The sequence below is a fragment of the Odocoileus virginianus genome, chromosome 3, assembly GCF_023699985.2.
Source record: "Odocoileus virginianus isolate 20LAN1187 ecotype Illinois chromosome 3, Ovbor_1.2, whole genome shotgun sequence".
In the NCBI taxonomy this organism is placed as follows: domain Eukaryota; kingdom Metazoa; phylum Chordata; class Mammalia; order Artiodactyla; family Cervidae; genus Odocoileus; species Odocoileus virginianus.
In genome coordinates this window covers 94,883,592-95,858,766 of record NC_069676.1, presented here as the reverse complement: position 1 = coordinate 95,858,766, position 975,175 = coordinate 94,883,592, and the positions used below count along the sequence as shown (strand labels likewise).

General features: G+C 39.0%; 5 protein-coding genes, 2 long non-coding RNA genes, 2 other non-coding genes and 5 pseudogenes across 21 annotated transcripts; 10 read left to right on the top strand and 4 right to left on the bottom strand.

Moving 5' to 3' along the window:
- Positions 1–469: 469 nt before the first annotated feature.
- Positions 470–24,758, bottom strand: LOC139032562 (uncharacterized). Its single transcript, XR_011485085.1, has 6 exons — positions 24,566–24,758; positions 24,158–24,226; positions 9,526–9,743; positions 5,848–6,025; positions 4,596–4,680; positions 470–876 (listed from the first exon to the last, which is right to left on the bottom strand). It is a non-coding gene; the product is annotated as an uncharacterized lncRNA (long non-coding RNA).
- A 12,202-nt stretch (positions 24,759–36,960) lies between these two features.
- PPIP5K2 (diphosphoinositol pentakisphosphate kinase 2) lies at positions 36,961–114,522 on the bottom strand. The gene is made up of 32 exons (XM_020890593.2): positions 114,303–114,522; positions 106,557–106,942; positions 103,834–104,029; positions 101,109–101,199; positions 99,970–100,055; positions 98,714–98,868; positions 97,437–97,538; positions 93,911–94,072; positions 92,396–92,517; positions 90,655–90,756; positions 88,818–88,904; positions 88,210–88,285; positions 88,017–88,126; positions 87,403–87,488; positions 85,267–85,392; positions 85,011–85,132; positions 84,560–84,742; positions 76,512–76,653; positions 74,536–74,759; positions 64,879–65,006; positions 64,179–64,293; positions 58,492–58,599; positions 56,707–56,823; positions 54,054–54,221; positions 51,607–51,780; positions 50,240–50,312; positions 48,536–48,655; positions 47,602–47,664; positions 45,748–45,807; positions 44,006–44,146; positions 40,874–40,999; positions 36,961–38,668 (listed from the first exon to the last, which is right to left on the bottom strand). The coding sequence occupies exons 2-32, from the start codon at positions 106,686–106,688 to the stop codon at positions 38,556–38,558; spliced, it is 3,810 nt and encodes a 1,269-aa protein (XP_020746252.1). The 5' UTR covers positions 106,689–106,942; positions 114,303–114,522; the 3' UTR covers positions 36,961–38,555.
- An 87-nt stretch (positions 114,523–114,609) lies between these two features.
- GIN1 (gypsy retrotransposon integrase 1) lies at positions 114,610–145,398 on the top strand. Of its 5 annotated transcripts, none has more exons than XM_070465869.1 (9): positions 114,610–114,785; positions 124,006–124,251; positions 125,091–125,236; positions 127,001–127,194; positions 128,803–129,108; positions 135,540–135,731; positions 135,824–135,997; positions 136,458–136,740; positions 142,654–144,689. In XM_070465869.1, the coding sequence occupies exons 3-9, from the start codon at positions 125,095–125,097 to the stop codon at positions 143,133–143,135; spliced, it is 1,773 nt and encodes a 590-aa protein (XP_070321970.1). In that variant the 5' UTR covers positions 114,610–114,785; positions 124,006–124,251; positions 125,091–125,094; the 3' UTR covers positions 143,136–144,689. The 5 variants fall into 5 exon arrangements, with proteins under 5 accessions (XP_070321970.1, XP_070321969.1, XP_020746269.2 ...); XM_070465868.1 differs by having other exon boundaries at positions 116,063–124,251; XM_020890610.2 differs by lacking the exons at positions 124,006–124,251; positions 142,654–144,689 and adding an exon at positions 144,697–145,398.
- Positions 145,399–152,368: 6,970 nt separating this feature from the next.
- Positions 152,369–153,422, top strand: LOC110135526 (large ribosomal subunit protein uL18 pseudogene; annotated as a pseudogene).
- Positions 153,423–171,816: 18,394 nt separating this feature from the next.
- PAM (peptidylglycine alpha-amidating monooxygenase) lies at positions 171,817–486,169 on the bottom strand. 8 transcript variants are annotated; one of them, XM_070465860.1, is made up of 27 exons: positions 486,080–486,169; positions 436,992–437,099; positions 345,357–345,776; positions 344,224–344,344; positions 305,613–305,670; positions 293,070–293,157; positions 278,652–278,737; positions 276,840–276,923; positions 248,963–249,011; positions 247,334–247,401; positions 246,197–246,277; positions 245,835–245,911; positions 245,379–245,482; positions 238,890–239,074; positions 237,762–237,827; positions 224,026–224,346; positions 215,995–216,124; positions 202,192–202,308; positions 200,307–200,379; positions 198,934–199,144; positions 198,355–198,555; positions 195,683–195,798; positions 190,031–190,130; positions 185,175–185,228; positions 176,271–176,474; positions 173,306–173,362; positions 171,817–172,645 (listed from the first exon to the last, which is right to left on the bottom strand). In XM_070465860.1, the coding sequence occupies exons 3-27, from the start codon at positions 345,443–345,445 to the stop codon at positions 172,470–172,472; spliced, it is 2,916 nt and encodes a 971-aa protein (XP_070321961.1). In that variant the 5' UTR covers positions 345,446–345,776; positions 436,992–437,099; positions 486,080–486,169; the 3' UTR covers positions 171,817–172,469. The 8 variants fall into 8 exon arrangements, with proteins under 8 accessions (XP_070321961.1, XP_070321960.1, XP_070321963.1 ...); XM_070465859.1 differs by lacking the exon at positions 486,080–486,169 and adding an exon at positions 485,822–485,910; XM_070465862.1 differs by lacking the exon at positions 486,080–486,169 and adding an exon at positions 485,822–485,910 and having other exon boundaries at positions 173,306–173,359.
- Positions 324,822–325,170, top strand: LOC110134395 (small ribosomal subunit protein eS26 pseudogene; annotated as a pseudogene).
- Positions 336,946–337,052, top strand: LOC139034499 (U6 spliceosomal RNA). The gene has a single exon (XR_011487045.1). It is a non-coding gene; the product is annotated as a U6 spliceosomal RNA (small nuclear RNA).
- Positions 486,170–522,480: 36,311 nt separating the features above from the next.
- On the top strand, positions 522,481–523,484 carry LOC110135415 (succinate--CoA ligase [ADP/GDP-forming] subunit alpha, mitochondrial pseudogene; annotated as a pseudogene).
- A 29,455-nt stretch (positions 523,485–552,939) lies between these two features.
- LOC110135414 (uncharacterized) lies at positions 552,940–562,571 on the bottom strand. The gene is made up of 3 exons (XR_002313364.2): positions 562,428–562,571; positions 560,033–560,223; positions 552,940–553,150 (listed from the first exon to the last, which is right to left on the bottom strand). It is a non-coding gene; the product is annotated as an uncharacterized lncRNA (long non-coding RNA).
- Positions 562,572–672,676: 110,105 nt separating this feature from the next.
- On the top strand, positions 672,677–674,285 carry LOC139034477 (chromobox protein homolog 3 pseudogene; annotated as a pseudogene).
- A 39,300-nt stretch (positions 674,286–713,585) lies between these two features.
- On the top strand, positions 713,586–821,923 carry SLCO6A1 (solute carrier organic anion transporter family member 6A1). Its single transcript, XM_020890443.2, has 14 exons — positions 713,586–713,952; positions 726,696–726,956; positions 733,042–733,227; positions 734,826–734,931; positions 746,210–746,331; positions 747,400–747,512; positions 761,674–761,818; positions 768,588–768,783; positions 786,093–786,246; positions 794,172–794,359; positions 812,242–812,306; positions 814,609–814,746; positions 820,020–820,166; positions 821,759–821,923. Exons 1-14 carry the CDS (start codon positions 713,586–713,588, stop codon positions 821,776–821,778), a joined length of 2,208 nt encoding a protein of 735 aa, XP_020746102.2. The 3' UTR covers positions 821,779–821,923.
- On the top strand, positions 814,767–820,012 carry LOC139034476 (elongation factor 1-alpha 1 pseudogene; annotated as a pseudogene).
- A 34,060-nt stretch (positions 821,924–855,983) lies between the features above and the next one.
- On the top strand, positions 855,984–856,055 carry TRNAS-ACU (transfer RNA serine (anticodon ACU)). Its single transcript has one exon. It is a non-coding gene; the product is annotated as a tRNA-Ser (tRNA).
- Positions 856,056–856,693: 638 nt separating this feature from the next.
- Positions 856,694–934,169, top strand: SLCO4C1 (solute carrier organic anion transporter family member 4C1). 2 transcript variants are annotated; one of them, XM_020890442.2, is made up of 13 exons: positions 856,694–857,198; positions 860,771–861,034; positions 902,727–902,909; positions 908,356–908,452; positions 910,023–910,144; positions 911,100–911,212; positions 914,041–914,185; positions 914,932–915,127; positions 921,032–921,185; positions 924,758–924,948; positions 926,570–926,634; positions 927,933–928,070; positions 931,007–934,169. In XM_020890442.2, the coding sequence occupies exons 1-13, from the start codon at positions 856,868–856,870 to the stop codon at positions 931,165–931,167; spliced, it is 2,160 nt and encodes a 719-aa protein (XP_020746101.2). In that variant the 5' UTR covers positions 856,694–856,867; the 3' UTR covers positions 931,168–934,169. The 2 variants fall into 2 exon arrangements, with proteins under 2 accessions (XP_020746101.2, XP_070321959.1); XM_070465858.1 differs by lacking the exon at positions 860,771–861,034 and having other exon boundaries at positions 856,695–857,198.
- The last annotated feature ends 41,006 nt before the right edge of the window (positions 934,170–975,175 follow it).

The window sequence follows — 975,175 nt, the reverse complement described above, 5'->3', positions numbered from 1 at the left end:
TGAGCACAAGAGTTAAAGCCACTGTTCTCTGACACCTCCAGCAAGTCCATCTCCCCCTTTTTTGTTTGGTTTGCCTTGAAAGTATTTGTGGCATTCAACCCATTCATTTAATTTTCATCTTTAGCTTCTGTTTCCACCTCTAAAACGTAAGCTCCATGAAGGTGAAAGTGAAAGTGTTATTGGCTCAGTTGTGTCCGACTCATTGTGACCCCATGGACTGTAGCCCACCAGGCTCCTCTGTCCATGGAATTCTCCAGGCAAGAATACTGGAGTGAGTAGCCATTCCCTTCTTAAGGGGATCTTCCCAAGCCAGGGACTGAACCCAGGCCTCCCATATTTCAGGCAGATTCTTTACCACAGATGTTTTTATTTCTTTTATTTACTGCTCTATTTCCCAGCACTTCAAATGTTCCTGGCACATATTAAGCACCTGATAAATATTTGAGTGGAAAAACGAATCCCTCCATTTCTCACTCATTGTAAAACAGAGACTTCCTTGTTATTGTTTTACATATATCTCAGTCTTTCAGATATCTTACAATATATTACATTAACTCTAGATTTAATTCTCAAATTTCCTTTCAGAGATGTTCCTCTGAAGTCTTCAGCCTTTCATTTAGTCGTTAACTCAGGCTGTCCATTGAAAAAAAAAATCACTTCTACATCTTTGGATTACAAATTACTCCTTTTTCCAGTTTAATGACTGTACAGTGGTTAGGCCTTGGAGTCTCAATTTCAAATCCAGCTGCAGACATTTCTGCTTTGCCAGTGAGCTCAGCCAGGACGTTCTGCCGAAGTCCCCTTGATACTGTTCCAGATCAAATGTGTCATTGAGAATATATGAGTGCAGATGACTTCATTCTCTGGATTACTCTCCTAGAGGAGGGAGATGGAAACCAAGGTCAAACAAATCCCTGTGGGGGTGGGTGATAGAGTTTTACTAAAAAGGAGAGGGGTGTGCGCTGAAGGTAAAGAAAAAGAAGGCGGGAGAGCAAGACAGGGCTGGTGTGTGCCCTTAAGTGACCCCTTGTGAGGGGCTGAATTTGTCTTTTTCCTTCCCTTGACTAGGAAAACAGACATATGTGGGATATGATATTAAAAGGGTTTTTTTTTCCTCTGTTGTAATTAATTTTCTCTAATTACCCCCAATTCTTCAGGGAAAACTGTTTCACCCATACAGCCTTGACGGCTGGTGCTCTGGGAGAATTAGACTATTCAGTACTAAGACAGGTGTGGAATACAAAAATCGGAGGAGATGCCCACATAGGTCACACTGGGTAGACACAAATACCCCTACTCACAACAGGAAAATCACCCCTGGGAGGCCCATGGTGGCCCAGTGACTACGACTCTGTTTCCACTGCAGGGGACACAGGTTTGATCCCTGGCCAGGGAACTAAAATCACGCAAATCCCAAGGCACAGCCTAAAAACAAAAACCTTAATAAAACCAACCTGGGTTCCCACACTTGCCTCTCCACTTTTTATCTTGGGGGCTTTCTTTCATTACAAGTAAACTTTCAATGTCAGAGAATTGTCACATGTGTAGTCAGGTAACCAAATAAGACAGCAAATCAATCTGAGCCCATTTTAACAGGTTAATTCCTATTAAATCGGCAGAGTAGCACTGGTCATGAGTTGCATCTATGCAAGCGTCCACCTTAATTGATAATGGCACCCACAGTCGCAATTCCGCAAGACATTAAGTTGGTGTGCATCAAATCACATTTGTGAATATATAAGTGACAATTTCTTCATGTTTCTGTATTTCCATGTTGTTTTCATAGGCACATGTGTTAGATGAGTTTTTGAAATGTTGGAAATGTAAAGAATACATTTTTAAGACACACCTTTTACAATAAGTTTGCAGTTGCCATTTTGAAGTTCCTACAATAACATATAACACTTATACATTCACTTAAGATCCGTGGTGGCTCCGACAGTAAAGAATCTGCCTGCAATGAGGGAGACCAAGGTTCAATCCCTGGGTTGGGAAGATCCCTTGGAGAAGGGAAAGGCTACCCACTCTAGTATTTCTTGCCTGGGAAATCCCATGGACAGAGGAACCTGGCGGACTACAGTCCATGGGGTTGCAAAGAGTCTGACACAACCGAGCAATTTTCACTTTCACTAACATTCACTACCCAAAGTATTTTGCCGCAACTGATGTACAATTTGCATGTACTGAGTTCTTAGGTCAAACTATAGTCGAAAGGACGGTCAAATCAGGGAACTTTCATATTAGTACAAATGTGTTAAGATGGTGCAGATGGTGACTGCAGCCATGAAATTAAACCACGCTTGCTCCTTGGAAGGAAAGTTATGACCAACCTAGAAGGCATGTTAAAAAGCAGAGACATTACTTTACCATCAAAGGTCCACCTAGTCAAAGCTATGGTTTTTCCAGTAGTCATCTATGGATATGAGAGTTGGACTATAAAGAAAGCTGAGCACTGAAGAATTGATGCTTTTGAACTGTGGTGTTGGAGAAGACTTGAGAGTCCCTTGGACTGCAAGGAGATCCAACTAGTCCATCCTAAAGGAGATCAGTCCTGAGTGTTCATTGGAAGGACTGATGCTGAAGCTGAAACTCCAATACTTTGGTCACCTGATGTGAAGAGCTGACTCTTTGGAAAAGACCCTGATGCTGGGAAAGATTGAGGGTAGGAGGAGAAGGGGATGACAGAGGATGAGATGGCTGGATGGCACCACCGACTCAATGGACACGAGTTTGAGTGAACTCCGGGAGTTGGCGATGGACAGAGAGGCCTGGTGTGCTGCAGTCCATGGGGTCACAAAGAGTCGGACACGACCGAGCGACTGAACTGAACTGAACAGAAATGTTACTGTATGCCAAACAAGTCATTATCATTTCTTAGATTTCTTTTAACCCTGAGGAGATTTTTGTATTGAAGTTATCATTCTGCCTAAGTATTCAGCAGAATTCATGAATAGAAGACTCCCAGAGACAGAATAGTATAGACCTAAATGTTCACAATCTCAGTGACACTATTTTTTTCATTTATAAAAAGAGGTTGGCTTATTCCAAGACTGGCCTCCCCTTCCGTTGTGTGTGACACAGGCTTTGAAACATTATTGCGAGGCATGTAGCTATGGAGGATAAACTGGGACTCAAAAAGTATTGTGCGGTTTCTTTTTCTCTCAGACTATACTGCTGTTGGTGATTTTCCAACTGTGAAGATCAGCTTATCCACTTTCTGGAAAAAAAATCACTACCCAAAGTCACTCAAGATGAATTTGGAGCAGAAAGTCTACTTAATCACTTCTGAAGGGAAATATTTTTTCCTCGCAGAGAAAACCAATTTGAGATTAGAAACCTGCTTATGTAGGACTTGAGTAAGAAGTGCACACACCATCATAGGTTTAGACAGGTTATCATGGTCCTCTTGTTGGCCTATTTAGACCTCTGTCCAGGGAAACCCTGAAGACAAGAGCCTTCGAGTCCGTTTCTTCTAGCTATGCTTTCTGTTCTTTGAACATCTAACTACTTACTGGAAAAAGACCCATGGCTGTCTTACAGAGATCTTCCCTGTATTCACCCCTACAACATCTGACAGCTTCTAGTCTTTCAAGGAAGTGATACATACACCGCGATCAATTCAGTGAACTTAATCAACATGTCATCACATTAAGTACCATTAGCAAATGGTAGCATGACTGTGACTTCCTTATAAGGCACTGCGATTTCTGCACTATCACTTTATTGATTATTTTTGAAAGGTAAACCCATCCTCGTGACTCATCAGCCAGAAATCATAAATCTGCACTTTGGTTCTTGTGCTATTTAGCAACGTGGCCATCTCAGAGACACTACACTTTTAACTGTATCATAGTCATCAGGCAAACGAAGGCCTTTGTTTCCCAGTGCTAAATCATCAGAGTCAGAAAGAGCTGGTTTTTAAAATCACAGTGTGTGTGCTGAAGGTTGGTCCTTAGCTCAAACCAGGGGTGTGTTTGTGTATGTGTGTGAAGTCTGTGAGAGAATGAGGCAGAAACATTCCTATGTTCCTGGAGGAGTTGCTGATCATTCTTTATTCCCTAAAACCCAGCTTACCTTCATCATATCTCTGTAGTCACATTTTCCCCCCTTGGTTTTCCATGGCTGCGTATCCTGGACTAGCAACATTATTTGTCCCCGCACCCTGAGAACGTATCTATGACACATAGTCAATATCTTCATGGTCCAGAATTTCTGCTTCCCCAAATCCCCCAGCTCCCAGGACACTTAGCACAAGACAACCCAGTGTGTAACAACGGCTCACCAACGCTTGAGGTCTTGCGAAAGTCAGGGGCCATAGCTTTTTTTTTTTCTCTTTTATCACCAACATCATTCAGTACTGGTACATAATGAGTGCTCAACAAATGCCAAGAAAAAGAAAGAAGGAAGAAAAGAAGGATGGAACATTTTGCCAATGATTTAGCAAAATCAAACATGCAAAAAAACTGGACACTTATGTTTTAAGGCATGGAATAAGGAGATGGGTGGCAAGGAAATGCCAACGCTTATACAATCTGAAACAAGCCTTTGCTGGTTTGTGTCTGTTTGAGGAGAAGGAGAGGGCTGGGAATACTCACATCCATGAGGGTGATGATGATAAAGACGATGGTGGTAATGGTGACGACAGTGATGGTAATTCTTCCCTAAAACACTGATGTTTAGCTGGAGGACCAAAAAATGAGAAGAGAACAAAAATTCTGATTGGTTATAAAACATTACTTACACTCATTTGCAGGAACTGCTACCTATCTAAGCAAGGTTACTTTGCAATACAATGATGACAAACACTATTAAATGGATATGATTATGTTTATTCTAATTTTCTCCCATTAGGATATTAATCTGTATATAATTCTTCATAGTTATCAGATAGCATAATATGTTCATTCAGAAGATTATATGCTTAGGACTTTAAAATAATAAGAAATATGGCATCTATCCAAGGAAAAATACATTTTCCCTGGTCTTGCTGAATAAGTGGTTTTGCTCTTATTATTAGTTATTCATGTCCTCAAACCAGATTGGATTATCTTTATGATCAGCCTTGTTAAATAAGGCCAATTTGGTTCAATTAACAGGCAAATTGATAGCTTAGAAAAGTAACAATTTCTTATGAACAATGTATCACCTGCATATTGCTTAACTTTTCTATCTTGTATGTCAGTATCTTTTCCTGATTCCTTCTAGGAGAGTGCCTTAATCAAAATTTCCAATCTGTTAATCAATTCCTCAGCTGTATTAATTCTACATTTTACCTCATCTATTGTGCTCTGTGGTCTGTATAGTAAAGCTATGGTTTTTCCAGTAGTCATGTATGGATGTGAGAGTTGAACCACAAAGAAGGCTGAGCACTGAAGAACTGAGGCTTTTGAGCTGTGGTGTTGGAGAAGACTCTTCAGAGTCCCTTGGACTGCAAGGAGATCCAACCAGTCCATCACCCCTGAATACTCATTGATGATGCTGAAGCTGAAGCTCCAAAACTTTGACTACCTGATGCGAAGAGCAAACTCATTGGAAAAGACCTTGATGCTGGGAAAGACTGAAGGCAAAAGGAGTAGAGGGTGGCAGAGGATAAGATGGCTAGATAGCATCACTAACTCAATGGACAAGAATCTGAGCAAAGCCCGGAGACAGTGAAGGACAGGGAAGTCTGACGTGCTGCAGTCCATGGGGTTGCAAAGAGTTGGGCACGAGTTAGCAGCTGAACAACAGTAGCAGCCACACTGTGTCCTGTATTTCAGCTACTGCTTTTTTTACACATTATATTTCTACTCGGTTCTTTTCTTTTACACTTCCTTATTGTTTCATGCTGTTAATGTCTTTCCTTACCTATTTCGCTATGTTGTAAATGCTGATTTTTTATCTTTGCCCCATCAGTTTTAAAGCTTGCTTCTTTTTTGATGGACTCAGCCATCCACTCTGCTGCTTTCCTTGGAAAGAGCTGTGCTTCCAGCTATCTTCCCCTTTTGGCCTGTTGGTTAGCATTCCTCTTGAGGTATTCATTGCTCTGTCCAGTAACACAGATGGGGGAAAGTCAAGGGTCAGACTTCCATCTGTCTCAGACCTGATGCTTGTAGGGGCAGAATGGAGGGGGGAGCCTAAAGGTGCAGTAGCTTGAGTACCAGAAAACCATCCTAGTATGCATCACCCATCCTGGAGGTTTCAATGAGACAGCGGGGAAGAGACGTGACTATCCAAGGTTTATCAGTCATCGCAAACTTTTGATGCTCCTAATCAGAATCTGTGCTGCCAAGATTTTACGCCTGTGGACAGTTGCGTTTATGTGGATTCTGGCACAACTGATGGCCTCAAGGCAAGGTAGAGAATACTGAAGTCCTGAGCAAAATGCCTTAGACTAGGACTGTTAATCACTAACCTCTCACACAACAGTTTAAAACAGCCCTGCATCTCCCCAGGAATTTCTGACAGCTTCATGTCTCTCTTGATGCTTCTATTTCTGCTGGAGTTAATCTTGGAGGACTGACTCTGTGATACTTAAGAGTACATCTTAGTAGGAAGAGGTGATTAAAACCTACCTTACTAGAACTCTGTAGAAAATAATCTTTTAGTGTTCCAAATACTTCATGGAAATTGTTAAAATTTTATATAGCCCACAGTGGTAAGATGTCTACTTCAATACACCAATAATTGCCATGTGGAACCTTTATGCATGTAAACTGTGTTCTATGATTAAATGTACTAAGGATATGAAAGTGGACTGGGTAGATTAATACATACCACCAAAGAATGCTGCTATGTATTTGCTTTATCTATGCTCTCTGAGCCACAAGATTATGTTGGTTTTCCAGTTTACACAGAGAAAGCCCCTTAAGATAGCATCATACCTATTTTCACGCCACCTCAGGTTCTCGCATATTTGGTTGGCAAAAATCTGCTTTGACGTCTCTGACACATAGCAATGTTAACCCCTAGGTTCCTTTTCAGTTAAGACAGCTAAACTTCTCCTTTTAAAAACAAACAGCCTCCGCAAATCAATCAATGTAATACACCACATTAACAAATTGAAGATAAAAACCATATGATTATCTCAATAGATGCAGAAAAAGCCTTTGACAAAATTCAACATCCATTTATGATAAAAATGCTCCAGAAAACAGGCATAGAAGGAACATACCTCAACATAATAAAAGCTATATATGACAAACCCACAGCAAACATTATCCTCAATGGTGAAAAATTGAAAGCATTTCCCTTAAAGTCAGGAACAAGACAAGGGTGTCCACTCTCACCACTACTATTCAACATAGTTTTGGAAGTGTTGGCCACAGCAATCAGAGCAGAAAAAGAAATAAAAGGAATCCAGATAGGAAAAGAAGAAGTAAAACTCTCACTGTTTGCAGACAACATGATCCTCTACATAGAAAACCCTAAAGACTCTACCAGAAAATTACTACAGCTAATCAATGAATACAGTAATGTTGCAGGATATAAAATTCATACACAGAAATCCCTTGAATTCCTATACACTAACAATGAGAAAACAGAAAGAGAAATTAAGGAAACAATACCATTCACCATTGCAACAAAAAGAATAAAATACTTAGGAGTATATCTACCTAAAGAAACAAAAGACCTATACATAGAAAACTATAAAACACTGATGAAAGAAATCAAAGAGTACACAAACAGATGGAGAAACATACCGTGTTCATGGATTAGAAAAATCAATATTGTCAAAATGGCTATACTACCCAAAGCAATCTATAGATTCAATGCAATCCCTATCAAGCTACCAATGGTATTTTTCACAGAACTAGAACAAATAATTTCACAATTTGTATGGAAATACAAAAAACCTTGAATAGTCAAAGCAATCTTGAGAAAGAAGAATGGAACTGGAGGAATCAGCCTGCCTGATTTCAGACTATACTACAAAGCCACAGTCATCAAGACAGTATGGTACTGGCACAAAGACAGAAATATAGATCAGTGGAACAGACTTGAAAGTCCAGAGATAAATCCACGTACCTGTGGACACCTTATCTTCAACAAAGGAGGCAAGGATATGCATTGGAAAAAAGACAACCTCTTTAACAAGTGGTGCTGGGAAAACTGGTCAACCACTTATAAAAGAATGAAACTAGAACACCTTCTAACACCATACACTAAAATAAACTCAAAATAGATTAAAGATCTAAGTGTAAGACCAGAAACTATAAAACTCCTAGAGGAGAACATAGGCAAAACACTCTCCGACATAAACCACAGCAGGATTCTCTATGACCCACCTCCCAGAATATTGGAAATAAAAGCAAAAATAAACAAATGGGACCTAATGAAACTTAAAAGCTTTTGCACAACAAAGGAAACTATAAGCAAGGTGAAAAGACAGCCCTCAGAATGGGAGAAAATAATAGCAAATGAAGCAAAAGACAAAGGATTAATCTCAAAAATATACAAGCAGCTCCTGCAGCTCAATTCCAGAAAAATAAATGACCCAATCAAAAAATGGGCCAAAGAACTAAACAGACATTTCTCCAAAGAAGACATACAGATGGCTAACAAACACATGAAAAGATCCTTAACATCACTCATTATCAGAGAAATGCAAATCAAAACCACAATGAGGAACCATTACACGCCAGTCAGGATGGCTGCTATCCAAAAGTCTACAAGCAATAAATGCTGGAGAGGGTGTGGAGAAAAGGGAACCCTCTTACACTGTTGGTGGGAATGCAAACTAGTACAGCTACTATGGAGAACAGTGTGGAGATTCCTTAAAAAACTGGAAATAGAACTGCCATATGACCCAGCAATCCCACTCCTGGGCATACACACCGAGGAAACTAGATCTGAAAGAGACACGTGCACCCCAATGTTCATCGCAGCACTGTTTATAATAGCCAGGACATGGAAACAACCTAGATGCCCATCAGCAGACGAATTGATAAGGAAGCTGTGGTACATATACACCATGGAATATTACTCAGCCATTAAAACGAATTCATTTGAATCAGTTCTAATGAGATGGATGAAACTGGAGCCCATTATACAGAGCGAAGTAAGCCAGAAAGATAAAGACCATTACAGTATACTAACACATATATATGGAATTTAGAAAGATGGTAATGATAACCCTATATGCAAAACAGAAAAACAGACACAGACGTACAGAACAGACTTTGGTACTCTGTGGGAGAAGGCGAGGGTGGGATGTTCTGAGAGAATAGCATTGAAACAAGTATACTATCAAGAGTGAAACAGACCACCAGCCCAGGTTGGATGCATGAGACAAGTGCTCAGGGCTGGTGCACTGGGAAGACCCAGAGGGATGGGATGGGGAGGGAGGCAGGAGGGGGGATCAGGATGGGGAACACATGTAAATCCATGGCTGATTTATGTCAATGTATGGCAAAAACCACTACAATATTGTAAAGTAATTAGCCTCCAACTAATAAAAATAAAAGAAAAAAAAATATATATATATATAATAAACAGCCTCAAATCTCAGTCCTTTCACACCACACAAGTTAATTTCCCCCTTACTTTACATGTGGAAGGAAACTGCTCTGCTTCAGGGAGTCACTCGAGGACACACGCTGATGGACGTTTCCCCACCTGGACACCAGGCAGAGAAAGAGGGGGAAGGACATCTGTCCACTCTCCCTGTGCCCTGCGCAGATGCCTGCCACTGCGGCTCAAAGCTCACCGGCTGCAGCGAGTCAGATTTCCACGTCTGCCCACGAGGGGGCTGGAAAATGTGCCTGAAAGGAGAGGAGAACAGGATGCAAGTGGCCACCAGTAATACCTCACATGTCCTAAATGCCCTGTCAGTTATATAACTCTCAGGAATAATATAAGCTCAACTTCCTAGAAGACATGCTGCTCAGATTCTCCTTTTATCTTTCCTATTCTCTCTTTTTTTTCACTGGATTTACCTCTTCCACATCCCTTATAAATGTGTTTCCCCAGGTTCAGTTTCCAGCCTGGGGCTACCTTTCTGATATGTGCTATCTTTCTTATAGATTTAGGGATCATGCATCATGGTGTCTCTCATAGTTGCTTAACTATAGAAGTTTAATAAATTTTGAATGATTGATGAATCAATGAAACACCGTCTCAAGGCTCAACAGTGATTTTGGAAATCACATATTTGGTATGCACGTTTAGTCGTCTTGCACGCTGAATAGCAGAAATCTTCAGCTTCCCACCTTCTTTTTCTCATATTTCTTCCCTCTTCACCTTTTTTCACCTTCACAACTTAGCTTTACGGTTTTTTTTTTTAAAGTAGTAACTCTACAATGAGCTCTCTCCTTTAATAAACCAGAGATTGTAAGTAAAGACAACATGCAGATATTCAAATTGTGAAAAACTAGATACAAAGATATTATAGTATTACTTTTTATGTCCTGATATTAAACCATTGCATGACTTTCTTCATTTTTAGTTGTTTCCAATTAGTGTTACACAAATAATGCTAACTTCAATGCCAAAACAATTTTGGAAACAGCATTCATTTTATTTAGCATCTTGGACTAGGAGCTATTTAAAACGGTGGTTTTCATAAATAGCAGCAAATTTTAGGGCTATAGGACCAAAACTAACTTACTTTTTAAATACTGGAAGTCATTTTCACTGAAAGGCTTTTGCATGAATATGAAAGTAATTTGAGAAACAAGACTATACATTGATTCATTTTTAAAAAGTATTCACTGAACACCAACTATGTTTTAGGCAATTTATTAATAAATTGACTTTGTAATCTCTGACATCCAGATACCAATGAATAGATTCCAAAGAATCTATTTAATCCCTGGATGAATTTAAATTTTTACATCTCTGTGTATTACATGTCTGTATTCATATGTATATTTACATGCATGTATACATGTATGTTATATCTATTTTTAGAGTCTAAGGCTGATGACTGTGAATCTGTTCATGCTGTTTTCTCATTGGTGTCACAGGCTAGAAAAGTTTTATTCTTATATTTATGTTGTTTTTTTGTTTAGTCTAAAAAATGTATCTAAAATACTATGATTCTACATGAAATTAGAGATAACATTTTTACTCGATGCCAAACATTTTCACAGAAAAGATTTACATAAATCAGATTTATTTCCAAGTAACATATTGAGTGCCTACTTTAAGTGCCTGCTATAGTGCTAAATGCTTTTATATATTTTTATATGTTTTATAAGGAGCCAAACAACAGTACTTGATATACAACAAATTCTTTGTACCTGCTATTATACATTTTTACAGATTTATTCCAGTATAATGAAAATACAGGAAACTGCACTGCTTTAAAAAGTACCATTTGAGAAGTATTCATCCATACACACACTTGTGAAGCCATCCCAGCAGTCAGGATGATGGAGACGCCCACCAGCTGCAAAAGTTGCCTGTACTTCTGCCGTCTTCTCTCCCACCCCAGGCAACCGCTGATGTGTCATTACATTGGTTTTTATATTCTAAAATGTTATTTACATGAACTGAAACTATGTTGTTTTGGGGGGGCTTGGTTTCTTACCAGGGCTTCCCAGGTAGCTCAACTGGTAAAGAATCTGCCTGCAATGCAGGAGACCTGGGTTTGATCCCTGGGTTGGGAAGATCCCCAGGAGAAGGGAACGGCAACCCACTCCAGTATTCTGGCCTGGAGAATTCCATGGACAGAGGAGCCTGGCAGGCTACAGCCCATGGGGTTGCAAAGATTCAGAGATGACTAAGAGACTTTCAATTTTCTTACTCTTATAATTATCATATTTATGTGGAGACTCATTCATACAGCTGCATGTATCTATAGCTGGTTCTATTTTAATGCTGTATCATATTCTGTACCATGGATATATCACAATATATCTATTCACCTATATACAGATATTACAAATAAAGCTGCTGTGAACATTCATGTTCAAGTATTTGTTGCATATGCTTTCACTTACCTAGGGTGGATATCTAGAAGTGCAATGACCAGGTCATACAATAGACATATGTTTAATTTTTAAGGAAGTTGTCAAACACTTTTCCCAAAGTGGTCATACCATTTTACATTCCCACCAGCAGTGTATGAGGGTTCCAGTGTTCTGCTTCCTAGACAATACTTAGTGTAATCAGTGTTTTTAATTTCACTCATTCTAATAAAGGTATAGTGATTTAACTGACAATCTCCTAATGACTATTGATGTTACACTTCTCACATGCTTATTTAATATCAACATACCTCTTTGGTGAAGTATGTATTAACTATATTGAAATATTTTGTAAATCTGGGTGGAGTCTATAGGATTGTTTTTTATACTACTTCTGGTTTTGCAATATTTTGAAAGTCTGAAATTGTCTGAATAAAAAGGTAAAAAGAAAAAGACTTGTAAATATGGTTATAACAATTATTACAAATGCTAACAAATCATCTTTATTTATATAGGTGGTGGTGATTTAGTCGTTCAATGGTATCCGACTCTTATGATCCCGTGGACTGTAGCCCACCAGGCTCCTCTGTCCATGGAATTCTCCAGGCAAGAATACGGAATTGGGTAGCCATTTTCTTCCCTAGGGGATCTTCCCAACCCAGGAATTGAAACTGGGTCTCCTGCATTGCAGGCAGATTCTTTACCAACTGAGCTATGAAGGAAGCCTCTTATATATATATATAGATAAATAAAATATTAAATAATAGTTTAAATCCCAAAATGACATATGTAGAAATAGAAACTCAAGAAAACTTCTCATCCATATACACGGGCTGAGTCAAAAAAGTCAATTTTAATCTTGACTTGCATATAGAGTCCTACCTATTCAATGCCAGTACAAACAAGAAATGAAAATCATACAAATCATTGTAGAAGACAAAAGCCAACATATATTTCTCATATTAAAAGACAGAGATGGCATAAAAACAAAAATAAGCAACTTAAGATAACAGACAGAACAAACACTACAATTATACAAAGATTGTTTTCAGACATGGGAAAACATACATACAACATACAGCATCCATAACACAATGTTAAGTAAAATATGTAAGATGTAAAATATATTCAGACTTCAATTGCATTAAACACATACAGATATATTCAATATAGGAAAAAAAAGAATGGAAGTAAATACATCAAAGTAATTGTTTTGGGGTGGTAGAATTATGTATAATTTTTATTTACTTAACTATAATTTGTGTTTTTCCAAAACTGTCTGTAGTGAGCATGAATTACTTTTATACCAAAAATGTGAGCTATATTTTTTAAAAGGGAAAGTATAACTTTCCAAATCCTCTGTCTCTTGAGCGAAATCTGATTAAATGGTGCATGAAATGACATCAAGACCTTCTGCCTAACATTTTTCATGAAAAATGTAAGTCTGCCCCTTGGGCAACATTGCTGAAGTAACAAGTTTTATCACTGAAGTTGTTTTACCTGGAATGCTATCCCTGACATCAATTTTAGTTTCATCTTGGGTATATAAAAGGTCATATCAAGAAGTTACAGGAATAATCATTAATATCAGTCAGTTTTAATTAAAGTGGAGAACTTTCTCCATTTCAGAGGACCAGGAAGAGGGGGAGGTTTTCCTTAACACATGCAGCTGTTGTTTGTAGTAGTAAATGATTTGAGATCACCTCCAGCCACATCTCCTTCTACTTGATGGATTCACAAAGGCCGCCCGAGCCCAGATTCAGAGCTTGGAGTCTGGAGACAGATGATCTGGACCCTGAGCGAGTCAGTAAACATCTTTGTGTCCTAGTCCCCTCGTCTTTGAAATGGAGGTGAAAGTGATAGTACCTACCTTACAGTGTGGAGAAGTCAATGAACTCATGTTTGTAATCCGCTCTGAACAGTGCCTGGGACAGTGAGTGCTGTAGAAACAGCACTCGCTGCTATTACAAAGATAACATTACTGCAGCTAAATTATAGGCTACGGCTCTTTGATCATCCTCTAGCCTTTTGTTCCCTATAGCAACATGAAATAACCCTTCTGGATCTTGTCACTCACGGAATTGTGAAACACACTGCATTTCACCGCCGGGCCGCTGCAGCCTTTGAGCTCCCCATCTGCCAGGTACAGTGCTCCGCAATCTCTTCTTGCTCCTCCGTCACCTCATCAGACACTACCATTTGCTTCACAATGGCTCCTTTCTCCTTGCAGGGCTCTCTACCTTCCAGAATCGAGCCTGGGGAGAATCTCCACGCTAACTGACTTACATGTGGCTCCTTTGCACAGGGCCTTTCTGGAGACGATGCCTTCATCCTCTGTAACCAGATGGGGTGACACAGAACAGTGGTCAGAGGAATGTTAGCAAGTGTGCTGAGACCGAAGGTGTTCTGAGCTCCTATAGAGTCAGTGAACACGCTGAGTTTAGCAAAATTAATGCATGCCATTCCAGAGATTCCATAATACGCATCTGTGCTATGCGTATGTCCTAGTAGTGGCGACATGTGCGGAATTCCCCAAATGCTTGCATGACAGAGGGTTTTATTCTCTTTCTGTATCCCTCTTAATTCCTGGTAGAGCTGGCAGAACATCATTTGGGAAAACGCCGCTGAAAAGACAGATGCTCTGCTGTGAAAGAAATGGTGGGGAAAGACATGATTCAGAAGGCACCATTCACAGGACATCACGTTAATCTGGGGGCCAGAACTGGTTCATCACCAAAATCCCAGGAGTGATTCAGTCCCCCTCATCCTGCCGGGACCTCCACACGAGTCCTCAATCTACAAACGCTTCTGGAGGGCAACCTCATCATGCCAGGACCTCCACGCAAGTGTGCAAAGGCTTCCAGAGTGCCTGCTCCAGGCCGGGGCTTCCACGCGAGTCCTGTCTACAAACGATTACTGAGGGCCCGCTCCAGGCTATGACCTCCACATGAGTCCTCAATCTACAATCGCTTGTGGAGTGCCGGCTCCAGGTCAGGACCTCCACGAGAGTCCTCAACCTACCAATGCTTCTGGAGGGCCCGCTCCATGCAAGACTTTCCAGATGAGCATTCCTGCCTGTTTCCTTGGCTGTGACCACAGATCTCACCCACAACTCACAAGGACTACATACCAAAGAACAGAAAATGTGAATCAGATGTTCAGTCTTGCCCCTCCTTTGGGACCCTACAGAGCAGAGCCTGCCCTTGGGTGTGGATGGATGTTGAAGGAAGGAAAAGAATGGTTGCATTCTACTTGGTTCTTCCTTGACTGGGTGCTATTTTAGCATCTTTGGCAAAACCTTCTTTTAACCTTCAGTATAAAAACTGTAAGCTGGGAGTCAAATAATGTATAAGGTCTTATTGTAAGGACAGTGGTGAAAACAGAAAATATTTCCTATATGAAGCATTTTATATATGTTGCATCCATTTTCACTTTACTTGGAGGGCTAAGTATTTTCCTGTCCCTGGTTGAAATCCTGGGCAGATGCCATTGTAACTTTTGAAAGTGAAGGTGAAAGGCACTCAGTTGTGTCTGACTCTTTGTGACCCCATGGAATTCTCTAGGCCAGAATACTGGAGTGGGTGGCCTGTCCCTTCTCCAATGGATCTTCCTGACCCAGGGATCGAACCCAGGTCTCCTGCATTGCAGGCAGATTCTTTACCAACTGAGCTATCAGGGAAGCCAATAATAACCTTCAGAATCTTAATAATAACATGAATCCTGTAATCCCTTCTAGGCACAAGAATGCTGTCATTGTAATAATTAAAGTGTTCAGTGCAGTGTGATTATTAATGTTCCAACTTTCTTCTGCGGTCGTGCGTGGGCAGCTCCTCATGCCCTTACTTGAGCTGGAATGAGGATGGCAGAAGTGAGGGATGGAAGAGCTCTACTTGGCTGACACAGACATCACCTCTGGGGCTCTTCTGTGCTGGAGGATTCCGCCGCGCTGGTTCTTTCCCTGGGGCAGCTCCTCAAAGACCCTGCAGCTGGAACCTTCACACCGTGATGCCGACAACGCCTGGCTCCCGCTGGTCATCAGGATTCCTCCCTCGAGCCCTGAGCAACTATCTGGCAGTCCGTCTCTTTTGCGGTGTTAAAGTAATTAAATAAGGATGCCATTACACCAGGTGACTCTAATGCCTTGGAAGCCCAAGCCAGAGTCAGTTCTGTAAATGCACTTGTATGGAAAAAACCAAATTTAAGAATAACCAATCACAACCAACCAACTAGGTTCTCCCAAATAAGGCAACCACTGAAGCTGTAGCCAATCAAATAATTTCCTTGCTTTGCTTTTATAAAAGCCTTATCCCCTCACTCCTTTCAGAGGAGAACTCCTAATGTCTTTGTGGGCCTGAAACAAATAGACCACCAAATGTTTCTCCAGCAAGGATGAGCTCATTGGGGATCAACAGAGAACTGCAGTTGGCAAGCCACATGCCAAGTCCCCACTCAGCAAGAGAAGGAGAACCCTCTCAAAGAGAAGAGAAGGAAGCCGGGAGGGCTATAATAAACGAAGAGCCCATGACACTGGCCGTGTCCTTGTTAGGAAACAAGAGGAGTCTTTCTTCTTCCAGTTGGGCTCCGTTACCATCACAGGGTGTGAAGGCTCTTCTTCTGGAATCCCAACTGTATTAAACTGAGGTTTCAGTTTATTCAGTTCAGATCGGTTCAGTTGCTCAGTCGCATCTGACTCTTTACGACCCCATGGACCGTAGCACGCCAGGCCTCCCTGTTCATCACCACCTCCCAGAGTTTACTCAAACTCATGTCCATTGAGTTGGTGATGCCATCCAACCATCTCATCCTCTGTCGTCCCCTTCTCCTCCCGCCTTCAATCTTTCCCAGCGTCAGGGTCTTTTCAAATGAGTCAGCTCTTCACATCAGGTGGCCAAAGTATTGGAGATTATTAGCTTTTTACAGCTTCCAGTTTTGCAATGCCTGATTCCCACTGATGTTTGCTTAACTATTGAAAATTTTAATGTGCCTCACTTTATCTTTCAACAGAGGATATCACATTGTCCAGGCTTCTTGGGTGACTCAGTGATGAAACAAAAACCAAAACCCTGCCTACCATTGTAAGAGATGTGATTTCAATCCTGGGTTGGGAAGATCCCCTGGAGGAGGACATGGCTATCCACTCCCGTATCCTTACCTGGGAAGTCCCATGGATGGAGGCGCCTGGTGGACCACAGTCCATGGGGTCACAAAGAGTCAGATACGATTGAGCAACTGACCACGCACATCACGCTGCCCTCCCAGACAGGGATCCCTCCGAGTGCACGTGTGGCCCATGAGACACACGCCTGGGCTTTTCTGCCTGTTGGCCACAGCAGTGCATTTTGCTTCCAGAGCAGCTCTCCTCTCTCAGTTCCATCACTTCAGGCTGGAGCAGCCGCAGACCCTCTCACCCAGGTTTTATGTGCCTTAACTCCAGGGGACTCATGTCAGCCCTTCCCCACGACTCTCTTGAAGATCCTTCCTCATTTAGGTGAGAAAGAATGTAACCCTGTCCTCACTACAGTGAGGTGATGGAGATGCGCAGTCCTCAAAACTCTCTCCAAGTAAATTACCTTTTAGAAACAATCCTCTCTTTCAGCCTATCCAGGCTTTCTTATATGCTTGAGGTAGGCCCTCAGCTGAGGCTTGTAGCTGGCTGACTTTTCAGCCTTTCCAGGTTCCTCATCAGTGGCTATAAAATGTAGAGCCACTTTCAACCCATTGTTTTGGTCTGTGCCCTTGGGAATTCGGCACACACTGAGATGGAGTCTCACTGTAACATCCAGGTACGTGATCAGTATCTGATATTAAACGATAATGGTTCTGTCTATTCGTTACGGTCTAGTTACTAAGAGTGTAGGCATCATGCAGGCAAGGATTTCTGTTCTTTTTTCAGTGTTACATCCCTGGTGCCTGGAACAATGCCTGACATGTGTAGGAGCCCAACAACATTTTGTTAAATGAAATATTATTTTACAGATAAGAAACCTGACTTAAATGCTTACTCCTTGGAAGGAAAGTTATGACCAACCTAGACAGCATATTAAAAAGCAGAGACATTACTTTGCCAACAAAAGTCCATCTAGTCAAGGCTACGGTCTTTCCAGTGGTCATGTATGGATGTGAGAGTTGGATTATAACGAAAGCTGAGTGCGGAAGAATTGATGCTTTTGAACTGTGGTGTTGGAGAAGACTCATGAGAGTCCCTTGGACTGCAAGGAGATCCAACCAGTCCATCCTAAAGGAGATCAGTCCTGAATATTCATTGGAAGGACCTATATTGAAGCTGAAACTCAAATACTTTGGCCACCTGATGCGAAGAGTTGACTCATTTAAAAAGACCCTGATGCTGGGAGGGATTGGGGGCAGGAGGAGAAGGGGACAACAGAGGATGAGATGGCTGGATGGCATCACCAACTCGATGGACATGCGTTTGAGTAAACTCCAGGAGCTGGTGACGGGCAGGGAGGCCTGGCGTGCTGCAGTTCATGGGGTCGCAAAGAGTCAGACACGACTGAGCAAGTGAACTGAACTCAAGTAAAGATAAGTACCTTGTCCATGATTATTCAGCTAGAAAACAATAGAGGGCTTCCCTGGTGGCTCAGTGGTAAAGAGTCCGCCTGCCCAGTGCAGGAGGCATGGGTTTGATCCCCGGTCTGGGATGATCCCACGAGCCAAGAAGCAACTAATTCCATGAGCCACAACTCCTGAAGTTCACGTGCCTTAGACCTGGTCCCCCGCAACAAGAGAAGGCACCATGATGAGGAGCCCCCGCCTGCCTCAGTGAGAGAAAGCCCGCACAGCAATGAAAACCCCAGCACAGGCAAAAATAAGTAAAATATAAATCATTTAAAAAAGGGAAACAATGGAGCTACGACTTGAATAAACTAGTGAAGGAAAGCAACTAATGGTAATCAGAGACATTTTACTTAAGCCTCTCCTTTCTAAAAAAGCTTTTATTTTGTGCACATTCTGTGACCTTATGTATAATTATGTGCACAGAGCTTTTAAATGTGTCTCAGTTTCATAGAGATCTTACAGAATTTGGTCACCTTGTGTTTCAGATGTGTTGGTGCCCGGCCTGACTGCGTGGCTACCTAACCTTGGATGGCCACACTGCCATCTGGTGTTGGATATATGAATTGCAAGTTCAAAGTCTACAGTAAACCTTATCAAACCGGTTAAATTTTCTGCTGTGGTTGAATTTTCATAGGGTTGCTGTACCCTATGAAACAGGTACTACTTGCATACACATTTTATGGATGATTTGTACAGTGGCAGGACTAGGTCTTGATCTCAGACTGTCTGGCTCCAAACCTTATTCCTTATTGTAGTCTACTGTTTCCCTAATATACAACATTCAAGGCTTTCAGATTTAGGAACCCATCCATGACTAAGCCACATAAACTTTCATTAGATAACAATTGTATGTAATAGCACAGATTTGATTAAAATGGGAGCCATGGATAAGCCTACATTGGAGTTATCCATATCTACTTTCATGTATCCTTCCAAGATGAAGGGATTGGCAGGTCTGGCTTCCTCTAAAGCCTCTCTGTCCTTGGAGTGCAGAGGGCCATCCTCTCACTGTGTCCATATGGGGTTTCCAGGTCCATGTCTTAGTCTCCTTTCTTGTAAGAACCTCTGTCATACTGGATTAGGACCCACCCACAGGACCTCATTTTATCTTTTTACCTCTTGAAGACCCTGTCTCCAAATACAGTCCCATTCTGAGGCAGGTTAGGACTTCAGCATATGAACTTGAGGGGGACACAATTCAGCCCACAACACTTATATTCCGTCTTAAGGGAGCTCCATGAGCCAGCTAGCTCACTCTGTCTCAGGACTGCAAAACGTCTTAGTAACGCTGCTTCCTCGCTTTTCTACAACCTGCTTATTGTCAGCTTGCAAGGTTATTAACATCTCCACCAGCCATCCAGTTGGTACTAGGGGGATGAAACTCAAAATCATTTTAGTTTTTTACATAATTTTTCCTCCTCATTTCTAAGTATTTTCATAGTAATCCAAGTGAGAAAAATTTAGTCTGGTATTTCACCAACTGGATGAAGCCTACTCTTTAACATTTATCATCTCTAGTTCAATAAGCACTATGCAAGAATTCACATGTGATAGTGTTATAAAATAATGAGCCACATAGAAACCTTTGCCTCATTACTTTATGGTTATTTCCCCTAAAGTTAATACTTCACTATCTGAATGACCTGGAAGAAAGCAACTCTCCTGTGCTGAATAAGGGAATTTGATTATTATACATTCATTAATCTAATGTCAAAGCACATGTTAAAAAAAATGAGTAGGTCAAACATTCTTAGTGAGATCAATTTTTAATGCTGTAACCATATTTTTCATTAATTCTTATGCCTTGACATTTATAAGCATTGCTGCATGGTTTTTTTAATCCTCATAATTACAACTTGAAGTATTCTCATTTTCATTTACAGATGGGAAAACAGGTTCAGAAAGGCTTTTGTGACTTGTTTAGGGACTTAATTAATAAACAGCAAAGATCAGACTATGAATCTGATTCTAGTCAGAGTTAGACTATTTTAAAGGCTTTCCTAATATTTACACCAATGTCAGTTTCTAAGTGGTCTCTCTTTCCCAAAAGTTGCCTTCATGAGAAAAGGATTTCATGATCAAATACATTTGGGGAATATTGTCTATTAAATTCCCCACTGGAAGAATCACAGATTTATTTTTAAGGGTGTGAGGACTCCTGTATTAACGAAGTCCATTTAACTTGGTTTAATGTAAGCTTATTCCCAGATTTAATCCATCATTTAACTTTTTCCCCCAAGCAGTTGCTGCTAACAGCCAGAGTATCTACATTAATAACTGTTCTAAATGAACACCTTTTTATAAACCATTCATAAAGGCCTGGGTGCTACCAATACTATTATATGTGAACAGGCTGGATTCCAGATGAAGGTTTAGTAAAATCAGAGGAATGAAGTGGCCTGGAAAGAACAAAAGAAGCATTTACTTTTGTTTTTTGGCTCTCAGTCAAAAGGATTTGCTACGCTATCAACGAAGAACAACCTCTGAACTTTTTCTGTGTGACATGTAGTGTGGTCCACAATCAAAAATATGTGTTTAAAGGAACAGAAAGTTTAAGACTAAAACTTGTCAGTGTGTTCTATCAGATGAGTACTCCATGCTGGGCATTAGATTGTATTCTAAGCTTCATTAATTTTCCATGAGTGATAAAAGGTCAAAAACAATTTTGAACAATTCAGTTTTTCTCTCAAGATTTAGTTCTTGCCTGCATGAGTGCCTACATGTACACACACACAGAGAGAATTTATTAAATTATTTTTCTTTAAAAGAAAATGATGTTCTCATTGGGTAAGAGAATTTGAAAACCCAGCAGCCAGAGAGAAAATCTGAAAACAACTAGTAGACTCCCAAATTATGATGTACTTGAGTTTAATCCACCCAGTCCATCCTAAAGGAGATCAGTCCTGCATGTTCATTGGACGGACTGATGCTGAAGCTAAAGCTCCAGTACTTTGGCCACCTCATGCGAAGAACCGACTCATTGGAAAAGACCCTGATGCTGGGAAATATTGAGGGCAGGAGGAGAAGGGGATGACAGAGGATGAGATGGTTGGATGGCATCACAATGGACATGAGTCTGAGTAGACTCCGGGAGTTGGTGATGGACAGGGAGGCCTGGTGTGCTGTGGTTCATGGGGTTGCAACGATTCAGACATGACTGAGCGACTGAACAGACTGATTGAGTTTAATCCTAGAGCTTACTCCCAGCACTCTCATCTGTGAAGATTAGGAATTTCACCTTGCTCTGCCTGGTGTTAAGCAGCCTTAGATTGTTTTCATAGTGGAGATTTTTGCTAAAGGTCAACTTCTATCATTCAAGCAAACGAATCCCAACAACAGCTCAGGCTGAAACACCTTAAATGGCCTCTCACTTTCGTCCTTACACTAGCCTAAGAGGTATCTCTTCACCTGTTCTGCGATACTGAGCAAACAATACTATCTTACCTTGGTGGTGCGATTTACTATTTATGAAGAACGTTCCCATATGCCATCTTATTGGTGCTCATCACAAAAAGCCCAGTAACCCAGGAAAAGTAGATGTTATTTTCAGTTTTGCCTATGACGAAACCAAGGCTAGGGGAACGTGACCAACTTGCCTGCCCAGAGTCATGTACCATCAGAAGACAGGGCTAAAACAGACGTGCCTCCTAGATTTTCGTCCAGTTCTCTCCCTAGAACTACATCACAGAGTGGAGATGGAGCCTGAATAAATAAGACAGCACTGAGCTGTGGTTCTTGAATGAAGACATTTTAGAACCCAGTCAAGCTACCTGAATTTCTAGCTAAAATACTTTTTCTAATTTAGGAAATTCATTTTTTATTTTTATTTTTTAATTTTAATTGGAGGCTAGTTACTTTACAATATTGTGGTGGTTTTTGCTGTACATTCACATGAAGCAGCCATGGGTGTACATGAAAATTCATTTTTAACCATTGCATCATGAATTACAGAAAGGAAAAGATATTCCCTGAGAACTACAGCCGCTCAGCAAGGTTAGAAAGTTAAAGTGTTGTGTCATAAGCAGTGAGAGAACTAAAGTCACCGAGAGATGATTCTGTAAGACAAAAATGTACGGTTGTGGCACCTGAATGCATTTTCTAGCTTTGTCACTGCCTCACTATGTTTCCTCTGGCTAACTCTCTGGATGTGTTTCCTCATCTGTCAAGTTAAGAACACACGCTGTGCTTACCGCCCAGGGATCTTTGAAGAACTTGGCATAACAGTCTATGATGAAGTTAAAAAGAATGTCTCTAAACAAATGAAAGTCCTGTGGTTGAATCGCTTCAGCTCTTTAAGCCATGTGAATAATAAGCAGGCTTAGCATTGTTAATTGCGTATTTTATTTATGGTAAAATGCATGAACAGTCGGAAGAATGTCATTAAACAATTTTATGTTCCTTTCTGATGTGCTAATAACTACTCCCATCGACTGTTTGCTTGAACTTTTCTTTTAAAAAACGTACCACTGAAGGTGAGATGTATGTTCGAGGAAATACTTAATGGTTCATCTGTAGCTTGAGGAGAGTGAATGAAAAATTGGGCAGGTTTCAATTCAAACACATTTTGTAGTAAACTAGTCTCTGTAAAGTGAAAACCAAAACAGAAAAGCTAGGAATCTGTTCTGTGCAGTTTTGGCAATCAGCTTTTCGGTAATATAAGTAGGACAATGAGGCAAGGAAACCATCCTCCCATTCACACTGCTGCTGCTGCTGAGTCGCTTCAGTCGTGTCCAACCCTGTGCGACCCCATAGACGGCAGCCCACCAGGCTCCCCCATCCCTGGGACTCTCCAGGCAAGAACACTGGAGTGGGTTGTCATTTCCTTCTCCAGTGCATGAAAGTGAAAAGTGAAAGTGAAGTCGCTCAGTCGTGTCCGACTCTTCGAGACCCCATGGACCGCAGCCCTACCAGGCTCCTCCGTCCATGGGATTTTCCAGGCAAGAGCACTGGAGTGGGGTGCCATTGCCTTCTCCGCCCATTCACACTAGTTTAATGTAATTACCTGAAAGCTGGCAAGATTCAAGAAAGCTGTAATAACTTGGCATGTGGGTTACAAAAGACAGTGAAAGAACTTGTTTTTGTTATAATTCCACTTGCTAAACCCTAATTAGGTGCAAAAAGCATTGTTTAACATTCAGATGCCTACCCTAGGAAGCCTTAAGGGTATGGACACTTAGATAAAACTTAGCATTCATTTGATGCATAGAAAGTTTCAAAATGAGAGACATTTTAAGGGTAGAATTTGGTAAATAATGGAATTAAATTTATTAAGGTGGTTATGGTAAAGGATATTAACACCAAAGGGTTTACTTCATACTTTTTAAAGCCAGACTTTTATTTTAAATTTTACCTATTTATTTTGCAGAGTATTTTGATTTTTGGAATAAATATCATTCTGTAACGGAGAGGCCGGGTAGGCTACAGTCCATGAGGTCACAAAAAAAGCTGGACACGACTGAGTGATTTCACTTTCACTTCAATCTAAATTTGAGTACTGAAACTTGGGTAGATTAAAAGATAAATTGCTTATCACACTGATGGCAATATACAAAATTAAGGGTTGAACAGTACCAAAGGCCAAACCAGAAGAAAACAAGCCGACAGGAAAGAAAAAGAAGAAATTTAAGTGCTCTTCAATTGGGACTTTCAACAAATTCTGGTAGTTCAACTAGTAGAACGTTAATACATACCGTAAAAATGATGGGCGATGCCAATAATGAAAGCTGAACTCATGCAATTTAACGCCTTCTCAAACCATTCTAAAATGACAAGAAAGGAGCAACAATAAATCACAAAGAGTATGAAAGAAAGGAGTACCAGGGTATCGACAGATCTTTGGAAAGTAGAGGGCAGACATCCTGACACTGCATTTAGAGAGCAGAGGCAACTGGATCCGAAGGCACCGCTGACGGAAACAGCAAAGAAAAGCAAACCAGCTGCTCCGCGAAACCAAGAAGTGCCGAGGGTGGGCGCAGAGCACGATGGGAGGCAAGGACGGGATGGGGCTTGGAGCTGAGGCTGCGGGGCAGACGGCCTTTGAAACAGCCTCCAAGATTGCCAGAAAACCAACGGTTTTCTATTCGACGTCTATTTCTTACCCAGCCCGTGGCATGTTTGCCCCTCTCCCTTCCTGAAAGATGCTGAATCCTTTTTCGTGTGATGCTGTGGCTTGAGACTCGGAGCAACACGCCTGTACAGAGTCTGGGTAACATGAAGCTAACACAGGCGAGGAGGGGCAGCGGGCTTAGAGAGCAATCAGTCCAGACTGGAGCAGAAGGGCAGCAGACTCTGTCACAGCGAGAGTTCTAGAATACCTCCAAGGGCAGCCTGGGATACGAGAGAGATCACCCAGAGAACACTCTGGTTGTTAAAATGTTCCACTTAGTAAAGTTAGAAATTCAAAATTCCTAAGCACTTAAGTTAACTTTAAGACATTATTTTATTTGTAACTCTAGCAAATTTTAATCAATTTTTAAAGGATCTTTTTATTAATACTCCGTCTTATTAACTAGCTTGGTCTATGACACTTGTTTAAGCATTTTTTAAAGTATTTTAAATATTTAAAGGTCTAACAAATAATCCAAGGTGCTCATATAATTCTTATACATCTAAAAATTAAGTCTGATTTCAGTTTAAAATAAAATTAAATCAATTACACATCTTACAAGTGGAATCACAAGCTGACTCAATTGACCAAGTTTTCTTAAATATTTAATTCAGAGATTTTCTAACAAAATCAGTTTAGTTCAGTCACTCAGTCGTGTCTGACACTTTGTGACCCCATGGACTGCAGCATGCCAGGCTTCCCTGTTCATCACCAACTGGAGCTTACTCAAACTCATGTCCATTGAGGTGGTGATGCCAACCAACTATCTCATCCTCTGTCGTCCCCTTCTCCTCCTGCTCTCAATCTTTCCCAGCATCAGAGTCTTTTCCAATGAGTCAGTTCTTTGCGTCAGGAGGCTAAGTATTGGAGTTTCAGCTTCAGCATCAGTCCTTCCAATGAACATGCAGGACTGATCTCCTTTAGGATGGACTGGTTGGATCTCCTTGCAGTCCAAGGGACTCTCAAGAGTCGTCTCCAACACCACAGTTCAAAAGCATCCATTCTTCAGTGCTCAGTTTTCTTTACAGTTCCAACTCTCACATCCATACATGACCACTGGAAAAACCATAGCCTTGACTAGATGAACCTATGTTGGAAAAGTAATGTCTCTGCTTTTTAATGTGCTGTCTAGGTTGGTCACAGCTTTTCTTCCAAGGAGTAAGCGTCGTTTAATTTCATGGCTGCAATCACCATCTGCAGTGATTTTGGAGCCCAAGGAAATAAAGTCTCTCATTATTTCCATTACTTCCCCATTTATTTGCCATGAGGGCTTCCCTGGTGGCTCAGAGGGTAAAGTGTCTGACTGCAATGTGGGAGACCTGGGTTCGATCCCTGGGTTGGGAAGATCCCCTGGAGAAGGAAATGGCAACCCACTCCAGTATTCTTGCCTGGAAAATCCCATGGACGGAGAAGTCCGGTAGGCTACAGCCCATGGGGTTGCAAAGAGTTGGACACGACTGAGCGACTTCACTTTCTTTCTTTCATTTGCCATGAAGTGATGGGACTGGATGCCATGATCTTGGTTTTCTGAATGTTGAGCTTTAAGCCAACTTTTTCACTCTCCTCTTTCACTTTCATCAAGAGGCTTTTTAGTCTCTCTTCACTTTCTGCCATAAGTGTGGTGTCATCTGCATATCTGAGGTTACTGATATTTCTCCCGGCAATCTTGATTCCAGCTTGTGCTTCATCCAGTCCAGCATTTCGCATGATGTGCTCTGCATGTAAGTTAAATAAGCAGGGTGACAATATACGGCCTTGACGTACTCCTTTCCTGATTTGGAAATATATAACAAAATATTGTTACTTTGAGTCTCTTAAATATTCCTCCATTGTTCAGTTGCTCAGTTGTGTCTAACTCTTTGCAAACCCCATGGACAGCAGCACACCAGGTGTCCCTGTCCCTCACCAGCTCCCGAAGTTTGCCCAAGTTCATGTCCATTGCATCAGTGATACCATCCAACCATATCATTCTCTGATGCCTTCTTCTCCTTCTGCCCTCAATCTCTCCCAGCATCAGGGACTTCTCCAATGAGTCAACCGTTCACATCAGACGACCAAAATACTGGAGCTTCAGCTTCAGCATCAGTCCTTCCTAGTATTCAGGGTTGATTTCCCTTAAGATTGACTGGTTTGTTCTCCTAAATATTCCTCTACTTATTTCTAAATCTTCCCAAAGGTAAAAGATGATTCTTTGCCATTTAGAAAAAAATTGTTACCCACCACCAGAATATTGAAGTTACCATTTCATGTCATTTTTGTAACCACCCTTTCAGCTTACTCAAAGTTTCTTTATGTAAAACAAAACAATCCTAAAGTGTCTTCATGTTCAGAGAAGACTTTGGCCTGGGCAAGGACTGGATTCTTGCCTTTGACACTGATGGGATTTACTGAGCATTGTTTTATAGTTGCTGCATTAAGCACTTGATGCCTAAAGAAGTAGGTTTTTAAGTAGTCTGCCATCTGTTAGACTGGAAATGTACATACCTAATTTTTCTGTCTACTCATAGACAAAGTCTGCCTCCTCCATCTAATTGACCATATGACTTGACTGGATTTTGTCTTTCTCTGGCTCTTCTTAAAATATAAATATCTTCCTGCCTAACTTTAAAACCTAAACTTTATAAATCATTCATTCATTCATTTCAAGTTTTTCCTGACTGGTGGGACCACACTATTCTTAGGAATAGTATGATAACATTGGATTGATTTCTGCATATCTGCCATTGCTTTTTACTAGCTTTGTGGGCCCAACTTCTAAAGTTATTCTACTGACAAGATACAGGAAGGATATATTCAGGGGAGGAAAATGGAACTAATTTGTTATCTAGTATACTAAAAATAATACTGAAATGTGCTTTATATATCCACTGGAGAAACTGAAGAACATGCAATATATGAACTGAATGAAAACCAATGAAACAATTAATTCTAAGAAGAAGCCAAAATTGTACAAGAAAGGAAACAATTATAATACACTACTTGGCTCAGCAATAAGCAATGTTTACATAGCCATGAATACTGTAAATACTGACTAATGATTTTAAAATATTATAATTTTAGAGGGTAGGAAGGAAAAATAGAGTTTAGAAAGTTAATTCTTGCCATAACAAGAAGTCAATTGTTGTTCTTGTTGCTGTTTAATTGCTAAGTCATGTCCAACTCTTTTGTGACCCCATGAACTGTAGCCCGCCAGACTCCTCTTTCCATGGAATTTTCCAGTTAAGAATACTGGATTGGGTTGCCCTTTCCTTTTCCAGGGTATCTTCCCTACCAGGGATCAAACCCACGTCTCCTACATGGCTGGCAGATTCTTTACCACTGAGCCACATAGGAAGTCCAAGAAGTCAACACAGTATCTAAAACTGGTAAATCAAAGCACTGATGTATAAGATTATTACATAGAAATATGGAAGCAAATATATGAGAAAAAGCTAGAAAATTTGGCAGGAGAAAATAAAGCTTAAGAAAATGAGAGTAGGGGTAGGGATGGCTAAAGGTCAAGGAGAAGAAGAGGCAGGGAATTCAAGTCTTTTGCTACATTTTAAATGACTTAATGTATCTTTTAATAATTACTTTTTAAAATTTTAAGTAAAATGCCAAAATTTTAAAATGATAATTAATATTAAAAATACAGTCATCCCCATCATCTGCAGTTTCACTTTCTGTGGTTTCAGTTATCTGCAGTCAACCAAGGTCTGAAAATATTAGATGGAAAATTCCAGAAACAATTCATAAATTTTAAACCGCAAGCCACGCCGAGCGGCGTGATGAAATGTCTCGGTGTCCCACTCCATCCTGCTCAGGATGTGACTCATCCCTTTGTCCAGCATATCCTCCCTGTATGTACCACCCCTCAAACCTATGAGTCAGTTAGCAGGTGTCTTGGTTATCAGATCAACTGTCATGGTATTGCACTGTTTGAGTTCAAGTGACCTTTATTCTACTTAATAATGGTCGCAAAGTACAACAGTAGTGATGTTGGAAAAAAATAACATGCACGGATTTTAACAGTATCGTGGTTTCGGGCATCCACTGGAGGTCTTAGAATGTATCCCTCTTGGATAAGGTTGGGGGGGTGAGTACTGTAATATGAATGTGGGAAAATGTCATCTAATATGAAATAAAGAACCTAGGGAAAACAAAATTGTATGTTTATGGCATAGTGATTAAAACTACATAAAATGCAAAAACTGGAAGAGATGATGGAAAAATGAAAAGCTTTCTTAGGGAAATGGGATAATAAATGACTTCAGATATTCTTAACTTCATGTTTTATTAGCTTGATATCATTTTATTTTGAAAAGCTTGCAGAATAACATTTAGAGTATACTTTTTATTTGGGATTCTATTAGGACGAAAACCAGCCCTGCCTCCAGTAGTTTATACTCCAGCATTCTGGAATTCTTGAAGCCTCCTAAACTGAAGCCTCCCACTCAAGACCAGCCCAGGCATGTCTATGAAGTTGTCGTTCACCTTTCCAAGCTTCCCCTCTGAATGCCTCTTCCTGCTCCAGCTTTATTCTATGCCTTATGCCACAATCACACCACCAAGTAGTTCCTCATATGAGAAGTCTCTTCTCCAAGGATGCCAACTGTCTCTTGTGGTTTTCTCATGGGATTTTCAAGTTGTTTTTTAACTGTGAGATTCCCTGGGGTTTGATTTTCTATTGTTAGTGCCCTGTGTGTGCTCTGGATTGTCAAAGTGTCCTCATGGTATGTTTTGGCATTTGCTTCTCTTTATGGTCCAGTAGGACTTAATCAAGATAATAAGTGAGTTTCTAACAGTGATGATCGACAGTGAAGAGTGTTTCCTGCTTTCTCCTTTATGAATGGAGCCCAGTTCCAGTAACTTGCCATGCATATGGTTTGCAACCACAACCCCTATTATATCTTCTCAAGTGTACCTTTAGCTATAGCTCATATTGACTGAATAAATTAGCCCTGAAAAATCAGAGATCTAGGTACCCTTTAAATCCCTTGTATAAAAAGCCTTCAAGTTTATCTACTGTTTTTATATTTCGGACAGCTTCTGGCTTTAATTTCTTTTTGAACTGTTATATGTATTTTCGAAATAAATAATTTGTCCAGAATTTTTAAGTGCTTAGAATGAATTCTGATTACTTTAGAGAATTTGGTCCTCAGTAAATTCCTTGAAGAAAGAAAACAGAACTTGTCACCTTTGTTATTATCTGGGCTCAGCACAGTAACTGGTTTATAATCATCAAACATTTGGTGAAGAAATGACTATTCTCAGATGACTGAGAAAAGTATTTGATTAATTATGAGGTTAATGGCCATATTAATGGGGTTAACCTTCCAAGGATATTTGCATTTTAAAAGGGGCTATCTATGTGTTCACAGGGGAGTTCATTGAGCTTTCTTAATGTTTTTTCCCCCCCTCAAAGGATCTCCAATATCGACATTTCAGACACTAAATCTAGCAAGTAGGTGATATTTTGAACAGATAAATTCCTTCCAAATTCCCACACCTTACTCTTCGCTTATGTAGTAGCCTCTTGGCCCAACCTAGTAAGATGAGTTCACCCAATTCCTAAGGAGTCACTCTAGTTTTTTTGGGATAATTTTGTGTGTCAAAATGAATTATAGATATTTATAAACAAGTGTTATAAAAACTTGTTTATAAACAAGTTTTTGGGATAATTTGGTGTGTCAAAATGAATTATAGCTATTTATAAACAAGTGTTATGATGAAAGGATACCAGGTACTTATATGTGATTGCCACATTGGTCAGAATATAGAAGACAGAAGATAATAAGGAAAGAACTTCCCTATTACAATCATGGCATCATAAACTGTGAGAGGTCAGGATCTACATGATTATTTTACAGATTAATCTTATGGATATTGGTTTAAAGAACCAGTAGTTAATAATTCTCAAAGTTATTATTATAAATATGGTAGCATTAACTGTATTAACAGTAAATTCCTCAAAAGAGCATCTGGGGAACAAGACTGAGTAGTAATGGGAATTAGTACCACTAACTGTTTTTTGAGTTATGCTATCTAACTAAATAAGGGTTCACAAAAACACTTGTTGACCATGATATAAGAAGAGGGAGCCAGTGATATTAGAGGGAATAGTTAAGGTACTAAAGTTGAAGAGAAGATAAAGCAAGTTCATGCAAAGTTTTAGAAGAAAGGGCCTCAGGCAAACCCTCTGGATGCAGTGATGAGGAATCTGAGGTTCAGCAAAGTCTGGTGCATCACAGTCTCCCAGTCAGTAGCAGACGTGGGAGGCCAAACCTGGTCTCCTTTCTCCCAGTCTCTTATTTACCTTTCAGAGCAGTGACTTTGCTGTGTTCCTGAAGAGGCTTTCACAGTGCTGGAAAAAACCTTGTAACTAGGTGGTTCCACATGCACGTTTTACATGCACAAATTTCATTGCTAAAAATGGAATTAAAGCATTGAGCTATTCTGTACTCTGTCCTCTTGCCCAGCCTGTGGAAAGACCACATGAGGGGATTTCAGTCACTGGAATCCCATCTGGACATTGAACATTTCATACAGGATTTCTGAATGGACTCCGTGATTTCCTTGAGCTGTGATTCTTTCAATCTTCACATTTTTGCAGTGACTGCATTTCCCATGGGTGGAGCAGACACTGTTTTCTTCCAACATGGGTACTACTGTGTGGCTTATTCTCTTTGTGGCTTTTCCATCTATTCCACTGGGATATGGGTATGGCATAAGGGACTTTCAAAATGATTTCTTGACCAATGAAGAACCGGTAATAGAAAGTTGCGGTGTTATAACATTTGAGACTCTTGGGTCTCATATTATTGTCATGAGTCTTGTGCTAGACATTACAAGACAAATTAGCATTTCTGTGTTTTAATTGAAACAGAGGTTTTAATTATTTGGTTTCCAGTTCACATCAGCAATAATGCTTTTTAATCAAAGTAGGACCTGTGTTCTTTTATTTTCTGCCTCACCTCTCTCTCACTTTCTCTCATTTGTTCGTCCATCCATCTACCTTTATAAAATCACTGAGCTTTCTATTCAGCATTGACAAGCCTATGGGTTAAAGCAGCAAAACACTCAGAAGGCACCGTTTTTGTTTTTTGTTTTCCTTTTAAAATCATCTTTCTGTGTGTCAAGCACTCCTGAAGCACCTTACATAGAATGATAAATAAGTAGTTCCCTTTCCTCAAGATACATGCTTGTAAGTGCTTGAAAACAGGTATCTAAACTGTACAACCATTATCTCACCAGGGTCACACAACTGTGTCCTGCATACCACACACAAGATGAGATGGATGGGTGGGAGGGCAGGCCTGATTAATTACTTTGTGTGTGTGTGTGTGTGTTTAAACCTGCTTTTAAGAAGGATTGTATGGCCTTACTTTAAATATTTTATTCTTAAAAAGGGAAAGATGCCAGAACAACCTTGACTGGGAGTGGCGGTGTGGGGAAGGGGGGTGTTTATCTGATTGTTACTAGGCAGGCCGCTCCCATAGCAACAAGAGAGTAACGATAAAAGTGTACGAGGGGCTGTCCAGAATATCCTTGACTAAGAAATGGTGAAATACCCTGAAAACGGGCCTGGTCAACATTTGGACTACATACAACTCTCTTACCACAAAAGAATGCAACAAGAATTCAGTTTTGTTCTTCCCTTGATGATTTATGAAATTAGCATTTCATCTGACCCTGCCGACACTGTGCTGAAGGCAGGACTGGCATTACCAGCTTCATGGATAAAATACAACTGTGATGAGAAGACAAGGGCTTCTCCTCCTCTCCCTCCTCCTCTTCCTTCTTATTATAGGACAGTAGCAAGAAAAAACGATTCCCCGTTTGAAAATCAAGAAGGAATCATTTCTCAACTAAAAATTTATCCCCAAACATAAAACAGAAATATAAACTGTCTTCAACACAACTAGAAGTCACGTATAACCTCAACCACAATATATGAGAAATGGATGACGTGCGCAGTCAAGGGCAAACAGGATGACGCGTGGAGAGGAGGCTTACCGCTCCAGGTCTCAAGATCACTAGACCAAAAGACTCCAAGATAGGTGGCATAACTGGAGAGGTAAAAAGCCAGTTCCTTGTCTGAAAAGATGGAAATGGGCTGAGTGCCAGCAGGAGGGGATTTTCTGAATACTGCCTGGTACCACAGAGGAACAGGAATAGCAAAGCCAAAGGAGGAAGTGCAGACACGCCACGTACGTACCATCAGCAGTGAGCAGATGAGTCAGAGGGAGGAGATTCTGAGGTGAGGAGCTCTCAGTGGCCAATCCCTGTTGGCTGGAGAGGAGAAGAGGCTCCAATGGCTCCTCAGCCCCACAGTCCTGTTCTGAGGAGCTTCACTGTAAGCCTGGTAGAGCTATTAATCCCAAATGGTGCCCCATCCACCGTGTGACTTGATACCGAGTAGGGCAGTTGGAAAGAAACTGACCTCATTTAAAGAGTAATCGATGAGAATGACCTTGCACGGTGCTCATGTAAACACTCCAAGAAAAGGAACAGGACATAAAAGCAGATAAAATCATTCCACAGAGAAAACGAATTCACTGTGCATACAAAATATGGGACCAAACATACCATCAAACATCGAAACATTTAGGGGAAAGTCCATCCAGATATACAGGTGATCAGAAGCTAGCCGGCAAAACCACCAGAGGAGATGCAATATGAGTGACAGAGTTCAGAAAAGAAAGAGAAACAAAGACATTCCAGAAATAAGGTCCCACCTGAAGGCATACAGACCGAGCTAAACTAAGACAAGGCAGAGAGAACGTAAGGTGAAATATTCTCTTTATCGTCATCACCCAGGGGCTCAAAATACAACACGTAAGTTGATAAGCATGTAATAAGGCACTTCTCATCAAGTTAAACACAGGAGAACCCAGTAAATCAGCCGACACTGCAGTAGAGAAAGGCAGAAGGAAGTATGCTAACAGGACATTGCTCATAGCAGGGGATCAATAGCGCCTAGACAATGGATAATCAAAGTTATAGCTAAAAAGAAAGCCACTAGTGGAACCAAAGGAACGACAGCAAACGTAGATAATGTAATTGATAGTGTTCAGTATCGATTACTTATTCATTACGCATCCCCTCACCTCTCCTTCCTATCAGAGCCCTGTGTTCACATATCCACCCCTCCTTCTCACTGTCACGGGCCCTGGGGCATTCTTTCTTGACTGAAGATGCTTCGGCCCTGCGGGGGACATCTGATATTGTCTGGAGAGGCTTTTGATTCTCACAAAGAAGTACAGTACTCCTGGCATTAGGGTAGAGGCCAGGATGAGGTGGCTGGCTCTAGGACAAATCCTATGTGTGATCTTTCAGATCTTATCATAGGCCACTACAAAGGCTTTGCCGGGCAGGATTCATGGGGAAAGGCTGCCCTTCCCACGTAGCTCCCCAAAGGAATTACAGTCATTCCCCCTGGGCCTGCGTGGTCAGAGGCGTTATCTGTATTCCTAGCAGACACCTTCATTCACAGGCCGCCTGAGGAGACCTTGGCTGAGGCACATTTTAGGTCCCTCCACTGAGACCCCCTCATGGGGCGGCCTTGACCAAGACCCTGTTCTCCACTATGATGCGGTTTTCTCACTCCTGGCCTTTCCCCTTGGTTTATAAAGCAGCAGGAACCGTTGCTCCAGGCTCTCAGCAGTCTCCTCCACCTGTGTATCCGTCATTTGACAGGCCCTTTCCCAGGGCCACCCCACAGCGAGTGGGAGGCTGGACAGTGAGGCGCAAGCTCTCCTGCCCTGCTTTCCTTTTCGGCCTCTCACTTACCACACTAAACAAATAGACTAGTTACTTTCATTTTTGCTCACTGTGTCACTTTTGTAGCTTGGCACAGGGATACTGCAAAACATTCTACAATGTACCTAACCGCCTCCACAAGTGAATCACCCTCTCCAGAGTATCAGCGGTGCTGAGGCTTTGCAGGGAACGTGACCCCATCGCCAACTCTAGGGTCAGAGAATTCTCCTGGTGAATGTTTTTCATCCAGAGTGGACAGATGACCAAAGAAGTCAGCTCAGTCACACTGAAGTAGAAGGCTTACAATCCCATGGCTGAAGGAGTTTTCCTCCGTCTCTATGGTGCTGGACACGAACACAGCAACATGCAGTCATCCTGTGAACACGGGGCGAAACAACTCTGGGGTCAGGTGCTCCTGGAGGAGACCAGGAGGGAGCTGGGCCCTGGTGACACGCCTGACAGGACTGCGGCTGGGCTCACCGACTCTATACCTTGAGGAATGTGTACATCACATTTCCTTAGGACTTGAAGTCAATTTCAGTTGAAGTTTTTCTTACTCGCAATGAAAAGTATCCCTCTACAAAAAGATAAACTAAACAATAATACCAGAAAGCATAACTTAAGAGCAGATATATTACATATAAATGAATACAATTACACTATACTAATATATGAAATAAGATACTAAAATAGAATCACAAAGCAAAATCTACCACATAGTATTGTATATTAAAATAAAATCCCTAAGTCAATCGACCCAATATAAAAAATAAAATGACAAATAAAGATGTATCACGCAAATGCAAGCCAAACTAAAATAGGTCATAATCATAGTATCTGGAATTTCAAAAGCATCCAATGAGGAAAAAAATAATATTATAAAAATATAAAGGTAAACATAAAACTCAACAGTGGAAATCTGACAATTGTGAGTTCATAAGCAACATATTGTACAGAAAACATAGCCATATATGGTAGAGAAAAAAAGTAAAAAACCAAATAAAATAAAAGGAGAACTTGACAATAATGTATAAATGGAATGTTTAACTTACCTCTCTCTCAAATCATGACTAAGCACACAGACCAAAAAGGCTATAGAAAATTTAAGTATCTTTAATCCCAATATCATTCATATAGTATAAAACAATACATACATTTTATATAGCCTCCATTCTCTGAAGTGACTAGACCTTCCACAAAAATTGACCCATATAAAGAAAACTTGACATGGCAATAGTTTTGATACCCAGGATTCCACACACAGGGATAGCTGTTTCTTCTTAGACTCCTGATCACAAAGGACTCCTGAAGCGTGAAAACTGTTGCCACGGGTAAGAATGCTGCTGTGTGTGGTAAGATCGGGTAAAAAGAAAGAGAATTAGAGAGGGGCCAGAGAGGGCATTCTGGGCCCTCACAGAAGTCACCCCAAACTGACCAAGGATAACACAGCGGCCTTCACTGTCCAGATAATAAGGCAAGGGTAAACTGACAAAAAACTAGTGAATGCTCTATGCAAGGCAAACTGTGATAAGCACACAAGGAAAGACTGAGAACTTTGTACGAAAGTGCATTACACAAGACAAAAAAGCAAATTCTTTGTTCAAACTGGCGTGGAACTAAATAGTGGAACTGTAAGGTAGATCAGTCAGCAGAACCTGAGAAAAATGTGGGTGACCTGATTTAAAAAAAAAAAAAAAAAGACTTCCTTTGTCTAGTTTTAACAAGACAGTTCTTGAAAACTATCACTTAACTTTTCTCTCATAATGCCATCTACTAACCTCATACTCTAGGTATATGTATAAAAAGTATACTGTCACATGTATACTGGTCTCCTGCTGCCTCCATTTCCTGCTCAAAGGAAACATGATATAAAGTGTTTTGCACACTTCTTCCCCATAACCCGAGACTATACAATATGCCTAGAACATTTGCTGGTGGTTAAGAATGGACTTCGAGAACACTCCCAGAACGTTTGCTGGTTGTTAAGAGTGGACTGCAAGACCTCATTAGAACCACAGCAGCAGAACTTGCTGGCTCTGGACTTCAAGGGCAAAAATTGGGTCTGAGTTCACACACAGGGTTTTTAAGGGTGAAAAGACTGAATAACGCACTATGAAGACTAACAGGCCAGGATAAAGAGAACACCTCAGGCTGCACCTTCCCATCTCTTTGCTGGTTGGAGGATTAGGCTGTGAGAAGAAATATCTTCTAGTATTTAAAACAAACAAAAAGCACACTTTATGGGGACAGAATCAAGTGAGAAACAGATGCTTCAGTCAAACTTCGCTGAATGGTGAGTAACTAAATTTCTCGCTCTTATATAGAAGACTTTTTGTTTTGGAAAATGAATCTAAGATCCTTGTAAATAAAACTGTCCTGCTTACACAGCAGTGTTACCAAGTTCGGTGACTTCAGTGAAATTCTAGTTCTCGTGTAACCACGGGGAAACATGACTTGTACTGAACTTCCTAGTTAATTTCTAGGGAAGATATTGCAACAGCTATGGCTAAGACTACAAAATTCTATCTAATATCTAAGATGAGCACTGTTGAATATTAAAATAGTTTCCTTCTTTCTACTCTGAAAGCTTAAAGTAAAGGGACAGAGAAAAGAATAAAAAAATAACTTGCCATTTAAGTCATCCTCTGATTCCAGAAATAAAATATTTTAATTCAATTCCACTGAAAAAATAAAAGCAGTTTCTTTACTCCGACAATGAGCACATTAACCACATTTTCACATACAGAAAGCTTAGGTACATTCAACTGTTTACAAAACATGTCTCCATAATACATTTACATTCATGTGAAGTACTGACATACTAACATATAATTGTACATATTTGTGACTTTTGCATCTGGTACCTTTTAAAACGAACCTGTAATATGCTTAATTTCTCAAAGTCAGTTCATATATGATGATTTAAGGTTAGGAGAGTCTCTACTGAAGAATTTTAATAGATGCATTCATACAAGAATTCAGTAATTTTTCTAAACCTCAGTCTCAAACTAAAGCTTTAGCAACTTAAGTTACCTGACTAGAAATGGAAGAATTCTTATCAAGATGTACTGTTTGATTTATAGTTTAAGTCATTTCTATTGGTTTATAATTATTTGTGCATCAGGGGAAAATAAGCACCAAGGATAATAAATATTTTTCACATCATAGACGAAATCACAATACAATAATCTCAATGTTCCTCCAAAATCTAATAATTTGAAGTAAGCATTTATTTCAAATGCTCAATCTTTAAGTTTTCTTAGTGAGATCAACTGACATTCTAAAGATAAGAATGGAAATGGTAAAAACAGGTGCTTCAAATCATATCTACTGACAGTGGAATTCAGATATTCCCCTTACACTGATGAGGTTCATTTTTGGAATTCAGTTTTTCAGATCTAAAAAGAATTCTGAAAATAACTAACACTTATAAACTTGTCAACTATATCTCTTAAAAAGAAACTCTAAAGATGTCTTTCTTGCCAATATATGAAGCAAAAAACTTCCTGATGAACAAAAGCACCTTATGGTAAGGAAATATATAAAGAAAATATTTTCTACAAATTAATGTACAAATTTATGTGCATAAAGGTATAGTTATCCCAGCTGCACATATTTTAAATTAAACACAATAAAAAAATTCAAAGCACAGATTGAAAAAATAACCCATATGCCAATATTCCAGTTATTAAATATTGCAGCATATATGTAATTATAACAACTGGGGGAAGAAAGTTTCTATTCTAAACTGTGGTCAACGAAATCTCTTTGGAAATATGCTTTTTAAGAAGTCTCCAGTACAGCCATCAGATTTCAAGCTACAGGATTTTATAGCCAAGATGCAACCCCATGAAAATGAACATGTACAGAGACCGCCTCACAGACTCTTCAGTAACCGTCGCCACTATGTGACAGGGGCAGGCTGTCACGGTCCTTTTCTTTACCATGGGCACATGGCACATATCACATTAACAATGGACCTTTATCACCCTAAGTTCTGCTGCTCATAAAATGCTAATAAACATTGTTCTCAAACACTTCCAGATCATGACAAAAATTCCTTACCTGAATATATACAAAGAATTCTTTAGATTTAATCTATCTTTAAATGAATACAGAGATGTACAAGGAGACACAAATTACTTGCTTTGATATTTTTCAGTCAAGGTTTACTACACGCCTTTTTTTCCCTACTGAACATGTGATTTTTATAAGGAGTTCCAGCTTCTGCTTAGAAGAGTTCATTTTTTTTTCAAAGTATTTTTTTTGTGTTCATGCATTTCTGTTTTGCTAGTCACGCCCTTTTTTCGCGATGAGGTATTAGGAGCAGCTGTAGTAGAAGGTCCGCTGGGAGCTATACAAAAAAAAAAAAAAAAAGAAAAATTACGGCTTAGATTTTCATGAGCAATCCAAGTTCAAATAATACAAAACAATCAACAAAAGATCAAATAACACAAAACTTCTCTTTTTCCCTACATTCTTCCTGGGAAACTAATTTATTCCATCATTTTTAACTATCACTACTGTGCTGCACTGTGCTAAGTTACTTCAGTCGGGTCTGACTCTTTGTGACCCCATGGACTGCAGCCCACCAGGCTCCTCTGTCAGTGGGGTTCTCCAGCCAAGAATACTGGAGTGGGTTGCCACGCCCTCCTCCAGGGGATCTTCCCGACCCGGGGACTGAACTCGCATCTCTGAGGTCTCCCGCATTGGCAGGCGGGTTCTTTACCACCAGCGCCACCTAGGAAGCCATAATGACTATGCTAACAGCCTTCAAATTTATACTTCTGGCCCAGGCTTTCTCCCTTACCTCAAGATCTGTATATCCTACTAGAAACCCCTATATAAATACTGGATGGGAAATATAAACTTAACATGTTTAAAATTGAACTCATCAATTTCCCTACCAACATCTATTTTCTTTGGTATTACCTATCTTACCACTGTCTAAAAAGCTGAAAGATTAGAAAACTAGAAACATTCTTGACTCAGGAATCATCCTTTTATATCCAAACTAACCTCAAGCCCCAGTTAGTTATCAAAAAATTATTCTAAGTTACACTTCTGTATGGATGGGTAAGGTCCTGCAGATGGATCTTCCTGCAGATAACAAGTATAAGCTCCGAATAAAATAAGAAAAGAACAATTATCTGAAATACTGAAGAGGGAACAAAAGCAGCGATATACTAGAAAAGAATCAATACTTGAAAGAAGGGAACAGCATGGAATTAGTTTCCCTGTCCTTTGAAAGAAAAAAAAAAAAATAAAGCTTTGGCTTAAGGATAGGGTCCAGTGTGCACCATGTGCAATGCCTAAAACTACAATGTAAAACTCAGTCTTTCCAGTACGAAGCACCAGAAAAGTACTGACGCAACAGTGGCTGGAAAGCCAGGTGGGAAATTCCAATTCTTTGTGTAAACACTGATCCAATGTATGAGTTCAGCAGAATAAGCTCCAAAGAAGTCCAGTTCAGACTAAAGCCAGTGAAGTGAAATGTGAGCTGTCAATTACGTCAGGGGACATAGTATCGCAATCTAAGTTCCGCCAAGGTCACTGCTTTGCTTTAAAAAAAAAAAACCCAAACAACCCAATACTCTTTGTAGGAACATTAAGAGAAAAACAGAGTCAAGAGTTGATCTAGAATACAATCCAAAATTACTGAATATATGAAAAACACGGAAAAAAACTTCCTTCTTGGGAATGGGTATGTTCATAAGAGATCAATCCTGAGAACAGCCTAACAGACAGGAATTTTAAAGCAACTATTTTAACTACGCTCAAGAACAAAGGAAAATATTCATATAATGAATAAAAATATAGGAAATCTCTGAATGAAAAAAACTATAAAGAATCAAAACAAATGCCTAAAACTAAAGAATAAATACCTGAAATAAAAATTCACTGGATGGTTTAACAGCAGAATGCAGATGACAAGTAAAAGTGACTATCAACCAGGATTTTATTACCAAAAAAAAAAAAAAAGTCCAAGGCATGCCACAGTCAAACTTCTGAGAACCAAAGATAGAGCAAAAACACTGAAAGTTGGCAGAGAAAAGAAATTCATCAACCCACTGCATACATAAGAACAAGTCTTCAAATTAACAAGGACTTCTCATCAGCAACAAGGGGAATGAGAAGAAAGTGGAACAACATCCTTAAAATGCTGAAAGAAAAAACTTTAGAGGTTCTCTGTCGAGCAAAACTACCTTTCAAGAATGAAGGTAAAATAAAGATTATTTTCAGATAGAGTAACAAACATGAAGTATAAGAAATAGTAAAAAGATTCAGGTAGAATCCGGGCTGAACAGAAAAGCAAGAGAAGACAGTCCATAAATCAGTTCAGAAAACTGTGAGTATCAAATATATTTTTACATACGTGAGGGGAAGGGGGATAATTAACAAAAGAAAAAACACCTCAAACATATCAATACACTACAGTAACAGAGTTCCTAGACTGTAATCACCCTACTGAAAAACAGATTTTTACACCTACAAAGCAAGCTATTACTACTCCTCTAAACTGCTATATGGAATCCACAAATTCCCACACACGCCTAACCTGGTTTGCTGCTTGCTTTAGTACTCTTGATGCTAGCTGTTGGTGTTGGGAGGATCTTTGCAGGTGTATATGTATTTAAAGATATTTTTCTTCTCATTATTGGACTGGAACGTGAAGTTAAACAGGCTGAAAAAGAAAAATCAAACAAAGTAATTCAGTAATTTTCTGAGGCAAGTCTATCAAATTTAAACTAATCAGATTGTAAATAATTGAGTCAGACTGTCTTCCTATTAATATAGTACCCAGATGAAATTTATTTTCATGCAAGAAAATGTTAAAGATTCTTTCTTCTTTCTAATTAAGGTGGGGAGATTGAGAAGTGTGAAAAGAACAATTCTTAAGTATGAAGACCTCTGGAAGAGGACAGGTTGCAGTAGGGAGTGCTACTGGCATGAGCTTTTGGGATTCCAAACAAACGATGGCGGAGATAACACAAGGCAGATCTGTTAATTTTTGCAATCTTGGAAGAGGACCTGATAGCAGTAAAGAGTGTGTCTCTGAAAAAGCAGTATGTGGAACAGCTGTGGCAAATGTGCCTGTAGGGGTTGATAACTACGCGGGATGAATATAAAGTTCACACTGGCAGAATATCCAAGTAGTCACTAATGAAATAATATACAAGTGACAATGGACATGAGTTTGGGTGGACTCCGGGAGTTGGCGATGGACAGGGAGGCCTGGCGTGCTGCAGTCTGTGGGGTCGCAAAGAGTCGGATACGACTGAGTGACTGAACCAAACTGATTAAAAAAGTGCTTAAAACATCTCATAAAAGAGTACATCATTACTTAGCTTTTTTCTGCTTACATCTTCTATTATAACTTCCAACCTCTAATTTAACCAATTAGTATTCTGAAATTGAGGGTCAGTGCCTTGTTGTAAGGCAGGAGGAATACTGGAGTGGGTTGCTATTTCCCACTCCAGGAGATTTTCCTGACCTAGATATTGAAACCACATCTCTTGCATCTCCTGCATTGGCAGGCAGATTCTTTACCACTGCACCACCTGCAAAGCCCTAACTGGCACCCTATTTTCTTTAATATTCAAAGAGAATGAAAAAAGCCACACACTTTAGGAGACCTGGGTTTTAGTCTCGCTTGACCACTAACTGGTTGATTTCCTCAATGGTGTCTCTAAAATTTTCCATCAATACAGTAAACTTCCCTCAAATGAAATCTTATATAAAATCGATCAAAGAATGGCCTAATAATTCTTTTTCTTCCTCATGGAACTTCCCAAAGCTCTTGGGAATACAGTCTGAAGACCAATGAACTAAATAAAATCTAAGTTTTATCCAGTTTTATGAACTGCATTAACTGTATTTATTTTCTCATTTAGTTCCCTTAGTAAGTAATGGAATGAAATTTTAAGAGAGCTAGAGGGATTGTGGTACAACTTGTATCTATGATATAGAGACGAGATCGGGCACGTTCAGGGTGGTATAGAGAAGGGTTAACGAGAACTGGAAAAGGAATTTAACATCTTTCAATTCATTAATATATCTCAGTAATACACTCTGAGGAACTGAACTCATTAACCACAGAAATGAAGCCATCATAAAACTGCAATGCCACAGTATAAACAAAGATTATCTTTTTGTAAATATCCCACCAAAAGTCTCTTTCCAAAACAGGTGTCATTACTGCTACTTTAGCTTTAAGTCACTGATTGAAGATCTTCTCAATTCAAAACAGTTTTAATGCTTACCTTAAACTCTTATTTACTAACTATAGTCTTTAATTTCTATTTAAGATCATAATTCCCTGCCCCAAGGAAGCATAGAGTATAAAGCCAGGTAGAAGAGAAAAATGAGTATTTATTCAGATTCTCTCTTGTGTTCTGAGGAACAGCACTGGCCTTTCTATTAGCTAACAGAGAAAGGAAAAGGAGAAATGTCCTTTAGTTTCCTCACTTCAACTGTACTGCTTGCAGATTATTTCATTTGGATTATTATCAATTCTCAGCATCAGACAAATTCATATGCACATTTTAAAATGGAAACCTACTTCTCCAAAACACTTCTAAAGTGAAATATTTTAAAACCTTCACACCAAGATACCTCTCAGGTTGAAAGCTGATCTCTGCCACCAGACGTGAAAGAGAAAAGCAAAAATGCAGGGGGTACTATCTGGACAGAATATGCTGAACAGACGCTCTACAGAATCACACAGTGTGGTGGCCCAGGAAAGGGGAGAGAGTCACGGCCACACGAGACAGTCGCTTTCATCCCAAGATCTCCAATTTTATTCTTCAGAAAAACACATTTACAGTATTCTTCTTACAAAATACTACTTGGGTTCTGCTTAGTCTCTCCGTCGTTTCCGACTCTTTGAGACCCCATGGACAGTAGCCTGCCTTTTCAAACATACGACTAAGACTAGCAAGACTCTTAACTCTCAGCAGGGCATTCTCTCCCAAAATGCATGCTTCCTACACTGGAATTCCAGTGTGCAAAGTATCCTAGAGTGATGAAAATGACAACAGCCAGCTGACTTCTTATACTTAAAAAGGAAGTCCTGAACATTTCCCAAACTGAAGTCCCTCAGAATAATTCTATATAATATTTAAATGTGTTACCAAAATGTTTTCTCAACAAATAAGTTTTGGAAAATGTGGGTATGGAGTTTTCCTTATAATAAAGTTTCCAAAACTGGCTTAGCCACAAACCGCTTTACTTTACACAAAGGAATTAACCTCTTCAGAATATTTCCTACAGAACACAATTTGAAAAACTGTTGCCCTAATTTGCTCTCTTCAGTTAAGAGTTCTGAGTCAAAAGTATTGAGTGGATGAACACATGGGCATTAATACAGACTAATATCACGTCTTTTAAAAAAAGCTAATTATACAAAAACAGTAGAAAATAAGACTATGATTTTTGTATTATATATTGCTGATTTCTACTGCTGGGTCTTAGATTTTGTCCTCCTTTTGGTAAGAGAAAAAATTTGGGGGAAGAGTCAAGACAAGTGATACACTGCACATTACACCAATGATTCCAAACAATGTTCTTGTATACCCCTTTCTCTCCTAAAATTCTACTTACTATCACTACTTGAATTTATATTTTCATAACTATTTTATATTCAGATAAAATTTACTGTCTAAAAATCAAATAATAATAATTTTCCTACAAGTTTCAGGGGTCTTCCGTGGAACTTCACTTGATGGAGAAGCAATGGAAGCAAGAAATTCATCCACCTGCTTTAAGGACAGGGCATTGTGAAGAGTTTCTAGAGGACAAATAGATGGCACCATCGAATACAATTCAAAACCTGAGGGGAAAAAACAAAAACAAAACCAAAACCAAAAGTTGGATATCTTAAAATTCATTAATTAAAAAAGATCATTGCTTAGAACTGGACAGTTTAGGTCTTTTCAATCTACCACATGCAAACACACAAGATCTCTGAAGTCATGACACCAGATGCTATGCAGTATGGGGCTGGAACAAGATGTGACAAAGACTTCATTTTAAATATAATCACAAGGTACAGCATGCACACGATTCATTCTGTATTTGGAAAATCTAAGAGTAATACCTTAAAAACCCGGGGGAATAATAAAAAAACAACAAAAAAAACCAGTGTTTTCACGGTTTTTACTTTTTAAAAGCAGGTCTATTTGATAGATGAATAAGCTGATGCCATGTGTCCCTGATAATGGAATGCTAAAGGTAACTTCTTGTTGAAAAACAATTAAGTAATTGCTTATGAAGAGTGATTTTAAATACTTTTCTAGTCATACCAAGGCCAACAACACTTCTAGTGTGACCCCAAAGCAACATCCATTCATTTATGCTGAAATTAAAATTTCAAAACATATTTCACCTACCTTGACTGAATTAACACAATTAATCCTATTGTTGGAAACTGCTAGCTGAGTGAAGTCAGGCCAAGTAAAAAGCCATACAAAATACAAATATTTCTGCATTCAACAATGGCACAAATACAAAAATTTCATGAAACAAACCATGCAGGTATGTATTAATACCATCCATGAAACGAAAGCACTTAAATATACAGCTTCTTTAAACAAATAGGACCTAGGTTATTTACTTTTTTATAAATATTGCTTATTTACATTTTATTCAACTGAATGGCTTTTAAAATTGTTTTTAGATACAACTAAAATACCAAGTCTTTATGCATCTATTTTTTCAAGAATTTAAACTAATTCTCCTCCAAAAAGAAATACTTTTAATGTTTAGTTTCTATATAAAGTCAGATATTTTTAACTTAAAATGAAAATTAATTAAACTTCAGTTGATTGGAAAACTTTCTGCTTCAATAGACATGTGCTCATTTTAACACTGACTTATATTTGATTTTGGGAGAAAATACTGACCTAAGAATTGTCTACTTCTTAGTTGGAATAGGGAAACTCTAGTTAAAAGAGAATCTAATTTTTCAATGAAAACAACCAAAGGATTTGTAAAACTGGTATGTTTGATTTCCAGGGGCAAACCAAAGCATGACGGAACATTACATATACGTAAAACAAAACTATAATACCATAATAGCAGCTAAAGCACCTACGTTAAGCACTGAAGAAATTAGGCTTGCACAAGTATTACATTTTTTTTTAATTACAAGATTCATGCAGAAAAGCGCAAACCCTTTCCTTGCATTAAACACTGTGGCTTTTTTAAAAAATCCTTTCTTCAGAATGGTTATTAGTTTTTTGTAAAACTATTTTTCTGCATTTGCTTGTTAAATTTTGTTAACAGGCAAATGACAATATAATCGAGTCCCTTTGGACTGCATCTTTTTCCATCTGTCTATAGTGAACTTTTTCTTTAATGCACAATGAAAGGGTTAGCGCAGCAATTTAAAAAGCCGCCTTGCTGTCATGTTTAGAAACTAGAGAAACATACCACTGGAGCCTAGAAACTCCACAGAGGAAACGGACCAGCACCTATAGAGGTGTAGGTGTTCTGCACAGAGGCCCAGAAAATAAGGTAAAGCACTGTCAGAAGATACTTGTTTCACCATGTTCCTTGAACTAAAGATGAAGGGGAGGGGTTAAGTCCATGATATGTGTTAAGATGGAAAAAACATGAAAGTTAAGGAAAATAAAAAGTAAAAGAGAGTCAAATGACAATTCATAGGACAGGTAAGACAACACAGCAAAAAAAAAAAAAAAAAAAAGAAAGAAAGAAAATTTGAAAACCCAAGAGAAATATTTCTAGAGTTGAAAGGGATGCATTTTATAAGCATCAAGTCACACAATGTGTGGAAAAATCCACATTTTTTAAAAAAAGCCTAAATCAAAAGAATATAAAATTATTTTCTGTTGAACTTAACAAAGGCTTTTTTTTTTAAGCTTCAATAGGCAAAGATTTCTCCTATACAAAACTTGCAATACTGGCACAATAACACATAAGCACTCTGACAAAAACTACAGTCAGTCTTAAACCTTCAACGTCTCTTCTTCAGAATTTTGCGATTTTTGTTTTTTCTTGTGACTTCAGTTTTCTTCTAAGAAGTTCTTACACATGTTGGTTCTTTAGAAACTGTAGCTGTATCAAATAAGGGTCTTTTTCTTCAAAAAGATGCATATAAAGAGACAATGGAGGAAAAGAATATTTAGCTTTAAGGCCAAATTTTCACTTGTTGAGAACTGGATTTTCACCCTCCACCTTCAAGTATTAGTGCACTGTTACTTAGGTGTCCTCTTAAAAGGATTCAGAAGGAGGGAAATGACAACAAACTTGTGTTCAATCCTTGAGCTTCATAAAAGTTTCTGAAAAACCTGACTTGAATTTTTGAAAGACTTACTTACAATTAAAAAGAAAAAAAGTTGCAGGGATTAAAAACAACTTCACTCTGAATAAAAGTGAAAACATGTAGGCTTCCTTTGAAATTCTTTGATTTTGAGTTTTTTTTTTTAATGATTAGTAAATATTCCTTTGTCCCACAAGAAAAAACTCTATGTAAGAAAGCTGTACTAGTGCAAAATTCGGTGTGTAAGTAATGGCCACACAATTTTCCGCTTCAGGCTCAAATACTGAATTTAATTGAACTGGCTGTCTAGATTTTTAGCCTAATCATCTTCCTGTGAGTAGCCCTCCAAATTCTAACAAAAAGCAAGGGACCCTTCCCAAAACTGTTTGCCTGACAGTGGCAAACCACACTGCCATAGGAGCACTAAGTGAATGCTGAATGGTGTTTTCAGAGTGCTCCAGACAAAACTGGGTTTTGCTTTAGACAGTCAGGGATCAATAATGTTACACAGTGAAACCTGCATCCCCTGGTTCCCAAGAACTTTTCAAGGACACATCTCATTTGGCTATTTGACAGGTATGATCCCGTATTTTAGATAAATAGCTCAATGAAACAATCATGTGATCAGAAGAGAAATTCAGAAGAAGATCATTAAATTACTAAGAATTAAAAAGAAAATAAGTAATATTTATTGTTGCATTTTAAAAATTATGTAGATTGATGAGAAATCAGAAGGAACTTTTAGGTGCTAATTAAGTATTAAAACTCATCACTGTGGTCATTTAAAAGTTTGATGAGTAGTGCTAAATCACTGCGTAAATTATAGCTGAAAAAGGGAGTTAGACAGTATCAATATTTGGGGTGAACAATAAGTTAGAATTGTATGCCAATTGAAATTAAGGATTGAGAAATGTATGATACTGTATATCCCACATTTTAAAATCAAAGAAAAATAAAAAAGGATGAAGCAGGGGATTATCTTTTAAAATAAAAGCAAAACGTACCATTGGTTGGGTGTCGAGCAAATGAGATAGAAAACCTTTTAACAGCAGAACCGCGTGTGGCGTCTAAGAAAGAGAAAAACAGGTACCTGAAATTCATAACAGCTACCAAAAGAAGGACACTTAAAAAAAGAGGAGGAAAAACAAATATATAAGGAGGTTAGAATTAGGTGACATGCAGAAGGGACAATGAGAGAGGGAAATAAGTCAAATACTGGTTAAAAGAAGTAAAATGGCTTGATGATAGAGGCAAAGTGTTCAATAAAATATACAAAAGAAAGAAAAGCAGGATGAGCTGGCAATTCTGATAAATCCATGTTTTACTAACTAAAATAAACTTGTGGATACATGAGAAAAAGTTTTAGATAAAGCTAATTTCTAAAGGGCTAGTAAATACTCCTATTAACAAAAGGGGCACGCTTTGATGAGCCGCAAGAGACTTTCTGAATATTAAAACTCAAGGTGCGTTAACAACAGTGAGAAGATTTCCTTCACCTAGCGATCCTAAAATATTCTCACCTTATGTTTATTCTTAGAAAAATAATGCCAATATGTTTTCTTGTAAACATTCCATTCACTTTATTTAGAAGTAAAATAAGCATTAAGAATAAAAAAAAATGTTTAAAAGAATAAAGATTTATTCTTTATTAAATGGCTTATTAACTATTTAAAAGAATATATGTGATACAGTTCTAAATTTCATATTTCAATGAAATACTCATTGAACAAGTACTGTAAGTCTAACTATGATTAACTGCTTGATGAAAGGTGGACCTAAGCAGTGGATAACAGAACACACTGGCAGTCACTTAGGCAAAGGGTGATGGGATTCTGTCTGCATCCGTGCGGCCTGAGGCCCGCCCGTGACAAGTATCATGTGCTCATGGACGTGTGCGTGGGTGCAGGCATGGCTCTGTGTGTGCGTGCGTGCACATACCATCTATGCAGCCAGAAGAGGTCAGCTTTTTACGATGAGTACGAGCATAATCCTGTAGGTTAGGTGCGCTTGAAGAAGCCCCGAGCACCGAGGTGCTAAACAGGCCCGCACAGTGAGACCCTGATGGGAGTTAGAGAAAATACACACAACAACGGGTGTTCTTCTGTTCACATTGGGAACTCATGCAGCATGCAACAACACGGCTCTTACCACGCGCATTTGGCAGTGCCCTCAACAGGCTCACAAGTCACTTACAATGTCAACTTAATACAGTCCCCACCACCATTTACCGTATGTACAAATGGAGGCATTTTACACTGGAGAAAATGTTTTTGAGGAAAATAATATACCCATACAATAATCAGACATATACATATTAAGAGTATTAAAAAACACTATCATAAAAATTAATTTAGGATGATAAGGAATTTTGTCAATCAGTTTGCATGAGCAGGCAATATTAGAAAACCTCTCCTAGCACAAATTAAATAATATTAAATCAATATTTTTGAAAGTATATCTGTGAATGAAGAAGCTTTCCTGATGCCCCTGAATGTGAGTTATCAATATCTGTTATGAAATAAAGTAAATCAAAGTTTACTTATTTGCAAGAAGGCCAGGTGAAACAATTCCTTTCACAGTGTGGTCATTCAGGCCTAAATCACTCTAAATTTCTAATACTTAAAAAACTTAAGATCTTAATTAATAAGAAGCCCAATTTGATGCTTAACTTGTAGTAAAAGTCTTTACAACCAAGGAAACCTTTTACCATTAGGTAAGGATTAAGTAAATTTTTATCAGATACATTACAACATGTAAAGAAAGGAGTAATGTGTGTGTGTGTGTGTATGTGTGTGTGTGTGTGTGTGTGTATCTGGCAAAATACCGCAGGGATATCAAAAGGTATCATTGTAACATGCATAATTAAAGAAAGATTTTTCAAGTATGTAGGCATAAGGGACCATTCATATACTTAGAATAGAGATAATAGTACATACATAATTAAAACATTATGAAATTTGTTATTAAACTGATTTAGATAATTATTTACAGAAAATGTCATTATCTCATGCAGTTTATCAATGCTTTTAAAACCAAAATAAATTTAGAAAGGTTTTCTTCAACATTGCTTTGCTTGAGTGTTCGCAAAGAACCAATTATGTTCTATAGGTCAATAAAAAAATCAACACTGCCACTAAACACTAGTTTTGCTTTGGCTTTCTTTAAGGGATGACCAAAAAGATCACTAGTATACCTAGACAGGTAATAACTAGGTAAACTAATTTTAAGTGAAATACTCTCCACTTGAAAAATTTTTTAACCAGAAAAGTAGGTTCTTTTTGTATGCACTAGCCTATTTTCAACTTTATCAACTGGGAAAATGAAGTTTCCTTCCTAAATTAAAACATGCTGGGATTTTAACTTACAGAGCTAGATTAAAAATGAGCACTGGCAATTAGGCTGAGCAGTTTATGTTATGGGCATTCAAAAGCATTATAAAACAAAATTAATGTCATTTCTTGTTCATTTCATCAAAACTTTACTGTATGTTTCCAGCTTTACAACTCAACATTTCTGAATTAGTGCATGTTAAATAAAAACTAAAGCATAGCATTTGGTCATGCTTTCACCTCTGAAGAGTTTTACATGTGTGCAAAATCCTGAGTCTAAGGTTTGGAATACAACTTCCTTCAGACCACATACCTACAGTAGGGTTCTGCTTCTGTTCTACAAGAGTTCTTGGTGTTCGTAAGTAATTAGCATTTTCAGATACAACCTGCAGAAGGAAAGCAAAATAAATGAAGTAAAACAGTAAAATAAACCAAAAAGTCCATACTTCATTTGCAGCCTGTTTCAGACAGACAAAGGTTAATAAGCTGTATGATAAATATTAGTAGAAATACACAAGGTATGAAAGATCATGCAAGATCCCCTTGTGAAGGGAGTCCATTTCATATGAGGTCCTTGCAATGAAGTGGTGCGAAGCAGGCATTCAGAATAAATATCACGTATGAAACAAGACAGATGAAAAGAAACAATTAATATAGACTGATATAATTTCACTCTCCCTTAAGAGAAGCCAAATGCCCACTCTTAAACAGCTCCTGTATTTGAAGGGGGAGAAAACAATCACAAACAGAAGAACAGACAGACAGAGACTGTTGAGATCACCAAACAATTACGGATCCATGCACAGGCGTTATCAGAGTAACCTTGGAATAGTCACAGCCTTAATGGATGCCATAATCCCTTTTCCTATAATCAATGCATTGTATTTCCAAAAGGAAATTGCTGAAGTTCTTGGAAAAGTCATCTGTAACAGCAGACCTTCCATTGTGAAAAATCCCCCAAACCCACAGTATTTTAAGTTTCCAAATGTCACCACAAAAAGTCCTTCTGAAGTCATTTACTTTGACTCCTTTTGTTGGGGCATATTGTTGATGGTCACATATACATTGTCCCCTTTTATCTTAAAGAAAGTATTAGTATTAAGATAATATACAGCTAAAAAAAACCACCATATTGTATGTAATTAAGATACTTTCAGATAATACAAAGTGAGGGAGAGAATCACCAGTATTAGATGTATCCTGCTAATTAACACAGGGCCACATAAATCTGGATATTTTTAAAAAAATTTTCAGGTTCTCAGCAAATTCCAAATGGAATCTATTTTTCAATTACGGAGGAAAAGGTTATTAAATTTCCTTACTATCTAATTACATAACTTTATTTCTGAATATTTTAAAGGACAATTTAAAAAAAAGTCTTTGCTTTTAAAAAAATGTTATTAACAAGCTAAAGTTCCAGGAATGTAAATTTTATTGACTAATTTTAAAATCCTGGATATTTAACCCCCTCCAGTAAAAATGCTAGACACAAGCAATGTAAGTGGTTTCTTTCCCTCAAAATATTGTCAGACATCACAAGCGTTTCAGATGAATTCAAAATTAAAAAACGGAAGGATTTACTCTGATGTAAAATACAAGGGATTAGATGTCCTCCAAGACAGCTGTTTGTTGCTCTGAATGCGGGGAGGAAAAATGTTTAATGAAGTAAAGTTTAAAAACCTGTTGCCATGAGCCAAAAATACTGGATGTGAAAGCCAGTGATTTGGGGGAGACAGGGGAAGAGGTGATTTGCTCCCCTGATCTGCGTCTTCGACGCCCAGTGCCCACACCACTGGTGTAGTGCAGCCAGCCACCAGTGCCCTCTGGGCTAGACACACTCAGGGGGCTCTCTTCCTGGAAGTGAGAAAGGGGCAAAAAAAAAAGCAGAGCATGCAAAGTTAGATACAACAGAGCCAAATGACCAGAAAGAAAAAAAAATACAGTTTGTTTGTGCTTATCAATTTTTTAAAAAAAACTATTAAACAGTAATTTGGGAGCCAAATATTTTAATATTTGATAAATTGATAGGACTCATTTATAAATCTAATTTTGAGTAATAACAATTATGAGAATTACTTTCTTATCTTAAAATACAAAATATTTATACTGCTTAATAGTTGTCTTCTCTCTTAGAACTGGAAAGATTTTAACAATTTTTTATCTTGGCAATGTTAAAAATTTGAACATATTCTGCTTAATTTTAGATATTCAAGAGGTTTTATGCTATACTGGGTAAACTTTTCAACCCAAAGCACTAAAGAATCCTTCAAAGGGTTAAAGAGACTTCCAGTGTATATAATGTATAAAGGAAAATTTGTTTGCCAGACAAAAAAATTAGATATCATAAGATGAAGGATTCAAATTGCACTTGTCTACACTTCTATGCTATCTATTATTTACTCCTTCCAAAGATTATTTGTAGAATTCAGTAGACAAAACATGCAGCAAACATTCTCATTTTACATGTTTGCATGTTCAGGTTTCAGACAGTGAGGACATAGTAAAATCTACTTGCACAAAATGAAGAGAATAGTCTTTTTCTCTGTGTGTCTTTGGGAAGTACAAACTTCTGATATCCATGGAGATGATGGACGCTGGAAAAAGTCTTCAAGGTTTTACTTGAATAATTTACCTTATGGAAGTAAAAGTTTAGCATGGCATAGAAATAATCGCTGGAAAGCAACTATTTAAATATTTATGAGAAAAAGGTTTAGCACTGTGTCTTGTGTTTTAAGAGTAAACAAAGGGCAGTGATTTTGTTGAAGATTTGACAAATACAGTTCTGTTGGAAAATGCAGTCAAGGAATACATTTACTATATCAGTGTTACAGACATCTTTTGGAGTGCAGAAAAAGGTTTAATGGTGAAATTCTAAACAACCTGATAAATTACAGATTGCTTTGTTCAAAATCATCAAAATCACTGCCCTCACACAAATGATATTTTAGGTTATATTAATAAATGTCATTTCCCAATTTTCTGAAATTAAAGATAAATGAAAATAACCCCAGGTTTCTCATTCTTAAATTAAGCTATTAGAACAAATAACCCCAAATTCTATAATTGTTAATCATCCTCTTTTATAATTAACTTAAAATATCTCATTCATGGGAAACCCTAACTAGTATGCACTTTCCATTATAAAACTACAACAATCTGTTTTATTTAGATGATGCTTTTCCTATGCATAATTGTTGAATTGGGAGAATCAAAAGCACATATGCCTGTATAATTTGGGGCGAGAGAAATGAGCATATTCTTTTTTTGATGTGTATGTTCTTACTTACCAACTGCTAGATAGTATACCTAACAAGATTTGGCATATTTAATCATCAAAAAATATTTTAGCTTAAAAGTTGATGGTGCTTCCTATCTTTATACTTTTACTTGAGAATTTAGAAAATATAAGCACTGATTTCAGATCAGAGATGAATCATCCTATAGAAAATATAAATAACCCAAAATGAAGGTATTTAAAGAATAAAAATGTATACAGATGTTAAAGATGTTACTTAACAAACTTCATTCCAACTGCTCAACTTTCCTTTTAAATGTTATTTTAGTAACTACTTAAATGTTATTTTGTTAGCATAAGAATTAGCCTAAGTTATTTAATTATAGATCTAAATACAAAGGTAAATTTTTCATTTACAGTATCAAATTTTCAAATTCCTATTCTGACTTTTACAATCAGTTTAACAATTTAGAATGTCACATCTTAACCTACAGTGTCACTGGAATCGTCTGCTGCTGAAGTGTCTGTCAATTCCTCACTACTTTTAACCAAAAATTATTCCTGATGCATTAAATCAGATTTTTTAAAAAGTTCTTTATTAGACTAACCTAAAGTGACAAGGCAAAAAATGGATCAGTTTTTAGAAAGGCCTTATTTTACTACTTATATTCAACTTTGTTATGAAATCTATAAAGCTCCAAATTCTAAAAGTAATCTTTGTATTTTCTGCCTCTACATTTTAAAAAATTTATTTGAAAAATTGATAAAATTGACAGTTAAAAATCTGGTAGGTTCCCAAGCTTAATAATTAAAGCTGTATTTTCTTTTCTGTTTTATTAAAATATAGTTAGTTTACTTCATTAAAAAAACATGCTCTGACAAATATACTTACTTCATTTGTAGCCATCTTCCTAGATCTTGGAAGTGGAGACTTCCTATGTATATGAATTGGCTCTGATACCATAGGCTTAAACAATATCACAGCTCGATCAACCTCATCTTTTTTAGAAGTATGTGGTTCATCATCACTATCAATTTTAAAAGCTCTCCTTCCTTCATTCTATGCAAAAAGAATATAACATAATAAAATTCAGATAAAACAAATCACTCTTTTTAGATGAACAAATTAAAACCACCAATTGCTATTGTCACTTGAAGTACATATACACAAGTTTACTTATTCAAATAGATTGATAACTGAATTCTTATGAAAATCTAGTATCATTCTGGGTATTGTAAGACAGATGACAGAGTTCCTAACTTCAAGAAATACATATACTCTCCGGATAAATGAAATAATAAAATGACAATTAAAAAGCCATATAAAACAAAATGCTTAATAAAATTTCATCCAGTGCCCAAATAAGCAATATTCATAAATGACAGTAAAAAAAAAATAGGTCAGTTTTATTACCAGTAATGTCATCAACTCAAGCATAAACTGAAACAATATCTGGTTATAGAAAATTCAAATTCTATTCCAAATATTTCTAACAAATGTGATGACTGCACACTTAAATAACAATCATTTGATGGCTCACTGACTATTTACTGAGTACTACCATGTGTCAAGACTCAGATGAATAAGATATTGTCTCCAAAATATAAGAGTCTCAAAGTATAGTACAGAAAACAGGTAAATTTAAAAAGGTTATATTAAATATTCATCTAAACAGAATGGATAAATTGGGGCATGGTCATACAGTGAAACACATATTTTAAAGCAGTAAGAATGGGCAAACTAAAACTAATTACATCAGTGAACCTCACAAATATACGTTAGCTAAAAGAAGCCAAAGTATGTAAAAACCTTCATTAAACTAAGGGGTATAAAAAATAAACTTCTTCAACTCAGGTAAGGTATACCTAAAAACTAGAAAAAATCATCACAGTTAATAATAAATCACTGAAAGAGAAGAATGCTCATCATCACGAAATCTACTCAACATTTTACTGGACATCTGTCATCATTCAGAGATACAATCATATACATAGAAAATTAAAATGACTGGATAAATTATCAGAATGAATAAACAACATACAGTAAGGTTGCTAGTTATAAAATCTTTATACAAAAATTGAGTTAAATTTCAATTGAAAATAGCAAACAAAATAAAATTTAAATGAGTCATTTATGACAACATTAAAAAAGAATTTAGGAATTAACCTGACAAATAAAAGATATTAAAACAATTTTATCAAAAAGATATAAAGAATAGCCAACTAAATTCAGAGATATATATACCAAGTCCTAGGACTAGAAGATTCAATTCTGAAGTGTTATGTCCAGAGAAAACTAGAAGTGTTATGTCTCTCAACATGATCTGCAGAGGTTATCTAATTTCAATAAAAATCCCTAAACATTACTTTCTGCTTTAGTCTGGGAATGAACAAGGATGATTGCTATCAATACTTCTACTCAGCACTATACTGGTCCTAGCCAGTAGCACTTCACAATAAACATAATCAAATGGCCAATGAATGTAAGAAAAAGTACTAATCCTTACTGGTTGTGAGGAAAATGTAAATTTAATACACAAGTGAGTTGCCAAACAACTCATTAAAAACACTAATCATACCAAGTGCTGATAAAGACATGGTAGTATCTTTGGAAAGTTATTTGACTGTATTTTTAAAAACTGAACATATGCATACCCTATAACCCAGCAATTTTATACATTTTATCCAAAAGAAATGTATATGCTCAGAAAAAGACCTGAACAAGAATGTCCATAAAAGCATCCATCTTCAAACCCTGAACTGCAAACAAACCAAATGATCATCACAGTGAAATGGATTAACAAACTGCACCATATTTATTTAATGTAATACTACATGGCAACAGAAATGAAGAACAGATGAATTTCAAACACATAATGAAAGAAGCCAAATCCACTTCCCATCCCTAAAAAAGCACATGTTTTGTGAGTTCATTTATATATAAAGTCCAAAAGTAGACAAAGTTAATCTATGTGCCAGAAGTCAAGATAGTAGTTATCTTTGGGGAGAAAGCAGGAAGGTTATGATATTGAGGGACAAAACCATTTCTTCTCAAATGATATTATTCTATGACCCAGCTAGCTGTTTTACAACTGTTTCTTTTGTGATATATCATTAAACTACACATTGATGATTTAGGAATGTTTACCAATATGTATCATAGTTAAGTAGTAAAAAAAAGTTTAAGGCTGAATACATATTTAACTCTGTAAGGTTGTAAGAATTAAAATGCGGTAATTAATTCCAAGTGTTTAGTCAAGCATGGGCTGTCCTCAAGTAAAACAACAGCCAAAAACAGAAACTACAGTTATCCATTCTAAATAATGATCTTAAAAATCCCCCCAAAAAATCTAGAGAAAGGAGAAAATATAAAATTCTAATATGCTTAAAAAAGTGTATCAATCCAAACCATACCTCAAGAAGTTTAAACCACCTTGCTATTTAGTAGTTGAGATAAGAATTACAGTATGTAACAGAAAATTCTTAAAGTCACATTTAAATTTAGGACTGCAGTAACTATGCAATGAAAATTTCATCTTCATTACCTCCCTTGAAGCTGGTCTATATCCATAGCCAGAGGGTAAATTTTTGTCTTCTTCACATCCTTTGGCTCCTGGACTGAAATGTAACTCAACATGAAAGCGTTCCTCAGAGGAAAGATCCTAAAAAAATATTATAGAACATCTTCAAAATGAGAAACTTCAAATTATTGATTTACCTCTGGTAACACATGCAAGAATAAACAGAAGAATTGTACAAAAAAGCTCTTAATGTCCAAGATAACCACTATGGTGTGGTCTCTCACCTAGAGTCAGATATCCCAGAGTGTGAAGTCAAGAGGGCCTTAGGAAGCATCACTATGAACAAAGCTAGTGGAGGTGATGGAATTACATCTGAGTTATCTGAAATCCTAAAAGATGACGTTGTTAAAGTATTGCACTCATTATGCCAGCAAATTTGGAAAACTCAGCAGTGGCCACACACAACTGGAAAAGGTCAGTTTTCATTCCAATCCCAAAGAAAGACAATGTCAAAGAACGCTCAAACTACCACACAACTGCACTCATTCCACATGCAAGCAAGATAATCCTTAATAATAGTTCAAAATCCTTCAAGCTAGGCGTCAGCAGTATGTGAACTGAGAACTTACAGATGTACAAGCAGGATTTAGAAAAGGCCAAAGAGATCAAATTGCCAACATACACTGGATAATATAAAAGGCAAGGGAATTTAAAAAACATCTAATGCTGCTTCACTGACTATGTGAAGCCTTTGATGGTGTGGATCACAACAAACTGGAATATTCTTAAAGAGATGGGAATACCAGACCACATTACCTGCCTCCTGAGAAACCTGTATGCAGGTCAAGAAGCAAGTCAGAATTGGACATGGAACAACAGACTGGTTCCAAACTGGGAAACAGGTACATCAAGGCTGTATATTGTCACTCTGCTTATTTAACTTACATGAAGAGTACATCACATGAAATGCTGGGCTGGAAGAATCACAAGCTGGAATCAAGATTGCCAGAAAAAATTTCAACAATCTCAGATATGCAGATGGGAGAAACTGAAGAGGAACTAAAAAAACCTCTTGATGAAGGTAAAAGAGGAGAGTAAAAAAGCTGTCTTAAAACTCAACATTCAAAAAACGAAGATCATGACATTTGGTCCTATCACATCATGGCAAATGGATAGGGAAAAAGTGGTAACAGTGTCATTTCATTTACTTGTGCTCCAAAATCAATGCATACAGTGACTGCAGCCATGAAATTAAAAAGACACTTGCTCCTTGGAAGAATAGCTATGACAAACCTAGATGGTGTATTAAAAAGCAGAGATACCACATTGCCGACAAAGTCTATATATTCAAAGCTACAGTTTTTCCAGTAGTCATGTAAGGATGTCAGAGCTGGACCATAAATAAGGCTGAGCATTGAAGAATTGACACTTCCTAATTGTGGTGCTGGAGAGGGCTCTTGAGAGCCCCTTGGACAGAAATGAGATCAAACCAGTTAATCGTAAAGGAAATCAACTCTGAACAATCACAGGAAGGACTGCTGCTGAAGCTCCAATACTTTGGCCACCTGACACGAAGTGCTGACTCATTGGAAAAGACCCTGATGCTGGGAAAGATTGAAGGCAGGAGGAGAAAGGGACAAGAGAGGATGAGACGGTTGGATGGCATCACCGACTCAACAGACATGAGTTTGAGCAAACTCAGGGAGATAGTGAAGGACAGGGAAGCCTGGTGTTCTGCAGTTCATGGCGTTTCAGAGTTGGGCACAACTTAGCGACTGAACAACACATGCAAATCAAGAACTCTGTTACCTTGTTAGGATCTTCATACAGCATGATAACAATCTGAGTCATGTAGTTGAGTTCATTGACAACATTTAAATAATCCATAGCTCGTTTCCACTGTTCATCCTTTGATTCCTGAACAAAAGTATATAGTAAGCATTTTCTCATATTCCTTGAAAATCACTTTATTTTCATTATGACAGTTCATTTAATCCTAATTGACATCACACAAATGAAATACTTCCACACACAATCTTTCAAAATAACTCCACTAATTTAAATTTAATAAATCACCTAAGCTTAAATAATTTTAATTCTCTTATCAGTAGTATTAGAAACTCTAGTGGTTTTTTCTTTTTTTTTTAGTAACTCATAGAAAGTAAAAATAAAGATTATCTTGAGATATGATACCTATTAATTGAATTTTGAGGGTAAGGGGCAGTTGTTAACCTTAAGTTTCAATGTAACTAATATAGTGTCATGCTTCATAAACCAAACACTATCCCATGAAAGTAATGACTATAATTAAATATCTCTCATTCCACTGTAGTTTTTTAAACTGTAGATATTTTAAAACAATCAGCAGGAGAAAGCACAGGCAGATTCTTAAAACCATCTCCTTCATTCTTAAAATCACTCCACCATCATTTAGAGAATCAATGGTCTTTAAACATGTAATTAAAGAGCTTCAGAACTGAAAGGGACCTTACAGAACACGTATTACAAGCATCAAAGTAGAAAATTCTATCTCAAAAGGCAAAACTACTCAAAGTTCAAACTCTACAATAATCAACAAGGTCTACTGAAATCTTATGTACATCAGAGATAATGTCCTTCATCTCATGTCATAAACATTACAAATATATAAACGCACCCAACAATTTTTTTGTATATAAGGGTTTTGTACATACACTGAGAGTATATAAGAGTTTCGGCTTTAGTATAGAATGTGTTTTAAGAAGAAATAAAATTTGATATGTAAAAGCCAAAAGTCAAGCCCACACGCTGATTTTTTTTTAATTCAACACATATTTCTTTTTTAAATTTGGACATCGTCTATCTCTGAGGAAGCATTCCAAGTTTTTGGAAAGTAAAGTTAAAGCAATATCATGTAATCTGTGTAATTACATGTATACTTAAGCCTCATCTCAACAAATGGCTATTAACACGTTTAAATGCTCCACAGCAGTTGCTCCCAACTTAAGCAACACTCCACAGTAAAAACTGCATCTGTGTGTTTGTGTGTGTGTCTATGTTTGAGGAGGGGGTATGTGCAAAGATGTATATACATTTTCTTTCAAAATTGATAGGAAAAACAAATTAGCATAGCATTACTGAATACCACTAGATGTGAATGATTATAAGTGATGGGCTTAAGTTAAATATTAAAAATTTTCAAGATTGAAAGGATCTATTAGATTCTGTGATATGGCATTATTAAGAACGCCATGTAATATCTAATTCAGTGGTACAGATACAGACTTTGCTAGATCTGCTGTAATGAAAAGATAAAACAAAATATTTTGCAGCATCTTCTTAAACACAATTAATATGCAAGAATTCATAAAAATCTTTTTTAAACAATTAAGGATCATTAAATATATTCCTTGAAATTTTATTTATAATCTTATTTCCTCAATAAATCTTTAAAAAAAAATCTATTAAGGAGAGACAGATTTTACCAAGTCTACATTAAAAAATGAAAAATCTCAACTGGGAAGAGACCATACAAGGTTTTAATTATATTAGCTACAGGCTCTTATTAGGATAATATGAGTTGGGATAATTAATTATGGTTCAAATAAATTTTTTAAAGTTTTAAAATGAGCAAACAGGACATCACTTTGGTATACAGCTTAATTTTCACTTTAATTGTTTTAAGTCCCAGAAGCCCAGGTTTTCACGGCAGTGGAGTTGTCCAGCTTTTGCTTTAGAAATGTAGCTGAATGCAGTACATACTACTGCCACCCACTCTTTAGATCACTGTGAGACAGCCTCCTAGCTGGCTTCCTCACACCCTTCTACCTATCTAATGCCTACACAGCAACCAAAGCCATTCAATTCCTTGCTTAAAACATTTCAAGGGCTTCCCAGTCCTGGAATGGCTCTCCAATCTTATTTGCGACAATTTGATCCATCATTCACTTTTATTCTCCAAGCATAGGCTTCCTATCCATTCCCATATCCTCTGTTCTTTCTACCTTATAATTAAGTGCAAGGTTAAAGGGTGATCACATAAGAAATGTATCTCTCCCCCCTCAAAACAATTCCATCATTATTAACGGATATATAAGCTCTTGCCTTTGCTAATTAAGAGTCATTTTTTTCTCTGTTTCTTTAATTAAAGCTTCACTAATCCACATGGACTTCCCAGGTGGCTCAGTGGTAAACAATCTGTCTGCCAATGCAGGAGATACAAGAGACGTGGGTTTGATCCCTGGGTCGGGAAAGTGCCCTGGAGTAGAAAATGACAACCTGCTCCAGTACTCTGGCCTAGAAAATCCCATGGGCAGAGAAGCCTGGCAGGCTACAGTCCATGGGTCACAAAGAGTTGGACATGACTGAGCGACTGAGCACACATACATAATCTGCATATGTAGTCAAGGGATGCCACTTTGCTACTCCATTAAGGAATAAAAAAAGAAAAACAAGGGGGAAAGAACAGATGAATTAGAAAAGTTGATGGGAATGGAACACTTCCACAGCCTTAGGGTAACTCTGTTAATAACTATTCATCAAGGCCCAATGATAACAGAGATTAAGAATCAAGAGACATATGCCAAACCTTCATGTATATTTCACTGCCCTTTATTTTAATAAGTACAAAAGAATATGAAGTTGAATTCATTTTCTTTTAAGGATTACTTTTTTATAGATGTGCATAAATGTATATACCTATATATATATATGTGTGTGTATATATATAAGTAAATTTTTTAATTCTTATTTTTTGGTAGCTTAGAGATGGCTGAAAAGATATTTTTGATATATAATAGAAGTGACAGTGTATTCTAGATAATCTGTGGTTTGAGTGTACTGAGAAAGGGGTATTATAATTTCTAAATCTGCCTGGTTAGCACTTTTACTGCTAATATCTAAAATGTCATTTTCCTCACTTTCTCAAATACAAACTTCCTGGGAATCTTATCAACAGCTGCTGCCTCAGCCATCATTAATGTGTTGGCTTCCCAACTCTTGTGCCTTCAACCCACACCTCTAGCCTTACATATGAACATGCTACTGGTCATCTTCACTTGATTTATCTTCACCTGTTTATCTCACTATTGTATGTTGAACGTATGACAGACAGATAATTCGTGTCTTCATTTCATAGGTCTTTGAAATGAGATTGAGTTCTCTTGAGAACTAGTGCCTCAAACTCAAGCTGTCTAAAACTAAACTCATTGCTTTCCTTCTAACGCCTGATATTTCCGCAAATGTTACTCATCTCAGTGAATCATGGATAATTTTGTAGATGATCCTATGTTGGTAATATGGGAACTTTCCTTGACTCTCCTTTCTTACTTTCCATACCTGTACGTACAGGAAGGGCCTCAAGGAGAGTGTTAAGGCAAGTTAAGATGCCTCAAAAAGAGTGTTAATAAAAGCCTAAAGGACACTGAGGAGACTGTTGGTGAGGGATCATAGGAGGGTTAAAAAAACCTTATTGGAAACTATAGGATAAAAAAATGCTTGCTACGTAGTGGCATAAAATACAGAAATACTATAGCCTGTAGATAGTGGATTTCAACGAACTAGCTACTAAGATTTCCTGAAAAAATTCTGAAAACACCACCAAGATTCTTCTCGTTGCCTCTGATAAACATTGAGGAGAGGGTGATAAGCTATAGGAAATGGTTAATTAAAAAGGAACCAAGACTTGCAGGAATCAGAAATAAAACTGTTTCTTATTTCCAGCCTTTCCAGAGAGTAAACAATGCTATAGTTAAAAAGTGGCTTTTAGGAAGAATGGAAACACAAGAATCTGTCATGAAAACATGGGTATTATGGTAAAAACACTTGCTAAGACTTCAGAAAGACTTGGGGCTCACAGATTTTTCAAAGACACGATGACTTCTTAGGATCATATGAGCATGTCTCTCAGATACTCCCTATTAAACAATAAAGACTGCTGAGTACTCTCTCAGCAGCCGAAGAAGGAGTCCAATGTACAAACAGACTTATTCTTAAGAGATCCGTGGGAATGAATTAATACAGTAGATTATAAATTATTCCTTTTTTAAAAAAAATTATACCATCTTGAACTAAAAGTAAACAGACCTTTGGATCTCCAAACTTCTTTGGGCAGGAAGCAGGTTAAAAAACTACTTAGCTGCAAGCATGAGCTACTTTTTATGGAGAAGGAAGGATGACTTAGATGAAGCCATTAAGAATCAAAAGTATAAAGCCATGAACCATTAAAAACAACTCCTAGTATGACAGAGCCCTGATTAAGGAATGGGCATTAAGTATCTAGGCACACAAAACTGCTATGGACCAGTGACCGTGGTGTAACTTCTGTTTTCCCCTCTTTCTGAAAAGGTTGCCTACAGCAGTTATTCTGTGCTTCTCAATACTGTATGTCAAATATATGACAGGCAGATAATTGGTGTCTTCATTTCACAGGTCTCTGAAACAAGACTGAGTTCTCCTGAGCACTCAAGAGGTTCTGCCCAAAGAGTCCCACCCATATCTGGACTATTTAGATAATGAGATCCTGGCGGTCAAGTTTATGCTGTAATAGGTAAGCCTAGAGGAATACTGTAGAGATTAAGTGAATTCTGCGCGTGGGAGAAATATGGATTGTATGGTAACATACTGTGACAGACCCTGTTTTTCAAATATGGCCGCCAAAACATAACCGACCCCAAGGACTCATCTGACAGTGAGTGACAAGTGATATCCACTCATCTAGTACTATGGGTCCATTTCCCCTTCCTTGAACCTGGATGGATCTCTGTGACTACTTCAACCAAAAATGCTTGGTAAAAGTGAAAGCATGTAACTTCACAGCTTAGATCATAACAATACTTTGTGTTTGCTCTTTTTTCTCTTAGTGCACTTCTGGAACTCAGCAGCTATCTTCTGAGGAATACGCTGTATTCTGAGGTCACATGAAGAGGCCATGGTAGGTATTCTGGTCCATAACCCCAGCTGAGCCCCCACCTGACAATCAGCACATTAAGAACTAGATATGAGGAAAAAGCTGTGAGGTGGTTTGAGCTCCAGCCACTGTCTGACTGCAATCTCATGAGAGACACAATGCAAAACTGCCTAAATGACCCAAGTCAAGCATTTAACCATGACAGAGAAAAAAAAAAATGCCTGTACTTGTTTTAAGCCAGTAAGCTTTGGTACTGATTCATTATGTTACAGTAAGTAAGAGTCGCACGTCCAAACACCAAATCCTATGATTCTAACCCCTAAATAATGCAAATTCATCAGCTTTTCTTCGTCTTTCTATCACCGGCTTGTAGAGATCACTTAGAATATTTTGTATTATTGTTAGCCTAAAGGGATTTTCTCCAGAAGGAAGAAAACAAGTCATTATCTCCAACATCTAGCACAGTGCTTGGTAAACAGTAGACTCTTGACAAATGATGGCAAATAATGAATTATTAAAAACTGTACAATAAAAAATGATGTCAGTGATCTGATTACAAATTCAGTAACACATATTTGTTAAGTAGATTGATGTAACTTATTCTACTTACATCGCATAAGGCACCATAGCGAAGAATAGACAGCAAAGAATGTACGTGACTTTCACTGGTAAAATATAATCTGGTACGGACATGACGTTCAGGTGACAGAACCCCTCTGGAATACCTAAAAGTCAGAAGCAGACAGTGTTAAAACATTACCATACAGTTAAGACTTATTAAGTACTGAAATTATTTTGTAAAATGGAATTTAATCTTTCTAGAAGTAAAAGAACATAGTAAGTCAATCTATCACTCTTTCAATCACAAATTGAGGTGTTCTTAGTAGACATTTCTCTAACATGAAGATAACTGAAACTAACTGAGACCACCGAAATTAGTCAAAGAAGAGTTAATATTAGTCAAGTTCACTGTAAGAAGGTCATTTAAGCACCTTTATTACTAATGAAAGATCACATCACTAAAGGAGCTCACAGACGCTAATGCTGCTGAACGAGGGTGATCACTGATGATCGCATGTGAATGGTTAACACACATCCCCTTTCCCTGTGTCCCTCAGTGTTTTCCTCCAGTTTGGAGCCAAAAAGAATACAGGTCAAAAAGTTCCCTATTAGGAGCATCTAGGTGATCTGTATTTCCACAGTGTACCAAGTGATACACTCCTGCCTTAGTCACAGGAACAACAAAAATTTAGATTTCAAGTATGCAAAAACAGATGCCTATAGACTTAAATACCAGTACAGTCTCTTACACAGGATGGAGTTTATTTACAGTGTCATCATCTTGTGTCCTTTGAAGATCTGAGCGAATTTTTCTAACTAGAGGAGTACAGTAGCCTTTGGCAATCTCCAGTTTTTCAGCTTTAGTTATACCATATTCCTGAGCAGAAAATACACACTATTAGAAAAAGGGTATAATAATAAAGAACTCCAATAAAGGTATTACTAAATTTAAGAATTTTAGTGAGTGACAAATATTTTTATTAAGCCTTTTTTGAACATTACACAATTCCTAGTTTACATTTCCACAACTTCAAGTATATTAGTCCCCAAACTATTCAGTGTAATTAGAAGAATATTTTTTGGTGGAACTGAAAAAAAAAAGTAATTTCTAAAGAGGAGAGGATGAATGATGAATGCAACCGTTATGATAAGTATTCAACTCAATAAGGTTTTAAATGTAGAAACAACCCTAAAAGAAAGATGGATTAAGTGCACAACTAGTAAAGCATAGAACAAATACTCAATAAACATAAAGAAATACAAATTGAAACCATGAAATTTGTCTATTTGAATGTCAAAGATTAAAAAGGTTAACAAATTATTTTAGTCTTTGGCCAATACAAAGTTTTAACGAGTGGTGAGCCAAAAATGCCATGAAATTATAAAATTTAATGAGCTATATTGCCATTATAAATTAATCAAATTTATGAGAAATTATAATCAAAAGTGTTAAGATAACAGTAATTATAATAGTAATAAAAATTACAGTTCACAGGGATAGATGAGAAAATGATCTGACATGAAAAAATAATTTTTTGCATTAATTAATTAACTGCTTTAATTAGGAAATTGCTATAATAAAACAAGTAACACCATACATTATTTTTCCAATGAGCTTTGGTTTGAGAAACTGAACAGCAGAACTAGATCTTTAAGCTTTGACTCATGGCAAAGCTGGCAGTTCTCTGAAATCTGGGAGATGTGTCAGCAAAATTAGACACAGCCCACCCTTCACCAAAATCCTGGAGGAAAGTGTTTCATGCCTTTGGGGGAGTAAGACTGAACGCTGGCTAGGATACGACTTGTTGAAGCCCAGGGAATGACAAGAAATACTGGTACTGGTGGCAGGCAAGAAATAAACTGTGGGGCTGACCAACTGCATATTTTATTAGAGGCTTTAAATTTAAAAAGTGAAATGCTTCATTGCGTTTTCTCAGAAACTAATCAAAAGAGTGCAGTCCTACACAATTTGGAGACACAAAGTGGATGCTGGGCGACTATAGAGGTCACTCCAGGTGTGGAATTTTGGAAAGTCAGTCCTTGGAGTGAATGGCACTGTGGCTCTGGCAGCAGATACGAAGGAATGATGCTCTGGAGAGGATGTAGGGGGACATTCTGCGGTCGGCCGCGGGACAGATGAGGGTTCCACCTGGAGGTGGGATCTTTAATTCTATGGTCTATCTTCCACTGCTCATGTCTCTGTCTTTGTAAATGGTAACTGGGCCATAAAGAGAGCTCAGCGCCGAAGAATTGATGCTTTTGAGCTGTGGTGTTGGAGAATACTCTTGGGAGTCCTTTGGACAGCAAGGAGATCCAACCGGTCCATCCTAAAGGAAATCAATCCTGAATATTCATTGGAAGGACTAATGCTGAAGCTCCAATACTTTGGCCACCTGATGCGAAGAACTGACTCATTAGATAGAACCTGATGTTGGAAAAGACTGAAGGCAGGAGGAGAAGTGGATGACGGAGGATGAGATGTTTGGATGGCATCACCAACTCGATGGACATGAGTTTGAGTAAGGTCCGGGAGTTGGAGATGGACAGGGAAGCCTGGCGACCTGCAGTCCATGGGGTCGCAAAGAGTTGGACATGACTGAGCCACTGAACTGAAGAAAAAAATCTGTGATGAGTGTATAAATAGGAAAAGAAGGTTTAAGAGGAAGAAGGCAGAAAGGGGGTAAAGGCAGAGGGAAGCAGGGACAGAGAAAGAAGGAAGAGTAGACATAATGAGGGAAGAAACAGGCACACATTCTCTCCCCAAGATTTTTCTGGGACACCTGTATTTAAAGGTTACATAAGGTACTTCCCAGATGGCAAAAAATTAATATGGACAACGAATCTCAAAGCTGCCTAATAAAAAAAAAGGTTGACTGATTACACATGGAAGATGTATGAAAATGGAACTTCTTGGGTCATTTACCTTTAAACACAAAAGTTTGGTTGGTGTGGTAATCTCACTAACATAAAGAAATTGGGCATGAAAAATATGAAATGTGTATGTAACTGCATATGTATGTGCAAACAAAAGGAAAATGCTGAAATTTAAAATCATCAAAGGAAATTTTTCTGTCATTACCGGGCAAGGTACAAGTAAACAGTCACTCTCATACACTGAGTGCCTGGAAGAAAGCTGGTAAGAGATCCGGAGCTACAGGGATAGTCTTAACTGCACGTAAAGACATACATAAGAAAAGTGCAAGAAATTAAAGGAATCCTCATTTCCAAATGCGAAAAGTTGGTTAAATAGTATTTCATTGGCTATTAGGAATAATGAAGTATATTTAGCTTTACCGATTTGGAAAAAACTTCTTGAGGCCAAGAAAAAAAAAATCAGGTTGTAAAACAGTATGCTTTCCTGGTTCCATTTTTGCAAAGAACATATTTGTTATATATATATGAATTTACCAAAAAAAAAAAGTCAATGATTTTAAGGGAAAAGGCCTTTCAGAATTTTCTGTAACTGAAATGTTTTTGTCTAATTGGTAATGCCATATTGATTTTTTTTTTGGCCATATATGTTCCAATTTTACAACAAAGATATATTATTTTCATAGTAAAGACTTCTTTCCCTTTAAAACAGTGACATATATTGTGGATCTGAAAAAGCAAGTTGCCACAACCAGTTAGGACCAAATAAATAACTGTTAGATGCCCAAGTTCTCTTATAATTATAGTATTTCTGCCATAAAAAGAACTGACTAAAATAACAGCTGAAGATATTTGAAAGTTTATTATGTGACACATTTAATAAGTATCATTGGAATTTATATTGCAAATACTATTATAAAGAACTCTCTGCATTTCATTATCTACAAATAACCAAAGAAATGATCTTCCAACTTCAACAAATGTGTGCCATCTCAATTCAGTTCAGTTTAGTTCAGTCGCCATCTCAATTAAGAGAATCTTAATATTAAATATAATCTTTTATTTTAATTTAATTTCATTTATTAAAATGTACATATAAAAATACATACAAAATATTATGAATTCTAAAAACTTTGCAAATGCTAAAGTATTTTAAACATTTCCAAAGGATAATTCAACTATATCAAATATTATTATAATCTTTAAATATCCTTATCTTCCATCATACCATTGAGGCTATTTTTACTATTCAATCTACTGAGATAATGTTGGTTTATAACATGTTTTATGCATACAGCTTCTGTATAAACTACAGTATGCGCAACATCAAAAACTTAGCTTCCACCCATTACCATACAAATGACCCCCTTTACTCAATTCACCTCCTTTCCCTTTTAGTAATTACTACTCTGTTCTCTATAAATATGTTTCTTTTGGTAGGTTTGCTCACTTATTTAAAAAATTTTTAATATTTCACATTTATGTGAAATTATATAGTATCAGTTTTCATCTGAAAGACTTATTTAATGCAATATCCTCAAGGTCCATCCATGTTGCCACAAATGACAAGATGACACATATCTTTTTTAAGGCTGGGTAATATTCCACTGTATTATATACCCTCCTTCATCCGTTCATTCATCAATGGGCAATTTCCATATCTTGGCTATTGTAAATAATGCCACAGTGAACACAGGGCTGTATTCAAATTACTCTCTTCATATTTTTTAGATAAATGCCCAGAAGTGGAATAGCTAGATCATACACTAGTATTATTCTTAAGTTTCTGAGGGACGTCCAAACTGTTTTCCATAGTGGCTGCACCAATTTACATGCCTGCCAACAGTGTACCAGGGTTCCCTTTTCTCCACATCCTTTTCAGTACTGATTACTTCTTGCCTTTTTGATAACAGCCTGAGATGATTCTAACAGGCCTGAGATGATCTCTCATTCTGTTTTTTATTTGCACTGTCCTAATAATTAGTGATGATGAACATCTTTTCATGAGTTTCTTGGCAGTCTGTATGTCTTTTTTGGAAAAATTCTTAGCTCTTTGGCTCACTATTTAATTGGGTTATTTGGGGTTTTTGTGGAGTTACAGGAGTTCTTCACATATTTTTATTATCATCTCCAAATTGAATATATGATTTGCAAATATCTTTTCTCATTTGGTAATTTGTCTTTTCAATATTTAATGTACAGAGGCTTTTTAGTTTGATGTAATCCCATTTGTTAGTTTTTGTTCTCTTCTTCAGTTGTTGCTCAATCACAAACTCTTTGCAACCCTATGGACTGCAGCACGCCAGGTTTCCCTGTCCTTTACCATCTCCCAGGGTTTACGCAAACTCATGTTTGAGTCGGTGATGTCATCCAACCATTGCCTCTGTTGTCCCCTTCTCCTCCTGCCTTCAGTCTTTCCCAGCATCAGGGTCTTTTCTAATGAGTTGACTCTCCACATCAGGTTGCCAAAGTATTGGAGCTTCAGCATCAATCCTTCCAATGAATATCCAGGATTGATTTCCTGTAGGATTGACTGGTTTGATCTCCTTGCAGTCCAAGGGACTCTCAAGAGTCTTCAACACAACAGTTCAAAAGCATCAATTCTTTGGCACTCAGCCTTATTTATGGTCTAATTCTCACATCCATACACGACTACTGAGAAACCACAGCTTTGACTAGATAGACCTTTGTCAGTAAAATAATGTCTTTGCTTTTTAATACACTGTCTAGGTTTGTCATAACCTTTCTTCCAAGGAGCAAGCGTCTTTTAATTTCATGATGCAGTCGCTATCTGCAGTGATTTTTGAAGCCCAAGAAAAAGTCTGTCACTGTTTCCCCTTCTGTTTGCATGAAGTGATGGGACTGGATGCCATGATCCTCCTTTTCTGAATGCTGAGTTTTAAGCCAGCTTTTTCACTCTCCCCTTGCAAATTCATCAAGAGGCTCTCTGGTTCTTCTTTACTTTCTGCCAAAAGGGTGGTGTTATCTTCATATCTGAGGTTATTGATAGTTCTCCCGGCAATCTTGATCTCTCTTCCAGTAGGTGGCACCATAGCACAAGCTTTCGGTTTTTCTTAAGCCACCGGTTGGTTGTATCTGAGAAACTTTTGACACTCCACTGCACCTGCTAGGTGTGGTCACCTGGTGTCCCTGTCCCTACTGTTGCCTCCAGGGTTGCTGGTGCCTTGTTTCTATGGGTGCTGCCAGGGTCTCTGCCCAGGCCGCTGGGAAAAGGAGCCCCTCCACTGCGTCCAGGATCTCCCAGGTCTCAGGCTTTGCCACTACAAGGGGACAAAGAGGTGGGGGAAGGGAGCCAGGATCACAGGAACCCCTTTCATGTCTAGGGTTGTTAGTGTTCATGGGCACTGCCACGGCCAGCGTGGTGAGAGTTGCAGCTCTTACCTCCACAGTGGGAGGGCCTCCATGGCTGGAAGGATGGGGTGGCAGGCCCCAGGACCGCTAGCGCCCAGTCCCTCGCAGCCACGGGTGCCACTGCAGCCGAGACGCTGGAGTTGTGTGTGCCACCGCCCCTAAAGCTCCTGCGTTCTCTGAGGCTCAAGGCTCAGCCAACTAGGACCAGAGGTCTGGGAACACAGGCACGTGCTCTGTTTCCTAGCCCAGCTACTTTCAGGTATAAGATGGACAGAATTTTGTGATGTCCTGGTGTGTTAAGCAGAGGCACCTTTGTTGAGTTGTATATATTTAACTGGTTGTTGATTGAAGGGGATAGACAAAGGGAGCATGTTACATGGCCATGATGCTTGATGTCACATCCCACTGTGACTATTTTTAAAGTACCTTCTTTTTTTTGGCTGAGCCACACAGCTTGCAGGATCTTAGTTCCCCAACCAGGGATTGAACCCAGGCTCTCAGCAGTGCAAGTGCTGAGTCCTAACCACTGGATTGCCCGGGTATTTCCAATTTCTAAGTATCATTTTTAGAGGACTGAGGCTGAAAAGTTGAGTCTATCACAGCAAAAATACATACCATAATCACACCTATTAACTGTTACAGTAACTAAAAGTAATAAATCATGTTTATCATATGTAAGAAAAGATCCTGATGCTGGGAAAGACTGAAGGCAAAAGGAGAAGAGGGTGGCAGAGGATGAGATGGTTAGATAGCATCAGTGATTTAATGGACATGAATTTCAGCAAACTCTGGGAGGTAGTGAAGAACAGGGAAGCCTGGCGTGCTGCAGTCCATAGGGTTGCAAAGAGTCGGACATGACTTAGCAACCGAGCAACAACAATATGATTAGAATTACATAATTCACAAAGCATAGTTATAACAATTAACGCAATGTAAGAGTGAAAACAGATTTTTTTGAGGCATAGCAGAATATATATACCTTTTTCTTAGAAAGATACTGATACTCTCTCAATCAAATATATTATTTGACTGAGTCATCAAGTCTCTAAGCTTGAAATATCTTTGTCAAGTAAACATGCAAATTTCTCATTTTTTATTATAAACTACAGCTTCATTATAATTAAATATGTTTACAACTTTAGTTATTTGTTCAGTGACTGAAAAAGTCTATCTCTTGCCTATGATTTTACATTTATGCAGAGTTTAGTAACAAAATTTAACTGAGTGAATTCAACTGTGCATTAAAAAAGAGGAAATCCCAAGTTTCTGCATAACAATGTCAAACCAAAAAGGGAGGTAAATATCTCAAACTTTTCCTAACCATTTCTAATCTTTAGTGTTTCTTTTAATTATAAAGTTTTAAAAAATTATAAATATTTAAATTACAAGGACTTGGTGAAAATTTTCTTCATCTATGTAAGTAACATACCTAAAACACATACACCATGGAAGTAGGAAAATTTATCATCTAAAACTCATTAATATGTAAGTTTTCTTTTGAGCCCAAGTCTTAGAAACAGACTTTCCATTCCCAACTCTAGAATTCTTAGTATACATAATTGAGAAAGAAGAGGGCTGAGATTAAAGAAGCTACGTACAAGACATGATTATGCTAATAAATCTTCAGTGTATCTATTTAGCCACCAAGTAGGTGAGACGTTAAGATATACTGAAAGCCTACCTTGACAAATGCATACAGCTACAAAAATATTTCAGAGGGTCAGATATTTACAGCTTATCTGTTAAAAGTATACTTTAAAATAATCTTCATTTTAAGAGTAAGTACAACTAAGATGCATTGAGCCTGGAATAATGTAAAAGCAATTCAATACAATGGAAAAAAAATCAGTCTTATGTATGCTTCCAGGGCAAACTAATTACATACTTATCAGAAATAAGAGTAACCATTCTCCTCAAATTTTTTAGTAAGTAAAATCTGAATAAATTCTCTCTTGAATTTCATAACAAAGATAGATGCTGATTTAGTAAATTTACTGAAAGAGATACAATCAAATCAGTGTTAGTTCTATAATCTTCTATGTACACCATGTAGCTAAAACAGAGTTCTGCAGAATTTAGTGTGTTCATTTTTATATTAATCTTAAAGTGTTATAAAAATACAACTTTTTATTGTGTAAAATAAAATTTGTTTTGCAAAATGAAACTTTTATTTAACAAATGAAAGATGCTATCAGAGAGTCAATTCTTATTTTCTAAGTCTGTATTTCTTAAAATGAGTCCCAAAGGCACATTCTTAAAGTATGAGATATTTTTACCCTCTTTTGAAATCAATTTATTTTCAAATCACTGATTTATACAATATATTTATAATCATCTACATTATATATACTGACCAAAAAGAAAAAAAGTTGCTTTTTCATGTTGAAAGGATAAGCTAAACTTTAACAGGTACACACATACTTAGTTATGAAGTCTGAATTCCCAATTTTTCAAAGTCTCTATAGTTTTTCACGGACATTCTGTGATATTAGGAAAGGGAAACTGCAGTTTTAATTATAGTGGATTTACAGTACTATGTTAGTTTCAATTGTACAGCAAAGTGATTCAGTTTTTTATATATATATATTTTCAGATTATTTTCCACTATAGGTTACTACAAGATACTGAATATAGTATCCTATGCTATACAGTAAATTTGTGTTACTTATCTATTTTGTGTATAGTAGTTTATATTCCATATTTTTTATTTATTCCTTCCCCTCTCTCCTTCCATTTTGGTAACTGTAAGTTTGTTTTCTATGTATAGGAGTCTGCTTCCACTTTTTAATATTGATTCATTTGTATTATTTTTTAGATTCCACATGCAAGTGATAACATCTCACTTAGTACAATGTTCTCTAGGTCCATCCATGTTGCTGCAAACAGCAATATTTTATTTTTATGGCTGAGTAATATTCCACATGCATGTATACACCATATCTTAAACCAATCATACGTTGATGGGCACTTCAGTTGTTTCTATGTCTTGGTTATTATAAATAGCACTCCTATCAACACTGGGGTGCATGCATCTTTTTGAAATAAGAGTTTTTATCTTTTCTGGATCTATGGCAGGGAAAGGGATTGCTGGATCATACAGTAGCTCAAGTTTTAGTTATTAAAGAACTTCCCTATTGTTTTCTACATATGAGTATCTTTAAGTGAGGCTTTTTAAAAAATATACAGTCCTTACACTATTCATGTACAGTGACTCCTGAACAACATGGAAGTTAGGAGTGCCAACCCTCCATGCCACTGAAAATTTAAGTGTAACTTACTTGTGGCTCTGCATCCATAGCAGATGCAACCAATCATGGATCTGTGGATCGTGCAGTACTGTAGTATTTACTATTGAAAAGAATCCACATGTAGGTGGATGCACTATAGTTCAAACCCACGTTGTTCAAGAATCAACTGCACTTCCTTCTCCTGTTTGTAACCTCGGTTCACAGCTGGAAATGTGTGACTTACTCCAATCTCCCTTTCACAATGTCCAAATAACCTTTGAGTGATGAATGTGAGAAAAGATCTCCAAACGGCATCTGTCACTGTTTTCTTCTAACACATCTCTTATCTCAACTTGTTTTGTCACTTGACTTGTTATTATCAGTCTGATTCTATGTTTAATTTTAGTTATCTGAGTTTTAGTAGACCTTTATTTTTATTCTCCTATAACGAAAAGACCCCTCTACCGTACCATACAAATAACTATTTACATCTTGACCTCTAAATATTCTTTTCAAAATACTTTCACATAAAGTAAAAAAATAAACAACTTCCAAAATTAACATAGAGACACAACTACCTCTGCCTCCCACTCTACACGCATCCCCACAGCACAGCACTGGCATGCACACAATGAACGCTCAGTAAATACTAAGGTGATTTATCCCATTGTACCTTCAGTTGTTTGTTCTTTAATTATTTTTTAATTACTCTTTAAGAGTATCAATTCTTAAAATTTAAAAGGTCATTACAAACTATTAAAAAATCAAACAGTGATTTCATACAAGAAGTTTTTGTAAATTCATTACAACTCAATTTCCTTTTTAAAGTTATAGGTTTACTGAGACACAGAAACCAACTTTCTCTTAACAGTGGATAGATATTTTAAAAGTATCTATAGAAAAGTACCAGAAAATTGAAATGTAGAAATTACTTACCTGAGGGATAACTATATCTGCTAGCGCCTTTGAAAGCCTATATAATTCCATCGTGTCTTCTAATTTCAAGGAACCATTATGTTGGACATCGTATTTTATACAGTCATATATGTCAGGGATCTTGCTAATATCATATCTTCCATTTTTTGTCTTAAAGTCTTTCTCCAACTTGGACCATCTACGGAGCATGAGCTCTAAGGTCTCACTATGATAAAGCTGAATATCTAAAACAACATAACAATTTTACTATATTAAACTTGTAAACAAGCTAGGAAATATCATCATAGGCATATACTATTAGCAACCATATATTCTGTAGATTTGAATAAAGGTACAAATGCATGGGTTAGGAACTGTTTTTATAAAAGACCTTCCCATATGTTACATACATCAGTTTCCCAGCCACTCTCAGCACCAGAGCACAGATCACCTTCCTACTGCTTTCTCCTTCTTATCATGCTGCCTGTTTGTTGCTCAGCTGTATGGTTTTTTGTTTGTTCTTTAGTCACTCAGTCGTGTCCAACTCTTTATGACCCCATGGACTATAGCTCGCTAGGCTCCTCTATCCATGGGATTTCCCAGGCAAGAATACTGAAGTGGGTTGCTATTTTCTTCTCCAGGGGATCTTCCCCACCCAGTGATCGAACCTGTTTCTTGCATTAGCAGGCAGATTCTTTACCACTGAGCCACCAGGCAAGCCCCAACTGTACGGTAATGCTACATAATTAATCAATGAACAATGTTTTATTATCTTTCTCACGACACCATAGTTAAAAGCAACTATAACTTTGCTATTATTCTTTTGCTGGATATATATTAACTCAAATAATACTTAGATATAGCAATAAACTAAGGAAAATTCTGAAAGAGATGGGAATACCAGACCACCTGACCTGCCTCCTGAGAAATCTGTATGCAGGTCAGGAAGCAATAGTTAGAACTGGACATGGAACAACAGACTGGTTCCAAATTGGGAAAGGAGTAGGTCAAGGCTGTATATTGTCACCCTGCTTCTTTAACTTCTGTGCAGAGTACATCACAAGAAACTCGGGGCTGGATGAAGCACAAGCTGGAATCAAGACTACCGGGAGAAATATCAATAACCTCAGATATGCAGATGACACCCTTATGGCAGAAAGCAAAGAACTAAAGAGACTCTTGATGAAAGTGAAAAGAGGAGAGTGAAAAAGATGGCTTAAAGCTCAACATTCAGAAAACTAATATCATGGCATCTGGTCCCATCACTTCATGGCAAACAGATGGGGAAACAGTGGCAGACTTCATGTTTTGGGCTCCAAAATCACTGCAGATGGTGACTACAGCCATGAAATTAAAAGACGCTTACTCCTTGGAAGGAAAAGTTATGACCAACCTAGACAGCATATTAAAAGCAGAGACATTACTTTGCCATCAAAGGTTCGTCTAGTCAAAGCTATGGTTTTTCCAGTAGTCATATATGGATGTGAGAGTTGGACTATAAAGAAAGCTGAGCACTGAAGAATTGATGCTTTTGAACTGTGGTGCTGAAGACTCTCAAGAGTTCCTTGGACTTTAAAGAGATCCAACCAGTCCATTCTAAAGCAAATCAGTCCTGAATATTCATTGGAAGGACTGATGCTGAAGCTGCAGCTCCAATACTTTGGCCACCTGATGATGCAAAGAACTGACTCATTTGAAAAGACCCTGATGCTGGGAAAGATCGAAGGTGGGAGGAGAAGGGGCAACAGGGGATGGGATGGTTGGATGGCATCACCAACTCAATGGACATGAGTTTGGCTAAACTCTGGGAGTTGGTGGTGGACAGGGAGGCTTGGCGTGCTGCGGTCCATGGGGTTGCAAAGAGTCGGACACGACTGAGCAACTGAACTGAACTGATAGCATTAAAGCTCTTTTATGATTGGTGAATCTTATTTTAAAATGTTTACAGAAATGGGATAGTGATTTTTATTTTCTGACCCCAGGAAAACAATATTTACCTGATGATTTGGGATCTTCCATTCGATGTCTGATTTGAGAAGTCAAACTTTGTATCAAGGAATACACCGTGTCACAGGTCTTTACAGGATTTTTAATTAAATGCATTGATTTGATAAGAGAAATGCTTCCAGATGGAGTAAGCTACAAATGAATAGAGTATACATTTTTATATCTGGTTATGCTCAACTGACCAAAAGGACAATATACAAAATTTCCTAGTAGCTGGAGATTAAATTCAAACTACAAATCCCCAGATCTGTAGTTAAATTAAATCTGCAGATATAGAAGAGGAAATAAAAAACTAAAAATTTCATGTTAAAAAAATCCTAAACCTTAGATAACATTAGATTATCCACAGGGAAAATCTAACAAAAGTGCTCTAACTTACAAAGAGATTTATGCTAACATAGTGATATTTTACTGACTCACTTGGTATTTGAAAATACGGTTTAATCATTTGACACATATTGACAAGTAATAACCCTAAGGCTATGATTATCATCACTTTTCCCAGATGAGGTACTTAAGAAAGATTAAAGCACCTTTCTCAAGATCAAACCACTAGTATGTAAACAGTGGCATAAAAAAGCAGGTAACCTGGCTAGAGACCTGAGCTCTTAACCATCATGTAAACGCCTTTGTGATGAGATTTCTTCCAAGTCAACAAAAGCCATTAATGACAAAACAGTTTCAATTTTCACTGTTGAAACTTTGCTTGGCAATTCAACCCTAAATAAGTTTCCATAAATACAAAAAATGTAAAGTGGAATTCCACTTCTTGTTATGGTGAACTAATTAATTTGGGTCAAACTAAAGACTGAAGCTTGGACAAAAGTGAAGTCCAGGATTTCCAGAGGTGGAACTCTAGTAAACTCTGCATTTGGGGTTCAAAAAAGTTATAAACTGTAGTCTGCATTTTTAACAAGAACTTAGATGACTCTTATTCAAGTATGAGTTTGAAAAACACTCTCATTCCAGAGTCCTTGCCTTGTCCAGGAAGAGGGTAAGAGCATGATGTAAACATTCAATTGGTAGATATCATTAAAGCCTACTGTTACTCTGGGGTAATGACAAAACAAATAATAAAATCAAACACAATTTTAAAACTACCAGGGAAATAAATAAATAAAAAGTACCAATTCCAATGAAGCAAGAAAGGAGAAAAATAAAAATAGGCAGTATAAATATAAAGCACTTAACAGGATAATAGAGTCATACATAAATTTGAGTATTTTATAATACAAATGAAATAACTGCCCTAAACAACGATTTTCACAACTAAAAAAAACTACATGCAGATTTTAAGAGATGCATCTAAAAATAGTTTCAGAAAGACTAAAAGAGATACGAAGGGTATTATACAAAAACCAAGTAAAAGAAAAAATTTTTGCAGCTATATTAATCTCAAAGTATTCTGAGGCAAAAAAATACTCACTGAGACATACCAATTCTAATTTGTATGCACTTAATAGCATGGCATCAAAACACATAAAACAAAGATTAAGAGACTACAAAGACAAGAAAAATCCATAATTACAGGTGGGAAATTTAACATACAACAGTAAAGAAAGAAAAAACAGACCAAAAAACATCAGGAGGACTATCTATTTTTACCAAAATGATATAAAGTTAGAAATAACAAAAATATAACTTAAAAATGTATCAGTTTGGAAATTATAAAAGTACACTTCTAAATAACCTATGATCAAGGAAATCACAATTAGAATATGCCCCAAATGGCACAAACCTCAGTTTATGAATACAGCCAAAACAGTGTATAAAGGGAAATTTATGGCATAGAATGTGTGTTTTAGAACAGATGGAACATTCATGATTTAATTAACATCCTTCTAGGGACATTAGTTTTTAAGAGTTAGAGCAAAATAAAACTGTAGAAGTGGAAGGAATAAATTAAACAATAAAAATTAATAAAACTGAAAACAAGTACATAATTTAGGGCACCAATAAATCTGAAAGACAGCTCTTTTACAGGACTAATAAAGCTCATCAACTATGGCAAAAGTGATTAAGAAAAAAAAGGGGGGAGAAAGACTGTACAACGTTATGAAACAAAAAGAAGTGTCTCTACTGATCTTGCAGACATTACAAAGAACTTAAGAGGACTGTATAAACAAATTTCTAGACAAATGTAACAATACAGACACAAGATACAATAAATAAAAATTACTAAATTACTCTAGGAACCATAATTATAAGTTTTCCCATAAAGAAAATGCCCATGGGATTTATCAGTAAATTTTACCAAACATCTAATGAAACATATATACATGAATTATTCCCTCCAAGGAGGACTCCCTAATTTTATGAAAACAGCATAATCTTGATATTGAAAGCAGACAAAGACAACAGGGATAAAAAAATAAAGGTCAATTCGATTCATGAACATAAATGTAAAACTCCTAACCAAAAATATTAGTAAACCCAAACCAATGAGATATGTAGTTTTGAAATGACTTTATTCTAGGAACCAAGGTAGACTCTATCAAAAATCATATATTTAACAAACAGAAAGAGAATATAAAATGTAAAAACTTGTCATGACAAAAACTTTTAACAAAAATCTGCAGAGATCATACTTAATGCACAGTGTTAAAAAAGCTTTCCCTTTGAGAATATGAACAAACACAGAAAAGCCACTCAATTTAATATGACTTTGATGGTGCTAGCAATTAAAGCATAGCAAGAAAAAGAATTAAAAGCATAAAGATAGGAAAGGAAGACAAAAACCTGTGGATATCTTTTGGAAAGGTTTTTTAAAAACTGAGATACATTACCAAGTTAATGAATAACCAAGTTAATAAATAAGTTTAATATAGTTGACATATATGAAGTCAATATTAAACAAACTTTGTACATAGCAGCAACAGATAGTAACCATTTTAGAGGTACCATTTATAACACAAATATTTTTTAAAAAATATGTTTTTTTTACAAACTAAAGATCTAATCAATCTAAATCAATATTCCAACAAGACCTTTGGCCAGCTTATTTTAAACTTCATATGGAAATACAAGAAAAGTCAAGAAAACTTGAAGAAGGACCCATGTAGGATTTGGGAGATCTCATTCAATGGCAGAAAAGCCAACAAAGGAGTATGTTCCAGAAACTACACACATATGATAAAGCTGATCCTACAAGGTAGTGGGAAAGGATAGTCTTTTCAGTACGTGGTGTTGAGACACCTGGATGTACATATGGTTGGGGGGAAATACCAACTTTGATATCCTTATCTAATGGCACACACAAAAGTTAATTTTTAGCTGTATGGCAGATAAATGAGCACGAAAAAACAAAATTTATAGAAGACCATACATGGGCATATCCTATGACGCCCTTGTTAGAAAAAGGTATTATAAATAATAAATTAAAATGCCCTGAACGCACAGAGACCGACCAGACCTGCCTGTGAGTGTCCTGTCTCCTGCAGAGGCACAGGTCGGCAGTGGCTTGCCACGGGGGCAGGGGCTCTGACTGCAGCGGGCCAGGCTCACCCAGTGTGTGGCATAAGCCCTCTTGGAGGAGGTCGTCTCAATCCCCACCACAGGGCTGCCCAGCAGATGCCCCACAAACTGCAGAACAATTATACCAAAGAAATATTCGCACTGTTTAGAAAGTTATAGGACCCACAACAGATTTCCCAACCTGGGGATCTGGCAAAGGGACTGAGAAGCCCCAGAGAATTTGACTTTGGAGGACAGTGGGAGACTGAGCCAGACTTGCCTGTGAGTGGCCAAACAATGCACCCATCAACAGAAAACTGGATGAAAGATTTACTGAGCACAGCTCTGCAAATCAGAACAAGATGTAGTTTCTCCCACAGTCAACCTCTCCCATCAGGAAGCTTCCATAAGTCTCTTATCCTTCTCCATCAGAGGGCAGACAGACTGAAAACCACAATCATAGAAAGCTAAACTAAACTGATCACATGGACCACGGCCTTGTCTAACTCAATAAAAGAGTTATGCCATGTGGGGCCACCCAAGCCCTACATGGTGTCGTGGGTAGGTCATGTGGAGAGTTCTAAAAAACATGGTCAACTGGAGAAGGGAATAGCAAACCACTTCAGTATTCTTGCCTTGAGAATCCCATGAACAGTACAGAAAGGCAAAAAGACAGGGCACTGAAAGATGAACTCCTCAGGTAGGTAGGTGCCCAATATGCTACTGGAGATCATTGGAGAAATAACTCCAGAAAGAATGAAGAGACAAGCCAAAGCGAAAAGAACACCTAGTTGTGGATGTGACTGGTGATGGAAGTAAAGTCCAATAATGTGAAGAACAATACTGCCTAGGAAGCTGGAATGTTAGGTCCATGAATCAAGGCAAATTGGAAGTGGTCAAACAGGAGATGGCAAGAGTGAACTTCGGCATTTTAGGAATCAGTGAACTAAAATGGACTGGAAGGGGCAAATTTAATTCAGATGAACATTGTATCTACTACTGAGGGCAAGAATTCCTTAGAAGAAATGAAGTAGCCATCATAGTCAACAAGAGTCCAAAATGTAGTACTTGGATGCACTCTCAAAAACGACAGAATGATCTCTGTTCGTTTCCAAGGCAAACCACAGAATGATCTCTGTTCGTTTCCAAGGCAAACCATTCAATATCACGGTAATCCAAGTCTATGCTCCAACCAGTAATGCTGAAGAAGCTGAAGCTGAACGGTTCTATGAGGACCTACAAGACCTTCCGGAACTAACACCCCAAAAATATGCCCTTTTCATTACAGGGGACTGGAATGCAAAAGTAGGAAGTCAAGAAATACCTGGAGTAACAAGCAAGTTTGGCCTTGGAGTACAAACTGAAGCAGGGCAAAGGCTAATGTTTTACCAAGAGAACTCACTGGTCAAAGCAAACACTCTCTTCCAACAACACAAGAGAAGACTCTACACATGGACAACACCAGATGGTCAACACTGAAATCAGACTGATTATATTCTTTGCAGCCAAAGATGGAGAAGCTATATACAGTCAGCAAAAACAAGACTGGGAGTTGACTGTGGCTCAGATCATGAACTCCTTGTTGCCAAATTCAGTCTTAAACTTAAGAAAGTGAGGAAAACCACTAGACCATTCAGGGATGACCTAAATCAAATCCCTTATGATTATATATTAGGAGTGACAAACAGATTCAAGGGATTAGATCTGAAAGAGAGCCTGATGAACTATAGACAGAGTTTCATGACACTATACAGGAGGCAGTGATCCAGACCATCCCCAAGAAAAAGGAATGCAAACAGGCAAAATGGTTGTCTGAGGAGGCCTTACAGCCAGCTAAGTAGAGAAAAAAAGAGAAGCTAAAGGTAAAGTAGAAAAGGAAAGATATACCCATCTGAATGCAGAGTTCCAAAGAATAACAAGGAGAGAGAATAAAGCCTTCCTCAGCAACCAATGCAAGGAAACAGGAAAACAACAGAATGGGAAAGACTAGAGATCTCTTCATGAAAATTAGAGACACCAAAGGAACATTTCATGCAAAGATGGGCACAATAAAGGAAGGAAATGGTATGGACCTAACAGAAGCAGAAGGTATTAAGAAGACGTGGCAAGAATACACAGAACTATACAAAAAAGATCTTCATGACCCAGATAACCACGATGGTGTGATCATTCACCTAGAGCCAGACATCCTGGAATGTGAAGTCAAGTGCGTCTTAGGAAGCATCACTACAAACAAAGCTAGTGGAGGTGAAGGAATTCCAGCTGAGCTATTTCAAATCCTAAAAGATGATGTTGTTAAAGTGCTGCAATCAATATGCCAGCAAATTTGGAAAACTCAGCATGGCCACAGGACTGGAAAAGGTCAATTTTCATTCCAATCTCAAAGAAAGGCAATGCCAAACAATTTTCAAACTACTGCACAGTTACACTCATCTCACACACTAGCAAAGTAATGCTCAAAATTCTCCAAGCCAGGCTTCAACTGTACAGGAACCAAGAACTTCCAGGTATTCAAGCTGGTTTTAGAAAACACAGAGGAACCAGAGATCAAATTGCCAATATCTACTGGATCACAGGAAAAGCAAGAGTGTTCCAGAAAAACATCTACTTCTGCTTTATTGACTATTCCAAAGCCTTTGACTGTGTGGATCACAATAAACTGTGGAAAATTCTGAAAGAGATGGGAATACCAGACCATCTTACATGCCTCCTGAGAAACCTGTATGCAGGTCAAGAAGCAACAGTTAGAAATGGACATGGAACAATGGACTGGTTCCAAATTGGGAAAGGAGTACGTCAAGGCTGTATATTGTCACCCTGCTTATTTAACTTATATGTAGAGTATACCATGTAAAATGCTGGACTGGATGAAGCGCAAGCTGGAATCAAGATTGCTGGGAGATATATCAATAACCTCAGATATGCAGATGACACCACCCTTATGGCAGAAAGCAAAGAAGAACTAAAAAGCCTCTTGATGAAAGTGAAAGAGGAGAGTGAAAAAGCTGGCTTAAAACTCAACATCAAAAAAACGAAGATAACAGCATCCAGTCCCATCACTCCATGGCAAATAGATGGGGAAACAATGGGAAACAGTGACAAATATTTTCTTGGGCTCCAAAATCACTGCAGATGGTGACTGCAGCCATGAAATTAAAAGATGCTTGCCCCTTGAAAGAAAAGCTATGACCAACCTAGACAGTGTATTAAGAAGGAAAGACATTACTTTGCCTACAAAGGTCCATCTAGTCAAAGCTATGGTTTTTCCAGTAGTCATGTGAGAGTTGGCCATAAATAAGGCTGAGCACCGAAGAATTGATGCATGAGAGTTGGCCATAAATAAGGCTGAGCACCGGAGAATTGATGCTTTTGAACTGTGGTGCTGGAGAGAACTCTTTAGAGTCCCTTGGACTTCAAGGAGATCCAATCAGTCAATCCTAAAGGAAATCTGTCCTGAATATTCATTGGAGGGACTGATGCTGAAGCTGAAGCTCCAATACTTTGGCCACCTGATGCAAAGAACTGACTCATTGGAAAAGACCCTGATGCTGGGAAAGATTGAAGGCAGGAGAAGGGGATGACAGAGGATGAGATGGTTGGATGGCATTACCAACCTGACGGACATGAGTATGAACAAGCTTCAAGAGCTGGTGATGGACAGGGAGGCCTGGTGTTCTGCAGTCTATGGGGTCACAAAGAGTAGGACACGACTGAACTGAACTGAACATAAAGGAAAAACTCACCTGGAAATACATGGAAAATAAGAACTTCTACTTTATCAAAGGAAATCATTAAGGCTCAGAGTAGATGGTAGTACTTAGAATATGTATAATAAAGAGCTCATATCCAAAATATTCAAAGAAATTCTACCATTCATTAAGTAAAACACAGGCAACCAGTAGTAAAAAAGGACGACTTGAAGAGTAGACTTCATGAAAGAAGGTACTTAAATGGTCAATTGAGTATTAAAACCACAGTAACGTACTACCATACATCCACCTTCAGAACAGTCAAAATTGAATAGTCCAAAAATACTGAGAATAGAGACTATGTAGGGCAATGACAATTTTCACGGACTTCTGGTGGGAGTATAAATTGCTTCAGTGACTTTGGAAAACTGTTTGACATCATATACTGATACTGAAATATAAGCACACTGCAAGGCACAATACTTGTGCTCCTAGAATATGATATACCAAGAGAAATGTGCTCATCTACATGAGGAGGTATATATGAATATTCATGGCAGCATTAACTGTAACAGCCCCAAACTGTAATATTGGAAAGCCTATATAAATTGGAGCATATTCATAAAATAGAATACAGATCATCAAATTATGACCTGTAGGCCAAACACCACCTATAATAGTCTATGAGCTAAGAAATGGTTTTTATGCAACAAGTAACTATATGTGATCTGCAAGGTATAAAATATTTACTATCTGGCCTTTCACAGAAAAAGTTTGCCAACCTCTGAAAACAATACTACATAGAAATGAAAATTAATCAACTATGGAAATTCTCAAAAATATGGATGAATTTCACAAACATAATATTGAGAAAAAGACATCAGACACTGACCCACCTTTTCATAATCTTCTGCAGTAAAATCTCTGTCTCTCTGAAGTATTTCATGAAGTCTTGCCTTTACACGTTGCTGACAACTGCTCAAAGAATCACTATCACTATCCAAAAGGCCATTCATGTTTGCACTTTTCACCATCTGAACAAGAATGGGTGTAAGTTCTCCTTCTAGAGCTAACAGACCCTAAACACATTAAATAAAAGCCAAAACAGATTTAAGAATTAGTATGCAAAACAGAAGGCATCTTAATTACTATTTTGTTACATGCAGAATTTCACAGGGTATACACTTACTGTTATAACAAACTTTATTAACACAAATTGTCATGGGCATTTCAGGGTTTTAGTCTGAAGTTTCGAATTTAGAATATTAAAATATTACCTCAGTAAAAATCTTTTAAAATGCTATATCAGATGAAAATTTTAATAATTCTAAAAACATTTATTTATACCTTTGCAAAAGCAGCTGCAGTCATCTGAACTCGTCCTTCATCAGAGGCGTATATTTTAAGGTCATGTCGGTAGGTACTATGTAATCTAAGTAAACCACAACCAGGAAATCCTGCATAATCTCCTGAAAATAAATCCTCAAATCACTTAAGCTATATTTTTATCTCACTGTATTTCTATACTTAATAACATCTGAAAATGAGGATCTGGAAAGACGATGTATGAATCTGCCTCAAGTAAAGAAACGCCAAGATTTACCTTGACCTCCAGGATACATACACCTGAAAGCTCTTCCGAGTTCTTCGGCCTGGACCCTGCCTGCAGGGGTTAGTTCTCCTCCCCACTTTAGAACCAGAAGCAAGGACGGCTCTTCTCGTCGGCTGTCTAAGATACATATGAATGGATAGAGCAAATGTCAAGTTTTCTTCTTTTAAACAGATACATTTCATGATTATTTTTTTTTCTTTTTGTCTCTTCTGCAGTGGAATGCAGGCCTTATGTAGATTAATTTGTTCCTTAAACATATCTATCCTTTGTAGGCTGTTGCTTCTACTAGGAATACCATTTGCTTCACTTATTAAATCTTACTAAAATTTCAAAATCTCTCCCATACTCTAGAAAGAAGGCTCTTTCTCAGTTTTCTGAAAGGAAACTTCTCCCTTCCCTGCTCTCAAAATGGTATGAGGGCCAACGGCATTTGCAGCATGTTTTTAGTTGTACTAGATATGCTAGGTTAAGAGCTCCCTGATGACAGGTTCAGAGCTTGTCTTTGCAGTGCTGCCACACAAAAGGTAATTTTATCTGAAGGGAAGAAGATATATACATTTTTATGATTAGTAACCAGTGATCTGTATAACTTTTAAGAAGATATGAGACAACAGAGCTTAATATTTATTATAATTTACATTTAAGAGTGAGATATACAATAAAATATAGCCAAAAACTTTTAAAATTTGGAGTGGTAGAATCTGTATGTTCCAGAACAAAGTATTTTCTCAGACACAGAAGATGTCTGAGTTTCTATCCTGAATTTTGACCTACTCTTTATTATGGCCTAAGATCTGTGTTGGGTTCCAGAAACAAAGGTCATTTTATTTTATTTTATTTTTATAAAGGTCATTTTAAAAGTAGCACAAAAAACACTAAAGAATTTAATGATTCACTAAAAGTGATAGAAAATCATCCTTTACCCTGGGGCTAGTCAGTAATTGTACATGCAAGCCAACATTCACTTATAATAAAGGCAATTAATTTACTTTTAATTATAGTTATTTATGGAATGCTTTTGATATAAACATTAAAATATAGAAAATTAATCTGCATTGTTACTAATCATGCAGTGTGACAAGAGAGCAATATATGAACTTTCAGAATAAAGATCAACATAGTCAAATTTTGGCTTGCATTTAATCTTTACTTCAAGTTTTGCTCCTATAAATAGTGGGCCACTGTGAATATCCCTATAGAAGATCTTTCTCTCAAGATCTGACTATCCCATTGGGATAGATTCTTTTAAGTATAATTAAGGTCAAAGTATATGAAAAGTTTTTGAACTTTCCCCTGCAACCCACCCTCCAGCCGCACCACGCAACGTGCAGGATCTCAGGTCACCGACCAGGGATGGAACCCACGCCACCTACAGTAGAAGCGCGGAGGCTTAACCACTGGACCACCAGGGAAGTTTCATGAAATTTTCGTTATGTACTGCCAAATTACTTTTCAAAGAGTTATTGTCAATTTACAGTCCTACCAGTGGATAAAATTCTGTCACACTGCATTTTCGTCAGCATTCCTTATTACCATTTGAAAAAAGAATAAAATAAGAAAACACTCTGCCAGTGTGACAGGCAAGACTGATGATTATTATTATTGTATTGGGCATCTCCATTTCTCCATAAAATGGCTCCCCAACCCTTGACCATTTTTCTTTTGAAAAGTAAATGAACTTATGGATTTTTGTGCTCATTGCTCTTAGGAGACTCATTTTAAATGCTCATCTGATTTATTGAGTGGAGAAAAATATCTGCTTTAGAAACATGGTGATGGTGTATTTTTTCAAATATTCTTTTCCTACTTCTTGAGTTTTCTTCCTTTTTATCCTGTGTGGGTTAGGGGCCCATTAAATAATAATTAGTTATAAAGAAATAAGCTCTATAAATAATAAAAGAGCACTCCCAAGCAGTTTTTAAAGTAATAAAAGGTAACCTTTACCTAAAGGAGAAAAGGTAAAAGACCTTTTTTAAGGATAGAAAACAGTTACCAAAGCTGTACATTATTCTTCCTCTATTCAGCATGCCAACCCCTAAACTATTTGACAGAAGATTAAAAAGGTAATCAACGAGTAGCACGTTCCTACATATAATTAAAAACTAATAGGCATTAATAGTGACATACCCTCTTCTTCACTAGATGTCTTAGGACAACCATGAGGGAGATAGGTTAACTGGACCTTACGATTTATTCCAGAAAAATGGCCATACCTGAAAAATAAAATGGCAAATACAACAGAGAATATTTAATAAGCAGTACAACCTCCTAAAGAAAAACTAAAATCTATCTTGTCTTTAAAAATTAAAATAATGACTTTTTTTAAAATTTTGAGTGGTCAAAGAAATAAATCTTGTAAGAGGAATATTGGTGGCACCAATTTCACCTGATTAAAACATGTGAAGTTATTTTTCATTTAAACAGCACTGAGTCTCTGATTAACGTAACAATGTGGTCTTCATCCTATGTAGTACTTCACCGACAATCCAAATGTGATGTTCTCTTTTGATGGTCTCATCAAAATTAATGCCATTATAAAACAGAACCTTCAATGTAATGATCTCTTTTCTCACTGGTAAAAATAAAAACTTTAGACTTTCACTAATTTCACCTGATTTACAGTGAGAAAAAGCAAAATAGATCAAACTGTGAAGGAAATTAACATGAAAAGTCACACATATTTAAAAAAAAAGAGCACTATAAGTAGTTATCAAAATTAAAGGTTTCAAAAAGATACTTACATCTCTAACACAGTCTTAAGTTGTTCAAGTTTTGGTTTGTTTTCTTCAATTTCAGAATCATTATTTTGTCCAAGTTCCATAAGAAGTTGTCGTGCAATATCCAGCACTTCCTGTAAAAGGAATAAAGAACTGAATTTTTATGTAATGTTGCCATTAGTAGTTTAAAACCCAACAAGAAAGCAAATGCACTTGCCTGTAATTGTTTTGGTTTTTTGAGTTTTAATTTCCCAGATTTATATCCATCACACTTTTCAAAGAGATCAAAGAATCTTACAAAAGAGACAGAATACTGTTAGGCATTGCAATAATATTATCTCTATGGAACAAGCAGCTATAATAAAAGATAGACGAGGGACTAAGGCAACAGTCGGCAACGAACAGCAGACTTGGGGTCTGTGGGCGTCACACAAGGCGTGCCCTCCTTCACTCTACAGTTTCTCTCCTTCATTTGACTGATAAAACTTAGTATTTTCCTAAACCATATTAAACTAGTAATCACTAGATTAACTGAATAAAGTAATAAACTTCCATTCTACTAATTTTCATCTTTACAACACTAAATAAGAGCTAAGTCAGGATGATGACCATTTATGGATATTGCTACAGTAATTTTCTGATACTGATACACACAATTTAAGATGGATTTTATTTTGATTTTATTTTTTCCAGTGGTTTAAATATTACTGGTCAAGAAATAGTGGCAGTCTTCCCTCATGATGTATTAATCAAAATAGATAAGCACCCATCAGAAACACTGAATTATCACATCCTGTGAATTAAATTATTCCCCTTTAAACATACTTTTGATGCCTCACTTCCATTTTCATTTTTTGCTTTGGTGTTCGATCCCCATGACGAATGACGGCTATGACACATCTAAGTTCCATCCTTAAGTTAAAAAAAAACAACATTCTCAATTTTCTAACAAAGATCTGTGTTATATAACTAAGATTAATACATCTAATTTTTTATTTGGAACTATCTTTTACCACTTCAAGATAATGTTCCCATTAAGAACAGCGCTTGTAACAGCTAGCTTTAATCTTATGAAGTCAATCTTAAAAAGAATTTAAAAGGCTGGAGTGGAGTAATATCAAGCTATATAATACTTGCTTCTTCTCCAGAGATGACTATACTAACTTTGGATACAAGCAAATGGACTATAATTCCCTAACTTCATTAATTACCTGTCCAGTGTGGTAGATCATTATACAGAGAGATTTCATTAAATCAAACAAAATAAAGCTGCTATATTTATTTTGCCCATGTAAGAAGAAAAGTATTTCAAACTTAAATTACTGGAAGATAAAAGTATCTTAGTATGAATGAAAGAAGGTGAAAGTGAAAGTCGCTCAGTGGTGTCTGACTTTTTGCGACCCCATGGAATTCTCCAGGCCAGAATACTGGAATGGGTATCCTTTCCCTTCTCCAGGGGATCTTCCCAACCCAGGTCTCCCACGTTGCATGAGGATTCTTTACCAGCTGAGCCACAAGGGAGGGTTTAAATTACCATTTGTCAAATTATGAGACACAGAACACAACTCTCTAGAGTAAGTCACCCGAAAATATATTTTGTACTAAATAAGTTTGGAAATACTGGTTTAAAAACAAAATTAAGTGTTTCGGTCCTCTCTTCTGCCCCAATCAGGAATCCTCAGAATTTTTAACATGCTAACATAAAGCTCAAGCTCACATGAATAACAAGTGAATTTCAGGTAGTAAATTTCCCTAGAAATTTTATAAAGCACTTTGGCAATACTGGTCTAATTAATTTACTTCAAGATATAACTGTATTTTTCCTTTACATGCTGAGAGCATGAAAACTGTAAACCACTGACCATGAGCCTTTAAACCACTGCCACCTCCTTTATTCTTATGGCTTAGTTCAACAGTTCTATAATTATCCAAAATTTTTTCGGAATTTTAACAACAGAAAAGATCTTCAGTCTAAATGCATGTGTGAGTGCTCAGCTGCTTGGCCGTGCGCAACTCTTCATGACTCTATGGGCTGGTGCCTACTAGGTTCCTCTGTCTCTGGGATTCTCCAGGCAAGAATACTGGCTGCTGCTGCTGCAGCCAAGTCGCTTCAGTTGTGTCTGACTCTGTGCGACCCCGCAGACGGCAGCCCACCAGGCTCCCCGTCCCTGGGGTTCTCCAGGCAAGAACACTGGAGTGGGTTGCCATTTCCTCCTCCAGGGAATCTTCTTGATGAAGGGATCTGACTCTAGGGATCCTGCATCTCCTTGCATTGGCAGGATTCTTTACCACTGAATCACCTGGGAAACTCCTTCATTCTAAATAGCCCATGGAATCCTCGGGCCTGGTGCACTGGTATGACCCAGAGGGCTGGGGTGGGGAGGGAGTTGGGAGGGGGTTCAGGATGGGGAACACATGTACACCTGTGGCAGACTCAAGTCAATGTACGGCAAAACCAATGTAATGCTGTAAAGTAAAATAAATAATTTAAATAAATAGCCTATGTAAAAGCATTTAATTTATTTTTCCATTTGGAAAGTGAATCATATGAAAATATACAAAGTAAAGTATTTAATATTATTCAGATATGTAATCTTTACTGTGATAGCACAGGCCAATAGGGAAACACAAGGAATTTCTAAATGAAAATATTCAAACTTACATAGTTCCAGATGTAGTTGGTACAATCGGGATATCTTCAGCTTCTAAGGGTATTGACCAGGGGATATGAAATTGTGGAGCAAGCTCTCGCATTACAATATTCCTTAAAGACAAAAAAAGAAAACTTAAACTAGTTCATTTTAAGACAAACCTGGGTGTTAATGACAAAAGAAAATCATAGAAGTTAAAATCAAACTATCTAGTAACTATGTGAATGCAGTACATAAAAAGTAAACTAAGGAAAAAATCAGTCCTGATCAAGCAAAATTAGATCAGCAGCACTAAACTGATACATAGAACACAGTAATGGGATATCATGAATTTAGAATTTACTTATTTATTTTTTAAAAATATAAATCACATTGGATTCAAGTAAATTCCCTGGTGGCTCAGATGGTAAAGAATTCACTTTCAATGCAGGAGACCTGGGTTTGATCCCTGGGTTGGGAAGACCCCCTGGAGAAGGTAACAGCTACCCACTCCAGTATTCTGGCCTGGAGAATTCCATGGACAGAGGAGCCTGGCAGGCCAGTCTACGGGTCCCAACTGAGTGACTCTCAACTTTCATGTCACTATAGCTTCCATAGATTCTAAAATCCAAGATTATCTCTGTGGACACTGAGTATTTCTTACCAGCTTTTATTGATCACCTATAAAGCTATTTTAAATACCATTGTTCATTTGTAACAAATTTCCATCACAGTTTGCTAAAAAGGTTAACAATCAAAATTTTACGTAATTACAGGACATCTTTTGTTTTGTTTAAATTTAGCATTTATTCATGCTAAAATTTAACTGAGCCCCCCTAAATTTTACTTTAAGGGTAAGTTCACCAACCTTTGAAATATACTATAATTGTTGACTCCAATGATTAAGATATATTTTATAGTGTAAGTTTTTATGGCTTTGACATAAGTATTTTGTCGTATACACTTTGAAGTGGTTAAAAACAGTCCTTGTCAGGACGTCCCTGAAGTGGGTTTGACCCCTGGTCTGGTGGACTGCCCCTGCCAGCGCAGCTAAGCCTGTGTGCCCTGACTACTGAGCCTGTGTGCCTAGAGCCTCACCAGTGAGAGCCCTGTGCAGAGCCACGAAGAGGGGCCCCACTTGCCTTAACTAAAGAAAGCGTGCACACAGCAATGAAGAGCCATGCAGCCAGAAATAACACAAACAAATAATGTTACAAGTTGTCTTTCAAGTCTTCTAAATCAAGATGTATGAAAATAAGTCAAAGAATACAAAAATGGCATTTCTGTATGCAATAATTTCTTTTATGTTCATTTGATAATCTCATGAGATTATTTTGAGTAACATATGCTTGTAGAAAGTCAAATCAAGATTTCTAAATTCCAATTATTTCTATTTTATTCTTGTTACTTATTTCACAAATGTTAATTCTGTACCATTAAATACTATAATTACCTCACAAAAACTTGAGAAACAAGGTAATCTAATAAATCAGCCATTTTGATGAATGATCAGCCATCACTGTGTAAATCATTGCTATATAGCACTTCTAAATCTATAGGTTAAATACCTTTAAAAGTTTACACTGTTCATAAATTGTCTTACATAACCCAAAGTGTAATTCAGGAATTGGGGATGTCATTTTACGAACACTGAGTTTTTACTCTAGAGTGCTTATAAAGCCCTGATCACTTGATGTTTACAATTATTTGGTTTCTGTATGCACTAACTATAACAAAAGTAAAGAGGAAGAAATATAAAGAAAAAAATCTTACCCAAGTATTTTTGCACAATCATCATAATACTTCATGGAATTTTTCACAAAACTGAAGCCATTGACATCACAGACATAGGACTGTCCATTGGCCCGTAGCAAATCAAAGCCACAAACTGTTTGCTATTTAAAATAAATTATACACTTTAAAATTCCATTTAATTAAGACTGAGTTTTCCAGTCTTATTAGAATACAAATTTTATAAGTGCCCTTTACTTCAGAGTAAGTAAAAAACAAGGAAGCTACTTATTTGTAACTTGAATACTCTAAAATATATAGCACATGTCACATGATTATTTAAATTCTTCCTATGAAGTAAATGTAGAACAATAATGCTTAAGAGACTAGAGAGGCCAAGAACGCAAGAAGGTTTTCAATTAGTGTTTAATTAAAAAACAAAAGTAAAAAATTTTAAAGGCTTTGATAAATTTTATGCTAGCAGAAATTCTATTAAAAAAAAAAAATCCAAAAAGAAAAAAAAAGAGGAGAAAGCTTTGAAGACACAGCCCAGAAGAAATGTCCAATTATTCTCATGAATCTTTTAAACTCTGACAACTACACACTTGTGAGCTCCTGAAACAAATTTACTTTATTTGGGAGATAACAGTTAGAAAAGTATAAATTTCCTGCTTAGGCTCTAGGAATTTTCCGATCTTCTAGGTTTTATGTTCAAACCATCATGTATTAGTATAATATGATTTTACGTTATGGCTTTTGGAATCCTGGCATTACAAATTTAGAACAGTTCATATAAAAACCAATTAATATAAAGCTATTAAAACATACTTCAGGTTAAGATTCCTTCCATGAGAGACTTCAAATCATTAAGACACAAAAAATTTATTATTACTAACTAGCAATATATACTAGTTTTAAGTTATATACCCAAGACAACGCTTCTACAAGGTAAAGTTTATCCTCTATGAGATGTAAGTTGTACTACTTCTGTTTTAATCTTTACTGCACAGGATATCAAACTCTAATAATACAGATTGAGAGAACAAGTCAAATATCTAAGTAAAAAGTTTTCAAGTGTATTAGAAAAAAATAATAAAATAAAAAGTGTATTAGTAGTTTTCATGAACATATTTTACTATATTTAACAGGCCAAATGATCAACTGTGAAGGCTAGAAGAATTCTTTTTTTTTTAAAATCATATATCAATTCTATGAGTAAATACTTATAACCAGTTTTGTTACAGGAGTATATTAAAAAAATACTCCTATAACTCTACCATTTCAGTTGTTTTCTTCTATAATTGTAGTTTCGGAATAAACTGTCAGTATTCTTCTATATAATGAAGAAAGAATAAGAAGGAAAGGACTTCATTTATTATATATTCTTATTAATGGCACTACAAGAATCCTTCGTAAAGTTCAAAAAAGACTATTCAGATATACTATTTTATTTTCTGTACTTATCTTTCCTATTATAAGCCCAAACAACATCTCTTTCACTCAAAAAAGAAAATTCAAATTTTTGCAAGAGTCTACATGACCTGCATAACATCTTACCTTAAAAGCAAGGCAGACTTTCCAAGCAATTAGTTTCTCTCGAGCATTGAGAATAACAGGGTATCTTACTTCTTTTCCTTCACTATCTCGTTCCACCTTGCCATCAAGTGCAGGAGATTTTCGAGCTTCAGCATGGGCATAGTCTGGACCCACTGTATAAACCTTTCAGAAATGTCAAAATATATATATTATTTTAAAAAGATATATATGTGAATATATAACAGCAGGCAACAAATTCAAATAAAAAATACCTCTGTTTCCAGGTGGTATTTTTTGACACATCTTTCTATTTTACGTGTGAAAATTTTCAACATTGGAAGAGGTTATAAGTAATTATACAGCAAAACTGGTCAAATGAGGATCTGTTCTCTCTAAAAAATAATTATGCTGAACATTATAAGGGACTACTAGAATGCATAATGCTGTCATCCTTCTCGAACTGTTTAACAAAAGAGAGGTATAAATAACTAAAAAATTATAGAAGAAAGTAACTGCCAAAATAAAGATCTAAGCATGGAAGGAAGATTTATAAGGGCAGCAAGAATTCAAAAGCAGACAAGAGAGGGAAAGGCACTCTAAGCAACGCTAATAAATGCAAAGGGCAGAGGAATGAAACAGCATGACATATTCAGGTGAGAGTTTGTTATTTGCTATGGTTTCTACTGTATGAAATAAGGTTTGTAGTACAGAGGGCAGGCCATGAAGTATCTCGTATGCCAGCCTTAAAAATCTGATTAATTACCTTGTGGTCAATGAGGATCCACAAGAGAATTTTTAAGAGGAGGCTCATGATTCAGTTTACATCTAGGAAAGAACTCTCTATTAGACTCAGAGAAGCAAAAGGCAAGGAAAAAGGGAAAGATACACTCAACTAAATGCAGAGTTCCATAGAATACCAAGGAAAGATAAGAAGGCCTTCTTAAATGAACAATGCAAAGAAACAGAGGGAAACAACAGAATGGGAAAGACTGGAGGTCTCTCAAATACTACTGGAGATATCAAGGGAACATTTCATGCAAGGATGTAAACATGAAAGGACAGAAAGCCTAAGAACCTAACAGAAGAAGAGATTAAGAAGAGGCAAGAATACATAGAACAACAGTACAAAAAAGGTCTTAATGACCTGGATAACCATGATGGTGGGGTCACTCACCTAAAGCCAGACATCCTGCAGTATGAAGTCAAGTGGGCCTTAGGAAACATTATTATGAACAAAGCTAGTGGAGGTTATGGAATTCCAGCAGAGCTATTTTAAATCCTAAAATATGATGCTGTTAAAGTACTATACTCAATATGTCAGCAAATGTGGAAAACTCAGCAGTGGCCACAGGACTGAAAACAGGTCAGTTTTCATTCTAATCCCAAAGAAGTGCAATGCCAAAGAATGTCTGAACTACCCACACAACCGCACTCATTTCACATGCAAGCAAAGTGAAAGTGAAAGTTGCTCGGTCGTGTCTGACTCTTTGAGACCCCAGGGACTATTCAGTCCATGGAATTCTTCAGGCCAGAATACTGGAGTGGGTAGCTTTTCCCTTCTCCAGGGGATCTTCCTAACCCAGGGAACGAACCCAGGTTTCCCACATTATAGGTGGACTCTTTACCAGCTGAGACACAAGGGAAGCCAAAGAAAACTGGAGTGGGTAGCCTATCCCTTCTCCAGCGGATCTTCCTGACCCAGGAATTGAACTGGGGTCTCATTCATTGCAGGCGTATTCTTTACCAACTAAGCTATCAGGGAAGGCCATGTGCTAGCAAGGTAACACTCAAAAATATTGTCACCCTGCTTATTTAACTTATATGCAGGGTACATCATTCAGAATTCTGGGCTGGATGAATCACAAGCTGGAATCAAGATTGCTGAGAGAAATTTCAACAACCTTAGATATGCAGATAACACCACTCTAACAGAAGAGTTGACTCACTGGAAAAGACCCTGATGCTGGGAGGGATTGGGGGCAGGAGGAGAAGGGGACGACAGAGGACGAGATGGCTGGCTGGCATCACCAACTCAATGGACATGAGTTTGAGTAAACTCCGGGAGTTGGTGATGGAAAGGGAGGCCTGGCGTGCTGTGATTCATGGGGTCGCAGAGAGTCAGACACGACTGAGCAACTGAACTGAACTGAACAGGAGAAAGTGAAGCAGAACTAAAGAGACTCTTCATAAAAGTGAAAGAGGAAAAGTGAAACAGCTGGTTGAAAACTTAACATTCAAAAAACTAAGATCATGGCATCCAATTCCATCACTTCATGGCAAATAGAAGGGGAAAAATGTGGAAACAGTGAGAGACTTTATTTTCTTGGGCTCCAGAATCACTGTGGACTGTGACAGCAGCCATGAAATTAAAGATGCTTGCTCCTTGCAAAGAAAGCTACGACAAACCTAGACAGCGTATTAAAGAGCAGAGACATCAATTTGCCGACAAGGGTCCATGTAGTCAAAACTATGGTTTTTCCAGGAGCCATGTATGGATGTGAGAGTTGGATATAAAGAAGGCTGCATGCTGAAGAATTGAGAGTCCCTTGGACAGCAAGGAGATCAAACCAGTCCTTCCTAAATGAAATCAGTCCTGCATATTCATTTGAGGACTGATGCTGAAGCTGAAACAGCAATACTTCGGCCACCTACTGCAAAGAACTGACTCATTAGAAAACACCCTGATGCTGGGAAAGACTGAAGGCAAATGTAGAAGGGAGCAGCAGAATATGAGATGGTTACGTAGTATCACCAACTCAATGGACATGAATTTGAGCAAATTCCAGGAAATAGTAAAGGACAGAGGAGCCTGGTGTGCTGCAGTCCATAGTGTCGCTAAGAGTTGGACACAACTTAGAGACTGAACAAGTTAGACAGAGTGGCTAAAGGTAAAGCAATTAAGACCTTAATTGTCACCAACAGAAATCACACCTATTTTTTTGTAGTCACATTATAGTTGTCAAAGCTCTCTAAACATTTTTTACACCGACTGATGCTTAGAAACTGTGGTGGTGATTAGACTCTAACCCACTATATTTTGGATTGATTTTTAAATATTTTGGTTAACTTTATTTCAGTAGAACTTGTCTCCACTGTAATCCTGTGTGGTTTATTTTAAGCACTGAAGAATATTATTCTATAAAAAGGATCCATAGGCTTAGATTGCCAAAGACATTCATAATGTAAAGAGTAAGAATACCTAGTTATAAAGAAAGAGAGCCAAAATAGAGGGCAGAGATAGCTAATTAAAGGGACTTCCCAGATGGCTCATCAGTAAAGTGTCTGCCTGCCATGCAGGAGACCTGTGTTCAATCCCTGGGTCAAGAATATCCCCTGGAGAAGGAAATGGCAACCCACTCCAGTACTCTTGCCTGGAAAATCCCACTGACAGAAGTGCCTGGCAGGCTACAGTCCATGGAGTTGCAAAATAGCCTGACATGACTTAGCAACTATATAACAACAACAGCAGCAGCTATTGTAAACTCTTTTTCTGGTATCACTGGTAAACTCAAAATACAAACTTAAAATATACTTTAATCAATCCTACCTTAACATCAGTACCATCTGTAGGCATAAACTCTTCATATATATAGGAGCCTGTTTTTCGTACATTGCTTTCTGGGGAGTAAACACTACTTCTACTGCCAATCTGAAAATAAAAGAAGTCTATCAATGTAAAAACCAAATTATTTTCCACTTTTTATAAAAATCTTCTCTTTTACCATTTATTTCTATCATTGATATTCCAAAAATTTTTTTTAGTCTACAAATATTTAACAACATGTTATGTAGTTGACACTATATTATTTCCTGCTATAACTTAAACAGCATAAAAATACAATGAACACTCAGAACAGTGTTTCTAAGATTCAACCATATTGCTGCAGGTAACTCTGCTTTGTCACTACTACAGAATTTTCCTCAGTATAATATTCAGTAATTCATTCACTTGCCTATAATAAATATCTAGGCAGGCTGTTGTCTAAGATTTAGCTAGTAAGGAAATGTTGCTTCGAACTTTCTTTTAAATATTCCTGGGACAAGTATGTGCAGGAGTATTCTGTGGCATATACTCAAAGTGAAACCACTAGTGACAGAATATGCTCACATTCAACTTACAAAATAATGCCAAAATCTTTTAAAAACCATTTTTAATTAGAGTCTCTGCAGCAATGTGTAGGTATTCCCACTGATCTACAATTATCTCAGTATTGTCAGACCTAATATTTGCCATCCTAATGGACATAGAACAAGTACTCAGTGTGTTCTTGCTTTGCATTTCCACGATTGCTTACACGTGCACTTTTAATACTGACATACTGCTAAGTTATATTTTAGAAGAAATACTGCGATAACAACATCTGGGCTTATGCTCGTTTTCCAACTACCTCAATTTTTTTGATCTTGCTGATTCAAAAAGTAACTTAATGTCATTATCTTTTAGACTTGATTTACTTTTTTTTTTATTATGGGTGCAATTTTGAGCATACTTTTAAAAGATCATTGGTATTATTTTTTCTAGGAACTATTCATTTGTAGGCCATTTTTCTAAAAAAATGCTGATCTTTACCTGAAATTCTCACATGACAGATTCATAAATGGAAGGTAGAAAGAAAATCAAATAACTTTCTTGGTATTTTGTACGTAAATTTAATAACAAAAATGATGCCTTTTTTCCTTTAACAAATGATGACATCAAGTTTATGAATTTATCTCTCAATGATAGATTCTTAAACATAGTTTTACTAAATACTTGATTACTTTTAGTAAAGTTTATGCAACAATGTATAAAGAACAGTAGTCACTAGGCTAACAAAGGTTTACCTTTCGAAAAAGTCTTTGACTTCCACCACCAGCAGAGGTTGGATAATAAATGTAAACATTGTGATCTTCTGCACTGACTGGCTTTTCTACAAAAGGCTTTTGGAAAACTTCCCCATTTACTTCTACATGATCTTCGCCTTCAATCAGATTGCATTCTACAAATCAAACATAATATCAAGAAAAGTTACATACTGCTTAGTACCTAGATATAACCACAGTACTATTATTATTGAGGACTTTTTCACTAGAACAGAGGTTACAAAGAAACCTAACTGTGGATGACGTAGCGTTTTTTTTTGTGGTTGCGCTGGTCTTCCGTGCCGCACACGGGCTTTCTCTAACTGCAGCCAGCAGGGCCTCCTCTCAGTTGCGATGCACAGGCTTCTCCCTGCAGTGGCTTCTCCTGTGGCAGAGCACCGGCTCTGGGTGTGCGTGCTTTAGCAGCTGCAGTTCTGGGCTCAGGAGTTGCGGCACACAGGCTTAGTTGCTCTGTGGCACATGGAGCCTTCTTGAACCGGGGATCAAGCCCTTGTCTCCTGCATTGGCAGGGGGATTATTTACCAATGGACTACCAGGAAAGTCCTTGATTTGATTTTAATTAAAAATACTTATGCAAACATATGCCAGCATTTATTATCTATGATGACATAAGGAACTATATTCTTCAAAAATCTAATGGACCTGCTATAATGCTGGTATCTAGGTTTTAATCAAAGTTGCTCTAATGTACAATATGGTCATTAAAACTTCCCAAAATACTGTTATCAAAATATTCAATATTAAAACAAATAAGCATTTATCTTGCCCTTTTACACTATGTGTAACTTACATGCTATGCTGTAAATAAGCAGGAAAACGAAGCAAAAGGAGCTTTAAAATATTAATATTTCAAAATTCTTACTCATCAGTTTAGTTGTGCCATACTAGCATGAAGTTTCTAACACTTAATTCAACTGTTATAGACTCGCTTACCCCAATCAATACAAATTTATTAAGTATGTAAAAATTCTCCCTTATGATTCTCAGATATGCCAAACACGGACCCAATAAATATATGATATACACCTCCTGGTTATAGTTAGCCTTCTGGCTCATAATGTCCCATTTTAATTGAAATTTGCCTATCTGGATCATTTTTAAAAAATTGAATAGAATGCATAAGCTGTTTAAATTCTATTTAATTATGGAGGAGAGTGGCTCAGAAGTCTTTGTTAAGAGACCTTTAAAACAGCTTGTTTAAAATCTCTTACTCTTACCTTTGGGATTATTTGGGTCACGGTTCAAAATTGCATAACGAGGAAGCAAAATACCTTCAGCTTGAAGAATACTATACACTTCTCTCCTGAAGAAAAAAAGAGAATACCCTTATTATTTTGCTAATGTTTCATGATAAGTATGTACTATTCATAAAGTATATTACTACTTTTCTACCACTAAAAAAGTCATGTATATAGTCTTTATTTGTAAGTAAACAAATGTCATTTAAAATACTGAAGAAATATATTCTAAGGAAATATTCAGTAATATTAGAAGTGTATGCACAAAACTTTCTGTGGCATATTAAAATACTAATTTTTTAAAACTGGGAATATAAATGTATAAAAAAGAAATGGCTAATTAAAGTTGCTATATCACAGTGACAAAATATCACCTAAAGTATTAAAAATCTTATATTCAAAGAATATTTAATGACATGGAAAAAGGTGTATGGTCTTTAAAGAGACTACTGATCCTAATTCTGTTAAATGTGAGTGCATATATGTATTGCTTTCTATATGAAAAAATATGATAGATATAGTGGCAGGGTTAAATTAAATGTCTTTCTTCATTTATTTTCTAAATTTCTCAAAATGAATGCAGACACAGACACACATATATATGCACTCCCACATATATTCACATTTGTAATATACAAACATCTATCAATAGATAGATATTAATAACAGTAATAAGAAAGAAAAAAAGCAAATAGAAAAATAAAAAACTATAAGACCTTACATTTTATATAGCATTTTCTTAGATATAATCTCTTACTGTAATGCTAACACAGAATAAAATATTATGCTAGTGAAATTATAAGGGTAGCCATTAATAGCATCAAATAAATGCAATATATGCATTTGTATTTTACAATTTCTCTTAAATATCTATGTTTTTGATCTGTTAAATGAATTGCTAAGATATATAGTAACATATTTCTCAAAATGGTTCCCCTTTATCATAATTTCTTCATCTATAAAACTGGATACAAGCATTCATTACTAAGTATTATTTCCAGGATACCACAAATTTATACATATATATATTTATAAAAGCATTGGAACTATGCCAGCTTAGGTAGATACTAAATAAATGTTGATTTTCCTCCCTTACTGCAGCCAACTTAACCACTCACCTGTCTTGTATGAGATACTGCATATTCAAGTCATTGATTACAAATGGATTCCTGAGTTTGGCATAGGCAACTGCTTTGTCCAGTGGAAATCCTAAGAATACATATTATTAACATATTCTGTACAATCTCAAGACAAGTCGACATCTCTAACTTAATCAACTTTAATTTATGCCACATCCCATAAAAGACTAAGTTCATTATGCATATAGCTGTTTTTTATAAGAGAAAATAATAAATACAAAAAACTTGATTATCTTGTACTATTAAATAAATCTTATTTTTTCTTAATTTGTTGGTAAGGCACAGCAAGCCAGTGGTTATATAACTCCATTTAGAGTACTGATATGTTTAGTTGATGCTTCCAAGTCAGCTGATAGAAGGTAAGACTACCTCATATACAAACAGAAATCTACACATAAATAACACAATTGTATTACAATCATCTGGTGTTCTTTTTAAAAAGGTTTATGTGACTCCTCACTAAAGATATTTTGATGCTACACACACAAATTAGCTGATAATTCACAGAACTGAGGCATCTTTAAAAACAGCAAAAGAAAAAATTAATTTATATTCAACAGACATGCTCTAAATATAAAATATATGAGTAGAACATGCTTGCTGCTATTGATATTAGGCCAATGTTAACACACCAGAAATTAAGTTCTTAAAATTTCTAGACTCTGGTAAAACTACTAATTACAATGAAAAACAAATCAAAAGGCAGATATAATAAGAGATTTTTTAAAAAATCTAAATTATTTTAATGGTTATATTTCACTTTCTGTATTGACACTAAAAGACTCCAATTTTATCCATCAACATGTATGATTAAGAATGGCAGGATACAAGAGAAGTTAACAGCATAAACTAGGGTTCAAATCCTAACTCTATCTTTCATCAGCTGTGTGACCTTGGGCAAGTTTATTTCATACCTCTAAGTCTCTGATTCCCAGCTGTAAAGGAATATTTTAACAGTCTTACCTAGAAAGGTTTTTGAGAAATCAAATAAAATAGTCCAAATGAAACATTTATTACAGTATCTGGCATAATAAATATTCAATAAATGTTAACTTATTATTCCCTAAGTAACTATTTTAATACATTTCTTATCTAAGGAAAAGGGTAACAGTCAGCAGGCATACATAGTATTTAACTACAGTATGCAACAGTGTATCTGTGAAGACACTATTTTGTAGCATTATCAGAATAGTTAAGAGAGGAAGTGTTAAACTTGAAGCTAAAAAAAAAAAAGCTATTGGTTAAAAAAGATTTATTTCTAAATTAACATTTAAATACTCTATACCAAGAATCACCTGGCCATAAATCACAGACCCTTCCAGTTTTATGACTAAGGATTCATCACTTACTGTAAAGATATCACAATGTCTATGGTTTAAGCCTTCCAACAGAATTCAGGAAATAAGAAACCCCTATATAGTCATTATCCTGCTTTGGCTGCTGTTAAAGAGACAGCATATGGGATATGACCTTAGGTAGTAGCTAGATTTTATAAGTAAATAACTAACTTTTACTTAATAAATATGAAGAACCATGTGATGGTAAGGGAAGAACACCTTACCCTCCTGGTTAAGCACTTTTAAGATTCTCTGAAATGAGTATCTTCAAACTGTAAAAAAGACCAGGGCTTTGTCTTCTCCATGAAATGATGAAAATCAATATACATATCTCGTCTATGGGAATACAGTTTTGACCTGCTGCATCCCCTTATTGTTAAAGGTGATGCTTTTTAAATACCTAACTACAGTGAAACTTTAACACAGCTGGAGGCCACACAGTTTGCTAACAAAAATGATTTACTGTGAACACATTTATTATATAACTGAGTACATGTATTTTGGAGTTCTAAGTGAAAATTCAGATTCTTCGGTTATAAATTTTCAGATATACACTTAATAACTTTTGATTAGTACACTCTGTCTGACTCTGCAACCCCATGGACTGTAGCCCACCAGGCTCCTCTGTCCATGGGATTCTCCAGGCCAGAGTACTAAAGTGGGTCGCCATTCCCTTCTCCAGGGTTTCTTCCCAACCCAGAGATCAAACCCGGGTCTCTGGCATTGCAGGTGGATTCTTTACCATCAGAACCACCAGGGAAGCCCAAAGTATGAAGTAATACTTAAGCTTAATTGATATTTCAGTGTGATTTATAAAAAACAGCAAACAAAATAAAAATTCAAATATTATGTTGTTAAGAAATAAAGTATGAATAAGTATAGGAGGAATGATAGATCGTTTTCTGTATGGCAAAACATATTGGTTTATAATACTCAAAAATCAATAATTTATCCCAAGAAACTTGAGTTGCAAACAAAGATATACATTCAAAAGTTCATCACAGCCCTATTTTTAATAGTAAAAACTGGAAACCATCTTATTTTTAGGATATTAGTTAAGCATGATATATTATATCTGCAGGATGATACATGATCATACCATTGAAAACTAGGTTTTTTGACAAATGAGTTAAAAGGAGAAAACTGCTTGATATAATTAGGTTAAAAATTAAATATAAAATCATATATACACTATAACATTAAATGTGTTTTTAAAAAATAAACACAGAAAAAAGACTGAAAATATATCAAAATGTTAACATCACTTATCTGTGAGACTAGGCGAGTTTAATTTTATTTTTCTATTTTATCTACTAGCTTTATAGTCAGAGAAAATGAAGAGGTTTCCCTCCCTGTTTTTTAAATACCTTTAGAATGAAAAGAAATAAGACAATCACACAAAGGCCAGTTTTCCACTGGTTCATTCAAAATAACATCCTCTTCAAATACTACTACTGTGATATATTTAAATAAGGAGATCCGTTCGAGAATTTCCTTCATTGGTTTGGATTTGGATTTCTTTGCCATGGAACATATTCCAACCACAATCTGCCTTTCCGGAGGCTGAAACAAAAAGAAAACAAAAATAAGGTTGACTTGATAACATCTCCAAAGTACAGCTATCTTAAATCTCTCTCAGCAGTAGATAAAGCATGCAATGAATCAACAGACGTGACAAATTAACCACACGGACATTTTTCAAGATTATACTGTTGTTACAAAAAATAGGTTTATACAAAGGTCTAGAAAGAATTTTTTTGAGTTTCAGAACACCACTACAATTTTCATTCAGCTTTCAAACTTAAATATTTCTTTAACTGGCTCAGGCATTTATTTGCCTTCTTCACACCAAAAAAGAGCAAATAAGGCCTAAAATAAAAAGGACAATGGGAGATAGATAAAGAACTCTCTTCCCTAAAATAAGACGTTCTCACTACAAAGCTATGCAGAGTTAAACTACTTCTGTAGATCAAGTTTGAATGTATTTTGATCACCAATGAAAGCTTACAAGGAAATTTTAGAGAAAGCCACAGTGCTAAACAGAGGTGTCTATGCTCTTGACACCCCAATCTTCACACTCAACACTTCTAGTTTACAGTGTTGCCCAACTCTGGCACCCTTGCTACAGCTCAAACACCATGATTCAGCCTGAAATTTAAAATGCAGAGTATAGAAACAATTTATGAAGTTCTATAATTATTCAAGATTCATCCTAAGGTCTTTGCATTCAGATACTTCGAGCTTTATCAAATATAAAGCAGCATCCAGTTTTCCATTTCAGTTCTCTTTTCTGTTTTTCATATGACATTATAATCCAGGCTCAAAAGTGTTTCACTAGACTCTCTGATTATAAATCTAAAAGTAACACTGGATAATACCTGAATTGTTCTTCTTCATGCTTAGCATTGTTTCTTTATTGCCTCTTCTCACTCATATGAAATTGAGAGTTCAAAATTGGTACTGGATTTGATGTTACCAAAGATTGTAAATTCTAACCTCCCTAGGATCTGCTTTCACTCTCCAATCATTCAGTTTTATGTTCTTCAATTCTTTCCTGATCAAAAGCCTTGACACAACTCATTATGATGTTCCTAGTGTAGACCTCCCCAGACAACAAGAGTACTCAGCCTAACATCTTTGATACCTTAAAAACAATCTACAACATATCATTTCCTCAACCTATTGGTCAAATGAACCAAATCAAGTTCCTCAGAAGTAACAACTATGCACCACCAATGTGAACTCTATTTAATTAATACCAGTATTCCAAGAACTATGCTAAACACTGAAGAGTTACATATATAGAAACTACCTGTCTTCAAGCACTCTGACAGGGAACACAGTAATACAGTTCATAATGATAACAGAAGTACAGACGTCAAAGTATGGAAGTACTACTGATGCAAAAACATTCAAGTTCCTCACGGGAAAAGAGCCAAGGAGAGGGGAAACAACACCAAATCTGAGGTTTTGAAGAATAACAAATCATTCACAAGGTATCCAAGGAGGGACATTTCATAGAGGTCAAGGGGCACTTACACTAGCAAAGAGGCACAGGACAGATGGAGCATGTGGGACACAACCTGGTACTGCTGCAACATGGAAGGTGGAAGAGCAGAAAGACAAGTGCAGTTCTAGACACAGGAGAAACAAAAGTCCTTCTATGGAAGAAGACTGGACGGGATGTATCAGTGCTATTCTCAATGTGCCCAGAAGAACCCTAACAAAGAGCTAAGAGTAGCAGAGGCAAAACCAATGGTACTTTCCTGTCTAAGTCAGTCAGAGAAGCTCTGCTTTTACTTTTTAGAGACTAGACTTTTTTACATGACACTTGAGATGAAGAAGTTTTAGCTGATATGAAGTTTGAAAATCACTGTGTTTTCCCGAGGGGTGAGATGTGGGGTGGGATAGATTTTAAAAGGGTGACAGCCTGATTTTGCATTTCAAATATGTTACTGCACCATGAAAGCTGTTATTAAATAACTATGACAAAATTTGAAGTCATCTAATAACTATTTTTAGTACATTTTTACTACTTAAATCAAGGATAACACGTTTTTGTTTTAAAATGAAATTATCTTTTCAATTGGGAATATAAGAAAAACATATTTTAAGTTTGTATTTTAAATCAGTTCTGTATGTGTAAAGGGACAAAAATGATGAGCAATAAAAATGTTGAGCTAACCATAGCAAAATAAACATAATAAATGTGTATTAAAGATTTGGTATGGTTTATACATATACACAAACTTTTTATTGCTCATCATACAAGGAACTCTTTTGATTTATGGCCCTAATTAGTCCCTCTCCTTGTCACCTTTTCTCCCCAGCCCTGTGTTATGCTAGGCATATCACTGAATGACACTAAAATAGTCATTTGAAACAACTTAGAAATGTGACCTTAATCGTCTTCTTGAAGCACTACAGAGTCAACAGTGTTATTAATGAAACACAGTACGTCTTTTCAGTTTAAAAATTTCCAACAAAATTCAATGTGGGAAAAAAAAAAGTCTTCCCTTGTTTAAGATGGTATCAATTCCCCTTCACAGTGATCAGTAAAAATCTTACTGGTCTTCAAGCAAACACTTACAGACTCATCTTCCTCCTCCTCATCTTCATCTGCATGGTGGAAGAAGTGTCGATAATTTCCAGCATTTATTTCTGTATCTTCAGGTCCAACAAAGAATCTGGGGGCTTCACTCATTTTTATTTCATTTGACATAAATATAATTGAAACGTGCTATGCTAAAACTGTTTCTACATAAATAGTACCTGAAAAAAGCATTCTCTCTATACTAACTGACACATGGTCTGTTGCAGCTTGTTTCTGCTTATACAATCACTTGAACGTGTGGTGACAGTTAGTTGGCAAGTGTTCATGTGTTCTCAGATATCATTACTTCATTGTTGATGCAGTTTAAAAGACAAAGATAGTGAGGTTACTTCTTCGGTGAGTTGATGTGGCAATCCTTTTACCTAAAAGGCAATGAAAAAAGTAATTTTGGAGACTGTACTTCAAAAACATTCAAGTAAAAATAACTCCGACATTTGTAAAATCATTACCAATAACTTGATTTACAAATGAAAAGACATCTTCTCTCATAAACTTAAGAAATTTATACTCTCATTTTCAATATGCATCTTGAACATCTGACAAAGATGATACAAAATAACAAGATTAAAAAAAAAGACTACACTAAATTCCTTAAGTCTAAAAATGTCTAATGAATTAAGAGAAAATTACTCAAATTATAACAAAATCATAAAAAGACAAGTCTCTCTGGACACAGTTTAGTAATATCTGAAGAGCATGGAAAAGAATAGATGAAATATAATGCAGGCTTAAAAGCGACTGACAACTATACAACAATCTAAAATTACATTAAATCAATGTCTAAAAGGCTTCGATTTGTAAAAGTTCAATTTGCAAACAGGTTTTTTTGGGGACCATAATCATTCTGCATTTTGGTCTCACATATAAATCAACGAAACAATATTAGAACGAAAACAAGATTTCATTATAAAAGCAGCTCGTAAACTTTTAGCGTCAAAAACTCTTTTGCAAAACTGTGTAATAACTATAAATGAAGTATAACCTTTAAAAATTGTGAATCACTGTATTGTATATTGGGTGGACTCCGGGAGTTGGTGATGGACAGGGAGGCCTGGCGTGCTGCAGCTCATGGAGTCACAAAGAGTCGGACATAACTGAGCGACTGAACTGAACTGCACTGAACTTACATAATTGTTGGTTAATCACTAAGTCATGTCCAACTCTTCTGCAATCCCATTGACTGTAGTCCACCAGATTCCTCTATCCATGGGATTTCCCAGGGAAGGATACTGGAGTGGGTTATCATTTCCTTCTCTAATAATCTTCTCACACAGGGATCAAACCTCCATATCCTGCACTGGCAGGTGGATCCTTTACCACTGAGTCACAGGGCAAGACCTAACTTACATAATATGTCAACTATACCTCAATTTATAAAAACTTAAAGTAAAAAATAAAGCCTAAAAAAAACCTCTTTGGCAAATCTACTAAAATCTATGAATCTTCTCAGAAAAAAATTACATGTACACTAAATTCTGCAAGGAACTGTATGTGATTGACAGAGCATCCAACTTTCCACAAAAACTGATGCCCATGAACATCAGTTTAAGAACTATCGTAACAGTGATATAACCACAAAATACTCCTTAGCAAAGCTGTTTACATGTACTCGGTTCCTTGGTTATGTTAAAACTAAAAACTACCATGATGAAACTACTGGATTAAAAGCAACCTAGATAGATGCCCATCAGCAGATGAATGGATAAGGAAGCTGTGGTACATATACACCACGGAATATTACTCAGCCATTAAAAAGAATTCATTTGAATCAGTTCTAATGAGATGGATGAAACTGGAGCCCATTATACAGAGTGAAGTAAGCCAGAAAGATAAAGACCAATACAGTATACTAACACATATATATGGAATTTTAAAAGATGGTAACGATAACACTATATGCAAAACAGAAAAAAAGACACATGTACATAACAGATTTTTAGACTCTGTGGGAGAAGGCAAGGGTGAGATGTTCTGAGAGAACAGCACTGAAACAAGTATCCTATCAAGGGTGAAACAGATCACCAGCCCAGGCTGGATGCATGAGACGGGTGCTCAGGGTTGGTGCACTGGGAAGACCCAGAGGGATGGGATGGGGAGGGAGGCGGGAGGGGGAACCGGGATGAGGAACACATGTAAATCCATGGCTGATTCATGTCAATGTATGGCAAAACCACTAAAATACTGTGAAGTAATTAGCCTCCAACTAATAAAGATAAATGGAAAAAAAAAAAAAACTACTGGATTAAACATCCTTAAGAGTTGAATGATAAGCTAGCTAGAATTGCAAAGCATAATGCCAAAATCCTATTCCCAAAGGTCTAACTCCAGTTTAATTGGTGATACCCTAAGAAACATTAAAATTAGTTCACCTAGCCAGGTTTGCCTTTATCCACTTTTAAAACTGTAATTACATTGTTATGAAATTTTAAAGTTTGTGATTAAAGAATAAAAGCTGAAATAATTCACTTTATATATCAGTGCTTTTTATTCCTATTTCCCTTGCACTGTTTCATGTATAAAAGATATGTGCTGAAAAAGAACAAAAGAAAGTTTCCAATTGTAAAACTTGGAGGTAAGTTGATCTGTTTTCTTTTGTATCAAAAGGGAAACATCTTTGGTTTCTTTTTACTTTTTTACTCCTCCTATCCATCTAAAACTAGTCTAATATTTACTATTAGAAAGGGCATGTGTTTTAGAGTCAGATATACCTATTTAAATCTTTCATTAAATGACAAACAGATTGTGCTAGTTTCTCTAAGTCAGTTTCTTCATCTATAAAAAAAGAGTATCATAAAACCCTGTACCTTTGTGAAGAGTAAGTGTTTGGTATAGACTAAGCACTCAAACTTTCATTTCCACAGGCACTCTATAAACTACGCTCCCTACTAACATAACATGAAAACCTAACAGAATGAATATTGCCCATTATTTGTGGATGTAAATCTATTAACAAATAGCTTTTAACCTATTATAGAGAAGGTACAGTATGAGATGTGGCAATACAAAGTAAACATGAACCTTTTTTCTTAAGGAACTTAAGGTCTAGAAGGAAGACAGCCAAGTAAATTAACATTTTCTGTTTTAGTGTGGTAAGTGCACTAACAAAGCTGGACAATAGAAATATGCAATAAGGCTTCTAGTCATCTAAGCAGGCAACAGAGAGAGCTGTTTATCAGTACATATAAAAGCATGTTCACTTATATATACATGCATGTATGCAAGTATGTATATATGTACACACTTTATGGCATTACTTTAAAATTGTACCTTTTTCTAATTTAGCTACTCTAATGAAAGCAATAAAAATACTGTTCTACAGCCAGAATTTAAAATTAATCTTCAAAATTAGTGTCCATCATGAAAAGTCTAGAGGGCATAAAAATGAAATTTCAGAGATAAATAATACCATGACCCAGTGGCAGAACTACTGACTGTAGTTCTTCATTATGGAATTACTGGGTTGTATTTACTACTAGTCCCTTTACAATATATTTTCCTAAATTTTTGAGCTACTTTATACATGTATTATGTGTGAGTAGAAATATGCTTGTGGAGAAAAAGTGTATCCTGTACATTTCTTCCAAGAGTATTAATTAATGATTTATCTGTCCCCTTCTCTTCGCTTAAATTCTGTTTCAGTCTTCAACACTGCTTCAAGTATATAAATGTATGTCCCCCATCTGATTGTGAGTTTAGGTCTGAAAGTCTCATTCACTCATTTGAAGAGAGACAACAGACAAATCAACAAATAAATGTATGTTAGGAAGACCTCAATAATATAGTGATATCTAAGTAGAAATCTGAATTAAATGAGGAAACCAGTCATGGAGTTATATGATAAGAGCATTCCAAATAAGAAGCAAACCATAAAGGTCCTAAAACGGATAAATATGTGGCATATTTCCCATGACCAAGGAAAAGTAAGGAGACCATTGCAGCTGGAGCAGAGCAAGAAAACAAAGAAAAAATGGCAGGAAATAAAGTTGGAAAAGTAACTAGGATGCATACAGAGGACTGAGAAACCACAGTGAGAGTTTTCAATTTTATTAAATGTGACTGGATTTAAAAGAATGGGAGTAGAGGCAAGGTATGCTGACAATTCTTTAGGAGGGCTTTGCTATAAAGGTAGGCAAAGGCCTTCTTTTTTTTCTCTTTTGATGTATGAATCATACTTACAAATAGCAGAAATGGATTGAACAGGCTAGTGGTTAAAAGTGTGGATTCTGGAGCCAAAAAGGCTTGATGGTGAATCTTAATTCCAGTAGCTGTATGACCTTGAGCAAGTTAATTAACCTCTCAGAGCCTCAGTAAATTGTATCTATCTTCAAGTCTTTTTACAGATTAAGTTATATTTTAAAAGGTCTTATATCCCATTGCTCAGGCAATATTCCATACCAATTTTATCAAAACATTTGGGATGAGGGCCCATGTACTTTTATGGCTCCTCAGATTCTAACATGCAGCTGAGTTTGAGAACCAGTGTACAACTCAAAAAAAGAAGGGGGAGTATAGAACAATGGAAGCACATAGTAAGCAAAACATGTGTTTGCTCCTTATGAGAGCATGCTATTATTATAGGAAATCTGATGATCTGATAAAAAACACAAGTGATGAAGCAGAGTCTTGTCTTCTTGATGCTTGGCACGTCAAACATCAAGTACCTAACAAATATTCCTCCACAAACCTTTCCTTAACAATCTCCAAGATTTTTTCTCTGAATCATTCACTTTGACCTTTGGTCACCTGCAACCTTGGCATTATTTAATTGTTTTGGTTACGTATATCCCTTCAAAATATGATAAGCTTCAAGAGAATGAACACTTCTTCAACACTGTTACCTGGCAAGTAATTTGTTAACCCAGAGCCTCCCAACACATAGCCTCACCATGAATCAATACTTTAAGCATATGTCAAAAAAATTGTCTCAGCATTTTTGGGACCCACAACCCCCTGGCCAGTTATTTCCAACACTGCTCTCTACAGTTTCTCCTGGAAACACTGCACTATCATTTTCTATGCATGCTCTAACAAGAAAGAAAGTTGGGAAGCAGTTATGACTTTGTGATTTTGCAATTATTCTCAGCAATCCTAGGATTAGAGATATTTTCCTCATTTGATAAATGCCTGCAGTACATAAATGTCCATCATTATAAATGAGGACATGAAGCATAGAAAGTTCAAGAAATTCAACTGTAATCACACAATCAATAATAGTTGTAAAAACAAATCAAATCCAGGTCCAAAGAACATCATAAACACTTAAAGGCAAAATCAGGACTCCACAGTCCTTATCACAGCATTACCCATACTTAATAGTTATAAAACTAAAAGTATGAAATAAATCTATTTTTTGTTCCCCCTACCCAAATGGAATGTACACTGAAGCACAAAATGAAATCTCATGGGCATGACAGGAGATCCAAGACATTCTAAATGAATTGCTATTTCACCTGAATCCCTGATAAACCAAATATAGCATATGCCTTTCCACATTATAGAGCATTTCAATCAACCTACATCCTGTCATAAATTCCAAAACATGTAACTGTTTGACTTTAAAGACATTAAAGACATTATACAAATATCAGAGTTGAGCCTTTCCCATTTTAAGATTCTATAGCAATAGTCCCATAAAGGACTGGCTATATCAGAATTACCTGGGAATATCTGTAAAAACCAAAGTTACTAGACCTACCACAAATCTTCTGCAGCAGATTTCTTAACCAGATAATCTATATTTTAGCAAATCAATGTACAGCCAGATTTGGTAATCTGTTTATTTGTGCAAAACACAAATACCTCTTAAGGCTGATTTCTAAATTTGAAATTAGTACATGCTACTGAAGTATCCACACTCAAAGCATTGGTTCTCAAACTCTATATTGCGTTGCAATCACTTGGAAGGCTTGTTAAACCACTAAACTAAGAGCCTGAAAGTCACACCTCTGCCAACCCTCAGATACACATCAGTACCCTCTCCCATCCTTTATGCTCCACAGCATTCTGGATCCATCTTAATGTTTCCACTAGAGTTACGGTTTTCCTCCCCAACTTTCTATTGTGAAAATTTTCAAATATTCAGAGAAATTGAAAGAACAGCTTACTATAAACTCCTATATACCCACCACTGGACTCAACAACGGCTCTACCATCTACGCTGTAAACATGAATACATGTCACTTCTAAATACTTTTGTATGCATCTCCTAAAAACAAGGGCATGCTCTTACATAACCACAATATCATTTCCACGTAAGAAAATTAATGGTTCTATACTACTACTCAAATGTAGTTGAATGGATGCTTTTAGAGAACAAAGATGTCATCTATAAATTCCCAGTACTTTTACATAGCATTTATTTGGGTGAGGAGTAAGTGTTCCACCAATTGCTAAATTTAATACCCTCACAACAACTACCCTGCAAGTCAGGAGTTTAAAACTTGTAACAGCAAGCTTTGATTATACAACCTGCACCTTCTGCCCAACCACTTAATCACTTGCTTTAAACAAGGCCATGTAAATTATCTTGGCTTCTGAATTATTTATTCTGCCTCAGAATAGTAAAGCTCCATGAAGACAGCTTGTGTTGGTCGTTAGACACAAGCAGAAATCTCAAATATTTTTCTTAGCAATACCTTCAGCTACTGAAAACCTTAGTAAAGAAACTGGAAGCCATGACGCACACTGGTAGGACAAAGGTAATGTAATAGTTTAAAAAATTCAAATTGGTGAAATCTGAAAAGCCGGCTTTTCAATACAGGTTCGAACGTTTACTAACAGCAAAAATTTACTAGAGCAAGTGAAGTGAGGCTTAGAGATGAGCCTCAGTTCCTACCTCTGTCAAATGATAACAAGTCTAATTCACCTCATGTAATCGTTCAGAGAATACAGAAGACAAGACGTAAAGTACTTGGGACATACAAGAACTCAGTGAACTGCAGCTATCTTTTTTCAATTTGCTTGAAACCAAACCTTTATTTTTCACGCGGAATTTTCAGCAGCGAAGCAAAACCCTGTCCCACTGCAGAGTTAAGGTCAGCAAGGAGAGCTTCCTATTTCCAGAGCTAAGCTTCCCCGCACGCGGACGCCGAGGCTGGCGTTCTGCACAGGGCTGCAAAGGTGGCAGGCGCCAGGAAGCCGCGGAGAACCTGGTCCGGGGACCCCGGCGGTCCCCAGCCTCACCCCTTCTCCCTCGGCAGATCGCGCGGGGACGCCACCCTCTCCCAACCGGTTCGGCGCGACAGGGCCCCGCAGCCTCCTCCGCGGAGGACGCGGGCTGTGGGTCTCCTCAAGCGGGGTGGAGGGAGGAGGCGAGGGGCAGACCGGCGAAGACTGAGGAAGGAAAAGGAAAGCAGCCGTTCTCTACCTCCCCTCCCCAAACTCGAGACTGCCGACTCTGGAGGAACGAAACCGCCAGCGCCTCGCTACTGCCTTTCGAGCTGAGGTGAGACCTCCGTTACCTCAAAGCCCAAAAAGGGAAGAGGGAAGGAATGGAGGAGGAGAAAGTCGCGGAGGAGAAATGTAGACGCCGAAGGATCCCTTCCAGGCTGGGACGGCCACTCCGCCACACCCGGGCCGTCTTTCTCTCTGGCCACACGCGCCGCGGAGGAGCGGCAGCAAGAGCTTTGAAACAGCTGCCCTGCGGCGGCCGCCAACCGCTGGGGACTAGTCTCCGTATCTCGATTCTCCTCAGTTCTCGGGGCCTCCCCCAGCCCCCCGCACCTGCCACGGTTGCGGTCGTCACGCGAACTGCAGATGTCCGAGTCCATTCAGGGACTCCATTTCCCCCCCCTTAATCCCGGGGGAGCGGGGGTTGGGGGACGGGCAGGATGGAGGCGCCCGTCAAAGAAAACTCCAGCTGCTAGCGGGAACGTGGGTCTTCTCTCCTCAGCAGCTGCTGAAGGGCCCACAAAAAGGTACCAAAGGTACTACCGCACCTCCCGAAGCCCGGTCACGCCTCTTCCCCTCCCGCTCCCGGTCTCACACAGAAACCTCCCCGGGCGGAACGACTTCCGGCAAGAGCCAGACGATCCCCGCCTAACCTTTTCTGACCGCGGCTCCGAGACACCCTCCCCGCCCCCGCTCCACCGCCTGGCAGAAACACGCCTCTTGTGAACCACCACGCGGATAGTTCCGCTTCCGGCCGCACCACATAAGTCGCGAGAGGAAGCTTAAATCTTGACGGTAGCCTTTTGGACCACTTCGGTGAGTGGTCGTTTTAGTGTGCTCTCACAGCTGCTGATCGTTTTAAAATGAGGCGTGACCTGACTAATTTCAAAGCCAGGAGAGGCAACCACTTTAAAGAAGGGTTTAATTGGCTTTGTGGAGGTTGCGCAGGCGCCCTTGGGGCGGGAGGGCCCTGTTTGGGGCGTTACACTGCCGGCGCCCGTCGAGCTGCAAGGGGCGAGTTCCGCTGTCGGGCTGAGGGAGGTGCCTACCCAAGATAAAATTATTAAAGGAATTAAGTAATAAGTATTTTCACTTAACAGGAGTATTCACTGGTTTCCTTTAATGTTTTACCAAGGACAAAGAGTAAAAAAATAACCAGATTGGACCCTGAGTTTTACTTAACGGGTCATTTTCTTGCTTAGGCTAAATTTAGCTGGACCTTGCCCGTAAGAGTTAGTTAACGGGTAACCAGAACGCCCTGGAAATGATCAAAGCGGCATCTGAAACTGGGAGCAAACTCGGAAGTTGAGTGTCGCTTTTGTCTGACGAAAGGATTTTCTTCCCCTCCCGCCCCCCTTCCTTTATCCTGGTTGTCGTTTTATCGGGTATTTCCCATTTTTGCCCCAGATCAAAAATCTGTGCGGGGAGAGCAATGCGAGCTTACGGGAGAATCTTGTCCTTTTGTTTTGAAAGAAAATTACACCTCTGTGGATTTTTTTTAAAATTAGTATGTCTGAACCAAAATGGAAAAGTAGTTTCTTAAAAAATTCATTTCTCACACTTGGCTTCATTTGCATATGGAGATGAAGGCGTTTTTAAGTGAAATTTGCACGTTGAAGCGAAGCAGATTATAGAGAAGAGTCTTGTGTAATTGGATTTCCCAGTCGTTTTCGTTACATAAAATTGTGCTCTTCCAATTTTTCAGAGATTAAAATAGAGTAATGGAGGAGTAAAGTTAATCATCCCAAGTAAAATGCTTATTGAAATACTACAGCTTTTAAGTTTTAAAGTTGAAACTCGTGCATATTATAACCTTTCAGAAGCTTCAGTTAGGTGGTCCTGTTGGGTTTTGCCCTAGGTGAAACACAGTGAAATCCTAATTTTATTTAAAGTGGTACTTAACTACCTTTATTAAACACAAGATAAAGTTATGAAAGGAATCAGTAATAAGGATTTACATTTAAAAGAAGTATTCACTGGTTTCATTCAGTGTTTTACCAGGGACAAAGTGTAAAAAATAATCAGATTTGACCCTGAGAGTCATCAATTAGGAGTTGTAATCAGACAACTTTATTGCCTTTTCTTACTCCTAGGTATTTCAGCACACAAGCAATTATTTGTCAAAGAATTCTTGAAAATAAGAGCATATCCAAAAAAAAGGTGTAGTGTAATCTTCATCTTTATAACTCAAGCCACTTAATTCTCCCTTGTAAACTATTTCTTTCCTTAATAATATTTGCAAACAGGCATTTTATTTATGTTTGTTCTGAGTATTACAGCTTAAAGCCATTTTCTCAAAGTAACTTCTGGGGTGGTTTCTAGGGTCCAAGTAGTGAATGTACTTTCGGGAAGGGAAAAATTATTAGTTCTTTTAAGTTTCACCAATAAGTAAATAGCAAACATTTGCAGGAAGCTTTTGACCTTCCCCTTGGGCTCCCTTGGTGACTCGGACGTTAAAGAATCTACCTGCAATGCAGGAGACCCAGGTGAAGAAGGGAGTAGCTACCCACTCCAGTATTTTGCCTGGAGAATCCCGTGAACAGAGGGCCCTGGCGGACTACAGTCCATGGCGTTGCAAAGAGTTGGACAGGACTGAGTGACTAACACCTTCACTTAGAAGGCCATACTTTTTATGAACTGATTTTTCTTTGTTATGCATTTCTGTTTCTTCTTGTCATATGTCTTTACTGACAGAACAGTATTATGGATGATAATACTTAAACATTTTAACAATAATTATACATTGCTTTATCATGTGCAAAGAGCATTTCAAATCCATTATCTCATTGGTCTTTATAATTGTGAGAAAGAAAGGATAAGTAATATTTCCGTTTTGTCAAACATGGATACTGAGACTTGGGTAACTGTTGCAGGCTAGAAATTTTGACTTCTAAAAGCCTTACCTTCTTCAGTTCAGTTCAGTCATTCAGTCGTGTCCGACTCTTTGCGACCCCATGAACCGCAACACGCCAGGCCTCCCTGTCCATCACCAACTCCCGGAGTCCACCCAAACCCTTGTCCATCGAGTCGGTGATGCCATCCAACCATCTCATCCTCTGTCATCCCCTTCTCCTCCTGACCTCAATCTTTCCCAGCATCGGGGTCTTTTCAAATGAATCAGCTCTTCTCATCAGGTGGCCAAAGTACTGGAGTTTCAGCTTCAACATCAGTCCTTCCAAAGAATATTCAGGGTTGATCTCCTTTAGGATGGACTGGTTGGATCTCCTTGCAGTCCAAGGGACTCTGAACAGTCTTCTTCAACACCACAGTTCAAAAGCATCAATTCTTTGGCACTCAGCTTTCTTCACAGTCCAACTCTCACATCCATACTTGACCACTGGAAAAACCATAGCCTTGACTAGATGGACCTTTGTTGACAAAGTAATATCTCTCCTTTTTAATATGCTATCTAGGTTGGTCATAACTTTCCTTCCAAGGAGCAAGCGTCTTTTAATTTCATGACTGCAATCACCATCTGCAGTGATTTTGGAGCCCAGAAAAATAAAGTCAGCCACTGTTTCCACTGTTTCCCCATCTATTTGCCATGAAGTGATAGGACCAGATGCCATGATCTTAGTTTTCTGAATGTTAAGCTTTAAGCCAACTTTTTCACTCTCCTCCACTTTCATCAAGAGGCTTTTTAGTTCCTCTTCACTTTCTGCCATAAGGGTGGTGTCATCTGCATATCTGAGGTTATTGATATTTCTCCCAGCAATCTTGATTCCAGCTTGTGCTTCCTCCAGCCCAGTGTTTCCCCTGATGTACTCCATAGGCCCTTTCTGAAGTGAAATAATTGTCACCTTTGAAAGGTGTGCTCTTTTTAAATTCAGTGCTACCTCACCTGTCAGGAAATGCAAGTAATTCTTGTTCATTCACAAATAGTTGAATAGCCACTGTGTCCCTATAAAAGTCCCCTTGTAGCTTTTCTAACAGAAGACTGAACCAAGTATCAATGTTATGAAAGCTGAGGATGAGAAATAATTAAATTAGTGGGGGAGAGGGGTTGAGGTTGGAAAAACATGAAATTTGAAACAACAGAGACCAAGGTTTAAATGTCAATGGATGGACTCACTATTCCCTTGAGGAGAGCAGATAATCTCTCTGAAGCTCCTCTCTCTGAAGCTCTGTTTTTTAATCTCTGAAATAAATGCAAAATTACTACGTACCCCTTGGGATGTTGTGAGGATCATCACAGTATAGTTCCGTATAAATGTTTGCAGTTATTTTTAAAATTTGCTTTTGTAGTTATTTTTAAAAATTAATTTAAAAAAATTCTTTCCCATCTATAATTTTGGCTTTTCTAGATGTCATAAAAAGAGTAGCATGTAGTATGTTTGTAGCCTTTTGTGTCTGGGTTTCACTTAGTACAATAATTTTGAGATTCATCCCTATTAAATATATTTGTAGTTGCTTTTTGCTAAAGGGTATTCCACCATGTGGATCTACCACAATTTGTTCATCCATTCACTTGTTGATGAACATTTAGACTATTTTTAGGTTTTGGCTGTCATGAATAAACATTCTAGAAACATTCACATACAGATTTTTGTTTGGACATGTACTTTGATTTCTCTTAAGTTAAAGCTGTTTTCCAACATGTTTACACCATTTTTTATTCTTACCAGCAGTGCTTTGCATATTTGGTAGTACTTAGTATTGGCAGATTTTTTTTTCCATTTTGATGGATTTGTAGTGGTATCTTATTGCGATTGGGAGCTTCTCAGGTGGCTCAGTGGTAAAGAATACATCTGCCAGTGCAGGAGATGCGGGTTCAATCTCTGGTCTGGGAAGACCCTCTGTAGAAGAAAATGGCAACCCACTCCAGTATTCTTGCCTGGAAAAATCCCATGGACTGAGGTGTTTGGCAGACTGCAGTCCACGGGGTCACAAAAAGTCAGACACGAATTAACACCTGAACAGCAGCAAAAACTTGTGGTTTTAATTTGCATTTCTCATTGCATGATGGTGTTGAACGTCTTTACATGTTATTTGCTAACCATATCTTCTTTAATGAGGTGTCTGTTCACATCTTTTGCCCACTTTAAAAATCTAATTGTTTGCTTTCTAATTATTGGGCTTTGAGAGTTCTTTATAGATTCTGGACCCAAGTTTTTTTTATTATTTATGTGTACCGCAAGTATTTTCTCCCAGCTGTGATTACTCTGTTTCCTTAACAGTATTGTAAAGAGAACGTAAGTTTAATTTTTTCTTTTATGGGTAGTTCTTTATGTTTGCTATCTGGAAGTCATTGTCTAACTTAAGCTTACAAAAAATTTCTTTTTTACTGTCTTATAGAAATTCTCTAACTTTAGGTTTTACATTTAGATCTGTAAACCATCGTGAATAATTTTAATTTCTTTGTATGGTGCCAGGTGTTTGTTGAGATTTATCTTTTTTAATGTGGATGTTTAGTTAGTTGCTTCAGCATTATTTGTTGTAAACATTACTCTTTCTCTGTTGAATTACCTTGGCACCTGTGTAAAAAAATCAACAAATACCATTTCTGTGTAGCTGTATTTCTGGATACTATTCTGTTCCATAGATTGATGGCTATCATTTTGCCAGTACCACATGGTCTTGATTACAATAGCATTAAAGTAAGTCTTGAAACAAAGTCATATACAAATTTTCAACTATATTCTTGTTTTCCAAACTTGTTTTAGCTATTGTGAGTCATCTGGTTTTCCATATAGATTTTTCTTTTTATTATTATTTTTGTCTGTGCCACAAGGCATACAGGATCTTAGTTCCCTGACCAGGAATTTAACATACCCCCAGCACCACTGGACTACTATGTCAATTTTAGAATCAGCTTGTCAGTTTCTACTAAAGAGCTTATTGGGTTTCTGTTTGCATTGCATTGATTCTGTAAATCAATTTGGGGAGAACTGACATCTTAGTGAGTTTATACAGCTTTTTTCATTGTTAGGGTGGTGAGTGATTTTTTTTCCACCAGGCAGAAGCCTGTAGAGGAATTTTTTAATGTATTTCAGAAAGGAATAATTTACTTCCATTGTTGATATTATAATTTACCAGCCAATTTCAATCTAAATTAACCCCTTGAGGTCTTTTTTTCTTATCTGGGAAATGGGATATTGTATGGGCTTCCTTTCAGTGCTGTATTAAAGTGTTTTTAGTCAAGATCTAATTTTTAATTGTGTGATGTGGTATATTTTTCAAAATTCTTTTCATCTTTCCCTACTTGAAGATTAAATATATTTTACTATCCTTTGCTATATTATAATTGTGTGAAAGAATAGAAATAATGAATAGAATAATGACACTGAATAGAAATAATGAAATAAACTAACTCTCCTGTTAATAATAATTGGTCTTTCAAAATTAGAGAGTCTTATTTCCTGAACTTTTTGGAAATTAGAAGTACACATCATCAAGAATGATGTGTTAAAGAAGTGTAAAAATTAATTTTTCAAGGAGAAAATGAAATGCAAAGCCTTTTTCTTCTGTGAAATGACCTCCTCCCCTATTTTCTTTATTTAGGAAGTGCTTAGGAAAGAGATACAAGGAAATGACCTGATAGGTGCTTTTTGCTATACACTTAGAGAACTTAGTATTAACTTGTTTTCTGCCAGGTTTCTTTAATTCCAGTTAAAGAAATGCTGAAAATTTTTAGTCTGTACCTCTGAGCGACTTATAGTATCAGTGTTATCAGTCTACAACCTTTTCTTAATCTCTGAAAATTTAGTAAATCTAATTTGTGTTTACTTATTAAATGCCTGACTCACAGTTGTCAAACTCTGTGCCAAGGCTTTCCAGGACATCATAGTGAATTTACAGGGTACCATGAAGTGTTTTAAACCTTCAAAGAAAACACAGCGACATTCAACATCTATCAGATGCCTTGTGGACTACTAGTTCACAGTTTCAGCATTAGGTCACACTACTTTCCTTTCTTTTACATCTTTGCAAAACTGGGTTTTGGATGTTGGCTGTGGTAATAGTGCAAATACTGCATGAAAATCAGTATGGAGGAAGAAAGGAAGGTGGCAGTGTTTAATCTGATTCTCAGGTTTGAGAAGTGAAACAGACCAGAGATGCATGCATACCATTAGTAAGAAACTAGAGTTACCTCAACGCTATATACTATTTGTGTCCCTCCAAAATTCATGCGTTAAAGTCCTAAGCCCTAATGAGATAGTATTAGTAGGTGGTGCCTTTGGTGGGTGATTAGATCCTGAGGGTAGACCTCTCGGAATGGAATAAGTGTCAATGGAGCAAGTGTCTTGATAGAAGAGAACTCCAAGAGCTCCTGAACCCCTTCTACCAAGTGAGCACGTAGCAGAGATGCCATTTAGGAAGCAGGAAGCAAGCTCCCACCAGACAGGGAATCTACCACTTGTTCTTGAACTTCCCAGCCTCTAGAACTAGGAGAAACAAATATTTGTTATTATTAAGTCATCTAGTCTATGATACATTGTTACAGCAACCCAAATGGACTAAGACACCATGGAGAAGGGAAAGAGAAAGGGTATTATGGGAACTCAGAGAGGTTTTTAACTATAAGGGCAAAATATAGACATCTCTCTGCTTTTTGCGGACATTCATGTTTCCTCACAGCCAGTTTTTTCCTACCAGTTACAATTACCCACATCCTCCTGTGTTTTAGTTTGGTGAATCGCATGGATTGATTTGCTTATGCTGAAGAATCCTTGCTTCCCTAGTATAACCTGTGTTTTAAGACCTATACTTCCTTTGAGGTGTGAGACTTTGGTCTTTTACTTCTGCAGGCTTTTTAGAGCCCTGATGAGACTTCTTCCCCTTTCCTTTAATGTCCTTCAGGAAATTTTGCAACCTTTACTGGTCTTTGAAATGGAAGCAACAGAGAATTTTACTTTTTTTTTTTAATAAACATCTTTCTGCAGGTACTGTGCTCCCAGTGGCTAAACTGGGATGTTTTATTAAAGTTTTCTTTTAGATGATTTAGAATATTGGTGGTCCCAAAAGCCAATAAAGGAAAACAAGAATTTGGGGTCATTTGTAGTAAAAGTTTACAGAATATAGATCATAATGATTTAAACTAAGAAAAAGCAGGTTCTTCTCTCTCTTAGACTTGGAAGAGCTTGTGTCAGTGTATTTTAGAGATAAAAGTAAGACAGGAAAATGATTTTTGCTTGTTTGTTGGTTGTTTTAAGAGTGAAGGAGAATTAATACAAAACTGGAATGACAGGCAAATAGATAGTAGACTGACAGTTTATGCTCCCTACTTGAAACCACACACAGCTTCCTAAATTGAAAATTGATGAAGGATGGAAGTTTGCTACAGAATCCTTTGGCAGAGGAAAGGCTGTAGACAGGATGGGTGACATGAAAGTAAAAGCATCAAGGGGTCTACTGTCACAGATTGAGTTTGCGGAGAGGTAGTGCTTCACCACAGTCAGTTTGAAAAGCACTGAGACTTAGAGCAACATGGAACTGGAAAACAACAGAGGTGTCTACAGGGCTAGGACCGAGTGTACACAGGGTAAAGCCTCTTGATGCGTTTACTGTTTCCGGTTTCATCTATGAAAGCTTTTTATACACATCTTTTGATGGTCATACACTCATTTCACTAGGATGTAAAGTTAAAAATAGAATTGCAAGTCCTTAGGGCAGACATATGCTTAGCTTTAGAAGAAGCTGTCAGTTTTCCAAAGTGACTGTAGCCTTTTACACTTACACAAACAATGCCTGAGAGTGTCCACCCAATACCTGCTGTCTGTGTTTGTAAATTTAGCCTTTTTGGTAGTGTATAGTTGTAAATCATTTTGGCTTTAGTTTGCATTGCCCTGGAAATAATGATGTTTGAGGACATTTTCACTTGCTTATTATCCCTTTGGGCATTCACTGTTTTTGAAATCTCATGTAAGGTATTTCCCAGTTTTTAATATTTTTATCCTTTTTGATTTTGTCATAATTCATTGTATTTGCTGGGTGTGAGTCCTTTGTTAGATATATATATTAAAGATATCTTCTCCCAGTCAGTGGATTATCTTTTCCCTTTCTTAATGGCCTTTTGATGAACAGATTTTGATTTTAATAAAATCTAACTTGTTATAATTTTTTTCTTTTATGAATAGGACTTTTTGTTCCTGTTTCAGAAACTTTTGTTTTTTCCCAAGGTTTTGAAGATCTTTTCCTATGTTTTCATCCAGAAACTATATACTTTACTTTTTATATTTAGGTTTATGATTTATCTGGAATTTTGTAGAAGATGTTGGTAGATGGTTGATATTAATTTTTTTCTGATACAAATATCCAATTGCTTCAGCATCATTTATTGAAAAGACCATCTCTTCTCCCATTGTATTAATGCACTTGTTGTAAAGTGTTGACTGTATACATGTGGATTTAATTCTGAACTCCATATTCTATTTCCATGGCCTGTTTGTCTAACCTTATGCCAAGACTTCACTGTTGTATTTACTCTAGTTTTATAGATGGTTTTAAAGTCTGATCCATTTATTTTTGAGATGTTTTAGAAATTGTAATAAGGTACATTTGTTTGATTTTCATTTGCAACCATTTATTCCAAAATGAAAAAAAATATATATTTAATTAAGAATTTAATTTAGAATAAACTATTTTATAGACATAATTAACCTGTCTTTTAGTTATGATAGGAGAGAATTAGCCTTGCAGAACGTTTGCTTTTAAAATAGCCTACACTTTATGCTAATCTAAGGTTATGGGATGTTAGAAACATACTGATATTCCAGAGTTGTGAAAAGATCAGAAAGATGGTTATTAAATGTGCAAAGTGCTGTTTCATTGGCAAAGAGACTTAATAGGCTATTTAAGACCTAGTTCATAGGCCTGGTCTATTCTGCTTTGTTCTGACCTTCTCTCTGCAAGAATATTTTCTTTTAGCCTTATCCTTAGATCTTCTAGTGGTCAGTAAACGTTCATATTGATTTTGAAAATTCAAAATGTGAAGTCTTTGCATCAGTTAACATTTCTAGTGGGAAACAGAAGATATACTGTGCTGGGATTTTAGAGAAAATTTAATAAAGCTCCTGTTTACACACCTGATGGGAAGGCTCCTGGAGACTAGCGACTGCAGAAAATAGCTACCGCCTCTAGGGCTGAAGTGTCAGGAGGAGGAAATGGTGCGGACTTCCAGTGAGAGCTAGAGACACACAAGGTGGGCTTCCTGGTGAGGGGCTGTGGTTGTAGACGGTTGCGGCTTACACCAAGGAAGGACCTGGGAAGTGAAGAGCCTGGTGTCTTCTGCTGTCCGATTTGACTGCTCATCCGTCCTGCTGGACAAGGCCAACCAAAACCTGTAAGTGCAGTCTGTAAGGGCCCGTCTGTTAGGGTGCAGCAGCCGGGAGAGCTAGGTCAAAAATACATCTGGGTCAGTTGGCGGTGACAGAACAACCAGCACAGAATAGTTTGTTTCAACGGGAAATATGAAAGAAAAGATGTTTTTCTTTTAATGTAATGGTTTTTCATAATGCTTTGGGTCTAAAATAGAGAAGTTTTGTTTGGCCAGTACAGCCAGACTTTTCTTTATAACACAGGGAAAGTACACACAGAACAAAAATCTTTTCTGTTCAAGAAAAATTAGCTTACATGTTGTTCAGAATAGTGTATGAAATCTAGCATAGCTAAAATCTTCTTTGTCACTTATCATTTGAACATTTTAAAAATGGATCTTTTTCATAAATGATTTAGGTTTTTTGTGACCATGAGTATATTTAGAAGTAACATAAAACTACATTTTTCCTCTTATCACCTATCATTTATTTAAATGTCACATAACAGAACCATCCTATATAAGTAACATTTCAAGTGATGTGTAATAAGAGACTTTAAGCAAACTTTTTGAAGTGTACTTGTTTATTTCCTTTTTTCCTAGTATGTGGAAATTTTTCAGTATTTCTTTTCACTTGGAAAGAGATAAGATAATGTGTCATGTTGTATCTCAAAAATAGCATTTGAATATTCTAGTTAATATATATCATACTGTTCCTTTTCTATACTGCAATTATTTCTTGTCACTGATAATATTCCAGGAAAGTTCAATTCACGGATAAGCACAAATATGACACAAGCCTGAACTGAAATAGCAGCTGAATTAGCTTATCACTTAAATTGTATCTTTAAATACCTTTTACCTAGGTTCATGATGGTTCGTAGTGGAAAAAATGGTGACCTTCATCTTAAACAGATTGCATATTATAAACGAACTGGTGAATATCATCCAACTACACTGCCTAGTGAGAGAAGTGGCATAAGAAGAGCAGCAAAAAAATTTGTCTTCAAAGGTAAAATACCCCCCATTTTTAGTATAGAGTTTTATGTAGGTGCTTCTCCATGTGGAGTCCTTTGTGGAGTCCTGAGAATTTCTGTAGCAATTGGTTGTTGCTTAAAGTGATAATGCCATTCAGTCGAAAGCAAAATAAAAATCACATTGAAGCCAACTGAAGGCTAGTAAGCATGAAAGGGGCATTTTAAATCATAGACAGAAAATGATAGCATGAAAAAAACCAGAACACTTGTCTAAATTAACACTGCTCTTGTCCCTTGGTGAGTCCTACTTTAGTGGTGCACTTGCAAGCATTCACGTCACGCTCAATGAAGAACTGACTTGATGCCTGATATGAAAATGTTGACCAAGTTATCTTATTTATTATTTCTGTGGTTCCTCCCTCTCACTGCTGTTAAATGGTTTCAGGAGCATATTTATCTTTGAATGCCTAATCTCCGTGAGTGAATTAAATGTTTGAAAGGCAGTGGAATATTTATCTTGAAAGATTATGATCATTCTCCCCTCTTTGTCCTCCTCCTCCAAAAGGGAAGAGAAGTTTGAGATGGATAAGTAAAAAGTACAGTCATCAGATGGCTAAATGAATGTTGGTGTTATTAATGGAAATTTTGCCTATAGGTACAGAATCAGGCTTTTCTCAAAGCAGGTCAAGAAACTTCTAAGATCATAAATAAATACCTATTTACTTCTCCCTGTGTACACCCCTTCCAGTAACACCCTTAAACTTAAGAATGCTAGGTTGCTTCAGCCACGGCCCCCTCTTTGCGACCCCGCGGACGTAGCCCGCCAGGCTTCTGCGTCCATGGGTCTCTCCAGGCAAGGAGACTGCAGTGGGCTGCCATTTCCTTCTCCAGGCGGTCTTCCCCACCCGCGACTGAGCCTGCGTCTCTTATGTCTCTTACATACCTGTTACATCTTACACTAAAGGGGATTTGTTCATTCGTTCATCTAACGATTCGTGCACCAATTGTTTACTGAGTTCCTACTGTGTGCCAGTCACATTTTAGGCCTTGGGAACACGCTGATGAATGAAGTAGATTAGCCTCCTGGCCTCAAGTTGCTTACTTTCTAATTCAGGTAAGGAATGTTCCACTCAGCGTATTCTTAGCTAAGCACACTAATAATGGTGTCTTTTGGAGTTTGAATATTCGTCCATGCTGGAGAAGTGGCAGTTCTCTTCATGCCCTGAATACACTGCCCAGTCATAGGCTCTTTTAGGTGTATCCAAAGGAAAGCAGAACTGTCCTGAAGATATAAGTTCTGCTACTTTCTTGGCTTTACCAACCCTATTTCCTACTCAAATCCAGAAAAACTTGAGAGGTGGCGGCTTACAAAAATACAGCTCTGATGAAACACTCTTTTGGAAAACTCTATTCCAGAAGTTGCTTATCTGTACATAATTTATTTGCTAATTCATGCTATTTTTAGGAGGTGCCTGCTGCAAGTGTTTTTCTAGTTTGATTACTCCCATAGGAAGATGATTTTATACTCCCATATTACATTGTGCTTTGGTGAACAAGCTAGCTCTACTTGATTTGATAGCTACAAAACTATAGCAGCTCATTTTACATATCCAGTAAGTATAATAGCTGAAGATGTTTCAGATTGTATGGTAGCATCATCACAAATATTCTATCTTAGAGGAAGAAAGATTTAACCAAAATAAAAACCTTCATGGTTTGAAGATAAGGCTGTGATTAACTTAAAAATATACAGATGTCTAAAAATTGCAATGATATCATTTTGGTGTTTTTTATTCCAGAAAAGAAGCTGTTTTATGTCGGAAAAGACAGAAAACAGGATCGCTTGGTAGTTGTCTCAGAAGAAGAAAAAAAGAAAGTCCTAAGAGAGTGCCATGAAAGCAACACTGGCGCCCACCATGGCATCTCCAGAACCCTCACTCTGGTGGAGTCCCGCTACTACTGGACTTCTGTGACCAGTGATGTCAAACAGTGGGTATGGCTTGTGTCTTCAGAATATTTGGAAATGTCTTTATAGTATACATTCAAAATTCATTGTTGCTGCAGATTAACTCTAGATATCACTTCTTGTTAAGTACTTTTTGTATGGTTACTTCTCATTAAGTACTTTTTGTATGGGTAGTTTTTTGTGCAGAACATTTAAAGAGAGTTTTATTTCCCTTCAACAGTCTTCTTTAAAATCACTGAAATATAATTTGAAGTAGAACAAGGCATTATTTAGATATTTGAATTTACTATATTTAGATTATCTTAGGCACAGATTTTCATCATTGAACTATTTTGTGTGGCAGAATTTAAATGGGGCTGAAGTTTCTTTGACGAAAAATAAGTCACTACATTTTTAATAACATTCATGTAGTCTTTTCTTGACAAGAGAATATTTCGTGATAAATCAAGCCCAGTATGCTTCTCATCTTTTGTGCCTGTTAACTGTCTTGACATGGAAAATGTCAAGTATGACAGAAACCCCCAACCAACAAATCAAGTTGTGAAGATAATGAAGTTATTCTGAGTTTTGTAACTTTATAACCCATTAGGACCTTCAGCTTCTTCTGATAGAAAATTCAGGGATTCTTGCTGCTAGGTCAGCTGATCCCTACTAGTGTGGTCGTGGGCTCTCTGTAGCAAATGGTAGAAATTCCTTGGTTTATGTGTGAGGATCCTTTAATAATTGTGATAGTGCATTAAAAGACTGTCATTTCAGGCATAAAAAATTAACATATTTAATTTAACCAAGTATCGTTTGTGAGTCTGTGAAGGTATTCCAAAGACCTCAGTGTTTGTATTCACCTTTAGAACCTGCCACACACTCCTTTTCCGACATTCAGTGAAATCTTTAAATCCTTATCATTGAGAAATGATTTTTGGATGTAAGGTTATTTTGATGAGAACTAGTTTAAGTTAGAAAATAAAAATTTTAATCAAAAGTAACTATATTTCAGTAAAATCATTTTAAAAATTTTGTTCGGGCCTTTATTTGAAAGTAGTTTCCAAAATAGAATTCCAGAAATATGTTGAACAATGGCACCTTCCATAAGTTGGTCAATTTATATCTTCTCATCTCACTAAAATGAAAACTCCATGACAGCATTGACTGTATTTTTGTTCATACTCTTTTCCTAGGACCTAGAGGAATTTCTGGTACCTAAAAATATTGTTTGAATAAAGTTATATTTTAATAAGTATTATTGCAGTAGATGAATGAAAGAACTTACTAGAGTGGTATCTTTAAAAGAAAAATCTTTTTTTGCTTATAGAAATTATATATTCATGTACTGATGTAAAATTATAGCAAATGTGTTTTGAGATCTATTCATTTAATAAATATTTATTGATTATAAACCAGAATTATGTTCCATGTGAATGAGACCCATTAAGGTGGTCATTGAATAGTAGTAGCAAGTAATATTTGATTATTCTGAATAAGTTTCATTTTATTCTGAGTACAGTCCAAAAGTTTCTCCCTCAAAACATAAAATTCCTGTATCAACTGTTACAAAGTTCAGATTTATAATATTGCTTTTTTTATATTGGATATATTAACACTTGCATATCTTTTCTTTATTGTATGCCCGTTTTATAGGTATATGCTTGTCAGCATTGCCAAGTGGCAAAAAATACAGTTATTCTAGCACCTAAACAGCACCTTCTCAAAGTGGAGAATCCATGGAGTATAGTTACTGTTGATCTGATGGGCCCATTTCATACAAGCAACAGAAGTCATGTATATGCTATAATCATGACAGATTTGTTCACAAAATGGGTTGTGATTTTGCCTCTTTGTGATGTTTCAGCATCAGAAATTTCTAAAGCTATTATCAACATATTTTTCTTATATGGGCCTCCTCAGAAAATAATAATGGACCAAAGAGATGAATTCATTCATCAGGTAAGACAAATAAGCTACTTAGATCTAGGAGCATATTTTACTCACTTTTCAGTACCCAACACAGTTTATTATGTGATACTTAATAAGTTTAGATAAATTCCTACAGATGTAAAGGTCTAATATTGTATAATACAAAATTAGTTGGACTGGAAATTTTTTTTTTTTGATTAGGAGACCAGTATTTTAGTATCAATACTTACTATGCCACTAAATAATTGTGAAGTTATCTTTAGCTTTCTTCAAACTAAAATGAGGAGATTGGACCAAATAGTCTTTTTTTGCTACTAGCTTAAAAATTCTGTGATTGACATGTAGAAGGAAAATTGACTAAATGGAGAAGTATTATACATCATGTTCATGAATGAGAATATTCAATATTAAAATATCAATTTTTCCCAAATCAAAATTAATTTATATAATTAATGGATTTCTAATCAGCATTAAAAAGGAGGAAGCATTTTCCCTTGCCCTGGCCTTTATCCAAATTAAAGTTAACCTTAAAAATTAAGCAGACAGTAATATATACAAAAATTCTAACAAAGGAATATAGCTACTATACTTCAGGCATATTATTAAATTTTTACAATTGACACAATACTGGTATAAGTAACCAGACTAAGTTCACAGCACCTTTGATATCTCAATCCAGGAGAAATACCTAAAATTATACTTATTAAATAGTTAGGGTTTGGGCCAGGGGGTTCCTAAAGTGATTTCCAGGTTTTATATTAATAATTCACTAGGAGGACTCTGCAAATGGTCATACTCATGCCTGAGATTTATATGATTAAAGGATACAAAGCAAGATCAGCAGAGAAAAGGCTCATGGGGGTAAGTCCAGGGGAAAACCAGGAACAAACTTGGAAGACATCCTCTCCCAGTGGAGTCACACAGGACATGTTTAATCCTCCCAGTGAAGAGTTGTAGCAACACATGTAAATTGTTGTCTACTAGGGAAGCTCATTAGAGACTTGGTGCCTGGGATTTTAACTGGGAGCTGATTACATTGGCACCAAAAATTCTAGGCTCTCCAAAGAAGTTTTCAGCGTAAACCACCTTCTTTGCAAAACAGTTTAGGCACCATGAAAGTGAAAGTGAAGTCGCTCAGTTGTGTCCGACTCTTTGCGACCCCATGGACTGTAGCCTACCAGGCTCCTCAGACCATGGGATTCTCCAGGCAAGAGTACTGGAGTGGGTTGCCATTTCTTTCTCCAGGGGATCTTCCCAACCCAGCGATCAAACCCGGGTCTCCCGCATTGGAGGCAGACGCTTTAACCTCTGAGCCACAGGGAAGCCCTTAGGCACCATGAACCACCCTTAATCGGTTAGGGAATGGTGGAAACCCTCACAGAATCCAAGTTCCTAGTCATCAGCCAAGGGCCAACCTTGTAAGCAGGACTTTCACAGGACAGCAGCCTTAGTTCTGTTGTGTTAACTCTTTCTATACAGGTCCAAACAACTTAGAGTCTGCGTCCTAATCACTTAGCCATTTAAGAGAATAGTAGTCATAAATTGATAGAAAACTATTTTAATTTCATTCTTAAATAGCTGCAGTTAGCTACTAATGGGACACATATACCTGTTGACCTCTGCTTAGTTTTTCAAACCTTGGAATCAGATTGGACACTATAATCATTTCCTGTTTCACACTGACTTTTATACAATTGTTGCTCTTTATCATAGAGCATAGAGCAAAAGTCACTCAGTTGTGTCCAACTCTTTGTGACCCTATGGACTGTAGCTTACAGGCTCCTCTGTTCATGGGATTCTCCAGGCAAGAATACTGGAATGGGTTGCCATTCCCTTCTCCATGGGATCTTCCCACCCCAGGGATTGAACCTAGGTCTCCTGGATTGCAGGCAGATTCTTTACTGTCTGAGCTACTAGGGAATCATAGCACCTATCAAAGAACAGCTCTGTAAAGATACATCATTATCGAGAGGAATGTAGTCTTATCTAATTTAATGTTGAAAACGTAAACTACCTTAAGCTAGTAGTTTCCAAGGTGTCCAACAGATGCCAAGGGGGCCTTTTGGCACAGAATTTGTTAATTATGTTTAAAATGAGAGCTAGTATCACAAGAGAGTGGATTGGGGAAGGATTATTTAATACATTTAATTTAATTAACAGCATAAATAAAAATGTTCTAATTATTTCTATTTTATAATATGATTTTAGAATTACTGCATACCAAAATTATTTTCAGATAAATTAAAATTTTTGTGTTTTTTAATTGAAACAAGCAAAAATTCAATTTACTTAAAAAAAAAAAAGTCTCCTAAGACTGAGTTAACATTCCAGGCTTAGGGAATAGAGGCATAGATTTGAATGGAAAAATCACCAAATATTTAAAAATTAGAAATTTATATGTGGTAAAATAACCAACACATAAAGGCCAAGAAACAGGCCAACAAAAATCAGATTCATGCAGGAAAGTGCTAATGCCTTTATTATAAAAGATTCAAACAAAAAATTGAGTCAGTGGCAGAAATGTAATTCACAAGAGGGAATAAAAATAATATGAAAAAAGGTTCAAACCCAATAGTAATGAGTAAGGTAAATGAACACCATTATTTGTTTATCCATATCAAGAAAAATAGTAATAATAACAAAAATGCCAAGTAGACTACAGGCAAAATAATACAGCTTTACATTACTGGTAGAATTGCAACTTGAAACTAACTCTTGTAAAACAATTTGCCAGAGATCCAGTAAGAGCCGTACACACACACACGCATATATGTCTTCTGGTTAAATTAAAAATCTGGATAAAAGATTTTATTACATATACATACATATTTTATGTAGATAACTATGTAAAAAAATATATGGACTCTAGAAAGTGGTCTTGATGAACCTATTTGTAGGGCAGCAGTAGAGACACAGACAGGGAGGACAGACGTGTGGACACAGCAGCGGGAGAGGCTGGGGACAAATTAAGAGAGTAGCAGTGAAACATACATATCACCACGTGTAACGCAGACAGCGGGCGTCTGCTCTATGACGCAGGGGGCTCAGAAACATACACATCACCACGTGTAACGCAGACAGCGGGCGTCTGCTGTATGACGCAGGGGGCTCAGAAACATACACATCACCACGTGTAACGCAGACAGCGGGCGTCTGCTCTATGACGCGGGGGGCTCAGAAACATACACATCACCACGTGTAACGCAGACAGCGGGCGTCTGCTCTATGACGCGGGGGGCTCAGAAACATACACATCACCACGTGTAACGCAGACAGCGGGCGTCTGCTCTATGACGCGGGGGGGCTCAGAAACATACACATCACCACGTGTAACGCAGACAGCGGGCGTCTGCTCTATGACGCGGGGGGGCTCAGAAACATACACATCACCACGTGTAACGCAGACAGCGGGCGTCTGCTCTATGACGCGGGGGGCTCAGAAACATACACATCACCACGTGTAACGCAGACAGCGGGCGTCTGCTCTATGACGCGGGGGGCTCAGAAACATACACATCACCACGTGTAACGCAGACAGCGGGCGTCTGCTCTATGACGCAGGGGGCTCAGAAACATACACATCACCACGTGTAACGCAGACAGCGGGCGTCTGCTGTATGACGCAGGGGGCTCAGAAACATACACATCACGTGTAACGCAGACAGCGGGCGTCTGCTCTATGACGCAGGGGGCTCAGAAACATACACATCACCACGTGTAACGCAGACAGCGGGCGTCTGCTCTATGACGCAGGGGGCTCAAACATACACATTACCACGTGTAACGCAGACAGCGGGCGTCTACTCTATGACGCGGGGGGCTCAGAAACATACACATCACGTGTAACGCAGACAGCGGGCGTCTGCTGTATGACGCAGGGGGCTCAGCCCGGGGCTCCGTGACAAGCGTGAGAGGTGGCATCGGGTGGGAGGTGGGAAGGAGGTTCAAGAGGGAGGGGCATACGTGTACCCGTGGCTGATTCATGCCGGTGTATGGCAGAAACCAACACAACATTGTAAAGCAGTTAGTCTCCAATTAAAAATAAATACATTTAAAAAATTTTTTAGAAATTAAAAAAATAGATGTAAAGAAGCTAAAACAAAAATTTGTATAGTTAACTATACAAATTGTATGGGGTTTTTAAGAGTAATGAGGTTATAGATTTGTTTTCTTAATTTTTCAGTTTGTGTTATCTTTATGTTGCTTCTGTAGTTATTAGTGATTAAAATATACATAACCATCTGTTGTTTTCTGATTGGTGCTCAGCAATAACTAGTTCTAGCCTTCCAGATAGGCTGTCCTAGCCTCTTGCAGGTGAGTAACACATCTGGCCAGAGAAATTAAATGAATGAATGTGTTCCATTTTTATCCCAAAGTATTAAAAACTTCATGCTCAATTCTTCATTCTTCCAGTCTTATTCTCTCTCTGGAGAATCAACTGAATATTTCAGGTATTACACTAAGGGATAGTGGATTTTCTCTCATCCAAGATTGTTGAGGTACCAAGGGGAGGACAGTTGCTTTGGAGAGACACCCTGACCTGTGGCTGACCTTGTCCTCAGTTCAGTTCAGCCACTTAGTCGTGTCCGACTCTTTGCAACCCCAAGAATCGCAGCACGCCAGGCCACCCTGTCCATCACCAACTGCCAGAATTTACCCAAACTCATGCCCATCAAGTCAGTGATGCCATCCAGCCATCTCATCCTCTGTCGTCCCCTTCTCCTCCTGCCCCCAATCCGTCCCAGCATCAGGGTCTTTTCCAATGAGTCAACTCTTCACATGAGGTGGCCAGAGTAGTGGAGTTTCAGCTTCAGCATCAGTCCTTCCAATGAACACCCAGGACTGATCTCCTTTAGGATGGACTGGTTGGATCTCCTTGCAGTCCAAGGGACTCTCAAGAGTCTTCTCCAACACTACAGTTCAAAAGCATCAATTCTTTGGCGCTCAGCTTTCTTCACAGTCTAACTCTCACATCCATACATAACCACTGGAAAAACGATATAGCCTTGACCAGACGGACCTTAGTTGGCAAAGTAATGTCTCTGCTTTTTAATATGCTATCTAGGTTGGTCATAACTTTCCTTCCAAGGAGTAAGCGTCTTTTAATTTCATGGCTGCAATCACCATCTGCAGTGATTTTGGAGCCCAGAAAAATAAAGTCTGACACTGTTTCCACTGTCTCTCCATCTATTTCCCATGAGGTGATGGGACCAGATGCCATGATCTTAGTTTTCTGAATGTTAAGCTTTAAGCCAACTTTTTCACTCTCCTCTTTCACTTTCATCAAGAGGCTTTTTAGTTCCTCTTCACTCTCTGCCATAAGGGTGGTATCATCTGCATATCTGAGGTTATTGATATTTCTCCTGGCAATCTTGATTCCAGCTTGTGCTTCTTCCAGCCCAGCTTTTCTCATGATGTGCTCTGCATATAAGTTAAATAAGCAGAGTGACAATATACAGCCTTGACGTACTCCTTTTCCTATTTGGAACCAGTCTTTTGTTCCATGTCCAGTTTTAACTGTTGCTTCCTGACCTGCATACAGGTTTCTCAAGAGGCAGGGCAGGTGGTCTGGTATTCCCATCTCTTTCAGAATTTTCCACAGTTTATTGTGATCCACACAGTCGAAGGCTTTGGCGTAGTCAATAAAGCAGAAGTAGATGTTTCTCTGGAACTCTCTTGCTTTTTCGATGATCCAGCAGATGTTGGCAATTTGATCTCTGGTTCCTCAGCCTTTTCTAAAACCAGCTTGAACATCTGGAGGTGCACGGCTCATGTACTGCTGAGGCCCAGCTTGGACCTTGTCCTCGCAAGTAGTAAACGTTTTGAGTTGAACCCCTGAGCCTGCTTGTGTTTTGTAACTTGCCTACCTTGACTAAAGTAGCAGTCATCTGCAAAATAAGGAATGACTAAGAGCTTTTATTTTTTCCATCCAATAAGAAAGAAATGAAGCTTTTACTAATATGTATAAATTGATAATAGTCTCCTGAATCAACAAAGCAGAAGATCGTGTGTCGCACATGGTATTTAAATGCATCTTGGGAGAAAAGTGAGAATCTGCAACATGTGGGAGTCCATAGTGGTCCCCTCACTTATTTTTTTTGCTTACTGACAGTAATCAAGTTTCTAGATACTGTCTAGTTTTCACCAAACTACCCTTCATAGAATGGGCTTCCCAGGCTCGGCGGTAAATGCAGGTTTGATCCTTGAGTTGGGAAGATACCCTGGAGAAGGAAAATGGCAACCCACTCCAGTATTCTTGCCTGAGAAATCCATGGACAGAGGAGCCTGGCGGGGCTATGGTCCATGGGATCGCAGAAGAGTCGGACATGACTTAGCAAGTGACACAGCAAACAAATGGTCAAGGAAAAGGCAAGATTTAAATTCTTTTGAAACCCTTCAATCAAGGGAAAAATAAAATACAAACTTTTAAAGTCACTGTTTTTTTTTAATATATTTTTCAGATCAATGTAGAACTATGTGAATTGTTTGGCACAAAGCAAATTGTTATTCCTCAAGCCTCCCAAACAATGAATCCAACTGAAAGTACATCTAGCACAATCAAAACATTTCTTTCCAAACATTGTGCTGACTACCCAAACGACTGGGATGATCACCTATCAGCTGTTTCATTCGCCTTCAATGTTACTCACTTGGTATGTATCTTTTTATAATTCAGTACTTTTGAGTTATGATTATCTCTTGGCTGCATGTTTTATGACAAATGGTTGTTTATTTTTCTTGATAGGAACCTACTAAAAACACACCATATTTTCAAATGTTTAATCGAAATCCTTACATGCCTGAATCTTCAGATATTCGTGAAGTGGATGGTGATAATACAAGTATGTTTGCCAAAATTCTAGATGAAATTAAAGAAGCTGATAAAATAATGGAGAATAAGACAACTTCAGTGGACCAGGTGATTCTAATAGGAAAAAAACTATAAAAAGTCTATTAAGTGATATAAAAATGTTATTTCAGCATATACACACACACACACATACATATGATATTCACTTAAACCCAGTTTTTTCAATTGAATTCTGCATGTCTTGATTAAACAGTCTGTTTATTAGCTGTGAAATTCTGAGAGGCGTTAATAGGACCATGTGTTTTGGAATGAAGGTACAGCTGAATTTTCAAATCCCTGGTCTTGCTTCCCAGTTGTTTAACTTGGGCCTGTTACTTCATCTCATATTACTTTATTTTCTTTATAAAGTTAGGGTAATAATACTGATTTTGAAATACTGTTTAAAAAAATTAAATGGGATTCTTCCCTAGCTTTCAATAGCATTTCAATAATGTTTTTATTATAATATTATCTGTATTTACTTTCAAGAAACTATAGCTCTTTCATCTTTTTTTTTTAATACTTGCAGGTGGAAAACAATTTTGATGAACTAAATAAAAGCAAAATCATTGTTAAAAAGAAACCAAAGCAATTAAATCCATTTCATCTAAAAGTGGGTCATGAAGTTTTACGGCAGAGGAAAAACTGGTGGAAGGATGGTCGTTTCCAGTCTGAATGGGTCGGTCCTTGTGTCATAGACTATATTACAGAAAATGGATGTGCTGTTCTGCGGGACAGCACTGGAGCTAGACTTAAAAGACCTATCAAAATGTCCCACCTGAAGCCCTATGTAAGAGAATCGCATGAACAAGGTAAATATCTGTCCCTTCTCTACATTTTTACTTTCTTTGAATGAAAAGAGAAGTTAAATTATAAGAAATCTCTCCTCCTCCTCCCTGCCTTTCTTTTGGTTGGGTTTTATTTTCCCTTTTCGTTTTTATAAAATTTCGTACAGTGTTGGAGCCCAAAGAGTGTTTTTTATTAGCATATGGCTTCTGAAACTGTCAAGTTTGTAAGAGACTTTATTTTGATTTCTGGTGTACTTTCACACACTTTTTCTCACAGTTCATGTGCAAGATACTGGACGTCTTTCATAGAGGGAAGAATTACATCTTCATTATTTTCACTTTCAGCATATTTTGTCACTTTTAGCATGACATGATAGTAGCTAAGATAAATAATGCCAAATTTTTTTTGCCAAATTTTTTGTTGTGAGATAAATATATAAAGGGATGTTTAAAAATATGATTCATTTTTAATGTTGCATCTTAGTCATGGCCATCATAGATGAAGAGAAGGTGAGAGTGAGCGCTACTGAGAATGATATGAAACGCTATTATAGGAGGTGAACAGCACCCTAGATGATGTTACTTGCTCTAAAACGTGAATCTGAATAGTTAAGATATCCTGATCTTCTCTAATACTTTCTTTTGTAGACTAGAGCTAATTGACATGGCTTTCAGTTTAAATCCTACTTTATTGAAGCTCTTATTTTGTCCTATTGTATCTGCTCTCTAGAGTTTCTTTGAGGTAGATAACTGAGAGGGAATAAATTGGTATCTTAGCAAGTTACTTTTGTTTTTTCTGTAAAGAAAGATAAAGCATCAAAATTATTTGAATCTGAGTAACAAGAAAGATGCAATTTAGTGCCTTTTAAAACAGTATAAACAACTGTGTTATTTAACAGCCTTAAGTAAATAATAATTACAAAAATAATGATAATAGATAACCCTCTTTCTTAGGATATGAAGCCCTTGAGGCTGTTCAGCTGTTTCTGATCTGGATCACAACTCTCATGTTGAAAGCTCCTAGTACCTTTCTTTCTGCTTATGACAGAAGCAGTTGCTCTAGTAAACTTATCTTGGATCATTCCAACTCAGAAAGCTCCCAGTACCTTCATTCTCTATTAAAAGAAGCATTTTTATTCCTTGTGCCTTCTCAGTTCTAAGCTACCCTTTGTGATTTCTTCCTTCTGCAAGTTAAATAGGAACAAAAGATTATAAGGTGCAGGTCGTCTTTTCTTCTGATTTTCCCCTCAATCTTTGGTGTTCAGGACTTGATTCCTTCTAATGTGTTAACCTTCCTAAATTAATGCAAAATCTTTTTTTAAAATGTTACTGCATCAGGATCTGTTTCACCGTTTTGTAACTTGCTCTTGCCAAAGAATTTCTTAAAGAGACCTAACATTCTGCTACTACTGAATATTTCAGAATCCAGCTGAATAGAACAATTTCTAAACAGAAGCAGGACAATTTTTGCTTCATGCTTAAACTCTCTGCAGATTATTCTTCCAGTAATACAAAGGAAATTGCAGAATTAGTACTAGTGTACATATAAGGAACCTGAGATTGGTGGATAAGATTATTTTTCTTTGTGATCAAGAGAAGCACTAATCTAGCTCTCCTGGAGCCTGGTTCTTGTTTGTTCTGGTCTGTTTTTGTGTTCCTCTTATTGTTAGAAATTCAAAACAAATGTGATTTCTGTCATGTTTTCCTCTAGTATCACATATTTCCTCAAAATCTTCACCTCAGAAGCTGATTTTAAAGTCTTTGAACTAAATTTAAAGCAAATATAATAAAAATAAATGGAAAAAAAGAAAAAATAAAGCAAATATAATGTCTCTGAGTAGTCATCCCATTCTTTTGACATAAATTTGAACATAGTGTAGCCAGAAGGACTAAGGGTTTGTCTGCATTGTTGCCCTTACCAGCTTCAAGATATCATAACTGCATTAAAGCTCACCATCCAGAACAGATAGGCTTCTGTTGCCAACTTCTCACCCATTCTTATCCAGAGGGAGCACATTCAGTACTAGGTTGACAGTGTTTCTCATTGCTGTTTTAAGCAGGCCTGTGTGTCTGTCTGTCTAGTTCAGTTCCAGGAACCTTTTCAAAACTATTTTAACAAAAAATTTTATGCCATACCATCCTGTCTCTTCATAATCATAATATTTTCCTTTGAGTGGAAGAATGTTATTGACTCCTTATTGTATGTGACATAGATTTTGAGTAATTTTGTTTTGATTGGGAATTATCATGATCATTATGTGTCTGCCTCCCCTAAAGGCCTTGGTCTGATTGCATCTCACAGTTTGTGAAATGGTTTTTATTCTTTTATAAGTTTCCCATTGCTGCCGTAACAGTTTATGACAAATTTAGTGGCTTAAAACAACACAAGCTTACTGTCTCATGGTTCTATACTTAGAAATCCAGTGTAGGTCTCAATGGGCTACAGTAAGGCATAGCAGGCCTATGTTCCTTTCTGGAGGCTCAGGAGGGGGGTTTTGTGCATTTTCTACCTTCCAGAGGCTGCTCACATCACATGACTTGTGGTCCTCTTCCTGTCTTAAAAGCCAGCAGTGGAGTAGAGTTCCTCTCACGTTACATCACTCCAGCCTCCTATTCTTCTTCATCTTCTGCGTTTCAGGACACTTATGCTTGGGTCCATCCTGATAATCCAAGATACTCACCCTACTTTAAGGTTGATTGGTCAGTTGGTTAGCAACCTTAATTCCATCACTACCCTAATCCTTCTTTACCATGTCAGGTAGCATAATCACAAGGTTCATGAATTAGTACATAGCCACCATTGCTGTTGCTGCTGCTAAGTCGCTCAGTCGTGTCCGACTCTGTGCGGCCCCATAGGCGGCAGCCCACCAGGCACCCCCGTCCCTGGGATTCTCCAGGCAAGGACACTGGAGTGGGTTGCCATTTCCTTCTCCAGTGCATGAACGTGAAAAGTGAGAGTGAAGTAGCTCAGTCGTGTCCGACTTCTAGCAACCCCATGGACTGCAGCCCACCAGGCTCCTCTGTCCGTGGGATTTTCCAGGCAAGAGTCCTGGAGTGGGGTGCCATTGCCTTCTCCGATAGCTACCATTAGGGGTCCACTATTCTGCCTAACACAGTTATGGTCTGCACTCACAATAGAAAACAAAGCTTAGTCCCTATATTAAATAAAGCTTCACTTTATTATTAATACACAGTCATCTGTTGGTATCCACAGGGGATCAGTTCCAGGACCCCAATGGATACCAAAATCCACGCATGCCCAGGTCCCTTGTTATGGAATGGCCCCCCCCCACCTCCACATCCATGGCGCAGCTCTTGGGGTATGAAGACCAGTTGTAGTTTCTGCAAAGTGCCTCCCTTGGACCTCTTAGTTATGTCATCTCAAAATCAGAATCATGTAGTTCTCTGTTAGTACTGGTTTAGCTGGTATAATAATTAAGTAGTATCAAATTACAGTTATTTATTTTACCATGAGAAAAGTACTAGTAGGGCAACGCATGTACTAGTTTTAGGATATCAGACCATGCATAGGATTAGTTAGGACACTTCATTTCAGAATTAGAAAATTGTCCTGAAACCTTATACTTTTTCTCTTTGAAAAAATAAGCTAATCCAAATCACTGAGACTTTTCTGAGGCTTTGGTTTTAATATGTGCTTTTTATTTTTCTCCTTAGTGAAATTTTGACATTCTTATCTCACTTTGTTTTTTACTCTAAGACTAAATAAGGAAAAGTATGTAAAAACTGCTGATAACATCTTCCTGACATGTCTTGAAAATACCTCTCCTTCTGAGAAACTAAAGACTTAATCAGTCAGTCTGGTCAAAACTGAAATAATACTTTCATCAAGCATTTATATTAGTAACTAAATCAATAGAATGAAAAAATAAAAATTAAGTAAATTCTATCATGTAATGTGACTGAGTAGACTAGTCCTTTAATATGGTTTTGTTTATTTCTGTTTATATTGTGGGCAAAACCTTATCTTGTTCTTTTCTTTATCTGTAACTCAGGATTATTCTAAATTAGTACTGTCTAATAGATAAATAATGAAAAAACTATGTAATATATAATTTAAAATTTTCTAGTAATCATGTTAAAAAAAGTAGGTGAAAATAATTTTAGTAATATATTTTATAATAATCCAATATATCTAAAATAGTATTATTTCAGCATTCATGTAAGGCCTCAAAACTCTCTTTCTGGTAAATCTTTGGTAATCTTTTCTGAAGTTAAAGAACATTTCTGTTGGCTTCACTAGATTTAGAACAAAGTAGGATGGAAACATATTTGACCTTTCCAAATGAATGAGAATTGTTTTTTCTGTACAAAGGCAACTTGAAATCTCCAGAGTAGTTTTCCACTGTATATAGTGTAACTTGTGTAGACTTTGCTGAGTATAATCCTGATTCGCTGCAGTTTTGTCCCACTCAGTTACTTTAAACTTACTTAAAAGAAAGTGTATGTGTATACATTCATATATATATTGGTTAGTTACATATGGACGCTCTGGTCTTTTACAAACAAGTGAGGTTGATCAAGTCCTTTTGTTTCAAAGTCTGTGTAACCAGGAGGTGCTTACACTCAAGGTCTTTGAATTCATTTTCAGGAAATCAAAGGGATAACTTCTAAAAACTTTACATCTAACCATAGTTTCCCTGTTGATACATGTTTACTGAACATATTTTTCTATAGTAGACCTGCTTTATCTGTATGGAAAAACATTTTGAAACAGAAAACTTCCTTCATCAAAGATCTCTGCAAAGATCCAATTTGGAATACTTAAAATGCTTATAGTAACTGTTCTCACTAATACATTGTGGCATTGTACCCTGAATCTATGAAATTCTCCATGACTTATTAGAAAAATTTCATCAGCAACATTTTTACCCTACCTAACCTTTCAAGTTCTTTTAAATGACTACCTAGCTTTCTGTTATTAACAGACTAATAGCAAACTTTGATGTTGAACCTCTAGCAACACATACTAAAGGTGTTTTGATTTCACTGATCATTTTTTCTTCTTTCCTGCTACTATTGAGCATAGCACATCTCATGGGTTGCATGATTTTTTTTTATCTTTCAGAATTGTTCTCTTGTTCAGCATTTCATTGCCTGCTAACATAGAATTATTTTGTTATCACCTTCAATTATCCATACTTTTATTTCCATCACAACTATGTGTATCTTAACAGCATTTTCAATGTAATTACTGCTTTTGCATTAATAAGAATTGGTAAGGTTAAACTTAGAAAACCTTTCAAAACTAAAATACCAGGTACACTTTCCCTAATGAAGAAGTAAATGGGCAAAACTAAATGTCCATACAAGCCCAAGTCTACTTACGCCACCTATTAGGAAAGAGCATAGCTTTGTTTGATTTTTTGATGTTTATAAATTTAAAGTTCATAAATGTGTCACTTACAGGGTTGGAATAGATTCAATTAGCTTTTCACATATTCAGTTCAGTTCAGTCACTCAGTTGCGTCCGACTCTTTGTGACCCCATGGACTGCAGCATGCCAGGGCCTCCCTGTCCATCACCAACTCCCGGAGTTTACTCAAACTTACGTCCATTGAGGGGGTGATGCCATCTAACCATCTCATCCTCTGTCGTCCCCCTCTCCTCCCACCTTCAATCTTTCCCAGCATCAGGGTCTTTTCAAATGAGTCAACTTTTCGCATCAGGTGGCCAAAGTATTGGAGTTTCAGCTTCAACATCAGTCCTTCCAATATTAGTATGAGGATAAGTATGGTAGAATCATGTTCTGGGATATATTAGCACATTTATCTGCTCTGAGAAACTTTCATTGATCTCTAATCTAAATGAGCTGTTGATGTTCACTTTGCTGTTTCTTGAACTTAAAATTTGAGGGTTCTAAAAAAGGAGTACGTCAAGGCTGTGTATTGTCACTCTGCTTATTTAACTTATATGCAGAATACATCATGAGAAATGCTGGGCTGGAAGCAGCACAAGCTGGAATCAAGATTGCCGGGAGAAATATCAATAACCTCAGATATGCAGATGACATCACCCTTTTGGCAGAAAGTGAAGAGGAACTAAAAAGCCTCTTGATGAAAGTGAAAGAGGAGAGTGAAAAAGTTGGCTTAAAGCTTAACATTCAGAAAACTAAGATCATGGCATCTGGTCCCATCACCTCATGGGATATAGATGGGGAAACAGTGGAAACAGTGTCAGACTTTATTTTTCTGGGCTCCAAAATCACTGCAGATGGTGATTGCAGCCACGAAATTAAAGGATGCTTACTCCTTGGAAGGAAAGTTATGATCAACCTAGATAGCATATTAAAAAGCAGAGACATTACTTGGCCATCAAAGGTCCGTCTAGTCAAGGCTATGGTTTTTCCAGTGGTCATGTATGGATGTGAGAGTTGGACTATAAAGAAAGCTGAGCCCTGAAACATTGATGCTTTTGAACTGTGGTGTTGGAGAAGGCTCTTGTGGGTCCCTTGAACTGCAAGGATATCCAACCAGTCCATCCTAAAGGAGATCAGTCCTGGGTGTTCATTGGAAGGACTGATGTTGAAGCTGAAACTCCACTACTCTGGCCAAACTCATGTGAAGAGTTGACTCGCTGGAAAAGACCCTGATGCTGGGAGGGATTGGGGGCAGGAGGAGAAGGGGACGACAGAGGATGAGATGGCTGGATGGCATCACCGACTCGATGGACATGAGTTTGAGTAAACTCCGGGAGTTGGTGATGAACAGGGAGGTCTGGCGTGCTGCGATTCATGGAGTCGCAAAGAGTCGGACATGACTGAGCAACTGAACTGAACTAAGCTATTAAAATCTTTAAGAGATTCTGTTAATGTTTTGGAGACAATCCAGAAAGAGAAGACAGGAGTCCAGGAAGCTAATCAGTAGTAGTGGAATAGTTCTTTGTTGTAATGAATTAGAATACTATGTGGGGAGGAATTCTTTTATCTACATTAATCTTTGTTTATAAAGATTCTGCTGCTTTGCTATCTGTTTAACCCTGCTTCTAAGCACTTTTTTTCCCCTGATAATGAAGATAAATTTGTTGAAAATAGAATAAAATACTGACAAGGAAAATTCCTTGTCAGTATTTTAGTATGGATTTAGGTACACCTTGAAAGTTCATGAGCATTTTAATATTAAGTTAGACTTAAGGAAGCTAATTAATCTAATCCATTGTAGCCTGCCTACTTGCGCATACCTCTTATATAAACCTGATTCTAGGAACTTTATCTTCATTGTAGTTTATCACTTCATAGTGTGACAAGTTGATGTTATTGTCCTAATATGAATTCTATAAAGATTAAAGAATTATCTAAAGCTGTAAATATAAGGATTTAACAATTCCATTTGTTAAAATATCTTTCAGGACCCCATAAATGCATCCAGAAATGCTTTGAGATATATATTAAGGATATCATCAACATCAAAAATATAGTTTATAACTTTTGTTTTTAACCTATACCATGATTCTCAGCCCTTCCCACCCCCTCACTTACACCTACCAAAGACAGACCAAGAAATACTCTGTAATGGCCTATAGCAAAAAGAAGCCCCCAAAAGTGGATATATGTATATGTATATAACAGATTCGCTTTGCTATACATCTGAAACTAACACAACATTGTAAATCAATAGTACCACAATAAAAAAAAATTTTTTTTAACTTGTAAAAAAAAAATCCCTTTATATTATTCCTATTTTTATTATTTTTTTCCTTTATATTATTCCTATTTTTTTTTAAAAAGTCTGACTCTCTTAATTCTTTGATCTCTCCTGAATTCTGTATGCATGAACTGTCAAATTCATGTATCATTTTATTCATTCTTCAACATGTATTTATTTAGGAGATAAGAGAACCCACCAGAAATTAATCTTGATAGTTAATTGTATTACTTAGGATTTTATTCCTTATTTTACATTATTTCATTTTAAAGTGGTTTAATGGTGGTTCTGAAAGGCACACTTGTGTTCCTTCTTTCAGATGGTCTCCATCCCTTACACGGTGCAGTAGTGGCGGATCATGACTACGTTGGAATGCCCGAGCTTCCAGTTGGAGCATACCAAGCAAGTATTCTGGTGGAAGATGCGGCCATTGGAATAGTCGACAGCGAGTTACTGACGCCAAGCAAGGATCGTGAGCTATTAGAATACAGAAATGCCAAAATCTCTCCACTGATGGAAGATCATAATGCTCTTGAAAAGCAGACTTTTAGTCTTTTGGACTCTTCAAACCAAGTCCTTGAGTACTTAACTTAGTAAACACAAAAATTCATTTAAAGTACTGTTTAGAGAATATATCACCTTGAATCTTATCTTTTCCATTCAAAAAGATTACATAGAAAAAGTATCTTGACAAACTCTTAATGACTAAATCCTGAAGGTTTATTTTGTAATTATTTAATTTATTTGAAGTTCTTCATTTGAATGTCAATGCATATATATGTATATATATATTTAGGCAAAGGAAGCATGTAATATATGGATATCATTTTTTCTTCTACAAAAACAACAGACAAAGCATGCTTGCTTCTTGGGAAGTAAACTAAATTCCAACTCAAAACTTTGGTATTGTTACCATGTTTTCAGTTTCCTTTTTTTTTTTTTTAATATTCCCCCCTTTTAAAAACTGTTTGAACTACCTAGAACTGCATTAATAAATATTTATTGAATGTGTTAAATGAAACCTATTCCTGTGTCATTGAAACATCTAAAAATATTGTAGTTACTTAATGGGCTCCTACAGGGTATTGGTAAGTTTACCTTGTTAGACAGGCTAAGGATTAGGATCTGAAACTATATATTGGCTTGAAAACATGTGTGTATTACTATAGTATATATTAAAGTCAAAAGCATCCATTAATAAATTTTTTTCTGCAGTCTTAAAAAAGAAAATTATAAAATTTTGTTCTGAGAGAATAGCACTGAAACAAGTATGCTATCAAGGGTGAAACAGATCACCAGCCCAGGTTGGATGCATGAGACAAGTGCTAAGGGCTGGTGCACTGGGAAGACCCAGAGGGATGGGGTGGAGAGGGAGGTGCGAGGGGGGATCGGGATGGGGAATACATGTAAATCCATGGCTGATTCATGTCAATGTATGGCAAAAACCACTACAATATTGTAAAGTAACTAGCCTCCAACTAATAAAAATAGATGGAAAAAAAATTATAAAATAACTGATAACAAAGACTTTAAACTATAATTTCTATAATAATTACAACTTTGCTCAACAAATATCTGTATTAAAGCACTTTGAAGAATGTTGTAGGATACATAAAAGCTATGTGTGCCTTGTCCCCAAAAGACTTACCGTCTGATGAGGAATATAGATCACACAAGCCACGTACACAACAGATTGCCAACCTCTGCTGGATCATCGGAAAGCAAGAGAGTTCCAGAGAAACATCTACTTCTGCTTTATTGACTACGCCAAAGCCTTCGACTGTGTGGATCACAATAAACTGGAAAATTCTGAAAGAGATGGGAATACCAGACCACCTGACCTGCCTACTGAGAAACCTGTATGCAGGTCAGGAAGCAACAGTTAGAACTGGACATGGAACAACAGACTGGTTCCAAATAGGGAAAGGAGTTCGTCAAGGCTGTATATTGTCACTCTGCTTATTTAACTTATATGCAGAGTACATCATGAGAAACGCTGGGCTGGAAGAAGCATAAGCTGGAATCAAGATTGCTGGGAGAAATATCAATAACCTCAGATATGCAGATGACACCACCCTTATGGCAGAAAGTGAAGAGGAACTAAAAAGCCTCTTGATGAAAGTGAAAGAGGAGAGTGAAAAAGTTGGCTTAAAGCTTAACATTCAGAAAACCAAGGTCATGGCATCCGGTCCCATCACTTCGTGGCAAATAGATGAGGAAACAGTGGAAACAGTGTCAGATTTTATTTTTCTGGGCTCCAAAATCATTGCAGGTGGTGATTGCAGCCATGAAATGAAATGCTTGCTCCTTGGAAGGAAAGTTATGACCAACCTAGACAGCATATTAAAAAGCAGAGACATTACTTTGCCAACAAAGGTCCATCTAGTCAAAGCTATGGTTTTTCCAGTAGTCATGTATGGATGTGAGAGTTGGACTATAAAGAAAGCTGAGCACCAAAGAATTGATGCTTTTGAACTGTGGTGTTGGAGAAGACTCTTGAGAGTCCTCTGGACTGCAAGGAGATCCAACCAGTCCATCCTAAAGGAAATCAGTCCTGGGTATTCACTGGAAGGACTGATGCTGAAGCTGAAGCTAAAACTAGAATACTTTGGCCACCTGATGTGAAGAACTGACTTATTGGAAAAGACCCTGATGCTGGGAAAGATTGAGGGCAGAAGGAGAAAGGGACGACACAGGGATGAGATGGCTGGATGGCATCACCGACTCTATGGACATGAGTTTGAGTAAACTCCGGGAGTTAATGATGGACAGGGAGGCCTGGTGTGCTGCAGTCCATTGGGTCACAAAGAGTCGGACACAACTGAGTGACTGAACTGAACTCAAAATGAAAGATAATTAGAGGAAAGAAATAAAAATCTTCATCTTGTATCGCAGACCAAATAGATTCCACATAGAATTCCACAAAGAACGCCTAAGAAAACATAGTTGTCTCAAACCGTGATTCCTTTCCTTCTCCCGTTAGCAGCACAAAGTTGATGATGGAGTCACTGAAATCTCTTTGGTAAGTGGTCAAGTTTCCTTTTCTTAACTCAAATGAAGTGACTTTCTTTTCAACATCTGAGTAAATCTTTTCCCACTGTAACAGGGTAATTAGTAATGAGTCATTTTAGAATTATAGTTTCTAAACCTTTTTTTTCTTTTAGAATTCTGCTTTCCCTAAATACTTTCTCAAACAGACCTTCATCCTGTGTACACTGAGCTTGTTGGGTTACACTACACTCTGTCTACAAATCACCCCAAATTCTTAGTGGCTTAAAATAAGACTTTCACTTCTTAGCCACCCTCTTGGTTCATTAAGGCTCCACTTTCGCCCTCACTCCAGGATGCAGGCTGAAAGAAACTGACTTCTGGAATAGCCCCGTCACCATGGCAAGGGGAGAGCACGGTGAACTGAGCTCTGGCTGGCTCAGTCAGTGAGAAGACGCGGACATCCTCCTTCCTCCCATCACAACGGTCAGATCTAGTCACGCACTGCTGATGGGTACAGGTTTCTTTTCATAGTGACAGCAGTGTTCTAAAGTTAATGGTGATGGATGTGTAACTGAAAATACTAAGATCTACTGAATTGTATACTTTAAAAAGCTGAATTTTATGAGAGTTATATCTCAATACAATTGTTGTATAAGAGTCTAAACAAAAGCTTAAAAAACAAACAAAACCTAGCCACCTAGCCATGCCTAGTGCAGTCCTATTGTATGCCTCGGAAGGAGGAAAACTAGAGTCTTGGTGAATTGATGCAGTGACTGCCAAAACTCATCTTTGTTTGCAGGTTTTATTAAACGCCATTTGTGCTGAAAGTTACTTTATTTCCTGATAGTGAATATAAGCTATTCAAATAAATGCTGATTTTATTACTGAAATATCAGTATTCTAATGTAGATTCTAAAATATAGATATTAAATAAACACACAGGAAATACGTACAAATTACATACATACACATAATCTTATCTTAATGTTTACAGGGCCCTGTCAAGAGTGAAAATAGATTTTAATATACCATATGGTATATATACCTAAATATTTAGAACTTATAAATCAAGCTAATAAACTGTTTCGCGTCAGCAAATGGGCCTCAGGCTTCCTCGAATTCTTGGGCTCCTGCAGCCCGACATGAGCACGTGGCCAGGCAGGGCTAGCTGGGCTCCTCGGACAGCAGAGCGCCCTTCGTTGCCGCCCCTCCTCCCCCAGGAAGGGCTTCCTGCCCCCCGCTGCACCGCTGCTCGGTTTGGGCCCTGCAGATGCCCAGGCCTTTGCGTGTGATCTCCGCCTCTGCCATGCCCTGGGGAGGGAGGCCAAAGGGGCACACCCCTGGGCCCTGCGAGCTTCTGTGCTGAGGGGCACTGTCAGGGGGCCAGAGCGCAGCCCGTAAGCCAAGAGCCCAGAGTGAGTCCCTCTTACCAGGGCTTAAGGGAGTTGTTCTGTGAGCATAGAGTAAAATTTGACCAAAAAATAGCAGTGTCTTCATGAGGCTTTGTGTGCCACCTTGTGGTATTTCTTATCAACACTTAAAAACATGATATAGAAGGAAATGCTGAGCTACATACACTAAGGAAAATTTTTTTGAATGAAAGTAATTCCCTCATTTGAATCGTTATTTTTAAATATCATAATTAACATTTCTAGTATAAAATTTTTCTTATATCACCATTTTTTTAAAAACTAAGTTTTCCAAAATAAAACTTACTAGTTATGAGATTCATTCATACACTCAAAAAAGATATGTATTATGTCCATATGCTGTTCTGGCACTAAGGACATATCAATGAGAAATCTCTCTGCCGTCCTAGAGCTTGAAGTCCAATAGGGTAGTGAACCAGTGACCTGTAGTTCTTACTGAATACATTTCTTTACTTATATCCAATCTTAAAATCCCACTGGTAGCCTTTTGCACAGACATCTTGTTTGGGACCCTTACCTTGAGCCTCTTCCACTTATTTTTGACTGTGTAGAAAGTCCTAATGATGTTTTGTTCAGAGGTCTGGAAAGGACTGGGCCATTTCCAGTTGGAGTTTCTAATCATTATGATGAGTAATTAAACACCAAAATAAGCATCTAAGAAGCAATTTGTTTTTCCAAACTTCTATTTTCCACAAGTGAATTTGTGATTGAGAGGGCGGTGCCAGCTTTGTGCAGTGTTACAAGAAAAGTTAAACAGGCAAAGGTCAATTTAATGCCAACAAATGAAAAAGTTTCTAAATTGGTAGCTTGCCCAGAGTGTGAGGACCAGATCGATTGATTCTCCTGCTTCCTCTAATCCCGCCCCCCCCCCCCCCCCCGTCCTCCTCACCCAATTTCTTCCTCGCCCCCCATTAACTCTACTCCCTTTTCGTACTCACGCAAAACTCACAAGAAGGTAAGGAGCGCTGGGTCCAGCGGACTTCCCTTATCTGACCCCCTCACTGTCCACACTTTGCAGGTCCTTGCCTAGAGCACATAGCGAGGAGAGCCATTTCCTTGGCCTGGCAGGTAGCTCGAGGAGATCAGATAGCCAAGGACACTTTCGCTCACTCCTTTTCTCCACATCCCAGTGAAGCCGCTGTCAGTTCTGATAAAAGGTCCCAGGAAATGAAAGGAAGAACAGAAGAGAAACTAAAGGGGAGGGAACCCGACTTCACTCCTTCCTGTGTATTATTTTGAAATAGAAGTGAAGAGAAAAGTACTAAATGGAATGGTTCTTCCAATATGCTTTCCTACTGCATTGTAAAGTGTAATCTATAGTCTCTGGGTTTCTGTGGTTTTACTCTTTACCTTTAGAATTCCATCCTTACAAATATATATATACACATACATATATATACAATTCATTAAAAATTTTTATGTGGAAATAAACAGTGATGAAACCATCATGGTGGTGGTTTATGTGACTTGGTTGTAGCTAGAAGGAAGTCAGCAGCAAATCCGCCTCGAGTTTGAGAACAGGACTTAGAGTGAAGCCACAATCCTCTGTGAAGCCACACCGATCACTACGTTAATGATAACACATTTTACCTGAGGTAGTTAATATGGTATTAGTTTAAAAGGTAATGACTTTTTTTATGTAATATGAAAAACCATAAAATCCAGAATATATAAAAACTCCTATAACTCAATACACACAAGGAAGCCAATTTAAAAATGGGCAAAAGATTTGATTATACAGTTCTCAAAGAAAGATATGCAAAGGAGATACCACTTCACACACACTAGAATGGCTGTGATAGTTTTAAAAAAAAAAAGAAAAGTTTTGATGACACAATGTGGAGAAATTGCAGACCTTGTACATTACTGATAGGAATGTAAAAGTATAAAATGGTTCAACCACTTTCAGAAACTGTTTCTTCCTCAAAAACCTCAACACAGAATTATCATATGACCCAGCAATTCCACTCCTGCAAATAGGCCCTGGAACAGATAATTGTATGCCAATGTTTATTGTAGTATTATCTGATACTCAAAAGGTAGAAACAATCCAAGTGTCTGCTGACAGATGAATGTGTAAATAAAACATGGTATATACATACAATGGAATATTACTCAGCTATCAAAAGGAATGAAGTTCTGAATAATGCTACCACATGACTGACCCTTGAAAAAATTATGCTAAGTGAAATATGTCAGATATAAAAGGAAAAACATTGTATGATTCCACCTATATGAAATATCCAAAACAGGCAAATTCATAGAGATAGAAAGTATGTTGCTTATCAGGGCTTCAGTTCAATTCAGTCGCTCAGTCGTGTCTGACTCTTTGCAACCCCATGAATCACAGCATGCCAGGCCTCCCTGTCCATCACAAACTCCCGGAGTTCACTCAAACTCATGTCCATCGAGTCGGTGATGCCATCCAGCCATCTCATCCTCTGTTGTCCCTTTCTCCTCCTGCCCCCAATCCCTCCTAGCATGAGGGTCTTTTCCAATGAGTCAACTCTTCACATGAGGTGGCCAAAGTACTGGAGTTTCAGCTTCAGCATCAGTCCTTCCAATGAACACCCAGGACTGATCTCCTTTAGGATGGACTGGTTGGATCTCCTTGCAGTCCAAGGGACTCTCACGAGTCTTCTCCAACACCACAGTTCAAAAGCATCAATTCTTCAGTGCTCAGCTTTCTTCAGAGTCCAACTCTCACATCCATACATGACCACTGGAAAAACCATAGCCTTGACTAGATGGACCTTTGTTAGCAAAGTAATGTCTCTGCTTTTTAATATGCTATCTAGCTTGGTCATAACTTTCCTTCCAAGGAAAGCTTGGATGGTGGCTTGGATGGCTGCAGTCACCATCCGCAGTGATTTCGGAGCCCAGAAAAATAAAGTCAGCCCCTGTTTCCACTGTCTCCCCGCCTGTTTCCCATGAGGGGAGAGGAAATGGGGAATCAGTGCTCCATGGCTACAAAGTTCCCGGCTGCAGTAAAGATGCTTTGGGAACAGTGGTGATGCCTGCACTACACTGAGAGTGCTGTTAACGTCACTGAACCGTACACCTCTAATGGTTAAATTGGCAACTTTTATCTTATCTATATTTTGCCACAATTTAGAAAGATTAATAATGTAATATATCAAAAACTATTGATTTATTCACTTTGGTGAATTGTATGATATGTGAATTATATCTCAATAAAGTTGTTTTTAAAAGTTCATGGGATACAGCTTAAATTGTGCTTAGAGGAAAATTTATGACCTATATACTTACTTACATTGGAAAAAATAAAGTTTACAAAGTAATGAGCATCCAGTTTAATGTGGTATGAAAAGAATAAGTGACCACATCTAAAGAAAATAGAAGGTATGAAATCATGAACATAATAAAAATTAATGAAATAGAAAATAAGTTTATTATGACATGATGACCTAAGCCAAAAGTTGCTTTTTTGAAGACACTAATAAATTGAGACAAATCTAGCAAGTTCTAATTTTAAAAGTTAAAAATTTATAAATAAAAAATATTACAATATAAAAGGGTCAGAATGCCATATAATACAGATATTTAAAAGACAAATAATATTATAACTTAATCTGATAAATTTGAAATCTTAATAAAATTGATAAATTCTAGAAAAATTTAACCTGCAAACATGGTTCAAGAAGAAATAAGCCAGCTCTTTGGCAAGCTGCAAACTCCAGGCTCTTTTCCACAGGATGAGGTTTGTTGAAGCTGTCAAGAATAAAGCCTACTTCAAGAGACACCACTGAAATTTAGAGGATGGAGAGAGGGCAAAACTGACGACTATGCTCAGAAACGATTGGTAACCCAAGATAAAAATAATCACAACACACTCATATACAGAATGACAGTTCGTGTAACCAACAGAGGTATCATTTGTCAGATTGCTTACACCAGTCTAAAAGGAGATATGATACGCAGCTTATGCTCACGAACTCCCAAAATAAGGTGTGATGGTTGGCCTGACAAATAACGCTGCAGCATATTGTACTGGCCTGCTGCTGACCTGCAGGCTTCTTAATAGGTTTGGTATCAGCAAGATTTATGAAGGCCAAGTCGAGGTGACTGTAGATGAATACAGTATAGAAAGCACTGGTGGTCAGCCAGGTGCCTTGACCTGTTATCTGGATGCAAGACTTGCCAGGAGTACTACTGGAAATAAAGTTGGGGACCCTCAAGAGAGTTGTCGATGGAGGCTTGTCTATCCCTCACAGTACCACGTGATTCCCTGGTTACGATTCAGGAAGCAAAGACTTCGGTGCTGAGGTTCACTGAAAGCACACCATGGGTAAAACATGACAAATTGCATGCATAACCTGACTGAAGAAGATGATGCCTGTAGGAAACAGTTCTCTCAATACCAGATGGACACTGTAGCTCCAGACATGATGGGGGAGGTGTATAAGAAAGCTCATGCTGCAATACAAGAGAATCCAGGGGATGAGAAGAAGCCTAGGAAAGAACCTGAAAAAAAGTGGAACCATCCCAAAATGTCACTTGCCCAGAAGAAAGATTGGGTAGCTCAGAAGAAGGCAAGCTTCTTTAGAGCTCAGAAACAGGCTGCCGAGAGTTAATACATGAAACCACAATTTTCTATGAAGATTTTTCAGATAAAGACAATAATAAATGTATTGACCAAGCAAATAATAAGCCACGTGATTTTACCAACATTTATAACAAAACTTAAGGAATACATGATTTTAATCTTATGCAAATTATTTTATGGTATAGAAATAGAAGTACTGCTCCTTATATCTTTGGCATAAGGGTAGCATAATCTTAAAATCTGAAAAAGACAGGATGAGAAAGGAAAATAACAGGTCATTCTCCCATGAACGTGAATAAAGAGATGTAAAAATAAATTAGCAAACTAACTCCAGTGACCTATAAAAATACACACTATGACCAAACTGAGTGGATTCCCAAAATGCAAGTTTGATTTAATTAACAGCTGCCTTTCTAAGAGACCTGGCCAAAAATAGAGAAGAAACACAATGTTTTAACGGAAGAAAATTTAAGGAACTTTTTAAAGATGAACAGAACCCACAATGAATGGCTGGGCATCTGGTAACCAGAAATAGCCAGAGACCTCTAGGCCTGAGGGGGCAAAGAGTGGAAGGGCCCAGTGAGAGATGAATTTATGGAAGAAAATTTAACCATCACTGGTGGTCATCATAGAGAAAGGCAACCTCTGCCAGAACCATACAAGTCAGAACTGTGACAATCACTGTCAGAACTGACCCTCGGAGGGGACCACCCTCCCATCTCAGGCTAGTGCCTCTCATTTGTTGGCGCCCACCCCGCCCCCCAAGGGAAGTCAGTGGCAGGGAGCTTGGGGGTGGAATGCAAGTGGTAAGGATCAGCCTCCTGGGGACCAGAGCCGAAACGGCAGAGAATGGATGTGGGTGAGTGATTTGAGAAGAATCAGCAAAACCACATGATCAGATGTAAAAAGAAAAACGAAAAATAGGTCACTTAATCATCTAGCTAGCTGGCAAACACTTTCTGTAAAGTACTTAGCTAGATAGTAAATATTTTTCAGCTTTGCAAGGCTATACATTCTGTTGGAATCACAAAATTCTGCCACTGTAGTAGCAGTCATATATACATACTAAGCAAAAGGGTGTGTCTGTTTTCCAGTAATATTTTATGTACCCCCCAACCACTGCAAAAAAATTGTGGACTGAATTCAGACTGTGGGGTCGTAGTTTGCAGACCCTTTATCTAGTAGATGAAGAGAAAGTATTTGCTCAATGTTAACATCCATGTGAAATAAAAGATTCTTGGCAAACTCAGAAGGGCATTCTCTTATCCTGATAAAGTATCAGTTCAGCTCAGTCGCTCAGTCGTGTCTGACTCTTTGCGATCCCATGGACTGTAGCGTGCCAGGCCTCCCTGTCCATCACGAACTCCCGGAGTTTACTCAAACTCATGTCCATTAAGTTGGTGATGCCATCCAACCATCTCATCCTCTGTCGTCCCCTTCTCCTCCTGCCTTCAATCTTTCCCAGCATCAGGGTCTTTTCCAATGAGTCAGTTCTTTGCATCAGGTGGCCAAAGTATTGGAGCTTCAGCTTCAACATCAGCCCTTCCAATGAATATTCAGGACAGATTTCCTTTAGGATTGACTGACTGGATTTCCTTGCAATCCAAGGGACTCTCAAGAGTCTTCTCCAACACCACATTTCAAAAGCATCAATTCTTCAGTGCTCAGCTTTCCTTATAGTCCAACTCTGACATCCATACCATAACTACTGGAAAAACCAAAGCTTTGACTGGATGTATCTTTGTTGAAATCTAAATGCAGTCAATAAATACATTAAAAGAGGTTCAACATTATTAATAGCCAGAAAAATGCAAATTAGAACCATTATTAAAGATGATTTAAAACCTACAAGAGTGGGAATATTTTAAAATACTGATAAGGATGAGGACAGACAATATAATTATACATTATTGGTGAGTCTATAAATTGATCTAGCTATTTTGTAAAAACAATTTAGTATTATATATCGAAGTTGAAGATGCACAGGCCTATAATCCAGCAATTTTGCACCAGGAGCTGTGTTCAAGGAGGAATATTTGCAATAGCAAAACCCTGGAAACAACGTAAGTATCTATCAACAGAATGAATAAATGGACTGTGGCATATTCATACAATGAAATACTTCATAGCAATGAAAATGAAAAAATTACAGGGTAACATAAAAAAGCATGGAGGAAGTCGGGAACACAACATGGAGCAGAAAAATCAATGTGAAAATGACAGAGAGACATGGGTAAAGTTTTGAAGAAAATGAGAAAGGGAGGCATATGCCTCTGGGATGTGGGGGAACATTCCAGAGGAGACAGCAAGTGCAAAGATGCTGAGGTGTTTGTGTTTGGTGTTTTGAGGAATAGTAAGGGGCTCAGGATACTCAAAACAGAGTAAGAGGAAGTATAATAAGAGGTCAGAGAGGCAAAAGGGGTGGAATAAATTGTTTCATGACTTGTAGGTCACTGTATGAAGTCTGCTTTTTAGTTTGAATAACATGGTTGCTCACTGAAAGTATCTAACAAAAGTGACCTGATCTGACATGTGTTTTTAGATAAAACACTTTGGAAGCTGGAATCAGAATGGCTTGAGAAAAGGGCAATGCAGGACTGGTTAGGAGACTGCTGCAATAATTCAAGTGAGAGATGACAGTAGCATTGGTAGCAATGGATGTGGCGAGAAATGCTTAGTATGCATTATATTTTAAAGCTAGATTACATGGAATTTGTTGACACTGAATGCAGGTATTTAAGTAAGATAGGAGTCTGTGATGACTCTAACCTTTCTGCATTTGTACACCCAGAAGGATGGAGCTGCCGCTGAGATGAGGACGACTTGGAGGAGCAGGTTTGCGAAAGACAAAATAAATTCAGTTTTGAACAGGTTGCGTTTGAGATAAACATGCAAATGGATCTGTTGGGTAGACATTTGGATATAAGAGCCTGAAGTTCAGGGGATAGGAATTCAGTGTTCATTTATACACTGTCAGAACTCTTCAAAAGAAAACTTGTAACATGTGTCCTTTGGGGGAAGCCGAGACATCATCTTTGCTTCAGAGAGTCGCACTTGCTGTTGACTCCACCACGCTCCTTGTTCATTGTTGCCGAGGCAGTGGTCGGAAGCACTGGGCGACTGATTACACACTCGATGGCATTATTTACATCACCTGGCAGAGCAAACGTGTTTAAGCAAGGCTCCTAGTTTCATGAATGCTGGCAGCTGAGCACTCACCTCCCTTCCCCACTTTGATGGATATAGCTGATGCTAACACCACGTTGATGAAAGTGAAAGAGGAGAGTGAAAAAGTTGGCTTAAACCTCAACATTCAGAAAACTTAAGATCATGGCATCCGGTCCCATCACTTCATGGCAAATAGATGGAGTAACAGTGGAAACAGTGGTTGATTTTATTTTGGGGGGCTCCAAAATCACTGCAGATGGTGACTGCAGTCATGAAATTAAAAGACACTCGCTCCTTGGAAGGAAAATTATGATCAACCTAGACAGCATATTAAAAAGCAGAGACATTACTTTGCCAACAAAGGTCCATCTAGTCAAGGTTATGGTTTTTCCAGTGGTCATGTATGGATGTGAGAGCTGGACTATAAAGAAAGCTGAGCGCCGGAGAATTGATGCTTTTGAAATGTGGTGTTGGAGAAGACTCTTGAGAGTCCCTTGGACTGCAAGGAGATCCAAGCAGAACATCCTAAAGGTGTTCATGGATGGAGTGATGTTGAAGCTGAAACTCCAATACTTTGGCCACCTGATGCGAAGAACTGACTCATTGGAAAAGCCCCTGATGCTGGGAAAGATTGAGGGCAGGAGGAGAAGTGGACGACAGAGGATGAGTTGGTTGGATGGCATCACCGGCTCAATGGACATGAGTTTGAGTAAACCCTGGGAGTTGATGATGGATAGGGAGGCCTGGCGTGCTGCGGTCCATGGGTTCGCAAAGAGTCAGACATGATTGAGCGGCTGAACTGAACTGAACATCATGTTTAAGGGACGATGAATAAAGCAGGGAAATTCTCAAGAATCTCATTCTCATCTGCCAGTGGAAACTGAATGAGGCAGAACGTTAGTTTCGCAGCCACTGATTACTTTGCCATCACATAGTACTTTATCTTTCCTAAGGAATTTACAATCTGATGTAATTTCCACAGAATTTTTCTTCCAATATCACCTTCCTATTTCCACTTCAATTTGCACTTGAAAACTGGAGAGAGAACTCCCCCCCCCACCACACACATGCATGCGTGCGTGCACACACATACACACACACACAGAGAATAAAGATTAGATTCTTTGCAATATCTTCTATTCCACTTCACAAACTTAGTTAGTAGTCCTTAGTTGTAATCGTCCTTTGAGTTCCTGTCAGTGAATACATTCTAAAAGTCTTAGCATCATACCTAATTTTCCTAAGATACCTGAATTATCAATTTCACTGGGATTCAGGGCTTTACTGAAGCAATAAGACATTTCTGTTCACTCAGAGGAAGAAGCTGTGTTTGGCTGCAGTGGTGAAAAGGTTTCATCTCAACTGTGACAAGTGACTGGAAGGTCATGCACAACCTGGGAAGCCAGACTGGGTATTATTGAAGGCCGTGAAACAGCAGGAAGCGAAGTATTTTCCATTCTCCCCTCAAACCTCTTCAGCTCTTTCCATAGTTAGCATCACACCTCTCCCCAGGAAGAGGCCTGGTCTTTAGGGTTTCAATCTCACAGACTGAGTCTCCTTGAACTGAAAAAACTAAAGAAGGGAGTAGATCTTCCTGCTGATGGGATGGGAGGGGGTTAATCACCACAAAAGGGCGCCATCAGGCTAGGAGATTCTGCTGTGGGACACAGACTTCCAAATAAAAGTCACCCTGGATCTGTGAGCTGCCTCCTAAGCGAGGAACGCAAGGTGCAGGCCACCTTGGAGAATGGTTCAGAGCTGGCCTGGGCAGCCCACCCAGAGACGTTTCCCCCCGTGTGCAGTTAGGGGATTACTCAGCCAGACTCCTGGTGCGAGTAGGAGCAATTCAGCATTTGAAGACACCATGACAGGGCTGGGGAGGCCGAGAATGCATTTTCCTGTGGCCCAGATCTTTGTGGGAGTTTTCAGGCCTTGGGGTTGGACAATGGTTTACCCGACTTGAGATTACGGGATAGTTTTTTTCTTAGGAAGGGCTTCCCCAATAGCTCAGTCGGTAAAGAATCCACCTGCAGTGCAGGAGACCCCGGTTCGATTCCTGGGCTGGGAAAATGCCCTGGAGAAGGGATAGGCTACCCACTCCAGTATTCTTGGGCTGCCCTTGTGGCTCAGCTGGTGAAGAATCTGCCTGAAATGTGGGAGACCTGGGTTCAATCCCTGGGTGGGGAAGTTCCCCCAGAGAAGGGAAAGGCTACCCACTCCAGTATTCTGGCCTGGAGAATCCCATGGGGTGGCAAAGAGTTGGACTCAACTGAGTGACTTTCACTTCTTTTTTTTCTTAGGAGCTTTGTTGAGAAAGTTTACAAACCATACAATTCACTCATTTAAGGTGACAATACAAAAGCTCTTAGTATTCAGAGCTGTAGGGTTTAATCATGTGATACATGTGCATGGAAACTTGAAACAACTTGCAACCCGCTGCCTGAGGGGGCAGCAGAGAGCAGCAGAGGGACGCCTGCAAGCCGCCCTCTCTCTGTTCCTCCCCCTTCTGCTGCCAAGGAAGCCACGCCCACCCCTTTGTGATCCTCCCCGCAGCTGAGAGTGCAGTGTCCCCGGACCCCAGAGAGCTCTCCTTGCCCCATGGTTCCCCCACACTTGGCGGGGCACCGAGGTCTGCTTTTTGTGCCCGAGGTCAAGCTAACCGTCTGAGCGGGTCCAGGCCTGGTGACGGCAGTGGTGTCATTTTTTTTTTTTTTTTTTTAATGGCAGTAGATAAATGTTCAGTCATTTTACGAACAGCATTATGTATGCTTATTTTTCCTTCCTAAGTGTGCATGTGAAATATAGCTAAGCAACTTCAGGATTTTTCTTTCTCTGGTTAAGTAAGTTGGAGAACGGTGGACATCGAGCCTGCCAGTATCGACGTGTGGCCCCTGATGTTCCAGACACTTTGAGACAGCTGCTGGGCACGTGTTATGCTGTCCCCTGCAGGCTTGCAAGGCTAGAACAACTGCAAGTAAGAACCCAGAGATAGCGACCGTGACCTCAATGGTTTATTGGATGGGAGATCTTGACTCGTCTGAAGCAAAAGGTCCTGGAGCAACCTCCCCACGGTGAACAGCAGGCAGGACACGGCAGCCATCTTCGCTCCCTGGGGGAGAAGGAGGCCACCACGCAAAGGGGCAATGGATGTCAGTTTAGCTCATCAGTTACCAGGGAAACAGGCAGCTAGAGGCATGTCTTCATGGACCCTTAGGCTAGCAAAGATCACAAGGGCACATGTTTCTTTCAATAAGCTAGCAGGCAGAGCCGTCTGGCCTAAGGATTACAACAGTCCCAATGGGACAGGAGACAGGCAGACTCGTGTGTGTAGGAACTGGTGGATCAGTGGGGTGTGCAAATCCAAGAGCACAGCTGTCCTGAGTGACCTGACCGTACACGCCACCATACAACCCTGCACGGCCCTTACAACCCTGATGCAACCCTCTCCAAGATGCCCTTGGGGTCAGTGCTGTAGATGTTCATGTGTATGCTCAGTGGCTAAGTCGTGTCTGTTTTGAGACCCCATGGACTGTAGCCCACCAGGCCCCTCTGTCCATGGGATTCTCCAGGCAAGAACACTGGAGTGGGTTGCCATGTCCTTCTTTAGGGGATCTTCCCGGCCCAGGGATTGAACCCATGTCTTCTGCATCGGCAGGCAGTTTCTTTACCATGGAGCCACCAGGGAAGTCCTATGCAGAGGTACACTTCCACCAAATACCACAAACTCAGCACAGACAACAGCAGCTGAAGAGTATTGAGTTCAAGCACCAGGTGCTCATCAAGTCAATTTTTCACAGAAGTTCAGAGGATGTCAATGGAGCCTCGATGTAAACCCTGCAATCAAAGCCCTTTGACAGTGAGGCCACATTGTTGCTCAGTCAAATCAAATTTCCCCACTCACAGACTAGGGGTGAAATGTACAATACAGGGAGATCATGGCCATTAAGCAAAATGCACGTAGTAATAACCTTCTGAGATCATGCTACTCCTGTGTGGTGTTCGTCCCGACCTGCAGGGCCATCCAGCCTGTCCATCCTCGGAGCCCACGACCCCTGCCGAATCCCGGACGGGTGGTCTGACAGCAGGCCACAGAGTTCACATAATAGTGCCTTTCTCCGGGGGGCCCAGACGGACTGTGTCAGCAGTCTTCGGTGAGGCTGATAGAACACAGGGGCAATCTGGAAATCCCTTTCTAATCCCATTCCCCTCATGGCAGCGTATCCAAACCACTAGGACTGATCTGCCATCCCAGAGACATTTCACAGTGTCTTTATTCCCCGCGGTAGGTCCAGTGGCAAGGGCAAAAGCGAGTTGCTGTCCTGCCCGATAGCTGGCAGTGGTCCTTGGGTGGTCGCCAGTTGAACTTGACTTGTGTTGATGAGTCGCCTCTGGGTTAACATGGTGTCGGCACTGGGACGATTGCTCCAACATCTTCAGTTCTGGTCCACATGTTGAGACAGCAGATTTCTGCCTCACTTGTTAAGGCTATTCACCCTTTCAATTACCCAGCAGCAGCGAGGTTCTAGGGCAGCTAGAAGTGCCAGGGTACAGCTTTTTTGTCTGCTCACTCCTGATCTTCATGGCTTGTGAAATGGGTTCTCTGCCTACTATTATGTCCCTGGGGGTCCCCTATGTAGTGTGTAACTGTTCTAGACCCTGAACATTCTTTTTTGGCCTTTCTCTGGGACTCGGGTAGGCTTTTTTTTTTTTTTTAAATACATTCACAGGCTATTTTATTTTTTTTATTTTAATTTATTTAAATTGGAGGCTCATTACTTTACAATATTGTAGTGGTTTTTTACCACACACTGACATGAGTCAGCCATGGGTGTACATGTGTCCCCCATCCTGAACCCCGATCCCATCCCTCTGGGTCATCCCAGTGCACCAGCCCTGAGCACCCTGTCTCATGCATCCAACCTGGACTGGCGATCCATTTCACATATGATAATATACATGTTTCAAGGCCATTCCCTCAAATCATCCCACCCTCGGCTTTTTAGAATGTCTTCTACCTGTTATTGGAGAAGGAAATGGCAACCCATTCCAGTATTCTTGTCTGGAAAATCCCATGGACGGAGAAGCCTGGTAGGCCCCAGTTCATGGGGTTGCAAAGAGTTGGACACTACTGAGCGACTTCACTACCTGTTACATCACAGTGTAGACTGCATAGAGCTGTTGTTCCAAGACACTAGATGCTTGCTTTGTCCCCTTCTAGGGCACGGATCAGAAGTCCAAGAGTACTCTTTTTATTATTTTGCTCTTGGCACAGGCCTCAACCAAACCCTTCAGGAAAACTGGTCACATCCAACACACAAGCCTGTCCCTGAATTAATATTTCTAGAACCTGTGTCTGAAATTGTTTAGGGGTGGTGGATTGGGGCTGTGCCTATATTTTGGAGATAATCCAGATCCTTGAATTTTGTCTGTATTCGCCAGGCATCATACTGCAGTCAGATGAGCCCTGTGTGTGAGGTTCTGAGGTTAACAGGATGTCACCAACATAATGGAAGAGAAAGACATTTCTCCTGGCAGATATAGCTGTCACAGGGTCCCACAAACTAGTGGGAATTACCCCTGTAACTTTCCATTCTGCATCCTTATTTCCTGATATCCTGGAGCTCACAGGAGTCTCCCCCAGCCTCCTGGCAGGCTTGTCCACTGGGGTGTTGGACACAGGCCTGTAAACCTTGTGGTTGTCCAGCCAGGAGGATCCTACTTGTCTAAAACAGAAGATTCTGCCGCAACGCCCCTACTGTGGATGGCCAATGGCCGGCAGGATATAGCAGCACTACCTGGGCAGAAGGAGGTCACCATTTACAGGGGAACTGATGTCAGGCTGGCTCGTCAGTTACTAAGGAAACCAGCAGCTGGGGTGTGTGCCTCATAGCCCTTAAGGTTAATGCCCATCATAGGGGCAGACAGTTCCCTTTAATAAGCTAGCAGGTGGAGCCATCCTCGCCTAAGGATTAGAGCGATTACTAGCTAGGGTGAGGGGCAATCACATTGATGAGTAGGGTACAGATAAAGCAGGCCCTGGTCCAGCAGGGGACGCAGAGAGAGCGAGAGAACGACCATCTTGAGAGGCCTGATCACACAGTATGATGCAGTCATACAAAGTAGGTCACTAGGAGCACTTTAAATTGCTCTTCTTGAAGACAGAGCCATCATTCACTGAGCAGCGCCGCTTTTCTGAGGACAAAAATCCAGGCAGAGTTTTTGCTAAGTTTTACCACCAGATGTCAGCCATTCACTGCACTGCTAACAATTACCCTGAAGCCATCTTTACGAGGAATCTATAAATGTGGATCTCTTTCATCTTTCGTTGCCTGTGTTTCTCTTTAACTCCTTCCAGCTACGACTGTCAGTCTATCAACCAAGCATCTACGGTGTGCCTGCTTAGTCCGAGTCTTTGCGACCCCAGGGACGGTGGCCTGCCAGGCTCAGGTTGTCCACGGGGATTCCCCAGGCAAGAATACTGGAGCGGGTTGCCATGGATCTTCCTGACCCAGGGATCAAACCTGCGTCTCCTAAGTCTCCTTCGTTGGCAGGCGGGTTCTTTACTAGTAGTGCCATCTCGGAAACCCATTATCTATAGACTGATCATCAGTTTATTGACTTGAAAGGTACATATTTATTCTAATTTATCTAAATAATAAAAGGGCTACACTAGGCATTTTAAGGAAAGTAACACAATAAAGAGTGCCCAGTATACAAATGTGAAAACTTCACTAAAAATGTTTTCTCAACTTTGGTCTGTAATTGTGGTCCTTTTTACCCCAGGAACTTTGGGACCAATGCAATGTTTTGCAGCCTTTGTTTTCGGAACATCCTTTCATCTGTCAACTAGAACCTTTGTGTTTTGGATCTTAGATCTTGTTACTCTGGAATTATATAATTTTTTTAAAAAAAAATTTATTTATTTAAACCCATTGCTCTTTTTTCATAACTAATATTTGTTATGTTTACCTTTTACCAAATGTATATAAATAAAAAAATACATATTGACCAGTGTAATATATAAAATGCTCTATTTCTATAAATTTTCTAAATTCAGTGTTCTTGTATCAAAGGTTTACCATTGGCTAAAAGTTGTTGGGGAACACCATCTTCACATGTCTTAAAGTGTTTTCTCTCAGAAACACTGTCTAAAGACAACTGGCCTGGATTTTTAAAAATATCCATGTTTTGGAAGGAAAAAATGAAAGAAAAGTCACTTTAAAGGAAACAGCAGAGATATAATAAATGCATATTATCTGAATTTTAATAGGATTCTGGATCAAAACCAGAAAGCTCTGTGGGGCATTTAGGGGACTTTGGGGGTTTGAATGTCGGCTACATATTGGTTGATACTAGGGAATCTGTTAAATTGTTGGTTGTAATAGTGCTTTTGTGGTTATGTAGAAGGATGCCTAATTCTTAGGTGATATGATTGAAATATTTAAAGGTTATGATGTCCTCAACTTTTTTTCAGATGGTTCAGCAGAAGTTGTATTGGTGTGTGTGTGTGTGTGTGTGTGTGTGTGTGTGTGCAGGCGAACACATATATGCATGTACACGTGAGAAAGGGAAAACAAGTATGGCAAAATGTTAACCGCTGGTGAGTCTAACTGAAGAGTATGTAGACGTTCATTCTAATAGTCTTTAGTATTTCTATAGCTTTGACATTTTTGGAGGAAAAAGTGGGGACAAAAAGAAAATCATGATTTGCTTTGTTTAGGAATGAAAAGGACTGAGTGAACACCAATAATTCATTTTTTTATAACTAAAGCAACCATCTCTCTTATTGATTGGAAGCTGTTTCCATAAACCTTGGTTGAGTAGAAATCATCATATAAATATGGATTTTAGACCTCAAATCTCTGCTCTTGGTTCTCTGTATATTTTTTATTGTCATTGTTACTGTGACAAGCCAATGTTGAACACTTTTCTTGTATTCAATACTGTTTGTGAGCCTTTGAGACTATCTTCATGAATACATTGGTGTAGACTTAATCACTCAATGTCCCTTTTTGATGTAATAGTTTAACCACCACACACATAACTACTTCAGTAAACCCCTTGGTCTGATAAATATGTTTTAAGTGGTTATGGTCTTAAGATAATAATAATGATTGTCTGCTATTTTTTCTTCCCAGAATCTACTCTATTCAACTGGCAATAGTATCAGAAATTTTCCTAGGGAAACAAATCCTTTATAAATCAGCAGTGTGGTTACTGTGGGACGTGACCTTATCTAGATTTGATGCATCACACTTTCCTTGTCCAGAGTGACTGGTTCTGAGGTTGGTGCATGAAGCAAATCAAGCCAGTGAGTCAACGTGTTGAAACTCTTCAGAGAGAAGCTATTTATCTCAGAGTTACTGCTGGTAGGATTTAGACTTAGAGCTGCTGATTGCCACCTTCATTACCATGTACATGGAGAGTCTGCATGAAAGTGAATCCTAGAAGGAAGAAAGCCAAACCGAGGGAGCCATCATGAGGGATGCAGGGAGACGGAATCCTGATGGCATCAGCTGAGTCTTGGCACCTAGCCAGGCTTGGGCTTTTTTGTGATGTGAATCTATCAGTAATAATCCTTTTTCTTGACACATTAATTCTTGATTATTATATATTACATCATTATTAATTCTTAATAAACATGAGTTATTCTTCAGCCTATTTCTTAGGTGTTTTTTCGAGTTTTCTTAATTGACTTATTTGAAAAGACCCTGATGCTGGGAAAGATTGAAGGCAGGAGGAGAATGGGATGACAGTAGATGAGATGGTTGGATGGCATCACCGTGGACATGAGTTTGAGTAAACTCCGGGAGTTGGTGATGGACAGGGAGGCCTGGTGTGCTGCAGTCCATGGGGTGGCAAAGAGTCAGACACGACTGAGCAACTGAACTGAACTGAACTGAAGTATAGTTGTTTTGATCCAAGGTGGCTCAGTGGTAAAGAATCTGCCTGCCAATGCAGGAGCTGCAGGAGATGTGGGTTTGGTCCCTGGGTAGGGAAGATCCCCTGGAGGAGGAAATGGCAACCAACTCCAGTATTCTTGCTGGGATAATCCCATGGACAGAGGAGCCTGGTGGACTACAATCCATGGAGTCACAAAGAGTTGGACATGACTGACTGAGCATGCATGCCTGCATAATCTACAATATTGTGTTAGTTGCAGGTATACATCAAAGTGATACATGTGTTCTTTTCCACATTACTTTCCCTTATAGGTTTTTACAAAATACTGAGTTTGGTTCCCTGTGCTACACTGTAGGTCGTTTTTCGTTATCTATTTTATGTATAGCCATGTGTATAACATTCATATGTTGCCGGCTAGTGGAATTGAGTTGTAATTAATGACTGAAGAAGTCTGACTAGACTTCGCTTGCAGAGGTAGAGTCACAGACGTGGAGGGCAGACTTGCGGTTGCAGGGAGTGGGGGGATGCACAGTGGAGTGTGTGACAGATTGGCAGACTGGACCTCCATATGCACTCTACTACATGTAAGAGCAGATGACTAACAGAGATCTGCTGTGTTGCTTGGGGAGCTCTTCTCTATAATGACCTCTCTATAATGGGTGAGGAATCTAAAGTAGAGTGGACATTAGGTGTATATGTGGCTGATTTATTTACTATATGGCAGAAACTAACACAACATTGTAGATGAACTATATTCCAAAAAAATGATCAAAGAAAAGAAGTCTGACTAATACAATGGCATAAAAAATCATCAATGCTAGAACCTGGAATTTCAGATCTTTCTGATCTTAATTCAGTGTCTTTCCAAACTGCATATTGGCTAAGACTGGGCCATACTAATGAATATCACTTTCTCCTCATCTGGAAGTGAGTTGTAAGAACCAGCGCAATTGTGCTGTTCCATTCATAGGCATGCTTAGCACACAGTTCCCACACAATAATTTTTTTTCTCCCAAAAGATATGGAGAAGGTTGCAGTATAATAGAGGAAATATTAATAAGTAGAGCATTCTCAAGTAATTGTTTTTTTTCATTTAGTAGACTATATATTGAATAATGAAATGCATTTTTGCTCAGAAATGAAAAGGGTTCTCTTGGCTATTGTCAAACTTATTTTTATAAACTCCTATTTCGTATATTAACTTTGGGATATCAAACCTTGTAACTTCATTGCCGGGTCTTCACTGCTAAACCCCTTCCCTATGACAGTACAGTGAGTCCTCAGTTTTGGAGCATGGAAAATACATGCACTTGTTTTGGACCTGTAGTTTGGATATATAATTGACATCTTTGTGCTTTGGTGTTTCAACCATTTTAAGGCTGTACTGAGGAATCATATTTACCATCATCAATATATGCTCTACAACGATTATGGTCCCTTAATTAAATCATGAGGTTAAAAAAAAACACACCAAATGGGTTTGGTTGATTCTTGCCTCCTTTAAATGTGATAGCACTTGTCCCCACGTCCCTCACTGCTGCAAACAAAACACAAAAAACCCACTCAAAACCAAATACACAAAGTCTAGCACAGCAACCTGCTGAAGACATCACTTGTATCTTTGAAGCTGTTTTAAACAAGGTTCTAGGGAGCCCCTAGAAGCCTTTCTGTGCATCTAAGTTATTTCCCATGCTGGAATAATCAGTGTCAGGGAATGACAGAAAGAAGCTTCTGCTAGATAAGTTCTGGCCCCGAAGATAATTTGCAACTGAGCTTTCTGCGGTCTACGTTTGAAGGACTGGTCTGGATGACTTCTGGGCCTAACCATCATTCTACAGAGACCACATTATTTGAGAAAATGGTTTTGTGTACCTAATACTTTGTTTTACAGTTCAGCTACTCTCTGGAGGACTGTATTTCTTGGAGATATTCCATGGAACACCTGGATCTAAATCACCAGGAGTGCTTTTAAAAAATGCTGCTGTCTAGGCTCCAGCTAATAGAGTGAATCAGAAAGTCTGGGAATGGGACCAATAGTCAGTCCTCTTAAAATAAGTACCTGTTTGGTTCTTAGATTCATTGGCATCTGAGAACTACCCTAGGTAGGCTACATCAAATCTGACTTAAAACAACTTGGACCTACTAGGTAGGTGACAGACTGGGGAATAAGCTCAAATACCAAGCCTGTGGCTTCCTTTGTCATTCAGCTACTTAACTATTTAATTTATGTAACATCTGAGTGAGACTTTAAAGATGCATGAGAACTTTGAAAAAGAATATGCTGATTTAATAAACTAAGAAGAAAGTTTAGAAGAAAAGATTTTATGCATATGATCATTCAGAGCCAACTCAATGAATGCCAAAGCTATTCTTTTAGCTCCCCCAAATAATATTCTCTGGATAACTTATTAAAAAAAAAAAGATCAAGCCCAGTTATTTCCCTTTGCCTTATTAATAAGTCATTATGCCTACTCTAGTTATCCAATTTAAAACATTTAACAATTAAGGCATTCAGATCTTAGTACTAATGGTCATATCAAAACACCTCAGACCACATCTTCTTTTGCCAAACATCTGTAAACTATAATTTATATGAAAATATAGCTATCCACTTGGAGCAACTGGCAAAGTATCAATAAAAACAGTCATTCTTAGAGACAGTGGTTTTCAGTTCTGGCTGCACATTAGAATTACCTGGAGAAATTTTAAACTATGACACATAGCAACACAGTATAGTAAGCAAATCAAGTCAGAATCTCTGGAGGTAGCGTTCATTTTCTTCTTAAATTCCCCAGTGACTCTACTGTGAAGGAATCAATTCCATTAGGCACTTCCCAGGCAGTGCAATCTCTAACTCAATAACTGAAGTTCAGCTCAGGACAAAAGTCGGTGGAGAGTGCCTGAAGTCAGCAGAGTTCATTCATTTCTAGTATACCCTCTTTAATTAAGCCAGGTTGGTAGAACAGGTGTGGTGTTCCAGGACAGGATGGTAATGCAGGCTTTCTTTTTCCTCAGTTTTCTTTTTTATAAGGCCGTTTGCTTTTATTCGACATATAAGCCCATGTGTTATAATAAGAGACATATGTAAGGGCCCAGGCACACATCAATGGCTCATTGCAGGGGTCCCCTAACCACGGGCCAAGGACCGGTATCGGTCAGTGGCCTGTGAGAAACCCGGCCAAATGGCAGGACGTGAGCAGCGGGTGAAACTGAAACCGTCCCACCGCTCCCCTGGTCTGTGGGAAAACTGTCTTCCAGGAAACTGGTCCCTGGTGCCAAAAATGTTGGGGACCACTGGTTTAATGGATAGGGGCGCTTACATGTCTGAAGCAAGGAAGGTTCCGGAGCGACACCTCACCAAACGTCAGATGAAACATGGCGGCCGGCCAGGCTTTGCCCTGGCTGCCAGAGGCGGTTGCCAATTACAGCAGGGAATAAAGTCAGGTTACCAGGGAAACCAGCAGAGGGGCCCGCCCACACGGCCTCTTTGATTAGAACAAGCATTAGCTGGGCCTGGGGCAAGGGTGTCGGGAGGTCCGTGAGGGCACTTGAGTGTATGTCAGGCAGGCACTGCTTGAGCAGATGACGCACAGAGAGCAAGGGGCCGGCCATCTTGACTGTGCTGACTGTTCACTCAGCTGGGCTCTTCACGGTACCCCCCTATGCAGCACAGGGTTCTAAGATAGCCTTAGGTTTTCTACCGGAAGCAAGACCCTCAGTTCAGCACCACTTTCATTTTGGGCTTCCCAAGTGGTGTTAGTGGGAAAGAACTTGCCTACCAATGCAGGAGACAGAGACGTGTGTTTGATCCCTGGGTTAGGAAGATCCCTTGGAGGAAGGCATGGCAACTCACTCCCCTATTCTTGCCTGGAGAATCTCATGACAGAGGAGCCTGGTGGGCTGCAGTCCATAGGGTCTCAAAGAGTCAGACACGACTGAAGAGACTTAGCATGCACCAGCAGGTAAGAAGAGACCTGAAAGTATTTTTGTCTACTCTATGGATATTCACCCTTATGGCAGAAAGTGAAGAACTAAAGAGCCTCTTGATGAAAGTGAAAGAGGAGAGTGAAAAGTTTGGCTTAAAGCCCAACATTCAGAAAACTAAGATCATGGCAGCCGGTCCCATCACTTCATGGCAAATAGATAGGGGAAACAGTGGACACAGTGGCTGACTTTATTTTTCTGGGCTCCAGAATCACTACAAATGGTGATTGCAGTCATGAAATTAAAAGACGCTTACTCCTTGGAAGGAAAGTTTATGGCCAACCTAGACAGCATATTAAAAAGCAGAGACATTACTTTGCCAACAAAGGTCCACCTAGTCAAGGCTATGGTTTTTCCAGTGGTCACGTATGGATGTGAGAGTTGGACTGTGAAGAAAGCTGAGTGCCAAAGAATTGATGCTTTTGAACTGTGGTGTTGGAGAAGACTCTTGAAAGTCCTTTGGACTGCAAGGAGATCCAACCAGTCCATCCTATAGGAGATCAGTCCTGGGTGTTCATTGGAAGGACTGATATTGAAGCTGCAACTCCAATACTTTGGCCACCTGATGCAAAGAGATGACTTATTTGAAAAGACCCTGATGCTGGGAAAGATTGAGGGCACGAGGAGAAGGGGATGACAGAGGATGAGATGGTTGGATGGCATCACTGACTCAATGGACATGGGTTTGGGTGAACTCTGGGAGTTGATTATGGACAGGGAAGCCTGGCGTGCTGCGTGTTCATGGGGTTGCAAAGAGTCAGACACAACTGAGCAACTGAACTGAACTGAATGGATATTGTTGAAGACTTTAATTACCCAATAAGGTGCTATCTTTCAGAAGCTACTTGAGAACAAATTTTTCTGATCTTATTATTAGCAACTCTACAAGTTTAATTGGCTCATGAATCATGTAACTAATCCAGTTTTATTTAATGAGCTGCTAGAAAGTTTAGAGCCAAATTCTTCTAATGAACAACTATAATAAGAATTATTCTTGTATAAATTTTTCCATTTTTATCTTTGTTTTCCCTTCTTTCCCACTTTCTTATAATTTATCATTTTGATCTATTTTTTCCCCCATCCATGAGCCACTGTAAAGTCGTTCAGGAACAAAACTGAGCATACATAACATTAAAGATATATAGTTAACAGAGCTGATGATCAAATAGAGCACCAGAAAAGATGGCTTTAGTGCAAGTCAACTAATTTCCTCAATGTAAGAAAACCTGAACAGCATCAAAGTCAACGTATGCATCTTGGGCACTGTACTCACACTGATGTTGAAATACAAGTATGTAAGATATAGTGAACGGCACCCAAATTGGATTGGCCAATAGGTTTGTTGGGTCTATCAATAAGAGCTTATGGAAAAAACATTAGGAACATCTTGGCTACCCAATATGTCAGAATAGTGCTGTTGTGAGTCTACATTTACTAATGTGGTGTTTAGTTCAGTTCAGCCATTCAAGTCGTGTCTGACTCTTTGCGACCCCATGAACCACAGCACGCCAGGCCTCCCTGTCCATCACCAACTCCTGGAGTCCACCCAAACCCATGTCCATCGAGTTGATGATGCCATCCAACCATCTCATCCTCTGTCATCCCCTTCTCCTCCTGCCCTCAATCTTTCCCAGTGTGGTGAAAGGGGCATAAAAGAGTGGTCAGAGGGAGCAAAAGTGTGTTTTTACTTGACAAGGAAAGAAATCTTTCAGTTAGATCAACTGGGTGTCAATTATGAGGGAAAAGAATCTAGGTTGTTAGATATTTTAAATAACTTAGCTAGAAGACAATTCCATTTTTTTTTTTGCAAGTTACTCTATATTGTTTTAATCTCTAATATGCCACTACTGAGATGCCTGAATTGCAAGTAGGCATTCTGAAAAAGGGTTCTAGAGTCTGATTATTATAAAAAGAAAAGCTATCAGGTTCTTACTAAACTTCACTGACGGATTATGAAAAATATGTTTTAAAAGTAATTTGTAGTCACTGTAAGATGGAATATTCCTACAAAATACATGGATATTTGGAGTAAAATTATTCTTTAGAAAGAAAACCATTATTAGTAACCTACACTGATGATTAATTTGTATGTAATTTGAGACACAGGTTTCCTCTTAGCTATGATCACTTTTTATTATTTACCTTCTGATTGTTATACAAGCAAAAATCCTCCTTGAATTTTTAAAGAAAGCCTGGTTTTCACATGTATATAAACTCTTGGGCTGGTTTTTAATTTATATCTGCTACATAATCAAATGACTTCTTAATTTTAATATAATGCACTTCTTTTGAAACACTGAATAGGTTTCACTATAGCTTAGGTTTGTGTAATTATTACAAAAGTTGTATATAAGCCCTGCAAATATGCAAAAACTGCAAAATACACTCTGACAGCTAATGCTCTGAAAACACTTTATTACACAAATTACATTCAGATTCTGAAAATAGTGATCTAACAGTGTAACCATCTAAAAATAAGACATCCCCAAAACACACCAACTGAGGAAGGAAATAAAAAAAAATTTAAATAGAGACTTTTTTTCTTTCCCTTGTTGCAATATAATGTTAGTGATTTTAAAAAAATAGGAGATTTAGCAGCTTTGTCGTCATGTAGCACAAAGTTTGTCTTCACTGCCACAGGCTGAGAATGCTGAACAGGAAAGGCACCAAAGAAAGACACTGGCAATGGAAGTGCTATTGGGAGAATACTGTGTTCAAGCAGAGAATGGAGTTATTTACAAACTACAGAAAAGTCTCAAAAATGCAGATGAGCAAACCTTCCATCCCTAAACGACTAGCGTGACGGAAGAGGATCATTTCTCTATCCTATGTTCATATAAAGACAATGGCATGGTGAATGAACTTTCAGGAAACTCCTCAACTAGGAACAGAAGCCAACTAATCCCAAAGGAAGTAAATAAAAGGTGTACGGTCCCACACAGACGGGTACAGTTTACAATTAAATATGCAAAACGCTCAACGTGCTCAAGGGAAAGGAACCTGGCATCCTTGGTAAATCTTGTCGACCTAAAAACAAAACCCCATTTCTCAGGAGGAAGGGGCGGGCGCGGGTGGCGGGGCCGAGTATTCTTCTTCGGACTCGCTTGCATCTTCATCTTTCTCCTGGTCGCTTCCTTCCGTGCTGAGGCGGTCGAACCCCTTCCGGCTGTAGCCCTTCCGGCTGGCGAAGAAGTTGCCCAGGTTTAGGCCTCCGCCTCCCTTTCCTGGAGAAAGCGAACAGGGACAGAGGATTGAGGTAAGGTCTGCACAAATGATTTTCAGTTTCCTTGCAAATTTTTCTGGGGATGGAAAAGGGCAGGTATTAGGGGGAAAAAAAATGACATACAGAGACACTGATCCGACAGAGTCAGAAAGATATGACTCCACAGGTTCATTAAAATAAATAAGGGGGAAAAAAAACCAACACCATAACTCCCCAGCATTATGTATTTCTGCAGGATTATTTCAGTTTCACTTTTCAGCTCCTGCTTTTTTCAGGCTCTCGGGAATGGACGTCCCCTTGAGCAGCTCTTCATTTCGGTGACTTTATGAAAAGGTCGTCCTGACTACCACACGCACTGAAACACCGACAGGAGTGACAGAAAATCCGCTGAAGACAAATGCAGCGAGATAAAAAGGCAGGGAGGAGAATTCGATGACACAGAATGGCAAGGTGGGAAAACGAAGCTGGGGAACCTGCCGCCGGAGTCACACACTTTGGGCTGGTGCACGGTTTGCATTTGGCATTTGCCAGGGATGCTGTGTTACACAGAAGGAGCCTAATTTCCAGAGAGAAAATACAAAGTATCTCCTTGCTTTTTAAAAGACATGAGCTTGTTGACTGTGAATCAAATGGGAAGGATTCTAAAAGGTCACATGCATACCTCTAAGTCTTCCCAGAACTCTTGCCGAACTGGCCTCAAGTTTACGTTCAGAATCTGCTAGAGAAAGAGGGCATATTTCAAAATAAGTCCCAGTCACCCTCCTCAATCCATGGGCCCAGCTGTCAATACAAAATAAGGAATTAATTCCTAAATGATTAATAACAAGGCCTGGCTCTTGTCTGCATGTATTCTTAGAATTCTAAGGGGGCAAAAGGCAACATATTATTGTCATGCATACCAGGGCCAGAGCTGGGTTTGACTGCTACCTGGGTCTCTTATAGACTATGCAATCTCAAATTACTTCTCTGAGCCTCAGTTTTCTCTCCTGAAGAAAAGATGGGACTGATGACAATCCCTACCTCTCTGTAAGCATGTGACGTGCTTACAAGCAGTGCTTGGTATATACACAGGAAATGCCCAGTAAATATTAGTTACCTTTATTAGGACAAAATTAAAAATTACCCATAATTTGTAAAACCTTGGAAGCTTTGGTTACAACAATTTAGGAGTATTAGTCTGAGGTTTTAGGCTTTCTATTCAGAACAGTACATGTCCTGACTGAGGAAGCTTCGGATCCAAATGTACAGCATTTGCTTTTTATATAAGACTGAAGGCAAAAAACTTCTGAAACCCTGAGTATCTGCAGCCATACACGGTGACCCAAATTCTCATTCCATGAAAAACTGACTTTCTTTCCTTGGGTGGAGGCTGGACTCCAGACGGACTTCGTTTCTCCGCGTGCTGTATATCTTACTGTGCTCTCTGTCCTGCTTCCGACACTCCCTTCCCCACTATGGCCAGGGACACAAGGCTCGGGGTTCTCCTGCGAAGCCTCTAACGGCGGGGGGGCGGCATGGTGAAGCACCGGCAGAGGGAGAAGGGGAGGTGGGGAGAGACACAAGCAAGCAGGGAAGAGGAATTTGATAAGGTGGTTAGCAAGCCGACAAACGAAGACTGTAAACTGCACAAGGATATGGGATGGCCCTTAGGTTTGCATCCTGTGTGCCCAGCACAGTGTCTGACGTGAAGCTGACAAGCTATACGGGTGTGCCGAATAAGTGGAAGGCCTTTCACGAGGGTTATTAAAACCCTCACAGACTGGATAAGATCTATCAGGAACAAATGTTGAAACAAGGTCAGAGGCTGGTATGCTTTTAGAATTAAATGTATTAGACTGAACCATATAAAGCTCTAGTTTTTAAAATAAAACATGATTGAATGTGAATGGACAAAAGGTGACAGGCTGGTATACTTTTAGGATTAAAATAGAATTGAATGTATTAGACTGAACCATATAAAGCTGTAATTTTTAAAATAAAACATGATTGAACGTGAATGGCAATTTCATATGGTTCAACCTGGGTCCCTCTGTCTTCCCAACACACTCCCGTGGACAATATTCTGGTAACAGTCCCACGCACATGTGCTACCAGCAAAGAGGCCGATACCAAACCTTGACACCCCAGCTACTCCTCCTTTAAGTGGACTGATCAGCAGTATTCCTGCCCCCCAGGCCTCGTATATTTCTGATACTCCATACATTTATCACTGTATGCACCATCCTCTATTTATACCTTTATGTGTCATTTCTTCTTTATGTCTTAGCTATTCTGTGAGCTCCATTTATTTATTCTATCCTTTCCCCAGTGACTATCAAATCCTCAGGGCCAGGACCTGTTATTTCTGCTGGAGATATATCAGGAAAAAGCAAACACACAGGATTCTTGCTCTTTTGAAGCTTCCATCTAATTCCATGAAGACAATGACTATGTCTACTTATCTTTGCCTCTGCTCAGCCCTTGTTGGGAAGAGTTAGCTGTATTTTTGAAGAGCTTTATAAACTTCAGGTGAAAAGCAAGAAGTCCTAGAAAAACTCCCTTTCACAAATTATTAATTTAAATCCTTTGGTTTTGTTTTCTGAGTCCTTTTCTGTGTCAGGGCTTTGCCGTGGGCACTGAATCCCTGCCAGTCGCCTTGGCCTGAAACAGGATCAGATGCTGTTTCTTGATCAAATGCTGCCCACCATTCTGGTTCATGGATACCTTCCCAGATGCAGCTGTAGCCTCCTGCCTCAGGACCTGGGGACCCCGCCAAGGGACTGTTTCTGAGAGGTGAGAATCACGAGTTGGATTATTCGTTTATTTATGTGGATACCTCGAAAGGAACTCAGCTACTCAGTCTGATACTATGATAATGGTTTGATAAAACAATGACACCAGTATTGGACTGTCCCCTCCCTCACGCGACTCTTTTAAAACTGTCAAATGGTTTTCTATGGAAATAGCTGGCTTCCTGAGAGAGGTGAGGTTTAAGGCAAGTATCTTTTACGACTTTTTATTACTTTATTACCAATGATTATTCCTTATAATCACTGGTGTTATTAACTGAGCACTTATAGGTGCCAGGTACTGTGATAAATGCTTTATGAACATTATTTCATTTAATCCCTACACAACCTTGTGGGTATTTTATCCCCACTTTACAGATGAAAAAAACTCTGGCTTAGAGAGGTTAAGTAACTTGCCCAAGGTCATGGAGCTAGGAGCTAAAGCCAGGACTAGGGAAAAATAGACAACTTCTAAAAAACTGACCCAGGCATTTTGAGGACGGGGCCTGTTTCTAATAGCAGGGATTGCCTCCTTCCTGATGCTTCAGCTAATTTATACGGACTCTACTCATCTACACAGTTTCATATGGAGACAGCTAATGGTTTTAAGCCAATGCTAAAATGCAGTAATAGAGGTTGGGCTTTTATCTAACTATCCAAATTCTGAAGCTCCAGGTACATTTTTCCACTTAGATGCTAACTATAGACAATATTTGGAACACAGACAACCACACTGAAAGAGGTACAGAACACTTAAAAAAAACAACACTGAAAAAAAGATCACAACCAAACTTTGATAATCAGGCTAAACACTCTGTCGCAGGGAGGTTCCCAATTCAAGGGGCTCGTTCTACTTGCCTCCAAAGGCCCTTGATTTTTTCCAGCGAATAAATAAGGCAATGGCCAGCAGGACCACCACAGGAATAACCAGCAGGGTTGTAATGAGAACAGCCGGCACTCCGGAGCCCGGCTCTCTGACCAGCTTCTGTTTCTCTTGTATCTTCAGTAATTCTGAGGAGGCGGGTTTGTTGTCCATTTTGGTTTCAACAACTGCCTCGGATTCTTCAGGGAAAGAAGAGTTGACAATATTCAACTGACTCAAAGACTCTGTAACCATCCCACCCGCCCCTGCCCAGTCAGATTAACAGCTGCTCATGAAGAACTTGTTGAGCTCAATGCATGTGGGGTTCAGGCTTCAGTATCTGCAGCTACTGAGCTAGTACCTGTGACTGGCAAATTCCCAAGTAATGGTTTTTCACCTTTAAATTGGTTTTATTTGATTCTACCGTTTGTTCCCTCTTTAGGTATAATTCCACAGAAGATGCATCCTCCTTTTGCATTTTTTCAAAGTTAAAATGAACAGGTGACATGGTGTAGGGGACCAGAATTGGTGTGCATACTGGAGTTGGATGAATCTGGGCTCAAATCCCAATACAGCCAGCTTGTGTAACTTTGGGCAAGTTACTTAAATGACGTGGGCCTTAGTCACCTCCTCTGTATAAATGTGATGATGACAACAACTTCCTTCATGAAATTACTGAGTATAAATGTTTATCACTGGGTGCTTCGTAAGTACTTATTTCCTTGTGATGTTAGCTTATGAACCTCTTTCATGGTCAGTGAATCACTGGTACCTCACATGCATAGTTGCACGCGTTAAGTCTAGAATTAAGAAATGGAAAAAGGGAACTGTGTCCTTCCCAGGTTCTTTCCTACAGTTTCCAGCAAGTTATAAGTGTACCTGTACGCACTGTATGTCCGTTTGTTGGCGAGGAAAATAACTTACACAACGGTTCTGTGATACTGGCAGACGCTGGGGACATATCAGGCCTAAAGTGCTACTTGGGAAACTGATAACAACAAAACTAAGTAAGCGACTGCAGGGACCTTAACAACGACGACGTAAGAATGAGGTTGAACCTTGAGACGTTCTTGCCCCCAAGAAACGCACACATGTGTTTGCCCAAAACCCTGTGTGTGAAGCTAGAAGTTACAACCGTGTTTGCCGAAAGGCTCACAAGGTTTCTGAACTTCAGCTTCAGAAACTGAGGTGTGTGCCCATTTGCTCTATGGTACAAATTGCATCAGATGGCCTCATGGTAATTTTGACAAAGTGGCAGGGATTAGTGTTTTAACACGATCAGGAAAATCTTTGGTTAATGTTTAATATCTGTAGACATATTGGAAATGCTTCTCCAAGGAAGCATTTCTCAAATTACCTAAGACATTGTAAACACCGTTTATGATACACGCTGGTATGTTCCAGCATTTTGCCTCAATATTCAGAGCAAGCTTCCTGCCTGGTCTCAACGGAGCACATACACTGTTTCAGGCACTGTTCTCATTTAGTCATCACACCAAGCCAATGAGTGGGCACTACTGTGATCACCATTTCACAGATGGCTTCACAGTTCTCATTCCCTTTCCTGCACTGTCATTAAGGGCAGACCGTTATTTCTCTTCTTTTATCCATGGAAGTGGGTCTTCAAACTTGAGTGGGAAAGGAGGAAAGGGGTTGGTTCATAGATCTAAATGATTCAAATTTAATCCAAGTCTCAGTTTCCAAGAGGAATAAGAGTATGATTCTTATTTTTCCTGCCTACTAGCTGTTTTCTCTTTTTCTTCATTATTGTGAAAAGGTATACAAATTGTTCTATGTTTAAGCAAAAAATAACAATAAAGTGATGACAGGATTACAAAATACAGGCCAAAGATGTGGAGATTGGAGGACATGAAATTGCTGCCTTGGAAGAAGGGTTTGTGTCGGTTTGAAAGTGACTATAATCAGAGTAATTACATAGCACTTTCTACCTGTCACTTAGCACATTTACCTACGCCTAGGATATTGGCTGTGCCAACTCATATCTAATTTCATTTGTAAGCCTTAGCTAAGACGGAGCTCCACAAAAAAAAGGAAAGAAGAACTATGATGTAGGTGACAGACTAAAAGAATCATTTTACCATTCACAGAAAGTGTGCCGAGAACAATGCAGTGACCTTGCTAAGATACACACACTGCACTTTAGAGATCCTAGATATCCACACCTCTTCTGTACTCTGCCTGTCATCTACTAAAAATACTGCAACATTCTAACGTTTGGGACCATGTGAAATATGTTTAGATTTTAAACAATGCTCTACATTTTAAAGAATGAAGATAAAAAAATTTTAATTTCCTACTGTGAAAAAAGCAATATGCTGCTCTTAGATGACTTTATAAGGGGGTAAAAAGCCTAAAGAATAGTTATCACTTAAGAGTCTAAGAATTTCACTCAGAGCATAAAGAACAATCTAAATTCTGTCACTTTCTTTCACTTACCCCCGCCCCCCCAGTAATTCAGAGCATTCCTGATGAAGATGGAATGGAGAAGCTCTAAGCTTAGCCAGGACCTGGTGCTACTAGAAGGTGGGGGGTACCTCATTGACATTCTCCTATCATAGAAGATGCCAGATAGATTCAATTGACAACAACAATGTCTTCAAACAAGCTTTCCCAGCATCTCTGCAGATACTGGCAAATAAAAATAATCTTGAAGACTGATGCATAAGGGGCGTTTTCTTTCTTCTTTAAAGCAATGCATTTAGAAAGGGAGGTGCACTGTCATGTGAGCTCACATACACAAGCACATGCGTGTCTCTCCCCTTTACAGAAGGGGAGAGGCCCAGATGCCTTTGGAATGGAAGTAACTGGGGCAGGAAGGAGAGATGTTCCAAATACAGCAGCATAACAATTACTACCCTGCTCATCACAGATGGAACTGAAGGCTGAAGGTTTAGATGGCATACTGGCAAGTAATGTGTGAGAAGGGATGGAAAGTCCATCAATCAACGAGATTCCAGGCTTATTTTGGAGCCACTGAGGTTCAGTTCTGGACCATTGCAATAGAGCACATACTGCAATTAAGCAAGTCACATAAATGTTTTGGTTCCCAGTGCATATGTAAGTTATGTTTATACTATACCGTAGTCTATTAAACATACAATAGCATTGTCTTAAAAAATGTACATGCTTTAATTAAAAAATAGTTTCTTGCAACAAATGCTATTATCTGAGCCTTTAGCAACTCAGTAACGTCAAAGATGGTGACCACAGGTCACCATAACAAATAACAATGAAAAAGTTTGAAATATTTCAGGAATTACCAAAATGTGACAGAGACAGGAAGTGAGCAAATGCTGCTGGAAAATGGTGCTGACAGACTTGCTCAATGCAGGGCTGCATAAACTTTCACTTGTGAAAAGCACAAGTGTAATAAAGCAAAGTGCAACAAAACAAGGTATTCCTCTACACTTTTCTGGGTTTGTTTGTTTAATGCACTGTGCTTCCTCCACAATGTGTTGCTCTCCATATGGTCTAAGATGCCAATAGCATTAGAGAATTTATTTTAATTTTCCTAAAACAGATTCACCATCATCATCTTTCACTGCGTGGTGCAGGAGGGGTGAAGGCTATGCTTTTGGAGGGAGATTGGTGTTATCTTGTTTCATCCTTAGTAACTTCATTTGAAAATTTCAATCCTTTTCCTAAGTTTCTTATCATCACAAATTCTCTGATCCCTGAAACTCCCTGAGAACACAATACTGGTTCAGAAACTCTGCTATCACTCATCAGTTTTGTAACCATTCAGTGGGGATGAGGGTCATGAAAGGTTAGTGGAATTTCAAAATTTACAATTACCATGTATCTACAGAGCTGTTAATCTGGGAAGATGTTTCTCTCTCTCTTTTGTAAAAGCTGGTTGAAACCAAGCTTCGAGACTGTGATAAAAGACAAAAACTCTTGGAGATCCAGCATGATTTATATTCCTTTACGTAGTAAGAAAATAATCTTTTTTTAAAAAAAAGTTTAATGAGACTCATGTTGGGTTCAAAGAGGACTAGAACAAGTTCATTTGGGTTTGGGTATTCCTACTTGTTAAAACAGGACTGTCATGACAAGAGATTTCAATTGCGTTTACTATTTGAACTGCTGGGAAGCTCCATGACCAAATGGACTCTCTGGTGTGCAGAGCGAGAGAGAACGTGGCCAGTGGGAGAGCACTGGTCACTGTGACTGGCCAACCAGGGTGCGACAGTGTGGCTGGGCTGTTCACAACAGGCCAACCAGTACAGTCACAGAGTTTTGATGGGAACAATTTAAAGGTAAATTGCAAGTGGTCAAACAGACGGCAAGAGTGAACACTGACATTTTAGGAATGAGTGAACTAAAATGGACTGGAATGAATGAATTTAACTCAGATGACCATTATATCTACTACTATGGGTAAGAATCCCTTAGAAGAAATGGAGGAGCCCTCGTAGTCAAGAAAAGACTCTGAAATGCCATACTTGGGAACAATTTCAAAAACAACATAATGACCTCTGTTCACTTCCAAGGCAAACCGTTCAATATCACAGTAATCCAAGTCTATGCCCCAACCACTGATGTTGAAGAAGCTGAAGTTGAACAGTTCTTTGATGACCTACAAGACCTTCTAGAACTAACATGAAAAAAAGATGTCCTTTTCAGCACAGGGGAATGGAATGCAAAAGTACGGAGTCAAGAAATACCTGAGTAACAGCCAGTTTGGCCTTGGAGCACAAAATGAAGCAAGGCAAAGGCTAACAGTTTTGCCAAGAGAACGCACTGGTCATAGCAAACACCCTCTTTCAACAACACAGGAGAAGACTCTACACATGGACATGACCAGATGGTCAACACCGAAATCAGACTGATTATATTCTTTGCAGCCGAAGATGGAGACACTCTATCCAGTCAGCAAAAACAAGATCAGGAGCTGACTGTGGCTCAGATCATGAACTCTTTATTGCCAAATTCAGACTTAAATTGAAGAAAGGAGGGAAAACCACTAGACCATTCAGGTATGACGTAAATAAAATCCCTTGCAATTATACAGTGGAAGTGAGACATAGATTCAAGGGATTAGATCTAATAGAGTGCCTGATGAACTATGGACATAGGTTTGTGATATCGTCCAGGAGGCAGTGGTCAAGATCATCCCCAAGAAAAAGAAATAGAAAAAGGCAAAATGGTTGTCTGAGGAGGCCTTACAAATAGCTGAGAAAAGAAGAGAAGTGAAAGGCAAAAGATAAAAGGAAAGATATATTCATCTGAATGCAGAGCTCCAAAGAATAGCAAGGAGAGGTAAGAAAGCCTTCCAAAGTGATCAATGCCAAGAAATAGAGGAAAACAATAGGATGGGAAAGACTAGAGATCTATTCAAGAAAATCAGAGATGACAAGAGAACATTTCATTCAAAGACGGGTACAGTAAAGGACAGAAATGGTATGGACCTAAGAGAAGCAAAAGATATTGAGAAGAGGAGGCAAGGACACACAGAAGAACTATACAAAAAAGATCTCATGACCCAGATAACCACAATGGTGTGATCACTCACCTAGAGCCAGACATCCTGGAATGCAAAGTCAAGTAGGCCTCAGGAAGCATCACTACAAACAAAGTTAGTGGAGGTGATGGAATTCAAGCTGAGCTATTTCAAATCCTCAAAGATGATGCTGTGAAAGTGCTGCACTCAATATACCAGCAAATTTGGAAAACTTCAGCAGTGGCCACAGGACTGGAAAAGGTCAGTTTTCATTCTAATCCCAAAGAAAGGCAATGCCAAAGAATGTTCAAACTACTGCACAATTACACTCATCTTGCATGTTAATGAAGTAATTCTCAAAATTCTCCAATCTAGGCCTCAACAGTACATGAACTGTGTGAACTTCCAAATGTTCAAGTTGGATTTAGAAAAGACAGAGGAACCAGAGATCAATTTGCCAACATCCACTGGATCATAAAAGAAAAGCAAGAGAGTTCCAGAAAAACATCTACTTCTGCTTCATTGACTACACTAAAGCCTTTGACTGTGTAGATCACAACAAACTGTGGAAAATCCTTCAAGAGATGGGAATACCAGACCACCTTACCTGCCTCCTAAGAAATCTGTATGCAGGTCAAGAAGCAACAGTTGGAACTAGACATGGAACAATGGACTGGCTCCACATTGGGAAAGGAGTACGTCAAGGCTGTATATTGTCACCCTGCTCATTTAACTTATATGCAGAGTACATCATGAGAAACGCTGGGCTGGGTGAAGCACGAGCTGGAATCAAGATTGCAGGGAGAAATATCAATAACCTCAGCTATGCAGATGACACCACTCTTATGGCAGAAAGCAAAGAAGAACTAAAGAGCCTCTTGATGAAAGTGAAAGAGGAGAGTGAAAAAGTTGGTTTAAAACTCAACATTCAAAAAATGAAGATCATGCATCTGGTCCCATCACTTCATGGCAAATAGCTGGGGAAACAATGCAAACAGTGACAGACTTTATCTCCTTGGGCTCCAAAATCACTGCACATGGTGACTGCAGCCATGAAATTAAAAGACACTTGCTCCTTGGAAGAAAAGCTATGACTAACCTAGACAGCAAATTAAAAAGCAGAGACATCAGTTTGCCAACAAAGCTCTGTATAGTCAAAGTTATGGTTTTTCCAGTAGTCATGTATGGATGTGATAGTTTGACCATAAAGAAAGCTGAGCGCCGAAGAATTGATGCTTTTGAACTGTGGTGTTGGAGAAGACTCTTGAGAGTCCCTTGGACTGCAAAGAGATCCAACCAGTCCATCCTAAAGGAGATCAGTCCTGGGTGTTCATTGGAAGGACTGATGCTGAAGCTGAAGCTCCAATACTTTGGCCTTTGGGCCACCTGATGTGAAGAACTGACTCATAGAAAAGATCCTGGGTGCTAGGAAAGATTGAAGACAGGAGGAGAAAGGGACAACAGAGGATGAGATGACGGGATGGTGTTACCGACACAACGGACATGAGTTTGATCAAGATCTGGGAGTTTGTGATGGACAGGGAGGCCTGGTGTGCTGTGGTCCATGGTGTCCCAAAGAGCTGTACATGACTGAGCAACTGAACTGAGTGATTTAAAGAGAAATGGTGTGAGGCTACTCTGAAATCCAGCAATTTCAGAATAAGCTACAACTGTCCCAAATCTGTAATTCTTGGAAGAACTTCAGTTCGGTTCAGTCGCTCAGTCGTGTCCGTCTCTTTCGACCCCACGAATCACACCACGCCAGGCCTCCCTGTCCATCACCAAGTCCTGGAGTTTAAGGTGAATGAATTGGTGGTACTCATTTCTCCTCAACAGGATAGTAACAGTGGTTCAGAACATAGCTTTGTTGCCAGACTGGTTTAAATTCTGGCTTTACCATTTAATATCTTAGTATTAATTCTGCTCCTCAGTTTCCTCACATATGTAAAATGAGGATAAGAGCAATTATCATTTGGTTGCTGTAAGGATTAAACTTAATTTTTGTATAGCCCATTTTTTGTGCTCCATAAGTGAGAGCTATTATTTATAATAGTATCTTTTCCAGTATCTATTTCAGGGCAAATAGAACTTATCAATAATTCTATATATAACAATAACAGAAAATAGGAACTTCTTCAATATGAGTGTTGTATGAATGTCACTCAGTAGTGTCAACTGGGTATAATCTCTACAAATGCCAAACAGTTACTATTGACTTATTTTATAATATTGTCTTACCCCTTTCAACCTTGAGCCGGCTATATTTTCTTATCTGCCTATATAAAATACCTAAACTCCCTCTTGCTTCTCGCTTCTTTTCATGTCTTTTCCACCTGCTTTCATGAGAAAGGAAAACAAGTAAGCCTACGGTTAATTCTTAATATCTAGGAGAATAATTTGTAAAGTAACTAAGAAATGAACCACTTGGCTACTTAAAACATTAGGAACACCTCTAGTGAGTTCTTAACTATACATGACCATGTCAAACCCCTGCAAATAGTAGAAAAAGTATAAATATAAACTGAACCTAGGAAAGGGAGAAAATGACTGGGATTCCAAATGAATCCAGTAGTTATACCAGTACCTAATTCTATTTCCCCATTCCTTACAATATACACCAAAGAGAGAGGGGATCAGATAGGAAAGAATCCGCCTGCAATGCAGGAGACCTGGGTTTGATCTCTGGGTCGGGAAGATCCCCTGAAGAAAGGAACAGCTACCCACTCCAGTATTCTTGCCTGGAGAATCCCATGGACAGGGAGCATGGTGGGCTACAGTCCATGGGGTCCAACAGAGTGGGACATGACTGAGCAACTAACACTTTCACGTATGCATATATGTATGTATGCATACACACAGAGTCCTTATTACAGGCTATAAGTGTCTTGAAGTTAGACACAGTTTCACGTACCTTAAGCCTGCTGCATCTTACACATAGGTGGCCCACAGTAAATGTTGGGGACTGAATGGTAGTAAGACTGGAGCTTAGGGAGCAGCTAATCTTTTCAGGCCCTTACATTATTAACTCACCAAAGATATTTTTCACTCTAACGATTAGAGCCTATAAAGGAAGCCTTTCCCAGTGTGCTAGATGTTATTTTTCTAATTGCCTGAGGTTAAAAAACTTCCAGAAGTGACCTACTGTTTTCTTCTCTAAATGTCTCTGGCCCACCTGTTGTAGATTTTATACATCCCCAATCACTTTTCATCACTTTAAATCAGTGAATTTGAGCTCATTATTACTATTCCAGTTTATCAGAAAAAGCAGTGGCATCCTGTAGGTTTAAGGGCTCAAGTACATAGTAGAAATTATAGATAATTTACCGGGTTGTATTATATTTTTACCTGAAAAATTTTAAGTGCAATCAAGAGCCATTTAAAATCATTCAACAAAAACCACCTTGGGTTTCACAGGCATAAGAGGAATCTGACCAACCTTTGATTTCCTGAACCTCAATGCCAGCCTTCTTAACTGATCGATGTTCCATTTCTGTAACATAGCACAGGAAGTAGAGAGAAAAATCAGAATTTCCCCCCTGCAAAAATGTGAAATCTTAATTCTGATATTCATTTTTCTCAGCAGAAAATTTCTTTAATTCATCAAATACATTTTTATACTAGAAAAGAGTTTAATGTTACAAATCGCTAATTAGGTGCCTGGTCCTTGAATCCTGGATAAAATCCTCCTAGGGAAAGCTGAAATAATCTAAGATCTTTGTATATAAAATGAGATTTTCCATGTGTAGTCTACAATCCTGTATTATTTCTGAAATATCAAGGAACTCTGTTTTCAAGTGGACATCTCAGGCTGATTATTGGATCTGTCACGTTTGATTATCAGTCTTCTAGTTGACAAACTGATTTGCCTAGTAAAATACTACAACAGAAATACACAAGCCTCCTGTTCAGCCTCCCATGGCGGTGTTACTGTTCCCAAGATGCTGTTTCCCAGATTTATTACTTGGTTGCCTTCCAGACTATGCAGAAGGCTTCTCTTTCAAAGCTGAATGCTGCACTGCAGTACCTCTCAATCAGGGGATGTTTCAAACCAACTCGGGAAGTCTTTCCAACTACTCATATTATAACCCCTCTTTTTCCTGTAGATTTTGAGTGGGGTCTGGCCATGTGTGCTCTGAAAACCTTCCCCAGGTAACTCGATATGAATCTCTGTTTAGTACCAACCCCTGGAGTGGAACTGGAATACTGGAATAAAGAGGCTTAGACAGAGTCTTAATGAGTTCAAGTACCATGTTCCTATGTGTAAAATGAAGATACTAGTTAGATTTCTGAAGTTTTTCCCATCTTGGAAGGTACTTAATCATTTATTTTTATTCTGAAAAGCCTGAGTTCAGTCATGCAGCTGAGAAGTATCCATCTCTCCTTGCTTTCCTATATGCCCAAACCCTCTGGTTCCTCTTTGTGGAGACAGGTGGTAAAAGAGGCGTGCTTACAGAGGAATGTGCAGTCCACAGGCACTTCTGTGCACTCAGCCCTAACTAGGGCCTAACAAAACAGCAAAAATTACTCAAAGGACAATTCTGAAGACAACAGTTACCAAATTTACTTGGGCTCCAAGACCTATAGTTCAGTACAGTCACTCAGTCTTGTCTGACTTTTTGCGACCCATGGACTGAAGCATGCCAGGCCTCCCTGTCCATCACCAACTCCCGGAGTTTACTCACACTCATGTCCATTGAGTTGGTGATGCCATCCAACCATCTCATTCTCTGTTGTTCCCTTCCTGTCCTGCCTTCAATCTTTCCCAGCATTAGGGTCTTTTCAAATGAGTCAGTTCTTTGCATCAGGTAGCCAAAGTATTGGAGTTTCAGCTTCAGCATCAGTCCTTCCAATGAATATTCAGGACTGATTTCCTTTGGATTGACTGGTTTGATCTCCCTGCAATCCAAGGGACTCTCAAGAGTCTTCTCCAACACCACACTTCAAAAGCATCAATTCTTCACTGCTCAGCCTTCTTTATAGTCCAACTCTCATATCGATACATGACTACTGGAAAAACCATAGCTTTGACTAAACGGACCTTGGTAGGCAAAGTGATGTCTCTGCTTTCTAATATGCTATCTAGGTTGCCTGGAGAATCCCAGGGACGGCGGAGCCTGGTGGGCTGCCGTCTATGGGGTCACATGGAGTCGGACACGACTGAAGTGACTTAGCAGCAGGTTGGTCATAGCTTTTCTTCCAAGGAGCAACAAATAAAATCTGACACTGTCCATTTTTTCCCCATCTAATTGCCATAAAGTGATGGGACCAGATGCCATGATCTTAATTTTCTGAATGTTGAATTTTAAGCCAACATTTTCACTCTCCTCTTTCACTTTCATCAAGAGACTCTTTAGTTCTTCCTAGCTTTCTTCCATAAGGGTGGTGTCAGCTGCATATCTGAGGTTATTGATATTTAATCCAGCAATCTTGATTCCAGCTTGTGCTTCATCGAACCTGGCATTTTGCATGATGTACTCTACATATAAGTTACATAAGCAGGGTGACAATATACAGCCTTGACGTATTCCTTTCCCCATTTGGAACCAGTCTGTTGTTCCATGTCCAGTTCTAACTGTTGCTTCTTCACCTGCATACAGATTTCTCAGGAGGCAGGTAAAGGTGGTCTGGTACTCCCATCTCTTTCAGAATTTTCCATAGTTTGTGGTGATCCACACAGTCAAAGGCTTTGGCATAGTCAATAAAGCAGAAGTAGATGTTTTTCTGGAACTCTCTTGCTTTTTCAATGATCCAGCAGATTTGGCAATTTGATTTCTGGTTCCTCTGCCTTTTCTAAATCCACCTTGAACATCTGGAAGTTCATGGTTCAAGTACTACTGAAGTCTGGCTTGGACAATTTTATGCATTAATTTGCCAGTGTGAGATGAGTGTAATTGTGCGATAGTTTGAACATTCTTTGGCATTGCCTTTCTTTGGGATTAGAATGAAAACTGACCTTTTCCAGTCCTGTGGCCACTGCTGAAGTTTTCCAAATTTGCCGGCATATTGCGTGCAGCACTTTCACAGCATTGTCCTTTAGGATTTGAAATAGCTCAACTGGAATTCCATCACCTCCACTAGCTTTGTTTGTAGTGATGCTTCCTGAGGCCCACTTGACTTTGCATTCCAGGATGTCTGGCTCAAGGTGAGTGTTCACACCATTGTGGTTATCTGGGTCATGAAGATCTCTTTTGTACAGTTCTTCTGTGTATTCTTGCCACCTCTTCTTAATATCTTCTGCTTCTGTTTGGTCCATATCCTTTCTGTCCTTTATTATGCCCATCTTTGCATGAAATGGCCCCTTGGTATCTCTGATTTTCTTTAAGAGATCTCTAGTCTTTCCCATTCTATTGTTTTCCTCTATTTCTTGGCAGTGATCACTAAGGAAGGCTTTCTTATCTCTCCTTGCTGTTCTTTGGAACTCTGCATTCAGATGAATATATCTTTCTTTTTCTCCTTTGCCTTTCACTTCTCTTCTTTTCTCAGCTATTTGTAAGGTCTCCTCAGACAACCATTTTGCCTTTTTCTATTTCTTTTTCTTGGGGATGGTCTTGATCACCACCTCCTGTACAGTGTCACGAACCTCCATCCATAGTTCTTCAGGCACACTGTCTATCAGGTCTAATCCCTTGAATCTATTTGACACTTCCACTGTATATTCGTAAGGGATTTGATTTATGTCATACCTGAATGGTCTAGTGGTTTTCCCTCTTTTCTTCAATTTAAGTTGGAATCTGAGCCATCGTCAGCTCCCGGTCTTGTTTTTGCTGACTTTATAGACCGTCTCCATATTTGGCTGCAAAGAATATAATCAGTCTGATTTCGGTGTCAACCATCTGGTGATGTCCATGTGTAGAGTCTTCTCTTGTGGAAGAAGATATTTGCTATGACCAGTGCGTTCTCTTGGCGAAACTCTGTTAGCCTTTGCTCTGTTTCATTCTGTACTCCAAGGCCAAATGTGTCTGTTACTCCAGGTATCTCTTGACTCCCTACTTTTGCATTTTAGTCCCCTATAATGAAAAGGACATCTGTTTTGGGTATTAGTTCTAGAAGGTCTTGTAGGACTTCAACTTCAGTTTCTTCAGCAGTACTGGTCAGGGCATAGACTTGGATTACTGTGACATTCAATGGTTTGCCTTGGAAACAAACAGAGATCATTCTGTCGTTTTTGAGATTGAATCCAAGTACTGCATTTCAGACTTTTGTTGACTATGAGGGCTACTCCATTTCTTCTAAGGGATTCTTGCCCAAGACCTATATGCTCTATGATTGAAGTTTCTGGACTCATTATTTTCTTTGATATACCTTGTATTTTTTCCTTGTTATAATCTGCATTTTTCCATATTACAAGTAATATTTCTTATCTTCATCAAGCCCACCAGTCTTTATTATTTCTCTATTTAAAGAAACCTGTTGTAACTCCTGATACCTCAAATTTATTATTTATCCTCAGTTCTTCTCCTTAACCCCATCTTCTCCTACTGTTTGGACCCTGACACATTTTAAAAGCATCTCTGGACATTGAGTTTTGTGGCCTATTAAGCATTTGGTATTGTTCAAGTTAGAAAGCTCAGGTTTTTTAGTAGAATATCAGAGGCTGGTTGAGTATACCCTTTAAGAATTAGAAATAGTGTCCAAAGTGCAATTGGAAATCCCCAAACTAGTGGGGCCTGGTCCTGATAGAGACATTCTTCTGTCCCCAGACATGATTTGTGAGTTCATGAAAAGACAGTTCAGTATTTTGAACAAGCTGAAGTCTGAAGGGAAAATGCAGAGTGCCTCCTGTTTGGGACGCAACATGTGTGACTCAGATGCAGGTGTTTTGAGATGCTCTGAGGCTACTGACAGCCGAAGAGCCACGTGGGAAGTGATGCCTCCCTCAGCCTCTCTGCTTGGCTAGAGCCAGCTCCTCCCTCTAGAGCTAAGCGGGAATTAACACGGGCTTTCAAAGTAATAGACATTGCTTCAGGCATCAAGAATTTCTTGTGGAATAGCTGTGGAAAGAAGAGGATAACTGCCAGCAGGGGGAAAAAAAATGTTGCTTTCCACTTTAAACACATTTAGTTCCTGAAATGACTACCAAAGAGGTCTTTTAACAACTGCCAAGCATACCTTGGGGTCGCAAAGAGTTGGACATGACTGAGCGACTGAACTGAACTGAACTGAACTGAATCATACCTTGACTTCCTACGCTACTAACCGTAACAAGAGAAGGACAGGCACATTTCTGTTCATGGGTTTTTAAACAATAAACCTGAGTGAAAAGTGTGGACAGTCACGCTGCAAAAGCCGTACTTTCGGTGGAGGTGAACTTCCACACGGTGTTGGCGTGAGCGTCTCCGACGTACACGGTTCCATCCTCAGACGCAGCGATGTCGTGGGGCATGTCGAAGTGCTGCCGGAACAAGAAGCACGTGGTAAGGGCGAGCCTGCACCCGGTTCTTCATGAAGAGACAGAAAAGCACAGCAGAGCACACCAGAGAACCGTAAGCATGTGACTCAAACCAAAGAAACAGTGATGTAAGCAGCTCAAGACCAGAAATTTGAGTCATCCATTCACGCACTCAACACTGCCTTTGCCAGACCTAATCCTATGAGGTGGGAGACGCCCTGGCAGCCCCAACACTGACTTCAAGTCTTATAAAAAGTGAACATTTACAAGCAGATTACTTTTTTACAGTGTTGTTTAGTTGGTGTTATGCCATTTATCTAATTATTTATGTTTATCTAATTATTTATATTTATTTTTACCTTCGGGCTTTCTTCGTAGCTCAGTTGGTAAAGAATCTACCTGCAGTGCAGGAGACCTGGTTCTGGAAGATTTGCTGGAGAAGGGAAAGGCTACCCACTCGAGTATTCTTGGTTTTCCCTTGTGGCTCAGATGGTAAAGAATCTGCCCGCAATGTGGGAGATCTGGGTTCAATCCCTGGGTCAGGAAGATCCCCTGGAGAAGGGAAAAGCTACCCACTCCAGTATTCTGGCCTGGAGAATTCTATAATCCATGGGGTCACAAAGAGTCAGACACAACTGAGCGAGTTTCACTTTTCCCTTTTGCCTTCATATTTTTTCTAACTTTGACCACTGTCGGATTTGCTGGCCTAATTTAGACAACCAAAAAGGACCAGGCATTAATTTTTTTTTTTATTATTCCCATCAAGCTATCACACACTTCCTTAAAAAGTACTTATGTGTTACCGATAAGAGGAATCATTTTAAAGATTCAGGGCATTCTGATTATTTCTGAAATGCATATTAAGAGCTGTGCAGTAATATGGCGTTCTCTTACTCTGAAGCCCAGTGTTGACAGTATTTTCAGTCAGCAAAAGAAACAAATGGAGTGTTCCCTCCAGTATTTGCTGGCTTTTGTGCCTACTGCAGCTACACTGGTGTTTTATGATTTCTTTCTGCACCAAACATTTTCATTTCAACATCATGCCATCTCACTCATGAGGACACAGCAGAAACGGCAGCTCTCTTATGTGACCTTCTCAGGGTCCCAGCCTAGTTCCTGGAAGAGCACACTGAAAATGCTGGGCGGCTGACATTTCCATCTGTCTACTGAAGCTTTCAAAGGTGCCACATGTCTACCAGCTGGCAGGAGGTGGATGGTATTTTCACCTTTGAGGCCAGGAGGCCTGGCTGAGGACACCATTCTATAAAATATGATCAGTGAGTATGAACAGGAACATTATCCTGACTGTGGACTCATCAGCCAGCCTCTGTACACTTTGGTCTCCTAAATGTAAGGGGCGCGAAGGAGGCAAGCTCCTATTCTTCATTCACTGAGAGAGGGCCAGAATACATGCTTTGGTGAAACTACTGTCTTTTAAAATCAGCAACAACTGGTCAGAGTGAAAAGAAAAAACGAGACAGCCATGCCAAGGAGGCACATTCCTTCAGACCATTAAATGAGCTAAAAAAAAGAGCAGGAGAAGGACAGAGAGCCAGGAGTCACAACACTGCCTTGTTGAGATCTCCTCGGCCAGTCAGGAAATGTTCATCTTCATTTGGGGTTCACCTGATTGGTGGCAAAAAGGCTTGAAAATCACAGGGAGTTCCTCTTCTCTACGAAAACATCTTAAAAAAAACCGCTTCGCAAACAAGGAGATCCAACCAGTCCATCCTAAAGGAAATCAACCCTGAATATTCATTGGAAGGACTGAGGCTGAAGCTCCAATACTTGGGCCACCTGATGTGAAGAACTGACTCATTGGAAAAGACTGTGATGCTGGAGAGATTGAAGGTGGGAGGAGAAGGGGACGACAGAGGATGAGATGGTTGGATGACATCACCGACTCGATGGACATGAGTTTGAGCAAATTTCAGAAGATAGTGAAAAACAGGGAAGCCTGGTGTGCTGCAGTCCATAGGGGCACAAAGAGTTGGACGTGACTTAGTGACTGAACAACAACAATAACATGGGTGTAAAGTACTTCACATTTTCTGACGGGAAAAACATTATAATAGGTGGAGGAACAAAGGTGAGGAGGTAATGTTTGAACTGTTCATTGGAAGGAACTTTATTGAAGTAAATTACAACATGCCATCAGCTCAAGGCTATAATAACAATGAACCTCTATCTGTGCTGCTCAAACTGATCCAGGGAGACAAGAATTCAGTGGAAATATTTTGGGGCCACTGGAGGGGTTCAGGGGAAGCTTAGTGAATGGGACTCTGAGACTTCTATTCCTACTGCAGTCACAGGCACTCAACGGTAATCTTTTAAATGCATTATTTTACTGCTCTGTGTCATTTGAAACAACATGATGTTGTCAGATTTAGAGCTAAATTTTACGACTTCAGAGTCGAAAAGATTTAAAGATCTTCTACTCTAGGCTTTGACATTTTCTCTTGAGGTTTTTCTCCCTAACAAAATAAAATTATAGAGGAAAGAATGCTAGCATCCTCCTGGGCATCTGGTGACACAGCCCAGAGCAATCTGCCCTCAACAGCTTGTATTTTGTTTTAAAAATTCATAAGGAATTTGTGTTCTCCATATCCTAAGTATGTTTGCTTTAAATAAGACAAGTTGAAACTTAAAGTAAAATCGTTCTCTAAGAAATATGTTCATGCTATGGTTTAATACGACTCCTGGCCTCAGTGTTAAAACGCGTTTCAAAGTAAAAAGACCTGCGCTTAAGATGCAGGTGGGCTCCTTCCTGTGCAGCTTTGGACAGGGAACTTCCCGCGTGTGACCCTCAGGCTCAAATACTGCGATTTTAATCTCCATAATTAGGGTCGGAGAAATAACATGAATCTGGGGTTACTGTTCCCTTCTTTCTGTTCTTTTTTGGTATTGTGCAGTGGGGATTATTTCCTTCCTTTTCCATATGAGCAGCCTTGCAAATAAAGAAGACAAAAAAATTCCAGCCTGAAGGGTGTGTGTGAAAGCAGATGGTAGGGACCACAATCTTTGCTGAGGTTATGGGAGGAAGAATGTGGAGGGTGACTGTGTGTCTTTTGCCCTCAGCACTTTTTGACACCATTTGATGGAATCATCTTCTCTACTGTCTTGCCATCTCAGTTCAGCTGCGCAGGGAGAAAGACGGAGATTATCTATTCCAACACAAACATTCCTAAAGAATGTCACTGAAGAGCGAGATCTGAACTGCATAAAGGCACAAGCAGTGGATGCGAACAAACAGCGGCACAGACACAGTATGTAAAACTTGACTTCTGACTTGAAGGAAAAATCACCTCTTACATAAGAGTAAGTAATATTATATCATATTATTCTCCTCACCCAAACTTAATCTTTGTGATGATAATCTAATTAAATGAAAAGTCTGAGAGACTCATAGATGGGTTTCAGCTTACTGAGTCAACACAGAATACACTTCTATGTTTCAGTGTAATACCAAGTCCTGTTTATTGAAATGAAAAGCAAATTTCACCTTGGAGTCAGAGTCTCTTTTCAAGTTTGCTGTACTGACCTGTATATTGTGACTTACTCATCATGGGATGTCTGATGAATACTGACGTTCAGGCACAAGGCTTCCTGAAACCGTCCTTCCGGGATGCTTATATTTTTATGACAGTAAAGCTTATTTGGAATCTAGCCTCTGGCTTAGCACTTAGTGTTGCTCTCTAGATGCACATTTGAATTAAAAGTTAATATCCCGATTGACACCGTATTTTATTATTAAAAGAACAATCAAGCAAACACTGTGTGAAAACAAAGTGAAGCTTGGACAGGAAGTGAAGTGTCTGCCTTTCTTTATCAACAGATATGAAGAAGCCCAAAGTGGCAAAACAAGATTAGATAATCAATAAAGATCTGAAACACAACTGAAATAAAACATCTATTATCAACCTAATGAATTTGTTTCTGAAGGGCTATTATGATTGGACTTCGATTGTTTATTGCTTTTCAGGTGAAATACTTCTATGAAAAGTCCTGCTTCTTGTGTCAATTTATCAACAGAAACAACAACAACAGAAAAGAAATTTGTACTGGAATCTTTACTTCAAATTTAGTTTGGTTCAAGGTGGATCCTTTAAGTTTTGCTAAAACTCCATTTGAAGGAAAGGCTGTGTTCTGTCCTGTTCACTATCATAGCCTTAGTATCTAGTATAATGTCTGGCACAGAGTAGGTGCTTAATAAATACCTTTGGAATGCTGCTGCTGCTGCTGCTAAGTCGCTTCAGTCGTGTCCAACTCTGTGCAACCCCATAGATGGCAGCCCACCAGGCTCCCCCGTCCCTGGGATTCTCCAGGCAAGAGCACTGGAGTGGGTTGCCATTTCCTTCTCCAATGCTTGAAAGTGAAAAGTGAAAGTCAAGTCGCCCAGTCATGTCTGATTCTTAGCGACCCCATGGACTGCAGCCTACCAGGCTCCCCCATCCCTGGGATTCTCCAGGCAAGAACACTGGAGTGGGTTGCCATTTCCTTCTCCAATGCATGAAAGTGAAAAGTGAGAGTGAAGTCGCTCAGTTGTGTCCGACTCTGAGCGACCCATGGACTGCAGCCCACCAGGCTCCTCTGTCCATGGGATTTTCCAGGCAAGAGGACTGGAGTGGGTTGCCATTGCCTTCTGTTTAGAATGAAGCTTAGTAAATCCCAGACAGGCTGTCAGTGTTCTAACTGGCATTGTAAAGTTTTTTTTTTTTTAAGCTAGCAAATTTGGTGACTTAGAGAATACTGTAAGAATTTGAGTTTGGAGATATTTATACAGTGGCTTATGATAAGCTGCATTTTGACCCACTGAGGCTGATAAATCTTTACAAATTTTGAAAAATAACTCTTCTTTGCAGCATTTTAGCTAGATGTGATGTACCACAAGCACATTCAGGCAGATATTCTGATCATTCTGACAGTTATTCTGCAGAGAAAGCTAACTGAGGAGGCAGAGGGCTGTGGGTGCACCACACCACGGGAGCTGGTATAAAGACTGTTAGAGTAGACCATGGTACACCACTGTGAGGCCAAAACTAGGCTTGAGTCTTTTACTGAAACCAAGTCTCTGGAACTTGATTCCAGGGGTGCTATTCTCAAGTCTTGTTGCTCAGTGTAGTAACATTAAAATAACATTAAAAAAAGCAAGCAAGATTTCTATTGAATCTAAGAGAACTATAAAATTACAGTTTAACATATTGTGGTATCTTTTCTACTTGGATGAAACCAGTAATATCTAAAATGTAAAATATCTTATATTTTTGATATTCTAACTACAGTGAATTTAAGCCTGCTAACATGTACAAAAGTCTACTTAGAACCTTAGAACTGCATATAGTGTTAATTTGCATCTGAAGAAATTCATCTAGGAATAGACAAGGACGTTGTTTCTAAATAAAACACAGTATAGAGCATTCCCATCTACCTAGCTAAAAAACTATCACGTCACCTTTAAATTTTTAAAAAATTACTGAAGTATAAATTGAGTTCCAAGATTCACATTTTAGTTTTATCCTCATGAAAACTGATACATAGTTAATGTATATGAATACCTTGCGCACTGGCTTGAAGACATCTATAATTTCCCCGCTGGAAAAATTCATCACAAATCCTCGCACAGGTTCTTGGTCCTCAAAGTAAGGCTTTCCATTCACCGCAAAGAGCAAACCTGTGACAACATATTCAATTAACCTTTCTTTAAAATATGGATAAGACTGGCTTTTAAATACACGTGTGCACATCACACAGACAAGAAATGTAGGGTCAACCCTACATTTGGCAACAGAAGTGGAAAACAAAATACTTAGTAGATGTCTCTGAGTAATAAGAACAGGAGCAGACAGGTTAGGAGACTAACCTTGTAATAGGAAAACCAAGAACTGCAAGAGCTGTCCCACTGAGGAAGCCCATAGCAATCAGTAATCCATAGTAATGAAATCAGTAATCCATAGTTATAGAGGAGATGACATATGCAGAGGAATATATATGTAGATATATTAAATAGGCATGGGAAGAGTCAGGTTATTGAAAGCAATCATTTTAGGGTATCAGGTCTTTTAAAAAAATATGTAATATCTACTATAGCTATAAGTAGAATCAGAGAAAAATAGGCAAAGAAAGTGAAGTTACAGCATAAATAGAATGATTTGATTTTAAACAACTACCCCTTGGAAATGTGAGATGCATATTTCAGATTATCAAAGACATTTTTTCCTAATTAAAAAAATTAGACCAATTTTTATACTAATTCAATAAATACTCTTTGCAGTAAATCGTATTGCTTAGTTTAGTAGTGTTTATCCAAAAAACTGGAAACTGTGATGCTTTGACTAGTACTGCAGATGACTAAATATTATATTTTAAAGAATTAAAACAATAAAATATACAGAATACTGAACTAGTATTGAAGGTTTTTTCATCTTTCTTTAAGGATTTCAGGATAGGGTTCTTTAGCATATCATACTAAAAAATATCAACACCATCAACATCAGTTACTACTGTGTAACATTATAAAGAGAATTCCAATTATAATACACTTTGTCTTTTGCTGAAATTCTCTTTTTAACCAGATTTCCTCTCATCTTTTCTCCTGATGTTTTTCTTCTCATGTTTGATTTATTTTTATTCTGAACTTGATCACCCTCTTTCTTAAGTAAATTTGTTGTTGTTCAGTCTCCCAGTCATGTCCAACTCTGTGACCCCATGGACTGGAGTATTCCAGGCTTCCCTGTCCTTCACCATCTCCCAGAGCTTGCTCAAACTCATGTCCATCGAGTTGGTGATGCCATCCAACCATCTCATCCTCTGTTGTCCCCTTCTCCTCCCACCTTCAGTCTTTCCCAGCATCAGGGTCTTTTCCAGTGAGTCAGCTCTTTGCATCAGGTGGCAGAAGTATTAGAGCTTCAGCCTCGGCATCAGTCCCTCCAATGGATACTCAGGATTGATTTTCTTCAGGATTGACTGGTTTGATCTGCTTGCAGTCCAAGACTCGCAAGAGTCTTCTCCAACACCACAGTTCAAAGGCATCAATTCTTCAGTGCTCAGCCTTCTTTATGGTCCAACTCTCACATCCATACATGACTAACAGAAAGACCATAGCTTTGACTATATGGTCCTTCGTTAGTTATGTCAATGGTCTTGCCAAACTTATTCATTAAATAGGATGTAAAAACCAACATGATAATTTATCTTTCATTAACATTAATGAGTCTTTTATTAGTTTTTAATTACTTATTTCTTAGGGACGCCAACTCGTTTCTATTTCAGTCACTTGAGTCCCTTCATTCCATGTCTTAAAGAAATTGGAGGCTGCCTGAGAAGATATTAGTTATGTGTGTGTTAGTTGTTCAGTCATGTCCAACTCTTTGAGACCCCATGAACAGTAGCCGGCCAGACTCCTCTGTCCATGGAATTCTCCAGGCAAGAATACTGGAATGGGTTGCCATTTCCTTCTCCAGGAATCTTCTTGACCCAGGGATTGAACCCATCTCCTGCATTGCAGGCAGATTCTTTACTACTTGAGTCACCAAGGAAACCCTGATAGCAGCCATATGAACTTTAATAGCATGAGAAATATAAATATTATTGTGATAACTATGTAGTAATGCACCTTTAACACATGTATAAATGTATTTATTAAGTGTATTGCAAAAATCATATATAAATTCTAGAAATATATTTTCAATTGTTCAGTATTCATGATATAAAGAAATGCTAAGCTTTTTTTAATATGAATTAAATAAAACTTATTTTGTAAGTTTGGATTTTTCTGGTTTTCTTTAAGTCAAGAAAATCTATTTTGAAAATGAGAAAAAACTACAGATTTCACTGTCATTTCTCCTGACATTTACACATAAGCCCCCACTTACTTCACCTATTTATCTTTAAAAAATTGGCCATCATTCTTTAAAAAAATGTGAAGCAGAAGTATTTTGAATACTGACTTTATCAACGTATACCATCTGTTGATGGTAAGATAAAATATTAATCATTTAGTAACTAGAGCAAATGATCAAAATTAACAAAAAATAAAAATTAATATATGGGAATACTTTTTTAATCCATCACAAACAGTTGCTAAATCTTTTGAGTTCATTATTTCCGTATAAAGAACAGTGGCGCTTGAGTTTAAAATGGTTTACCATAAGAGCATATGAAGATCATACAGACACTTTTTAAGATCGGAGAGCAGTATGAAAAAACACAGAAAATAAAAGTGAAATACCTGGTACGTATGAAATTGCAAACACATTTCTTCCAAACGATGGGTGCTTAATCTCGCGCACAAATTCTTTGGTGTCGGTTTTAAAACACTGGATCCGACCGTTTTCCCTGTCCGCCACACACAGCTGGCCCAGGGGAGGCACCAGGGCCAAGCTGTGAGGAACTCTGAACTGGCCCGGTTTAGGGCCGCTCTCCGGAGACGCTGCAGAATGAAGAAAAACCTCAGACCACAGTGTGTAACATCACCCAAACTCTGACTCTGGGGTCTCCTAAACTTCAAAATTCATTATAGAAAGCCACTAAATATCTGGAACCAGGGGAAATATAAGGTAAAGCAGTTAGCATCTTTGCCCACGAACTCATGACAGATTTTCTCCCTGTATGGATAAAGTTTAAAGCTTTTGGGTAGAAGCATTCTTTTCCTCCTGTAAGACTGTGTGGGTGTGAGTATGTGTGTGTGTGCGTGTGTGTATGAGAAAGAGAGAGAGTGGACAACCAGCTGGATGCATATGGAAGCCCCATTTTCCTCACTCAAGGGACTGAGTCCAAGATGAGAAGCAGAGATCGAGAGTCTGAGTACCTTCTCCCCACTGTGTGATGAATTTTCCGCTTGGTGAAAACTGCACAAGGCGACTGTTGCAGTAGCCGTCTGACACGTAGATGGTTCCAGTGTCTGGATCCACAGCCACGTCGGTCGGCTGACAGAAGTGATCCTGGTCACTGCCTGGCTGCATGCTCCTTCCCAGGGTTAGCAGAGGGCCTTCTTTACCGTTCGGGTCCAGTTTGAACACCTTTTTAAAAAAGAACGAAAGCCTCACTCACTTTGCATGGTTATTTATTGACGCCCACTTACCTGACTCAGGCAATTCGAGTGTCCGCTCTCAGAGACGTATTTACAAGCAGGTACTTTTCAGAACTGGATGGGACTCTAGAAATGATCTGGTCTGCTTCCTTCCTTTGATGAGTGAGGCTCACAGAGATTAAGGGACCTGCCCAAGGATCTTCAGGTCACTAGTGGTGAGCAGAGACTAGCACGTGGATGCCCTGTCCCACCCTCCACCGCTTCCTCTTCCTCTTCCTCAGCTATCAGTACAGTGCGCCCCAGACAATACGAGAGCGATAAATGTCCACTGAGATGATGTTTGAAGGCCAGTGGTGCCTTCTGAGTTCTAGTTTCTATCTTAGTTTTCCTAGTTCTTTCCCACCTATTCATCAAATGGGCATTAAACACGAGCTTATCCTTTAAGGAAGAAACATTATGACTACACTCTGATGGAAATATAACTTCCTTTAAAAAGAACAAAAAATTGCTGTTTTACATATAAAGATATATGTACTAGAGACCTTGCCTAGGTGGCGTATGAAAAATACATACAACACATAAAGTAATACAACAGAACTAAGACCTGAGGACAGAGGAAAGAAATATGGAAAGCTCAGAAGGAGGCCGGGGGAGCCCAGACATTCGGTAGGGGGAAGCTTCACCTCTTGCCCTAAGATTCCTGCAGCCCCACATGGGAGGGTGACTGGATCATTTACGTTCAAGTTTTCCTGAACACTGAGTGCTAAATGAACCATTTCAGACCTGGCCGTTCCATTCTTTTGTTATAAACTTTCTGGGTCACAGAAAAAGACCCAGACAACTCCAGAGCGTTCTGAAAGCACAGCCTCATTAACTTCTATGTGCGTCGGTGCGCGCTCAGTAGCGTCTGCTGTGTCCGGCTGTTTGCGAGCCCACGGACTGCAGCCCTCCAGGCCCCTCTGTCCATGGGATTCTCCCAGCAAGGGCACTAGAGCGGGTTGCCATGCCCTCTTCCAGGGGATTGTCCTGACCCAGGGGCTGAACCCGCGTCTCTTGCACCTTCTGCATTGCAGGTGGACTGTTGACTGCTGAGCCACTTCTATTCGAATAACCAAACGGAAATTCTATTTGCATGCCAAGTGCAAGATTACCTGATGAAGAGCCACGTCTGTGACCCAGTAATTTCCATCTTTGTCTATACTCAAGCCATGCGGCAAGTAAAACCTGCAAAACACAACCAACATCCTGATTAGGTAATTGCTCCCAAAGCACACGAGAAGGGAGTGTTTGCTAATTAATCTGTAATGGCAATATAAATGTATATACTGATAAATGCATACCTGCATGACTCTAGAAAAGGCCAACATGAATTGTTAAGTCAAAATACCCATTTTAATAGAAACTGCCTTGTGAAAAAAATTTAACTGGCATTTAATCTTCTAAAAATATGTAAATGAGCATACATATCAATTACAAATATTTATTATAAAGTATGGTATATTAAATAACAATATCAATTTGAAAACAAGTTCTAAAATCATAAAGGACTGTGTATAAAACAAATGATATAGAGAAATAAAAATGTGGATTTGTATGGTTTGAATAGTTCAAGTATGCTGCAAAATAATATAGCATTGTACTAATATAAAATATCAAACATGTGGCTGAAAAGCTTTAAGAGTGATTATTAATACTAAAGACAGTAAAACATAAAGAAAACAGCAGATATGGGCTGTGATCAGCCAAGCAAAGTTAAGCGGTATGCTAGATAATAAAAAGAGAAGGTTAATCTATTTAACAAGTCAACTAGGATGACCTCGATAAGAGAATCATAAACTAACGTGAACAGAGACTCACAGGCTTAAGGAACGTGGACAGAGCTAACAAACACATGGACAACGTCTTCATGTTTTGGGGATCAAATCCGACAAGCTACAAGTGTCAGCTTCTAGCCTGTGCAAAGTGTTGGCATCACAGATTTTTGTTTTCAGGAGCCAAAGAGCTAACACCTTGATCTTGACTAATACACTGAACTAGATCTCCCTTTTGGTCACCGAATGTGAGGGTTATTAAGACTTGCTTTCAACACAGACAAACCACTGCTGGCCACGTTGATTTAGCAGCAGCTGCCCTGCCTTCCTCTTTAACTCCTATCCGGAATGAGAATACTGCTGACTGATAGCTGGAGTACTGAAGAGACAGGTTCAAACACAGTGAGTGGTGGGGCTGGTATCAGAACTTGGCCCATGACTCACCGTCTCAGGATCCTATGAAAAGCTAATTATTAGCATCTCCATAATTAGCTGTATTCAAAGTGGATGGCTCCCCGCCTTTTAAAGAAGCTGGCTCTCCCTGTGCCTAAGCAGATAAAGTAGGGTAGAGCTCCCGAAGTTGCCAGGCCACAGTGGTCGTGGACACTCTGTAAGCAGGCGCCCCTTTCTTTCAAAGACCATGAATATCAGCCAACTTTTTTCTGGCTGCCAGAAGCCAAATCTAGGAATAAGACCAAATGATGGGCAGCTTTCAAATTAACTATGCATGCTATGGAAAGCTGAAAATGACATTTGTTTAATCTTCACTTTGAGATGGGAAGAGAGAAGCCTTTTTTTCCTTAATGGTAACTTGTTGCTGAGTTTGGTTATATAACTTTTCTGCTTAAGAATTTTTTTTAATCTTCAGATCTAGCTGAGCAGCAACTCACTTCATTAGCCATGTGTATCAATTTTCTCTGAAGCTTGACTACCATTAGAATCACCGAGGGAGCTTTCACATTACTATTTTGATACTTGGGCCCCATCCCAGACTAAATATGAATCTAAATTTTGGAAGTTTCCCAGGTGATTTTAATGTTCAGTCAGAGTTTAAAACCACCTCTTTAGAAAATGAAAGACAGGATGGCTCTTTCAGTCTCCTGCTTTCTTAAGCTGTGTTTTCTCACCACTGCTGTACAATATACTCTTTCTAAGGCCAGACCCAACGATACACTTTGTACCAAATAGCACAAGCATTAATAACAACATATGCAATTTAACTCACAGATTTTTTCCACTGGACTGGACTACTGCAGCATTATTTGGATCTATGACAAGAATAGTGTCTTCTTCAATTGGTCCGAGACCTCTTTGCTGGTAAACAAACTTGCTATCAAAAGAGCTAGTAAAAAAAAAAAAAAATAAGAAAAAGGCATTAGAATGGGAATAAGCCAATCAGAAACATCAGTGACCCTGAGAAACACAGACCATTCACTTGAGATTTTAAACGTGGAGTCAAGAGAAGGGCTCAGATGTGCCTGACTGCACTCTTTGCCCTTCAAGCCTCAGGATCTTGGACCACAGACATACCATTGCCTGAGGAACTAGACCGCGGTCAGTGGGGCAGCAGCCTAGGAATGGCCTGGAGGGGCAAGGTTTCCTACCCACCAAATCTGAATCCACACTTTCACAAGATCTCCAGGTGAGTCACGGCCAAGGAGACTTTGAGAAACACCGCCTAGAACTCTTAAAGAAGCCAATTTTTTTCTGAAAAGTGCCTCAAAATGTTTAAATTCAGTAGTTATTTTCTTTCAAAATACAAATGAAGGTATAATTTAACTTTCCGTGTAATGGTAAGGAGAGTGTAAACGATAGGATGAAGCATAGTAATCAAAACTGTGTTTGCTATTTTACTCTCTGTAGGTACAGCATGCAAATACACATTACAAGGACACAGAACAGAATGTTCAAAATATTTCAAAAATATAAAACATGATTCTTGAAACAAAAATGTGTTTAGAGACATAAAATTTTCTTTAAGTACCAAATGGATATCTATGTAATAATAAAAAACATTAACAACAATGACAATTTCTGCTTTTTAACTCTATATTTTCCAGGTTATTATAAAATATTGTGAACATTTATATATATTTATATTTCTATCTGAATTATTATATAATATCTCTCTTTAAATTGATAATTATCACAGACATTGTACCTATTTAAATTCCAGTTTCGAAAATTATTTGTGATATATCACAAAGACAAGTCCTTCCAGTCTAAGCTTATGTGACAGACAGAAAAACATATGAAGCACCAACAGACCAACTTATATTTCAAGAGCAAAGAACTAACTGATCAGCACACAGTTGAGACATATGTTTGTGGGTGGGGAGCATAAAAATTGATATATATATATATTTTGCCTGATGAAGTCACTGTATAGATCAATAAATATTCCTGGAAAATATAATTTCCTTTATAAAATCAGACAAGGTTGTGGAAAAAAAACTATTAATACTTTGTAGTTCAACCATACAAGTAAAAAAAGAATCTGAACATTAAGTATTTATGGAGAAACATTTGTAATTTGGAAGGCAACAGACTGCTCAAATCTATCATACTCCTATTGATTAGTTGGTTAGTATTTTTATGGAACTTATGCAGAGTCCCAGCAGGAGAACAAAAATTTCAAAATTATACTCTTTTGCCATTAAAAATAAACACCACATAACTATTTGAGCTTCTTAACTGTCATAGTCTTTGGGTGTACTTTCCCTGAAAGATAATAATAAGTCCCTGAAGTAGTTCTTATTAATGATGCATTCAATTGAATAAAAAATATTGATTCAGCTTTGTCAACTAAAATTTAAGCAATACTGCTTACATATGCTATTATGTGTAGTTAAAACCACACAGCAGAAAAAAAATACATAAGTTGACGAAATGGAAATTTTTATTAGTCAGAATTAATGTAAGAATATGCAAGATATTAATAAATCAGGAGACACCAATAAAAGGCAAACACAAGTAACTCTTAGTACTATGAAACACCAGTTTATCCTCCATCTGAACGTATTTTTCTTTATTTACTTTTAATTGGAGGATAGCTGCTCTACAATACTGTGTTGGTTTCTGCCACACATCAGCATGAACCAGCCACAGGTATACACATGTCCCCTCCCTCTCGAACCCACCTCCCTCCCCACCCCAATCCGCCCCTCCAGGCTGTCTCTAAGCACTGAGTTGGGCTCCCTGTCACACAGAGCAAGTTCCCTCTGGCCATCTATTTTACGTATAGTAATGTATATGTTTGGGCTTCCCAGGTAGCTCAGCTAGAAAAGAATCCGCCTGCAAAGCAGGAGACCCTAGTTAGATTCCTGGGTCAGGAAGATTCCCCAAAGAAGGGATAGGCTGCCCACTCCAGGATTCCTGGGCTTCCCTGGTGGCTCAGGCAGTGAAGAATCAGCCTGCAGTGCAGGAAACCCGGGTTCAATCCCTGGGTTGGGAAGATTCCATGAAGAAGGGCATGGCAACCCACTCCAGTGTTCTTGCCTGGAGAATCCCATGGACAGAGGAGCCTGGTGGGCTACAGCCATGGGGTCGCAAGGGGTTGAACATGACTGAGCACTCACAATGTCTGTGTTTCAATGTTATTCTCTCAATTTTCCCATCCTCTCCTCCCCCCGCTGTGTCCACAGTCTGTTCTCTACGTCTGTGTCTATATTGCTGCCCTGCAAATAAGTTCATCAGTACCATTTTTCTAGATTTCATATATATGTGTCTCTTTTTGATGCGACTTTCTGTACTAAAAAATCATAACCATTCTCATGGCAAACAAAGGTATCGAATTCAAGCACCAACGATATTTTTTTGCCAACTTGTCTAGGATCCTGGATAACTTAAGTGCAGCATGTCTAACACTCATAGTCTGCTACAGCTTTACAGTCATATGTAGTAGCAAGAGGGCTTCCCTGGTGGCTCAGTGGTAAAGAATCCACCTGCAATGCAGGAGACACAGGAGACACGGGTTCAACTCCTGGGTCAGGGAGAACCCCTGGAGGAAGGCATGGCGACCCACTCCAGTATTCTTGCCTGGAGAATCTCATGGACAGAGGAGCCTGGAGGCCTACAGTCCATAGGTCTACAAAGAGTTGGACACGACTGAAGTGACTTAGCATGTATGCACGGACAGAGTGGGATGAAGTCTCTTCATTCATTATTTCTTTTAAGGCGGAAGTCATACTCCTCATTATGCAGAAACGTTTCATGATTTGCAATGGCATAGTGGTAATCTAAATAATGTGGGAATTATGTTTTTTCTGACTTTAAGGAGTTAAAATTTGTTTCCCCCTTTTTAATGGAAATTTGAGATAACTGTAGATTTACATGCAGTTACAAGAAATAATCCCTGGAGAAGGGAATGGCAACCCACTTCAGTATTCCTGGAGTATTCTCCAGAATACTGGAGCATCTGGTATTCTCCAGGAGAGCCTGGAGGGCTAGAGTCCATGGGGTCACCGACAGCTGGACACAATTTCACACACACACACACACACACACACACACACACAAATAACAGGGCTCCCCTGGTGGCTCACAGGGAGATTCTATGTACACTTTACCTAGTTTCCTCAATGGTAGCATTTGGAACAGCTATAGTACAATATCATAACCAGGATACTGATATTGGTAAAATCCACTGATCATATTTAGATACCCTTTTCCAATCTGTATTTCCTAAAATTTTCATTTATTCTTATAGTTTATTTACTTGAGCATAGAATACACTACTGTGTTACTTCTTCACCCCACCCCCACCTAGGAGTTAGTAATATGCAAAGTTACCAAGTCTTCATAATTCGTACCAAGTGCTGGTACGTGACATGCAGTGTTCTGGCCCACTACTGATAGCTGATAACAGTGGAGGTTCAACTGCCTATTGTATATCCTGATAAAACTGGAACCTAGCATACCTCATTCTACACTTCTTATTTGCAAAATGACAAGCCACATAGGAAGCCTGACATATTTACTTGTTCATGATTCCCCCAAGCAATAGGTTGCAGTATTCTTTGGTCTATCTGGTCATTCACTTAAATATTCACCATCAATCTTCAAACTCTGGTCAAACTATTTTAGGAAATAACATTCTTACAACTTATCGATGGAGAGAAAGCAGATTTCCCCCACCCAACATCTTCAGGGGCATATGCTGAATTCTTCTAACTTAAATCATGTTTTTTATAGCTCTAGTTTATTTTTCCAGACACGTAAGTAATTGAAAATGTAAATTCTAGTTTAAATTATTCTCTGGTAGTCATGTAAGCTCAAAGTCAAGGACCTGTGATGCTGGGCTTGGCTTCTAAGAGAACAGCTGTGTCAAGGAAAAATATAAATAAACCCAGGCTCACTACTTATATGAGTCATATTGAATGAAATGTGGCTAATGGACAGGTAAGTAATAAAATATCCTTTATCAATGGAACAGTTCTACACTGTTCATGAATACAGAAAAAATGTATCAAGTACACAAACCCAAATTGTGTATGGGCATCTATACTCACAATCTAGAAATGTCAAATTTCTAGTGGTGAGAAAAATAGCAAAATTAACTAATTTGAGGATCATACTGTTTTATCATTCATTTTTTGGTGATGTTATAATAAATTGTGAAATAGCAAATGAAAAAGCCAGAAGAAAAGTCAGTAACAACATGAGTAAGCTATGGAATAAATAAATCATATTTTTATAATAAAATATTAGATGTATGAAAATATCAGCTCTCTTAAATTATCAAGTTTTTTTCTTAGTATCTTGTTACACAATGTAACAACTAGTAATATGGTTTATCTTTTAGGGTTTTTTAATTATCACAAATTAGCCCCCTGTCATTAGCATGTATAAAGGGCATTTTATATGATACTTCAAACTAACCACTTTTCCTATGGAATGCAGTTCTATGGTTATTAATAATAATATTACTATATTTCCCCCATATCCATTAAGGATTTCAGTGACTAGGCAAGTTTTTTAATTTACTGATACTAGCATCATTTGAACATTTTAATTTACTTCAGTAACATAAATAACAAATAATAACATTCTAGAATTCTTGGGGAGACCACAGCTTTAAAGGAATTAACCACAACACCACAGGTCCAACTATTTCATTGAAAATCTTTTGTGATACCCTTTACCAGATGTCTGTATGTTTAAACTGGCAGCATCAAGGGATATTAAGTCACTCAATAGATTGGTGATGAGTCTTAATCCTTTCACTTGGGATAGCTGGAGCTTCACACAACTAACAGCTGGCCTCTGGTAGATACACAGGGCAGGTAATAAAAGAAACTGATGGGTTTTTTCATTCTGAAATGGGAAAAGTCACACACACACACACAAACAGACATACTCACATTAAATCTGCCAAACAAAGTAATTTATAAACTCCCTTGTAATTCAAAGAAAAGTAACCCTTGAACAGTTCACAAATGGATGTCAGATTATAGAGCTGGATACACCGTTGCTATAGCAAACTGCTTATTTAGTCTTCCAAAGCAGCTACCCCGCATTATATGCTGCAGAGAGGTCTTTATTTCAACCACATTTAACTTTGTACAGAATCTAATAATACCCTGCACATTTCACATAGTGCCTGGAGCACTGCTGATTTCTGCTTGCTTCTCTGAAAAAGCACTCAGCGGAAAAGGCTGAATGGCGGCCTGTGGGCTGGAATTCATCAGTTCTTTATTTTAGCAGTTTGAATCCCCCATTAATGACTTTGCACATTAGCAGCTAATCAAACAGTTTAGATAAGGCTGAAAAGAAATGCATTGCTATATTCACACACAAAAGAATTTAGAATAGAGAGAAAATAAACTTCTGTGCCATCAATCAAAATTAAGGGAAATGCAAAATAAATAAGAGCAGCCATCAATCAAAATTAAGGGAAATGCAAAATAAATAAGAGCAACTGAAGACAGAAGTAAAATATAATGTTGTAATTATATAAATTAAGAGGCTGGAGAAAGCACCACAGGTTTTCAAGTGAGAAAATAAAGGGAAATATACCTTCAATGTTAGGAAAGCAAAGACATACCACACGAAGACTAAAGACTTTAAATGGAATATAATTTAATACTATGTTTAAAACATTCACTTCTTATACACATTGCAAAAATTCCCTATGAGGAGGAAAAAAGGTGCACAGATAAATCAGTATGACTACTTATGCCCTGATGGAACCAGCACTAGAGACATCCAAACAAGGATGAGAAGAACAAAGAACTAGGTATCACAGCACCAGGCTCTATTTGGTCAGTAAGGCCACTGGGAACGTGTTACTTAACAAAGTGACTTTTGTTACTCAAGAGAAGGAGGAAGATTTTAAAGCCTTCATTTTTTTGGACTAGGGAACAGAGGCACAGAACTCAAATGTCTCAATACAGTCCTCAAAGCTAGGAAATGGAAACCAAGTTTGAAACCCGGATGTCCTGTCTACAAAAACATATGGTTTTTTCTTATTAGGATTAACCTCACTGGACTGGCAGTCTCCCCTCCAGCTATCATATTTAATTTGTAGATGTAGAAGAGACAGGGATAGTCACACAGCCAAGAAGAATCAGAGAAAGCGGCATAAAACGGAAAAATTGGCTTGAGTACAACAGGAAATGGCAATACAAGACAGAAGGGCAGACTATGGACAAACATTCTTTTTGCAGAACTCCTTACAATTTTCTCTTGGGTGGGAAGATAATAAGTTCAAGTTCCCAGGTCTAGTTAATTCTAAAGGTATGAAAGAATCTACAGATACAGAAGCAGAACCTCAAGCAGATATATTAACTGAAACTTCAGGCAACTAGTGAGGCAAATCTTGAACTGATTTTTATGCAAGTTAGGAAGCAGACAGATTTCTGAAACAAAAAAACTTGGCAAGATTCCATAAAACATTGATGAGGAGATAGTTTCTGAATGAATTATCTGGGGGGCAAATGGGAGAAGATGCCCAGAAGACCACATCTCCAAGGATAAAACTTGTTAAACCAAGCAGTTAACTATTCAAGCTTTATAAACTATATGTATGAAGATATGAAAGGCAAATTCATCAAACAGACCTAATACCAGGCTGGAAGGGACAATTCATTCTCTGGTTAATTAAGAGTAAAACAGTATCTGTAAAAACTGAAGCAATGCTAAATCTAGCAAAGTGAAATATAACTGGAATAAAATGCTGAATTCAGTGTTCACTGTATAAATATAAATTTCCAGTAAAAACTTCTGCACAATTTTATGAAATATAATTAGAGATTTCAGTAGATTACACATTCAACACAAGGCAACAAGGTGATATGACTGCTGAAGAAAAGTGAATGCAATCAGTAGTAGATATCTAGAATACACATCAAGGAAAGTAACTGCATTGCTCATCAGGTAATACATGAAGTATTGTGGCTACTTCTCAACCAAACGCTTTAAAGGATTGAGAAACCAGAGCACCTTCAGATAAAAATATCATGTCAGCATGAAGACTGGCTCAGGGCGTGTGGGATATTTAGTCTGGAGAAGACAAGACTTTCTTCAAATATGCAAACAACTGACATGAATAAATGGAAGTGAATTTACTCTGCATTTGGCTGTGATGGAAGTGAAGTTATAGGACACAGATTTGAGGTTAACATGATGAAGAACCGAATGACATCTAGATGAGTCCCATATTGGGAAGTAGGTCTCATTCTAGGGAATTTCTTGCCTCTGACAGGGTTCAAGCCCCAGACGATCGGGGGAGATTGTGCATAGAGACAGCCTGGTGGGAACCTGGCGCTGCGCTCTCTCGTGGACCTCTGCTACTCTGGGGGCCCAAAGCCTACTGCCCCGTTTTATGCCAACGAAACCTCAGTTTTTCTCTAGCTGACCCCACATTCTAAGCCTCACTCTCAGTCCACTTGTTTTTTTTTTTTTTAATTTTTAATTGAAGGATAATTGCTTTACAGAATTTTGTTGTTTTTCTGTCAAACCCCCACTTGCTTTTGATAATATCAACTGTACTCTCACATTACAGAGATAAAACAAAAGGCTGAGGCTAAGCCAAAGAGTGGATTTCATTCCTTTGCCCACAGTGACTGGTTCAGGATGAAAGAAAAGTGTTCTGTTACCTACCTAAAGTCAGATAGAAGAACACTAAATGACTCAATTTAAGGATTTCCTGTGGACTTATCAAGGACACGGATGGTCTCTTCTGGTATTCTGGAGTTGCAAATAGGGAGGAAGATCAATCTGAGCCTAAGAATGGAACTAACCAGGAGAACATGTGTTAAATAGACGCCGGTGGTATCGTCTGAGTTACCACACCTGGAAAGTTTTTCTTTATACAAGCTAATAAATTTCTTCTTTTTCTAAGCTAGTGTGTGTTGAGTTTTCTCCTTCATTGGTTACAGAAGGAATTCCAAGTGATACAACTTTCCAAATCCCTTCCAAGTGAAGAATGACACATGGTATAATAGAAATACCTTCTAGCGCCTAAAAATAAGGGATAAAACCCATGATTCACTGAAGAGGGTATGGGACATGAGGCCTGTAGAGGAGAACCTCAACCATACCTGAGATAAATAAAAGAGAGGCTGGGAAGCAATACCTGAGATAAATAAAAGAGAGGCTGGGAAGCAATACCTGAGATAAATAAAAGAGAGGCTGGGAAGCAATACCTGAGATAAATAAAAGAGAGGCTGGGAAGCAATACCTGAGATAAATAAAAGAGAGGCTGGGAAGCAATACCTGAGATAAATAAAAGAGAGGCTGGGAAGCAATACCTGAGATAAATAAAAGAGAGGCTGGGAAGCAAGCCTCTGACCATGGTGGTGATTTTAAGACACACACCCAAGAACAACTGTTATGAGGCAGGAGCTACCCAGCGCCTGCTGGAGGCATCTAAACTTTAAAGAGCCCTAGCTGCCATGCTGCCCTAACATTAGGGCAGACAAGAGGCTCTTTAAAGCTTCATTACACCCTGTTGGTAACCGGCATTTCCTTTCAGCTAGAAGTGTCTTAACCTAGCCATGGGCTTACCCGATGACTCAGACAGTAAACAATCCTCCTACAGTGCAGGGGACTAGGGTTAGATCCCTGGGTTGGGATGCCCTGGAGGAGGGAATGGCAGCTCATTCTAGTACTCTTGCCTGGAGAACCCCAAGAACAGAGAAGCCTGGTGGGCTATAATTCATGAGGTCGCAGAGCTGCACACAGCTGAGTGACGAGCACACCTACACCAAGTAGCCGTACTGAAGCAAGGGGCTGACAAGGAGGAAAACGGAAGTCAAACGGAGACAGGGATAACAGTCATCTTTATCACCATCATCATCATCACTGTTACTATGATTTTTGCTGCCATGCCTATTTAGCATAATTAAGTAGAAGAGGAAGGGCTGATCAAGCCTGTTGGGCAGTAACAGTACTGCCAGTATTGATGAGGAACAGTATTCATAAGGAGAACTGAAACTGAAAGCTGCACAGTCCAACTCTTTGTGACCCCACAGAGTCCATGGAATTCTGCAGGCCAGAAGAGTGGAGTGGGTAGCCCTTTCCTTCTCGAGGGCATCTTCCCAACCCAGGTCTCCCCCATTGAAGGCAGATTCTTCACCAGCTGAGCCACCAAGGAAGCAAAGAGAATTGATGTGATATCAGAAGAGCTTTGAGTACAGAGTATTAATTAGGGATTATTACTAACGAATAATAACTCCTAATAACTCCTCCTTCGGGAGGACGGAATGGCAAACTACCCCAGTAAACTTGCTGTGAGAACCTCACCAACTGCATAAAAGGCCAAAAAGATATGACACCAAAAGATGAGTCCCGCAGGTCTGAAGGTGTCCAATACGCTACTGGGGAAGAGTGGAGGAGAATTACCAATAGCCCCAGAATGAATGAAGCAGCTGGGCCAAAGTGGATATGATGCTCAGTTGTGGATGTGTCTGGTGATGAAAGTAAAATCCAATGCTGCACAGAACAGTACTGTATAGGAACTGGAATGTTAGGTCCATGAATCAAGGAAAATTTGACATGGGCAAGCAGGAGATGGTAAGAATAAACACAGACATCCTAGGAATCAGTGAGCTAAAATGGATGGAAATGGGTGAATTTAATGCAGATGACCATTGATCATTGTAAAAGCAAGAGAATTCCAGAAAAACATCTACTTCTGCTTTATCGACTATGCCAAAGCCTTTGACTGTGTGGATCACAACAAACTGTGGAAAATTCTTAAAGAAATGGGAATACCAGACCACCTGACCTTTCCCTTGAGAAATCTGTATGCAGGTCAGGAAGCAACAGTTAGAACTGGACATGGAACAACAGACTGGTTCCAAATCGGGAAAGGGGTACATCAAGGCTGTATATTATCACCGTGCTTATTTAAATTATATGCAGAGTACATCATGAGAAACTCTGGGCTGGATGAAGCACAGGCTGGAATCAAGACTGCTGGGAGAAATATCAATAATCTCAGATATGCAGATGACATCACCCTTATAGCACAAAGTGAGGAAGAACTAAAGAGCCTCTTGATGAAGTTGAAAGAGGAGAGTGAAAAAGCAAGCTTAAAACTCAACATTCAGAAAACTAAGATCATGGCATCCGGTCCCGTCACTTCATGGCAAACAGATGGGGAAACAGTGACAGACTTTATTTTCTTCGGTTTCAAAATCACTGCAGATGGTGATTGCAGCCACGAAATTAAAAGACCCTTGCTCCTTGGAAGAAAAGCTATGACCAAACTAGACAGCATATTAAAAAGCAGAGACATTACTTTGCCAACAAAGGTCCATCTAGTCAAAGCTATGGTTTTTCCAGTAGTCATGTATGGATGTGAGAGCTGGACTATAAAGAAAGCTGAGGGCTGACAAATTGATGCTTTGAACTGTGGTGCTGGAGAGGACTCTTGAGAGTCCAATGAACTGCAAGGAGATCCAACCAGTCCATCCTAAAGGAAATCAGTCCTGAATATTCATTGGAACGACTGATGCTGAAGCTGAAACTCCAATACTTTGGCCACTTGATGCGAAGAACTGACTCACTTGAAAAGACCCTGATGGTGGGAAGGATTGAGGGCAGGAGGAGATGGGGACGACAGAGGATGAGATGGTTGGATGGCATCACCGACTCAGTGGACATGAGTTTTGAGTAAACTCTGGGAGTTGGTGATGGACAGGGAGGCCTGGTGTGCTGCAGTCCATGGGGTCACAAAGAGTCGGACATGACTGAGTAACTGAACTGACTGACTGGCCTTATGGAACTTACAGTTTTGTGAAAATAAGAAGAATCAGGATGGGATTCTGAGGAAAAGTAATACAGAATTTCTCATCTTTCTAAACAAACAGTGGTAGCAATAAGAATGCAATTTCCTCCCCATTTTAAAATTTCCATTGTCTCTCACCAGCACGTAAGAAATTCCTCAGGGAAGTGCTGTCATTTTCTTTGTATACTCTTTGGATATTCAATGAGCAAGAAGAAAGTTACTTTGCCTATTTTCTATAATTCACTTGAGCATATAGGAAGGATGGACATGTACAACTGTTCAACGACCAGGATCAGCATATCTGAATCTATTTACCTACAAAACTACTAGCAGAGTAATCCACTTCTAAGTCTCTTTGTGAGTAACAAAGCAGACAGTGTTTAAAGCAGAGACTGGAGTGCCCGAAGAGAATTTCCATGAATGGCAAAGGCTGCTAGAGGCCAACAGGAAATACAGGAGAGGCAAAAGGAGATGGATGACAAATATTCTTACACTGGAACAATAAAGAAGGAGGAGAAAGAAGAAACAGACTTAATGGTATAAATTAGCGCCCCTGCTCTGAAGTCTTAAATTTTTAACAAGACCGCTTTGTCAGAGCCATTTATCAGGGTGAACGCACCAGGGCTTTGGCGACGGAACTGGAATCTATTTACACATGATACTGGCAGGTTATCTAGATGAAAGCATGAAGCCAGAAAAATCAGGTCTTCTGCTGGGACTGCCATGTATGTCCCAGAAAATATTCTTATGTGGGTCATTTACCCCAGGCTGGCCTGTACTGATCCCTTTTCCCCCCTATTAAACTATTTCAGCCTCTGCTGTTTACTTGGAATGAATATTGCATTAAAATGGAAAATTGGACTCTGTCCAATTTAGCTTTAGCCAGCTGAAACAGTATCAATGGAAGAAAATGATGCTGTAATTTTCTCGTCTGATAAAATGTGGCTAGAAATCCATGCAGAAAATGTAGTAATATTCATTAAAATGAAGAATATGCTACAGTGAATAGTAGTAGTTTGCTTTTGAAAGCACTTGTTAAAATATCATTAGATGTTCAATAATGACTAAGATGATGTAACAGAGATGTAGAAACAGGGATGCTGAGCTTGATGGCTTTGAACTCTGAAGTGATCTCTTTCTTAGATTCCATTCTCAAGCGTGACAATTGCAAAGGATAATTAAACAGTATCAAAGCTATCAATCAATCTACTCTGAAATGCTGGCTGAATTTCATTTTCAACTGCACCAAGAAAACTACATACATGTGTATGTGACAGTGCAGGTTTAGCCTAAGTTTAATCAGCATCTCTGAAAATGAAGGGAAAAAACAGTTGAACTGTATGTGTGGATCCTCAGTTTTCCAAATGAAACCCTAGAGTTGTACACTTGAAAGAAGAAGATTCATTATACTTAATTCATAAGATATTTAAAAATTCACCTTCATATGAAAATTTGTGATAAGACAAATAAATAAATGCATATTCAATACTCAGGAGAATTAAGATAACCTGATAAACTTTGGAGTCAGCTTTGAAAAACACAATCGCATAAATGTGTTCACAATCCTCTAAAAGGAAGCGTAAGTGGGTAAGTGGGCCAACTCTTGAGTCAGACGGACAACTGATGCCTGACTGCTGGGCTAACTGTGAGACGTGGGGCAAAATACTTGTCTTCTCTTGACTTCTTCACCTGTAAAATGTGACTCATGATGACACTAACCATGCCTAACTGCTGGGAGTTAATGCATGCAAACATTTAGAACAGTCACAGAGGCAGAGCAAATGACTCAATAAATGTTAGGTGTTTTTTTAAACCAAAAATTCCTATAAGATACTGGAAGACAGAATAAAAGGTTGGAAAGAGAAACCCTAAGGGAAAAGCAGGAGTATGAGTCTTGGCGTTATCCTTGTTGTCTCCAGTGCTCATGAAAAGAGTGCATTTGTGTAATAGAAATGATCTACATGAACATGTGAGGGCAAGGTACTAACTATGTCTATACATACGGTGGCCACATGGCTCCAACCACAGAATTCCCTGGAAGGCAATGCCACGGAGCAGCCTGAGGGGAAGCGAGAGTCCAGCGGCCTTAATACGGCTCAATACCCAGGACATGGAGATAATGAGTGTTTTACTGCAGTCAACCAGTAACTTTTCTGAGTTGATCATTTATCATGATACACTTCTTCTGAAGTCTTGAAATGCCTCAGCCACATACTGTCCTAATTTCTTTAATATTTCTCTCCTTAGGAGTGTGGAGGTGGCTTCAAGGAGGAGAGAGCAAAACGCTAAGTAGGTAGAAAGTGAAAGTGAAGTCGCTCCGTTGTCTCCGACTCTTTGCGACCCCACAGACTGTAGCCCATCAGTCCCCACCATTCATGGTATTTTCCAGGCAACAGTACTGGAGTGGGTTGCCATTTCCTTCTCCAGGGGATCTTCCCAACCCAGGGATCGAACCGGGGTCTCTTGCATTGCAGACAGATGCTTTACCATCTGAGCCACCAGGGAAATGGGCAGAATCACAGACTTCTTGCCCTCCTTCCATAGACTAGCTTGTAAAACTATCTGAATTGTTTTCAAACGCACAAGACCTCCTCTTTCCTGTGAATCACAATCATATACTAAAAGAACACGCTGTGTTCACAAAAACTATGTTCAAAAAGAACCTTGAAAAAAAAAACAAAAAAAACCAAAAAGAACCTTGATAGTACTCTCACCATTATTCTTAGTTTAATGGAAAGCGACGCATGCTATTTTTAATTTCATTTACTTCTTGAAGGAAAAATGATTACTTACTTTCCATCCCAGACATGGTCACCTCGGTGGAAAATCACTAGATTATTCTGAGGGTCCAGAGCCACCCCAGAAACCTGGCCTGGTAACAAGTATACTCCAGGCCAATCCAGTGCCTCTTCTACATGGAAATCTAAAAGAGAAACCCATACATTTAGTGTAAAAAAGAAAGTATAACTCCATGAAGATTCACAATGATTTTAAGAAGTTCATGCAGTAATGTCACTAGATGACCAAAAAAAAAAAAAAAAAGCATGCTCTACATAACATATACTGCATGCGCATGCCAAGGTGTAGCCTCCTGGGCTGTGAATAAATAAGTGACTGTGACTCTGTTTGGGCACTAAATGCTCGTTTCCTGTTGATAAAATGCCTCATAAAACCAGCTTATCCTTCAGTTATTAAGGAGAAAATTTGTGACTACCTTCTTCAAGACTCTTACTTTAAATTAGTATCTTGGAAAATATGGTAATATGGGTAATATCATTTTAATGCAAAGCCTTTAAATATTGTACATGAATAGCATTCTTGGGCAATAAGCCTGTGTGTGTGTGTGTGCACGTGCACGCAGCTGTCTCTCTCATCTAACTTCTGTGTAAACTGTGGGTGTTCAATATACATTAGACCCTATAATAAACTATCATTGCTAATCCCTTGTAGAAGGAACTATTTAAGATGCCAATTTCATTTTGCCCAGCCTCAGTGTTCCTATAACAATGGGAATGGAGAGATACTTTTTCACGGCTTATATTTCACTGTTCCCTAACACGAGAAAGGAAAATATAACAGACACTCTATGACTGAATGATCTACCAATTATGCTCACTTCTGTTCAGAATGCATTTATACTTAAGAGAATATCTAGGTTCAATTGTGCTGATCCCTTTTATAAAAATGTTCATGAGTAAAGAGGTGTGAGGTACAGAAGAGCTCTACTAACAGGATAAAGCTATGAAGATACTGTGAAATCCTCTGTATCAATGTCAACATTTCCTTCTCTCTGAAATGCTTCAGGAGAGATGCTGAGAAGTGAAAAAGCAATCTGAGTGCCTTTCTCCTGCCTGTACACTGGAGGATGTGGCAACATGCAGTGATTCTCAAAGAAGAACATTCAAGATTGGAGGAAGAAAGGGACACCCAGGGCTCGTATAATCAGCTTCCAAAAACTTGAGAGGATGCCAGTGTGAAAATAAACACAAATAAGGTAATTCTCTTAACTACAGAAAAAGGACATAGTACGTTTCCACTCCAAATGTTCTTACCTTTGTAGGTTTAATTTTTTTAAAATAAAAATTAACAAAATATATCACAATCAATACGATGACTAAAACAGTTTTGCCTATAACCTTTGCTGATACATCAACAAATATCCCCTGTGTCCGGTCTATGTAAGGTATTATGCTAGATTCTGGGAACACAAACACGGCATGGTTGGGGGCCTGGAGGGACTCAGGATAAAATGAGAAAAAACCCCCCCAAAACAGAAAGCAAGTACTTATAACTCAGTGTGGTACAGCAAAACAGGAAAGGGCCCATCATCTTTTCTGAGGCTTGTCTGGGAGAGGGTAGATGTTTTCACTTAAAGGTTTATCAAGTACAGAAGCAGGTAGTCAGAAAGATGGAAAGTGAGGATGTTTGTAACTGCAGAATGTGTTTCCATATCTTTAAGTAATCTGTATATCTTTGAAGACACCTGTGTATGTCAGGTGGGGGTATGGAAGCAGGATTAAACAAACCCCAAGACCGAGAGTAGACTGGAAGATAGACTGTCGAGCACGTGGAAGAGTATGGATTTAACAGTCAATGAGAGCAGTTCTATGCTGTGGTGTCTTGATCTATACTATGATTAATTCTGAGGCATGCTGCAAGTACTTTATTAACAGTAGTAAAGCCCAGGCCCTGGGAATAATTTACCTTTGAAATATACTAGAGCATGTGAGAATATCATTCTTAATCATGTGTATTTTGCTGTCTTCCTCAGCTGGGGAGAAGGGGGCAGACTGACAGCTGGCATGCCTAAATTGGCACAGCAGTGGCTATGAATGGGGCTGCTTGGATGAATAGCACTAATCATCTATCACGCTTGTCACAGTAGGAGAAAAGGAAGCAAACTGTGGGGCCACCGATGACTTTCGAGCACGGGGTGGCATGGACAAAAGTGTGGTTTTGAAGGTGAACTCAGGAAACAGGGTCTACGAATGATAATTAGAGACATATAGATGGATTCCCCAAAGAAACTATTTTAAATCATTTTAAAGTTGCATGAATCTCAGGCTGTACTTCATTCATTCTCATCTCCGTTACAGCTAGTCCTTTTGGTGGCCATTCTGCATGCAATCAGCATCTCCTGAAGATTCGGGATCTTGAATCTTGAACCTCATAACAACAGAGATATTTAATTGCTTTCATCTGCTTCTCAGAGCCCAGCACCACTACAACTAGGTGAAATTTTGTGAGGGCAGAGATCCTGTCTTGTTCACTGTTTTGTCACTAAGTCTTGCTCAGGGCCTGGCCCATGGTACTGGCCTAATAAATGCACTAAACTGAACTCTGTGCTTCATTTTCTACTTGCTTATGTTGTCAACTAGCATTAAACACACTTATCATCTTATAGCTCACCGGCACTACCTCTTTTTACCCCTAGCATTGTGCTGAAGACACCGTGAAGAGACTCAATTAAAAAATGTTAATTGGCTAATTATTTTCACTGAAGGCAATCAACACATGTCATGTTTCCTGTAACTTTTTTATCCAGTGGTTTACCAAAAAGGACTGGAAGCGAGGCGCTCATGAAGATTTAGAGATGTTAATTCTTCTAGAAAATGTGCGCTATCCTAAATATACTATTCTGGGTTCAAATGAGGATTTCATAAAATACACGAAATACTGTGTAAAGGACTTTAATCTGGCTGTGAATAATCCCATATTATCACTGACCTTAGATTGGTCAACTCTCAAAATCTGCAAAAACCACAGACTGATAGGTTGTTAACAACCTATTCTGTCACTTACAAGAATTCCTTTTGGTTGGAAACTTTCAAGATGAAAAAGCAGGATAACTATCTAGGGCACATTTATATACTTCTGGTAAATTTTCAAAACAGTAAAGGTGATATGTGAGGAAGTACATGAGGGTTAACAATGTGAGAAACTTGGCTCTTTCAGTACTGAGTCAGTGCAAAGAAGAAAAATCTTGTACAAGGCAGGAACATTCAGAGAAATTATACTAAATTACTTTAAATTTCATTAAAAATATCACTGCACATTCATTAAGATTACTGAGCTAAGACCTCAAAATTTTCAGGACCTGAAAACCTAGGTCTCTGTGTTAATTACAAATTCCCAAACAGTTAAAGGAAAACTGAGTTCACATTTTCTTCTGTGAACACTAGCTCTGTGAACTGATGTTTCTGCTTCCAGAGTCATCATCTTTTTTCATTATTATGCAGTTAAAGGCTGTTCTCTTTAAGATACAGTGATCAAGAATCAAAGCAGTCATGGAGGACTAGTGGTGTATGCATATGGAATGAATATTTATGCTTTCACAAGTCCTGCCCATCTTTACAAGAGAATTATAGGATGCTCAGACAGAATCCCAGGTCACTTTCTCTATTTATAGAAGAATGATAGGCTTGGGCCTGACTTTGATCATCAATAGCAAGGGTGATTATTTTCTAACCCTCAAAAATATTTCAAATCCTTATTAAAAACTGTCTGATAAAATGTATTTGGTTTCTAAGTTAAACTTGACATTTTCAATCACGGAAAAGTTAGAAATTCAAGTTCAGATTCCTCTTAGATTTTACTTAAGAAGTAATTCATTAGCATATATGACTAATGTTGTAAACTGACAGTCCTAATTTGAAAATTAAATACAGATTTCTTACATATGACCTTGGGCAAGCCATTCCCAACTCCAAGTGTCAGCTGCACTAAATTCAGATGTCAAATGAGAGGGCTATTTCAGAAGAATCCTTGCATTCATTATAAATAAAGGTAAATGTACAGCCTCATATTGTACCACATATTTTTAAAAAGTTACTTTCAGAAAAAAATTTAACATTAAAACTAAAACTACCAATAAATCACTAAGCAGATTAATTAATTGTATCTTTCCAGGAAAGATTAATGTTAACAATCAATGCTTTCATATGAAACTATTAATAAGCATTTAAAAGGGCATTCCTTTATCTGTGTACACATGACTAACAGAATTAGATGAAAAAATTTGAGGAAAAAATATAATGTCAAACCTAGGCTATGACTTAACTTTACTGTAACAAAGCTCTTTATATTTAATCTTAAGGAGAAGACCCTAGAGAAATCAGTAGATTTCAACAAGAATAAATAAAATTGTTGCTTTTTCTACACAAGTAGATTCGCATTCAGTGATGGAAAGATGCCTTATTTTGGTCAGGGATTGTTATTCATCAAGTGCCAGCAATAACTATAATTAAGACTATAAGAGAAATATTTATACTTAAGTGAGAAAGAAAACAAGAATTAATTATAAAGTCTAATTTAGTGGGAGTGAAGTAAGAGAGTTACGATATAATTAGGGGCTCAAAAGTATTAGCAGACTGCTTTTTCTTTTAAAAATTTAACTGCAAGTGAATCTTCACCTTAGTCAAATTGTTTGGATATTGATTGAGAAAGTATGACCAAAGGCAATCTATACCTAAGAGTTATTAAAATTGTAGAAAAGATGATGGGAAGGTTGGAAAAAAACAGCCTGTCTATTATTTTATTGTGAGACAGAGTAATGAAGTAATTAAAAACCAAGATTTTGAGCAAATCTGCCTGGGTTTGATGCTGGTTGACTGAACTGTGGCATTTTGGATAAATGGCATGCATCCTTTCTATGCTTCTATAGATGGGTTTCTTCCTCTATAAATGATTTTATCATAGATTTTTGCTTTCATTATGCTCCTCTCCTCCAGAGATGAAAATTCAGCCTAGTGAATGCTTCATTTCACCCTGGGAATTCTATAAGACTTGAACCTAGAGTCAGCATATGACTGAAATAAGTTAAAAGTATGGCTTCTGAGTCAAGAAAAAATTGTCCATAGAAATTAAGTAAAATTTAAATGCACCATGACAATATTTAAAGACTGCACATTCTCTCATCTTGTGGGCGGTCTCACACAAATGTCTATGTATTTTCTGATGTCCAAAGGTGTACAGGCGGATGCTTTTCAGTCGTGTCCTACTCTTTGCGAGTCCATGGACTGTTGGCTACCAAGCTCCTTAGGAGACAGTCCATGCAGTTTTTCAGGCAAGAGTACTGGAGTGGGTTGCCATTTCCTTCTCCAGGGGATCTTCCCGACCCAGGGATCGAACTCAGGTCTCCCGCATTGCAGGCAGATGCTTTACCCTCTGAGCCACAGGGAAGCCCACCTAAGGTGTTCAGCATATGTCAAATCAGGGTTCCATATGCAGGCAAATAGTAGTCCCATCAAATTTAACAGGAAGAGATTAGCTATCGGTAGTTTTAAATTTATTTTTCAATGAGTCTAGTTTCCAGAATGCAACTAGAAAAGAGATTATGATTTTCTTTCTTCTCTATTAATGCTGTCTTAATACAGACATCAAACTAATGGTAGGAACCAAAGTATACTAAGAGTAAAAAGGAGTGTATTTGCTTCTTAATTTACTAGGCTGCACACGTCACACTGTACATCATATATTATGGGAAAACATCAAGACAGATCAATGTAAGTGGCCAGTAATTTGAAGAGCCACAAATTCTCATTATGACAGAACACTGCTAAGTTACATTTTGTTAATCAACTGAGAGCGTCGACTTTTGCAGCTTTCCTACATATTCTAAGAAAATTCTTTCATGGATGCTGCTTAAGCTAAAATAATTAATATTTAGTTTTACTACTTTGGTGTTTAAAGTTTTGAAATCTTAGTCCAACATGACACTAACAATAGCAGCTCTAATCATAGTTACTGTTAACTTATTATACCATTTACTAAATGTTTTCTTCAATTAAAGTCAGATATTACATTGTGCTGTAGTAAAAAGTGAAAGAAAATTGAAAAGAGTTTTTAGAAGTAGCTTATCTAAACATGGGCCTTGCTATTTTGCATTTAATTTTATAAAAATCTGGAATCAGAGTAGTGAAATAACACTAAAATAAATCATTTGAGAAAGGAAATACATGCACATTTTCTTCCTGTAACTAGAATTTGTATTCTATGTTTCTCTAACTCAGTGCTTTATTTCAGTGACATTCACCCACATACTTAAAATGAAAGGAAACTTCCTGAACCAGGTCTTGGAGAAACATTTTTCTTCTGGGCACTGCCATTTATACCACCTCGAAAGGAAGATGGAGACTTGGCCAGTAACTGTATTTTGAGTGTTTTAAGTATTTCTTTCTTAGAAAAACTCAGTAGGTCTTAGGAATATAATTCCTTAAGTCGAATTATGATTTTCACACTGACACTTAGGATGTCTATAAACGATCATGATGTTATTTCAAACTGAAGAGTAACAAAGGCACGTCATAGACAACTAGAAACTAGATTTTTGGTGGGGGGCACACTGCAGGGTATACAGAGACAGAAATATAAGGCTGCACACACGAAACATATAACGTTGTAAACCAATGTGACTTCAGTAAGAAAAATTTAGAAAAGATAAGTCATGAATAAAGCATGCTGTAAGTCTAACATTTCGAACTTGAACAGAATTGTATTCTCACCAAAGAAGCCCTTTTATATTTATGCATTGTTCGGGTTACAGTTTACTGTTTTTAATACAGAGGTTCAGACAGACAATCCAGTCTGTCTATGAAATGGATAAGGGCATCATAAACTGCAGATTCCTAGACACTGTGCTCAGAGATAGCAACTCAGTTGTTCTTCAGTAGGATTCAGAAGTCTAGATTTTTCACAACCATCCTAGGTGATTCTGATGCAAGGGGAGGTTCAGGGGCCACCTCTTTAGAAACAGTTTTATTAGGTAAATTTAGATGGAGTTAGAGCAGGGCTGACCCCATTTAAATATGAAGAGGTAAAAATCTGGGTTCCAGTTAACACCTCATAGAGACTATTAGGCTAGTCCTAATGGACAATGCTTGAAACTTGTGTGTGAGAAAGAGGCACTGCATGCTAATTTGTTTTTCAATTATAAATAAAAATCAGTTGGGTGTTGAATAATTTATGGCTTCCTGCAAAGCTGTATTTGAAAACATCAAGCTGGCAGCCTGTGCCATTCCAGCCCACGCAGGGACCGCTGCCATGCATGCACACCCGTTACTTTTCTGGAGATTATCTCCACATGCTGTATGATCTGGCTTTCCACATTAGCAAGTAACATGAAACACGATCAATATCACAGAAGCCACAACACAATTAAAGACAAAGATGAGGCATCCATAGCTTGCTGGTACAGAAACCTGAAGGGAATAAGGTATTGTCCTCTAATTACAGAAGCCAATCCTGGTTAGAAGATGAATCTGACAGTTACTGACTTGCAGGAGGCCCCTTCAGATATAACCACTCAGCTTTCCAATTAAGATGATAAATTGATAATGGAACTTAAGAAATCAAAGTCATAAAAAGGGTCACATTTTACAAGTCAATTGGATGAGAATGTTGGAAGTGTAGGATTCCTATGAGAGGAATTAAATTACCTTAAAGGAAGGCAGTATATAACCATTTCACACACTGGAACTTTATGTATTAGGTTTGAATTTTTGGTTTATTCCCAATGTTAATTTGGTTAAGTATTGCTTATCCTGAATTTCATATGCCACCCTTCCTCATATGATCCAGAGAGTTTGGGTCCTGGAGATTCTGGCTCATCAACTGAACAGAAATGGAATGTATGTAGGATTGGACCAAAACAAAAACTTGTACGAAAGTGATATCCGATAATCCAAATAGAATCACGTTTTTCTAACGGTAAGTTCTTTTCATTGGTGAATTTTCTCACGCATTAATTTTTATTCCCTTCAGATTTTGCTAATGTGGATTGTAGTATGTCACATTTTATTCTTTAAAAGAAGCACCTAAACGCACCTCCTGTGTGTTCTGGTTCCCAGGTGCCTTCACCAGGTAGGGGCTGCTGTAATGACAGAACTCTGCTCTCTGCGGGCCTCAAGGTAGACACTAGTCTGTGGAATTTGTGAATTCTGTCTCTGACAAGAACAGCATTGCCCCTCTCACGTTCTGCACTCTCTCTGGTATCAGACCGACCAAGATCCTTCTTTTGGACTACGTTTGCAATCTCAGCTACCAGGTCAGACTCTGATTCTGCCTTTTCTGTAGGATTATATTTATGCACATGAACAACATCTTCCCTTTCTCCTAGCAGCTTGGAAAGTAGTGAATAGAAATCACCTGCGGAAAAAAGAGAAGAGAGAAGGGGTGGGGAGTTGATAAGACTTCAAAATTTACAAAACATTATGCCTTAAAAATCATCTCTTGATTCCTGATAATAAGCAAGAGAGACGGTTGCTCTCAGATGTTGAAGCATGGGGAGAAGAAAAAAAGATTTTCCAGAACAATGAAAAAATAATAATGCTTCACATTTCATTTTACAAACCACCCATTTCCTTCTGTTATCTCAGCAGCCAATAACACTAAATAACGTCTATTAGCAAATAGTAGAAACAAAATCATGCATATGTGACTGCATGGCATGTTTCAATAATGGTTTTCACAAGGCTGTTAGATTGATTTAGAAGTCAGAATTCATCAGTTTTTCAAAATAAAATATTATCAACAGTTACATCAGAAAATAGCTGTATTCACAGGCAAACCCTTTGAAGTTGTCTTTATTTTTTTTTTGAAGTTGTCTTTAAGAGCCTATTAAAGTACAATATACAAAAATAAAATGTATATTTTTGAGCAGGTGCTATAAAACACAAAAAATATAACATCCACTTGGAAAACTGGAAAACCAAAGTTTCATTATCATTTTGTTAGCTGTGCTGCTCTAAGTAGCTTCAGTTGTTCATTTTAAACAAGAAATGAACAAATTCCTGAAAAATAATTTTGTGACAAAAGAATATTTTTAAATCAGTTTCTAGCAAAAGAGATTTTTAACTAGTATCATTGGAATGATTATCACTGCAACATTATTTCATGTCTTCCTGTACTAAAAAGTAAATATGGTTATGATAATATAGCTTCACGAAAACAAATTATTTATAAAATATTATGACAGATTCAAAATACAACTATGGAAGGTTCATGAAGCATTTTAATCTTCATCATTTACAATTATGGCTTCAAATCCATTCAGTCAACTGTGTGAATAGGAAACATTTATATTTCCAATGAAATCATAAATCTGCTTTTCTAACCCAAATCCCAAGGTAACCCATACTTCTTCCTTTTCCTCACCCTATATTAAGTACTGTTAATGAAACTTATGATTGTGGAGTCCTTTTGCTTAAGCTTTAATTATATTTATAGCATGATCAGATAACATTTATAAAATCTTTTTTTATGATCATCAGGAAACAAAAATAATAACTGGTTTAAGCAGGATACATTCCACTAAAGAATATATTATTAAAACATATCGGTGCATATTTGCAAATAATCTTGGTTTAATGATTTGAAGTAGGCTTTCAATTCTTGCTCATGAAAGCAGCTTCTCCCAGGTGAGATCTTCAATCAGAGAATAATTACCATGTATTAGGACCAATATCAGTAAAATGAACAAAGCAAATCACAATGCACCTGATTGTGGTAGGCAACAGTGGCATTCTGCCTCACAGAAGAGAATTAAATCTATTGGTGAGAAATTCACCTGCCCCGCACACTAAATATAAATAGCTCAATATGCTATTGTGCAATGAAACATTTTACATAGCAACTAAAAACAAGATCTCAGGGACAGATAAAGAACACAATTTTAAAACTTGAGTCCACGACATTAGGCTAACGTTATCAAAGGAACACAGGCTTAGAACTAGGCATGGTTATTCAAGTTTGTCAGTAAAAATCGAGAAGCTGTGATAAAATACCAAATGCACAGCACTTGGTTCCTCTGGAGTGGTCATTTACAATGATCACTGGGTCAGGAAAACAAAAAGTGAGCAATGTTATATAGGCTTGGCTGCACACAAATGCACTGGCCTTGTGAGAACAGTGCTTCCAGAGCAGCAACCCACTTCTAGAGATTACACGCAAGAGACCACTAGATGGCTATCTCTTACACGCTTATACATAAACCAGGAAGGTGTTCCCCCCACCACCTTTTCCTCTGCTGGTGTCTGAAATAGATGAAATCTGGAAAGGCTAACCATTTTTCTTAGTCATGTTAAGATCTTGACTTAGGAAATCTATCTAACCTTGAGTACAACGGATGGAATAGACTATAAATGGAGGAAGTTGGATGGTCTCTACCCCAGTGTCATCTCTCAATATTCTCTTTTTTATTTTAAATTTATAGTATAGCCATATTGGACTTTTACTTCCTTGAATGTCAACTCTAAGAAGATGCTGTTTCTCCTTCCCAGGACATTTTCTCTCCCCAGGGCCTCAACCTTCAGATGTTCCTTAGGCGTCACTTGTATCCAAGAAGCCTGCCTTGACAGCTGGATTAGGGGCCGCTGCTATGTGTAGCGACAGCTCTCTGCTCTTGTCCTGTACTATTGTTACTCAGGGTCTGGTCTGCGTTTCAGAGTAGTGTTCGAATCCAACCCCTGACACTTAATACCTACTCTGTGCCTTTAGGCCAGTTACTTACCCTTTACAAATAGAACACAACAGCTACCTTTAAAACTGTTCTGTAGATTTAATGGAGATAGTTAATGTAAAACGCCCAGTCCAACAGATATCATAAAGTACATATCACTAAACTGTAGTTATTATAATTACTAATGACAAAGATGCAAACTCCAGTTGCAACATACATCTGCTTCAATCTACAATTTACCTAAAATTTTGAAAAATCAGCTCCATTTCTTATTGAAGTACTGGGATTGTCATATGGAAAAAAGCTCCCTTCATGTTTACAGCCCTCTGCTTTCTCAACAAGGCATCATGGCTGCCTTTATGATCTGCTTCCTGATTTTGCCAAAAGAGGTTGTATCTGTTCTTTCTTTTGCTTCTCAGTCTATTTCTGGAGAAAGAACCATCCCCACTCCAGTGTTCTGGGTACCAGCCCTCTCTGAGCCTTTGAGGGCCTTTCCTATCTGCTCTTCCTTTCCTTCTCTGACACGAGTTCTCTGCCAAAGATATGACTCAGGCCATAGACACACACACTCTGTGTGTGTTTATCTCGAGTGGTCATGGAGGTGAGAAGAGACCTCTTTTGACACACTATGTCTTTCAAGTTTTTCCATTTTCCCTCTTTCTGGAACAAGTTCCAGCACCATCTGCAAGAGCTTTCTGTGATACTGGAAATAGTCTTTACCTGCGCTTCCCAATAGGATAGCTCCTAGATGCAGGGGCAATGGAGTGCTTGTAATGCAGCTAATACAACTGAAGTGAGAGTCGCTGAGTTGTGTCCAACTCTTTGCGACCCCATGGACTACAGAATCCATGGAATTCTCCAGGCCAGAATATAGGAGTGGGCAGCCTTTCCCTTCTCCAGGGGATCTTCCCAACCCAGGGACTGAACCCAGGTCTCCAGCACTGTAGGCGGATTCTTTACCAGCTGAGTTACTAGGGAAGCCCAAGAATACTGAAGTGGATAGCCTTTCCCTTCTCCAGGGGATCATTGAACTGCGGTCTCCTGCACTGTAGGGGATTCTTTACCAACTGAGCTACCAGGCAAGCCCTAATTTTTGTTTGCTTGCTTTTAATTCATTTATACTCAGATTTCAATCACCACACGTGGTTAGGGTCTACCGCAGTGGACAGTGTGGGATGATGTGCTGCTTCATCCCTCCTCACGTCCTCTTTCTTCCTGAACGGAAGGTGCCTGCCTCCACTCCCTACTCCACTCCTGTCAGTAAGAGTCACCTGCAAGCCCCTAGGTGCTGAATCCAGCATGCTCCCCATCCTGACCTACTGCTGCACGGAGCACTTTCAGAGCCCCTGCAGAAACCCTCCTTCTAATGCTGTTCTTTCCAGCTCTTCACCTGTTGTCTCTGCTTCCTCTTATTTTGCCCAACATGTGGAAATGCTGGTGTTTTCTGAGGTCTACCCTGGGCATACTTTACTTCTGCTTCATTGACTACACCAAAGTCTTTGACTCTGTGGATCACAACAAACTGGAAAATTCTTCAAGAGAAGGGAAAACCACACCACCTGACCTGCCTCCTGAGAAACCTGTATGCAGGTCAGGAAGCAACAGTTAGAACTGGACATGGAGCAACAGACTGGTTCCAAATGGGGAAAGGAGTGCATCAAGGCTGTGTATTGTCACCTTGCTTATTTAACTTATATGCAGAGTACCTCATGCAAAATGCCAGGCTGGATGAAGCACAAACTGGAATCAAGATTGTTGGGAGAAATATCTATAACCTGAGATATGCAGATGACACCACCCTAATGGCAGAAACTGAAGAACTAAAGAGCCTCTTGATGAAAGTGAAAGAGGAGAGTAAAAAAGCAGGCTTAAAACACAACATTCAGAAAACTAAGATCATGGCATCCAGTCCCACCACTTCATGGCAAATAGATGGGGAAACAATGGAAATGGTGACAGACTTTATTTTCTTGGGCTCCAAAATCACTGCAGATGGTGATTGCAGCCATGAAATTAAGAGACGCTTGCTCCTTGGAAGAAAGCTATGACCAAACTAGACAGCATAGCAAAAACCAGAGACATTACTTTGCCAAGAAAGGTCTGTATGGTTGAAGCCATGGTTTTTCCAGTAGTCATGTATGGATGTGAGAGTTGAACTATAAAGCAAGCTGAGTGCTGAAAAATAGATGCTTTTGAACTGTGATGTTGGAGAAGATTCTTGAGAGTCCTGTGGACTGCAAGGAGATCCAACCAGTCCATCATAAGGAAATAAATTCTGAATGTTCATTGGAAGGACTTATGCTGAAGCTGAGGCTCCAATACTTTGGCCACCTGATGGGAAGAGCTGACTCCTTGGAAAAGACCCTGATGCTGGGAAAGATTGAAGGCAGGAGGAGAAGGGGACAACAGAGGGTGAGATGGTTGGATGGCATCACCGACTTGATGGACATGAGTTTGAGTAAGCTCCAGGAGTTGGTGATGGACAGGGAGGCCTGGCGTGCTGCAATCCACGGGGTCGCAAAGAGTTGGACACGACTGAACGATAGAACTAAACTGAAGACCTCTTTCTGTTAAGTAATCTCAAACACTCACAAAGCTTAAGCTGCTACACTTGACAAATGACTCTGAAATCTGAAGATTTCCTAGTACCGAGATCCTAGAGGTATATAAAACTGTCATCTGGAAATTTCCACTTGGATTGAATGCCCAGTTTGCCCAATTCAATGCGACTTTGAACTCAACAGGACCAAACCAGAGCTCTCCCCCTTCTCCCGATACTTTACCTTTTTGAAAAACAGTATCTCAGTATTAAACCATGTCTTAGGACAATCAATCCAGAAAATTAGATTCATTCTTCTCTCAGCAGTGAATCACAAAGTCATCTGATTCATTTGATGGTATTTGTCAACATCACCTTTTCCCTCCCTACCACAATTACTCATCCGAGATGCTTAACACCCTGTAACTGTCATGTTGAAAGACTCTACCCCTTATTCTTCAGGGTAAATCCTCAACCCTGCCTTCAATAGAAAAATCTGTTTGGACTTGGTATTAAAAATACTCTAGGTGAGGTCGCTCAGTCATGTCTGACTCTTTGCAACCCCATGGACTGTAGCCTAGCAGGCTCCTCCATCCATGGGATCTTCCAGGCAAGAGTACTGGAGTGGGTTGCCATTTCCTTCTCCAGGGGATCTTCCTGACCCAGGGATCGAACCCAGGCCTCCCGCACTGTAGGCAGACACTTTACCCTCTGAGCCCCGGGGGAAGTCTCTATGTAGTCTAGAGCAGGAAAATGCTCTATCTTTGTGCAAATGACTGTGATTGAAGGGAGCCTGCCCCCCACCGATACTGCCCGGGCAGGACTCCTTTTCCTCAGCTCTGTCAGCCTATGCGCTCCGGGACAGTACGTCCTGACTCTCCTCTGGGTCCGGCTGCTAAGGGACCATACAATTTAATCGCCAGCTGGGACACATCTGAGGAAGAGAGGGGTGTTCCTAACATTTATTCTAGCCATAAACTGGCACAGTCCTAGAAAACTGGCATGTATAATTACCCTACTTACTCTTCCCAAAGACAACACATGAGGAAGTACTTTATAAACTGCAGAAGACAGTAATAGTAATAACAGCTAGTATTTATTGAGAGCTTAGCATGACCAGGTCACTTTACTGGATACGTTATAATACAGAATACATTTAGCCTCCATGAAGGACTCATGTCAGATGAGGAAACTAACGGTATGGTACTAAGGTACACCGCTGTAGGTGCTGAACTGGGGTTTCAAGGCGACAGCCTGACCGGGGGGCCTGCCTTTTAAGGGCACTGGATCCAGGTTCCCCTTTCTGCTCTGCCCCAGCCAAAACTTCTCTGTGAATTCACCTCAGACCTGTCAATCTTATTAATCTTCTTCTTTCTAAAGTAGTAGTCTTCTGAGAACAGGTGCTCAAGATTTATTCTCTAATTGAACAAGTTTCTTTTTTGTCCTATCCTAGCTTGTCTTTTTCTTACAACTGTATAAGAATCTAATAAATTAATCAATACATACATATACTACAGTGATTTTCACAATGCTGGCCTAAAGAATGATGACTGGTTTTTGGTTGCAAAAAGTATGAGTTTTCTATTTTCTATCCTTTTTAATAATTTTCACTTACCACTGGCAATATATCTTACATGTATAATAAAATTCTCTAAAGCATTCTAAAAAAATTTTTTTGCACATTTAAAGTATCTGGAAAGGGACAAGTGGCAAGCTACAAATATGATTTTATATTAACAAAAAAATCCTCTCATTTCTTATTCATTATCATATTTCCAGTGCTGAGTACTGTTCCCATCACAGCAGATATTCAATAAATGATTCTGGAATGAATACTGTTTTAAAAATGCCACTCTTGGCTACTGCATTAGTAAAGATAAAAAATATTTCCTTGATGATTTTAGACTGCAGTGAGTGCCATTTCTTTCTTCTTCTCACTTCAAACTTTGATTCTTATCTTAAGAAATGTAGAAATGCTCTAGGTCTTTAAGTTATTTGGCTAAGTGGGTTTGGTATTTGGGAAACACAAGAGAAGGAGCAGCTAACTGTCAGGAAAATATGCAGCATAATGCAAGAAAATCTAAAGCACTACCAATTAAACGCAAGTTTGTTAGCTGTTTGCTTGCATTAACTACTTCACAGCTCAACAGACATTTTTCTATTTAGTTGGGACCACTCACTATTCCCTTCCACCAGTATGGAAATTTCTCGGTTTACTTTCAGAAATATGGTGAGATCAAAGTAAACAAGAGAAACATCCTTTGAAAAACTACCCCATACTTTAAAAAATATTTTAAGATTATTGGATTAAAAAATAACTACCCCTACTTTTAGACACAAAGAATCTTAATTCCGGCAGGCATTTTATTTTTAAAATGATCAAGAACCTCTTGGTAATCTTTCAGAATATAAACTCCCATTTTCCACAGAAATCACTAGTACTTCATTACCTAAAACAAACAGTTCTTGTTACTGCTTATTGCTCTGTGATTTCTATGGTACACGGAGAATAAATAGGATATTCATTAGCAATTTAACAAAATATGCCAAGTAACTAAGCTAATGAGGTTATAACCATGCAACAACAACTGTAATAAGAGGGATACAAAGAATGAAAAATGAAAGCGTTTTTTTTTAGAGTTTCATATCTTGGTTTATGACTCAGGCAGAGCTGACACTTTCCCTTCTGGTTAAAGGTGATTTGGCTTACTGACTGTTGACTTATTACTAACCCACAGATGGTGACTGCAGCCATGAAATTAAAAAATGCTTACTCCTTGGAAGGAAAGTTATGACCAACCTAGATAGCATATTAAAAAGCAGAAACATTACTTTTGTCAACAAAGGTCCGTCTAGTCAAGGCTATGGTTTTTCCAGTGGTCATGTATGGATGTGAGAGTTGGACTCTAAAGAAAGCTGAGTGCCAAAGAATTGATGCTTTTGAACTGTGGTGTTGGAGAAGACTCTTGAGAGTCCCTTGGACTGCAAGGAGATCCAACCAGTCCATCCTAAAGGAGATCAGTCCTGGGTGTTCATTGGAAGGACTGATATTGAAGCTGAAACTCCAATACTTTGGCTACCTGATGCGAAGAGCTGACTCATTTGAAAAGACCCTGATGCGGGGAGGGATTGGGGGCAGGAGGAGAAGGGGATGACAGAGGATGAGATGGCTGGATGGCATCACCAACTCAATGGACATGAGTCCGGGTAAATTCCTGGAGTTGGTGATGGACAGGGAGGCCTGATGTGCCTGGGGTCTCAGAGAGTCGGACACGACTGAGCCATTGAACTGAACCCACAATATCTGTCCTACTAGCCTCAGAGACATAAAACACAAGATCATGGCAACTAGCTCAAGGATCACAAGTGAAGTTAACTTTATTACTTTTTCCTTCTATAGGATTCATCTGACTGAGAAACGATCAGAAGCAGAAATGGGCTTTTTGCTTGTTTTTGTTTTTTAGGAAAATAAGACAAATATAAAAAATGAAGTTAGGAGATGACTTTTGTGACTGCCATACACACTGATCTATATTGCAAGGGCCGACTAGGTGACAAATGATCATCCACATCTGTTTACTCTCTTATTAGGAAACCAATTCAAAAGAGCACCCACTCAGCTTCCCAGAGCCTTGGGGGTATTTAAAATTGCGTTTGATAGATGAGTTCAATAAATAAAAATTTGTGAGCCACTCATGTATCATAACAAACCAATAAATTTTTAGTGACTGAAAAGAGAAACAAGACTCATGTTTTCCTTAAAACAGCAAACTGCATTGAGAATGCTCGGAATTAGCTAAGATGCTACTAAAATCATTGGGACTTTATTAGGGAATGAAAGGAGGGTCCTATTTTGAACAACAAAGGAATTAAATTTTAACCACTAAGCCCAGCCTGTATTTCACTCTTCTCATAAATGGTTTATCAACTCTTACTTTAATAAGCTTTCCAGCACACTATTGTCTTTTTAACTTGCAACCTTGTTCCCTTGACTCTCCTTGTTTGATAAAACATGCCAAAGGTAATTCATTTCTGTCAGCATAAAACCACTGTGAAATTATTCTGTTTCACAGAAGGTGTCTGAAGACCTTTAACTATCTGGGGCCATGGAGTGATTTCCCTCTACAAATTGTATTTTTGTCATATTCCTCCTGCCTTGGGAATACAGAAGCTCATGCTGACCTTTGAGTAGAAAGATTGATTTATATTAGGGCATGAAGACTACAATGAGAAGAGTTTGGAGCAAACTGAATAAAACACACTAAAGGCTCTTTCTTCTGAAAAAGGTTCTCTGCTGTCCAGAGAACAGTGTACAATAACAAGGACACACCACTACTATAGATTTGACTTTCAATTCGGCCTTGAGTTTTTTTTAAGGCCTAAAATCTTCCCAATACAATCAATATAAGTTTCAGTATTAGATCTATATTTTGAATTTTAAAGGAGAGAAACACTCAAAATTCAGAATTCTTAACAGCTGTCATGCCTCTTAGTTTCAGCCCACATTCCTTGCCTAAACAATATTGCCAGAAGGTTCAGGTTGTACCTTTGGTATAGTGAACGTTTATGGAAAAAATCATAATGCATAAGAAAAAAGAGGAAAAAACATGCCTCAGTTTTCTAAAAGTGCCAACCGGAACATACAAGTAAGGAATATATTTGCATGTGTCTGCTCTGGAAAATCTCAACACCTTTCTCATTCTGTATGATCTCCTAGGATTCATTTCCTCTGCCCAGAATCACTGTCTAGTTGGCTTTTATTGTTTAGCTCATTGTACATACTACATACACAGGGAATTCTTCACTAACAACATTTTCAAAGCATGGTGACATTTTCGTTTGCTTTGAATATCCATTAGTGCTTTTCTGCATTCACTTATTCATATAAGCTTACCTATAGACAAAATGGCTATTTTTAAAGCACTATGGGCAGGAATATACATATATTATGCAACCACTGAAAGTCATACATGCCAATAATTTTTATAGTTGGAAGAAATACTCAAGATACAATATTTTAAAAAGAGGATATAAAAATCTGCATACATTATGATCTAAATATTTCAAAAATAATGTATGTATATATGTACAATACATATTTCACATACAGGATGTATATATACATCCATATTTCTAGGGATTACAGATGATTTTTGTTTACTTCTTTATACCTTTCTATAATTTCCATATCTTCTATAATGAATATGATTTTTAAAAGCCAAGTAACATTATTAAAAAAAAATCTCTGCAGATTTAATTAAAGCCTCATTAAAATGTTTTCCATTGTTGCATGATCCAGGACAACCTGATAGGTAAAGATGTGCATACAATGAGGTTCCTCTGGTGTTTCCATAATTACACCTTTTGAGACGGAGTCTGAGATACATTTGCCTTCGGTCAAAATTCTGTTCAAGAGGGAGCAAAGGCAGACAAGGACCCTGCAGCAGGCTGGGCAAGTCTACATGGATTCACACAACTCAGATGTCGCTGTCAAACTTGCAACCTTGTTAGCTCATTTCCAACCAGGACGAATATTCCGGCAAAAATTAATAGCTAGCATTTTTAGTGATTAGAATTTCAAAGCAAACACAATATTATATTTTTTCCTGGGGAAACAGAGTATTAGATAAACCTGTGTTAAATAGATTATTGGTTTGATCTGACTCTTGTTTTCTCTCCATGCTGGGGGTACCTACCGCTTCCTGTCCATTTCTGGCACGGATACAGTTCTTTTTTTTCAGGCTGTGGCATATGAGTATTTCTCTGTCTCACCCCCCGTCTTTTTTTTTTTACTACCTCAATAAAGGTCATCCCTTCTTTCCAACACAGCATTTAATATTATATATCATGATCTTTATCTTTCTGTCTGCTTTGCCAATGTATTAAGAAGCAGAAAAAAAATACTGTTTGCACTATCCAAGTAGAACTTTCTCTACTGTTCAGCCATTGTCAGGTACAGAGCTTGCCTTTGGGTACATGTCCTCTAATGTTTTGGGTCTTTCCTTTCCTGCTTCTTAACTGTTCTGTTTCCAATGGGAAATAGAACATAAATGCTGTCTGCTAGCTTATGGCTAGCACAACTGAAATAATTCAGGACTTTTATCAGAGATTTAAAATATTGAAGGAATCAATACAACTAGGAGTATTTGAACATAAATTGTTCTGACTAGAACATCAAAATAAGGCAAAGGGTTAAGTCTGAGGGCTTTCTTTTAAAATCAGCCTACATGGTGTAATTTATTTGAATAACTAGAGCCCTCCTATCAGCTACTTGGTCAATTTAACACCCCAGGGGATGAATACAAATAGATATTTTGTGCAAACAAACATCTCTGAGAAAAATAGGACACTCTCTCAGTAATGAGCAGATTTGCCCTATGTATTGCAAGGAGATAGACTGATCTCATTAGTGAATCAAATGGACAATGTGTACAAATGTACATTTGAAATATTTTTACATTTCTCTTTAAATTCCAGGCTGGTGATCCCCCAAAGACCAGTGGAAGAATAGAGAGGCTACACTGGCCATTGAAATGGATTTTGGTGAAGTATTTGTCTTCACATAATCTAGGAGGTGACATTCTGATGGACCCACTAATTTCAGCATATAAATACCATAGCTTTTTCCCTGCAGTATGAAAACTGAGTCAGCCTAACGGTTTCTTCCTCCTAAGTTAAATAATTTAATAGCATTTTTATTCATAAGTAGAATAAAATGGTAACTACAGGAAAGTAATTTATGTATCCCCAGAATTCTCTGAAACCATTAAGACTATACGGGGTATATAGCCCAATATAAGTATATAAGCATGTATTTCAACTTAATATTATATGTACATGCTATCAAACACAAAAGGGTAAACAAACAGCAATATATAAAATTATACCATAGGCCTTGGTTTTTAGGCATTTATGGCACCTCCTGAAATCTTATTGTTTGAAAAGAACTGGTTAAATCTAATATTTAAGGTTACTCAGCTAATAAGACCTCTAGGTTTCTAATCTTTCAGGGCTTTCAATGTCTTCCTTGATCAACTCAACTTCAAAAAGAAAACATAGTCCAGTCTCAGTTTCCACAGAAATATTTTACAAGCTGAATGGACTAAATGGGAGTCTCATTCCTTACTGTACTACATATGTTGGTGTCTGGAATTGTGTTCTAACATGACTCCAATTATTTCAAAGACATAGTTCAAACAGTGTGTGCAATGTCAAAATAACTCATTTTAAGTCTGATTAAACTTCTGGACAGTTGGAGTAAACACTTAAAACTACTATGTTTTAGGCTATAAGTTAGGCCATAAGTAACTAAGTTACTATGTTTAGTCTATAATTATTGATTTCCTTACAAATTATGTACACAGCATTAATAAACTTGGCTATTTTAAGTCATACTCAATAGTTCACTATGAACCATTTAACATAAATTATTTAGTATAAAATTATCTCCTTTTTTTTTTTTTTACTTAATACAAAAATAGAAACAACTTTGAGCTAGGTTTTTAGGTCACTTTGTTAGAATGAGATGTTATGGAACATACTCTGTATAATTCCAAAATTTTTATATTACAGTTCACCCTACTCCCCTTTCAGAATGCATTTTTTTCTTTAAAAAGCCTGAATTTTTAATCTTGCATATGCTATTTGTGTACTATTATTAGTGTATAGTGCATTAGCTATAAGTGTATCTTTGACCTAGACCTATTAAAACACATTTTGAGTGATTCCTATAGTGGTTTTCAATATCCAAAGAGTCACAAATTTCTATATCTGCTAATAGAAAAATCTTATTTCCTATTTACTTTATGCTGTCATTAGAAGTGTGTTTATATTAACATTAAGCTAATGTTTTAAAATATATTACATCTAGGCCAAAAATGACTTGATAACATACTTCAGTCTAACACAAAGTACTATCTTCTCAACAGCTGCAAGAAAGCAAGATTTGGGAGAATAAATTTTCAGGGCCAGCACATGCAGTATACAACTTACAACATCAAATATACCACTTTAAGGAAACAGAACAGAGGAAGAACAAAGCCTTCTTAACTCACCAGATGGCAACTTAACACAAAACAGCAATTGCTTAAGATGAGAATCCCTCCTACCTTAACTGAAGGCAGAGAAGAGTGACTTAAAAGAGAGGCAAGATACGATTTGACTCAATTTCTTTTTTTCTTGAACCTCAAATATAGCGAATGAACACACCATACAAAACACATAAGAATTTAAATGTTAAAGGTCATAAGGTTTCAAAAGCAGCCCACTAACTGTTTCTAATGACTACATTTGCACTTACTGCACTCTGTATAAAAGTGACAATATTAAATAAGATAAAACAAAGACAGAAAAGTTTAATGGGACTAAATTACATTAATGAATTCTCAAAGCCAAAGCGTAACAGTTGACTATTTTCTCATGAATTATACATCATATAAAATCTGTAATATGGAGGCATTAGGCTGATAAAGAAAGACCTAAAGTATTTCAGTAACTTTGAATTTTGGTTGCCTATTTGGAAGTGAATACTTTGACATGACCAGCTATTGCAGGAAGCATACATACCCTGCTCTAACACTTCTTCTTCTCGTTTGGGCTGCGGTAGTAGAGTCTTGTCTTTGTTCTCTGTTTCTATAAAGGATCAAAAGAGCTGAGCATAAATTTGCAGTGTACATCACACACTGTAAATAGTTTTCTGGAAATATGCTATCAACATAAAAATATTTTCAGGATCCTGTGTTTCATAAAAACAATAGTATTAAGAATTCATATGGTAGAAATGCCCTCCTAATTCACAAAACTCTATCATAACTCCCAAGTGCCAGACTCTGGCTTAATACCAGAGTCAACTACCATTTCAGTAATATATACATGATACAGAATTTAGAAGATGCATTAATAAAACTGTATTATTTTTAAAATTGAACTTAGGATATTTTCAGAACATTTAAAAGTATATTTTAAAAATATATTGGAATGTTAATAAATGACCTGCTTGCTATGTTAACTTCTTTTATAAAATTTCCTGTAGAAAGAAATAAGAAGTTGTTCTGGCATTAAGACTGAACTTGTAATAGTCAAGTCTCATGATACTTCACCCAATAAAAAGTATGGGTTTTGCAATTTTAAACTAAAGAAATGACAATCATGACCATTTTGCAGATGAACAGTAAGTTAAAGTACAATTCTGAGAATGTGATCAAAAAGACTAAGGCTAATAATGCCTCATAGATCAAGAATTGTTCTTAGCTTGAAGAGACTCATTAAACAGATAATGTAAGGTATGATCAAAGATGATAACCATTTCCATTTACAAACTGTGGCACTCTTTAGAACATGGTATATAAATTCATAAATTGCATAATTCATTACTGGCTATAGAAAGAATGAAATGAGGAAACTAGAAAGACAAATTACATGAAGAAAGATCTTTATTTATTTACAGACTTGGTCCCAAATGAATCTATTTCATCACTAGTTGAGAATTTTCATTTTAACTGTTTTGATAGGGACATGTCAGGAGGGGAGAAAGAAGATAAAAGGGGGAAAAAAGAGAATCAGATTTCATGAACACGTGCAACTGCTTGACAGAAAGAGGATGATTTGAACTATTAATCATATAGTCAAGTAAATCATGTAAGAAAATGAAAAACATAAAAACACATGTTGCTTTAAATTAAACCCCAATTTTACCTTTGTGATGTCCATGCATCATAACCATATCGGATTTCACAGGAATTGGAATATTGGCCTCTGGTGGTATGGTTCTGAACACATCCGGAGCTACATTCTGTGTACAGGTCATGAAAGAAACTGCATGCTTGGCTTCCATGTAATACATAATGTATAAGTTGCACATTTCATCAGTAGACGTGCCACTGCAGGCAAAAAACAAAACAGAATGAAAACAACCAACCAAACAAGAAATAAACCCACAGACATGACAGATTAGTCATTCACATAAAACACATTCTTCATGCAAGAAAAATGTAACTGGTCAATCTACCAGCAGTAGATTCAAAGGTGGACATATTATGCATTTATTTTATAGCTTTCATTAAAATCCATTACAGTTTTCAACATCAAGAACACACTGTCAATGGCATTTTTCCACTTAATAATGGAGTATCTTTTGGTAGTCACTCCATGGATATCACCAAATACTACAGATGGAAATGACATTTCAGTTGCAATGAGAGGCTTTCTTTCCTCTTCTAAATTCTTTTATTTTTTAGTCCTTCTTCTATTTGTTAAAACTCATTGATAAAGCAAAGTATTTTTCTCATGGGAAAATTTAATTATTTACATAATAACAATAAAATTCAGAACAGTTCAACAGAAATATCATATATTATTTACAAGCTTATATTAAAATGGCTTTTTCCATTTAACCATGAGAGTCTGGGATCTCGCTTTTGGTTATTGGTTTGTTCCTCAGGGTGAGATGAATCAAGAATCATGTGTTGATACTAGGATATCATAAATGTATCTCTCATTTCTGACTTGGCACCTTGATTTTTATAGTAGGGAAGAAAAGAATGACTGAGGAATGATACAAAGTGAAAGCAGGCCTAATCTCTTCTAAAAGTTCAGATCTGAATGGGGTAGTGCTAGACAACTGAATAACTCAAGGTTAAAAACAGATTTTTAAACAGTGGGGTGGTCATTTCCAAGAAAAAAACGTTTCAAATAATATAAATCATGCCTAACAGCTTATAAAACATGTTTTCTTCTTCTTCAATTCACATGGGTTATTATGCGTTTCATACTCTTTTTCTATTATTCGGGAGGAAATGTTAAGGTACACCATCACAAAAATTTTATAAACCAAAGTGGTTCCGGCAAAGGAACATTTCCTTTTTGGTACTGGTTCTGACAATTTTTAGCAAGCCTCTGCTAATAACAAACAAGCTCTGAAATGGACTATTTGCTGTACAGAAATACGTCAGTGTTGATTTTTCCAGCAATGTCACGCAGCACTTATTTCCTCTCCATAGTAACAGTAATGACATCAGCAAGGGAAGGGAAAAAAAGAAGAAAAATCTTTTCCAAACAGGAATGTGGTTTCTCTAAGCTCTGAAAATGGAGAGCTCCCGAGAGACCACAGGAATGGTCATAGGAAGCTCTGTTTACGCTTTGAAAATAATTTGGCTTTTCACCCTTCGAATCTGATACCTGTCAGGGTAATTGCCTCTCCCATGAAATATAAGCAAAGGGTGAAGTGCAATCCCAAACAAACACCTGTTCCCTACACGTATCTTCATGTGTCAAAACGCCACCACTAAGAATTATATTTTAGCAGCTTAGGAGTTGGTCAGAAAATTATGTGCTATATAAAAGGAAGGGCTGGAGCCAAAGTAATAAGCTGGAGCCTCTCACTATATTATCTTCCCTTCCCCATTCAAAATGAGGAAAAGGGTATATAGACTAAGACAGAGAAATGAGGGAAAAGGAATTTAAGATGTGGCCCTGGTTTAGAAAACCTTGAAATCATGGTGCAGAGCAGGAAAGTGAAATGAAACCTTCTCAAATTAGGGAAAGGAAAAAACTGAATAGGTTTATATAATAATAAATGAAACTTGCAATTAACCCATGGAAAGATCCTTCTACATTTTATCCACTTGGGAATGTCGTGCCCATGTTCATCTCTGAACAGGTGTGATTTTGTGAAACCACCTCATCAGTTTACCAAATATAGTTCATTTGAGGCACTGACTCTATGATACAATATTGAGCTGATTAAATAAGAATCTTCACAATCACAGAGAAAATCTCATTTTACAGCTGAAGGAAAAGAAAAGCCATACTTTCTTTCTTTCCACTGATAATTGAACTTGTAGTCAAAGAACTCTGAGCTCCTAACTGGCAGAGAAACTATAATATCTTAAACAGGTTAGGATTCAAATAATCCTTAGTATCAGCCAACACAGTTTGCCTATATCATTCCCCATTCATCTTTCTTTCACTCAAAAGATCTGACTTTAAACCAAGTTGCTTTCTATGTTCCTAAGGAAGAACTGTAACATGTCCACCTTCTCTTCCATAGAGAACAATATATGCAATTCGACTCTGTCAACCTCATGCTTGTTAACATAAGCGAGTGTGGAGGAAGACCGTGTTCTGAGCTCCGGCCCCATCAAATGGCCCTTTCAACAGTCCCTATCGCCACTGTTGGTTCCCTGAATGATGATGGCTGGTATCACCTAGATCCCCAAACTACAGGGCTGCTTTTCTCTCCTCTTCACGCATAATAAGGTGCGTATGTGACAATTACTTCTTTTACACCAGCTAGCTTTAATCCTGACAGTGTGTGGGGAGCCTGAAAATAGTAGGTCCTCAATAACTATCTGTTGAATGAAGCAGAATAAATCATCTGTCTTAACAGATGCCTATAATTTATTACAGGTAGCATAACCTGTTACCCCCATACATTATACTGCTGAGTCAGGTCAATATTATGAACTCAATTTACAGCATTTCTCATAAATATTTATGTCTGTTTCTCTTTCTTTCATCTATCCATCTACCAGGGTTTTATAAAAAATATATCATTTCATATTATAAAGGTATGTAATAGATATTTAAGGAAGCATCAAGTACTCTGAAATGCATCATTTATAAAAACCCAAACACTGTAGAACACCATGACTATGTTTCAGACAGTGACACGCCACTCTGGCAATTCCCTCATCCCTAGCCCTACATGTATCTTCATATGTCATGCTAGACTGGGCCAACGATGATAAAAGACTAGCTTTGGAAAGAAATACAAAGACTTTAAAGACGTTATTTTGCAAAGCTCTGAAAAGGTTTAAAAAACCTTCTTAAAAGGTTTCCTGGTGCTTTAAAACTTGTACACTACTACGAATACATGTGTGCTCAGTCACGTCTGACTCTTTGTGACCTATGGGCTGTAGCCTGCCAGGCTCCTCTGTCCCTGGAATTTTCCAGGCAAAAATACTGGAGTGGGTTGCCATTTCTTTCTCCAGGGGATCTTCCTGACCCAGGGAGCAAACCCACATCTCTCGAGTCTCCTGCATTGGCAGGCAGAATCTTTACCACTAGCACCACCTGGGAAGCCCTAAAACTTGTATATTAAGGTGCTATTGACCATATAACTTTATTTGCATATAATATACTTTAAATGCTGATTAAAGTGTTGTGCTTGGTAACTACAAACATTTATTAGACCTTCTCATATGTATATGAAATAACTGTTTCCAAATGAAAAATATGACCAAGAAAACTGACCCAATTGGTAAATAATGTCTACCAATTCTCAAGAAGTAATTCTAAATTTTAGCATATATACTTTTAGGCAAATTAGCTAACTTAACTAGCTTATTTGGCTCACTCAATATAATTCTTCTTTGGATGTTTAAACTTGACTAAACATTGAAATGAACTAAGAGAAGCCTCATGTTGAATATAAAATATACAATGCAGTGTCAGGCACAAAATATTGCTTATGTGTACGTCAATTAGTACTATATTGTCAATATATACATGAGTGCAATTTGCCTAAGATATTCATAGATACTATCTGAAAAGAAATAACGTATCTAGGTTAAAACATTATCATTAAGTTTATTGATACATTTTGTCTTAAATTCACGTGTTTCTAATGGCTGCATTTTGAGTTGAACCTCTGGTTAAAAACTGTCCTGAGTTTTTTAACTGTTTCTGATTAGTTAACTCTGCTCTATGTAAGTTTTCTCCAGGTCTAAAATTTCTAGTGTAATGCAGAGTTAAACCAGCACTGGGCAGATGAATCACTCAACTGAAACTCTTACTGGTAAGGCCACTGATGGTATAATTTTCCTGTTAAACCTAGTTTCCAGGTGGCTGGGGAACAGGAAGGTTAAAAACTGGGAATCCACAGTTCTTCCAGCACATGGAGGGGACATCTGCTGGCCCCATAAGACCTAGACTCTGGATAAGTGAGACTTGCGTTTAAGTCAGGCTTTAGGCTCAGGGCTCAAACCTATGCCAGTGGGAGTGATGTCTGTGTATGTGGGTTGGGGGTTAGATGGGAACAGAGAAGAGAGGGAGATTTACAGAGTATCATTTACTTAAAATGGGCTTCCCAAGGGGCAGAGTGGTAAAGAATCCACCTGCTAACGCAGGAGATGCAAGAGACGTGGGTTCGATCCTTAGGTTGAGAAGAAATTCTGGAGTAGGAAATGGCAACCTGCTCTAGTATGTTTGCCTGAAAAATTCCACGGACAGAGAAGCTTGGTGGGCTACATACAGTTCATGAGGCTGCATACAGTCGGATATGACCGAGCACACATAACACATGTTTAATTTAAAATATAGCATAAATAGACTAGTTTTCTCCTTTTATTGGTTACATTCTCAACTGTGATACTATAGTACCCTATGGAGGTGGTATTCTGTATTTTACAAAATGGATGCATTGTTGTTATTACTGAAAAGCATACCAAGTGCTATAGGAATGCTATGCATTATTATGAGGATTTAATTCATATTTAAATTTATCCAAAATTTCTTGCTTTCTTAGTATAAATTAAATATTCAGAATATAGACTGACCCCCTAAGTTAATTTCCTATAATTTCTTTCTACTTCATTTATATTACAAAGTGGCGTTTCCTTTAGCCCACAGGACATTTACAAAAAGACAGATTGGTATAATCATTTTAGCGTATTATTTTAAAGCAAAATGCACATTTTAAAAAAAGACTAGAATTATTCCGGACTCATGAAACTGAAAGAGGCCCCCAGAGATCACTTTGGCCTCTCATCCTGGTACTATAACAAGTCATTAATTTCCATGGCTGATATTGCTACACAGAGGATACTCAAAAGATAGAATCTGGCGGAAGTTACAAACCCTCCCAAATTGTAAAGGTACCTTTAGGCAAAAAAAAAAAAAAAAAAAAAAAAAATTCTACTTATTTTACACTTGAACTTGAAAACTAATACAAAAAATGTGTTGAAAGGGACTTGTTTTACTCCTTTGTTTATTTCAAAGGTTAATAAAATAATGAATGGCATTTAAATAAAGTTCCAGAAACACTACCCTTTATGTATTTAAAGATTGTTAGTAAAGTGAATTATTAGACTTTTTAAAATCTAATTATATCTACTTTGTCAATCGTTTTGTTACCATTTTATGCAACTCAATAATTTTATTGCTTTCCTCACATCTCTATCTTAAATTTACCAAATTCATCTAAAAGCAAATCTGTTAAAATTTCCTTGTTTAATATAAAATAATAACTTATTTCTATTTATCATTAGTCTCAAAATTGATGATTATTAATAAAAAATCCTTTTAGGCTGACATAAAAAAATCCTATTCTACCATCTCGAATGTTTTTTTTTTTTTTTATTCACCTGCATCAGTACCTTTTCTGTATCCTCTAACAACTAACAGCTAGCGTTGTTATCATAAGATCATCTGTGCATCTAATGCATATTTTCAGATGTCTACTCTCTGTAACTCCTCTTTGATCAAAAGATAAATGGTTTAAATCTCCATCTTCTGGGTGGTGTCAGTAAATATTTTATAACCTAGTTTAAAATGGAAAGGAGGCTCCTTAGTTCTTTTCTAACCAAAAAACATGATAAGAGACTTTGTCTTTCATTTTTAATTTAGGCAAACCCTTTTTGAAAGAGTTCATAGTGCTTTGAAAAATGTACTTGGTGTTACAAAATATACTTATTTCAAAGCAGCTCAGTATTTTGAAGCTTACTTAAAAGTTGAACATTCTCATAATGAATACATAAAGGTTTAAACAGGTAGGAAAAAAAATCCTGGTTCTGAGTAATTAATGGCCACCATTATATGCAGAACCTATATATTCACCCAAATTTGACTATAGGGCAAAAGGACACTTGAGAAAAAAATTATAATCATTACATTTTTCTTTATTAAGATGCACAGGAAGTAATATATACTCATGGCAACTATAATATGTAGAGGTGTGATCCTAAAGGTCTTCAATAAGCAGGAAGCAAGGAATTATGAAAATCGAAGCACATGTTCTGCAGTTTGACCAACTCACTCAGTCTTAAAATCATAAAACGCCAGGGTTTGTCGTAACTGTTTATAATAGAGAAAAATATGCCATTCATTCATGCAGATAACTGTCACTCATAACCATGGCTTGTCCTAATAAAGTATTTTTAAATAATGGAATCTGTGAAACCATACCCAATGTGCGTGGCTTCTGTCCTTCCTTCACCAGTGAACACGCATCTTGCTGCCAGCACATCACCAAAACTAACATCCACTGGGTGCTCTGCGGGGTAGAAGGCCTGCAGAGAAGACAAGTAGAATAATTCATTAAAATTATCAACAAAACCCAGAAACTCACACTTAGTAACGTGAGGCTCGGGGTACCCTGGGTAGAGAGGATGAATATACACACATACACAGATACACATCACCCTGCTTAGAAGTACTAAGAGAACTGATAAGGAAACCATCACATTGGAAATAACTAAAAAATATATATATATATATACACAGCTTAGATATAGAGTAAAGGTAGATTTAGAGATGGTTAGATTCTAGAGAAATTCACAAGGGTTCTATAAGGGCTTTACAAATTACTACCTGCTGATTAATAATTTTTTTTCTCTCAAAATTGTACTATATTCTACACACCTGTGGCAGTTGGGGGCTTTGACGTCCAATCAGGGTCCACTGTCCATTTCTTACTCTGTATCCACTTACTACCTTGCCTGTAATGAACACAAATTATAACTATACAAAGTATTAGAAAGATAAAAGGCATTATTTGTTTTCTTACTGCAAAAAAAAAAAAACACAAATATTTTCAGAAACCAGAATGCTCGGCACTTTAATGAAAACAATATGATGAAAACACATGCAGAATTTTAAGGTACTGCACAAAATCTCTTTCACTGAAACAGATGAAACAGATTTAAGGTCAGATATAATCTACATTTTACATTTACAGCATTAGCAAGCACAGTGGCATATCATTTAATATGTAAAGTTCTTACCTAAATGGTGAGTGTGAACTCTGTAGGCAAAGACATGCATTGGATACTTTTTATAATGGCATGAAATATCAGAATTCACCACTGTTAGAAATGAAAACAGAAAAAAGTCATTATTCAACTGGAAAATAGCATTATTCTTGACGAAAAGTATATATAGAGTATCCACAAGCAGCTAAGCATGGGTTTTTGATAAATACAAACTCATGTACTCAGAGGTATTAAGCACTTAGTGGGGGCCAGCTTCTTACTAAGATGAGTTAAGAACCCCTTATATTCTGTTTCACTCATAAAATGACTAGAGTCAGATCAACACACATTGTCAGTGAAAACTAAGCCTTAATTTGATACCTTTATCATGAAATTTGTGCAGCTGAAAAAGCTTAAACATTGGTTTTTATCTTTAGAACAGAAGGATTTTTGAAAAATTTATTTCAAACACCTAAGATAATGAGATTGACAGTTCCTGTGGAGAAGGAAACATTTCATATACTTTTCCTTCCTTATAGACTAAATAACACATAGTTGATTTTTCAATAAATGTCTTTAAAATTAGACAGTAAAAAGTAATGAGATCGTACTTGTCATTAACTTTATGATCATTAACTTTAACAGATCCCCAGTAAGAACAAATGAATAATATGACACTCCCACCAAAGGATATTTACAGCAATAAATATTATACTCATTCTAACAGGTTTTTTTTTGTAAATTTAGGAGAAATCAGCTATTATTATACCCATTATACAAATCTATGTTCAAAGGCTGGATTTGCTAGCCTTTGATTCTTAATCTGATATTCTTTATAGTAGTTTATGCCACAGTATGATAAGACATTTTTTTTGGCATCTGAAGAATGGATGATTTATTTGTAAACTACTCAAGAATTATATTTAAATTTATATTACTTACTACCTCCTTATGGACCTCAATTCTTGGCATACAACTGGAAAATAACAAACTGCTGGCTTGGAATAACACAAAAACCTATTTTAACTCCAAGGATCATAAAGAACTGGTTTATTTTTCAGGGACTCAAAAATATTGGTCATTTAAAGTGTTTATAAAAGATGTACTGTAAATCCATCCTTAAAGATTAGATAATGAAGTAATGGTAAATTCTAGAAGATCATTACTCACCTTTCCCTCCTGGTGGTATAACAGTGTCAACAGACATCATAAGGTACATGCCAGCAATTAAAGGCTGTCTGCACAAAATAGTAACATTTATTTCAACTATTGGAAAACGTCAAAACAACTGCCTTGGAAAAATAAAGTATACTTCAATGCATTGATCTATAAAGTATGATTCATGTGGCAATTAAACTAATATACGGGGAATGAGGTAGAATATATATTTTTCTTGAGAATAACTTATTTTCTTGGGCAAATAGCTGAATACACATTTTTGTGGCATGGTAAACGTTTCTACATGTGCGTGTGCGCTAAGTCAGTTCACTTGTGTCTGACTCTTTGTGACCCTATGGACTGTAGCCTTCCAGGCTCCTCTGTCCATGAGATTCTCCAGGCAAGAATATTGGAGTGTGTTGCCATAGTCTCCTCCAGAGGATCTTCCTGACCCAGGGGTAAAACCAGCATCTCTTAAGTCTCCTGCATTGGCCAGGGGGGGTTCTTTACCACTAGTGCCACCTGGGAAGCCCAATCTCTAAATGGCTCCTGTAGTGATTAATTTATAGGTATCAAGTCAGCTAGGCTATAGTGCCAAGATATTTGGTCAAGCACTAGCCCAGATGTTGTTATAAAGGTATTTTTGAAGATGTAATTAATATTTAAACCACTGACTTTGGGTAAGCAGATTATGACCCAAAATGTGGATGAATGTCTTAAGAAAAAAGACTGAGGTCTTTGGAAGAGGAAGGAATTATGCCTTTGGACCCAAGATGGCAACATCGGTTCCTGCCAGGATTTCCTACCTGCCATCCTGCCTTGAGTATTTTAGACTTGCCAGATCTTACAACTGTGTGGGCCTATCCCCTCGGGTAAACCTCAGTTTCTCTTTCTCTTTCGTTCTCTCTCTCTCTCATACATTCTATTGGTTCGGTTTCTCTGGAGGACCCTGACCGATACACCTCCCAGTGACCCACAGCTCTGACATTCTTGCCCGTGTTCAATCATCTTCCCTTGGTGCAGGCTGGACCGAGTAACCTTACCCAGTAATTTGTTATCTCTAACAAACAGAATACAGCAACAATAATTTTTCTTTTGTCCATTGGAATCAGAGTGGGAAGACCCGTGGTCACCACTTTCTTGACCTATCGCACACATGTTCGTAACTTCTGAGATGAGGGCACAGAAGCACTCTGGCTTCCACCTTGGACGCCCTCTTGTGTTCTCCCTCGCTGACTGGGAGGGGCGGACGGCGGCAGCCATGTTGGGAGCTGCCCTGTTCGGAGCCCACACGAGGAGGAAACGAGGGGGTCCTCCAGCGCACGGCCAGCAAGGACCCGAACCCCGGCAACAGCCACGTGAGAGAGCCCGCGAGCGAACCCGCCCCGGTCGAGTCTGCAGAGGGCTGACACCTGGCCGAGATTCTCACTGTGGCCGTGTGTCAGACTCCAGCACCCAGCTAAGCTGTGCCCAAACTCCTTAGCCACAGGCAACGAGACAATAAATGTTTGCTGTTTAAAGCCTCTACGTTGAGAATAATTTGTTATACAGCTGTAGATAACTAGCATAGTGGATTTCCCACTTTTAAGCTCTTGAAGATCTTAAAAGTTGTGACTCAGCTAGGATAACCGAAGTACTTACGGCAGGCGTGTGAGGTGTAAGGAAACACCAGAGCAGTCCTTGTGATTATCTGAAAACACACACACAAAATACACATCCTAAATATGAATAATGAATTTCAAATTAAAAATGTTAAGTAATAAATCAATCCTAAGTTTAAAAACCCTATATATTTCGTTTGCCTGGTGTTTTACAGTTTACGGAATACTTTCATACTCATAAAATCCATTTAATTCTAATATATCACAGAGCAACAACAAAACTATCATTTCAAGTACTCTGTAGCTTTTTCTTGACTCATCAAACTGACCGGTTATCTGCTTTCTAGCAGACACACCAAAATTCTAGTCATAAGCTCACAGAAGAAAGCTACGCCCACTCTCTATGAAGTGAAGTCGCTCAGTCGTGTCTGACTCTTTGTGGCCCCGAGGACTGTAGCCCACCAGGCTCCTCTGTCCATGGGGTTCTCCAGGCAAGAATACTGGAGTGGGCTGCCATATCCTTCTCCAGGGGATCTTCCCGACCCAGGAATCGAACCCAGGTCTCCCGCATTGCAGGCAGACGCTTTTAACCTCTGAGCCACCAGGGAAGCCCACAGAAGTTCACAGAAGAAAGCCATACCCATTCTCTATAGACTATTTGTGTTGTTGAAACATCCAGAAAAGCTCGTGAACTGAATTGGTTTTGTTCTACGGGTATCCAAACAATTAGTTTTTCTACTTTTCAAAAACTGAATTAGCCCATAATTTGGGCTTTCAAGGGATTATCATTTTTTGGAGCCTATAATGTCTCAAATTTATGTATAGGAATCCCTTTACTTGGTTTCTAAGCCTCGCTTAATCCTACCTTCTAAGTAGGAACCGTATGTTCATTCTTTTTATACCCTAACTTCAGTGGAAAGTGTCTGAGTATCTCTGTACCTTTGCCAAGGACACTTCAGAGACCTCTTACACATCCTCTCCTTTCTTCCTTCATCTTTCTCAGGTAGAAAGAAGGTAAAAATTTAAATCACCCATCCAAATTCTTATCTCTTTTGAACTTGCTGATCTTTAACCACAGACACCATGAATAGTAACTCAGACTTACTCATTCCTTCCATTCCTATATATGGTAAATTCTTTCTATGCATTTTGTTCTAAGGAATTGTAAAACCTTATATCTTAACTTGGAGTTGACTTTAATGTAACTATTGAGTATGTACAAGAATGACAGATTTATATTAGAAATTAAGACATGAAGTATACTAATAAATAATAGCATATAAGTTTTTAAGAAAAAATTTTCCTTTCATATGCAACTCTCATAAGAAAAGCAAAGGTAACATCACATAAAAATGTATAATAACAGGTAACTTAACTAGTAATATAGACATGCTGATTTACTATAAAGTTTAGAAAGAAAGTATAAAAAGTCATGTTTAATAATTCAGTAGTAAAACACAAAGAAAACTTCTCTATATAGTATTAAGCTTGATCTTCACAAAAATAGTACAGAAATAAATGCAATGATGAACATTTTATATTTAATTTTACATTTAACATCACATTAGCATCAATTTACAAACAGACTTTGTCTGCTCTACTAAATCAATTTCAGTGAGATCCTATTTTCATAATAATTTCAATGAATTCTTTTTTAAAAAATTTCAACTGAGTTTTAAATAGATGAGAAAACAGTAATAAACAAAAGAATGAATAAAACAGGTTTATCTTAATTTTTGCCTATGCTTTAGATATAGAAAGGAGAATTGAATATTGTTGCTTAATTTATTAAAATTGTTTATTGTTGAGAACAAGCTTTCCTAAGTGCGCTGATTGAGACTTAGTAGATACACCTACTCTATACTACTTTCAAAATGATTAGCCATTGGATTCACCCTGAATTACCTAAGTGTCTTCACTGATCAAAAAGAATAGTGGAAAGTATATCACTCATTTATACCAAATGAATTCTACACTCAGAGACTCATCTAATTAACTGAGTTGTTTTCAGAAAACATTTATCCTGTGTATAAGAAAATATCTATTGTCAAAGGATATTTCGAGAAATGGTTATCATCTGTTCATTCAGTGAATATTCACTGAGCAATTGCTATATTCTTCACAACTGGGATACAGTGAAAAGCAGCAGGTCCAGATCTCCTGCTCTCATGGTGTTTCCGCTCTAGCGGCAGTGGAGACACAGGGAAGTGGGGTAGGAGGGACAGGGAGAAACAAAATGCCAAGCACATAAACATCATACTGTCATGCTGTGAACTCAGCAGGATAATAGGACTCTGGCTAGCTGTGTTATCTACGGAGGTCTAGGAAGGATACGGTGGCCAAGAGGCAGGAGACTGGCTAGGTCATGTGGAGTATCTTAAGATTCTGGGTTTTATTTTCTGTCTCCCAAGAAGCCCACTGGAAGATTTAAAGCAGTTGAGGACAGGATCATAGAAGGTGTCCACCTAGCACATTATCTGGCACTTACAGATGACTCATTAATTACTGAGTGGTTGGGTTTTGTAATTTTTTATTTTAATTAATAATACCAGGCGAGAATTTCTCTCACTCCACTAATGTCCAACGAAGCAAAAGGTTCTAAGCGCAATGAGAACTGTCTCTTAGTTTTATATTATATCCTTGCTTTGAAAGAATCAAGTTAATCACATTTTGATGTTCAACTTGGCTAATATTCTTTACCATGACTTAAAAAAAAAAACTCCATGAGAAAAATAAATAAGTTAACTGACACATTTTGGCAACTATTAAATAATTTATCACTAAAGCTGAAATATGTCACCAAATTAAAAGTAGTAGGAATGTTATTAACAGTAACATGCCAGCTATTGCCAGTAACTGGTCATCCTCTTAGATAATGTTCTTGATTAGAATTGTCTAAATTGAGTAGATTTTTACTCAAAAGCATGAAAATAAGTCAAAAATAACTTTTAATTTGAAGACATTTTCTAAGCACATATCAAAATTTTCACAAAATTAAAAGACAGGAAATTAAATAATCTCTATATAATTGCCTTTTCCTTCCCTACAGAGATTTAAACTTGATCAGTCAATGCCATATTCTGTAAGACAGTCAAGGATATCTCACAAAATAACTACTTAGCTAAAAACTCAAGTAGTAATATGAGAAGCTCAACACATTCTGGAGAAAAATATATGGAACTTCTGACTTAGGTATTGTAACATAATGACTTTAGGGAAAACTGTATTTTGCGACTCTTAAGTTTTGCTTTACAGAATGTACAACTTGTATAGAGCTTCCTAGGTGGCTCAGTGGTAAAGAATCCACCCGCCAATGCAGGAGACGTGGGGTGATCTCTGGGTTGTGAAGATCCCCTAGAGCAGGAAATGGCAACCCGCCCCAGTATTCTTGCCTGGGAAATCCCATGGACAGAGGAGCCTGGTGGGCTACAGTCCACGCAGTCAGAAAAGAGTTGGACACAACTCAGGGACTAAACAACAACAAAATCTTATATGGTTAGAAGGCTAGTGAATATACAAAGTCAAAATCTAACCTGTTTAACAAAAAGCTCCAGAAATCAAAATGTACAGAAGGAAAACTGGTGAAGAAACACACTGAAAAATCACACTAAATACAGTTCCTTAGTCATGGATGAAAGAATTTGTTTCCATCAAATTTATCTTGTGAATTTGATCCACTGAGTCAGCAAAAAATGAGGCATTCTAAAAAAAACTGCTGTGTGCATGTGTGCCTATGTGTACGAGTGTTTATATATTATGCTTTATGCTTTAGATAGAAACATCACACTTTAGATATATATGTCATTATTTATCCATGGGGTAATAATCACAAGACCAGCTGAGTTAACTTGAGGAAATTCTTTAACTTAGTAATGGAGAAATATTTTAATGATGATATTTTAGTTGAGCAACATGCTAAGAGTTATCACAAAGTAAAGAAAATACTTATAGAGCATATTCATATATGTTTGATATTGTTTGAATCAATGGCTATGAAAATATATTATTTCAAATTCTAATTTTATTATTATAAATCACTAGAATTTCTTCCAGTTTGACTTTCTACAGTTTGACCTAAGGAGCCCATGTGTTTGCATATACATACATTGAGAAGTTTCAGCAAGAGTAACCTGAACTCCCTCAGACAAGGTTGTCTGGAGGTCTGGAGGACTCCAGGATCCACAGCTATTCCTATTGCAAGTGGCAGCTTTGGAGAGAAGCATATTTCAGCCTAGTGTTTGGTGTGGAGATTATGACCTTTTAACTCCAACATGATCCTAGCCACAGTTATGCAATATTATTTCCATAACCTCCACACTGATCTTACTTCTGAACTCAGAAACTTCAGTTGGTTTTGCATATTTTACTGATGATTTCCAGTGGGCTCTGACTTTGCTTGCCCTTCTATTGTAACATGGCACTTCAGCCACAAGATATGAAGCCTCATAAGAATTAATTCATTTCAATTCACTAGGCTATAAATGAAATCTGTCTCTTAAAATAGATGACACTTTAAAGGTTTATTATCCTAAAGAAACACATCAGTGCTTCTGCTAATATTTTACCACACACGATGAAAAAAATGCAATCAGGACAGAGATAGTTAAGAAAGGTACAGGAAATGAACTCGAGTATCCAAATCATATGCTGGCTGAAAAAGCTAGTTGAGAAATGTAACTCCGTGACTAGGATGAAAGTAAACAGAAGAGAGGAAGAGGACTAGATAAAAAAAATTGAAGCACGGCAGAAGACCAGAGAAACGGAACACCACAGCTTAAGTAAAGATTGAACAGTGATGGATGAAATAACTGAAATGGCCTGAAATCACAGGATTGAAGGTCTGAATGAAAGGTAGAACAGGAAGTGAGGACTATTCTCCTGACTTATATTCAACATAAATGTTGCACCTTTGCAATGTACAATATGTAAGGTTTTTTGGGTGGAAACTTTAGAATTAATCTTTACAGTTTCATCATACACAGCTATTTGACCACAGTCCCTTAAAAAATCATCACATGTTTCCCCTAGGTCTGCTCTGAGTTCCTTTGTTTAAAAGGAGTAGGATCTAAAAAGTTATCTATTTAATATCTGGTAGACTAGTACTCCGGAGAAGGCAATGGCACCCCACTCCAGTACTCTTGCTGAAAATCCCGTGGATGGAGGAGCCTGGTAGGCTGCAGTACATGGGGTCACTAAGAGTCGGACATGACTGAGCAACTTCACTTTTATGCATTGGAGAAGGAAATGGCAACCCACTCCAGTGTTCTTGCCTGGAGAATCCCAGGGACAGTGGAGTCTGGTGGGCTGCTGTCTGTGGGATCGCACAGAGTCGGACACGACTGAAGCGACTTAGCAGCAGCAGCAGCAACAGACTAGTACTCATGATCAATAATGACACCACTAAGAAACTTCAGGCTATACATGAAACATATATATAAAGAATGTAGCACTCTAATTAGATTATAGAAAATAGCCAATAAATATACGTTACTATGATCATTACTCTTTTTATTGGTAGATTCTAAAAAATTTCAGAACATGAATATTTTTAAGAAATATATTTTCAAAGCTATAGGTCAGGAATCTCTTTAACTGAAGAAACTGAAGCACATCACATTTTTCCAACTTAATAACAGGAATGAAACAAAGTGGGGGGGGGATAGGAATATCAAATGAGCAAAGAGATGATTAAAAAACAGAATTAGAATTGAAATGGTATGCTAAAGATATTGCACAAAATAGGTATTTTGAAAATGGAAACAGAAATGCTGATTCAGAAAGGTACAAACTAGGGAGATACAGAACAGAGTCATCAGTGATACACTGAAATGTCAGTTAGACAAAAACATCCTGGTCTGGTTAAAATGAAATTCTTGCATTAGGGACTATAGCACCTTGATGAAGTTGATAATGCACTATTTCAAAGTCCTTCCATGACTTTTTGTAATAAAGATCCTCTTGACCAGACTCAAGATAACCTGTTTCTTTCTAAGTTCTGGACTAGAGGAAGTTAGTTCAATAGGATTATATGTTTATTAAAAAAAAATGAGTGAGGCAATTTTTATACTGACTTTGAAACTGTTTTCTTAATTATTCACTTGTCCTGTACAGCTATCATGCAAAAATCTTGACAGCCTTTCTTTCCAGGTATCCCTACTTATTTATTTTAGTCTTTTTCAAAAACAAATAGCTCTCTTTTACTGTACTGGGCTGCAGGCGCACGCTCTCTCCAAAGTACACTGGTGAACACCTGACTTTCAGCTATTAATGTTTTGTATTTACAGAAGATTGAACCCAAGATATCCCTGTTAAAAGGATCTTTCATGACTGCTGTTCTCCTTCATTAAGAAATACTTTTCACCTTTATTTTTTTTTTTTTTTTTTGAGCTTTCTGAAAGATCTTTAATAAGGTACCTTGGGAACTCAATTCATTAAGAAAAAAAAACAGGTTGGTTTAACTATAACTGATGTTTCAGTGCAGCTCCAAAAGTCTTTAAAAATACAGTCATTTGGAGAGGTGGTCCTGGTCCTGGATCAGATTATTCCTTGTTTCTGAGAACAGTAAGAAGGGGAAGAATTGTGATATTGGGAATATGCTGCTGCTGCTGCTAAGTCACTTCAGTCGTGTCTGACTCTGTGCAACTCCATGGACTGCAGCCTACCAGGTTCCTCCATCCATGGGATTTTCCAGGCAAGAGTACTGGAGTGGGTTGCTATTGCCTTCTCCATACTTTTCACCTTTAAATCGACCCTTTTAGATTGATTTAAAGAAAGAGTGATGAAACTTCATTCACTAAGTAGGGATCAGATGACATTGGGAAGTATATTTCATTTTATGTCATTACAATCATTATAATGTCATGTGTATATACTGGAACTTTCTGTAATTGTGAAGATATTAACAGTGCAAATGTTAAAAGAATCATTTTTAAAAAGAAAGTAAAATCAAGTCTACTAATGTCTTAGAAGCACATCAAGCCATTGAAGTACTGGTGGCCCACTGGTTAAGATTTCTAAAGAATCGTCTGATAATGAAAGAAACAAGTACTTCCAGGCTCTGGATGAAAACTGAAAATAACATTCAATCAGAATCTAATCTTGAGTCAGATGGAAACTGGATGACTGCTCCACAAGGGTTTCAGCTTCTCTTTTTGGAAGATTGTTCTCTGCTTACGCAGAGATGTATAACCACAGTGAGGTATTTGATCAAACATATAGACTCACTGAATTTCAGAATAGGAAGGCACCCTGGAGATGATGGAGTTCAATTCTTGTACTTTATAGACAGGGGAAAAGTAGCAACCGAGACTTAATCTTGACCAAAGTAATTCAGCTAACTGGTGATACATCTGGGTATCAACGCTAATTGGTACTAATTCTCAAAAGTCAGTATTTAGTAAACATTATTTACTTTAAAAAAAGAATTCTATTTCTTAGAGACTTCCAAGGAATTTTATCTATGAAATGTCCTGAAACTAAGCTACAAGAATTAAGCAAGGATGGATAAGTAACCAGTGGTACTTAAGGATACCCACTTAGATAGGAAGTTCATTTCTCTTAATGGGAGGTAGATGCATGGGATATGAGGTTATCCATTCCACACTATTTAGCTTGCTTTTCTAATAATAGCTTTTAGTTCCTGCTTGGATTCATAGCTAAGTAGTAAGGATGTGGAATAATGCATGATGATAACCTATTACATCTTAGGTCCTTAAAAGTCTGCTGTCCTAATCTTTCCCTCAAGAGATATATTTCATGAGCTCATCTTGTCCTGGATGCTTCCTGATTCACTTAAAAAAAAAAAAAAACAGGTTAATCATTATTCCTGAGGGAACCAATGTGTTGTTACAACAACATCCCACTAATTGGAAAAGTCCTTTAGAAAGACAGTCATAGCTAGGATTTCAATTCACTGCACTCTCCTCAGAAGGTAGAGGATAAAGCACACCCATTATCCACTATCCCCACCATAGTTTTAGATGATGGATGCTTTCCTCATGGAAGTACTAAAAAGCATGCCTGGAACCACTGTCAAGTCTTATGAAAAACAAAGAACTAAGATCTTTAATATCAAAAACATATTTTAGAAAATGTGTGAGCAAACAGTAAACTGTCTCATACCCTTCCACCCTCTCAGAGTGTTCTGAACAAAAAATTTAACAGTCTCTTTCTGTTTTTCTGCCTGTCTTGAATTAACAGAAAAAAAAATGACTTAAGGGTATAAGACACACCAATAATTTTTCAATAATGTATGTCCACAGATTTCTTAATAATAATTTGAATGCTGGCTTGATCTTAACCTTATGGTTCTTTGTTTTGAATTAACACCATTAAATGAATGGGACAGATGATGTTTTGTTTTGCTAAGATTAAATCATGGCTCCCAAAGGTGGCAAGGAATAGATTACTTGGGGATTCATTTCAATAGTCAGGGAAAATTTCATATACTCAAAATTACTTGGAGAATCCCTTCGGAGAGTGGAGAGTGAGGTCTCTTAGCAGATGTAACACAGCCAGCTTCCTTGGTACTGGAGCAGACTGCTGTCGTTTCTGTCAGTTGAGCCATATCTTATTTTTTTGAGTTATTCCCATACAGTTGGACCGTGCTGTTACATAAAAAGGGTTGTTTCTGTACATCTGGAACCCTGCTGTAGCAGAGATGACACAGGAATGAGAGGCAAAGAGGAGGCCACGGCGGGCACAGTGATCGGGGTCCTGTGTTCGTTCTGAGCACAGGCACGTTGAATGGAACCCTGGTTTTAATGAAGACAAGACACAGCTCCTTATAAACTGTTGTTTTGATATAAACGCAGGTCATGCAGTCACTTAATAGTACTCGGTAAAAAGATGATTCTCCAAAGTAACCCGAACAGGCATATATCGAAGTTTTTTTGTTAAGAGTTTCCACAAAATAAGATCTCAGTCACCAAATTTCTCCTAGAGAATTCACTGAGAGCATATTTTCATCATCTCAGGACTCTCCAGTTACAGATAGATTGATATAAAACTGTCTCCACTCAAAAAGCACTAACATCTTAAGCCGTCACGGCAAATGTGTATCTTGTGGGCAAATATAGCCAAAATGGGGGCACTATTAATACACGACAGAAACTGCACAGAGGTGTTCCTGGAGGCTGCTAAATGCTGGCTCAGAGACAAGCTTCGGTGCTAAATAAACCAGCACTACAAAAAAAAAAAAAAAATCTTCAAAAAAGGATTCCTTTTGAAGCTGTCACTGCAGTGAGTCAGCCTCCTTTGATTTTGTATTCACTGCCGTGGGACTAGAAATTACTAGCTTCCATTTGTCCTGTGGCAAGGAAGAGAAAATGCATTTATCCATCCTGCAAGAAGATGACTTTCACGAATGATGGCTTGTGCAGTTCCCAAAAGAGATCAAATGGAAGGCAGGCAGGCAGGCTCACCAGCGAGCTTTTATAATCGCTGTGTGTGCAGAGGATGTTACGGCAGGACAAGTGTTGGAGCACGTTCCTCTTTCCATCTCTTATGAATGCAGAGAAAAGACTCCACGGCGAAGCTTAGGGTTCATACTGGTTCTTCTCTCAGAACGATGAGTCTGCTCTAGACTCATGCTTCTAAGAGAGTAAAATTAAAAGACGAAACCCCCGAATCCTAAGTAAATACATAGTTTTTAAAAACGTGGCATGGAGATTTTAAAAAGATTGACTGTTTTTTGAACTTTTTGTTGAACAATAATATACGGAATAGGGCACAAATCATAAAGTATAGCCTGAGAATTTTAAGAAAACTAACACACTCTTGTAACTAGCATTCAGATCAAGAAGCAAAAAGCTCTCTACTTGTGGCCCCTTCCCGAGTCATTAAGTTTTAAATCTTTACTTGGTGTACACAGTGTATTTAAGCATTCATTTGTCTTTCCAAAGGTGTTGTCTTTTCACACCTTTAACTAGTCTGTCTACTAGTTCCATGGGCTTTGGTTGGCAGTTTTTAAATATGATACCTGGTGGTGTGTGTTCAGTTGCTCAGTCGTGTGAGACTCTTTGCGACCCCATGACTGTAGCCCCCCAGGTTCTTCTGTCCATGTGATTTTCAGGCAAGAATACTGGAGTGGGTTGCCATTTCCTCCTCCAGGGGATCTTCCTGACCCAGGGATCGAACCTACGACTCTTGCATCTCCTGAATCGGCAGGTGGGTTCTTTATCACTGTGCCACCTGGGAGGCTGTATGCCTGGCACTAATAGTTATTTTATTATTTCCCCTTTCTCTCAGTGAAAAGTCTTATCAAACACTTTTTACTTCTGTGCATATGTCAGTTTTTAATATGTATTCATCTTTAAAGTGGAAATCTAATTTTTTTCTTCTTTTTTTGCATTCTCTCAATTGTCTGTTCTCACCACTGAGGGCAGAATGTAAATGCACAAATCAAGGAACCACAGAAAGGAAGAATAAGTTATGGAATGAAAAGGAACCTTAAGAGTTTTAATCAAAGAAACTTAATTTGAAATATAAAGCTAAAATCACATGTCTCATATAAAGTGCTCCATTATGAATTTTTGAATCGTGTTGAGTGTATGTTTTGATATACATAAAAGGCTTATCTTTCACTTTCTTTGGAATTCTCAATTACTTTCTGCAATAATGTGTTCTCCCTTCTTTATTTAACAGAAACCTCTAAGTGCTCATAAATGATAAACAGAGAGAGTATAACCTAGCAGCAACACCATCCTATTTTCTTTCGAAAACAGGAAGCTCATGTGGCCCAAATGCTGTAATTTAGTTGGAATATGTTTTTTGAACCTCAACCTAAAATCAGTGGCTGAATTTGCAATGCAATTATCTTCATCAACTTAAAATACTATATTGTGCATTGTATTTTGGCTCTTCAATTAAAAAATCCAAATTTACATAAAATTATGCATGCATGTAGTCCGTGGTATTAATCAGGAAATATACTTTGGATATTATAGCTTATATATTTGATTTAGCGTTAATTTTCAGTCATTCAATATATTCAAGTTGTAATGTGGCATGTGGATTATTAAAATAATTTTTATAAAGCATTTGTGAGTTAACAAGTAGTAAGGCAAACACTAAAACCCTTCAGTGACCCAGATTATCAGTCAAAATTTCCTGAGACCATAAGCAAATCTTCACACTCTAAGATAAAGGTTTTGTTTGGAAGGATCTTCAGTTACTTCTTAGATTTTATTCTCGTTTCTGTTATTATAGGTGATGTGTTACACTTCAGTTGGAAAAACAAGGATAAGTAATGCTTGCAAAGAAATGGAGCTAGAAAATTTTGGGGGTGAGGGGTGACATCCCTACAGGAAGATAAGACTCTGGAAAATTTCCAAAGAGGGACAGAAGAAGAACTCATCTAGAATGAGAAGAAATAAGGAACAGGATGAAGGGTTTCCAAATTGGATGAAGAGGAGAGGAATGTTTCAGTTGGCAGAAAGAGGGAAGTGAGAAGGGTCTCTTCCAGGCCTATGGAAGGTTGGACTTTTATTTTTCTAACAGAATTATTTTGTAAATATCATTAAAGTAATATCTGAATAGCTTTCATTAAATGTCTTTTTGGTAATGTACTTATTTAGGGTATCTCTTGCATTTTATAAGTAAGACAGTCAACTACCATAAAAAAGGAATTAATAGAAAACAGGAAATGGAATGTACAGATGCTAGCATTTCTGTCTGATGACTTCCATCTTTTACCAGAATTCCTATAACACAGTAAACAAAACATAAACATGCCAAGGCAATGAGGGGACCAGTAAGGGACAGGCCATAGACACCAGCCTGAGTACTCATGGAGTATGTGAAAAAATGCCTTGAGTCTCCTAATTTTGATGTGAACCCATGGGCAAGAAACTTTATTTCTCCTCTTAATTTATTCTGGTTAAAATGAAAGATTATCTGGTATTAATTTAAATGAAGTTAATTAGTGACTATGTACCCCTGACCTGCTTCAAAAAGGTGTTGGTAATTATGGGTGATTAAAGCAGCATGAGCTGCAAAGGAGTACATGAAGGCAAAGTATAGGCCTGTCTTGGAAACAACTAGAAAATAAAGACAAAATATGAAAGCTTGAATAGTATCAGGGAATTTTTTTTTCCTAAAAGACATCACTTAAGCTAAATATTATATTGTTCAACATTACACTGCTTTAAAAAACACATTTTAAGGAATAAAGAATATTCTGAATACATTCTTTAAAAAGCAATAATACTGCAGGGCTTTCTGCATCTTCTCATAACCAAATGAATGAAAACGCAATTCTTGAAACTTAATGACCATATTTAGGTATTAAAATAAACAGGTGCCCCACAGAATGAATGAGATGAATAAGGACCATTAGTCTTCCAAACTGAAGATGAATAACAAAATTGAAATTCAGGAAGCTAGAGAATCAGGGAGCTTACATTTATGTGATGAGACTGACAAAAGCCAAAAAAAAAATATTGCAGAAAAACAGACTTCATCTGGATCATTTGAGAGGTATTGAGTAGTCCTAAAATCATTCCCGTGACTCACAACAAGCTGCTTGTGTTTAATGAAGGTTACAGAAGAACATGAAGAACATCCTATTATAATTATCCTGAAATCAGAGGGATTATCTAGCAACCTGGTGTAGAACTATCCCTCCACAAGGGAAGTGGATTCCTTCATACATCAGAATGAGAAGGAATACATGAGATGAGGTGAACACTCCAGCCTCTACTCATATTTATTCTATTGGGCAAGGATAATTTGTGCAGAATTTCTAATTTGTAGTTTGTTAAAGTTCATGTCCTCTTTGTTCCTAGTGGTTCAAAGAACTTGAAGAAGGACTGACTCCATTATTTATCTTATATAGTCAGAACATGAACTTTGACAAGCTACAAATTAGAAATTCAACACAAATTAAATTCTTCTAGTTTTAAATACCATTGGACTAGTAGCTATACCACCTCGGGCAAGTCACTTAACCTTTCTGAGTATTGATTTCCATTTCTGTAAACTGGAGGGGCTGAGATAGATGGAGACGTCTCTTACAGTCACACTTCTACCATCCCAAAGGCTGTCTCTGGTGTTAAAAGCAAATGTTTTAAAAATGAATTAGTACATAAGACATAAGATCTATGTCTTATGGAAGAAAGTAAAAGTCACGGTTTCCTTTTCCACAATGCCTTTTCAGCCGTGTTCCAATCCCATCCCCTCTGAAAATGCCTAAGAGGCTAAGGAATTTCATGCAGGTTGAACAGTATCTTCCTGCTAGTCATTTATCTCTCACAGTTGGTCTCATGGTCTTTGCCATTCTCTCACTTTCTAGTCTCTGTCACCCCATATATTCCACTTAAAATTTTTTTTTAAATGGAAAAAATGGAAGGATATAACTTAATTTTTGTTCATTTTTTTAAAAGGTTTATCTTGATTAAGTGTCAAGAGTGAACATTTGCATCCCTATATATAGGGAGGGGTGTCTCCAAGAAAGTCATACATACATTCAAAGTGTCTTCTCTATATTACTAGAATAGCATCTTAAAATCCAAACACCTAATTTTTTGAAAATGTTAAGAATAAACATAAACTCTCCTTCAAATTTCTAAGTGAAATAAAAAAGTGGTAGAATAACCAGACGGTAATTAAATGCATTTTCTTCTTTCAGAGCTCCCCTTTTCTTAAGAGAATTGAGATTTAATTATACTTATTGTGATAAATGCAAATTATTCTGCTCATGGCCCAAGCCTCAGGAGATGTCGCTGACATACCTGGAGTACAGGGGGAGAAAAAAAACCTAGAAGTAGATTTAATCCTCTAGGAAAATTTGAGACTCAGCTGTCAAACTGGAGTTTGCATAAAAGTCAACTGGGGAGCTCGTTAAAATTTCAGAATGTTGAGCTCAGGGGTGTGCTGATAACACACAGGCTGTCTGAAAAAAAATGTGCACATGTGTGTAAATACACATTTATTATAGTTTTTATTAACATAAAAGATGTGTAGGACACAACTTATAAAAATAATAAAATAAATAATACTATTTATAAATTCCATATAACCAGCTGAATTTCACAGAATTATTTCCTTAATTCTTGCTGAACTTTTCTTAGTTCACCTATGGTTATAAGTGATGAGTGAGTCCTTCAGATAAGAATGTTTGTTGACATCCTGCTTTATTGAAATGACAAAAGATACAGGCTGAAACTGCACTTGCTCATCAACAAAGTGAGCAAAATCTTTGCAGTGTTGGATAGTAGTTTTTGAGTTGAAAAAATATTTCCTAAAATATTTTGGCTATTCACAATAATCTGCACTACTAACATCGTTTTCATTATTTTCTTAAGTCTAAACAACCAACAAAATAATTTATGAAGCACTGATTTGTAGCGTTTGTCTATTTCAGTGGTGTAAATTTTCCCACCATGATTGATTTCAAGCTATCAATGTGACATTACTGAGCACTGTGCTGGGAAAAAAATGAGCCATTCATGCACCATTCTATAGTATTTCCACCATACAGATCAACAGACATAAATACCAACCAGAGTACAGATAATAGTAAAATGTAGCAAGATAATTAGAGGATGATGATCTTTGAGCATTTATTGCCTTTATTTTTCTTCACAGCTATACTTAACAATGGACTTCCTTGGTGGCTCAGCTGGTAGAGACTCCAGCTACAATGCAGGAGACCTGGATTTGATCCCTGGGTCGGGAAGATCCCCTGGAGAAGGGAAGGGTAACCCACTTCAGTATCCTGGCCTGGAGAATCCCACGAACAGAGGAGCCTGCTGTGTCCAAGAGGTGGACACGGCTGAACAGCTAAGCACACATGCACACAACAAGCTCACTAAATAGCTGAAAATTAACAACTGGCTCCTTCTGGTCAACAGAAATAGTTCCAGGACACAACGGCCAGTCCTGTACTTCTTGTGCATTTGATTCAGTAGGTCTGGTTGGAACTAGAAATTTTCATTTTAAAAAGCACCCCACAGAGATTCTGGCACAAGTAGTTGCCATAAGATTTTGAGAAATTCCGACATAGACTGCTATGTACTTTAGAGGTAATTCTATTAAAGAACTTTTTGCTAATTCTAATTGTTTTAATGGAACACTAAAAAGAGTTCCTTGATTTAAGTAAACACTGGGTAAAATGTTTCAACTATGAAAACATCTAGTGCAGGTTAGTCCCTTGGATTGCAAGGAGATCCAACTGGTCCATCCTAAAGGAAATCAGTCCAGATTATTCATTGGAAGGACTGAAGGTGAAGCTGAAACTTCAATACTTGGCCACCTGATGCAAAGAACTCACTGGAAAAGACTCTGATGCTGGGAAAGATTGGAAGCAGGAGGAGAAGGGGATGAAAGAGGATGAGATGGTTGGATGGCATCACCGACTCAATGGACATAAATTTGAGCAAGCTCCGGGAGTTGGTGATGGACAGGGAGGCCTGGCGTGCTGCAGTCCATGGGGTCGCAAAGAGTCGGACACGACTGAGCAACTGAACTGAACTGAGTGCAGATAAGGATATGAGGCCTGCTCATTCATTATGGACTGTAAATTGGAAAAATCCTTCTGTCAGGTAATATGGTAGAATCTCTTAAGGTTTCAATACTCTATAGCCCTAAAATCCCACTTCTAGACATCTACCCTGCAGTAGCAATACATGGTTACCTAAAACGTTTCTAACGTTAAAGTTCAAAATTCAGAATTGCTTATAGTAACAAATAACTCAGTATGTAAATGTCTTTAATGGGGAAAAGGATATATAAATTATAATATCTCCACCCAACAGAATACTAGGCAGTCACTATAAATAATGAAAGAACCTTATATGTGCTGACTTAGAAATATGCCCAGGGTACACTGTTAAATTAAAAACAACAGCAGATGCAGATCTGTGGAGAGTGTGATCTGAATTTTGTCCAAAAAAAGGAAAAAAGTGCAGATATACATATCTGTGGTTTCTGTGTGTATACAGAAGGGATAAGCATACGGAAAACCAGCAGATATAAACAGCAGTTATCTGGGGGTAGGGCTGGGGGTAGAAAGGGAGATGGGATTGAAGAAGGTATTATAAATTTTTTTCTTTTTCATCTATATACCTTCTCTTCAATAATTTTACTGAGATATACATGTCAATGTAGGGCAAAAACCACTACAATATTGTAAAGTAATTAGCCTCCAACTAATAAAAATAAACAGGAAAAAAAAATAAATAAATAAATTGCATGTCTGAACAACAAAAAAATTATAATTTTACTGGGATATAATTTACATACCTTACAATTGACCCCTTTAAAGTATATAATTCAATGGCTTTTTAGTATATTTACAGATATGTGCAAATGTCACCTCATATATATATTTTTAAATAGGTATCGTGAGTGACTTTTTACTTTTCTTTTTAATGGTCTTCTGTATTTTTCAAAACATGAACAATAAAGCTTGGGAGAGATTATTTTAATGAGAAAATATATCCAGAGTTCTTTAATTCTTGTTAGCATTTTAACTAATTAAGGCTTCTTGTTCCCCAACTGGAACTTTTTCCAATTCTGAGGCCTGAAAAGCTCTGGAAGCCTGAAGTTTTTCTGGCTAATGTTTGGTAGCAAAATCTGATCAGAACGAATGTGATGCTACTTATTACCTCTGTCTTTAACCCTCTCAGTGTGACCACCTGAAAAATGTGCTAAAGAAATCTTAGCACATTTGACTAGGGACAGGGTCTCAGACTCCCAAAGGTGACATAATGTAATATATGATTTCTGCACCTGAATATCTTTCAAAAGGGTTTAATGTTCTTAATTCCAAATGGCATGTTTCCCAAAGCATGTGAATGAAAGTTTGGGCCCCTACCTCAAAGTATATTAGAGAAACAGAAAATGGGAGGTGGGAAGGAAGAAAGGAGACTTGCTGAATGGCACGAGAATCCCAGGGTTGACAGTGAAAAGGGAAATTGAGGTCAAGAGCACCCTTCCTGGAACCACGGGTGCTGCTGTCCCCGGAGCTGAACTTGGAAACATGTGCGCCCTGGGGAAAAAGATCATGTTGAGAACTAATCTCCTATATGCCGGAAGTGATCAGGACTGATGGAACGTGTGCATGTCAGGGTCCTATTTAGAGAAAGCCAGACTGAATGCTAGAAAGGTGTCATCTTTGTCTCCTTTGATGTAGAGATAATGGTTTTCAGGCTTCTCCTTGGGGAGGGGAAGCTTTAATCACCCTCTCCCCATTTGGAATTTCAAGGGAGATTCTTACACATGGAAAGTCATCCGGAACACTTGAAAATATGTGGGCTTAAATACCCCGAGCCACATTATCGCTCACTTTGCAGGGGAGAGAGTAAAAGCAGGTGTGGTGTATCTCCCTGGAAAGCACGCAGGAGGAAGTTGCTTCAACAGCTTGAGAAGACAGCGCAGGAAGCATGGGGAGCGGCCTTCCACCTGAGTCCCGGCAGCTCCGAGATCAGGAAACAGGGAGTCGAGAGCATCTCAATTCTTCCACTGAAGCCAGAGCAGTCTGCTTTCTACTCAGTTCAGTTCAGTTGCTCAGTTGTGTCCGACTCTTTGTGACCCCATGGACTGCAGCAGGCCAGGCCTCCCTGTCCATCACCAACTCCCGGAGCTTACTCAAACTCATGTCCATCAAGTCGGTGATACCATCCCACCATCTCATCCTCTGTCCTCCCCTTCTCCTCCCTTCAACCTTTCCCAGCATCAGGGTCTTTTCCAATGAGTCAGTTCTTCAGGTGGCCAAAGTACTGGAGCTTCAGTTTCAGCATCAGTCCTTCCAATGAATATTCAGGACTCATTTCCTTTAGGAAGGACTGGTGGGATCTCCTTGCAGTCCAAGAGACTCTCAAGAGACTTCTCCAACACCATGGTTCAAAAGCATTCTACTGCAATGACATAATTTGAAGCACAGCTGCCCTGCCACTGATCTATGCTCTGCCTTGTTCAAAAATGCATTAGCAAGGGATTTTTCCTGGGCTCACGATTTCAAAGCTTTTTGCAACGGCTTGCCAGCAGCAGTCTTCTAAGAGGCAGATAAGCAGCAGGAGTCGCCGTGGAATCAGAGCTCCCCCAGAGCCCTCTGTTTCCCCTTCTCCCGCCGCTGCCCCGCCTACCGCCTGCTCACTCAGCTGCTGCTTCAGTTGTGGTGGAAAGGAAGGCCCTGAGTGTGCACGCGTGTGAGCACGCGGGTGCGTTTCACGAATGCATGACCCCTGTCTACTAACACACATGTCTAACAGCACCCACCTGCGGGACTGAGCTACACAGAAAAGTGAACGCGTTGGTCCCTCCACTGTACCCAACTCCCTGCGACCCTATGGACTGCAGCCCGCCAGGCTCCTCTGCCCATGGAATTCTTTAGGCAAGAATACCGCAGTGGGTAGCTGTTCCCTTCTCCAGGGGATTGAATCTGGGTCTCCTGCATTGCAGGTGGGTTCTTTACTCAGTCACCAGGGAAGCCACACAGCAATGGATCACAGCCAGGACGGAACAACACACGCAGGTGAGAAGAAATCAAATCTGGAGGCTACCAAGTCCAGGCACCGGTGTTTCCATGATTTTATTCAAAGAACGCCCTCTAAGGGCTTCAATTCAGAGTCTGTGTACTCTAAGTTTACAATTATATGAAACCTGGCTGCCGAGATTCCACATCATCAGCTTAGGATGAGAGAGAGGATGCCTAGAGGAGATCGATCTGGGAACACAGAATCTTTTTCTGAACGAGGTGTGGTCTTATTTGCTTCCCACCCCCCTCTCTTACTGCACTGATTGTTCTGGCTCCGGGGATCACAGTTACTGTTTTATTTTCATGTGCCCCCACCAGATGAGGGCAGACTCGTTCTCACTCATCTTCGCCTCCACACGCTGCTCTGTATGAATTAAAACGAGTTGAAGTGGTAGCTTGACAACTGAGGAAACTATATCACACAGAAGTAGACGGAAGAAGGCAAGAAGCCCAGTAACACGAAAAATCTGTCTACTCCTAAAATTTGGGAGGAAATTATTGTACAGTAGTTGATATTCAGAATAATCGCCAAAAACTATGATATCCCCCAACGGATAAGAATAAACTAACATTTATTGCCAGTCTGTTCTGTGTTGGGCAGAGCATCAGGTACGTAACATCTGCCACCTGTTTCACTTTCATCAGACCCATCATGAATTTGGGAAAGATTTCTGTCCAAAATGTTTTAAGGTTATGGTACTTACAATGTTAAAATCTTAGCCTTCTGGAAAGCTTGGCTACCGAAAATGCTTTGTTCTTTAAGAGTTCCAGCTTTTGTGATTTTACTAATATAACCTCAGAAATTTGGAGATGAAACTTCTCAGGGCTCACTCTTATATAATGGAGCATTGAAAACAGGAGTCCAAGGCTTCATTCATCTCACTTAGAAAATAAGCATCGAACATTCACTCTAAGGAAAATGAACGTTTCCGCTGTGCTCCCAGGAAAATGCTAAAACATAGGTGCACTTTGAGGGTTGTAAGGAAGGGTTCGTAGAAGCCTTGGATGTGTGTGTGTGGGGGGGGATCTCTATCCCTGATAATACCTGTCAGTTTTCTTATAGGCACCACGCACTTAGGGACGAATAGTTTATAGCATGGAAATTCTGCCAACTCAAAGACAGTCAGAGCTTGTGCACTTGGGAAGAAATTCTTGCCTCCTTTTTACATCAGTTCCAACTTGAGCTGGTCAGTGCAAGAGTTTTCTAATTTGAGAAATGAGTTATCGGTGGAGACTAGTAAGCTACTGCCAGAAACTCTTCAAAGAAGAGGTCCAGTTCTTTTAAGATTCCCTTGGGCCAAAACATCTAGAAGAAAAGTGGTGAGTTTCTGCAACAATCTCAGGAGAATTTTCTCTGTTGGAATAAGACACTACTTAGAAAAAAATCTGGCAATGAAAAAAACTAAAGAAAGAAAGAGGACCAGGAGGAACCTCTAGTTTCTGCTATTCTAATTTCCTTAAGGGCAGGGGACTCGGCCGTGTGGTTTATCTCTGTACAACTGAGGCTCTGGATGACAAAGACGGCTGCGGAGAGCAGGAAACAGTGCCGAGCCAGGACACTTTCACTGGCGAGGTGACAAACGCAAATACAGCTCTGCGTCTAAATGTAACAAGAAATTCTGACACTCTTGAAAAGTAACCAACATATTCTTTATATTATGGGTAACTAGGACAAAAGGTGGCATTTAGGGGAATTTATATCACCTTCAAGCCTGTTATAGAAACTATGAGAGAGGCTAACATGGGAGTGCTTACCAGATAGCTTCATATGAACCACTATGATCCCACTTTACAGACAAGGAAAGCAGAGAGGTTTAGAAACTCGGTGAGGATAATAAAATTAGCAAGTGCCGTCGCCAGGCCATCTGGTCTTAGAGTTTGATCACGTAACCAAAGACTACACTTATACTGGACAGGCAGTTCTAATGGGGTTACATTCTGTTTTCTTTTTTTTTTTTCCATTTATTTTTATTAGTTGGAGGCTAATTACTTTACATCATTACAGTAGTTTTTGTCATACATTGAAATGAATTAGCCATGGATTTACATGTATTCCCCATCCCAGATCCCCCCTCCCACCTCCCTCTCCACCTGATCCCTCTGGGTCTTCCCAGTGCACCAGGCCCGAGCACTTGTCTCATGCACCCAACCTGGGCTGGTGATCTGTTTCACCCTAGATAATATACATGTTTCAATGCTGTTCTCTTGAAACATCCCACCCTCACCTTTTCCCAGAGTCCACAAGTCTGTTCTATACATCTGAGTCTCTTTTTCTGTTTTGCATATAGGGTTATCGTTACCATCTTTCTAAAGTCCATATATATGTGTTAGTATACTGTAATGGTCTTTATCTTTCTGGCTTACTTCACTCTGTATAATGGGCTCCAGTTTCATCCATCTCATTAGAAATGATTCAAATGAATTCTTTTTAATGGCTGAGTAATATTCCATGGTGTATATGTACCACAGCTTCCTCATCCATTCGTCTGCTGATGGGCATCTGGGTTGCTTCCATGTCCTGGCTATTATAAACAGTGCTGCGATGAACATTGGGGTGCACGTGTCTCTTTCAGATCTGGTTTCCTCGGTGTGTATGCCCAGAAGTGGGATTGCTGGGTCATATGGCAGTTCTATCTCCAGCTTTTTAAGAAATCTCCACACAGTTTTCCATAGTGGCTGTACTAATTTGCATTCCTACCAACAGTGTAAGAGGGTTCCCTTTTCTCCACACCCTCTCCAGCATTTATTGCTTGTAGACTTTTGGATAGCAGCCATCCTGACTGGTGTATAATGGTACCTCATTGTGGTTTTGATTTGCATTTCTCTGATAATGAGTGATGTTGAGCACCTTTTCATGTGTTTGTTAGCCATCTGTATGTCTTCCTTGGAGAAATGTCTGTTGAGTTCTTTGGCCCATTTTTTGATTGGGTCATTTATTTTTCTGGAGTTGAGCTGGAGGAGTTGCTTGTATATTTTTGAGATTAATCCTTTGTCTGTTGCTTCGTTTGCTATTATTTTCTCCCAATCTGAGGGCTGTCTTTTCACCTTGCTTAGAGTTTCCTTTGTTGTGAAAAAGCTTTTAAGTTTCATTAGGTCCCATTTGTTTATTTTTGCTTTTATTTCTAAAATGCTGGGATGTGGGTCATAGAGGATCCTGCTGTGATTTATGTCAGAGAGTGTTTTGCCTATGTTCTCCTCTAGGAGTTTTATAGTTTCTGGTCTTACATTTAGATCTTTAATCCATTTTGAGTTTATTTTTGTGTATGGTGTTAGAAAGTGTTCTAGTTTCATTCTTTTACAGGTGGTTGACCAGCTTTCCCAGCACCACTTGTTAAAGAGGTTATCTTTTTTCCATTGTATATCCTTGCCTCCTTTGTCGAAGATAAGGTGACCATAGGTTCGTGGATTTATCTCTGGGGTTTCTATTCTGTTCCATTGATCTATATTTCTGTCTTTGTGCCAGTACCATACTGTCTTGATGACTGTGGCTTTGTAGTAGAGTCTGAAGTCAGGCAGATTGATTCCTCCAGTTCCATTCTTCTTTCTCAGGATTACTTTGGCTATTCGAGGTTTTTTGTATTGCCATACAAATTGTGAAATTATTTGTTCTAGTTCTGTGAAAAATACCGTTGGTAGTTTGATAGGGATTGCATTGAATCTATAGATTGCTTTGGGTAGTATAGCCATTTTGACAATATTGATTCTTCCAATCCATGAACACGGTATATTTCTCCATCTGTTTGTGTCCTCTTTGATTTCTTTCATCAGTGTTTTAGGACCAGATGGCTTCACAGCTGAATTCTACCAAAAATTTAGAGAAGAGCTAACACCTATCTTACTCAAACTCTTTCAGAAAATTGCAGAAGAAGGTAAACTTCCAAACTCATTCTATGAGGCCACCATCACCCTAATTCCAAAACCAGACAAAGATGCCACAAAAAAAGAAAACTACAGGCCAATATCACTGATGAACATAGATGCAAAAATCCTTAACAAAATTCTAGCAAACAGAATCCAACAACATATTAAAAAAATCATACATCATGACCAAGTGGGCTTTATCCCAGGAATGCAAGGATTCTTTAATATCCTCAAATCAATCAATGTAATACACCACATTAACAAATTGAAAGATAAAAACCATATGATTATCTCAATAGATGCAGAAAAAGCCTTTGACAAAATTCAACATCCATTTATGATTAAAACTCTCCAGAAAGCAGGAATAGAAGGAACATACCTCAACATAATAAAAGCTATATATGACAAACCCACAGCAAGCATCACCCTCAATGGTGAAAAATTGAAAGCATTTCCCCTGAAATCAGGAACAAGACAAGGGTGCCCATTCTCACCACTACTATTCAACATAGTTTTGGAAGTTTTGGCCACAGCAATCAGGGCAGAAAAAGAAGTAAAAGGAATCCAGATAGGAAAAGAAGAAGTGAAACTCTCTCTGTTTGCAGATGACATGGTCCTCTACATAAACAACCCTAAAGACTCTACCAGAAAATTACTAGAGCTAATCAATGAATACAGTAAAGTTGCAGGATATAAAATTAACACACAGAAATCTCTTGCATTCCTATACACTAACAATGAGAAAACAGAAAGAGAAATTAAGGAAACAATACCATTCACCATTGCAACAAAAAGAATAAAATACTTAGGAGTATATCTACCTAAAGATACATTCTGTTTTCTACAGAACATTAATTTCTAAAAAAAATTAAAGCTTACATTAAAAAAAAAAAAAAGAAACTCATTCTGGCCTTCCAGGGCCCCATCCAGGCCCGCCCTGGCCTCCTAACGCCCCAATCTCTCTTCCTAAGGCTGGGGGCTTTGTCATGCACAAAAGCCCCGGGCCCAAGTGAAAATCTGATCAGGTTACTGCTGGGAAGCACGCTGGGTGATTTCAGAGCAGTCCTAACAGGGTCTGCGTGGTCCGGTCCCCATCTGTCAGCTCTCTCTTCATCTCCTGCCACTTGTCCCTTGGCATTTCACACTCCAGTAAGGCTAAGTCACCAAGAGCTCTGGGTGGGCCTGAGGCTCCTCACCGCCCAAATCCACGCACACACTTTTGCTCCGTCTGGGACACGTCTCCTCCTGGCCCCACCTGAGTGCAGGCTCGATTACCATGTCAGTTCAGTTTAGTCCTGTCGCTCAGTTGTGCCCGACTCTCTGCGACCCCATGGACTGCAGCACACCAGGCCTCCCTGTCCATCACCAACTCCCAGAGTTTACTAAAACTCGCGTCCATTGAGTCTGTGATGCAGCCAACCATCTCATCCTCTGTCGTCCCCTTCTCCTCCTGCCCCCAATCCCTCCCAGCATCAGGGTCTTTTCAAATGAGTCAGCTCTTCCCATCAGGTGGCCAAAGTATTGGAGTTTCAGCTTCAACATCAGTCCTTCCAATGAACACCCAGGACTGATCTCCTTTAGGATGGACTGGCTGGATCTCCTTGCAGTCCGAGGGACTCTCAAGAGTCTTGTCCAACACCACAATTCAAAAGCATCAATTTCTTCAGCGCTCAGCTTTCTTTATAGTCCAGCCCTCACATCCATACATGACCACTGGAAAAACCATAGCCTTGACTAGACGGACCTTTGTTGGCAAAGTAATGTCTCTGCTTTTTAATATGCTGTCTAGGTTGGTCATAACTTTCCTTCCAAGGAGTAAGCATCTTTTAATTTCATGTCTGCAGTCACCATCTGCAGTGTGAGTCCTTGAAAAGGTTCATCTTCTAAGAAGCCTTTCTAAGACGATGTCCCCCTGCCCTTCCAGGCAGACCCGTCTGCCGGCCACCCCACGGCCCCTGTATCTGGGATGCATTCCTACTTCTGCCTAAAAATGCCCTGTCCCTGCACTTGTCTCTCCTGCGAGAATGTACTAGACTCCTCTGGGCAGGAAGATGAGCACAGCCCGCACCAGCCCAGATCTGACGTAAGACTGGCACGGCATCGAATAAGATTGGCCCCCTTTAAATGTCGCATTTACAGCTTCACATTCTGCTCCACTTCTAAAACAAAACACCAAACCAAAACAAATATTTCAGGTGATCCCGCAGATCAATCTTTCCCCACTACTAGACATCCCAGTCCAGGACGCACCCAGCTGGCTTCAGGGTATGTTCTCTAACAAACAACAGAAGACATTTTACCTTCACGGTTGATGCATGATTAAAGAGACGTCCTAGGCTTCTCAAGTCTCTTAAACCTTTCTTGTGTAGGAAAACGCTCATACGCTTAAGCCAAACATTTTCTCACTTTTCAACAGAGTGCAGGGATTTCCTTGTGGTGCAAATCTGCTTCTGATTTATAATTTATATTCTAAAAAATATCATTAATAATTTTAACAAAGAGTTTGCATCTTCAATAAGATGATTACTTCAGTAAGTAAGAATATACATAATGTGTATAGATGTGTACACACATCTATATATGTGTACATATATAGATATGTGTATAGATATGTACACACATCCATATATGTGTACATACATAGAACATATGTAATTCATTTTTAATTATTAAAAGATATGATGCTGTAATTCCACTTCTAGGTTCATCTGGCAATAACTGTGAGATCACCACATAGAATCTTTTTAAAGTATAAGTCATTTCTTATAGTTATTCAGGCACATAGAGATTTACTTTAACACTTTTTCTATTAGGAGGGTATGAGTGGAAGTATAGTGTGCTAACTGGCAGGCACTTAACATAGTGTTTATATTAGGAGAATTTAAAAACATGAAAAGAATTATAACATTGTAAAGGAGGAAAAAATCGCACAATCCTGTCTTTCAGCTTACTGCTTCCTTTTATTCCCTGTTCCTTTTAACCCTTGAAAACATACAAGCATATCTATGGCTTTATGTAGTCTGTATAAAAATTTATGAGTTGCTATTTCTGTTTTTATACCATGTATTTATTTATTTATTAGTCCCCTATTAAGGGACATTCGTTAACTTTCCAGGTTTTCATATTACTAGTTAATGGTATATAAATAGCTGTGGGTAGGGAGCTCCTTAGAAAACAAAACCAAAAAATTCCAACAAAACCCTTCCTTTAGTTGAGGACAGAAGCCTAGAGCAAGGTTTTAATGTTTTATATAAAATGTATATAATATGATAAAGCTGCTTTCCAAAACACTGCACTAATTCACAGAGCTCCCCAAGCCGTAGCATATTCATGTAAACCCTGGCAGCCCTGAGTTTTATAATTCAATCTCCACTCACACCCAATTAAGTATAAATGCAAAATGCTCCCTTGTTATTTTAGTGAGATTTGATATTTTCTCATGTTGTTTACTTACTATTCTAAGCTATCCAGGTATAGCTTAAGGCACAAGATAGTATCTAATGCTACTGAATGAATTACACGGGTAAAATTTTTTGTTTACATTTGTATTACATTATAATAAGATCTACAAGTTATAGGACCAGTAATCTTCCTACCTCATATGTACCATCTCTTTGAAAAACGTTTCTCAGAAAAGTGAAAAATGAAAAACTGTTATGAAAGTTTTCAGTCTCTTATAGTAAATTATAACTACATATTTATATATTAAACATCAGTACTTTTTCATGATCCCAAATTAAACATAAATTACAAAACAAAATAAATTCTTCATCAGTAATAAGTTAAATTATTGCAGTAATATGTTTTAAAAACTAGTATATTATGTATTTTCCCTTCGACCTGGGGTGGAGTATCTATGAAGAAGTACTACAAAGTTCAGAGGAATTAGGTTGAAAGTCTAGAGTTCTATAGCGGATAGATTTGGGGGTGGGGGGCTTGTGGGGTATGACCAGCTACCTTAGTTGTGGTGACTGGGGAAAGCCTTCCCCACTTCTTTGGAAAAATAATAGTCTTGTCAATGCTTTGGAAGTCAGCAGTCTTATAATTGGCCTGTTCCCCTGACACCCACATGGCAAATTTTAGAGCAGATAATTTGTGTCTTTGTTCCTCAAACACGAACATTATTTATTCCTCTGTTTTCAACAAAACCTTGGCTCAGCGCTATAATTAACAACTTAAGACTTTAGGTTCTGTTCCAAAAATGGAAAGCTATTTATATATAACTCACAGCATACTTTAAATATAAAACAGGTTTTACTTGGAAATTAGGCTCGTGAGCTGGTCCACAGGAGCTTGTTTAATCGATAATACATCTGATGGCAATATTAATTATAATTTTTCAATTGCATAAATTTATTCTTTCTAAAAATTTTAACTGAAGCATATAGTTGACTTAAATTTATTCTTTCCAACATCCTTTTCCAGAGGAAGACTGTACTTACTGTCCCAGCCCTGAATGCTGAGAACCTACTGTCACCCTCACCATGGGGTGCTCTCTTAGCAAAGGCCCTGGGGATATTTCATAGGTGGAGATGGACACGTACTTCTATGTTTCGTTGATGGACAGAAAGCTAACATATCTAGAGACCAGAATGTATTAGGTCAGTTAGTAGAAATACAGCGTTGAATTGGAGAACTCGAGAAAACACGCATGTCGGCCAGGCAAAGGGGAAGGTGGACATGCCAGGAAGACCACTGAATGTTTATGCTCCTGTGAACACCAAAGCGTGAGCCCGGAATGCAGCTGGAGTTTGACTAAATGCAGCAGAAGGTGTGACAATACAGTCTCGGTTGCCTTGGGAACAGGGCCCCATCCCCATGCTAAAGATTCTATAACAAGAAAAGGAGCACTTAAGCAGAGAGCCTAGTCGTATGGGTAGACCAACAAGTTTCCCAGGCAATATTCAGAAGCCTCTGTGGAGTGCAAGGGGTCTGTACATCAATGCAGTTGACAACAGATGAAGTGAGAAGTGTGGATTACAGATAGCACTGACGTGAGCCCGAGAGTCTGAGAACTTCCCTGCTATCACGAAACCCAGTGACTCTCCAGTGACTTGCTTCTAGGAATAGATATTAATTACTAGTCTCTATTCTTTCCAATGCTGCTGCTTAGAAGGAACCTCTTAATAGGAGACAGTGGATAAGATAATATCCTGGAAAGGAAGAGAACCCTAAAGTCAGGGTAAGAGAAAGCACAGTAGGATGAATAAGAGAATATGTGTGTAAGAGACTGTAACTTTCAAAATAAAACTCATGTCTGGTGGCTCAAATGGTAAAGAATCTGATTGCAATGCAGGAGACTTGGGTTGGGAAGATCCCCTGGAGAAGGAAATGGCAACCCATTCCACTATTCCAGCCTGGAGGGCCCCAGTCCACAGGGTGGCAGAGAGTCAAACATAACTAACATTTCTCACTTCCACAGTGGAGTCCCAAATTCCAGGACACAAAAGCAGCTGTTTCCTAGCGGGCAGAGGGTATAGTTAATTCTTCATTTTATTATATAGGTAACAGTTAGTGCATATAATTTAAACAATATAGTACTGAAAGTTGACCTTAATTTCAACATTTCAAAACTTACCTCTAAAAGCACTAATATCTCCATAGTGTACTTGGAGGACAAAGTATTTGCTTCCAGTCTCTCCACCAACTCTGAATCCAACACCTGAAGATTTTCAAAAGAAGATAAATTAGTATTTTAGAAATGGAACTCTAAAATAGAGCTAATCAAAGATTGCTGATCTATGAAATCCAAATGGAAAGAAAATAGCATGTAACATATGCAGTTATATGAAAATAACAATAAACTAGCTGTTCAATGAAAATCTGATATAATCTATTATTTCTCCTCAAAACTCTGATGGAATTCCATTTGTAATCTCTACTTCTGAACTAGAGTAATCACTTATACTTTAAGAGGACAACTCATTCACTTTTCAAGAAACAGAACAAAATAAAGAGAATGAAATTCTGTCCTTGTTGATTACATAACAGACACACACAAACCTATTCTTTCACTTTGTTTTGCATTTACTTATATCCATTTTTGGGCTTCCCTGGTAGCTTAGCTGGTAAAGAAACAGACTGCAACGCAGGAGACCCAGTTCGATTCCTGGGTTGTGAAGATCCCCTGCAGAAGGGAGAGGCTCCCACTCCAGTATTCTGGCCTGGAGAATTCCAGGGACAGAGGAGTCTGGTGGGCTATAGTCCATGGGGTCACAAAGAGCTGAACAGGACAGAGTGACTTTCACTCACTCACATATCCATTTTTACTCTGATGGAATACAGGAAATTAGACTTCTTAAGATCATCTCAGGGGAATTGTTTTTTTTTCCCATGTGAAAACAGGTATTTGCAAAAACATCACTGAAGAAACCAACTACTTACTAGATTATGATGTCAATAAATTATTGGAATCTGAAGGGTTTCTAAGAGTCTTACTAGCAAAGTTTACTAGTAAACTAGAAAAAAAAAACTCTGCAGAGAAAATACAGTCAGAGAAAAAATATCTTACCTTCTCTACTAATGTATCTTAAAAACATCAACAAATCTATGACAAACCTTCCGTTTAATTTCCAAACTTGTTTGGTAGTGGCTGCCTGGAAAAACTCTAAAGAATATTCTTGCACTCATTTGAAGTAAAGCAAAACAGACATCAAACTGTAGGGCTCGAGAGAGGCTCAAGGCTCAAGTCTTACATGACATGAGGAATTTAGGCAATATTTTGTACTAACTATAAATAGAAAGTAACCTCTAAAGCTGTCTAAAAAGATTAAAAAAATTAAAAATTAGTGCAGGCGGCAGTTAGGGAGGCACTGCAAGATGCCACTACTCCATCCCTGAACCACGGCAGTCCTTCTGGCTTCAGGACCACACATTCACTCTGATACTAAGAGAGATCCTGGTAATAAAGGAGACTCTGGTAGTTCTCTCACACCTTGGAAGCTATGAACAATTCAGAGGGGAACTCAGAGAGCCAGCTGAGGTTTGGCATAACATTAAATAGCCAGGCTCCAGGAACTATTAAAAAAAAAAAAAAATTTGTTTGCTGGAATGGCGATTTACTTAATTCCTGGCTCTCTTGGCTTGTGGAATGCTCTTGCTGTCAAGAACGAATGTGCCTCAGGCCAAAGGTGATTTGAGGTATACCCAGCTACTTTCTAATTCTATCTAAACTGTTGTGTGAGCAAATTACTTACCAAACAGAGGCAGAGGAAGAATAACTACCTAAATGAAACCTATTCAATACAAGCAGGTAGTTAGGGTACTTTAGTGTGAAATTACAACATAGAACATGGCCAACAGCTGTTGGAAAGAACATATAATAAAAAATACTTTGGAATCAAAAACTAAGCAGCTTAATATAAGACTATCCAAGAGGCCTCAGGTATACCTTTGGGGAGTCTCGTTGGGGGAGCATTTCTTGCCCAGGCATAGAGAATATTGGCTTTATCTGTACAGGTGCCTTCATCACAAAACCTGAAGAAGAAAATAAAGTAACTGTAAGTAAAGACTCAACTACTAAAATGCATAGAGCTCTCCCCATGGGAGGGTTGGGGAGGGGAAGGTATTTGAAAACAAGGTCAAGAAAAGTACAATACACCATATACACCACCGATACACCATCATTATAACCACATCAGCTTTAAGATCATAATGAAGACTGGAGCAAAGAACAGTTTTACACGTGAAAACAAACACATGTAAAGAGAAATTTGTCTGTTAGCTGCCAGTGTGAAACAACCCTGGGAGGCAGATATATATATTCAGTATGTCCATCCTTGGAACGTACTCTATGTACTCAGGTAGAAAAGTAAGCATTACACGAAGAGTGTGTAAACCAAAGCTAAAGCAGTGGAAATCTGGAACTGGACTAAAACAACATATGCATTTCCCATTTGGGGATCAGCGTAATTAATAGATCTTTGGCCACAGTAACCAACAGGACACAATGTCCGCCCTTAGCAGGGGGAACAATGCAAGTACATCCCACTGACAGAGTTCTTGTGGCTTTTTCTAAAGTCTATGAATACTGGTTTTGCCATTTATAAACTACTTCAAATCACCTACCCTTACAGAGCCTCAGTTTTCTGTCTTGTGAAACAGGGATCGTTATACTTACCCCAGAGTTGTTCTGTAAATCAAATGATACATAAATGAAAGCACTTCATAAACCTCAAAGCACTATAGCAGGGTAACGCATTATTTAATAAAACATTCACTTTATCTAAAGACACTGCTGAGAGACAGTGTTTCATGGTCAAAGGAGCACAGGCAGAAAGACATATCTGGAGCTGAGTCCCACAACCTCCCTGTAAGAGGCACGTACCCGGGACATGTGCGCCAGCCCTCAAAGGCCCGGTTTCTGCGTGGAAACCTCTCTGACGGGCTGTGGGCGACACGTGAAAGACAGCCAGTGCAGTAACCAGCACGTTGGTATCTATCTGGGAGATCCAATTTCACAAATGGTATACCGTCTGACTCCAAACCACACATTTTTTCCCCATGACACGACATCTCTTAGTTGGTTCTGTTAGATAATTTGACTCGTTCAAAACACTGTTAGGTGATACTTTCATGTTGCTTTCATAGATTTGCATATTGAGAAACTGGCACCAAGCAAGGTCAGAGTCAGGAATTTAGGCAGAGCCGAGGGCTGTCAGGGACAAGGACAAGGAAAAAGACTGCTTCTTGGCTGGGAGGCTGGCTCACACAGGAGAAAAAGTGCACTGCCTATGGCCTGGAAGGGAAGTGAAGGTTTCCTAAACAAGTTCGAGAGACTAAGCCTAGAATCCCAGAGAACACCCAAGCCAGCCTCAGGGGCTGGGACTCCTAACATGCTTCCTGCTTATAACCAGAAACGGGGGCAGATGATGTGCAATACACACAGACTGCTGTTATTTGTCTGAATCAAGGCCAAAGAACCAGGAGGCTCCATAAGGCTATGTTGAGCAAATGTTCTTGCGTCTCTAAATCAGGCTGCAGAAAGAAACTGGGTGACGTGCAATGTAAAACGCATCCACCAGTGGTTTCTTACTGCTCACTGTCGAGAACGATATACTTATGATGAAGCAGCCTCATCACATGAGACGTGCGTTGGAACAAATGTCTGTGACAGCCTTGTGCCAACTGTGCTAAAAGGCTTGCGGTGTTGGATGGTACCCAGGAGCAGAATTTCCCTCCGTGGCCTCACGCTTTAAATTAAGAAATGAGACTGTCAGATGTGATGAACTTGGTATCTCACTGCTGGGAGCTACTAAAATTTAAAGATCTGCATGGCGATTTACACAGCTTTGCAAGAAAGGTCATAAATATGCAAGTGCCTAACATCCATGTGATGCCAGTCTCAGGATTAACAAGATAATTGTTTCCTCTGATATGAAAGTCAAGTCAGTGTACGACTAGAAAGAACTAGAATGAAATATACCAGAAAAAAACTGGTTTAGTAAAGCTTTCTAAGTGAAGTCAGAGTTTTCTAAGCTATGTGTTTGATTAAAGTCATTTGCTGACACAAATTCTTTAACATGCTTCCCCTAAGTAACACCAGAATAAAAATTAAACGTAGCATAACACACGAGGTGTTTATGGTCTGGGTCTTTGTTATATCACCAGAAAACAACAACAACAACAACAACAAACCCTCTTCAGTCATGCCAAGTTTCTACCAGTTTTTAATCTCTCTTCTCCACTGTTCTCTCTTCTGCGAAAACCCCTTCCCCAACTCTCTGCCTGACACTCCTGTACTCACTTTCTTGTTCAAGATTCAATTAAACTCCTCCTCCTCAAGGACACTTCCTCTGATGAGAATCCCACCCAACTTGCATTCTTTAAGGAGAGCAGGCCTCCGAAGTATCGGCTGACTTATCTCCTCTCCAACCAGACTCTGTAGACTTGGAGGTTTTGCTCCTTTCACCCTGTACTCCCAGCACCTGCAGCCTTGTGAGGCATGTAGTAAATACTCACAAAATGTCTGGAGAAGTTCACTTTAAGTCAATTTTTAACTTTTTATATACAAACACATAGATAATTGAACTGGCCTAAGTTTCATTGTATTGTCAAGTATAACATTTTAAAAATCTTTAGTTGAAAAGTTAACTAAAATATGGAAAAAAAATTGAAGTATCATCTGCCTGGTATTTTGTACAAAGCAGCTCATACTCTCACAAGAACATTCCAGGTAGGTTACACTTTACAGCTGAATAAGCTCAGATAGTGTAAGTAACCGTCAAAAGGTCACACAGCCACATCGTGACTCAAACCTATGTCTGTCACCCTCCTTTATATCTCTAGTTATGAGGCTGACTTATGGGCAGAGACTTCATGGTATATATGAAGATCAGCTTTGATGACCACTATCGTACCTGAACTAAGCTGCAATTTGAGTATGCAATTCTGACATCAATTTTAGATAAAATAAGTTCTTCTGACTTGTTTGCAAAACGACAATGATTTTATATTTTATGGTCTTTTCAGGTCTGGTAAAAGAAGAGCTCCAAAAGCAAACTTTGATTTGAATTTAAAATCCTTTTTTATGATTTTTTAACAATTATATATAACTCAAGGTTGACTAAAGAATCTCTCATTGGAGGGCTCAGGGATAGTGAAATTCATTCTAAAACTTAATGTGTGGGAGGACTAAATGAAGAGGAAAAAACAAGAGGCCAAGAGAAATGAGTCCTACAATGGATAACATAAAAGAGTAACAAAGAACACTTGGATAAACTCTGCACCTTTTCATTGTCAAATTTCCATTTCTCATTTTAAATGGAAACAGTTATCACACTTTCTCTACATATTAATAAAATGACCAACAAGATAAAGATAGCATTGCATATGTGGACTTTCCAAAAAGGGTCCTATAAAAACAGTGAGAATGTTTATGATTCTTATGAAGAAGAAGAAGGGCGTCAAGGCCAGGAAGCAAAGTAACCCTTGGTCAATGGCTGCTGTAACTTCAGGCCTCACCGTCCAGGTTTCTTACTCTTGTAATTCTAGGGGCTTCTCCTAAAGTTTCCTCTAGGTTAGACCAGTTAATCGTGAAAAGATTCTCACTACTCCCTAGTGGTTTCTTAGTATTCATAGCAAAAATGATAAGAATTAACATTTGAAAATAAAACTACTCTGGATTCCTTGGTCTTTGCTATAGAACCTTTTCACCTCTAATCCATGGGGAAACCATTCAGATGGCATGAATATTTCCAGACTATGCTAAGCTCTGAAAAGTGCTAGCCTGTCATCTTGAATTATACAAATAAAACACAAATGACTGTTAAAGTACTCCTCGGGTTCTATCTGTTAAATGCTAGTTAAAATCCAAGGTTACTTAGGAAAAATCAGAACTGATAAATCATTCCTACCTTTGTCTGAAAAAAATTTTTTTAACAAAATTGTCATGCCCTAAAGTTAAGTCTGTATGGTCTTCATTTCCAGTTTCAGTGCATTAAGTATTTAAGAGAATCACAGGAAAATTAATCCAAAGTTAGAAAGCTTCTTTAAGAAACACTTATAAAATCAATGACATACACGGTATGTCCTTACTTTTCAAAACTGCATCCAGCATGAATCAGGAATTCAAATTTCACCAACTGCTTTATAAACCCACAGCACATATTTCCCAGTTTAGACAAATCCTATGTGAATTTCAGTGCAATGGGTATACACCAACCAGGGAATTCCCCTGGTGGCTCAGATGGTGATGAATCTGCCTGCAGTGTAGGGCCTACATTAACATAGTAATCAGAAGGATGCCTGCACGCGTGCTCATTGTGTCTGACTGTTTGTGACCCTATGGACCGCAGTCCACAGGGCTCCCCTGTCTATGGGATTCTCCAGGCAAGGTTACTGGAATGGGTTGCCATGCCGTCCTCCAAGGGATCTTCCTGACCCAGGGACTGAACCCGAGTCTCTTACCTATCCTGCACTGGCAGGTGGGTTCTTTACCACTAGCGCCACCTGGGAAGCAAAATAGGAAGGATAATTCTCAGAAGGTAAAGAATCCGCCTGCAATAGGGAGACCTGGGTTCAACCCTTGGGTCAGGAAGATCCCCTGGAGAAGGAAATGGCAACCCACTCCAGTACTCTTGCCTAGAGAATTCCATGGACAGAGGACCAGTATTCCTGCCTGGAGAATCCAATGGACAAAGGAGCCTGGTGGGCTACAGTCTATGGGGTTGCAACGAGTTGGACACAACTGAGCAACTAACACTTTGATTTTAATGCAAAAGCTAAATAGAAGTGATATTTAAAAGGAACCAGCCTGAAAAATACCACAATATCCAGGCTTCACCCTCACTCCCCACCCTGACCCTACCCTTCTTCATCATCAGATCAGAGAGGCTATAAGTCTTCAAGAGCAGAAGTGTGACCAAATTCTCAGTGCCTAAGAATGCCCTTGATACATAGTGGGTGGTTAACAAATATCATATTAATAAATGAATAAAGATAATAGTTACCATTTTTTAAGTACTTCTATGTGTCAGGCACTGAACCAACCGTATTACTTACACCCCCTCCCTTACTCTTCCTGATGGCCCAAGGAGGCAGAATTAGTAGCCCCATTTTATAGATGAGGAAACAGACCAATACAGATTAAATAACTGGACTGATGTTTATTACAAGTAGTAGAATAGAGATTTGAACCCAAGATGCTCTGATTTCAAAGTTCCAGTTCTATATTAAATGTTACTGTACTGTGCTTTATTTTCCTGGACTCCCAAATCACTGCAGATGGTGACTGTAGCTATGAAATTAAAAGATGCTTGTTCCTTGGAAGAAAAGCTATAACAAACCTAAATAGCATATTAAAAAGCAGAGACATTACTCTGCCAACAAAGGTCTGTCCAGTCAAAGCTATGTTTTTCTCCCAGGAGTCATGTATGGATGTGAGAGTTGGACCATAAAGAAGGCTGAACACCAAAGAATTGATGCTTTTGAATGGTGGTGTTGGAGAAGACACTTGAGAGTCCCTTGGACTGCATGGAGATCAACTAGTCAATCCTGAAGAAAATCAATCCTGAGTATCCATTGGAGGGACTGATGCTGAGGCTGAAGCTCTAATACTTTGGCCACCTGATGCAAAGAGCCAACTCACTGGAAAAGACCCTGATGCTGGGAAAGATTGAAGGCAGGAGGAGAAGGGGACGACAAAGGATGAGATGGTTGGATGGCATCACTGACTCAATGGACATAAGTTTGAGCAAGCTCCAGGAGATAGTGAAAGACAGGGAAGCCTGGCGTGCTGCAGGCCATGGGGCATAAAGAGTTGGACAGGACTGAGCGACCGAACAACAACATAACATTGCTATCCTAGTGACCATAAATAATCATCTTGTGAAAACATAATAATGTTTAAAGCCACGTAATGTTAGTTTCTGTTGAAACAATCAAGATGCTTACAACCATGCCAGTCCATTTTATTAAAACTGACCCTAGTCCACTAAGAAGTGATCAGTTGCTAAGGAAATCCTATCAACACCTCTAATACAAGCACCTAAAAAGCAGCCGAGTAATATGATCATTGGTGACTAGAAGTTAGAGCAACTCTATTTTAATGAAGATTCTTTATACCATTCGGATATACAATATTACATGAATCTATTACAATCTTAAAGTAGAAAAAGGAAATGGATACAATTAATTTTAGCGTAGCAGTAACTTATGTCTAACTTTGCTACTACACTCAAAGACACATTTTATAGTGCTTAGAGCAAGGATGGCACAGATTTTGACGACTGTTATTTTTATTTATACTGACAATATGTTATGTATGTTAAACTTTAGAAGTTTCATTATGGCAGAAAAAACAAAGAGGGACTGCAAAAGACACCTGGTGAATCTTGCTGTATAGCCTATAGATGACAGGTAGCTAGGATGTGGGGAGAAGGCAATGGCATCCCACTCTAGTACTCTCGCATGGAAAATCCCAGGGATGGAGGAGTCTGGTGGGTTGCCGTCCACAGGGTCGCTAAGAGTCGGATACGACTGAGCGACTTCACTTTCACTTTTCACTTTCCTGCATTGGAGAAGGAAATGGCAACCCACTCCAGTGTTCCTGCCTGGAGAATCCCAGGGACGGCGGAGCCTGGTGGGCTGCTGTCTCTGGGGTCGCACAGAGTCGGACACGACTGAAGCATTGTAGCAGCAGCAGGATGTGGAGAGGGTGCCTAGTGGCAGCATACACAAATACCATTCTCAACCAAAAAATCATTATCATCATAAGGGAGGCCACATAGCTGCATACTTATCTGGGAAGTAACATCCCCCTAAAACAGAAACCAGTCATTTAATGAGTGACCAAGCAGGGTGTCTCACATACAGGCTTCTCTGTATGTATATTTATGTTTTAGCTACTTCTCTTTCTTCCCTCATCAGCATCTGTAACCCTGTGGAGACAGTGGCATTTAAAAAAAAAACACAGCAGGTGGCTAATAAATAGAAGCAGTTGAAAGGAATTTAAGCTAAAGCTTCATAGGACGGTAAAGCACTACTGCTTCAGCTTGAGAATGAGTCCAAGTTAGAACAACTGGAAACACCCTCATTTAACCAGCTGCAATAATTCTTTCCAAGAAAAGATTCAACAACCTGTAGAAGCACCCTTAGATCTGTAAAGTGTAGCTGGTCATAAGCGTCATTAGAAACAGGTTTCAAACCCAGTGTTAATTCCTAAGACTGAAAACAGTCATTTTAACTCGACATAGCTGATCACGTCAAAGTACAAGGCACAGTACGGAAGAGGCCCATTCACTTTAATCACCCAGCACTGCGAACACAGTCTTGGGATCTGCAGTCACAAACTGTCTTGGGCCCTAAGCCCTGCGCTCAGTTCAGTTCAGTCGCTCAGCCCTGTCCAGCTCTTGGTAACCCCATGGATTGCAGCATGCCAGCCCTGTGCTCAGCAGAATAGAAAGTGTATACGATACAACCTCACCTTACAAACAGAAGTGCTCCAAAACTATTCTAAATGCCAAAACAATGTATATGAACAAAACATTATGATTTTCAAAGCATGAAACTCATGTAGCTAACCACTTATTATTTTTTAAAAAATGACTATTACAGTAAAAATAGAATAAAGAAACGTATTCATTGAATTGGTTCAGTTCAGTCACTCAGTCATGTCCGACTCGTTTGGATCCCATGGACTGCAGCACGCCAAGCCTCCCTGTCCATCACCAACTCCAGGAGTTTACTCAAGCTCATGTCCATTGAGTCGGGGATGCCATCCAATCATCTCATCCTCTGTTGTCCCCTTCTCCTCCTGCCTTCAATCTTTCCCAGGATCAGGGTCTTTTTCCATGAGTCGGTTCTTTGCATCAGGTGGCCAAAGTATTGGAGTTACAGCTTTAGCACCAGCCCTTCCAATGAATATTCAGGACTGATTTCCTTCAGGATGGACTGGTTGGATCTCCTTGCAGTCCAAGGGACTCTCAAGAGTCTTCTCCAACACCATGGTTCAAAAGCATCAGTTCTTTGGTGCTCAGCTTTCTTTATGGTCCAACTCTCACGTCCATACATGGCTACTGGAAAAACCACAGCTTCGACTACACGGATTGAATAGATACATGGAATTTCCAAGATCTAAAATTTACCGTATTTTCATGGAGAGTGGGAGTACATCTTTTAATATGTAAACTACCTAGTTTTCAGCACTTCATTTTCTGACCTCATTTTCCTTTACTGACGTCTAAAAGCCCCAAACAGTGTCTGCTTAGTTATGGCTCCAATTCAGCCAACAAGTCTGGGGAACTTGGACCGGCTACACTTTGACTTCAGCCTGCAAGTACAGATGGGGTCCAGGAAATGGAGCTATTGCTTGCTTGCTCCAATCCTGATGCCACTACTCCCCCTTGGGCCCTAGATGCAGCTGCCTCCTCCTCTAAAAGTCTAGAAGGAAGGATGAGCGTTCCCTCTGACAGGTACTGCTGCCTTCCTGCCACGGGCCAGAAGAGCTGCTGCTTTTCCATCAGCTGGTTACGTGCATCCTCAAAGATATGTTAATTTAGAACTGAGCACCAGGCCCACCCTGACTATAAAGGGACCACCCCACAGTATATTAAAAGGTTCACATCAATGTATGCAATTTAAACGCACATGCATATAATTAACTAGACACATTACCAGTGTGAGCTGCTAATTTGGAATGAGACACAAAAGACTGGAATACGTGCAGAGGAAAAAAAAAAACTTTAAAATTAAAATGACTACATAATGAAAACTGCTTCATGCTGTGTCTACTGTTTTCATGTAAACTTAATACAACTGTAAATATATTTTAATGAACAGGAGAAAGAGACAATTACAGAGAGCAAAGGAGGGCAGCACCACAGTGAAACATCATCAGAACAGCTCTTCGCCTGCATATTAAAAGTGCTGCCTGAGGACAGGGGGTGAATTATGACTTCATAATTTCAGGGGGAACTGTTATTACACACACACCTATTTGCCAACTTGCTGGCAGTGAAAATAAAACACTAGCATGAAAACAGGGGGAAATCCTAGTTAATAAACAGAGAAGAGAGGAAATCTGAACTTGATGTTTTGGGTATCAACAACAACAACAAAAACGAATCACAGGGAATGCACCATACAACAGTGTGAATCAGCCATAAATACACATTTGTCCCCTCCCTCTTGGAACCTCCCTTCCACCTCTCCCCCCATCCCACCCCTCTAGGGTGTCACAGAGCACCAGGCTGAATTCCCTGTGTTACCAGCAACTTCCTATTGGCTATCTACTTTATATGTGGTAATGCACATGTTTCAGTGTTCCCCTTTCAATTCGTCTGAACCCTAAAGAAAAGTGAAAGTGTTGGTCGTGTCTGGTTCTTTGCAGCCCCGTGGACTGTGGCCTGCCAAGCTTCTCTGTCCATGGAATTCTCCAGCCAAGAATAGTAGAGTGGGTAACCATTCCTTTCACCACGGAATCTTAACTCAGGGATCAAACCCGGGTCTCCTGCATTGCAGGCAGATTCTTTACCATCTGAGACACCAGGGAAGCCCTAATACAACAATGTAAAAGCAATTATCTTCCAATTAAAAATAAACTTAAAGAGAAATGTAACACATAAAACTTAAAGTAATGTAACAGAAAAATTGGAGTTCTTTATTAAACTTAGAACCATGAGGAAATTAAACAGTTTAACAGGGTTCAAGGTAAAAGAAGGTGTCTTAAGACACTGTGTAAAACACTACTTTTTGCTATAACCCCTCCAACTAGACTCAATCCTAGCTCTCCTTTTCACATTTTTTCTCTTTATATAATTTTGTATGTGACTGAATAAAGAAACTTTTAAATTAATGAAACTAACCAATCTAAATGGGACAAAATATTTTTTCCAAACCGTAAAAATAAATTACTTTTACAAGTTGAAAGAGTAGTGACCCTAAGAAAGCAATGGAAAATTTTCTTGGAGCCAAACTGAGGTTTATAACCCAGGAGGCAGTCTCTGAGAACTGTTTGGGAACGGTAGGTGGGGAGGTCAGTACATATCTGATTTTGGTGCAGTGAGTGTGTGCAGCCAAGCGCACAACTCCGGACAAGGCTGCTGCTAGTCATAAGGAGCAGACGTCTTAGTTAACGCTGTAAACGCTTTTCTAAGTATGGGCGGATGCAAGAAATTGAGTCATAAAATCTAGCCCCACCCCCGCTCCCGCCCCGCCAAATGTCTATCTGGCGGCCAGTTGTGCCAGTTTTCCCAGAGCACAAGGGGCTACAGCCTGACCTTCACCCTGAATTCCTTTCAGGGTGTACTGCAGGGCAGTGACTGTAGTGGCCAATGACTTGATTCCTGTAGAACTGGATGGTGGGCAATAGTCTTTATTTTACAAGCCCTTTTCTTTCAGTCCTAATTTGCACCAAGGTTTGGGAGGCATTCTGTGACCGGTTTGTCCCAGGATGCTCGGAATGCTCATTCCCAGACCAGGAAAACATTTTCTTGATAGACCACTCGATGTTCTATTACTGGGCCTCACCCTGTAACCCACAGCCGAGAGCCTCTGGCCCATCTGTCTTCCGAGTCTGTTACGGTCCAGGAAATGGTTTTCTCCTGTCTCTTCTTCCCACATTTAGAATGACACTACTACAATCACTGATCTTACAGGTCTATATATTTGATGAATGGTTTCAAGTCGCCTAATCATCATTAATTTTCATCTGAGGCTCAGGCACATATCTGGAAGGGTAATGAACAATTACCTTGTAAAACAGGCGGAACACAAATAATATTGCTAGTGATCACAAATAAGGTCACAAGTTAGTATTTCAGGATGTCCGTTAGGTATAGCCCAGCATCTCCCAGATTGTCTGACCATCAGTTCTATACCAGTCTCTGTCTTTAAGGGAAATGATATATTGGCATTGGACATAAAGTTTACCAAAGATGTCCGCAGGTACACAGTGGGTTCTGGGTCATCATGAGCCCTGACAGGACTGAGAAAGGAATGTTATTTTCTAAAGAAGCACATGATAGTTGCCAGGAGAATAAAAGCTGATCTTTACCCTTGACCAGGTATTTTAATCCCAATTTCAACTGGGGAGGTCTGATTAATACACAGTGCAGATGCACAATGCCCACTAGAGTGGAGCGGGGAGACCAAAGGGCAGAGGAAAAAATTGTTTAAATTTTTCTTGTCTTGCTTTAAAAGGTGGATTTTTAATCTCATCATGGTATTAAAATATCCTCTTCACTTTATCTTTTTTCACTAAAACAGTTTTGTATTCTCAAAATGATTTCCTCAGAGTGTGAATGAGTTCTTGATATTCTTACACATCAAAAACCACTGCTGGTATCATAACCAAAAATATACGTGAAAATTTGGGAATCTTCATTTAAGTACTGTCTATATCTTGGAGCAACAGAAGAATAGATTTGCAACTGTAAAATGAGTGTGATAAATTCCATGACTCAAACAATGTAGAAAAATAATGCAAGGCTTTTGGCACTGATAGACTTTTGTTATTAGAATTATAATGCAGGTGGGAGAATAAGAAGCTAAGCGATCGGAAAATATCTGCCGACTGTCTGAGCCTGAGGGGCATCAGGGGTAGGGTGTAGGGGATGTTTCTGTGAAGCAACTGAAAAGTTCAGCTGTGAGCTCTAATGCTTTAAACGGTAGTGGTAGTGTTAGCCGCTCAGCCATGTCCGATTCTTTTCGATGCTGTGGACTGTAGTCCGCCAGGCTCTTCTGACCATGGAATTCTCCAGGCAAAAATACAGGAGTAGGTTGCCATTCCCTTCTCTAGGGGATCTTCCCAACTCAGGGGTCAACCTGGGGTCTCCTGCATTGCAGGCAGATTCTTTACCTTCTGAGTCACCAGGGAAGCTCAAAAGATGCACGGATTTTCCCAAATATTGGGGGATAAAAAGTCTACCTCATTTTTAAATGGAGAACAAGGCTGGACTGTGAAAGCCCGAGTCACTAGAACAGTTTTACTTAATGTACATTTCCTAGCTTGCATATTGAGCAGATCCTACATTTATGAAGTGAAAAAACATTCTACTTTTAAATGCTAGATGGACACTTTGAGCTGGTTAAAAGCATCAATTATTGTCCATGGTATACGATTACAAAGTCAATTATAACTAACCTATAGATTAACAGGGAATATGGGCTGCAAGACAGATTTTTAAAACTCCATTTAAAATGATGTGGGTATAACATCATTAAGAATTCTAATTACTCAGTGATGCAACTCAATGGCAAAACACAGAGGACTGCCTGCTTGAGATGAGTCCACCAGTGTAACTCATTCCTGTCTCCAGCTCCTGATAATGATGCCTTTCCAATCTGACTCAGAATTTGCATGCAATTTATATTCACAGAATTATGAAAGTTTAGAGCATAGAGTTCTACAAATGATCTCGTGTCAGTCCCTTGCTATAGTGAAAAAGTAAAGGCCAACCCACATGGAATAAATAATTTACCGATGGAATCCAGATAGTTCCCTACACGTTTATGATACCTTTCAAGTAATAATTTTAGCAAAAAAACAAAAACAATGTTGCAGCAATTACTTTACTTTACTCAAAATGGCTGTTTTTACTTTCACATACATCTTTCTTTGAATTTTTTCCCCAATCTGGAAGTCTTTTGGAAAATATATTTTATAAACTTAATTTCAAAATAGTACATTTAAGGACATTAATATTTTTAAAAGAGTCAAAATAATATGTTTCTTTTGATAGTCCCTATACATGAAAATGGTGAACCAGGTTTAGTTCATTTTATATAATTTTTCTTAATAATTAAAACCATGATAACATTTAAGTGCTATTTTATTTTTTCACTCATTCTCTTGAATTACAGTGAAGCTAAAGCAGATTTTAAAAGCTTACATGCCCTCTAGCTATTTTCACTAATTCTAATTCAAAGGTAAATATCGCTCATTTCACAAGAAATATTTTTAAAACATAAAAACCAGAATATGTGATTTGCTGAATAAGATTCAGAAAAAGCTGTCACAGAATAACCTTTTAATCCCCAGGATTTTATTTACAAAAATTTATTAAAGAGCAAAATCTGGAATGTTGATGTCAAAGGGCATTAACTGTGATTTGCTGACTCCATTTTGCCACACACCAGTCATGTGAGCTGGCTTCCTACATGATACGCCCCTTTCCTCAAATAACTTAAGCCTATTAACAAACGCTTTGATGGTACTTGGTCCAGGGAGACTTCTACCAATTGCCCTGTGCTTTTAACAGTTACAAATACATATTACAATTGTTTATTATAAAAGTGACTAGAAAGCAGCTGCTGCGTGCCTTGAATCAGCCTGATGAACATTAGGATGCGCAGAGAAGGGTCTATCAGCCTCCCTGACTATGCAAGGGCAGGAGCACAGAACAGTCCCTTTCCAAATGCAAAGCAGGACACACCAGTCATTCTGGTCTGTTAAATATGTAACAGTGATTCTGGCTAGAGGTGCAAAATATGAGGCTTAAAATGCATGGCTGTTTTCAAAGATCACTGATCTTCATGAACTCCCAGAGGATAAAATGAAAGGGAATTTCTCAAGCCACAATTACGCTGTAAGCTTCTGGGGGCAGAAAATATATCTGTTTATCTGAGAACATCCCCCAGCACCTGCTGCAGTGTTGGCATATAACAGACATTTAATAGATGTTTATTGATTGTTCATGATATGATATTAAGATTTACCGCAATGATTAAAAGAGATTCTAAAACTGCCACAGTTACTTGAATAAATGGGAGGCAGTGTGGTAAAACAGAAATAACTTTGGATTTGAAACCAGACAGCCCAAGGTTCAGTCCTGGTGTGACTCCAGACAGCTGCGTTATCTTGCACAAGTCACTGACTCTTTGAGCTTCAGACTCCTCATCTATGAAGTGGGGTAATGCCTCCTTGAAGAGACATTAGCCAAAATTTTCATTTTCATTTTAATTGGTGTATACAGGCCACCTAGCACAGCATATGGGATAAGAGGACTCAACGAACAGATCCATGGTACTCTTTGGGTTGAATCATGGACTTAAAAAAATAAACATCAGGGTATCCATCATCTCGGTTTCAGTCTTTCTCTACAAGCTGTCTCCATCTTGACATGCTATCTCTGACAACGACCATATATTCATCAAGTCAGTGACAAAGACTGATGGCTGTGCCACAGCAGGCTGAACAAGTGTGAAAATCAAACCATGATAAGCATGAGATGGAAAAGAACAACTCTCTTCTACCAAAGAAATATTCTGCCTATTTATTAATCAGCCACAAAATATTTGCAAAGATGCACTTTGTACTAACAAAAAATACATTTTCTACACCCCTTTGTATTATGAACCCATCCCTTACCAGTAATTTCCAGTGGACGCTGGCATATTGCATCCAAACAGTAACATATGATGGACAGTATCCATGCTGGCACGGGGTTTGAAGTCAACTGTTAAGAGAAAATGATACATGATCCTGAATATAAGTTATACTTCTGTGTACAAGTGTCACAAGAGACCCCAGCATTCAATATTTTGAATAGCTGTCTAATACAGATGTTTTGATGCTCTTATGATAGAATGCTCTCATTATATACATTATTTATTCCTTAAGATCAACATGATTTGATAATTTAATCTAGTAAAATAGAAAACTATTAGTTAACAAAAGAGAAAACGAGAGGCTGAAACTACATATATACCCACACGCACTTATTAAAGCTCTCTTTTAAAGTGATGAGAGATCGTGTGGGTACAAAATGAAAGCTCCAGGCTACATATTCACAATATATTTCCTTCCAGAATTTGGTAAAGTCCTGAGTACCATTCAACACTGCGCACACTGCATTGAAACGGTGAGCATTCAAAGCATAAGCCAAAGGATTCATAACACAAATTTATTACCATCTTAAAATAACAGTAGTCACCGGATGGTGACGTGGAGAAACCCATTACTAAAAAAGTAGCAAAATATATCTTTCCAAAAATACAGAAGAATAAAAGTGTCCAGAATGAACACTGGGCACTTGTTAAAGCACTATGTATTGAAAACTACACAATGCTATGTCTCATCTTGTCCCAAGAACAGCGGTTGAAGGCCATTAAAATAAACAAGTCAGTTCAGAGCTAAAACAGAGAAATCAGGGATAAGTTATTTCATAGGATTAGTGCCCAGCATGAGCTCTTTTCTGGTTTGGGTCTGGCTTATCCCCTGTCATCCACATTCAACATGCTGCCCTACTGGGCGGTTTTCAAGTCATCTTTACAGATACAAACGCTAAACAGTCTTGGGTGTGTGCAAAGCTGCGCCTTCTAGCTCTTTCTATCGATCTTATGAAGTTAATGAAATACCAGCGACTGCGGAAACGTGTATCTGAGACATGTATATTTATAAAATAAAAGTTGTTCTCTGTCAACGAGAGCACAGTGACATGCATTGTGGGCTTGATCAGGAAGAGGTGCCACCAGGAGCCACCCTGACTCACAACTTTCATGGGAAATAAACAGCCTTTCATTGACTGCCCTGAAAATAAGAAATTAAAGTCTAAAAATCACATCTTGAGATTTTCATACCACTATCTAAAAAGACAACAGAGAGGACAGCTGGGAGATGGACTGGATAAAACCTGAGGCTGCGTTTTCTATTACCAGAGAACACAGCAAGCCTAGGAGATTGAATATACTGTGGAAGGAAAGAAGCAACTAGAAACCACACCAGTTCACACACATCCCAGAAAATCATAGCACCACCAAGCCTAAATTAACAAGAGAAACGGAAGAGGGATTCCACCTCCACAGGCCCACTCTCCGGCTGAGTACAGGGTTTCCTTCCTCCCTTCCAGAATTCTCCCAGGGGATCATTCCTCCAAGGAGGCAAATTTAAAAAGCCTTGGGGAATACCTGCTTTTTGTCTTTTACTCACCTTACATTTATTTTGGTATGTGATGCAGCTTGTTATTTTATATTAATTTTTATCAAATGACTTCTATCATTCTATGGGTTAATATAACTTTTTAGTCTATATCCAACCGTTTGTATTTTTCTATATCTATCCCTATGCCAGTCTATGACGGGTTGTCAAACAAGAGACTGACTGCTCTGCTTTTTCAGAATCGATGTAGATGATGACATGGTTCCCAGTACCCTTAGATTCTTTGGTTATGGGTGGATTATATGAATAGCTTTCCTTATGACTGAGTCATTCTGGGAATTTTGGCAATAAACCAACACGGCCACATGCATTTTATCAAGGATTATACTGTTAAATGAAAATGTGAATTCGAGGTCTCAGCTAAAAATTCGGGTGGAATGATCCAGTAGAAGATTGGAATTACATGTCTCTTATTCAAGGAAGAGGTCAGAGAATTACATATTTGGACATCACTCAAAAACTGAACTCTGAAGCCATGGGGATAGACAAAAGCACCAACGGTGACAGTAGACACCACAGAAAAGGTTCAGGATCGTTTTAGGGAAATCTCTGAGCTGTTAGGAGCTGTGCAGGAGACCCTAACGGTGTTCTTCCTCATATTAATGTAGTGTGTATACTGTTGTGAAACAAAGCAAAAACCTTTTTGGAAGAAGAGTGAGCTCTCTTTAAATTTATAAAATGAAATATTAAGCAAAAGATTCAGGTAGGGACAGACAGGAGACTTGCTGGGAGAAGAACAGATTATGAAGACAACAATACACAGTCTCTGCAGCTTTTCATTAGCAAGGAAAGCCAAGAGTTTTGTGTGGGGCCCCTGCTTATGACGAGGATTTTCTCATTGTCCTTTGTAAAGAGCAAACGTTGTTCAAAGTACAACTTCTCGAGCCATTTTCTGATTTTTTTTCTTCTCTGACATACTATTTTCAGAACTACTCATTTGTTCCACATTGAACTCTTCCTAGATATGTGTTTAATTTCAGTTTCTATAATGAGAAACAAATCAATATCTTTAAGTGCTAGTAAAAAAAAATCCCTCAGAGTTCCGTCTCATAAAAACTGATTCTCACTGACTCATACATTCTCCAGAAACTCAGAATCTAATTTAAATGCCAAGTAAAGTATTGGTACAGAGTGAAAACAAACAACTAGCCATCTTCCTCATCTCCTGAAGAAAAAAACACTGTCAAACTGTTCATATAATGAAAACTCAAAGCAAAATTCACTCCAAGTTGAAATGAAAAACACGTCCAGCAAAAGGAACGGCATATCCAAGTGTAAATCTAAACCAAACAGTAGATGCCACAAAACAGAGCAAAAATAAAGCAAGAGTCAGACAATGTCACTGAAGGGCCTGCTGCAAGTACTGGGCAGAGGTCAACTGGGAAAAGATCAGGCTGACAGGTTCATTTCCTGGGTTTGCACCACTCCTGCGTATTAGCCCTGACTTTGCGAGAGAAGACCCCCCACTCCGAGGGAATAAGAATGAGGTCCATGAGCACAGGATACACAGAAAACTATGCTAGAGATTTCAACACTGCACAAAATCAGACTATGGAAAAAGTTAAAAATTACACTTTAAATTCCCCCTTCTTTCTTTTTTTCCGAACATATACGGAAAGAAATAAAGGATCCAAGGGAAGGAGAGATAGAGGATAATAATGAAGACAACTGCACCTTTAAGGGCGCAATTCTGACAGGCAGAATAAAGGCGGCCCTGAGATGGTGACAAACAGGCAAAAACACAGCCTTGTGCGAATGTGAGGGAAGATTACACCCGGTAAGATTAAAAGTGCCACTGACTCTTCTAGCTCAGTAATAAGATGACAGTTGCTTAAGTGGAAGTGGTTCTTCAGCCCCAGTAGGTGTTAGCAGTTCAGACTGCCTGATGGATGAGACCCGGGAAAATTTTACAGGCAAGGAAGTGTCAGTAAGAGCTAGAAAACAAATACGTTCGAAGGCCTAAGACTCCAGAAATAGGAACTTGAGAACATCAATTAAAGGAAATGTGATGATACTGAAAGTGCATACATAGGCTGGAGGATTTCTGGGAGAATAGTGCTATTTGAAATGAAAGACTTGAAAGTACGTGTGTGGGCAACATCCTGAGCAGACAGAGAATGAGGCCTCTTCTCTGGAGTTCTAAGCAAAATTTGTTCTAACTGCATGAGCTCGTTCAGGATTTACGGCCTCTTTTAGCTCACATTGGACTACAATCAGGGCCATAACATTTTCTAAAAATGTGATCTAGGAGAGAATTTCATCTAGTATTTGGCTTTTTCTCCATTTTTCCTTTCCAAAGAGGATATCCAGGTCTGCATGTCAAATTCTGATGTATCTGCCAGGCTCAGGGTGTGGAAATATTTCAAAGAACCCACATAGCCAAGTGGAGCAATATGCAATTTAGCAGATAACAGTGTACACATATAACCTACCCCCAAAGGCCAATGGAAAGGGAGCAAAGGAAGGCACTTCTGAAATACTACCAGTCAGTCACTCAGCTCAGTTCAGTCGCTCAGTCGTGTCCGACTCTTTGCGACCCCATGGACTGCAGCACGTCAGGCCTCCCTGTCCATCACCAACTCCTGGAGTTTACTCAGACTCATGTCAATTGAGTCAGTGATGCCATCCAACCATCTCATCCTCTGTCGGCCTCTTCTCCTCCTGCCTTCGATCTTTCTCAGCATCAGGGTCTCTTCCATTCAGTCCGTTCTTTACAGCACGTGGCCAAAGTATTGGAGTTTCAGCTTCAGCATCTGCCCTTCCAGTGAACATTCAAGACTGATTTCCTTTAGGATGGACTGGTCTGATCTCTTTGCAGTCCAAGGGACTCTACTTATCCATGTCTAAGAAATACTATGCTACTGCTGCTGCTAAGTCACTTCAGTCGTATCCGACTCTGTGCGACCACAAAGACGGCAGCCCACCAGGCTCCCCCATCCCTGGGATTCTCCAGGCAAGAACACTGGAGTGGGTTGCCATTTCCTTCTCCAAGAAATACTATAGACATGGATAATTAACCTGTCAAATAAAGAAGAACTGACTTGCAAATGCAAGTTTGAATCTCCAGAGATTAGGTGTTCCTGAATTATTGCCTGTATATATCATCGGAGAAAACTGTTAACTTTGTTTCTTTTTTCTCCTAGTGGAATCATATTATACCCAGTAAACAGCTTATTTCACGTACTGTGGATATTTCTACATGCTATTAAACAATTTTTGTCAACTGTACTTTTCAGCTAGTGCTATGCTTTAGAATCACCCTACGGAACTGATATAAAATACAGGTGCTCATGGCCAACCCTAGATCAGTTCTGCCTCTTAGCCCATCAATATCTTATTTGAATCTATAGAGGCTGTTCCAAGCAAGTGTATCTTTGCAAAATTTCACATGTGAATGAGAGGTGATCCTGACAACAGCCAACACTTTTAGTGGCTGACTATGTTCTATTATGTGAGCATCCTCAAGAGTTTAGTTAACTTATTTAACTCGGATTATCTAGCTCTTTCAAATGTACAGGATAAACAGTAAAAACAAGATTTCTTTTAAAATAAATTAATAAAACCTTTTGAAGGAAAAAATCACTTGACCCTTTAGAATTGTTTTATTAAATCAAATCACTGATTTAATCACTGAGATCACTGGAACGCTATATTACATCAGACAAAATTAGCTGTATCACCCAAACCCATTTTAGGGCTCAGGTCTAAAGCAAGCATACCAATGGGGCCCCTGGTGATTCACATCTGTGATAGAGTCAGTTTTCTAATAATCCTACTGCTTTCAAGCCATTTTCAATATTGAGAAAAGTAGGCATAAGGTTCAAGAAACAATAATGTACAAAAGTTGTCATAATTAAAATTCCTGGCCCTTAATATCATTCCTATAAACATTTGCTTTCCAAAAAAAAGATTATAATTCAAGAACCATTCATAGGAACTGAAGATAATGCAAAAATGGTAATTTAAGTGTAGGATATGATCAGCTTTAATGTTCATAATCTTGCAGATGGACGAGAAAGGTTCAGATAATTGTAAAGCTCACAGCAGCGGAGTCCATTTGGCAGCTTGCTGAAAACTCACAGCAATGGCGTATTATATTATCTCCTGCCAGCTTCCCAAAAACCATAAAGCAATTTTATACTAAAATAAAGACCTCCGCTTGAACATTTTTAATCAGAAAGTTTAATAGAAAAGTTGTCGTTAGCTCTCGCTAGCTTGGACCATGATGTACAATTCAGAAAGAATCCTTAATGTGTTTTATGAGGACTTTAAGCGACTGTTGCCAAATTAACCAAGAAATAAGACACCTGAGTGAGCCTATAAATCCAGTGCAAATTTCAAGTGAAACAATCCTTACCACCGAATAAAGGAATTTCAGCACCAAAAAGAATTAAACTTCTAGATGATATACCTTTTAAAAGGAAACTTTCTGGTATATGCCAGAACCAACTAAACAATCAATAAATAGTATCAGTCAAGCTGTGCAAGATAAAACAGCATAAGCTTCATTAAGCCCTGTTTTTGTAATGTCATCTCTATAACACCCCCCTATTAATTTCCTAGAAAAGCAAACCCACAGTCCCCTTATTGCCTTTCCAGAATTCTCCAGCGGTCTTCGACACCTTCCATGATTCCAACGAGACAACCTCCAACATCCAGTCTGAGCTCTGACTGGCTGCCCTCTCCCCGAGTAACCACACCCACTGACCCTGACTGAAGGCTTGCCCTGCGGCCTTCCCTGGTGGCTTAGGCAGTGAAGAATCTCCTTGCAACGCAGGAGACCTGGGCTCGATCACTGTGTCGGGAAGATCCCCCAGAGATGGGAATGGCAACCCACTCCAGTGTTCTTGCCTGGGAAATCCTACGGACAGAGGAACCTGGTAGGCAACAGTCCAGTTCAGTTCAGTTGCTCAGTCATGTCCTACTCTTTGCGACCCCATGGACCACAGCACACCAGGCTTCCCTGTCCATCACCAACTCCCGGAGTTTACTCAAACTCACATCCATTGAGTCAGTGATGCCATCCAGCCATCTCATCCTCTGTCGTCCCCTTCTCCTGCCCCCAATCCCTCCCAGCATCAGGGTCTTTTCCAATGAGTCAACTCTTCTCGTGAGGTGGCCAAAGTATTGGAGTTTCAGCTTCAGCATCAGTCCTTCCAATGAACACCCAGGACTGATCTCCTTCAGGATGGACTGGTTGGATCTCCTTGCAGTCCAAGGGACTCTCAAGAGTCTTGTCCAACACCACAGTTCCAAAGCATCAATTCTTCGGTGCTCAGCTTTCTTTATAGTCCAACTCTCACATGCGTGGGGTCACAAAGAGTAGGACACGACTGAGCGACTAACACTTTCACTTTCTACCTTGTGCATGGCTCACTTACCGTTCCCAACGGCCCTGAGTCTGGTCCTTCCTCCCTTAACAGATGAGGCCGGGGAGAGAGAGGCTGAGTGACCGCCCATGGCCAGGCAGCCTGCAAGAGGTGAGGCTCATGTGTGAGCTCGGTATGCTCCGAAAATTGAGTGTTCATATGGTTGGCAGCTAGAGCATTCTCCTCCCTCTGCAGACCCAAACCGACCACCTTCCCAGATCCAGATCAAACCTTGCCATCTCTCTCATGAGATTTTTTTTTTCTGACTGAAATAGTTTACATTGGCCTTTTTAGAGTGGGCCACTGAAACTGTCCCCACTGCAATAGCTGAAATGGCTACTTCCAAATGACTGTCAAAATGCCAAGAACCCGCAGACATTGAAGGACACTTTACACATCAAACCTGATTCAACCCTGGGCTTTAAGAATTGGCCATTTTCTGGGGAGGTGAGGAGGGGTGGCATTTTGATATTATGGTATTAAAACAGCTTTGTCAACCTGTTAGTTACTTTTTGGAGACCTCTAGATGCATCAAATTGAAGACATTTCTAACTCTCAGTTTCATAAAATATAATGAAATGGTTCCTACTCCTCCTCATTTTTTTTATTACTTGACAAAACTCTGGAATTTTGGGGGTTGTCATGTTGGAAATGAGGGTATTTGGGTGACCAACGATAGAAGACATTCAAAAAATATGCTGAGACAGAGTATATAGCAACAGTTTCTCGTTCACGATGAGGAGCAAGTGAGTGAGATTTTATCCACTCATCACAGACCTCCAGTACACTGCATCTTATTTGTGCTATTTCAGCTCTCTCCAAGTAGCTTTCACTAAGAAACTAAAACAGCCTCTGAGGGTGCCTGATGGAAGGTCCCCGATGGTCATGTGGAAGACGGAGACTAAATTATTCATGTTGGAGAAAACCCTAGGTGAAGAGAGAAGGGAGGGCATGTGTAGTGAACTAATGGGAAGCAGAAAGGTGACAGAGTAATTGCGTGGGGACGGACACTCACACACACACACACTCTTCTATTCAGTATTTATTACTGTCAAGGCCACAAAATATGGGTAAATGAGCACTGTACCCTGTCAAACCTTGGTCTTTACAGTCATACTATGTAGCTGACCCATAAACATGATCAAAATTAGACCGTGCCTGGGGTTTTTGAATTATCCCAATATCACCTTAATATGTGCTTAAGAAAGCTCACATTTGGAAATATTCGAATCTAACTGTGCAATTCTGCCTTGTTCTACGTTCAACAGAAAAGCCCGAGAAGACAAAAGGCAATGCATCATTAGATGAATTTTTGTCTATTTCTAAATTCGATGCTGCTATCTCATTTGTATAGTGCAATTTGATAGATAGGGACCTGCCATCATTCACTAAGGAAAAGACACATTTATTTACTGGTCATCCATGTGAGGGAAAGCAAGTGGATGAAGATGACAGTCAAATTTCTTGGCTGAGTGGGCTGCTGTCAGAGCCAATTCTTCTGAGTGTCTATAAAACACCTTTTAGACAGCATCACAGTTCAATGATCAAATGTAGATTTTCTCATACCCTCACCCGTTCCAATTCTGTGGCTCTTTATTAAAAAAAAAAAAAAAAAAAAACAAAAGCAATGTTCTAGGGGAAACTATGATTTTGTTCAAAATATAAGAATTATACTTATCTTCATTAGAGCATTTTCTCAAATACCTACTTTGATTCATATTTAATAATTCAATGCCAACATACAAACACATCAAGCATGTTGGGTAGGCTTATGTGTACATATTACAGGCATAGGCACATAAAATTTCATGACAACTGTGATGGTATCCTCTCAAAAGTAAGAAATGTTTATTTACATGATACACAATTAGTCACACAAGCATAAAGCCAAAATTAAAAATTACTCAAATGTAATTTTGGGTTTTACCACTATCAGAAGAGTTTTTTTTAGTCCTCATAAACAGTCTGCCTTTTCTGAATTTCTTCAGAAATTTGAAAAGCAAGGGAGAAAGTCCTTTTCCTATGTTGTAACATTTGTGTTCTTGTCTCCTAGAATCCTGCCAGACTGTGATTTCCTTGAATTTGTAACATACCACATCCCCAGGGCTAGCCCAATAACTGGCACATAATAGATTTTTTTAAAATTTGCTGATTTATGGACAGGTGGTTTTTCGTAAAAAAAAAAATTATTCTCTTATATTCAAACAAGTATAACTTAAGACAAAAGAGTAAACTAATATTCAATATATTGCCTTAGAAAATGGGCAAACAAAACACTTTTTTTTAGTAACCACTCATGTATTAGGCAAGCAGTTTCTGAGTGGCTTTTAAATTTTTTTAATTATTTTTTAATTGGACTATAATTGCTCTATAATTAGGTGCTAGTTTCTGCTGCACCACATGACTCAGCTACATGTACACATATAAAGCCCCCACTTGAGGCTCCCTCGCACACGTCTCCCCCGCCCACCCCCAGGTCATCGCGGAGCAGCGGGCCGGGCTCCCTGTGTCACACGGCTCCCCCCTGGCTGGCTGCGTTACACGCGGCCGTGCGTACACGTCCAGGCTGCTCTCCTAGCTTGTCCCACCCTCTCCTTCCCCAGCTGTGTCCACGAGGCCATTATCTACATCTGTGTCTCTACTCCTGCCCTGCAGCATTCAAAAATTTTTACAGCACAAATAATGAAAACAAAGTGTAATATATATATATTTATACATATAAACTATAAATATAAACATTATTTCATATTTTAAAATAGTTTAAATATACTACATATAAAAATAAAATATAAACATGTTAAATATATAAACATAAAATATTTTTTAAAGTGTCTTAAATGGACAAAGTTTTATAGGTCTTTACAAATATTCATTTTCAACCAAATTTAATCTTCTGATAAGGTGCCCTGAGACCCAGAATTCAAACAATCCACAAAAAGGTCAAAGTTTCATTCACGGAAAAGCCTTGGTTACCCCACAAGTAAACCTTTCACTTTGGGAATTAGGATACATTATGTATAATTACCCTTCCAACATATAATCTGTATATCCAAGTGCTTTTCCTTCTGCAAATGTTTACATCTTCTTGTGTACTGGGTTTTATTTTGTAAGACAGTTTGCAGTTTACCTTTTTCGCGGAACTGCCCAGTGTTCCCAGTAAGGAATTATGGAATACTTGTTTCTCTTGTGAGGAAGACAGCGACGCGCTTCTGCTGTATTTCAGCTCCTTCTGTCCATTTGATAACTTCTCCCCTTTATTCCCTGTGTCATCATCCCCACACCTACATCTGTTATGATTTAAATGGCATTCAGGTAAAGCAGCACCCATACAGTAAAAAGCTTGGGCATGGCCCTTAACCTCTCTGAACTTTTGCTTCTTCTTCTATAAAATAGCTTAGATATACTTAGTTTTCAGTCTCTTAGTGTCTGGCAAGTCCTCAAGAAACGATTGCTGGTGGTGGGTTGACTCTAGGAACACGTATTCCTTTAATAGGACTGACTATTGTCTTAGGACCTGCTTAAACCACAGACACAGATGTTCCTATCTCCGTTTCTCTATAAAAACAGGACAACTGACAGTGTCGTCCTAAGAATTAATGAGATTACACATGCAAATATATAAATAATTGTTTGGTACTTCTCTTCAGTTTTCAGTTTTCCAGTTCTATTTTGCCTACACCTAAACTTCTGTGGTTGCTGAATTATATAAACAATGGCAACCAAAAATCTCCTAGGGGTGGTAAATTAAAGGATTAACACTAAAGATAATCATGTTTTGAACAGGTGACAAAATGATTAGTCTTCATGCAGTCCTCCCAGCAATAAAGAAGAAATACTGAAGACATTGTGTTGGCCAAAAAGTTCATTTGGGTTTTTTGTTAACACCTGATGGAAAAACCTGAATGAACTTTTTGGCCAAACCGGTAGTTATAATTCTTATAAGATCCTTTAAGTTGCCTGAGAAAAACAGACAAACGTTTAATACCCTGGTTCTAATATAGCCCTTTATGTGTTTCCTGTGAATATTTTTCTTGACTGAATATACTGACTTGTACTTTCAACTTAAAAGTTACGTGAAAGTAAACACATTTCTATTAGGAGAGCAATAACACATTCCAGGATATATATTTATAGGCCTTCGAGTCACCAGCTCTGACATCATTTACCACTACTTCCAGAAACAAACCAGGAACCTATTAATGTGAGACCTGGAATACTGATCTAAAACACGACTACTATATTTACACAGGTGTGTAGAGTGGCCTTCTCTTCAAAAACAGGAGCAATCAAGTCTACCCCGAACTGGGACAAAGAACACACAAAATTAGTAAAGAAAAACTTCAGGGACAGTGTCTCTTATTAGCAAACATTATTTTCTCCTAGGCTGTCAAATATGTGGATATGATTGAGGGAAGCTTTAGTGTTAGTACTTTAATTATGACTTTATATCCTAAACCACTTTTAGTGTTACTCAGAGCATGACAACTAGAAACTTAAAAATTACTTTTGTCCCTTTAAAGTTCAGGATCTGGAAGCACCAACTTTCTAACTTTTTTCCTAATAATATTCAATGATTACACAAAGGAATGTCAGTGAGGCAACGCTCAGGTTTCCAAGGTCTGACTTATTTTTAGGAATTAACTACGGAGCAAGTTTTGTTTAGAGAGTGTCGATACAAGTTGTATTTTCTGTTGTGACTGCCACCAAAACGTGTGAAAAACACCGACGCATGTTGTTCTGGCTTTGAAGATCTGTAATGTATTTTTTGGTGAAGAACGCCTCAGGAAAGTTCGTCCTCCGACGTCCCCAAGGCTACTATACACATTTTGTAATTCACATGATCGCCATTTCAGACAGCCAACTTGAAGGTTAGTTTCAAGGCACCAAAGTACAAACTCTCATTAGCATCATTCTCTTCAAAATCAACTTCTCAAATCAGAAAAGTAAAGGAAGCGGGGCAAATCCATGAGTAATTTGCCAATCACACATCTTCCCCAAACAGCTGAAAGTCTGTCATAAAGGATGCTTAAATTAAAACTAGCCAGATGAAAAGAGACGGTGCTCTGTCACACTGCCTGACAGAAGGGCTCAGCTGGGGAAGGAGCTGTCACGTAAGTGTCCTCTGACTCTATAGACGGCAGTCAGTCCTCCCCCGCCCCCCGCTCCTCCTCCTCCTCTTATTCTGCGCTTCTTCCATCCCTTCGTACCCATCCACCTGTCAGACAGTAAGATCTTATATCCCCCAATGCTGATTCTAAGTGCAGTCGATTTAGAGCGTGAACCAGCAGGTAAACAGAGGATCACCGAGTGGAGCGGAATGAAGCACCCAGCCACAGACAGAAAGCCAACCCTCCATAAACGGGCCACATGTCAGCCATCCACATCGGCATGCAGCCCCTCAACTGCCATTCCTCACGAGTTTCTCCAGATACAGTTTGTGCGCTTGTCTCTCAGTGTTTCTGCACTAGGCATGATCAATGCGCTTCAGAAACTGACAGTAGAAGATTAACGCGCTCATAACCATCACAGAGAAGCCTTCACTGATCTCAAATAGCTGCCTTTCCTTCCACGGCCCACCCCCCTGCACCATCCAATTAATACTTACTCACGAAGGCTTCCTCATCCATTGGCAAACGCACTGACATGCAGAAGTACGTATCAGACTGTGAAAGAAAGAAAGACACAAAATTCAAATTAAACTGCTGCTAATGAAGAAGAAATAACTTGTAAAAGCATGGGCTCTATGACCGTAAAAGCACTACTGGTCCAGTGAGGCGAGGTTATCTGTCAAATGCTGGGTGCCAGGTGAAGGCAAGGGCTAAGTCTAGAACGTAAGTACTCTGAACATTTTTCTATGACTTTCTTCTAAATGCTATTTATAAAATCCCATATATAATCTTATTTGTAAAACAATGCTAAATCCTATTTATTAAAATAAACTTATGAGTAATATTTCTAGTACTGTCACAGTTAAAAGGCAACATTTTAAACACTTCCACAGAAAGAGTAAAATATTTCAAAGCATTTGATTTTAAAATGTAGGAGTCAGTTTTGACCATCTTTGCTATATGTATGATTCAATATTTAATTTCCAGAATTACTTTATTAAATTATTAATTTAACAGAATTAAAGTATTAATTTCAAAGAGTGAATAAAGGGTGGTTTTAATACATATATTTGGTTGTTCTCCCTTTAAAATTTTTATGTAGAGCACTGAAGCAATCAACGTTAATTCAAGTTATTCTTTCTTTTCCAGTTATCAGTCTCTTATCTAAGTTGCTATTTTCCACTATTAAATATACTGACAACAAGATTTTGTTGATAAAAACTGCAAATTAAGGATAATGGGGATCTGTTGATCTATGCATCCCACTTTCTTAATGAAAACCCATATGCAGTGAAATTATGTGCTGTGATTGGTAATATACCCAATGCAAATAGAGACTGAACCCATTTAACAATTCATACTCTATGGAACATTACTGCACAGTGTTGGAATCAAGAGACTCCACAAACATGTACAGAGATCATCTGAGTTTCTTTAAACCTACTGGTCAGCACCACAATTGTGAAATTTGAACCTCTTTTTTCACTTCTGTGTTGCAAGGAGATTCAAATACACATCAAAGAAGTATCTTAAAATTAGAAAAATTACAGAAACATGATTCAGTCTTTATCATTACTTTTATATACACTATTTCTTCTATTTGAACAAACTGCTTCATTTCTTAACAGGCTTTGTAATTACTTAGGTTCACTTTTATTTTGGTTAGAAGGATACAGGCTGGGAGATGTTGAAGGTTGCACAGCAAGAAGATTAAGCCACATAAGTGCTGGAGATGCAACCTCTATATCCAAAACTCTAGAAACACACTAGCAAAATATTAACAATGCTTCAAGATCTTACAACCACGTACAAGATTACTCATAAATATTTTCCTCTCTGAATTACTAATGTTACAAAACAGACCCATTCTGTTCTAACAGAAATAATAATAAATTCAAGATTCCCTTCTATTTGATCATCCTGAGCTATGAGTAATTCAGGACTGGAAGATATTAGTGGCTACTAGAGCAGCTGCTGTGGGCTTCCCTGCTGGCTCAGAGAGGAAAGGATCTGCCTGCAAAGCGGGAGACCCAGTCTTGATCCCTGGGTTGGGAAGATCTCCTGGAGAAGGGAATGGCAACCCACTCCAGTATTCTTGCCTGGAGAATTCCATGGACAGAGGAGCCTGGCAGATACAGTCCACAGGATTGCAAAGAGTAGGACATGACTGAGCAGCTAACACACACACATAGCTGCTGCTGCTACTAATACTATTTCTAGCCAACCGCTACTGAATTGTTATTATGTGCCAGGCATGGTTCTCAATGTTTTATATGTATTATACTATTTAATAGCGAAAACAATCCAGTATGATACGTGTGTGCGTGCTCAGTTGTTTCTGACTCTATGTGACCCCCATGGACTGTAGCCCACCAGAGCTCCTCTGTCCATGGGATTTTTCCACGCAAGAATACTGAAGTGGGTTGCAATTTTCTACTCCAGGGGATCTTCCCAACCCAGGGATCAAACCCAGGTCCACTGTGTTGGCAGGTGGATTCTTTACCACAAGCACCACCTGGGAAGCCCTAATACGATACAGAGATACTCCTTTAAAGATAGTAGGAGCAATAACTAGCATCTGCTGAGAGCTTACTATGAGCAAGCACTGCTCTAAGAACTTTACACGTACAGTATAACTCCTTCGATCCTTGAAACATATTCCCATGATACAAGTACAGTCATCCTCATTTCACAGATGAGGCAAACCAAGGTCTAGGTAACAATCATTGGTCTTTACCAATCATTCTAGCCAAAACCTGGCAGTGTGCAGATCGGCTCCTGAATGCCTCTTCGTGCAGTTACTGACTGGCAATTATAAATCCTTCCTCTGCCTCGTTGCGTTGTAAATCTTCCACCCAGAACTGACTTCTCACGTCAAGGAGATAATTCTGCCCTAGTTCTCGGCCAGTGGCTGCCTTGCTCTAGTTTCCCATCACTGCCTCCTGTCATAAAGATCGGACCAGTTTCCTTCTCCTCTGGAGAGGAGCCAGTCAACAAATCCAGACGGCCTAGTCCCCTGGACTGACCACCTCACTGCCTCAGTGCCTTCCCCTTAATGCGGCCCAGCCTTTGAAGCAAGGTCTCCTGCTTTTCCTTTCAGCGAAGTTGAACTCAACTCACGCTGGACCTCCTTCCTTATTTGCAATAGTTTTTTACTGGAAAACAAACAACAACTATCCTTTCTACTTTAACCAGTGACCATGTGCATTAACAAGTGAAGATGCTGGGATCTGAACACAAGCAGACTGCCTTATGCACCATAGGTCACTCAAAGCGATATGAACAATCAATGACTTAGAAGCGAATACCAATCAAAAGTAAATTTAAAGTTGCTAAGTAAACACTTATAACAAGAAAGGAACCACAGATTGCAATGAAAAGCAAACCAAAGAGAAGTTCTTTTAAATTTGTACTTCTAATTTGGGGGTTTTATTTTACCTTTGATTTTATCATAAGCCAGCCTCAAGTTGTTTTTGGAATAGACAAGTTATGGGCATAGATAGGTATGCCAAATTCAGCAAGTTGGTTCTTTCAATTTAAAACAAAAAACTAAAAAACTAACTATATGTAACTAATAATGGTTCAATCAGTTCAGTTCAGTTCAGTCGCTCAGTCGTGTCCGACTCTTTGCGACCCCATGGACTGCAGCACACCAGGCCTCCCTGTCCATCATGTCCACTGAGGGAGTGATGCCATCCATCCATCTCATCCTGTGTCATCCCCTTCTCCTCCTGCCTTCAATCTTTCCCAGCATTACGGTCTTTCCAAATGAGTCAGTTTTTCACATCAGGTGGTCAAAGTACTGGAGTTTCAGCTTCAGCGTCAGTCCTTCCAGATTCAGTCAGATTCAGGCCTGATCTCCTTTAGGATAGACTGACATAGAGTGAACAGAACTACTATTTATACTCAGAATGGGTGAGAACCACATTTGATTCTTGTTCTTATCATCCTTCTCATCACCTGCATAATTTTAAATGACAGAATAGCCCAAGAATGTCTTTCTTATATAGATTTTTATTTCTTGCTTATAACTTCCCTAACAATAAAAATGTGTTCAGATTTCAAATGTTTCTTTTCTATTGTGTTAAAGCCAGGTTTTTAAAAAAAAATAGAAAAAAGGTGACAAAGGTCCTCCACAGAATAAACAGTATCCTACAAAATTATTTTTGGAGAGTGTATATTAGACACTGTGTCGGTCTACCATGCACCATCATATGCCCCATTTTCAAGATAAAGAATAATTCTGTTAGAAAAAAGGTAAGACTCTTTTTTAAAAATGTGCACATTAAAAATTACAATGTGTATCAGATCAATAATTAGTCTTCAGCTGAAAGCTCTGAAGATCACAGCTCAATAGAACAAAGAATAACAGAAAAGTAATTATTCTTTTCTCGGCAACTATAAAAAGTATCAGTGATTTTGTTCTGAAGTATTCTGGTGCCACAGTTTGGTTCCTAGAATTAAGTTGAAAGGTCAAGTTCTTTGAAGAAATGTTCCTAAGGGTCACTTATAGGGTTCAATGGGAGAAGCCAGATCTTCAAGGTCTGTCTCCCTTAGGGCGGCTGAGTAAAAGCTTTTGTATTACTTTATTTTCTTCTCACAATTATGCTGTGAGGAGGTCTAACAGGCACTGCATCTTTTTTATAGAAATGAAGACTTTCACAGAAAAGTTATCGATCCACCTAAAGCCAAGTAATTAGGGTCAGAACTAGGATTAAAAATCTTCAAATGCATGCCTTCCAGATGATTGGAAATAACTGAATCTTTCTTGTCACTTGCTTGCCATGAAGTTCTAATCTTGTTAAAACTGTGATTCTTGGGAGTCTTTCGACCTTCCTATCTCCGTTTTTCTAACTATGAGACTAACTCTTATATTTCAAATAAAATTTAAGACTCTTAAGTAAATGAATAACTTTTTAATAAGTTATGGGATGAGGAAGATTATTTAGGTGATTACAAATACTGTTTCATCAATATAGGTTAATTTCTATAGCACGTCACCAAGAATGGACAGTACTTTAAATTACAAGCTGTAAGTAGTGAGTGGTCAGTTTAAGAATTTAAGACTATCCTAACATGTAATCACATAGTTAACTACAACCAACTCTCTGATGAGAAACTTTTTTTTTTTTAAAGCAAACCCTCCTGAGGCAACAATATTTAAAAAACTGGATTGGTACACCTCTCAAAGTAATAAAATTATTTTATCAGTGATACAAGTAACCAGTTGTGATTTTTTTCAGGATGAACACCGAGAACGCTATTTAACAATATTCTGATTAGGTAAATACGACCCCACAACCTCTATCATTCAACATTACAAAAAATTCAACTGCTTTAAACATATGATCAGTGCTTAGCATATAACACCTTGTAAAAGGCAGAACCTTTACTGGGCCTCCTAACTTCACTCTATTGGTAGAACCTCCCATCATAATGACTTATCATGACGACGCCACAGGGGAGGCATCATAGACACCAGTGTAAACATGGAGGGGATTCCGTGGTGGCCCAGGGTTAGGGCTCTGTGTCATAGACACCAGTGTAAACCTGGAGGGAATTCCGTGGTGGCCCAGGGTTAGGGCTCTGTGTCACAGACACCAGTGTAAACATGGAGGGGATTCCGTGGTGGCCCAGGGTTAGGGCTCTGTGTCATAGACACTAGTGTAAATATGGAGGGGATTCCGTGGTGGCCCAGGGTTAGGACTCTGTGTCACAGACACCAGTGTAAACATGGAGGGGATTCCGTGGTGGCCCAGGGTTAGGGCTCTGTGCTTTCACTGCCGAGGGCCTGCGTTCAGTCTACGGTAGGGAAAGTAAGATCCCACGAGATGTGCAGCAGGGCCAACAAGCAAATAAATAAGGATGAGAAAACCAAAGTTCAAGAAGGTCACTTGTAATTAAGAAAATAATTCTTAAAACTTACTAAATAGAATCTGAACCCAGTTCTCTAAAGCACTTCTTTCAGCTATAGAAAGATAGCTATGAAAAGGTTGTTTTTCAAATCTCTCTAATGTTTGAAAGGACAATGTCAGTTCTCAGACACGAATGTCATTGTTTATTTGATTAACGGCATAAGTAAAGGAATCAAAGACATAAAATCTAAGAAGTTTTAGCCCCAGTCCTGTAAATGTTTAAAAGCACCTGCAAACATTTCATGAGAGCTTGTTGACAAACTGTGGCGAACTACAGCCGCAACTATTTAATTTTGTCATCATTTTGCTTCTGTAAGGTAAAGCAATTTGAAAACCGACACATAACTCAGATCAATGTCTTTCTCCAACACGTTCTAACATTCTGGAGACACAAATACAGCACCTAACTGCCCATTATAATAGCTTTTTTTCATTTGAACACACTGTCCTAGAAAGGATGCTTCTATAACTCAACCTAAACTGCCAGTGCGACCTTTCACAATTTTCCATACATCCTCATCACCGGTCCTCTTTTTCTCTGTGGGAAGAACGCTGTATCTGTGCTCAGTCCCGGGGGATTATCTGTAAATTACTGCGGATTCAGACTGCTCACATAAGGCTCAGATGCACAAAAAGGGAGAAATAACGTGAATGTACATAGCCATGTCTCTCCCCTTGCTATCTGTTATAGCACATCAGCCAAATCTGAATCGAGAGGGATATGATATTGCTGATGCCTCTTTCCTGTTGCTGTTGGAAACTATCCAAGAAAAGCACATTTTCCTGACAAAAGAGGGTACTGTGGTAGAAATGAAAAAGAAGAAAAACACTTATTACTAAAGAACTCCCATTATATTCTGTTATTACCCATCTTAAGCCAAGAGGTCTCATGTAGACAATAGGGATCAGTAACACTTTGCTTACAACATTTAAGAAAAAAATGTTCTTTATTTTGATTTAGTCATTTATGAGACAGTGATGCAGTGAATTCTACAGAACAAGTAGTTAGTAAAATTGACTCCATATGTAAATTAATATGTGACAGACAAAACCACCTGTATACTATTGCACATGAAAACTATTCACATAAAACCAGTAATTTTTGTTTTGGGAAAGCAGAGGTACCATTCAGATTCGAGTGTTGAGTACAATCATTTGATCCTGTTTGGATAATATCCTCACACGCCTTTTATTGTTCAGGCTTAAAGAATCCCCGCAGACTACTTTTCTAAAGGAGACTATGCACTGTGATGATACAAACAGATGTAGAAACAGACAACACGACTGAGCTTTACCTGAATATGGCCCTTTTGCTCCTATCTGTGGCTATCTGCAAGTTGGTTGCTTGCTGTAACTGGGCCTTAGAAATGTTACACTGTGAATGAGGTGTCTGGTAACTTTCCTCAGGTATCCTTTGTTACAATAACCACAGCAGGGCAACCGTCTCATGGTGGCAACTGTGACGCTGTGCCTTAGAGTGGTTACCCACAAAGTAGGTAGTATCCCTCCTCACTCAGATCACACACAGCTTAAATCTGATCAAGACACACCACATAGGACCCATAAAGCCCCGCATTTTTACACAGTACCTATTAGCATTCAAACAGCTTGAATTCTGCAAAGTAGTAGAGAAAACCTCAGGGGCTGATACCAGAGCTGCCAGACCAACAAGAGAAAAGTGCAGAAAGGGATCAGGCCTGTTAAGACGAGAATTTTGGTTACCAGAGAAAGAGAAAGCAATTGGAAAATACTTTTCAAAGCCTCTTTTTAATTGATCCAGACAGATACTAGAATCAAACTGCTATTTCCCAAAGCAATTTTAATACATGCAAAGTAAGTTTATACTGACTCAGTGGTATCTGTACTTTCAACGTTTTCCTAGAATAAAAGAAAGCTTGGGCAAAAGAAAAGTGTGCAAAGCAAGTATAATTTTTTTGGTGTCAAAACTTTAGGCTTAATAAATCTACCTCTCTGACATCAGAATTTAAAGACACTTAATTAGATAAAATTCCTTAAACTGTCAATTTTGAATGTGGTCTATTCTAATTTTCCTTTTCCTAATGTCTTTCTCTTACCATATAAATAAGATATATGTTCTCTACTTATCAGGCTCCGGAATAATAACCAGACTTTTTGTTAAAACACTCCCAAACAACTAAAAAGAGAGTGCTTTCCAAAATTCTCTACTTTGTTCCTTACCATCTAAGCTATGCTCCATCCTCACCAACTTCTTGGATGTTTGCCTCAATCTACAACACAGCCTTGTTGGAAAGGCCTTCCCTGGTGGCTCTGTGGGTAAAGAATCTGCCTGCAGTGCAGGAGACCTGGGTTCGATCCCTGGGGTAGGAAGATTCCCCTGGAGAAGGGAAAGGCTACCCACTCCAGTATTCTGGCCTGGAGAATTCCATGGACTGTATAGTCCATGGGGTTGCGAAGAGTCAGACATGACTGAGCGACTTTCAATTTCACAATAATCTATAACACAGTCTTGTTGCAATAATGTCTGCTACCATCCTAAGCATTTAGAATAACACCTGGCACATACTGGAAGCTTTATAAATAAATATTGGTTGCATTCTGTATGCACCTTCCTCTTTGGCTGGCTGGCAATAAACTCACAGTTTAAGAAAAGCTGAACTGAAACCTATATTACAGATGCCACCTAATTAGCGTTTTACACAGCATCACTTTTTCATATGAATTTCATCCTTCAATTGATTCATCCCAGAATCCCATTTGCATTTTTAAACTGTAATCACACTGGGCTGACGATGACAAGATTCTCAATGCCAAGTAGTTCCAATGGAAGCTACTTTCCTGGCAAGAGCTTTTCTGCGGGAATTACAAATCTGTGCAAGCAAACAAGGAAGGAAAAAAAAATATTTTGGTGAGGGCACATCTGTCTTGGAGCGCTCACACGCTTTTATTTAAGAGGAAGCAGAGGGCGCACACTAATAACGCTCTATAATTAATCTCCCGAGCACAACAGGTGGTGACAACGGCTGCATCCTGGCCGGCTTCCTGGTTGCCGGGGGGGTTACGTGAGAGGAAACTCCAGTTCTGAACAGGCGTTGCTGCGGACCTGACCACTCATCTCCCCGCAGCTTAAAGCCAGTGGTTCATGCTTTTCACTACATTTCCTGCAATACGAAAGCAGTCCATTTTCTGAACCTTTTGCCAAACTAACTACTCCCCCCATGTTTCTCCCCTTTGGCACAGATGGTTGGAAACTGACTCTATCCAATCTGTTTGGAGATGCTGCGGAACAAAAAAAGCTTCCCAACCACTATCCCCCAAACACCGGATTTCTTGCTAAGTGGTTTACGTCTGATTTGGGGACAAGTGAGCGAGGTGGAAGAGAAGCTCTAGACTTGGATGGTTCTGTCAGCTCATTTATCAAATGAGTTGCATTCTACCCTCCTAAAGCTTAAAATGAATCACCAAAGTGGTATCCACAGTTTCTATCAGATACCAAAGTGGTATCCACAATTTCTCTTCTTTGGGGGCCTGTTCTCATAGATCTTGCCATAGTTTTCTCATTAATACTTGCCTACCTTTAAACTCTTTTTAATGTCTGCATAGAAACCCATTCTCCCGTCCATCTACTCATGCGTCCAGCAAATATATATGCTGAGCCAACTCCCAGGAACCAGACACTGTGCTAAACCCATAAAACTGTGAGAACACTGGTTCCAGTCCCCCCACAGTTCAGAGGCTACTTGTATAGCAAACAATCACACAAATAAGGATTATTCTATGTGGACTGCTTTAATGACACATGAGAGAAGTGGAGGTTTCTACAAGAGCTAGGAATTCCATGGAAAGGATCTTCAGTGAAGGGAGATGGCAACTGTTTCAGGCATGGGAAATAGCACTCTCAAAGGCCCTGTAATTACAGAGAACTAGGCATGACTGAGAAAACAAAGCCAGTCCACATGGAAAGGGGGGATGAGTTTTCGTTTAGACTGGACAAGCAGACGTGGCACGCATTGTACATTCTGCAGTCCACGTTCAGGACTCTGGTGCTTCTGCTTTTCTTGACAGCAACAGAAAGCCAATGACAATTTTTTGTGGGAAAATGATATGGAGGCGAGAATTAATTAGATGAGGCCAGTAAAAAGTTACATAGTTGTTCAGAAAACTGATGACAGTTGCTTGAAAACAAATTATAATGGTAGAGAAGGAAAAAACAGGACAGATTCTGGAGATATTTAAAAGGTGAAATAGACATGACTTGGGAGTGGATTTGACTGGAAGGAAGGCGGCAGTGTTGAGGATGATTCATGGTGTGCATAACTGAATATACTGGTGGTAGCATTCGTTAACACATAAAACACAAGAGAACCAGATTGGAAGATGATGACTTTGTCACTGCACATATAACGCTTAAGAAGCCTTTGAAAAAACCTACATGTAAATGTCAAATGAGCATCTGGGTCAAATAGAATTGAAGGAAAGGTTGGCCAAGAGATATAAATTTATGTGACATGCAAGTTGGACAGGGGGTATGAAAGAAGCTGCTTTATGAGAGGAGAGAGTAAAACCGAAAAGAGAAAGGACAGAGCTGCGAAACTTTTTCTTTCAGCAACAGAAAGAGCAGCCAGGGAGTTTAGAGAAAAATCACAGAGGTATTCTATCTGCCTGCCATGTAGGAGACCCGGGCTCAATTCCTGGGCCAGGAACATCCCCTGGAGAAGGGAATGGCTACCCACTCCAGTGTTCTTTCCTGGAGAATCCCAAGGACAGAGGAGCCTGGAGGGCTACAGCCCACGAGGTCGCAAGAGCTGGACGCGAATTAGTGACTAAACAACCACTACATCAGAGAAGTCAGAGAAGCCGTTGACAATGTCACCAACCAAAATCCATGTTGACAGTGTTCTCCTGGGGATGGCTGCTGGACACTAACATACGGGCATCTACTTTCCTGTGTGTTAATATTCCTGATTTATTCGAGGAGCCCAGCTCTGCCCATAGCTCCTTCTATGAGGCCTATGGCTGTGGAGACTCTGGCCACATGGCCCAAGGTCTTCTCAAGGCGTCAGCCACATTCGCTATCCAGCTATCCAAGTTGCCCATGGTCCCTCCAGAGCTGTCCTCTACACTGCCTCCCAGGAAAGAAATGCCTGCAGTGACAGTGGGTAGAGAGTCGCCTCAGAGTTTCCCCACCAACTCCTTCAGTGATGGTCACAGAGCCCAGGGTGACTTGGGACTTAGGAAAGAAGAAAAGAACACTGACAGAAAAAACAGACAAAGATTTAGAAAGGCTGATGGAAAAAAAGATGGGCCAGTTTTTAAAATGCCAAATATTCAAAATCAAACAATATAAGGGAGAATTATTTGAAGCAATACTGGTATTATATAAGCTCCAACAGAGTATAGTACCACCATGCAGAGACTCTCTCTGCCTACTGATTTCCAATCTATGAAATTACTCTTATTCTGCAGACCAGTGGTGTCAATGATAACCCCAAGAATCTGAGTGCCTAATGTACCCTTCTAGCACACACTGATTTTAATTTCTCACAACGTATTAAGCATTAATGAGGTCTATGAAAGTATATGAAAGTACAGACTGTTCACAGAGAGTTAGAAAAGAGTAAATATCATAATATTAAAATAGTCAACTTTTAGTAACAATCCAATAGACTTTAACATAACTGTATAAATGCTACAAGTTCTGGGTGAGGCTTCTGGCCTTCAGGTATTCCCTATTTGTAAGGAGACTAATATTCTGAAAAAAATTAAATTATAATATTAAACTGTTGTATTCACACTCTGCAAAAAGCAGAGACATTACTTTAACAACAAAGGTCCATCTAGTCAAAGCTATGGCTTTCCCAGTAGTCATGTATGGATGTGAGAGTTGGACTATAAAGAAAGTTGAGTGCAGAAGAATTGATGCTTTTCAACTGTGGTGTTGGAGAAGACTCTTGAGAGTCCCTTGAACTGCAAGGACATCCAACCAGTCCATCCTGAAGGCGATCAGTCCTGAATATTCATTGGAAGGACTGACGCTGAAGCTGAAACTCCAATACTTTGGCCACCTGATGTGAAGAACTGACTCATCTGAAAGACCCTGATGCTGGGAAAGACTGAAGGCAGGAGAAGAAGACAGACAGAGGATGAGATGGCTGGATGGCATCACCGATTGAATGGACACGAGTCTGAGTCAACTCCGGGAGTCAGTGATGGACAGGGAGGCCTGGCGTGCTGCGGTCCGTGGGGTTGCAGAGAGTCGGAGGTGACTGAGTGAATGACCGACTCACTGGCTCCCACTCCTCTCCCCAGTAAACCACATCTGGTTCCCCAGCAGCCATTCTGTTATCACGGCCCCGAGAAACGGGGCAGGGCAAATGCTAGCTAAGAAAGAGAGAACACGACACAGCAGGGTACCCTTCCAGGCAGGAGGAGGAGAGAAAAGGAGGTGTCTGGTTAAGGAAAAATTACTTTCATAGTCACGGATGAGGTACCAGAGCTCATACCAATAAAAGGAACAGAGTCCGTAGGCCCTGTTCATTTGGGATCTCTCACTGTTCAATGCCATTCATACAAGATCACCCCTTTCCTGTACACTCAGATATTACCCTCACAAATAAAAAAGGGAGGGGGGAAACAGCCTAATCAAAAGTTGAGCAGATTGTCTTGATCCCAAAGAGAATGGGATACCTTCAGTTGATACTATTAAGGCTTTCTTCCCTTGCTACCCAGAGGGTCAGGGGCTGAAGAAGGTAAGATCAACTTTAAAAATTAAAATCCTATTTTCTATGCATACTTGAAGACTAGGGTACAAATTCAGACTGCTTCACACATAAGCAAGTAATAATTTATAAGTTAATGTATTAGTTATGTTTTTACTTTTTTTATGTATTGATAACTGGTATCAGCAAAGTCCAAGACTGACTGATTGGTTTCTTGAGGAAGAAAAGATGTAAAATATGCAAATCATCTTACAAAGCTCAAATATTTTTAGGTACTCATGGCACCTCTTAGCAGAATTTTTGGCCTGAAAGATGATTCGTGTTTTTTTTTTTTTTTTTTTATTGGTGTGGCACTTAAAATTGGTGCAAAGATTTTCAGGTAAGCAATACAGCAACACATAGGAGGAAATCCTTTTTCCCTTAGAGTGGACTGAGCATACAGTCATCAGGACATCTCATAAAAGCCACAGTAAATCAAATATATGCCACCTCAGTCACATGTAGGAGGTCTAATCAAATGCTAATCATCACTAAGAATAAATCTGCAAATGACAGAAAGCCAATGGCTTAAGCTAACAGAGATGTAGGCTTTCACGTAATAAGTCCAGAAGTAGCATAGATGTAAGAATGGTAATTTCATGCAGCAGCTCAGCAATATCTTCAAGGAGCTAGGTTCTTTCCATCTTCCAGCCTTGCCATATTCAACATATTGCTTTCTACCCATAGAATTCTTTCCTCACAGTCACAAGATGGCCACAGTAGCTTCCAGTATCACAGTCTCACGAAGCAATTCCCAAAGGACAGCAGAGGGAGAGTCTCTTCCTTAAGGTCCTTTTCAAAAGCAAAACTTTCCCCAAAGCACTTCACCTCCAGTAGAATCTCCTTCACACCTAAATGGCCAGAACGGTCTCACATGCCCGTCTCTACACCAATCATTTGCAAGGGAAGCCTAATCAAGATTCATTTTCTGGGCCAGGGGAGGCCAATGCTGGAACAAAACTGGGGTTCTGTTAGCAAGAAAGGGAGGACATATATGTGGTGCAGGCACCCAATATGTCTTGAGAAACACACTTCTGAAAGCAGAATCAAAACCTTCATAATTCTAAATTTAACTCGAAGTAGATAATCTTTAGGCCACTTGGGCCATTTCAACATATTCATCCGCAATGGTTCCGAATATTCGGAACTGTGTCTTCCTGTCTAATAAAATAATCAAGTCAAAAGCTGTATTTTCAATTACACATTTTCTGCTGCATCTCTTAACTAGATGCAACAAGGCATTTAGATATAGGGATCACGGATGGATAAAACACAAATTCCCAGTTCGGCAAGCCTGACAATCTCAAGGGAAATGAGACATGGAAAGCCAGTTCAAATCTAAATTAAATAAAGGCAACTGTGCCCTTCTGAAAACTGAACTCCTTTCTTCAAAATAACAGGTATAATCGGCAGAGGGTACTTATGTTTATGGATGAAGTCATATATTTAAATATAACGATCAAGCCATTCTGCTTCTCTCCACCTCCCTTATAGCAATTCCGTGACTTATTCATTTTCTTTAGACTTCCAACTCATAAAGAAAACATTACAACAGATTTGCATCCTTTGCCTTGAACTTCTAAGAGGAATTATATAATCCAATATAAAAGTATTCTTTGGAATGTTCTCTGCTTTTCCTTTTGACTTCATTAACATCTATTTTAACATGAGGCCATCACAATGAGGCTCCTTGTTTGCTAGTCTGTCTCCTGCTGCTGGACTGTGTTTTAGAGTCGAAACCCTGACTTATCCTTGCTTGTATTCCCAGAGACCACCTGGCGTTAGCACTAGATCTGCAGCAAATGCTGGCTGAATTAGTCTGCTGAGGTCTGCCATGCTACATCACTAATAACCTTTCATAAAGGACCTAGTTCTACAAAAATAGCTCCAGAGCACTGACTCATTTTTTCCCCTCAAGAATTTTATTTATGCTTTTTTGAACCCAATTTAACCACTGTAATTTTCCAACTTCCATCAAAAGACAATATTAATAATTCAAGACAAGGAATAATGCTACAAAGGTTGACTTTTCTTTGCACTGAAAATCCCTGGGGTGAACCCCTGTCATAAAGTTAATGGACTTATTATTATAATGAACCAAATAGCTGTAGAAACTGCAAATGTCCATTTTCCAAATACATTTTTACTTGTCATTAGTTTATTTTACATTATAAACATAAAGATAGCACTTCAGTGCATCCTTCTTTAAGTCAGTATGGAAACTTCCTAACACAAATGAAAAAGTAGATTCAATGTTTTACAATGAAATTCAGCTTTGTTTTCTTATATTTTCTCAGATATACACACTCATATAAATGTAGAGCATGATAAGTACAATAAAACTAACTAATCCTAAGTTATCATCAATGTACAATTAGGTTTATATAGTCAGTGGCCCTTAGTTGATGTTAAAGGAAAACTTAACCTTTTGTATCCAGCAGTTTATAGAATATAAACTACAAATAACATAAACTGAATTCAAGAGTGATCAAATAGTTTACAGTGGAAACTTTCTATAATTTATAGAAATATTTCCAATGACAAATGCAAGCGGAATGACAGAAGTAGAATACTCATGATATGTGACTTCTAATGAACCTAGGCAATGATAAACATCCACAGCTGCTAAAACCATAGATGAAAAGTTGATAGGCAACTTTACAGTGGATTAATCAATCTCACAATTCCTACCTTAATAATAACATTGTAAGAAGAGACAATCAGACATTATATGCTTTCTGTTGGTACTATATAGCATCACCTATGAAATATTCTTGCCAAAACCCTAACCTCAATCTGCTCAAGCCTTCGGATGTATCAGTATGAGCACACAAAGGTCAGAGGGACATGCCAAATGATACTTTAGTGAAGCAGCCAGCAAATCCTAGAATGCAGGAAACGTTTAGGACAAGTACTCTAAAGGAAAACAAGAGACAACGGAATCTCAAGATTCCTAAAAGAGACAGAGCAGTGAGATTTACCATACGGACCACATTTGAAGTCTGATGCAAACAAACCTACATTTAAAAATATGAACCATCAGAGAAATTTGATGCTGACTAGATACTTGATGATATAATGGTAATAATGGTGATTGTGATTACATTTAAAAATATGGACTTTAGAAAGATGGTAACGATAACCCTATATGCAAAACAGAAAAAGAGACTCGGATGTATAGAACAGACTTGTGGACTCTGGGAGAAGGCGAGGGTGGGATGTTTCAAAAGAACAGCACTGAAACATGTATATTATCTAGGGTGAAACAGATAACCAGCTCAGGTTGGGTACATGAGACAAGTGCTCAGGCCTGGTGCACTGGGAAGACCCAGAGGGATCGGGTGGAGAGGGAGGTGGGAGGGGGGACTGGGATGGGGAATACATGTAAATCCATGGCTAATTCATTTCAATGTAAAACAAAAACTACTGTAATGATGTAAAGTAATTAGCCTCCAACTAATAAAAATAAATAAATAAATAAATAAATAAAAACCAAAAAAAAAAAAAATATTCACCTTTTGAAAATACATAACAAAGTACTATGAAATGAAATGATGTTTAGGAGATACCTGAAAATAATTGTGTGTGTGTGTCTGTGTGTGCGTGTGTGCACGCGCACGCTGGGGAGGAATCAAGTAGAGGAATATGGATAAAACAAGAATGACCATGTGTTGATAATCATTGATGGGTACATATGGGTACATTATACAAGCTCTTCAATTCTGTATATATTAGAAATTTTCTATTAAAATGCTTAAAACTAGAAGATACAGTTTGTCCCCAAGAATCTTTGATACCAACCTACCAACAATTAATGTAACAGCCAGCAAACTGATTCTATCTATATTCTGCTCCTAGGACATAAAATTTGAAAGGAAAAGCTCTTTTCTTAGAAGCTAACGAAGGGAACAAAGCTCAGCACTGGGAAATAGGGAAGGTGCTGCGCAAGCTCCGGGAGACGGTGAGGGACAGGGAGGCCTGGCGTGCTGCAGTCCACAGGGTTGCAAAGAGTGGGACAGGACTGAGCCACTGAACTGAGCTGCGCTTTGGGTTAAGGCCCAGATGAGTAATAAAGAGTTCAAAGAAAGGGTGATCTGGTTCCAGATGGGACCTGTCAGGGTGCAGGAGAGAAGGCCCCCTTGGCTGGGCCCAAGACTCAGAGGTTCTTCTCTCCTAACACGATTAAGCAGAAAGTGGGAGATACAGACAAGAAAACAAGGGGACGCTTATCTTACACCTTTTAACTCACGTCCAGATTTTACCACTTGTGAAGCACAGAGTTAACGTTATTTTACAGATCTTGTCATTTTCTTGTGAATGGCACTGTATATGGCAGGCGGCAAGGCATGATTTCTACAACGGAAGCATTAGTTTTCTGTGTTTAATACTTAAGATGTATCAGTCAAGACTCCCTTAGGAAGCAGAAGGTACAAATAAAGAGGGCAACTGAAGAGCATGTAGCCAAAGAAGCAAGGACACAGCCGCGGGCTGGGTGAAGAGAAGTAAGGCAAGGGAGCTTGAAACACCCTAGGGATTTATAGAGCACCAAGCGGTTACCACTCAAAGACGTGTAAGTCAAGAAGAAGGAGAGTTTCCAAACCCAGGAACTGTTACCGTAGGAGATGACATAGCTATGACACGGAGAGAACTCTAGTCACTGTCAACCTGTTGCTCAACAGAGAAGGAGCCGGGGACTTTCCCGGCAGTCCAGTGGCTAAGACTCCACGCTCTCAAAGCAGGGGGTCTCAGTTCCATCCTTGGTCAGGGAACTAGGTCCTACATGCCACCACTAAGACCAGGCACAGCCAAAAAATAAACAAAAATAAATCTCGAATAAAGAAAAGGAACCAAGAAAATAAATACTCTGATGTCACCCTATTGCTTTCCCGTCTTTTGCCAGTTCCCTCCATTGACCGAAGCCTGCTAGAAGCCAGAGAGCCGGGGAGCCGATGGATGGCACCCATAAAGGTCAGTCGCCCGGGGGAGGCTGGAGTGGAAAGGATGCTGAAAGAGGCCAGGGGAGCATGTGGCATACAATGCAAATGCTTCAGCATTTCTTAACATGTTAAAAAACGACCAAACGGAAGCTCTGAAACAAAACGAAGGGACCAAGTCTTCTCTTAGCACCTGAGAGGCCCTGAGCAGAGAAGCAGAGTCTCTCAAAGGGGAAGACGTCAGATAAACAAAGGTAAGAAGAAGACCTGAGCTGAAAAATTGCGTTTGAAGAAAACCCAGAGAGGGGAGTCAGCGTGGTGGAAGCAGAAATAAGCTGGTGAATGGACAAACAGGCACAAAGGTGACATTTTAGGGAATTCTGAAAAAGGAAGTTGGATAAATCTGAATTAAGCCAGATAATAAAAGAGCTTGGGTGATGAGAATTTAGATCTGATCTGTTCAGATGTGATGTTGGTCAAGGTGAATGAGTTGAGATGTGGGGCATAAAACCACGAATGTAGTCTTTTAGGAAGAACACTTTGATGGAACTGAGGATGAGCAATGAGGATACAGTGGGAGGGGGAGGGCAGCGGAGTCTGGAACCAAACCAGGAGATGGCTGCTATCAAATCAGGTTATGTCTGTAACAGGAAGGGGCTTCCCTGGTAGCTCACTAGTAAAAGAATCCATCTACAACGCAGGAGATACAGGTTTGATCCCTGGGTTGGGAAAATCCCCCAGGGCAGAAAATGGCAAACCAAACAAGTACTACTGCCTTGGAAATTCCTTGGAAAGAGGAGCCTGGCAGGCTACAGTCCATGCGGTCACAAAAGAGGCAGACATGACTTATGGACTAAAAAACAACCATTAACGGGGGAGTGGCAGTGGAAATCCACTCATTCATCCCGCCATACGTTCACAATCTATCTATCCCACAAATGCAGGCTGAGGCTTCTGTTAGTGACCTGGACGAGACCTGGAGGATACAAAGGTGAGCAAAGACAGATGTGTTTCCTTCTCTCCCACAGTCTGCAGTCTGATGAGGAAAGAAAGCTATGAACGGAATAATGACATGGGCAAAGGTAAAATCGCAGTTGTGAAGGATATTCTGCAACAGAGGCAGGAGGAGCTGTGGGAGCTATGACAGCTCTCTGAAAGGCAGGAGTGGGGAGGAGAGACGGGGGAGATGGTGAGGAAAGGTTCTCCAAGAGAACGATGCTTAGGCTGAGATCTGAAAGCTGGGAAGGCGTCACCCAGGGCAAACAGGGAGGGGAGAGACAACAGCAAGGATACGGCGAAGACCCGGGAACGGAGGACAGGGAATAAAGAAGGCCAGTGTCACTGGCTCAGGACAGAAAGGCAAAAGTCTGGAATACATCGCCAAAGAAGAAACAAAAAGAACTGCAGACACCTAGAATACAGACCATTAAGGAGGTAAACAGCCTAATGTGGTTCCAACCGTTTTAAGCAAGGAGAAGAGATATTTAACTACTGAATCAAGCTGTGCCTGCCAATGTGCTCTGTGCCCTGACCGAAGAACACAACCTATTCTTCAACATTTATTAGGCACTCTGCAAGGAACTGGGGATATAGCCTTAGCGAGACAGACAACCTTTAGTATATCATAGGGGTCAGCACCCTACTTGCTCTCCTACATGTCGCCAAGAGCAGAAGAAAACAGCTAGGCACAGATTCAAGGACGATCTATTAACCAACAAATATTCACTGGGTACCTTTCATGTGCAAGACATGATATAAAACACTGTGAAAATACTATCTTGTCTGTAGGAGAGGTTATGAGCTGGCTTTTCAATGTAGATTATATTTGTTTGCTCAGCATGAGCATTAACTGACAAAAATATGCACCAAGATTGAATAAGATGCAGTCATTACTTTCAGAGAGGCTTCCTTTTAGCAGGAAAGGTTTAAAACATGAGAATGAATCACAGCAAGTGAAAATACAATAGGTTTATAAGAACAGTATAAATTACTGTAGCACTAGATCAGATTTCTCTGAGGAGATCAGTCAGATTCAGGGGGAAAGGGACCCAGATTCTGTACTTTAACGAGGCAAGATTTCACTAGGGGAAGAAGGCCTCTCTTGCTTCCGCGCTTCCGAGATGACCAAGAAAAGAAGGAACAATGGCCGTGCCGAAAAAGGGCCGCGGCCATGTGCAGCCTATTCACGGCACCAACTGTGCCGACACGTGCCCAAGGATAAGGCCATTAAGAAGTCCCTCATTCGGAACATCGTAGAGGCCGCAGCCATCAGGGACATTTCTGAAGCGAGTGTTTTTTGACGCCCATGGGCTTCCCAAGCTGTATGTGAAACTACGTTACTGCCTGAATTGTGCCATTCACAGCAAGGTAGTCAGGAATCGCTCTTGCGAAGCCCGGAAGGATCAAACACCTGCACCCCAATTTAGACCTCTGGGTGCAGCCCCACGTCCTCCACCAAAGCCCATGTAAGGATCCAAGTCCTTAAAGACTGAAAGAAATACTGGTTTCTCTGAAAGGACAATAAAATGGAAATTAAAAAAAAAAACAGGTGAAGATGCAGGGCAAAGAAATTACAATAAGCAGAAAGAATAACGTCAGGGGATTCAAAGGCATCTATTGGTGGGAATAATAAACAGGCTGAGTGTGGTAGAAAATAGGGAACTCAGAAAAAAAGGAAATCAGGAAATAAGAGGAAAAGTCATTCAGATGGGGACCACAGGGCAGAGAATTAAAAAAAAAAAATGGACTAGGAAGTATATTTGATCAGAATAAGGAGTTGTTGAAGATTTCTGAATAGAACAGCATGACCAGAGATGATTAAGAAAATCGCATGGAATGAAAATCAGTAATAACATAATGGAATGATTTAAGAGCACCAGGTCTAGAGCCAGTCTTGCCTGAATTAGAATCCAGATTTCCCCACAGCTACGACTTGCAATAAAAATGAGCTACTGATAAACACAATGTCGTGGATGAATCTCAAAAGCAGCATGCTAAGTGAAAGGAGCCAGATACCAAAGACTACACACTGTTGTGTCACCTCTATATGTATATCCATAAAAGGCTAAACCGGTGACGGAACCATCAGCAGTTGCCAGGGGATACAGGATGCAGATGAAGAAAGGCATGTGAGGGGGAATGACGGGACATGAGGGGATGTTTAGGGCGATGCAAACGTCCTTTATCCTGTCGTCCTGGCAGTTACACAACTGCATGTTATTTGCCAGCATTCATCTAATTGTGGACTTAAAATTGGTGAATGTTTATTTTTAACTAAATTATATCTCAAATAAATTGATAGAAATGAAAATATCATGAAGGAATAAAAAGTTAGGTAGTAGTTAAAATAAAAACATTGAACTTCAGACTACTTCTTCCATATGGAAAGTACAGCAGCAGGGGACTCCTAAGCCGTGATCCATGTGGAGACACAAAAAATACTACAGTCACTGGTGTTATGCTTGTGTGTGTGTCCAAGAACAGGAAATATTCTTGATATGGAGATAATTTCCCTCCTTTCTAAAAAAAAAAAAATCAAATCTTTATTGGAATACAGCATTGTTTGTTTGTTTTTTTAAATTTTTTTTTCCATTTATTTTTATTAGTTGGAGGCTAATTACTTTACATCATTGCAGTGGTTTTTGTCATACATTGAAATGAATTAGCCATGGATTTACATGTATTCCCCATCCTGGTCCCCCCTCCCACCTCTCTCTCCGCCCTATCCCTCTGGGTCTTCCCAGTGCACCAAGTCCGAGCACTTGTCTCATGCATCCAACCTGGGCTGGTGATCTGTTTCACCCTAGATAATATACATGTTTCGATGCTGTTCTCTTGAAACATCCCACCCTCGCCTCCTCCCAGAGTTAGGCTCAGAGAACAGAATAATGAACAAGACAGGTAAGTCTTTCCTCTTAAGGAACTGGACAGTATCTCTGAAGAATGATAGAGGTGGAGATGATGTTTCAGTGAAGAGTCATGAAATGGAGATTTGTTCCTCTAGTGATTAATACTCAGATGGAATTCAGATTTCTCCCACAGGCCCACACAAGTAATACTGTAAATAATGGCTGGCTAACAAGGCTAGTTTATTCATTTGCATTAAACAATAGGTTAGGTACATTATAGTGATTGCTGTACATGGGTATTACAATGATTATTTTATAAAATATAATAAAATGGTGGTCAGATTATTTTATAAAACTTTTATGTTTAAAAACGGTTTCAGAAAATGGTCTGGCAGACAGAAATTTAGAAAAGGAAGAGTTGAAAAAATCATTTCAATATTGTTTACATTTCAATATTTGAGCAAAATTTCTATAAAATTTTATATATGCCTGAGTTAACTCTACTAATACTTATATATTTTCAATAATACTCTTGGATTTCACTAGTAGCTTCAAATATACTTAAAAAAACTCATTCTAAATCAATGATTTCTTGAACTATCACAATGAAGACTCTAGATCATTCAATTTAATTAATGTCCTCCTTCATATCATAGTGATTCACAGGTTTGCAAATCTCTATTCTCTATAAAGTTCTTAACCATAATATATAGGTTTTAGACATTTTATTTTAAAAATGCAAGAAAACAATCTTGGACTCACATATTTGTCAACTTTTTCTGGACAACTGACATGTGTTTTTTTTTTAATCTTGGGGAATACATGTTGTGGGAAGTGAGGAAATAAATGACATGGAGTCTTCCAATAGCAGCAGACTTGGAAGCATTAAAAGAGTGCTAGATTTGGCTTTTATTTGCTTCAGTGGCACTTCAAATTTCTTTGGCTATTGTAGAAGGTTTATAGGTCACCACAAACTGAAGTGAAAAGAGAATACTGTGGGCAGTAACTGTGTGAAGTACCTTATTTATTTCAACTGACTCTTGCTACAATTGATTGGGCTAAAAGTCCCCTTACGCCTAACAGCCGTGGGCTTCTAGACCCAAGCTTACTGGGCTGATTAACTAAACTCTAGGTAGAAGATGGAACAGTATATACCCCTAGCAGAGTCAAAGAATTCATGTTGAGTAAGATAAATTTTTCACTCTCAACTCTGAACTATTCAGGGCAGGAACTTAATTTCCTCACCCTTGAGCACAATTTTCCCCATTTTGTATTATGGAGCAGTTGTGACTGCAGAAAAACAATACAGAGACTATTAGTTAACTTCTAAAGTTGTTTGACCTCACTACAATCACTTCTTTCTTGCATTTGCCCAGGCTACCAATCTATCTTCTTTCTTGCATCTACTGTGTCTGCCTTTAAAGCTCAAGACAAGCAGATGAAACCACAACAGTAAAATATCTGTGAAGACTGCCTTAGCATTTATGAAAATATATTAAGGAGATGAATGTAATATTTTAACATGTCCCAAAACGGGGAGGCTAAATATTATAACTAACAATATCAATTGGAGAAACAGTAAGGTAAACAGAATTTGCATCTTCATAGCAAAAGGACCATTCTGCTGGAAGCAAATGATTTAACCATTTGGTACAGCTTACCACAAAACAAAAAACTTTTATTTTCATAAATAGTGAAGACTAAAATATTGTAGTGGTATCTTTCTGCCTGCATTGAATTTGACTTCAGCTTTTGTTAAGAGTTTGTTGTTCTGTTTTGGATTCTATTTCCAAATTAAAATATTTAAAAATAATCTATTAAAGTTTCTTCAGTCTTACATAAAATTATTAAATAAGGGTGTTAAAGTGTTAACTGTGTGCACCTCTGAGATCCATGAGAGGAAGTACTCTAATCTTGCAGAAACATCATTTGCCCTTTGTAAATCGATGTTGCCATGGTAAATGTTTTCATTTAATACTGGCTTAGCTGAGTTGGGAGGACGATGCGGTGTACAGAGGCAATGTACTCCCTGTTTTTAAATACTTTCCTCTTCAAAAATGCTCTGAGGTTTGCTGGATGGGGTGACTTTTGCATGCTATGACAGAGCCATGCCTTAAATGTGTACATCAGATTTGTCCCTTTATACACGATTAAGTAGAAAACATTATCTGTGAAAAGCAATCTGTGCCTGGAAAGAGTATGTTCTGCACTTCTGCTTAAAGAATACAACATTCATGTGGAATGGCTCCAAATGTTCCTCTTGAATAGGGCTTTGAAATATTAATTCAGACTACATAAATCTGAAAATAAGTGAAAGAAAGAGGATTTTTCTGGGGGCTAATAAGTGCAAAGAGCAACACTTTTCTTGCTAATGTGGAAAGAGATGCATGGTTGCCTTCTGCAAGTATCTTCAGAGTGACTATAAAAGAAGAATGACCCCCTACAAATTTGGCTCTATTTGTTTCTAAATGTGTACCAAATTTCCTAATTTCTTTCATTAATCCGGCTCTCTTAACAGCACTGTTGCAAAGCAGAGAAATAGGAATTAAAAATTTATCAATTAGAGGCATTGTGTGGAAAACCCCTCTAGAGATTTCTAGAACATTAGGGGTTTATACCAAGAAAGTAGATGGTTCTTTTTGTTGGCATTCTTTTTCTTGGTGATATTGTTTGCTTCTTTGTTGAATTTTAGCAACTATAAAATAGACGTCCTTTTAATGATAAGATAACTTGGGTATATACTAGAAAATCTGTTGTCATACTCCTCCACTGCCTCTCCAAAGGAACCAGAGTTTACAAGCTTAAAGTGCCCTTTCCCAACTTCCTCCACACTCGTACAAGAATGTATATTCAAACAGACCCACATAGATAGACATTTTGCTGTCTGTTTTTATGAAGACAGGGTCACACTCTGCACAGGACTCTGCAGCTTGCCTCTCTCACCTCATGCATGGTGACAGCTCTTCTAAGCAGGACAACAGACCCACCTGAGTTTTACACTTAATGCATAGTATTCTAAGGGCTTCCCTGGCGGCTCAGACAGTAAAGAATCTGCCCACAATGCGGGAGACATGGGTTTGACCCCTGGGTCGGGAAGATCCCCTGGAGAAGGGAACGGTTAGCCACGCTAGTATTCTTACCTGGAGAATCCCATGGACAGAGGAGCCTGGCGGGCTATAGTCCATGGGGTCACAAAGAGTCAGACACGACTGAGCGACTAACACTTCCCTTGATTGCATAATATTCTATAGAACGATCTCCCACAGTTTTAAGGATACAAATATTTTTACTTTATAAGATAATTCCAGATAACTATATTAAAAAGATTATGGCAGTGCATTCTCCACCAGCAACGTATGAGCCTGCCCATGTCGTTTCATCCTTATAAGGTCTATTATAGCTCTTTTTTAATGTATTTTGCCATGTTAATGGGTTAAAAATATGGTATCTTATTTTTTTCTCTTTATTTTTTTATGATGATTAACAGGGTTTAAGCTTTTTCCGTTCTGTTGATTTAAAACGAATACCCTTCATCGCTTTTGGGTGGCTTGCCTTCTCAGTAGTCTGTGGGACCCCTTCATATATTTGGCATATTAGTCTTTTTTCTGTCATGTTTTTACTCATTCTCAGTCTATTCTTGGTTAAATAATTCTTACCTTTAAAAGTTTGTGTGTATGTGTATATATATGTATTTTTTTTTTCACCTTTTTAGTGTCTTCTATAGTTAGTGGTCTGTTCAGTTTTTAAAATATCTTTTTAGGTCAATTTGGATAGCTAGTTATTTCCTAGAAAATCATCATTCCCTCAAGATTATAAAATATACCAACAGAGGTAAAAATAATAATATCTAAAATGTTTTCTTTGTACTTTCTAATAATATATAACTTTTGTAGTTTTTAGTCTGTAGTTAGGCTTGCCATGAGCTTATCCATTTTAATAGATATTCAAGTAAATGGTTTCTTATTTCATTTATATTGTTATTTGACCTATTTTATAAATTTCAGCTTCTATCTTTAATCTTTCTTTTCGCTGATTTAACTGCTGTTTTCTTCATTTTTTAAGGTGAATTATCTATTTAAACTTACTCTCAAGCTAGTTTTTCATTATAAAAGAATTTAAGGCCATCAGTTTTTCTCTGCATATTGCTTTAGCTGGGTCTCATGGGTTTTGTTATTAAAGTATTTGCCTTGCCAACACTTTATAGATAATTTATAATTTCAGTTTTATTTTTCTCCCTTTTTCATGGATTGTATACAATAATGGTCCTTAATTTCTAAGTAGCTGTTTTCCAAAGCATCTCCCCATGGTCTGTTTCTAGTTTTATTGGTTATCATCAGAAAGGATAAGAGCTATATAACTCTACTGTAGTAGGTTGAAGTTTCTTACTGTCTAGCTATGTGATTTTTAGGATATTTTATATACATTCAAAAATGTATATTCTCTTTTTACAATGTAACATTATATAAATATATATATGTTAAATTACATTTATTATGTGTTAAATATATTAAACTACTGCAAAAAAAAATTTAAAAAAATAAACTACTGCACTGATTAAAATATTCAACTTCTTTACACATTTCCTCTTTGGAGTCTATTTGATACATCAAACACTCCTTTATAAATGTGTTTTAATTAACTTCATTTTGAATATTTGTTTTACATGTTTGACAGTGATGGATTTGGTGCCTAAAGGTATGTAACTCTTTTCTTAGTAAACTGTACCTACCAGATTCTTTTAAAGACAAAATTATAAAAGTTGAGGTTCTGATTATGTCATCTGTTTATAGCACTATTTCTAGGATGGTGCTTTTTATAGGGATTCCAAATGTTTGTTTCCAAACCTCTCTACTCAAGAACTACATTCTCCAAATCCTACTGCCTCCACAAAGATTTCCTAAAGAAGAAAGAAAGAAATGCAGACTCTAATCTGCGTGTATTGGGCTTCCCAGGTGGTGTCAGTGGTAAAGAACCTGCCTGAAAATATAGGGGGTGTAAGAGACGATGATTCCATCCCGAGGTCAGGAAGATCCCCTGGAGGAGGGCATGGCAACCCACTCCAGTATTCTTGCCTAGAGAATCACATGGACAGAGGAGCCTGGCAGGTACAATCCACAGGGTCGCAAAAAGTCAGACAGGACTGAAGCGACTTAGCACACAATGTGCTTATATAATATACTTTAGAAAATTTTAATCGTCCTGACTAAAGTATTGTTGCAATCCCCTTCTTCATGCTCAACTTGATCCTTTGTGATTCTTTCTCTCAACTCTTCTAAGGTACTTTGGTGCCTTGAAGTAATTACTTGATAACATGCCTTAACTCATCTTCTGTAAATGTAATTTAGGGCAAAAATAACAGTAACTAGTAATTTCCTGAGTGGTATTAGCCTTTACACATAATTCACTTAACTATAATCTTGTCAGGTGAGAACTGTTATTATCCCCATTTTACAGATGAGGAAATTGAAGCTCATTAAAGGTTAAGCAGCTCGCCTAAGATCTTGCAAGCTGCAAGCTGCAGTGCTAGAGTTCTGATCCAGCTCCAGTCTTTCATCCCTTGTTTCTGTTATATGTCTTATCCTCAAAATAATTTATAACAGAAAGAAGGGATAAGAGACAAAGGAGTGGAAAAAGACTGCAGGAGTAATAAAGAGCTTTGGAAAGTGAAAGTCACTGAGTCATGTCTGACTCTTTGCAACCCCATGGACTATACAGTCCAGTCCATGAAATTCTCCAGGCCAGAATACTGGAGTGGGTAACCTTTCCCTTCTCCAGGGGATCTGCCTGACCCAGGAATCGAACCAGGGTCTCCTGCATTGCAGGTGGATTCTTTACCAACTGAGCTATCAGGGAAGCCCTTTCAGTTCAGTTCAGTCACTCAGTCATGTCCAACTCTTTGCGACCCCATGAACTGCAACACACCAGGCCTCCCTGTCCATCACCAACTCCTGGAGTTCACTCAAACTCATGTCCATCAAGTTGGTGATGCCATCCAGCCATCTCATTCTCTGTCATCCCCTTCTCCTCCTGCCCCCAATCATTCCCAGGATCATGGTCTTTTCCAATGAGTCAGCTCTTCACATCAGGTGGCCAAAGTATTGGAGTTTCAGCTTCAGGATCAGTACTTCCAATGAACACCTAGGACTGATCTCCTTTAGGATGGACTGGTTGGATCTCCTTGCAGTCCAAAGGACTCTCAAGAGTTCAAAAGCATCAATTCTTCAGCACTCAGCTTTCTTTATAGTCCAACTCTCACATCCATACATGACCACTGGAAAAACTGTAGCCTTGACTAGACGGACCTTTGTTGACAAAGTAATGTCTCTGCTTTTTAATATGCTATCTAGGTTGGTCATAACTTTCCTTCCAAGGAGTAAAGCGTCTTTTAATTTCATGGCTGCACTCACCATCTGCAGTGATTTTGGAGCCCAGAAAAATAAAGTCAGCCATAGTTTCCACTGTTTTCTATCTATTTCCCATGAAGTGATGGGACCAGATGCCATGATCTTAGTTTGGAGGTTGCCATAAAGAACTGATGCTTTTGAACTGTGGTGTTGCGGAAGACTCTTGAGAGTCCCCTGGACTGCAAGGAGATCCAACCAGTCCATCCTAAAGAAAATCAACCCTAAACATTCATTGGGGGGACTGATGCTGAAGCTGAAGCTCCAATACTTTGGGCACCTGCTGCAAAGAGCCGACTTATTGGAAAAGATTTCTTGATGCTGGGAAAGACTGAAGGCAAGTGGAGACGAGGGCGATAGGACAAGGTGGTTGGATGCCACCACCAACTCAATGGACATGAGTTTGAGCAAGCTCTGGGAGATGGTGAAGACTGGGAAGCCTGGCATGCTGTAGTCCATGGGGTCGCAAAGAGTCGGACATGACTGAGCGACTGAACAACAAAATAAAGTCTTGTTTTTAAATATGAGGGGTATGGGAAGCTCTTAAAAGGGTATTTGGAGAAGGGTATTGGATGTGAGAGTTGGACTGTGAAGAAAGCTGAGCGCCGAAAAATTGATGCTTTTGAACTGTGGTGTTGGAGAGACTTTTGAGAGTCCCTTGGACTGCAAGGAGATCCAACCAGTCCATCCTAAAGGAGATCAGTCCTGGGTGTTCATTGGAAGGACTGATGCTGAAGCTGAAACTCCAGTACTTTGGCCACCTCATGCGAAGAGTTGACTCATTGGAAAAGACCCTGATGCTGGGAGGGATTTGGGGCAGGAGGAGGAGGGGACGACAGAGGATGAGATGGCTGGATGGCATCACTGACTCAATGGGCATGAGTTTGAGTAAACTCATGGATGGACAGGGGGTTGGTGATGGACAGGGAGGCCTGGCGTGCTGTGATTCATGGGGTCGCAAAGAGTCGGACACGACTGAGCGACTGAACTGACTGACTGACTGAATGTGGTCTGATTTCTGTTTTAATAGAATCCCCATGGCTGCAGGAAGGAGCACGGGCTCTCAGGATATAAGAGCGCAAGGCAGGTCAGTTAGAAGAGCTCTCCTCAAGATCCAGGAATGAGAGGCTGGGGCAGGGGCCAGGGTGGGAAAGGTGGGCGTGGGCACAAAAGGCTGGATTCTGGACATACTTGGAAGGCAGAACCAACAAGATTTTCTGGCACATGATTTAAGTGGTGTGAATAAGAGGAGGCAAGAAAGACCCTAGTCTATTTGGTCTAGAGATACCATAAGACAGGAATTGCCACTTACCAAGATGGAGAAGTATGATATACAGTATTTCAAATAAGAGAACTCTTGTTTATGACCATAAAAACTGAATAGCTAACTAAGGAACAAAGATCACAGTACTGTTAACCATACATGGGTATTTTTACTCTCTATGTTCTGTAAGTCAGAAGACACAGTTCATGAGATGTCAAAGGTTAAATCCATTTATTAGCCTAAATGGCATATGTAATGGTTTCGATCGGGGATCAAGGGACAAGAGCCTATGGGTAGCTGCCTGTTTCAGTAAATAAAAGTTTTTTTATTGGAACACAGCCAAGCTATTAATTTACATATTGTCTGTGGCTGCTTTCTAACTACAGAGGTTACAACTGGGACCTCATGGCTGACTGGCAAGCTGAAAATATTTACTATCTGACACTTTAAGAAATAATTTTCTAATCTCTGGCTTAGATTTAGACAGAGATAATTCAAAACTGTGTTAAACTGAACTGGGTTGATTGCAATATGTCTTTTAATAGCCTTTATCGGGAATATTTTATCAGAATGTTGCCAGAATTCAGATTAGCATCATTTCTTTCTAGACAGACATGAGAAAAAAATTTTAAAGTTTTTGAATAATTTAGGATGGAGCTCGTAGTTTATATTTTGATTTTTTTAACTAAAGAAAGCTTTTATTTTATAATATATGTGTAATTAAAAAAATACAGGTGTGTGTGTGTGTGTGTGTGTGTGTGTGTACACATGAATGTACATAGAAAAATACATAGTAGTAACATTTTCTGAGAAACACATAGGCCATTAACAGATTGGCAGCAGAGAATTATGAAATAAGCATGCATTTCAGATTCAAGTAAATCTGTATTTAAATCCTTGTTCTTCAATTTACTGGCTATTGGGCTATGGACAGCTTATTTAATCTCCTTGAATTTCAATTTCTCATATAAAAGAATTGGAGTATTTGTACCCTGGACACAAAGTTTTTAACAGAATTAATGAGACAATGCTTGTAAAATGCCTAATACAGTAGTGTTACATAATGAGCACTGAATAAATGTTTTCTCCTTTAAAAAATTAACCAGAAAAAAAAAAAAAACCAAGAAGGACTCTAAATCCTATTGAGAAAATAGGTGATTATAAGGGAGACTCTTATACTGTAGCTATTTTTTCTAATATCCTCTTTAGGTACCCTCTTAATTTAAAAATATCAAACATTAATTGAAAATGGAAGCCTCCTGTTTCTCATTTTTAATAAAAAAAGGAAAAAACTGGTCGATCTCTCTGTCTATATATATTTACAAGACTGAACTCAGATATGTGACATGTTTAGATTATTTTCACAGTAGCAAATCTCATTAATAGTTCAATCTTCCCTAAGTGGACATTAAATAGGTTTTAGTAAAAATAAGGAGGAAGCATCATACTTTAAACTTACATAATTAGCAGTGAACTACATAAGACTTTAGCTCTTTACAAGAGCCATTTTTTGTATTCTATTTATTTGTATAATTGGGCCTTGCTAATAAAACAAGGGGTGAATTACAGAAATAAATACAACTTAAGAATTTGACAATTAGCACCCTAAATGATACCAATCCTGAACTTCCAAAAAAGAAAGTAGAAAAAACAGTGTGACACAGCTAAGCAAACAAAACAAGGGCCTAGTGACCTTCCTTTCCAATAATCACTAAATTTTCTCTGCCATTAGCTTCTTTAGTGGTGAAAGTGGTAATATTTCTTCCTCAGTTTGGGGAAGGAAGGCCATAGCATTTTAACCTCTTTTGCTACTCTTTTTCCAAATCTTGGCATTTTATACACACTGCCTAAGTCTTTCTAAATAAAAAACACATACTAGTCCAGAATTTGGATATTTCTTGATTTCCCTTCTTCAATAGCAAGATCACCATGCTTCTATATTTTCATAAAGAGAAAAATATCAAAGAACAGAGGAAAAAGAAACACTAAAAGCCAAGAATACTGTTCATTTTAAGACAATGACTTAATGGAACTAGTTTTCACCCATGGTCTTTTCTTCACTGCAACAGAAATGCCCTGGTGCAGGACTGGCTACTGGAGGTGTTTCACACTCACGGCCTCACAGTTCTTAATATTGTCCAGACAGCTTCTCTCAGTCAAATCTCATTAGCCATGTCTGTTCTAGCGTACAGACTGAATCAGAAGAGGATGCCGTGTAGTGGCGGACAGGTCACAGGAACATGACTGCCACATGCTCAGAGGTGGTCAGGAAATCCACGGCGGGGTTGCAAGTTCAAGCTCTCAAGTCAGGTGGGAATCGCCCCTGGGCACTGCCCAGCTGCTTCGGATCCATTTTCTACAATGAGGAGAACAGATAACCTACGGCTGATGTCCAGAGGCTGATGTTAATTTTCTCCTTTTGTGCAATAGGGCTTAATCTGAAAGTCAAGCTGGCCTGTGAGGGAAAATGGAGACACAGAAGGGTGGGGTGTCTCCCTTCCTTTTATTTTTGTGCTCAAAAGAAAATAAGAGTTTTTATTATTTTTTAATGCAAATATTATTACATAATAATAACTAGAAAGGAGATAAGTAAATTACAAACCCCAAAGAACTAAAAATTATTCCAGTAAAGCTTTATTCTTCTGGGTTCCTTTCCTACCTTGTCCTAAATTTTAAGCACTGGCTGGGGAAACTTTTCCCCTATAATGACTGAATTTAAAATTCCTAGATTGTGCTCACTTCGGCAGCACGTATACTAAAACTGGAACGATACACAGAAGATTAGCATGGCCCCTGCGCAAGGATGACTCGCAAATTCGTGAAGCGTTCCATATTTTTGGCTGCTATCCAAAAGTCTACAAGCAATAAATGCTGGAGAGGGTGTGGAGAAAAGGGAACCCTCTTACACTGTTGGTGGGAATGCAAACTAGTACAGCCGCTATGGAGAACAGTGTGGGGATTTCTTAAAAAACTGGAAATAGAACTGCCATATGACCCAGCAATACCACTTCTGGGCATACACACCGAGGAAACCAGATGTGAAAGAGACACGTGCACCCCAATGTTCATCACAGCACTGTTTATAATAGCCAGGACATGGAAGCAACCTAGATGCCCATCAGCAGACGAATGGATAAGGAAGCTGTGGTACATATACACCATGGAATATTACTCAGCCATTAAAAAGAATTCATTTGAATCAGTTCTAATGAGATGGATGAAACTGGAGCCCATGATACAGAGTGAAGTAAGCCAGAAAGATAAAGACCAATACAGCATACTAACACATATATATGGAATTTAGAAAGATGGTAATGATAACCCTATATGCAAAACAGAAAAAGAGACACAGATGTACAGAACAGATTTTTGGACTCTGTGGGAGAAGGCAAGGGTGGGATGTTTCAAGAGAACAGCATCGAAACATGTATATTATCTAGGGTGAAACAGATCACCAGCCCAGGTTGGATGCATGAGACAAGTGCTCGGGCCTGGTGCACTGGGAAGACCCAGAGGGATGGGGTAGAGAGGGAGGTGGGAGGGGGGATCAGGATGGGGAATACATGTAACTCCATGGCTAATTCATTTCAATGTATGACAAAACCCACTGCAATGTTGTGAAGTAATTAGCCTCCAACTAATAAAAATAAATGAGAAAATAAGTAAATAAATAAACAAAACACCTAGATTTAACCTATTATAATACACCCCCAAATCAGTCATAAGCCAAACTTCTGTACAACTAAATGACTTTACATGAAAAGGTTTAATCAGCATTCTGAACATAAGAAAATGAAAGCACCACAATTCTGCATTTACCTTGTATTATGTATTACCTCTTTGATAAACATATATCCTTAGGAAATGCTGTTTATAAGTGATGTTATGATAACAGCTTGATATTTTAAAACTGATTTCCTAAACTAGTGCAGTAAGAAAAGCCTATGAGAGCTAGGTGCCTATCACAAGATTGCACATGCCTTGTGGCAGCAAGGGAAATTTTTGCCTTCTTCCATTAGAAAATAAAAAAGTTAAAATACATTAGTAAACATTTTCTAATGCTTGTTCATCGGGGAGAAAAAAAGCGAAGAGAAGCATTTGAGAAGCTCTTGAGAAAATTTTGTAGGAAGTATTTTGTTCATTCCAGTTTCATTCCAATGACTACATTCTTTCACCATTATCTTGAAACAAGTGAAAAGTTAAGGCTCTAATTTCAAGTTTTTCAACTTGTTGCTCTAGGGTGTCTGATTTTTAAACTCAGAACTGTTCAGTTTTCTTTCATTCCTGGTGATAGATATTGTCCTCAGAAGCACAGAAGAAGACCATCTTCTGCTTTTCAAGCATGATCTGTGACTCTTCAAAAGATAACCAGAATGAGACCAGAATTTGCAAGCAGTTCAGAAAGGTAAAAGTGTTTTTCCTCCATGGTCCTCAAATCACTCCCAAAATAAGGAAGAAAATAACAGCCTAACACATCCTGATAGAAAGAAATTCAATTATCACATGATTTAGAGTTATTAGGTTCAAGAGAAAATATTTAATTTTTGTAAAATTATATTTTTTTACAAATTAATTTACATTTGTGAATCCTTAAACCAAGACTGCAGAGAACCTATGCGGCACAAGTGAAAGAAAGTGAAAGTGAAGTCACTCAGTTGTGTCCCATGTCTGACTCTTTGCCACCCCATGGACTATGGCCTACCAGGCTCCTCCGTCCACGGGATGCTCCAGGCAAGAATACTGGAGTGGGTTGCCATTTCCTTTTCCAGGGGATCTTCCCTACCCAGGGATCGAACCCAGGTCTCCTGCATTGAAGGCAGACGCTATAACCTCTGAGCCACCAGGGAAGATATGAGGCACAAACAGCAATTAAATAAAATGTTATGTAAACACAGGATCTGAAAGGACTTAGATAAGAGTAATTTTTTAGTAAGGTCAATGTACAAAGTTCTTGGCAGAGTGAAGAAATCCAGCCTGACTTCAAATAAATACAGAAAAATTAAAGTTTCATACTAATGAACTGCTTTTGATAACTTATTTTCTAGGCATAAAAGATATATAAGAGTTTTGAGAAAAACATATCCATTCTCAGTGTTCACTCTCTGATCATAAGGGCCATTTTTAATGGAAATTACTCAAGAATAAGCACACCAAAAGATTTACTTCGTTGTTTATTTTCCCCAGATTTGTCTCACCCAGGTTCAAACCTCCTATTTTTCTTCACTGGCCACCTTTCTTATTATTATGATGTCTTATCTACCCCGTGAAATAATTACTAAAAGTATAAGGGCTGGTAATTTCTTTCTCATCTTAAGGTTCTTTCACAAAATGACAACGAATTCATATTCTGGGAGAACTTAGCATGTACAGGGCAACTACACAATGCCGCTGGTATGACTTTGCTCAGTCTTCAGAATTATCCTAGGTAGGTACTATTATTATTCTGTCTATAGAAGAAGGGGCAGGACCAGCTAGTTAAGAAAATTCCTGAACTGACACTACAAGAGCTGTAACAAAAATGTTGTCAGCCTGGTTCCAAAGCCTACATTCTAGCCAACTAGATTTGGCTTAGACTGAGACAACATACTTTATGTAAAATCACTGTAATTAGGCTTTATTTATTTCTAATCAAACCTCCATGGGAGAGTTAACACATCAAATTGATGATAGCACCTTACAGTGATCATGCATGAGCTGGTGGTTTATCAAACTGTTTTGTTTGTTGATATGAGAGTTGGTACAAGCAAAAACCCACAGGGTCCCTTGGTAGAAAGAAAATCAAATGAAGAAAATGTGCTAAAAGAAAGAGTCTCAAGATATCGCCACTTCAAGGCTCTGGATTTGAAGTCAGTGACATCAGACACCAGATTCTACTTGAAAGTGTTAGTTGCTCAATTGTGTCCGACTCTTTGCGACACCACGAACTATAGCCCTCCAGGCTCCTCTGTCCATAGAATTGTCTAGGCAAAAATACTGGAGGGGATAGCCATTCTCTTCTCCAGGGGATCGTCCCAACCCAGGAATCGAACCAGGGTCTCGTGCATTGCAGGCAGATTCTTTACCATCTGAGCTATCAGGGAAGCCCTGCTTTACTTTGTTCTAGGCTAGTTAACCAGTCCATCCTAAAGGAAATCAGTCCTGGGTATTCACTTAAAGGATTGATGTTGAAGCTGCAACTCCAATACTTTGGCCACCTGATGCGAAGAGCTGACTCATTTGAAAAGACCCTGATGCTGGGAAAGATTGAGGGCAGGAGGAGAACGGGACAAGAGAGGATGAGACGGTTGGATGGCATCACCGACTCAATGGACATGGGTTTGCGTGGACTCCGGCAGTTGGTGATGGACAGGGAGGCCTGGCATGCTGCGGTTCATGGGGTTGCAAGGAGTCAGACACAACTGAGCGACTGAACTGAACTGAACTGAGGCTACTTAAAAGCTGGTTGCTCATCTCCCTAATCTTCCCAAAGCCTGAAAAACATTGATTAACAAGAAATTTATTAAAGAAGAAGGAAATTATTTTTTTTTAATTTTAAGTCATAAAAAAGAAATAGCTAACTTTGAATATAAAATTGACATAGAGATAAATAATAAACTACTTACTTAGATTCTCTGAAGTTGGTTTATATGGGAGCAACTTTTAAGCTTTTTTTAAGCCTTTTAAGAAATTTTTAAGCCTTTTAAGGCTGCTCTCAAGTCTATGGAATGGTTGAATGGACTGCATCTCAGAGGTCTGACATGACTGGATGTTCTTTAGTAAGACACCAATTTAGATTTGTGTTGCATCAACAGAATTAGTTAGATGTACTACCTGTATTATAGCTAGGATTCTTTCCATCTCTACTCAATATCTGCTTGTTTCTCTACCCAAGCCTGCCTAACAATCTGAAGTTCCCCAAGGAGAACACTTAAATCAGATTAATTGATGCATCATTTGTTATTGCCAAAACTTAGGATTTACTTTATTTAAAAAAAAAAAGTCTGTTGGGTGAATACATCTCTTTAACCAACCTGGTCTGCCTAATTGCCAACTCAAGTTCTAGGTTCCCAGTTCCTTCTTTCCTTAACCTTTGTTGCTCTTCTTGATCTTCTGCCATCAAAAACAAACTGCAGTTTAACTTCTCAAGGCCCTTCTTTGTTTCCATGTTTTCCTTACTCCTCCTTTTCTTATATGATTCTTTTAATGTTCTAGTCTTCATATTATGGTTATTCTTGATTTCTTTCTCCTTTTATTTTTGTCCCTTATCATTTTCTCCATGTATTTTGGCCAACTGTTCTTATTCCCTTTCACAGTTTATTTCCATCCTCTGGTAGTTTTTCTTTTTTTTCTTTCTTTGCCTTCTTATCTCCTCTTAAGAATCTGTATTAAACTTAAGTTTCATTTGCATTTTAAGAAAAGAATACTTCCTTCAGGAAAAGTACTCATCACAGTTCTAGATTTTCCTCATTAAGAACACAAAGTTGAGGAGGAAAGTGTTTCTGTTTCCATCTCACCTTGGGTATGTATACTCAATAGGGGTATAATTATTGTTCCTGGCACTAGTGGTAAAAAACCTGCCTGCTAATGCAAGAGACATAAGAGATAAGGGCTTGATCCCTGGGTCAGGAGGATCCCATGAGAAGGAAATGGCAACCCACTCCAGTGTTCTTGCCTGGAGAATGCCATGAACAGAGGCGCCTGGAGGGCTACAGTTCATATGGTCACAAAGAGTCGGATATGACTAAAACGACTTAACATGCACGCATGCATGAAGGTGTATGAGTCAGATGACCTTTATATATGTCAGCCAGATCAAGTCAGTAAATATTAGCGGCATGTGGTCAACAGAGAGTGGCAGAGAAAGTAGAAGAAACAGTCAGCAACCAGTTCTGACCAGAGCTGACCAAACAAAACAATCAAATCAGTTGCCCAGCTAGGCGGTTTCAGTTACAAGTCACAGGAAATCCAACTCAGTCTGGTTGAAACGAAAAAGGCTAACACAAGGGATAACTCCGTAAATAGCAATGTCACCGAGAACCTGCATTCCCATCTATGGTGTTAGTTTTACTCTAGACCTGGCTCCTCTCAAGAACTCAGCAGACCCTAGGACTAGATAGATGCCTTTTGCTCACACGCAACAAGAAAAATGCATTCCCAGACAAAGTCCTAAGATTTCACTGGACTGGTCTAGGTCCCACACCTTCTTCTGAATCAGTCACTATGGAAGGGGAAATGGAATGCAGTGATCTGCTAATCCTAGTCCAGGTGCTCCATCTCTGGATCCTGGGTAGGTAGGATATGGTTTCAGAGAAGGAGCAATGAGGGATGGTATGCTAGAAAGGCAACCAGCAAATGTTCAATGCACACAGACAGCAAAGCTGAATGCAGACAGTGCAAAATAACAAGCTGCACTCTACTTATTAATATATGTTCTTTTTTCCAGTTATTTTGATAATTATAAGATTATAAAAACTGAGATAACACATTTTATCTTATGCAAATCCAGTTCCTTTTCATTCTTTTATAATCAATTCCTCTAGGAACTCTTTCTGAGAATGTTCACCCCAAACAGTTACCTATTTTTATTACTGCTAAATAATTTAAATGTTTTTACTGTAAAATAATGAGAAGGAAAAAAAAACAGAATAATAACGAACTACAACAAATGATTATTTGAGAAAATAATGATATTCTTGTAGGAAAAGAGTGCTTAAAGACTAATTAGTGAGTATTTAAAAAAAATATTATAGAGTCATTTTAAGCAAATATAGGGGGAAAATCACTTTTGAAAGTGAGAACAGACATGAAGAAGCACACTTCATAAGTGAGTAACTATCACTGTTCTCTCCTATTCCTAATCTCATGATATCTCTTTTTATTAAGTACTAAATAAAGACCGTATCAAATTAAAGGCCAGTATGCTAATAACTAAACATACAGAAAAGTCACCTGCCTGGTTATTTGTGGATGGGCAGGGGTGAAGGGTGAGGGCCAATTTGACAACAGCAGTTATTTACCGATACTTAAACCATACACAGGTATTCAAATAAATGAACGTTAATCCTCAGTCCTCCAAAAAAGACCTCCTGTATTTTTTTAGAGCTTCTGAACATCAATTTCAAAAGAATTCTCCCCAACCTGTAAAATACTTTTATTTTCTCTGTACTTTAAAAAGAAAGAAAATAAAAAAACCAGATTGTCATCTGCAGCAATGAGTCATCAGCCACGGCAGCTCTACAACACCCAGGTCTTCCCCTTTCTCTGCAGCCCTTTACAAACGAAGACTACCTTTTAAATCCCGGCGCTGCCTGGATGAAAAGCGTAATTAATTCTGGCCTTTTCATGCCTACTGAAACACTTTGCGCACATCACAGCAGTGGGTTTGAGCACCCTCTGTATACCCAAAACAGGGAAAGCCATGGTCACAATCCAGTTCTACTCAAAATGCTCTGTAAGTCACCATGGTAGTTTTGCTACTACTTCATCAAATCTCTCTCTGACAAGCAGATCACGCTAAAGAAAACTCACAATCAACCACCTGTATGAACAACTTTTTTTTTTAACTTTTAAAAGTGTGGAATATGTATTTTCCAAATTCTTGGCACTGAACACATGCTTTCATTTCTCAACTTGTGGCAGCTATAGAGGGTATTCAAACAACTTAATCTCTTAGATGCAGCTGCTCAATATCATTTCCCTTTATTAGAATAATTTTTCATATTTTAATACATACTTACATGCTCTATTACCAAGGCTATTATTCCATTGAGAATTTCAAAACTTAAATTTTCAAGGTTCCATTTCAAAACACAATATGGGTAAAATTTTTAAAAAGAAATTTAACTAAAGATATACCTTAAAAAATTTAGCCCTCTTTACAATACTTAATTATTCTAGCCCTATTTGAGGAGTCTTGAAAGAAAATGCCTACTTTTCAAAGAAGTTACTCCTGCTGTAAGTGAAGTTTCTTTGTTTTAATTACAGACTGTATATAGAACACACAAATAATGAAATACAGAATTCCTCTCACCTGTTTGGGTGTGACCCCAGGCATGCGAATATCCAATGCAAAATCTGATGAATCAATAGGAATTACTGGTCTGGTGGTACCAAGACATTCATTGGAAAATGATCTGGTAGTTTCCTTAAACCTTAAAAACAAGACAATTTCAATATCCTTGAGCATAATGGGATTTTAACTGGACATGGGAAGAGAACAAAAAAAGGAATTCTATGACTTTAAGACTAAATATTGTTGACTTAGACACAATGAAAAGATGTAATTACCACATAATGTTCTATAACATTCTCAGAATTGCATCATATAGTCCAAGAGCAACATGCACCCAATTTGTGAGCAAAACATAAGAAAAGCAATCAAGCAGGCTACGTTCAAAGCTTGATGCAATATAAACCTGTGGAAATATATATTTGTTTCTGTTAATGAAAGTACAGTATTAATCAATTAGAATTATCATAGGCCTGTCAATACTCTCATGGCAGAAACATTACTACAAGCCAGTAAAAATTTGGGGGACTCCTTTACGAGTGTCCATTATTACTAGTCAGAAACAAAAAAACCAACAACAACATTGCTAGAAGGCAGAGTTTAAGGATGGGGGTGGGGGGGAAGCCTGTGATGTGAATTACAAATGTACAAGTGCATAAATATTTAACATGGTAATTATGAAGAGTGTATACAGCTCAATGCTTTCTTGTGAGTTCTTAACAGTCTGTGATCTGCTTCGCCCCACCAGTTACCTACCTTTATATTTTACTCTTCAGGCTGTTACAAACAAGAAGGCATTCCAGCCTAAATGACGATATTGTACTTTCTCAAATTATCTCCCCAAGAGGGAGTGATGAGTATTGGAAATCACAACTTCTAATTGGGAGTTTTGAAAGCCAGGACAGCTTGGCTATATAGGACAGGGTGGGGGCTTTTTTTTTTTTTCTCCTGTAAGGGGGAACTTTTTTTACAAGAAGTTTAACTGTGTTAAAATTCCCAGGGATTGCGGCCAAGTGAATCAACCACGTATATTTCTCCAACACTCTTCCGTTTTTTGGTTTTTTTCAACCGCATGCAGAGAAACCATCCAAACCACATGTCGCCTGTTTAGAAACAGATAAATAAAAATCAAAAACAAACAAACAAACACCCACCTCTTAAAGACAGAAAGTGGGCTTCGGAAGCCCACACAGCCGCTGGGCAACACGCAGAGGAGAACTAGCAGGCTCCGAAAGCCAGCCATGTCCTCGGCGCTCCGGCCCGGCCGGGAGGACCGGGCGGCGCGGCGCCGGGCGGGCGAGAGGAGCGCCGGGAGGACCGGGCCGCGGCGCCGCCGGCAGCCGCTACTTCATGGCCCGGGGCGCGGCGGGCGTCCCCGCGGCGGCCACACAGCAGCGCCGCGCGCGCTCAGCGCCCGCGGGAAGCCGGGACTTCTGTCAGGTCCGCGAGCGGAAGCGCGCCTCCCCTCAGAGCCGGCGGCGGGGGGCGGCTAGACGCGCGGGATGCTTATCGCTCGGGCGGGACAGGGGCGGGGAGGGCTCCCACACAAACCCGCGTCAGTCATCGTCCGGAACCTGCGAAAAATAGAAGCAGATAATGGATGACTAAACACATGACGGCGTGCGTCCCCTCAGCAAATCCCAGCTGAGGTGCTTTCATCCGTTCGTCGCTCCGCAAGCTTGAGCCCACGCCTGGGGAAAATGCGGTCTGTTGACCTCCCTCCCCCACCCCCAAACCAGCCCCCCTCAGATTTCACATCCCCCTTAGCCCCCCAGTTCTGCCTTTTCCTGCTTTCTCCTCTCTCACACCCACTCTTCTTTTCTCTGCGACTTCTTCCCCCACCCTTTCCCCTCACATTCGCCCCTGGCTCCGGATTTCTTCTCCTCACTTGCTATGTCACTCCCTTCTAGGATGGAAAATGCACTTGATACCTCTGCTGGTTTTAATATCTGCACTTAATACCTCTTTCATTTTATTACCTTTGATGTCCCTGAACCAAAAGAAAAGGGAACTGAAGTTATGGGTAAAAGCAAAGTTGTTATTGGCAGCCATAAATGGAGAAAAAGGTCTTATAGACATGAAAGCTAATTATGCTTCTTGGTTCTTGAATGTAACGAAGTTTTTCATACAAATGACAGGCTAAGGCAAAAGAAAAGGGAAAAAAAAGAAACTAAAGCAGAGTTTATATACGAGAGTAATCATATAGAAAAAGACTTTGAGAACAAAGGCATGTTCATATATGTATATATATATATATATATATATATACACACACACACACACACACATCACAGATCTGAGGAGAGAGATAACCCCTGCCAAGAATGATCATCACAGAAGTAATCACTGAAGTTCTCAGAATCATTTTTAAAACAAATAAAAAATCTATAGCTAACACCAAATATGAAATGTAAGCACCTATTTAAAAATCCTGCATCTAACATACAAATAATAATTTCTTACTTAGAAAGCATGCCTCCCAAAAGATATTCATTCCTGAATAAAGTTTGGAGACTTACAGTGCAATGCAATTAGAAGCAGTAAGGAGAATCTCAGCTGACCCCCACATGAATTTTATATACAGAGAGTATGATCTAAAACTTAATATTAATATAAACATCAGGCCATACAGAACTAATGTAACATCTCAACATTTTGTGAAGAGGACTCAACTAGGCTAAATTTTAAAAGCTGTGTGTTTTGACTTACTCTTATTATGAATATATTTCAGACTGTGTATCAACTATGTATATTTTAGAAAGGTATTATTTTAAAATGTATCATTCACAATATGAAAATACTTTATAGAAAAATACTTTAAAGGAAAAGATTTCTTAAAGTTCTGAGTCACAAATAAATCCACTGGCCAGATGAATAAGGGTTAAAAAAAAAAAAAATCAGTAAGATCGTAGAGAAATGCTCCACAATAATAAATTAGCATCCAAATCATTCCCTGGAAATCACAAGAGAGTGAATCTAATATAAATAAAACAAAACAAACAAAAAATCAAACAAAAACTAAACTAAGACAAACAGAAAGTATGACCTGAACTTGAAATTAGAAGAGTTCACGGTCATTGCTTTCTAGAAGAAACATAGGTTACATAAACTATAAATAAAACACGATTGACTATCCAACCTATGCAAGGATGCTTGAGGCTCCCCAGCAACCAAGGACCACAGTTAATTTACATAAGCAATGACATTTTTAAAAGACTGATGATATTTGTCTGAACTTTCTCTTTGGCTTGCTTTGTTAGCTTTCAGAACAAAAGCCTTTAGCTTTGTCCGAATCCTGTGGGTAAAGGAAAGAACTCCTTGTGTGAGAAGAGAAATAACTGCCTGAAGGCTATGCAATTGCTTTTGTTTACAACAAAATATAATCCTATAAAATGACAATGCTTAACATTCCCCAAATTCTTTTCCTCTTTAAATATATGTGAAGAAGGGATTATATTTTTTCTATTTCATGCAGAACAGGATTCAAGGACAGTCCTTCTTCTAGTTGGCAGGGAGATATGGAATTATACAAACACTTGAAAACAAATTTAGTATTAACATTCTTTAACAGGAACACATCCTTAACTACTAGTGTTTGAAAAAAGATTCCACTTATCTCTTTGATTTTATTACCTTTGATGTCCCTGAACCACCCACTGAAAGAAAAGGGAACTGAAGTTGTGGGTAAAAGCAAAGTTGGTATTGGCAGCCATGAATGGAAAAAAAGGTCTTATAGAAATGAAAGCTACTTATACTTCTTGGTTCTTGACAGTTTGTACACTGAAAATAAAATACAAATCATCATATGAAAAACATCATGTCTAATCTTTCTATTTGTTATTTTACAATGCCTGATGATTGTGAAGTGTATGTGTGTGTATGCATGTATCATCAACAACAACAAATAAATATATGTATGTATACATAATATTCAAATCCTAGTATTCTTTTTTAAAATTAAAAAATTCAAAATAGAGTTCTTTGAGATAATTCATTCTCTAATCAAAACATGGGGCTTCCCAGGTGGCTCACTGGAAAAGAACTTATCTACCAATGCAGGAGACTTGGGTGTGATCGCTGGGTCCAGAAGACCTCTTGGAGAAGGAAATGGCAATCCACTCCAATATTCTTGCCTGGGATATCTCATGGACAGAGGAGCCTAGTGGGTTACAGTCTATCAGGCCTCAAAAGAGACGGATGTGACTTAGCGACTAAACAACAATCCAAAAAAATGCTTTAATTTCACTTTTTGTACAAAATATTATATGTTGGGGTTTTAGAAAATGAATAAAACTAAAGGAGAATATATTTGATTAACGGAGATGATTCACTTCACTATTGCCTTGAGAACCCCATGAATGGTATGAAAAGGCAAAAAGATATGACACTGAAAGATGAATTCCCCAGGTCAGAAGGTGCCCAAATATGCTACTGGAGATCAGTGTAGAAATAACTCCAAAAAAATGAAGAGACAGAGCCAAAGCAAAAGTAACACCCAGTTGTGGATGTGACTGGTGACGGAAGTAGTCAGATATTATAAAGAACAATAGTGCATAGGAACCTGGAATGTTAGGTCCATGACTCAAGGTAAATTGGAAGTGATCAAACAGGAGATGGCAAGACTGAACATTGACATTGTAGGAATCAGTGAACTAAAATGGATGGGATGGGTGGATTTAATTCAGGTGCCCACTATATCTATTACTTCAGGCAAGAATCTCTTAGAAGAAATGGAGCCCTTATAGTCAACAAAAGAGTCTGAAGTGCAGTACTTGGGTGCAATCTCAGACAAAATTATCTCTCTTCGTTTCCAAGACAAACCATTCAATATCACGGTAATCCAAGTCTATGCCCCGACCAGTAATGCTGAAGAAGCTGTAGTTGAATGGTTCTATGATGAACTATAAGACCTTCTAGAACTAATACCCAAAAAAGATGTCTTCTTCATCAAAAGGGACTGGAATGCAAAAGTAAGAAGTCAAGAGATACCTGGAGTAACAGGTAAGTTTGCCCTTACAAACTTTGAGTTTGTAATGAACTTTGAGTACAAAATGAAGTTTGAGTACAAACTTTGAGTACAAAATGAAGCAGGGCAAAGGCTAACAGAGTTTTCCCAAGAGAATGCACTGGTCATAGCAAACACCCTCTTCTAACAACAGAAGTGATGACTCTACATATGGATATCACCAGAGGGTCAATACCAAAATCAGATTGATTGCATTCCTTGCAGCCGAAGATGAAGAAGCTCTATAAAGTCAATAAAAACAAGACAAGGAGCTGACTGTGGCTCAGATCATGAACTCATTACAAAATTCAGACTTAAATTGAAGAAAATAGTGAAAACCACTAGACCATTCAGGTATGACCTAAATCAAATCCCTGATGATTATATAGTGGAAGTGACAAACAGATTTAAGGGATTAGATCTGATAGACAGAGTGCCTGAAGAACTACGGATGGATGTTCATAACATTGTATAGATGGCAGTGATCAAAACCAACCCCAAGAAAAAGATATGCAAAAAGACAAAATGGCTGTCTGAGGAGGCCTTACAAATAGCTGAGAAAAGAGAAGCGAAAGGCAAAGGAGAAAAGGAAAGATATATCCATCTGAATTCAGAGTTCCAAAGAATAGCAAAGAGAGATAAGAAAGCCTTCCTCAGTGATCAATGCAAAGAAATAGAGGAAAATAATAGAATGGGAAAGACCAGAGATCTCTTGAAGAAAATCAGACACCAAGGGAACATTTCATGCAAAGATGGGCACAATAAAGGACAGAAATGGTATGGACCTAACAGAAGCAGAAGATATTAAGAAGAGGTGGCAAGAATACACAGAAGAACTATACAAAAAGATTTTAATGACCCAGATAACCACAATGGTGTGATCACTCACCTAGAGCCAGATATCCTGGAGTGTGAAGTCAAGTGGGCCTTAGGAAGTATCACTACAAACAAAACTAGTGAAGGTGATGGAATTCCAGCTGAGCTATTTCAAATCCTAAAAGATGATGCTGTGAAAGTGCTGTGCTCAATACACTAGCAAATTTAGAAAACTAAGCAGTGGCCACAGGACTGGAAGTCAGTTTTCATTCCAATCACAAAGAAACGCAATGCCAGAAAATCTTCAAACTACTGCACAGTTGCACTTATGTCAGTTCAGTTCAGTTCAGTTGCTCAGTCGTGTCCAACTCTTTGCAACCCCATGAACTGCAGCACGCCAGGCCTCCCTGTCCATTACCAACTCCCGGCGTTTACTCAAACTCATGTCCACTGAATCGGTGATGCCATCCAACCATCTCATCCTCTGTCATCACACACTAGCAAAGCAATGCTCAAAATTCTCCAAGCCAGGCTTCAACAGTATATGAACCACGGACTTCCAAATGTTCAACCTGGATTTACAAAAGGCAGAGGAACCAAAGATCAAGTTGTCAACATCTGCTGGATCATAGAAAAGGCAAGAGAATTTCAGAATTACCTCTACTTCTGCTTCATTGATTATGCTAAAGCCTTTGACTGTGTGGATGACAACAAACTGGAAAATTCTTCAAGAGATGAGACTACCAGACCACCTGACTTGCCTCCTGAGAAATGTGTATGCAGGTCAAGAAGCAACACTTAGAACTGGACATGGAACAATGGACTGGTTCCAAATTGGGAAAGGAGTATGTCAAGGCTGTATATTGTCACCCTGCTTATTTAACATATATGCAGAGTACATCATGCCAAATGCCAGGCTGGATGAAGCACAAGCTGGAATCAAGATTGCTGGGAGAAACATCAATAACCTCAGATGTGCAGATGACACCACCCTTATGGCAGAAAGTGAGATGAACTAAAGAGCCTCTCGATGAAAGTGAAAGAGGAGAGTGAAAAAATGGCTTAAAACTCAACATTCACAAAACTAAGATCATGGCATCCAGTCCCATCACATCATGGCAAATAGATGGGAAACAATGGAAACAGTGACAGACTTTATTTTCTCGGGCTCCAAAATCACTGCAGATGGTGACTGCTGCCATGAAATTAAATCACACTTGCTCCTTGTAAGAAAAGCTATGACCAACCTAGACAGCATATTTTTTTTTGTTTGTTTGTTTGTTTTTTATTTATTTTTATTTTTTTATTTTTTTTATTTTTATTAGTTGGAGGCTAATTACTTTACATCATTACAGTAGCTTTTGTTATACATTGAAATGAATTAGCCATGGATTTACATGTATTCCCCATCCCAGTCCCCCCTCCCACCTCCCTCTCCACCCGATCCCTCTGGGTCTTCCCAGTGCACTAGGCCTGAGCACTTGTCTCATGTACCCAACCTGGGCTGGTTATCTGTTTCACCCTAGATAATATACATGTTTCAGTGCTGTTCTCTTGAAACATCCCACCCTCGCCTTCTCCAGCATATTAAAAAGCAGAGACATTACTTTGCTGACAAAGGTCTGTCCATTCAAAGCTATGGCTTTTCCAGTTATCATGTGTGGATGTAAGAGTTGGACCATAAAGAAAGCTAAGCCCTGAAAAATTGATGCTTTTGAGCTGTGGTGTTGTAGAAGACTCTTGAGAGTCCTTTGGACTGCAAGGAGATCCAACCAGTCCATCCTAAAGGAAATCAATTCTGAATGTTCATTGGAAGGACTGATGTTCAGGCTGAAACGCCAATGCTGTGGCCACCTGATGCGAAGAACTGACTCATTGGAAAAGACCATGATACTCGGAAAAATTGAAGGTGGGAAGAAAAGGGGATGACAGAGGATGAGATGGTTGGATGGTATCACTGACTCAATGGACATGAGTTTGAGTAAACTCTGGGAGTTGGCGATGGACAGGGAGGCCTGGCGTGCTGCAGTCCATGGGGTCGCAAAGAGTCAGACACGACTGAGTGACTGAACTGAAGTGAAGGGAGATGAGGACTTGACACAAGTAATATAAGGTATAGTTAGAATGTAGTATTCCTGTGAGAGTAGTATAAAAGTGAAAGTGTTTGTCGCTCAGTCATATCCAACTCTTTGCAACCCCATGGACTCTAGCCAACCCCCCATGCTCTTCTGTCCATGGAATTCTCCAGCAAGAATACTGGAGTGAGTTGCCATTCCCTTCTCCAGGGGATCTTCCCAACCCAGGCATCGAAGCTGGGTGTCCTGAGTTGCAGGCAAATGCTTTACCATCTGAGCCACCAGGGAAGTGCTACTATAATAGAGACTCAGGGAATTTTGAGGAAGGAAAGATCAATTCAACCTTCAAAAGGAGGGTAGGAAAAAAGAGAAAGGTAAAACGGTCTTTGGTGGAAGAGGGTGGTCCTGAGCAGGCAGTTGGAGTGAGGTTGGGTTTCTGCTGTGGGAGATGGGGAGTGTGTATTCCATGCACAGTGCAGAGCTCCAATGGGGAGCAGAGAATATTTGACAAACAAGTAGTAAAGGTTCTGCCTCCTAGACTTAAGCTGCAGACCCAGATTTACTATCTTATTTGTAATACAAAGCAAATATTCTGTTTGCACATTATAAATAAATTCTTAGTAAGAATGATGTATAGTTTGTACTTCTACAAATATTAATTCCAGGAACAGTACTGTTATGTGGTAAGTACAGCCTAGTTCAGAGGACCATAAGGCTAATTTGGCTTTTACAAAGTAAGCAGTCCATTCTTTTCCAGTTTTATTTGAAAAGAAGAAAAGAGAATCCAAAAAGATAGTTTAAATAAGTAATTGTTCAAAGAATCAAATAAATAATTGGCCACTCACTTATTGATTCATTTATCAACTAGAGAGAACCACTACAGGATAGAGGCCAAGAGCCTCCAACAGACAGCATCACCGACTCAACAGACAGGGATTCGAGCTAACTCTGGGAGACAGTGAAAGACAGGGGACTGGTGTGCTGCAGTCCACGGGGTCACAGAGAGTCAGACACAACCTAGTGACTCAACAACAGCAGCTTGTTAACTACAGAAACACGGCCTGGACTCTTGCCTCCAATGTTGACTAGCCCTATGAAACTAGGCAAGTACTTAGCCTCTGTTTGCCTCAGTTTCCTCATCTGCAAAATGGAAATACTCCTATCATTTATCTCATAGGCTTGTTACAAGGAATAAATGAATTTATGTCCTTAGAATAATGCCAGACACAAAATAAATGTTTGCTACTGTTCTTGTTGCAACAATTATTAATATTTATTTAATGCCTAGGACTATCTTAATGCTGGGAATGGTGATAATCAAGACAAATAAAGTTTCCACTCCAACAGAGATTACTTTCTAGTGGGAGGAAGAACAAATGAAAATAATGACCAAATTATAAATTTCATTTTCTTTTAAGGAGATTTTATGTGGTTTCCTACAATGACTTATGATTAAACTGATTAAAGTATGCATATCCATTCACTTAGGAATTCAACTCCAGGGATTTATTCTTGGGCAAAAATTGAACTAAGGGCACAAACATATTTATAAGAATATTTACTATCATTGTTTATAAAAACAGATAACTGGATGTTTATAATAGCAAAGAACGGGAATCAATTTAAATGTCCATCAATAGGACATTGGTAAAACTTGAGGAGTGGGTTGTAACATCCCTTTGAAAAGGACAGATGGGTCTATTTTTTATAGGCAAGGTCACATTCTATGACACTGTTTTCTTTCTACATAATAAAAAATGTTTACAGGCAATCTCAAACTTACAAAAATGTTGCAAATACAGTACAAAAAGCTTTTTTTTTTTCTTTAACCATTTGGGAGTAATCAATTGCTAACCTGATGCCTCATCACCCCTGAACTCTTTAGTATATACATTTCCTAACATACATCCTCTGTATAACCACAATAGTCATCAAAATATTCAGTGACATATTACAACCATCTACTCCTCTATCTCCAAACTTTCTCAACGGTCCCAATAATATCCCTTATAGCAAAAGAATCAAGTTCAGAATCAAGCATTGCAGGTAACTTTGTCAAGTCTCTATACACTCTCCTTCACTCCAGGACAGTTTCTGTCTTTAACTCTCGTGTGTGAGACTCTACTGGGGACTGCAGGCTAGTTATTTTGCAAAAGGTCTTTCAGTTATTGTTTTCTGCTGAGTAGGACTAGATTCAGGTTGTGCATCTCTGGCAGGAATATCACAGAAGTCACGCTATATTCTTCTCACTGCATCTATGTTAGTTGCCCATTGTGGCATATCAAATTACCCCAAATCTTAATCGTTGTAAACAATAAACAATCTCTTGCAAAGTTTTTGTGCATTGGGTGAAGAAGTAGCTTAGCTGGGTAAGTCTCTCATGAGGATGCAAGCAAGATATTAGCACAGATTGCAGTCATCTGAAGGCTTGAGTGGGGCTGGAGGAGATTTGCTTGCATGATGGTAAAAACAACATCTCCTCACCATGTGGCCGTCTCTCTAGGGCTACTAGAGTGCCTTTACAATGACTTCTCCCAGAGTAAGCAATACCTTTTGAGACTTAGCATCAGAATGCACATACCACCACTTCCGTAATATGCTATCCATTCTACAAGTCAGCCAGCCTCATTATGGATGAAGACTACTCCAGGGCATGAATACCAGAAGATAAGCATCTAAGTGGCTTGAAATTTTGATTTGTCCCATTACTGATGATATTAACTTTGATCATATAATTAAGATGATGGCTTCCAGGCTTTTCCATTACCAAGTTACCATTTTTCCCTTTTGAATTAATACTTTCTTGATGGAGAAGTTATTTTTTGACTTACAAATATTCCATTTCTCATCAGACTTTCATTATATTCATTTATTTATTATATCATAATGGACACAAAGTTTCCTATTTTATTCAATGGGTTTTAATCTGTTACTAACTTTATTTACCTCACTTCCTTTGATGCCTAAATTACCTCAGTTGTGACCCCTTTAGGCTAGCTCTTTGTGTATTTCATCCCACTTGGCCTTTGCTGACACCTTACAATGGACTGCCTAGACACACGGCTGCCCTCCTCAGCCTGTTTGGGTCACGGCACTGCATGCCAGGCCATCAACCCCAACACACTGATTTCCTCCTTACTCCAGGTGAACTCCATACCCCATGCCAGGTCACCTGGCCTGAATGCCTACTTTGCCTGCCCCTCATAGCCGCTGTAGGACAGAATTTTTCAGGAAGAGAAAAGAAAGATATTACCTTTAAAAAATATAATTATAAAACAGTATACACATGTATTTAAAATGCTGAAGTAGACTAAAAGAGGGGGAAGGGATAGTTAGGAAGCCTGGGATGGACATGTACACACCACTGTATCTAAAATGGATAACCAATACGGGCCTACAGTATAGCATATGGACCTCTGCTCAATGCTATTTGGCAGCCTGGATAGGAGGGGACTTAGGAGGAGAATGGATACATGCATATTTATATGGCTGAGTCCCTTCACTATTCACCTGAAACTATCACAACACTGTTAATCAGTTATACCCCAATACAAAATAAAATGTTTAAAATAAAATTCTGAAGTTATATATCTCAATTAGATTTCCAATGGTTTTCAACCATAGGGTTTTTTTTAACCATAGTTTCAAAAAAAAAAAAAAAAGGCAGGCAGGGGTTGTTCACTATCCATTTATATGCTTTTGCATTCTTTTTACTTTCACAAGATTATATCATTTTTGTAACCAGAAGAAAATAGAGATATTTATACACATACAAATTCATATTTAAAATGTTGAATGTAATTTTACAGATTTCAATTTATGTGTTAACTGCTGAGCTTAGGCCATATTTTGAAATACAACTAGCACTCCTTTTGTTTGGCAAGAACTTTACACACTAAATTTTATGGTAGTTACAGCTATAATGTAGTTTCTCAAGCTCAGCATTAGCAACATTTTGGACTGAATAATTGTTTGTGGCAGGGGACTGTCATGTGCATTCTGAGACATTTCGCAGCATTTCTGGACTTTACCCACTAGATTCCAATTGCACTTCCTGCAGTATTGACAACCAAAAATGTCTCCAGACATTGCCAAGTGTCTTCTGGAAGGTCAAATCAAAAATCACCCTGGTTGAAAACCACTGATTTAAAATGGTTCATTAAGATAAAGCTTAATTTTAAATAAAATGATATAATTACACCTGAATCACTGTAAATCAACTACACCTCAAGTTTTTTTAAATGATATATTTCCTTTCATACAATAATTTTTTTAATAAACTGATTTTTTAAACATGCTTGCAAATATGGAACTTCTAAAGAATGGAAAAAGAATAATCATAACAGAAAGTAACATTTATCGATTACACACTAGGCATTGACCTTATGCATATTATCTCACTGAATTCTTACAACTTTTAAGTACCAATTATTATTCCCATTTTATAGATAAGAGATCTAAAGCTTTAGGAAAATTAATTAACTTGCTCTGGTTATACCACGTTAGAACAAGGATTCAAATCCTGGCTGGAAGACTCCAGAATCCATCCTCTTAACTCAGATCTTTTTTTAAAAATTGATTTATTTATTTTAATTGGAGGCAAATTGCCTTACAATATTGTGGTGTAACAATACATCGACATGAATCAGCCATGGGTGCACATGTGTCCCCCTTTCTGAACTCCCTCCCACCTCCCTCCCTACCCCATCCCTCTGGGTTGTCCCAGAGCACCGGTCTTGGTTGCCCTGCTTCATACATTGAACTTGCACTGGTCATCTATTTCACCTATGGTAATATACATGTTTCAGTGCTGTTCTCTCAAATCATCCCACTCTCGCCTTCTCCCACAGAGTCCAAAAGTCTGTTCTTCACACCTGTGTCTCTTTTGCTGTCTCGCATATAGGGTTGTCATTACCATCTTCTAAATTCCATATCTATGCATTAATATACTGTATTGGTGTTTTTCTTTCTGACTTACTCCACTCTGTATAATAGGCTCCAGTTTCATCCATCTCATTAGAACTGATTCAAGTGTATTCTTTTTAATGACTGAGTAATATTCCATGGTGCATATGTACCACAGCTTCCTTATCTATTCGTCTGCTGATGGGCATCTAGGTTGCTTCCATGTCCTGGCTATTATAAACAGTGCTGCAACGAACATTGGGGTGCACATGTCTCTTTCAGATCTGGTTTCCTTGGTGTGTATGCCCAGGAGTGGGATTGCTGGGTCATATGGCAGTTCTATTTCCAGTTTTTAAGAAATCTCCACACTGTTCTCCATAGTGGCTGTACTAGTTTGCATTCCCACCAGCAGTGTAAGAGGGCTCCCTTTTCTCCACACCCTCTCCAGCATTTATTGTCTGTAGACTTTTTGATAGCAGCCATTCTGACTGGCATGAGATGGTAGATCACTGTGGCTTTGATTTGCATTTCTCTGATAACAAGTGATGTTAAGCATCTTTTCATGTGTTTATTAGCCATCTGTATGTCTTCTTTGGAGAAATGTCTGTTTAGTTCTTTGGCCCACTTTTTGATTGAGTTGTTCATTTTTCTGGTATTGAGTTGCATGAGCTGCTTGTATATTTTGGAGATTAATTCTTTGTCAGTTGCTTCATTTGCTATTATTTTCATCCATTATGAAGGCTGCCTTTTCACCTTGCTTATAGTTTCTTTCATTGTGCAAAAGCTTCTTATGTTAAATTAGGTCCCATTTATTTATTTTTTGTTTCCATTACTCTAGGAGGTGGGTCATAGAGGATCTTGCTGTGATTTATGTCAGAGTTAACTCATTATTTAACATAAAACTAACTCTCCACATTCCTAGAGGATGCTTTCTTCAAGTACAGCAGAAAGGACATCCTCTGAATATCATTTTATTGTGACATAATAATAATGATTATTGAGCCATTACCATATGCCAGGCACTGTACTAACAAGCACTATATAAAGATGAGCTCATCTGAATCCTGACAGAAGCTCTGCTAAATCTGTACCATTATCGTTCCCATTTTGCTAAAGTGAAAACTAGAGATGGAAAGAACTGGTAAACTTGTCCAGGGTACACAGCCAAAATATAACCACAGGCAATCTGATGCCACAGTTGCAGCCATTCAGCTATAAATTTACCTAGCCTTTTTTTTTTTTAATCAGATATTAGGAAGCAGGAACATTTCCTCTACAACTTTACAAACATACTTCATTTAGCTAACTCAAAAAGGACAAATGGAAGATTGGTGACAAGGGTCCAAATCTGGTGCCCAAAGAGGTTTTGTTTGGCTTGCGAGAATTTTTCCTAACTCTTCCCCTGAATTTGAATTCTGAGTAAACATTTCAAAATGAAAAGATTCCACATAAAGCGTGTCTCTTGAAGAGTTGTAAAATCTGGCATCCCTGGACCCGCGCGCCCACATGGGAACAATTAGCTGAACCCAGCGTGTCTTCCCTTCCCAGCAGGGTCAGCGATCTGAGGCTCCTTCTCCACGGTCCCCCCTGTTTATTCTCAAATCCTGGGGCCAAGAGTAGCTGTTTTAACCGCCACTCAACCCTGAGGTGCAATCTTGTTGCCTGTCCATTTGTTTTTTGGTTTTTTTACACCTGGCCAGTTTTTCTCATTAACATTACTAACTACCCTAGAGTCATTTGTGTTGTGACCCCAGAGGTATACCCTTTCTTCACATAAGAGAATCAACTTCAGCCTCGCACAGCATAACACCTGCCACACTTAGATATACCAAGTTACTGCTTCTTTTCCTTCTTCCTTTCTTTTTGCTTTCTTTTTCCTTTTTTTTTCTTTTTCTTTTTCCTTCTTTGTTAAGGTTCGCTTCATTTTCCTTTTTAAGGCCCTCTTGGCAACCCCCTCCAGTTTTCTTGCCTGGAGGATCCCATGGACAGAGGAGCCTGGCAGGCTGCAGTCCACGGGGTCACAGAGTCAGACACGACTTAGCGACTAAAGAGCACCAGCGTCACTAACAAGGCACACCAAATGCAATGGCATTCTCTGCCTGTGGGTTTGTTTGGAATTCATCTCTTCTAAGATGTGAGCCAATCTGAAGCATCCTTCTCCAGCAAGTCAAAATTGGCTGGGTACCTATTAGACTATATATGTTAAACAAGCTCAAGGGTACCATTCAGCATATGATTCTACTGCAGTAAGAACTTGCCAACAGCAACAAATTCTACATTTATTTATTTATTTTTTGGTTGCCATGATCTGTACCAGATGCCCTATAAATATGTCCATTAGTCATCCAATTGCTCAGGCCTGTAAATATTTCCGTGGGGAAAAAAGCAAGAGACATTATTCTTAATTAAGTTTCTCAGCTTTGACTAATTCAAGTGTTACTTCATAGCACATGTATCTAAATCCAGTGCTGGCATATTTTAATGTAAGAGAAAACAGATCCCTGTGTTCCCAGCAGCCTGCATCCTCTCGCTCTAAGGATGCACTTTGGAAGTTTTCAACAGACTACCACGTGGCCCAGGAGAGCATAACCCGCGATGTCAGAGCGGTACAGTGGCTCCTTTGACGAGGCTCATTTGCCCACCAGATAACTTATTTATTTATAAGCGCAGAACGCGACAAAGAATTCAGCATAAGAAGCAGAGCACAAAACAATTCTCCTTTAAAGATTCCTGTTCGGGCGGGGAGACCAGGAACCTGGTCCTGCAGTCACTGAACAAGGTGGGGATTTCTGTCCTAACTCACAGCAAGGGACGAGGGCCTGGACTTATCAGCTGTCCCCATAACATGCCAATTCAAAACTAATAAACTCTCCTCTTCAGTGAAGTTTTTAAGGAACTAGTTTGAAATATCCAAGACGTTACCAGATTTCAAAAGTTATTTTGTTTTTTTTTTCCAGTAAAGTATGAATCATTGGCCAATGTAAAAATTGAAAGAGCTTTCCGTTACTTTTGTAATGCTTCCCTTGTGGGCCTTTGCATTATTATTTTCTTCTATTTTTAAGAGGAAGTTGCTATAGAATGGAGGGTGGGAGGGTGTCACATGTAAGTGCAAATACTCACTGCCAGGCACTGGGCTTAAAGGGATGTGCTCAGAAGGTGCAGAGCAGTCTTTCCTTAGGTTTTTCTTGCAACTAATCAAAATAAATTTTACAAATGAGATGTCCTCTTTTTGTAGAGATTTTTTTTTTCCCTGTTTATGCCTCCACATCCTTAGCCACAGTTATTCCTGCAGCATTTCAATACATATTTTGTTAAATGCCTCTCTATGACTTCAGAGGCAGGGGTTATTAACTGCACATGAACCTGGCACAGATCCAAAACATGAAGTTACAAAATCAGTATTCTCATTCTTGATAAGTAAGAAATCTACAGGAAATGTCAACGTTTTCATTCAAAAATAACACTTAACTTTATCTTTTGCTTCTTGTGCTATTTACACAGAAGCATTTTTCTACCACAGCAGAGTCAAATTTTCAAATGATTCTTATGTTTTCCACTTCAAATGTTCAAATCCTTATAATAAATTACCCCTTGCTATTATAAAAGTTTTATTATCTTTGCCTTTAAGCCTCTCAGCTATACAATTATAATACTTAAAGTGGAATATGTAATCATATAATACTATTATATAATCAAAAAACAGGAATTTTTCTTAAAGATTATGAAAGAATGTCAAAACATTCTCTCATTTATATAATTCTGCTCAGTTGAGCTTACAGTAACATAGAGAGCTTCTATAAAATATACATTATACATTGCCCTCTCAATCCATTTCAACTATATAATTTGAAAGCCATTAACAAAAGAAACACAGTTGCTTAAAAACATTTTAATGTCTTTTATTTTGGGGTATAGAAGCCATAATAAAATACAGCTTGATCATAAGAAGGCTATTTGAATTTCTAAATATGAAATTCACCATTGAAAGAAGTATGATGTACTGGAGTAGCTTATATTCAGATATTTTAATTCCTCATCTATAATAATAACAGTTTTCTTTGATCAGTGTCCCCAAACTCCCCATGAACTATCAATGTCGAGATTCATAATTTTCTCTGGCTGACAAGGATCAAAGCATTCTTATGTTTGCTAGAAGTCTTTGATACTGCTGCACAAACAGGTGGTGAATTTATTTCACTGCTATTAAACTGTTTCTTGCTGTCTTGAGGTTAGGAAGAAGTGGTTTATTTTAACAAGGTGCTTACAGACTAGCTTGCTCTTCCTCAGTTTTTAATCTTCTTTACAAGGTTTCCCACAGTGATTTGCACGACACCCTGGAAATGAAGTAAGAGCTGAAAAAAAGATGAGGCCCTGACCCTCTGGGCATGAGACACACACTGGGTGCCACCCCAAGGGTACCACTCCACGGAAGTGAGGCCCAAGCAAGCCCAGTTCATTTTATTCGCCTTCTGTCTCCACTACTGAAATTATATGCCCTAACCTTGCATTATATCATAACAAAAAGTTGAATTTTTAGTAACAATTATCATTGAAGAGTTAAGAAAAAAAAAAAAAAAAAAGAACGCATGCTCACTCATGCCCAACTCTTTGCAACCTTATTGATTTGTTTGTCCATGTAATTTTCCAGGCAAAAATACTGGAGTGGGTTGCCATTTCCTTTTCTAAGTCATCTTCTTGATCCAAGGATCAAACCTGCATCTCTTGCACTAGAAGGCGGATTCTGTATCACTGAGCCATAGATAAGAAACACACCAACAAAAAAAAAACAGGGTTAGAAACCCCAAACTTACTTTTTCTAACACTGAAAGTAAGACCAAACACAGTAACTCTGTTATTCAGCAAAAACAGAACTAAAACCTTAACCTAAATCATTTGAAATGTGCACCACTAATCGGGAATAACAATTTACCTATCAAGGGAATTACCACTGTTACATCAAGAATATTAGGACATATTTACTGGACGCTGGCATTGACAGGTGTTTTATGTCATAGCGCGAATGTGTCTTGCACGATTTAAGGAAACTACACAGAGGCAGATCTGTAGAACCAACAGCCCAAAGAAACCAAGCAGTGGAGGTTAAATAACAGGCTATTTATATTCCAGAAGCAGTTAGGCATTTTCTGAGAACAAACAAATATAAAATGGCAGACCCAACTTGGTGCCCAGGATTTAAATGAGACAAACAGATTCTTGTTAGTATTGACAAGAAATTTAACTTATTGTTGCTAAAGCATTTTAAAGATGAAATATGCTATATGACTACTTAGTACTACACAAGTACTAACTGCTAAGTGAGTAATCAATTTGACTACTATTTACTTGATTCTACTGAATTTAATATTTATCTCTAAATAGAGATTATGTGAATTACCTTATTGAAAGGTGATTCTTTTGAAATGCAATTTGTTTAGCTTTTGAAATGGAATTTTTAAGTCAGTATATATGCATTAATTTTTTAAAATTTTCCTTCCCATTATGACAACCTTCTACTATCATAAGATCACATCTCCCAAACAGTGAAGAAGTCATGCAGATACAAAAACTTGGGTCATCATACAAGAATTTCATGACAACATGCAAAATTCTGTTGATAAAGCAAACAATGTACTTCTAGTCCAGTAATTCTACCAAAGGACTATTACCTCATTTGAAGTGACATATTCCTAAAGATTTGGTAAAAATAGGAAAAAATAGGACCATAAGCTTGTAAATATACTATTTATAAGAGTACAAAGGGGTAGATTTAGTAGTGATCATATTTACTGTTACTTAAAAATACATCAAGGTCATCACTAAACCTTCTAAAATTCATTTGATAATATAAAATTATAAAGTCATCCAGTAGATCCCATAACCAGCCTGGAAGTATATCAAAACATCCTTAAGGAAGCTGACCATTTTATCTATCAAAATGATTGGGGGAAACATGTCTCTATCAGCGCATTCAAAATAAATGGTCCATGCTTGACTGGCTGGTCGTTTTCAGTATCATAAAGGTTGACACAGGAGCACTCGGTTGATTCAGGGATGGATACCAACTGAGAAAGCAGCTTCTAGACTGGTCACCCTGGCCCACATCTAGCAAAACACTGGACTAATTACTGCTCGTTTGGCAAGGTGGGTGTTGTATTTATTTCATGATTTCTTCATCTATGATAAAAGAGAAGTTGAATGGCAGAGATGAAAGAATGATCTTGTTAAATACAAGTGAAGTGAAGAAGCGTTAGTCGCTCTGTCGTGTCTGACTCTGAGACTCCAAGGACTGTAGACTACCAGGCTCCTCTGTCCCTGGGATTCTCCAGGCAAGAACACTGGAGTCCATTGCCATTTCCTTCTCCAGGGAGTCTTCCCAACTGAGGGCCTGAACCCAGGTCTCCTGCATCGCAGGTGGATTCTTTACCATCTGAGCCACCAATATGATAGAAAAATATGCTCTAAATTCTTTGATCAATTAAGGTTAAAACAATAAAACTTCTTCCTCCATAAATAATAGTAAAGCACTCACATATGCTCTTTGTTTTGAATAAGACAAAGACATTTTAGAAACATACTGTTTCATTCTGATTTAGCTAAAACATTTTAAGATGGTCTATTTTTATTTCTGAAACTTTGTAATTATATCATCTTCTTTTAATAAAATATCAAAAAAAATTGCTTGCTATCAACTTTTATCAGTAAGTTTTATCTTAACTGAATGTCAAGAAGGATTGGATATATGTGTAAGTATAGCAGATTCACCTCGCTGTATAGTAGAAACCAATACAACACTGTCAATCAACTATAGCCAATAAAAGTTTTTAAAAAACAAGAAAAAAAATAAAATCAGAAAAACAAGTGGATTAAGTAGTATTAATTTGTCTAAAAGAGAGTAAAACTGTGATAAATTTTCCATCTCATTTTGATATTTAAATCACTACCCTTGGTATTACATTGTAATGAGACAAAGGTTCATTAAGGCGGCCTTTGTTATGTAAAAACAGAACACACTAGAGGGGAAATTCTTTTCTGAGTTACAATTATCCTCCAAGGATCTAGCAAATGAGATATCATTAAAATATTTAAGTTTAATCATGCAATGTGTTCTAATACATAATCAAAATACATGTTTTTGTATTTTGATGCACACAACCTCAGCATCTTACTCACTACTGAAACCTTCTGAATTTTCCTTCTAATAAGAAAGTCAGCATTAAGAAAATGACAGAAAGATTCTAAGGAGAGGAAATCACACTTTTATGCACATAAAGTAGCATTTCCTAAACTAACTGGAGAGAGCATCTGATTACTGGGAATTAATTCTCCCCACACATTGATTCAATCTCTCTCAGTTCTACATTCCAACTGCTCCACACCAATGCAGTCCGTACATTATTCTGCTTTTTGCTTTCTCCAATGAAATCAAATATTTTGAGTTTTCCGTCCCCTCACATTTTCCCCACAAATTAATTTATTTGAATCTGAGACCTTATGGTATTCAATGGTTACTCTTGCTTTCCTTTCCACCCATACATTTCTTTCTTCTCTCTATTCTTCGTATCGAAATTTTGCATGAGTATGATTCGTGTAGGGTACAGTGTCTCCTGTGAAGGACACACACCTCACTTGCCCACAGATGGGTGGTACAGAAGTGCTGTGCCCACAGTGGCCACATGCTTCCTTTAACCAGTCACAGAACAGAAGTGAGTTATGTCAATCAATCCAAACTGACATTTCGAAAGCCATTTGCTAATTCAACCACACGGTTTCCCGATTTTCCTTCTGTGTTACCCTTATGCCTTCTACTCAGTGATTGGAGATGTTTGGAGAGACTATTTCCATCTATCCGAATCCAGACACTCCCTGAAGGCAGAAGGCAAAAGAAGGAACAGTCCCCTTCACAGGGACTTGAGTTTAGAAGCTCAAGCTCATCTTTTTGCCCAAAGATGTATGTGAAAAGACAATGTTAAAGCAGAAGAATCAGATAACTCTAATTTATTAGGGCAAATTTAGTTACTTCCCAGCTACCCAGCAGGATGGGGGGGTTATGAAGAAACTCTGTATGAGTTACAGAGAACAAAGGTTGTGAATTTCAATATACACTCCAATGTCTACTTCTACGCAAGGCGTTATGTTCATTTCCACTTAGGTAAAAAAGCTCTTTTTTTGTTTTTACTCATATCCAGGACTTCCCTGGTGGTCCAGTGGTTAAGAATCCACCCCTAATGCAGAGGACACAGGTTAAACCCCTGGTCCAGGAAGATCCCACGTGCCAAGAGACAAGAAAGTCCATGTACACAACTGCTGAAGCCTGGGTGCTCTAGAGCCTGGTCTCCACGAGAAGAGCAGTCACCACGAGAAGTCCGTGCTCCGCAACTAGACAGTCAGCTGTGCACAGCAAGAGACTCAGCGCAGGGGAAAATACACAAAGAAAAATTTTTACAGAAATCAGTGAGACTGAAGCATCATCCTGCCTGTTTCAACATGACATAATAAATATCAAGGAAATGAACGTGAAGAAGGGATACAAAGACATCACACAGTTCTCCAGGGTCTCACAGTAGAGTTTAAGGAAAATTATATACACCAAACTTGGATATACGTCAAGTTTTAGAAAAAGAATATAAACTTTTCAAAAAGAAGTAGTATGGACACACGGTTAAAAGTCAAATAGTACTAAAACCTGCAATATAACAGCAGTCTTCAGCCCAACTACCACAAGTCCTATTCATCAGATATAACACTTTGGGACCTTTTTAGCAGACTGTCCTGGTATTTATCTTCACTTTTCCAAATGTGCTGATGTTCTCATTTACCAATTCACAGAGACACCTATTCGTTATCTGTTGACTTCCTACTTTCGAAGATATGGATCGAAGGGGATCTTATAACCCCCTTCTCATTCCACCAACTTTCCAAAAGACATATCACAATTTTTTGTAAAATCAATATTTAAATTGCTAAAGCTATATGAACATTCTCCTCCACTGAACCAAGTAACTATTTTATGATTGTTAACTTTCTCATATACCTTTTTATTTTTATGGAGTTCAGGAATACAGCATGGTTGGAGTATCTTTATTTCAGCTTCATCCTTCATTGTGTTTGGCTGAACATAGACTTACAAGGTGAAAATTATTTTTTCTAAAAATTTAAAAGATATTACTATCTCTATCTTCTTTCTTATAACCTTATTGTTGAGAAATCACATACCATTTTGATCTTTCATACTTTATTAACATTTATAATCTGAAGCTTTAAAATTTTTCTCTTTAGCTTTCTGTTCTGAAATTTTACTGGCATTCCCTAGTATAATGAGTCTTTTTCTCATTCATTTTCCTGAGCACTCCTCATTCATCTTGCTGGGTCATTTTAATCTGAAGACTTATGAACTACATATTCTTAAGTATTCTTTGATCATCTCTTTTCTTCCATTATCTGATTTCTCTCTCTTTTTTAGAATTCCTCTATTTGGATGTTGGACCTGATGGAACACGCCCTCAAACTGTCCTACCATTTCCTTTCTGTTGTCTGTTTTTGTCCTTAGAGATTTCCTCAACTTGCACCTTCTCCTACGTTCTAGTTTTAGCTTTTTCTATTTTCTGTTCCTTTCCACACTGTTCCAGCTGACTTCCTTTTATTCCCTTTCCTCAAAATTCTCCCTTTCCAGTGAGACATGTCCCTAACTCCCCATCAACCCTGAGGGTTTTCAATTTTCTAGAGCAGAGTCACCCATCTTCTGGGAGAGTGAAATATATTGTCAATGTTCTGGGATCAAGGTGGGGAGAGGAGCCTGGAGCAAACTCACTTTAAAGGCCTGGTTTTAGCCCCACATGGTACCCCTACGCTCCAGGGCACTGGAATCACCAAGGCTTGAGCGCTTCTTGTGGTGTCTGAAGTTGATCAGCTTGCTTCTCACAGTCTTGTCTCTGCATGGCACTTAAATGAAACAGCTTCTCTCATACTAAGCCTGTTATCAATCCTCTCCTCTCCGCTTTCCCAAAATGTATTTATCTCTCACTCGCTGTGGAGTCTCTCCCTTCCCTTTATCTTTGCAGGGGTATATAACTTTTAAAACTGTTTTACCATCCTTTTTGGAGGGATTTGGGGAGGCCAAGAAGATGAAAAATCATGTTGTTGACCTGCCGCGTTGAAACTCAAGTCCCAGAAATACAATTTCAAAGTAGACTACATGGAGATTATCTAGTTCAGCTTCCTCATTTCACAGCCAAGGAAAGAAATGAAGCTAGGTTAAATGCTCTGCTCAGAGTTCCTTCTCCAAATTCAGAGCAGAACCAGGGGTAACACATCTCCTGTCTACCAGTCAGGTGTTTCTTTGACTCCCAACATAATGCCTTTTCAGATTTTTTTTAATGTGGGCCATTTTAAAAGGCTTTATTGAATTTGTTACCATACTGTTTATTTTTTTATTTTTATTTTTTTGGCTGAGAGACATATGGGATCATCGCTCCGGGGCCAGGGATTGAACTCACACCCCCTGCATTGAAAGGTGAAGTCCTAACCACTGGAAATGCCAGGGACATCCCCCCCAACATAACTTCTTTCTGAGAAAAGCATTTTGTTGGCGTCCTGGATAAGAGTCTAGAAATACACCACTGAGCCATCCACGAATAACATAACTGAAGAGGAAATCATAACCACAGCAGGACACGCTGAATGCTGTCTGTCGGAAAGAACAAGCAGCAAGTGCTGAGAGAAGGGGAGGTCCCTGAAGGTTAGGATGCCTTCACAAGGCACCACGAGCAGCTGAGATTTGTATGTGATCTAGTGGCAGGAGCTCGAGATAAAGGGTGACGAAGCGCAGTGGTGGCCGAGGACCTTGCTGGGAGCTGTGAGGCACTGGTCCCTCACAGACCTTCCCCAAGGCTGCTCTGATGAAAGGCAGAAAGCGCCTCTGCGACGAGGTCCTCTCCCACCCGGTCTTCTGACAAGTGCCCCGGACACACAGCCCACCAGAAGCAGTGCTCACTCTTCTGGATTCTGCCATCTGTACAAGTCAGGAAAGTATGCTGACTCTTCCTCTCTGAAGTCTGTATTGTAGAATAATGGATGGTTTTTTCGGGTTTTATTACAGCCATATTATCTGATGGCCATTTTCAGACTATACAACCTGAAATTTATGACTCAGCTTCAATATTTCTAGGGAGGACACTGTGTTTAAGAACTCAGTTATCAGAGGTCAAAACTAGGACTAAGTGAGGAGGATTTTTAAAAATTCAACTGAAAGGCACCAAACATCCACAATTTTGGTACTTTTCTTTCTATGTCATCTGCCAAAAGAAAGCAGAAGGCAGGAAGGAATACTTTTTAATAACAAATAAAAGCTTAAAATAATGTTTTCAATACTTATCTTTCTTAGGAGAACAACTAAATGTTTAAATAGTATGATAGTGGCAAAACGCAAGATCACTTATTTTTGTTGGTGTTTCAGGGCAGCTTTTGTAGGTAAAATATCACGAAAGTTCCACTGCTGTCTGACCTTGGCATATACACTATCTCTTTCAATAGAAAAGGCCTAGTTTCTGTTTAATTGTGTCAACCTAAGTATAAAGGTGTAACTGGATATTTGAAAATAAAACAATGCTTTCGATTAGTGAGGTGTAAACAAAAAACTCTTAATCTTTGGTAAAAAAATTTCCATACACCCCCTTTTAAATTTTTGTTTATCTAAATCCGTTGAACTTGTAGGAGTGTTTAGAGACTTTAAATATGTGTGCTTTAACTAATTGTTCAGAATTGCAATGGGAGTCCCTGTTACCCAGAATGCAATTGGACTGTATTTTGATGAAACTATAATTTAATTGAGAGGAGGAAAGTAGTAGATTTTTCACATCCCTTTAGCTTTAGTAATAGCAGTAGACCTGCGTATGCCATAAGTGTGGATTCAACTAGTGGTCAAGAAATATTCTGGAATTTCTCCTTGAAGCATGCTAATTCAAGCCTATCTTGTCTATCAAGTCTATCATTCAAGTGTATCATGTTGAGAATATCTTGGAGGATGTTTTTGAAGCAAAATTAGACTAGGTAAGCAAATCCAAAAGCTTGCTTAGCCCAAGAATTCTCTGACTTAGATCTTGTATCAGGGAAGCTCCCTTTGGGTCTTCCTAAGTCTGAGTTTAATCCTGCAATCCCATAGCACAACGTTGTTACAATTCTAGAATCACCCAGAATTTAAAATGCAGATTCCACGGTCCACATTTAGTAGACATATTTAGATTCAGATTTAGTAACTTTGGTGAAGACCCTAGAATACTTACTTTCTGTTGCAGGTTGGGTGAAGATCAATTTAAAAGCCATGGCCTAGAAAATCGAATAATGGCTCACACTGTGATCAACGGCTACCAAATGTGTAAACAATGAGGAAAAGTGAAAGTGAAACCGCTCCGTCACTTTCACTTCCCCCATTGTCCACACAATGGGAAACATAAACAATATCCTCTAAGAGCCCTGGGGTCCCTTCCAACTAAGACCTCTGACTCATTCTGTCGTTTTTGTTGCCATGCAGTCCCTAAGTCGGGTCTGACCCTTTGTGACCCCATGGACTGCAGTCCTCTGTCCTCCACTATCTCCTGGAATTTGCTCAAACTCAGGTCCATTGAGTTGGTGATGATTCTGCGGCTCCAGTCAAACAATGAAAGCTCTAGAAATGTCTATCTCTGTCATAGTTATAACATACACATCAGACTACAGGACTGGAAGACTTTCATTACAATGTAACAACGGCTCTCATTTCTTGAGCACTGACCACGTGGAAACACTCTGCTGCTTGTTTATTCGCTGCTATACCCACAGCATCCAGAACAGTGTCAAACAGAGAGCAGGGACTCAGAAATATCTGTTAATGGATGGATGGATGAGTGCTTTATTGTCTGACAACATCCTATCAGTTAGGTTTGATTATCATCCTTATTATCTAAATGAGAAAACGGATGCAAACATGGCTAACTGATGTGTTTCCAGGTTACTTAGCTCTTAAACGAAAAAGCCGGGAATTGAAACCAAGTCTTGTAGGACCAAGTTCTATCAAATGCCAGCGTCAGCCCCCTAAACCCACCATACACTCCACTTCTCATGAATGGACCAGCAGAGGGGATGCCGCTTCTCCTCATCTCAAATGAAAGTCCTCTTCCTACTGCTCTGAACCCCCAGGACACTTTATTTTTCTTCCCTTGCTGCTGCTGCTAAGTCGCTTCAGTCATGCCCGACCCTGTGTGACCCCATAGCTGGCAGCCCACCAGGCTCCTCTGTCCCTGGGATCCTCCAGGCAAGAACACAGGAGTGGGTTGCCATTTCCTTCTCCAATGCATGCATGCATGTTGAGTCGCTTCAGTCGTGTCCGACTCTGTGCGACCCCATGGACAGCAGCCCTCCAGGCTCCTCTGTCCACGGGATTCTCCAGGCAAGAATATGGGAATGGGTTGCCATTTCCTTCTCCAGCACTTCCCTTGCAGTCTGGTCAATGCCTTCTTCAATTTATTGAAAGGAAAGAGACCTACTGTTTATTAATTACACATTGAGCTCCAAGTGGGTACTTTCAGGAATATTGCCTTACTCATATACCCTATCACGATCTACTGGCTATAGGCATATTTTGTTTCATCCCTCATTTCATGAACGAAGAAAATGAAAGTAAAATCTTTGGTCAGTATATCCCAAATTTGCCCAGTACTAACTGGGGAAGCGGGCGGGGCACTTAAAACAGTAGCAATCCCTACTCCAAATCTCTTGACTCAGGAGGTCCCAGCAAGGGCCTTGGATCTGTCTGACTCCCAGGCTAAGGGTTAACCCTTTAGGGTAGAACCCATGTGTTAGGCACCTTTGTTCCCTTCACTGCACATACAAGGCCTCAAAAGTGTCTCATCTTTCTAAAATGCAACAGTTTATCAAGTATATTCATACGATTCCCCAAAATAATCATAAGAAGCAAGCATAACAGATAGCAGCATTATCTTCTTGTAGCAGGAAAAGTAAAGCATAATCAAGTTCTATGGCTCCTGGTTAAAAGATAAAAGAAGAGGGAGAAAAGCTTATGTGGAGAGAGAGAGATGATAATTCAAAAAAAATCTACCCTGTTCTTCTGTTTTTCAAATATAGCTTTCTTTTGATACCCACAGCAGGAAATCACTCTATATATTATGCAAATCCCAGCATGAAATAAGAGATTTGTTGAGAGGATCATGCAGGCTAGTTGGAATAGGCCCCTCAAAAACAGTATTTTTCATTGGTAATAATCAATAAAAACATTCACTATGTTTTCTTCTCTTTATTACAGAACTAGTATTCTCCAAGATAAATTCTTAAAATAGGGCATCATGAGAGAATTTGAAGGATGTGGTATGTATTTAAAGGAAAAAACAAAACAAAACTCCATAATTCTCCAACCGATTTCAGCTTTAATTGAGTTTCTTTAGGATTTCTACTTAAATAAGTTTTCTTAGAAAAATCTGGCCCCTTATCATCTGAGGCACTCTCACTGGAATAGTCTTAAGAAGTAGTTTGGAGAGCAGAATGATATTAACCTAAATGTAATTTTACTATCTTTAGCTTACTCAAGTAGATAAAATTTCACAGCACAAGGGATAAAAAAAAAAATCCAATTTCCCTTTAAATTTTATTGCAAGTTTCCCCCAAATAAACAAAGAATTGAGCTCCCTGCACCAACCAAAAGGGGTAAAAAAAAAAAAAAATTTTTTTTACAATAATCCCAGTGAGGGCAGGGATCCCAACTCACTCTTCTTCCTCGACAAGGAAACCTTGAGAGGGAAAACCACCCCAGAATTTGGAGAAGGGTTTCCTCATATGAAATGAGATGCTGTGCCCTTCAATCCGGGAACCTTGTCCCCTTTGAGCAAAGGATGAGCAAAACTATATGTAGAAACTCAGTAAAGTGGGACTTGCCAGAATAAGGATTTTCTACTCTTTCTACTTGTGGTGGAATCAGCAGCAAAACTAAACACAACCTTTCGCCTTTGAACGATGAGCCCCGTGTGAGGTGGGACCCCACTCCCCAGCCACAGCTAACTGGCCCCTTGGCTTACCGGGGCCAATCCAAATCTCCCTGGAAATTTGAAATTGGGAAAAGGAGAAGTTTGCTGCGTTGGAATTCATGTAGCCTCAGAACCAAAGCGACACAGGGTTGAGAAGCCAAAACATCACTTTGCAAATCAAAAGAATGGAGCAGACACAGGGAGGAGGCTAGACACCCCTCTTTTAACCCCCCAAATCCTTATTCGGGAATGTCCATGGAGTGGCCTGCTCTTTTGTTTCTGTAAATGTTTTCACTTGTGATCATTTTACTGGGTTCCTATCGCCTGACACCAAACAGCTCTGACTAAGGCAGCTTCACCGAATAAGTGAAATCTGAGCTAAAACCTCAGGTGTTCACCAGGTGGCCAATGAAGGGGAAGCATCTCAAACAGGGGAAGCAGCTCACGGGTGGATCTTGAGGCAGGAGAAAGCAAGCTGAATTCCAAGGACTTCACGGACAGCCAGGAAGGCCGGAAGGGGAAGCGGTGGGAATGAGGCTGCAAAGAGGATGCTAAGGACATGTAGCCCATGCAAGATGTTCAGCCCTTATTCTGCAGCTAATGGGATCAGAGGTGTGTTGTAGGAGATCATTCCGGCTGTGACAGTGGAGGCTATGAGGAGGAGGCTAGGGCAAGATTGGAGGTCGGAGGCCTCTCTCTCTTCTCAAGGAGAGTTTTACGTGTCTTTCGTTCCACCCTCAGAGACGATTCAAAGGGAAGGAAAAGGCAAACGGCAACAGCTTGGCTTTAAGAAGCAAGGCAGCACAACCCCCTGAGAAAGGAGCTTTGGCCAGAGGCAGGGCGGGACGGCATTCCACCCTTCACGCCTGTTGTTTTAAAGAAACAATGACAGCCGAAGGGCTCATTGACCCACGAGGAAATCCTCCGCCAAATGGGACCCAGGACATGATAAAATACAGATCACAAAAGCAGCTCACCCTGTGAAATACCACGCAATTTCACACTTCATTTCCCCCATTCTCATCACTCATTTATTAATTTCCCATCATAACATTAAGCCCTATCAAGCTTTAGTTACTTCAGGAAACATGGCACCTTTCATGAAGCCTGATGAAAGCATTAATAATTAAAGGACGACTTTGAAAGAAGGGCATCGAAACCTCTTTGGTACAATGTTTTTCTTCTGTTCAGTAATACAAAAGGGAAACCTGCGTACCCCTGAATAAACGGAAGCTGTGGCTGTTCTGATCTTAATTAGTTTAGATAACAGGACAAATCAAATCCCCAAATACTTAAACGGATGGAAATGGAGCTGTCAGGTCAGATGACAGTCTAGGCTGTGGACACAATAAACTGCCTACCTTATCAGTAATTTCTCTTCCACGTGAATGAAAAAAGTAGACAGCACATGCACAATAAACAGCTGTTATTATTGTAGCTGACCACAAAGCACCACTTTGGATGACTTTGACTAGAGTTTTTCTCTTCCCATGCAGAACGCCTGTCAACTGTCTTCACTTATGGATGAGATCCCCAGGCTTAAGCTACACCCAGACAATGGATTCTTTCCTCTCTTACTCCATGTGCCTCTGGAATGCAGCATCCTAACTCCATCTGAAATGCTGTTGGTTGTCAGGCATCCTTTTAGTGACAAGTAAGTATGATGGAAGCGCCTTTCATCCCTGCTGCTCAGCGAGTGGTCCATGGGTCACATCACCTGGGAGCTTATTAGAAATGGGCAGCCTCAGGTCCCACCGAAGCCTGACCAAATTAGAATCTGCATTTTATCAAGATCTCCAGGTGGTCTTGTGTTAAGAGGCACTGCCAGAAATTTTTTGTACAACACAGTTGAGAAGTTTGACTGCAATCTAAGATCTGGTCTCAATTGTTGTTTGCTAGTCTGGAGAAGTGGCTTCCAAAGCCTGCAGGTAAAAATTACTGTCATTTACCCTGAGTGGGACTTTCCAGGAAGACGGCTGGTGCTGTGAAAACATAGACAAGCTTTAGAGTCAGGGAGACCTGAGTTCAAATCTAAGCTCTGTGACTCACAGGCCATGGGACATTTTGTCCCTCTTGCTTAGCTGAAGAAACCATTAGGTTTTTGTCTTTTTTTTTTTTTTTTAAAGATCATTGTAGACTCATATACGAAATTTCCATATACCCTTCACCTCATTTCCCCTGACAATAACATCTTGCAGACCTCTTGTCTGATAGTACAACAAGGAAATCTGTTCTCTGTCTTGTAAGTCTGTTATTTCAAGCATGTTATAAAAGCAGAATCTTATAGTGGGTAATTTTCTGAGATGGGCTTTTCACTCAGCATAATTCCCTTGAGATTCATCCAAGGTGTTTCAAGTATCAACAGTTCATTCTTTTGAGCCGCTGAGTCTTAATTCACAGTATAGATGTACCACAGTTTGTGCGCAACTATTCACTTTTTGAAGGACATCTGCGTTGTTTTCCGTTTCAGCCTTCTGCAAATGCTGCTGCTATGAATAGGCATGTACAGGTTGCTGTGTGAACATAAATTTCCATTTCTCCGGAATAAATGCTCAAGAATGTAACACGGGGTCACATGATAGGGCTGAGAAAATGGCCTACTCCTTTCCAGAGCGCCTACACCACTTCACATTTGCACCAGCAGCGTATGAGGGATCCAGTTGTCTACATCTCTGCCATCATTTGGTGTTATCAGTAATTTTTAGTTTTAGCCAGCATGATAGGTATGTAATATTATCTCATTGTGCTTTTATTTTGAAAAGGTAGGAATTTTGATTCTTTTTAAAAAAATCATCATTGTGCTTTTAATTTGCTTTTCCCAAGTGGGTGGTGCTGTTAAGTCGCTCTTCATGTGCTTATTGGGCATCTATCTTTTTCAGTGAAATGTCCATTCACACCTTTTTGTCCATTCTCTAACTGCATTGCTTGGTTTTACCACAAACAATTTTGTGAGCTTTTATCAACTGTGAGAGCTTGTCAGATAACGTGGTTTAAGGATATTTTCTTACAGGCTCTAGTATGTCTTTATATCTCCACAGGGACTTGTGTGGAATAAAAGTCTTTCGATTGGATGAGGTCTCATGTATCAATATTTTTCTTTTATGCATGCTGATTTTAATGTCAAGTCTAAGAACTTTTGGCCTAGCCGTAGGTGCTGAAGATTTTCTCCTTTGTTTTTTTTCCAAGTTTAATAGTTTTATGTTTTATATTTAACTCTGTGATCCATTTTGAGTTAATGTTTGTATAAACTGTGAGGTTTAGATTTTTAATTTTGCTGCTTTTGAATGCCTATTTGCTTGGACCATTCGCTTTGAGATGCACCCTCAACTTAATAGTAACTTTGCAAGGAGAAAAAAATCAAGTCATTACACTAAATATACATATCAAATGTAAGCAACCACAGTTCTAGAAACCAGAGCTACTTAAAAACCTAGTAACGTTGTGCAGATCCGATGCAGAAATTATGTCTGGCTCAGAGTCTGACTCATAAAAGTCATTCAACAAGCCTGTGCATTAATTGCTTGCTTTTTCTCACATTTGTAATTGTTTTGATTTAATACATAATGCATTAATTCATTACATTGTTGTTGACTTAACATAGCAATACTTGGAGTGAATTGTGAAAGACCACATGACCCAACATTCCACATCAATCCCATTTACTTAAATAAAGTAACTTCTATTAACAAATCTGCATCAGTCTCCTTTCTATGCATTTACATACATGTATATATACATACAGAAAAATTTCGGTTGTATTTTGTAAAATCAAATTATCAGTATTTTAGCCTTCATGTTTTTCCTCTCATGTTTAAGTCCTTCCCCCATCCTGAGGTTAGTTGAATCATGATTTAATTTTTGTCAATAACTTTTCAATCCATCAGAAATATACTTCTCTGTATTGCGTGCAATAGGAGGCAAGTTTTATTTGTCACAAATAATTACTCAATTATAACTGAATGAAATCCTTTCTAGACAGTTTTGACACATGCTATGTACCTATATAGATTTAAACATATTTTCCAGATGTTTATTCTTTTTCATTGACTTAACTCTCCTTTCTAATGTCAGATTTTAACTTTAGACATCTGACAGTTCAAGTTCTCCTTGTCTTATTTGTTAATATTTTGTTGGATACTATTATTTCTGTTTATTCTTCAAAACAAATTAATAAGTCTATATTTTCAGGTTCAAAAACACAATCCCAGTGAGTTTCTGATTATAAACAAACTTATAAATACTTGTAGGACATGATCTATATTTTTTCAACTGTTCATTTACACTCCTTGGTAAAGTTATGAAATGAAGATTGAGAGAAATGGTTGAGAACACTCTCTAAACATACGTTAAGCATTAAAACTCTCTCTCTTAACCTTCAAAGCTCTTTAAGTCTTTATGGACACAAAACAAAGTTGATACAACCTTCAAAGTACAGAAGAACCACAGACTGTGGATGTTCTGATAAGTATTGAGCTCTGATTAAAAAAAAAAAAAAAAAGAGGAAATAATGATCCTTAGCTACAAAGTGGAGAAACGTGTGTGTGTGTGTGTGTGTGTGTGTGCGCACGCACGTGTGCGCAAGAGTTGACGGTGAACAAGTAGAGAGTGAAAAAAGAAGACTCGATTCTGGGCCACAGAATATATAAATAAATAGTGTGCTATTACCTCAAGTGCAGAGAACAACTGCCATAATAAATGCAAATTGAAGCCATTTAATCCGGAAAAAAGAGATAGTATTAACCTTGCAATTACGCTAAGTACAATTTGCTAGCATGAGTTGCCTGAAAGAATTAGGTAATTTCACTCTAAATAACTGAATTTTAATGAAGCTTATTATGTGTGTTATTTCTTATTTCTATCCTAGTTTGTTTACTATTCACAATGACAAAATTGTCTCAAACAAGGACTCTGAAGCAACCCAGGGGGGTGGGGTGGGGAGGGAGGTGAGAAGGAAGTTTAAGAGGGAGGGGGCATATGTATACCCAAGACTGATTCATGTTGATATTTGGCAGAAAATAGCAAAATTCTGTAAAGCAATTATCCTTCAATTAAAACATAAATTAAAAAGAAACAGCTCAATGACACACTATTCCTATACTGAAAGGGACAAGGTAAAAATCAAGCAAAAAAAAAAGAATTGTTAACTTTTCAACAATTAAACCAGTTTAATTACTAAGTGAAAATGTCCTCCTGTAACTAAGACCATTAACCTTACGAGATCCATTTCTCCCTGCCACCTTCATCACAAGAATCTAATTTTTAGTTGCTGTATTGATGCTCAGTTAAAGGACAGCATGCTCCAGCCTCAACTACAGATGGGTAAAGCCATGTGGCAGATTGCTGCTTGTCTGCCCTTTCTTGCCCCTTCTCCACTCTTGCTGGTTAAAAGCAGCATATGCTGACTGGAGGCTTAACAGTTGTTCCGGACCAAAATGGCAGGGTTTATAATCTAAAGATTAAAGAATGCTAAGCCAGAAGGAGTCTGGGGTCTTGATAAAGGAAAAGCCATACCACTCTATCCCCAAAATTCTTTCATTTGTGATAACAATTAAGTTCTACCTTATTCAAGACAGTTCATATGTTTTGTTACATACAGCTGAACCCAATCCCAAACTACACAGCACTACCGCTGTCCAGTAAGATCAAAGACCTCATGTATTAAACTACTTTGTACAGAAAATTCTTCTTCAATTGTCAGTTTTAAAAATTCACTATGTTCAAATCAATACATTTTATGTCTAAAATTTCCAACAAAATATTGATTTTCTCTAGACTTTGCTTTATCCATCAATAGCAACACTTCTGAACACAAAGAATACCCAGTCGTCCCTCAGAATCCATGGGGGATTGGTTTAGGAACCCCATGGATACTAACATATACATCCACTATATTTTTTGTTGATCTATATTTTTTCACTAATTTATGAGATCTTTACTCTTTCATTTAGAATCCTTACAGTCTTCAAATGTTATCATGCAAATTCACTTAAAATCTTCTAGTATATTGACCCAAATAATAACACTTCTCAACTATGTCATGATATATAGAACTGCTGCTTTCTTAAAGATATTGCCATAATGGCCAGTTTTCTGTATTTTCGTGGTCAGGTCATTACTTAATGTCAAACTCTTTCCTAAAAACTTTATCCTTTAATCCTGCTATCTTATTTTCAAATCTATGAAATAGAAAGGTACTATAGACAGAAAGTATGTATCTCCCTGAAAATTCATGTTTTAATCCTAATCCCAAATGTGATGGTGTTCAGAGAGAGCCCTTAAGTAAATAACTCAGTCTTGAGAGCAGAGCCCCCCAGAATGAGATTTCAGTTTAGTCAGACACGCTCGGTCGTGTCTGACTCTTTGCGACCCTATGAACTGCAGCAGGCCAGGCCTCCCTGTCCATCACCAACACCCAGAATCCACCCAAACCCATGTCCATTGAGTCGATGATGCCATTCAACCATCTCACCCTCTGTTGTCCCCTTCTCCTCCTGCCCTCAATCTTTCCCAGCATCAGGGGCTTTTCAAATGAGTTGGTTCCTCACATCAGGTGACCAAAGTATTAGAGTTTCAGCTTCAACATCAGTCCTTCCAATGAACACCCAGGACTCATCTCTTTTAGGATGGACTGGTTGGATCTCCTTGCAGTCCAAGGGACTCTCAAGAGTCTTCTCCAACACCACAGTTCAAAAGCATCAATTCTTTGGCACTCAGCTTTCTCTATAGTTCAACTCTCACATCCACACATGACTGCTGGTAAAACCATAGCCTTGACTAGACAGACCTTTGTTGGCAAAGTAATGTCTCTGCTTTTTACTATGCCGTCTAGGTTGACCATAACCTTCCTTCCAAGGAGTGAGTGTCTTTTAATTTCATGGCTGCAGTCACCATCTGCAGTGAGATTAGTGCTCTTATAAAAGAGTTGCACTAGTGAGCTCCCTCCCCCTCCCTCCGGGTGAGCTGCAGTGTGGGGATGGCCACCTATAAACCAGGAAGCTCATTCTCACCAAGTCTACTGGAGCCTTGATCTTGGACTTCTTGCCTTCAGAACAGTGAGAAAATTTCTGCTGTTTAAAAGCCACAAAATCAATGGTATTACATTGTAGCAGCCCAACTGGACTCAAACAAAGAGGATTACAATACATTTTCTCATACTAATGTGCATTTATTCTGAGATTCTCATTCCTCATTCCCATCTATAATTTAAAGGAGACCTGTATTAGACTGGGTTGCACACAAATCAAGAAGGCTATTAAGTCTAAACTGAAAATGTCTCTTGTCCTTTAGCAATTCCTTTTTGGACCTAAAAAGAGAAAATGAAGGATCTGTGGACGTTTCTGACAGACAGAAACAAGGCTGTCATGATCACTTAAAAGAGTTAAAGGATACTTATGCTTCAGGTTCACTTTCTAAGTTTCAGTTCAGTATGTGGTTTAGGATGCTACATCTAAGATAGTAGATTCATTTGTCCAGTTACAGAAAACGGTGGCTGTGAGACTCTGGAAGGGAGAAAAGTAATCAGAAGTGGGAAGGGCATCATTTTATTCTATACGTATTCATTTATTCAATAAGTAATTTATAGGGTATAGACTTCCCAGGTGGCTCAGTGGTAAAGAATCTGCCTGCAAATGCAGGAGATGCAGGTCTGATCCCTAGGTCAGGAAGATCGCCTGGAGAAGGAAATGGCAACCCACTCCAGTGTTCTTGCCTGAAAAACTCCATGGACAGAGGAGTTGGGCGGGCTACAGTCCACGGGGTCGCAAAAGTGTCTGGCAATACTTAGCGACTAAACAACGACAACAAAAATCTATCAGTAGCAAAACATAAAGATCCTGGACCTTGTGCAGCTTACAGTCCAGCAGGAAAATGGACAATAAACACATATAAGTCACTAATACGGTGTGTGAAAAGGTGATCTCCTCCATGGGAGAAAGAAAATGGGAAGAAGGGTAATGGAGAGAGGGACTGCCGGGTGAGGAGGAAACGGCAGGCCGGTAAGGGGGCCATCAGTTTGAGACTCAAAGGCAGGCAAGGAATGCAGGAGGCGGATATCTGCAGGTGTCTCCAGATAGATAAAAGAGCTGGAGCTAAGCAGCTACAGGAGGTGACTGGGGTCAAAGAAGAAAGGAGAGCAGGTCCGGCAGGTATGGAGAAAGTACTGTAGGTCCCCGCAGGGCACCCATTCTGCAAGGACCTTGGTTTGTTCCCTGGGTCAAATGGAGAGTCACCGCAGAGTCTGGGAAGAATGGCGTGACTGGATTTCCATTTCAAAAGGCTCACTACGACCCCTGAGGTCCATCTAAGGCCACTGTGGTCCGTCTAGTCAAAGCCGTGGTTTTCCCAGTGGTCATGTGTGGATGTGAGAGTTGGACCATAAAGAAAGCCGAGGGTCAAAGAATTGATGCTTTTGAGCTGTGGTGTTGGAGAAGACTCTTGAGAGTCCCTTGGAATGCAAGGAGATCCAACCAGTCCACCCTAAAGGAAATCAACCCTGAATATTCATTGGAAGGACTGATGCTGAAGCTGAAACTGCAATACTTCGGCCACTTGATGCAAAGAACTGACATTTGAAAAGACCCTGATGCTGGGAAAGATTGAAGGCAGGAGGAGAAGGGACGACAGAGGATGAAATAGCTGGATGGCATGACCGACTCAACAGACATAAATTTGGATAAACTCCGGGAGTTGGTGATGGACAGGGAGTCCTGGCATGCTGCAGTCCATGGGGTCACAAAGAGTTGGACATAACTGAGCTACTGAACTGAACTGAATGGCCCCTTTATTGAGAATGGATTCAAGGGAAGGGCCGGGGAAGGGTTCACACCATTCTTGATTAGACAAGGAAAGCATTTGAAATTATTGTTTTATGCTGCAATCCAGGTGGTTAGAGATGAGTGGTTAAAATAACAAGTGGCTGAAACCTTGATACATTTTGAAGGTAGAGGCAATAGGATACGCTAACAGATTGTGTATGAGATGGGGGGGGGGGGGATTTAACAACCAAAGACCTCACCGAAGAAAAGTAAAAGATAAACATACAGATGGGGTTGTAAGACATCAGGGAGGGAACCAGGAAAAATGACTGATTAGTTCTTGTTCTTCACCCCATGGGATGACAAAGTGATGACAAAGCCCCTGATCCTTTATTGAACATGTTAACAAGTAAACTCCAACCATAAAACGGAGCACTCCATTCACCACCCTGTGAAGCCAGACAAGTTGTTTCAAAATTGATATATGGTCCAGTGAATCTCCCTGGTTCTCTTTTCCAAATGAGAAGGACAGGAGGCAAAAAATACAGCAATAAAATCCAGTGCAAACCTTGAGGATGGATATTATCCAGAACTCCTGGCTGAAGATATTTTGTGAAGCGTTATTTTTCACAATAGCATCTATGTTTTATAGGTCAAAAGAAAGAAGACCTGTTTTGTCTTATACCATATTTAATGTCCTCTAAGTCCTGGAATGCCAAAACATCTCTCTTAGTGAATTGTCACCTCGCTGGCTGATGACAGCTTTATCCTGGCAGCAGTGATTATTAAACAGATCTGCTACAGAGTCAGAGAAGTGAACAACGGAGAATGAAAACAAAGAACGATGTGGGAGAGGTAATAATTTAAAATTTAACAGGGGAAGTACTCGTTACACTGCAATTTTAACAAATACATATATTTAAAAGCGATGCTTTCTCCTCTTGGTAGAAAAATTTTCGTAGACCTGCATATGGCTAATTTACTTCTTTCCTTCCTTTTTTCTTTCTGTTCCAGTAATCTAATTACAGATTGTTATACTTTGCCAACAGCTCTCCCTGGGGGAATAATTTTTTTTAACTGCAAAACCAGCACCCATCTGCTCTTTCATCCCTAGCACCATTTCAATGATGTTTATAATTCCTTTTACGGGAATAAAGTATCTGCTCAGTGATTAATAATTCAAAATACAGTAAAAGAAAACCAAACAAATGGCCCAGTGTAAGAAAGCAGAATAAGAAATAAGTTTGAACACAAGCAGTATTTGTCAAAAGCAACATGCTTTATGGGCAGAGCACTGAGCTACTGAGCTATATATTTAAAGATCTAGTGTCCAGACAAGAATGGCAGTGGGCATTTTTTCCTTCTAAAACACCTGATTGCGTTACTGTGACATCATTTGCCTGATGTCTGATTAATTGAAAACTGCCTTCTAGTATATAGCTGTCTTCCTCTCTATTTCAAAAACTGATAGTAGTTCTATAGGATTTATTAAATCACCGTGAAATTTGGATTTAATTCATGTCAATCCAAGACTTTCTTCTCCACCCCACCCACCCAAACATCTGTAACTTTTCATCTTCAGCCTCTGCACATTTAAGACTAAAAGAAAGAGGCTCTCCCCCAGCTTACCCAACCAAATGCATCAATTAGCACAATTACCTAACTGACCCACTTTTACTTTTAGCCACTACACACATTTCAAAAGAACCAGGAATGGAAATACCTCTTGCCTAGACAGGCTTTCTATGGCATTTAACTCTTTCCAATGATAAATCTCTGAATGTGAGGCAAGGGAAATAAAACAATGATTCTACATGGAATCCTTGACTAGAAACTTTGAAAACAACTGGAACTAGTTTTGATAGAAAGTGAGTGACTTTCACATGGAGCAGGTATCTGGGATACTAGCCATGTTCTGTTTCTTGGCCCGGATGGTGGTTCCATAGGAGTTTCTAGCTATTCTTTACGCTGTCCAAGCCCTCTGGATGCATCTGTATGTATGATATATATCACAATGAAAAAATAACGGAATTTTCTTTAAAGATCTTTAGGAATTCAAATTTCCAGGTGTACTTCTTCTGAGAGTCAAGGAGTTGAAGGTGATTATTTCAAGGGATTATTCCAGGCCTCTGATTCTATATTTATTACATATTAGTCAATCCATCACTGTCAACTTTTCATATTAAAGAATATTAAAGGTAAAAAACCAGAAAGTATTCCATCTTAATCAAGATTTTTTAATCAAGAATAAAGGACATTCACAATATATGTATTATCACCAAAGAAGTAGAATAGGAAGTAGAAACTGCAATTCTCTGCCTCTCCAAACTATTTTCTTCTTGTTTACTGCTCTCATTTACAGACAGAAACTCATCATTAAGCAAACATTCCCTTTGAAGTAACAATAAAAACAAAAGAAAACCAGAGATTTACCTTGAGAGTACAATTTACAATGGTGTTATGTTTCTCTTCTAAATAATAAGACTTATTTTTCAAGCAAAACCTTAGGCATTTAAGTAAGCTTCATTATCATATATGAAGAGAATGGAAGTTAGGAAATTATTAAATTATATTCATATACTTCCTTCCCTTTTCTCCATTACATTCATTTGAATTCAACTTTTTAGCATCTAGTAATAATAATTCATGGTGATTGCAACCATTAAATTAAAAAACGCTTACTCCTTGGAAGGAAAGTTATGACCAACCTAGACAGCATATTAAAAAGCAAAGACATTACTTTGCCAACAAAGGTCCGTCTAGTCAAGGCTATGGTTTCTCCAGTGGTCATGTATGGATGTGAGAGTTGGACTGTGAAGAAAGCTGAGTGCCGAAGAACTGATGCTTTTGAACTGTGGTGTTGGAGAAGACTCTTGAGAGTCCCTTGGACTGCAAGGAGATCCAACCAGTCCATCCTAAAGGAGATCAGTCCTGGGTGTTCATTGGAAGGACTGATGCTGAAGCTGAAACTCCAATACTTTGGCCACTTCATGTGAAGATCTGACTCATTGGAAAAGACCCTGATGCTGGGAGGGATTGGGGGTGGGAGGAGAAGAGGACGACATAGGATGAGATGGTTGGATGGCATCACCGACTCGATGGACATGAATCTGAGTAAACTCCGGGAGTTGGTGATGGACAAGGAGGCCTGACGTGCTGTGATTCATGGGGTCGCAAAGAGTCGGACACGACTGACTGACTGAACTGAACTGAACTGAATAATAATTGACATTTTAGAAAGAACAATATGAAAATGGTCTTTAAATGTAGCAATTTTCACAAAGAAACAAACTTAAGCCTTTGTATTGACTATATTCTTCCCCCTTTGAGGGAGCAATTCAGATCCAAAGGACATAACAGTCAGTCTTTAAGACTTATATAGCTAAAAATAGTGAAATGAAATGCAGAGGTAATAAGACTTTACCAGAAACACTGGGAAAATGCCATGTTGTTTAAAGGCAATCACTGCTAATCTGTAAACTGATGATACTCATGTACTTTTTTAAAGTAATGAAAAAGATGACAAATAACAATGAACTTGTGATTCATTTCTTTCCATCTTAGGAGTAGACAAAAGCATGGTCAATGAAATATTAAAAATGTATTTTCTTTTAAAATGTTGCCTTAAAATACTTCAAAATTTTTCTATGAAACTATCTATACTGATTGTTGTAAATGCATGATGACATTATCTACATAAAGTATTTCTTTAGGTCATGGCATTCTTCCCAGTGTTAGATTATAACTTAAGATAAGCTACATAATCAACTGCATTATAATGAATCATACAAATCCTCAAGTGACTTATCTAATTTCACTTGTGCAGTCTAAAAGTGCATCATAATTATGCTGTTTTCTACATGTCTCTAATGTTTGTTCTGATTAACTCTAAATGTGGTTCAGCATCCCACTCTCTTTGAGGAAAATATAAATAGCAAAAGAGAGGAAACTAGTTGTTAAGGTACTGCATTTACATTTTATGTAATTGACAAGAATACATTAAGTTACTTAAATTAGCCCCTTACATTTTGTTTTGATTTAATCACCTAGGTATTAGGAAGGAAAGGCATATATATATGGGTTCAAGTTATAAGAGCAAGCACTATAAACTTAAACTATTAATTTGGTTGAAAAACAACATTTTTGGAAAGTTAATTGTTTCAGACACTGCACAAGCCTCTGGAAATACAAAGATGAACAGAAATGATGCTTACCTGGCTTTTAATGGGGCAGGAAGGGATGGCATTTTGGAAAGGGTTGGAAAACAAATATTACAAGGCAATGTGAGAAGGCCTACAACAGAGGCAAATTCAACATGCTGCGTGGTTGCTAGGGGGATTGAGCAAGGGGCTGGAGAGGAGAGGACAAAAGCAACCTTCTAAAATACAGAATAATTAGCGAATTCTTAACAGGGAGTAAGAATGTGAAGGTGTATAAAGGAAGGGCAGTCAGTCATCTGTATCCACACCATATCCCTGAGGAGAGGGAAGAGGGCTGGCTTGCCATTGGCCTCAACTCTGGGTACATGGAAAGCTGTGGATGCTGCCAGGCTACTGTGAGTCTGTGGGCCAGTTCAGTTCAGTTCAGTTGCTCAGTCGTGTCGGACTCTCCGTGACTCCATGAACCACAGCACACCAGGCCTGCCTGTCTATCACCAACTCCCGGAGTTTACTCAAACTTAATGTCCATCGAGTTGGTGATGCCATCCAACCATCTCATCCTCTGTCGTCCCCTTCTCCTCCTGCCCCCAATCCCTCCCAGCATCAGGGTCTTTTCCAATGAGTCAACTCTTCGCATGAGGTGGCCAAAGTATTGGAGTTTCAGCTTCAGCATCAGTCCTTCCAATGAACACCCAGGACTGATCTCCTTTAGGATGGACTGGTTGGGCCTCCTTGCAGTCCAAGGGACTCTTAAGAGTCTTCTCCAACACCACAGTTCAAAAGCATCCATTCTTTGGTGGTCAGCTTTCTTCACAGTCCAATTCTCACATCCATGCATGACCACTGGAAAAACCATAGCCTTTACTAGATGGACCTTTGCCAGCAAAGTAATGTCTCTGCTTTTAAATATGCTGTCTAGGTCTGTCATAGCTTTTCTTCCAATTAGCAAGCATCTTTTAATTTCATGACTGCAGTCACCATCTGCAATGGTTTTGGAGCCCAAGAAAATAAAGTCTGTCACTGTTTCCATTGTTTCCCCATCTATCCAAGTCCCAGAGTGAAGGAAAAAAAGAACACAAGAAGGAAAAAAGAGCTTGCTCTTCCTTATCATTCAGGATTCGGCTTCCGTGTGGAGCCAGCCGTCCTCTTTGTGCTGCTCCCAGAGCCCCAGCACAATTGGAGAAGGAAAAGGCAACCCACTCCAGTATTCTTGTCTGGGAAATCCCATGGACAGAGGATCCTGGCAGGCTACAGTCCATGGGGTCACAAACAGTCAGACATGAATGAGCATGCACGCTTGCGCGCACACACACACACACACACACACACACATTACAATATTGTACTGCTCTGTCACCTCTCCAAGCCTTGAGCTATTCACAATGAACACATTCCCTCATTTAAGTTGGACAATGTTCAGCCCCCTCACGAGACAGTACGTTTCTAGAGAGTGGAGAGGTGTATTTCTAGCTCCTAGAATAATGCTTGGCATATGGGAGGCACACGGTAATACAGTTGAGAGGAGGAATTCAATCAGCAAGAAAAGAGAAAGGAAACGTACAGAGGCGGGCAGGAAGTGGGGTCCACAAAAATAATGAACAGGAATAGAGAATAATAACAATAAACCAGCATCTCCAATGTTCCCCATGGTACCAATCCTTCAGCTGCCCCAGAAATCATTCCCTACTAAAAGTTTAAAAAGAACATTTGAAAGCACTATGCTGCCACAGTCTACATATTGCAAAAGCTTGTCAGATTGAAAGCCAGAACATCAACTGTACTTTACACATACTGCTATTTCAACCGAAAAAAATAAAAATAAATACATCTTTAATGGGGAATATTATGATTGAGAGCGCATTCAAAAAGTAGGGTTTTCAACATAAACTATTAATCTGTTCAATAGTCATATTTGTTAGAAAGTAACAGAGAACTATTGTGTGAACCATAAGTTCAAATTCCTATCCTGAGCACTTAAGTTTTTTCCATAAACATCACTATATTAACCTGCCTTTTTTGCATTTTACTGCTGTAACATTCAAAAATTCAATCTTGTAGACAAATGGTAATTTAAGAACACAATTCAAGTGATATATTATTCCCTTTGACTACAAAGGTGTATTTGCCCATTTAGTTTTTTTTCCATTCAAATTTTGCAATAGCTGGTACATGATATATTTCTGAATACAAAATACACACTCTGCTTTCTCAGCTATTATAACATATAGGAATTTCTACAATCTCCCATCTTCTCTGAAACACTTAAAACACATTTTAAATTTAAATTACAGGAAAGTTATCTACGCCATTTTGATATAACTTGAATGTTTTAATTGCATCCAATGTGGGTTAAAGTAAAATGTCATGAGCCTCATTATTTAAATTTCATATAAGAAAACCATCTTCTCTTGAAGTATTTTGACACATACAAGGAAACACTGTACCCAGTGTTGCTAGTCAGCAAAAATTAAATATCTTTTGGCACTATAATTCCCCCTGCATTGGGGGGATATTCTTCCTGTTTGGGTACACTTTCATTTCTATTTCATCTTTAGAGATGTGAATCCTATTAAAAGAAAAGATACACTTAAAAGGAGAAAATTAAAATCAGTGTTCTCATTGATAAAGAATCTCCTTTGAACAATTTATAGATTCAATTCCAAAAACAAAGAAGTTTTTTTTTAGCTTGACACCCCAGCCACCACCAATGACAGGTATACTCTTTAATGTGTCAGCAGCTGAGTAAATTTCATTAAGTGCACCTGAGTCCCATCCTGCTAGAATAGATAATTATGACCATTGCTTAGCTTGTATGTATTCACTGAAGTCAATATGCACATCCCCAAAAGAAGGGACAGCTGGGTGACCCTGACATGTCTTATAAACCTGGAAACTGGCATCCATTCAACAGGCCACTGTGAACACAAGACTCATACAGAAAAGAAAAGTGAAAGTGAAGTCGCTCAGTTATGTCCAACTCTTTGCAACCCCATGGATTGTAGCCTACCAGGCTCCTCCGTCCATGGGATTTTCTAGGCAAGAGTATGGAGCGGGTTGCCGTTTCCTTCTCCAGAGGATCTTCCTGACCCAGGGATCAAACCCGGGTCTCCCACATTATAGGCAGAGGCTTCACCATCTGTGCCACCAGGGAAGCAATACACGTAAGGATGCCTTGAAGACGTTAAAATGCCGTAAATATGCGAGCTTCGTATTACTACCAGTAATGGCCAAAAAAAAAGGGAAGTCATTGATTTCTCTCTTTCCCTTCTATGTAAGATCTGAACCACAAGGGGAAAAAAACACAGCTGCAAAGTAAACCAGAATGGCCCCTTGCCCTAGTGTGTGTACACAATACCCACAGCATTAAATGCACGGTGAGTAGACAGATACCATCTTCTGGTGCCCGGTTACTGTAATTCCCTCGTAACTCATCTCATGCTTTTGCCCTTGCCACCTTGCAATCTGTTCTCAACACACAGCAATCCCAGTAAGCCTTTGAAGCTAAAGCCGTCCATAGCACTCCTCCGCCTGACTCCCCCCAGAGCCTCCCATTCGGGCCACAGTAAGAGTCAGACCGCTTCCCCTGGCACGCAGGGCCCTACAAAACCAGGCTCTCCATCGGCCCCCACACTCGCTGGCCCCTCGCTGGTCTTTCACGCTGCAGGCTCTCTGCACTTACTTGCTGCTTCCTCTGCTTAGAATATTCTCATTCCACGGGGCCAAGTGTGCTTCCCCGGTGGCCCAGCTGGTAAAGAATCCGCCTGCACTGCGGGAGACCTGGGCTCGATCCCTGGGTTGGGAAGATCCCCTGGAGAAGGGAAAGGCTACCCACCCCAGTATTCTGGCCTGAGGTCTTCGCTGACCTCCATATCTCAAACTGCAACTTCCCTAGGCTTCTAGCCTCCCCATCTCCCTTTACTGCTCCAAAATGTTTAGTCTCATGGCAGTATTTTAATAACAGGGCTTAATTTCTGACTATAATCCCTATGTGAGCAGGGATTTTTGTGTTTCATTCACTATTATACCCCTAAACCTTAGCACAGGACATAGCAGGACGTCAGTAACACTATGACATTATAGCAGACTCTGTTAAACTCAGGTTCAAGCCAAATGTTCCAAAAAGAAGGGGAAATGATTACCTAAATAATGCAGAATGGAAATGAGTTTTTCCCTTTTTTAAAAATCATCACATGCCAGTGAATCAGTAAGTTGATTAAACTCAGGAGAGTTTCCACATATTCACAAAATCTTTTATGTAACCAAATGCTCAATGTAAAATTAAAGAATACATTTTGAATCCATCTTTGACCAAAAATTTCAAAAGCAAAAATAATAAGTCTTTAATGTCAGACACATTCAGTAATTAAATTAGCTGTATATGCCTTTGATTCTCTTCTCTATGGAAACAGAATAGTCATGAACATAAGGACATACCAGTACCTCTGCATTTTGGTCCCACAAACACCTACACATACAAATATTGTACTTTGGCCATTGTATTGTAACTGCTTAGTAGATGATCACAAATAGCTCAGTGCAGAATCTCTTGCCAGAAAATGTGGGTTTCTGGGGGACCAGAGCAGGAAGCCTTTACCTTGGTAGTTTTGGGCTCCACTCATTGTAATGTGAAGAAGCCAAGTCTCTAGCTGCCTTTCAAGTATTGCTGGCAAATGAGTCAAATACTTAAAAAAAAAAACACTTAATTTTTTCTAGGAAACCAAAATCTCACAAACAAGATCTGACTAAATCATGACTTCTATAGTAGCTGTTCCAGGATTAAACTTACTGAATCCTTACGTCAAACATACTTTTATGCCATTTTATTTCAAAGGCCACATCAAATTGCTTCTCGGCCTTTTGGCTAAGATCAAGTGTAGTATCAAAGGCCACATCAAGAAAAGAAGAGTGTCATTCGTACAAGGTTTGATCTCCACAATGTGGTCATTCCCTTCCCTAGTAGCCTGTAGCCCTGACAATCTTTTGAGAACAAGCTCTGTACTTCATTTCTTGTGTGTCCATATTATTTCTTCCTAAGAGCTCCTTGAGGGAAGAAACCTTCAGTTAATAAATACTTGACAAGGATGAATCCCTGTTTATAACATCATCAAAGAAAAACAGCTAAAATGTTTCTCCATAACGGGAAGCGAAGATGCAGGCACCAGCAGGGTGTGATAACAGGCAGAGCAGCTGGGCTCCCTCCGCTAACATCCGGTGGACAAGAAGGACTTCGGTAAAGACACGACCCCCGTCACAGCTGCCTTCAGTCCTCAGCTGCTGCTTTCGCACCGGCCGCCTCCTCCTGGTGTCCACTGTGAATTTTGTTATCACACTAACTGACATTCTCACTGACTAAAAACTAAGCAAGTAGCTCAATTTTTTCATAGGCTTTTGCTTTAATCTACCAATACAGCTGATGGGACAGTATTACCTCCATTGTACAGATGAGCAAGCAGTGGTCTAAGTGAACTGATGCGACTTTAACATGTTCAGTGACACAGTGTCGCAAAGAAACGGCTTCACGTCAGGACTGACTGACGCAGAGCCTGTGCCCCTAGCCCCGTACCTGTCCTGTCTCCTGTCTGTCTAGAGTTGGTTATCCATCCAGCTGTGCAGCTTACACACTTTTCTGTGACTGAGTTTCCCATGTCTTAGCATTCCAACCGGTTCACACCAGAGAGCTGGCATATAATTACAGAATAAAGGGCAGTATATAAGAATAAAAGAAAATGGAGATAATATTTGGAAACAAAGAGAACATAAAAGCCCCTGAAAATACACTGGATTAGTTTGACCTTGTCCTAGGGGTGAGCAAGGGTTAGTGTCGAGCCTGCCTTAAGAGGATGCTAGCTCCAATAATATTTTAGTATTCCTGTTTAAAAGGAATGACTGTATATCCCTGAAATAATTAACACAGGACTAGACGCAAAGTAGAACTCTAATGCCAGGACACAGAAAAGCTTGAAAAGTTGGAATCATGGTTAATTTGGACATTTCCCAATTTTTCAAGATGCAGAGAACCATAAAAGAAGTAGAGGGAACAGCTGCAGATACACTTTAAAGCCTGGGTTTCAATGGGATATAGGACTTTGGTACCTCTGGTTACTAAAGTGATAAGATGAAAACAGAGCATGTCTCAGGAAAGGCAAATGGCTGGAGGAAGGTGTAGTGCACGTGAGAGGCAGACAGTGAGGAAGAGAGACTAGTTCTATTTTAAGAAGGATCATACCATAGCGGAATGCCATGAAATTCACTTAGCATCTTAACAGACTTTAAAAATTCTACCACGTGGACACTGCAGTAAATTTTTTCTGCTTAAGGGAAGTACAATATGAGAAAAGAGTTATCATTTTCGTTAGATATTTATTGTGTGCCAACAAAGTTATCCAGGGAAATACACAAACCACACCCACAGGGTTAAAAATGGTATGAAATACAGTTGTAGTATCCATAACATCACAGTATGAACATTTCTCTTCTGTACTGATAAATATATTTCTATCCACACACATATATATGTGCTGCTGCTGCTGCTAAGTCACGTCAGTCGTGTCCAACTCTGTGTGACCCCATAGACAGCAGCCCACCAGGCTCCCGTCCCTGGGATTCTCCAGGCAAGAACACTGGAGTGGGTTGCCATTTCCTTCTCCAGTGCATGAAAGTGAAAAGTGAAAGTGAAGTCGCTCAGTTGTGTCCGACTCTTCGCGACCCCAAGGACTGCAGCCCACCAGGCTCCTCCGTCCATGGCATTTTCCAGGCAAGAGTACTGGAGTGGGGTGCCATTATATATGTGCATGTTTCAGCAATTACAGGCTTACCTTGTTTTACCATGATTTGCAGATAATTTTTCACAAATTGAAAGCTTGTGGCAATCCCATATCCAGCAAACGTATCAGCGCCATTTTTCCAACAGCATTTGCTCACTTTGCATGTCTGTGTCACATTTCAATTATTCTTGTAATATTTCAAGATTTTCATTATTAATTATTGCATTTGTTATGATGATCTGTGATCAGTGATCTTCTTTCACACATCAAACTCATATTTTTATTATGATTTAAGATGTGTGAATTAGATTCTTTAAAACTTTAATTCAAATTTAAATTAGTATTCAACTTGTCAATTTTTAAAGCTTTATTTTTATTTATTTTTAATGGGAGGATAATTACTTTACAATGTTGCGTTGGTTTCTGCCATACATCAGCATGAATCAGCCACAGGTATACACATGTCCCCTCCTTCTAGAACCTCCCTCCTGCCTCCCACTCCATCCTACACCTCTAGGTTGTCACACTGCAACAGACTGGGCTCCTTATGTTATAAAGAAAATTCCCGCTAGCTATCTCTTTTACACATGATAATGTGTGTTTCAGAGCTACTCGCTTCACTTCCTCCCACCCTCTCCTTCCCAGCCTGTGTCTACAAGTCTGTTGTCTATATGTGTGTCTCTATTCCTCCCTGGCAAATAGGTTCCTCAGTACCATTTTTCTAGATTCTATAGGTATGCATTGACATACATTTGTTTTCTCTTTCTGACTTACTTCACTAAGTGATCTTTAAGTTACTATTGCAAAAAGATCATGACTCATTGAAGAATCAGATGATGGTTAGCATATTTTAGCAATAAAGTGGTTTTTTAAACTAAGTATGTACTTTTTAAAGACATAATGCTAGTGCACCCTTAATAGACTACAGCAAAGTATAAACATCTTTTTATGCACTGGGAAATGAAAAAATTTGCGTGACTCACTTTATTGTGATATTCACTTTACTGTGGTGGTCTGGAACTGAATCCGCAGTATCTCTGAGGTATGCCTGTACTTATAAATAATTCAGGCTAATTCCCCAAAGATTTAATACTTGTTGAAATGTGTCCTTTAAAAAGCTGACGGCACACTTTGTAAAAAAGAGCTTAATAATGAAGGGTCATGCTTAAAAAGACGTGCATATGAAAATGTATTTTTCTTTCTCACATTAATTGTGCATTTTCAAAATTGAATAATAACCATGATATTTTTAACAAGATAATTTTCACTTTCTTTGCGTATAATAAAAATGTCAGACTCTTAACTTTTCATGCCTACACAATGGATTACAAGGTTATAAAAATGTATTCAATATAAAGGTTTTCATGAGGTTTATAATAAAATGACTAGGAGAAATGAAAACGAGATTAGAAACCAAAAGAACTAGATTTCAGACCAGACTCTACCACAGATCAGGGATATGACCTTGATACAATTGAAGACTATCAAGCTATCGCTTCCAAAAGTCCAAATCCCAACTGATTAGATCTGACATGGAAGTTGAAACTTATCCATCCCTGGGCTAGTAAGTTACCTGTGCTGAACTTTCTACTCTAAACTATAAATCAAGAGAGTTACCTGCATCTGAGTTCCTTTGCAAACTGTCTCAGATTACCAAGAAGTCTGAGTCAGAGATCTGAAATCTGTTAAAAGCACCTGCCTGCCTGCTAAGTCGCCTCAGTTGTGTCCGACTCTTTGCGACACTACGGACTATAGCCGGTGGCAAAGAGTAGTCTATCGGGCTCCTCTGTCCATGAGATTCTCCAACCCCAAAATACTGGAGTGGGCTGCCATGCCCTCCTCCAGGGAATCTTCCTGACCCAGAGACCAAACCTGCGTCTCTCACGTCTCCGGCATTGGCAGATGGAGCCTTTACCACTGGCTCACCTGGGAAGCCCTGTTAAAAGCACTGTTCCTATTAAATCTGTGAGACTCTTTTAGCCTCAGCCTCCATCTTTTTCAAAGCAAAAATACTTAAGTTGCCATGTACTACAATATTCTTAATTAACAGAAGGAGAATACCATTCAGTAAAATAGACATCATAACAGGGGCAATAGACGGGGCCACAATCTGGGCAACCTTGGCATTTGATGGTGTCAAATGACCAGTTAGGATGTGACCTAAGATTTAAACGTTCCTTACGACGTGAACCTGATTTCTAGTACTAGCAAGTCCCCTACAAAGACCTCTGCCACTCAGGCTTAACGATGGACTTTCCAACGTGTCTTCTCATGACAGGAATTTCAGGTAATAGGCGAATCATGGAGAAGGACAGATGAGTAGTTATGAGTCTGTATCTAAAAATTCTCTGAAAAAGTCAATAAACCATGACGAAGGTGGCCTAACAACACATTTCAGAGCAGGCACACCACACCCTGTATAAAGTCCTGAAGTTCAGTACAGTGAGAATTAAGATACAAGCCAGCAGATCCTGTAGCTCTTCAACGGAAAGATCCAGGCAAAAGCTAAGAACCATCTCACGCCGGGGACTTCAACCTTCCTGGAGTAAAAGACGAAGAAAGAATGCATAGCAAGATTATATTAGTCTTCCATGAGGAAACAGGGATGTAGGTATAAATAGTTCTGGGCAGGGGTAATATTCAAAACATTGCATACTGGCTACTACACAGGTACTGATCAGTCAGGACGAAAGCCAGCCACGCAACTATGACCGTCACGCAGTGCATGCCAGCTGGATATAAGCCCTGGTTACACACAGAAATACTGACCGAGGAGACTGAAAGAAATTTACATATATTGCCAGGTATATAAAAAGAAACATATATATTGCAGAATATTGAGCTGGTACAATGCCAGAGCTGAGAAAGAAGGACTAATTAATCTTTCCTGGATTCTGAGATTTCTAAAGGTAAAATATACATGAACAATCTGTCTACATTTGAATAAAAGACACAGTATATTCAGAATTATTTCTCACAAGTACAATTTTCTAAAAACAAAAAACTCCTAACTGCTAAGTTTTGGCTCTTTAAAGACTACATATTAAAGATCCAAAAGGGGCAGCTGTTTATATGAATATATTCTCAAAGTCCAGCTAACTTGATTATTAATTGTAATCATTTAAAGCTTAGTTTTTTCTAATGAAATACATAAAGATCAACCTAAATTGAAATACCTGGAAAGTGCTTTGTACACATGACTTTTAGTCAATTTTGGAGTACCCAACCTCTATCACAAAGATCTCATCTTTCTATTGTAAAAACTAACATTCACTGAGGGCTTAGTATGTGCTATGGTCTCTGAACTGTTATAAATCTTGGAGTCTCTAAAATAACTCTATGAGGGAAGAGTTTATTATTTGTAAATTCAGTTTATTTACTCATACATATTTAAAGCCATATCTACATTGGAAATTACATAGCTTCATTCACTTCTTTTTTTTTTAAGTAAAAAGCAAAGAAATGAACAACCATCAACGACTGAGGTCAGAGCTGAAGCTCCAAACCTGATCACATGCATTTTCATTTTCATCCACCAGGAACTAGGGAACTGAACTGCCTGAGAGCTCCCCATAGGCCAGACATCGTTAGACATGATGCAATCTCACGTAATCCTCACCACCACCGTAGGAAGGGTATTTCTAGCCCCATTTCACAGATGAGAAAACTGAGGCTCAGAAAGGCTAAGTATTAACTTACACTAGACGGTCAGAGAGTGGGCAGTAAGTCAGAGCTCCAGTGCTGAAATCAGCGTTCCCTAGGTCACACTCCCTGGTTTCCACAGCACAGACACAACCGACATTCCAAGTTATGACCAGACACCATCAAGACAAGGCAAACATAGTCAGTAAAATACATCCCAGAAGAAAGGGAGACAAATAGAACATTTTAGAAAAAAAAAAATTGAGAAGTTTTTCTAAATGATTCAGCATAGTCTGAGTGGTTTTTATATTAAACTCACAGTGACCTTCAAAAGATACGTAATTTATATTTTACATTCCACTGAATGCTAGCTATAGAAAAGTATGCTTCATAAAAACAGACTTGGGATGTTTCAAATTTACAGACATTTGCTAAAATTAGTAATACTTATCTAAAATGTTCATTATTGATATTAGGATATAATTTAAAATAAGAGAATAAGAGTAATAGAATATGATCAGGAAGGCGTCAGAAAACAAGTTTACTAATATTTTATCTGTTTTTATGTTCTAGGGCTCATAATGTCTCAACCTACCTATATCATCATTCCAGGGATTAATAGCTGGCTTTGTTGAAAGAGGACAGAAAAGAAAAGATTGGTTCTTGACTTTCACTCCTTTTATAATGAATTCCAACCAAACATTTTTAATTATAAGGGATATACTTAAACTGAAAATATCTCAGCATATTTTATTTTTAAAGTCATAAAAAATTCAGGACCTTAAAAGAATTTTTCACGTACTGGTGACTGGCTTAGGAAAGCATCATCACTGTACTCTTAAATTCAGGTAAACCATCGTGTTCCCTCAAAGACACCAACATCAAAGAAAAAAGGTGAGGAGCAGCTAAGGTATTTTAAGACTGAATACTTCAGGCTGAAGCCTTTGGATTTTCTAATCAGGCAGACAAGAGGTCCGAGGCCTGTGTTTTCCATTCCGAGAGTGGCAGTTACATGGCGAAACGTGTCCAGGGGCATATGATTACTAGCTAGAACATTTAGAAACAAATCTGTGTCTTCAAGGACTGCAGTCCCAACAGAGCGCTAATCCCATTACCTCAGGGAAAGGTTTGAGGCCGCCTCTCTAAATGGATTGTGAGAGGTGACGCAATCGCTGGTGCATCTCAAATATGTTCTCCAGAGACTGTGAGCAGCCCACAGCACCCTCAGAGGTTTTTCCCCTCCCAAAATTTAAAAAAAAAAAAAATCTAAAACCTGAGAGACACCCATTCTTTCTTAGTCCTTTATAACAGAAAGTTAAAACATGACATATAGAGGGGACATTATTTGTTTAGGAAGCAAATTTCTCATTCTACATACAAACAGCTTAAAAAGTTATTCTAATTAATGGGAAAGTATGAAGAGTACCAGGTTTTCAAGTAAAAATAAGTATCTGTTGGGATAGACTTAAAACAACTAAACAAAATTCTGCATCATTATTTTAAATCCCTAGACTATACTAAATACAGTCACAGAGACTTAGTAAAAATCGTAATAATAATAATAATAAGTGGTAACAGCAACTAACATCTTTTGAGCTCCTCCTCTACAATAATCAGTTTGCAAACATTGTGTGCTTAATTCTCATTTTAAATGGTGGAAAATCATGTTTTACTGATTAGGCAATTTATCCAAAAATACAAGTCAGAAAGTGGTAGGGTCAGAATCCAAACCCAGGTTTTACAATGCACAAACAACTTTCAGAAACAAGCTCATACACGTCTCGTAATACTTCAGTACAAGAAAGCAGTATTATTCTCAAATGTCCCCTGATTACTGGTGGTGAAATTGAAACTCAAAGAGGCTGCACAACTTGACAGGTTCACGCAGCCTGTTCTCCTGGAGCCTGAACTCCAGGCCAGCGCATATAAATCCACATTAAACGGTCTTTCCAGTACTGGATGCTAACAGTAAAATCTGGTATTCACGTATTCTAACACATATATACGGAATCTAGAAAAATGGTACTGAAGAATTTATTTACAGGGCAACAGTGGAGAAACAGACATAGAGAACAGACTTATGGACATGGGGAGAGGGGAGGGGAGGGTGAGACATGGAGAGAGTGACATGGAAACTTACAACGCCGTATGTAAAATAGACAGCAGCGGGAATTTGCTGTCTGGCTCAGGAAACTCAGACAGGGGCTCTGTATCAGCCTAGAGGGGTGGGATGGGGAGGGAGGGGAGGGAGGTTCAAAAGGGAGGAGATGTATGTATCCCTATGGCTGGTTCATGTTGAGGTTTGACAGAAAACAGCAAAATTCTGTAAAGCAATTATCCTTCAATTAAAAAAAAACCAAAAACTGGTATTCAATAGGTCATCTCATACACAAGCAAACAGTAAATGGTCAGGTTCTTAGGAAGACTGCTTGCTATTGATTCTCTTCTCAGTCTGTTGTCTTGAACTACTGATAATCTATTTGATTTGGGCAACATTTAATTTCCCAGCCTAAGCATAGATCTAAAACTTGAAATCCTGAAGGAAAGATGACTTTATTAGAGAATTCAAAACCACTCGTGTCTAGGGATATCCACTACCCAAAATTTCTTCTAAGGAGTTCAGTAAGGAAATGTTTGATGATGACAATAAAACTATAAGCCATTCAATGCACATATATGAAAATGGCTTAAATTAAGATTCTTTCTCTTTCTGGTCACTCACACATGATGCTGACACGTTACAGGGCAGGGGCCAGCGGTCTGCCACTGAGCACTGATGCTCAGTGAAAAGGCATTTCCTCTCCAGCTGCAAGTCTCTTGCATCTTAGAACATCCTCACAGGACTGTCCTCAAACTGGGGACGGACCTCAGGAGTGGATGACTTCCTATTTCCTGACCATTCAGTACCCGTCAGGGTTTCCTGAAGTCTAACTGGCATCTAGACATGGGTCTTTAGATCTTGCAACAATATGCTAACTACATAGGTTAAAACACCAAAATGTCTAGAGAGAATCCTTATTCCAGAAAGTTTACATTCCTTAATAAGAAGAAACGAGGTCAAAGGAGCTCATGAATTTTTAAGTGATTTATTTCTACGCTCATAAAACTAATTAGGAAACGCTGTCACCTGTATTTAACACTGCTTTGAAGCCTCTTTCTTTACCTCACTGGGGAAAAAAAATAATTCTTAGCAGATATGAAGCAGGAAGCATAAAAAATTTCACAAATGGAGTAGTTATAATAAAAGAACAAAAAGAATAACAGGATAAGTCACTAGATGCCAGCTATCACAGTTATACATGCTACCAATTAATTACACTAAGCTTTTTAATATTGTAAGCATTGGGGAAATAGTTAAAGACAAAAACTTGGAGATTCTACATTTGGTGTGAGGGGTTTAAACACATAATGACTATTTCAGGGACTATTACAAATGAAAACTTCCATTTGTACACAGAATGAATAAAATAAAGAAACAGCTATAAAATTTTCATTATAAAAGCCTATTCTCCATAGGTTTATTAAAACATTACATGAATAAATACTGTGCTATGCTTAGTCACTCAGTTGTGTCTGACTCTTTGAGACCCCATGGACTGTATACCCCAGGCTCCTCTGTCTCTGGCATTCTCCAGTGAAGAATACTGGAGTGGGTTGCCATGCCCTTCTCTAGGGGATCTTCCCAACACAGGGATCGAACCCAGGTCTCCCGCACTGCAGGCAGATTTTTTTTTTTTTTTTTTTTTACCATCAGAGCCAAATACCACAGATTTGGAAGTGTTTGCAGAATCCTCCTCCAATGGGATACCTCTTTGGTTTCATATACTAAGCTAGACCAACATAGACAGCAAATGAAAAAGCAGAGATATCACTTTGCCAACAAAAGTTCATCTAGTCAAGGCTATGTTTCTTCCAGCAGTCATGCATGGATGTGAGAGTTGGACTGTAAAGAAAGCTGAGCACCAAAGAATTGATGCTTTTGAATTGTGGTGTTGAAGAAGATGCTTGAGAGTCCCTTGGACTGCAAGGAGATCCAACCAGTCCACCCTAAAGGAAATCAGTCCTGAATATTCATTGCAACGACTGATGCTGAAGCTGAAACTCCATTACTTTGGCCACCTGATACGAAGAACTGACTCATTTGAAAAGACCCTAATGCTGGGAAAGATTGAAGGCAGGAGGAGAAGGGGACGACAGAGGATGAGATGGTTGGATGGCCTCACCAACTCAATGGACATGAGTTTGAGTAAACTCCAGGAGCTGGTGATGGACAGGGAGGCCTGGAGTGCTGCAGTCCATGGGGTCGCCAAGAGTCAGACACGACTGAGCGACTGAACTGAACTGAAATGAACTATGCTCATGAACACTTACTTCTGATTTTTCCTAAATATTTATGAACAACAGAGTCTCTCATTCGACAGCAATGTTCTTGGCACAGCTCTTCTTCCAGATGCAGCATCCAGTATGGTCTTAAATTAAGGATCAAATGGCATCCTGAGTGCTGCTTCCCTCGACCATCTGCTAGCTTTGTGGGGTTTTAACAAACCAAATGTCATGTTAAATGTTTCCAGTGCTCCTAACCACAATAAAATAACTGTTAAGTAAAATTAACTTAAGGCTTAGTAAACTAGAAACACACACAAAAGAGAGAATAAACTGATATCTTTTGTGTGGTCAGAGTCTATCCGATACAGTCAGTGCCTTCCTGCGGCTGTGTTATCACAAGGCCAGAAACTGCTTTATAAAGTAAACGTGAGGGCAGGTCCATCAAAAGTGAGTAAGCATGGGATCTTAGGGTTTCTAGTAAACTTGACCTCAGGACACCAGAGCGCAGAGATTCCTTCTAGGTTATTTTCCATTTCATCCTTCATACCCATTTTTCGGAAAACAGGCCCACGGGAAAGAGAGGATCCAAACTCTATAAATCTTAGCCCAGGGTGCCCTAAGATGACTTGATTTTAATTGCTCACCCTGACTGTAGCTTGACATCTGCTCCAGTGTTCCTTCCAGGAAGAAAGTCACAGATGCAAGAAGGCTGCACTATCCAGTTGCTCAGTCATTCCTGTCTAATTACTTCCCACCCAAGGTCAACATGACAATCAGATACTCAAAAGGAAACCTATTAAGGAGAAAAAGTATTTTAACCTCAGATTAGTATTTTTTAATATTGGGAGTATAATGTATCATTCATCCCTACTTTATTTTAAAAAAGTATTTTAATTCTCTTGTAACTTTTCTTCCTTGGAGTGTAGTAAGACTTTATAGAAATTTGTGACTCTATTTCAACTCAGTATTGCTAAGCAAACATTGTTATTTTATTTGTGCCTATAACAAACTGTGATACTGTTAAAATTCTCTGCTTTGGTGATAAAAGTTTAAAACGTGGAGGATCTAGGAATTCTGAGTAGCTTTTAAAAAATATTTTCTCTGTCTTCTCTGTAACTCTAAACTTCATTCAATTCTTCTCTTCCTCAATTTTTCTATTTCAAAGAGATAATGTTTGAGAACTTTTTGGTCCTCAATATTGTACAATTCTATAAAATAGCTTCAATCACATCTACTTGGAAAATTTTAAATATCCATTATTCAGAAATTTTGTAAGACTGGCAGTGGGAAAAGAACAAGCAATTGGCTAGGGGGGGAAACCATAAATTTGGATTTCTAGTGTTATCCTCAAATTTCATTACACATCCAGGCACTGTATTTTGTAACCATGTTAAGAGGAGTCTAGCAAATTTAATGTAAACATTTATAGCATGTTGCAGTTTTGTAACCCAACTTTGGCATTTAGATTCTGATAGTCCAGGATTCTTTAAAAATGTAAGTGATGCTCTGTTTCTCTTCATTTGAGAGAACTTGGTGTTAATGTCCATTTGGGAACTCATTAATCTTGAGGCTTAGAGTCTAATCTGGCTTCCTATCAAACTATACTATAAAGAATCGAGAATTTGAAATGACCTTGTACAAAGAACACTGGCAACATGTTTATCTTCTTTATAAAGTTTTCTAATCCCACCTCTTTGTCCCCGTGACTTTAGACACTGCTGCTCTCGTTGCCTATTTGTGCTCTATCAACACTCCAAGGTTAGATACCCTTAATTATCAAAACCAGTACAAATTAAACCACTAAACCCTTTGGGTAGCTTAGAGTTAGCTCTCCTGGGAGCCAGGGTTATAATCACGTGTTACTGAGCCTCAATCCTCCTGTTCTTACCTGCCTAAGGAAACGGATCCAGCCTACCTCTACTTGCTGGAGAATGGGAAGTCACGCACTGCCTTCCAGGACCAAACCATGGTCCACCCTGGCCACCTCATTTTTATCTACCACATCCCAACTCCTCATGCCTATGCCACTGTTTTGACTTCCCTGGTAGCTCAGCTGGTAAAAAAAAAAATCTGCCCAGTTCAATTCCTGGGTCAGGAAGATCCCCTGGAGAAAGGATAGGCTCCCCACTCCAGTATTCTTGGGCTCCCCTGGTGCCTCAGATGGTAAAGAATCTGCCTGCAATGTGGGAGCCCTGGGCTCAATCCCTGGATTGGGAGGATCCCCTGGAGGAGGGCATGGAAACCCACGCCAGTATTCTGGCCTGGAGAATCCCCACGGACAGAGGAGGCCGGTGGGAGTCCATGGGGTGGCAGTCGGACCCGGCTGAGTGACTAAGCACTGCACAGCAGGCCACTGCTTCGGTGTCTGTTCTTACCCCCACTCTCTAGGGTCAGTCTGCCTTTCGAATTTGGAAGGATGCAACATTGTGAATGAACTTCATGAGTTTAGGGGACTGAGGAGAAAAAGAATGCCAAAAATAATCAGCACTAAATCAGAATGGCCCAAAATGAATTCAAACCAGCAAAACCTTGACTGGTCAACTATGTCAATGGCATGGGGATAGTGCAGAACAGAAGGAACATCACAAACAGTGCAGACACGGATCCCTCCCATATCTTGTACTTCTTAACAAACTTAATACTTCATTAAAAAAAAAAAAACATTTATTTATTTGACTATGCCAGGTCTCGGTTGCAGCGTGAGAACTCTTAAGTTCCAGCATGTGGGATCTATGGATGATTTCCTTGCCGGGGATCCAGCCTAGGCCGCTTGCACTGGGAGCATTGAGTCTTGGCCACTGGACCATCAGGGAAGTCCAAATACTCCATTTTTTAAGATGAGTGTTATTCCAACTTCTTATGTCTCGTTCCCCTTCCTTCAATCTTTCCACCTCGTTCAATGCAGGACATTTTAGTATAATGCATTTTAATTACTTATATTCTAATACTGGTGTCAGCGGATCATACATCACCAATCACTCTTTGAACTTTTAGACAGGATATAACAAAAGAATCTGTTCCAACCACCACCACTCTTATTTTGCTCTCTGCATCCCTGGATAAAGTAGCCGACCACCAGTGTGACAGGAGGCAGTAAAATAACAGTTTAAGATTTTTGACAAAGATAAGAATTTTAAATAAGAAAGAACCAAGGAAAATTTTTAATGAATACTCAAAAGTATACTAACATATCTCTATACAAAAAGGATAAAAAAAGTAGATGAATGTTTAATTGATTAAACAGAAAAACATGTAGCATGCTGAAGCACTAATAGTGAAATAAACTCAATGGTTCTGTGTAACTAATATTTATAAAGTGTTAACTATGTGCCAAGAACTGTCTAGATGCGTATGCTTCACATAGTGGCTGCCAGATTTTAAAAAAGAAACTAAGAAGGGTCATTTGAAGAAATGGCAGCAGCTAATCAAAAAAAAAAAAAAAGAAGAAGGACAAAGAAAAATGTGATGCAATGTTTAAAAGACAAGGAAAAAGAAAAATAAAAAAATCTCAAACATATTTCATGAAACAAATATACTTAAGGGAGCAAAGTTTAACATATAAACCAGCCTCTGTTACTGGGCTTACACCAGCTTCCTAATGGAGCATCTCTCGAGAATTTATAATTCTCGAGAGGTGCTCCATATTTATATATTTATATATATAAATATATGATATATATCATTTATATATAATTTTATATATATTATATATATATTTTACATATATCATTATATATATATATTTTTGCTTTGCTTTATTCTTGAGCGTACTTTATTTTTAATTCCCACCTTAAATATACAATTTAATGCGTAACCACATATCAATAAGCAACTTCCACTCCAATCAATCTCCACGTCCTCATGAGCAACCTCTATTATTACTTCTTTCAACATGTCAGCTTTTCCCTATATTTAACTTTTTACACGCATTTCTCATGTCTGCTCAGATAGACTGTTAGCCCTTTATCACCAGAAACTTTTTTTTCAGAATTGGTAGGGACTCTAGAACTTTTAACTTTACTGCCCACAAGGAAATAAAGAAGCCTGAGAAAGTTAACGTAAAACCTGGGACTGAGACTAGGAAACGTGCTCTCAGACCTGGGCACCTTCTGTCATGTTTGAAGGAGGAGGTTCAGTTTTGCACATCTCATTCCATACCTAGTCTGGGTGCTCAGAAATCCTTTTCAACTGGAAAAAAAATTAATGAAAGGAAACTTGTATTCCACTCGGGAGTATTCTTCCTCACCTGTCTCTGAGCTGCCCGTTGGTCTCTAAGCTGCCCGTTGGCCTTAAGAATAGGCATCGGTGAAAAGTGAAAGAAAGTGAAGTCACTCACTCGTGTCCAACTCTTTGCGACCCCGTGGGCCATACAGTCTGTGGAATTCTCCAGGCTGGAATACCAGGGTGGGCAGCCTTTCCCTTCTCCAGGGGATCTTCCCAACCCAGGGATCGAACCCAGGTCTCCTGCATTGCAGGAGGATTCTTTACCAGCTCAGCCACCAGGGAAGCCCAAACACACCGTAAGTACTCAACAAATGTTAGTTATTATTATCCAATGACACTGGATAAAGTTCTCTAGGGATCCATATTATATCAGTTCAGTTTACCTCAGTCGTGTCCAACTCTTTGACCCCATGAATCGCAGCACGCCAGGCCTCCCTGACCATCACCAACTCTTGGAGCTTACCCAAACTCATGTCCATTGAGTCGGTGATGCCATCCAGCCATCTCATCCTCTGTCGTCCCCTTCTCCTCCTGACCCCAATCCCTCTCAGCATCAGGGTCTTTTCCAATGAGTTAACTCTTTGCATGAGGTGGTCAAAGTACTGGAGTTTCAGCTTCAACATCAGTCCTTCCAGTGAACACCCAGGACTGATCTCCTTTAGGATGGACTGGTTGGATCTCCTTGCAGTCCAAGGGACTCTCAAGAGTCTTCTCCAACACCACAGTTCAAAAGCATCAATTCTTATTCGTATTATATAATCATAATATAAGAAGGGTGTTTACCAATGCAAATCTATACAGCAAATGTTGACACAATAAAACTGGCACACAAAGAAGAAACGGGTTGGGGAAGAAGACATAGAAAGTTAGAGCAGGAGAACCAAGTGAATGAGTGTATATATTTATGTGCAGGTGGTGGGGGGCTCCTCTTGATTTGGGAACTCCCTTCTTGGAACTTTTGCAGTGCCCTGTTTATGGGACACATCCTAGTCCATTGTATCAAAATTAGTCATAGCCTTCCCCTCAGGAGAATGTTGACATCTTGGGATAAATGTTTACCAAATAAGCTGAAATGCATTTCAAATAGTTAAAACTCTTTCTTCCCAACCCCACTCCTTACCTTGAAAAGTTCCAAGCCTGAATAGAGGTGATTACATATTCACACAAAGTAAAAAGCTAATTCAAAGTTTATCTTCAAAGATTTCTGGCACTAGGAGATGATACATTTCTATACATTTGTAACTATTTTCCTTCTTTGCTGTTGATTCACCTTCAAAATTCATCTTATTTTTCACTTCACATAGAGTGATAAGCTTCATAAATTTATCTTAAAATTCTTGCCAAAGTCCCAAGTCACTCTTGCCGTTTACCATAACTATGTTTCCACAGAAACCAAAGGCAGTGAATGTATTCCAAGGTTCCTCAGAATGTTTCTCAATCTAATGCCTTCATTCTTTGTTCTAACATTCTGGAAGCAATAGTCTAATTCTTTCGATTTCCCCCATAAGTACTCCATAGCATGTTTTTCATCTTGGCAGTCATAACTAAGTATTCATTTGGACGGCAAAGTTTTCCATTAATTAATTATATAGAAAATTCATGTTTTATGCATAATAAATGTGTATTCCTCATAACTGTAGACTATATGTTTGTACAACTACACATTTCAAAATATATTTGTAGGATAACTAAAATAAATATCTTTTTCTTCTTGTTAAAAAGCCATTCTTTCTATGTTTCCAATACCTGAATGTATGTTTTTCCACAAAATAATCAACCCACATCCACTTACTTGCAACAAAATTGAATGAACCTAAATTTCTATCTAATTCTTATCCTGATATTTAAATAAAGAAGTAATTTCCAACAGTAGTAAAGAACCATTTCCAAAAGTAATAAATATACAAAATGTTTAAAATTAGCAAATCCTTCTGTGCTATTTGTGTTGGGTTTGGGGACAGCTTAATACAGTATGTTTTATTTGTAATTAGTACTTGCACTGATGGTTCAAAACACAGGACCCCAAACTGAAATAATCTCTAACAACCTCAAGATGCCCTATCAGCTAACTTTGTCTAGAAATGTCAACTTTTTAAGATGCAGTGATTTATGTTACGCTTTAAATATTTTAATCAGAGCAAGGGAATAGTAGATTCAAAAAATATTTATGAGTATTTCATAAAGTTGCAAGCCAACTTCATGAAAATTTTTATATATTGTACGTAATTTTTTTCATAAACCATCTGATGGCTTCAGCAAGAGAAATATACGCTATTTAAAGAGGCCCACGTGATGATTAGGAAACTCCGCTGCGACCAGTCGCTAAGTCAGCTGAAGGCAGATGGTGCCGATGTGTTCAGCTGAAAGAAGTGTTGATCACAAAGTATCTGCCAATCAAACACTTGGGAAAGAAATGAGCTCCATCTGTGTTTTAATTACTCCAGCAAAACCATCCAGGGTAACTGCCAGAGCTGCACATTTTCACAGAGTACAAGAGACATAACACGTACTTTCTTTCATAAGTGAAAGGAGAAATTTCCATATACAGTACTGGCCAGAAAACAAAACAAATCAAAAAAGAGTACTGTCAATTTAGAATAAGATCTAGTGACAACATGAATATTCTCTCCAAAATATTATTTTGCCCCAGTTCTATGTATACTCTTTCTCGAAGGCAGTTCTAGTACATTAAAGAATTATATACATGGAAGTGAAGATGTGAAAATTTAAAGTTAAAATAATATTCAAATATTTTGGACACCTAAATATTTTGGACAACTAAATACTTGGCTTCCCCGGTGGCTCAGATGGTAAGGGATCTGCCTGCAATGTGGGAGACCTGAATTTGATCCTGGGTTGGGAAACTCCCCCGGAAAAGAGAATGAATGGCTAACCACTCCCGTATTCTTGCCTGGAGAATCTCCATGGACAGAAGAGCCTGGTGGGCTACAGTCCATAGGATTGCAAAGAGTCGGACATGACTGAGCAGCAAAGCATAATAGCAATCCCACACAAATTTAATAAAGTGAAAACATTTACAAATTTATAAATATGCAATTTTATATTTTACTTTATAATCACATGGTACTATATTTGTTAATACATTCTTATATCATTATAAACATTTATTTTACTAAAAGGAATAAAGAACTTTGGAAATTTTCTAGCAAGGGGCATCCTGTTTCATTTTTTCTCAAGCGAATACTGTGTTGTTTCACTGTTGTCTACTTTGTTTTTCTGTTTGCTATTGTTCTCACAAACCAATTTACTCTAGGACTCACCTTATTTCATCACTGTGTAAACGGAAAATGTAAGAGTTCAAAATAACAAAGTTAGCACTTCTACTCTGGAGGTCTCAGGAGAACTTGGACATGTCTGAGCGACTGAACTTATGACTGGGACGTGCAAGTGAGCAGAAAGGAATAATGCTCTCCTCTGTCTTCGCTCTCTCACCAGCAACAAATTTCTGGCAGTAAGGATTACAGAGTAAGTTCAGAGATTCATACCAAGTTCAAAGTTTTAGATCTGTTTTGAAATTTGAGAAAAGCTATGAGCATACACAAATGTTGATGATATATTTATGAGTGCTAAATAGAATGGGAAAGACTAAAAACAAAAGAATGGAAAACGCTAGAGATCTCTTCAAGAAAATTAGAGATATCAAGGGAACATTTCATGCAAAGATGGGTTCAATAAAGGACAGAATGGTATGGACCCAACAGAAGCAGAAGATATTAAGAAGAGGTGGCAAGAATACACAGAAGAACTGTACAAAAAAGATCTTATGACTCAGATAACCACGATGGTATGATCACTTACCTAGAGCCAGACATCCTGAAATGTGAAGTCAAGTGGGCTTTAGGAAGCATCACTCCAAACAAAGCTAGTGGAGGTGATGGAATTCCAGTTGGACTATTTCAAGTCCTAAAAGACGATGTTGTGAAAGTGCTGCACTCAATATGCCAGCAAATTTGGAAAACTTAGCAGTGGCCACAGGACTGGAAAAGGTCAGTTTTCATTCCAATTTCAAAGAAAGGCAATGCCAAAGAATGTTCAAACTACCACACAATTTCACTCATCTACATGCTAGCAAAGTAATGTTCAAAATTCTCCGAGAGTCTTTAATAGTATGTGAACCGAGAACTTCCAGATATTCAAGCTGGATTGAGAAAAGGCAGAGGAACCAAAGATCAAATTGCCAACATCTGATGGATCATCGAAAAAGCAAGAGAGTTCCAACAGAAAAATCTACTTCTGCCTTATTGACTATGCCAAAGTCTTTGAATATGTGGATCACAAAAAACTGTGGAAAACTCTGAAAGAGATGGGAATACCAGACCACCAGACCTACCTCCTGAGAAATATGTATGTAGGTTAAGATGTAACAGAACTGGACATGGAAAAACAGACTTGTTCCAAATTGTGAAAGGAGTACGTCAAGGCTGTATATTGTCACCCTGCTTATTTAACTCATATGCAGAGTGCATCATGAGAAATGCTGGGCTGGATGAAGCACAAGCTAGAATCAAGATTGCAGGGAGAAATATCAATAACCTCAGATATGCAGATGACACCACCCTTATGGCAGAGAGTGAAGAAGAACTAAAGAGCCTCTTGGTCAAAGTGAAAGAGGAGAGTGAAAAAGTTGGCTTAAAGCTCAACACTCAGAAAACTAAGATCATGGCATCTGGTCCCATCACCTCATGGGAAATAGATAGGGAAACAGTGGAAACAGTGAGACTTTATTTTGTTGGGCTCCAAAATGACTGCAGATGGTGACTGCAGCCATGAAATTAAAAGAAGCTTACTCTTTGGAATGAAAGCTCTGAGCAACCTAGACAACATATTAGAAAGCAGAGAAACCACTTTGCTGACAAAGGTCCATCTAGTCAAAGCTATGGTTTTTCCAGTAGTCATGTATGGATGTGAGAGTTGGAAATAAAGAAAGCTAAGTGCCAAAGAATTGATGCTTTTGAACTGTGGTGTTGGAGAAGACTCTTGAGACTCCCTTGGACTGCAAGGAGATCCAACCAGTCCATCCTAAAGGAGATCAGTCCTGGCTGTTCCTTGGAAGGACTGATGCTGAAGCTGAAACTCCAACACTTTGTTCACCTGATGTGAAGAACTGACTCATTTGAAAAGACCCTATTGCTGGGAAAGATTAAAGGCGGGAGGAGAAGGGGACGACAGAAGAAGAGATGGTTGGATAGCATCACTGACTCAGTGGACATGAGTTTGAGTAAACTCTGGGAGTTGGTGATGGACAGGGAGGCCTGGCGTGCTGCAGTCCATGGGGTCGCAAAGAGTCGGACACGACTGAGCGACTGAACTGAACTGAACCCTAAATGTGCATCATAACAAAATTAATTCATTCTTCCAATAAGCATTTATCAAGTGCCTATTACATGTTGAGAGTTGGAGTATAAAGGTGAATAAAGCAGTCCCTGCCCTAAAGGATCTTAGGGTTGTACCAAGTGTCCAACCCCTTAAGCAACTGAATGCCAAACAAAGTCACACATAAAATAAGATGCGTGAACAAGGTGCATGACTGGTGGCAGAGTGAGGGAAGAATTTTTCTTGCTGGGATTTTAGGGGGAGATTCTGAGAGGGATACGTGGGCTTTCACTGGGACAAATAAGGAGAGAGGAAGAATATAGCAAACAGGGGCAGCATGTGGAAAGGCAGGGATGCTTCACAGCTCAAGCTTCCTCACGATACCCACCTCTTGGGAATGATGATCGACAGGGTCAAATGCTCCCAAGAGGTTATTCGGGATACAGTCTGAAAAGTGCATTTTATGTTGAGTCATTTGATGGCTACTAGTGGCTTTTTACACAACAGTTTTAGGTTTGGATCGGGTTGAAAAGAGTGAATGAGTGGATGAAAAGTGAAGAAGTGGGCAGCAGTATGAATGAGTGAGAAGTGAAGAAATAGTAGCAGTTTGGCAGTGGAGAGAAGAGAGGAGACAGGGGAAGGATGAAGGAGAGGTGGGATCTTTCCTTTTCTCAACTGCATGACCGCATTATCCATTCAACTGGTCTTCTTGTCTCACCCTCTCCACCATCTGATCAATGATTCTTCTATGCACTGTTATTAACTGTCTGTCTAGCTCTCTACTCTCTCAGCTATGAGAGTAAGCTTCAATCTGCAGTTTAAAGAACTTCAGTGGCACTTTATTTTCCACTGAAGTAAATATAGACGCTTTGACCTAGGATTTAAGTCCCTCTTCAACAATGCCCTGACCTGACCATCCAGTCTTTTCTCCTTCTAGTTAATTTCAGTACAGGAAGAAGTAGTGGTCTTATGCCCCGAAACACCCATAGTTATTCTCATCAAGTCACTACAACATTTGTAGTACTAATAAATTCAATTACTCATCCATTCAACAAGTAGGTACTATACTATAGATACATACTTATACATAGTAACAAATAGTAACTACACATACCATTTATACTATCACCAAATATGTGCAGGTCAGGAAGCAGCAGTTAGAACGGGACATGGAACAACAGATTGGTTCCAAATAGGAAAAGGAGTACGTCAAGGCTGTATATTGTCACCCTGCTTATTTAACTTAAATGCAGAGTACATCAGGAGAAACGCTGGGCTGGAAGAAGCACAAGCTGGAATCAAGATTGCTGGGAGAAATATCAATAACCTCAGATATGCAGATGACACCACCTTTATGGCAGAAAGTGAAGAGGAACTAAAAAGCCTCTTGATGAAAGTGAAAGAGGAGAGTGAAAAAGTTGGCTTAAAGCTTAACATTCAGAAAACTAAGATCATGGCATCTGGTCCCATCACTTCATGGGAAACAGATGGGGAGACAGTGGACCTAGTGTCAGACTTTATTTTGTTGGGCTCCAAAATCACTGCAGATGGTGATTGCAGCCATGAAATTAAAAGACACTTACTCCTTGGAAGGGAAGTTATGACCAACCTAGACAGCATATTAAAAAGCAGAGACATTACTTTGCCAACAAACGTCCATCTGGTCAAGGCTATGGTTTTTCCACTAGTCATGACTGGATGTGAACGTTGGACTATAAAGAAAGCTGAGTGCAGAAGAATTGATGCTTTTGAACTGTGGTGTTGGAGAAGACTCTTGAGAGTCCCTTGGACTGCAAGGAGACCCAACCAGTCCATCCTGAAGGAGATCAGTCCTGGGTGTTCATTGGAGGGACTGACGCTGAAGCTGAAACTCCAATACTTTGTTCACCTGATGCAAAGAGTTGACTCATTGGAAAAGACCCTGATGCTGGGAAAGGATGAAGGAAAAAGGAGAAGGAGGCAACAGAGGATGAGATGGTTACATAACATCACCACCTCAATGGATATGAATTTGAGCAAACTCTGACAGATAGTGGAGGATGGGGGAGCCCAGCACGCTGGAGCTCCTAAGGTTGCGAGGAGTCAGGCACAACTTAGTAACTGAACTACAACAGAATGAAATATATATTGTTGTGTATTAACAAATGCAAAGAAGAAAGAAAAAGCACGAAAAGGAGTTAGGGATTGTTGGTGTGCTGTTGAGCAAAGTAAGCTCCTAATTTTAAACAAGGGATTCAGCACATGTTTCACAGAGAAGCAAAAGCCTGGAGGAAATAAAAGCATAGGCCCTGGAAGCTACCTGGGGGAAAAGTTGGGAAGAGAACACTCCAGGCTGGGAAGAGGAAATATAAGATCCAAGTGGGCTATATGTTTGGCTTATGACAGGAAGAATGTAGAAATAAAGTCCAAGGGGTAGATGGGCATCAGCTTTGTTAGAACTTGACTGTTACCATGAATAAGATGAGAAGCCATTGGAAGGTTTTGTGGGAGAGGGGAGCCATGACCTGACGTGTAGTTCAAAAATCACTTTGGCCACTATATTGAGATTAGACAGCAGGAGCCTGCGTCCAAGTCAACAGCTACCGCAAGAATCTAAGCAAAATCTAATGATGGCTTGAACTTTAATGGGCATAGTGGGGGTGGTGAAAAGTGGTCAGAGGCTGGATATGTTCTGAATGTAGCACTAATAGAATATGGAGCATAAAAGGAAGAGAAGACAGGATGACTCCAAAGTTTTTGAGCCAAGTGACTAAAACAGCATTGTCCTATAGAAATATAGTGTGAGCCACATATATAATTTTCAATTTTCTGATAGTCACATTTGAAAAAGTAAAAAGACAAAGATGAAGTCAATTTTTAAAGTATACCTTATTTAGTCCAATAAAAGAAAATATTTCAACAAGTAGTACAGAAACTTATTAAGATTTTTTTCAAACTAAGTCTTTGAAATCTATATTTTACATTTTATATAGTACCTGTTATTGAACCAGCCATGTTTAAGCATTCAACAGCTACATGTGGTTTGTGGCTACCATGCTGGGATAGTGCAAAATAAGAATGATGAAGTTGTTTTTTCTTTTTTGTAACAGGGATACTAAATGTAATGGGTATACAAGTCATAGTTTAAATTTTAGTATTAAGTCATGGAAGGCAGTTCAATGTTCACTGAAAATGTTAGTTAGTAAATGATGGTACAACCAAGTAGCTACTAAAAGCTAGGTTTCCAAAGAATATATGGTAGTGGTTTAGTTGCTCAGTCGTGTCTGCCTCTTGCGACCCCAGGGACTGTAGCCCACCAGGCTCCTCCGTCCATGGGATTCTCCAAGCAAGAATACTGGAGTAGGTTGCCATGAGCTTCTCCAGGGGATCTGGCCAACCCAAGAATCGAACCCAGGTCACATGCACAGCAGGCACACTCTTTATGAGTATATAAAACATGTTCATAGTAAAGGGGTGAGGTGGAGTTAGAGAAAGAAAACAGTGCACACAAAACTCATGACTGGTAGTGAGAAATAAAAATACATGCCCACATACACCTGGGAAGGCATATCTCAAAATGTTAACATTATTTGTCGGATAACTGATACAATAAAGACTGTAGGTTGGACATAGGGGAATCTTCAGGATTTTGGGACATGTTATGTGTAGGATGCCTATTACATAATCCCAAGTGGAAATATGCTGTTTCAAGTTCAAGAGAGAGGTTCAGATCAGAAATGTAAATCTGGAAACTGTCAGCGTACTATGGAGCTTAAAGCCAAGAAAGAGACCGGATGAGCTGCCCACTCTCACCGAAAGAGTGAGTTTCAACAAAGAGAGCAGGACCAGCGACTTGAGTTAGAATATACCCCCTTTCAGAGTCAGCAAGATGAAGAACCAGCAGACTGGAAAGAACAGCAAATTAAGATGAAGCTAAACCAGAAGAGACAGTGCTGGAAGGAGTAGAAAAAGACCACCTGCTTCAAATGATACCTACAAGCCCCAGTCTGAGAGGACTGAGAACCGACCCTGGTCTTGACTAAAGCTACTCGTGATCCCGACTGAAGCAGTTTCATTGGAGAGGTGGGTTTTGAAAGGAGTGCGCTGAAGAGAGATCAGGAGGTGAACTACAGTCTTACATGAGCAGTTTTGCTGTGAAGGGGGGCAAAAAATAGGGGTGTTTGAATCAGTCTGATTGCATACTCCTGGTATTCTCATCTCTCCCCCTCTAATGTAAGTCCCTGGAGGCAAGGAACACCTTAATTCTCTAAGCTCCATATTACTTTTACGACAAAAAAAATGTATGTCCAGCAGTAACAGCAATTATATGCAGGCTAGCAGGCTGAATGCTGAAGTAAACAACTGGATGACCATGAGAGTTAATTCATGAGTCAGGTCATCACTAAGGGAAGCCTTCAACTCAGGATTAACACCTCTGAAAAGTAACTGAAATCTGATAATTACTGGCTGTCAAGGAGGTGAAGTTCACATCTCTTTGTAACTCAGTGAAAGCTTTCATCAAGAATGATCTTTAGTTTTTTGCCAAATCCCAAGTTTAAAAACCACTAAACCCTACATATCTTTGACATTACTGTAAAGATGAAAAAAAAAAAATCCAAAGATTGAAACCTCAGACACACAAAGTAGTGAAATATCTATATAACTCAGAAGACTGCAAACCAAATCAATACGGGTGATCGTTACAGTGAAAAATACACTGAAGAAAAATCAATTATTCTTCAAATTTTCAACATTTTACTAAGTCTGGACAAATTTCTAACTCTAGTTTTGCACAATCAGTCTTTCAGCAGCAGTTCAACCTACCAGGAAAAATAATCACAGAACATGTTAAAAGGTAATGCTCAAACTACCACACAATTGCACTCATCTCACACGCTAGTAAAGTCATGCTCAAAATTCTCCAAGCCAGGCTTCAGCAATATGTGAACCGAGAACTTCCAGATGTTCAAGCTGGTTTTAGAAAAGGCAGAGGAACCAGAGATCAAATTGCCAACATCCGTTGGATCATCAAAAAAACAAGAGAGTTCCAGAAAAACATCCATTTCTGCTTTACTGACTATGTCAAAGCCTTTGACTGTGTGGATTACAATAAACTGTGGAAAATTCTGAAAGAGATGGGAACACCAGACCACCTGACCTGCCTCTGGAGAAATCTGTATGCAGGTCAAGAAGCAACAGTTAGAACTGGACGTGGAACAACAGACTCTTTCAAAATAGGAAAAGGAGTGTGTCAAGAATGTATGTTGCCACCCTGCTTATTTAACTTATATGCAGAGTACATGATGAGAAATGCTGGGCTGGAGGAAGCACAAGCTGGAATCAAGATTGCTGGGAGAAATATCAATAACCTCAGATATGCAAATGACACCATCTTTATGTCAGAAAGTGAAGAACTAAAGAGCCTCTTGATGAAAGTGAAAGAGGAGAGTGAAAAAGTTGGCTTAAAGCTCAACATTCAGAAAACTAAGATCATGGCATCTGGCCCCATCACTTCATGGCAAATAGATGAGGAAACAGTGACAGACTTTATTTTGGGGGACTCCAAAATCACTGCAGATAGTGACTGCAGCCACTACTTGGAAGGAAAGTTATGACCAACCTAGACAGCATAGTGAAAAGCAGAGACATTACTTTTCCAACAAAGGTCCGTATAGTCAAGGCTATGGTTTTTCCAGTAGTCACATATAGGATGTGAGAGTTGGACTATAAAGAAAGCTGAGCACTGAAGAATTGATGCTTTTGAACTGTGGTGTTGGAGAAGACTCTTGAGAGTCCCTTGCACTGCAAGGAGATCCAACCAGTCCATCCTAAAGGACATCAGTCCTGGGTGTTCATTGGAAGGACTGATGTTGAAGCTGAAACTCCAATACTTTGGCCACCTGATGCAAGGAGCTGACTCACTGGAAAAGACTCTGATGCTGGGAAAGATTGAAGGTGGGAGGAGAAGGGGACGACAGAGGATGAGATGGTTGGATGGCATCACTGACTCAATGGACATGGGTTGGAGTAGACTCCGGGTGTTGGTGATGGACAGGGAAGCCTGGCATGCTGCAGTCCATGGGGTTGCAAAGAGTCAGACACGACTGAGCAACTGAACTGAACAGAATTCTTGAATTCTCAAGTTCAGTATATTTGAATCTTGGCATAGGAACATCTTCCTCTTTAAGATTTATTTAGAAAACACAGGCTGTTTCTAAATAGAATATAGGGACTTTTTTTTTTTTTAATTTGGCACCCAAGATAGAGAAATGATGACCAGAGAATGGGCGGGTTAGTGAAATAGTTGTAGTGATGTCCAAGAAATATAAAGTTCTGAGGTTTATAAACTTAAATTTTCATTTACTGAAAAGGGTAAACCGGTAACTCAGTGCAGAAGTTTCTGCATGTACATACGGCAAGCTACCCTGCTCAACATAAAAGGCCCAATAAAACACAAAATAATTCTGCTGCTGCTGCTTCTTTTTCTTGGCCCAATGGACCTAAGAAGGCTCCGCTTTCCCAGCACAATCTCTGTGCTATTTCCATTCCCCTTTCCCTGATACACAAATTCTAACTTCAACTTCTCGCCATAACCAACCACATCCCTTCCCTCTGCCCACTGTATCCTTTAACTTTACCACCCTCCTACACATCGGAAGGAAACGCTGCTAACTATCCAAACAAGGGACTGCAGCCGGGGCAAGGGGGGCGCAGGCCTCGCTGGGTACACGATGCTTTATACTCAGTAGGGTTTCAAGAAATAGGATTTGAGGGGCTTAAAGCAAATGTTATCGAGAGGCTGAAGGAAGATGGAGACAAGAGTAAAAAGAAGGACTAGGTCAGGACTCGACCGCTGTAAAGTAACTCTGGGTGTGTGTGCTGTGTATGTGGGTGCGTATGAAAAAGACATTTTATGATAGAACGTAAGAGAAAGGTAAAGTGTTTTATAGTCAGGCAAATGGGACTAAAAGATAAGTAAGGGAATACAAAACTTAGCAGGATAACAAGTATCTGGATAACAACTGCCATCAAGTAAATATATCAGTTCACATGCAATTTTAGAAAAATTTATGTTTTAGTAAAATGCAAATAAAATGAATTTATCAAGTCCCAACCTAGCCATCTGGAATTTGCCACTTGGCAAAAATTAACATGAAAATAAAACAACAATTATTAAGTGATATGAAAGCTATTCTCATTATACGTTATCCTGTTCTTTGGGGGAAACTCCTTGAAATTTGAGGTCACGCCGTCTTTTGAAGAATTCTGCATTGTGCTGGGTGCACCATCCCAGATGGGACGGCGTTCCATAGTAATTACTGAGACTGCATTCTGTGCAGAGGACAAGCCTGACCTTTGCCCGTAAGGGAAGCCATGCCGCCTGACTCCTGGCATGCGCTGACATCCCAACTGATAAGTCACGTTCCTCCAAATTATGATACGTATTTGTTACGGAAGGTCTGAATGTGCAGAAGCCTTTGGGCTGGTGGTACCCAGGTTCGATCCCTGGGTCAGGAAGATCCCCTGGAGAAGGAAATGGCAACCCACTCCAGTATTCTTGCCTGGAAAATTCCATGCATGGAGGAGCCTGGTGGGCTACAGTCCATGGCGTCGCAAAGAGTCGGATACGACTGAGCAACTTCACTTTCTTTCTTTCTTTCTTGGGGCTGGTGAGATCATTCCTAAACTTATGAGTCCTGAAGGCTGCCTGACGGGTCTCCGGGTGCCTCCCCTCTCTCGCACCCTTCGTGGAGAAATCCCTCTAGGACAGACAGGAGGCACCAGGCCGGGGACACAACTCTCACTAAGCCTCCCCGCCCCCCAGCTGGTCCCACGCGGCAGTGGCCATGGTAACACATCCCACCTCCATCCTCCACCCCCCTGCAGAAGACAGCATTGGTCCCCTGGTGCCATTTCAGGGACTGCTGCCCTTCCTTCTGTTTGCCCCCGGCCAGTAGATTCTGCACGCAAAACTGATACCCTTTCTTTCTATTAATCCTCACTCCAAAGCTGACTATTTTAGAGGAGTTAATGAAAAAAAACTGGTCCTGTTATAAAGACCACATCCAGAGCAGAAACAGGGAGAAACAGGGGCATTCCACAAATTAAAACAGCATAATTTTCTCCTTAAATAATTCCAATCATTGCTTTTCTTTTTGCAAGTTTGACCCGTTTTAAAGATGGAAGTCAATTTAAAGCAATTAAAAAAAAAACCCAAAAACTAAAGGAAAACAAGGGAATGCAAGGTCAGGGTGGAAAATGAATAGAGGCTGCACTACCCTGATCTGCAAAGCCTTTTACAGCAGGAAAGCCTGAGGAAGATTCCCCGGTTCCATCACTTAATTGCTGATTGCCTTTACTCCTGTTTCTGGGACAATCCCCCTGGACATAAAACCCTGAGCGAGTCTTCAAAACAGTCAATGAGAAAGCGTAACAACATTTGAAGTTTCTGATTCTGAAGTCTCCCTGATCTTATCCACCACCCACTGGCCAAATACAATCCGGAACCTCAAAACTCTCATCTCCATTAGCTCCTTTATCTCTGATTTTTTTCAAAGATAAAACTTCTAAGATAATTTTTAACAAAGTTAAAGGATCAGTAAAGCAACCGAGCCAGTTCAAAATGATTTAAAGATTAAACAGTCTCTTCTATCACAGAGAAGGCAGCTGCTCTGTGAAGTAGTTATTTTTTTTTTCTTTAAAGAAACAGAGATTTCATCTCTACTTATCTAATTTACCATAGCTGGGAAAATCCACATTAATTTGAACATTCTGTATACATTTTTTAAAGGTTTAAAGGTGTTGGGTTTTATTTATTTATATTTTGGATTTATTTATATCATTTGTCAAACTGTATAACATTGATTTTAATTCTTAAGTTCACTGTCACATAACAGTTTTCCTTCAATGATATTTTGATTGACAAAACCCATGATGACATAAAATCAGATTTCGCTTTCATGTAGAATCCTAAGTTTGTCTTACCTCTCTACTACCAAAAAGAATCAATGTCAAAATAATTACCTCTTGCAAAGAAATGTGTGGTGATCCACAAGTCCTTTTCTCCTAAACAAGGGTCTGAAAATACTATTTAGTTTTCCTCCAGGAAGTTATTCCAAAACTAAGAAGGAAAACGATTGTTTTTCTTTCCATCTCCTTTCCTTGAGAGAACCACCACTGCTGTTACTGCTGCTAAGTCGCTCAGTCGTGTCCGACTCTGTGCGACCCCATAGGCGGCGGCCCACTGGGCTCCCCCGTCCCTGGGATTCTCCAGGCAAGAACACTGGAGTGGGTTGCCATTTCCTTCTCCAGTGCATGAAAGTGAAAAGTGAGAGTGAAGTCACAGTCGTGTCCAACTCTTCGCGACCCCACCCCCGTGGACTGCAGCCCACCAGGCTCCTCCGTCCATGGGATGCCCAGGCAAGAGTACTGGAGTGGGGGCCATTGCCTTCTCCGTGAGAGAACCACAGCAAGATGTAATTTCAGGTTTCTGGTCTCAAAGTAACATGCTTGAGTATGTTATCCTCTGCGTGTTTTACCACGAGTGTTCAGCAAAGAAGGTTTAAAAACTACTACTAGATATAAATTATCTTGTACTTAGTACAGATGGGTCATATGCCAGGAACTGGCTAAAACTCGAGATAAATATCAGATGTGAACAATGAGAGAGACTATTTTGATGGCCTCAAGTCTAGCATTATTGATTAGGGTAACAGATTGTGCCTCTCCTAGGAAACTGGGCAGGGCATGCCGGCCAGGCTCGTTTGCTGGGTCCTGTGACTCAGACGGCTTAATGCTGGATCAATGAGCGACAGTGTTATTCAAAACTCAGGGTTACTAGAGCTCACATTTTGGTCCCTGGTAGCCTAGCTATTACCCTCTTCAGCTTCTAAAGAAACCCTGGCTCATTCACACAGGAGTTAACTAACGGAATTTTCACAGTCCCAGATCAGTTGTTTTAATTAACTTCATCTGATGTGAGCCTCTCACTAAAGTAAGCTGAGAACAGTGTTGCTTTATAAGGCTCACATCTGCCCCTCAGAGTCGTGAACGTTTGACTCGGTAAAACATTTCTTCCTAATGTGATTTTCCCTCCTTAATTATCACAAAGCGTTTTAATATCCTTGGGGATGACTGCATCCACCGAATGAGGTCAAGATTTCACAGCCTATGTTGGCAATCACGAGTTCAAGTAAAAAATTTCTGATTTATGAACCTCCCAACCCAGGGATCGAGCCCAGGTCTTGCTTGTTGCAGGCGGATTCTTTACCAGCTGAGCCTCCAGGGAAGCCTCTAATGTTGATAAATCAGCCATATATTCTTCAGTCTCTGAGAGGGGCAGTGCAGAATAATGGTCCCCAAAGAGATCCACACCCTAGTGCCTGGAACCTGTGAGTAGGTTACCCTACGTGACAGGGATGTGATTAAGGATAAGGTTCCTACTCTAAAATGGGCTGATTATCCTCACTATCCAGTTGGGACACATCTCATCACATGAGTCCCTTAAAACGAAGGACCCCGCTTGGGCTCAAAGAACCAGAGAGACAGCCACATAAGAATTCAGTCTGTACTTTCTGGCTGCTGAGATTGAAGGAGGGTGGCCGTGAGCCAAGGAATGCAGGTGGTCCCTAGAAGCTGGAAAAGACAAAGAAATGGATTCTCCCCTAGAACCTCCAGAAGGGAACACAGCCCCAAACCTTCCTTTTCTAGTCCATCGAGACCACGTCAACTTCTAACCCACAGAGGTCTAAGACAACAAATTTTATGCACCAAGTTGGCAGTAATTTTTTATAGCAACAGGAGAAAAATGATACACTTTCCCAGTTATTATACTATTTTTATCACTCTTTTTGTGAGAGAAAGGAAAAGTGGGCTAGAAAAAAGTATTAACTCCAGCTGGGGCATGTGAGACCCTGTACATGAAAACTGGCCTGTTCAAGTGCAGGAGTCCAGGCCCCAGCCCTGGCTCAGACAGGAAACGAACACAAAAAAACCAGGCTAAGCACTTAAACTTGAGCTCCTCTCCTCTCGTGGGACAAATTGCTCGTCTCCAGGGCCCTGTACTTCAGACAGCTTCCTCTCATTCCTGATCTCCCTGTGGCTCAGACGGTAAGAATCTGCAACACAGCAGACCCGGGTTCGCTCCCTGGGTCGGAAGATCCCCTGGAAAGGGCATGACAACCCACTCCAGTACTCTTGCCTGGAGAATTTCATGGACAGAGGAGCCTGGCAGGCTGCAGCCCATGGGACTGCAAAGAGTTGGACACAACTGAGTTACTAACACTTTCACTCTACTGAAAGCCAAAGTGATCCTTTTTCTGCCGTGTTGCATCGTCTCACACTGGGAAAGTGTACAGACTTGGCATTTCCATGAGTCAGCAGGAGCAAGTTCAAGTACGTGCAAAACTTAAAACATGCTTATCAGAAAAACAAAACAAAACAAAACATGCTTATCAGGACATAAAAAGAAAATGAAAACTCTGCTAAACCAATTTTTAAAATTACCCTGCCTAAAACTGCTTGGAACCACTTCCCAATGGTAGCAAGAAGGAGACTGTAATCGTTACAGTGCTCTTTCTATAAAATGCTACTTGTATTGGTTATCAGCAGGAGGATGGATATATATTCAGTACATGTATATTTTAAGGGTTCAAAACTGCAGAAGTATTTTTCTTATTACAAAGAGTTAGCTACTTGATAGATTACCTTATCCAAAACATTAATACAAGAGCAAAAACCTGATGTAACATAGCCCAGAATATAAAAGTCTTCTTTCCAACACAAACATTATGAAAGTGTCTCAGTGAAAAGGTTTTAAAAGATATAGAAACAGTTTCAATTAGCTTAATTTCTTTACTTCAGCATAATCTAAAATAGGTAGTATCATAAATTCCTCTCCACTTTTCAGGAATTTTTAAAATTAATTAGCAAATTTTCAAATACATCATGGTGGTTTAGTTGCTAAGTTGGGCCCAACTCTTGCGACCCCATGGACTGTAGCCCACCAAACTCCTCTGTCCATGGAATTCTCCAGGCAAGAATACTGGAGTGGGTTACCATTTCCTTCTCCAGGGGATCTTCCAGGCCCAGAAATCAAACCAGGGTCTCCTGCATTGCAGGTAGACAGAGCTATAAGGGAAGTCGTACTGATTCCTATACCAGAAAGAGTTTGGTGACGTGTCTAAGAATATATAAGTAGCATCAAATACATAAGTAGAATTAAATATTCAAAACAATAAAGAAATTAAAAGTCAAAGCATTTAAACACATTTTAGGGCAGAAAAGAATTCATAAATAAGCATTTATGATATTTGAGATGACAGATTAAACCCTTAAAGTAACTTAGTTTTTAATCTTTAACCTTATTTGATACTCTTACAACCATGTCTTTCACTGATTCTTTAAAGAAAGGAGAATGAAGAATGTCATCTGTCCACTAATACAACATCACACAAAAATAACACAAAGGGAGAGAGCAGGGTCTAGTTCAGAGGACGTCAAAAACCCAGGAAAGAAAAAAATGCCAGTTTTAATCAACATTTCTCTAGAAATGGACAATCTCAACCGTTTACCGATCTCTCAAAAGAGCCACCTGTCTACCTCCTACATAGAATAAAGGCTCAGCTACCTAAAGCAATGGGAGGGTCTTCTCCCCTCCACTCTTCTTTATTCTCCTGCAAAGCTATCCATTAATGACTGAGAAACTGCCTTACTTATCACCTCCATTTAAACACAGTATTACATTCGTCACAGAATACACTGTGGGAACCAGGAGGAGGAAATAAATGCACAGCTAACATTTCATATGGACAGAACTCTGGGGATGGAGAGATTCAGACATAAGCAGCGGAGAGAAACCCATCACTTAAGTGTTTACTGATGGACACTTTGTGGCAGAAAACTTGAAACAGAGAATGAACTTTCCAAGGGACATCTTCATGGCTCCTCTATTTGAATGCTGTAAGTGGTTCCACAGTATTCTTTTCATAAAGCCGAACACAGTTTGCTTATCCTTAACAAGTATGGATATGTGTTGAAGGAGAACTTTTATGAAGCACTGATTTCCTTTGTCACTATAATAGGAGCATTGTAATTTATTATGAAATTGCAAGATATCTTTTTTTTTGCAAGATATCTTGAAAAGCACTCAAAGTACAAAATTAGTCTGAAACGATTGCTATCCATAAACTTTAAACTTCATATACCCACCCTGTAATAAAACCTTTGTTTTACAATTTCAGCTTTAATTTCTCTAACATGCAAATTCTCAATGTAACTCGGTCCTTCTTTCTAATAATATCTTCCCATAACCTTTTAGACCTTTCAAATATAAATGCTGTTCAAAACTGGATAAAATATATGAAGTATCAATAAAAAATAACATAATTCCCACTCTGAGAAAATCGCATTTGTCCTGTGACACCTGTCAAAATATTTAAAGAAATGTATATATTTCACATCGTTTGAAGCAAAAAGCTCTACTGTGTCTGCTACTGCTGCCGACCAAGGAGAGTAGCCAGCCAGCATCACATTATGCATTCAGCTATTTCTATGAGCCCACCCCATGTGTGTGTGCATACACACGCACACACACACGCACACACACTTGAAGTACAAACTGTAAGTCTATTCTAGGCAACTGGCTGCAATGCTACCATACACTAGGTTTTTGGTCAGTAGCGTATCTTAGAAAGCAAGAAAGCAGGCGCACACCTGAAGACAAGAACACAGGCATCTGGTAATTCTCCGACACGCACACCGAGGCACTTACCCTCCATGTCCAGGGACGTCCGAGATGGAACTGGAAACGGAGCGACCGGCGAGGGGCTTTATTGCGGGGTGACTCATCCCCACGCAGAGGCTCTGAACAACCCCTGTATGCATACTGACATCATCGGGAGAGACTTGGAGGCAGAGGATACTATGGTAACCAAGCGATGTGCTGGGAGACAGAAGCCTTTAATTGCTTTAACAACTTCCTGGGGCTCGAGCTACCAGGCTTGGGTTTACTAAGCAGGGAATGAAGGCAGTCACAGAAGCGGTGCGTGAGACACGGAGAGAGGGGACTCAACGAATTTGGGATCTCTTCACTGCATCGTGACTTTTGAGTGACAAATGCCATGCCATGACCCCATGAGCAATATTCGCCTCACAGCTGAAGCTCTGCTAGAGTCACAGGTCAATAAATAATCCTCCCAAGTAGCAAGGGCATAAGTATTCTAGATGGGTCTCTCACTTAACAAGCACTGATGTTATTATGTCACAAACATCCTTTTCCTTGAAGGGAATACTTGACTCCCTTTGAAAAGAAAGCTCACATCTGTGCCTTTGGAGGTCGGAGTCCTGATAACAATGAGAACCGGTGCTCTATTTACTTCTCCAGGAGGCGGCAGCTGCCCGTTCCATTTATTTCCCAGCTCCAGTAAATCCCCGCCAATACATCACTTCTCCAGAAAACACCCCCAGCAAAAGGCCCAATTACAACACCCAGATTAAGTCAGAAGAAATCTGCATCTTCCTGCTCCACAGTCTTCCTGAATAAGTTTTCTATCACAGGCAGAATTACTTCTCACCACCCCCACAACTATACATAATTTAAAGCTTCCCTTTGAACTATTCGTCCCTGCCTGCATCCGTCTCCTTCTTCACAAGAACACAACCCCTCTTCAAAATACCAACTTTGAAGCAATAGCTTAAAATAACAGTGTTTCAACATCAAACTGAGTCTGTAATGACATATCATGCTTACTTGATCAGGGTACTGCTTTAATAAGTATATAATTTATCATCTGGACCATAAAAACTATTGTTTTCTTCTCTATGAGTCTTAGATTGACATGTTTTTAAACAATACCATAGTCTAATTTTTCTACTACAAATACTGTAATTGCAAGGATAATCAAGTGACTTGGCAGATCCTCCTTAAGATATTCCTAACACAATAAAAAATGATGGCTGTCATTCTGTACTGTAGACTCAGGTCTAAGCTATTACAAAGAAACTATTATTATCTCTGTTTCAATTCAGATGAAGCTAAGCCTGGCTTTTAACGCTTCCCTCATGAGTAAATACTGTACAAATGTATAGCAATAATACCGCTTACAAAAATAGAAAAACGAAATACCACAGCACCAATTTACAATCTGGAAAAAAGTAGAGAATTTTAACCTAACTAACAAGTTGGACTTTTCACTACTGTAGAGGTTGGAGAGAATTCCAAAAGAAGGACAGGAAGGTCAACTCTCAAGAAAAACATCATAATTCAGTTTTTCCTTAATGTAGGCAAAAATGAAAAGACTTTCCAACAAAAGGAATTACTTCCATCCTTTCACTTGTTTTGTCTGAGATACCAAGTTTGAGAAGCAAAACATGCAAAGCTTACCATGAAATTCATGAAAATAGTGTGTGTCTATATATGTATATATATAGATATACTGTATTCTTGCCTGGGAAATCCATGGACATATACATATATATATGTATATATATAGATATATGGTATTCTTGCCTGGGAAATCCATGGACAGAAGAGCCTGGTGGGCTACAGTCTGTTGGGTTGCAAAGAGTTGGATAAGATTGAGCGCTGAGCATACACACACATATATATACCTGTACATATATATGCATATATAACATATATGATTCAAATTTTAAAATAAATGTACTTATTTATTTGAAAATGCATTGAAAAATGCCTTTAATTACCCAATTTCTAGGAGTGGTTACTTCTGATAGTTTTAATTACAGACTGAAAGAGTCCTCCAATTTTTATATTACATAATTTTAAACTTTTAAAAGTTTTTCTAATGATGGATATGAATTCAGTTACTATGTAACTGAAAAAGATGGAAATTCATCTAAATGTGTTCTGAACTTGCAATCCTGACTTACCTGCCCTCAGGGAAGACCAATGACAGCTGCAGGGGACTCAACCCTAATATACTAGCCAGACTACTTTCAAGTTGGTTCAGACGGCTCTTCCTGGGAGAAGATCCACCAGTCTAAACAAACAGGTTGGGAAGAGCAAATAAAGGTTGTCTGGACTACACTCACACCAAAGGGAGCAGGTATGTATCAACTGCTCCAGAGATGGGATGGCCAGAGGCTAAGTGCAACAGGAAAGCTAGCCTGTTAAGATTATTTTTTTAAGGTTGAGTTTAGAAAGGAGTCTTTCCAAGTCCCTCCCCGTGCTGAATGCTGATGCTACGCAAGCCCTGGGTCACAGGTCCTGTGCTGAGTGCTCACCCACCCCTCGGCCCGATAACCCAAAGTTACTTTTGATTGTTCTCAGATTTGATCTTAATACTGTAATTGTTTTAATTGTCTCTATGAGTTAACTTGATTTTTTTCATTGCATTGGTTCTTTTTATACATGTGTAATTTAATTAAATAATTTATACATCATTTTAAAAAAAGCCTATCCAAAAATAAGAGAAAGCCAAGAGGTCTCCAACCACTAGAGAGGCTGACAGGAACATGGAAGACCTCAGGCAGGAAACCAAGTGTCAGGGGGACAGACGGTCCCAGGTGGCCAGACTTTATATCTTATTAAAGACGCTTACTTTAGGGAAAAGGGGCATTGTGTCTCCAACGTTCATTTTCTAAGTCCAGGCTTTATTGAGTTTTTATTCTCTTATTCTACAAAAATGGCCTATTGTTCATGTTCTCGTGAGGATTCTATTTCCTCTTGCCACTCCACTAAATCTCTGAATCAGAGCAATCTCACCGCCTCCTTAGAGAAGACCAGAAACTCTCTCTCAAACTGATAACTCCTTCCTTTCCTTGGATTCTCCAGGAAAGCACAGACAGGCCCTGTGAAGTCCACACCCACATCAGGCCACTCCAACACAGGGCTGGGGGCCGGGACGAAATACCGAGAAACAGCCCTGGCTCCACCAAACTCTGATGTCGTCTTGCTGGAGAACCACACCCGATCTTCCATTTGTCCTAAATGTCACTTCTAATTTCCCAGTTGGACTGAAGCCTTGACAGACATCCAGATAATATTACAATTTTTCAGACTTAAAACAAAAGTTCGAAGGCAACAATACTGTTTTCACAGGAAACAGAAACACACGAAAGAAATCGCCCCTTGACTATTAAAAGTATTATAAATCTCATCGACAAACCACTTTAATCCTTAAATGGAAGAATTAGTCAGTTCAGTTCAGTTGCTCAGTCGTGTCTGACTCTTTGCGACCCCATGGACTGCAGCACGCCAGGCCTCCCTGTCCATCACCAACTCCCGGAGTTTACTCAAACTCATGTCCAGCGAGTTGGTGATGGGGTTCAACAAGACTCTGAGCTTAACTTATTTCTTAAACTAAAGTAAATTCGTATTGGCAAGTGTCCATTTGGAAGCAAATGGAAGTTAAAAGTGCCACTTTTAAGGGGATATTTAGCCAGGATTTCTAAAGCTTTGACCAGTCAGCCACAGTAGCCAGTCTGCCAGTGTGGTAGGTAAGGTAGGAACTGAAATTTTACCTTCAGATATGAATATAAAAACAGAATCTCAAAATGATGCAATGATTTTTCTTGAACCACAGAGCTTCCAGGTACTCTGGTACCCCAGTAGGCTCCTCCCCTGAAAATCTACTGCTTCTGACGAAAGCTAGAAAGGGGGTGCTCTCATATTGCCTCCCAGCAAATCCACTATTTCTGAAGAATTGAGGCCAGATGGCCTTGATTTTTCTTCCTTACCAATGACCCATGGCAGAGCCATTCACATCACCATAATACTTTCAAGGCAACTCATGAGACTTGGAAGAAACGTTTCTTATTACCCATTTCTCTTCCCTATATCCAGCAACAAACCTACTTTTTCTAAGGGGAAAAAAAAAGTATCTTATCTCACTGGCTCAGTTATTCTGGGCAAATCCTTGACTTTTCTAAACATCAGATTCACATTGTCAAAAAGAGAAAAACAGTAGTATGACCTCATACTGTAGTTATAAAGATGTTGTATAAAGTACTGGCACATCAAAAGCCTCTCAGTTAAAAAGTTATTACAATTAATAATAATGAACCAAACCAGAGAGAATCAGATTACACCACCTTCTCTGAAAGGCTTCATTTGTATTCCAAGACAGTGTTGCAACTGGGTGATGAGGAAGCAGAAATTGGCCAAGTAAGAGCTTGAATAATTAAATGGGGGACTTAGTATTTTGTTGTGGCAAATGAAGGTGTTGATCTTTTCCAGTCTGAAGTTCTGTGTGCTAGGAAAGCATTCGATAGCAATACTTCCATTTCTGCCACACAAACATCTGCTTTCTTCTCTAAGCAAGCTCAAGAGAGTGTCCAATGGATGGGTACTTTTCTCAGGCCATGTAATAGACTGAAATTATTCAAAGTTTTATCCTTAAAGAATTTAAACTTTGCTTTCATTTAAACACCCAGGACTAGAGCTTTATACGACCACTAAACTCACCCATGAGCCCATTAACTTTAATGTTTTCCCAAAACGAAACACTGATTATAAAAGCCTCCAATGTTTTGAATCTGAAAGTCAAAGGAATTATAGATGATGGCTTACTCTAATACCGAGCATTTATTTCACCATTTCATGATTCTAATTTTGATTCTAATTCCCAAAGGAAGCACTGGATTAAATTCTAACACAGTTTTTCTAAAGAAGCCAGTTGGAGATAAGCTCCCAATTTCGTCTGTCAATTAGTGGAACTTGAAAAGACCTTCTTCCCTGGGATATAAATAGAGAACTCTGAGGAAAAAGTAAAGCATTTGTATGAATCCAAGCACAGACGTTATTTTCGTGAAACAAAAGGAAGCATAAGAGGGGTTAAAGATGATGCCTGCAGCCTACGAAAACCAGAAGAGCTGAAAGGGTCTGATGCAGGATGTGGGTTACAAGGCCCCGGAATGAAACCCTTTTGTGCCAGGGTGTCACAAAGGGCAACCAGGCAGGCCTGTGTGTGTCTGGATTTACATTAATCACCCAGTCAGTTCCACAAAGCTAAGATTCCTTCTGTTCAACTGATTAAGCATGTTTACCTGAAGCTCCCAAAGGATGCCAATAGTTTCCAAAAGGCCAAATACAGCAACACAAAGGAGGAGCCAAGATAGCGGAGGACTAGGCTGGGGAGACCACTTTCTCCCTACAAATTCATCGGAAGAACAACTGAACACAGAGCAAACTTCACAAAACAACTTCCGATCGCTAGCTGAGGTCATCAGGCGCCCAGAAAAGCAGCCCATTGTCTTCGAAAGGAGGTAGGACAAAATATAAAAGATAAAAAGAGAGACAAAAGAGCTAAGGATGGAGACCCATCCCGGGAAGGGAATCTTAATAGAGGAAGTTTCCAAACACCAGGAAACCCTCGCACTGGCAGGTCTGGGGGAAGTTTTTGAATCTCAGAGGGCAACCTGACTGGGAGGGGAAGAATAAACAAAACCCACAGATTACGTGCCTAAAAGCAACTCCCAGCAGAAAAGTACCCCAGACGCCCGCATCCGCCACCAGCAAGTGGGGGCGGAACGGAGAGGAGCGGGCGGCATTGCTTAGGGTAAGGACCGGGCCTGAGTCCCCTGAGGACAATCGGAGGGAGCTTTTATGAGTTACCAACTTAAACTGTGGGATAGCAAGAGAGAGAGAAAATTAACTGGCCCAAACACACTGCCGGCTGTTCGCAGAACAAAGGGACCGAGCAAGTCCAGAGAAGAGCTCGCAGGCTGTGGACTGGCCCAGCCTCGCCGGAGGCTGGAGGCAGGCGGGAGGGGAAAGGGGCAGGCTCGGCCCCGCATCCCCTACCGCAATGCAAACAGGCCTCCAGTCTCTAATCAAAGACCTCCTGAGATTCTGGATGGTCGACATCCCCGGGAGGATCGCGGCGAGACACAGGGCGCAGGCACCCAACATGCGCAGGCGGGGACTGGGGCTGGGGTCGCGGAGGGCAGAAGGCCCACGCACCCGGGGAGAGTGCGCCAGTCAAGCTCCTGGCTGCCTGAGCCGCTCGGGCGGGGAAGGCACAAAACGCAGGTGCAGCCGAGTCCGCGCTTTTGTGGAACACCCGAGGGCTGGAACCGCGCGCAGCGCAGGGCACGCTCCATATAGAGCAGCCGGGAGCCTGAGCAGCGCAGACGGGGAAAACAGCGCACCCCCCCCTCCCCACAGCGCAACGGAACTAGCGAACCTGAATTATGAGTCCGCCTCCGCCCGCCTGTGTCAGGGCGGGAATTAGGCACTGAAGAGACCGGCAAACAGAAGCCAAATAAACAAAGGGAACCGCTTCAGAAGGGACCGGTGCAACAGATTAAAATCCCTGTAGATAACACTGACTATACCGGAAGGGGCTTGTAGATATTGAGAAGTGTAAGCTGGAACGAGGAGCTATCTGAAACTGAACTGAACCCACACTGACCGCAACAGCTCCAGAGAAATTCCTAGATATATTTTTACTTTTTTTTTTTTAATTAAAAAAAATTTTTTTTCTTTTTTCTTTTTTCTCTTTTATTTTCTTTTAAAATTCCCTATTACTCCCCCATTACTCCTTAACTTTCATTTTCATAGATTTTTACGATTTTTTTAATTAGGAAAAAAATTTTTTTTTCTTGTTTTTTTTCCTTTTTCTCTTCTTTTTTCTATTTTTCTTTTTCTCTTATTTCCTTTTAAAGTCCTCTATAACTCCTCTACTACTCCTTAATTTTAATTTTCATTACACTATAACCTTGCAAAAAAAAAAAAGAGAAGCCCTATTTTTAAACCGAACTTCATATATATATTTCTAAAATTTTTTTGTGTTTTTGTTTTTAATATTGTATTTTTAAGAGTCTAACCTCTACTCTAGATTTTTAATCTTTGTTTTTCAGTATGTGATATAAATTTTGGACATTTAAGAATCCAATATTCAGTTCCCATTTTTACTCAGGAGTGTGTTGATAACTCTCTCCCACTTTTGACTCTCTGTTTTCTACCTCAGAACACCTCTATTTCCTCCCTTCCCCTTCTCTTCCCAATCCAATTCTGTGAATCTCTGTGGGTGTCTGGGCTACGGAGAACACTTTGGGAACAGAGGACTGTGTAGATCTGTCTCTCTCCTCTTAAGTCCCCCCTTTTCTCCTCCTGCTCATCTCTATCTCCCTCCTCCCTCTCCTCTGCTTCATGTAACTCTGTGAACCTCTCTGGGTGTCCCTAACGGGGGAGAATCTTTTCGCTATTAACATAGAAGTTTTATTATCAGTGCTGTATAGTTGGAGAAGTCTTGAGACTACTGGAAGAATAAAACTGAAATCCAGAGGCAGGAGACTGAAGCCCCAAACCTGAGAACACCAGAAAACTCCTGACTACACGGAACATTAAGTAATAAGAGACCGTCCAAAAGCTTCCATACCTACACTGAAACCAACCACCACCCAAGAGCCAATAAGTTTTAGAGCAAGACATACCACACAAATTCTCCAGCAACACAGGAACACAGCCCTGAGTGTCAATGTACAGGCTGCCCAAGGTCACACCTAACACACAGACCATCTCAAAACTCACTACTGGACACTCCATTGCTCTCCAGAGAGAAGAAATCAAGTTCCATGCACCAGTACACCGATGCAAGCTTCCCTAACCAGGAAACCTTGACAAGCCAATCGTCCAACCCCACCCACTGGGTAAAACCTCCACAATAAAAAGGAACCACAGACCACCAGAATACAGAAAGCCCACTCCACACACAGCAATCTAAACAAGATGAAAAGGCAGAGAAATACCCAACAGCTAAAGGAACATGAAAAAAGCCCACCAAGTCAAACAAAAGAGGAGGAAATAGGGAATCTACCTGAAAAAGAATTTAGAATAATTATAATAAAAATGATCCAAAATCTTGAAAACAAAATGGAGTTACAAATAAATAGCCTGGAGACAAAGATTGAGAAGATGCAAGAAAGGCTTAACAAGGACTTAGAAGAAAATTTAAAAAGTCAATCAAAAATTAATAATGAAATAAATGAGATCAAAAACACTCTGGAGGGAACCATGAGTAGAATAACAGAGACAGAAGATAGGATAAGTGAGTTAGAAGATAAAATGGTGGAAATAAATGAAGCAGAGAGGAAAAAAGAAAAAAGAATCAAAAGAAATGAGGACAACCTCAGGGAACTCTGGGACAATGTGAAATGCCCCAACATTCGAATCATAGGAGTCCCAGAAGAAGAAGACAAAAAGAAAGACCATGAGAAAATATTCGAGGAGATAATAGCTGAAAACTTCCCTAAAATGGGGAAGGAAATAGCCAACCAAGTCCAAGAAACCCAGAGAGTCCCACACAGGATAAACCCAAGGTGAAACACCCCAAGACATATATTAATCAAATTAACAAAGATCAAACACAAAGAACAAATATTAAAAGCAGCAAGGGAGAAACAACAAATAACACACAAAGGGATTCCCATAAGGATAACAGCTGACCTTTCAATAGAAACCTTCCAGGCCAGAAGGGAATGGCAGGACATACTTAAAGTAATGAAAGAGAATAACCTACAACCTAGATTACTCTATCCAGCAAGGATCTCATTCAGATATGAAGGAGAACTCAAAAGCTTTACAGACAAGCAAAAGCTGAGAGAATTCAGCACCACCAAACCAGCTCTTCAACAAATGCTAAAGGATCTTCTCTAGACAGGAAATGCAGAAAAGTTGTATAAACGTGAACCCAAAACAACAAAGTAAATGGCAACGGGACCACACCTATCAATAATTACCTTAAATGTAAATGGGTTGAATGCCCCAACCAAAAGACAAAGGCTGGCTGAATGGATACAAAAACAAGACCCCTTTATATGCTGTCTACAAGAGACCCACCTCAAAACAAGAGACACATACAGACTAAAAGTGAAGGGCTGGAAAAAAATATTTGACCCAAACGGAGACCAAAAGAAAGCAGGAGTCGCAATACTCATATCAGATAAAATAGACTTTCAAATAAAGGCTGTGAAAAGAGACAAAGATGGACACTACATAATGATCAAAGGATCAATCCAAGAAGATATAACAATTATAAATATATATGCACCCAACATAGGAGCACTGCAATATGTAAGGCAAACGCTAACGAGTATGAAAGAGGAAATTAATAGTAACACAATAATAGTGGGAGACTTTAATACCCCACTCACAACTATGGATAGATCAACTAAACAGAAAATGAACAAGATAACACAAACTTTAATGGACACAATGGACCAGCTAGACCTAATTGACATCTATAGGACATTTCACCCCAAAACAATCAACTTCACCTTTTTCTCAAGTGCACACGGAACCTTCTCCAGAATAGATCACATCCTGGGCCATAAATCTAGTCTTGGTAAATTCAAAAAGATTGAAATCATTCCAGTCATCTTTTCTGACCACAGTGCAGTAAGATTAGATCTCAATTACAGGAAAAAAATTGTTAAAAATTCAAACATATGGAGGCTAAACAACACGCTTCTGAATAACCAACAAATCATAGAAGAAATCAAAAAAGAAATCAAAATATGCATAGAAATGAATGAAAATGAAAGCACAACAACCCCAAACCTATGAGACACTGTAAAAGCAGTGCTAAGGGGAAGATTCATAGCATTACAGGCTTACCTCAAGAAACAAGAAAAAAGTCAAATAAATAACCTAACTCTACACCTAAAGCAACTAGAGAAGGAAGAAATGAAGAACCCCAGGGTTAGTCGAAGGAAAGAAATCTTAAAAAATTAGGGCAGAAATAAATGCAAAAGAAACTAAAGAGACCACAGCAAAAATCAACAAAGCTAAAAGCTGGTTTTTTGAAAAAATAAACAAAATTGACAAACCATTAGCAAGACTCATTAAGAAACAAAGAGAGAAGAACCAAATTAACAAAATTAGAAATGAAAATGGAGAGATCACAACAGACAACACTGAAATACAAAGGATCATAAGAGACTACTACCAGCAGCTCTATGCCAATAAAATGGACAACTTGGAAGAAATGGAAAAATTCTTAGAGAAGTATAACTTTCCAAAACTGAACCAGGAAGAAATAGAAGATCTTAACAGAGCCATCACAAGCAAGGAAATCGAAACTGTAATCAGAAATCTTCCAGCAAACAAAAGCCCAGGACCAGATGGCTTCACAGCTGAATTCTACCAAAAATTTAGAGAAGAGCTAACACCTATCTTACTCAAACTCTTCCAGAAAATTGCAGAAGAAGGTAAACTTCCAAACTCTTTCTATGAGGCCACCATCACCCTAATTCCAAAACCAGACAAAGATGCCACAAAAAAAAAGAAAATTACAGGCCAATATCACTGATGAACATAGATGCAAAAATCCTTAACAAAATTCTAGCAAACAGAATCCAACAACATATTAAAAAAATCATACACCATGACCAAGTGGGCTTTATCCCAGGAGTGAAAAGATTCTTTAATATCCACAAATCAATCAATGTAATAAACCACATTAACAAATTGAAAGATAAAAACCATATGATTATCTCAATAGATGCAGAGAAAGCCTTTGACAAAATTCAACATCCATTTATGATTAAAACTCTCCAGAAAGCAGGAATAGAAGGAACATGCCTCAACATAATAAAAGCTATATATGACAAACCCACAGCAAGCATTACCCTCAATGGTGAAAAATTGAAAGCATTTCCCCTGAAATCAGGAACAAGACAAGGGTGCCCACTCTCACCACTACTATTCAACATAGTTTTGGAAGTTTTGGCTATAGCAATCAGAGCAGAAAAAGAAGTAAAAGGAATCCAGATAGGAAAAGAAGAAGGGAAACTCTCGCTGTTTGCAGATGACATGATCCTGTATATAGAAAACCCTAAAGACCCTACCAGAAAATTACTAGAGCTAATCAACGAATATAGTAAAGTTGCAGGATATAAAATTAACACACAGAAATCCCTTGCATTCCTATACACTAACAATGAGAAAACAGAAAGAGAAATTAAGGAACAATACCATTCACCACTGCAACAAAAAGAATAAAATACTTAGGAGTATATCTACCTAAAGAAACAAAAGACCTATACATAGAAAACTATAAAACACTGATGAAAGAAATCAGAGGACACAAACAGATGGAGAAATATACCGTGTTCATGCATTGGAAGAATCAATATTGTCAAAATGGCTATACTACCCAAAGCAATCTATAGATTCAATGCAATCCCTATCAAGCTACCAACGGTACTTTTCACAGAACTAGAACAAATAATTTCACAATTTGTATGGAAATACAAAAAACCTCGAATAGCCAAAGTAATCTTGAGAAAGAAGAATGGAACTGGAGGAATCAACCTGCCTGACTTCAGACTATACTACAAAGCCACAGTCATCAAGAGAGTATGGTACTGGCACAAAGACAGAAATATAGATCAATGGAACAGAATAGAAAGCCCAGTGATAAATCCATGAACCTATGGACACCTTATCTTCAACAAAGGAGGCAAGGATATACAATGGAAAAAAGACAACCCCTTTAACAAGTGGTGCTGGGAAAACTGGTCAACCACTTGTAAAAGATTGAAACTAGAACACTTTCTAACACCATACACAAAAATAAACTCAAAATGGATTAAAGATCTAAATGTAAGACCAGAAACTGTAAAACTCCTAGAGGAGAACATAGGCAAAACACTCTCTGACATGAATCACAGCAGGATCCTCTATGACCCACCTCCCAGAATATTGGAAATAAAAGCAAAAATAAACAAATGGGACCTAATGAAACTTAAAAGCTTTTGCACAACAAAGGAAACTATAAGTAAGGTGAAAAGACAGCCCTCAGATTGGGAGAAAATAATAACAAATGAAGCAACAGATGAAGGATTAATCTCAAAAATATATAAGCAACTCCTGAAGCTCAATTCCAGAAAAATAAATGACCCAATCAAAAAATGGGCCAAAGAACCAAACAGACATTTCTCCAAAGAAGACATACAGATGGCTAACAAACACATGAAAAGATGCTCAACATCACTCATTATCAGAGAAATGCAAATCAAAACCACAATGAGGTACCATTACACGCCAGTCAGGATGGCTGCTATCCAAAAGTCTACAAGCAATAAATGCTGGAGAGGGTGTGGAGAAAAGGGAACCCTCTTACACTGTTGGTGGGAATGCAAACTAGTACAGCCACTATGGAGAACAGTGTGGAGATTCCTTAAAAAACTGGAAATAGAACTGCCATATGACCCAGCAATACCACTTCTGGGCATACACACCAAGGAAGCCAGATCTGAAAGAGACACGTGCACCCCAATGTTCATCGCAGCACTGTTTATCATAGCCAGGACATGGAAGCAACCTAGATGCCCATCAGCAGACGAATGGATGAGGAAGCTGTGGTACATATACACCATGGAATATTACTCAGCCATTAAAAAGAATTCATTTGAATCAGTTCTAATGAGATGGATGAAACTGGAGCCCATTATACAGAGTGAAGTAAACCAGAAAGATAAAGAACATTACAGCATACTAACACATATATATGGAATTTAGAAAGATGGTAATGATAACCCTATATGCAAAACAGAAAAAGAGACACAGATGTATAGAACAGACTTTTGGACTCTGTGGGAGAAGGTGAGGGTGGGATGTTTCGAGAGAACAGCATGTATATTATCTAGGGTGAAACAGATCACCAGCCCAGGTGGGATGCATGAGACAAGTGCTCGGGCCTGGTGCACTGGGAAGACCCAGAGGAATCGGGTGGAGAGGGAGGTGGGAGGGGGGATCGGGATGGGGAACACATGTAACCCCATGGCTGATTCATGTCAATGTATGACAAAACCTGCTGCAATGTTGTGAAGTAATTAGCCTCCAACCAATAAAAATAAATGAAAAAAAAAAATACAGCAACACACACCAAAGGTGCTAGCTTAACGAGCACCAATAACTGACCCCTCCATAATCTGCTGGGTGTCGCTTATGAAATGCAGGGGATTATCCCTTTTTAATCAACTGTCCTGGTTTGACTTTTCTTCTTTCCTCTTCCATGAAATAGCTGAAATACATTTATACATTTTAACAATATACATTGCATGACTGCCTGTTTATTCTATAGCATATCTGGTTAAGGCAACATAAAGAGCCCAGTTTCCCCAGCACATCTTGCAAGGGGGTCAGGCAATGGGGCAGAAAGGCAAAGAGGTGGAACTATTTATTCAACAGGAGCCAAGTGGAGCCAAAGCATTACCTGTGTTGTTAGCACAAACTCAGAAAAAGAAAGGTATAGCTGTAACCACTGTCAAGTTTAAAAAAAAAAAAATTGCTCAAAAAAACAGCATGTAAATAAAAAAGATGGACCCTGGCCAGGTGGAAAATTCCATCTGTGTTCAAACCCATGGATTCCAGCCCTCAGGGAGTGTCTTTAAAATTTGGTGTTTCATTGTTTTTCCCAAGCAGTAAAGGATTGAATGCATTCTTATAAAATATTAATCAACCGTGTCTTGGGCACTGAATCAAGGAGGAAAAGGGAAGAGAAGATAAGCCTAGGATACCAGAACAGAAAGTCATCAGGACCAACTCTTCTCTGACAAGGCTGTAGAAAAAGCAATAACTGCTACCCTGGGATTCAAAGGAAGTTCCAGGAACCACAGGGCCCAGTGCCTCCCACTGACATCCCCGACCTTCAGCTAAGGAAAGGCAAGCATTGCGGCACAGGATTCTAGCACTGAGCACTCACAGCACTGAGTCTAAACCCCAGCTCAGCCACCTCTAACCCCTGTGATCTTGGGCAAGCTATTGATACTGAAACTTCCTGGGCATCGCTTCTCTCAACTATGAAATAAAGGAGGGAATAACCATACCTCTGAACGTTGTTCCGAGCACTCCTGTGAGCCAGGCGTGGAGGCAGGTACCAGGGAAAGACAGCTGACTGAACCACACAAGGACGCTGATTTCACGGAGCCTGCAATCTGGGTCAGGAGATAAAACAGCAAACCATTAAATGAACACCATAATCTGATATATATGGAAAAAGACTCTGAAGAAACATATAGGATGACGGAGTAAGAAACTGACTAGATGGGAGAATGACTTAGAGTTGTCACCTCCGTCTCAGTAGAAATGGCCTTTGAACAAGAAGGATGCATAAGAAAAAATCACAGGTCCTTCCAGACTCAGAGACCACCAAGAACAAAGGCCCCAAGACAAAAATGAGCTCAGAATGTTCAAGGAATGTTCAAGGAAGCCCAGTGTAGTTGAAGGAGAGTGAACAGTGACCAACCAGTGTTGACTCCTATTCATAAATTGGAGTCAAAGTAATAAAGTAATTATTGAATGGAGCCTGGGGTAGACAATAGATCTAGAAATACAAATCTGGGCCTCAACACAATCTTCTGCAAAGTACTCACCACGGTGTCTGAAAATTACGATTATGGATAACCAAGCAGGAATCTCTCCATTCCCACTTTTCCAAGTAACTGCATTGATATTTGCATTAGGGAGACTGTTAGCAAAGACAGAAAAAAGAAGGAAGACAGGTAGCACTGGACTGGCTCAGGGGGAACACAGACGTTGCATGCTGAGAGCCAACTTCTACAAAATAGAAGCTTCCTGCTGTTCTGGGTTAGACAGAATTCTGAGGCCAGCTGTGGCCTGTGTAACAATGTGTCCCATTATTTGCAAAATACATAAATGTGACAGATTTCTAAGGCTTTAGAATTATACTTCTTTGTTGTACGTTTTAAAATATTTGCAAAAATATTCTTAAGTATTTTTCTTTAAATATTTTTATTTTGTTTCAAATATTTGTTATTTCTCAGCATAATAATATGATTAGATACCATCACTACTCCTATTTCACAGTTAACAAATCTGATGCTCAGAAAGAATAACTTATTTGCCCAAAGTGACCAAATAGTCAGAACTGGGAACCAAACTTGGGTATCTCACTGAGACCACACTCTTATCTACTGTCACATGTACAAGTAATTTGCTATATACGCTCCTTATTTGCATTCCACTAAGGTGGCTTATTTAACTTATATGCAGAGAACATCATGAGAAATGCTGGGCTGGATGAAGCACAAGCTGGAATCAAGATTGCTGGGAGAAATATCAATAACCTCAGATATGCAGATGACACCACCCTTATGGAAGAAAGTGAAGAGGAACTAAAAAGCCTCTTGATGAAAGTGAAAGAGGAGAGTGAAAAAGTTGGCTTAAAGCTCAACATTCAGAAAACTAAGATCATGGCATCTGGTCCCATCACCTCATGGGAAATAGATGGGGAGACAGTGGAAACAGTGTCAGACTTTATTTTTTGGGTCTCCAAAATCACTGCAGATGGTGACTGCAGCCATGAAATTAAAAGACGCTTACTCCTTGGAAGGAAAGTAATGACCAACCTAGATAGCATATTAAAAAGCAGAGATATTACTTTGCCAACAAAGGTCCATCTAGTCAAGGCTATGGTTTTTCCAGTGGTCATGTATGGATGTGAGAATTGGACTGTGAAGAAAGCTGACCACCAAAGAATGGATGCTTTTGAACTATGGTGTCAGAAAAGACTCTTGAGACTCCCTTGGACTGCAAGGAGATCCAACCAGTCCATCCTAAAGGAGATCAGTCCTGGGTGTTCATTGGAAGGACTGATGCTGAAGGTGAAACTCCAATACTTTGGCCACCTCATGTGAAGAGCTGACTCATTGGAAGAGACCCTGATGTTGGGAGGGATTGGGGGCAGGAGGAGGAGGGGACGACAGAGGATGAGATGGCTGGATGGCATCACCGACTCAATGGACATGAGTTTGAGTAAACTCCGGGAGCTGGTGATGGACAGGGAGGCCTGGCCTGCTGCGATTCATGGGGTCGCAAAGAGTCGGACACGACTGAGCGACTGAACTGAACTGAACTGAAGGTGGCAGAGGAGTAAAGATTCTTCCTGACAATGTAGGAGATGCAGGTTTGCTCCCTGGGTCCGGAAGACCCCCTGGAGAAGGAAATGGCAATCTACTGCAGTATTCTTGCCTGGGAAATCCCATGCACAGAGGAGCTGGACAAGCTCCATGGGGTCACAAAGAGTCAGACACAACTTGGCAACTAAACAACAGAGCAACAGCTGCACTTGAAGGTCTTTCCGATAGGGCTGGATTCTGGGACGGGATGTCTTGCACTGTCCTCACCCTAGTTCCAATGTGTTCTCTCGTTTCTAAATCCTCACGCCACTTTCTGAAGGAAGTGCATCCAGGTGCAATTCTTTTCTGTACTAATGTTGGTGGAAAACATTTGTTAAAATGCCAAACCCTGTTTGATTTAGTGATGAGGTCATCTTATAAGCAAGCTGACGATTTTAGCAACTGCCAGAATTTCAGATTATTTTAGCAATCACCTACCTAGTAGTCATCACCTACTCTGTCTTTCAGCTGACAGGCATCCCATCTAGCTGCATTTAAAAATACACACGTACACATTATCAAATTAAGTTAGTGCCACTGTTGTTATTGTTACCTCACCCACACAACAGCAGATTCATATACATTAACTAAGTAATAGGAATTTTTCTGAGGTTAATCCTAAATAGGAATTTTATTTTTAAGGATTCCAGGCCTCCAGACTTATCACAACATAGACAGAAAAGCTAAAATATATTTAACCCTGAATTGCTTTGTCCTTTCCCTCCACCCCATACCTTCTTTCCCCCCCTTCTATTTTCTGCAAGAAGGCTTCATAAAGGAGAAAAGTATGCCATATACCACCTTGATTTGATTCCAGCAAACTAACCAGAATTTGAATTTTTATTAGCAAGACCCATAGGCAAGAGCAATAATATGCTATACCTATGGGGTGGTTAGTTTTATTCATGAACTCATGCTGGGCTAAGAAAAAAAGAAGAAGAAGAAAAGCTAACTTCAAAGCATTATTGAAAGATGATTAACTCTCTAGCCGCAAATGAGGAGCACAAGCTACTTTGATGTGCGAGAATTTTCAGTGCCTAAATTTAAAGAAAGGACATCTAAGATACAAGTTTAACCATTAAAAAAAAATCCAATAATATACTTCTTTTGCATCTCGAAAACCAGTAATTACCTAAGGGAATAAATAAATTAGAATTCAGCCTCAGAAATTAAGTCTTAAATGCAAAGTACACAAACAATATTCCTCCCTCATCATATAGTTCGGTGGCAAAATGCCAGCTCTAATATGTTCAGTACGGGAAATATAACTCTTTATATTGCCATTTTCTCACAGTCACCCCCTCCACAAGGCCTTTGGGCATTAACCAAGCTGTATACACATCTTCACCTCAAAAAACCAACTAAGCATAAACTGGAGAGTTAGTCAATGTATAAATGATGTGGTGTAGGATTGCAAAGACTGTGATTGTATAAAAGCCTGTGTCAATACTGAATTTGAAACTAACCTTCACAACCTGGGTACCCTGAGCAATCTTAGCCATTGTCTGCTTTCACATAACAATTGCAAATTATTATTTAGTATGGATAATTCTTAAAGGCTCTATGAAAACAGCCCACAGGATAAACTGCATACCTTTCAAGAGAAAACGAAAATCATGAAGGGAAAAGTGAGTGGATTAAAATGTGCGACTTTTCAGAGCAATGGCCCAAAGATATGAGAAAGGTGGAAGGTTGACACCATGTACTTGATATGGCTTTTAGCCTATATTAGATCTGATATTATTTATGAAAATACTTGTATTTTTACCAGTACGAATATATTTAAATAGTCTTCAAACCTACATGCTGGAGCATCCTAATTTTTTCTTCTCTCTCCTACCAAACTGACACGTCTCCATTAATAACTACTTGGAAAAATATGCAAGGCAATCTCAAAAAGAATTACTGCGCGTCATTATGTAAAATGGAAATGGAGCTTTTGAAACATACTCTGTCTAGCATTCAGTTCCGTATGCTGCTACAGCAGGTCAAAAGCCATTAGCCACCTGCTGAAATACATCCTAGGAAATAAAATGCCCTTCAAAATTATTTCACATACGGTATTCCCAACATAAAATGGGTGAGGTCATATTCTAAATGTCTAAAAATGTGATATCTCAAAAAGAAATACACTTACCATGTCAGAAATTAATATGAACACAGATTTAATGATGGTCATATAATTTAGAACATTCACATTAGAGAAACAAAGTCCCATGTCTACTATGAGAGAAAAGACCACATAGAATAGCATACACTATATGGCTATTCCTCTATTTCTGATGAAAGGAAGACACTTGGTGTGATTCCAGGGATACTTAGGACATTCTCGCTTACCATTCAACAGTCTTCTGGGGACTGATCCAACAGTCTCTTTGCATCTTTAGTACATTCTTTAAGTCTATTTGGGTAGAAGAAGCCAAACAAGAGGCCCTGTGCTACTGGACATTAAATAGAGTTCACAAGTCTATCTCATTTAACCTTTTGAAGCTTGGCAATGAAGTGAATGGCTTTCTATCGGTTTTCTACTAATAGATTCTGTGAGCAATTATTAGATAACTGGCCACTTGGCACTTCATACAACCAGGTACTAAGCTAAGTGCTTGATGCATCTTAATGCATTTAATTCTCATAACAGCTTTATAATGGCGGTAACATCGTACTGCCATCTTACAAGTAAGAAAACATTTCCAGAAATCAGATCTGCACACAACCAGTCAAAACCCTACTTACCATGAGATTAACACAGCGATGAAATCTGCCTTGTCCACTAGATTGCTGCCTTAACAATAATTGTGTATATGTGTATCAGAAGTCTCTTTGGGGGTAGTTTTTTTTTTTTAATTTGTTTGTTTTAGAGATTCTGAAAATATGCAGAGTTGTCTGTTGGTAACTAAAATATGTAGGGTCTCCCTAGTAAGCCTCATGGAAAGAGGTTATTTGTTTAAAAGCATGCAGTTGCTTAAGAGATTCGTTTTATAGATAGCAGGTGACTACTCTTCAGTGAGGGAAACATACTTTATAAGAGGCGAGGTCCTGAATAGGATGGGGAAACAAAAGGAAAGAAACTGGAAAGGGCAAAATTACAGGGACAGTCAAATGCAAGGGTGGAGAGATGCTTTTTCTTTCACTGTTTCCTCTAAACTTTGCTGGCTGATGATGGTGCTTAATGAACAAAAATAAAAAGGTAACAGAATCATAACCTGGTTTGCAAGAGCAAAGATGACTCCTACTTAAAAACGGGAAGCTCACATTTTCTTACCTTACTTAAAAGACGGATTTCTGCTGTGTGGAACTGCAAATACCCAATCTCACTGCCCAAGCTCTGAGATACACATTTTGGTGCCATGACAGATTCAGGGGCAGAGACGGGTCTGTAAGAGTCTAGACTATTCACCTATAAATGTGGCTCCTAATATGGATTCAGGGCAACCCTTGATGACTGAACTCATAAAGGGTCAGTGGGATCACAGACGTCTAGTTCTAGAGGTTCCAGTTCTCATGGACTTGAGCCAGTCTAAACCTGTTATCAGAAATCTTAAGCTGGCTCCACAATATAATTGCCAGTGTCCCTTCCAGGGGCCCTATTTCGAAATCTATTCTCAGACCCTGGTAGTTTTTACTGATGCCCCTGGGTTTTGTTTAATTACTTATTAAAAAGACATCTCTCTCTTAAAAATGACATTGCAGGCCTCTAAATCTTCAGGTATGAATTAAACAAAATAACTCCTAGTTAATAAAATATGAATTCAAACAAAATGCTTCTGCTGAAATGGAGTGTCTAAAATACTTCAGGAAAAAAAAAAATTCACTAAGCCCGCTGATATTAAGGTTTGGAAACGATTCCCTTTTCCACACTCAAAACAAAGGAAATTGAATCCCTGCTTTGACTGGAGACTGTTGCTATTTGTCTTATGGAAAAAGGCCAAATCATGCATATTTCTGTGACTTCAGTCGAGAATCAAGGTCAGTCACCAGATTTTCCCCCATATCAACGACACAGCAGCAGCAACGATACAGATGTTCCTTGTCCCTTTAGACACGAGTTTTCAAACTCGGTTTTCCCCCTCAGAGCAGGGAAGATTTCTTCGTTTGTCAAAAGGAGAGCCATTAAGAAAATCAGTGAGCTAATAAACAAGGAAATTAGCTAGCAAGCCTGATACAAAACAGATAGTAACAACACTAACAGCAGTCTACACACACGAATTAAGACAGACAGGGTTGCTCTGATGAGCACTTTTGACTTGAAACTGCTAGTAGTACTCAGAAAACAGCATCACAGCATTAGGGGTCAGACAGCAGTTGTAACCTTTCTTCCTTGTCTCGCTCGGTTCCCAGAAAAATCTCAGTAAGTTCTGGGTTCGGTTTAAGTATGTGAAGACAAAAAAGGGCAGCAGAAAAGAGGAAACAGAGGAAGCATCACAGCAGGATAAGCTTTCTTCCTTTCCAACCATTTTTCTGTATCTTCTTTGGCTTGTCAATGTTTGAAAGAACCAGATAAACACTTGTTTAATTTTGAGAAGAGCCGCAAAGCCTAAATAAACAACACAATGGAAGCAGGCCTTGTGAATCCCAGGAGGGATGGTGCCAGATTTTGAAGCACATGGTTACCAAGCAAAAAAAAAAAATAACAGCAGAGTGTTTATGTTTACATTTTATATGATCAATACAAATCAATATGTAATTTTAAAGCTAATGATCTTTATTTATTTATTTTGCTTTCAGTTCAGTTCAGTTCAGTCGCTCAGTTGTGTCCGACTCTGCGACCTCATGAATCGCAGTACAACAGGCCTCCCTGTCCATCACCAACTCCCAGAGTCTACCCAAACCCATGTCCATGGAGTCGGTGATGCCATCCAACCATCTCATCCTCTGTCGTCCCCTTCTCCTCCTGCCCCCAATCCTTCCCAGCACCAGGGTCTTTTCCAATGAGTCAACTCTTCGCATGAGGTGGCCAAAGTATTGGAGTTTCAGCTTCAGCATCATTTTACTTACAACTCATATACAACTGGGTTTCTATCCTCTACATCAGTGGTCCCCCACCTTTTTGGCACCAGGGACTGATCTGGTGGAAGACAGTTTTTCCACAGATCAGGGGTGGAGAGGGTGGGTTTCGGGATGCTACAAGCACCTTACATTTATTCTGCACTTTATTTCTCTTTTTTAATTAATTAATTTAAATTGGAGGATAATTACAATATTGTGATCGTTTCTGCCATACATCAACATGAATCGGCCACAGGTATACACATGTCTCCCCATTCTGAACCCCCCTCCCACCTTCCCCTCCCCATCCCTCTGGGTTGTCCCAGAGCACCGGCCTTGGTTGCCCTGCTTCATACATTGAACTTGCACTGGTCATTTATTTCACATATGGTAATGTACATGTTTCAGTGCTGTTCTCTCAGATCATCCCACCCTCACCTTCTCCCACAGAGTCCAAAAGTCTGTTCTTTACATCTGTGTCTCCTTTGCTGCCTTGCATGTAGGATCATTGGTACCGTCATTCTAAATTCCATATATAAGCGTTAATATACAGTATTTCTCTTTCTCTTTCTGACTTACTTCACTCTGTATCATAGGCTCCAGGTTCATCCACCTCATTAGAACTGACTCAAGTGCATTCCTTTTTATAGCTGAGTAATATTCCATTGTATATGTACCACAACTTCCTTATCCATTCATCTGTCCATGAACATCTAGGTTGCTTCCATGTCCTAGCTATTGTGAAGAGTGTGCACTTAATTTCTAACCTAAAGCCAACGCTGATCTGGCAGGTGGTACCAGTCCGCAACCTGGAGGTTAGGACCTCTGCTCTATAATAACTAGTGATCAAATAAACAGCTCCAGAGTTAAAAAAAAAAAAAAACACAAAAACTCACACACAATTTTTTGGTGGGGAGTAACACAAACAAATAATTGTAAATTTTACTAAATTTCATATTTTATCAAAATGTCTTCAGTTTATACAAAAATTAAACTTTTCCTGAAAGTCTACACTTATATCTTCTCTCTGATTTTAAAGTAGGAAAGCTCCTCTGATTTAATCACTCCTTACAGGGTGCGTGAAATGCTTTATTCAGCCCTGAGTTTAGTAATGCCTCCCTTCAATTAGTCAAAAAGGTATTTAAATCGGTAAGAACTTACTTCTGCCAATTCATTCCAGGAGAACATTTCCATCCGCCCAAAGCCCACCTCCACTCCAGGCTGACCCTTCCCAGCCTTCTCCTAGATGACGGCCTCCCCCCAGCCTCCATGGAACCTGGCCGTCACAGGGCTGCACGACCCTCCACATATTAGAAATAAAATAAAACATAACTAATACAGAGGATGAGATGGTTGGATGGCATCACCAACACAATGGACATGGGTTTGGGTGGACTCTGGGAGTTGGTGATGGACAGGGAGGCCTGGCGTGCTGTGGTTCACGGGGTCACAAAGAGTCAGACACAACTGAGTGACTGAACTGAACTGAATACCAATAATTCCTGATTAAATGATCATTTAAGTTAGCTTCATAAAACAGAAAGAGTCTCAAGTGGCAACCGGCCAAGGATAAATAAATCACTTGAAGTATATCCTAAATTGAAAAGTATTAAATAAATAATGAACTTTATTTAAGGTTCCCCAGTGAAAAGATCAGTGTATGAATATGCTTAATGAATTTTTTAATAGAAAGAAATGTGCATTTAATGTGTTAAATCAGAAATTTTTAGGTAAATATAATACAACATATTCCATACAACATATTGATAAATTTTTAAGTTCTAAATGTAAAAACATCTGCTCTAACTCTAATCATTTTACAAAATTAATAAATTAATTCTGTATAGAAATCTAAGATAAAGGTGTTGCTGTAATTACTTAACTCATTTAATATTTTCAGAATTCTTTTAAATTCTTTTAGTAGTTCGGTTTTTTAAATGAGAAAGGATACTATTATATCACTTAATCAAAATGAGCTTTAAAATAAAGCCAGTACTTACTTACATACTTGAAATAGTGAGGTATATATGTGTATATAATATACCTGAATTATCAGTCACTCAGTCATGTCCCACTCTTTGTGACCCCGTGGACTGTAGCCCGCCAGGCTTCTCTGTCCCTGGAATTCTCCAGGCAAGAACACTGGAGTGGGTTGCCATGCCCTCCTCCAGGGGATTTTCCTGACCCAGGACTTAAATCAAGGTCTCCTGCATTACAGGCAGATTCTTTACCATCTGAGCCCCTAGGGAAGTCCCCATGATATACTTAAAATACTGTACTAACCAACTTTTTAAAAGACCTCCCAATAATTTCAAATTTTTTTAGATTTCCATCTACAAAAAGCTTTGATTTAAACATTAAAAACGGAAACATCTAGACACTTTAGATCTAATTCATATAGATATTTAAATATGTTATCTATGTGTCTGGGAATTTTAAAAGCAAAGAAGGAGGTGTTCCAGAAAAAATTTACAAGTTCAGAGAAGGTATCTTACATAATTTTAAAAGGATAAAAGGAGAAAGAGTTCTAAGACACTATTTTAGTGTAGGAAGGAAAAAAAAGTATATGTATTCAATTCCTATGAGGACAAAGACTCCTGACCATGATGCAAAGAGGAGTTTTCAGGAAAAAAAGAAAATATGATTTCCATATAACTTCCACCTCCCATATATTTTAACGTATCCATGTATCCACACGTATACACACATCAATGTTAACTTTGATATATCTGAAGTTAATTTCCTAAATTCCATAGTACTATGTTGAAATATAAATTATAATCCCCAAATAACATATGGTTCCACTTGGCAGCACTCTTATCTGCCATCAGAGACTTTTGTGGTACCATTTTTTTTTTTTTTTTAGGATGGCTAAAGAAAGAACATTTCCTGCTCACAATCAAATTACCAACCAGTATGAGGCTACCAAAAACCTCAAAAACTCTGATTTGCAAGAATAAACCAGTGGTAACTATGTGTTACGAATCCTTCACTGGACAAAATTACGGTTTGTAGAGCTCCTTTAGATAGGGAGCACTTTGAGTGTATTTCAAAGAGATTTCAAATTACCAAAACTAAATCTGCCATAAAATTATAGTAGTACGCTGCTCCCTCCAACTCTTCATAACACCAGTCAGTGGCAAATGGGTGACCATATATCATATGTCTTTGAAAGCTTGCGCAAGCAAAGAGATCTTAATAGTCAATTGTTTGGTAAACTGATAAAAAGGCTCTTACAATTGTCAAGTGTTTTTATACAAATACATTCATTTCCTGGAACTTGGAAAATGCTTGTTTTGAAAGTAACTCTATAGTCTTTTCATGTGCCTTTTATCACTATTGAATTGGAGAGCAATGTATGCCAACACATATTTCATTGACCTTGAAGGTTTTTCTCAAAGTTGTGATTTTGACATTACTTCTGCCACCTCACATATCCTTTAACATATACACAAAACCACAGATATACACACATCAATGTTAACTTTGACACATCTGAAGTGAATTTCTTAAATCCCATAATAGTATGTTGAAATAGAAATTATAATCCCCAAACAACACATGGTTCTAATCTTCATTCATGGAAAATAGGGCCAGAGAGTTGCTCAAATACTTTGCTGTAAGAAATTCTCAATAATTAGTTTACTACTATCTTCCTTATGAGGATGGGAAAAACTCTCAACATTTGCATGTTGCTCAGTAAAAATGTCAACTGTTGCTGTGTTTCACCAACACTTGGCCTAACAGAGAACACCCAAATGGAAATGTTGACTACAGCCGTCCTTCCCTCAAGAGACTCCTAGCATATCCTACATAAAGACAAGCTGTCTGAAGTTATCTGGGTACATATCTTAAGGATGATTTAAAACTGACTGACGGTAAGTTTTCCTCACCCAAGGTTGAAGAAAGATCATTTACTTTACCTATCTGGCATTCAGCAACAGCTGCCAAACAGAGTTACGTCATCTGCCCATAAGGTTTTTTTTTCTTCATCTTGGTAATACGTGGCAAAATGTTGAAAAACAAAGAAATCCATTGGGGGAAAAGTAACAAAAGAAACAATATACAACCAGGTTAATAATATCTTTTACATGTAAATACATCTCACAAACAGAAAAAAGGAACACACCAGATTAATCATGGCATGTAGAAATACATCTGCTAAACAATCATATACAAACGCTCACCACCAGTGCAAATTAAAACAAATGATAACAATTATTCACATCTCAAATTGGTGTTATTTAAAAATAACTAATTCCAGGATGGGCAATAGGTGGTCCGATACAGACCATATATCATATATAGCTTATACTAATATCATAGCTTATACAGAAGTATAAACCTGCATAGGCTTCCTGAAGGAAAATTTAGCGCATATATATCAAACGCCTTTTAAAATGTTCATATCTTTCTACTTAATTTTACACCTGGGGATTTATTTTGTAAAAATAGGGATAGGCTAAAGATTAAAAGTATTTTCATCACAGTGTTACGTACAATAGCAAGAAAAAGAAGAATTTTCTAAAATCCTAGTGATAGAAGACTGGTGCGGGCATAAGACAGAAGGAAATGCAGCTACTTAGAAAGCAGCTGTGAAAGAATGTTTAGTGACATGAGAAAATGTCACCATTTAACGCTCAGTGAAAAAATATGCACGTTATAAAGCAGAATAATCATTACAGTCCTAGTTTTATGCCTCTCAGCTTTGTATCTCTGCCTGTTCGTGTATGTGCATATATGCATGGACAGAACAGTGGAACTGCTGACATGCAAACAAATGGTATCCAATGCCTAACTCTACGTGGTAAAATAATGGGTAACTTTTTCATTTTGACTGCACCAGGTGGCTTGTGGAAATCACAGTTCCCGGACCAGAGATTGAATCCAGAGCCATAGCAGTCAAAGCCCGAAATCCTAAACATTAGACTACCAGGGAACTCCCAATAATGGGTGGTTTTTAAAATACTGTCACCTTTGTGCTTTGTTTTTGAACAAATATAATTCAAGACACAATGGGGGGAATGAACATATGAACATATGGGGGGAATATAGTCACTCACAAAAATAAAACTGGATAACCTTTCATACTGGTGATAATCAGTTTTGAATAACTAGAATAAAGCTGCTCAGAATAATGAAAATAATGTTCCTATAAGAAGAAGCTTAAAATAGACTCTACCCACAGAAACAAATAGAGCGGCATCAACTTGTCAACCTGGTGAAAGCAGGCGACTGAGCAATGATGGGTAATCTATGCATATGCGTGTGTGCTCAGCCGTGTCCAAACCCTTGGGACCCCATCATGGACTGTAACCCTCCAGGCTCCTCTGTCCACGGGATTTTCCAAGCAAAAATACTGGAGTGGGTTGCCATTTCCTCCTCCAGGAGATCTTCCTAACCCAGGGATTGAACCCGCATCTCTTACGCCTCCTGCACTGGGAGGCGGATTCCTTACCCAGGTGACCTAATCCCATTCTATTTCGATACTCTTTCTACCCCACTGCTTGGATCCCAGGATAAGAGTCAAATAAGACCTCAGATGAACCAGAGACTTAAATGAAGAAGATCCTGTCATAGCAAAATACGAGATCCACCGTGATCTTTGTACAGATAAAAAACCCAGATACTAGCCCTACTGATTACTCAGCAGTCTTTCAGGCAAAAAACTGTCCATTTCTCAAGGCAATTATCAAAATTGTTTTTATATCAACAGCAAAAATTTGTGGCGTATTTTATAATAACTAAGACACTAGCTCCCATAATCTAATTTTCGATTGCCTGTATTTTAAAGGTTATTATTTGCTACTGGTTCACTGAGCTTGTAAGTAGGCTTAATGGGTAACAGTTAAGTTGATTATTCTGCACGTGATGCTATAACTATAATTTCCTGAATAAACAAATATCAATCAACAAATATTTATTGAGCATCTTCCATGTTTAAAGAATGACGTCAAGTACTGAAAGACAGTATTTTTAAATATGGGCAAATCAGTCCCCAGATCATACACAAGATAAGACAACTCTCTTTTTCCCAAATTTAGTCTAAAGATGACTAATGAATATTTATGAATACAAATAACTAGCTAACCCTTACATTTGTCTCATTAATTTGTTCTCTAACTGGAAGTATTTCATTACTTTATATTACCATTTTTAGTAAGTTTGGCTTTTTTTAGTGCAGTAAAATATACATGTGAGAGTTGGACTATAAAGAAAGCTGAGCACTGAAGAATTGATGCTTTTGAACTGTGGTGTTGGAGAAGACTCTTGAGAGTCCCTTGGACTGCAAGGAGATGCAACCAGTCCATCCTAAAGGACATCAGTCCTGGGTGTTCATTGGAAGAACTGATGCTGAAGCTGAAACTCCAATACTTTGGCCACCTGATGCAAAGAGCTGACTCATTTGAAAAGACCCTGATGCTGGGAAAGATTGAAGGTGGGAGGAGAAGGGGACGACAGAGGATGAGATGGTAGGATGGCATCACCGACTCGATGGGCATGAGTTTGGGTAAACTCCAGAGTCAATGATGGACAGGGAGGCCTGGCATGCTGCGATTCATGGGGTCGCAAAGAGTCAGACACGACTGAGTGACTGAACTGAACGGAAAATACACGTAATATAAATGCATCTTTTTAAACCATTTTTAAGTACACAGTTCAGCTGCACTAAATACACTGTCATGCAACCATCACCACCATTCATTTTCAGAACTTTTTCACCTTCAAAAACTGAGACTGTACCCATTACACAATTTTCTCCATTCTCCTCCTCACTCACCCACTTTTGGCAACCACCATTCTATTTCCTATCTTTATTGACTACTCCAGGTACCTCGTGTAAGTGGAATCATACAATATTTGTCCTCTGCGTCTGGCTTATTTCACTTAGCATAATGTCTTCAAGATTCATCCATGTTGTAGCATGTGTCAGAAATTCATTCCTTTTTAATACTGAGTAATATTTCATTGCATGTATATACCACACTTTGTTTATCCATTCACCCATCAATGGGTTACTTACATCTTTTGGCTATTGTGAACATCGCTGCTATGAACATTGGTGTACAAATATCCACTCAAATACCTGCTTTCAAACTTTGAGAATATACTCAGAAGTGGAACTGCTAGACAAGTTTTGCTTTTAAAAATTTCAACTTGCAATAAATATGTCTCCTGATTTTTTAAAAATCAAGACCATCAAATTCAGTCTCTGAACTTTTAAACAGCAAAACAGCTATTTTATTCCCTTTCATTGTATGCTTTAAAAGCCCAAGTTAAAAATAAAAGTACTTTTCATGCCTATGACGGGAAGGTGAATCTCCCAACAATGCCAGGGTTAACCAACTTCCCTCTAGCAAAGTGTATCACTCTTTAGTAATGACATCTATAAATATTCTTCCTGTTTCCCACACCTTCTAGCTTCTGCCCTTGAGTGTCAACCATCAGGGCACTTAACCACCAAACCATTCTGTTCTTGTAGTTGATATGTTCCCTTCCCACTATTGACACATTCTTACCTCACACTTCCTGATAACACATACTTACTTTAATAATGACACCACAATGCTCACGATTCTGCTGTTAAAATGTCACTTAATTGGAAGAATTCCAGCCAAAAGCAATAAAAACAAAGCAGTATGCTTCAGATAAAACGATGAGCCTCTGAACACAATATCTGGTTTCATATCATCATAAATACCAGATGTAACACAACTGGCCCATAATACAGATATTATCATCTGTTACTCAGTAGCGTTACAAATGAATTCCAGTTTATCTAAAAAAATATTAATATGTGGGGATTCCATTCACATTAACATGTGAGTAGTTTTTAAAAATTATATAAACACAAACAAGGCATTTCATTGCTGCTATGAGTTGAAGCATAATCCAAAGATGCAAAGTCACCATTTTTGAAATCCTAACTATGAATAACTGACCACTTGAGAAATGTAGTTCCTATCAAAAAGAAAGAGTTATTATGCCTTGCATATGATCCATAACTTTAAGACACCAGTAGCATGATGAAGTTATTAAAGTCTTTCTGACAAAGCAAAGACCATAATAACTCACTGCCACCTTCATCAAAGCTAGTGAGTTATGGAGTATGTGAAGGGTAATTACCCTTTAAGTGAAGTATGTGGGCAGTTTCTTCTTATAAATTTTTATCTGTAACACACAAATTGCCACATTTTGTTAACAAACAATTCAGTGTAGGCTGAATTATGTGATTAAATTATAAAAGAAAATTACTTCAAATTTGTTCCTTTCTCATTTATGACATCAAACATATAATTTCTGTTACTAGGGTCCAGTGATTTGCTTGAAGTCAATCAGAACTGTGGATGTACAGATTTAACAGAAATAGGACTTCCCTCAAGTATTTTTATAGTGAGAAGGAGCAAAAGGTTTTTCACAGATGTGATACAATTTTATTTCTTAAATAAAAAACTAAAATATCTATTTTGTCTCCTGTCAACAATGACAGTAGCAGCCCTGAAATGCCTATACATGTATCATTTAATAAATCCTGTTAAATCAAGACAGAGAATCACAATTTCTTAGATAGGGAGCTATAAATTGATACTGGAATGTCCAGTATTTCTTGAGAATATCTGAGATGGGTATTTACCTGTGTAAAGACATTTCCATTCATTCATCAAGGAATCCACACCTCGAAAAGAGCTACTGACCCCCCAAGAATATCATGAAATATGGGTTTCCTAGCTGAAAGCTGCACAGTAGTTCCCTTCTAGGAGTAAAGCTGATTGGGGTCTGAAGTTAGACACTTAGACCATAAAGTGGCATATTTTCAATATCTTTTACTGAGTCTAGGAAGTTTGTCCCAACCATGGGCCATTCCCAGAACACAAGAACTCCAAGCAGCGGAGGAGAGGGTCAGCTCTGCTTAGAACTTCCCTGGACATAGGTCTAAATTAAAGAGCTCTGGGGATCTGATCGGGCCGAACAGAATACGGGCTTCCTGGCTCTAGCGGTAAAGAACCCGCCTGCCAATGCAGGAAACGAGAGAGATGTGGGTTCAGTCCCTGAGTTGGGACGATCTCCTGGAGGAGGGCATGGCAACGCACTCCAGCATTCCTGCTGGAGAATCCCGTGGACAGAGGAGTCTGGTGGGCTGCATGCAGTCCATGGGGTCGCAAAGAGTCAAGACACGACTGAAGCGAACTAGCAAGCAGACACTATCCTGAACCACATCCAACTCTCTGCTGCCAGCTCCCAAACTCAACTGAAACAGGCTGGATATGTGGACTCTATCACTGTTTCCAGGAGGATAAGTAAAATGTTAAAGATGAAGCATTTCTCCTCGGCCTTGACACCAGCATAATGATTTCTCAAGTAAGGGAAGATTTTAAATGAAATTCAGATCATTACAATTCAAGAGTGGTTAGACACAGAATTAATTTACAAATTTCACATACTTGCAGAGGCACTACCTTCCTCTCATTGTACTGTAAGGGTCAAATGTGTCAGCTGGGAATTACCATTGTTATTACTAATTATAATCATACATTGTTTGGTAGCTGTCCTTCATATAATTTTTGATGTAGAAACTGTTATGATATATTCTTGACCTTTATACTATGCATCAAAAGAGTCTTAACTTACTTATTCCTGTTCAGAGTAAATTATTGACTTGCTCCTGGCTATGCTCAGAACAAGTATTAATGAAGCACAATTTAAAATTGTAAAGAATTTGGAGCCTCGTTGCCCCAACCCTCAATGTGGAGTCAAAAATCTAGCTCATTTCTAAATGAAAAGGTACAGTTTAATTTCTATATGTTTAGAAAATATACTATATTTTTGATACATATCTATATTTTCTCCATGAATGAGTCAGAATTTTACTCGTAGAAATCCACTGGTTTGTTATCTTTCCCTTCAATGTTCAGAAGTTCAAAAAGTTGAAAAAATAACAGAAGACCAGAAATGATCAATAACAACAATTCAGAAAATAAGACTGACACTGAGAAAAGTTGTTTTCAATATTAGTAAGAGCTTACATTTACAGATTACTAACTAAATATGAACCACTTCTCAAAGTACTTTTTACAAAGTACTTTTATTTGTTCAACTCTTAGAGAAAAACCATGTAAGATGGGTAGTATCAAGCTAACCATTTTGCAGATGAGAAAAGCTAAGCACACAGAGTTTTAGTAACGTATCCCAAGTTTCAAGCCTCCTCTAAATGAATGGAACTCAGCTCCAGAACCTATAGGCTTAACCCTGACACAAAACTCCTGTAACAGCTCCTTGAACACAAAGCCTCCTTTAACAGCTGCAATAAAAAATTTATTCTTGTTTTTCACACCTCAATTCTCTGAAAATGAATGTGTTTGGCACAAGAATGGAATAGCAAGTTTATAAAAAGTAACTTTTACTATAATTTTGCTAACACATTCAACAGATTCTATTCACTACTACAAATGACTTCATACAAATGATCCAAATATGAGATTACAGATTTGTTTAAAATTCATTATCCTTGGCTCAATCTGAAATGAAACGGACATGTTTAAAAATAAATGCATATATAGTCATTAGAATGAATGATTTTAAAATGTAAATACCACAGTGAAAATTCCCAATGCCACACTCTCGTCTCCATTTGCTTTCCAAGTTCTAGAACCAAATTTTCAACTAGGCAAAACATCTCCTGAACGAATACGGGCACCTTGTATTCAAAAGTTGTATCACTTCCTCAAGCTTACACTGTCTAAAGCTATTCCTGTCTCATTTAATGGCATGGTTTAATCCACTCAGAAAGTAACATATTCTCTTTGACCAAGTTCTCTCTTTCAACCTCAATCCAACCAGTCAATCACAAAATTCCTCCTGATCTCTTCATTCCTAAGGGCTTCCCTTGTGGCTCAGCTGGTAAAGAAGCCGCCTGCAATGCAGCAGACCTGGGTTCAATCTCTGGGTTGGGAAGATCCCCTGGAGAAGGGAAAGGCTATCCACTCCAGTATTCTGGCCTGGAGAATCCCATGGACTATACAGTCCATGGGGTTGCAAACAGTCAGACATGACTGAGTGACTTTCACTTTCATTTCTTTATTCACTGCTGTAGCTTTTAACCCCATCTTCCCACCCTCATGATCCTGGAAAGGTAGCAGCTTCTAACAGCTCACCTTATCCTCTGGTTTGTTCTTTAAGTTCCCCAGATATCTAGCAGAAGTCTTTTTTTTTAATTATTATTATTTTTATTGAACATACAGATGGCTAACAAACACATGAAAAGATGCTCAACATCGCTCATTGTTAGAGGAATGCAAATCAAAACTACAATGAGATATCACCTCCTCACACTGGTCAGAATGGCCTTCACAAAAAAGTCTACAAACAATAAATGCGGGAGAGGGTGTGGAGGAATGCTGGTGGGAATGTAAATTGATACAGCCACTATGGAAGATGGTAGCAGAAGTATCTTTTAAAACAATTTTTTAGACACTTTTGACAATTTTCAGTTGTGTATCGCAAAAGCGCCAAATTTAAAGTATATTAGATTTACCCAAAGGGCTTGTGAAAACAAACAGAGATTGCTGGGGAGATCCCGCCAACTTTCCAATTCAACAGGACTGGGAGGGGGCCCAGGAACCTGCATTTCCTACAAACTCCTGAGTGGTGCTAATGCTACTGAGCCAGCAACCACACTTTAGCTTCTCAACTGATCCCGGGCATTAGAATTACCTGGAGAAGGTTTACAAAGTGCCCTGCCATGCCCCAAACCAATTACATACAAGCACTGATTTTTCTTTTCCCCAATCTTCCCAGTAATTCTGGTTTGCAAACAGTACTGTACACTTGGAATTTGTTAAGAGGGTAGATTATAAATGGTCTCACCACACTCAGCAAGATATAGTGATGGATACATTAGCTAACTTGACTGTGGTGACCATTTCACAATACATACAGGGAAACATTGGGTTATATGCCTTAAATACAATTTTTATTTGTCAATTATGCCTCAATAAAGCTGAAATAAAGCCACATTTAACCAAGAGTCCTCTATTTTGACTTTCTAAATCTGGCAAGCCTACCCACATTTCCATTTCAAACTGGGCCCGACAAAACACGTAACCAATCCTGATCATGACAACAAATTTAAATATTCATTGTATAAGGCAAACGGATGAACTGAGTAATACATGACATCAGCTAAGATTACAATGGATGAGAAGCCTTCTTGCTTCTTATCTGAGCCTCATCCGTTCCTGCCCTCACACTCCCCACACAAACACACCCTGATGTACAACTTTCCTGCCAAGTCTCCATCTTTGAGAATGTGTTGAAGCGGTGCTACCAATAAGGAAATAAAAAGCTGGAAATGAAGGCATATTCGAGTTTCAGCTACAACCAAACAATACGATGAGAATAACAGAAAGAAAGAAAACTTTAAAAAGAAATGCTTTTTTCACAAGAGCACAGTTTCTTAAAAATAAGAGCTATGTGGAAAAAAGAAGGCATTGTGTTGCCTGTGCCAATATCACCAGTAAAAAAATAAAACGAGAGAAAGAGAGCAAGCCCTGGGAATATAAAATTTAATTGATTCTGCCTTTTCTACTACCTGGAACTTAAAAGCCTAATATTGACTTTGGAAATATGTCTAAACCCTGTGATGCTATTTTCATTTTTAAATATTATGTTTGAAAGGTCTGCATCCACTTCTCAATAAATATAGATGTTTTTCCTTCAAGAGTCTTGCTAAAATAAGGGCTGGCTTTTTTTTTCTTTCTTCTTTATAGCTGTCAATCATATATATTATTTGTGTCTACTTCAAACTCATTTTGCAATAAAGGATTTCAAAATCTTCTCTTCCTCCTCTGGGGGAGTCACACAGGGTGAAACAAATAAGGAAAACGACTTTATATAATCCTTTCATTTCAGATCCTGGCCCTTCCTGCTATGAACTTCATGCCAAAGGTCTGCGTTACTATGCTTCAGATACCGACATGATGAAAGAAGCTTTTACATCCTATAAAGAGCACGTTCGCCTTTGGCGTCAATGTTGGAGAAGAGTGAGGAATGATTCAGTCTTGGAGGAAAATATACTGGGTTCTGAAAGTGTTCAGGTTTGAAATTCTCTGCATGTTTGACTCTTAAGAAAGTCAATTTCACGAGCAAGCTATAACAGCAACCCATCCTTCGTCAGTTCCATGCTGAAGGCTGAAAGCAGGTAGACTCGAGTAGGTAGCAGACAAGAGCGTGGACATGGGCAACACACCGCCTGGCTTCAGACCCCAGCTTAGCCACTGATGAGCCCTCTGACCTTGGACAAGCTTCTGAGACTCTTCGCACCTCATCCACGTAAGATGGGTAACAGTAACAGTGTCTATGTGATATGGCTGTTGTAAGCATTAGAAGATACAATTCTCAGAACAATGCCTAGTCCACAGAAGCACCATAAAAAATATTGCAATTACATTAGTATTAAAAACATTTCTGGGCTCAATGTGTGAATGCAAGACTCAGTATATAATAGCTAACCTTCTCACTTAACGTTTCCTAGCCTGCACTAGAGATCAAGATTTTAAAGAAAACCATTATCTTGTCTTTTATTTCCTATCAAGACTTCATGCTTGCAGAAAGCTAAAATTATTTTACAAACATAGCCTGGCTGAGAGGCATCACAATGTCGGGGGGACATCCAAGACATGGATTAACGTCCTGGTTCACGCTCAAGCTGGGACTGCACTCTGGCATTCAGTTCTTTTCTCATCTGTAAAACGAGAAGGTACCCAGGGAATTTCTAACATTTCTTGCACACCTAAAATTCTGTCTTGTAACCTTTAACATTCATGTCAAACTTGTCAGAAAGGAATTTGGTGAACTTATGCTTATAAAAGGACCTTCCTGGGGCAGTTTTTCTTGAAATTCTCTCCCTAGGCTCTCAACTACAAAATTTTATCCTCCTATACTGTACATGCTTCCCATCACTCCAAAGCCAGGCTATAAAATAACCCCAATGTTAAATGACCAGAAACACAAGAATGAGGAATTAGCAAAAGCACCCATTACTAGCACAGCTGGGCAGAAAAATTAATAATGCCTATTACCATGGTAAAGGAAATCAGTCCTGAGTGTTCACTGGAAGGACTGATGCTGAAGCTGAAGCTCCATTACCTTGGCCACCTGATGCGAAGAGCTGACTCATCAGAAAAGACCCTGATGCTAGGAAAGATTGAGGGTGGGAGGAGAAGGGGACGACAGAGGATGAGATGGTTGGATGGCATCACCGACTCGATGGGCATGAGTTTGAGTAAGCTCTGGGAGTTGGTGATGGACAGGGAGGCCTGGTGTGCTACAGTCCATGGGGTCACAGAGAGTCGGACACAACTGAGCAACTGAACTCAACTGAACTAATTACTGTGGTATGCAATGGCTTTATCCGTATTAATGAATAGTACAGTATCCTAAATTCACATTTTTGGAACTGGTTAAGACCTCAGAGCCGCTTCCCTGGTGGCTCAGAGGTTAAAGCATCTGCCTGGAATGTGGGAGACCGGGGTTCAGTCCCTGAGTCAGGAAGATCCCCTGGAGAAGGAAATGACAATCCACTCCAGTATTCTTGCCTGGAGAATCCCCCGGAATGTGAAGTCAGTTGGGCCTTAGAAAGCATCACTACGAACAAAGCTAGTGGAGGTGATGGAATTCCAGTTGAGCTATTTCAAATCCTGAAAGATGATGCTGTGAAAGTGCTGCACTCAAGATGTCAGCAAATTTGGAAAACTCAGCCGTGGCCAGAGGACTGGAAAAGGCCAGTTTTCATTCTAATCCCGAAGAATGCTCAAACTACCACACAATTGCACTCATCTCACACGCTAGTAAAGTAATGCTCAAAATTCTCCAAGCCAGGCTTCAGCAATACGTGAACCAAGAACTTCCAGGCGTTCAAGTTGGTTTTAGAAAAGGCCGAGGACACAGAGATCAAATTGCCAATATCCCCTGGATCATCGAAAAAGCAAAAGAGTTCCAGAAAAACATCTATTTCTGCTTTATTGACTATGTTAAAGCCTTTGACTGTGTGGATCACATTAAACTGTGGAAAATTATGAAGGAGATGGGAATACCAGACCACCTGAGAAACCTGTATGCAGGTCAGGAAGCAACAGTTAGAACGGGACATGGAACAACAGATTGGTTCCAAATAGGAAAAGGAGTATGTCAAGGCTGTATATTGTCACCCTGCTTATTTAACTTATATGCAGAGAACATCATGAGAAACACTGGGCTGGATGAAGCACAAGCTGGAATCAAGATTGCCGGGAGAAATATCAATAACCTCAGATATGCAGATAACACCACCCTTATGGCAGAAAGTGAAGAGGAACTAAACAGCTTCTTGATGAAAGTGCAAGAGGAGAGTGAAAAAGTTGGCTTAAAGCTTAACATTCAGAAAACTAAGATCATGGCATCTGTTTCCATCACTTCATGGGAAATAGATGTGGAAACAGTGGAAATAGTGTCAGACTTTATTTTTTGGGGCTCCAAAATCACTGCAGATGATGATTGCAGCCATGAAATTAAAGATGCTTACTCCTTGGAAGGAAAGTTATGACCAACCTAGACAGCATATTCAAAAGCAGAGACATTCCTTTGCCAACAAAGGTGTCTAGTCAAGGCTATGGTTTTTCCAGTGGTCATGTATGGATGTGAGAGTTGGACTATAAAGAAAGCTGAGCACCGAAAAATTGATGCTTTTGAACTGTGGTGATGGAGAAGACTCTTGAGAGTCCCTTGGACTGCAAGGAGATCCAACCAGTCCATCCTAAAGGAGATCAGTCCTGGGTGTTCATTGGAAGGACTGATGCTGAAGCTGAAACTCCAATACTTTGGCCACCTCATATGAAGAACTGACTCATTTGAAAAGACCCTGATGCAGGGAGGGATTGGGGGCAGGAGGAGAAGGGGACGACAGAGGATGAGATGGCTGGATGGCGTCATCGACTCCATGGACATGAGTTTGGGTAGACTCTGGGGGTTGGTGATGCACAGGGAGGCCTGGCGTGCTGAGATTCATGGAGTCGCAAAGAGTCGGACACGACTAAGCGACTGAACTGAAGACTTCAGAGAAGTGTTTCTCAATCTGGGCAAGTCTCCTCCCCCAGAAGACACATGGCAAAGTCTGGAGCCATTTTTGGCTGTAACAATTAGGTAAGTGCACCGGCAGAGTAGAAGCCAGGGATGCTGCCAAACATCCTGCAGTGCGCAGGACAGATCCCACAACAAAGGATTCACTGTCTCAAAACACTGAAAATGCGGACGTTGAGAATTCCTGGTGGCTCAGTGGTAAAGAATCAACCTGCATTGCAGGTGATGTAGATTAGATCCCTGGGTTCGAAAGATTCCCTGGAGAAGGAAATGGCAACCCACTCCAGTATTCTTGCCTGGAGAATCCCATGGACAGAGGAGCCTGGTGGGCTGCAGTCCATGGGGTTGCAAGAGTTGGACACGACTGAGCAATCAAACAACAATAGAGCAATGGCTTTCCATGGAACCAGCACTGCCCCCAAGAGAACAATTTGGAAACCTGGTCATTGGGGTTGGTGTGGGGAGAGAGCTATTTGCCTGAGCACACAGGAGTTCACAGTCAGATCATGTGAGGTGCATTAGTTCTTGATGAAGTACCGTATCACATTCTATGCAACTTACAAATGTCCCATGAACAATGCAAGTGATAGGCCTGTTTATCCAAGTCTAGAACCCAATTCCATTTTGCATACAAAGAATTTTCTGCATGGTTTTAAAACTTCTGCATTTAGAAATGAAATTGTGTAAATCAAGATAAGATGGTTATTTTGTCTCATCTGAAACTTCTCCAAGAGTTGCTCCTCATTCTGGAAAAATAGCATCACCAGCAGCTGCACCATTCCCAGTATTCAAGTGGACAATGCAACAAGACCCTTCTGCATTTGTAACCTTCTTATACACCATTATTCTACATATAGGCACAAGCTTCTGAACACTTCATTATGTCTTCCCATGGAATCATAATTAAATATTTAAATATTAAAATACATATTATTTATTATAAACTGCTTGATCTGTATCACTGTTTTATGTTAGGGTTAGAGATTTTATATAAACATATATTTTCAATTATGCATGTAGGCAGGTTATATTATATATGAATTTCATTTCATGGTAATAAAGAGGGCACTAAAAATACATGCTATATTGAAACATGTATATTATCCTATGTGAAACAGATCACCAGTCCAGGTTCAGTGCATGAGACAGGATGCTTGGGGCTGGTGCACTGGGATGACCCAGAGGAATGGGGTGGGGAGGGAGGTGGGAGGGGGGTTCAGGATGGGGACACATGTAAATCCATGGCTGATTCATGTCAATGTATGGCAAAAACTACCACAATACTGTAATTAGCCCCCAGTTAAAATAAAATAAATAAAATTTTTTAAAAAAGAATACAAACAAAAAAATACATGCTATAAAAAAGAGGAATTGGATCCAATAGGGTCCAATGAATATTTGCTTTACAGATTACCTCATTCAACCCCTTCATTTTATGGAAGTCAAGCTGGAGGCAGAGAGAGGAACCCAGGGTCTTCTGATGGCAAGAACAGGACGTTTCCACAACAGGTAATTCTCTTCTGCTCTGATCTTAGATCCACGCTATCATTACATGTCAGTTCTGGGGGCTGTCTGATTTCACATTCACACAAAATACTCCCTCCAAACACAAAACATAACCCTGACCTGTACAACATCAACAGACAAAATACCACCACGGGGACTGCAACAAGGGCCAACTGAGCGAACTGCCATCGCCCACCCACAGGAAAACTGAGCTTCATTCACCGGGCTGTTTGTCTAGATAATTTTCCATGTGAAAACAAAATGAATAAAAACGAGAATGACTCATCTCAGAGGTTTCTAATTTGGCAAGATTAAATCACCACAGGTCTAGAATTTTCCTGGCACCAAATGCCGCAGACCAGGCTTTGGAAGGACACAATAGCAGTAATCTACTTGAGCAGTCCCATAACTCATTTTACCATTCATATGGGGTCCAGTTTTCATTTCACTCTAAATACCACGGAGACCAAATGCCTGTTTTGATTACTCTGACTCCTTAATATGATTTTTGGTAATATCACAATCTCCTTCCTGAAACCTTAATTTTCCCGCTTGTTTACTGGTGAGGCAAACATTAATCGAGTGCTTCTTGTATAGCTAAAACACTGTACGGGGTGCCCTAGGGGATTATAAAGCATAAGACAGACCGTCTGCCTTCGACAGTGCCACTGCCTAAAAACAGGAGACAGAACAAACATAAACACATAAACACAAGTGCAGGGTAAAATCAAGGAGACTGCAGGAGAGCAATATGCAAGGATTAAAGGGGAAGACAAGTCAGATTTTAAACAAGGACCACAAAACCCCTGGGGGGACCTGAGAAGCTGAAAGGCAGTCCTCCCAAGTTTCTTCTTTAGTTTTCTGTGATGCAGGCTTTCTCCTCTGAACTTACTCAAGATGGGGGGGGGTCTCCCAGGGGCTTCTGAATACTTCGTCCCATCTTCTTGTGTAATCGGAACTAAGCTCTTCACGTACTGAAATATTACTTTGTTATAAGCTACTTGATCTGTATTGCCTTTTATATTACAGTGCGCTATATACATAATATATGTCTAAACATACTTACATATTATATCTGTATTATATTTAAATATAGATTATGTAATATCTGTACATATTTAAGAAGACACCCAGTCTGCTTACATCTAAGTGGCACGATGCCATGGAAATGCTGTGTCACAATTAACACACTTTTGCCCACAGAATAAATGACTGCAGTCTTTCGAGGGCAGACAGAAATCTGGCAGATGACCTTGCATCTACAGCACCAGAGAAGACACACACAACCGTCCCATACGAGGCTCTAATCTAGCCAAACAACTTTTCCCCTCATTTATTTTCATCTATAAAAATGGAGAAAGATCACTTCAATGACCTCTGTTTTGCAGGGAAAATAAAAGAAGAGGGGAAGCCAACATCCTCTCCATTTCAGAGAGAAAAGGCAAAGACTTCATGGCAAACAGGGCCCTGGGAATGAACAGCGGCATCCCTGTTGCTCACAGACTCAAATATAGATCTCTCACCTCTTCGCCACAGAGCTCTTTTCTTAACACGCTTTTTACCCACAGATTTCTTCTGGGAAGAAAAAGCCAAATTTGGACTAACTTAAATTCTCTGGGAGGATCAGATTTCTCACCCTTACTCACACACTTAAGCCACTATTTTCAGAAACTTTCACTTAAATACTTGATTTTTCTCCATCTAACGTTTTATTCATTCAACTAAAATGTTAGAACATTTGCTAAACTCTAGGCACTGTGCTAAAAACCCCAGCCCAGGGAAGCTTTGGTTTTAGTGAGGTAGACAATACGGGGGAATTTTTTAAGTAAATTATACAATATGTGAGACACGAACAAGTTCTATAGGAAAGAATGAGAGCCAGGTACAGCAATCAAGAATTAGAGGGGAAGGTTTATAAATTTGATAGACGAGTCAAGATGGTCTCAGTGAAAAAGTGACTAGAACAGTCTGCAATCAATACAAAATCTCCTTTCTCTCTAGATTATAAATCAATTCAATACAAAATCTCCTTTCTCTCTAGATTATAAGTAAATTCGTATGTTGCTTCACCTTTTCCATTTTCACATTTCAGTTTTTATTGCTACATGTTAATTCTGAAAAAGATCCATTTCAATGAAGACGAAGCTCCACATAAAGACGTTGCAGCATACGGTTCCCGCTTTCCTCCCCCCCAAACTTTCCTGCATACTCAAAAAAACAAATTAGAAAATATGAGGGAGCAAGACAGAAACAGAGCTGATGCACAATTTTTTTTTTAAATAAAGAAAGAAACAAATAACACTGGCATAATCCTCATAAGAAATGTGTGGGATACAAACAAAGAAAAGGAGAAAAATTTTTGCTGAGAACTATAAAAGCAGCCATGAACAATGGGAAATACATACTGTTAGCCAGTATGAGAAGAATAAATACTGCAAAAATGTTATTTCTCCCAAAATTAATTGCTAAGTTTAATGCAACACCAGTAAAAATATGAAGGCTTAGTAGAACAATTCTAATGTCACTGAATACAGCTTCTTACACATGGACACATATAAGAATCCACCACGGAGTTTCCTTGGACTGCACATGCTGTGTCCCTCCTTAGACTTATTAAATTGTAATTTGTCAAGACCACATATATTCTGCCACAGCTTCCCAGATAATTCTGATACACAACACTGAGGAAGAATAGATGATCAGGAATAATAAACAGAAGGAAAGTCAACTAGAAGAAAAAGGAAATGAAGAACAACTCACCAGTCATTACAACATATTGTCAAGCTACAAAAATAAGATCAATGCAGCAGCTAAAGTACGATAAACACATCAATGGGAAAGAATAAACTTCTACACTTCCCAGGAATGCTTTGTATTCACATACGATAAAAGAAAAGTCATAAACTAACAGGGAAGAAACAGGCTGTTATCTAAATTGTTTTTAAGAAAATTGGGGAGGAGGTTAAACTTCGACTATACTTCGCACTACAAATACCCCCGCCCCACACACACACAGACTCACACAACCAGGTGTTACTAAAAACTAAGTTAGGTGGAGGGTCAAAAAGATAAGAACTAATGAAATGACTGAGAAAGAAAAAATAAGAAAATTTGTTTTTTTTTTTTTTACCAGATCACTTCAAAGTAAGAAAAAGGGGGAACAGACATGGACCCCCAAATTAGATTAGAATACAAACAGTGAGTAAACAGGTGACAGATTACAAAACAGTAAACAGACTATGATTCTATTCTATATTATCAGCTCACCTATTTGTTAGGATATATACTCAAATGCTAACAGTAAATGACTCTGGTTGATTTTTTTCCTTCTTAGTTTGTGTTTAGTTTCTTAATGTCACACAATAAATTTATACCACATTTTAATTTTTTTTAAATGGCAACTTTTTCAAAGCTAGTTAGTTAATTTGTTCACTGATTTTTTTTCATATAATGGTGATTTTGACACATAACAGGCCAGGCTTAAACTCTTCACGTGTTTTTAAGCATCTTGTTCATCTTAAAAAATGCTTTATACTAAATACTGCTTGTTATTTCTTATACATTTTCAGCCTGGCAGTTTTTTTAAACTGGAATAACTAATTGTCCAACCATAGCAGTAAGCAGTAAGCTATGACAATTGAGTATTCAATAAAAAGGATATACTGCAGCAAACCAAATTTCCATTAATACAACAGAGGATAATCAAGTTTGGCACAGAAGAAGTGGAGTCGCAGTCGTGTCCAACTCTTTGCAATCCTATCGACTGTATGTAGCCACCAGCCTCCTCCGTCCATGGGATTTTCCAGGCAAGACTACTGGAGTGGGTTGCCATTTCCTTCTCCAGGGGATCTTCCAGACCCAGGGATTAAACCCGCGTCTCCTGCATTGTACAGAGGGAACCTGGTAAATAACTGTTCAATAAATGAGTCAGAATAGGATTGTTCACCAGTTTAAGGGTCCTACCCTAAGATATCAGCAGGAACAACCTGACTGTCCAACACAGAATTCTTGCAGCACTGTTTTTATTTTTTTTCTACAAAATGTATGCATGCTCTTTAAGATAAATGCAAATGTACAAAACATAAAGAACATTCACAATCCCAGCAGATCAGACTAGATTTAAAACATTTCTATTTGATCCAGAATTAACAAGATCCTAAAAAAAGGAAAGCATGTCTGCAAAAATTTGTTCTAAGTGACATTATGTTAAGTGAAATAAGCCAGTTACAAAAAAACAAACACTGGATGACTGAATAGTCAAATTCATAGAAACACAGAGGAGAATGGTGGTTACCCAGGGGGTAACCCAGGTGGTTAACCAGGGGGAGGAGGAAGTGGGAACTGGTCTAGTGGGTAGAGTTTCGCAAGATAAAGAAGTTTTGGACATCTGTTATATTATGACTACTGAACTTTACATTTGAAAATGGTTAAGATGGTAAATTCTGTGATGTGTGTGTGTGTGTGTGTGTGTTTACCACAATTAAAAGGTTGATATAAATTCTTAAACTCACATAAAATGCCTCACATTACACCAAATTACCAAGTCAAACGCCTGCTGTTGTTTCTGTTCAGCTTTCAAGCTAAGAATGCATGGTTTTCATGTTTTTTAATTATTGGAAAAAAATTTAAAGAGTGATATTCGGAGACACATGAAAACTGTATGAAGTTTAAATTCCAGTGTCCATCAGTAAAGTTTTATGTATTGCCTAAGGCTGCTTTCATGCTATTACAGCAGGGCTACACAGTTGCTTCAGAGACTGTATGTGTGCATGTGGTCGGCAAAGCTTAAAATATTCACCCTACTGGTGCTTCATGGGAAATGTTTTCTAATTCCTGATATGGGATGTGGTACCCTGGGCTCTCTTCTAGAAGCTGACTGTAAATGGCAATGAAATACAACACAAAGCCAGAACTTTGTATCTTCATACTTGTTAACTCAGCACTTTTAGTTTATCACAAAGAAATGTAAAATTCATAGAAATGTTTATGTAAAACAAATTGTTGCAGCAAGATGAACCCAGGAAGTTCTGACTCCAGACCCTAAGCTCAGAGCCAAGACTAAGGTGCAGTCTACACTTAAATATTGACACCAAAGAGAATAAAACAGCTTTTCATGTTTTATCAAGTAACAACCATTAAAACTGGTATTCCTGAAGTTCTATTATTCTGAACTAACAAATAACACCTTAAAGTGGTTACTACCAAGTTATATATGTATTTTAAAAGACATTTTTTAGGCTGAAACATATGAAATTACAGATATTCAAAGGTTTACAACATGAGTAACAGGGTTTCTCTGGTGGCTCAGACGGTAAGGAATCTGCCTGTGATGCAGACAACCTGGGTTGGATCCCGGGTCGGGAAGAAAGATCCCCTGGAGAAGGAAATGGCAACCCACTCCAGTATTCTTACCTGAGAAATCCCATGGACAGAGGAACCTGGTGGGCTACTGTTCATGGGGTCACAAAGAGTCAGACACCACTAAGTGACTAACACTTACTTAATATCATAAAATGAAAAGTAGATGCAGATCAAACATAATCCATCCTGAGTATGGAGGAGCCCAAAATCGACAGCTTTCTTTCAGCAAAATAGCACATCTGTCACATAAATTAATGTAAATACTTGAATTTTTATTGGTTATATAGTTTTGTTGGCATTTAATTTGTAAATTTATTTTCTTTTATAACTTCATAACTGCTATAACCTGACATTTATTCTGCATTGGCATCGATGAACGTAACATTATGACGAACACAATTAAGTCAAACTGAGGATGTTTTCCTTGGAAAAGAAACTATTTCCAAAGTTTGAGGACACTGTGTGTATCTCATGAACATCAAAAGCATCCTAGCACATAATTTTGAGAAAAAAGAACAGACCACAACCCACTTCCGCTGTCTCACAAACCAGCTGCTAATGGCTACCAGCAGACCACAAGCATCAGGGCGAGGGGGCGGCAACAGAAAGACCATTCTCACAAGCCTTCACGCTCAAAACAAAGCGCTCATCTCTGCACCTCAATTTTCTCTTCTGTAAAGCTGGGATAATGGTTTACACTGCGGGGTTATAGAGAGCATCAGGGGTACTCCAGGTAAAGTACATAACATATAATAAACACGCCTAAGGGTAACTGAGCAGTTAACCACACACCAGACACGTATGCAATCTGCTGCATTTTTGTATGCAATTGCATACAGAATGTATGCATTTCTGTTGTTGCTTTCATGCATTTTTATGCATATAGCATTTTATAGACATCACTTAAAGAATAATTAGAGCCACCACACTCTCTGAAATAGGTCCCAGCCTATCCCCAGTTTTAACGATGCTAACAAGGCCCTGGGACGCTCAGTCATTTGCCCAAAGGTCACGGAGCCAGTGAGAGGTCAGGCCAAGATGTGCCCATAACGTCTAACACTAGGAAGCTGTTTTTCTTCTCCTCCACACAAAAAGTACTTCAACCAATGGAAGCAATCAGGATGATATCGGTGTCCCTAGTTAATGACACACGCAACATTGCTTCTTTTCAATCCAGCCACAGACCGCCCAGTGCACGGCAGCCTCTGAGGGGTCCTCCAGCCATGTGGATCAGAAACCTTTCTGGAATGTTATTTTTCAACTGGTATTAGGCTTCTCTCTATAAAATCGGGGGCATACGGTGCATCCTTCTTTTCGAAAGGCTTCAAAATTCTAGCTGGCAGCAGTGTCAACGTCAATGTCCTCTTCTCGGGGTGCTAAACGGTCCCTCTCGAGCCTCTCCTCCTTCGTGTCCGTAGTTGGACATTCTAGACTAAGCCACGAGGCATCTTGGTGCACATACACAGTGCTTGTGGGAAGGAGACAGATATCCTCACCACCACGTACACCGCAGGGATGAAAAACTGCTTGGTGAACAGTACACAGCCGGTGAGCCTAAACCCCAGAAAGGCCACGCCTTAAGCAATGAGCCTGTTTTCTCCTTATCTTCTATGTTCTTCCTGCTTATGTGTGTTAAGTCAGTTCAATGGTGTCCAACTCTTTGCGACCCCATGGACTGCAGCCTGCAATCCTCTGTCCATGGGATTCTCCAGGCAAGAGTGCTGGAGTGGGTTGCCCTGCCCTTCTCCAGGGTATCCTCCCGACCCCAGGATCAAACCCGCATCTCTTAACGTCTCCTGCATTGGTAAGCCGGTTCTTTACCACTAGCGCCTCCTGGGAAGCCCTGCTCCTGCTCAGAATGCAGCAAAAATGACAAAGATTTTCAAGTTCATTCCCAACTGGCAAATGGGCTTATTTTCATTGTTCAAATGAATATAATAATAGGATGATAATTTTCAGAAATGAGAAAAAAACGTTATAAGGTGCTATAGTTCTCAACAACCCTCAAACCTTACACCCTAGAATCAAGTATACAATGTACCAAAAAATAAATGTTTTACATTGCAACAGGGCCTAACTGTTTTTGGAGAAAATCTAAGTAGCCACCAGCAGTTTATAACTCCCAAAAAGTTTGACCAAAGGCCTACAGTTTTGATTTTTTTGGCCCCTGCATAGTTGCGACTTTGAAATGTTCCAAAAATACTTTATTATATGGCCCTGTTAAAATGTTAGGTTTAAAAACAAATATAAACCCCTTTGAGAACCAATCTAAGCATGACTTCATTGATAGAAAAAACATGAGAGACATTATTAGTGCCATTTTTTCAGAGTCTATAGAGAGTATTTAGGAAAGTTATTAACTACTATTAAGACGCAGTTAGGCATGAATCAGAGTAGACAATATTAAGAGCAGTAAACGATACAAATAAATGTACTTATAAAACAGAAATAGATTCACAGACACAGAAAACAAATTTATGGTTACTAAAGGGGAAAGGGAGAGGGGGGTGTAAGTTTGGGATTAACACATACACACTACTATATATAAAACAGACAAACAAGGACCTACTTTCAGCTCAGGGAACTACGCTCAGTACCCTGTAAAAACCTACAATGGAAAACGGAAAGTGTTAGTCACTGCATCGTGTCCGACTCTTTGCGACCCCAAGGACTGCAGCCAGCCAAGCTCTGCTGTTCACAGAACTCTCCAGGCAAGGAGGCTGCGGTTGCCATTTCAGGGGATCTTCCCAACTCGAGGGTCGAGCCCAGGTCTCCTGCACGCCAGGCAGATTCTCTCCAGTCTGAGCCGCCAGGGAAGCGCAAGCGCAGGGCTGCTTGCCTCCACAGTGGGGGAGAATCTGAGAGAGAATCTATCAGTGTGCTGGACCCTGAAACTAAGGCCGCTCTAACGGGGATGGGCGCTGTCCAGCCGCCGGCGGGGCCAGCGCTTGCCTGGACTGCACGGAGGAAGCCCAGGTGTGGGAGCAGCCGTCCTGGCAGGCACCGCAGAAGCAGGGAGCGGCAGCTGTCCGCGAGCGTGCTCCGTGCCAGGCTCCGATCTAAGGGCATCACGCGGTCATTGCCTCGCTCTCCAGGTGACACGGGCCCCTAAGGCAGAGTCTGCAGATCCCCTGGCCCCAGCACTTACCACCATGTGACCTCGGGCAAATCAGCCCGTTTTCCTTTGCAAGTGGAGATAACAGACGTTACCTCACAGGGCTGCTGCGAGCATCCTCCGTCAAAAATACGGGATGTGCTTAGAACAGCGTCTGGTCCATAATAAACACCAAAGGGCCGGTTCACTGTCATTATGATCTGACTTCAGAGAGGACGACACGAGGCACAGAGTGAGGCACCTCTCCAGAGTCACAAGCTGGTAACGCCACACCAGGGGCTCGAACCCGAGGCTGACTCAAGTCCATGCATGTAACCTCTTCAAAAAACCCCTGCAGCTTTCAAGTATACGACATATATATGTGTGTGTGTGTGTGTGTATATATATATATACACTCCAGTGTTCTTGCCTGGAGAATCCCAGGGACAGAGAAGCCTGGTGGGCTGCCGTCTATGGGGTCGCACAGAGTCAGACACGACTGAAGCAACTTAGCAGCAGCAGCATATATAAATACATATATATATATATATTTATGTTTGTATTTGTGTCTCAGGAAAATGTGTAAGGAGTTCACCATGTGGGGTACATGGTACCAGAGAGATGAGTGACTGTGTTGGATCCCACGGGCTAGGCACCCCAGGGTCAAACACTCCACTGGATGACGAGATTACACAAAACACCAGACAATCCCAGGCGTGGCCTCAAGGTCATGTTTTAGGGGAGAAAGAACACACACATAAATATTTTAACTTGGAAGAACAATGGACGATTGAAAAACCAGAAACAGCAAAAAAAAAAATTAAAGCAGTCAGAAACAAGGTTTTTCCTGACTCTAGGAACAAGCATACCTTTTAAAACATCCTGCCCTAACCCTCCCCACCCCCAGCACCACCATCCACCTCACTCCTCAAGCCATGAAATTTTCTATCTGACACACTCTCTCTTCAACATATTTTTGGTCGCTCTTATCACTTCAGTAACTATTTTGACCTTCTGGTATTTATGTTTTCGAGGGATAATATTTGTGAAAAACTTTATTTACTTAAGAACAAGGAACGGGGCGTCCCTGGTGGCTGAGGGGTCAAGAGTTGTCCGGCCAGTGCAGGCGATAACGGGTTCGGCCCCTGATCCGGGAGGATCCCACACGCCCCACAGCAACTAAGCACAGAGCCACGAGTACTGAGCCTGTGCTCTAGAGACGGGGGGCCACGGATACTGAGTCCAGGTACCTCAGCTACTGCATGCAGCCCGTGTGCCCCAGAACCCCTGCTCCACGACAAGAAAAGCCACTGCAGTAAGCCCACCCAGCAGGAAGACCCAGCACAGCCAAAAGTACCTAAATAGATAATGTTATTTTAAAAAAGAACAAGGAAGAATCAAGACTTGCAGATGACAAAGACTAAGGTAGCAATAAGTTTAATCTCCTTTTATTTTACCCTTTTCATATACTTTCACCCTTCTGCAGTTTCAGAAAGAAGGTATCCTCTTGCATGTGGAAGAGCAAAATCAAAATATTTTTTTTTCTCCTACTTGATACCTACTTGATAATACATCAAGAGGGAATGTATTTCTACAATTCATTGTTGTTTTTTTTTTCATAAGCAGAATTAGCAACTTATGGCTAATTTTTATGGCTAAAAAAACTTATGGCTGTTTTTTCCTTTAGTGAAAATCTCAATGCAGCAATAAGAATGAAGCAAATTAATGGAAATGCAACAACTAAAAACTTTGTACGTCACATTTTTTTAGAACACAGGAGCTATGTTCTTCCAGTTGACCAAAAAACAACCACTTTTCTATGTAAAAGTCAAGTATTCACCAAGGCTCACTGACTTTCTATAATAAGCTTCTGTGCCAAACTGTTAGGAAATAAAAAATGGTTAAAGTTTTAAATTGGTCAGCAAAGTACAGGAAAATCATACACCAGCTTCAGGTACCTTCCTCAAAGTCCCTAAGGCAAAGGCTGTCTTACATGCCAGAACAAGAAAGCCATGAAGATTAACATGTTCCCCAAATAAAATGTAACACCATAATGTCAAATCTGGTAAAAATCTAAGAGGGATGCACTTAAGCACCCTCCATCAACAGATTAACAATGCATCAAACTGTCCCATGCACTATCAAAAAATAACAAAACAGCAACAACAAAACTGATGATAAAAAATATACCAATGATATTTTTTAAGTCTAAGAGAGGAATGAGTTTTATCAACAAGGCTGGAGCACCTAATAAGAGAAAAACAGCAGACACTTTGGGTGTTTAGCAGAGAAGGGATCAGTTCGTCATAGGACCGAATGTGGCTTTCCAGAAAAGTCAAAGAGAAGCAGGTTGGGCCAAAAAAAAAAAGAAAAGAAAAGAAAAAAAAAATCAATAGAAGCAATAAAATTTGCCACACAAAAAAGTTCACATAAAGATGATATGAATACACACATGGACCACGTAGTTTTTTTCATTCACACCAGTGCAACAACTGATGTACTATTATAAAAACAGAAGAAAATTTATTGGGTTCTTTTGTTCCTTCTCTTGGCGGGCCCTCTAAGTTACACCAATTTGAAATGAACAGGACTTGCAGAACTCTAAAAGAAGCATTTCACACCTAATTTTTTTTTACCAAGTATTTCATTTATTTCACCCCATATCATACAGGAAACTAACTCTAACATACCTAACGCAGCTCCTCTATGAGTCATTCTAGTAATACAGAGCTAGTTCAGCACGCCGGTGACTTCCCTTTCTCATATGTGTATTGAATCATGTCAATATGAATTGAATTGGAGCCCTAAAAAGATGTTCAAGTCTTAACTTCGAGTACCTGTGAGTGTGACCTTATTTGGAAATAGGGCCTACAAGGATGATCAAGCTACGATTAGGTCACAGGAGTGGGCTATCATCCAATGACTGTGTCCTTAATAAACACAGGAAACAGACAGTGTGATGCAGAAGAAAGGCCAGATGAAGACAAAGGGATAATTCCATCGACAAGCCAAGGGATGCCTGGAGCTACCAACGGCTCAGAGAGGAGAAGGTGGAGGCGTTCTCCCTCACACTCTAGAGGAAAGCAGCCCTGCCGGTACACTGATCTCAGAGTCTCCGGAACTCTGAGACAGTCAGTTTCTGAGGTTTAAGCCATGAGCTGGTGGGGTTTTGCTACAGAGCCCCAGGAGAGGAACACACAGACCATGGACTGACTTATCCCAGCTTGCAGGGTGTGGTGGGTGCTCCAGACACCTCCCAGAACACTCGCAGCACACACAACCCCACCCTGGTGCGAACTGATGTGAAAAACCCTGAGATGAGGGGAGGAAATACGTCCTTCTGAAATATTAAAGAGGTCCTACATTTGTGTAAAACGCATTTTCCATGTTCTACTTCCCTTCGTACAACCACGCTGGGGAAGAAATAGGTGAGCAGACAAGGAAACTAAACCTCAGCCAGCTGAATGTTCTGGCCAGTGTTACATAAGTGCCAGAGCAGAGCTGGTGTCCGCATCAATTTTTCTCCAGGAGGGAAGAATATAAGCCTAAATATTTTCATCTGGAACGACGGTGGCGCTGAGAAGGAGTGCCTTTTCAAGTGACCCCAGGAAGGAAAAAATCAACATCACACAGACTGAGCTGGCTGAGGACCTCCGTGACCCAGGCCAGGTGATGCAAATCAGAAGAAAATGCAGAAAAGCTAACAAATCACTTGTGAGCTTGGCCCTGAAGGAAGAGATGGAAAGAGTAATAGGAAAGAGATGGCAAAGAGTCAGATGTGACTGAGTGACTAAGTCAGTGGTGCATGGGCTTCCCCGGCGGCTTAGCTGGTAAAGAACCCGCCCGCAATGCAGGAGACCCGGGGTCGATCCCTGGGTTGGGAAGATCCCCTGGAGGACGGCACGGACACCCACTCCAATATTCCTGCCTGGAGACTCCCCATGGACAGAGGAGCCTGGCGGGCTACAGTCCACGGGCTCGCAAAGAGCCGGACACGGCTGGGCAGCTACGCACAGCACGGGGCCGTGGTGAACACGTGTGACGTCAGGGAGAAGAACAGTCAAGTGAATGGAAGGTCTCAACGAACACGAGGAAGGCCTTCAACTGACTAACTGAGAAGTCCAGGAAGGGCTGAAACGGGCTTCAAGCAAGAGACGGGCCCTGCTACTGACCTCACGGAGGGGTCACCATCGAGAGAATGGACATGCAGACATCGCCGTCAGGTTTTTAGCAAGGTGTGAAGAAGGGAGCTGTTCCAGGAGCAGTGTTAAATCAGGCGAGTGGCCAAGCAACCTGGGGCTGTGTGGTTTTGAAAACCTGGTTATGACCGAAGAGAATGTAATGAATCTATTCAGACGCTCTACGTTTCAAGCATTGGCAAGGCATCCTTGACATCTTTCTTCTTTCCGCCTGGATTTCTACACACCCTGGCCTCCTTGGTAATCTCTGGGGGAGAGGGGTCCCCGTGCCAACCTCAAGACCTTGTGCTTGCTCTTCCCTCTGCTTGGAATAGGGTTTGTGCATTGTGAGTTCTCCCATTTCATTTGGGTCTTAGTTCAGACGCCACATCTTCAAAAAAGTCCTTCTTGACTGTCCTATGAGGGGCCCTCCTCTGTCAGTCTCCAGTTCCTTACACAGCTTCATTTTTCCTTACAGGACTTATCTGAAATTATGTATGTATAATATATATTTATATGTATATTATTTATAAAAAAGCAGAGACATTACTTTGCCGAGCAAAGGTCCGTCTACTCAAGGCTATGGTTTTTCCAGTGGTCATGTATGGATGTGAGAGTTGGACTCTAAAGAAAGCTGAGTGCCGAAGAATTGATGCTTCTGAACTGTGATGTTGGAGAAGACTCTTGAGAGTCCCTTGGACTGCAAGGAGATCCAACCAGTCCATCCTGAAGGAGAGCAGCCCTGGGTGTTCATTGGAAGGACTGATGTTGAAGCTGAGACTCCAATAGTTTGGCCACCTGATGCAAAGAGCTGATTCATCTGAAAAGACCCTGATGCTGGGGAAGATTGAGGGCAGGAGGAGAAGGGGACGACAGAGGATAAGATGGTTGGATGGCATCACTGACTCAATGGACATGAGTTTGAGTAAACTCCGGGAGTTGGTGATGGGAGGCCTGGCGTGCTGCAGTTCATGGGGTCGCAAAGAGTCAGACACAACTGAGTGACTAAACTGAATATTTATATATTTGTTATATTTATATATATAATTTTATTTATGTATTTATTATATATTATTATTTGTATTTATTTATATATATTTTTAAATTTACTGATTAGCCGCCATGCCCATTAATATGTAAACTCCATGAGTGCAGGGATCTTGTGTATCTTGGTCATAGTTATAGTCCTAGAGCTTGGCATAAAGTTTAAAACTCACTAAATACTTGTTGAATGGATAAAAGAAAATCCCATCTCATTCCCAAGTAAAACTGATGCTATCCCCTGAAACTCTTCTAATCCATCGTCACTGCCTCTTCCCAGTACATACGGCAGGCTTAGCATTTCTTCTCAATGCACTTGGATTAGTGCAGAAGCCACCCTCCGCTCCCCACCGCCACCCTGGGCCCCCTCCAACTCACGCCCCCACAGATGACCCTACTAAAACACAAATCTCACAGGGTCAGCAACCCCTGTTTCAACACTCTCCACGGTCCTTGGGATAAAGACCAAACTCTTAAGTGGCCGCAGCCTGAGTGTCCAGCCTCACCTCACTCCACTCTCCCCTGAGTTCCAGTCCTGAGTTCCTGGATTCCAGCCTGTTCCCTTCTGTTCCAGGGTCTCCGCACTAACTTCCCTCTGCTGTGTGCCACACTCTTCCCCACTTCTTCTCACGTTCTCCTACTCACGCTTGTTATCAAGCAAGCATCACTTCCTCCGGTTCCTGTTATACAAACCCACAAAACCTACCGCTGTATTCAGAGCATTTACCTCTGTTTGTAATCATGCAATTACTAATTGCTGTGCTTTTTAAAAAGTTAATTAATGACTGTCTTCATCTTGGACTCTATGCTCCACGACAGCCACGGATCATGAATGTTTTTCTCCCTCTCGGATTTCTAGGGTCAAGAGCAGCCCTGGGAACATGGCTGGCACAGAATAAGTGATGCTGAATAAGTGATGTGTGCGTGTGTGCCAAATGGCTTCGGTCGGGTCCAACTCTTTGCAGCTCTATGGACTGTAGCCCGCCAGGCTCCTCTGTCCATGGGGATTCTCCAGGCAAGAATATTGGAGTGGGTTGCCATGCCCTCCTCTAGGGGACCTTCCCACCCCAGCGATGGAACCCGCATCTCCTGTGGTTCCTGCATTGCAGGCAGATTCTTTACCGCTGAGCCACCCGGGAAGCCTACCCTATCAGGAACAAAAAGCTAGAAGTTAATATCAAATACACAGATGTAAAAACTTTCCACAAACACTTAATGAGAGCCGAAGAGAAAGAAATTAGTGGAAAACTCTTTAACAGGATGACAAGCTGCTGTTGAAACAGGAGACAGGGAAAGCCCAGGGCAATGCAAACTTTGAAGTGGGGCTGACTGCAGACTAGAAAAGAATAGAACCAACATGCTCTGTTTTATTAAGTAACTGGAACCAGTTCAAACAATTTGCTAAAACTGCATAGTTATGACTTAGGTAATGGCAGTAACTAGGTGAAAGGTTACATTTACATATCCTACTAACAGACTCCTTGACTCATCAGTCCCTCTGGAGACATTTATCTATGCTAAGAAACCCTTCAGAGTCTCCTCCTAGGCATTTTCCCTTATAAAAATTCTCCCCAAAGTCCTCAGTCCCCTGGAAAATGTTTTAAAGATATTTCACTGTGGTCGATTAGGCATGCAGTAATAGCTAAGTGAGGCAACTCAGCCATGGAGGAAATGGTTTATAATAGAACGAACCTACTTTGTTCCTGATTAAAATTACTGGTGTGCAACCTGAGAAAATGCACCACCCTCCAAAGTTCTGAGCACCACAGGAAGTCACAGGTTAAAGGAGGAAGCCGAATGTGTGACCCTCAGGGTTGCTGTTATAATCACCTAACGTCAGAACCCAGACCCCTCTAAATGCTCTGGGGGAAAACAAAGAGCTGATCACTTTATTTTGATTTCCTTATTCCGGGCCAATTTTAAAGATGTTAACAGTGACGTGGGCGAAAAGCAATCTGGTATCATTTCCTTTCACGTGAAGCCACCAGTGACTCATGCAATAAACAGCGCGTCTCCTGGTTTGTTTCACTACTGGAGCCAGTTTTCCAAAGATGATTTACCACGCCCGGCCTGGGAAGGGCCAGCGTGAAACTGGTGAAATTCCGATCCTCAGAAATACAACAGACAACAGTGATTTCTAATGTCACGCTGTCTGCATGAAGAGGAGGGAGGCACGAGGCAACGCAAGCCCGAAGCCCGGGTTAGGAACCGTGGCAAACCAGCCAGAAAGAGAAAAGGAAAGCACACGGAACGACTGATGTGGCCACATTTTGGGGGGGAGAGGAGGGGAGAACGTGGCCGGGGGAGTCACCAACCTTTTCCACTCCTACCAAAATAAAATATTTTAACTCACAATTTAAAAATATAAAACATTCAGCAAAGTAGCATTAAAACAGTAAATGGAGAGAAAAAAAAAACACAGTAAATGGAGTAAAACCTCCCTAACTGAAACCTCAATGAAGGGACTCTACATTAGTACAAACCCTGAGAGCAGCTGACCTTGAGTCTCCCAGAAGTTACTGAAACTGGAGAAGGATTATCTGTGGAAATTAGCAGGGCAAGCAAGAGGTAAATGTACAACTCACGTAAGTTTTCCTTAAACACTACAGAAGCCTCCAGTTACATGCAAATGATCATCTTTCTACTTCAAAATTAAGATTTCCTCTTTATGAAAGCTTTCTTCAAAAGCGTTCTACAAGGGTGCATCCTTAGCAGGTTCTGGGTCATGAATATAAAAGCATTCAATAGGATCAATCTTTAAAACAGTCTAAAACTTCGACTTTTTTAAAACATGAGTTAGTCTTCGTATAAGTGAAATTTGACTGAGCTACAAATAAAGACCATCGTGAAGCAAGTTTCTTCCAGCATAGGTACGTGAAATTCACAATATCTGAAGTTTCTGAAAAGGCATTTTTACCCATAGAAATAGCAGATGGTAGCCTGAGTCTTCTGTAAGGGTCTCCATCTCTAGAATTCCCACCACTGTCCCTTGTTTTGCTTACGTTGTAACCACAGAGCCAGCAGTCAACGGCACCCTCAATACGGGTCAAAACGTGTCCCTTGCGACTGCCGCAGCTGTTGGCTAGACTAACAGAATTACAGAAGGACAGGAAGAACGTTGTGCTGTCTCTTCCCAGCGCTTGTGGTCCACGCCCTCCTCAACACGAGCTGCCCGCATCTGATAGGAACATGGATCTGTTGCTTTTATTGGGTCCTGGCGTTCTCCCCCACCTCGGCTGTGTCATTTAAGGTTGTGATTTACACTTCTGTGTTTCTGTGGGTTGGTTTTTTTTTTTTTTTTTTGAGTCCAGTCTCTTCTTTTCCTGAGGCCGTCGCGTAAACTCCCTGAACAGGAGCCACGTGGAAACGTCCCTGTCCCCCCATCCTCTCCTTGCGCGCAGGCGGCACAGCTGGGTGGCAGCAGGCGCTGTCTGGGTGCTGCTGGACCGGCTGGTTCCGGAGCCGCGCTGCCAACGTGCCACTCTTGTCCCTGCCCGTTAGGCATGGCTGGGAGGAGGAGCTGAAGGCAGCATTCAGAGGCGGCAGCTCCTTTCAGCCCAGATCTCTAGCTCACGGTCACATGTGATTTTGAGGAATGCCACCTGTATGGAGAACTCGCATAGCCACATGGCCCCCGTCTGCCCAGTCTCCAAGCCAACACTGCAGACAATTCTCTATATTTCTCCCCCAGCAGGTGTGAACTAAATACTGTACTAATTATTCATGCGGAAATATTTCTTTGGACAAAGGAACCTCTATGAATCTAACACCATCTAACAGGCATCACTTGCAGGCTGCCATAGTCAACAACATCTGCCTCTCATCCAAGAATACAAAAAGTCTGAAGCTTTAAACCAGCGACATCCAGCAGACCTTGCTGCAACGATGGAAATGTTCTATTATCTGCTCTGCCCACTACAGTAGCCACTTGCCACGTGTGGCTATTAAGCATTTGCCATGTGGCTAAAGTGGCTGAGGAAGCAACAGTTTTTTCAGTTTAATTAATTGAAACAAGACTAAACAATGTGGCCCATGGCTAAGCTCCATGGCTAGTACTAACAAATAAGCATGCCAGTTTCATGGATGCTGGCACAAGGAATGAGATTACTAGGTCAGAGACAAAGGATTACATTACTCAAAAAAAAAAAAAAAAAAAAAAAAAAAACAAAACCCAGTAGCAGGAGTATTAGCATAGTTATGCCAGTTTTATGAAACCCAATTCCCACGGTATGACAGGCAGAGGGCAGCAATACCTATCTACCCAATGATTTGCACTAGAGAGGGGATTCCTGAGCTCAGAGTACACCAAATTTTTTATAATGCACAGTAAACCGACCTATGCTTTGCTCTTTAATCCACAGAGAAAGACTACTTCTATTTTCCACAGCTATATGCTGTACCAAAGTCCCTGAAAAGATATTCTGGAATGAAAACAGTCACGGCCTCTGCTCCCAAGATGTGTGGACACCCGAGAGATTAAGGGAGCGCTATTTCCCAACAGTAGGTCAAACACATCTCTGCAATCTACCCATCTCTCTCCAATCCTGCTTCAGTCTCTGCTTCTAGACGTATTTCTTAAGAGCACCAATGTGACAGCTTTCGAAACAGTTATCACCAAAGCCTCTTCCCAGGCATTGTTCCATACAGTAGCCAGAATAGGGCTTTCCCAGGTGGCCCAGTGGTAAAAAAAGAATCTGCCTGCCAATGCAGGAGACGCAAGAGACGCGGGTTCAGTCCCTCAGTCAGGAAAACCCCCTGGACTAGGAAATGGCAACCCACTCCAGTCTTCTTGCCCAGGAAAGCCGGTCCATGGGGTCGCCAAGAGTCAGACCTGAATGAGTGACGGAACATGCGCGCACGCGCACAGACGCAGACACGGCCAGAATGTATCCTGTAAATACAAACCTCATCAGGCGGCTCTCGGTCCAGCCTTCGCTGTCCCGCCGCGCTCGGGATTAAGCCAGCCCTCCTCGGGAAGCACCACGAGGCCCTGCAGGAAGCAGGCCTGCCCCTACCTACGCGCTCTTGCATCGCCTCTTCTAAGATGCTTTCCGTTAGCCGCACCAAACTTCTCTCATTCCCTAAAAGGCAGGCCATAGAGTGGTGGCCCGGGGTTGAATACCAACTACAAAATGCGTCTGTTTTGCCCCCATGGTAAGTTTTAAAAATATTTGGGCCATTTCACATTGATGAAATATGAATATTAATCTCCTCTTTAAAAATCAGGGCTTCTGGCAACACTTGGCTGCAGCCAAGTTTCTACCGATCCCTTTAGACGAAGCCTGGGTTCTCCGGCTGCCACAGGGCTCCAGCTCTCCCTTCATTAATTACGCTTTTACAGCCTCTTCCTGACTTCCGTTCCATGCCTCATGCTCTGTTCGCCTTGGTCTGGGACACTCTTCAGTCCTGCAACTTCTTCAGTCGCTGACTATCACTCGTTCTCCAGGTCTTAGTAAGTTCGAGAGAAGTCTTCCCTGACCACCACCAACCCCGGTTAGGATCAGGCGATCCACGGTATGACACCCACCCACTGAGTCCTCCCAAATCATCCTGTCTGTCTTCTGTGGTTCTCTGCATTACTCCACACACCAGTCACCTAAGACTGTAATTTTCTGTTTACAAGTCTGTACCCTTCCCCAGACTTTTAGGTCCTAAGAGAGTTACACTAACTGGCTTGTATCCCATTGCATGCCAGTGCCTACGAAGGCCCGACACATAGTAGGAGCTCAATAAACACTTGCTAAATAAATTAATAAAGTCAGTGGGAATGGCTAATTCAAAATACTGAAGGTGGCGATGTATTTATATTTTTATGCGCTTGTTTATTTTAAAACTTTGGACCTCTGAATTATCATTCTCCTCCCCCCAGAAAACTGAAATAACTACCTGCATAATACGGATGAAACAAGTAACAGGCAATGTGCTACTAAGCACTTCATATTGATTAGTTCATTTAATTCTTACAATAGCCCTTTGAGCTAAGTACTTCCTTTATTACTATTTGCCAGATGAGGAAACTGAGAATTTAGGAGATTAAGTAATTTACCCAGGGTTACAAGACTAGTAAATGCCTGGTGGGACTCAAACCCAGGCCCATCAAAACCCCAAAGCCAAAATTCTTAACCATACACAATTTATAAATGTAAGATTTTTGATGCACCCTGGATGATAAGAGACCACATGTGGTAAGGACAAACCAGAGAACTATTTCCAGGCAGTTGAAAGTACAGTTCTATTCCTGCCATTAGCTGTTCAACCTTGGCTAAGAAGAAGGTCTTGTTTTCTATATCAGTACACGAAACTGTAGAGATAAGATGATGCCAACTTCTCTCTTGAAGGCAGGAGGAGAAGGGGATGACAGAGGATGAGCTGTCTGGATTCACCGACTCAATGGACATGGGTTTGAGTAAAGTCCAGTAGTTGGTGATGGACAGGGAGGCCTGGCATACTGTGGTTCATGGGGTCGCAAAGAGTTGGACACTGAGTGACTGAACTGAACTCAACTGAACTGAACTCTCAGGAGACTTGAGAGCACAGGCCACCACTATCAACATAACGCAGACAGCCCTTCTCTTCGGCTATTTGTATGTGCTTTTCACAATCAGCTTTTACTAGCTGAAGGAGTTAAAAGGCAAGAGAAAGTTCTCACATGCACAAGAAGCTTTCTGGCTTGATATTCATGACCATTACACCAAATCATACAGATCCAGGGCAGTGACACAATTTTTAATCTCAGGTCACAGATAGGAAAGCAAAGGTACCCAGCAATAAGGCCAAGCGTAAAGTTAACTTCATATGCCTCAGGCTGCTTAGAAACCTGCCTTGCCTCTCTGTGTGAGCTGAATCCAAGCTCTCAAAGCCAAGTGGTGGTGGTTTAGTTGCTCAGTCGTGTCCAACTCTTTGTGACGCCATGGACTATAGCCCACCAGGCTCCTCTGTCCAAAGGATTCTCCTGGGAGGAATACTGGAGTGGGTTGCCATTTCCTTCTCCACTCAAAGCAGTTCAACCTTGGAAGGTCATGTCTATGAAATCCTACACATATCCTGCAGATGGACAAATTCTTCCACGGAGCAGAAAAAGAATGAGCAATGTCACCAAGTCACACCAAATACAACCTGATGGTCCATCTGCTTTTTCCAAGTGGGATTCCTGCCCGTTCTTTGCACCAAGTCAAACCTTCTTTAAATGGTTTCTTTAAAAATGTCTCACTAAGAATATTGCAACCCCTTTTTTTTTTGAATCTTGTAACTTTTCAAGCCAAATTCTAGAACCAATCCAGGGCCCACCAGGCCACGAGGTGTTCAAGTTTCAACTTATTTCTATCTCTGTATTTTATCTCTAGGCATTATAATTTCCTTTCTCAAGGACTTGAGAAAAAATTGTATGTGGACATCATAGATTCACTAACTGACTAAAGTTAGAATTTAAATTTCTACAGTTTTTAATGGGCTTCCCCTGTGGCTCAGTTGATAAAGAATCTGCCAGCAATGTGGGAGACCTGGATTCGATACCTGGGTTGGGAAGATCTCCTGGAGAAGGGAAAGGCTTTTTAAGAGTTTTTAACATTTATTACTACATACACATATACAGATACTTTTCTGAGCTTTCATTCTAAAACTATAGATTTTATTTCCAAGGATGGCCCCCATTTGATGATTTAGAGGCACTTGAAATTTTATTTCAGAAAACACTGGCTTAACTAAACTCATTGTTTCCAATCTATTGAGTATATTCACCAAAAAGTGGTTTTAAAGGGCCTTCAGTAATATATTCTTGACTACACTGCCATATGTAGTTATTAGAATATATATTTATATAAAATATGAAATTAAAATATTACTATTTAAGTTAGATTGAAAGTTTCTCTAGGGCACGGAATATATTCTATCAGTTACTTCAGTCACTAGTTGTGTCCGACTCTTTGCGACCCCATGGACTGCAGCACGCCAGGCCTCCCTGTCCATCACCAACTCTCAGAGTTTACTCAGACTCATGTCCATTAAGTCAGTGATGCCATCCAGCTATCTCATCCTCTGTTGCCCCCTTCTCCTCCCGCCTTCAATCCTTCCCAGCATCAGGGTCTTTTCCAGTGAGTCAGTTCTTCGCATCAGGTGGCCAAAGTATTCGAGTTTCAGCTTCAGCATCAGTCCTTCCAATGAATATTCAGAACGGATTTCCTTTAGGATGGACTGGTTGGATCTCCTTGCAGTCCAAGGGACTCTCAAGAGTCTTCTCCAACACCACAGTCCAAAAGCATCAATTCTTCGGCGCTCAGCTTTCTTTATGGTCCAACTCTCACATCCATACATGACTACTGGAAAAATCATAGCTTTGACTACAGGGACTTTTGTTGGCAAAGTAATGTCTCTGCTTTTTAATATGCTATCTAGGTTGGTCATAGCTTTTCTTCCAAGGACCAAGCATCTTTTAATTTCATAACTGCAGTCATCATCTGCAGTGATTTTGGGGCCCCCAAAAATAAAGTCTCTCACTGTTTCCATTGTTTCCCCATCTGTTTGCCATGAAGTGATGGGAGCGGATGCCAGGATCTTAGTTTTCTGAATGTTGAGCTTTAAGCCAACTTTTTCACTCTCCTCTTTCACGTCCATCAAGAGGCTCTTTAGTTCTTCTTCACTTTCTGCCATAAGGGTGTTGTCATCTGCATATCTGAGGTTATTGATATTTCTCCCGGCAATCTTGATTCCAGCTTGTGCTTCTTCCAGCCCAGCATTTCTCATGATGTACTCTGCATATAAGTTAAATAAGCAGGGTGACAATATACAGCCTTGACATACTCCATTCCCGATTTAGAACCAATCTGTTGTTCCATGTCCAGCTCTAACTTTTGATTCTTGACCTGCATACAGATTTCTCAGGAGGAAGGTCAGGTGGTCTGATATTACCATCTATTTAAGAATTTTCCATAGTTGTCATCCACACAGTCAAAGGCTTTGGCATAGCTATACTTAAAAGCACATAGCACAATGCATTGCACAATATAGGAACTCATGAAATGCCTATTAAATTAGGAATTCATGAACAATGGGCCATAGCTATTGAATATCAAGTCTAAAGCTGACTTCTTAGGCCTTTTAACTGCTTTCTTCATAAGAATGATGCTAGCAATGCTTGTGCCTGTGATTTTAAACTGAAAAGTTACAAATGACAGCGCACATGTAGTTTGTTTAAGCTAAATTCTGAACTTACTTTCCTAAAATAAGTCTACTTCCTGAACTGTTAAAATTAGAAGCAAATTTAAATTTGCACCTCAGATGGAAAAAAGAGGTTTTAAAGACTGTCAAACATCCTAAGCAAGCACAGAACTTATTTCCAAAGACGTGTGCCAATAACGACCTTCCCCTATTTGAAATCCTGTGACCACAGAAGAAATATGCAAGATCCATAGCTCTGCACATTTGGGTGAGGAAGAGATGATTTCAATTCGGAACACTAAATATCAGACCCAGAAACACGAGTTTTGACCCCAAAACGAGTTTTTACCCAAATCGCTCAGGGACATATAATCAATTTTGTCTCAGCTGAAGGACCTGAACTTAGATGACTAGCACACAGGACGTTCAGAAGACCAGAGACCGTGGCTCAAAATCAAGTAACACACCCAAACTATCCAACTGGATTCTCACGCCGACCCTCAGCGGTGGACAAAGCGGACCCACGTTTTACAGACGAGAAGACAGGGCGTCCCAAGGCCACCTTGATGGGAAGGAGACTGGGAAGCAGGCTTCATTGCCTAGTTTCCAAGTATCCGAGCGGTGGTTACTTTCCATCCGGCCTCTGCAATCACCCTTCGCGGGCGTGTTATCCTCTCCGGCTGGCAGAAAACGGGCAGGAAGGCGTGCGGAGCTGGGCAAGGACGCGAGACCAGAGCGCAGGGAATTTCCACCGCTCCCCGGCTCTCGCCGACACCAGGGCACCTCCGGCAGCCAGTGGGCTGAGCCCCGCGCTTCCACCCGAAGCCAGTCCGGGGCGAGGGAATGGGGGTGGGGTGGGGGGCGATCGGGGAACCAGGGAGACTTTCTCACCCGCAGGGAGAGCTCTCCAAGTTGGGGGGTGGGGGGCAGAAAAGGGAGAAAGAACTATCTCACCCACAGAGGGGCGAGGGCACCAGGAGAAGCGCGAAGGTGAGAAGCCCCGGACGGAGGGTGACCCCTCGCCCACGCCCTCGGCTCCTGTGGGTGCCGGGGGCTGGTCGGAGAAGTTGGGGGGGCTCGCGGGGGTTGCGAGGTTCGCTCAGTCCCCGAGACCCTCCCCCGGCGCGGCGCCAGATCCCCCCCGCGACCCCCGGGCAGCCCGGGTGGAAACCCACGCCCGCGCGCGCGGGCAGCCGAGACAGCGGGCTTCGGGCGCCCGCCGGACATCTGCGCAACTTCCCAGGCCCCCTCCCGCGCCCCCTCCCGCGTCCGCGCCCCGCTCGCCCGGCGGCGGCCGCGGCACCCACCTGCGCGGCGGCGGGCGCAGCCCGGGACGGAAGCGCGAGCGGCGGGCGGAGTTCGTCGCGAGGCTCCGGCTCCCGGGGCGGGGACAGGCCGAGCGCGCGGCGGCGGCGGGGGCGGCGGGGGCTCCCGGTGACTCCGCCCGCCGCGCGCCCTCCGCTCTGGGGAGCAGCTCCCGGGCCCGCCCCGAGCCCGTCCTCCCGCGCGCGCCGCGTCCCGGGGATCTCCCCGCGGGGGCCTCCGTCCCGGGGGTTCGCACTTACGCGCGGCCCGGAGGCGGCGGCGAGCCGGGAATCCCGCCCGGGGCGGGGAGAGGGGTCAAGGCCGCGATCGAGAGCCTCCGGAGGCCCGAGGAGCCGCCCGGCGAGGCGGCCGCGCCGGCTGCCCGGAGCGAGGCCGCGGAAAATGTCCGACTGGCTCCCTCCGCCCCGGGGCTTGGACGACTGTTCCCGAGAGAGTCCAGGACCCCCCCCCCCTCCACCCCCCCACCCCGCCCTCCTGCTCCCCCCCGGGCTAGGGACTCCCGCCAAGAAAGTGCTCGGAACCGGCGAACCCGGGCCGCCGGGTGGACCCTGCGGGAAAAGTGCAATTTCCTTTCCCGCGCACGTGCCTGGCCACCTGGTTCGCGCTGCTCCTTCCCGCACCCTTGGCCGTAGCGGGGAAGCCTTTGCCTAGCTTGGCTTCCCACGTCTGTGCATGTGTGTTTGTTTGTTTGTTTTTTCAAAACCCTTTTCAGCCAGCACGACGCCCAGCGCGCACTCTCTGACCACGTTCGCCCCTAAACTACAGGCACGAAACCCAGGAATCAACCCTCACCCCCACCCCAAAGCAGGACAAAACTGGGCGCCAAGGATCTGGAATGTTTCAGTGGGAAGGGGTTATACCCAAGTAGCCAGACGCTGTGCATTACTGACTCCCCCACCCCCACCCCCCCACACACACACCGGGACGCCAGCGCACACACACAAATTGATAGCCGCCTTTAACTCAAGAGCCGCACTTTGCAGTGCCTTTACCTCTCCGGACTGTGAAGAAAGCTGAGTGCCGGAGAATTGATGCTTTTGAACTGTGGTGTTGGAGAAGACTCTTGAGAGTCCCTTGGACTGCAAGGAGATCCAACCAGTCCATCCTAAAGGAGATCAGTCCTGGGTGTTCATTGGAAGGACATGCTGAAGCTGAAACTCCAATACTTTGGCCACCTCATGTGAAGAGATGACTCATTGGAAAAGACCCTGATGCTGGGAGGGATTAGGGGCAGGAGGAGAAGGGGACGACAGAGGATGAGATGGCTGGATGGCATCACCGACTCGATGGGCATGAGTTTGAGTAAACTCCGGGAGTTGGTGATGGACAGGGAGGCCTGGCGTGCTGCAGTCCATGGGGTCGCAAAGAGCCGGACATGACTGAGCGACTGAACTGAACTGAAGACACTTATTGTCTTCTCTGCCCTGGGTCATTAACTGAAGCAAGCAGTTGGGACCCCGCCCTGCCCTCCCCTTAAAGAAGTCACTCTAGGTGAGAAAAGAAGGAAATGAGGAGAGACTGGAGTCCTAAGATTGTAGTGGTTGTTATTCTTAAGTTCAATTCAGTGCATTTGTAATGTCAAGGTCATTTTCCTGTCCAGTGGGTTGACCACATTTTTACCTTAAAATGTGTGCGGATGCTTAGGACAACACCACCGGTGTTACCTCTGGGCAGCCTTCTCTGACACCTTTGAGGTCCTGCTAGACCCGGCCACAGCTTCAGCTGCGCTCACGGGGAGCCAGTGTGCCCGAGGAAGACGCCCCGAAGCCTGGAGGCCAGCGAGTTACAGCTTCAGGGCGTTGCTGGTTGTACACAGTCCAGCCACTAACCGCTGAAGCTTGGCATGTGCTTAGTGAGCCAGCCACCACCCCCACTTCGCAAGTGAGGAGAAGACTCCTTTGTCCCAGCCTCCGGGAACCCCTCGCCTGAGGTCTGCTTCTGTATCCTAGAAGCATCAATGCAAAACCGGTCCTTAGTGTCCCAGTTTCTCTTTTGGAAACACTGCTTCCAATTTAATTGTAAAGTCTCCTTTCCTTCTCTAGTTTCCTGTAGTGCCCAGGAGGCTAAGCTTTTGAAAGTTCAAGAGGCTCGAAGAGATCTGCAGGAAGTTGTTCTTTGTCTTTCCATCAGAAGAAACATCATCTCTGAAATGGAACCTTATGCACCGTACATCCTTTCCGAATATGATAATCCCCCTGTATCTAGTAGTTACCTTAATTTTACATAAAGAATACATACAATCTTGTGAAAAATGTCCAGGCAGCTAGTGGGGATAAAGAGTCCTGTTTTCCCCTGGGAAAAATTCTGGTAGGGAGAAAAAAAAAGAAGCTGAGCGAGTTCATTTGCCGGCAGCAGAATTGGGCTCAGGCTGTGTTAAAAGTTGGTGCATAAACTTCCTGCTCTCTCGGTTGACCTTCCCAGCAGCGTTGGCCACTGAACCTTGCCGGTTCTCCAAGGCAGCCCACCTCACACCAAAGCGTCAGGGTCTTCAGATGCTGGTGCCTACAAATGCTGGTCTTGGAAAAGACAGTGTCTTAGAATTTTGAGCACAAGTAACAGCAAATGAAGATGCATGGAGAGTCTTTCTCATACTCCTTATTTTTAGACTTTTCCGAGAGTCATTTCATTGTAAAGTTGGGTCCAATGGTCAACACTCAACCTGGGCAGTTGGAGGAATGTGCTGGCCTATAGGGTTCCCTGAAAAGAAATAAAAGTGCACCCTTCTCATTACACAGCACTTCCAGTAAAATCAAAGAGTTCCCAACCTTTATCGAGAACAGAAAGTTACATCCAAATGGTATAACAAGCTTCAAATTGGTTGTATCAAGCAGTCAACTTTGCTTATGCACATTCAGAATGACAGAAAAAATATTAATTTCAATTTGCAAGTCATCAAAAAGCACCTTGTGGGCCACATGATGAATAGCCCCGTGTTAAATTAGTAATATATGTTTGTTCTTTCACAAATAAATTTTCCTCTGAAATACAGACATCTGTCATGGAGTCAATTATCTTGCACAGCATGTGCTATAAAAGCACATAAAAGAAATAATATACTGCATGGCTTATTTGAAAGTAATCAGGAATACCATGAAGGCTGGCATGTCTTTAATTTCATGGTGTTAAGAAAAAACTATAGGAGTATGAAGTAGCAAACCCTCTCCTCTCTGTGTACTAATTAAATTACCTATCGTGATATATATAGGGGAAACATTTTTTTCCCATTAACTGCCAGAAATACCAGGGGACTGTTTTCTTGTCTTCTTCTACTAACCCCTGTAGAGGGAATGTGAACATGAAGTTTCCTTTGAAAGCAAAGGGGTCACCACGCTCTGGCCAGCTGTGAAGGATGCAGAAGAACAAGGCTAGAAAATGGCATTCTGAGTACATAAATTATCATTTGAATGAGGCTAGACTTTTAAGGGGCTTCCCTGGTGGCTCAGCAGTAAAAGAACTGCTGAAATGCAGGAGACATTTTGCCCAGAAAATCCCTTGAAGGAGGGCATGGCAGCCCCCTCCAGTATTCTTACCAGGAGATTTCCTGGACAGAGGAGCCTGCTGGGCTACATACGGTTCACGGGGTCACAAAGAGTAGGACACGACTGAAGCAACTGACCGCCTCACACAGACTTTTAAGAACTTTATGCATCAAACAGATCTCGAGATGTGAAAAGTGCAAAAGAAGTCGTTTGTTGTTGTTCAGTCCCTAAGTCATGTCTGACTCTTTGTGACCCCATGGCCTGCAGCACACCAGGCATTCCCGTCCTTTACTATATCCCGGAATTTACTCAAACTCATGTCCACTGAGCCAGTGATGCCATCCAACCGTGTCATCCTCTGCCATCCCCTTCTCCTCCTGCCCTCAACCTTTCCCAGCATCAGGGTCTTTTCCAGTGAGTTGGTTCTTCATATCGGGTGGCCACAGTATTGGAGTTTCAGCTTCAACATCAGTCCTTCCAATGAATATTCAAGGTTGATTTCCTTTGGGACTCACTGGTTGGATCTCCTTGCAGTCCACGGGACTCTCAAGAGTCTTCTCCAGCACCACACTGAAAAAGCAGCAATTCTTTGCCTCTCAGCCTTCTTTATGGTCCAAATTTTACATGCGACACGACTCCTGGAAAAACCATGGCTTTGACTGTCTGGACCTTTGTTAGCAAAATGATGTCTCTGCTTTATAATACCCAGTCTAGGTTTGCTATAGCTTTCCTTCCAAGGAGCAAGTGTCTTTTAATTTCATGCCTGTAGTCACTGTTCACAGTGATTTTGGAGCCCAAGAAAATGTAAGGTTCTTACCCCTTACATTGTGATATTGCTTCTTGACACACATAAAGGTTTCTCAGGAGACAAGTAAGGTGGTCTGGTATTCCAGTCTCTTAAAGAATTTTCCACAGTTGGTTGTGATCCACACAGTCAAAGGCTTTAGCATAGTCAATGAAGCAGAAATAGATGTTTTTCTGGAATTCTCTTGCTTTTTCGATGATCCAACGGATGTTGGCAATTTGATCTCTGGTTCCTCTGCCTTTTCTAAACCCAGCTTGTACATCTGGAAGTTCACGGTTCATATATTGCTGAAACCTGGCTTGGAGAATTTTGAGCATGACTTTACTAGCGTGTGAGATGAGTGCAATTGTGTGGTAATTTGAGCAATCTTTGGCATTGCCTTTCTTTGGAATTTGATTGAAAACTGTCCTTTTCCAGTCCTGTGGCCACTGCTGAGTTTTCCAAATTTGCTGACATATTGAGTGCAGCACTTTAACAGCCTCGTGTTTTAGGATTTGAAATGGCTCAACTGGAATTTCATCACCTCCAGTAGCTTGGTTTTTAGTCAAACTTCGTTGATGGAATGCAAATGTGAAACCCTTCTCTCTTTTTCCAGGCAAACTCCCACTCTCCCTTCTTTCACTGCCTGATAGACACATAAATAAAATGCCAAAGTATTTTGCAGCAAGCTCTGCCAGATTAAGTGCTCAGAGCCTTCTCGAATATCTTACTCTATCTTGTGACACTTTAAAACAGACCTGAAAAAAATTTTAAGGAGACTATTCTGATAGCCTTCCAGAGAGTAGAGTGAGTTATCATTACGGTATAAAGGGGCATCATTCATTTTTAATTCTTGGCTCTACAGGTGTTCCCTGCCCAGGCTGTGGCTGACACTTAAAGGGCCTAATTATGATTCATATATGCACCACGTTCCCCAGGAACTGGTCCATCTAATTTCACACAATCCCTTTATTCATAGGACAAAAGTAAATTTCAGTCTCAGTGGCCAAGCATAGTGATTATTTTTTGCTTTGGTTTATTTTTAATTAATTTTTATTAGAGTATAGTTTCTTTACAATGTTGCACTAGCTTCTACTGCACAGCAAAGTGAGCCCTCCATATGTATGCATATATCTCCCCTTTTTGGATTTTCTTCCTGTCACGGTCGCCACAGAGCCCTGAGTAGCATCCCCTGAGCCAGAGAGTAGGTTCTCATTATTTATCTGTTTCATTCATAGTAGTGTTTGTTTATCAGCCAGTCTCCCCACTTGAATAAGCACAGTGATTCTTGACCCTGACTGCACAATGAAATTATCTGGGGTGCTTCAAATTTCCCGCAACTCTGCTTCAGACCAAATAATCAAGACTCTCTGAGAGTGGGGTGAGAGGATACATGTTCACTTATTTCCCTAAATAGTTTTATGTGTAGTCGGGGCAGAGTATAAACACCTTGCAAATAAAAATAAAACATTCTTGTTTTATATGTTTAATATGCTATTTAATATGCGCTAGTCTGCCTATTAGGTGCAGTTTTGTTTTGTTTTACTGCTTTTGAATCAAGAAAACTGTTAATTTGTTTTGACATGCTAAGTTTTTCATACCAGTTTATGTTCTCTTTCCCCAGCTTTCTGGCTAAGATAGCAAGGCTGGCTCACAATGAAAACTCATGACCTACTCTCATTTTAGTGGGTTTGTAACTAAAATCAAAGCCATAGATCACTGCAGAAAAACAGACTTGGGGGAAATTGAATCTTATAAGTCTTAAATTCCTACAAGTAATACCCTTAGCTATTAAACCATTATCCAATTTAGCAGTTTAAAAACAGATACATGTTATAATTAATTCTGTCTGTAAAGTCCAAGGTTTAGAAACAAAATAATTGCAAAGACAGCCAGGATCATCAATTTTATGTGGAGTCAGTGCTAATGAAGAACCAAATATTTGATTCTAAAAAGAGTGTTGAAATGCTACCAGCAATATCACATACGTAGTTAATACTTTGAATATGCTTGTGAAATGAAAATAAATCTGACCCCAAAGAGAACATGTAATAGATTTTATATATAATATTATGATGTAAGCTATAAAAACTTCCCCATACACAATTTAGTATGATGGAGGGAGGTGGAATTGGGGGGGTGGGATATAAGAAGGAAATCAATTAATAGGAAATGGATTTACTGGGAAAGTTGAAGAGGCTAATAGTATTTGACTGGACGGTAGAGTTTACGAGGTCAACCAAGTCAGAAAGTCTAAGTGTATGCTGCTGTTCCCCACTGCCTGTTTTGGAAAGTTACTAGCAGGATGAGAAGTTGATATGGCAGAGACAAGGGCTTCAGTAGCCACTGAATCACTAGAAATTTCTGGAAATCAATATCTCCAATATTGCTCCATAAACTTTGATTTTTTTAAAACAAGAAATTAATTTCAGGAATTCCTCACCAGATACAGTAATTTAATTTTCTAATTAAAAAGTGGGAATCCCATGTATTTTTTTAAGTGAAAAATATACAAAGAATTATTAGTACATGCAGATGAAGTTAGTAGGCCTAAAAGACTCTTCAAAAACGCTTGAGTGTATGATCTCAATTTTGTTAAATAAGAAAAAAAAAATATATCACACTTTTCTGGACTTTCCAAAATAAGTATGTAATACATTTATTGTTAGAAAAATGTTCAGTGTTATTTTTAAAAGGCATAATCTGTGCCCTTTGTCCTAGCATTCTGTTTCTTTTCAGTGACTTGAAAACTGAAAATGAAACACATTTGCTACACAAATAGCTTTCTTTCCCATCGTATTTGTATTTTATTTTCATTTTGCAGCTGTAGATTTCCATCTCTATTTAAGTCCTTAGTGGGATGGAATTGGAGATTTGGTTTCAATAAGAAAAGCCTCGGATGTGTGAAAAATGACACAGAATTTTCGGTCGTATTTAGAAGCAAAAGGAAACTTCATAACGTGGAAAAGTTTTCTTTTTTAGCATAAATAGAAAAAAAAAGTTTTCAAAGGAGCACACAGGAAGTCAGAACACCTGATGCTCAGTATCGGGCATTATGTTGTTAACGAGAATTATGTGACACGCACATTGCTTCTCTCAGGGTCTCAGTTATTCCAAAACAGAGGGAGGGGGTGGCCTCGAGAACTGAAACTTTCATTCAAAAGTAACGTGAGATTATTTTGTGAAAGAAGCACAAGCATTAACACAAAGAGATGCTTTGAGATTAGACCTCTATGTGTCTGAAACACTGATGGCTACAAGCAGCACCTCTTTTTAAATGCCAGCATTTTCTTGATGCTTGAGAACAGTCGTGTTTCTTAAGCTCTAGCCCTTGTGGGAGGAGGCTGCTATGCTGGGAGGATGCTCTGGTGAGTCTACCCTCCTGAGATAAAGGCCTGAGCCTCCAGAAAGGACACCGGAGGCCTGCATACCTGACGCAGATCCGGGGGGTCCGTCAGTGGGGCCACGTTGGTCCCATCAGCAGAGCAATCAGAGAGAGATGGTCAGCGGTGGGGGGCCAGGGGGTGGGGGTGTCACTGTGCTGGGGTGCGGGAAGTAGACTCTGTGAACAGTAATAGCAAATATTTACGTTTATTCTTCCTGTCTACATTGTATCCGTTTTCTCACCTCCATATCTTAGCTCTGCTGAGCTTTGGAGAATGAAGGGAAAGGCGTGGGTCATTGATTAGGTAGGAGCTGGCAGAGACATGTGTAAACAGCTGCAGCGAAGGGGAAGCGGTGCTGGTGGGACCTGCGGGCAACCCGGGGTCGCAGTGTAGACGGAGAGGCAAGGGGGACCCCGGCAATGTTCTGCAGGGCACGGAGTGGTCCTCGAATCGCCCGAGGAGGGGAACGCGGCCAAAGGCAGCCCTTCCTGTCAATCCGCGCTAGTGGAGGACTGGACTATTGTTTGACTACTGAAGAGACGGCATCGGAAGGTGGGATTATTGATCTTTGAGGAATTTGGGCTACAAGTGATAGCCTGCTTGTGGAATCCTTTCTGTGTGTCAGGCACTGTGCTATGTCCCTCACTTGCTGTCTTTCCAGAAAAGAAAATTAGAAAGTATACTCTCTCAAAGGATAGTTCTCGTCCTTTCTTAAACCACGGCGCTCCTTGAGTCACCAGTGCATACAAAGTACAAAGTGAAGTCGCTCAGTCGTGTCCGCCTCTTTGCAACCCCATGGACTGTAGCCTGCCAGGCTCCTCCATCCATGGAATTTTCCAGGCAAGTGTACTGGAGTGGATTTCCATTTGCTTCTCCAGGGGATCTTCCCGACTCACGGATCGAACCCGGGTCTCCCGCGTTGCAGACAGATGCTTTACTATCTGAGCTACGTAATAGAATGTGCACCAATCCATGGTATATATTAGTAAGTATGTGGCTTCTGCGTTTTCATTTTGCAGATTTTAAAAATTCCATTGTGGTACTCAGAATTAATGGCTTTCAAAGATATTTACACACTACTCCCTGGAGCCCGTGAATATGGTACTTTATGTGGCGAAAGGGACCTTGCAGATGTGATTAAGGTTAGAAACAGGGAGGTTTTCCTGGATTATCAGGGTGTGCCCAACCATATGATTATATGAGTCCTTCAAACTGGAAGGCAGGAAGGCTGGCGAGAAAGATTCAATGAGGGAAGAAGACACAGGAGAGACGAGACAGGAGAATGACTCAGCTGCTCCTTCAGACCTGGAAGCCACAGAATGCAGGTGGGTCTGCAAGCTGAGGATGCTTCCTTGCTGGCCATCAGCCAGCAAGGAAGCTGGTTCTAGGGTGCTCATTCCTACAACCCCAAGAGACTGCAGTCTGCCAGCAACATCAATGCGCAAGACTACAAACGCTTCCCAAGGGGCTCCAGAAAGGAACACGGCGCACCAACACCTTGGGTTTGGCCTGATGAGACCTGCTTTGGACTTCTGACCTACAGATAAAACATTTGTGTGTTCCAAGGTGCTGAGTTTGCAGTAATTTTCTACATCAGCAATAGAAAAGCAGTACACCCACTAGATTTTTTTTCATAACTAAAAGAATTACTTGAAGTATAATTAATTTACAATGTGTTAATTGCTCTTGTACAGCAAAGTGGTTCAGTTATACATAATATTCTTTTTTATGAATAGTATTCTTTTCTGTGATGGTCTATCATAGGATATGAATATAGTGCTTCATGCTATAGAGTAGGACCTTGTTGTTTATCCATTCTATGTGTAAAAGCTTACATCTGCTAACCCCATGTCCACCCCTATCCTAACCCTCTCCTGGTTGGCAATCACCAGTCTGCTTTCTACGTACATGATTCTCTTTCTGCTTCATAGGTAGGTTCGTTTGTGTCATATTTTAAATTCCACATATATCCATTTTGTCTTTCTCATTCTGACTTCAGTTCAGTTTAGTTCAGTCGCTCAGTCGTGTCTGACTCTTTGTGACCCCATGAATCGCAGCACACCAGGCCTCCCTGTCCATCACCAACTCCCGGAGTTTACTCAAACTCATGCCCATCGACTCAGTGATGCCATCCAGCCATCTCATCCTTTGTCGTCCCCTTCTCCTCCTGCCCCAATCTCTCCCAGCATCAGGGTCTTTTCCAATGAGTTAACTCTTCACATGAAGTGGCCAAAGTATTGGAGTTTCAGCTTCAGCATCAGTCCTTCCAATGAACACCCAGGACTGATCTCCTTTAGGATGGACTGGTTGGATCTCCTTGCAGTCCAAGGGACTCTCAAGAGTCTTCTCTGACACCATAGTTCAAAAGCATCCATTCTTTGGTGGTCAGCTTTCTTCACAGTCCAATTCTCACATCCATACATGACCACTGGAAAAACCATAGCCTTGACTAGATGGACCTTTGTTGGTATAGTAATGTCTCTGCTTTTGAATATGTTATCTAGGTTGGTCATTACTTTCCTTCCAAGGAGTAAGCATCTTTTAATTTCATGGCTGCAGTTACCATCTGCAGTGATTTTGGAGTTCAGAAAAATAAAGTCTGACACTGTTTCCACTGTCTCCCCATCTATATCCCATGAGGTGATGGGACCAGATGCCATGATCTTAGTTTTCTGAATGTTGAAGCTTTAAGCCAACTTTTTCACTCTCCTCTTTCAATTTCATCAAGAGACTTTTTAGTTTCTCTTCACTCTCTGCCATAAGGGTGGTGTCATCTGCATATCTGAGGTTACTGATATTTCTCCCGGCAATCTTGATTCCAGCTTGTGCTTCATCCAGCCCAGTGTTTCTCATGATGTGCTCTGCATATAAGTTAAATAAGCAGGGTGACAATGAACTCCTTTTCCTATTTGGAACCAGTCTGTTGTTCCATATCCAGTTCTAACTGTTGCTTCCTGACCTGCATATAGGTTTCTCAAGAGGCAGGTCAGGTGGTCTGGTATTCCCATCTCCTTCAGAATTTTCCACAGTTTATTGTGATCCACACAGTCGAAGGCTTTGGCATAGTCAATAAAGCAGAAATAGATGTTTTTCTGGAACTCTTGCTTTTTCAATGATCCAGTGGATGCCGGCAATTTGATCTCTGGTTCCTCTGCCTTTTCTAAAACCAGCTTGAACATCTGAAAGTTACTTAGTATGATAATCTCTAGTTGCATCCATGCTGCTAAAACTGGCATTATTTCATTCCTTTTTTGTGGCTGACTAGCATCCCACTGCATGTATGAGTCACACCTTTCTCTATTCATCTGTTGATGGACAGCTGTTTCCACGTCTTGGCTATTGTGAGTATCACTGTTGCTGATTTGCATCGTGTGTCCTCTGCACCAGTACGTGCTAGTTGAATATTAACTGAAGTTATATAATCTTACCAAAATGGATCATGAATTTCACATCACACATGTATTTCTTCATAGGCCCAATATGACCATCTTAAATCAAGTCCTTATTTGGTTTCAGATTTTCAACTTGTGAAAATGAAATGGAGCTATACAGTTAAATATCAATAAAATAAACATATCTATTTTGAAAGAAAATAAAAATGGAGTTGGTATTGCTAAGAGAGTCCTCTAATATGGAGCTGGGAGGCCTCTAAGGAAGTGAGATTTATGTGTGTCTCAGCCTGGATGGAACTTGACCTTCTGACTGAGTCATCAGAACACCTCCAGAAACTCACATCACTTGTTGAACTCTGACCCTAAAATAACTGATGACCGCCGATCTACTTATCAGACTTCTCTGCTAAAACAACGTGTGATTTTTTTAAGCTGTTTTAAATATTTTCTGACTCAAGTCAGAGTCCATTAACAATTCTCACCAGACATTTAACAGCCTCATGGCTTTCTATCTTTATAAGCCCCTGACTCTTTTTCTTCCTGGAAACATTCTTTCTGGGTTGCCCGAATCTGTCTCCTGAATTGCAATTCTTAAGACCCCAAATAAACCCTTTTCTTACATGCAAACTTCTGCTTTATTTTTTGTTTAATACCACGCATGCCCAATTTAAGAAGTGGGATTTTGCCAAAATCTCAGATGGTCCTCCCTCAGTCTCACCTGCCTGCCTTCCCCAGGGGTGAATAACACCCTGAACTTTTTGCCATTCGCTAACCTTTCCTTGCAGGTTTTCCACATTTGTATATATTCCTCAATGAAAGTATAGTTGTTCATATGTCTCTGAAGTTTATAAAAGTAAAACATGCTAGTAAAATAACTCACAAGACAATTTATATATGTATGCACAGATACATATATAAATCTGTAACTGTATAATTAACAAAGTAATATATACAATTCTTATGAGAATTTATATATGCATACACACATAAATATATAAATACATTTAAGTGTGCATTATATAATTAACAAGATTATATATAAAATTCTCTTGTGAATTGTCTTTTTTTCTAATCTACGTTATGATCTGGTGGTTCTAACACGGTGATGGAAGTGTGTGTGTGTGTGCGCGCTTGCTCAGTCCCTTCACTGTGTCCGCCTCTTTGCAACTCCGGCTCCTCTGTGCATGGGATTCTCCAGATGAGAACACTGGAGTGGGCGGCCAAGCCCTCCTCCAGGGGGTCTCCCCGACCCGGAGGTGGAACCTGCACCTCCTCTGGCTCCCGCGTTGGCGGGCAGACTCCCTACCCTGACCAATGATGCAGCTGTAGCTCACTCATTCTCATTGCTCTGTGTTAACATGTTACAGCGCATTGACTCAACGCTTAGGGAATGAGATGATTGCCCAGGTTTCACTGATACGAGTAATGCTGCAGCACGCATTCACATCCAGGTTTCCTAACGCATGTGTGAAGAGTTTCTCTAGGGACCACGCCAAGAAGCAGAACTGCTGTATCTGTGCTGCTGTCTCTTGCAGCGCCACGTTTTTCCCAAAGTGGTTGCACTAATTCATCCTTATTACTTTTCTAAGACTCCTCAGGGGCTTCCCTGGTGGCTCAGAAGGTAAAGTATTTGCCTTCAGTGTGGAAGTCCTGGGTTCAGTCCCTGGGTTGGGAAGATCCCCTGGAGAAGGGAAGGGCTACCTTCTCCTGTATTCTTGGGGCTTCCCTGGTGGCTCAGATGGTAAAGAATCTGCCTGCAAAGTGGGAGATCTGGGCTTGATCCTTGGATTGGGAAGATCCCCTGGAGAAGGGAATGGCTACCCTCTCCTGTATTCTTGGGGTCTCCCTGGTGGCTCAGATGATAAAGAATCTGCCTGCAAAGTGGGAGATCTGGGCTTGATCCTTGGGTTGGGAAGATCCCCTGGAGAAGAGAATGGCTACCCACTCCAGTATTCTTGCCTGGAAAATTCCATGGACGGAGGAGCCTGGCAGGCTACAGTCCATGGGGTCACAAAGAGTTGGACACGACTGAGCCACTAACACTTTCACATTCTTTAAAGACATATAACTGATATTTCTGCCTTCAGTTTTGCTCTGAATCAATCTACCGTTAGTCTGGTTTACCTAAAATACTACTTTGAGCATATTGTCCTCACACCTAGATGCTGATTTTACTATAGAACTTCATGTTTACATTAACAAATCCAAACTCTTTTGACATCTTTCCAAGGTTCCTTTGACTTCTCAGTGAAAATTCTTTGTGCTGAATAGACTGATCTTTGTAGTTTTTTCCCCTTAGTGCATGTTTTTTTCACTTTTGCCACTAAAACTCCCTGCCTGGAATCCATCCCTTTCCTCTCTGCCCGTTCTTCAAAACCCATTGACACAATTTGACGATCCATTGACTTTATTCCCTGTTGCATAAGTTGGGCAGCCTCCCATCTATTAGTAAATCAAAGGCACTCTGAGGAGTTACACAAAATGGAAGGTTTTTATGGAAGGAGGGTGGGGCAGTGATGTCATTAGCAAAAGAAAAGAATGAATTGTTTCCAGCCAGGTCACCTTCTGTGGATGGAAAGGCGAGTTCTATCGTGCAGATTACCTCTTCTGCCTCTGAGGGGTAGAGGCTCACATGATTATCTCACTGATGCTGACCAGAAAATTCTAGACTTCTGGTTTAAGAGTATAGTTCCGGGGAAGGTTGAAACTGCCATTAGGTCAGGTATTCAATCTGGATTTGGTATAGTGGGTTTTTTTTTTTTTGCCACTTTTAGGCTTGTGGTTTTCTCTTTAATGCTTGCTTTTCTATCGTATGTTCCCTGGCGATTTCCATCTGCATTCTCTGAAGTGTGGCATCACTAATTTGTATAGTATAATATAATATAAAGCCCCAAATTATGTTTTAATGGTTAAAGCACCTTAAACACAATTTGGGGGTTCATGATATGCAAATTCATGACATACACAAAGAAAAAAACCAAGAACCTGAACAAAGTAAGGAGACTGTTTTCAGAACAACATGCCCGTCAATCATGCGTCATTCTTTAAGCAGAAGCTAGGTGGTCATTTGGCATGGAGGCCTAAAGGGGGAAGCCAGGGTTATGTGGTAAGGGGACCTGATCATCACCACTGTTCCCCTCACTGTATGAGTCTATGGCTCTTTGACTGGCTCTGAGAGACCTGGCAGGGAACCCTCTATATTCTGATCTCAACCCTCCTTTCCTTCTTCGTCTGTCCGCAGGCCCTGAGAGGATCCCAGTTGGTCTTCTTCCTGTTGTTAGGGCAAGCACACTGACTGAAACCGCCCTCCCTGGCCAGGCACCACAGTAACCGTTTGCATGAGTTGTTTTACACAGGACTCTTGGTAGCTTTCTCTCTTCCCGCTCGGGGATTCGGACATCGGGCATAACAGTCCTGGTAAGGAACACGGAACCAATAAGCCACCACCCACCGGAAGCGTTTGGGAAAGGTCAAAAGGAGACACCACGTGTCCGACCACCTCCCAGAATCCTCCTCTCTGGCGTCCATCTTGGCTGAACGAGGCAGGCACCACCAGGAAGGACCCTGAGTCAGAATGATTGGCCAAAGACAACCCGGAAACTAATCCCTTCACCGTAAAACCGGAGACTGCGAGCCACGTGGCAGAGCTATTCTCATGGGTTCCCTCACCCTCCTGCTCTCCACCAGGGCGCCCTTTCCCATTAAAATCTCTTGCTTTGTCAGCACATGTGTCTCCTCAGACAATTCATTTCCAAGTGTTAGACAAGAGCCCAGTTTCAGGCCCTGGTAGGAGTCCCCCTTCCTGCAGCATTATCTTCTAAGCTCATTCTTCTGGCCTGTGTGTCTAAGGCTCTGCTAGGGCCTCTCCCTCTAAAAAGAGGACCTCAACATTTCACCCTACCCAGCTAAGCACTCTCCACCACGTAAGAACTGTCTAGGGAGCGTCTCCAGGCCGTGATCCTCTTCTCTCATAGAATTTTTGGTGCTCAGCATGTATTGCCTTGTATAGTTAGCTGTCTTTTTAGGTATAAATGTCAAAATCAGAAACCATGACTTAAACTCAGCTGAACACAGAGTCTTAAACAGTGGTATTATTCAAGGAGACTAACTCTTGATTGACAGATGATGGATACTGTGGAAATGACTCTGATTCTGATTTCTATTTAGGTTTTATAGATGGCAGATACATTTTGCATTCAAAAAAGTTTATATTTCCTGCGTTGGATTTACTCACATCAGCAAGATTTATGCTTGAATTCTTAGCTGGAATATTATTTTGTGATGATTATTTTTGTTCTGTTTTTTACTTTACCAACCTGTTAGTATTAAATACATAGTGAAAAGCAGGATATAGGACACATACAGTCCAAGGATGTTGCCAGGCTTCTATTATATCCACAGTAGGAATACTTGGCATCTGTGCTGTTTTGATATGTTTCCCTATTGCTGACCTAATCATTAAGCTTTTTTGAATATTTGCTACTGTGGTTTTCTTTGTGTTAGACCTAAGAAAGACCAGCTTCTAATACAAGATGGTTTGACCTAGGATTGCTGAAAAATTGTATCTTAGTTTTCAAATCTTAGCATTTTTTGACGCAGACATTTTCTTTTAAGCCTAGCCTCATTTAAATGCTAATGTCTGTTTTCATGCGGCCAGTTTCTTGTTCTCCTCTCTATATCCTCAGAACTGATCTGAGTGTGGAGATTCCATTCACTTCAAAGGAAACTTCACGCTTGAATCCTCTCCACAGGGGTGCTCAGGCTAAGACAAGAAACAATCCCCATAGCTTTTCTACCCTACTTTTGGGAGGAAAACAAAATAAAAAGAAAGATTATCTAATGCATTTAGCATTCATCTAATGCATTTAACATTCCAAGTCACTGAATCAGTACAATATACTGGAGCATTCACACACTCTTGCTAGTTCATGGTCTTAAAGACATTAACACTGGGACATTAAAGGTATTTCGATAAGGTAGAATATTCTAGTGTACCTACTACTTTCAAACAAACCGACTACTCTGTTATTACTCTCATGTGCGTATGTTGGGAATGGTCTCATGCTGTGGGAGATAATTGACTGTGTGATAGATAGACATACTTTACATGCAAAAAATATTTTAAAAGGAGGACAAAATACATTACCCTAATGTGGTCATAGATAGTTGTTAGCTATTAAATGTACAGTAAGTGTTTTTATCAGAGGTTTGTAAATTGCAATTAATGTTATTTAGCTTGATAACTTAAATCTCAAAATTCTTCTCTTCTGTTTTTATTGGGAGCGTTAGAACATGCATGATTTAGAGCTCATCAGTTTGGAGATAAGAAATGATTGCTTAAACTGCCAGTACATTTTATTCTCAAAAATAGAGTGGTAAAGAAATTTCAACTGAGTATCTGCAGGGGTAATTCATTCAGCCATTCATTCTTTGTCCAACAAATATTTATGGAGTACCTACTGTGTGGTAGTTACTGTCCTACTAACTGGGAAATTCTAGCTGAACTAAAGAAGCAAAAGGTTTGTTCTAACAGAGCAATAGCTATCAAAAATGCAGTCCCTGGAACCCTGGGAATCTTGTACCCCTTTCAGGGAGGGTCTATGAAGTCAAAATTTGAAAGATTTGTATAACTCAGTGAGCCAATATTTTTCAAATGACCACCTGTGATGTTACTGAATGATTTGGGGGTAAAAGATGCATTTAGCATGAAGACGGACTAGTTGATTTTCATGTAAAGAATTGCTGTGTGGAGTGTTTACTAAATGTCTCAGACTTGGAGATTGTGCTTTAAGTTCAATTTTTTTTTTCCTGCTTTTTTCTTTTTTTCTGCTTTGTATCTAAATGTTCTATCAATTGTTGAAAGAGGGATGTTGAAATCTCTATCTTGTGGCTTTATCTATTTCTCCTACAACATTTCTTTTTTTCTTTTCCTTTTTTCCTGAGAACTCCACATCCTTCCCAAATCTGTGAGCCAATGAATTATCTTATTGTTATTCTAGTTTCTGTTGCATTTCTACCACTTACAGTAAATTTGACTTGAGTGCTAGATGGAAGCAGAGCTTCATCAGTCATTCCCTGGTAACATTATTGTGGTGACCCAAGGACAAAAGAGCAGATAAAGCCAAGGAGGGTCTGGGAATGTAGGAACAGAAAAACAAGACCCTGACCATCCTTCTCTGTCCCATGTTGTAACTATTAATGGAACAGTATAACCTGTCTTCCCTTCTACCCCATAGGGAGAAGGCGTTTGCCCTACTCTCCCTTACCCAGTGACATGCCTCATCCAATCAGCAAATTACCCACAAGACCCCATCCCACTTCTTGTACCCACTTCTTGTACCCATAAAAGTGGACTAAGGACCCCTGTTCAACGTTGGTTCTCCCTTGAGCGGGCTCACTGTTCTAACAGCATCTCCCACTCTAATAAACTTTATTTTCTCTGTCATTCTGTCTCATGTCTGGAAATTCTTTTCCAACCCGTGCCCAGACCACAATTATTTCTCAGACTAATGTCTACCAAAAAAAGACATGCAAAATTATTTCTCAAACTAATGTCTACAAGAAAAGGAAATGCAAAAAGGCAAAATGGTTGTCTGAGGAGGCCTTACAAATAGCTGTGAAAAGAAGAGAAGTGAAAAGCAAAGGAGAAAAGGAAAGATATTCCCATCTGAATGCAGAGTTCCAAAGAATAGCAAGGAGAGATAAGAAAGCCTTTCTCAGTGAGCAATGCAAAGAAATAGAGGAAAACAATAGAATGGGAAAGACTAGAGATCTCTTCAAGAAAATCAGAGATACCAAGGGAACATTTCATGCAAAGATGGGTTCGATAAAGGGTATGGACCTAACAGAAGCAGAAGATATTAAGAAGAGATGGCAAGAATACACAGAAGAACTATATAAAAAAGATCTTCATGACCCAGATAATCACAATGGTGTGATCACTCACCTAGAGCCAGACATCCTGGAATGTGAAGCCAAGTGGGCCTTAGGAAACATCACTATGAACAAAGCTAGTGGAGGTGATGGAATTCCAGTCAAGCTATTTCAAATCCTAAAAAATGATGCTGTGAAAGTGCTGCACTCAATACGCCAGCAAATTTGGAAAACTTAGCAGATGCCACAGGACTGGAAAAGATCAGTTTTCATTCCAATCCCAAAGAAAGGCAATGCCAAAGAATGCTCAAACTGCCACACAATTGCACTCATCTCAAATGCTAGTAAAGTAATGCTCAAAATTCTCCAAGCCAGGCTTCAACAGTACGTGAACCATGAACTTCCAGATATTCAAACTGGATTTAGAAAAGGTAGAAGAACCAGAGATCAAATTGCCAACATCCACTGGATCATTGAAAAAGCAAGAGTTCCAGAAAAACATCTATTTCTGTGTTATTGACTATGCCAAAGCCTTTGACTGTGTGGATCACAATAAACTGTGGAAAATTCTGAAAGAGATGGGAATACCAGACCACCTGACCTGCCTCTTGGAAAACCTATATGCAGGTCAGGAAGCAACAGTTAGAACTGGACATGGAACAACAGATTGGTTCCAAATAGGAAAAGGAGTTCGTCAAGGCTGTATATTGTCACTCTGCTTATTTAACTTATATGCAGAGTACATCATGAGAAATGTTGGGCTGGAGGAAGCACAAGTTGGAATTAAGATTGCCGGGAGAAATATCAGTAACCTCAGATATGCAGATGATACCACATTTATGGCAGAAAGTGAAGAGGAACTAAAAAGCCTCTTGATGGAAGTGAAAGAGGAGAGTGAAAAAGTTGGCTTAAAATTCAACATTCAGAAAACTAAGATCTTGGCTTCTGGTCCCATCACTTCATGGGAAATAGATGGGGAGACAGTGGAAACAGTGACAGACTTTATTTTTCTGGGCTCCAAAATCACTGCAGATGGTGATTGCAGCCATGAAATTAAAAGACATTTACTCCTTGGAAGGAAAGTTATGACTAACCTAGACAGCATATTAAAAAGCAGAGATATTACTTTGCCAACAAAGGTCCGTCTAGTCAAGGCTATGATTTTTGCGGTAGTCATGTATGGATGTGAGAGTTGGACTATAAAGAAAGCTGAGCGCCGAAGAGTTGATGCTTTTGACCTGTGGTGCTGGGGAAGACTCTTGAGAGTCCCTTGGATTGCAAGGAGATCCAACTAGTCCATCCTAAAGGAAATCAGTCCTGGGTATTCATTGGAAGGGCTGATGCTGAAGCTGAAGCTCCTGTACTTTCGCCACCTGATGTGAGCTGACTCATTTGCAAAGACCCTGATGCTGGGAAAGATTGAAGGAGGGAGGAGAAGGGGACGACTGAGGATGAGATGGTTGGATGGCATCACTGACTCAATGGACATGAGTTTGAGTAAGCTCCGGGAATTGGTGATGGAAAGGGAGGCCTGGTGTGTTGCAGTCCATGGGGTCGCAAGGAGTTGGACACGACTGAGCGACCGAACTGAACTGAAGTGAATGTCTACAGAGACATTTTTAGAATGTCCAGAGAACTATGCAAATATTAAAGTGCTCATTTTTATTTCAATTCTAAAAATAATTAATGTAAAAATGATCAGGTATAATTGAGGACTAACATTAATTTCTTTGCTTTTGTTTGTCACAAGTCATTTTTGTAAACCAAAGAGAAATACTTATGGTTTAATTAGATATCTAGTTCTGGAACTTGCCTGGGTTTGAATCAGACAATATCTTTTTTATAATTTACTCTACCCTGTTAGTATACTTGTCTGTAAAATGCAGAGAAATATAGTACTAATCATAAGATTGGTGTGAATTTTAAAGGAGCTGATATGTGTAGAGATCTTGGAATATTGTTTGCCGCATAGGGCTTCCGTAGTGGCGCAGATGGTAGAGAATCCACCTGCAGTGTGGGAGACGCAGGTTCGATCCCTGGGCTGTGAAGGTTCCCTGGAGAAGGAAATGGCTACCCACTCTAGTATTCTTGCTTAGAGAATTCCGTGGACAGAGGAGCCTTGTGGGCTACAGTCCGTGGGGTTGCAGAGTTGGACATGACTGAGCGACCAACATGCATATAGTAAATGCTCAATAAAGTTCTCTTATTAGATAATGTTTTTGACTCAAGAGAAGGACATGTAACATCAGATATGCTATAAGTTTTGCCATAGTTTGTATAGAGAAAAATGGTAAAATAAATGACTTATTATATATATATATATATATATATTCAGTCAATAGAATATTATATGATAGTTAAAATGGATAAAGTGAAGTATCACAGAGTAATATCATATGGATGGATATTTCAATCTAATAATAAAGGAAAAAAGTCTCCAAATATCAAAAATATCATATTTCTCCTTCCACGAAGTTATAAACTATAAAATTAAAATAGGTGTGTTTCAGAAACTTTTTAAAAGCATACATAAAACTGTGTATTGAAATAAAATTATATTTTAAAAAGCAAAAAGGATGACAAGTGTAGCGTTTAGTATGGTTGCCATGGGTAGGAGGAGCCTAAGGAATAGAATGAGAGGACTGTATTGTTAGAGAAAAATATTGTCAAGATCTTAAGTTTTATTTTGAGTTGTGCATTTACCATCTCTTATAACACGTAAGGCTTCCCTGGTGACTTAGTCAGTAAAGAGTCTGCCTGCAATGTGGGAGACTTGGGTTAGATCCCTGGGTTGGAAAGGTTCCCTGGAGGCAGACATGGCAACACACTCCAGTATTCTTGCCTGGAGAATTCCATGGACAGAGGAGCCTGGTGGGCTGCTGAGCGACTAAGCAAACATATAAAACTGTACAAATTAACTAGATAATGAAATGAAAGGGGAACATGAAGAGATCAATGATGAGAATGTGTCCTGAGCTAAAGATAATAATTCATCTAATTTTGTGTATCTGAGTTCAGTGAAAGAGAGAGAGAAATGTATTACACATGGCAAATGGAAGTACATACACGTTGAAGAACTGTGCTACCAGAACAATATTGTATTCTTGTTAGATGTGGTGATTTTGTTGCAGCAAGAATCATCTGTCACATTAAGTCAATATTAAGAATTTGATGAGAATTTCCTGGCAGTCAGTGGTTAGGACTCTGACCTTCCACCTCAGGGGACACGGGTTCGATCCTGGGTCAGGGAATCCCACAAGACTTGCATCCCTACCCCCCCAAAAAAAATCGAGATTTTTTTTTTTGTTTATATTTACTTTATATTTTAATATGATTGTTGTCCAAGTGATTATGCAATGGGATTTCCATCTAGTTTTTAGTTTCTATTATGATGGAGATAATTTAAGGAATCATTGGAGAGTCCTTGGAATTATTTTTGCTTCCAGAGGATTCTGTTCTCTGTTCACCTTTAGCAGACACAGCTCTATACTCTAAGCCGTTCCATTCTCAAGTTCCTTATTCCAGGGTTTCTCAAAATGAGATCCAGGGTCTCCTGAGGGATGCCACACAAAATATAAGACTCCACAGTTGTGAGGTTAAGCTACAACAAGACAGTTATTTGATTAAGAGTAGTCAGAACTTTCATTTAATTCCGGCCATTCTGTCAGACATGAAAGAGATTTGCCAAAATGTAAATAATGACCTTTTCCTCACTGCATTTCTTTCACTGTGGAAATACAGGGTATATTTTCATAAATACATTATTAGTATTACCCTGTAATGGGTTTACTATGATTATTTTTGAGATGAATAAATAAATAATTGTTTTTAATGTCTGCTTTCCTTTCTAATACAATATAGACCTTGTCGACGGAAACAAAAGCTCCTTGGGGTCCTCAATGGCTTTTAAGAGACCAAAACTTTTGAGAATTGCTGTTTTGACCTATCTCCTCTTATTTTTATATTCTAACTAGGAACACGGTGAAATGCATAAAACACGACATCCGGTCCTGTCTCATAGTGTATTGAGCAGCTGGGAATTTATCCATCCCTGAGAAGGACAGAAGGTTGTCAAGGTGACAGGCTCCTGAGGACGCTTGGAGGCAGACTCTTGGTTAATAGAAAGCAGGTGGGCAGGTGCGCACTATTGGATAGCTAGACAGCTAAAGCCTGTGGAATTTCTGGGAGAATTCTCACGTGAATCGCATTAAAGAACCCCAAAGGCAACAGGAGGGAGGGAAATAGAGGATGTGGTCCTGGATGTCTGCTCTTTATCTGGCAACTCACTGTGTTTTTCACGGCCTGACATGGTTTGCTCAGTAACGTGTCCGTCGTTTGCCCGGAGGCCAGAACGTTGAGAGCAGGACTGCTGTGTCGTTTTAAACTATGTATAGGTGTGTACACATTCCGCACACACACACACACACACACACTGAAAAATACATACATATCACTTTCCATAAGCTCCTGGAAAAAAACTGCATTTACTGGATAATCTCTATTTCTATTTGATGGAAAAGGCGATGTCTGGTTTTTGTTTTGTTTTTCTGTTTTGACTTTCATGTCACTGGAGGGAGATGAGCCATATTTTAGGCATTAATACAGGTTTCTCAGTTTTTGCCTAAATCACATAGGGGTATAAATCTGAATAAAAGAAACTCAACAAGAAACAGATTTTTAAACAAAAGTGTGCCATTTTTGGAGGGTTTAATAATAACATCTGTGGAAATGTGTATGCTTTAAAATCTAATATTAGCTTGAAAACTTCCATTTCCTGAAACTAATTAGCAATGTTATTTCATTCCCAGCTTTTCAGTCCCTCAGCTTTGCTGTTTCCTCAGGAAAAAAAAAAAAAAACAGGCATTTTTCATTTTATTAAGATTCAGAATATTTTTAGACCCACGCACCATTCTTCATGTAACAGACAAATTACTTCTCAGACATTAAAAAAAAAAAATAAGACTTCTGCTCCGTAAGTACTTCACCAATAAACTCTGATCAGGTTTATCGTGTTTTATGTAATTGGCTCACACAAGCATATCGATACCACCCACATAACTAAATTTGTGAGAGGACATCTGAGGCCATGCCATGTACAAAGCGTGCCACTTTCTCTGCCCTTAACTCGGGCTGTCATTCTGTACGGTTTGGTGTCTTAGGAAGAAATAGGCCAATGTCTCTGTTTTTTTCTATTGTTCTTCTGAGGTTTAAAAACACAGGAAATTATCATATTTCAACAGAAGATCCTGCTGGCAACAAGAAAGCAGGGAGAATCTTCAAAGACCTCTTTTGAGGATGGAAATTGTCCCATCATTTCCTGCAGGCTTACGAATCCTTCTTATTTTCTCTGCAGGCCCTCACCTTTGTCTTTCATCTGCCCCACCCCACCTTGCATCCTAATAGCTCACCCTGAATTTCACTAATTTCACTGCTTCCAGTGGAAGGAGAACCTGCTGAGATCCAAACTCTATCCATCTGGGCACGGTTCTCCTAAACGGATGTACTGACCCACTGATACTAAGGAGAGAAACATTGATTTTAAAAAGTCAATAAGATGCACATTTTGTGAATTTAAGAACACTGTTTAGGATTTCTATAGGATTTCTATATTCCTATTTTGGTTTTGGTATCTGCACCGGTAAGACACTGCAGAAAAAGTGGAGGAGATGTTGGAATGAGTTAAAGAGGAAGGTGAAATACTTATCTAATATATCTATCATAAACAACTGGAGAACAATTTCTTTTATTTTAATGTATAGCAGTTAAGGTAGTTTCCACCATTCTAGTTTTGCTTTAAAGTTTACTCAAAGGAAAACAGGAGCAATTATGTGCAAATTAATTTCAAAAATGAGATATTTATTTAAAAATATTTGATACAGGGCTTCCCTGGTGGCTCAGTGGTAAAACATCCCCCTGCCAGTGCAGGGTTCTGGGTTCGATCCTTGGTCTGGGGAGAACCCACCTGGTACGGGGCAGCTGAGCCCGTGTGCCACCTCTACTGAAGCTTGCATGCCCTGGAGCCTGTGCTCCACACAAGAGACGCCACCACGAAGAATTGATGCTTTTGAACTGCAGTGTTGAAGAAGACTCTTGAGAGTCCCTTGGACTGCAAGGAGATCCAACCAGTCCATCCTCAAGGAGATCAGTCCTGGGTGCTCATTGGAAGGACTGATGCTGAAGCTGAAAGTCCAATACTTTGGCCACCTCATGCGAAGAGTTGACTCACTGGAAAAGACCCTGATGTTGGGAAAGATTGAAGGCGGGAGGAGAAGGGGACAACAGAGGGTGAGATGGTTGGATGGCATCACCAACTCAATGGACATGAGTTTGAGTAAACGCTGGGAGTTGGTGATGGACAGGGAGGCCTGGCGTGCTGCAGTCCATAGGGTTGCAAAGAGTTGGACACGACTGAGCGACTGAACTGAATGGAATTGCACTACTGTTTACTGATAAGGTTAAATAAAATGATAACTTGGTAACATACTCTGCTCAGTTAGAGACTTGTTAACATAATTTAGTTGTGCATGAATGTGTCTGTATGTCTTACAAAAACATGTCCTCTGTTTTTATTTATTAATTATTTTCATAAAAATTTTAAGCTCCAAGCCAATAACCCTTATGTTGATATTCTAAACAAATGAAAAAGATGCTTTTCCCTGCAAACTGTATTGGTTGAAGTGCTGGATTTGCAGTGGGTTTTTTGATATCTTTTATTTTTAAAGTCCAGTCTTCCCTTTCTTTTATAATACAGTTGAGAGATAAAGCTTGTTTTCAGTGGAAGGGCTAATTCACTTCTAATGCTGATCAGTGTTATGGAGTGCTGGTAAATGAAAGAGGTTACCGTGGGTGCCAAGGACACTGGAGTTTGATGCTTACACATAAATCCTCGCCTCTGTCCTTGTCTGTGCTTGCGTGCATGCTCAGTCGTGTCCAGCTCTTTGCGACCCCATGGACTGTAGCCCACCAGGTTCCACTGTCCATGGGATTTTCCTGGCAAGAATGCTGGAGTGGGTTACGATTTCCTTCTCCAGGGGATCTTCCGGGCTAAGGGACTGAACCCGCATCTTCTGCGTTTGCTGCATCGGCAGGCAGATTCTCTACCATTGTGCCACCTGGGAAGCCCAAGAAATAGGAAGAAGATTCCACTGAGATTTGAACTCCAGTCGCTGGATTCCGCGTCCGGTGCTAACCATTATTCCATGGAACCTCTCCTGTTGCCTCTGTCCTTACAGTCTGTATTTGGACAAGTTGCTAAACCTCTGTTTCCCTATTTTCTCATTCGCTCTTTCTTAACGGTTTCTGGCACAGCAGGAAGTTTTTTCTTCTTTTCTGCACCTTCCAAGGTTGCAGCTGGGAAAGAGGTAAGTGAATTTTTAAAATAGGACAATCTAAAATAAACTGGCAAAATCCATTGAACAAACAATTAAGTTACTTAATGGTCTGTGGCTTTGTTTAATTGGCTAATTTCTGAAAATACTCTACTGTAGGTTATAGGCAGTTTTAAGAGGATAGTAGATAATATGAAACGAGTAGCAGGAATGTGAAAAAATTTAAATACAATTAACCAGTTGACATATAAGCCTATAATTAAAATCAGTCCTTGAATTTAAAGGTGGGATAAAGGTTTTGTACATTATTGTTCCTATGAATTGTGTTTTGCTTTTCCTAAACTTTCAGATGCAGTGCTGTGGAATGTGGGCATAGTAGGAATGAGAGGACAAGGAAATGATCAGCAAACTATCGCCTACTTCACAGTTTCTACATGACATCACTTATTAACCAGATAGCAGGAACTACTGACCTTGTACAGCCTTCAGTTCTAACCTCATGACCTGATTTTGGAAACAAGCCTGGTTTCTTGTTTCAGAAATTCAGAGAACCCATGTGACAACATATCGTAGGACCTGGAACTCATTCATGTCTGTACTGAAAGCACCAAAAATTTTAAGAGAAGCCTGTTAGAAGAAAACCATCTTGCTAAACAGCAACCTGGATGTGAGGAATAGCCGCATGTTCATTTTCCAGCTGTGACACAGAGCAAATCCTTTTGAAGCGAGAGAACAAGAGGAAGTCAAGAGAGTGGGTACTGGTAGGGACACGGAAGAGAATTAAAGGCATATTTCTACTTCACATTTTTCTCTAGGACTAGGAAACACTAAGGCTGTTTTCTAATTCTTTTGCTAACATAAGATTGCAAGCAAGCATATCCCTCTGTCCATATTGTTACGTTTTCCATGTGATTTCTTTTACTGTCCTAAAAGTTCTTCCTTAGTTAAAAAAAGAAAAACTATTTTTAACGAAAAAACTGACAGTTTTTCACCTTAGTTTTCTACTTGTATATTAAAGACTCCATAAATGAAAATGAGCACTAATACAAAAGTTGCAATTTAACCCAATTGCATGGCACTAGACATGCAGAAACTTATTTTGGAATCACTTGGCTGAAGCTTTTTTTTTTTTTACAGAATGACATTAGCTCTATTTCAGGGTTGTTCATATGCATCATTTCCCCCTTTCAATAAAATTTTAGCAACATTAAAAGAAAAGATGTACAATAAGCAACCGTATATCTACTTTCCAGATTCTACGCTTAGCATGTTGCTATTTTTGCTTTATTATATACTTACTCATCTATTCATCCTTCTATTCATTTATTGCTTCATCTTTTTTTGAGCTCTGCCTCTTTCTATAAAATAGGAATAAAATTACTAATATGTGCATGTATTTGAGACTAATCAGGACTACAAACATATTTTGTATTTTTCAGAGGATAGTTCTTATGGAGGATTGTATCAATTTCCTACTACTGCTGTAGAAAATTATACAAACACAAGGTTAGAGCCTCAAAAGCAACACAAATTTATTTCCCTTACAGTTCTGGAGGTCAGAGCTCTGAAATGAGTCTAACAGGATATAATCAAAGTGTCAGTAGAGCTATATTCCTTCTGAAAACTTGAGAGGAAAACCTGTTCTCTCGTCCTTTCCAACCTCTAAAGGATTGCTTCATTCTTTGGCTTATAGGCCCTTCATCCAGTCTCAAGGTACATCCCTTTAACCTTTTCTTTTTTAAGGATTTTTTTGATTGGAAGATAATTGCTTTACAATATTGCGCTGGTTTCCCCTCTAACCTTTTCTTCCACGCTTCAAGTGTGTGTCTCTATTAATGATTAATCCTCCAGCCTCCCTGTTATAAAGACGCTTATGATTTCATTGCACCCACCCAGATGGTCGAGGATAATCTCTCTGTCATGATATGTGATTAGTCGCTCAGTCATGTCCAATTCTTTGTGACCCTATGGACTATAGCTCACCGGCTTCCTCTGTTCATGGGATTCTCCAGGCAAGAATACTGGAGTTGGAGCTCTTCCCTTCTCCAGGGGATCTTTCTGACCCAGGGATGGAACCCTGTCTCCTGCATCGCAGGCAGATTCTTTACCGTCTGAGCTATCAGGGAAGCCCAATCTTCCCAGAGTACATCCTTAATTTAATGACACCTGCAAAGTTCCTTCTGATAGGTAAAATAAATAGTCACAGATTCTGGGGGGTCAGAATGTGGACATCTATAGAAGTCCAGTATTCAGCTTGCCACAGAATATTGTGTGTGGTCTCATCTGTGTGTTTGGTCATTAAGTATTAGGAGAAAACATATGCTGAGTTTAATTCTTTATCTGTTTGGCCCACTCCATGAAATAAATAATGCTATCTTATGAATGGTTCTTAACTATACGAGACAACAAAATCATCAATAATCTACCATTCACCATGACCGTGAAAATATAGCATTATTTTATGCTGAAAGAAAAGAATACAACACTGCCTAATAAACAGATTCACTCCCTAAGATGCATTTTGATTTGATACATGTTAAAATGTGATAAAATACATCTTAAAATGGATGAAATATTTGACATTGTGGTTTTAGTGGACTGCATGGCACAGAGATGGCTCAAGAACTTCCTTTCTTACCTGGAACAGTATGACTATTAAACAGTTCCCATTGATCGTGGGGAACTCTGGTTCTGCTAACAGGTAACATTGAAAGAAGTACCCCAAGTGATGTAGAGCTTGCAATGACTAAGTGTATACACGTTTCTACAGCCAATTGTCTTTAACAATTTCCTTTACTCCAATACTGTGGACACTAAAATTAAAAATGCTAGTTCTGTTAAGGCCATATCTCTTAAAGATGGACTTATTATTTTGTACCTCCCAGTCACAAAATGACAGTGCAATCATCTATAGCATGCATTAGATACCTAAAAGGGACTGAAGTAATTAAGTTTGCATTATTTAACTGGAGCTTCCAGATCTCTGGGTTGACAGTTTGTTTCATAGCCAGGATGGATAGGGATGGAATGGAAACACAATTTTCTTTAAATAAAAAAGCAAATAGGCTTCTTCCTGACGTTCCTTATCTGCATTTCACCTTTATTGTCTAAGGAACAATTCTTCCAGTACTCAGCACAGCCTTTGTGTTTTCATTATTTTCTGCCAACAATCTTTCTCTTCCTGCGAAAAACATCTAAAGTTAATAAAGAGATAAAAACCTATTTTCTTCCAGCTGTGCTTTTTCAGATTTTTCAATATTCAATTAAGGAAAGGCAAAAGTTGCAGACCAGTGCAGAGGAACACTGCTAGACGACTCTGATGTTTTTCCCCTCATAATGGTATTTTTCAACTTGGGCTGTGAAAAGAAACTTAATAAACAACGATAATGCTTCTGAAGTCCAGAAAACCTTGGAACAAAAAGAGAATTCTCATTTCTCAGAGCTCTGCCTTGTGAAGGGCTCCCCTGTTTTCAAGAATATATTTCTGAAAATTCTTCTTGGCATAAAGGTTTAAACCTTATACTTTCTTGTCTACTGCAGGAACTAACATGACTTGAGATGTGGGTCTCATGTGTTAGGATCACCTGTAGCTTTGTTACCTATCTCAACCAAGAGGAAAAAATGCATAAACTTAGAATGTTTAAACACAGAATATTTAAACTCGTGAGAACTATAGACTTAATCTAGTCCAAATCCTTCTTTTTACAGTTTAAGGAACTGTATCCGAACTGGTGCTGTAGATCAATTTTTCCATTTGGGGGGTAACTTCTCATTTATTTACTATTCAATTTCTTTCAGGTTTTGGGTCTACAGAGCTAAATTAATTTGCAACTCTGAATTAAGGGTGCTACCTCGAATTCAAGCCTGCAGACATACTGAGACGGGTTTTGTTTTGTTTTGTTTTTTTGTACTTTCTGGAAGAAAATGTCTGCTGCTGCTGTCCCGCTAACTCAGGGTATTATGCAGCAGGGTTGAAAGCAGGGACTGCTATACAAACAACTTCTATGAAAAGTGATTCCTTTTCTCTCCCTCAGAATGATTTGGATGTAAGACTAAAAAAATTATTTGGTCTATGAAACTTTATGCTTTCAAGAGTAAATACAGAGGTCTCCTCTTATCTGCAGCTTTGTTTTCTGTGGTTCCAGTTACCCATGGTGAACCACAGACTGAAAATACTACATAGAAAATTTCAGAAGTAAATGAGTCCTTAGTTTTAAATTGCACAGCTGTGCTAAGTAGCATGATCAGGTAACTCTTACTTAAAAACGGCCCCAAAGTGCAAAAGTAACCATGCAGGCAATTCAGACATGCCAAAGAGAAGTGGTAAAGTGCTTTCTTTAGGTGAAAAGTGGACGTTCTCAGCTTAATGAAGAGAGGAAAGAAAACATATGCTGAGATGACTAAACTCTAAGGTAAGAAGGAATCTTCTGTCTGTGAAATTGTGCAGAGGAAAAAGAAGTTCGAGCTAACTTTGCTTTCACACCTCAAACTGCAAAAGTCACGGCCGTGGCTGCGTGGTAAGTGCTTAGTTAAGGTGTAAAAGATGTTGCATCTGTACAATAAGATATTTTGAGAGCAAGAGACCACATTCGTATAACTTTTCTTTATTACAGTATGTTGTTATAATTATTCTTTATTACTGTTGTTAATATCTTACTGTGCCTAATTTATAAATTAGAATTTATCATGCATATGTATAGGACTTCTAGGAGGTTCAGTGGATAAAAATAATCTGCCTGCAATGCAGGAGACACGAGATCAATCCCTGGGTCCAGAAGATCCCCTGGAGAAGAGAATGGCAACCCACTCCAGTATTCTTGCCTGGAGAATCCCATGGACAGAGGAGCCTGGCAGGCTACCATCCCTGGGGTCACAAAGAGTGAGACCCCAGTGAAGTGACTAAGCATGCATGCCTAGGTATGTGTGGACAGGAAAAAACAAAGTATATATAGGATTTGGTACTATCTAAGCTTTCAGCTTGTATTTCCTGTTTTGATGATAGAAATTGCTAGGAACTGCCTCTCACATTGTGAGTGTCTGATACCAAAAATTTGAGATTTGTAGATTAAATATCTTTTTTTTGGTATACTCAAGCAACATTTGCTAAACTTGTTGACATTCTGCAGTCAATGTGACTGTAGTATTTACATGTGAGTCACATTCCCAACTGTACATCCAGTTTAAAGACTACCCTGTAGCCATTAATTTAATTTTTATATTTGGCCACACCACGTGACATGTGGCTTCTTAGTTCCTGGGCCAGGGATTGAACCCATGCCGCCTGCAGTAGAAGCGTGGAGTCTTAGTCACTGGACTGCAGGGAAGCCCTGCCCTGCAGACCATTAGAGACCAAAGGAATATCACTTCCAAATTCTAGCAAGCAGGTGCAATCCTTCTTCTTTCTCTCCTGGTCTGGAAAGCCCATTGGACATCAAGTGCATGAGCATATTGGAGAAAACATTGGATCTACTGTAGTTTATTTTTAAAAAAAAAATCTTTCCTAAGCTTTGATATTATTTCTTTATACAGAATACTATCTGCAGATACAGAATATCTACTAGGGACAAAATATTTTGGAGCATTATGCTTGAGCACAGCTTTGGTGCTGCATTCACTAATTAGATCTTGAAAAAGGTTAGGAGTGCAGACAAGTAGATTTTGTTTCATTTTTCTTTCAGCATTTCTTACTTTTTAAAAAATAACATGGTTATATTATTAAAAAATCAGGTTGATGTAAAAATCTATATGCTGAGAAGTCTAATTCTCACATCTGTTCCCTTTAATCATGTTCCCGTTCTTGCTCTCTTGGTAACCTTTTTAAAGATTTTTACCTGTGTTTCTCTGGGCTTCCCTGGTGGCTCAAATGGTAAAGAATCTGCCTTCAATGCAGACCTCAGATGGATCCCTGGGTCTGGAAGATCCCCTGGAGAAGGGAATGGTTACCCTCTCCAGCGTTCTTGCCTGGAGAATCCCATGGACCAAGGAGCCTGGCGGGCTACAGTCACTGAATTGCAAAGAGCTGGGCAGGATTGAGGGACTTGTGCTTTCACTTTGTGTTTCTTCATCTATTGGGTTTGTCCTAAGTTTCATTTGGGATTTTCTAAGATGTTACAGAAAAAAAATTTCTTAAACAGTCTAACCTAAAATATACTTGTATAATAAATTACATGTATATAATTTCCTTTTTACAGCTACACAGTCTATATCATAAGCTATTTAATCAGTTCAGTATTGATGGACACAGGAAAATTCTACTCTTTTGCTATTATAAATAATGTTGCAACAAATAACCCTGCTACTGCTGCTAAGTCACTTCAGTCGTGTCCGACTCTGTGCGACCCCATAGATGGCAGCCCACCAGGCTCCCCCGTCCCTGGGATTCTCCAGGCAAGAACACTGGAGTGGGTTGCCATTTCCTTCTCCAATGCATGAAAGCGAAAAGTGAAAGTGAAGTCGCTCAGTCGTGTCCGACTCTTAGCGACCCCATGGACTGCAGCCCACCAGGCTCCTCCGTCCATGGGATTTTCCAGGCAAGAGTCCTGGAGTAGAGTGACATTGCCTTCTCCGAACAAATAACCCTACAGGTGTGTTATTTTGTAAGCAAGTGATATGGATATCTTCTGGTTAAAAAACAAGTGTTTAAAATAACATGGGTTTGGGGTTCCAAGAAGTTCCAGAATCTGAAAAATGAAAAGTATCCTGACAGTCCAATTCCTTTTTTATAGTTCAGTATAGGATAAACTACCAGAAGTGGAATTGCTGATAAAGGGTAGATGAATTTGTAGTTTTTATATATTGCAAAATTCCCTTTCTTAAGATTTTGACAGTAACACGGGAGTTCAAGTTGTCAAACTTTTGCATTTTTGCCAATCTTGTGGGTACAAAGCAGTATCTTTGTATACTTTGCATTTCTCTTGTTGTAAGTAAAGTTAAGTGTCTTTTTGTATGTTGGCGTAAAAGCTGGTTATATTTGCTTTCCTGTGAACTGTTTGCTCATATAATATACCTATTTTTTTGATTGTTGGTCTTATTTTTATGGAATTCCAGAAGCCCTGTAGATATTAAGAGATTGTGTAAGCTGTGCTAAGTCACTTCAGTTGTACCCAACTCACTGTGACCCTATGGATTGTAGCCCACCAGGCTCCTCTGTCCATGGGATTCTCCAGGCAAGAGTACTGGAGTGGGTTTCCATGCCCTCCTCCAGGGCATCTTCCCCACATAGGGATTGAACGCAGGTCTCTTAAGCCTCCTGCATTGGTAGGCGGGTTCTTTACCACTAATGCCACCAGGGAAGCCCATTAGGAGATCAGCTGTTTCTAAAAGTAGCTCAGTTGGTAAAGAATCTGCCTGCAATGCAGGAGACCTGGGTTCAGTTCCTGAGTTGGGAAGATCCCCTGTAGAAGGAAATGGCAACCCACTCCAGTATTCTTGCCTGGAGAATCCCATGGACAGAGGAGCCTGGCAGGCTACAGTCCATGGGGTCACAAGAGTCGGACATGACTTCATGACTAAACAACCACTGTCATTTATAACATGAAGAGTGTACAGTCTTTACCAGTATGTGTGTTTAAGCTTTGGCATAACTCATGCACGTTTATGTCAGAGGCTTCTCTTTGCGGGGGCTTCAGCTCTTTCTCATTTCTCCCCTTTTGCTCTGGATCCTGTGACCCATGGCGGCCTGTATTAGTCACCCCTATCTCCATCTCATGTCTTCCCCTTGTTGCTGGAAGTTGCTGAATTGCCCTCAGTGCATAGCATATTTACACATGTCCTATCTCAAACACACAAGATGTCTGTATCATACACTGCCCTTCCTTCTTCACTCTTTCCTTTGTATCCAAGTTTCTTGAGAGAAAAGTTTTCACTCCATGTCTCCGTTGTCTTTCTCCAGAGCTCTGACCTTAAAAAGTCACTTCTGTGACTTTATAAATAGACCTCCAGATCTCAAATGATCGTGTCCTTCCCCCTCTCACCCTACTTCATCTCTCTTGCAGAATCTGACATTTCAGTCAGTCTTTCTTGACATCATTTCCTTCTTTGGCGGTTTTCATGATGCACACCTGTCTGTATTCTTTAACTGTTCTATTCACCCTACCTTATTCTCTTTGTTCTCCTCATTATACATGTTAAAGGATGTGACCATTACATGTAAGTGAAGGACTCTTTTTAATCTGTGTCTGCATTGCAGACCCTGGCCTCCGAAGACTTGGGTGTTCATGTTCCAAGGCCCCTGATGGAGAGGCCACCGACACCAATCCCCCATCCTCTGCCTCTCTCCCCTCACTCACCTCTGCTTCTCAGCTGACCTGGATCAAGTGACCTCACATCTTTGCATCCTGATTTACTAGTAAGTAAAATGGGGTCTGCAGTGTTACCTACCGCTTGGAGTTAGGCTAAGGATTTAACAGGAAAAGAAACACTGGCAATTAGGAATCCCTTCAGATTTCCCCTTCTCCTTTCCATCCTCTTTCTTAATACTGTAATTATTATTAATAGCATAATTACCATTAGTGAGTTCCAAAATTGTGTTCAAATATCTCATCCTCTGGGAAGTTGTTACCGGCAAGGACTCTGCTGACAGTGATTTTGCTTTTAAGCCCTAAGAAATGTAAGTCTACTTGAAAAGGCAGATAAGAGAATGAATCATTCTTGTAATATGTGAAAAGTGCTAAGGTAGAGGTAAGCCATGCGTTGCTGAGGCTACCAGTATGTCTGGTACATAGTAGATGTTCAATAAATGTTTGGAAGGAGTGTTTATAAGCTGGTTTAACAATGCATGTCAAAAGAATATACTTAAAATTACATGTAGTGATTTAGAAATCTATTTTATTTCTATCATAGTAAGATGTGCTAGGATTGGGCTCTATGATTCTGCTTCATGCTAGTGTTTGTATTTGTAGGGGATGTATTAGAGGCAATTTAAACTGTTAATTCTCTATTTTTGAAGAGTAAAATTTTTGCCCACTATAATTAGAAACTTAAAGACAAGTGAAACAACCAGAAAGTTTTTTTTATCAGCCCTGAAAGAATTTCTTTGGTCCTGGAATTATTGTCAAAAAATCATTAACCCTATAATTTGTTAGAGCAAGAAATTTTATATTATCTCAAATGAATGGTATTTTTCTCCCTCTCACTGTATCCTTTATATTCATCTCATTTTCGTGCCACTAGATCAAGAAAACTAAAGGCAACTGCAGAAAAGGCTCTCAGGATATCTCATACACAGGATCTTATGAAAATCAAATAGACTGGAACAGAAGAAAGAGGCACAGAATAAGAGGCTCTAAAGCCTTCTGAAGTTTTCTTTAAGTCTCGGGGTTTATTTTGATATCCATAACATAACATAAGCCGAAAAATACAGCTTTGTGACCACTGCCTCATTGTTATTTCACAACACTAGGAAGCATAATCTATGTGTTGATAATTTATCTTTGAAGTATAAATTATTCAGTATTGTCAGGGTGAAAGTCATATGGTTTAGAGTCACAAGAAAATTGCATCAGCATTCTATCTTTATAATGAATGACTAGGGTTTATTATTCCATTGAACTATGGAGACACTTTAGAGAATTAATGTAGTGTACTGTATGTATTATATACGAGGCTTGACGCGTATAAATATTCTGAAAAATTACTCATTTAGTTGGCTGGATCATTTAACAGATTTAGCAGAAATAATAATCCTTTTAGCAAATATTTGTTAATATTGCCCAACTATTGGTTTAAATCTGTGTTAAATATGTATGCAATTTGTGTACAGTGGCATTTGGAAGAAAGATTAAAGCAATCACATTTCTGTAACAAGTGGCTACATCTCTAGTTTCTGGTGTACATGAATCAATTCTTATCTTCCTTAATCTCTAAAGTTCCATTAAATAATGTGACTCAGACCAAAATCAAATATGATGCCTGGCACTGTCATATTTTATGCTGGACTGCAGTTCAGAAACAAATTAGACCCTTGTTTTGAAGTTCAAATGATAGTTTCATTTCTGAGACTTAACATGAAGAATCATATAATCTATCCAACATGAGGACCCAGATATTCCAAGGAAAGTAGAGCTCTCCTTTTTATTTGCTTTTCAAGCAGCCTTAATTATTTTAATGTTGTTAAAGAAGATGGATGTGAGAGTTGGACTATAATGAAAGCTGAGCACCAAAGAATTGATGTTTTTGAACTCTGGTGTTGGAGAAGACTCTTGAGAGTCCCTTGGACTGCAAGGAGATCCAACCAGTCTATCCTAAAGGACATCAGTCCTGGGCATGTATTGGAAGGACTGATGCTGAAGCTGAAACTCCAATACTTTGGCCATCTGATGCGAAGAACTGATTCATTTGAAAAGACCCTGATGTTGGGAAAGATTGAAGGTAGGAGAAGGGGACGACAGAGGATGAGATGGCTGGATGGCATCACCGACTCGATGGACATGAGTTTGAGTAAACTCCGGGAGTTGGTCATAGACAGGGAGGCCTGGCGTGCTACAAGTCCATGGGGTCACAAAGAATCGGACATGACTGAGCAACTGAACTTTATTTTCAAGATTAAAAATAAAATAGAACTATGTTTTTTCCCTCCTACTTCTAAATAAGAAAAAAGAAAAAGAAGCCAAATCTCCCTATTACTTCTCAGTTCTTAAGTGCTGAAGTTAGGCAATAAAATATATATAACTTAAAAACTTGAGTATCAGAGTAGAGAGTAGTAATTTGTGTTTTAAGCTGTATGTTGAAAAATGGCAATAATTCTAGGTACACGTGTGAGTGCACCAAAGTATGTGTGGTTTCAAACCCATTAGCCCCTGAGGGCCAAGTCACCTTCACTTGACTATTGCTCTGATTGGTTGCTCTGATGATAATCTGTATTTTGAATGTCTCTGTTTCCACATGTGGAAGTGACCTCTTCATGGGCCTGTGTTTCTGGAGTCATATGTGTAAGGTAGCTCTGGCCTTACTCATCTTCACAAGGCTGCCCAGGCAGCTCAGTAAAGACATAGATAACGAAATAGAGTCTCCGAGTGAAAGTGTGTCTTACCTTTATTGTATAGGGTCGGAAGAGACCATTCCTTCTTTATATGAGTTAGGTTTGAAAGCAAAACTCTGCTCAATGACTTGCACGTTAAAAAATGACTAATAAACCAACACTTTTGTTTTGGCACTTTTATTATTAATATACTGAAGAACTGTGCATTCTCTTCACTTGGGAAATCTGGAATATTACCACATTTGGCAATTATTTGGAATAGCAGCGATGTATTCGTCCTCTGTGCTTTGGCCAAACTAAGAATATTTAAGTGCTCTAACCAGCTGATTCATCGATGACGTTATATTGCCTTTCCTATACCCAGTGACAAATAGAAGGTGGAGGAATTTCCACTAAGAACATAGCATACGGACCCGTGCCGCTGTGACCATGGCCTCTGGCAGCAGCGGCCTCGCCGCCGCCTGCCTCCTGTCTGGCGCCTTCCTCTTGCAACAGAATGGAATTCGGCATTGCTCTTATACAACCTCCAGGAAGCATCTCTATGTTGATAAAAATACTAAGATTATTTTCCAGGGTTTCACTGGTAAGCATAGCCAGCAGGCACTGGAATATGGCACCAAACTAGTTGGAGGAACCACTCCAGGGAAAGGAGGCAAGACGCGCCTGGGCTTACCAGTCTAACACCGTGAAGGAGGCCAAAGAACAGACTGGGGCGACAGCGTCTGTCATTGCTGTCCCGCCTCCCGCGGCTGCTGCTGCCACTGATGAGGCTATCGAGGCGGAAGTGCCCCTGCTCGAGTGCATCCCCGAAGGTATCCCGCGCAGGACATGGTGCGGGTCAGGCACAAACTGCGGCGCCAGGGGAAGGCCAGGCTGGTCGGGCCGAAGTGCCCTGGAGCCATCAATCCTGGAGAATGCAAAACTGGCAACACGCCTGGCCATATTCACAAGAAAGGAAGAGTCGGTATCGTGTCTAGATCCGGCACCCTGACTCACGAAGCGGTTCACCAGACAACACAAGTTGGATTGGGGCAGTCTTTGTGTGTTGGCATTGGAGGCGATCCTTTCAATGAGACAGAGTTTACAGACTGCCTTGAAATCTTTCTGAATGGTCCGGCCACAGAAGGCATCATATTGATTGGTGAAATCGGCGGTAATGCCGAAGAAAATGCTGCAGAATTTTTGAAGCAACATAATTCAGGTCCCAAGGCCAAGCCTGTGGTGTCCTTCATTGCTGGTTTAACTGCTCCTCCGGGCAGAAGAATGGGTCGCGCAGGGGCAATCATTGCTGGAGGAAAAGGTGGAGCTAAAGAGAAGATCGCAGCCCTGCAGAGTGCTGGGGTTGTGGTCAGCATGTCCCCGGCACAGCTGGGAACCACCATCTACAAGGAGTTTGAAAAGAGGAAGATGCTCTGAAAGAAAAACAGACAGAAAATTCCTTAAGCCTATGGATGAATCATTGTAGCAATGGGAGCGGTGGCTGTTTGCTTCTGATGTCCACTGACCGTCCGCCCGCCCACCTGTCGCTGGTCTTTTCAGCACAACAGGAAGCCAAAACAAGGTTTAGAGTGTCCTACACTGAGGTGTTTTCACCTCACTAAACAAGAGAAGCAGCCAATAAATCTACCACTTGATTTGAAAAAAAAAAAAAAAAAGAACATAACACATGAAGTTTTTCTTCTAGAGCCGTAGTAGTTTTCTTATACATTCACTGGATTTAAAAGCAGAGACTTAAGCTTTGTGGGGATATCCTCTCATTTCTTAGAGTTCTTAAGGTGGCCTTGCCCCTATTGCCAACAATCCAAACTCAGCAATAGTTCCTAGTGTTTTGTTTCTTTCTTTCTTCTTCTTTTTTTTTTAAATTGGCTGAGCCCGGAATAGAATAAGAGCTCAAGAAATATTTGCTAGCGCATGAATGAATGATTGAATATTCTGTGCTTTTCTGTCTGAGACATTTGATTTAAAACCAAAGAAAATTTGTAATAACTCAATAGCAAATGTGATATTTTATCATTCAGTTGTTAAGTCAGAGCATTTAAAGGAGGTTAGGGGGCCAAAGGCAGGTTGGAAAAATCCATGGCCTCAGGGTTTTTTGTTTGGCTTCATTTCCCTTTTGCTTCCATTCACTTCATCTATCAGCCGCTTCTGCCGGCGGGCTGGGGAATGGGGAGGTCTATACAGAAGCGTGGTGACTTCTGGATTAAGAGTTACTGTTAGTTTGTTTCTCAGTGTAGGTGAAAGCAACCTTGCCAGAAATCTGTACAGAGTGGTGGCAACAACTTAGTCTTTCTAAAGGAATAATGAAGGTGCAAAGGAAGTTCGCTATTAGTCACTCAGTATGTAAAAGCATATGGGACTGTACCCCAGAGGAGAAAACACTAGTTCATATGGAAAAGTATGCATTTACACCTCCTCTAGGAAAGTATGTATACTTCTCTTATGTCTTATTCCTTGAGATAAGTCAAATGCCAAAATATATGTACATTTATTTATATTGAATGTGTGTGTGTGTGTGTGTGTGTGTGTGTGTGTGTATTCCGGAGTTTTTCTCTGTCTAAATTTCTCATGTTCTTTAAATCTCCGCCACCAGCTAAACTGAATAGATGTGAAAGAATGTGCTAAGAGGGTCTACTAGCAACTATCCCACAAAATTGTCATAAGGATTAAATACGATTTTTGCTTGTGTTTGTTGTTGTTTTGTTCTTGATTTTGTTTTTTAGTAAAGCACATAAAACAAAGTCTGGCATGTTTTATGAGTTTAGCAAATATTAATAGTATGTCAATTATAGCAGTGCCCTCTCACTGTGATTATGCCTCCTCTATGGTTTTGCATTTTCTGCAGAGAGAATATTAAAACCAAATCCAAGGCATTTTCTTGAGATTTGACTCTTTTTATGTGGGCAAGTGAGAAGCACAATTTTAGGAACTTGTACACTTCCCAGGCTTTTAAAGCCTTTTCCTGTCATCATCTGAACCTTCCTTTTGTCCGTTGGAATATAGGAACAAGAAAACAAAAAGCATCTGCTTTTAACAAAGTGTGTTTCTATCTTATTGCATTGAACATTAAAACAGAAAAAGCAATATTGAAAAAGTTAAGCCACAGGGAGAACACCCAGGATGCTTGCAGGCAGACAGTGGGACCTCTAGTCCTGGTTATTGCTGGCGCTTCCTGAATCCAGGTGTGATTCCCCACTTCAGCCCACTTGAGAGACCACGCTACTGTTTCTACTTTGCCAGGGATGGCTTACACATTTCAGGAGGGTAGACACAGTGAGAGTTAAAAACAAGAGCCATTTCCTTTACTGCATTTTTCCTACTGCTGCTAAGAACTTTCCCATAAGGTGAATTTCTCACATAGCTTTCTATGCTCCTTTTCTAAACTTTGGTCGTGCTTTCTAGTTTTTCTTCCCCCTTCCGGTCAACCACAGATGACACAACAAGGCCAGGGCCGAGACCTGACCGATCTGACACTGACTTGGCAGCAAGCCACTTTTAGCTTTAGAGAATTTATTGCTTCCACGGAGAGGGGAAGGAAGAGTGGTACAGATGCCAGTTGCCAGGCCTATTCCTACACAGCGAGCAGGAGGTCACGGGTACCTCTTCACTGGGCAGCCCATCTGGACTGCAGCTAGGTAAGCAGATGGGCTATGTCATAACCTGAAGAAGCTGAAGCCGAAACTCTCATACTTTATCAGGAGCAACGAGACCCTGTATCCTGACAACCTTGTGGAGGAGACAGAAAGTGGGGTGGAAGATGCCTGAAGTAACACATCATCAGCACCCCACCTCCCCATTTATACCCTTCTGGGTGAATCTTAAGTCCTCTTTCCAGGACTCTGAAGCCTCCTGTGGATCTTTGCAAAGCTGCCAGGGCACCGTGGAGAAGGCATTCCCCTGCATTTCTTTAAAGAAAAATTTATTTATTTTAATTGGAGGCTATTTACTTTACAATATTGTAGTGGTTGTTGCCATACATTGACATGAGTCAGCCATGGGTGTACATGTGTCCCCATCCTGAACCCCCTCCCACCTTCCCTCCCCATCCCATCCTGCTGGGTCATCCCAGTGTACCAGCCCTGATCACCCTGTCTCATGCATTGAACCTGGACTGGTGATCCGCTTCACATATGATAATATGCACATTTCAATGCTATCCTCTTAAATCATCCCTCACTTGCCTTCTCCCACAGAGTCCAAAAGACTGTTCTTTACATCTGTGTCTCTTTTGCTGTCTCGCATATAGGGTCATCGTTACCATCTTTCTAAATTCCATATATATGTGTTAGTATACTGTATTGGTGTTTTCCTTTCTGACTTACTTCACTCTGTTTAATAGGCTCCAGTTTCATCCACCTCATTAGAACTGATTCAAATGCATTCTTTTTAATGGCTGAGTAATATTCCACCCCCTACATTTCTTAATTCTTTTCCTCCAGGTCTTTGACCAGCCTTTCAGGATAGTTTGTTTGTGTCCTTATACACACACAAAGTTGGAAGATACTTTTAGTCTATAACATGGGCAGTGGGTATAAATCTTACCATCCTCAAAACTTGGTTGAAACGTTTTTTACAACCCTTTGTTTTCTTCAGAGATGGCTAGAAATTCAGTCTTGGTCATGAATGTGACTCCTTTTCCTTCAAGACAATGCTGAAGTGAGACAGTGTGAAGCAGTCCAGCAGAGAAGAGGGGGTGTTCTCAGCTTTGCTCCCTATTGGACTCGGCGACCCCACCACTGGATAAGCCTTCTGTGACTCTTCATCTGTCCTGCTTGCCCATGTGATGCATCTGTGATCCGGTTGTTAGTTTCAGTGTGGTGTGCAGCTCTTCTAGGGGATTAAGGGGGGTACCAACTCATGCTTCAGGGCTCTGCCAGATACTCTGAGTGCAATTTCTATCTCTTCCCTAAACCCCCCAAAACCTCCTACTCATATGTTTCTCTTTGTAGCTTCTTCTCAACCTCCTTTTCTTAGGAGTTAATCGACATAATCTCTCATGTTGAGAGATTCTTTTAGGAATGCCACATTCTCCTTTTTAGGAGTGGGTGTGAAGGAACCACAAGCTAAAACCAATTTTTTTTTTTTTAGTAACTCACCCTGTTTAGCACGTTGAATCATCAACAGATCACGTGCAACAGGAAAGAGATACACAAAGAGTTGACCTCATCCTCAAAGTTTCTGATGTTTTTTCAATTATTTGCTAAATACATAAACATTTATAGAGCTCAGAACTTATTTTTGCAAGTTATTTTTAGAGGCAGGCCAATGACTCACGGAGATATTATTCAATCCACTGTATTATCTCTAGATTTCTCTATTCTTCTCTAATTACTTGAGAACAAAATGTTGATTGTGACATCTTACAGCAAGGCCTCACCCTAACTATTCCTATTTACTGATAATTGCGTGAGTTCACCGATTACACTGGTTATTAGATGCTTGCTGAGAGTGGGGTCAGTATAATTATGGGCTGAGATCTGGAGTTAGAATGACGGATAACTTTTTAAGGACAGTTTCCTCAGGTGGGGATAGACGCAGTCAGGAAGCTCAAAGTGCAAAATGTAATACATTTGAACCTGTAGGGGGGTGGCCGAGTACCAAGAAGGCGGAGACAAAGAAAGACTTAGGCCAAGGGCAGTGTGCTTGCGGGTGTGGAGTGTGGAGAAGTCCAGGAAAAAAGCCCTGCCAAACGGTGGTTGTTCCCCTCTCCAGATCTTGCTTACCAGCACTCATTGAGGGTTGCAGACAGGTTCAAAACACCTAGTCCCTGGGCCAATCCTGCCCAAACCCGCCAATACCTACAATAAGATGCTTCTGCCTCCCACAAGTGGGGGTTTGAAATTTATCTTGCTTCTGTACACGGGGGTCCCTGAGATGAGCTCCTAAGCACCTGATCACCATATTGCAGATTTCTTCTCAATCTGCACTGTGACATACTTAACTCATTAGGTGCTCTGTCTGCAATACAAATAGTTACTGGGAAGACAGCTCTAACACCAGCTCACTCAGTCATTTGGAGACTGACTGTCTTGGTTATCTCTGAATGCTCCTTTCTTCCTGTATCTATCTACAGTAACTAGTTCAGATCTTTCAACCAGAATTGCCACTCACAGCTGGGAAACTCCTGTCTTTTATATCAGGAGTCTGTTAGGAGTTAGTTCTGGTCTGGTTGGACCCAGAGTTCACTCTGATACTTTGGCAACCATGGTTTAGAGCACCGGTTACTCTTTGAACCATGGACTCTGGCCCTTCCTGACTCCCTTTCCCCAGAAACCATCATTAACTGATGTCTCAGTATGCCTCATGGGTAAGTCCACATAGATTCATTGGCTGGCTACCATTCTACATGTCCAATTTATCCTGGATACACGCACAATTTTTTTTTTTTAATTCTTTAGCCAGCTTTCTTAACAAACCTAAACTCAGGAATCACACTGAGAGATCAGCCTGTTTCAATTTGTGCAGAAGTAGAGGATTTTGAGATTAAAAAGTTTAAATTTTTGGTCAAAAAGCCTCCTACCATAAACACTTTTTCTTCTGAGATTGTTTCAGGGGAAGATTTCTAAACGCCGTCTGTGCCGAGATAATTCATTGTTTTCTCACCATGGAAGAAGATGGCAAATGATGAGGGTGAAGATAAGACTCATGGATTCTCACCTTCTCACCTTCCCCTTAAGACACCGACAATGGAACGATCTAAGGATCACCTCCAAGATGCGCTCACAGATTTGAAATTTACACGCAAGTGACCCTAGTGCTTTCAGTGAGTGCCAAGACAGGGAGACATCAGCTAGGAATTTTAGAGGCACAGGTTTTGCTTTTAGGATGCTGGTATTCTTACTTGGATATGTGTCTAGACTCAGTGGACTGTTAAACTTTTACCAAGTTCAGCTGATACAGATGTTCACTCATACTGGCGGTGTCCCTGCCACCTAACGAAGCATCTCAGCTCATGAATCTCTCCTGCCACTCGTCCTGACAAGCTGGAGTGGAAGAAGCTGCCTACAGATGGTGTTTCAAGTGTGTGCAGTACCGTGGGCTCCAAACACATGCGGCCTTTATTCAGGCTGCCAAAACTCATGGGGCTCTCACTCACAGTAGATGCATCTGATTAAAAGTATAAGCAGTGTTTTCATGATTAGAGGGGGAAATATTGCCTTTCTTGGCCAAGAAGCAAATTTTAACTGAGCCCTCTGAAGAAGAGAGGAAGCAAGAGTCACTAATTTTAAAGAAGTAGCTTGTCCTAGATCCTTGTTTTTCCACTTCATTTCATCTGTATAGGAGGTCTCACTACTTGGCTTTGTCAGATTACAAGTAACTACGTTGGAGAAGACTCTTGAGAGTCCCTTGGACTGCAAGGAGATCCAACCAGTCCATCCTAAAGGAAATCAGTCCTGAATATTCATTGGAAGGACTGATGCTCCAATACTTCGGCCAAAAATAATGCAAAGAACTGACTTATTAGAAAAGACCCTGATGCTGGGAAAGATTGAGGGCAGGAGGAGAAGAGGATGACAGAGGGTGAGATGGTTGGATGGCATCACTGACTCAATGGACATGGGTTTGAGTAAACTCCAGGAGTTGGTGATGGACAGGGAGGCTTGGCGTGCTGCAGTCCATGGGGTTGTAAAAAGTCAGACAGGACTGAGCAACTGAACTGAACTGAATTGAAGTAACTGTGATTGGGGGCAATAGCACCCAAATCCTTTGTGATTGCAATGATTCCCTGTTCCCTTGAGTCTCTGCAGGCTTTTCATTAGTCACATTTATCATTCCTTCACCACTGGCAAATTGATGAATGTTCATTTCCACATCGAGTGAGGGATCCAAAGTTGGACACATATTTGTACCAAAGTCCAGTTTTGAGAAAGAACTATTGGGAAAGTTGAGGATACCTGGGGAGCAGAAATGTCACTTTTGGGAAATGATAGAACTGAAAACTCCTTAGAGATATCCACTGGGTTTAGCCCAGTGCCTGTTTACAGTCAGCACTCAATAAATGTTTGACTGTATAAAGGAGTGAATGGCCTTGCCTAACACAAGCAATTGATACTGTATTTAGAACAGAAGAGTTTTATCTTTCTTCACTAATGTTTCTTTGAATCGTACAACATTGAAAGTAAAACTGCAAAATTTTAGTAAAAAGAGGAATGAGGTGACTATTTTACTAAGGACTGACCATGTCTTATTTAAGTCTTGTAACTACTCTATAAATAAGTGCTATCCCATTGTATAGATAAGGAAATTGAGGCATAAGAAGGCTCACAGAGCTAGTAAGAGATAAAGCTAGGTTTAACCCCAGGCTGTCTGTCTTATCCTTTCTCATTTTCTACTTTGGGTGTCTATTTCGGCTTCCTCTTCAGCTCAAAGAAGTTGGATGCCATATCCAAGACTATCATGTGATAGGTTCTTGAACTTTATCTCTTGATTCTCAAATGTATCACTTTTTCTCCTACAATACATTTTTTTTTGAGTTAAAAAGCCTTTTCTATAACACATGCCCCTCAAATTACAACTTAAGTTCCAGAGATAACTGGAATCAACTGGTGTTGCTGATAAGGTACACAAGCTAGGATGCTATCAGCAGCAAGTGGTAAGAAATCCTGAGTCAGCTGGTTTGTACAATAAATAAAATACATTATAACTGAAAACAAGTATCCCCGAGAATGAGTGGTGCTGAAAATTAACCTAAATACACCAACACTCCTACAGATATTTACAGGGTTAAACATTTATTAGTGAGCAACTGAATGAAAGGAGTTCACATAATCTGTTTTTCACGCTTGGATAAGTCCCCCTCCCACCCCTTTAACACCTCAGCCCACCTTCTTGTATGAGAGAATCGCCGAAGGCAATATCTAATTCCTGAGATAAGATTCTGCCATCCTTACACCTGGTTGCCTGTTGTTGTTTAGTCACTAAATCAGATCTGACTCTTGCAACTCCATGGACTGTGGCCCACCAGGCTCCTCTGTCCATGGAATTCTCCAGGCAAGAATACTGGAGTGGGTTGCCATTTCCTTCTCCAGGGGATCTTCCTGACCCAGGGATCGAACCCGGGTCTCCTGCTTGGCAGGCAGATTCTTTACCACTGAGCTACCTGGGAAGCCCAGAGACTATCTTGCTTAAAAATTTAGCTGGGGGCAAAGTCCCAAGGAGTATAGGCTTCTAATCTTACTAGATTCTTATTCTCTCTTCATGAAAGGAAGGATCTCTAAAATAATTTTAGCGAGTCCATATAACTTTAATTTCACCAGTGAGAGCCCAATTTTAACATGCATCATGCTTGTCAACAGGCTGCTATTTTTATCACTAAAAGCCCTTTTCTGACATTCAGTATGTTAATTAGCCAAGTGCAGGTTACTGAGGAAGACAGAGCTAACAGAAGTTCTTGTAAGAGCCCTTCTGGAATTTAGATTTCCGGATACGAGTGCCAGCAACTGCTCTTGTGCTCCTGCGTCCACTGACCGGTCCTGGACGAGGAACCTATGACGAGAATGCTTGGAGCTCAACCCAAGTTACACTTACATAATATCCCAATGTTCAATGCTGAAACATTAAGTATAAAAATTTTCACAGTGGCATCTACATTGGTTAATTCAACAATTAAATGAAATCTGCAAGAATCCTAGCTCCCCCAGTGTCTGCCCTGCCATCTGACTGTGTCTTTGACTAGCACCCTTAACAGTAGAGAGGAGATGATGGCGCAAGTTCTAGGTGCCATCCTGTTTGGACTTGATACCATCTCAAAGGAAAAGGGGTTGGGGGTGGTGGACATCCCTTTCTGTGTTCCTTGGACTTTTATGGATATTGGTAAACTTCATTAGGACTTAACTCAAAGTCATATAAGAAGCAGGGAAAAAAACAGAACTTCATGAAATGAAAAAGGAAGAGTTGATTGAGAAGGCAAGGTCTGCAACATGTGGAATAATTTCTTTTTATAAGTGTGACTATCTTTAAGAGCATCTTTATTTGACCATTTATCCCATATTCTCCCTTATTCCCAGCTCTCTTTTTCCTTTTATTTTTTTGGTTGATTTGTCTTTGCAGCTGTATTCCCACTCAGTGAGAGTCTGCAGTTAATACCCCGACATCTTGAATTAGGGGAAGGAAGATACAGTTTTAATGAGCATTTCTAGCTTTGATAGTTAACCTAGAGTCACTTTAGGCTCCCTGATGCACTCTTCTCAGTGCATGCTGTTTATCATGTTAAATCTGGGATGAACTCATCAGGGAATACTCCTGATTTGAGAACACAGAGGCCAAAGAAAAAAGATTTTCTAGGGCACTGTGCTCACTGAAACCATCCCTCAAGAATGATGTGGTCAGCCCATTAGCTGCCCTTTCCTGTCCAGCTAGAATCTCACTCAAAAACCAGTGCTTGACATTTTTCAAAAATGTTTGATTTCAAGCGATCACGTCCAACTTATTTCTCTCCTCCTGGCTACTCTTAAGATGAAAGAAATTGCAGGGTGTTTTAAAAGCAGATTAGAGAGCCCATGTCAGAGGATAGGGCATATTCACTAAATATTTACTTCTCCACTGTCTTTAGAGAAAAGAAGGTAGATGCTGTACACGCAAAGGATCTGTTTTTTTGGAAATAAAAGGAAATGAATTAAACATTCTGCAGATTATAGAATTGAATTTTAAAAGCTTAGCTCTTGTCACTCACTTGTGCCAGACTCTTTGCGACCCTGTGGACTGCAGCGCACCAGGCTCCTCTGTCCAAGAGTTTCCAGGCAAGGACACTGGAGTGGATTGCCGTTTCCTTCTCCAGGGGATCTTCTCAACCCAGGGATTGAACCCGGGTCTCCCGCACTGCAGGCAGAATTTTTACTGACTGAGCTACAAGGGAAGCCCCTTTAAAAGCTTAGGCTTATTTAATGCAGAAAAGCAGCAAGTCTAGATGGCAGGGATTCAGGATCATTTTAATGGTATGGTCAGGGAAATACAAGTAGATTTAATTGATATGCTTAAAACTTTAAAACTTCCATTTTATATGAACCAATTCAGAGCTAGTGATGAGAAGACATAAGTAACACTTGAAAACGTCTAAATATACTATGAATTGTATCTTAACATTCACATCTTGTAGAAGGTTGTCTTTTTTAAATGCATCATTAAACTTCCCATCATCATTTATTTCCTCTCTGCTGTGAGATCATTCTTTGTCCGTACCCCCATCCCACTCTACTAACACACACAATGCAGGCACACATGTGTAAACCCGGTTCCCTTCTGTGGTACCCAGCTTCGTTAACAGTGTCACCATCCTCCAAAATTCCAAGTCTTGAGGATGTTTTTTTTATTTCTTCCTCTTTCAGTTTTCACAACCGATTACTGACAAGCCCTATTGATTCTACTCTGAAATACTTCTTGCTTCCATTTCTTTCCTTTATGACTTCCCTCCTTTCCCCTACTGTTACACTCAGAATTTGGCCATAACCTCTCAGTGGGATTCCTTGCCTCTGGCTTGTTTCCGGCAGTCTATCTTTTACACCATTACTGCCAGAACATTGTCCTCATAGGATAGCTCAAGCCACTCCGCACCACCTACGACACTGAGATACTTGAAGACCTTCTGCAATTGGCCCTCTTTGCATGAAGAATTTCAGCCATGCCCTCCAGTATAACATCCATACTCTAGTCACCAACTACATTACAAACGCATCTCCTTTCATAGTGTTTTACTCACAAACCACTAGACACTTCTTTTACCCTCTTTGCCTTTGCTCTCCTTCCATTAACACAGTCCCCGTGATCTCTCACGTCAAGATGCCTCCGTATTTCAAGGCCTTCTCCCATGGCGTCTTCCCCTGTGACTTTCTGTCCGTCTTCAATAACCTCTCTAGATTCTGCCATCAAAGAGCTTTATCCGTATTCTGTTATAGTACTTATCATAGTCTCTTCTGAGTTGTAATTGGTTCTGTGCCTGTCTTTCTAATCAGTCAGTTAACGTCTAACACAGGGCTTCAAAAATAGTTTGGTTGTTGGATTGGGTTGAATTTGGGAGCTGATGGTACATTCTATTAGCTTATTTAACGCAGAACCCAGTCAAATATATTCTTTGACTTTCAGTAGCATCCAGGAATGACAGCAAAGCCCATTGCCAGATTTCTCTTAAAGCCCACTGTGATTTTTAATATCCATGAATGATAAGAACGTCCCTTATACTATACTCTAATTTTTCCTTTTTCTTCTTTCTGCTTTCTGTACCATCTCAAGCTGACTTTCTTACTGGAGTTCCTGCACCCGCATCTATGATTTCTATCTCCCTTCGCTTATTTGTACTCCTGTTTCTATGCTGTGATGGTCAGCTTTGAGGTTTGCTTTCCTGGTGTCATTCTCCCTTCATCTAGTGATACATACCAACCTTTCTTTGGAGGGTGACAGGAATGGGCATGGCAGAGTTCCAGGGAATCATATTCTAGCTCCACGGCTACGGGTATGGGCCCAGTTTGATAGGCATGTGTTCAGTGAGACCCCAACTCAGTACTATGACTTTGATGAGAGAAACGAAAAGTTCTCTTCCGGGTGGGATTCCTAAAGTGATGAGAGCTAAGCCTGGAGTCGGGCCTGAATCTCTCCAGCCCTCCAGCCAGAATCACCACAAAGGCCAGCTGCAAAATACAGAGACTAAATGCTGAGGACACCATTTTCACTAAGCTGATTGGAGCTGAATTTCCTTCCCACGTAGCCAAGAGTCCCTATTATTCACATACAAAAGATAGGTTTCCTCACCAAAACTACCCCTTAGAGCATTTCTCTTTTACACTGATCTTAAACTAACCCCCTTCCCCACCCACCCACACACAGCCAAGCCGTTTATGAAAGAAGTTTTTTAAATATGATAATAATGATGCTTGTACGATTTGGCTTTTCTGAGGGCTGAATGAATGTAAAATGCTTGAAAATGTGCCTGGTATATTACACCACGTTAATGTTAGTTTTTGTCATTGCCATCAGCATGCTTTCTATGTTACTCATTACAGTAATCAGGTCACACAGTTGAAGACTTAAGTCCACTGAAACTTCAATTTCTAGAAACGGTTTATTTGTGAATTGGCTTTTATTTGGTTGGGATATCACTTCTTGACAGGTTATACATTGCTCTTTGTATGAATGACTTTCTATGTTTGGCAGTGCATTCCATTTAAAAAATGTAATATAGATTGTGTTTATCAACTCTACTCTTGGGAGATGCATACCAAAGAACATAATACTTGTACTGTGAATTTCTGTATGCCTTTAAAGTGGCTGAAAAGACTTTATTTCATTTTGCAGATAAAGAGAGATAGCAAAAGAACATACTTCTCAGTGGAAACCTATTAATGGGGACGATGAAACCTTGGTCTCTAGATTTCTAATCTAGGAAATGAGTGTCTCTTAAAACATGAGATTCAAAATTTTCAGTATGACCCTCTTCTTAATTTAACATTGTTTTGATTGGGAATTAAGTTCCCTGAGTTCTGATTTTTGCTCTGACATTAATTAACTGAATAATTCTGAATAGACCGTAGAATCTCTACTGACCACAGTTTCCTTCATTATAAAATGAAGAATTTAACATGCATGCCAACTTGAACATTCTCTAAATTCCTTTCAAGGAAAGATTTATCACGAACACACTTTAGAATCACTGCTATCTGCAAGACAGAAGAACTTCTGAGAGAGGCTCTGAAAATTCTTCCTGTAAGTATGCAGATAATATTCAGTTTGTAAGATTCATTTGAAGAAATAAAGAGAAATAGCATGTATAATGCAAAAAGGTTTAGATCAATTTAAAATGAGAGCTTAAAGGTCGCAAGTTCAGTTCATTCTAGTAAAACAAAAACTAATTAAAGTGAGAACTAAGACTCAAATTGGGAAAAAGGTGATGAACTGTACAATCACACTGCATAGCAATGGGGAACAGGGTTTGGTGGTTAGGACAGAGGTCGCCAAAATTGTCATCTTATGCTGGAGGAAGATGAGGAGACAAACATTTACTTTTACCAGTAATAATTTATTAGGCTCCACACACTTGTCTAGAACTGAAAAGGCTATGAGATGAAGCTTTTGCCTGAAACTCCATGCTGAAGTGTAATCAGGCTATATAATTTGGCAAACATTCTGAGTCAGAGTTCTTTTCCCAAAATTAGCTCTTGGACAAGCGCACATACAAGATTTATTTCTTTTGGGTTTGTGTTAATTAAAAGCAGTCAAAGTGAAATCAATTCCCTCTCGAAGTGACAGGCTTGCTACCTATCAGAAGAGCTGCCAACAATTAGCTTAGACCTAGCAGTTTAAAGCACTTATTCCCTAGCGGATTACCTGTATCTAGCAATTCAGTAGACAGGTTTATAGATTTAGGTTTATAGATATAGAGAGGAATACAGACATTAATAGATGTATCTTGTTATTGACTGTACTGTGTCCCCTCCAAATTCATTTGTTGAACCTTTAACCCCCAACGTGACACTATTCAGAGGGAAGGACTTTAGTGGAGTAATTAAGGTTAAGTGAAGTCACAGGATGGGGTTCTAATCTGAAAGACTAGTGTCCTTCTAAGAAGAGGAAGAGACATTAAGAGATCTCTCTTCTTACACAGAGAGCATGCTGCGTGAGGACCCAGTGAGAAGACAGCTGTGTGGAAGCAAGGAAGGGAGGTCTCCCCAGAAACCAGCCCTGAAGTCTCCCTGATCTTAGACTTCTGGCCTCCAGAACGGTGAGAAAATAAATGTTGCTGAAGCCACTCAATTTGTGGCAACTTGTTGTAGCCTGACTAGTACATAGACATCATCTGCCTAGATCTGCAGTCTATCAATCACCTATCTGTCATCCATCTATCTACCCATCCATAATCTGTCTCTTTATCTGGTTACGTTTTCTTATACAATTGAGATTTTTACCCAGCCCACTTTATTTGCCACTTTCTTATTTATTTGCCCCCAGTTTTTCCATATTTAATATTTGGCAGTGAGGTATGACTATACAGTGATTTTTCATTCTGTAATGAGGAACACAGGGCCCCCAAAGAAAATCCTGTAATTCAGTACGTTATCACTATGTCGAGTGGTCTTAAGCTAAGGGCTGATATTGGAATCACCCGGGAAGATTTCTTTAAGCTTTTAAAACTAGACACACTTTCTCTGGGGGTTTTATCAGAAGCTTCAGAAGAGAACTGGTATGAGTTTTTTGAGACAGTTCGTCTGCTAAAGCCTGTGTAGACTGTCCTTTCTCCTGCCTCCTCTAACTTTAGGAGGAAAATATCAGGCTGTGAGTGTTCCCAAATCATAATCTTTGGGGGTTCAGTGTGTGTCATTTAAATATATGTTCCATCTCTCCAGTCAAAATTCTTGTGTTTAGGTGTATGGTTTTCATCGTTATAGTTCTGTTGCTCAGCCCAGTGGTATAAAAGGTAGGTGGGTATGGAACAAACTCAGGATGATGCTTCATCCTGACATCACCTATTCTAGACACCCGACAGAATTATCCTGTATCAAGAGAATTTAATGTTGCCACATGTGCTAAAACAGTGGCCCCAAACTTGGTTATTTCCTCATGTCACCTGAATTATCACCTGCAGCCTGTTTTCACTCCTGCTCCACTATAGTCTGTTAACGTAGCAACAAGGAGAATCCAGTCTGTTTTCATTCCTGCTCCACTGCAGTCTGTTCTTAACGTACCAACAAGGCGAATCCTTTAAAAACATCTTCAGTGGCTCCATTTTACTCAGGGTAAAAGCCAAAGTCGTTACGCTGTCCTGTAAATAGACTAAGCCTATGTGCTAGTTTGCCTCGGATAGACCTCCTTTAAGCACTCTGGTTTGGTGTAATTTATTTTTTAAATTTACTTCACTGAAGTATAGTTGATTTACTATGTGTTAATTCCTGTGGTATGGCAAAGTGATTCCATTATACACACATATAAGCTTTTTCATACTCTGTTCCATTATGGTTTATCACAGGATATTGAATATAGCTCCCTGTGCCACGCAATAAGACCTGGTTGTTCATCCTTTCTGTATATAATACTTTGCATTTGCTAATCCCAGACTCCCAAGGCAGCTCTGCCCCATGCCGCTCCCCTTTGGCAACCACAGGGCGGTTCTCTAAGTCTGTGAGTCTTTTTTAAAATTTTTGTATATAAATTCATTTGTGTCATATTTTAGATTCGGCATATAAGTTATATGATATGGTATTTGTCTTTCTCCTCCCGACTTACTTCACTTAGTATGATAGTCTCTAGATTCATCCATGTGGCTGAAAATAGCATTATTTCATTCTTGTTTATGGCTGAGTAATATTCCATTGTGTATGCATACACTATGTCTTCTTTATCCATGCATCTTTCTATTCACATTTAGGTTGCTTCCACATTTTGGCTGCTACGCACATAGGGTGCATGTATTGTTTTGAATTATAATTTTGTTTGGGTATATGCTCAGAAGTGAGACTGTTGGATCATATGGTAGTTCTACTTCTAGTTTTCTGAGGACGCTCCATACTGTTTTAGGGCATGGCAACCCACTCCAGTATTCTTGCCTGGAGAATCCCATGGACAGAGGAGCCTGGTGAGCTACAGTCCATGGGGTCACAAAGAGTTGGACACGACTGAAATGACTTAGCATGCATGACGCACATGATTACTAAAGAAGTGTGTCCTCTTTCGCTCCAATCAGGTCCCAGATTGTATGTTAAATTTCGGTTACCACCTCTGTGATCAGGCCCCATGTAATCTCTTTGGGCTCCTTTCTTAGCTCCAGCCGCTTGGCTCTGTGTTGGGCCTCACACACCAGACATGCCTACTTTAGGGATTCTTTTTTAACTCTTCCCACCACATGGAACACTCTTTTCCAGATATGTATATAGCTCCCTCCCTCCCCTTCTCCAAGTCTCCTCAAATCTCACCTTCCCCAAGAGGTCAGCTCTGACCACCTGCTTAATATAAAAATTCTCGTAGAATGAACAATCGAACATGAAATATCTTTCTCTAAATTCCTTTTTTTAACCTTAAATATCTTCTTCACTCATAGTCCTAACAAATTACGTGGGTGTGATAAATGTTACATTTTCCCTAATACACATTCCTAATGTTTATACTAGAATAAATGTATAAAAACTGAGTAAAGGTAGAGAAAAATGTTCAGTGTACCCCCTAAAATTATCACATGACAACTGTGCATACTGAGTTGCTACAGTTATGTCCTACTCTTTGTGACCCTATGAACCATAGCCCATCAGGCTCCTCTGTCCATGGGGTCCTCCAGGCAAGAATACTGGAGTGGGTTGCATGCCATCCTCCAGGGGATCTTCCCAACGTAGGGACTGAACCTGCATCTCTTATGTCTTGTGCGTTGGCAAGCAGGTTCTTTACCACTAATGCCACCAAGGAAGTTCTAGCAATGTGCATGCTGGATTTGATGCAACAATACATGAAAGTTTCATGAAAATTGCAACACAGAATTCTGAGACCCAGGAGCTCTGTGTCTATACTGAAATGTCCAATAGTCCCTCATTCAATACGGAGTAAGTTTATTGTTTGTAGTTGAATACACCTCCCAGGACCTTCCTAGCTAGTATATTGTATTTTACTGGGCCCAAAGAGAGCACATTGTAGTATATCTTGATAGATGTTGACATCCCACTTGTGAGTTTATTGTATCACCAGTCTTTAGTTTTCCAAATTTGAGGGTTTCGTTCCAACTACTAGGTAATTTGATTCTTTCTTACTTGCTTGGCACAATCACTAAACCTCTTATCTGGCTTGTTTTTGCTGTTGAATTGGCCAATCAAGCTTAATTACATTCAGCTGTCTGACCCCTTCTAGTTTTTTTTTTAATGCTACAAGGTTCAAATTTAAGAATCTAATCTAGACTTTCTGAAATTAAAAATAGCAGATAAGGGAAATAGAAACTGTGCATATGAATATACTTGGAATAAAATAGAAGAAAATAGAGGACGAATAACTCATGGCATTAAACAAATGGCAGAAGGACATTGTAGCAAAGGAAAATAATGGAACTAATTTTCATTCATTTGAATCAATTCCAATTTGATCTTGAATAGAAACTGCCATTTAGAAAGCTCAAATTATCTATGATTTCTCCCCTTAAATCATAGTAGTAAGTGTAGTTTGAGCAAGATATTTTGATTGCAACAATATAGATAGAAATTGCATTATAAGACTAGGTCTGTCTGAATTTACTAGAAACACTTAAAAAAAAATTAAGTTTACTGTAGCTGTTTAAAGAAATAGACTCTACTAGAAATGGCCTAAATCTCTAATGTGTTTCTTTCAATTACTGGCATTTATAAGCAATTTTTTATTTTAGCAATTATATCACTGCAATAACTGAGTATAGTACTGTTGTTGCTTAGACGCTTCGTTGTGTCTGACTCTGCTACCCCAAGGACTGCAGCACGCCAGACTTCCCTGCCCTTCACCACTTCCTGGAGCTTGCTTAAACTCATGTCCACTGAGTTAGTGATGCCATCCAACCATCTCATCCTCTGTCGTCCCCTTCTCCTCTCACCTTCAGTCTTCCCCAGCATCAGGCTCTTTTCCAGTGAGTCAATTCTTTGCATCAGGTGGCCAAAGTATTGGAACTTCAGCTTCAGCATCAGTCCTTCCAATGAATATTCTGGACTGCTTCCTTTAGGATGGACTGGTTGGATCTCCTTGCAGTCCAAGGGACTCTCAAGAGTCTTCACCAACACCATAATTCAAAAGCATCAATTCTTCGGCACTCAGCTTTCTTTATAGTCCAACTCTCACATCCATACATGACTACTGGAAAAACTACAGCTTTGACTAGATGGACCTTTGTCAGCAAAGTAATGCCTCTGCTTTTTAACTTGCTACCTAGGTTGGTCATAACTTTTCTTCCAAGGAGCAAGTGTCTTTTAATTTCATGGCTGCAATCACCATCTGCAGTGATTTTGGAGACCAAAAAAGTAAAGTCTGACACTGTTTGCATTGTTTCCCCATCTATTTATCATGTAGTGATGGGACCGGATGCCATGATCTTAGTTTTCTGAATGTTAAGCTTTAAGTCAACTTTTTCACTCTCCTCCTTCACTTTCATCAAGAGGCTTTTTAGTTCCTCTTCACTTTCTGCCATAAGGGTGGTGTCATCTGCATATCTGAGGTTATTGATATTTCTCCCGGCAATCTTGATTCCAGCTTGTGCTTCATCCAGCCCAGCATTCTCTTGATGTACTCTGCAAATAAGTTAAATAAGCAGGGTGACAATATACAGCCTTTACGTACTCCTTTCCCAGTTTGGAACCAGTCTCTTGTTCCATGACCAGTTCTAATTGTTGCTTCCTGACCTGCATACAGGTTTCTCAGGAGGCAGTTAAGGTGGTCTGGTATTCCCAACTCTTTAAGAATTTTCTACAGTTTGTTGCTGTTCACACAGTCAAAGGCTTTGGTGTAGTTCATGAAGCAGTAGATGTTTTTTCTGGAATTCTTTGGCTTTTTTGATGATCCAACGGATGTTGGCAGTTTGCTCCCTGGTTCCTCTGCCTTTTCTAAATCCAACTTGAACATCTGTAAGTTCTCATTTCACATACAGTTGGAGCTTGGCTAGGAGAATTTTGAGCATTACTTTGCTAGCATGTGAAATGAGTGCAATTGTGTGGTAGTTTGGACATTCTTTGGCATTATTTTTCTTTGGGTTTGGAATGAAAACTGACCTTTTCCGGTCCTGTGGCCATTGCTGAGTTTTCCAAATTTGCTGGCATATTGAGTGCAGCACTTTCACAGCATCATCTTTCAGGGTTTGAAATAGCTCAACTGGAATTACATCACCTCCACTAGCTTTGTTTGTAGTGATGCTTCCTAAGGCCCACTTGACTTCACATTCCAGGATGTCTGGCTCTAGGTGAGTGATCACACCATCGTGGTTATCTGGGTTGTGAAGATCTTTTTTGCACAGTTCTTCTGTGTATCCTCACCATCTCTTCTTGTTTTCTGCTTCTGTTAGGTCCATACCGCTTCTGTCCTTTATTGTGCTCATCTTTGCATGAAATATTCCCTTGGTATCTCTAATTTTCTTGAAGAGATCACTAGTCTTTCCCATTTTATTGTTTTCCTCTATTTCTTTGCATTCATCACTTAGAAAGGCTTTCTTATCTCTCCTTGCTATTCTTTGGAACTTTGCATTCAGATGGATATATCTTTCCTTTTCTCCTTTGCCTTTCACCAAAATGTTATAATATACAAAGAATCATACAATAACCCCACATAGAATTCCATTATTTCCAATCACAAGTAATGTACTTTGTGCCAGAACAGAAAATCAAGGGGAAATTAGAGCTCTTTTATTAATTATAAATGAACACACACTGTGCGCAGATAATATGAAGCCCAGAGAAATACAATCACAACAGCATAAAATGTCTTAAGATATCTAGTCATACCTGGGGTCATTTTAATTACTTGTCTGTCCATCATCCCTCTCTTTGGAGGGCCAGTTCTTCCTACCTTTGTAGAATTCCTCCTCTTCTTCCTCCTGACCCCATCCCCAGTCCCAGTTCACCACGTGGTTTGAATTGAGGCTTCTTTTCTTCCCAACACTGTCTCACAGACTTTAGTAATGAGCTGGAGGTTAACACTTCAACTTGGAAAAGTTTTAGGCTAAGGTTAGGGTGAGAAGGAGTCAAGAATGGTGGAAAAGAATTTATTCTTTTTAATGGTGAATCTAGGCTAATCTGAACCCAGAGCTTGCTGCCAATATTCAAGTCTCCTACAAGCCATGGAAATATTGTCCTACCCTAGGAGAAATTAGCAGTGGCCAACAAAGAAAGAAGCAAAGATCAGGAGTCCTGAAGATGTATGTGAGTCCCTTGGTCCAGCCAATCCTGCTTTCTCCTTGGTCATGAGTTAATAATCCCTCTATTTCTGCTCCAGTTCATTCAACTCAAGTCTCTTCACTTGAAATTAAGAGCCATAACACACATCCTGAACTTCTATCTAGAAACTGTGTGAACATGTGTACAAATAAGTTCTCACAAATGACTGATTAGTGAAAGTCAGATCTGTTCACTTACCTACAATTTCCATTAAGATTTTAGGCAATTGAGAAAAAGTGGCTTTAAAAATCTGTTGTGCAAAGATATCCAGTATAACAAATGTGAAAACAAAGTGCTTTTTCTACAAACATAAAATTCTGAACTTTAGTCAATGACCTGCTTACCCAAAGTCTAAAACACAAAATAATCTGGAAGATAACTATGTTCTTTGTAATGGAATCTAATCTCGCTCTCTTTCCTTGGAATTACTGGTAGAAAGTTTCCCCTTATTTCCTGTGTTGGTGCCTGAAAATATTCCTCCCAGTTTATATAAACAAAAGTCTCAAAAATAAGATTAGCAGCAAGTCTTGACCCCTGACTTGCAGATTTTTAAAATAGCTCTTTGAGCACATGCCTTTTCTTACATAAGAGAAAGATTGTCTATTTTAATCTGTGTAGCTAGTCATGGTACCTAAAATGCTGTACTATGTATTATGTTCTATGTACTTCGTACTTTTTCTGTTGTTCAGTCACCAAGTTGTGTCCAACTTTTTGTGACCCCATGGACCTCAGCATGCCAGGCTTCTCCATCCTTCACCATTCCCCTAGAATTTGCCCAAGTTCATGTCCATTAAATCAGTGATGCCATCCAACCACCTCATCCTCTGTTGCCTTCTTCTCCTTCTGCCTTCAGTCTTTCCCAGCATCAGGGTCTTTTCCAATGAGTCAGCTCTTCGCATCAGGTGGCCAGAATATTGGAACTTCAGCATCAGCGTCAGTACTTCCGATGAACACCCAGGACTGGTCTCCTTTAGGATGGACTGGTTGGATCTCCTTGCAGTTCAAGGGACTCTCAAAAGAGTCTTCTCCAACACCACAGTTCAAAAGCATCAATTCTTCGATGCTCTGCCTTCTTTATAATCCAACTGTCACACCCATACATGACTACTGGAAAAACCATAGCTTTGACTAGACGGACTTTTGTTGACAGAGTGATGTCTGCTTTTTGGTTAGTTAAAAAATACTTGTTGAATTAATGAATGAATGATGGATGATTGGCCAATGCAGGATAACTCATTTTCTCTAAAAAGAATTTAAATTCTCTCATCTTACTTCCTCTAACTGCATTTATAATTCCTTCTTTACAAGGCACATTTCCTATACAGTTTATGAATGGTACAAATAGATTTCTTCTGTTTTCTGTGCTGCTTTCATCTTACTATAGAAACAAACCAGACAGAAAAGCAAGAAGAAGAAAAAAAGAGGGAACGAAGAAGAAAACAAAAATTCATGCTGTATCCTGTGGGTTATTTACAGCCTCTTTGTAAGCTGCATGGAGACACAGTGCAGTGGGATTGATGGATTTGCAACGGCTGGTGCGAGATGCTGACCACAACAGGTGCATAATAAAAACATCCATGGAGGTTTTCCCTAAGAAATCTAAATATATTTGGAAATGAGGGAAACATCTACTTGATACTTCTTTCATTGACAGATTGCTATAGCTTTTTGAACTGTTTTTTTTTTTTTTTTTAGTTGGAGGGATTCCTTTTTTGACCTTGTACTTCCTCTAAATGTTCTTCACAAGCAAAATTCTACCCCATGTTTTGATACCATTTCCCTTACTAAAATGGCTACATTGTTTCTTACATTCCTACACATCTGTTTTTTGGTTCAGAGCAAAGTCAGAAATGCTTAATAAAAATGGAGCAATCCTATTTATTATCATTTTAAGATGGCAAAAATTGTGCTGCACCCAGAGGATTTTTTCCTGCAACGTGGCCTGTAGTTACTATGGTTGTGACACATCTCTCTGCAGTTAGGTTAAGGATGTGTATGAGAGCCAGAGAAAAGTAGAGTCTTACATTCTAATCAGTGGCTTTACCAAAACTGTCAGTGGTGCTCCCTGGACAGCACCGTGATCTGACCTTCGAAGGGCTGAATAGCTTCTATCTTAACCTATTCGGTTTTGACATCTCTGAGCAACACAGAATGAAAAGAAGTTAGCAGTAACTCTGATGCCATATTTGCTCAGTTTGTCCAGCGGAAGGCATGGATAAACAGAGATGTTCCTTGGAATTCATGGTGCAGAGACAAGTGCAAAAGAGTGAGTTACTGCGCCGTCGATGGCAATACTGAAGCAAGTGCAGGGTTTGGAGCTGGAGTGGGAGAGAAGGGCAAAGGGGTTGCCTGGGGACAGGAAACTGGCTCCACCCAACAGGAAACCCAGCCGCTTCTCTCTTCCTGACAATTAATATTCACATAATCCCCAAAGTCCAACACTATACCTTTTTTTTTTTTAAGCTTCAGCGAAATGTTACATATGGTCAAGAAAGCCTTTATTTAAAACAGATTTTATCCTACATTTTGGAGAATAATAAAATAGATGTTAAGAATTGTGGGAGGTGGATACAGTTTAATGTTTTGGGTCATTAGCTTTTAACCTGATGATAACATGGAAAATTATGGGTCATTTCAAAATTAGTGGAGAAGAGTCTGTAACTTTGGTAGCAAGTCTGTGGGCTATGGGAACAGCTTGAATTTGCGTCCTTAAGATATTTTAATCCTTCCTTTCCCCATATTGTTTCTCTGGTGCAAAATCCTTATGTTGACCTCATTGGCCCCCCAGCTAGCGACCTTTGGGCTAAAACCTAGGTTTGGGCTTTATGAGTTGTGAATCCTCTGGCAAGACATTCGGAAGTTGGGTTGAGTGAATATGTGTGCTGTTGAGCATATTTATGAAAAGGTTTTCATAGCTTTAAGCAAATCATCACAGATAAAAAAGGTTAAAAAAGAGCTAAAAAGTTGCTTTTCATTTTTTTCTGCCTTCAGCAGTAAGTTTGTGTACTTCCTTTTTTCTTTTGATATTTTCTAGTAACACTGATTTCAGGAAAATGATCTTCATATTTGTCAGTTACACCAGAGGTGAACATTAATGTGGCACTTCTCAGGAATAGTTGCCCTTTTTTCTTTCATTTCTGATGTTGGAACTACAAATGTCATTGCATGTTTAAGGAGTATCAAACTTTAGGATGTGAGAAAGGTGGTACTTTGGGTGGAAAATTTTTCTCGATTGGTTGAAATCATACAGATACATTCCAGGAGACTATCAGTCAGTTCAGTCACTCAGTCGTGTCTGACTCTTTGCGACCCCATGAACCGCAGCACACCAGGCCTCCCTGCCCATCACCAACTCCTGGAGTTCACCCAAACTCATGTCCATTGAGTCAGTGATACCATCCAACCATCTCATCCTCTGTTGTCCCCTTCTCCTCCTGCCTTCAATCTTTCCCAGCATCAGGGTCTTTTCCAGTGAGTCAACTCTTTGCATGAGGTGGCCAAAGTATTGGTGTTTCAGCTTCAGCATCAGTCCTTCCAATGAACACCCAGGACTGATCTCCTTTAGGATGGACTAGTTGGATCTCCTCACAGTCCAAGGGACTCTCAAGAGTCTGCTCCAACACCACAGGATACTATGGAATTTATAAAATCAACACAGTTCTATTTCTCATGATGTTGAGAAAGCATCTTTGTGATGTGAAAAAGTGCTATACTTGGCTCTGGCTTCTTTTGGCTTTAGTTCCTGGATCTACCAATTACTAATAGTGAGACTGCATGTAATATATTTAATCTGAGTTTCTCTGTCGTCATCTATGGAGGCTAACAGTGCTTCCATTACAGGGTTGTGATGATTAGCAGTAATTTATGCATTTACCATTCAATATTTTTATCATTTGTTACCATTCAATATTTGGTCACTACAACAGATGGAAGTACATTGGGAAAACAATATAAAGACTACAACAGTGATAGTGGCAGGCTTTAATAATGTTTTACATACATTGTTTTGTTTAAACCTCATGATAACACCATTATTGCTTCCGTTTCACAGAGGTAAAGCTGAGGCAGAAGTATCTCAGCAGCTTGCTAAAGGATATTCAGCTAGCAATGGTGGAGCAGGTGAAGTCAGTGAGCAGTCTCTAGAGCCCACCCTAATCTCCAGTCCAGACTGCCTACCCTGGGGGTGTACATTTGAGAATCTTGAGCTTTGATGTTATTTGGTTTTGTATTTTTGTGTTATTTAGAAATGAAAATCCATAACATTTCATTAATGTGCTCAACATTATCTTATCCACAAGTTTTGCCCTGATGTTCCCCTTGATGTTTGCTCTTTCAGTTTAGAGAGCAAAAGACCAAACAACCAACTTATTTGAAGTCTATTATGCCCAGGCATTGTACTTAGCTTTTTAGCTTTAAAGAGCTTGCAGGGCAGATGAAGAAACACATGCAGAAACGGACCATTTAAATGTACATAAAGTAGGGGAAAAACATAAATGTATCTGGGTTGCTATGGGAATATGAGGAAGGGGGCTTCCCAGAGGAGATGGTCATAATAAGTCATGATGAGTAGGTTAGAATCAGACACACAAGGAAAAGTGGAGAGTGGGTGCCGCAGTCAGCAGAAGGGATGGCAAGAGGGAAAGCGTGGGGACAGAAAACTGCATGGAACCTGCAAGCTCAGCGGTGGGTAGAATGGCAAGCAACTGGGCTTTTCCAGATGCAGACGGATGTGGGACAGAGCAGGCGGGTGGGACACAGGGCCTGAACGGTTAGACACTCTCTCATGGAATAGTCTGGCTGGCCGACTGTTCTATAGAGGTGGGAACTAAAGAAGAATTCAGACGGAATGAAACGAATGTCCCTGATGGTCCAGTGGTTAAGACTTCATCTTCCAGTGCAGGGGTGATAGGTTGCTAAAATCCCACATGCCCCGAGGCCAAAAAAACAAAATATAAAACAGAAGCCATATTGTAAAAAAAAAATTCAGTAAAGTTTTTAAAAATGGTCCAGATGTAAAAAAAAATTCTTAAAAAAAAAAAGGAGTGAAGTGGTCAGCTTTCTTGGCTTCACTGTGGAGACTAGAGAAGTGATGTGGACACGGTCTATTTCCTGAATTCCCTTTTATCAACCAGTATCCTCTGTGGGAGCTTTTCATCCCCTTATTATTTTTTTCCTTTTGTCTGTCTCTGCCTTTGTTTCTACAATCCAACGGGGAGCTCAGAATTTAATAACTAGGTGTAATAACTTATGGCATCTTCTGCCCCTTGCTTTCTTTTCTCAGGCCTTCTGTAGGTTCAATCTCATCTATTCAAGCTTCTATTTGGTAGTGATGGCTGAGTGAGTCTCATTCTCTTGACGAACCCTGGAGAGCTGGGCTTTTCCAGATGTTCTGATGGAATCCTCTCAGAAGTAGAATAAAAATCCCCACATCCCATATCTGAAAATTGTCTGCATTGTTTCCATGGAACCTCGAAAAATACTGAAGCCAAGAACTTAGGAGAGTCATGTGAGAAGGTAAGAGAGAAAATCTGCCCTTTGTACATAGAAAGCCTGTGTCCCCTAGTGAAGAGAAGGTGAAGTGGGCCAGTTTATACAGAAGGCTCCTAGTAAAGCTCAGGGTCGGCGTCTCAGCGGTCCATCTCGGTCACACAAGGGCACGCCTGGAGACTCACCCACCTTGCCCTGTTCAGTTCTGCACGCTGGAGCAGCGATTCTCAAGGGGGCTGGAGGGATAATCAAAACCAGCTCTGGGCCTTTTCCAAACAGAACTCTGTAAACGCTCTCCCACCGCCCGCATCTCCTACATACCCACAACAACCCCCAGTGAAAGTTACTGCCAAAGGGAACTACAGCTGGTGATAGGGGTGCGTCAGACCGCCCAGTGCCTCTGGGTGAGTAGAGTGGAGGTCAACTGTCGACCTCCTCGGGGGTGGATGCCGTGGTGTGCAGGGAAAGCTGCTGGAAGCCAGGCGTGATCACACAAAGCTGGCAGCCTTGGCTCTGCTTGTTCCCCACCGTCGATGGAGCTGTGTGTGTGTGTGTGTGTGTGTGTGTGTGTGTGTGTGCACGCGCGCGCGCGCATGTGACAAAGAAGTAGTGATTCACCGCGGATCGGAAATCAAAGCCTGTTCTCTTGTTAGTGTTCAGAAGGCAAAGACTATGTCTTAGTTACCTTTCTAGTCCCACGGCCTTGCCCAGGGTCTGGTATGGAACAATGGCCCAGCGAATGACTGCAAAATGAATGAGAAATGATCTTGACAGGGGAGTGAGGAAGAAGGCAAAGGTTTTTTATAAACTTCAAATTGTTTAAAACACTGCAATTTCCTACATGAGTGTTTGAATCAGGCCTTTTATACGTTAAGAATTTGGCTTATTTGGTAATTATTGTTCTGCTACCTCACATTTAGAAGACCTAGCATTATGAATAAAACTAATTTGAGGCCTCTCAGCAACTGTTGATTTTCAAGACTTTTCTTCCCTACAACAAATAATACTCTTTAGGGGATACTTTCCCCCCTATGGTTTTTTAAAATTTTGTCTTAATGAACTGAACAGCAATAATGTGACAGCAAAGATGTTTAAATCATGCACTTTAGTGCAGTTCCCAGAGCCAGAGGAGACAGACCACTGTGGCTGAAGCAATGGATTGAATCTCTCCTGCCAGATGGCAGTTGGAATACCACGGGCTTACAGCCGTCAGCTGCAGCTAGAGGTTTGCATGCAAGGGGTACGCCTCTCAGTGATTTAAATGGGGAGATGGCAGGTACTTGAAATTCTTGCATTGTTCCTAGTGGCTGAGAAAGGCTAAGGGAAAACTCTATCCACACAAATGCTGTTTAGTATAGTGTCTATAATGGAGCTGTGTAAACGTACTGCTTGCATCCTGAGTACTATTGCTATTTTCCATATGTGCTGTGTTTGACTTTTAAACATGTGCCTCTGAAATCAGAACCAGCATTGTATTTCTCCATCTATGATGCTTACATTATTTTGTTCAAATCGTTCTTAAAAAACACATAATGAGTGAGAAATGGCTTCCCACATGCCAAAAGCTTTTACGTATGAGTTTTCAAATTTTTCTCTAATGACAGATTTGATTTTTCTTCTTGCGCTGTATGCTACAACTGGTTTCCTGCTCATGTCAGAATAGCCCTGAAATAATCTGATACTTGATAGAATGAAGCTGTTCTCCATGTTTCCATAACTTCTGTTAGAGAATGCATCTGGATCCATTCAACCATGTTCAGTGTTTTTAAAATGCCAAATGAGAACTTGAGAAGAGCCCCTTGAGAACGGAGAGATGACATTTGCCGAGCTCTGCTAATATCAACTCAGGGAGAAGAATATATCTGGCAACACATTTATCCTGATAAACATGATGATAGGAAAATTTTTGTTTAAGCAGTGACAGAATGTATTTACTGCTACATCTATATACGGGCTGTCAGCTCGCATAAAACAGGCCATAACAGAAGACAGTTGCAGAGAATAGGTTATGTAATGAGATCAAGCCAATGGAAGTCTGGCATCCAACTGTAATTCTACTAACAGTGAGGGGAGTCTGCTTATCCATCCAAGTCAAGGATATATATATACACACACACACACACACACACATATATATATATTTGGTCACTGTTCATGAAATTACATTGTTAACCGCCTCAGCTGTTCAATGAGCCACTGGAAAGCAGAATAAAATGTATAAAAAATGGGAGGAAAAGGAGAAAGGCCTCAGGCTATAGAATTTATGGCTGCAGAACTCAAGATTTTTATGCAGGTGAATTTCCTAAATAGAAAAGGACCACAGAGTCTTGGGCTATTCAGAAATAAATACGCTGTTCTAAGTTTATGATGCTCATAAAACTCTATAGTATTGTAACTCTCGTTCTCACAAATATAGGACACTAGTCTTTAGAACAGCCTGAAAAAATCATTCAAATGAGGGCGATATCGAAAACTACTGAAGCAGAGATTCCATAAGTGTAAATTAGTAGATTTTCAATCTCTTTGGTTTCACAATTTGACATTATTAAGGCTAATATATAGGTGCCTACCAGCATAGCTACCATTAGGAATTTATCAGTATTTCCATTATAAGTCCCATTTTTCAGGGGTTAATAACTTGGTCATAAAAATTCACTGCAGGCAGAAATCAAGTCTTGAAGGAAAATCTCTTTCTTGAATCCCAACAGGGGAGTTTGCTCATGTTTCTGATGCAAAGATAGTCAGAGACCAGAAAAGGGAGACGATGTATAAACTTTCATTTCTGAAAATTGAGCATCAGTCCCGGTGCCATCGGATGCGGTGATACGTGCAGGGACTTTGTTAGCTTGCTTTTTCCTCTTCTCTCCTCAACCTCCCTTCTACTTACTCCCTTTCCTTTTTTGTGTTTGGCCCTAGGTGGAAGTTGATCCTTCTAAAATAATTAACATGTAGATTTTTCTCAGTGGAGAAGGAACAAGGAAGTCGGAGTTTATATAGATTTATCAGAAAATAAGCTCCACATCACTTTTCTTTCTGGCTCCCTAGAATCTTTTCAGCACTGAAATGTTCTGCACGGAAACATTACAATGTTACCTCCAGTAGGGAAAGCTGTAAGGGCTTACTTTGTGGCTAGGTGAGAAAATTGATCATCTCAAAACCTTTTTGACTACTCAGCAAAATATTTATCAACTCTTTCTACATTTGGGCTTCCCAGGTGGCACAGTGGTAAAGAATCTGCCTGCCAATGCAGGAGACACTGGAGATGGGGTTTTGATTCCTGGATTGGGAAGATCCCCTGGAGGAAGAAATGGCAACCCATTCCAGTATTCTCGCCTGGAGAATCCCACGGAGAGAGGAGCCTGCCTCTACATTTAACAAATGCATGATAACTACAAAGGGGCGTCGTATTAATATAGTGAAACTAGTAAGAAATTAAACATTCAATATTTTCGTATTGCCTGATATCTTTTAGATCTAGCTTAATTTCTTTTAGGGTCTAATTCTGGGCATATTCTGATAGGCAAAAGCTAGACTACTTTTAGACCAAACTATTTTTCTGCAGTTATACACAACTAAAAGTCCTTCTTCTCTTTTCCTGGGAGAAACTCAGTAGTCGTTGTAGACCACCAAACTATTCAAAATGTTGTACGGCTGCTTTCCGTGAAGGCTTAAAGTCAACGAATAGAAAGAAAAATGTCTCAGATTTAACTGTGAGAAGTCAGGGCTGGATAACTCCAACATTCTGTGCTATTTTAGTAATTTCGGTGGAAGCATTAAGAAATTGTTGGCGTATACTGATTTTAGAAGGATAAACATTCTCATTTCCAACCCCAAGTATTCCATTGATGTACATAAAAGTTTGACTTGTGTGTTCCTGCTGTCTCCTCTTTCTGGGGCTTGGCCCGGACTTATAAGAGCTGCTTTTTTTTTTCATATCTGATGCTTTTGTGTCCCACCTAGACACTTCCTGCTTAACCTGGCAAGGCTCCCTAGAGTTTCAGACACTGAGGCATCGCGTGTGCCTTGCTGCCCCCTCCTGGTGACCAAAGACTGTTGGAATTGGGCCTTCAACAAGACGACCTTGGCTCTTCTAAGTCAATGCCAATATTTGAGAGGTGCTTCCTATGGAATTGTTTTATAAAGTTTTAAAAAAATTATATACACATCATGGAGTGATTTTATCTATAATTAGTGGCTTTGTTTTTTAATGTTTAACTTGATTTCCTTCATAAATTTATAAGGAATTTCTTCAAGTCATGATCTTTTTCTGAAATTGTCACTGCATTACTGAAAGTGCAATGCCAAGTTTTCTATCAGAATTGCACAATGGTTTTCTTTCTTGTACATCTAAACCAAGAAATTGATTTCTTATGGCTTTGAATGCAGCTCTTTCTCAAAATTGAAAACATACATATTGGATTTGCATATTGCTTTCTCAAAATGGGTTTCCTTTTTGTCTTGTTTTCATGATGTATCAGTCTATTGGGGTGGCCAGAAAAAGATACCATAGACTGGGTGGTTTAAACACAGAAATTTACTCTCATTATTCTGGAGGCTGGAAGTCCCAGGTCCGGGTCCGGCAGGGTCGATTTCTGGTGAGAACTCTTTTCCCAGCTCGACGTCCTTAACTGGCAGAAGGAGAGCGTTCTGGTACTTTCCTCTTCTAACATGGGCACTGTCGGCTTATGGCTTCATCCTGTGGCCTCAGTAAATTGCTATCACCTCACAGGCTGTTTCTCCAAATGCAGTTACATAGGGGGTTCCAGCTTCAAGTATGAATTTGGAGATGGGGGACACGGAAACAAAATGTTGATATATGAATTTAATAATCCAACGTTGTGAATTAGTCAAATTATTATTGTTCTTAAAAAATCACATACCACGGGCTGAGAATACATGGGAATGGGGTTGGTAATAAAATAGTAAAGCATGATCTTCACTATGGTGAACTGATAACACAGTTAAGAAAAACGAATTAAAATAAGACAATAGAAGTGCAAAGTACTAAATTATCATGCTGTCTTTAATTACAAAGTTGTAAGTGTGAGCTGAAAAACAAGAGAAAGCTTCTAAGAAGAAACTATATTTAGCCTCCTACTAAAGGATGACTTCAGTTCAGTTCCGTTCAGTCACTCAGTCGTGTCCTACTCTTTGTGACCCCATGAATCGCAGCACGCCAGGCCTCCCTGTCCATCACCAACTCCTGGAGTTTACTCAAACCCGTGTCTATTGAGTCAGTGATGCCATCCAACCATCTCATCCTCTGTCGTCCCCTTCTCCTCCCGCCTTCAATCTTTCCGAGCATGAAGGATGATTAGGGTTTCATTAAACTTCGACAAGGATGGCACTGGCTTCAGAATGTATACAAAATAGGCAACACTGTTTAAGAAGCATGGCCTGTAAGAGAAGACATTTAAAGGCCTTCTGCAATAAAATGTAATTGTTTAATATTCCCTGAGCATTCGTAGAGTGCTAGTTTGGAATATATCAATACATGATATGGTCTTTGTTCTTTGGAAGTTTACAATCAAAGACCATAAATACTCAAGTCTGATAGCTCAGTGCTTTCAGAATTTGCTTAAGTCACCTGATATATTTTTTAACCAGGCTACTGCTCTTGACGAAAGCAATGGGTTCTGTGTCTTGGGCTGAAGCATGCCACAGAGTCATTGATGTGAGGCTTGCAACAAAGCCAAAAGCTTCCTCCCTTTGATTCTTTATTTGGCTGCCTGGTGAGTCCAGGACAATTTCAGAGCTTTCAGTAGAGCCGCTAACCACTGCAGAGAGCAAAGGGTTGGAAACACTGATTGATTTGAAAACCTTGCTGTCTAATACCTTCTCTGGCTCCTCTGTGTGTTTGACTCAATAGTTCATTTATTTGTTACTCCAACTATAGGGAAAACAAGCCTGAAAACACCCATTCTTAACACTAAATTATGAATGTTAAAGACGCACACAGCTCTACCTACCAGCAACACCCATGGGCAGAGTCTATCATACTGTGCACACTGACATATTTCTAATTCTACCATCTCTGATCATATAAATACCCTGGGTTGATCAGGAAAAACAGAAAGTATCACCATGATCAAAATAATCTGTAATTTAAGCTGGATCACCATCAGCCAAAACATTTTTTTTTTAAATTGTGCTGTAAATCAAGTCTCCTTTTGCAGGATCTAGTATGAATGAAAAATTGTGTGGTTGAAGCTTGTCTTTGAATTTACCTCTAACTTCAAAATCACTTTCCTTCCTCTGTGGACCCTATTCCCAGCCCAGGTTCCTGTGTCTTGCTTATGTTCTCACTTCTGCTCTCCCCCATTAATCACAGGAAAGTATCTGCTCTCAGTCACGTGAAACCTGCTATGAATTTAAGTCATGGTGTTGTTTTCTCTCTTTGGGGGATTTATAATTTTGGATTTATCTGTAGTTCTGGAATAAATGCCTTTGTCTCCTGCAAAAGAAGATTTAGGCATGAGCATGGTCAAGAGAAATATTTTTGGAGCTGAGGACTTTCTGTTACAGTTGAAATCACAAAATGAGCTAGCAGTCAACTTTATTGAGAAGATGGGTGTCTAAACTGTAAAAGTATCTCCAAATTAGGGACTTATGTAAAATGAAAGGTCAGAATTACAATTAAGAGATGTACCACTGAAGTATTTTGGAGATGAGAAAAGGAAACTAACATTTATTGGGTATTGTATGCCAGGAAATGTGCCAGGCATCCTCACACTTCTTTAGTGCATTTAAAGCTGCCAGAAGTTCTGTAAACTCTTCACCTCATTTTGCCATCAAAGAAACAAAGTTCTGGAGGTTAAGTTTCACACATATATCCTGCAGCTAGCAAAAAATGGAGCTATGTCTCTCTGGCTTCAAAGTCCATTATCTTGGTATAGGTAAGAGAAAATTTGTCAAAGTACACAACATTTAAATATGTGATTTATTTTGCTCTGTTAAAAATTTGCTTTGAACATTTTGAAGTAAACTTCTTTAATTACAGGATGGTATGTACTTTGCACATCCCACCTTGCTGGTTTTTAGTATGCAGAGCCAAGATGGATTGCCTTAAATTTTTTTTCAATTTATTTTAGCAATCAGAAACTGTCAATATAAGAGGATAGTGAGACTACAGTGCAGGAATTACAAAGTTATCCAAGAACCGCCTCATGTATAGTTGATAGATGTTACTCTCTAACAAATCTTCAGATATGAATATTTCTGTACTAATTGAAAGTAACCAGCCAAAGTGAACCTGCATAATCGCATGGGTGGAATAATCGTATATCATGAACCCAAAATTGAGACACAGCACCAGACTGAATATTTAAAGTTATGGCTATTACATTATAGCTAGAATATATGGTTAGTTTAATGAGGGTTAGGTGGAGAAGGAGATGGCAACCCACTCCAGTACGCTTGCCGGGGGCATTCCATGGACAGAGGAGCCTGGCGGGCTACAGTCCATGGGGTCGCAGAGAGTCGGACATGACAGAATGACTTATGCTTAATAAGGGTGAGGAGGCTAATCGTGCATTTTTCTTCAACTAAATTTTCAACTGTAGGTTCATTTGAGAATGTGTTTTAACGCTTTATTGAATGAATCTACCCACTTGAAAAGGGTTTTTTTTGAGAAATAATGAAAAAAGTGGTAAATGGGACCGGGATGGGGAATACATGTAAATCCATGGCTAATTCATTTCAATGTATGACAAAAACCATTGCAATGTTATAAAGTAATTAGCCTCCAACTAATAAAAATAAATGGAAAAAAAAATTAAAAAAAAAGAAACTATTATTAAAGTCATGTTTATGAAGCAAGGCCAGGTTTAAGAGGTTACATTGAATCAGTGTGAGTAATAACAAGGAAGCTTTTAATTTAAAAATGTGAGGTTTTTAGGAGTGTGCCTTGGAGTGCATTATTAATTGGAAATATTAATCTACAAAAGCAACAAAAAGTATATTTTAACTCTTTATCTAATATGAAGATTATATCGGCTCTTTGCTTTTCCTATTTTCCCTGCAGTTACATGTCCTTCAGTAATCCTCTCTGCTTCTAATCATCATGACCAGAGATTGAATAGGAAAAGAAAAGAGTACATGAATTTCTCAGGGCTTCTTCTGTCTGTGCATGTGTTAGTGGTGAGGAAAGAAGTTGAAAAGGTATGTAATGTGGTACACTTAGGTTTTCTAAGGGTTCATTTATAGAAGATTTATATTCCCAATTTGGCATAATTAAAATTGAGGCTCAGACAATGTAATTTAAAAAACTGACCCCCGGTACAACAAAAGTTGGTTTTGTAAAAATGTATTTCAAAATGTAATGGCAAAATATTCCGGCCATCTTTAAAAAGTAGACTTTGTCTGATTTGAAAGTGCCCAGGTCACTTTAAAGAGAATTTTTACTAGTCTATGGAAAGCGATGTTTATAACAGCTTGAAACTCAAAGGACAGGGAACTCTGGTAGAAGCACGTTCAATAATTTCCAAGGTAACCCGAGTGCATACTGTGTATGCTTCTTTCATCTCATTTCTCACTGCCACGGACTTTCAAGGGAGAAAATAATATATTCTGCATGGGAAAAAAGTGCAGGGAAGGCAGCGCAAGAAAGACGCACTTTAAGAACTAACTGAAGTGCTCTGTGCTTAATCACTCAGTCGTGTCTGACTCTGTGACCCCATGGACTGTAGTCCACCAGGCTCCTCCGTCCATGGCATTCTCCAGGCAAGAACACTGGAGTGGGTTGCCATTTCCTTCTCCAGAAGTGCTCATGAGGCAAGTTAATTCTTTTTTGCCAATAACTTGTGTACAGATAGGTTCAAGGATTTTCAACCCTCCTCTGAAGACACTCCCCCTCCCCAAACTGGGATATGTTTACTGAGAAAACCAGGATTGTTCTGGCATTTTAAAAACATTACAGACATTTTATGTGAGTAGTTTTTTGCTTAGTAGAGTCGAGAAAAATCAGGATTCATTAGGCACTAGGTAGTCACTTTAAAAGTGGTTGCGAGGAGGACGATTTGATAGTCTCCACGGCCAGTAGAAGGTAACAGGTTGAAATGAGGAGGGAGCAGGCTGTGTGCAGAGTCAGCTCTAGACTCTCCTGAGCTGCGGTGCAGATGGTGAGGGCTGGATGGCTGAGAGACTGACAGAGAAAAATCATCACCAGGACCAAAAGAGAGAGGGACAGGGCCGACTTGGAAAGCCGCTGTGATGAAGTCAGGGATAGGAAGCCAGATCCCTGGGCTGGGTATCTGATCATGAAGCAGAGAACAGCATGTCATTAAGAGTCTGATCAGGACTGAATAGCTTCTGGTGCTTTACTTACAAAGCGACTCTTGCAGCCCTGGATCATGGTTCTCTTGCGTGAACCACTGAGAAGTCTCAGTACAAAATACAAAATAATTTTTTCAAAGGAAGAAGAAATGAAAACAATCTTTGCCAACTATATAGGTGGAAATAGTGTATAGTTTTTTGTTTGTTTACTGGTAAAATTATTTTCCCTATTTTTAAAATTTTTGCTCATTTTTCCCTTTCAAATGGAACTTGATGCCTTAATTTTAGTAAATGTACTTTACCTCCTATTTATATGTAAAACAGGGAGCCAATGATGTGGAGACGGGGCTTTGAAGAAATAAAAGAAATGATAAATCCTTTTTCTTAAAACCATATGCTGGGTGGAGAACACTTTGTACAGAATAATGTGAAGGAAGTAAGGAAAAAACAGGGACTGGGAAAAGTGGACAGTTACGTGTTAAAAAAATGAAATTAGAACACTCCCTAACACCATATACAAAAATAAACTTAATGTGAGGACCAAAGACCTAATGTAAGGCTGGACACTAAAATTCTTAGAGGAAAAACATAGGCAGAACACTCTTTTTATGTTAATTATAGCAATATCTTTTTGGATTCACTTTCTAGAGTAATGAAAATTAAAAAAAAAAGCAAATGAGGCCTAATTAAACATAAAATCTTCTGCACAGCAAAGGAAATCATAAGCAAAATAAGAATACACCCACAGAATGGGACAAATATTTGCAAATGAAGCTACCAACAAAGGATTAATCTCCAAAATAAACAAATAGCTTATGCAACTCTGTGTCAGAAAAACCAAACAAACCACTCAAAAAACAGGCAGAAGACATAAATAGACATTTCTCCAAAGAAGACAAACAGATGGCCAAAAAGTACAAGAAAATATGCTCAACATCATTAATTATCAGATAAATGAAAATTAAAACTACAGTGAAGTATCACCTCATCCTGGTCAGAATGGCCATCATCAAAAATCTCCAAATGATAAGTGCTGGAGAGGTGTGGATAAAAGGCAGTTCTCCTACATTGTTGGGGGGAATGTAAATCGGTGCAACCACTATGGAGAACAGTGTGGAGCTTCCAAATATAATTACCACCTGGTCCAGCAATGCCACTCCTGGGCATATATCTGGAGAAAGCCATAATCTGAAAGAATACCTGCACCCAAATGTCCACCGAAGCATTGTTTGCAATATCTGAGGCATGGACGCAACCTAAATGTCCATCGACAGAGGAAGGGATGAGGAAGATGTGGTCCATATACACAGTAGAATATTACTCAGCCATGAAAAAGGATGAAAGAATGCATTTGCAGCAACATGAGTGGGCCGAGACATTATCATACTAGGTGAAGTAAACCAGGCAGAGAAAGACAAACATCATATGATATCGCTTATAGGTGGAATCTAAAAAGCGGTCGAAATGAACTTCTTTGTAAAACAAAGAGACACGGATGTAGAAAACGAACTTATGGGGACCCGCTGGGGAAGGGAGGGAGGATAAACTTTTAGACTGGGATTGACATATACACATTCAGTTCAGTCGCTCAGTCTGAACTGAGTATGCACGCTACTCTATATAAAATGGGTGACTCATAAGGACTTCTGTCCAGTTCAGGGAACTCTGTCAATGTTCTGCAATGAACTACATGGGAAAAGATTCCATAAAGAGTGGGTGGAACTGATTCACTTGTTTCTGTGCAGCAGGAACTAACACTACATGGTAAATAAACCACCCTCCAATAAAAAATGTTTAAAAAGAGAGAAATGGGGAAAGGAGGGAGAGTGTTAATGAAGACACCCTTCAGGGCAGCTCTCTCTAAGGTTCTAAGGAGCACCACGGGGGAGTGGAATTTACACACCTCCTTTGAATTCTGTCCCAGTGGTCAGTGTTGAAGAAATATGTCCGGATCTGGGGGTAGAAAGAGCAGGACAGATGGGCAATCCATGAAGCCCTCTGAGATTCAGTGAATGCTTTATAACATGTTTACCTGCCGGCTCGTGAGTTGGAAATGGCAAGATTTCAGGTTTCACTTCACTTTCAGGATAAAGCACGGTTCTGTTTAAAGTGGATACTCCCGAGGCCACTGGCTGAAGGTTTTTTCATTTTAGGGAAAGCAAAATATAAAGAAGAGGAGACATTTTGCCCTGTGTTGTACCTTCCCTCTGGGCTTTGACGGTGTGCCCAGCCTTCGACAGGGAGAACCAAGTTTTTTCTTTTTCCTGCAGTCTTTGATTAATGAGCAGGACCATTCATCCCATTCACAACCATGTTAGTGACTTTCTCAAGGGCTCTCAACTGGAGAAGCCAGCAGATGGCTGGGAAATACCCACCTGCTGTTTACAGGCAGTCTGAGGCTTGTTGAGCTGATTCTTCCAGGAATCTCGTGTGGACAAGAGTAGCTCCCACGCTACTTTATGCACATTTTCAAAAACGCCTTCTTGCTCTTGGTTCAACTATCAAACAGCTGAATGGCTTAAGCGAAATGTTTTGCAGGTCTCTCTGAGATTAAAGGAGTTGGACACTTATGTGAAGACAGAAAAATTGCATGTCAGGTTTTGTAGTGACAGCATGGACATGAGACTTAGTGTATCTGCTAAAACCTGGAAGTTAATCCATCTATCAATCATTCTTTGAATTCAGAACTGGGAAGTGGAGAAAAGACTTAAATTCTTTTCTTGGACATATCATTTATTTATCTCCAGTGTGATTCTGGGTTTTCCAATGAATTACAGTTTCCTTTAATCTACAAAATGGGGATTATAAACAGCAAGCCAGCACACTTCACTGGGTGTTACAAAGACCTAAAAAGAATGCATAAATGAAAGAGTTCGCAAAGTTTAAATATGATACAGGAGTGATGACTTCCTGCCAATAAGAAGTATGTGCAGATCACCTGTGATGTTACTGATACAGCTCTAGGTTTTTAGAAGATGACAGAAGAGGCTAGAGGTGTGTCTTCTGCGCGCAACATTTATACACTTCAGACTGAGAGCAGCATGAGGTGGTACCTAAGTCAAGACCCGAGGGGGCTGATGGAAACGAGTTAGCACCCGAGCTTAGAGAAGTATGAGATGAGCAAGGGTTAGTGTCCCGATTGACAGCATCATGGAAGAGGTCCGGACTGACACCTTACGGAAGAGGCAGGCCCTGAGTTGCACTTTGGAACAGGGAAGTGGGTGAAAGAGAGGACTCATTTTAAAAGAAGCAGAAAAGGGCTTAAAATTCTAAGTTCAACCTTTTCCAAAAAATGTCCTTTGCCTCCTCTGCTCACTGTTAAGCTCCTTATTTATAACTTAACCCTTTCTAAACCCTAGGAATTATTTTCTAACCCTTCCAAATGGAGCTGGGTCATTCTGTTCTCTAGGTTCCTATCCTCAAAGGATACACATTTGTATCATTGAAAGTATCTCATAGTGTCAAAACATTAACCCTAATGCAGTTTTAAAGATGAGACAGACCTAGGTTCTGCACTCAGGTTTACTGCTAACTGGCTCTCTGACTTAGGGTAAATCATTTACCCTTTACCAGCTGAGCTGATATTTCGTCCACAACCTGGAAGTGATAACAGCATTCTGAGCAGTAAATAGGAATAGTGTCTCAGTGAGTCCTGCGTGTAGGGAACACGGCAGAAATGATGCCTATTGCTGGTTTTATGGGTCTATGTTGCCCCTCTTGGATGATGAGGAACTCTCATGCTTTTTTGATTCTAGCACCTAGTCTGGGGCCAGAGTCCCTGGCAAATATTTGAACCAAAATGAGCGTTCGAGATGGAGAAGATGTTTTACGATACGGCAGCAGTGGAGACTCAGAAATAATCTGTGTGAAAAGTAGTGAAAGTGGGAGTGGGAGGGAAGAGGTAGCAAAATAGCTCCTGCGAGCTGACGAGAGGAAGGACTTTCACAGGAGAATAAGTTGTGCTGGATGGGTTGATGCCACACAAGCGGAGGAGGACCAGGAATCTGGGTTTGATGCGGGTAATAAGGAATTATAGTTTTTTGAGGAGTGATGAAAAATGTCAGGTTAATAGATTTAGACTTCCATGACCCAATAAGCAAATTATTTTTAAATTTATCTTTTAATTGGAGGAAAATTTCTTTGCCATGTTGTGTTGGTTTCTGCTATCCAGCAGCACAAATCAGCCTTAGTTACACACATATCACTTCCTCTTGGGTTTCCCCACCCTCCACCCCCCCACTGTACCCTTTCCTAGGTCATCACAGAGGACCAAATAAATGATATATGACGATGAGCACTGATGACTATACTTTGCTGCCTTCTTAGTCTATTGTAAGAGAAACAAGTTAATATTCTTGTTTCCGAGTTCTTAAAGCAAAAAGAAGCACTGTTTCATACTTGTTAAGGCTGTGTGGTGAGGCTCTTTCAGATCAGTGAAAATGCTCCTTTCTGAAGACATTGAAGGGTGTCTTAACAATAATGATTCATGACTCTAAAACACCCATCAATCTTTGAGGAATGAACAAACCACTAATAGAGCCATATGTTGCCCTCGTTCTTTGCATGGGACTTCTATGAAAGTCACTAGGAGTTCGGTGAAATGATGAAGGGAAGCATATGGCCCTCGATCTGAACTAAATTAATAGCAGTATGAAAACACAGTTAAATAGTGATCATCTCTCTTGTTATCTAGCTTTGTTCCTTTTTCAGACAACCTCATGGTGTATAGTTAGCCACTGAGAAGATACTCGTTAAATGGGGAGAGCCGACCTGCGAGCAGAAACCGTGTGGCATTGTCTTTTGAAACAAGCTGAAGAGGCGGTGGTTTGGGGCCGCCTTGCTCAGGACTGCCGTGGAGTCATTTAGTGATCAAAAAAGAGCAGAAACCCGGTGATGCTTTAGGCACTGCATCTGGCTCTCGGTCCCACACTGTTGCCATAGTCACCCATCTCCTAGCAACGATGAATAGCATTTTCTGGTCTCTAAAAGTGACAGAGCATGCGAGTGAAAAATATAAATGTAATCCCAGTAGGCTAGTAATCTAAAAGGTTATCTTATGGCCAGAGTTCAGTGTGAAGATCTATATGAACCTTTGGTTTCATGATCCTCTCTTCTGTGATGGGATTTGATAGGAAAACGCCTTGGCTCAAATTGAGGCAGCACAAAAGCTTGCTATTGAATATAAGGACTACAGATGTCATTACAAAGGACATAATAAAGGGAAGTCTATTTTAAAAGGTGGGAAACACTATTATCAGTTTGAATAACCTGGCAGTCATCATCTAGAACTCTGGGTAGAAGGGACTAGGGTGGGGAAAAACCCTGGCCCTCTATCTGGGAAGAAGGAATATTCCATGCTAACATATTCAGGCTCAAACAATCTATTAGCAGCCTTCGCAATGAGCAATGAGTCTCAATTGAGGTCACTAATCAGAAGCAGTAAAGAAGCCGAAATAAAGATAAAAGGAAAAGGCTACATGCATCCTGCTTGTCCTTGAGGCAAAGTGAAAAACACACTATGTGATTCCACTTAGAGAATATTTAGCTGTTTATTTCTAAATGTTTGTACCATATTTCAAGTAATCTTTATTTAAATAGTTTACCAAAATAAGCCCATTGAGATACCAGTCTTGTTTTTTTTTTCAATGTTATAGCCTTGCATCCTATAAATAAACCTCCTGATTACACCAACCTTGTGCATAAATTGAGAATGCAGAAGAGTTCAGACAGCCACAGAGGTGTTAGTAACAAAGAAATCAATGCCAATTTTCATCTTGAAGTGCCATTTTGTGTATTATTTACAGCATCTATATCTCCTGACCCATTTCTCCTTTAGAAAGAGGAATACCTGTCTTTCCTGATTTTGTATCAGCACCTGTGCATTTGGTAAATGTCAACAAAAGATGCATGCGGTGGGAAGTAGATTCAGGAATGTCACTAAGAGATGTCACTTGAGGGGAAACGGAGCCCTGAAACAGTGTTGTCTCCAAGATGAAATAAATAAACCCCACACCTAGGGAGGCCACTGTAATGTGTTTACACACTACATGCGAAGCCCAGTTTAGCTGGTGGAGAGAAAATCCTCCTGAAAGTAAATAATTAGAGAAGATAGGTGAGTGCTGATTTTGTGAAATAAACAGTGATTGAGGAAAGAAGAAAAACCAGCAGGACTCAGCATGAAGCAAATTAATTCATGTTGGAGATTTACTCTCCTGAAGAAATTAAATTGCCCACTTCCTAATCAGTACAGTTCTTGGCATGCCATTTCTTTCTCTTTCTGTCTAAATTTGTTTCATGTTAGAGCTCCTTCATTTTCCTTCCCACTATTTTTAAAATTACAGTTTGAAGCTCCAGTTCTCTGTGTGGTTCTGTGAAGTTTGACACTCATTTAGTTTCTTTACTATTTATTTGTTTAGGAAAAGAAGATTTTTTTCCCCCCAATCATCTCACTGTTTATTCCATTTACCTCTGCCCCAGAGGAGATAGGGAGATATCATAGTTACTTCGTCTCTTCTGCATTATACTGATTTAGTGACTCAAGGGATAAGAATGTTTTCATTACACTAATTTGGAGTCACTGAAGGAAAACTATGTCTGAGTCCATTCACAGTATATGGCAGCTCAATGTAAATACAGATTACTGGGTTCTTTCCCTATTCTTCTCCTCCTGGAGCAAAAGGACAAAAAAAAAAAAAAAAAAAAAGCACAAGCTGTTGTTCTTCCAGTTAATTGTGCACACAGAGAAAGATGTCACCACACATTAAAGCTGAAACCACATTTGAGAAGACACGCAGAACTTTGCAGATGCCATTGCTGTTTGCAGAGCTTTGAGCTGGAGGGGATATCATATGTTTTTCAATCTGTTTTTAACTCTTCTGTTGTCTTAAAATAAACCATGTAATTCTTGTTCTTGGCCCTAGAACATGAGTTGTGCCATCAGACTGCTTTGATCCATTTGCTAAAATGTTCTAGGGACGAATGACTCTTGGTTCCTGTAAAAACTGTTGTCATGTCACTTTACCTAATGGAAGTCACTGCGTCTTCTGGAGGGCCAACGAGTAGGGAAGGACAGGCATGGACAGAAGCCCTGGATGCCTGCCAGTGCTTGTAAGACTGTGTCTGAATCCCATCTCTCTTACGGGCACAGTTGGCTGGTGGGAAAATTCCATTGGCCCCACCTGCATATCAACTTTGATTTCAAATGGTGAGGCCAGATTTCTAAAAGTAAGGTGCTGGAACACGGCCGTACTGCAGAGCTGAAGCCAATATTACACTCTGCCCTCTAACTTACGTATGTGGAAGTAGGTTTTGTGATGACTAACTTGTCCAAGCAGTCTTGTTCTGCCTGACATACCTGGATGTGACTTGTTTATGTAAAGGCTTGTGTGTGGTATTGACACCTTTGGAGCATTAATTATAGCTTCTTATAACCATCAGAAGATGAAAGGGCTGCCCCGAATATCTAAACAGCTGGGTTACTGCAAGATATTCACATTACTCAAGGCAAGGAAGACACTTATTTTTGGCACTTAGTGGAAACCGAGTCTGTTGTGGCCACTGTGATTTGAATGTGTTTTAATACTGGAAAAGATCATTCCCTTGGCATGGTGTGGTTGGTGGGAGGCATCCCCTGAGGGGTGAGTGAGGAGTGGTGATTTAGAAAATGCCCATCAGAAAGCACTTGGTCAGCTACTGGTCTTTGGAATGCCAGTTCCTTCTGTTTTGAAAACAGAGCTTGAAATAAGATCAAATAGAGGAGAAGCTTCAGAAGAAGAGATAGCTGCATGTATGTCTGCTGAGATAATGTGTTTGGCATCTATGACCCACGGACTCTAATGAAGCCACCTTAGATACTGGCTAGAACAAAAGGTGAAGGATGGATGAGTCTCAGTGCTTAGTTTAGTTAGAATTAAGTTAGTAGCTATAACAAGTAAACTCCTAAGTCATATTTAACAATGGAAACCTCGTTCTCCTCATAATGGTCCATTGCGGATGGTTCAGGTAGACAAGATTCTTTCCTCCACATAATGATTCTGAAACGCAGGCTCCTTTCATCTGCTAGCTCTACCATCAGCAAGGAACTTGGTTCTCTGATTCAGCCAGTGAAAGGAGACTTTTAAAAGGATTAAGGAGAAGGTGCACCTCCTGCTTATGTTCCTTGGCCCCGGAGGCATGCTCACCACTTTTGTTCATATACCATCAGAGGCTGTAGTCACACAACCTCATCAAGATGCAAAAAGGAATGGGAAATATTACCCAGCAACAAACCAACACTATGCAGGGGGAAGCTTGAATCTTGGTGGACAGCCAACTGGCAAATGTGTCTCAGAATAGTTGGAAAGGGAAGGGCTCTGGGTCTCAAATGGGAAAGTGCTTTATTACAAATGTGTGAAGGGTGAGGACAAGGATAATACATGCAAGGATGTCATGTGGGAAGATAGAATATATTCAAGTTTTATCCTAGATGAAATATAAGGAATCAAATTCTAAAAAAGACTAAGATTAATCTGAATTAATCTGAATTAATCTGAAACTAAAATTAATCTGAAACTAAAATTAATCTGAATAAAAATGTTCATCCAGCACAAAGCTTCATAAACAAGATAGCTATATCAGACATTATCAGAAAGGTTTTAGGATTGTGGGTAGGGGGAATGCATCAATGTATGAGACAGCAATTTGTGATCTTTGGCGGGATAATCTAAAAAGGGAAAGGTGTTTGGTTTTGAGTGATGTCTGGCTGTAGTACTCGATGCAGTTTCCCTCATGTTTCAGCTAAATGTTATCAGAGACTAGAAGGTGTAGGGGCTTCTCTTGTGGCTCAGATTGTAAAGAATCCATCTGCAATGCGGGAGACCTGGGTTCTGTCCCTGGGTTGGGAAGATCCCCTGGAGGAAGGCATGGTGACCCGCTCCAGTATTCTGGCCAGAGGTGCCTGGTGGGCTACAGTCCATGGGGTTGCAAAGAGTCGGACATAATTGAGGGACTACGCACACACAGCACACAGAAGAAGGCAAAACTTGCTACTGAAAGCTAAGGTTGTCAGAAAACTTAATGTCAAAATCCGAGACAGGTCCTCACCAAATAGGAAGAAAGTAAAGCTGTATTGAGAAAAAATAGTTATGTTACACGTTTATTCTGGGCCCTACCCACCAGGAAGTTGTTCAGGTACCGCTGTAATGTGTGAATTCTGCTTTTTAAGGTATTGTGAATGCTTGTCCCTGCTTCATCTTTTCATTTAGAAAGAGAGAAAGGAACTAAGAGTGAACGTTGGAACCTGGTTGATTAAAAAAAAAAGTGGAGCATAAGAAGAAAGAGCTTCGGCAGCAATCCATGCTGGATGCTGGTATTTTTACAAACTTTGTTAAATCAGAAAACCAGGCAGGAGAGGTGGTGGAAAATTCCACTTCGATATAGGAAAGATGCATTATAGGAATGCCTGTAAGGCACTAGAAGTGAGCTAAAGATGTGTGTGTGTCAAAATGCTCTCCTACTATAGAAGGGAATGCCACCAGTATTCCTGGCCTCCTGGTAGGTAGACAGTTGCCCTGATTACATGTCCCTTTGTTAAAAGATGAGAAGGAGGACTGTAGGGAAAAAGAGGTTTACTATAGAATTACTGGGCCATGAGTGAGTGCTTGAAGTCGCTCAATCATGTCCAACTCTTTGCAACCCCATGGACTGCAGCCCATCAGGCTCCTCCATCCATGGGATTTTCCAGGCAAGAGTGCTGGAGTGGAGTGCCATTGCCTTCTCCAGGAGACCTTCCCCACCCAGGGATGGAACCCGGGTCTCCCGCATTGTAGGCTTTACCTTTTGAGCCACCAGGGAAGTCTAAAACACTGGACTGTGGGCTAAGCCAGAGTGCACACGTTCAGTTTTAGTAAATATTACCTGGCCATGAATGAGACTCCAGCCACTCTATATTCTTGTCAACTGTTGGCATTTTCTGAATTTTTTATTCTAGCCGTTCTGCACAATGTGTAGTAGTATTTCATTGCAGTTTGGTTTGCTTGCCCCTGAAATTCCAGTATTTTGGCCACCTGATGCAAAGTGCCGACTCATTTGAAAAGACCCTTTTGTTGGGAAAGATTGAAGGCAAGAGGAGAAGGGGACGACAGAGGATGAGGTGGTTAGGTGGCATCACCAACTCAATATGCATGAGTTTGGGTAAACTCCGGGAGTTGGTGATGGACAGGGAGTCCTAGTGTTCTGCGATTCATGGGGTCGCAGAGTCGGACACAACTGAGCGACTAAACTGAACTGATAGCTAATGAAATAGAGCATACCTGCTGAATTAATAGGGCCATCTCTAAGAGACCAAGAAACCAGCTAAGGGAATATCTCATTCAGTGTTAAGCTCAAAATATTTAACAACGAGTAGGACACAGCACTGGTCAATCAGAATGAACGCTGGCTCGGATGAATGCAGTAAGGTCATGTAAGCCCTGTCTGTGCCAGGCACTAAGCTGGTCTGTGCCATGCACTGAACTTGCCAGGTCTGAGTGGTCCTGGAGGAGATCTGGGTTGGTTGGGGATGTAGGAGGAGGAACTCCACTCAGGTTCACGGAACAACTGCTATTTGCAACCCAGGAAGATCATTCCATGTTAGTCAACTGTGTGTCCAAAATGGTTTAGTCTAGTGCCAGAATATCAGCCATGTCTCCTCCTAAGGGAACAGAGAATCGGGTTCACAAGACTAATGAAATGGAAGGTGAAGAGAAAAAGCAATTTTGAGTACAGTGGTAATTAGTTCAGTGTGTTTGAGTACAAGGTGGGGAGGTTTGCAGCGAAGACTGACAGATTATATACAAAATCGGAAAAAAAAATTTTTTACTAAAAACTCTTTAAGATGTTGAGGAAGAAGAATCATAGCTTCTATATACTCTTTATGGAAGGCATAGCTGGAAGGAGATTATTTACTCCCAATTTAGTTTTGACATCTCAGATCCATGACTTTGGATTCCAACAGGAGATGCTAGTGCTCAGTGGATAGGGGGAACAGAAAAAAATTCACATATACTCGGTTACAGCTCAACAGAACAGTTCTGGAACACACACGAGGAACTCCTCATGAATTTCAGGAGTTAATTAGAGGTAAATTTAATCAGAAGACTGGCAGACCTTCACAAGAAAGGCAAGGAAAGAGCTGGGGCTAACCTTTATTTATTTATTTTAAAATTCTGGTTAAAAGTAACATAACACTTACTGTTTTAACCATTTTAAGTGTACATTTTAATGACATTAGGTACATTCACATTGTTGTGTAGCCATCACCACAAGCCATCTCAAGAAAATTTTCTCTTCCCAAATTAAAGCCCTGTGCCCGTTAAAGACCAATTCCCCTCTCCCCCTTCTTTAGCCCTTGACAATCACCATTCTCCTTTCAGTTTCTGTGAGTCTGACAATTCTAGGTGTCTCATCAGAGTGGCATCCTGCAGTGTTCGTCTTTTTGTGCCTTGCTTATTTCACGCAAGGTCTTCAAGTTTTGCTCATGCTGTAGCAGGGGTCAGCATTTCATTCCTTTCTAAGGCTGAACAAAATCCCATTGTGTGTATATTCCACATTTGTTTACCTGTCCATTCATTGATGGACATCCGGCTCATTTCCACCTTTTGCCTATTGTAAATAAATCAGCTATGAACACTGATCAACAAATACCTGTTTGAGTTAGGGCTACCATTTGATAACTTAGCAATATGGCACTGAGACAGTGGCCTCTGTAAGTGGATGCAGGCCCTTCTTGGGACCTGGTCATCGCTTTCTCTCCACATCTATAATAAAATAAAAATTGCTAGCTTTTCTAAGTGGTTACTATATATTTTGTTTGATACTGTTTTAAGTATGTTACCTGTATTATGCCATTTAAAGCTCAAACAAATCCACAAAACAGGTAAAATATTTATACTTACATATGTTATATATGGAGAAGGAAATGGCAACCCACTCCAGTATCCTCGCTTGGAAAATCACACGGATGGAGGAGCCTGGCGGGCAATACCCCATGGGGTTGCAAAGAGTCGGACACAACTGAGCGACTCACACACACAGGTTATATATCTAGATAATCTTGTTTTTTCACAGGGAGGGTTTGGCCCACAGTCCCACGCTATTAATAGTATGTGCTTGAGTGTGCTGACCTTTACATTGGGCTTAGAGATGCTGTAGATCTAAGGTAGACTTCAAGCCCAAGTCACATGCTCTGTATCCCGGCATCATTAGTGTTGTTTCTTCAACAGCAACCCTCAATAATAAGACAAAAGTTTGTCTTCCATTCTATCAGTTTTCCCCTGTGAATAGTATCTTTAAGGCAGGGATTGGATATCCGTGAACCTACTGGTCAAATATCATCAAATACTGTTTCTCTTGTGAATAGTATCTTTAGGAACCCAGGGCAGGGATTGGATACTCGTGAACCTACTGGTTCATTGGTTTCATGAACCTACTGGTCAAATATCATCAAATGTTGTCAAAAACTTTATCATAATCCTCAGAAGATTGCTTGACTCCATAGGTTCCTGCCTATGAGAGGCAACTGTGGAAAATAAACACAGATGCCAAACTTCTCACCCACAACCCCTGGAAGCAGATATGTTTCAGAATTGAAAAAAAAATTTTTTTTGCTGTTGAAAATAAATTCTGAAAAATCCCCAGATTGTGGGAATTATGCATCATATAAAATTCAAATGTCAATGTTTCCAACAACAAAATATATGAATATTCATACTAAGTGAGATAAATTAAGATTATAAATAGCTTCATGTCAGTTCCAGCTAGGTTTTATTGCCAAATAAATTTTGATGACAAATAATAAATGTATCTTTAGTTTTTCAGAACTTTGAGAATTGTGTCATTAAAATAAAGGCTGATGAAGCCATAACCTGAAATAAGCATGTCCTGAACCTGCCTTCCCAAAAGTCACCCATGCTCCACCCAGAGGCCAGCTAAACCAGGGCCTTTGAAGTTGGTGTCATTCGTTGGCAGGTTCAGATTTTGTGCTCTCTGAAACTTAATTTGATTGGACCACATATAAGAAAAAGAATATAAAACTGCAAATAGAAAATTAGATATGGAAATGAACATTTATTTAAAATGATAAATCATAACAAATTACAGTAAAAAAGCAAATAATGAATATCATATGTATTTCCCTCTGATTTATGATTTTGGTTTCTACTGGAATACCTTCTCCTTGATACGTTTGAATTTTGGAATGCTCAATAATTCTGAAAAAAGAACAAAAGGAATCTGAAATTAAGGGATACAAAGAGCAAGTTAAATATACTCTAGAATTGCTGCTATGTTTAATGGGCTGCATAATTGTGTAATCAAATTACTCTTACATAATACACATTGAATAAGTACATGTAGGTGCTTGGTCATAGAAATTCTTTTTCTTCAGGGCGTTTGCTTGCCTTGGTAGCATTTTTTGTATGCCATTTCATTTGGAGCCTCTGGTCTTCATTAAGACAGTGTGTTTCATATACTATGATGTGATCTAATGGAATTAATAAAACATGTGACTTTATATACAGCTGTATTTGTTTTTTATAGTACTACTTCTAGTTTGTGCCCTATAAACTTAGACATTCGGATACCTTTTTTTTGGACCATAAAAGATATCCATTTTTAATTGTATACGCTGTATTATTGTTTACATTTGTGACAGGAGCAAACCAATTTTGATCATCATTGATGAAAATTGGTGCCTATTATTTTATTACTATTGTTACAATTCTGCAAGTCTGATGATTAGAAGAATTTTCTGTCTGTAGATTTTCAAAGCTCACTTATCCACTGCTTACATACATAAATCACAATAAAAACTTTGGCCCTGTACCTTCCTGCAGATAAACCATCATTTAGCCATTCTTAGAAGACATTCCTGCATCAGGCTGACTGTATATCCTGATGCAATTCACAAACTGATGTATATACAGAAATCACTGCAAGCCATACTAAACTCATATTAAATGACTTTGCGCCTCAAATTTCCTTTAGCTGAATCTCAAAGAGCTCACGGCTACTCCAGTGATGCCAAACACATAGGACAGTGTGATGAAGAGGAAGCTGGAGCCGAAAGGGATAATGGTATTAATTGGTTGCCGTTAGAATAACTTATTTTGCAAATTTTCAAATGCACTGAGTCGTAAAAATGCCTCACTAAAGCCTCTCTAGGCCAAGAAAGTGCCCACAAAAGTGAAGGGTTCTGAAGGTTAAGCTTCACTGTTATTTACTCAGTCATGTCCAGCTCTTTTGTGACCCCATGGACTGTAGGTTTCTCTGTCCATGGGATTTTCTGGGCAAGGTTACTGGAGTGGATTGCCGTTTCCTCCTGCAGAGGATCTTTTCAAGCCAGGTATCAAACCCATGTCTCCCCATTTCCTGCATGGCAGGCAGATTCTTTACCGGGGAAGCATCTAAGCTTCATCAGCTTCACAAAAATCTTTCTGTCTTTCACCGCTCTCTCTCACTTAAACTGGTAGGCCCCTGCTGGAGTCTGAAGTCCAGGCTTGCAGTTTGTATCTGAACACCCCAGTTTTTTCAGGTAATGAGAAATGTGGAGTTGGAGTTGAATAAATGCTTTTACAGCTATTCAGAGTAGAACAGGTTAAAAGAGCCCACCCAGAGCTTACTGCCAGACCCAACACAAAGCTCTTCTTTGGGAAGCAATACGGGATGCTGGGAAACTAATTATGACAATAAGCAAATGTTGATGGAGGCTGAAACCTGCATGCTACTTTACTGTTTATCTAGCTTTGGGCCTCAGTTTCTTTATTAGTAAAGTGAGAATGCTACTGACCTCATATGGTTGTTGTGAATGCATGTTAACTGTTTAGCGTTGTCAGTGGCAGGTATTAGGCACTCAATAAGTGCTAACAAACCGGTGACGAAGCACAGCACAGCACAAGTGCTAATGAAATGTAAGCAGGAGGAAGGGGTCCAGGACAAGTCCCTTGGACTGCGAGGAGATCCAGCCAGTCCATCCTAAAGGAAATCGGTCCTGAATATTCACTGGAAGGGCTGATGCTGAAGCCGAAGCTCCAATACTTTGACCTCCTGATGCAAAGAAATGACTCATTTGAAAAGACCCTGACGCTGGAATTCTTTGTTGTCTCTAAAGCAATCTTTTTTTTTCCCCCCTCCATGCACACCCCCTCCTCAGCAATTCTGCAGTATTAGTTGTTAAGATCAGAATGACTCCATTTGGAATATTGCTGAACATCTTGCAATCTGTCTAAATTCATGACTTGATTTTCTGGCAAAATGTGAGGGCAGCCTGGCTATAACATCTGTTACTCCTTTAATGGCCAGGACTGATTCAACTAATTTAGTTTGGTTAACTTTTCCTAAGTTTACCCAGTTTAGAATTACTTCGAGGTATGGGTTGTTTCATTGATGATGAAAATGAAATTAGTTTTTCCTACATAATGGCTTTTTTAGAGGCAGACCTTTCAGTGGAGAAGAACATAAAAAACATGAACCCAGATATGGAAAATTTCTTTGTTATTTTTGTAAATTGACCATATCCCTTCTCTTGATTGTCTTGGCAAGTTGGGTAATATGGTAAGATTCTTCACCTGCAGAAGTTTTTAGTCAATTCCATGTAGTTGTCAGCTCCCAGGCAAAGCTACCTGCCAGGCGCAACAGAGTTCCACTTGCCCTCAACGTAGCAGGCCTGTGGTACCCAATTTTGGTACTGCAATAACTGATGGAGAGCTGTCAGCAAATGTCTGGCATATAGAAGTGAGATACGTAGGTACAGAGTCTGGGCTTGAGAGAGGAGGGGTGATTTCCTCATACCTCATGGGGAATCTTTCAAGCGAATTTTACAGCATGTTCATTGATTAGTTTATACATCCATTTATTCACTAAATAAATGCCTCATGTGCTTTCTGTGTGTTAGTATATAGACAAGTGTTATGCATGAACACTCACCCTGTAGTGACTTCATTCTGAATTGAGGATCCACGTTTCCTATAACTCTGTTCAATATTAAAATTTATAATCCTTCTCCAAAACACTCACGGATTTAAATCTGGAATTAAGTTTGAAGGATTAGCCTTCCATTCTCTTTTAGTCTTGATTTTCTTCTTCCAGCTAATATGGTCGGTCATGAATCTCAAGTCCACATTCTCAAACTTAAAATAAGCTGGAGATGAATCAGTGTGTATGCAGAGAGGTCTTCAAAAATTACGAGGAATGCAGGTAAGGGAGAAAAGTCAAATGATTAAGCTTGTATTTAACACAGTTGAAAAGACTGGGAAATCATTAGGGAAGATTTCTGTCCTTAGATTTCTAGGTAAGCCCAGAATGTGCCCTGGTTTTGGGTAAGGTAATTGCTGTAGATGATCAGAGCATTGCCCTGTGCATTATAACATTTAGAGCTATGAATTGCTTCAGGAAGCCGAAGTAGTAAAGAAGATTGTTATAGGGAAACAAACTTTTGGCAACTGGAATAAAGTCATCACATTGGTTTGGGGAATGGATAAGTCAAGAAAAGAGGAATTAAGCTGGTTTTGGACTTATACTTGCTGTCTGAGAAGCATTCCCCAATTATGAATTTTCTTCTAATCCTCTCCGCATCCCCTTGCTGCTTCATGAATTCTGGTCTCACTGTCTGCCTGAAAGAGGTAGCACATGGTGTATGTATAGCTATAACATGATGTATTATGAATAGCTTTCAGTTAGAGATCTGTCTTACTATACCTATTTTCAAGGACTTAGAAATTTTAAGTCACCAGACAATTGCTACAGAGTTTATCCAATGTGTGGCGATGCAGATCTTTGAGATTTTGGCAATGCATTTATCATCACTGCTGTAGGTCTCCAGACTCATGTGTGAATGAATTTCATTGAGTAAGAGAGAAAACCTAACATGAGATGCCGTCAGGGATCTGGCATTTGAGTGAAACTGGGCTGAAATAAGAGCAGGAGATGGAGGAGATTGTGGTAAACCAGATCAGTGCATTTCAAACTACCTCTTTGGACTGAAAGACATATGATTGGTTTGTTAAATTGCTATAAAAGTTCCTAAAAGCTGAGACTCAGTTTCTCTTGTTACTTGTTGCAGACCATTAACAGTTCATGGACCGACATCAGTTTGCGGATGAGACTTAAAGAGCAGGCTAAGGATGTTAAATTTCAGAAAATTTTAAAATATGTACAAACCAGACAAAATCTACCTTCAGGCAAAATCTGACCTGAAGTCTTCAGTTGTGACCTCTAAATTAGATACTAGAGAACTTTTAATGCCTTGTATTTCATAATTTTGTCAATTTTTCCTATATTGTGTAAGCGTGGTCTAAGTCACTTAATTTCCCTTATGAGCTGTGTTCAACATTTCTTACAATTCCAGACTAATTTTGAATTTTTAAAAAACAATTCATTTAACTTCTCATGTAAGTTTTTCCATCTTATAAAATCTGAAAGTACAGTGACATGATTTTCTGATTTACTGGCATTTATTATTTTGTCATTTACATGTGAACCCTTCTTCAGGAAATCTCTTCAAATAGAACCTTCTTAACTCCTTAAATTTAATATGCTGACTAGAACTGTATCTTTACTTTGATTTTAGGTCATCATTTTGAACATACTCTAGTGAAGTCCTGTGGGGCTGATATGTGGGATTGGTGGTCTTCCCAGAAAATGGCCTCAGGCTTTTCTTTTATGTCAGCTAACAATTTGGGATTTTTGTCTTGGAACCAGTAAAAAGCCATTGCAAGATTTTAAGCAAGACCATGAGGAAATCAAATTTATATCTTCAGTTCAGTTCAGTTGCTCAGTCGTGTCCGATCCTTTGCAACCCCATGAAACGCAGCACACCAGGCCTCCCTGTCCATCACCAACTCCTGGAGTTTACTCAAACTCACCTCCATTGAGTAGGTGGTGCCATCCAGCCAACTTTCCTCTGTCATCCCCTTCTCCTCCTGCCCCCAACCCCTCCCAGCACCAGGGTCTTTTCCAACGAGCCAGCTCTCCGCATGAGGTGGCCAAAGTATTGGAGTTTCAGCTTTAGCATCAGTCCCTCCAGTGAACACCCAGGACTGATCTCCTCTAGGATGGACTGGTTGGATCTTCTTGCAATTCAAGTGAATCTCAAGACTTCTCCAACACCACAGTTCAAAAGCATCACTTTTTTGGTGCTCAGCTTTCTTCACAGTCCAACTCTTACATCCATAATATCTTAGAACTGGTCATTATGGCAGCCATTTGGAGTTTTGGATTTTAGGGGTTGAGATAAGAGACAACATATTGTAAAATAAAACATTAAGATACTCTGACTGAAATTTACAGTGTGTATGTGTATATAATACATATGGTCCAAGAATAGCAGATAAAAGAAAAGAATTGAACAATTCCACTTAAAAAAATCTGAAACCATTAGTAATCATACAGTTATGTTCACTATATTCAGCTTAAGAGATCAAGTTGGAAAATTTAGTTGTCCAACTCTGAAATGTGAAGAGATGGAGACATTTACCTGGAAAGCCATTTACAGAGAAAGATAATCAGCAATCTTGTTCAGGAAGGCCATTAGGACAGAAGAAAGTGAAAGAACGTGAAGTCGCTCAGTCGTGTCTGACTCTTTGCTACCCCGTGGACTATAGCCCACCAGGCTCCTCTGTCCATGGGATTCTCCAGGGAAGAATACTGGACTGGGTTGCCATTTCCTTCTCCAGGGGATCTTCCCGACCCAGGGATCGAACCCAGGCCTCCCGCATTGCGGGCAGACGCTTTAACCTCTGAGCCACAGGGAAGCTACACTCTAGGACAGTAGAGATAGAACTATTGGAGCTCTGTTGGGATAGAGCTTTGTCCCTACGGCTTTTGGTGAGTTATCCTCTCAGTCTTGGTTTCTTATCTATAAAATGAGGGTAGACAATGTTTCTTCTGAGGGTTGTTAAAATAGTTATCAGGATGATTAGAAACAATTTAATGTTCCTAGGCCAGCGCCAGGATATGTTAGCTTTCATCAACATCTTCTTCACTATTGTCACTTCTAATCAAGCTTGTCAGAACTAGGTCAGCAGACCAATAGCTTCTGAGTGAAGACCAAGATGCTGACCAGAAGAAACTCAGGGTTTGGTGTTTCAACATTAGCACATCCATTTGGACACTCAGAAAACCATTTTTAGCTAGTTATTATTTTCTAACTACTTTAGGATCGTTAAAATTGCTAGAAATATTCTAACACTTTCATCTACATTGTCTACATAGGTGTTATAAAAATAGAGCATCGAATATTAGGCAAAAAAGACAAAAAATTACTGCAGATTGTCATAGGATAAGTGTCAAAGATAATGGGAAAGCCGTTCTCAAATTCTTCAGAAGCTTTCTGAAGAAAATCAGAGCCCTGTTCTTGGGCATGACCTTTGTGGACCCTGTGTTTACCGCTGAGCTCATAAGTCGCAACGCAATTTTGTGGCCAACTCTCCTGCTACCCTCTCCTTTTATAAAGTCTGTGACTTTGTGAACCTGTCACGTTGTGTCTCTTGGGAGAGAAAATTAGACAAAATTTGCAGTTTCTTCTCTCACATTAAGACAAAGGCTAGTGGACGCACTATTATGTAACCCACTGAAATGAAAAACTCCAGGACAAATTACCAGGCTTATCAATCAAAAGAAATATATCCAGTTTGATGTACAGAATTTTGAATGTTTCCCTATAAGATATCAGCTTTGCACTAAGGTCTGTTAAGTCACTTTTTGAAAATAAACCAGCTACCTTGGTAGCCCGACAGTTTGAGGCAAGCTGGATTTGTGCAAGGTCAGCATGTTCTGAGGATACATGGGCATTCCCTCAGAGGGCAAGCCATTCAATCTCATTTGCAAGAGGGACGAAGGCTTATGAATGTTTTAGCACTTTAGTGATCTGACTTGAGTGCATTAAATCATACAAGCTTACTTTTAACTAAAGAATGTCTGAAGAACTTGTTGATGATTCTGGGATAAACTACAAAGTTTACCTTATTTTCTAACCAACTTTGTAGCTGATCCCTGAATGGTCAGTTAGAAAATAAGACCTTCAGAAAGATTAATTGAACTGGGATTATTCTGCTTGAAACTTGAGAAGCTAGTGAAAAATTTAGTAGCTGTTTATTCCTATCTCTGTTGCTTTTACAGGTTAAAAGAGTGACAAATGCTTATATAAAAAACTCAAGTGATAAATGTATATGCACAGAGGGAAGGATCCCTGTCATTCTCCAGCAACAAATAGGAATATAGATTCTTCCACACTTTCCCTCCAAGCACACATCAATATATTAATAATACTCTTAATTAATAGTGATAGTCAAGCCCAAAGCTTCTCAGATTGGTGGGAGCTAAGGTGAAGGGAAAGAGAGAAAGGAGAGCTGGAGACAAGTAAGAAAGCAGTGAGGAAGAAACTTTATGTCTCTAAGAATATGGAGAATGTAGATTCCCTCTCTGTTTTCTCCATTACCACGTTTTGGTGTGAAGGGGAAGGGCAGAGTTCACACCAGTGGGCACGTCCCAAGTTACATATTGATTCCTGTGGCTGTCTAACCCCAGCCACGTTTTCAAATCCATCTCTACTGCCACCTGCCAGGGGATAGAAACCCCCACTTATTCATTTTGGGCAAAAAGATGCACTTTAAAGTCAGATGGTGGAAGATTAAATGCAGTTGGTGCAAACCACTTCTCATCTTTCTCCTACCTGGAACACAGCATGCTATGAAACTGTGATAGCTTTCTTGATATTAGGAGGTAGTAAGCTTGATGGAGACCAAAACACTCTAGATTGAGGACCTAAAGATAGGAAGAACCTGGATCCCTGACAGCAGTTTTGAGCAGCAGTAACAATGCTGTAACCATAGAACTCTGGATTTTATTTTTTTTTTCCGGTTGTGGAAAAATAACCTCAGTTTGCTTAAGCTATTGTCAATCAGGACATTTGTTACTGGTAGCTGAAAACATTCCTAACAGATACACTGTCAAATCCATTTCTATTATTTGCCTAGACAATACTGGTGGATAGAATCCAATTGTCAGTATCTTTAGAAATTGAAATCAAGCTTCTCGTAGGCCAAAGAGACATATAAAATAAAATCTATAGTTCCAGATTAGAGACCTGTTAGAGAATATGTCTTTTTTGGATATCTTGGTATCTCGGGACACATATCAGAGACAAATTGTCTTAGAGCTATATAAAAATACATATCAGAGATTCAAGGGCTAGTGCTTGCATAGGGAACCTGAATTGTATCAGCTCTGGAGTCAGAAAGTGCGACATACCGACAATTATTATTTCTAATGAAAGTACCCATCTAATGAACTTGAAATGAAAGCGCTTAGACTTTAGTTCTTATTAGGGGTAATTATAGCATAGTAGTTAAAAAAGCAAACCAGGAGTTTAAATTGCCTGTGTTTTTACTCTATGACTTCCCAGCTACGAGTCCTTGAGTGAACCAGCATTTTGGTGCCCCTCTTTCCTCACAGGCAAATTGAGCAGAATAACAGTATCACTACACAGGGTTTTCACAAGGACTCAATGAAGTAGGTATATATATATATATATAAAATTCCTTAGAAAATGCCTGATCCCATGTAAGTGGTGAGTCTATAAGAAGGCTGTTATTGCTTGGCATCATGCTTGTCATATGAAACATGCCTGATAATGTGAGTGATAACTTAACTGGTTCTCCCCCACATTTTCCGTATAGTATGTTTGGAGGCCATAAATAGAATGAAAAATCATGCTAACAGCATTTTATTACAGTGCTGTCTTCTTGCTTTGTTTTTGCATTAAGCTCAGTTTATACCTTTGTAGATTATTGGCACTGCCTTGATTTCATATAATCTGTTTGTTCTTTTACAAGGTATCTACGAAACAGGGCTTCCCTGGTGGCACAGACGGTAAAGCATCTGCCTGCAATGCGGGAGACCTGGGTTCAGTCCCTGGGTGGGGAAGATCCCCTGGAGAAGGACATGGCAACCCACTCCAGTACTCTCGCCTGGAAAATCCATGGACGGAGGAGAATGGTGGGCTACAGTCCATAGGGTCGCAAAGAGTCGGACATGACTGAGCGACTTCACTTTCACAAAGCAGTTTAGTGGGTACTCTGCATGACATTCTGCCTAGGACAGTTCAGTCTGAACTGATTTTAGTATTGTCTCCTTGCCCTAGAGCTTAGCCACTGGGGCGCTGTGGGCGGCCAGTAACTAGGACAGTCATAGGACTACTGTCTGAAGTGGGAGATTCCTGATAGAGAACAACGGTGCTTAGAACTAAAAAAAAACTAGGACAACAGGAATGAACATATAAAGTGTAAAATGAAGTCTTTAGTTCTACAGACTATAGATTTTAAAATCTATACATACATAACAAAATGTAGAGACTGTGAAATCTGTATGGTCCCTAAATAGCTCCTTCTGTTCAGGTACAGTTGTTTCAGGGAATCCGCCCACCGTACCCCGACAGGCCTTCTCATTAGCTTCTGGTTTCTAAGCGACAGAGTCAGCTTGCCTGGATTTAGGGAGCCTCAGAACAGAGGACCATGTAGGAAGATGAAGAGGCTGAACTTCCTAATAACTGCGTCACAGTGAATGTCCTTCTTGGAAAACGGCAAAACAAACTGGTTAAAAGTCCAAATACTGTAACATTTTAATTTGCTTTGTAAACTTTTCTAAGTGTTTTCTTTTAGCTTCACATACGTGAGGTCCTCTTGAACTTGTCACTCAGTTTGGGCTGCTGTAGCAGCTACCCCAGACTGGGTGGAAGTCCAAGACCAAGGTGGATTCCATTTGCAAATGATCATCTTCTTGCTGTCATTGTATCCCTACATGGTGGGGGAAAAGAGAAAGGAGGAAAAAATCTCTTGTGTATCTTTTTAATAAGGCACTAATCCCATCTGTGAGGGCTCCATCCTCACGACCTAATCTCCACCCAAAGGCCCCACTTCCTAATTCCATCACGTTGGAAATTAGACTTTCAACCAAATTTGGGGAGTACCCAAACATTCAGGCAATAACACTGACATTATGTACTTCTTAATTATTTTGTGTGGAAACACCTTGTTCAAGCCAAAATGTTTTGTTTACTATTACACAAACATATTGTTTGCATTTCTATCTCTAACCTTTTATATACTTGGCCCCTGTTTTTAATACCCTCTCCCATTATCATAGACTTACATATATATATAACAATTATAGAAGTGATACATTGCTTCTACTTGTCATCATAATTGTATAACATAGCAACGTAAAGACTCCCTCAAATGACCAAATCAGAATGAGAGTTTCTTCTCCTATATCAGATCAATTCTATTATATACTTTCATTAACTTTCTTAAAATTAGATTTATGATCCTGTAAATCCTGTAAATGGAAAAAAGTGGGTTTTTTTTTCCTTTCTCCTTATAGAAGATTACATTCCTGACATTTTTGATGTGGTCTTTGTGTTGGAATTTGTTGCTCGGAAGGCAAAAGTAAACATTAAACTATGTGGTTTGTTTTTACTACTGAAATAATGAGCAAACAGGGATAAAAAGCAGATTGTGTGGCTCTTCCCTATTTAAAGCGCCCAGTGTGTGGTGTGTGTGTTAGCCATTCAGTTGTGTCCGACTCTTTGTGACCCCATGGACTGTAGCCTGCCAGGCTCCTGTGTCCATGAGATTCTCCAGGCAAGAATACTGGAGTGGGCTGCATTTCCTTCTCCAGGGGATCTTCCCCACCCAGGGGTGGAACCCAGGTCTCCTGCACTGCAGGCAGACTCTTTACCCTCTGCGCCACCAGGGAAGCCCATTTAGAGTATTCAGTATAGCCTCATAAATGTACATGTGATCTGGGCTTTCCTCACCTCTTCTTGTTTTTGGCCTTGCACCCATTGATATCAAACCGAAGACTGACTTACAACGGGCAGGAGAAATCTCTGAATGGGCAGCCTCACAGAGTGATGAAACCACAGTGCATTTAACAAAATGTATAATGTGGAGAATAGTTTTAAAATGTGAAAAAGTTTTACCTTCTTCCTAATCTCTAGTCACTAGGGTAAGCTAGTATCTAGAAAACCCCTAGTTGAAAGTCCTTTTTATAAACCACTTATAGTATTCCCCAAATACTTAGTGTATAATTTCTTCCAGACCTGTGCCTAATGACTCCGCTGCTATTAATTTATTTAGTTAGGTTTCTAGCATTGAACTCCTATCATTAGTTCTATTCCACTTAAAATCTGCTCAAAAATTTATATGATAAGATGTTGAATTTTTGAAAACACTTTTTCTCTATTGAGGTGACGATATAGTTTTTCTTCTTTAATCTGTGGCTGTGTTCAGTTACAATACTAGGGCTTCTAATTCCAACCATCCTTGCATTTCTTGAAAGAATCATAGTCTCAAGTATTTTTGAAGTCAATTTTGCTAATATTCCTATATCCAGGTTTATAAAAGAGGTTATCCTACAATTTTTGCTTCTTGTGATGTCCTTATCTGATTTTTTAAAAATTAATCACTCATTCTTCTCTAGGCATTTGAAATGGTTTAGTATCATAAATACCTCTTTCAAATGGCATTTGAAAGAGGCCTGCAACTTTTACCTTCTAACTATATGACATTTCAGAAACTGTCCTTACACTTAGAATTCAAAATGTTATATGGTTTGTAGTTCATGATTATATTACTATTAATTAATAAGGAAGAATAAAAAGGACCCCCAAATCTAAAAGAATTAAAAAAAAATAGGCTCTCTGGTTCTCATTCTGACAGTTATTTAAATGAACTGTGTGGTCTTTGATGTAACAGGAGAATTTTATGTTGAGTTACACATTTTAAAAATTGATTCTGTTCTTAGTGTAGATGATGGACTGACAAGGAAGAGAGGAAAACAGATTAGGAGGCTATGGCAATAGTCTTAGCAGCAATAAGACCCAGAACTAAGATCACAGACATGGAGACGAAGAGAGGTTGCAGATTTAGATCTTTTGACCACAGCTGATCTCCATAGTCTTCCCCTTACTTCTACTGGAATTTAGACAGACACGGATCCAAGCAGAGGTTTTGTCAGTTAGCAATTTTTACATTTTATGCTGTATATAATTCTCTAAACATTGCTTTATTCATGCTACATATAAATATGGGTGTGTGTCCATCTCAATTAAATCATCATGAAATTAAATGGGAAATTCTAGATAAAGTTCTTCTTATAAGACCTGAAGCACGTGAATAGCATCTATTCAATAAGTAAAGGTAGTTATGGTAAACTGTTTGGACCCGAGATGTGCTTCAGTCAAAGCAGAGTGAAAAGGGAATGGAGGGAAGAGGCAGGAAATTTGGATTCTAATCCAACTCTGTAACTACATAGGGATTTATCTTGGGGGAAAGTTGAGCTTCAGTTTTCTAGTTTGTGAAATGAAGGGTCTGTATGGCATATATGGGTCTCAGCTGCAAGTCATGCAGGCACCAGCAGTAAGTCATAGGAGTTGTCTGGGTGAGAACCGTGCTTTTCAAAGAAGTCAGCCAACAGTCCCTCTTCCTCTGTTTCTATCATCTGCCATCTCTTTGCAGTTCTTCTTCTCCCTGGTCATCAGTGCTGAGCTGCGAATCACAGCCTTGAATTGTTTCAGTTCATCATGTTTCTTTCCTGCACATGCCTGAACTCTTCAGATGTCCTTCATTTAGTCTAGACTGGTGAGTTAGTGTGTACTGGAAGCTCCTTCACCGCTCTTAGAAAGAAGTCACATTGATGATACCATGGAGGATCATCTTGGTCTGGTGGGCAGACCAAGAGGATACCAACCTAGAGGACTGTGCCCATGGTCTGGCAACTCCTGGAGCCTAGTTGCTCAGGGCTCTGTTTCCTGATTTCCTGTGTGTGTGTGTTTTTTTTTTTAAACTGGGTTGTTGGTTCCTTGCTTTCTTGCCAACTCTTCCTTGTTCTTTTGGATTCCTCAACCACAATAACTAACTGATTGAATTTTTTAAACACGAAATGGTCAATTATGCTAGGAAAGTTAATTCCTAAGGCCTTGCCAAGTGTTAAGAGTTTTATTCTAAAATTATTCAGGAAAAGCTTCTTCTACAGTTAAAATAAGACAGGCAGCTTGATGTTTAGCTGAGAACTGATCCTTTTCTTCATCATAAACAGAAAATAGAATGCTTATTCAAAAGCAGAAATTAAATGGTGTTTGTCCTTATAGAAGATGTCTCTGAGATTTGAAGAGCTAAATTAAGGAGGCTGCAATTATTCTCAGAGTAGGAATAAATAGTTATTAAAAATGCACATCTGATAGGCAAATGATTCTTAAAAAGTTTAAACCTTCACTTTTGCAAAGACAAGAGAAGGTTAAGAGAAAGGCTTGATTGACCTTCCGAGTGCTCACTGACATCCTTTATCCTTCTTTTGGGAGAGTTGGCGATATGCACAAGCCGTTTAAAAATTAGGTCTGAGAGCCAGGTGTGAGGAGATGAACGCGTTGTGGCTGAGTTATGAGTGTTAGCTCCATCGCTTCTTATCTTAGCTAAACACCTCACTAAACCTGCTGGCGGAGCCGAGCCACTTCATCAACAGACTCTTCCTCTCATGAGTCATCCCAGCCAGGGGCAAGGCTGCCCACCCTCGGAGGGCGAGAGGGGCCCCGGAGGTGAGTGTGCTGCGAGTTCCCCATTTGAGGAATGGCATGTGAGGATCAGCTGTGGAAATTAGCAGCTTTGGGGTGAGCTGGGTCAAGAGCCCGAGATGTACACTCAAATGCTCTCTCAGACAAGAGCAAAACATGCTGGAAATGTGCAGAACAGGAAGCAGGGTGAGCTTTGGCACTGTGATCAACAAAATATATTATTGGGTATTTTTGGCAGGAGAATGTTAGACTTCCCAGACTCCTCAGCACTTAGCCAATTGACATCCGTTTATGACACTGATGGTAATTTTAGTGGAATGACATGACAAGTTAGGCAGACTAGCAATTCATTTCTCTTTGGACTATTACAAAGCCCTACATGGTTATAATTTTCTTGTTGCATTTACCATGACCCAGGGTTGAGCAGCACTCTCATTATCATTTTCTTCACTATCAACCATCCCAATATTAAGTCTCTGGCAATGGAAAGAGAATGGTTCCTAAATATTACAAAGTTAAGAGATTTCCTCTGCTGAACACAGGATGAGTAGGAACAAATATATGAATAGTACTAAGATCTGTTAAGCATAGAAATTATAGATATTATTTTTTTAAATAGTATTTTTACTGTTCCTTTATTTAGGAAAAAATTAGCTTCTTATAATCATCCAATTTAATACTAATATGCAATAGTATATTGAATATGATATATATATTTGTTTTTTTTTCACTTAAAAAAGTATATCTGTCTCCACAGTAGACCATAAGCTCCTGGAGAATAAGAGAAAAATTATACTTTATGTATCACAGGGGCTAGCAATAAACAGATAATAAAAAATGTCAATTGAATAAGAGAATGAAGTACTACCAGATCCCTTTACAATACACTAACAGAAAGACTTACTGCATGTTAGGCTGTATAAACCTTATTTCACTTGTTTCTAACTGCCGCTGTAAAATTGAGGTGCTTTCACTCTTTCTAATTTAGGGAACAAAGGAGGAGACGCTTAGCACGTTAAGTAATGTGCCTAGTGGCACAGCTGGTAAGAGTTGCAGCCAGAATTTCAAAGTAGGTCTTCCTAACGTCATACAGTGAGATTTCCAGTTAAAATGAACATATTTTGAGCACATGTTTGTGCTTTACTCATCAAGAGAGAAAGACTTGGTAACACTACTTTTTGTACAAATTTGAAGGCAATATTAGACTTGGACTAATGACCCTTGGGACGAACTTGGTACTTTTAAAATCCTATGGCTCTTAGACCACAGGGTGAAAATCTTACTTAGCTAGTTATTGTTCTATGTAAAACAGGTTTGGAGATAGACAACCAGGAGCCGATGTAGAGCACATGGAGCAATATTCAATATCTTGTAATATCTGGTACTGCTGCTGCTAAGTCACTTCAGTCGTGTCCGACTCTGTGTGACCCATAGACGGCAGCCCACCAGGCTCCCCCGTCCCTGGGACTCTCCAGGCAAGAACACTGGAGTGGGTTGCCATTTCCTTCTCCAATGCATGAAAGGGAAAAGTGAAAGTGAAGTCTCTCAGTCGTGTCCGACTCTTCGAGACCCCATGGAGTGCAGCCTACCAGGCTCCTCCGTCTACGGGATTTTCCAGGCGAGAGTACTGGAGTGGGGTGCCATTACCTTCTCCGAATATCTGGTAATGAAAGAGCCTAAAAATCCTATATATGTATATATAGCTGAATCACTTTGCCTCAGAGTGAAACTAACACAGTATTGTAAATTAACTATACTGCAATAAAAGTTATTTTAAAAGAGATAAAAAAAACCAGTCTGGACAGAAGAATCTGCTGATTCTAGGTATGCACCTAGGAGAACGGGCTGACTCAGAGCTCTCTGACCTTTTCAAAATGGCCTAGGAATGCTCTCTGCTAGCTAGACCACAGGATGAGTCATGCAGGGGGAATAAAATTATCCACGGTATTTTATTAATGGAAAATTTGTCATTCTGCTTTTAATTGAAATATTTAAAGGGAGGAACAAGAATGCTTCAGATTCCTGTGTGATTTAGGCTTCCAGGCTTCAGAGACTTCTCCCAGGCAAATAACGATGGCAAGACTTGGTCAAGGGATACGACCTTTGCTTGATTTTCCCCTAAAGCATACTGTGAGACAAGGATTCAAGTGCATGTGGTTTAGTCGAGGGCATCCCAGCAAACAGCAGTAGGGTAGTGGGTAAGCTAGACAGGGAAGTCTAGGAAACCAACAAAGAATTTTGTATGGAGCAAGCTACTACTGTGGTTAACTGACCTTTGTTCCCATTGAGAAGTTACAGAATGCCCTGTGGAGGGTGCAATTCAAGTTATTCCATCCAAGGGGCAAAGAAGCTGAGGTGTAATGTCTACCAACCTCTCTTTCATCATTGATGGATGGCCACATCTGAGATAAGTAACTGGTACTTTCTGCTTGCCTGGAGTGCGCCAAGCTTCTCTTCTGATCAGAAAGTCACAGTTGTTTTTAGTGAGCAGATTTGGGCATGCAGAAGGGAATATGAGGGGTGTATGCAGCTATATACCTCAGAAACAGCTAAAGGTATGAAGGGAAAAGTAATAAGGCCCAGCCAGATTTTGAGCACTTTACATTTACAAAGGATCGTTAGAAGCAATACCTGGTCTTCGTTTCTATTTTCACAACCGTCTTGGGAGATCAAGACAGGTACTACTATCTTTATTTTAAAGAAGAGGAAATAGAGGCACAGAGAGGTAAAGTAGGCTGTGCACTCACAGATCTACTCACTTATATATCCATTTACCACTTAGGGTTAAAAGAAGAGGGTGAGATTATCTAAGAGGAAGAACATTGTTTTTAAAATCTCATGGCAACTATGTACCACCTAAAGGGACTATTTAAATTATTAGGTTTTATTAAGGTTTAAACTGGTGGTTATTTAGTTTATTCTTTTCCTATTTAGCAGAGGAGTAAGGATGAGGAATCAAAAGAAAGACCACATCATTTAAAGACAAAATGAAAACATTATTATTTGCTCTTCACTTCCAAAATATTCTGTGACATAACACTTTCTACTCTGATATATTCATGTTCTTTAACATATCAACCCTCTTAACCCTTACAAATGGGGATATCAAATTAGCCTTTTCCCAAATCCTCATCATTCTACCTCTGTTATATTTCTAAATGCCCGTTGTCCTATCTCCCTTGCTATCACCCTAGTCCAGAAACTTTTTTTTTAAATCTTACTTGGACTAAATCTTCTAATGTGTATTCGATCCATACCTTCACTTTCTAGTCCATCTACAGACTTGTTGTCATGTGAATTTTACTGAGAACACCTTACATCTTGCTATTTCCTGCTCCAGAATCTTCTTGCCTAAAGAACAAATTCAGTGGACATCAAACTAAGATTTGAAATTTTGTTTTTAGACAGAGCCTCATTCTACCAATAGATCCCTCCAGGATCTCTGAAACAGTATGTGTGTCCCCCTGTTGCATCTTTGTACTGTCTTTACTTCCTGGGAGGTCCTTCATTTTCATCTGTATAGGCTCCTGTACTCTGCATATTCAATCTTCAGAAGCAAATGCCCCACGTCTTCCAGAAAGTCTTTTCTAAGTTCAGGCAAAAACTGTTTTGACTACTTAGTCTCAGCCATGTTTGCATGGCCAATATCAGGGTATCTGTCTTCTTCCCCCATTCAGTTCAGTCAGTTCAGTCGCTCAGTCGTGTCTGACTCTTTGCGACCCCATGGACTGCAGCACGCCAGGCCTCCCTGTCTATCACCAACTCCCAGAGTTTACTCAAACTCATGTCCATTGAGTCAGTAATGCCATCTAACCATCTCATCCTCTGTCGTCCCCTTCTCCTCCTGCCTTCAGTCTTTCCCAGCATCAGGGTCTTTTCAAATGAGTCGGCTATTCCCATCAGGTGGCCAAAGTAATTTAGTTTCCCCCATGAGATTCTACCCTTTTTAGTGCCTTGCTCATGACAGATGTTCAGAAGATGTTGATGTTTTCAAATTTTTATTTATTCATTTTTATTTATGTTTGGCTGTGCAGGGTCTTCGCTGCTGGTCGGGCTTTTTTTTTTTTTTTTAGTTTTGGAAAGTGTCAGTGGTTACTTTCTTGTTGAGGTGTGGTCTTCTCATTGCAGTGGCTTTGTGTTGCAGGCTTCCATATTTGCAGCACGTAGGTTCAGTAGTTGTGGCTCCCAGCTCTAGAGCACGGGCTCAATAGTTATGGCACACCAACTTAATTAGTTGCTCTGAGGCATGTGGAACCTTCCTGGACTAGGAACAAATCTGTAGATTGAACATGTGTTTCCTGCATTGGCAAGCGGATTCTTGACCACTGAGCCACCAGGGAAGCCCAGTGTTGATTTTCTGGAATGATAAAAGGGAGGTAATATATCTGTTCAACTATAATACCTAATTAGTAATGCTAAACATCTTTGTGTTATTTGCTATACATGGACACTGAATGATTTTTAAGTATAAATTAAATACAGATAATTTCTTATGCCACGTGGCATGTCTATAAATGTTGTTGCTGATAAGTTAAAGAGGAATGTGTGAAAAGTCATTGCAAGATCTAGCAGTTGGAGTGGATGTCAAAGCCTATAAATACCTAAAGAGGACTCTTAAAAACTGAAGGATGCTTTTAATGGCACACAGTGTTCTTTGAAGATTATACAAATGCATGGTTTAAGCACATAATTAGAATCTTGTTTGTAGTTCTCTATTTACTGGATCACAGCAGAGTCTTATTTCAAACCACTTAATACAAATGAAAACTTATATAACATGAATGAGTTTTAATATTTTTAACCTGATGTAGTTTTTAATGGAAAAGATTTTTTTCCCTTTGAATCACCCTGGGTAACATTTATTCTGATGATGAACATGTTTTCAACAGAATTAATAGCCTGTAATTTCAGATAGGTGAAACAATATTGGATTTCACATATTAAAATACTTTTATTTTCCATCTCTTTGAAATTTAGACATTCTCATTGATTTTTGTTTCCATAGTCTACATTCCAAGGACACTGCACATTTGGATCCAAACAGTGTTTTCTTTCTTTTTAATTCTTGTTTTTGTGCAAGAGGAAAGTTTGGATGGCCAATAAAATGAAATTTTTAGGCATTTCTCTGAACAGTAAAAAAATACAGCCAATGGACTGAATAAATATTCCTCAGACTCTTCAGGTTCCTCGCTGACTTAGAATTCTTATAGTTAGGAAAATCTTCAGTATAGGGGACCTACTTAAGGAGAGATAAATAATACTTTCATATCTATAACCCTCCCCATCTCCTGTTCCTTCTTAGAACAAGACTTGAAAACATGAAATGTGTTTAAATAATCTAATTTTAAATTATAAAATGAACACACAAAAAAAGAAATCTCTGTGTTTCAAATGGAATTAATTCTTGACATCAGGGACACCCCAAAGAGAATCATTTTTTAACCAGTTGTGGCTTAGCTGGTAAAGAATCCACCTGCAATACATAAGACCTGGGTTCAGTCTCTGGGTTGGGAAGATCCCTTGGAGAAGGGAAAGGCTACCCACTGCAGTATTCTGGCCTGGAGAATTCCGTGGACTGTATAGTTCATGGGTAGCAAAGAATTGGACACGACCGAGCAATTTCACTTCAAGTTGAGCCAACCCAAGAGTAGTTACACTTTAGTAGTCTAAGCAACAAGAAAACGGCCAATTCACACAAAAAATTGTGTCTATATAAATATTTTTAAACACAGACTGGGAAAAACTGGGCTATCAGGATGTGCATTTAACCGTAACCTGGCAATCAGTTCCCTTGCCCTTTGCGCTCCAGTGGAAGGAGACACAGGGAGAATTGCTGCTTCCCGAGACCTCTGTCTTTTTCTTCTCTTTGGTACAACTTGATTGACAGCCCTTCACATACTGTTTCCCTCCAGCTGGTTTATAAACACAAGGTGACTGTTTTGGGGGCTATATGATGAGTGTGATTGTTTGGTACAATTGATGAGCTTTGACCTCATAAAAGCTGTATTGAAATGACATAAAACACAATTGTTTTCAAATCCAGCAATCTTACAGCCAATTAAAAGCCTCTTTAAAGAAAACATAATGCATTTTATCAGGTTAAAATTCAGTGATTCGTTTGAGTGCATGTCCCTCTTTTGTTGTTTTTTGGTTTCTATGCTATGAGAATGGTTCACCAGTCAAATACCCATTTGCAAAGCAAGTATTACAGACTGATACTCTATGGTATTTTTATTACATGGTTAGCTTAGATATCTTTCCTTTCCCTAATGAAGCATTTTGATAATTAGTTGCTTGCTTCTAAAATTTAGATTTTAGTTCACTCTTTAAATCTATCTAGGAAGAAATTTAGTTAAAATGATAAATGTGGTATCTCACATACACTAATTAAATTGTCTTAAAGAAAAGATGGCTTGCATGTGTATCTGTTTAACATGTTTCATCAAAACTGTTGTGGTGGTATGCAATTTTAATGTAAAATAGCCCTCTTTGCCAGGAATTGAGGCTGCTGCTGGATCTTTAAATTTTCAGTGTCTGTTGCCATAGCAATGAGAATTGACTCTGGTACCCACTGTGTTCAACATAAATTAATTTAAAGACATAGCACTTGAAACAGTTTAGTCAATTTTAAGTCCATGTCTCGGTAGGCCTCAGATTTCAGTGCTGCTTTATATTTAAAATGTCATTAAAATGTGTTCCTTTAATGTTAATTATAGTTATTTGTGAGATTCAGGGACTTAAATGTGATTTAAGAAAATGTTGGAATACTAGTTCCTGAATTGTTCGTGAGATGTAAGCTTCTAATAATGTAGAGTATTTCCTTTTTTCAAACAGTAGGTTGTTACTTCTTCTCCTGCCCAAACACCCTGATATTAGCTGAATAGCTAGGCTTGATGTTACCTAAATAAATCCTCCTTTTTTGCAAGCTTTAGTTGATGCCTTGGGCTCTGTACTTTGACAGTCTTCTGAGAAGAAGGAACCTGGCTATCTTCTGGCACTTTTATACCTAATCAGTCCCTATTACCTTAAGGAAACATAGATTTTCTCACTAGATAATTCTAGCCAGCTTTAAAATATTTTTCTAGCATAAACTTTGGGGCACTTGGTTTTCCAGATAGAGTTAAAAGACCAAAGAATTAATATATATAGGTATTTTGATGAGATTAAAACTTGTCCTGCTTTCTTTTTTTGACCTAGGCAATTTTTATAGCTAAACCTACTGTATTTGTTCAGTGAATACTTTTTATATTGTGTTATTATAAAAGCAATTATATGGAAGTAGACTACACATTGTGATAGATGTGAAGGCTTATGTAAGAGAGAAGCTGGGCTGTTTTTTCACAATAATATAATATTGATATATTTATTATAGAAAAAGATTTCCAAAGTTTCTAATAGTTCTACTTTGTCCAGTAAATGATATTATACCTCAGGAAAGACTGCTTCCCATGGTGGTATTTAGATTTATGTCATGCTCTTCCAATCATGGGAAATATTATGGCTACTATGTAGAAAATAAATTACACTTTAAAAAATCTCCTCTTTCCAGAAAAAAAGTGTGATTTTCTTTGAAATGGTGCTATTTCTTCTGAATCATCTAATGCCAGCTTGGAGTCATTTGAACCGTAACCCTTCACATTTGGATTTGAAATGAGAAACTAGCTTGTGGGATTTCAGGAGCACTGCCTTCATATTTCTTCTGAAATTAGAAAGAACCCTGTGTATTAAATATTTAGTAAAACTCAGCTGCTACATCAGCCTAAGGTCTATATGCATGAGTTGTTTTCTACCTTCTATATTGATGTAAACTAGAACAAGACATTTAAGAAAAGACAGGAATCTGTTACAGCCCTTGTGTGATTCATCGATGCCCACTAGACAGTGTCATTAATAAACCAGCAGAGACAACACGTGTGAAATTCACTGCTCCGGAGGGAATTTGTTCTCTATGTGTGTGTGTGAGAGAGACAGATATATATATAATCAAAATGTGGAAGTTTAAAAACTTTCCTGTTTGAATTAAATCCCACCTATCTCTGGATGAGCATTCCATCAATCATTATGTTAAAACTTTTTTGCTGATTACCATGAGTAAATTTGGAAGTTTATCACTAGAGTCAACTGAGAGGATGCTTTTCAAAGAAAAGTGAGAACTCCTTAAACCATAAGCACCTATTTGACCATTAAAAACAATCATAATTTAGTGTGATAATTTGACCCATAATTCAGAGCTTGATGTGAATGGAATCTGATGCAGTTTATAATAGTCCAGAAGAGGTAATAGTTAAGGACAGAGAAAAGAGTATACCAAGAAATTTCTGGAATTTGGTATTATTTTCTTTGAATGATTTTTGCTTTCATCCTGAGAAGCTTAAATTTGTTATGGTGACTCAGATTCAGAGAGCTGGGGAAAGGAGGAGTTTGGCTTCCATAAAGCATTATCCCGATGCTTGTGACGAGAGCTGCACTCTTCTCTAATCTGAGGACTTCATGCTAAGGAATTCCATCTGAAATGCAAGGGGCCTCAAGACTCATATGACTAGGAAAGTTACCCTGAAATAGATTTCTGCCTTATAGCTCTGTTCATATCGCACAGTTGCAAATGAAGCACATTATTGAGTAATAAAAGTATTGCTGTACTTCTCACTTTTTCTTTGTCCTAGTCAGCTTTGCCAGTCCAGATGTCTAGGGAGAGATCAGAGTTTGCTGGAAAAGGAATCCAAAAACAGAATAAATAGCTTCTGCTTTGAAAAATATGATGATAAAGCAACCACAACAGTCAGACCACTGTTTTAAGACAGGATTTCCTAATTTTCTTTATCCCTTTCCTACTCTCATTAGCTCGGGTATGACAGCTGTAGGATTCTGCATATGGAATTCTTCTGTAGAATAGACTTGGTGCTTGACAACACAGAAGGATATAAACTACAGGAAGTAATAATACTTTCTCTGGCCTGGGAATTTTTAGAGGTTGCCAAGAAAGTAAGAAGGATTTCCTCTCTCTGAGCTAAAATCCAGAGGGTTAAAAGTCATAGAGTACCAGTAGGTTTGGGAGTGGAGAGGATAGGGTGGGTTGGGAGACAGGGGGAAAGTGTCATCTTGCTTCCCACGTGGGACTCTGAAAAGTGGTTACCCCTGGTTGTACCTGTACCATCTTGGAGGCTAGGCTATATCAGTGAGACTGTTCTTTCTGTTCGGTGGTCAGAATGGAGACTGTGATGCTCCAGATTCCAGTGTGGCATTAACACATTGGAGTCAGCAGCTGTGTCGCAGCGGGAGAAGCCAGTGTTGAAACCAGGGTCCAAGAGGCTGGAAGAAGAATGTGGGAGATACTTGACAGACAGAAGGAGTGGGACCTGAGGCTCGGCTCGGTCAGCCTCTGTCCTGCTCACTGCAGACCTTAATTCCACTAAACACATGCTTTAGGGTCAGGAGGGGCAGCTGCATTCAGGAGGACAGGAACATTATCCCAGAGGTCAGAGGACCCTCTGCCTGAGGACCCCTCTCTGCAGAGGGCCAGCCAACTGCTTTCAGCAAAAAACTAGTCATCACCTTGAGGAAAGAACCTTTGTGGAATGGAGCATCTTTTCCCTCAAAAGATTGAGAAATGCTACCTATAGAAACTAGATTTCCAGATAGGACTGAGTTTAAAACTGAACTGAAACCTACATGTCTATCTATCTAGTTGTTTCATTCTCCCTCACATTTCTCTCTCTAGGATTTCAATCACTATGTTTTCCAAGTTCACAGAGGATTTGTTCATTATTTTTTCAATTATGCTTCAGGTTGGGTGATTTATTTTGAGTGTCTTCAGGTTCATTAATCCTTTCTTCAGTTATGTCCAATTTACTATAAATTTCATCCATTGAATTTTTTATTTTAGATTTTTTTTCCCACTTCAAAAAGTTTTTATTTAGATAGCTTCCACATCTGTTCTGAAATTCCCCATCTCTTTACCTATTATATCCAATTTTTGTTATAGATTCTCTAATATATTTATTATTATTATTTTTGAAGTTGTCTATCAATTCTAACATCTATTTTATCTTGTCTAGTAATGTTGTTTTCCTCTTGACTATGGGTCATGTTTTTAAATTTGTTCATACATCTGTTCGTATTGATTGCAGACTGCATATTGCATTGATACACTATAGAGACTCTAGATTCAGTTGTCTTCCTCTGAAGGGTGTAATTTTTTCCCTTCAGGCAGTTAAATTGTTAGTAAATTATTTAGTTCTGGTTTGTGGTTTTTAATCCTAAAATGGGGTCCTTCTGATGGTTTAATGGAAATCATCATGTATTTATCAAGCCTCTCTAACTTACTCAGCAGAACTCTAAATTCCCAAATCTGACTGCCTTGCAGTGTTCATTCACTGAATTCTCTCCTAGCTGTTGCCCTCCTCCAATACCCTACATATCCGTAGTTTGGCAGTCAGTTAAGGATTTGAGTGGAGGGTTATAGGTGTACTTGAGTTTTCTCTTCTATAGCTCTTTCCTTTTCAGAATTTCTCCCTCTCAGTTTCTAGGAAGCCTCTAATTTTCTTCTTTGACTCTTCAAGCTAGTAATGTTTTACTTGAGTTCTACTCACCCAGGATTGTAGGCTGGGGAGTGCTATAAGTGAAAAAATAAATGTGAATCTCCACCAGTTAGGTTTCCTTCTTTTGAAGATTGGATCTCCTTCTTGCTTTCAAACAGTAGTTCTTTCCCTCAGGGTTTCTGATTGTTACAAGCGGGAGACTTAGTCTAATACAAACTACTTCGCTATGATTGAAAGCCAGAATTCCTACAGTGGAAATGAGCTACAGGATAGGGGCCAAGGAAGAAAGACGGGAGATAAGGTTGGAAGTATAAACAAATAATCGTATAGGGCTTGGAAAGCCTTGGCAAGAAGAGTGAAGCTTATTCTAGGCATTATACAAGCATTAGAGAATTTTAAGGAGTTATTCAATTTTATTTTTAGACACAGTTGTAGTTCTACATGGAAACATACTAGATAATAGTATTAGCAATTCTATGTGAAAACACACGGTAAATAATATTGGATAGAGTTTATTCATTACAAAGCATATGTTTAGGTCAGTAAAGGTGGCATATCATAAATCTTCATAGTGGGAAGTAATTATGACTTTGCTCCCCAAGCAAGGATGCTCACTAGTTGACTTAAAAAATAAAAGAGGGATGGTTAAAAACTGAGATTTTTTTAAAAATAATGGAGTTACAATACCACATTCATTCATTTATTCACACTTCCTAGCTACTATTCTAGGTACTAAGGAAAAGATAAAGAAATACATTCTTTGGAGAAACATAAGTCTATTCAGTTTTGATGTTTCATCTCTGACATACCTCAGATGAAGTCAGAGACTTGTTTTCTCAATGAGACCTGACAATTGAACTTTTCTCTAATTTCCATTACTAGTGATTAAAGTCTAGCCTTAAATTACAGAAGAATATGTTTAGTGGAAAGAATGCTTCAAACCATGGATACAGTATGACAATAAATATTCCTTTTGCACTAAGTTCTGATTTAACTAAATCAGTTAAATTTTTTGGAACAAAAGATTGTTTCTGACAGCTTGGACCATTGTACATTTCTTACAGGAAAATGATGAGTTAGGGTTGTAGTATGTGTTAGTATTTTAGTTTCACCAAGAAGACTGTAAAAAAATGATTTAAATTAAGAAAAAGACTTGCCATCGGTTTCAGAATAAAAACCATGTGCTTCCTGAGGAAAATCTCTGAGGGGGGTGTGTGTGTGTGAGTGTGGGCAGCTCAAAAGCCAGCAGTCAAGTAATAAAACTCAAAGGAATATTTACAGATCCATTGCATGCAGATTTGTTTCCTAGGTTTTTCAGGGAGTCCTACTTAACTTATTATTTCAGGGCTTTTGGCTCGATTTTGAATAAACAGTGCACATCCATGTGGGAGCAATGAGGAGGAACCGTGGCATCTGGTATGACTTTAAAAATAACTTCCTACTTATATAACTGAGATCTCACCAAAGATCATTGAGGTTTTTTCAAGTCTGAGAACTAAGGTTGTATATCATGAAATAGTTCTTTGGGAAGATGTTGATTCAGGTAGCACTGCTATTTTGAAAGAAAAACATTCCTACTCAAGCAGCAGATGTTAACAGACCATGGCCCTAGAGTCATAACTCCAGGTTACCGAGATGCGAGTTTATGTTCTCAGCTTCATTTACAATCATTAAGTCTTTTACTTTTAATTACTTCTTTATTGATCTCATACTACACATTTCTTCTACTCTGTACAAAACGCCAACAACTTCGGTGGAATGGGCAGGACAGCATTCACAGTTCCTTATCAAGCTGGCTTTCTTAGCTACAACACAGAACGGTGCTTACCAGTTCATTCTTCCTGGATAACAGTGTTATTCATGATGTTGCATGCTTCTGAGACAAAAGCCACTTTATTCCTTTAGCAGCTAAGCCCTGTGCTGCTTTTGAAATATAATATAGAACTGTCTTTAACTTTTCAGCTCTGGAGAGATGTAGAACATTGAAATCAGAACTTGTGCCCCATCCAAAAAAAAAAAAAAATTCATCCATTTTTGAAAACTTTCTTTGGAGGAGGGATTTCTTCAACAAGAAATGTATCTGCAAGTGGAAAGCTCTTCCCAAAGAGTTCTGAGCTTTGACAAGTCATGATAAATGTTTCACTATCTCTGATAAGAAACAATTTTCTGAAGATTAGATTATCAAGCCCAGTGTAAAATAGTGAATGTTAATCCTAGATCCTTTAGCAATATCTTTAGGGGAGATGGGTTAAAAAGTGGGTACCCATCCTCATTTCTTGACAAATTGCTCCCAGGTGGATCAGATGGTAAAGAATCTGCCTGTAGTGCAGGAGATCCAGGTTCAATCCCTGAGATGAAAGATCCCCTGGAGAAGGGAATGGCAACCCACTCCAGCATTCTTGCCTGAAGAATCCCCGTGGATGGAGGAGCCTGGCAGGCTACAGTCCATGGGGTCGCAAAGAATCATTATACACGACTGAGTGACTGAAAACTAGAAAAATAAAAGTCCCTGCTCTCAGGGTCCCTGTTTTCAATTCTCTGTCAAGGGCATATAAAGTTGCTGCTCTCATGAAATGAATCGGAGGTTCAGAGGAAACTGAATGAGTATTTTAAAAGAAAGGTTTGTAAAGGTCTTTTTGTACAAACAATTGAAAAGAAATGAAAAGAAAGAGAGCATGTATTTTGTAGGCTCTGGCAGGCCTACCACATATTTATAGCCTGTCATTCCATCAGCTGGTCACTAGCAGTTGAGTTAGCTATTCTGGTTGCTTTTAATAATTCCTGTCACTTTTGAGTTCTAGAAAAATAATTTGTATATCCTAATTGGCCATCTTTGCCTTATTTCTTTGAATTATGCAAATTTCAGTCATTTCTAAACCTCAAATAATCAAATTACTGTGCTAATAAAAACAAACTACATATACTTAGGCCACAGACTCTACTATCATGTGCTACAAGAAACACTGTTGCTTTATAAATCATATTAAATGTTAATATAGAATTTTTTAATGCATAAGGAAATAGCATTGAAAAATGTTAGAGAAACATGCAAGAATGGAGAAGAATGGGGCGAGGAATCAAAGAAAGAGTTCAATAAAGTACTGAGAGAAGGAAATTTAGAAAACTTATACTTGTTTTAGTTGAACCTATATAAATATATGTTTAACACTTCAAGAAGCATCAAATAATACTGGGTTGGTGGTGGTTTAGTTGCTAAGTTGTGTCTAAGTCATTGCGACCCCATGGACTGTAACCCACCAGACTCCTATGTCCATGGGATCTCCCAAGCAAGAATACTGGAGTAAGTTGTCATTTCCTTCTACAAGGGATCTTCCCAACCCAAGGATCAAACCTGTGACTCCTGCCTTACAGGTGGTCTCCTGCACGACAGGCAGAATCTTTACGAACTGAACCACCAGGCAAGCCCTAGGCTATGATTTGGTTATTTATTGTACCCCTAATGTGTGCACAGGTTTCTGCTGAAGGAACTCAGATACAGTTAAAACCTAGACCCACATTGTAATATTCAAGCTGGTACCCAAATGTACCAGTTCTCCAGATAAACTGTCTGTTCAAAATATTGTTTGATTTGGCAGATTTTCTCCAAGTTCTCTTAGAACCTTTATAGTAACTAAAGGATGGGATATTTCTATTAGCCTTCTATGAAGCAGACTATGAGGTTATTGTAACTGAAATTAACTACTAGGAAATGGCTTGCAATACTAATTTGGCCACCTAATGCAAAGAACCTACTCATTAGAAAAGACCCTGATGCTGGGAAAGATTGAAGGCAGGAGGAGAAGGGGACCACAGAAGATGAGATGGTTGGATGGCATCCCTGACTCAATGGACATGAGTTTGAGTCAACTCTGGGAGTTGGTGATGGACAGGGAGGCCTGGTGTGCTGCAGTCCACGGGGTCACAGAGAGTCGGATGTGACTGAGTGACTGAACGACAACAAAACCTTGTCATTAAACTGCATGTAAAAATGGAAATTCCCCATGCTGACCCAATCCCAAGCTTTGGCCTTTTCTTTAATGAGCGGTGTGTCTTCTTGCTTCATCTTTCTCATTGATTATCTAATGCCCGCTCTCAAAGCAGCCCTCCCAGCATTCCAAATCAATATTCTGTATTCCTGTTGTGTGCAAAGCCTCCTGTGTTTTGCTGACTATATTACTTCCACTTTGTGCCTTTATGGAGAGAAAAATTTGAGACGTGGTGTATTCTTTTTTCCATCTTATTGTTTTTGTATTTTGTATCTTATTGTATTTTGTATCTGTATTGTTTTCTCTTTCTGTTGAAAATTTGCCATCCTGTCCAATAAAATGCAATACAATTTACAAAGTCAAACCAAACCCAGCATATTCACATATGGTAATTCCTGTTTGAATATTTCTTCTGTCTTTCAATTGCTGACAGGGCATTCTGGCTGAGCTAGTGCTGAGACTCATCAACACTACTTGTGTGCAGTTTGACAAACCCTATCTCTCCAGGTCCTATCCCAGAGGTCTTTTTGTTTTGTTTTCTTTCTTTGTGCTCTGCGTAGGCAAAGCCTCCTTAGCTGTCATAGAATCCTTAGGGGATGTGATCAGCCTCTTGAGAGAAATGTTCCTTTTTGTGAAGAAATGATCTGTCAGGATAGGCTAGACTAGCAGCGAGTCCTAGTAGTGTTCAGACCACCACATCAAGAATTTTAGCAGCAACCGTATGTATTGAGAAGAAGAGAGGGGGTGAGTGTAAAAGAACTGCATTACTAGGTCTCCAGCCCATCTGCTCTTGAGCTAAAAAGAGACTAGATGAGGAGCCCCGCAAATGCTTTAAATTTGTGATTCTCAGACTTTGGTAAGCACAAGAATGATCTGGAAAACTTATAAACCAGCATTCTGAGATTCTGATTTGGTAAATTCAGATTGTGGCCAGAGATCTTGAAAGTTAGCAGGCTGCCAGTTCATCTGATACTGCAGATATATGGGCCAGAGTTTGAGCAGTTCTGCTTGAAAGCACAGACTGTTCGATTTTAGCATGCGTCAGAACAGTTAGGGTTTGTTAAAACACAGATTGTGGGGGTCTGCCCCCAAGGTTTCTGGCTCATAAGTCTGGATGGGGGCCCAAGAATTCGCATTCCGGACAAGTTCCCAGGTAGTGCTGAGGCCACTGGCCCTGGGAGCACGCTGTGAGAACCACTACTCTGAAGGATGGAGGTAAATAAGGCATCACTGGCCCTGTGTGGAGAGTCTAGGGAGCCAGGAGCAGTTTGGGTCGTGACCCGTTTGGAGACAGATTGAGGTGCTCTAAGTGGCAGCTGTGAGATTAAGTCTCTAGCAGTCCACAGGATTCTTGGAGACATTTTGGAAACATGTTCCATTTTGTTCAGTCCAAATTTTATTTGAATCTCAAAGAACAAGTATTGACCTAAAACAAATAGACTGCCAGTTACTTCTCTAGCCAAAAATATGGCTTTGTTTTGAGATTAGCAGAAATTTGCAATTTGGTGCCTGCAAATATCCTGGCATGATGCAGTCCATGGGGTCGCAAAGAGTAGGACACGACTGAGTGACTGAACTGAACTGAACTATGGTAAGCCACAAGCAATTCCCCTGTACAGGAAGAGAAGGAAGAACTCTTTCATAGAAAGGAAAAAGGAAGTTGGGAGGGCTATAGTAAACATAGAATCCCTGGCTTTTCATTGGCCGAGTCGTTGCCAGGAAAGAGGAATCTTTCTTCTTCCTGCTGAGCTATCCTCAGAAGGAATGAGAGCTCCCCCTTCTGTTCTCCCAACTAACTGAAGTTTCTGTTTCTTAAATTTTTTCTTCACGATAACTTCGCTTGACACTTGGTGTGTGAAATTTAGAACAAAGGAAATGCAGTGTTCCAGGCATGAATCTGATTATACTTAAGATAGTTTCCTTCTTGGGGACTCATAAAAACACAGAAGAAAATAGAAGGCTAAGTGAGACACTGGCTTTGCCAGTCTGTGTGACTAAATGAGTGGGATGAGGGACACGCTTACCTTAGTCCAAATGAGTAAAGCAAAAAAGAAGGAAGGCTTTTGGCTGTGATACTTTAGTAAGAGTAGTTAAGCTTAAAATAGCCCCTCCCCCAACCCATTTTCTTCATTTTTGAAGTGGAATACTCACCTTTTTCCACCAAAATGTCAAGGGTGAAGTGTTTATAGCTTTTCAGGAGAGTCACTCTCAAAATACTTCAAAGTGAATCTCTTAGTAGTAATCTGTGTGTGTTCCTGCTAAGTCGCTTCAGTGGTATCTGACTCTCTGTGACCCCATGGACTGTAGCCCGCCAGGTTTCTCTGTCCATGGGATTCTCCAGGAAAGGATACTGGAGTGGGCTGCCACGCCCTCCTTCAGGGGAGCTCCCCAACCCAGGGACCGAACCTGCATCTTTTTGTTTGTTTGTTTGTTTCTTCTTCTTATTATTATTTTAAATCAATTAATTTTAATTGAAGGATAATTGCTTTACAGAATTTTGCTGTTTTCTGTCAAACCTCAGCATGACTCAGCCATAGGGATACATATATGCCCTCGCTCTTCAGCCTCCTTCCCATCTCCCTCCCCACCCCACCCCTCTAGGCTGATACAGAGCCCCTTGTGAGTTTCCTGAGCCAGACAGCAAATTCCCATTGGCTGTCTATTCTACATATGGTAATGTAAGTTTCCAGCCCACTCCAGTATTCTTGCCTGGAGAATCCCAGGGACAGGAGCCTGGTGGGCTGCTGTCTATGGGGTCACACAGAGTTGGACACGGCTGATGTGACTTAGCAGCAGCAACAGCAATGTAAGTTTCCATATTACTCTTTCCACACGTCTGACCCTCCCCAGAACCTGCATCTTTAAGGTCTCCTGCATTGGCAGGTGGGTTCTTTACCACTAGCGCCACTTGGGAAGCCCAGTGGTCATCTATTCTTTTTTTTTTTTCCATTTATTTTTATTAGTTGGAGGCTAATTACTTTACATCATTGCAGTGGTTTTTGTCATACATTGAAATGAATTAGCCATGGATTTACATGTATTCCCCATCCTGGTCCCCTCTCCCACCTCCCTCTCCACCCGATCCCTCTGGGTCTTCCCAGTGCACCAGGTCCGAGCACTTGTCTCATGCACCCAACCTGGGCTGGTGATCTGTTTCACCCTAGATAATATACATGTTTCGATGCTATTCTCTTGAAACATCCCACCCTTGCCTTCTCCCAGAGTCCACAAGTCTGTTCTATAGTCATCTATTCTTATGCATTTCAGTTCAGTCTTGGAAATCAGTATCTCTAAGGGAACCCTGTATCTGAATGCTCAGTTGGAATAAAACCTCTTTCTGTGACAGGGAAATTCTCAACAGGAGGCTAGGAGTCAGCCCATGATGGGGGTGCTTGATGAGAATCACATGGCAGGAAAATGCCGCACATCCTCCTGACAGCCTGATGTAGCTTCTTAGGTGTGTTTCCCTTCCCAACTCTCTTGCCTCCCACACTGAGAATTCTAGTCAGCCTTACGGAGGAGGCTATGTGAGGTTCCTCAGGGATGCTGAGACAGAAATAAAGGTAATTAAATACTGCATTTGAGCCTGGTGCATTGAGATTATGCTCACAGTTTCCATCCACTGAGACTTTCCATCAAGCCAGACTCTGCCTTCCCTTAGGCCATGTTTTACCATATGTAAAATAGATAGTTTCTCTTGTGGGAAACTTGAGGAGCTGGATAAATTGTTGAGCAGAAAACGTTCCTTCTTGCTGGAAGTAACTTAAGGTGAAAATATGTCTATCAACTGGGGGTGAGTTGGGCTATCTTCTCACAGATGAAAAATGCACATATACTTATCAATATCTTACAGAGAAAGACACAATTACAGTTTGGCCCCCATCTGTATAAATCCTTTAGGATATAGGGGCAGGCAGGACAATGGCAGCTCATGTATTTTTTTTTTTTTTTTTGAAGCCAGTGATTAAGATTTTTTCCCCAGGGGTCTCCTTGGTGGCTCAGCGGTAAGGAATCTGCCTGCCAGCGCAGGAGACGCAAGTCTGACCCTTGATCTGGGAAGACGCCACATGCTGCGGAGCAGCTGAGCCCATGAAAGCCGCTGCTATTGAACCTGCGCTCGAGAGCCTGGGAGCGGCAAGCGCTGAGCTGGAGAGCTGCGACTGCCGAAGCCAGGATGCCCTAGAGCCCAAGCCCCACAGCAGAAGTCAGCGCGATGAGAAGGCCACGCACCACAACTAGAGGGTAGCCCCTGCGTGCCGCAGCTAGAGAAAAGTCCACAGAGCAACGAAGACCCAGCACGGCAAAAGTAAATACATATGAACATTTCAAAGAAAGATTCTTTCCCAAATTTAGGCTAGTCCCTGCGAACTCAAGATTTGGAATTTGGGAGCTAATATGCTGCTTCTCAGCATATTAGCAGCATTACCCATGCCCAGGTAATGGTTGCTTGAATCAAGGACATCACTCTTAAAGTGATGACAATCCTGCCTTTTGGTTTATTACCTTTTTGGAAGGTAGTGAACTTTAAAAACACTGCATTGAACTTTTTAATGATCCAAAATGAAGAAGATAAATTTAAATAAATACCAAGAATTGATCATGAAAAGAGGATACAGCAGTATTAAACAAAACTGATATGGTTTGCATTTGAAATGCAGTTCACCTAAGTTCAACAGCCATTTATTGAATGCATATTATATTCCAGGTTATGATGACACAGATGAATAAAGTATTATTTCTGTTTTCATTTAGTCCCAGTTAAGGGCTGGGGGGAACTGATATAAACAAATAATACATACAGAAAAGGAGGTCGACGGTGGCAGTGGGCAATGTACAGACTTTGAGATAGATAGGACTGGAGTACACTCCTGGGTCTTGCTTTAATTTTGTGGCTTTAGGTAAGCTACTTTACTTTTCTTAAATAACCTTTGTTATTTGTTTTATCACCTCTGGAGCAATAACCTGCAAAAAATAGAAGATAATAATAAAAACTGGGTATAAGGTACAGAGGTAATATAGCAGAGAGAATGATTTTGGTGAGCTGATGAGGGAAGGCTTCAAAGAGGAGGTTGTACCTCCAAAGTGTTTTGATACATGAATAGGACATTTCCTGGTAGACAACATTTGTGAAAGGACTCCAGGCAGAGGAAATAGCACTTTCAAACGCATAGGAGGTGGAAACTGTGAAAAATAATAACAGTTTAATATTTCTGTTGCATTCATTATTTGTGAAAAGTAATTTGAGATGGGGCTGGAAAGGAAGCAGGGGCTAGTTCCTCATCTTAGCCTGTGCTCTGATAAGAAGTTTGACTTGATCTTTAATTCAGAAGAGCAAGATGTATTTTTTTGTAATGAATTTTCTGTTTCAGTTTTGTGTTATTTTTATTTATATCATCTAAGGCTTAAAAATAGGGATATTTCATTTAAAATCCCAGGTTTTTTCTGACTTCTCTTGGAAATTTGCCAAAGTGAGTCTGCATCTGCTCGTGGCATCAACTGGTTGAAACAGAGGCCGCCTCTCAGGGGAGCCTGAGATTTCTTGCTGTTGATGAGAGATAAGGACACTTGAAGGTTTTTCAGTAGGTTGGTTATGTGGCAGGATATATACAGGACTGTCTGTGTCTTCCTACTGCTCTTGAGGGAGAGGAGGCCAGGAATCAAGGAGAGGTGATTGGACGTGACACCCTCCAAGGCCAGGTTTAATGGATGAGGGATCTGCAATGTATTCATGTTGGTAAGAAGAGAGATACTTAAAAAAAAAAAAAAAAATAAGGTTAAATGTTACTCTAGAAGAGGAGATATGAATGTCAGACATAGACTCCGTGAGTATTATTGGCTGGAGAATAACACTTGTAGGATAAGATTTCTGTTTTTTTTTTTTTTTTTTAAAGATACCTCTTAATAAAAACAGAAAAAATAAAAGTTAAGCTACAAGACAAAATGACAATCACTCCCAATGTCCTTTATCACCTCTTCTCAGAACTGGAAATTGCCCTCTGTCCCCTTAGTCAGCCGTAGAAGTGGATAAAGACATAGAAGGGCAATGGCTGACTCACAGCTCAAAGCCAGCAACGCTCAGCACATAATGGAAGACCATAGAGAGCTGTCAGTTAGAAGATCTTTTAAACAGTGGAAGAAAGAGGAGGGCCTGAACTCAAGCTTGGATGTGTGAATAGAAAGGGCATGGCTTCATGATATCTTGTGTCTCTGGGGCTTTGCACATCCCTCTTACTTCACCTGGACTAGATCACCCTCATTCCCTTATCCATTCAAACTCAGTGCTAGCTCCACTGTGAAGATTTCCATAAGAATTTTCAGATATTTCTTCTCTATATATGTTCTACCTCGTAAATAATTTTAACCAGGAAGTATTTCACTGAAGCATTGTCCACCCGCTTGCCAGAATTTAAGTTTCTTAAATCTAGGTCAGGATGTCTTTGAGAACAGTGATCACCTACATCAAGGTGACATAGTTAATGGGGCTGAGAACAAAGACTACCTGTATCAACATGAGTTAGTGTTTTGACCCAGGAAACACTTGCCCGAAAAAGATAAGACTGTAAACTGATAAATAGTCTCACTATTTGCATCAGATAGTTCCTGCAAATCAATTTATTTGAGACAGTAGTCTCCTCCTCTAGGCAAATAGCTCACTTATCAGGACCCTTATCTCATTATGATGACATTCATAAACTATTTCGTCCTGACCACTGCTCAGTCCCAAGTGAGTTTCTGCTTTGAAAGACCCTTTTGAGACCACTTGAGCCTAGACACTCTCCCACCCCCTGCCACAAACCCTTTGAATATCTTGTCTTTTGTGACACTGCTAAGACTGTAAAAGAGATGTCCTCCCTTACTATAGAAAGGGACACTGTCTACTGATGATATTTTGGGGGTATTGAGCATCTTTAGTCTTAATCTAGCCTAGACTAGCACATAGTGGTGCTTAAATTCCTGTTGAAAGAAGTGAAAAATGGAAAAAATGTTAGTCACTCAGTCGTGTCTGCATTTCTTTGCAACCCCGTGGACTCAATGTAGCCCTCCAGGCTCCTCTGTCCATGGAATTCTCCAGGCAAGAATACTGGAGTGGGTAGTCATTCCCTTCCAGGGGATCTTCCTGACTCAGGGATCGAACCCCGGTCTCCCTCATTGCAGGCAGATTCTTTACCATCTGAGCCACCAGGGGAGCCCATTGAAAGAAGTAGTTATTAATAATAGAGAAAATCAATATACATGGTGCAATGATTGGATGTAGGCAGGTGGGGAAAGAGTCAGGAATGCTTCTAAAGTATTAAGTGTTAATTTGTGCCACGACTTAACGTGGCAAAAGCATAAGAGTAGGTTTTCGGTGAGGAGAGAGTGATTTCAAATCCAGACATGTCGAATTGTGATGTGGAAGTAGAGGTGTTTGATTCTCTGCTCAGTGATAGGAGGCTCCAGATATATAAGTTTTATGAGGGAGGCTGTTTTTTAATCACCGGTTCTCAAAGTGTGGTCTTCAGATCAGCAGCATCAGTACCATCTTGGAACTTGCTTGAAAATGTAAATTTTGGGACTCAACAACAGATTCATCGAATTGAAAACTCTATGGGAAGAGTTCAGCTATCTGTATTTTAACAAGCTCTCCAGGTGATCTGATGCACCAATAACATTTGAGAACTATTGTCTTAGAGATTGATCTCAGCCACCAGGGTCTAAGACAAGATTTTGATCAAACTGCTGATGAGGTACTTGCTAAGCAGTGCTAATCCTGCGTCTTTACATGAGCAGGTCTTCTCTAATATGGCGGCCTGAGAGGCCACATAACAAAGCAAATGAAACATCTTACTTCCTACTTCTGAATCTGGCTATACTGCTTTCTTCTTGTGTGCCTTAGGGAGACAGTTGCTTAAACCTTCTGAGCCTATGTTCCTCATCTGTAAAATGCGAACACGAATAATACCTACCTTGTTGAGTTCTTTCCCCTGGAGAAGGAAATGGCAGCCCATTCCAGTATTCTTCTCTAGGAAATCCTATGGACAGGGGAGTGTGGTGAAATACAGTTCGTGGGGTCACAAAGAGTCAGACACAGCTTAGTGAAAAGCAGCTGAGTTCTTATGATAATTATATGAGCTAATGTATATAGAAAAAGTGTTTAAATCTGTAGTATTTATGGCTTTTAAAATCTTTACTTCTTGAGAAACTCATTTCCCTTTTATCTGCTTAACTCAATGTTTTCTGTCTTTACAAGTTTGCCTCAAAGATCTCACTCTGAAAGCATCTGCTGGTTAACCATAGCTGTTGATTACCTTACACTACTTGGCCCATGGGAAGTATTCAACAAACTAGTAGTTGAATGAATGCATGGCCTAGTCCTAATTTCCTTATTTCTTCTCTAAGTTTTATATCTTCTATTAGCAGTACTCTTGTTTTTGCACCAACTTATGCATTAAGTTGCATATGCTTATGCATTAAGCATATTTACTACTTGCTTACTGGTTATATTATAAGCTCTTTGAGGAAAAGTCCTGTGCCTTACTTACCTTGTCCACCTACACAGCACCTGGCATAATGTTCAGAGCATAAATGGAATTCAGCCATAGTCTGTGAAAAATAAAGAACTGAATTTATTTTGGTCTCAAATCTATTTCCTCTACTACATTTTTGCCATTTCCTATCCTCCAACCTGTCCATCATGATTTCAAAATCTTAAACCTCTACTATCACTTTCTCCCAAGAGTCACAAGAAGAAAAGAACAGGGATTCTTCATCTATTGCTGTTGTCATCCAGTAAGATCACTTTTATTATTTTGAGCTTCCCTGTCAATCTCATAAATTTAGCCTAATATTCCTAAAGTAATTTCTTCAGTCAAAGCTAGGATATTACGAATGGCCTGTTACTCTTAGCACAGAATAATGGTGTGTGCCATCTCTCTCTCTAGAAATACACCTTTAAGGCTAAGATATGATGTTACTTATCCTTTATGTAGCCTTATTTTTACCAGCAGCTTCCTTCAGCTTTCCTTTAACCTTTTAATTAGCTCACTGCTTTGTGTAGCCCTGAGTAGAAATTCTGCTGGCATGGAGAACTGGAAATGTCCCTTTTTATATAGTTATGAAACTTCTTTAAATAGGCAGAAAATTGATATTATTTATATAATGAAAGAAGGCACACTTTGGAGGCAAATAAATCTGAGATCAAAATGTTAGTTCTGTTACTCATTTGCTATATGACTTTGAGTAAGCTGCTCAATATGTCTAAGCCTATTAACTGGTCTATTAAGTAGGGACATAAATATTTACCTTATGGTGTTATGTGAGAAGTTAAATAAGCTATATATTGTACTCAGCTATGTATTGTGGGAGGTATTTAATTAATGGTGGATATTATTTCAAAACAAAGGAAAAGAGCAGACAATTTCAGAAACAGAAGCTCCTTTAGAGTCTATATACTCCTTTAGAGTCTATAATGTATAGACTCACAATATCACTGATATTGTGGACATTGGTTTTATTCTGAAGTTCTGTTTAAATTCTAATCAAGGATGATCTCATCAAATCTCAAAACACTTTACCTTTGACAATTGCTCTTCAAATAAGGTTTTCCAACTAAAAATTAGGTAACTGAAGGGTCTCTTCCCCTACGTGTAAAAGTGAGCCTTCTACTCTCTACCCTGCAAATTGTTCATGGCTCACCTGTGATTTAGTAGACAGGGAATTCTCCTAACCTTAGGCGAAGACTGACTACAGCTAACTGATTATTCACTAAGTCCATTTCCCCCCATGGGGAAGTTTCAGTGTCCTTCCTTTATGGTCTGTTGGGAATTGTTCTCCCCAGGGCTTCTTCCAATTTTATTCTAAGACTCTAACAGAGACAGTGAGAAACTGGAAATCCAGTGACACTTTTTTTAAGAGGAAAACAGAAAGCCTTTCTAGACAAGCAAGTCCAGTGGTCTTGGGTGGCTGAGAGATTTCTGAAGGGCTCTTTGGAGATCAGGATATAGTGAAATACAAACATGTCACATGGTTTCTAAGGATCTCTATTTTTTTTTTCCCCTGCAAGGTATCTGGAATAAAACTCCTAACTAAAATTCTCAATCCAGTTGTAAGTACCACTCACTTAAACATATTAGAATACTTACTATCATCCCTTCCCTCTTCATCATCTCCTGCAGGGCCCAGAGCCATATCAGGACCCAGCACGAGGGAAACAGTCTTCTTAAATAACTTGGGCCTCAGAAGTGGAGGCAGAGAAAAGCTAGGGCTGGTTTACAGAAGCGACTCATGTCCAGCCAGGGGGCAGACTTTGGTGTAAGTCTTCACATTTCTTCTTCATATTGCTTCATTTTTACTAATAAATTTCTATATTTTAAAAGTTAAGTCTCTCCAAGGAGTCTGGAAACTCAAGCCATTCACACATTGGCATGACTGACTTACTTGAATCCAATAAGTTATTATTGTTTTGCTGTCTATATTATGAAACCTACTATATATGCATGATTGATTGAACACAATAGTAAACTATTGACACCTAAAATTAATGGGCATACTGATTAAATTATAGCTAAATATATTTTGTGCTGTAAGTTTTGTTCTCAATTCTTCTTCCTCCTGTCGAGAAGAGTGAAGGAGTATTTTTCATTTTCAAATAAACATGGTTCTCAGTCCTTTCACTTATGACTATAAAGAAGTATGTGTGGAGTCAGGAATCATCAGACTGTTTGCACTGTTTGAATTTGTTTTTCATGTATGAAAGTGTGCTTCTAGCACTTGTATTTTGAGTTATTTCCATCTTCTTTCCCTGTCGTGGTCTCCATCTTCTGTCTCATCATTCCTTTTACTATCTTGAAAAATTAGCTTGCATTTCCTTCTACTTCCCCTCCCTTGTTCACTTTTCACATCTTTTAATGCAAATTTTGCCCCCAGTACTTCACTAATGAACTTTCAGAACAAGAAGTTGTCCTCCTTTTGTTGGTCAAATGGAAGGCCTCTCTCAGCTCTGATTCACTCAGTTCTACTGCCGAATTGAATAATCTCAGAGCTTCAGCTCAGTGGTTTTGGGGTTTCTCTGGTGGCTCAGATGGTAAAGAATCCACCCACAGTGCAGGAGACCTGGCTTCGACCCCTGGGTGGGGAAGATCCCCTGGAGGAGGGCATTGCACCCCACTCCAGTATTCTTGCCTGGAGAATCCCATGGACAGAGGAGCCTTCAGTCCATTGGGTCCCAAAGAGTCAGACACGACTGAGTGACTAAGCATGCATGCATGATCCCGTCTCTTGGAATATTCATTTTACTCACTTCTCTTCTAGTGCCCATAGTTCAAAAGTAAGAATCACTTCAAGATTCTTACCATAAACCAGTGGTACTCAGTCATAGATGTACATTTTAAACACTTAACGGTGCCTGCATCTCCCTCCCAGAGGTTCTGATTGAGTTGTTCTGGGATGTAGCCTACATACTGGGGGCTATTATCAACAGTTCCCGTGGCATTTCTAACACTCTGCCAGGACTGACAACCATTTTAAACTATAACTCAGATTTCAGGGGGAACTCTTAATCGCCCTGAGGCTCAAACAAAACTGACTCAAGCTTTCATCCCATGGGAAGGCCCAGGACCTCTTTAACATAACTGTGAACCCTAAGGGCTGATGAGATCTCATGGCCTTCTGGTTCCAAGTTCCTACACTCCTAAGCACTTGGTATCATTTGGATCCCACCTTCTAAATCAAATGACCCCCTTGCCTCTGGCTCTACACAAGTCAGGATGCAGAACTCAGCATCCTTTTTTTGCTGTCTCCATAACGCATACACTGACAGTTTTATGGTGGCAGAATTACTGAAGGTATGAGTTAGTAGAAGGGTTTGCAGTCAATGTTAGGTTTTACGTTAAAGTAGACATGGGCAATTTCAATGTGGACTCCAATCTCCAGCTATATACCAGAGCCTTCCCTTGCCAGCAAAATATTCCTCAGACTTAACTGTTCTCATCAGCTCAGTTCAGTTCAGTTGCTCAGTTGTGTCCGACTCTTTGCGACCCAATGAACCATGGTGTTAGTTCAAACATATATGCAATAGTGTGATAGAATGGCATGTGATATTAAAAGAGAAAAAGAAATGAATCTGAAAATATATGGTGTTTGTAGCACAGATCCCTAACCTAGACTTGTGGTGTGGGTGCTAAGTCACTTCAGTTGTTGCGGCCCCTTGGACTATAGCCTACTAGGCGCCTCTGTCCATTTTGATTCTCCAGGCAGGAATACTGGAGTGGGTTGCCTTGCCCTCCTCCAGGGGATTGAACCCATGTCCCTTATGTCTCCTGCATTGGTAGGTGGGCTTTTTTTTTTTTTTTTTTTTAACCACTAGCACCACCTGCGAAGCCCCTGGAATTGTGGAGACATTGCTAAATGGATCAAAGCCATTCTTCTCACTTAGAGCATGGTCTCAGAACCCTCTTAATGTCAAGCTCCAAGAAGCCATTATCAGGACCAGAAATAAAAGGAAGAGGGAAATTTATGAGCCATACATATTGTAGAGTAACAGCTAATGACATAGAAAAATGTTCATTGTCCATTGTTAAGGGGAAAAAATAATAGTCTACCAAGGAGTATACACTGATGGTTACATTTTCTTTAAGGAGCATTCATGCTTATATATGTATAGATAAAAATGTTGAATGTTAAAAGTAATTATTTTCAGGTGATGGCATTCTGTGTGATTTTTATCTTTTTACCTGTATTTTCCATAGTGAAGTAGGAAATAGTAAGAGAGTTTTACTCATTTTTCAAGTCCCAGCCTCTAAGAATCCTTCCTCATATCGAATCAATTTCTCCCTTGACTCCCTTAGCTTTCTGAGCCTCTTTCATCACACTTACCAGAGTCTGACTTTTGCTAGAGTAATCTGTGCATGTGCGTCCTTCTCCTCAACTAGATTGAAGGCTCTGGAGTATATTACTCAATGAAAGTGGATTGCTGTCAATAGGTGCTAGGACACATTTTGTTGAATTGAATTGAGTGAACCTTTGGAACACACTTTCATCTGAGTTGGATAGCAATAATTCCTTCCACCCTATGCTCAAGTACAGAACCAGTAATTGGAGACTCTGATTCCAAGGGTCTGTGGCACTTGAGAAGAAAGAAATTGGCTGTCAGATTTGGTGAACTTAAATCCCTTTGTAGAGCTCTTCCCATACAATATTTTCATCTTGTGCAAACAAATTCATATACTTTATTTTCACTGTGTGGAAGTTGGCAGGATGAATTATTTAAGCAATAATTTTCTCAGTTATTTTTTGTCTGTAGCTGAGGAAGAGTTCACCTTTTCAAAGGTTCTTGCAGACAAGCTGAGGTAGACTGCTTTCACCTCCGAGTCCTGAGGGCTGTGATGTGCTATTATTAAGAAAGTCTGAACTGGAATAATTTCTGCCCAGGGACGAATACTCAGTGATGTGATAAAGCATTTCCCTACTCTGATACCTTGTCTGTATCTTCAGAACTGATTTTCAGTAGAAGGCATATGAAAGAGGGAGGAATCTAAGCTCAGGACCAGAAGTGGAGTGAGAGAGAGAAACTTCTGGTACCTACTTAACAGAACAAAGAACTTGAGAAGCTAACCCGGGCCTGGAAAAAGGCAGAGGAACTGAAGAATAGAAGTCCAGGAGAATTAAACTGAATATTGTTAGAAGGCAATTTTTTCTTAAGGCTTAAATCATAATGTCACAGTGACAACAGATCATAATGCTAGAGTCCATCTTGTTCACTGGTGTGCTTTTCCACTGGTCATTGCCAAGCCTTTCAGGAAAGAAGGAATGTATATAGCCTGTCTTGGTAAACTATTCCAGAGTTGAGCAACACACACTCTAAACAGGGAAAGTGAAAAGTGAAAGTGAAAGTTGCTCAGTCTTGTCTGACTCTTTGCAACCCCAAGGGCTATACAGTGCATGGAATTCTCCAGGCTAGAGTACTGGAGTCCGTAGTCTTTCCCTTCTCCAGGGGTCTTCCCAACCCAGGGATTGAACCCTGGTCTCCTGCATTGCAGGCAGATTCTTTACCAGCTGAGCCACAAGGGAAGCCCAAGAATGCTGGAGTGGGTAGCCTGTCCCTTCTCCAGGGGATCGTCCTGACCCAGGAATTGAACCAGGGTCTCCTGCATTGCAGGAGGACTCTTTACCAACTGAGCTATGAGGGAAGCCCAGAAGCGAAATTCACTCAGTCATGTCCAACTCTTTGGGACCCCATGGACTGTAGCCTGCCAGGCTACTATGTCCATGGGATTCTCCAGGCCAGAATACTGGAGCCTTTCCCTTCTCCAGGGGATCTTCCTATCCCAGGGTTTGAACCCAGGTCTCCCACATTGCAGGCAGATTCTTTACCAGCTGAGCCACCAGGGGAGCCCCTAAACAGGGAAGGGCCTTATATATATAAATAACTGACAGTGAAACGAAAAATGATACCCTTCTCTTCTATGCTTGATAGACATGGGACTAGTGATCCTGGTTCTCAGTATCATCAGACTTCATCTACATGACCACTGATAGCAGCACCACAGTTATAATTATTAGAGAGATATCAACAGGAGATTTAGATGAGCCCAAAGTTAACTGCAGTCAATCCAGTCAATCCAGTTACTTGTGGGTAGTTAAAATAGTCATTTGACAGGCTGAATCATTACGTCTATGGCCATAGGTAATTTTTTGTAGGTCGTGGAGCGGCAGCCAAGCAACCACATAGTAACAAAATTTCCCACTTTTTTCTTCTCCATGTTAAATAGCCTGGCTCATTTTTCTTCAGAAGTCTTTATTTTTAAATCTTTAGTGTTAACCTCAAACATGAAGTTTTCAGAGTTGGATAGGAGGGCTAAAATCATCTACTAATCTCATGATTTTCAAGTGAGAAAACTGGAGGACTAGAGAGTTTCACTTAATAAAGGAGCCAGCAGAGAGTACAAGGTCCCCAATCTTCGATCTTGGGCTTTTAGCCCCACATATTTCTCTTGCTCTGCCTCTTCAGCTCTACCAGCGGTTTTCAATTAGAGGTATATGTACGCCAGTGCCACGCCAAGTGTTCTTCACGGCCCTGTGTTGATCCAGGAATGTTTCCAACTGGCTCATAATGAGACAAGTGAAGACATCGAAAGTAAGCATTTAGGAACTTGTACACGCAATTTGGCAGAACAGTTTATGTCTATTGAATGTAACAATAAACAACTTGGACTTGTTTTTGTCTGGTTTTATAATTTAGTTTACTGTCTATGTTATTTTTAGAGTATTGTATAAAAGCACCATTCTTCAATGGATTACAAATAAAAATCAGTCTGTCGCCACACATGGGTTGAGAAGCACTGGTCTAAGTAGGTCACTGGGTTTTTATAACAAATAACAGGACATGCATGAACAGGGTGCTTATAAGCTTATAAAAGTAATCAAAAGAAGTGAGCTTAGTATTTATTTTATGGTAGCATCTGGATACTTTGAGTAGTTTATGGGAAATAATAAGACAGGAAAAGCTGAAGAACACTGAGCTATGTATGATATATTTTCATTGTTGTTCAGTCTCTCAGTTCTGTCCTACTCTTTGTGACCCCATGGACTGCAGCACGCCAGGCTACCCTGTCCTTCACCATCTCCCAGAGCTTGCTCAAACTCATGTCCATTGCATGTTTTCACGGCACTGTTATAATTACTCTCCAGTTTTTAATGTTCTTTTAGAAATGTGATTTTTTTTTGCAAAGGTCAAAAGAATTTTTGAAAAACTTATAGCAGATAAGACAATTATTATGTACTGTGACTCTAATACATTTTCTACTGTATTTTTAAAGCTATTTTTAATAGGAGGATAGTTGATTTACTATGTTTAGTTTCTGCTGTAAAGTAAGTCAGTTGGACACATACATAGATCCACTCTTTTTTAGACTCTTTTCATGTATTGGTCATTACGGAGTGTTGAATAGAGTTCCCTGTGCTATACAGGAAGTCCTTGTTGATGATCTATTTTAAATATAGTAGTGTGTACATGTCAATTTCAAGCTCAATTTATCTCCTCCCCCCCCACCTCACTCCCTTTCCCCTTTGGTAACCATAAGTTTATTTTCTACATCTGTGACTATTTCTTTTCTGTAAGTAAGTTCATTTGTACCCTTTTTAAAAGATCCCACATAAAAATGATGTCATATGATATTTGTCTTTCTCTGTCTAATTTACTTCACTCAGCATGACAATCTGGATTGTCCACTGTATCTTTTAATACAAAATCAAGTCTTCTGTCTTCTTCCTTAATTTGAATTTTCTTCCTGAGCATGTTAGTACCTTTTCCAACTTACTTAGCCAAGTTTATTCTAATCACCAGTCAAATTTTATCGACTGTAAAAATTCTAATTCAGTCTCCTGGGCTTTCTTTCACCTCTAGATTCAGTAAATGTAATTGTCTCTATTATCCAAGTCAAAGAAAAATGCAAGGATACTTGAATGTAGTACCAGTCACAATAAATATTACTGGATGGCTCCTCCAGGGTTGATAACGACCTATAGATAATTGCTCCCTTGGATACTCTTAACTGTTTATTAACCCATATAATGCAATAAGGGCAGACTCCCAGCAACCTCAACTACCTAACATGGCTTAAACCTAAAAGTACAAAAAAAAACCCAAAAAACAAAACAAAACCTCTGTGAGCATTGAAGGACAGCTATCATAAAAGCTGCACATGGTCTAAATACCAGGTTGGAAGACGGGGCTGCACCAGGTCAGAGGGTGAGGACTTGGTGTTGTGAGTAGACTCAGGCTGGGGCTGATGCCACTCTTCTTGCCTGAATAGCCTGGCCACCCGGTGCCCCGACCCTCAGACACCACTTCCTCCATCAAGTCCACTCTGAGACCTTCACCCTCCGTGCACGGGCGAAGACGTGTATGTATTTCTATGGCTCCAGCCCAACTCTGTTGTCCTTTGTTGTTTACACATCTGCCCGTTAGTCCTTTCCAATGAACTTGCAGAAGGCAGGGACTATGTTCTCTGTATATTTGTATCCTTAGGGCTTGTATAGTATAAGCATCCCACACTGTTGAAGGAAGGAAATCTGATTTGACCTTCAGTTCTTCTGAGATATAGAAGCACTCAGACAGCCCCACCTGTTGTAATTCTCCTTCTTAAAAAACAAACCAAAAAACGCATATACAACTGTAGCACTAAGTTCTACCAGCTGGTTATAATTTCCACTTGCAAACATCTTTGATTCTGGCAGGAAGTGTAAAAGGCTGGAGTAGAAGATTCTTCTTGTCAAGAAGAAAGCTCCTGGCTTCGCTCCTGCATCTGGTGCCGTTTTATTAACCCACCTGCCCTGGTGTCTGACTCTTACTTTCCTTGGCCAATGGAGAGTGGGTTGCTCTGTCTTCCTTGGCATTTCCCTTCCCTTTCTGCCTCCTTCAGGCTCTCATGCCCAGCACAAACCGTCCTGTCTCCTCTTCCGTACCCTTATTTGAGCTATCTGCCCCAAGTAATCATTAGCTGTGAAATATGCTTTCAAAATATGAAATATTGAATTTATAGCAAGCCCATACTTTGTGTTAGGCTTCTTATTATATACAGTGGACACATGGAAGAGCAATGTGTCATACTTGCTCTTGAGGACCTCAGAATTTAGTGGGAAAAATAGATGAGTTGATAAATTATTAAATTACTGAGACCTATTATTGACCAATCTCTCTGACAAGCCTTCTACTTTGATAACCTCATTTACTTTTCATTCAATGATAGTATTATTCCCATCTCACAGATTAAAAACAAAAGTGAATCTTGGGGAGATTGTGTAATTGCTCAAGATCCTGTTACTTGTAAGAAACAAAATGAGAATTTAAAATTAAGGTGTTTGAATACCAGCTCTGCACAAGTAACTGTGCCCTATTTTGTCTCTAAGGACATTTGGGTCCCTTCATAATCTCCTTTCCTATGTTATCTAGAACATTCACAGGTGGGAGAAGTGTAGACCTCATTTCCCAATTAGGTTTCTAAATCAGCAGGTACTATAGCTTTCATGTGTGGATTTATTTTCCTATAACATTTATGAAGAATATCATGCAGAATATTTAGAAAGTTTGTAAGAGATTAAAATCTGTAGCTCTGCCCTAAAATACTAGGCCTGTTTACCTGAACATAGATTAGATTATTATATATTATTAAAAACTAGATTATTATTTACTATTAAAGATAAGCAGGTTTAGTATCCATTGTGTTGTTATCAGTAAGGATCTTGTAAACCATTTTGTCTTGATTTCCTCTCAGTATTTGTTTCAGCCAAGCTAACAAGTTTCTGCTCTAATTATCCAATATTTCCTTTTTAAAATAGATTCACCTTTCTTGTCTTCTGAAATCTGTTCAATCTTGTTCAGATACGCAACAACAACAGCCAGTTGACCCAAAAGGACCCTGATAATTCCATAAACAACTTGTTATTAAAATAATCAGGCACTTCAGACCTGAACCCATTTAATTTATTCCCAGGAATCCTCTTACTGTAGCTTAATTTTTCGCCCTTCAACACTGGGTGAAATCTATTCTGTATATAATTACATTATATTTTACTACTCAATTTTTTTTAGTATTTCCTTTAATCAAATCTTCATTGCACTATCAGAGAAAAGTAATGTACCCCTTTGTCATCCCTATGGTGAGATATGACTCATCCTTAGCTAGAGTCATGTTTTCCCCCGAGATAGCAAACCCTTGTCTTTCTTATTCTTTAGGTGACTGGCACTAAGAGTGGAAATGTCCTTTCTCTTTTGTATGTTACAGCTTTTCTGATACTTTTTTAAAAGACAAAACAGAAACCCCATAATATGTTGAAAAAATAGATATTGGTAACTCACTAGTGAATTAACGTATAAGTGAGTGCTTGATGTGAATTTTTGAATTGTATTTTCATTTAAATTACTTTCTGTAATATTTGAAGCTATTTACTTAGGTGGGTAATGCTGCTACCCAAGAAGAAGCAACAGTAAATTCAGTGTATTTAAATGGAAGCAACACGTTGATTTTTGCCAAATATTTGATTATTCATGTTGCAATTAGCCTTTTTTATTTCCAGTGGAATTAAGCAATGAGAATTATGTTGTTGACGTACTATCAAATCAGGAAGCACACTCTAGAGACAGAATGTCTTATTCCTTTGGAGACCTCAGGTTTTTCCTCTTAAGGCCTTCTGTTGATTAGATGATGCTCACCCACAATATGGAAAATATTCTTCTTTACTCAAAATTTACTAACTTAAATGTTAATGTCTAAAAAGCAACACCTAGATTGGTGTTTGAACAAACATCTGGCCACCATAACTTAGCCAAGTTGATACATAAAATTAACCATCTTAAGTGGTCATGTTTTTAACTAGTTCTTGTTTCAAAATTCACCACAAAATTTAAAACCAGTACTCAAAATAATTAAAGTAAGAATAACTTTCTAGAATAGATGCAAGAAAATTCTTTAAGATCCCATATAAGAAAAGAGGGCAAACTGAGGCCATTTCCCCCAGTCTCCCCAGTTTAGGCACAAGTGTTTCCTAACGCGGAGATGCAGTTTGAAATTAAGAAGTGAGGTGACTGTAATGATGACTGTGTCATCTCTGAGCTCAACATCAACATGAGCTGAATAACAAAAGTTACTGCCATTTCCCCAAAGAAGAAATAATCACATATGAAATTCTTGCCTTTCACATTAAGTTGTAAACTGCACACGGACAGGGAGTGCGTATTACTTTTCCTTTGTACCTCATAGATCTCAGCATATTGCTGGATACTTTAAGTGGAAAAGCGGATCTCTGAAAAAGGCAGCCCACAGACTCAGTAAAGCCAAAATGGATGAGGGCGGAGGAAACTGTAGGTAAGTGAGTTAATGTAGGGCTGGTGAGGGGGGAGATCAGGTACTATGGGTGGCGATGGAATAAGAGATGTTTGGAAAAGAGGCTGTTGTTCGAAAAAAGGCAGTGAGCTAGATACTTTGATCATAGAGTATTGCCTTTTGACAATCTGATTCCCCTTAAAGCACAAATGTCCTGAGGTAGATGTATATCACTGACATGAGGCAGAGCAAGAATACGAGGTTCAGGTGGCCCATGATTTATGCTTCCCAAGTATGCTACTTGGGATGATAGTGAATGTGGGTTGCAGGAAAAAATGGGAGCCGAGTACCATGTTATCTAGAAAGGTGGCAGAAGTTCATGAAAGTTATACATGAAGCAGCATTGTCAATATTGTTAATTGACAGATGTTTATAAAGGTGGTAGGAAAAAAGCAATGCTTTTGGAAGGCATTAAGGTTTTTAAGACTGAGAACCTCAGAGAAGGTGTGGGTTTCAGATTCTCAAATGGCACCCAGGGTGGAAAATTATGTCAGTTCAAGGGCTGTTTTGGAAGAAGTAGGGATGAAGTAAAATGTCTGTGAACTGACTTGGATGAGTTTTCAAGGGAGCAAAAAGTCTGGATTAAGACTAGTTGCTTTGGAGAACAGCATTTCAGAAATTGTGGGTTGGGAATAACAAAGGTCACATATTAAAGACACAATCATCTTCCCTAGAAACACTGGGGATTTTAATGTTTACTGAACCTTGTTACACACACACACACCCCCAAGCATACACACATAATCATCAGCATTGCCTCAAATTCTATTAAAAATTTAAAAGCAAAGTTAAAATTATGAAAAGCAGGACATCTCATTGTTTATTTGCTAATGTCAAAGGGCACTGGTTTCAAACAATACTTGGGCATATAGAATATTTTAAAAATTTAAATCTTTGTTACAGAGTTTCAAAGACTGTTGTTTGTAATGCTAAAACAGGTACAAAGAATCACATAGCATTTAGAGTCAAATTTCCTGTACTGTGGATTAAAAATGTCATCAATGATGGCTAAGACTTGGAAAGTAAGATGCAGAGTAAAGTGGAAAGAAGGTAGAGCAATTAGTAATCTCCATCATCTTACAGTAGATGGACCCAAAACACTGCCACTTCATATTTGCACATGAATGACGGGTAGTGATTTACTGTGCTAAAATGCATCCAAATGATAACTTACTACCTAGATATTCTGCTTCCAATACTCTTCTTTTTTAAAAATTATTTCATCTTATTTATTTATTAACTTTATTTTTGGTTATACTGGATCTTCGCGACTGCTCAGGATTTTTCCTTCATTGCGGCAAGCAGGGGCTACTCTCTAGTTGCATGACTTCCCATTTCAGTGGCTTCCCTTGTTTTGGAACAGATGCTCTGGGGTGTGAGGGCTTCACACCTCTAGAGCCTCCTGGCCTCTAGAGCACAGGCTCAATAGCACGGGCTTAGTTGCTCTGTGGCATGTTGGATCTTCCAGGACCAGACACAGGGATCAAACCTGTGTCTCTTGCCTTGGCGGGTAGATTCTTTACCACCGCGCCACCAAGGATTCTTCTGAATCAAGAAATTTACTCATATGAATACAAGCACCAGATCTGAGTTCATTAATGTTAAATAGACACATCTGCCTTTCACCATATGACTCAATCCCAAGGCAAATGCAGGGAGAAACCTGGCCTCAGTTCAGAGAACAGCTTATAAAGGAGAGCTAAGCAGTGATCTCCAAGGCTCCTCCGTTCTTTGATACGCTTCTGGCGCTTATTCTCTTGTCTTTCATGCTGTAGCTTTTTTCTCCTGGGAGGGTTTTTTTTTTCCTAAGGAGCAGATACAGAGAAACGGTTCCGTGTATCCACCTATGCCAACTGCGCCATCACATGTGGTTTGCCATTAAATTTGGGGATCCACCCACTCATTACTGCACAAAGGACAATCGGCTTAGTTCTCCCTGCTCATTCTGCAGGCTACAGCAACATGTCCTTTGCAGGGAGAAGCGTAAAAGCTGTCTGTCTCATCCTGTGGGCGGAGCCTGGCTCTCCCTGTGGGCGGAGCCCAGTTCATGTAGGAGGAGCCTACGTGACCCTGGCTAGGGCCCGCTTTAGCAGCGGCGCCCCTTTGACCCACGGGCTGCAGAACCGGACCGCATAACTGAGTACCTTGTGAGAGTCGTCTGGGAGACGGATGTCTCCTCCAAGGCACTCTGTGCTCCTCAAAAGATGTACAAAGGGAAAACTCTGGGTTTGAAATGAAAAGACATGATTTTGAATCCAATCCCACTACGTGCTAGCTGTGTAAAATTAGGCCAGTTGCTTTTCTGAGTCTCCTTATAAAATAAGAATAATAAGGTTTTACCCTCAAGCTGCTCTGGAGAAATAATGAGATGGTACATGAGCAATAACCTGGCAATGATCCTGGTCCAAAAAAGGCTGCTTAATAAATGCTAAACCTGTCATGTTCCTAGTGAGTCGCTGGTGGAAGCCATCCATTGTGTTCAGGCCTTTCCAGATACCGTCCTAGTTAATTGTCCCCGCCATCTGGTAAGGGAGCCGTTGTTCAATCCCAGGACTCCGATGAGGAAATGAAAGCAGAGAAAATCAGATAACTTGCCTAAGTCACCCGATAGTAAATATGAATCCTGGGATTTGAGCTCATTTGACAACACACTCTTTCCTGTAGCCAGCATCGGCTCTGAATATGAAGTATAAAGTTAAAGAGACAAAGAAAAGCATAGACTGGAGCCCTACTGGGCTCCTGTCCTCATATGTAGGCTAGTCAACCTTTCTCTTACTTGACCCTTCTACCTGATCGTTCCCCAGGAGTCATTAGAATATAAGCTTGGGTAGCTTGGGTATCTCTTTTATTCTTTGTTGCTGATGTTATTATTAGCAATGTAGCAAGCACAGTGACTGGCATACAGTGAAACTTCAATAAAGGGTTTTTAAAGATTGATGATTTCATCGCAGACTGTGGGAGTTGCTTGGAGGGAGAAGGGTCCACAACTGCTCAGGAGACGAAGAATGAGGCATGGGATCAAACACAGCTCTCAGAATTAGTGAGAACTTAAAAGAGAGTTCTGGACTGCTGCTAGGTCATTCCAAAGGTTCCTTACCCCCAGAAACTAGCCTGGAATCTAGCCCAGATCAGAAGGAGGTCTTGAGATGATTGGGGTTTCTTTGAAATTCCTTGTCAACCAGGCACTGGTTGCAAGACACCAGTGATTCTTCAGAGTTCCATGATATGAGTCAGTCTTAGGCCAATAATACCTTGTACAAGCCATGCAGATACACTTGGAATTGCAGTTCTTTCAGAATAAAATGGAAGTAATAGATAAGATGATTTACGAAGAATGTTGTTTCTCTTGGAAACCCACTACAGGAGGGGATCTGTAGTATTTGAAAAATAAATCATAATAGCATTTCAAAATACTGAGAGAAATCCTTGTGGAAACTGGTGGTAACCTCATCAAGGGTTTTAAGGGAAGAGCGCTCTTCTCTTGTACACTGATTCTGAACATTTTTATCTTTCCCCCCCTTGTGGCATCTTACGATCTCTGTCCAATAAAGGCAAAAAGCATATAGAGAATAATTTGGTGGCTGTTCTTTTGAGCTGAAGACATACCTAATAAGTAGGTTTGGGAGAAGGAGAAAGTAGGGCTGGTGTGAAAAGTTGGAAGCAGCCACCAGATTAATGGGGGCTTACTGGTGGCTCAGATGGTAAAGAATCTGCCTGCAATGCAGCAGACCTGGGTTCAATCCTTGGGTCAGGAAGATCCCCTGGAGAAGGGTATGGCAACTCACTTCCATATCCTTGCCTGGAGAATCCCAGGGACAGAAGAGTCTGGCAGGCTACAGTCCATGGGGTCTCATAGAGTCAGACCTGACTAAAGTGACTTAGCATGCACAGTTGGCTCAGTAGGTAAAAATCTGCCTGCAATGCAGATGCAGGTTCCATCCCTGGGTCGGGAAGATCCCCTGGAGGATGAAATGGCAACCCACTCAGTATTCTTGCCTGGAGAATCCCATGGACAAAGGAGCCTGGTGGGCTACAGTCCATAGGATTGTAAAGAGTTGGACACGCCTGAAGCAGCTGAACATGCACATTTTAGATAATGGAAGAGAGGGAGACGGATAAGGAAATCTTCCCAGAAATTAAAACAAAAGAAAAAAGAAAAAAGAATTTTCAGATCTGATTCACTATATTCTGGTAGGCCCCTAACATTCATAGTTTTTACTTTTGAGGTACTATTGTAGTATAAGTGTGGAACACAAATTTTAAGCTAATTTCTTCTAGAGTGCTCACATTTTAAAACTTTTAGAAAACGTTTACTTTGCAAGATGGCATATATTTATCAGGTTATAATTTCTCAGTAAAAAGGTTTAAAAATTAGAACCTCTCCTTAGAATAACATGTTAGCAAATGCTTTTCAGTGCTAGAATTTCTTCGACAAAAAGGGTATTTTAAGTCTGTTTAATATTCATAAGACTCAGGATTCTAGGAAGAAGGTGGCACAGTTTCAGTGGGAAAAAAAAGAAAGCACAATATTCTCTAAATTTACAATCAGATACCTTGCATCCTGGTTTGGATACTGGAAAAAATCATCTCATTTTCAATACTTATTTTAAAAACTATCTGATACATAGCGAATTATTCTCTTGTTTTGTTTTTTAATTTATTTTTTAATTGAAGGAGAATTGCTTTACAGAATTTTGCTGTTTTCTGTCAAACCTCAACTTGAATCAGCCATAGGGATACATACATCCCCTCCGTTTGAACCTCCATCCCCCTCTGTCCCCACCCCTCTAGGTTGATACAGAGCCCCTGTTTGAGTTTCCTGAGCCAGACAGAAATTTCCCATTGGCTATATGTTTTAATATAGTAATGTAGGTTTCCATGTCACTCTTTCCATACATCTCAATCTCTCCTCGCCTCTTGCCATGTCCATAAGTCTGTTCCCTATGTCTGTTTCTCCATTACTGCCCTGCAAATAAATTCTTCAGTACCATCTTTCTAGATTCTGTATATGTGTGTTAGTATATGATATTTACCTTTCTCTTTCTGACTTACTTCACTCTGTATAATAGGCTCTGGGTTCATCCACCTCAATAGAACTGACTCAAAGGCATGCCTTTTTATGGCTGAGTAATATTCCATTGTGTATATGTACCACAACTTCTTTATCCATTCATCTGTTGATGGACATCTAGGTTGCTTCCATGTTCTAGCTGCTGTAAATAGTGCTGCAATGAACAATGGGATACATGTGTCTTTTTCAATTTTGTTTTCCTCAGGGTATATGCCTAGGAGTGGGATTGCTGGGTCATATGGTGGTTTTATTTCTAGATTTTAAAGGAATCTCCATACCGTCTTCCATAGTGGCTGTATCAATTTACATTTCCACCAACTGTGCAAGAGGGTTCCCTTTTCTCCACACCCTCTCCAGCATTTATTGTTTGTAGACTTTTTGATGATGGGCATTCTGACCAGTGTGAGGTAGTATCTCATTGTGGTTTTGATTTGCATTTCTCTAATAAAGAGTGATATTGAGCATCTTTTCTTGTGTTTGTTAGCCATCTGTATGTCTTCCTTGGAGAAATGTCTGTTTAGATCTTTTCCCCACTTTTTGATTGGATTATTTGTTTTTCTGATATTGAGTTGTATGAGCTGCTTGTATGTTTTGGAAATTAATCCTTTGTCAGTTGTTTCATTTGCTATTATTTTCTCCCATTCTGAGGGTTGTCTTTTCACCTTGTTTATGGTTTCCTTTGTTGTGTAAAAGCTTTTAAGTTTAATCAGGTCCCACTTCTTTACTTTTGTTTTTATTTGCAACTTATTCTTGTATCTGAATTTCTATAACATATATTTTCAAGCTCCTCTGCATTCCTTCACCACCAGTTCAAGCAATTTTACATATTTGTGATTTTTAATGTTTTTGTTTCATTACTTTAAAAAACATACTGTGTATTTACATATGTTGCAGTTGTAACCATGAATAAAAATTTATTGTATCAGGAGGGATTATTCTTGTCTAGAGTCCCCTAAACTCAAACCAAAACCAAACCAATGGGTGTGTCCACTGCATTCTTGATGTCACGTTTAGATATAGAAGTAAGGAGTATAAAGGAGATAATGAAGGAAGCTTTTTGAGCTCCGAGGAGGACAGCTGCTCCGTGCAGTCAAGACATCATTATTATTAATTACCTTTACTGATTTTCAAAGCATCTGAGCTCTTGGGGCTTGATTTTCTTCTCTTAGCGCCCCCCAGTGTGTCCCTTAAACATGTTTAATCTTCAGCTGATTTCAAAACAAGCAACATCTTGTAGAGATGGATGGGCCAGGAACAGAGGAAAAGCAGAATCCATTTCTTTGATGATTCTTTTAGATTACTCACTCGTACGTTGAGCTATTTTGAATACTTTGCTACTGGTATTATGGCAGTGGGCTTCCCATGTGGTGCCAGTACCAGAGAGGCAAGAAAGGCAGGTTCAACCCTGGGTCGGGTGACCCGCTCCGGCATTCCTGCCTGGAGAAGCCCCTGGACAGAGGAGCCTGGCAGGCTGCAGCCCACAGGGTCGCAGTGAGTCAGACACGACTGAGCACACATAGCGTTAGTAAGATTTTTGTTTTTTTTTTTAACTTAAAAAAAATTAAATAATGCCATCTGGTGGTGAAAATAAGTACATTAATATCTAGATGATATTTCTAGAATTTTAAAATTTTCTCTTTGCATTGTAGTAGCCTTACTGCTCCAATAATTTTTAATGAGTTGACTGAAATCTTTGAAAAATAAAATGAAGATTTGACACATCAGATATCAGTAAATAGTTTGGAATTTATTTAGCCAGACACAAATGTACAGTGATAAAATCCCCAACTCAGAAATTCTTTTCACCCGTAAAGAGTGGTGAGAAATTGTGTAAAGCTGTGAAGCTGGTTCTCATCTTAAATAACTAGCGTAGTAATTTCCTGCTATCTGGTCTTATCATTTCCTCTCTGGTCACACATTTTAAAAAACGAGATCCACCTATGAAATTCTGGGCTGTTCTTGTGGGTGATGGGCCAACTGCCTGAAGAGATATTATGTTTTACCAATTCCCTCTAAATTTTTCTCACTCCTGCAATCTACGTATATCTGAAACCTAGTAGGGTAGATTGCTGGAAGGTGTTTTTGTTTTATTTTCTTTGCATGAGAGCCTGTGTGAACCCAATGGGGATATACGGATGAACCTGGAGGCCAATATAAATGAAAAACTGTATTTTACTCATCTTGTCTATCCTTTAAGGACTTAAGTACATCCTAAGAGAGGACTTATCAAACTGGGAAGTACCTCCAGGCAGCAAAGTTGATTCTTCAGTCTTTTGATTTCACTGAAAATTGGCTTTTTCTGGGAGGATGGGGAGTAGGTCTGGCAGAATGACAGTGTTCAATAAATGTTTGCTGAATTAAATCAAAATGAAGAATCCTTCTTCCCTTGCAGGCCTCATAAGAGAAGACTGCAACCAAAATGAAATTTCTAATATGCTAATCTACCACATCGCTTCCCTGCTTAAAAATCCTTCAATTGTTTCGTAATCCAGATTAAACTCCTTACAGAGTCATTTGCAACCTGGTCCCTGTGCAGATTTTTTTTTTTTTAAACTTTTGGCCACACATTGTGGCATTCCGGACCAGGAATTGAGCCTGTAACCCCTGCACTGGATGGCAGAGTCTTCACCACTGAACCACCAGGGAAGTCTGCCCCTCCGTGCACTTTTCTTGACTTACCTCCTCTCAGTCTTCACTCCCTCACTTCACTTCTCTGTCCTAAACGACTATATCCACGTGCAGGGGTGTGCATGTACACATACGCCTGCACACACACACACACACACACTGAATAGATCTACTCATATGAGACTACTTGCCTTTCCCCAAGGCCTCTATGTTCTGCCAAAACTTTTCTCACCAAAGAACCCTTTTTCACTTGACCTGGTGAACTCTTAATGATTTAAAAGCGTTTAGCTCTAATGCTATCTCTGCTATGAAACTTTTCTTGACTTTTTCTTGTGGACAATAGTGTTTTTTTTCTTTGTGCTCAAAAAAAAAAAATCTCATAACACACTCTAAAATAATACAGTTACTCTGCTAACATTGTTTGCATGGACATCTTTTTCACTATACTGTTTCTCAAGAGCAGTAACTGTATTCTATTTTTAAAATCATTATTTGCTGTTTTGAATGGTAATGGACCCCATCAAACACTTATTAAATGTTTGTTAAAGGCATGTATGATAGGCGGTAAAAAACCAAGCACTAATATACAATCTCTCCTATTTAATAGAAAAACCCACTGAAGAGCTTTTTATAGCTCCCCACGTTGGTGTGGTCATACCACTGAGGTCTTATCTATAAGATGTGACTAAACAAGATATGTGACACTTCTTGCCACTTCCTTGTTAGGACACTGCTTGCTCTTCATTTCCTTCGTCTTTTCTGCTTCTCACTAACTGAGAAATGGTGAGAGTTGTGCAGTCTTGAACCCACAGATGGAAACTTGTGTTGAAGTTACCTGAACTTCCCTGACAGCCTTGGAACCTACATAACCTAGGCGAGCTACAATCCGGAGTAGGATTGTTATGTTAGAGAAAAGTAAATTTCTGCCATATGTAAGCCATAATATTTATTAGAACAACTCAGTTTTACCTTCAGTCATATGGTTAAAATGAAGCCTATTTTCTATGATGCTGAAGCCTTATTTTCTTTAGTTTTTTGCTATAAAAAATAGCTTTTGTTTTTATTTTATATTAGGGTACAACCTGAAAATATATCATGAGAAACATTTAAATATTACTTTGACTTATGAGCTTCAAGATTGTCTCAGATTTCTCAGATCATATTCCAACATTATCATTCCCTACCTGTTAAACTCAAATCAGAATAAAAAACAAGAGCAAAAATTGAATAAACATTCCAGCTGTCTCAGAGAATAGAAACATTCCTTTAATCTTTAAAAAGACTCCAAGTTACTCTCTCCTGCCTCTTCTTTCCAGGTTTAAGAACTGGTCATGAATTTCAGGCTCAACCTTGTCTTGTTTGCTAGGAAAACCTTGAACTTTGGAGGGAGAGTGGAAGGAACACCAGACCACGAGTTGGGGCTTGATACTTGCCCTCAGCACTGATTCAGATTCGTCTAGTTTTTTAAAAAAATTAATTAATTGAATTAATTAAAAAAATTAATTCCAGAGACAGAATGTCTTGTTCCTTTGGAGACCTCAGTTTTTTCCTCTTAAGGCCTTCTGTTGGTTAGATGAGCCTCACCCACATTATGGAAAATATTCTGCTTTACTCAAAATTTACTGATTTAAATGTTAAAATCTAAAAAGCAGCGTCTATATTGGTGTTTGACCAAGCATCTGGCCACCATAGCTTAGCCAAGTTGATACATAAAATTAACCATCGCAAGTGTTTTTTTTATTGAATGATAATTGCTTTATAGAATTTTGCTGTTTTCTGTCAAACCTCAATACGAATCATCCATAGTTATACATACATCCCCTCCTTTTGAACCTCCCTCCCATCTCCCTCCCCATCCCACCCCTCTAGGCTGACACAGAGCCCCTGTTTGAGTTTCCTGAGCCAGACAGCAAATTCCCGTTGGCTGTCTACTTTAATATGGTAATGTAAGTTTCCAGGTTACTCAGATTCGTGTATTTTTATTTTGAAAACCCAATATGCATCCTTCTTTCTCTCTCTGATATCTGCAGTCATGTTTTTGAAGACTGAATGGTAACCCAAGGTACTGTAAGACTGGAGTTCCTTCTTTGCAAATACCAGTGACCTTTGTCAGGACACAGTTCCTTGATTCAGACCGTATGACTCAGTGCTTGGCCTGCTTATTAGAAACCCCCACTCTTTGGAGATTGTCCTCCAGTAAGAACTACTAGATGTCTGTTGTTATAGTCTGTACATAGCATCTTTTGCTCATCACAAGACTTTCATTATACACATAGTCTGGTTTAGTCTCCCATCCCAACTCAGTGCCTCACACTCTCAAATAACAAGTCCTTGTTTTAGTATTTCTTTGTTCACTGGAGTTAATGGGTAGTTGTGATTATGTCCTGAGATATGATGCTGTTGGTGAATTGCTTTAATTTGTCTCTGTCATGCATTTCTTGCCTTTTTAAAAAAACCGTAAGTTACTCCTCCCCACACTTTTATTACCAGCTTCTCCTACTTCCAGTAAACCTGGCGATCCAAAGTCTCTCTTCTCACTCCTTTGGCCTTCCCAGACGTGAGCGTGTAAGCTGGGCTGACCACTAAGTGGCCTCCTTTCACTGCTAACATCAATTGACCCAAGAGTGGGAAAATGGCTTAAGCGAGACCTCAATATCTTTTCAGGGACTGATATTTTAAAAGTTGCTAGAGCGGACAGTTTTTCCTCTCTCCTTCTGAGATTATGAGCTGTAAAGGCATTTCAATCTGGAGACGCTAATGGCTCATAATGGGGAATAGATACATCATGACATCTTTTGGACACTTAGGCTCATGTTTTTTCCTGTTGCTTCCAATAAATATCCAATAAATTAGAGCTGGTTTTCTTTTATTTGCAAGAAAATTTGTCTAGAACAAGGGTTGCAGACTATGCTCTTACCATCTGCTTTTGTAAATAGTTTTACTGGAACATAGGTACACTCATTTGCTTATTATCTATGGTTTATTTCTCACTGCAATAGCTGAGTTAAGTAGTTGTGGCAGATATTGTATGCCCCACAGAGCCTAAAATATTTACTACATGACCCTTCATAGCAAAAGTTTGCCAACTTTTATTGCTTTTAAAATAGACTTTCTTAAAGTAACTTTTTCTTTTTGAACAATTGAAAGCATTTTCAAATAGAACTTTTTTGGTTTTTTTTTTTTCTTTTCCCATAAGCACTATGTCTTTCCTGAAGTGAGCAGAAAAAAAAACAAATTATGACTTGAAGCTGTAATTCAAAATGTGCCCCCAAATAGAAGGCAATTTTGGTACTGTTGGTTTATGCTTGATACGCTTTGTTGGTTTCTAAGTGATTTGTAAACATTTGCCTTGGGTATAGTCAAGTTAGGTATGCCTTAAGAATTTTATACATTATAACAAGACAGGTACTAGAGGAGCAGTTTATTTCTGAGGTGATATTGGCAGTTTCTGAACCTTATAATTTGTAGAAGTTATTTATAGCTTGTATAAAGCATCAGGTTGTCTAGTGACAGGTGACTATTGACACTTGAAATGAGCAAGTCTGAATCAAAATATGCTAATGGTGCAAAATACATAACTGACTTTAGAGTTAAGAAATGACAGAAAGGAATGTAAACTATTTCAGTGATAACTTTGTGTGTGTGTGTGTGTGTGTGTGTGTGTGTGTGTATGCTGAGTTGCTTCAGCTGTGTCCGACTCTTTGCAACCCTATGGACTGTAGCCCACCAGGTTGCGCTGTCCTTGGGATTCTCCAGGCAAGCATACTGGAGTGGGTTGCCATTTTCTCCTCCAGGGGATCTCCCCGGCCCAGGAATTGAACCCGTGTCCCTTGATTCTCCTATACTGACAGGGAGGTTCTTTACCACTATTACCACTTGGGAAACCCAATGATAACTTTAATATTTATTAAATGTTGAAATGATAATATTTTGGATATATTGAATTAACAAAAAATATATTCTTGAAACTATTTTTTACTTATTCCTTTCAAACTTTAAAAAAAAAGGATCCTAAAAAATTTACCTTTGTGGCTCACATTATATTTTTTTTCTTTTTCTTTTCCAAATGTTTTATCAAATTAAATTGCAAAGTTTAAAAAAGTAAACAACCCAGTACCCAAAAGTTTATCTTGATGTCCCTGCTTCCTGTCTCTACCTTCCACCAAGTCAGTCACTCTGATTTTTTTTCAGCTGCTTTGTCTCAGCCGTCTAGGCTTTTTAAAAGCCCTACACTCAGTCTCAGACAGAGTGGAAGGCTTTCGAGTATCTCGAGGCAGGAGACTGAGCTTGAAGTTAAGGATTCAATCTGCTTCTTCAAGGTAGCGGTCAGCCAAGCTCAGAGTGGAGTTTATTGTTTCCAACTTAATGGCTTGCTCAGCTTTCTCTACAAAACAGTGGCGTCTTCAGCAGTGCAATCCCTCAGTCTTGCATGGTACTCTCTATTGGGTTTTTTTCCATAGCCTTAACAATTTTTCCATAGAATACTGTATGTAGTGAGCCTTGAGGTCCTATGCTCCTCTGTTCTAGAGGCTGAATTAGAGGCGCTGCGTTTAGGCAGCAGGCTACTTCAGGGCCCTTGATGTTGGACTCATGGAGGTCCAGGTGGCCAGCGACAGTGCCCAATATCAAGAGAACTGTGAAAGGCAGTCTCTTACTGGCAAAGTATCTTCTGACTTCAGGGACAAAACATCAATGGAATCAAACTGGAAAAATGGTTCTTGTCATCCAGGCCTTCTTGTTGGACCACTGAAAGACTAGCAGCTGGGGTTTATCTTTTCCCTTCAAGACTTGGGGTCTAGTTAACATTACAGCCAAGAACTGTCCTGATCATAAACCCGAGTGCATTTGATAAAACAGTGGAGCTAGTCTATTCTGTCCAGACTTAAATCTTGTGCTCACTTCTCTTTTCTACTAATAAATGGTTTTTGTGGCATTTTCCCCCTAAGTAGGACATTTTAGTCTGCATTAAAAACATGTTCATGCATGTATTTATTCTCTTCAATGATTTTCTTAATGACATGGGAACTTGTCTGCTGACTCTTGGTCAGCTGAAGCTGCGTCTTCTATCTCGACATTTTTAAAGCTAAACATCTTTCTAAAATTATCAAACCATCCTCTGTTGGCATTGAATTCTCCAGCTGTAGATCCTTAGCCTTTCTTTTGCTTTAAGTTGTCATATAGTGACTTTGCTTTTTCTCGAATCACATCAGTGTCTGCCTGTATGCCTTTATCATAGCAACCTGCGCCTGCATAAAAGCTGCACAAGATAAAGAAGGTATTTCACAAAAAAGTGCAACATTTTTGTGTCTGCTGGTGTAGCTGCAGCGACAGCATCACAAACATTCTTTTTCTAACAATGATTCTTACTGGATTTATTCATCTTGAAATGGCAGACAACTATAACAGCAAACCGCAATCTGTGGTACACATCAAGCAATTCAACTTTTTCTTGTAATGTCATGACTCCTGTCTGCTTCTTAGGAGCACTTCCATCATCACTGGTGGGACTTCATATGGGTCCAATGGTGTTATTCAGTGTTTACAGTATGACACTAAACATAATGAAAAATATGAGAGAACTGCAAGAAATGACTTCTTACTGCAGTATGCAATTTACTGGAGAGATGAACGGCTCATGTGATGGTTAGTATCACCTGGCGTTTTAAGCCGATACTAGCAACATCTGAGCTCTCTGCAATTACAGCAGGCAGTGGCTATGAAATTATTACATTAGTGCAATATGTACTGTAATTAGTTTTGGGCAGTTATGATTTAATACTGTATCTTTATGTCTGTTTGTATTTCTCTTGACTGAAAGTGGCACCATGTATGTCTGTCAGTGTTTTAAATAAGTTTTAATAAATTTTAACATTTTGTAATAGATTTGTGTAGGCTTTATAGTAGTAAAGATAAAATAGACTAATACAGATATTTTATGCATTCACAACATATCTAAATTTTCTTAATTTTTCAACATTTCTAGGCTATGTGGTTTATCTGAGAGCCTTTTAAATTGTCATAAAAATCTCCACAAAAGATTCCAATGTGTTTATTGTAAAAAAAAAAAAAAACCTGTGTATAAATAGACCCATGAAATTCAAACTTATGTTGTCCAAAAGTCAGCTATAATTTATATATGTTGTTGATAAAATGTGAGTCCATGAAAAAAACCATTATATATGTAGAGTTAATCACTAGATACTAATAGGTTCTTTTTCTTCAAACTCAGTTTTTAAAAAATCTATGTGTAGGGCATACGGGAGCATGCAAAATGTTGGTTAGATTCTTTTTTTAAAAAACATATTCTAGTTTTTTTCAAGTAAGTCTAAATATATAAAAATGCCTGAACATTGTAAGTATGACTGAAATTAACTTTTTGTTTCATCTATTTCCAAAAACTGTGTTCTCTGAAATTTCTTATGTTGAAAAAGACTTTTCTTTCTTATTCGTTTGATGTGTTGTCATACTAAATTGGTATCAGTAAAATGGGAATGATGCTTGGAATGGAAGTTGTTCAAAGATTCCAACCAAATGGGTCTCTTCTAGATTTGTTTGATTCGTTTATGTTGATTTCTATTTTTAACTTAAATGTACCAATAATACTTGAAATTAACAGGAATGCACCTGCCCTTTTCCTTCTAAGTGACAGCAGTGGTCTGGAAGGCGTAATGAGTTCAGTACACATTATATATGTTCCATTCACTCACGAATGGAGTTAGCATGTATTTTGTCAATGTGTCATTTCTGAGAGAGAAAGGTAGCTGTTAGGATATAAAGCACGGTCTCAAGCTCATATACTTCAGCTCACCATCTCAATGCAAAAGCAGTATTTTTTAGCTTCCATTGATCCTCTGTGGCTGCAAAAGGTGTTTTCTTATTAGAGATGAACAGAAATCTAACAGTCATTAGACGGTTTTCCAGTCACTTCTGTGCACCATGACCTTTGGTGAATACATAATGTATAGACATGCAGTGTATTTTACTTAAGAGTTTTAAAATAGACTCAATACAGTCTACATACTTCAGACATTAACAGGTCCCTTGTTAAACAAAGGCTAAATGTTTTGTTCTGCATTTGCTGTTTCAGAGAACAGCATAGGTATTATGCAAATTTTTGACTATTTTTATTTTAGCTTATACAATTTAAAAATTGAAATTCCTAGTCAGTGATCACAGAGAATATATTGAAAAGTTTTAATAATGAATTATTTGGATTTGTTTTAGATCACAAAATACATATCTAGACAAGGATAAGGAATTATAGCAAAAATAGATTTTGCAAAGGTGTTAAACAGCAAACATCTTTTGTAAACTAAGTTTTAAAGAGTTTAGATGCTTTCATTGTGGGATATTGAGTAAAAGGATAACACAGGGATCTCTCTGTGCTATTTCATATAATTGCCTGTGAACTTAAAATTACCTCAAAATTAAAAATGTGATTAAACATAGCACTAATGAGAGAATCCAATAAGATTAAATGCAACATCAACAAAGAAAAATCAATAGTTTACCTTTCCAGAAGTAACCAACTAGAAAATAAAAAAGTGTAATACCTCATTCTTAATAGCATCACCAGCAATAAATTGCTATGGAAGAAACCTAGTAAGTGATGTTTAATATTAAGAGCTTAAGGAAAATGTAAAATTTAGCTGAAAGTTTTCAAAGAAGATGAGTAAATAAGTATAAGATGATCATAAAGCCTGGAAGGCACTGTACTATAAATAAATCAGTCCCCTTCAAATTGAGTTGTGAATCAAATGTGATTTCAATTTAAAAAAATCCCAAAGTAATAAACGGCTAGGACAAAATTTCAAAATTTCTACATAGCAAAAGTATTCTGAGAAAGAGTAGAATAAAATAGATTGCAGTTAAAAATATTTATATAAAAGACAATTTTGCATATATATGAAGCACATATATTTATAAAATACTTTGACAGAGTATACGTGTGCTCAGTTGTGTCCTCTTCTTTGCGACCCTGTGGACTATAGCCCACCGGCTCCTCTGTCCATGGAATTTTGAAGCAAGAATACTGGAGTGGGCTGCCATTTCCTACTCCAGGGCATCTTCCCAACCCAGGGATTGAACCTGTGTCTCTTGCATGAGTCTCCTGCATTGGCAGCAGATTCTTTACCATTGTACCACCCGAGGCCAAAATATTGATCATATGAATAAATATAAATAGACTTAAGAAATTGTCTCTAGGATGTATTAAATGAAAGAGGCAAAATGAAGCAAAATATGCATTGTATACCACCACTTATTATGCATAAACACATTTGCTTATGCTAAGGTAAAACAATGGAAGGTAAACCATAAAATTACAAATTTTAACATGGATAAGGGTAGCATTAGGTAGAGACACAGGGTAGAAGTTAGAATTCTTAAGCTGTACCCAGTAGATTTGGAGAAATTTTTCTAACAAAGATGTGTATTTCATATATTTACAAGATAATTAAATACAAAAAACAAATGAACTTCAATTTTTGTCTAGTTGGTGGCATGAATATACAAGTAGGAACTATTCCAAAAAATTGCGAGACAGAATGATATTTTTCTACCTCATTAGAGGATACACTGAGAATAAAATAATATGGAAAAAAGTTCCAGTGTCTTCAAGGTTATTGTGGTGGTTATTATGACATTATTGAATATATAGTGTTGGATAAAGCAAATGTGTAATTTTTACTTTGAGAACTGGGGTTTTGGCATGAGAAAAACTATATCTTGATTTAAGGTCAATTAGTCCAGAATTTTAAAATGGAAGTATCAGTATGACCTGTTGAGATAACAGCTCTTAAAAAAAAAATACTTCTAGCTTGGGCCATTGCAAACCTATAGAAACAGTGAACAACCCAGTAACATAAAATTTTTCTGGTGCACCAGACTGTGGCTTCTGAATACAGTTTTCCATCAAAAGGAAGTAGAGCGCCTGGGAGAAATGGCAAATTCCAGGTGTGGTCAGGGGATGTAGAGATTGATTTTATAGTTTCCTGTTACATTTGACAGCAAAAATGATGCAAGAGACTAATCTGATTGTATCTAAAAAACAAAAAAAAATCATGTGAATAGGTTTTCACTGGTCAAAGAGGGCACAGTGATGAGTTGAAACACAACAAATACACATTTTTATGTTATTATTAATTAATATAGAGCTTCCCAGGTGACTCAGTGGTAAAGAATCTGCCTGCCAATGCAGGAGACACAGGAGACGTGGGCTCAGCCACTGGGTTAGGACGATACCCCGCAGGAGGAAATGGCAACACGCTCCAGTATTCTGGGCAGGAAAATTCCGTGGGCAGGGGAGCTGGCAGGCTACAGTCCACGAGTTTGCAAAGATCCGAACACAATTAATGACTGAGCGTGTGGGGAATTAATTAATATACTATTAATTTGTCACTCACCCATCCACCTGTAGTGACAACTGTCTAGTCAGTTTATTCCCCAATGTTTCTGCATCTTTCATAACACTTAAATTGTACTCCTAACAGGGTCACTGTCTCCTTTTTAGTGAAAAGAGAAATATTTAATAATTTCTTCCAGTAATTTGTGACCTACAATTATCCTTCAGCCAGAATTAAACTGCTTCTCAGATAGGATCTTCTTGTCTTTGTCTATCTTTCTGAAGAATACGTGAATTTCTTTTTCAATGAAATTCTTCAGAACCGGGCAAGCGCAGGCATACAGAACTCTCAATGTGTCATTTTTGTATGTAATGGTTATGCAATTGGCTTTTCTTAAATACCCAACAAGTACCCTCCAGGTGGAGCTAGAGCATTTTGCATGGTGCTGTGGAGTAGCAGCCTACTGGGGAATTCTTACTATAAAATGCCAGGCAGTTAACTATTTACCTAAAATGTTAATAATGATGAAGAGGGAGTTAACTCAAAGTTGTGTCATTATCTAAGAAGATAGCTTTAGTCTTTAATAACCATAAGAGGATGATTATAAGTATGGCTAAATTCCCTAAAAATTTCGAAATAGTGGAGTTTTATTTTGGAAAAGGAATCTAGGAAAATATAGATCCAGATTTCCCTAATTTATTAGCCAAACTAATAAACACCTTGGGCATCTCTCAGAATTTCTGAGAGATTTGGGGCATGTCCATTCTTTGAAACTCCTGGTATCTTAACGATGAAGCACTACCACCACAGATTAACAGTGTTGTGATATGCTTTACAGTTTATTGCACAAAAAAAGTCTGATTAAATGCAGACTTTTAACACAAATACAATCCTCTGACTCTGCCTATGAACACTTCTTTGGTGATAAATGGCCAAGGGCTACATCTGGATCTTGGTGTTATTTGTGAAGTCCTATGCAGGTCCTTAGCTTTCGCTTTCCCAGGAAGCGTAGGACCCATATTTACCGTCTGTTCTGTTGTTTAACTTTAGAATATGTTTGTGGGCAAGGGGCCCAATCTCTCTTGCATTCAGCTGCGATTGCAGTGAACTTGGAACAAAATACTTATGTTAGAAAGAAGCTGAATCGTATCATCTCTTCTACTCAAAAACCGTGAGTGCGTCTGTGCTGAGTTGCTTCAGCCATGTCCAGGTCTTTGTGACCCCATGGACTGTAGCCCGCCAGGCTCCTTCGTCCATGGGATTCTCCAGGCAAGAAGACTGGAGTGGGTTGCCATTCCCTCTCTAGGGGATCTTCCCGATCCAGAGATCAAACCCGAGTCTCTTATGTCTCCTTCATTCTCAGGCAGGTTCTTTATCACTGGCACCACTTGGGAAGTCCCCCAAAATGTATGATGCAGAATTTCTCTTCTGCAAAGGCCCTTGGTTCTGCTCCTCTGGAGAACTCACTCCCTAGCTGTGAGCTCTCGTCTTAGTTTGTCCTTCCCTCTTCACAATCACCGAGTTCTGCAGACTCACATAGGCGTCCTTAAACTGTGTGCGGGGACAGATAACTGGACCTTCACATACAGCAGTTTCTGAAGAGCCTCAGGAAGATCTAGCTCTTGAGTGTACCTGAGTCTGAAGGAAGGGCCCTGGGAGCTTAGCCTTTGTCTTCCAGTTTCCATCTAAATGACTATGTTTGAGAAAAAGATTTAGAGCCATTCCAAGTAGCAAATACTATATTTTAAAATCTGTTTTCTCATAATATTTATTTTACAATTTAAAATGGTATTAATATTATTATTAATAATAGGATAAGAACATTTTGACAATATTATTTAACTGATGTTTTAAGAAATAAATTAACATTTCTTCAGTATAGGGCATTAACGCTGTCAGTTTTCATTTTTGTATTTTTGCTGATTCATGCCACTTATGACCAATCTAGTTTAGGAAAGCAAATTAATCATCATATTTGAAGAGTTGACATTAACAATAGCATTTAGAATAAAAGTAATTTGAGTCTGGAAATTAGAGCATCTAGTATTTTAAAAAGGGTTTTCAGCAGCCATGATCACCACTGTGTGTGTGCTCAATTGCATCCTGAAGTTTTGCGACCCCAAAGACTGTAGCAGGCTGTCTGTCCAAGGAATTTTCTAAGCAAGAAAAACGGAGTTGGTTACCATTTCCTCCTTTCTTCCTTTCCTCCCTGACCCTGGGATTGAAGCAGCGTCTCCTGCTTTGGCAGGCAGATTCTTTACCAGTGAGCCACCTGGAAGCCCCTTAACTCCACTGAAAAATTTCCACTGTGTTTACAGCGGTCTTAGAAATACACAAGTAACAAACCACAAAAATTAAACTCATTAGCTCAAAGTCCCTTTGGCCAATCATTTCCTGAGGGGATAGTGGAGTTTCTAAGGACACCATAGAAGCTTTGTTGTAAACAATATTAAGTACTGATTTAGAGGTGTTGTGTAGATAAGAGGTTAAGCTAGCTAGAATACTTGAGGTCTGTTTTATATGAATGTTTAATTGATTATATACAATCGATGATCAATGACACATTTATCTCTAATCTAGGATAAGTTTTAGGGTGTGAACTATGTAACATCAAAACATAGAAAAAGAATTGTTTCTTCTATTTTTGATTTGCCAGAGTTTTAAGACACAGAGGAAAGCATAGCCGTGTTTGTTTTAAGTAACCTTAGTAATAATTAAAGCAACTTCTTTAATAAATAAAGTTAAGGCTAAATGTTTGGACACATTCATAATAATTTTCCTAGTTCAGTTCAGGCGCTTAGTCTTTGTGACCCCATGAATTGCAGCACGCCAGGCCTCCCTGTCCATCACCAACTCCCGGAGTTTACCCACACTCATGCCCATCGAGTCGGTAATGCCATCCAGCCATCTCATCCTCTGTCGTCCCCTTCTCCTCCTGCCCCCAGTCCCTCCCAGCATCAGGGTCTCTTCCAGTGACTCAGCTCTTCACATCAAGTGGCCAAAGTATTGGAGTTTCAGCTTCAGCATTAGTCCTTCCAATGAACACCCAGGACTGATCTCCTTTAGGATGGACTGCTTGGATCTCCTTGCTGTCCAAGGGACTCTCAAGAGTCTTCTCCAACACCACAGTTCAAAAGCATCAATTCTTCGGTGCTCAGCTTTCTTCACAGTCCAACTCTCACATCCATGCATGACCACTGGAAAAACCATAGCCTTGACTAGATGGATCTTTGTTGGCAAAGTAATGTCTCTGCTTTTTAACATGCTGTCTAGATTGGTCATAACTTTCCTTCCAAGGAGAATAAATTTTAAAAGCAAAATTATGCATATTTTAATCAATGAATACAAATGAATAAAGCATGTTCCCTAAGACTTTAGTCATTTCATGTTTCCTTTGGATTGTATGAGATAACTATTTTCTTGGATAAGGAGTGCACATTTTTTTGAATGTCTTTATTTTGATCTAGATAATATATAAAGTAAAAATGATAGCACTTTGAAATAGACGAGATGTTTTCCCATTATCAATAATGCATTGCACTTTGAGGAAAAGAGATGTGTTCTAAAGTATGCAATTCACTGATAGGGTGTGCTAATAACTATAAAGAATTTATATGAAGCTAAAGGGGAGAAAAAAATCACACATTTTAAGTAGATTTGCATTATATTGTATCCACATTCAAAGAGATAATAGTACCCCTTACTTCTTTTTATGTATACATGAGTACCTTTTAATGGATGAAATAAGCTCTGCTAAATATTATAAATGTGATATATTGAAAAAACAGATTTGCTGTTTACTTCAGAGCTATGAAAATTAAGAAATTTCATCAGCGGTTATTATCTGGTTCTGTAAGAGGGGAATAAGCCAAATATGAGACTATAAATACTGGCTTGTGTTAATGGGAAGGGAACAGCAAAATTAGTGTATTAATTCTCATATGTGCAGCTCTCTTACAGACCGCATTTTAGTTTTAGTTGTGGTTTATTGTCATAGTATGTACTTGCCTTTAATTATTCAGAGCTCAATGTTGATAAACTAGAAAATCTTTCTTATGATCTTAATTTGACATCAATCAGTACTTACCCCACTTTCCATTTTCTTATTCCATTGAAATAAGTATGGGAGTTGTGTGATGTGAGACAGTAAAAAGAACCCAGCAGCTTAGAGTCAGAAAGACTTGAGTTTAAAATTGAACCTGGTGGCATTTATTAACTATGTAAATTTGGTCAGTGTCTGGAGTGGGTTGCCATTTCCTCCTCAGGGGACTCCAGTATTCTTGCCTGGAGAATCCCATGGACAGAGGGACCTGGCAGGCTACGGCCCATAGGGCTGCAAAGAGTCGGCCACTGAAGCTACTTAGCAGGCAGGCACATGTAAAATGCCTCATTTATATACTTTTATAATTAAAAATGCTTATAAATGAGAGATTTATTTATAAATTAGAGCTGGTAAAGACCTATGAATCTCAATTGTCGCAAAGCTATGTTATTCACGGTTAGGGTAATCAATACAAATTGAAAAAATTTCAATGACTTAATATAAGCTTTTTTCTTGATTAGCCAAGATAAAAGCCACTGGGCTAGGGGGACATCTATTGGTTCTGCCGTCCCCTAGTACCTCAGTGTCCTCTGCTGGTTGAGAGACTAATTAGAGAGAGTATCAGTTCAGTCGCTCAGTCGTGTCCGACTCTTTGCAATCCCATGAACTGCAGCACGCCAGGCCTCCCTGTCCATCACCAACTCCCAGACTTTACTCAAACTCCTGTCCATTGAGTCAGTGATGCCATCCAGCCATCTCATCCTCTGTCGTCCCCTTCTCCTCCTGCCCCCAGTCCCTCCCAGCATCAGGGTCTTTTCCAGTGACTCAGCTCTTCACATCAGGTGGCCAAAGTATTGGAGTTTCAGCTTCAGCATCAGTCCTTCCAATGAACACCCAGGACTGATCTCCTTTAGGATGGACTGGTTGGATCTCCTTGCAGTCCAAGAGACTCTCAAGAGTCTTCTCCAACACCACAGTTCAAAAGCATCAATTCTTCGGTGTTCAGCTTTCTTCACTGTCCAACTCTCACATCCATGCATGACCACTGGAAAAACCATAGCCTTGACTAGATGGACCTTTGTTGGCAAAGTAATGCATAAGGAGTCATTTTGGAGGTTTTATTGGGCCAGGCCCGGATGTTGCTAAATCACACCCATTCACATTCCTTCGGCCAAAATTCAGTTGTATGTACAAATAGGCTAGCTGTAGGCTCAACACAAAGAAAGAAAAAATTCTGGTGGCCATCTAGCCAGGTTCTGCTCACTGACTAAGTGACCTGAATCAGTCTAACTAATAAAAGTAATTTATGCCAATTGACTTAGACCAGTTTAGCTTTTCAAAAATTTTAAGGTTTTTTTGTTTGCTTGTTTTTTAGATAGATATCAGCAGCCTATAATTACAGTGATGTCTACAGGTTTTTATCCCTGTTATTCTTATTTTTGTTTTGATGTATTTAACACGTCTTCTGTCTGGCTATTTTACAGACTTTTTTTTTTTTTTTTGCATGACTAGTTTTCAAGAGTTTGATTTTGATGTTCTCCAGTGTTGTTTTTCTTGTTTTATCCTGTTTTGGGTTTGTTGTACTTCTTGGATCTATAAATTTTAGTTTTCATTAATCTGGACATTTTGGTTCATTATTGCTTCAAATTATATTTCCTTGCCCCTACGTTATGGGTGGCTTAGACAGTAAAGAATCTTCCCACTGTGCGGGAGACCTGGGTTCTATCCCTGTGTCGGGAAGATCCTCTGGAGAAGGGAATGGCAACCCACTCCAGCACTCTTGCCTAGAGAATCCCATGGACATGGGGTCGCAAAGAGTCGGACAGAACTGAGCAACTTCGCTTTCACTTTTCAGATTGCTTGGTGGTACCCCGTAGGTCCTTGATACTCTGCTTATTTCTACTATTTTCCTCTCTTTCATACTCATTAATACTTTCTGTTACTACATCTTTTCATTTGCTTATTACTATATCTAAACTGCTCTTAATCCTTTTCCATTAAATTTTACTTTAGTCATCAAGCTTTTACCTCTAGAGCTCCATATGCCTCTTTAAACAGATTTTCCATTTATCTCCTGATTATACTGATGCTTTTCTTCAAACTCTTGCAGATCATTATAGCAACTGTTTTAACATCTTTGCCTTCAAATTTTATCATTTCTGTTGCTTGTGTAGCTGTTTCTGTTGCCTGATTTTTTTCTTCAATGTGGATTACATTTCCCTGCTGCTTGGAATACCTCACAATTTTTTGTTGGATGCGGAAAATTTTGAATGTTTCATTATTGAGTCTTTAGATTTTGTTGTCTTATTTTTTTTTTTAAAGAAAACTGGATTTTGTTTTTTATGGGTGGTTAATTTAGTTCAGTTTAGCTTGACCCATTGCTGACTTGTTTTTAAGTTTCATTTAGATAGATATGGAGCTTCCTCAGTGTCTCAGTGGTAAAGAATCTACCTCCAGTGCAGGAGACACAAGAGATGTGGGTTTGATCCCTGGGTGGAGAAGATTCCTTGAAGGAGGACATGGCAACTCATTCTAGTATTCTTGCCTGGAGAATCCCATGGGTAAAGGAGACTGGCTGGCTACAGTCCATAGGATTGTAAAGAGTTGGACATGACTGAAGCGACTGAGCACACACGTATACATATGGATATAGGGTTTTCTTTGTTCTAGAATAAATTAGTCCCACCACTAGGGCATTGTCCTTCTGGATCTTTACTAAATATCTCAAGGATCTACACTCCAGGTAACTGGAACCCAAACATCTCCAAGTTTTGAGTGAGTTTAGCATGATTTAACTCATGCTTTTGCAGTTTCTGTTTTTAAGCCTTTGCAGATTTCTTGGGTTTTCAGTAGCTCTTTCTTCTCTGGAACACTGCCCTGTAATTTCCAGCTGCCTCAGTCACCAAACTCTGATTTTTGGTATCTTGAATTAGCAAACTGATTATCTTGCTTGATATTCCCCTTTCTACCCCACTATTCTGAATGTCCCTCTGAAAAGAAGCTGGTCAATTATAGGACTTAAATCTATTGTATTCTTTTTCTCAGAGATCACATTTGATGTTGGCTATAGTCCAATGTTGGAAAACTCAGCAAATCTGGAAAATTCAGCAGTGGCCGCAGGACTGGAAAAGGTCAGTTTTCATTCCAATCAATCCCAAGAAAGGCAATGCCAAAGAATGCTCAAACTCCCACACAATTGCACTCATCTCACGCACTAGTAAAGTAGTGCTCAAAATTCTCCAAGTCAGGCTTCAGCAATATGTGAAAGATGAACTTCCAGATGTTCAAGCTGGTTTTAGAAAAGGCAGAGGAACCAGAGATCAAATTGCCAACATCCACTGGATCATCGAAAAAGCAAGAGAGTTCCAGAAAAACGTCTATTTCTGCTTTATTGACTATGCCAAAGCCTTCGACTGTGTGGATCACAATAAACTGTGGAAAATTCTGAAGGAGATGGGAATACCAGACCACCTGACCTGCCTCTTGAGAAACCTATATGCAGGTCAGGAAGCAACAGTTAGAACTGGACATGGAACAACAGACTGGTTCCAAATAGGAAAAAGAGTACACCAAGGCTGTATATTGTCACCCTGCTTATTTAACTTATATGCAGAGTACATCATGAAAAATGCTGGGCTAGAAGAAGCACAATCTGGAATCAAGATTTCTGGGAGAAATATCAATAATCTCAGATATGCAGATGACACCACCCTTATGGCAGAAAGTGAAGAGGCAATAAAAAGCCTCTTGATGAAAGTGAAAGAGGAGAGTGAAAAAGCTGACTTAAAGCTCAACACTCAGAAAACTAAGATCATGGCATCTGGTCCCATCCCTTCATGACAAATAGATGGGGAAACAGCAGAAACAGTGTCAGACTTTATTTCTGGGGGCTCCAAAATCATTGCAAATGATGATTGCAGCCATGAAATTAAAAGATGCTTACTCCTTGGAGGGAAAGTTATGACCAACCTAGACAGCATATTAAAAAGCAGAGACATTACTTTGCCAGCAAAGGTCTGTCTAGACAAGGCTATGGTTTTTCCAGTAGTCATGTATGGATGTGAGAGTTGGACTGTAAAGAAAGCTGAGCACCAAAGAGTTGATGCTTTTGAACTGTGGTGTTGGAGAAGACTCTTGAGAGTCCCTTGGACTGCAAGGAGATCCAACCAGTCCATCCTAAAGGAGATCAGTCCTGGGTGTTCACTGGAAGTACTGATGCTGAAACTCCAATACTTTGGCCACCTGATGTGAAGGGTTGACTCACTGGAAAAGACCCTGATGCTGGGAGGTATTGGGGGCAGGAGGAGAAGGGGATGACAGAGGATGAGATGGTTGGATGGCATCACCTACTCGATGGACATGAGTTTGAGTAAACTCTGGGAGTTGGTGATGGACAGGGAGGCCTGGCGTGCTGCGATTCATGGGGTCACAAAGAGTCGGACATGACTGAGCTAGTGAACTGAACTGAACCGATAGTCCAATGTCTGAAAATCTCTTAATATATATTTGTCTAGTTTTCTAGTTATTCATTGTAGGAAAATAATTAAGTTATCATGGCCACAGTGGACATCTTAAGGTGAATAAGAATGAATGGATAAGAGAGCTTTGCTCTCGTTGTTGTGTCCAGTTGTTGCTTAGTTGTGGCTGACTCTTTGCGACACCAGGCATCCCTGTCCTGTACAGTCTCCCGGAGTTTGTTCAAACTCATGTCCGTCGAGTGAATGGTGCCATCCAACCATCTCATCCTCTGTTGACCCCTTTTCCTCCTGCCCTCAATCTTTCCCAGCATCCGGTCTTTTCCAATGAGTCCGCTCTTTGCATCAGGTGGCCAAAGCATTGGAGTTTCAGCTTCAGCATCAGTATCCTTTCAATGAATATTCAAGGTTGATTTCCCTCAAGATTGACTAGTTTGATCTTACAATCCAAGTGACTCTTAAGTGTCTTCTCCAGCACCACAGTTGGAAAACATTGATTCTTCAGTGCTCAGCCTTCTTCAAGGTCCAGCTCTCACATCCACACATGACTAGTGGCAAAACCATAGCTTTGACTATACAGAACTTTGTTAGCAAAGTGATGTCTTTGCTTTTTAATATGCTGTCTAGGTTTGTCATAGCTTTTCTTCCAAGGAGCAGACATCTTTTAATTTCACGTCTGCAGTCACTGTCCACAGTGATTTTGGAGACCAAGAAAATAGTCTCACTGTTTTCATTCCCCACCCCCTCTATTTGCCAAGAAGTGATGGGACTGGATGCCATGATCTTAGTGTTTTGAATGTTCAATTTTACTCAGTTTTATAGCTTTTTCACTCTCCTCTTTCACTTTCATCAAAAGGGTCTTTAGTTCCTCTCTGCTTTCTGCCATTAAAGTGGTATTACCTGCACATCTGAGGTAATCGAAATTTCTCCTGGCAAACTTGATTCCAGCTTGTGATTCATCCAGTCCACTATTTCGCGTGATGTGCTCTGCATATAAGTTAAATAAGCAGGGCGACAATATACAGTCTTGATGGATTCCTTTCCCTATTTTGAACCAGTCCGTTGTTTCATGTCTGGTTCTGCTGCTTCTTGACCTGCATATAGGTTTCTCAGGTTGTAGGTAAGATGGTCTGGTATTCTCATCTCTTTAAGAAATTTTCACAGTTTGTTGTAATCCACACAGTCAAAAGCTCTAGCATAATCAATGAATCAGAAATAGATGCTTTTCTGGAAGTCACTTGCTTTTTCTTTGGTCCAGGGTATGTTGGCAATTTGATCTCTGGTTCCTCTGCCTTTTCTAAATCCAGCTTGTACATCTGGAAGCTCTTGGTTCACGTACTGTTGAAACCTAGCTTGAAGGATTTTGAGTATTGCCTTGCTAGATTGTGAAATGGAGCTCACGTTCTATTGACAGGAGATGGGAAAGCAGAAACACACAAGCGAGCAAACACAGGAACAAACAAGAAATTAAAGTAACAACAAGAATCGTAATATAAAATAAAAGAGTAGGATTCCAAAGTGATCTCTCTAGAAGGTAAAGACTGATTGAGGAAGTGAAAATTAAGAGGAAATGTGAATGACAGGAGGTTAAGTATATGAAGTTAAGTGCAGGAAAAACTAGTGCAAAGGCCCCAAGCAAAGTGTGCTCCATAACAACCGTCTCTCTTCCCAAGCAAAAGGAGGAAGAGAAAGTGAAAATTCAGTGTGACTGGGTGGAGCACTGTAGGATATTCAGTTAGAGCAAGGACCACATCATATGAGGCTTTGAAATTGATCATTGCAAATCCTTTGGACAGTTGGACAGTTTAGAAAACACTCTATTTTTTTAATATGTTAATGTAGAGCTTTGACTTTTTCATATGTGAATTATGGATATCATTTTCTTCCTATGGCTGTGTTCTCTTGGGTTATTAATCCACAACTGATTTTGGATGTCTGGAAGCTCTGCGGCCCAATGAACACAGTTATATGTCTTTCCCAGTCACTTCTTGGCTCATTTGTACCTGCCGAAAGATGGTATGCATTGGACAGTCATGCACCTTTGCTGATACTTACTATCCTAATCATCTTTCCCACTGGATTAAAAGCTTTGTGATTCCAAGTTCTTTAGCCTATAATCAAAGCCTTGTAGTATAATGAGTGCATAGCCAGCTAGTTCCTATGCATATTACACAGGTCGACTTACAATTCTAAGCTTCTAAAGGATTGGGCAGTTTAGCTCTAACTACCCTTAATATTGCTACTGTAATGGCAAGCATGAAGATGCTTATTACATTGTTGCTGCTGATGGAAAGCAGAAATGGTCAGAATCCCAACAAGTGTAACACCAGCTGTGAGTGATTCTATATTAAGAAAATGTTTTTTTTCCCCCAGAACAACTATGAATGGAGAAAATGGAACATATTTTTGTGTCCATCTGCTTGTGGCACAGTTTAGAAAAATATTTTAAAGTGATTTGAAGACTAATTTTGGGGACTCCTCCACAGTTTCAAGTATTTGATAATTTGGCAGCCATTTAGAATACTTTGGATGCAATCGGCTTGAGTAGCTCATTTATACTGGTTCCAGAATATTCAAATACCATTCCAAAGGGTAACATTCTATTCCTGCATGCATACTTCATAACCCCTGTTGTTAATGCAAAGAATCAAACACCCACACACCAACAGACCCATATGAGCTATTTGCAATATCATGCTCTGGAGTCTGTGGTAACTTTCCTTCCTTTTGGCTGACAATTTTCAGCTTATCAACAGATAACTTTGTACTGATGATGTGAACAATTAAAGAGATAAGTGAAATTTGAATATTTGAAGGGAATGTCAGCTTCTAGATAAACCATTAGCTAGGCTTTCATAAAATCTCTGGTCCATGAACATCACACAAAATTGGACAGAAATCCTAAAAATCGAATCTCTCATCTTCAGCTGCCAAAGGTAAATATTGCCTCAAGAAAATGTTTTTAAAGTTTTACAAGGGCAATGATGTTTCTAAGAGAACTTCAGTCTCCTCTTAAGTATTTCAGCACAAGGGTAAACGTTCACAGTCTGGCTCTGCTTCAAGATTTCTCATTTGTAAAACTTTACTCTTCTTTATTCTTTACACAGAAAGAACAAAAGTGCTTTCAAAAGATTTATCTGTGAAGGATCCAAAAATGTATTTGAGAAAATTTTTATTTAGCGATTACCACTCACAGCTGTGATTTGGCAACTGTTTCTCTTTTCCAAATATTTTGTCTCCTTTCTCTGGTTATGAAAAGTGAGTTTGAAAGAGATCATATTTGTGACTTTGCTGCCTTTCTTTAGTGTTAAGAGGCACTTCCTGTGAGAATAACTGGGTGAGGCTCTAGATAACAGATTTATCCAAGAGACTAAAAGCAGTCAAAGGATATTTGTTGAATCCCCATCACAAGCTAGGCATGATGAGCAAGGTAATATTCCTGCCTTCAAGTAGTTTATCATGCATTGAGGAGCTGAAACACGTAAAAGGAAAATCCAGCAGTGGCGCGCGTGTGTGTCTGTGTGTGGTGCCCTCAGAGGGCAGGCTTCCCGAGGACAGCGCTTCCAAGCCGAGATCTGAATCTGGGTGTTGGCTAGCCGAGGAGCGGGAGGCAGAAGGGCAGCGCTCTCAGGAAGGAGGGCTGCGCGCGCGGTAGTCTGGGGTGGAGAGAACACGGTCCCTTCTGAGAACCAGGAGTAGGTCAGAGCAGTTCGAAGGTAGTGGTTCAAAATACAGTATCAGTTGTATGTTGTGAAGACTGGTGTTTTAGTCAGCTCAGCCTGCGACAACAAAATACGATAGACCGGGTAGCGTCGAGGGCGATGTTTGTTCCTCACGGTTCTGGAGGCTGGAAGTCAATATGTCCACCCTAATAACCTTATTTAAATCTAATAGCTTCCCAAAGGCCCTCCCTTCTACTGTATCACATTAGTGGTTAGAATTTCAACCTATGAATTTCGGGAGGGGACGCAAAAATCCTAAAAAATAGGATTTTTCTCTAGGATATCAAAGCATTAAGTCATAGTTATATTATTAACTATTTGTTATTAATTTGTCAATAGTATATAGGACCTTATTGCTAAGTGCTTAATAAAAATCTTTGAGTGGAATAAGAAATCTGTAAAACAATCTGTTCTCAGTTCTTCTCCCCAGAAACTTTAGAACTAGAATTTTAGATGTTCCTTTTTCTGTTGTTGTTCATCTTAAGGTGATTTCCTGGGGCTTTGCCAGTGGCTCAGAGGTAAGGAATCTGCCTGCAATGCCAGACTCGCAGGAGATGTGAGCTGGATCGAAGATCCCCTGGAGGAGGGCATGGCAACCCACTCCAGTCTTCTTGCCTGGAGGCCCCCATGGACAGAGGAGCCTGGCGGGCTACAATCCGTAGGGTCTCAAAGAGTCTGACACGACTGAAGCGACTGAGCACACATGCAAAGTAATTTCTTAGTGTTTTCTCTGGTTTAGTGAGTAACTAATACTATTCTATTTTTGACCAGAGAAGAATATGCAAACCCTGGAGAGGAATGTCTTGCTGAACCAGTGCTCTGCATAATAGGTTTAAGTGAGAATCAGGAACAAACCACCTTGGTCAAATATAGACAATTATACACAGCTGTCTCCTTTCCTTCTTCCCTTTAATCTCAATTTTCTTTAATAGCAAGAAAAGTTACATTGAAATGAAACTACGCAATAAAACATAGATTAGATCTGCTCATGTGGAAAATAACGAGGTTAGAGATTTTATCAGTCAAGCAGGAAACAGTAATCACACAATTATTTGAACAGAGAAGCTTTAATATATGAATTATTAATTATAACACAAGACTGATTATTAAGATTTGAGAGAATGCTAAGGACTATCCAACCAGTCCATTCTAAAGAAAATCAGTCCTGGGTGTTCACTGGGAGGTCTGATGTTGAAGCTGAAACTCCAATATTTTGGCCATCTGATGCGAAGAACTGATTCATTTGAAAAGACCCTGATGTTGGGAAAGATTGAAGGTAGGAGAAGGGGACAACAGAAGATGAGATGGTTGGATGGCATCACCGACTCGATGGACATGGGTTTGGGTAAACTCCAGGAGTTGGTGATGGACAGGGAGGCCTGGCGTGCTGTGGTTCTTGGGGTCGCAAAGAGTCGGATACGACTGAGTGACTTAACTGAACTGAAAGAATATCCGAGGTAGTATCAAAGAAGGGAAAAACTTGAAGGGTTGACTCTCCCTCAGGCTAGGATTCAGACCTCATTGGAGAAAGGAAGGTTGTAGCCTGCTAGACGCTAGAGAAGTTGATGGGGTTGTCTGGACCGAAGCTGGCCCACATTCCCCAGGCAAGTAGGAGAGGTAGGCGACCTGAGGCTGGGAGAGTGGGGACCAAAAGGAGGAGAGTGTTAGACTCAGCAGGCTGGCACAAATCTTGGGGTGTGAGATGTCTGTGTCGTGAGGGTCTCAGCAAGGTGGTCAGTGGGCTGGGTTTGGAGCTGTGCGCTGACCAAGTGGCTCCATGACGTGGGCATGGCCAAGGAGCAGGATGTCCACTGAATGTGGGCATCACCTCTGGCTGTGGCGCAGTGGGGCCAAGAAGAAATAAACAGAAGTCGTACGGGAACAAGAAAGATGATCTCCCTTCTTCCATGATGTCCGTTCAGTCTTCTCTACCGAAGGAAAAAAAGGCTTAACCCTGGGTTCACTGCGAAGGGGGGGTTGCTGAGAGGGTCGGGCTGATTGTCCCGGATGAGATAATGAAGGATATGTTTGGATCTGAGAGGCAGTAAATGAATAACTGTCACAAAGCTGAGTGGAGGCTAAATTGGCAAAGTGGAATTATCATTTTAATCTTCGTTTGACTAAGAGAAATATATATATATATGTCTATGTATGTGCCTGCTGTTCCTCTCACCACGGCACCTTCTACAACAATAGCCTGGAATTTGATTCTGAGGCAATATGGCTGTGGTGAAAATTGCCAAGGACTTTGGCTCTTATTTTCCTTTATTCTGCCCCCCACCTATGTATATATCTACATACACATGTCACCTGAATTCTAAGCCCAGCTCTGCAGTCGTTAGATTGGTAGGTCTCTAAGACCCATATTACCTATTTGTCAAAGTAGGAATTAAGTATGCCCTCACAGTGTTGTAAAGATTACATAATAATGTTTGTGAAAACACATTTTAGGCACTTAAGTAAATGTTGGTCAAATTCAAATTCCTCGTAATTTTCTAACTCAAAAACTGTTGTATACAATAGTATATAAATTGAAAGGATTGGATCTGGCTTTTAGCTTTTATACTTGGAGGAAACCACAGAAAATTCTAACGGAGGTAGCTTCAAGAAAATATTAGGAGCATATCTATGATTTGCAATTAAATTGATTTAGGCTTTATAAACTAATTGAAATCACAAACTCATTTTCTAAGGCCTCAAACTTATATGTGATAACAATTATTAATTGCTATTCCATTTACATAGAGGTTTGAACATTATAGTTTAGAGTTGATAAATCAATCAACCCCTCAATATGGTTGCTTTTAATAAGGTTTCCCCCTTCAGCTGAGTAATTATCACTCTCATTCATTATATACTCCTAGATACAAACACACACACACACATACATGCGTGTGCATGGTTTATTCCAATGAGAGGAAAATATTCTTTGTTGAAAAGTGAATGAAGTTGTTCCCTTCCAAATTCCAGCACCAATCATGTTCTCTGTTTTTTACATCTTCCAGTTCTTGGTTCTTCCCAGTAATGAACCAAACTATTGTAATCAAACTGTACCATTTCTTCTACCTTGAATTTCTTTGGAAAGTAATGTATCCATCAAACTTCACTGATAATGCAAGCTAGAAATAATGTCTCAGTCTTCTGACTTTCCCTCACTTCTGAGAATGTGGTCTGCACACTTCTTTCATGGGTGCTTTCCTCATGCTTGTAGGCTTGTGTATATTTGTTGTATCCAATTAAATGCTCTTGAGTGGGAGGGTCAAGATATCCTTTGTGTAAATACAATGTACTATGGTACATAATAGTTGGTACCAAATGATACTTGTGGAGAAGGAAATGGCAACCCACTCCAGTATTCTTGCCTGGAAAATCCTGTGGACAGACTAGCCTGGTGGGCTGCTGTCTATGGGGTTTCACAGAGTCGGACACGACTGAAGTGTCTTAGCAGCAGCAGCAGCAGTGATACTTAACTATAGTATTAATAGTAATATCTGTTAATATAAGGGAAGTTATATAAAACTTATAATAATAATAATATTGGCTATATTTTAAAATTCTCAAAGCTAATACTTTCAAAGGATTCAAACTTCAAAAAGTGTAAAGAGCTGTACAATGAAAATGCTTCCTCATGGCTAATTCATGTCAATGTATGACAAAAACCACTACAATATTGTAAAGTAATTAGCCTCCAACTAATAAAAATAAATGAAAAAAAAAAAAGAAAATGCTTCCTCTTCCTCCTACCACTCGGTTCCCTTCCAGATAAATTTCTTAGCTATTCTTGCAGAGAAATGTTACACATATATAAGTTAAAACATATATGTGTATATATTATTATCATTATTTTTGGGGCAGCACTGCCTTCTGCCTGTATTTTTTGACTGAGCAGCCCTGCCTTCTGCCTGTAGTTTTTAACTGAGATAACATGGGTTTATAGCATTGTGTTAGATTCATGCGCACAGCATGACAGCCCTGAGTACCTACCGCGTGCTCACCAGTGGAAGCTGTTTCCACCATCGCTGTCCAGTTAACTCCTGTTACCATTTCTTCTCCTCTGGTAGCCACTATTCTAATTACGCTCATTTTTAAAGGTATTCATCACCTTGCTTTTTCACCTTAACAACTTAGGATACCTTGCCAAATAACATATAAATAATTACAACTACTGCTTATTTACTGTACCAGATTGTTTCTCAGTGCTTTATATGTATTAACTTATTTAATCATTGTGGGCCTCCCAAGTGGAACAGGGGTAAAGATTCCACCCACCAATGCAAGGGAGGCCGGAGACAGGGGTTTGAGCCTGGGCTGGGAAGATTTATGGGAACCCTAAAAGGTAAGCAGTATTATTAGCCCTCTTTTGCTGAAGGAGAAACTGAGGCACCAAGAAGTTAGGTAAACTGCCCAAGGACACGTGGTTATTAAGCAGCACAATTTAATATTAGAATAATGACAGTGGGGGTTCTACGATTCATGTTTTTGTTAATACCATATGCTTCGCTGACATTTACAGAACTTCCTCCTTCTTGTTTACAAGAGAAGACTGAATTGAATATTAGACATTTAACCACCGCACTTTTTAAATACTCGCCGTATGCCAGGAGCAGGGCCAAGCGTTGTGTGACTGCAGGAGGCACGATTCACACGGATTCATTCTCTGTGAATGTCACTCTTGGAGTTGTGTGACATGGTTACCCTGAGAGGCATCTTCTAATAACTCATGGAGAAAATTAAGATTGGCAATGTGCCCAAGATTGTACGCAGTATTTGTAAGTAGTAGGATTGGAAACTGAACACTGCCTACCCGACATCCAAAGTCATACCCTTAACCGCCACGCTTAACTTCCTTCATAGCAAGGAGAAAATATGGCTTTTAGGTTGTAGATGCTGTTGAAGAAAAAAACAATAGTGCCGTCTTTGGTGAGTTTCCCTTACAATGATCACATGGATTCTCTGAAGATAGCTCTTTTCCTATCCACTACTCCCTCTGAACTTGCTTTATCTATTCCATTCTTATGCTTCAATCATAAGAGAAGATATCAGAAGGACTCATTTGGGTAATACAGATGTTCAGTTTAAAATATGGATTCTGGTTCACTCAGACAATTTGCTTTTCAGACCACACTTCCCAGAGAGCGTGAGAGAGATGTAATGACAAACTTCACTTAGAATTTAAAGCAATGTTTTTTTTTTTTTTTTCCCCTGACCTGGTTCAGCTCTGATGGCCTCTGCCCTGGTTGGGGTTAACTCTTCTTTGGGCTACATGTAGATGACTCATAATTCTAGAAATCGATGGAAATTTGTTAAGTGCCTGAGCAGCCTTTTGAACTCCCCCTTCAACCTTCGAAAGGGATTACTCTTCTGAGGGGAAATGAGCAGATGGTGCCTAAAGCAGTTGGCCAAATTTCTCAAGCAGTGCTATTACTTGAATCTGTCATGGGCTGGAGCATCTGTCAGGAGGAAGAATTACGCTTCTGTGCTTCTCTCCTTAGACAATTAATCACATCTCTCCTCCATTTCTCACTGTTCAGTGTGTTGTCTTATTTTCAAAACCTGGTGCTGGAAGATTTCAGTGACTCCCTGACATAATTCAAAAAAGGATACTACAACAATAACATTATTGAGAGTCCCGTGAGACAGAGAGAGACTGCGCTAGAAGAGGGGCTGTTTGTTCAGTTATTTCTGACAAGAAGATTATTTAGAGCCGGTCACTTCATCTCAAGGGTATTATGATCTATGATGACATCTTAGTAAAGGAAAAAAAAGCCCTAATATGCCATGAAAACTTCATAACATCATTCTCCTCCATCACTCTGACTTATTTCCAGTCTATATCCAGATGTATACACAGTGAAGGAAACCCATCATTTATTCTTGCTGTGTGTTGTTATTACTACATGAGAGGCCTGCGTCAGAGATCAGGCATCAAATACAACAGTATTCGTAATATTGTCTAGATCAATTAAGACAGTGATGTTAAATGCCCATGACTAGGCTTTGACCATGATAATGGAAGCAAGGACACAAGACATGCTTGAAGTTGGAACAGTCATAGTCTTAAACAGTGAAACCACTGGTCTGGGTGTAGATGTAGTCTGTTCAAGTAAAACATTGCAAGACTCTTCAGGGATAGAATGAATAACTCCACGCCACATGTTAAAAATCAGGCTATGCTTTGTATCCTAGGCATCCAGCAATTCTTGTGCTTTCCAGATACTATCTCAATGGCCCCAAGCTCTTTAGCAAAAGTCATAAATTTTAAATGTTTCTGCACAGCACTGGAGTGGTCTGGCTGAGGCTGTAAATGGGTTAAGCTAAGTCAACAGGCTGTTGCTGTACATTTGAATTAGAAACTCAAGAGCTGTCCCTGGGAATAGGGCAAGGCAGATGATGCAGTTTAACTTTTCTTTTCCTCTTGTCAAATCCTATGTTTATTGTTCTCATTGTTACTATTTTGTTTGTACATATTTTTATATTTGTATATATATTTTTTATTTTTTTTTGAACTGATTTTGGAATAGAGAGCATATGTATGACAAAAGGAAACAAGAGCAGCAACTCGCCAGGGGAAATGTGGAAAGAAAATCAAAACAGAGTCGATATTGCTAAGAGAGCTCTTTAAAATGGAGGCAGGAGGCTGCTGAGTAGGTGTGACTTATGAAATCTGACCCTTTGACTACTTAATGTCCTAATGGAGACATCCAGAAAACCTTCCAGAAACTCAAGATACTGATTGGCACCTTATCCTGAAACAACCTGTGACAACCATCCCTTGAGAAATATTTTCTTTTTATGTCAGAGTGCAATGTTGTGGCTTTTGCCTTTATAAGCCCCGGACTCTCTCTTCCCTAGAACATTCTTTTTGTCTTACCCAAATGTGTATCTCCTAAACTGCACTTCTTAAGACCACAAATAGACTGCTTTATTTGCAACTCTCTGCATTTTTTGGTTGACAATATCTCATCTAGCATGCTATGTTAGAAAGCAAAAGGACTTCTTTCCCATTCCTCTGTTCCTTGGAGACTTTACCAAAATGATATGTAACTGTATCCTCTTCTCCATAAACAATGGAGGCTCTAGATTTCTGTACAAAAAGGGTTTAGGGGCACAAACTAGGTGGAATTATTGGGAGCAGGAGGCTAGAGAGTTTGCCTTGAAGTTTTACTTGCTCAATGTGATTTACTTATATTTTGTATTATAGACAAATGTAGCAAAAATTATGAGATTCTTTTATGATGTGTAAGATGAAATGTCAATTGCTTATATCACATAATAACATAATAATTATAATAATTGTTTCTATCTGGAATGCCTTTCAGGGATGGTAGATCTAGCAGAGCTAAAGTTCCCCGAGGTCAGCCTTTGTTTCTAATTCTTTTCATGAGATCTTCCATATCGTTCTCACTCCCATCCCAAAGTCGTCACCTCTACCCCAAGCTTCCACTGCATTTAATATACTTTTCTGTTGTAGTTCTTATCCCTTAGGGTTGTAACTATTAGTTTATACCTTCCACTAAAATATTTTCTCTTCAAGGGCAGGAGTCTTATCCTATTCATGTTTACATTCATGGCACATACGTGTGTGTGTATGTGCTAAGCGACTTCAGTCATATCTGACTCTTTGCGAGCCTAGGGGTCATGGCCCTCCAGGCTCCTCTGTCCTGTGAACCTCCAGAATATTGGAGAATACTGGAGTGGGTTGCCATGCCCTCCTCCAGGGGATCTTCCCGACCCAGGGATGGAACATGTGTCTCCTGCATTGGCAGGCGGGTTCTTTACCACTAGCGCCACCTGGGAAGATTCACGGCACATTGACTATGCTCCACGTCAATATTGACTGAATCAAATACAGAAAATGAATAAGTTTGGATCAATCTTTGGGTTGACCGTGTCCAGAGCTCTGCTTGTCCTTTCCTCAGTGAAATTGATAAAACATAAAACAAAACAAAACAAAACCGACCACTCAGAGCTTCTGGAAATGGTCCCAAGGACAAACAGCAAATGGAACATCTACTCAAGATCTATCAACATTCAGTAAAAAAAAAGGGTGAGAGTTTGTGATATTTGAACCAAGACTGCTTCCTCTTTTCCTCTCTCTCTGCTCAGCAAGATGAAGAGTCTACTCCAGGCTCCTGAGCCCAAGAAGATAGGACTGATTCTTATCCCAGCTTCTAGTCCAAGGGCTTTTTATCCCTGGAGGAGAAGCTTATCTTGCCTCTGGCAACCTGTTGCTGAGGCTAAACTCCAGGTGGTTGCTAACGAGAGGTGGGACATTCATTTTCCACCCAACCTCTACTTATGGAATGGAGGTTCTACTTTGAGTACAAAACATTGAAAATACTGGGATCCTGATCGTCCTTGCCCTGGTTCATCAAGCAGGGGTCCCATGCAAGGAGCTGAGCTGAGAGCACCTCGACTCCTGCCCACCCACCACCTCCATACTGAGTCCTCAGCTTCCGCACCGGGGTAGTCATACAGAGAGATGCTTGACTCTCTGGTCAAGGTTCAAGGTGGTAACAATCCCTGTTACCACCCCCAGCTCCAGAGCCCTGGCTCAGAGAGCTTGCCTGGGAGAGAATCAGGCCACAAAACATATAGCTCTTAATTCTCTTCTCAAGGGAACTGACTTCATTTGCAACAGCATGAAGAAGTTCAAGCCTAAAAGCACTGTAAAGAGATCTTCAGATCAGTTCAGTTCAGCCGCTCAGTCGTGTCCGACTCTGTGACCCCATGGACTGCAGCACGCCAGGCCTCCCTGTCCATCACCAACTCCTGGAGCTTACTCAGACTCATGTCCATCGAGTCGGTGACGCCATCCAAAGAGCCAAAGAGATCTTGGATCCAGAGATCTCGGTGAAAGGCGATTGGGAGGTGATTCTTGGATTTAATGACGGTATAGCCTAGACTGTTGGCTGACAAGTTTGTAGGAGAGAACTAGAGGATAAAATAGCTAGGAGAAGCCTTCCAGGGTTAGAGCAAATATCAAGTATTGACCAGCGAATTTGTTTCTTCAAAGGAGGCAACGTTTAATTGGATTAGTTTGTAGAACAACAGAGCAATCAGCTGGTAATTGGTGGAATTTAGCAGCTGGTTGTGGTCAGTGAAAGAAAGGGAGAGTCACACACATACTGTCATCCCAGAGAGACTGTGGGCAAACCTAGGCTGTGCCTTCCTGAAAAGCAGCCGCAGAATTTTAACACTGAATCTGTGTGTGTGAGTGCATGGGTGGGGGGAAGGTTGGTATGTATGGGGAATAGACTATATTAAAATAATCTAGCTAGTTACCGAACAAATTTAAAAAATGAGAATAACAAACCCTGAAATAGAGGTAATCAATACTCAGAGTTTCTATACTACATAACCTAAACTTTTCAGTTTCTTAAAAAACTTTACAAGGCATGCAAAGAAACCAGATAAAAACAAACAAAAAAAAACCAAAAAACAAAAAACAAGCAATAGAAACTCTCTGAGACTGACCAGACATGATTTCATATCTGCTTTTTAGTCCTCAAATTTTCATTTGTTCTTTCTTATTATCATTTTTACCTCTTTATTGATAGTCTCTGTTTGATGAACATTGCCATCATGCCTTCCTTTACTTCTTTAATTGTGCTTTCCATTGGTTCTGTGACCATATTTCTAATGACTCCTTTTATGTGAAATATGATATCTTTCATGCTCTAGGCATTCTTCTCAAAATACAGAGCCAAGAAGACAAAGTACCCTAATTAGAAGATGATCAGAAGAACTCATAAACTTGCTAGTATTCTGTTACTTTATAGCTATGAACCTACTTTATAATCCAGTTTTATTCCTCTATGGAGCTGAAGACTATAATTCTATTATAATTCTCAGGGCCAAATTCATTCAAAAATATTTTCATATGCTGTTACATTATTGAAGATTTTCTGCCAAGCTCTTTTCTTGGCCACGTTATAGGCTACAAAATTCTGAGTTTTCTTACTACATGAATTAAATACAAGATTTCATTGAATATATTTTAAAAAGTGTCACAAACCATGATTTGTTTTTAAGATTTACTGGATGTTTTCCCTCTTGGAAACCCAAGTCCAGTTATTCCAAATGAAATGCAGATGGGGATTTCTAACAAAACATATTTAAAAATGAGTTTTACTCTACTTATAGGTATTAGGCTGTAGGAGTAAAGCTAGAACTGATTATATTTATTATATAACTTTGACTTCATTAAAGTTGAAGGCACTTTTAAATGACATAGGAGAAATATATAACTTATATATGTTCGTATATATGAATATATCTCAGAATATAGACAGAATGCTCTTCTGTCTATCTAAAATGCCTATTTGGTTTCTCATCTTTAGGAGAATATTATTTTCACATATATATGAAAGAGAGTATTCAATTAAAAAAGAACAATATGTGGTGATTCTTGATTTGTATAGCTCACCAAAATATTCTGTTCAGTTCAGTTCAGTTGCCCAGTCATGTCTGACTCTTTGCAACCCCAAGATATTCTGTTATTTCCCAGTTTATTTTGGACTTTTTATTATAAAACAAACATCATCACTATCACATTAGTGTCTTTGAGCCTCTTAAACAAATACATGTTTATCAGAAAGCATCAATGCACATCCTTAAAATATGGTAGGACAGAGAAAAAAAGTTAAGATTTTTATGTTAACAGAGACTTTTACAAAACCTGACAGAATTCTTCAGCATGTTTTCAATCATAATTGCTTTCTAATAGGCAATTTTTAAGCAGAGTACATCATGAGAAATGTTGGGCTAGATGAAGCACAAGCTGGAATCAAGGTTGCCGGGGAAATATCAGTAACCTCACATATGCAGATGACACCACCCTTATGGCAGAAAGAGAAAAACTAAAGAGCCTCTTGATGAAAGTGAAATAGGAGAGTGAAAAAGTTGACTTAAAGCTCAACATTCAGAAAACTAAGATCATGGCATCTGGTCCCACCCCTTCATGACAAATAGATGGGGAAACAGTGGGAACAGTGACAGACTTTATATTTTTGGGCTCCAAAATCACTGTAGATGTTGATTGCAGCCATGAAATTAAAAGATGCTTACTCCTTGGAAGGAAGGTTATGACCAACCTAGATAGCATACTAAAAAGCAGACATTACTTTGCCACCAAAGGTCTGTCTAGTCAAGGTTATGGTTTTTCCAGTAGTTGTGTATGGATGTGAGAGTTGGACTACAAAGAATGCTGAGTGCCAAAGAACTGATGCTTTTGAACTGTGGTGTTGGAGAAGACTCTTGAGAGTCCCTTGGGCTGCAAAGAGATCCAACCAGTCTATCCGAAAGGAAGTCAGTCCTGACTATTCATTGGAAGGACTGATGCTGAATCTGAAACTCCAATACTTTGGCCACCTGATATGAAGAACTGACTCATTGGAAAAGACCCTGATGCTGGGAAAGATTGAAGGCAGGAGGAGAAGGGGATGACAGAGGATGAGATGATTGGATGGTATCACCAGCTTGATGGACTTGAGTTTGAGTAAACTCCAGGAGTTGGTGATGGACAGGGAGGCCTGGTGTGCTGCAGTCCATGGGGTCATATGACTGAGTGACTGAATTGAACTGAGACAATTTTTTGGTATATCTCATTAATTGAATATTAAATACTCAATATTCAGTAAACAAATCTCAATAATAAATGGACAAAAGCTTTGAAAAGTACAAGTCAGCATTTTTAGGTGTATATTCAGACTTTTCACAAATGTCCATAATCATGAAGTCACTACTACAAACAAGATACAGAATAATTTAATCTCTTCTAAAGGTTTACCAATGCCCCTTTTGCATTTAGTCCCTTCTTCCCACTCCAGTTCCTGACATTTACTAATCCAATTTCTGTTTCTGGAGTTTTTCCATTTCAAGAATGTCATATGAATGGAATCAGATAGGGTTATCAGACCTTTGGTCTCCTCCCAAACATCCAGGACCAAATGTCCTGCAAGGGAGTGGCCAAGTCCTAATAAGACTTTGGAACAACTGGAACCTTCGTTGCTAGAGGGAATGTGAATGGTATAGCTACTTTGGAAAATTGTTTTGCAGTTTCTTATCAGACAAGAGTTAGCAACTAAACAACTACATAAAATTATAAACGTGCACTATTTCAATCACTTCTCCTACAGCTAGTTTAAGCAAATGGCTCCACCTAGTGGAAATAAATGCTTATTAAATATAAATTTACATTTGATTTAGAATTGCAGCATATCAAGTTCATCCTGTTTTTTAATTTAGACATTCTTATTTTACTTTGGATCATTTCTATGTGGTAGTTAAGGAGCTCAAGGTAAAAATCCCCAAAGGTAACCAAGTATATAAGATAAAATATTTCTACATATTTTCTTTTCTTTTTAAAAAAAATATCCCACACATGCATTTTTCATTGTGGTAAAATATAAAATCCACCATTTTAGCTATTTTAAGTGTACAGTTCAGTGGCATTAAATATGTTCACATTGATGTGCAACCATCATCACTATGTGTGTTCAGAGCTTTACATAATCAATTGAAACCTGTACCCATAAAACATTAACTCTGTATCCCCACCTTCCCTTGGACTATGGTTCAGTTCAGTTCAGTTCAGTCACTCAGTTGTGTCTGACTCTTTGCAACCCCATGAACCGCAGCACACCAGGCCTCCCTGTCCATCACCAACTCCCGGAGTCCACCCAAACCCATGTCCATCGAGTCAGTGATGCCATCCAACCATCTCATCCTCTGTCGTCCCCTTCTCCTCCTGCCCTCAATCTTTCCCAGCATCAGGGTCTTTTCAAATGAGTCAGTTCTTCGCGTGAGGTGGCCAAAGTATTGGAGTTTCAGCTTCAGCATCAGTCCTTCCAATGAACACCAGGACTGATCTGTTAACCTCTATTCCATTTTCTGCCTCTGTGAATGTGGACAACAATATTTCTCCAGCTTTACTGAGATACAACTGACATTTAATAATGTGTAAATTTAGGGTGTATAAGGTGTTGATCTGATACATTTATATATTGCAAAATGATGATCTCTATAGCATTGGTCCCACACCTGTCAAGTCACACGGTTACCATGGTTTTGGTGCTACATACTATTTTCTTAATAGAAGAAAGAGTTGGGGGGAAAGTGTTGTATAACTTGGGGTAAATCCCAGACACGGTAATAAAAACCTTGTTTTCTCAAAGGTGAAATGATAAGCTGGAATAAGGGTAAGAAAGCAAGAAAATCTTAGGCTTTTTTTGGTATTTAAAAAGAAATTGTTTGGCTGTGCTGGGTCTTTATTGCCTTGTCTGGTTGCGGAGGCTGAGGGCTACTCCTCCTGGCAGCAGGCGGTGTCATGCTTCTCGTCTCAGTGGCTCCTCTTTGGGAGCACAGGCTCTAGGCACACGGGGCTTCAGGAGCTGTAGCAGAGAGGCTACATGTGGAATCTTCCTGGACCGGGAATCGAACCCGTGTCCCCTGCACTGGCAGGCGGATTCTTATTCACTGTGCCACCGGTGAAATCCACTCTTAAGTTTTAAGTTAAAAAAAATCTATTTTGTATCTTAGTAGTCATATTAGTATAAAAAGTGAATAAATGGGGAGATAATTATATTATCAGATATATAAAATCAGACTCCCTGATTTTGCTTCATCATTCATTTATTAATTTATCCTCCAATTTTTAATTCAGCATTTCACACGTACCAGACACAGTACTAGGCTCAGCAAATGCAAAGGGTAATATAAGGCTTGGTTCCTGTCTTCTAGGATTCACACATATTCTGGGACTAACAGTAACAGTATGTAAAAACTTAAAAAATTAAATAAAATGCATGAAGGATAAAACATTTGTCAAAAAAACATTCTACAAACAGTGGTATAATTGTAGATACACTGAATCTCAAAAATTAATTTTCTAATAAAATTTTATAAATATGTAAATAAACATGAAATTTGTGTTTGATCTAAAATGTATAATTATAAGAAAGCCTACATTAATCTTGAAAAAGGGTGAAGTTTTTCTTTGCACTATTACTATATTCTTAAATTTCTTTGAGAAACCATTCTTTTCAATTAGTTTAGTAGAACCACTTTTCATACAACATTTACTATAGTATACAAGGCACCAAGCACTTTTTATATAAGGAGTTAAATGTAATTTGAGAGTAAAAGCTTCCCACATAGCTCAGTTGGTAAAGCATCTCTTTGCAATGAGGGAGACCTGGGTTCAATTCCTGGTTTGGGAAGTTACCCTGGAGAAGGAAATGGCAACCCACTCCAGTATTCTTGCCTGGAGAATCCCATGGACAGAGGAACCTGGTGGGCTACAGTCCATGGGATTGCAAGAGTCAGACACAACTTCGTGTTATCTTTCTTTCTTTTTTTGAGGGTAAAAAGATCATGTTTTTAAAAAGTTCTTTAGAAAGTCTTTAAGTTATTTTAAGCTAATAATGCTAAGAACTAGAAATATCAATTATTTCAATGTACTTCTCTGACTCTTTTTAATGAAGCACTCTTCCATTCAAAGAAAAGAGAATGTTTTCTTAAATGGCCAGATGTGCTCAATTACACATGTTAATAAGAAACACTTGAGTAGAGGAAAATATCAGGAGTTTGTTGATTAGGTATCAGGCCATTGTTTTTTGTCTACGTTTGTGTTGTAAAAAGTACATTTTAGAAGGTATCCATCTTTGAAAAGGAGTACATTTATTTTTCTACACTCTATACCATAAGATTTTAAAAAACATATTCAATAGATTTCATAATTGGATAAAATACTTTTCCAAGAGGAACAGGATGCAAAACTTCCTCATATAAAGACTGAATGTGAGAGAGAAAATGATTAGCATAAATCTTTTAATACTTCTCTTGAGCCTGGGCATGCTCTTATCGGTGGTCAGCTGCTCTCTTGTTTTTCTAAGATTTGCTGCAGCCAGGAGCTCTTTTTATGCTCAGTTCAGAATGGTCATCCTGCCTGGTTGGAAAGCTTCATGTTTCTCATGTCTCCTAGCAGCTTGGGGGGAGAAGGAGATGGCAGCCCACTCGTGTTCTTGCTGGAGAATCCCATGGACGGAGGAGCCTGGCGGGCTGCTGTCCACGGGGCCGCACAGAGTCGGTCACGGCTGAAGTGACTTCGCTGCAGCATCTTGGGTCCCTGAAGAGCAGTGCTGGCCGAGATCATGATGTCATTCCCACTGCGGCCATGAGCCTCAAGAGCTAGATTGTTCCTCATCTTGTTTAAAAATATATTGTGCAAAACTACGGACTATACTGCTCAGGTTTAATTTGACATAACTATACCAAGTATCTAGAGCGTGTTAACATTTTGACTTGTTTACTCATTTACAGCCTACTTCTTTTCTATAGAATGTCAACTGATAAAATAAACCACTCAGTACCATTTTGTTTCAGCTCTTAAAACAGGTGAATAAAAGGATGCAATTTCAGGCTTTTTGGGGAATGATTTCTATACCTTATTAAAGACAAAACTATGTACATCAGGCATGGTTAGTTATGAATTACAGGAGATTTTAACCATAAGCCTTTACCCTATCATATATTAATAATCTGTGTCCTTACTGTGGTAACAGTTCTGTGTAAAAACAATAAATGGTTTCTCGCAGGCTACAGCCTTATACTTCCCGTGACTACACTAGGTGATCTCTGCTCTCAGGAACTACAGTTTAATCAGGACTGTATTCTGCTCCAGCTTTTCTAATGGAAAAGTTTTTCTAACATAACTTAATGAATTTATGTTTTACAACTTTCTTCCCTCAAAAGGAACTTAACGTACATTTCGTTACAACATACTTTCAACACTCTGGTGATGAAAGAGGCAAAACTAGAATTTCACAGTTTACAAATGGGGAAACCTGATGTATGTTGAAGTTAAGTGGTTTAACAGTCATCACGAAGGGGTGCAGGTCTGACTGTCTCACGTGCATTTCTTTTTCACTCACTCAAACCATGTTCTTCACACATTATAGATCCACAGCAATCTCTGTTTTTATTTCTTAGCCCCACAATTTCTGATTACTTAAATTCTACAAGTCAATGTGCAATAAAGATGATTCTGTTGAAGAGATTGAGTTTTCTGCACCTGTTTTATACTACAGTGTTTTGGAGATAAATAGCATTTTCCCTAAAGCTGTATATTTAAATTTGTCTTGCTAAATATGACTTTTATTTGTGTCTGCTTGGTCATCAAAATGATCATCTGCTTTTTCCTGCCAGTGATGGAGGAAGGACAACATCCTAAATGGATTGAGTAGGATAATTTTTATCTGAAGAAAAGTTCTTAATTGCAAAGATTTGTGCAGTAGTGACAGGAACAGACAAAGACGCTCATGCAAGTTGGTAAACTTGCTGTTGAAACGAGTAACTCAAATTCTGATTGGTAGCTGACAGAGAGACTGGAAGTTCTGTGTTGATAGAAAGAAAATGATTCAGCGGCAACGACCCAGTTATGGTTCTCCGGAAGAGGGCACCAGTTTCCAAGAATAGAATCAAAGGAGGCCGGCGTTCCTGCTCAGTCTCTGCGACCCCATGGACTGTAGCCCTCCAGGCTCCTCCATCCATGGAATTTTCCCGGTAGGAATACTGGAGTGGGGTGCCATTTCTTACTCCAGGGGATCTTCCCAACCCAGGGATCAAACCCGTGTCTCCTATGTCTCCTGCGTCGCAGGCGGATTCTTTTACAGCTGAGCCACTGGGAAAGTTCCCAGAATCGAAGGATTAAAAAGTCTAAATCTATACCAAGATAGGGATAAAGTCACCTTTCTGGCCCTTCATGACTGAGGCTTTTTTTTTTCAAGGAAGGAGAGTACTGAAAATTAATACCAAACTGTAAATTATCCCGCTATAATTTAATTCAAGTTTATTAAAGCATTGTGTTGTGACATTTGTCATATTAAGGGTTTTTTGGTTATAAAAATCGGTCCTTTGTTGATGTTTCCAAAAATCACACATGAAAGTACTAGAAAATTTGACTTAGTCTAAACCAGGTAGATTAGGCATTGAGGCACTTTCCTAAGAACCAGCTTGCAGTAATCTCATTATAAAAGAAATCATTTCATGAGCAGTTCCTTTTAGACTTAACACATAGGTAGTCATTTTACAGGTGCCTTTGTCCTAGTTACTGAAAGTGCTCTTTATTAATTTTTCTTTCATTTAAAAAATTTGATTATAATGGACGACTGAGTGATTACTATGATTACTACTTTAAAACTATTCAAATACTGGAAATGTGATATTGGGACTAATTTTTGCCTTTTATACTCCAAAACTTAAGACACTTGATTTCTTTTCCCAGTTCTTATTCAAAATGGATCTTGGTTTTGACCAGGTACTGTTCGATGAAACATGAACTCTTTGTGCCAAAACTCAGCAAAAATGTGTGGGGCACCAACTCATTTAAGCTATTGTCCAAAGAGCAGGGGTGAAGTGCTAAGATTATTAAGCCATTTGAATAAATTTCTCCAGGTACAGGCGCTTTTGATGTGATTATTTTTAACTACAACGGTCAATCACTGCAAACAGTTGATGAGTTCAACCTTCTGATTAGGAACTCTCTCTCTTTGAAAAAAATGAATTATTTGGCTGACTGACTTGACAGCTTATTTTTAGGAAAGTGACTAAATTGGGCCTTATGTGTAAGTACAACCTCAGTTGTCAGAACTCATTCTCAATTGAATCAGGTACATAGGGACGTTGAAAGTTTTCTCCTTTCCTTTATGTTCTCTTGATGAGCTGTTGCTTTTCATTCCTACATGGACTGGGGATTTTAGTTCTGAATGGCTAAGCAACTACTGTCTAAGTTTACAGACCATGCACCTGTGCAGAGAACTCAGGTTCTAGGAGGTAAAATCCCATACTTAAAATACAGTGACAGGCGCATGTGCCAACTCCTTCTTTCTCAGGTGGAACCATGGACGGTGCAGAGGAAAAAAAGAAAAAGTAGGTTCTTGCTATGCCAGAAACCCTTAAGAAAAAGTGAAAGAATTTCACCGAGTTTAGATCAAGCACCTGAGAAAGAAGTTTGCCCAAAAGATGCTTCCGAAATGCAAGGAGGAAGCTTATCAATGCAAAAGCTAAGCAGATATGTAGGACTGAAATTCAAATGGCTAGGATGGCATGAAGAGCTGGCAACTTCTGTGTAGCCGTGGAACCCAAATTGGCAGTTGTCATCAGGATCAGAGATACCAGCTCTGTGAGCCCAAAGGTTCAAGAGGTGCTGCAGCTCCTGCGCCTCCGTCGGATCTTCAGTGGCACCTTTGTGAAGCTCAACAAGGCATCAGTTAACATGCTGAGAACAGTGGAGCCATACATTGCATCAGTTTAGTTCAGTCGCATTGCTCAGTCGTGTCCGACTCTTTGCGACCCCATGGACTGCAGCAGCCAAGCTTCCCTGTCCATCACCAACTCCCAGAATTTACTCAAACTCATGTCCATTGAGTCGGTGATGCCATCCAGCCATCTCATCCTCTGTCATCCCCTTCTCCTCCTTCCTTCAGTCTTTCCCAGCATCAGGGTCTTTTCCAATGAGTCATCTCTTCACAACAGGTGGCCAAAGTATTGGAGTTTCAGCTTCAACATCAGTCCTCCAATGAATATTCAGGACTGATCTCATTTAGTATGGACTGTTTGGATCTTCTTGCAGTCCAAGGGACTCTCAAGAGTCTTCTCCAACACCACAGTTCAAAAGCATCAATTCTTCAGTGCTCAGCTTTCTTTATAGTCCAATTCTCCCATCCACACATGCCTACTGGAAAAACCAAAGCTTTGACTAGATGGACCTTTGTTGGCAAAGTAATGTCTCTGCTTTTTAATATGCTGTCTAGGTTGGTCATAGCTTTTCTTCCAAGGAGTAAGCATCTTTTAATTTCATAGCTGCAATCACCACCAAATCTGCAGTGATTTCGGAGCCCAAGAAAATAAAGTCTCTCGTTGTTTCCATTGCTTCCCCATCTATTTGCCATGCACTGCATGGGGGTACCCAAATCTGAAGTCCATAAATGAATTGATCTACAAGCGTGGTTATGGCAAAATCAACAAGAAGTGAATTGCCCTGACAGATAACGCCTTGTTTGCTTGATGTCTTGGGAAATAACAGCATTACCTGCTTGAAGGATCTGATTCATGAGATCTATACGATTGGAAAACATTTCAAAGAATCAAACAGCTTCCTGTGGACCTTTAAATTGCCTTATTCACGAGATGGAATGAAGAAAAAGGCCACCCATTTTGCAGAAGGTGGAGATGTTGGCAACAGGGAAGACCAGATCAACAGGCTTATTAGAAGGATGAACCAAGGTATCTACCATGATTATATTTGTAATCTGGTCAGTTAAAAAATGATTGAAACAAACTGAAAAAAAAATGACAGTGTCCAACAGAAGATATGAAATTTATGTTGTAATTTCAGAAACATCTGGGTGAAATTCCACAAAGTACATTTCAATTACGGGAAATTAAAAATATATGCTTGTGGCTTAATTTTTGCTTTCTTATGTGATATTCTGAGCAGGCATTTCTCTTTTTATTCCTAGCTCATGATCCATGATGCATTTCAGCGTTATCTCTTTTTTTATCCCAGTAAGTCAGGCCAAATTGAACCTATCATTAAATTCATAAAGTTTAGTCTGCATCTTCTTAGCTCCTGTGCTATAGACTTCTGCTTTGCAAAAAACAGAACAAAACAGCAAAACATAAACAAAAATAGCCTATATCAAAATTTACTCCCTAGAGGCAGAATTTGCAGCATAATAAAAATTATGAAATGCAAGAGGACTTGGTAAAATCTTATATAATGCTCTTCTAGGCCTTAGTGAGGAAGAGTAACCGTTCCATAAATTCACTTTGCTTCCATCAGTATCCTTACGGCAGGTTAAAGAGGAAACTTGCTATAAGGCACAATAATATTTGTTTAGAGCATAATAAGTAGGCTATCTTAAATATCATAGAGTGGCCACTCAGTAAACACTCTTAATGAGCTTGTTTTGAAAATAGAGACTGTGCAGCCCCTGTTGGCCTATTATTTTCCTGGCCCAGGAGATATATATCCTGGAAGACCCAGGGCAGGTCATCAGGAGATTTGCTCAGTCCTTTGTCCTTTCTTCTGGAGGATAATTCTCACCACATCTCTCCACAGCGCTTACCAAGGCGGTGCGTAAGGCATCCAGCTACAGTCAGGTCAGGAGGCTCCACTGTGTCATTCTGGTTGCAAACATTTGTTCCTCTCAGGGAGCCCAAGAGGGCAACAAACTAGAAACCCTCTTTGGATCCTTTCTCGGATCGTGCTTTTGTGCATCTGTGCTCAGTCATGTCTGACTGTTTATGACCCCACAGGCTGTAACCCACCAGGTTCCTTTCTCCACGGGATTCTCTCACCTTGAATACTGGAGTGGGTTGCCATTTCGTTTCCTCCTCCAGGGGATCTTCCCAACCCAGGAATCAAACCCTTGTCTCCTCTGTCTCCTGCATAGGCAGGTGAATTCTTTACCACTGTGTCATCTGGGGATTGGACCTTAGGTAGTTTAAATCCTTCCCTACCAATGGCCAATACTCAATAATTTCCTGTCCCCCTTTTTCCTTAGTGTGTTGTAGGATTTGTAAAAGTTTGTCTAAGGATTCCAGAGTGATGAGAAGACCAAGATAAAGCACTATATATTATACTTGAAAAGATCCAAGTGGAGGAATGAAGTTTTTAAAAATCTAGTATTTGTCCTACATCATGAAGGTCTGGGTGGAAAGCTGTGGATAAAACTTACTGTTGAAGACATTGTAGCGGAGGTTTCAGTATAAAAAAAGCAAAGGTAAGATAGCAACCGGTCATTTTAAAATTTTTATCTTCTATTGGAGTATAGTTGGTTTACGATGCTATGTTAGTTTCAGGTATCCAGCAAAGCGATTCAGTTATACCTATGCATGGATCCACTCTTTCAAACTCTTTTCCCATTCGGGTTATTGCAGAATATGGACTAGAGTTCCCCGTGCTACACAGTAGGTTCTTCTTATGTATTTTAAATATAGTAGTGTGTGTATGTCGATACCAAGCTCCCAATTGATTCTTCCCCCATACTCCGCCTCCCCTTTCCCCTTTAGTAACCATAAACGTGTTTCCTAAGTCTGCTTTCTGTTTTGTACATCGGTTCATTTGTATCATTTTTTTAAAGATTCTGCATATAAGAGATGTCATACAATATTTGTCTTTGACGTAATTCACTTAGTATGATAATCTCTAGCTGCATCTATGTTGCTGCAAATGGCATTATTTCATTCTTTTAACAACTGAGTAATATTCCATGGATACCACATCTTCTTAATCCATTCATCTGTCAGTAGACATGTAGGTGGCTTCTGTGCCTTGGCTGTTGAACCGCAGTGAACATTGGGGTGCACGTATTCTTTCAAACCATGGCTTTCTCTGGATATGTACCCAGGAGTGGGACTGTGAATCATACGGTAGCTTAATTTTTTAAAGGAACCACCATATTGTTTTCCACAGTCATTGCACCAATTTACACTCCCACCAACAGAGTAGGAAGGGACCCTCTTCTCCACACCCTTTCCAGTTTTTGTTCTCTGTAGATGTTTCAATGATGGCCATTCTGACCAGTGTGAGGTGGTACCTCTTCATAGTTTTTTTAAAAATTAAATTTATTATTTTTGATTGAAGAATAGTTGCTTTATTTCTCTAATAATTAGCAATGCATCTTTTAGCAATGTTGAGCCTCTTTTCATGTGCCTCTTGCTGAGTCACACAGAGTTTTATTTCATATAGAGAAGCAATCCAAAGCTATGTAAAATGTATAGCTCAGGCTTTGGAAGAGTGGTTCTCAACTCTGGCTGCACATCAGAAATATCTGGGGAGATTTTAAAATTCCTGGTGCCCAGATTACACCCCCACACCAATTAAATCAGAATCTCTGAGAGAACAGCATCGAAACATGTATATTATCAAGGGTGAAACAGATCACCAGCCCAGGTTGGATGCATGAGACAAGTGCTCGGGGCTGGTGCACTGGGAAGACCCAGAGGGATGGGATGGGGAGGGAAGCAGGAGGGGGGATCAGGATGGGGAACACATGTAAATCCATGGCTGATTCATGCCAATGTATGGCAAAAACCACTACAATATTGTAAAGTAATTAGCCTTCGACTAATAAAAATAAATGGAAAAAAAATCAGAATCTCTGAGGATGGAACCCATGCATCAGTACTTTTTAAAGCTCTCTAGATGATTACAGTGCCTGATCATAATGAGAACCACTGCTTCAGGAATAAAACGAGTTGCCTGAAGTAGTACGTCACTTAGAAGAACAGTATAGTATTCCAGAAATACTATGTTGTGTAAAACAAACAATGCCCCGCCCCCCCACCAACAGAGAGGGGTAAATAGCATCGCTTAGGCATTTTTGGTAAAGAGATAATTTCTGTGTGGTTATGCTAAAGGTTACACTGACACATTTGGAACAATCTTAGAAGCGGATATTACATTTAAAGCCTTGCCAGTTCTACCCTGACTCTTGTTTTCTGCCAGAAATACTTGGGCAATTTTGAACTTAAAAGTTTGTGCTATTTCTAACACATGAAACATCTACATGGGTGAAGCATATTGGATAATCAGTATCTGTTAAAGAACAGAATTTTTTGTATTAATTTGACAAGATAGCTTGTAATATCAGTATGCACATGTAGTCATCACCATTGGATTATTTTTCACAAACCTTCTTTGTCTTCAACTAGTATCCATTTAGCTAAGCTTGGGTTTTCATGTTGGACTCATTTGAATTCTATCTAGTTGTGTGTCTTTAGTAAGTTTAGGTACTTCTTTTGCCAGTGTATAAAAAATAAAAAACAAATCTCAACAAAGCAGAGTTGGAGGACCAGAAGGGGGATGCTCACTCCCTCCCTCTGATGAGAGCAGAGCCCAACGGAAGGAAGAAAGACTCCTCTTCTTTCCTGACAAGGCCTCAGCTACTGAAGAGGGATGGCTTTTTTTGTTTACTACCATCTCCCAACTTCCTTTTTCCCCTCTATAAAAGGTTTCTCCTTATCTTGTGCATGCAGAGACTTGCATGCAGCTTGCCATGGTTGTAGACCTTTAGTAGCAATTCTCTGCTGATACTAAACCCATCTTTTCTGGAGAAATATCTGGTAGCGTACTTGTTTTAGGTCAACACCTCCTTTCTTTTATGTGTGAAATCAGGATATTATGTGTACCTAACCCATAGATTATAGGATTAAATGACAAAGCAATGTAAAGTGCTTTGCAAAGTCCCTGATAAATCATAAGCACTAAGTAATAGCTATTAATTTTAATAATATCATGCACATAGGGACAATTAGAAGTAAGTAAGTGTCTCGTTTCTCTATATCAAAGAAGGTAATGAAAACTCACTACTTATTTTGAGTAACTAGAATATATCCAGCTTTGGGATAGAAGGCTTATATAGATTTGTTATTTCATCCTCTTCGTATGAAGTAGATCTTATTATCCTTGCTTTACTAATGGGAACCTTGATGGCAAAGGAGTTTAACAAGGCATCCTAATTTTATTTCAGTAAGCACATTGATTTAGCAACCACCTTAGTAATGGGTCCCCCACACCTCTTGCTCTCATATTAATTTAAGTAGTAGAAAATGGTTGCTGTGTATTGTATAGTGTGGATATTTTTTTTATATTCTCTTTGTGATTATTTAACATTGGAGCCCAGGGTGAGAAAAGTTCAGCAAGTGTGGGGCTATCTCTATGGGTCCACTAGGTATTTTTTCCCTCCTTTGGAAAATAGGAAAAAAGAGATACGGAGCTGTTCAGAATTCAGAAGCAGGCATCCCCGACACAATAGATCCAGGTAACTCTGCACTGGCCAGAGTGGCCTAGTCAGAGAAACAGTCTGATTTCTTATCGTTGGGGTCCTTTAATGGACCGGAACCTGGTGGTACGGAGTCGACGATGAGAAAGAGGCTGATATCCCTTGGTTTACGCAGAGGACCAATCAAGTCCTTGACACAGGACTTGCATCGCTCACGAAGGCACCAGGCGCCCTCTCGAGGGGGTCTTAGAAGCCCGGGCAGAAAAGTGAGCATGACGGTTCCCAAGGCTCCAGAGAGTCAACCAGAAAGAGAGAGAGAGAGAGAGAGAGAGAGAGAGAGAGAGAGAGAGAGAGAGAGGGAGGGAGAGAGAGAGAGAAAAGACCCGGGGACCTAAGCTCTGATGAAGCAAAGGTGCTTTAATGATTTTTCTATGAGTATATACAGGCTGCAGTACAAGAAACTTCTTTCGGGGATGATAGAGTTCAGCAAACCAAACATACTGCAACGGTTACCAAGGGAACAAGGAGTAATGTTAGTCACAAGGTCAGGAGACAATCCATATCTGAAGAAAGGGGAAGGGGACTAAGCAGTTTTGTCTTAAAGAGAATGTTTACTAAAGGAGACCCAAGCCTGCCTCACACAATGACCTCAGTCCCTGGGAGCAGCGTGCTGTTCCGCTTGAAGAGGGACAGAGGACTCAGAGAGACAGCACGTAGGCATCCTCCCGTCAAACATCCCCTGACAATTCCCCCTTATTTATTTATAACATTTGTACGAAGGGTTCTGGCCATCAGAGTTTATTCAGTTTTGACAATCTTTGCATGAAGGCAACGGTAGACAACAAATATAATTGTTAAGACAATCACCAAAATTTTAGTTCTAGACCCAATGTTATAAGTAAGGCTTTGAAACCATCCATGTGGGTCTAGCCCAGATAACTGATCAGCCAATTGTTTAGCTAAAGTTCCCATACTAGGTGACCAGAGCTTGAGGCGCGCAGGGCCGGAGAGGCCACAGACCCGGGACTCGGAGCAGCTCAGAGGCGGTGAATAATAGCTCTTCAAGTCTGCAATAAAAAATGGCCTCCAATAAAACTGCATTGCAAAAAATGGGAAAGAAACAAAATGGAAAGAGTAAAAAAGTTGAAGAGGCAGAACCTGAAGAATTTGTAGTAGAAAAAGTACTGGATCGCCATGTAGCGAATGGGAAGGTGGAGTATTTCCTGAAGTGGAAGGGATTTACAGATGCAGACAATACTTGGGAACCTGAAGAAAATTTAGATTGTCCAGAGTTAATTGAAGCATTTCTTAATTCTCAAAAAGCTGGTAAAGAAAAAGATGGAACAAAAAGAAAATGTTTGTCTGACAGTGAATCTGATGATAGCAAATCAAAGAAGAAAAGAGATGCTGCTGATAAGCCGAGAGGTTTTGCCAGAGGTCTTGATCCAGAACGAATAATTGGTGCCACAGACAGTAGTGGAGAATTAATGTTCCTCATGAAATGGAAAGATTCCGATGAGGCGGACTTGGTACTGGCAAAAGAGGCAAATATGAAGTGTCCTCAAATTGTAATTGCTTTTTATGAAGAGAGATTAACTTGGCATTCTTGTCCAGAAGATGAGGCTCAATAATTGTTTGCATTGCCTTTTATATATATTTATATATATATATATAAAATGTGGGTCTTGGTTTTTTGATTTATTAGTGTGAAGAAATAACTACATTCTAATGAAAATCAGGTTTGATATGTTTGTTTTGAAGTAATATTGGGGAAGTTACATTGGGTTTTTTGTTTTTTTTTTCCATCTGTAGCACCGGTTACTTTGAACAAATAAAGCTTTCTGTAGTTGCTTCCTTCAGTAGGAAAGAATTTGATACCATGGTATATTATTTCCTTAGCATTAGAGAACAGTTTTTCTAAATGTTCGAGGAAATATCCATAGTCATTACTCAATCAGAATTTAGCATTTAACTCATATATGCCTGAGGACCATTCTAAGTTTTTTGTATGTGTATACATAAAAGACATATGTAAATGGTTGGGAGTTAATTTTTTGTTGTGGTTTTTGTCTTGGTAAATATATTTAAACAACAGCCTTTCATAACGATGGATAAGCCCATGTTCTGGAATTACATCATTTTGAGCAATATAAGAAATAACTTCAACTTAGATTGAAAATTTAAGTCTGAACCTTTCAAATTAAATAATTTTGTAATTAGACAAATTAAGCAGTTTAAATTGGGTAATTTTTTAAAGCATCCCTATCAGAATCTGCATCCATATCTGCATATAAATGTAGTTTTATATGCAGAAACCCTGGAAGGAAAATTTTTATCACCATCAACAACGTTCCCAACCAAATGAAAAATGTAAAAAAATTCTGGTATGCTTTAATATAGCAAAGCAAAACTTAGTTAAACGGACACTTGATGGTTCTTTTCGGTGAACCATTGTTTTACAAGAAATTGAAGTCTTTGTGCTATATTTAGGAAAGGTTGTGATACATGGGATGTCTCAGATTTGTTCATGGAAACTTAATCAGATAAATATTGGCAATTTACGATCTACAAGAATAAATGAGTAAACAAACTTTTCTAATCTTTGCTTGACCTGCATGCTTTTTCAGACTTGACTCCAATCCATTCCTTACATGAAAGCTCAATTTTCTCAGTATTTTGGGTTACTAGTTCAGCAGAAGCCAAGAAAAACAATAACTTTGTAGTAATCAGAATGTTATTCAACTGTATATTGTTTACTTTATTGTAAATACTGGTGAACAGTGGTCAATAAATAGTTTTATATTCCTTAAAAAAAAAAATAAAGTTCCCATACTAGTGGAAGAGGGCAGATTATTAGAAAAGGTTTCACATATTTCTTTTTTGTAATAACTGTACATTCAGAAAGGCATTATCATATATGTTTTAAAAATGAAACTTGATTTGTTTCCAGTTGTAGCCACTATTATAGAAATGAACAGGAGTAACATGAAATTGAGTAGAATTTCAATCGTATTTTAGCATCATCTGTTTTTGTACATCTGTTCATTGATCTCCAACCCATTTGATGGCTGTTCTCAGTTCCTGTATTTCTTTTTGAATATCCTCATCTATTTGCGCCTGAGTGGCCCACATAGTATGAGCATCTTTAGTCCAATTTTGGATAAAATTATGTGTCTGAATAGAGGTTTGTAAAGCAACACCAGTGACAGCAGCAGTGGTGCAAATGGCTATTAATCCCAAAATACTAAAAATCAGCCATCCAATGAATCGTTTAGATCACCGGAGCAATTTAGTAAGCAACCGGGAAGCAAGTCCAGCCATGGGACCTTCTTCCCAGGGCTGTTGGAGATTTATTGGTAACCATAGACTACGTCGAGATCGAAGAATTAAAAGAGAATCATATCTTAAGGAAATAGAAGAGTTAAGACAAGTATATAATCTGCAATTTATGCAAGTTACAGAACGTATAGTCTTACTGAATTGTAAGTTCCCTATAGCTATAACAAAAGGAAATGGAACACAGGCTTGTATAAAATATGATTGATTATAGCAAAAGAAATAATTGTTATGGCTATGATTGGTCTTTGTGAAATGTCCGGTCCAAGTCCCAAGTTCCTTAGTGCTAGCAGCAAGCTTCCAGATATCCCATTGTTCAGGCCCAGTCTGTTTATCGAGGACGATTCGAGGACGAGGGGGGGGCCATTCCACTGTCATGCCATCCAAGAAGTCCTCTGTCATGGTGATGCTCCATTGTAGTATTGGTAACCTTCCATGCCACTTGAGTAATGTAATCACATACAGTACTGTTAATATCATCTGAGCAGTTAGATAACCACATACCGTGGGGTCCCCAATCAACAATTGTATGATTGGCTAAAAATATTAATTTTCCTGATTTAGCCTGACATTTGTCCCAATGAACAGGAATATATTTAAAGTTCTTATTAGTAAACCCTTGGCATGTTGTTCTTTGTTCTTTCCCTAATTCTTTCGCTAAAGTTTCAGTAGTATAAACATGGTTCACTGACAAAGAAAGGGCAGTAAATAATCCAAGTAGTGTCCGAAAATCCTTTTCTGGAGGCAGGACGAAAGCCCAAGTTTGTCGACTCACGTTTATACATAATTCTGCTGGGCCCATACATAAAGGAAGGACTTCATAACCTAGAACGATATTAATTAGTTTTTCTTTTTCTTCAGGATGAGAGGGCCCCTCCAATTTCCAAGGAGGGGGCATATGTGTTGATTCATTAGTGGATATGATTGATCCTATATCTGTCCATTTTACAACCTACAATAAAAAAAGGAGGGTTAGGTATATAAGCCCAGTAAGTGTGATCAATCAGGTCAGCCTGAGCGGGGGAGCAAAAGCAAGCACAGCAAGCATAGCGAAGAAAAATATTTTCAGGATTCGGAGGCATTCCCTGTTGAGAAATCAGATTTTCAGTTTGATTAGTACAGGTTTCTATCTGTCCCCAAGTAGGGAGATCATAAGGTCGATGACGTCGAGTGTGGCGTTTTTTGGAAATTTTTAATGTCGCCATGGCTTGTATTGGAATTCTTTCTTCCTGGGTTTTTTGCTGTTTCATCTCTAGTCTGAATGCTGGGGGCCCCCTTAGGTTGAATCTTCTGAAGAGGAAGTCATGTGAGCTCGTTGGATCCATCTGGAGAAATAGAAGCATATCCTTTCTCTGTAAGATTAGTTTTTTAGATTTCCATTGATTAGTTAACCCGTCTTGATATCAAATGGGCAAAGGAAAGGAGGTGTCCTTTAATGTTTCAAAACTTCTTTTTTTTTTTTTTTGAGTTTTTTGCTTTTGTCAAAACATCTCTTTGTGGTAAGTTTAAAAAGTTTAAAACAAATAAGGCTATATTAACAATAGTTATAAAAAGAAAGGAAAGCGATAATGATGAAAACATTCTTAGGAAATATTTCAGTCCAAAAGAAAAAAATCATTCAGAAATCTGTTTGGGACTGGTATTTGGCTGTGGTTTGTGTTATTTGGGGCAAAGGATTAGGAGTAACCATTCAAATATTTTTTCCTAAGTGAAATTATTGAAAAGGTGATGCAGAACAACTTGACAAATGAAATGTTGCTCACATCCAAATATATTTGACCTTGTCCTTGAAAAAGAAATGCAGCTTAGCAACTGTTGAATCTCACTGTTCAGTGTGTTAAAGAGGATGACTACACTTCCAAGACAGACCTGAAAAGAAGGTGAACATTCCACATTTCTGATATTCTTAGGAACAAATAATCCATTCGGGAAATGGTGTCTTTTTTTTTTTTTTTTTTTTGCTGTTTTCGCCCTGCTTTAAGAATCCTACAGATTAGAAACAGAAATAAAGTCACACCAACAATAGTTATAGGCTTAAAGACTACATTACACCAGAATCTAGTAAAGTTTGCTCTGAACAAGGAAGACAAAAGTGTTCCTGTGTATTTCCTCTTATTTAATTTTTTTATTTGCAGTTACAGTGTGCAATGTGTTTGTCCAATCATGTCCTGTGTTTGTGGACTATAAGGAAAATCTGTTTAATAGAGAATGAATGTAAAAATTGTTTGAACTGCTTAGAAATATAGGCAGAGTCATTGTCTGTTTTTATAGAATTAGGTGTTCTCATTATCGTGAAGTAACATGTTATGTAGTCTTACCTTAGAGAGGTGTTGCCTCTAGAAAAGAAGAATTTGTATTGATCGAGACATGTAAGAAGGAAGAGGAAGAAAGTTCAGGACAATGAGTTACATCTATTTGCCATAAAATTTTCCTTCATTTGTCATAAGCCCTTCTAAAATTCCAGCACTAAACATCCCTAAAAGTTAAAAGGCCAAAACAAAATATGATAGCACAATAAACAAATGCAATGTTTATTTCAAATAAACATATCATACTTTGTGGTTTTCATTGTGATCCACCCAAGCATTTCAACTGCATTTCCCAATATATTTTCTGTCTGAATGTATCTGCTGACCAAAGTTAATTCTGTTAAATGTTGTTTTCCCAGAATTTTTCTTTTGTTTCTAATTTGGCCTAATTTGGAGAAAGAACATTTGCTGTAGCTAGAACGACAATGAAAAACTAGCCTAGCAAAGCCTATGCAAATACTACTTTATTCTATAATAAATGTTTCAACAATTAAAAAAAAATTTTTGTATTCATCATTTTATTTGCCATTTCTTATATCTTTTTATTAAAAGCATATATTTTACTTTTCTATAGCAACCAACCAAAAATATCTTGTATGTTAGCATTTTATAGATCATTGAACATATTTATCAAATCATATTATATTGTACATACGTCCATTCCAGTCCAAATATATATTTATATTCATTAAGAGCTCAAAATCTCTTCAGCTCTTCTGCAAGAAAATCCCCTTGTAAGAGTAAGCCAATGTTCAGCAATTAACGCTTTAAAATCCTAATTCATTTGGAAATGACCCAGCCATTCAACAAACTTCTACTACTTAGTTCAGCACAACTCCAGCAACCTAAGTCACTCTAATCCCAAGAGACCACTCCAGATTATAGAGAATAGATCATTTTATCAAAAATACAATTTTTTATAATAGAGCTTATCTAAAAGTATTCATCTCATCTATATATATATATATATATATATATCACCCCAAATCAAGGCATAACAAAAGTATTATATAATGTTGATGACTCAAGACATGTCCCTACTAGATTAACAAATAATTATATTGAAATCACATTCACAATTAAATAAACATTATACCCAACATTGAACACCCTTCAGTTCATGTAAAGCTGAATCCAAATAGAGCCCATTAACTCCACACTATCTAAAAACAAAAACATACATTGAGACATAGATAATTTTAGATACATAGACATAGTTCCCCTTATGAAATTTAAAATATCTTTTTGTTTTATTTATTTATTTTGAGCTCCACCAATTTGCTCATTGCTGGAGTCCTAGATAGAGTGGGCTGTGTATCCCAAGGACATGATAAGAGTTAACTTAAGGTTTTTTCTTAGGCCTATTTTTGTTTCCCAGGCAGAACTGGAGTTCCAAAAAAAAAAAAAAAAATTTTAACAAGTTAACCTTTCCTTTACTACACGTGCATCAAGTACCGGTTTTGCAATTTCAATAAAGATTTTATTTTCATCAGGTTTCACAGAAGTCTAAAGAATATCATAGCCATTCAGTGTCAAAAATATCCTTTCTCTTTTTGTAGCTATAGTATATTATTAATGATATATGCATGACGGAATTTTTGTCACATAGGACGTAAAGCCTTGGCTACAAAATTTTGACAAATGCTAGGACTATTATGGAGACAGCAATGGAACCCTATTTCAGTACTCTTGTCTGGAGAATCTCAGGGATAGGGGAGCCTGGTGGGCTGACATCTATGGGGTCGCATAGAGTAGGACACGACTGAAGTGACTTAGCAGCAGCAGTAGCAGGACTTTTAAGCATACCTTGAGGTAACATAGTCTACTGAAATCTTTTATGAGGCCTGATATGATTAGGATAAGGGAGAGAGAAAGTTAGTCTCTCCCGGTCTAAAGGGTGTAAAGGCATATTAAAAAATCAATCTTGTGAATCAGTAATAATAATGTGCCAATTTTGAGGAATAGTAATGGGATCTCTGGTTACAATGCAGTACCAGGTTTCAAAAAAGAATTAACTTTTTTAAACTCTGTTAAGAGACACCATTTGTTATATTTGTATATTTCCTTTGTATAACAAAAATAGGAGAGTTCCAAAAAGAGCAAGATTCTTCAATATGTTTCCATTTTAATTGTGTGTTTATAAGTTCTTTAGTAGCTTGTAATTTTTCTTTCATAAGGGGCCATTGCTTTGTCTAAATAGGCTCATAAATTTTCTCAGTTATTTTAATAACTGTTTTGTTTGTAAAATGAGCAGTGGCCCCTAGGAAAAATGTGGAATGTATATCTGAGTTTGCCATTGCATAAGTAAGTCCCTTCCTATTAGATTAAGAGGTGCATCTATCACATAAGGTCTTAATGTTGTAGGTTGGCCTTTTGGTCTATCATATGTGTAGATTTGAATATTTTGATAAATTTCTTGCACTTTGGCTTGAGAAATTCCTGCAATTTGGCAAGAGACCTTTTGTATAGGTCAGGATTTGGGCCAAAATAGTTTGGAAATAATAATATTAGACCCAGTGCTGAGGGGTCCAGAAAATCTTTTACCATTAATTTTGATATTTATATTTGGTCGGACATATTTAAATAACAATGATGTCCATAAGGATTGTTTTTGATCTGTATTACCAAATCTGCCTCTCCGTACATTAGTAGAGAAGTTAATAGAAGTGTAAGGCAAAAGAAGTAATTGAGCAATTTTGTCCCCCCTTTTGAATTGCCATAGAATCTGAGCTGACATCATAATTTGAATTTCTCCTTTATAATTTGAATCAATTATTCCACGCTGAACAGTAATTCCTTTAGAAGCCAAATTAGATCAGCCCTGTAAAAGCCTGAAGGTTTGTGGGGGCAGGGGTCCAAAAACTCCAGTAGGTACTCTAGAAGGGACTGCTTAAGGGTAAAGGAAAAAATCATTTAGGGCTGGTATATTAATGGCAGCACTGCTGGACATTGAGGGTTTGAGGGAAAAGATAGAATTTGCCCCTCTTTTTTGTTGTAGGGGACCTGGGAGGTCCCCTCTTTGGAGTTTCTTGGAATAGGTTTTCCTTCAATATCAAATTTAAATTTACTGTCTTTGGCCCAGTGCATTCCTCTGTGGCAGCAAGGGCAAATTTTTGGAGGCTTTTTATTAGCCTTCTTAGGGCAGTCCCTTTTTCAACGGTTTTTATCTCCACATGTAAAGCATCCTTCATTTCTCTTTTTAAAAGGTTGTAGCATTGTTTCAGCTAGTATTTGCATCTTTTAAGTTTTTGATCCTAGATTGTGACAAGCCTTTATATAATCAATAATAATCCTAGTCTGACAAATTGCAGCTATAGCTCTTTGACATTTCTGATATGCATTCTCATAAGCAAGTAATTTCTCTAGCTGTTTTTTGGTTTCTTCTCCGATTACAGTATGGGAAATAGCAGCTTCTAGTCTAGCTTAAAAATTAAGGTAACTTTTCATTAGGTTCCAACAAAGAGACTTTTGGAGTTGCGACTGGTTGGCAGAGAAGCATTTGGAGCAGCCAGGGCAGGGCTAGCAAGAAAATTTTGAGATATTTTGTAATGTTTTAATTGAGCCTTTTGTAAAGTTTAATCATTTAATTTATATGTTTATAATAAGTGTTTTGTCTGTTGCTGAATATTGGAAGGGCTAGAATATACCTTTAAATGGCAGAATTACAGCCTTAATAAGAGTGCATAGGGGCTAGAGATCAATTGGAATAGTTTTTCCTTGCGTGGCTGCTCATTTAACATTTTCTTTGACCCGGAGCCAAATTTATAAGTCAAAACTGCATTTATCAGGAAACTAAGGATTATGTTCAACTACTGTTTTATGTTCTGCTACTGTTGAAGGCAAGCCTCTATTCATTGGCGTGAAACCAGAAGTCCCTGAAATGTAAAGAAGTGGTGAAGTAAAGTAGAAAAATAATGGGGCTGGCCAGCCTTTTAACCCAAGCCTTAGTATTTACAGACCTCAATATGTCCATGAGTCACTCCACCCGATATAGCACGTATACCAGTGTCCCTGTTCTTTGGCCATTTACTGGGGTCCTTTAATGGACCGGAACCTTGTGGTACGGAGTTAGCGATCAGAAAGTAAAAGAGACAAGGAGGCTGATATCCCTTGGTTTACACAAAGGACCAATATTGTCCTTGACACAGGGCTTGCATCACTCACCAAGGTACCAGGCACCCTCTCGAGGTGGGTCTTAGAAGCCCGGGCAGAAAAGTGAGCATGACGGTTCTCCACGCTCCAGAAAGTCAGCCAGAAAAAGATAGAGAGAGAGAGAAAAAGAGAGAGAGAGAGAGAGTCAGGAGACAATCCATATCTCAAGAAAGGGGAAGGGGACTAAGCAGTTTTGTCTTAAAGAGAATGTTTACTAAAGGAGACCCAAGCCTGCCTCACACAGTGACCTCAGTCCCTGGGAGCAGCGTGCTGTTCCGCTTGAAGAGGGACAGAGGACTCATGGGAGAGAGCACGTAGGCATCCTCCCGTCACACATTCCCTGACACTAATCTTAGCATTCCTTTTTCCTATGAAAAGCAATCCAAACGGTCCAAGAGTAACTAGACCTGCTCACTCTTTTAACTGGATCTTACATGAGCTAAGAGAAACCACAGTCCCTTTGTACCCTACTCTTCTCTCTCTACTTCTGCCTTCGAAGAGAATATATATCAAAAGCAGGCTGATTCTAATTAATAGGACCTAGGAGACACTTTCGGAGAAGGCAATGGCACCCCACTCCAGTACTCTTGCCTGGAAAGTCCCATGGACAGAGGAGCCTGGTAGGCTGCGGTCTGTGGGGTCGCTAAGAGTCGGACACGACTGAGCGACTTCACTCTCACTTTTCACTCTCATGCATTGGAGAAGGAAATGGCAACCCACTCCAGTGTTCTTGCCTGGAGAATCCCAGGGACAGGGGAGCCTGGTGGGCTGCCATCTATGGGGTCACACAGAGTTGGACATGACTAAAGTGACTTAGCAGCAGCAGCAGGAGACACTTTGTACAGGGGAAACCCTGCCTGAGTCTAAAGGTTGGGTGGGTATGGAGAGTATTTTTTACTTGATCTAATTATGCTTTGAGTCCTACTTGTATGCCAGTAGATTATGCTCTGTAAAAACAAGATAAATTGTTCCCATGGAATCTCAGCGTAGACTGGTTTTTGCTTCAGAGACTCATAGACATAATATTCATCACTATCCCATCTATCCTGAGCAAGAGTATCCAGATGGTGAAAGTCATTCTCTGGTGACTTACAACTGTGAATATGTTCTGCCATTTCTGTCTTTGTGATTTATCCACCACACCTGAATAATGAGGCTCTTCCCTTAGTTGTTCTGGCGCTTGGTATTTCTTAACTTAGTTGGAATGTGATCTTATATCATCCTTCAGTTAGTCTGTATCTTCACCTGAGACGTGCTAGAAAGCAGAGCCCCAAAGAAGGGGTTTGTGTGCCCGAGGTTATTTGGAGGGAAGCCTTGAGGCAGAGTTCATTCAGGGAGGCGGGAGAAGCTGAGACGAGGGTAGGTTGCTGAGATGGTCACGGCTGGAGGTCCCAGGGCTCCATCCTTCTGAGGAAATGGTGAAGAGCTCAGAGCTGTCCTCCTGAGGGTGCAGCAGGAAGGACTTGCCTTTCGATCTCATCCCCCATTGAGTGAGGCTTTCCCAGCATTATCGCACCCTAGTTGCCCGTGTGTGTGTGTGTGTGTGTGTGTGTGTGTGTGTGTGTGTGTGTGTGGAATGGGATCCTGCCGAACTTTCAGGTTGCAGAATGGGAAAGGCCTGGGGTTGGCACTTGAGAATAGACACTGTCTGCACCAACTGAGTCAGAGCAATCTTCTGCAGATCACTAGTGCCAAGACCAGACTCAGAGGTAAGGCAGAAGGAGAGAGAGGTTGGGCATCTGGTTTAAGGCAAACGGAAACATCTTTGTGACAGCATGTGTATTCAATCGCTTCAGTCATGTCTGACTCTATGTGACCCCCATGGACCATAGACTGTTGGGCTCCTCTGTCCATGGGGTTTTTCTGGCAAGAATACTGGAGTAGGTTGCTATGCCCTCCTCCAGAAGACCCTCTTGACCTAGGGATATAACCCAGGTCTTCTGTGTCTTCTGCGTTGCAGGTGGAGTCTTTGCTGCTGATTCACCCGGGAAGCCCCTCTTTGTCACAGACCAACCTGGGATCGGATCTGGACTTCATCACTTGCTCTGAATCAGTTATTTGTCATTACTATGTTTCAATATACTCAACACAAAGTGGAAAAAAAGTGTGTGCTTCATAGCAACGATCTGGTAACTAGCATTACTGTAGGAAAAGTGGTGCAAGTTGCCTGGAAAATACTACGGCATGTAGAAGAGGTGTTTGGCAATCACATCACATACTTTTAAAGAGGCCAATCAAAATTATTTCTGTTGAGCCATATAGCAATCTTTACCTTAAATAGAGTGAGCATTGTATTTATTTCCTTGAGCAAAGACCTTAGACACAGAGAGATTATATAATTTAACTAAAATCTCTTACCTGGTAAGGGATAAGGCTAGTTTTCTGCCTCTACTTCTAAGTGTTTAATTTCTTTCATTAATTTTTAGCAAATATTGAAACAACTAAGTTGGTCTTCCATTTGCAAATTATACTTTACTTACAAATACCACTTATGGGTCAGGGTTTAATTGCAGTGGACTAATATATGTTTACTTACTGGACTTGGTGAGTAGCTCATTCCCGCTCATTGATTTCACTGTTGAATATTGGACAAGGCCTTGCCAAGTCGTTTTCCTGTGTCAGAGTTCACCACGAAAGGGCCGGTTTAATGATCTCCCCTGACTTCTAGCTCTTAATTAAATTACTGATTCCTACAGTCTTCTTTAAAGTTCTTAGGAAGCAATTTAGTTGTCAAAAGATTAAGGATTCACCTTTAGATGCTAATTTTTAAAATACCTATATAAGTGAAAAAAGTATACACAATAGCTTATAATTCAAAGTCAGAGACTGAGTTATATAAAGTTCATTAATCTACAGTTCACCATTTAGTAGAAATGTTAGGGACCACAATGATTTTATAGGATTGTTCCTTCATTCATTTATTTAATGAAAAGCATACTGCTGCTCTATTGCTGTTGTTGTTCAGTCGCTAAGTCGTGTCCGACTCTGTGACCCCACGGACTGCAGCACTCCAGGCCTCCCTGTCCTTCACCGTCTCCTGGAGTTTGCTCAAACTCATATCCATTGAGTCAGTGATGCCATCCAACCATCTCATCCTCTGTCGTCCCCTTCTCCTCCTGCCTTCAATCTTTCCCAGCATCAGGGTCTTTTCTAACAGCTCTTCACATCAGGTGGCCAAAGTATTGGAGTTTCAGCTTCAGCATCAGTCCTTCCAATGACTATTCAGGACCAATTTCCTTTAGGATGGACTGGTTTGATCTCCTTGCAGGCCAAGGGACTCTCAAGACTTTTCTTCAGTACCATGATTTGAAAGCATCAGTTCTTCGATGTTCAAATCCTTTATGGAGCAACTCGCACATCTGTACATGACTCCTGGAAAAACCATAGCTTTGACCATAAGGGACCTTTGTCAGTAAAGTGATGCCTCTGCTTTTTAATACGCTGTCTAGGTTTGTCATAGCTTTCCTTCAAGGAGCAAGTGTCTTTTAATTCCATGGCTGCAGTCACTGTGGTGATTTTGAAGTTCTATACCATAGTTTCAAAATAGAAGCATATTCTCTTTTAAATATTTGTATAGCGTGTGTTATACTCCTAGCACTGCTCTAAGCTTCTTACATGAACTAACACATTTAATCTTCATAATAGCCTTGAGATAGGAGCAGTTATTATATCCACTTTATGGACTGGGAAACTGAGGCGCAGAGAGGTAGGTGGCCTGCTCAAGATCACACAGCCGGTAAGTTGCAAAACCTTGTTCAAGCTCTTGTGATACAGCTCTGAAATGCGTCCCTTGATCACTTTGCCTACTTCTTCACATGATTCCTGAAAGAAAAAATTCGAATCTGTAGTGATTTTACTGAGTATGGTTAATGTTAATTAGGGATAGGAATTTTTGCTTGTTGGGTTCTCCCAAGACCCTATTAAGCAAACATATATAGTAGAACTTCCTATTGAAATGTTTAACAAGATGTGTGAAATGGACTGCTACAGATAAAATGTGCAGATACACCAATGCTTAGTTTATGTTGTCTATTCAGTGGTCTTAACCAGAATTTTCATACTCCAGGTCATCTGTGTTGTACCTTGGTTGCTAGAGGCAAAAGTTCTATTAAATTGGCTTACCAGGAAAATGCAATTAACTGGCAAATATAACTAATAATCCTACTGGGTTGTGCTGGTTTAGGACTGGCTATCCGGGACTTCTTTTTCTTTTTCTCTTTCCAACTCTTGGCTCTGAGTTCTTCTATAATAACTTCAGTCAGGTTTCTGTATCTGTGGCATCAATATTGACCCTGGAAACACCAGAGGTACATAACCTTTAGTGCTCTCAGAAGGAACACTCCTTTCATCTAGAGTTTATATTTATTGTCAGAAAAATCCCCATTGGCTTTGCTTGGGTGAAGTGTCTGCTACAGTCATTAATTCCAGAGGCATGTGGTGCTTCATTGGCCAACCTGGGCTGGTTAGGATTGATATGTTGTTTGAATCACATTATATCACAATAAATCACAATAAATCAATAAAGTGAAACTGAAGTTGCTCAGTCGTGTCTGACTCTTGCGAACCCATGGACTGTAGCCTACCAGGCTCCTCCATCCATGGGATTCTCCAGGCAAGAGTACTGGAGTGGGTTGCCATTCCCTTCTCCAGGAGATCTTCCTGACCCAGAGATTGAACCTGGGTCTCCCGCATTGTAGGCAGACACTTTACCGTCTGAGCCACAGGGAAGTCCAAAAATCACAATAAATCCCATTAAATTCTGGAAATTTTCAGCTACCACAAAAGGAAAGCAACCTGTGTCACTGGTAAGTCATGGTTACTTGATACTACAAAATCTTCAGGTCCCTTCAGGCTCCTCTGTCTATGGGATTTTCCAGGCAAGAGTACTGGAGTGGGGTGCAATTGCCTTCTCTGATAATCTCTGCAGGAGCAGAATTTTTGTATGAAAGTTTATAAGCTTTAGACTCCAAATGGCAACATTCTTAGCAAATACCATGGGCTTCCCTGATAGCTCAGTTGGTTAAGAATCTGCCTACAATGCAGGAGACTCTGGTTCAATTCCTGAGTCCAGAAGATCCCCTGGAGAAGGGATGGGCTCCCCACTCCAGTACTCTTTGGCTTCCCTTGTGGCTCAGCTGGTAAAGAATCCGCCTGCAATGAGGGAGATCTGGGTCTAATCCCTGGGTTGGGAAGATTCCCCTGGAAAAGGGAAAGGCTACCCACTCCAGTATTCTAGCCTGGAGAATTACATAGATTATATAGTCCATGGTGTCTCAGAGTCAGACGCGACTGAATGACTTTCACTAGCATACACCACATCCAGGAGAACTTTTCCTGTTCATTTAACAATTATCTTTATGGAATTCCAAATCCGATTTCCTCATTTAAAAGATCATCATTCATTCTCATTTGCTGGCTTCTCTACAGATGATGCTGAATATTTCTATTTTTATCTTAACTCTGCCAGTTACCTGAAGAATCTTTCACTGTCAATTCAAATATATTATTCCCTACCAAGAACTTCATTGCCTTTTTTGTTCTTTAAATAAGTCATTCTCTATTTTTGACTCTTCATATTATATATTTTGAGATAAATTGCAAATAAGTGGTCAGAGAAGAATAATTTTACTTAGGTGTAGGTGCTTTTAAAAATAAACCATCTTCATCACCAAATCTGCTCTCCTCATTTAAAAGATCATCACTCATTCTCACCTGCTGGCTTCTCCACAGATAATGCTGGATATTCCTATTTTTATCTTCACTCTGCCAGTTACCTGATGAATCTCTCACTGTTGATTCAATTATTCCCTACCAAGAACTTCATTGCCTTTTCTTTATTCTTTAAATAAGTTGCTCTAATTTTGACTCTTCATGTTATATATTTTGAGATAAATGGCAAGTAAGTGGTCAAAGAAGAATAATTTTACTTAGGTGCTCTTTAAAAAAAAAATCATCTTCATCAAATACCGAGTCTTTAGAATCATGTCTCTAAATCCTTTGCTTGTTAAAACTCAACATTTAAAGTTTACGTAGTTTGTTCACCTCACATAAAATAAGCAGACATGAGAGAGACCCATGGAAGATCATCTCCCAACATTCAGGGTTGTTTTCCCACCAAGTTCTCCAGTGATTCCTTCATTCTTTGGCTAATTTGTCCCACTGTGAAGATATACTAGTACTGGCTGTCTGCACTGTACTCACACATATATTCCTATTTCAGTACACTTCTTTTCCCATACATCATGGATTTGCCCAGGGAAACACAGCAGTGGGTGATAATTCCAAGGATCCTGAATTTTATCCCCCCAGCACGAAATTCATACGTTGAAATTCTGGCCCCTGGTACCTCAGGATATTACCTTATTTGAAAGTAGACCCTTTGTGACCCCATGGACTGTAGCCCACCAGGCTCCTCTGTCCATGGAATTCTCCAGGCAAGAATCCTGGAGTGGGTTGCCATTCCCTTCTCCAGGAGATTTTCCTGACCCAGGGATGGAACCCACATCTCCTGCATTGGCAGGTGATTCTTTATCACTCAGCCACCCAGGAAGCCCTAATGTCATTGCCGATGTGATTAAATAAGATGGGGTCAGACTGTAGCAGAGACAGCCTCTAATCCTGTGTGACTGGGGCCCTTATAAACATGGGAAACTTGGACACATACGTGCACAGAGGGAGAACACCCTGTGAAAACAGAGGCAAAGATGGAGGTGAGGCTTCTACAAGCCAAGGAACAAGCCAAAGATTATGAGCTAACAATTAGAAGCTAAAAAGAGACATGCAATAGATTCTCTCACGGCCTCAGAAGAAACCAACTCTACCGACACTATGACCTCAGATTTCTAGTCTGCAGAACGCTGAGACAGAACGTTTCTGTTGCTTCTCTCTCCTAGTTTGAGGCCTTTTGTTAAAGAAACCCTAGAAAACTAATACAGATAGGCCTATACAGACTACTTAGAATGGACAGTTGATGGAAATCTTTAAGTGGTTCTCCAGCTGGCCCCACTCCCAACTCTGTTGCCATTTGGTGAATCCCTCAAACTCAGCAGAGCCTACACTTATGACCTAGCAGCCAGAAAGGATGTCAGTAATCTCCAATGGCATCTTTAATGTTAGGATTTCAGTGCTGAAGCAACCCTTCAGACCTGTACTGTTAATATTATTGATGTGCTTCTCCGGGAGTCCTGACCAAGCTTCCTTTGCTCTCAGCCCTTGTAAAACTCAGCCTGTCATAGTTCTGCCCACTGACTTACTGTCTTGCGTTTGATCTACTGGACTGTTCCCAAACCTTGCCTTAGTCGTACCATCATCATTATCTTTAGAGTGAGATATGTAGCCTTGGTTCTAGCCATTTACACATGAACAAGAAGGTGCATGTAGAAAACTGAAAAGATGAAAGAATGTGGTTACATTTTTTTCCTTGACAAAAAGATCAATGATTACTAATACTTGGGTTCATGTGTGACATACCCTGTGCTTTCAACTTAAATAGCATTGGACAAGAAGTCCCATGCCTCTAAATAATAACAGCACCTTGTGTACATTGAGTTTCAAATGTTTGTGTTATGTTCTGCACCAGGTATTTGGCTAAAGATTTCTAGTTGATTCTAATAACGTCCACCATTGTCCTGATTCACTCAGTACACACAGTTCATTTACAACATAGTAATTTTTAATGCACTTAGTTTTCATTCATACCCAGCATGAAGCCAGCCAGGTATTGCTCTCCACATTTTACAGATAAGGAAACTGAGGTTCAGAGATGTCCAATATTTACAGTGCCAAGTGGGACTTCTGACTGACAAGACTCATGCCCTGACAATCTAGGATGAAGTTGTAAACATAAAAAGACTAACTCCTCACCCTAAAAAAGGAAATTTAATGGGCTCTAGAAGTCTCTACTACATCGTTTATAGTCAAAGAGATTTATCACCCTGCTGGACGCACTAGTGATCAATAGTACCTCACATCTGAAAGTAATAGAATAATGAGCCTGGTTCTCTCTGTATTTAACATGCTAAACTCTCAGTGACAGTTTCCCCCACTTCAGGGTCAAATTGTTGTGTTTAGTCCCTCTCTGCATCCCCAGGCATGGGTATGGTCATGGCCTGAACTATCACGACAAGAGCAGACAGAATGTACAATATAGTCAGTACTTACCAGTATGTGGCTCATACCATTATTATCCTTTTTCTTGTTTCCATTATCTCTGACAAGTGACTCTTTACTGGAACTCAAAATGAGAGCTGATTTCTACCAAAAAATTTGCAGTAGCCTGTTGAGTTACTATTGAAATGCAACAGACTGTGGCTAAATCTATTGTCTTTGTGTCTGTGGGAAATGGAGTTTCCTAAAGCTCATAAGGTTAACATTACTCGCAGTAAGATGATTTCCCCAGAGATTGTGCTTCAATATGGAATACCCTAGACTTATGGCACAGTTCCAATCTAGGTTTTGGATTCTTTCTACAGATACCCTCTTATAAATTTATGAATAAAAACACAAATTTAGAAATTAATGGAAGCATGAATCTGAAGATAACAATTCCAAAAGTCAGCTTGTCTTTTATTGTCATGCAGAAAAAAATAAGTTACTCTCAATGGAAATTTAGTTTAATTTAATGCTCAAATATTAAATTATAAGCATTAAGTCTACTTTAAATGGATTCTTTCAAAAGTAGTTCATAAAAATTTGTTGGGAAATTGCTAAGAAAAATGAATAAATCAGATATGACACAAAATAAAATGGTCACTCACTCCCTATTTGAGAAAAAAAATAATAAGGAGCTGATCTATTCCTTTTCTTGTGAACAAAAGAGAAACAAAAAAAAATATTCTTCCAAGAATTGCAATAACATAGTTTCAGGAATTCATATCTCCCAAAGACACTAATTGCACATTTTCTTTATTTTTGCTCTTGAGACAATGGGACAAATGTGAATCAAGAACTGGGCAAGAGAGATACTGATTTGTATTCATGTTCTCCTTCTTCGCAGCTTTTTCTGGTGCCAGCAGGAAGGAAGAGTAAAATAAAGATGCTAGCAAGTAGAAAAATTGTAGGCTCGAAAAATTATTACCAAAGGGTAGTCCAAGATACAGAGAGAAAATTCAACCAAATGATGCAATATTCCTGGTTATAAATTTCTATGAATTAAATAAATAGTAATATTAAATTAAGTACACAGTATTAGGCATTTAGAAGATAGTCTTTGAGTTCATTAAAAATTTCCTTTACTCTCAGCTAACATTAACTTTTCCTTCCTATTTTTTTTCTGATATGTATCTTTAAAGCAAGATGTTGTATACATGTATTTGCAGTGTGTATAACAGATATTCAAGAGAGTGCCTAAGAATGTGGGCTTTAGAGACAACTTGAATGTAAATCCCAGCTATGCTAGCTGCTAAGTTTTATGACCTTGGACAAGTGGTATTACATCTTTTTCTCCAAATGTTCTAATGAGTAAAATGGATTTCTAATAGCACTTACTTCATGGTGTTGTTCTAAGGATAAAATAAGTTAATATGGCGGCCTGAACCAGGTGCATGCACCCTTCAAAGAGTGTGGACGGTCTTAAAGGCATCACTTTCCTGATCCTGAACGCAGCAGTGCTGTGCCTGAGAACTTGTGGCTGGAAAAGTGATCATGTTAGGGTGTCATGCCCATTTTCCTGTCTTTCCCCCCAACCCTTCTTTAGCACATTCCAAAGTAGGTACAATTCTTAGTCATCCAGAATGCTATGGTGCTGTTTTCAATGAATGTCGAAATCCTCCAGCGCCGAATACAGTGACTGCATGAAATAGAGTTGTTATTTTTCAGATAGTGAGTGATGCTAATGGGCAAAACTATGTTTTTTTTGAAAGTCTGGTGAGTTCCAGTTCTTTGCTTTCAATAAAACTGAAGGAAGACCTAATAGAGTTTTTAGCTGACAGATCATTAAGAATAATTAAGGATGACAAGAACAAAGGAGTCTTCTCTTCCTCTCTACCTGTGAACAAATTTCTTAGCTTGTTATGTGTCCTGGGTCACAATTTTAACAAAGTTTTAAATAAATAAATATATATTGTTTGCATGCACATGTATACACACACACCTGAATATAATCTATTGCATTGGGGATGGTAGGTATCAAAAGTCTTCATGACCTAAACTCAGAAGGCAGAAGGTGTCACTGTGGTAGTCACAGCCCATCCAACGGGAAGATACATAGATCCCAATTCTTGCTGGAGAACTGTCAATATCACATGGTGATGGAGCTTGCTGGGTAGCATGTATTTTTGCAGTTATCACTGAAAAATATAAACTATCTCATATTAGGAAGGAAAAAATTCTACAACTTTAAAATTGCAGGCAGTTTTTTTTTCCCCTATAAATGGAGAAGCTTGAATTTACCTTTGAGGTCAGCAATCTTTGTTTTAGGGAAGAAATCTAAGCAGTGTAATAGGGCTTTTCCTATGGTAAGCCAATATCCCAGTTTGAAGTGAAGGGATGTATTATTAATATAGTAAGCAGTGAAATTACTCTGCATTATCAACAAAAGCTTTTTTCTACTTAGAATTGAAACCATATCTCTGAAGTTTGTTTCCTTCTCAGAAAGAAAAAAATCCCTATTTTCTCCCTTTTTGGAGACTTGGGTCGGAGGCGGGGGTGGGGTGTGTGTGTCCTGGTTCTGAATTTCAGGCAGGAGTGTCGATGCTGAAGGACATTCGTATGTCAGGAGCTGAGTCGAATGTTATAGGAGATTACGGACTGAAGGAGAGGTATCGGCATACTCTTGCCCTGGGATGGTTTGACCAGGGGAATCTAGGCAGTAGTAATATGTAATGTATGGCTTTGAGTTCTTCTTCGATAATTCTGTCTTCTGATATCCAGACTTCAGTGCCATTTTGGTTTATGTTACATGATATATATATCTTTTTTCCTTGTGGAATTAAGGGGATGAGTTTGTGTTAGGATAAACAACTCGTCTGATTCACTCAGGTTTAATACCAAAGTCCCATGTCCCAGGAATCTCCTCAGATTCAGGCAAACAGGAATGGTTGGTGGAGTCTATAAACACAGCCGGTCTATAAACTGGAGTCTATACTTGACATTATTTGTTGAGAGTGAAGGGTAACAGCTTGAAGAAAGCTTCTTAAAGGTCAGTTAATGGTAACTTTCAGAAAAAGTATGCCATATCTTCGTTGCATGAATGGGGCAGCAACTTAGGTTAACCAGCAAAACGTTAAGAAAAAGTATCCAAATCTTCGAACCACATAAAAGGGATTACTATTTCTTTGGAGTCATCTTAGGAATTGTCTAGCTGGCCCATGGAGGAATTATCTAACTCACTAGGAGTGAATAACTATTTTCATTGTTATTTAAATAGTGATTTGGACATTTTATATCCCTGTAGAAGTTATTGCTGACTTGTAAAAGCTGACACACATGATTTTCTTTTTTGACAGCAATACAAATGAATTTTGTTCAAGAGATGAAATGACTTTTACCTTGTAAAAAAGATGAACCTCAGAAGTTACAGGTTTGTCGCGTGTAGGATATTAACTAGTTTTGTATTTAAATAAGCCCTGTTATTTGTACTGTCTTCTCTATGAACCACTATTAATACTGGGATTTTTTCCCAATTCTTTTTGCACTAGCTTCACCATCTTTCTGGTTTCCTCATTAATGAGGTAAAATAAATATGGGACTTTGTTTGGGTAAGTGAATGCTTTTAGTTTTTTGAAAATTATATTTTGACATTGAAGATTTGTAGAAAGTGTTAATATTACTTAAAAATGTCTTAGAAATTCATGGAGGGGTTGAACCTGGTGAAAGTCTGGTTTTCCTACACCCTCTCTCTCTCCCAGGGTTAAGCAGACAATGAAAATGAAGAAGGGACCAGGTGTGCCAACAGTGATGGAGCCTCTCTGTCCATCCATCTTCACTGTCAGGCCCCCTGGGCCTTCTTCCTTCTCTCCTGTGTGCAGGGCTCCCCCTTTCAGCCCGTGGATTCTATAAATGTGGTGGGGTGCGGGCTGGTAGCTTCTTCAGAGCATTCTAACCAAAATATCTGCAAGTCATGTCTTTTCTCTCACCGAGATGGACTTCTTAGCTGAATTATACCACATTATGATCCCCATAACTGTGGAAAATTCTGAAAGACATGGGAATACCAGACCACCTGACCTGCCTCTTGAGAAACCTGTATGCAGGTCAGGAAGCAACAGTTAGAACTGGACATGGAACAACAGACTGGTTCCAAATAGGAAAAGGAGTACGTCAAGGCTGTATATTGTCACACTGCTTATTTAACTTATATGCAGAGTACATCATGAGAAACGCTGGGCTTGAGGAAACACAAGATGGAATAAAGATTGCTGGGAGAAATAGCAATAACCTCAGATATGCAGATGACATCACCCTTATGGCATAAAGAGAAGAACTAAGCCTCTTGATGAAAGTGAAATAGGAGAGTGAAAAAGTTGGCTTAAAGCTCAACATTCAGAAAACTAAGATCATGGCATCCTGTCCCATCACCTCATGGGAAATAGATGGGGAAACAGTGGAAACAGTGGCTGACTTTATTTTTCTTGGGCTCCAAAATCACTGCAGACGATGACTGCAGCCATGAAATTAAAAGACGCTTACTCCTTGGAGGGAAAGTTATGACCAACCTAGACAGCATATTCAAAAGCAGAGACATTATTTTGCCAACAAAGGTCCATCTAGTCAAGGCTATGGTTTTTCCAGTAGTCATGTATGGACGTGAGAGTTGGACTACAAAGAAAGCTGAGCACTGAAGAATTGATGCTTTTGAACTGTGGTGTTGGAGAAGACTCTTGAGAGTCCCTTGGACTGTAAGGAGATCCAACCAGTCCATCCTAAAGGAGGTCAGTCCTGCGTATTCATTGGAAGGACTGATGTTGAAGCTGAAACTCCAATACTTTGGCCACCTGATGCAAAGAGCTGCCTCATTTGAAAAGACCCTGATGCTGGGAAAGATTGAGGGCAGGAGGAGAAGGGGACAACAGAGGATGAGATGGCTGGATGGCATCACCGACTCATCAAACATGAGTTTGGGTAAACTCCAGGAGTTAGTGATGGACAGGAAGGCCTGGTGTGCTGCAGTCCATGGGGTCGCAAAGAGTCGGACACGACTGAGAAACTGAACTGAACTGAATGATCCCCAAGAGTTTCTATTACTTTCCTCAGTCTCACCAAAGATGCATTCCCAGGAGGAAGTTGGATATAGAATCGAAATCAGACTACATATACACACAGATTTGTGTATGTGCATATTTTATATGTTGTAAGAGTCCTAAGGGGGGAGGGGAGGAACCAGAGACCACTCTACAGTTTCTCTTTATTTTTAAAAATTTTTTAAATTGTTTTTCACATTTTATTTATTTATTTTTTTCATTTATTTTTTTATTAGTTGGAGGCTAATTACTTCACAACATTGCAGTGGGTTTTGTCATACATTGACATGAATCAGCCATGGATTTACATGTGTTCCCCATCCCGGTCCCCCTTCCCACCTCCCTCTCCACCCGATCCCTCTGGGTCTTCCCAGTGCACCAGCCCTGAGCACTTGTCTCATGCATCCCACCTGGGCTGGTGATCTGTTTCACTATAGATAACATACATGCTGTTCTCTTGAAACATCCCACCCTCGCCTTCTCCCACAGAGTCCAAAAGTCTGTTCTGTACATCTGTGTCTCTTTTTCTGTTTTGCATATAGGGTTATCATTACCATCTTTCTAAATTCCATATATATGTGTTAGTATGCTGTAATGTTCTTTATCTTTCTGGCTTACTTCACTCTGTATAATGGGCTCCAGTTTCATCCATCTCATTAGAACTGATTCAAATGAATTCTTTTTAACGGCTGAGTAATATTCCATGGTGTATATGTACCACAGCTTCCTTATCCATTCATCTGTGGATGGGCATCTAGGTTGCTTCCATGTCCTGGCTATTATAAACAGTGCTGCGATGAACATTGGGGTGCACGTGTCTCTTTCAGATCTGGTTTCCTCAGTGTGTATGCCCAGAAGTGGTATTGCTGGGGGAACTTTTGTACAACAAAGGAAACTATAAGTAAGGTGAAAAGACAGCCCTCAGATTGGGAGGAAATAATAGCAAATGAAGCAACAGACAAAGGATTAATCTCAAAAATATACAAGCAACTCCTCCAGCTCAACTCCAGAAAAATAAATGACCCAATCAAAAAATGGGCCAAAGAACTCAACAGACATTTCTCCAAGGAAGACATACAGATGGCTAACAAACACATGAAAAGATGCTCAACATCACTCATTATCAGAGAAATGCAAATCAAAACCACAATGAGGTACCATTACACGCCAGTCAGGATGGCTGCTATCCAAAAGTCTACAAGCAATAAATGCTGGAGAGGGTGTGGAGAAAAGGGAATCCTCTTACACTGTTGGTGTAAGAGGATTGCAAACTAGTACAGCCGCTATGGAGAACAGTGTGGAGATTTCCTAAAAAACTGGAAATAGAACTACAGTTTCTTTTAAAGAAGTTAATACCAGGAGTTGGTTAAATAGGTGATGGAAAGACTGAGAAACCAAATAGCAGACATAAGGCAGTTCAGAGATTAGCACCAGCAGGAGGCCACTTCAGCCCTGGAGGGAGACAAGGAGGCAGCATTCCTGAAACCCAGGGGCTGGGCTTACATGGCAGACACTGGGTCCATGGTGAAGAGGCCTCTGTTGGCAGAGAAACTGCCAGGGCAGAGAGAGAAGGAGAGAAATGTTGTGGTTTCTTCTTTCCTCCCACCTTCCCACTGGCCAAACTGAACAGAGAGCAGTGGATTATAAAGCCTGGGAACTGCAGCCTGCAGGGCCCGCACCCTTGGGAGGAGAAGAGAGAGTGACAGGAAATGGGCGAATCAGCTCAGTTCAGTCCAGTCCATCAGTCGTGTCCAACTCTTTGCAACCCCATGGGCTGCAGCATGCCAGGCCTCCCTGTCCATCACCAACTCACGGAGCTTGCTCAAACTCATGTCCATTGAGTCAGTGATGCCATCCAACCATCTCATCCTCTGTCGTCCCCTTTTCCTCCTGCCCTCAATCTTTTCCAGCATCAGGGTCTTTTCCAGTGTCAGTCCTTCACATCAGGTGGCCAAAGTATTGGAGTTTCAGCTTCAACATCAGTTCTTCCAATGAATATTCAGGACCGATTTCCTCTAGGATGGACTGGTTTGATCTCCTTGCAGTCCAAGGGACTCTCAAGAGTCTTCTCCAACACCACAGTTCAAAAGCATCAATTCCCCCAGCTTTCTTTCTTTATGGATGTGAGAGTCCAACTCTCACATCCATACGTGACTACTGGTAAAACCATAGCCTTGATTAGATGGACATTTTCTGGCAGAGTAATGTCTCTGCTTTTTAATATGCTGTCTAGGTTGTCATAACTTTTCTTCCAAGGAGAAAGTGTCTTTCAATTTCATGGCTGCAGTCACCATCTGCAGTGATTTTGGAGCCCCCCAAAATAAAGTCTCTCTTTTCCATTGTTTCCCCATCTATTTGCCATGAAGTGATGGGACCAGATGCCATGATCTTAGTTTCTGAGTGATGAGTTTTAAGCCAGCTTTTACATTCTCCTCTTTCACTTTCATCAAGAGGCTCTTTAGTTCTTTGCTTCTGCCAAAAGGGTGGTGTAATCAGCATATCTGAGGTTATTAATATTTCTCCCAGGAATCTTGATTCCAGCTTCTGCTTCATCCAGCCCCCCATTTCACATGATGTACAGTGCATATGAGTTAAATAAGCAGGGTGACAATGTACAGCCTTGAAGTACTCCTTTCACAATTTGGAACCAGTCCATTGATCCATGTCCAGTTCTAACTGTTGCTTCCTGACCTGCATACAGATTTCTCAGGAGGCAGGTCAGGTGGTCTGGTATTCCAATCTCTTTAAGAATTTTCCACAGTTTGTTGTGATCCACACAGTCAACGGTTTTGGCATAGTAAGTAAAGCAGAAATAGATGTTTCTCTGGAACTCTTGCTTTTTCAACGATCCAACAGATGTTGGCAATTTGATCTCTGTCTCCTCTGTCTTTTCTAAATCCAGCTTAGTTATATGGAAGTTCATGGTTCACGTACTGTTGAAGTCTGGCTTGGAGAATTTTGAGCATTACTTTACTAGCGTGTGAGATGAGTGCAATTATGCGGTATTTTGAGCATTCTTTGGCATTGCCTTTCTTTGGGATTGGAATGAAAATGGACTTTTTCCAGTCCTGTGGCCACTCCTGATTTTCCAAATTTGCTGGCATATTGAGTGCAGCACTTCCACAGCATCATCTTTTAGGATTTGAAAGAGTTCAACTGGAATTCCATCACCTCCACTAGCTTTGTTCATAGTGATGCTTCCTAAGGCCCACTTGACTTCTCTTTCCAGGATGTCTGGCTCTAGGTGAGACTTCGCTTTCCAGGATGTCTGGCTCGTGGTTATCTGCGTCATTAAGATCTTTTTTGTATAGTTCTTCTGTGTATTCTTGCCACCTTTTCTTAACATCTTCTGCTTCTGTTAGGTCCATACCATTTCTGTCCTTTATGGAGCCAATGTTTGCATGAAATAGTCCCTTGGTATCTCTAATTTTTTTGAAGAGATCACTAGTCTTTCTCATTCTACTGTTTTCCTCTATTTCTTTGCACTGATCACTGAGAAAGGCTTTCTTATCTCTCCTTGCTATTCTTTGGAACTCTGCATTCAAATGGGTATATCTCTCTTGTTCTCCTTTGCTTTTCACTTATCTTCTTTTCACAGCTATCTGTAAGATCTCCTCAGACAACCATTTTGCCTTTTTGCATGTCTTTTTCTTGGGACTGGTCTTGATCCCTGTCTCCTGTACAATGTCCGAACCTCCATCCATAGTTTTTCAGGCACTTTATCAGATCTAATCCCTTGAATCTATTTGTCACTTTCACTGCCTAATCGTAAGGGATTTGATTTAGGTCATACCTGAATGGTCTAGTGGTTTTCCTACTTTCTTCAATTTAAGTCTGAATCTGGCAACAAGGAGTTCATGATCTGAGCCACAGTCAGCTCCCAGTCTTGTTTTTGCTGACTGTATAGAGCTTCTCCATCTTTGGCTGCAAAGAATATAATGAATGTGATCTCAGTGTTGGCCATCTGGTGATGTCGATACGTAGTCTTCTCTTGTGTTGTTGGAAGAGGGTGTTTGCTATGACCAGTGCGTTCTCTTGGCAAAACTCTCTTAGCCTTTGCCCTGCTTCATTCTGTACTCCAAGGCCAAATTTGCCTGCTACTCCAGGTGTCTCTTGACTTCCTACTTTTGCATTCCAGTCCCCTATGATGAAAAGGACATCTTTTTGGAGTGTTAGTTCTAGAAGGTCTTTTAGGTCTTCATATAACCATTCAACTTCAGCTTCTTCAGCATTAATGGTTGGGGCATAGACTTGGATTACTGTGATATTGAATGGTTTGCCTTGGAAACGAACAGAGATCATTCTGTCGTTTTTGAGATTGCATCCAAGTACTGCATTTTGGACTCTTTTGTTGACTATGATGGCTACTCCATTTCTTCTAAGGGATTCCTGCCCACAGTAGTACATATAATGGTCATCTGAGTTAAATTCACCCTTTCCAGTCCATTTTAGTTCACTGATTCCTAAAATGTTGATGTTCCCTCTTTCCATCTCTTGTTTGATCACTTCCAATTTTTCTTGATTCATGGACCTCACATTCAGGGTTTCTACGCAGTATTGTTCTTACAGCATCAGACTTCACTTCCATCACCAGCCACATCCACAACTGGGTGTTGTTTTTGCTTTGGCTCCATCTCTTCATTCTTTTTGGAGTTATTTCTCCACTGATCTCCAGTAGCATATTGGGCACCTACTGACTTGGGGAGTTCATCTTTCAGCGTCATATGTTTTTGCCTCTTCATGCTGTTCATGGGATTCTCAAGGCAAGAATACTGAAGTGGTTTGCCATTCCCTGCTCCAGTGGACCACATTCTGTCAGACCTCTCCACCATGACCTATCCATCTTGGGTGGTCCTACACGGCACGGCTCATAGTTTCCTTGAATTAGAGAAGGCTGCCATCCCTGTGATCAGATTGGTTAGTTTTCTGTGACTGTGGTTTTTATTCTGTCTGCCTTCTGATGGAGAAGGATAAGAGGCTTATGGAAGCTTCCTGATTGGGAGGGACTGACTGAAGGTGAAAATGGGTCATCCAATTTTCTGTTGATGGATGAGACTGTGTTCCCTCCCTGTTATTTACCTGGTGCCAAACTATTGTGGAGGTGATGAAGATTACGGTGGCCTCCTTCCAAAGGTCCCATGCATGCACTGCTGCACTCAGAGCCCGCAACCCTGGCAGCAGGTCACCGCCGACCCACGCCTCCGCCAAGGCTCCTGGACACTCACGGGCAAGTCTTGGTCAGTCTGTTGTGGGGTCACTGCTCATTTCTCCTGGGTCCTGATGTGCACAAGGTTCTGTTTGTCTCCTCCAAGAGTCTCTTTCCCCAGAACACATATTGGGCCAAAAATGCTATGTTTTCATTCCTTCCAATTTTGTGCATTTATAATATATTCTGGGACAGTGGGTCAGATAAAAAACTTTCTATGAATACAAAGTGCTCTTTTGCTCTGAATTTCTTGAAAATATCTGTATTTGAGGATGGTCAGCTCTGCCAAGCTAAATAGTCACTCTCTCAGATCCTACATGGACTTCAGTACTTTTACAGTAATTCTTTCTTGCTTGGCCTCCCAAAGAAGATCTTTCTCTATTTATGACTCATCCCTAAATCTACAGAAAGAGACCTTTTACCATAGATTTCTCTTCCTCTAATTCAATTCCTGTCCTATTTCATACATATAAGGGGCTTCCTTGGTGGCTCAGTTCGTAAAGAATCTGCCTGCAATGCAGGAGACCTGGGTTAGATCCCTGGGTCGGGAAGATCCCCTGGAGAAGGGAATGGCAACCCACTCCAGTATTGTTGCCTGGAGAATCCTATGGACAGAGGAGTCAGGCAGGTTACTTACAGTCCACGGGATTGCAAAGAGTTGGACATGACTGTGAGACTAACTTTCAGTTTTTCACACATATAAATGCAAATACTGGGTTTTGTGGTAGCACTAATTCCACCCCCTTCTGCCCTTGAGTTCTGAATACATTAAAGAAGATACAGAAACACAGTAAGGAACGAAATATTAGCTGTACTATTGGAAAAGCCGTTTGAAGAGCAGGGCTGGAACCGGAAAGTGAAACACACTGCCTGTTCTTCCTGCTGAGCTGGGCTCACCGCGTTTCCACAGGGAGACAGGATGGGCACAGTGGGTCCGGGCGCTGCAGGCTCGGCGTCCTTCCCTAGTTTCACCAGTGTGATAAGTCAGTCCTTCTTGGGGGATAGATAATGGGGTGACAGGAGTGAGCAGAAGTAATCTCGGGGTTTTGATCCTGAGGAATATAGGAGACCTCTCTTTCTGTAGAAATGAGAGAAGGGTGATACTGATAGCTATTCCCCACCTCCCCGTCAAATTATCAGTTTCATAAAATGTCAATCAATGAGCTAAAACCTAATCATGGGCCAGTTTAGCCCCATTGCTTATCAGTATGTATGCAACAATCCCTGCCTTAAAGTTGTGCAAATCAGGTATTCCTGATTAAAAGAATTTTATTTTATTTAATTTATTTTTTTATATTTGTATTTTCCCCCTTTTTTCATTTATTTTTATTAGTTGGAGGGTAATTACTTTACAATATTGTAGTGATTATGGAATATTACTCAGGCATTAAAAGAATTTTAAAATCCTGATTTAAAGAGTTAAAACTTTTTCTTTAAAAATGCTTTGCTTTAAAACTCAAGTTTTAAATACACTGTGCGCTGTTTAAAAAGTTGGCATGGTGTAAACAAAGATATACTGTTTTACCCTGAATATATTCAGTAACTCCAGTTCAGCTCTCATGGAATTCTGGGGGCATGATTAGAAACACTGAATCATTTTGTGAAAGTAATTGAAGATATTTTTTCCTAAAGAAAGGTAAGTTAAAAATGTGACCGCATGTGGTCTGTTTTAAAGGTCTAAACCCTTTCTTTTACATTTAATATAAAAATGAAAGTGTATGCCCACTAGATGGCAGCAAACCAAATCTTTTAAAAAGTGTGCAGCCGTGCGAATTCGTTTCAGTTTGGGTCCCACTCTCTGCGACCCCATGGACCATAGCCTGCCAGGCTCCTCTGTCCACGGGATTCTCCAGGCAAGAACCCTGGAGTCCAGTACCTCTGATGAAGTTAGGCTTCCCTACGGCTCAGCAGGTAAAGAATCTGTCTGCAATTCAGGAGACATAGAAGCCACAGATTCGATCCCTGGGTTGGGAAGATACCTTGGAGGAGGATGTGGCAACCCACTCGAGTATTCTTGCCTGAAAAATCCCATGGACAGAGGAGCGTGGTGACCTCCAGTCCATAGGGTCCCAAAGAGTTGGACACGACCGAGTGACTCAGCATGGAAGCCTGAGGTAGAGGGCAACGGGAGCCCCTGCTGGCAGTGAGGTTGTCAGGGCAGAAGGAGGCATTTAGACAGAAGCTTTGACTTGCAAAACGCACTGGTAAATCAGATTAACTCTATCAAATTGTTGGAGAAGGAAATGGCAACCCACTCCAGGATTCTTGCCTGGAGAATCCCGCGGACAGAGGAGCCTGGCGGACTACAGTCCATGGGGGTGGAAAAGGTCAGGCATGACTGATTGACTAACACTGTCAAACTGTGATTACAGGCTACCTATATTGGTCTGCCAAGGTTAAACTCTTTTCAGTACCAATTCCTTTGAACACATACGTTATAAGAAAGTACCACAGACAAAGTGATCCAACCCGCCACAGTCTTCTGAGTTCTGAAAATACAGTCATTTACTGTGACAGAGGCTGGGCCACTTTGCAGATTCTGAGTAATCCTTGCCAAGGTTTGCTGTGACTAACTCTAGCACTCCAAACCCTTTTGGGACCCTTCCCTACTTCCCCCACTTAGGTATGCATTCTCTCTTGCTTCAGTTAGCCTTATGGAGGTGTTCCTATTGGTACTGGTTGATGACCTTCAATATATCAATGAGACATGAGATTATCAAACTTATTAAGAAATTATTTTCCAAGTTCCTATATGCTGAAATATATTTATTACATAGCAAATTAAATACAACCTGTATAAATATAGAAACAACCAAAAAGAAACATTTAAAAAACAAATCGGTCTGCTCTTCATTACCCTCAGATTTTGAGGGTAAATCATGATAAGTAAATACAAAAATATTTAAATGAAGACATATTATGGGCTGGCAACTCCTCCCTGCTTTTGGCCCCTCCAAACTTCTGGTTCATTTTCTTTCTTTCTTTTTTTTTTTTTTATTTGGAGGCTAATTACTTTACATCATTACAGTAATAGGGGACAGACAGCTCTGTAAGGAGGTGGATGAGCAACATAAGGCCTCCTTTGTTCCATTCTTTCCCCTTCCCCAACCTGTTTCCCTCACTTCTTTCATGCTTTTCCTGAAGAGCAATTTTCCTAATACATAAATATATCCTACAAATCAATAAATCCAAAAATCCAATGGCAAAATGGACAAAGTATGTATCAGATTGATTACAGAAAATGTTAGAAAATGGATCACAAAACTGGAAAATATACTTAATATTATTTACAATAAAATAAACATATACTAAGAACAACAAAAAAAAATCTTTAAATGAAGATAATATGTGCTGCGACTAAATATGCAGCACTGTATTCAAATAATATATTTCATCTAGTAGAAGATGGGGCTTCCCAGGTGGCTCTAGGGGTAAAGAACCCACCTGCCAATGCAGGAGATACAAGAGACATGGGTTCAATCCCTGGGCCAGGAAGATCCCCTGGAGAGGGGCATGGCAACCCACTCCAGTATTCTTGCCTGAGGATCCCATGGACAGAGGAGCCTGGTGGGCTACAGTCCATAGGGTCCCCAAGAGTTGGACATCGTTGAAGCAACTTAGCACAGTGCAGTAGAAGATAGTTGTAAATGAAAAGCATACTATATTTGGAATCAGAAATCTAGGTCAAAAATCTATCTTCCTTGCTTATTAACCTCATATCTTTGACAATATATCTTCAATGGTTGAGAAAAGTAGTACTTAAATAGAACCCACATTAAAAATATTTTTAACAGTATATTGCATTTTTCAGTGTAGAACCTGAAAATGTATATTTTGTGCAGAATATGTAATACATTTGATTATATAAACTATGAAAGGCAATATATTGGAAACAAAAAGTAGTGAAAATTCACTACTCTTAACCAGAGAGGAAGCAAGAATCATTTTGGGGCTCCAAAATCACTGCAGATGGTGATTGCAGCCACGAAATTAAAAGACACTTGCTTCTTGGAAGAAAAGCTATGACCAACTTAGACAGCATATTAAAAAGCATAGACATTACTTTGCCAACAAAGCTCCATCTAGTCAAAGCTATGGTTTTTCCAGTGGTCATGTATGGATGTGAGAGTTAGACTGCAAAGAAAGCTGAGCACTGAAGAACTGATGCTTTTGAACTGTGGTGTTGGAGAGGACTCTTCAGAGTCCCTTGGACTGCAAGGAGATCCAACCAGTTCATCCTGAAGGAGATCAGTCCTGGGTGTTCACTGGAAGGACTGATGCTGAAGCTGAAACTCCAATACTTTGGCCACCTGATGTGAAGGACTGACTTATTGGAAAAGACCCTGATGCTGGGAAAGATTGAAGGCAGGAAGAGAAGGGGACAACAGAGGATGAGATGGTTGGATGGCATCACTGATGTGATGCACATGATTTTGAGTAAACTCCGGGAGTTGGTGACAGACAGGGAGGCCTGGCGTGCTGCAGTTCATGGGGGTCCCAAAGAGTGACCGAGTGACTGAATTGAGCACAGTTTCATATCCCTTAATAGTTGAGGTCATTCCTGTATTAGACTACGTTGCAGTAATCTGTACCACCATGTATCTGATTTATGATTCATTTGGCAAAAAGAGTTATATGAATTACTCTTAACAGGTTACTTTAGTGAGTAGTTCTTCCTATATACAAGTTTAGAGATTTTAGCCAAAATAAATCTTATATGGGGGATATTTACCAGCACATTATAAACACTCATTGTTTTATTCAAGCTGATCTCTTGAAATATCTCAAGCTCTTGGTTTGCTAAATTTATCAGGAGCTGCTTTATTTGGCAGCTATATTTTAATACCTATATTGAAATTTTATGCAATAGTAACTTGTTAACTTCTAGAAAACATGCAAAATAATTTTAATATCCATACTTTTATGGATTCAAAGATAGTTTATTCATATTTAGTATTACTACAATTGGGATATGTTATTATAATTCTTATTTACATTTTCTATGAAAAGCTACTACATCAGCAATCTGTCTTTTGAGAAAATATTCTATGTATGAAGATATTCATTTCAGTACTGTCAGAGCAAAAATTGGAAACAAGCCAATTTCATTAATATAAGAGTGGCTAAATAAATTATATTAAATTCATACAATGAAATTCTTTGTAGCTATTGTGCCACCATAAAATCAGATTCAGCATAGATTTCTGCGTATGATATTTACTGAGGTTAAATGTATAAGGCTGGAAGGAGCCACTATGTCTTCTTAAACACTTGGCTACAGTTCTTGCAACTGGATGGCAGTGCCCTCTATTACGTAATACTCCAGTATTCTTGCCTGGAGACTGACAGCTATAGTCAGTCTGAGATTAAAAAAAACATAAACTATATTAAAAAATACAGACTGAGATTAAAGAAAGACACAACTAAGTAATTTAGCTTGACTTAAAAAAAAACAAATTTGTTTATAAAAATGGAAAAAGCCTCATTTTATGTTAAATTATAAAAGAACACAAAAGCAGCAGGTAAATAATGAATAACTAAAGTAAAACATTATTGTTAATTCTGTGATTTAAATTCTAGCCCTAAAATAACTTACAGACTTAACTTTTCAAACTAAGAATGAACCCCTGTAACTGCAGTCCCCACTAGAGTAGCTACCAGCCACATGTGGCTACTGAGAGCGTGAAGTGCGGCCAGCACAAGCTGAGCTGTGCTCCAAGTGTGAAATACACGCGAAATACTGAAGACTTAGCAGGAATAAAAGAATGTACTTATCTTATTATAGTTAATGTTTCAAAAAGATTGATTACATGCTGAAATGACAGTATTTTGTGCATATTTGATTAAAGTGAAAGTGAAGTTGCGTCCCACTCTTTGCGACCCCATGGACTGTAGCCCACCAGGCTCCTCCGTCCATGGGATTCTCCAGGCAAGAATACTGGAGTGGGTCGCCATTTCTTTCTCCAGGGGATCTTCCCGACCCAGGGATCGAACCTTAGTCTCCCGCATTGCAGGCAGACACTTTAACCTCTGAGCCACCAGGGAAACCTATATTTGGTTAAAGGAAATATATAATTCAAATGGATTTCACTCTTTTTTATTTTTTATGGTGGTACTAGAAAATTCTTTTTTGCACTTTTCTTTTACAAGTCTTTTTAAAAATTTTATTTTTAATTTAAGGATAGTTGCTTTACAGAATTTTCTTCGTTTCTGCTAAACATCAGCATGAACCAGCCATAGGTACACATATGTCCCCTCCCTCTTGACTAGAAAATTTTTAATTACACATGTGCTGCGATTGTGTTTCTATTGGACAGCACTGCTTTATATAACTTCTGTTTCTTAGAGACTTAGAAACTTAAAAGGTCTCATTGCTGGCTAAAGTTAAAAAAGAATTTGTAAGGAATCATTTATTATTTCTTTTTGACACTCCTTTATACTTAAAAATTTTGTAATCAGAACACCCACCACAAAAGTTAAGCCACGGGCAGAACTCCCCTCTTGGACCTCTTCTTTCCTCTCGGGTGCAGCTGTGCTAATGAATAACACTGGTGTTGTTGCAGTGCCTTTCTACCACACGTCTTGCACAGTGAAAAGGACATATCCTTTAAGTCTGTCACCTACTGCTTTCAGTAGTGAGTCCAGACTTACATTCTTAAGGGGGCAAATCATTTTTTTCCTCCATAGATGCTTTAAACATCATTGGCTATTTAAAATATGACTGCATGATCATACAGTTGTATCTCTGCATAAAGGATGACTCAAATGACCTTGAAGACAAGTCAAAGATCAATAAATCAGCATCAGCAGAAAGGAGATCATCTCTGTCAGTTTCCTTGATAAGGCAGTGCTATCCAAGTCAGTAATGCAATTGAAAATCTAGATATATGCAGATATTAAAGGCTAACATGTTATTTGTAGAATCATAGCTGATCTAATATTTCTAGCTAAAAATGATTCTTATAAAATTTTCTGTTCATGGAATCAATGTTCTTTTGTTTTCTTCACAGCTTTCCCAGGGTAAATCAATCCAAGGACAATATTTCTCTGGTTTTATCTTCACCCCAGTAATATGCTCCATGCTCCTTTAAAGATTTTCTTAACTATTACTAATAGTTTCCACTGATTTAGTCATTTGCTTCATGTAGCATTCACTTTTAATTAGTTAATCAATTAATTGCTAATCAAACATTAATTTAATTCTCCAAAGTGCTAAGTACTGTGCCCTCAAGATCCTTTTGGTTTAGTGGAGAAATATATATACAAAGCAATGAGATGTTTGGTTTTGATTTTTTTTTTTTTTTGCTTTATAATGTTAACTAGTATTTTCTGCATGCTTCTTATGTACCAGGATTTCTGTGCTAAGTAATTTTTTTGATGTGGTCCATTTTTAAAAACTTTATTGAATTTGTTACAATATTGCTTCTGTTTTATGTTTCAGTTTTTTGGCTATGAGGCACATGGGATCTTAGCTCTCCAACCAGGGATCAAACCCATACCCTGTGCATGGAAGGCAAAATCTTAACCACTGGACCTACAGAGAAGTCCCCAAGATGCTTGTTTTAATGGAGATTTATGTGGTCAAACTGAAATGGTAGCATGAACTCTTTGGGAAGTCACAATGAACGGAGAAGAGCTGGAACCTGATGATCAAAGTCATATAAAGTCAGTCAGAAGGCAGCAGTCAGCACAAGACGAGCCTTGTAGATCTCAACCTGGAAAATTACAGGTTTCAAATAACTTTTAAACTATGGACTCCTTTATTCAAATTAAATATTACATAGAGTTTCTGCAAGTAGAACAAGTAAATAGAATGCAATACTAGAAATCCTCTTCTGTCACTGGGTTTGAAGAGTTTTGAGGTGTTAGGAAGAAGAAATTACAGATGACTACAAGACTGGTCCCCAGGTGGCTCAGATGGTGAAGAATTTGGCTGCAGTGAAGGAGACTGGGGTTTGATCTCTGGGTCGGGAAGATCCCCTGGAGAAGGAAATGGCAACCCACTCGAGTATTCTTGCCTGGAGAATTCCATTGTTGCCTGGAGACTGACAGCTATAGTCCATGGGGTCGCAAAAGTGGGACGCAGCTGAGCGACTAACACTTTTGATTTTTTTTTTTTCACCAAGACTTGTAACTGAGTGGATGTTGGTGCCATTCACAGAGTCAAGGAATACACAAATATTGGCCTTATAGACTTCTCTTTTCTAGCTCTAGAACTACTGTTGGCTGCCAAACCTCTATAAAAGTATTTTGAAGCTACAAATTCTTAAACACCATTAAGATCCAGTGTGATCTGCTTCCAAATATGAAGCTCTTCTGACCCAAACTCAGGTTCAGGCATAGTACTGCTTTTCTTCATGTTGCTGCCTCATTTTCCAAGAAGCAACTCCAAATAGGAATAGTATTCTTTCCTCTCTTTGGTATTATACTTCTACAGAGCTTCCCAGTACCCTAAAGGTTCATGAAAACCTCCTTTAGTGTTTGCTTGCGTTCCTCTCTCACTAGGACACAGTGCTGTTTGGTGGAGGCGAGGGAGAAGAAGACAGGATGTGATTAGAGTTACAGGCCTCCAGCCTTTCTCAAAATCATCCTTGCTCTCTGACCTCGAGTCATTTTCCTTGGACTGATTAACAGGAACAATTTCCAGAAACCTTCTTTGCTGCTTGGATAAAAAGATAATTTAGTGGGATCTTAAAATGGAGCTTCCCAAACAGACTCAAAACACAGAAAGAATACGTCTAAGATTGAACCTGGTACATGTGTGGCAGCTTACTGTTGTGGAATAAACATGGAAATAGCTTTTATTTTCAACATTACATGGTAGAGTGAGCATGAGCTTTGAAATCTGACCAAGACATTTTAATCTCGGCACTATTGACATTTAGAGCTTGATACTTCTTTGTTGTGGAAGCTATTCCTGGGCATGGTGGGAATTTCAGCAGAATCCTGCTCCTCACCTTGAGTTGTGACAGACAAAAATGTCTCTAGACATTGTCAAGTGAACCCCAGGAGCAAAAGAGCCCCTTGTCAAGAACCCTTGAAATTAGGTCAAATACAGAAATACTTCCTCCTGGTTCATGTGATATTTTAAGCAAAAGGCTTAACTTTCCTGAGCCAGTATATCTGAAAAACTGCGTGAAATGCTAAATACCTAGCACAGTGATTGATAGAGAGTAGGCAGGCAACAAATTACAGTTTTTTTGGCTCCCTCCTTCTTTTCAGTTTCAAAAATTCAACAAGTTATCCTAGACTCTAGAAATGGAAACATATCCTAACAAAGCAGTTTACCCTTTAAGATCTTAGGGTGGTAAATAATGAGGCTTTATTTTAAACTAGAAATAAATCCTGGTAGTAGACATTGAAGAAAGAATTGTGGTAATTTTGTTAACATTTTCTTTTTGTATTTTTAAACTTAAATTACTTAAACATTGTATTTTAATATTTATTTTTAAATTTACAATTTATATATTTTGTAGTTATAATTCATTTTAATTTGTATTGTCACCTCTGACTTTCACAACAACCATATGAAACAAGTAGTATAGAAAGAATCTCATTTTATAAATAAAGATTCTTGGGTTAAGAGAATTTAAATGACTTGTCAAAGACAATGTTTATAAGTAAGGAAGGTAGATATTGATCTAGGTCTCTGATTTTAGATGTATGTTTTCCATTTATTATAATAACTGTTTTCTGTTAAAATATATTAGCTTAAATATATTTTATTTGAATACAGTGCTGCATATTTAGTTCCATCACATTGTTATCTTAATTTAAAGATTTTTATATTTACTTATCATGTAACCTAGTTCAAAATTTGAGGGTTATGAAGAGCAGAATGTTTTTTTTTTAATATTTTTGATTATTTTAAAATTTATACAGGTTGTACTTAATTTGCCATGTAATAAAAGTTATGAAAAAAATCACACAGAAATATGAAATGGACTGTGTCCAAATGTACAATTCTCTGTACAAACTCATGGACAGGTTTCCTTTTTTTGAAATCTGTTTGTAAACCAAAAGCCTACAATGAAAACATGTTCTTCATTGTTGGAAAATAACTTTCAAATCACTAGTTAAAAATGTTCCTATCTAAGAAGAAACCCGTCTGTCACTTGCACAGTAACAACTTTTAATGTTCTATTTGAATAGCTCTAACTTGTGCTATTATTTTTATAATTTACCATTATGACACACTTGAAAGGCATAAAAGTGGTTTTTGGAATCAAATGAGAAATATCAGGAGACAGAACACCAAGATATTATGTGAAAAAAAGTAGAAGTTCAAAAAAATACCTTAAGTCAAAATTGTACAACTTTGGAAAAGTTATGAAGGATGGAAAATAAAATGGTATTTATTCTCAAAATAAAGACTGATGAGAAAGGTCTAATAGTTAACCTCAAAGCTCATTGACACAAGGAAAAGATTATTATGCTTTAATTTTAGTTTCACTGAAGAATTTTAGAATTCCCCTTGTGACTAGCTTGGGATCTATTCTACTTTTATTAGAGAGGGAAAGTAGAAAGCTCCTTAACCAATACTACCTGGGAATTTTAATAAAATAAAGGTAAATTTCAACAACTCTTATGGTAATCTGTGTGGAGATTACCATACCAAAGGTGAAACAGTTTGTGAGTCTCTTGAAGTTTCTGGAGCTAGATGTCTAGAACTGTCTCTAAAGATGACTGATGTCAAATGAAAAATGATCCAGAACAAGTCGAGAGGGAGAAAGGGAAAGAAGGAGGGAAAAAGAAATAAAGCGACTGGGTGAAGGCAGTTGATCAGTTGAGTTCTAAAGGATATATTCACTGTTTTCAACACTCAGAGTGTTGATGGTATGTTTTTATGCGATAGTGTAAGCATCAACTTCATTTTTAGTATTAAATGTAAGGACAAGCAGCATTCTGAAAGCTGATACTTCACGTAAATCTGAAAGCTGATATCACCATTCAGGAGCTGTCTTTACCTACACTGCATTACTTTATCCATCCCTTTCCACTTCATTTTCACTCTCTCAACTAACCTGTGACCAAAACATCAAATCAGTAAGAAGTATGGAGAAAGTTTCCATTGTGTACTTCTTATTGGGTTCTTTGAGGACTTTGATATTTCTAGGGTTTATGGTTCACATTTACCACTCAAAGCACAGGAATCAAGACCACAGGAGAGGGAAGAAAGTTTACAGGATGGCACGTGTCATAAGCAAACATTATCCTTGAGGCTCTTCACCCTCTTTTTCTTAACAGACAGAGGGGGAGATGGCTGGATGGCATCACCGACTCAATGGACACGAGTTTGAGTAAACTCCGGGAGTTGGTGATGGACAGGGAGGCCTGGCGTGCTGTAGTCCATGGGGTTGCAAAGAGTCGGACACGACTGAGCGACTGAACTGGACTGATACCACATTTCAAAGGGATCTATAGAGATGGCCACATTCTCTCATCAGTGGTTCTCAAACTCTGACAAAGGTGAAACAGTTTGTGAGTCTCATCCTTCTTCCCAGGTATGTTATCCTTGGAGTCATTTCACCTGATTGCTTTGCAAATATAGTTCTCTGATAGGCTCAAAAAAGTGATAATTTTCAAAATATTATTTCTAGTTTTCTTTTTTCTTTTGGTTATTGTCATTGGTAGAGCAGGGGTAACATTCAGTTTGGCTCTTTGTATTTTGAGTAGAAGCAAATGTACTAGAATCATTTATTTTGATGAGTGTTGACTTTTTCCTTCTTTGAGGCAGTGCCCAGTCTGGTACCAAAGCACAAGAAAAAGAGTACCCCTTTCCTACCTCCTGTTTACTTTACACTTGTTAATGTCATGAAGGAACATGAAGGGAGAATCCTATTTGAGTATGATTGCTGTTGTTCAGTTGCTACGTCATGTCTGACTCTTTGCAACCCCATGGACTGAAGCACGCCAGGCTTCCCTGTCCTTCACTGTCTCCCAGAGTTTGCTCAAACCCATGTCCATTGAGTTGGTGATGCCATCCAACCATCTCATCCTCTGTCGTCCCCTTCTCCTCCTGCCTTCAATCTTTCCCAGCATCAGGGTCTTTTCCAATGAGTTAGCTCTTCACATCAGGTGGCCAAAGTATTGGAACTTCAGCTTCAGCATTAGTCCTTCCAATGAATATTCATCTTTGAGATGAAGATGGGAAAACTAGGACATTGCCCCTAGTACCTAGTACCGTTATAGCAGCCCCAGTACCATGCTAGCAGCACAGAACCTTTTTGCCCAGGTGGGTTGTTTTTGATAATACAACATTGAATCCATGGGAGGAAAGAAAGTTTAATTTTATCCTGGAAAGTCATCCTCCCCATACCTATGTCCCTCATAACTTGTATTTTTGCCTATGGGAAACAAACAGTAAGAAATTGCATTTTCACATAAAAATACATTTCAAATCCTGGTATTCTCTTACCTTCTTTCTTTTCAGAAAAAAATTTTATACCTGGGCAAGTATATTGTCTTTTCATCTTTGCTGGTTTTCATCCATTTGCTAGGTGTTTTTCACATAGAAATTATTGTCTCAGAATCTGTATCCCTCGTTAAGAACAGAAAGGGTTATTATTTTCTTCCCTACATAGGGGGATGGGACCTGGCATGTGATTTATTTCCCAGGTACAAAAACAGCCCGCTCTAATGGAAAAGAAATCCCCCCCCCACAATGTCTTCTGATTTTCCCGGTTATTTAACAACGTTCAGGTTGTTTCTCAGAGAAGGCAATGGCATCCCACTCCAGTGCTCTTGCCTGGAAAATCCCATGGACTGAGGAGCCTGGTAGGCTGCAGTCCATGGGGTCGCTAGGAGTCGGACACGACTGAGCGACTTCACTTTCACTTTTCACTTTCATGCATTGGAGAAGGCAATGGCAGCCCACTCCAGTGTTCTTGCCTGGAGAATCCCAGGGACGGGGAGCCTGGTGGGCCGCTGTCTATGGGGTCGCACAGAGTCGGACACGACTGGAGCGACTTAGCAGCGGCAGCAGCGGCAGGTTGTTTCTAGTGAGGTCACGCAGTTCACAAAACACCAGAATAAAATAAATGTGAGGAAACCAGGAGATGATGGTTTCACCGTCTCATCACTAAACAGAACTTCCCTTCCCTTGCCTCCTAATGAGGAAGTATTAAATAAGGAGTAGCATCCTTCGATCCTGGTGGATTGAAGGCGCTAATAGACCTCTTCCATCCGAGTTCCTCTGGGGGCCCCTGTCAATGTGAACAGTTATAAGAATCTAGCAAAACTGAGGGGACTTCCCTGATGGCTCAGAGAGGAAAGAATCCGCCTGCAAAGCAGGAAACTGTGGGTTCGATCCCTGGGTTGGGAAGATCCCCTAGAGAAGGACATGGCTACCCACTCCAGTATTCTTGCCTGGAGAATCCCATGGACAGAGGAGCCTGGTTGGCCACAGTCCATAGGGGTCGCAGAGTCGGACACGACTGTTACACACACACACACCCACACACACAGTAGGACGAGCGTTCCCTCCACCCCACCCCCTGCCCCACGTGGAAGCAAAGCAGGAAGCAGCCCCAGACGTTCTCCTGGAGCAACTGCCAACCTCCCCGCGGGACGTTTGCCTCCTGCCCAAGGAGAAACGTTCCCCCTGGAGGCTGGGGTTGTGGGCGGCCCTGGTGGCCAACAGGTCCCCGACCTCCAGGCCCGGCAGGCTTGTTTCTGGCTGAAACCAACCACCGCCCCGGCTCAGCGCGATGCTGCGGGGCCTGGTGCAGGTGCAGCCGGAGGTGGTGCAGGCCCCGAGGCAGGCGCAGTCACAGGCCGAGCAAGCTGCGCCCTCCGAGAGCACCAGGCCACTGGCGGTCGAGGCCGAGAAGGCCGGGCCCAAGCGCCCGCACCTCAGGATCTTCCCGGTTAGCCTCCTGAAGCTCGGCGCTTTCAGCCAACAGGGAGGCGGCCAGGCCGGCGCCCCGCAGCACGGCGCCAAGACGGAAGTCGGACACCGGAAAGGGAGTTTGGAGGGGCCCTGCGGCTGGGGCTGTCTGGTGTTCCCCTGGTGTCAGCGTTTTAACAACGTCCGTTGCTTCCTGATTTTCTTCTGCATTCTGGTCACGGCTCAATGTAAGCCCGCTGAGGGGGCTGTGGCGAGGAGAGCGCGTTCTGGTGCGGGCTGAAGGGGGCGCCAGAGGGCCCCCTACACTGAGGAGGCGGACGAGGGGCGAGGCGCCCGGGGCGGGCTGAGGGGGGCGCCAGAGGGCAGAGGGCCCCCTACCCTGGGAGGTGGGAGGCCCCTGTGCGGTGGGGAGGCCCGCTCCCTGTGGATGTGCTCGCCAGCGTTCTCCAGGCGCGTCTGGAATCAGCGCGGGTTCCCAGGGCCCAGCCCTGGTTTCCTTCAGCTCCTCAGGCCCCGGTTTGACGTAATTCCCCCTCACAGCGGGGCCTGGCCTCCAGGTAGCTTGACGCGATGAGGGTGTCGTTGAGTCATTTCACCAGATATGTTTGGTCACCAACCCAGAGAAGCTCCTTCACTCAAGGCCGAGTCACTTAGAGGATTAAAAGGTCGGAAAGAATGTGACCACCAGGTGGTTTCTGCTTCTACCCACAATTTTGAGACACCCTGACCGAGCCACTTCCCTCCAGGATCTTGTTTCCTCATGTGTGAATTGAAGAGGTGGTGTGGGACCTCAGACGATGTCCGAGAACCCAAACTCTAAGGTGCTTATGCTTGTCCGCACAGTTGGACGAAAAATGTGACTCTGAATGCCTTTAGCGGGGGCATGTTGGAGAAGGAAATGGCAACCCACTCTAGCATCCTTGCCTGGGAAATCCCGTGTACAGAGGCACCTGGCAGGCTACAGCCTTTGGGGTTGCGAAGGGTTGAGCACGACTTAGCGACTAAACAATAGAGGGGGCATATATTTTCTACTTGGCCGCAACCCTCACCACTCCCATTACATGTATATTCTTCACAAGCCTTTTTACACTGATGATAGCGGCGGCTGCCAAACATGGTCTCTCTTTGCTCTAAAATGCTGTATCTAAATAACTTCAGTAAAAAGGCTGTATGTGATAAGAACCATATGACAGGAACAAATAATGATAAATAGTCATCAATTTGTTTGTCTTGAGAAATCATCAAAGAAGTTTCTTTCGGAAACAAGGATTTGAATTATGCCTTGACAAATAGGTAAAGTAATAGCTGGGGATGTAGAATACTTTTTGAATAAGGAAATGAATGAATGAGTGTTTTGGTAAACAAACAGGTACAGGAAAGCCTTGCTTCAGAATGGTGAGTGACAAAATTGAGATCTTAACAATATCGAGTGTTCTGATACCTGACTGTTGTATATCTATTTACTTAGGTCTTCACTTCTGCAGGTTTGCTATAGTAATTTATTACTTTTAGGAGCCTTTTGGCAGATTCCTTAGAATTTTTAACTACATGATCATGTCATCTGTGAATCAGGACAATTTTACTTCTTTCTTCCTAGTCTGTATGCTTTTTATTTGTTTTTCTTGCTTTCTTGCAGTGACTAAGACCTCCAGTGCAGTGTTGAATAGAAGTTTTGAAAGAGATATTCATTTATTTTTCCTGATTTTAGGCAGAAATAATTTAGCCTTTCACAATTAAATATATTTACTGCAGACTTTTTGTGGATACTCTTTACTGGTTCACAGATGTTCCCTTTTATTTTTGGAATTTTTTTATCATCAATGGTGTTGAATTTTATCAAGTGTTTTTTTTCCTGTATCAGTTGAGACCATCATATTTATTTATTTATTTATTCTACTAACATTATATATTCTGTTTTTTGATTTTTGGATATTTAATCAACCTTGTATTCCTTGGATAAACCCTTATTGCTATATTATTTTCTTGTTTTTATAGATTGCTGGATTCAGTTTGTGAAAATTTTGCTAAGGATTTTTCTTAATGAGGATATTGGTTTGTAGTTTTCTTGGAATGTTTTTGCCTGTCTTTAGTATCAGGTTATACTGGCTTCATTAAATTTGGATGCATTCCTTTCTCTTCTCTTTTCTGAAAGAGTTTATGTAAGATTGGGTGCCTACATGAACTCTTTCAGAATCAATTTGTCAATTTATTGCCTCTCAGTTCCAAACATCCATTTTGCCTACTCTGTGGAAATGGACCTGGGCCCTCTAAATTTTTTTTTTCCCAGCTGTAACAGTGTTCAACTTTGGCAGTAGGAGGTACTGGAGAGCCGCTGCACAGGAAATATTGCTTCTCGGTTCCAGGGTGTTTGCTTGGCTAGCCTCCGCAGTGTGTGCAGCTTTCTCTGTCATCAGGCTCCTGCATGTCTGCATCTTCTCTGGTATCCCTCTCCTGTATGGTGGCTGGAAGCCCTAGTGGCTGGAAGCTCCCTCTGGCATCTCTCATGAAGAGGTCTCCCCAGTACAGAAGGAGACCTACCACAAAGTTTTAGAGTATAGATTTCCTGCTAGTTTTGTTAGCATGGTGTCACAGTGACTTCTTGGTCATTCAGTAAGCCACGGCTGTGCCCTATTCACAAGGTCTCGCTTTTAGCCCTTGAATGCTCTCTCTCAGTCCTAAGGGAAGTGACTGTTCCTTATACTGGCTGTTTCTATACTCTTTAGCATTCTCTTTACTTGTAGCTACCTAATGCCTTGTTTTGCAAATCCCCCATTATAGCTAATGATTCTTTATGTTAAACTTTTCTTGTTCAAATTACTGTGTGGTTTCTTTCTTCCGAATGGATTCAGAATAGTATGGAATTGGTATCAGGAGTAGTGCCAGAAGAGATATACTCATAAAGTTGGAATTTTAGGGTTGGTTTTGTTGGGCCTTTAATCTTGAGTGAAATTCTGAGCTCTTTGCCAGTGGAAAATGGGTGGTAGTTCTTGGCATGTGGTGGTATCATAATTAATCAAGGTGTCACCTGTGCTTGACTGGGATGAAATGCCAGGTGAAGCATGTACCGTGAAAGCTGAGTGGATGCTATAGTTTACCTTTTGATAGTAATGATGACTATAAGGACCCTGGTGTTAGATGAAGTGTTCTGAGTGCCCTTTGGGAATACCAGACCACCTGACCTGCCTCTTGAGAAAGCCTGTACGTACGTAGGTCAGGAAGCAACAGTGAGAACTGGACTTGGAACAACAGACTGGTTCCAAGTCGGAAAAGGAGTACATCAAGGTTGTATATTGTCATCCTGCTTATTTAATTTATATGCAAACTACATCATGAGAAATGCCAGGCTGGAGGAAGCACAAGCTGGAATCAAGATTGCCGGGAGAAATATCAATAATCCCAGATATGCAAATGACACTACCCTTATGGCAGAAAGTGAAGAAAAACTAAAGAGCCTCTTGATGAAAGTGAAATAGGAGAGTGAAAAAGTTGGCTTAACATTCAGAAAACCAAGATCATGGCATCCGGTCCCATCACTTCATAAGGCAAATAGATGGGGAAACAGTGGAAACAGTAGCCGACTTTATTTTGGGGGGCTCCAAAATCACTGCAGATGGTGACTGCAGCCATGAAATTAAAAGACGATTACTCCTTGGAAGGAAAGTTATGACCAACCTAGATAGCATATTAAAAAGCAGAGACATTACTTTGTCAACAAACATCCACCTAGTCAAGGCTATGGTTTTTCCAGTAGTCATGTATGGATGTGAGAGTTGGACTATAAAGAAAGCTGAGTGCCAAAGAATTGATGCTTTTGAACTGTGGTGTTGGAAAAGACTCTTGAGAGTGCCTTGGACTACAAGGAGATCCAACCAGTCCATCCTAAAGGAGATCAGTCCTGGGTGTTCACAGGAAGGACTGATGTTGAAGCTGAAGCTCCAATACTTTAGTCACCTGATATGAAGAGCTGACTCTTTTGACAAAAGACCCAGATGCTGGGAAAGATTGAAGGCAGGAGGAGAAGGGGATGACAGAGGATGAGATGGTTGGATGGCATCACTGACTCAATGGACATGAGTTTAGGTAAACTCTGGTAGTTGGTGATGTACAGGGAGGCCTGATGTGCTGCAGTCCATGGGGTTGCAAAGAGTTGGACACAGCTGAGCAACTGAACTGAACTGAACTGAAACACTTGTGAAGGAAAAATGACAGACCTGGGTTTGTTAACTCTCAGCTCAAGTTTTCATCTGAAAATTCAAGGGCTCCCATGAAAGCCCTGAAATAAGCTATTACTTTTTTTAACCACATATTTCTGGAAATCAAACACAAAATTAAATGTATGGATTAATGAATTGTGATGACAGTTGAATTCAAAATTTTTTCAAGTTTGCCCTGTGTTTTCCCATCTTTTACGTATCCAAGAAGAGTGTTATTTTTTCAGTCAATTTGGTTTGTTACTTAGGACATAGTGGTGACCTCTAAGCTCCTTAAATGTGGAACTGGAACTGTGTGTAAGTATTTCCATGGACACATATTTTCATTTCTCTGGAATTTATACCTAGGAGTGAAATTGTTGGATCATATGCTACCTCTGTAATTAAATTTTTCAGTATGCTGTAGATATTGCATATATGTAGTTCATCAATTTATGAAGTTCTCCTTCTCTTCTCCTTCTCTCAAAGGAGTGTTTCATGTGTTTTTGAATCATGTTTCATCAAATGTTTTTATTATGAAAAGGTGTTAGATTTGTCAAATGTTTTTTATGCATTTGTTCATGTGGCTTTTGTTTTTAAAATTTAGTAAGTTACAATGATTCATTTATATTGAATTGAAATTAAGGAGACCTATAACTTTGGACACTTAAACTTGGTGAAATATTCAAAGTAATCACAAACAGAGGCAACTTATTTGAAGAGCTTTGTCTTGTAAAGTATTTGTCAAAGAAAGATTTTCTGAACTGAGTGTTAGGCTGAAATATTTCAGTGCAAAGATATAACTGAAGATATTCTTTATTTAGTAGTGTTTTCTTTAGCTTGTTAGATACTTACATACTTATAAAGAGTGTTTTCTCAATGAAAATATTATGCTTTGCAATAAAGAGTCATTTGGAGGCCTTAACCACTTCAAAATTTATTAGCTATTACTTTGGACATCTCTAAAACCTCACTCAGTCTTAAGTGATTCACTAGAAGGACTCAGAGAAAGATGTTATACTCATGAATATCACTTATTATAGTGAAAGTATACAGATTGAAATTAACAAAGGGAAAAGGCACATGAGACTATGTCCAGAAGAAACCAGGTGGAGCTTCCATTGTCCATTTCCATTTGAGTCACAGGGACTGCTTAATACTTTCAGCAACAATGTATGACAACACTTGCAAAGAGTTGCCAACCAAGGAAACTCAACCATGTGAGCCTGGGTATTCAGGTTTTTTTTTTTTTTTTTGAGGGGGTGTCTCAGTCATGTAAACATGCAACATCTGTGTGACTGACCTCAGCTACTCAGGCTCTATTATCCCACCCGTCACACACAACAGAAAAGGCATTCACTGCAAATCATGTTGCTAACATAGACTATCTGACAAAAATGGTACTTTGTGGCCCAAAGCCTCCAGATATGAAAAGTACTGTTATATGGTAGAATATTCCAAGGGCTCAGAGTCCTCTCCCAGGAGCCTGCCAAAGATCAGTCCTGAAGCCAGACTTTTTTTGAGTAACCCAGGCATTCTGAGTTAACTCTTACTGCAAAGCTATAAAAGCAACTTTGTTGAATTAGTTAATCTAATAAGAACAATTAGAAACAGTTCAGTTTAGTTGCTCAGTCCTGTCCAACTCTTTGTGACCTCATGGACTGCAGCACACCAGGCCTCCCTGTCCATCACCAACTCCCGGAGTTTACCCAAACTCATGTCCATTGAGTGGGTGATGCCATCCAACCATCTCATCCTCTGTCGTCCCCTTCTCCTCCTGCCTTCAATCCTTCCCAGCATTGGGGTCTTTTCAAAAGAGTCAGCTCTTCACATCAGGTGACCAAAGTATTGGAGCTTCAGCTTCAACATCAGTCCTTCCTGTGAACACCCAGGACTGATCTCCTTTAGGATGGACTGGTTGGATCTCCCTGTAGTCCAAGGCACTCTCAAGAGTCTTTTCCAACACCACAGTTCAAAAGCATCAATTCTTTGGCACTCAGCTTTCTTTATAGTCCAACTCTCACATCCATACATGACTACTGGAAAAACCATAGCCTTGACTAGATGGATCTTTGTTAACAAAGTAATGTCTCTGCTTTTTAATATGCTATCTAGGTTGGTCATAACTTTCCTACCAAGGAGTAAGCGTCTTTTAATTTCATGGCTGCAGTCACCATCTGCAGTGATTTTGGAGCCCCCCAAAATAAAGTCGGCTACTGTTTCCACTGTTTCCCCATCTATTTGCCATGAAGTGATGGGGCCAGATACCATGATCTTAGTTTTTTGAGTGTTGAGCTTTAAGCCAACTTTGTCACTCTCCTCTTTCACTTTCATCAAGAGGCTCTTTAGTTTTTCTTCACTTTCTACCATAAGGGTGGTGTCATCTGCATATCTGAGGTTATTGATATTTCTCCCGGCAATCTTGATTCCAGCTTGTGCTTCCTCCAGCCTAGCATTTCTCATGATGTACTTTGCATAAAAGTTAAATAAGCAGGGTGACAGTATACAGCCTTGATGTACTCCTTTTCCGATTTGGAACCAGTCTGTTGTTCCATGTCCAGTTCTAACTGTTGCTTCCTGACCTGCATACAGGGTTCTCAAGAGGCAAATCAGGTGGTCTGGTATTCCCATCTCTTTAAGAATTTTCCACAGTTTACTGTGATCCACACAGTCAAAGGTTTTGACATAGTCAATAATGCAGAAATAGATGTTTTTCTGGAACTCTCTTGCTTTTTTGATGATCCAGCGGATGTTGCCAATTTGATCTCTGGTTCCTCTGCCTTTTCTAAAACCAGCTTGAACATCTGGGGTTCACAGTTCACGTATTGTTGAAGCCTGTCTTGGAGAATTTTGAGCATTACTTTACTAGTATGTGAGATGAGTGCAACTGTGCAGTAGTTTGAGCATTCTTTGGCATTGCCTTTCTTTGGGATTGGAATGAAAACTGACCTTTTCCAGTCCTGCTAAGTTTTCCAAATTTGCTGGCGTATTGAGTGCAACACTTTCACAGCATCATCTTTTAGGATTTGAAGGAGTTCAACTGGAATTCCATCACCTCCACTAGCTTTGTTCATAGTGATGCTTCCTAACACTCACTTGACTTCACATTCCAGGACATCTGGCTCTAGGTGAGTGATCACACCATCGTGATTATCTGGGTTGTGAAGATCCTTTTTGTACAGTTCTTCTGTGTATTCTTGCCACCTCGTCTTAATATCTTCTGCTTCTGTTAGGTCCATACCATTTCTGTCCTTTATTGAGCCCATATTTGCATGAAATGTTTCCTTGGTATCTCTAATTTTCTTGAAGACATCTCTAGTCTTTCCCATTATATTGTTTTCCTCTATTTTTTGCACTGATCACTGAGGAAGGCTTTCTTATCTCTCCTTGATATTCTTTGGAACTCTGCATTCAAATGGGAATATCTTTCCTTTTCTCCTTTGCCTTTCACTTCTCTTCTTTTCACAGTTATTTGTAAGGCCTCCTCAGACAGCCATTTTGCTTTTTTGCATTTCTTTTTCTTGGGGATGGTCTTGATCCCTGTCTCCTGTACAGTGTCATGAACCTTCGCCCATAGTTTATCAGGCACTCTATCAGATCTAGTCCCTTAAATGTATTTCCTACTTCCACTGTATAGTCATAAGGGATTTGATATAGGTCATACCTGAATGGTTTAGTGGTTCTCCCCACTTTCTTCAATTTAAGTCTGAATTTGGCAACAAGGAGTTCATGATCTGAGCCACAGTCAACTCCTGGTCTCTTTTTTGCTGACTTTATAGAGTGTCTCCATCTTTGGCTGCAAAGAATATAATCAGTATGATTTCAGTGTTGGCCATCTGGTGGTGTCCATGTGTAGAGTCTTCTCTTGTGTTGTTGGAAGAGGGTGTTTGCTATGACCAGTGCGTTCTCTTGGCAAAACTCTCTTAGCCTTTGCCCTGGTTCATTCTGTATTCCAAGGTCAAATTTGCCCGTTACTCCAGGTGTTTCTTGACTTCCTACTTTTGCATTCCAGTCCCCTATAATGAAAAGGACATCTGTTTTTGGTGTTAGTTCTAAAAGGTCTTGTAGGTCTTCATAGAACCGTTCAGCTTATTCAGTGTTACTGGTTGGGCATAGACTTGGATTACCATAATATTGAATGGTTTGCCTTGGAAATGAACAGAGATCATTTTGTCATTTTTGAGATTGCATCCAAGTACTGTATTTCTGACTCTTTTTTGACTATGATGGCTACTCCATTTCCTGTAAGTGATTCCTGCTCACAGTAGTAGATATGATGGTCCTCTGAGTTAAATTCACCAATTCCTGTCCATTTTCATTCAGTTAGAAATAAGATCATATTAAAAACATATTCTTTGGAAAAATTATGAATTGAAGTGGCTAAGAAATCGGTTAAGGTATCTGATGTGTAACAGGAATAATATTCCTTTATCTTGTAAATATCATGATATATAATATAAAGATATTTGAAAATGGTTTTCTAAATTTTTGGCTTCATTAATGTAATAAAACTAGTTTGTCTATAAATTGCAAAAGTTATATGATTTTTTAATGTAGTACTCCATACTAGGCATTGAGCCAGGAAAAATAGAAACAAATCAACCTTCAAAGATAGGAATCCAAAATTGGTTATCTGACCTGACTGGGCTTGAAAGTAATGAAAAAAAAAAAAACCAGTATTTGTGCCTGTGGAAAATGGTACACTGGAAGTCAACACATGAAGTGACTTAAGCGTTATTTAAAATGTGGCTGAGGTAAAGTTATTATTGGAGTCAAGATTTTGGGAGACCAGTAGCTTCTGCAGTTAACTCCCATGGTGGTATCATTGACTACAAAGTTTTTGGGATTGACTGTTTCTCACTTCACTGAAAAAGTTACAGAAAGAAAATGAGAATTTTAGGGCATGATTAGAAAATGTGTGAGGTTCTCTGATGGTCCTGTGAGAATTTTCCCTTTTAGCCTCATACTGTGTATTTGGAACAACAGTAACCCTTACCCACACTTGCAGAATTGCAGCATAAGTTGAATTCATAAATTCATGTGATCTCATGTGTGAGAGTTGGGACATTGATTGGAGGAGAGTGGAACCCTGAGAACTGGGCCAAAAGCATTAGTATGGATTTCCATGAATCCAACAACTATAAACCCTGAATCCTGAACCTCCTTTCCCAGTATGGGCAACCATTCTTCTATGTCTCTAAAAAGCAATTGCTTGCTTGCAGACACTGAATTTACTTCACCTGAGTTAAGGGAACACTGATTGCTCTCTTGACCCATCCTACCTCTCATTGCTACTAGACTCATAGTTAGAATCAGATTCCAGCCTTCTTAGAATGACTAACATAAGATCTGTCATGGGAGATAACATCTTATATACCCAAAATTTGCCTGCCACTTCAGCAATGCCTCTAGGGATATGCTGAAATATCAGCATGTAACTGATATGCTGCAGGGCTACCTCTTCTAAAATGAAAGAAAAGTTTCTTCATTTCTACCATCTACTACTGAGAAAGAACATAATCTTTGGTTAACCTGTGGTTTTTTGAAGGCCAAAGTATGCTACAGTATAATGTTATATGCAGCAGCATAGCCCTGAAAAACAGAGGAGAAAGGAAATCCTTCCAGTGGGCAAAACATTGGAGAGGATGTCTGATTGTCTGTATTGCTTAGATACCATGCTGTCCTTGTTAATGGTTTAGACCATTTGGTGACTAGGAAAGTTGGGTAAGTAGTATGTGTCTCTGAATGGGCAAAGTTATCCTATATGAATGGTTCACCAAAAGAAATCCATTGCAGAGGAAGCTATCAATAACGAAGTAGGTAGATAAACTATCCTGTAAATATTAATCAGCCTCTTCCCTGCCATTGTATGTGTTCTCAATGGGCTCATATTTATAATGATAATTGCATTAGAGATAAAGTTTATATGAGAGCTGAATGCAAGGATTTATCTTCATCAGAGCTGATCTGACTATTGCATTTTTGAGTGCCTGAATTGCCACCAGGAAAATTCAATACAATCCAGGAAATAACTTCACTCCCTAGAGAAACCAACCAGCTACCTAGAGGCAGGTTGATTATGTTGTTTGTTTAATTTCTCCCTACTGAAATAGATGTTTAGATCTGGGTTCTTTTAGCACCATGGTTCTGCCAGAACAACTATAATTGGCCTTGATGAGTGCCTCATGCACCATCATAATCATCTTATGTATTATCTATCACATTGCTTTTAATGAAGGAACTCATCTTACAGCCAAAGAAGTACATCAAAACGTTCATTTTCATGGAATTCACTGGTCTTACTACACAGCTCATGAGCTAGGAAACCCTTAGCCTTATAGATTGTTATATTGTCCTATTAAAGACTCAGATGAGGCTTCAGCTAGGAGACAGCAATCAAAAGTTTTGGTACTATCCTAAAGAGGGAGGCATATACTTTATGATAGTAACCTACATATGTGTTATCTGAGACCTAGAGGAAGAAGAAAGGGTGAATAATGGAAAAAGGAAGTTATGAATATCAACTATGGTATATTCAGATTTAAATAAAATATGTAGCAACTGTGCATTTTTCTCTTGTTTTATGTGTACACACACACAAACATATATATATTTGCATGTATTTCAGTTTTTAAGTTTTTCTCTTCCTCTTTTCCTTACTATTTAACAGAATAGTATTGTAGAAGAGAACTTAACAAATTTGTCTCTAGGTTGCAAAATATTCATGAATTAGAGGAGGAACCAATGCCCCAACCCCAGAGACAGATACAGTTACTAACAGGACATTCTTTGCCTTGGCCATTATCCTCCTTGGCCACATCTAAAATGAGAGTTGAAAAAAATTCTTTTAGGTACAGAAAAATGTTTATATCTTGATTCTTGCTAATTTAGGTCTGTTAAACTGTGGTTCTAAGTATGATTATGATTTCTTTTGTAGTATAGTTCCCTCACAGTTTTAGTTACGCCTACATCTTTGCTTACTTATTTATTTACTTATACCATTTATACCTTGCAACTCATTTTTATATTGAAGAAATGCATTCAGTTTTGTGAGTGGATTGAAGAAGGGTGAGAATGACCTTTCTGGGGAAAGAGCGAGAACATTTTTGTTTGTAAGAATTATTATTGCGGCATATTTGGCAGAAGCATGATTATGTTGCTGTTAATTTGGTATGGAAGTTTAAACATGGAAAGAAGGGTGAAAATGTGTCCTGAGTAGTCCAGAGGGTGAGCTCTTCAAGTTGTTTGTCTGTTGCCCATAAACTCGATTGTTGCCCTTCTGGACTCTCTCCTGTTTCCAAGGGGACAGGCAGCCTGTAAAACTACATTTACCAGACTTCCTTGACAATTGGCCTCCACTTAGGTGCTGCCAGTAAGAGGCTGTGGCAGAACATTTGAAAAGGGGGCAGGGAAAGCCTTTCTCTTTTTTCTCTCTCTATTCTGGTGATAATTTTGGCAACAGCAGCAGTACTGGGTAAGTGAGACTCCTGGATTTATAGTCAGCAGTGAATAGAGTTTCAACACCAACAATAGTGGAGGCTGCAGTGGTACAGAACTTATGGGCGCTGTCTCAAGCACCTGCAAGAGCCGTGGAAATAGCACAGGACCTCGTAGTATTCTTAGGTGTGTGGGTCATGGCTTCCTGCAAGAGGCAGTGATTGCAGTTCCTGTTGCCACTCCAGTCACTACTCCAGTTAGTGGCATATATTTCATGAGTTTTGATTAGTAACTTTCTTCTTTTCATTCCAAAAAATGTGTTACTTTTGTAACCAACCCCTAGATCAATTTCTTTCTGTTTCAAATATTTAGTATGTTTATTTTTCCCAGTTGGATGCTGAGTTATAGAAATGCCCCTATATGATACCATTTACTTAATGTTCAAAGACATGACAAATGATACTCTATATTGTCTAAGGATGTATATATGCATTGTCAAAGAAAGTGTTAAAATGGCTTAGAAATGGTAAACTTTAAATATAGGATATGGGTTGTGGCATGAGAGTGAAGAATGTGTTTAGGGAGTACATGTGGAGTTTCAACTATTTTGGTAAAGTTTCATTTCCTATTCTGGATGGGAGATAAAAATATATTCATTAGATTGTTTATTTATTGTTTTTTAAATAATTGAAGCATAATACATTGAAATAAAGATCAGTACTAAGTGAAATGATTAAAAAGAGCGCATTCTTTAGTAAATTACTCATAAATACTGTTTAAAAATAGTTACCAAAAAAGTTCAGTAGCAAATCATAGAGGTTAGGAGAAGACTCTTGAATGTCTCTTGGACTGCAAGGAGATCCAACCAGTCCATCCTAAATGAAATCAGTGCTGGATATTCAATGGAAGGACTGATGCTGAAGCTGGAGTTACAGTACTTTGGCCACCTGATGTGAAGAACGAACTCATTGGAAAAGACCCTGATGCTGGGAAAGATTGGAAGCAGGAGAAGGGGACAACAGAGGATGAGATGGTTGGATGGCATCACTGACTGGATGGACATGAGTTTAAGCAAGCTCCAGGAGTTGGTGATGGACAGGGAGCCCTGGCGTGCTGCAGTCCATGGGGTCACAAAAGAGTCAGACATGAACTGAACTGAACTGAAGTCTTATTAGTATTTTGGAAAAGAAGTTATTAGGCTTTTATAGATTTTAAGCATTCAGAGTAATTTAAAATAAACTTAAATCATTGTGAATTTTTTTTTTAATGATTATAATGATCTATTTTGTCTTTATAAAGATCATTTAATGCATATTATTGCTTCTTTTCTTTTTACATTTTAGGTGTTGTGTTTGGTCTTGTAGATCTGAGTACCGAGAGCTTTAAGAAGGAAAATAACTTGAACATCGTTGAGAATGTATTCTTGTCATTGACTTACGATATTTCATCCTGCCTGGTGGTAGTGTTTATCGCATACTATGGAGGGAAAGGAAACATACCAAGGTGGATTACAGTCTCCTCCTTTTTAGTAGGGTCTGCATCACTCTTATTTGCTTTTCCATACTTTCGTGTTGAAGATTCTCAAAGGAATGTAGAAATTGAAGGTAAGATTTTAAAAGATACTGTCACCCATCAAAGTATTATTCATTTAAACCATTGGCTCTAGGAACTTAATAAATATTAACAGTGATACTTGTCTGTACGTTCATTCATCTGTATCTATTTATGTGATCAAGTTTACTAAGCTAATTAACGGTGGCTCCCTAATCACATATATGCCATTCTTCCATCTTCTCATGAACATATATCCTTTCATCTAACAGAAGGGCCTAGGAAGATGAAAGAATATTTAGGACAATATTTGGGATAATTATTTCGTGAAGTTGTTTTTCTCCTGTCAATTTTCATATATATTATAAATCTTTTGAGAACTTCAGTAATTTCTTATGTCTTCTACAATACATTTTAACTGACCCCTTTATTTTGACCTAAACACGTGTATATAAATACAAAGGCAAAGATAAAAACACTTACACAGACAGACTCAAAAAGTCAGAACTTTTCTAGCTATTTCTACCATTTCAAAAATGGATGCTGCCCTTTGGCATAGGACTTTGAAAAGATAGGTGGCATCTTTGCTTTCTTAATTTTTTCTGATTTATTCCATATTTTTTAAATCGACCCCCAGTAGATTAAAAAAAAAAAACTATTTGAAGTTTTAAAGCACTATTTTTGACACTTTTATGTCAGGTACTTTCTTGTTGTGTATAGGTGTGTAAAAGTGTTGAAATGCATTTACCCATTTGTAAACTTTAGACTGGGCTTAAGCAAGAAATGATGGAAAAGGCATGAGGATACCTTTATGCATGTGTATGTGTATATATGTGTACATACATGTTTATGATGTTTAAAAGTATGTTTATGATGTGTGTTTATGCTGTGTGTTTATAACATAAATAAGAGTAGTTCATATTAAATGCAATAATTTATGTATTAAGATATATACTATAATTCATATTATAAATAATAATATGTATCATATATCACTAATTTATGAAGTATATAATGTTCACATATATTTATAATCTTTATATTTACAGAATTCATATAGAATAAATACATTTATTAATTTATAGACTATATTTAGGCTATATATATTTATAGGCTAGTATCTTGCCTATATTATATATAGGTTAATATCTTTATTATATTTATAGGATAGACAGCTGGTTGAATTAGAAGATGACTTATGGAAATAAGGGAATGGAGAACATTTTGCTCCTAGTTTTCCTTTAACCCTGTTCTGGTCAGAAAGGACTAACTGTTAGGAAGCACTGCTTGAGATATTAAAAGTGCTGCTTGATGAATCCTCAGGAGTAATGAGAGTAGAAATAGTATAGTTGTTCTTTGTCTTCTTTGTATTATCTAGATTCTACATATTTTATTTTCTGCTTGTGAGTAGGAACATAAAACTTATCTAACAACACTCATTCAATGTGTTGACTGGGTAACCCTTTGCTTGGTATTAGAAAAACAGAAATAAAGTAAATGAATGATCTTTGCAAGTAGAAGTGCTCATTTCATCCATCTATCTATGTGGCTGTTTTGCTCATTTTGTTTAGAAGTTTAGTTTTTACATAACTAATTTTCTGCACTATGCCCACAATTCATATGTATATATTTTTAATTATGTTCTTTCATCCTTTTTTGGGGACAGTCCATTGCTTCCTCTTTTCTGAGTATCTCTCCTATTTATTTGGTCTGTATTCCCCAGTTACCTGCCATACTCATCTTCCTGTATGACTGGTCTGAAGCAGTCCATTTACCACCACCTCACACTCCCTTTCTCTGCCCTGTCTCAGGTTTCAGTACTCATGATAAGTTGGTCTTCATCCCCTATGTCCTAACTAACATGTAGGAATCATACTCCGTCAAATCCTTAAGAAGGTAAAACTAATTTTCCCCTCTAGTTCATGAAAACAGTTGTATCACACTCTGGCCTTTAGTTTCTAAATCTCTACATATAATTGAATACCTACCATATCAATGGTTTCAGTGCATTGTCAGTTTACTAAGAACTTCCTAAATATCTCTTGTCTTGCTCCCTGATTATATCCACTAGTTCTCCTAGCTCACTCATGTAACTGAGACTTCAGTGCTCTCCCTTCATTGAAACTTTTAGTATATTGACACCTACTTTCTCCCTTTATCAGGTTCTCCTTGTTGTTACTTCCTTCATTTGTAGCTTGTTTTGTGTCCCTTAATATGACATGTGTATTTCAGACACACTCTAATGATTATACTAAGCTCTCTGTCTCATTGTCCTTTCTTGTTCCTGCTTTGGAAAACTTTTGATCCAACCATATGCCTCTCTTTTATATCTATACCTGGCCTGCTCATGAGTATTTTAGAGAAAAAAATCACACAAGAGGACTGCTTAGTCCCACAATGAATTTGCTACTTTCAACCTCAGTTATATTCTCAAATGGATCTATTCCACTGACTTTTTTTTAAACTCCCTTCTGTAATTCACAACAAAGATTTTTGATTTTCCTCATGTCTTAGTTTGGGCTGCCATAGCAAAAACATCATAGACTGCTATAGCAAAAACATTTCTCACAGCTCTGAAGGCTGAGAGTTCAAGATCCAGGTGCCAGCTGATTCATTTCCAGGGTATGTTCTCGTATAACAGAGAGAGAGAGAGAGTAAGCCCTCATGTGTCCTCTCTTCTTATAAGGGTACCAATCCCACTCATAAGGGTCCTACCTTCATGAGCTATTTACTATTCAAAAGCCCCCATATCCAAATGTCATCACATTGGGGATTAGGGTTTCAATATATGAAACTCTAAACATTCAGCCTATAACATCTCACTTAACTCTTACCGTTTGTGTTGGATGGAAAACACTGCCATAATAGAAATTTCCCTTAAATTTTTTCCCATAGAAACTATAACTTCACCTATAGCTTCATATTGGCACTCTTATTCCACCCTGTTAAAATGGAAGCGCTGTCCTCCCGCTAAACATCCTGTGCTCTTTTAACTCCACGGGGACTTTATTCCACGGGTGGTCTCCTTGCCCCTCTTTCTGCAACTCCTCCTTCTCTTTCACTTCTCGTGTATTGGCCTTCAAACGTGCTCAGGTTTTTCTTTCCTATTCTTAAACAACTGAAACAACAATAAACATAACCAACAGTATCCTTTAGCACAACTTCCTCATTTTCATTGAAATTTTTGGAAAGAATTTCAGAATGCTTTCTGGCTTTATCTCATATTCTTCACTCAACCCACTTTAACATGGCCCTCACCATAAACACTGCAACAGATATATTCTCGCCAAACTATAATCATAATTTGTTACTTAATATAATTAAAAGTTCTATTTATTACATTTCTTGCCTGCCACCCTTCTTCTTGAAATTATAGTCCAATCAAAGGATATTTTTTAAGATGAAGAAGGGTACCAAAAGATTAGATGTATCCTACTGGTGGAAAAACATTTGCTTTCAAATGTTGGACATTTGACTCTCAGGCCCACAATCCTTAGGAGAAGGAAAACAAGTTGAATTTCCTAGGAAAAGCCAAGAGTGGTCCATTAGGGACACATTTGATTATCAGGAGGGTGAAGGGCCTAGTTGAGTTTAACAATCGTGCATTCAAAGTGAGATTTGCCTTGTTGTGTGTTTCCCTCCAGCCACATTCAGCTTTAAATGTGTAGGTATAGAGTATGGACCAGAGTTTAATTTGACTGAAAGGCTGAAATTTTACTAAGGGATTGCATGATATAAAAGAGAACAAAGGTTTTAAAAGTGCTAAGATGACTATGAAAAAAGTAAGGCGGTGGAGATGACATTGAGATAGTAAAATGGAGTGTGCTCAGTGGGTTGATTATAGGTCCTCGTGGGTTTTAAGGAGTGTAGCAACTTGGTTGCTAGAAGGAGTGATCTGAAAAGGTGGAAATAGTTTGAGTGTAGGATGCTTGGAATTGCAATTAAGAAGATTTGTAGTTATTGTTTCCAAAAGTTTAAAATGAATAGCTAAGGTAAATGGAGTACAAGTACATGGACAGAGTGAAATTCAAGAAACTAAGAGGCTAGGGTGTTGAAAATGTCAGATTGATTGTAACATCACCACTAATTAATACGTTTATGTAAAATTGAATCATTAGCAGTTTGGATCACAGTTCTAGAGACCTCCTCCAATTTGACATGTGGATCCTGGACCAGCTGAAAAATTCCACATGTGTACATTTTTGCAATCTATGCTTTTACCAGTTTCAAAAAAGCAAGAGAGTTCCAGAAAAACATCTATTTCTGCATTATTGACTATGCCAAAGCCTTTGACTATGTGGATAACAATAAACTGTGGAAAATTCTGAAAGAGATGGGCATACCAGACCACCTGACCTGCCTCTTCAGAAATCTGTATGCAGGTCAGGAAGCAACAGTTAGAACGGGACATGGAAGAGACTGATTCCAAATAGGGAAAAGGAGTACGTCAAGGCTGTATATTGTCACCCTGCTTATTTAACCTATATGCAGAGTACATCATGAGAAATGCTGGGCTGGAGGAAGCATAAGCTGGAATCAAGATTTCCGGGAGAAATATCAATAACCTCAGATATGCAGATGACACCACCCTTATGGCAGAAAGTGAAGAAGAACTAAAGAGCCTCTTGATGAAAGTGAAAGAAGAGAGTGAAAAAGTTGGCTTGAAGCTCAACATTCAGAAAAAGATCATGGCATCTGGTCTCATCACTTCATGGCAAATAGATGGGGAAACAGTGGAAACAATGGCTTACTTTATTTTTCTTGGGCTCCAAAATCACTGCAGATGGTGATTGCAGCCATGAAACTAAAAGATGCTTGCTCCTTGGAAGGAAAGTTATGACCAACCTAGACAGCATATGAAAATGCAGAGACATTACTTTGCCAACAAAGGTCCGTCTGGTCACGGCTATGGTTTTTCCAGTGGTCGTGTATGGATGTGAGAGTTTGACTATAAAGAAAGCTGAGCACTGAAGAATTGATGCTTTTGAACAGTGGTGTTGGAGAATAATCTTGAGAGTCCCTTGGACAGCAAGAAGATCTAACCAGCCCATCCTAAAGGAGATCAGTCCTGGGTGTTCATTGGAAGGACTGATGTTGAAGCTGAAACTCCACCTGATGCGAAGTGCTGCCTCATTTGAAAAGACCCTGATACTGGGAAAGATTGAGGGCAGGAGGAGAAGGGGACGACAGAGGATGGCTGGATGGCATCACTGACTCAATGGACATGGTTTTGGGTAGACTCCGGGAGCTGGTGATGGACAGGGAGGCCTGGTGTGCTGCAATTCATGGGGGTCACAAAGAGTCAGACATGACTGAGCGACTGAACTGAACTGAACTGAACTAATATTTTAAGAACATTTTGTTAAATAGACACATTTGAATCAAAAATAGACACAATCAGAATGATCTAAGAGCATTGCCTGGATCTGCTAATCTAACAATAAATTTAATTCCAACAAATATTTGTTGACTATTGATCTACAGTCATGTGAATTTGAGAAAGCATAAGAAATGGAATGTCACGTCAAAGAATTTAAGATATAATACATTGCTATATAGTGAGTAACTCTAAGAGAGAGAAATTTTATTATATAATTCCTTGTCCTTATGCACCTGTGTTCTAGAAGTTAGTGGGTTTAAAATGGAAAACTATTTAGTGACATGAAGTTAACATGAAGATTGCTGAAGAAGTTGATCTATAATTAATCTCAGAAAGTAATCTTTAGTAATTCAGATAATTTAGGATATCAGAAATACTTTTGTTCTGTGGTCGAAACTCAGGGGTACCAGATGCCAGATTTAAGAGGAGTATGTGTGTATGTGTGGCTGTGTATATATACTTATGCACACATAAATGTATACACATATAATCATGCAATAAAGATTTATATTTGGTTTGTAATATGTGCATCTTTTCCAGCATTCCCACAAATTTTCTTTTATCATTGCTTTTTTCTGAGAACATGACAATTTACTGTAGAACTGCTACATTCAATATAAATGAGATATTAACTAAAATTAAAACATTATGGTAGAAATAGCTTATAAAAGGTAAAATGTTTCATAGAAGACCCTGAATATTTGTTGTATGTTTAACTTTTGACCCATTTAACAAAAATGTAATTATCTTTTCAAAAGATATTTGCCAAGCAGTGAAGACTGTCAAGCCTTGCTCGAAAGCTCCATTATCATTCCGATCAAACTACATGACCTTCTTCATCCTTGGACAGAGTGTGCAGGGAATAGCGGGCATACCCCTTTATGTCCTTGGAATGACCTTTATTTATAACAGCGTTGCCACACACTCAGCCGGCATTTACCTAGGCAAGTTTTTTCCCTTGTCTTATGATTTTTATATGTTTTCATCCTATCAAACTACTTAGGCTGTGGTTCGTTTCTCTGGGAAATAAAGAACTCCAATTACTAGACTAAATTGCTTGAATATTTGTATGCTTAAACTTTGAAGATGTAGTGGGATTTGCTGCCATCATGTCCTCAAGGGAATGAAAACATCGTTTTATGCTTCCTCAGAACTAGACTCAGTGCAGTGCTGAAATAATTATTCCTGTACCAAGCTCTCTACATGTACCAACTCAGTCTTTTTGGAGGGCTTTGACATTTTGACGTTAATGAATTTGTAACAGTTATTGTTATAATCTTGTTCGTCCTATCAAGGAGAAGAGTGACATGCTATTTAATTAGCTACAGTGTAGAATTCGACTTTTATAATATTTCATGCTAGTGAGTCATACAAAAAGTAACCCTGAGTATATCTCACAATAATCTGTACTCCTTTATATTGTAATAGTTTCTCGTCCCGGTAGATCATATATTTGTACAGGGTTATCTAACTTTCCTTTCTGAAAAAAAATTAAGTTGTTTTTACATACCTATTGTGAAGGTGACTTAACAGAAAATAACATTTTACACCAAAATAATAATTTTTCCACCAGAGATAAGGAAAGTCATGTCAATAAACTAAAATAGATGACATTCATATTTATGCTTGCTTTTAGAACAAAATTGCACCAATTTATTAGTGTTGGCTGATAGTAGCAACAAATCTGTTTGTTTTGCTTTTAGTTTTACAGAATAGCAATTAAAAGCATACATGTATATATTACAGAGAATAGATTACTGTATTATTACCTTCTGCCTCCATGGCAGCTAAAGTGAAGGATGCAAAAATGATGTTTATATTGAAATATCATCTTGCTTTAGTACCACAAATTAAAGTGAAATACTTTTGAATTATATTGAATATATGTATATTTATTTACATTATATTAACTTATAGATTAAATGTTACAGTGAATTATAAACTTATCTGAATTTCTGTATGTGCATTGAGTAATATGCATGATTAATTTTATGTGTCAGCTTGGCTAGGTTATGACAACTAGTTCTTTTGTCAAACACCAGTCTCGATATTTCTGTGATATGTTTTAGATGTGACTAGTATTTACAGTCAGTAGGCTTTGAGTCAAGATTACCCTCAATAGTATGGGTGAGCCTTATCCAATCAGTTGAAGCCTTGCAGAACAGACAGGTTTCCCAAGGAGGAAACAGTTCTGTCTCCAGACTGCAATGTACAAACTCTGTCTGAGTTTTCCCATCCTACTGGCCTGCCCTGTGGATTTAACCTTATGAGCTCAAGACTGTAACATTAACACTTACCTGAATTTCCAGCCTGAGAGCCTGCCCTACAAATTTGGACTTGCCAGCCCTATGATTTCATGAGCCACTTCTTTGAAATCCCTGTCTGTTTTCTTTCTCAATATTCTATTTGTTCTGTTTCTTTGGAGACTAACAAAGTATACAATGAAGCTTTCAGAAGTAACCCATTTCAATTAGATAATTTTTATCATTTTGCAACAAAGCTGGGTTATGTAGTTATTTGATGTTCAGTATTCATTTTATAGGCATTGTGGAAGCTGTAGGAATACTCGGATATTCTTTGGGTTATGCTATAGGAGCACCCCTAATTAAGGTCTTTGTGCTATCTGTGAATAGTACTTCTGAGAAAAGGTAAGCTGTTTTTTTTTCCCTTTTTTTCTGGTTTACATTGTATAAAATATTTATTGAATAGATACTGTAACTTATAAATGTATATTTAATTTATAATAATTATATTTTTTAAAGTATATAAATGTGACTAGTATACACATATATGTACATATAAATACATCTAAAATACACTTTGCTGTTTGAAATATAATTTAAAAAGTGACTTATGATGACAGCCTTACTACTAATTCTGCATATAGTTTTTTCTAATTGTGGCAAGAAACACACAGTATAAAATTTACCATTCTAACCATTTTAAAGTGTATAATACAATAATGTTAGCTATATGCATAATATTGTGCAGCATATCTCTAAAATTCTTTTGTCTTGCAAAGCTGAAACTCTATATCCATTATACAGTTGGGACTTCCCTGACAATCCGGTGGTTGAGACTCTGAGCTTTCACTTCAGGGAGTGCAGGTTCAATCCCTGGTCAGAGTATTAGGATTCCACATGCTGTGCAGCACAGCCAAAAAAAAAAAATCTAAAAAACCTAAGTAAGAAATGATGCTCGTTATACACCAACTCGCCATTTCCCCCTTCCCCTCAGCCCCTGTTTACTTTCTCTTTCTAAGAGTTTGACTACTTTAGATACCTTACATAAATGGAATCATGAAGCAATTGTCCTTTTATGACTGGCTTATTTCACTTAGGATAATGTCCTCAAGACTCATCCATGTTGTGGCGTATAACAGTATTTCCTTCTGTTTTAAGGATAAATAATATTTCATTGTATGTATGAACCACATTTTCTTTATCTATTTGTCAGTTGACCTTTAGGTTACTTCAACATGGATGTATGAATATCTGTTTGAGATTCTATCTTCAATATTCTGGGGATATATATACCCAGATTATTAGGTTTGTATGGTATTTCTATTTTTAATTTTTTGAGGAACTTCCATATTGTTTTCCACAGTGGCTGTATCATTTTACATTCCCACTAATAGTGCATAATGCTTCCAGTTTCTCAATATCTTTGCCAACACTTAATTATTTCCTCTTTTTTTAAATGGCCTTCCAAATAGGTGTGTACGAGGTGATATTTTGTTGTGGTTTTGATTTTCATTTTCCTAGTGATTAGTGATGTTCACATACTTGTTGGTCATTTGTATATCTTCTTTGGAAGAATATCTATTCAAGTCCTTTGCACATTTTAAAAATCAGATTTTTGTTCTTATTGAGTTGACACAATTCTTTCTATATTCTGGATGTTAGCCTTACTCCAGATAAATGGTTTGCCTGTATTTTCTCCCATTCTGTCGTTTCTCAGTTCACTGTGTTGTTTCCTTTGCTGTCCAGTTTAAGTTCAATGTAGTTCCACTGCTCTAATATTTTTGCTGCCTGTGCTTTTGGTGTCATATCAAAAATTAATTCCCAAAACCAACACCATGAAGCTTTTCTCATATATTATCTTCTGGGAGCTTTATTGTTGCAAGTTTTATGTTTAGATATTTAATCCACTTTGAGTTATTTTCATATATATTGTAAGGAAAGGATCCCACTTCATTCTTTGGCACATGGATATTCAGTTTTTCCAGCACCATTTATTCAAGAGGTTATCCTTTCCCTGTTGTATGTTCTTATTCTTCTTGTAAAATATGATTTGTCTCATATTTACGAGAGTATATTACTTGGATCTTTATTCTCTTCCATTGTTCTAGATTCTGGCTTTATACCAGTACCATATTGTTTTGATTACTATAGCTTTGTAATATATTTTGAAACCAGGACATATGAAGCTTCTGACTTTGTTTTTTCTTTCTCAGGATTGTTTTGACTATTTGGGGTCTTTTGAGATTCCATATGAAATTTTAGGATTTTTTTCTAATTCTGTGAAAAATGCTATTGGGGTTTTGATAGGGATTGCATTGAATCTGAAGGTCACTTTGGGTATTAAGGGCATTTTAGCAATACTGAGTTTCAGATCTATGAGCATGTCTTTCTTCCATTTATTTGTATCTTCTTTAATTCTTTCAGCAATGTTTTGGAGTTTCCAGTGTACAAGTCTTGGCCTTGCATGTTGCTCATTGTTAGTGCATAGAACCACACTTGAGTTGTATTAACTTTGTATCCTGCAACTTTGCTGAGTTCATTTATTAGTTCTAACAGTTTTTTTTTCTTTGGAGTGTTTAGCATTTTCTTAGAAGTTCATATCATCTGCAGACAGAGATAATTTTCCCTCTTCCTTCCAATATGGATGCCTTTTATTTCTTTTTCTTGCCTATTTGTTTTGGCTAGAATTTGAGTATTATGTTGCATAGCAGTGGTAAAAGTAGGTAGGTATCTTTACCTTGCTGCAGATATTAGAGGGAGAACTTTCAGTTTTTCACATTGAATACAATATTAGCAGTGGGCTTTTCATATATAGCTTCTATTATGTTGGGGTAATTTTCTTCTCTTCCTAGTTTGTTGAGTGTCTTTTATAATGAAATGGTGTTAAACTTTGTTGAATGCTTTTTCTGAATCCTTAAAGATGATCATGTACTTTTGTCCTTTATTCTGTTAATGTGGTATATCACATTAACTGATAATTATATGCTGAATTTTTCTTACATTCTATAATACATATAGCTTCTTTTAACAATACTAGAAAATATTCCCGGGGAAAAGGAAACATTTAAATGTGTGAATATAAAGTTTTCTTATTGAAATGAGGAAAAGGATAGCCACTATATTACAGCTCCACTCAACAGTGGCCTTGAAATACAGGAAATCAGTCCAGTGAATGTCCAGCTGTTGACCACTTAGCATAGAAGGGATGCCCTGAGGTATGCTATGCTTAGTTGCTCAGTCATGTCTAACACTTTGCAACCCCATGGACTGTAGCCTGCCAGGCTCCTCTGTCCATGGGATTCTCCAGGCAAGAATACTGGAGTGGATTGCCATACCCTCCTCCAGGGGATCTTCCCAGCTCAGGGACTGAACCCAGGTCTCCTGTGTTTTAGGAGGATACTTTACATTTTGAGCCACCAGGGAAGCCCAAGAATACTGGAGTGGGTAGCCGTCTTCAGGGCAACTTCCTGACCCAGGCATCAAATGGGGTCTCCTGCACTGCGAGAGGATTCTTTACCAGCTGAGCCACCCAGGAGGTGTAAATTTATACTAATCTTTATAGGCGTTCAGTTCAGTTCCATCGCTCAGCTGTGTGCAGCTCTTTGCGACCCCATGACTGGAGCATACCAGGCCTCCCTGACAATCACCGACCCGGGAGTTCACCCAGACTCACGTCCACTGAGTCTGTGATGCCATCCAACCATCTCATCCTCTGATGCTAAACTTATGCTGAGGTATGAATTTATACTAATGTATGGTTGGGACTTAGAGCAACATAAGAATTATGCAGCCAGGAGAATATGCAGATGAACCTCATGAAACTAGCACATGAAAATGGCATGCGTTTTGTAAGAGGCTCTTTAGCAATCAGACAAGGTGACCCATCCTGTCAATGTTAATCAGCCTCTCTCATCTTTTTCTAACCACTCGAAATTCTTCCTCAGTAAGCTCATGTAAAAAGAGCTGGTGAGAGTAATGATGACTTTGCATAAATGCACTACTTGGACTTCTTCACACTAAGGACAATCTGTCAACAAGAATATTTACCAGGATATAATTATTAATACTGCTGATTGTCCAGTTCATCAATAGTAGCAGTAAATCGTGAGTTCCCGATATGATGCTTTCATCAAGAGACAAGCTTTTATCAGGTTGATTACTTTGTCATCAGTTTGGCCCTCCATTAACCTGGAGATTTGTCTTTATAGGGAAAGATACATATCCTGGTTATGTTCTTGGCTGCCAAAGATGTAGAAACTCTACAGACCGTAAAACCAAGACCTGGAATGACTGTGGCTCAGATCATGAACTCCTTATTGCAAAATTCAGGCTTACATTGAGGAAAGTGGGGAAAATATCTAGGCTACTCAGGTATGAGCTAAATCAAATCCTTTATGATTATACACTGGAGATGATGAATAGATTCTAAGGATTAGATCTGGTAGAGAGAGTGCCTGAGAACTATGGATGGAGGTTCATACATTGTATAGGAGGTAGTGACCAAAACCATCCCAAAGAAAAAGAAATGCAAGAAGGCAAAGTTGTTGTCTGAGGATGCTTTACAAATAGGTGAGGAAAGAAGAGAAGTGAAAGGCAAGGGCAAAAGAGAAAGATATACCCAACTAAATGCAGTTACAGAGAATAGCAAGGAGAGATAAGAAGGCGTTCTTAAGTGAACAAAGAAATAGAGGAAAACAACAGAATCAAAAGGACTAGAGATCTCTTCAAGAAAACTGGAGATACCAAAGGAACATTTCATGCAAGGATGGGCGTGGTAAAGGACAGAAATGGTAAGGCCCTAACAGCAGCAGAAGAGATTAAGAAGAGATGGCAAGAGCACATAAAAGAACTGTACAAAAAAGGCCTTAATGTCCTGGATATCCACCTTGATATGGTCACTCACCTAGAGCCAGACATCCTGCAGTGTAAAGTCAAGTAAAGCTAGTGGAAGTGATGGAATTTCAGCTGAACTATATAAAATCCTAAAAGATGATGCTGTTAAAGTGCTGCACTCAGTACATCAGCAGATTTGGAAAACTCAGCAGTGGTCACAGGACTGGAAAAGGTCAGTTTTCATTCCAATCCCAAAGAGGGCAATGTCAAAGAATGTTCAAACTATAGTTCAATTGCAGTCATTTCATGTGCTGGCAAGGTTATGCTCAAAATCCTTCAAGTTAGCCTTCAGCAGTATATGAAGTGAGAACTTCCAGATGTAAAAGCTGGGTTTCAAAGAAGCAGAGGAACCAGAGATTAAATTGTCAATGTTTGTTGGATGATGGAGAAGGCAAGAAACTTCCAGAGAAACATCTACTTCTGCTTCCTTGACTACACTGAAACCTTTGACTGTGTGTATCACAACAAACTGTGGAAAATTCTTAAAGAGATGGAAGTACCAGACCACCTTACCTGCCTCCTGAGAAACCTGTTTACAGGTCAAGAAGCAGCAGTTAGACCTGACCATGGAACTACTGAATTATTGTCACCATGCTTATTTAACTTCTATGCAGAGTACATCATGTGAAATGCCAGGCTGGATGAATCACAAGCTGGAATCAAGATTGCAGGGGAAAAATAACAACAACTTCAGGCATACAAATGATACCATTCTAATGGCAGAAAGTGAAGAGGAACTAAAAAGTGTCTTGATGAAGGTGGAAGAGAAGAGTGGAAAAAGTTGGCTTGAAACTCAAAGTGAAAAAAGCTAAGATCATGGCATCCAGTTCCATCAGCTCAGTTCAGTTCAGTCACTCAGTCGTGTCTGACTCTTGGCAACCTCATGAACTGCAGCACGCCAGGCCTCCCTGTCCATTACCAACTCCCGGAGTTTACCCAACTTATGTCCATTGAGTCAGTGATGCCATCCAGCCATCTCATCCTCTGTCATCCCCTTCTCCTCCTGCCCTCAATCTTTCCCAGCATCGGGGTCTTTTCAAAAGAGTCAGCTCTTCACATCAGGTGACCAAAGTATTGGAGCTTCAGCTTCAACATCAGTCCTTCCAGTGAACACCCAGGACTGATCTCCTTTAGGATGGACTGGTTGGATCTCCTTGTAGTCCAAGGGACTCTTAAGAGTCTTCTCCAACACCACAGTTCAAAAGCATCAATTCTTCAGTGCTCAGCTTTCTTTATAGTCCAACTCTCACATTCATACATGACCACTGGAAAAACCATAGCCTTGACTAGATGGATCTTTGTTGACAAAGTAATGTCTCTGCTTTTTAATATGCTGTCTAGGTTGGTCATAACTTTCTTTCCAAAGAGCAGGCATCTTTTAATTTCATGACTGCAGTCACCATCTGCAGTGATTTTGGAGCCCAAAAAATAAAGTTAGCCACTGTTTCTACGTATATGTGCCATGAAGTGATGGAGCCAGATACCATGATCTTAGTTTTCTGAATGTTGAGTTTTAAGCCAACTTTTTCACTCTCCTATTTCACTTTCATCAAGAGGCTCTTTGGTTCTTCACTTTTTGCCATAAGGGTGGTGTCATCTGCATATCTGAGGTTATTGATATTTCTCCTAGCAATCTTGATTCCAGATTGTGCTTCCTCCAGCCCAGTGATTCTCATGATGTACTCTGCATATAAGTTAAATAAGCAGGGTGACAATATACAGCCTTTACGTACTCCTTTTCCTATTTGGAACCAGTCTGTTGTTCCATGTCCAGTTCTCGCTGTTGCTTCCTGACCTGCATACATATTTCTGAAGAGGCAGGTCAGGTGGTCTGGTATTCCCATCTCTTTCAGAATTTTCCACAGTTTGTGGTGATCTACACAGTCAAAGGCTTTGGCATAGTCAATAAAGCAGAAATAAACCAGTTCCATCACTTAATGGCAAATAGAAGGGGAAACACTGGAGCAGTACAGATTTTATTTATTTATTTCTTTGGCCCCCCAAATTACTGTGGATGTTGACTATAGCCATGAAATTAAACCATGCTTACTCCTTGAAATATCAATAACCTCAGATATGCAGATGATACCACCCTTATGGCAGAAAGTGAAGAAGAACTAAAGAGTCTCTTGATGAAAGTGAAAGAGGAGAGTGACAAAGTTGGCTTAAAGCTCAACATTCAGAAAACTAAGATCATGGCATCTGGTCCCATAACTTCATGGCAAATAGATGGGGAAACAGTGGAAATAGTGGCTGACTTTATTTTGGGGGGGCTCCAAAGTCACTGCCGATGGTGATTGCAGCCATGAAATTAAAAGACGCTTGCTCCTTAGAAGAAAAGTTATGACCAACCTAGACAACTTATTAAAAAACAGAGACATTACTTAGCCAACAATGGTCCATCTAGTCAAATCTATGGTTTTCCCAGTAATCATGTATGGATGTGAGAGTTGGACTATAAAGAAAGCTGAGTGCTGAAGAAAGATCCTTTTGAACTGTGGTGTTGGAGAAGACTCTTGAGAGTCCCTTGGACTGCAAGGAGATCCAATCAGTCCATCCTAAAGGAAATCAGTCCTTAATATTCATTGGAAGGACTGACACTGAAACTGAAACTCCAATACTTCAACCACCTGATGGGAAGAACTGACTCGTTTGAAAAGACCCTGATGCTGGGAAAGATTGAAGGCAGGAGGAGAAGGGGATGGCAGAGGATGAGATGGTTGGATGGTATCACCAACACAATGGGCATGGGTTTGAGTAACCTCCTGGAGTTGGTGATGGACAGGGAGGCCTGAGTGCTGCAGTCCATGGGGTCGCAAAAAGTTAGACACCACTGAGTGAGTGAGCTGAACTTCTTGACAGGAAAGGTATGATTAATCTAGATATTGTATTTAAAATGAAAGCATCACTTTGCTGATAAATGTCCATATAGTCCAGGCTATGGTTTTTCCAATAGTTATATGCATATGTGAGAGTTGGATTGTAGAGCAGGCTGAGTACCAAACAGTTGATTCTTTTGAACTGTATAATGGTGGAGAGAACTCTTGAGCGTCCCTTGGACAGCAAGGAGATCAAACCAATGAACCCTAAAGGAAACCAACCATAAATATTCACTGGTAGACTGATGACAAAGCTTAAGTTCCAATATTTTGGCCACCTGATGTGAGGAACTGACTCATTGGAAAAGAAGACCCTGATGCTGGGAAAGATTGAAGGCAGAAGGAGAAGGGAGCATCAGAGGATGAGATGCTTAGATAGCATCACCTACTCAATGAACGTGAATTTGAGAAAACTCCAGGAGATAGTGGAGGACAGAAGAGTCTGTTGTGCTACAGTCCATGGGTCACAAAGAGTGGGACACAAAGCAGCACATATCCTAGGCAAGAATTTTCTTCTCTACTGTCTTTGTCCATTTGGACAGGTGAAACTCTAATACTTTGGCCAGCTGATGCGAAGACCTGACTCATTTGAAAAGACCCTGATGCTGGGAAAGATTGAGGGCAGGAGGAGAAGGGGATGACAGAGGATGAGATGGTTGGATGGCATCACCGACTCAATGGACATGGGTTTGGGTGAACTCCGGGAGTTGGTGACGGACAGGGAGGCCTGGCCTGCTGCGGTTCATGGGGTTGCAAAGAGTCGGACATGACTGAGTGACTGAACCTAACTGAACTGAATAGAAATCTCATACTCTGAGCTTACAGAAACAGAAATTTACTTCTTATAGTTCTGTATGCTGACAAGTCCATGATCAAGGTGCTGGCAAATTCAGTGTCTGGTGAGATCCTGCTTCCTGGTTCATAGACACAGCTATTTTCACCCTGTGTCCTTTCACTGGTGAAAGGACAAGAAGTCTGTCTGGGGTTTTTAATCACATTCATGCAGACTCTACCATCACAACCTAATCACCTCCCCAGAGCTCCACTTCTTAAAACCATTAAAAGGAATCTTTACATGTGAATTTGCAGGGGACACAAATATTCATTCATAACAATATTCATTTTCCCAGCAGTGCTTACGCTATCACTACCGTTCATATAGATGCCCTATTCATCCCTGTGGTATCTCATTCCTGTGGTTATCTCTCTAATCTTTGACTAGGGATACATGATAAGACAAAGGCAATATGACAGTATGGTAATTGCAGAATTTCCTGGTCTTAATCTGCACACCATTATCCAGAAATATCTGGCTTAATAGAATGGTGTCATAGCTTGGGGCCCTCACCAGGATTTTAGGTGGAGTTTTTGGAGTTTTATATATGTAATATCATGCCATTTTCACACAGTAACAGTTTTACTTATTTCTTTCTGATCTGGTTGCCTTTTATTTCTTTCTCTTACCTAATTGCTGTGGCTAGTACTTCCCATGCTATCGTGAATAAGTGAGAAAGTTAAGCATCCTTGGCTTTATCTGATCTCAGAAGAAATGTTTTTAGCTTTCTGCTGTTTAGTGTGATGTTAGCTGTCTGTGTGTGTGTCATGTATGGTCTTTTTAGTGTTGAGGTATGTTCCCTCTATGAACTTCCTTGGTGGCTCATTGGTAAAGAATTCACATGCCAATGCAGTCTGATCTGTGGGTCGGGACAGTCCCCTGGAGAAGGAAATGGTAAACCACTCCAGTATTCTTGCTTGGGAAATCCCATGGACAGAGCAGTCTGGCAGGCTACAGTCCATGGGGTTGCAATAGAGTCAGACACAATTTAGAGACTAAACAACAAAATGTTCCCTGTATACCCAATCCATTGAGTATCTTTCATCATAAATGGATGTTGGGTTTTCTCAAATGCTTTTTCTGCTTTAATGGCATCATCATATGATTTTTATCCTTCATTTTGTTAATGTGGTGAATCACATTGATTGATTTACAGATGTTGAATCATCCTTGCATCCTTGGAACAAATCCCACTTGATCATGGTTGTGATCCTTTTAATGTACTGTTTAGTTAAGTTTTCTAGTATTTGGTTGAGTATTTTTGCACTGATGTTCATCATGGATATTGACCTGTAATTTTCTTTACTTGTGGTGTCCTTGTCTGGATTTGGTTGTACATTTAAATTTAACATCAATTTCAGTTTATTTTTGCATATAATATGAGAAATGGGACACACTTATATTTTTTCCTGAAAGGAATGTTTATTTATACTGATAACATTTTTTAGTCATTCCATGATTTTTTAAAAATTAATTTAATTTTTAATGATATTAAATACCATCTTTATGATAAATAAAATTTTCCTGTATATATAGATTTTCTTCCTGTCTCTGTATCTCTAGTATGTTCCCTGATATATTTTTTTATTTCATGCCAATACTAAAGGGTTTCAATAACTAAAGCTTTATTGTATTATTTTCTATATTGTTAAATAAGTCCTCATTCATCAAATAAGGGGCTGTTTTTACAAAATTGCTCTTTCAGATACATAGATAATTATAGGTTATAATAAAATATTTTGACTTGTAACAGTTGGATTTGTGTGTCAAATGAGAGTAGTTGCATGGTAATAATTGGAACCAATGCATAAATATAGTTAGAATACATAGGTGGGTTCAAATGTAAAAAGAAAGATTTCCAAAAGATAAAAAGCTGTGATTTTATAAATACTTTAAGAGAGAGAAAAATAGAAATTTTATGAATATTATAATCAACAAGGAAACAGAGTCCAGTGATAATCTGGAGTTGAAACTCCCTGGGCATAACATATCCACATGTATATATCCTTACTGAATTATGGGTATCAAATTTGTAACCCTGTGTCATTGCAAGTTGGCGTTTGTATCCCTGAATAATGTAGCAATGGGTAGGAAGTTGTCCCATCAATGAATAAATTGGGAATATTCTCCATACTCTATGAAAGTCGAGGCCTATATGTAGGCTACTCACCAGGTTCTGTCGGCAGCAGATCTTGCTGACATTAGAGTACCACCAAAACTAGTTCCTGTGGATGTGGACTTTTCCCCACAACAGCTGGTTGGACAGCATCTTAAATGTGTGTAGAACTGAAGATAATGGCAGCGATGTGGTAATCAGCTTCCCCAACTCTCCTCCTTAAATGATGTAAAATAATGTCACATGAAAATCCCCCCCCAAAATCATGGCCTGAGCATTATTGGAAACAAAGAATGTTGAAACTACAAGGCAACTGTGACTGAAAAGGGGGAAAAAAATCAACAAAATCCCGGCAGAGGACCCTTCACATTTCCATCTTACTTGGCCCACTGCAAAGCTTTGTGATTTGCAAAGATAGACCAAGAAAAACCACAGGGGAGACAAAGGCTATCAAAGCGTGATGAGTTAGGATCACTAAAAGGCTAAAACATGCTCAATCTGAGAGTTCAGAGAAGGGACAATAAGAAAAAGATTACCAAGGAATGGCAATGAGTGAGATACCCAAATAAGGTGTTAGTTGTGCAATTTAAAGGGCCAAACTTGTTCTAAAGAATTTGGCACATGATTTAAAGGGAGGTAAGAATGATTTAAAAAAATAGATGAGATTTAGAGTGATAGTCTTCTAAATGTGTAACTTCTGTTGGAGAAAGAAGTTTAAAAGGGGCAAAGAATTACTGTTCACCACCTGAGCAGACAGGGGAAAAGTGGAGAAAGGAAAAAATTTAGCATCCTACATGACAGAATAGAACCACATAATTGGAGAACTCACAACCACTCAATCTCAGCAAAACAAAACAATAATAAAGACAAATTAACAGAAAATGCTCTTTCTCTCTCTGTTTAATTGTGACTTTGTAATAAACTATGCAAAATTGAAAATTTTCATTTTCTCTATTAAAGTGTTGGAGACAGTGGTGATAAAGAACGTTGGCGGCAGACTTGGTGGAGTTATTTTGTTATTATTGCAGTTATTGCATGGTCTACATTAATACCATTTTCATGCTTTCCACAAAGTTTACGAGGTGACTATAAAAATATAATTCATTAAATTAAAAGAGAGTATATTCCTCACCCCTACCCTGATCCCCTATTCTCAGAATATGACTGAATTTCATTTCTTTCTGTGTACATTTCTTTGTGTGATGGACAGTGACATGTGCTAGTATTATTTGAACAAATAAAGCATGCCACCAAAGTAATTATTTTACTTATGTACCAGACTGTCATTAGTACATATTTTTGTTTTTTTTTTGTCATTCCTGTCTAAAAATGCTTCATACTATCTAAAATTTTCTCAACGAAAGAAGCATATTTAATCCTATTTACCTATCATGATTTATATTATAAGGTAAAGTAATAATTATTAAAAGTCTTTGGGAAACACTGGAATATACATGTAACATTAGAGAAATCAAATAGTTTCCTGATGGTAGGGCATTTAATTGGTACAAAATATTTTTAGTAATACCAAATTTGTGATTTTATATTTTAGGGCTATGATGTCAAATACTGTAGTCACTATATGCAGCTATTTACATTTTAATTTAAATTAAAAATCCATTTACTCAATCATAGGAGCTACATTTTAAAATATTTAATAGCCACATCATAGCTAATGGCTACGGTATTAGAGATATTGGAGAGTACAGATATGGGAAATTTTCCTTATCACAAAGTTCTTTAGGACAGTACTGTTTCAGAAGAGCATGTCTTTTAGTTTATTAGATTGACTTTGAAAGTGAAAGTGAAGTCGCTCAGTTGTGTCCTACTCTTTGGGACCCCATGGACTGTAGCCCACCAGGCTCCTCAGTCCATGGAATTTTCCAGGCAAGAGTACTGGAGTGGGTTGCCATTTCCTTCTCCAGGGGATCTTCCCAAACCAGGGATTGACTTGGGTCTCCCACATTGCAGGCAGACGCTTTACCGTCTGAGCCACCAGGGGCCACCAGCTTGACTTTAACTTGTTCAAAAATAATTCATTTACCATTTCAGGACAAATTGGGTATATGTTGGGATGTGTATGAATGCTTATTATATGTGTGTTAGTTATTTGAACATGTTATAAGATTCTTCTCCTTGTTAATGTATAGGCACAGCAAGGATAAAAGCTGGAAAACATAAACAGCCTCCTGTTTTGGACAGAGATCAAACAAAAGATCAGGAATTTGGACCTAGTATCAAGGACTTATTTGCTACTTTTGGGGTAAAGTATTTTACATGAACAAGCAAATTAAATTGACATGTATAATATTTTTGTTGTGGATTTAAGAAAACTGTAACGTGTTCAACTTGAATCTGAATGGAACTTTTGAAGTCTTAATTAATTAGCCTACTTATTTCATAGATAATGGAAAATAGGACCCATTTCACCTATGTGGCATCACTACGAACTTGATTAGTGTCAAAGACTGATACCAAGTATTTTTCCTTCTTCTATTGCTTTTAACTTTTATATTATAATGAATTGATTTTTTCTCTATATAAATAAATAAGCCATTTAATAAGATGACAGAGGTATTAGCATTATCTTTTTATTATATTTAAATAACTTAGAAAAGAACTTTAGAAGTTAACAAATACTCTCACAAACAACTTTTTTTTTTTTCATTTAGAAATGTTTATTTCAGAATGGCCTATAGGACCTTACCCAGGCAAAGTTCCTGTCAGCCCTTCTCATGGGTCATGACTGAATTTTGCTTTTATGAACCTACAAGTCAAAGCAACAAAACTAACAAACATGTATTCAATTTGCTAATATTTTTTGAGGATTTATGCATCTATATTCATCAGAAATTTTGACCCTTAGTTTTATTTTTATGTGCTTGTCTTTATCTGATTTTGGTTTGAGGGTAATGGTGACCTTATTGAATGAATTAGAGAGTGTTCTCTCCTATTAAAATTTTTTGAGATCACTTGAGAAGGATAAATATTAGCTCTTATCTATATGCTTGGTAGAATTCCCCTATGAAGTTGCCCAGTCCTGGACTTGTTTGCTGGGAATTTTTTCTTACAAATTCAATTTCACTACTAGTGATGGATCTGTTCAGATTGTTTATTTCTTCTTTAGATTCAGTTTTGGAAGATTGTATGTTTCTAGAAATTTATCCATTTGTTCTAGATTGTCCATTTGTTGGCCTTTAAATATTTGCTGTATTCTCTTATAATTTTTATATCTCTGTGATATCAGTTGTAATTTTTCCTCTTTAATTTCTTATTTTGTTTATTTGTATCCTCTTTTTTTCTTAATGAACCTAGCTTAAGACTTATCTTTAAAAAAAACAGCTCTTGATTTTGTTGATATTTTCTATTTAGATGGTAAGTTAAGTTGTTTATTTTTGAGATTTGTTTCTTCAAGTAGGTCTGTATTGCTATGAACTTCCCTCTTTGAACTGCTTTTGTTACATCCCATAGATTTGGGAATTTGTCTTTTTAATTTTCATTTTTCTCTGTATCTTTTCTGTTTTCCTCTTTGATTTCTTCACTGGCCCATTGATTTTCTAGTAGCATGTTATTCTGTCTCCACCTTTGTGCTTTATCCATTTTTTTTTTTTTTTTTTTGCTATAACTGATTTCCAGTTACCTACCACTGTGGTTAGAAAAAGTGCTCAATATAGTTTCTGTCCTCTTAAATTTGTTGAGACTTACTTTGTGGCCTATGTATGATCTGACCTGGAGAATACTCTATGTGCACTTGAAAGAATGTATGTCTGCTGTTTGGGGATGGAATGTTCTATGGATGTCTATGGATGTTCTATGTTAAGCTAAGTAGTCTAATGTGTCATGTAAGACCACCATTTCCATATTGATTTTATGTCTGGATGGTGTATCAGTTGATACAAATGAGGTATTAATGTCCCCTACTATTTTTGTACTCTTGTTAATTTTTCCTTTTATGTCTGTTAGTGTTTGCTTTGTATATTTAGGTGCTTATATATTAGGTGCACATGTTAATGAATGTTATGCCATCTTCTTACATTGATCTCTTTGTCATTATATAATGCTTTTGTTTGTTCTTATAGACTTTGTTTTAGTGTCTGTTTTGTATGATATGAGTATTGTAACCCCAGCTTTCTTTTCATTTCCATGAACTCTCTTTTTACATTCCCCTCACTTTCAGTTTGTGTGTGTGTCTTTAGCTCCGAAGTGTTCTTCTAAGCAGTACGTGGATAGATCTTGTTTTTTCTACCTAATCAGCCAACATTGGTCTTTTGACTGGAGCATTTTCCCAATGACATGTAAAATTGTTACTGATAGGTATGTACTCGTTGCCGCTTCATTACTTTTTCTGATTATTTTTATTATTTTATTATTATTATTTTTTCATTTATTTTTATTAGTTGGAAGCTAATTACTTTACAATATTGTAGTGGTTTTTGTCATACATTGACATGAATCAGCCATGGATTTACATGTATTCCCCATCCAGATCCCCCCACCCACCTCCCTGTCCACCTGATTTCTCTGGGTCTTCCCAGTGCACCAGGCCCAAGCACTTGTCTCATGCATCCAGCCTGGGCTGGTGATCTGTTTCACCCTAGATAATATACATGTTTCGATGCTGTTCTCTCGAAACATCCCACCCTCGCCTTCTCCCATAGAGTCCAAAATTCTTTTCTGTACATCTGTGTCTCTTTTTCTGTTTTGCATATAGGGTTATCATTACCATCTTTCTAAATTCCATATATATGCGTTAGCATACTGTATTGGTCTTTATCTTTCTGGTTTACTTCACTCTGTATAATGGGCTCTAGTTTCATCCATCTCATTAGAACTGATTCAAATGAATTCTTTTTAATGGCTGAGTAATATTCCATGGTGTATATGTACCACAACTTCCTTATCCATTCATCTGCTGATGGGCATCTAGGTTGCTTCCATGTCCTGGCTATTATAAACAGTGCTGCAATGAACATTGGGGTGCACGTGTCTCTTTCAGCTCTGGTTTCCTCGGTGTGTATGTCCAGAAGTGGGATTGCTGGGTCATATGGCAGTTCTATTTCCAGTTTTTTAAGGAATCTCCACACTGTTCTCCATAGTGGCTGTACTAGTTTGCATTCCCACCAAAAGTGTAAGAGGATTCCCTTTTCTCCACACCCTCTCCAGCATTTATTGCTTGTAGACTTTTGGATAGCAGCCATCCTGACTGGCGTGTAATGGTACCTCATTGTGGTTTTGATTTGCATTTCTCTGATAATGAGTGATGTTGAGCATCTTTTCATGTGTTTGTTAGCCATCTGTATGTCTTCCTTGGAGAAATGTCTGTTGAGTTCTTTGGCCCATTTTTTGATTGGGTCATTTATTTTTCTGGAGTTGAGCTGGAGGAGTTGCTTGTATATTTTTGAGATTAATCCTTTGTTTGTTGTTTCATTTGCTATTATTTTCTCCCAATCTGAGGGCTGTCTTTTCACTTTGCTTATAGTTTCCTTTGTTGTGCAAAAGCTTTTTAAGTTTAATCTTAAGAAAGAAGAATGGAACTTGAGGAATCAACCTGCCTGACTTCACGCTCTACTACAAAGCCACAGTCATCAAGACAGTATGGTACTGGCACAAAGACAGAAATATAGATCAATGGAACAGAATAGAAAGCCCAGAGATAAATCCACGAACCTATGGACACCTTATCTTCGACAAAGGAGGCAAGAATATACAATGGAAAAAAGACAACCTCTTTAACAAATGGTGCTGGGAAAACTGGTCAACCGCTTGTCAAAGAATGAAACTAGAACACTTTCTAACACCATACACAAAAATAAACTCAAAATGGATTAAAGATCTAGATGTAAGACCAGAAACTATAAAACTCCTAGAGGAGAACATAGGCAATACACTCTCTGACATGAATCTCAGCAGGATCCTCTATGACCCACCTCCCAGAATATTGGAAATAAAAGCAAAAATAAACAAATGGGACCTGATTGTTTTTATAGTTCTTCTCTGTTTCTCTTTTTTTGCTTTTTCCCATGTGTTTTTATGATTTTCTTTAGTGGTATACTTGTATTTTCCCTTCTAATTTTGTGTATCTATTATAGGTCTTAGATTTGTGATTACATATATGTGGCTTCGTATATGTTGACCTGTAACTCTACTTGTTTTAAACTGTTCTCTGTTTAAACTCAAACACATCCTAAAAGATCTATGTTTTTTACTTTCCTCATCCATTTTTTTGTGTTTTTGATGTCATATTTATATTTCCATATTTATCCCTTAAATATTGTAGTTATAGATGATTTTACAATCATTGTCTTTTAATCTTCATACTAGCTTAAATTTGGTCCATAACCTTTACTATATATTTGCCTTTCCTAGTGGGATTTTTCTTTTCTCATAAATTCTTACTTATTGTTATTATCATTTCTTTTCAACTTAGAGAAGACCCTTTAACACTTTATTTAAGGTCAGTTTAGTATTCATGATTTCTTTTTGTTTTTTTGTGTCTGAAAAGTTCATTATCTCTCCCTCAAATCTGAGCAATAACTCTGCTGGGTAGAATATACTAGGTTGTAGATTTTTTCCCTTTTAACAGTAAAATATATTATGCTATTCCCTCATGACCTGCAAAGCTTCTGCAGAAAGATCACTAATAGCTATGTGGGGGGTTCCCTTGTAAGTTACTCTTTATTTTTCTCTTCCTCCTCTTTAAAATTCTCTTTATCTCTAATTTTTGCCATTTTAATTATGATAAGTCTTGGTGTAGATATCTTTGGATTCATCTCTTTCGAGACTCTGTGGGTTTCTTGTACATGGTTATCTGTTTCCTTCTTGAAGTTCAGGATTTTTCAGCTATAATTTCATCAAATATATCTTTAACCCTGTTCCTTTTCTCTTCTCTTATAATGCACATGATATTACACTTGATGAAATCTTACATGTCCCTTAAACTGCCCTCATTTTTTAAACTTGTTTTACTTTTTGCTGTTCTGATTGGGTGATTTCCATCATTCTGCCTTCTAGATCAGTTAAGCCTTCTTTCAAGTCCTTTAGTCTGCTGTTAATTCCTTTTAGTGTGTTTTTCATTTCAATTCTTGTATTCTTCAGCTCTGACTGGTTCTTTTTATATTTTCAATTTCCTTGTTACATTTCTCACTGTGTTCATCTATTCTCAAGTTCAGTTGGCATTCTTATTCCTATTGCTTTGAACTCATTATCTGATAAATTACTTATTTATAATTTCATTAATTCTTTGTTTAGAGTTTTTTTCTTGTTATTTCATTTGAAACAAATTCCTCTGTCTTCTCATGGTGTTTAACTTTCTTGTGAATATCTCTATGAAATCAGGTAAAGCAGGTAACTGTCCCAGACTCGAAAGGGTGTCCCTGTGTGAGAGCATCCCTGAACAGTGTGTGTGCTCCCAGCGCCTCTGGTGGGAGAGCTAGATCTGAAATGTGCAAGGGTCATGTATTTCCCCAGGGTACACCGGCCAGCTATCACCTTGGTGGGAGGTGGGGCTGGAGACAGTGTGGATAGAGCCAGTCAGGTGTGATCAAGGGCTTGTCCTAGGCTCCGTGGCCAGCCTTGCCCTATCTGGGTAAGGTTGGGTCCCGAGGTGCTGGAGGAGAAGCCCTGAGAATCGGGTCTGAGCTGGTTCCGCTCGCTACAGGTGTGTGTCCTCCCACCCCCTTCCCTGCAATGGCCCCTTCACCTGAGAGGGTAGCAGTCCTGAAGCAAGAGCGGCCAGAGCAGCTGCCCAGTGAGAGCCTTGCTGAGGTGGGCACTGCACATCAGTCTGTTCCAGACAGCTCCCGATCCACGACTTCCATGAGAAGTTAAGTTACAAGTAAAACTCTTGAGAAGTTAAAAATTTATTGGTGTCCTCCTCAACTGGCTTTCCTTCTATTTGTCCATAGACACCAAGGCCTTTTTATTGGCAGGACCAGTGTCTCCCATCATGCAGCCTGGATTGGGGTAGGCAGTAGATTAATGCTTCCACCACATGATAGGAAAAATTCCAGAATTAATTGGGGCATTATACGACCCATCTTTAGGAACCATTTCCTCCCTGCAGCATTCCTCTGCGTTTGGTTTCTTCATTAACATTTGTATCCCACTGCTGCTTGAGCCCTGTCCTGAATCTCAGTCTACTTTTCTCAGGCCTCTGTACTTAAAACTTTACATTTTGCTAGTCCTGCTCTTGTTTCAACTCCAGCTAAGTAAGCACATATAGGACTACCGAACCTAGTTTGAAATTCCAGACCAGCATGGGCTTCCTCTAGTCTAGTAAAGACCCTGGGTTGTTGACAAACTCTGCGAAGGACTAGGACTAAGACCCTCGGTACTGCAAGGCATGGCTCATTGCCCAGAACTGTCTTCTGTTTTGTGGAACTGATTCAGGTTCTCCCTTTGTGTGTCAACAAGTATCGGAATTAAGCCTCATTTTGCTACACAAAACCATTTAGATACCAATTTATATATCTGGCTGTCTTTTTTGCCTCCCATATGTTGTATCTAAGAAAAGATATAGGCTGTTTGTTTGTTTGTTTGTTTTTTTAGATAGGAAAACCTGTAAGAGAATCCTTGGTATACTGATTTTGCTCTGCTCATAGTCCCTTTCTGAATGAAGAGCCCAGAAGTGTTTTCTTGTGCATTAGTTGCTGTGCTCTGTATGATGTATTCTAATTGTTCTAGCCAAAAGTAGATCTGGGTCAGCATTTGAGCCCAAGTCAGTAATCTTTAGATTGCCCCAAAACTTACTGAGTATCATATCTTGAGAACAGTAACTGGTAGGGGCATCTTGCTGTAAAGTAACTTATCTAGTCAATGTTTCTCTCAGGGTGTGTACACAGGAGAAAGAGAGGGAAACTTGAGGGACACAGCTCTGGTAAATGGACATAGAGAAGATGAGTTATCAAAGGCCACTGAGGCGAAGAACAAACGGAGAGGATAGTCAGCAGCCAAAACAGAAGTAGACATAGACATGATAAACTGACAGAAAGCAGCTGAGTATTCCAACCTTTCAAGCAATCGGGACAAAGCAATGTAACTCCCACTGTTGCGCAGTCATGATGGGCTGCCATCTTATTCTGAATGAGCTTCTATTTCTTTGTAAGCACTGAATTGTTGAGCTACTGACTGCTTGGACTTCACTTTCCTGTGTAACATTGTGATAAGTTGCATTATGAGTTAGCCAATGAGTCGGTTCATGTCAGCCTAAGCACAAAAATTGTCTCATGTCCTTGTTCCCAGATTAACATCATCATCATCATTTGGGAATTTGCTAGAAACATAAATTCTTAGGCCCCATTCCACATCTACTGAACCAGAAACTTTGGAAGTAGAACCTAGCAATATAAGGTTTTATAACCATCCTCCAATGATTTAAAGCACACTAAAGTTTATAAATAACAAATCTAGTAATCTGATGTGATTATTCTTACTTTATAAATTATGAAATTGATATGTATTCATTACTGGGTACCTACTATTAATGTGTATCAGATATTATTTAAATTATTACACATACTCAATTCTCATAATCATCATAAATTAGATATTATAATTTCTACTTTACCAGTAATTTAAAGAGGATGAGCAAAATAAAAGAGAAAGGATGAGTAACTTTTCTAAGACCTGTATAATTTTAGACACACACTTACACACACACACATATATACAGGTGACTGAATTGAGGTGAAAACCATAAGAATACCTTGTGTATTTGACTCTGAGGCTATTGCTCTCTCTACTATTACATAATACTTGCTAGAAATGAGATTTATAGAGATTGTGATTTGCTCACTGTTGCTTCAAAAATCAGTTGCAGACCCAAGACAAAAGCTAGATTTCTCTGCTTCTTGTTCTGCTCGTTATATCTAATACAGTCTTCCATTTTATCTACAATCATGAAATATTGCTTTAACTTTCATTAGAATAAGGACTATTCTTAGTGTTCAATTCTCAATACTTATTATGAATAAATTACATTGTGAACTAGAAGGAGCTATAGAAATGATGTAACCCAGTAATTGGGCAGTGTCTGAATATGCAACATGAGAAATATAAAATTAAAAAATAAAACATAGCTTCCTTATCCATTTGTCTGCTGATGGGCATCTAGGTTGCTTCCATGTCCTGGCTATTATAAACAGTGCTGTGATGAACATTGGGCAGTCAAATGGATAAGGAAGCTATGGTACATATATACAATGGAATATTACTCAGCCATTCAAAAGAATTCATTTGAATCAGTTCTAATGAGATGGATGAAACTGGAGCCCATTATACAGAGTGAAGTAAGCCAGAAAGATAAAGAGCGATACAGTATACTAATGCATATATATGGAATTTAAAAAGATGGTAATGGTAACCTTATATGCAAAATAGAAAAAGAGACACAGATGTGCAGAACAGACTTTGGGACTCTGTGGGAGAAGGCGAGGGTGGGATGTTCTGAGAGAACAGCACTGAAACAAGTATACTATCAAGGGTGAAACAGATCACCAGCCCAGGTTGGATGCATGAGACAAGTGCTCAGGGCTGGTGCACTGGGAAGACCCAGAGGGATCGGGTGGAGAGGGAGGCGGGAGGGGGGATCGGGATGGGAACCCATGTAAATCCATGGCTGATTCATGTCAATGTATGACAAAAACCACTACAATATTGTAAAGTAATTAGCCTCCAACTAATAAAAATAAATGGAAAAAAAAGACAAAATATTCAAATAAATAAGACTATTCATGAAATAGTACTTTTAAAATTAATAAAGTAAAAAAAGTAATCACAAAACTATAAACAATTCAGGAACTATGTTAACAAAGCTGCTCAAGAACTTCATGAAAAAATCTAAAACTCTATGTAATGGTATTAAAGACTAGGATAAGTTGAAAGATACACAATATTTGTTGTTGTTGTTGTTTAGTCACTCAGTTGTGTTGACTATTTGCAGCCCCATGGACTGCAGCATGCCAGGCTTCCCTGTCCTTCACTATCTCCCAGAGTTTGCTCAAACTTATGTCCATTGAGTCGATGATGCCATCCAACTATCTCAACCTCTGTTGCCCCATTCTCCTCCTGTCGTCAGTCTTTCCCAGCATTAGGGTATTTTCCAGTGAACTCAGGTGGCCAAATCATTGGCGCTTCAGCTTCAGCATCAGTCCTGCCAATGAATATTCAGGATTGATTTCTTTTAGGACTCACTGGTTTGATCTCCTTGCAACCCAAAGGACCCTCAAGAGTCTTCTCCAACATCACAGTTAGAAAGCATTAGTTCTTCTGCTCTCAGCCTTCCTTAAAATCCAACTCTCATACCCATACATGACTACTGGAAAAACCATAGCTTTAACTATACTGATCTTTGTTGACAAAGTGATGTCTCAGCTTTTTAATAAGCTATGTAAATTTGTCATAGCTTTTCTTCCAAGGAGCAAGCATCTTTTATTTTCATGGCTGTAGTCACCATCCCCAGTGATTTTGGAGCCTCCTGAAATAAAGTCTGTCACTGTTTCCATTGTTTCACCATCTATTTGCCATGAAAGATGGGACTGGATGCCATGATCTGACTTTTCTGAATGTTAGTCTTAAGCTAGCTTTTCCACTCTCAACTCTTTCACTTTCATCAAGAGGCTGTTCCTCTTTGCTTTCAGCCATAAGGGTGGTGTCATCTGCATATCTGAATTTATTGACATTTCTCCCAGCAATCTTGATTCCAGCTTGAACTTCATCCAGCCTGGCTTTTCACAGGATGTAATTTGCATATAAGTTAAAAAAGCAGGGTGACAATATACAGCTTTGACGCGCTTCTTTCCCAATTTTGAACCAGTTTGTTGTTCCATGTCCAGTTCTGTTGCTTCTTGACATGCATACAGATATTTCAAAGGGCAGGTAAGGTAGTCTGTTATTCCCATCTTTTAAAGAATTTTCCACAGTTTGTTGTGAGCCACAAAGTCAAAGGCTTTACCATAGCCAGTGAAGCAGAAGTAGATATTATTCTGGAATTCTCTTGCTTTTTCTGTGATCCAGTGTATGTTGGCAATTTGATCTCTGGTTCCTCTTCCTTTTCTAAATCCAGATTGTACATCTGGAAGTCCTCAGTTCAATACTGTTTGAGAATTACCGTACTAGCATGTAAAATGGGTTCAATTGTGTGGTAGTTTGAACATTTTTTGGCCTTGCCCTTCTTGGTGATTGGAATGAAAACTGAGTTTTTCAAATTTGGGGCCTTAGCTGAGTTTTCCAAATTTGCTGGCATATTGAGTGCACCACTTTCACAGCATCATTTTTTAGGATTTGAAATAACTCAATGGGTATTCTGTCATCTCCACTAGCTTTGCTCATAGTAATGCTTCATAAGGCCCACTTGACTTCACATCCCAGGATACTTGGCTCTAGGTGAGTGATCACAACATCATGGTTATCTGGGTCATTAATATATTTTTTTTCTGCAGTTCTTCTGTGTATTCTTGCCATCTCTTCTGAATATCTTCTGCTTCTGTTAGGTCCATACCATTTCTGTCCTTTATTGAGCCCATCTTTGCATAAATGTTCCCTTGGTATCTCTAATTTTCTTGAAGCGATCTCTAGTCTTTCCCATTCTGTTATTTTCCTCTTTTTCTTTGCACTGATCACGGAGGGAGGCTTTCTTATCTCTCCTTGCTATTCTGTGAATTCTGCATTCAGATGGATGTATCTTTCCTTTTCTCCTTTGCCATTCACTTCTCTTCTTTTCTCATTTATTTGTCAGGCCTCCTCAGACAACCATTTTGCCTTGTTTGCATTTCTTTTTCTTGGGGATGGTTTTGCTCACTGCCTCCTGTACAATGTCACAAACCTTCGTCCATAGATAGGCACTCTGTCTATCAGATCTAATCCCTTGAATCTATTTCTCACTTCCAGTGTATTATCATAAAGTATTTGATTTAGGTCATACTTGAGTAGCCTAGTGGTTTACTCTACTTTCTTCATAGCTCAGTTGGTAAGGAATATGCCTGCAATGCAGTAGACCTGGGTTCCGACCCTGGGTTGGGAAGATCCCCTGGAGAAGGGAAAGGCTTCACACTCCAGTATTCTGGACTGGAGAATTGCATGGACTGTATAGTCCATGGGGTCAAAGAGTCGGGCATGACTGAGTGACTTTCACTCACTTAACTTCCATTTAAGTTGGAATTTTGCAATAAGGAGTTCATGATCTGAGCCACAATCAGCTACCAGTCTTGCTTTTGCTGACTGTATAGAGCGTATCCATCTCTGACTGCAAAGAATATAATCAATCTGATTTCAGTATTGACCATCTGGTGATGTCCATGTGTTGAGTCATCTATTGTGTTGTTGGAAGAGGGTGTTTGCTATGACCAGCGTGTTCTCTTGGCAAAACTGTTAGCCTTTGCTCTGTTTCATTTTGTATCCCAGGGCCAAACTTGCCTGTTACTCCAGGTATCTCTTGATTTCCTACTTTTGCGTTCCAGTCCCGTATGATGAAAAGGACATCCTTTTTTTTTGGCGTTAGTTCTAGAGGTCTTGTAGGTCTTCATAGAGCCATTCAGTTTCAGCTCTTTGGTATTAGTGGTTGGGGCATAGACTTGGGTTACTGTGATATTGGATGGTTTGCCTTGAAATGAACTGAGACCATTCTGTCATTTCTGAGATTGCACCCAAGTACTGCATTTTGGACTCTTGTTGGCTATGACAGCTACTCCATTTCTTGTAAGGGATTCTTGCCCACAGTAGTAGATGTAACGGTCATCTGAATTAAAGTCACCCATTCCGAGTAACCCACTTTAGTTCGCTGATTCCTAAAATGTCAGTGTTCACTCTTGTTCACTCTTGTCAGTGTTCATCTCCTGTTTGACCACTTCCAAGTTACCTTGATTCAAGGATCTAACAGGTTCCTGTGCAGTATTGTTCTTGAGAGCATCAGTCTTTACCTTCACCACCAGACGTACCCACAACTGGACATTGTTTCTGCTTTGGCTTAGCCTCTTCATTCCTTCTGGAGATATTTCTCTGCTCTTCTCCAGTAATATCATATCTTTTAGCCTTTTCATTTTGTTCATGGGATTCTCAAGGCAAGAATGGTGAACTGGTCTGCCATTTCTTTCTCCAGTGGACCACAGTTTGTCATAACTCTCTACCATGACCCATCTGTCTTGGGTGACCCTACAGGACATGGCTCATAGGTTCATTAAGTTACACAAAGCTGTGATCTATGTGATCATTTTGGTTAGTTTTCTGTGATTGTAGTTTTGATTCTATCTGCCCTCTGATGGATGAGGGTAAGAGGCTTGTGAAAGCTTCTGATGGGAGAGACTGGCTGTGGGGAAAAGTGGGTGTTACTCTGGTGTGCAAGGTTATGCTCCTCCCTGGGTTGAAAAAACCCCCTGCAGAAGGAAGTGGCAACCCACTCCAGTATCCTTGCCTGGAAAATTCCATGGAGAGAGGAGCCTGGCAGGGAAGTCACTGAGTGACTGAGTATGCAAGGGCATGAATAAGTGAAACAAAGAATGTTTATTCTAGTACACAATAAGACCTGATATAAAGCCATAGTGGTTGAAAAAAGAAAAGGTAATATTTCCTCAGTACAAATAAACAGGCCGGTGGAACAGAAAACCCAGCTACAGATTAGTGTATATAAGAACTTGTCATATGATAGAGGAGGCATTCCGAAGATAATTGTTCAGTAGGTATGATGACTAACTCGGTTCTTTGTGTGGTAAAGTGAAGTTGGCTGGCAACTTCATAACTTTCATATTATGCAAAAAGATGATTTCTAGGTTAATAGAATGTGACTATAAAAAATGACAAAGTCAAGGTTTAAAATGAAAGAAACACCTTGCAATATAAGGATATGAAAAGAATACACAAGATTTGTAATAGTGTCAAATGTGAACTTATTTATGAATTAGATTATGTTAAGACATTAATGTAATTAAGATTTCTTAAATACATTACATTAAGATTTCTGTTCAATAAAGGAAGCTGTAGACAGTGTTAAAAGGTGGGTGACAGATATCTAAATCCAACACAAGATTAATGTTTAGAATAAATGAGAGTTCTTATAAAATCTGCAGAAGAATTTCAGGAAGCATATAAATAGCCAGTTCGTACTCCCAAGTGAATACTAAATAGATAAGAAATTATATGAAGAAATGCTCAGTTATATTTGAAGTTAGAGAATTATAAAATGTAGCATTGTAATAATACACATTCATCAGCATGGCAAAATTTTGAAAGCCAACTAATATTAAAGTGTTTGTGATTATGTGGGGTGTGCCAGTTATCTGTTGCTACGTGACAAACCACCCCCAAACTTAGTGGCTTAAAATAATACAGCATCTGTTTTGATCAATTGTAATGAAGTAAATCTGGGTGATGAAGTCATCTGAAGGCTTGTTCCAGATATTAGCTTTTGATTCTGGCTGTTTGCTGGAATGCCCACACATGACCTCCCCTTCTGGCCTGGGTTTTCTCAGAATGTGGTAACCAAGTTCCACAGCCAGACTCCTGAGAGAGAGAGTTCCCAGCAGGAGTCAAACTGTCATTTTATGACCCGGCCTCAGAAGTTGTGCAGCATTACTTGCTTTGAGAGGCAGTCAGTCAGGCCTTTTGAAGTTCAACGCCTCTTTCTTGGAGAATGGCGAAGTTCTGGAAAGGGATATAAAATCAGAAATATTGCTTTGATGAATTTTAAAAAGTATCAGTTGCTACATGAAGAAAGTGAAATTCTCTTATATTACAGTGGGAGTATAAACTGACAATTTTGGAGAAAAATTTGGAGAAATAATGGCATGAGGTATACCAAATCCTGGAGCCCTAGCATCCCTGTCTAGGATATATACTTCCAAAGACACTCTATCCTATTTCCTTAAGGGTTGCACAGGGATGTTTAATGTCACCTTGTTTGGCCAGTAGGAAGCTCAAATCGACTTAAGCATTTAACCCTATGGGAGTGGTATTACACTATATAATGTGTTAAATATAACTCAGAAGATGAATTTGATAAATATGCAGAAAATGATAGTTTTCAGAAATAGTGGTTAGGGATAGAGAAAGAAACTTTAATTTTATTTAAAAATATACAAGTAGAAAACATCATTGAACATTCTCAAAGATATATACATATCTAAGAAATATAGAAGTCAGTTTGAAAATTAATATTCTAGTTCTAGCAGTTCTAGCACACTGCCAGAGTCACAAATAAAAATTATAGGTGGTATGGAGAGCAAATAGCAAATAAAAATGGTTCAAACACTGAATGTCTTTTATGGTATATTGGTGAATTTTAAATTTCTGTTTCAATTTTTATATACATATAGTATTGTCAGTTATTGACAAAGGTAAACTTTTTGTGGATTGGTCACTAATATACAGGTGGGTATATCTATTTTTCTTTACCTAATAAAGTAAAATAATTCATATGTAACTTATTTCTATTTCAGACTCTGATCAAGAATCCAATATTTGTGTGCCTATCTCTGTCCAGAGCTTCAGAATCTTTAGTTATGATAGGAGCATCTGAATTTTTGCCAATATATATAGAAAATCAGTTTATATTAACACCCACTGAGGCGACTGCACTTGCAGGTAAACATTTCCACTCATTGTACTCATCGTGAAATTCTTATGTGAATTTTTCTTGTATGTATTTATGAAATATTTCAACTAAGTGGGAAGTAGAATGAACAGTAGCATTTGCTTAAATTTTAAATATATGAATACTGCTTGTTCAAATTTTTAAAATATGAGCATTTTTCCATCATTGCATCACTGGTTTTTAACACATAGAAATTTTGTAGGACTTCTGCATTTCCCTTTTATCACATTTCTTTTCCTCCCTCTCCAGAGGTAACTTACACCTCTTTTAAAGTTGGAGTTTTTCCTTCTCACACATTTATATATTGTTACCTCTTACATACCTGTCTACATACAGTCTATTTCTAAAATCTATATATCATTTTGTATGTACTCTTCTGTTACTTTTATCTGGAATTATGTTTATCAGATTCATATTAATCTCTATTTAGGACATTTTAACATTGCCATGGGATTCTATTTTGTGCATACTGTTTCTTTTTCTGTATCATATACATCGACATGAAGTTGCCTCCAACTATTTCACTTTTCCAAACAATGAAGTGACAAATAGACTCGTATACATGTTCCTTGTGCACATTTGTAAAAGTTGATCTATGTTTGGACATCAAAGAGGCGTTGCTATTAAGTACATCAGTTTTATTAGATATTGAGAATTGGTTCTCCAAAAGAGGCTGCAAATGGAATTAAATGTTTTAAGGTTCTGGCATTAATGGGAAGATGGTGAATGTGATCATTTATTTTATGCTGTAAAAAATCAGGGATACATACTGTAACTTGCAGGTAACCAGTAAGAAAATAGTAAAGAGTACATTATTTTGAAATATTTTATTAACAATTTTAAAAAATAAGAAAGGGAAAAAAGAAGGAACATAAAACATGTGGGCCAAATAAAAACAAATGTTAATATGTGCAAAAGCTTTGACTTTCAGCCCATTGGTGAGTAGATTTTGTGGTAAGGGGCACACCATTGTTGGATTGCACATGGTCCAAAAGCCAAACATGACACAGTTTCAGGGCCCATATGACAGATTTTTCCACAGGTATACCATTTTGTTTGACAATGATTAATATAATTAGCAGAGATAGGGACTAAATCATTCAGTGTTTTTTTTTTCATACAGTATTTAATTAAAGAAGTCTCCAAAGAACAGGAAAAGGCCACCTGCAGTATTGGCCTCAATCATGCTAGCAAAGTTTGGATGCAGCTAGCTGACCAAATTTCTTGGTCCTCAGCATCTACCTTATCAAGATAACTTTCTGCTTAAATTTCTGTATTGACTTTTTCACTTAGCCTGAGGTATTCATTCAGGCATAACAGAATGGGTTAGTAATTGCAAATATTCTACCCAGGCCTGCAAGGATGAAGTTTTGGGCAATTCAGTCATCCATAACAATGCTTGAGACTGACCAGAGTGCTTTCCAGGGATGAGGTGTCACTGATTATTTCAACTAAAATTAGGGACAAGTTTTTTTGTACCACATTTTCTGGTCGGATTACTTGTAGAGTAGTAGAGACAACTGCCTTCAGGGTATATGCAGATAGTGTATCAGTAGTCCCTCTGAAAATCTTTCCAGAGTAAAGAAAGTAACTTCATTTGAAAGAAATTTCCACAGTATTCTGAGGGCTATATGGTCTAGTGGTGGTGTTTCTTTAAACATCTGTGGCTCTTTTATGATCACCTCCATGGCTTGAACAGACCAGTTCCAGCTGACAAGAAAGGCTTGTCAGATGGTTAGTGCTGAGTCTGTTTTGGTTCATCTCCAGACGAGAATATCAGTCCACAAACCCGAGTTTTCTATGAGTCAGGACTTTGGTTATGCCAAGAGACCAGTAATAAGCTAAGTGTTGGTATTAGTCACTTGGTCATGTTTGACTCCCTGCGACGCCGTGGACTGCAGCCCACCAGGCTCCTCTCTCCACCGAATTCTCTAGGCAAGAATACTGGAATGGGTTTCCATTTTCTTCCCCAGAATAAGCTAAGAGCTGCTTTTAAATGTAGCTGTTTCAGGGAGTCTGTGACTCCTATACAAGCAACAATGCTTCTGAATGGGGGCTTCCTCTCTTTTTCCAGAGGCTCCAGCACACAAAACCATCAGCCACAGAGCCTTGAAGCTGAAATCGGTATATTAGGTTTGTGGTAAGGTGGCTCAGAGGTTAAAGCGTCTGCCTGCAATGCAGGAGACCCCGGTTCGATCCCTGGGTCAGGAAGATCCTTTGGAGAAGGAACTGGCAACCCACTCCAAGTATTCTTGCCCGGAGAATCCCATGGAGAGAGGAGCCTGGTGGGCTACAATCCATGGGGTAGCAAAGAGTTGGACACGGCTGAATGACTTCACTTTCACCTTCACCTCAAAGGATGGAGCATTCCACAGCTTGCTGGTTAGTATTCTGTGGATCAGCTTATACAACCAGTTAGTATTCTGATTAGGTCTGTGGATCAGCTAATACGAAAGACCAAAGAGAAACTCTGAGTTGCCTACTGTGTTCAATACTCAAAAATCCAAAATCCAATGCTAGGCTGGCCTTTGGTTGGGGGAAAGAGAGACAGTTTTTCCTTAACTTCCAGAGTGATAGAGCTCTGTGATTCTGTCTGCAGAGTGCCCCAAAACTTGATGAGCGGTCTCTAGATTTTGTTAGGTGTGATCAGTCTTCCTTGCTGATGATGGTATAATAACACCAAACTCAGAGCCATTGAGTCAGGCCTCTGACCCCACAGCCAACTGAATATCTTCTATCACTGAAAGTTTTGGGTGCCGTAGGTAGTGGTCATCAAAATACATCTCCCCCTTGTAGTAAATGGAAGAGAACTTTAGGTACTCCTGACGGGGTACTGTGGAGAAGGCAGTGGCACCCCACTCCAGTTCTCCTGCCTGGAAAATCCCATGGACGGAGGAGCCTGGTGGGCTGCCGTCTACGGGGTCGCTAAGAGTCAGACACGACTGAAGAGACTTAGCAGCGGCAGCAGCAGAGGGAGTACTGCAAATGTGTGTTTGCAGCCTTGTAGCACGAATGAAAATCAGTCTCCTTTGGGTGCAAAGAAGACTTTGGCGGTGTCCAAGACAGTGTCTCCAGTGCCCTCGGTCAGTGACGTCACCATGTATGGGACAGTCAGGGCTGTAGGGACAATGAATTCAGCTGGTGGCTAATCTACTGTAAACCTCAAGCCCCTGGTAACTTTTTCCCTTGGGACAAGAGGTCTGTTGCATTGAGACACTGCTTCATTTAAGTCCCTAATCGAAGTTGGGACTTTCCTTTCTCCTCCTGGGATTCTGTGTTGTTCCTGTTGGACCATACATGAGGGAAAGCATAGCAATTTATGTGTTCCACTGTCGTTCTTAGAATTTAGAAGCATATTCAGTACAAGTGTGCAAAATACAGTTATCGATTCTATACTTTGAAATTGGAATCACAGCATTAATATAGTGAAGCCACAACAAAAGTGCTCTAAAAGTGCTCTTTTCTCACTTATCCAAGCATGTTCACTATAGAAATATCTGTGAAAATGTAGAACAAAAAGCAGTCAGCACATCTACTTGTAGGATATACAGCATCAGAGGGTAGTAGAGAACTATTGCCCAGTAAATAAAGTAGTAATTTTTTAAATACAAAAATTTAAATTTAAATATTTTTAAATTTAAAATTATTTGAATACAGTTATTGTTTAAATATGTATTTAAATAAAGACAAATTTAAATAAAGGCAAATCTTGACCTTTATGTAACTACATACATAGATACCAATTCTAGGTAGATTGCAGGTTTCGGTGTGTATGGTAAAACAATAAAGCTTTTTAGAAAGACATAGGAAAATATCTTCATGCCTTAGAGAAGACAAAGATTTATTAAACAAGACAAAAATTTACATAAATGAGGGAAAAAGTGTGGTATTACGTTAAAATTAAGAACTTATTTTCATCAAATGTCAGCATGATGAGAGAAAATGCATATAAAACAATCTTTTCAATAGAAATATTCTACAAAGTATTTGGGTCCAGAATATATTAAATCTGACAATAATAAAAAGGTAGATAATCCAATAAGAATGGACAAAAGATTTGAACAGGCATTATATAAAAGATGATACCAGTTGGCCAATATTCATGTGAAAATGTGCTCACCTTCAGTAGTTTATTAGGGAAATACATATTAAAATCACAAGGCAATACTAGTAGCCATTCACCAGAATTGCTGAAATGTAAGAGAAAGATATGTTGGCATGGATGTGGAGCAATTGCCATTTTATCCCCTCTTGGTGAGAGTGTAAATTGGTTCATCATTTTATAAATCTGTTTGGCAGTGTCATAAAAATCTGAACCTATACATAATCCTCTGACCCAAGAATTCAACTCCTAGTTATATACACAAGTTCCTTTCTTAACAATATATTAAACAGAAATGCAAATGTTTACAAAAAGAACATATACATGAATTTTTATAGTAGTGGCACAATTTGTTAACAACACAGTGAATAAATAAGTTGTGCTGTATGCACATACTAGAATACTATTCAGCAGTGATAAGGCATGAACTATTATTATATACAAAAGCATGGGTGGATTTTTCAAATATCATGTCCTATAAAAGAAACTATAATGTATGCATACTTTAAGATTCACATTTTATAAAATCTTTTAAGTGCACAAAAAAAGCCTCTGGTCTTCTAGTAAATGTTTGATTAATTTTTTTGACCTGGGTGTGCATACAGAGTTAAGTCCACTTTGGAAATTCATCAAATGTATAATTTTGATTTGTGTATTTTTCTGTACATCAATATAATATTTACATAAAAAGTTGCTTGGAAGTTCTGCGCTTTGCAATTCAATTTCCAACCATTTTGTGTCTTTCTAGGGTAGTGCTGAAGGACCCAGTTGTTTAATTGTTGAACTTCAGTGTTCAGTATTTTCTCATTGCCTGGGGCAATGAGCCTGGCAGCCAGTACTTTCTCAGTTGAGTTGTGTTTTCAGTTTTATGCTCACAGATGTACTTGATTTTCTCAACTCTGTGGTTGTTGGGTTCAAAATGAATAAACCTCGGGTCCTCTGGCATTGTGGTTAGGGATAGGAATTGGGGATCAAACATTTCATGTAGACTGCCAGCCAAACCTCTTGTTTTCTTAAGTCTACCTCACTCTTGCTTTCGGTCATATTAATACCTACCCTTAATTTCTGAGATTATGAGTTACAATGTGGTTTGCTTCTTCTTGACTTCTTTACCTATAGCTTTATTGCTCACTCTCTGATTCACTTAAAGTTCCCACAAATTTCTTAAAAAGTATTGCCTCTACACTATTTGTACTTTTTGCTTTTCTAATAAATGAAGTTGTCTGTAAATTCTACCTTTAAACAAATACTCATATGTTAGCTGCGTGACTGTACTTTGTCCTGAGCACTTAAGTATTAACTCATTTAGTTCTCCTAACAAGTTATGATGGAGGTATCATTATTTATAGATTTTATTTGCTAGCACCTCAATACATTTAGATGTAGTTTGTGTTATTGTTTGGTTCTAAGCATTCTAAATTCTCATCAGCATATTTTTACTTAAGCCATGCTTTGCTGAAAAGAGGGTTTTTTGTTTGTAGACATAGGCTTTTATTTCTCTTTTTAAATAACTCCTGTTCAAATCAGTTAATATTTTACATATCTTTAATAGTGTTGTAAAGTAAATCTTCATCTCTGAGACAGCTGATTTAAAACACTTTGTTTATAGGTTTTTAATTTTCTTGAAATCTAGGCAGTGTTTATATAATTTATTTAATGAGATATCATTAGGTATAAACATGTTCATGATCTACATTTCATGGTACATATCTTTTACTATTTATTTTCAAACTTTCCGTTCTAAAAAATATCGAATTTCATCATCTGTCTTTCTAATAGTTGTTTTATTCATACATCATTATTGTGAATTCTGACATTTAATTTTTCATTTTTTAATTGTATGTTTTGTTTTTTTGCACTTCTCTTTTGCTTCTTACTCCTCCCCCTATTATTCTGTCTTCTCTCAATGGATTCATGTTTTATTCATTTTATCCCCATCAGTTGTTTTAGGAAAGTTTAGCTGCTCACTTGCAGTTCACTAACTCCACTCAGGATTGTGTGCATGTATGTGTGTTTGGTCTAGGTTATTAATTTTTTCTTTTTCTTTTTTTAAATTTTATCTTTTTAAAAAATAAACTATAATTATAATTCCTTGGCAAGTACCAGACTCTCTGGCAGCCTTTACAGTTTTCATTTTAGTCCTGATGTTATAAAGTTTTCTTACCTTATTACTTTATATGATTTAATATTTTTTATTTTTACATTTTCTCCATAATTACAGTACATGTTTATTCCCAGGACTAATATCACTTTAATTATTTAAATTTATCATAGTTGGCTACAGACTTTCAGATGTTGTTTCTCTGGCATTGATTTTATTGCATTGCTCACAGCTGCTGTAAAACATTTTGTGGGACCTCTTATTCTAGGTCCTTTAGGCCTGTAGCATCAGCGCCATGCACAAATTTGTATTCCTCTTAAGGTTAAGGTTTGTTATTTGTTGTGTCTTTAAGTTTTCTCGTGGCTTCTTAGTTAAATTTGTATTTGCTCTACGTTTAGAACAGAGAAGATTGCATCGACGTGTGGATTTTCTGTACTGTCTTTAGCTGACTCTTGTCGTTGTTGTTGTTGGAGGATAATTGCTGTACAGTACTGTGTTGGTGTCTGCCATGCATCTGCTGTTTTTAACTGTGCTTTCTCTTCCTCCTTTCTTTTAGGACTTGTTTTACTTCCAGGAGGTGCACTTGGCCAGATTCTGGGAGGTATCATTATTTCCAAGTTACACATGTCTTCTAAAGGCCTTATGAAATTTGTAATAGTTACATCTGCTATATCCCTTGTACTGCTTGCATTTGTAGTTTTTGTATACTGTGATCCAATACCATTTGCTGGGATCACTGAAGATTATGGTGGGTAAGTATAATTTTGTATTTTTATATCCAAACCAATCACATATTTCTTAGTCAATAATTATTTACCCAGTAACCCAATAGGTTCATAACATTCTTGGCATTATTGAACATGTAAAAGAAACATAAAGCATAGTTTCACCTTTCATTGTAAAGGCAGAAATATCATAATGATGGCTTGTGGTGTAACTGCTTGTGCATTGATATAAAAAAAAAAAAGATGTTGAAATGAATCAGAACCCAGAAGTAGAAACCTGTATTAAAGTGAGTAGCAACTAGGAGACCATACTAACTATATGAAGCCAGGCTTACCTTTATCTGAATTGTTATGTCAGGCTTCTTGTCAAGGAATGGAACTGAAGGCATCTGAAAGTATGCATGAGTAAGGTCTCCTTTTAGTGAAACCTGCAAAAATGCAAAGAACTGGGCACAGATTCTTTTAATGTTACCTAATGTTAAGGAAGAGAAACAGAACTGGAATTAGAGACTGAAAGACTAAGCAAGTAAAATAAGTAAAGAAAATTAGACTTAGACTTCAACGACATGGCAGAGCAGTGCTCCCACTGAGTATGCCTAGAAAGCTGAGTTAACGTGAACGATCTGTTTAAAGGTACCAGACTGCTGCTTAGCAAGTAGCAGCTGAAGCCCCCAAATCCTAGGGAAAGGCAAGCCTTGTAAGGAGAAACAACTTTCTGCAACTACTGTTTTCCCTGAATACATTTACTATCTCTGGACATTGGCCAGAAACTGGGACTTCTGGCAAAGGGTCTTGGTGAAAAGCATCTATTAGGTTGGTGCAACAGTAATTACGGTTTGGACCCTAAATTTCAAATCATCATTACTAGACTCAAGTATGTCTTTATTAATCAAAATAGGAACCATTAGTCAACACATTTTTGCCAACAAGGAATAAGTCTGTTTATCCCTGTAACATAAAAATCCGTGCTTTAGGACTTGACAAACTCTTGGAAAGCATTTCCTGCGTCCTGCTGGTTGTGGAAGCATGCAAAAAGTTGTCGAGATGCTTAAAGAAATGGTAGTCGGTTGGCAAGAGGACAAGTGAATATGGCAGATGAGGCAAAACTTCATAGCCCAATTCATTGAGATTTGAATCATTGGTTGTGCAAAGTACTGCCAGGCATTGTCATGGAGAAGAACTGGGTCCTTTCTGCTGACCAGTACCATCTGCAGGTGGTGCAGTTTTCAATGCATCTCATCGATTTGCTGAACATACTTCTCAGGTGTAACAGTTTCGCTGGGATTCAGAAAGCTGTAGTGGATCAGACCAGCAGCATATTACCAGACAGTGACCATGATTTTTTTTTTTTTTTTGGTGCAAGTTTGGCTTTGGGAAGTGTTTTGGAGCTTTATCTCGGTCCAGCCACTGAGCTGGTCGTCACTGGTTGTCATATAAAATGCACTTTCCATTGTATATCAAATCCGATTGAGAAATGGCTTGTTGTTACATGAAGTAAGAGAAGATGACACTTCAGAATGACAATATTTTTGATATGCTGTCTGCTAGTGAGCACCCATTTATTGAGCTTATCTACCTTTCCAGTTTGCTTCAAATGCCAAACGACCATAGACTGATCGACGTTGGGTTCTTAGGCAACTTCTTATGTAGTTGTAAGAGGATCAGCTTCGATGATCCTCTTAGTTGGCCATTGTCAGCTTCCAATGGCTGGCCACTGCACTCCTCATCTTTAAGGCTCTTGCCTCATTTGCAAAACTTCCTTTACCATCACTGCACTGTACATTCATTAGCAGCTCCTCGGTCACATGCATTGTTGATGTTGTGAGTTGTCTCTGCTGCTTTATGACCCATTTTGAACTCGAATAAGAAAATTGCTTGAATTTATTTTTTGTCTAACATTATTTCCACAGTCTAAAGTACATATAAAATAAATAGCAAGTAGTAGTTCATTAGCAAAAATGTAAAACAAGAGATGCGTATTAAAATGATGTATAACATGACCACATACAGTTAAGAATGTATTCCAGTATCAAAGGGTGAAGTTCAACAATGCTAAACCACAATTATTTTTGCACCAACCTAATAGTAAGATGACCAAGATCTGGCACAAATTTTTGACAGAACTTGCAGCCTAAAGAGATAAAAATTATGCCATGGAGAGGGACATGACATTAGGAAGAAGAGATGGAAACAAATAAGATAACACTCTTTTGGAGTTTCACTCAGCACATTTACCAGACAGTGAAGCCAAGAGGCTAAAATAAAGTAAAAATAATATAAAAAACAAAGAAAATTTTCGCTGGTCTTGTGATGCTCTATAGATAAGAGTTCAATTTTAGGATGTGCTGTTGGGAAGGAGCCATGGTAACCACCCTGTTCTTAACTGATACCTCTGTAAGGTTAAGATCTAAGAGTGAGGGCTTCCCTATAGTACTGTAACCAGCCAGGAGTTAATTCTTCTCTAATTGGATTAATTCGGTCAGCCAGCACTGTAGCAGCAGAAAGACCTGACACTCTGAAAGAAAGATAGTATCATACAAAGCTGTAAAGTGTTGCAGACAAGGGTCTGGCATTAAAGAAAATACCAGACAGGCACAAAGCTATGAGACAAAACAGATTGTAGAATAGACCCATAGGGGATCCAGATATTGACATTATCAAGTGAGAATGTTAAAATAGAAACTATAGGTACAGTGAGACAATGACTGTGAATTTCTCATCAGAAGCCACAGGTTCAAAAGATAGTAGAACAATGTCTTAAGAGTCCTGACAGAAAAGAACTTTAAACACATAATTTATTATCCAGTGAAAATATTCTTCAAGAAAGTAGATGAAAGATAGTCTCATGTTAAGGATAATTAATAACATTTGTTGTTGGCTTTAAAAGAAATGAGATTTTGGAATTATCAGACTGAGAACATAAAGTAACTATGATTAATATTCTAAGGGTTCTAATGGAAAAAGTGGACAACGTGAAAGAAAATCTAGATAATGCCAGCAGAGAGATGGAAACTCTAAGAAAAATATCAAAAGTAAATTCTAGAAAGCCAAAACAGCTCTAAAATAAAATAAAGAGTTCCTTTCATTGATTCATCAGTAAACTGGACAGAACTGAAGAAAGTATTAACAACTTTGAAGACACATCAGTGGAAACTTTTCAAACTGAAAAGCAAAGAGACAAAAGAATGAAAAAAACTGAAACGGAATATCCAAGAACAATGAAGCAATTACAAAGATGTAATGCAAGTATAATGGAAATGCCAGAAAGAGGAGACAAAAGAACCAAAGAAATAGGTGAAGTAATAATGGCTGAGAATTTTCCATAGTTAATGACAGACACCAAACCATACATTTGGGAAGCTCAGGAACACCAAAATTGATTAATATTCCAAAAAATCTACAGGTAGGCATATCACATTCAACCTGCAGAATCAAAAACAATCTTGAAAAAAAGCCAGAGGAAATAAAACTTTACTTATAACAGTGTAAGCAAGAATGGAGTGAAATATGTAAAGGATTGAAAAAAGTGAACCTTGAATGGTATATGCAATGAAACTATCAAAGTGAAGGAGAAATATTCTCAGATACTCTTAAACAAAATATAAGGGAATTGTCACCAGTAAACCTGCTTTGTAAGAAATGTTTAAAGAATTTCTTCAGAAAAAATGATATGATTTATTAGATGTATTAATGCTGCTGCTGCTAAGTCACATCAGTCGTGTCCGACTCTGTGCGACCCCGTAGATGACAGCCTACCAGGCTCCCATCCCTGGGATTCTCCAGGCAAGAATACTGGAGTGGGTTGCCATTAATAGATCCATATAAAATGAAGAGCACTAGAGGGGAATAAATGATGGTAGACTATGTTTTTATTTTTATTATTTTAATTGTTGTGATAGGTAATTCTTCAAAATAATCATGGCATTAGGGTATTCAGTGATTATAATTTATGGATAGTGAAATAAATGACAGTAGTCTCATAAAAGGGGAGGGAGGAATTGGGAATACATTTTTATAAAGTACTTGTAATATCAATGACGTGTTATAATGTTATTTGAAAGTAAACTTAAGTAACTTGTAAATGTATATTGGGAATACTAGGAAAAAACATTAAAACATTAAAAAAAAAAGTATAAATGCTATGCTAACAGATGAGAGAAAATTAAATCTCATACCCAAAACCAGAGAAAGCAAAAAAACAAGAAAGCCAACAAGAGCAAATTTTTGTTGTATAATTCTTCACAATAATCTCTTATGACCTTTATATTTGTCATACATCAGCTGTAACGTCTCTACTTTCATTTATAATTACATCTATTTAACTCCTTTTTTTTCTCTTGCAAGGCTAGCTAAAAGTTATTCTATTTTATTTATCTTTTTAAAAAACTAAGTTTTATTAATCTTTTCTTTTGGTCTTTTTCATTTATTTCTGTTCTGATATTTATTTTCTTTATTGTACTAGTTTTGGACTTATTAATTTATTCTTTTTCTAGTTTCTTGAACTATAAAGTTAGATTGTTCATTTGAGATCAGTTTTTTCTTCTAAGGTTTTATTAATATGAATTTCTTAGAATTGCTTTTTTTTTTTTTACTGAAAACTAGTTGATTTGCAATATTATGTTAGTTTCAGGTGTACAAAATAGTGATTCAGTATTTTTATAGATTATAATCCTTTTAAGGTTATTATAAAATAATAGCTTATTTCCCCATGCTGTACAATATATCCTTATTGCTTTTTTATGCGTGGTAGTTTGTATCTCTCAATGTTATACCCTATCTGGCCCCTCCCTCCTTTCTTATCGTTGCTGATAACCAGTAGTTTGTTCTCTGTATCTTTAAGTCTCTCTGTTTTGTTACGTACTTTTATTCATTTTAGTTTTTCAGTACAGTTCAGTCACTCAGTCATGTCCAACTCTTTGTGACCCCATGAACCGCAGCATGCCAGGCCTCCCTGTCCATCACCAACTCCTGGAGTTCACCCAAACTCATGTCCATCGAGTCAGTGATACCATCCAACCATCTCATCCTCTGTCATCCCCTTCTCCTCCTGCCCTCAATCTTTCCCAGCAATCAGGGTCTTTTCAAATGAGTCAGCTTTCCGCATCCATCAGGTGGCCAAAGTACTGGAGTTTCAGCTTCAACATCAGTCCTTCCAGTGAACACTCAGGACTGATCTCCTTTAGGATGGACTGGTTGGATCTCCTTGCAGTCCAAGGGACTCTCAAGAGTCTTCTCCAACACCACAGTTCAAAAGCATCATTTCTTCTGCACTCAGCTTTCTTTATTTTTTAGAGAGAGTTCACATATAAGTGATAACATAGATCTACCTGTTCTCTGTTTGACTTATTTCATGAAGCATAATACCTTCTAGGTCCATCCATGTTGTTGCAAATGGCAGAACTTCATTCTTTTTTATAACTGAGTAGTAATATTCATTGTATATAATACCACATCTTCTTTATCCATTCATCTGTTGATGGACACTTAGGTTGGTTCCATACTTGGCAACTGTAAATAATGCTATCAACATTTATTGGGGTGTATGTATTAAAATCTTTTTGAATTAGTGTTTTCATTTTCTTTGGATGTATACCTAGGATGTAATTGCTGGATCTTAATGGTAGTTTTGCTTTTAGTTTTTAAAGAACCTTCATACTTTTTCTGTGTCCCATTGGTTTGGGTATGCTTTCAGTTTTATTTCAGGGTATTTAAAAATTTCTCTTTTGATTTATTCTATGACCAATTGGTTGTTTAGTGGTATGTTGTTTAATCTTCACATATTTGTGAATTTTCCAGTCCTCTTCTTGTAAATGATTTCATACTATTGTGGTTGGAAAAGATGCTTGAAATAATCTCAATCTTCTTAAATTTATGAAGACTTGTGGCATAACATATGGAGAATTTTTATGTGCATTTGAGAAAAATATGTATTCTGCTACTGTTGTATGGAATGTCCTGTAAGTGTCTGGTGAGTGTTGTCTCAAACCTGTGGTTTGATTTCAGTGTTTCCTTATTGATTTTCTGTCTGAATGTTTTATCCGTTGCTGAAAGTGGAACCTCAGAGTCCTGTAGTATAATTGTATTGCCATCTATTCCTCCCTTTAGGTCTATTAATATTTGCTTTATGTGTTTAGGTGTTCCTGTGTTGGGTGCACAAATATTTGCAAGTGTTATATTTCCTTGTTGGATTGATCCCTTTTTATTGTAAAATGACCTTTTTGTCTCTTCCTGCAGTCTTTGTCTTAAAGTCTTTTTTGTCTGATAGAAGTATAGCTATCCCAGTTTTGTTTTGGTTTCCATTTGTATGTAATATAATTTTCCATCACTTCACTTTCAGTCTGTGTGTGTCCTTATATCTGGTGAGTCTCTTGTATGTAGCATATGTATGGATGGGGCTTGTTTTTTTTAATCCATTCAGATACTCCATGTCTTTTAATTGGGGAGTTAGTCTATTTAGGTTTAAAGTGTTTGTTGATAGGTATGTCCTTACTGCAGTTTTGATGTTTTGTAGTTCCTGTGTTTCTTCTTGTTTCTTGCTCTTCCTTTGTAATTTGGTGATTTTATCTAGTGCTTAGACTCTTTTCTCTCTTTATTTTGTGCATTTTCTATAGGTTTTTGTTTTGTGGTTACCATGAGGCTTATAGAAAGCATATTTATAACAGTCTTTTTAAGCTGATAACGACTTAACCTTGAATGCATAATAAAACTCTACATTTTTACTTTCCCCCTGCATTTTATGTATGCTTTTGATGTCAAAATTTGTGCCTTTTACCTTATATATCTATAAACAAATTATTGTAGTTATATTTTAATGACTATAATAACAAGATGAACCTTATCTATAACAGTGGTGGTTTAGTCACTAAGTGACTATCTGAATCTTGCGATACCCCATGGACTGTAGCCTGCCAGGCTCCTCTGTCCATGGGATTTTCCAGGCAAGAATACTGGAGTGGATTGCCATTTTCTTCTCCAGGGGATCTTCCCAACCCAGGAACCAAACCCAGGTGTCCTGCACTGCAGGCAGATTCTTTACCGACTGAGCTATGAGGGAAGCCCATAGCTCTATAACAGTAACCTTATCTATAATTCTACTGACTGAATAGCCTTATGGCTTAACCAGTTCTTAGTTCTTGGTCATTCATCAAATCTCTGTGATTGCCCAGGTATCCTTCTCCATCTGTAGTCACCCCAGTAGTTGAGGATGGCCCAGATGTGTTAGTGGCCCAAGGGAGAGGATGGCAGCTGGCACAGATGCAGGTAGATGGGAAGCTGGATCCTTAGGCAGTGGAGGAGAAAATATGTAGTTAGGTTGCTTTTAGAGAGAAACTGGGAGATAGGCTTTTTCTGCCTGCTCCCCCTGTGCTTAGCTGAGTTTATCGCTACAGGAGGGGTGTTCTTATTTATGCCTATTAATAACTGCTTTTTTGTTTACAGTCCTGTGGGATTGTGAATACAAGGCCCATTGGCTATCACAGCCAAGTGATCCAGGGACCTGTTCCTTCCTTTGGCAGCAGTCAGAAAAGCTGGGATGGCAGATATGTGTACTTGCTTCTTCCAGGGAGACTGGCCATTTGTAGTGGGCTAGAAGTCAAGGTGGTGTCTGATGTCTTCCCCAGTCTCTAGGAAGATCACAGTTGGCTCCCAGATACCTGAGAATATACAACAGACAGCACAAGTCTTGTGAAGCCTAAATGTTTGCTGTCTGGCTCGTAATAGAATGTATTCATTGATCCCTAATCTAAACCTACCTATTCAAAGGCAGTGATTGTCAGATTGTTTAAAAAAGTAAACCTAAGCTAAACTCAGTCTACATGAAATCTACAATAAATAATGACATATATATTGAAAGTCAAAAGATGAAAAAAATCATAACATACAAACACTAAACAAAAGAAATCTAAAATAAATATATTAATATCAGGCTTCAGAATCAAGAAAATCAGGGGGAAAAAGAAACATCGCAAAATTATAAAATGGTCAATTTACAAAGAGCAAACAATTCTACTTAAGTGTGCAGCTAACAACAGATACTCAAGATCTAAGAGGAAAAAGCTAGTAAAACTGAAAGAAAAAAGATAAATCCAAAAATATACTTGAAAACTTTATTCCAACTCTCTCAAGGGAGATAAAAAAGTGCTAATAGCACAGTCAGTCAGCTTAAACTAATTCATATTTATGGAACACTCCAGTCAGCAGCAGCAGAATACCTATTCTTTTTGGATACAAATGGAATATATACCAAAATAGGCCATATTATGGGTTATAAAACAGACCTTTAAAATATAAAAGAACTGAAACTATACAGAGCACTGTACCACAGCAGAATCAAACTATCATCAAACAACAATAATGAGACAATCTCTAAACACTTGGAAACCGCATAACACACTTCTAAAGAACCCACAGATCAAAGAAGTCTGAAGAGAAATTAATAGAAAATACATTTACCTGAATGAAAATGAAAATACCACATATTGCAATTGTGGGACCAAACTAAAACAGTATTGAGAGGGAAATTTATAGTACTAAATGCATATAATAGAAAATAGGAAATATCTCAATAATCTAAGCTCCCACCCAAGAACTTAAGAGCAAAGTACACTCAAAAGATGCAGAAGGAAGCAAATAATAATACACGTAGAAATCAATCAAACAAAAAAAACCCCACCTTATTCTTTTAAAGATCAATAAAATTGAAACATCACTAGCAAGATTAACAAAGAAAAAAGCAGAAAACATACAATTTACCATTATGAGGAATAAAATAGGCAATAACTATCTGCATAGATATTTAAAGAATAATAAGGGCCCACCAAAAGTAACTCCATACATATAAATTTGACAGGTAATATGGACTAATTCTTGAAAACAGAAAAAGAACTCACCCAAAATGAAATAGATAATGTGAATAGTTATAGAAGGAACTATTAAACAAACTGAATCCACCATTTACAAAGTACCCCTAAAACATATTCTGGCCCAGAGATTTCACTGAAGAATTCTACCAAATATTTAAAGAATTAACAGTGATTCTACACAGTATCTTCTAGAAAGTATAAATGGAAGGAATACTTCCTAACTTGATTGATGAGGCTGGTATTGTTCTGATAGCAAAGCCAAAGACAGTAAAAAAAAAAAAAAAAAAAAAAAAGGATCACACAGAACAATATCTCTCATAAACTTAGATGAAATAGCATCAACAAAAGCTTATGCAACAATATATATTACAAATTTATACAAAAACTATACCTTCTTGTTGCCTAATATTCATCATCTCTCCTGTTTGGGGCTCATTCAGTGTACATGTCAGTCAGGGCCTTGCCTCATGTATCCCTTGTCCAGGGGATCTTCCCAACTCAGGAATCAAACCGGGGTCGCCTTCATTGCAGGCAGATTCTTTACCAACTTAGAGATCAGGGAAGCCCCCTAAATCAACCAAAAGCAGATACATACTAGTCTTCTCATCAGCAGGTGTATGAGTTAGGCTCATCTGATTGGACTGCTCCCTCAAGATTTTGATTTTTGAGAAAGTAAGAAAAAAGCCATGGTCAGTCAGAGATTACCTGCAGCAGCCAGTGTAAAACTGAATACTGCACTGCATCAGATCCCGGGGGTGGAGGCACGGGGGACATCTCACTAAGATTAGTCCTATAATGTACTTTTGCTTGCCTTTTTTGGGTTCTCGATGGTTTTTAGAATCTACTTTTTGAGGTTTCTTATTTATTTCTATGAGCTCTTTGACATTCTCTCAATAAACTCATGCACTTTACCCAGAATTAGTTCATGCTGCCTATATTGGTTCAAATACATAGTTTATAAATAAAAAATGATAGTCTTAAAAATGATTTTTAAATATAGCTACTTTTTCAAATTACTAATAATGTAAATTAAGATCCTTTGATTTCCTTATAAATTTATATTTAGAAATTTTTCTGGATTTCCACTTTCAGCCAAGATGGAATAACACATTTCCCCTACTACAAAAGCCAACAAAAACTTGACAAAAATTGAGACAGTGGTTTGCATGACAGAGGAATGGGTCAGTGAAAGACAGTGAAACATGAGAGGTAGGAAGCATTTAAGGTGAGCCTTGTAATTCCTCCAGCTTACTGCCTTAAGAGGGTTTTGAGGTCATGGTACAGGAAGGGGGAGCCATACAGATTCTATCAAACTCCCTGAGTTGAAGCAATTAAAGCTAGGAGCCCAGAAAAAACCAGTGCAGCTAGAGTTCAGAGGACAGTATACCAGAAGACACACGTATCTACAGAGGATGAAGCGTGAAGCAGAGTGCTGAGTAGCATACATGTGAGTAAGGTAGCTGGGTCCAAGGCTACAAAGGAAAAAAATGAAAGCAAGCAGAGCCCATCACACACACACTGTTGGGCTTAGTACCTGTTCTGACCAGTTAGACTGGGAAACCTCCAGAATGACAGAGCGTATAGTATACAGAAGGATCTTGCCTCAGGAACGGGGAATAATTAGCTCTAAACTGAGCACTATTTTGGCTCTAACAAATCTTGGAAGCAAGAGCTCAAAAAGGCAAAGCATTTACCTATAAATTAGCTGCATTCCAGAACAAAGCTTATTTATACAAGTACAAAAATATCTAGTTTCCAAGATGGTGACATTTACAAGACCTAATAATCCTTGAAAAATTAAATTCAAATCAGCAGAAAAATACAACCCATAATGATGAGCAAAATTACAGACCCATAACTGATGTATATGTTAAGATTATCAGAGAAGAATATTAACACAGTTATACCAGTAATCCATATGATAAAAATTCAAGTAGAAGACAATTTAAAAATCCAAATAAAGGTTCTACCACTGCAATAATGTAAGAAAAAAAATAAACAAAAAGCATCAGAAGCAAAACTCTGTTGTCGATATCATTGCCTATGTAGAAAATCCAAAAAAACACTATAATATGAGCTTAGCAAGTTTGTAAGATACAAATCAACCTACAAGAATCTATGTCATTTATATATGCTACCTACAACTGTAGAAATCAGTATTAAAAATAGTATTATTAACTCCCATTTTTCAACAGAAACTCTGTAGGCCAGAAGGGAGTGGCTTGATGTATTTAAAGTGATGAAAGGGAAAAAACCTAATACTATACCAAACAGGGCTTTTATTCAGATGTGATGGAGAGATAAAAAATTAGATAAGCAAAAGCTAAAAGAGTTCAGCACCACCAATCTAGCTTTATAAGAAATATTAAAAGGACTTCTCTAACTGAAAAAGAAAAGGCCATTACTAGAAACATGAAAATTACAAAAGGTAAAACACTCATTGGCGACAGCAATATGAAGGGAAGCTAGTAAATCAACCACATATGAAGTTAGTAGAAAGCCTAAAAGGCAAAACTAATAAAATTATATCTGCAATAAATAGTTAAGGGATACACAAAAAGATGTAAACTAGGTAAAAAACAGGGAAGATGGGTGGAGCAAAGATGTAGGGTTATTAAAATGTGTTTGAACTTGAGATAAATAACAAAATAATGATGTGTGTGTCTCTGTGTGTGTGTACCTACCTTATGGTAACTGCAAATCAAAAATCTCTTAGTTACACAGACACACACACAAGAAAGGAATCCAAACATAACACTAGAAATAGTCATCAAATCACAAGGGATGAGAGCAAAAGAAGAGAAAGGAACAAAAAAGACCCACAGAAACAAACCCCCCAAAGTGAACAAAATGACAGTAAGCATATACCTATTAATAATTTCTCTAAATGTAAAAGTTCTAAATACTCTAATGAAAATATATAGAGTGATAGGAAAGGATTCAAAACAAGATATAAAAACTACTAGAGCTCATCAGTGAATTCGGTAATGTTGCAGTATATAAATTTAATACGCAGAATTCGGTTGCATTTCTGTACACTAACACCATACCATTGGAAGTTTAGAAAACAATCTCCAGCTTCCCAGGTGGTCCAGTCATTAAGAATCCACCTTGCAATACAGGGCGCAGCAGCGGTTTGATCCCTGGTCTGGGAAAATCCCACATGCTGTGAGGCAGTTGAGCTGTGACCGCAACTACTGAGCCTGTGCGCTGAGTCCACATGCCACAGCGGCTGAAGCCTGTGTGCCTCAGAGGCCGTCTCTGCAACCAGAGAAGCCACTGAAATGAGAAGCCGGCACATTGCCGTGAAGAGTAACCCACACTCACTGCAACTAGAGAAAGCCTGCACACAGCAATGAGAGAAAGCCTGCACACAGCAATGAAGACCCGGCACAGCCAAAAACAAATACTTTTTTAAAAATTAAAAAAGAAAAAAAAAAATCCCATTTAAAATGCATTACAAGAAGAGAATACCTAGAAGTAAACCTTAAGAAGGTAAAGGACTTGTACTCAGAAGACTATAATGGACAGTGATGCATGAAATAGAAGATGACACTATCAGACAGAAAGATAGACCATGTTGATGGGCGGAATAATTAATATTGTTAAAATGACCGTACTACCCAAGGAAAACTTCAGATTCAGTGCAAGCCCTAAAAATATCAATGACATTTTCCAGAGAACTAGAACAACTAATGCTAAAATTTGTAAGGAAACAAAAGACCCTAAGCAGCCAAAATAATCTCATGAAAGAAGAAATCATGCTTCCCTGATTTCAAACTATACTACCGAGCTACAGTCATCAAACTGTATAGCACAGGCAAAACACAGACACATAAATCAGTGGAAATAAAACCAATCTTATATGGACAGTTAAGCTACAGCAGTGAAGATATATACAATGGGGAAAAGACAGCTTCTTCAACAAATGGTATTGGGAAAACTGGACACCTACATGCAAAAGAATCAAACTGGTCTACTCTCTCATACCATAAACAAAAATAAATTCAAGATGGATTAAAGACTTAAATGTAAGACCTGAGATCACTAAAGTACTGGAAGAAAACGGGCAGTACACTGTTTGACTTCAGTCTTAGTGATAGGTTTGGATGTCTCCTCAGGCAAAGAAAGCAAGTAAAACATAAACAAATGGGACTACATCAAACTAAAAATCTTTTGTTCAGTAAAAGAAAGCATCAAAACATAAAGGCTGCCTACTGAATGGGAGAAGATACTTGCAAAGGATATATCTAACAAGGGATTTATATCCAAAATGTACAAAGCATACATATAAGTTTATTTTCTGCTCCTCAGTATTTGGCTGAAGAGAAGAAAATTACTAACTAGAAAAGATATATGCACCTCTGTAATTATTACAGAATTATTTACAATAGCCAAAGGCATAGAAACAACCCAAGTGCCCATGAATAGAGGCACGTATAAAAAAGATGTAATATACATGTAGTGGAGTATTAACCATAAATAATAATGAAATCTTGCCATTTGTAACAACAAAGATGGAAAAAGAGGGTTTTTAAATGTAAGTTAAATATGTCAAAGACAAATACTGTTTGATTTTACTTATGTGTGGAATCTATTTAAAAAGTGAATGAAGAAACATCACATACCAGAAACGAAGTGGTATAGATGCAGAGAACAAACAAGTGCTTGCCAGAAGGAAGGGAGTTGAGGGGAGGAATTAAAGAGGTGAGGGAGTTTAGGAGGTACAAACTTTTAGTTGCAAATAAGTGAGTTATGGATATGAAATGTGCAGTATGGGCATTATAGTCAATAACTGTGTAATATCTTTGTGTGGCGATGTATTGAAACTAGACTTAGTGTGATGGTAAGTTTGAAATGTATAGAAAACCACATCACCATGCTGTGTAACAGGAACTAACAGTATTGTAGACCAATTATACTTCAAAAACCAACCAACCAATCAACTAACTAACTCATAGAAAAATAGATCAGATTCGCGGGTTACTAAGGCAGGGTTTTAAGGGAGCAGAAACTGAATGAAGGCAGTGGAAATGTACAAACTACCAGTTATATATAAGTACTAGGGATGTAATGGACACTAGACAAATGTAATTAATACTGCTACATATTATAGATGAAAGTTGTTAGAGTAAATTCTAAGAGTTCTCATTACAAGGAAATTTTTTTTCTTTTTAATTTTATATTGATGATGTATGCTCACTAAACTTATTGTGGTAATCATTTCATGACATATGTAAGTCTAATAATTATGCTGTACATCTTAAGCTTATAAAGTGTAAATTATCTTTCAATAAAACTAGAAAAGCTTAAAAAAATAATGTTAACAATACTATTAAGCAAGAAAAAATTCTGTAGAAGATCAATATTCAAAAATCTTTGACATTTTATATACTACCTACAAACAACTTAAAATTGATATTAAACAACAATACCATTAGCAATAGTATCAACAAAAAGAAAATTTTAAAGATAAATATGATAGAAGATGTAAAAACTCTATATAATGATTACAGTAAAACTTGCTGAGAGAAATTAAAGACCTAAATTTTAAAATGAAGAGATATCCATCCAATGTTGGTGGATTAAATGATTCAATATCTTTAAGATGTTAATCTTCAGATGTTAATACAAAATTAATGTGTGTATTCGATGTAATCACAACCAAAATCCTAGTGAGCTTCCTTCTTTACATATTGGAAAAATGACATTTAAATTCATATAGTTATGCAAAGGACCTAGAAAAACCACAAACAAACAATTCTAAAGAACAAAGATGGAGGGATAACACTATTTGATTTCAAGACTTATTATAAAGCCACAATAATCATGAAAGTGGTATTGGTGTAATATAGACAAATAAGCCAGTGGAACAGAATAAAGTCCAAAAGTACACAAATACATATATAGATAATTGATTTATGACAGAGTGAATGTGCAGTTTATGGAACACTTAGATATCTATATTTAAACAACTGAACTTTGATCTGTATATTATACAATAAAGAAAGAAAGTGAAGTTGCTCAGTCATGTCCAACTCTTTGCAACCCCATGGACTTGTAGCCCACTAGACTCCTCCATCCATGGGATTTTCCAGGCAAGAGTACTGGAGTGGGTTGCCATTTCCTTCTCCAGGGGATCTTCCTGACCCAGGGATCGAACCTGGGTCTCCCGCACTGCAGGGGGACGCTTTACTGTCTGAGCCGCCAGGGAAGCCCACATATTATACAATGCTAATAATTAATTTAACATGGGTGGTAGATGTAAAATGTAAAATTCCAGGGATATGAGAAAAAATTTATGTGAACTCGTGTTCAGCAAGATTGCTGGGAGAAATATCAATAACCTCAGATATGCAGATGATACCACCCTTATGGCAGAAAGTGAAGAGGAACTAAAAAGCCTCTTGATGAAAGTGAAAGAGGAGAGTGAAAAAGTTGGCTTAAAGGTCAACATTCAGAAAACTAAGATCATGGCATCTGGTCCCATCACTTCATGGCAAATAGATGGGGAGACAGTGGAAACGGGCAGACTTTATTTTGGGGGGCTCCAAAATCACTGCAGATGGTGATTGCAGCCATGAAATTAAAGTAATTAGCCTCCAACTAATAAAAATAAATGGAAAAAAAAGATGCATACTCCTTGAAATGAAAGTTATGACCAACCTAGATAGCATATTTAAAAGCAGTGACATTACTTTGCTAACAAAGGTCCGTCTAGTCAAGGCTATGGTTTTTCCAGTAGTCATGTATGGATGTGAGAGTTGGACTGTGAAGAAAACTGAGAGCCAAAGAAATGATGCTTTTGAACTATGGTGTTGGAAAAGACTCTTGAGAGTCCCTTGGACTGCAAGAAGATCCAACCTGTCCATCCTAAAGATCAGTCCTGGGTGTTCATTGGAAGGACTGATGTTGAAGCTGAAACTCCAATACTTTGGCCACCTCATGTGAAGAGTCGAGTCATTGGAAAAGACCCCGATGCTGGGAGGGATTGAGGGCAGGAGGAGAAGGGGACGACAGAGGATGAGATGGCTGGATGGTATCACTGACTCAATGGACATGGATTTAGGTGGAATCTGGGAGTTGGTGATGGACAGGGAGGCCTGGTGTGCTGCGATTCATGGGGTTGCAAAGAGTTGGACACGACTGAGCGACTGAACTAAACTGTGTTTAGCAAAGATTTGTTATGTATGACACCAAATATGTGATCCATAAAGAAATATATTGATAAATTGGACTTAATTAAAATTTAAAAAAATGCTCTTTGAAAGAGGCTATTAAAGTAATGCAGAGACAGACCATAGACTTATGAGAAGATATTTGAAAATCATGTTTAACAAAGGACATGATTTCTTGATAATATTAACAACACTCAGTGCTTAATAATAAGAAAACCACAAAAATGGGGAGAAGATTTGAACATATATTCAACCAAATAATAAATGTAGATAGAAAATAAGTGCATGGAAAGATGTCTAGCATCAGTCATTAGGGAAACTCATATTCAGTTCAGTTCAGTTACTCATTCATGTCTGACTCTTTGCGACCCCATGAACCGCAGCACGCCAGGCCTCCCTGTCCATCACCAACTCCCGGAGTTCACCCAAACTCATGTCCATTGAGTCGGTGATGCCATCCAACCACCTCATCCTCTGTCATTCCCTTCTCCTCCTGCCCTCAATCTTTGCCAGCATCAGGGTCTTTTCAAATGAGTCAGTTCTTCGCATCAGGTGGCCAAAGTATGGCATTTCAGCTTCACCATCAGTCCTTCCAATGAATATTCAGTACTGATTTCCTTTAGGATGGACTGGTTGGATCTCCTTGCAGTCTAAGGGACTCTCAAACTATATCTTTGTTAGAATGTCTAAAATTAAAAAGACTACTCCAAGTGTTGACAAGAAATATAGGAAACAGTTGAAATCTTATACACTGTTTCTGAGAATATGAAAGAACACAATCACTTTGGAAAACTGACAGTTTCTTAAAAAGTTAAATGAACACCTACCATATGATCAAAAAATTCTACTCCTTGTTACTCAAAAGACATGGAAGCATATGACCATACAAAGACCATGTAAAGACCAACTTCATGAAAGAAGTCAGACAACGAAAGGGCACATACTGTATGATTCCATTTCATAAAATGCTTTGAAATTGAAACTAATGAATAGTGTCAGAAAGTAAATCAGCAGATGCCATGGGGTGGAGGAATCATTAATACAAAGGAGCATGGGGAACCGTGGTGGGTGATGATCATGTTCGTTAACATGATTGCATTGATGATTTCACAAGTGTATGCAAATTGTACACCTTGTATATGTACAGTTTATTGTATATCAGTTATACCTAAATCTGTTAAAATTAATGATCATATTTTATTGATCTCTTTGATATCTTCATGTATCTTGATGTGTTAATATGTATAATAGAGTAGTATTATAATTACATTCAATCTCTTTTTTTTTTTTTTTACAGAGCAGGGCAGTTGGGAAACCTGACAGCTCCTTGCAATTCTCATTGTAAATGCTCATCTGCATTTTATTCTGCTACATGTGGAAGAAATGATATTGCATATTTTTCTCCTTGCTTTGCAGGTTGTACACAGTCTAAATCATTCAAGGCTAGCAAGGTTACTATCTTCTATTATGCTTCTTTCTCTCCATTAAGAAGTGCATCTTATAGATGTTTACATTTTACTCTTGCTCTCTATAGAATCCTTTTTTCTCCTTATTTTTCCTGTTCTTAAATTGTGGATTTATTGGTCACAATTCATAGGACTTACGGAGAACTGTAAGTGAAGTGAAAGTGTTAGTCACTCAATGGAGTCCAACTCTGTGACACCATGGACTGTAGCCTGCCAGGCTCCTCTGTCCATGGGATTCTCCAGACAAGAATACTCAAGATTCCCTTCTCCAGGGCATCTTCCCAACCCAGGGATGGGACCTGGGTCTCCTGCACTGTAGACAGATTCTTTATCATCTGAGCCACCAGGGAAGCCTGGGAATGACTTTGAGATACATTTTTTTTCCAGTGTTTCTCTCCTCTTTTTTTGTCTAGTTTTTGTGAGGGGAAAAGAAAAAGAGCATTTGTCCTCATATATGGACATTATCAGAGAAGGCAATGGCACCCCACTCCAGGATTCTTGCCTGGAAAATCCCATGGATGGAGGAGCCTGGTGGGCTGCAGTCTATGGGGTCGCTACAAGTCAGACACGACTGAGCAACTTCACTTTCACTTTTCACTTTCATGCATTGGAGAAGGAAATGGCAGCCCACTCCAGTGTTCTTGCCTGGAGAATCCCAGGAATGGGGGAGCCTGGTGGGCTGCCGTCTATGGGGTCGCACAGAGTCGGACACGACTGGAGCGACTTCGCAGTGACAGCAGCAAATGGACATTATACCATCTTCCCAAGTAGGCAATAAAGTACTTTATTAGTACTTTATTTATTAGTATCTACACCACAATATTATTTTTTGCTGTTACAAACAGATAATTTTATTACAAGATAATAATGTACCTGACAAACTTTAGTTCCTCATTGTTGTATATTCTCTGGCCTATGATTTAACAATATATCTTCAGTTTTATTGAATATTTATATTGAAAAGATTATGTACCCTTAAAAATTTTTTTTCTTAAATGTTTAAATGATTCTTTAAATTTTTAAAATTTAAGATGGTTATTTATATGTATTATATTTTCTAAAAACTGTTACATATTTTAAATGATTTATATATTTTAAAATATATTTAAAATATTTTAAATCATTCAAAATAGATTACTATGGAAAACTTTAAATGTAGTAGAAAAGCATAATGAACTCCTATATGTTACCCATTTTCAACAATTTATTAACTTATGGAAAATCTTATTTTAAATAAATGATTTTTTAAGTGTTCACATTGTAACCACAGTATAAAGCATAACTGTTTGACTTTGGTGTTTTGATCCCATGGGATATTCAAGAGCCAAAAAGTCCACTCACTGAAATGCTCTAACCCCTCTTTATATTTCTGGGGAATCCCTTTTAGGGATTTGTTTCTATTTCATAAAAGTCTGTATAAATTAACTTGTGTAAGGAATAATTAATTCTTGAGGAATAATGAAGTAAATCACAAAATCGTGACTCAAACTGTGTGATGACATTTTTTTTTAATATCATTGGTATTGACGTATATACACTATCATCTGTAAAATAGATAGCTGGTGGGAAGCTGCCACATAACACAGGGAGCCCAGCCTGGTGATCTGTGATAACATTTCATGCTGAATAAAAATTAAAAGAATGAAATATTTTTGACCAAAAATTAGATGTTACAGATTACCCAAGACAATTAGTTTTGGAAAGCAATAAAGTCTCTGAAGGAAAACTGTAGCAGAAGTTATGATTAGTACAATTTGATACAGATGAAGCCAGTTAATGAATAAAATATACATTAACTTCAAGTGGGAAAGAATTTATACTGATAAACATAATTTTAACAAAATTAAAATTAAATAAGAGAAATACCATATATAAAAATTAATGTATCTAAATTGTGCTAATGGAGTTCCTTCTGGAAATTTTTTTTTTCAATGAAAATATGTCAACTTTGAAATAATTCCGATTAAATGTTCATATTCAAAGTATGATCAGGGTCAAATGTGTTAGAATTAAGTGGTCTTCAGTTAGACTTATGCAAAAATTTGCAAGAGGAGTGGTAGGAGATACTACACCTCTGAAGATTTAGAATTTTCTATAAAAAATTACAGCTTTACCAAAACTGAAAACAGATATCTGCTATTCATGTTGATAATATTCCAAGTGTTTTGTCTCTTTGAGACCCACATGTATTGCTATTATCTATGCTATCAGTTCAGTTCAGTCGCTCAGTCGTGTCTGGCTCTTTGCGACCCCATGAATCGCAGCACACCAGGCCTCCCTGTCCATCAATAACTCCCGGAGTTTATCCAAACTCATGTCCATCAAGTCGGTGATGCCATCCAACCATCTCATCCTCTGTCGTCCCGTTCTCCTCCTGCCTTCAATCTTTCCCAGCATCAGGGTCTTTTCCACTGAGTCAATTCTTCGCATGAGGTGGCCAAAGTATTAGAGTTTCAGCTTCAGCATCAGTCCTTTCAATGAACACCCAGGACTGATCTCCTTTAGGATGAACTGGTTGGATCTCCTTGCTGTCCACCGGACTCTCAAGAGTCTTCAACACTACTGTTCAAAAGCATCAATTCTGTGGCACTCAGCTTTCTTCACAGTCCAACTCTCACATTCATACATGACCAATGGAAAAAACCAACCTTCATATATCCTTACATAGATGTGAATGAAATCTCTAGCTTTTCTTCATGATCTTTTCACTGGGATTAGTTCTTTTCAGCAGTTGATATGGCTTTCATCATAAAATAGGAGTTTCAGGGGGCTTCTTCTTGAGACTGCTCTTGTTCAACAGGAGCCTTGTTCTAATTATCTATAGAGAAGGGAATCAGTATTGTCCAAAGTGTTAAGGATTACAGGAAGCCAGGCTTAGGGCCTCTTCCAGTTGAAACACCCCTAGGATATTTAATTTCATTTACTGATTGCCTCCTCTGTGTTATTTCTGTCATATATATTTTATTTCCCCATATATTTTAAGGACACATATCCTCTTTGTTGGGTTTCAGCTGGTGAAGAATTCACCTGCAATGCAGGAAACCCCAGTTTGAAGGGCCAGGAAAATCCCCTGGAGAAGGGATAGGCTACCCATTCCAGTATTCTTGGGTGACATATTCCAGTATTCTTGCAGACGTATGTAATTTTGATAAACTATGTAAATTATGGGCTTTCCTGGTGACTCAGATGGTTAAGGATCCACCTGCAATGCAGGAGACCTGGGTTTGATCCCTGGGGTTGGGAAGATCCCCTGGAGGAGGAAATGGCAACCACCTCCAGTATTCTTGCCTGGAGAATCCCCATGGACAGAGCCATGTAGCCTGGTGGGCTACAGTCCATGGGGTCACAAAGAGTCAGATGCAGCACACACCACACCCTTTTTGTTGTTGTTTTGTACAGTCAATGTGCATTTATATTTACCCATTTCCTTGCATTTTCATGTTTTCATATGAGATTATATTCTTTCTTCCTGAAGAACCATATTTTACCTTCCATTTCTGAAAAGAAAAACTGTTTTCATTTGGCATGGAATTCTATATTGGCAATGATCTGTCCCTGCTCTCTGCCCCACCCCTGCATTTGAAAGATGACATTATATCATCTTATGTCTCTGGCTGCTTAGCTGCTTTTAGAATTTTCTCTTTGTTTTTGATTTTCAAGAATTTTACTTTGATTTGCTTGGGTGTGGTTTTCGTTATATTTATTGTGCTAGGGTTTCACAGAGCATCTTTAGTTTTTGGATTTATGTCTATCAGTTGGAAAATTCTTGGTAATTGTTTCTCCCTCACTTTCTCCTCTTCTATTGGAGGGGAAGCACTATATATTAGCTTAATATTGCTGCATAACCCATTATTACAGCCTTAGTGTGTTTAAATAATACTCATTTGTTAGCTGACAGGTCAGAAGTCCAGATATGGCATCGCTCAGTCCTCTGCTCAGAGTCTCACAGATTGAAATTAGGGTATTTGCTGAAATATATTCCTTTCTGGAGGCTCTGGGGAAAAAATCTACTTCCAAGCTCATTCAGATTATGGGCCAAATTTAGCTCCTTTGGACTGTAAAAAATGAAGCCTCCTTTTGCTTGTTAGCTGTCTGCTAAGGGCCGATTTTAGGTCTCAGAGGCCACCCCCTCTTTGCTACATGACTCCTTCCATCTTCAAAGCCAGCAAGGGAATCTCCCTATGACACATGCTCTGAATCTCTGAGTTCAGGAAAGGCCCAGTTTCTTATATATACTACCTGATTGGGTGAGGTTTACCACCTCTTAGCAGTGCTGTGTAACATAAACTTAGTAAGAGGATTAAAATTTACTGGTTTCCATCAACCTAGGGGTTATGCAGGTTTATAAATTAGAGGGGTGGGATTCTTAGGTGCCATTTTAGAATTCTGCCTAATAGACTACAAATAGACTTTTCTACTGTGTCCCATCCTTTGTTTTGCCTTTTTTCTCTATTTTCCATCTCCTTTCATCTGTTTAGATATTTTCTATTGGCCTGTCTTCCAGGTGCTATTTCTGTTTCTGCTATGCCTGCTTTGCTGTTAAACCCATTAACTGAGGTGATAAGTTTACTCATTGTATTTTTCAGTTCTAACACTGTGTTTTTGTAGAATCCAAACCACTGGGGAAATTGTACATTCTTTGAGATATTTTATCCATTTGCCTTCTATTTTCTGGAAAATATTAATAATTACTGTCTTAAAGTTCTTGTTTTCAAGTCTACTATTTGTAGTAGTCTACTTATGTTTGTTCTTCTAGTTTTAAGCCAGTTATTCTTGTTGTTTTGCATACTTTGTAATGATATATGAAATCTTAAACATTATATATAAAAATATATCAACTTAATTATACAGTCATCTATTTCTCTGTTTATTTTGGCTTCATGCATTTTCAAACTCTCTCATTGTGTGCATAACATTAATAATTGTCACAGCTTCTTGATGAACTGTTTCTTTTATCTTTACAAAATGTTCCTTTCCAACTCTGATAATACTGTTTTTCTTGAGGTATATTTTGTATATTAAACAGTCGCTGTAGATTTTCTTGCTGCTTTCATGGTGCATCTTGTTTCCATCATTTTATTTTCCAATGGTTGTGTCTTTCTGTTTAAAGTGTCTCCTGTAGCCCGTGGATAATATGCTTTTGCTTTTTCCCTCATTTCTGTTAATGTCTATCTTTCAATTGGCATTTTTAGACAACTGACATTAATTGTAACCGTTGATATTGTAGAGTTAGATCTGTCTTCCTCTTTTATTATTTGGATTGAATATTTTTTAATGTTTCATTTTTGATTTAACTTCTGCCATTTTGGTTATATCTCTTTGGATATAACCCCACAGAGCCTAATATCTTGTAATTCTATCATCTGTTCACTAAACTTTCTTCATATTTTCACTCTTCCTGTTAGTCAGCTTAGGTTCTATGGCCTGCAATTATTTGTTGGGCTAGATATCTACTTTCTGCCTTCTCTACCCTACTCATTGTTCCAGAAGAGCGGACCATAGGATGAGCGTTCCTTTGCCCTCTAGCTTCCGACTGGATTATATGCTGGTAAGAAGTCCTCATAGAAGATCAGAAAGATGGGGCAGGAGAAAGTAAAGTCATTGTGTTTATTTTCCCGGTTCCCTCTCTGTGCCTTGGACTGACCTGCCTTGCCTGCAAATCTTAGTTTCTTTCAGGGGCACCTTCTCCATATGACTTTCCCCTTCTGGTAACCATTCCTACCCTAGGACCCTTCAAATCTACTTTTAAAATACATGCTGGATCTGATTATCTTCATCATTTTCTTTGATACCCGGGCCCCAATCACCACTGACTTGCATCTTATTTCAATAGCCTTTTAACTTTTCTCTGCTTTCACAGTTCAGTAGTATCAATACAGCTTCTAAAGTGGTCTTTTAAAATGTATCACTTATACATATACCCCTCTAATGGGAATATAAACCAAAGTTCTTAATTGCTCTTGCAATTACCTACCAGTTTCTCTATAAATCCTTACCTCATTACTCTGATCTTGTTTTATCTTAGTTTTCTTTATGTCCACTCTGATGCAACCAAATTTTTCACCTTGCTTTTCTTTGAACTTGTTAAGCAAGCTCAAGTCTCAAGCCTTTTTAATTTCTATTTTGTTTTTCCTACCTGGAATATACTTCTTTCAGATAGCCACAATGGCTCACTTCCTTACCTTCTTCAAATCTCTGCTTAAATATCACTGTATCATTGTGGCATTACCTGACCAGACAAAACTCACCTCTATCATCTCTCTGATTTTTCCTTACTTTATTTTTTTTATCCATAGTATTCATCACCATATGCTCCATAAAGCTTCTTTTTATTTAAAAAAATCACTTATGCAAGTAAATTTTCTACATGAGGGCAGGGATTTCTGTTGTATGTTTGCTCTGTTTTCATAACACCTAGAATGATGTTTGGTACAAGGGCATTATAAAAAAAAATTCAGTGGAAAGAATGATTTGCTATTTGGATAGTTCTATTTTTGTTTAACATATCCAGCAACCACTAAGCAGCTTCCCTAAACAACTGATATGACTTTTATACCATCATTTTCTGAATCACTGAGAATCAAGTCATCTTTATTTCCCCTTAGTCTTTCACTAGTAATTTAGCTTAATATTTCTACTGAATTTTTAAAAATTATTACTATTAGTATGAGCAAACTCAGGGAGACAGTGAAGGACAGGGAAGCCTGGTGTGCTGCAGTACATAGGGTCACAAAAATTGGATGTGACTTAGCAACAGAACAGCAAGATTATTTAATTTAGAATCTTTTCAATATATTAGCAAATTGCTTACTAGTTTTTGTATCTCCGGCTCTGTTTAGCTCTTCTTAGAAATTGTCACCTATTCATCTTCCTTGAGTTACCAGTACTAAAATAACAACCCAAAGTTTGTATCGGTTCTTATTAGGGACTACTTTATGACTTATATTGACTTTAGGCACTCTTGCGTTTGTAAACCTCTTCCTTCACTTAAAACAAAAGAAAGAGAAAGAGAGAGAGAGTTTGATTTAATGTTCAACTGCAATGGTGTAAAGACAAATATGATCTAGTCTTGATACATTATAATATATTCCTTTATTAAGATGTTTATTTTTTCTCTGATTTTAAAAGACACTAAAATTAAAACCTCTATTTTGGTCCTGAAAGTATTGTGGGCCCTAGGCACACTGGGCCTCCTCTGCCTAATAGATAACAGCCCTGTCATCATCACATATAGAGTAAAGTCTTGTCTTTTCAGCACAGTTCTAAAACTGTCTGTAGTTGAGTAACTCCATATTTCAAATCCCACCTAAAATTCCATTTTTTCATTATATTTTCCTTATTCGTTCTCAACCCACATCTCTCTCAGTTATTGTACAATTAAATATAAATATTTTTTAGTGAAATTTCTTAAATTAATAGAATAGTTCCTAAGTAGCTATAATTATATATACACATGTGCAAAATTCTTTGTTAGGTAAAATGCCTTGATATTTATCATTAGTGCTTCATTTATAAATTAACAACAGAAGATTTAATGTCAGTATATTTACTAATTGGGCTTTCCCAGTGGCTCAGCAGTTTTAAGAATCTGTCTGCAATGCAGAAGATGTGGGTTCAATCCCTGGGTCAGGAAGATCCCCTAGAGGAGGAAATGGCAACCCACTCCAGTATTCTTGCCTGGGAAATCCCATGGACAGAAGAGCCTGGTAGGCTACAGACCATGGGGTCACAAAAGAATTGGACATGTTAGTGACTAAAACAACAAATATCAGCAACATAGCAAAAAATATTTACTAATAAAACTGCCTAGTCTCCCTACAGTTAAGGATTTAATTTTTATTTTATGACTATAAGAACTTTTGCCTTATGATTATATTTCTAAAGATTGTTTCCTATCTTCATTTTCATAGACATACTACAATTGTTCTTGCATTAAAGAAGGATTAACAACCTCAGATGATCAAGGTGATTTTATTGATGCTACAAGTGGGACATGTGATTCAAAGTGTTATAAATTACCTTTGTTCATTGCTTTTATCTTTTCTACAATTGTATTTTCTGCTTTTGCTGATGTACCAAGCATCCTGACCATTCTTCGGTGTGTATATGCTATTCATAATCATTATTCATTTAATACATGTGAAAGACAATTTTAGGAAGCTTTTAGAATATTGCAGTAAATAATTTAAGCTTTGTTTCAAGGTAGCAACTGCTCGAGGGGAAAATTGTTATATTTTCAAAATTCTTGTTATGTGCTTAATCCTCTAATTTGTTTGCAGAAGATATGTAGAAAACACATTTAGTTTAATTTAAAACTAAATGTTAATTTAACACACCTAGAAAGTTCATAGATATAAGAAAAATCTTAATTTTAACACATTATTTCAATATTCATTCATTGGTTATAGATATTTATTGGCTATTTACTTCTATATTAGCCAGTTTGACTATGAGAAATCATCAGTGTCATCAATATAATAATAGCTTCTAGAATTTTGGAATTTTAATGCATACGTTGATTATTATTCTAAATTAAACTAACATTTGTTATTCATTTGTTCTTCCTGAATATATGAAGTATATTTTACATTTTTATCATAGTAACAGAATAATTGGTCATTATTTTCAAATTATTTTTTTCAAAAGGCTAGCATAAATCCTTAGGTCGTGAGAAGCAATTTGTTGTCTGCTAGAAAAATAGATATAGAAAACATGAATAAATATATACCAATGAAAAATCTAAATTGGGCATATATGGTCTCTGTCTTCAATGAACTTGCAGTTTAGATGGGTGACAAAACTTGAACATATCTATACAATGAGGTGGGCTTTAGTTTATTTACCTTTATCTGGTACTGTAACTACAAAGACCTTGTATGGACCTGTCTTCAAATTGCTTAGAGTTTAATAGGGGGAGAAACACACATAAAAAGGATTGCAGTGAGTACTTAGAAGGCCTTGATTAAAGCTTGTACGGGTTGCCCTGGGAACTAAGGAGGAAAAAATGGTCATTTTTATCTAGGATGATTTGGAAATGCTTGTAGACAATGTGGCACTTGAACTGAGTCATAAAGATAAGTGATTTCTCACAATGCAAGCAAACAGGGGACAGTTCTTAACAGGAAAAATGGGTAGGGAATGTAGTGGTAAAAGTGTGTTAACCAAATTGGCAAGGAGTTTGTTACAAGAGTACCATGCTTGTGAATTGGACAGGGAGATTTGAGCTTGATACGGGCCTGGTCATGGAAGGCTTTCTTTGCCATGTTAACATGAATGATGTTATTCTGTGTACACTGGAAAGCCATTGAAGAGAGCAGACTTCAGAAGTAAAAGTTATTAAATATGTGTTTTAGATAAATTACTTTGAAGATAGTCTGGGTGCTGGAGCTGATGAGGCAAAACTGGAAACAAAGAAAAGAACTTAGGAAACCATTTCAGAATTTATCTCTACTTAAAGAGAGAAAGAATAGATTATAATTGAGAAATATTTAGTTTGGATAAAAGGGCAAGGTTATTAATTTGATGTTCCTGGTATAAAATGTGGAAAAATGTAGTACTATGTCCAGATATCTAGTCTGGGAACTAAGTGAATGATAATCCATTAACTGAGACAAGAAATTCAAGAAGAGAAAGCTCGGGTTGAAGATAATGATTAAAGTATTGATCATGCCTTATTTAAAGTTCATGTGAAACTTCTGAGCAAATATTCTCAGCAGTGAGATGAGAAAGATGATTGTAATTTTCTAGAAGTCTGGTTCTGAATCTTCTCACTTCTCCTGGTAACTATACAAAACAATAAGAAGAATAAAACACATAAATATGAACACACAAACACACATGAGCACACTTACAATGTTGTTTTAGTACAGTTATGAGACCAAAAAAAGAGCTGTAATTGCATATAAATATTACCAAATTGAAGTAGAACAAGGAACCAGATTGTAGATTCACAAAGAAATCACAAATGTTATCACAAAGATATCACAAAAAGATATAGCAAATGTTGAGAGGGTCTTAGAATTGACAGATCTCAAATATCTCCAGTATGTATTACTGTTTTCTTAGAAGGTGAGACCTTAAGATGAAAGTTCTGAGAGTAAGACCTAGGTAGATAAGTTAGGGCAGATTATTTTCAGAAAGAATGGGAGAAAAGCTTTGCAAAATGACTAGGAGGTCCAGACAGCAGATCTAAAAAAGTGCCAGCAAAATGTACCTTCTATAAATGAATACATAACCTTGGAAAGGAAGAAACATGAAGAGATCTCAGAAACTCAGAGCTGGCAATAGAATTTCTTTTCAAGCAGGCCAGGTTTACAGGGGCGGAGAAGGTATAAACACACATAGGGAGTATATTAAAACCTATTTTAAAACCCTATATTAAAATATAAGGACTATATTAAAGAGATCAGAGAAGATCTCTTCAGTTTTGAAGCTTGGAAACCGATTGCATGTTCCATTCCCATAACTATCTGACTCTAGTTTAAGAAAATGCATTTCATTCAAATATAGTTAGGTAAAAATGGAAAAAAAAGGAAGAGTTCTTTCCTACATACCAAATAATTATAGTGAAATAAATGAAAGTTATTAAGCATTACTTTACTGTAGACAGTGAAAATGCTTGAGAACAGTGTTACCATGAATCCAGTAAAAATATAAGCGTAACTGTATGTTAACTGAATGCAGAGTTCCAGAGAACAGCAGGGAGAAATAAAAAAGTCTTCTTAAGTGAACAGTGCAGAGAAATAGAAGAAAACAATTGAATGGGAAAGACTAGAGATCTCTTCAAGAAAATTGGAAATACCAAGGGAGCATTTCATGCAAAGATGGGCACAATAAAGGACAGAAACAATATGGACCTATTAGAAGCAAAAGATATTAAGAAGAGGTGGCAAGAATACACAGAAGAACAGTAAAAAAAAAAAAAAAAAGGTCTTAATGACCCAAATAACCACGATGGTGTGGTCACTCACCCAGAGCCAGACATCTTGGAATGTGAAGTCAAGTGGGCCTTAGGAAGCATTACTGCAAACAAAGCTAGTGGAGGTGATAGAATTCCAGCTATTTCAAATCTTAAAAGATGATGCTGTAGAAGTTCTGCACTCAATATATCAGCAAATTTGGAAAACTGAGCAGTGGTCACAGGACTAGAAAATGTCAGTTTTCATTCCAATCCCAAAAGAAAGGCAATGCCAAAGAACAGTCCAACTATGATACAGTTGTGCTCATGAAGCAAGATAATTCTCTAAGTCCTTCAAACTAGATTTCAATAGTACATGAACCAAGAACTTCCAGATATACACGCTGGATTTAGAAAAGGCAGAGGATGCCGAGAGCTGACACACCGGGAAAGCCCCTGATGCTGGGAGGGATTGGGGGCAGGAGGAGAAGGGGCCACAGAGGACGAGATGGCTGGATGGCATCACCGACTCGATGGACATGGGTGTGAGTTAGCTCTGGGAGTTGGTGATGGGCAGGGAGGCCTAGTGTGCTGCAGTCCATGGGGTTGCAAAGAGTCATACATGACTGAGTGACTGAACTGAGGAACCAGAAATCTAATTACCAATATCCTTTGGATCATAGAAAAAGCAGGGGAATTAAAAAAAAAATCTGCTTCATTTACTGTGCTAAAGCCTTTGACTGTGTGGATCACCACAAACTGTGGAAAATTCTTAGAAAGATGGGAATGCCATACCACCTTACATGTCTCCTGAGAAACCTGTATGCAGGACAAGAAGCAACAATTAGAATGGGATGTGGAACAATGGATCAGTTCAAAATTGGGAAAGGAGTATGTCAAGGCTGTATACTGTTACCCTGCTAATTTAACTTCCTTGCAGAGTACATTGTGTGACATGCTTGGCTGTATGACTCACAAGCTGGAATCAAGATTACCAGGAAAAATATCAACAATCTCAGATATGCACATGATACCACTCTAATGACAGAAAGTGAAGAGGAACTAAAAAGCCTCTTGATGAGGGTAAAAGAGGAGAGTGCAAAAGCTGGTTTAAAACTCAACATTAAAAAAACTAAAATCACATTACCCAGTCCATCACTTCATGGCAAGTAGAAGGGGGAAACATGGAGGCAGTGATAGATTTTATTTTCTTGGGCTCCAAAATCACTGTGGACAGTGACCATAGCTATGAAATTAAAAGATGTTTGCCCCTTGGAAGAAAAACTACGACCAACCTAGACAGTGTATTAAAAAGCAGAGACACCACTTTGCTGACAAAGGTCCGTTTAGTCAGAGCTATGGTTTTTCCAGTAGTCATGTATGGATGTGAGAGTTGGACTATAAAGAAAGCTGAGCGCCGAAGAATTGATGCTTTTGAACTGTGGTTGAAGAAGATTCTTGAGTCCCTTGGACAGCAAGGAAATCAAACCAGTCAAAAGAAATCCTGACTATTCACTGGAAGGACTGATGCTGAAGCTCCAATAATTTGACCACCTGATGGGAAGAACTGACTCATTGGAAAAGACCCTGATTCTGGGAAACACTGAAGGCGGGAGGAGAAGGGGACAACAGAGGATGAGATGGTTGGATGGCATCACCATCTCAATGGACATGAGTTTGTGCAAGCTCCAGGAGATGGTGAAGGATAGGGAGGCCTGGCGTGCTGCAGTCCATAGGGTCGCAGAGAGTTGGACGCGACTTAGCTACTGAGCAACAACAAAATTGTGGCATAGAAGGGGAAGGATGGAGAATATAAAATAAGAGTAAGAAATATATTAGTGAAAAGAGACAGATTTAGAAGATAGGAAAAGGAGATCCAGTGTACACATACAACTGACAAAAATTGGAGAAGTAAACAGGTTAAAGATCAAAAGAAGGAAAACTTGATGGCTGCCCAATAGCTAATATATGGGGAGACAAGCGATATTATTATTTCATTTTGTTTTTCCACCCTTATGCTCAGCTTAGTATTAGTCTTAGTTCTAGTATAAATTAGTTAATTAATTAAGTATACCAGCTAATGTAAGTGGTTAAATCTAAGTACTTAAATCTAAGTAGTTTCTTTTTTTTCTTTTTTTTTCCATTTATTTTTATTAGTTGGAGGCTAATTACTTTAAGTAGTTTAACATAAGAAGTTTAAGGCATTTGATGGTAGTAACCAGATCTTTTATCAAAAGTTATCCAGTTATATCTTGGTTGGTCATAATTTGCCTTGCTGTCAGTTCTTAAGGAGTATCTAATATCTCAACATTGAGATATACTGTGGTAAAATTATTGGATTTAAAAATGAAGAAAAAGTCCTTTTGTCATATAAAAAAGAGAGAGAACTCAAAAATGTTTTGAATCAGATTTCTCATTGGTAGCATTCATCTCCTGAAAACTAGGCAAACAAAAGATCCTGAAGGAAAGAAAACATTAGCTCATTATTTCATCATCAAAAAACTATCCTGCAGTTGTAAACAATTTGTATATGGATATATGCAGGAAATATTGCTATTATTTTTACAGACATTTTATTGACGCATAATACATTTTCAGAAGACTGTGCTAAATTGCCAGTATAGATTGATAGATTTTTACAAAGTGAAGACATCTATGTAACCAGAGTCCAGCTCAAGAAACAGATAATTCAACTATTCCAAAAACTTTGCCTCTGCCTCCTTTCTTATCTAAGTCCTTAATCCCTAAGATTACCACTCTCTTGACTTCTGCAATGAATAGGCTAATTTGTCCTGTTTTTGAACTTTATGCAGAAACAGGAAGATACAGCACATAGTTATTTGTGTCTGTATTTCGTTACTCAGAGACGTGCTTACGAGTCATTCGTATAGTTGCATAAAGCAGAAACTCACTTTTATTGCTCTGTTGCACTGCTATCCAATCAGATTTTCTAAAATAATGGAAATGTTCTGTATCTCTGATGTCCACTGTAGCCTCTGGCCACATGTGCTATTGTGCATTTGAAATGCTGTCAGTGTGACTGAAGCACTGAGCTCTAAATTTACTTAGTTTTAACTGACTTAAATTTAAGTAGGCACATGTGGGTAATAATTATCATATTGTACAGTATGGTTTTATAGTAGTCCATTGTGTGAATATACTAAAATTTATTCTTTTTATAGTAAATGTTTTTTCCACTTTAGGCTAATATGATTACTATTTCTATGAACATGCTTTTACTTGTCTTTTGGAAAAAATGAATACTGTACATTCTGTAGAGTACATGTATAAAGAGAAATGATGAATCATAGTATGTTAAGCATTCTAATAAATTTTTAAAGTATTTACATAAATGCATAACTTCTTCTAGCAGTCTACTGTGGTGTAACTGTTGATATTTCATTGTAATCTTAATTTCCTTATTCATAGGACTAATATTATCGAACACATTTTCTTTTATTCATTAGCCATTCAGTTCAGTTCAGTTCAGTCACTCAGTCGAGTCCGACTCTTTGCGACCCCATGGACTGCAGCACGCCAGGCCTCCCTGTCCATCACCAACTCCCTGAGCTTACTCAAACCCATGTCCATCGAGTCGGTGATGCCATCCAACCATCTTATTCTCTTCTCCTCCTGCCCCAATCCCTCTCAGCATCAGGGTCTTTTCCAATGAGTCAACTCTTCGCATGAAGTGGCCATAAGTATTGGAGTTTCAGCTTCAGCATCAGTCCTTGCAATGAACACCCAGGACTGATCGCCTTTAGGATGGACTGGTTGGATCTCCTTGCAGTCCAAGGGACTCTCAAGAGTCTTCTCCAACACCACGGTTCAAAAGCATCAATTTTTCAGCACTCAGCTTTCTTCACAGTCCAACTCTCACATCCATAATGACCACTGGAAAAGCCATAGCCTTGACTAGACAGAACTTTGTTGGCAAAGTAATGTCTCTGCTTTTTAATATGCTATCTAGGTTGGTCATAACTTTCCTACCAAGGAGTAAGCGTCTTTTAATTTCATGGCTGCAGTCACCATCTGCAGTGATTTTGGAGCCCCCAAAAATAAAGTCTGACACTGTTTCCACCGTTTCCCCATCTATTTCCCATGAAGTGATGGGACCAGATGCCATAATCTTAGTTTTCTGAATGTTGAGCTTTAAGCCAACTTTTTCACTCTCCTCTTTCACTTTCATCAAGAGGCTTTTTAGTTCCTCTTCACTTACTGCCATAAGGGTGGTATCATCTGCATATCTGAGGTTATTGATAGTTCTCCTGGAAATCTTGATTCCAGCTTGTGCTTCTTCCAGCCCAGCGTTTCTCATGATGTACTCTGCATATAAGTCAAATAAGCAGGGTGACAACATACATCCTTGACTTTCTCCTTTTCCTATTTGGAACTGGTCTGTTGTTCCATGTCCAGTTCTAACTGTTGCTTCCTGACCTGCATATAGGTTTCTCAAGAGGCAGGTCAGATTGTCTGGTGTTCCTATCTCTTTAATAATTTTCCACAGTTTATTGTGATCCACACAGTCAAAGGCTTTGGCATAGTCAATAAAGCAGAAATAGATGTTTTTTTTGGAACTCTCTTGCTTTTTTGATGATCCAGCAGATGCTGGCAATTTGATTTCTGGTTCCTCTGCCTTTTCTAAAACCAGCTTGAACATCTGGAAGTTCATAGTTCACGTATTGCTGAATCCTGGCTTGGAGAATTTTGAGCATTACTTTACTAACATGTGAGATGAGTGCAATTGTGTGATAGTTTGAACATTCTTTGGCACTGCCTTTCTTTGGGATTGGAATGAAAACTGACCTTTTCCAGTCCTGTGGCCGCTGCTGAGTTTTCCAAATTTGCTGACATGTTGAGTGCAGCACTTTCACAGCATCATCTTTCAGGATTTGAAATAGCTTAACTGGAATTCCATCACCTCCACTAGCTTTGTTCGTAGTGATGCTTTCTAAGGCCCACTTGACTTCACATTCCAGGCTGTCTGGCTCTAGGTGAGTGATCACACCATCATGATTATCTGGGTCATGAAGATCTTTTTTGTACAGTTCTTCTGTGTATTCTTGCATGACTATGCAATTTTGTCAAATCTGTTTTCAGTTCTTTTATCTGTTTTTACACTAGGTTGTCTGTCTTTTTTATTGTTGACTTGCAGGAGCTTTTTATATATTCTTTACATACTCCAAATGTGGGAAGCCATTGGTCATGACAAGTATCTTCAACTCTGTAACTTTCCTTTTGACTCTGGTAATGGCATCCTTTGAGTGAAATAAATTTTTAATGTCCTTTTAAAGAAATCTTTGCCTAATCAAAGTCATGAGGGTATTTCTTGTGTTATTTTAATAAAAGATTATAAACTCAACAATTCAACTGGGAAGATACTTTTTGTATACAGTTGGGATCCAAGTTCATCTTTTTTGGTATGGATACTAATTGACTAAACAGCATTGATTTAAAGGCTGTCTTTTCCCCACAGCCACACACCAGCAGACTTTATACATGTGATCTATTTTTACACTGTGTTCTGTTCCATTGGTTTACTTGAGCATCCCTGTATCAACATTACGCTGTGTTAATTCCTCTATATTTTTTGTGACTATTTATATCAGTATTCATCATAAGCCCATCTGTGAGATTCAGTTCAGTTCAGTCATTCAGTCATATCCGACTCTTTGTGACCCCATGGACTGCAGCACGCCAGGCTTCCCTGTCCATCACCAACTTCTGGAGTCCACCCAAACTCATGTCCCTTGAGTGGGTGATGCCATCCAACCATCTCATCCTCTGTTGTCCCCTTCTCCTCCTGCCCTCAATCCCTCCCAGCATCAGGGTTTTTCCAATGAGTCAGTTCTTCTCATCAGGTGGCCAAGTATTGGAGTTTCAGCTTCAGCATCAGTCCTTCCAGTGAACACCCAGGACTGATCTTTAGGATGGACTGGTTGGATCTCCTTGCAGTCCAAGGGACTCTCAAGAGTCTTCTCCAACACCACAGTTCAAAAGCATCAATTCTTTGGCACTCAGCTTTCTTTATAGTCCAACTCTCACATCCATACTTGACCACTGGAAAAACCATAGCCTTAACTAGACGGACCTTTGTCGGCAAAGTTATGTCTCTGCTTTTTACTGTGCTGTCTAGATTGGTCATAACTTTTCTTCTAAGGAGCAATAGTCTTTTATTTCATGACTGCAGTCACCATCTGCTGATTTTGGAGCCCCAAAAATAAAGTCTGACACTGTTTCCACAGTTTCCCCATCTATTTTGCCATGAAGTGATGGGATTGGATGCTATGATCTTAGTTTTCTGAATGTTGAGCTTTAAGCCAACTTTTTCTCTCTCCTCTTTCATGTTCATCAAGAGGCTCTTAGTTCTTCTTCACTTTCTGCCATAAGGGTGGTGTCATCTGCATATCTGAGGTTATTAATATTTCTCCCGGCAATCTTGATTCCAGCTTGTGCTTCTTCCAGCCCAGTGTTTCTCATGATGTACTCTGCATATAAGTTAAATAAGCAGGGTGACAATAAACAGCCTTGACGTACTCCTTTCCCTATTTGGAACCAATCTGTTGTTCCATGTCCAGTTCTAACTGTTGATTCTTGATCTGCATATAGGTTTCTCAAGAGGCAGGTTAAGTGGTCTGGTGCTCCCATCTCTTTCAGAATTTTCCACAGTTTGTAGTGATCCACACAGTCAAAAGCTTTGGCATAGTCAATAAAGTAGAAGTAGATATTTTTCTGGAATGCTTTGCTTTTTCTATGATCCAGCAGATGCTGGCAATTTGATCTCTGGTTCCTCTGCCTTTTCCAAATTCAGCTTGAACATCTGGAAGTTCACAGTTCACGTACTGTTGAAGCCTGGCTTGGAGAATTTTGCACAATACTTTGTATTTCTAGGTGATTAAAATCACCTATTCAATGTCCATTAAAAAAAATGCTGAGATTTGGTTTGGCATGTCTTTGATTCAATTTGGGAGCATTTCTCTACTTACCACACTGAGTCTCTTGATAAATCAGTGAAGTATGATTCCTTCATTTGTTTAAATTTTCATGTATTTCTCCAATAATGCTGCATAATTTTCTTTTCCAACGTGGAGGTCTTAAACCTCCTTCAATAGATTCATTCCTAGGTAACTGTTTTTCATATTTAGTATAGCATAGTATAGTATAATATACTTGTTTATTACTGGTTTGAAGGAAATGCAATTATTTATTCTTGTGCTTTTATCTTCTATCCTGTGACTGCATTCATGTTAATTTCTAATAGTTAGTTGGTAGATTACTTCAGAGTATGTATACAATGTAGAAGAAACTTCACCACAGTAGAACTGCGAAGAAATAAAGGCTTTATTTTGGGGTCTGAGAATTCCAGTTCTGAAGACACTGCTTTGAGCAAGAGTTGAAATGTGTTCCAAGAAGGAGATAAAATTCAGGTGTTTGTAAAGGCAAAACCCACAAGGCTGCAAAGTTGCTTCAAAAGAATTATGCTCCCTGCTGGCAAGCTGAAGCTATTTTTATCTTTACATGATTGATTGCTAAAGGCTATCACTAGAGGGAGATAATACTTCATTACTCTGACAGGTTGCAGGTGTTTTTGTAGAGTCCTTGGAAAGTGAAAGTCGTTCAGTCCTGTCTGACTTTTTGTGACCCTATGAACTATACAGTCCGTGGAATTCTCCAGACCAGAATACTGGAGTGGGTAGCCTTTCCCTTCTCTAGGGATCTTCCCAACCCAGGGATCAACCCAGATCTCCTGCATTGCAAGCGGATACTTTACCAGCTGAGCCACAAGGGAAGTCCCAAGAATACTGAAGTGGGTTGCCATTTCCTCCTCCAGGGGATTTTCCTGATCTAGGGATCGAACCCACATCTTTTTTTTTTTTTTTTTCCATTTATTTTTATTAGTTGGAGGATAATTACTTTACAACATTGCAGTGGTTTTTGTCGTACATTGAAATGAATTAGCCGTGGATTTACATGTATTCCCCATCCCGGTCCCCCCTCCCACCTCCCTCTCCACCCCATCCCTCTGGGTCTTCCCAGTGCACCAGGCATGAGCACTTGTCTCATGCATCCAACCTGGGCTGGTGATCTGTTTCACCCTAGATAATATACATGTTTCCATGCTGTTATCTTGAAACATCCCACCCTCGCCTCCTCCCACAGAGTCCACAAGTCTGTTCTATACATCTGAGTCTCTTTTTCTTTTTTTGCATATAGGGTTATCGTTACCATCTTTCTAAATTCCATATATATGTGTTAGTATACTGTAATGGTCTTTATCTTTCTGACTTACTTTGCTCTGTATAATGGGCTCCAGTTTCACCCATCTCATTAGAACTGATTCAAATGAATTCTTTTTAATGGCTGAGTAATATTCCATGGTGTATATGTACCAAGCTTCCTCATCCATTCGTCTGCTGATGGGCATCTAGGTTGCTTCCATGTCCTGGCTATTATAAACAGTGCTGTGATGAACATTGGGGTGCACGTGTCTCTTTCGGATCTGGTTTCCTCAGTGTGTATGCCTAGAAGTGGTATTGCTGGGTCATATGGCAGATCTATTTCCAGCTTTTAAGGAATCTCCACACTGTTTTCCATAGTGGCTGTAGAACCTACATCTTTTATGTCTCCTTCAGTCAGGCGGACTCTACCACTGCACCACCTGCGAAGCCCCATTTTCAAGAATAAGGTTGTCTTTTTTTTTTTTTTCAATTTGTCTTAGAATTTTCCTTCTTATCAATGTGATTGTGAGGTTTGGGCATCATTATTAATCTGGTTTCATAAAATAATTTGAGAAGTATTTCCTCTAAATATCTGGACTATTTTTATGCATGTATGGTATATATTATGTTTTAATTAAAGCTTTGGAAGAAATTATTTGTGATGTACCTGGGCCTAGAATTTATTTGTGAGAATATCTTAAATTAAAATTTGAATGTGTGTGTATGTGGCTAATAAATCTTTCTTCTTTTATCTTTATAATTTCTATCATTTTGCTTCTGCGTTTTTAGTATTTTTATTTTATTCACCTATGTCTTCTGTGTATTGGTATATATGCCTTTTCTACCCAAGTATAAATTTAGATGCATCCCGGAAGTCTTGATATATATTTTTTTCTCATACTTTCAAGTATGCCTTTCAATGCTGTCTTTCCCTGAGTCTTCATATTATCTTCACTCTGTGAATGTCTGTGTCCAGATTCCCTCTTCTTATAAGAATGACAGTTCTATTGGATTAGGGCCTACCCAACTGACCTCATTTTAACTTAACTGTCTCTGTAAAACCCTGTCTCTAATTTGACTACATTCTAAAGTACGAGGGCAGAATTTCAGCATATAAATTTTGAAGGGAAGTCTGTCCAGAGCAGTAACAAACCATCCCAAATGTAATCACTTAACAACATTTTTTCCTCATGGTTCATGGTTCTGTGAGTTGACTGGTCTCAACAGAATGGTTCTTGCTTGAGGTTTCTCTTGAGTTTGTGGTCAGATGACACCTAACATTTGAGTTGTCTGATAGCATGACTGGGCTAGATTTCCCAGATGGCTTATAATTTAGGCTGAATTTTGCTAGGAGCATAGGTGGGGCTGTTGCCAAGTGGCTTTGCTCTGTAACTTAAATGTCTGCTAACAAAGTGCAAACATTCCAAAAGGGAACATCCCAAGTTTTAGCATTCTAAGAGACACAGGCATAAGCTACAAGCATAAACTGCAAGGCTTCATTTGATCCAGGTTGAAAGTCCAAGAATGCACTCTCCTGCATTCTGTTTCTCCAAAAAGTCATGTTTCAAAAGGAGGGTGAATAGATTCCACTTCTTTTTTTTTTTTTTTTATTAGTTGGAGGCTAATTACTTTACAATATTGTAGTGGTTTTTGTCATACATTGACATGAATCAGCCATGGATTTACATGTATTCCCCATCCTGGTCCCCCCTCCCACCTCCCTCTCCACCCGATCCCTCTGGGTCTTCCCAGTGCACCAGGCCCGAGCACTTGTCTCATGCATCCAGCCTGGGCTGGTGATCTGTTTCACCCTAGATAATATACATGTTTCCATGCTGTTATCTTGAAACATCCCACCCTTGCCTTCTCCCACAGAGTCTAAAAGTCTGTTTTATACATCTGTGTCTCTTTTTCTATTTTGCATATAGGGTTATCGTTCCACTTCTTGAGGTCAGGAGCAACGTGCATGTCTTAGGGGAAAAATGAATCAATGATAGCCATCTCAAGTAATTATCTACCACAGCATCTTTCATTGGTTTTGGAAAATACCTATTATCTCTTCACGTACTGCTTCTGCTCCATTTTTAGTCTGCTTACCTTTTGGATATCAGTTACACAAATTGTAAACCTTTCACCATATCCATGCATCTTCTCACTTTTACTTTCCGTTTCATTTGTTTTTATGCTCTGTGCTTCAGCCTTAGTTTATTCACTGATCTCCAATGTATTAATCATATTTCCACCTGCTTTTTCAGTTATGTACCCTAGGTTACTAATTCTAGCTGTCTCTGTATCTAATTAGCTTTTAAATTCATCCATGAGTTCATTATAATTAGTGTACTTTTATGTTATAGAATTTTATTTCTTTTTAATAGACTAGTTCTCTGATAATATTCTCTACCTTGTCGTCTGTTTCCTTGGACTTATTAGTTCCCTAAATTTAAAATATCTGTCAGGTATCTAGTATCTGAATATTCTGTAGAATTATTAAATTTCAGTTTTTCTCTTGACTCTGTCTGTTAAAACTCCTGTACTTATTTTTAATCATATGTGAGATTTTGTGCACCAAAATTAATAGAGACTCTGAATGTTAATAACTCCAAAAATACTTTACAATAGCTTTTCAAAGAAAGGTTAGGTAGGAACAGTTTCCTGTAAGCCAAGCAAAAACTTAGCTGATTTGACGGTAGATTTAAGTTTTTTAAGTAGTAGTATCAGTCGCCCAGTCATGTCTGACTCTCTGTGACCCCATGGCCTGTAGCCCACCAGTCTTCTCTGTCCATGGGATTCTCCAGGCAAGAATGCTGGGGTGTGTTGCCCTTTCCTTCTCCACGTAAGTTTTTTAGACCTTATCAATTTTAAGACTGATACTAGGGTATAATCTTTCAGGAGGATTCAATTGAAAGAAAGGTATGTTAAATATAGGATCCTTCACTTTTGGTGAGATTTGAACTCTAGTACTTATCTACCCAGCCACAATAGAACTTCTGAGAGCAATATTACCAGTTCTTTTTTACACTGTATTAGAAATAATAGCCAGTACATTTAACTAAGTATTTAGTAAGGTGACAGAATATAAAAAATAACAGATACATTGAGCTACACACACACACACACACACACACACACACGAATTCAGTTAAAAAATTTAAACTTTATTAACTGAAAAATGAAAATAAATTAAGGTCTATAGTCTGGTTAACAGCAATGAGTCAATGTCAGTTTCTAGCTTTAATATTGTAATTACAGTTATATAAGATTCCACCATTTACTGATGCTAGGTGAGGGTACACAGGATGCTTTGTACTATTAATATTTTTACAACCACTTGTGAGTTTCAGGTTATTCAAAGATAAATAATAATTTCAAAATAAGACACACTTGAGTGTCACAAAAACTGACTTGAACACTTTGGAAGGGTCTATCTCCAATTATTGAGTAGGAAGACCTACCACCACCCATATATCAATTCCCCTTAAGTTAATGTGTAACTTTAATGTGATACTGAAAATGCCAATAGAACTATTGAAATGTAAAAGCTGATTTTAAAGTTTTTTGGGAAAATAATAAACAAGAGTGGTTTGGGAATCTGAAACAAAGAGGCACAAGTAACAGGCTTATCCTCATAAGCTAAATGCAATATAAAGCCTCAACACCGAAGCAGTGTAGTGTTGATTCATGAATAGAATGACATTAGGTTTAGAAATAGATCTCAACCCCTGTAGGAATTTAATACAACAAAAGTAAAATTCTAATTAAGTGCATCAAGGGAGTAGATGAGAGCAGGGGTATAAACAAGCATGCCTCTCCAGTATGTGCTCTTTTTGGAGCTTTCCAAAGCATATAGTTATAATACAAATTCCACAAAATTTACTTTTTAAAAATACAATAATAGAGTCAAATACCTAAATTGTGAAGTCACAATCAAGTGATAATTCATGTCATGGAAGTGATGTAGGATGAAATACTTTGCAGCAGGCCGGTGCTCTTTCAGAAGATCACTAGAAAAGCGGAATTAAATGTATTAAAGGCACAAGTGGCAGAGGACTAGAGGGATTAAAACTCCAGAGCAAGCAGGGCTTTTAGAGATGTAATAGGGATCTAGAACTGACCCTGATGTCCTTGCCAGTTCTTGATGAGGGGTAGCATTTCTCTGGTGGCTCAGCGGTAAAGAATCTGCCTGCCAGTGCAGGAGACGCAGGTTCGATCTCTAGGTCAGGAAGATCGCTTGGAGAAGGAAATGGCAACCCGCTCCAGTATTCTTGCCTGGAGAATCCTGTGGAAAGAGGAGCCTGGTGGGCTACAGCCCAAGGGGTTGCAAAAGGGTCAGACACAACTTGGCGACAGAACAGCAGCAAAGAAGGACAACGTCCCTTTTCCTCCGGACAAACTTGACCCGTCTGAAGCTGTGAGGCTTCAATCTAAACAGAGACGTATGATTTGTCAGTTCTCTCTCTCAAGGTGCTCATGAAGAAAAGTTAGTTCATCATGTCTTTCCCTTCCATTCCTCATTATTTTAACATGTCTAGGTATTCTTCTCACCTGTGATAGGTACCATGGATTTAAGCTAGAAGGTGGCTGAGCACTTTCAGGGAAAAAGGTGAACTGAAAGAGGAATAGAAGTGACCAGGTCCTTGCTTCTCTGATAGACTTTGGAGGGTTGTAAGGCCGGGGGGGAAAAGAAAAGTAGTTTCACTTATACGTGTTTAATTATAACATTAAAATATACTGCAAAGAAAATGTAGAAGAATGCCAAGAGAACATTACAGGACAATCTTAATTAGTCTGGGGATTCAGAGAGGGTATCCTTAAAGAAATCACATTTTAACTAAGTCCTACAAGGTGGGAGATGAGAATTTCACACAGTGGGAACAGTATATGCAAAGACTCTGAGCTGAATGCAAGAAACAGCTTTATAAGAGTGTTGTGTGATAGATTGTTTAAAGAGGATGACAAAGGCAAAAGTTGTGAGGTGGCGAGCAATGAGACTGGAGCCATCAAAGGATCCTAGTGGGGCAATGAAATAATCAAAATTTTACCTTAAAAATAATCACTGTGGCTCTATGTAAAGAGTGGGCTGAAGAGATTAAAAATCATTTGGCAAGATAAGTTAGGAAATTGTTTCATTTTCTTCAGGCAAAAAAATACATGCTTGAAATAGATCAGTGGAATTAGAGATTAAGAAAGTCAGAAAAAGTTATCAAAAAAATTATTTTTAAAAATCACAGTACTTTATTATTGATTTGATGAATGAGGGAAAGGATACTCTTTCAAGCATGCCTCATTCTAGATTTTGGGCTTGAAAGCTGCATGGATGATGATTCTACTTCTTGGGATAGGGGACACCAGGGGGATGCAACTTTTGTGCAAGATAGGAACTGAAGTCTAGAACTTAAGAAAGATATGGGCTGAAAATATAAATTTAGAAGTCATCTGAGATATTGGAAACTGCCTATTCCATTTTGGAAGATTACTAATAAATGTTTTGTTTATTCCATGAAATTCTTAAACCATCTTGTCACAGCCATACGCCTTAGACAAAATACCAAAAAAATTCTCTTTACTTCCTTTATATGTCTTTAATGAATCTGCTCATAATAACAGTTGAATTATTTTTCATTTAAAAACATCATTATCCTTTAAGAATTGGTGAATTTGTTTTCGTTTTCCTAGTAGTAAACATTTGAGAGAAGAGTATGTATTTTTACCAGGTTGATACAGGTGGAGTTATCTGACTTTTTACAAAAGAGTCTTAAAATACTGTACAAATGCTGCATTTTAATACACTGAGTCATTTCCAGGTGACAATATTGGTCATGTTTGTTTATTATTCAAGTTGCAGAACAAGTAAATAAAGACTAAGCATAGGATTTGTTTAAAATATCCATTTAAATGTAGCTTTGATTTTTTTACTTTCGAAAATGTTCAGAGGTTAATTATTTTTATTTTAGTTTATTTTATTTTCCAAACTACTACTATATGACATTATGCATTACGATTTCTTTTTAAAACAAATACTTGGTTTGACCCAAACAAAGTACAGAGATCTTCATTCTTTATATATTTTTTTAGAAAGTAATTTTTTCATTTATTTCAACTTTTGAATAGTGAGGGTAAAATTTAGATTTCCAACAGAAAAGAGATGGCACTCTCCAACTAGAACAAGTAAGGTTGAATAAAGTGGCTATTTAAAATGTGGGCAGGGTATAAGGCATCACACAGTATAGAGCTTCGGGTCTTTTACGGCCCCACACCCAAGGGGAACAAGGTTAGGAAGAGGAGAGACCTGTAGAGGGGACTGTTTGCTGAGGGACCCAGTCAACGTGGGAAACTTTTCAGGGAGGAAACCTGGGTCTGAAGACCTTCACGCCCCTTTCCTTTCTCACTCTGGAGCACGGCATTGGCAGAACCCAATCGGTAGCCAGGGGACGAGAGAACATCCTGATGTAGTCCATTCGAGTCAGCTTCCCAAGGCAGAGAGCAAGGGAGAGAAAAGTAGAGAATGAATCTCATGGGGACAAAACGAAGACATCTGAGACAACTGCCCCACAGAGTGAAAAATGAGAAGGTAGGAAAGACAGTGCTACATTTTTTTCCAGCAAAGACTGGAGCAGAGAGTTTGGGCCATAAATGCTTCCTCCTTGAGAAGTGCAAGACGTTTTAAAGTTGGTTGGCAAAGGGCAGAATATGGGGAAATGGGAAGAGCTGTAATTAATTCAACCAGATTGAAATCTGTCAACTGGCTAAAGATTCTTGGTCTAATGGATGCACAGGGGAAAAAAAAAATTAGCCCTGAACCTAGCAAACATTCTCTACAGCTAATAATGATGCTGTTCTGATGATATCATTGCTATCTGCTTGCAGGATTGTGTCTGACAAACAGCGTCCTCTGGCCATGGGTATGAGCTTTGTGATTTTGAGAATATGTGGTATGGATTTTTGGCAATCTATTATTGAATTGAATTGAATTGTTTCTCTTTTGATTTATATGTGTCAACATGTATATATAGAATTTCAAACAAATAATAATGATAACATTGATAAACTGACACAAAACAAGTGAATAGGGGAGATGCTTTACAGAATTTAGGAGACAGTACAAAAAGATAATACTTAATGTAAACCCATCTTGTCGTATAAAATGTGTGTTAATTTTTTACTCAACTAGAAGAAAATCTTTTTGATCAGAAATATGTTTTTCAAGCTTATACAAATGGTTTGGCAAGCTGAAACAAAGCACATATAAGCACAGAAACTATATTCTACATTCTTGGGTGTTTGAGAAGTCATTAGTCTAGATTAGTGCTTTAGATTTTATTCATTACCAAAGATACTGTATCTGATGTTTTTAAAGATTTACACACAAAGAACAAATTGATTTTTCTGATGGTGATGCACTCTGTACTTCAGGCTTTTTTAAAGTGCAAAAACTAGCTCTCAAGTCCACATTAAGACCATATGAGGAGCTCTGATTCAAGAAGTTGATTTAAAATATTTGTGGGGTAAGGAAACATGATTAGATGGGTTGAGGACAGAGACAGACAGTAATTAGAATCAAGAATGTAGAAGAATTTAAGTGTGGCTCTAATGGGGAATCAGAGAAATTCTTAGGTCAGTATTCAGGGTTCAGAATAGTCATTTTAATTGAGAAAAATCCAGTGGATAAAGATAGATTCTGAATCATAGAGGAAGCATAAGAAAGAGCAAGTGCACAGTTTTCTACCTCAGAAATGAAGCCAGTGAGCCTGGTGCATTTTTGAATGAGAGAGGGTGGAACAAGGTGATGATCTTTTAGATATGACTGTCTCTAGCTATCAGAAAATTTAAGCAGATGATAGATGTTACCTGATTTACATTGAAAAGATAACTTTGCTGCTGGAGAGAAGTATTTATAAAAGATAAATGTGTTTGCTGAAGTCTCAGTCTGAGTTATATTAAATTGGATTCTGGGGGTTGTAATGAAAAAGAGAAATCAACTTATCTAAGATATACTTGGAGTTAGTGTTATCAAGATTTATCATGGATTGGAAAAAACATGGTGGGAAATTAAAAAAAAATGAGTTAATAGGCCTCATTTCACTTTGAGCAATTGTAGACAGAGTGCCAGCACTCCCTGGGATTGGGAAATCTGGTGATGGGTAGCTTTCTTTGACAGGCATCAAAAAAGTCAAGATGCATGAGAACTCACAATTTCTTAAGCAAGAAGATCAGTCATTAGATATGTTAGTTCTGAGAATCTAGATATGTTAGTTCTGAGAACCTAGCTCTAATGTCTTTGGAGTGGTATTTATTTACTTATTCATTTTTAAAAAGACTTCATTCACTTTTATCTGAAAGTGATACTGTTGCTGGGAAGATGTTTTCTCTGTGAGTATACAGAGATTTCTCTCAGGCAGCACACAAGTATGCCTCTAGATTTGGGGTCTTCTGAAGCTAGGGCTGCTACAAACATACCAAAGCATTTACTTTTTCAGTTATTTCTCTCACTATCTTGATACATAACAGATAACACATTGCATTTCAAAACTAATTTTTCAGTCATTGAAAATTTCAGAATTTTAAATCTTTGAGAGATACATTGGATTCACAAAATCAGTATTTAGAATCTCTGTTTTAAATACTTTCTCCTAAACTTTTAATTCAGAAATTAACAAAAATGTTGAGATGTCAACTAGATCAGGGGTCCTCAACCCTTAGGCCACGGACCAGTACTGTCTGGTGGCCTGATAGGAACGGGGCCACACAGCAGGAGATAAGCGGCATGTGAGCAAGTGAAATTTCCTTTGTATTTGCAGTCATACCCCATTGCTCGCATGACCACCTGACCTCTGCCTCCTGTGAGATCAGTGGTGGCATAATAAATATAATGTGCTTGAGTCATACCCCCTTCCCCTGCCGCCATCTGTGGGAGGACTGTCTTCCAGGAAACGGGTCCCTGATGACAAAAAGGTTGAGGACCACTGAACTAAATAAGAGCATGTATACCATTCTAAGAAAAAGAAAATCTGCTAGTTCTTTTTTAAAAATATCTATAAGAATAAGGATTTTCAAAAACACACAATTGTGTTTCCAGTTTTTAACAATCTTATTAAAAAATAAATTCTTAGATAATTTAAAATGGTATATTTAGAGTGATGATGACTAAGTAAGTTTAAGTTTGGGATAAAAATCATTCTGATTCCAGCCTACAGTGTTTTCATGGAGAATTTATCATCATTGCATTTTTGATAGGGACTATACCTGGACCAGTAATTTTTAAAATAATAAGAGAAACTTCTTGCATCTTTCGGGATAATGAGCGCTGTGGAAGCACTGGAAATTGCTGGATCTATTACAAGACAAAAATGGCCTACCTATTGGTAGGAGTATGTAAGTGATATCTATTGAAGAATGTCAAGAAGTTAAATTGTTTTTTAAAACTTATGGCTGTTTGGAGTAAGGTATAGTCATAATAAACTAAGACCAAGTGTATACTTTAATTATTAAAGAAACCTTATGTTATTATATACAAAATATTTTAGAAACTAAATTACTATGGAGTTTATGTAAGTATTTGAAAGGCTGCATCACATTTAAAGTTGTTTTCTGTTAATCTAATGCAATTAAACATCCAGTCCCTCTGTAGGACAGTGCAGATGTAGAACACTGCCATTGTCACAGAAAGTTCTATGCACACCACTATTCTAGGGCAAAACTTATTCAAAAGGAATCCAGGAACCCTGGGAGCCCACATTAAACTTTGTGTATTTTTGAAATCCTAAAATTCTGTTTGTACAGTGGGAAATCTGCTATAGAGGAAGACTGTTGCATTCATCAGATCCTCAAAAGTTTTGTCACTCAAAAAAGTTAGGAAAAATGTATTTAATCAGTCTGTCAGTTCTCTTTGGTAGCAAGGAAACTCATCAAGCAACTTCGTCAAGTTTGAGTTTTTTGGTAAAATTTTTATAGAAAATATAAAGAAAGAGCACATATTATAAATGTATAGCTGAACACATATTTATAAAGTTAGCATATGTATCATTAGCACTCAAATTAAGAAACACAGTATATTAGAATTAATACATGAATTTAGTAAAGTTGCTTAATATACAATCAATACACAGAAATCATGTGCACAACCAAATACAGAAATAAGCTGATAAATACAGTAATATTAAAGAATCAAGTACCCAGAAAAAATTTGTTGAAAGTTGTATAAAGCATCTACATGGACAAATATAAAATTTATTTGCGGGAAATCAAAACCTAAATAAATGAAAAAAAATGCATCACAATTACAGATAGGAAGATTTAAAAATGCCACCTCTCCTAAATTAATTTATAGCCTTCATGTGATCACAGAATCCCAGAAGGAATTTTTTTAATTGACAAGGGAATTGAAATTCATATGGGAAGCCAAAGTGCTAAGATTTATCCAAAGAATCTTAAAGAAGAAATAAAATTGAAAGGTATATGCCACCAGATATCAAAACCTACTATCAACTTGTAATAATCAATACAAAAGGGTATTAGTGCGAGTGTCAGCCCATTAACAATAGAATAGAGTAGAGAATCCAGAAATAAACCCATACTTGCATACTCATCTGATAATGACAAAGGAGACACTACGGGGGGAGGGGAGGAGGGGGTCTTTTAAATAAAGGGTAATAGATTACTTTATATCTCCATATCTGAAAAATGTATCTTGATCCCTACCTTACGTTATACACAAAAATCATTTCTAGATGCACTGAAGATCTAAGTGTGAGAGATTAACAGTAGAATATATTCACAACCTTGAAGTAGGAAAAGACTGCATAAAGAAGGATACAAAAACTATAAAATTAATTAAAATAAATAAAATTCGATCACCCAAAGACAACTGAGAGAAGAGACAACCCCAATGTTAGAAGACAGTGGAAAAAGTAAAAAGGTGAAAAAGAACGAATATCCAAGATATATTAAAAAAAAAAAAACTCCCACAGAACAACAATAAATAAAGGATACATAACTTAATAGAAAAGTGAACAAAACACTGGAAAGAACTCTTCAGAAAAGTGAATAACCAAAGAGTCATAAAACACTTTTTTGCCACAGGTCTGCCGCCAGGACACAGGTGTCTTGAAAACCACCGCTAAACCTAAGCAAAAATGGGAAAGGAAAACACCTGCTTCAACACTGTTGTCATCGGGCACATAGATTCAGGGAGGTCTACCACGACTGGCCATCTGGTCTACAAGTGCGGTGGGACCGACAAGAGAACAACGGAAAAGTTGGAGAAGGAGGCTGCGGAGAGGGAAGGGCTCCCAGGTGTGCCTGGGTCTTGCACAAACTGAAAGCTGCTCATGAGCGTGGTATCACCCTCGCTATCACCCTGCGGAAATCTGAGGCCAGCAAGTGCTGTGTTACCATCATTGATGCGCCCGGACAGAGCCTTCAACAAACACCTGATTACAGGCGCCTCCCAGGCTGACTGTGCTGTCCTGCCTGTCGCTGCTGGTTTCGGGGAATTCGAAGCCGGCATCTCCGAGAGCAGGCAGACCCGTGAGCATGGCCTTCTGGCTTGCACTCTGGGTGTGAAACAACTCATTGCTGGAGTTAAAGTGTATTCCACGAAGCCACCCTACAGCCAGAAGAGATACGAGGAAACTGTTAAGGAAGTCAGCGCCTACATTGAGGAAATTGGCTACAACCCCGACACGGTAGCATCTGTGCCAATTTTTGGCTGGAACGGTGACAACATCCTGGAGCCAAGTGCTAACAGGCCATCATGGTTCAAGGGGTGGAGAGTCCCCCGTAAGGACGGCAATACCCATGGAACCACCTTGGCTGAAGCTCTGGATGACATCCTGCCACCAACTCGCCCAACAGACGGACACTGGTGTTTGCCCCTCCAGGATGTCTATAAAGTTGGTGGTCCCTGACCCTGGGGGTGGCGTGGAGACTGGTGTTCTCAAACCTGGCATGGTGGTCACCTTCACTGCAGCCGATGTAACAACTGGAGTGAAGTCCGCAGAAATGCACCGCGAAGCCCTGAGTGAAGCCCTTCCTGGGGACACCGCGGGCTTCCGTGGCAAGAACGTCTGTCAGAGATGTTCATCATGGCAACGTGGCGGGTGACAGCAGAAACGACCCCCCAACGGAAGGTGTTGGCTTCACGGCGCAGCGGATTGTTTTGAACCATCCAGGCCAGATCAGGGCTGGATATGCACCTGTGCTGGATTGCCACACAGCTCACATTGCTTGCAAGTTTGCTGAGCTGAAGGAGAAGATTGATCGTCATTCTGGGAAAAAGCTGTAAGATGGCCCTACATCCTTGAAATCTGGCGATGCTGCCATTGTTGACATGGCTCCTGGTGAGCCCACGTGTGTCGAGAGCTTCTCTGACTGTCCGCCCTTGGGCCGTTTTGCTGTGCGTGACATGAGACGGACGGTCGCTGGGTGTCATCAAAGCAGTGGGCAAGAAGGCAGCTGGAGCTGGCGAGCTCACCAAGTCTGCCCAGAAAGCCCAGAAGGAAGGCTGAATGAATAGTATCCCCAATACCTGCCACCCTAGGCCTTAATCAGTGGTGGGAGAAGGGCCTCAGACCTGTTTGTCTCAATGGGCCATTTAAGTTTAATAGCAAAAGACTGGTTAATAACAATGCATCGTAAAACCTTCAGAAGGAAAGGAGAATGTTTTGTAGACCGTATGTTTTGTGTGTGGCAGTTTAAGTTATGAGTTCTTAAAATCTGTACTTTTTAATGAAAACAACTTGACCAAAAATCTGTCACAGAATTTGAGACCCAATTAAAAAAAGCTTAGTGAGAAACCTGTGTCTTCTTTGGGTCAACACCGTGACTCCCTGTAGTACTACTTTGGTAAGAGTTGCTCATAACCTCTTTCTGGTGAAACAGTTTTTCTATTCATGGGTTTGTATTTCTAGGGTGGTGCTTCAGGTTTGTTAGGCTTGTCTTGAGAACTCATCTGTTTTAAGAACATCTTAAAAAGCATTGGTGCAACACTTTCTAGGCTAGGACAGATGAGTAAAGAGTAACTTTTATATGTAAGCTAGTTTGTAAGGTCAGATTCTGTACTATAAAAGCTCCTGTTGCATATAAAATTTTGTATGGTTACATAAATAATGAGTAAATCTATGTCATTTAGTTTCCCAGTTATCAGGCTGTGCGTTCACATTTATAATATTGTTAAGTAGTTAATCTAAAATGTGAGGCTTAAACAGATGCTGGAAGCTAAAATATATATGTAGTCATAAAACAATGGAATGGATAAATTGTGATAACATCAACAATGGAATATTATGAAACAGTGAAATTTAAAAGCACACAACTTCATAAAACATGAATCACATAAACATAATGTTGTAAGAAAGAAACTAGACAAATGAATATGCATTGTTATGACTCTACTTACAGAATTTTAAACTGCTATAAATATTCTTCAAAAGCAAATAAAATTAAACTTTTGTCGTCAGTGACTTTGAGGAAATATGAGAAAGGTTTCTGGTGTGTTGGCAATGCTTAATTTTCTTCATCCAGATGCTGGTCACACTATTTAGTTTGTGAAAAATGTATCAGGTGGTATTGTTTTTTAAAAAATAAGATGCAGTTAGCCTACAATTACCATAGGTGTTCATATGGTAATGTCTTGGCTGTTCCATGTGCTGGCTTTTGATAATTGGGTGCACCTGTGCAAGCTGCATCCAAAACAAACTATAGAAATTTATACTATGTCCTTTTCTAGTCAATTTTCCTTCTGCACAGATAAACCCTTTTCATATTTCTATTACAATATGTCGTTTAGCCTGTTCTAGAAATTATGCAAATAGAATAGAATATATGCTGGAGGCGGGGAAGATTTCACCTGTCTTGCTTAATGTTATACTTTTGGGAGATTCATCCATGTTACTCTATGCAGTAGTTTGTGCTTTTTAAAAATTTCTGAATACCACTTCATTTTTTAATATGCTATAGTTTATTCATGCTCTTATTAATGGATATTTGGGCTGTTTGCCATGTTCGGCTGTTATAAATAAATTTTTGAAATGTATCATTACAAATGATATAGACTCATTAATGTTTCCTATTTTATCTTTGAAACCACTATAATTGATATTGTTGCTGTAAAATATTTTTTACTTTAACAGGATTATTTGCATCCAAATTTCAAGTAACTTTATATAATGCCTGTAATTTTCTGAAACTTGAAAAGTGAAAAGGAATTTAAAAACTTAAACATAGTCAATTAGTTTTTCTAAAATGTTTCTGTTGGTATTTAGAAAATTATATATATTTCAAAAAGAGTAAAGCTGCATGAAGTGACTTTAAAAGTTTCCAGTTTCCACTGATAATTAGTTTTGAAAGTAGAAATGTATTTTTATGTTTTAGCGTTAATACATGCTGTGAAATAGTAATAAGCTTTGCATCTTTCTTGGGCTATACATTTAAGAAATCTAAAAGGTTTTACAAACATTAAAAAAAGTTTTTCCTTTAAGTAACTTGATAGAAGTTTATGACATTAATTACATTCTACAATTGGAAAATTGGTAACTTTAGAGATGAAATATGTTCACCTTTTCTTTGGTAAATATCTTTCTTTCCATAAACATTTTGCTCTAAATAAATTGATGCATCTGATGACTGTATTTTTTTTTCAAATTCAGGTTTTACTTGCAAAGTAGCTACTATTTTCTTCAATGCTGTTGCATTGGGCCTATATAAAAATCTACCAGAGGAAAACAGTGACGTCTTGCCTACAGTTGTGAAGAGTCTAAGGGTTAAAAAAAATGAAAGATCAGAATCAACATTATGTAAGAATTACATATTTGTCAATCTATCAATGGGATATTATTGGATATTAATAAAATTTAAAATAATTTAATATAACTACATGTTTAATAAGTTCATGTGATCTTATAAGCTTTATTCTTTTGAGTATAAACTAATAATAGAGTCTGTGTTTTGCGCTTTTAAAAGATACCACATTAAAAGATATTTAATACTTTCAATAGAAAGGTCATACTTTGAAAGAAAAAGATGAAGTGGAAGTAGAAAATACACGTAAGTTAATTGTGACTGCAGTGATGTCTTCTATATTCACTATTGGTCTTCGGTTACGTAGGCTCGGGCTTCCCTGGTGGCTCAAATGGTGAGGATTCTGCCTGCAATGAGGGAGCTGTTGTTCCGTCTCTAAATCATGTCTGACTCTCTGCGACCCCATGGGCTGCAGCACACCAGGCCTCCCTGTCCATCACCACTCCTGGAGCTTACTCAAACTCATGTCCATTCAATCAGTGATGCCATCCAACCATCTCATCCTCTGTCGTCCCCTTCTCCTCCTGCCCTCCATCTTTCCCAGAAATGAGACCCCAGTCCAATCCCTGGGTTGGGAACATCCCCTTGAGAAGGAAATGGCATCCCCCTCCAGTAATCTTGCCTGGAGAATTCCGTGGACAGAGGAGCCTGGAGAGCTACACTCCACGGGGTCGCAAAGAGTCAGACACGACTGAGCGACTAACACGTTCACTTTTTTATGTAGAGTTATTTAGGTTTCATGTAGTTTATTCTTGCTACTTTTCATTTGGGCTGTGCATATTTATACATAATTTTCAAAATAAGACAAGATGTGCCAATCCAGTTCATATAATAAACATTTACATGAAAGTCATATTTGCTCTCCAAAAGGAGACATTTCAAACTATTTAAAAATTAGCATTTTTCCTTTATTTGGTAATGGAAAGATTTTCTCAGAAAATTTATCCAAACAGTCAATTGGCCAGTTTGCAATAAATATTTTCACACTTCTTTAGTATTAGTAGACATGAAATTCAATATAATCATATACTTCTCTGTTTTATTTAATATCTTGACTTGAATTTTATTGGTAAAGACTACTGATACCTCAGTTGATATCCATTTTTGTATTTTTATATTTAATTTTATGATTAATCATAATCATTTCACTTAAAGAAATGTTCAAATTTGAGTGTAGAAAACATGCCAACAATTTGTGGAGTTTTTCTTAAACTTAAATGTGTTTCAATAGAAAAATGTTGATATAATTATTTCATACATGACTTAATACCTATCCAAATTATATAGCAATTTTCCAACTATTAAAAAATAAAATTGTTATGAAACAAAAACTTCTCTACAATGTTTCTTTTGTTCTCTTGGGAGAATGAACAACTGACAAAATTTCTCCTTTGTTATTCGTATTATCAGTGACCCTGTGTGTAAAGGCAGACATGGCCCTATTCGTGGTCTTGGCTGGCAGAAGGAAATGTGAAGCAGGGAGTGTTCATATCTTACTATATGTTTTTCTGCCTAGCTTTAACATGCATTTATGAAAATCTATAAGCTTGCCTTTATGTGAAACTTGACCGTTCTCTGTTTGAACCAGCAGGATGGAGGAAGAGCTGAGGATCAGAATGTGAAAACAGGAGTTTTTCCTTCAAAGATTCTCCAAGATCTGTTGCTGTGCTACATTCAGAAAAGGAAAATCACAAGTGATGTTTGCAAAAGTTGTAGAAGCATAATCTGTGGTGATTTGTATTTTCATAATAAAGTACATTCTTATAAAGCGTTTCTCTTATGTTTTTAATGATGTAGGATTTTAAACACAATATAGGTTTCCCTAGAATTACAGGTTAATAATTGTAGGGTATTTATATTATTTCTTAATATTTTATTATCTAAAAATATTTGAAAATTCATGCAATGAGGAAATAAGATAAAACAATAATATTCTGATCCATTTTGAAGGAACTTGTAGTATGTTTCTGTGTTTATGTGTAAATATCTATATATGTATTTTTTGCGTAAGTATAGTAAAAGTATAGTAAAGATTATAACAATTTGGAGAGTAGTGTTAAGACTTCAATTTGCGTATAATTTTCTGCCACAATAGAACATGTGTTTCTATGCTGCAAACTAGTTCACAGAGGATTGATAGAGAAAATATAACTCAAAAGTCACTGGTTAACACCAATTTAGCAGTTTTTGAAACAATCAGTGGAAGCTTCTCAATGTTAATGAGAAAACCTTAGTCTTAAAAAAAAAGGCCAGGGACTTCCTGGTGGTCCAGTGGTTAGGACTCCACACTCCCAGTGCAGGGAGCATGGGTTCGATCCTTGGTCAGGGAACTAGATCCCACATGCTGCAACTGAGATCTGGGTGCAGTCAAATAAATTAAAAAAAAAAAAAAAGAAAGAAAAAAAAAAGGTCAGCTAAAAATCCTATTGAAATACCTTTCTTTGTAAGCAGTTTTGAGTATTTTAATGCTATCAAGGATCAGTACACTTTCTAGAGTGTTAATGTATCCAGTGAAGCTGCAACTGAAGATGAAGAAGCTGCAAAGACATTCTTAAATATCAGATTTTAAATTAAAATTTTGATGAAACTTTTCTATTGACAGTTGGTGCCCTCAAGGGACTATTTCTCAAAGGAGGGAGGTAAGCCCTAGCCTTAAAACTTAAAGAATTGATTGACTGTGATGCTGGGTGAAAATGCTAGAGAGATTTAGCTAAGCTAAAATTCATTAAGATTGTGATTATTTTTGTTAGGACTGTGCTTACAAAATTGCATAGGTTTTTGAATGGTTCACCTCTACATCATATTCTCCATCAGCCTAATTATTTGCTTGATTTTGCCTGAAGGGACGTTTTTAAGCAAAGCCTACTTAATATTGGGCTTCTCTAGTGAGTCAGTGGTAAAGGAGCCCCCTGCCAATACAGGAGATGCAAGAGACGAGGCTTCTATCCCTGCGGGAGGGACTGGCAACCCACTCTAGTGTCTGTGCCTGTGAAATCTCAAGGACAGAGGAGCCTGGCAGGCTACAGTCCATGGGATCAAAAGAGTTAGACACAACTTAGTGACTAAGTAACAATACCCAGTATTACAGCAGAAGTGCTTATGTTTAGAAAAGATTAGAGTTTATCTGTGCTCTTGAAGTTGCATTTTCACCAAAGTCTTCATACCTGTGACTATCCTGCCTCTTCATTCTTTTTCTTCTCTGGATTCTTATGTACACTAGATTGATGCTTTATTGACAACATAGCATTTAACCTTACATATACAGTCTATAAAAGTATCAAGTTTTGATTTATTAATAGAACATTTTCCTTTTAAGCACTGAGTTTACTGCCCCTTCCCCCCCCAGTTTTAAGATATAATTGACACACAGTACTGTATAAGGTTGGGCTCCAGGTGGCGCTGTGCTAAAGAAATTGCCTGCCAACGCGGGAAACAAAAGAGATGGCCTGCTGTAGGAAATGGCAACCACTCCAGTCTTCCTGCCTGGAAAATTCCATGACCAGAGGAGCCGGGCAGGCAATAGTCCGGAGGATCCCAACGAGTCAGACACACCGGGCGCCACACGCGCTGTGTAAGGCTAAGGTGTGCAGCGTAATGCCTTGAGTTACACATATGGGATCGTGATTACTGCTTACTGTGGTAAGTTAACCGCAGTAACACTCGTCATCTAATATAGATAAGAAAGAAAGAGGAAGGAAGGAAGAAAAACAAAGAGAGAGCCAATGTTTTGTCCTCAGGACGAGAACTCTTAGGATCTTCAACTTAACTCTCAGTGATACAGTGTTAACTATGGTCATCATGTGGTGTGCGTTCCTACTTCCGTATCTTAACGACTGGAGGTTTGTGTATTTGACCATCTTCATTGCCCCTTATCAAATCAGATCCTTTTCCTGTGAGTTTGGATTTTGTTTGGTTTGTTTCAAATCCCATATCAGTGATAACATGAAATAGTTGTCTTTCTCTTTGTGACTTATTTCACTAAGTATAATATTCTCTAGGTCTCTTCATGTTTTTGCAAATGACAGGATTCTTTTTTAGGTCTGAGCGATCCCTCATGGTATATATGTATATACATGCATACACATATTCTTTATCCATTTATCTGTTGATACAAACCTAGTTTGCTTCCATACCTTTAAAAAAATAGCATAGTTATTTTATTTTTTATTTATATGGCATTCTGGATCTTGTCCCCTGGACAGGGATTGAGCCTGGGCCCCCTTCATTGGAAGCTCAGAGCCTTAACACTGGACCACCAGGGAAGCCCCTGCTTCCATATCTTGGCTGTTGTAAACAGTACTGCTATGAACACTGGGCGAAGGTATCTTTTTGAATTAGTGGTCCCCCCCCTCCTTTGGATATATATCAAGAAGTAGAGTTATTGAATTATATGGTAGTTCTATTTTTAGTTTTTTTCTGAGAAACTAACATACTCTTTTCCCAGGGTCTGCTCCCATTTGCATTCTAACAGTGTATTAGAGTTCCCTTGTTATATATGGTGGGAATATACATTTTATGGTATATATGTTTATCCACACCTCCACCAACATTTGTTATTTGTAGACTTTTTGATGATAGCCATTCTGACATGTGCAAGGTGATATCTCACTGTGGTTTTGATTTGCATTTCTCTGGTGATTAGTGATACTGAGCATCTTTTCATGTGTTTTTTGGCCATCCGTATGTTTTCTGGGGAAAAGATGCATATTCGGGTCTTCTGCCCATTTTTTAATTGGGTTTTTTTGTTTTTTTGGTATTGAGTTATATGAAATGATTATACATTTTGGAAAGCAACCCCTTATTGGCCATATCATTTAGAAGTGTTTATCTCACTTGGTAGGTTGTCAATGGTTTTCTTTGCTGTGAAAAACCTTTCATATTTAATTAGGTTGGAATAGCTTATTTTTGCTTCTGTTTCTTTGGCTTCAGGAGACAGACTCAAAAGAATACTACTATGATATATGTCAGAGTGTTCTGCACGTTTTCTTCTAGGAGTTTTTTTGGTTTTCAGGCTTACCTTTAGGTCTTTAACTCCTTTGAATTTACTTTTGTATATGGTGTGGGAAAATGTTGTAATATCATTGTTTTATGTGTTGATGGCAAGTTTTCCCAGCACCATTTACGACGAGACTGTCTTTTATCCACTGTATATGACATGCCTCCTTTGTCACAGACTTAACTGTGAGTGTTTGGGTTTCTTTCTGGGCTCTGTTTTCTGCTCCATTGTACTTTCTGTCTGCTTTGCGTCAGTCCCATGCGATTGTGATTACTGTATCTTTGTGGCATAGCCTGAACATGGGAACATGATACCTCCAGCTTTGCTTTTTTTTTCTTCAAGATTATTTAGGCTATTCTGGATCATTTTGTGGTTCTGTATAAATTTTAGGATTGTGTGTTCTAGTTCTGCGGAAAATATGATGGATATTCTGATAGGGATTGCATTAAATTTATAGATTGCTTTAGGTAGTATGGGCATCTTCACAATATTAAATCTCCTTAATGGGAACCCTCTTGCACTGTTGGTGGGAATGTACACTGATACAACTACTATAGAACTACCATATGACCCAGGAATCCCACTACGGGCCATATACCCTGAGAAAACCATAATTGAAAATTGAGTCATTTTGTATGCATCAGAATTAAAAACTTAAAAAACATAACAAGATCTCTTGTTGAGGATTTGGCCAAGCAGAGTTCCTCTGGTGGAAGTGTAAAACTGTAGAAGCATTGCAAACAGTTATCTGCTTTATGTTCTAACCTGAAAGTGTGTACCATGTAACCCAAAAATTCCATTCCTAGGAGTATAAATCTTAGAAAACTCTTATATATGTTCAGAAAGAGACATGCTAAGAAATGTTCATAGAAGTAATGGTTTGTGTTAGGAAATAAGGGAACAGTAAAAATTGTAATCAGTAAGATATCATAAATGCATTATGTGATATTCTTATAATGGAAACCAATTGCTATCAAACAGTGAAACTTAGGTGTAGCTGTCAAAATGAATGTCTTAAAAATAAAATTATGAACAAAAATGCCAAATTTCAAGTTATGTATATGAATGGGTAAATTTTATTATTTATGGTTGTATATGGATCACAACAAACTGTGAAAAATTCTTAGAGATGGGAATACCAGACCACCTTACCTGTCTCCTGAGAATACTGTATGCAGGACAAGGTGCAACAGTTAGAACTGTACATGGAACAACGGACTGGTTCAAAATTAAGAAAGGAGTACGTCAAGGCTGTCTATAGTCACCCTGCTTATTTAACTTATATGCAGAGTACATCATGTGAAATGCCGGCTGGATAAAGCACAAGCTGGAATCAAGATTTCTGGGAGAAATATCAACAACCTCAGATATGCAGATGATGCCACCTAATGGCAGAAAGCGAAGAAGAACTAAAGAGCCTCTTGATGAAAGTGAAAGAGGAGAGTGAAAAAGCTGGCTTAAAACTCAGCATTCAAAAAACTAAGATCATGGCATCCTGTCCCATCACTTCATGGCAAATAGATGGGGAAACAGTGGAAACAGTGACAGGTTTTATTTTCTTGGGCTCCAAAATCACTGTGGACGGTGACTGTGGTCATGAAATGAAGAGAAACTTGCTCCTTGGAAGAAAAACTAGGACAAACCTAGACAGCGTATTAGAAAGCAGAGATATCACTTTGCCAACAAAGGTCCATATAGTCAAAGCTGTGGTTTTTCCAGTAGTCATGAATGGATGTGAGAGTTGGCCCATAAAGAAGGCTGAGCGCCAAAGAATTGATGCTTTTGAACTGTTTTGAATTCTTTTCTTGAGAGTTCTTTGGGCTGCAAGGAGATCCAGCCAGTCCATGCTAAAGGAGATCAGTCCTGAATAGTCATTGAAAGGACTGACGCTGTAGCTGAAACGCCAATACTTTGGCCACCTTATGTGAAAAGCCAAATTCATTGGAAAAGACCTTGAATGGATTGAAGAAAGGAGGAGAAAGATTGAAGGCAGGAGGAGAAGGGGGTGGCAGAGGATGAGATGGTTGGATGACATCACTAGCTCAATGGACACGAGTTTGAGCAAACTCTAGGAGATAGACAGGGAAGCCTGGCTGGCATGCTGCAGTCCTTGGGGTCGCAAAGAGTCGGACACGGCTGAGCGACTGAAGTGAACTGAACTGATTAAATATGGTACATTTTGGATTATAAAATGCATAATGGTCAGGAGTAGCATGTGAAGAATCAGAAAATTATTAATATAAGGAAGATAGCAACTTCTTCGTGCATATGGATGACAACAAGCTAAAGCCTTTTCAATGCATCTTAGGAACAGCCTGGTATTTCTAAAAGAGTGCAATGTTTCAGAACTTCTCACTCATTTATTTTAGTCAATATTTTGATTATTTTCTCTGTGACAGATAAGTATTTTTCTACTACTTTTGTTGAACTTTGCTCTCTTTTGGTAAACACCAGTACTGGCATTTCTGAGTACAAACCTTTGCCCCTTTCTCTTGGAACCACTCTTCCACTAACCCCTAGTAGAAACTTCCAAGCTTCATCTCACATGGACTCTCATGTAAGCTTTTTTCTTTTCAATTTTTTCCCCCAAACACACAAGTAATTTGTCGTATCGCCTGTGCTATTTGAACTTACTTACACTGCCTTACTTGTCTGTCTGTTCTAGCCCCTGCCTCCCAGTGGTGTTCAGTCTGCTAAGGTCCAGGGTCTGTAACCTTGCTTTGCCAAGTTCTAGAGGGTAAAAGTTTTGGGTTTCCTTACAATACATAAGCAAATGAGCATGGCTAGGTTCTAATAAAACTTTATGGACACTGAAATTTGAATTTCACATACTTTTCATGTGCCACAAAATCTGCTGCTTCTGATTTCATTTAAGCCATTAAAAAATATGAAAACCACTCTTAGGCTGTACAACAACCAACAGGAAACAGGAGGTCCACAGTTACTTGGACTAATTTATATTCCCACCACAGACCCTGCACAAGGGCTTCCTTTTCTTCACATCCTCATCAACACTTGCTGTCTCTTGTCTTTTTTATAATAACCACTCTGACAGGTGTGAGGTTTATTGTTGTTTTGATTTACATTTCGCTGATAATTAGTGACCTTTTGATGTAACTCTTGGCCATTTAAATATCTTCTTGGAAAAATGTCTATTTATTAATGTCTTGCCATTTTTAATTGGATTGTTCGATTTTTTTTGGCCTTTGAGTTATATACGTTCCTTATATATTTTGCATATTAACATCTTAACAGCTGTCAGATTTGCACACATTTTCTTTGATTTTGTAGGTTGTCTTTTCATTTTGTTGACTGCTTCTTTTGCTGTGTAGAGACTTTTTAGTTGATGTAGTTGTACTTATTTACCTTTGTTTTTGTTGCTTGTGCTGTTGGTGTCCTAGCCATAAAACCATTGCCAAGACCAGTGTCAAGGAGATTTTTTCCCTGTGTTGTATTCTGGGAGTTTCATAGCTTCGGGTTTTATACTTATCTTTAATCAATCTTGAGTTAAGTTTTGTGAGTGATGTAAGATAGGGGTTCAGTTTCACTCTCTTTTACATGACTATCTAGGTTTACCAGCATCATTTTTTTTCAGGAGGCTATCTTTACTCCACTGAGTGTTCTTGGCTCTTGTCAAATATTAGTTTACCATATATGCATGGGTTTATCTTGGGGCTTGTGATTCTGTTTCATTGGCCTATATATCTGTTTTTATACCTGTGTCATACTCTTTTGATTGCTATAGATCTATAATATAGTCTGAAATCAGGAAGTGTGATATTTCTGGATTATTTTTTCTAAAATAGTTTTGGTTTCTCCATTATTGCATATGAAAGTCCAAGATGAGGCACTACCCTCCTAAATATTTACCTTTCTCATCATCCTGTAAATATATAAATGTGCCTTTTCTTGCATACATAAAAAGTATATCTCTCAATATAAAACATGGAGAATCTATGTTGGAGCAGTCGTCAGTGGGAAGAATTTCTGCTATTTCATTGGAGTGAGTAAAGAGGGAGAAATGTACTTCTGTAATTCTACTTTAGAAATTAAAACTTATTTCCTTTCAGGAAAAAAATTGTTTTATCCTGTAATTTGGTATATCAGGAATCCTATTATTTATGTTGTAATTCAGTGTACTAAGGATAAATATACTTTTAAGTATACAGGTTAAGAATTTGGCCACTAATAAAATATTCTCATGTATTCTTCTGAAATATTTTTGAATTTTCATTCCTATTCTTTTATGGCTATCCGTATCAAAAGCAAAAACAGAATTAAAAAAGCAGAGTTAATATCTGAGGATGGATGCTGTAGTCAGATACCACAATGAACACTGGCATTTACATTAGAACATTTTGCAGTTAGTTTGCATCAATTATTGTGGGCATGTACCTGAAGCCTTCCTCTAACTCTCAGTATGATTGATGATTCATGTTGTGGAAACATGTCATCTCCTTAGAGTTTGAACTATTATCTACCTTATAAAGCATGAGCTAAAATGTCAGATTTATAATTTACATGTATAATGTACTATGTTGAGGGCTTTTTTAAAATTAGAAGGACGATAGAGGTAGCCTAAATTTTGTTGACATACTTTACCATGTGAAGTATCTGTTGACGAAAGAAAAAAGCACAATGTAAAAGCTCTGAGTTACATTTTATTCAGGGCCCTTACTGAGGAAAGCAACCCAGGAAACAGCCTCTCAGAGTTCTGAGGACCTGCCCCAAAGAGGTAAGGGAAGAGTCAGGATATATATGATTTTTTTCTTTGCTAGGAAAAAACATGGCAAACATCAAAATATTACTGCTAATCACAAAGAATAGACATCTCAGGTTAATGATTTTAGTCCTTTTATACTCATGAGAAGATACAAAAATCTGGAGTTCATTGAAATATTTCCTGAGATCTGTGTTTCAACTGTCTGGGGGCCTGCACATGCACAGCATAGAATGCTTCCTGTTTTTCTTCTTCTTGAGTTCCTCCCAGGTGCTCAATATGTGGGCAACTGGAGGAGCTAAAGGCTGTTCTTGGTAGAACTGGAGTGGCAGTCAACCTTTTCTCCTTTATTCTCCTTCACGCATTTTACCATGGGGTAATATAAATCAAAATTTAAATTAGCCATCTCCAACAGTTAGTGATGTTTTTCTTCACCGATAAAAATTTCTTAGAAATATGTGTTTCAGAGGCAATTAAGAAAAATACATGGTGACTGTTTTTAGTTTAATACTATCACCTTAATTCTGGTCCTAATGGAATTGCCCGGCAGGAGAGTCATGGATTTTAGAGCTACTTCTTTGCAGCCTTCATCCTGGCCTGTTGCTGCCACTGGTGCAAAATCTTGTGATGGAGCAGATGGCATTGCAGAGACAGACTAGAGAGACATGAGCTCAACCTGCATATTGTTGTCTCTACTTAGATTCTACCCCTAGGGGCTATAAAGTCTGCCATTTCAGATAACACTGGGAACTCAGAATACCTACCTGGAGCCCCAAAACTGCCTCTATTTTTCAGATTATTATTTTCGCCATTGATAGCTAGAGGCCCATGGTTGATCTTGAGAGTGACTGACTCAGTGTTCAGTTCAGTCAGGTCAGTCACTCAGTCATGTCTGACTCTTTGTGACCCCATGGACTGCAGCACACCAGGCGTCCCTGTCCATCACCAACTCCTGGGGTTTACTCAAATTCATGTCCATTGAATCGGAGATGCCATCCAACTATCTCATCCTCTGTCATCTCCTTCTCCTCCCACCTTCAATCATTCCCAGCATCAGAGTCTTTTCAAATGAGTCAGTTCTTCACATCAGGTGGCCAAAGTATTGGAGTTTCAGTATCAGTCCTTCCAATGAATATTCAGGACTGACTTCCTTTAGGATGGACTGGTTGGATCTCCTTGCAGTCCAAGGGACTCTCAAGAATCTTTTCCAGCACCACAGTTCCAAAGCATCAATTCTTCGGCACTCAGCCTTCTTTATAGTCCAACTCTCACATGCATACATGACTACTGGAAAAACCATAGCCTTGACTAGATGGACCTTTGTTGGCAAAGTAACGTCTCTGCTTTTTAATATGCTGTCTAGGTGGGTCATAACTTTTCTTCCGAGGAGTAAGTGTCTTTCAGTTTCATGGCTGCAGTCACCATCTACAGTGATTTCGGAGCCCAAGAAAATAAAGTGTTAGTCAGGAGCCAAGACTGGTAGTGAGGTGTCTCCCTAGGCCAAGGATCTCCATTCTCAGCATCTCTTGGGGATCTTGGAGTTGCAGGGTCTCAGCTTCTCCGGGTTCACTGTGCACACGTGGCCATGTTTTATCCACTGCTGCTAGGAGTGGTGGCAGAGGAACACCCCTCATCTCTGTGTAGCCCAACAGCCTCTATACTCCTGTGCATTCTGAAATAATCTCTTCCTTTCCCATCTCTTTAGCTTAATTCCTCAAGGAGCTGAACCATTCTTGAGCGGAAAGCCAAGAAAGCTGGTTATTTACTACTACTTTCGGTTCTATAATACCAAATTTCTCCCAGGGAACTAGGCACAAAAAGCATGGTTACTTTCACAGAATAAGGAGAAAAGAAAACTACAGACCTGACAAGTTCATTTCAAAGTCAATTTCATTTTCATTGTCTTTCAATATTATGATAAATCAGGTTTGAGTTGGCCACTATGGAATGAAACTGAAAACACATGCCTAAATTTAAATTTAATTAACAAAATATTATCCCAATTTGTAGACAGCAAACTAGCTATTAATATATAAATATATTTTTCACAGGTACTATTTCCGGACCATGTATTTTTGGTTGAGCAACAGACACGTCTTGTGTCCTGTGGCATACGGAGAGTTGTGGAACTGAAGAACATTGTCGGCTTTGAAAGAAAGAGTGAAGTCGCTCAGTCGTGTCCGACTCTTTGTGACCCCATGGACTGTAGCCCACCAGGCTCCTCCATCCATGGGATTTTCCAGGAAAGAATACTGGAGTGGGTTGCCATTTCCTTCTTCAGGAGATCTTCCCGACCCAGGGATTGAACCCAGATCTCCCGCATTGCAGGCAGATGCTTTACTGTCTGAACCACTGACAACAAAAAATGTCTTGAGTAATGACAAGAATGTGTAAGCTTTAACTTTAAAAAAAATTATATATTAAACAGTTTGTTTACAAAACTATGCACCAAGGAGATAATTAAAAGGTTGGTTATTTGGTAACTGATGAAGAACTCCCTAGATAAGAAGGAAATATTTAAGAAAAATTTAAAACTATACAATATTTCTTATTACATTGCATTTACAAAATATATGCTTTCAAATAATTACAAATAACAGTATTTTCTAATTTAGAAGCTATCTTGTCTGTGGAAATATTTAATTTAAACTAATATGTAGTAGAACAAATAAAATGAATTCTATATGGATATAATCTATGCAACAATATAGCCTAAAAAAAGGGGCAGAGAATGGAGCTATACTGAAACAAAGAAATAACACCAGACAGTAACTTGGAAAAATGTTAGGAAGAAATTAAGAATATCATAAATGGTATATAAGTAGGTTAATAAAAAAGAAAAACTTCATAAATATAATATTCTCCTTTGTTCTCCTAGTTTCTATAAGATTTTATAAAGCAATAATTTTAATACTATGTTGCTGGGTTTATAACACACCTATATAAGCACAAATGAGGGAGGTTGGAACAGAACTATATTGAAAAAAATTTCCATATTTTACAGGATTTAAATTAGTGTTGCTCTAAAGTGGCATTTGAGCAGAGATCTAAATAGAGTGAGATGTGAGACCCAGGACTATCTGATTAGAGTGTCTCAGACAATTTACACAAAGGATACAAGGCAGATAAGTTGGGTTTATTGAAGGAACAGAGAAAGCTAGAGTGGAGTTGACAATGGAGGGAAACTTATGACCAATCACTTCAACACGTTCAGATTTTTAAATACATTGTGTGATCATATGGGCTTCCCTGGTGGCTCAGATGGTAAAGAATCTGCCTGCAATGTGGGACACCCAGGTTCAGTCCCTGGGTCGGGAAGATCCCCTGGAGGAGGGCATGGCTACCGACTCCAGTGTTCTTGCCTGGAGAATCCCATGGACAGAGAACCTGGTGGGCTCCAGTCCATGGGGTTGCAAAAAGTCAGACACAACTGAGCAACTAATGTGCATACACACACTCACACACACACGATCTTTAATAATTATTGTATTGGTCAAGTTCATTGTTTCTTATTTGTGTTAAGGGATAAAGAAGATGTCAAAAAAGGCAAAGGAAATGTTGATAATATATAACTGAGGAGTCCAGCACCACACCAGAATCCTACTTGCAGTCTCTCAGTTCCACCCGTTCATGATTAGAAGGCTTTACCTGGAAGGTCTCAGGGGTCCAGTCTGCCCTCTCCACAGCAGACCTGGCACCAATCTGGAGGGAGTTACTTTCAAGGACTCAGCCTCTCCGTTGGCCAGCATGCTCTTATTTGTGCTTTGTGGGTACCTGTATTCCTGGCCCAAACACTTCAGTTTGGAGATGTCTTTATCAGGAGACTTTGGCCAACATCACTCTCAGATGCCTCTGCTCAGATCACATTATTGGAAGGTCTTGAAGATATTTTTCTTCATCCTAACAATATTTAGTACTTATCCACTCCCAGTCATCCCTTGAAAGTGAAAGTCACTCATTCCAACTCTTAGCAACCCCATGGATATACAGTCCATGGAATTCTCCAGGCCAGAATACTGGAGTGGGTAGCCTCTCCCTTCTCCAAGGGACCTTCCCAACCCAGGGATCAGACCCAGGTCTCCTGCATTGCAGGTGGATTCTTCGGAAGACCAGCTGAGCTACAAGGGAAGCCCCATCCTCCCCTGCAAACCTCCGGTCCATAAAAGTGGCAAGGACCCTTTTTCTGGGGCTTTTATCTATTTAAATTTAGTAAAATAAAAAACGTTAAAATAAAGAACTTCTGCTCTGCAAAAGAACAGGAAAAGACAAACCACAAACTGGAGGAAAATATTTGAAACAGACACATCTGATAAATGGCTGTTCTCCAAAATATAAGAGAATTCTTAAAACTCAGTGAGAAAGCAATCTGATTTTTTCCCAAACCTTTTAAACTTTTTATTTTGTATTAGGGTATACCTGATTAACAGTGTTGTGGTGGTTTCGGGTGTACAGCTAAGGGACTCAGCCATACATATACTTGTATCCATTCTCCCCCAAACCTCCCTCCCATCCAGGCTGGCACATTTTAACATGGAGCAGAGTTCCATATGCTATACAGTAGAAAACAAACTGATTTAAAAATGAATCAAAGACCTGAAAAGATATATAACCAAAAAAGATATACGATCAACAAATAAGTATGTGAAAAGATGCTCAGTATCATATGTCATCAAGAAAATGCAAATGAAGGCAACAATGAAACAGAATCATGGAGATAGAGAACAAACTTGTGGTTTCCAGGGGAAGGGGGTGATGTTTGAAGAAGGTTGGACTGGGAGTTTGGGATTAGCAGATGTAATCTATTATATAGAAAATGGATAAACAAGGTCCTACTGTATAGCACAGGGAACTACAATCACTATCCTATAATAAACCATTAATGGAAAAGAATATGAAAAATAATATATATAGATATGTATAACTAAATTACTTTGCTGTTCAACAGAAATTAACATAACATTATAAATCAACCATGATTCTATAAAATACATTAAAAAAAACTAGATGCTACTACAGCCTGTTAGAATGGCTGAAATCTGGAATACCAAGAGCAAGAAGTCCTGGAGAGAATGTGGAACAGCAGGAACTCATTCATCGCCGAGGGAATTCTGAATGGTGCAGCCACTTTGGAAGACAGGTTGGCAATTTCTTACAAAACTAATCATGCTCTTACCAAGAGATTCTGCAATTGCACTTCTTAGTATTTACCCAAATGAGTTGAAAACTTACATCCACATAAAATTGGATGTTTATAGCAGATTTATTTATAATTGCTTAAACCTGGAAGCAAGCAAGATGCCCTCAGTAGGTGAGTGGATAAATAAAGTGTGGCATATCCAGACAGTTATATTATACAGCACTAAAAAGAAATGAGCCTTCAAGCTGTGTGAAACGACTGGAGGAAACTTAAATTCATATTACTAAGTGAAAGAAGTCAATCTGAAGAAGCTACATATTATATGATTCCAGCTTCCATAACATTTTGAAAAAGGTAAAATTTGGAGACAGTAAAAAGATCAGTAGTTGCGAGGGGAGAGGAGGATCCCTAGGCAGAACACAGATTAATTCTTAGGACAGTGAACCTACTCTGTATGATACTATAGTGGTGGATATATGTCATTATGAATTTGTCCAAATCCGGACTGTACATCAAAAGAGAGACCTAAAACAAATGATGAACTTTAAGTGGCAATGGTTTGCCAAGATAGTTTCACCAATTGTAACCCATCGACCGCTCTGGTGGGGAAAGTTGATAACGGAGGAGGCTCTGCATGTATAGGACAGAGGACAGGGTTTATATGGGAAATCTCTGTACCTCCTCTTATTTTTGCTCTATGCTGAAAACACAGCTCTAAAAAATACTTACTCTTCTTCAGTCAGACATTTCTTTACCACATAATTGCTCATTTTTCCTTCTGATAGCATTTAACTAGAAGACACTTTTCTGCTTATTTCATGCTAGGTGTAGCTAGTTATACCTTTATGATTTTATCACTCCAAATAAACGTTATGCTCCTTGAGGATGAGCATTTCTTCATTCCTCTGCATATTCTCTTTCCTGAGGATACACATGCCTTGTCTCTATATTACTGAAAATAAAATATAAGGACAACTTTATTCTAGAAAATATTCAAAATGTATTTTTCCTTTCACTTTGCATCTAGTATTCTATAGTTTTTTTATTCAACTATCCAGACATTATTATTCTATTTTTTATTAATACACAACATTTTTTATTTAAAAACATCTGAAGCAACAGGAAGCATTTATTTTAAGGAGAAATAAATTATAAGACTACCTAGGAATGCAGGATTTGCTTACTTAAAACAAGTGACACAAATTCATATGGCAATGCATTACTGAATTTAATTTTCTTCCTTGTCTCTAAGACTACAAAGAAAAGATGTTGTGTTACTTTGTTCCTATGAATTTTTCTTAGTTTTTTTAATGAAAATTTTATATAAAATTCATTGCTTAGCATAATAAACATTGTGCATGCCCAGTCACTTCAGTGGTGTCCAATTCTTGGTGACCCTATGAAATGTACCTCTCCAGGCTCCTCTGTCCATGGGGTTCTCCAGGCAAGAATACCAGAGTGGGTTGCTTCTCCAGGGGATCTTTGTGACCTGTGGATTGAACCCGTGTCTCCTACGTCTCCTGCATTGCAGGTGGATTCTTTACCACTGTGCCACCAGAGAAGCCCAAAAAGAATAGTACTTACCTTAGTGGTGCTGGAGGTAGTGTAGTTGCTAAGTCGTGTCTGATTCTTGCAACACCATGGACTGTAGCCCACCAGGCTCCTATGTCCATGGGGTTTCCCAGGCAAGAATACTGGAGTAGGTAGCATTTTCTTTAATAGCAAATATGACAAAGTTGCACATATTTTTTCATATCTTACTTTGATAGGCAGAATGATAGCCCCTCAAAAACGTACATGTTCTTAACTCTGGGGCCTGTCAGTATGTTTCAGAATGTGGCAAAGGAGAACTAAATTTGCAGATGGAATTAAGGTTCTAAGCAGCTGACCTTAAAAATAGAGAGAGTATCCTGGCTTTTCCAGGTTAAACGTCATCATGAGAACCCTGGATTGTGGAAGAAGGAAGCAGAAGACTCAGTGTCAGAATGAAGAGTTGTGAGAAAATCCCAACTGCCCACATCTTGCTTCAAAGATGGGAGAAGGAAGGCGACCATGGGCCCAGGAATGCCAGCACTTTGATTTTAATCCAGTGAGACCATTCTGGATTTCTGATCGTCAAAGACTGTAAGGTATTACATTGCTTGTTGTTTTAAGTCACTAGTTTGTGGTAATTTGTTAAAACGGCAATAGCAAACAAATGTATCTATCATATTCAGCTCTCAAAGTTTACAGGAATGATACTGTCAATAGAGATGCTATTCATCAAATATGCCCTCCCCTCACTTACATTTTCCAGGCCCCTCGAAGTTAGATGTTAGTCATTCTGGCCAGTGAGATGGAAGCAGAGTGGAATGGGTCATGTTGGGGTCAGATTATTTTCTAGCACCATTGCTGTATATGGCTTAGGTGGTACGGCTGTAAGATAGCGGCTTCTCAGTCAATTCAGGCCCCCAAGGGCCTACGTGTAACAGAGGAAACACTCTCAAATCCTCTTTGAACAGATAGTGGAGCTAGAAATAATTATTTAAAAATTATACTTAGCCACCACAGTTGGAGTGGTCATTTGTTACTGTCATTTGACATAGTTTATTCTAAAAAAAAAAAAAAAAAGCAGATACTAAATATAACTTAGTAAAAATAGTTCTGTCAGGAACTAAGTTTCTTTAATTTCTAGCATTCTGGCTTAAAGATAGAAATTACAGAATTTCCAAAGACTTCATGGCTAACACTGCCCTTAGACTGTAACAGTTCATCTACGCTTTTAGCACGTAAAATTTCCAGATCTAATTTGTCCTCTCTGGCTAGTGACTGAAATGAAGACTGTGTATCTTATTGAAAAGATTCATATGTTCTTTATGGATGATGGTCAATAGGCAGAATAAGATGCAGTTACACAAATTAAAGAGGTGGTTTTGTTTTTGCTTAGAGGTAATCCCACCTCTCATGGAGGTGCCTGGGAAAGAGTCTACAGTAATGCCAGGAGAGGAGCCAATATTTTTCTCAAAGAATTTTGAGCCTCTCATATGCCTGAATGGGCTTCCCTGCTGGCTCAGACAGTCAAGTGTCTGCCTGCAATGTGGGAGACCTGGGTTCAATCCCTGGGTCAGGAAGATCCCCTGGAGAAGGAAATGACAACCCATTCCAGTACTCTTGCCTGGAGAATTCCAACGATGGAGGAGCCTGGTGGGCTACAGTCCGTGGGGTTGCAAAGAGTCGGACACGACTGAGCGACATCACTTTACGCCTGAATAATACTTCTGTGGCAGTTGAGTGTCCTGTGAACTAAAAGTTATGATTTTACCTTAGCCTAGAGATCTTTAAAGGCAAGTTGTTCCCATTTGACCCAGTTAATAATGGAAGAACTTTAGTGTGAATCTGTTTTATAAAGTAATCAAAGATGTTCCCTAGGTTGTTTGTTTATTCACAGGAGACCGGGTCCTGTTAGCCTAAAGGTCACTGGTGTCAAACTAAAATTTTTGCACATTAATAGTTTTCAACATAATAGATTTTTAGTCAGTTTGAGTTGGACTGCTTTCTGTATCTCGGGAAACTATGCCCAACAGCTGCTAGCCATGGATAAAATAAACCCTATAGCTTCAAAAGCCTGGAGGAAGAAATGGAAACCCACTCCAGAATTCTTGCCAGGAAGATCCCATGGACAGAGAGGCCTGGCAGGCCACAGTCCACGGAGTTGCAAAGGTTGAAACGGCTGAGCGCACACACACACACACACACACACACACACACACACACGCACACACACACAGCTACAAAAGCAGAGTTGCAGCTGCCCTCTGGAGCCCTCTGGCCCCGACGCCCTGCTGGGCTCCTGCCGGACATCACTGAGACGTGGAGGTCTCGTCCCTGAGTCCCCTCTCTCTTGGGAGTTCACTTGCCTCCCTTCATCTAGATGGTCTTCTCACCCCCTCCCCCAGGGCTTTAGGCTCCAATACTATCACTATTACTTTATTTTCCTGAGCTCCAAAATCACAGATGGTGACTGCAGCCATGACATCTAAAGATGCTTGCTCCTTGGAAGAAAAGTCATGACCAATCTAGACAGCATAGTAAAAATGAGAGACATTACTTTGCCAACAAAGGTCCGTCTAGTCAAGGCTATGGTTTTTCCAGTGGTCATGTATGGATGTCAGAGTTGGACTGTGAAGAGAGCTGAGTGCCGAAAAATTGATGTTTTTGAACTATGGTGTTGGAGAAGACTTTTGAGAGTCTCTTGGACTGCAAGGAGATCCAACCAGTCCATCCTAAGGAGATCAGACCTGGGTGTTCATTGGAAGGACTGATGCTGAAGCTGAAACTCCAATACTCTGGCCACCTGATGTGGAGAGCTGACTCATTGGAAAAGACTCTGATGCTGGGAGGGATTGAAGGTGGGAGAAGGGGATGAAAGAGGATGAGATGGTTGGATGCCATCACTGAATTGATGGATGTGAGTTTGAGTAAACTCAGAGGAATTGGTGATGGACAGGGAGGCCGGGTGTCCTGCAGTTCGTGGCATCGCGAAGAGTCAGACACGACTGAGTGACTGAACTGAACTATCACGCTGTGAGGACTTCCCCCACATGCAAACCTGTCTTGCTGAGATAAGGCTCATAGTACTACTGCCACCTCACGGTCATATCTTTTCCCATTTTCAGTCCTGAAATCCCTCGAACTCACTACGGAATCTTATAGAATGTCTGATTTTGTCTATCATTGCTGGGCTTCAGTTCAGTTCAGTTCAGTCGATCATTCTCAAAAACTCGTAGTTTTGCTTTGACATTGTTTGGATGTTAAAGTCTATTTTTTTTCCTGAAATTTATTTGGTAATAGGTTCAGATGCTTCTAAAACTTTACTTTGTTTTAGATCAATTTCATTAACAGAAATTTAACTGCTGTTATATGTAACTGTAAGGGACCTTGTGAGCACACATTAATGCAGTGACTAAGACCATAGTCCTTGTCTCTGATAGACCAGTATTTGAATTCCAGCTTTGTCACTTAATTATGTAAATTTGGGCAAGTTACCTAATTTCTTTAAGCAACTTTTCTCATTCCTGCAAAAAGCAGGAATAAGAATTGTATAGAATCACGGGTCTTATCTACTATTGTGTAATACATTAGTCTAAAAGTTAGTGATTTAAATCATTTATCACCCAGTTTCTGGGGGTCAGGAATCTGAGAGCAGTTCACCTGGGTGGTTTCCCTGGTGGCTCAGATGGTATAGAATGGAGAAAGACAAGTATCACATAATATCGCTTATATGCAGCATCTAAAAAAAAAAAGATACAAATGAATTTATTTACAAAACAGAAACACTCACAGACTTGGAGAACAACCTTATGATTACCAGGGGGAAAGGGGTGAGGAGAGAAAAATTGGGAATTAGGGATTGACATGAACACTCTAGTATATTCAAAATAGATAACCAACAAGACCCTACTGTATAGTGCTAAGAACTCAGCTCTATTCTGTAATAAATTAAGTGGGGAAAGAATTTGAAGAAGAATACATGCTTGTATGGGTATAATTCAATTACTTTGCTGTACACCTATAACTAATGCATCATTGTTAATTAACTATAATTCAATATAAGATGAAAATTTTGTTAAAAAATAAAAAAGAAAGGTAAGGATACAGTGGTAGGTAAGGTAAGGATACAATAATGTCCATAAAGGACTTAGCATGTCTCTGTCAAATTTAATGGTAGTTATCATAATGATTATTATAATAATTATTTTGTGGCTTTCTTTCGAATTGATTCATTTGACAAAAGTTTATTCAACTCTTATCATGCTAGAACGGGAAATGCAAAATTATTTAGGTTTAGGGCAGCAATGATAATAAAAAGGTAAAGAAAATATTTGTGAATTTTGATGAATGATATAAAGAAAGCAATCAGAGCAGGTGATTTTGTGTGTGTGTGTGTGGACTATTTCAATTCATAAAGGGAAAGCTTACTTGATATAATACTTATGCAGAGATTGAACATTGAGAAAATATTAGCTTTATAAGATTCTGAAAAGTAATGTTGTAGGCAGAGAGATTAGCAAGTTCCAGGACAATGAGGCAGAGAAGAGCTTGGCATGTTAAGGATATACGAGAACCTTAAGAATAAAGTACACTGCGTGTATGTGTGCTAAGTTGCTTCAGTCGTGTCTGACTCTTTGTGACCCAATGGACTGTAGCCCACCAGGCTCCTTTAATCGTGCGGATCCAGGCAAGAATACTGGAGTGGGTTGCCATGTCCTCCTCCAGGGGATTTTCCTGACCTAGGGATCAAACCAGCATCTCTTACGTCTCCTGCACTGGCAGGTAGGTTCTTACCACTAACTGCCTGGGAAGCCCAAAGTATACTGAGCAAGAGTAGTGTCATAATGTTGGTGAGGTAGTCAGAGACTAAAGTACATAGGACCTCGTAAGCTGTGGGAAGGATGTTATTTTATTGTAAGTGTGATGGAAAGGATTGGAGTGTTTTATGAAAGATCTTATTTTTAAATTTTTGATTCCAAATTTCTATTTCTACAAATTATAGAAAACTTGCAAGAATTAGAAGTTCATATATGAGAAGTGAAAAATATAACAGTGTCAGTTCTCTCTGATCAAATCTATTGTCTTCAATACATCTAAAATGATATACTGGTCTTTCCTTTTCTAGGATTCAAAGAAGACAAGATGTCTATTCCTTCTGTATAAATACCAGGTATCATCATAATTAGGTCACTTTTCAAATATTCAGATAGTAAATGCAAAAATATTTGGGGACTATTGAAATTATCTCAAGTGTTTAAATTTGTGAGAGTCCTAAAATGATACCTAATGACTGGTAGGAAATTATATTTCACATCAATCTGGTGTCATTGCAGGTATCTTATGGACAATTTTATTTTACTGCTTGAATTTCACCCTTGGATTTTTGCCTTAACATTTTTTTTTTTTTTGGCAAGGAAATAATAGGTGCAAGTTTCTGAACCATGGCCGTTTTAAAGGAATGTGTCACTGATCCAAAACTTTGATACCAACAATACTTGAATATTTTGACAGATGCATGATGGTACCTAATTGACATTTGTGCCTATAGTATCTCCATGCTTAAACTATACCATCCCTACTGATTTTTCACGCTTACTTTAGAAAGTATTACATGGCCTTCATTGAATGCATCTTTTATATTCAGGTTCATTGTTTGGGCAAGTATTTGTGGGCGTACAATTGAATGTGCTTTACCGTTTCATGTCTCATCGCACTGCCTGAATGACCTCGAAACTAGGTAGTATTTCATCTGGCTTCTTTCTTGTTTTCTTCCCACCCACGTCTCAGAAATGAATCTTTCTTTCTTGGCTAACGTGTACCTTGAATGCCTTAGACATAAATAGAACAAACAGTAAACAGTATACCAGAAATCAAGAAGTCTACTGTCTATTCAGTCAAGGAGTGCTAAGAAAGGGAGGTGGTCACAATAAACAAACATCTTAGCTGGTGAGCTCATGAATGGTTCTAGTTAGAATAGAACGTTTATTTGCCTGGCCAAGGCCTGGGAGTAAACATAAGGTTGCTAGCTATGGGAGTAGGATCACGGGAAAAAAGCGGCCTAGTAGAAAGACAAAATTCTAAGTATGGCTCTGACACGAAATAGATGTTAGATGAAACAAATTTTAATTAAGTTTATATTTTTATCAGTATTTTATGAAATTAATGGATGGCTAGAAAGGGGCTCAGTGGTTATCTAACCCAAATCTCTGTAGTATGAATGCTACTACATTCCCACAATATCCCTATTAACTAACCAGCTAGCCCCTTCGGTGAAAGAGAATTTTTTACCTACTGAGACAATCTGTCCCATTTTGTATACCTCTAATTCAACAGGTCAAATTTTTTTTTTGTCTCAAGTCCATTTATACTGCTAGAACTTACTGAATAGAATATCACAAACAACTTTTTGTTTATATGGGATACATCTATTGATAGTTTCTAATAAGAAATTAAAATGAGGCTTTTAAAGAACTAGTTCATATAAAGTAGTGACAATACACCCATTAAATATTTGTATAAAAATATTAGTTTTAAAATTTAATAATTGTGAGCTAGACACAGGAAGGCAGCTACTGCATGATCTCACTTACATGTGGCATTTTTAAAAAATTGAATTCATGGAGACAGAGAGTAGAATGGGACCAGGGACTGGAAGACGTGGAGGAATAGAAGAGGTGATGGTCAAGTACAAGCTTTCAGCTATAAGATGAATAAATTCTGGTGACCTAATGGAAAGCATAGTGACTATAGTTAATGCATTGCATACTTGAAATTTGCTAACAGAATAGATCTAAAGTGTTCTCATACACAACACACACACACTAAGGTAACTATATAAGTTGATGGGTATGTTAGCTTGGGGCTTCTTTGGTGGCACAGATGTTAAAGAATCCACCTGCAATGCAGGAGACCTGGGTTTGATCCCTGGGTTGAGAAGACGCCCTGAGGAAGGAAATGGCAACCCACTCCAGAACTATTCCTTAGGAAATATCGTGGATAGAGGAGCCTAGCAGGCTACCGTCCATGGGGTTGCAAGAGTCGGAGATAACTTAGTGACTAAACTACCACCACCACACCTTAAATATATACCACTTTTATTTGCTACTAATATCTCAATAAAGTTTAAAAAATATATTTAAAACAATATAGTGAGGAGAAAGATATGGTTTTATCTCTTTTCAAATCTCTTTAATGTCTGGCCTAACAAGGGATTCTTATGTCTTCTTTTTTGTGATATGATATGTCAAATAGCCTCTGGAAAACTTCACTGTTCCTTTGTAAGACAATGGGAATCTAAAAGGCAAAAAACATCCTATAATTATTTAAATATAGCTGTGACATTGCAGACCCCTTGAAAAGGTCTCAGATTTTCCTGGGGTTCCTGTATCACATTTTGAGAATCACTGTTCCAATTACTTATAAAGGATTTTCTTTATTTTGAACTCATGTTTTCCTTGTACATGAAAGGTCCTTTTACTAATCTTAAGAACCATAAAGAATAAATGTGATCTCTGTTTCAAATGGTCCCCTCACTCAAATATTGTATAATAGCTAGTTATCCCTGTATCTTTCCTTCAGGATAAACTCTCATACTTTTTTCAACTAAGTATCATGTGAAAAATTACAGTTTTTCATACCATCTTACTTATAACATCACTGGGCCTGCTCCCATTAGTCAGTTGTTTCCTTGGTGCATGAATCAGGGTATAAAACAGTATTTCAGGACAGTCTGAATGATGCAGAGAGAAAATCTTAACCTGGATTTCATACTTCAATTAATGTTTCTTAAAACACACATTTGATCCATATTTTAACTAGCTGACATTTAGTCAAATGTGTATTTTCCAGTTTTAAGTTGATTTATAGAATTTTTTAAACCTATGTCATCTTGTTGGATATGGATCATGGTTTTAGTTTGTGAATTTTGATGCTGTTATACAAAATTTTCATAATATTAATGGCAGATATAATGCTATATGTTCACCAAATTGTTTTATATACTGAGCTCCCTTTGCATTGAAGCGTAGGTCTGAGTTTGATCAGTGACATATGGACAGAAATTCCCCATGATCTGTTTCAGTGCTAGCCAGAAACACGCAGTACACAGGTGTACTCTCTGTCCAGTTGACTGACTGCAAGAAAAGACTTCAGAGAGGATGAAAGAGTGGAAGGAACTTGGATCCCTGAGTTCTTCATTGGAAGGAGAACATTCAAGAGAGCCTCCTAAAGAGGAAAAGTCACACTGAACCTTTCATGAACCAGAAAGAACCTGTTATTTATGAACCAGAAAGAATCTGCTTTAAGTTCATGGAATTATCTGGCAGCCTATCCTAATACATGTTCTCAGCTTCTATTAAAATTCTCTATGGTTGACATTAGTCTGGTATTCAATCATTGTTTTGCCAGTCATTCAACCAAAAAAGGCCATAATACCTCAATAATACTAAGAAGACTAACAGTACTGTCATTTATCTCACATTTATTTATCATATCTACATGAATATAAGATAGTTGTTTGTAGACGCTACAGTGAAACTTAGATAAATGATAAGTGACGCTGGCCTCAGGATAAGTTGGGTTGTGTTCCCTTATCTTTGATTTTCTGAAAGGGTTTATGTAGAATTGCTTTGCTGTTTAGTTGGTAAGTCTTGTCTGACGCTTGCAACTCCACAGATGTAGCCCACCAGGCTCCTCTGTCCATGGGATTTCCCAGGCAAGAGTACTGGAGTGGGTTGCCATTTCCTCCTCCAGGGGGTCTTCCTGACCCAGGGATTGAACCTGTGTCCCCTGCACTGCAGGAGGATTCTTTACTGCTGAGCCACCAGGGAAGTCTAGAATTGATACAAGTTCTTCCTTAAATGCTCAGTGGAATTCCTTACAGAAGTCAATGGGTAACATAGCAAATTCTCATTGGTTGTCTGTTTTACATTCCCATTTTATCCCCATTTATGGTGATCCCGTTTTACATTCCCAGTTCCCATTGGTTATCTGTTTTACATATGGTAATGTATGTTTCCATGTTACTCTCAGGGAACTCAAACCAGGGCGTGATAACAACCTAGAGGGGTGGGATCAGGAGGATGGTGGGAGAGGTATGCAAGTGGGAGGGGACATGGGTAAACCTATGGCCGATTCATGTTGATGTTTGGTGGAAACCAATGTAATACTGTAAAACAATTATCTTTCAATTAAAAAAAAAGTCAATGGGACTGAAGTTTTCTTTGTGGGAAGATTTCTAATTAAAAATTCAATTTCTTATACAGACCTAGACTTGTTCAGATGATCTGTTACCTCTTAAGGGTTCTTTTGTAATTTGTCTTATAGGGCTTTTATTCATTTCACCCAAACTGTCAAATCTGTAGGCATAGGTTATTTATAACTATATCTTTTTATGTATGTAGAGTCTGTAATGATATCATCTCTCTTGTTCCAGATATTGGTGATTTGTGCCCTTCTTCTGATCAGTCAGACTAGAAATTTTTTTATTTTATCTTCTAAAAAAATCGGTTTTAGTCTTGTTAAGTTCTCTATTGTTTTCCTGTTATCTATTTCATTAATTTCCTCTCTGGCCTTTATTATTCCCATTGTTTATTATTTGATACTTTACATTTAATTTGTTCTTTATTTTTCAGTTTCCTATGGTAGGACTTGAACTCACTGATTCAAGCCCTCTCTTATAGGCATGTTATAAGCATTGCTTTACTAGCATTCTACAAATTCGGATGCTTCCCCCGCCCCCCATTCAGTTATTTTCATTTTGATTTTGTTTTTGACCTGTGGGTTATTTGGGCTGTGTTATTTAGTTTTCACATATTTGGGGATTTTCTACATATCTTTGTTACAGATTTCTGATTTGATTCCATAGTGACAAGAGAACATATTTTGTGTGGCTTGAATCTTTTAAAAATTACTGAGACTTTTTTCATTGCTCAAAGTCTATCTTGGTAAACATTCCGTGTGCACTTTGAAAGAATGTGTAGCCTACTGTTATTGGTGAGAAGTTCTATAAATGTTAATCAAGATTGCTTATAATGTTGTTTGAGTCTGGTATACTCTTGAGTTTTCTATTTGTCATATTAATCATTGAGAGCATATTAATTATTCTGAGCATGATTGTAGATTTGTGTATTTTTCCTTGCAGTTCTATCAGTTTTAATTTTCATGCATTTTGACACTATTTTATGCATAATTATTGGAGATTAAGTGCTATTGATCAATTTAACCCTTTATCACTAAGAAATAACCTTATTTATCTCAGATAATATTCTTCTTTGTGAAGTCTATTTGGACTGTTATTCATGTATCCAATTCCAGCTTTCTTTTGATTAGTATAAGTGTAATATATCATTTTCAATCTTCTACTTTTAGCATTTATATTTAAAGTATGTTTCTTGTGGGCAGTATTTAATTGGTGCTTGCTTTTTGTATCAGACCTGATCATCTTTTCCTTTAAATTGTAATCTTTATTTACATTTAGTATGATTATTAATATAGTTAAGTGTATATCATCACCTTGCTATTTGTTCTCTTTTTGTCTTATCCATTCTGTCCCCTTTCATCTCTTATTCTGCCTTCTTTTAGATTAATTTAATGTATTTCCACTTTATTTTTTTCCCTTGGCTTTTTTTAAATTATTGTTGCTATTTTAGAGGCTGCTCTGTGCCTCATGGTGTAAGTCATCATATTAAACCTTCGACATGTTATCACTTCACATATATGACACTTACAATAGTATACTTCCATTTCTTTTTATCTGGTCTTTGCATTATTGTTGGCATATGTTTTGCCTCTACACAACTGTGAATCCCACAATACTTCTTTATTTTTGTTTAAATAATGAATTGTCTTTGAAGAGACTGACATAATAAAATCACACATATTTCTCCATGGGTCTTAAGCTCCATCTCCTCATTTCTGGTGCTCTTTATTGCTTTGCACAAATCATTATTTTCACCTGTTATCATTTTCCTTTAGCCCGAAGGACTTCTATAACATAGCTGCAGGTGCTCAGGAAGATAAATTATTATTTCCATTTTTTTTAATCTGAAAACTTGTTTCACATTCATGTTGCCTTACTGGCCACCGTCCTTCTAATCTGTTCAGAGGGTTCTTTTCCTGGACTAGGACCATTTCTTTACACATCTCTCTGGGCTCTGCTAAATACTCTAGGGGATCCTCTGCCCATCTACCCAGTCCAGCTTTCCCATTCCAGTGTTTTGTCTTGCACATTCTAGCTGTCTTGAACCTTCAGCTTTGTCACCTCAACTCAAGAGAGTCTGCTGGGTTTTCTATGGATCTCACATCCTGTGCCACCCTACCCACACACACCATCACTTGAAAACTCTATCAAGGCAGCAAACTGCTCACCTAGTTTGTTTCCCATCTCTTTGAGATTACTGCCCTTCATAATCAGATATCGGGTGTCTTGAAAACATTTTTTCCCTTCATAGAGTCTTTTTTTTCTTCTTCCTTCGGGTGTCTCAAGAAGAGATTAAATCTAGTCTCTGTCACTCCATCCTGCCTAGAAGTGGAAGTCCCTTCATGGACTGTTCTTTTAATGCCAGTTTTTGTATTCCATTTTTCATATTAAAAAAGATGTTTTTGTTTCACGACTGCCTCAGAAGTTTTTACTTCTTACAGTCCTTCAGTATTTTTTTTATTCTTCTAGTCTAGCAAATTTTCATCTCCCCTGATAAGTTGGAGTATGGAGGGCCTTGTACCTTCCCTTTAACTGAAGAGACAAGTTAAATTGTGTTAAACTGTCTGTTAAATTGTGTTAAACTGACAGTTGAACTGTCAATCAGTTGACAGTTGATTCTGTGTATTTCTTTGGATACTCAAGCAATTCTCTATTTTCATATCTCTTTTGCAGAGTGTACATTTTGTCCTTGTCCTATAGGACCATACTCTAATAAGAGTTTTCACAAGTTGTGGAGTAGAAATGTAAGGGATTTATTTTACCTGTGTCTACTGCCTTGACCTTTGCTTATTAAAGCTCTTACTTTATTTACAAATAAATTATTATGCTAATTAATAGCATCTTGCTAGCTCCCTTCATCTCACACTAGACTTCTCCTAACTCCCAGTGAATTGTAAAAAGATTATTGTGAAAGAATATATGAAAATTCCTCACTCACCACTATCACTTTATCTGTTATTGTCCTATTTCTGCTTCTGAATGCACTGAGATTTTGGGTGTATTGGACATTAATCTTGATGGAAGCAGGCTGCTAAACAAATAAAATCTTCATGTCTCATATAGTTTTATAAGTCTAAATTCTAGTAACTTTCATTATCTCCTTTCTTTTGTTAAGAAGTGGAGAGTGGTTAAATTGTGGGTGTCATGGACTATCAAGAATGGCAGGATGGCTGTTTCTCTACTCAGTAAAGAAGGTATTTTGTTATGATTATGACATTGTGATTATGTAAAGCCTACAGAACTGGACATGGAACAACAGACTGGTTTAAAATTGGAAAAGCAGTCAAGGCTGTATATTGTCACCCTGCTTATTTAACTAATATGCAGGGTACGTCATGAGAAATGCAGGACTGGATGAAGCATGAGCTCGAATCAAGATTGCTGAGAGAAATATCAATAACCTCAGATATGCAGATGACACCACCCTTATGGCAGAAAGCAAAGAGGAACTAAAGAACCTCTTGATGAAAGTGAGAGAGGAGGGTGAAAAAGTTGGTTTAAAACTCAACATTCAAAAAACTAAGATCATGGCATCCAGTCCCAACACTTCATGGCAAATAGATGGGGAAACAATGGAAAGAGTGACAGACTTTATTTTTCTGGGTTCCAAAATCCCTGCAGATGGTGATTGCAGCCATGAAATTAAAAGACGCTTGCTCCTTGGAAGCAAAACTATGACAAACCCAGAGAGCGTATTAAAAAGTAGAGACATTACCTTGCTTACAAAGGCCTGTCTAGTCAAAGCTATTGTTTTTCCAGTGGTCATGTATGGATGTGAGATTTGGACACTAAAGAAAGCTAAGCACTAAGGAATTTGATGCTTTTAAACTGTGGTGTTGGAGAAGATTCTTGAGGGTGCCTTGGATCTGCAAGGAGATCAAACCAGTCAATCCTAAAGGAAATCAGTCCTGAACATTCATTGGAAGGTTGATGCTGAAGCTGAAACTCCAGTACTTTGGCCACCTGATGCGAAGAGTTGACTCATTAGAAAAGACCCTGATGCTGGGAAAGACTGAAGGCAGGAGGAGAAGGGGACAACAGAGGATGAGATGGTTGGATGGCATCACTGACTCAATGGACATGAGTTTGAGTAAACTCCAGGAGCTGGTGATGGACAGGGAGGCCTGGAATGCTGCAGTCCATGGGGTCACAAAGAGTCAGACACGACTGAGCAACTGAATTGACTGATAGAATCACATCATGTTGAAGACTGCTTCCAGGGATCAAACTCAAACCTTGAGTTATAAAAGCAATGTGTTTTAGAAACAATATCGTAATTGCTAATTTGGTATTGTTGTACAGCCTGAGGTTGTTGATATTTCTCCAGGCAAGCTTGATTCCAGCTTGTGATTCATCCTGCCCAGCATTTCACATGATGCACTCTGCACAGAAGTTAAATAGGGTGACAATATACAGCCTTGTTGTACTCCTTTCCTAATTTGGAACTAGCCTGTTGTTCCGTGTCTGGTTCTAACCGTTGCTTCTTGACCAGCATACAGCTTTCTCAGGAGGGAGTTAAGGTAGTCTAATAGTCCCATTTCTTTAATAATTTTCCAGTTTGTTGCGATCCACACAGTCAAAGGCTTTAGCATAGTCAGTGAAGCAGAAGTAGATGTTTTTCTGGAATTCCCTAGCTTTCTCCATGATCGGAGCAACTGAACTGAACTGAATGTTGTGATACTTGACCATACGTATACTTTTAAAGAATTCAGTGTTTTGAATGAATTACAATAACAATCACTTATCAATGAAAGGCTTAACTTGATACTATATAGTAAATTTTATACTAATAGTTCATTTTTCACTTCCTACTGAGTTTTCTTTCTTATGAGAATTATTGTATTAAATGTTTACCTTTTTTATTTTAAAACTTATGATCAGTACTGTTTATAGATACATCTCATTGTGATTTATGATTTGTATTACAGAAAGAAAAGTATAGCTGTCTTCCTTCTTAATATAAACATATTTTCCTGTGAAACTGCAATTCAAAGCAGTATTTTACAAATCTAGTCAGCATTACATTTTTTCTTGGATATAATTTGCAATTTTTAATTATACATTTTGGAGAGCATTTAAAGTGAAGAATACTAGGAGTATCACTACTCCTCTTGGATGAGGCAATGAAACAGTCTTTTCTACTTTTGTTTAGTTAATATAAGATCTAGTGGTGTTATAAATCTTTAATGCTGGGAATTTTTGTTCTTAATTTTTTCTGGTGTTGCTTCACTCTTCTTTGTTTTCTTTTGTCCTTTTAAAAAATTTTATTGGAGTATAGTTGATTTACAATGTTGTGTTAGTTTCTGCTGTAGGGCAAAGTGAATCAGTTTTACATATACATATATCCCCTCTTTTCACATAAAGGTCATTACGGAATATTGAGAAGCGTTTCTGTGCTACACAGTAGGTGCTCATTAGTTACCCATATTATACAGTAGTGTGTATGTGAACACTGGGATTTTAAGTTGTCTCAAAAATATCTGCATTTGACCATCTTTCTCCTCAGGTTTCCTCAGGATCTCTCCAATTTTAACATTCTATGAACCTCATAATGTTATACCGCCAAAGATTTCACATCCTGTCTGAAAGTGGAAGGGAACTGATGGAGTGTTAAAAGCAAACAAAGGAATATAAAATACTCTAGATAGGTGGATAAGTACATTTTCACCCTATAAGTGTATCTACATAGAATGCAAAAATATAATCACTAGAATGCTTTTAAGCATGGGATCAGAGCAAGGGGGAGTTGGTGGGATCATCTTGAAAGCTTCTGTCACTAGTCCAGTTCCCCTGGGTTCACCCAGCTCCTGATAAGGAAGATCCACTACTTCACATGCCAGAAAATGGAACTCGAAGGCAGGGACTTCTGCTCCTGTGTACACTGGGGGGTGGGTTCTACTTTAAATCTAGATGCTGTTCTTTCTTTCATTCTCCATAGTTTAAAAATATAGCAAATAAAATCTGCTAAAAGAACAGCAATTTATTAATTACTTCCTGACAATTAAGATGGTATTTTGAATATGCTCACTAGATTTACCCTAGGTTGAACAAAGAATTTTCAAATGACAATTTTCCACACAATTATCAGAGACAAAAATCTATGAAGTTGTTTGGTTTTTGCAAACTTCAACGCCCTTGGTTTTAAAATTGCAGCATAAAGGATGTGAGGGAACAGGAAAGTACTTCTTGCACTTTCACAAAGAGCAAGAAGAACCTAAGATGAAGCAATGGTACTTTTGCTAATCTTTCAGCAAAATTCTACTCTTCCTCACAGCAAGAGTGGTGATTTCGCCTTAGCCAGCATGGATTTAAGTGCATGAAGATTATGCTTCTTTGATTTTGATAGTCTGAATTTGTTCATTCAAAGCTGCAAAATAGTTTTAAACTATGAATGTACTTACATTTCATCAAGCAAACTTTGCTGATTGGTTAAGTTAATTTGTATTTCAGAGATAAAATGGTGACCATATCTATTTATACATTTAAACACCACTTATTTTTGTCGAAACTCTTTTTCAATGAGTCTAGGATGATTACATACCAATTCTAATTTGAATATTTGCAAAATCTGGGGAATTCAGGGCAGCATTAGTCTTCCAGACCTCATCAATATGAAGTAAATATGAGTTTTGATCTCTCAGAATTGCTATGCAATAATTGTAACCAGAAATACAGGCTATAGTCATTACAAGAGAGAAAATGCAGAGGTCAGGGAAGAGATCTAACTGAGAGAAGTATGTTGAAATCCTTAATAAGTGGTTGACTATTTATTAGTTATATGACTTTGGAAGAGTTACTAATCCTTTCTGGAGTGTAGTTTCTTTAATATGTAAAATGAAGATGATAGTAGATACTGCTCTTATAAGGTTTAAATGATGGGACATTTAAAAAATGCTAGTTTCCACTTGCACTCTTTCCTTAGGTTTTAGGCCAAGGTAGACTTTTTTTGACTGTGTGGGGATAAAAAACAGAATGTACATGCGTGTGCGCTCAGTCACTTCAGTCGTGTTGAACTCTCTGTGACCCTTGGACTGCAGCCCGCCAGGCTCCTCTGTCGATGGGATTCTCCAGGCAGGAATCCCGGAGTGGGTTTTCATGTCCTTCTCCAGGGCATCTTCCCAACCCACGGGTTGAACATTTGTCTCTTACGTCTCCTGCATTGGCAGGTGGGTTCTTTACCCATTGAGCCACAAATGTATGTCTGTTCAAAATAAGATAAATATTTTATATCTCAATCCCTCATCAGTAAAATAGGCTTAGTATATAAGTGAGAAAAGTTTTACAAAATAGTACTTATATTATGTGTCATCCACTGTGAATTTTCTTCTAAATTCTAGTTTATTTCATTAAGAAGTAATAGTATTTGACAAACATTCCTCCATGCTACCCTAAGTGAGCTTACTGTCTATGGTTATAATAAATAAAACGTCTTGTTTCAGGATGAATGATAACCTTTCCATCACCATACTCTCATCTCTGGATGTAAGGCTACACTTGGATAGGACCAGCATGTGCTACTGAATTACTACTGTTTGAGAGGCATTAGCACTGAATCTAGAAGTAGCTTCTTGGGCAGGCAATTAGCCAGGTGTTAAATGAGGATAGGAAGACTTGAAAACTGTCTCTAGAATTGGTTATAAAAATTCTCAAACAATATGTCTGAACTACATTTAGCAAAGTTAATAGAGGTCTCAGATATTACTGAATACTATACTGTTGTTATTGTTGTTGTTCAGTCTCTCAATCATGTCCAACTCTTTTCCACTCCATGGACTATACAGTCCGGGGAACTCTCCAGGTCAGAATACTGGAGTGGGTAGCCTTTCCCTTCTCCAAGGGATCTTACCAACCCAGGGATCGAACCCAGATCTCCCACATTACACCTAAATTCTTTACCAGCTGAGCCACAGGGGAAGCCCAGAACTTGATAGCATGACTAATTTTTAGTGAAGTACTCCAGTAGAACTTTCGATACAAGGGCCCTAACAAATGAATAATAATACTACTGTACTGAAAATGATATCATATAGCAGTGTAGTGGAAAAGACTCATTGGAAGACCCTGATGCTGGGAAAGATTGAACGGGGGTGGTGGCAGAGGAAGGAGAAGCGGGTGGCAGAGGAAGGAGAAGCGGGTGGCAGAGGATAAGATGGTTAGACAGAATCACCGACTCAATCGACATGAATCTGAGCCTGAACTCAGGGAGATAGTGAAGGACAGGGTAGCCTGGCGTGCTGCAGTCCATGGGGTCACAGAGAGTCTGACATGATTGAGAGACTGAATAACAACAATAACAACAGTAATAGTATTCAGTAATATCTGAGACCTCTATTAACTTTGCTAAATGTAGTTCAGACATATTGTTTGAGAATTTTTATAACCAATAATTGGAGCTTCCCTGCTAGCCCAGCTGGTGAAGAATCCACCTGCAATGCAGGAGACCCCAATTCGAATCCTGGGTTGGGAAGATCCACTGGAGAAGGAATAGGCTACCCACTCCAGTATTCTTGGGTTTCTCTGGTGGCTCAGATGGTAAAGAATCCGCCTGCCATGCGGTACACCTGGGTTCGATCCCTGGGTTTTAAAGATTCCCTGGAGGAGGGCATGACAACCCACTGCAGCATTCTTGCCTGGAGAATCCCATGGACAGAGGAGCCTGGCGGGCTACAGTCCATGAGGTCTGGAAGAGTCAGACACAACTGAGTGACTCAGCACAGCACAGCATAACCAATAATCAGATCTGAAGAAGGAGGTTCCTTAACAGTCTGCAGTCTTATGACGTCTCACAGCTTTGTGTACGTAGCCCTGATTACGTAGCAAAAAGACAGTATTTGTGGTTTTTCTTATGTTCCTTTTTGGAATAAACATTTCATTTAGGGAAAGATAAACATTCCAAGATCATAATGTCTTTGTTTAAAATACATTACTTTCAGATGCATTAGTTTACCTTCGGAAGGGGAGAGAGAATGGATTCTTTGAAAATCTAATCATACCATGATCGTGTCACACCTCAGCTCCAAAGCTTCTTGTTTTAATCACAATAAAGCCAAAGTCCTTATAAAGGCTTACAGGGTCTGGCCCCCACCACTCCTCTCCCACCCCACCTGTACCCCTTCCGTGAACTTCTAGTGCTCCCAAACCATCTCATTCCAGCCCACTCTACTTCCCCAACATACCAGACTCCCTCTCTTACTTTAGGTTTTTCCTTAAAAACCTGAGGCCTTTCCTGACCACCCTATTTAAAATTGGGGAGGTCTTTCCTGACCACCCTATTTAAAATTGCCTCAAATTCTCCCCCTTCCCCCAAAACACACTTCCCAGCCTATCCTTGCTTTACTTTTCTCCATAGCATTTGTAGAGATGTACTCCATTATTCTTGCCTGGAAAAGTCCATGGACAGAGGCTGGTGGGCTACCGTGCACAGGATCTCAGAGTTCAACAGGTCTGAGCTCGCCTGCAGGCAAGCTACATATTTAGGGGTTTCCCAGGTGGGTTCAGTAGTAAAGAACCCACCTGCAGTGCAGGAGACAGAGACTGCAGGTTCCATCCTTGAGTCAGGAAGATCCCCTGGCCTAGGGAATGGCAACCCACTCTAATATTCTTGTCGAGGAAAATCTCACAGTCCATAGGGTCAATCCCACAGTCTACCGGATCACAGTCACACATGACTGAGAACACAGGCACTGCATATTTATTACTTATTGTCTGTCTTCCATCAGAATGTAAGCACAGTAAGCCTAGGGGTGTTTTTCCGTTTTTGTGCACTTTTTCACAACTTCAAACAGTGTTTGGCACCCGGAAAATAAACACGTTTTGTTGAATGAATGAAAGGACGAATGAATGAATTGTAACTACAATTATCATAGTGGTGTTCAGTTCTTCAAGGAGTTATTGTTATTTATTCCACAGACAGAAATTATTTACACTATCAGCATTGTTCATCTGAAGAGATGCAATGTTCAGCAGAAAGAATATCATATATATACATGGCTTTAAAGTTTCTTAATTTGTATTCCTTCACTTTGGGGGAAGTGAAAGCTACAAAAAAGGTGGTTATCATGCCAATGGCTGTAGCGGTGAGGGCTGGTAGGGATTTCCGTTTCTAGGGAGGATGACAGGTATAAAGTCTTTTAGCACGATGCTCACGGAATCCAAAATACTGTACCTGTGTAGGCTCAGATCCCTGAGAGTCCAGACCTAAGCCTGATTCGCTAAGCGGTAAGGGAAGGCTTCCCGGGTGGCTTAGCCGGTAAAGCGTCTGCCCACTATGCGGGAGACCCGGGTTCGATCCCAGGGTCGGGAAGACGCCCCCTGGAGAATGGCCCCCTGGAGAATGGCGACTCACTCCTGTAGTCTTGCCTGGAAAATTCCATGGACGGAGGAACCTGGTAGGCTACACAGTCTATGGGGTCGCAAAGAGGGGGGCCACACGACTGAGCGACTAGTTCAAGGGAAGAAGGCTGCTGGAGAGTTTCTGGAATTATCTCCTGAAGCAGGTGTGTTCACAGCCTGCCCGTAGGTGGCCAGACGACTCCCACAACGTCTTGTCGGTTCTCAGCCCTTGGGAAGGGGCGCGGGGGGACCCGGGGGCGACCCTCCGGAAGGCGGACGGGCCGCGCTACGACCGGCGACGAAGGCGACGGGAGAATCCCCGAGGGGGACGCTGGAGAGGCGGGGACTCGCCCCTGGTGGGCGGGGCCGAGGGCCGACCGCACCGCCGCGGGGCCGGCGGTCAGAGGCCGCCAGCTCGCTGAGGAGGGGGCCGGCGGCCGCCAGCTCCCTGAGGAGGCTCCCGGTGACGACGCCGGGGAGCCCCTGAGAGGGACGCCCCGGAGGCGGGGACTCCCTCCGCGCGGGCGGCAACAGGTGGGCGAGGCCGACGGCCGCCAGCTCGCTGAGGAGGCTCCCAGCGACGACGACGACGACGGCGGCGGCGGCGGCGATAGAGCCCCTGAGAGGGACGCCGGGGAGGCGGGGACTTGCCCCGCGTGGGGGCGCTGCCACCTGCCCGGAGGAGGAGCCCCAGCGGAACCTGGGTTTATTTTTTATTTATTTATTTATTTATTTTTTTGCGGGTGCGGCAGCCCCAGGGAGTCGGGAGGACGCGCCCGGATCATGAAGAACTGCAAAGGCATCGAGAACCCGGCTTTCGTCGCCTCCAGCCCAGAAAACCCGCGCCGCCTCTGTGCGTCGTCGCCTTGCATCGAGATCTCCGTCGTGTCCACCCCGGACGCGGGCTCGCTCCCGGCGCCGGCGCCTCAGGAGCCCCCGGAACGCCCCGAGTCGCCTCAGCCCCCGGGGGCTCCCGACGCCTCCGGGCTCGGGTCGCTGTCCGAATATGAGGAGGGGCCCTACGGCTGGGGCAGCTTCCAACCCCGGGCTCTCCAGCGCTGCAACACGCCCCGGGGCTTTCTGTTTCACTACTGCCTCCTGGCCCTCACGCAAGGTGAAGACCGTCGCCGGCTCCGGGGGGCGCTGGGCGAGCGGGGGGCGTCGAGGGGCGCCGGGGAGGAGAGTTGGGTGGGGGGGGGGGGGGTAGGTGCGCCGCCAGCCCCGGGGGTGAGGGGGTCTGCGCGCCCGAGAGGGGTGGTCCCCGGGCTCGGGACTCGCGAGCGCTCGCACCGACGCCAAACAACCAGGTTCACGCTTCTGCATTTTTAGCTTCTCTTTTTACCGAAACATTGAAAACTTGCCAGGCAGGCTCTTTCTCTTTTAAGTGTTCTACCTCCAGCCTAGCAATTTCCTGCAGAGAAGGTGGAAAAGAGGGGAGCCCTCCTTCGGGAACCGGGTGCTCGGGGTGGGGTGGGGTGGGGGGCGCCTCTCTACATTACAAAAGCATGCATTTTGCTAAAACAAAACAAAAACAAACACGCTTATTAAAGGGTTTTGTCTTTACATCGCTCTGGAAGAGAGTGGATAAATGTGCAACTGAAGGTAGGGCGGTTCGCCAAGGAGAAACTTGTTGGACATACACAGGATTGGTCAGATCTACGCATTCAGGATTTTGTGAGTGTAATGGAAGAGCACTGGATGCTCTCGTGAGCCCAGGGAATAAACATCTACAGAGGCTTCAGGCGTTATTAACTGGTAAGGCACCTCAAACCCCATATCTGTTTGTTCACGGATCTCTTTTAGATTCTCTTGGGAGTTACTGATAAAAGCCCAGTTTTATACCCTCAGAAGGTTGCAATATAAGTCTCGATTGGAGGGGTAGGCATTGGGAGAGTGGTTCTCATGAAGGAAAGCATGCAGAGAATGAAAGAAATGGAACTTATGCTAGGGCGACAAATTAAGGACAGGGGGCATTAAAATGGAGCGTCTTCAAGGACATGCTATAAATTAGCTGGGATTTGACAGTATGTAGATTTTTTTTTTTTTTTTTTGGTCACAGCTTAAAACTTGTAAAGAGGTAGTCAAGTACTGATGGAAAGAAATGTAATCGGAAAAAAAATGGGTTTGAAATTGCTCTTTTTTAAGATTAACAAGAATAGGGAATCGACATATATTCTAGCTTTTCCTGTTCCTGCCCCACTGTCTTAAAGCAACTCCGTGTCGCTTGCACAGGTTAGGTGCTGAGTAAATATTTGTTGATTGCGAAGCAGCTGCAGCTCTTCTCCTAGTGACAGTTTTGTGCTTGAGTTACTTCCTTTTCTGCCTTTCTTGTCCCCACCAAAGTTGGCCCTCTCTCAGCATCTTAACCTTAATTGTCCAAAATCAGTGATTACCAAGCATCTTAAAGTCAAGTGTAAAGTTCAAAGAAATTCAGTTCAGTCGCTCAGTCGTGTCCGACTCTTTCACAAGTAAAAAAATTTATCTTGTGTTTTAAGACACATTCTGAAACTGCAGTATTCCAGAATATATCATTTTATGTTTAATATAAAATATTGTTTAAAATTATTATCAAATGTAATTGACATTCTTAAAGAAATATGTCAAGTTTAGCCTGGAGTTACCCTACCTAGAAATCGCCAACTTCAGAAGTGTAATCTGAGCTGAAAATGATTCCATAAATTCTTATTTCGGCTTAAGTTTGAATGACTGAAAACATTATCATGTTTCTCAACCTTGATTCTTGGGAAGACCATTTCCAAGTACAGTATTATAATAGGTGATTAATTTGTGAAAAAAGACCCAAAACTTGTCAAATGAGTTTACTTAACCCAGCCACTTATCAAAAATAAACAGTATTTCCCTTAGCATTTAATTTCCTAATGTACCTCCTAGCTTCTTGCATTTACAGTGGACATAGTATGCAGCCTTTCATGAAATTTCTTTTTTAAAAAAAGCAAATTTCTTGGAGTTTATGTACTGTAGAATTTACTTTGGGATCCTAGGCTTAAAATGCTGTCTTTGCATAGCAGTCTTCAAATTTACTTTATCAGAAACTTTTTTTACTGTAAAAACAATGAATTCTAATGACTGATTTTTAATCAGTATAGCAAGGGTGTTGGGAAGTTGATTTTAGATGGAAACTTTTCAGATTCTCAGACAACCTTGGTGGTGGTGGTTTAGTCACCAAGTCGTGTTGACGCTTGCGACCCCCTGGACTGTAGCATGCAGGCTCCTCTATCCGTGGGATTTTTCAGGCAAAAATACTGCAGTGGATTGCCATTTTCTTCTCCAGGGGATCTTGGCCCAGGAATCGAACTCGGGTCTCCTGCCATGCAGGCAGATTCTTTACCGACTAAGCTATACCTCCTTATAAATCTGCCATTCCTAGCTATTTAGGAATTTTATCTTAAAACTTCAAGAGCTATAGTGTATAGATTTATTAAGCTGATATGAAAGTAAAGATCATGTTAGGACTTCTAAAATTTGGGTAAAGTTTCTAGCAATATATTCCTAGTTACAGTCTTGATAAAGCAAAATTTGAAGAGATTATAGAGATAATGTCTTGGATATACTCTTTCTATTAATTAATGATTGAAAACAATTCATGGTAGCCTCTTAAGTAAAAAGAATAATCAGTTTGAAACTTTGTAATTTGATCAGATGGTTTTTATTTTTACTTTATAGTAATATCTTGGAGAAGGCAATGACACCCCACTCCAGTACTCTTGCCTGGAAAATCCCATGGACGGAGGAGCCTGGTGGGCTGCAGTCTATGGGGTCGTTAAGAGGCGGACAGGACTGAGCAACTTCACTTTCACTTTTCCCTTTCATGCATTGGAGAAGGAAATGGCAACTCACTCCAGTGTTCTTGCCTGGAGAATCCCAGGGGTGGGGGAGCCTGGTGGGTTGCTGTCTGTGGGGTTGCACAGAGTCGGACACGACTGAAGTGACTTAGCAGCAGGAGCATAGTAATATCTAAACTTCTGTATAATCAGTATCGTCATCGGACATTTTTGTTGTTAGATTTAAATTTTCAGCTTTTTCTTGTTTATTTTATATTCTTTCATCACAGTTATAATGAGCAGATGAAGTGTAAGTTGTTTGTTTTTTTATTTTCTGTCACATTGCCTATGATTTAGAATGCTAGTAATTGAAATAGACTTTTAGTTTGTTTTTGCCCCAGGAACTTTTAAATGATGACTTTAATGACTCTAAGAAGAAAATAGAGGTTTGAGAACTCAATTGCACCTTTCATAAGACTAAGTCAAGGATTGAGTAATTTGAACAGTTTTAGCATTTGACCTCTCAATCACCTGTATGTTTTGTATTCTTCCAAGTGAGGCCCGTGGGAATATACTATACCTGGAAACTCTCTAATGAATCAGCTTCATGAGACTTTACCAGTCTCTTTTGTCATTTAAAGAAACATGGTTAGCTGTGATTCAGTATGTGATAAACATCAACTTTATCTAACAACTGAACATTCACAAATGTATAATTTAAAAGAGAACTGATTTGTAAAGGAAATATGTTTGGCTTGCTTCGTTTTGAAACTTTGAGATTTTTAAAATTGGACATTTAAAAATATCAAAAGAAATGAACAAACTTTAGTATGTCATTTTAGTGATCATACTCTATATGGTAAGGTTGTAATAATGCACATAAATTTCCTCTTTTCTCTTTTAGGTATTGTGGTGAATGGCCTAGTAAATATTAGTATTTCCACTATCGAGAAGCGCTATGAATTGCAGAGTTCCCTGACGGGCTTGATATCATCAAGCTATGACATTGCCTTCTGTTTGCTGTCTTTATTTGTATCATTCTTTGGTGAAAGAGGACACAAACCAAGATGGCTTGCATTTTCATCCTTTATGATAGGGCTGGGAGCGCTTGTGTTTTCACTGCCCAAATTTTTTAGTGGAAAATACCAATTTGGGTCCCTTTTCAAAGGTAAGTTTCTGTTCCCTTTCTGCTTGTTTTAAGAAGTTGTGTTGGCTCTCTATTGCAGCTCACTTGTATGGATATGTAGGTAAGGGATTAACTGTTTTCCACTTTTTGCTGCTTTGATATGATGTGATTTGTGTGGAGTAGTAGATTATAGAGACAGATTGCGCATTGTTCATTGCTTCAGTGGATCTCCAAATTTTTAATCTTCTAATACTCATTCCCCATATTATACACAGTCTTTCTTAAAAACATGACCTGTTTTGCTTTGCCGGTGGTGTGGCTTCACTGGGGCTCTAAGATCTAATTTTTCCCCTTGGTAGTTCTGTTCGCTGTGCTGACAGCACTGCACCCTGGACCTGTTGACTCCTGATTTGAGAATGAGAGGTGAAACTTACAGGAGTAGGGCTTTTCCTGAGTACTGAAACTAGCTTCACTTTGGACTCTTGATTTAGAGACGCAGAACTTCATGAGTTACCTAAAGTGTTCCTGCGCTCAGTACGTTCTTTAAAGACTCAGAAAGGAAGTTTGATTGTAGTCCTTCTTTTCTCCCCCAAAGTATCTTTTTTAATGGGAAATCAATTATGGTAGAGCCCGAGAAATGTGCAAATGAAAGACTTTTTAAACACTTTTTGTCCTTCCTGAGACTTTTAATAGCAGATATTGAAATAAAATCAGAGAGCTGTAAAATCAGAAGCTTTCAGAAGTTAGGTAAATGAAAAAAAGGCTTATAGTAGGAAGAAAGGGGAACTGTGGCCTGCTGCATGAGAGCCATTATTTTTAAAAAGTTAAGATTTTTATATTTGTATTAGTATTGAAGATTCATATTTAAGTGTTAACATTTCCCAAGATCTATTTCCCAGTTGTAGACTGACAACAAATAGGACCGTGTTTTCAATAACAGTATATGTATCATGCAGCGTGGTTTTAGGGGTGTACTGACTAAGTAAGCAGACTTAATTTTAGAAATAAAAATAGCATATGCAAGTATATGGATCAAGAGAAGATGTTTTAAAAAGGTGGTTCAGCTTGAAATGAATGAGATAAGGTGAATGTGTTACCTATAGAAAGAACAGTTACTGGATTCTAGTATATTATCACAGATTCCATAAAATTTTATTAGGTCAACTGCACATGCGTTCTCTGGGAGTAGTTTTAGGAATAGGACATGGAGGATTTAGTACAGTATCTTTGATATCTTCATGGTAAAGGAAAAGCTTAATTTTTGTGTCACAAGAAATACGGAACTGATTCTGTGATAGCAAAAACATCATTGTATCAATAGCCTTTAAGTGGTGATCTTTGTCCTGAATTTAATCCTTCATTTTTCCAGTTGTTCAGATGCCCTACTTATTCTTAAAGTGTACAGACTTTGTTTAAAAAAAAAAAAAAACCACTTAAACTCTTTGAACTAAAACATAAACACCTGCTCGAGTGCAAAAGCCTGATCTGTCCTCAGCCATCTTCTTAGCTTCCTGTCTTCCTTACACCCGTTGTGTTGCAGCCAGTTTGAATAATTTCTATTTCCCAAAGGGAAATTGCCACAAATGAAGGAGTGTGTGGCCAGAGATGAAGCCAAGAAGGTTCTTGAAACCAGGTTGTAAACTTTTAGTACATTATTGTACATCATGCAAGTCTTTACTACGTTCATGTTGATGTTTTTCATGATTTTAGTTGAAGTAGATTAGGTAGAGGAATTGGGTGAGCTGTAAAATTTTTACTCTAAATTGACCCATAATTTAAATAATAATTTCTCTATGGCAAATAAAAGTAAAAATTCAGTTTGCCCTTATTCTGCCATTGGTATGATGAATATTTATTGATATGGACTCTACCTGATGCCGAAATAGTAACAGTGAAACAGTTTCATGCCCTCTGGATTGTATATACCAGTGGGAGGAAATACAAAATAAAGCAGCAAACATGATAACTAAAGACTGAGGTGAGTGTATAAGGGAAGAAATAGTATTAAGTAATAGTTCACACAAGGAAAAATACACGGGCAAGGGAAGGCTATTGTGATAAAAACTGAATAATGTTAGGAGCCAGTCCTGAAAGATGATTTCTAGGCAGGAGAAAAAATGGTCGCAGGCTTTGGAGCAGGAAACAGCTTGGTAGATGTTAGGAAGTGTCAGTTTTGGCCAGCATTATGGCACCCCACTCCAGTATTCTTGCCTGGAGAATCCCATGGATGGAGGAGCCTGGTGGGCTACAATCCACGGGGTCGCAAAGAGTCGGACATGACTGAGCGACTTCACTTCACTTCACTTCACTTCATCAAAGGTAGGGAGAATGTGGCATGAGATGAACTTGAGAGGCAGGCAGACCACAGCGTGAGTCATTTGGATTTGTCTTTAAATGCAATGGGAATTCATGAGAGAGTTTTACACAGGGGAGTACATGATTATGTTTTTAAATGATCATTTGGCTTCTGTTGTTCTGAGGGACAAGAGTATTTGTGAGGAAATCACCCAGGAGATTTTCACTATAGTTCAGGTGAGCAATAAAGGTGGCTGGGGTAGGGTTGCTAACAGTAGAGATTTAGAGGAGTGACTGATTTTCAATGTATTTTGGAGGAAAAAGAGATGGGTCTTTATAGTGGATTGATTGTGAAGAAGTAATGGGTAATGATTCCTTCATATTTGGTTTGGCCAATTGGGGCCATTTACTCTCGTGTGGAAGATTGGGTAGAGCAGAATTGGGAGAGGAAATCAAGAATTCAAGTTTGGGCTGAAGTATGAACTGCTTACTATATATCCAGTGTTGCAATACATATCTCTGGACATGAATGTTTATGTAAATATGCAAGTCATTCTTTAGTCTTCATTCCTAGAAATGAAAACACTGGTTAGAAGGGCTTCCTTATTCTGATTTTTGATAGGTAATGTCACACTGACTTTTAGGGAAGACTGTACCAGTTACTCTTCCACAGTCAATATATGAAAAATGCCTGGTTGTTATTTTGAAATTTTTACATTCTTTTTTTCCTAAAAGTTTTCCTTAATAGAAATGTCACTGGGGTGTGTTTGTGTGTAAGTGGAGGTGTTTACAATGTAACAGATACAAAACTAAGGGTTGAAATTACGTTATATATGTAAAGGAACCTGGACACTTGCAAATGGAATGTTCAAGTTGTGAATCCCTTCTTTTACCATGTAGAACCTTAGGACAGGGCTTCCCATGTGTCTCAGGTGGTAAAGAATCTACCTGCAATGTGGAAGATCCTGATTCTGTCCCTGGGTTGGGAAGATCCTCTGGAGAAGGAAATGGCAACCCACTCCAGTATTCTTGCCTGAAGAATTCCATAGACAGAGGAGCCTGGCAGGCAACAGTCCACGGGGTAGCAAAAAGTCAGATACGACTGAGTGACTAACACACACACACACACACACACGCTTGCACACACCCTCTAGGAAAAGAGGTGAAGTGACTTTATAGTGATTTCATAGGTAGTCAGTAATAGCTAAAATTAATACTAGTTTTTTGCTTTTTTTAGGGTTTTAAAATTTTTTATTTATTACTGGTAGTTGGTTGATTAAGTATATCAACTAATTTCTATATTTTTATGAAATGAAACTATTTCTTCCCTAAATTCACATAGCCAGTTTTATTTTAATTTCTATTGAAGTGTAGTTGATTTGCAATGTTGTGTTAGTTTCTGCTGTATAGCAAAGTGAATTGTGGATGTGTGTGTGTGAGCTTGCAGTGTGTCTGACTCTTTGCGACCCCATGGACTATAGTCAGCCAGGCTCCTCTGTCCATGGAATTCTCCTGGCAAGAATACTGGAGTGGGTTGCCAGTCCCTTCTCCAGGGGTCATTCTGACCCAGCGATTGAACCCAGGTCTCCTGTGTTGCCTGCAGATTCTTCACTGTCTGAGCCTCCAGGGAATCCCACATTTACATATATCCACTCTGTTTTAGATTCTTTCACCACATAGGTCATTGCAGAACATTGAGCAGAGTTCCCTGTGCAATGCAGTAGGTCCTTATTAGTCACCTATGTTATATGTAATCGTGTGCATATGGCAGTTCCAGTCTCCAAGCTTTTCCCTTCCTTTGTGAAAGTCGCTCCGTTGTGTCTGACTCTTTGCAGCCCCATGAACTATACAGTACATGGAATTCTCCAGGCCAGAATACTGGAGTGGGTAGCCTCTCCCTTCTCCAGGGGATCTTCCCACCCAGCGATGGAACCCAGGTCTCCAGCACTGCAGGCGGGCTCTTTACCAGCTGATTTGTCACAGAGGCCCCTTGGTAACCATACGTTGGTTTCCTACATCTGTGACTATTTCTGATTTGTAAATAAGCTCATCTGTACCATTTTTTTAGAGTCCACAAGTAAGTAATATCAAATGATATTTCTTTCTCTGACTTACTTCACTCAGTGTGAGAATATCTAGGTCCATCCATGTTGCTGCAGATGGCGTATTTTGTTCTTTTTTTGTGGCTGAGTAATATTCCATTGTATACATGTACCACATCTTCTTCATCCATTCCTCTGTCAGTGGACATTTAGGTTGCTTTCATGCCCTCACTATTGTAAACAGTGTTGCTATGAACATTGGAGAATATGTATATTTTTGAATTACAGTTTTCTCCATACATATGTCCAGGAGTAGGATTGCTGGATTATATGGTAGCTCTGTTTTTAGTTTCTTAAGGAACCTCCATGTTCCTCATAGTGGCTTTACCAATTTACATAGCCATGAACAGTGTAGAAGGGTTCTCTTTTCTCAACACCCTCTCCAGTATTTATTGTTTCTAAATTTTTTGTTGATGCCTATTCTGAACTGTGTGAGGTAATACCTCATTGTAGATTTAATTTGCATCTCTTTACTAGTTAGTGATGTTGACCATCCTTTTGTGTGCTTTTGGGTCATCTATAACAGGTAGCCAGTTTTAATGGTCTGTATAACTTGTCTGCTCAAGTGAATTAATCCACTTTTGTAAATACAGGATCATGTAACCACAAATCTGAGTTATTTATCCAACTCTAAGGAGAATGTTGAAAAAAACTGGAGATTTAAGTGAGAAAAGGAAAACAAATGAGTTTTAAAGCTTTTGGAAATAAATTAAAAAGAAAATGTATAATCTTCTTAGGTAATTTTATATAAATAACCTAAAGAGCATAACATTAAGAAATCATATTATTTGAATCATACATGTCATTTTAACTTAATTTGAAACCGACATTGAGAAAATTAATATATTCCTTTGTATGCTTTTTTTGTTGCTGTTGTTTTGAACTTGAGGGAAACCAAACATCAGTTTGGATGAAATACTCTCTGTGAGAGGAGATTAAAGTAATGTAGTATAATTGGTAAGTAGAAGAACACAAAATATGAAATATGATAAGTATGTATAATTTCCACAGGTGTGAGAATAACACAAAAGGAGGTTAAGAATTAGCAAAAAGGAAGAAAGGTGTGTTTGGAAACAGCTTGAATTTTCTGTTCTATACAAAATAAATATAAGTAAGTTTGGGAAATTATTTTCTTAAAGGAAATTTTAGTGGAGACATAAGGGTTAGAGGCAATGATCTAACTTTGAATGGAGAAAATAACATTTATCAAAGAGAAGTTTTGCTTGCTGTCATTGGACAAACACAAGAAAAAAGGGAGAATTAATTTCAAAAAAGGAAGGACAAACACAAAAAAAGGAAGAATTAATTTCAGGGAAATAAATGCTTCTAAGGGCTAATTTTTTTATATGTTAACCTGAGAATAATGTCATAAACCATTTTCAAGTAAATCATATTTGCCACTCACTTTTGCTGTATTTTAACAGACCAATAACAGAACGTATTTTAATATAGCTTTTAAATATTGTTAAAATGCAATAAATAATCAAATCTTTGCCACATAGCATTTTGTTTTCATCCAAGCACTTTTAAATTTCCTTTGGATGAGTGTTAATTTAATGTTGGTAAATAAAATTATCTTTTCTTCTCTTTGAGACTTTATGACAGAAATCATTAGTAAATACTTAGGAATTATAGAGAACTAATTACTAAATCCAGTAAAGCTGTTTTTCTCTGTTGACCAATAGTTGGATAAATTTTCTTAAGTTGTATTATTTTCTTGTTTCTCTTTCGTATCCTTTTCTTTCAAAAAAGAAAAAAAAATACATATATAGGGCTCAACACTTCCCATTTGCTTAATCACTAAATTTCTAATGTTTTAGAAATGGTATTTCAGGGAGCATTTTGCATCAAAGGACTTTAGTTACGCAGGCTAAAAACGTTGAACTAGGAAAATGATTAAAGCAGGACTCAAAATTGGACTTAATTTTTAATTACTGTTTTGTCTTTGTTTTGTGCTCTTAAAGGGTTTTTTTTATTTTTGAATATGGAATGCTTGCCTAGAGTGGAGAAGATAGAGGTCCAAGAATCTTAGAGTTTTTCAGTGCAATACAGGATGCTTTAATTTTGCTTGGCCTCTGAGTGTTCCTTCTTCTTTATATTGCTTCTTTCGTATGAAAATCACTTTTATTTTTCTTAGATTTAAATTTTACTATAATGAAATAAAGAGGAGAGGTGGTTTCTTAGGTTAAAATATGTAGTAGTGTAATAAAGTGAATTATTTAAAATGATCTTTAAATTTAATATACAACAGTAAAAGAGCTAGAGCTAACTTTTAGGGATATTCAGTGCTGTAGAAGAAACTATCACTGTTTTTAATATCACTGTTTTTACTGTTTCCCAGACTTCCTAGATAATATGAATTTTCCTAGATGATTGGTACCCTTATTTAATGCCCTATCAAGATCCTAATTTTAATTCAAGAAGTGGAACTTGGGAATGTATGTTTTTTAAAATTACCCAGGTTATTTTAGAAGTCCATTTGGGAAATGTGTGTCCAGTTTAGAATTTCCTTATTTTGTAGCGTCAACTGTGGACATAGAAATAAATGTTTCTTTTCATTTCAGGGTTATTGTTTTATATTTTCCTTTAAAACAGGAGTTTCACAAGCATCATGAAATACTACCTACCTTAATGTAGCCAGTTTTGTTGAAATTCACATGACCTAACTTCTGAAATAGAGGAAACTCACAGAGAAAAATAAGTAAGGAGGCATGTGTCAGTGAGATGTTAGCACAAACTCAATTCTGCCCACAGTTATAGTTTGCAGACAGATGCACATTTTAAAATTCATGGTCTTGAACAAGAGAAAGTAATGTTGCTACATTTATCAAAATATGATCTGCCAAGCCAAGTTTCTGACGGTATTAGGGATATGTTAAACATGGGTTCCCCTAGTTCAGTGAGTTTGGGAAAAGATGAACGCTAAAGACGTGCCTTATTGTATCACTGTAAAAGTGAATGCATTGTGTGACTCTTTGGTTAGGGGATATGGAATGTATAGTTCTGAACTTACTGACCAAAGACCTCCATAGATACGCTTGTCCCTTTTACCCTGCTTCCACTCTTCACTTTACATTTTCTCCTCCAGATTAGTGGGAAGGTCTGCTTCCCACTAATGTCTAAGTATGTGATTTTAAATCCCTTGTTGAATTTAGAAACTTCATTGTGGCCAGCACCTATAACAGCATATGATGGATAATGGGTACCTGAGAAATGTTTGCTGAGTTATCAGACATATGAATGAATGACTGGACGCCTTCAGTAGAGGCGTGTTAGGAGTCTGCTGACTCGTCCTTGAACAGAAGGCAGTACGTAGGTAATGGCAGATAAAGGCAGTCTGGGATTCTCTGTTCATATTTTCTATTAGCTTGGCCTTACGGAACCCAAAGTTACTCCATAAAGAATAATTTTCCCTTCCTTTGGCCACTGACTTGGAAAGATTTGTAAGTTATCAGAGTCAAGGATTATTTGCCATAAATGACCTCTATGGGTAAGATTTGGGATCTGAAAAATTTGCAACATGAAAAAGGAAGCTAAAATGAGAAGCATATTCAGAAATAGAAGCAAAATGCATTGATATTCTATTTTTGGCTTTCATCTTAATTGCTTGCTTAAATATTGATTTCACTATCTACTGTACTTCTAAAGTGATACTAAAATGTCAGATGTTTTTGGCTAGACTTTAGTAGCGATTACCCTTATTTATTCATGTGTGAAATAAAAGGACATGCTCTGAGAGGGCATTCAAGTGGACCATAGCCATAGCTGTGTCTAACCAGATGTAATATATGGGAGGTAATGATTAAGCAATGCTTTTTGTAGCTTCCTCAGAATGGTTGGTAAAAATTGTGGTAAGAAAAAAATGAGGAAATTCAATTTTCTTGGTCACTAGTTCTTAAAAATGCACAAATTAGCCAGTGTGTTTTACTGTATTTTTTCTTTTATTTTAGTGGTATCAGCACATTACATTAAGTGAAAGTATCAGTAGTATAACAGGGATATTAAGGCCAGACGAAACAGTTAAAATTTTTGCTCAAGCACTGTATGATAGAGCTATGTGATCCTGCACAGGTTTTTTTTCAACTTTCAATCATGATGGTAGTAGTAACTGCTCCTTCATAGGAAATTACACGCAGTGCTAAGGCAGTGCCTGGTGTCGGTAAGTTCTCATCAAATAATAGTAATGAATAAAAATTATGTTCATGCTAATTAACAACTGTTTTAATGTAAAAAATTGCCTTTCTTGGTTTGTTTAGTTATTGTCAATGGTGGTTACAGTATGGACAGCTAAAAATCTTTCAGTCTGACACATGCTTTTGTAAGTGCCATTTGATATCAGGATATCCCCAAAGTCTGGCTAAACTTGATTTGCTGTAGCTAAATTAATTGGGGCTACTCAATATAACATACTAAAATATTGCCTTTTAAATAGTCAAGTTGTCTTTTTCTAAATAGTTTTAATTTTCTCCTAATTTTGAATATGATATGCCCCTTTGGCAGCCAATTAGAAGATAGAAAATTTTTTAAAAATGATATAAAAGGGGAAAAACTAGAATATACAGAATAAAAGGAAGTAAATCTGCATGATAACACATCCTAGATAGCACACTATCAGTAGTTCAGCCTTTTAATGTATATACATATTCATATGTGTATTCACAAGTAGTTATGCATGATTATACTTTTACATTACATAGTCATTAATACTGTAGTCATTGGATCCATCCATAGTCATTGGATGGCTGGATGGCATCACTGACTCTATGTACATGAGTTTGAGCAAGCTCCAGGAGTTGGTGATGGACAAAGAAGCCTGGTAGCTGCAGTCCATGGGGTGGCAAGGAGTTGGACACGACTGTACGACTGAACTGAGTCATTAGTACATTCTCATACCCTCTTACTAACCTTTATACATACTCATATATCTTTATACCACATTTTCACATATATATACCAATGCACATTTTAAGGAAACAATATTTTGAACTTATGGGTATCTATTTTTTAACTTAGAATATATGTGGGATGTTGTAAATATTAAAAAAGACAAAACTGAAGAATATTTATGCTTTTATATAGTTTCATTTTATAGATAATCTAGTTAATCGACCCTCCTTTGCTGTGATTTTTATTAATGCATTTTATTTTTCTGGTTAGAAAAGTTCTGTTGACCATGGCAGACAATTTGAGTAATACTAAACAGTAGAAAGAGGGGAGAAAATTTCATTATTATTCTTTCCTCAAGAGAGCAACTTTGGGATTGTCTTAATTTTTTTATTGTATATGTCTCTTATAGACTTAGTATAATATTTTTCATTGTTTACAATACATGTACATTCTTATTCTTGTACCATATTCAATTATATATATTAACCATTCTCACAGTTATATATTTTAAAAGTTTTCCATAATAAATCACCTCATGATAACATTTTTATGTTTAAAAATTGTACTATACTTTGCTAGTTATACAGTTCTTAACATTTTGACATTGACTTTTTTCATTCAGAATAATTCTGTGAAGACTCATCAGAGTTGAGTTTATTAATTACTCTTTCCTTTTTATTGCTAACTAGTAAGTTTTTCATAATATGGATTTACCAAGTTTTGTTCAACCATTCACCTGCTAAAGGACATTTGAGTTGATCTTAGTTTTTTGGCTATCCCAAGTTAAGTTATAAGCATTTGTATACAGATTTTTGTGTGAACATACTTTTCAGTTATCCGGGATGGATGCCTAGGAGTAAATCTGATGGGTGTGTGATAGTTCTCTGCTTAGTTTATTACTGTTTTCCAGACTGACAGTACCATTAGGAATGTATGAATGATCCAGTTTATCTACGTCCTTGCCAACATTTGTTGCTGTCATTACTTTAAAAGTTTTTTCTAGTATTTATTTTTATTTATTTTATTTATTTGGCTGTGCTGGGTCTTAGTTGCCACACACGAGATATTCGACCTTTGTTGTGACATGCAGTAATTTTTAGTTGCAGCATGTGAGCTCTTTAATTGGGGCATGTGGGATCTAGTTCCTGAAAAAAAGTTGGAAACCAGGCCCCCTGAATTGGGAGCATGGAGTCTTAGCCACTGGACCACTAGGGAATTCCTCCTCAGTATTTTTTATTTTGCCCATTTTGATAGGTTGTAGTGAAATCTTGTTATGCTTGTAATCTGCATTTCCCTAATGGCTAATGATGTTGAGCATCTTTGCTTGTGCTCTTTTGTCATCTGTTTGTCCTTCATGTAATATCTTTTCTTATTTTTTGCCCATGCTCTAACTAAATTGTTTATTTTTTACTGTAGAGTTTTGCAAGTTACTTATACATTCCAAGTACTAGATCTTTGTCACATAGGTGGTTTGCAAATGTTCTCATTTTGTCTGTAGCTTATCCATTTCAACCTCGTTAACAGAGTTTTTCACAGAGAAAAAGATTTTAATTTGAGTGAAATTCAATTTATCTTTTTTCCTTTTGTTGTCAAGTCTAAGAACTCTTTTCCTAGTCTTTGATCTCAAAGGTTTTCTGTTTCTTTTCTTCAAAAAGTTTATCAGTTCAGTTCAGTTGCTCAATTGTGTCCGACTCTGCAACCCCATGGACTGCAGCATGCCAGGCCTCCCTGTCCATCATAAACTCCTGGAGTTTACTCAAATTCATGTCCACTGAGTCGGTGATGCCATCCAACCATCTCATCCTCTGCCATCCCCTTCTCCTCCTGCCTTCAATCTTTCCTAGCATCAGGGTCTTTTGTAAGGAGTCAGTTCTTCGCATCAGGTGACCAAAGTACTGAAGCTTCATCAGTCCTTCCAATGAATATTCAGGACTGATTTCCTTTAGGATGGACTGGTTGGATCTCCTTGTAGTATAGGGATTCTCAGGAGTCTTCTCCAACATCACAGTTCAGAAGCATCAATTCTTTGGTGCTCAGCTTTCTTTATAGTCCAACTCTCACATCCATATGTGACTACTGGAAAAACCATAGCTTGACTAGACGGACCTTTGTCAGCAAAGTAATGTCTGTGGTTTTTAATATGCTGTCTAGGTTGGTCATAATTTTTCTTGTAAGGAGCAATCATCTTTTAATTTCATGGCTGCGGTCACCATTTGCAGTGATTTTGGAGCCAAGAAAATAGTCTGTCTCTGTTTCCATTGTTTCCCCCTCTATTTGCCATGAAGTAATGGGACCAGATGCCATGATCTTATTTTTTTGAATGTTGAGTTTTATTCCAGCTTTTTCACTTTCCTCTTTCACTTTCATCAAAAGACTCTTTAGTTCCTCTTAACTTTCTGCATAAGGGTGGTGTCATCTGCATATCTGAGGTTATTGATACTTCTCATGGCAATCTTGATTCCAGCTTGAGCTTCATCCAGCCCAGCATTTCACATGATGTACTATGCATATAAGTTAAATAAACAGGGTGGCAATATACAACCTTGACGTACTCATTTCCCAATTTGAAACCAGTCTGTTTATAGTTTTTCATTTTCCATTTAAATCTGTGATACATCCTGAGTTGATCTGACTTTGTATATTTGTATTATTTGTTTATTTGACTCTTCTTTATATTTCCAATTAACATTCTGTTTGCATTTTAAAAACAGAAATGTGTAACTAATGTACTTGCCACAATAATCATTACCAGTTTGTTGTTCATTGTTCAGTCATTCAGACTTGTCTGATTCTTTGCCACCCAATAGACTGTATGCCAGGAGTCACTGGTTCAGAGAAATCCTGAAATCCCACTGGGAAGCTGTCAAGCTTGTTCCTTGAGTAAACTCTCCTCGAGCTTCTTGGGAGGGCCTTCATAATTCATTTTTCTCTGTTGGTCCTGTTTTATAATTATCCCTGGCTATATTTGGATGCTTAGAAGTTGTATTAGCCTGTTTCTTGCCTATAAAAATTAGGGAACTGGGGATCATTTTAATACTCAGTCACAGTCTCTCCTAGAAGAGGCTAATGGTTCATTTAACAGTGTAGGTGTTTCAGAAACTAATTGATTCAGGTGTTGTTGTTGTTTAGTCCCTCAGTCGTGTCCAACTCTCTGTGACCCCATGGACTATAGCACTCCAGGCTTCCCTGTCCTTCACCATCTCCCAGAGTTTGCTCACATTCATGTCCATTGAGTCAGTGATGCCATCCAACCATCTCATCCTCTGTCGTCCCTTTCACCTCCCACCTTCAGTCTTTCCCAGCATCAGGATCTTTTCCAGTGAGTCAGCTCTTGGATCAGGTGGCCAACGTATTGGAGCTTCAGCTTCAGCATCAGGCCCTTCAATGATTATTCAGGATTGATTTCCTGCAGGATTGACTGGTTTGATCTCCTTGCACTCCAGGTGACTCTCAAGAGTTTTCTCCAGCACCACAGTTCAAAAGCATCAATTCTTTGGCACTCAGCCTTCTTTATGGTCCAGCTCACATCCATACATGACTACTGGAAAAACCATAGCTTTGACTGTACAGATCTTTGTCTGCAAAATAATGTCTTCGCTTTTTAATATGGTTCCTAGGTTTGTCATGGCTTTTCTTCCAAGGAGCAAACGTCTTTTAATTTCATGGCTGCAGTCACCATCTGCAGTGATTTTGGAGCCCAAGAAAATCATTTCACATGATTCAGGTTTATGTGCCAATAATCACACTCTCAGTTTTGCATTGTGTCTTGTCTCTTTGGACTTAAAAGTTAAGCTTTTAAGGAAGGAAGAGTCAAACCCTTAGACACTTTTCCCCAATGCTTATTTTCCAATGAAAAGTATTTGCTTGAAGTGCAGGTCAATAAAAACAAGTAGGTTAGTAGTATGAGATATATGCCTATGGTTACTTGTGCCTTCCAAATCTATTTCCATCCATGTACAGTAGGTAACACATACTTCATGATGGAGAGTTCAGGTTGCAGTGTCCATAATCCTGTTTATGTCTTAACATACCAGCATCTGATAGCAAACCAACAGTTGCTTTTCAAAAGAATAATGTACACCAAAAAGCTTAGTGTTAACTACAAAAACCCAGGGGTCTTCCCTGTGATTTCCCTGTGGAGACTTGCCAGAGGCTTCCTACATCTTCCCAGTCTGCCATAAACACTGTCCAAACCTGCTGTAAGAACTTTGTCATGTTCCAGAACTCAGAACTCAGGAGGCCTCTGAGCAACACAGGTCAATTAAAATAGACTGTGGAGTAGATAAAACCAAGGCTATGGCCCCATTCCCTGTTAATGGCATGGAATGTATTTTTCTTGGGGTCACCTTAATCCACTTAGTGCCATTAATAGGGAGTGGGGCCATAGCCTTGGTTTTATCTACTCCACAGTCTATTTTAATTGACCTGTGTTGCTCAAAGGTCTTCTGAGTTCTGGAACATGATAAAGTTCTTGCAGCAGGTATGGACAATGTTTATGACTGTTTATGGCAGACTGTCCAAAGAACACTGTCATAAATATTGTCCATACCCGTTGGCCATACCTGAAGCTGAAGCTCTAAATACTTTGGCCACATTATGGGAAGAACTGATTCCTTAGAAAAGACCCTGATGCTGGGAAAGATTGAAGGCAGGAGGAGAAGAGGACGACAGAGGATGAGGTGATTGGATGGCATCACCAACTCGATCGACATGAATTTGAGCAAGCTCCAGGAGTTGGTGATGGACAGGGAAGCCTGGTGTGCTGCAGTCCATGGGGTGGCAAAGAGTCAGACATGATAGAGCGACTGAACTGAACTGATGGCAGACTGGGAAGATACAGGAAGCCTCTGGCAAGTCTTCACTGGGAGGACCCCTGGGTTTTTTTTAGTAAGGCTAAGCTTTTTTGCCTACATTATTCTTTTGAAAAGCAACCATTGGTTTGCTCCTCCGTGCTGGTGTGTTAGACATAAACAGGATTATGATCACTGTGCAACCTTAACTTCTCATCATGAAGTATGTGTTACTACCATGGTGGTGGTGGTTTAGTTGCTCAGTCGTGTCTGACTCTGCAACCTTATGGACTGTAGCCTTGCCAGGCCCCTCTGTCCATGGGATTCCCCAGGCAAGAATACTGGAGTGGGTTGCCATTTCCTTCTCCAGGGATCTTGCAGACCCAGAATAGAACTCGGGTCTCCAACATTGCAGGCAGATTGTTTACTAGCTGAGCTACAAGGGAAGAAATAATAAAATTAGGCATGTGAAAGTTGGACATTTTGTTGTTAAATGAAATGGTAGATGAAAATAAATTTGAAAGGTGCAAGTAACTATAGGCATATATCTCATACTACTAGCCTGCTTGTTTTTTTATCGACTTGCACTTCCCTCTTTTCCAATGGAGAAAGGTTATTATAGGCAGGAATTAGCTTGGTTTTACTACAAAACCCTGGATGTCCTCATTACAAGGATCTCACAGGGTTCTTGTGACTGGCTAACGGAGCAGGAAAAGGTAAGCCTGGTTTACAGAGGGTTTTTGCTGGCACCTACCAAAGGTGAACATTTTGTAGAGAAACCCCAGTCAGGCATGACCCTAAAAGACAATCGTCTGTGGAAATTCTGTTTTGATGGAAGAGAAGGCCTAAGGTACAGATTTTCACTGATTCACACACAACAGTCTGGGCTTCCCTCCTGGCTCAGACAGTCAAAAATCTTCCTGCAGTGTGGGAGACCCAGGTTTAATCCCTGGGTCAGGAGGATACCCTGGAGAAGGAAATGGCAACCCACTCCAGTATTTTTGCCTGGAAAATCCCATGGACAGAGGAGTCTAGTTGGGCTACAGTTCATGGGGTCACAGAAGAGTTGGACATGACTGAGCGACTAACTCTTCCGTGCACAACACTCTAATAGATAAGCTGGCCAGTCAGAAGCTTGAAAAAAAAAAAATGAAAGTTGTTAACAAGGTAATTTTAATAGTGTGCTATGAATTAATACATATGTGTAGTGGACTGCAGCCATGAAGTTAAAAGATGCTTGCTCCTTGGAAGGAAAGCTATGATAAATCTAGTCAGCATATTAATAAAGATCAGAGACATTACTTTGATGGCAAAGGTACATTTAGTCAAAGCTATTGTTTTTCTAGTAGTCATGTACAGATGTGAGAGTTGGATCAAATAGAAGGCTGAGTGCCCAAGAATTGATGCTTTTGAACAGTGGTGTTGTGGAAGACTCTTGAGAGTCCCTTGGACAGCAGGGAGTTCAAACCAATCAGTCCTGAAGGAAATCAATCCTGAATATTCATTGGAAGGACTGATGCTGAATCTGAAGCCTAGAATGTAAAGGCGTTTTTGCCACTTGTTAACTTGAGGGCATCCTTTGTAGAGGATGCTCTCAATCAGGAGGAAAATATGGTCTGACCAGTCTGGTGTTCTTGCCTGAAGAATCCCAGGGATGGGAGAGCCTGGTGGGCTACCGTCTATGGGGTTGCACAGAGTCGGACACGACTGAAGCGACTTAGCAGCAGCAGCAGTGAGTGTCAATCAGTGTTTTTCCCCAGCCACTGTACTTTTTGTGGAATTGGCCCATATTAAAAATGACCATGTAATATAAAAGGAAGCTAATCATGGGTTCAGAATGATTTTTTCCTCCTCATAGACTGGTCTTAACTCCTGTATTGCAGATGCATTACCCAATTTACCAACTTCAGGGTCCACTCCTGAGAGCAATGATTTGGTAACATTCCCCAGGGCAACCAATATACCCCAGGACAGTCAGAATATGTCGATCCTTGTTGCAGTTTGTCCTCCTAAGACAAATACATATTCTAGATATGAATTTATTTTTACCACCTGTGATGCTTCTACCAACACTCAATGTTGTTTGACTTACAAAATGCCTTGTTCATTACTACAGCTAACTTCTGAAGTTGCATCACTTCTGATGAAGAAATTCATTTGCAGCAGAATTATGGTAATAACTTCTGCTCATGAAATTCACTTGTGTGTCTTACCATGTACCCCAACACCCAGGAGTCTCTGACTTAGTAGAATAGTGTCTGTTTTGGAATAACTTGCAGAATAAGATTTCCTTCTCTACAGAACATGGTATATGCATTAAGTGAGGCAGAATGCATTCTGTGTTGCTGGGACCTCCATAGCCAGCGTAAATAGGATACTGAAATAGGGAGTGGCAGTGGGTTGGAGCCTTTTACTACTGTACCTAAAAATCCACTTACAGAATTTGTTTCCAGCCTTAGTCTTCATACTAATAATCAGCAGGTAGAGAAGATGACCATTGAATTTGCAGAAGTGATGGATCCTTGTTAAGAAGGGGAAATTGGGTTGTTTTTAATCAGTGGCAGGGCAGAGTGTATTTTGAACTGAGGGTTCCTGTTAATATCCCCATACCCAGTCAGTTCAGTCGCTCAGTTGTGTCTGACTCTTTGCGACCCCGTGGACTGCAGCATGCCAGGCCTCCCTATCCATCACCAACTCCTGGAGTCCACCCAAACTCATGTGCATTGAGTTGGTGATGCCATCCAACCATCTCATCCTCTGTCGTCCCCTTCTCCTCCTGCCCTCAATCTTTCCCAGCATCAGGGTCTTTTCCAGTGAGTCAGCTCTTTGCATCAGGTGGCCAAAGTATTGCAGTTTCAACCTCAGTATCAGTCCCTCTAGTGAACAATCAGGACTGATCTCCTTTGGGTTGGACTGGTTGGATCTCCTTGCAGTCCAAGGGACTCTCAAGAGTCTTCTCCAACACCACAGTTTGAAAGCATCAGTTCTTCAAGGCTCAGCTTTCTTTATGGTCCAGCTCTCACATCCATCCATACCCAGTAGTACTTGTTAAAAGGAAACCTGTGGAGCGTGGCTGACTGTGCACAGAGCCCACTGGTGGGCTGCCAGACCTTGCCGAGCAGAACATGTGGCCGGCTGGCAGCCGCAGCCCTGCTGGGGGACATGTGCCACTGTCCGTGGTGGTCTCCCCGAGGTGTCTGCTCCCGTAGGGGTCCAGCCCTCCACAGACAGGAGCAAGAGGATGGAGAAACAGCCCTGCATCTTGGAGGGTTGTTGCACCAGGCATTGCTGCAGTTCCTGGTGTGTCTTCTCTCCAATCAGCTGCTCAGTGAAGCATGGACAAATGAATTGATGAATGAAGAGTTAGGAAGAGCCTATCCAATTCCTGGTGGGGTTCCTAATATGGTACCACAGGCAGCTTGGATGACATGTCAGAATAGAAGCAGGAAGTGGAGCAGCATTAGATCATATTTAAAAGCAGCGCACACAAGTCAGCGTTCTAAGTACCATCTACCTTTTACAAGGTCAGTGTGGCAGGGAAGAAGGGTTCTGTCTCTTTGTGCACTGACTGTCCTTGTTCCATTGGTATCTTCAGCAGGACTGCTGTACGCGGCCTGTGTGGAGGAAGACTTCCCACAGGGCTGCACCAGTACCACCAGCCTGCGCTTTCACAGTCAGCTGTTGGCGATTACCGTATCTGTTTATGTGTTCTTCCACCTTTGGACTTGGACAGGTATTACCCTCTCTGGCACAGATAAGGGAACCAGAGCCAAGATGGTATATCCTCATGATATGCCTAAGTGTCTGTCTCTGAAAGCCTGACCACATGGAAATACTGGAAACCCACTTAGTGTGCTGGAAAGATGCTTTGCCTAGCGTCTCTCAGAGGTCTAGGACTATGGGACGCTTAAGCTGCAGAGGCTTCTTTAATGTACCTTGGTTCTGCCCTTTGGTTTTCTGAAGGTTCTCATTTATACTAGTGGTATCAGAAGAAACATGTCAAAAGAATGTCTTGTTGGAAATTAACAGCGCCAGCCATCAACTTGTGACTTATCCCATTCGTAATGAAACGTTACTGGTTGGAAATTTTATGTTTATTTTAGATGCAAAGCCTTTGGTAAAATCACATGATAAGGATGACTGAAATAGTTCTGAAGAAGCTATGTTGGAATAGTTGTAGAGAAATGCATTTGAACTAATGTGATTTAAAGCTATAAATAAAATGGAAATTTCATGGACGTGCCAAAATTCTGAGTTTGTAAAAATCACCTTCATTTCTTTGGCATCAGATGCTTACATTAATTATAATAAAATAATAAATAAAAAGATACTGATACTTTCCATTAAAAAAAAAAACAAAAAAACAGGAGCCCTGTGGCAACCTAATCAAGACAAAACAGCTGAAGACTCATAAAGGCTGCAAAATCCCTCATCAGCTGAGAGACAGGTAAGGAAACAGCCTGGATGGTAGAAGAAGTGATTACAGAAAGGAGAATTACCAAGCTTGTCAGCTGTCTGATTTGTTAGAATAAGCTCCATGGACTACATTGCCGTGTGGCTTCTAGTTGTATTCAGCCAGTGGGAGTTTGCATGTGGGGAACAACAGGTTCTCCTGCTTATTTCCCTGATGTGAAAGTTGCTATCTGTCTCTGCCTAAGGCCACATTGCTGCAATTTCAGTAACTGCCCAGTTACACCCACTGTTTCTTCCTTTAACTCTGCCTTTGTAAAAAAAAATTCACTCATAAAGCTCTTCACATCCATATAAAAACCTTAAATTTGCTTGTTATCTCTTTTATCTGTACCCTACTGCAACCTTAACTCATATATAAAAGTATACACATTTTCTAACTTTTATTTATTTATTTATTTTTCATTTATTTTTATTAGTTGGAGGCTAATTACTTCACAACATTGCAGTGGGTTTTGTCTTACATTGACATGAATCAGCCATGGAGTTACATGTATTCCCTATCCCGATCCCCCTTCCCACCTCCCTCTCCACCCGATTCCTCTGGGTCTTCCCAGTGCACCAGGCCTGAGCACTTGTCTCATGCATCCCACCTGGGCTGGTGATCTGTTTCAGTATAGATAATATTCATGCTGTTCTCTCGAAACATCCCACCCTCGCCCTCGCCTTCTCCCACAGAGTCCAAAAGTCTGTTCTGTACATTTGTGTCTCTTTTTCTGTTTTGCATATAGGGTTATCATTACCATCTTTCATAAATATTTATATAAATTTCATAAATTTCATAAATATTTCATAAATATTTTGATTTATGCTCTTCCTAACAAATGACTTGTTTTGAAGTGAGATTGTGCTATGTTGTTGCTGTTTAGTCGCTAAGTCACATTTGAATATTTTTCAACCCTGTGGACTGTAGCCTGCCAAGCTCCTCTGTCCATGGGCTTTCCCAGGCCATACTGGAGTGGGTTGCCATTTCCTTCTCCAGGGGATCTTCCCCACCCAGGGACTGAACCTGTGTCTCCTGTACTGACAGGTGGATTCTTTACTGCTGAGCCACTTAGGAAGCCCAATTGTGGTAATACTTCATAACAAAGTGAGAAACTTTTTATTTTCTTCCCTATATTGGAACAGTTTAAATAACATACATGGATTGATTGTTCTTGATGGAGCTTTGATGTACATTCTCTAGAGAAACCATTTTGGATAGGTTGATTTTAGAAGTACACTTTTGATTCCTATTTCAATTTATTCCTGAGTCATGTGAAAGTGAAAATCACTCAGTCGTGTTCAACTCTTTGTGACCCCATGGACTCTACAGTCCATGGAATTCTCTAGGCCAGAATATTGGAGTGAGTTCCCAACCCAGGGATCAAACCCAGGTCTCCCATATTGCAGGTGGATTCTTTATCAGCTGAGCCACAATAGGTTCATTCAAATTTTATATCATTTGTAGTCAATATTTTTATTTTAAGAGATTTTAAATTTATTGGTATATGCTTATACATATAATTTTCTAATGTTAAAAAAGTCTTTTATGCATTTATGGTCATTCCTGTTATATTCATGATATGCAATTCCAGTTTTCTTATCTTTTAGTGGGTTAATGGCCTGTTAGGTCCAGAGTTTCTATTGTACTTTAGAGATGATAAGGAGATCAACTTTTAAATCTCATACTAAAAAGTTTTTGTCTCTATCTTAAAGTCAGGAGCTCTTATAGAAATGTTTTGAATTCACATCCCAAACTATTCAAGAAACTGATTAATTTTACTTTATGTCACCGTTAACCATGAGATGAATCTCTTAAATACATAGGCTATTAAATCTTAGAAATTTTGAAGTTAATCTAATCCAGACTTTACTTATCTGTAAATGAGGAAAGCAATACTGTCACTTTCAAAGGATTTTTCTGGGGATTAGATAAGAAAATGTTTGCCATTGAAGGACCTTGCTTAAGATAAGCACCCAGTGTGTATTATTTTTATTACTGTTAACATAAATGAGGATAAGATAAAAGTAATGCATGGTAATTAAGAGCCCAGTGAGTCATGAAGGCCTAGTCACTGAATAAAGAAAAATAATAGTAAATAGAAATCTCCTTAGGGCAACTTAGGTGACTAGACTTGAACAATGGGTGTGGTATCAGGAGAAAAAGCACTTGACATGGTCATTATAGCCAAGGACTGTACTATGAATGCTTTTCATGTTTCAGACTTGATGACTAGAAAATGGATGTTACGAACAGATATTGGAAAATCAGGTGGAAAAGTTTGGTTTGTGGTGAAGATTGTGAATTTTGTTTTAGATTTAGAGGTACAAGCTTGGCATTAGAAGTATAACTAATATAAATAAATAAAATATAGATGTCTTTTTTAGAAAAGTGTAATTCTAGAGCATAAAACACTGGAAGTTCAAATTGAGATTTGGAGTCATCCTCACAGTTTCTAGATCTATATGTTCATTTCAAAGGAGATGGGTTGTAAGAAAAAAGGTGGGAAGCAAAATCCTGAGTCTTTGCAGTCAGTTCAGTCGCTCAGTCATGTCCGACTCTTTGCGACCCCATGGACTGCAGCACTCCAGGCCTCCCTGTCCATCACCAACTCCCAGAGTTTACCCAAACCCATGTCCATTGAGTTGGTGATGCCATCCAGCCATCTTATCCTCTGTCATCCCCTTCTCCTGCTGCCTTCAGTCTTTCCCAGCATCAGGGTCTTTTCCAAGGAGTCTGTTCTTTACATCAGGCAGCCATAGTGTTGGAGCTTCTGCTTCAGCATCAGCTCTTCTAATGAATATTCAGGGTTGATTTCCTTTAGGATTAACTGGTTTGAACACCTTGCTATCCAAGGGACTCTGAAGTCTTCTGCACCACAATTCAAAAGCATCAGTTCTTCAGCGCTCAGCCTTCTTTATGGTCTAACCCTCACATCTGTAAATGGCTACTGGAAAAACTACAGCTTTGACTTATACAGACCTTTGTCGGCAAAGTGATGTCTCTGCTTTTTAATACACTGTCTTAGGTTAGTCATAGCTTTCCTTTCAGGGAGCACGTATCTTTTAGCTTCGTGGCTTTAGTCACCATCTGCAATGATTTTGGAGCCCAAGAAAATAAAATCTGTCACTGCTTCAACTTTTTCACTTTCTATTTGCGATGAAGTAATGGGACCAAATGCCATGATCTTAGTTTTTTGAAATGTTGAGTTTCAAGCCAGCAGTTTCACTGTCCTCTTTCACTTTCATCAAGAAGCTCTTGTAGTTTCTTTTCAATTTCTGCCATAAGGGAGGTGTCATCTGCATATCCGAGGTTGTTGACATTTCTCCAGGCACTCTTGATTCCAGCTTGTGATTCATCCAGCCCAGCATTTTGCAGGATGTATTCTGCATGTAAGTTAAATAAGCAGAGTGATGGTATATAGCTTTGTCATACTCCTTTCCCAGTTTGGAACCAGTCAGTTGTTTCATGTCTGGTTCTAACTGTTGCTTCTTGACCTGCATACAGGTTTCTCAGGAGACAGGTAAGGTGGTCTGGTATTCCTGTCTCTTTAAGAATTTTCCACAGTTTGTTGTGATCTACACAGTAAAAGGCTTTAGCATAGTCAATGAAGCAGAAGTAGATTTTTTTTAAAAAAATTTCTTGCTTTCGCTGTGATCCAGTGAATGTTGGGAATTTGACTTGGGGATGGTCAAGTTTAAACAAAAGCAGCAGCTCATTCTCCTTCAGGGCAGTGGCTAAGGAGATGGAATGTGGAGCCTCGGGAAGAAAATTAAAGTCACTCCCTGGGGAGAAGGAGAGGTTGCTTTTCATCAAAGTCGGCCTCCTCAGAGTATAGGTAATTAAAGCATATGGGGTGTTCCCATAAAAGTGCTTCTCAGGAGGTTCAGGCACTTCCTGGAAATACTGTCAGGGAAGTGTGGTTGGGGGAGTGGAATCCTGTTTCAGGTTGCAACATCCTTCCCAATGCTCGACAGAAGGGTGGGCCAGAGGAAAACCTGGTCTCCTCGCACTTAACAGGTGTTGAAGGTGAAGGCCTGCTGGGGTGGAGGTGGGGTGGTGGGGTGGAGCAGGCTGGGGACCTCTGTCTGAGGCTGAGGATTGCTTTGAGCTTCATATTTAAATTCTAAGTATTCTGGATTATGGATTTCCTTTTACCCTTTGGCCTTTAGTTCCTGCACATGTTGCTGGGCAGAACTAGGCACCAGTTTGTTCATGAAAGAAAATCTGAGCCTTAATTTTTTTTTTTTTGGCAACACTCCTCTTAGGTTCTTAAACGACGTCTAGGCTCCCTCTTGTGGTATCTCGTCAGATCACATGCCTTTAACTTAGCGTTGTAAATACTTTGTCAGAAACTTTGTGATTTCACATCAGCAGTTGAAAGTTAAGGTTCAGATAGTTCCCTCAATTATTAATACCACAGAAGTCGTGTAGTAGGTAAATCTATCTTGTAAAGCTGTATTATAACAGATGCAATTTAATATATTGATATTACTTAACATGAATGGTCTTCTTTAGGGCCCTATAGTGTATCTCTGAATGAAATACTGATGTTTCACGGTAGGCTGAAATGTATCCTCTAGTAGGTTTCTGTAGTTTAAGGAAAGGTTAATTTCTTGAGATTTTAAATATGTTAACTATTTGCCTTTTATCTATGTTTGGATAACAGTTTGGCTGAGCCTAAATTTTCTGAGTCACATTATCTTTCACTAATTTGTTATGCCATTCCTTTACTGCCTGTATGGGATTAAATTTTGTTTTAAAGTAGTCTGAGTCTAGCTAGGTGCTTTTTTTTTTTTAATTTCCCTCTGCCTAAGTGACTTATCTTTTTTCCTTACTGTTCAAAGAAGTCTTTCTTCATCATTAAAATCTAGTAGCTTTATAAGGGAATGTCTTGTTGAAAGTTCTGAATCAAAATTACCAGGGTTGTTCTATGTCTCTCAAAATTATAATTAGTCTTTATTTAAGGAAAGCTTCCTACTTGAATATATGTACTTTTTCTATTCTGATTGATTCTGCATATGTTTGATTTTCTTTGTCTGGATATAATTTCTATAATTTTCTCTCTAATCTTTTAAGTCTTGGTTTTTGTTCATTTAATTTATTTTTTTTTTTTTTGTATTTCTCAAGTTTTTTCTGTCTGTCCTTGTAATTCTCACAATCTCTATTCTCTCTCTTGTCCATTGCAGTGTGACTTTATTTCGGTGGTAGTTTTCATTTGTATTTCATGTGTTTCCAGGGCTTTCAGCCTGCTTTTTCTTTTTTAAATCCCTTATCTCACCACATTTTTTAGTCTATTAGATCCCTGTTTTCAGCTTTTGATTTTAAGAACCAATTGTTTTCATTACTTTAAAGGATAGCAGTATGGTAATTGTTCTGTTATGTATTTGCTTTTCCTTTTTGGTTATGAGGAAATTATTTTGAATGAGGTGAATTATTACCTTGGAGAGCTTTTTGTATGAAGTTTGTATTGACTTTCTATTGCTGTATAGCATGTTACGCGAATTTACCAACTTGAAAAAGCACGAACATATTATCTTACCATCTTCATAGCTCAGGAGCCTGGCACAGCTCTGAGTTCTGCTCAGAGTCTCTGTCTCAGGGTGTCAGCTGGCTGTGTTCTCGTTTGAGGCTCTAGAGGATTCTTTTGCAAACCTATTAAACTGTCGTGAAGTATCCGTTTCTTGGAATTGTTGAACTAAGATCTCACATTTCCTTGACGATTGTCAATGGGAGTTTCTCTCAGCTTCTAGAACCTGTTCACATTTCTTGGCACATGGTCCTCTCCATCTTCAAAACCAGCGAAAGTTTACAGAATCTTTTTGCCAGTTTAAATCTCTGTCACCGCTTCTGCCTGCCAGAGAAAGCTGCTGCTTTTAAAGGGCTCCTGTGATTAGATTGTTGAACACAGTCAAATCTCAGACTAATTCAAAATCAACCGACTAGTAAATTGTTAGTTAATTAGTAGGATGGACTCACTCTGAGCGTTCCCTTTGCTGCTGTGACATATCAGAGGCGTGATGTTGTCACAGTCAGGCCCAGGAGTTAGGATTGGGAGCCCCGGGCACTGCTTCCGGGCCCTGCCTACTTCCTGTGCACTCAGGAGAGGGCCTGGAACTCTGTTCTGGACAAACGGGGCTTGTTTTGGCTGAGATGGAGGTCCCTCCTGAATACGTCATGGAGTGTTTCTTTCCCACGTGGAAAGACTGCGATTCAGATTTAGAATTTTTGTCCGGCTCCTCCCCTTTATGACACATTCTTCCTTGTTTTGTTCCACCTTTCTGGCTTCTCAGTGATGCTAGGCAGACAAGTATCTCCCTGTAAGATGGTCACACTTATTTATAAATGTACTTAGTGTTTTTCTTTCTATAAATTTTTTTCTCATCTTGTCATCTAACTTGTGCATGTGAAGCTTACTTTGTTTTGCATATCCTTTTTTTAAAAATTAGTTTTGTATCTTACTGCTTTACTAAATTCCCTTATTGTTTTTAGTAGCTTTTCCATTGGTTCTGGAATGAATTCAGTGTCACAAAAAGACAGTTATATTTTCTGCAAATATGAGTGGCTTTACCTTTTGATTTCCCATTCATAGGCTTCTAGTTCCTTTCCCTTTAGTACAATATGAAAATTTGCAAAGTTATTGTGTATCCTTATCTTAACTCCTGATTTTAGCAGTCTGTATGTGTACATATACATACCTGTGTGTGTATACACACTTATATATTTAATTATGTTAAATACCTATTCCTGTTTTATGTTGAATAATATGATTTAGTTGACATTTGTCAATTGTCTATTTAAAATCTATGAAACTGGTCATCTGGTTTTTCTAATTAGGTCTAATATGTTAAATTTTAATAGACCTCCTAATGTGCTTCTTTACAGAGTCATGTTGTATTTTGTATACATGTTATTGGATTTTGTTGCTAATATTTCGTTTATGACTTTTTTGCATTGATACTCAGGTATGAGATTGGTCTATGGTTTTCTTTGGTGGTGTTAATATTTTTCACATTATCAATTTTTAGTCAATAAAAATATTTTGTTAATTTTTAATCCTGTTTTTATGTATTGGAGCAGTTTAAGTAGCATTAGACTTATTAATATAAATATTAATATATAAATTTTAAAAATCCACTTCTTTTCAGTGTGGATGCATGGATATATATCTCATACTTTTGATTATAATCCAATGCTGCTTTATTTTGTTGTTCAAATTATTATAGCTTTGTGTACCTGGAATTTTTCCAGTTGGCTCCTGTGTACCTTTGACTTACCTCCACTATTGCAGATATTTTTGTTTGTTTTGAGAACTTCCTATTTCCTTGCACTCTGAGGTGCTTCAGGTTCATCCAGTATATTTCCTGCCCCAGTTCTAGGATTAATTGTTTCTCTCAAGGGCCCTGGTTTCTTTATTACTTTATCATCTAGAGTATAGAGATTATATATAGATCCTTTTGCCTTTAGTCTTGAAGACTCCACTCATTTCCAGAGTTACTCAGGACCCATCCTCTTTAGTGAGGTTGTTTCACACTTTTGCATTAGTTAGATCCTGTTGTCACATTCTACATTTCTTCCTGAAACTTTTTGGCCTCTTAAATGATATTTTTAAAACTTGTATATTTTAAAGTTTACTCTTTGTACTGTGATGTTCAAATGCATAGTGCCATGTATCCACAATCAAACCATCACACAGAATAGTTTCACTACCCTAAAAAAATCCTATGGTGCTTCATATATTCAACCGTCCCTCCCCTCTTCCCTTGACAGCTATTGTCATGCTTTTGCTTTTCCAGATTGTCATATGTTTAAAATTATAATGTGTGTATCCTTTATGGACTGGATTCTTTCACTTAGAAATATGCATTTAAGATTCTTTGCCTTTCTGTGGCTTGACATGTCACTATCAATTTTTATCAATTTTTGGAAAAGTAGTAGAAGGAAATATTCAGAAGTAATGCAGAAAGTAATCCAATATATTGGATATAGTAGTTTTATAAATAAATCTTTGTTTATTTGGGAAAAATGATAAAATAGTATCTGGTAACTGTTACAGAGCCTTAAATGTAGTAATATAAAAATGTGCTGTAGCTGGGCTGAGATTCTAATACCCACAAACCTTGGACAGATGAAGTGCTTACAAGAAATATGGAGAGAGGGGCTGCAAAGATCAGTGACAAAACTGATTATCAAGAAATAAACCCATGCATAAGAAATTTAATGAGATGTACTCTTTGATTGATTTAACAGAATGCTGTACCCTTGTATTTTCTCACTAAAATATGTTACATGTATGAATTAAAAATTAAAGTCATAAAAATGATAGGATAAAACCTAGCATAAATGAATTTATATGTAATCATGGAGAAGAGAAGACTTTTATAAATTAGATATCAAAATTAGAAGCTGTGAAGTAAATTTGAAAAGTTAGTTCTCCAAACAACATGCAGGTGGCCAATAAGCACATGGAAAAATGCTTACTTTGCTGATTCTTTAAAATGAAATTTAAAAATTGTGTGTGTCTGTATATATGTTATTTATTTAACCAGTGAGGTTGGTAGTGATTCAAGATTTTTTTATGTAAAGTGTTGCTTCATTGCTAATGGGATTGCATATTTTTATAACTTTTTGATAAGGCAGTTTGGCAAGTCAAATATAAAGATTTACACATGCTGACCTAGAAATTCCACTTTTGGAACTTGTCCTGTGGATAGGCTTGCACAGCTACGCCAAAATAAATTTTAAAAATATTCATCTTGGCATTATTTTGACCTAAATGTATGCATAATATGATAACCTTAATACTTTATGTTATATTGTTGTTTAGTCACTAAATTGTGTCCGACTCTTTTGCACCCCCATGGACTAGCCTGCCAGACTACATTGTCCATGGGATTTCCCAGGCAAGAATACTGGAATGTGTTGCCATTTCCTTTTTCCTTCTCAACCCAGGGGTCAAACCCATGTCTCCTGCTTTGCAGGTGGATTTTTTACCACTGAACAACCTGTGAAGCCCTATATGTTATAGTATTAATTATTAAATAGTAGTTGTGGACTTGATAAATAAATCACAAGACATTTATTTTGTGGAATATTATAACACTGCCAATAAAGAAATTTAAATATAGCTTTAAATTTTAATATCAATATCAAGGATGTCTAGGACATAAGGAGTGGAAACTGGAAGTTGTTGAATATAAGAATAATATGTTTAATATGATCATGTATAAAGATTTTAATGGATATGGCATGTGAATGTGTGAGAAAATGTCTGAAAAATGATCAAATAAACTGTTGACAGGGGTTATTGCCTCCATCTAAGTGACATGGAAGAGCATAAAGCGGAGGAAGTTAGATGTAAGGGAGAGTTTGGATATTTTGCTTTTCTTCTTTTTTTTTTTTGTTTCATTAACATTTTCTCCATTGCCTTTTTTAAAAAGAAATTTAATTGCAGGATAATTGCTTTATACTATTGTGTTAATATCTGCTGTACATCAATATGAGTCAGCCATAGGTATAAATATGTCCCCTCCTTTTGAACCTCCTTCCCGCCTCCTACCCTTCCCAACCCTCGAGGTTGTGACAGACCATCAGGTTTTAGTTCCCTGCATCGTACGGCAAATTCCCACTGGCTATCTGTCTTACACATGGTAATGTATGTGTTTCAGTGTTACTCTTTCAATTCACCCCTCCCTCTCCTCCCCCTCTGTGTCCACAGGTCTGTTCTCTATGTCTGTGTCTCCACTGCTGCCCTGCAAATAGACTCATCACTACCCTCGTTTTAGATTCCATATATATGCACTAATATATGATATTTGTTTTCTCTCTCTGACTGACTTCATTCTGTATAACAGGCTCTAGGTTCACGCACCTCATTGGGACTGACTCAAATGGGTTGTTTCTATGGCTGAGTAGTATTCCATTTTATGTATGTACCACATCTTCTTTATCTATTCATCTGTAGGTGGATATCTGGGTTGCTTCCATGTCCTAGCTATTATAAATAGTGCTATGACTATCACTGGGATACATCTACCTCTTTCAGTTATGGTTTTCTAGACTGTATGCCCACTAGTTGGACTGTTGGGTCGTATGGTAGTTCCGTTCCTGGATTTTTAAGGAATCTCCATACTGTGCTCCATAGAGGCTATATCAATTTACATTCCTACCAACAATGCAAGAGGGTTCTCTTTTCTCCATACCCTTTTCAGCATTTATTGTTTGTAGATTTTTTTGATGATGGCCATTCTGACCCTAGGGGGTAGGGGTCAGGGGTAGTTTTAATTTGCATTTCTCTAATAATGAGAGATGTCGAGCATCTTTTCATGTTTATCAGCCATCTGTATGTCTTCTTTGGAGAAATGTCTGTTTAGATCTTCTGCCAGTTTTTTGATTGGAGTGTTTGTTTTTCTGGTATTGAGCTGCACGAGCTGCTTGTATGTTTTGGAGATTAATGCTTTGTCAGTTGTTTCCTTTCCTGTTATTTTCTCCCATTCTGAATGTTGTCTTTTCACCTGGTTTATAGTTTTCTATGCTGTGCAAAAGCTTTTAAGTTTAATTAGGTCCCACTTGTTTGTTTTTGTTTTTATTTCCATTATTCTAGGAGGTGGGTTATGGAGGATCTTGCTGTGATTTATGTCAAGGAGTATGCTGCCTATGTTATCCTATAGGAGCTTTATAGTTTCTGGCTTTACATTTAAGTCTTTAATCCACTTGAGTTTATTTTTGTGTATGGTTTTAGGAGATATTCTAGTTTCATCCTTTTACATATAGCTGTCCAGTTTTCCCTTATTGAAGAGGCTGTCTTTTCTCCATTGTATAATCTTGCTTCCTTTGTCAGATAAGGTGCATATAGGTCCATGGGTTTACCCCTGAGCTTTCTATCTCCTTCCATTGGTCTGCATTTCTGTTTTTGTGCCAGTACCATAGTGTCTTGATGACTATAGTTTTGTAGTTTAGTCTGAAGTCAAGAATGTTGATTCTTCCAGTTCCATTTTCCTTTGTCAAGATTACTTTGGCTATTTGAGGTCTTTGTGTTTCCATGAAAATTATGAAATTTTTTGCTGTATTTCTGTGAAAAATACCATTGGTAGTTTGATAGGAATTGCACTGAATCAGTCAGTTGCTTTGGGTGGTATAGTGGTTTTCACAAAAATGCTTCTTCCAATCCAAGAACATGGTATGTGTGTCCATCTGTTTGTGTATCTTTGATTTTTTTCATCAGTGTCTTGTGCTTTTCTGCATACAGATCTTTTGTCTCTTTAGGTAGGTTTATTCCTAGGTATTTAATGGGACTGTTTACTTAATTGTGCTTTGATTTTTCATTGTTACTGTGTAGGAATGCAAGGGATTTCTGTGTATTAATTTTATACCTGCACCTTTACTATATTCATTGGGCAGCTCTAGTAATTTTTTGGTGGCATATTTTAGGGTTTTCAATATAGTGTCATGTCATCTGTAAACAGTGAAAGTTTTACTTCTTTTCCAATCTGGACTCTTTCTGTTTTTTCTCTGATTGCTGTGGCTAGGACTTCCAAAACTATGTTTAATAATAGTGGTGAGAGAGGGCACCCTTGTCTTATTCCTTGTATTTCCTTGATCTTAGAGGAAATGCTTTCAGTTTTTCTGCACTGAGAATAAAGTCTACTGTGAGTTTGTTGTATATGGCTTTTATAATGTTGAGGTATGACCCCTATGAGAGGCTTCCCTGGTGGCTCAGTCTGTAAAGAATCTGCCTGCAATGGAGGAGACCTGAGTTTGATCCCTGGGTCCGAAAGATCCCTTGGAGAAGGTAATGGATATCCACTCCAGTATTCTTGCCTGATGGATTCCATGGACAGAGGAGCCTGGCAGGCTGTAGTCCATGGGGTCACAAAGAGTCAGACACAACTGAGCAACTAAATACATATGCACACATGATCCTTCTATGTCTACTCTTCGGAGAGTTTTTTATTATAAATGAGTGTTGAATTTTATCCTTCTATATCTACTCTTTGGAGAATTTTTATTATAAATGAGTGTTGAATTTTGTCCAAATCTTTCTCTGAATCTGTTTTGATGATCATATAGCTTTTGTCTTTCGATTTTTTAATATGGTGTGTTACATTGATTATTTTGCGTATACTGAAGAATCCTTGCATCTCTGGAAAAAAGCCCACTTGATCATGATGTGTGGTCTTTTTAATGTGTTGTTGGATTCTGTTTGCTAGAATTTTGTTGAGGATTTTTGTATCTATGTTCGTCAATGTTATTGGGCTGTAATTTTCTTTTTTGTGGCATCTTTGTTTGGTTTTGGTATCAGGGTGATGGTGTCCTTGTAAATTGCTTTTAGGAGTTGTCCTTCCTCTGCAATTTTATGGAAGAGTTTGAGTGGTATAGGTGTTAGCTCTCCTCTAAACTTTTGGTAGAATTCACCTGTGAAGCCATCTGGCCCTGGGCTTTTGTTTGTTGGAAGATTTTTTTATTACAATTTCTATTTCTGTGCTTGTGATTGGTCTGTTCATATTTTCTGTTTCTTCCTGGTTCAGTTTTAGAAGGTTATACCTTTCTAAGAATTTGTCCATTTCTTTGAGGTTGTCCATTTTATTGGCATATAGTATAGTTGCTCATAGTATTCTTATGATCCTTTGTATTTCTGCATTGTCTGTTGTAACTTCTTTTTCATTTCTCATTTTATTGATTTGAGTCTTCTCCCTTTTCTTCTTGATGAGTCTGGCTAATGGTTTGTCAACTTTGTTTATCTTCTCAAAGAACCAGATTTTGGTTTTATTGATCTTTGCTATAGTCCCCTTCATTTATTTCTAATTTATTTTTTCTTTGATCTTTATGATTTCTTTTCTTCTACTGACTTTGGGTTTTGTTGTTGTTGTTGTTCTTCTTCTTCTTTTTCTAGTTGCTTCAGGTGTGAGGTTAGGTTGTTTATTTGATGTTTTTCTTGCTTTTTGAGGTAGGTTTGTATTGCTATATCTGAGGTTATTGACATTTCTCCCAGCAATCTTGATTCCAGCTTGTGCTTCTTCCAGCCCAGCATTTCTCATGATGTACTCTGCATATAAGTTAACTAAGCAGGGTGACAATATATAGCCTTGATGTATTCCTTTTCCTATTTGGAACCAGTCTGTTGTTCCATGTTCAGTTCTAACTGTTGCTTCCTGACCTGCATACAGGTTTCTCAAGAGGCAGATCAGGTGGTCTGGTATGATGGCAGATAGATGGGGAAACAGTGGAAACAGTGGCTGACTTTATTTTTCTGGGCTCCAAAATCACTGCAGATGATGATTGCAGACATGAAATTAAAAGATGCTGATTCCTTGGAAGGAAAGTTATGACCAACCTAGATGGCATAGTAAAAAGCAGAGACGTTACTTTGCCAACAAAGGTCTGTCTAGTCAAGGCTATGGTTTTTCCAGTGGTTATGTATGGATGTGAGAGTTGGACTATAAAGAAAGCTGAGTGCTGAAGAATTGATGCTTTTGAACTGTGGTGTTGGAGAAGACTCTTGAGAGTCCCTTGGACTGCAAGGGGATCCAACCAGTCCATCCTAAAGGAGATCAGTCCTGGGTGTTCATTGGAAGGACTGATGCTGAAGCTGAAACTCCAATACTTTGGCCACCTAATAAGAAGAGCTGACTCACTGGAAAAGACCCTGATGCTGGGAGGGATTGGGGGCAGGAAGAGAAGGGGACGACAGAGGATGAGATGGCTGATGGCATCACCGACTCAATGGACATGGGTTTGGGTGAACTCCGGGAGTTGGTGATGGACAGGGAGGCCTGGCGTGCTGTGGTTCTTGGGGTCACAAAGAGTTGGACATGACTGAGCGACTGAACTGAAGTGAACTGTATTGCTATAACCTCCCTCTTAGCGTTGCTTTTGGCGCATCCCATAGGCCTTGAGTTGTTGTGTTTTTATTGTAATTTGTTTCTAGGTATACTTTTAATTCCTTTTTTATTTCTTCAGTGATCTCTTGGCTACTGTTTAGCCTCCATGTGTTTGTGTTACTTTACAGTTGTTTTTTCCCCCTGTTGTTGATATCTAATCTTAAAGTGTTGTGGTCAGAAAAGATGCTTGGAATGATTTCAGTCTTCTACAATTTGCCAAGGCTTGATTTGTGACCCAAGGTGTGATCTGTCCTGGAGAATGTTCCATGTGCACTTGAGAAGAAAAGTGAAATCTACTGTTTTGGAGTGAATTGCCTTGTAGATATGAATTAGGTTCAGCTGGTCCAATGCATCTTTTAAAGCTTGTATTTCATTATTAATTTTCTGTCTGAATGACCTGTCTATTAGTGTGAGTAGGGTGATAAAATATCCCACAATTATTGTTACTGTTGATTTCCCCTTAAATAGTTGTTAGCATTTGCCTTATGTATTGAGGTGCTCCTATACTAGGTGCATTTATAATCATTATATCTTTTTTTTGGATTGATCCCTTGATCATTATGCAGTGTCCTTCTTTGTCTTTTGTCATGGTCTTTTTTTTAAAGTCTGTTTTATCTGATATGAGTATTGCTACTCCTGCTTTCTTTGATTTCTGTTTGCATGGAATATCTTTTTCTAGTTCCCTCACTTTCAGTTGTATGTGTCCCTAGGTCTCAGGCATATCTCTTGTAGGCAGCATATATAGAAGTCTTGTTTTTGTATATATTCAGCCAATCTGTGTGTTTTGGTTAGAGCATTCATCCATTTACATTTAAGGTGATTATTGATATGTATGACACTATTATAATTTATTTTTTCTGGATTGTTTTTGTAGGCCTTTTCCTTCTCTTGTGTTTTCTGTCTAGAGAAGTCCCTGTAACGTTTGTTGTAAAGCTGGTTTGGTGGTACTGATTTCTCTTAACTTTTGCTTGTCTGTAAAGCTTTTCATTGCATCTTTGAATGTGAATGAGATCCTTGCTGGATAGAGTGATCTTAGTTGTATATTTTTTCCTTTCATTACATTTAAGTATATTCCACCATTCCCTTCTGATCTGCAGAGTTTCTGTTGAAAGATCAGCTGTTAGCCTTATGGGGATCCCCTTTTATGTTACTTGTTGCTTTTGCCTTGCTGCCTTTAATATTTGTTCTTTGTGTTTAATTTTTGTTAGATTGATTAATATGTGTCTTGGCATGTTTATCCTTGAGTTTATCCTGTATGAAAATCTCTGAACTTTCTGGACCTGGGTGGCTATTTCTTTTCGCATTTTAGGGAAGTTTTTTACTATAATCTCCTCACAGATTTTCTCATGCCCTTTCCTTTTGTCTTCTGGGACCCCTGTGATTCAAATGTCTTTATGATTAATATTGCCCCCAGAGGTCTCTGAGACTGTCCTCATTTCTTTTTAGTCCTTATTCTTTAGTATACTCTGCCTCAGCCACTTCCACCATTATATCTTCCAGCTCATTTATCCATTCCTCTGCCTCAGTTACTCTGCTATTGGTTCACTCTAGTGTATTTTTCATTTCAGTTATTGTGTTGTTCATTGCTGATTGTCTATTCTTTAATCCTTCTAGGTCCTTGTTGATCATTTCTTTCATCCTCTCTATCTGTGCCTCCAGTCTATTTATCCATGCCTCCATTTTATTTTCAAGATTTTGGATCATCTTTAGTATCATTACTCTGAATTCTTTTCCAGGAAGACTGTCCATTTCCTCTTCATTTGTTTTGTCTTTTGGGTTTTTACCATGCTCCTTTATCTGCTGCATGTTTCTCTGGCTTTTCATTTTGTTTAATTTACTATGTTTAGAGTCTCCTTTCTGCAGGTTGGAACATCATAGTTCCTTGTATTGTGGAGTCTGCCCACTGTGGGTGGGGTTGGACCAGTGCCTTGTGAAGGTTTTCTGGCTGGTGGATGGAGTTGGATCTTGTCTCTCTGAAGGGCAGTGCCATGTGCAGTAGTGCTTTTTGATGTGTCTACGGGTTTGGTATGCTCTGAGTGGCCTCTCTGCTAATGTGCAGTGTTGTGCTCCTGTCTTGCTGAAGGATTGGCATGGACCATCTGTCACTGGAGCTTGCTGACCTTAGGGTAGGGTTTGATCTTAGTGTTGAGATGGAGACCTTTGGGAGAGCTCTCATCAATTAATATTCCATGGGGTTGGGAGTTCTCTGGTCTTTCAAAGTCCTGGACTCAGGTCTCCCACCTCAGGGGTTCAAGTCCAACCCTTTACTGTAGCACTAAAACCTCACAAGCCACACAGCATAGAAGACAAAACCCCAAGACTGTTGGTAAAAGCAACACTCAGCAGCCCAGAATACCCAGAGAAACTCACACCAAAGTCCTCCAGTATTTCTAGGAAGGTCTCTAGACCTGTTGTGGGCAGTGTGGGGTCTGCCCAGTCTCAGATCTGGCCTTATTCCGGCTTGTACTTTGTCCCAACGTCCACAGTAGCCCCTGGAGTCCACAGTCTCAGGCTAATTGTGGGGATTTAATCTGCTTCTCCTGTGGCAGCTAATTCTCTTTTTCTTCTTTGGTCACACAGCCCCTGGTGTTCTGCTTTGGTTTTGGGTCTGGCTCTGCTTGGAGGTGGGCTTCCCAGGCGGCTCAGTGAGTAAAGAATCCTCCTGCAATGCAGGAGACACTGGTTTGATCCCTGGGTCGGGAAGATCCCCTGGAGGAAGGCATGGCAACGCACTCCAGTATTCTTGTCTGGGAAATCCCATAGACAGAGGAACGTGGTAGACTGCAGATCACCGGGTTGCAAAGAGTCAGACACGACTGAAGTGACTTAGGAGGCACGCATGCACTGCTTGTAGGTTGCCCTCTCATGACTGTTCCCTGCCTAGACATGAGGAGGCAAGAGACTTTTTAGGACTCACTTGCTCACTCTGGCTGGGGAGAGGGAGGGGGTATGGCAGCCACAATTGGGATGTGCTAGAGGATGCCTATGGCAATAGAGACCTTCTGGATGTTCTTACAGCCTGATATGGGTCATGCGCACTCTCAGAGCAATTGGCCCCAGATCGTGGGTCCCTAAGAGGAATCAAGCTGCTTATCCTCTCTGCAGGGTGCAGGCAGTAACCTGTGTCTGCTCACAACCTGGTGGTAATTGCCATCTCTGGGATCTGAATCACATCAATGGCGTTTTGTCTGCTGTTTCAGGCACTTTCCCTGGGTTTGGTGGTGACTTGTTCAGTCACTCAGTCATGTCCGACTCTTTGAGACCCATGGACTGCAGCACGCCAGGCTTCCCTGTCCTTCACCATCTCCCAGAGTTTGCTCAAACTCATGTCCGTTGAGTCAGTGATGCCATCCAACCATCTCATCCTCTGTCATCCGTTTTTCCTCTTGCCTTCAGTCTTTCTCAGCATCAGGGTCTTTTCTGATGAGTCAGCTCTTCATATCAGGTGGCCAAAGTATTGGGGCTTTGGCATCAGCATCCATCCTTTGGTTTGGATGGTTTGATCTGGTTTGATCTCCTTGCAGTCCAAGGTACTCTCAAGAGTCTTTTCCAGCACTACAATTTAAAACCATCAATTCTTCAGTGCTCAGCCTTCTTTATGGTTCAACTCTAACATCTGTACATAACTACTGGAAAAACCATGGCTTTGACTATAAGGATGTCTCAGCAAAGTGATGTGTCTGCTTTTTAATACACTGTCTAGGTCTGTCATTACTTTTTTCCAGGGAGCAAGCATCTTTTAATTTCATGGCTGCAGCCACTGTCCACAGTAATTTTGGAGCCAAGAAAATAAAGTCTGTCAGTGTTTTCATTTTGTTCCCCAACTGTTTGCCCTGAAGTGAAGTGATGACACCAGATGCCATAGTCTGGTGGCTTGCATTTCCTGCTGTGGAATTGTAAATTGCAGTCTAATTCTGCCTGGGACTCTGACTGGTTTTGTTGGTTTTGGTGGCTGCCGGCAGGCGCTCCCTCAGCTGCTGTCTGTGAGTGCAGAGTTGGGGTGTCCCGGTGACAAGGACCTCTTGCCCCCCGGGATGCCGTCTTCTCCCTGACTCCCTGCGCTGTGTCATCCCAGCTCCCCCAGAGAAGCCGCATGGAAACCAGCCCAGGTCCTCGCCGAGGTCCACCAGCCGCATCCGAACCGTGACACCCTGCCCTCACCTCCGCTGCAGGCGGAGGCATCCAAGCCATTTCTTGGCTGTGGCGTGCTGTTGGCCGTGATCTCTGGTGGATTCCCTCCGCTGTGCCTTCTGAGCAGCCGCCACTGCGCTCCCCTCTGTAGTTCTGAAGCTCCCCTGACCCCACCTGTGAGAGAGTTTCTTACTGTGCGGAAACTTTTCCTCCTTCAGGCCTCTGTCCTGGAATCCTTTGTTTCTTTTATTATCTTTATCTTTTGCCCTGCCTTGTTCTAAGGAGACTGGCTTGCCTTTTTGAGAGTTTGGGTGGTTCTGCCCAGCATTCAGAACTTGTTCTGTGGGAGTTATTCTATATGCAGATGAATTTTTGATGTATTTGTGGGGAGGAAGCTGATCTTGCCTTTTTATTCCTCAGCCATCTTCTCTCCAAACCTTGGATATTTTTCTTGATGTTCTTCAAGCATGTTGAAAATTTATTTAAACAAGCAAGTTGAAGCTCATCAATTACTTCCTCCAGGAAAAACAAAAAAACACCAAACCCCATAGAATACTCATATAATCATAATGTCTACAAGATTATTACAACAAAATATTTTCCTAAAGGCAATTTATCTATTATAAAAAAGGAACTAGGAGAAAACAGTAAAGCAGTAATACACATCAGTTCAGTTCAGTTCAGGCGCTCAGTCGTGTCCGACTCTTTGCGAACCCATGAATCGCAGCACGCCAGGCCTCCCTGTCCATCACCAACTCTTGGAGTTTACTCAAACACATGTCCATCGAGTTGGTGATGCCACCCAGCCATCTCATCCTCTGCCCCCAATCCGTCCCAGCATCAGGGTCTTCTCCAATGAGTCAACTCTTTGCATGAGGTGGCCAAGGTATTGGAGTTTTAGTTTCAGCATCAGTTCTTCCAGTGAACACCCAGGACTGATCTGCTTTACGATGGAGTGATTGGATCTCCTTGCAGTCCAAGGGACTCTCAAGAGTCTTCAATACCACAGTTCAAAAGCATAAATTCTTCGGCGCTCAGCTTTCTTCACAGTCCAACTCTCACATCTATACATGACCACTGGAAAAACCATAGCCTTGACTAGATGGACCTTTGTTGGCAAAGTAACATCCCTGCTTTTTAATATGCTATCTAGGTTGGTCATAACTTTCCTTCCAAGGAGTAAGCGTCTTTTAATTTCATGGCTGCAGTCACCATCTGAGTGATTTTGGAGCCCCGAAAAATAAAGTCTGACATTGTTTCCACTGTTTCCCCATCTATTTGCCATGAAGTGATGGGACCAGATGCCATGATCTTAGTTTTCTGAATGTTGAGCTTTATGCCAATTTTTTCACTCTCCTCTTTCACTTTCATCAAGAGGCTTTTTAGTTCTTCTTCACTTTCTGCCATAAGGGTGGTGTCATCTGCATATCTGAGGTTATTGATATTTCTCCTTGCAATCTTGACTCCAACTTGTGCTTCTTCCAGCCCAGCATTTCTCATGATGTACTCTTCATATTAGTTAAATAAGCAGGGTGACAATATACAGCCTTGACGTACTCCTTTTCCTATTTGGAACCAGTCTGTTGTTCCATGTCCAGTTGTAACTGTTGCTTCCTGACCTGCATGCATATACATATGTTCAATTTAGCAGTATATCAAGTAATAAGAGATTGATAGTCTAATCTACTACCTCCAGGACAATGAATGTTGAAATCAGGAATTATAATTCAAAGGTTTGACATGGCCAGGGAAATATCATAAATAATGCAGACTTAGTCCAGTTATAAGTATAGATTACCTGCCAAAATATCTGCCAACCTCTTATAATATGAATATATACAATATTATAGAGAATATTTTAGATACAAAATTTTAAGAATTATTTTTATGCATTGAATTTGCATCTGAAACTTTGATGCCTGTCAGCCAGTTAAGGAATATTCAGAATCGGTGCTTTAGGGGCCCTACATTTCATCAGTGTGGAAATAATAAGTCTTGACCTGATATCAAGAAAATGAAAATAGAATTAGCTGACATCATTGTTAAAATACAAATTCCTGGATGCTACACTAAAGTGAGAGGGTTGGGAATATATTTTTAACAAGTCTCTTAGTTCATTAATATAATATGATGAGTTTGTTTGTGTGTGTGTTAGTCACTCAGTCATGGTTGACTCTTTGTGACCCCAGGCACTGTAGCCTGTCAGGTTCCTCTGTCCATGGGATTTCCCAGGCAAAAATACTGGAATGGGTAGCCATTCCCTCTCCTCCAGGGGATCTTTGTGACTCAGGAATTGAACCCAGGTCTCCTGCATTGTAGCTGGGTTCCTTACTGTTTGAACCACCGGGGAAGCCCATGATGAAGTTAGAAAATATGGATTTATTATGCCCAGCCATTAAATGTGATATTTTTATAAAAGGTTTTATTTAATCAAACTTAAAGATAATCATTTTCAGGTATCCAAATTGGAAAGAAAGAGGTAAAATTATCATTTTATGCAGATGATATGATATGTAGAAAACCCTAAAAGAGTTCATACAAAAACTATTAAAATTGATAAATGAATTCAGCAAGGTAGCAGGATACAAGTTTAACCACACAGAAATCTGTTGTATTTCTTTGCACTAACAATGAAATATCAGAAAGGAAAAGTAAAAAGACAATCCCTTTTAAAATTTCATTATGAAGGTAAAATAAACCTGACCAAGGAGGTAAAAGACTTGTATTTTGAGAACTATAAAACATTGATAAAGAAAACAGAAGACACTTTAAAGAAATGGAAAGATATCCTATGGTCTTGGATTGGAAGAATTAATATTGTTAAAATGGCCATACTACCCAAAGCAATCTATAGATCTAATGCACATACCTATCAAATTCCCTAATACATTTTTCACAGAACTAGAACAAATAATTCTAAAATTTATATGGAGCCATAAAAGATCCAGAGTTGCCAAAGCAATCCTGATGAAAAAGAACAAAGCTGGGGGTATAACCTTCTCATATTTCAGACAATATTGCAAAGCTATAGTGGTCAAAACAGTGTGGTATTGGCAGAAAAGCAGATGTGGATTAATGGAACAGAATGGAGAGCTCAGAAAATAAAACATACACATGTAGGGTCAATTAATCTTTGACAAAGGAGGCAAGAGTATATTATGGAAAAAAGACAATCTTTTCAGTAGGGGATGTTGGGGAAGCTGAAGAGTTGCATGTAAATCAGTGAAATTAGAACATTCCCTCACACCTGATACAAAAATAACCTTAATGGCTTGAGGACTTAAATATAAGACATGACACTATAAAACTTCTAGAAGACAACATAGGCAAGATGTTCTTTAACATAAGGTGTAGCAATGTTTCCTTAGGTCAGTCTCCAAGTCAATCGAAATAAAGGTGAAAATAAACAAATGGTGCCTAATCAAGCATATAAAATTTTATATAGCAAAGAAAACCATAAAGAAGATGAAAAGACAACCTACAGACTGAGAGAAAATAGTTGGAAATGAAGTGACCAACAAGGGCTTGATTTCCAAAATATACCAATAGCTCATACAACTCAATAACAAAAAACAACCCAATGAAAAAATGGGCAGAAGACCTAAATAGACATTTCTGCAAAGAAAACATACAAATGTTCAATAGGCACATGAAATATGGTCAACATCACTCATTATTAGAGAAATACAAGTCAAAACTACAATGAAGTATGCCCTCATACTGGTCAAAATGGCCATCATTAAAAAAAAAAAAAAAACTACAGGTATCAAGTGCTGGAGAGAGTGTGGGGAAAAGGAAACCTTCCTACACTGCTGGCAGGAATGTAAATCGGTGCAGCCACTGTGGAGACGGTTTGGAGGTTCTTTAAAAAACTAAAATGATCCAGAGTCTACTCCTGGGCATTTATTCAGAGAAGACTCTAACTTGAAAAGATACTTGCCCCCCAGTGTTGATACCTGCATTATTTACAATAGCCAAGACAGGGAAGCAACTTAAATGTCCATCAATAGGTGAATAAGATAGGATGCAGGGTGTGTGTGTGTATGTGTGTGTGAATATATATATACACACACATACAGTGGAATAATAGTGAACCATTAAAAGAAAGAAATAATGGTTGTAGTAGTAACATGGATGAACCTAGAGATTATCACATTAAGTGAAGTAACTCAGAAAGAGAAAGACAAATGCCATATGACCATATGTTGATTGATAAGATCAATATTGTGGTAAAAAAAGTATATATATATATATATATATATATATATATTTAAACTTTATTTTGTGTTGGAGTATAGCTGATAACAATGCTGTGATAGTTTCAGGTGAACAGAGAAGGGATTCAGCCATGCATACACATGTAACCATTCTCCCCCAAACTCCTGTCCCAGCCAGGCTGCCATGTAACATTGAGCAGAGCTCCCTGTGTAGTAGGCCCTTTCTGGTTATCCATTTTAAATATAGCAATATTGTGCATGTCCATCACAAATGCCCTAACTATACCTTCCCTCAATCCTTCCCTCCAGCAACCATAAGTTCATTTTCTAAGTCTGTGATTGCCTTTCTGTTGTGTAAGTAAGTTCATTTGTATTGTTTCTTTTTAGGTCCCACATGGGTGGGATGTCATAGGATACTTCTCCTTCTCGGTCTGACATCACTCAGTCCCACAGTCTCTAGGGCCATCCATGTTGCTGCAGATGACATTGTGTCCTTCCTTTTAGTGGCTGAGGAATATGTTGTTACATATATGTACCACATAGTCTGATGCTGTCACGTTTTGAGGCTGTAGTGTTTCATGTGGGCATCGTAGGTGGCTCAGTGGTAAAGGATTCTCCTGCCAGTGCAGGAGACGCAGGAGACCCAGGATCTACCCCTGGGTTGGGAAGACCCGCTGGAGGAAGAGATGGCAACCCACTCTAGTATTGTTGCCTGAAAACTCCCACAGACAGAGGAGCCTGGCAGGCTAGTCCATGGGGATGCGAAGGAGCCAGACACAACTGAGTGATTGAGCATGCATCCAGTGGTTCATGTATTTTCTTTAATAATTGTCTTTTAAATATCTTAATTATTCTCAATATTTTTAAGTATAATAAAGTGAAGAAGGAAGGTTATGTTAGGCAAGTAGAATTTATGATATTTAAACTGTTAGCTAACATTTTGATAAATTCACAGTCTTATTTTATTTTTTCCCTAAAGATACTTGCTCAGCAACAAAGAATAAGCATGGTTGTAGCACTTCCGGTTCCCCACTTTTCTACTACTTGTATGTCTTCGTTCTGGGACAGCTGTTGCTGGGGACAGGAGGGACTCCTCTGTATACCCTGGGAACAGCCTTTATCGATGACTCTGTGCCCATCCACAAATCTTCTCTCTATATAGGTAAGTTTGCTGCTAATACGAATGTCTCAGTGTCATTTCATGTTATTGCTTGTTTATAAGTAATGCACAGCATACACTTTTTAAGAAGTTAGTTGTGATTTCATAAGTATTTACATTAGGTAAATGCAATATTGCTTTTTTTTTGTTTAACTATTTGCCGAAGTACCATGTCCTTCAGTTAAATGTGGTTGATTTTTATTGACATCCTCCTTTATCTCCTATGCTGGGCATGTCAAGCCTTCCTGGAAGTGCTATCCAAGAAATAGGTCATCTTGATTGCTGGAATGTTTCCCAGGCTAATTTACACAGGTGTGGGGATAGAGTTCTGCTGTTCTGTGTGACTTACTTCATCCTACATGGAATTGACTAGAGTCAACAAAAGAAACCACACAATGGTACTCAGAAACTCTGTGGAGTTGTTCATTTCAGATTAATGCTTTTTACATATGACTCAGTATTTTCCCTTTGTGGTCTAATTCTTGACAGCACAAGTTTCTCTTAAATCCCATCCCTGGAGTTGCTGGAAGGTAGAGCTAACTAAACCGTGCATGGTCTACATCCAGATTAATGTGTCATATATTTGCATGTGAGTCTTCACTTAATCGAGGCTTCCCTGGTGGCTCGGGTGGTAAAGAGTGCAGGTGCAGTGCAGGAGACCGGAGTTCAATTCCTGGGTCAGGAAGAGCCCCTGGAGAAGAGAATGACCACGTGCTCCAGTATTCTTGCCTGGAGAATTCCAGGGACAGAGGAGCCTGGCGGGCTATAGTCCATGGGGTCACAAAGAGCCAGACACAACTGAGCGACTAACACTTTGACTTTTCAGTTTCACTTTATCAGTATACTCAGATGTAGGGGACTTTGTCCACTTGGACTGCTCAAAGAGAATACTATAGACTAGTTGGCTTACAAACAAGAGAAATTTATTTCTCACAGTCCTGGAGGTTGGCAAGTACAAGATCATGGTGCCCAGAGGAGATTTAGTAACTGATGGGGGCCCATTTCTTGTTTCGTGGACATCTGCCTTTTAGCTGTGGCAGAGGGGACAAGTGAGCTCCCTGGGGCCTTCTTTTAAGGGCACTAATCCTGTTCTGAGGGCTTCACTCTCATGACCTAATCCCTTCCCAGAGGCCCCACCTCCAAATGCAACTGCGTTGGGAATTGGATTTCAACATATGAATTTTGTGGCGACATCAACTTTCAGTGTATAAGGAGACCTGTTGCTGTAGTCGCTGGAAGCCCCCTGTGCTCAGTGTAGCCCTGAATATCTGATATGGAAGCCTCTGCACTCCTGCCTGTCCGCTCGGTTTGCTTTGGTCTTTGTACGAGATCTGATGCTCTCTCACACATGCTGGAGGATCCGTACAACTCCACGCACTAATTTAACGATGCTTTTATTTCAGTTAGCTACTAGTGCTGCTTTTCAGTCTTCTAGCTCACAGATTTTCTCCCTGAGGTCCTCTTCTAATCAGCGCTTCTCATAAAACAATTTCCGTATTTTAGTAACACACAAAATATACGAAGTTTTTCAAAGATTGTTTAAGAATGAGAGGCTGGGGTGAAGGCCTAAGAGACCATCCCAGATTTTATATTCCCTGGGACTGAAGTTTTCAGGGCTGTAATTTATTCCAGCAGAAGGATACAAAGGAGAATCAGCACAGGGAAAAGGTACCTGAGGTAAAGTACATACACAACCACGCGCAAGCTTTAAGCATCCACTCGCTCCTAGTGGAGCCACACCAGTCAGAATTAATTCCTCCAGCCAGGAGTTGTAACAGCTCATATGAAATGTTTTTTACCAGCTAAGTTCATTAGAGACTCAGTGCCCTAGTTTTTACTGGTAATCGACCATATAGGAACCCTCTGCCTTGCACATAGGGAAGTTCTAGACTCTCAGAAGGAATACAAGTGTTTGGAAAAACCACATTGTTTATACAAACAGTTTCAGCACAATGACCCACCTTTATTAGGGAATGGTGGCATCCCTCTGGACATTTAAGATCCCAGATGCAAGCTCAGGGTCAGCCTCACAAGCACAGTCTTTCTGAAGGTTGCAGCCACAGAGCCTGCTACTTTTAACTCTTTGCAGTACCATAGGAATTCACTGAATGGTAATTTTTGAGAGTAAAGGGAAAAAAAACCAAAGTAATAAAACTGGGAAACTCATTTTAGTTTTTTTCAGTGTCGGATAACTGATTCTTTTCATTGGATAATTAGGTTTTGTTGAGTGAAATCCTTCCTTAAGCTTTTTACATCTATACATTTTCCCATTTCCAAAATCTTCCCCCATTCTTTCTTTGTTTTACAATATTATCTGTTACTGGTACGATGCCTTTCTCTATGTGAAACAGTTTTATGCAGCAAGGCAAAAGTGGGCAAAATGAACACAGTCAGATTGGTGCCTATTAGGTTGATGGGAAAATTGTAGTGACACAGCACGTCTCACCTCATAGCCATCTCCATGCCACTCACTCATCATGTCTTTGTCTTTAAATGCTTTTTGGGGTTTACAATTTTTGTCCTTTAATTAAACTTTTAAGTTCATTTAATCTTATTTTGTGTTAAAATCTTTCATCTTAATATGTACTTCGTGTTTGCTCTACATTCTTATTTATTGCCCTTTTTTCCTTTCTTTTTGATAATTTAATATTTATTATTTCATTTCTCTCCTCTATTAACTTCCTAGGTATATGCTCTTTTACTATTCATCTACTAATTACCTTACATGAAAACTTGATTTTATGAAATTCCAATGTTAACTGATACTTTTATCACATTCCTGATCATCACATAATCTTAAAACCTTTGAATTTTATTCCTGTCCCAACATTTAAGCAATTATTTCTGTGTCCTGTGATCCCTTCTATATTTAAGTTCCTGAAATAAGTATTATTAATGATTTATTTGGGATTCCTTGGTGGCACCAGTGGTAAAGAACCTGCCTGCCAGTGCAGGAGACATAAGAGATGTGGGTTTGATCCCTGTGTTGGGGAGACCGGCTTGAGGAGGACATGGCAGCCCACCGCAGTATTCTTGCCTGGAGCATCCCGTGGACAGAGGAACCTGGCGGGTCATGGTCCAGAGGGCCAGACACGAACTGAAGCGACTCGGCAACAGCAGCATCAGCAGTGCCTTGTTTAAAAATCATTTTCCTTTAACTTGAAGAACAATCTTAAGTCAATAAGTTAGAAATTATATTAATAATCATAGGAAAGGAGTAGAAGTGAACACAGTACAATAGTGCTTTTAAAGTACTGAAAGAACATTAATGGGCAGCTAATCTGTTTCCAGTTAGAATACTCCTCAGGGAAAAGAGTAAAAAGAAAATATCATTTTTAGATGGAAAAAATGAGAGAATTCAGCACAAGCAGGCTGTTCCAATATATTAACTTCGGCTTTATTATCTCGTCTCCTATTCCACTTATGTGTATGCTAGGCCTTTTTTTTTTAATGTATTCTTTGTCCTTTAATGTCTTTTCTGTGTTTTTCTATCTTTATTTTTTCTTGCTTCTTGATAAATATTTACTGATTTAATAATATATGTTCCAGTTTCATAATACCCAGTTTAGTTCTAAGTAATCTACTGTGGATCCATTTCATGTTTGTTTTGACAGATGTATTCTATAGTTCTAGAATTTTTTTGAGAATCACGCCATGTGTCTTTTAATAACTTGCCAGTCTCTCTCATACGTAGGAATACTGCAATGGGATGCCCTTTATCTAATTTCAGGGATTGAGTTTATTTGAAGGTAAGCTGCACCTATGTTGTGAACCAGGCTACCTCTAACTCATCCTTGCTTTTGGAGTATAACCTCCTCGGGGCCAACTTAAAATGTAGGGCAGGGAAAGTTTGCAAGATATCCTCTGAGCTGCATCATTTGTATCCCTGCTTCCTAAAGCCCAGCAAGGGACAGTTTCCCCTCCCAGTGCCTCTTGTCGAATCAGCCAGTGTACTCAGGAAAAATAAAAAAAGTCAGTCTCAATTTTTGTTAAACGTCTCTCTTCTTCAGAACTGTAACACAGTGATCCTTCACTATTTTTATCTCTTTGCCTTCAAGCATATATTTAAAAATAATTTTTTACAGTTTTTAAAAGTTTTTCTTAGTGGACAATTTGGTTGGAAACATTAGTCTACCTAGTCCATCTACCATTCTTATAAATGTATCAATCTAAACCCAGTTGGATATAATTTATAAAAAAGATCTATCACTAAAGATAATTTGGGGATCATTGATTTCCAGCATTTTAAATCATGTATTTCTATCCATAAAAGTTTTGTGAGCATGAATCTTACATACACTTAAAATTTTCTACGAACACATTTTTTACATTTAAAAATATAATTATATATTAGTCGCTAAGTCATGCCGGGCCCTTTTGGTGACCCCATGGACTGTAGCCCACCAGGCTCCTCCGTCCCTGGGATTTCCTGGGCAAGAATACTGGAGTGGGTTACCATTTCCTCCTCCAGGGGATCTTTCCTACCCAGGGACTGAACCCACATCTCCTGCATTGGCAGGTGGATTCTTTACCACTGAGCCACCAGGTAAGCCCATAAATTAGGGTAGGATAGATAAATAAAAGTCATATATGTTTTCAGATCATCTTGCATGACCTCTACTTTGGAGCCTTAATCTAAGTACATCAATCATTTTTGCTACTGATGTATGCCCCACTTTGTGTTTGGTGTATTCCTTTCCTTCCATGTATGGGGATGAGAATTTCAGTGGTTAATAATCATTTCAGAAGGTGGTGCCCCATGAGGATATAATCTTTTGTATGAATAATGTTTTAATAAAAAATAAAAAGTTGTGTATGGCAAAATTTTAATTATCAGAAAAATAAGGTCAGTTTAATTCTGCTGCCAGTTAAAATGGGAGATTCACTAAGAGCAAGAGTTTAATGGTTTACTTTTAAGAAGCAGACTGATGACCGGATCCAGGTTTAGATCAGCTGCCATAGTCCAAAATAAAGAATGCTTTTGGAACGTGTACAGCAGGCTACGGTCCATAGGGCCGCAGAGAGTCAGACATGACTGGAGCAGCTTAGCATGCACATATGCACTGGAGATAAAACACTTCTCATTTCACATTGCTTTCTTCCATGAGCAGCGTAGACAGTAATTACTGTCACTGTTCACAAAGGCTAATGGTAGGTGAAGACTAGCCCTGCTGTGAGTTCACATGATACAGCTTTCCATATATTTATAATTATTGGATTAGTTGCAGTCATCATTGTAGTCTAAAAAATTTTATATAGATTTATGTATTCGAAGCCCCTTGACAGTGATACCACTCAGATGGCATTTTTTAGTTGAAAAATATGTAATTTTGATATAATTTGAATCATTTTGTTTTTCTGTAGTAAAATATTTGTCTTTCTTAACTTGTCAGACATTCAAAGCAAAATTGCACAGATGATCATGTTCAGTGTCTTTGCTTTTTGCTAGGAATTGGCTATGCCATGTCAATTTTAGGCCCTGCTGTTGGCTATGTGCTGGGAGGACAATTGCTAACCCTGTACATTGATGTTGATTTGAAACACAGGTAAGGCGATATCTATTTTTATTTAGATTTATATTATTTTAATCATGTTAGTACCACAGCCAGAGCATTTTTATAGTATTTCTTCAGAATATCATGAGGGATTTTTCTGGGAAAAAACTGAATACACACAATTTTTATGTAGTAGTTTGGCTGCATTGCTTCATGAATTAATGCCACATCATCTCTTAGTATTGTGCATTTATTCATAAATAAGGATGATTAAGAGTTAGCTGTTCTTATTTTTCAAAATATACAACCAAGATGCTATGCATTGTTCAAAGATAATAATTTAATTAAAATTAGTTGTACTTTCAGTAGATATTGCTGTGGGTAGATAGCCTGAAAGAGTCTTAACAGTTTATGATTCTCAAACAAAGTGCTGTAGTAGCTCTCATAATACCATAGAGACAACAGTTGTTCAGCTTTAACAATTTTGACACTGGAGGATAATAATAGGTAATGTTTATTTATCCCATACAATGTTTCAGACAATATAGGTTTTGTGTATTTAAGATATGTATAATATAGGTTTTGTGTATATAAAATATATATATATATATTACTTTATGTGCCATTTTATTTAATCCTCTTACTTATCTTTTAAGGTAGTTGATATACAGAACTGGGTAAGTGGCCAAGGCATGAAATGAAGTAGTTCCTTTTGACTCTGAAACCCTCTTCTTACCCACTGAGTTACCTTCTCCTTTTCTTGAATAGAGAAGTTAGTAACCTTTGATGAGGGCATGTTATCTCATTTTACTATAACTACACAGTCCTTTGCAAGGCTGCGAACAATGAATAAGAAAATATAGTCCCAGCATGTGATCTGTTCTTTAGCTATTAGTCCTAGGTTAATCTTTTTAGAAACAAGGTTAATCTTTTAGAGACGATAGGTTAATAAAAACAGTTCAGAGGTTGTACTGTGCAACGATACTGATGTATGCAGTCCTAGGTTGACCTTTTAGAGACTATCTGAAAGGTTTGGAGAGGAAGTCCTGGAGCAGAGAGCTGGGCTTTCATTTTGGTGGGGTGAAATGAGTTATCGGAATAGTGTGTTTTAGGGGAAAGGCTGTTGGTGTAAAAATGTGACAACCATTTTAAGAAACTGTTACTGTATATCACTTTAAGCAGAATTTTTACATTCAGATGAATGCCACAATTGAAGTACAGTGTATTGGCTTTTAACAAAAATTGGTGATTTGCTGTGAGATGTAGTTAGTATTCTATATATATGTAACATATTATAATATTTAAAGAAGAAAAAGTTAGCCAAAATTGAAGAATGTTCTTAGAAGAAATTCTATGTATGCCTTCAAATAGTTAACATATTTCTTATTAAATAGCTAAAACTTTTATGTTGTATTTGTCATATGAAATACTTGTAGGTCATTATTCTGACACCGTTTATATCTGCTATCCATTGGGATTCTTCAAAATGGCTCCATTTGAAATTTTGAATAATATAGTTTTTCTGTATATGCATTTGAATTATAAATTATGTAGTTATTGGGCCTGAGTTCTAATTAACAAGAGAGAGTTGACTTCTGCCTCTTGTTTTTCTGTCACACAGCATTGATATTACTGAGGATGACCCTCGGTGGCTGGGGGCATGGTGGATTGGATTTCTTATATCTTGGCTGCTTGCTTGGTCTTTGATAATACCTTTTTCTTGCTTTCCAAAACATTTACCAGGTAAAAATGTCTTCTTTAAAACCAGAGAGTTGTATTCCAATTCTAGGCCAAGTGGTGCTTCCTAAATGATTAATAAGAACCCTGGAAATTAGCAAGAACCCTGGAAAATTCACTGTTTTTTAACATAGAATCTTAGTTGTTTGCTTATGCAAGCTTTTGAATATGCCTCTATTTTAGGAGGTATTGGGTAACAATCTTAATTTCATGGCTTTTGTTGGTTTTTCATTAATATGTAATAAAACTGTACATATTCACCTTTTTATTAAATACTTGCTAACTTTGTAACTTACGTGTTATCAGAATATTGTTTTATGTTTATGCAAGATATAATATCTTTTAAACTATTAGTTTGTTTTCAGTTAGTAACTTCAGGACCTAATCTGTGTTAAATTATTGATGTTAGTTATTGATTCATGATAATACAAGTACTTTGTTTTTTCAGTTGTCACCAAAGTCATGCTGTAGTATACTTATTTTCCACCAAATTTCAATACTAAAATTTTGTACAAAAAGAAAAGATTAATGGAAAAAATATCCATTCCTTTCTCTGTGAGATTTTGCTTCTTTATAATTGTGTGGTTCATATATATATCTATAGAAGTATTTTTCTCTTGGCTGAAGACATTTCATTGTTTCATCTATTCTAAGAATATATGATTAACTTTTGGAAATGGGCAAAAGAAAAGTAGGAAGAGTAGCAGTAGATGGACTCATTGATTTTTTTCTACCCTGGGCCATTCAGCTTCTGACTCCACATAGTGACTTTTCTCAACTTTATTCCCAGTACTGTTATTAAAAATTAAAGGACATGATAATAGTTAGTAAATATTTCATCTAAAAAGTATGTTAGAATTAGAGTAAAAGAAAAAAGCTTTTAACTCACTTTGTTTAATGTGTAAAGGATGAGAGAATCATTTGAAAGCAAAAAGATTGAGTATATTTACTACTTTTTTAGGTACAGCAAAAATTCAAGAAGGAAAAATTTCCCAAACTCATCAGAGTGCTTCCTTACAACATACAGATAGTAATTTTGGACAAAGTTTTAAAGATTTTCCAGCTGCTCTAAAGGTACAGTGTACACACACACACACTTATACACACACACGTACTCCACACACAAATACATATGTATATATATATCAATATCAGTATCAGTTCAGTCGCTCAGTCGTGTCCGACTCTTTGCAACCCAATGAACCGCAGCACGCCAGGCCTCCCTCTCCATCACCAACTCCCGGAGTCCACCCAAACCCATGTCCATCGAGTCGGTGATGCCATCCAACGATCTCATCCTCTGTTGTCCCCTTCTCCGCCTGCCCTCAATCTTTCCCAACATCAGGGTCTTTGCAAATGAGTCCGTTCTTCGCATGAGGTGGCCAAAGTACTGTAGTTTCAGTTTCAACATCAGTCCCTCCAATGAACACCCAGGACTGATCTCCTTTAGGATGGACTGGTTGGATCGCCTTGCAGTCCAAGGGACTCTCAAGAGTCTCCTCCAACACCACAGTTCAAAAGCATCAATTCTTTGGTGCTCAGCTTTCTTTATAGTCCAAATCTCACATCCATACATGACCACTGGAAAAACCATAGCCTTGATTAGACGGACCTTTGTTGGCAAAGTAATGTCTCTGCTTTTTACTATGCTGTTTAGGTTGGTCATAACTGTCCTTCCAAGGAGTAAGCATCTTTTAATTTCATGGCTGCAGTCACCATCTGCAGTGATTTTGGAGCCCCCAAAAATAAAGTCTGCCACTGTTTCCACTGTTTTCCCATCTATTTGCCATGAAGTGATGGGACTGGACACCATGATCTTAGTTTTCTGAATGTTGAGCTTTAAGCCAACTTTTTCACTCTCCTCTTTCACTTTCATCAAGAGGCTCTTTAGTTCTTCTTCACTTTCTGCCATAAGGGTGGTGTCATCTGCATATCTGAGGTTATTGATGTATATGTAAAACAAATACATGTTAATAAACAGTATATCCATACACACAAGTATTATCACAAAGCATTCTTGCTTGCTTATTTACTGTGGTTCTGGCTCTTATACAGACTTCTCCAGATTTAATTGTATTGTGCTTTGAGTAAATGAAAAGTATTCCTGAGTAGAATGGTTGGAAGAACATGAGTTATCTTATTGGCAATATCAATATTCAGTAGTTACTCCTTAGCATGTAGTCCATTATCCCATGCTATTTCTCTTATGTAATGGGTGGATCAATTACCAATGAATTGTAAAAATTTTTGATAATGCCAAACCAGTATTTTTCCTTTGTGGAAAAAGTGGCAGTTACAGGTTACTTCTTTTGAATTTGAGGTTAAAGAAACAATAGTGTTATGGTCTATTTTATTGAACTTGGCAGAGTATTCTGTTTAGCATCATTAAAGTTTTATACAAAAGGGAGTTTATAATTTTACCTTTTCAAGATTTGAACTTATTTACTTTTCATTATTTTTTTTGCTCCTCAAATGAAAGCCTTAAAATGTTTTTGCTTCATTCATCCTACCTTTTAACTCTCTTTCCTCCTCTCCCATATAGGCACATTCTTGTGTTTTGCTGCAGTTGTTTATAATTTTAAATTGCAACTACTGTTATTCTCTTTTATAGTAGTTTTGTTTTATTTAATGTTTCTATTTAAATTTATTTTGTAAATTCTCACATGTATTACCATCAAGACTCATTACTCACCAATGCTTTTTTTAATCCTTTGTTGTCATGCTTCAAGATCTCAGTTGTGATTCAAATCTCTATAGATACAGCATTTTGTCACTGTCTTCTCAGATAGGATGCCATCTAAGTATCCTTGAATGTCAGGATGATATTTATAACTGGATGAATACTTTCAGATCATACTTCTTTAATTCTCATTGTCTGTAGATAGTGTTTGACTCTTTCCAAGTTAAATATGTTGAAGTTGAGAAGTTTCAAGTTAATGTGATTCTTAGTTATCCTTTCCATCTACCAATTTGTGAATTTCTCTTTGATTTCAGGAACTTTACTAGGTCCTATGAGTCTATCATTTTTCATTAATGCTTACTCAGAGTCCATTATCTTTTTCAGTCTGAAAGCTTAAATATTTTCTAGTCATTTTTCTAAAAAACTGCTGCATTTCTTCATTTAGGTGCTTTTTTCCTTTTGTCATTATTATTATTCTGTTGCATCATCTGGCTCTGACTCTGAATCTTTTTTCTTGCCTTTTTGTGCCTCCTCTGTGCGTGTGTGTTGTTCAGTTCAGAAATTTTTTTTCATTGAATATTCCAGAGCTATACTTTGTAGTTTTTTACTTTATGGTTACATATGGTAAAATAAGTGAATCTCTCTACTCTCCTCTGGTAGATAAATAGATTCTGAGAGCACCAGCAATATAGATCCTTCTTTAAAATTGCTTAACTCTATACCCAACTAAGGTTCTTAGCTACTGATTCCTTCACTTGTGGAGCAAAACTACAAGTATGATCCTTAGGAACCACTCTCATCTCTGCTCACAGTAGATTCTTCATTTATTGGATATAGGAATTCAGAACACAATAAAAAATTGAGTAAGAGGTAGATTTATTATGTGGATATGTATAGTAAGACTGGCGAAGGGAACTTTCCAAACCAGCTTTCACCTCCTTTCCCTGGCCCCTTGCTTGTGATCAGGGCACGTTCACCCTACTGATTAATTATCTGTCAATTTTCTAGATGCTCTATGTATAAACTTTCTCATTATTGTATGTAGAAGGCTATCAGTAATCAATATGTGTATTTTTGTGCTAAAGGAAATGCTGAAATTTTAGAAATAATTGTGTTGTATTTATTTAAAATGTGCTATTTCATCAGGGAACTTACCGTTCTAGTGCTACATTTTACAGTATAATCATAGTTATTCATTTGGTGAACTGTATTTTTTCTTTAGAATTTGATGAGGAATACTGTCTTTATGTGTTTAGTTCTATCAACTTGTTCGGAAGCCTTTATTACCACTGGATTTGCTACCTTTTTACCTAAATTTATAGAAAATCAGTTTGGATTGTCTTCTAGCACTGCAGCTACTCTTGCAGGTAAAACCTTTTCTTTCATTGTGACTTTGACTAGTAACTTTATTTCACCACGTTAGATGTTTATTGGATTTTATGTGTGTAAAAGTTTGGATGCTGCTCCTGCTTAGCTGCTCAGTCGCGTCTGACTCTGCGACCCCGTGGACTGTAGGCCTCCAGACTCCTCTGTCCATGGACTTCTCCAGGCAAGAAGACTGGAGTGGGTTGCCATGTCTTCTCCAGAGAATCTTCCCAGCCCAAGGGTTGAACCCTGGTCTCCTGCATTGCAGGCAGATTCTTTACCACTGAGCCACTAGGGAAGTGCAAAATTTTGGATAGCCACTTGTTGAAGTTTATACTGATTTTGATATGTTTCTGATTTTCTGATATGAGACAATTTATTGTATGAATTTGAGGGCTACAGAGGCTATATACAGAGCTAAAGAGAATACATGTTAATCCTAATATTCACAGCATTAACTATTAACTCATTTATGCATATTATTTCTAAGTCACATGAATGCTTCACATGTTAGAACCAGAGTAGTGCTTGTTGCTGATGTTTTCCAAGTTTTGGCGTGAGGGAAGTAGAAGGTGCCATTTTCTACTGGGTTAGAACGGTATACATTTTATTAAAATTATATAAAAATCAACTGAGTGACTAACACACACACATATAAAATTATAGTTTTAAAATGGTGTAACTTTTGGTATATATTACTGAGTATGCTTGTATGTTTTCTCACTGTCTGTATCTTTTTTCTCATTAGGGACTGTTTTAATTCCTGGAGCTGCTCTTGGTCAGATTTTAGGTGGTATTCTTGTTTCGAAATTCAAAATGACGTGTAAAAACATAATGAAGTTTGCTTTGCTCACATCTGTAATTTCACTTGTACTGACTTTTGTGTTTGCTTATGCCAACTGTGAAAATGAGCCATTTGCGGGTGTGTCTGAATTATATAATGGGTAAATATATTTCATTGCTTTTTGATATTAATATCAGAGTAATAAACTGTGTGTGTATTTCCAAGTGTATGCTTTCTTAAAGAAAATAATGAGTAATTGGCTTTTTAAAAAAAAATTGGAAGGCTGCTTTTCCTATGTAAGAATATGTAGTTTTTCTATTTAGTTTCAGTAATTGATATCATATTAAAAGTTGGATATTTTCAGGAAGAATTTAAGGAACAACTGTTCTGTACTGAGTACTATGCTCAGGGATATAAAGATTAATATTACAGAATCTTTGTCCATAATGGATTCAGCATCCTAGGGAGAATTTCATGTTGTATGTTCCTGTTGATTTAAATTTTGAAACTCTTTATGATGAAATTCTTTTATTAGGTAGATTGAAAATAGAGTAGGAGAGAAATTAAAATGACGCTGAAACTAGGTGATGGTAATCATTGTTGTATTTACTTTAGAAGTTTGTTTTAAAGAAATAAGTTCTGACCTATAAACATGTCTCTGCCTATAACTGGTTTGACTCTTTTATCTTTCTTTGCCTGGTTTATTCTGCTTTGAAATCCTAAGCCACAAGTAGAGGCCAGGGCGTGCTCAGCAGAGTGTTTTATAGCCTGCAGTGCTGCTTTAACTGAATATAGGTGTTTGGGACTGTTGAAGGGGATGGTGCACCAGGTCAGGGACTCTATAGTTCTGTATTAATATGGATTCAGGTAACATAAATATAGAGAAAAGTTTGTCAATAACATTTATCATGATTTGTAGCTACTGTTCATGTCTGTCATTCTATTAATGAAAAATGGTGAATCTTCTAAAGCAGTGTTTGGTCCACCTTTATTACCATTATTCAGCATTTATTGACTGCTTCCTCTGGTAGACTTTTACAGCAAAATTCCTACTCTAAAGGAGTTTCCTGGGTAGCTGCATAGATTGGGAGACAGAACAGTGAATGAAAAGTGTGTTAGGTATTGAGAGATATAAAGTGCTATGGAATTCAAAAGAGAGCTTTTCAGTTTCTTTAATTAGATTTAGGAAAGGCTTCATGGCACATTAGAGAAATAGGGCTAATATATGCTCTTAAGTATACAAAAAGTTTGAGAGAGAAAGATTTGGAGAGAGGGAATGCAGAGGAATATGTTAAGCCAAAGCATAAATGCTAGAAAGTGAAGGCTAGGTTCAGGTACCAGTTTGAATGGGACTTAGGAAATAGGAGGGAAATACCCGGAAAGGTTGAAAGGTAGATAGAGGTTAAGTTGTACAGACGTGATTGACACCCATAAACTTCACCCAGATGTGCTCCAAGAAACCACAGTTTTTTGTAAGTTCCTTTGAGAAGTACAGAAACTTACTCCTCCATCACCTTGGCAAACAAATGACGTGGATGTGAGTCCATCTGATGTTTTCTACCTTAGACAAGAGTCACTACTCAGTGAGTTGTCCTTAGCATACTCAGAAGGGAGGGCCAGTGAATTGGTGTCAGTTTGAGGTGTCTCTGGGGACTGGTCATGGAGAAATATCAAGATCTGGGACAGAGATCATGCTTAATTACATACACATTCTTAGTGATGAAAAGGCTAAAAGTGAGTATACACACATGTGTATGTGTGCTTAGCCATGTCTGACTCTTTGTGACCCCAGGGATGGTAGCCCACCAGGCTCCTCTGTCCGTGGGAATTTTCCAGGCAAGAGTACTGGAGTGGGTTGTCATTTCCTACTCCTGGAGATCTTCGCAACCCAGGGATAGAACCCATGTCTCTTGCATCTCCTGCATTGGCAGGTGAGTTCCCCACTGAGCCACCTGGGGAAACCCATACACACATCCACACATACATTAACACACATGGGATGTGTGTGAATGTGTGTATAGATTGTACTAATATAGAAATAAAGCCAGGCCACAACAGAGGTGTGACATCATCAGGTCATTTTTCTCTGTGGCCCTACATTCTTAACTTACCTCTGTTCCCTGCATATTAAAATGTCCATGTCATGGACAACTTAGTCATAATGACCTTATGCAAGAAACTCACTCATAAGAAAAAGTATATGGGTAGAACAGACTTGGAAGCTCAAGAAATACCTCCTTAGTGAGTGGGAGAAAGAGAGGTTGTCAAGATGCAGGATTTCTAGTCGAGTGATACCAAGAATCTTTGCCCTTTGCTATGGGGCCATAGGTGATTAAAAAGCTTTTGTAACTCTGAAGTAATGAATTAGGCTTACTGTTAGGTTCATTCAGAGTCCTATATAACAGTGTATCCAAATCTTAAGATCAGTAATACTGATTATTTCAGGGGGTGTTTTTAATATTCACAGTATTTCAGATAAATGTGTGATTAAATGTTTGATATGAGCACAACACTGGGCTTTCAAGGTGGTGCAGTGATAAAGAATACTCCTGCCAGGGCAGGAGACACAAGAGATGCAGGTTTGATCCCCGGGTCAGGAAGATCCCCTGGAGGAGGAAAGGGCAACCCACTGTAGTTTTCTTGCCTGGAAAATTCCATGGACACAGGAGTCTGGCGGGCTGCAGTTCTTGGGATCTCAAAGAGTCAGATACGACTGAGTACAGACGAGTACAACACTGAATTCAGTTGAAAGGAGATTGTCAGAGAATATTTCCAGAACTCTAGTAGTTATTAAAATTTGCCACTGTCCTGTATCACCTTGGTAATCTATCTGTAAGATCTTTGGGTCTGTTTTGGTAATCAGTATTGGTTATGGTGATTTGCATTTTACTTTATACTTAGTAAGTACGTACAATATTTTTTCCCTCTATGGCCTAAAGCTGTAACTTCATTGCTTATCTGAAACAGCACCTTTAAGAGGCATATCTATCAAGGAGTTGCAATAGATTTAGGGAAATCTTTGCTTTTTGTAGAAGCATATTTATAGAATAATAGCTTGGATTCAAATAAAGCATTAATGATTAAATTCAGCTATTTGTGATTAAACATGTTTCTTATATCTACATATATGTATGTATAAACACACGTGTATTTTTAAAATACTTAAAATATATTTTGTGTATATTCAATAAATTAAAAATATTTTAAAATATTCAATTTTTTAAAATAAAATATTTTATATATTTCAAAAATTAAAAAAAATCCATAAACTTAACAAACTTTGGCTATTTTCCTGATAATAGTTCCCCCGTTACTTCATGAAATAAACCTTTACAAATATATAGGCTACAGTGACTAATTCTTGATAATAAGGAATGCATTCTATATTTCTTTGTTTCTATGGTAGTTTACATGACTGTCTTAAACTCTGGTGTTCTTAGTAATCATTTATCAATAATATGGGAATTATAAAAATATTTTAGTTTCAAAGTTACTGTGCAGAGACTATTTCTAGAGTTGCAGAAATGGTTTTTCTGCCACCTCATTTCTACATACATAGTATAAACTAGATGAGAGCAGAGACTGTAATGCTCGACCTCATGAGTGGAAGCGTGCTTGATGAGGAGTTCTAGCAGCAGCTGGTGGAATGGATTTGAAGAAGGAGAGGCTCCAAGCAGGGGACGAATTACTTAAAATTGACTCTTTGCTCACCCTTTCCCTTAAATTCCCCACTGATTATCTTCCTGTTTGCTTTATATCCTTCTCTTTAATCTGTTTCCTGTATGAACTTGTTTTCTACCTACTCTTTAAGTGTCACCTTTTTGCAGTATAGCAGTTACTATCTTCTAATTGATAAATCACTCATTTATGTCTTTCATCCCCAGTACAAGAAACTTTGCTTCATGGTTGTAGGAAATTTTATTCTACCCTGACTTCCATTCTTTTTCCTTCCTTCCTTTCTCTCTTTCTCTATCTTAATTTCTGTCTCTTTATTTATTTTGGATCTATATCCACCACTTCAAGTCTCGCACATAATTGGAGCTCATTATGTATTCATGAAATACATGAACTCCCAGGACCTCTGTATTCTTACCACCTTTACACGGTTGATCTTATCATTCTCGTAGTTTCAGTTACATCCATATGCAAATGGATATTAAGATACCTGGCTCCAGACCAAATTTCTTCATTGAATTTGAGACTCTTAATCTCAATATGCATTTATAAAACCACACCCATCGTCTTTTCCCCAAAACTAGTTCTTTTCTGCCAAAATGCCAGGTTAGATACCAGGAGTCATTCTTGACCCTTCCGTTCAGTTCCTATCTCCAGTCAGCTAAACACTGAATATTACTGATTCTACATCCAAAATATTTCTCAAATCTGTTTTCTTTCATAGTATTCTATTTTAGTTCTACTACACATTGTCATAACTTATTGCCTGGGATATTGTAATTGAAAACTTTGTATAACTTCTAGGGTTATTTCTTTAAAATGTACTTTTAGCAATATTTTTCCATCTAAAATAGTTGATTACCTTTTCAAAATAAGTTAAAGCCCTTTGTTTTCAACAAGCCTCATGAGGTGCTCGGTAATCTGATCCATGACTATTTTCCAACTGGATCTCCTATCACTCTCTGCCTCAGATGTCATTCGTATTTCTCTGTATAGAATGTAGAATGCTATTTCCCATCTTTATGCCTTTTATCAGCTTCTCTGAAGTACCTCTCTCCTTCCCCATTTACCCAGCTAACTGACTCATTGTTTAAGACTCGAGGAGCAGCCCTTCAGCCCTCTTGCCTAAACTGTGGCTTGTTTTAAGCATCATTCCTCGGTGCAGGTATCTAAAATGCATCTTGTTGATATCTATAACCACAGTCTATAACCATATTATTGTATGAATTTGGTCCATCTCTTCTCCTGAACTAGGAAATCTTTGAGGATGACAACCACCTTATCAGCTCTGTAGTCCCAGTTCCTAGGATAGCGGCTTGCACTTGCTCAATATATGTTCATTGAATGAATAAATAGATAAGGGATTAGAGAAATATCTTTGTCTATGCATGTGTGCTCAGTCATGTCCAACTCTTAGCAACCCCGCAGATTGTAGCCCACCAGGCTCCTCTGTCCATGGAATTTCACAGGCAAGAATACTGGAGTGGGTTGCCATTTCCTACTCCAGGGGATCTTCCCGACCCAGGGATCAAACCTGTAGTCTCTTGTGTCTCCTGCATTGCAGATGGATTCTTTATCGCTGTGCCACATGGAAGCCCATCTTTGCCGAGAGTAACCCTTTATATTTTAAAAGAGGTTGCCTCCTCTCAAGAGGCAGGATGGAATAACAGTGAGTCTGGGAACCAGGAGTATTAGATGGCAAAGAAAGTTAAGTAAATTAATTTCTCTAGGCCTCAGTTTTCCCATTGATAAAGTGAGTATGGTGAACATTATAATTGTATTCATCCTTCTAGGTTTAACATTTTAACCACACCCTAGGGAAATATCCTGGAGAAGGAAATGGCAACCCATTCCAATATTCTTGCCTGGAAAATTCCATGGACAGAGGAGTGTGGCAGGCTACAGTCTGTGGGGTCACGGAGAGTTGAACGTGACCAGGCGACTTCATTGTCGTTCACTTTAGGGAAATACGGTAGTGTCTGGAGACATTTTGGTTGTCATAGCTACGGGGATGCTACTGACATCCAGTGGGTAGAGGTCAGGGATGCTGCTGAATGTCTTACAATCCCCAGAACCAGCCCTCCCCAACCCCCACCAAAAAAAAAATTATCTCTGAGAAATTAGAAAACCGCTTTATTTGCTTACTCTGCCTATGTTTTTTTAAAACATTGACATTCTATTATATAGCTGTTGTTTCTACTGCCTGTCTCTTCCACATGAAGTTAAGCTCTATGTGAAAAGGCAGACATTCTGTTTATTTGTTCACTAATTAAATAAGCATTAAGTGAGTGAATAAATGACTGAATGGCAAGATATAGCAATGCTTTTGATCTGTTCATTAAAAGTTATAACGTAGATAATTTATTCATCTTTTATTTCTTGTTGACAGGACAGGGGAACTGGGAAACTTGACCGCTCCTTGTAATGCCGATTGTAACTGCCTGCGATCGTATTACTATCCTGTCTGTGGAGGAGATGGAGTCCAGTATTTTTCTCCCTGCTTTGCAGGTTGTGCACAATCCGTTTCCAAAAGACACCCGAAGGTAACCTGTGCTTGCTCCTTTACTGCCATACGAGGCCATGTTTGTGTGCTTCTGGGTGCCCTTCTGTATTCCTCTAGTGGGGTTACGCTGCGCCTAGTCTCTTCTCCCGGGCCCGACTCCTGCACTCAGAAGCCAGGCATAAAGCTTCAGTCAAGTGCCATGAGTCAGCTCCAGAGCTCTGCTGTGCGGCGTTGCGCCTGCACTCAGCAGTAATGCCTTACACGCTTACAGTTCATTGCTGTTCTTGCCGTAATTTTTAAAAGATGCCCCAGACGGTCCTGCTTTTTATGCCTCAGATTCAATTACCGTCATGGCAGGTCCTCGAATGTATCTTTAAACATCACTTCTGTAATATTATTTAGCTTTTTACTTTGTTTTATTTTTTTCAACTATACTGTATGTCCCTTGAAGTCAGGAAACTTCTCTTACTCTTACTAAGTACATTGTATATAATAAAAACTGAATAAATATTGGTTGCCTTTACTTGCTAAATGATGGACACATTAAAAAATACAAATCACTAACCCATTCTCTAGTGCAAAGTTACTTTTAGTACTGGATTAGAATGCATATTAACTTACCTAAATATGATTTCTTTTAAATTAAATTAAATAGTTTTAAAAAAATCCCATAGAATTTTGTTGTACTATATCTGCAATCTAAAAATTTTATCTTCATTCAATTTGAAAGCCTTGGGAAAAATAATATTCATATTAGTAGTAGTACATAATAGGTTATGTTATATATTAACAGATAATGTGATAACTTTGAAAAGATCTGAGGGAAATATATAAAAGACTACAATGAATAAGATACATAAGAATTATATGACAAAACAGCACAGTCTTGGTTATTTGAAATATGGATTGGTGATACGGCATTCTTTTTTTTCCTACATAAAAATAAGTTTAAGATCACAAAATTGCTTCATATTTCTTTTAGAACTAACATGGATATCTGTGTGGGTGTGGTTATACATATTTATATGTTCATGTATACACACACATAAATGTCTTGCATATGTATACATACCTAAGGATTTCGTGTGTGATAAATACATTGAACATTTATCTCAGCAGAGATGTAGGATTTCATTTTTCTGCTGGGGGTCAACCAGAATGTGGGAAAGAGTGAACATTTTTTTTTCGTATTATCTAGCTTCAGTTCAGTTCAGTTCAGTCACTGAGTCTTGTCCGACTCTTTGCAGCCCCATGAACTGCAGCATGCCAGGCTTCCCTGTCCATCACCAACTCCTGGAGCTTACTAGATTTAAAAGTAGTTTAAATTTTGCTTACTAGATTTAAAAATAGTTGTGTAAGAATATTGAAAATGTGGCAGAAAAAAATGTGATAAATCATAGCAGATTTAATAGACTTGATTGACATGTGCAGTTTTAATCCTTGGAATAAAACTAATTAATTAGATCACTACCATAAAGTTACTATAAAGACTTAGGAAAGACATCAGGAAGATTTTTAAAGCCCCAAAACTGAGGGTTGTCAGATCTTCAAATCTGTGGACATCTGGGGAGGCTTTAGTTTCAAAACAGGTTGAAAAAATTAGGTATTTGTGTCAGTTATAAGGGATCAAATTCCACAAGGGAGCATGGTACATATCATAGATTCAGAACTATCTAGAAGGTAAACTATTCCTTTGCGAAGCAGATAAGTAGGTAGCTTTTTCCTGTATATTAAATATCATCAAAAGAATATCAGTAAGTGCTACTGATTAACTTCAGTTAGAAGATTATGACAAGGAATTAAATTGTTGGAAGGGTTTTATCCACCTATCAAAATGTATAGAAAGAAATAACATCCTGCACAAAGAAACCAAAATAAATGAATAAATAAATAAGTAAATAAGTAAAAAATTCTAATACCCAGAGCACACCTGAAATGGTATTGGTCATTTTGACGTGGTTAATTCAATATTTGTATTTGTCACCAAAAATTATCATTACCATTTTAAACAGTAAATTGTCTTCTAGGGATTGTTTTAGAAAAGCAAGTTAGTTTGGCTTCCAAATTTTCTATTTGTCCTGGCTTTTTTATGCCCAGCTAATCCATGTAACAACTCATTTTTTCACTGAATTTTTTAAATGAAATATTTTAGATAGGCAAAAATGCATTGATAATAATGTAATAAAGAACTGTACATGTTTTTTCACAGAAATAGAATATATTTCATACCACTGGTCTAAACTACAGAAACAGATGTTGACTAATAGTTAGCTATATTATAGGAACTGTATATTTTTTTATGTAAGAGAGTTGTAAGATTTCATTAAGATAGAAAATACTGTTTTCAGTTTTTCTTCTTAATATTTCTAAAGGCTCCATTATTTCATTATTTGGTGTATCTGGTTGCTGAGTCCATAAAGTCATTTTAGGAATGTCACCTCCATATCTGGATTTCCTGAGTCAGTACCAGTGGTTTCTGGCCTTTGGAGCAATAAAAGACCTGATTGACTTTGACTTCTCTAGCTCTGTTGACTTTATTGTGGCCTTAAACATATACAAAGATTTGTAGTGAGGATATAGTTGAGATGTAAAAAGCCTTTGCAAAATGATTATGCCTCACTTTTCATATACCTGAATTATTTTCCTACAAAGGTAATATTTTGATTTTTAAAACATGTTACTTTCCAACATATCATGCTATTATATGTATACATACATATATATGTGTATACATATATTAAATAGTTAATTTGTTATATATAAAATAGCATTTAGGATAATGTAATAACTTCTGGTTTTTGTTTGTGGTAAATATGTCATCTTAAGAGGGATACAGTTTGTTTTTGGTAAGATAATTCAGAAAATTACAGTAAAAAGTTCAGTTGAAAGCAGTAATTTTTTTTCCCAAGCTCTTGTAATGTATTATTTAATTTTACTGTGGCAATGGTTAAAATTATATTAAGTGTTCATTCTTTCAAGCTAGCATAGATAGTGAGATTGTCACAATGCATGCTTTTCTTTGTATCATAATAATGGAAAAGAAGAAAATTAGCAGGAAAACTGAGCGATTGGCCTATTGAAAGCAGTCTAGAATGTGTGTGTCTGTGAGAGTGAGCACTCCATCGTGTCTGACTCTTTGTGACCCCATGGTCTGTAGCCCACCAGGCTCCTCTGTCCCTGGGATTCTCCAGGGAAGGATACTGGAATGGGTTGCCATTCCCTCTCCAGAGGATCTTCCTGACCCAGGGATTGAATTTGGGTCTCCAGCATTGCAGGCAGATTCTCTACCATCTGAGCCACCAGGGAAGCCCCCTAGATCATCTAATAGTTATATTCTTGTCAGTTTGTCTTATAAGACATGAATCAGTAACAGGTTACAAGTTAAAATCATAGACACTAAAGTCAAATACAGAGCATTCTACTTTGTAAATATGGCCCCTTGATTTCACTTGCTTAATTTCTTAAGGGTTATTACTGTTTCTCATCACTGTTTGTTGTGTATGAATTAAGATTCTGTAAGAGTGTTTGCCATGTCTAGAAATCACTTAATTTGCGATGATAAAATGTTTTTGAGATAAGCACTTTCCATATGTTTATGTCTGATATTTCTAGGTATATTATAACTGTTCCTGTATTGAAGGGGAAATTGATGTAACGCCTACTCCATCAAGTGTTAGTCTTGAAGCTCAAGCTGGAAAGTGCTCAAGTCATTGTAAAAACCTGCCCCCGTTCCTTGGCATTTTCTTTGCTGCAGTTGTTTTTACCTTCATGGCTGGTACTCCTGTAACCGTGGCCATCCTAAGGTATGTGATTCATTGTGAAATTTGCCATCCCTAAGGCAACATGTTGAATGAAAAAGAAACTGGACTCAGGGATGCATTTGGGGTTTATATTGACTGTTGGTTCCAGTACTAATTCAGCCCTTACTAGATCATTAGTTCTATGGCATTGGAAGAGCTACCTCGTTGAACCAGAAATGTTTGAGGCTTTAATGAGATTATGGTTGCGAAAGTGCCTTAACGTTACCTACTTGACATCTGTTCAATGCTATTTTTTCTGCTCCTGTAATGAGGCTTCAGTTGTAAGTTGGGGTTATGATCAGTTGTATTCGAGTATGATGGAAATGGGAATACATTCTACATGTCAGAATCAGAATGACGGGCATTCTGCCTTATACAGTAGGTGCTGTTATAGTAAGCCTTCCTATAAACAGTAAAAATGCTGCCTGTCACCGGGCTCTTCACAGTATTTCATAGTTTCATTGCCTCTTCATTCTTCGTGTGTGTGTGTGAGTCATTCAGTTGTATCTGACTTTTTTTTAAAATTAATTTACTTTTTTTAATTGAAGGATGATTGCCTTACAGAGTTTTGTTGTTTTCTGTCAAACATCAACATGAATCAGCCATAGGTGTACATATATCCCCGCTGTCTTGAACCTCCTCTTTGCGACCCCACCAACTGTAGCCCCCCAGGCTCCTCTGTCCATGGGATTTTCCAGGCAAGAATACTGGAGTGGGCAGCCTTTCCCTTCTTCAGGGGATCTTCCCAACCCAGGGATCGAACCCAGGTCTCCTGCATTGGGACGTGGATTCTTTATCATCTGAGCTATAAAGATATTTCCTATTATTTTTATTTCCTGTTTGCCATTTTATAAGCTCATCAGCCTTTCTGTTGTATTTCCTAACAAACTAGATTTTTTACCTCTTCAGTCTTTGTTTCTTGATACTCAGTCACTACCTGTTCACATACTTTTTGACAAATGGAAACTTTAGAGATTTGTCTAAAAGCATTAAGTAGTGTTTTAATATTACACCTATTTTATCTACATCACTTTTTATCTACATATTTGCTTTTTAAAGACTGCTTGATCTCCTTTATCTCGTATCTAACTCTCTTGTGTGCAAACATCATGTCTCATCCATATTTGAGAGTTATTACTGAAAAGATTTATTGTGGAATCAAATCAAATATCAGAAACTGTTTTACACTGACTCTAATTTGTAACTGTAACTCACAGGTGTAATTTTTGTCTCAAAGTTAGTAAGAGAGGAAGAGTTATTTGCTTGCAACTTAAGTCGTGTGACTTGTAACTCAAAGAATAGTCAAATAGTCAAGAATAAATAGTCTGGTTAATGAATGTCCTTTCTCCTTTATGTTTGGTGTTATTCCTACATATTCTGTATATTTGTTAAAACTCATTTAACTCTCTTTGGTATTATTTGTACTGTTTTAGCTTGGATAAAATTTTTCTTCTCTTACAGTTCCAGAAAGGTTGAACTGTATATAAGCTGTTATAAATAATTGTTTACTTCCTGCGTATAGTGTTTAATCTAGAAATGCTGAGCTCATATAAAAATGAATTTTCTCAAAGAGTAAATATACTGTACAACTATTTTTTGTCTCCTATGCATTAAATATCTCCAGGTGTGTTAATCAAAGGCAGCGATCTCTAGCATTGGGAATACAGTGTACGTTGCTTCGATTATTAGGTATGTCATTTTTCTAAGTGCATTGGTAACTGCTGACTATTTTTATTCCTTACTGTTATTGATTTATTTACTTACAATATGTGCTAAGAAAGCAATTAGTTTATTTGCAGTGGACAACTATGTAACTGTCATTGAAGAAAACTATCTTCCATTATTCAAGATGTAGTATATATAGATCATATAGAAAGATATGGACTTTACTTTTTACCTATCTGATTATCTGTGGTTTCCAATTCTGTCACAAGTATAACCCTAAAGAGTATATTATATTTATTTAAGATATGACATATGATCACCAGCACATTTCTAATAGAGCATAGTAAAAGACAAATTTTTTGTTTATTCATATAAAACCTACTACCAACATAAATTATGATAAAATCTTATTTATAACCATTGTAATTCCTTTTTCTCCCTGCATTTAACTCTATTTGGGACATAATCTTCTTGCATTAGCAGTGAAAAATAATGACTTTGTATGTTTCAGTAAAAAACTACTGTATATATTGTGTCTAGTTAAAAATTGATGGAAGAAATAACTTAAGGCCCCCAAAATTTAAGATTCCAGATATAGGAAGAATAATAAGACAGAAACATGTCTTACACATAATTATTTGTGTGTATAATTTTAAATATATTATACACATATTATTACAATTGTTTATAAAAATGAAAACCAAAAGCAGGGAATGGTAGAGATCCCCTAGACTGATTTTCCCGTTTTTTAGATGAATAAATTAAGGACCTGAGAGATTCAGGGGTTTGCCCGTAGTTGTACAGTTAATGGTGAACGCAGCATGTTAGTGTGAATGTGTGTGTACATGTACACTCCCATGTATGCATGTATATACAGTATATATGTGTATACTCTCACCCATATTAGTTTACGTGCACATGCACACATTATACATATGCTGAAGTTTAGGAGACTTATTCCATGCATCAGATATTTATTTTGATTTTTTAAAAATATAATAGGTAATTTCAAAGACATTTATTAAATTAGAAAAGCAGTGAACAAAAATATTTCCTTAAGTAAATATTAATCAAATACATTACTAATACATTTATAAGATGTTTATTAAAATAAATTTTTGAATTGACTAGAAATATATAATAATTATGTACAATTATTTTAGAATGTTTTATCTGTTTCTTTATATTCTTATCACTTGTACATGAACTGATTGATTTGTAGGATAGACAGATCAATACCTATTTCCCATTTATGTAAAATATATATGTAAAAAACCCTGTTACTGTAAACTTTAATGTATTTTACATGTGATTTCTTTTAGGCACCATACCTGGACCTATTATATTTGGCAGTACAATAGACAGCACATGTATTCTCTGGGATATTAACGAATGTGGAAATAAAGGAGCTTGCTGGGTCTATAATAACGTCAAGATGGCCTATATGCTAGTGGCCATAAGTAAGTGGTGCCTTGATAACTTTACAGTAAATGGATTATGACAAGAGGAAAAATATCTTATTGTTACTTACTTAGGTTTTGACATGTTTGGTCCATGCAGTTGGACTGTCCTTTAGTCCTGAAGCAGAAATCAGTTATCAAAGCATGTTTTATTTTTTTTTTTTTTTAATTTTTATTTATTTATTTATTTATTTTTTTTAATTTTTATTAGTTGGAGGCTAATTACTTTACATCATTACAGTAGTTTTTGTTATACATTGACATGAATTAGCCATGGATTTACATGTACTCCCCATCCCAGTCCCCCCTCCCACCTCCCTCTCCACCCGATCCCCCTGGGTCTTCCCAGTGCACCAGGCCCGAGCACCTGTCTCATGTACCCAACCTGAGCTGGTTATCCGTTTCACCCTAGATAATATACATGTTTCAATGCTGTTCTCCTGAAACATCCCACCCTCGCCTTCTCCCAGAGTCCACAAGTCTGTTCCATACATCTGAGTCTCTTTTTCTGTTTTGCATATAGGGTTATCGTCACCATCTTTCTAAAGTCCATATATATGTGTTAGTATACTGTAATGGTCTTTATCTTTCTGGCTTACTTCGCTCTGTATAATGGGCTCCAGTTTCATCCATCTCATTAGAACTGATTCAAATGAATTCTTTTTAATGGCTGAGTAATATTCCATGGTGTATATGGACCACAGCTTCCTCATCCATTCATCTGCTGATGGGCATCTGGGTTGCTTCCATGTCCTGGCTATTATAAACAGTGCTGCGATGAACATTGGGGTGCATGTGTCTCTTTCAGATCTGGTTTCCTTGGTGTGTATGCCCAGAAGTGGGATTGCTGGGTCATACGGCAGTTCTATTTCCAGCTCAAAGCATGTTTTAAAAGGCCATACCTAGAGTGTGTGAGGCACAGTCCAAGATAGAAGGGAGTAACATTTTAGCTGTCATTGCATCACATATTATATAATTTTCTTTGAACAATTTTTCTCAAATTTTTTTGGAAAGTATAACAAAAGGCTAAAAGAGAATTCTGAGAAACTGGAATGACTGTCTTTTAAGCACCTGCGCTTTGGAGAGCACATAGAGCCTAGGTCAGAATGTATTCTTGGCTCCTAGGTACTTTGTAAGAGACCTTTTTATGATATAACAGGTTAGCCATGATGTTTAACCCATTTTGCCTTCAGTAGTGTGTCTTCTGTAGTCTTGGTTAAGCATTCAATGGAAATTAAGATTAAGGAACTAGAGCAGTGCATCTAATTTGAAAGAGTATGATAAAATTAGAAAATTTGAGAAACAACCTAAGAAATTGTGCTTAGTTGCTTGGTCGTGTCCGACTCTTTGCAACCCCGTGGACTGTAGCCCACCAGGCTCTTCTGTCCATGGGGATTCTCAAGGCAAGAATACTGGAGTGGGTTGCCATGCTCTCCTCAAGGGGATTTTTCCCAACCCGGGGATTGAACCCAGGTCTCCTGCATTGTAGGCAGATTGTTTACTGTCTGAGCCACCAGGGAAATCCATGAATACTGGAATGGGTAGCCTGTCCATTCTCCAGGGGAACTTCCCTGCCCAGGAATTGAGCCAGGGTCTCCTGCATTGCAGGTGGATTCTTTACCAACTGAGCTACCAGGGAAGCCCCTTATTTCTCCTACATGTGTTTAAATTCAGAGTATGCTGTCTGAATTTATAATGACAGAATAATAAATTATCCACTGAAGAAATAAATACATAAATCTAGGAAAACAATGAGATGGTAAATACTGACTAAAATAGGCAAAAGTAATCTTCCTATAACTTTTACCTGTTAAGAAACATTTTTTTTATTCAGTGTATTTTTATGTTTAAAAATTTATTTAATTGGTTATGTTTATACTTTTTGACCAAAAATGTAGATAATTTTTCTTTTACCTACTCCGTGATAAATATGAGAATTCCTCCACCAGAAACATATGTACCTTTAAATATTCCAAAAATATTATAATAATAGTACCTATAATTAGTCTAAATCTAGAAATGCTTAGCTCAATGAGTATTTCTGTTTCTCAAATACCCAGTTTAAGTCAGATATTAATGATTAATACAAATTAGCTACTGCAAAAACTACAATGTGAGGTTATTTAATGTATTTAGTTAGCACTTAGATGTACTATGACCAGAACTAGTTTCTTTAAAGAGAAAGAGTCTCTTTTTAAATTTTTAAAACTTTGGTAAGAAAGATGATATTCTTTCAAAGAACTCTCAGAGTTCTTTGAAAATAAATTGAAGCCTGTGATGTGAATCTAAATGTTTTGTATTTTTAGTTGATGCTTAAAGGTAAATTTTAAGTATTGAATATTATATATTGCCAAAGAGACTTTCTCCTAAGAACTCTGAAGCTTTTTTTAATTTTAGAATTACTTTTCATCATGGACATGAAAATTTTGCAACTGATTATTCACGTTCAATGATATTGTAAGCTATCAGTATCTTTCCTTGGTTAAGAATGTACATGCTATGTATGCTATGTTATGCTGAGTTGCTTCAGTTGTGTCTGACTCTTTGCAACCCCATGGACTGTAGCCCACCAGGTTCCTCTGTCCATGGGATTCTGCAGACAAGAATAGTAGGATGGGGTGCCATGCCCTTCTCCAGAAGAATGTACAATCATAGCCAAAAATAGAATAGTTATTATATATATTTTCATTGTTTAGAAAAAATAAGACTCATTCTTTGATTTGTAGACAATGTTCTATTGAAAACTATCACCTTTTTTACTAAAGTTTTAAAAATTAAAAACGTAAAACTAATTGCCTGTATACTCCTTTTCTTTACACAAAAGTGAAAGTTTCTTTATGTAGTGAGATTCTATTCATGAAGAATTTTCAATGAGGATCAATTTTTGTAATAATTAAAGCCTAAAATCCATGATTAATTTTTGTTTTTCTATTTAGGTGTTATTTGTAAAATTATCACTGTTTTCTTCATTGGACTTGCAGTCTTTTTGTATAAACCTCCACCATCAGTCACAGATGTAGCATTTCAAAATCAGAATGCAGCTGTGACTACGGTTTCATTAGAAAGTGATCTCAGCAAAGCAGGGAATGACGGATGAAACCGCAAAAGAAAAGATTGAAAATTGGCCTGCGTTTGTAAGAGTGCATATCACTGCAGCATTAACTATCCAATATGGACAATCATATTTTAGAAATTTTTTTTTATAATTAAATGTGTTTCCTGTGTATGTATGGACTGTTAATTGTTTTTGTTTTAATATAAGAAACAGACCTGTGCCTTCAAAGCTCATCAAAAGCCTCAAAACAGACACACACACATATATAGATGAAATCCCCAGCTAATAAACAGTACTAGAAAGAAAAAGCCAGTGTTTAGTTAACAGTTTATATTTTAAAACCAAAGTGATATTTCTATCCCTCTTACAACTTGTTTTATTTTAATTATCATTGTCAGTAGTTTGGCCTTTTTAAGAAAATTCATGGTGTAAAAATTCAAATATATCTAGTTTAAGTTCTAAGTTTCAAGAACTGTTATTGAAAGAACATGAATTTAAAACTATCTAAATAATATTGTTTTTAAATGTATATGTACTAGTCTGTCCTTGATTTATTATAGACAATTAGTGAACTGTTAGAATGTCGGTTAATTATCTTTTTTTGTGTCCCAGTACACAGTGCATTCAGAAATATTGGCATTCTATACACATATCTTCACTTTAACTCAAGAATTCCAGGAAGTGATTTGTTGATATTGCTGATTTTTAGCATTATTCTCTGATAGTATTATTCAGTTCCATGTCTTCCAGAGGAAGGTGCCAGCTTCAGTAAAGTGCCAATTAGATAGGAAAAGATTTCTTTTTTAAAAAAAATGGCTTATGTCCATTTTATTGATTTTCTTTGAAAAGCTTTTTTCATGAACTATGATCAGTGTTTATATACTCAGTAGCTCAACTTTTGTTGTTTGAAAAACGGATCACCTAGTACATTATAGCACATAAGCAGCGCTTTGCTTATTGTAGGCATGTATTATTGTTTGGTTAAAACATTAAACTCTACTTTTAACTGATCCGTTTATTTAAAGATTAACTATTTCACATATATAGCATTATAATTTCATTTTTTCAGCTCAGACTTTGGCCAACTTTGTGTACTCAGAATTGTGGAGGACATACACCAGTAAACATCAATAAAAATAACTTCTACCTGGTCAAGAGCTGTACTGATTAAGAAAATTGTTGCAGTTCATACCCATTTGAAATTTCATAAAATAAGGTTACTGGTTTAATGAGACTCATTATCAGCTTTTTCCTAGGTTAGCTGTTTACAATTAGTGTTTTATTGAGTAACGAAATGGGTAAAGGCCTGATAGGAGAGCAGGATCAGAAGCACTAGTAATTCAGAGTTTTGAAGAATTATATTTTGTGGTAATTGGTGGCCATAGGCGATTCAAGAATTGAGTAGCTTTATAGATTGAGATGCAGGGAGGAATGAATTTGAAGTGAGGCAAGCAAGCACACATGAATATTAGGGAATTGGAGGAGCAGTGGATCACCCATCAGAGAGACAGATCTACTTAAACTAGGAACACGTAAGCACCAAAGGCTGAAGCCAGAATGGGTGGCCAAAAACCCAGGTGCTTGAGAAGCAGGAAATGCATAACAACCAAAGAGACAGTTCAAGGTAGACAGGGGAACAAACATGTGATACTCCTAGTTCAGAAGTAGTGTGCCTCCTGCCCAGCCAGACACATTTTAGGTTACTTTCTTATTTTTATTTTGGCTGTGTGGGTCTTCGCTGCTGCTCAGGCTTCTCCCTCATTGCTGGGGGCAGGGCCCACTCTCCAGCGGCAGGACTCAGGCTTCTCTTTGGCGTGGCTTCTCTTCCTGCAGAGCATGGCCTCCTGCGTGCACTTAAATGCTGCAGATCCGGGCTCTGGAGCAGAGGCTCAACAGTTGTGGTAGACGGGCTTCGTTGCTCCGTGGCATGTAGGGTCTTCCCGGACCAGGGATCACCAGGGCAGCCCCACTCAGACACTTTTTAAATGCTTCTCAGAGCCAAGGCTCAAGGGAGAGTTTAGGCTTTCTACATCCTGTGTGTGGGGCTTCCACAGCGGCTGAGTGGTAACGAATCTGCCTGCCAATGGAGAAGACCTGGGTTCGATCCCTGGGTTGAGCAGCTCCCCTGGAGAAGGAAATGGCAGCCCACTCCAATATGCTTGCCTGGAAAATCCCATGGGCAGAGGAGCCTGGTGGGCTACGGTCTAGGGTGTTGCAAAAGAGTCGGGCACGACTTAGCGACTAAACAACAGCAATCCTATATGTGGAAGCTGGCAGTTGAGTGGAAGCATTTTATAGACGTAAAATAATGGCAAATCCTCAAGAACTCATTTATAGAGTGGAAACAAAAACTATAAAACATATTAGTCTAAAGCCACTTGAGAGAAAAGAGAAAAAATCACGCCACTCAGGAATAGTTGAATGAATAAGTCACTAAATGATTGGCATTCACAATGATTTTTAGTTATCAAGGGTTTCACTGTGTTCAGCATACTCAATTTTAGTAGATGATAAACATTTTTACAAAATTTGTAATGAAAGTGATTAAAGTGAAAATAATTTTGGCACTTGAAAGAAGTCAGACTCATTTATAACATACATATTTACAAAGAATACCTCCTTTTATGCTAGGGCAATATAGACACTACTATAATTTTTGAACATTGTTTATTCTTTTGGAGTTACCTAGGTTATATGAATTGGTATTATGCTACTTTCAGAACATAATTTTTTATAATATGTATTTTTCACAATTTATAATGATTTTTAAGTTTGTAATTTGGTGATTTTTTTTGTATATAACTGAATATATGTCTTAAAATTTAACATTTGGATTTTCTTAATTGTAGGAAATTCTTTACATATGGAAAGAACTGTACAATTGTTTACCTGTGTAAATTGGAAGAAAATGCAAAGAAAATTTTAGCTCTATTTTTTCAATCTTTATTATAAATAATTATGTAAAATTTATATATTTTAAAATATCAATGTTTGTACTTGTTTAACTGTTTAATCTTATTAAAGTCACAGATTTTAAAATATGATTTATTTCTGTTTATATATACACACACATTTGTTGGTTGGGAGAGGGAAAATCTGTCCTTTTGAACTTGAGAATGTAATTTAATGCAGTGATTTCTGCTGTGTCAGTGGATGTATTTAATTCAGTATAAGCCATTCATTATGAAATACATACTGAGATTCTTTCACACAACAGTTTCCATGTAAGGCAGATGAATATATAGGATTGATATAATAAGGATATATGTTACAGATAGTTTGTTTTTAAGTATCTGACACCAAAAGTAATGTGTCTGCAAAAGGTTATATATTTAATTCATCATGAATTATCAAAATACTCAGTACAATATCTTTTAAAGAAATCACATTGGTCATTAATTTGAGATGTAATGATGTTTTCCCTCCAGTTTAACACATTCAGGTTCCTTTAGCCTTTTTGTACCCCAGACAATAACATTAACATATGTTACATTTATTGTTTTTCAGTTGCTCAGTCGTGTCTGGCTCAGTCATGTCATCTCCCAGAGTCCACCCAAACCCATGTCCATCAAGTCGGTGATGCCATCCAACCATCTCATCCTCTGTCACCCCCTTCTCCTTTTGCCTTCAGTCTTTCCCAGCATCAGGGTCTTTTGCAATGAACATGGCAGCTCTTTGCATCAGGTGGCCAAAGTACTGGAACTTCATGTAAGTGATCTAAAATAGCTAAGCAATCAGAATCAGATCTGGTGAAGTGAGTCGAAACATTTCAGTATTTTAGCGTGATTGTGAGTGTATCAGTGGTCTACCTCCATGACCAGGTGACTGACTGGCAGCGGTTGTCATTGCTGTTCACGTGGAGAGCATGTCTGCCCCACATCACTGAGCCAGGAAAAGGTCCAAAGACAAAATGCACAGTACAATTTCCACTGGACGAGCGTCACTTTCACACCATCCGAAAGTTCGAAAAAACTGTGTTGAACCGTCCTAAGTTTGAGACTGTCTGTAGTGAGGAATTTAACCTACTCTGCTTCAGTTCAGTTCAGTCACTCAGTCGTGTCCAACTCTTTGCGACCCCATGAACCAGCACGCCAGGCCTCCCTGTCCATCACCAACTCCCGGAGTTTACCCAAACCCATGTCCATTGAGTAGGTGATGCCATCCAGCCATCTCATCCTCTGTCGTCCCCTTCTCCTCCTGCCCTCAATCTTTCCCAGCATTAGGGTCTTTTCCATTGAGTTAACTCTTCGCATCAGGTGGCCAAAGTACTGGAGTTTCAGCTTCAACATCAGTCCGTCCAATGAACACCCAGGACTGATCTCCTTTAGGATGGACTGGTTGGATCTCCTTGCAGTCCAAGGGACTCTCAAGAGTCTTCTCCAACACCACAGTTCAAAAACATCAATTTTTCGGTGCTCAGTTTTCTTCACAGTCCAACACTCACATCCATACATGACCACCGGAAAAACCATAGCCTTGACCAGATGGACCTTTGTTGACAAAGTAATGTCTCTGCTTTTTAATATGCTGTCTAGGTTGGTCATAACTTTACTTCCAAGGAGTAAGCATCTTTTAATTTCATGACTGCAGTCACCATCTGCAGTGATTTTGGAGCCCCCCAAAATAAAGTCTGTCACTGTTTCCACTGTTTCCCCATCAATTTGCCGTGAAGCGATGGGACCGGATGCCATGATCTTAGTTTTCTGAATGTTGAGCTTTAAGCCAACTTTTTCACTCTCCTCTTTCACTTTCATCAAGAGGCTCTTTAGTTCTTCTTCACTTTCTGCCATAAGGGTGGTGTCATCTGCATATCTGAGGTTATTGATATTTCCCCTGGCAATCTTTATTCCAGCTTGTGCTTCTTCCAGCCCAGCGTTTCTCATGATGTACTCTGCATATAAGTTAAATAAGCAGGAGCTTGTCCAAGATAAGGAAAAATTGAATCACTGATTCACACATGTCTGAATGTTTTCCCCCTCTCCTCTCTCTTCTCCTTGTTTAATGTACAGCCCTCTTTTGCCTTGGTTATGTTAAATCAGTCTATTGTTAGCTTTCTGTTTCTAAGTGGTGTAATGATGATTATCATGGGTCTTTGAGAAGGAATTTCAAGGTCTGAAAATTATCAGCAGCAAAACCTGCTGGATAACACTACCCATGAAAGCACTTTTTAAAAAAATAGCAGAGATCAGGTAATTCTAGTGAAAATGAGGCTGCTCCTGCTTGAAAATATGAGCTGAACATATATATGGTTTATACTCACTACAGTTCTGCTGTTTCACATGAGATAGCTAACATCCAGGGAAATTAAGTTTTCAAGGCCGAAAAGCTAATAAATGGTCAGAGCTAGAACTTGAATCGAGTTTTGGCTCTAAAACTCTTATGAAGTTACTGTTGATAAGCAAATTTCAGGCACACAGACATGAAAATAATTTGGTCTCCCTGGCGGCTCAGCTCGTAAAGAATTCACCTGCAATGCAGGAGACCCTGGTTCCGTTCCTGGGTCGGGAAGATCCCCTGGAGAAGAGATAGGCCGCCCTCTCCAGTATTCTTGGGCTTCACCGGTGGCTCAGCGGGTAAAGAATGTGGGAGACGGGTTTGATCCCTGGGTTGGGAAGATCCCCTGGGAAGATCCCCTGGAGAAGGGAACTGTTACCAACTCCAGTATTCTGGCCGGGAAAATTCCATGGACTGTATAGTCCATCGGGTTGGGAAGAGTCAGACTGGACTGGGTGACTTTCACTTCACTCTCCAGAAAAAGTGTTTAATTTAAACCCTTTCATAGCCTTTCCAGGCTTGCAATTTGTATTTTTACCAGCAGGTGGCAGTGTTGCCCTGGCTACCGCAGTAAAAGTGCTATTTTGAATTTTAAAAAAAAAATTTCTGACTGTGGTGTCTTCCTTGCTGCCCAGGGGCCTTTCTTTAGTTGCAGAGCATGGATTCTAGCGTGCTGGGGCTGCAGTAGCAACTGAACAGTTGCTTAGTTGCTCTGCGGCCTGTGGGATCTTCCTGGACCAGTGACAACCTGTGTCCCCTGGGTTGGCAGGAAGATTCTTAACTACTGGCCTAGCGGGGAAGCCCTGAACGTTTTCTTCAGTTCTGTTCAGTCGCTTAGTTTTGTTCAACTCTGTGAACCCCTGGACCGCAGCACGCCAGGCTTCCCTGTCCTTCACCATCTCCCGGAGCTTGCTCAAACTCATGTCCATAGTATTGGTGATGCCATCCAACCATCTCATCCTCTGTCATCCCCTTCTCCTCCTGCCTTCAATCCCTCCCAGCATCAGGGTCTTTTCCAATGAGTCAGCTCTTTGCATCCAGTGGCCAAAGTATTGGAGTTTCAGCTTCAGCATCAGTCCTTCCAATGAATATTCAGGACTGATTTCTTTTAGGAGGGACTGGTTGGATCTCCTTGCAGTCCAAGGGACTCTTGAATCTTTTCCAACACCGCAGTTCAAATCTTTTCTTAATGGAAGAGTATTTCTGGCTCTTTGGTAAAAATTACATTTGCAATTTTTCATTTCCTATCTTTTAATAATTTTTACATAATTATTTTCTCATTGCATATCATTGGAAAGGTTTCCAGTTAGAAAAGAAACTATTTAATAACTAACAAGAATTATTTGGTGAATGCAGCAGAACGGTTTTCATTGTGTTGATTTTACTTGATTAGAAATAGGATGTCACATATTTCTAATTTCATGAGTTTTCTATCCAAGTACTGACCAAGAGTGAATTTTTCTTATTACTCTATATTTTATTTTAAAATGCCAACTAGCTATCTGAATTATCTTTCATAAAAGGACTTTGATCCTTTAAAAACAGAAAAAAATATACCCAAATAAAAAATAATTTCAAAATTTTGTTTGTCTTTTCATTGGTCAGCATGCATTATGTACATGCTAAAATTAACATTTTTTTTACTTTTATGCTGACATTTCATCCCATCGGTGTTGATAAGACCTCAAAATTAAATGAAAAAACAAATCTGATAGGAGAACATAAAATGCTCTCTTACTTTATACTTCCTATTAAAAGGAGATTTCAGTTGTTTTTATGATTCTCAAATCCTTTTTGGCTACCTGGGAAATGCTTTATGTTATATGTCATTTTCTTATAAAACCGCCTCTCTCAAGGTTTTCTTTTCAAGCCAATAGAGGTTTTATTGTGCAGTTTTGTGACTAAAGTTACTCTCCTCAAAAGGTTGGAATCTAATTGGCAAAATAAAATGTGTGTTAAGGGTTGGCAAATAAAGCAATGAAAGATTTAAACACAAAGTCAAAATATTCACCTTCCAGAAATATTTATTGACACTTAATGCTTGGAACTCCGGAGACAGGCCCTTCTGTCTGTATTTAATCCTTAGGGGCTTGTGGACTTTTGTGAATTGAACTGTACTTAATCAATAATATTAAAATACAATCCAATTTTACTACCAGGAGTTTTGTTGGGGGGAGTTCGGTGTCAAGCATAGCATTGGTAACATGGGAAAATAGCCCCCCCCCCCCCCACCACATCCCCCAGTCCCCAGCTGGAGCTTACGATCAATAAATCTCTGTAGGCGCATACAGTGTTCAAACTGTTACCAGAACACTCGATGGGAGTGACACAACAGCTCACGCAGGGGAGTGACCGCTGTATCAGTGATTTGGAAGGTGACGGATAGATGTCATGTCACAGAGCGATGCCGGTCACAAACGGGCTGCAGCGCCCTGTGCCCCAGCTGGTTCAGTTAGCGCTGTCTCCATAGCGAGCAGACGCTTGGAAGCCCTGATTATCCAGCCCGACCTCATTTTCCACAGGTGGCAGTACTTTATTCTTATCTGAGACCACAGAGGCTGTTCAATAGGAGTGTTCTCAGCTTCTATTTACATCTCTTTATGCCTTGGACTGCAAGGAGATCCAACCAGTCCCTCCTAAAGGAGCTCAGTCCTTGGGTGTTCATTGGAAGGACTGATGTTGAAGCTGAAACTCCAATGCTTTGGCCACCTGATAAGAAGAGCTGACTCATTTGAAAAGACCCTGATGCTGGGAAAGATTGAAGGCAGGAGGAGAAGGGGACAACAGAGGATGAGATGGCTGGATGGCATCACTGACTTAATGGACATGAGTTTGAGTAAACTCCTGGAGTTGGTGACGGACAGGGAGGCCTGGCGTGCTGCGGTTCATGGGGTCACAGAGAATCGGACAAGACTGAGCGACTGAACTGAACTGAACTGATGCCCTGTTTATAAATGAACGGTTTATCTGTCTTTCATTCCATTTCAGTGGAAAAGGAGTTCTTTTTAGCAGTAACCTATCTACTAACCTATCACTTCATCCCATTCTGAAACCCCTGATCTTCTTTCTCAAGACATGGCTCAATTTCTCTCTCTTCTGTGGAATATATTAATCTTTCTCTGTTTTATTTCATTTTTTCATTTAAAGAGTTCCATGTTTCTCCTTCTACAGGACATTATCTTTCTCCCTCATGCTTTCCCATGCCCAAGTCCAGCCCTGATGAGACTTTCAATATTTAGGGTTTTAGTGGACACCTCCCTTGGGCTAAGTCACAGTCATTGGTAACTCATTCTGTCAGCAGCACACCTCACCATCTTCCCTGCCCTGCTCACTTTTCTTACCTGTCTGGTTTTCTCTGTTTTGATTAATGACTGGATCCAACTGAGCCCCAAACAACTTCTGCCTTTGCATTCTAACCACCCCCCCCCAGCATCTATTTTAAACCCATAAACAATTCCTATCTCTACCATTGATTATAAACTCACCACTATTGCATATAATGACTATAATTTCAAGGAAATAAACATATAAATATCAATAACCTCAGATATGCAGGTAACAACACCCTTACGGCAGAAACTGAAGAACTACCGGGTCTCTTGAAAGTGAAAGAGGAGAGTGAAAAAGTTGGCTTAAAGCTCAACATTCAGAAAACAAAGATCATGGCATCTGGTCCCATCCCTTCATGGCAAATAGATGGGGAAACAGTGGAAACAATGTCACACTTTATTTTTTGGGGCTCCAAAATCACTGCAGATGGTGACTGCAGCCATGAAATTAAAAGACGCTTACTCCTTGGAAGTAAAGTTATGACCAACCTAGACAGCATATTAAAAAGCAGAGACATTGCTGACAAAAGTCCGTCTAGTCAAAGCTGTGGTTTTTCCAGTAGTCATGTATGGATGTGAGAGTTGGACCATAAAGAAAGTTGAGTGCCCAAGAATTGATGCTTTTGAACTGTGGTGTTGGAAAAGACTCTTGAGAGTCTCTTGGACTGCGGGGAGATCCAACCAGTCCATCCTAAAGGAGATCAGTCCTGGGTGTTCACTGGGAGGACTGATGCTGAAGCTGAAACTCCAATCCTTTGGCCACCTGATGTGAAGATCTGACTCATTTGAAAAGACCCTGATGCTGGGAAAGATTGAAGGTCAGAAGAGAAGGGAATGACAGATGAGATGGTTGGATGGCATCATTGACTCAATGGACATGAGTTTGAGTAAACTCTGGGAGTTGGTGATGGATAGGGAAGCCTGGCATGCTGCAGTCTATGGGGTTGCAAAGAGTCAGACACGACTGAGCCACTGAACTGAATTTAAACATATAAGTATATGATAAGCTTAGAAACAGTTTTAAATTTCTTCAATAAATATGTATTGGGTCGTACTATATGAAAGCAGAATAAATAAAATGCCATGTCTACATCTAGAGTAAATTTTATTTTTTTCATATAATATATGTTATTGTGAAGAGACAATAGAATTTTAAACCATCAAAAATGATAAAATAGTAAGTTTAACTTCTTAATTTTATTTTCAAGCATTTCTTTTTTGAATATATGATAATTTCATAATCTGAAATATGAATTACCTTGCTGATATAGATTATCAATGGAAATGCTTATTCTCTTGAATTCTCTTTTTCCAACTCCACAATACTCAGCTGATTGGCCAGGGATGGGGAAAAAATGTGAAGCAAAATTGAAAATCTTGAATATATTTTAAAATAATTTTAACGGGTGGAATTCTCCAGGCCAGAATACTGGAGTCCGGAACTGTTCCCTTCTTCAGGAGATCTTCCCAAATCAGGGGTCAAACCAGGTCTCTTGCATTGCAGGCAGATTCTTTACCAGCTGAGCACCAAGGAGCAGTATTAGGGTATCAAAGCAAAAACTACTCTATCAAAGGTAAACCAGCAAGGAAGACGTTATTCAATGTTGCTGCGGTAGAGGAGAGACACCAAACTCAGTAGGAACTCAGCTCTGCGTAAGGAAATGGTGGAGTAGTTTGTAAGAGGTGGGCTGAGGGGGGAGCTGTAGGCCATCGGGGTTTGCCAACTGGCTTTTACCAAAGGAAAAGTAAACTTTTAGTCTTCTCGTGAGTGAGATAGTTTTACTCACAAGCAAGGAACCCAGTGAAGTTAGGCTCCAATCTTTACATAGAAATGGGTGAAGGAGGGATGAATAGTACCATAGTTTTATCCATTTTTTTTCCATTTCAGTGGGAAAGGGATCTTTTCTAACAGTTATCTACCAGCCTCATCTCTTCAACTCATTATCAATAGAATCTCCCTTGAAAATACATTTTAAGGGGAAATCTCTCAAGTCATTGTGAAAGACAACCCTGGTTTGTATAATAGGCAAAAAACTAAACAAGGAAAGAAAATGTTTACATCTTAAATGGGCAGAGAATAAACTTACAGTAACTGATTTTCTAAAAGCAAATGTTCTAAGGTAGGGCCTAGAATTAGGAAGAAGCTTAATTTTTAAGATCAATCAAGCTGAGGGAAATGTTGAGGCTGTCTCAGTCAAAAGGAGGCAAATTATTTTTTTTTATACTTTATTTCAGTTTTCCTTTCTGAGCACAATTTTATATAGCGTGTTTTACGGTTGCTTGTGCCAACTACAAATTGGTGCTTGCCATCCATGGGCACTTGCCGTCTACGTCTGCAAGGGTTATATCATCTGCTCCTGCAGCTGGTGGCCTTCAACGCCTCCTGAATGGAGTTGAGAGTGGAGAGCAGAAATGCGGCCTTCTGTTCAGGGTTGGGGGGAAAACCCAGCAGGACGGGTCTTCAAGTAGTTAGGTATTCTCAGGAGCTGGTTTTTTGAGCCCAATTCTTGTATCTCCTCAGATCTAGAAAAGCACTAAAGTCCTTCATGGTGACAAGTGTTTCTCGTGACTAGCAGGGGCCTCACGAGACCAGCAGAAACTTTCTAAAAACTAAACGTGCTTGATTGCACGTTCTCCCACCTTCACCAGAGTCACCAATGAACTGGCCTTCCCCCGCTACCTCTTCAGAGCGGTTCCTCAGAGTTACCTGAGGTGCTGTCTTCCAGGATGCAGTCTTTAGTCAGTTCAGTCGCTCAGGCGTGTCCGGCTCCTTGCGACCCCGTGGACTGCAGCACGCCAGGCCTCCCTGTCCATCACCAACTCCCGGAGTCCACCCAAACTCATGTCCATTGAGTCGGTGATGCCATCCAACCATCTCATCCTCCATCGTCCCCTTCTCCTCCTGCCTTCAATCTTTCCCAGCATCAGGGTCTTTTTATTTTGCCCCAGATGAAACTTTACTCCCAGCTCTCATATTGTACTTCTCTTTTTAAAATTCAACACTTGGTATTTGAACTTAGGGACTCTGTAATATAGTAATAATCTTTCATAAATTCTAGTCTAATTTAACCTTTTGTTTTTTTTTAATTAAATGATACATCTGTCAATGGATTTGTGTTTTTACTCACAGAATTGAATGGAGCAATTAGTTGCTAGAAACTGAATAATATCCTCAGCAGACATTGATCCTATTCTGACTCTTTAAAATTCTGATATGAGAAGACTACACATAAAAGACTGCTGTGAGCAGAGCAGGCAGAGATAACACAGGCTCAGACACACTACAGCTAATTACTTACAGAAAATGGTTTGAATGTGGGCCAATAAGAGATTGGGGAGTAAGCATATTAAAGCCACTATAATAGAAGACATGAAATGGGACAAAAGAAATGAGGGATGGAAATGTAACGCATGGAAGGAAAACCATACAGGAGATTAAGAAAATTACATTGCTATTGTGTTTCATTCCAGTTGAAATGAATGACCTTCTTTGGCAATGGTTCGTGAATCCAGTATTTATAAGAGAACACGAGACACATTGATGGTATACAGCTAGCTTTTTTTTTTTTTTTTTGCCTTCGTTTCTTTGCTTTTTCTGTTTTCTTTAATACTTAGATAATTAATTACATTGCAGATATACAACTCTGTACACTGAAGCCTTGAGGAATAGAGATGCAACGGGCTATGCTTATTGAGCTGAAGACAGGACTTTCCCAATGTCATGTCCTCTTTATCAATCAAAACACTGCTGGATGTGCACATTAATAACGAATTAAGTAATGAAATGATGGGTTGTCAAAGCAGGGTTGTTTTCTCAATTTTCAACGAATTGTTAGGCCTTGGAAGTCAGATGCTCTATTGGGTAGATGTCTGTGTTTTCGTGGAAAATATTATTTTTTATTAATTCATTCTCATGCACATATAAATGTAAATAATGTACTTTATTATTCTTAGGAAAAGATGCAATGGCACTTCCATGGTGGTTCAGTGGTTAGGACTCTATCTTCCATGGCATGGAGCACGGGTTTGATCCCTGGTTGGGGAACTAAGGTCCTGTATGCTATGGGTGCAGACTGTCCTCCCCTCCCCCCAAAAAAGAGGATATATATATATATATAAAGAATTCACATGCACAAAAAGATAAAAAGATAGCAGTGGACCTAGTTATTAGGGAGGGGAAACAAAACTTAAACGTGGTGCCATTTTTTATCTGTCCTAAACAAAAAGATCAGTTCAGTCCAGTTCAGTCGCTCAGTTGTGTCTGACTCTTTGCGACCCCATGAACCGCAGCACACCAGGCCTCCCTGTCCATCACCAACTCCTGGAGTTTGCTCAAACTCATGTCCATCACGTCACTGATGCCATCCAGCCATCTCATCCTCTGTCGTCCCCTTCTCCTACTGCCCCCAATCCCTCCCAGCATCAGGATCTTTTCAAATGAATCAGCTCTTCTCATCAGGTGGCCAAAGTATTGGAGTTTCAGCTTCAACATCAGTCCTTCCAATGAACACCCAGGCCTGATTTCCTTTGGGATGGACTGGTTGGATCTCCTTGCTGTCCAATGGACTCTCAAGAGTCTTCTCCAACAGTCCAAAAGCATCAATTCTTTCGCACTCAGCTTTCTTTATAGTTCAACTTTCACATCCATATATGACTACTGGAAAAGATACTGAAAAAAAGAAAAAAGATAGAATTATTCCCATTTTAACGAATATGCACTTGAGTCTCAGGAAAAGAAGCACAGACTGAGGTGGCTTCACTGTACTCCTATATATATATATATAGCACAGTAGTTTTGCAGAGATTGGGTGCTGATCCAGAAGGTCCCAAGCTTTCATGGCTCACAACAAACATAGCATCTCAGTAATTTTTTCATGGCACATCTAGATCCACAGAAACAGCTAACAGTTGTGTTGATTAACTAGACAGATCCAAAATTTAATAAATATTTATTTCCTATAAATTTAATAGTTATTTGGGGACTTCCTTGGTGTTCCAGTAGCTAAGACACTGTGCTCCAAATGTAAGGGGCCTGGGTTCCGTCCCTGGTCAAGGAACTCGATCCCACATGCTGCCACTAAGAGTTCACATGCTTCAACCAAAGATACCTCATGCTGCAGCGAAGACTGAAGATCCATGTGCTGCAACTAAGACCTGGCACAGCCAAATAAATAAATATTTAAAAATAGTTATTTGAAAAAAAAGCATAGGTTAATTGGGAGAAAATTATATGTTTATTTCGTTATTCAGTAACCAGAATTACTAATATATGTGTCTGTTGGGCACATCTTCTTAAACCTTAGGATTGGATTGGAAACTGCTATTCTTGTTTCCTTTCCTACTTTGATTTTCACAGGTACTTGTTTTATTATCACTGTTGTTGTTCTTGTCCAGTCGCTCCGTCATTTCGGACTCTTTGGGACCCCATAGACTGCAGCACGCCAGGCTTCCCTGTCTTTCACATCTCCTGGAGCTTGCTCAAACTCATGTCCATTGAATGGGTGATGCCATCCACCCATCTCATCCTCTGTCATCCTCTTCTTCTCCTGCCCTCAATCTTTCCCATCATCAGGGTCTTTTCTTTTTTTCTTTTTCTGGTCCCTTACAATTTCTTTGTATTTTATTGCGTGAGGAGTCCAGGTGCAGGTACTGCAGCAAAGGGCCCCAGGTCCTAGGAAGTGCGGGACCCTAACCACTGGGCCACCAGGGGACTCCCACCCCAGTGTTGTTGTTGCTGTTGTTTTTTAAATTTTTTTTTCCATTTATTTTTATTAGTTGGAGGCTAATTACTTCACATTTCAGTGGTTTTTGTCATACATTGACATAAATCACCATGGATTAACATGTATTCCCCATCCCGATCCCCCCTCCCACCTCCCTCTCTACCCGATCCCTCTGGGTCTTCCCAGTGCACCAGGCCCAAGCACTTGTCTCATGCATCCAACCTGGGCTGGTGATCTGTTTCACCCTAGATAATATACATGTTTCGATGCTGTTCTCTTGAAACATCCCACCCTCGCCCTCTCCCAGAGTCCAAAAGTCTGTTCTGTACATCTGTGTCTCTTTTTCTGTTTTGCATATAGGATTATTGTTACCATCTTTCTAAATTCCATATATATGTGTTAGTATACTGTAATGGTCTTTATCTTTCTGGCTTACTTCACTCTGTATAATGGGCTCCAGTTTCATCCATCTCATTAGAACTAATTCAAATGAATTCTTTTTAATGGCTGAGTAATATTCCATGGTGTATATGTACCACAACTTCCTCATCCATTCGTCTGCTGATGGGCATCTAGGTTGCTTCCATGTCCTGGCTATTATAAACAGTGCTGCGATGAACATTGGGGTGCACGTGTCTCTTTCAGATCTGGTTTCTTTGGTGTGTATGCCCAGAAGTGGGATTGCTGTGTCATATGGTAGTTCTATTTCCAGTTTTTTAAGAAATCTCCACACTGTTCTCCATAGCGGCTGTACTAGTTTGCATTCCCACCAACAGTGTAAGAGGGTTCCCTTTTCTCCACACCCTCTCCAGCATTTATTGCTTGTAGACTTTTGGATAGCAGCCATCCTGACTGGCGTGTAATGGTACCTCATTGTGGTTTTGATCTGCATTTCTCTGATAATGAGTGATGTTGAGCATCTTTTCATGTGTTTGTTAGCCATCTGTATGTCTTCTTTGGAGAAATGTCTGTTTAGTTCTTTGGCCCATTTTTTGATTGGGTCATTTATTTTTCTGGAATTGAGCTGGAGGAGTTGCTTGTATATTTTTGAGATTAATCCTTTGTCTGTTGCTTCATTTGCTATTATTTTCTCCCAATCTGAGGGCTGTCTTTTCACCTTGCTTATAATTTCCTGTGTTGTGCAAAAGCTTTTAAGTTTCATTAGGTCCCATTTGTTTATTTTTGCTTTTATTTCCAATATTCTGGGAGGTGGGTCATAGAGGATCCTGCTGTGATTTATGTCGGAGAGTGTTTTGCCTATATTCTCCTCTAGGAGTTTTATAGTTTCTGATCTTACATTTAGATCTTTAATCCATTTTGAGTTTATTTTTGTGTATGGTGTTAGAAAGTGTTCTAGTTTCATTCTTTGACAAGTGGTTGACCAGTTTTCCCAGCACCACTTGTTAAAGAGGTTGTCTTTTTTCCATTGTATATCCTTGCCTCCTTTGTCGAAGATAAGGTGACCATAGGTTCATGGATTTATCTCTGGGCTTTCTATTCTGTTCCATTGATCTATATTTCTGTCTTTGTGCCAGTACCATACTGTCTTGATGACTGTGGCTTTGTAGTATAGCCTGAAGTCAGGCAAGTTGATTCCTCCAGTTCCATTCTTCTTTCTCGAGATTACTTTGGCTATTCGAGGTTTTTTGTATTTCCATACAAATTGTGAAATTATTTGTTGTAGTTCTGTGAAAAATACCGTTGGTAGCTTGATAGGGATTGCATTGAATCTATAGATTGCTTTGGGTAGTATAGTCGTTTTGACAATATTGATTCTTCCAGTCCATGAACACGGTACATTTCTCCATCTGTTTGTGTCTTCTTTGATTTCTTTCATCAGTGTTTTATAGTTTTCTATGTATAGGTCTTTTGTTTATTTAGGTAGATATACTCCTAAGTATTTTATTCTTTTTGTTGCAATGGTGAATGGTATTGTTTCCTTAATTTCTCTTTCTGTTTTCTCATTGTTAGTGTATAGGAATGCAGGGGATTTCTGTGTGTTAATTTTATATCCTGCAACTTTACTATATTTGTTGATTAGCTCTAGTAATTTTCTGGTAGAGTTTTTAGGGTTTTCTATGTAGAGGATCTTGTCATCTGCAAACAGCGAGAGTTTCACTTCTTCTTTTCCTATCTGAATTCCTTTTACTTCTTTTTCTGCTTTGATTGCTGTGGTCAAAACTTCCAAAACTATGTGGAATAGTAGTGGTGAGAGTGGGCACCCTTTTCTTGTTCCTGATTTTAGGGGAAATGCTTTCAATTTTTCACCATTGAGGGTAATGCCTGCTGTGGGTTTGTCATATACAGCTTTTATTATGTTGAGGTATGTTCCTTCTATGCCTGCTTTTTGGAGAGTTTTTATCATAAATGGATGTTGAATTTTGTCAAAGGCTTTTCTGCATCTATTGAGATAATCATATGGTTTTTATCTTTCAATTTGTTAATGTGGTGTATTACATTGATTGATTTGTGGATATTAAAGAATCCTTGCATTCCTGGGATAAAGCCCACTTGGTCATGATGTATGATCTTTTTGGTATGTTGTTGGATTCTGTTTGCTAGAATTTTGTTAAGGATTTTTGCATCTATGTTCATCAGTGATATTGGCCTGTAGTTTTCTTTTTTATTTTATTTATTTATTTATTTTTTTGTGGCTTCTTTGTCTGGTTTTGGAATTAGGGTGATGGTGGCCTCACAGAATGAGTTTTGAAGTTTACCTTTTTCTGCAATTTTCTGGAAGAGTTTGAGCAAGACAGGTGTTAGTTCTTCTCTAAATTTTTGGTAGAATTCAGCTGTGAAGCCATCTTGTCCTGGGCTTTTGTTTGCTGGAAGATTTCTGATTACAGTTTTGATTTCCTTGCTTGTGATGGCTCTGTTAAGATCTTCTATTTCTTCCTGGTTCAGTTTTGGAAAGTTATACTTCTCTAAGAATTTGTCCATTTCTTCCAAGTTGTCCATTTTGTTGACATAGAGCTGCTGGTAGTAGTCTCTTATCATCCTTCGTATTTCAGTGTTGTCTGTTGTGATCTCTCCATTTTCATTTCTAATTTTGTTAATTTGGTTCTTCTCCCTTTGTTTCTTAACAATTCTTGCTAACGGTTTGTAAATTTTGTTTATTTTTTCAAAAAACCAGTTTTTAGCTTTGTTGATTTTTGCTATGATCTCTTTAGTTTCTTTTGGATTTATTTCTGCCCTAATTTTTAAGATTTCTTTCCTTCTACTAGCCCTGGGGTTCTTCATTTCTTCCTTCTCTAGTTGCTTTAGGTGTAGAGTTAGGTTATATATTTGACTTTTTTCTTGTTTCTTGAGGTAAGCCTATAATGCTATGAATCTTCCCCTTAGCACTGCTTTTACAGTGTCCCATAGGTTTTGGGTTGTTGTGTTTTCATTTTCATTCATTTCTATGCATATTTTGATTTCTTTTTTGATTTCTTCTATGATTTGTTGGTTATTCAGAAGCATGCTATTTAGCCTCCATATGTTTGAATTTTTAACAATTTTTTTTCCTATAATTGAGATCATCTTACTGCACTGTGGTCAGAAAAGATGACTGGAATGATTTCAATTTTTTTGAATTTTCCAAGACTATATTTATGGCCCAGGATGTGATCTATTCTGGAGAAGGTTCCGTGTGCACTTGAGGAAAAGGTGAAGTTGATTGTTTTGGGGTGAAATGTCCTATAGGTATCAATTAGGTCTAGCTGGTCCATTGTGTCCTTTAAAGTTTGTGTTTCCTTGTTCATTTTCTGTTTAGTTGATCTATCCATAGTTGTGAGTGGGGTATTAAAGTCTCCTACTATTATTGTGTTACTATTAATTTCCTCTTTCATACTCGTTAGTGTTTGCCTTACATATTGCGGTGCTCCTATGTTGGGTGCATATATATTTATAATTGTTATATCTTCCTCTTGGATTGATCCTTTGATCATCATGTAGTGTCCTTCTTTGTCTCTTTTCACAGCCTTTATTTGAAAGTCTATTTTATCTGATATGAGTATTGCGACTCCTGCTTTCTTTTAGTCTCTGTTCGCAAGAAATATTTTTTTTCCAGCCCTTCACTTTTAGTCTGTATGTGTCCCTTGTTTTGAGGTGGGTCTCTTGTAGACAGCATATATAGGGGTCTTGTTTTTGTATCCATTCAGCCAGTCTTTGTCTTTTGGTTGGGTCATTCAACCCATTTACATTTAAGGTAATTATTGATAGGTATGGTCCCGTTGCCATTTACTTTGTTGTTTTGGGTTCATGTTTATACAACCTTTCTGCATTTCCTGTCTAGAGAAGATCCTTTAGCATTTGTTGAAGAGCTGGTTTGGTGGTGCTGAATTCTCTCAGCTTTTGCTCGTCTGTAAAGCTTTTGAATTCTCCTTCATATCTGAATGAGATCCTTGCTGGGTACAGTAATCTAGCTTGTAGGTTATTCTCTTTCATAATTTTAAGTATGTCCTGCCATTCCCTTCTGGCCTGAAGAGTTTCTATTGAAAGATCAGTTGTTATCCTTATGGGAATCCCTTTGTGTGTTATTTGTTGTTTCTCCCTTGCTGCTTTTAATATTTGTTCTTTGTGTTTGATCTTTGTTAATTTGATTAATATGTGTCTTGGTGTGTTTTGCCTTGGGTTTATCCTGTTTGGGGCTCTCTGGGTTTCTTGGACCTGTGTAACTATTTCCTTCCCCATTTTAGGGAAGTTTTCAGCTATTATCTCCTCGAGTATTTTCTCATGGCCTTTCTTTTTGTCTTCTTCTGGGACTCCTATGATTCAAATGTTGGGGCATTTTACATTGTCCCAGAGGTCCCTGAGGTTGTCCTCATTTATTTTGATTCTTTTTTCTTTTTTCCTCTCTGCTTCATTTATTTCCACTATTTTATCTTCCACCTCACTTATCCTATCTTCTGTCTCTGTTATTCTACTGTTGGTTCCCTCCAGAGTGTTTTTGATCTCATTTATTGCATTATTCATTTTTAATTGACTCTTTTTTATTTCTTCTAGGTCCTTATTAAGCATTTCTTGCATCTTCTCAATCTTTGTCTCCAGGCTATTTATCTGTAACTCCATTTTGTTTTCAAGATTTTGGATCATTTTTATTATCATTATTCTAAATTCTTTTTCAGGTAGACTCCCTATCTCTTCCTCTTTTGTTTGACTTGGTGGGCATTTTTCATGTTCCTTTACCTGTTGGGTATTTCTCCGCCTTTTCATCTTGTTTAGATTGCTGTGTCTGGAGTGGGCTTTCTGTATTCTGGTGATCTATGGTTCCTTTTTGTTGTGGAGGTTTCACCCAGTGGGTGGGGTTGGATGATTGGCTTGTCAAGGTTTCCTGGTTAGGGAAGCTTGTGTCAGTGTTCTGGTGCGTGGAAATGGATTTCTTCTCTCTGGAGTGCAATGGAGTGTCCGGTAATGAGTTTTGCGATGGGTCTATGTGTTAGGTGTGACTTCGGGCAGCCTGTTTGTTGATGCTCAGGGCTATGTTCCTACGTTGCTGGAGAATTTGCGTGGTATGTCTTGCTCTGGAACTTATTGGCTCTTGGGTGGTGGTTGGTTTCAGTGTAGGTATGGAGGCTTTTGGATGGTCTCTTATTACTTAATGTTCATGTAGTCAGGAGTTTTCTGGTGTTCTCAGGTTTTGGGCTCAAGTCTCCTGCCTCTGGATTTCAGTTTTATTATTCCAGTAGTCTCAAGACTTCTCCAACTATACAGCACTGATAATAAAACTTCTAGGTTAATGGTGAAAAGGTTCTCCATCGTGAGGGACACCCAGAGGGGTTCACAGAGTTACATGAAGAAGAGGAGAGGGAGGAAGGAGATAGAGATGAGCAGGAGGAGAAAAGGGGGACTCAAGAGGAGAGAGACAGATCTATGCAGTTGTCTGTTCCCAGAGTGTTCTCCGTAGCCCAGACACCCACAGAGATTCACAGAATTGGATTGGGAAGAGAAGGGGAAAGGAGGAAATAGAGGTGTTCTGAGGTGGAAAACAGAGAGTCAAAAGTGGGAGAGAGTAATCAACACACTCCTGAATAAAAGTGGGTACTGAATATTGGATTCTTAAATGCCCAATATTGATATCAAATACTGAAAAACAAAGATTAAAAATCTAGAGTAGAGGTTAGACTCTTAAAAATACAATATTAAAAACAAACACAAAAAATTTTAGAAATATATATGAAGTTTGGTTTAAAAATAGGGCTTCTCCTTTTTTTTTTTTTTGCAAGGTTATAGTGAAATGAAAATGAAAATTAAGGAGTAATAGAGGACTTTAAAAGAAAATAAGAAAAAAATAAAATAAGAAAAATTTTTTTTCCTAATTAAAAAAAATAGTAAAAATATACGAAATGAAAGTTAAGGAGTAATGGGGGAGTAATAGGGAATTTTAAAAGAAAATAAAAGAAAAAATAAAAAAAGAAAAAAAAAGTAAAAATATATCTAGGAATTTCTCTGGAGCTGTTGTGGTCAGTGTGGATTCGGTTCAGTTTCAGATAGCTCCTCATTCCACCTTACACTTCTCGATATCTATAGGTCCCTTCTGGTGTAGTCGGTGTTACCTACAGGGATTTTAATCTGTTGCACCAGTCCCTTCTGAAGCGGTTCCCTTTGTTTATTTGGCTTCTGTTGGAAGGTCTGTTCAGTGTCTAATTTCCGCCCTGACACAGGTGGGCGGAGGTGATCTCTTATTTAGGTTCGCTAGTTCAGTTCAGTCCTGCTACGGGGAGGGCGGGGCGCTGCAGACAGATATCGCTCTGTGTGGATAGCACTCACCGTGTTCCGGCCACACTGGGTTTGCCCCGCTCACGGGTGTCTGTGCTTTCCCTGTCTACACTGCTCAGGCTCCCGGCTGCTCTATATGGAGCTGACCCTGCATTGCATGCGGTTCCAGTTTTCGGGTACTCCACAAAAGCGCGGACTCGGTTGGGCCTGCGTTTTGTGCCTTCCCCTCCTGAGCAGCTCAGGCAGCCAAGAGCTTGTCGGGCGCACTCTCCCCGGGTATGGTGCGTCTTATCCCCTCCGTGGTCCTAGCTTCAGTTTCCGCACATGCCAGTCAAGTGCGTGTGCCTTGTGTCTATTCCCTGGAGCTGGCCTCTAGCCGCGACCCTCCTGGTGGATGTCGACCATCCAGAATCTCAGGAGGTCTTTGGTTAGAACCTGGAGGCCTGTTTGCAGTGCAGTAGGGGAGGCCGTCTCTGGGGCCGAGTTTGCCCCTTTCCCCTCCCCCCCGCCTCTTGCCTCCAGCGGGGATGGGCCGGTCTGCCGCCGGCTAGCTCTTCTCTGGACTTGCTCAGTCCCTTTGTTCTGAGAACGGCCGTCAGTGTGTTCGGCCAGTTAATTTTCTCTCTCTCTCTCTTGCTATCCCACAGTTGAAGTTGCTATCTCACGTTAGTTCCCTCCGATTGCCCTCAGGGCATTTGGGCCCCGTCGTTACCCTAAGCAATGCCGCCTGCTCCTCTCCGTTCGGCCCCCACTTTCTGGTGGTGGATGCAGGCGTCTGGGGTACTTTTCTGATGGGAGTTGCTTTTAGGCATGTAATCTGTGGGTTTTATTCATTTTTCCTCCCAGTCAGGTTGCCCTCCGAGATTCGAAAACTTCCCCCAGACCCGCCAGTGAGAGGGTTTACTGGTGTTTGGAAACTTCCTCTATTACGACTCCCTTCCCAGGATGAGTCTCCATCCCCAGCTCTTTCGTCTCTCTTTTTATCTTTTATATTTTGTCCTACCTCCTTTCGAAGACGATGGGCTGCTTTTCTGGGCACCTGATGTCTTCTGCTAGCGGTCACAAGTTGCTTTGTGAAGTTTGCTCAGTGTTCAAATGTTCTTTCAATGAGTTTGTAGGTGAGAGAGTGGTCTCCGTGTCCTATTCCTCCGCCATCTTGGCTCCTCCCCCACCCCATCAGGGTCTTTTCTGGTGAGTCAGCTCTTTGCATCAGGGGGCCAAACCACTGGGCTTCAGCTTCAGTTTCACCCCTTCCAATGAATATTCATGGTTGATTTCCTTTAGGATTGATTGGTTTGATATCCTTGCCATCCAAAGGACTCTCAGGAGACTTCTCCAGTACCACAGTTTGAAGGCATCAATTCCTAGGTGCTCAGGCTTCTTTATGGTCCAGCTCTCACACCTGTACCACTGGAAAAACCGTAGCTTTGACTGTACAGACCTTTGTGGGCAAAGTGATGTCTCTGCTTTTGAATAGTGACTGCTGAAAACCCAGCTTTGCAAAGATATGTCATCATGTAAAGGAATAGAGTACAGTCAAATATTAAGACTTTTTGAATTTCTCAAGCTAGCAGTTTGTACTGAGTACAACAGGTACTGAGGTATGCTGTGTTTTCCTAAAAACTTGACATATCCCATGGGGCCTTTGTGAGTTTGCTGTGGGATATCGCAATGTGTATGAGCAAGTACAGATTAAAAACTAGCTGCTCAACTCTCTCTGTAAGGACAAGGAAAGAAACTTATTTTCTCTCACTTTTCTAAGAACATTTACTTTGGAAAACTCGAACTGGTAACTTCCTTCCATCTCCTCCTGTAGGGAGGAGATTTTCTTTTTAATTATATTCACTAAGATTTTTCCTCTTTGCTTAGTTAGATGCAAAGTGTGTAATCTGCCATTTTAGACCTGATTCAAATATTACAAGTTGTTATTATGGATTTGTACTCACAGACATTTTCACCTTTTAATATGTTGGATAATTCATATCCCATAACATTACCACAAACTTCTATAAGTTAGAAGGGAAATATCACACTTCTTTAAAAAAAAAAGTCATTTTAGAGACAAAGGGGAATCTAACAAGGATGACATTAGTTGTCAGAAAAGGTAGAAGGTTTGTACCTAGGATGAGTATGATAACCATTGTTTCATGTTATTACATAGTTTTAACAAACTCAGAGTATGTGGCTTGCCCAACAGTCCAATTCAGTATCTAAATTTCAGTATCTCTTTATACTTTCCACAGCTTCATTGAAGAAGGGTCATTTTTTAAAAAAATGACTAGCAAAGAAGAAATATGGTTAAATTATGACAAAAACATCTTCCTGTGAGTTAAAATATGTAAGACATCAGAACTCAGGTTCAAGTTCAGTTCAGTTCAGTCACTCAGTTGTGTCTGACTCTTTCTGACCCCATGGACCACAGCATGCCAGGCCTCCCTGTCCATCATCAACTCCCAGAGTTTTCTCAAACTCATATCCATTGCATCAGTGATGCCAGGTTCAAGTAAGGTCCTGGAATTTTCTTTTCAGGAGACTATACTTTATATTTTCTGTATTAGTTTAAATTATAACATTTTTATGTGACTATTGACACCAGTCAAATAATTTTTTCATCCCTTCACCATTCTTTGCTCACTCTTCCCATGTCTCATGATTCAACTCCCTTAATTAACTGCTGTGAGAGTGCATTAGGCTTTCTAATTTTTTCCTACATGTAGTCACACACACACACACACACACACACACATTCACAGAGAGTTTTCTTACTTATTCATTTGTCTATTTTATTTTATAAAACTCTAAAGCAAATCTTACACTACTTCCCCCCATTTTTTTTTACTTTATCATGGGCAAAGTCAATGTATCTCTTGATAGATCTAACCCATTAAAGTTTTAAAACACTCTTACAGATTTCTAATGTATGACTATCATAATTAATTTGCTTTCTTTCCATAGTATAAAAATATTAATAATATGACAGGTCAATATCTTTAAATGGGTTTGAGTGCAATACAAGATACATCAGACATCAGAGATGAATTTGATCAGTCTATCAGTTACTGTGAGATGAACAATTGTACCTGGAGATATACAATACAGTCTAAACTGGTAGATGTCATACTTCAGAACATAACATGATTTCAGAACATGGAAATGAAGGAAATCAAAAGAAGAGAAAACATTTTATTTTCAATAGTTTTGAAACCACGTCATCCAACTTAATAGACCTGAGATTGATATCTCAGAAACATTTCTAAGGAATGACAAATTTTAAGCAGAACGTTCAGGGGATGAGATTACAATGGATTAAAGATGAACTAGTTCTTGCCTGGAGAATCCCAGGGATGGGGGAGCCTGGTGGGCTGCCGTCTGTGGGGTCGCACAGAGTCGGACACGACTGAAGTGACTTAGCAGCAGCAGCCGTGGCATTTGAAAATCATCCAGTAGTAATCATGGAAGAACATACTAATTTTTAAAAAGCATGAGAGATACTTTCTTGCAGGACAGTGTTTGCCAAATTCAGAGCATTTTTATAAACATAACATAGATAGGACTCCATAATGATTTGACTTACATACATCATAAAATGATTATCACACTAACTCTAGTGAGTAAGCATCATCTCTTATAGAAACAGAAATAAAGAAATGTGAAAAGAAATTTTTGTGTTGAGAACTCAGAATTCTGTCTTAATATTTAAATATAACATGCAGCTATATGTTGATTATATATACCTTGTTGTACCTCACATCCCTAGTATTTATTCCAATTATAACTGATACATCTTACAACTTGTACTTTTTGACCACCTTTCTCCAGTTCCCCCTCCCACCACCCCATGCCTTTGGTAACCACAAATCTGATCTCTTTTTCTGTGAGTTTGTTTGCTTGTTTGTTTTTGAAGTATAATTGACCTACAACACTGTGTTCATTCCTGTTATACATAGTGATTTGATATTTCTATATATTTTAAAATGATCACCATGATAAGGCTAGTTATCACTTGTCACCATACAACGATATTACAAACTTATTGACTATTTTCCCTAACTGTGCATTTTTTTCCTACCAATTATTTGTTTATTTTGTAACTAGAAGATCACAGTTAATCGCCCTCATCTGTTTGTCTCCTCCACCCAGCTCCCTCCCCTCTGGCAAAACCCCTGTTTCTTCCCTGTATCTATGACTCCATTTTGTTATGTCTGTTCATTTGTTTTTTATTTTCCTCATGTAACTGAAATCACACAGCTTCTGTCTTTGTCTGACATTTCACAAAACTTGTTTTTATTAAGTTTACAGTGCTATTTGACATTTCAAACTCTCTGTGTGTATTATTTATACCTAAAGTTTAAAACCTTTTGATTCATACAAGAAAATGGATTATTTTTGCAAAAACATGGACTTATAAAGAGTTTTGTGGGCTTTTCAGTGGAAGGTCCAAAATTTTCCCTCAGTACAATTACCTAAACTTTGATAGAGCTTTTACAGTGTATCTTTTTTCATTCTGCTCGCTCATGTTATTATGAAAAAGATGCACAGAGGCTGATGGATCTCAAAGGAAAACACACAGAGGGAAGCTTTTCTGAAATTTGTTATTTGTCTAAAAGTTTGTAATAGGTACACTATGTCTGCTTAGGATGCCAGAATAATCAGCTAAAAAGGAAAGAATTTAGTCAAGGGGATGCAAAAAGTCTTGGTTCATTGCCAAGTTTTTTCCATCTTGTATAGATATCAATTCAGTGCTTTCTAGCATTTATACTAATGTGTTTTAAATACATTTGCTATGGAATAGTTAAATAGACCTCCAAGCTTTTTTTTTTTGCACTGCACACACACTTGCGCACATATACACACATGCGCGCGCACACACAAACACATTTTTTTCTCATAGTCAAATTCTGACTTTTGAAAAAGCTTCTTGACCACAATAATAGAAGTCCACAGAAATACAATACTTCATTTTTATGCTTACAGGCACAACTTCAAGTTTATTTGATTGAAAACCTAATACAGGCAGCTTATGGCATGAAAATAATCAGGGATTGGTGCAGAAGGCAAGTTTTGTGATTCATTCACATGGGGTAAATTTTAGCCAATGTGTGCCTTAGAGTTATGTGTTACACAGCTCTGTTAATGAAAGAAATGTGTATGACTTTAACATACTCTGAAAATCAAAGTAATCATTTTCCTTTGTTACTGATAAGCACCCTTAAGCTATCTAAGACTGAGAAAATTAGAATCTAGTAAAATCTTCACCGAGTTCATGTAACATCCAGATATCGGAAGCTTTTCCATTAAACTAATATGAAGAGAACAGCTCATTATGCTGTTAAGATACTATCATGAGAGATAATAAGCCTAAAGAATCTCCCTGAAAGAACCTCTTAGTCTTGTGTCTCTTTCCTTCTGTTGGTACTTTTCTGACATGCTTTGATTGCATCATCTGTTTTCTAGTCACAGAAATGCGATGCATCTGGACCTGAAGTTTGATCCTGGACAGGAGAGCAAACTGCAATTTCAACAGTGGCTGACCTTGCCGAGGCAGTGTTATACAGGCGGTTTTTGCAGTAGGAACAACTGGAACAGCATTTTTATTAAACCAAAACAAGGGAAAGTCATTTGGATGAAATGACTCTGTTATTATGGGGTATATGATAATGAATATAATAACTAAATTTACAAACTAGCTTTCAAAAAAATACCAAATTTGCAATCACTTGGATGAACTAAAATAAAACCTAGTTTTGACTTCAGTTTTTCACATTTATTCTCAGGCTTTCCTGAGGGCATAGTTTCTGAAAGCTGAAGAAGTATTTATTCAGCAGCGTTTGAAAACTGAAGTCTCAGGAAACAGTGTCTACTTTTGTAAAAATTAGTCTGTACACTTCCTCTTACAGATAATCTTGCATCAGTGATGAATGAAATTTAATACTGCAGAACCAAAACTTTCAGTACATCTCCAAATTAATGTTAGACCCAAAGTATCTTAGATAAAAAGTTCTAAAATCATAAAATGGGCATAGTACTGTAAGTTTAATACCAATTCATTAATATCTCGTTCCTCCTCAATTTTTAATCTTGCTCTTTTTTCTGGGGGTGGCTCTTCTTGTCTCATCGATGCCAACTTTTCTCTTGTTCCAGACATTTATTATTATTATTATTTTTTTGACTGTGCGACACGGCATTTGGCATATTTAGTTCTTCAACCAGGGATCGAACCTGGACCCTTGGCAGTGAGAGCATGGAGTCCTAATCAGTGCTGCCAGAGAATTCCCCCCAGTGTGTCTTCTGGTTTATGCTGTATCAGACTCAGCCACATCAGTTCTCAAGTCCCACCCACACATTTTCAAATGTTCCATTAGCATCACATACCCAGTGCTATCAAACCTGGGCTTAGAGTCCACACATACTCTTCTTTCTGACCATACTTATTCCATCATTTGCTTCAAATCACACAAATTCAAACCATCTTAAGTCACAGATTCCACCTTACTGTGCCAGGATACAGTCAGCACCCAGCCCCTTCCTTCAACCCGCTCGGGGAGCTTACCCACCGTTTATTGTCTTCTTTGCTGGTTATGGAGGAAGTTTGACTCAGGTATGGAGCAGGCCGGAAGTGCCCAGGGATTGAAAGCTTATAATTGAAGCTAAAATACATGAAATATGCATACTTTGAAACTCCTTAAGTTAGTCACCTAAAGAAGTTTTCATCTGATTTTGCAGAGACTACATAATCACAATTTTAAATATCCAGCTACTGATTTATGGAAATATTAGAGATTTGCAAAACGTTTGTTGGAAAGTGAAATGTGGAAGTGTCCTCATAGTCCTAGCATAACATATGTATCTCTTGGATCATACGATCCATTCTTGCTAAAGAAGATGTGAAAAATCCTGCCTTGGGTCATAAAAATTGCACTTCTTGTCACATAGATCCAGTGTGTGGGCCCCTTATCCTTTGGCTTCCCATACCAGGGCGTTGTCTGCTGGTCATTTTGTTCCAGGACATATTTATTACGAGCTTGCTGTTTTCTGTAGAGCTTATCTATGGCCGGTTAGTAATCTTTTCCTCAGCAAGAAAGCCAGGTGGTGGCTGGAATGTTGATGGAGTACCACGAGTGGAGAGAAGGGAAGCATGGGGAAATCAGTGACGGTGCCTTGCACAGACTCCCAGCCCAGGGGATCTGGGGTCCTCCTGTGTGGAGAGAGCAATGCTATTGCTGGCCAGAGAGTGCTGAAAGAGTTCTGAGCTCTGGGCAGAAAGTGTCCCCATAACACCGGCAGGAAGTACCTGAGAGACCCCTTACAAACCATTGTCAGAGACAGAGTGCTACTGTGGGCTAAGTTTACTCGGAGAAGGCCGTGGCGGCCCACTCCAGGACTCTTGCCTGGAAAATCCCATGGACGGAGGAGCCTGGCGGGCTACAGTCCGTGGGGTCGCATGCTTCAAGTTCTGTTACGGACCTAGTCATGAATGTACCTCAGAAATTTAGGGTAGAGAACGCATTGTATATATCTGCATGGATTCAAGTCACATATCATAGCTGCTACTTCATGAATCAGTGAAGTTTAGAAAAATTCAGAACCCATATGTTCCTGAAACCAAGTGTTCTTCACATACATTAACTTCTCTAGTCCAGACAACCTTTTGGGATGGGTTTAATAAATGAAGAAATGGAGATTTGAGAAGGTTAAATGACGGTTATTCAAACTCACTACTGTAAAAGAAACGAATGAACACACTCTAGAGCTATGTTGGCATAGTAACATGAAGATCTCACTGTCTCTTTCTTGCATACAACACACATAAAATGTATCTTTTATGGGGCATTCTTAAACCCTGTAAATAATAGTCCTGGTCAGCTCTGTAACTAAGCATGTTTCAGGAAACAAGTTTCAACACTTAGACATAATAGCATACATTATAAAATTTACTGCATACCAACAGAAACCCTGGGTAAGTAGAAGAATATAGGAAATCATTTAGACTGTTTTGCAACATTTGGCTTCTCCCTCCTCCCCACCAATAACCTGAAAGAAACAGCAACATGAAGTACATCAGTTATAACCACAATTTACCTGCCATAACTTTTGGTTCTCTTCATAAAACTAATCAGTAATGAAGTTGTATGTCATTGAAGATAAGTAACCAAGTATGGCCCCTGTCAGGGGACTTAGAATGGAAATAGGAATGCTAGTGTCCCTGCCAGAAACCTTTTCACCTTCCCCTCATATCCAGTTGACCTTCTCTCCACCCTCTCAATCCATTCTCTTCATTTATCACTTCATATGACAAACATGAAGAGTTGGAAAGTGTTGAAAATTCTTAGAGGTCTTCTCAGAGTAGAAAATGTCATTATTTTGACTTATATTTCCTTAGGTTTACTTCTCAATAAACCACTTTCTAATATTGAGGGTTGGAATCCTCTGGAAGATTTGGCTCTTTCCTCAACTCATCTCACTTTAAGGTACTCTCTTCATAGGCTGACATTTTTAAAAGGAAAGAGGAAAGACTTGAGTTGAACAAGATTCTGTTTTCCTACCCTGCAAATATCTCTTAGGAAGAACATCCTACAACCTCAAAACTGGAGGACCTGTTTTTCCTTATCTTATGCCTGAGAACAAATTAATTGAAAATTCCAAATTTCAAACTTGAAAGGTCTGATGATTTGTCTTTCTTTTCTTGTGATTAGATGCATTATTTTCTGTGGAATTAGTTAAGAGGAATAAATATTAGGAAATGGAGATCTCAATTAAGGGTACTCTTTTATTTTTACTTTACTATGCTCTTAAATACAATGAATTCTTAAATCATTCTTTATTCTCTATTTAATGGTGCGATTTAAAAGGATTCATTAAGAGTAGCCGTAGATCAGAACTTAGATGCTTGCATGCCGCTCACCCTTCAGTTAGAGTGAAATTATGAGAAAATATATGGATTTATGTAACTAAATATGCTATTATCATAACAATACACTATTAATTTTTGTTTGTGATAATAATTACCATAGTAATATGGTATCGATTTTTTGTTTTGAATATTTGGTCTGTTTCCTTCAGATACTATTAGTTACCTGTCACTTAAGGGATCCAGAGATCCGTTCTTTTTATTTTTCACAATATCCTGATGGCTTAGAAAAATCAAGTTAGAATCTCTTCTTTTAGGAATGAGCCTTCTCTTCAGGTAGCAAATAAATAAATATCAGGGGTCTTTGCGAAAGGAGTGTGGGGTTTCTGGAGTTTGTGACATCACTGACTAAGCCTTTAAAGGAATGTCTTTTTTTAAACTTTCAGTTGCCTATTTTTGGCCGCGCCGGTCTTTGCTGCCGTGGTCTTTTCTGCAGTTGTGAGGCGCAGGGGCTGCTCTGTAGCCGCGGTGTGCAGACTTCTGGTTGCCAAGGCTCCTCCTGTCGCCGAGCACACGCTCCAAGGCTCCTAGTTTCAGTAGCTGCGGCGCGTGGGCTCAACAGTTGCGGCTCCCAGGCGCTCGGGCTCAGGCTCGGTCGATGAGGCTTATGGCTTCGTCGCTGCATCGTATGTGGGATCTTCTTGGACCAGAGGTCAAACCCGTTTCTTCTGCGTTGGCAGGTGGATTCTTTACCACGGAGCTACCAGCGAAGCCCTGAAGGAGCATCTTAAGAGCTGCTTCAGAAATAAGAGAAAAATAAAAAATTCTAGCTGTGAAGCTTTGCCATACTTCCAATTTCTTGTTGCTTATCTCTGTTATTGACATTTTACAAGTCATCTGGGAAAATGGATCTTGATTTCAATCTTCGGTTATAATATGTTAGAAACGGGCCCGTCGATGAATAATTAGAGAAAGATTGCCTTTAGAATCATATGACTTGGTGCTTTCTTTCATAACATCACTGGGGTACAAAGATGCCATGGAGAGCCGTCAGGAACAAGGATCAGACTTGCTTCATCTGAAGCAGAACCCAAGTGCCTTCTTAGTGCAGCAGGAAGCGCACTAGTGTCCTTAAAGCAAGGACCAGCCTCGTGCGAATGGAAAAGCTACTTTGCCAAATCAAACTTGCTCTTTCAGTTTAATGTATATCTAGCTTTGATTAGAATCATGTGCTTAAAAAATCCTTTTGACCTTCCCAATATCCCTGAATTTGCATTTTATCATTGGAAATTTAGAATGGAGAAGCTAGTATTAAAAGTGAAGCAGATCCCTAATCTTGAAAGTTAATCAAGCTATATGAATATATATATTTTTTCTTCTTCTGTGGGACCACATTATTTGTTCAGTTTTTCTCCTTCTGTCAGAGTCTAAGCCTTGATCAGTCTTTGACCTAAGGATGAAAAGTTGCATAGGAATTACTTTCCTATTTTGGGAGCTTCCCAAGTGGCTCAGTGGTAAAGTGTCTGCTTGCCAATGCAGGAGACTCAAGAGACACAGGTTCAATCCCTGGGTCAGGAAGACCCTCTGGAGAAGGAAATGGCAACCCACTCCAGTGTTCTTGCCTGGAGAATCCCATGGATGGATGAGCCTGGTGGACTATAATCCATGGGGTTGCAAAGAGTCGGACATGGCTGAGCACACACACACACACACACACAAACACACACACACAGGAAGGATGCAGAATTTTGAGGATACGCATTGAATGAACATCCTTTTTTCACAAAATAAATTTTCAAGGAATAAGAAATACCTTGTGTGAAATTGTGTGATAGAGTTGAATATTTATTTTTGATACTGATCTGCTCAACTGAAAATGTTTCTTTACTTGCTATAATTTGTCTGGCTTTCCTTGCGATGCCTTGATGGTAGGGTAGAACAGAGGTCTCTGGTCCTCCCTGTCCTCCCTGACTATACTAGTTTACAATTACAGTGTGTGTGTGTGTGTGTGTGTGTGTGTGTACCGTGGGCTCAGTCGCTCAATTGTATCTGACTGTTACGACTCCATAGGTCTTCCCTGGTGGCTCAGCTCGTAAAGAGTCTTGCCCGTAATGTGGGAGCCCTAGGTTCAATCCCTGGGCCAGGAACATCCCCTGGAGGAGGAAATGACAACCCACTCCAGCATTCTTCTCTGGAGAATTCCATGGACAAGGAGCCTGGAGGGCTATAGTCTATGGGGTCACAAAGAGTCGGACATGACTGAGTGGCTAACATTTTCACTTTCACTTATGGCCCCGTGGACTAGCTCACCAGGCTCCTCTGTCCATGGGATTTCCCAGGCAAGAACACTGGAGTGAGTTGCTGTTTCCTTCTCCAGGGGATCTTTCCGACCCAGGGATCGAACCCGCATCTCTTTTGTTTTCTGCATTGGCAGCCAGATTCTTAACCACTAGCACCACCTGGGAAGCTCTTATAGTGAATTCATTCAAATTCAGCAATTTAAAGTTTCTTTTTTAAAAAAGTTTATTTATTTATGAGAGGGTAACAGGCAGGAAGGCCAGGGGTCTCCAAACGGAGGAAAGAGGCTGCAAGTGCCAGACATTTTTATCCCTCTTAAGCGGCAGGAGGAAACAAACCAGAGATATTTTTTCTTCTCTATACAAATTTAAAAGGAGGTTTCTCTTAAAATGCTGTGTTGCCATGACACCTGGTTTCACCTGAAGCTAACTACTCTCAAACCTTGAGTTAACCAATACATTTCTTTTTCTTATGGAAATGTTGTCTTAAGCTATGACTCTATCTTCAAGTTGGTTCTGCCAAATGGCCCAACCTACTTGCTCAGGTATCTTGTTCCCTTAATCTATGTAAACAAAACTATTTGTTGGTAATCTGCCCTTCTACAAGATTCAAGTCAATCGTTTTATGGCCAGGGATGAATTATCTGGTGCCAGTCTAAGTTTTATGACATTCCTTTCTTTTCATTAACAAATTGTGAGTGACTATATAACAATAACGTATCCTGCCTGAGGACAGTCTTTGGATTAAACCCTCTGGCTAATTCTGTTATCTTAAAACATAAATTATGGGAGTAGGTCTGGTCTTTACAAGGATGTATCCTGCCCGAGGACAATCTTCGGATTAAACCTTCTGGCCAACTCTGTTACCTTAAAATGTAAATTATGGGAGTAGGTCTGGTGAGGTCTTTACAACCTCCAGACATTCTTTGGATTCATTGGAGAGTATATAACTCCATTGCTAATACTAGCAAAGGGGTACTCTTTTGCCCCCTTCTGATGCCTATGTCAGAAGCTTTCTCTATCTCCTTTATACTTTAATAAAACTTTATTACACAAAAGCTCTGAGCGATCCAGGCTTGTCTCTGGCCCCAGATTGAATTCATCTCCTCCGGAGGCCAAGAATCCTGCGTCTTATCGTTCAGCAACAACCTTTCATTTATTTCAATTGGAAGCTAATTACTTTACAATATTGTGGTGGTTTTCGCCATACATTGACATGAGTCAGCCATGGGTGTGCATGTGCTCCCCATCCTGGACCCCCCTCCCACCTCCCCTCCATCCCATCCCTCTGGGTCATCCCAGTGCACCAGCCCTGAGCACCCTGTCTCATGCATCCAACCTGGACTGGCGATTTATTTCACATATGGTAATATACATGTTTCAATGCTATTCTCTCAGATCATCCCACCCTCGCCTTCTCCCACAGTTTCTGGTAACATTTTCTTTGGGATGAATTGATATTTCAAAATTTTTTTTTTTTTTTTTTATAATTTTCAGTTGTTTGCCAAGATGCCTTCTGATACACACAACGCTGGGCTTATGTGACCTCATAGTGATTTCAGGAGACAAGTTCTGTGGAATTAAGTCATTTTTCTTTTGACTTTCTCTAGTCTCTTGTGGGGTGACTAGTCCTATATATTCCTTGCATCCATGGCTGATCCATGAATGTTTCGGCTGTTAAAAGATAAACAGAAGCATAATGAAAATTTTCAGGACTTTATTTGAGTAAAAATCAATTCCAGTTGGGCAGCTCCAAACCAGAAGTGGCTAGGAGTGTTCCACTGACAGGATTTCGGGCAGAGGTTTTTGTAAAGGTGAACACAAAGAAAGGAAATTACTGATTATCTATAGCTTAAAGCCTATTTCTGTTTGTGATTGGTGGCCCTTAAGTTTCAGTTTTGTAACCTTGAGGCGCTTATCAGTTCAGTTCAGTTGCTCAGTTGCCTCCGACTCCTTGCGACCACATGGACTGCTGCGCGCCAGGCTTCCCTGTCTGTCTAGGCTTAGAATTTGGCTTGCAGCCAGGGCGTTAGAGCCCCTTCAGCCTAACAGCCTCTTGTTTAATTAATTTAACAGGGCATTGTGCTGAAACTTACTATTGGGGTTCACGGTTGCCACATTTTGCCACCAGTCATGAAGTTTTTACACTTAGCTTTCTCTGATCCCAATCCCACATGCCTATGATGGTCCCCTGAGTCTCTGCATCAGGATGGAATAAGCCTGATGAATACTTTGGTCACCTCATGCGAAGAGTTGACTCATTGAAAAAGACCCTGATGCTGGGAGGGATTGAGGGCAGGAGGAGAAGGGGACGACAAAGGATGAGATGGCCGGATGCCCACCGACTCGATGGGCATGAGTTTGAGTGAACTCCGGGAGTTGGTGATGGACAGGGAGGCCTGGCGTGCTGTGATTCATGGGGTCGCAAAGAGTCGGACACAACTGAGCAACTGAACTGAACTGAGCTGATGCCCCTTCACAGACAAGGGGCTACCTTAGCCTCTCTAACTGCTTCCCTCCTCCAATACTGACATAGGATTCCGGACATGCCAGGTTGAGCGTGGCCCCATGCAAATCTTCCCTAGAGCAGAGAAATCCAAACCATGGCCTTAGACCAAGTCCATCTGCCACCTGGTCTTGTAAAGAAAGTGTTTTTGGCCCATGGCACTTGTTCATTTATGTGTTGTCTGTGTCTGTCTGCATGCTTCAATGGCGGAGCTGAGTGGCTGTGGCAGAGAAGATAAGGGGCCCCAATCTAAAATATTCAATCTCTGGACTTTTACAGAAAACATTTGCTGACTCATGCCCTATAGTCTTGCAGCCTTACCCAGTGACTGTAGATTAAAAACTTGGGGGTATTACCACCAACCCGAGTAGGATTTAAGACCAAAATTCTACGCAACAATAATTTTCTGTGTTATAAGTGATTAAAGTTGTTGAGTTGAATGGAAGAAATAATACTTCACCCAATTACATTCTGGAAGACAAGACCTCTGGACCTAAATATAACATGTATACAATGGTGGGCTGTCACTTCAAGGCTTGTACAAATCGTGGCCATCAATCTATACATTTCATAAATAAATTTCTACTTTTTTTGGATAACTTTCCCACTATAAAGAATAGCTTCACACAATTATATCCAGTATGTAATAACTTGATTTTATGAAAAGTTCTGATATATGAGGTCACTGCCCCAGTCCAGTGATTCTGATCCAATCTACTTACATTCTCATGCTTTTACACCTTTCAGTTTATCCCGAATGATCTGTCTCTCCACTGGAAACAGTCAAGATAAGAAGCTCAAAGCTCTCTTTGACGTTTTGGATTGTTGAGGTGAATCATCTTGATGCCTGGCCCCAGGCAGAGGTGGGGAAATCAATGGAAAATTTTTGAGAACATCCTGATTGCTCTCAGTTTCTACCAGACATATGGCCTGAGGACAATGAGCTAACAACTCTGACTTTCTTTCTTGACTTTATTTCCTCCTATAATCTTAAATTAGAAGTTAAATTATAATTAAAGGGCAGTGCCGGGGTCCAGCCCCAGCAGGATCCAGGGGAACCCTCAGGATGAACGGTGTCGGCGAATGAGAGAGAGAGACAGTGAGACAAAGCTCGGGGCTGTCTGAAGTTTACTTTCGCATGGGCCTTTATACCCTTAACAACATCTTTTTGGGGGAAGTGCATATTGCTTACACACAGGTCATCTCAAAACATTACAGCAACTTGACCTTCAACAGAAACAGGATGTCACCCACATACTTTCATTCACAAGAGTCTTTTTTATCATTTGGCCTTCAGGCCTGCTAACATTTTATGACTTGCACCTGGTGTGACTTAAGCAACTTCAGTAGCCGACCCTGTTTTTCTTGTAATTAATCCATTTTGTTTCTAATAGGCATCATCTCTATGGGAACTAGATAGGATTACATTTTTACAGAACAGAAATGTGAAGGACTGCAAAAACAGCAGATATGGCACAAAACTCACTCTTAGTCTAAAAGTTAACTACCTGCAAGAAGTCACCAGCTAATCTCTATCTAAACTATTTTCTATTAGGCACATTTGTGGCTATTATTTGTGGAGCTTTTCTCACCCCGCGGAGGGGCCTATGCCTAATAGTTTCTTTTGTTAGCATACTGTGCTTAGGATGTTTAGAACAATCAAGAGCATTTTGTGCAATGAGATCACACATTTATCAAACAAGCCAGAATGCCAGCAAAATGTTTGAATGGAAGCATTTCCTTCATCCCTGGCCCCTTCATAGGGTACCAGCGTCCAGGAGATTTATTAATTAGGGTTTTAAGTTGGTCCTCATTCAGTGAAAGAGGAGCAGGAGCGCTCTCCGCAGGCAACACAAGAATCGCAGCAGGGCGAACAAGAACAACAGCAGAAAGTGGGGAAGATACAGGGTGGGGTAGAGGCTGAGGCCAGCCTGGAGGGTCCCTTATCCTAGACGGCCTTGCCTGTCAGGTGTTTTCCTCGTGACCTCGTCATGGATGGGGTCCCGGACGGCCTTGCCTGCCTGGTACTTTCTTCATGACCTCGTCACGGGCGGGACCTCCCATAACGGCTCCCAGCAGGGAAGCCTGGCATGCTGCAATCCATGTGGTTGCAAGGAGTTGGACACGACTGAGTGGCTGAACTGAGCTGATGATCTTAAATGATATGACTTATTTTAAATTATTTCAATTCTCATATATTTCTCCTTGACTTCCATAGACTAGAAAATGGGAGGCAAGCAGCATGAAAGAAAGAAAACTGAAAACCAAAGTATGTGGGAAGAACTGAATTGCAGGTAACAAAACAGTATCTCCAGCATTGTGAAAAATTCGTACATATTTTGCTCGAAAAACTAAAGAGAGGAAATTTCATATTGTAATAGCTCATCCCTGTGGCTATTACCCTGTGTACTGGTGAATAAAAAAATATTCACAGCCTAACAGTTGAGAGTTATATTTTATTTGGTGGGAATTTTTAGGATTTCAAGCCCAGGAGACAGCATCTCAAGTTATCCTGAGAGAACTGCTTGGAGGAGATGAGGGGAGGAAGCAGGTTATACAGGAGTTTTGCAACAAAGGGCAAGTAGTCTAAACATCAAAATGTTACGGTGAATTAAAGTAAACCAGATATCCCAAGTTAGGGAATTTAGCACTTTTCTACATATGGGAAGATGCAAGAGTCTGGGCTCAGTAACGTCATTCATTTTGTATGTATCTCTGCTCTTCTGGGCTGGTATCCCATGTTTGTTCACATCCTCAGTTCCCTCGGGGCTCAGCGTAAGGAGTGGCTCCAGTCTGAAGGCTGTTAGATCACAGGTGTTCTGCTCCTTCCTGAGTGCCTTAAGGATCAGGAGTTCACGCTGGGTTGCTGCAATCTCTGATGACTGGGACATTCTTTACTCGATACGGCAGGAAATTTCTCAGGACTATATATCCATTTATCAGTACTATAACTACCTTAACCTCACGTCTTGAGGTTATTTCTGTTTAAGAAGTTGCTTAAAATCCTCCTCCATGTAGCAAAATACTGTATGGTGCCTTTTTTCCAGTAAGTACTTTTAGTTCGTTTCAGTTCAGCCGCTCAGTCATGTCTGACTCTTTGCGACCCCATAAATCGCAGCACACCAGGCCTCCCTGTCCATCACCAACTCCTGGAGTTTACTCAAACTCATGCCCATCGAGTCGGTGACGCCATCCAGCCATCTCATCCTCTGCCGTCCCCTTCTCCTCCTGCCCCCAATCCCTCTCGGCATCAGGGTCTTTTCCAATGAATCAACTATTCGCATGAGTTGGCCAAAGTATTGGAGTTTCAGCTTCAGCATCAGTCCTTCCAATGAACACCCAGGACTTATCTCCTTCAGGATGGACTGGTTGGATCTCCTTGCAGTCCAAGGGACTCTCAAGAGTCTTCTCCAACACCACAGCTCAAAAGCATCAATTTTTCGGCGCTCAGCTTTCTTCAGAGTCTAACTCTCACATCCATACATGACCATTGAAAAAACCATAGCCTTGACCAGATGGACCTTTGTTGGCAAAGTAATGTCTCTGCTTTTTTATTTCCATTTATATTTTGCTTTATATCATTCAATGTATAAGAATATTCCACTGTTAAAGTAATTCAGTCTTAATTTATTATGGAAAGTGAAGATGTCTTTAGAACCCTATCTGGTGAATTCAGATTTTATTGTTTAGGGTGTAACATAGTGGTAAAGACCATGAAAGGTTTTCAATCAGTAACTCATCCATAAAATGGAAGAGTGGGCTTCTCAGGTGTTACTAGTGGTAAAGAACCCTCCTGCCAAAGCAGGTAGACAAAAGAGATGTGGTTTCAATCCCTGGGTCGGGAAGATCCCCTGGAAGGGGACATGGAAAGCCATTCCATTCTTGCCTGAAAAAATCACATGGACAGAGGAGCCTGGCGGGCTACAGTAAATAGGATCACACAGAGTCAGACATGACTGCAGCAACTTAGCGTGCCAGCATGCAAAATGGAAGAGTAGTGTTCATTTTCATTTGATGATATTTTTCTTTGTTTTTTTTTTTTGTGGATCCTCATGATTTGTGTTTTTAATCCTTGGGCTCCCATAGAGCCTCTCCTGTTTCTTTTTGCAGTTTTTCATGGTCTTAGGTTATTCCTGCCCAGAATTGTGCACATTAGAAAATGTAGACTAACAGAGTTCTTCTCTCTGCATCTCATCACTTCTTTTTTCCGACTGCCAGCTTTCCTTTGATGAGAGGCCTGGTCTCACATATTCCTGGGGTTGTCTTTTCTTACACTGCATGTCCTGAGAGGAAGAAGTTCTTTTCCAGCAACAGCAAACCCATCAGGAAGCAACTCCATTTAACGTGGCCTATATTCCTCTCCCAAAGAAAGGAATGATAGAGAGAGGAAAAAATAGATGCAAGACACAGGCCTGCCTCAGAGGTCTGTGCCTTGCCAAAAACTTAGATGTCCCTGGAGGTTTTGATTCTGCTTTGAAAAACATGATTTTAGATGAAAACCATTGCTTATTTCAAAGAATAGGAAGGAGATTTTGCTAAAATCATTTTTGAGAATTGCTGCTTGACTGTGTGTTACTGAAAATGGTATTATCCTATTAAGTATTTCATAATGAGTAGTGAAATGTCTCATGAACTCCACCCCTTCAGCTCAGTCTATACCCCTGTTAGCAATGGAAAGTTAAGCTCCAGCACACTTTGTACAGTTGGTTTTAAAATTACAAAGAAGAGGAAGAGATGGTCTGCTGATCTGACACAAATGACATGACAATGCATAAGACAGTTATCCCTCTCAAATTTATCCCAGTTATAAATTCAACAAAGCCATTCAAAGAGGTTAACATCAGTTAGCACTTAATGGACTTCATTCCACCTTAAAGTGGGTTCCTTGAGAAGCTAGGAGGCACATACTTGCTTGGTTGTTAATATGAACTCAGCTTCGATAACCATAAAAGTGTTGCCTCATAGAAGGGAGGCTGAACGTCACGTGGCTTGATTTTAGCTTTACGGACATATTGACAACGAGATACAATGTACAGATGTACCATGAAACATATTACATGAAGATTTTTGGCAGGGTGTTCCTTTCCAACATCAAGCTTAAGTTTACAATGAGGTTTGCATCACACCAAGCAGCAGTGAGGAGTTCCCTGGTGGCTCAGCTGGTAAAGAGTCTGCCCACAATGCGGGAGACCTGGGTTCAATCCCTGGGTTGGGAAGATCCCCTGGAGAAGGGAAAGGCTACCGATGCAGTATTGTGGCCTGGAGAATCCCATGAACTGTATAGTCCATGGGGTCGCAAAGAGTCGGACACGACTGAGCGACTTTCACCCTACAGTGAAACAGGAGCACGGCTTAGTTCAGGACTGCGGTAAAACTGATCTAGAATATTAAGGAGTAAGGGTATAAGACAGTCATTTAAAGAGATCATCATTTAATCATTCAGTTTTAAAAATGATTTTTAAATTTTAGGACAGTTTTAGATTTACAGTGTTTTGCACAAAAATTTGAGCAAACCAGAGAATTTCCATAGATCCTCCACTCACTCTTTCCTGTTATTATTTTAAACTATTAGGGTGAATTTGTCATGATTAATGAACTAATATTGAAACATTATTATTTACCGAAATTCATGTTTTACTCAGACTTCCTCAGTTTTCTCATAATGTTTTCTTGCCAAGAGTATCCAGTAGTCATGTGTCCTTGGGATCCTCTTGATTGTGATATCTTCTCAGAATTTCCTTATTTTGATGACTTTAACAAAGTTCAAGTTTTGAGAATTACCGGCCAAATATTTTGTAGAATGTTTCTCAACTGGGATGTGCTTATTTTTTTAAAAATCAAAATAAGATTGTGGTTATGGGTTTGGGGGGAGAAATACCACCAAGGTAATTTGGCATTTAGATAACATCATATCAAGATAGCATTACTGTTAATGTTACCTTAATGTTATTTGTCACGGGGTCTATTTTATTTTTTAAATGTTCTCTGCCAATCTCTGTATTTTAATTGATATATTTAAGTCATTTACATTTTTTGATATATTAGGGTTTAAGTTTGCCATTTATTTGTTTGTTTTTTTCTTCTTCTATTTCTGATGCCAAAAGCTCAGCTTCTTTGTACACTAGTGCTGAATTGAGACAGAGTTTTGGGTGAAGTAGAAAAAGAAAGTGAAGTTGCTCAGTTGTGTTTGACTCTTTGTGACCCCATGGATTGTAGCCCACCAGGCTCCTCTGTCCATGGGATTTTCCAAGCAAGAGTACTGGAGTGGGTTGCCAGTTCCTGCTCCAGAGGATCTTCCCGACCTAGGGATTTAACCTGGGTCTCCTGCATTGTAGGCAGACGCTTTGCCCTCTGAACTACCAGGGAAGTCCAGTAAAGTAGAAAAGGATAGGCTTATTATTTCGCCAGGCAAAAGGGAGCAGAGCAGGTTAATGCCCTCAGAAGTGTGTGTCCCAGCTTGGGGAAGGTAGTGAGAAGTTTTACAATAATTGTTCACAGAGGGCGTGATGCTCTCGTGGACATTCTTCTGATGGGTTGGTGGTGAGGAGTCAGCATCAGCAGCCTTCAGGTCCAACTGGTCTGAGGTCTACATGCTTGAGGGCAGCTTACCATCATTCTTGTTAACTTCTCCCAACTGGAGGGGGTTTCGGGATCGGCAAAATAACTCAAAGATATTGTTGCATGTCTCTGTTGATGGAGAAACGGGAACCTGCCCCAAGGCTGCTCTTTGACTGCTTCCCCCTGGTTTCACATCCCCTCCGTTCCTGGATGACCGACTGCTGGAGTCTGCCCAGTGGAACTCAGGGAAGCTGGGGAGGCTGAGTGAGGACTGTTTCCTATAAGAGAAGAAACGGGGGACACCAGAGGGCCCTGCAGAGTGTCGTTTCCTCTTCTTTGGCTCCTCTTCTCACGTCTTCTTGTGAGTGAACTGAACCTGTTTTAGAATTCTACCTCGACTTATTTGTAGTGTTTCTGAGTGTATAGGTTGTACTGCTTTCTTCGTTGTTACTCCAAGCATTGCAGTCTGCATGGACAGCTTATCAGAGTCCCCTGTATCAGCACTCTACCATTCCAAGAGACCCATGGGAAACTCACTTCCATCAAACACTCTCCTCTCCCCATGTTAAAGTATCATCATCATTGTCTTGAGTATCACTCGGTGTTCAAATTTTTATCTTAGTTGTCACGCACGATCTAGAAAACCCCTGAGAGGAAAGTCTATTGTGGTTACCCATTTTTCCGGTCTTTCTCCTTTCCTTCCTTTCCTGAAGCTCCAAGATTCTTTCTTTCATCATTTGCTCTCTGTTTGAAGAACCCCTTCTAGAGCCATTCTTTTTTATGTGTATAGGGAGTCTGGTGACTTTTAATTCTTATTTTACTAATGTTTTACCTAAGTCAGGGAGTAGAGATGGGATGGCGTTAAGGGAAGGGAGAAGTGAAAAGTATCTTGAACCAGTCCTTGAAAGTTTCAAGTTTCTGAAGCCACTGAAGCAGGTGCTAGGGTAAGAAAGTCCAGAAAAAGCATCACATCCTTATCAGCACAGAGCTCTTAGTAGAGTTGTGTGATGGAGACACGGCAGCCCTTCAGCTCAGGCGGAAGTGACTCGGACAGTTAATCCTGCACTTGGAACACTGGCCAATGCAACCGCGCCACAGTTGGGCAGGTGAAAGGTCAGCTGTCCAGGACCTGCCTCGTGGCATGCGAGTAGGAGCGTGTGTGTCTCTTCTCTTCCTCTCAAGCAGAAAAGGGACACCCCACCAGCTTCATAGCAATGAGGATACTGTTGGGCAAGACTCTTAGAAAAGAAAGATTTCTTAGTTATTTCATATTGAAACATGCATCTGTGCGTGCTAAGTCACTTCAGTCATGTCTGACTGTTTGAGACCCTATGGACATAGCCTGCCAGGCTCCTCTGTCCATGGGATTCTCCAGGCAAGGATACTGGAGTGGGTTGCCATGCCCTCCTCCAGGGGATCTTCCTGACACAGGAATCGAACTTGCGTCTATATCTCCAGCATTGGCAGGTAGGTTATTCACCACTAATGCCACCTGGGAAGTCCATATTGAAGTATAGTTGATTTACAATGTTGAGTTAGTTTCTGGTCTATGACAGAGAATCAGTTATACATACACACACACACACACACATATATATATATATATATATATATATATACTTTATTATATTCTTTTCCATTAAGGTTTATTGCAGGATATATGCTGACTAACCAGAAGTGACCTTTTTTTTTTTTTTTTTTTAACTTTTAGACAGTAACATTGTGTCCTGGTGATAAAATAATCTACCTTCTGGGCACTCCTAAAGGGCATAGGAGGAGGGAAGACATGTCTGTTTAGGACCTAGTCTGGTGGAAAGCGACTATGTAGATTCTAAGAGTAAGGGCATGAAAAAGCTAATTCTGATGAGCTGACACAGATAAATGACACATTGGCTTTTTCTATTTATTCAAATACTAACCTCTTCTAGCTATACCACCAAATCTAAGGTCAGCTTAATCACAGCCTGGGATGATAACTATTATTGTGATTTTAAAGTTAAGGTGAAAACTACATTCTTAATAAAGCAGTTTTCTTTCCTAATTAAATAGATTTGCATAAGCCAAAACCCTAAAATCTAGGGATTCTTCTCATTATTTTATTTGATGGGGGCAACCGTAAAAACTCGTCACTGCCATTGTTTAATAACCTACAGAACTGGAAAGACATGAAATGAAAGCTAAAGCGGGGAAGTGTCTTTTGAGAGAAACCCAAATGTGTTTAGAAGGTAAGGATATTATGCAAGTCTCTCTCTCTTTTTTTTTCCTGGTTGGAAGAAAGAGACATGCAGAATTGAGGTGGATGGAAGGGAGCTGGGTCTATTAGGTAAACACCCATGGAAACAGTTCTAGCAGAGTGGTGTTAAGACCTGGACCTGGAGCCCTTGGCTGCAGTGTTGCGACTGCCCCTGGACAGACCTGTCCTGGAGCTACAAGATACAACGAAATTATAAGGGGCTATAGTTTCTGGTGACTCAGTGGTAAAGAACCCGCTGCCAATGCAGAAGACGCAGGCTTGAGCCTTCCCTCCAAGAAGATCCCCCGGAGAAGGAAATGGCAACCCACTCCAGTGCTCCTGCCTGGGAAGCCCACGGGCCAGAGGAACCTGGAGGGGCTACCGCCCATGGGGTCACCGAAGCGTCTGACGCTTCAAGCGACTAAACAAAAACAACTGCATGCGTGTGCAGCTGGGGAAAATTCTGGACAAAAGATACTGGAAGATCAAAAGAGCCCAACTGCCACTTTTGAAGACCTGGGAACAAAAATGGGGTTGAGAACAAAAGCAAGGTACTGCGCGTGCGCCCTGCATGCAACACCAC

Bases quoted from the DNA above. Each gene is read 5' to 3' on its own strand.
- PPIP5K2 (XM_020890593.2), bottom strand. From the start codon at position 106,688: ATGTCAAATGAAATAAAAATGAGTGAAGCCCCCAGATTCTTTGTTGGA. The intron at 88,905-90,654 runs GTAAGTTTGAAT...TTTTAACTTAAG, and splicing joins CCAACTACATCTGGAACTAT to GATGGAACTTAGATGTGTCA. The intron at 56,824-58,491 runs GTAACAGAGTTC...ATATTTTTTTAG, and splicing joins TGTATGAAGATCCTAACAAG to GATCTTTCCTCTGAGGAACG.
- GIN1 (XM_070465867.1), top strand. From the start codon at position 125,095: ATGATGGTTCGTAGTGGAAAAAATGGTGACCTTCATCTTAAACAGATT. The intron at 125,237-127,000 runs GTAAAATACCCC...TTTTTATTCCAG, and splicing joins AAAAAAATTTGTCTTCAAAG to AAAAGAAGCTGTTTTATGTC. The intron at 135,998-136,457 runs GTGATTCTAATA...TAATACTTGCAG, and splicing joins AGACAACTTCAGTGGACCAG to GTGGAAAACAATTTTGATGA.
- PAM (XM_070465860.1), bottom strand. From the start codon at position 345,445: ATGGCTGGCTTTCGGAGCCTGCTAGTTCTCCTCTGCGTGTTGCCCAGC. The intron at 276,924-278,651 runs GTATACCTGAGG...GAAAATCTTCAG, and splicing joins CCCAACGAGACTCCCCAAAG to GTGTTGGATTCAGAGTTGGT. The intron at 195,799-198,354 runs GTATTTCACTTT...ATGTTGTCACAG, and splicing joins TGCAATTTCATACGTACCAG to GTTTGCTCTTTGCGGTGAAT.
- SLCO6A1 (XM_020890443.2), top strand. From the start codon at position 713,586: ATGCTGCGGGGCCTGGTGCAGGTGCAGCCGGAGGTGGTGCAGGCCCCG. The intron at 768,784-786,092 runs GTAAGTATAATT...TTTTTTTTACAG, and splicing joins ATCACTGAAGATTATGGTGG to AGCAGGGCAGTTGGGAAACC. The intron at 814,747-820,019 runs GTAAGTGATATC...TTTCAAATTCAG, and splicing joins CTACCTATTGGTAGGAGTAT to GTTTTACTTGCAAAGTAGCT.
- SLCO4C1 (XM_020890442.2), top strand. From the start codon at position 856,868: ATGAAGAACTGCAAAGGCATCGAGAACCCGGCTTTCGTCGCCTCCAGC. The intron at 902,910-908,355 runs GTAAGTTTGCTG...GCTTTTTGCTAG, and splicing joins CAAATCTTCTCTCTATATAG to GAATTGGCTATGCCATGTCA. The intron at 908,453-910,022 runs GTAAGGCGATAT...TCTGTCACACAG, and splicing joins GATGTTGATTTGAAACACAG to CATTGATATTACTGAGGATG.